The 1064637-nt window shown below is 44.5% G+C and overlaps 25 protein-coding genes, 1 non-coding gene and 3 pseudogenes across 74 annotated transcripts; 16 read left to right on the top strand and 13 right to left on the bottom strand.

The window, feature by feature from the left end:
* The first annotated feature begins 34609 nt into the window (after nucleotides 1–34609).
* On the top strand, nucleotides 34610–35560 carry LOC121463565 (olfactory receptor 52K1-like). The gene has a single exon (XM_041675806.1). The coding sequence runs from the start codon at nucleotides 34610–34612 to the stop codon at nucleotides 35558–35560; it is 951 nt and encodes a 316-aa protein (XP_041531740.1).
* Nucleotides 35561–42675: 7115 nt separating this feature from the next.
* Nucleotides 42676–43623, top strand: LOC121463562 (olfactory receptor 52K1-like). Its single transcript, XM_041675803.1, has one exon. The coding sequence runs from the start codon at nucleotides 42676–42678 to the stop codon at nucleotides 43621–43623; it is 948 nt and encodes a 315-aa protein (XP_041531737.1).
* Nucleotides 43624–52696: 9073 nt separating this feature from the next.
* On the top strand, nucleotides 52697–53707 carry LOC121463569 (olfactory receptor 52E8-like). The gene has a single exon (XM_041675812.1). It carries the CDS (start codon nucleotides 52697–52699, stop codon nucleotides 53705–53707), a length of 1011 nt encoding a protein of 336 aa, XP_041531746.1.
* Nucleotides 53708–58522: 4815 nt separating this feature from the next.
* Nucleotides 58523–86181, bottom strand: Rrm1 (ribonucleotide reductase catalytic subunit M1). The gene is made up of 19 exons (XM_041676545.1): nucleotides 85848–86181; nucleotides 84941–85029; nucleotides 81627–81804; nucleotides 80677–80777; nucleotides 78226–78285; nucleotides 77399–77438; nucleotides 76558–76720; nucleotides 73470–73611; nucleotides 72411–72494; nucleotides 70771–70932; nucleotides 70543–70622; nucleotides 68557–68758; nucleotides 67883–68032; nucleotides 67450–67671; nucleotides 66301–66377; nucleotides 64142–64277; nucleotides 62355–62450; nucleotides 61094–61282; nucleotides 58523–59121 (listed from the first exon to the last, which is right to left on the bottom strand). Exons 1-19 carry the CDS (start codon nucleotides 85864–85866, stop codon nucleotides 58933–58935), a joined length of 2379 nt encoding a protein of 792 aa, XP_041532479.1. The 5' UTR covers nucleotides 85867–86181; the 3' UTR covers nucleotides 58523–58932.
* Nucleotides 86182–98398: 12217 nt separating this feature from the next.
* On the bottom strand, nucleotides 98399–292074 carry Stim1 (stromal interaction molecule 1). Of its 4 annotated transcripts, XM_041675979.1 has the most exons (14): nucleotides 291345–292074; nucleotides 186571–186701; nucleotides 156530–156644; nucleotides 134086–134197; nucleotides 131360–131475; nucleotides 123916–124093; nucleotides 117542–117719; nucleotides 109927–110094; nucleotides 109335–109435; nucleotides 108842–109077; nucleotides 107282–107374; nucleotides 104878–104944; nucleotides 102570–102606; nucleotides 100090–100280 (listed from the first exon to the last, which is right to left on the bottom strand). In XM_041675979.1, exons 1-14 carry the CDS (start codon nucleotides 291481–291483, stop codon nucleotides 100236–100238), a joined length of 1716 nt encoding a protein of 571 aa, XP_041531913.1. In that variant the 5' UTR covers nucleotides 291484–292074; the 3' UTR covers nucleotides 100090–100235. The 4 variants fall into 4 exon arrangements, with proteins under 4 accessions (XP_041531911.1, XP_041531912.1, XP_041531913.1 ...); XM_041675977.1 differs by lacking the exon at nucleotides 102570–102606 and having other exon boundaries at nucleotides 98399–100280; nucleotides 291345–292073; XM_041675980.1 differs by lacking the exon at nucleotides 107282–107374 and having other exon boundaries at nucleotides 291345–292070.
* A 14682-nt stretch (nucleotides 292075–306756) lies between these two features.
* Rhog (ras homolog family member G) lies at nucleotides 306757–318663 on the top strand. Its single transcript, XM_041676142.1, has 2 exons — nucleotides 306757–307291; nucleotides 317480–318663. Exon 2 carries the CDS (start codon nucleotides 317548–317550, stop codon nucleotides 318121–318123), a length of 576 nt encoding a protein of 191 aa, XP_041532076.1. The 5' UTR covers nucleotides 306757–307291; nucleotides 317480–317547; the 3' UTR covers nucleotides 318124–318663.
* Nucleotides 318664–319163: 500 nt separating this feature from the next.
* Nucleotides 319164–352933, bottom strand: Pgap2 (post-GPI attachment to proteins 2). Of its 7 annotated transcripts, XM_041676136.1 has the most exons (10): nucleotides 352842–352933; nucleotides 335066–335085; nucleotides 334384–334496; nucleotides 333763–333887; nucleotides 331434–331608; nucleotides 326307–326522; nucleotides 321920–322172; nucleotides 321711–321817; nucleotides 320393–320501; nucleotides 319164–320194 (listed from the first exon to the last, which is right to left on the bottom strand). In XM_041676136.1, the coding sequence occupies exons 5-10, from the start codon at nucleotides 331596–331598 to the stop codon at nucleotides 320064–320066; spliced, it is 981 nt and encodes a 326-aa protein (XP_041532070.1). In that variant the 5' UTR covers nucleotides 331599–331608; nucleotides 333763–333887; nucleotides 334384–334496; nucleotides 335066–335085; nucleotides 352842–352933; the 3' UTR covers nucleotides 319164–320063. The 7 variants fall into 7 exon arrangements, with proteins under 7 accessions (XP_041532070.1, XP_041532069.1, XP_041532073.1 ...); XM_041676135.1 differs by lacking the exons at nucleotides 335066–335085; nucleotides 352842–352933 and adding an exon at nucleotides 334716–334842; XM_041676139.1 differs by lacking the exons at nucleotides 335066–335085; nucleotides 352842–352933 and adding an exon at nucleotides 334716–334842 and having other exon boundaries at nucleotides 321723–321817.
* Nucleotides 352934–353268: 335 nt separating this feature from the next.
* Nup98 (nucleoporin 98 and 96 precursor) lies at nucleotides 353269–448505 on the top strand. 7 transcript variants are annotated; one of them, XM_041675971.1, is made up of 33 exons: nucleotides 353269–353397; nucleotides 367657–367760; nucleotides 368550–368651; nucleotides 368754–368930; nucleotides 371173–371312; nucleotides 374328–374435; nucleotides 375360–375420; nucleotides 377783–377946; nucleotides 379346–379483; nucleotides 382250–382388; nucleotides 388158–388250; nucleotides 394960–395100; nucleotides 400969–401102; nucleotides 403372–403559; nucleotides 406648–406764; nucleotides 410488–410786; nucleotides 411906–412019; nucleotides 412718–412856; nucleotides 413669–413846; nucleotides 415380–415544; nucleotides 423319–423501; nucleotides 424094–424247; nucleotides 427749–428178; nucleotides 429734–429963; nucleotides 432317–432583; nucleotides 434645–434802; nucleotides 436138–436281; nucleotides 437491–437633; nucleotides 441197–441418; nucleotides 442327–442568; nucleotides 443209–443363; nucleotides 447076–447187; nucleotides 447287–448505. In XM_041675971.1, the coding sequence occupies exons 2-33, from the start codon at nucleotides 367685–367687 to the stop codon at nucleotides 447502–447504; spliced, it is 5331 nt and encodes a 1776-aa protein (XP_041531905.1). In that variant the 5' UTR covers nucleotides 353269–353397; nucleotides 367657–367684; the 3' UTR covers nucleotides 447505–448505. The 7 variants fall into 7 exon arrangements, with proteins under 7 accessions (XP_041531905.1, XP_041531904.1, XP_041531903.1 ...); XM_041675970.1 differs by having other exon boundaries at nucleotides 375360–375540; nucleotides 382250–382313; XM_041675969.1 differs by having other exon boundaries at nucleotides 375360–375540; nucleotides 382250–382337.
* On the bottom strand, nucleotides 421860–421964 carry LOC121464080. The gene has a single exon (XR_005976484.1). It is a non-coding gene; the product is annotated as a U6 spliceosomal RNA (small nuclear RNA).
* A 6386-nt stretch (nucleotides 448506–454891) lies between the features above and the next one.
* Nucleotides 454892–458269, top strand: Chrna10 (cholinergic receptor nicotinic alpha 10 subunit). Its single transcript, XM_041676612.1, has 5 exons — nucleotides 454892–454952; nucleotides 455448–455593; nucleotides 455933–456087; nucleotides 456729–457261; nucleotides 457787–458269. The coding sequence occupies exons 1-5, from the start codon at nucleotides 454892–454894 to the stop codon at nucleotides 458233–458235; spliced, it is 1344 nt and encodes a 447-aa protein (XP_041532546.1). The 3' UTR covers nucleotides 458236–458269.
* Nucleotides 458270–458656: 387 nt separating this feature from the next.
* Nucleotides 458657–471505, bottom strand: Art1 (ADP-ribosyltransferase 1). 2 transcript variants are annotated; one of them, XM_041676298.1, is made up of 5 exons: nucleotides 466844–466956; nucleotides 466528–466632; nucleotides 465470–466247; nucleotides 464080–464121; nucleotides 458657–460257 (listed from the first exon to the last, which is right to left on the bottom strand). In XM_041676298.1, the coding sequence occupies exons 2-5, from the start codon at nucleotides 466630–466632 to the stop codon at nucleotides 460184–460186; spliced, it is 999 nt and encodes a 332-aa protein (XP_041532232.1). In that variant the 5' UTR covers nucleotides 466844–466956; the 3' UTR covers nucleotides 458657–460183. The 2 variants fall into 2 exon arrangements, with proteins under 2 accessions (XP_041532232.1, XP_041532231.1); XM_041676297.1 differs by lacking the exon at nucleotides 466844–466956 and adding an exon at nucleotides 471450–471505 and having other exon boundaries at nucleotides 458658–460257.
* Nucleotides 471506–471667: 162 nt separating this feature from the next.
* On the top strand, nucleotides 471668–476119 carry Art5 (ADP-ribosyltransferase 5). Of its 2 annotated transcripts, none has more exons than XM_041676497.1 (6): nucleotides 471668–471740; nucleotides 472894–473141; nucleotides 473307–473507; nucleotides 474502–475231; nucleotides 475688–475720; nucleotides 475808–476119. In XM_041676497.1, the coding sequence occupies exons 3-6, from the start codon at nucleotides 473448–473450 to the stop codon at nucleotides 475909–475911; spliced, it is 927 nt and encodes a 308-aa protein (XP_041532431.1). In that variant the 5' UTR covers nucleotides 471668–471740; nucleotides 472894–473141; nucleotides 473307–473447; the 3' UTR covers nucleotides 475912–476119. The 2 variants fall into 2 exon arrangements, with proteins under 2 accessions (XP_041532431.1, XP_041532430.1); XM_041676496.1 differs by having other exon boundaries at nucleotides 475805–476119.
* A 24-nt stretch (nucleotides 476120–476143) lies between these two features.
* Nucleotides 476144–491956, bottom strand: LOC121463924 (short transient receptor potential channel 2). The gene is made up of 13 exons (XM_041676491.1): nucleotides 491859–491956; nucleotides 490560–491285; nucleotides 488126–488338; nucleotides 486316–486480; nucleotides 485827–486001; nucleotides 484993–485193; nucleotides 484270–484432; nucleotides 483785–483877; nucleotides 479404–479596; nucleotides 478545–478672; nucleotides 478387–478465; nucleotides 477667–477802; nucleotides 476144–477082 (listed from the first exon to the last, which is right to left on the bottom strand). Exons 1-13 carry the CDS (start codon nucleotides 491928–491930, stop codon nucleotides 476688–476690), a joined length of 2739 nt encoding a protein of 912 aa, XP_041532425.1. The 5' UTR covers nucleotides 491931–491956; the 3' UTR covers nucleotides 476144–476687.
* Nucleotides 491957–492398: 442 nt separating this feature from the next.
* LOC121463925 (short transient receptor potential channel 2) lies at nucleotides 492399–509716 on the bottom strand. 4 transcript variants are annotated; one of them, XM_041676493.1, is made up of 10 exons: nucleotides 509650–509716; nucleotides 506154–506318; nucleotides 502648–502789; nucleotides 500196–500351; nucleotides 497988–498166; nucleotides 496508–496593; nucleotides 496199–496371; nucleotides 494606–494678; nucleotides 493647–493774; nucleotides 492399–492993 (listed from the first exon to the last, which is right to left on the bottom strand). In XM_041676493.1, the coding sequence occupies exons 2-10, from the start codon at nucleotides 506196–506198 to the stop codon at nucleotides 492764–492766; spliced, it is 1212 nt and encodes a 403-aa protein (XP_041532427.1). In that variant the 5' UTR covers nucleotides 506199–506318; nucleotides 509650–509716; the 3' UTR covers nucleotides 492399–492763. The 4 variants fall into 4 exon arrangements, with proteins under 4 accessions (XP_041532427.1, XP_041532426.1, XP_041532428.1 ...); XM_041676492.1 differs by lacking the exon at nucleotides 509650–509716 and adding an exon at nucleotides 509476–509599; XM_041676494.1 differs by lacking the exon at nucleotides 509650–509716 and adding an exon at nucleotides 509476–509599 and having other exon boundaries at nucleotides 498063–498166.
* A 98-nt stretch (nucleotides 509717–509814) lies between these two features.
* Nucleotides 509815–568055, top strand: Rnf121 (ring finger protein 121). Of its 5 annotated transcripts, none has more exons than XM_041676472.1 (10): nucleotides 509815–509986; nucleotides 529585–529769; nucleotides 529887–529924; nucleotides 532151–532292; nucleotides 550536–550690; nucleotides 554479–554586; nucleotides 557253–557373; nucleotides 565531–565664; nucleotides 566264–566365; nucleotides 566859–568055. In XM_041676472.1, the coding sequence occupies exons 3-10, from the start codon at nucleotides 529893–529895 to the stop codon at nucleotides 566977–566979; spliced, it is 915 nt and encodes a 304-aa protein (XP_041532406.1). In that variant the 5' UTR covers nucleotides 509815–509986; nucleotides 529585–529769; nucleotides 529887–529892; the 3' UTR covers nucleotides 566980–568055. The 5 variants fall into 5 exon arrangements, with proteins under 5 accessions (XP_041532406.1, XP_041532408.1, XP_041532405.1 ...); XM_041676473.1 differs by lacking the exon at nucleotides 509815–509986 and adding an exon at nucleotides 510130–510186; XM_041676474.1 differs by lacking the exon at nucleotides 529585–529769.
* Nucleotides 568056–568169: 114 nt separating this feature from the next.
* On the top strand, nucleotides 568170–571373 carry LOC121463912 (interleukin 18 binding protein). Of its 3 annotated transcripts, none has more exons than XM_041676478.1 (6): nucleotides 568170–569474; nucleotides 569733–569802; nucleotides 570066–570233; nucleotides 570656–570779; nucleotides 570858–571005; nucleotides 571131–571373. In XM_041676478.1, exons 2-6 carry the CDS (start codon nucleotides 569781–569783, stop codon nucleotides 571242–571244), a joined length of 576 nt encoding a protein of 191 aa, XP_041532412.1. In that variant the 5' UTR covers nucleotides 568170–569474; nucleotides 569733–569780; the 3' UTR covers nucleotides 571245–571373. The 3 variants fall into 3 exon arrangements, with proteins under 3 accessions (XP_041532412.1, XP_041532411.1, XP_041532410.1); XM_041676477.1 differs by having other exon boundaries at nucleotides 569730–569802; XM_041676476.1 differs by lacking the exon at nucleotides 568170–569474 and having other exon boundaries at nucleotides 569678–569802.
* A 612-nt stretch (nucleotides 571374–571985) lies between these two features.
* Numa1 (nuclear mitotic apparatus protein 1) lies at nucleotides 571986–658288 on the bottom strand. 6 transcript variants are annotated; one of them, XM_041675899.1, is made up of 25 exons: nucleotides 658126–658288; nucleotides 616432–616505; nucleotides 605596–605681; nucleotides 602068–602147; nucleotides 592857–592939; nucleotides 591466–591546; nucleotides 590838–590925; nucleotides 589451–589568; nucleotides 588685–588842; nucleotides 588366–588483; nucleotides 588161–588278; nucleotides 587183–587323; nucleotides 585862–585984; nucleotides 582474–585776; nucleotides 581763–581804; nucleotides 578913–578981; nucleotides 576719–577057; nucleotides 576464–576618; nucleotides 575169–575415; nucleotides 574379–574607; nucleotides 573669–573805; nucleotides 573221–573397; nucleotides 572971–573078; nucleotides 572695–572874; nucleotides 571986–572425 (listed from the first exon to the last, which is right to left on the bottom strand). In XM_041675899.1, the coding sequence occupies exons 2-25, from the start codon at nucleotides 616471–616473 to the stop codon at nucleotides 572414–572416; spliced, it is 6234 nt and encodes a 2077-aa protein (XP_041531833.1). In that variant the 5' UTR covers nucleotides 616474–616505; nucleotides 658126–658288; the 3' UTR covers nucleotides 571986–572413. The 6 variants fall into 6 exon arrangements, with proteins under 6 accessions (XP_041531833.1, XP_041531837.1, XP_041531835.1 ...); XM_041675903.1 differs by having other exon boundaries at nucleotides 658013–658133; XM_041675901.1 differs by lacking the exon at nucleotides 658126–658288 and adding an exon at nucleotides 621612–621800.
* A 180-nt stretch (nucleotides 658289–658468) lies between these two features.
* Nucleotides 658469–676963, top strand: Lrrc51 (leucine rich repeat containing 51). Of its 5 annotated transcripts, none has more exons than XM_041676047.1 (6): nucleotides 658469–658545; nucleotides 668384–668446; nucleotides 669162–669299; nucleotides 674151–674356; nucleotides 676380–676528; nucleotides 676782–676963. In XM_041676047.1, the coding sequence occupies exons 3-6, from the start codon at nucleotides 669218–669220 to the stop codon at nucleotides 676873–676875; spliced, it is 531 nt and encodes a 176-aa protein (XP_041531981.1). In that variant the 5' UTR covers nucleotides 658469–658545; nucleotides 668384–668446; nucleotides 669162–669217; the 3' UTR covers nucleotides 676876–676963. The 5 variants fall into 5 exon arrangements, with proteins under 5 accessions (XP_041531981.1, XP_041531980.1, XP_041531976.1 ...); XM_041676046.1 differs by having other exon boundaries at nucleotides 676778–676963; XM_041676042.1 differs by having other exon boundaries at nucleotides 676647–676963.
* Nucleotides 676964–678100: 1137 nt separating this feature from the next.
* Lamtor1 (late endosomal/lysosomal adaptor, MAPK and MTOR activator 1) lies at nucleotides 678101–683989 on the bottom strand. 2 transcript variants are annotated; one of them, XM_041676048.1, is made up of 5 exons: nucleotides 683833–683989; nucleotides 679891–680036; nucleotides 679617–679694; nucleotides 679173–679299; nucleotides 678101–678704 (listed from the first exon to the last, which is right to left on the bottom strand). In XM_041676048.1, exons 1-5 carry the CDS (start codon nucleotides 683872–683874, stop codon nucleotides 678612–678614), a joined length of 486 nt encoding a protein of 161 aa, XP_041531982.1. In that variant the 5' UTR covers nucleotides 683875–683989; the 3' UTR covers nucleotides 678101–678611. The 2 variants fall into 2 exon arrangements, with proteins under 2 accessions (XP_041531982.1, XP_041531983.1); XM_041676049.1 differs by lacking the exon at nucleotides 678101–678704 and adding an exon at nucleotides 678844–678885.
* A 3791-nt stretch (nucleotides 683990–687780) lies between these two features.
* Tomt (transmembrane O-methyltransferase) lies at nucleotides 687781–689868 on the top strand. The gene is made up of 3 exons (XM_041676060.1): nucleotides 687781–688054; nucleotides 688904–689100; nucleotides 689548–689868. Exons 1-3 carry the CDS (start codon nucleotides 687796–687798, stop codon nucleotides 689866–689868), a joined length of 777 nt encoding a protein of 258 aa, XP_041531994.1. The 5' UTR covers nucleotides 687781–687795.
* Nucleotides 689869–690634: 766 nt separating this feature from the next.
* Anapc15 (anaphase promoting complex subunit 15) lies at nucleotides 690635–693869 on the bottom strand. 9 transcript variants are annotated; one of them, XM_041676050.1, is made up of 6 exons: nucleotides 693743–693869; nucleotides 692398–692482; nucleotides 692145–692274; nucleotides 691565–691624; nucleotides 691137–691274; nucleotides 690635–690981 (listed from the first exon to the last, which is right to left on the bottom strand). In XM_041676050.1, exons 2-6 carry the CDS (start codon nucleotides 692418–692420, stop codon nucleotides 690934–690936), a joined length of 399 nt encoding a protein of 132 aa, XP_041531984.1. In that variant the 5' UTR covers nucleotides 692421–692482; nucleotides 693743–693869; the 3' UTR covers nucleotides 690635–690933. The 9 variants fall into 9 exon arrangements, with proteins under 9 accessions (XP_041531984.1, XP_041531992.1, XP_041531988.1 ...); XM_041676058.1 differs by having other exon boundaries at nucleotides 692145–692269; XM_041676054.1 differs by having other exon boundaries at nucleotides 692428–692482.
* A 13635-nt stretch (nucleotides 693870–707504) lies between these two features.
* On the top strand, nucleotides 707505–708160 carry LOC121463597 (annotated as a pseudogene).
* Nucleotides 708161–750335: 42175 nt separating this feature from the next.
* Nucleotides 750336–750689, bottom strand: LOC121464007 (annotated as a pseudogene).
* Nucleotides 750690–752539: 1850 nt separating this feature from the next.
* LOC121463906 (folate receptor alpha) lies at nucleotides 752540–765805 on the top strand. The gene is made up of 5 exons (XM_041676465.1): nucleotides 752540–752599; nucleotides 759220–759374; nucleotides 764584–764772; nucleotides 764908–765043; nucleotides 765428–765805. Exons 2-5 carry the CDS (start codon nucleotides 759228–759230, stop codon nucleotides 765706–765708), a joined length of 753 nt encoding a protein of 250 aa, XP_041532399.1. The 5' UTR covers nucleotides 752540–752599; nucleotides 759220–759227; the 3' UTR covers nucleotides 765709–765805.
* Nucleotides 765806–779693: 13888 nt separating this feature from the next.
* On the top strand, nucleotides 779694–784878 carry LOC121463900 (folate receptor beta-like). The gene is made up of 5 exons (XM_041676457.1): nucleotides 779694–779798; nucleotides 781693–781849; nucleotides 783934–784122; nucleotides 784212–784347; nucleotides 784463–784878. Exons 2-5 carry the CDS (start codon nucleotides 781703–781705, stop codon nucleotides 784747–784749), a joined length of 759 nt encoding a protein of 252 aa, XP_041532391.1. The 5' UTR covers nucleotides 779694–779798; nucleotides 781693–781702; the 3' UTR covers nucleotides 784750–784878.
* A 2290-nt stretch (nucleotides 784879–787168) lies between these two features.
* On the top strand, nucleotides 787169–801348 carry Inppl1 (inositol polyphosphate phosphatase like 1). 4 transcript variants are annotated; one of them, XM_041676193.1, is made up of 29 exons: nucleotides 787169–787461; nucleotides 788422–788798; nucleotides 791370–791433; nucleotides 791520–791670; nucleotides 792187–792307; nucleotides 792536–792676; nucleotides 792763–792856; nucleotides 792961–793050; nucleotides 793152–793250; nucleotides 793353–793503; nucleotides 793581–793687; nucleotides 793996–794098; nucleotides 794189–794385; nucleotides 794644–794761; nucleotides 795035–795131; nucleotides 795405–795543; nucleotides 795649–795748; nucleotides 795848–795936; nucleotides 796210–796291; nucleotides 796419–796508; nucleotides 796872–796985; nucleotides 797087–797175; nucleotides 797568–797655; nucleotides 797748–797903; nucleotides 798151–798229; nucleotides 798320–798460; nucleotides 799375–800041; nucleotides 800289–800422; nucleotides 800533–801348. In XM_041676193.1, the coding sequence occupies exons 2-29, from the start codon at nucleotides 788617–788619 to the stop codon at nucleotides 800621–800623; spliced, it is 3774 nt and encodes a 1257-aa protein (XP_041532127.1). In that variant the 5' UTR covers nucleotides 787169–787461; nucleotides 788422–788616; the 3' UTR covers nucleotides 800624–801348. The 4 variants fall into 4 exon arrangements, with proteins under 4 accessions (XP_041532127.1, XP_041532126.1, XP_041532128.1 ...); XM_041676192.1 differs by lacking the exon at nucleotides 787169–787461 and adding an exon at nucleotides 787568–787658; XM_041676194.1 differs by lacking the exons at nucleotides 787169–787461; nucleotides 800289–800422 and adding an exon at nucleotides 787568–787658.
* A 575-nt stretch (nucleotides 801349–801923) lies between these two features.
* On the bottom strand, nucleotides 801924–805547 carry Phox2a (paired like homeobox 2A). The gene is made up of 3 exons (XM_041676196.1): nucleotides 805328–805547; nucleotides 803250–803437; nucleotides 801924–802409 (listed from the first exon to the last, which is right to left on the bottom strand). Exons 1-3 carry the CDS (start codon nucleotides 805542–805544, stop codon nucleotides 801972–801974), a joined length of 843 nt encoding a protein of 280 aa, XP_041532130.1. The 5' UTR covers nucleotides 805545–805547; the 3' UTR covers nucleotides 801924–801971.
* Nucleotides 805548–842362: 36815 nt separating this feature from the next.
* On the bottom strand, nucleotides 842363–965658 carry Clpb (caseinolytic mitochondrial matrix peptidase chaperone subunit B). 2 transcript variants are annotated; one of them, XM_041676408.1, is made up of 17 exons: nucleotides 965191–965658; nucleotides 962356–962407; nucleotides 940020–940106; nucleotides 917227–917330; nucleotides 901277–901405; nucleotides 897470–897550; nucleotides 875495–875592; nucleotides 864287–864401; nucleotides 855582–855659; nucleotides 854427–854482; nucleotides 850193–850237; nucleotides 849567–849728; nucleotides 844344–844500; nucleotides 843714–843787; nucleotides 843472–843591; nucleotides 843214–843318; nucleotides 842363–842673 (listed from the first exon to the last, which is right to left on the bottom strand). In XM_041676408.1, the coding sequence occupies exons 1-17, from the start codon at nucleotides 965588–965590 to the stop codon at nucleotides 842425–842427; spliced, it is 2112 nt and encodes a 703-aa protein (XP_041532342.1). In that variant the 5' UTR covers nucleotides 965591–965658; the 3' UTR covers nucleotides 842363–842424. The 2 variants fall into 2 exon arrangements, with proteins under 2 accessions (XP_041532342.1, XP_041532343.1); XM_041676409.1 differs by lacking the exon at nucleotides 897470–897550.
* Nucleotides 965659–1047808: 82150 nt separating this feature from the next.
* LOC121463653 lies at nucleotides 1047809–1050258 on the top strand (annotated as a pseudogene).
* Nucleotides 1050259–1064637: the final 14379 nt, after the last annotated feature.

Here is a 1064637-nt window from a genome sequence, read left to right as displayed (position 1 = left end):
CGTGAATATTGCCAATAGGCACTAGATTGATTTTTTTGCTATCTTTTTAAATTTTTTTAAACAAAATTTCAGTTAACAGTACAGAATGGGTTCATAATATTCTCACACAGCTAAACCATGGATCTGGCTCCTGTCAGCTTCTTCCCCACCTTCCTTCTCTCCCACCCGCAACTTGCTAATCTCCCCTCCAAATAATCCCTCTTATGCCTCAGTTCTCACTACCAGAAATTTAGTTGTGGAAAACACACAGTGCTACATTGTATATATTTAAAGCTAGATTGTGTTATAAGAGAAAACATGGCATTTTGTCTTCCCCCAAGAGGACAAATTCTCTTGCCCTCCTCTCTTAGGTCCCCTCACACTCCCTTCTCTATCTTAATGCCACTTATTAGTTTATCGATTTATTCAAATCTAGACTCTGCATATGAGACCAGTGTCTTTTTAGTTGCTTCTTTACCTTCTACACCTGGCCTGTGCTTATCATTTTGCATGCACATGAACTATTTATTGATTAAAATATGATTAATTAAATGGGTGGAGTTAAACATGAATGCTAGAATTACATGACATTGTCACTGGGTGTGACTTTGCAGGTGCTTGGATGGCCTAGCGTCTTAAGGGTTTCCCCCAGCCGGGAACGGGGTCGTGGGATATGTGGAGATGCTGACGAAGCAAAGGAATGGCATTTGGGAGCCCCTGACTGTTCAACTTCAGGGAGATTTTTCTCACAAGTTTTCCCTGGTTTGGCAACTGAGGCCCTAGCAATGGTGGTGTAAATCAATGATGTGGGAAGGTCTTCTGTATATGTGGAGCTTTATTGGCTAATGAATAAAGCTGTTTCAGCCAGTGATTTAGCAGAGTAAAACCAGGCAGGAAATATGAACAGGTGATATAGAGAGATAATAGGCAGGGTCAAGCAGATGCCAGCCAGTCACAAGGAAACAAGACATGTGGAAAATGAGGTAATGCCACAACCATGTAGCAATATGTAGACTGATAGAAACTGGCTAATTTAAGAAGTAAGAGCTAACTAGAAATACACCTGAGCTATTGGTCAAACGGTGTTGTGGTCAATATTAGTTTCTGGGTGATTATTCAAGTCTGGGCAGCCAGGAAATGAAAGCTCACATCTGATCATTTCCTGGCAGTGAGACTGTTGAAGGCATTGCTGCTGCGACTTCACCTTCCCAGAAACACTTCCCATGGACCCATCCTCAGATACAGCACCTCCTCACCCACCATCCTACTGACACGCTGTGCTGTGCTCTTCGCTATTCTCTGCCCTTACCCTCACTGGCCAGGACTCTGGGAGCATCTGCTTGATGGATAAGTGAACTTGGACTCAGTCCTTATGCACCATCTGAATCTTCCTCTTCATGGTGTGTTACAATTGCTCTCCACACTGCATAAATCTGGTTATTTGCAATTTAACATAAAATTAGTTACCTAGTTAATGATTTTGCATTTATGGAATATACAGTATGGTGTCTTAAAACACATACACTTTGGAATAGCCAGAACAAGATATTTTGATTTTTCTATTCTTTTATGCATGTGGTTGCTTTGCCTGCTTACATCTGTGTTCCTAATACAACCAGAGGGCCTGATAAGGGCGTCAGAGAGCCTCAGGAACTGGTGCTACAGAGATGTTGTGAGCGAGCTGCTGTGTGGTCTCTAAGAACCCAACACAAGCCCTCTGGAATAACAGCTAGGTACTCTTAGCCACCACGCTACCTCCTCCAGCTCCCAAGCCCAGCTAGTTAGTGAATGCATTTCTTTAACCAGTCGTTTTCTGGTTAACGAGAACTCTTAAAAAGAACTTTTCATTTTCAAATATGTAGCACATTGCTGCTAGCTGTAGTCCCAACACTCGAGTGCACATTCAAGTCTGTGAGTGTAGGGGACCGCTACTGTGCCACACTTACAGAGGCCAGAGAGCAGCCCTGGCTGCCACACTCCGTCTTCCGCATGTCACACCTCTTTTGTTGGTGTTTGCTGCTGCACACAACAGGACAGCTGGCCCAGGAGTCTCTGGGAATTCTCCTGACTTCTCACCACAGCAGCAGCAGGACGGTGGGTGTTTTGTTTTTTTTTTTCTCACACAAGTAGAAAGGAAATTTTATCTTCCCCTTAAGTTTTCATGCCACACAGATGTCTTAATGTTAACAAAAATAAACAAAAATCCTGGGAAATATGAAAGCTCAAGCCCTCAGAGACAACTCACGATGGGTTACAATGGCAGCAAAGAAGTACCTGGAGATAACCCTGATCACCTCCATTATTGAACCCTCCGGCAAAAGGCAGAAGCCAACAAGAACGACAAATCTGTGAAGGATCTGGTCATCTTGCTGTACGGTGGGTGTTTTTTATGTGGCTCTAGGGATTCAAACTCGGATCCTCACGCTTGTGTGGCAAGTGCTTTGTGCACTGAGCAATCTCCCCGCCCATGATGTGCTATAACAATGAAATGTCTTAGGAAATGCCATCACAGACAAACTAGAGGGCACTGCAAATTCTCTAGTCATCTCTTAAGGGTAGAAAATTGATGATCAGAATTAGCCATCATAGTGAAGTGAAGCATATTTAATTAGCTCATTTTAGCTATTCTAGGTATCTTAAATGATTGTCTTATACTGTAAGAATATACAATCATTTGTCAACTACAATTTTTAGTTTAAATTTAATTTTGTTTACATAGTTCATTATATATATAATATATACATACATATAATATATATATAATGCACTACGGTTATTCTCTTCCCTCACCATCTCTTAACTTCTTTTCAAGACTTTGGTTTTATTGTGTGCCTCATTTTGTTTAATAATAATGTCTTAGTTTGGGTTCCTCTTGCTGTGAAGTGACACCATGACCATGGCAACTTTTATAAAGGAAAACATTTAACTGGGGCTGTCTCACAGCTCAGAAGCTTAATCCCATGTTCTCACAGTGGGAAGCATGGCAGCACATGGCCACACATGGCGCTGGAGTGCTGTAGGATAATCATTTTGTACACTGTGAAGATTTGTCACTTGGATTGGTTTAATAAAAAGCTAAGTGGCCAATAGGTAGGCAGGATTTGGGGGGCAGAGAGGATGCTGGGAAGAAGAAGGCAGAGACACTGAGAGTCATCAACAAGAGATGGAGGAAGCACATGTTTTTCCTTACATAAATACTGGATGACATCTTATACATTTCTTATCTCTAAGACCTTCTATCACATTGATGAGTCTACAGCTCCACAAATACCAGTACCTTACCCCATCCGTATGATAATCAAAATGCCCTAAAATTTCTCTAGTAGACAAGAATATGATCCAGCAAGAATATCTAGCCTAATGCCTTGAGGAAGTTAAGCCAGTTAATGTCTCTAATTGGGCAAAGAGTCCACAGGATGACTCAGCAGACAGTTTGACAAATTGTGTTCTATCCCCAGAACCCACATTGTAGGAGAGAACCAAGTTCTACATGTTATCATCTGCACACACACACACACACACACACACTGTGACACAATTATTTCTACATACATACACAATGATAATGATAATAGTAAATGCAACAGATTCTCAGATGAATACAATGAACACCCTTCATCAAAGAAGCCTCTTTACAGCAAATGAAGACCATGACAAAAAAACCACAGCTGGACACGATGCAGAGATCCACAGATCAGACACGTCTACTCAGAGCTCCTGCACCTGGACTTAAGGAACGGACTCTTCAAAGAGGGGACGGGAAGATCGTAGAGCCAGAATACCAGGAAGTCTGCAATGAAGACAGTCTCTTAAAGAAATGGCTTCATAAAGGAGACCAAAACAATGACGACATCACTAAGCATGGCAGTGTAAACGGGTAAGTTTCATGGGGTCCCATGAAATTAGAGAACTAACAACTGCAGGGGGAAGAATTTGCTTCTCCCAGAGATGACCCCCTCCTTACTGGTGTCAGTCTTGAAACCATAAAGAGACAAATAACAAAAATGGACCCAGCAAGACTTACCCCCAGTACCACAGTCATTCTCAGACATAAGCTTTAGCAATGACACAGCCTCTCAGTCTCTGCACAGCTCCCTTGGAGCCAGCATTCGAGCCTGCAGATTAGTTAAGTAACCTGCATTTCTACCTGGGGCTCGTTCCAGTGTTCACCTCTGCCCAAAAAGAACTGACACATAGACATGATGGTGCTGGACCCTAGCGTCCAATCACCGAAGAGGAGGAGTCACCCCCAGAGACCATCTCTCACACCACAGCTGATGTAAAAGCATGAAGATTTTATTAATTCTGTCATGACAGGGTCTTCCAGCAGTCGGGAGGCTAGAAGACCTTGAATGTCTGGTACAGGCTATTTTTTAAAGGGAAAAAACACAGAAGGAAGGGGTGTCTGGGGGTTGTTCTTTAACTATTATGATTGGCTTATTCAAAAGGGCTATTACCAATAATTGGCTGGAGAGTGGTTGCCAGATCAGATGAGGTAAGGGAAAACATCTGAGGGTCACTTTGCCCCTTTCCCAGGGCCTAAGTCAAAACATCAGTCTCTGAGTCAATACCTAAGAGTTATCTTGCTCCTATTCAATAGCTGAGTTCTATTTGGAGAACATTCACAAGGACTCAGAAAGATGATGGAATGTTCCCAACTTGTGTGGGCAATTGTTAGGTCCTTGGTTCCCAGGGGAAGGGAGAGCATTACTGCAGAGACTGAGAGTTGTCAGAAATGGCTTCAGGATTGTCTTACAGTTCTACAATGGTACGTGCCTGCGTTCCCAGCATATAAATATTTAAAATAAGGAAATCTATTTCTATTCTTAGTACATATCATTAATTAAGAGAATGGAAAGTTGAGAGTGTAAATTATTGTAATAATGATTCTAAACACCAAAAACACCTGTGCCATTTTATAATGCTGCAGGAACAAATCTATAAAGCTGTATTTATGCTGTATGTCTCTTGACTAAGGAACTCCTTGCAGGACAAATATTCCCAAATCACTAACCACCCTAAAACTCCTCAAAGGGTTGTCCTTGGACGGATGGATGGACGGACTAGCAGCAGCACTTGATGAGAACTTGGGGGAAACACAAATCTGAGCCCCAAGCCTCTGAACTGAAACGGGAAACCGTGGAGCCCAGGAACTGTTGAGAAGCCTCTGGATGACTCTGGAGCACCTTTGCCTTCTCAGTCAGACCTCACTTCCCTACCGAGGAAAACAAGGAATAATCTCAGGGGCGCACAAAGGAACACAACTACCTTAGCCACACAGCAAAGGTAACTGGCAAAACATTTTGCATAAAGAGTGGACCACAGCTCAGCCTGGGCCAGCAAGCACATTTAGCCAAGATGGCTTCTTTGTTTGATCACTGAAATTCACATAACTGTTCCTTATTCCTTTTGTGGGAGCTGAACTTCACAATGGATCTTTGTCTGGATAACTACCCTTTATAGAAAAGAAAGTTTCTCCCACTGGTGAGACATAGACAAAGGTCGACCCACCCAGGAAGAGGAGGCTTGGACCTCCCACACTCTCCCTTCCCAGGTATCCCCAGGGCATATCCACATGCTGAGAAGACTGTCTCTAACAGGCCATTTGAGTTTCTGCTCTCCGCCCTTCGCATGTCCTGCCAGAGCTGGCATAGCACAAGACAGTCTGATGCAGCATTTGGGGAGAGCTTGCCAATGCGAATTCTGGGAGAGCAACCTATAATGTGGAGGGGAAATGGGAGCAAGAGCCCTTGGCATTGCAGGACTAGAAAGATCCATATGAGAAGCCATATTTCCAGCAGCCAGATGGACAGGAGGCAACATGGGAGCCTGTGTCCCAGAATCCTCTGGAGGCTCATATATGTGAAGAAGACTGTCTCCTGACACCCACTCAGCGTTAGATGGCAAGAGAATCTCCCCCACGCATCTGATGAGATAAACACGCTTTGGGAACACACGCTTTGTGAGCTACAGACTCCCACCTGGAAGCAGTTATGAGTACACACAGGAATGTATTAACAAAGTAGCACGCAGGCTTCTGGGAAAGTTCTGCCCCTGCTGATCCACCTAGGAAGGACTAGACAGGAATGGCAGGGATGGAACTGGCCTGCCTGCCCAGAACAGTCTGCTCCATCAGGGAAAGCTCAGTGCCAGAACAGGCCGCAGGGAAATTAGCTGTGGCAGGAACTGGCCAATGGAAGCAGGGACCTCAGCCTGCCAACCACCGGAGTATAGAGGCAGCCATGGCCCCAGCAGGGCCCACTCCCAGAAGTGGTGGAGAGCCTGGGCCAGGAAGAGAGAGGGATGAAAGCAAGAAAGGAGCAGTTTGCTGCTCTACTCATGGCCCACCTGTGAGCTCCCTTGGGAACCCCTGTGGGCTGGGTTTGGCGCTCACAACACTCTGCCGCAGGTGAGAAAGGTGGTATGCCTGCCAATTTTGTCACTTGAGAGCCCAAGTGCCTAGAATGGAATTCTTCCTGCTTCTGACCCCTCCCTCTGCCCCAGAATTATCACCAACATACAGCCACGTGCTATATAACTACTTTTTATTCAACACCAGACCACACATACGACAGTGGTCCCATGAGACTGTAGGAGCTAACACCCCAATGCCTAGCGCATCATGGACTAGCACAGCCCTCACACGATAGCACAGCCCTCACACGATAGCACAGCCCCTCACATGATAGCACAGCCCCTCACACGATAGCACAGCCCTCACACGATAGCACAGCCCTCATGCGATAGCACAGCCCTCACACGATAGCACAGCCCTCACACGATAGCACAGCCCTCATGCGATAGCACAGCCCTCATGTGATAGCACAGCCCTCATGTGATAGCACAGCCCTCACGCGATAGCACAGCCCTCACGTGATAGCACAGCCCTCACGTGATAGCACAGCCCTCACATGATAGCACAGCCCTCACATGATAGCACAGCCCTCATGCGATAGCACAGCCCTCATGCGAGAGCACAGCCCTCATGCGATAGCACAGCCCTCACGTGATAGCACAGCCCTCATGCGATAGCACAGCCCTCACATGATAGCACAGCCCTCATGTGATAGCACAGCCCTCATGCGATAGCACAGCCCTCACACGATAGCACAGCCCCTTACTCATATACGATCCTGGGCCTATGCAACAGCTGTGGACTGGATAAAGTATAACATATGCAGTCACATACATTCGTAATTGTAATAACCAGGTACGTGGCACCGGGAGGACCCTGGAGGACTGCCAGGAATAGTGACAGAGTCTCCTCACATGCAGCCTGCTCCGCCAGGAAAGGCTCAGTGCCAGAACAGGTCGCAGGGAAATTAGCTGTGGCAGGAATTGGCCAAGGAAAGCAGGGACCTCAGCCTCCAGCAGCCAGAGTATAGAGGCAGCCATGGCCCCAGCAGGGCTCAGCTCCCAGGAGGGGTGTGTTGTGTTACGAGCGGCAGGGCTGCGTCCCTGGCACGCGGCTGCCCGCATGGCTAGCTTTACCCGAAATAATTATACAGAAACTGTATTCTTTTAAACACTGCCGGACCCATTAGTTTCAGTTTCTTATTGGCTAGCTTTTACATATTGATCTAACCCATTTCTATTAATCTGTGTAGCCCACGAGCTGGCTTACCAGGAATGATCTTAACCTGCGTCTGTCTGGAGTGGGAGAATCATGGCGACTCCCTCACTCAGCTTCTTTCTCCCAGTATTCCATTCTGTTTACTCCGCCTACCTAAGGGTTGGCCTATCAAATGGGTCTAGGCAGTTTCTTTATTAATAAGAAATCACTCCCACATCATTTCCCCTTTTTCTGTTTAAACAAAAAAGAAAAGCTTTAACTTTAACATAGTAAAATTACATATAGCAAAACAGTTGTCAAGCAAGAATTACAGTTACAATATTTATAACTATTTTATCTTTTATCATAACTAAGGAAAACTATAACTATCTATTCATTCTTCAACTCCATCAAAGACTCCAGAAGGATATAATACTACCTAAGTAAACAAGAAATAAGAAAACTCTAGAAATGACAGAGACATCTTGCTGCCTGGACAGTCACCCAAAGTTCTTTTGTATGGTTGGGGCATCCATCTTCAGCCTTCAGGCCCATAGTATCCAGCAGACATTTCCATGAAGCAGGAAATTTCAAAGACAGTTCAGTCACTATCTGCTGTGTCCTGCAGAATGTCTCGCAGACTCTTTCATGAGTCATGAACCCCAAAAGACCGTCTACCTTTAGGCAAGTTCAGCAGTCCTCTCTCTGCGGGTTCTCTGTGTCCATTTTATGCAACAGTCCAGGCAAGAGCAGTTTCTTGCCCAAATGGCTATCCAACTCCATAAGGATCCTCTTTGATGCCCATCTTCCTCTCAAAGTAGATTGGTGCCGCCAGGAGCAGATATGTCTCATTGTCATGAAAAGTCCTAAGTTATTAAAACATTAAATGCCATATTCTGCAGTCTTTGAAAGATATGAAGAATGTCTATCTAACTGAAATGTATCTCTATATATCTAGAAAATCTAACTAACATGACTACAAGATTGACTATTATTGATGATTAACCATTAACCTATATTTCTTAATTATACATTACATTTTTAAATGAACTACACAATCACAATACCTTAATCAAGATCAGAAATACATATACATATAACAAAATTGACTGTAAAATCCACACCAATGCAAATTACTCATACCTATATCATTTCCCCCTTTAAATGTAAAAGAACATTTACAAACAAAATTTTGGGAACATGGGCGCAGTTTTTTCTCTCCAAACTGCTTTCTGCTGAATGGGGGCGCTGTTAATCAGATCATTTAGGGTGTAACCTGTGTGTCAGGTTCATCTCAGTTGGCAGTTGAGTGAAGTAATTTTGTGAAGATGTTCACAGCAACTTTTCGGGAGGTCGTGGTCTATCATACCAAATTGGGATAGAAGAAATCCACAGGGTCTGGTCCTCTGTGAAAACAAAAGAAGACCCTTTCCAAAGTATCATATCCTTAGACCCAAATTTTGAAATCGTAATACCTTTATATCCATTCTGGTTTAGCTTGGCAGCCCATGTAATGAAATGTCTGTCTGTACTTAGCTCCTTTACAGTCAAAAATTTTAAAGAAAACACAATGTACATAATCCAGACGCTCTGTGAATTTTTCATTTTTACGTGGCTTATTTTTCTTTATTTCTTTTAATCTCTTAACTCTCTGTACTCTGTCTCTTTAAAGACTTTACCCTTTTTTTAAGACATTTACTTTATTCTCTATATTTTTATTCTTCTCTCTCTCAAGCCTACGTACATTCATCCAACACTGTGATCCACTGAGGTCTGTTATGTCTGAATCTGTTTTATTGTGAATCTGTAATATTTTTACTATCCAGGAGCATTTCTTAAAATGTTAAGCATTTCTTAAAAACTTAAGTTGCACCATGTACAGGTAATACGGTACCACCTGTGTCCTGCCCAGTCTAAACCTTAACTGTGCTGTTATTATGGTAATTACGGTAGTTCCTGCCAACCAGCACAGTTCAGCAAGGAGCAGCCGCTCCTGCCTCAGATCCATTTGGTGCCCCTGAGCTGTGCACAGTTCCAGGCACACAGCAAGTCCTCATTGGAGCCACACTCAGCAGTTTAATTTTGAGACTGAGCATGCAGCACAGAAACTCTTTTTATCCAAGTTACAACCAAATCTGACATGCAGAGCACTGAGCAGTCTGAAAACACGTCTCTTCCACCATGCTCTTCCGCCTGCCTAAGCCTGATTCTGCCATCTGCCCAGGTGCAGGCGGGGAGCGCTGAGAGCACTCTCCTTCCGATCCCAAGCGGGAACACAAACATCCAGTCCCATAAAATCCATTGAAATGCTTTAAAGCCAGAGTTTGCACTGGCGGCACAGTCCCAAGAAGCCGCACTTTAAAATGACGCAGCTTTTTTTTCTGCTGCTGTTGTCGAATCAGGAAATCTCTCTACAGCACGCCACCAACAAAGAGCAAAAATCTGTGTTAAACTCTCTCTCCCTTATTTTTAAGCCTTCTCAGGTTTTTAAGTGGATTTAGCCCCACGTTGGGCGCCACTCTGTTGTGTTACGAGCGGCAGGGCTGCGTCCCTGGCACGCGGCTGCCCGCATGGCTAGCTTTACCCGAAATAATTATACAGAAACTGTATTCTTTTAAACACTGCCGGACCCATTAGTTTCAGTTTCTTATTGGCTAGCTTTTACATATTGATCTAACCCATTTCTATTAATCTGTGTAGCCCACGAGCTGGCTTACCAGGAATGATCTTAACCTGCGTCTGTCTGGAGTGGGAGAATCATGGCGACTCCCTCACTCAGCTTCTTTCTCCCAGTATTCCATTCTGTTTACTCCGCCTACCTAAGGGTTGGCCTATCAAATGGGTCTAGGCAGTTTCTTTATTAATAAGAAATCACTCCCACATCAGGGGTGCAAGGAGCTTGTACCAGGTAGAGAGGAGGAGGCTTCCAGATTAAATATAATACACTTTTTGTCATGTCTGTATTCACGTGTATGGGTATGGTGTGAGTGCCACAGCCTTGTATGGAGGTCAGAGGACAGCCTGAGGCATCAGTCTTTGTCTTCCAGTTTGTTGGAGACAAGATCTCTTGTTTGCTACATGCACTGGGTTAGCCAGCCCCAGAGCTTTCAGAAATTGTTTTGCCTTCACCTCGTATACAAGGCTTCTCCGGAGCACTGGAATTACAGACATGCCCTTCAGGGGACCTCTTATAAGAGAAATAAACAACTCAGTGCTGCCCCGCAGAAGCCCATGCGTTCCCATGTCTCTAGGCTGCATAGTTTTCTCCAATGTCTGACTTAATATGGTGTTTTGTTCAGCATGGCCTTGGAGCAGTAGCAGATAAAGCTGGGCATTGCAGGTTGTACCATCTAAGCTTTCACAAGTACACTACGATGTTCACACAACAGCAAAACCCCCAAAAGGAAATTTCTCAGTATAGAGCCCATTGCTAAGCAAGTCACGCCTGCACCACACAGATGATACATGCAATTCACAGTGGAGGCAGGAGTTGCCACGCCACCGTGAGATGGTCTGAGGATGACAGACGCCTTAGAGACAGAGTCCCATGGAGATGGCATCCCACACACTGATGCTGGCCTGCACATTTGAAAGAGAAGTGGAAACCCCTCAGAAAACAGCAACTTTCTGAAGAGCCAAGGATGATGGGAAGAGGGGCTCTTTCATTATCTTGCTCCCACAAATAGGAACATCATAGAGTAACGAAGGACAAATGAACTCTGGACTCTTAACCTTTTTTTTTAATTAAAGACTTGCTTTTTAATCACAAGATTAGGTCATAAGGCCAAATGCCAAGCCCTATGTCCAGACCAAGTTAAAACTAGTCAGATTCAAAAATGGCTACACAAACGAGAAAGGAAAGTGTGAGAAAGAAAAAACCTCATCCCTGCATGAATACCCTTTGCAAATCCTCCGAGTCAGTTCTAATGTCAGGCAGGCTGTCAGAGCAAAAAGGCTGTAATTAACCCTAATTCGGGATATCGCCCAGCTGAACTACGGGTAAGGCCTTGACACAGGCTTTATACCAGTGCTCTGGGTACCCTGACCTCCTCGACATGGCCTGCAGGCCTCTGATGGGTAACGAAATGAGAAGGCCGGGCAACTCTGTCTTCATGCTGTGTCTGTCTGCTTTGCTGTCTGAACGTCTGAGCCAGATCCTCCTCAACTCTGCCCTTAGAGAGATGTTGATCATTTAAAATGTTTTTTTTTTCCAGCTGGGAATGGTGACACACCCATTTAGTCCCAGCACTCAGGGTAGAGAGGCAAGCAGATCTCTTGAGTTCAAGGTCAGCCTGGTCTACAGATAGAACTCCAGGGCAGCCAGAGCTACACCGAGAGACCCTGTCTTGTAGGAGGAAAAGAAGATTTTTTTCCAAAACTGCAATTCAGAGCTAACTTGTTTGTTTCCCACTGCAGCCTGGCGAGCTTCGTCTACCCGGCCCTTGTACTTCTCAGCAACTGAAGGACCGACAGTCCCTCAGGTTGATCCACACAAACCAAGAAGCCAAGATATTTGTACAAGACAATAAAGAGCTCAGTAGCTCCCGGTTTCCATTGCTATTGGTAAGCTTACAAATCCCAAGACCAGAATGCTTGTGCACAAGAAGAAAGTTCCACTGTGCCCATGAACGACGGGAAATTAGCAAGCCTTAGCCTACCCCACCTCCAGATCAATAAAAGCTTGCTTCTCTTGACCAAGGAGCAGCCTGCTCCCTGCCTCCAGTGAGCTGAAGCCAGGCAACTGGAGCTGAAAGTTCAAGAAAGAAGCCTTTCTCCTTAAAACGTGCCTGAGCCTCATTCCCGCTATTCTCATGGCCCAATACCTTCCCCTTTTTCCGCACACTCTGAATAGGCCCTTCATCTGCCAGTCTTGAAATACCCAGCCTCCAAAACTGTCAGAAGTTAATGGCAAGCCACTCCAAGCAGAGCGGATGAGGTACCACCCTCAAGAGGACATCACCACTCCCCACCCAATCTATCAGAAGTACAGGCATCGCACTCAGAGGGTCCACAGTGCCGTGGACGTCAGGATTAGGATGAGCTACCCGCAGACAAGAAGCACCATTGCTTCCTAGACAGAAAGGACAAGGACACGGGATGGAGGGGGGCGCACGGGACAGCGGTAGAGCCTTCCCTGCGCTATGGAGAACAGAAGGAAGTATAGCAGCGACGAGTGCTAGCTGGTGTGGTTGTCCAGAGATTTTAGCCGGACTTCTCTCAGAGCCACGCCCATCCCAAGCAGGCCTGGTTTCTCCAACAGGGTTAACAACGCCAAACACAGGTTCTAACCCCTTGGGTTGGGGGGGGGGGGGATATTAGGGGTTAGGGTTTTGTTTATTTTGTGAGGGGGTGGGAGAGAGGAGGGTTGTTTGGTTGGTTTTGTTTTGTTTTTGTTTGTCTATTGATGCAGGATCTCCTAGTGTCAAACTTGCTGGGTCAAGGATGACCTTGATGGGTCTGCCTCCACCTCTGGGGCTTGTATTAACAAGCATGTGTTAATATGATCCTTTAACATCTTAATTTTAAGTTTCCCTTGGTAAGGAGAAGAGAAAGATTAGTCGGACTTAAACTAGAACACAAGCAGAGCGTTGAGAACCGCAGCATGTTGCCAGGTAGTAAAGTTATAAAAAATGGAGGCGCCCTAGCATGTCTGCCCAAGACCTTTCCCTGCAGCTCCATCAGCCCCAGGCTGGCTACAAGACTGTTGCGTTTATTTTTAAAACCTGAGTGAGAAGATTCGGGATCAATGTTTTATCGTGGAGACACTGAGATCCCCCACACCGCCTGCACTGGCAGCTGCTAAACAAGGAGCCTTCCCGGAGCCAGCGCGCCCAGTGTCTCGCAGCCTCGCTCGCCCTGCCGGCTCGTTCTGTGGACTCGGGCGCCCTCTCGCGGTCGCACACCGGCCTAGGGAGCCCGAGTCCCCTGGCGGATCCTCGGGCTCACCGCCCGCTGCCGCCCTCAAGCCCGCAGCCTCCCCCGGGCCTCGTCAGCGCGCGGGGAGCCCGTGTTTACTAGATCGCCGGGCTCCCACGGGCCGCAGCGTTGACGGCCAGCCCGCGATGCTAACGAGCCCCAGCGGAGCGCAGCCGAGGCCCGGCCTTGGCAACCGTGCAGCCGCCCGGCAGCTCCCGGAGCCACCAGAGCGGAGACGGCCGCGGCCCCCCCACTGAGGAGACAGAGAGACCTAAACTAGAGTTCATTGTGCCTTGGCCCCATCCCCAGATCCCCCCCTTCCTCCCGGCCCACCCAAAAGCCTTGGCTGCCGAACCCTAGCCCCTGGTCCAATGACATTCCCAGTGACCAGAGGTCAAGGGGAGAAGGGGAAGTGATCACTGGGTCTCAGTCTGGGATGTGTGGATGTTCCACTTATACTGCAAACTGAAAAGACTAACCTCGGGACAAGATCCACACATCTGGAGGGGAGATCAGTCATGGCTCCAGCCCAGAGGAGGTTTGCATGTATTAAAAAGCCAACACTTATTGTTGTGCGCCAGAAATTATGTAGAATTATATTGGTTTCCTCACTTAGTCCTGACAACATTGAGATGGGCCCTTTTGTGCACACACATGTTCCCATTTCGCAGAAGGAAACTAAGCCCACATGGCAACACTGAGACCCACAGTGACACACTGCAGCAAACAAAAGCCCTGTGAGCTTGGCTTCGTGGCACACACTGATGATTCCAGCACTCAGGAGGTAGAAGCAAGACGGTGTAAAATTCAAGGCCATCTTCCACTATACAGCCAGTTAGAGTAGCCTGGGCTATGGGAGACACTGTATCAGAAATTTAAAGAAATAAAAAAAGGGGCTGGAGAGATGGCTCAGCAGTTTAGAGCATTGCCTGCTCTTCCAAAGGTCCTGAGTTCAATTCCCAGCAACCACATGGTGGCTCACAACCATCCGTAATGAGGCCTGCAGGAAGAATACTGTATACATAATAAACAAATAAATAAATATTAAAAAAAGATTTAAAAAAAGAAATAAAAAAAGGAAAAGGCAAAGAAAGCCTTGTGTTTTCCCAATTGTCTTTTAGGAGACAAACACACCGGTGCTACAAACAAAACAGCACTATGGCCCCGGCCCTGAGTTTGAGAACCACTGTATGCTCTCTCCCTCATCTTTCAGGGCTGGAGGGCTGACAATTTCTGTTAATGAGTTGGAGTCTCTCGGAGGGGAAAGGTGTTTCTCTTGGTTCAATTCTTTGAAAAGATACTAGCGTCCTGTGACAGTTTTACGGAGTGCACCCTGGGACACACCTCAAATGCTTGCCATGCTCAAGAATACCATCCTTGGCCTTGTGGGACGTCCCCTCGTAGTGTGGGGTAGTGACAGCTTTCTCTGTCCACATCCTATGTCCCAAGCACCATCCTACATGCTAGCCTATTCCTCCAAGCACCCCAGATTACTTTGAGGGAAGGGAAACCGCTAAAAGCTGAGGGTAAAATGCAATAATACAAAGCTGCAGCGGGGGCAAAGAATCCGTGGTCTGCTTTTGCCATTCTCCCATTAGAATCACTCTCCGTGGTCTGCTTTTGTCCTTCTCCCTTTAGAATCACTCTCCGTGGTCTGCTTTTGTCCTTCTCCCATTTTGCAGAATGAAACCTCTGTGCACAGCAATGAAGTCACTTTTTTAGGTCAGAGTCACACTGTTAGCAAGTGGGTCAACGGTGTGAACTCAGGCCAGACCCGTGGTGATAAGTATGTCAGCGTCTCCACTGCCTCTCCACCACACTTGCAGGGGAAATCTCAAGGCTGAGTCCTCTCTGTACAGCTAGTTTTATGGTTCTCTTCTCCCTCTAGGGCCTCCCTCCTCTGTCTGTCCATCACAACCACCCCCATATGTGAAGAAATATCACCCCAAGGATGAAGAAATGGGGACAAGATTTGAGTTTAAACAATACTTGATTGGATCCTGGCACCACTGTTTGCCAGCAGGGTGGTTTGCGAGAACTAATGTAACCACCACCCCCAGTAGAAAAGCGACCTCATTGCCTATGAGAACGAGGTGGGCTGAGGTTGTGTTTACAGAACACTTGGACAGGGCCCAATCCTTTATAAGAACTCAACAAACCCTGTCTGACTTCAGTTCCTCTGGGAACCCTCCGCCCCACATCTAGATGAGGATGGAGGGCCTCTGCTAAGGGGTTTGGCCCACCTCAGCCACCCCACCCTTGACCTTGAAACTATGGCCTTATGTATCTGAATCCCCTTAAAATCTGTCTCCAAGGACAGCCGTGTTCACTGCTGAAAACCCCAGGGCCTACAGCACCAGCCTTGGCACACAATAGGAGCCGCTTGAGCTGGTGGGTCAACGGCTGGATCATAGTAACTGCAAAGATGGCTGGAATTAACTGTTGAGATCCCACCACGCAGAGGACCAGCTCCAGCATTCCCCATGAACTCACTTAACACAACTACCCTATGAGGTGCATGCTAATATTTTGTGATTTGGGGAAGCAGAGGCACAGAAATAATGGAGAAAGGCTATGTGCACAGTATGACTTTAGAGTCTGCAGATGGGTAGGCAGATGGCTGCTTGTTTCCCGTCACATGGCTGCTGAGGTGGCCAAACAGTACTAAAGTACATAGAGTATCCACGCAGCCCTTCTCCTCCCTAAGCCTGTATCTCCTCCCATCTGTGCAGTGAGGGGCAGGCCTGGTTAGGGACAGGCCCTTGACTGTCTGAAAGCCTAGGAAATTGGGGGAGAATAGGGAAGGACTGGTGCCCAGGGAGACCTAAAAACAGCACAGTCACTAGGTCAACCCAGCCTGGAGCAGAGAACTCAGGGGTCACCAGAGTAGTAAGCCCTCACCAGTGTTTATGAGCACCAGGATCAGAGCTGGCTGAGTCCCGCTAGGAATAAGAGGTCAGAGTCAAAGTCACAACCAGGCTAAAGGCAATGATACTCATTCCCAGTACTCGGCTCTTCAGTTTGTGTAACATCATCTTGTCCTCCTGCCAACTCTGTGACTGTTGGTCTGGACAACAAAGTACTGAGAAACCTGGGCCTGCACCAGACACACACATGGGTCAGTGTTGACTAACAGACCTGCCTGTTGATTGACAGAGCCATTCAAACTGCAGTACACTGGACACTAAAAATTGCTCTGTGTCTTTAAGTGGGAAGCAGGCAGGGTCCAGGTGTCACACCTGAGGAAGTGAGAGAAGCAGCCATGATACTCATTAAAAGTTTAGCCAGGCAAGAAAAGTGGGCACCTGGGGCAGATGGGGCTCCTGGGGTTCAGGCCTCAGCTGGACCAGGCATTAGGTCCAGGCTGCAGTAATTGGGCTCCAGGTGTCCTGTTGAGTCTGCATCCTCAGGGGCACCTAAAGGAGCCACCAAGGTCCAGCTCATTATGGCCTAATTAGTGGCAAATCGCTTGGCAGCCTGAGGGACTCACGATGAGCTCAAAGGGAGAAAAGTTTGAGTACCTGTAATCTTCTCCCATGGCGCCCACAACTTTCTCTGCTGAAGCCAAAACTTTCCCCAACCCTGAGGGACACCAGGTCCCTGTTGATCCCCAGGTTTCTCCACGTTGCTCAGGCCCAGGCGTGAGCCCCAGCCACTGTCTTGCCATCTGAGGCGCTGCTGGCTCCTCAGGGCCTCAGTTTGCCCTCAACTTGGTGAGAGATGCCCTGACTCTGTCCCCACCCTGTCCTGAGGCACGAGGTCAGAAACTACGACAATGAAATGGCCCCTCCATTCCCAGGGCCCGTCACAAATGTCCCATTTCCTTCTCACAGCAGCCACGGAGGGAGCGAGGGTGATGTAAAGATGATGCCAGGGTCAAGCGGCCATGTTTCAGAAGTAGACATCTTACATCATGCAATCCATGTGTCCCGGAAGATTTTCAGGGGGTGGATTTCTCACCCCGACTTAGAGAAAAATAAGCCAAGACCCAGAGACTTCCCAACTGTCCACCATGTCTAACTGCCCCTGTGGGGAGCAGTAGCTCTAGACTGAGCCTCCACTCTACTGCTGCTGTGCAAATACACACAATATGGATTTAGCTCCTCTGATCTCTATTTCTTTATACACTGGAGGGGATTTTAAGCAATCTACTGCATAACATTATTAGGTTGAAGGCAGTGTCTATGACACCTGTCACAGGTACAGCCCTAGGTAATTTTTCTTTTTACTGTGGTTTATACCACAGTATTTTAATGGGATACGGGGTCACAAAATTTGGTACTAATAATTCTGAAAGTAATTTTTCTCCCTTAGCCCGTGTCAGGTTGGGCAGCAGGTTCCAAGTTTTGAGTCTACTGCAGGCTTTCCATGCCCTCTTCAGGCAGGCGTAGAGTCTGATGAAGACTGGGAAGTGAGTCCAGCATGGCTCATGGAATGGAGAGACAGGCTAGGCATCCCTGTGGGATGTCACAATCTGCCGGTGCTCAGCCTCAGCATCCCTGCTCCTTGGCATTATTGTGAGAACAGAGTTGAGAGATGTGGGTGAGCATGTCCTGTGCGTTGTAGAACTGAAGAGAATTATCCTGTATTGTCTCCCACACAAAGCAGCTATGGTCCCGAAGGCTGGGACTCCTGTCTGGAGGTCACCAGGCCCAGAGTGAAGTCCAGGGCTTTCCGGCCCAGAGAGTGTAGGAGCAGGTTGGCAGGAAGGGACAGATTTTCCTTAGCACTTTCACATCACTTCACCCTGCTGACACCGCTGCACGGCACACGTCACCATGAGCACGCACGGCACACGTCACCATGACTATGCACAGCACACCTCACCATGACTATATACATAGCACACCTCACCTTGAGAATGCATGGCACACCTCACCTTGAGAATGCACGGCACACGTCACCATGAGCACGCACGGCACACGTCACCATGAGCACGCACGGCACACGTATCACACACGTATACACAGCTCACCTCACCATAAGCAACGGAGCCCATGCAGAGAAAGGCAGAACTGGGGACACACAGAGGCTGATGGATGCCTCTCCTACATTCATCCTGAACAAAAGTGAAGAGCTTGCTATGTGTGCCCCACAGCCCTTCCTTCTGGCAGCCTCATGTGCCTCACGCTGTCTCTGAAGGAGAAAACCCTCATGCATTCTCAGTCTTTGAAGCAAGGATGAGATCAATCACCCCAATCTACATGATAGGCATTCACGACGGGACCAGAACCGAGGACAGAGGACTTGGGCCTCTATTCCTGATGGACCTGTGTCCAGGAGATGGCAGATAAAAGCTGGGGCTAGAACCTTGTAAGCACCCCTGAGTTTTCAGTGGGCTCCTGCTTCCACTGACTTTTCTGGCATCCTTGTGAGTCCTCGCCAGAACCAAACCTGCAGGAGGAGTGGGGACTTAGGAGGAAGGAGGGAGGTTAGGGTCCTAATGGGCAAGTGCCCTGGTCACCCTGCTTGATGCTGTGACACAACCCCTAACAGTGGCCGCAAAGGCATGAAGACTATTTGTTGCAGAAGGCAGTGTTCAGTCCGGGGGAAAGGCTTAGCGGGGGAGCGCAGGCTGGTGGCAGGAGCTTGCAGTTACCACTTCTCACATCTTGGTGGAGTAGGAAGCAAACAGCACTAGAGTAGGCAGGACTTCCACAGATCTACCCCTAGTGGCCTGTGTCCACCAGGTAGGCCGCGGGTCCTTCCAAAACAGCTACCACCTGATGATCAAGCGATAAATACAAAATGACCAAAGTTGGCCCCAAATCCCCTGGAGAAGACTGGCTGGAACTCAGAAAAGCCATAGCACCCAACATAGGAAAGCATGGAAACCACCCTTGACGGGGCTTAGAGTCAAATGGTCCAGGTTCAAATCCCAGCTCGGCTGTTTCCTGGTCATGCGGCCGTGGGGACGGGGAGCCTTCACCTGCCTCCTCTTCTGTGAGTCAGGGTCAGGGTTGTTCTAAGACTAGTTACAGTCTCAGATATTGTTTATAGACTCCACGTTGTCTGTGTCTGCGCTAGGGGACCTCAATTGACCCTGCACACAGCTGTGTGCTACACCTCATCTAGGAGGCTCAGTAAATATGGCAGAAAGAACAAAGGAAGAAGAGGGGGACAGAAGAGGGATGAAGTTGGTCTTGATGCTGTGCTCATTCATCAGAAGAGCAATCTGAGTCTCAAAGTGGGAGGTAGGGAATGAGATTATCTTCCAAGACTGTTCAAAACCAGAACAGAATCCAGGTCCCCCGCTCCAGGCCTCGACACTAGAATGGAGAGAGTCCTTTAGAGGGTGTGTAAAGATGTACAAGGGAAGTCTAGCACTAAGGGGGCTCTAAACCAGCCCGGCCAGGCTCAAACATCCCAAACACAATCCCTGCAGCGTAGACCCCGGATTCTAATGTGTGGCGCTTGGGTTCCACCTTGTGGCGTTTCTGAGAAGTGCAGCCTGTGACTGAATTGGGGGGGGGAGTTATCTCTGGCTGCTGAGGAAGAAGCAAGCGGAGGCCAGAGGTCTACTGGTGCACGGATCCTGGGGTGTCCAGACTGGACTGGAAAGGACAGGCAGCAACAGAAGCTTCACCCAGAGATCAAAAGGCCCACAGCCAAATAATCTTGCAGCCTGGGAGGAGCCAGAATTCAATAGCTGGGGTTGCTGGGTTTCCATCAGGGCCCTGAGGCCCTGGCCAGGCTCAGGTGACCTCTCACCTGTCCCCACAAACTGCAACCATACCACACCATTTTTCAAATTCCCTCCTACTTAAGCCTGAGGTCTTCAGGCATGATGCCTAGTTGCGGGGGGGGGGGGGGGGTTGAGGGGGTTGGGTACCCAGCCCAAAGCACCCTGTGAGGGAAGAGTTTCCATCCTTTCTGTGTTCATGGGGGCAGGACTCTAGAGTGCACCCATCTAGTCCAGTAAAGTGACCTCCGTCCAGCCTGTGCTCAAGTGGGGTACTCTAGAAAGAGTGGCCACAGCAGAGCCAGGCCTGATGGAGTCCAGTGAGTCCTCACTAACACCCAGTTAGTCCAGCCAAGGGTGAGCTCTCCGGCCGGTCTGTCACAGCTGGGAGAGGTCTGAGGATCATTGCTTTACAAAGGCCTGTGAGACTCAAGTGGCCTGCAGCTTCTAGGGTTTAAGTGGCGAGGTCAGAACACTGGGGAGAGCAAATCAGGGGCTGGCAACTGAGTGGCTCATTCTTGACGAGGCACTGTTGGCCTTTCTCCTGGTAAATGTCACAGCTTTGTGGATAGATATATTTTTATACCTATCCTTTTGTTTAAGCCAGGGTCTCACATGCAGCTCTGACTCCTCTTTGTAGACTAGGCTGGCTTTGAACTCACTGAGATCCGCTCACCTCACCTACTGAGTGCTGCAACTGAGGCATGGCCAGAATATCCTCGGGGTAAAGAGGAGGAATGGTAGACCAAGATGTTTACAATCATGTCCTATGATTCCACAGCCTATATAGGACAAGATTTGAGGGAAGCCCTTCTCTTGGGCTGTTTGCCTACTGTCTGAAAGGTTTCCTTTATTCCTTCCCTGAAGACAGAGACAAGGCTGGAGGAAACAGCAGATCCAGCAAAGGGACCAGCATCCATTTTTAAGACTGTACCCAGCAACAGTGGAGGTGTAAGTTTGAGAGATCACGGTGAGCAAAAGGAGGACCTTGTGTAAGAGTTTCAGCTCTAATGGAAAGGTATCCTGACAGTTGGGAGCCAAGGAACAACACAAAGTCCGGCTAAGCATAGCAGCCTACAGCCCTGCTCCAGGGAAAGTTTCCCCAATGTAACTTCTCTGCTCTGGAGAGGAAAGGAGGGTTTCACCAGCGGAAGTTGCTACAGCCCTACTCCAGGGTAAGTTTCCCCAATGTAACTTCTCTGCTCTGGAAGGGGGGGGTTTCACCAGTGAAGTTGCTACAGCTCTGTTCCACTAGGGGAAGGTTCCCCAGAGAAAGTGCTGCAGTTCTGCTTCCCTCAAACTTGAGCAAAAGTCATTACAGCTGGGTTCCTCTCCGCCAAAAATGTCACATGACACAGCAATCCTCGCTCAGGAGATTGGTTTGGAAGGAAGAATCCAGGAAGGTGGCTGCTGTTAGGGTGAGAAGCAGCAGCAAACTGAGCAGGGTACAGAGCTTATATAGGGTTTCTCTGGGCAGGGGGAGCTTTCCAAGGTGATTTGGAATCGGATTTTTGCAGCCTGATTCTGGGGCAAACTCGGGTAATGGTGGGATTTCGCACACAAGGACCTCAGAGATTGGTGAGATTCTGTGCTCAGGGTTTGAAGGGATTCTACAGCCTGACTCTGGAGTAAACTCAGGGATTGGTAGGATCTCAAGCCCTGGTCCTGGGGTCAAGTCAAGGTCAAGTCAGGGTGTTTTTCCTTGGCCCTTTTCACCTTACACCTTGTACAAAGGAGAATCTGCCCAGCATCCAGGAGACAGAAAGTCTGTCCTGTGCCTCTGCAGCTAGGGTGGGCACCAGAGACTGGAGAGCCAGGGGACACACTCTGACCTCACTTTGTGGCTACCCAGACTGCCTGCTCAGAGCTTCAGTTCTCTTCTGCAGAGAGGGGCAATGCCACTCCTCTCCCCAATGAATTAGCTGAGGACCATGAATGAGCCTTCTTATCCAAGTGTGGCCAGGCTCACAGAAACTATGGCCTAATCAAATCCAGGAGGGCTACTGAGTAGATAAAGTAAAGGACAAGAGTGAGTTCAGATGCCCAGAGCCAATGTTTGATTTTGGTTTTGGTTTTAAAGCATGGTTGTACACATCTGTAACCTTCGGACTAGGGGGTGGAGACAGGTGAGCTCTAGACCATTGACAACTAGTGACAACAGCGAGCCCCAGCTTCCAGAGACCCTGGGTCAGAACAATATAGGAAGCCAGCAGACAGCAGCTTCTGGCCTCTGAATATTCACACATTGGAGTATAGTGTATGCATTTACACACACACACACACACACACACACACACACAAAGAAATCTCAGTTGTTTTGGTTTATTTTCCATGCAATCCAGGAAGGGAAATCCATGAAGCTACCCACTCTAACACCTTTTTTTTTTTAAGAAGAGAGAGAGAGCCAGGCTTAATAACACATGCCTTTAATCCCAGCAATTGGGAGGCAGAGGCATGCAGATCTCTGAGTTCAGGGCCAGCCTGTTCTACAAACAAGTTCCAGGACAGTCAGTGCTGTTACACAGAGAAACCCTGTCAAAAACACACACACACACACACATACACACAAAAGGGGGGGTGACTAGCCAAGGACTTCCAGCCAGAGTGTTGCACACTCAAGAGTCTAGATGCCCAGCTCCTTGTGGCTGCTGTCAGTGCCTCCTGGAGTCACAGGTTCTATTTCTCTGGGCTGGGGCTTGAGAGGTGCAGATGTAAGAGAGACACACGTTCAGAAGTCACTGGTGAGCTCTACACAGAGCACAGATGATTCTCTTGAGACAGATATTGTTGGAAACAGGATAAAGCTCTTGGTGCTAAGTACTGCCATTTTGACTTCAGACTCCATCTTACCTGTAGGGTGAAACAAAAATCACACTCCTGAGCCCTAGGAGAGCTGAGAACTTTCCAATAGCTGACCCACTTCCTCTTTAAACAAGAAAAATGACCTGTTTTTCATCTTTAGCTCTCTAAAAATATCACGGCTACTCCTAACAACAGAAGGAGCAAAGGATTAGCTAGACTGGAAAGCTACATTCTGTGATGTTGACAATGACGGACATGTAATTGGACGTTGCTTTTGGCCGCCAACCGGCTCCCAAATAAAGACACGAAAACTTATCACTAATTATAAATGCTCAGCCTTAGTTTGGCTTATCCCACTAACTCTTGTAACTTAACCTGTTTATTTTCATCTGTGTTTTGCCTTGGGACGTTTTATCTTTTTTTTTCATTCTGTATGTCTTACTTTCCTGTTTCCTCCTTGTCTGCCTGTGTGCCATTGTAATCTCCCTGGTGTCTCTTTTTCTTTCTTTCTCAAGCCCAAGTTTCTCCTACCACTTACTCTCACTGCCCAGAGGTCCTGCCTATACCTCCTCCATCACTATTTGCCATTCAGCTTTTTGTTAGACCAATCGGGTGTCTTAGGCAGGCAAGGTAAAACAGCAACACATCTTTGCATAGGTAAATAAATATTCCACAACATTTCCCCTTTTTGTCTTAATAAGAAGAAAGTTTTTAGCTTTAACATGGTTAAACTATACACAATAAGAACAATTACCAAGTAAGAATTATATTTACAATATCCAGTCCATTATATTTGGCAAACTTAGAGAAAATACTTCATTGTCTATTCTATCTTGGTGAATCCAAAGTTGTATACCTAATTTACCTTCAATCCTAACCTGTATCATCAACCCAAAACCATCTTTTTAGACCTCAAAATACTGAATCCAAGAACACATCAGAACCGTCATCCACCATGATCAAGTCAGCTTCATCCCACAGATGCAGGGATGGTTCAACATACGAAAATCTGTCAACATAACTCACCATATAAACAAATGAAAAATAAAAGTCATATGATCATCTCATTAGATGTCAAAAAAGCTTTCGACATAATACAACATCCCTTCATGATAAAGGTCTTGGAGAGAGCACAGATACAAGGAACATACCTAAACATAATAAAGGCAATATACAGCAAGCCAACAGCCAACATCCCACTGAAATCAGGAACAAGACAAGGTTGTCACTCTCTCCATATCTATTCAATATAGTTCTTGAGGTCCTAACTAGAGCAATGAGACACCAAAAGGAAATCGAGGGGATACAAATTGGAAAAGAAGAAGTCAAACTCTCACTATTTGCTGATGATATGATAGTTTACATAAGTGATCCCAAAAATTCTACCAAGGAACTTCTACAACTCACGAACGCTTTCAGCAATGTAGCAGGATACGAGATTAATGCAAAAAAAAAAATCAGTAGCCCTCTTGTGCACATATGATAAAAGGGCTGAGAAAGAAATCAGAGAAACATCACCCTTCACAATAGCCACAAAGAGCATAAAATATCTTGGAGTAACGCTAACCAAACAAGCAGAAGACTTGTATGACAAGAACTTTAAATCTTTGAAGAAAGAAATTGAAGAAGACACCAGAAAGTGGAAAGACCTCCCATGCTCTTGAGTAGGCAGAATTAATATAGTAAAAATGGCAATCTTACCAAAAGCAATCTACAGATTTAATGCAATGCCCATCAAAATCCTAGCAAAATTCTTCAAAGACCTCAAAAGAATGGTACTCAACTTCATTTGAAAAAGGGAAAAAAACCAGGATAGCCAAAACAATCCTGTACAATAAAATAACTTCTGGAGGCATCACAATCTCTGACTTCAAACTCTACTACAGAGCTATAGTACTGAAAACAGCCTGGTACTTGAATAAGAACAGACAGGAGGACCAATGTAACCAAATAGAAGACCCGGATATCAATCCACACATCTTCGAACACCTGATATTTGATAAAGAAGAAAAAAATGAAAAAAAAGAAAGCATATTTAACATGTGTTGCTGGCATAACTGGATATCAACATGTAGAAAAATGAAAATAGACCCATATCTATCACCATGCACAAAACTCAAGTCCAAATGGATCAAAGACCTCAACATAAAGCCAGCTACACTGAACCTTATAGAAGAGAAAGCAGGAAGTACACTTGAATGCATTGCCACAGGAGACCACTTCCTAAATAGAACCTCAGCAGCACAGACACTGAGAGAAACAATGAATAAATAGAACCTCCTGAAACTGAAAAGCTTCTGTAAAGCAAAGGACACGGTCAACAAGACAAAACAACAGCCTACAGAATGGGAAAAGATTTTTTACCAAGTCCACATCAGACAGAGGGCTGATCTCCAAAATATACAAAGAACTCAAGAAATTGGTCATCAAAAGAACACATAATCCAATAGAAAAATGGAGTACAGACCTAAACAGAGAACTCTCAACAGAGGAATCTAAATTGGCTGAAGACACTTAAGGAAATGTTTAACATCCTTAGTCATCAGAGAAATGCAAATCAAAACAACTCTGAGATTCCATCTTATACCTGAAAGAATGGCCAAGATCAAAAACACTGATGACCACTTATGCTGGAGAGGTTGTGGGGAAAAGGGAACACTTCTGCATTGCTGGTGGGAATGCTAGCTGGTACAGCCCCTTTGAATGTTAGTGTGGTGATTTCTCAGAAAAATAGGAAACAATCTTCCTCAAGACCCAGTAATAACACTTTTGAGTATATATCCAAAGGATGTTCAATCATGCCACAAAAACATGTGCTCAACTATGTTCATAGCAGCTTTGTTTGTCATGGCCAGAACCTGGAAACAACCTAAATGCCCCTCGATTAAAGAATGGATAAGAAAAATGTGGTACATTTACACAATGGAGTACTACACCACAGGAAAAAAAATGACATCTTAAATTTTGCAGGCAAATGGATGGAGCTAGAAAACATCATTTTGAGTGAGGTAACCCAGACACAGAAAGACAATTATCACATGTACTCACTCATAAGTGGGTTTTTTTAAAGATTTTTTTAATTATTTATTTATTTATTATGTATACAATATTCTTCCTGCGTGTATGCCTGAAGGTCAGAAGAGGGCACCAGACCTCATTACAGATGGTTGTGAGCCACCATGTGGTTGCTGGGAATTGAACTCAGGACCTTTGGAAGAGCAGGCAATGCTCTTAACCGCTGAGCCATCTCTCCAGCCCCTCATAAGTGGTTTTTAAACATAAAGCAAAGAGAACCAGCCTACAAATCACAATCCCAGAGAACCTAGACAACAATGAGGACCCTAAGAGAGACATACATAGATCTAATCTACAAGGGAAGTAGAAAAAGACAAGCTCTCCTGAGTAAATTGGGAGCATGGGGACCATGGGAGAGGGTTGAAGGTGAGGGGAGAGGCAGGGAGGGAAGCAGAGAAAAATGTAGAGATCAATAAAAATCAATTTAAAAAACATTTTCCTAGATAAACAACCTAATCTTTTATATTTCTCAACCCCATAAACTTTTCATCTCGTGTAAATTTCTTTTCTAAATTTGGCAACAAGTAAAACTATAGCTATAACTATCTCATCTCCAGCCCCATCAGAGACCTGAGACATCGGATGCAATCTTAACTGAGTAAACAGGAAAAGCAGAGTAAGTGTTTTCTAAAACCATAGACCTGACAGAAGCAGCTAGCTGCCTGGACAGTCACCTAAGGTTCCTCTGCACCATTAGGGCAGCCATATTTAGCCTACAGACCTAGAATATCTGGCAGACTTTTCTGTGAAGCAAGAATTTTGAAGAACTTTCCTACCTTGTCTTGGCAAAGTTTGGCAGTCTTTTTCCTTTGTGTCCTGCTTGTCCAGATTGTACAGTATACTGTCAACAATCAAGACAAGGGTAGTTTCTTGCCCAAATGGCTATCTTTGCCACAATGAAATAGAACTTCATATGGAGATTCTTTGATGCCCTTCATCCTTTTATGAAGTAAATCGGTGCTGCCAGGAGCAGACATGTCTCATGTCATGAAAAGCCTTAGATTATTAAGCATTGTAAGTGCCATACTCTGTAGGTCTCTAAAGACAGATCACCTATCTATCTAAAAGGTATCTGTTTACCCTTAAAAACATACCTAACATAACTACAAGTTTGATTGTTATAGGTGACTATTAACCTACATCTCTTAATTATCCTAAACAGATTGTAATAATAGCATTCAATGACTAGAATTTTATATTACATTTTTAAATGAGCTACATAGGTACAATATCTTAAATAAGAGTAGAAACATATATACAGTATAACAAAAATAACCTTAAATTTGTATCACTATACAAAAGTCCATATCAATTTAAAACATTGGAGATGAATACTTATCTTTTTATCCTCTATCTCCACTAAATGACAAACATCCAAATGGTCAAAAACCACCCACCCCATCTCTTGACACTGTGGGCACTGTGCTCCCTAGACTCTTCATCTGGTCATCTGTTTTGCCTTGGGACTGTTTACCTTTCATTCTGTATCTCTTATTTTCCTGTTTCCTCCATGTCTGCCTGGCTGGCCCCTAGCATCTCCCTGGTGTCTCTTTTTCTATCTCTCCCAAGCCTAAATTTCTCCTTCCACTTACTCTCCCTGGCTAGAAGTTTTGCCTATAACTCTTCCATTGCTATTTGCCGTTCAGCTTTTTATTAGATCAATTAGATGCCCTCAGCAGGCAAAATAAAACAGCAACATATCATTGCATAGTTAAACAAACGCAATACATCTTTACAGGCTTAAACAAATATTCCCCAACAGGAACACACAGGGAAAGTCCCTAATCTTTGAATCCTAATTGGTGAGAAAATGTAACTGTAACTTGGCACAGATGCTTGTAGATTCTGTGCTTAAATACCCGGTAAGATGAACCTTCTGGGACACAGTCAGCTCCCGAATGTGTGCTGTTGTCCCTGACTAGTCAGTTTCTGTTTGTGCTGCCCCATTATTGAGTCTTGCTTTTTGTAACCCCTTGTGTCTACACAGGTTGATTTGAAGCCTCAGACCACAACAATATCAAGGACTTCCATGAGACCTTGTCTCCCCAAAGCCTCCCATCTACTCTGCATGCCACAGCCATTCCTCCCATTCCCCTACACACTGATTCCACAAAACTCCTCCTTCTGAAAGACTCAGACACTGTGACAAAGGCAAGCAGGGCAGCTTCCAGAGCTGGTGATGCCCACTCTGGTGAGGCTTGGGAAGAAAGGGCCAGTCAGACAGAGGGGTAGGCACCGCATGAGTCAAGTGAGGAGGGTTGAGAGGTTCAGGGGGGCTGGGGAGAGGAGAGTCTTGAATGCAAGGTGAGAGTCTAGACTTGGCGAGTTGATGGTGAGAGCCTCAGTGGGCTTTGCTTAGGTGATGAGGGGCTGGAGGAAATGAAGAGGCTGGAAGGGCTGACCTGCAGGAGACTTGGAGATGACCTAGAAAGAAGGCTCTAATAGCTCGCCAGAGAGGACGCTGGAGATAAGACCAGCAGTACCTGGTACATGGAGAGGGCCAAAGGACTTAGCACAGCCATGTGACCTTCCAAGAAAGATGATGGAAAAGAAAAGCTGACGCTGACAGGCATGGGGGTGGGTGAAGGAGCAGGCCCTCAGGTGACCCTGTTGCCTTTGAGGTGCCTGGACCCACTTTCTGTGCCCCTTCTTGGTGAGCTGCCATGCAGACCTGGCCACTGACTTCAGGACCTGCCCTATGCCCTTTGCCCTCTGCCCTCTACACTCTCCACTCTGCAGCCTCAGAATCTCACCATCTCATTGGACATTGCCAACCCACAGGAGGATACCCCAGTATGAGAGAGGATGATCAGCTTGCCCGAGGAAGCTGTCTGAACCAAAGAAGAGGCATAACTGGGGGTTGAGGGTTCAAAGGGCCCTTGAGTGAACAACATCTTTCTGTCTGAATGTTCGCTCAGTAACTATAAGCAGCTGTTTCCTACAACAAGGCTTGAGGCTCACCTCCCCCAGAAAGCCAGCCTGGGCTGACCACAACCTTAGCAGAGGTAGGTCCCATTCTTCTCAGCTGCTTCCCTAGAGTCCATGTCTTTAGACCTCTACAAGATGGGACACAGCTTTGGACCCCACCATGACCATTAGACATACACCCGCATGTGACCCCAGAGCAAGGCTCCTCACTAACACACATGTACACCCGCATGTGACCCCAGAGCAAGGCTCCTCACTAACACACACACGTGCACCCGCATGTGACCCCAGAGCAAGGCTCCTCACTAGCACACACACACATACATGTACACCTGCATGTGACCCCGGGGCAAGGCTCCTCACTGACACACACACACGTACACCTGCATGTGACCCCAGAGCAAGGCTCCTCACTAACACACATGTACACCCGCATGTGACCCCAGAGCAAGGCTCCTCACCAACCCTCTCCTGATTCTTCCACGCTACACATATAAAGGCTTCAGTAAGCTGTGCAATGGCCTCACAAAATAAATGCCCAGGTCCTTAACCCCTGGAGCCTATGAATGTGATTGTATAGGAAAAGGGTATTTTGCAGATGAAGTTGAATGAAGGATCTTTGGGTGAGATCCTACTATTATTCAGATGGAGCCTGAATCCAATGACAAATGTCTGTATAAAACAGAAGGAAGAAAAAGGCTTGTGGATCTGGGCATAGGTTGAAGTCCTGGGCCGCAGGACACAGGGAAGGGTCGTGTGAGATGTACCTTTCCTGAAAGAGGGGATCCTTCCTCTTAGTAAGCCTCACCCCTGAGCCTGGGTGGTGGCCAGTGAGTAGTGTGTGGGGTCTCTGACAGGTCCTGCAAGGCCCTCCAGCCCTCTGACTACCCACTCACCACACCCCACTGCCTCCCCACCCCATCACTGCTGAAGCACACTCCAGCCCTGGGCTCCAAGCCACACAATCTGGTTTGGTTTCTGCCTTCCTATTCCTTCACCCTCATCCATGGCTTCTGGTTGGCTTCTCACGGCCACACACCCATGAACATCGGTATCCTTGTGTGAAGTCTCAACCCCACAACTCTCCTCCCAGCCTGTGTGCAGCTTCCCAACATCTCCAGCCTGGCTCGGGGGTCTGCTCCTCCGTGGGCTTTTCCTTCCCCGGACCCAAAGAGAAGCAAGGCAAAGGATGGTTGGAGGGAAGCAGGTTTGGGCCGAATGACCCTCGTAGCGCTACCAGAGGTCCGCAGAGTAAGTCACCTAAAAGCCCTAGATACCCCACCACTAATACGGGGTGATAAGATCCCACCTCAGCAGGACCCGCCACTCCCCATCCTCCTGCTCACAGGGTCGCCCTTTCCCATAAATCCCACAGGAGCCCCCAATCCTTCCACACCCTCCCACCACCACCATATACGCACAAATCACCACATCCAATAAAAGTCGCCTTTTCTTGGTTTCCTGGCTCCTCGTTCCTGACAGTTAGGTCCTGCCTGCTGGACTAATCAACACCCTGAAGCCCCCTCCTTGCCCCTCCCCTGGCAGAGTCACCCAGGCAATCAGCTAGGGCTGAGTTGGGGGCATAAGGTCTGAGTTCATCCTGACTCTCTTGGGTCTCTAGTTCCAGAACAAGGACATGGAACAGCACAGACCTCAGAAAGGGCCTGAATGCCAGGTGACCAGTTGGTTTCTCAGAGCTCCTAGGAGACCATGGGTCAGGCAGACAGCTCTTGCTCTGCCCAAAGACTGAGCTGACGCCTGAGCCCCCAGGGGAAGGAGGAGGCGTACATTTAAAGACACTCAGGGAAGCCAGCTGGCTCTCTCTGCCCCTGCCTGTCTGTGCTGGCATGAGGATCAGCTCCAGGGTAAGTGTAGAGAGGAGACAGGCTGGGAAGATGAGGAGGTGTGGGAGATGTGCGTGGCAGTGACTTAGACTCATCCCTGCTACCCCTCCCAGGGTCCCCATCACACCACTACCCCAGCCCACTCTGCTGCCTCCTTAGCCTCACCCCCAGGCCCAGGTCTTCTCAGAAGGAAATTGTTTTCTGTGTCCCTCTTTTTAGAAACTGGGTCTCATCCATCCCCCTTCCCATCATCCTTTTCCTTTCTACGCTGTAATTTCTTCTGTAGGAGGACATCCAGGTACCTCCTTTGATGACAGGGATGGGGACTATGGCTTTGGAGTTCCATCCATCTCTGGCCTAATTCCCAAGTTTCCGCTCTGTGGAAGCTCACCTAAACTCACCTTGACTCAGACTTTGGTTCTCTATTAGAAATCCAGACCCCTGAGCTCAGCCTCACAGCCCCATGCCCACCAGCTCAGCATCCCTGGTCTTTGGGTGGTGCCTCCCCCTCAGATTTTGTCCCTAGAGTTGAACTAGAGAGCATAATTCAGAGCAGAACACCTTGGGTCTTCCCAGCTAGACCCTAAGCAATTTGGGCATTGAAGTCACGTCTAAGGCATATGTGAAGCCTGAGTGAGTGACCAGCAGAGTGACTGGGATACAACAAATGTCAAAAAAAATAGAGTGTTAGTAATAAATGGATAAAGAATAGATAAAGGGCCATGTCCTTTGCTGTCAGACCTAAATCAACATGGTACATGCTAGAGAACACGCGCTACACCAAAAACGCTTGGTAAAATATAGGGTGCTTTTCCCCTCTTAGTTTTTAACATGATTCTGGGAATTCTAGTTTATTAAATATATATATGTAAATTTCAGCTGTTAAAATCAGGGTGGGGGTCAAGTAATTCTGCTCGAAATGCCCAAGAGAATCTCCTGAAAACACTTTAACAAGAGTGTACAGAACTGTGGTAGCCTCAGAGAAGCACACATGGACACACAGCTCAGGAGATGCTCACTATTTGGCTGCTATGTTCCGAGTGTGACCCAGCTGCCTGTATTTGCCCTCAGGAATACAAATGGAGACAGGATGTCTGTTCCCATGGCCCTGTACAAATCACACCTCACAACTGCTGAGATGGTCAACATGACTTGAAAGCACAGGACATTGTAGTTTAGGGTTGGTGAGATGAATCAGGCTAAAACCGCTTTTCTCACAAGCCTGATGCCTGAGTTCCATCCCTGGACCCCACAGTGGGAGGAGAGAACCAGCTCCAAAAAGATATCCTCTAACTCCTTCATGCATGCCAGGGCACACACACACACACACACCACACAACACAACACACACCATACACACACACAACACAACACACACCATACACACACACAACACACACATCATATACACACCATACACATAATACACACACATTATATAAATACTCATCATACACACACATGTGTGCACATACAATCACATACACACACCATACATACTAATTTTTTTAATTTTGGAAAAGAAAAAAACACCACACTTTGTCACCAGACAGAAAGACAGAGTGTGGCCAAGATTTTGATTCTCCAGAGACTACTCTACAGGTTTAATGAAATCCCAATTTTTCAAATTACAACAAGGTAATTTTTGAAAATTAGCAAAGTGAAACTTTTTATCACTTAAGTGGGAAAATTAAATAAGAATAATGAAAAACTTAAAAGCGCTTGTGAAAGTGTTGCATTAGGAACCTAACAATTCTATAGTGATCAAAATGGCTCTGGATCCTAACAACTCAGTGATATGAAGCAACCAGATTGAAAGGTTCAAAGGTATGATCCAAACATACATTTCAAGCCGGGCAGTGGTGGCGCACACCTTTAATGCCAGCACTCGGGAGGCAGAGGCAAGTGGATCACTGTGAGTTTGAAGCCAGCCTGGTCTACAAGAGCTACTTTCAGGACAGGCTCCAAAGCTACAGAGAAAGCCTGTCAAAAAAAATACATTTCCCTTGAAGAAATGAGATGAAAAGATGCTCAGAAAGCACAGACTAGACGTGGTGGTGCACATTTGCCATCCCAGCTAGCTGCAAAAGATAATTAGGAAATTTCCTGAGCAGGCAAACCCACTAACTTGGAAAGAACCTTAGCAATTGATCAGCACATGTTTACGGGTGGACGGGTTTCCACTGGCGCTAGTGAGATTGTAATCGTGGTGGTTGTTGCTCCACGTCCTGGGAACGCCCTAGGAACCACTAAGTTGTGCATTTGAAGTGAAGAAGTCCTGTAGCGAGTCATTTACAGTGAATATTTTGAAAATTGTATGGTGATGGTATGAGTACAAATGAGACATCACTACCTCAAAAATAACAATTAACAATAAAAAAAAACAACTAGAACACCTCAGGAAAAGGGACATAAGTCAGTGTTTACAAGAACCTGCTGCTCTTCCAGAGGACCCGAGTTTAGTTCCCAGCACACATGTTGGGTAGCTCCAGCTCCAGGAGATCCAGCACCCTTATCTAGCCTCCTCGAGGACCTGTACACTTGATGGGTAATTGGAACAACAACCATGTTGCTATCTGGGTAAAACCAAGTTAGATTATCGCAGGTTGTGAGCCAAATGTATTTCATGCTGGTCAGAACTCATAAACACCTGGATGGAAAGATTGCTCAATGAATGTCATGGCTTGAAAGAGCAATGTCTCCCATTTGAACACTTGGTCCCCTATTGGTGGCACCATTTGGGAAGATTATAAAACCTTTAAGAGGTAGAGCTTTGCTGGAAGATGCTATGTCACTGGGGAGTGGGCTTTGAGGGCCTATGTCCTCACTTTGCTTCCTGCTCCCTCTCTCTGTTTCCTGTGCTGCTGAAGAGGTGACTTCAGCTTCCTGCTCAAGCTGCCTGATGCCAAGCCTCCCACCACTGTGGCTCTGTCTGCAATTGAGAACTAGAATAAACTTTCTCTCAGAAGCCTCTCTCTGAGATTAAGTAGAACAGTATAAAGTGTTTGCTGAACAAACATGAGAACCAAGAAGGTTGGATCTCAGGTACACCAAGGTCAGAAAATATAGTCAAACAGTGAACAACCTGTCTCAGGAATTAGGTGAAAATTTGTACAGAAAGACACCTGGTGTTGACCTCCAGACACTCAGGCAAGCACACCAACACAAACATTCAGACACAAACATACAAAAAATAAAACTCATACCCAAAGAATAACAGAATATATTCACTATCTGTTTGGCCTTTGAACAAGACAGTATTTTCTATGCTAAAAACAAAGGAACTAATTTACAAAAAGATATATCAATTGAATTAATTTTATATGTATGGACTTTTAGTTTTAGTAATACCACAAACAAAGTGAAAATTCTGAAAAGATTAATAAACCATGTCTCAAAATACATAATGACGAACATTTAAACTACTAGGAAATACCAAGTTCCAGATAGACAACAAAATCAGCTAGACATGTCAGCTAAAATGTCACAGCCACCACCGAGTCAGTGATGAGCTCCATTCAACTTCTCTGGAAATCCACTTCACACATGAAAAAAGTGTGACTATCACTTGACCCACAAATTCTGCACTCAAAATCTGCTCCCATGATATATTGGAAATGCAAGCAATGACCTATAGAAAGATGTGTAGCTCATTAAATATAAGCCTAAAAGGCTTCTTCCTTCTTCTAGAAATATTGGAGACTAATGAAAATCCAAATACCCAGTCTAGCCTGGTAAGGCTGGGGCAGATTCTTGCAGAGCCTTTCTGGGACTGAAACCAGGCATCCTGCCCCTCCTTCTCCCTGGAGCTGCCCTGTGTCCTCAGGCATCATGTCAGGGTGGAGCAATGGCGCCTACAATGAGTCCTACACCAGCTTCCTTCTGGTGGGCTTCCCAGGGATACAAGAAGCCAGAGCCCTCCTGGTGCTGCCCTTCCTCAGCCTCTACCTGGTGATCCTCTTCACCAATGCCCTGGTCATCCACACAGTGGCATCCCAGCAGACCCTGCACCAGCCCATGTACCTGCTCATCGCCCTGCTACTGGCTGTCAATGTCTGCACTGCCACCACCGTGCTGCCCGCCATGCTGTTCAGCTTCTCCACACGTTTCAACCGCATCTCCCTCCCTCGGTGCCTGGGACAGATGTTCTGCATCTACTTTCTGGTTTCTATGGACTGCAACATCCTCCTGGTCATGGCCCTGGATCGCTATGTGGCTATCTGCTACCCTCTCCGCTACCCAGAGATAGTGACAGGACAGCTACTGGCTGGCCTGGTGGGGTTGGCAGCCACCAGGAGCACATGCATCGTTGCTCCGGTGGTGGTGCTGGCCTCCCGAGTGCGCTTCTGCCGCTCAGATGTGATCCATCACTTTGCCTGTGAGCACATGGCCCTGATGAAGCTCTCCTGTGGGGACATTTCACTGAATAAGACCGTGGGACTCATCATACGCACCATTAACAGAGTCCTGGATATGCTTCTGCTTGGAGCCTCCTATTCCCGCATCCTCCAAGCCGTCTTCAAGATCTCATCAGGTGGAGCACGGTCTAAGGCCCTGAACACCTGTGGCTCCCACCTGCTGGTCATCTTCACTGTCTACTCCTCCACCATGTCCTCATCCATTGTCTACCGCGTGGCCCGCGCTGCCTCCCAAGACACACACAACCTGCTCAGTGCTTTCTACCTGCTGCTCCCATGTCTGATCAACCCCATCATCTATGGGGCCAGAACCAAGGAAATCAGGCAGCACCTGGTGAGGTCATCCCTGAGTACAGGCCCATGAGTCTCTTCTGATAAATCCTTGTTCACTTTCAGTTAGCCCAGGTAAGACTGAGGAAGTGGATACACGGGACCGAATTGCCACCATAATGCTCCCTCTCCTTACCCTGTTATTTTGTTTCAGTTGAGTTAGTGTGCACAACAATAGGTAGCATCAAGGCATTCTTACAACGTGTCCTAGTGCTCTGTTCCCACTCGTCCCCTTCACCCACGGTCCTTCTTTGTGCCCCTTATGCCCCACCACCATCGCTGGATCACCCGCACCTTCAGATCACATGTGCCCCATTATCCCTCTCCAAACTTTCCTCACCTAGCACAGAGAGGGGAGAGAGGGGAGCTCACTCAGTTCTGCTCTCTCTCCCGGCATTCTAACACCAGGTGCTGTCTAGTCTCTCAAAAGAGCATCAGTATGTCCTCAGCTGCACAGCAAATCCTGCTAAAGCTACGGGGACTGTGACCTTCTAACCTCTCTTTAGCAATGCCTTCAGAATCACGTAAGATGTGTGTAGTAAGAGCAGCGGGCTGTGTCCCGCCACCCGGCTAGCTTTATCCGAAATAATTACACAGAAACTGTATTCTTTTAAACACTGCTTGGCCCATTATATCTAGCCTTTTCTCGACTAACTCTCGCACCTGGACTAGCCCATTTCTTATAATCTGTGTAGCCCACGAGCTGGCTTACCAGGAATGATCTTAACCTGCGTCTGCCTGGAGTGGAAGAATGATGGCGACTCACTGACTCAGCTTCTTTCTCCCAGCATTCTGTTCTGTCTACTCCGCCTACCTAATTTTTTGTTCTATCAGAGGCCAAGCAGTTTCTTTATTACTTAACCAATGAAACAACAGATAGAAAGATGACCCTCCTCCATCAGATGTGAAGAAGTCTGTAGCTCTTCTTCTTAATATATCTCACCACACAAGACCTTCACATTGTCCACATTTACAAATGGCATTTTAAACTGGGAGTCTCATGAAAACAATATTGACCTCCAAAAAAATAAAGAATGCATCTTGACATCTGGGTACCAGCTTTTCAGGAGAATCTATCACTGAGCAAATAAAATGAAGGAAAAATGTTTTCCATGTTCTAAGAAGAATCAAATGGAAGGATACTCACAGAACTACCCCAGGCCTTGGCTCACGCTGACTCCTATTCGTAGGACAAGGGCCTAAAACAGCATTTTTAATTACCCAAAGATTTCATTGGAAGCAACATAGAGAATTCTTGGCTTAGAAAATCCAGAGGGCAGGTCTATCATTAAATATTATTGTGATTGCAAGTGATAATACAAAAGTATCACCCCAGCACTTGGAAGGTAGAGGCAGGAGGATAACCATGAATTTGGTGGCAGCCTATCTAGCAGATTCTAGGCCAGTCAAATCTACACATTAAGGCCCTGTATCAAAACAGGCAATAATGATAAATAATTATTAAGAGTGGCTGGGTATATAGGTCAGCGGCAAATACTTGCCCAGCGTGTGCCTAGGGACCCTGGATTGATCCTTAGCACCGGGAAGAAGGATGCGTTTGTTAGTGAGGTGGGGGTGGAGATAGAAGAGACCTCTACTTGATACTTTATGGTCTATGAAGGTATCATGGCTCAAAAATACACAGCTTATTAAATAATACAAATAAATTATTAAGAATTTTAAGTAGAGGCTGGAGAGGTGACTCAGTAGTTAAGATCACTGCCACTCTCTCAGAGAGCTTGAGTTCTGTTCCCAGCAGCCACGTCAAGCTGCTCGCAGCTGCCTGTAACTCCAGCCGGCCTGCTAGGCCATCCACACACATGGCACACCCTTGCACATAAATAAACAAACATACACATAAATAAAAATAAAGTTTAAATAATAATAGGCAGGCAGATCTCTGAGTTTGAGGCTAGCCTGATCTACAGTTTGACCTCCCTCAGGACCAAGTCAGCCAGACTGGAAGTGGAGTCCCATCAGCGCAGAAGTACTGTTTAAGGCTCCCTGCTCTGCCCACTGTGCAGCCCAGGATGGGCTCACTGAGCCCCATAGAAAACCATTTCCTACAGAAAGACAGACAGCCTTGCAGGAAAGTCTAGATCAGGGCCTCCCAACCATGGCTACACATTAGTTTCCAGGTAGCTTCTCAGTGTGTGTGCCACTGCTGGGCCTCAAGGCTTACCAAGCTCCCTCTCCTCGCTATATGTGGCTGCTGAACCCAGACTGTGCGTGTGTCCCCTCCCATCCTGACCCAGATTACAATCTAAAATCAGCACCCCTGCTGCATCCTGAACCCAGACTATGAGTGTGCCCCCTCCCATCCTGAACCCAGACTGTGAGTGTGTCCCCTCCCATCCTGACCCAGATTACAATCTAAAATCAGCACCCCTGCTGCATCCTGAACTCAGACTATGAGTGTGCCCCCTCCCATCCTGAACCCAGACTGTGAGTGTGTCCCCTCCCATCCTGACCCAGATTACAATCTAAAATCAGCACCCTTGCTGCATCCTGAACCCAGACTATGAGTGTGCCCCCTCCCATCCTGAACCCAGACTGTGAGTGTGTCCCCTCCCATCCTGACTCAGATTACAATCTAAAATGAGCACCCCTGCTGCATCCTGAACCCAGACTGAGTGTGTCCCCTCCCATCCTGACCCAGATTACAATCTAAAATCAGCACACTGCTACAGGCATCCTGAACCCCCTGGACCAAGCGTTATTCAAACTCTACTTTCTCTCAGACCCCTGGGCCTGAGCAACTCTCCTGCTATGCCCAGAATGTCCTGGCTCTAGTGTGTCCAAATCACACTCTTGTGCAGAAGAATTGTCTGTATTCTGCCAATCATGTTTTAAATAAACGCTGATTGGCCAGGCAGGAAGTATAGGCGGGAAAACCAAACAGAAAGTAGAAATGATGCAAGGAGAACAGGAGAATTCTGGGAAGGAGGAAGCTGATTCCTCTCACTCCTGTCCAGACCACCGAAGCAGCAGGATGTGATCTGCCCCACTGAAAAAAAAGGTACTGAGCCACATGACTAACATAGATTAGAAAAATGGGTTAATCAAGATGTGAGAGTTAGCCAGTGAGAGGCTAGAGCTAATGGGCCAATCAGCTTATAATTTATGGAGACCTATGTGTGATTTTCTTTGTGGCTAAACAGTTGTGGGGTACCGGGTGGGACAAAAACCCCAACAACAAGCAGGCCCCATTCATGTTACAACACTCCATTAGAAGACATGCCTGGACCGTGCTTGACTTTCTTCTGACTTCCAGGCATCAGGTAGACACACGACCCTGAGATAGCCTCAGCCCCACACCAGGAGTCAGACACTACACATCCTTCTCCCTTCACCAGCTTCCCTTTTGGCCGCCAAGCCCTGGACTTTGTCCTCAAGAGCCTGGATAAAGAACTAGGCTGGGGGAGGGGACTGGAGTGAGGCTCAGTGGTTAAGGGTGCTGCTGCTTTGGCAAAGGACTCAGGTTGGTTCCCTGCACTCACAGGGCAGTTTACAACCCTCAGTAACTCCAGTTCCAGAGGATCCAATGCTCTCCTCTGACCTCCCTGGGCACCAAGCATGTATGTGGCACACATACATACATGCAGACAAAACACTTATACACATCTAAATAAATAAATATTTTTAAAAGATCTAGGGCAGACTTAGAGTTTGTCCAGTGCAAATGCCATGGTCTCTACATCTTCCTCTGCGCTCATCTCTCGCCTCTTCTCCCGGCCACAGGCGGCAGGTTCAGTCTTTAGAGTCCGACAAACAGTCCCGGATGTGAAGCAATGAAGTTCTGGGAATTTTCAGGTTCTTCATATGGACTTGACTGTCTGTTTCCTCAGATGCCACATGCAAAAAAACAAACAACAACAAAATGAAAATTCAAAAGTAAAAACAGAGCCTACTCTCTTAGGTTGTAAGAAATAAATAAGAATTCACAGGACAGGCATGGTGGGATATAGGCTTAGTTTCAGCTAAGGGCTGCTAAGGAAAGAAGGAATAAAGATGGGCGCATTTCACAGAAGGAACAAAAGCCAGGCAGGGTTAGGCTAGGAAGAGGAGGCAGCCCTCAAGGCCATTCCCAGTCCTGACTGCTTTCTCTACCCCACCCCAGAACACATGGGGTGGCAGCATTTCTAACAGAGGGGACACCAAAGGATGGGTGTTTGGAAATGAGGACATGACCCCAGTGTGCAGTATGCTGGGGCACAAGAGACAGACCTGGGTATGGGGATATGGAGTCACTGGGGTTGATGGGTGGCTGACCCCATAGGATGAGAACCCTGGGAAGGGAAGGAGTGGGTGAGACAGTCAAAGGAAAATCCTGGCTAAGACTCTCTGCAGGGACTGGGCTCCCTAGAGACAAGTGTTCCCCCCTTCCCCTAGCTTCTCTCAGCAGGAGCTCTTCTCATTCTCCCCGCCCCACATAGAGGATCCTGGTGGCCACTGGGGCCCTGGTAATTGGCTAAGTCAGAACCTGGTAGGGAACCTCAGGAGCTCTTGTTTGCCTCAGGGAAGAAGGGAGAGAATTTAACTCACTCTGGTGACTGGGCCTGACTTGACCAGTCCTTACTTCCCCACCTGTGTCCTGGTGGGGAATATGTGCTTAGCCAGGCAGAGGCTTGGGCGAGGCTCTCAGAGAAGATAGGGATGAGGCAGGGGCGAACTCCAGCTCCTCAGTTCCTCTTGCCAGTACGCCACCCTTTCCAATCCAGCGGAGAAGAAGAGCACGCATCCACAGTCCCAGCCTCTAATCTTGGTTGTCAGGGCTTCTGAGGTTGGTCATGTCTCCCAAGTCATCTTCTGAGAGGAAGACTGAATCTGACTTACTCCTTTCCTCGTGTGTGAAGGTAAATTCTCGACCTTCCTGACAGGTGTGCGTCTCAGAGCAGCCAGTGTCGCGCTGAATAGTATCCCCCAGCAAATCTGTGTACCTGAAGATCGGATGTCTGCCATCACAGCCAGTGCCACAAAGGACTCGGTTTTGTATAAGGGAGAGATCTGAGACTGAACCTTCCCTTTTCTGGACAGTTGGGAACTAAGGTTGCGTGACCTATCTGCCTACAAACTCAGGGTAGCGTAGGTACCTATGCCCACGGACCAAGTCAGCAGCCTTTCCTCTGTCCCCAGACTCTTTGTTCATGTCCAGGATTTACAGAGGGGCCCTGAGCTGACTTCTTTTATTTATCAAAAAGGGACATAGAGAAAGAAGCCCCAAACTTGATCTGGTGGCCCATACCTGCACTAGCACAGCCCTTGGGAAGTGTTAGCAAAAGATCAGGGGTTCAAGATCAACCTCTGCTACACAGTGAGTTTAAGACCAGCCTAAGGACATGAGACCCTGGGGGCAGGAGAGGTGGGGAGAAAGATAAGAAAAGAATCAGAGTCATCCATGCTATTCATCCTCTTTACAGAAATCCTGAGAGCCATTATAATAAGTCCCACTTCAGAGCTAAGGATCGAATAAATCCTTGACTTACCAGAGTCACACCAGTGAATGGCAGAACTGGGCTTCCTTGTGACTGTCTCCACCATGCTGTCCCATGAGCTCAGCACACTCCAGCTTTCGCCCTCATCTCCCCAGCCTGGCCTCCCTCCACCTCAAAGTTCTTTCTTCTGATCAATGACAGCCACGCACTTTGATGCATCCTATAGTCAGGAGATGAAACACAGCCAGCACCTGTCCTGTCAGGACCACATTTAGACCAACCCAAACTCCTGTCCAAAAGCCTCCTCTAAAAGACTGGATTTGCCTCGCATGGTGACACACACCTTTAATCTCAGCACTTGGGAGGCAGAGGTAAGTGGATCTCTGAGTTTGAGGCCAGCCTGGTCTACAGAGAAAATTCCAAGACAGCCAGAGCGACACAGAGAAATCTTGTCTCAAAAAATCAAACCAAACAAACAAACACACCACCGTTTTATAGATTGGATGGATTCTGTGTGACTCCTGGGAGCACACTCAGGAGAAAGGGAGGAATATTCAGAGGGATGCCAATAGCTCCATAGAAAATTCTTGCTAACTGTGGTACAGTGGGTTGTTTCGCCAAAAGATAGAACTTCAAAACAAAGTAAAACCATTATTCTCAAAAACCATTGTCCTCCCAACGTCAGATAGCTGTGCTCTGACCAAGGCACCAGACAGGGAATCGCATTCTTGCAGGAGAACCTGACTTCCCCCTATGAGTCCATCCTCAGCTGTTCACAGATTCCTGAGCTCCACAGGTCTCCGATTCTGTGATCCCAGGGAACACGAGAATGGTTATGCTGCCCTCTCCTGCCCCGTTCTCACTACCACTAAATAACTTGAAATATGAGCCGCCCCTCACCTCCTTATGGTAGTCCAGGCTCTTCTCTGACAACTTCACTCAGCCCTGAGCCATAGTCTCCTCCCTTGGCCCCAGTCCCAGAGTCCAAACCTTCCTCTGCTCAGACATTGGGGTCAGCCTAGGATGGCTCTCGAGATTAAAGGTCTGAACTTCTGAAGGGAGAGTTGAAAACTCAGAGTTGAGGAGAATGTAGCATTCGGATGATGATTTCAGAAAGAAGTAGGGGTAGGAGGGAGAAAGAGGCGGGGAAGAACCAAAGAAACAGTTGTACAAGTCTCCCCGATGGTGCAGTCATAAAAGCGAACAGAGAAACTGCTCTGCTGCCCTTCCCCACCTTGGGTTTGTCCCATCAGCTGAACCTAGAAGGGAAAGGGTTCCACTTTGACACCTGGGAGTTCACGGCGTCTTCTCTCTTCTCACTTGGATCACATTCAATACAATCTGAAGCCACTCAAGACAGAGACAATCTATTGCTCACCTGACGTTCCAAGTCCCAGGTATACAGACGAGCAAAAGTAGGTCTCCAGTCAGGACTCAGTGACGAATGGGAAACAGCCATGGAGGGACTGGGGAGTCGTCATTTCCTAGGCTCACAGCCATGGAGGGACTGGGGAGTCATCACTTCCTAGATAGCAGACTAAATGTTAACATGCAGCTCTTCATTTCCTCTACAGAAACTCTGGAACCAATGACTGGCAAAGCACCCAGTCCAGCCTGGTAAGGCTGGGGCAGGTTCTTGCAGAGCCTTTCAGGGACTGAAACCAGGCATCCTGCCCCTCCTTCTCCCTGGAGCTACCCTGTGTCCTCAGGCATCATGTCAGGGTGGAGCAATGGCGCCTACAATGAGTCCTACACCAGCTTCCTCCTGGTGGGCTTCCCAGGGATACAAGAAGCCAGAGCCCTCCTGGTGCTGCCCTTCCTCAGCCTCTACCTGGTGATCCTCTTCACCAATGCCCTGGTCATCCACACAGTGGCATCCCAGCAGACCCTGCACCAGCCCATGTACCTGCTCATCGCCCTGCTACTGGCTGTCAATGTCTGCACTGCCACCACTGTGCTGCCTGCCATGCTGTTCAGCTTCTCCACACGTTTCAACCGCATCTCCCTCCCTCGGTGCCTGGGACAGATGTTCTGCATCTACTTCTTCATTGTCTTTGACTGCAACATCCTCCTGGTCATGGCCCTGGATCGCTATGTGGCTATCTGCTACCCTCTCCGCTACCCAGAGATAGTGACAGGACAGCTACTGGCTGGCCTGGTGGGGTTGGCAGCCACCAGGAGCACATGCATCGTTGCTCCGGTGGTGGTGCTGGCCTCCCGAGTGCGCTTCTGCCGCTCAGATGTGATCCATCACTTTGCCTGTGAGCACATGGCCCTGATGAAGCTCTCCTGTGGGGACATTTCACTGAATAAGACCGTGGGACTCACTGTTCGCATCTTCAACAGAGTCCTGGATATGCTTCTACTAGGAGCCTCCTATTCCCGCATCCTCCATGCCGTCTTCAAGATCTCATCAGGTGGAGCACGGTCTAAGGCCCTGAACACCTGTGGCTCCCACCTGCTGGTCATCTTCACTGTCTACTCCTCCACCATGTCCTCATCCATTGTCTACCGCGTGGCCCGCGCAGCCTCCCAAGACACACACAACCTGCTCAGTGCTTTCTACCTGCTGCTCCCATGTCTGATCAACCCCATCATCTATGGGGCCAGAACCAAGGAAATCAGGCAGCACCTGGTGACTCTGCTCCAAAGGACTCAATAACAGGTCTCCACTGAGAAGCCCCAGTCCCTGCCCTCACATAGAGAGCTTCCTGACTGATTGTCCAGGATTTGTGGGCCTCAAAATCACTCTCACTATTTAGTGAAGGAGGGCGTTCGTGTGAGTGCGTCATCTCTGGTATATTTTATTCATGGCTACCTGATCTTTTCATGACAAAGTTCTGTTCCATAGCTTCAGCTGTCTAGAACTCCTTGAGTTGCCCAGGATGACCTGGAACTCAAAGCAATTCTCCTCTCTTAGCTTGCCAAATGTTAGCGTTAGAGGCTTGAGCCACAGTGCCCAGCTTATCTGCATTCATCTTTGAGAATCTTATATCTGCTTCCGGAAAACACCTACCCATTCTGAACTACTACCAACAGAGCAAGCGTCTGTCCCTGGCTTGACATTCTCTCCCCGTCCCTCTGCATATGTTCCAGTCATTCATTCATTTGTACACCCATCAAATGTTTATTATGCATTCATCATTGTAACTCAATGATATCAAAGAAAGAGAAAATTTTGTCCCTCTCCAGGAGATCCCCACGTTAGCGATCTATGGTGTGATAATATTCAGTGGTAGTTTCTGACATTCACTACAGGTAGGAATGCCTCCCAGAGAACCCGGTTTGAATGAGAGCTCTGGAAAGGCAAGGATAAGGAAAATGAAACCTATTCTAGGATAGAGTTGTAGACTCTGCTGTCTCCCTGATGTGATAGAGGGCTGTGGATGGGCAGGAGTGGCTACAATAGAAGACCTCATCTGTGATGGAAAGAAGTTTGAGCTTTTACTCCAAGCAATATTCACTGAAGAATCCAAAGCAAGGAGGTCCATCTCATACTGTGCACCATCACCGTGCTGCCGTGGGAGAGTGTCTGATGCAGTGGCCAAGCAAGCTCATAGGAGGCTGTTCCACTAGTGCGGAGCAGAGAGAGATGACTGGGATTGCAAGTGGAAGAGTTGTAGTGAGGCCAGGAATGAGAGAGACCAGGACGAGGAGAGCTACAGCCAGGCGTGAGAGAGACCAGGAAGAGAGCTACAGCCAGGCGTAAGAGAGACCAGGACTAGGAGAGCTACAGCCAGGCGTGAGAGAGACCAGGACGAGGAGAGCTACAGCCAGGCGTGGGAGAGATCAGGAAGAGAGCTACAGCCAGGCGTGAGAGAGACCAGGAAGAGAGCTACAGCCAGGCGTGGGAGAGATCAGGAAGAGAGCTACAGCCAGGCGTGGGAGAGATCAGGAAGAGAGCTACAGCCAGGCGTGGGAGAGATCAGGAGAGCTACAGCCAGGTGTGGGAGAGATCAGGAGAGCTACAGCCAGGTGTGGGAGAGACCAGGAGAGCTACAGCCAGGCGTGGGAGAGATCAGGAGAGCTACAGCCAGGCGTGGGAGAGATCAGGAAGAGAGCTACAGCCAGGCGTGGGAGAGATCAGGAAGAGAGCTACAGCCAGGCGTGGGAGAGATCAGGAAGAGAGCTACAGCCAGGCGTGGGAGAGACCAGGAAGAGAGCTACAGCCAGGCGTGGGAGAGATCAGGAGAGCTACAGCCAGGCGTGAGAGAGACCAGGAGGGAAGCTGGGTTTGTATATCAAGGTCAGGGGCAGAAACAAGGTGAATGGCTTTATCATGCAAGGGAAGAGGCTGTGATCAGATTGGAGCAGTCAATGACGCTAAAACCTCGGATGGATCAGGGAGGACTGATGGTTCTATCAACTCAGTGCTGTCCAAGTAGCTGATGAATGTTTCCACTTTGGTTGTTTCTTTCTCCAGGTCCTGGGAAGATGGCCCTGGCCTTCAATAGACTGGATATTTCGAGGAAAGGGATGAGGTGTGGCTCAGTGGTGGAGCACATATTCAGCATGCCCAGGGCAGGGGTCTAGCTCAGAACACATGTGCACACACACACACACACACACACACACACAGAGAGAGAGAGAGAGAGAGAGAGAGAGAGAGAGAGAGAGAGAGAAGCTACGTGAGATAGTCACTTTCAATGCAGTGAAACGGTGGGGATTGAAAAACCACCATGTTGAATTCCCATGGGAAACTTTACCCTCTCTGAGGAGTGGATGGGGTTGGTGTGAGGGAAATGTACAGGGAGGGCAAGGAAGGACAGGAGGGGGAACTGGGATTTATATGTAAAATGAATTAATACAATTATAAAAAAGAAAAAGAAAAACCACCATGAACCTAGCTGAGGATGGAGAGAAGCTTTCAGGAGGTAAATAGAAAACCATAAATGGCCTGGCGGTGGTGGTACACGCCTTTAATCCCAGCACTCAGGAGGCAGAGGCAGGTGGATCTCTATGAGTTCAAGGCCAGCCTGGTATACAAGAGCTAGTTTTGGGACAGGCTCCAAAGCTATAGAGAAACCTTCTCTCAAAAAACCAAAACGATAAAAATAAAAAAGAAAAAAAAAGGAAAGGAAAGAAAGAGAAGATGTGGCTAACGTTTGCAAAAAAAGAAAGAACATGGAGCCCAGGAAAGGAGAGAGTAGAATATGAGTCTTCGTTCAGACACTCACAGGGGGCAGGAGCAGAAAGCAGTCTTGGATTCCTCCAGCCCACCTGAGAACTCTGCCTCCTGTTCTGTTAGTTGAAGCAGAAGCCTTCAGTGATGTGCAACCTGCAGCCAAAAGAGCGGAGCAGGAAAGGCAAGTCTTAGCAAGAGGGACCTTTCCAGTTTTGAAAGAGGGGATGGGGCTGAAGCCCCGAAGCTGTGCTGGGTCTCCAGGGACCCCGCGTCCACACAGCTTCCTCCCAACTCCCAGCAGATAGCATGAGAGTCAGCAGCCCTGGGGTCGAGTCTGACCTCCCTGGACAAGAGGACAGATGAGACGGGAGTGTGCTGAGCGAGTGGGAAAGTTCCAGGTCATGGGGGTCAGCATGAAATATAAAAGTAGGCATGGGAGTGATGATCCAAGGAAGGAGCTTGTTTGTGGGCTGTATGGAGGTAAAGGACCACTAAACAAAGATGTTAAATAGATCACTGATGGGTCAACTGCTCCGGCATCCGTCCTGCCCATGCCGGATCACTTTCGGAACCCTGCCGTACCAAAACCTGCAGATATTCAAACTGCTTATGTAAGATGGTATAGTAATCACATGTAACCTCCACTTGTTCTCCCATATACTTAAATAATTTATAGATACTAGTGAGACTTAATACAGTGTAAAAAACTATATAAATAATTGCTATGATATGCATTTAAGAAATCATAAACAGAGCTGGGTAGTGGTGACGCATGCCTTTAATCCCAGCAATCAGGTGGTAGAGGTAGGTGGATCTCTGAGTTTGAGGCCAGCTTGGTCTACAAGAGCAAGTTCTGGGACAGGCTCCAGAACTACAAAGAAACCCTGTCTCAATTAGAAAGAAAGAAAGAAAGAAAGAAAGAAAGAAAGAAAGAAAGAAAGAAAGAAGAGAGAGAAAGAAAGAAAATAAAGAAATCATAAAAGTAAAGATCTATTAATGTTCAATACAGATGCAATTCTTAGAACTACTTTTAATCTATTGTTGGTTGAATCATGGGCGCAGCATCTGTAGGTGGGGTGGCTCACTCTACTGTATGTAGTTCAGAAGAATGCCCAAGCTGGAGTCTTTATTATTTATCAAAATAAAAAGACTTTGAAGCCACTGGATGGCAATGATGAAGAAAGAAGCCACCGTTTTGGAAACCATCTTTTTAGAAACAAAGGAAAAGCCACTGTGGGGTTGAAGAGATGGCTCAACAGTTAAGAGTGAGCACTGGACACTTGCAGAAGACCTAAGTTCAGTTCCCAACATTCATATGATGGCTCACAAACACCTATAACTGCAACTCCAGAGGACCTAATGCCCTCTTCTGGCCTCTGTAGGCACTGCATACACATGGTGCATAGACATACATGCAGGCAAACACTCAAACATGTAAAATAAAACTAATTCCTTTTCTTTGTTTTGTTTTGACTTTGGTTTTTCTTTTTTTTAATTGATTTTATTGAGCTCTACATTTTTCTCTTGATTTTGGCTTTTCACACACACAGGGTTTCTCTGTGTAGCTCTGATTGTCCTGGAACTCATTCTGTAGGCCAGGCTGGCCTCAAACTCACAAAAATCTTGTGTGACACTGACTCCTGGGTGCTGTTAAAGGTGTGTGCCACATTAGCCAAGCTATAAAAATATTTTTTTAAAAAAGCCATTGATTGGAAGTACTATTCAGAGGCATCAAGACTGAGATTCTCAGAAAAATATCAAGAGATTTATTTGGAAGTAATCATCTTTTTATAAAAAATATTAGTTTATTTTTATTTTACATATGTATACTTACATATATATGTATACACACGAACATATACACACAGCACATGTGTGGGGAAGTGACTGAGGGTTTTGGGTCTCTGGAACTGGAGGTACAGATGGTGGTAAGTCATCTGATGAAGGTACTGATACTGAACCCTAGTTCTCTGCAAGAGCAACCAGGGCACTTAACTGCTGAACCATCTCTCCAGTCCCAAACAACTGTTTCTTATAATATATATTAAACTGAAGCTTTCCTTTCCTCAAAAGAACTTGAACACTTCAAGTACAAAATGAAGATGCTTCACAATACAGTACAAAGTAGTTGGTGTGGGGGTGTGTTTAAAATAATCCCATAAAAAAGCAACAACAACAAATCCTAAAGGAACCACTGAAATAATAGCAGACTGAAGAGGAACAAATTCATCTGGGTTTCTCCTTGTTCCCTCCCTCAAGTCCCTGCTCCCACGGGTCCCAAGTATAATTACCCAGGCCTCCGCAGACTCCCAGATCAGTGCCTTGAAACTGGGCACTGATCACACACCTTATGCCTGCAGACGTCAAATCAAGGCCCGGTAAGTGACACACTTGGAGACTGTTTGCAGGCTGCCGTGGTGAGGACAAAGAATTATGGGAAATTCCGAGGCAGGTAAACCTGAGTTTGGAACCAACTTTACCTTTTACCTTTGGCAAACTTAGGTTTGCATTTCAGTCCCAGAACTTAATGCCTACAGTACGTTAAGAATGCTAGTTCGAGGGGCTGGAGAGATGGCTCAGTGGATAAGAGCACTGCTTGCTCTTCCAAAGGTCCTGAGTTCAATTCCCAGCAACCACATGGTGCCTCACAACCATCTGTAATGGAGTCTGGTGCCCTCTTCTGGCCTGCAGGCATACACACAGACAGAACATTGTATACATAATAAAATAAATATTTAAAAAAAAAAAAGAATGCTAGTTCGATTCTCGAGTCTCCACCTCCGTATATTCACCTATGGGTTAATATAAACAAGTGTTAATCTCTTGACATTGTCATGGGGAAGGACACACTATATGATAAATACCTGACACAGTGTTGCCATGTAATAAACCCTCTTTTATTGCTGCTGAGAGACCAGCTCAGACGTTTCCGGTGCCTCTTCAGGAGGCCACAACGATGCCAAGGTAAGACCAAGAGTTGAAGCCTGGTTCTCTTGCCCGGTGAGACTAGAAAAGTCACTTGAAATCTTTGAACCCGAAAGGTTTGATTTTCATTCATACATTCAGCCTCAAAGAGCTCCTTCAAGTCCAATATGATCCCTTTGTACACTCGTCAGTTCCCAGAACACACTTTGTAAATGCCCTGTTCTGTAGACGGCTCTGTGCTGGGCACTCACAGAGATGAATAACCCATGATCTCCCCTCTAGAAATGCCTCTGGTCTAGTAAGGAGGTAGATAAACAGGAACTGCGCCAAGAGAAGGGCATGCCAAGGGCTCGGCTTGGAAAGGAAGAAGGGAGATTGGGATCTAGGGGAGGAAACGCTTCCTTTCTCTGATAACACAGTTAGTTGACTTTTCATAAGCTGGGGGAACAGAGGGAGACATGGAAGTTGCCCCGAGGTCAGAGAGAGAACAACCATATCTCTCCTAGAACATGGCCACACTGACCACAGGCTTTATGGAGATGGGATGAGCTTTTTTTGGCTGCAGAGGTTATATCACCTCTTAAGGAATCATGTGATGTCTGCAGTCTGTTCTGCCATGGCTGCTCTTCACATCAATCCTCAAAGGACAGTTAGAGTTGTTATCTTACCCTATTAGTCTGCAGGTTCACATACCACGAAGCCTCCTGCAGTTTCTGCCTACTCTCCCCTGGCTCTCCCTTTAAGTCTTTCACAGACACTGGCTGTCCTCTCTGCTGTGCCTTGGGATGCTGTCTCACGCCCCACACTTCCATCCCCAGTCTCAATCCTTCACCTGAAAAATTGACTAAAGATAGCAAAACTCTTTGCTTGTGAGTTGCTTAAAGCACCCAAATGCAATTCATTAACTCTACCTTCTAGAACCTCAATCCAATCCCTCCCTTCTCCAGGTTTGGCAACTCCGATATTATCGTTTTATCTTTAAAACCTTGACATTATTGATCATTCTCTTTCTCTGTAATTGGTTGCTATGTGACTGATTTGACTCTAGGAAGTTCTTCCTAGCCAGGTAAATGGCAGCCCTCCAGTCTCCCCAGCATGTCTTTTGTCCCTTCTTGGCAGGGTCATTATTCTGCATGCCTAAGATGTTCCTTATGAAATCTATCTGAGGACGCCTAAGACACAGGCAGGAAAACAAATTAAAGATTTATGAGCAGTCTGCCTCTTTTGTTCTCCTTTATACCTTTGGTATATCTGAGAAAGAGGACTATAGGATGTCCAATGTCTTCCTAGCTACTGCTCCTCCAGTTTCTTTCCCTCCTTTAGTGTCCACTTCTCGCCTTGTCCGTGTCTCGCTGCCACCATCCTCTACAGTCTTTGACAGACTCAACTATGCAGATTTTCATCACTTTGCCACAAAGGTTGTCTGGTCCTCACCCAACCCAAGCAATGATAGATCTTCCAAAATATGCGGCCCAAAGCCACGTTCTGGAATTTTCAGGAAAACATCCCAGGGTGGGGGAGTTCCAAACCCACCTTTTCCTGGATGCTCCTCCCCAGGAGGATTTGGTGACAAACCTGCCTCTTCTGGCATTCAGAGGGAGTCTTGTCATGACCACAGGAACACTGACAGAGAGGGAGGAGAGCATTTCTGATACTCCACAGCTCGCGAGGCTTCTCTGCTCTTCAGTGGAAGCCGTGGTTATGGCAGGGAAGTGACTAGCTGCTGGGTCCGCCTGGCCATTTTCTGGGGATTCCAGACTTCCAATTCTAAAACTCTAGACAAACCAAGACAAAGTGTGAATCTTGAACTTGTGAAAAAGAGTGCATTGTGGACCAGCTGCCTGGGCACAAATCCAAGTCTCATTTATTAGTGTGACTTGAACTAGATTTTACCTTTCTGTGTCTCAGTTTCCTTGTTGATAAGATGTTTTTGTTGCTGCTGCTCTGACAGGGTCTCATTATGTAGCCCTGGCTGGCATGGTGCTCACTGTCTACATCAGGTTAGTTTTGAACACAAAGAGACCTGCTTTCTGTGTTGTGGGTCTAAAGGCATGCGTCACCACACTTACCTGATGGAGGAGGGTCATCTGTCTATGTGTTACTCTCATTGGTTAATAAAGAAACTGCCTTGGCTTTTTGATAGGGCAAGATTTAGATAGGTGGAGTAGACAGAACAGAATGCTGGGAGAAAGAAAGCATAGTAGGTCAGACGCAATGAATCTCAGACCCAAGATGGACATAGGCTAGAATCTTCCCGGTAAGCCACCATCTTGTAGTGCTACACAGATTATTAGAAATGGGCTAGTTAAGATGTGAGAATTAGCCAATAAGAGGCTGAAACTAATGGGCCAGGCAGTGTTTAAAGGAATACAATTTGTATGTTGTTATTTCGGGTGTAAAGCTAGCCATGCAGGAGCTGGGTGGGATGAAAAGCAGGCCTGCCTGCAGCTCCTCACTACACTTTCCAAGCTAAAGACTTTTTACTGGAATTATTTATTTAATTGCATGTGCACAAGCACCTCGCTCACATCCATGTCTGTACATTGTGTGTGCCAGGGGTCTGCAGAGCTCAGAATAGGGCTTTTATTCCCTGGAACTGGGGCTATAGGCAGATGTGAGCCATCATGTGGGTGCTGGAAACTTAACCTTGTTCCTCCGGAAGAACAATAAATGCTGAACCATTTCTCCAGCTTCCCAAGTGAAGATTTTTTTTTAAAATATATTTCTGAAATTACTTGAAACATCTTTTCTGATGTATAATCACTATCAGAGAGGCACAACCTGGATGTACACCTCCTTCTAGTCCTCATCCATGTACCCAGCAAAGCTCTTGGAAGGTCTGTGCGGGTCTGCACTCAGCATCTGGTGGACCTTGCTTTCCCTGGACTCACCCTGGGGAAGGAAAGCAAGCTCCCAGGACAAGGTCAGGCAGGAGGTTCTGCCACCAGACTAGAAGGCTGAGGAAGGGACCAGACTCTGCAGCCTGGTGCCTTAGGCCCCAAGAATCCACTTTCCTCAGGAACTTTCCCCTGGCCTACCTAGTGTGCCTTGAGCACACAGGAAAGTCCACTGCTTCTGGATGACTCTGCTCCCCAGTTTGAAACCTCACTTGGGTCTTTTCCCAAATTCCTAGGAACAAAGATACTTTCTATACTTTCTTGTCCTCCTAGCTAAAGATTTTTTATTGTTTTACCTCCAAACATCATTTTCACCCTCTCATATACCACATCTAATCTTCCGTCTAACATTTTATCCTACAATAAAACAACTATAAAATCCCCCAAACATATATAAATGTATCCCATACATTTCTATTTTACACAGAGAAAATCAGGAGCTCCATGAGGACAAGGAATGTCTTATTCATCTGTGTTGCTCCCCAAACACCTGGCGGTGTACATGTCTGCTCCCAAGGAACACACACACTTACACACACACACACACTCACACACACACTCATACACATACACACACACTCACACACACACACACACATACACACACACACACACTCACACACACACTCACACACATACACACACACTCACACACACACTCACACACACATACACACACACACACCACAGGTAGCATTTCACCATGCCAGCCTCAGGCTCCTAAAATAACCATTTTGTTCTATCAGCCTCTGATTCTCAAGCGTGGTGCCAGCCCAGGAGCAGAGTCAATGGGCAAGGGTGGAAACGCCAGCATCTTCAACTTTTCCTACACCAGCTTCCTCCTGGTGGGCTTCCCTGGACTGCGCGAGTGGCGCCCCCTTCTAGTCCTGCCTCTTTCCTTCCTCTACGTGTCCATCATTTCTGCCAATGCCTTAGTCATCCATACAGTGGTGGCCCAGAGAAGTCTGCATCAGCCAATGTACGTGCTCATTGCCCTGCTCCTGGCTGTCAACGCCTGTGCCTCCACGACTGTGATGCCTAAAATGCTGGAAGGCTTTGTGCGCTACGCCAATCCCATCTCGCTACGTGGCTGCCTGGTACAAATGTTCTTTATCTACTTCACGCTCCTTCTGGACTACAATCTCCTGTTAGCCATGGCCCTCGATCGCTACGTGGCCATTTGTCACCCACTTCGCTACTCAGAACTGATGACCTCTCATTTACTGGGCCTGATTGCTACCTTCGCTCTGACACGGAGCCTAGGAGTAGCAGTGTCCCTAGTGGTAGTAACTGCCACAGCTCGATTCTGCAGGACGTCGGTGATACAGCACTTCACCTGCGAATACATTGCACTGCTGAGCATAGCCTGTGGAGACCTGACCTTCAACAGTCGGTTAGGATTGGCTATGCGGTTGGTCACCGTGACCTTTGACCTGACCTTATTGGGAACCTCCTACACCCGTATCATCTATGCTGCCTTCCGGATCTCTTCTGGGGGAGCCCGAGCCAAGGCCTTGCACACTTGTGGGTCCCACTTACTGGTCATCCTCACCATCTATCTTTCTGGTCTGGCTACTTCCATTGTCTTTCGAGTGGCCAAGACTGTGTCTCAAGATGTCCAGAACCTACTCAGTGCCATATACCTGCTGCTCCCAGGAGCCTTGAATCCTCTCATTTATGGGATGAGAACTAAGGAGATTCGGCAACACATAGAGAAAATGCTCTGTGGAAAGCGGTCACCCCAAGACATCAGAGAGAAGTCAGAGAACATGAGAGGGGAGAGGGAGTTACCGGGATAGACGGCATCATCAGCTAGAGGCTGGGGCCGTGGCCTCTGCACACAAGAATTAGGCAGTCTGTACTGACAGGCTGGGTGGGTTCAGAGCAGCTTAGGGCTCGAAGGAGCCTCTTGTTGCAGCTGTGACTTGATAAATTCTTAGAACATTCTGTTACTAATCCCCAAAATAGATCTGTTTGTATCTATCCTTCTAGATTCCTTTTATCTTCTTCACAGTTCTTGAAAAAGTTAAAATTCTTTATGAATGCCTACAGTTTCATTAGGAGACACAGAACAAGGCAAACAGACCACAGTCTGCTCTGAATCCCTGTCTGAAGCAAAGTCCCAGCCCTTCCTGTGTCTCCTAGATAAAGCCTAAGACGTGACATGAATTTCAACATGACCAGATAGAGTGTCAGCCTTGGTTAAGTTCTAGAGTCCTGTCAGTCCTGAGAACCCAATCTAACACAAGCACACAGAGCCAGACAACCCTGGGTGTCATTAGGACCACACAAATAGGTCAAGTCTTATCCAGGAGCCTCAGTCTGAAAGACAGTCAGGCCAGACCTTCTCCAGGTTCTGGTCTGACATTCTCTGTTTGGTTTCTATTACTGTGATAAACACCAGGATCAAAAGCAACCTGGCTGGGACAGATTACCATCCAGCAAAGAGAAGAGAGCAGGGCAGGAACAAAAGCAGAGTAAGGACCATGGAGGAACACTGCTTACTGGCTTGCTCACCATGCTTGTTCAGCTTGCAACACCACCCACAGTAGGCTGGATCATCCCCCATCAATCATTAGTCAAGAAAATGCCCAAGACATCTCTCCAGGCCAGTCTGATAGAGGTCTTTGCTCAGCTGAGCTTCCCTCTTTCCAAATGACCAAAAACTAATCAATACACCTCCTAAGACCAGAGTAGAGTCTACACTACAGGCTCCAAATGAGCCTAACTCCCAGCCCAGAACCTTGTGGTCTCCTTGGATACACAGACACGGTGCTGCTACAGAGCCCAAATCTGGGGACCTGGTCTGACCCAAACACACATCAGGTCGTTCTCTCAATGGCGGTATGATCTATGGAAATACACTTCCTAACCAAGTATAGAGGTAATGTCTCAGGGGCACCTGATCCCAGGAGTTGAAGGCTAGCCTGAGCAACATAGGAAGACTCTCTATAAAATAATAAAGGAACTCTGTTGCTGAAGACTTCTACAGTCTCCTGTCATCTGTGAATGTCTTTTAGGTATGTCCCAGAAATGGACTATCGTGAATGCTACACAAAACCTCCTGCCAACTAAGCGGGATTTTTTTTCTTATCTTTCTCTGTTAGCTGATTATAGGAAACTCCTTAGGAACTCATGGGTGCAGATTGGGAGGGAGAATCAGTGGAGCAGGTGCAGGGACCACGGTGTGAGTTATTTCATGGACCAAGTGCCTTCAGTACTTGGTCAAGTCCAATAGTATACATACTCCTTCATTTGATAACAAAATGCTGGGCGTGCTCAAAATTATGGAGAGGTGAGTCAGACAACAACCCAGTCATGATACACAATACATGATAAAAGGCCACTTGGTAATCCACAGTTAAATCTCCGGTCCCTGCTTAGGCTAGCCACCAAGCAAAAAGGTATTTCTCAAAAGAATATGCATCTAGAGGATGGCAGGACTTCACCCCCAAATCCTCCAGCATCCTCCCAAAGGCTGAAGGGAACACCTGTCCACACTGTGACCTCAGGATCAGTTTGGGTCTGCTGGATCCCACAGCCCCAGCAGCAGAGCAATTTGTACAGCATCCTTGATGTGTGACAGAGATTTCCCTTGCTTTGGACCACATTTAAAACAAACAGCTTTCCCAGGTACTAATACCAGATGAGGAATATTTTGCCTAAATCCCATGGGATTTAAGGTAGAAGTCCATCAGCTGTCTTACCCTTTCCCGGATCACAGAAGGTGAGGTGGTTTAGTTTATCCTCTACCTTACAGCACAGGAATCCTGGAAATCCCTCTGGTGTTTTGTTCGATGTATCTCCTGCCCATAGACATGCCAATAAGTCTAGACCAGTCTACATCTTCCCCATGTAACAAACACTGCTCCAATCTGCAATTATATCATCAATGTACCAGTTCTGTTTTGTAGAAGGCAAATCTGACTGAAATCATGTGGGAACTAAATTATGACACAGAGCTGATGAATTGATATACCTTCAGAATAAGATGAGGGACTGGAGAGATGGCTCAGTGGTTAGGAGCTCTTTTAGGGGACCCGAGTTTAGCTCTCAGAAGTCACATCAGGAGACTCACAAGCGTCTGTCATCCCAGTCCCAGATCTGATGACTTCCTTTGGCCTTTGTGGGCAGCTGAACTATGTGCACATACCCTAACTCAGACACACATATCTATACATAATTTAAAAAAAAAATCTTAAGGCCAGGCAGGGGTGGAGCATAACTTTAATCCCAGCTCTTAGGCGGAGGCAGGAAGATCTCTGAATTTGAAGACAGCCTGATCTACTGAACAAGTTCCAGGACAGACAGGACTACACAGAGATCCTGTATTTAATAAATAAAACCTCTTAAAAGACAGTGGAAGTATGTTGCTGCTCTTGTCAACTGAAAGCAAACCTGCTCCTGGTTGTCTTTACTATGGATAAGGAGGGAAAACAAAACAAACTAGGAACTGCAAACAGGCCAAGAGATAACATGTCCAGCAAAAACAGAAAACCCATCTGATTGGATCACCACCCAGTTAAGCTTAGACTAATCCATTGTCATTCACTTGGTTTTTCCATAGGCCAAAGAAGTGATCTGAAGGAAGATGGGGTAGAAATCTCAAATCCACAGTGACCCTAACCTGGTGAGTGGCTAACATTTCCCTTTTCCTGGTGCAACAGTCCCCAGGCGTAGTCACAGGACCAAGTGGAGACTCTGTAAGCTGCAGAGTGCATGCTACAATGAGGCCTTCTGAAGGAACGACCACAGGGTGGTTCTGGCATCCTCTTCAGACTGTGAGACAAGCTGAGCAAGATCTACCTATAGATCATGATGATTTGGGGTGTTATCTGAAATTAGTGCAGTTAAAAGCCAAAATCCAGTAATCTGAGAGGTTTAACTTCTCTTCCCAATGCACATCATCCCGTTCAAGACCAGCGGGAACAGGAAGAAACTCAAAGGAATGTGGTCTCCCCTTCATTAAAGGGCTCTGGACCTAGAAACCTGACCAAACCTGGACACTGGGTAAAGTACTATAATATAGAATTCAATTAGACTGTTTATTGGACCCAAGCTTGTCCGTGCATACAGGTCAAGTAAGAACAGCACTCCCATCGACCTGGGGTCTAGGAACTCCCTGATTAACTGCCCAACCACAATCTCTACACACAAATAACACTGTCGCCTGACACTGGTGTCCTTCTTGGCAACCAACCATACTCTGCCTATAGGGATGGCTAGGACAGCTCTAGAAATTCAAGGAAATATTTACACAAACATAGCCCGAATATACGCTAACAGACTTCAGTGACCACACACGGCTAAGGCCTTCCACAATAAGCAAAGCAGCAGTCTGGAGAATCTGATGTGCAGATTGGCCCCTTAAAAGTCAGAGTCTAGATTCTCAGTGTCAGAAGCCCACAAGGCAGGCCAGCTACAGAAAACAAGCTGGAACTTCCTGGAGGAACCAGGACAGTGGTCCTACTGGTCCAGACATTAATGCTGCCTCAGGCTAGAGGTGTGGCTGTGGAGGTTGAGGTACGGACCCCAGCACAGCCCACGGCAGGTGCAGCAGCACACACCTGCAATCCCATTCTCAGCAACTGTAGACAAGGTGGTAGATTCAAGGTTACCCTCAGCTACACAGCCAGTCTGAGGCCAGCTAGGCTTCAGGAGGCGCCAGTCTCAAACAAAGCAAAACAAAACAAACCAGCTGTCTTAAACAAGCTAAAGGCTGATGGAAAACATGCATGAACAAATTACTAACAAATCAGAGCACCAACCATCGTGAAGCAGGAGATTCTTTTGAGTTCCATGAGAGAAAAAAAAGAACGATTAACTAAAGAAAAAAATAACCTCCCTGGATTTAATGAACATATCGATCTACAATAACATGAGAAGGGCCTTACAAAAATATGAAATGTAAGTATATAAGGATACAAAGACAGAGGGAAACCCTTAAGCACTTTTTATGAAAATATAATGGGACTGTCAATATGGTAGTTCCTCAAAGTCAACAAAAAATTATATAGTCCAACAGTCTTTGCTGTATAGAACCAACCAAACCAACCTGAAAGCAGGAATTCACAGATACTTGTACACAAATGTTCGTGGTAGCCATCGTCCTTGAAAGCTAAAAAAGGAAACAGCCCAAGTTCATCTAATGGTGAGTGGAGGGACGTGTGTGACTGAGAGGGATCACGTAAGACACAAAGGGACACATGCTGCATTCTCTGCATGCGATCCCTGGAGCACACATTCAGAAAGAAGTGAGATAGTGGAGTGTTCACAGGGACTGAGGAGACTGAGGACAAGGTAGTACTGTTTATGAGTTTCTTTCAGTGATGACAAAAACATTCTGGGAATGACTAGTGATGATAATTATGCAACAGTGTGAATATACTAAATGCCACGGAATCAAATTTAAAATGGATGAAACTGTCATTTTATGTTATAGTTTATGTTATAGATATTTCATCACAGGGCAGGGAAGTGCATATATTAACATCAGACTTCTATATAGTCTAATCAATGCCTTTAAAATTTTGCCTCTGAACTCTAAACAGAAAATTGTTTTTCCCCAAAATGACCTTTGTATGATAATAGATGACAATTGTACCACCACAGAATTGGTTAGAAATGTTTTTATTTCAAAATGACCTATAGAACTTTATCTAGGCAAGGTCTGGAACAGATGAGTAATCGCTTAGTTTATTCCTAGGCAATCAGTCTCTGTCCAAATGAAATGGTCAGACAGGAATGCTGGAGGATGACGAGACTTCGTGTCTATCTCCAAGAAGCCTCTTCTGTGTACTTGAAACTTCACCTTTGAATCTAATATCAAAGCTGGGTTTGGTTATTTTTGTTTTGTTTTGTTAAAAATAATTTTACACTATGAAGAAACAGTACTGCGAATCAAGGACTCCTTTCCTGGCAGTAAGGTCCAGCAAAACCTTCCCATAACGAAGCAAACCCACTATGCCTATCTAAGCTCAGGAAGTCTGCTATGGCAGAGAGCTGGTCTCTCCTAGGCCTTTGCTCAGGACCCACACATCAGACACTCCTCTCTGTTCTCCAAAGAGCACACCATGGCTGCTGTGTTCCGCTCCTTCTCTTCTTCCTCCTTCAATGTCTTCTCCCTGTCCTTCAGCTTTTCCTTGTTCAGAGTGAACTGGATTGGATTAGCTGCAGGCCTTGTCCTTAAATAATACATGCCGGTCTTCAAACCCTACAAGGAAATACAGCTATTAGGAAGAATTCCGGGACAGTAGAGTCAAGAGCTTCGTTCAAAACAATTCTCATGTGATCAGTTACAAAATTTTTGAGACCTTTAAATATATTCCTATAAACCAAATTAACTTTTTTAAACTTGCAATTTTATCTATTCCATGTAACATTCTGAAAAATGCTTAAATAGCTAAACCTTGGAATTTTTGTCCCTAAAAGAGGATTACTTCTTGGAATGTCAAATATTTTTGTTCAGTTGTATTTACTTTGATATGTGTTACTTCCAGGTTTGTACAAAACAATGTTACTGCCTTGAACTATAACCATTTTGGGGGATGAGATGGTCTCAACAGAATATCAAAACTTCACCAAAGGTCATCCTGTCCAGTAATCCCAGAAGCAGACAACAGCACAGTAATAAATAAGAGTATTGGGAATACTATGCTAAGGTGTGTTACTGTTGTTTATGTTGCATTTGTTTAATTCTGTGAAGCTGTGACTCTCTTTTTTTAATTTATTACTTTATAAATAATACCAATCAAAATTTCCACTTCCTCCCCTCCCACTTCTCTCCTGCTCCCCCTCCAGTCATGAGAGAGGGCAAGGTAGTTGTGACTCTTTACCTGTGTAGATCACCTGATGATCTAATAAAGATCTTAACAGTCAACAGTGAGGCAGGAGAAAGGATAGGTGGGTTGGCAGGCATAGAAGCCAGAGAAGAAGAAATATAAGGGGGGAGGGGGGCAGTCATCCAGCTCTACACAGTACTCCACAGAGTAAGAGTAAGATTTACAGAAGTTAGAGAATGGGAAAGCCCCAAGGCAAAAGGCAGAAGAAATAATATAAATTAAGAAAAGCAGGCAAGAAACCAATCAAGCTAAGGCTAGACGTCTCCTTGTGTGATTCATTTGAGAGCTGGGTGGCAGCCCCCACAAAAGAGTCCAGCATCATCCTACTACAAGAGAGTCAATCTGTAATTCCATAGAAAGGTTCTCACATATCAGGGAATAAGAATATAGAGCAGAAGAGGATTCCAGCACTTTGCAGTTGGCAACAGTGTAACCTGGCTCACACACTCTGGATAAAGCACCCATTCTTATGAATTAGTGGATTAACAGTGCAAGGCTACTCTGGAAAAGGCACACAAGATGGTCTTTGTAACAGAAACAGAGGTCAGTAAAGAAGAGGGCAGTGGAAGAAAGAGAAAGGAAGGCTTAACAAAAGTAAGAGACAGAGGTCCAGACAACTGGAGCAAGTCATTGTCCTAACAAGGAGTTCATAGGTCCAGTACTAACTGAGGAGCTATGGACAGTGGACGGTTTCTTGGAAAGAGAGAGTCAACATCCCAGTGGATGGTCCCCCATCCAATACAAATGGGAGTTGGTGGGTTATTTACAAACAAGAGAAAGAGGGCCAGGTGTGGTGGCGCACACTTTCAACCCAGCACTTGGGAGGCAGAGACAGGCGGATCTCCTTGAGTTCGAGGCCAGTCTGGTCTACAGAGCAAGTTCCAGGACAGGCTCAGAAAAACCCTGTCTTGAAAAGACAAAAAACAGAAAGAAAAAAAGAAAAGGAAAAAAGAGAGAACATTAAGTTGTGGGAGTTGGGTGGATCTGGGAATAGTTAAAGGTGATTATGAATGATCAAACTACATTGTATGAAATTCTTAAAGACTAAGAATATAAAAGACAAAGCCAGGATGATGACTCAGTAGTTTAAGAATACTCCAGAGGACCTCAGTGCTCAGCTCCCAGCTCCCATTATCAGGAAGCTCACAACTGCTGAACAGAAACAAGAAAACCCAATGTGAAAGTCTGATCTGGCATAATGATGAGTGGTTACTCAGGTTTAACACATTTGGACTTCAAGCAAAAAAATACAAATAGCAATATGTAAAAGGTAACTAGAGCAGAAACTATTCCAATCCCCCAATATCCCAAGCTGGCAAAGCCCTCTCAGAGTGGCCAACCAACCTGCTTCCAGCCGTAGAAGTGCATACTCGTGAGTTTGCCATAGTTGGGCTCAGCAATGTGGATGTTTAAAGACTGGCTTTGATCGATGAAAGCGCCTCTCTCAGCGGCCATCTTGAGAACAGTCTTCTGAGAGATCTCCCACACCGTCTTATAGAGCTGCTTCAGGTCATCAGGAATTTCTGGTATGCTCTGGGAAAGGAAAACCATGTGTTGTTGTAATTCCAATTAAAGAAAGCAATATAACAAACAGGCTAACAATGCTTGCACTGATGTTTGGTTTGGTGTCCCTGCAGTTCTGACACCGCAATGCAGTTCCTATCTTAATGGTTTTAGCAAGTTTGCCCAAACTGCTTATCCCCTGCTTAGAAAGGCAATAAAATCTCATTTAATCAACCAAATATAAATTTGATGTAGTGATTTAAAAATGAGCTGGCTTATGGACAAAGCAGTTACTGTTTTAAATGTATTTAAGAAAGAAATGGGGACGGGTGGTGGTGGTGCATGCTGGGAAGCAGAGGTAGGTGGATCTCTGTGAGTTCGAGAACAGCCAGGGTTACACAGAGAAACCCTGTCTCAAGGAAAGAAAAGAAAGGAAGGGAGGGAGGGAGGGAGGGAGGGAGGGAGGGAAAGTAAGAGTTAAGCTAATATACAGCAGAAACACAAGTAATCAGGGCTTTCAAGACACACAAACCAAGGAAGCAGTAAGATAAACTACTTTAAACGCTACAGATTGCACTTAGAGACCAAGTGATTTTCTTAGGCCTACGACTGACTGAATTGAAATACACACCTAGCTGGTGCTACAGTTTCTGCCATGAAAATCTGAGAGTTGGAGGGGTATTGCCAAGCTGGTGTGCTTAGCCAAGGCGCCCATCTACACAAATGCAATCACTTTATTGTTAAGCACTAGCTGAGTACCTTTCTAGCCTGCTGGTCTCAGTCCCCCATATTTTTAAAGTTTAACTCCAATTTCAGGATTTTAAGAAATCTGTAGGACAAATTCCAACTACCTGACATTCTTATTTACTTGGCAATAAATACAACCCAAGCTTCAAGATTTTAAAAGCTCCCCGATTGTGCAGAAAAATCAGGAACTAATGTTTTATTGGAGAAACACTATGTAAAGATGTGTATAAAACTAGCATAACAATGCAGAAATGCAGACACATTAAAACAGTCTGTGTGGACTGTACTGCCTGGGAGAAGGGAGACGGCACCGCAACGTGCAGCTTAGAAAGCACACGTCATTTCAAGCCTGTACCTGGATGGAGCCATTGCATGCAATAATCTGGTTTTTCATCTCTTCGTTCCATAGGCCCCGTTCAGTAAGATCTTTCAGTAAGTGAGGATTCACAATCTGATGAAAAAAAACAAAAGACGTGAAGAAATGAAATAACACTGTCAGGGCCTAGAAAGGATCCCAGGCTTAGCTGGAGCTCAAAGTAAGACAGCTGAATTACTTATTAGGTCCCCTAATAAACTCCACTGTTTTTTGGTTTCTTGTTTTTTGTTTTTTTTTTTTAAACAAAACCGAGAGGATCATTGCACCACACAAAGCTACCTCCCTTCTAGGTCTTGACATCTATCATTAAAGAAACAATATATTGTAGTAATCATTCTACAATTTATACACACATGTACATCAGATACATCAGATCATCAAAGTATTTGTCTTGGATTTTTGTAAACTAAAATTTTTTGAAGGTTTTGATTGTATGTGTACATACACACATAAAGGCCAGATGAATGAAATCCCCTAAATCTGGAATAACAGGTGGTTGCAAGCCATCCAGTGTGGGTGCTGAGAACCAAGCTTGGGTCCTCTGCAAGAACAGCACATGTCCTTAGACCCTAACGGCACCTGCAGGTATGCATGCACATAATTGATTAACAAATCTTAAGTGGCTCAGGCTGTAAGGCATGTACCACCAAACCTGACAACCTGAGTTTCTCCCTGGAACTCATATGAAGGACAGACCCAGGAGCTGTCCTCTGTCCATGTGCAGTTTGTCCCGCTCCTCCCCCAAAAATGTTTTTAAAAGCTCAAGAAAAACATAGTATTTGCAAAGAAGAAAAGAAATAACATTGTCTAAGCCAAGAAAGTTTATATAAACTGATTCTTCTTTGGTTTTCTTACGTGATCACACAGTAAAAACTTCAGCAAAATAACTAGAAATGTAATGTCCCTATATAAACAAAACTTATTTCAAGACCTCTAGAAACCCATTTTTTTTTTAAATTAGTAGTTTTCAACCTTGCAGCACAAAGAATTACCTGGGAATTTACAAAACAACACTGATCTGACCAACAGAAATTCTCATTGGTAACCGTGTCTGAGAACCATGCATTCCGACCTCTTTGCTTAAGACTATGTCTCAGGCAGCTCAAACTACCCAGGAACTGGCTATTTGTCACCAAAGATGACCTTGAACTTCTGATTCTCCACCTCCAAGTGCTAGAATTAAAAGCATAACCACCATTCTTGACCCGAGAACTACTCTAAAATGGCAAGAGTAAAAAGTGGGATGGGATGGGATGGGGGGTGTTATGTAGCCTAGGCTAACCTAAAGCTAGAGTGCCCCCTACCTCAGTTTCCCAAGTGCTGGGATTATAAACACAAGCCACCATACCTGAGTAATGACATTTCTGTGGGCACCTTTAATATCCCAACTAAAGCATGAGAAGTAGCATATATGGAACATGCAGGGAGTGCTCATACCTATAATTCAAGTACTCAGGAGACAGAGGTAGGAGGCTCACTGCCAGCCTGATTTACATAGTGAGACTTTTCAAGAAACAGAAACAAAAAGTAGGCATTTGTCTACTCTGACTCAGCCAGGCATGGTGGTGTGCACCTGCAATCCCAGCAGCTGAGAAGTGGAGAAAGAAGGAGCTGCTTGAGGTCATCCTCAGCTGCGGGGTAGCTCGAGGCCAGCTAGGGCAGCTACACTCATACTGTAGCTGGTCAATGGCTGTTTAAGATGAGGAGTAAGTTTTTATTCTCAGCTTTCAGAAGAGCTCCTATAAACCTGGGTGTAAAGGTCTCACCTGAAATTCTCCTGACAAGACCCTGCGCGTGTAGATATTACTGGTGTAAGGCTCAATGGACTCATTATTCCCCAGAATCTGAGCAGTTGAAGCAGTAGGCATTGGGGCAATAAGTAAGCTGTTTCTTATACCATACCTTAAAAGAAAAAGATTATTAGAGGTTAGTGCTAAAGACAACGTCTGCCAAGGCAGCTACTCTCCAACACTGCAGCAGACAGAAGCTGAGCATACCACCAGAGGCATGCAACTCACAAACTGACTTCAAACTACAGGAGGAGTACCGGTCACAGCAGGAGGCACTGTTCCACAACAGACCTAGAACCAGTGTAACTGCTAGCAAGCCTTATGAAGTCCTCACTTACTCCACTTGTTCTGGGCACTCGGGTTACAAACAGTACTCAATGTACTATTTTGCCCAGGTAACCTGAACTCAGTCATGAGTCCATCTGGATCCTGATGGCACAGTCATTCAATCCCACTCATCTTTACCATGTGCCTTAATGATCAGGGCCCCTTCCCACCATGCCAGGAAAGTGGTCAGGACTAGTCATGTATCACAACTCTCCGCTATCCTGTGTGAAGGGAGAAATTATACTCAGAGGAAATCTAAATGTCCCCTACTACCAATTACTAGTTTCTAAAAAATTAATTTTTTCACTTTTTAGCACCGAGAATATTTAAAGAACACACTATTTAACATTCTTAGAAATCTTCATAGTTTAGCCTAGGATACCAACTCCCGGGCCTACAAAATGGCTCAGTGGATAAAGGCATCTGCCACCAACCCTGATTACCTGAGTTCAACATACAGAACGCACATAGTAAGAGAGAACCAACTCCTTCAGGCTGTTCTCTGACCTCTATGCATGAACCAACATACATGTATGCACACACACACACACACACACACACACATATATACACAATAAATAAACATTAAAAAATGTATAGACCAACCTCCATAGCATTTTGCTGCCCAGGTGGGAAACAAACATAAATGTCAAAACAAATACTTGTTCTTCAAGCATTAACAGTGACTCCCACCATTACACATACTGTCTGCACTGCCTGTATTACCTATGTTCCTCTAATACAGACAGCCTATCCTTCCTACATTCTACCTGTTGATCCATATGGTGCGCAGCACTGAGCAAGTCCTAAGGGGTCTGTACAATGACATTTGCAATCTCACTGTCACCTTCTAGACGTAAGGCATGAAGCAGAACACCTGTTTTCTCATGTCTCCACCTCCTCACCTGCAAATCCCAGTATCATGCTCATAGACAGGAGATTGCTATGGTCATACTTGCTAGATCCCAACTATAGAATCATCTGTAATTGCTGAAAACATTTAGAAGATCTTCTTTCACTAGAAGATCTCCAAACCAACTTCAGAATCTCTCAAGTACTAATTACATTTATATAATCAAACTGTATGTGTTTGTAAGAGGTCTAGAAAAACACATCAACAATAAATAAGGCTTATCTCTGGGGAAAGGAATAAACCAGATTTCTGTTTGTTTTGTGGCGCAAGCAGCTGACAGAGTATAATGAATAGTTTTATTACTGTATTTAGGATAGGGCGTGGTGGTCTTATGTTTGCAGTCAGTCTGAAATGTGGAGTGAATTTCTACTAAAAATACAAACAAAAACCAAACCAAAACAAAAAAATCTCCAAACTATTTATAAGCCCAGTGAATTAAAAATGTAAAAATAAAAAAAAAATTTTTTTAAAGTAGACCTATTTGGGCCAGGTAGTGGTGGCACACACCTTTAATCCCAACACTCTGGAGGCAGAGGCAGGTGGATCTCTGTGAGTTTAAGGTCAGCCTGGTCTACCGAGTGAGTTCTAGGACAGCCTGGGCTACACAGGGACACCATGTCTTGAAAAAACTAAAAGTTATAACAAAACAAGAAATTAGCTAGCATAGGTGCTGAGCTCCTCAAACAACATCAGCTCCTACTGAGAAGCCTATGGTGTGAAAGGCTTTCACTGTGCAGAGCAACTCAGAGGACTATTTTCTCGTATTTCCCCCTAAAGCCATTTCTGTGAGATAGGTCACAGCCCTGATTCAAAGTTATAACAGCATATATACTCCTGAAGAGCCAGAAAGCCCCAGCCTCCTGGCTTTCATGCTACTTTATACATCTTTACTTACTTTGCAATCTTCTCTTTGAGAAGCTTCCAGTCCCACAGGTCTGTAGGAGTAACATCCCACATATCATACTGAAGAATCTAAGAAACAGCCCATGTTTATGACGTTACTCTAAGGCAATTTAAAACAATGACCAACCTTTCTTTTTAAAAAGGGTAACTACCATATCCCCACATTAAGAAATATAAGCTCCTTGGCTGAGTGGTGGTGGCTGGTGACACACACCATTAATCCCAGCACTCAGGAGGCAGAGACAGGAAGAGTGAGTTCGAGGCCAGACTGGTCTACAAAATAAGTTCCAGGACAGTCAGGACTATAGAAAAACCCTGTCTCGAAAAAAATAAAAAGGACTATCAGCTCCAGTGAGTCTCCTGGACAAAGTTCCATGAAGCATTAATGATCAGAAGCAGCCTGGGACCTTGTCTCACCACATTCCTGCAGATCTGCAAACCAGGAAATCTTAACATTCATGAGATGGTTTGAGATACATTCCTAGCCAGGTGGTGGGGGCACGGACCTTTAATCCCAACATTCGGGAGGCAGAGACAGGCAAATCTCTGTAAATTCGAGGCCAGCCTGATCTACAGAGCAAGTTACAGGACAGGCATCAATAACTACAGAGAAACCCTATCTTGAAAAACCAAAGGGGGAAAAAAAAGATACATTTCTTTTATAAAACATTCTCTCTCTCTTTTTCCTTGATCTGCATACTTGGCTAAGAATATCAAATTTCAAATAACTATACACTAGACTTTCTGAGTATCAGAATAAATGTAAAAACTGAAAAGACATACTACTGATGACAAGGGCAGCATGGAAAACAGAATTCTAAGATGGCTCCCCAGATTCTAGTCCCCAGGGTCACAAGTCATGGATAATCGATGTCTTCTACTTGAGTGTGGACAGGACCTGGGAAACATCATAAATGTCCTACTGTCTCTTGCAGAACAGTGATTGCTGGATTTAGGGTCCACCTGAACACATCCAGGCCTCAATAATCCAAAACAACCCCATCTCGAGGTCCTAAACTAAATCTGTAAAAGCCATTCTGCAAACAAACGCACTCTCCCAGGCTCCATCCTCTGAGGAGGGGCCATTATTCCGCCCATTACTGTACTCACAGACAAAGGGAAATCTCAACTGTATACTTACTCCTTTGCTGACTGGAGAGCCCTCATACGTTTCATAGGGTCCACATTCCTTGGCTAGGTCACAGCTGGCTTCCAAAGCTCCATAATAAATAGTTTCAAAGATTTGCTTATTCAATAACTGGGCTTCTGGGCTTTCAAAGGGGTACCTCATTAGGATGAAAGCATCTGCTAGACCTTGTACCCCAATTCCAATGGGCCGATGGCGTTTATTTGATAACTGTGCCTTTGTGTGAAAAGATTTGGGGAAAAAAGAAAAGAAAACATCACTGAACACAAAAGGTAACATCCTACACCACTGATACACGTGACCTCCTCCTTTCCATTCTCTCACACCATTCCAAGGACATCCATCTAAATTAGAACTTGCAGACCAAGACAACTGTCCTCCATCTTGGATTCAGTAACTACCAATAAGCAGGGACATGTAACCATACCTCTGGGATAGGGTAGTAGTTTATATCAATTATCTTATTCAAATTTCGGACAATGACTTTAGTTACTTCAGCCAGTTTCTCAAAGTCATATGTGTGTTCTGGAGTGACATACATATTTAGAGCCAGAGAAGCCAAGTTACAAACAGCAACCTGCAATATAAAGATTCAGAATCACATACTTTTAGTTTCTTCTCTTTGTATCAGTGAGATCATTACAGCCTTCAGAACTATCAGATGTGAACACAGACAACCACCCCCGACACCAGTGCTGAGAGAACCAAACTCAAGGAATTTATCAGTCTTTGCTGGGTAACCTCTTTACAACTAAGCTAAACCCCCACCCCTAAAACTGGGGTCTCCTCATCACTTCTCAGTGTATTTCTGACCTACCACCATCAGCTACACAGGGAATTGACTGGTCAGAATGCTGGAATGTTCTTAACTCTTTGATGTATGCCGTTCCCCATTCTCCCAGGTGGCTAAATTCTTATTTTTAAAATACAGCTTAGTTTAGTTTCTGGGTTCTGTTTTGTTTTGTTTTTCTTTTTCTTTTTTTCAGTGCTTTTTTTCAGAACAAAATTTCCTTCAACCACTTCAAGTGAATCCAAGCGAGGGAGTCACAGTTAGTAACTACCTCTACGATTCCCTCAGGGTGCAGCAGCGTCTCCGCCTACCTCATCTTTGCTGGTATACTCTACTATTTCTGTACACAGGTTGCTGCATTTGATGGTGCCCAGGTTCTGCTGGTTGCTCTTCCGATTACAGGAATCTTTGTAGAGCATGTATGGGGTGCCCGTCTCTGTCTGAGACTCAATGATGGCGTACCAAAGCTGCTGAGCTTTCACAACTTTGCGGACACGACCCTGCTTCTCGTAACTGAAAGACAGATAGAATTATTCCAACATTCATACCCTGGGAAGAATACATGAAAATATAAAGTTATGTAGATTCTCAAAGCTTTACTGAAGAGGACAAAGGGAGTGATATTCACCTTTCTTAGAAGGCTGGTTCTATTTATTTCTTTATGTGTGCCTGTGCAGGTGTGTGTGAGGGAACATGCCTATGGGCACATGGAAGCCAGAGCTGGACAAACGGGTATTTTCAGGATGCCTGACTTGTTACCTGGGGGCTGAGATCCAAAGCAGGGACGGCCTTAAGACTGCATGAGCTGAGACCACCAGAAAACCAGCAGCTTTAGATTCCTTCAAATGACCCCACCAAATCAATAGCACTTATCAAAATAAAAGGGAACAAGAGCCATTATCAAAGCCATGGCACTGCTTACACTGCCTCTGCCATGCCAGCTGGTCAGTTTGACTGTTGTTCAGTCTGACTGCCAGCTGCTCAGTCTGACTGCCTGTTGTTCAGTCTGACTGCCTGTTGTTCAGTCTGACTGCCAGCTGTTCAGTCTGACTGCCTGATGTTCAGTCTGACTGCCTGATGTTCAGTCTGACGGCCTGTTGTTCAGTCTGACTACCTGATGTTCAGTCTGACTGCCTGTTGTTCAGTCTGACTGCCAGCTGTTCAGTTTGACTGCCTGCTGTTCAGTCTGACTGCCTGCTGTTCAGTCTGACTGCCTGTTGTTCAGTCTGACTGCCTGCTGTTCAGTCTGACTGCCAGCTGTTCAGTTTGACAGCCTGCTGTTCAGTCTGACTGCCTGCTGTTCAGTCTGACTGCCTGTTGTTCAGTCTGACTGCCAGCTGTTCAGTCTGACTGCCAGCTGTTCAGTCTGACTACCTGCTGTTTTTCTCAAACTGTAGCAAAGCTGTCATTCAGCTTCAAAGAAATAAAAAACCAAAATTCACTACTGTGCTAATTTTAATGAATTGTCAACATGTGTGTCCTAGTTACTTGTATTTTATATTATCAAAAGTACTATACTGGGCCAGGGAGATGGCTCAGTAAGGAAGGGTACTTGCTGACAAATCTGAGACCCTGAGTTTAACACTGGGGACCATCCAGTGGAAGGAGAGAAGCAACTCCTGCAAAATGTACTCTGACCTCCACATATGCACTGCGGCACACTTGGGGCCCCAATCCCAAAATAATTACATAAATGTAATTTTTTAAAAAGTACTATGCTATAAAATAACTCAGCTAGTCTTTAATCTCAGTTTTTATAATAATCAATTAAAAAAATTACCAAGCACCCAAATTTTAAGAAGATAATAATTTTGGTGAAAAAGTCAAGAAACATCAAACAAAAACCAAATTAATAATTACACTCTCTTCTAGACTCTTTCAAAGATTTCTAGAAATGAACTAATGATTAAATATTTTTCTCTTGGGCTGGAGAGATGGCTTAGTGGCTAAGAGCATTGCCTGCTCTTCCAAAGATCCTGAGTTCAATTCCCGGCAACCACATGGTGGCTCACAACCATCTGTAATGAGGTCTGGTGCCCTCTTCTGGCCTGCAGACATACACACAGACAGAATATTGTATACATAATAAATAAATAAATAAATAAATAAATATTAAAAAAAAAATTTTTTTCTCTTTATCCAAAGGCAGGGCTCAAACTTGGTGCCTCACAACAGAGTAGGCAAATGCTCTTAAGAGTCTCAGTGTTAGCCCACCATAAACACATTTTGATATCTGGATACCCTGAGAAAGAGAAACCATGGCTCAAACAATTATAACATTAATATTTTTCTCATACCTTTCATATAACTTCTCAAACTCCTCTCCCCAAACCTCATCCAGACCAGGACACTCATTTGGACACATCAATGACCAGTCCTACAGAGAAGTAATACCAGCTATGAGAAATGTCATACAACCAGCCCAGCCCATTACAAACGCTCCAAGAAGCGGGCTTTCATGGAAATTGGGTATAAAAGTAATAATTTGGGGGCCCAAAACTGTGCACAGGTGCCAGCCCTCTCACCTGGTTAGTCTCCACTCGCTTCATGAAGAGATCCGGAATCCAAAGTGCAAAGAAGAGATCCCGGGCTCGCTGCTCTTCCTTCCCTGTGTTCTTCTTCAAGTCAAGGAACTCAAAGATGTCTAAGTGCCAAGGCTCCAGATAAATAGCAAATGCCCCAGGACGCTAAAGGTAAGAAAGTTAGCATTCTTATCTGAATCAAAATAAAACAAAGAAGCTTCAGATTTTGCAAAGAACTTTTATGTCTCCTTTCATCTTTATTATGATCAGTGAAATAAGTAAAAGTACCCTCAAAAGTAAATATTAATATTTTTCTTAAAATTTTAGGAGTAGAACTGAACTGACATAGAGAAAGCTTAGGGGTTGGAAAGATGACTGGCTCAGTAGTTAAGATCATTTGTTGCTTTCAGAGGACCAGAGTTCAGTTCCCAGCACCCACATTAGGTAGCTCACAAGTGCCCATTCCACTTCCAGGAGATCTGACACCCTCTTCTGGCTGCCACAGGCATCTGCATGCAGGCGTGGACACACACAGCTAAAAGAGAACATCTGGAACAAGAGTGATTTGTTCCAGGTGGCTGTGAAGCACAGGCAGAGCAGAGCCCTTCACACCAGTGAAGCACAGGCTCTCCTCACTGCAGCGCAGAGCCCTTCACACCAGTGAAGCTCAGGCTCTCCTCACTGCAGCGCAGAGCCCTTCACACCAGTGAAGCTCAGGCTCTCCTCACTGCAGCGCAGAGCCCTTCACACCAGTGAAGCTCAGGCTCTCCTCACTGCAGCGCAGAGCCCTTCACACCATGACCAGTACACGAAGGCCACGACAAGTTGCTTTAACTTTAGCAATATAACAAGTGCTCTTAGCTAAGGAAAAAGACCAAGCAGCTGGGTGACACATACTTGTAACCTCAGCACTTGGGAGAGAAAGGAAAGAGAATCAGGAACTAAGGGCCAGCCAGGGCTACATGAGAACACCTCAAACAAACAAACAAAAAACAGTGATCTACCTTATGAAAGTTGTCAAAGTTCATTAGATAAAAAGATAAAACAGCCAGGGATCAAGTATGTATGGGTGAGACTATTAGCAATGACTGAATGCAAAAGTACATTAGCAAACATTCTGGAGTACTCAAAGTGCCCTGTATCTTAACTATGTATGGCAGTTATTCTAGATGTACTTTCATTAAAATCCATTCAACTACATATTAAGCAAGCAACTACGTCTCTTTAATTTTATTAAGTAAAAAAAAAAAAAAAGAATCACACAATATTCAAGACCAATCTAGACTGCACAGCAAGTCTGAGTGAGGTCAGCTTAAGGTTACAAAATAAGATTCTGCCTTTTAAAAAGAAGGCATGGTATTTAGAAAATTGGGGGGGGGGGGCGCACTGGAGAGATTCGAGCTCAGTTCCCCCCACACACACTGGTTGGTTCACAACCACCTAGAGCTCCAGCCCCAAGGATCCAATGCCCTCTTCTGGACTCCATGAGTACCCACTTGTACATGCTCACAGAGATATACACATGCTAATCACATAAAGAATAAATCTTTAAAAACAAAGTAAAACAATATATGACTGAACCAACTTTCACAGCTAAAGACTTTCAGTTCTGATCTCCAGCACTTGCCAGTAACAAAGTATACCTTGTTTCCGCCTTGGTCCACATATCGAGCTGTGTTATTATACACTCTCAGCATCGGTACAAGGCCATTCGAATTGCCGTTAGTCTGAAAGAAAGGTCAAGAATAAAGGCATCTGGATGAGACAAAGGGCTCTACAAGGAAAAAAACCCCAAACAGTTCAAAGTAAAAAGCAGTTCCGGATCTTCAGTTCAAGCAGCGACTGATTTCTAAGCAGCCACCTATGAGGTTTACCTGCTCTCCATCCACACCTGAGCAATGAAAACATAATGCCTAAGAGAAGAATCAATACAATATCACTAAGTTATATGTTCAGCTGCTTTAACACAACCCTAATATAGAATGAGATAGAGTAAGTCAAAAAATTCCAAAACCAAGGTAATGAAATTTAAGTGCTAAAATTTAAGTCATTAGATAAAAATATACTTTGAGTACCTTAAAAGAAAAAACATCAAGAAAACACATACAATGATAGCATTTTCCCCACTAAAGAATTCAAAACAACTTGGCACACACCTTTAATCCCAGCACTCCAAAGGCAGAGGCAGGTGGATCTCTATGAGTTCAAGGACAACCTGGTCTACAGAGTGAGCTCCAGGACAGGCTCCAAAACTACACAGAGAAACCCTGTCTCCAAAAACCAAAGCCACATAAATGAGGGATGCAATTACTGTTGCTTTAAAAAAAAAAAAAAAAAAAAAAAACAACCATAATTCTAAAATCTGAGCTAAAAAAAATACTCTAGAGAGCCAGGTGGTGGAGGTGCGCATCTTTAATCCCAGCACTTGAGAGGCAGAGGCAGGTGGATCTCTGTGAGTTCAAGGCCAGCCTGGTCTACAAGAGCTAGTTCCAGGACAGGCACCAAAGCTACAGAGAAACCCTATGGGGGGGGGGGAGAATCCTAGAGACTATCTCACATAACCTAACCCTCCAATGACAAACCGAGAAGTAAAATGACTCTGCCACTCACAACTAGGTGTTAATTAACAGAAACCCATGCCTACCCAACGCTAGCATTATCATGCCCATGACTGGCTTTAGGTCATACAACTAAAAACTTACCCCAGCAATGTAGCTGCCAGTAGCCCGAATACAACTCACAGCAACACCAATTCCCCCAGCAGACTTAGAAATCAAGGCACACTGCTTCAGAGTATCATAAATTCCTTCAATGCTGTCATCTTTCATACTCAAAAGGAAACAACTGTCAGGAGAAAAAGGGACAGCTCAAATAAGGCCATCAGTGAGTCACGAAAGTGGCTACACAATCTGGACAGTCAAACCAAATGAGGTGAAACCTATAAAGCTCCGAAATGTTTTCACAAGAATATAAAACACCAATATATTCTATTATTTTAAACTAATCTTGCTACCTAACTTAGACATTAAGCCCAGAAGAAAGTTTTATAGGTAAGCCTAAAATATCAGTCTGATTTTTACCAGACTACACTTATGTGCCAGAATTAATTTTCTCAAACAAATTCTTACACATAAACTAGACTTTTCTAATTGTTAGTAAACCACCAGGAAAAAAAAAATGAAGGTTTTTTGTTATTGTTGTTTTTGAGACACGGTCTCTCTACATAGTCCTGGCTGTCCTAAAACTTATTATGTAGATCAGGCTGGCCTCAAACTCAGAGCTCTGCCTGTCCCTGTCCCCAGAGTGCTAAGATTAAAGGTGTACACTACCATGCCTGGCCCTACAACTGAAGTATTGTTGAATACCTAATGATCAGTCAATTATTTAACATGTACATTAAAAACATAGTTCGCGTGCAGTCAGTCTTTCTTTAGAGATGGCTCCTCTACCTGAACTCTGGATCCATCTCATCACACTTCCTTCACCACCCTGAGTGTTAAAATACTCAAATAGATTCAAGTCACTGACTTTCTATAAAACACTCAGGTATTCAGAAAGATTATACACATGCATCTGCAAGGCACCTACCTCAAGAAATAAGATGCCACAGAGAACCCAATTTCAATTCCTGTAATTAGTTATCCTTCTGAAGTTATCCCTTAACTCAATGTTCTAGCAATTCATTCCTACAATACATGTAGGTTTATTTTCCTGTTTGTAAAGCAATCCGTTGTTTGAGTATCCCATACGTTCACTTGTTGCTCTTCTAAAAACTGTTCTATTCTTTCCTCCCTCCATTTATTTATTTACCTACTCTCTTAAAAGGGTACTGCTACACAGCCCAGGCTGACACTGAATTCAGAAAATTCTCGAACAATTGAGTGCTAGGACTCAAACTGAAGACCTTACACATGCTAGCAAGCACTCTACGACTGAGCCCCAACCCTTGATGTTTGGAGGCAGGGTCTCCCTGTACAGCTCAGGATGGTTGTCAATTTGCTATGTAGAGCAGACTGACCCCAAATGACAATTCTGTGTTTACCCTGAGATCACAAGCACACCCATCATGCCTGGCTCTTAACAGCAAATCTTAAATTTTCCAAATGCTACAGCTCAGAATAAAAACTAATTTGTTGGGCTGGAGAGATAGCTCAGAGGTTAAGAGCATTGCTTGCTCTTCCAAAGCTCCTGAGTTCAATTCCCAGCAATCACATGATGGCTCACAACCACCTGTAATGGGGTCTTGTGCCCTCTTCTGGCCTGCAGGCATACAGACAGACAGAATATTGTATACATAATAAATAAATAAATATTTTTCAAAAAAAACTAATTTGTTTACACTGAATTATATTAAAGTATTTTGCTGAAATCTCTAATTTTAATCATTTGTCCATAGGTACTTTTGAATTCTTCATGTAAAAATCATATCTGTATCTTATTCTTCCATTTTCAATTATTTCTTTTTCTTATCTTACAATGCTAGCTCAGGCCTCCACTACCACACTAAAAACAGTGATAGAGACAAGGGTATTGTTTTACTTTTAGATTTATTTTATTTCATGTGTATGAATGAATATTTTGCTTGTATGTGTATGTGTACCACACGCATGCCTGGTCCTGTGGAACTGAGTTATAGACAGTTACAAGCCACCATACGGGTACTGGAGATCAAAGGCAGGTCGACAACTAGAGCCGCAAGTGCTATTAACCTCTGAGCCATCTCTTCAAGCCCAGATCTAAATTCTTAATGGGCATCTTTTACCAAATTAAGGTTATTTTCGACAGCAATTTTGCTAATGAATTTTATTCTAAAACAACAATGAAGTACATAAATGTTAGTGCAATGAGGTGTGTATACAGACACTGGCATATTCTTCATCCCTAAGACACAGAGGGTTTTTTCTCTTACTTACTCCAGACACTTTAACTGTGATCCCTTCCACAGTCAAGGGCATCACCAGTAATCCTGCTATTCTGCCCATCAACTCAGGAACTGTCCTTAACCCAGATTCAGAACAGCACAAATCCCATCAATTTAATTCCCATGTATCTTAGGAATGTGCCTTTCCCAACCTCTACCTTCACCTCATTAATCCTTTCACAATTTTTAAAATAAATTAATTACTGCAGGAATTTCTTAACTAGCTCCAGATACTTACTAATCATTTTAACAGTGCTGAAAACTCTTAACCCAAAGGTCTTGTGCATGCTAAGCACATGATCTACCACTAAACTATGGCCTATTTTTTACTTAAAAACTACTTTCTTGAAATACAAATGACATACAATTCCCTATCAAAAACATTCTGTTGAATGGCACCTAAAACACTCAGGTGCAGAGCCACCACCCCAGTCTGTGACGTTCTCACTAACAGCACTTGTTCTCTTCCAACTTATTTACCTAAGTCAGAGATTGTTCCAAATGCAAATTATTTCATTCATCACAGTAGGCAATAATTGAAGTTTTTGTTTATTTTTAATGTAATGAACCACCTGGCTTTTTCTTATTTCCCTAGTCAAACCATTTATAAAAGCAGTTTAAGGGCCATAGAGATGGCTTGGTGGTTAAGAACACTGGCTGCTCGTTCAGATGACCCGGGTTCAATCCCTAGCACCCACATGACAGCTCAGAACTATCTAACTCCAGTCCCGGGGATCAATGCCCTTTCTGATCACAGGCAACAGGCACACACATGGTGCACATACATACAGACAGACAAAAACATTATCATAAAAAAAAAAAACTTTAAAAAACAACAGCAGTGAAACATAGTTTTAGATGATACGTGCCTGGACAGCTGTGGACGGTTGGTCCCAGCGTTGAAGAGAGTAGGAGAGGCATGAGTAAACCACTTCTCAGAAAGCAGGTTGTAGGTTTCAATTGCAGCGTCGATATCTTCTTTGTGAATCCCCACAGATACCCTCATCAACATATGCTGTGGTCTTTCAGCCACTGAAAGAAGGTAGGAGTTTTCAGATAACGGGACATGTCAGAATAACTAGGCTCAAACATACCCAAGCAAAAACTTAACAAACAAGCAACACAATTCATAATAAACCAAAGTTTAAATGTCATTTAGAGATATTTTGTTGCCCTTACCATGTGAGAATCCCCAGAACCATGAGCTAAAAAAGTTTCTATTCTTTACAATAAAACAACAAAAAGGTTATTTGGAAGGCTGTAAAGTGGCTCAGGAGGTAAAAGCACTGTTGCTAAGGCTAAGAACTGGGTCCCACACTGTGGAAGGGAAGAACCAATTCTTCTCAGTTGGCCTCCAACTTCCACATGTACATTATGGCACAAGTACATATCTCTCCCTTCCCATACCTATGCACACAAATAAATAAATGTAATAATTTTTAAATGTTTTGTTTGCATATGAATGACTATGTACCATGTGCACACCTGGTGCCCAGAGACCAGAAGAGGGCACTGAATCCCCTAGAGCTGCCATTACAGACAGTTGTGAGCACCCAGACTCTTAACTGCTGAGTCATTTCTACAGTCCCAAAAGCAATAAATGTTGTAAAATGTTATTTTGATTCTAAATAGAAATGTTAAGACTAATAGTGCAAAGCCCTACATTCAACGTAATGAACAGAAAAGCTACCACACATTTTCATTTCTTACCTTTTCCATTGATCTTCAGTAAATAGGATCGCTCCAGTGTCTAGAAGAGCAAAGTCAACAAATAATTCTCAAGTTTTAAAATACATAGCAGACATACAATTTATAGTAAGGTCATCTGATGAAATCTCTCAAACTTATCATTTTTTTTTATTGGTTTTTCGAGACAGGGTTTCTCTGTGGTCATCATTTTAAATAAAAAGAACAATATTTACCATTTCTACCTGCAGTCTAGAACATTATCACTTAGCTGTTCTGCTGCAGCAAAAACTATATACAAACTCCTGAGGAAGGCCTGCTTGCATACAACAATGCTATAGGCTCAGCAGCAGCAGCAGAGACATCCTAACATCTGTGCGGTGCTTTTAAGAGACTAGACACTGATCCAAGCAACATGATCAGCTCCAGAAGAGACATGTTGACTCTTACACTATCCTCATTCTAAGGGGCTGATCGCACAGCTTATGAACAAGAACCGGGAGAGCTGAGCCCAGCTGGTCTGAAATAAACAGCCCTGTCCTTAGTCACTACGTTAGTAAGCACAAACACTTCTCAGAGTAGGGAGTCAATAATAGGTATTGCAAAAAATAGTAGAACATAAAGTAATTGTGACAGATTATCCAAGTAATTTTTAAAAATAACCCAGAAGTAATATTTGGAAAGTCTGAAAGCTATTAATGAATAAGCTGTCTTTGCTTAAAGTTTCACCACTACCATAATCCTACCATAACCAGGTGCATCCATGTTGATTTCATCAAACATGAACAAAACCTTATACTTCCAGGTTCAAGGAGGAATCCTCACATATTTGAGACCCATTATTTACTTACCTTAAAGCCAAAGTAGTTATAAGAGAAATCTCGGTCATAGATAATGGCAGAATTCAGGCGCTGAAGGAAATCAAAAAGAATCCATAATTAAGATAATAAGACTTACTTTCATAACTTCTAATGTTTTTAGCTGACTCCAGAACTAAAACTAATATAGGATACCAAAGAGATAGCACTATGTCTACTCTCACAGACACAAATCTCACACACTGAGAGGCAGGGGGTGGGCAGCATACGAACTGAACCCCAGTAGACTTTTTAAGACAAGCAGGAGTGTGCTAGAGGCTGAGTGACAGGGCACTAGCATGCACAACCCTAGGCTCCATCCTTACCACAAAAAAATTAAAACTTTAAAACATAATTATTTAAAAACTAGAGAACTTACACTAAGTGATTAATTTCCAAATTTCCCTTATGTTTGTATCAATCTGAAAGAATATGAGCATGAAAGTGACTATATGATCACCCTTAAACAGGCTTTCTATACTAGTAAATAGTAAAATACTGGTACCACATATTAATTCATTTTTAACTTTATTGCATGTGAGTATACTTATTTATTTAAATTTGTTTGTTTGCTTTTTCTTTTTTTTTTCTGAGACGCGGTTTCTCTGTGGAACCCTGGCTGTACTGGAATTCACTAGGTGGACCAGGTTGACCTTGAACTCAGAGATCCACCAGCCTCTCCCTGGGATTAAAGGTGTGCTCCTGCCTTTATTTATTTTTGAAACAGGAACTTGCTACATACCTCTGACTAACCTAGACTCACTAAGTAGACCTATGGAACAGTCCTGACTCTTCCTCCTAGGGTCATAAGAAAGCACCATTTCCAGTTACAAATATTTGTTTTGACAATGAACCCACTTTAAACTGAACAAAATAATATGTATTACAAACAAATGCACAGTAGTTTATAGGCTTTGAAAATTCATGGTTCTTCAACAGGTCGAAAACAAATTACTATTGTGGCAGTAAGATTTTATAAAATTGGTCACTGTTAAAGAGGTTCGGTAGGTTATAAAGCCACTTAAAGACAATAATAAAAGTGGTCACATCAGCCATACTATCTGAAATCCTGTTCCTTCTTCTGTCAAACTTTGAAGGGCGATTTTGTAATCCAAACCAGGCATGGGCTAGACTGATCAGTGAAGAACTGGGGTACGAAACTATGAGTATTTGTTTATCTTCTAATATTTACTTTTAGGCTTAGGTTTTGCTACTGTTACCTGTTTTTAACTTATTTTCAAAACTATGCAATGGGCCAGGTTTGGGGGCTCAGTCCTGTAAAAGCACTCAGAAGGCAGAAGCATAGAGGACGGCTGCAGGTTCCAGGTCCACCATGGCTCCAAATTCAGACCGTGAAGAGAGGCTAGAGAGGACTCTGTGGTTAGGAGGAGCAGGGTCCACTTCCCTGCACCCACATGGTAGTGCAGAACTATGTGTAACTGGGGCTGGAGAGATGGCTCAGAGGTTAAGAGCATTGCCTGCTCTTCCAAAGGTCCTGAGTTCAATTCCCAGCAACCACATGGTGGCTCACAACCATCTGTAACGGTGTCTGGTGCCCTCTTCTGGCCTGCAGGCATACACATGGACAGAATATTGTATACATAATAAATAAATAAATATTTAAAAAAAAAAAAAAGAACTATGTGTAACTGTAGTTGTCACAGGGATCTGAGAGCCTCTCCTGACATCTGTGGGCACCAGGCATGCACATGGTGCACATAAACACACGCAAGTAAAACAGTTATACACATAAAAATAAAATCAAAAAATCTTAAGGAAAAAGGGGGCGGGGAAAAAGACTTATAAATAACATACAAATGGCTGCTTTAAGTCTCCTTAATAGCTAGCACATACTTAGAGAACTAGAAAACTGATTTCTACCAAAACACTTACATGGCTATCATACCAGGATATTTACGTATTGCAGTGAAGATGGAAAATAAACTTTCATCCACAGAGGGATTCTCATGGGCACAATCAAAATAATTTACAAAATGGAATGCTATGCAACTGATGACAGGATGAGGTAAATTCATAAACGCTGACAGTTATGAGCTATAGTTCTAAATAGCAACAGCGACAACAGTAAGCCCAATACAGCACACACACAGTGAAATGTTCTAAAATGCTTAAATGAAGTTGCTTTTACTAAAGAAAACCAGGATCTAGAGCAGGACTGGTTTTTATATACACCTTTTGTAGTGTTCAAATGTTCTTGATGAACGCATTTTGTTTTGCTTTGCTTCTGTTTAAGACAGGGTTTCTCTGTGTGGCCTTGGCCATCCTAGAACTTGCTCTAGAGAATAGGCTAGACTTTAACTCAGAGATTCACCTGCCTCGGCCTGAACACTGGGATTAAAGGTGAGCAAGACCACTGTCCGGCCTTAAATGCATTATTAAATTAATTAATTAATTCCCACCAGAAAAAAAAAATGTTGTACATACATCCTTATTGGCCATAACAATATCCAGGGTTGAACTGGCCACCATGGGAGAATGCTTGCCGTTGTGTGGATTTATGTAGTTGTAGAGATCCTCCATCACATCTGAGGAAAGATAAACAAGGAAAGCCAAACTGCTAAATGGCTATTTTAAAATAATGACTCTCGATTCTTGTTTTTTAATACCAACCTACTTCAGCGCCTAGCAGAGAAAATACTCAACAAACATACCTCTGTTGAGTACCTATAGCATAACACATTACATATAAAAGAAACAGTCTTTAAAACATAATGAATATAAGCCCTTATAGCTTAACAGCAACTCCTAAATGGCTCTCACACACAGCTAAAAACAGGGTGCAGAAGGAAATTACCGTCACTTTGTGACACTTTTTTTTTTTTAATTTTTTTCAGAAAAAAAACTTAGGTCAGCAAGATTGCTCAGCAGGTACAGGGATTTGCCAGCAAACCCGATGACCTGAGTTCTATCCCAGGGACCGACTCCCACAAGTTGTCCCTGGACCTTCACATGCATGCTGTGGTACACATTTGCCCACACATGTGCACAAACACACAAAATAAGCAAACATAATTAAAAATTAATTTTAATAAATTAAAAAGAACAGAAACTCTAGCCAAAATGATGACATATGCCTATAAACCCAGCACTTGGGGGATAGAGACAAGAGAATCAGGAGTTCAAGGCTGGCATGGATTACAAACTGAGTTTGCAGGCACCCTAGGCTAAGAGAGACCCTGTCTCAACATATACCACATACACACACAATTTCACATACACACACATTTCACACAGCAGGTCAGCCACATGGAGAAATAGGAAGTTCTAGTTCCTGCTTTTTAAAATAAGATGCAATCTTTGAAACTTATGTAATATTATCCCTATAATTTTATGACAATATTAAACTCTTTCTACCGCTGTTACTTCAGACATACCACTGAACACTTTCTTTGTTTCTTTGTGCAAGTTAGAGACAGCAATCCTTGCCGCTAAGATGGCATAGTCAGGGTGCTTTGTAGTCAAGGTCGCGGCCGTCTCAGCAGCCAGAGTATCTAGTTCCACTGTGGTGACTCCGCTATACAGGCCTTGGATTACTTTCATGGTGATCTGAGCCTACAAAAATAAAACCAACAGTTATTTGAGCTTTCCCCCAAAAAACAAGAGCCTCCTTAAAAGAGCACTTAAGACAACCAAAGTCTTAACATAATCTCCTCATCCTTATCCCAATGTAAGAATCCATAAACCAACAAAACTACCAAAAATGTATCCTATACATATACAAATGAATTAAGTGTCACTTTTCAAAAAAATGCCAGCGGATGGCAGAAGAGGTGTGGAACAGATACTCTGGGGCCGAAGTCACAATTGAGTTGTCACGTGGGTGCTGGGAATTGAACTCAGGTCCTCTGGAAGAGCAGCCATCGCTCCAACCCCCACCCCACACACTTCTGTTTTTGAGACAGGTACTCTCACTGATCCTGGAGTAGCACACCAGCCAGTAAACTTCAGGGAGACCCCGTATCTTCCTTCCCACAGGCATGCGCCATCACATCTGACTTCTCCATGCATGCTGGGGATCCAAACTCAGGTCCTTATGCTTACAAAGCAAGCACTACCAACGGAGCCATCTCCCCAGCGCCTATACCATACACTGTTGGCATACAGACATGTGCACATGCAGGTGCATGTGGAGGCTAGAGTCAACTTGAGATCCACCTGCCCCTGCCTCCCGAGTTGAAGTTTTTAGTTCAGTAAAGACCATTTAAATTTTAAAGATAAATAATACCAAAAGCATACTTTAGACTACATGAATAGCTTTGTATTTTGTTTTTTGTCCTTGTTTTCAGACATGTTCTTACTACCCTTGGCTAGCCTGAAACTAGAATAGTTTTTATAAGTATGTTTTAATTGAAGCTGATTATAATTTTCTCCCACGGTAGTAAGTATAAATTTACAAAAAGAAAAAAAAAACACAACAGAAACCTCACAAGCACACAGCACACATAGTCAGAGGAGCCAGCATAGAAAGTCTATGGATAGAGGCCTCACTGTAACAACTGCCTTCTACTTACAGATAGTGTCTCCGAGTCTGGAGCTTGTCATTTTATGTGCGCCCAGGATCTGACCCTTTCTGCATGTGCCAGAGCTCTGATTACACACACTGTTGTACCTGGCTTTTCCACATAGGTGTTGAGATCCAAATTCAGGGACTCATGCTTATAGAGCCCACCAAACATTTTAAAGAAAAATAAATTTAAGTTGTGTTTACTTATTTACTAACTGTTTTAGAAGCAGGTTAACTAGGAAAGCTGGCCAAAGCATGTCTCCTTCAGAAGTGATGTGAGAGAAGTAGGCGGTTACATTTATAACACAGCTAAGCCACCGGGCGATGGTGGCGCACATCTTTAATCCCAGCACTCGGGAGGCAGAGGCAGGTGGATCTCTGTGAGCTCGAGGCCAGCCTGGTCTACAAGAGCTAGTTCCAGGACAGCACCAAGGCTACAGAGAAACTCTGTCTTGAAAAACCAAAACCAAAAAACAAACAAAACAACAAAAACCACAGTTAAGCCAGTTTGCTCCTGATTGCTTTCTTGACTCAACAGATAAGCAGGAAAGCAAAGAAGTCCATATAGCTTCTGGAAGTAATCAGAACTCAGAATAGTATATCATCTATGTGCCGAATATAACAGCATCCAACAGACTTTTTCAACAGGATCCACCCTGGGAAGCTAGTCCATCTCTGCATGTGGACATATGTTTTTAGATGAGGCAATAGACTAAGATTCAAGAAACTCTACCTGGTTCTCATTACACTACCATTCAATCAGCCCCCTCTGCTCTCTTATCTACAAAACAAAGAAGATGAAATAGGACGAGGTCTCAGATTCATCCCAATATTAACATTTGACTATTTTAATTACTATCTAGAAGTTCAAAATGTGTAGATTTATAAAATTTTAAAGTGTAAAATTATTTTCTCACTTTGGCTACTAACTAAACATTTACCAAGTACTTAATCACATAAATGTCACACTGTGGCTCTCACAAGAATTCATGAGGGCTGGAGGATTGGCTCAGCAGTTAAGAGTGCGTACTGATGGCACACACCTTTAATCTCAGCACGTGGAGGCAGAGGCAGGTAAATCTCAAAAGTTCAAAGCCAGCGTGACCTACAAAGAGAGATCCAGGAAGGCCAGAGCTATGCAGAGAAATCTCATCTTGAAAAACCAGAAGAAAGAAGAAAAGAAAGGGGCTGGAGAGCACTGCCTGCTCTTCCAAAGGTCCTGAGTTCAATTCCCAGCAACCACATGGTGGCTCACAACCATCTGTAATGAGATCCGGTGCCCTCTTCTGGCCTGCAGGCAAACATACAGGCAGAATACTGTATACATAATAAATAAATAAATCTAGAAAGAAAGGAAGGAAGGAAGGAAGGAAGGAAGGAGGAAGGCTGCTCTTCCAGAGGAAGAAAGAAAGAAAGAAAGAAAGAAAGAACGCTGCTTTTCCAGAGGACCCGAAGTAGGTTCCCAACACCCACACGACAGCCTATATACTCTAGCTCCACAGGATCCGGTGACACTCAACTGCAAGACTTGGACCCATCAAGTATTGCACAAGTGGATGACCGACACTCAGGGCCCTTCCCTTCACTGTCCAGCTAACGGCTGCTGGAGGGGTCAAATTCCTCAGCGATGCAATCACTGGTAAGTCGCCCTTGCTCAACCAGGTAAATTAAGCCCAGGGTCCTGCTCATACAAGTAGCCCTAATTAATTTTAACGAGTGGGGACAGACAGGGACACAGACAGACACAAACACGCAGAGTACTAAAAGGACTTATGAAGAAGTTTAGTGGGAAGGAGATAAGAGGACACTGGGCAAAAGATAATAAAAACATATTTTATATATGTACGTATAAAATTGTTAAGAGCATCTTAAAAGTTAAGAATAAGATACATCCACTCTTACTACTAGATGATGGAGATACATGTGTGGCTAGAGAGGAGAGGAACACAGGCACCAGGACAGGACAGATGAGGTGCCTACACAGGGTAAGATTAACGGCTCCCTCTGTCCACATTCAGAATTCTCTGAAAAGTGAAAGCTCAAAGGACACATCTGAGTTTCGGGCAACAAATTCACATTTACCACTTAAGTATAGTGTTAGTGAAGGTCTACAGATTAAGAGACACAAAAAGTCACAAGAGGGGAAGAATCTACGATATAAATATACACACTATATTTACTTACAGGATCAACAAAGTCCATATTGAGTCCATAACAGAGTTTCTGGATTCGTGATGTAATTTTGTCAAACATAACTCGCTCTTGGCGGCCATCTGAAGAATCAAACCACAGTTTGCACTAGCAGTTACTAAGATGGGAATATGAAAGAATCGAGTGTAATCAGCTTTTGAAACTGACCAGAAAGAAATGTTAAGAGATCGTCTTTGGGGTCTGCAGAGACGGCTTGGTGGCTAACCTTGTCAATTTAATTGGATTAAAAGTCACCCACCTCAGCATTTAGGAGGCAGAAGCAAGCAAATCTTTGTGAATTCAGGGCCAGCCTGGTCCACATAGCCAAAAGTGTTCAGCCACCACTAACTATATAGTAAAACCCTATCTCAAGAAACAAACGACACACAAAAAAACCCTCCAAAAAAAAAAAAATTCAGGGGTGGAGAGATACCACACTCCCACCTCCCAAAAGACCAGAAAAATGACTGTGGTGTCCAACGTCTTTTCTTTTCTAATTTCCAGGTCATCAACTTCGTGCTGTTTGTTTTTGTTTTAGAAATTTAAAAAAAAAAAAGACTGACGAAAGTGTTATCAGCTATATAAGTTTCAACTCTAGCCTCATCAATTACTGGCGGGGTGGGGGAGTGCTTTTCGTCAGTCTCTGAAACGTCTTCTGCAAAATGGAGCCAAAAGCAGCTGCGGATGGCGACTAGGAACAGCAGTGCTCGGGGACAAGCCCACACGGGAGTAACTGTGGAGGGCGCACCACCACAAAGGCCAAGCGAACCCGGGTACTCAGCGGGCCGAGCGCGCTGACAGGGCGGGAAGCCGCGGCGGGAAGGGCGGGAAACGCGGGGCGCCGCGGAGCGGGCGTGAGTGACTGAGGTGCTGCAGCCGGGCGGCCGCTCTCCCTCCTCACCTCGCTTGATCACGTGCATCGCGCTGCCGGCTCGGGTGCCGAGGGTTTCGAGACCGATCTGCAGCTCCGCGGCGCTGATGGGCAGAGCGGCGGCCGAAAGTGAGCGCTGACTCCCAAGGAACGCTCGGCGAACGGACTGAGACTGCGCGACAGACAGCACTCTCCACACCGCCAGGGAGGAACGAAAATCCGAACTCCTTCCCGCTCCCGCCACCCGTGACGTACAACGCAACGCCGCGCGACGGAATTCGAATGACGTTCTTGACGCTTCCAACGCCCGGAGCCGAACGCAGAAAACGAGTAGCGGAAAGTCAGCGTGCCCTTCCCGTGGTCGCCATATTGAGTATGGGCAAAGCCCCGGAGTCTGCGCCTCTCTCCCGCTTTGGGTAAAGGCGGACCTGGCGGGAACACTGTTCTGCCGCCATATTGGGTGTGGGCAAAGGGAGTCTCCGCCCACAAGTATTTTTAAATTTCATAACAAAAAAGTAACTACCCAGAACACTTTTTTTTTTTTCCTGTTTTACATTCTGGCAACCCCAAGATTTCCATCCGGTAAAGCCTACGCCCTGCAGACCAGAGGCAACTAGGAGGCCTGCACTCCTGAATTGAAGAACCAGGCTAGACCAGGGGTATTTAGATTTTAGCCTTACAGAAATAGGTTCGGCAAAATTTTTAAGCAGGGAGATCCCATTCGCCTCTTTTTTTTCTTTTTCTTTTCTTTCTTTTTTTTAATTTTTTTAAAATTTTATTTCTTTTTTTTTTTTTTTTTTTTGAGACAGGGTTTCTCTATACTTTTGGTTCCTGTCCTGGAACTAGCTCTTGTAGACCAGGCTGGCCTTGAACTCACAGAGATCCGCCTGCCTCTGCCTCCCGAGTGGAGGGATTAAAGGCGTGCACCACCACTGCCCAGTATCGCCTTTGCAGCTTTGTAGATGGTGGTAGAGATGGGATCAGCAATAACGTAATTGTCACTTTGGGATGGGATGGTATTAATGAATGAACACAAAAAACATCAGTCCTATGGGATGTCACCATCGAATCCCTCAGAAGAGGAAGCAGAAACAATGTTGAGAGCCAGAGAGGATGGAGGACACCAAGGAAACAAGGTCCTCTAAATCAACTTGATCAAAGCTCGTGTGAACTCAGAAACTTTGGTAGCATGTGTGCAGGGCCTGCATGTGCCTGCACCAGGTCCTTTACATAACAGTATGGCTTCCAGTTTAGTGTTTGTATGGATTCCCGAGTGTGGGAACAAGCGGGTCTCTGATTCTTGTGCTTTTCTCTTGTGATCTTTGCCTTCTGTTGGTTTTGTTCAATACTGATGTCTTATTATACTTAATTCATTAATAAAAAATAAATTGCTGGGCGGTGGTGGTTGACGCCTTTAATCCCAGCACTAGGGAGGCAGAGGCAGGCGGATCTCTGTAAGTTTGAGGCCAGCCTGGTCGACAAGAGCTAGTTCCAGGACAGGCTCCAAAGCTAGAGAGAAACCCTGTCTCGAAAAACCAAGAATAAATAATTATTATTCCTTAGAAACTTGTTTGTTTTCTAATGGGAGATTGAAAGGGAGGGGATCCAGATGGAAAGGAACTGGAAGAAGTAGAGGGAGGGGAAGATATAATCAGGATATATTATATGAGAAAAAAAAACTATATTCAAAGGGGGAAAAGCGAAAGAATACGTGAAAAAATAAAATAATGAGGGTGCTATTCTATACCTATACAGGGAAGATATAAAAACTAATTTGAGCCACTCAAACTGTCCTTCATAAAATAATGTAAGTGGCATATTTTGCTAAAATCTTTCGCTTGTTCTTGTACCCTCCGGAAGCTGTTCATCCCCACCCACACAGCTCCCACTTAAAGGAATCCTACTTGAAGCTAGAAGACCAGGGTGGTCCAGGGGACATGTGATGTATGTACACAATTAAGTGTTATTCAAACATTAGAAACAAATTCATGTCATTTGCTAGAAAATGGATCTGGAGAGTGTCGTGATAAGCCAAGCTCATAAAGACAAATACTGTATGTTTTCTCTCATGTGGGATCTAGATACAAACCACAACAACAAAAAAACTCCACTAAACTTGAGCCAGCCACCAGAACTCCAGATTGGTACCTAGCCCATTCAGTGAAGCTTCCTCCAAGAGGTGATAGATGCTTAGAACCACAGCCAAATATTAGGCAGAGGGAGAAACCAAATTGAAGATCTCTATCAGGTCCCTCTCTTTAGAACTTGGGTAACCCCACAGAAGATGGAAAGAAAGAATTGTAGGAACCACAGGGTTCATGGACACCAGAACATGGTCCACAGAATCAACTAAGCAGGGCTCATAGGGCCCACAGAGACTGAAGTAACCTCATGGAGCCTGCATGGGTCTGCACTAGTTTCTCTAAACAAGATATCATTATTAACTTGTTTTTGTGAGACTCCTAACAGTAGAAGTAGGGGTGTCTCTGACTCTCTAGCCTGCTCTTAGGACCCTTTTCCTTCTACTGGGTTGCATAGAACAGCCTTGATATGAGGGGTGTGTGGCTAGTCTTAACTGTATCTTGCTATGCCATGTTTGGTTGATATGCCTGGGAGGCATATTTTTCTGAAGGGAAATGGAGAAAGTAGTTGGGGGCAAAGGGGAGAAGAGGGAAAGGGAGGAGTGGAGGAAAGGGAAACTGAGGTTGGGATGTATTGTACAAGAGAAGACTAAACAAATATAAATATTTTTTTAAAAACTTGAAGCAGGGGCTGGAGAGATGGCTCAGAGGTTAAGAGCACTGACTGCTCTTCCAGAGGTCCTAAGTTCAATTGCCAACAACCACATGGTTGCTCACAGTCATCTATAATGAGATCTGGTGCCCTCTTCTGGCATGCAAGCATACATGGAAGGAATGTTGTATACATAATAAATAAATAAATCTTTTTTTCTTTAAAAAAAAAAAAAGCTTGAAGCAGCAGCACTATTTGGAAAGAGGAAAAGTGTTAACAGGGTAAAGGTATCTCCATTTTCTCTCAGCTGAGCCATCTTTGGTTGCTACCCTGTGGTTTGAAAGAAAATGGTCCCCCAAAGGGAGTGGCACTATTAGGAGGTGTAACCTTGTTGGAGGAAGTGTGTCACTGTGAGGGTGGGCTTTGAGGTTTATTTTACTCAAATTTCCCTCAGTTGTTACTGTCAGTTGACTTCCTCTTGCCTGCAAGATGTAGGACTCTCAACTACTCTGGGACCATATCTGCAAGTATGCCTTCTTGCTCCCCGTCATGATAATAGACTGAACCTCTAAAACTGTAAGAGACATCACAATTAAATGTTTTCTTTATAAAAGTTGCCATGGTCATGGTGTCTCTTCACAGCAATAAAAGCTCTAACCCGTTGCCCTGAAAAGTTCCATGGGAAAACACCCAATCCTGTTCTAGAAACTCAGGGTCCTAAATGTCCCAGCTAACATGTTCTTGGCTCTTGTAAAACAGTTTGCTGGCTTCCCCTTGCAACTGCCAACCAGTATGGAGTTTTTCTGTGGTGTCTTTAAAACCTCCCTGTAATATGCATTTGAGTCTGCTCTGTGAGAAGTGTTTCTCTCCAGGCAGTCACAAGCCAGCTTAACAGACTCTCAATTGCAGTGGTCTGAGTGGTCTCTCGGTTTCTACCCCATAACAAAGAGGACACCAATGTAGCAGTGATTCCAAAGTTGAGAATGGACTGGAGCCCTGGCAAAAGAGAGATCCCTCTGTTCTAAGAGAACTGCTGAGAACTGAAACAATGCAGGCCTCCTCCTGAGAGAAGGCACGCTCAACTCTCGCAGCAAAGCTACATACCGTGCCTTTGTCTCACAGTTTTCTTTTTTTTCTTTTTATTGATATTTATTGAGCTCTGCATTTTTCTCTGCTTCCCTCCCTGCCTCTCCCCTCCCCTCTTCAATCCTCCAAGGTCCCCATGCTCCCAATTTACTCAGGAGATCTTGTCTTTTTCTACTTTCTACTTCCCATGTAGATTAGATCTATGTAAGTCTCTCTTAGTGTCTTCATTGTTGTCTAAGTTCTCTGGGATTGTGGTTTGTAGGCTGGTTTTCATTTCTTTATGTTTAAAAACCATGTATGAGGCCGGGCGGTGGTGGCGCACGCCTTTAATCCCAGCACTCGGGAGGCAGAGGCAGGTGGATCTCTGTGAGTTCGAGACCAGCCTGGTCTACAAGAGCTAGTTCCAGGACAGGCTTCAAAACCACAGAGAAACCCTGTCTCGAAAAACCAATAAAAACAAAAAACAAAAAAAACTACGTATGAATGAGTACATATGATAACTGTCTTTCTGTGTCTGGGTTACCTCACTCAAAATAATGTTTTCTAGTTTCATCCAATTTCCTGCAAAATTCAAGCTGTCGTTATTTTTTCTGCTGTGTATACTCCATTGTGTAAATGTACCACATTTTTCTTATCCATTCTTTAATCGAGGGGCATTTAGGTTGTTTCCAGGTTCTGGCCATGACAAACAAAGCTGCTATGAACATAGTTGAGCACATGTTTTTGTGGCACGATTGAGCATCCTTTGGATATATACCCAAAAGTGGTATTACTGGGTCTTGAGGAAGATGTTTCCTAATTTTCTGAGAAATCCCCACACTGACATCCAAAGGGGTTGTACCAGCTTGCATTCCCACCAGCAATGCAGAAGTGTTCCCTTTTCTCCACAACCTCTTCAGCATAAGTTGTCATCAGTGTTTTTGATCTTGGCCATTCTTTCAGGTATAAGATGGAATCTCAGAGTTGTTTTGAATTGCATTTCTCTGATGACTAAGGATATTAAACATTTCCTTAAGTGTCTTTCAGCCATTTTAGATTCCTCTATTCAGAGTTCTCTGTTTAGGTCTGTACTCCAATTTTTTATTGGATTAAGTGCTCTTTTGGTGTCCAATTTCTTGAGCTCTTTGTATATTTTGGAGATCAGACCTCTGTCTGATGTGGGGTTAATGAAGATCTTTTCCCATTCTGTAGGCGGTCATTTTGTCTTGTTGACTGTGTCCTTTGATTTACAGAAGCTTTTCAGTTTCAGGAGGTCCCATTTATTCATTGTTTCTCTCAGTGTCTGTGCTGCTGGGGTTCTATTTAGGAAGTGGTCTCCTGTGCCAAAGCGTTCAAGTGTACTTCCCACTTTCTCTTCTATAAGGTTCAGTGTGGCTGGCTTTATGTTGAGGTTTTTGATCCATTTGGACTTGAGTTTTGTGCATGGTGATAGATATGGGTCTATTTTCACTTTTCTACATGTTCATATCCAGTTATGCCAGCACCATTTGTTAAATATGCTTTCTTTTTTCCATTTGATGTTTTTTGTTTCTTTATCAAATATCAGGTGTTCAGTGATGTGTAGATTGATATCCGGGTCTTCGATTCGGTTCCATTGGTCCTCCTGTTTGTTCTTATGCCAGTACCAGGCTGTTTTCAGTGCTGTAGCTCTGTAGTAGAGTTTGAAGTCAGGGATTGTGATGCCTCCGGAAGTTCTTTTATTGTACAGAATTGTTTTGGCTATCCTGTTTTTTTTCCTTTTCCAAATGAAGTTGAGTACCGTTCTTTCGAGGTGTTTGAAGAATTTTGCTAGGATTTTGATGGGTATTGCGTTGAATCTGTAGATTGCTTTTGGTAAGATTGCCATTTTTACTATATTAATTCTACTATATAATATACATTTATATATATAAATGTATATATATATATATATATATACACATTTTTACTATATTAATTCTGCCTACCCAAGAGCATGGGAGGTCTTTCCACTTTCTGGTGTCTTCTTCAATTTCTTTCTTCAAAGATTTAAAGTTCTTGTCATACAAGTCTTCTACTTGTTTGGTTAGAGTTACTCAGAGATATTTTATGCTATTTGTGACTATTGTGAAGCATGTTGATTCTCTGATTTCTTCCCCAGCCCTTTTATCATCTGTGTACAAGAGGGCTACTGATTATTTTAAGTTAATCTTGTATCCTGATACATTGTTGAAAGTGTTCATGAGTTATAGAAGTTCCTTGGAATCACTTATGTAAACTATCATATCATCAGCAAACAGTGAGAGTTTGACTTCTTCTTTTCCAGTTTGTATCCCCTTGATCACTCTTTGGTATCTTATTGCTCTAGCTAGGACTTCAAGAACTATATTGAATAGATATGGAGAGAGTGGACAACCTTGATATGTTCCAGATTTCAGTGGAATCACTAGGAGTTTCTCTCTATTTAGTTTGATGTTAGCTGTTGACTTGCTGTATATTGCCTTATTTATGTTTAGGTATGGTCCTTGTATCCCTGCTCTCCCCAAGACCTTTATCACGAAGGGATGTTGTATTTTGTCAAATGCTTTTTCGGCATCTAATGAGATGATCATGTGATTTTTATTTTTCAGCTCATTTATATGGTGGATTACGTTGACAGATTTTCGTATGTTGAACCATCCCTGAATCTATGGGATGAAGCCGACTTGGTCATGGTGGATGATAATTCTGATGTGTTCTTGGATTCGATTTGCTAGTATTTTATTTAGTATTTTTGCATCAATGTTTCATGAGTGAAATTGGTCTGTAATTCTCTTTCTTAGTAATGTCTTTCTGTGGTTTGGGTATCGGGTAATTGTAGCCTCATAAAAAGTTTGGCAATGTTCCCTCTGTTTCTATTGTGTGGAATAATTTGAGGAGTATTGGTATTAGTTCCTCTTTGAAAGTCTTGTAGAATTCTGAGCTGAAATCATCTGGTCCTGGGCTTTTAATTTTTAGTTGGGAGACTTTTGATGATTATTTCTATTTCTTCAGCAGTTATAGGTCTGTTTAATTTGCTTATCTGGTCTTGATTTAATTTTGTTATGTCCCCCCTTTCATTTCTGATTTTGTTAATTTGGATATTCTCTCTCTGCCTTTTGGTTAGTTTGGATAAAGGTTTGTCTATTTTGTTGATTTTCTCGAAGAACCAACTCTTTGTCTCATTGATTCTTTGTATTGTTTTCTGTTTCTATTTTGTTGATTTCAGCTCTCAATTTGATCATTTCCTACCGTCTAGTTCTTTGTTGTAAAGGTTTTTGTTGTTGTTGTTGTTGTTTTTGTTTTTTTTTTTGGTTTTTTTTTTTTTTTTTTTGGTTTTTCGAGACAGGGTTTCTCTGTGGTTTTGGAGCCTGTCCTGGAACTAGCTCTTGTAGACCAGGCTGGTCTCGAACTCACAGAGATCCGCCTGCCTCTGCCTCCCAAGTGCTGGGATTAAAGGTGTGCGCCACTACCGCCCGGCTTGTTCTAAAGTTTTCAAATGTTCTGTTAATTCACTAGTGTGGGATTTTCCAGCTTCTTTATGTAGGCATTTAGTGCTATGAACTTTTCTCTTAACACTGCTTTCATTGTGTCCCATAAATTTGGGTATGTTGTGTGGTCATTTTCATTGAATTTTAGGAAGCCATTAATTTCCCCCTTTATTTCTTCCTTGACCCATTGATGATTCAGGTGAGCATTGTTTAATTTCCATGTGTTTGCGGGTTTTCTGGAATTTGTATTGCTGTTCACTTCTAGTTTTAAAGCATGGTGATCTGATAAGGTACATTGGGTTATTCCAACTCTTTTGTATTTGTTGAGGTTTGTTTTTTACGGAGTATGTGGTCAATTTATGAGAAGATGCCATGAGGTGCTAAGAAGAAGGTATATTCTTTTCTGTTTGGATGGAATATTCTATAGATGTCTGTTAAGTCCATTTGAGTCATAACATCTATTAGTTCTCTTATTTCTCTGTTCAGTTTTTGTCTGATTGACCTGTCCAATGGTGAGAGGGGAGTGTTGAAATCTCCCACTATTAGTGTGTGGGGTTTAATATATGATTTAAGCTTTAGAAGTGTTTCTTTGATATATGAGGGTGCCCTTGTATTTGGGGCATAGATGTTCAGTATTGAAATTTCCTCTTGATGTATTTTTCCTGTGACTAATATTAAATGTCCTTCTTTGTCTCTTTTGACTGATTTTAGCTTAAAGTCTATTTTGTTAGATATTAGGATAGCTACATCTGCTTGTTTCTTAGATCCATTTGATTGGTAGTTTTCCCAACCTTTACTCTGACACGATGTCTGTCGTTGAGGTTGAGATGTGTTTCTTGTTTGCAGAAGAGGAATGGATTCTGTTTTTGTATCCAATCTGTTAGCCTATGCCTTTTTATGGGTGAGTTGAGTACCATTTACATTAAGGGATGTTAATGATGAGTGGTTGAATCTCCTGTTAATTTAGTTTTCAGCATTGGTGATGTTAATTTGTGCATTTTTTTTCCTTCAGGATTTGCTGTAATGAGATCATCAATTGTCTGTATTTTTGTTGATGTAGCCATCTTCCTTGGGTTGGAGTTTTCCTTCTAATATTTTGTGTAGGGCTGGGTTTGTGGCTAGGTATTGGTAAAATCTAGATTTGTCATGGAATATCTTGTTTTGTCCTCCTATGATGATCGACACTTTTGCTGGGTATAGTAGTATGGGCTGGCATTCGTGGACTCTTAATGTCTGCATAATGCTTGACCATGACCTTCTGGCTTTCATTGTCTCCACTGAGAACTCAGGTGTAATTCTGATAGGTCTATCTTTATATGTTACTTGGTCTTTTTCCTTTGCAGCTCTTAATATTCTTTCTTTACTGTTTAGTGTTTTGATTATTATGTGGCAAGAGGACTTTTTTTTGGGGGGGGGGATCCAGTCTATTTGGTGTTCTGTGAGCTTCTTGTATCTTCATAGGCATATCTTTCTTTAGGTAGGAAAAGTTTTCTTCTATGATTTTGTAAAATAAATTTTCTGTGCCTTTGAGTTGAACTTCTTCTATATCTATTATTCTAAGATTTGGCCTTTTTTTTAATATTTATTTATTTGTTTATTATGTATACAATATTCTGTCTGTGTGCATACCTGCAGGCTGGAAGAGGGCACCAGACCCTATTACAGATGGTTGTGAGCCACCATGTGGTTGCTGGGAATTGAACTCAGGACCTTTGGAAGAGCAGGCAATGCTCTTAACCTCTGAGCCATCTCTCCAGCCCAAGATTTGGCCTTTTAAATGTTGTCCCATATTTCATGGATATTTTGGGTTGAAATCGTTAGATTTAATGTTTTCTTTAACTATTAAGTCTATTTCCTGTATTTTATCATCAGCACTTGAGATTCTCTCTTCCATTTCTTGTATTCTGTTTTCATGCTTGCATTTGTGGTTCCTGCTCTTTTTCTTCTGATTTCTGTTTCTATAATTCCTTCGGCTTACGTTTTCTTTATTTTTTCTATCTCTGTTTTCAAGTCCTGTATAGTTTCTTTTATATGTTTGAGTTCTTTTTCTTGGTTTTCTTTAAGTGATTTGCTGATATGTTCCAGTTTTTTCTTTGTTTTTTCCTCCACATCTTTAAGGTAATTTCTCATTTCATCTTTAAGAATTTCAAACATTCTCTTGAGGTTATTTTTTAGATCATTTTCTTCTGGTTCATCCATATTTGGTCGTTCAGGTCTTACTTTTGTAGGGTCTTTAGGTTTTACTGGTATTGTGTTGCTTTTTGTGGTGTAGCATGTGATCTTACCTTTTCTACTCATCTTTTCCTCAAATAGGTGTGGTTGGGGCTGTCTGAGATTCTGTTGAATAATCTAGGTGACAGTACATCCAAAGCTCAGATGGTTGTTCCTCATGGTACAGTCAGTGTCGCAGTTCTAGTGACCCAGTTGGTTACTCCTGTTCCTGGAGTTAACTCAGTGCTCCTGTGCTTTGGTCTGCTTCCTTGGAGTTTGCTGTCTCAGGCCTACTGTGGCCTAGGCTGCTGGCTTTGATCTGTTTCTGTAAATTTTTTGTTGTTGTTGTTTTTTGAGACAGGGTTTCTCTGTAGCTTTGGAGCCTGTCCTGGAACTAGCTCTTGTAGACCAAGCTGGTCTCGAACTCAAAGAGATCCGCCTGCCTCTGCCTCCCGAGTTCTGGGATTAAAGGCATGCACCACCACTGTCCAGCTGTTTCTGTAAATCTTGGTCTGGATCTCCTGTTGTAGAAGTCCCTGGCTTGGAGTTGGACCTGTTCTGATGGCAATCGCTGGCTCTGGATCTGGTCGCTGGGTCAATCCTGATCTGCCGTGTCCTGGGACTGGGTTTGCTCCTGGCTTCTGTTCCTGGTGGAGTTTGTTCTCTCTGTGTCTTAGGTAACTGGTTCAGTCCAACTCTGTTTCCAGTGGAGGTTGCAGACTCTGAGTCAGGTCTTTGGCTTACTCCTGGTCTGCCAGTGTCCCAGGACTGGGTTGGCTCCAGGTTTCTGCTCCCGGTGAAGCTTGTTTCCTCCAGCTTTCTCTGTCCTTGTCTCATAGTTTTCTATAAACTGTAAAAGACTACCAGCATGCTAGAGAAAAGGATGGAGATATTTTTTCTCCCCAGTAACAAAACTACAAATAAATCCATTTCCCATTCCAAATTTCTGTTTCCTAATTTCTTTTTTTTTAATATTTATTTGTTATGGATATAACCTTCTGTTTGCATATATGCCTGCAGGCTAGAAGAGGACACCAGACCTCATTACAGATGGTTGTGAGCCACCATGTGGTAACTGGGAATCGAACTCGGGTCCTTTGGAAGAGCATGCAATGCTCTTAACCGCTGAGCCATATTTCCAGCCCTCCTAATTTCTTTTGAAATGCAGAGAAACTAAGATGATAGGTTTATGGACCTAAGAATGAATGGGTTGAGGGGTGGAAGTGAAAAATATCCAAGTACTTGCTAGACATACATGAGGATGCCAATAAAAACTCAGCATTTTATTCAATGAATGTACACTTTTTTAAATTTATTTATTAAAGATTTCTGCCTCCTCCCCGCAACCGCCTCCCATTTCCCTCCCCCTCCCCCGATCAAGTCCCCCTCCCTCATCAGCTCGAAGAGCAATCAGGGTTCCCTGACCTGTGGGAAGTTCAAGGACCACCCACCTCCATCCAGGTCTAGTAAGGTGAGCATCCAAACTGCCTAGGCTCCCACAAAGCCAGTACGTGCAGTAGGATCAAAAACCCATTGCCATTGTTCTTGAGTTCTCAGTAGTCCTCATTGTCCGCTATGTTCAGCAAGTCCGGTTTTATCCCATACTTTTTCAGACCCAGGCCAGCTGGCTTTAGTGGGTTCCCGATAGAACATCCCCATTGTCTCAGTGTGTGGGTGCACCCCTCGCGGTCCTGAGTTCCTTGCTCATGCTCTCTCTCCTTCTGCTCCTGATTTGGACCTTGAGATTTCAGTCCGGTGCTCCAATGTGGGTCTCTGTCTCCCAAAAAGAGGAACATGGGATGTACTCACTCATATTTGGTTTCTAGCCATAAATAAAGGACATTGAGCCTATAATTCGCGATCTTAGAGAAGCTAAATAAGAAGGTGAATCCAAAGACAAATATATAGGCATCCTCCTGAATATTAACCTTCATCAGGCGATGAATGTACACTTTTTAAAAAAGATGGGTCCATCGAGGTGGTGATAAGACATTTACCACCAAGGCTGACAATTGGAATCCAACCTTCAGGGTCCACATGGTAAAAGAACCAATTACCACAAGCTGTTCTCTGATGTTCTCACAGGCATATGATAAATAAGTATATTTTCCCCCTTTAAGATGGCTCAAATAGAGAACTGTCAAAAGAGCAGAGTGGCATAAACCTGTAATCCTAGGATTTGAGCAGTGGCTGCAGGAGGATTACGGGTTCAAGGTCAGCCTGGAATACATAAGACCCCCTTTTTAAAGAAGTTTTCTTAAAAAGGAAATAAAAAAAATAGGACTGTTGGATTTAATCAATAAAACTGAATCCCAAGTATTGTGTAAAAGACAAGATTATACTAAAAAATCTTCAGCCGGGGCTAGAGAGAGGTTAAGAGCACTGGCTGCTCTTCCAGACATTCTGAGTTCTGTTCCCAGCAACCACATGGTGGCTCACAACCATCTATGATCGGATCTGATGCTGTCTTCTGGTGTGCAGGCACACATGCAGTCAGGACACTATATACATAATAAATAAATAAACCTTTAAAAAAGAATCTTCACTTGAAACTCAAATTTACTAAGTATCCTGTATTTTATTAGGCATCTCCCAGCCAGAGGGCTTCCGGGTATGTGCACTAGAGCTTCCTTCACCCTGGCAAATGAATACTGGCAAATGAATAATAGTCTCTTTATCCTTTTTATGTTTTTTTAAAAATGCTTATAATTTATTTAGGCTGGTGGTGGTAGAGAATGCCTTTATCCCAGGGAAGCAAATACAGACACATCTCTGAGTTTGAGGTCAGCCTGGTCTAAAGAGCAAGTCCCAGGACAGCCATGGCTACTCAGAAAAACCCTGTCTCAGGAAGGGGAAAAAATGCGAATGTATTTTTTGTGCCCCTGCCTGTGCATGCACACCATGGCTCATGTGTAGAAATTAGAGGACAGAACTTCCAGATTTGGTTCTGTCCTTCCACCATGTGGGTCTCTGGGATGAAATTCAGGCTTAATGTCAAGTGCCCTAACCCAATGGGCTATTTCACCAGCCCTTCATCCCTTTCGCTAAGCCAGAGAGAACACAATGAGAGAGTAACAGCCAGCAGAGGTTAAAATCTCCTACATGCTTTATTGGACTTCAAAGAATCTTATGAAATAACACAGAAAAGCCCATGTGAGAGTGTCCAGGGGGCTACAAGGCAGTCTATAGCCTAGCACCCGCCTAAGACCGGCCCCAGCTGCACCCAACCCAGGCCCAAATTAGGATCTCAGGGTAAAGGCATGACAGAATGGGGCAGAGGGAAAAATACCTTTACAGCCATAGCAAAAACAGGTAAAGAAGAGAGTTGTCTGGAAGATGGGAGGCATGAGCAAGAAGTGGTTACACAGCAGCCTTCACATACAGATACTGTCTTCCTTTACCACCCCCTCCCCAAAACAGTTGTATCCGTTTTGAGCCTCTGGTCCAGGCTATGCAGTAACATGAAAATGGAGTCTGACAAGGGAGGATGCTGTGCAGGCACTTGGGAAATTCAGGAGATTTATTTTACTTTATTTTATTTACTTTAAAACTGTTTGTCTTTTGGTTCAAATACAATATCCTTGCACAGGGCACAAGAGCCCTGTGTCACGACTGTGGCTCCCATAGCCAGGGGAGTAAGTTGTCCTGAGCCCCAGCAGTACTGATGCTTGAGGAGCTTCAGGGAAGCACCTCGTAAGAGATACACTCCTGCAATATAGGGGAACAGAGGTAAGAGGAAGGCAGAAGTGGGCAGGGCAAGAGAGAAATGGCAAGTGCCTTATAGCCCACAGCTTTGGCATCTACTTATCCTCCACCTAAGAGAAGTCTCTCCCCAATAACGCAAGCCTGGCCTCTCCTCAAAACTCGTGACTTGTTCCCTGGGAGTTGGTTCATTCCCTGAATGGAGCCCCGGAGATCCAAATGAGCTCCAGGATGAGGTTCCCTCCAACCTATCACACTTCCACAGAACAAACCCCAGAGATTGGGACCTTGGCCCAGTCTGGGATAAGCAGAACAATGATGAGTAGGATGAAGAGATCTGAGGTACAGGTGTCACAAGTTACTCCTCCTATCTTCCCCACAACTGTTAGGAAAGTTGGGGAGTAATGGGGGAGAGGAGCTTGAAAGTAGGAAACAGAAACAAAAACCAAACCTCAAAACTGGGACAGCAGAGATGGTGGAGCTGGGACACTACGGGGATGGCACTAAGACATGCACTGGAGTGGAGAGGGTGTGACAGCAGCCATGGTTGGAAGGAAGGGTTTCAGGGCAGGCCGGCCATGGTGGTCAATTAATAAATAATGATGAAGGATCAAGGATGAGTGGGGCATGTATGTACAGTGCCCAGAACCCAGGCCAGCCCCTCCGTGCCCCACTCCAGGGGCCAGATAGCTCAAAGAAAGGAAGGGGGGAAGGCAAGGCTGTCTCAACACTGCCATCCTATCCTGCCTACTTCTTAAGAGGCTTCTTAAAAATTTTGAGGGGAAACTTCTTCCTGCCTGGGCTAGAGTCTGTCTCCTCACCAATAGAACCATTATCCTCCTCAGCCACAGCCTTCTTGCCAGCCAAGTGGGGAATCCGTGTGTTTCGGCTACCTTGCAGGGCTCGGCTGTCCCCAACTGGTGATGGTGTGTCTGGGTCTGGGGAACTAGGGCTATAAGAATGGGAAGAATCCAAAAGTGGGGAGCTACCAGGTGGGCCTGAAGGGTTCAGCTCCATCAGGCTGTGGGCCTTGTCTAGGCCGTGGTTCAGCGCCAGTAATGCCTTCTTGGCCAGAGCAGGGCTGTCAGGCAGTTTCTCCACCAGAGCTCCTGGATGGACCCCCTCAATCAGCCGATGGCTGCCATTGGAAGGCATGGCACTGAGAGCATCATCTGCAGCACGGCCCATCTGAGGAGGCTTGGGAGCCACACGCTGGCGGTCACTCATGTGGAGGGAGGACTCCGAATCGGAATGGGTCAAATCCCTGTAAGATATTGGACAGAGAGGAAAAAAGAACATAGAATATAGGGAAATGGGAAGAGGAGGAGAAGAAAATGAGAGGAAAAGTAGGATTATGGAGGAAACAAAGTGGGTAGAAATAGGAGAAAGGGAACAATGATGAAAAGAGACAGAAAGAAATAAAAACATGTTATTATATACCATCACCGTGAGGGAAACAGCTTTACATTGGCTGAATATCAAGGTCCTACACTGATAGAAACCATAGGCTCAAATTCCACAGGCATCCTCTTCAATAATCCACCTTCCCATGTCTGGTAAAGTTTATTAGGACTAAATCCTAAACTACCATAGAAGCATCATATTGCTCCAAATCACCATTTCCCATGCCTTCCTCCCCCCACTTAATTCTATCACACCTGGGATACATGCAGTCTAGGCCAGGCTCCAAAGAACAGGACACATGCAGTCAGCAAGCCTGGCCAAGGCTGGGGAGAAGTTAGAACAGCCTAGCAAACAATCTCTCATTCATCCCAAAGGCCGAGATGTTGCCTCTTCCTACCCTCTCACAGGATCTAAAGGAGGCCATGGAGAAGTTCTGCAGAGTTCAAATCAAAGCAGGAAGTGTGGGATTTGTCAGAGCTCTGCTGACAGGGAGAATTTAGAGAGGCATAGGAAGATAGAACATTGGCCTTTAAGGTACAGGGCTTGAAAAGAACTCTAAACCCTTCTGTGATCTTAGTTAGATAAGTCATCAAACTTTGCTGAGCCTCAATCTTTGCCCAATGAAGATGGTATCAAACTAATTACCTTACAAGACTGGAGGAACAAAAATGTTAACAAAGCACTTAGAAACTGCAAAGTATTGTAGAAGAAAGGCAATAGAGCCAGCCAACCTGGAAGGTCAATATAGGACCAGTTATAAGAGGTCTTCTTTGCAGATCTGAATTATGGGATCATGCCATTACATACTGGACATATACTCTGAGTCTAGTTCAGGGACTAAAAACCCTTCAAGGGCTTGGTGAGCCAGGGAAGGCCATGAGCCAATCTCAGATCCCTCTGCTTCTGCTTTTACAACAAAGGGGTGAATATTAGGATTACCCTGTCAATCTTGAATTCTCCTTCACTTTCCTAGAGGCCTGAGATCCCACAACAGAGGCAAAGGAGAGGGCCAAAGGAAAGGTATAAACATCTGAGTTAGAAGAGTAGGAGAGGAAATACAAAATAGGAAATAGGTAAGAAGGAAGTCAGGGGTCAAAGGTTAGGAAGGGCACCAGTCTTCTGAAACAGGCAAAAAGTATGGGGTTGGCTCATAGCTATTTTAGGTCTCTCTCAGGAAACAACTGGGCAGCAATTCCAATTCAATTCCAATAGCAATTCCTTCCTATTTACAGGTGGAAGGGAAACAATGCAAGTACCAATTCAATTCCAATAGCAATTCCTTCCTATTTACAGGTGGAAGGGAAACAATGCAAGTACCCATTCCACTACTACAATACTGCTTCGGCCACATAGTCTACTGTCCATAATCAGTCAGTCTCCTATTTGGCTTTATATATCTGACACTTTTATCTAAATGTGTCTTCACCAAGTGCACATCTGTAATCCCAGTACTTGGAGGGCTAAGGCAGGAGAACTACCCCAAATCCAAGGCAAGCCTTCTGTACATATATAGTAAGCCCCAGGATGAATGGCTAGGGCTATATAGGAAAACCATGTTTCAAAAACAAAATAAATTAAACAAAAAGCTGGTGTGGTACCACACACCTATACTCTCAGCAACTGGGAAGTAGAGACTGAGGATCAGGAGTCAAGATTACCCTTAGCACATACCAAGTTTAAGGCCACCCAGGACTATATCTTAAACAATAATAAAAAAAAGTGTCCTTGTTTCTCTAAGCACACAACAATCCTCCCCCATAAACATAAACCACCTAGAAAGATGTTCTGAGAAGCACACTAAAAATGGTGGCTCTTTTAAACTAAGAAAGTAAGAATCCTATCAATTTCTACCTTTATAGCACTAAGAAAAAGATAAAAAAAAAGGTTTGGACCTCTCAGCCTCATTTTTCCTGACCTACAGTCTAGAACTTGTTCTCGATCCTCATCCTTCCATGCCTCCCTCATCAATTAAATGATAAGAATCCCATAGAAGGATAAGAACCTAGGAGAAAGCCTTCGTAGATATAAGAGGGGGAAAGTCCATTAAGGTAAGCTCACCTTCCCTCCCTGAACTTCTGAGACCTTTTAGGCCAGAGTTATCCCTCCCCAAAGGCTAGGCTGCCTTGGACTCCCATCCCAAGCTACTAACCTTACTAGAGAGCCTGTTTGCCTTTAGAGATGATCCTCTGGTGCATGGTGCAAAAGAAAATTAAGCAGTGAACAGGCCAGGTGAATGCAGGAACTACCCACCCTTCCTCCCAATCATCCTCGGCTTAGACCTTGGAGCATGAAATTACAGCAACCCCTAGATTCCCCAACCCATTCCAGTCTTCTCCATGGGTATGAGGAGGAACAGTCTCTCTTCCCACACTTTCAGATGAAAATGAAGATGAGAGTGAAAATGGGCAGCTCTGCTAAGCAATAATCCTTAAGGGCAGTTTCTTTGTGGAGGCAAAAGAACAGCCCTCAAGGATAACTATCCAAAGGTTCATGAAGCAGAGGTAGAGAGAGGGACAGCCACCATTAGGCCAGACCCAAGAAATCAACAGAGTAAGCAGGCTGCAGCTCTACAACCCGGACACAGGACTGGACACAGCCACAATTTCAGGGATGAGATGTACTTGCGGAGGCGAGTCCTTTCTTGGGGTCCCCTAAGCTTGTCCCATACAAGGTCAAGGCTACTACCTCCGATCTTAGCCTAATATTTTGACATATTAGCAGGGAAAGTTAATGAGCTGCCAGATCAGGCTGAGGAGAACTTTCAACTCTTTTCTGCGTTGCTTACTGAAACCTTGCAAAAGAACAAGTATCCTAAATGAAAAGTTAAGTTCTGTCTGTGCTCTACCTGATTATCTCTGCGACCTGGGCAAAGCTGCCCTTTCAGAGCCTTAACTCCCTACTCTAACAAAGTATTTCAATACCTGCCTAACTTTTCTTGCCCCAAATTTTCAAATCTGTATTTCTTCTCCTGTAGTGTAATTCCACGAAGGCTGTGCTCATTTACTCAGTCAAACTAGACACTTCTTTTTCCATCTCTAGTCAGTTATAAGTAAACTATCTTGCCATACTGAGACCCAGCTCTTCCCCAGCGGTATGCTGCAGTGCCTCAGAATTCCTTAGTCTTCTCTTTCCTACCTGCATACAGGCCACTACTCTGTTATTTCTAAAATGGAAAGATTTTAGTTTGTATTTTATTACACATATTTATTTTGTGTATGTGCACACAAGCACACACATATGACACAGATGTGGAGGTCAGAGGACCACTTCCAGGGGCTGGTTCCTTCATTCTATCATGCGGACTTCTGGGTTCAAAGTCAGGTCATCAGGCTTGGCAGCAAGCACTTGTGATTATCCCACGTCCTTTCAAACAGAAGTACAGCCAATTCACTTTCATCTAGAAACCCTTTATGCTCCACTTCTTAAGAGATAAAGACTAAATCCTTAGCCTTTCTGAACTTTTCATCATTCTGACCTAATCTACTACTGCTTCTCTCCAACACATATGCAATATTTTCATTACAAAATGTCATTACTATGTTCTTACACTTCAATTCCTCTACACATAACATCTCCTCAAGCTAGAACACTATTCCTTTCTCCATGAACAGGGCTTCACCACCAATGTCATCTCTTTTGTGACACATTCCACCTAGATACACACTGTTAGTCATTCCTCCTTCCTCAGTACCCCAGAGCACTTATAAAATTGGCTCATAATTGACGTGTGTGCCATTCCCAGATAAAACTATATGTCATGATTACTGGGATTTCATCTTATCATCCATGAAAGAACCTAACACAGTACATTTGTTTAAGGAGTAAAGGAAATGAGAGAACTGATCTAAAAGTGCATAATTTAAACAAGTGTTATAGGATCATGAGGGAAGAGGACCGGTACTCATTTTTAGAGTCAGAAAACCCAAACAGCAAAGGGAAGACAGGTGTAGGAAATTAAGCTGACCTTAATAAGGAAATGCAGAACCGAGAAAGGAAAGGACAAGGGGGGAGATTCCTCACCACACCTCCCAGAAGTCAACAAGCAGCAGGCAGCAGGCAGAAGCCAAGGTAAAAGCAGTAGAAAGGGAAGGAAGAAGGAGAAGAGAGATAGCTGATACCCCAAGCTCTCTGAATGCCCAGACATCACAGCGGTGTTGTCAGAAGGGGTTGGGTCAGGGTAGTGATCCATCTGGAGGAAATAGGAAGTGCTGTGATGATAATAAACAGGGTGAACATGGACGGTGTTGATGGTGGTGGTGGTGGTGGTGGTGGTAGTGGAGGTGGTAGTGGTGGTGGCGATGGTGGTATTGGAAGAGGAGCAGGAAGAAGAAGCAGAGGCAGATGGAGGGCTGGTCCCGTGGCCTTCAGAACTGAAAGACTGTCCAGATGAAAGGCTACGCATTCGCCGCAGAGATACCCGGCTTGTCAAGAAGTGGCCAGCCTCGCCCTCTACCAACCTCTGAGATCCCAGGCCATGTTGTGGCTCCGTCAGGCGCTGCCGAACACTGCTCTGCAGGCTGGGAGCTGCAAGGAGAGGAAAAAGAGTTTAAGGACTGGCCAATCAGGGTTGGATGCAGGCAAGCAGGTACCCATAAAGATATGCCTGCTAGATACCTCTCTGGACCTTTGATACCCAACCTAGGGAGAAGGACACCACCTCCCAGAAACCTCCCGCTGTGGGACCTGAAAGGATGGGAAACTGTAGAGGAGGGGTCAGTTTTAGTGGTAATTCCAGTGGGAGGAGACCTGAGGCCAATGTCACTATAAAGGGAAGTAGCAAGGCAGTTAGTGGGAGGACACAGGCAGGGCAGTACAGGATAGGGTCTTGGAGCAAGGTCCGGGAGAGCAGCAAGAATCAGCCTTTCCTTTTTAACCAGCCTCAGTAAGTAATTCACAACACAGACAAGGACTTATACACAAACATGTTTGTTGGATCATTATTAAGAGTTGCATAGCAGTATACATAAAGATGAAATGTCTAAAAAATGAGAGCAAATCTATTTGCTGGGAGACAGCAGAGACATCAAAAGTGATGCTTATAAAATTTTTTTAAAGATTTATTTATTTATTATGTATACAGTATTCTGCCTTTATGTATGCCTGCAGGCCAGAAGAGGGCACCAGATAGTTGTGAGCCACCATTTGGTTGCTGAGAATTGAACTCAGAACCTCTGGAAAAGCAGCCAGTGCTCTTAACCACTGAGCCATCCCTCCAGCCCCGCTTATGAAAATGTTTAAGAACTTATTAAAGTTCCTGGAGCTGGAGGTGGTAGGACATAACTAACCTCAGCACCGGACAGACCAAGGCAGCAGAGTTAGGAGGTTAGAAGCCAGCAGACTAGAAAGTGAACTAGAGATTAGCTGGGCTGTATAATGAGACTCAGTTTCAGAAAACAAACATCAAAAACTTTCAAGGGACAAAGAAGGATAAAAATTTTTATGAAATAGCCTTGAACTTTGGAATATAAAACACTAGAGTTTGAACCCAAGCCTTTCTACTTCTAAACTGCAACCCTAAACCACTTACACTCTCATTTTGACCCATATTTGTAGAATCCTGTGGGGGTTGTTCTGAGACTTTCATGCACCCCAAAAAACCTACACAGGTCATTGCACTCAATAAATATTTTAGCCACCTTTTAAAAATTCACAAGAGGAGAATGGAGAGATGTCCTATCTGCTAACTGTATGTTCTGCTCTTGCAGAGGGTTTGAGTTTGGTTCCCAGCACCTACTCTGAGCAATTCACAAGAACCTGTAACTCCAGCTCCAGGGATCCAATGTCCTCATCTGGCTCTGTGGATACTGCATTTATGGGTACAAACCCAAACTCAAGACACATACATATACACATAATTTCAAATAAAAATAAAATCTTCTCTTAAATTGACAAAAAAAAATCAAGAAAAAGTATTCAGCTATGGTGAGACAATAAACGCCTTTTTGTTTTTGAAGACAGGGTTTCTCTGTGTAGCCCTGGCTATCCCAGAACTCACTTTTTAGACTAGGCCGGCCTCAAACTCCGCCTCATAAGTGCTGCCTCTGCCTCCTGAGTGCTGGGATTAGAGGCATGCACCACCACACCTGGCATGAATGCCTTTTAAAAATGCTATTATTCATGTATTTTTTTTAACTTTCCAAATTTCCTCTAATACATACATAAATGACAATGACCTAGTTCCTGGATCAGTGCTGCAAACCAGGCTCTTATAGGACAATTATCACCCTGACCTGGGCACCAGTAACCTAGGGATGTGCCAGAGCATGTCTTTAGGTTCAATCCCAGCTACAACTTAAAAAACAAAAACAACAACAAAACAAAAACAACAACAACAAAAACTTACTCCTTAAGTTGGAGAAAGTCAGAGGTTATTAGGGTGGCAGAGTTTTACAGGGCCAACCCACGGAGAGAACACAATTCCACAGTATGGAAAGGTAGGCAGCAGGGCTTATACAGCTGGTAACTTTCAAAGCATGAGGAGAAAGAAACCCATAATAGGAAAGGTGGGGAACAGAAACTGGGAGATAAGGGAAGAACATGAAAAAGAAAAGAGAGGCATGTTCTTTCCTTTCCTTTCATCCCGGCCCAGCTGGAAGAAGGTCCACTAGGACATCTGTGGCTGGGCTGAGGGGAAAGGCCTAAGCCTTCCATCACTATAGATGTCTTCTCTCCAGTCCTCAACAGAGCAGGCTGATTCTCATCACCCCCGAACCCCTCCCTTCAGTTAGTAGGGATAGTGCAGAGGGAACATGGGAAGCAGGCAGGGGTGTGAGGCAGGCAAGAGAAGGGGCCCATTGGATAGGAGTGTCGGTTTAGTTCCAAAAGTCGGAAAAACAAAAGCCCCAAAGGGGCTCCTCAAACCCGGGTATTTCCAGAGGGACTGATCATCCGAGCCGGCGGATGTAGAGCAGAGAGAGCGGTCACTGAACCTACGCCCCATCAGCCAGGCAGCATCTAGGGTCAACAGCCAGGCCAAAAGGAGAAGAGAATTTGATTTATAAAGGGTTTTGGCCTGTCTATCAATGGGATACAGGAAGGGCGGGGGACAGGGAATGAGTGGAGAACAGAACCTTCGGAACTACCAAAGGTTCCTCCTAAACTAGAGAGCACAGGAGTCTTTAGATCAATAAGTTAGGATCCAGACTTGCCTACTAGTGACCCAAACCTTGTTAGGCCTTTGGCTAAAGAACTAACAAGATATCAGATCAAGCCAGGTGTGCTGGCACAAATCTTTAATTCTTGGGGGACAGGGGCAGGTATATCTCTTGAGTTTGAGGCCAACATGATTTTCAGAGTTCAGGCCAGCCAGAGCTACATAGTGAGATCCTGTCTCAAAACAACCAAAACCAAAACAAACAAAAAATATCAAATCAAGGATACAAAGAGGCTTGGCCTTAATGTACTACTGAAAAAATTCACAGTCCTACGTGTTTATAATCCCAACACTTGGTGGGGTGAAAATCAGGAGGATTATCAGAAATTCAAGGTTAGCCTGGACTAAACAGCAAGTTCCAGAATCAGCACATTAAAAAGAACATTTACAAATAAATGTTGTCTGATCAAAGGACCTGGACTTCAAGGGAGGCAGGGAATTATATGGCCTCCTGAAAATGAAAGCCTAAACCAGCCCAAATTCCTCTGCACTGGTAAGGTATGAACCCACGATAACACCTTTACCATAGATATGCCTAATTTATTTAGCTAAAATAATCTCCCATTCAAATAAAAATTCAGCTGTAGAGCAGAAGGGGAGTCACTACAGAATTCCCACAGAACACTGTCCCTTTAGGCTGAGCTCTACTAAGCTCTTATCACTTTGGGGAAAAGAAGAAATAAGAAAGAACCAGAATAGAGATGGGGATAGGAGGAGTCCACGCTTGGAAGGTAGCCAGACATACTTGTACAGGAGTTCCCTCCTGGGCAAGAATGCCTCTTGGTTTGAAGACTTTAGGGATAGATATCACTTTAAAAGATTGCTACTATTTGGGGTTCTCACGCAGAAAGGCAAAGAAAAAAAACATCATTCTATTCACTTGCTTTAGTAATTAAGAATAAGAAAGAAAGTGAAATAAACACAAACAGTCCAAATTAATATTATTTTATACTATGAATAAAAAGTCTCTAAAGAAGATTTTCATAAAGATAAATAGTGGGGGAAGAAAAGGGAGGACTAAACAAACAGAAAAACAGAAGAAAGAGACACAGACACAGGACAGAGAAGGCATACAGCAAGGGGAAAAATATTAAAAGGACAGTTATAAAGAAATATCATAATGTGAATTGTTTTATTAATCAATGATAGGAGCTGACTTCTTTTCTGGTTAGCTTCCCCAACTGTTGTACAAGCACAGCAGAGGCAACAGACTTCTCATCTTGTACACCAAATGCTACTTCTCTCATTCCTACAAAGAGGTCACCTACACTGCATGGACAAGGGTGATACAATCTCCTCATCCATGTCATCCACGTCGTCAGTCATGATGAAGTGGGCAGGGTTAGGGCGAGTACTACCCATCCAGCTGGGGTCTATGTTGAGGGCAGCCACCAAGGAGTGGATGCCAGGATTATTGACAATCTGGAAGCCACAGAGGATCTCAATCTGCTGCCACCGGTGCAGGCGCTCCCTCAGTGCTGCTGTCACCTCGCTTAGTGCTTGCCTAAAGACAGATGAGAGAAAACTGCAGGTGCGGGCCGTGTGGCAGCCCCGACAGGAACAAGGTCACTTTTCAGAGGAACACATGGGGTATAGACATATATGAATAAAAACCACAATATACTCATAAACTTAAGAACAAAGTAGGAGCTGCATCAGGGTTTGGGCAGGAGATCAGAGATGTTACCCCATCATGAGAAGATGGAATTGGGGTCAATCTCTAAGATGGTCACTGTGGAGCTGATAACTGGTGCTACTTACTTAGCAGTTAAGATCTTATGATCCACATCATCCAGAGAAGAGCTGTGGGCCACATGGAAGGTACCAAACAGTGTGTTTCTCTTCTTTTTTATTTTCTCAGCCTGCAAAGATGAAGAACCCAGCTTAAACAGAGTTGGATTCATGATTGAAAAACATAAGGCCTTCCTGTAGCTGGGTTCCCATCCCAGGAACACAACTTAAGCTTCACAAGGAAAAGAGAAAAGTGAAGTAAGACAAGGGGAGGAAGCAAGTGGACCGGTTGAGAGGTAAAGGGTCCAGTGCCAGTGCCCCAAGCCCAGAAGAGCTTCTATTCCTGTAGCAGCTGGGAAAACTGAAAAAGCTTGCCCTCTGCCCACCCCTACTTGATTTATCATGCCCAGAAGACAAGAGGGAGTACCCAATACTCAGTACCTCCTCCAAAAATTAGAAAATTATACACTAGAAAAGGAAACAGAACCCACTGCCAATGTATCTCTTCACTCAAAGGGAGGGACAGGTAGAGTAGGAAAGAACAGAGGGAGGGAGCATAAAAAGAAGAGGGCAGGAAGGAGGGAAGAGGGCAAAAGGAGGCCAACAGGAAAGCAGGCCTCACCCCCTCCTTGGCCACCAGCAGCTGCTTCTCGGCATTTTGCTTCTTGATGTTATAGTACTGCACCTCCACTTCATGTGTCAGCTGCAGCCACTTCTGCAGGGCCTCAGGAGCATACCATGAGCTGTGCGATTCGAGCTCCTTCTCTGCTTTCCTCAAGGCCTCGCGAACCTATGAGGACATAGAAAGTGGGTCTGACTGTTGACATTAAGACCCTCTCCAGCACTCTGTACAATTCTTCAAAACTCTGAGTCCATACCTGCTTTACAATTCTTGCAGTAGGAAGACATGACAATAATTGTTCTCTGAATTTCATATACAAAGAAGTAAGCACAAAGAAGAAAAACTGCCTACTTAAGATCATGCTGTTGGCAGGCAGCGGTGGCTGCACGCCTTTAATCCCAGCACTCAGGAGGGAGGGGCAGGAGGGATCTCTGTGAGTTCAAGGCCAGTCTGGTCCACAGAGCAAGTTCCAGGACAGGCTCCAAAGCTACACAAAGAAACCCTGTCTCGAAAAAACAAAACAAAAAGATCATACAATCAACAGTGTCAAGCAGAATTCAAATGGAGGCTTTTTTTTTTTTTTGGTCCCAGCACAATCTTCTCTCCTACCACATCAACTTAGTCGTCAGGTCACACAGCGGGTCTCTGTCAGCCCTCCTGGTCTCTTCAGGAATACATCTGTCACTGAATCATCTTACTGTGAGTTGGAGTCTGTGTATGGGCTTCAATACACCATAACGGCCGGGCGGTGGTGGCGCACGCCTTTAATCCCAGCACTTGGGAGGCAGAGGCAGGCGGATCTCTGTGAGTTCGAGACCAGCCTGGTCTACAAGAGCTAGTTCCAGGACAGGCTCCAAAAACCACAGAGAAACCCTGTCTCGAAAAACCAAAAAAAAAAAAAAATACACCATAACATGGGCTGGAGAGATGCAAGGTTAAGAGCACTGACTGCTCTTCCAGAGAACCTAGGTCCAATTCCCAGCACCCACACGACAGCTCACAACCATCTGTAACTCCAGTTCCAGGGAATCTAACACACTCTTCTAGTTTCCTTGAGCATCAGGCACACATACGGTATACAGACATAGATGCAGGCAAAATACTCATACACATTAAAAAAATAGTAAATTTAAAAAATACCATAAAGTGGTAGACAAAGCACTTGGTTGGAATTTTAATTCTGGTGGATGGATAGATGAATCAGCAGTTAAGCGTGCACAGTGCTCTTGTAGAGGACATGTTCAACTGCCAGCACCACAAGACACAGCTCACAACTGCCTATAACTCCAGCACACAGGGCATACACCACAGCCTTCTGAAAGAGTAGCCAGTGCTCTTAACCATTAACCCATCTCTACAGTCTTAGTTTTAGTTTTTTAAGGAAAGGTCTCGTGAAGCTCAGGATGGCCTTGAATTTACTATGCAGTAGAAACTGGTCTTGAACTTCTGGTCCTTTTGCCTCTACCTCCTGAGTCAGGCATGAGTCACTATGTCTGGCATTAATTCCCATTTTTACTCTCTTTTCCTACAAGAGACCCAATATAGACACTAATAAGGGAATCTAGGATGCCTGTGGTGGTGCACGCTTATAACTCCAGTTTTTGGGAGACAGAGGCAGGATGAGCGCAATAGTTCAAGGCTATCCTAGTCATAGGGAAAGAGCTTGTATCAAAAACAACGAAAAGAGAACACAGCCTATTCCCTGCAAGATACAGGACTCTCAGCTACTGTCTGTGCAACACCATGCTCCCACCATGATGGTAACAGACTAAACCTCTGGAACTGTAAGCAAGCCACCCCAAATTAAGAGTTTCCTTTATAAGCGTTGCTGTGGTCATGGTGTCTCTTCACATCAATAGAAACCCTAAGACACAGCCCAATAAGCCAGACATTTAAAAGATATGTAAAATTGTAAGGAGTCACTATTTTTATTACATTGTTCTTAGTTGCCAGGCAGAGATGGTACATGCCTTTAATCCTAGCCCTTGGAAGGCAAAGGCAGGCAGATCTCTGAGCTTGAAATCAGCCTCTTCTACAGAGTGAGTTCCAGGACAGCCAGGGCTCTACAAAGGGAAACCCCGTCTTTAAAAAAAATGGTTTTAGTTTGGAAAATTTAGGGTTTTTTTTTATAAAATGTTATTTATTTTGATTGGTAATAGTACAGCTTTTTTTTATTTACTAAATATTTAAATGTTTTTCTACAGGAATGAGTTACAGTGCCTGACTTCATATGTTTTATGTATAAGATCAATCTTATTTTTATTTATTTATTGGTTTTTTTGAGACAGGGTTTCTCTGTGTAACAGTTATGGCTGTCCTTGAACTCGCTTTGTAGACCAGGCTGGCCTCGAACTCACTGAGATCCGCCTGCCTCTGCCATCCAAGTGCTGGGATTAAAGGTATGCACCACCACCTTTAATTTCTTAATTTCTAATAGGGTAAATATCATCAGTAAAACTCCCACAGAAGATCCTAAGTAATTTCTGGAGGTTTTATAATTTCTTTTATATAGCACAGTGCATACAAAGAGCTGGAATGGCCGTCCATTTTCACTGGACGAATGGTTGTGAACAGTCCACTCCAGTAAGATCATTTTCCTAACTTAATGAAGCATATGTCCCTCCAGAGCTGATAGAAACCCTGCCACTTCATGCTCAGACTCTTTCTAAATCAGATGGCAGCCGTTTGTGAAGACTCATCAAGAGTGAGAACCATCACCCAACTGTCATGGGTAGCTCCAGCAGAGGTGACAATGTGGACCTCTCTTGTCTTCTGGGATCCAAGAAGAAAAAAGGAGGGAAGCAGGGCAAACGTGTGCTCTTCAATTTTCTTTTCTAAATATTCTTTAAGATTTAAAAGGGTTGTGAAGTCAGACATGATGCTGCACACATAATTTAGCCACTTAGGGGGCTAAGGCAGGAAGATCACAAGTTCAAGGGCAGCCTGGGCAATATAGCAAGACTCTCTCAAAAAGAAAAGATAGGGGGCAGAAGCCTAGTGGCAGGCCTTAATCTGAGACACTGTGGAGAACTGGAGGTTAGGGAAAAATTCAAGACAGTTTGGAATACAAAATGAATTCAAGCCTAGATTGATTGAATGATTGATTGATTGTGTGTGTGTGTGTGTGTGTGTGTGTGTGTGTGTGAGAGAGAGAGAGAGAGAGAGAGAGAGAGAGAGAGAGAGAGAGAGAGCGCCTGCATCAAATTTTAAAAAACTGTGCTAGAAATATGGCTTAGCAATAGAGTAATTGCCTAGCAAGGTCGTAGATTCAAGTCATTTTCTTCATGGTGGCATTTGATGATTCTAGGTGAGGGCTCATTTACATTGCTGAGTAATACTCAACTAAGTATTCTATAATTAATTTTTTCATTTTCCTGTAGATAACAACTTGGCCTTTTTAGATTTTATGACTAGCACTACAATAGATGTAGTGTTACTGAATATATATCTTTTAGTGAGCATAAACAGTCATTTCTGTTGGGTATAAAGCAACAGAGCATTTATGCATTAGCTTTAGTAGAAACTGTCAAACAGAGTCTGGAATGTAGTTCAGTGGTAGAGTGCTTGATAACATGTAAAGCCCAAGTTTGATTCCCAGCACTGGAGGCAGAGAAGGGGGTAGGAAAATGCCAAGAACTTTTTTACAATGGTTGTACCTACGAATATTGCTACCACTGATGCAGGACTTTTGTCTTTAGGCATTCTGGTAGATGTAATGGTATTTCATTGTTATTTTAACTTTCACTTCCTTAATATTGGTTTTTTATAACTGGTCATTTGTCATGTGAATCTCTTCTCACTTAGAAACTTGGGTTGAAGAGATGCAGAGTGGCAAAGTCTGAAAGTAAAGGGGTACAGCTCAGTGGGTCCAGGGTGGAGGTGGATTTAAGTCTAGTGCTTTAGAACAAGCTTCAAACACCTGAGCTGAGCTATAGTTAAAATTGGCAAATCTTGGCATTTCCTGAACTCCAGCATACTGAATTCTTTTTTTTAATTTATTTATTTATTAAAGATTTCTGTCTCTTCCCAGCCACCAGCATACTGAATTCTTGTGATGATGTGAAAGAAAATGACCCCAAAGGGAGTGGCATTATTAGGAAGTGCAGCTTTCTTGGAGTGGGTGTGGCCTTGTTGGAAGAAGTGTGTCACTGTGGAGGTGAACTTTGAGGTCTCTTATATTGTTCAAGCCACACCCAGTATGCCAGTTCACTTACTGTTGCCTGCATATCAAGATGTAAAACTCTCAGCTCCAGCACCATGTCTGCCTGCAAGCTGCCATGTGCCACCATGTTGATAATGGACTAAATCTCTAAAACTGTAAGTCACCCAATTAAATGTTTTTTTTTATAAGAGTTTCCATGGTCTGGGAAGTAGAAAAAGACAAGCTCTCCTGAGTAAATTGGGAGCATGGGAATCATGGGAGAGGGCTGAAGGGAAGGGGAGAGGCAGGGAAGGAGCAGAGAAAAATGTATAGCTCAATAAAAAATAAAATAAAAGAGTTTCCATGGTCATGGTGTTTCTTCACAGCAATAGAAACCTTAAACAGCTCCATGAGCAAGAGAATAACTGGGAGTAGTTCTGGGAGCTAAGGAAATATTTTAAGATGGAGCCATACCCTGACCTTACATTTACAAGGTCCTGGCTACAAGACTCAACCATAAGGAAAAGCACGCTGAGACAAGGTTGATCACATGGGTGCATGCCAGAGCAGGAGTTGTGACTCCCATTTGCCCATCTGAACCACCCCACACAACTCAGCTCCATGTCCAGGGCCCACTGCTAACAGTCACAAAGCTGGAGGTGCAAGCTCATTCCCACCAACATGCAGAGTCTACAGCTGCTTTGTCTCCCTGCCTTCCCTAAGCTAAGCCAAGCTTCCTGCAACACTGGAGGCCTTCAGAGACCTCTCTTGATCTCTGTGTCCACACCTGAGTACAAAGATACAGATGGCACTACACAGAGATGGCGTGGCAAAAAGACAAACCAAGCTCTGAGGGCTTCTGAATCTATATTAAGGGTATTCTGTAAACCCCACAGAGCTAAATCCTAGGGGCCCTTGCTCAGTGATTTCTGCCTCTGATATACTGGCTCCTTAGTCAACAGGAGTTAGAGGTTTCCAATCTTTTTTTTTTCCCTAGTTCACCTTAGCACTGGCCAGCCATCAACACAACAGGTAGCAGACATGACTTGAATTTTCTTGATCCTCCTGCCTCTAATCCTAAGGGTTGATTACAAGCCTATACCACAACTCCAGTTTTTGTTTTGTTTTGTTTCCTAATTTTGCTGTTGTTTCTGATACAGGGTCTCACTAGTTATATCCCAGGCTGACCTGGAACTTGCAGTGGCCTTCCTGTCTCAACTGTATGTTAAACTCACTGGACCTACACCTCTACTTTTGTGAGTTTTCTTTACTATTCATTTGTTACTCTAGCTTCCCCTCCCCCTGTATACTGATTTTCAAATTGCTTAACAGGGACCAACTTGGTATTTTAGATCTGTGTGTGGTAGATTGATTATAAAATAAAATTATTGCTAGACACTAAAAATAAACTAAAACTTGAGTTGTCTTTCTTGTTTGTAAGAGTTCTTTATATACCCTGGATGTAAGCATTTGTGTGTGTGTATGTGTGCAGGCGTGTGCGCATTACCCATATATATATATAAAATATTTCCTCTCTGATTGTGGTTTGCCTTTTTACTTTCTTTTTAAAACTATTTATTTATTTTACATGTATGAATGTATTTATGTGTATCATATATGTGTCTGATGCTCTCAGAGGTCAGAAGAGGGGCTTGGACCCGCCTGGAACTGAAGTTATGGATGATTGTGAGTCACCATTTGGGTGCTGGGACTCAAACCTGGATCTTCTGCAAGACCAAGTGCTCTTAATCCCCAATTATCTATTCAGTATTGTTTGGGGGGGGGGATGTTGTTTTGTTTTCTGAGATGGGGTCTCACTATATAGCTCTGGCTGGCCTGGAACTTGCTATGTACACCAAGATGGTCTAGAACTCACAGAGACCCTTGAGAGCTGGGATTAAAGGTATGTACCACCACACCCAAGTGGTTTTTGTTTATTTTTACTTTCTTAAGACTGTCTTGTAATGGAAATCAATCATCAATCACTACATGTAACCTGACTCTCACAATGTTCTCAAAGAAACCAAGCACAAAAAGCATGTATACATAATGCCATTCTTTTGTTGTTTTATTTTATTTTTGTTGTGTTGGAGATTGAGTCCAGAATTATATGTATGGCAGGAAAAGATTCTAGTACTAATCACACTCCTAGCACTATATTATGTGTGTATATTGTGGGTGGGATGGAAGATATACATATGAGTACAGTGCTCATGGAGGCCAGAAGAGGGTGTTGGGTCCCTTGGAGCTGGAGTCACAGGCACTTGTGAGCCAACTAACATGGGTCCTCTTTAAGAGAATATCCTCTTAACTGTTAACTCCAGCCCCACTGATATTTTTATAAAATTCAAAATCATCCAAAACTAATCTAGTTTAGAGGTTATGACAACAGTTATTCTTGGAATAAAATTGGACAAGATCAAAAGTGAGCTTTCTGAGTGGTGCTTACACGGGCATCTCCATACGTAACAACTTAGCGGCTCGATACTTAGGATTTGTTCACCTGATGAAAATACCTCAGTGAGAAAGGGGAGGTATAAAAGAATCACTTTATCTCCCATTATCTGCCATTCTTTGAAAATAATGGTAAACATTTTTTATTTTATTGATATTTATTGAGCTCGACATTTTTCTCTGCTCCCCTCCCTACCTCTCCCCTCCCCCCTCCAAGGTCCCCATGCTCCCAATTTACTCAGGAGATCTTGTCTTTTTATACTTCCTACTTCCCATGTAGATTAGATCTATGTAAGTTTCTCTTAGTGTCCGTATTGTTGTCTAGGTTCTCTGGGATTGTGGTTTGTAGACTGGCTTTCTTTGCTTTATGTTTAAAAACCACCTATGAGTGAGTACATGTGATAATTGTCTTTCTGGGTCTGGGTTACCTCACTCAAAATAATGTTTTCTAGCTCCATCCATTTTCCTGCAAAATTCAAGCCGTTGTTATTTTTTTCTGCTGTGTTGTACTCCATTGTGTAAATGTACCACATTTTTCTTATCCATTCTTTGATCGAGGGGCATTTAGCTTGTTTCCTGGTTCTGGCCATGACAAAGCTGCTATGAACATAGCTGAGCACATGTCCTTGTGACACGATTGAGCATCTTTTGGATATATACCCAAAAGTGGCATTACTGGGTCTTGAGGAATGCTGTTTCCTAATTTTCTGAGAAATCGCCACACTGACATCCAAAGGGGCTGTACCAGCTTGCATTCCCACCAGCAATGCAGAAGTGTTCCCTTTTCCCCACAACCTCTCCAGCATAAGTTGTCATCAGTGTTTTTGATTTTGGCCATTCTTACAGGTGTAAGATGGAATCTCAGTAAACATTTTTTTTATAGCTTTCCCACTACCCTTATTGGTAAGTCTAGAGGAAAGATTTGAACCATATTTAGAAAGGTTCACACATGAAGCTTCCCAGTCAGACTCTGGCCCCTGCCCTAATACACCCCTTGAGGCATCTGGTGCACTCTCTTACCTGCTCCAGCTCTTCCTCAGCGTATTTCTGGCGGCTCCTCTCATTCTCAGTGCCCTCCCTCAGCTCCTTCAGTCGCTGAGCTTCCTGCTTAGCAAGGTTGATCTCATCGCGCAGCTTCTTCTCCAGATGGACCTTCTCTACCTCCACTGTGCGGTGCTCCTCCTGGGCCTTGTGCAGTCTAGGAGTTGAAGGGGGGCAACATAGAGAGCTAGAGGAGACCAGGCAAGGAGGAAAGAGGTGCCAGCTAGCATGCCATGAATTATGATGATAAGGAAGAAAACAAGAGCCACAGGCTCTCAGCATAAAGTTTCTCTGCTGGCTATGTAGATCTGAGCTAGTCATGGCCAACAGAAACCACAGTCATTAGCCTTAATTCTTACGTTGGACATTTTCTGTTGCTAGTAAACAAGAGCACAAAGCCAGGCTCACAAACACGGGATGCCTCCCCTAACGTAACCCACACTGAAATGATAACAACCACTAGTTTGCAAGGCAGGACACATTTGAGTCCCACATCAGTCTGGGACAGACTGAGTATGAAGAAGGGAAATAAATGGCTAGAATTCAAACCTTTGTGATCAAAGTCTACAATTATTCTCCCATTTCAAGATGTATGGAAGGTTCAATAAATGTAGAAAGCACCTAACGATAGATAAAGTGAGGCAATACCTGATGCTTCAGATTCAGGTGAGGTGGTGGAAGGAGAGAAGAATTAGCTGGACCTCTCTTAGACTCTCAAATGTCTGTTCCAAGCAGCATGCACTGTGCTTGTACACAGCCACACAGAGAATTGTAGTAATATGGGGCGGCGGGGCTGCGTCCCTGGCACCCCAGCCACCTGCTCGGCTAGCTTATGCCCCGAAATAACAACACACAAACTGTATTCATTTAAACACTGCTTGGCCCTTTAGCTCTAGCCCTTACAGGCTAATTCTCACATCCCGATCAACCCATCTCTAATAATCTGTGAGCACCGGTCTTACCAGGAAAGATTCAGCATGTCTAACCTGGCGTCTGCCCGGGAGAGCGGAGCATGGCATCTCTCTTAGGCGTCTGCTCCCGAGAGGAGAGCTGTGGAGTCTGAGCTCACTTCCTCTTCCTCCCCTTCCTCCCAGCGTTCTTTTCTGTTTACTCCTCCCACCTATCTTCTAACCAATGAGGGCCAAGCAGTTTCTTTTTATTTAACCAATGACCTTCCTCCATCAGAGAATGATGTGGGATTCCCCTCTGTATGCGATAAATATGTTTTATTACCCTTGGTTACTAAAGAAGTTGTTTAGGCCAATGGCTTAGTAAAGCCCGGTAGGAAATCTGAACCGAGATATAGAGCTGCCAAAGGAGAAAAATGCTAGCTGTTGGCCAGGTTCTTTAATAACCAATGGTAATAAAACATATTCATAGCACACAGAGAGGAATCCCACATCATTAGACACACACACTGAGATGCATGTCCAAGCAGGGGACTGGACTGAACAGGTCTTAAAAGACTATCCGCTGCTTTTGGTCCTATGGTTTTTCCATAGTTGTAAGATTTTAAGGAAATCTGTAACAATAAAACTCTATCTAGCCAAGTGGTGGCAGCACATACTTTTAATCCTAGTACTCGGGAGACAGATTGATCTCTGTGAGTTTGTGTGTAAATCAACCTGGTTTACAGAGCAAATTCCAGGACAGCCAGGACTACACGGAGAAACCCTGTCTGGGTGGGGGGTGAAGTGGGGGAAACATTGCCTATTCCAAAGTTTACCAGCAGTAGACTAATGATTGTCTACAGTGTGATTCTACAATAAAGGGATGAATGAGTGGTGTTGAGTGAGGCAAAAGAATGAGTGATTGACTGTGACTGAAAGGAGTCAAGGAAGGAAATGTCTGGAGTAGATTTGTGCTGGCTAGTTTTTCCCAACTTGACATAGCTAGAGTTATCTGAAAGGAGGGAAACTCAATTGAGAAAATGCTTCCAAAATATCCAGCTGTAAGGCATTTTCTTTATTAGTGATTGATGGTGAAGAGCCCAGTGCACTGTAGGTGCTGGGCTGGTTGTCCTGGATTCTACTAAGAAAGCAGGCTGGGCAAGCCATGATGAGCAAGCTAGTAAGCAGCACCCCTCTACTGGGGCGGGGTGGGGGTTCCTGCCCTGCCTTAGTTCCTGTCCTTTGATGATGAACAGTGACGTAGAAGTATAAGCTAAATGAACCCCCCCACCAAGTTGCTTTTGCTCATCGTGTTTCATCACAGCAATAGTAACCCCAACTAAGACAAGACCCAAGAGAAAGAGTTTACTAATTGCTCTCAAAATTAAAAGAACTGTGCTACTGTCTGGTCTTTTTAACTTAGCAGGAAGCACCAAGTTATCTGGGAACTAGGATTAAGGATAGTAAAGAAGAGAAGAGAGACTTAGCAATTGAGGTCCTTGGTTTAGTCCAAAGGGGGGTGGGGTAGTAAGAAAGGAGAGGGCAGGAAAGGTGAGAGAATGGAAGGGGGAAGTAAAAGGGAAAGGAAAGGAAGAAGGAAGAGGTCAGCGAGGGAGCTCAGTAAGTAAAGGTGTTGGCTGCCGAACCCAACAACTGAGTTTTATCCCAAGGACCCACATGGTAGAATAAGAGAACAGACTCTGGTGAGTTATTCTCTGACTTCCAGACCCACACCATGATATACTTCCCCACACACACACAAATAAATAAGTAAACGTAAGAAAAATATTTTAAAAGAAAAGGGCTGAGCATGGTGGTTCACACCTTTAATTCCAGCATTCTGGAGGTAGAGGTGAGTGGATCTCTGTGAGTTCCAGACCAGCCAGGGCTATATAATGAGACACCATTAAGAAAGAAAAGAAAGAAAGAAAGAAAGAAAGAAAGAAAGAAAGATTGATTGATTTAGAATTGAGGTACAGGAAAGTAAAAGAAAAGGTCAGATGTTGTGGTACATGCTTGGAGTCACATAAGAGGTAGAGGCAGGAGGATCAATGCATGTTCAAGACCAACCTGGTCTTTATAGCAAGTTCCAGACTACCCAGGGTTACACAATGAGATTACCATCACTACCACCACTAAAAGAAGTAACAGGAAAGAAAATACAGACTATAGAATAAAAAGTCCCCCCCACAGGGGGACATTGTCTACTTAGTTAAAATGAAAATATCCATGCATGTTGAAGAACATCTATAAACCCAACACTTACAAGGTGGAGGCAGAAAAATAAGGAGTTCAAGGTCAGCCTCGGCTATAAGAGACCATGTCAAAGAAAATAGAAGATTAAAAGACAGATATAGAATTCAATCTTTTAAAAACAGCAGGTCCATACTTGTCTGCGGCTGCAGCCCTGAAAAGAACAAACAGTAACCTACAAGCAGCTCTGCAACAAGAGCACTTTGCTGCCTACTTTGTCTCCGGGAAGGAGCTGACCCTCCCTGGGATGGACACCAGATGGCGATACAGTATAGCTTAAAAAGAAAAGAAAATCAGCGGTGCCATTTCCTTTCCTGGCTGATATCTACCGTCCCGTGACCCCAACTGCAAAAAACTGTACCACTAGGGATTCAACCCTTCACCAAAAGGCTCTAAAACAGCCTCTTCTGAAAAGCCAATATTACCACATCTTTCCTCTTTAATACAGAGTGCCATTAAAGTAAAACGACCCACTTATATCTCCATTGTGATCAATAAATATCATTGGGTGCAGAAATGAGAAAATAAACGTCTATCAAACAGTGTCCTACTCCAAGGCAACTATCAATTGGCAATATAAGGAAGAAAAGTAGACACCTGTGTGACATTTCACCTGTTTCTTCATACCAAAAGGAAATAAAATTCCTGCCTGCCTCCGAGAACTGTTTGGAAAGCAGTAAACTCCTAATTAGAATGTATATGTAGTGTTATACGTATTCGCACCAAAGCTTCGTGATGGCAGTATTTCTATAGACAGGAGGGACAAGGTGGCATGTGGGCTCTGTATTCTGTCAGAGAAGGGCATGTGTGAATATGCACAAGTCTAGAGGAGGATGGGTGTCTCCTGCTTGGTGCTACAGTGGTCACTGAGCTCAGGAGGCTTTAGAGAGCAGGGAGGGCTCACAGCTTAAGTTTTATCCCCAGACTTGGAATGTCTCTTGCTTAGATTCTTTTGTCTTTGGAATGAAAACAGTACATATTTTTCAAACAAGTGAAGTATGGGAATTGTTCAGACAGCAATAGTTAGCCTCTAGTTGGCAAGGATCCAAGGACAAGGGGCCCAGCAGATCAGTTCCAAGTACCCACAGAGTGGCTCACAATTGGCTGTAACTCCAGTTCCGGGGATCTGATGCCTTCTTCTGGTGTCTCAGTTACCAGGCACACACGATGCACACACAGACATGCAGGCAAAAGATTCATACATATAAAATAAAAACAAACCTTAAAAAAAAAGACCTTGGCCAGGCAGTTGTGACGCACGCCTTTAATCCCAGCACTCGGGAGGCAGAGGCAGGTGGATCTTTGTGAGTTCGAGACCAGCCTGGTTTACAAGAGGTAGTTCCAGGATAAACTCTAAAGCTACACAGAGAAACCCAGTCTTGAAAAACCAAAATAAAATAAAATAAATATGTGGCTCAGGGCCAGGTGTGGTATATGCCTTTAGACTTAGCACTTGGGAGGCCGAGGCAAGCAGATGTCTGAGTTCCAGGTCATAAAGGCCTATATAGTGAGAGCCAAACCAGACAATGATATATTTTAAAAATAATAATAAATTAATTAACTAATTAATTAAAGACCCACCCCAAAACAAAAAAGAAACCTTGCTCATAAGAAAGCCTTTCCTCATCTATTCAAAGAAGACAGTGTCTGCTACTTAAAAGTAGCTCTTTAAATGTCTCAGGCCGAGGCAGGACCACCATGGATCCCAGGCCAGGCTTGGCTACACAGTGAGATCCTGTCATTAAAAAAAAAAAAACAAAAAAACAAAAAAAAAACCTAAAGAAGCCAGGTTGGTGGCGCACACTCATAATCCCAACTCTTGGAAACCTGAGGCAGGAGGACTGCTATGAGTTCAAGGGCAGCCTAGACCTCGACCTCGACTACTTAGTAATAGTATGTCTCAAAACACACTTACATATCATGTGCATGCACGTGTACACACAATCACACACACGCATATGTACACACACACAAATGGGGAGGGGGACACACTCCAGGCTTCTTTCTTTTGGGGGACACAAGGACATTCAACTCCCGATTTGCTGACCTCAGGCACATGTTCAGCCCCATCCTTTGGATTAAGGACAAAGAGTTCTGGAAAGGAATACACACTGTCCCAGAAGTCAGTACTTAAGGTATGTAGAATATATGAAAAAGAATTATGGGAACACGATGAAGACTACTTTATTTCTTATTTCTTCTTTTTTTTTTATTTTCAAGACAGGGTTTCTCTGTAGTTTTTGGTGCCAGCTCTTGTAGACCAGGCTGGCCTTGAACTCACAGAGATCTGCCTATCTCTGCCCCCGAGTGCTGGGATTAAAGGCTGCGCCACCACCGCCCAGCTATTTCTTTTTTCTTTGCTAGACACAGTTGACCTCAAACTTGCTATATAGCGAAAGATGACCTTGAACTTCCAATCCTCCTGCCTCCAAGCCCAGTTAAAAATGTTCTTACATGTGTCTATGCATACACCCAACATGAGAGCATGTGGAGATTTAGAGAATGACCCTGACTTCTGGGAATTAATTCTCTCCTTCCACCCTGTGGCTTCTAGTGTTGAACACACATGCCAAGATTGGCAGCAAGCACCTTAACCTGCTCCACTCCCTTGCCAGGCCCTATGTCCAGTTTTATGTGGTGTCTGGCCCATGCTAAGCATATGCTCTATCAACTGAGCTATATTCTCAGCCATTTCTGTTTTCTTTTTGAAACAGCCCTGTCTCAGACTTGCTAGAAGTCTATGATAACCTTGTGTTCTTGATCCTTCTACCCCCACCTCCAAAATGTTAGGATTATAGACATGACCAGCTTGTTTTATGAGGTTTCTTTGGAAGCCATGAGAAACTGTTAATGTATCTATTTGCATGAGGAAAGTAGCAAGATGTAGGACAAGAAACAGAATGATCCATAACAAGCCCCCTATCAGGGAATTCTCAACCTCTGGCAGCAATGCAATTCTCCCTTTCAAGCTCAGACAAAAAAAAGTTTGTTTTGTTTTTAAATAAAATAGAATACAAGCTCCTCTCAAGAGGAGCAATGAAATCCAGGCAACTGAACTGGCTGACAGGAAGGCAGCATCTCAAAACCACTCTAGAGGATGGGGCAGTCTTTACATTCATGTCAACAAGGTGCCAGGAGCTAAATGGTTCACAAAACAGGAGACTTCAAGAGCTGGCAGCACCAGGGCTAGGTAAAGAAGCAAGGCCTTACCGCTCCTGAAGGTCATGCAGACTCTGCTCGGCTCTGTGTAACCCTTCCAAATCCTTCATCATCTTCTTCATGTGCTCCTTAGAGTAACGGTTCTGAATATAGGCAAACCAGCAGCCACCCACGCCGATAACGATAGACACCACCAGCATGAAGTCTTTGAGGTGATTATGTCGAGTCACTGCCAGATAAGGGAGGCTGTGGTGAGTCTGGGCACCCATAACACTACTTACCTGCATCCCTCCTCAGTGATTCCTCTTGTGAAAGGCAGGCAGACCTTTCAACTCAGAAAGAATTGATTCTCTTAGGCACATACTCCACATACTATCAAAATAAGGACTACTTATCTCTCCACCAGTGAAGGCCTAGTTTAGATAGGATAACAAGCCTGAGGATAATTTTGAAGGCTTACTAACTCATCCTTCCTTAGGATGTAGTGAGGAGAACAGTACCTCCTCAGTACATCTCAACCATCTTTGGGATGGGATAGGCCTAAGCAACCATGGGGACTCTATGGAATTAAAGACAAATTAACATAGCCTATTTCCATGCAAGAAAGGGGAATTACGAGATCCATGAGAGCAGCCATAGATGTTTAATACAGGCTCTCTGAGAGAAAACTGAAAAGCCTTTACTGCAGTGGTCCCTTTGAGTCACATATTGGATATCCTGCCTATCAGATATTACTATTTATAACAGTAGCAAAATCAGTTATGAAGTAGCAATAAAATAATTCTATGTTGGGGTCCCCACAGCATTAGGAGGCTGAAAGCCACTCCTCTAATGGTTACTCTCCAGCCTCTATTAATCCTGTACTTCCAGCCATACTCAAATTTTCATTATTTTGTCCTCAGATACACTATTCAGCACAGGAGTTACTTTTCTTTCTGGAATATACTTGCTTCCTCCACAGTCTTTACTATGCGCCGTGGATATTCTTTGTCTCCCCTGAATGTTAAGAACTTCTGTTCTCGGTTTGTTGGGATTCCTCAATGCCAATATTACCATATACACACTTCGGTACTAAGGGCTTAAACCTAGGGCCTCAGGAATACTAGGCAAGTACTAGTTATCCCATCAGCACTTTTTACTTTTTTGAGGCAGAATCTCATTAACTTGTTCAGTCTGAAGTAAACTTGTGGTCCTCCTTGTTCAGTTGGAACCTCCACGATCCTGAAAGCCCTATTCCTGCCCCTCTCTCTCCCTCCCTCTCTCTCTTTCTAAACCCCATCCTCTTAGAGAATAGTCAACTAAAAAAAAGTGCTAAAATGCCCAGTTACAAATTCCTGGCAACTACTGAAACTCCCAAATCCCCATCTAAGTGGTCCAGCTTTTGACCATACTTGGGCTATATAATCTCCCTGCTTTAGTTTGGGTGAGTGGCTTCTCCAGCCTCAACCTCTGGGACTGGAGAAGTCACCCAGAAGTGGCTTTGCTCAAATAAACCTGTTGTTATACTTTTTCAATTCGGCTTATCTGGCTTACTGCAACGGCAGAGAAACCTATTATCCTGATACAGAAAACCTATTACTCCCAAATAGCTGGGATTACAGATCTGCACCAACAAGCCAAACTCCTTGTGCATTCTACTCTTTTAAGTACATGTATGTATTTGTTATATTGATTTAAAGTGGGTAAGGTGGAGAGTGCACATCATGACACACGTGAGGTCTGAGAGCTCAGTCTCGCCTTCTACCATGGAACTTGAATTAGCGGGCTTGGTAGCAAGCACATTTATCTCCTGAGACATGTCCATCAGTCTTACTCTTACATTTTTTAAAGTATGTAGTATGTATGTATGTATGTATGTATGTGTATATGCAGGTGCCCACAGAGGTGAGAGGTACTGAATCCCCTGGAGCCAGAGTTACAGGCAGTTGTGAGGTACCTGACATGCACACTGGGAATCAAACTCAGGTCCTCTTCAAGAGCAGTAAGCATTCTTAACCACTAAACCATCTCTCCAGCTCCCATTCCTCCTTTATGGTTCTTGTTTTATTTTATTTTGTTTTGTTTTTGGCTTTTCAAGACAGGGTTTCTTTGTGTAGCCCTAGCTGTTCTGGAACTTGCTCTGTAGACGAAACTGGCCTCACAGAGATCCCTCCCAAGTGCTGGGATTAAAGGTATGTGCCATCATTGGCTAGCCCCTTAGCAAATATCTAAAAATGTCTTGCTCACATGAGACTATTAGATAAGCATTTTTCCATTTAGTGATTCTAACCCATACAGACTGTGTCTATCTATTTCACTCAATCTTTACCTTGTCCAGATTGATTTGGAATCATAATGTATTCTTTTGATCAATTTCATGTTCTGGAACTCATCAATGCAGCCCAGACTAGTCTCAAACTTACAGCAATCCTTTTGCCTCAACCTTAAGAGTGCTGGGAATTACAGGTATGACCAGAGGTTCTCTAGGGTATATGTGACCTCTGCTTACCAAGTGCTGAGATTAAAGATATATGTCACCATGCACGGCTATTCTTTATTCTTTTGATATTTTGAAAAAGTACAATATGTCTTTTCTTCCTTTTGCTGCTTAGGTTTTAAGAAAGAAGGAGGCTGGAGAGATGGCTCAGAATTTAAAAGCACTGGTTGCTTTTACAGAGGACTAGGGTTCAGTTCCCAGTACTCACATTGGAGAACTCACAACCACCAATAACTAACTCCAGTTCCAGGGGAAACACTGCCTTTCTTCCGGCCTCTGTGCAAACCTACGATCATGTGGTGTACATACATGCATTCAGGCCTGCAGCGAGCCCACACATATTTTACAGTAAATATACAGCTGACAGCTCTATTGGACTATCCACGGGAAGTGTATATGCACACCCCACATGGAATAACCCATTTTTACAGAGTTACAGGGACACCTGTCCTTTGAATAACTCACTCTCAGTTCTGTAAAAACCTTGTGAAATCATGGCATTTCTCCCTTCTGTAGTATCCCAGCAATGTATAAGTCAGACTTTTCCTGTAAGGGAAACCGGATACCTCCCCCCATACCATGAAGCCATGGTGTGAAAAGGATTCACTCAGTCAAACCTTTGTTCCCATAGCCAAAATTCACATAAAACTAATCTCCCACAACTATCTTTAATGACCAGATTCATCAACAAGGAAGGAGCCCATATGTCTACTCTAACAACAGACTCAGGAAGGTGTAATCTACTGGTCTGCTCTGACTTAACAAGATACTAATATTCCATATTTACCCTTTACCTTGGTTTCAATTAACATAAGATCATAGCCCAGGAAATTAACTGTTTTTATCTTTAACCTTAGAGATACAGAAAAAAGACTTGAGTTGCTAAATCAGCCTCAGGGAAAATAACTTCCACTTAGTTACTGGCAGGGACCCTGCTGGAATCAAAAGCAAAACCTCCATAGAGACCTCCCTTTTTACTCAGTCAGCAAGACATTAATGCAAATCAAGCTTTCAGATTACCATGGCTACCAATGCATTAAGCGAAAATGCCCAGAGACTGCAACAGTGCTGCTGCATTCTTCTGCAAGTAATCATAAACTTCTAGTTATACTCAAGAAATATAGTTAGTGCACAAAAACTTCCTCTTAGAATTCTGTAATGATTTAAAAGGTCCCATTCTTAGTTGATCCTCCCAATATCTGCCTGGGACCTTCTCACCCACACCCCCTCTGAGATGTAAGCATCTCCTGACTCTGTGAAATGCATGTTTGATACTATTGTTACCACTTATGGGATTGCTACCTTGTCTGTATGCCCATATAAACGGAAAGCCTTGAAGAGAACATCCCTCCTTCTTTAGTCTTCCCCCAAGGAATAAAGAAACTTGCAGGAAAAGAGTGCCTGAGTCAGTCAGTTTGTTCTTCCCCTCGGATCCCATTCCCAAGCCAGTCTTCACTTACTGTAGAAGTCCTATTCTGAACCCTGGGGGAGTGTTGAGGCTGAGAGCTCCCGATACAGACAGACAGACAGACAGACAGACAGACAGACATATAAAATAATTTTTCTCTAAGTAGCATCTTGAGGTAAAATTCATATTATACAAATGAACTATTTTAAAATGAACAATTCAGGGGCAAGCAGTACATTCTCAATGCATGTTAACACCAATTCTACCTAGTTCCAAAGCAAATCTAATCCTCCAAAGTAAAACTTACTGCTCATAAATAAATAAGAGAGGGCAGGGTGTGGTGTAATACATCTTTAATCCCAGTACTCAAGAGGAAGAAGCAGATGGATCTCTATGAGTTCAAGGCAAGCCTGATAAACAGCAATATCTGGGATCGTCATGGCTACAAGGAGGAAATGGAGGAGAGACAAGGTGGTGGCAGCAGCAGGAGCAGGGAGAGGAAGTGGAGGAAGACGAGATCTGGGAATGTATGTAGCTTAATGCAAGAACACTTGCCTAGCATATGAAAAAAATCTGGGTTTCATTCCCAGTGCCAAAATCACCATTGTTTCTCAATGATCATTATTACTGTTTCTCAGCTGGACGGCCTAGACAACAGAATGATTTCAAGACCAGCCTAGGAAATAGACTGAGACTCTATTTCAAAACAAAATTATGAAATGTGGTGTGGATATAGCTTAGTAAGGTGCCTATCTACGTGCACAAGGCCCTAGTTTGAACCCCAGTGCTGAGAAGGAAAGAAAAAAGCTGCAATCCTCTTAGGAGGCTGAGGTAGGAGACAGCTGTCAAGATTCCAAGACCAGCCTGAGTCAAAGATTTCTTGTGTGGGAGTGGGTGGAGGGGTTGGTGTCCTTGGTTTACATCTGTAATCCCAGCACTGGGAAGACTGAGGAGGGAGGATTATCATGAGTTCTAGGCCAGCCTAGACTTCAGAGTAAGACCCTATGTCAAAAAAAAAAAAAAATCCCCTTTTTTTTTTCTTCTCATTCCTTCCTCTTTCCAGTTCCTGCCTACCACCAATATGAATTTGATTCTAGGATGTGTCTATGAATTTACTTATTCTGGGTGTTTTATATAATGAAAACAAAAATGTAACGTTCTGTAACTAATTTCTTTTATTTAGCATAATGGTTTTATTTTGTTTTGTTTTGGTATGGTTTCATTTTGGTTTGGTTTGATTTTTCTAGACAGGGTTTCTCTGTGTAATAGTCCTGGCTGTCCTGGAACTCGCTTTGTAGACAAGGCTGGCCTGACACTCACAGAGAGCCACCTGCCTCTGCCTTCCAAGTGCTGGGATTAGAGGTGTGCACCACCACTACCAGGCCATTTTTTTTAAAGGTATTTACATTGTAGTGTGTATCAGCACTTCTTTCTCATGGTTGCAAACAATCACACTGAATGTATAGAAAACAACATGTTTATTCACATTATTTCCTCATTTGGCCTTAGACTTATGCTGTTATGAACATGTGTATACATGTACTTGTTTGAGTACCTGTTTTAATTTTTCTGTTATATACTTATGTATGTAATTGCTGGGTTGTGGTAACTCTTATGTCTAATTTTTAAGGAACCACCAGACTGTTTTTTTTATAGTAACTGCATCACTTTACATTATCATCAACAAAGTTGAAGAGTTGGAACTTTTCCTATCTTATTTTCCATTTTTTTAGAAACTATTATTAGGGGCTGGAAAGACGGCTCAGCAGTTAAAAGCACTTGCTATGCAATCAAGAGGGTCAGAGTTTGGATCATAGCACCACATAACAAGCTAGGTATTCCACAAATGCCAGTAACTACAGCTCTGAAAGATCCAAGACTCTCTTCTGGCATCTGCATGTGCACATCAGTTAACACATGTAAACACATACACACAAGATAACTAAATACATAAGCCAGTAAAAAAAATTTAAAGTCTGAAAAGAAACCAAAAAGTCCAAACTTTCTTTTCTTTTACATACAGGTTCTCAATGTGGAGCATGGCTGGCCTGGAACCTGCTAAGTAGACCACACTGGCTTGAAACTCACAGAGATCCGCCTGCCTCTGTCTCCCGAGTGCTGGGATTAAAGCTGTGTGCTACCACACCCAGCTGAAACTAATATTATTGCTATTACAGCTATGCTATTCTAGATGGTATAAAATAATCTTAGCTATGATACTTCTGCTTATCTCAGGAGCAGTTTTCTGACCTCTGACCCCCTTTACCTTTTCAAAGAAGTGTTATGGCAAATAAGACATGCCCTCATGGGAGATCTGCCTTCAGTTTCTTTCCCACACACCTCAACCCTCACATACACAGGATTTCACTGAACCCGAGTGGACAACTACCCCAAATTCTCCTGGCTCAGCCTCCTGTACAAGACTGGAGATGGACACCACCAAGCCATGATAGAAATTTTGGTCTTTCTTGACTATATTAAAATAAGAAAAGGATGGCAAGGCTAACTACTCTCACCAGTTAGAACTCCAGAGCTGCACTATTTAGTAAGTATGTATTGCTACATCAAAAGCTCTTTTAGTCTTTCCCAACTACCCATGGACACAAAGTTTTCAGCAATCAAGTCCCTTCCCTCTGTATAAACCCAGTGATGGCAGCTAACAGCTAACTGACATTCACTCTCTATGTGTTCCTTAATAGTTTTAGCCTTCCTTCTTTAGGTTGTTTCCTTCATCTACAATGTCTTCTCTTGGAAAATCCATGGAATAAAGCTAGGCTCCCTCTGAAAGACAGAGATCATGTGTCACTTTTTCCCTGGACCTAGTCTGAAGTCCACAGTCACAGCACTAGTAGAGAACAGTGGTTTCAGTGTGGCTCTGTGGAAGTGGAACCTAGGACCTCATGAGTGCTAGGCAAGCATTCTATCACCTGAGCTACATCCTCAGCCTGGAATGATGATGCTATTGTTATTATTTTGCTGACCTTCCCTGTCACCTGGGTACCCTGTCCTTTTAAGAAACAAGCTCCGCACACTTCCAACCTCCCCACTCTCTTCCACTGAGGCAAACAGATCCCCTGTCTCCTCTCCAGCCTGCTCTCTCTTTTCCTGTCCCTCTTCTGAAGAGGTAACTACTGTCCCTCTCATCTCTTACCCCTTTCCTCCTTCCTTCCCTTCTCTTTCCCCTCCATAACCCACTAAATAAACTCTATACCCCAACTCTCTCTCTCTGCACGGCTTATCTGTCTGTCTCTCACTAACCCTGGTCTCCCACCCACCAAAGGGACCTGCTGCTGCCCCTCATGGGACTGGTCCACCACCATGTGTTTATAAACAGTAACAGCTATTCCACTAGGAAATACTATGGTTGGTTCATCTAGGTCTTCCTATATAATCCAAGCAAAAAGTAAATCTTTCCTTAAAATATGTAATGAATGAGTAGATTAAATGTGTAAATATGGGAGACTTAAACAAGAATGTTTCATATTTCCACACCAGTGGGATAATGAAGGTGCTTTCCTGTAGGGGCGCCTATGAGACCCAGAATTTCAGCCCAGTCACTCCCAGTGGCTTTAGGCTCTATGCACAGCAGTAGACTTCTACACACGACTCACAGAGAGGAGGTCCAAAGAGCACAGTGTCCAGGGCCTTCAGCTGCAGCTTCTGCCTGTGGCTCCGATCTGTCATCTTCAGTACAGTCCCTGTCATGGTGGTGTTGGTTACAGCTAACCTGTTAAGGGAAAAGAATAGGGATCAGGTTTGAGACATCAAAAAATATTCATGAACACATTCAGCTTTTGGTGATTGCTTTCCTCTGCACTCTAGAACACAGAGTCTGAACAAGTAAGATGTTTTGTTTGTTTGTGGTCTTTTTTAATGTGAATATTTTATCTACATGCATGTCTGGTACCAGATGCAGGCAGTACCCACAGAGGCCAGAAGAGAGCTCTAGATACCCTGGAACTGGCGTTACAGAGACTGGGCCACCAAGTGGGTGCTGGCAATTGAACCTAGGTTCTCTGGAAAAGCAGCAAGTTTTTTTTTAACTGCAGAGCCATCTTTCCAGAATGAGTAAGTTGTCTCTAATACGGAGCATAACTAAGAATTTGATCCTTTTCTGTCCACAGTCTCCTGAGGACTCTGCCCTAGAAGGACTAACAATCTGTGGCAAATCATAGTTAATTACATATTTTTTTTTTTTTTTGGTTTTTCGAGACAGGGTTTCTCTGTGGCTTTGGAGCCTGTCCTGGAACTAGCTCTGTAGACCAGGCTGGTCTCGAACTCACAGAGATCCGCCTGCCTCTGCCTCCCGAGTGCTGGGATTAAAGACATGCGCCACCAACGCCCAGCTTTAATTACATATTTTTATGCTTCTTTTTATTTCTTATTTCTCCTTTTTTTTCTTGTTGTTGTTTTATGTATGTATGATATGTATGAGTATGGGCATGCATGTGCTACAATGTGCATGTGATGTCTAAGAATAAATTACAGGAGTTGATTCTCTCCTTCCAACATTGTTGTAGGGGAATTTCTCATTTCTCCCATGAGAAATAATCCAGGCTACATAGTCCATGAATTTCCAAAAAATCGTCCTGTCTCCACCTCCCATTTCACTGTGACGTGCTGGGATTACAGATATGCACCACCACACCTTGCTTTTTCCTTCCTTCCTTTCTTTTCTTTCTTTTTCTTTTTCTTTTTTTTTTTTTTTTTGGTTGTGGTACTCAAATGCATCCCAGGCTTACACAGCAGGCGTCTTACCAGCTGAGCATCTCACCAGTGATTTCTCTTGTGTTTCTGCTTTCAGAGATTATCTGGATTATTATATATTAGTCCCTATATTTCATCGCACAAAAATATGCTCTCCTGTCCAGTCCAGATCAAAACAACATGTTCAATGACCCACTGGTTCTTGGGCGTTCTAACCCACTGCTATTATATATAAACCTGCTTATGAACAAAACCGAGTTGGCCCTATTATCAAGCATTTGAGTAATTGCAATACTGTTTACTCCTGTTAAGATTAGTATAGTGTTTTGACCTTTAACCACACTGACAATAAGACTTTGTCTTATTAAGATAATAAAAAGACTGAAGAAAAACTGGACTTCATCTTTTTTCTGCTGAAACACAGCAGGTATAGAAGGAAAATAGTTTAAGATTAAAAAAAAAAAGGTGGAAACTATGTGCCTGGGCTCCCTGAGGGCACATTTAACACTATACTACTCTGTACCACTGATCATCTTTTCCTCAGCTAGAAGAAAAGCCTCTGACATCATAGTGTGTGGTTTCTACTTCTGTCTGAGCATGAAGGAGTGGCAGCTACTTCCCTCTCTGAACTTAGAAGGCAATCAAGGGCACCTACAAGAAAGGTAATGGGGCACTATAAACAGTTGGTCAGGAGATCTGGCTTCTGGTCCTAAGCAATCTCTCTTGTCTGATTACAAGGGGCTCGGTTCCTCCCCTCAGACCTCAATTTCCTTTTGCGTACATTTTTATTTTACTTATTTTACAAGGTCTCTATGCATCTTTGGCTGCCCTGGAACTCATCATGTTGACCAGAATGGCCTCCAATTCACAAAGATCCATCCGTTTCTGACTCTCGGAGTATTAGGGCTCCACCTGGTCTTCTGTGTAACTTATATAAAACGGGTGTTTTCTGAAAACCTGGGGGTCATTAAACTCCTCTTAAGGTTACTTCTGCAAAATGGATTTCATATTATCACCATACTTCCTACAAGCTAATTCTCAGTGGCACCAATGAGCTATAATGCTATCTCCTTTTAAGTAATGAGAAGGAAAAAGGCATCCGTATTTACTAACACTGCCTAATAGTGTTCTGATGTTTTACATGTAACACTCATTGAACTTTGAGTCCTCACTACAGACTTAGTAACTAAATCAATTCTCTTCCTAAAAAGTTTGTTTGTTTGTGGATGGCGGGGGTGGGGAGGGGGTATGTTATATGGTGCATATGTGGAGATCAGAGAACAGCCTGTAGAGTCAGTTTTCCCTTTCCATGACGTGGGTCTCAGGGATTGATCCCAAGTCATAAGATTTAGAGGGAAGTACTTTACCCATTGAGCATGCCTGGTATGTACTAAGCACCCAATAAACAGAAGCCATTAGTATGAGTCTCAGGAGTGATAAGAATTATCACACAAGAGAACAAATACAAAGTGGCCTTTCTGCTTTATATAGCAAACACACAACTGGCATGAGACTAGCAGCTTTCACAGACTGTTGAGGATGAAGCCTTACTGAATTGTCCACAGCAACGTTAAGGCAGACCCCTTCCCAGCCTGTACCCTCAGGAGAAAAATCCAGACCAGTTCCTAACCTTGGCATGGCATGGCCAGTAAGCTGCAACTTCCGGAAGGTCTCCTCATACTGAGGCAGCTCCACATACGTAATCAGCCACTGTATCACCTCATCCACGGTCCAGTTGTATACTGTGGTAAGACAAGAAAAAACAATTACTCCAGAAATTTCCTTGCTTTAGTTGTCCTTTTTCCTCCTGGTAGCTGTTTGCTTTTGAGTATGAAAGCTGACAGCATTGAAGGAATTTATGATACTCTGAAGCAGTGTGCCTTGACTTATACTTGCTATTGTGGTCACACTGACTTAATACTTACCATGTTTGTGTACTTAACATTCCCTTGTCCATAACACCTACCCATAAGTCTGAAAGGATTAGGCACTATATGATCTACTAATATGAAACTCTAATACAATAAAACTATCATTGTTTGGTTTCAGCCAGAACTGACCAAGATAGAATAAAAAGCAATGTTTCAAGGGGAAAAAAAACATTCTGTATTTTGAATGTGGTGATTATATAAATGCTAACATCTACCAAAATTCATGAAACTTTATATCTAAAATAAATATGTTACGGAGCATAGTGCCTCATGCCTATAATCCCAGTATACAGGAAGCTGAGGCAAGATGATGGTTATGAATTTCAAGCCAGTCTGGGCGAGATAGTAAGTATGAGGTTTGCCTAGACTACACAGATAAACCCTGTCTCCAAAATAATAATAATAATAATACCTGTATCTCTTTTATGTCTCGATAAACTTAATTTAAAAGTATTTTTAAACTTGAGCATGCGGGAACACACTTATAATCCTAGCATTGGGGTAATCTGGGATAATGTTAGCACCAAGGATACTGAGAAAGAAAGATCATGAATTCCAGACCAACCTTAGCTACATAATGAATTTGAGGCTACCTCTATTTCAAAACAAAATTTTATATATATATATAGATCGATAGATAGATAGAGAGAGAGAGAGAGAGAGAGAGAACTCATATATCCCAGGTTGGCCTTGCACTCAATGTATAGCTGAGGATGACCATGAACTTCTGATCTACTTCATCTCTCGAACGTTACAATTTCAGGTAAGTACAACCATACCTAGTTTATTTGGTGTTGGGCATCAAACATAGTATCTTGTGTATCCTAAGTAAGTACTCTACCAACTGAGCTACATCCTAGGCCAAAATAATGACTTTTTAAATTATAAATGTTATCAGGACTGAGAACAACCATCCATCCAATTTGACCAAATATTCACAACGACCCACATAATGCCAAGCTTTCTAGAAGTTGTTTTCCAGTCCACAAACTTAATAGCATCAGTGAAGCATGGATTAAAGAAATGGACAAAGGACTGGAGAGATGGTTTAGCAATTAAGAGCACTTGTTCTTGCAGAAGACCCAGATTCAATTCCCAGCACCCACATGGCAGTTCAAACTGTCCATAGTTCCACTTCTAGGATGTATAAGATACACAGATATACATGTGAAGAAAAGTCACTGAAATAAATCTAAAGAAAAAATTTTAAAAAGAAATGGTTGAAGAATTATAATGAAACATAAGATAAAGGGAATAATTGCCAAGGTGTTGAGGGTCAGATTTTGGTGAGGAGGCTAGGGTATGACTCAGTAGTAAAATATCTCCTTAGCAGATAAAAGTCCCAGGACTCAATCCCTCGATATAAGAAAATAAAACTAAAGATAGTAGGAGTTTATCTAAAATAATCCACAGGTATAGGAGTGGAAGGCACTTAATATATAATGAAGTCAGATTCCAAGAAAACTCAAAATTTGATTTGTCTAGAATACAAAACTGTGAAGACAGCTATGATGGCTTATAATCCCAATACACTGGGAGGCTGAGGTATGAGAATTACTTCAATAAGGCCAGTCAGGGCTACCTGTCATGGCAGATTCCTGTAATCCCAGTAGTAAGGAGGAGGGAGCAAGGAGGATGAGGAATTTAAGGCCATCCCTGGCTAGACAGTAAGTTCAAAGCCAACAGGGGCTACTTGAGACTCTACCTCAAAACATCAAAATAAACAAAATTTTAAAACTAGAGTACATAATTTTTGGGACGTTGTGACAGAAAAAAGTTGAAGCCTTGTCACAAACAGTCCTGGCTGCCATGCTGGGCCATCCACTAGTATTACCTTAGGATGAGCCCATGGCTGGTCAATTAAGTGAGGTCCAGCCTCTTACAAGATAGGGAATAGTAATATTTCCACTTCTTATATCTATTTTGTACTTGACATAGAGCAAGTTGGATACTTTACAGCTGTTCCCTTACTTAAATCTTCTCTGCAGAATTGCACTGTCCAAGAGGCAGCCAGCAGTCACCAATGGCTATTTAAATTAAAATTTCTTAAAATTAGGTTAATAATTCAGTTCTTCAGTGGTGCTAGTCATCCCAGAAATGTCCAATAGTTATAAGTGATTGGTGGATACAATATTAGACATCACAAATTGTACATTTTCTATATTATAGAAAATTCTACTGCACAACACTGGTCAAGATATCTTTCTATAAATAAGTTTAAATTCTATATACATTTTATTTTAAATATGTAAAAGTAAAAACAGGGGTAGGATATGGCTCAGCAGGCAGGTAAAACATTTGCCACACAAACATGAGGACTTGAGTTTGAGTCCCCCAGAACCCACATAAATGGCAGGTGGGCATGGTGACCCACCTGTAATCCTAGCACCTGGAAGACAGAGACAAGGGAAGCTGGCTAATGAATCAGTGAGCTCTGTGCTTGTTTCTGAAATAAGATATATAGAAACAAAATTCTAAGATTTTCTCTTATTGACTCATAGGGGACAGACTTGCATGTTGAGTCTACTGGTATCCTGAAGTACAATATTAGTAATAATTACATTAATAGAAACCATCACTTATATGGTACTTTTTTTTTTTTTTTTTTTTTTTTGGTTTTTCGAGACAGGGTTTCTCTGTAGCTTTTGGAGCCTGTCCTGGAACTCCCTTTGTAGACCAGGCTGGTCTCGAACTCACAGAGATCCGCCTGTCTCTGCCTCCCGAGTGCTGGGATTAAAGGCGTGCGCCACCACCGCCCGGCTTATATAGTACTTTTTGATGATAGTGTTTAAGCATTTTTTTATTTTTAGAGACAAGCTTTCTCTGTGTTGCCCTGGCTGTCCTAGAACTTGTTCTGTAGACCAGTCTGGCCTTGAACTCAGAGATCCATCTGCCTCTGCCTCTGCCTCCTAAGTGCTGGGATTAAAAGTGTGCTCCAACACCACCTGGCTGCCACCTGTACTTTATAAAGAGACCCGATCTTTAAAACAAGCAAACAAAAAAACCTCAGATATTCCTTTGGTAGTAGGCATAACCATACCTATCAATCTCACATAAACTACAGAGGCTGGCAATTTGGAATATGTCCCTTCATTCTCCTGCTTCCACTAAAATATGACTACCAGAAAGACATCTTGAATGAAACAAAGTTGAAGGCAAAACTGATTCTATCCCAATGCTGTCAGAACATGTTGGATCTCAGGATAAAAGTGCCGATGCTGAGTGGTTTTGAGAGTAGCTTAGGCAATCAGCAGAGACACAGGAGGTGAGAGGGAAAGATGCTGGGAAAAGAAATGAGGCAGGTATACTGAATGTGCTCCAAGACTGCTCCTAAAAGACAAGATGACGGACTTACACAAAGGGTGTCTAATCACGGCTGGTTAAATGCCTGGTTCCTAGTCGAGAATACATTAGAAGAAAAGAAAAATTAATTTCCAATACATGCATTCACACCTCAAAGTTTGAAAAGGATAATGGAGTTGATGTTAAGAAAATACTGAGAAAAGTATAATGAATTAGCCATTACCACTAAAATGAAAATATATCCTAACACATTACCAACATATTAATTCACTATAGTCTGGAACGTCTGGAAATGAAGGATAGGAAAGCGATACACATGAGGCAGACAGACAAGTGCCAGCCTGTACACTACAGAAAACAGCACAGTGCCGTGATTGTGCCAAGGAATCTTGGCCTCATCCAACACAAAGAAGCCTTTCTGCTTGGCATTAGAGTGGAAGGAAGGCACACCATTTTTATTGGTAGAAAAGCCTGAGGCCAGCGGTGCTTCACAGGCCTTTTGTCTACTAAGAAGACGCCTTAACACAAGCCTGGGCATGGATTCTTGGCATGTTCTAATCAGCACTCTCCACAGACATGGAGACTAGCAAGAGTTACTCTAGACCAGTGGTTCTCAGCCTCTGAATCAGTGACATTTGGATGGGTTTATCTTTGTTGTAGGGACTGTGTTCTGCATTATTGCAGGACATTTGACAATATCTCTGGCATGAACCCACTACATGCCATCAGCACACTGCTGGCTGTTACAACAAAAATGTCTTTCTTCAGGTACTGTGAAATTTGTCCCTGGAAAGACAAACTTGCCCCCTGCTCCCAAAGCTGAGAATTACTGTTCTAAATACTGTATTGAGGCAAAGGTTCTCTAACAGGATCACTATACCCCAAGAATAGCTTCTGACCAATCACTCCCTATACAGCTAAGCTACAGGGAAAAGAGATAATGGTTTCAGAATCATGCCAAATCTCAAAGCAAAGTTTTGCTTGTTTGTTTTTAGCTCTATGTATTATTCAGTTATCTAGGCAGCAGCCCCATCTAGGCAGGACTTGCCAGCATGGTGTCATCCACCTAAAGTACTGCAATCTGAACAACATAAGCCATAATGAGCTGTATCCTATATGTTATCCGTATCTCAGATAGCAACTCTGAGTTCCAACAGGATCTCACTCAACAGTCTAATTGAGATACTAGGGTATCTCATCCCTAAGACTCAAGTTCCTAAAATTTAAGTCTTGTTCTACTTTTTCATTCGTTGTTGCTGTTGTTGTTGTTGTTGTTAGTGTCTTTGTCTTGTTTGAGGTGGGATCTCATTTAGGCAATGTAGGTCCTTATACTCGCTATGAAGTAAAGGATGACTCTGAATTCCACTTCTTCATTGAGAGTGATGATAGGATTACAAGCACACACTACCAGGTTCAGACCGTATTCTCAATCCAAAAGAGAAGAAAATAGAAACTCTGGGCCAAGCTAGGAAGAGGGCCACAGCAAGAATAGAGTGCTCACTGTCAATAAGAGACTACAGAATTCAGCAAGAAAAGCTTATAAGACATCAGATACAGATGACTGGCATATCCAAATTCCAGGAGGACATCTGAGCAAGAGAATATCATAAAACCACACACTTCATCAAACCTGTCCATGTGGTCCCTAGAATACCAAAGACACCATCTATAGGAAAAATGATGAACAATACTACACAGAACAAGAAAAAGCCATACTCTAGTGTCTTATAACAGCTATCAAAAGAGATATACTTGCAGAATTATAGGGAGAATCATTCTTTACTGAATATATATAGCTACCAGTAGGTTCTTGTGTTCCAGTAGATGGCTCTAACCCATGTACACATAAAGGCAGCAAAAAAATGGACTTAGTGGGTTATTAAAACAAACAAACATGATGTTGAAAAATTGAGTGTTGGGAAGAACAGGCGAGCTTGGGAGGAGGACTAGATGAGATCATATTTCATTGTATGCATGTATAAAATTCTCAAAAATATAGAAAAGTTTTAAAAGAGAGAGAGCATCTACAAGGCGCTGTCGTCTCCAATCTTTTTCTTTGTTTTGAGGTATGCTCAATTGCTTTGTTGATTTTGTTTTTTGAGACAAGAGAAACATGGAGTTCGTACTAGCTTCAAATTTGCTATGTAACCAAGGTTGGCCTTGAACTCCTGGTCCTCCAGTCTCCATCTCCAGAATACTGGGATTACAGGCTTAGCCCTGAAAGACTTGTATTATAAAATATATAATACAAATTTGAAGCTAAAGACCTTAATTTCCATCTTATTTGCCATGGACTAACTGGGATAAATCAATTAATTGCTATGAGCCTCAATTTCCCTTTCTGTAAAACATTCACTGTCACTCACTAAACATTTATTTTGTACTTTTCCAAGTTAGGCACTGAAAACAGAGCAGTGAGAAGAAGGAGATCCCTATTCCCAGGTACTGTTTGTAGCTTATAATCTAGCACTATCTATCTATAGTAATTGCTTGTACATACATTCATTTAAAAAAAAACCCCATTAATCCCAGCACTCGGGAGGCAGAGGCAGGCGGATCTCTGTGAGTTCGAGGCCAGCCTGGTCTACAAGAGCTAGTTCCAGGACAGGAACCAAAAGCTACAGAGAAACCCTGCCTCGAAAAATCCAAAAAAAAAAAAAAAAAAAAAAAAAAAAGGAGTTCACTGGCTGGAGAGCTGATTCCATAGCTAAGGAAACTTATTTTTTTTATTTATTTATTCATCATGTATACAACATTCTGCCTCCATGTATGCCCACATGCCAAAAGAGGGCACCAGATCTTATTACAGATGGTTGTGAGGTTGCTGGGAATTGAACTCACAACCTTTGGAAGAGCAGCCAGTGCTCTTAACCACTGAGCCATCACTCCAGCCCCCGAAAACTTATTAATATTACAGAAGACCCTGGTTCAGTTTGCACATGCATATCAGGGGTTCACAACTGCAACTCCAGTTCCACACATGTAGCGTACATAGACTCATGCAGGCACACATATACATACTAAGTAAGTAAATAAATAAATAAATAAATATTCATTTTAAAAAACAGAGTGATCAGAATTTGGGTAGACAGAGATTCATGCACCAAAGAAAGAAATAAGAAGAGCAAGACCCAGAACTACAAGCTGCGGTTCATGCTTGGAGAACAGACTTCAGTTTGTCTGGAGTTCAAGGTCATGCATAAAGACAAGGAAATAAGAAGCTACTGAAGCCACAGGATAGATATTTGAAAACAGGTTGTCTCCAATTCAAGGGTAAGTCATGGGGATAATTATTAAACACCCCTACTGGTAGATCACACTCTAGAATCTAGAAACACAGCAAAATACTAAAGTCACATTTCCCCTGGTGTTTATGATTCTGAGGGTAAACACAAAACAGGCAGTCTAACTGAGCCTATGAGGTGGCTCAGTAGGTAAAGACACCCAAAAAACACCTACTACCAAGCCTGACAACCTGAGTTTTAATCCCTGGGGCTTGCAAAGTGAAAGAAAAAAAAGCAGCTCCTGGGGCCGGGCGGTGGTGGCGCACGCCTGTAATCCCAGCACTCGGGAGGCAGAGGCAGGCGGATCTCTGTGAGTTCGAGACCAGCCTGGTCTACAGAGCTAGTTCCAGGACAGGCTCCAAAACCACAGAGAAACCTTGTCTCGAAAAGACCAAAAAAAAAAAAAAAAAAAAAAAAGCAGCTCCTGCAAATGGTCCTCTGACCTCCATACACTCACACACTAAAATCAGCCATTATTACAGCCCAAGCCTTTAATTCTAGCAGAGGTAGGTGATCTCTGTGAGTTCAAGGTTAGCCTAGTCTATGTAGAAATTCCAAGCTAGCCAGGGCTACAGAGTAAGACCATGCCTTAAAAATAAGTAAGTAATGTAGCAAATGAAAAAGAAAAAAAAAACACAATAAACACATGAAGTGGTAAAAAGCCCATTATTAAAAATTAAGCAGTAAGAGGATAAAAGTAAAAATAAAAACATTTGTTATTGTTTATTTTTTTGTTTTTTAAAAGAAGAAACAGCTTCTCTAGTGAGGTGACATTTCAGTGCAATGAAGCTGTGAGTCATGTGGGTACTTGGGGTAAGGGCACATCAGCAGAAGGGACAATAAGTCTCACTCCTAGCACTTCAACTACAGCTATTCTCCAGAGATGCGCCAAGGCTGATAGTGGACCTCAGCCAATCTTTTCTCTTGCCAGGAAAAGAAAAAGCAATACGAAACAAGCTCCTGAGTCAGTATCTCTCATATAATGGACTTGGGGCACCTCTAGACGAAGCCCTCATCTACTTCTGTGGTTTCAAACCCATGTCCCAAGAGAATCATGTCTACTAGGAAAGTTGCCAAAAACCTTTGGGTCTCCTTCACACAGCTATTAGTGAATTAGCTGGTCACCTGGTCAGCCTCAGTCAGTCATTTGGGCTGTCAGTCAAACAGCAGTTACAAAGGTGGACTCTACAATCTTGTGCCTTGAACCAAACATCACTTATTAAGTGTAAGACCATGAACAAGCTGCTAAAAGTTTCTTATCTCATTTTTGCTACTTATAAAATGGTGATAAGCAGAGCTCTCACAAGGGTATAGTGAAGATACAAGGACCTTCCTTTCCTATAGTAAGTTCTAAAAAAATAGCAGCTAGTCAACCACCCATGGCGGCACACACCTGGAGATCCAGCACTAGGGAGGGAAGGCAGGACGGTCGGGTATGTAAGCCCAGCCTCGGCTATGTTTTCTATCACCACCATTCATTGATTCACTCAGTCACAAGTTTATTAGTGTATTTACTGTAGAAGGCGGTGGGAATGTTACCAGCACAGAGACAACTCTTCATGAGCTCCAGCCTTAAAAGTTCTCTCAGAAAGAGGAAGAAAAAATTCACTGAAGCGGCAGGTGAGTAAGTGATTAAAGACACTAGCTGCTTTTCTAAAGAAATTAGGTTCATTCTCAGTACCCAATGACAGCTCACAACCATCTCTAACTCCAGTTCCACTTCTAGAGATTTCTTCTGTCCTCTGTGGGTACCAGGGATACACATGGTGCATAGCTATATATGCAAGCAAAGCACCCATATAAAATAAAAATAGTAATTTTAAAATTAATTGACCAATAGCTGAGGTTTTTGGGGGGTTTTTTTGGGTTTTTTTTTTTTTGCTTATTCTAAATATGAGCAAACTATAGCAGTTACAAAATCCTCCCAAAGTGGCTCTATTTAAATGGAGTGTAGCCTGGAACTGGGTTGCCTGAGACGCTCCCTCCCCGCTACTAGGAATCTTAATTTCCTAGTATGATGTCAATATCAAATTCTGAAACATTACTGTAAAATAATCTAGGCCTTGGGTGTAGGCGTCATGAGAGGCCCACTCCACTAGGTTGCTGAGTGAAACTCTGATCTATTAAACCCCAAGAGGACACACTCTTAAAGGCCATGTGCAGTGCTACAACAAAGCCCAGAGAAAGCAGGCAAGAGAAACACTGGCAGTGGGGCCACACAAGGTCAGAATAACTCGGCTGTGAAATGTGAAATTGTAAAAGGGAACAAACTTTGGACTTCTTTCCTAGTTTGGGCTGAGTACAGTACTAAGTGTTAGAAATGGGATCATAGAAGATGCTGACCTCAAGCAAACTGACAGGGAGACAGGCAGAGGAACAGACTGTAATTAGTATGTTAAGTGTTACGTGAGATAAACAGAAGAGGCTGTGGGAACACAGCACCCATTATCTAGACTGTGATTTTCAGGAAAGATTCCAAAAGGAGATATTTAAATTGAATGTTTAATTGCTTTTGTTTGTTTGTTTGAGGCAGGGTCTGAGGTAGTCAAAAGTGGCCTCCAACTCTATGTAGCCAAGGATGATCCTGAACTCCTGACTCTTCTGCCCCCATCCCCCAGCTGCTGAGATTTACAGGAGCATGTCATTCATTCTACCTGGTTCACACAGTCCATGCTGAGAATAGAGCCCGGGGTTTCATGTATGCTAGGGCTCATATACTACTCTTCGAGACCACTCCCTTTCTTTAAGACAGGGTCTCTCTTCATAGTCTTGGCTGTCCTGGAGCTCACTGTGTAGACCAGGCTGGCCTTGAACTCAGAGAGATCCTCCTGCATTTGTCTCCTGAGTGCTGGGCCTTTTTTTTTTTTTTGACTTTGGTTTTTCACGTCAGGGTTTTTCTGTGTAGCCCTGACTGTCCTAAAACTTGCTCTGTAGACCAAGCTGGCCTCAAATGTAGAGATCTTTCTGCCTCTGCCACCCAAGTGCTGGGATTAAAAGCGTGCATCATCACATCCAGCAGCACCTCCCCTCGTTTTTAAAGAAAGAATCTCACTATGAAGTCCAGGGTGGCTTCAAATTCAAGGCAATTTTCCTTCTTCAGTCTTCTAAGTGCTGGCATCATAGGTGTAAAACATAACTGCCTAGTATGTATTTTTAAATTTAAAAACATAAACCAAAGTCTAGGATATAGCTTAATGTGAAAGTACCTGACTAGCACATCCACGGCTGGGCCTAACCCTTAGTACTACAAAAATAAATAAAATAAAATGAAAACAGACAGGAGAAGATACACTAACAAGAAAAACAAAAAATAAAAACAAAAACAAAAACCCTATACCTAAAAGTAGTAAACCTGTAGGTGTGGCCTAGCAGAACAAAGTTTGGTCATTTGTGACATACGGGTATTAGAAGCCCAGATCACTAACCACACACTCTCTCTTTGCTTCCTGAGCACCATGAAATAAACAGCTTCCCTGTCGTGCATACTCTGCCTGTTTGTTCTGCCTTACCACCTGCAAAAGGCAACAAGACTTCTAAAATTGAGAGCCAAATAAAAAATTCCCCCCTTTTGAGGAAAAGAAGATACATTAGCACCAAACAAACTTTAGAGAAAAGAATATTATACGAGATGGCTCTGTGGTTAAGAGCACTGGCTGCTCTTCCAGAGTTCCTGAGTTCAATTCCCAGCAACCACAACCATCTGTAATGAGATCTGGCGTCCTCCTCTGGAGTGCAGGCAAAATGGAGGCAGAATGTTGTGTACAAAATAAATAAATAAATAAATAAATAAGATTAAAAAAAAAGAATATTAAATGAATTAAAGAATGCTGTTTCATAATGATAAAGGGTCAATTAATCAAGAAGACATGATAACTGTAAATCTTTATGGACCCAATTACAGAGCTTCAAAATACATAAAGCAGACTACAAAAAGAAACAAGCAAAGCCATAATTACAACTAGAAACATATGTGTTCCTTTCTCAGTAAATGATAGAGCAAGCAGCCAGAAAAGTCAACCAAGTTAAGTAGACTTAATATCATCAACCAATGACGTGGTTGGCACTTAAACACTACCCCACAGAACACTGGGCCAATGAGCATGTGCACGTGGAACAGAGTATATGCTAGGACAGAAGAAGAAAAAATATTTATAAAACTGTGAAGGTTTCAACTGGACATGATGGTCTGCAACTGTAATATTAGCGCAGGAAAATGGAGGCAGGAGAGTCATGAGCCTGAGGACCCTGTTATACAGAAAGTTCACAGCCAGATAACACCTGTAACCACAGCACTCAAAGGCAGAGACCGAAGGACTGCTACAAGTTTCTGTGGACAGTCTGTAACACACAGTGAATTCTGAGCCAGCATTGAGACACTGCCTCATTAAATAGGGTGGAAAATGACTGAGGAACGCTCACAACGTCAGTCTCAGGCCTCTACACACTTGTGTACATACATGCATTCATACATCTTTAAAAAAGAAGAAGAAAGTGCTCAAATCAGTGATTTCAGTCTTCATATTTAAAAGCTGGGGGGGTCTATTTCACAGTCACAGGGCATAGTGATTTATTCCTGCAAGCCCAGCACTTACTCAGGAGGGAAAGGCAGATGGATCAGGAATTCAAGGCCCACCATAGCTATATGGCAGTTTAAGGCAAGCCTGAACTATATGAGGTGCTATTTTTCTTTTTTTGAGACAGGGTTTCTTTGTAGTTTTGGAGCCTAGCTCTTGTAGACCAGGCTGGCCTCAAACTCACAGAGATCCACCTGCCTCTGCCTCCTAAGTGCTGGGAGTAAAGGTGTGCGCCACCACCGCCAAGCATGAGATGCTATTTAAAAAAAAATAGGCCTAAGATTTAAAAGATACTCCACCAAAAACAGATGGCAACTTATATGTATGAAAAGATGCCCAGTATCATTAATTATTAAGCGAAAAACAAACTAACACCAAAATAAGACACCACTACACTATGCTAAAATTGAACAGACTGATTACAACAAATATTTACAATGAGATGGGGGAGCTCAGAGTCCCATACACTGCTAATGGGAATATGGAACAGCACAGCGACCTTGAAAAACACTAATCATTTCTTGATACCTCCCATATGATCTAGTTATTCCAGCCTAGGTATTTTCCTAGACAGAGAAAATGCATGTGACTCATACTTAAATGGTCACTGCAGCTTTATTTGTAATAAACAGAAACTAGATGTAGCTCAAGCGTCTTAACAAGACATAAATGGATAAAAACAATTGAAGTACATCTCTTCTATGTGTTAATACTCAGGAATAAAAAAGATGAGCTATTTATACATGTAAAATATGAATCCCCAAATAATTATGTCAAATGCAAGAGACTATATTTTAAAGGGCATATATTACATAATTCTACTTAAATCAAACTCTAGAAAATGTGAACTAAACTTGGCAGAAGGCTCTTCAGTAGTTATCTAGGAAGGAGCTCTCAGAGTGGAAGGAAGTGATGGCCACAGGCAGCCTTTGCTGTGCGGTGGCTCCACACTGTATGCACATGCCAAAACAGAATACAATGAACTTCAAATGTTTACAGCTTATGCCAATGACACCTCAGTAACTCATATGAAAAAGCTGCTAAAATCCAGCTATGGTAGTAGCACAGGAGATGTACATAAGATATCAGAGAGAAAGAATTTTAGGCTTGGTGGCAGACTGGAATGTACCGTTTCCCTATTACACAGGGATGGAAGTAAGACCGTTTATCTTCTAGTATATATTTAAAATAAAACACAAAAATACTGTGCTCAAATTAGATCACAACATAACTGGCAATTCTGGTGCAATTGCCAGAAAGAGAAATTATCTAGGGTTTCAGAAAAGAGCTTAGGGGCAAGTAGCGAGCCCGGGCCTGGACTTGAGCTCCAGCTCCTGAAAGCAGCGGAGTCACAAGCACCAGGTGCCACACGCTCATGATCCCAGGATTTGGGAGACAGAAAAGCAGGAGGATTAAAAGTTCAAAGTTAACCTTGGTCACTTGAGGTGCAGCCTCAAGAAAGGAGAGGAAGGAAGGAATAAATGAATTTTCTTTTTCTCTCAAAATGTGGTAACAACAAATCGAAAGGGGAGAGGAAGAAGAAGCTGCAAATGGCCTGGGGATGCCCGGCTTTATGATGATGTCAGTCAGAAGTGAGAGGAGGCTGGTTAGGAACCATGATCTGAATTCGTGAAATCTGAAATAACTTCCAAGTAGTTAGTGAAAGAATTATGTTACATTATCGCACTTAATCTCTTTGCCTCATTTTCCATATCTAAAAATAGAGATAACACATAACCATAGTAACTATACATCATAAGGTTACTGTGAGAAATGAATGAATATGAGAAAAATACTCAGATTGGTGCTTAGCATGTATGAAGTACTAAAAAAGTACCAGAGTAGTTTCTAAGTTTCTGTTGTTTTTATTATTTTTTGTTTATTTATTTATTTATTAAAGATTTCTGCCTCCTCCCCGCCACCGCCTCCCATTTCCCTCCCCCTCCCCCGATCAAGTCCCCCTCCCTCGTCAGCCCAAAGAGCTATCACGGTTCCCTGCCCTGTGGGAAGTCCATGGACCACCCACTCCATCCAGATCTAGTAAGGTGAGCATCCAAACTGCCTAGGCTCCCCCAAAGCAAGTACGTGCAGTAGGATCAAAAACCTATTGCCATTGTTCTTGAGATCTCAGTAGTCCTCATTGTCCGCTATGTTCAGTGAGTCTGGTTTTATCCCATACTTTTTCAGACCCAGGCCAACTGGCCTTGGTGAGTTCCTGATGGAACATCCCCATTGACTCAGTGTGTGGGTGCACCCCTCGCAGTCCTGAGTTCCTTGCTCGTGCTCTCTCTCCTTCTGCTCCTGATTTGGACCTTGAGATTTCTGTCCGGTGCTCCAATGTGGGTCTCTGTCTCTGTCTCCTTTCATTGCCTGATGAAGGTTAATATTCAGGAGGATGCCTATATGTTTTTCTCTGGGTTCACCTTCTTATTTAGCTTCTCTAGGATCGCGAATTATAGGCTCAATGTCCTTTATTTATGGCTAGAAACCAAATATGAGTGAGTGCATCCCATGTTCCTCTTTTTGGGTCTGGGTTACCTCACTCAGGATAGTGTTTTCTATTTCCATCCATTTGCATGCAAAATTCAAGAAGTCATTGTTTTTTACTGCTCATTAGTACTCTAATATGTATATATTCCATACGTTCTTCATCCATTCTTCCATTGAAGGGCTATTACAAACAATGCTGCTATGAAAATAGTTGAGCATATACTTTTGTTGTATGACAGGGCATCTCTTGGGTATATTCCCAAGAGTGGTATTGCTGGGTCCAGGGGTAGGTTGATCCTGAATTTCCTGAGAAACCGCCACACTGCTTTCCAAAGTGGTTGCACAAGTTTGCATTCCCACTAGCAATGGATGAGTGTACCCATTTCTCCACAACCTCTCCAGCAAAGGCTATCATTGGTGTTATTTATTTTAGCCATTCTGACCGGTGTAAAATGGTATCTTAAAGTTGTCTTGATTTGCATTTCCCTGATCGCTAAGGAAGTTGAGCATGACCTTAAGTGTCTTTTGGCCATTTGAACTTCTTCTGTTGAGAATTCTCTGTTCAGCTCAGTGCCCCATTTTATAATTGGGTTGATGAGCCTTTTACGGTCTAGTTTCTTGAGTTCTTTATATATTTTGGAGATCAGACCTTTGTCAGTTGCAGGGTTGGTGAAGATCTTCTCCCAGTCAGTAGGTTGCCTTTTTGTCTTAGTGACCATGTTCCTTTGCTTTACAGAAGCTTCTCAGTCTCAGTAGGTCCCACTTATTCAATGAGGCCCTTAATGTCTGTGCTGCTGGGGTTATACGTAGGAAGTGGTCTCCTGTGCCAATGTGTTGTAGAGTACTTCCCACTTTCTCTTCTATCAGGTTCAGTGTGTTCGGACTGATATTGAGGTCTTTAATCCATTTGGACTTGAGTTTTGTGCATGGTGATACATATGGATCTATTTTCATTCTTCTACAGATTGACATCCAGTTTTGCCAGCACAATTTGTTGAAGATGCTCTCTTTTTTTCCATTGTATACTTTTAGCTCCTTTATCAAAAATCAGGTGTTCATAGGTTTGTGGGTTAAAGTCAGCGTCTTCTATTCGATTCCATTGGTCAACTTCTCTGTTTTTATGACAATACCAAGCTGTTTTCAATACTGTAGCTCTGTAATAGAGTTTGAAGTCAGGGATGGTAATGCCTCCAGACAATCCTTTATTGTATAAGACTGTTTTGGCTATCCTGGGTTTTTTGTTTTTCCATATAAAGTTGATTATTGTCTTCTCCAGATCTGTGAAGAATTTTGATGGGATTTTGATGGGGATTGCATTGAATCTATAGATTGCTTTTGGTAGAATTGCCATTTTTACTATGTTGATCCTCCCAATCCAAGAGAAAGGGAGATCCTTCCATTTTCTGGTGTGATCTTCAATTTCTTTCTTCAAAGACTTAAAGTTCTTGTCAAATACATCTTTCACTTCCTTGGTCAGAGTTACCCCAAGATATTTTATGCTATTTGTGGCTATCGTGAAAGGTGATGCTTCTCGGATTTCCCTCTCTGCTTCCTTATCCTTAGTGTATAGGAAGGCAACTGATTTTTTGGAGTTGATCTTGTATCCTGCCACATTACTAAAGTTGTTTACCAGCTGTAGGAGTTCCTTGGTAGAGTTTTGGGGGTCGCTTGTGTATACTATCATATCATCTGCAAATAATGAAAGCTTAACTTCTTCCTTTCCAATACAAATCCCCTTGATCCCTTTATGTTGTCTTATTGCTATTGCTAGAACTTCAAGCACTATATTGAAGAGGTATGGAGAGAGTGGACATCCTTGTCGTGTTCCTGATTTTAGTGGGATAGCTTTGAGTTTTTCTCTGTTTAATTTAATGTTAGCTGTCGGCTTGCTGTAAATAGCTTTTATTATATTTAAGTATGACCCTTGTATCCCGAATCTCTCCAAGACTTTTATCATAAAGGGGTGTTGAATTTTGTCGGATGCTTTTTCAGCATCTAAAGAAATGATCATATGGTTTTTTTTCTTTCAGTTTATTTATATGGTGGATTACATTGATAGATTTGCGTATGTTGAACCAGCCCTGCATCTCTGGGATGAAGCCTACTTGATCATAATGGATAATTTTTCTAATGTGTTCTTGGATTCGGTTTGCCAGTATTTTATTGAGAATTTTTGTGTCGATATTCATGAGTGAGATAGGCCTGTAATTCTCTTTCTTGGTTGGGTCTTTCTGTGGTTTTGGTATCAGGGTAACTGTAGCTTCATAAAAGGAGTTTGGCAATGACTCTTCTGTTTCTATATTGTGAAATACATTAAGTAGTATAGGTATTAGGTCTTCTTGGAAGTTCTGGTAGAATTCTGCATTGAAACCATCTGGTCTTGGGCTTTTTTATGAAGGGAGATTTTTGATAACCATTTCTAATTCTTCGCTACTAATAGGTCTATTTAGATCATTCACCTGGTCTTGGTTTAGCTTTGGTATATGGTACTTATTTAAAAAAATGTCCATTTCTTTTGTATTTTCCAGTTTTGTGGCATACAGGCTTTTGTAGTGAGATCTAATGATTCTCTGAATTTCCTCTGTGTCTGTGGTTATGTCCCCCTTTTCATTTCGGATCTTATTTATTTGCGTGTTCTCTCCCTGTCGTTTAATTAGTTTGGATAGGGGTTTGTCGATCTTTTTGATTTTCTCCAAGAACTAACTTTTTGTTTCATTGATTCTTTGGACTGTTTTCTGTGTTTCTATTTTGTTGATTTCAGCTCTCAGTTTGATTATTTCCAGTCTTCTACTCCTCCTGGGTGCGTCTGCTTTTTTTTTTTTTCTAGAGCTTTCAGATGTGCTGTTAAGTCCCCAGTGTATGCTTTCTCCGTTTTCTTTAAGTGGGCACTTAGTGCTATGAACTTTCCTTTCAGGACTGCTTTCATAGTGTCCCATAGGTATGTTGTCTCTTTATTTTCATTAAATTCAAGGAAGACTTTAATTTCTTTCTTAATTTCTTCCTTGACCCAGGTGTGGTTCAGTAGTTGACTGTTCAGTTTCCATGAGTTTGTCGGCTTTCTGGGGGTAGCATTGTTGTTGCCTTCTAACTTTAGTCTGTGGTGATCTGATAAGACACAGGTGGACACTGATATTTTTTTGTATCTGTGGAGGTTTCCTTTGTTTCCGAGTATGTGGTCAATTTTCGAGAAAGTTCCATGAGCTGCAGAGAAGAAAGCATGTTCTTTCCTATTTGGGTGGAGTGTTCTACAGATGTCTGTTAAGTCCATTTGCTTCATTACCTCCAACAATTCTCTCAATTCTCTATTAGGTTTCTGTCTGATTGACCTGTCCATTGGAGAGAGAGGGGTGTTGAAGTCTCCTGCTACTAGTGTGTGTGGTTTGATGTCTGCCTTGAGTTCTAGGAATATTTCTTTTACATAAGTGGGTGCTTTTATATTAGGGGCGTAGATATTCAGGATTGAGACTTCATCCTGATGAATTGTTCCTGTTATGAGTATAAAGTGTCCATCACGATCTCTTCTGATTGATTTTAGTTTGAAGTCAGTTTTGTTAGAAATTAGTATGGCCACACCTGCTTTTTTCTTAGGACCATTTGCTTGAAACACCTTTCCCAACCTTTTACTCTTTGAGTAGATGCCTGTCTTTGTGGTTTAGATGTGTTTCTTGCAAACAGCAGAATGTTGGATCCTGTTTTCGTATCCAATCTCTTAGCCTGTGCCTTTTTATAGGTGAATTGAGACCATTAATATTAAGTGATATTAATGACCAGTGGTTGTTTACTCCGGTTATTCTTATTGTTTTTGGTAGTAGAGTTTGTGTGTCTCCCTTCTTTGAGTTGTGCTGGTGAAGGGTGGCTAGATGCCTGAGTTATTGTAGGCAGTGTTGGCAATGTTGGATTCCTTGGGTTGTGATTTTCCTTCTATTACTTTCTGTAGGGCTGGATTTGTGGCTACGTAGTGTTTAAATTTGTTCTTATCCTGGAATGTCTTGTATTCTCCATTGATAGTGAACAATAGCTTGGCTGGGTATAGTAGTCTGGGCTTGCATCCATGGTCTCTTAGTTTCTGGAGTACCTCTGTCCAGGACCTTCTGGCTTTCATGATTTCCATAGAGAAGTCAGGTGTAAGTCTGATCGGTCTACCTTTATAAGTTACTTGGCCTTTTTCCTTTGCAGCTCTTAATATTCTTTCTTTAACCTGTATATTTTGTGTTCTGATTATTATATGGCGAGGGGATGTTTTTCTTTGATCCAGTCTGTTTGTTGTTCTGTATGCTTCTTGAATATTCAAAGGAATATCTTTCTTTATTTTGGGAAAGTTTTCTTCCATGATTTTGTTAAAAATATTTTCTGGGCCTTTGAGCTGTGACTCTTCTCATTCTTCTATTCCTATTATTCTTAGGTTTGGTCTTTTTATTATGTCCCATATTTCCTGAATGTTTTGTGATAAGAATTTGTTGGCTTTGCTGTTTTCTTTGATCAGTGTGTTTTTTTCTCTATGGTGTCCGCAGAATCTGAGATTCTTTCTTCTATCTCTTGTATTCTATTGATTATGCTTGTTTCTGTAGTCTCTGCTCGTTGACCTAGATTTTCCATATCCAGCTGGTCCTCAGTTTGTGTTTCCTTCCTTGCTTCCCTTTCAGTTTTCAATTCTTGAACTGTTTAATTCATTACCTGTTTAATTACCTGTTTAATCGTTTTTTTCTTGGTTTCCCAGGGTATCATGTTCGTATTTACTCATTTCTTCAAACTTTTTGTTGTACTTCTCATCCATTTTTATATGGGCATTTTTTACATGTTGTTTAAGGGACTCTATTGTTTTCATAAAGTCAATTTTTTCCACTTCTTCTGTGTTAGGGTGTTCAAGTCCTTCTGTTGTAAGATCATTGGGTTCTGGTGTTTTCATGTTGTTTTTCAGATTGTTGGGTGAATTCTTGCCTTGGCCCCTGCCCATCTCCTCCTATCGATGCTATCTAATGGGTCTTTTAAAACCAGATCAGGTTTCCCTGCTGGCCAGTGGCTCCGCTTACAAAATGCCCTCGCTCCGTTTCCTGGCTCCTGCCGTGGGCCAAGATCCCTCTCACCACTCAGAAGGGTCTTCAGGTACAGGACCAGGCTCCCTGTTCGCCAGGGACCTTGCCAACAAAAGGCCTACCTCTTTGATTTAATTGTAGTGTTGTTTTTATTATTAAAACCAGAGCTGGTTAATGTATGATTAGCAAACTTTTCTGCTAAGATCTAAATAATACAGGAAAAATGAAAAACAAATACTGGTTTCCACCATGAATCAGAGAATGTTAACAACAATAATCATAAAAAGGAGTGGCCTAAGCCTGCTGATTCTCTGAGCACCAGTGATTGACGCTGATGCTGCCACCAGTAGCGGCACGCAGGGCAGCCACAGCACCACAAGCTTTTGGTAGCTCTGGAAACTGTCCCTCTAGAGAGAATAGATGCCTTTTTCGGAATAATGAGGCAAAGTATTAGACACAAGGAGAGTCTTACTTATCTATCAAACCACATGGTAAACCAGTCTTTAAAAGGTGTATCTATATGACTTCTCGGCAGTGAAGTACTCTGCTGTACGTTAGAACGTTTTACTACTAAGGGTAAATGAGTCCCAGTACCTTCTAAAAAACTTGCTTCATTGTCTTCCATGTTCCTGTAATTCAAAATACACTGGAAGTGTTCCAAATTGTTACTAAGTCCAGAAATAAAGTTATTACCAGAAAATTGTGGGGCTGTTTTCTAGTATTATGATTCAAACCTCTATTTCTGCCTTCCCTTTGGTCACTTTCCTTTCTTAGTTACTTTTCTTTGAGCTTGTTAAAAAGGCCAAGATTATGTTTCTTGTCTCTTGCATTCTAAGTTTGTACTTATAAAACCTACTCTTAAAAACAAAGCTCCTTATCATCATGTTATTAGAGAAGAAAATCAAAATTAAACAGAACTAATGGAAGATTTTTCCTGGCAATGCTAATATACCTCCAAAGCTCATGTCCTAGATTCAGATCTCATCAGTAGACAGCCCGAATCGCTGAGGAGCTGTAAAGACACAGGAGCAGGGTGTGGAGCTTAGGGGTGGGGTCTTTGCTTCGGAAGACTTCTGGAGGCTTTCTCCTCCCTGCTTCTTTACACACTTTCTCTAAACTGATAAAACAGTTAAGTAGCAGCAACTCCCTTTTCACCCCACTGCAGAACAAGGATTAGACTCCATTTCCTGCTGCAAATCTAATGAATCTAATACTCTCTGCCTATATACACAGGTTCCTTCTTGGGTATAAAATTCTACAGTCCTAGATAAGAATTTGAATACATCAGCCTGGTCTACAAGAGCTAGTTCCAGGACAGGCTCCAAAACCACAGAGAAACCCTGTCTCAAAAAAACAAAACAAAAAAAAAAACAAGAATTTGAATACAAATAAAAACAGCCTCGTTCTATTAAAAGTAGTGTTTTCTGCCATCAGATGACAAGGAAATGCATTGGTCTACAAGGGTCAGAGGATTTACATCTACTTCTGGCTCTCCTAAATGCATGATAGTAAACATATGATTTTATAAGCCCAGTCCTAAGTTTCCTCATCTGAAAACCAGAAAAATTACAAACAGTGTCAGGTTCCTATAGCTGCAACAGCTTAAGAGGCTAAGAAAGGAAGATCCAAGAGTCTGCAGCCAGTATGAGCAACACAGGGAGACAGTCCCAAAATTCTGAACCCATGGGTCAATCAAGTTTCTTTTTTTTTAAGATTTATGAATTTTATGTGTATGAGTGCTCCATCTGCATGTATGTCTTCACACCAGAAAAGAGCACCAGATTGCATTACAAATGGTTATGAGCCACCATGTGGTTGCTGGGACTTGAACTCGGGACCTTTGGAAGAGCAGACAGTGCTCTTAACCTCTGAGCCATCTCTCCAGCCCCAAGTTTAACCTTTCTTAACACCTTGTATTAGTCAGGTGGTTTTTGTTTATGTTTTTATTTTTTTACTTTGCTTTTTTTTCTTGTTGTTGTTTTGTTTTTGGTCAACTTGGCACAAGCTAAGGAAACCTCAAATGAGAAAATGTCTCCATTAGATCGACCTGTAGGTAAGTTCGTGAGGCATTTTTTAATTAATGGTTGATGTGGGAGAGCACAGGCTGCTCATGGGGTGCCACCCCAGCCCAGGGCACCAGGTGGTCCTGAATGAAATAAGAAAGCGGGCTAAACAAGCCATGAAAAGCAAGTCAGTAAGCAGCTTCCTTTATGGTCTCTGCCTCAAGGTTCCTGACTTGAGTTTCTGCCTTGGCTTCTCCCGATAATGGACTATAAGCTATAAACCAAATGAACCCTTTCCTCCCTAAGTTTGACCACAGCAAAGGAACTGGGACACATATGTACAAGACGTTGGGAAAAGACTGTGGCCAATCTTTTTTATCTGTCTGTCTGTCTATCTAAAAATCTATGTAATTTAGCGACTATGTTTCATAGACCCAAGGCTGCCAATGAACTTAGTGAGGATACTCATGAATTTCTGATCCTGATGCTTCTCCTTCCCAAGAGCTGATATTATATATGTGAACCACCACAGCTGATTTATCCAGTGGTGGGGAGCAAATTCGGGGCCTTGTGCGTGTGAAGGAAGCTCCCCACCAACTGAACTATATGCCAAGTCACTGTTTCCATCGTTGTTGAGATCCAAGGACACTCCACAGAGATAAATAAAGCTCAAAACCTGCTATCTTGTTCCCTGTTGAGTTTCATAAAACTAAACATACTCTTTCCCTCAAATTTCAGAATAAAATGTTCTAGAGGAGGAAAAAAACAGGTAGTCATGGTTTAGGAGCTTAATTAGTAGAAAGATCTACAATTTTCACTGAGAAATTCAACGTGAGTCAGTAATGTGCCCACTGAAGGCACCACATTTAATAGGGCAGTGCCACCGCCCAGGGTTCAAGGCTCAGAAGCTGGCAATGCAATTCAGCTCTGTATGAATCAAACCACACTTGGGAGTGAGTCTGTGACCAATTCAGGGACTTAAGAAAGATATTATAAAAGTGTTTACAAAAAGGAAATCTAGATCGAAAAGAGGCTGAAAATGTTTTATTCAAGGATGAAGAACTATTCAGGTTTTTTCTGCGGGGGGAGCTAGAATTAGGAATGGACCCGTCTTTACTGTTGCTCGACCTCTGAACCACCTGGACCCAGAAGAGGTGGGGCTCAGCAGGGAGCAGAGGACAGCAAGAGTCTTTTCTCGGGAGATTATGTGGGACAGTATGAGGACAGAAGACGAGTTAGGCTGGAGTTCAGGACATCCTGATGAAGGAAGACTTCAACTCTCTTCCCCAGCATAATGACCACAGCTCAGTCTTACCACATGACTGTACACAGAATGATTTCAGCGAGTCACACCTTGTTCAGCATTTTTTGTCCATGTCTTTTAGAGTCAGGCACCTACTCATCTCCTCTCTTCTAACCTCTGACAACTAGAGCTGACAGCCAGGCTGCCTGTTACCTTCAGATGCCTTCCATGCTTTCCACAGGTCCTCCACGCTGATAAGCTTATCCTCACCATGGAAGGTGCTGTGCTTCACTGTTGGATCATGGTAATTGAGGTCTTCCCTTAGAAACTGCAAGGGAAAAGCATACAAGTCACAGGAAATACTTGTGAACCAGCCCACCAAGATCTCCACATAAATCATCTGTCTCCAGCTATACACCTTCCCAACACATTGCTTATGAACTTCAGTCATGTAACATTCTTTTTTTGTAACTTTGTTTTTATTTATTCTTTGTGCCTTTCACATCACGCCTCCTGATCCCACCCATCTCCCTTTCCCCAAAAAATAAAACAAAATAAAAGTCACAAGAAAAAGGAGAAAGAAAAAAAAGGAAGAAAGGGAAAATCTTGTCATGGGAGCTTCAGTGTGACATCTTGAGTGTCACACAGTGAAGCACGCAGTAAACTCCTAATCCATACATTTTGACATATAGGTATTATATGAAAGTCTCCATTGCCAAAGAGAACATTTTTTGTTTTGTTATATGTTTTCACATGAAAAAAATAGGTATACTAGAATTTTCCCTTATACTTTTTTAATTATACAAACAGTGACAGTGAATTAAACTAAAAGAGAGAACAAAGAAGAGTTGACATTTTAAAAAATGTTTATATGTTTCTGCATCCACATGCACACATGTACATATGGGTGCATATGTTTGCAGAAGTCAGAGGTCAACATTCACCTTACCTTTAGAGACTGAACCTGGTAATCATCCATTTGGCTAGGCTGACTGGCTAAGTGAGCCCCATCTGCCCACCCACACCAGCCTGGAGGTACAGATACATGCTGAAGGGCTCAGCTTTTATATGGATGCTGGGGATCAAAACTCAGGTGCTCACACTTGCATGGCAGGCACTTTACCAAATGAGCTCCCATTAGCTACAAATTCCTTAGTTTATTTGTTTTAGGACAAAGTCTCAAGTAGCCCAGACTAACCTGGAACTTGCTATATAGCTGAGGATGACTTTGAATTCTTTTTTTTTTATTTTTTTACCTTTATTTTAAATTATGTGAGGAGAGGAGTAAGGGAGGAGAGGAAAAACTAGAAGAAATAAAGAGCAAAGGAAAACCATGTCTCAAAGGAAAAGAAAAAAAACTAGGCTAGGCATGGTAGCACACGCCTTTAATTCCAGCACTCAGGAGGCAGAGGCAGGTGGATCTCAGATCTCTAAGTTTGAAGCCAGTCTAGTCTACAGAGTGAGTTTCAGGACTGTCAGGGCTACAAAGAGAAACCCTGTCTCAAAAAATAAAAATAAAAAAGGAAATAATATTAAAAGAAAAAATGTTAAAAGAAAAGGAGCATCAAGTACAGTTTTCTGTGGGCTGGAGGATAACCTAGTCTATATAGACAGTTCCAGGCCAGCCAGGTCTACAGTGATACCTGGTCTGTGTGTGGTGGGGGGAGGAACCTATTTACTTAACTAGAAAGGAGAATGGGGCCTGACATGGTGAGACACACTTGGGAGGCAGAGGCAGGTGGATCTCTGAGTTCAAGGCCAGTCTAGTCTACAGAGCAAGTTCCAGGACAGCCACGGTTATTCAGAGAAGCCTTGTATTGGGGAAAAAGAAAGAAAGGAAGGAGGAAGGGAGGGGAGGGAAGGAGGGCAGGAGGGAGGGAGGGAGGGAAGGGAGGGAGGGAGGGAGGAAGGAAGGAAGGAAGGAAGCAAAAAGAAGAATGGGAACTGATGAAGTTTTATGTAAACTGTTGTATTTCAAATGCAATTTTTAGATTTATGTCTCTGTGTGTATTTGTGCACATAGTAAACCAGAAGCATCAGATTCCCCTGGAACTGGACAATTCAAGTCCTCTGGAAGAGCAATATATGCTATATAATTAATATATATAATATAATATAACAATGTAATATAATGTAATATATACTACCATTTCTCTAGCCTGAAATGTAGATGGTAATGAAGATGACTTTCTTCATGCTTTACTTAAAACTGAGGAAAATATCAATTGCTCATATCTAAGTAGAAAGGGAACCTAGAGGCTGGGAGAGTTGGTATTTAAGGAGCTAATGAAAGGTTCAAGCCTCGCCCTCCTGGCTCCACTCCTGGGTTCACATGCATGTGCTACAAGATAGCAGAGCCCTTTCTGAAGAGCATGTGCTCCGTCACTCACATTCTATGTGGCATTGCTCAGGCATGGGACTCTCAACCCCACAGACGCACAGAGTTAAATGTTCCTAGTGTACACAAAAGCACTTCTAAGCTTTTTTTTTTTTTTTTTTGGTTTTTCGAGACAGGGTTTCTCTGTGGTTTTGGAGCCTGTCCTGGAACTAGCTCTTGTAGACCAGGCTGGTCTCGAACTCACAGAGATCCGCCTGCCTCTGTCTCCCGAGTGCTGGGATTAAAGGCGTGCGCCACCACCGCCCGGCCACTTCTAAGCTTTAAAGCATAACTCAGAAGTAGGTAAATACAGAAAACAGAAACACCTTGACCAAAGATGACCTTTTATGCTGCCACAGCTCCAATGTATATTCCTATCAGAGTTGTAACTCCCTTCAAAACCATATGTCCCCTGGCAGAAGCTCCCAGTTATCCAATTATAAACAGAAACATAAATTTTTTTCTTTAGCCAGGCGTAGTAATGTATACCTGTAATCTCAGTACTCGGGATATAAGAGGAGGATCAGATATTCAAGGTTATCCTTGGCTACATATATAAGTCTGAGACCAACCTGGACTATACATGAGTCCACCTTTTTAAAAAAATAGTTTTTTCTTTTTCTTTCTTCTCAATATGTAGACAAGACTGGTCTCAAACTTGCAGCAATTCTCCTGCCTTTGCCTCTTGCATGTTAGGATTATAAGCATATACTACAATACTGAGATAATAATATTATATTAAACTAGAACTCCAATTCCCACTATGTTTTAGATAAGCATTAATCATATTTCACTCTAAATATTGTTGCATATCCAGCAAATAGTTGGTTTCTTAATTAGAACAATATTTAGAAGGTATAAAAAGCAACAACAAAAATCAGGCTACTTTTTTGGCTCTCAAAACAAGGATTTACTGTTTCAAGCTCAGAACAAGGAGCTCCTCGCTTAAGAAGGTCCAAGGAAGTTTTGTCTTACCATGGGGAATGTAGCATTGGCTAGAATGACAGCCCAGTAGCTTGCCTAAGTGCCAAAGCACCAGCTGTCACTAGGTATATTTAGCTCTATGAGCTCAGAAAGTGCTCTTCCATGAGGTAGCACAGAGCTGATCCCAAGCAATAGTGGGTCCTGTGGGTGGTAGCAGAGGAGAAGGAAGATGCAGCTCTGGATCCCCTCAGCACAGACCCTGCTAGCTAGCGTACTGAAGTGGCAGGGCTCACTTAGAGCCAGAAGAGCAGCACATCTTCAGGTACAGGGATCTGAGCAGCTCTCCAAGGCTCCCCCTTAGTATCACTGTCTCCTTCCTCTGCATTCAGCCTTGGCCCTCACTACATGTCTGCTATGTTTCGCAAACTAAACAGCATCTCTAAAGCGTCTTCCTCAAAACATTAAAAACCCATGTTTCACAAAATAATCTTATAAAACTGTGATTTTCCACTTGGTTGTGTAAGGCTGTTTATTAGATTTGTCATTGCATCACTTTGATAGTAACAACTATCAAAGTGATGCAATGACAAATCTAATAGTAACAACTATCAAAGTGATGCAATGACAAATCTAATAACATATGTAAGCTGTAATAAATGCTTTAAACATAAAAACACCAGGCAAATATTAGCAAAATAGCAGGTACAATAATTGATTTCAAGTATTAAACTGACCTTGTATACTGAAAATTAATTTAATCATAAAAACATGTTTCTTAGCTCTGCTTTGTACCCTAAACATCTATCAGTAATTCACTTTTCTGTTTTGTTATTTGTATTTGAGACTACCCTTGAACTCCTGCTTCTTGCCTCCACCTCCAAGTGTTGAGATTACAGGCATGTACCACCATGCCTAGTTTGTTGTTGTTCATCTGTTTTTCAGTGCAGGCCAGCCACAAACATGAGACCTACTGTTCCCTTTGTTCCAGCACCCTCAGTACTGGAATCACGAAAGTGCCGCCACACTGAGCTTATGAACTTTCATTTTAGCTCTCATAGCTCCAGGTGCCGTTTAAACCAAGTTCTAGGACAGGAATGTTTCAGAGGTGAAATAACTGTCCTCAGTGACATTCACCCAGCTACTGCTAAAAGGTTAGGAGAGGACTGTCTTTTTTTCTCTTTGTGATTTTTGGTTTGTGAGACAGGATTTCTCTGTGTAATAGCCCTGACTGTCCTGGAACTTGCTCTGTAAACAAGGCTGTCCATGAACTCATAAGAGATCTGCCTGCCTCTACCTCCTTAGTGCTGGAATTCAAAGCATGTACGGCCCAGGAGAAACAGTCATTTCTTACTCATCTTTACACATCTAGGTCTGCCATTTTAAATCCCAGAATGAAGAGAGGTACAGTGGTGCACAAACATAATCCAAATATTTGTTGGGAGACTCCACTGATCAAAGGTTGCAGTCTAACATTGCTTGGCAGATCTTCCTGGGCTTGGCACAACATGGAGGACCTCCCCCCCCCCCCCCAAGGGGGCCTTCCTGCTATCTACCTAGCTTTATCTGGAGATGTCTCTAGGCACCCGGATTCTATCTCAAAGATGAACCTTGACACAGTTCCGTGTAAATGCTCTTTCCCTGATGTCCACATGGTAATTAAGTAACACGTTCTAGCTATTTTCAAGGCATGCTGCCACCAATCCAGCTACATGATAGGAGAGTGCCACCTGATGCAAATTAGAGTTTGCCCCAGCTACCACCCCAATCCTATATATCCCTCACTCTGGAATAAAGTTGAGCTGTCTCACTAAAGTTATCTCGTGGAAGGCTATTTTTGCTCTGTTAGCAGGCTGTCCAAAGCTCTGTTGTCACTTATATCCCCTTCATTCTCATGGACTGGTGGCAAAAAGACCACGAGAAAAAAGGAACCCCACAGTGGTGCACAAATATAATCTCAATACTTCGGATGTCAGGATCAGCATTTCAAGTTAGAAGTCATCCTAGGCTAAAGAAAGAAGATCCTGTCTTAAAACAAAGTAAAACCCACTAGAAAGAATGACCTTTATGAAATACAAGTCTAACTAGACCAATACCTTTACCTAAAATCCCATGGCTCCTAATTATCTAAGATAAATCCCTGGTTTCATTGACATTCCTTCATACTCTGCACCCCTACCAGGCTAGAGGTCATGAAACTATAACTATAATAAGTCAAATCCAGTGTATAATCTTTTAATTTACCCATCATTTTTTTTCTTTTGGGGTTTGCCTGTTTGTTTTAGTATGTATCCTAGGCTGGCCTCAAATATACCAAGGATGATCTTAAATTTCTGATCTTCCTGATTCTACCTCCAGAGTACTGGGATTACAAGCATTTACCACCACCATGCCCAGTACATGTGATGCTAGAGATCAAATCAAGAGCTTTGTGCATGCTAGGCAAGCACGCCGCTAACAGCTGAGCCACATCCCCAGCCCCACTATGTAAAACAGAACCAGAATACTGTCCAGCAAATTCATTAACATAGTATCTATAACTAATTTCATACTACAAAAGTAGAACTGAAACCAGGTGTGATGGCGTGTGCCTTTAATTTCAGAACTCAGGAGCAGAGGCAGGCAGATCTCTATGAGTTCAAAGTCAGCCTGGTCTACATAGCAAGTTTTGGAATAGTCAGGACTACCAAGTGAAACACTACCTCAAAAAAAAAAAACTAAGTAGTTGCTACAGAACTACTTTATGGTTAGTAAACCCTAAAATATTTACTTCCCAGATATTTCCAGAAAAAGCAACTAATCCCCCTTTAGAAATATCAAGCCATTTCAGGCCCTTGAGCATGTCATGAACTTTTATAGCTCCAAGCCTTTCCACAGCATGCTCCATATGAAAGGTGTTATGCCTATTAAAGTCACTGCCTCTGTGTAGTTTTCCACACTTCTAGATAGATTAACTGAGCGTCCCTTAGCTATCTGTTCCCTTAGTTCTCAAGTACATATTTATGACAATACTCCCACAACACTATAATTACTATTTAATTAGCACCTTCCTACTTGCCCTAAGTAAATCAAAACTTGAAACTATATTTATTATTTATCTTTTTATTCACTTACCTTATAAATTCCCTAGAATACTTAAATGAATAATGAATTTAGCTCCTGAAACCTACCTACAAGTATGGGCCCTGGCACAGAGCAAGATATTCAGGTACTAAATAACTGAAAGACTGTCTCTTGAGTTTATCCTACAGCACACAGAATGCTGGACAGATGTCTTAGCAATTAATTATACTAGCTGGAATTCAAGTCAGACCTTGCTTCTAAAGCTGGCTGCCTCGGTTTGAATTGTGGGTCTACCACTTACTTTCAATGCATCATAGACATCATCTGTAAAATGCAGGTAAGAATAATATCCCTATATATAAATCACTTACTTATGAGTTAATTTGTTATAACAGCTTAGAATAGTACCTGAAACAAAGTGAGTGTGTGGAGGGCGGGGGTTAGAGGATAATATAACTAAGTATGTACAATCCTGGGAACCACTATTATAATAATGAGAGTCCCATAGAGAATGTAGAAGACAGATATTTCCTTAGTGCCTGCTAACACAAGTCAATGTGCTAGAACTGCAATGGAGAAAATTAAGAAAAGACAGAACTGTCTACTAACTTCAAAGGTTCTTTCTGTTCTACACTGGAATTCATTGCAATCCCTAACTCCACCATAAACTGAAACTAGATAGTCTTTTGCACAATCTTCTATGTCTGAGTTCTACCTGATGCTACCAGAGCATCAACTGCATCTTTCTCCTCTTCCTGATGGTAGTAAATTGCTAGTCTCTGAAAGTGCCAGCCCTTTCATCAGCCCAATGATTTGTACATGCTACTCCGTCACTCCCCTTCTTCTCCAGACCACACTGAGCCATCTGTTCAGATCCAGGTTGTTTTTTTTTTTTTTTTTTTTTTTTTTTTTTTTTTTTTTTTGGATTTTTCGAGACAGGGTTTCATCAGTGGTCATCCTGAACATGGATAAAGCTAACTTAGGTCTTCCTCTGCTGTGACTCCTACTGTTCACTTAAGATAGCAACTTCAACTGTTTCCCAGATCTCTGCCACTAGGAAGCTTCTTCCAAAGCAGCAACAACACCCTCTCTTTTTCCCTTTATTTCCAGCACCAGCACATATAAAAGTACAGAGAATATACATCTGAGGTTGAAAATAAAGGCAGCCATTATCATGGAATCATCCTTGGTGCTGTAACATAACATTAAGTACATGATACAGGTCAACTCCTAAGGTCAACATCTAAGGTTACAGCTTTCCAGGCACTGGGACAGAACAGCAAAGACCGGATTACTCTAACATCTCCAGTCTTGCAAACTATTAGGACCAAAGTATCCAAAACAGTCAAGGACTACAGGTTGGTGACCTTTGTTTTATGACAGAAGGACAGAAATACATGACTAATTAGAATAATTTTCCTCAGCCGGGCGATGGTGGCGCACGCCTTTAATCCCAGCACTCGGGAGGCAGAGGCAGGCGGATCTCTGTGAGTTCGAGACCAGCCTGGTCTACAGAGCTAGTTCCAGGACAGGCTCCAAAGCCACAGAGAAACCCTGTCTCGAAAAACCAAAAAAAAAAATAATAATAATTTTCCTCAGAAAGAAAAGAACATTTAATAATTGGTATCAAAAGGATGAATATACAGCACAGGACCAAATGCATCAGAAAGGATATTTGCAGTCTATGCCCATACCACCATGAACACACCCAATCTCCTTTGATCTTAGAAGCTAAACTGCATCAGTTTGGCAAATGCCTGAATGGAAAAAAAAGGATATTTACAAAAACTGCTGGGATTGTAGGTACTTGTAGCTTGATGCCATGAAAAGCTAAATGGACGAGGTCTCCAGTAAAACTGAGGAAGACATTCTCTGGGAACCCACAGGCTACACAGACCATGGGAGCAGATAGGCTAATGTAGATTTTCACCTCACACAGAAGCACAAGTTCATAAGCACTAAGTGCCTACATTAAAAAATTGGGGAGATCTCCTCCTGAGAAAATTGGGAGCATGGGTAGAGGGCAGAAAGGAGAAGGAGAACATGAGGGAATGGGATGGTTGAGATGGGGAAATGATAGAGAAGGGGAGCAAGGAAATACATATCTTGATTGTGGGAACCACTGTGGGGCTAGCATGAAACCTGACACTAGGGAAATTCCCAGGAATCCACAAGGATGACCCCAGCTAAGACCTTAATAGAGGAGAGCGTGCCTGAACTGGCCTTCCCCTGTAGTCTGATTGACCTTAATTGTCATCATAGGACTTCATCTACCAACTGATGGAAGCAGATGCAGTGATCCACAACTAAACACTGGGCTGAGCTTCCGGAAACCAGTCGGAAAGAGACAGAGGAGCAATAATATGAGCCAAGTAGTCAAGACCATGATGGGTATTCCATAGAAACTCCCGACCTGAGCTAGTGAGAGCGCACTGACTCTGGGCTGATAGTGGTGAAACCAGCACAGAACCAAACTAGGCCACTGAATGTGGGGGTCAGTTGTGAGGCTTGGACAGTCTGTGGGGCCACTGGCAAAGGGACCAGGATTTATCTCTAATGCTTAGACTGGTTTTTTGAAACCCATTCTCTTTGGAGAGATACCTTGCTCGGCCTAGATATAGTGGGGAGGGCCTGGTCCTGCCTCAACGTGATGTGCCAGACTCTGTTGACTCCCCCTGGGAAGCCTTACCCTCTCTGAGGAGTAGATGGAGGATGAGGTGGGGAGAGCAGGCGAAGTAGAGGGAGTAGGAAGTGGGATTGGTATGTAAAATGACAAAAGATCATTTTTTAAAAATTAATTTTTAAAAATTGGGGAGATATCATGCTTGTAACTTAAAAGTACAACTGAAAGCTCTAGAAAAAAGGAAGAAATATCCAAAAAGTACACAGCAAGATATAATCAAACTTAGGGCTGAAGTCAGTAAAATAGAAACAAAAAAATACAAAGAATCAGTGAAATAAAGATTTGGTTCTTTGAGAAAAATCAGAAAGGTTGACAGTTTCTTATGCAAATTAACTAAAAGGCATAAAAAATATTAAAATTAACAAAATTAGAATTGAAAAGGGGATTTAACAACAAACACTGAGGAAACCCAGATAACAAGGATATATTTTTAAAACCTATACTTAACCGAATTGGAAAATCTAAAGAAAATAGATAAGTTTCTATCTAATTTAAAATTTCTATCTAATCTAAAGGAAATAGATAATTGATATATACCTCTTCCAAAGTTAAAGCAGGACCAGATAAGCAATAAAACAGACCTATAAACCCTAGTGAAATAGAAGCAGTCATTAAGTCTCCCAACAACAACAACAACAACAACAACAAAGGCCCAGGTGCAGGCCAGGGGCAGATGGTTTTAGTGCAGAACTACACCACTCTTAAAGAAGAGTTAATGCCAATACTCCTCAAGTGTTTACAAAATAGAAACAGAAGGAACACTGCCCAATTCATTTTATGAGGCCACAGTTACTCTGATAACCAAACCACATAACAACCCAACAAACAAAGAGAATTACAGGCCAATTTCCCTTATGAATTTAGATGCAAAAATTCTCAATAAAATACTCGCAAACGGAATCCAAGAACATAAAGATGATCCACCATGATCAAACAGACCATCCCAGGGATGCAGGGATAGTTCAACATACATGAATTAATAAATATAATTCACCACATAAACAAACTGAAAGAGAAAAAAACACATGATCATCTCATTAGATGCAGAAAAGGCCTTTGACAAAATCCAACACCTCAGCCGGGCGGTGGTGGCGCACGCCTTTAATCCCAGCACTCGGGAGGCAGAGGCAGGCGGATCTCCGTGAGTTCGAGGCCAGCCTGGTCTACAAGAGCTAGTTCCAGGACAGGAACCAAAAGCTACGGAGAAACCCTGTCTCAAAAAATCCAAAAAAAAAAAAAATCCAACACCTCTTCATGATGAAAGTCCTGGAGAGGTTAGGGATACAAGGGACATACTTCAACATAATAAAGGCGGTTGACATCAAGCCCAAAGCCAACATCAACTTAAATGGAGAGAAACTCAAAGCAAAAGCAATTCCACTAAAATCAGGAACAAGACAAGGTTGTCCACTCAATACCTATTCACTATAGTACTTGAAATCTTAGAGCAATAAGACAACTGAAAAAGAGCAAGGAAATACAAACTGGAAAGGAAGAAGTCAAAGTATCTTTATTTGCAGATGATGATAATATACATAAGTGATCCTAAAAATTCTACCAGAAAAGGCTTACAGCTGATAAACACATTTAGCAAAGTAGCTGGATACAAAAAATTAACTAACATAAAGCAGTAGCCCTCTTATATATATATGACAGACTGAGAAATAAATCATGGAAACACCTTTCACAATAGCCTAAAATAATATAAAATATCTTGGGGTAACTCTAACCGAACAAGTGAAAGACTTGCATAATAAAAACTTTAAGGCATAGAAGAAAGAAACTGAAGAAAATATCAGAAGATAGAAAGAGCCGGGTGGTGGTGGCGCACGCCTTTAATCCCAGCACTCGGGAGGCAGAGGCAGGCGGATCTCTGTGAGTTCGAGGCCAGCCTGGTCTACAAGAACTAGTTCCAGGACAGGATCCAAAAGCTACGGAGAAACCCTGTCTCGAAAAATCAAAAAAAAAAAAAGAAAGAAAAAAAAGAAGATAGAAAGATCTCCCATGTTTATGGATTGAAAGAATTAATATAGTAAAAATAGCCATCTACCAAAAGGAATCTACAGATTCAATGCAATATCCATCAATACTCCAGAAAAATTCTTCACAGAATTTGAAAGGACAATCTTCAGCTTTATATGGAAACAGAAAAGACTTAGGACAGCTAAAACAATTCTGAATAATAGAAGAACTGCTGGAAGTCTCACCATCCCCAATTTCAAGTTGTACTACAGAGCTATAGTAATACAAACCTCATGGTCTTGGCAGAAAAACAGACATGTCAATCAATGGAAGAGAACTGAAGACCCAAACATAAATCCACACACCTATGGACACCTGAGTTTTTATAAAGTCAGAGATACATACTGGAAAATAAAGATGACATCCTCAACAAATCTGTTGGTCAAACTGGATAGTTATATGTAGAAGAATGCAAATGGATCCACACTTGTTACCCTGCACAAAACCCAACTCCATATTAAAGACCTCAACATACAACTAGATACACTGCACCTGATATAAAAAAAAGTGGGGGATAGTCTTAAACTCATTGGCACAGATCATCATTAGCACAGGAACTAAGATCCAAATTAATAAATGGGACCTTATGAAACTGAGAAGCTTCTGCACAGCAAAAGATGCCATCATTTGGACAAAATAACAGCCTACAGAATAAGAAAAGACTTTTTACCAACTATACATCATATACACAAATATATGAGGAACTAAAAAAAAAACTAGGTATCAAGGAAACAAACAACCCAATTAAAAATGGGGTACAGATCTAGAGAATTCTCAAAAAGGGAAAGTCAAATGGCAGAGAAACATTTAAAGAAATGTTCAACATCCTTAGTCATCAGGGAAATGCCAATCAAAATTACTTTGAGTTTCATCTTATATCCATCAGAATGGCTAAGATCAATAGCACAAATGACAGCTCATGCTGGCAAGAATGTGGAGTATGGAGAACATTCATCCATTGCTAGTGAAGGGCAAACTTGTACAGCTACTATTGAAATCAGTGTAATGGTTCCTCAGGAAAATGGGAATCAATCTATCTCAAGAATCAGTTCTATCACTTTTGGGCATATACCCAAAGGATGCTTCATCCTACCACAAAGATATCTGTTTAACCATGTCCACTGTTGCTCTATTTATAATAGCCAGAAATTAAAAACAACATAGATGTTCCTCCACAGAAGAAAAGATAGAAAAAAATAAATGTGGTATATTTACACAATTACAACTATTACTCAGACTTTAGAATGAATCATGAAATTTGAAAGTGAATAGTTGAAACTAGAAAAAAAATCATTCTAAGTGAGGTCTTCCAGACCCAGAAAGACAAATACATTATGTATTCCCTTATATGTGATATTAGCTAAGTCAATGATAACCAAGCTACAATCCATAGAACCACAGAGACTAAATGCAGAGGCAGGGACTAGGGCATAACAGATAGATCTTATTAGAAAAGAGAACAGAATAGTTATGGATGGATGGGGAGAATAAGAGGATCAAGTGGGAAGGGGGAGGGGAGGACAAAGGAGGGCATATGGAGAGAGACAGATAAAAATGAGGGCTATTTGAGGGATGGTACACAAACCTAATCCAATAGAAGCTTCCTAAAATTTATACATATATGAAGACAATCAAAATGAAATCACTAAATAATGGGGAGAAAGAGTCCCAACTAGACATCTCTTGTCACCAAATGAAGTTTCCAATATCAGGACTGAGTTGCATCCAATTGAGTTCTTGGCCAAAGAGGTCTCATGGGAATCCCCAACAATCCAGTCTTCGTAAAGACTGTCTCTTCACAAACTGATAGTAAGTCTCCAATGCTAAAGGCAACATCTGTACAACTCACTGAACATGGAGAAGTTGAGCTGGTGCCTACACAGAGCCTTTACTCCTACTTTCTAGTGTCTTTGGTACAGGAAGATACTCTGCATGCTACCAAATGGGAAATGTAAACACAAACCCTCTGATCTATTATGTCCTGTCTGCAAGATATGCTAGAGCAATCAATGGTGGCACAAAGCTTGTGGGAGTAATCCATCAATATCTGATCTGACTTAAAGCCCACTCCAGGAGACGGAATGTATACCTGACACGGCTTGGGTGACCAAGAGCCCGAGACTAGATAGCCCAGAGACCTAGGATAAAAACAAATACTACCGGGTTTTTTTTTTCAGTACTAATAAAATTACTCGTAAAGACATTCTGCTATACTCATAGATTCCTGCTCATAATCAGAGAAGTTTCCTTCTACAGCAGATGGGAACAAATACAGAGACCCACAGCCAGACATTTAGAGAGTTAGAGACCTTGGAACACTCCGCCCTAAATGGGATGTCTATATCAAATGTCTCCAACCTCCTCAAGGATCAGGGAACCCCATAGATGAGAAGGCAGAAGAAATGTGAGAGACAGAGGGGATGGAGGACACCAAGAAAACAAGACCCTCTAAACCAACTTTATCCACACACATATGAATTCACAGAGACTGAGACAGGATGTACAGGGCCTATGTGGGTCTGCACCAGTTCAGGTCCTAGAGTTGAAAGCAGTGGACACATGTGCCCACCTCACTCAAAAGCAATCTCCAATAGATAACCACTTGCAAATGAAAATTTAGTTTCCTCCAAGGGGGTCTCACTGGAGGAAAAAACAAAAACAAACAGAAAACTACTCTTACAGGTAAGGCTGCATGCTCGGCAGTAGATGACCAACAGAAAACCAACTCAATGGCATCACGGAGGGTCCTTGTCTCATAATGTCACATCAGGGCTCTTCCTTTTTTTTAATATTTATTTATTCATTTATTTATTATGTATACAGCAGACCTCATTACAGATGGTTGTGAACCACCATGTGGTTGCTGGGAATTGAACTCAGGACCTTTGGAAGAGCAGGCAATGCTCTTAACCACTGAGCCATCTCTCCAGCCCCTCTTCCTTTCTTTTTATACTATTACTTTCTTAAAAATTTTTTTAAAGATTGATTTATTTATTATGTATACAGTGTTCTGCCTGCATGTCTGCCTGCAGGCCAGAAGAGGGCACCAGATCTCATTACAGATAGTTGTGAGCCACCATGTGGTTGCTGGGAATTGAACTCAGGACTTCTGGAGAGCAGCCAGTGCTCTTAACCTCTGAGCCATCTTGACGGCCCTTAAAATTTTATTTATATATTTTTCCTTCTTTCTTTTTAACCTATAGGTCCTTTATGTATATAATATGGCTCCCAGTTTAGTGTTTTTATGGGATTCCTGAATATGCAAATGAGTGGGTCTCTGTTTCTTATGCTTTCTCTTAGACTCTTTTCTCTTTGTTTTGCTCAGTTCTGATGTGCTAGGTCTTTATGTCATTCTATTTTATTATTACTCCATAAATGCCTGTTTGCTTCCAATGAGAAACAGAAAGCAAGTAGATCCTGATGAAAGGGAGGTGGGGAAGAACTGAGGAGTAGAAGGGGGGAAATCATAATCAGGATACATTATATGTAAGAAAAAATCTATTTTTAATAAAAGGAAAAACTGAAGAATAGTTTTCAAAAGCTCTAAGGGAATAAAGCAAATAAAGAAATAAATACGTTCAAGAAAACCTTCCAAAATTCAATAAGAAGGCAAAAGTGAAGCAGTCTTTGACCCTGCTACTCACTGATTTTGCCCACATGCATTTACTGAGACAGAAATTCTGTTCCAGAATAGTGTAGGTAAGTACACAGGCTTACTTTTGCACTAGATGTACAGCTGGATCCTGGAAGAGACAGGACACCAACAATTCTCATCTTGCTACCTGTGGCTGGTGTCAAGAACTGAGTATGGCCAGTCATATGGACATGGTGCAGGGCCAATGAGAATGCTATCATGGACTTCAACTATCATTTCCATAACTAATAAAATGACAATTATGCTTTGGGCAGACACCTCTGCTAAGTGCGTAACCTCAAAAGAGAGAATATTATCTAAAGAAAAGCATGACTTACCTATAGCTCTAGAATCTCAGCTCAAAGGCATTGCCTGGAAGTAAATCAGGCTTTAAATCCCTGTAAGTTCAAGACTAAAGAAACCATGTAGTGAGTATAAACTGGTTTTGTAACAGTGTTGAACTCAAATAGTTGAAACAAGAGAAAATAAAACTTACTTGAGTGGGACAAATTATAGACCAAATAATTACATGGAGAAAATTGGAGAAAAAACAACTGGAGGGGCTGGAGAAATGTGGGAGAACTGTCTGTAATCTGTCAATCATGTTTTAAATAAACGCTGATTGGCCAGGCAGAAAGTATAGGCGGGAAAACCATACAGGAAGTAGAAATGATGTAATGAGAACAGGAGAATTCTGAAAAGGAGGAAGTTGATCCTCCCACTCCTGCCCAGATCATCGAAGCAGCAGGATGTGATCTGCCCCACTGGAAAAAGGTACTGAGCCACATGGCTAACATAGATCAGAAAAATGGGTTAATCAAGATGTGAGAGTTAGCCAGTGAGAGGCTAGAGCTAATGGGTCAATCAGCTTTATAACTTATAGAAATCTATGCATGATTTTCTTTGGGACTAAACAGTTGTGGGGTACTGGGCGGGACAAAAACCCCAACAAACAAACAAGCCAGTCCCCTCATGTTACAGAGAAATAGCTCAGAGGCTAAGAGCACTGGCTGTTCTTCCAGAGGTCCTAAGTTCAATTCCCAGCAACCACATGGTGGCTCACAACCATCTGTAATGAGATCTGGTACCCTCTTCTGGCCTGGAGTCAAACATGCAGACAGAACACTGTATACAAAATAAATAAATAAATCTTTTTTTGTTAAAAAAAAAAAGCAGCTCTAAAGAACTTTTCCAGTGGTAAATACAAATCTCAAACAATGACCTCAGAAACTATTCCTTTAAAGGACCTCTGATAGTATCATCCTGTTAAGTAATTTATGCCCCAAGGCACTGTTGAAAATAAAGAGTATTGTAGAATATTAGTTAAAGATGTGTTACATTCTTTTATGCTGTGGATACTTAATGATCCAAAGACGTGTTGCATTCTTTTATGTTGCATTTATTTAACTCTGTAAAGCTGTGTTACTTTATCTGTCTAAAACACTTGATCGGTCTAATAAAGAGCTGAATGGCCAATAACTAGGCATGAGAGAGAAATAGGTTGGGCTAGCAGGCAGAGAGGATAAATAAGAGGAACAATGAGAAGAGGAGGAGCAAAATAAGGAGAAGAGAGGACACCAGGAGCCAGCCACCCAATCATACAACTAGCCACGGAATAAGAAGGAAAGAAATATATAAACTATAGAAAAGTAAAAGCCCAGAGGCCAGAGATAGATGGGAAAATTTAAGTTAAGAAAAGCAGCTAGGAACAAGACAAGTTAAGGCTACGAATGAGCCTTGGTATATTTATTTGGGAGGTAGATGGCAGGCTCCCCAAAGAATTAAAAAAAAAAACACCACTGTATTAGAGAGTCATAAGATTACAATTGATGGAACTTAAAAAATTGGATGTGGGGGGCTGGAGAGATGGCTCAGCAGTTAAGAGCAATGCCTGCTCTTCCAAAGGTCCTGAGTTCAATTCCCAGCAACCACATAGTGGCTCACAACCATCTGTAATGAGGTCTGGTGCCCTCTTCTGGCCTGCAGGCATACACACAGACAGAATATTGTATACATAATAAATAAATATTTTTAAAAAATTGGATGCGGCAGGGAAAGAGATGTCAAAGACAGCTCTGCCACAACCATTATCAACCTAACATGTTTGTGTACATGTGTAAGGCTGTACTTTCTAAGGAGTGAAATCAGGGAGCATGTAGAAAAGACTACTAAAATAACCTAGCCAGTCATTAAACAAGCAATAATAAGCCCCAGAGAGGTTGGTATAGTAGTCAAAGTTGCTATCATGTGGCCTTCCAAAAAGACCCTATGACATATGACTATAAAAGTATGACCACACACAGAAAAAATGAAGTAACAGAACTCCCTTTAAGAGTGACCAGATGTGAAATGTAATAGAAATACCATAACCATTATAAACACATTCAAACACTAGAGGAAATCATCTATGTTAATCACCCTCTCATTACTGTTACAATTACCTGAAAACCAGTCTAAGGTAGGAAAGATTTATTTTGGCTCCTGGTTTCAGGAGTTTAATCTATGGTCAACTGGATCCACTGTTTTTAGGCCCCTGGCAAGGGAGAAGCATCACAGCAGAAAGAGGAGGAAAATCTACTTGTCACATGGTGGTCAGGAAACAGAGAAGAGAGGGCAGGTCTTAGGGACAACCTTCAAAGGCAGGTCCTTAGTGACTTCCTTCCTCCAAGTCAGCCTCCCCTTTCCATCCAGCTATTAACTCAACAGGTTAAGCCCAACGATAAAGTAGGCTCCTCTCATCAACCAACCCTCCTCAGCAGCACCACTACTAAAACTGAGCCTCCTGTACGTTTTGGAAGAACACTTCACATGCAAACCATAATCCATGGTTAAAGTAAAGAAACATATGAGACAATGCTGGACCAGCTAAAGGCACACACCTGTAACGCCAGCACTTGGGAGGTAGAAGTGGTAGAATCAGAATAGCAAATTTGAGGTGCATGGCTATGTGGCCCTACAATGTAGAAGGCCTATGGCTACTGGGCACGGAAAGGAAACAAACAGAAACTGGGTAACACTACAACTGCACTGTGTGCATGGCTCCAATTCACAAAGAATCCTTAATATCCCATGTATCATTTTTGAGCTTCATACCACTCACTGAAGATATCTACTATTGATGTCCCTAACTGAGGGGCAAAGAAACTTCTCTAGATACCTTCCTGTTCTTGTCTCCCAAACTGGCCATGTTTTTGGCTTCCTACCTTCATTTAAGACTCATCAAATTTCCCTTCTCAAAACATGTTTTCATCTGCTTATGTAAATAAACTTTTTTTAAAAGATTTATTTGTTTTTAATAAGTATATAGTGGTCTGCCTGCATATGTCCCTGCAGGCCAGAAGAAGGCACCATATCTCATTACAGATGGTTGTGAGCCACCATGTGGTTGCTGGGAATTGAACTCAGAACTTTTGGAAGTATAGCCAGTACTCTTAACCTCTGAGCCATCTCTCCAGCCCCCTGTAAATGAACTTTTATTATACTTTATTTACTTATTTATTTTGTGTGTGTGAATGTGTGTGTGTGTGCGCATGTACACACATCCTTGTACCACAACTTGTGAAGGTTAGTTCATTCTTTCCACCATCTGATCCCAGGGATCAAACTAAGGCTTGGCAACAAATGCCTTTACCTGCTGATTCATCTCACAGGCCTCAATCTCTCATCAAATCCTGGTCTGGAGTTCACTATGTAGCTGAAAGAAGTCTCGAACTCCTGACACTGCAATTTCAACTTCCAAATGATAAAATTGCAGGCTTGTGCCCCCATGCCCATCAATAATTAATAAAATCTTCACAGGAAGGAAATCTGTCTGCTTTCCTGCTCTTTGTACATCCAGAATCCAGCAGAGAGCAGATACTAAACATGTGGAGGGGAAGACAGGAGAATGAGGAAATGAGGAGAGAGCTAAACAAAAACAGAGAGGGTCACTAACCCTCTTTCTTTTACTTGTGGCTCAAGCCAATTCTTTCTAATACTTGTGGCTCACGCTGCACATGATATAGACACAAACGTGTAGAGAGACCTGCATAAAACACAAACAGACAAAAACCAGTTAGATCTAAAGGGAAGCAGGGCTTGTGAGCTAGCTAGCAGTTCTCTGACAGGAAGAATCAAAAGCAGGGTTAATATGTAAAACAGGGGCTTTTTCCTTTGTGTTGGCTCACCACTCCTGGCTGCCAGGTGATCCTAGCAATCTGCCTACAACTTGGTAGAGCCCAAATTTTGCTTACATTACCAGCAACTACGGGGCTTCAATTTTCCCTCCAGGCTGCACATACTGCCCCTAACCTTTCAGATCTGTGACCTGGTTTCTCTATCTCAGTGTTTGCTCTTCCACTTTTTGTTACAGACACTGACACATCTAAATGCAGAAAGACACATAGCACACAAGTACAACCTGATATATGTACACATAAGAAGAAACACAAGGACACTAATACACACATAAGACAGAAAGCCCGTTAATCATCAGGACTGTCATCCAGAAGAGATAAAGCAAACTCTACAACAGAAAAGGGAGGAAGGGAAACAACAGCCTGCTTAGTGAGAAAGAATTTCCCTGTCTGTCAAAGCAAGCCACCTTCTGGTTTTCCTGGAAGCATGCAGGATGCCATCTGGGGGAGCTGCTGCTTCATCCTGTATCTGGCAAGTCACTGAGACAGATTGCAAAGTATGCCTACTCTCTGAAATGTGTAGCTCCATGTGTCTGTCAACTGGGACCCTTGCTTGAGTGCCAACTGACAATGTATCCTCTCCTCTACAGCATATACTAGTTCATGACATCTGATTCTTCTTAAAACTCTCAGAGTTCTTTGTGAATACCAGCACTCTGGCCCTTAAAATTACTTCTGTCAACTGGTATAATCCAGTACTCAACTCAGGAGGCAGGGTTGAGGGAATCAATGCAGGCTCAAGACCAACTTGGTCTCTCTAGTGAGTTCCAGGGCAGCTAGGGCTACATCCAGTCTCAAAACAAATAAACTAGTATTTCTGTTATAGACCACTTCCTAAACAATAAAATCACACATAATGGTGCACGCCTGTAATTCCAGCACTTGGTAGGCTGAGGCAGAAAGACTGCTGTGAGTTTGAGGCCATATGGGCTACATAGTGGTTTCAGGACAGCCTGCACTACAAAATGTGTGTGTGTGGGGGGGGGAACCCACAAAATTAAAAGCTCTAATAGAAAGCCAATGTCCTTAAAGTTTAAGAAACTCACAGAAACGAACACTGAATGTTTTAGCAGATCTATATTTCTGCTTCCAAAAATGTCAAAGAGACTATGAGAGACCAAGTGGTAATTTCTTTTGCCCCACAGAGACCTAAATCCATTTCTCCACCCTTACATTATGGAAGGCCATGTGAAGCCTTGGCAAAGACAGCTGGCCAAGAACTAATACATAGTTTACAAAAACCTATAAAGCTAACTATGAACCAAGTGTGATGGCTCATGCATATAATCCATGCACGTGTGAGGCTGCAGGCATAAGGACTGCTGTGAGTTCAGGCCAGCCTGGTCTACATAATAAGTTTCAGGCCAGCCAGAACTGCATTATCAAGAACTTATTTCATAGCAGGGTTGGTACGGAACACTAGTAAAAGGAAAATAAGGGGTCTGTAGAGAGGCTCAGTGGTTAAGAGCACTGACTGCTCTTCCAGAGGAGCTAGGTTCAGTTCCCAGCACCCACACAGCAGCTCATAACTGTCTGTAACTCCAATTCCAGGGAATCTGACGCCTTCAAATCAATGCACATAAAATTAAGTTAAATTTTTTTTAAAAAAAAGGAAAATAAGAATAAAGTATTTATGTATACATATATATGAGCATGTTGCAATGAAACCCATTATTTTGAATGCTAACTAAAAAAATTGAAAGGGGGTCATTTAACTCATGTTTGTAACCCTAACACCTGGGAGGCTAGAAGTTGTCTAGAGTTCAAGACTAGCCTGGGCTACAGAGTGAGACCCTAAACTGTCCCAGGTGAGGAAAAGATGAACCTAAGAATCAGTTTCACCTGAAGATTATTATTATGATGATCATCTTTTGTTGTGTTCCAAAGGTCTAAGCAGAATTCAATCTGCACTTTGCCTGGATAAAGAGCAAAACACCGAATGTTCCATGACATAGGAAATAAAAGGGTGATTGCAATAGGATGTGCGTAGGAGTTAGAATCAGGAAAGCAAAAATGCAGAAAGATGTTAGCTCTAGCATTTGGGAATAGAAGGCCAGGAGTTCAAGGCCACTGTGGCTTATCTCAACAATACAAGAACAAGACTAAAACAAAAGCAACAAAATAAGAAAAGTATCTCCAAACTTCCCTTGCCAACCAACATTATGTACAGAAACTTCTGCTGATATGCTCAGCCTCAGTCAGAGGAGCTTCTAACCGCAGCACTTGATGTTTAATTGTCAAGACAGGCTTTGTGTAACTTTGGCTGTCACTCACTCTGTAGACCACTGGCCTCTGCCTCCTGAGTGCTGAGGTTAAAGGTGTGCACCTCCAGGTCCGGCAATGCAGAGACTCTTCACTGAGAAGTGACAGCGGAGTGCTCAGCCCTCAACAGGACATCCGTATCAGTCCCACTGAGGTCATTGTAGAAGAAGAGGAAAGAAAGAAGAGCTGGAAGATGGAGATATGCAGAGACATCTTCTGGACATGACAGAGTTGTTCTGCTTATAAATTCACAGCAACTGAGTTACCTGTACAAGACCTGTGCCGTACTGGATCTGTCTCTATTTCATCACGGATGAGTCCACAAGACCCAATCCCCTGATGACCACTGTTAACGGTTACTTAGGGGTAGTGTGTCATTTCTGTCAGTGGTGTAGTCACTGATAAGTTTCCCATGTTCCAGTAAATAACCATCCACCCAGCCTGAAAAGGGGGACATGGACCTAAACTGAGTGGGTAACACAAACACACACAAACACAAATACAGCATGGAAGCAGGAGTCAGGAAGAAGGGCCTCGGTGGAAGAGGGAGGATAATGCACATAAAAATGACTAAAATCATTATATACATGTAAAAAAATTGTTCATGATGATGATGATTATTACTGTTATTATTATTACTATTTTGGTTTTCTGAGACAGAGTTTCTCTGTGTTACAGTGCTAGCTGTCCTGGAACTTTCTCTGTAGACCATGTGTGCCTCAAACTCACAGAGATCCACCTGGCTCTGCCTCCCGAGTACTGGGATTAAAAGAGTGCACTGCCACCAACAAGTTAAAATTATTTTAAAGCTGTATGTGTCTGAGTGTTTTTGCTTGTATGTGTGTATATGCACAACACATGCGTCCAGTGCCTGGGGAGGCCAGAAAGGACCTCTGAAACTTTGAGCTTTCATTTACTCATTGTAAAGGAAGACAATAATTTCTGTTTCAAAAGGTGTTCCAAAGAAGAAATTAAATCATATATAAAGTTCACAGCTGCAGTATGATTACTTCTTTGATTACCACTATTATAATATATTTACTTAGTAGTTTATTCATAAGTCTACTGCCCAAACCTGAACAACTCCAGAGAAACAAATTACCACTGACTCAATTTCTACCCTGAGGAAGATCTCACAAGTCCAAACCACTCATCTCCCACAAATTGACCATCCAATTCGGTCCTCTTGTTCTACCCTATAGAAATAATTAAAGAACAATAATGAGGAGAAAGGATCTTTCAAATTAAAAAAAAAATCTTTTTTTTAGGCTTTCCTTTTTTTTAATTTTACATACCAACCGCAGTTTCCCATCCACCCCTACACACACACACACACACACACACACACACACACACACACACAGCCCCACCCAATCCTCCATCTCCCACAGGAGTTAACAAAGCCTGTTAAGGCAGGACCAAGCTCCTCCCATTGCTTCAAGGCTGGGCAAGGCATCCCACTATAGAGAATAGGTTCCAAAGAGCCAGTTAAATTCCAAAAATTTTTTTAACATTTTTTTATTGATTTTTATTGAACTCTAAATTTTCCTCTGCTCCCCTCCCTTTTTACCTCCCCTTCAACCCTCTCTCAAAGTCCCCATGCTCCCAATTTACTCAGGAGAGCTTGTCTTTTTCTAGATTAGATCCATGTATGTCTCTCTTAGGGTTCTCATTGTTATCTAGGTTCTCTGGGACTGTGATTTGTAGACTGGTTTTTTTTGCTTTATGTTTAAAAACCACTTATGAGTGAATACATGTGATAATTATCTTTCTGGGTCTGGGTTACCTCACTCAAAACAGTGTTTTCTAGCTCCATTCATCTGCCCACAAAATTCAAGATGTTGTTATTTTTTCTGCTGTGTAGTATTCCATTATGTATTTTCCTTATCCATGTTTCGGTCAAGGGGCATTTAGGTTGTTTCCAGGTTCTGGCTATGACAAATAAGGCTGCTATGAACATGGTTGAGCACATGTCCTTGTGGCATAATTAAGCATCCTTTGGATATATACCCAAAAGTGGCATTACTGGGTCTTGAGGAATGCTGTTTCCTAATTTTCTGAGAAATTGCCACACTGACATCTAAAGGGGTTGTACCAGCTTGCATTCCTACCAGCAATGCAGAAGTTTTCCCTTTATCCCACAACCTTTCCAGCATAAGTTGTCATCAGTGCTTTTGATCTTGGCCATTCTTACAGGTGCAAGATGGAATCTCAGAGTTGTTTTGATTTGTATTTCTCTGATGACTAAGGGCGTCATATAAATAAACTCACTGTAATTTTTTTCTTTTCTTTTTTTTGAGACAAGATCTCACTATATACCCCTGGTTGCTACGAAGTCACTATGTAGATGAGATTGGTCTCAAACTTGTAGCAATCCTTTTGTTTCTACTCCCAAGAAGTTTTAGGATAATAGATAGGCACCACCATGCCAAAGTTCTCACATATAATTTTTAGACTGATTTTTTTCCACTCGGCATAATGTCTTTAAGACTTATTTATTATGTACAACAGACTTCATTTTTTACGGTGACAGACATATGTAATCCCAGCATTCAGGAGGTTGAGGCAGAAGGATCATAAGTTTGAGGCCAGCTTGGGTTAGTGAGTTCCATGTCAGTGAGTTTGAGTTATATCACAAACCCTTTCCAAGCCCCTCGAAGCATGAGGGAAAGAAAAGTCCAAGATCAGGCCACAAAATCCCACCAATCCCTGAGTTTGTCCCAAGATTAGATCACAGAATCCCATTAATCCCAGGCCACCCTAGAAAGCTCCACCCCGCCCCCACGTCAAGAAAGCCTACATGAAGCCAGATAGCTCATCTCTTTGCTGCTTTTCTTCTGAGCAGAGGCGGCCATCCTCTTGTGTCTTTCCCAATAAGTCTCTTGTGTGAGGTTTGTTGTAACATATGACTTTGGTATTCCTTGGCTCTCAACTGCCAGAATAGCTTTCCCTTCAGAGATGCAAAGCTTACAAAGAAAATCAAATATAATTCAAAGAAAATCATATATAATTTTTAGTAGGGATGTAAATTTTAATTTACCTAATAGAGTAAAAACCTAGAAGGAGAATTACTGGGACAGATAGCAAGTTATGTTTAACTTCATAATAAACTGTAAAATTACCAGAACAGCTTTATCATCTTACATTCCTGTTAGCGTGAATTATGATGGCTCTTATTCCTTACTTGGTACAGTACACTTAATTTTTTTTAAATATTTATTTATTATGTATACAATATTCTGTCTGTATGTCTGAACTAGACCTCATTACAGATGGTTGTGAGCCACCATGTGGTTGCTGGGAAATGAACTCAGGACCTTTGGAAGAGCAGGCAATGCTCTTAACCACTGAGCCATCTCTCCAGCCCCCAGTACACTTAATTTTTTAAAAATTATTTTAGCCATCTTGATAGGTTCATAGTAGAATCTCATTGTGATTTTAATTTTCATTTTCTCTAATATAAGTGTGTTTATATATGCATCTAGTGCATATGTGCAAATGTAGACATAGAGAGTAGGCAGGGTGTCATATAGCCCAAGGTAGCCTCAAACTTCCTATGTAACTGAGAATGACTTTGAACTCCTGATTCTCCTGTCTCTGTCTCCCAAGTGCTGGAATTATATGCATTTACCACACCTGGTCATTGCATGAACTTTTTCTTTCTTTTTTAGCCTGGAACTCACTCTATATGCCAATTGGCTTCAAATTTACAAGGCAAGGTGATCTTCCTTGCCTCTGCCTCAGGAGAGCTGGGACAACAGACATACCATACCATACCCAGCTATCCAAAGAAGTCTTAACAGTCAGTATGTTTTTTTTAATTTAATCTTGACAACTATTCTGGAATAAGAATCAGTAATCATTATTTTATCCTGAGAAAACAAAAGGGAGAATCATTAAACTACTATAATTTAATCATCTTTCTAATGTCACTTAATCACCTGTGATATATAAATCACTAGAATGCAGGCTCCAGAAACTAGGAATCTGTTTTGTTCACAATAGAATCCTGAGCCCTCAGTCAATAACTGGAACAGAACAGACAGCCGACTATCATGTAGAGTTTGGTTTATTGTATCTGTCCTCAATGTCAGTACTGGAAGGGTGACTGGCAAGCAGCACCGTGTGAAGGTCAGCGCACAACTTTCAAGCATTGGTTCTCTCCTCCACTGTAGGTCCTGGATATGGAATCTGGGTCATCAGCCTGCGTGGCGAGCACTTTCACAAGCTTTTCCTTCTCAACACCTCACTGCCCCTGTCTTTATAATGTTCTAATTTATTCCTTTTCATGGAGGCAGGGTTTGATGTAACCTAGGTGGTCTCCGGCCTCCCAATTCCTGTGCAGTCAAGGATGACCTTGACCCTGATCCTCTCGCCTCTACCTCCCAACTTCTGGGATTACAGGAATTGTCAGCACACTAGGTTTGTGTGGTTCTGGGAATGAAACCCAGGGATTTGTGCATGGTGGCACTTAAGCACTCTACTAAGTAAGTTATATTCTTAGCTACCAAATAAATACCTTAATTTTACATGAGAAGAAAACAATAACACTCTCAATTCTCAAATCTATGATCTAAAACTGAGTTTGAGGCTAGAGGACAGCTTGGGATACATAAAACCCTATCTGGGGGGAAAACACAACCCAACAACAACAAAGGCCCAATGAGATTGTTCATAGGTTGATGGTCTGAGGTGTTCAACACCTTAGAGTCATAGGATGGAAGGAGAGAACCAACTCCTACAAACTGTCCTCTGATTTCCACATACAGATGGTAGTAAGTACGTACACACACACACACACACACACACACACACACGGAAAACAACATAAAAAAAAGAGTCTAGTCTAACCTAAGTAAGACAGTATTTTTAAGTCCTATCTGTCCATCTCAGACTATCAGGATAACCTAACACTTCAGCAAATCCCCATAGACAACTTTACTACCAGCTCTGGAGTTCCTATACTGCTAGCTTAATAAATTCCCTGCTTTACCAAGAGACCATCATTGCCAGGCATGGTGGTTCACTCCTGTAATTCTAAGACTGTGGAGGAAGAGGCATGAGGATCATTGTGAGTTTAAGGTTAATCTAGGCTACATAAAAAGCACCAGGCTTGCCCAAGTTTCAGAGTGAAATCATATCTCAACAAAACACAGTAAAGTAAGTTGGGGAATGTGGTTCAGTGGTAGAGATTTTATCCAGCATTCACAAGGCCTGCACAGCTAAAATCTGAGAAGATTTAGCAATGAGGTAGATCTTTCGGTTCACTTTAGTTCTCTAAAACACTCACCAATATGAGGCAGAATAAACTGGGTTTTAGGGTAGGGTGTACTAGGAATTAGATCTTGGGCTTCACTCATGCTGAGTGAACTACCACTGAGATACGTATCCCAAGCTCTTATTATTTCTCACTCACTCGGCTACCTAGACTGGCCCTAAACTCTGTTAAGCCTATGCCAGACCTGGAACTTGCAATCTTCCTGCCTCAGTTTCTCAAGTACCTGGGATCACAGGCCTATGACACCACAACAGGCCTGAATGAAGTTTTAATATTCCTTCAGACTTCTACTGAGGTTATTGGGTAATTAGCAATATCTTTAGATGGGTCCCAAAAATCCGAGATCTTTGACAACCAATGCAACCAGAATTTTTCCACAGCACTATACCATCCATTACCTAAGCCCTGCTCTATCTACCTAACTTTCTAGTTAGGATCTGACTCCAACTGTGTCTCACACATGTTTAAACCAAGGGAAGAACACGCATTTTACTGGCTTCTTGCTCTAGGACTCAGGAGACAAGTGACTATGAAAAGGCACAATAATAGGTCTCCCTAACCATAGAGGCCTGAGACTCCAGTGAGGGCAGGGAAGCCCAGACAAGGTAGAAGCTGCTGGAAAAGAACATCTCACACCACTGGCGCAGGGAAAGCCGGCTGACAGCTTTTGTTACTTTAGAACAGTTTGTGCTGATGAGACTTTTGTTGTGGTAACATTTCTCTAAAGAGAACATTTTCTTCCTTCCCTCTTTGACAAAGCAATTCAACAGAACACGAAGAAAGGAGGAGCGCTGACAAACATACTCAGAAATGTGAGATTTCATATCTGCACAAAGATTATGTCATCTTTGTTTCTTTTTTGAGACAGGGTTTCACTCTTTAGACCAGCTTGGCCTCCTGCTTCTGCCTCCCAAGTACTGGTATATCACTTTAAAAAATTATCTACTTTATGTGTATGAGTATTTCGCCTACATTTGCCGGTAGCAGTCAGGAAGGTGTTGGAGCCCCTGAAACTGGAGTTACAGGCAGTCAAAGGCCCCCATGTGGGCACTTGGAACCAAACTCTGGTCCTCTGTAAGAACAACAAGTGTTTTTAACCTCTCTGGGCCATCTCTCCAGCCCCGAATAGATCACTTTCTCAGTTGTTGAGCTGCCCATTCTCCAGTCTTGAGGCAATGCTAGGAAAATGATCAGGATATCTCTAGACCTCATTTCTACCTAGGAATATAATTCTTTCTTTTTCTTTTCTTCTGTTTTTACTCTGAAGGCCAGTAATACTTCTAGATAAGGCTAAAATCTAGATACTTTGACCATAGTTTTTCTTGGTTTTTTTGGTTGTTTTCTTTGGCGAGGGGAATATTTTGGTTTGGTTTAGTTTGGTTTTGGTTTCTCAAGATATGGTTTCTCAGTGCAGCTTTAGAGCCTTCCCAGAACTTGCTCTGTAGACCAGGCTGGCCTTGAACTCGGAGATCCATCTGCCTTTGCCTCCTGCTTACTGGAATTAAAGGCGTGAGCCACCACTGCCCAGCTACCTTGACCATAGTTACTGGCCCTGTTTAGCTTATAATTGAGACTGAATAAATACAATATTTCAGTTTGTTTAATCTGGGCCCCCTTTTCCTTACCAATTTTTAGTTCAGTGTTTTTTTTTTTACCACAGTTCCTTTGTCTAACCAAATCAATCCACTGTGCTTTTTACTACACCTAATAACTGTCTCACTCCGATTCTCTACAACTCAGAGAACCCTACCACTTTCATTCTATTCAAATTCTACCTTTCTTCCTTCTTGAATCCCTTAGACATTACTGCACTTTCCAGAAGAGTCAATCTCCTCTATCAATCAATTAGTAGAATGGTACTTTCTACTTGTCCTGTCTCCACTGACATATATTTTTAACACACTGTAAACCATTTAAAAATTTTCTTTGTCTTTGAATCTCTCTTTACTGTATATCTCTCTTTTTCTGACCACATGAGTCTTTAATTTACCAAGCAATATCAGTAGGATTAAAGGCGTGGCTTTGCCGGCTAGATGTAGCCCATTCCTTAGCTTTCCAGCCTCATGGCTGAGGTACCGGCTGTAGCCATGTTTACTGCCACAACTCTATGGCATTTCAAGGTCCCTGCCAGCAAGCGAGCTTCAGCAGCCTGTGCTTGCAAACCGCACGAACCGCATGCGTAAAAGAGTCAGAGTTTGCCCTGGCAGGACAGCCCAGAAAGCCAGCATTTTTAAACGGCGCAGCTTTTTTCCTGCTACGGTTGAAAACCGAAAAGCATGTGTTCAGCTTTTCGTCAACACCGTTTAAGTGTTTCGTGGCAGGACCTCTTAATGAGCTGCAGGGTATTGCAGCTAAAGCTGAGTCAGGAAGCTTCTCTTAGATGAGAGCGCTTGCTTGCCTCTACCAAGCAGAGTGCCACAAATGCTTTAAAGCCAGAGTTCACGCTGGCAGCACCGCCCCAAGAAGCTGCGCTTTAAAATGACACAGTGTTTTTTCTGCTGCTGTTGCCGAATCAGGAAATCTCTCTATAGCACGCCACCAACAAACAGCAAAAATCTGTGTTAAACTCTCTCTCTCCCTTATTTTTAAGCCTTCTCAGGTTTTTTAAGTGGGTTTAGTCCATCACGTCTTCCTCCCAGCGTTCTGTTCTGTTTACTCCTCTTCTAACCAATGAGGATCAAGCAGTTTCTTTTTATTTAACCAATGACCTTCCTCCATCATTCTAGGACCCTTCTGTTCTCTCTGCTTTCTAGTTGCCATGATGTGAGCTCTGCTCTACCGCATGCTCCTTGAAATGATTAGTCTGCTTAACTACAAGCTCTGAAACAATAAAACTGACCATGAACTAAAAGTTCTGAAACAGTAAGCTGTAATAAGGTTTTCTCGGATATTTAGTCACAACAGTCGGGAACCAAGCTTCTTCACTAGCTTATAAATTATGTAAGAAAAGAAAGTATCTCTTAATCTGTCTGTCTTGTTTACTGTCCTGTCTTCATACCTAGCACATTTAATATTAGTGACCTGTGTTGACGATCTTAGTTGAGGTTTACTGTCTTCATCTCTCATATCACTCCTTTCTGTATAGTGTCTTGCTGTACTAAAGTCTTCTGATGGTGTGACATCCAAGATTGAACACAAACTCAACGGTAGACTATTTACAAGGAGAAGAGACTAGGCCTCTTTTTCACACTGTACACTATGCCCTACTGTATGTTTAGCACAGCCGGGTAGCTCCAGCACCTGCTTGTTTGTGTTAAGCTTGAAATTAAGAGACTGTTCAGTCTCTCCCACATGATGACCCTGCACTCTGGACTCTGTTGATCCAGAGCTACAGTAATGTCAAAACATACAACAGCAAGACAGCTCTTTCTTCTCTATTTTTTTAAAGGGATTTCTTTTTCTAATTCTTATTAACTGGCTCCCATAAACTACATCTTTAAAGTTAGACTGACCATGCTAAAATTTGCTTCTTCCTCACAAGTAAGAGTATAAAACCCCAGAAGGTGGCATATGACTATTTTTGCTTTCTTTCTTCCCATGCCAAAAGAAGGCAGAATATAGATTAATATTCTCTTTCCACAGCAAGATCACATAAAAGATCCAGGGAAGCTTTAGAGACCATCTGAGGAATCCCTTCCCTCCCAAATAGTTACGTCAATGTTAAGCTATTCACCAATCAGCAAACAGAGAGAGTGGCTCTGCTGGGTGTCATCTTGCTTAATGGGAATAAGTTTCTATGAGGCAACAAGGAGAGACCATCTCTCCACATGGATTAGTCTAGGCAGCTGTCAGGGATCATTGCATACAAGAGAAGAGCCATAAAAGGTAAGAAACATTACCTCGTCACTTTCTTCCACATCCACATCACCATTGGCATCATCATCCATCAGCTTATGGATGTTGCGGACAGCCTCAAAGCTGAGCTTCTCATCTTCACTGTGACACAGAGGCTTGTCAATCCGGCAAAACTCTGCATGGAAAAAGCAAGGGACAACATTACCCAGAGCTGCCACTCAGCCTCCACCACTGTCTTGTGCTAGCAGTCTTAGTTTCCAGCCCCTGATCCCTCGTACACGCCTCTTACCCAACTATATACACAATGGTGGAAGTGTATCATCTCTTGGAAAATGTGCTGAGCTTCCCCATACAGAAACAATGTTTTGTCACTCTCACAGCTCTCCAGCAGATAAATCTGCATAGGACTAGGCCTATGCTAGGACCCAGACAAGAACATAAATGTTCACAAATGAGAGGGAAAACCAAAGGGACAACATATACAGGAGAAAAGCTTCGACTCACTAAGAATCAAGGAAATGCATTATTTTAAACATAATTTAATCAGTCAAATAAAAAAAATAATTTATTTTCTAGCACGAGAACAACAGTTCCAACATCTGAATAAACAGATTAGTTTTCCTTTTTACTTTGTCACTAGAAATACCATATAATACCAACCACAGGCTAACCAGGGAAATCTCTCATATCAGGTAGGTGACCTTTATTGTCCTTCCTGTTCTCCAGACTAGTCTTCAGAGTTACTCTTAGTCCTGCTGCAGCCTACCCACAGCAGCCTCTCCTCCCAGTCCTCCTCCAGTCCATTCTAGGGACACACTCAGCCTCTCACTTTGTCACTAGAGGTACATATAATTTAGCTTACCTAAGTATTATACATCTCTAGTAGGCTTTTTAGAAATAACATAAGAAATAATTTTAGAATAATGGTCGCTCTAGCAACCAAAGGTTTCCAGGCTAGGCATCACTGGTGTCCTGAGCTCAGCCAGCATCTTTCCCAAAGGCCTACGGCAAAGGCAAGATGTTTGTATGTGACCTGATCAAACAAACAGGTGATCTCTGCTGCTGGCACCATCATGCATACAGGATTAAAGGGATGAGGCTCAGAGAGAACAAAAGTTTGATGCCCCACATAGTGTTAGAATTGTACATAACTCCTTTACACAAGCATCTCCTCAGCTGCCTCTTTGTCCTTCCTGAGACCTTCTCTACATTTTCCACACAAAGTTTCCCACAGCCATCTGGAATACCTTAAGAGATCCACTCATTTAGGAATATCTTTTTTACTGCAATGACCTGATATGTGTGGGCCTTCTATCTATCTGTTGTTTCATTGGTTAATTAATAAAGAAACTGCTTGGCCTTTGATAGGCCAGCCCTTACGTGGGTGGAGTAGACAGAACAGAATTCTGGGAGAAAGGTGCCGAGTCAGGCAGACGCTGTAGCTCTCCTCACCAAGATGGACGCAGGTTAGGATCCTTCCTGGTGGGCCACCACCTCGTGGTGCTACACAGATTGTTGGAGGTGGGTTTAATCAAGATGTGAGAGTTAGCCAGCAAGATGCTAGAGATAATGGGCCAAGCAGTGTTTAAAAGAATACAGTTTCCGTGTAATTATTTCGGGTGTAAAGCTAGCCGGGAGCCAGGGCCGCAGCCCGCCGCTCCCACTACTACAATGACCTTTTTAGAGTCAAAAACACATACACCAAAATCCTATCTTTAATCAACTAAAATTCTGTGGCATTGGACAAGTGGTAGAATGCCTTCAAGCCTCCATTTCTCCATTTCTCAGGCTAGGCACAGTGGTGCCCAGGCAGAATATGAGAACTTGAGAGGTAGAACCACGAGGACCAGGAATCTTGACTACACAGGGAAACCAAAGCCTGGTTGGATGACACAAGATCCTGTCTTTACATTAAAATTTTTGGTTTTAAAAATAAGTAATAAACCTGATTCTCAGTTCCTAGTATTCTTTCCTCCTTCCAGATCAACAAGTGAATAATTTCCATTTTCACATAACTGATTTTTCCTGACAGAATAAGAAGACTCAAACAAGATTGAGTTTGAGCCAGGCGGTGGTAGGGCACGCCTTTAATCCCAGCACTCAGGAGGCAGAGACAGGCTGATCTCTGTGAGTTGGAGGCCAGTCTGGTCTACAGATAGGGTTCCAAGACAGGGATCCTTTTGTTTCTGCCTCCCACAAGCTAGAATCACAGACAAGAAGTAGAACGCCTGGCCTTGTATATCAAGTGTGCATCGCCAAGCTCATTTGTGTGGTACTGAGGACAGAACCCAGGATTTTATGCATGCTAGCCCAGCTCTCCACCAATGGAGCCCCAGCCCAGTCTCTATTCTTTTTTTCTTGCTTGCTTTATTGTTATCTTATGTTATGAGTACAGACATTTTGCATGAATGTCTGTGCGCAATGTGTGTGCTTGGTGCACACGGAGGACAGATGAGGGTGTTGATTCATCTGGAACTAAAGTTATAGATAATCATGAGCCACCATGTAGATGGTGGGAACTGAACCCAGGTTACATATACCTAGGGTTACATAAAATACTTCAAGCAAAAAAGGTCACAAGTGGAAAAGATTTAAGAAGCCCTGATCTAAGCAAATAGACAACTCTAACAATGGCCTAAACTCTTACCACATTTATTTGCAACTACTAGTAACTTTAAGTAACATGGAGCTCCAACTGTCTGTTGGACATGTTATGACACTGGACTATGACCTCCACAAATTGCAATTAGCATGTCCCCAGCAGCAATAAAAAATCCAGATTCTTGTTAAGATGCTCAGAAAAAAATTAAAAGAATACTTTTATATTAACTCTAGGAGGGAACAAAAGAAGATAACTAGAAACAAAAAGAAGAACAAGGCCCAAATATTTGAATTTTTGCTCTCAGGATCTCTGTACGCAGTTAAACTCTATAATCTCAAAGAACTATTTGATATTTGCCACATTAGAAATTGTAAAAGAAGGCCAGCAAGAGAGTTCAGGAAGTAAACTGGCTGCTATGTAAGCCCAATGACCTGAGTTCAATTCCCAGATCCACACTGGACAGAGCAAACTAACTTTGGACAGTTTCATCCTCTAAGCTCTACATAAGCTATGGGATGTACAAGCCTGAACATATGCTTGCGTGGGCATGCACAAGCATGTATACACACACACACCATATACACAGAGATAATGTTTATTTATTTTCTTTCTCTTTTTAGAAAAGTCAGGTGTGGTGGCAATTCTCACACTTGGGAGATGGAGGCAGGAGGATTGGGAGTTTAAAAGCAATCTCAGCTATATAATGAGTTCAAAGTCAGCTTGAGCTACATGAAACTATGTCTCAAATCCAAAAGAAGAAAAATAGCTGGGCAGTGGTGGCGCACGCCTTTAATCCCAGCACTGGGGAGGCAGAGGCAGGCGGATCTCTGTGAGTTCGAGGCCAGCCTGGTCTACAAAGGGAGTTCCAGGACAGGCTCCAAAACTACAGAGAAACCCTGTCTCGAAAAACCAAAAAAAAAAAAAACCCAAAAGAAGAAAAATAAATAAACAAGTAAATGCAAAAAAAGATAATTTAAAACAAATCTTTATATTTAATTATTAATTAGAGAATAATAAGTCTCTAACAAATTAAGGAAAATAGCATGCTTTATGAAAACTAATTATGTTTCCTGAGCTAGAGAATGCAGTTCAGTTGGTAGAGTGCCTGTAATCTCAGTACTTGGGAGGTAGAAAGAAGTAAGATCACAAATTCAAGGTCATCTTTAGCTACATATTGAATTTGAGGCCAGCCTAGATACATGAACTATTTTTAAAAATGTTTTCTGAAACAAATTCATGAGAAGGGAAGAATCATTTCATATTTTTGAGAATTTTTTAAACATTTAGCTTATAGAACACAGTTGTAATGTTTATGTACTTTCACATCTCTGCTGCTGTAATGTAGTTTTCACTGAGGATCAAAACACAGGCCTGTACCTGGAAAGGGAGGAGTTATTTTAATAGTTTTTCCAGACAAAAACGATGGCTATTCTCTGATTTACACCCAAACCTGACACATGGTCAAGTTTAAAGACTAGCTGCAGTATGAAATCTGAAACTACATGGATGAATATATTGTACTCTGTAACATTCATATTCTTTGGTCTATCTTGTACTTTGAATGAATCTTTCACACATGCATGGTTTTGTAATATGATGCATATCTCATTTGGAAACTGGTTCTAACTAAGTTATGCAAAATATCCAAATATTGATTTAGACATTCTATTTAGACAAAATCAAAATAGTCATAATCATTAATGTCACCACTTCATCAGAAAAGCTTTCCGTCCATGGAAGCTGTCAAACTCATAGTAACTGATACAAACTTTCAGAAACTTAATTTTCACTTAAATACTGGGATTTTACCACTGGCAGCAAATATTATCTGTTTTCTTTCAAGTAAAACATTCACTTCATTGACTTTCAAGAAAATGGCAAGTTGGTACTAATGGTTCAAGGCTAAAATCACAGACCACCAGCAGGAGGCTCACCTCCAGTTTCAGGTCATCTGAAATATAGGCTAAGACCTTGTCTTAAAAGGATGCGAGGGAGATAAAGGTTCAGCAATTAAGAGCACTGCCTATTCTTTCAGAAGGACTGGGTTGATTCCCAACAGCCACATGCAGGCTAACAACCATTTGTAACTCCAGTTCCAGGGGATCTGATGCCCTATTCTGCTGCTTTTCCCTGAAATAACTACCAACATCCCTCAAGAAGCAGAGCTTAGTTTGTGCATTTGTTATTTCATGGCACAGAATACTAAGCAGCATGTACTCAAGGGACATAATTTAAAAAAAAGAATAATTTTCACTTATCAGACTGGAATATACACACACGTCTTCATTCCTATTTTCAGACATACATCTCCTAAAATCCTCGTAATCTTCGAATTATAAGGGTACCTGTATATGCTAATGGCATATACTAACAACTTCTAAGCAGCTTCAGGATGGGAGCTGGTCATAAGAAAAGGCCAAGGCAAGGTTAAAAGGCTCAGTCTCACTCTTCAACCTTCAGGGAGGAGTTCAGAGTTTGATACCTTGTAGGAACTGATTCCTACAAGTCAAACAGTCTCTTACTACTATTATTATGGCAGAGGAAATTCCAAAGTTCTTTCCCAAATGTCCAAATCTCTTTCTCTCCCCCAGGCAGAGTTAGTCATTTAGTGCTCACTGCTCCATGCTTCAGAGCACTTTGTACATAGTTCTTGTATATGAATTTTCCTGTTCTGCATTGTTCACATGCCACATCCAGAAAAGGGCAAGAACCAAGTTTAACTCACTTTATTCCCGAGAGTCCAGTCTGTCATCACTGTAACATTCTCCATGTCAAGCATGAAATCAGACAATTCTAGCTGAATGAATGGATAAACCCTTGCTCTTAGAAAGAGACCACAAGTCTAAGACTGACAGATCTAGCCCTGGGAAGACTCTCAGATTTGGCCAAGTACCAGAGTTTCAGAGATAAAGTTACAGGGAAACTCAAGTGGAGATGGGGTAGAGAAGAGTAGATGAATGGACTTACTAGAAACGTGGAGACTAAGGATGAGAACAGATTTAATGTTGGGATGATGGGAAACACTACGTAAACCCCAATGAAACACATAGCAAGTCTAGCCACTTGCTATGGCTGAGGAGAAAGATCAGGTCACGGATGAGTATAACCCAGCTAAAGTGAGAGATGTACTTACACTTCTTAGAACACTATGTCCTCATAACCAAGAAGAGACCCAGTTCTTCTCAGCAGGAGGCAGGAATACAGAAGAGCGTTAGAGCTTTTCTTCCAAACAAAACTGGCACTGACTTCAGTTTTCCAAGCAGCACTGACAGTAATGACCAGCATCCAGAATGCAGAAGTAAAGGGAGTATCACAAGTTCTAGGTCTAGCCTAGTCCACATAGCAAGTTCCAGGCTAGCCAAGATTTCAAAATGATACTCTTTTGTGAGCCATCTGACATGGGTGCTAAAAACCAAGTATAGATCCTCTGCAAGAACAGCATGTACTCATAACATCTGAACCATTTCCCCAGCCCTACTTCTCATTATTCTTAAGATAAACTTAAAAATTCTTATTATTTGGTAGGGAGGTTATTGTTTTTTTTTTTCCCCTGCTGCTGGAGAATTAAGTCAGGGGTTAATTACAACTGTGTATACTATGCAAGAGCTCTATTATAGAGCTACGTCCCCAGTCCTATGTCTGGATTCTTTCACTTAGCGTGCTTAAAATTAAATCATATTCCCACACCAATAAGTAGCTTGTTCTAATTTTCAAGTGGCATTCTACTAAACAGATATACCACACTCCAACAATCCACTTACAAGTTGGTGTTTGTTTGTTTGTTTGTTTTTCCTGATACAAAGATACTATGACTACTTACATCTATGTATTCAAATGAAAACATACTTTTAATTCCCTTGAGAAAGTACCTGAGTAGAAGTGCTGGGTTATATGAAAGGAGTATGTTTGGCCTTTTAAGAAGCTGTCAATAGTTTTCTAAAGTATCTGCATCAAGGGGAGGGTATGATGATGAACACCTTTAATCTCAGCACTTGGAAAAGAAGCAGGTGGATCTCTATTAGTTCAAGGCCAGCCTGGTCTATGTAGTGAAATCAGATACATCAGTGTAGACACAAGTCACTTCCTAACACTCACAGGTCAAGATATAGAACTCTTAGCTCCTTCTCCAGCATCATGTCTGCCTGCACACACTATGTTTCCTGCCATGATGATAAAGGACTAAACCTCTGAAACTGTAAGCCACCCCAATTAAATGCTTTCCTTGAGCTGCTGTGGTCCTGGTGTCTCCTCACAGCAATAGAAACCCTAACAAAGACAAAGACATTCATACGACCCCCTCTAAGGTTCAGGGAACATTGTGAAAGAAGGTACAGAAAGTTTTTAAAAGCCAAAAGACAGTGTGAAAGGCTACAATGCTATTCTCTAGATTTGGTACAACTCTTGTAATCATTAACTCCTAACAATTGTAGTAACCTGCACTGGGCTCACACAAAACCCAGTAAGTCAAGGAAGGGAGGGGGCTCATAAGATGCCCCTTTACCTCTGAACTATATAGGTTATTGATAGATTCTGAGAAAAGGGAGCCACTGCCTTCAGTTGTATACCTATTGCTGAGAGTACCAGCTCCAACAAATAGCTCCAGGCTTATAGCTACAAAGATGGCCTTGGTTAATCTTGATGAGTCACCAAACTAAACAAATAGACAAGTGAAGATTTGTGAGAAAGAACTGGGGAGGATGGAGCAAGGTTGAAGAGAGTGGGGGTGAGGGTGGTCAGCATGCAGTATGTCCACCAAAACAGAGACCTCCGTCATTATGCTGCCTAATCAAACTCCTCCTAGACCATAAAAGGAAGCTCCCACAATGACTAAGGCGCTTGAATGTTTTCTCACTCAGGGCTTTCTTGTTTGCAGGGTATTCTGATCTGTATAACTGTTTTGCCTTTGGAAACAATTTCCTCTACTTACTTTGTAATATGTGTATGACTGTATTACAATCTTAAAAAAAAAAAGCCATCAAGTACCTGGAAAGACCTAATCTAAACACTGACTACAAATTTATTCTCTGATAAAAACTGGCCAAAAGTTCCTTTCTCACTAGTCCCTGGCGCATACTGTGTAAGAAAGAGGAAAGAGGAACAATAAAAAAAAAAAAAATTAAAAAAAAAAACACTTCTATGCAAGGACAGGAACCCTAATCCTCTGCTGGAGGAGAAACCGTTCCCGTCTCTCCTCAAAGAGGACATTCACTCAGCTACTATGCAAGGACAGGAACCCTAATCCTCTGCTGGAGGAGAAACCATTCCCGTCTCTCCTCAGAGGACATTCACTCAGCTACTATGCAAGGACAGGAACCCTAATCCTCTGCTGGAGGAGAAACCGTTCCTGCCTCTCCTCAGAGGACATTCATTCAGCTACCCCTTAGCCTCTACATTTCTTCTTCTCCTTGGTATTTTCTTCAGACTTTGCTCTCACAAAAACCTTCTTCAGCCCGGCGGTGCTGGTGCATGCCTTTAATCCCAACAGAGGCAAATAGATCTGAGTTTGACACCAGCCTGGTTAATAGAGCAAATTCCAGAACAGCCAGGGCTACACAATGAAGCCCTGTCTCAGGGGAAAAACAAAAAACAAACAAACAAACAAAACCTGAAGCCTTCTTCATAAAGAAAATAGTTAATTCTTATAGGTGGTCCCTAACCGAGCAGTCCCTGGTGCACTCTAACTGCCTTTGCCTGTTTCTCAGTCTCTCCCAGGGCTGTAACTATTGCACATTTTCCTGGCTTTCTGTCCTGTATCCTTCCTGACTGGATTAAAAGCATCTGCTCCCAGTTCAGTGCTCATGCATATCCTTCTCTGAATTTTACTTAACACGTTTAATTTGCTAAAAACAAAATTAGTCAAACTAGTCAATGCACCACCAGGAAGTCTGAATAATAAAACCCTTTCCAGGTCTCTAGGATCCCCTCTGTTCTTACCCTATGAATTCCTGTAATACATTCTGAATTACAGAAAGGGAAATGTGCATCTTTGAATTTTAGCTTTCAAATACATTGATTGCTACTCCTAAGTATTAATATTTCTCTCTTCTTCCCCCACCCTCTTATTTGTTTTGTTTATTTGTCTGTTTGTTTAAGGCAGGGTCTTAGGTAGCCCAGGCTAGCCTGGAACTCACTATGCATCCCATGTAATATGTATCTCATGGTAATCCTCTCTCAGCCTCCTAAGTATTGGAATTACAGACAGCTACTATTAGACAGAATTAATTTTGTATGAAAACCCAGCAAAGTCCTTTGAAAAGCAGTAAACCTGCACCACTGTTGTTCATTTGTCAGTTCTGTGTTCTGTTTTATTAGAACAGCCTTTGATTTTTCTAGTGTTCCCCTATATCTAGCCAAGTACTAGGCAACACAATTCCTGATGTAGGGACAACCTAAAACTGTATACATTCTTTGAAGACTTGCTTTTCCCAGCTTTGGGGTACCACATGCCATGAGTCTTTATATGCTAAAGCTGTCTGTGCCAAGAAACAAGCCAGCCCCAGAGGAATTAAATCAACACACTTGTGCAAAAACCACCCCAAGTTCTCTGACTTGGAGGCTGACCCAACATTCTTGTGCCCTAGCCAGCACTCATCAGAGTCTGGGATAGCCAAAAACATAATTAAAGACAACTCAAGACAGATTTCTACTGGGAAAAGTTTTATGAAAGTGTTAAGGACTTAAGAACTAGCCCAGATAGGGACTTTGCACAGTGCCCACAAAATATGTTTAATCCATCAGTGGACCAGCTAAGATTATACCCCTCCCAGGTTCAGAAATGAGGCTAGTTCCAACAACTATCAAGTCCTAATCACAACAGCACCAAAAGCATAATGACATTAATACTAAGGAATCAAGCATACCACAGCATGGGGTTAAAAACAATGTGGATTCCAGTTTCCACAGCAACAAGATCTCCAAGATATGCTGCTCACTAGCTCACCAGAGAAGACATTACCAGACTCCACAAGAGACTACAACTGGGGAGAGAGACACATTATTTTCTATCCCATACAAACTTCTATTCAAACAATAAAAGGTAAATGGACATTCATCATCTCCTAGAAGATATCTGTTGAAAAGCTTTGCATTCAAGAAGATAATTCTAAGAAGCAATTGCAGCTTAAGAATAACTTTCCCATGGACTTCCTGAATCTGCCGCAGAAAGACTCCCGAGTGAGGACCATCCAGAAGGAAGTGTGCCTGAGCCTCCTTACAAACTGCTTCCTCATCCCCAGTCGGAACTGATTTCTGAAGGTCATGCCTCTACAGGATAGCACATCCCAAAAAGAGAGCTTAGTCAAAGCCTCAATGCCCTAGATAACCACAGAAGTTTCCTCAATAATCCCTCTGTCTGTTTCAGTTTCTTTCAGACTCATCAAAGGGATAATTCTCTCTCTGTGTCTCTGTCTCTGTCTCTCTCTCTCTTTCTTTCTCTGTGTAGCTTTGGAGCCTGTCCTGGAACTCACTCTGTAGACCAAGTTGGCCTCGAACTCACAGAGATCCATCTGCCTCTGCCTCTTCAGTGCTGGGATTAAAGGCATGTACCACTACTACCCCAGGAAGAAGATCAAAATTTTTCTGAAATTTAAATCTACTAGATCCTGTTCTGCTAAATAAAATCCTTTGCAGATTCTCTCTCTTCTCCCTCTCATCTGTCCTCTCTCTCTCTTCCTTCCTACTCCCACCCCAAGAACCCAAACAAGATCAGTAGAGTATATAAATGTCAATACGCTGTTAGTAATATTATATTATAGATTTTCCAAAATGACACTGTGGAAAAAATTGCAATGTTTCCAATGATAAGTCCATGCTACTTAAACCTCCATGTAAATCTGTAACCACTTCAGTGAAATTTTTATTTTTTCTGAAGGTTTAATTTTATGTGTTTATGTGAGTGAATACCATGTGTATGCAGGGGCCCATAGAGGCCAGAAGTGAGAGGCAGAATCCCTTACTGGAGTTACAAGAGGTTGTAAGATGCCTGACATCGGTGCTGGGAACAAACTTGGGTCCTCTGGAAGAACAAGTGCTCTTAACCAATGAGCCATCTCCCCAGCCTATAAAATCTAAAACACATCTTCATTAATGGAATTCTCAAGTCCTACAACTGTTACTTCAAAGAGTTTCATATAATAATAATTAATGTATATCAAGTATGGTGGTGAATACCTATAATCCAAAACCTTCAAAAACTGAGCCAGGAGGCCGTCACAACTTTGACATCAGGTTAGGATACAAGTCTAGCTTCTGTCTCAAGACAAAAACAGTTCATTTAGCATCCACCGATCGTCTCATGGGAATCCTTATTCTATGTTTATACTCTTAAAGGCCTTATGCTTCTTTGTTACAATCTAGAACATTTATTTGATTTCTGTTTCTATCTATAAAATAAGAAGACAGTATCTACTTTATAGAGTTGTGAGAATTAAACAAATTAACGTGTATAAAGTACTTCAACTAATTAATGCATATAAAGTTCTTTAATTAGAGTACAACATATAGCAAACATTCCATTGTTATCATGTTCTTTTGTTGCAGCTGTCCATCTAACCACTAAAAGGTCTGTGGTAGTTGAATGAGAATGGTCACATAGGCCCAAATGTTTGAATGTTTGCTATCTAGTTGATGGAACTGTTTGAAAAGAATTAGGAAGTGTAGCTTTGTTGGAGGTGGGCTCTGATATTTCAAAAGCTCCTGCCAGGCCCAGTATATATGTGTGTCTCTCTGTCTCTGTGTGTGTGACAGACAGAGACAGAGACAGAGAGACAGAGAGAGAGAGACTCCTGCTTGATGGATCAGATGTAAGTTCTCAACTATTGCTACAGGGCCCTGCCTGCCTGCCTGCCTGCCAAATCACCATGCTCCCCACTATGGAGAATATGGACTCACTGGTGCTCCGAAACTGTAAGCAAGACCCTATTTTAATACATTCTTTAAAAAGTTGCCTTTGGTCATTGTGTCTCTTCACAGCAATAGAAATAAAACTAAGACAAAGTCAAAGCAAGAACCAGATTTGCATCCATCTATACTTGAGCACATTGAAGATGGTAAATGTTTTGGGAAAGAATTAAGGGAGATAATGATGGAGGAGGGTCTATGTATTACTTTCATTGGTTAATAAAGAAACTGCCTTGGCCCTGATAGGACAGAAAATTAGGTAAGCGGAGTAGACAGAACAGAATGCTGGGAGAAAGAAGCAGATTCAAGCAGTCACCATAATTCTCCGACCCCAGATGGATGTAGGCTAGAATCCTTCCTGGTAAGATACCACCTCATGGTGCTACACAGATTATTAGAAATGGGTTAAGCAAGATGTGAGAATTAGCCAATAAGAGGCTATAGGTAATGGGCCAGGCAGTATTTAAAAGAATACAGTTTGCGTCTTGTTATTTTGGGTGTAAAGCTAGTCATGCGGGAGGCCGGGCGCCGGGAACGCAGCCCACCAATCCTACTACAAGATAAGACTGAATAGGTAGATAGAATCTGAATCAAAGATAGAACTGAAGATTTAGAGTACAGAGAACTGTTACTAAGAACAGGAATTAGACAGCCCTATTCCAGATTGAGTATTTGGATGCATAAGAAAAATTAAGAACTGTTAATTTATAAGTACAATCTAACCTGACTCAGCCAAACCAGGCATGAATGCTCACACCTATACTCCCAGTATTTGGGAAGACAAGGGAAGAGAACTGCTGTGAGTTTGAGGCCAGCCTGGGGTAAACTAGCTCAAGCCATACTTAATCATTATGTAAGACTCTGTCATACTAGCCCAAACAGTTGCTTAACTTATTGGAGGAACTATTTTCTGTAACTGTAAAATATAGCATAATGTAATTTTCTATTAGCAGGGTGGTGGAGGTGCACACCTTTAATCCCAGCACTCGGGAGACAGAGACCAGCCTGGTCTACAAAAGCTAGTTCCAGGACAGAGGACAGGTTCCAAAGCTACAGAGAAACCCTGTCTTGAAAAACCAAAAGGAAAAAAAAAAAGAGCTAGTTCCAGGACAGGCTCCAAACTATAAATAAGTAAATAAATAAATAAATAGATAGATAGATTGCAAGCATAGACAAAAGTAAAACTTGCTTATCTTGGGTTTGTTTTTGTTTTATTTTGTTTTTTGTTTGTTTGTTTCCAAACAGGTCTCGCTATGTAGTTCTAACTGGCCTGGAATTCCTTATGTAGATCAGGCTGGCCTCAGAGATCTGCCTGCCAATTAGCTGGTTCAGTTTTTTTCTTTTTACTCCAATAATTGTTTGTTTTAATTTTATGAGATTTTGCCTGAATGTATGTATGTGTACCATGTGTGTGCCTGGTGTTTGTGGTAGTCATAGAGTGTCAAAACACTGGACCTGGAGTTACACATGGTTGTTGGTGCCATATGGGTGCTGAGAAACATATCTGCGTCCTCTGGAGGAACAGAAAGTACTGCTAGCCACTGAGGTTAGCAATCCCTTAGGTTATCCTCTTAAGACTCATTTTCTCTTAAAAATTAAAAAGAGGGCTGGAGAGATGGCTCAGCGGTTAAGGGCATTGTCTGCTCTTCCAAAGGTCCTGAGTTCAATTCCCAGCAACCACATGGTGGCTCACAACCATCTGTAATGAGGTCTGGTGCCCTCTTCTGACCTGAAGGCATACATGCAGACAGAATATTGTATATATAATAAATAAATTTTTAAAAAAATTAAAAAGAGCTGAGGCTATAGTTAAGTGATAGAAATATACAAGATCCTGGGTTGGCTCCCCAGAAATGCAAATAAACAAATATTCTTAAAGATAGGAGGATGAAATAGAGAATGGGGCAGTTTTTTAAAAGATTTCTTTATTTTATGTGTATGAAGATTTGTCTACCTGTATATATATGTGCCGCATCCATACCTTGTGCCCATGGAGACTAGAAAAGGAAGTCTAACCCCCTAAAACAGGAGGTACAGATGGTTGTAAGTCACATGGGTGCTGGGATTGAACCTGGGTCCTCTGTAAGAGCAGCCAGTGCTCTTAAACTGTTGAAACATCTCTCCAGCCCCAATCATTTTTTTCTGTTTTTTTTTTATGAGAAAAGGAAAAAAAAAACAAGTTTCCGCCTCCTCCCAGCCTCCCATTTCCCTCCCCCTCCTCCCACCCTTCTCCCCGTCCTCCCACCCTTCTCCCCCTCCCCCCACTCCTCTCCCCCTCCTTCTCCAGTCCAAAGAGCAGTCAGGGTTCCCTGCCCTGTGGTAAGTCCTAGGTCCTCCCCACTCCGTCCATATCTAGGAAGGTGAACATCCAAACTGGCTATGCTCCCACAAAGCCAGCACATTAAGTAGGATCAAAACCCCGTGCCATTGTCCTTGGCTTCTCATCAGTCCTCATTGTTCGCCATGTTCAGAGAGTCCGGTTTTATCCCAAGCTTTTTCAGTCACAGTCCAGCTGGCCTTGGTGAGCTCCCAATAGATCAGCTCCACTGTCTCAGTGGGTGGGTGCACCCCTCGCGGTCCCGACTTCTCTGCTCATGTTCTCCCTCCTTCTGCTCCTCATTGGGACCTTGGGAGCTCAGTCCAGTGCTCCAGTGTGGGTCAATCATTTTTTCTTGATGCACCCAGTCTGCTTTCCCTTAAAATTATTCACTATTGAACTATTGATGAACTTTCAGATGAGCTAAAGGCTAATTCATTTCTCTAAAACAAAACAGTAACAAAATTTCCTAGAATCAATTAGGAAAAGTCTAGGCATGGTGGCACAAACCTACAATGCCAACTTTTGGAAAGCTGAGGTAGGATTGTCAGGAGTCAGGGTAGTCTAGTCTACAGACAGAATTCCAGGTCAATCAGGGTTATATAGTGAGACTTGTTTTAAAAAAACAAGTAGGGTGGGAGGAGGGGGAGGGAAATGGGAGGCTGGGAGGAGGTGGAAACTTGTTTTTTTTTTCTCCTTTTCTCAATAAAAAAAGAAAAAAAAAAACAACCCTACAATCTACAATTGTGATCTGACTGCATGATAGACTGATGCAATGGTGGTACAAATGTTGCGGGAGTAACCAACCGCTATATCCAAATGGACTTAAGGCCAATCAGATGAGATGAAACCCATGCCTGAAATTGTTCAAATGGCCAAGAACCTGAGACTAAACAGGTAATGATCCTAGGGTGAATACTATTGTTCTGCTAAAGGAACACAGCCATGAAATGACTCCCAGTGGCATTCTTGCTATGCCCAAATATCAGTGTCTCACTCAGTCAATATCAGAGAAGCTTCCTCCTGCAGTAGATGGGAGCCAATACAGAGAACCACAAATGGATGATGTGTAAGAGTGAAGAGACCTTCTGGTAGTTGACTAACATCTTTTGAAGGATGTTAAGTCAGACACAGTTGAACAAGGTAGCGTGGAAAGACTAGAGCAGAAGTTTCTCCGCAGTATCTACTGGTACAATCTATTGGTAGAAACCAATGCATTTGAAGTGTCTTGATATGATTTCCTTTGTTATGTTCTCATAAAACTTGAAGATGGTTACTTCCTTGGTACAGGGAAGATAGAGTAACCTAAATCTGTGTTCTACATTGTTTGAGAATAGAAAAAACTAGCCCTTATTTAAAAAAAAAAAAAAGACTGAGACACCTTGGGACACTCAGTCCTAAATATAATGTCTACATCAGAGCCCTCCCATGAGGGCTCAGGGAACTATACAGAAGAGGAGGCTGAAAGATTGTAAGAATCAGAGGGGTGGATGACTCCCGGATGCAACAAGCCCAGTGCACATATGAACTCACAGTGACTTTGGGTGACTGTGGGTGACTGTGGGAGCATGCACAGGCCTGCACAGATCCATAACAAATGAGGTCCCAATGTGGAAAGGAAGAAGTGGACATGAGCTGCCATCCCTAGTAAAGAAGCTATCTCCAACTGATATCCACTTGCAAAGGATAATTTAAGTTTTCTCCAATGAAGGCTCACTGGATATATGAACCACACTTAAGGGTAGGCTCCATGCCCAGCAGTAGAAGGCTAACACAAAATGAACTCAATGGTATTTTTAGAGATTTTTTTGTTTCATATTACTTTGGGCATATTTTACCTTACAGGTCCTTTTTGTATATATTATGGTTTCCAGTTTAGTATTTTTATGAATTTTGCGAGTGTGTGTGTGTTTCTGGTGCGTGTGTGTGTGTGTGTGTGTGCGTGTGTGTAGTGCTTTTTATTTTTCTCTCTTTTTAAAATTCCAGTTTGTTTTATTTGCCTGTTTGTTTTCTTTTTTTTTAATATTTATTTATTATGTATACAGTATTCTTTCTGCGTGTATGCCTGAAGGCCAGAAGAGGGCACCAGACCTCATTACAGATGGTTGTGAGCCACCATGTGGTTGCTGGGAATTGAACTCAGGACCTTTGGAAGAGCAGGCAATGCTCTTAACCGCTGAGCCATCTCTCCAGCCCCCACCTGTTTGTTTTCTAAAAAGAAGTCATGGAGTTGGATGAGTATGGAAGTGGAAAAGATTTGAAAGGAGTTGGGGAAGGGAAAACCATGATCAGAATATATTGTATGAAAAAAATTACTTCTACTTAAAAATAGAATGAAAAATACCAAGGAACAAATAAAACACAATACTCCATGCATTCTTCTTCTCCATACAACTCATACACTCATACCCTAAGACTTAGAAAAAAACAGACTGCCATTATATACAAGGTTTACAGCAAGCAAATTCAATGGATGGTTTTATCTATAATGAAGTACAAAATGCAAGATACACTTTTTGGAGGCAGAATTTAATAAAACTGTGTAGCTCTAGAACTTACTATAACATAAATGGTATACTGAAGAGATAGATATCAACAATGAGGAATGGAGAGATGAAATCACAAATGGGTTAATAGTGGACTTTTTTTCAGTTGTTTATTTTTTTTTTTGTTAGGATCTTAAGATCCCAATGGAGTTGATTCAAAGGTAGACCTCAGTATAGGACCAAATTCTATCTTCTGTACCAACCTCTTCTCACAGGTGTAACACTGGCCTTTCCTTAGCATTCCTCTTTTTAGCAGATTTAAAGATTTGTATGGTCTAGATGAACTGACAGAGGACATAGCTTCCAATAGCCACCAGGGCTTTGTACCTGATTAATTCGCTGAATAATTGGCTTCTGAGGAGACCAAGGAAAGGAACATGGTGTACCTAAGAAGCAAGGATTCCATATGTATGTGTGTTAGCGGAGGAAGGGTCGTAGGATGAAGTAAAAGTAAAATGAGAAGACCATGGCCAGAAAAATACAGAGTTCAACTCTTCCTCAGCATCACCTTTTTACCATTTTGGTGGCCTAGTAGAAAGGGTAGAAGTCAAAGTCTTTCCTACATTGTTACCACCTATAATAATATATAACTGCTGCTTTGTGGGTCTCATCTTCTTCATAAGTCAAATGGGATCAGGACTGCCTCATCTGACTTCTTGGGCTGTAGTGAGGACTGCTGAGGTTAGATGAGAAGGCTCTGCAGATTAGAGGTGATCAGTGCTAGAGCAGGACTCTAGTTACTGTCCTTTTTTTTTTTTTTTTTTTTTGGTTTTTCGAGACAGGGTTTCTCTGTGGTTTTGGTGCCTGTCCTGGAACTAGCTCTTGTAGACCAGGCTGGCCTCAAACTCACAAAGATCCACCTGTCTCTGCCTCCTGAGTGCTGTCATCAGGATCCTGTACCTAGAGAAATAAGCTACAGTAGCCTGCTCCTGGATGATGTGTCTCCTCTGACCTTTCTGGGTTTTTAGCTGCTATGCAGTCTTTATATAATATGGGTGATCAAGAAATATCAATAGTCCGTGTAAAACCTTTCACAGCTTTGATTTCACTATCAGTACTCATTAATTGTGTTTGGAGGTAAACATAGAGCAGTGGTTCTCCATTAGGTCACAGCCCCTTTGGAGATCAAATGACCCTTTTACAGGGGTCACCTAAGGTCATTAGGTCACAGATATTTACAGTACTTTACACTTCATAATAGTAGCGAAACTACTATGAAGTAGCAATGAAAATAATTTTAAGATTGGGGATATCACAACATGAAGAACTGTATTAAAGAGTTGTAGCATTAGAAAGGTTAAGAACCATTGTTATATAGTACAGACTCTAGGCAGGTATAGTGGCACCTGCCTGTAATATCAGCACTAAGAAGGCAGAAAAGGGAGGAGCATGAGTTCAAGGCCAGCTTGGAACTAGTGAAGTTCAGCCAGGCAGGAAATCACTACAAAACACAAGGCACTCTCAAACAAACAAAAGCAACAAACATTTAAAACAGGAAGAAAATTTATTCAAAAATGTAATAGAGAACTGAAAATACGGCTCAACTGGTAGAGTGAGCCTAGCAAGCTTGAGTCCCTGGTTGGTGTCATTGGCCTATAATCCTAGCAGTAGGAGGCAGAGGCAAGAAGATCAGAAGTTAAAGATCATCTTCAGCTACATAGTGAATATAAGATTTGCTGGCCTACATGAGATCTTATCTGAGAAAAAGTGTTACATATTGTCACAACAGAAAATTATTAAAATACACGGTGATGTGTACCTGGAATCTGGAAAGTTGAGGCAAGAAGTTCAGGAGTTTCAAGGCCAGTCTGGGCTACAGAAGATACTATCTTAAAAAGCAGAAACAAGTAATAAATAACAGCTGTTCGTTAATTGTAGTTTTATAATTAGACCCCTTTAGCTCAGGGATCACATCTATTCATTACACCATTGACAAACTTTTGGTAAAAAATTCTTGGATAAGAGTATATGCATTTGAATACTAGATTTGCCACATATAGTAGTAGTAAGTTTAGGACCATGGGCAAAAGACTTGTCTAAGTCTTAGCTTGTCTGTTAAATGAAGTCATAATCTTTGCCTTAAAGGACTGTGTGAGAAATAAATGTATATGATATGCCAGACAGTGTGTGATGTCATTTCTCTGCACACCAGCCAGATGTGTGATGAATGAGACCAAGTAGTCTACTAGTCACTATATTACCCACAAAAGTGGGCTGCTGAACTCAGATGTTTATGAGATGATATGTTCTGAATATGTAGCCTATGACAGAGGATGGAAACAGTAAACCAGAATTATCTTTAAGATTTCTGTCCTGAGCCGGGCCGTGGTGGCGCACGCCTTTAATCCCAGCACTCGGGAGGCAGAGGCAGGTGGATCTCTGTGAGTTCGAGACCAGCCTGGTCTACAAGAGCTAGTTCCAGGACAGGCTCCAAAACCACAGAGAAACCCTGTCTCGAAAAAACCAAAAAAAAAAAAGATTTCTGTCCTGCCGTTCTCTTTTCTACTCCCTCCTCTTTTCCCACCTCTTCTCCCCTCTTCTGCCGTTTCTCTCTTCTTTCTACTTTCAACAGAGTTTCATATAGACCAGGCTGGTTCCAAACTTGCTATGGATCTCAGTATGATCTTGGCCTCCTCCCTCCACTCCCAAATACTGGGATTACAAGCCTGCACTACAAATGCCTGGCAACGTGTTAGCCTTTTCTATCTGCCTGCCGCTTGTTCTTGCTTGGATTCTGAGTTCCTAAAATAGCCACAATTTTTATTTCTTTGATTATTTATTTATTGCTTCTTAATTTTCCAAGTGTCTTAAGCAAGAACACTTTCATTTGACTCCTTTAGATTGGTTCTGTTTGGTTTTCTTCATTAGCTGTTAACATATCCTGCTTGGACCTCAGTTTCCTGGCCTGATATACTTTTTCCAGGACTAAAACAGCACTTTTTTTTTTCTATTATTCCAAGTTATTTTTTTCTCTGAGCAATGGGACGCACCTTGCTGTGAAGTGAAGACTTGTGTTCCAGTGTTGGCTCTGCCACTGTCTAAAATGTACCCTTGGGTAAGATGCTTGCCCTCTGAATCTTAGGTTTCTCATCTTTAAAATGAAGGATTTTAACCAAATCAGAGGTTTCCAGGTGTCTTTGAAATCTTAGTTACACAAAATACTTCTTTTGGGGGGACTCTTGGCTTTCTCATCAGTAAAACAATTAGGTTGGTCTCTGCTGCAGATGGCAAATCCAGCCTGACTACACTCTCACTCTTAGGTTTGTTTTTTTTTTAACCCCCTTTCTGGAGATTTCTGACAGTTAGGAGCATGGACAGGAAACCCTTGAACACTTCAAACTTGGCAAAGTTTGTTGTTCCCTCTGAACCTCATCCCAGCTCATTTCCTGTGTTTACAGCCTTTGGGTTTTATACTTAGTGACAGGGCTGGCAGGTCATACTTCACTGCCGTCTCCACAACTTAGTACAAGGTAGAACTAAACGAGTACCAATTTAGGACTCCGGAGGAAGGGTTTCAGTTTCAACTGTGATCTCCTCTGACACACTTCAACTTCCTCATCTGCAAAGGCAAAGTTTAACTAGAGTAATTTTTTTGGCCCTGATATTGGAAGGCAAGAGTACTTGTCATTCTATCCTCTTGGAACAACCCTCTGTTTAGCCTGCTTCTTCCCTTCTCCATCTTGGAAAGGATTGTGGAGGCTCCATTTGTATTCTGTGTATTGGACAATGTAAAAGGAAGAAAATAAACCAAACCATCCCCAGCACTCAGGAAGCAGAGGCAGCCTGATCTACATAAGGAGTTTCAGGCTGAGCAGCACTACATACTACATACACAGACTCTATTCAAATAAAAAGAAGAAAAAAACATTGGCAGCTGCTGCCACTACCAAACAGCTTTCTAAGACCTAGATGGAGCAGAGAAGAATTAACACGGAAAGCTGTGGTCACAAAACCCTGGAACCAGTTAGACACAGTACACAATCATTCTTGTCGAGACTCTGAAGACATAGAACTTTCAATGCCAGCACTTGAAGGACAGAGATGGACAGATCTCAGTGAGTTCAAGACCAGCCTGGTCGGGGGCTGGAGAGATGGCTCAGTGGTTAAGAACATTGCCTCCTCTTCCAAAGGTCATGAGTTCAATTCCCGGCAACCACATGGTGGCTCACAACCATCTGTAATGAGGTCTGCTCTGCTGCCCTCTTCTGGTCTGCAAACACACACAGACAGAATATTGCATACCAAATAAATAAATAAATATTTTTAAAAAAGACCAGCGAGGCTCTGTATCCCAGTTCCATCCCTGCTCCCAACATTTGTGTTGTCAATAATTTAGTGGGTTGGGTCTCAAGGAGAATATAATGTAGAAATGTTCAACATCATTCCTGAGTCTTTCTTCCTTTTCTTATTTTTGCAATAAACATCCATGCCTGCGCACATCCATCCATCCATCCATGTCTGTGTAGGTTAGGGTTACATACATGAAATATGCAGTGGAAATGAAGCTAAAGAGATAGAAGTCTGGACTGTATTTAAAAGAAGTTTTTTGGGGCAACTATTTCTTTTGTTTCCTTTCTTTCTTTCTTTCTTCCTTCCTTTCTTCCTTTCTTTTCTCTTCCAAGGATTTCTCTGTGTAACCCTGGCTGTCCAGGAACTTGCTCTGTTGACCAGGCTGGCCTCAAACTCAAGAGATCTGCCTGCTTCTGCCACCCGAGTTCTGGGGTTAAAGGTATACATCACTACTGCCTGGCTTGGGCAAGAATTCCTTTTCTTTCTTTCTTTCTTTCTTTCTTTCTTTCTACTAAAAGGTGAATTCTCGAGGCTGATGATGTAGCTCAGTGTTAGAATATTTGCCTCGCATGCCTGACGGCTTGAGTTCAGATTCCCAATACTGTAAAAAACAAAAGACAAAAACTGGTTATGATGGCAGATACCTTTGATCCTAGCACATAAGAAGTTGAGGTAGAAAGGCCAAGAGTTATAAGAAAGCCTAGACTACACTAAATCCTGTCTCAAAAAAACTATGACCCCAGAAATTAGGAGGAAGTTCAGGGCTAGCCTGGGGTTCATCATAAATTTAAGATCAGTTTGAACTACATGGAAAATCCCGTTTCTAAAACCTAAGGATTACTGTAGAATAATATTTCCCTAGCATTCACAAGGTCCAGGGTTTTACTCCTAGTATATGTGTACAGTAGGTCTCACTATTTGTCCAGGCTAGTCTTAAACCTATGGACTCAAGTAGTTCTATGGCCTAGTCTCCAGTATAGCTAAGACTACAAGTATATCCTTCTGTGCTCAGCTATGACAACTGTTTTAAACTCATGCATACACAGTTAAATGTATATAAAACCTCCTCTGGTAGTTTTTAGTGTAGTGCAGTGTAGTTCAGTATGAAATGAACTCTAGAATAAGACTGTTTGTCTCTGACTGTTCCTTAACATTTAAGACGTTCTGGTTCTGCAAAGTCCAGGGTAAACCAGATTACTACTGGGAAAACCTTGAATGACTTCAGGCCCCGTGAGTCTCCTCTCATGAGGTTGGAACTCTGAGCCTAGGCTGGCATAGGTATTAATTTATAAGGGTTTTTCTAGCCATAATCAAATTCTATCCCTAGAAGACTTGTTCATGCCCCAGGACAGCCAGACTTGAGCATCATTTTACTTACTTAGAACAGAATTAATTATACTGTTAATGTATGTAAGAGAGAAAGGAAAGGGCTAAGGAAAGGACTAGGTGGGTGAGAACACTTGCTAAACAAGAGGATCTTGTTTGAATACCTAGCATCCATGTAAAAGGTGGGCATGGATGAATGTGCCAGAACCCCTCTGCACTGAAGTGAAGAAGTATGTCCCGAGAGCTCCCGACTAGACAGCCTAAGCAGAAACAGCAAGTGTTAGGTTGAGGGAAAGACGCTGTTTTCAAAAATAAGGTAGAGAACAAAAGAGGAAGATATCAGAGATCCTCCTTTGGTTTCTTCATGAATGTACAGGGTTGCATGTGCGTGCTTGTGTGTATGCAGGTTGACCCCATGTAAGACCTGACTTTGACTCATAGCTTGCTGTTTTCTTTCTTCTCTCCCTAAAACATTAGTACACCTTTTAGATGCAGGTCTTCCTTGAAAAAGGATTGAGATAAACAGATCTTCCAATAGTTTTCTGCCAACCACACGTCAGTCACTATATCTGTACCTTTTGCACATAATCTCATTTAATCTTCACAGCCTTATGATATCACTATTATTGTTCCTATTTTTACAACAAAGAAAAAATAGTAGGTGGACAGTAAGACAGATCCTTGAGTAAAAGTGCTTGTTATGAAAGCCTAATAACCTGAGTTCAATCCTCAGAACCCACATTACACCCATAGATGAACGCATCACTCAGCCCTCATCTGAGAGGCTTCCATTTGCAGTAGATGGTGACGAACACAGAGGCCTAAATAAGAGACTTCAGAATGGTCAGCCCTCAATAGAATGTGTGTTCTGTACCCCGTCTTACAAAGGTTTGGGGATCGCTGCAGAAGAGGAGTAAAAAGAGCGTAAGAGTCAGAGACATAGGTGACTACAAAGAAGCAGTGTCTTCTGGACACAGCAGAACAGCTGCTCTTATGAACTCACAACAGTTGTGACAGGATACACAAAACCTGTGAAAGCCAAGCCATACTAAATCCCAGCACGGAGATGGAAGTTAGACAATCTTCCTCCTATTCATAGAACAACTGGGAAATGGAGAAACCATTTTGTCTACTAGTGTAGCCCTTGGTAAGTCAACCATGGTCAATTGGAAGACCACACATCCAAGAATATTTAATCTTGATCTTGAAGGGGTTTTTTAAATGGACACAAAGTTGGGTAGTTAGAAAACAGCAGTGGATCTGGGAAGAGTTGGGAGAGAGGAGGTAAATATGAAGAAATCATGTTATACAAAACCTCAGAGAGCTAAGAAAAAATAATAAAGCCGGATGGTGCGAAACATCTGCAATTCCAGCACTGTTATGGGGAAAAAGGCAGCAGAGACAAGAGAATTTCCTAGAAGCTAGCAGGCCAGTCAGCCTGGAATACACACCACAGCACAGTAGAAACAACAGAAGAAAACCTGCCTCTATAAGGAGAGGTGGAAGGAGAGAACTGATTGTCAAAAGCTGTTCTCTGATTTTCACAGACATGCTTGCACATACATGTATATTCATGTACAATATAATAAATAAAAGTTTTCAAAAGAAAAAAATTAAGTTATAGTATTAGTTTGCCAATGGCACACAATACTAAAGAACATGTTTGTCCCATTGCACCTTCTAAGTCCCTAATTACCTATTCTATACATGTAAATACTCATATTGCACAATTTAAGTTTTCATTTTACGGATTGAGATAAAGGAAGTTTGGACAGGGGAGCACGGAAGCACAATTCTTAGTTAAGGGAGCCACCTTAGGGTTGGCAAGAGACTTGACCCTAGAGTGGCTCCCAGGAGCCCATGGTGATGTCCCCAGTTAGTCCCTTGGGCAGCTGAGGATAGGGAACCTGAAGTGACCCTATCCTATAGCAATACTGACGAATATCTTGCATATCACCATAGAACCTTCATCTGGTGATAGATGGAGATAGAGACGGAGACCCACATTGGAGCACTGGACTGAGCTCCCAAGGTCCCAATGAGGAGCGGAAGGAGGGAGAAGATGAGCAAGGAAGTCAGGACCACGAGGGGTGCACCCACCCACTGAGATGATGGGGCTGATCTAATGGGAGCTCACCAAGGCCAGCAGGACTGGGACTGAAAAAGCATGGGATAAAACCGGACTCTCTGAACATGGCGAACAATGAGGACTGATGAGAAGCCAAGGACAATGGCACGGGGTTTTGACCCTACTTCATGTTCTGGCTTTGTGGGAGCCTAGCCAGTTTGGATGTTCACCTTCCTAGACATGGACAGAGGGGGGCGGACCTTGGACTTTCCACAGGGCAGGGAACCCTGACTGCTCTTTGGACTGGAGAGGGAGGGGGAGAGGAGTTTGGGGGAGGGGGAGAAGGGTGGGAGGAGGGGGAGGGAAATGGGAGGCTGGGAGGAGGCGGATACTTTTTTTTTTCTTTTCTCAATAAAGAAAAGAAAAAAAAGTTTTCATTTTACTTTAAAATTGCCTCAAATTCCATATGTGTGTGTGTGTGTGTGTGTGTGTTTCTTATCTCTCCCACCTGAACTCTGGTCACCTCTACTCTTACATGAATGGCTTCTCTAAAGCACAGAACAGTGACTAAAGAGATTCACCAACCCCAAATTGATGGGGCTGAACTCACCAAGAAGAAATAATTGTTTTTGTTTTTTTTTTTTCTGGGTAAAGCTGTTAGCAGCTGTGTCTTAACCATATATAACAACTAATTTATTTTAGGGCTAAGGAAAAGGCTCTCTTAATGAGAAAAAAAATCACATAATGAAATCTATGAGTCACCCTTGTCAACAATGATATAAAGATTCCAGAAAACAAATAACCAAAAAGAACTTCAGTATGTGGTGTGGTTTTTTCCCTGCCCACTCAGGAAAATGATGGTCTTCTTCACCATCAGCTACAGGATTAAGGAATCCCAAAGAAAAGTTCAACAAAGACCAGCTAATCACAATGGTACTCAAAGAAAAACTATAGGGGTCTTTGCATAATCTGAACAAGGAAACAGAATCTAGACTCTGATTTTGTGTCATTCATTTATTTAGTAACTATTGGTAGCACTAATGATATCAACCAACCTAATGTGTAATTTGAACAGTTAAATTCATTAACATTGGTGTGGGAGGTCCTTCTGTCTATGTGTTGCTTTTATTGGTTAATGAATAAAGAACTGGCTTAGCCTACAGCATAGGAGGAGGAAGGCGGAAGCAGAGAGACGCCTTGGAGCCACTATTGGAGATAGACGTGCTGAAACTTTGCTGGTAGGCCACGACCTCGTGGTGATACACAGATATTAAGATGTAAGAGCTAGCCAATAAAAAACTAGAGCTAATGGGCCAAGCTGTGGTTTAAATAATACAGTTCCTGTGTGATTATGTTTGGGTCTAAGCTAGCCAGGCGGCCGGGAACCAACAAGCAGCCTCCTCCAACATAACATTATCTCTAAGATGGCCTGATTAAGCCCTTTCTAGCCCAACCATACCACACAGAGAAATTATAACCAAAAAAGAAAAGAAACTAGTTTCAGAGACAACAAAGTCAAGTGCTCAGAACAGTTTGCAGAAAGCTAGAAGACCAGTGTCTCTCCTCAGCTTCACAAATCAAATGACCTTGAGCTAGTTTCCTGCCCACTGTGAACCTGTATCCCCATCTACAGAATGAAGACAATCTCATAGTTTATTACATGAAATAATAAATACTAGAGATACTAGAAAAACAAGTGTTAAGTGGTGTTTTGACACATGTCTCTAATCCCAGCACTCTGGGAAGGAAAGGCAGGAGGACTCCAAGTTCCAAGTTAGCCTTGGCCAGAGTGAGACCTTGTTTCAAAAACAAACAATGCCAAAGGTGTCAGACTCTCTGATCAGACCGTCAGTCCTCTGAGAAATCCCTGAGCACCAGGTGGAAGAGTGTCTCATCGTGGCAGCTGCAAACATGATGGCAGCAATGCTCTGAAGGAGTTCCCATCTAGCTATTACAGGGAATTTGTTCCTTTCCATTTTCTCACCTTGCACAGTCCCCAAGGGCCAAACCTGTGAACCAAAAGATCCAGTTGCCAAGACAGGCTCATCCCTGGCATTTCCTCCCAACACATTCCCTGGGTCAGGCCCAAGAGCTTAGAACAGCACAGGGTGAAGGACAAGGTAAAGCAAAGCTGGACATCAGAAACTACAGTGTGTGGGAGAGTTGTGAGGCCTTGGTGATAAATACTACAATGAACTACAGAAAGGAAATCCGTCAGCTTATGGAAGTACAGAAAATAATTACATCTAACAGTCTACTTCTAGTTTGGACATCATTACACTGATGTGTAGTGAATTTAATTATCCAATAACAGCCTCCCTCAAACCCTCAGCTTGTACAAAACAGAGAAATTTCAACTTCTTGATCTTAAGAAGTTCAAAATGGATGGGCAGGGTGCACAGGTGTAATCCCAGATGTAACGGCTATCCTTGGCTGTCAACTTGACTACATCTGGAATGAACTAAAACCTAAGCAGATGGGCACACTAGTGAGAAATTTTTCTTGACTGGATCATTTGGGGTCAGAAGATCATTCTATATCTGGGCCACACCTCTGTGGCAGCCTGTATAAAAGATGTAGAAGATTTTGCCTGCTTGCCTTCATTCTCATTGGCATACAGCTGAGGCATTCCTTCACTCGTATTAGAAGCTACTTCTTCAGGATTTCAATGTATATTGAAGACCAGCTGAGACATCCAGCCTTGTGGATTAAACAACTATCAGATTCTTGAACTTTCTGTAAGGAGACAGCCATTGTTGAACTAACTGGATCACAGTCCATAAGCTACTATAATAAATCCATATTTACACAACACACGCACACACACACATTCTATCAGTTCTGTTCCTCTAGAGAACCCTGACTAATCATACACCAGAATTTAAGAGGCTGAGAGAACCCCCAAGAATGAGGCCATCCTGAGTTACTGCCAATTAAAAATTAAAAAAAAAAATAAAAGATGTACAAGATGTGGGGAGAAAGACACGCAGCTACATAAATAATCACAGTATAACTAAGGGCCATATAAAGTGATATGAAGGCACAAAAATAAATGTAACTGCCTCTATTTTAAAAGGAGACCCAAGGTAGTAACACTAAAAGGTAACATGCAACTTAGTCTTGAAAGAAGATTATGAACACATAGGACAGGAAAAAAAAAAAGAGAAAGATATTATTGTCAGAGGGAATAGAAAGTACAAAGATTCGAGATATAAGAAGTCCTATGAGTTAGAAAGTTGGACTGGGAATGAATGAGCATGGAAACAACCAAGCTTTGAAGGGGGTTGACAGCTGGGGCAGACTGTGGGGCCACTTATAGTGACACTGGGATTTGTCTCTACTGCATGTACCAGCTTCTTAGGATCCTATTCCCTTTGGATATAAACCTTGCTCAACCTAGATGTAGTAGGGAGGGCCTTGGACTTTCCACAGGGTGGGGTGCATTGCCCTCTCTTAGGATTGGAGAGGGTGGGGTGAGAGGGTTGTGGAGGGAGAGGGAGGGGAGTGAGAAGAGGGGAGGAAGAGGGAATTTGGATTGGTAATTTTTAAGTGGTAATATAATAAATTAATAAAAAAAAAAGAAAGTTGGCTCAGTGGTTAAGAGCACTTGTGTAACTTTGAGGACCTGAATTCAGTATCAGTACCCATGTAAAAAATCAGGAGTGTCTCACATAAATCTGTAAGCCCAGCACTAGGAGGGCAGAGACAGAAGGATTACTGGTACTTACTGGCTGCCAGCCTAGCTAAGAGTTCTATGTTTAGGGAGAGACTTTGGCTCAAAGAAATAAGGAGAGAGTGAGAAAGAAAGACACTACACCTTCCTCTGGCCTCGACATGTGCAAGCAAACTCATGCACAAACACCACACACACACTCTGCTCTGAGAACAGTAAGCAGTCTGGTAAAGTTAGAACAAAGAATGTTAAGTGTAGCAGCTCTGTGTTATTTAAAACCCTAAGTAACCTCACTCTCTATCTCCTTTTCTCACTCCTCCTTCTCTTTTTTCTCCTACTATTTATTCTCTCTGACTGGCAACCCTGCCTATTTCTCTCTCCTGCCTAGCTATTGACCATTCAGCTCTTTACTAAACCAAACAGGTGTTTTAGGCAGGCAAAGGAACACAGCTTCACACAGTAAATCTATCTCTGGATCTCTGTCAAGCTCAAATCTGTAGCTAGATGACAGTTCTTTGTCCATTCAGTCTATTAGAACAAAAATATCATAGGTAGAATGATTTAAATGTTACCATTCATTTCTCATAGTTCTAGTGGCTAGTTCAAGGCACCAGCAGAGTTGGCATCTTGTCTCACTTCCTAGTTCAGAGATTCTTCTCACTGTGTCCTCCCCTGGCAGAAGGGCTAAGCTCAATGAAGTTTTTGTTTTTAAGGACACTAATTCCATCTATAAGGACCCAGGGCTTATGATCTAAAAGTGATACACCTCTAACACTATCACATGGGGAGTTAAGATTTCAACATGTTTGGGTAGGACACAACATTCAGTCATATTCTGCCTCCATCCCCCCATTCGAATCATGTATTTGCTGGATGCAAAACAAATTCATAACATCCCAAAAGAAGCAAAGTTTTTTATATTCATTTCTTATATTAACGTGTTCCTCCAATTTGAAAGTCTTAAAACCAAATCTTGACCATCAGATTTAGATTAGACTCAAAGTGCAATTCATCCTGAGGCAATGTGTTTTTCAGCTGTGAACCTGGGAAACTAAACAAATCATGAGTTTCAAAATACACTGGGGGCAGGGCTGTAAAAATGTCAGTTAAAAGTGTATACTGGGGGGCTGGAGAGATGGCTCAGAGGTTAAGAGCATTGCCTGCTCTTCCAAAGGTCCTGAGTTCAATTCCCAGCAACCAACCATCTGTAATGGGGTTTGGTGCCCTCTTCTGGCCTGCAGCATACACACAGGCAGAATATTGAATACATAATAAATAAATAAATTTAAAAAAAAAGTGTATACTGGGGCAGGCATGATGTTGATCCTAGCACTGGGGAGGAAGAAATTGGCAGATTTCTGAGATCAAGATCAGCCTGAGCACGGAACCACAATTCTTAGTTAAGGGAACCACTTTAGGGTGAGCAAGAGATTTGACCCTAGAGGGGCTCCCAAGTGCCCAAGATGAGGTTTCCAGTTAGTTCCTTGGGTAGCTGAGGATTGGGAACCTGAAATGACCCTATCCGAGAGCAATACTGACGAATATCTTGCATATCATCATAGAACCTTCATCTGGTGATGGATGGAGACAGAGACAGAGACCCACACTGGAGCACTGGACTGAGCTCCCAAGGTCCCAATGAGGAGCAGAAGGAGGGAGAACATGAGCAAAGAAGTCGGGACCACGAGGCGTGCACCCACCCACTGAGACAGTGGAGCTGATCTACTGGGAGCTCACCAAGGCCAGCTGGACTGTGACCGAAAAAGCATGGGATAAAACCGGACTCTCTGAACATGGCGAACAATGAGGGCTAATGAGACGCCAAGGACAATGGCACAGGGTTTTGATCCTACTTAATGTGCTGGCTTTGTGGAAGCCTAGCCAGTTTGGATGTTCACCTTCCTAGATATGGACGGAGGGGGGAGGACCTAGGACTTACCACAGGGCAGGGAACCTGGACTGCTCTGTGGACTGGAGAGGGAGGGGGAGAGGAGTGGGGGGAGGGGTAGAAGGGTGGGAGGAGGGGGAGAAGGGTGGGAGGAGGGGGAGGGAAATGGGAGACTGGGAGGAGGTGGAAACTTGTTTTTTGTTTATGTTTTTTTTTCTTCTTTTCTTAATAAAAAAAAATTATTAAAAAAAAAAAAAAAAAGATCAGCCTGGTCTACAAAATGAGTTATAAGCAGCCAATGTGACACAGTGAGACCCTGTCTGAGAAACAAAAACAAAATCTGAAAAGAATGTGCTGCTCTTGCAGAGAACCTATATAGGGTGTCTCACAGCCACCTGTAACTCAAGTTCCAGAGGATGTAATGCCTCACAGGCACATACCCAACCCCCAGACACACATTCATACACATACACTTAATTAAAAATAATAAATCTTAAAGAAAAATAGAATGATGGGGATTAGAAGTCTGGCTTGGTAGTAGAAAACTTATGTAACATATTCAGGATCCTAAGCACAATATTTAGCATCATAAAACTAAACTTAAAAATAGGCAATAGCAGGCAGGAGAGATGGCTCAGAGGTTAAGAGCACTGGCCGCTCTTCTCAGTCCTGAGTTCAATTCCAAGCAATCACACGGTGGCTCACAACCATCAATAGTGAGATCTGGTGTCCTCTTCTGACCTACAGGCATACATGCAGGCAGAACACTGTGTACATAATAAATTTTTAAAAATCGTTAAAAGAAAGAGACAATAGTAAAATATCCTAACGAGATTGGGATACCCGGCAGCCCTGCTTAGGTGCAGTGGAGTTCCATCTGGACGGGTGAGTGTGTGCTATCCAGGGGTGGATTGTCCCGGAAGAGAGCACAGTCCCCACTCCCCCAGCTTCTTCTGCAGGGCTATCTTTCTTGCACACGACCCACGCCCCCCCCCCCCCCCAAGCCTGCGTTTTCTGCTGGGTCCTTTGCTTGGGAACAGTTTTCTGCTCCTACACTGGGGCTGCCCACCCAGAGCAGTGAGTGCCTGCCTATCGGGCGGGCCTCAGGGACCCCAAAAGGGAGCATGCGCACCTCCAGCTTTGGAGACAGGGTGTCCTGTGTTCTACTCGTCCCCGCCCTGCCCCCCAAGTTCTCCCTTTTGTCCCGCGGGTCATTGGACTACCAGGCGTCTATGTTTCGGTGCTGAGGAGTTCCATCTGGACGGGACGGTTCCTGCTTCTACATTGAAGAGATAAACCCAGAGAGTCAGTCACAGCAAAGACTGGACCAAGACACCAGGCCTCTCCTGGCTCCATTTGAAAGAAGAGATGGGAAGGCGCCAATGCAAGAATTCCTCCAACAACCTGAAAGGCAACATGACATCACCAGAATCCAAGGATCCCGAAACAAGAAGAATTGTACACCCTACTCTAGAAGAATTAGAAGAAATCGACTCAAAAGTGAATTACATGAAAATAATAGAAGACCTTAAACAGAAGGTGAAAAACTGCCATAAACAATTAGAGATCACAAACAAAAAAGTAGAGGAAATGAATAAATCGCTCAAAGATACCCAAGAAAAACAAGAAAAAGCAATCAAACAGGTAAGGGAAGCGGTTCAAGACTTGAAGAATGAAATGGAAGTAATGAAGAAAACACAAACCAAGGGAAGGATGGAGATGGAAAATCTGGGTAAACGAACAGGAACTACAGAGACAAGTACTACCAACAGATTACAAGAGATAGAAGAAAGAATTTCAGACACTGAAGATACCATAGAGAAAATAAACACACTGATCAAAGAAAACAGCAAAACCAACAAATTCTCATCACAAAACATTCAGGAAATCTGGGACACAATAAAAAGACCAAACCTAAGAATAATTGGGATAGAAGAAGGAGAAGAAGTAAAGCTCAATGGTCCAGAAAATATATTTAATAAAATTATAGAAGAGAACTTTCCCAACATAAAGAAAGATATTCCTTTAAAGGTTCAAGAAGCATACAGAACAACGAATAGACTGGACCAAAAAAAAAAAAAAAATCTCCTCGCCATATAATAATCAAAACACAAAACATACAGAATAAGGAAAGAATATTAAGAGCTGCAAAGGAAAAAGGCCAAGTTACTTATAAAGGTAAACCTATCAGACTTACACCTGATTTCTCTATGGAAACAATGAAAGCCAGAAGGTCCTGGATAGATGTACTGCAGAAACTAAGAGACCATGGATGCAAGCCCAGACTACTATACCCAGTCAAGCTTTCGTTCACTATAGATGGAGAAAACAAAATTTTCCAGGATAAAAACAAATTTAAACAATACGTAGCCACAAATCCAGCCTTACAGAAAGTAATAGAAGGAAAATCACAAACCAAGGAGTCCAACAATGACCACAATAACTCAAACATCTAGAGACCCTTCACCAGCGCAAATCAAAGAAGGGAAACACATAAACTCTACTACTAAAAAAGTGACCGGAGTTAACAACCACTGGTCACTAATATCACTTAATGTCAATGGACTCAACTCACCTATAAAAAGGCACAGGCTAAGAGATTGGATACGAAAACAGGATCCAACATTCTGCTGTTTACAAGAAACACACCTCAACCACAATGACAGGCACCTACTCAGAGTAAAGGGCTGGGAAAAAGCTTATCAAGCAAATGGACCTAAGAAACAAGCACGTGTGGCCATACTAATTTCTAACAAAGTTGACTTCAAACTTAAATCAATCAGAAGAGATGGAGAGGGACATTTTATACTCATAACAGGTACAATTCATCAGGATGAAGTCTCAATCCTGAATATCTATGCCCCTAATATAAAAGCACCCACGTACGTAAAAGAAACATTACTAAAACTCAAGGCAGTCATCAAACCGCACACACTAATAGTAGGAGACCTCAACACTCCTCTTTCACCAATGGACAGGCCAATCAGACAGAAACCTAACAGAGAAATTAGAGAATTAATGGAGGTAATGAATCAATTGGACTTAACAGACATCTATAGAATATTCCACCCAAATAGGAAAGAATATACCTTCTTCTCTGCAGCTCATGGAACCTTCTCAAAAATCGACCACATACTCGGTAACAAAGCAAAATTACACAGTTACAAAAAAATATTAGTAACCACCTGTGTCTTATCAGATCACCATGTATTAAAGTTAGAATTCAACAACAAGGCTACCCCCAGAAAGCCTACAAACTCATGGAAACTGAACAGTCAACTACTGAATCATACCTGAATTAAGGAAGAAATAAAGAAAGAAATTAAAGTCTTCCTTGAATTCAATGAAAATAAAGAAACAACATACTCAAATTTATGGGACACTATGAAAGCAGTCCTAAGAGGAAAGTTCATAGCACTAAGTGCCCACTTAAAGAAAACAGAGAAAGCACATATTGGAGACTTAACAGCCCACCTGAAAGCTCTAGAAAAAAAAGAAGCAGACTCACCTAGGAGGAGTAGAAGACTGGAAATAATCAAACTGAGGGCTGAAATCAACAAAATAGAAACACAGAATACAATCCAAAGAATCAATGAAACAAAAAGCTGGTTCCTGGAGAAAATCAACAAGATTGATAAACCCCTATCCAAACTAATCAAACGGAAGAGAGAATATGCAAATTAATAAGATCAGAAATGAAAAGGGGGACATAACCACAGACACAGAGGAAATTCAGAGAATCATTAGATCTCACTACAAAAGCCTGTATGCCACAAAACTGGACAATGTAAAAGAAATGGACACTTTTTAAGATAAATACCATATACCAAAGTTAAACCAGGACCAGGTGAACAATCTAAATAGACCTGTTAGTCGCGAAGAATTAGAAGTTCTTATCAAAAACCTCCCTACCAAAAAAAGCCCAGGACCAGATGGTTTCAATGCAGAATTCTACCAGAACTTCCAAGAAAACCTAATACCTATACTACTTAATGTATTTCACAATATAGAAACAGAAGAGTCATTACCAAATTCCTTTTATGAAGCTACAGTTACCCTGATACCAAAACCACAGAAAGACCCAACCAGGAAAGAGAATTACAGGCCAATCTCACTCATGAACATCGACGCAAAAATCCTCAACAAAATACTGGCAAACCGAATCCAAGAACACATTAGAAAAATTATCCATTATGATCAAGTAGGCTTCATCCCAGAGATGCAAGGCTGGTTCAACATACGAAAATCTATCAATGTAATCCATCATATAAATAAACTGAAAGAAAAAAACCATATGATCATTTCTTTAGATGCTGAAAAAGCATTTGACAAAATTCAACATCCCTTTATGATAAAAGTATTGGAGAGACTAGGGATACAAGGGTCATACCTAAATATAATAAAAGCTATTTACAGCAAGCCGACAGCTAACATTAAATTATACGAAGAGAAACTCAAAGCCATCCCACTGAACTCAGGAACACAAGGCTGTCCACTCTCGCCATACCTCTTCAATATAGTGCTTGAAGTTCTAGCAATAGCAATAAGACAACATAATGGGATCAAGGGGATTCGATTGGGAAAGGAAGAAGTTAAACTTTCGTTATTTGCAGATGATATGATAGTGTACATAAGCGACCCCCAAAACTCCACCAAAGAACTTTTACAGCTGATAAACACCTTTAGTAATGTGGCAGGATACAAGATCAACTCCAAAAAATCAGTCGCCCTCTTATACACAAAGGATATGGAAGCAGAGAGGGAAATCCGAGAAGCTTCACCTTTCACAATAGCCACAAACAGCATAAAATATCTGGGGGTAACCCTAACCAAGGAAGTGAAAGATCTATTTGACAAGAACTTTAAGGCATTAAAGAAAGAAATTGAAGAGGATACCAGAAAATGGAAGGACCTCCCTTGCTCTTGGATTGGGAGGATCAACATAGTAAAAATGGCAATTCTACCAAAGGCAATTTATAGATTCAATGCAATCCCCATCAAGGTCCCATTAAAATTCTTCACAGATCTTGAGAGGACAATAATCAACTTTATATGGAAAAATAAAATACCCAGGATAGCCAAAACAATCCTATACAATAAAGGATCGTCTGGAGGCATTACCATCCCTGACTTCAAACTCTATTACAGAGCTACAGTAATGAAAACAGTGCATAAAAACAGAGAAGTCGACCAATGGAATCATATAGAAGACCCGGATTTTAACCCACAAACCTATGATCACCTCATTTTCGATAAAGGAGCTAAAAGTATACAATGGAAGAAAGGAAGCATCTTCAACAAATGGTGCTGGCACAACTGGATGTCAACCTGTAGAAGAATGAAAATAGACCCATATCTATCACAAAACTCAAGTCCAAATGGATTAAAGACCTCAATATCAGTCCAAACACACTGAACCTGATAGATGAGAAAGTGGGAAGTACCCTACAACAGATGGGCACAGGAGATCGCTTCATATGTATAACCCCAGCAGCACAGACATTAAGGGCAACATTGAATAAATGGGACCTCCTGAAACTGAGAAGCTTCTATAAAGCAAAGGACACAGTCACTAAGACAAAAAGGCAACCTACTAACTGGGAGAAGATCTTCACCAACCCCGCAACAGACAAAGGTCTGATCTCCAAAATATATAGAGAACTCAAGAAACTAGACTTTAAAATGCTAATTAACCCAATTAAAAAATGGGGCACTGAACTGAACAGAATTCTCAAAAGAAGAAGTTCAAATGGCCAAAAGACACTTAAGGTCATGCTCAACCTCCTTAGCAATCAGGGAAATGCAAATCAAAACAACTTTGAGATATCACCTTACACCTGTCAGAATGGCTAAAATCAAAAACACCAATGATAGCCTTTGCTGGAGAGGCTGTGGAGGAATGGGTACCTTCATCCATTGCTGGTGGGAATGCAATCTTGTGCAACCACGGTGGAAATCAGTGTTTCGGTTTCTCAGGAAATTCGGGATCAACTTACCCCTGGACCCAGCAATAACACTCTTGGGAATATACCCAAGAGATGCCCTATCATATGACAAAAGCATATGCTCAACTATGTTCATAGCAGTATTATTTGTAATAGCCAGAACCTGGAAACAGCCTAGATGCCCTTCAATGGAAGAATGGATGAAGAAAGTGTGGAATATATACACATTAGAGTACTATGCTGCGGTAAAAAACAATGACTTCTCGAATTTTGCATGCAAATGGATGGAAATAGAAAACACTATCCTGAGTGAGGTAACCCAGACCCAAAAAGATGAACATGGGATGTACTCACTCATAATTGGTTTCTAGCCATAAATAAGGGTCACGGAGTCTACAATTGCTGAACCTAAAGAAGCTAAATAAGAAGGTGAACCCAAGGAAAAACATGTAGTTATCCTCTTGCCTATGGGAAGTAGACAAAATTGCCTGGGAGAAAAGTGGGATCTTGGGGGTGGGGTGGGATGGGGACTAGGGGAGATGAGGAGAGAAAAGTGAGAAGGGGAGGATGGGGGGAACTTAGGGAAAAAGGATGATTGGGATAAAGGAAGGTTGAATAGGAGAGCAGGGAAGCACAATTCTTAGTTAAGGGAGCCACCTTAGGGTTGGCAAGAGACTTGACCCTAGAGTGGCTCCCAGGAGCCCAAGGCGACGTCCCCAGTTAGTTCCTTGGGCAGCTGAGGATAGGGAACCTGAAATGACCTTATCCTATAGCAATACTGACGAATATCTTGCATATCACCATAGAACCTTCATCTGGTGATAGATGGAGATAGAGACAGGGACCCACACTGGAGCACTGGACTGAGCTCCCAAGATCCCAATGAGGAGTGGAAGGAGGGAGAAGATGAGCAAGGAAGTCAAGACCACGAGGGGTGCACCCACCCACTGAGACAATGGGGCTGATCTATTGGGAGCTCACCAAGGCCAGCAGGACTGGGACTGAAAAAGCATGGGATAAAACCGGACTCTCTGAGCATGGCGAACAATGAGGGCTGATGAGAAGCCAAGGACAATGGCTCGGGGTTTTGATCCTATTACATGTTCTGGCTTTGTGGGAGCCTAGCAGTTTGGATGTTCACCTTCCTAGACATGGACGGAGGGGGGAGGACCTTGGACTTTCCACAGGGCAGGGAACCCTGACTGCTCTTTGGACTGGAGAGGGAGGGGGAGAGGAGTGGGGGGAGGGGGAGAAGGTGAGAGGAGGGGAGGGAAATGGAAGGCTGGGGGGAGGCGGAAACTTTTTTCTTTATTTTTCCCTTTCTCAATAAAATATATATATATATATATATATATATATATATATATATCCTAACGAAGAATGACCTCAATTACAACAGTCTATGTGAAAGCACACCTAAGATTCGCCTCTTAGAATTAGATGACCCTGTCCCTATTGCTCTAGACAGATGTCTTATGGCTGCTGAAAGCAAAATAATTGTCCTCCCTTTGGAAAACAAGGAGCCAGCCCTAATGACCTATAAATCACCTTCAGAATTTTTCTTTTCTTGTCTTCAAGTTCAGTGCCTGGCTTCCGCTGAAATAGCTGAATAAGGTTGTGACTCACCCATAGTAACCTCCTTATCATCACTAGAATACACCCTTAGGATTCTCTTCCAAACATGCACTTTCTTTACCTACCTACCTACCTATCTCTAACTCTAGCTCTATATGGATATCCTGAGAGTTTTTCAAATCTTTAGGTTGTAAGTTTATTGCTTTTTCTTTGTCATTGTCTGTTTTTCTTTAAAAATTCCTTAAGTCATTTCTTTCCTCTACATTTTACTATAATCAAGAAGGAGGAATCAAGCTACACCTTCAATAACTTTGCTTAGTTAAAGCTAGTGAAATGGTTCAGTAGTGAAAGCTACTTGCTGTCAAATCTAATACCCTAAATTCAATCCCCAGGACTTATATATTGGAAGGAGAGAACCAACTCTCAGAAGTTATCCTCTCATCTCCATACTTACAGGATGTGGGTGCACACATGAACATACACACAGCAATCAACCAATACTGATAATTAAAAATTGTTAAGAAATTAGCTAAATGTTCCATTTCTTTACATGCAAGTTCTACTTTGCACAGATCAGTACAACATGAACACCACTGAACCAAGTTTTTACTACTTTAGAAGGATCACCTTTCCTCCAGTTTTCAACACTTTTCTGATTTTCTAAGACCTCATCAAAATCATCTTGACCAACCAGACTTCTACTAGCATCCTGTTGAGGGCTGTTTTGAAATCCTCTAAGACAGAGACTTTCTCTACAGCCTTTCCCCCCTTAAATTCTCATCAGGAAAACCTTAAATGTCTATTAATGTAAATAAAGAGTTTTCTGGCATATACCTCTAAATTATCCCAAGCTATCTTCACTGACCAGTTTACAAAGTCACTTTCACATTTTTAGATATTTATTACCTACTTCTTGGTTACAATTTGTCTTAGTCTTATTTACATTGCCATATAATCTATAATACTATAGACTCCGTGGTTTAAAAAATATATTGACTTCTCATAGTTATAGAAGCCAGAAGTCTAAACCCAAGGAACTGGCATGTCTCCAGTGGGGTCCACTTCCAGGTTAGGGGAAGGCTGTCTTCTTCACTGTACCCTCCCACAGCAAGGGCACAAGGGTGCTCTCTGAGGTCTCATTTATAAGTGCAACAATCACCAGGCGGTGGTGGCACTTTAATCCCAGCACTTGGGAGGCAGAGGCAGGCGGATCTCTGTGAGTTCGAGGCCAGCCTGGTCTACAAGAGCTAGTTCCAGGACAGGCTCCAAAGCTACAGAGAAATCATGTCTCGAAAAAAAAAAAGTGCAATAATCACTTTCATAAGTGATCAAGCCTCACAATGTAATCATCTGCCAAAGGCCCCACCACTTATACTAGGGTTGAGATTTCAAAATACTAATCTGGAGCAAGGGCAAGCTCCTAAGTATTTTCTAGCAGAGTCCTAGCAATCAAAAATCTGGTGGCAATGAATTCAAGGATAAAGATAAATGCTGCAAGTTTTCAGCAGAGACACATGTCCTCTGACTGACAGGTAGGGTAAACACTCAAGGGTAGGCAGTTTCTCTAAGGGTGTTAAGTCCAATCACATGGGACCCAGGAATCTGAGCCCAAGATCTAGGGTGACCTTAGCACCATGGCTACCAAGAAATGACATCATTACTCCTAACAGAGTTTCTCTTCCAGGACAGGTAGGGAACCACATCTGATTGTTTGGTTTTCTATGATCCCAGAATCTGATATAAAGCAGCTGTAAACAGATTTTTTGGTTTGTAAACATAGACACACACAAACAAAGACTGGCATGGGCATGTCTAGCCCTTAAGACCTACTCTTCAGGCCTTTGAATATACTCTTCCTATCATCTAGAATTATCTTTCTTAATTCCATTTACACAAATAAGCCTTGCCAAGTTTTAAGTGCCCCTCCTCAGGTGTGTCACCCTAACAACAAAGTAGGTTTCCTGCTCTCCCCGTTGAATCCTTTATTTCCATTCAATAACACTCATCTTACTTTTGTGAAAGTTTTCTTCTCTGGCTTTTCTACAACACTGTAAGCTCCAAGAGAGCAGGAACCACATCTGTTTATTGTATTTATCATACAGATTGCCAAGACCTAAGACAGGAGTGGACAAAGAGGTAGTATCCTGGATGATCAAGTGAATAAATGAGCTAGCTTCAATCCAAAATTATTCTGGAATAATCTGAAATTCAGGATTGTCAAATGAGTTCTAAGCTAGCAATAGCTTATTTGCCAACAATCCCAAGAATCTATACACGCACATGCATGAAAGATAACAGTATGGTTAGTGGATAGGGAAGAGAAATAAAATAGGTTTTACAAAACAAGCACTCACCTCTGAGTGCTATATATGCCATGGTAAAGAATATGATTGGTTTATTCATTTACATATCTGCCACCTATCCATTCATTTACCTATTCAGAAAGAAGGTCTCAGGAGGCCCAGATTGTGAACTCCATATATATACAGCTGAGGATGACCCTGAACTTCTGAACATCCTAGAGTGCTGAGATTACAAGTGCACAGCACTATGCCCAGTTTATGCAGTGGCAGAGATCAAACCCAGGGATTCCTACATTTTAGGTAAGCACTGTACCAACTGAATTCACCCCTAACCCAGAACATACTTTATAACCTACAAGATAGGACACTATTTAACTTGAATTCATTAAGGTCTTACATTATACTACTGTAGGTATCATCCTATTACATCCCTCCAGTGAGCAACCTTTGTAGCCCATAGATTTCATTTCTAGAGTGAAACAGATAATTCAATACAAGTCTCCCCAAGGATATTTGTCCAAATGATGCCAGGCCAATTTTACTACACAAAGTTATAAACATGAAAGCTTTCTTAAGTGAAGAAGAATACAATCAAAAGGTCTGGATAAAGTCTTGATGGCTATATGACTTTAGTTACCTAGTCAATCTTGTTCATTTCTGAAAACTTATACGACCTTTCCCAAAAGGTTGTAGGAAAGACTGTGGTAACGCATGCGAAGTACCTAACAAAGCACATTATATATAAGTGAGGACCAACACATCTACTTCAAAGAAAAAAAGAAAATCATTCTTACATACAAAGGTATTATTTCCTCCTAAATACTAAGTACTTTCACTTGACCTAAAGCAATGTAGAGACCCAAGAGGCCAAATATACTTGAGACTGAACTGCCTCCTAGGAGAGGATGGGCAGGCTGCCCTGTTTCCACTCTCCATCCAGCTGTCTGAGTACTTCAGAAATTACAAGCAAGGGCAAGAAGCCTGAGGCTCTCTCAGAACTTCAGATCTATTAATAGCCTGATTGGTTACCTGTCCTGAGAGACTTGGGACTACTACTATCTGTAAACTTGCTAACCTATACCTCAGGACAAGCAAGTAAGGCTGTGTTTCAGAACAAAAGTGAGAACAGTGTCCACCTGAATAATGAAATGTGTCAAAGTAACAAGAGATTTTTTTAAAAAGTATCTAGAGGTGTTGATTCTTCTCAACAGTTGAAGGAGAAAACAAAATAATAAATCCCGCACCCTTCCCCACCTTGCTAGCTTTAAGATACAGTAAGGCTAAGGTAGTCCTTACCATTTAAGATATTTTACTGTGCCCTCATAAATACCTTCAGGGGTTCAGTGAGTGAAGTACCCGCAGCACAAGCATGAGGACCTGAGTTCACATCCCTAGGCCCTACATAAAAACCCAGGTATATTGCTGAATGCCTGTAAACCAGAATGAAGAAGGAGTGATGGGGGGGGGGGGGTCCCTGGAGTTCACTGGCCAGCTAGTATTGCTGATGGGTGAGCTCCAGGTCTAGTGAGAGATTCAATCTAAAAGAAACAAACAAACAAATAGAGTGGATGTAGGCCTGAAACACAGCTCAGCAGTTAAGAGCAGGTACCACTCTTGCAGGTACCACCTGAATTCTGAATTCAGCTCACAACTGCTTATAACTCCAGCTCCAGGGGGATTCCACAACTCTACCCTTATCAGAAACTGGAGGGCATATCTGACACAAATGCAAACACATAATTAAAAATAATAAAAATAGCTGGGTAGTAGCAGAAAACATCTTTAATCCCAGCACTCAGGAGGCAGAAGTAGGCAGATCTCTGTGAGTTCAAGGCCAGTCTGGCCTACAAAGTGAGTTCCAGGGCAGCCAGAGTGGTTGTACAGAGAAACGCGTCACAAAAGAAAAAAGAGAAAAAAGAAAAATGGGTTAGAGAGATGGTTCAGCAGTTAAGACCACTGGCTGGTCTTCCAGAAGACACAGGTTCAGTTTCCAGCACCTACATGGCAGCTCAAAACTGTCTGAAACCTAGTTACAGGGAACCCAACACACATATACACGCAATAAAATGAAATTTTTTTTTAAAAAAATGAGGTGGGGATCAATAGTGGAAGACATCCAAGGTCAAGGTACATAGTCACATACAACATACACATAAACAAAGAAATAACTTCAGGTATCCATCCTACTCATGACTAAATATGGAGATATTAGATAATTCACTATTCTCTGGCTTGTTTTCACATCTGAAACTAAAAAAGCTAGGCCAAGTCATCTATGCATTTTATTTATTTATTTGTCTATTTATTTATTATGCATCCCAACTGGTTTACCCTCCCTCCTCTCCTCTATCCCCACCCCCATTCAATCAACTCCTCTTCTGTTTCCCTTCAGAAAGGGGCAGGCCTCCCATGGGTATCAACAAAGCATGGCATAACAAGTTGGAGTAGGACTAAGCTCCTTCCCTTGTAAGGCTAGGCAGGGCAAGCCAGTACAAGAAATAGGTTCTCAAGAGCCAGACAAAGTGTTAGGGCCAGCCCCTGCTCCTACTGTTAGGAGTCCCACAAGTAGACCAAGCTACACAACTGTCACATATATGTTGAGGGCTTAGATAAGTTCCATGCAGGCTCCCGGATTGCTGGCTGGTTCAGACTGTGAGCTCACATTAGTTGATTCTGTGGGTTTTCTTGTGATGTTCTTGACCCCTCTGGCTCCTACAATCCTTCCTCCCCCTCTTCTGCAGGATTACCTGAGCTCAGACTAATGTTTGGCTGTGGGTCTCTGCATCTGTTTCCATCAATTATTGGATGAAGGCTCTGTGATGACAATTGGGTCAGTCACCAATCTGATCACAGGGGGTGGCCAGTTCAGGTTATGTATCCATTCTTGCTAGGAATATTAGCTAGGATTATCCTTGTAGATTCATGGGAGTTTCCCTGTATCAATTTCTACCTGACCCCGCAATTGCCCCCCCTTCACTCATTTTTTTCAGTACTCCCCCCTTCCATCTGCTCCCCAACCTGATCTCTCAAGTTCCCATCCCCACTAACCCCCAGTCCACCCAGGAGATATCTTCTATTTCCCCTTCCCAGGGGGATTCATGCATCCCACTTTGGGTGATCTCTACATTTTGATCGAGTTGCTCATAGGCCTCTACCTTAAAATTTCAGTCCTAATTATGAGAGAAGTCAAGGTCTAAAGACACTGAGACAAGAATGTCAGGCATATTACCCTCTACTAGCAATCTAAATTCATTCCTGCAAGACACTGAGACAAGAATGTCAGGCATATTACCCTCTACTACCAATCTAAATTCATTCCTGCAAGAAGATGTGAAGAGCAGACTGCTGGTCTCTATAACTTTCAGGATTTAGGAGGCTGTGGTGGCAGGATCAAGAGCTTTAGGTGGGCCTAGGCCTCACAGTTAAGAACCTACCCCTAAAAAGATAGACAAGAGGGAGGGAAGCAGGTAATAAACTGAGAACAAGTCTTCTCACCCTCTCCAAATCCCAACCACTCCAGCCTCAAAATACTTTTATCTCTCAGCACCCAGCAAAGGCTTGGAAATACAAGCAAGTGATTTCATAAGATCAGAATGCTGGGTGCTAACTGCAAGCTCCCATATAGTTCCTTGAAGAAGTCTGACTGCCTTAAAATGAAAACAGGAGGAGGGGAAATGTACTGCTTCCTGTCATTCCCAGTCTTAAAACAGCTATAAGGAAAGACAAAGCAAGACAACCATAGGAAATGCTCCAAGAATTATAAAGTCGTGTGATAAGAAATTTGATTATAGTTCTGTGAGCATGTGTATGCACACACACACACATACACACACACAATTTTCTGTGAGTGTATAGTCTTTTCTACACTCTAGCAACAAGCTCCAAGGAAAAGCAAGAGTGACTACTTCCAAAATGTCAGGAATGATGCTAAAAACTGTCTTAATACAGAAACAAGAGATCCAGATTCTTGTTAGCCCTTTGAGACTCTGTTAAGTATGTGTGTATAATATCATATTATTTATATATATATATATACATACATTCATTCATTCATGCATCTCAGAGCTAAACTAAAATATCAATAGAGTATAGATAAACCAAGAGTGTTTTAAAGAAATAACTTCTGAGCCATTGAAACTTGACTGTTAAATGGAATATGTCCATATTAACATATCTAATGCTAAACAGTATCCATTGGGAGATTGGTTAATATAAAGCTGACAAAAAGCAGAAATAGGCATTTATTAATAGTACCCATGATTAATTGATTCTATGAATATTTACTGAATATTAATTATAGGTCAGGCATAACTGTAACCACTAGAAATAAAGAAATCTTGGAGATATGGAGACAGGTGTGGTGATGCATGCCTGTAATCCCAGTTCTTCGGAGGCTGAGGCAGGATGATGGTTCAAGATCATACTGAGTTTCAGGTAAACATGGGCTACTGAGACCCTGTTTTAAAGAATGAGAAAGAAATGAAAAAGATAAAAGGGGGAGGGGAGTAGGCAACAGTGTTCAAACATTCCAGTTGCATCCTCAAGACCATTCCTTCTCCGAGACAAATGCATCAGGATGCTCTATCAGCAAGGTTCTTACATGAGCAACTTGGCTTGCAAGTTCTGCATACAAGCTGATTCTGACTAGTTTAAGCAAAATAAATAAATAAATGCTCCTCAAAAAGAGTTTCTCAGACTCACTTGGAGAAGTGGAAAATGAAAGACAGATGCCAAAAACAACGCCTAAAACCTGGTAAAACTAGTCTGATCAGGGCACCTGGGTTTCCACTGCCAACCTCCACTACTCTTAGCCAGTTAAGAACATCGTTGTCTTTGCCTCTGATCCTCCAGTAAGACTCTACAAGACTTCCTAATAAAGGATAGGAAAAAAAATGTGGTTTTCTTTTGCTCTGGAGAAATAGATAGGTCTCACCATGTAAAGCAGGCTGGCCTGAAATTCATAATCCTTTTGTCCAGCCTCCCAAGCACCATGATTCCCACATGCATCAATATTAGGGGGGAAAATTAACTTTTTTGGGTTTTTCTTGTTGTTGTTGTTGTTGTTGTTTTGGTTTGGTTTGGATTTGTTTTGGTTTTTTTGAGACAGGGTTTCATTGTAGTTTTAGAGCATGTCCTGGAACTAGCTTTTGTAGATCAGGCTGACCTCGAACTCACAGAGATCCGCCTGCCTCTGCCTCCCGAGTGCTAGGATTAAAAGCATGCGCCACTACTGCCTGGCGAAAATTAACTCTTATTTTATGTCTTTTTTAAAATCTTAAAGTTAGAAAATGATGTTATGCCAACATTACATTATGTACAAGCTGACAATGGTATCCTCTCTATGGGTCTGTACGACATTTCCACACTGTACCAACAAGTCCGATTAGAATGAGAACTTCCGCACTCTGGAAGACAGAGGTAAATACCAATGTCTGCAGCTACTCATTGCTTTCTGGATACTAAAGCATACTGTGAGCAATACACACCTGACTGATGAATTATGAACTACTGTTTCTATCTTTACTCAACTAAACTTATCCTTATTATAAATGCTATTAGAGAATACTCACAAATAAGTAAAAGCAACAGTCCAACAAGAATTAAAGACAATACTAAAACTAAAAACAAAAATAAACAAGAAAATGACAGAGGTGATACTTTTATTCCTAATTTAAGCATTATTACAGGGTAAAAGCAATCTAATTGTTCCAAACAGTAAGTTGAACAAAAAGAAAAATCAAAATCATTAAAAGATTACTTAATTATGAACAAAATCTTTACTATGCTTAGACATATTGAATCAGGAGTCAGTAAATATTTTGTATGAAGGGTCAGAGAGTTAACATTTTAAGCTTGTGCTGCTCTGTAGTGCTGCACACCTTTAATCCCCCTTAGGAAGGAAAGACAGGTGGATATATGTAAGTTCGAGGCCAACCAGGTCTTTAGAGCTCGTTCTAGAATATCCAGGGCTACACAAAGAAATCCTGTCTCAGAAAACAAAAATAAAGCAAAAATAAAAAAAGGCTAGTAGTTTATAAAGTCTCTGCTGTACTTAATTACTCCTACACTGCAAAAGGAGCCACAGAGAATATGTAAACAAATGAGTGTCATTGTGTTCCAATACAAGCTTGTCTAAAAAAGGTGTAACTTGCTGATCCGTGTATTACATAATGGTGAAATGAATCCATCATGATTAAAAACACAACTAAAAGCCAGACTAGCAAGAATAGTATTGGTAGTCTGTAGTACAACTGTAGCCCAGGCTACTGGAGAGGCTGAGGAAGGAAATTCACGGCCAGATTAGACAAAACAATCAAACCCCATATTGGGAATAAAAATAAATTAGGGAAAAAAAAATAAAAATAAATTAGGGAACCCTGACAGCTCTTTGGACTGGAGAGGGAGGAGAAGAGGAGTGGGGGGAGGGGGAGAGGAGTGGAGGAAGGGGGAGGGAAATGGGAGGCAGGGAGGAGGAGGAAATTGTTTTTCAATAAAAAATAAATAAATAAGGGGCTGGAGAGATGGCTTAGCGGTTAAGAGCACTGTATGCTGCCAGAGGTCCTGAGTTCAATTCCCAGCAACCACATGGTGGCTCCAAACCATCTGTAAAGAGATCTGGCGCCCTCCTCTGGCGTGTGGGTATAAATGGATGAAGAAAGTTGTATACATAATAAATAAATCTTTTTGAAAAAAATAAATAATATTTTTTTCTGTGTGTGTGTGAGAGAGAGAGAGAGAAACAGAGAGAGAGAGAGAGAGAGAGAGAGAGAGAGAGAGAGAAACAGAGAGAGAGAGAGAGAGAGAGAGAGAGAGAGAAACAGAGAGAGAGAGAGTGCGCTGCCTGATTGCCTGATGTGGGTTCTGGGAACTGAACTCAGACCCTCTAGAAGGGAAGCAAGTGTTCTTAAACACTGACCTATCTATTCAGTGCCCTAAATAAAAATAAAGTTTTAAAACCTAAAATTCATGCAGGAAAATAAATCAAGAGTAGCAGCACACATCTGTAACCCATTTGGGAGGCTAAGGCAGGAAGACTATGAGTTCAAGGCCAGCCTGGAATACATAATGAGACCTTATCTCAAAAAAAAAAAAAAAAAATGCCCGGCAATCTTCTCTACTTCCAATATCCAGGAGAATGACTATATGTTTTTCTTTGGGTTCACCTTCTTATTTAGCTTCTCTAGGATCACAAATTATAGGCTCAATGTCCTTTATTTATGGCTAGAAACCAATTATGAGTGAGTACATCCCATGTTTATCTTTTTGGGTCTGGGTTACCTCACTTAGGACAGAATTTTCTATTTCCATCCATTTGCATGCAAAATTCAAGATGTTGTTGTTTTTAACCGCTGAGTAGTACTCTAATATGTATATATTCCACACTTTCTTCATCCATTCTTCCATTGAAGGGCATCTAGGTTGTTTCCAGGTTCTGGCTATTACAAATAATGCTGCTATGAACATAGTTGAACAAATGCTTTTGTAATATGATAGGGCATCTCTTGGGTATATTCCCAAGAGTGTTATTGCTGGGTCCTGGGGTAGGTTGATCCCAAATTTCCTGAGAAACCGCCACACTACTTTCCAAAGTGGTTGCACAAGTTTGCATTCCCACCAGCAATGGATGAGTGTACCCCTTACTCCACAACCTCTCCAGCAAAGGCTATCATCAGTATTTTTTATTTTAACCATTCTGACAGATGTAAGATGGTATCTCAAAGTTGTTTTGATTTGCATTTCCCTGATTGCTAAGGAGGTTGAGCATGACCTTAAGTGTCTTTTGGCCATTTGAACTTCTTCTGTTGAGAATTCTCTGTTCAGTTCAGTGCCCCATTTTTTAATTGGATTAATTAGCATTTTAAAGTCTAGTTTCTTGAGTTCTTTATATATTTTGGAGATCAGACCTTTGTCTGTTGCGGGGTTGGTGAAGATCTTCTCTCAGTCAGTAGGTTGCCTTTTTGTCCTAGTGACAGTGTCCTTTGCTTTACAGAAGCTTCTCAGTTTCAGGAGGTCCCATTTATTCAATGTTGTCCTTAATGTCTGTGCTGCTGGGGTTATACGTAGGAAGTGATCTCCTGTGCCCATATGTTGTAGAGTACTTCCCACTTTCTCTTCTATCAGGTTTAGTGTGTTCAGATTGATATTGAGGTCTTTGATCCATTTGGACTTTGAGTTTTGTGCATGGTGATAGATAGGGACCTGGATATTGGAAGTTGGAAGTAGACAAGATTGCTGGGCAAAAATTGGGAACTTGGGGGTGGGGTGGGATGGGGGTAAGAGGAAATGGGGAGAGAAAAGTGAGAAGGGGAGGATGGGGGGAGCTTGGGGATTGGGATAGCTGGGATAAAGGAAGGGTGGATATGGGAACAGGGAAGTATATATCCTAATTAATGGAGCCATCTTAGGGTTGGCAAGAGACTTGACTCTAGAGGAGCTCCCAGGTGTCCAGGGAGATGTTCCCAGTTAGTTCCTTGGGCAGCTGACGAGAGGGAGCCTGAAATGGCCCTATCCTATAGCCATACTGATGAATATCTTGCATATCACCATAGAACCTTCATCTGGCGATGGATGGAGATAGAGACAGATACCACATTGGAGCACCAGACTGAGCTCCCAAGGTCCAAATGAGGAGCAGAAGGAGGGAGAACATGAGCAAGGAAGTCAGGACCGCAAGGGGTGCGCCCACCCACGGAGACGGTGGGGCTATCTATTGGGAGCTCACCAAGGCTAGCTGGACTGGGACTGAAAAAGCATGGGATAAAACAGGACTCTCTGAACATGGCGGAAAATGAGGGCTGATGAGAAGCCAAGGACAATGGCACTGGGTTTTGATCCTACTGCATGAACTGGCTTTGTGGGAGCCTAGCCTGTTTGGATGCTCACCTTCCTAGACCTGGATGTAGTGGGGAGGACCTTGGACTTCCCACAGGGCAGGGAACCCTTACTGCTCTTTGGACTGGAGAGGGAGGGTGAGAGTAGTGGGGGGAGGGGGGGGAAATGGGACGTGGGGAGGAGGTGGAAATTTTTTCAATAAAAAAATGAACAAATAAAAATTATATGTGAACATAAAAATTTCTAATTTTTCTGTGATGTCTAAAGCCTAGAATTATTCCAAACAGCCTTAAAATGACATATTTCTTGCTTAACAGTAAAAAAACAAAGACAATTACCACTGGTGTGACAACTCTTTCTTGTCACAGTTTAAAAGGGGATTCGAACAGTACATGAAAAACAATTCTTACAAAAATTATAATCATCAACAACTATTGTTAAGATATAAATAATATCATTTGAAAATAGTATTAGAAATTATGAAGCATAAAAAATTTTCTACAGGGACTTCTTTTCTGCCAGGTGTGATAGCACAGGCTCATAACCCCAGCAGAGACAGGAAGGTCCTTGCTAGTCTGAGGCCAAACTTTTCTACATAATAAGTCCCAGGCCAGCCAAGGCTACACAGTGAGCGGACTGTGCTCCCAAGGTCCAAATGAGGAGCAGAAGGAGGGAGAACATGAGCAAGGAAGTCAGGACCGTGAGGGGTGCGCCCACCCACGGAGACGGTGGGGCTGATCTAATGGGAGCTCACCAAGGCCAGCTGGACTGGGACTGAAAAACATGTGATCAAACCGGACTCTCTGAACGTTCCGTGCAGGTCAATGAGGGCTGACTGAGAAGCCAAGGACAATGGCACTTGGTTTTGATTCTACTGCATGTACTGGCTTTGTAGGAGCCTAGTCTGTTTGGATGCTCACCTTCCTAGACCTGGATAGGAAGTGGGAGTGGGGGAGGACCTTGGACTTCCCACAGGGCAGAGAACCCTGACTGCTCTTTGGACTGGAGAGGGAGGGGGAGGGGAGAGGAAGGGGGAGGAAAATGGGAGGCGGGGAGAAGGCAGAAATTTTTAATAAAATAATATATAATAAAAAATGGTGTTATTTTTTAAGGTCATTCACTACATTGCACTAGTAAAATGAACTGACTTTTAAAGATTCCTAAGTGAAAAACTGGGAAGAAACACCCTACTCTACAGGCTCAGCATATAGCTGCCATCCAGTACTCAGGCAGAAATGCAAGAGGACTGCAGCTAAATCAAGGTCAGCCTATCTCAAAAGAGAGAAAGACAGAAAAAGAGGAAGAAAGGGAGGAAGGGAGGAATGGAGGAAGGGGGAGAAGAGGGAGAAGAAAGAGCAAAAAGAAATCCCCTTTCTCTATAATAACAAACAAAAAGAAAATAATAAAAAAAAAACTCTATGAAATAAGGTTTCTTTCATTAAAATGAGACTTTATTTTTAAATAATAAAAAGTAAGTTTTTATGGAGCAACTACTTTGTTGTAATCACTTTAGAGCAACCTACTAGAGCTACAACAAATAAAGAGTCCCAGACTGAAGAGATGGTTCAGCGGTTAAGAGCACTGGCTGCTCTTCCAGAAGACCCAGGTTCAATGAGCACCCACATGGCAGCTCACATCTGTCTGTAACTCTAGTTCCTAGGGATCCAACATCCTCACATAGACATACATGCAGGCAAAACACCAATGCACAAAAAAAAAACAAAAATAAATTATTTTTAAAAAGAGTCCTGAGTAATATTTTTAAAATATCCTTAAACACAAAATTCTTTCCTAAATCGTTCACATAAGCAAGCTGCTACAAAGAAATGCTAAGTGCTCCAAGACCTCACCAAAATTGGTGGGTCTGAGTTTTGTTTTATAACTAGAGGTGAACACTGGAGCCTCACATGTGCTAGGCAAGAAGCACTGGACAGAGATAATTCACTAAGAGGTCCAGGCTAGCCTGAAATTGATGATCTCTTTGAGTAGCTGGAATTATAGACCTGCATTGACAGGTTCAGCACCAACAAAAATGTTTTGTAGGAAGGGTCTCACTATATAGTCTTGCTGGAACTTGATGATATGCAATCAAGCTGGCCTTGAACTCGCAGAGATGCTTCTCCATCTGTCTCTGCCTCCTGAGTGCTAGGATTAAATATGTTCACTTCCCAAACTCCAGCTCTAATAAAACTTTTAAATAAAAAATTTGGAGAATATTTTTATGATCTTAGAGCATACAAAGTCTTGTTTTGTTTTTTAACAAGATGCAGGAAAGGGCCAAATATAAAGGAACAGTTAATAAAATGAGAAATATTCACAAAATACATGAACAACAAAGGACTTGTTGGACATTATCAGCAAATATCTGTATTCAGGAAGCAGAGGCAGGAGGATCACTAGTTAAAAGCCACCAGGGCTACTAGTGAGATTGTCTCCACAGAAACACAGTTGGGAATGTAGCTCAGGTGACAGAGTATTTGCCTAGCATGCATGAAGCCCTGGGTCCCATCCCCAGTGCCACATTACCCTCAGCTATACATCAATGACCACCTAGAAATCATGATTCAAAACAAACAAAAAACTTATATCCGAGTGCTAAAAGGATACACCTCAGAAGGAGAACACTTGCCTGGTATACGTGAAGCCCCAATACCTCAGCACCACACACACAAAAAAAAGTTCTTATATCCAAATACATAAAGAACAAAAACTCAATAAAAGATCAATAATCCCACAGAAAACACCAAAGAATTAAACAAGAACTAAAACAAACAAACAAAGGATATAAGTTAGTCAGCTGGCTTGCTTAACATGCACAAGGCCCTAAATACGATCTCACAATGCCACATCCATACAAAAAAAATTCAGACATTAATATATACACTTTATTCCTATAGGCATTTTTATGTACACATATGTGTCTGTATGTATGTATGTGCACACTGCTCTACTATTTCTCATTAAAGATATTCCAAAAAGCCAGATAGTGATGGTGCACACCTTTAATCCTAGCACTCAGGAGGAAGAGGCAGGTAGATCTCAAGGACAGGTGGAGTTTGAGGCCAGCCTGGTCTAAAAAGTGGGTTCCAAGACAGCCAGGACTGCTATATAGAGAAACCTTGTCTCAGGGGGGAAAAAAAGCACAATTTGACAGTACCATGTACTTAACGCATAGCTAAAAAGAAAAATAAAGGCTTTGGCATGTTGGCACATGTCTTAATCCCAGCAGAGGCAACAAGATTTTGTGAGTTCAAGGCCAGCCTGGTGTGTATAGTAAGCTCCATGACAGCCAGGATTACATAGAGCAACGGTTCTCAATCTTCCTAATGCTATGATCCTTTAACACAGTTCCTCATATTGTGGTGATCCCCTCAACCATATGTTTCTTCATAACTGTGATTTTGCTACTGCTATCAATCATAATGCAAACATGTGTTTTCTGATTGTCTTAGGCAACCCCTGTGAAAGCATTGTTTAACTCCCAAAGGGATCGTGACCCACAGCTTGAGAGTCATTGACATAGAGAGACCATGCCTCAAAAAAAAAAAAAAGGGGAGAGAGGGAGGGGGGAGGAAGAAAGAAACACATAGAGAGAGTAAAAGAAAGAGGTGCTGGGAGATATTCGATCACACTGTGAACCCCAAGTTTGCATTTGCATTAATTAATAAAATTAACCTTGGGGCCGGGCGGTGGTGGCGCACGCCTTTAATCCCAGCACTCGGGAGGCAGAGGCAGGCGGATCTCTGTGAGTTCGAGACCAGCCTGGTCTACAGAGCTAGTTCCAGGACAGGTTCCAATGCCACAAAGAAACCCTGTCTCGAAAATCAAAAAAAAAAAAAAAAAAAAATTAACCTTGGGTCAGGAGGCTGAGTTAGTAACTAGTTGACAGAAAGTAACCATAAAGCCTCAGAGAGCCTGGCGGTGGTGGCGCACGCCTTTAATCCCAGCACTCGGGAGGCAGAGGCAGGCGGATCTTTGTGAGTTTGAGGCCAGCCTGGTCTACAAGAGCTAATTCCAGGACAGGAACCAAAAAGCTACAGAGAAACCCTGTCTCGAAAATCAACAAAAAAAAAAAAAAAAAAAAAAAAAAGCCTCAGAGAACATCTGGGAGAGATAGTCACAGGAAGTAGTAGGGTGGAGTTTGGAGTGGCACAGCTTTTTCTGGTTTGGTAAAGTGGAAGCACAGGTCTTCCATGAACATCAACAAGGAGAAAAACTTAAGTAGTTGCTACTCAGCCTCTCTGAGCTTGCAAGTTTTCACCTCAGCCTTTGAATAGCAAGTCTTATTAAAAATTAGAATGATAAAGATTTAATCAAAGCTACCTTTAGTGGCAGTGAAAGGGCTGGTGCCTATAAGAACAGAATTCTCACCAAGCCACTGCTAAAAAACAGGTCAGTGACTGCAAAGTTACAACTGCTGACTGAGATAGCAGTAGATTAAGGTGCAGTCACAGTGCTGAAGTTAAAACATTTGGCGCCCTACATTGGGCACCAAATGTAGCAGGTTGTCTTGGCCTGACAGTGCCCAAATCATGACACAGAGACTTATTATTAATTATAAATGCTTAGTCTTAGCTTAGGTTTTTTCTAGCTAGCTTTGTTTTAACTTAAGCCATTTCTATTCATCTATGCGTTGTCCCACCCCAAGGCTCATTTACATCATCTGTCTACTGTCCATCCTGTTTTCCTGCTTTATCTTATTTCTGGTTAGCTGGTCCCCCCCCCCCCCCCGCTGGCTGGCCCCAGATAGCTTGCTGTCTCCCCTTTTCTCTCTGCCTGCCAGCCCCATCTATCCCTCCTATGCCTAGTTATTGGCTGTCCAGCTTCTTATTAGGCCAATCAGGTACCTTAGGCAGACAAAGTAAAACAGCAACACATCTTTACAAAGTTAAAAATTATTCTACAACACAAACAAATGCAACATATCTTTACATAGTTAAACAAATATTCTATTCCAGAACAAAGGTGTGGTGTTTTGAATGAGAAACATCCCCCATAGGCTCAGGAAATTGATCATTTGGCTACCAGTTTGTAACACTGTTGGGGGAAGTTTAGGAGATGCAGCCTTCCTGGAGGGAAGGGCTTTGTAAGCCTTGTTCTACCTCTAGTTTGCTCTCTCTGTCTAGAGCTTACAGTTGACATGTGAGCTGTCAGTTTCCTGCCACCATGTCTGTGGCTTGCCTCTATGCTTCTTGTTATGATGCACTCTAATCCCTCTGGGACCATAAAGCCAAAAAACCCTTCCTTCTATAAATTGCGTTGGTCATAAAGATATATCACGGCAATAGAAAGCAAACTAGGCCACAGTGAAAGATTAGATGTTGAAAATTATGTCACCTTACCCCTAGAATTTTGCTGTTTAAAAACACTAACCATGAGCTGGAGAGATGGCTCAGAGGTTAAGAGCACTGGCTGTTCTTCCAGAGGTCCTGAGTTCAATTCCCACAACCACATGATGACTCACAACCATCTATAATGAGATCTAGTGCCCTCTTCTGGCCTGCAGGCATACATGCAGGCAGAACACTGTATACATAATTAAAAAAGGAAGCAGAACTAAAAATATTAACCATTATTGCACATATATTTTTATTTATTTATTTATTTATTTTTGGATTTTTCGAGACAGGGTTTCTCCATGGCTTTTGGTTCCTGTCCTGGAACTAGATTTTCTAGACCAGACTGGCCTCGAACTCACAGAGATCCACCTGCCTCTGCCTCTCGAGTGCTGGGATTAAAGGCATGAGACACCACCGCCCAGCCTCGCACACTTATTTTGTGAATCAAAGTAGTTTAACCAAATGGTTGGGGTTCAAGTCTCTGGTAAGGTTTATTTATGTACTTGTTTGATTGTTTATTTTAGGGATAAAGTTATCTGTGGGTTAACTAGGGCTGAAAAGATTTTGCTATCACGCAGATCATTCAAACTTCAGTAGCTGGGCGTGGTGGCGCACGCCTTTAACCTTTAATCCCAGCACTCAGGAGGCAAAGGCAGGCGGATCTCTGCGAGGCCAGCCTGGTCTACAAGAGCTAGTTCCAGGACAGGAACCAAAAACCTACGGAGAAACCCTGTCTCGAAAAATAAAAAAAATAAAAAAAAAAAGAGGTCAGACCAGCCTGGTCTACAAAGTGAGTTACAGGACAGCCAGGGCTATTACACAGAGAAACCCTGTCTCAAAACACAAACAAACAAACAAAACAGTATGCACCACCAAGCCCAGCAAAATTTAATTTTCTTGATTTACCAGATATGTATATATTTTATTGTTTCCCCTTGACAACCCCACATGATCTTCAGAAACACAACAATTCTTTGGGGTCAGCATCTATTTTATTTTTGAGTCAATGTCTGACTGTATATCCCAAGCTGACCTCCTACTTCAGTCTCCTGAGTGCTGGGTTTGCATGTGTAAGCCACCATGTCCAGCTCAGCTGTGATGTTTTGTACATGCGGACATTCAGATCCAGTCTATAAACTCTACCCTTTCACACTTACACACTTTGCACAGTTCTCAACAAACCAAATGCAGAGCTGGGAACTGGCTGGGCTCAACACAGACTTGCTACCTTACCACCCTGTTCCCCTGAGCCCTTGCAGCTCTGCCTTGTTTCAATTAGGCCTCGTCCTGCTCCTTTTCTTCACAGGCTGGGATGCTGACAAGCCTATGACACAGCCTCCCACTACATGTACAGAAGATGTGTCATCATTCAACTGACTGGCAGCTCTCAATCGTGACCTTATTCTCACAGTAGCCCCAAACATATCAAATACACATCGGTTGGCAAGATCTAAGCAAGCAAAAATGTCTTCTGAGAAGCATATGATGGTAAAGAGCTGCACAGCAGCCAAAAGCAACCAAACCACCCTTTGATGTCTGCTGAGATCTTAAATCTCAGAATCATTAGCAACTGCAGAAACCCCAACAGCAAACTTTCAAGAGTTTAAATTTAAAGGTATACAAGGCTCAACACTATTTTCAAAATTTAATTCAAAGCCAGATAAATTGGTGCATGCCTTTAATTCCAGCACTAAGAGAAGGTGGAGGCAGACAGAGTTTGTGAGTTCCAGATGAGCCTGATCTACATACCTAGTTCTAGACCCACCAAAACTACATACTGAGACCCTATCTCAAAAAAAAAATATATTAATATTGGGTCAATACCTAAATATAAATGCTAAAACAATAAATATTTATGACATTGGCTCTGACATTCTTAGATAAGAAACCAAAAGCCATGAGCAGTAGAATAACTTAGAATCCATAAAATCTACGGTCTGGGATATGGCTTAGTGGTAGTGCCCTTGACTAATATGTGCAAGGCCTTCAGTTCAATCTCCAGCACTGAAACAAACAAACAAACAAACAAACAAGTAAACTGAAAGCACCGTGCACCAAAAGACATTATGAAGAATGCAAAACGCCAACCTTTTGGAAAGAGTATTATGATTGTAAACCACAATTATCTAGTATCCAATATAAAGAAATTTATAAACTCAACAAAAATACAAATAACCTAATTTTAAATAAATAACTTCAATACATTTCTTCAAAGGAGACATAAAAGTTGCCAATAAACATGTGGGAAGATCATCAGCTTCAATAGTAACGAGGGAAGGACAAATCAAGTCACACTGAGATACCACTTCATACACACAAGAATACCTACTAATTAAAAACAAAATAGAAATTAAAAGCAATTAAAAGCAAACAGAAAGAAAAATAAGTTTGGCAAAGAATCTGTAATGGTTTCAAAAAATCTGGAACCCTTATATACTGATTATGAGGAGGCAGGTGGTGCAACCACCATGGGGAAACCAGTTTGGGGCCTAGATATGTCACTTGGTTCATACAGCACTTGTCTAGCATGTACAAGGCTTTAAGTTCAATACCCATCATTGGAGGAAAAAATAAAAAAAAAAAGTTCCTCAAAAACTTTATAGAATTATCACATTACCTCCCAGTTCTACTCCCACTCAAAATTGAAAACAGATATTCCAACAAGGATATGTAAAGTAAGTCCACTGTAGCACTGCTTAGGATTAGTACTAGGATTACAAATGTGCTAAGTATTACCAATGAATTGTACACTCTTTTTATTTGTTTGTTTGATCTGGTTTGGTTTTGATACAGGTCTCCCAATTTAGGCTGGCCTTGAACTAAGTACATAGACAAGACTGGCCTCACATTTGTGGCAATCTTCTTGCTTCTGCCTCATGAGTACAAAGATTACAGGCATGAACTACCATGCAGTTTTGTTTTGAACTGCTAGTCCTACCTCTACCTCACCAAATACTGGGATTAAAGAGGTATGCCACCATACCTGGTTTGATTGTACAATTACAAATTATTAAGGTGGCAAACTTTATGTTTTACATATTTTACCAAAATTAGCAACATAACAACAAAATTTAAACACAACTTTGTTAAATGGATAATGTAAACATGGTAACACATATCTGTGATCCCAGACTTGAGAGATAAAGGAGAATTAAGAGTTCAAAGTGACCTTTTTTTGTTACATAAAATCTAAGGCCAGTCTGGTCTGTAAGAGCTAGTTCCAGGACAGGCTCCAGAGAAACCCTGGGGGGGAGGGGATCTGAGGCCAGTCTGGTCTACATGAGATCCTGTCTTTAAAACAATAGTAAAAATAGTAAAATTACTTGCTAATAAACCTGACAAATGAAAACTGATCCTCAGAACCTCTATAAAAGCTGGACAGACTGTGCAGTTCCAGCTCACTGGGTCCCCCAACATTCCTGGGTAAACGAGCCTGGAATACAAAGCACAGCAGCCTCAACAGGAAGAAGGCACAAACCAACTCCCAAAAGTTATCCTCTGGTCTCCACACGGTAGTGCAGGACATCCACGTCCACACTTACACCCACTTAAAAGTACTTGCTATGTAAACCTGACAGCCTGACTTTTACCCCAGCTCCCACAGTGGCAGGAAAGACACACCACCACAGGGTTGTCCTGTGGGCTCCACACACATACACATGCAACAATTTTTTTTTAGTTTTTTTAAAGGGTGTGTGTTAAAAGAAAGTTTGCCACTTGAATCAAATGCAATCAAATGGTAGTGCACGCCTTTAATCCCAGTACTGGCTCGTTCCCTGTTGTATGCTCAGCTAGTTTTTTAAGACAGACTAAGACCGCCCACAGTAGACTGGACCTTCCTATAGCAATTAGCAATGGAGAAAATGCCCCCACAGGCTAATCTGATGGAGGAAATTCTTCAACTGAGGTTCCCTATTCCTAGGTGACTCAGGCAATATCAAGTTGACAATAAAAACTAACCAAGACAATAAACTTCCAAATTATTCTACTAAACTAAAGAAGGTAGCCACAATGAGTTATAGACCGTAAAATCCCACTAGTTTGAAACACTCCCAATAGATACTGATAGTTATCACAGGGAGGGGAAATTGGAAAAACTGCTTAAAAAATAAAAAGGTATTTCTTTGGAGTAATGGAAGTACTTTAGTTTTATTGGGTTTTGTTATTATTTGATTTTGTTTTTTGCTTTCCTTTTCAGTGCTGGATCGAAGCCACGGCCTTGCACGTGCTAAGCAAGCACTCCAGCACTGAACTACACCCTCAGCCCAAAGGAAATATTTTAGAACTACATAGTGTGGTAGGTGTATATTTAAGACGCACTGTCCCTCACCTACTTCCTGGTTACACTCTCTGCTTCCTGTGTGGTCAACATGTGATCTCTCAGCTTCCTGTTCTTGTCACCATCCTTTCCCCACCGTTACAGACACCTAGCCCTCTGGAACTGTAAACCAAAATAAACTTTTCTCTAAGCTGCTATAGGTCATGGTGTTTTAGCACAGCCAACAACTTGGTGACTAACAGAGAAGAACTGCAAAAGGACTTCCCTAAGGTGAGTTAGCTATCATGTAGATTAAATAAAACTGTCTTCCGATTCTTAGTGCTTTGTCCTTTCTACTTACCTAATTGACCAATTCACATAAAAATACTTATCAGTGCACTTACCATACACCCTGTGCCAAGAGAACATCATTCTACAGTTTAGTAACTCTTCACAAGTAGTTTGTCAAAAGATTAAGCCCCACTACAGAAACTCTCCAACATCATGCAACAATAAGATACTAGAGTGAACCACTCCCACTAAGGAGTGATTTATCTTGTTTTTTCTCTGTAAACAATGTATAAAATGGAACTTTCAGTACCTCTAACGCCCTGGTAAAAGGAAAGCAGCTAGAGAGATGGCTCAGTGGTTAGGAACTTGTACTGCTCTTGTAGAGGATCTACATTCAGTTTCCCAGAACCTATGTCAGGCAGCTCATACTCCAGCTCCAAGGAATCCAATATATTCTTCTCGTCTTTTCAGACAACTGCACTCATTTGAATATACCCATATATAGACGCACATGCATATTAAAGCCTACAGCCACCAGGACTATCAGCTAAATTTAAAAAAAGAAAAAAAAAGCAGATGAATACCTTCCTCCTTAACACCACAAATGAGGTCATATCCCCTCTAGGCAAGCACCAGTTCCAAATTCTATCTTTGTCCCTCTGGACCATCCATCTCTTCCCCCTGCAAGGGTACTCTAGAGTCAAAACACTAAGCCTCTAGTGGAAAAAACAACAGTGTGAAGCAGGAGCCCATCTTGAAGATCCAAAGACCCAGCTGAAAGTTTGGCTCCACCATTAACTAGTATGTTTTTTAAACCTATTTCTCTATCTCACAAACAGTAAAAAATACTTACTCTGGGAAGCTGTGGAGAACTTTAGAACCTACAAAAAATATCTGTCATGCAGAAGTTACACAATAAATGGTGTTATACATACTTATTGTTAAAGACAAGTTCTGCCTGTCTACTCCACTCCTAGTGGCTGCAGGTTTCCAGGCAGGAAAGTCCAGAGCTTCCACAACAAATGGCTCATTCTGAGAGCTGCAGCGCCTTCACTGGCTACAATTACTATTTCTCTACTCTTCAACCTTTCGTCAGCTCAGCTCTCTACACTCCCTCCAACGTTAAAGAAATAAATCATTAAATCCTGCACCCTCTTAAAAACAGTACGCTATTCCTCCCCTCCCCATACCACTGCATTTCTCAAATGAGAAGTCTTTTGTTGCCTCTGTGTCCTCAGTCACAGCAGTCTAGCTTCCGTCCCCACCCCTCCACGGAAGCTGTTATCACTGAGGTCACCGATGACTCAGTAGCTTCATTTCAGGGCTCACCCTACTTGTTCTCTGCCACAACTGACACTTTCCCCTGTGTTAGAAACTCTACATTCCTGGCTTCCCGGATTTTATCTCTATGACTGCTCCTCCTCAGGCAGCCTAACTTCTGTCTGTATGCATCAGAGTTCCTAGGGCTCTGTCCTCAACTCTGCCCCTATTTTATGAACTTTACTCAGTAGATCTCATTCTCCTTTTATAGTTTCCACTATAACTTATATGCCATCATTGTCATCCATGTTTCTCTCTCTCTCTCTCTCTCTCTCTTCAAAACTCATCTCCCTAAAGCAACAGTTGTTCCCCCATAAACACCCCACACATCCAGCTTCATCTACTATTACTTCCCTCTAGCACCCCAACTCTCTAGCTCAAAGAACAACCCATTGTTCCTGAAGATTCCCTGCATTTCTAGGCTGACTCTGTTCAGAATGGCCTTTCTGGTACCTCTCTGCTAACATACTTCTTGTCTTTGAAGATCCAGCTTCAACAGCTTTCATTCCCTTTCTGAATCTCTCTTGCTATGAGCATTTAGACCCCTTTTCCTTTCTTTCTCTCCCGCTACATTTTCTATGTTCCTCAATTACAGCACTGAGTGACCACATAAGCTTACCTGCTTACTTCTTGAGCAATCTGTGCTTAATCACAGAGAGGGAGTAGGTCATTCTCAGTTCTGTACCCTGGCCTCTCACTGAGAATCTGAAGAAGAGCAGGCCAACTAACAATCCTAAAAATACCCTCCACCCCTATAACAGGACCCCAAACTCTAGGCAACAGGAAGTCTTAATAAGTTCAACTTCCCCTCTTGCAAATGCTTCCAGATGCTGCTTAGACTCCGACCCTAAAGGAGCTATTCCTAACTTGACTCCAGCTTTCCCTCTCCCTCGAACAACCTATGCAGTAGAGAGAAGAGAATCAAAATTATTGTTGGGCTTGTAACTTACCACTTAGAGGCTTGGGTAGAAAGCCAGCCTAAGCTACAGTAAAATCCCGCTTTCAAAAAAAAAAATGAAGGAATGAAGGAAAAAGAGAAGAAAAAGAAGAGAAGGGAAGGGAAGAGTAGTGAAGGGAAGAAAATAGAAAAAAAGAGGGGCCAGAGAAATGGCTCGGAAGAATAGGGCACTTGCTACCACTCCTGACCGACATAGAAGAAAGATAAAACCAACTCCAGCAAGCTGTCCTTTGACCTCCACACGGCCAAAGGAGGGCACATGTACATAGAAATACATAAATATAATAAAAATTTTTCAAGAATGTTCTTTGGAGGCCGGGCAGTGGTGGTGCACGCCTTTAATCCCAGCACTCGGGAGGCAGAGGCAGGCGGATCTCTGTGAGTTCGAGGCCAGCTTGGTCTACATGAGCTAGTTCCAGGACAGGCTCCAAAACCACAGAGAAACCCTGTCTCGAAAAACCAAAAAAGAAAAAAAGAATGTTCTTTGGAAAATGATTTCCAAAAAGGGCTAAGACCAGAGGGAAGAATGGCAGCTGCCAAGCCCATCTCAGGAAAGAATTTATGAAGTAACTAATGACCTTTATACACCTTCAGAAGCAACTAGGTTGGTTACTACAACAGCCTGTGGCTAATATTCTTGCCTTGGGAAACTTGCCTGAACCATACTATTTACAGAAAGTTGACATACTAAATAGAACTCTATGATGGCTTCTCACTGCCTAAAACTATACAGCACAGTGGCTAAGGGCAAAGATTCTGAAAGCATATCACCTGAGCTTAAATCCCAACCCCACCACTTATGAGCCATATGAGTTGTATTTAAATTTATAGGACCTTGTCTATAAAACAAGAAAATAAAAATACCTACCTCAAAGGTTGGCATAAGGATTAATAAAATATTTAATAATTAAATAATAAATATTAAATAGACTTGGTGGCAAGTGACATTACCCACTGAACCATCTTGCTTGCCCTCTTAGCATCTTTAACCCTAAGCCTGCTTTATTTCAGACTACATTCTAAGAGGTCTTAATTAAGCCACAAATGCAGCAACAGGTACAAGGACACAGTATAAGATTTAGTAATTTATACCTTAAGAATTGTGTCCCCGGTCAACAAGACAAAATGACAGCCTACAGAGTCAAAAAAGATCTTCACCAACCCCACATCAGACAGAGGTCTGATCTCCAAAATATACAAAGAACTCAAGAAGTTGGACACCAAAAGAACAAATAATTCAATTTAAAAAAATGAAGTACAGACCTAAACAGAGAACTCTCAACAGAGGAATCTAAAATGGCTGAAAGACACTTAAGGAAATGCTCAACATCCTTAGTCATCAGAGAAATGCAAATCAAAACAACTCTGAGATCCCATCTTACACCTGTAAGAATGGCCAAGATCAAAAACACTGATGATAACTTATGTTGGAAAGGTTATGGGGTAAAGGGAACATTCCTAAATTGCTGCTGGTGGGAGTGCAAGGTGGTACATCCCCTTTGGATGTCAGTGTGGTAATTTCTCAGAAAATTAGGAAACAACCTTCCTCAAGAACCAACAATACCATTTTTGGGTATATATCCAAAGGATATTCAACCGTGCCACAAGGGCATGTGCTCAACTATACTCATAGCAGCATTGTTTGTCATAGCCAGAACCTGGAAACAACCTAAATGCCCCTTGACCGAAACATGGATAAGGAAAATGTGGTACATTTTATACAATGGAGTACAACACAGCAGAAAAAAAATGACATCTTGAAATTTTCAAGAAAATAGATGGAGCTAGAAAACATCATTTTGAGTGAGGTAACCCAGACCAGAAAAACAATTATCACATATACTCACTCATAAGTGGTTTTTTGACATAAAGTAAAGAAAACCAGTCCACAAATCAAAATCCCAGAGAACCTAAACAACAATGAAGACTCTAAGAGAGACATACATAGATCTAATCTAAATGGGAAGTAGAAAAAGACAAGATCTCCTGAGTAAATTGGGAGCATGGGGACCTTGGGAGAGGGTTGAAGGAAAGAGGAGAAGCAGGGAGGGGAGCAGAGAAAAATGTAGAGCTCAATAAAAATCAATAAAAAAAAAAATCTAAAAGACTGTGTCTCACTATGTAGTCTTTGCTGGCCAGGAACTTGCTATGTAGCCCACGTAGATCTTGAGTTCATCAAGACCTTTAGAATAAACAACTATTAAGGAATATAGTCTAATCAGATGTGGTAGTTTTTACCTTTACTCTTAGCACTCAGTTGACAGCAGGTAAGCTGGTGAGTTGAAGGCAAGCCTGGTCTACATAGAGCTCCAGGCCACCTAGGGCTACATAGTGAGATCTTGTCTTTAAAAAGAAAAAGAAGAAGAGGAGGAGGAAGAAAAGGAGGACGAGGAGGAGGAGGAGGAGGAGGAAGAAGAAGGAGAAAGAAGAAGAAGAAGAAGAAGAAGAAGAAGAAGAAGAAGAAGAAGAAGAAGTCGTCTTTAAAATCAAATGGACTTAGATCTAAACAAATACACCATAGCTCTGCTCAAAACAGGCATTTAACCACTGAAGGCTAAGTTTCCATATCATGAAAAGAGAATGTAATCTTCTGTATCTTATGTGTTCATTGTGTATGCCTATGTGGCTATGCGTGTCTCTGTGTATCTGTGGTACATGTGCAGAAGTCAAGAATTCTCTCCTTCTACATGTGGGTTCTGAGGATGAAGTTCGGGTTTTCAGGCTTAGCAGTAAGAGGTTTAGCAATGGGCCATCATCTCTGTACCCAAGATGAAATTCTTTTTTTTTTAATATTTATTTATTTATTATGTATACAATATTCTGTCTGTGTGTATGCCTGTAGGCCAGAAGAGGGTCCCATTACAAATAGTTGTGAGCCACCATGTGGTTGCTGGGAATTGAACTCAGGACCTTTGGAAGAGCAGGCAATGCTCTTAACCTCTGAGCCATCTCTCCAGCCCCCAAGATGAAATTCTTGATCATATATATTCATTTAAGATTTATTTTAAGCCGGGCGATAGTGGCGCACGCCTTTAATCCCAGCACTCGGGAGGCAGAGGCAGGGGGATCTCTGTGAGTTCGAGACCAGCCTGGTCTACAGAGCTAGTTCCAGGACAGGCTCCAAAGCCACAGAGAAACCCTGTCTCGAAAAACCAAAAAAAAAAAAAAAAGATTTATTTTATTAGGAGCTGGAGAGATGACTCTACAATTAAGCATACTTGTTGCTCTTGCATAGGACCAGGGTTCAGTTTACAGCACTAACATGGCAATTCCGGCCGCAGGAGAAACAAGTGTCCTCTTCTGGCCTCTCTGGGAGATGCATGCATGCAGTACACATACATATATGCAGGTAAAACACTCACAAACATAAAATAAAAATAATAAACTTTCCTTAAAATATTTATTTTATTTTCAATTATGTATATGCATGTGAAAATTCAATTGCCCTCAAAGTCCAGAGAAATGCTTTGGATCCTCTGAACTGAAGTTACAGGTAATTGTGAGCTGCTTTACATGGGTGCTAGGAACTAAATTCAAGTCCTCTGCAAAAGCAGCAAGTGCTCTTAACTGATGAGCCATCTCTCCAGTCCATATAATGTTTTTTAATCAAACTAAGATAAACACTTAATACAGTACTTGGTGCATAAAAATTATTCAACTTTATGGAACTATTCAGCTTCACCCTCCTATATGGACAGAAAGCATTAGTCTGGAAAGCCGGTCTAATTAGCTATAACTAATTAGCTAAGTACTTCTTTGGGGTTTTGACCTCTTCTTCATCTACAACTCAGAATGCTTGGTTCAGAGAAATGAAATAAAGCATGCTTGAGTGTCTAAATAAACTGATGTCATATTACCTCTCGAGCTTATAAAATCACCCCTGGACTACACTGCACAAAAGTGTCTTGCTGATCAAGAACACTACCCTCTCAGGGCCTAAAAGCTATAAAGGGAGGGAGGATTTGCACTGTCACTAGGAGACAGTGTCTGTCCCACTGCCAAGTGTCTTTCCTCCAGAAGTCTCTAGCTAATTAAGGTCCTGCCCCTTTGCCCTGTCTGCCTGTGACCTCTGAAAAGGCTGGAGAACACCAAGTTCTCCACAGCAGCTCTTTCCTTGCTTGGCAAGAGTGACATAAGTAAGGTATTGCTGAGCGAGATCAGCCAAAGCTACTGCTAAGAGGTTCCTGCACTTGGTTTTCCTTAGAACACAGTGAAAACTAGGAGCTCTCTCTCCTTTTCCTGAGATTATTAGATCAGGATTCCTGGGCATCCACCCTAAACACAGATGCCAAGAATCTGGGTCTGGAACATATCAAATATGACACAACTAAGACCAGACCATCCAGGCCATTTAGACAAGAGGGAGCCATGTGAGGATGTGAAATATGGGGCAAAGAAAAGGGACTGGTCCATACTCACTATGCACCCCAACCCAGCTAACAGTATTTAATCTTAGATGCTCCTGGGGCCATATTTTAGTTTCTTCTTCAGGCTCCAGAGGCCCCAAGGACTTAACCACTTCCTTTGCTCTTTAAAGTAGAACTGCCACCCCTTAGGGCTCCCTTTCTTATGACTCACTCTAGGGAAAAAACAGTTCATCCACCTACCCTTTCAAAAGTTAAAATATACGGCCCTTTCTGTTGCAAGGATTTAACTGTTCGGTTAGAAACGAGTGCAGGCCAAAAACAACAAACATGAGGAAGTTTTTAAAATATGTTTAAGAAGTCTGACAAGTTAGTTACATTCACTGTCCCCATTATAGCCCCTGGTTCCTGTCACACAGCTACAATTCAATAGTTTTCAAAACTTACTTTTTAAACAATAGAATCTTTTTTCAAATACAGCTCAGTTAAATCAACAAGGTGCCTCAGTGTCTAACTTAGTCTCTAATGAAATAACAGGTACAGGTAATAAATATTACCTATTATTAGGAAAAAGACTTGTAAAAAGCCAGGTACAAGCTGGATGTAGTAACTCACACCTTAAATCCCAAAACTGGGAAGCAGAAGTGGGCAGATCTCTGTGAGTTCAGGCCAGCCTGATTTATACACTGAGTTACAGGACAGCCATAGCTATATAGTGAGACTCTGTCTAAAAGCAAAACGAAACAAAATAGAAAGAAGCCATGTACAGAAGTACATGCTTCTAATCCCAGCATACACGAGGCCAAGGCAAGGGAAGGCCTATATGGACCTACACTACATTTCTCTAAAAATCCTCCCTCGGCAGTTTGAGCATACCAGGCAAGGATGATGACCTACGTCTGATACTCAGAACCCAAAAAGGAAAGAGAACACTGACTCCCAAAAGTTGTCCTCTGACTTACACACACACACACACACACACACACACACACACCTTGAACACACAATAATAATAAATATTTTTAAATTCTCAAGAAGTAGGAGGGTAAAAATGAAGAAAGCTTGAAAAACTTAATCCTAAATGCACACCTGTAGAGATGAGTCCCCGGCATGTGGAACCCATCATACACACTGTATAATATATTATACCTCCCTAGTTTCAAATGTTAAAATTTTTCCAGAGATTTCTTGGAAGTTGTTTTTTGAGACAAAGTAGCCCAACTGGCTTCAGACTTAGCATCTTTCTGTCTCAGCCTCCTGAGTGCTAGAATTACATTGGCGTAAATCACACCTGGGCAGTTTTTGTTGTTGTAGTTAGTTGCTGCCTGTTTCTTTTGAGACAGTCTTACAGAGCTCAGGCTGGCTTTCTAACTCCTGGTGCTTCTGCCACTCTTTCCCAAGTGCTGGATTACAAACATTTGCCAGTATGCCAGGCTGACAAGTGTGGAGGACCACCATGACAACGTGGGAGATTGTTGGGGAGAGATGGTTCAACAGTTAAGAGTGATTACTGGTAGCCGGGCAGTGGTGGTGCACGCCTTTAATCCCAGCACTCGGGAGGCAGAGGCAGGTGGATCTTTGTGAGTTCGAGACCAGCCTGGTCTACAGAGCTAGTTCCAGGACAGGCTTCAAAGCCACAGAGAAACCCTGTCTCGAAAAACCAAAAAAAAAAAAGTGATTACTGGTCTTACTGAAGACCCAAATTCAGTTCTAGCACGCATGGGAGGTAACTCAAAGCTGCCTCTAACTCCAGATCCGGGGTATGATGCATTTTCTGGCCTCCGTGGGCACTGGCACACATGTAGTATGCACACACAGATAAAAGTACTTGTGATAAAAGTCAACCATTGGGAGGAAATACTTTGCATTAGTGATAGTTTAACTGCTTATTACTAACTACAGAGTACTGAAATTTACTTTTGAGCAACACTTAACATTATCTTCCTTCACAGCTCCTCATGATTTGAGGTATTTTTGTCTGTATACAAAGAACACTTATTGAAAAAGAATTCAACTTTTCCAGTTGTGTTATCACTACTTTCTCTTGCCAAAAATATTAATCTAAATTTTAACAAACTACATATAATTATCAAACTTCATACTGGGTGTGGTGGTGAACACCTTTAAACCTAGTACTTAGAAGGCAGAGGCAGACAGATGTCTATAAATTCCAGGCCAGCCTATTCGACATAATGAGTTCCAGGCCAGCCAGGGCTGCATAGAGAGACACTGTCTCAAAACAAAACAAAACAAAACAAAAAAACAAAACAAAGCTTCATAACAATACTGTTTTGAACTAATATTTCTAATGAGCAAGAAAATAAGGTAAATGCATGAGCATTCAAGTACTAGCCCTGCTGACAATTGCCTCTTTAGGCTCTTTTTTTTTTAAAGGAAAACAAACTATTCTTTTTTCATTTTACATACCAATCTCAGTTCCCACTCCCTCCCTACCTCCTATTCCCTCTACCTTCCATACACACACAGCAGTCTGCCCCAGCCATACAACTGTAAACCACATTCAGAGGGACTAGTTTGGTCCTATGATGGTTCCTTCCCTATCTGGCTGGAGTTGGTGAGCTCCCATTAGGTCAGGTAAACTGTTTCAGTGGGTGTCCCCATCAAGGTCTTGACCTCTTTGCTCATATTCTCACTCCTCCCACTCTTCAACTGGACTTTAGGAACTCAGCCCAGTGCTCCACTATGGGTCTCTGCCTCTGTTTCCATCAGTTGCTGGATGAAGGTTCTATGGTTATATTTAAGATATTCATCAGTCTGAACAATGAGGACAGTAAGAGAGACTTACATAGATCTAATCTACATGTGAAGTAGAAAGTAGAAAAAGACAAGATCTCTTGAGTAAATTGGGAGCATAGGGACCTTGGGGAGGATTGATGGGAGGAAGGGAGAGGAGCAGAGAAAAATGTAAAACTCAATAAAAATCAAAAATAAAAGATGACTACAGAGCAAGGCCAATTTGGGCACCCTCTCCTCTCTTGTTTAGTTGCTTAGGGTCTTAGCTGGGGTCATCCTTGTGGATTCCTGGGAATGTCTCTAGTGCCAGGTTTCTTGCTAGCCCTATAATGGCTTTCTCAATCAAAATATCTTCACAGACCTTGAAAAAACAATAATCAACTTCATATGGAGAAAAAAAACAGAAAGCCAAAACAATCCTGTACAATAAAGGAACTGGAGGCATTACTGTTATGGTTTAAGTAAAAATGCTGCAGGTCCCCGAGTGATGCCATCATAAGAACACAACCACAGGTCCCCAAGCAGCAGCCAGCAAGCAATGGGTCCTGAAACCACAGCAGGTCATGAAGACAGCCAGGTCCCAGGTAGGGAACCGCGTGGTCGGTGAAAGACTAGGATGAATAGACACGCCACAAGACCATGCCACAGGTCTCTGAAGGCAGCTGGTCTCGGGCAGGGAGCCACATGGTGACCAGCTGTGGGCCAGAGACAAGAGACATGGATAGGCACGCTATGCAGAGTGGGGTTGTGATGTGGGAGTGATTTCTTTCTAATCTGTTGCTTTCATTGGTTAATTAATAAAGAAACTGCCTAGGCCCATTTGATAGGCCAACCCTTAGGTGGGTGGAGTAAACAGAACAGAATACTCGGAGAAAGAAGCCGAGTCAGGGAGTTGCCATGATTCTCCCACTCCAGACAGATGCAGGTTAAGATCTTCCCTGGTAAGCCACCTCGTGGGCTACACAGATTATTAGAAATGGGTTATATCAATATGTAAGAGCTAGCCAATAAGAGGCTGGAACTAATGGGCCAGGCAGTGTTTAAAAGAATACAGTTTCCGTGTAATTACTTCAGGTGTAAAGCTAGCCGTGAGGGAGGCTGGGCGCCAGGAACGTAGCCCGCAGCTCATATTACAACAGGGTTGGATATTTATTTAGTGAGTTATGGAGGTGAAGGGAAAAGGGGAGAAGAGCAGAGAGAGAAGCAGAGAGAGAGAGGCAGAGAGAGAGACAGACAGACAGACACAGACACACACATACACACACACAAGAGAAAAAGGAAGGGGAGGCATGGCTTGTCTCTTAAAGGGACAGAACAGACCATTACAATTACCATCCCTGACAGCAAGCTCTATTATAAAGTAATGAAGAGCCAGGCGGTGGTGGTGCACGCCTTTAATCCCAGCACTCAGGAGGCAGAGGCAGGCGGATCTCTATGAGTTTGAGGCCAGCCTGATCTACAAGAGCTAGTTCCAGGACAGGCTCCAAAGCTACAGAGAAACCCTGTCTCGAAAAAAACAAAAAAATAAATAAATAAATAAATAAATAAATAAATATAAAAAATAATAAAGTAATGAAAACAGCTTGGTATTGGCATAAAAACAGACAGGTTGACCAATGGAATCAAATCAAAGACCCAGATATTAATCCATAAACCTATGAACACCTGATTTTTGACAAAGAAGCTAAAATTATACAATGGAAAAAAGAAAGCATCTTCAACAAATGGTGCTGGCATAACTGGATGTCAACATGTAGAAGAATGAAAATAGATCCATATCTGTCCCCATGCACAAAACTTAAGTGCAAATGGATTAAAGACCTCAATATAAATCTGACCACACTGAACCTGATAGAAGACAAAGTGGGAAGAAGCCTTCAGTGCATGGGCACAAGAGACTACTTCCTATAACACCAGTAGCACAGACATTGAGAGTAACAATAAATAAATGGGGCCTCCTGAAACTGAGAAGCTTCTCCAAAGCAAAGGACATAGTCAATGAGACAAAAAAGCAGCCTACACCCACCCACTGAGACAGTGGAGCTGATCTATTGGGAGCTCACCAAGGCCAGCTGGACTGTGACTGAAAAAGCATGGGATAAAACTGGACTCTCTGAACATGGTGAACAATGAGGGCTGATGAGACGCAAAGGACAATGGCACGGGGTTTTGATCCTGCTTAATGTGCTGGCTTTGTGGGAGCATAGCCAGTTTGGATGTTCACCTTCCTAGATATGGACGGAGGGGGGAGGACCTAGGGCTTACCACAGGGCAGAAAACCCTGACGGCTCTTTGGACTGGAGACGGAGGGGGAAAGGAGTGGGGGGAGGGGGAGAAGGGTGGGAGGACGAGGAGAAGGGTGGGAGGAGGGGGAGGGAAATGGGAGGCTGGGAGGAGGTGGAAACTTGTTTTTTTTTTTATCCTTTTCTCAATAAAAAAAAAAGCAGCCTACAGAATGGGAAAAAATCTTCACCAACCACACATCAGACAGAGGACTGATTTCCAAAATATATAAAGAACTCAAGAAATTAGGCCCTATTCTTATGACCATGGTAATCTCTTCCTGGACAGGTTAATGTCCTACGATGCTATCAATTACCAAGGAACCTATCAGCATAAGCAAACTATTGTACTCTCAGAATTGGCATAATTTAAGTCAAAAAACAAAGACTACTTATATATAAATATACAATTTCTACTATACTTATTAAGATATTAAAAGCAATTTAAATTCATTTATTCATTCAAGAACAAATATTTACTAAGCATTCCTATCCATCCATACTAGCTAGGCACTAGTGGCAAAATGAGCAAGACACAGTCCATGGCTATAGTGACTCATCACTACACATGGCCTCATGTTTTCCAAACAAACACATCACTTTTACTGTTTTCATGGATTTCTAAGGTTCCAGAGACCATAGGCCACCAAAATTACAAGAATATTAAAAGGTGTAATTTTTTTTTTATTTTGGTTGTTTGAGACAGGGATTCTCTATGTGTAGCCTTGGATATCCTGGAACGCACTCTGTAGAAGATAAGACATTCTTATTCCTTTATGAACACAGTAATTTTGTTGAAAGGCATCCAGCTCTAGAATGCAATCCACAAAGCACAAAGCTACCCTAGGATACAAGCTACATCTGTTGAACTTTTTTTAAAATTTCTTCCCTGGTGAGGTAGTATGTGCTATAATCCCAGCATTTGGGAGGCAGAAGCAGGCAGATCTCTAAGTTCAAGAACAGTCTGGTCTACAAAATGAGTTCCAGGACAGCCAGAGCTACATAGAGATACATAGAGAAACTCTGGGGGGGGGGGGAGGTCTGTATCAAAGTCTTTGTGCACAATTCAGCATTTACTAAATTTCTATTTTCTCTTTGCATATTGACTTGACAGAGAATAAGCAAACTGCAGCCCTCAGCCAAATCCTGCCCAACACCTATTTTGTAAGGACATTGTCTTAGAACATAGCCATGTGCACTCATCTGCTTACCGTCTGCAGCTGCTTCCCTCCAACAACTTGCTGTGTGGCTCCGTAAAGTCTGAGCTACTTACTATCTGGCCCTTCACAGGAAATGGTCGCTGACCCCTCTGCTAGACTCTACAGTTACAGAAATGTATCCATGTCTTGGCTTTGTTTGTTTGCTTGCTTGTTTAGGTATTTGGTGGGGTTTTTTGTTTTGTTTTGTTTTTTTGTTTTTTAGCCAGGTATCATCATGATTTTTTTATTCAGCAGGTGCTCAGAAGAGGTTGTGATATGATTTTAGTCAGTGGCTAAGATTATACATATCCTATCATTATCTGGAGAGTTTTAAAAACAGTAGTGTGAAGATTCTAGAATTAGAAATGCCCATCAATTAGAATGCCATTCATCCAATAAAAATAATATTTTAAAAGATTTTCTAGCTTTGTTCTAAATTAGAACCATTGGACATTATTAATATCAAATTACTCAACATAAAGAGATTACCAACTTGAAACAGACCTTAATTTCTCACTAATTGCATCTACCACTGTAATATTTATTCATGTGTTTATGTATTTATGTATGTATATATGTATTTATGTATTTGTATGTATGCATATTTGCATTACTGTGAGTGTACCTGTAAAAAATAAGAAACTGAGGAGAAGTGGATAGGGGAGTGGAGAAGGTAAAGGGGCAGATGGACTAGGAAAAGAGGAGAGGACACTATGTTTAGGATGTAAATTAATTAAATAAATAAATAGGAAAAAAAGGAAAGGACTTGCAGGGATCACTGCAATGAAAAATTACAGTGTGACTGGACAATGATTCAGCGTAGAAAGTGTGAAGACATAAATTCAGAATCTAGCGATCAGCTAATACAGGAAATAGAGGAGCATCTCTGTAATCCCAGCTCTCCTGTGCTGAAACATGAAAGGGAGTCAGGACATTCACCGGAGTATCACAAGGCAGGTAGTCGGGAATGCTGGAAGTGAAGGCCCAATGACCAAGTTGTATACTTACCTTCCCATTGACCTCCACATGAGTACTGTCAGATATTTGTTTGGGTATTTGTTGGATTTTGGGGGGCAGGAAGTCTAACCCAGGGCCTTGTATACATTATGTAAGCAATTACCACTAAGTGACACTCCAAGTCCTGTATCTGTACTTAAGCTAGACAGGTGGATAGGAGCACCCACTTGTTAAAATTCACCAACACTTTTGCCAGGCATGGTAATGCCTACCTGTAATTCCCAGCACTTGGGAGGTGGAAGGAAGGAGGATACAGAGTTCAATGTCATCCTTAGCAATATAGAGAAGTCATGGTTATCTTGGACTTTGTGTGTAGCCTTTACTCAAAAATAAAAGCAAAAGCGAACAAAAACAATTCTTCAGTCAAATTCCCCTTACTATCAGTCTGGGAAGATTGATTTAGTCCACAATCCTCTCCTTCAAGAGAAACTCAAAGGGCTGAGGAGATAGTATCATGCTTGCCTTTCAAGTACAGGACTAGCTGGATACCCAAAATCCATATTAAATAATAATAATTAATAATAATAAGGGATGTACTTATTATTCCAGTTCTGGGAAGGCTGCTAAAGGCGCACCACTGTGCTCCCTGACTAGCCATCCTAGCCTACTTGGCAAGTTTCAGGCCTTGTCTGGAAAAAAAACAAATAGATAGTGCCTGAGAAATAACATCTGAGATTGTCCTCTGTCCTCTACCAGGGATGCTGAGCATATAATCCAACAGAGTGATAGGGAAACTTCTAAACAACGGGGTCCATAAGATACTCTCAGTGATCTCCACGACAAACATAAAGCTTCTGGATGTCCTTCCTTATACTAGGAGCAGAAGGGGATGATCACAGAAATCAAAGATTTTGGAAAAACTGCAAGTCCTCTAGAGATCACGTCCTAGACTGACTGCTTCCAAAATATAAATACCTACCTATTATTAGCTTCATTTTATAAATTATACAGCTAATATCCAAAAATGACAATAGAGCCCAGGTATCTATTAGAGTGCAGAAAAAAACGTGTGTGTGTGTGTGTGTGTGTGTGTGTGTGTGTGTGTATACACACATATGATGGAGAGATGGCTCAATGGTTAAAAGCGCTGGTTGCTCTTCCAGAGGACCTTGGTTTGATTCTCAGCACACATGCAACAGCTCAAAATTGTATGTAACTCCAGGGAATCTATCACCTTCTTCTGGCTTCAATGGACACTGTATACACATATATGGTGTACAGACAGACAAGCGGCCAAAACACATAAAATAAAAAAATAAATGAATCTTAAAAACAACAGCAAACAGCCTGGTAAGGAGCTACAGGTAAAGAAGGGAAGAACAAGAGCTATACATAACATTCCCTAGGCAACACAGCTTTCACAAATTAAAAGGGCCCCCCCCTTGCATTCATACCTCCTTTAGCCCTTACTACCCAGTAATGCCTAGTTATGTATCTCTCCACACAGCAGTAGCTCTTCAAAGTTATGTATCTTTTTTTTGTTGTTTTTTTTTCTATTTCTATTTTTTTTATTTTATTTATTTATTTATTAAGGATTTCTGCCTCCTCCCTGCAACCGCTTCCCATTTCCCTCCCCCTCCCCCGATCAAGTCCCCCTCCCTCATCTGCTCGAAGAGCAATCAGGGTTCCCTGACCTGTGGGAAGCCCAAGGACCGCCCACCTCTATCCAGGTCTCGTAAGGTGAGCATCCAAACTGCCTAGGCTCCCCCAAAGCCAGTACGTGCAGTAGGATCAAAAACCCACTGCGATTGTTCTTGAGTTCTCAGTATTCCTCATTGTCCGCTATGTTCAGCTAGTCCAGATTTATCCCATGCTTTTTCAGGCCTAGGCCAGCTGGCCTTGATGAGTTCCCGATAGAACATCCCCATTATGTATCTTACATTATCCTTCTCTATATTATCAAAACTCAGCTGAGAAATGCCTGCTGACTTTGAAATGACTTAGACTAGCCTATTAACAACCACAATACTAAAAGTAAGGCATGTGTCTGTCAAGACATAGGGCAGATCCTCAAGAGAAAGACTCAGTGAAGTTACTTTTTCGTCAATTAATTTAGTATCTTATTTTTCCCATCTATAATCTTCTCAGAACACTGAATTAAAATTAAATGTTAACTGGGTATGGTGGTGCACACCTGTAATCTGAGCACTCAAAAGGATGAGGCTGAAGGAAACATGCAAGCTTGAGGCCAATACACGATTACTTGTGGTCAGCCTGGACTACAAGTGAGTTTTGAGGCCCTACATAGTGAGACCCTGTCTCAAAGAAAGAAAATAAACATACACACAAAAAGGAAGTATCTGTGAAAAGCCAGATGTAGTGGTACATGTCTCTAATCCCAGCACTGAGAAGGTAGGGGCAGGAGGATCAGGACTTTAAGGGCCAGTCTCAGGTAGATAACAAATCTGAGGGCAGCCTGGACTATATTGACATGATGCCCTTCCTGTCTTAAAAAGGGAAAAAACGACATGTGAAATCAGTAAACACATTACTTGGCACATAGTAGGTATGTTACAATGCAGGTTCCCTTCTCACAATCCTTTTATTGATTCCTGTTTAAAAGAAGGGGAACAGGTTTTTATGCCAGCAAGATGCTCAGTAACTAACAGTGCCTGCCATATAAGCCTGAACCTAAGCTTGATACCTGGAAGCCACAGGAAGGAAAGAACTGACTCCCAAAAGCAGTTCTCTGATCTCAACGTTTGTACCTTGACTCAAACATTCCTCCACTCACACACAATAATAAAACATTTAAAAATAGCTTTTCCTACTACCAATACTTGCTTTTTAAATTTTATTTATTTTTATGTGTTTTGCCCGCATTTATATCTGTGCACCGTGTGCATGCAGTTCCCACAGAGGCCAGAAGAGGCCATTAGATCCCCAGGGGCTAGAGTTACAGTTGTGAGCCACCATATAGGTGCTAGGAAACAAACCCAGGTACTCTGGAAGAGCAGCCTGTGCTCTTAATTGCTGGACCATCTCTCCAGCCCCTTGGTAATTACTAAGCAACAAAAAAAAAAAAAAGTATTACTGTGTGGAGTTTCACAGATATGACAATAATCTTAAATGTTTCTGCTAAGATTCAGCACTTAGTATGATACCCTCTATAGCCCATAGCTGCCTACTTGCTAAACAGAGAAGTCCAGGACAAATCCTGAACATAGACCACTGATGGGTTCCTTCCTTGTATTGCATGAATGCTCCATCTGCTTTGTGAGCCCTAGAAATAAGCATGTATAGCAAGCAACCAAGTCCCTAGCCAGCAACAAGTCTATACATTTACAGAGCTTCTCATCTCTCACAGTAAAGCCTGGCCATTGAGATGACAAGAATGATCCAGGTAATTCCTCAAGGCTGCATTAAGGACAATATGGGCCAGGTATGGTGGCACACAACTTTAATCCCAGGATTCGGGAAGCAGAAGTAGGCGGATTTTGAAGTTAGAGGCCAGAATGGTCTACAGTGTGAGTTCCAGGACAGCCAGGACTGTTACACAGAAAAAAACCTGTCTCAAAAAACAAAACAAAACAAACAAACAAACAAAAAAGAACCATATGGAAAAGTTTCTAACTATACAACATCTCTATTTAAGACATAAGTGGCAGTCTTAAACTGAACAGCCACACTTACATTTCCTACACTACACACTAGGAAGGGAAGTGTTCCTTCCTTTTAGTACTGTTTGTTTGAAAAAGCTGATCTCCTGGGAAATGGCTAGGAACATATCCTGACAAAGGGATCTAGCAAAAGCTTGAATCCCACAAAAGCATCTCTCCCATTATACCTTTCAGGGTTTCAAGACAGATAACAGAACCAAACAAGCTATACTATGTGCAGCTTCACAGCAAAGGCAAGCCTTGCCAAAGAGGATAAACACCTAGCTCAGCAACTTTAAGCAGAGTTAAGTCTCAGTCCCATAGCAACTAGTATAGCTCTGGCACCATGTAGGATTTGTCTTTCCAAAACAGCAATGGGATACCTTCTCCAGTCACTCTAGCACTGCTTGGAGAGGTAACAGAAAGGAAAATATTCCTGGACACATGCCATTAAATCTGAAGGTGGAATGAAAGGCTAAAGCACAGTCTATACCCCAAGAGTACCTCTGTTGCATCTCATGCTGACTTTAACAGGTTCCTCATTTAGATCCTTTCCTAATACATATTCTATAGTAGGTTTACCTAATCTCAAGGTGGAGTCAGTCTGCAATCTCACATACCAAGTACATCTCTTGTTTGTGACATGTCCTAAGCCATGTATGACAGTCAACTCTTTCTAGACCTCCTGGATTATAGTAACCACCTAGAGAAATAGGTTCTACATTTCATAATGCATGTTTACAGTTCTACAGGGGCAGGGCTGGACTCAGAAAAGATGATCAAGGATTGATCTGTTACAAAGTAAAACTTAGAAGATACAAGAAGACAGGAGCAAAAGTTCAAGAGTGTTTCCTGCCTTCTCCCCAGGAGGCCTTCACCCAGTTTAGCCTTGGACTGAGGATGGATTTCCCAGGATTCTTTTCTTATTACCAGTCTCATAGACATCTCTCCCTTCTATGACTGGATAATCAGAAACCTGTCATCCTAAGTGTTTGCTTCATCCTGTAGGTGTGTTTGGAGATTTCTTGATTATATAGCTATCTCTCTGTATATGATAGAAAACACAACCATAATGAAGTACATTATGAAGTACAAAACAGTATCTTTTTACAGGCTAGGGGAAAAGACGCAATTTCCCCAAACATCATAATTTCTTACTGTGAGATGAAAACTTCCTGTCAGCCAGGTGTAATGAAGTATAACACCAGTAGTCCTAGTTACTACTCATGGGCTGAAGCACTAAAACCGCTGGAGTTCACTGAAACATAAAAAGACCCTGTCTAAAAACAGAAAAGCCTGTCACTTGTATCCATTACATAATGCATGTTTACAGTTCTACAGGGACAGGGACAGGCTCAAAAAACATGCTCAAGGATTGATCTGTTACAGAGTAAAACTTAGAAGATACAGTAACAAGATGGGAGCAAAAGTTGCTCCTACAGGCTTCAGTTTCTCCAAGGCTCCAGCTGGTTCCCAGGGAACACTCCTGTCCTAGTCATTCTTCTACTGCTGTGAAGAGACACCATGACCAGGGCAACTCTTATAAAGGAATACATCTAACTGGGGGCTTGCTTACAGTTTTAGATGTTTAGTCCATTGTCATCACGGCGGAGAGCACACATGGCGCTGGAACAACAGCTAAGAGCTACATCCTAATCAGCAGACTGAGATAGAGACACTGGACTTTTCATGCTCAAAGCCCACTCACAGTGACACACATCCTCCAACAAGGCCACACTTCCAATCCTTCTAATCTTTCAAATAGTGCCACTCCCTGGTAACCAAACATTCAAATATATGAGCCATTCTTTTTTTTTAATTAATTAATTTATTTATTTAAAATTTCCACCTCCACCCATCCTCCCATTTCCCACTCACCCTCCCCCTGGCTCTCTAGTCCTAAGAAAAGTCAGGGTGCCCTGCCCTGTGGAAAGTCCAAGGCCCCCCTCCCTCCAGGTCTAGGAAGGTGTGCATTCAAACAGACTAGGCTCCCAAAAAGCTAGTACATGCAGTAGAATCAAAATCCAGTGTCATTATCATTGGCTTCTCAGTCCGCCCTCATTGTCAGCCACATTCAGAGAGTCCGATTTGATCACATGATCGTTCAGTCTCATTCCAGCTGGCTTTGGTGAGCTCCCATTAGATCAGTCCCACTGTCTCCATGGGTGGGCGCACCCCTCGGGGTCCTGACTTCCTTGTATATGAGCCATTCTTATTCAAACTACCACATACCACTCCCTGGCCCTCAGAGGCTTACAGGGAGAAAAAGGTTAGACAATTAGATTACCAGTAGTCAGGAGAAATAAATTTTATTACATTTTATTACATAGTAGGGTAACTATCAACAACAATAATGTGCTGTATATTTCAAAAGACTAGAAGAAAGGATTCTTTTAATGTTTCATTATGAGGAAGCAATAAATACTTGAGAGATAGGTTACTCTGACTTGAACATTATATAATACATACCTGTAAAAATACATTATGTTGATTAAAAACTAAATTACTGCCACTGAGGATGTAGTTTGTGGTAAAGTACTTACCTAGCATTCAGGAAGCCATAGGTTCAATTCTGTTCACCTTAAAAAGAAAGGAACTAAGGAGACAGCTCAGTGGGTAAGATCACTTGCTGTACAAACATGAGGACCTGAGTTTGAATCTCTAGCACCCATGTAAAAAGGCAGGTATGGCTGCACACACATCTGTAACCCCAATGATGGAAGTTGGGGATACAGTGAAGACAAGAAGATCACCAGGACTTGCTAGATGCTAGCTTTGCCCCAGATTCAGTGAAAGACCCTGTCTCAAGGAAATAAGGCAGAAAATGAGAGACCAGGATATCCAATGTCCTCCTCTAGCCTCCATATGTACCTACATAGGTGGACACCTACACAGCGCATACAAACACACACACAGGGGAGTATGGGTATGGCATACTGATAGAGGCTATAATTCAGATCAACCTTCAAAACTGTATGCTAAGTGAAAGAAGTCAAGCACAAATGGTCACACAGTATAAAATTCCATTTATGTGAAACATCTATAGCTGGGGCTGAAGCTCAATTGTAAGTGCTTACCCAGCATGCATACAGCCCTGGGTTCAGTCATTAGAGAGAAACGGGGAGAAAGAATGAAGATATCTAGAACAGATAACTCCATAGACTGTATATTGGTGCACTGGTAGCTCAAGAAAGGAAAAGGACAAAATGAAAAGCAACTGTTGAGTAGCTGTGGGTTTCCTCTGAGACGGTGAAAACTGTTTGGGAACTAGTTAGAGATGGTAGTTGCCCAACATACTGGATGTACTACATGTCACTGGATTGTTTACGTATTTAAGGAGGTTAATTATATAGTATTTGATGGGTTTTGGAGACAGGGTCTCTCTATATAGTTCTGGTTAGCCTGGAACTCACTTTGCAGACCAACTCAGCTTTGACCTTGCAGCAATACTGTCTCCGCCCCCCAAGTGCTAGATTACAGGCATAAACTGGTTGTCATGTAACTATCAATTCAATTAAAAAGAAAAAAAAACACCTAATGGTACCATGCTCTAATAAAATGAAAAACTCAAGTTACAAACGTTTCCCCATCTAACTATGCCTTTATGTCTCTTCAGGACGCCAACCTTCTCGGCATCCTTCAATCATCCAAACCTGGCATCTTAGCAATGAGCAATGTTACCTTGGTCATATTTTCTAGTCATTTTCTGTATGTTAGGCATTTTAAAAAGCTCCAAAGAAAAAGGAAGCTCCCTTTTAAATAAAATCCAAGTTGTCCATGTGTCTCGCCCTGTTTCCCCACAGCACATAGCAGGTCACGCCTGGGGAGTAGGAGACACACCCTGGGTGACTTCTCCTAAAACAGCTGTCTAGAGTAAAAGACACCACCATTGCACAATGAGCTAGACCTAATTTTCCTTCAGGGAGAAAGGTGAGAATTCAGAAAGAATATAGAAGTGCTTAACAAATAGCTTGGGAACCATATCTAGTTTCAGAAATAACTAAAATTTCTCAGTAACAATAAAGTTCTTGACTTTACAGAAACAACAATTCTAATGCCAAACTCCTTCACGAAAACAAAAATTTTGCTGCCAATAATTGACACTGAAACTATGCCCCACTGTCTGTAAGTTGTTTTCCTTGCCCTCAAGAGGCTAGGAGAACGAGGAGATGTGAGTATCTGAGTAATGTTAGTCAACAGGCTTCAAGGTTACATGTTGCTACTAACGCTGACTCCAGGAATAACCCCTGAAAGTAAGAAACACAACTGGTTCCTTTTGCCCTTCAGGAAAACTATACTTCAAATAATACTGAAAACAAAAAACATCAACAAATTATTTTGGATTTGTTTTGTTTTTATGTGTTTGAGTATTTTGTCTACAAGATTGTCTATATGCCATGTGCATGCCTGGCATCCACAGAAGCCAGAAAAGAGACTGGATCCCCTGGAACTGGAACTACAGACAGTTGTGAAATACCATGAGGGTGCTGGGAATCAAACCCAGATCCTCTAGGAGAGAAACGAGATTTCAACCACTGAGCCACCTTTTCAGGACCAATCTGTGGCCCTTGAATAAATTCTCACAATAGTCCTGGTGAGATTAATGAGTAACCCAGGGTCAGAAAAGCCAGATCTCAAACTCTGATCTGATTGCTTCCATTGTTGTATAACTCCCAGAATCACACAACATGTTCTATTTCCTGGATCTTCGTGAAAGACTACTCTAAGAGTAATCCAGTGCTTCTTAATCCTAGTGGCCACAGCCACATGGTCAGACTCTCAGCTAGCAGCAGCACAGAACACAGATGGATGCCATCAAGAGATATCTGGAATTGCTCGCGAGGTTACACCGACATACCCAGCAACCAAGTCTGCTGAAAACTACAAGACTGATGTTCTACCTTGGATGGCAACAGGTGAAAAGAAAAACAAGAAAAAGCACAGCTGTGGAGGGGACTGCAGACAAACACTAAACCAGAAAATCAGTAGATCTAAATTTTAGCTCAGTTTTGCCCTAATTAAATATGTTTGTTTTCTCTGTATAATACAGAGATAGTAATCCTTTGTTGTCATGCCTCAGTTTCTCATGTCTGGAGTAGAAGACTGCAGAGTACAAATCAGTCTGAAGGGACATTATGATGACATAGCCACCAGTGGCTGGCCGAGAGAAGATTAATGTCCCTGTAACCAACAGAAAATGAAATGGCTCACACCTTAATTCCAGTACTTGGGAGGCAGAGGCAGGCAGATTTCTGAATTTGAGGCCAGCCTGGTTTACAAATCAAGTTCCAGGTCAGAAGAAACCCTGTAACAGAAAAACTAAGAAAATAAGAGAAAGGAGGAGGAGAAAGAAAAAGAAAGAAAGAAAGAAAGAAAGAAAGAAAGAAAAAAGGGAGGGAGGGAGGGAGGGAGGGAGGACTGACGGACAGAAGGGAACCAGATGTAGGGGGCTGGAGAGACGCCTCAGCCTTAAAAGTACTGACTGTTCTTCTAGAGAAACTGAATTCATTTCCCAGCACCCACATGTGGGTTGACAACTGCTGTAACTCATTCTAGGAATCTGACACCCTCTTCTGCCCAGGCACCAAGCATGCATATGTTGCATAGACATACATGCAGGCAAAACACCAATATATATAAAATAATCAATATATATAAAATAATCAAAATAAATTTAAAAATAAAATATTATATAAGAAAGTACAAATCATAGTGTGCAAAGAGAAGTATCTGGGATTGATCAGGAAAACTACAGAAAACAAAATAACTACTGCTGGAGGGTGATAGAGAACGACAGCAGAAGCAAAGGTAACCAGAGGTAAGAAGGATGAAGATGCAAGAGGACAATAGTGCTGCACAGATGCTATGTGTTGGGGATCAGGGAAGTCACAAAAGATGTTGTGGTCTGAATGAGAAAGGCCCCCAAAGGCTCATGTATATTTGAATGCTTGGTCCCCAGTTGGTGGAACTGTTTAAAAAGGAGTAAAAGGTGTGTCCTCGTTGAAGGAGACAGCTCACTACAAGTGGGCTTTGATGTTTCAGAGGCCCATGTCAGGCCCATTTCTCTCTCCCTCCTTCTCCCTTCCCACACCTGACTCCTGTTTGATGGATCAAATATAAACTATCAGCTATTGTTACAGCACTGCGCCTGCCTGCCACTATTCTCCTTACCATGATGCTCACAGACTGACTCTCTGAAACTGTAAGCAAGTCCCCCACCCAATTAAATGTTTTCTTTTATAAGTTGCTTTGGTCATAGTGTCTCTTCATGGCAACGGAAAAGTAGCTAAACTGATGAGTAGGGTAGAGCCAAGGAGAAAGGCAGATAGACAGCTGAGAAACTGACACAAGATGCCGACAGCAAGTGCTGGAGAGATGACTCAGGGGTAAGGAGCACAAGGTACACATGCTGCACATATATACAGGCAGGCACAACACTCATATCCATAAAAAAAAAAACCTATGATAGGATGTAAATGGAAACAGGGAGTCAAGGCAGATAACATGAGCTATGAGTGGACATCAGAGCCAGGTCTTATTGGAAATATTTATTGGCTACTAATAATATAGTAGACACTATCATACAGTATGGGGTAAAGGAAAAAATAAGACCTGTGCCTGACTCTCATGACTCTCAGCTCCTCCTCTTGAACAATGACATGGATACCAAAGATAAATTGGCCCCACAGCTCATACTATTAAAGACCTGGTCCTCAGCTGATGGTACTGTCTCAAGAGATTCTGGAACCTTCGAAAGGTAGAACTTAGCTAGAGGAAGCAGGTAATTATGAGGAAGGCTTCATATAACACAACTCCACTTCTATACCAATCTCTCTGCTCCTGGTTCACCAAGTTGTGAGCAAGCCGCCTGCCATTGCATCTTCCCACTACTACACCTTCTCAGCCATGATGGACTATTTCCTCTCAAACTGTGAACCAAAATAAGTCTTTCCTTCTTTAAAATGTTTCTTTGTCACAGCAATGAGAAAAGTAACTAATGCAGACATTGGGAGACCAAGCTTTGTAATCAGACAAGAACAAGTACATTTCGGGTGGTATGACTCTAGACAAGCTCTGTAATCAGATAGACCTTGTTTTAATCCCTACACCACCACTCTAAGATGAGTGACCTTCTACAAGCAGCCAAAGCTTTCTAATTCTAGTGTTACCATAATACTAATCCTTCATAAGATCAAAAGAGAAATTTGGTCACTAGGGAGATATCAGTGGTTAAGAATGCTCTCTGCTCTTGCAGACGACCTAGGTTCAGTTCCCAGCACCTCTATCTGGTGACACACAAGCACCAGAAAATCCAGTTTCAGAGGTTCTGACACCCTCTGGCTCCCTCAGGCACATGCATGCATGTGGTGCACATAAAACTCACATAGGCACACACACATATACATTAATTAAAATGACAAATTGTTTTTTAAAAAAGAAATCTGTACCATTCAAGCTCCCATAAATAACATTTACTACTATTATCACTCACTAAATTTGTGAGCTTGGGAAAGTTGTTTAGCTCTCTGTTCAGTGCCTTTAAAACGGGACTAATGACAGCTGCCTCCTCAACGCTGTCATCAAGCTTAGAGGAGAACTGAGGTAAAACACCCAGCAGAAGAAAAGGTCAGGACGTTTTCTTCCCTGATCTCCTATCTCCTCAACCCTACTTCCCCTTCTCCTTGACCCACATTGACATCGCCCCTGTGACAATGCTAAGTCCCAGAGTTTCTGAGAGTCCAGAACTCTCTCAGAAAGCCCACTTCACATTCAAACTAACTCTAACTTACCCAAAGCTTGATTATGCCATCCAGAAACACATTCTCTTCATTCTTCTTGCCAAGAGTCTTCAATTCGCCAGTAAGAAGCCCTTTCTGTAGCTAAGGAGATGGCTTTGTGGCTACGTGCAAACACTGCTCTTTCAGAGGACCTGAGTTCAGTTCCCAGAACCCACATCAGACAGCGCACAAACACCTTTAACACCAGCTCCCAAGGGATCTAACACCTCTGATCTCCATGGCCATTAACACACATAATTTTTAATTGTATGTATATGGATGCTTTGCCTACCTGTCTGTATGTACACCACACACATGCCTGGTGCTCACAGCAGCCAGAAAAAGATGTCGAATTCCCTAATGGAACTGGAGTTTCAGAGAGTTGTGAGTCATGTATGTAGCAGTCAGTAGTCTCTAACTAATTTAACTGCCATACACAAAATTTTTAAAATAATAATAAGATAAATATTTTTAAAGAAGCCCTGGGGCTGGAGTGGCACCCTCTGGCTTCCTAGAGCACCTGCATGCTCTTGCAGAGGACCCAGGTTTGGTTCCCAGAAACCACATGGAGGCTAAACAATCATCAGCAATGCCAGCGCCAGAGACTCCAGTGCCTTCTTCCTGCTTACATGTAGTGATGAGGCGAGCAGGCCTGCTTTTCGTCCTGCCCGGCTCCCACACGGCTAGCTTTACACCGGAAATAACAACACACAAATTGTATTCATTTAAATACTGCCTGGCCCATTAGTTCTAGCCTCTTATTGGCTAACTTTCACATCTTGATTAACCCATTTCTAATAATCTGTGTAGCACCACAAGGTGATGGCTTACTGGGAAAGATTTAGCATGTCTGACCTGGCAGCTGGCTCCATGGCGTCTGCCTGACTCTGCTTCTTTCTCCCAGCATTCTGTTCTGTCTACTCCACCCACCTATATTCTGACCTATCATGCCAAGCAGTTTCTTTATTAATTAACCAATGAAAGCAACACATAGAAAGAAGACCCACCTACATCACTTACATAAGCACCAGGCATATACACAGCGCACTTAAATGCATACAAAAGGCTCATATACACAAAACATAACTAAATAAATAAATAAATCTTTAAAAATAAATAAATAGACGCCCTTCTGCTTAATGGCCAAATAATTTCTCTCTGCTTATTTGTCTTCCCAAGAAACAAACCAGAAGAAAAAGTTCCAAAATCTAAAATGCTTACCAGAAAGAGGAGAATGACTATCCCAGTGCTTTAAAGCCACAGGCAGGACAAAAGAAAAAGGTTCTGGCTCCTCTCTGAGTAGCAGATAAATCTCACTGCCTTTGTGTATATTTGACAAGGGCAGGCAAACCTAGCACAACTTCCAGAAGTTTCAGGAAGACTAGGTTAAGCTTGCTAGAGTTACTCAAGCATGAGAGCAAAATGAGGTTTTCAACAGGAAAGGTCAACTCATAAATACATGATTAAACCAAGTGAACATGCTCTGCTCCAACCCCTCAGAGAATTTACAACTGATCTGGAACAGAAGTCAAGTTGAATACATGTTCTCAAAGTCAGTTAATTATTGGTGGGTCTAATGGGTGAATGGATGGAGAAGCTGACAGCTAGCTGCAAGAGCCTAAACCAAATCAACAAGGTCTAGTCTTCAGTGGAAGTTGCTTTTTCTCAAACAACTTTTTTACAAAACTACAGTGTAATGGAACCTTGGAAAGCACAAGATTCAAACCCTCTTACCAAGATCCTAGGAGATCCATAAAAGCAGAAGATATTAATTCTAAGACCCTGTTTAATCCCAGGCAGTTCCCTGTAAATAATCATAATGTATGAGTTCTGAGCTCATGCATTAAAAAGACAGTGTTAGATCAAACCTGTAAGGCTAATGGTTAACCTCACAAGTGGTTCTGCTTCTTCCTTGGTCCATCCTCTACACTTTATGAACCAGAAAGGGAAGATCAAAAGAACTATTAAGAACTACATGCTAGGCTTTATACAAATCTTTATACAAAGATTTCTTTTTTACGTTTTATACGTATGGGTGTTTTACCTGCATACATTTCTGTGCACTTGAGTACCTGGCACTCTTCAAGGCTAAAGATGGGGTAAGAGCCCTTACAACTGAACTTGCATCTCTCCGGACCCTAGAGAAAGGTTCTTAAATGCTTGGTTTCTTGGTTGAGCCTCCTAATGACTTTGTATGGCATCTAATCCTAATCTCATTTTTAAAAATAATTTCTTTAAATTTATGTACATTGGTGTGAAGGTGTCAAATCGCCTGGAACTGGAGTTACAGACAGATGTAAGCTGCCATGTGGGTTCTGGGAATTGAACCTGGGTCCTCTGGAAGAACAGTCAATGCTCTTAACTCTTCAGCCATCTCTCCAGCTCCATCCTAGTCTAGTTTTATAAATGAAAAATATGGGCCGGGCAGTGGTGGCACACACCTTGAATCCCAGCACTCGGAGGCAGAGGCAGGTGAATCCCTGTGAGTTCAAGGCCAGCCTGGTCTACAAGAGCTAGTTCCAGGACAGCTAGGACTGTTACACAGGGAAACCCTGTCTCGAAAAACCAAAAAGAAATGAAGGCAGGAAGGCAGGAAGGCAGGCAGGCAGGCAGGCAGGCAGGAAGGAAGGAAGGAAAAAAATCTGAGTGACCGTTCCAGAAGAATGAGCTAGTAGAGAGCAGAACCCAAACACTAACCCAGGCTTTCTGACTCCAAAATTTAACTCTTTCTTTAAGCAAATATTTACTGAGAGTTTATTACTTACTAGGCACCACTCCTGGGTGAATATACAGCAACATCTGAGTCAGACAAGAATCCCTCTTTATGGAGTTTTCATACTAAATCAAGCAACTTCTATATTTTACCAGTTTCTTTCTCTTTAACTTGGCAGAATAAAATAGATACAAACTACAGGCATGAATGCATGCCTTTCTCTCACCAGAGCTGCTGCCCAAACAATGTTCTTCAACTGTGTATCCATTAATTCTCTATCTTTCCTCCCACCTACTTCAAGCCATATCTTAAGTCAAAAGCTTCCTTGAAATGTTAGCAAATCTGTTCTAGCTACCTAGTAAGTATGAAAATAAAAGTACTTCAAGGTTTCAAAACACTTTCAAATAAATAATTTTATTTAGTCCCCTAAAATTAAACAAGATAGGTATTATTATCATTTAACAGGAAAACTGATACCTAGAACGCTAATTACTAGCCTACGGGTGCATTTAGGGGAGGAACTCGGCTACCACACGGCTCTCTAATCTCAGAATACATTCCTTTCCCCTCCTAAGAGTGCTTCATGTTCTTCAGGGCAGACAAACCAGAAGGGTGTTGTGTCACCAAGCTAGTTCAGATTTCCCTTTATATCAAAATAAATAAATAGTAACAAAAACCTTCTTGCTAAGGCCAGACCACAGTGGCATACGTCTATAATCCCAGCACCGGGGAGGTGGAGACTGAAGGGATTACAAGTCTAGCTTCAGCTACACAGAAAGCTTCAGGACAACTTAGAACTACATAAGAAACTGTCTCAATTTTCTGTTTTTGTTTTGTTTTGTTTTGCTTTGCTTTGTTCTGTTTTGTTTTGTTTTTTGATATTGTTGTTTTAAGCCCTGGCAGTCCTGGAACTCACTTTGTAGACCAGGCTGGCATTGTTTTGTTTTGTTTTTAATCTGCTATGTGGCTAGGCAATGGGGACTTATGCCTTTAAGGCAGAGGTAGGCAGATCTCTTTGAGTTTGAGTCCACCCTGGTCTACAGAGCCAGTTCTAGGTCAACCAAGGCTCATGGCAAAACCCTATCTTTACAAAAAATAAAAATAAAAAAATTTAAAAAATCTGCTATGTATCATCCAATTGAAGAATTTACTTTATTAATATTAAATCTTACCACTTTTCCTATAAAATATGTTTTACTATATTTAATTATGGTCCAATTTGCAATTTGTTCCCAAAAGAGCAAACTTTTTTCATGGTAAAAATAAAGCATCTAGGGCTGGAGAGATGGCTCAGTGGTTAAGAGCACTGCCTGCCCTTCGGAAGGTCCTCAGGTCAGTTCCCAGCAACCACATGGTGGCTTACAACCATCTGTAATAAGATCTGGTGCCTCTATTCTGGCCTGCAGGCATACATACAGACAGAATGCCAAGAATACTGTATACATAATAAATAAATAAATAAATTTAAAAGAAAAAATAAAGCATCTATTTGGGGGTTAGTCTCAGCACTTGAAAGGGCCGGGCAGATCTCTCTGAGTTTAAGGCAAGCTTGGACTATGTTGTGACTTCCAGTCCAGCCAGAGAATAGAGAGACCTTGCCTCAAAATTGGGGGTGGGAACAGGCTGGAGAAATAGCTCAGCAATTTAAAGCGCTTGTTGCTCTTCCAAAGGACCAGGGTTCAGTTCCCGGCACCCACTTCAGGCAGCTCACAACCATCTGCAACTCTAGCTCCAAAGGATTTGACACCACTGGCTCCAAGGACATATGCGCTCACATGTACATATCCACACACAGATACACACAACCTACACATAATTAAAAAAAAAAACTTTTTCTTTCCTGGAACTAGATCGAAAATCAGGCTGGCCTCAAACTCAGAGGTCTGCCTCCGCCTGCCTCTGCCTCCCAAGTGTTGGTACTAAAAGCATACTCCACCACCGCCCAGCCAAAAAAAAATCCTTTTTTCATAGACAAGTGCCAAAAAATACTTTTTGTTTTGTTTTTGTTTTTCCAGACAGGTTTTCTCTGTGTAGCTCTGGCAGTCCTAGAACTTGCTTTGTAGACCAGGCTGGCCTCGAACTCACAGAGATCCACTTCCCTCTGCCTCCCGAGTGTTGAGATTAAAAGTGTGCACCACCACTGTCTGGTTTAAAAAAAATACTTTTATAATTATTTTCCAGTCACTGAGAAAGAAAATTCAACTTATTTTAAAAATGGCTTTACACATGCTTACCTCTTCCAGGAAAGCCATTTACTCTGTGAAGTGATGCATTTCAGAGTGTGAACGTTACAGAAGTATCGTCCCAAAAGCTGGGTTAATATAATAGTCTTTGCAAACGATGAATAAGTAAATAAAAACAGCAAATAACACAGTCAGTAGGCATAATCCAGCAACTAAACTTCATTATACTTCTCTACCCAGATACCACTGAGCCTAGCTCTACTATCTGCAAGGACAACTTTAAAGCCAAACAGCAAGAAAAATACCCCAAAGGAAGTGATACCTACCTCTGGAGAACCAGAATGCCCTTGGATGGAGATCCACTGCATCCGGAATAAAACAGCACACTAGCAAGCCACAGGCTGGGCTTTACTCAAAGAGCTAGCCAAGATTCTACCCAAGACTTTCATCAGTCTGTCATGACAGCTGAGATCCCAACCTTACAACTTCATTCAGTTCTCCTTGAAAGAATAGGAGCGGTCAGATAAGGCAATCAGAGGAATCAGTGTTTGACATTAGAAATCAGAGAGGACTTCCTGAAATTGAGAAATTAGCTGTTTAGAAGGATAAGGGGATTCGAGGACAAGCACAAGGGTAAGTATAGCATCCTAGCTGCTTGGGGAGGCTGACACAGACAGTCATTGAGCCTAGAAGTCCATGATCAGTCTGAAAATTGACTGGAAACCAACAAAGGCATGAGGTCATTTACACTACCTTGGGGAAAGTAACCAGAAGCTTAATAGATTTCTGAATTCTGATTTGATGGTAACAAGCTGTAATGACCATCAGGCATGTTCTTTTCCTTCTCTGAATCCATTTCCTCATCTATAACACGGGCATTGTGAAGCATACCTCAAAAAAAAAAAATAGTTGTGTAAACATGACTAGCCTGACCTGACACATGGTGGGGCTAAATAAATAATATCCTTTCCTTATCCATTTTTCTGGTTAGAGCAGGAACACACACCAAGGAAAGAGAAATTACTTGCCAGCTAACAGAATAAACCCATCGGCAGTTGGGGGAGACACAGCAAAATAAGAAATCAACCTCAGGGGCATCTTAGAATAGCAAAGCCAGGTCTCAAAACACATTTCATTCCACTGCAAGTTGTCCAGCAGCCTATACTGGACAGACGTTACATCATAGTATATTTAGTACATGGGGAAATAGAAACCACTCCTCTGTTCCTCAAGAAAGGCAATCTTTTAGCAACTGCTAGAACTCCAGGAGGCTGAAACAAAACCTAATGCAAGGAAAAAAGTATTGAGTCCAGCTGCCAACATGTTTTAATTAGTTCAACCTTAAAAGTCTATAACCATAGGAGATTAAAAAGGGCCCCCAGGGAAAGCCTCTGCCCTTCACACAGTTCAACCAATTAGATCTATTCAAATGTCCTAATTTTCATCACTGAATTCTTTAGGGAATCAGACTCACCAAGTTCCCAGTTCTCTGTGAGAGTATAGTATAGGCACATGTTCAGCTCAGAAGAACAGCCGAGCAGGAGCTACAAGACAGGCAGTGTCTAGCATGTCTTGAGATTCTGACATCCTTCATAGACAGATGAACTTAGCTAACAGAACTGCTCTCTCCCAACCCAGAGTCCTACTGTAGCTCTTTCTCATAGTAACTATTTCCCAACCTGATTCATACTAGAATTCTAGAGAGCAAAGGCAAGTTTGATCCCTCAGTTCAGGAGTAACCTCATCAAAATAACACATGTATTTTTATATTATTTTAAATATTTATATTAGCTCATGGATTTTACTATTTTAGAAATACTTATACTTGCTTTTTTTGCATTTGTTTGAGACAGGGTCTCTCTGTATAGCCCTGGCTATCCTAGAACTCACTATGTAGACCACTCATGGTCTTGAATTTACAGAGATCCACTTCTTCTGCCTCCCAGATGCTGGGATTCAAGGTGTGCACCACCATGCCTGACTGTACTTGCTTTTTAATTTTGTGTGTGTGTGTGTACGCGTGTGTGTATTTGGGGAGCTGGCTGTCTCCTTCCACTTTTACATGGGCTCCCAGGATGGCAACTAAGATCCTTAGGTTTGTACAGCAAGTGCTTTTCCTATTGAGTCATCTCATTGACCCCAATGCTTATACTTTAAAGGAGAGAGGGGAGGTCCTCAAAATTAGAAGTAATTTCAAAACTCAAAGGAGAGCTAGAGATATAGTAGTGGTAGAATGCCCGTCTAGCATACATAAGGTCCTGGGTTCAATCCCCAACACTAAAAGAAAAAAACAGACAAAACAAAACTAAGTGTGGTAATACATGCCTATAATCACAGTACTCAAGTAGAGGCAGGAAACTCCTCAGCTACACTGAAGTCAACCTGGGATATAAGCCCAGTATTTGTCAAGTTAATTAAAATATTATATGGGGCTGGAAAGATGGTGGTTAGACTGCATACTGCTCTCAAAGAGGCCTGTGTTCAGTTGCCAGTACAGTTGGGTGGCTACAACAGCCTTCAACTCCCGTTCCAGGGGACTTGACACCCAGCTACCACTAGCATTCAAACACGCTCGCCTGCAAAGGCACACACATGTACAAGGGGCATAACTGAAGTATAGTGGATCTAGTCACTATCCTAAGTCTTCTATGTAGAACAACCCAACCAGAGCGCTAGTTTTTGGAAGATACAAACTGAATAAAAAATACTCACAGCAGCTAAATACTTCACCAAGTAACACTCAAAATTCATAAATAAAACAGTCGATCTTTCTCTCTTTACAGCCCCCAAACTCCTAATTTTAGCTTCTTTCAGGACATTTCCACGTGGAGTACACTAACACTACTAACAGTGGTACTGTTTCTAGTCAAAATGCTTATCTTTACTTAAATCCCTCCACAGGAGGGAAACAAACTAGAATTTAAACAAAACTAGAATTCCTATTGGTCTTGATATCAGATAAAGCTCAATTCAAATCCCAATTTAGTCATCTTGAGAAAATTATACCTTAAGTTCTTAGAAACACAGTGAACACTATACAACAGTAAGGATTGTTGTATAGTTTTAAAACATCTACCCAGAAGCTCCAGAAATCCTACCTATCATCATCATCATACTTATCATTTGGTTTTCAAGACAGGGTTTCTCTGTGTAACTGGAACTCAGACCAGGCTGACCTCAAACTCAGAGAGGCCCACCTGCCTATCTCCCGAGTGCTGGGATTAGGGGTGTGCACCACCACTGCCCAGGTAAGTTATTAAGAGTTGTGTGAATTACATATTTATCTCTTTAGAGATATGAAGTATGAGTTCCAGTGATCTTTGCCCCTATCAGCAAGTTTCTCAAAACAAGATCACTGAAAATTTGACCTTCCAGGAACATACAACATAAAGCACAGATTTCTAACCTAGGGAGATATAAGCATGAAGGGCACCCATCTTCCCTGGCTGGTATATTTTAGAATCTGGCTCTGAGAACTTGGCAAACATGGGCACGTTTGCTTTAACACACACTGTAGTGATGAGAGTTCTGAGAGCTTCTTGAGAGGCCTAAGATAACCCAGAGAGGCCAAACAAGTACAGAACTACTGAATCACACTTTAAAAATTAGAGACACATGAGATTTGGAAGCCTGCCAGTCTGCCTGCCTGCCTGCCTGCAAGAAAGATTTCTGGTCATTACCTAGACCAGAACTCAACACAAGGCAACCAGGAACTCCGGAAATATAGGCAACAGAGAAAGGATCAGGTTTGCTTTAGTTGGGCCATGCTGACAGCACAATGGGCTGTCTTCTTTTGAAATCTTCTATCCAGTCCAGAGAGGCCCTCCTTAATGCTTCGAAGAAAAGGTCCAAGGAGTTCTCAACATCACTGGTAACATTTAAAAGCAATCAGCACAGGACTCTCCCATCTCCCTTCTACACAACCAGCTCAGCAGTGGGGACCATAAAAGAAGGTTCCCTCCTTCATCCCACAAGCCAGGCTAAGAAAAGCAGTTAAAAGTTCATTCTGTTTATCTGGCTGTCTCATGTCTGACCTGAAATAAACCCATGTAGACCATAGAACCAATGATAGAGCAGCAGAACCCAAGGAAGTCTTGTCCACAGGCATCATGTCCTTCTGGGGCCTAGCCTTCCTCCATTCCTACTGCAGCCACTTGATCAAGGTAGCCATGACTGTTTCAAACAAAAACTGCCAACCAAAGGCACTAGCAAAAAGTTCCCCACAGAGTGACCAAAATTGTCACTTCCTAGGCACTCAAGAAATAAAGATAAAACACTCAGCTAGGCAGAAAAACAATGCCCACATAACTTCAGAACAGCAACCAAGTAAATTTAACCTCAAATCCCAAGGCATTCTTACCTAAACTTTGTAGGAACCAGTGTTGGTTTACTTGGTGTTCTCACTACCCTCTTACAATTTCTAAGGACTAATTCATTATTGTGTATTCATTAGTTTATTGAATAAATATCTACTAAACATACGCTCTCTGACCAACATTGTGACAGACACATTTTATACACTATGGTCAACAAACTGAAGTAATAGTAATGTAGGTAACAAGCCAACATCCAAGTATTTGTTTTTGTTTTAACAAGTACTAGGTTAAACAAGTACTTCTACCTGCCAAACCTTTCATTCTTACAATACTGTGGCTGGTTTCATGCTCCTGACAACACATAATACTGTCTCTCAATGAAGAAGTATAAGCAAAGTGTGAAGTGCATACACAGTATTGGAGATAGTAAGTGCTACAAGACTGATCAAAAATGAGAGGTATGCCATAGCTAGCATTGAGGACTGAGATTAGGTAAGAATAAATGAGATGGAGAAAAACATTCTGGGAGTTAAGAAAATTGATATAATAAAAAATACAAGAGGAGGCTGGAAAGATGATTCGGTGTTTAAGAGCACTGGATGCTTTTTCAGGGGACCTGGGTTCAATTCCCACCCACTCACAATTATATCTAACTCCTGTTCCATGGGATCCAACACCCTCACATAGACATACATACATGCAAAACACCAATACACATAAAATAAAAACAAATTATTAAAAAAGGCGGGCAGTGGTGGCATACTCCTTTGATCCCAGCACTCAAGAGGCAGAGGCAAGCAGATCTCTGTGAGTTCAAGGTCAGCCTGGTCTACAGAATGAGTTCCAGGACAGCCAGAGCTACACAGTAAAACTCTGTCTTAAAAAACAAACAAAAAACAAACAAAAAAAAAAAAAAAAAAACAAAGAGGACCCTAAGAGAGACATGCATGGATCTAATCTACATGGGAAGTAGAAAAAGACAAGATCTCCTGAGTAAACTGGGAGCATGGGGACCATGGGAGAGGGTAAAAGGGGAGGAGAGATGAAGGAAGGAGAGTGGAGAAAAATATACAGCTCAATAAAAGCAATAAAAAAAAATGAGGGACTACGGAGATGGCTCAATAAGCATGAGAAAGCACGAGGATTTAAACCATCAACAAGTTAAGACTATTCTATTGTAATAACAACAAAAAATGAAACAGGAGAAAAACATATAAAAAAGAATGGAGACATCTGTTGTCATGGCACATGACCGAAACCATTAAAAAAAGAAAAGACAAAAATAAATACATAAATGAAAGAGAATCAATAAATAGCATATTTGGCCAGATGTGGTGGCACACACCTTTAATCCCAGCACCTGGCAGGCACAGGCAGGCATATCTCTGTTTCTGTGAGCTTGAGGTCAGCCCGGTCTACACAATGAGTTCCAGGGCAACAAGAGCTACATAGTGAGACCCTGTCTCAAAAAAACAAATAATAATGACAAAAATCATAAGAATAAGTCACATGTTTGCTAGACCAAAACAAAGAAATATAGAAATGCTCCAAAGAACGCAATGGAGAGAACAGAGAGAAAGCGTACAGAAGCTTTCTAGCTGGAACCCTGATTTGAGAAAGCAACAGAGACTCTGCAGGGCCTGCACCTTCTCTTTCTAAGCTCCCCAGCAGAAAACAAAGTTATACTGCTGTTGGCTCATTTCAGGTTTTTCCTTTCATATTCTTTCATATTCTCCACACAAAGCAAGCTACTCCACTCTGAAAACCAAGACAGAGTCTTCCCTAATGACGCCTCACCTACCCTAGCAAGCTGTTGTAACAGGAAAGAAATTGTTAGATTTCCAGTGTTTACAAAGCTTCTCCTTGGGACTTTTTAGGTGGCCACAAGTAACCCTACAAGGCTTAAGACGTTATACATCATTCCTGTCTATAGAAGTTTCAAATCCATAGTACAATCCACTGAATCAAACAATGGGAAGACATGGCATGAGGCCCACCTCCTTCACAAGTCTATTCTGTTAAGTCTATAGAGATATTGCCAACACGGTAATACAGAGCACAGACATTAGTCTGTGTTAGTCCAATGCATGGACTGTTTGTTTGTTTGTTTGTTTGCTTGCTTGCTTGCTTGCTTTTCAAGACAGGGTTTCTCTGTGTAACTGCTGGGCTTATTTTTCTGAACCTACCATAAATGCTTTCCAGCTGGGTAAGACCTAAGAAGCAAAAGTTGAACTTCTCTTCTGTTTGGGTCCTGGAGACTTCACTGTGCAAACTATCCATTATAGCAGAGAGGCTCCAGCAGAGTAGAAACAACATTGAGTGAGAATTGAGGAACATTAGCTGCTATCACTGGCGTGGGAATACACTGGGCAAATTTGTTTTTCTCAAGTGTAAAATAAGACATTTATAAGAGATGATACCTAAAACCCCTTCCAGTTATGACATACTAGGATGTTAAATCTCAGTACTTAATGCCAATGGTCAAAAAGACAGAGTAACTTTCTTTCTTTTCTTTTTGACTAGGGTGGCCTCAAACTCAGAGATCCACCTGCCTCTGCCTCCAAATACTGGGACTAAACGTGTGTGCTACCACTACCCAGCATGAAGCTTATTTCTTTAAGTAACCCATCCGAAGGAAAATATTTTTCAACTTTCAGACACCTAGTGTACTACTGTAGAATCCAAACTACTTAACATAATCTAATTCAAATTCACAAACTTTATAATATGTATGGTATGCCATATACCAAGCCTTGTGCTAAGAACTGTAATTGTCTCATTTATCCCAAACTAGCTTCAAACTCCTTACATAGCCAAGGGTGACCTTGAATTTCTGATCCTCCTGTCTCTACTTCCTGAGTTCTTGGATTACAGATATGTGCCACCATGCCCAGTTTATGCAGTGCTGGAAACTGAAACCCAGGGCCTCATGCATGCTAGGTAAGCGGTCTAACAACTGAGCCAATCCCCAGAACAGCTTGGAAATGGGTGGCTGTATGTACTATTCAAATATCTTGGTCAGGGGGGCTGGAGAGGTGGCTCAGAGGTTAAGAGCATTGCCTGCTCTTCCAGAGGTCCTGAGTTCAATTCCCAGCAACCACATGGTGGCTCACAACCATCTGTAATGAGGTCTGGTGCCCTCTTCTGGCCTGCAGGCATATACACAGACAGAATATTGTATACATAATAAATAAATAAATAAATAATAAATATTTTAAAAAAAAAAAAAAAAAAAAAATATCTTGGTCAGTATAACGAGAGCAAGGCTATAGCAGAGTTCTGAGGACCAGATCAGCAGGTATTTATTTGCTCCCTTTGGAGCTCACCAATGAGTAACGGTTTTGGTTAAAAATAGAATGGATCCAGATTCCCATTTATTGTTCTGAGACTGTCCTTTTTAGTTATAAAATCTAGAAGGCAAACTGCCAGCTAGATTTTATTCTTCTTGAAAATGGTAAAAATGAGGATAAATAAAAGATTAAAGAGAGCCAGGTGGTGGTGGTGGTGTAGTATGAAGACAGGCCGCTTGTTTGTTCCTGGCTGCCCAGAACCAAAATAATCACACAGAAACCATATTAATTAAATCAGTGGTTGGCCCATTAGCTCTAGCTTCTTACTGGCTAACTCTTACATATTAATTTAACCCATTTATATTAATCTGGGTATCACCACATGGCTGTGGTTTACCAGCTAAAGTTCCAGCGTCTGTCTCTGGCAGGGCTACATGGCTTCTCCCTAACTCCGCCTCCTTTCTCCCAGCATTCAGTTTAGTTTTCCCCACCTACCTAAGTTCTGCCCTATCAACAGGCCAACCCAGTTTCTTTATTCATCAATGGTAATCGCAGCATACAGAAGGGAATTCCACATCACCTCCCCTTTTCTGTTTAAATAAAAAGGAAGGTTTTAACTTTAACATGGTAAATTTACATATAACAAAACAGCTATCAAGCGAGAATTAGAGTTACAATATTTTTATCTACTTTATCTCTTATTATAACTAAGAAAAACTATCTTATTTCTGTCTATTCTTCATCTCCATCAAAGACTCCAGAAGGATAAAATACTACTTAAGTAAACAGGAAGTATATTATAAGCAACTTCCAAAACTCTAGAACTGACAGAAAGAGACATCTCGGTGCCTGGACAGTCACCCAAAGTTCTTCTGTACCATTGGGGCATCCATCTTCATCCTACAGGTCCATAGTATCCAACAGACTTTTCCATGAAGCAGGAAACTTCAAAGACAGTTTCACCTATATTGGCAGCTTGTCCGTCACATTTTTCTTGTCCTGCAGAATATTTGGCAGACTCTTTCAGGAAGCAGGAACCCTGAAGGATCATCTCACCTTTAGACAAGTTCAGCAGTCATCTCTCTGTGGATACTGCATGTCAGGTTAAGCAGTCCAGGCAAGAGCAGTTTCTTGCCCAAATGGCTTGCAAACTCCATAAGGAGCCTCTTTGATGCCCATCTTCCTCTTGAAGTAACTGGTGCTGCCAGGAGCAGATGGGTCTCATTGTCATGAAAAGTCCTAAGTTCTAAAAACATTTAAATGCCATATTCTGAAGGTGTCTGAAAGATTTGAAGAATACCTAACTGAAATATATCTCTATATATCTAGAAGACCTAACTAACATGACTACAAGCTTGACTATTATAAATGACTATCTATTAACCTATAATTCTTAATTATAAATTCATAATACCTTAATCAAGAGCAGAAATATACATACATATAACAAAATTGACCTTAAGTTTGTATCAATAAACCAAGATCCATACCAATGCAAATATCTATAACATGGTGGTGCAAGTCTTTAATTCCAGTACTCAGGAGGCAGAGGCAGGTGGATCTCTGTGAGTTCAAGGCCAGCCCTGATCTACAGAGCTAGTTCCAGAACAGCCAGAAATACACAGAGAAACCCTGTCTTGTAAGGGAAAAAAAAAAGATTAAAGAGGGATCTGAACTTGGATATTACCTTCAAAGGCTGAGGCCATGCTCAAACATGAGACATTTGCAAGGAGGAAAAATAATAATATCTCATTCAAACAGTCCCTGATTACCAGTCTTTCCAACAAACTTCAACAATGGGTAGCCTCGACACAATGAAAACAAATTACTACCAGGCGGTGGTGGCCACGCCTTTAATCCCAGCACTCAGGAGGCAGAGACAGGTGGATCTCTGTGAGTTCAAAGCCATCCTGGTCTACAAGAGATAGTTACAGGACAGGCTCCAAATCCACAGAGAAACCCTGTCTAGAAAAACAAAAACAAAAAAAATTACAACCACTCCTATCTTCCTTCACAAAGATCCCAGAGAAGAAAACAGACATACAAAGTACTACATTTATATCAGAAAGGCATACAAAGTATCCTTGATTTAATAAAGAAAACTCTGTAGTAGTTTATTTCTTATGTTCATTCGGACATTTTATATTTTGTTATCTTAGTATTTCACCATTTTTTATAAACAGTTAAAAAAAAAACCCATATAAGATATCTTTTTCCTCCTCAAGAGCCTGACAGAAAGAGCTGCTGGGTTTCCTGAGAATCATTTCCCACAGATAGTTACGCACCAGAATGTCCTCTGTGACTGCAATGTGACTCAAAGGCCCCATAAAGAACTTAGTCCAAGTTCTGTGAAGACCTAGAAAACCACTCCCTTCAACAAGGCCTCATTCCTGGGACAAACAGCAGAAATTTGTTATTTGTTTCAGGGTTCTGGAGATAGGGGTAGCAGTCTATAGCCTGGGCTGGCCTTAAACTCATAGCAATCCTCTTGTCTCAGCCTCCAAAGTTCTGGGATTATCAACATGATCCACCATGTCTGGGAACGAAATTTCTATTTTGCTTTGTTCTGTTTGGTTTTGTTTGGACACAGAGTCTCATGTAGCCCAAAGCTGACCTTCAATTCTCTATGTAACTTAGGATGGTCATTAAACTTTTGCTTCTCTTCCTGTTCTGTCTCCCAAGCTCTGAAAGCTGCCTCTGTCTCCTAAATGCCAGGGATTATAGGCTTGCATCTTCCTACCCAGCCTACATCATCATTTTCAATATTCTCTTACTGCAAGTTAGTATTTCTTTCAAATATATGTGTATGTGCAATATATATGCTGTCAACTACAATATTAACAGTACCTATAGTTTTTGTCACCAACCAAAATCATAGATATTCTCACATAATATTACATTATTATAGATATCTTTAAAAAGTATTTACATTTATCATTACGTTAAAGTTATGGTAATTATGACGATAGCAATGGTCACACATGATTGCATTCTTCCTATCTACAGTGCTCCCATGAGACAGCCAGCCAGCAGAGAAGCACCTGTCTAGTTTACCCAACCACCTGACAGTGAGATTCCATATGTTCACAATGGTCACCCAGATATCCACAATACCCTCTTTCCTTCAGTGCTCTCCGGTCACCTTAGCCTAGTACAGCCTATGCAGATCTTTCTCCCTTTGCCTACACAGTCTATACTATTAGAATTTGATGAAGTCTGTGCATTATGTTGTTCTTAATATTACCTAAATAAAACCAGGCATGGTGGTAAAAACACTTGGGAGAGATATAGTGGCTGGAAATCAGTTCAAAGTTATCCTCAGTTACACAGTAAACTCCAGGCCAGCCTGGGTTACATGAAACTCTTCCTCAAAAAAAAAAAAAAAATTAGGCTCAGGCTCATTGGGTAGCTCCATCTACAGTACAAGCAAGCAGTAAACTGTCATTATTCTGACTTACACACTGAATAGCTAAGTCTGGATCTTTGGCTCAAACGTCCTGGTCTAGGTTCTCAACCAATAGCCTACTATGAGACTTACAGCTAATGCCTCTCTGGGAATCATTTCCTCACACATAAAAACAAGTAGGTTGAGCTTGTTTCCATCTCTTAACTCTTAAATCAAGCAACCACTTTTTATCTCCCCAAGATCTGAGAAAAAAAAACTATGGGGAAAACTCTAAAGCCTCCCCCAGTTCTCCCAGGCAAGTTTAGTCACTTGGTCCCTGGACTTCCCACAGCTTTCTGTATGAATGTATATTCGTACACACACACACACAAACACACACCACCTCTACTGTGACTTTTGCAAGATAACTTACTAGCTAAGGTAGTGCTAAGGAAATGAGCCAGAATCCTGAATTTAAACCCTGGTTCTCTTCACTGTCAGTGTAACATTGGGAAAGTTATTTAACCTCTCTTATTTAATTTACTGCCCTATAAAACAAGGATAACATCTATCACAGAAGCTGGCTATAACAATTAAATGAAATAAATTAAATTCATAATGAGCCAGGAGTGGTGGCAAATGCATTTAATCCTAGCACTTGGGAAGTTGAGACAGGTGGATCTCTTAAAGTTCAAGAGTAGCCAGGTCTACACGACAAGTTCTAGGCTAGCCAGAGCTGCATGGAGATTGTAATAATTGCTAGACACCAGGTTCAAGCTTTAACTATGTCTCTAGTCCCTTCTCATTCCCTTGAGCACCGTATTTGCATTTTTCTCTGATCCATTTTTCACAAGACAGTATTTGTGTGCTTATGAACTGTCTCCCTAACAGAGTATAAACTTCCATGAAGAAAGAAGACAACTCTTTCCTTCATCCTTAAATCCCCACAGAAAGTATACACAGTAACTGACCCAGAGAGGTCACTCAATCACTTGTTGAATAAATACAGTATGAGCTGGCACTGTTCAATGTTTGCTGAATCAATTAACCTAGCTAAAGGTGATTGTCAAAGCTGAGGCCTGGAAGTCAATACGTCCAAGCTCCCCAGGATAGCTTGTCCCTCTTGCCAGCCCAGGGTATTAGCTTCAACCAAGCCCCACCCACCTGCTCTTGGCTCCAGCCCAGTTCCAGGAGCCACCCTCAGCTAAAATTAGCTTAGCTACCAAGATGGCCAGGCCATTTATAGCCTTGGAAGCAGCAGCAACTAATTGGGTGGGCTGACTGGGCTGACCTGCCACTCCAAAGAGGCTGATTGAGAAGACAGCCTGCACTCTGCATAGATGCCTATCCTCCAGGACCTTATTCCAGCTAAACCAGTTTCTGATTAGAGACCCTCAAAACCATCAATCATGGCAGCCACAACTCCAGACTCGACCTGAGGTCTCTCACACAAAAGACATTCTATAGAAAAACATCTGAGTTTCTGAAAGCAAGGACCCTAGAGTCTAGAGATTCCCAGTCTTCATTCTGAGTCAGCTTCAAAAATGTAGGCCCTAGAATAACACAGCATATAGATCTGTCTATACAGATCTTGGGAGAAAATTACCTAATACAGCTAGGTGTTCAGGTGTTTTTTTTAAATATTTATTTATTTATTATGTATACAATATTCTGTATGTATGCCTGCAGGCCAGAAGAAAGCACCAGACCCCATTACAGATGGTTGTGAGCCACCATGTGGTTGCTGGGAATTGAACTCAGGACCTCTGGAAGAACAGGCAATGCTCTTAACCTCTGAACCATCTCTCCAGCCCTGTTCAGGTGTTTTTAAAAAGTAAAAAGTGAAAGGAATGTTCTCTCCATTGTCCAATGAGAGCGCTGCAAGCTCAGCATTCAGAGATTTTGTTGGTCTGGTTGGTGGGTGGGTTGGTTTGGTTTTGGTGTTGAGAGAGGATCAAACCCAGGATATCATGTATACAAATAAGCACTCTATCAACTGGGCTACCCATAACCTCAGCCTCCATGGTGAGGTTTTTTTTAGATATGTTTATTTTTATTTTATGTGTTTAAGTGTTTTGCCTGCACATATTTATGTGCACCATCTGCATGCTGGGTGCCCTCAAAGGTCATAAGAAGTTAGCAGAGCCCCTAGAACAGGAGTTAAGGATGGTTGTGAGCGACCATGTGAGCACTGAAAACGAAACCCAGATTCTCTGCAGGAGCAACAAGTATTCTTAACAGCTGGTTCACCTTTCATCCCCAGTCAGGGTTGCTCTGGTTTGGCTTTTCGAGACAGGACTCCTGGGTGTAACAGCCCTGCCTGTCCTGGAACTCTATAGACCGGCTGGCCTTGAACTCATAGAGATGCTGGGATTTAAAGGCATGTGCCCCCACTGCCCAGCTGGGTTTTAACAGTTTTTGGTGTAGAAGCTATCATTGCGACCCCATCTCTACCTTCACCATCACACCATGTCGCAAGTCATTAAGTATTTCTTTTCTTTTTTTTTCTGAGGCAGTCTTCTCTATGTATTCCTATCACTGTGTAGACCAGGCTAGCCTAGAACTCACAGAAATTCAGCTTCCTCTACCTCTGCCTCCTGAGCATCATACCTGACCACTATAAAGATTTTAATAAAATCCTTAGAATCAAATTTTATGACTATCTAAAAGGAAATGGGTTACACATACATCCAAAATGGGGGGGAGGGTGTGGAATTCTTTCATCAACACACTCTCCAAAAGAGAAAAAAAAAGCATCCCTTTTCTCAGACTCAGATACAGAGTCACCAGGACCTGCCTAATTGCCAGGAGGAAAGCAACATTCTCTAGGCCCCACCTAGCACTCCTTTAACAGGATAGGACCTGAGAAAATGGAAGAAGTCCAGGACATAAGCATCAGAGTACCTGCTTCAAATACCGAGCAAAGAACCCAGCGCCCCCTTTCTGTCTCTTAATTTGGGGGTACATACGTGCATTTGTGGGCACACTTACCATGATGCACATTCAGAAGTCAGAGGACAACAGTTATCTCCTTGCACCTTCACCTGGGTTCCAGGGATGAAGTTTAGGTCACCAGAATGCACAGCCAGAGCCTTTACTCGCTGGGCCAATGAGGATTATTACCCTTCCCTGAATTTTAATACAGCTATTGTGAGGTTTTGCAGAATAAGTCACGTAACTGTTAAAATATAAGCTGTACAAAGCACAGAAATTTACCAGTTACACTGAATGTGGTGGAGAAAAGTGGTAGGAAGCCAGATACAGTGTCTGATGCCCTGTAGTCCAGCATTTAAATTGTGGAGGCAGATTAATTTTTTAGTAGACAAAGCTTAGAAAACTGGCTCATTATAATAAAATACAAAATAAACTTGCTCTCCCAAACAAGGTGCGTTTCAGATGGTTCAGACTTTCACAAAAATATGTCAACTTCTTAAATTTTTTTGTAAGAATGTTATTCCTTTGGATTTTTAACATTAAAATACTCTGTGAAATGGCATAGCTTCCAGGTTTCTTGGCCCTCATGTGAGGATTAATGAATCTGGACACATTGCTGTTATGTATTCAGTCTCGGGTAATAAAGGGAGATGCCTGTAACTTAGCAAAAAAAAAAAAATTGTGGAGGCAGGAAGGTCAAGAGTTCAAGACCAGCTTCAGTTACATCTAGGCTACTGAAGACCCTATCTCAAAAGGAGAAGCAGGGGTGGGGGGTAGTTTTAACAAGTAAAATTCCTGTGTTCTGTGGATACAGAGGGGTTGGAAAGGCCACAAGAGTCCCTGCTATATAGACAATTTCTCCCCAAACCCTTTCACAGAGCCCAGACTATGAGCCACTTCTTTGAAAAAAGTAAGTCCCTGCCTGAGACAAAGTTCCATAGTGAGCCAAGGAGACAAACTAACAAAGCAATACTGGTAGACACTTACATTCCCACAAAAACCTACATCCCAGTGAACTAAGAGGAAATAAAGATGAAGAGAGAGGCCTTTATGGCTTAATCGGAATAGCCAGTCCTCTAAAATAAGATGTATGAGGAATGTCTCCATAAACTCAAGCCCATGAGATATTCCTGGGGAATGCTAGACGCTTCTCGACCTCAGGCAAAACACACACTCCATCAAAAGTCAATTTTCTAAAGGCTAGCGATTGCCTGAAACTCAAAGCTGTATCCTTTTAGTTCAGATCCAAAGTACAGAACACCTTTCAAAAAGATTCATTTTAGGTCAAACATGCATAGTCTGAAGTGAAAACGAAGGATAAATTACCAATTAGAAACAAGGAGAGCAGAGATGCTGCTCAGGGCTACTTCACAGTTCAACCAACCCTTCCCGGCATAGTCTGGTGAAAAACAATAGTTAAGCGAAGCTTCAGAGGCCTGGGAGACTGCTCTAACCTAACAGCAACAGCCCAAATTCTATGCTCATGTAGACAGTCCTGGCATCATCTGAAAACCAGTCCTTGAAGCACCTAAAATCATACCCAAACCAGTGAAGAAAGTTGAGAGAGGGCAGTGTAAGAAAAAAACTACCACTAATGCAATCCATGGAACTCCTGGCCCACCGGGACTTCTACTTTTCCTACTTGTATCAGCAGTTACCCTGAGACACCCCTCCCCTGAGCTTCCCCATCTTCAAACACCCCAGCTATTCCTCTACCCTCAAGCCTTCAGGCCAGTGTTTAGGCAGATCATAGTGACAAGGGGTGAGAAACAGAAAACGGGAACAAACGTACTTCTAAGCTATGTGAGAAAATAAACGTATTTTTCAAAAGTTCCTTTCTACTGCAAGAATATATACCACTGCTACTGCTGCCGAACAAGGCTCCACAAGTATAGAAGGAACGTAAGGACAGATTAAAAATAATACCATGGAATCCTTACTCTCATCATTCAGAAGAAACAGATTAAGCCAACAAATGGTCCAGGATATTTTATTATGGAGAAGTCAAGAAAGGGCCATTTAACTCCTTTGTGGTAAGGAGGATTCCACCTTGGGACTTGCTTTGATATTCCACATAGGCAAACCCAAAAGACAGCGAGTATCTATGGGAAACAAGGGCTAGGATTCTCTCAACGGTTAGAACATATCTGAACACCTGGCTATAAGGAAACAGAGCCAGCCCAGCCCTGATCTTCCTGGCCCATCCCGTGTGGCCAGCCCACCACCACCGCCCGCCCCCTCTAGTGATAAAACTGGCTAAAAGCAATTTTAACACTTGGGAAGACTACTCTTCCGGACAAGACACCTTGCTGATCTGAAAAGTCTAGGTGTCCCAAAGGCTTCTCACTACCACCAAAACATCCCGAGGAGGGCTAAGGAAAGTCGTCGGGGAAATAGTAACATTAGGCATGACTTCTAGACAGAACTTCTTGGACGACCGAGAGTACACGGTGCTATGTGTGCATCCCCCACCAACCTCACGTGTGCGGAGATTCCAATTTGCCCACTTCGGGCCCCTCAGTGTTGAGTCAGTCAAGCTTCCAGCCCAGTCCAGCCCGCAGCAGCAAGGCCTTACCTGCTTCAGCGGACTCCTCTGAAGTCGTCCCGGTGCCGGCTCCTGTATTCTTCTCGCTGTGACTATGGCTGAGGCTCTGACCCTGATGCAGGAGGAGACCCCAAAGAAGCCACAGGGCAAGACGGGCGCACACATCCATGACTGTAGGTCTCAGTCAACATGCGCCTGATGTAGACACCTTTGGATCCCAGAAGCAAATCCCAGAGTCAGGGAATGCAGTCGACAATTCCCAGGCAAGATGCCTCGCGGCACCGCAGCTGCACAGCCACCTGCGGGCTTGCCTCCTCCGACAACCGAAGGTCAAGCGCTCCAAGTTTGGGCGCAGAAGGACCAGAGCCTCCGGTCCAACAGTGGGTCCTGCCGGGGTCCGGCGGCCTGAGCTCTAGCTGCTTCCGGAGAGTTTGGGCAGGGTGGCTGTGGGGCCGCTGTCAGCTCCGCAGCCTGCTGCACCCCTGCGGGAGGAGGCGGGCAGGATCTCCCGCCCGCACCGAGGTGGGGGAGGGAGAGAAGGGAGGAGAGAGAGAAGGGGGGCACCTGACCTCGCCCCGCGGGCCAGCGGTGAGCGGCAGCAGCTAGGGCTTCAGCGTACGACCTGCAGGCCCCAGCGGACACAGATGGCTCCGGGATCCGAGGTCAACAGCTCTGCCCGGTCCCGTACCTCTGCGGCTGCCGGTGCCCCGGTGCACCAGGCGGACGCGCACGGGCCAGGCCCGGGACAGCGGCTCTCGGGAGGGCGGGAGGGCGGGAGGGCGGCGCGGGGCGGGCCCGAGGTGGGCGGAGGCGTGCTCTACCGCCGGCCCGCCCCGCGCCGCCCGGCCCCCAGCGAAGCCCGGGCCCGCCCCAGAGCCGGCTTATCCCGGAATAACCTGTTGGAGACGGCAGGCCGGAGCCCACAGCAATCGGCGGGGTCTCGTGGGGACCGGGCCTGCGCTGCTGGTCGTCAGGACCGCGGCCCCGCGCCAAGGATGGGGCGTCGGCCTCTGCCGTGCGCACCCCAGCCTCCCGCTCTAACCGCGGGCGAGCCCCTGACACGCAGTTGCTCAGGTAACTCAGGCCTGCGACGGAGGTGACAGCGACTGCCCTGCCCGGATCCCTGGGCCGCGGCGCTGCTCCCCGGGCTCCACTGTACAGCCAGGTTGCACAGAAACCTGGCACCCCGATAACCGACCGGGAGCCGCCTGAGGGGACCACAGTCCCGCCGGGCTCGGTCCAGGGGCGCGCTCCCAGCCCCCAACTCCCGACTCCCGGGCTCCTCCCTTTCGACGCGCCTCGTAACCAATCGGCTTCCGCCTTTCTGCGGCTCTGGAACCCGCGCGTCCTGTCTCTCGTACGCAGCGGTCCCTGGTGGCCACATCTAAGTACTGCAGGCAGGACTAGTTCCTAGGTGGCCATGACCCTTACTAGAGGAGCCCCTAGCCAAGCGCATTGGAGCTACAAGTGTTTACAGAAGAAATTGTTCCGAAAAGCACAATGAAATGTCCATCCCACGTAGGTAATATTTCACCGGCATGTAGCCTAAAAAGTCTATCTACCTTCCTAACACACTGATCTATGTCAGATGCCCTTGCGTGGCTCTTGCCTGTTTTCCTACCCGTTCCTCAAGCCCCCACCCTCTTGAGATTTATCAGTTAAAGCCTGTGGCTAGTTCCTCACTCTCTCTCCCATCTCTGATTCTGTTAGAGGAGGTGGCAGCGACTTGAGAATGCGTGCCCCCAAAACAGAGAACCCCGCCCGGGCTTCCTTCAACAAAGCCTATACTTCCTGTTCTCTTCTCAAGCTTACCGTCAGCAGAACTTTACTGAAACCTCGTGCCTTACCTCCGTCCTTGGCACCAGAGGCAGGAGACTGGATTAGACTCAGTCCCTCTTCTGACAGTGATAAACCAGCTTCTGTTCTAAGCAAGCCCTTTGAAGACCAGAACACGGATTTGCCCAACAGCTGCCTGGCTTAAGGGTTAGGCTGTTGATATAAAAATACACGTCCGACGTCATCTGCTACCACTCTCCCCACTTTTCAAAGCTCCCACCACACTAGTCTTTTTCTTTCTGTGTGTGTGTGTGTGTGTGTGTGTGTGTGTGTGCTTTTGCAGTGTCGTGGGTTAAACGCAGAACCTCAGACAAGCTGAATAACTGCTCTACAACCCATGGGCCTTCAGAAAGTTTCCAAACACATCAAACAGGCTTCAGAGCCCTTGCATCTGTTGTTTCTTCTACCAGAAACCCTCCTCACCCTACTTCCCCCACACCCACCCCACCAATAAAGTTAACCTCTTCTTGGTCTAGCTACATGTTGAATGGCTACTTAGATAGGCCAACCTAGTCCAGTGGTGGTGGTTCACGCCTTTAATCCCAACACTTAGGGGAGCAGAGGCAGGAGGATCCAAGGCCTGGTCTAAAAATGAGTTCCAGGACTCTTGTCTAAAAAAACCCAAAAAAGAAAAAAAAAAGCCAACCTAAAGCCAACAAGAGGACCAAGGTGACCTGAATTCCAGTCATACAACCCACATCCTAGGAGAACTGATCCCCACAAGCTGTCCTTTAACCTCCACACACACCACAAGTAAATGTAAAAAAATCTTTTAAAAGAAACCGCTACCAGTCAGGCAGAGATGGCACACACCTTCAGTCCCAGCACCCAGGAGGCAGATGCAAGCAGATTTGTGGATTCAAGGCCAGCCAAGCCTACACAGAGAAACCTTGTCACAAAATAAAATAAAAGGAAAGAAAAAAAGAAACTGCTACCTGAATCACACTTCAGACCATAAACATATGTGCCCCTCCCACTACAGTTGTGACTGTGAGTCCCAGAGGTCATTGTCCCTGTGCACCCTGCACATCATAAATACTTAATAAAGCTTGCTGGTAAATGTTAGTTCATTTGATCACTCAAATATTTATTGAGTGACAGCAGTGTGCTGGAAAATTGGCCAGAACAAAAGGCAAACCCCTGACCTAGATTCTACTCTGTTCCGAGCCAGATCTCAAACTCAAGTTGCAAAAATGAACAAGCATGTAATATAACTGAGTGACTAGGTAGGAGTAATAGGGAGTGGTGGAGCTACAGATTCGAAAGCAGACAAAAAAAAAGGTTCCACTCACAGCACCACACACACACACACACACAGAATCGTTCTAGATGTGCTTAGAAAGGTTTAGCAACCCTTGTCTGGAATGCGTTAGTAATGGCGCTCCCTGGTGTCCAAATAGGAAGTAAAGTTGTTACTGAGAAATGACCATGTTCTGGCTGCTTAACTCTGTTTCTCCAAACAGAACTGTTTTTTAAAGATTTATTTTTATTTGGTTATATATCTGTAATATGCCACATGTGTGTTGATGCCTGCAGAGGCCAAAAGAGGGAATCAGATTGCCTGGAGCTGGATTACAGGAAGTTAGGAGCCACCCAGTGGTCCCCCGTAAGAGCAGTAAATGTTCTTAACCACTGAGCCATGTCTCCAGCCTCTAATACATTGTGAGCGTGTGTGTGTGTGTGTGCGTGTGTATACTCCCCCACGGTAGCCATGGTATACCTGTGAAGACAACTTTGGGGAGTCAGGTCTCACCTCCTATTGTGTTGATTCTGGAGACTGAACTCACTCTGCAGACCAGGCTGGTCTTAGACTCATGCAGATCTGCCTGCCTCGGCCTCCGAGCTCCACTTCTTTCATTCTCTTTTTCTTGGGTTTATTTATTTTATTTTATGTATATGAGTGTTCTGCTTGCCTGAATGTGTGTGCACTGAGTTGTGTGCACTGAGTTCATGCCTGGTCCTGCCCACAGCAGCCAGGGTCCTCTGGGAGAGCAGAGCAAGGGCTCTTAACCACTGAGCCGTCTCTCCAGCTGCTAAACCCCACTTCTTTCACAGAGATCCACCTGCCTCTGTCTCCCGAGTGCTGGGATTAAAGGCGTGTGCCACCACCACCCAGCTTTTTTTGTTTTTGTTTTTGTTTTATTTTTCAAGACAGGGTTTCTCTGTGTAGCCCTCGCTGTCCTGTAACTAGCTCTGTAGACCAGGCTGGCCTTGCAATCTTTTGTTTGTTTGTTTTCTAAGATTTATTTACTGTGTACAGTGTTCTGCCTGCATGTATGCTTGCACTCCAGAAGAGGACACCAGATCTCATTATAGATGGTTGTGAGCCACCATGTGGCTGGGAATTGAACTCAGGTCCTCTGGTACAGGAACCTGTGCTGTTAACCTCTGAGCCATCTCTCTAGCCCCCATTTCTTGAATCTTACTGTGAATCTTCATTCATTCACTCAACATCTACTGAGCATCTACTCATAATAACCACTTCCTACCGTGTATATGAAGAGCTAATTAGTAACTCAGTAATGTCTTGAGAGGGAGTTGTAAGAGGAGGTGAGGAAGTGTAGAAGAGTAACCGCCTAGATGCTGTGCAGTAATCACCCAGGAGGCTGTGCAGAGGCGCGGTCTGGGAAGGCAAGGAGCAAGTGGGCTGCTTCAGACTCCTACATCCATACCTTCACGCTGATGTGTGACTTCTACACAAGTCAGTCAGCCTCCCTGGGCTTGAAATCTTCCTCTGGCCTTAGCTTTTCCTAAAGCTCAGCTGAGTTAAAGCTGAGTGGTAGCTCAGACCTGAAATCTCAGTCCTTGAAAGGCTCCGTCAGCAGAAGACCAACCTGTGCTGTAGAGTGAACTCTAGGCCAGCCTGGTCACAGAGTAAGATTCTGTGTCAAAAAAAAGTAGGTGACTTAATGTATATAAAGCAATCAGAAGAGTGTCTAGCATAATATTCTCAATAAATACTGACTTTACAAAGAATATCAGAACCATTAAAGAATTACACCAATATCAACTATGTATGTTAGGTGTTATAATGTACTCAATGATCCCAGCACTCAGGAGGTAAAGGCAGGAGGATAAGGAGTTCAGAGTCATCCTTAGCTACAGAATGAATAGGAAGTGAGTCCTGGGCTACATGAAACCCAGTCTCAAAAACAAAACAACAAAATTCACTAAATCTAGAAATACCAAGTCATTCTGAAGATAAAATTGAGAATAGATTGAAGAAATAGAAGCTAGACAAGGGAGGTAGTCAGGCAGATGTACATGGAAAACCCAGCTTACCTTGTTAATTTAATTATTGTTTATGTTTGTGAGTGTTTTGTCTGCATGTGTGTCTATGCACTATCTGTGTGCCTGGTACCTGTGGAGGCCAGAAAAGGGTATTTGACCCCTTGAAGCTGGATTTACAGGTGGCTTTGAGCCACTTTGTGGGTTCTGGGAACCAAACCTGAGGCCTCTGCATGGACAGTAAGGACTCTTCACCCCTGAGCCATCTCTCTTCACCTTCTTGAACTGAGCAGTGATTGTGATTGGGCAGTAGTGGAATAACAGAAAGGATCTAGATTTGTGATGTATTTGGTGATTAATTGGGTGATCAGGTAAGGCATCAAGATTGATCATGATTAATTAATGACTGCGACATTGGAAAGCACTTTTTAAATTTCTTTAAAAGATTTATTTATTATGTATACAACATTCTGCCTGCACGCCAGAGGAGGGTGCCAGATCTCAGTACAGATGGTTGTGAGCCACCATGTGGTTGCTGGGAATTGAACTTAGGACCTCTGGAAGAGCAGCCAGTGCTCTTAACCTCTGAGCCATCTCTCCAGCCCCCACTTTTTAAATTTTTAAAATATTAAGTTGGGTAGTGGTGGCACACACCTTTAATCCCAGCACTTGGGAGGCAGAGACAGGCAAATGTCTGTGAGTTTGAGGCTAGGCTGGTCTACAAGAGCTAGTTCCAGGACAGGCTCCAAAGCTATAGAAAAAACCCTATCTTAGATAAACAACAACAACAAAAAAAATTAAATTGTGGCTGGGAAGTGGTGGCGCACACCTTTAATCCCAGCACTCAAGAGGTAGAGGCAGGCAAATGTCTGTGAGTTTGAGCCCAGGCTGGTGTACAAGAGCAAGCTCCATAGTTACTGAGAAACCCTGTATCAAAAAATAAATAAATAAATTTTGGTGTTGAGCCTAGACCAACCTTGATTTGCTACATAGACAAGAATGACCTTGACTTGATCTTCCTGGCTCCACCTCCTGAACACTGGTTGGGATTACTTGTACATGACACATCAGGCCTAACTCTTAGGAACTTTATAGGCTAGATATTATGTTAAATACACTGCGTCTAAGTATCCTTTCAACACATATTCATGAGCCAAACAATGAGAATACAGTGCTAGATAAAATAAACATAACTTATCGCCCCTCCCTGTTGAGCATGCCTTAAAAAATTAACATCCACAATAATCTGATGATGCTACATAATTCTGATTCATTTTATAAAGGTTTAAATTAAGACTCTGCTAAGTCCTATTTTCCTACATGAAGGCTGTGTTTTTAATCTATAAAATGAAGGGAGATATTGCCTGCCTTGGGGAGTTCTTATATAAGTTTTAAAACTGTAACACATACCTAACTTATGCTAAAATTATAATTTTTCGAAGGACACGTAGAAAGCACGTGACAAAGATGAGCAAAGATGAGACCCAGAGGGGAGGGGCCGTGGTGACACACACATTGGACCCAGCACTCAGACTGCAGAGGTGGATCTCAGAGTTGGAGGCCAGCCTGGTCTACATAGTAAAACCCTGTCTCAGAGAAGAAAAAAACAAAAACAATAACAACAACAAGAGAGAAAGAGAGGAGGAAGACAGGGAATACTAAATTATTTAGGTACCTATAGAGTTGAATTGTTCCTGAGGAAGAGGAATTTCTCAAAAAGGGATTGTGCCAGGTGACCTGGGTACCACCCATCTCAAAAATGCAAAGGTGTTCTATAGAGAAACAGGTTAACTATTGTTCTAGCTACCTGGGAGGAAGGACTCTCCTGGAAAACCAGGAATGATCATTGTACCCACTCCCTTCATCTACTGGGTTCCTCGAGGGACTTAAAAACAATGACTTGAGCTTTGTTTAATTTGTCACTTCCCTCGTTACTTCTTTCTGCTCTCTCGCATCTTTGCTATCAAAGCCCACAAAATAGGAAAAGGAATTTGTCTTTAGCAATATGAATAGCAAAAAGGAATGAAGAAACAGACTCTACTTCTCAGGCAGGCTGAGAAAGGCCAAGGGATCGAGAGGAGCCCAGAGAAAACTGAGTTCCCTGAAGCCACATCAGAGATGAAGGAGGATTAAGATTTAAGGTTAGCTAGTAGGGGTAAAATAGTTAGCCAATTGGCTAACACTCAGCAAACCCTCTGGCCACCGGTTCCTAGGGACCAGGGGCGGGAAGACTTGTTTGGAAACCAGCAGAGCCCAGGCGAGATCACCCAGGACATTTTCCTCCCTGGCTCTCGACCCTTCAATTTGAGGAGTACTAAGTCAACTCTAGCATTTTGACATAAGAAATGGGGGGTGGGGCTTGAAAACGTCACTGGGGTATAGAAATTAATGCTTATTTGTCGTACCAATGACCAATGGCCAATTTACCATTCCACAAGAGTACTTTACTTAATCTGCACAATCCATCAAGACATTTGTCATTCACATCTTTAATGAAACAAGCAGATTGGAGGTACAACATGCCTTTAATCCCAGTACTCCAGAAGCAAGCAGATCTAGGCCAGCCTGGTCAACAGAACAAGGCTACACAGAGAAACCCTATCTCAAATAACTAAATAATAAATAAACAATAAAATGAAGCAATGACTCAGAAAGTATCTCTGTGGTGCACTATTTTTTATTTTATTTTATTTTGATTTTTTGAGACAGGGTTTCTCTATATAGCTTTGGAACTTGAACCTGGAACCCACTCTGTAGACCAGGCTGGCCTCGGACTCACAGAGATCCACCTGCCTCTGCCTCCCGAGTGCTGAGATTAAAAGTATGAGCCACCACTGCCCAGCCTGCAGTGTACTCTTACAATATTCTGATTTGTACAATATTTGTTGAAGATCTCTCTGTCTCTGTCTGTCTGTCTGTCTGTCTCTCTCTCTCTCTCTCTCTCCCTGAAACAGGGTTTAACTATGTAGCCTTAGCTATCCTTTAACTTGCCTCCAACTCAGAGATCTTCCTGCTTAATGTCTTTTATAAACTTTTATTATCATTATTATTATTATTTTGTTTTTTGAGACAGTGTTTTTCTGTAGCTTTGGGGTCTGTCCTGGAACTAGCTCTGTAGACCAGGCTGGCCTTGAACTCACAGAGATCCTCCTGTCTCTGTCCCCTGCTGGGATTAAAGGTGTGTGTACCCACTACCTGGTTAATTTTAATTTTTAGACTTATTTTTTGCCCTTTTTTTTATTATTTTGTTTTTCAAGACGTAGCTTTGGAGCCTCCTGAGTGCTGGGATTAAAGTCATGTGCCACCACCGCCCGGCTTATTTTTTTACTTTATGTGTATGAATGTTTTGTCTACATGTAAGTATTATACCATATGTATATCTGGTACCTTATGTGTATGAATGTTTGTCTACATGTAAGTATTATACCATATGTATATCTGGTACCTACAAAATATGGCCTTTAAGATATTTTACTAATATAAGGCTTTTTATGACATGAGGCATGTCTACTCCTGACAGCACCAATTTACTTTGAGAAAGGATGATAGGCATCAAAGAACCTCCATATGGAGTTTGTTTTCAATGTGGTAAATCTGGCCATTTGGGCAGGAAAGTGCCCTTGCCTCGACTGCTAACATTAGGTTGTCCAAACTGGACAAGCAGGACACAAAAGAGAGTGACTGTTGAATTTTGCCAAGACAAGGTAGGACTTGATGTGAGAGTGTCATATATCAATCTGTTGATTTCATTGGTTAAGCAATAAAGAAACTGCTAGGCCCATTTGATAGGCCCACCCTTAGGTGGGTGGAGTAAACAGAACGGAAGGCTGGGAGAAAGAAGCTGAGTCAGAGAGTCGCCATGATTCTCCCACTCCAGACAGACGGAGGTTAAGATCATTCCTGGTAAGCCAGCTGGTGGGCTACAGCAGATTATTAGAAATGGGCTAGTCCAGGTGCAAGAGCTAGCCTAGAAGAGGCTAGATAGAAATGGGCCAAGCGGTGTTTAAAAGAATACAGTTTCCATGTAATTATTTCGGGTAAAGCTAGCCGTGCGGAGCTGGGTGGGAACGCAGCCCACCGCAGCTCCTTCAACAAGGACTGTCATTCAAAATTCCTGTTTCACAGAAAAGTTTGTCCGTATTCTCTACTTGTAGGCTGAAGATGGATGCTCCAACAACATTGCAGAGGCATTTGGGGTGATTGTCCACTTAGCCAGATGTCTGTGTCATTTCTTAGTTTTGGAAGTTCCTTGCTCTGCACTTCCAGTTTGATGGGGTTAAAGACTAGATAGTTATAGTTACAGTTTTTTTCCTTCTTACCAAAGTCAAAAAAGAAACTCACAAAAGAGTTATAAAGTATATAAGGTTGAGAGGCATAAAACTTAAATTGTTTATTTTAAAAATGTTTTGAACTCTAAAAAGATAGTTTTTGGTTGGTAATACAAGTTAGGATACAACATAAATCAGGTACAAAACTCTGAACTCACCAAGGATAGATAATGGAGTATTTTCTTTGAATTTGTCAATATTAATGGACTAGACATTGTGAATATAATTCTTACCTGATAATTGTTCTTATTGTGTATAGTTTTACTATGTTAGAGTTAAAACCTTTCCTTTCTACTTACACAGAAGGGGGGAATGTTGTGAGATATTTGTGCACTGTGTGAAGATATATTGCTGTGACTGATCTGATAAAGAGCTGAACGGCCAAGAGCTAGGCAGGAACTATAACAGGGCATTGGGGCAGAGAGAGAGGTGAGGAGGAATCTAGTCTCTATGCTCAGGAAAAGTGAGACACACAGAGGAAATAGGATGTGCAGCATGGAAACAAAGGCAAAACATAGATTAATATAAATTGCTTAACTTAAGTAATGAGAGCTAGTGGGACAAGCCTACATAAGCTAAGGCTGAGCTTTTATAATAATAAGTCTATGTGTTGCTATTGAGAGCTGGATGACGGGACAGAGAAAGACCTGTCGCACGCAGTTCAGCAGTTAAGAGTACTTGTTGCCCTTGCAGAGGAGCCTGGCTCTCACAACCATTCCAGATTCCAGGAGATATGCTGCAGTCTTTTGAACTCTGACGGTTTAACACTGAAAACATACCTAACATAACTACAAGTTTGACCATTATAGATGACTAACAACAAACCTATATTTCTTAATTATACATTACATTTTTAAATGAGCTTCATAGGAACAATACCTTAAGCAAGAATAGAAACATATATACAGTATAACAAAAATAACCTTAAATTTATAACAATATACAAAAATCCACACCAGTGTAAACTATTTGTGATTAATAGTTTTTTTTTTAGCTTAAAGTGATTTAATAATCTACCCCTTTATCCTATCCTTTCCATGCCCCCCCCTTTTTTGTTTTTTTTTGAGACAGATAGTTTTTTGAAGTTGTTCTGGATGCAGGATTTTGAGGAACCCGCAACAAAGGCCTTCTGGAGGCTGGATCACTTGGGTTACTTGTCTTCATTGGTATCTAGTTCCTTTATCCTGAAAACACACAAACACTTTTTTTTAAAGATTTCTTTATTTTTTTATGGACATTAGGGTCTTGCCTGCATATGTGTCTGTGTGATGATGCCAGAACTGGAGTTACATACAGACAGTTGTGAGCTGCCATATGGTTGCTGGGAATTGAACCCTGGTCTTTTGGAAGAACAGCCAGTGCTCTTAACCACTAAGGCCATCTCTCCAGTCCCCAACACATAAACTTTTAAAGATAACATGTATATCTTACGCAGCGATGGTGGTACACGCCTTTAATCCCAGCACTTGGGAGGCAGAGGCAGGCAGATCTCTGTGAGTTTGCAGCCAGCCTGGTCTACAGAGCTAGTTCCAGGACAGGCTCCAAAGCTACAGAGAAACACTGCCCCCCCCAAAAAAAACAAACAAACAAACATATATATCTGTATTAACACAAGCATGGACTGTGTGGTATGCACAAGTCAGCTAAAGATGATTTTCTACGTGTGAACAGGTAAAAAGCATCTGTTAACTCTATTAAGCCCATTTGGACTGTATGTCCAAACCATTATCCACGCCATATGAAATTATGGCATGTAATAATAAATTATGAAGACTCTGTAGCTAACAAGATCTATCATGTCTCATCCAGTCTCAGAGCTGTCCCCAAGTCAAGGAATCAGCATATACGTCACCTGTATTGTAGTTTTCCTAGGTTTATTTCTTTATGACTGTGACCAAGATTTTCAGTCAAATTTGGTCTCTATGAATGTTGAAGAAGTCTACAGCCTTTCATTTCCCATGGAAACAAAAGCATAACCTCTCCACCAGCAGAATACGTTCTCCGAATCCTATTTTAAAGTTAAGACATCCCTAAGGTATCTAGACTGGTTTAATTCTGCAGCTCCTTTTACAATCCCATGTCTTTCAGCAGCTGCTGTTCATTCAACAGTATTCAATACTTTTAAAAAAATATTTCAAGACAGGTTTTCTCTGTGTAGCTTTGGAGTCTGTCCCAGAGCTCACTCTGTAGACCAGGCTAGCCTCAAACTCACAAAGATCTGCCTTTCTCTATCTCCCAAGTGCTGGGATTAAAGGTGTGCACCACCACTGCCCGGCCCATTCAACAGTATTCAAAAAAATTCAAAGTCGTCAAAACACTATAGAGGATCCAGACTCTCTGTGTATTTCCCATCTTTACATGGCTTATTCCTTTCTCTCTCTTTCTCTCTTTCCCTCCCTTTCTCTCTCTCTCTCTCTCTCTCTCTCTCTCTCTCTCTGCGGAGGTTGAGACAGGGTTTTTCTGTATAGCTTTGGAACCTGTCCTGGTTTACTTGCTCTGTAGACCAGGCTGGCCTTGAATTCACAGAGATCCACCTGCCTCTGCCTCCCAAGTGCTGGGATTAATGGTCTATGCCATCATTGCCTGGTGGCTTATTCTTTTTATATTACTTTACTCTTTCTTTAAAGACCTTACTTAAGGAGCTGGAGAGGTAGCTCAGCTCTTAAGAGCACTGGCTACTCTTCCAGAGGACCCAGGTTCAGTTTCCAGCACCCACATGGCAGCTCACAACTGACTGTAACTCCAGTTACATACAGTGTCTCCAACACCCTCACACAGATACATACAAATAAAACACCAATGAACAAAAAAATAAATATTTTTAAAAAGACTTTAGCCGGGCGGTGGTGGCGCACGCCTTTAATCCCAGCACTCGGAAGGCAGAGGCAGGCGGATCTCTGTGAATTCGAGACCAGCCTGGTCTACAAGAGCTTGTTCCAGGACAGGCTCCAAAACCACATAGAAACCCTGCCTTGAAAAACCAAAAAAATAAAAAAATATAAAAATAAAAAATAAAAAAAATTAAAAAAAATAAAAATTATTTTTAAACTATTTCTTTTTTTCTATAATTATCTATATCCATTTTCATTTCCTCCTCCTCCTCTTCCTCCTCTTCTTCTTCTTCTTCTTCTTCTTCTTCTGTTTTTTGGGGGTTTCTCTCTATAACCCTAGCTGTCTTGGAACTCACCCTGTAAACTAGGCTGGCCTCAAACTCAGAGAGATCTGCCTGCCTCTGACTCCTAAATGCTGGGATTAAGGGCCTGCACCACCTTTACCTAGCTTTCTTATACACCTACGCACACTGTAACCCCTTTAAAATTATTTTCAGTCTGGATCTGTTTTACTAAGAACCTGTAGTGTTCTCTAACTACATGAATCAAATCATCATTATTATTATTACTATTATTATTATTACTTGGTTTTTCGAGACAGGGTTTCTCTGTAGCTTTGGGTCCTGTCTTGGAACTAACTCTTGTAGACCAGGCTGGCCTCAAACTCAGAGAGATCCACCTGCTTCTGCCTCCCAATGCGATTAAAGGCGTGCATCACCCCTCCCCGGGTCTGTTGTAATTGCCCCGCTCCAGGCAGTGCCGCACAGCGCAGGTTTTTATTACTGAGCTAGCTGCTAATTAGACTGCTGTCTCTCAAGCGTTCATGGGCACCTTTTTTTTTTTTTTTTAGATTTTTCGAGTCAGGGTTTCTCCGTAGTTTTTGGTTCCTGTCCTGGAACTAGCTCTTATAGACCAGGCTGGCCTCGAACTCTTAAAGCAGTCATAGCCAGGCTGGGCCGAGGTGGAGCGCACCTTTAATCCTAAAACTCAGGAGGCAGAGGCAGGCGGATCTCTGTGAGTTTGAGGCCAGCCTGGTCTATATAGTGAGTTCCAGGACTGCCAGGGCTACACAGAGAAACCCTGTCTCAAAACCAAAGCAAAAGAACAACAAAAGAACCTTTCCAGATGGCTCCACCCTTCTGGCCTATTGACCCTCTCACATCTGTGACACCAGAGCAGCTCCAAACCACTGGATGCCAACGACTCCATACATATTAGTGATTTATTGAAGCCACTTCATTCCACAGATGTTTACTGCACACAAGTGTGTGCTCAGACCTGCCTGTGACAGGCCCAGTGGGTGGACACAGAGATGAATCAGACACAACCTCAAAGGACTTAACAGTTGGTAGAGGAGACAGACATTAGACACAAATACAATTTACCAGAACTCAAAACAGGATGACCTAAGTGATATTAAGGAACTATGAGCAATATGCTATATGCATAGGCCTCAATTACTTAATTATGATCTCCAGAGTGCATCACAGGTCAGAGCCGAAGGGTGTCATCTTCAGCCCCTTGTTTTCCAGCAGGGGAACCTGAGATTCAGAAATGGCTAAGGACATGGTGTAAATCTTTCTAGTCTGACTGGCTGAGTCTTCCAGGCCATCTGAAACCCAGTCCTGGGGTTTTCCCTCCTCTTCTGGTAGCTTCAAATCCAGTAATTCCATATCAAACAGGTATCGGGAAAGTGCTCCCTCCTGGTCTACAGTGAGGCAAACCCCAGACACTGAGCCAGCCCAGTCTCTAGTATTTACCACCCTGCTCCTACCACTGTGTCCCACAGCTGACTCTAAAATGCACCCGCCATTGTTTGTGGTGTTGGGGTACAGGCCTAAGCACATGATAAGCAAGCAATCTCCCTACCACTGAGTAATAGTCAAATTTTCAAGTATTTTTCAGGATTTTTTATTCTTTTGAAACAGGGTTTCGTGTGGAGACTTGGCTGTCCTGGAACTAGGCTGACCTCAAACTCACAGAGTTTGCCATCTGCCTGCCTCTACCTCCCAAATGTTGGGATTTAAGGCATGTGCCACCATGTCTGGCTAGAACTTTTTTTTTTTTTTTTTTTTGGTTTTTCGAGACAGGGTTTCTCTGTGGTTTTGGAGCCTGTCCTGGAACTAGCTCTTGTAGACCAGGGTGGTCTCGAACTCACAGAGATCCGCCTGCCTCTGCCTCCCAAGTGCTGGGATTAAAGGCGTGCGCCACCACCGCCCGGCTGGCTAGAACTTTTTAAGTTAAGGTTTCATATAGGCCAGGCTGGACTCGAACTTCTGAACCTTCTGTCTACACCTCCTGAATGCTAAGATTATAAGCGTGTGCTATCACACCTGGCTTGGAACATATTATTATTATTATTAATGGTTTCATTGAAGCAACCAGAATGTGAGGTACACTTCAGGACCCTGTTATTTCTAGGACTCACAAACCTCTTTCCATGCACCGATTCTGTCCGCCTCCCCCAAATTTCTCCTAACACATTCTATTCTCCTCCCACAGGAGAGGACCAAGGACCAAAGAAGAGGAACAAGGTCCAGAAATGAGAACAAGTTTCTGAAGGATCTCAGAACACGCTTTTTCTTTCACTCAGTCATAGAGCGGCCTGAGTCTGATTGTCTTAGCTTCATTTTCTATACAGTGTACGGTAGCATGGACACGTACTCTGTTATTTTCACATCCTCGGGGTGGAGAATTTTTTTTTGTTGTTGTTGATTTTACAAAAAAAAATTGATACTTGGAAAGGTTAAACTATTTGTCAGAACTGATCCTCTTTATTTGTAAGTCCTCTGTAAGAAGGGCTGTCCATCTCGTGCTGTTTCCACTGCACCTAGCGGAGCTCTGCACGTGGTAGAGCACCCAGAAAGTTGTTAAAAGAACGTGGCTTCTCCAGCCAAAGCCCGGCGCCAAGGCCTGGGTTACAAGCACCAGGGGGCGCCCACGAGTCTGCCCATCGCCTGTCTCCAGGGCCCAAGCCGGACCTTAGGCCTGGGTGCGGTCCTACCGCTCCGACAGTTGCGCGCCAGGCCGAACTCGGGGAACAAGAGGAGCCCCACGTCTTCCCACGCCCCGCCCCCTCCCCAGAGCCCCGCGGAGCCGCGAGGTGCGGAACCACGACACGACATCCTGTTTTTGGGGCCCGCGCAGCTCCGCCTGCGTCTCTGCTGATCGTGTCTTTTCCCGGGGTGCTGACGGCAGCTGCCCTTCCCCCAGTCTCCCCACCCTCCCTAGGGGTCTGGGACCTTCCCACTGCTGAATCACCACCACCCGGCACTCTCCCAAGGCTCAGGGCAGGGGTGGGGACTGCCCCAGCCTGACCCGTTCCAGCTAACCCCTAGCCAGCCTCGGCTACCTCCAGATCCCCGCGCTGAGCGGAAGGCGGTTCTCAGCCTGCCCGCGGAGGTGGAGCGGCGGGAGTGAGATAGCAGGAAGAGGACAAACGCCCGGCGCCTAGCTGAGGGCCTCGGCTCGGGTGGGATGCCGAGTGAAAGCGGGGAGACCCGACCCGGAGAGGCCAGGCCTGAGGGGTCTCAGGGGCCATAGGGCGAGGGGTGGAGGGCAAAGCTTGCAGAAGGGTGGGGGCGAGAGGCCGCCGACTTCCTGGTCCGCCCCGGCCCGGCCGGCCCGCCCCCGCGCCCCGCCCCGGCCCGGCCCCCACTCCCCCCACTTCCTCCGGCCTCCAGCTCTCACTTCCTTCTTGAGTCCAGAGCCGCCGCCGCCGCCCCCAGCTCCCCCGTCGCGGGGAGGGCACCAGGTGAGGCCCGGGCCGGACCGAGGGGCAGGGGTCCTGGGTAGAGGAGCGCTGCCGGCTGGGACCGGCGGGGCGCCCGGGAGCCGGGAAGTTTGCAGGAGGGAGGCCGCGGGCGGGAGGTTCTCGCTCACTGCAAGTTGGGCGGGCGCGGAAGGCCGGGCGGGGACAGCGGCCACCTCGAGTCGAGCGCTGATGGCTGGGGTGGAGGGTGGGATCCAAGGGACAGCGCAGGATCCTGAAAGCCGCGAGGAACCCTTGAGATCCCAGCCGTGAGAGGCTCGGAAGTGGGAAAACGCTGAGCTGTGAGGATGGGACTCTGCGGTGGGGTGCCCTCAAAAGTTGTGGGGGTGTTCAGTAGTATGTGAAAGGAGAGGGCCTCTGGCTAGAGAAGGCGCGCTCTCAGCTCTGCAGTTGTGACATTTGTGGGGCTGCGAGGGGGGCGGTGTCTGGGGCCTCTGAAGCCTGAGAATGCAGAGGAAGGTTTCACCAGGGAAGGTCGGAGCCAGTAGCTACACTGTTGCTGCAGCCCTCAGGAGGACGGGTGGGGAATCCCCGCTCCTTCTCTGTATTTTTCTGAGCCGACCTCTTTATCTCTGTGCAACGCAACAGGTATTTAGTGAGCATGTCTGTTGTGTCTGACTGACTCAGTCTGGCCTTGCTTTTTTGAGGATAACCTGAGGAAGGAAAAGGTCTCGATACCGACAGTCACTGACAACGCATAGGACTGTGAGAGACAGCTGGGAGTACTGGCTTTCAGGGATGATCGAGAGCTGTCTCTTAGTCTGCTCTCCCACCCGAATTCCACACACTGTCTTCCTCCACCCGCTAAGTGTGTACCACATTCATCTTCGGTCTCTTTCCCCCCAACCACCTAGATGTACCCAGGCCCTAATCTCACACTTCCCTGCCCTGCCCCCCCTTTCCGTCTCTTCTCAGCCTCTGGCTAACGCACACATATCCCCCTTTTGTTTCCATTTTCCCGACTGCCCTAACAGTATCTTTTCTTATGTCCGTATCTTTAGCTTTGGTGTTAGGAGCTGTTCTAGACTTGAGTTTGCGAGCGCTTTCCCGCCTCCTTAGCTTAGAGGTGCAGGTTGCAGCCTCCCGCTGAAGAAGGTGATTAAAGGGTTGAAAACGTGCACACGCGGATAAATATGCAAGTTCTGGTGTGTCAACATCTTTATCTCTTAGAGACAAAATAACTGCCCTCGGCCTTGAGAAAGCCCGGAGCAGAAGCCGGCAGAACGACGGAAACCTGCAGCGGGTGGCATTATGGTTAAGCAGGGGAAGCATTGTAGCAGTCCGAGTAGGGTGGCCCAAGAGCGAGACTAGCGAGAAAGGCCAGGGAGTCTTAGGTGCTCCCCAAAGAGTTCAGCCTCAGCTTGGCGACTGACCTAAAGGCTCCTGTCTCCTAGCACTTACTGGTTCCAACCAGTGGGGAGAATGAGGCAGGCTCTTTGCTGTGCTAAGCAAAGGCCAGGTTCTGGAGGGAAAACTGCGGCTGATCTGGTTTTAAATTTTTGATCAGGAAAGGGGTGTGAGACAAACAGGTTTGTTCCTCTTCCCTGTTGCTTTCTGGGGACTGCAGGGGTTGGGTCCCATTTTCTGGTGTGCGGCAGAACCTTGCCAGGAAGTTATGCTGAACCTTCTGTCTTTAGCATCCTTGATAATTGCTTCTTACCTAAGATCCTATTCCCTCTCTCTAAGGAATTTCTCCAAAGTAACAGTCTGTCTTGGCACTGTAAGTTTTTGTCTCCATTCTGGAATCCCTTTCCTCAGCCTTTGGATTGCGTGCCCAGGGAGTTTGTCTGTCTCCAGCCCCTGCACTCTTCTGTACTAACTTCTCCCCACAAGAGTAAAAGAGAAGTGGAGGGGAGCAAATGCCACGATTGGGGTCTTCAAGCAAAGCTAAATTTAAGAGCTGGGCTCCTTCCTTTCCCTATCCTCTTACCTCACAGTTGTCCCTCCCCCGTCACCTGTTTCTTCTAGTCCGGCCCTTCTCCACCTGTCTTCCCTGCTCTCATTCTGGGGGGTACAGAGGTTTGGCCCCACGGAGGAAATCCAAGGGATCTGTATTAAATCCCAACTCAGGAAAGGATGTGCACACAGCACATTTTCTCAGCATCACAGCTCAATAAAAATCCCCAGGAGCCCTGATTCCCAGCTTGACAAACCAGTGCTTAATTTAGTATTCGCTATAATGCAGCAATCCACAGGGCTCTGAGGGCACAGATAGAATAGAAGTAGCAGGATTTTTCTCTTAGGCAAGGTCTGCTCCATTGGAAGTTTAAGCTAATTGCAAGAAAAATATGACCAGGATAGGAGGGATCTAAATGGAAACATAGCATGGTGGGAGGCTTTGACTACAGAAGTATGGGTAAGAAGAGGCAGAGGGTGACATTGTTGCACGTCCTGTTTAGCAATCTGGGCTTTGGAGAATTGCTGCAGGGGAGATGTTAAGGCAGATGAGATGTCTGAAAGTGTATAGGGGATTAGGAGCTGGAAGATAGGAGTGGCTGTGGGCACCCAGGCATTCAGGACGATGCTGCTATAGTAGCTGGAGAAGTGGGAAGAAGGAGGGTGCCTATGTCCCTTCCTGGACCATCGATCCTAAAGGTTGTAGGGGTCTGTGAGAAGATCTTCTAAGGGAAACCAAAGACAAAGCCTGGGCCACCTCCCCAGATCAGACTGGTTTTCCTGTCCAGGGTCCAGCTTCCTCTTTTGTCCTCATCTCACATGGGGCGGGGGGGGGGGGGGGGCATGTCCCCAGGAGCCGAAAGCCAGAGGAGGAGCTTCTCAGAGCTCCTCAGCTTGGGCAGGAGCAGGGTGGCCGGCTGTGCAGTGCACCCTGTTAGTGCTGCCCCCATGAGTGCTCAGGTGGGCCGGGCTGGGGAGGCTTGGGAGCTTAAAAACTAAAGGGTGTAGACAGATGTCAACCTGACTCGTTTGGCCCACTTATTTATTTATTTTAGATTTGTTTATGTATATAGGTGTTTTGCCTACATATGTGTACATGTACCACGTCTATGCCTGGTGCCTGTGGAGGGTGTTGGATCCCCTGGAACTGGAACTCTATGGACCTGTGAGCCACCATGTGGTTGCTGAGAATCAAATCTGGGTCCTCTGTAAGAACAAGTGCTTTTAAACCTACTCAGCCATCTCTCCAGCCTTCTGACCTATTACTAAGGAGCAAACCACGCTAGGGACATCTTGAATGAAGTCAAAGATCAGACTAACCATCAGTCTTCACCTTCTCAGTTTTGTGAGAGTAAGAGTAACATCAGGCCAGAGGTTAGGAGAGCCAGGTCCTTATTCTCTCTTGACTCTATTTCAAAAATAGGTCCCAGTGCTTGGGAGGTAGAAGCCAGGCCAGCCAGGGTGATTTAGTGAGACCGTCTTTAAAAAGAAAAGAAAAGAAAACCTAAAAACAAGGAAAAAACAATTTGCATTTTTTTCTACCTGCAAAGGGCACAGTGAACACTGATAAGTTTGACTGGCCCTCCTCTAAAGAGACATAGCAGTGCCTCAGACTCAGCCTTCCTTTCTCATCAGCCTTGATCTGCCCAGGGCAGAATTGTTGCTCTTCATGCAAAGTACAAAGATTGCTGTAGGTTGAGAGATAAGAAGGCAGTGATGCTGGGATCTTGTTGCGGGACTCCAGGATGGGGGTGTATACCCTGTCCACTGCCCTAGTGCTGTGCCTACTGACAGTGGAAAATAGATGTGGCATTTCCTCCCTGATGTTTTTTCCCTGGTGGAAACCCCCTCAGACCTTGCGTGGCACACTAAAAGGACTGGGAAGCCCTGGGTTTCTCTATGTTTTTAAGTGGGGGAGACAGGATTGCGAGGTTGGCATTCACAGCCTCGTGTGAAGTGAGCAAAGGCAAAGGAAGTGCCACTTCACAGGCCTTTCATGGGGCCCAGAGGTTGCTGAGCTGCTGCCAGGCAGAGAGAAGCTAGTGTGTGAGCCTTCCTCTGTGCTGCTGGGTGGGGGAGGGGCATCTTGGCTCCCCAAGCTAGAGCTGTCCTGTCTCTGGGGCTCACCCTTTGTGGAACACCCTGGGTGTCAGGATGAGCATGGGACAGACTTAGTAACATTCTCAACCCTCTATGCCCTGCTCAGCCACAATTGTCTTTTCTTCCCCCGCTGCAATCCCTAGTTAAACAGCATCAACTCTCTCCTCTTACCCTACCTACCTACTGTAGTACAAAACCCTTTCTGCAGAAACCCAGAGATGGAGAGTCCCTCAGTGTGGGATTTTTGTTTTTGTTATTTCTTTCTCTGTGTAGTCCTGGCTGTCCTGCAACTTGCTTTGTAGACAGGCTGACCTCCAACTCAGAGATATGCCTGCCTCTGCTGGGAATAAAGAAATAAAGATGCTTTTTTTTTTAAGGCCAAGAATGAGGTCTCTTCCCTGCTGATGCTGAGAAGGGGAAGAAAGAGTCTGAGTCTGAGCCCTTGGCCTGGTCCCAGTCCCACACTGACCTCACGTCTCCCCTAGCTTCCTCCTCCCAGCCCAGCTGCAGGCAGCTGCAGCCCCAGCAGGAGCCTCCTGTGTCACCTCTCCTCTATCTACCCTTCCAGACAGACAGAAAAGCTTGCAGTACCACCCTGCCCCTGGCTTGGTTGTCTTTGGCCAACCAACTCTAATCTTTAGCCGATCTTGTACTTTTTCTTCACATTTTCTTCAGCCCCTCCGAGTTACCGTTGCTTGACCTCTCTGTCTTTTAGTCAAACCAGAGCAATCTAGCTTGTGTGTTCCTTAGCGTAACTTTCTGTTTCTCTGGATGAGGAAGAAGTTGGCTACCTTTGTCTAGTGTCTCTTGGACATAGAGACCTTTCTTGTTCCCAGTCTCAGTGTCAGGACTGATGGGGGTGGGGTGGGGAGCGTGGCAGTCCCTGTGCAGCTTCACTCAGTCTTGTGCTGAGCTTCCCTCCCACAAAGCATCCAGAACGTCGGTAAAAGAGGAGGGGCTGAAATAGCCTGGAGAAGGTGGGAAACAGAGCTGAGCCCAGGAGACAGGAAGACTCTGAAGGGTGCACAGCATTTGGAAGATGAGCCCTTGTGCAAGTGTGCAGAGAGAGGGACAGATTGAGCTCGCTGTTTGCTCTTTACTGACAGAGCCATGCGCAACACTCGGGGAGTAAGAAATCAGGCAGGACTTTGCCCTCTAGGCTTTTCCAGTCTAAGGGACTAGAGATAAGATTCTGATCAGCCTCTGTTTGAAATAGACAGGGACTAGTTGTTGGGTCAGTGAAGTCACTTGTGACTTGGGTTATATAGATAGTTTATTTTTATTTTTACTTTTGTTGTTTTGTTTTTGTTTTGTTGTTTGAGTTTTTCAAGACAGGGGTTTTCCTGTCACCCTGGCTGTCCTAGAACTTGCTCTGTAGACCAGGCTGACCTCAAACTCAGAGAGCTGCCTGCCTCTGCTTCCCAAGTGCTGGTTTTAAGGGGAGCGCCACCACCGCCACAGCCACCACCATGTAGCTTGTAAAGAAACATTCTTGGAGGAGGTGGAAGTAGTGCCTGACCCTGCTTTAGTACTGCTTGTGTTTTGGGGGTAGAGACTGTGGAGGCCACTATGAAAGGACAGGGTAGTGTAGTCAGAGGTAAGGTTTGAAATGTGTGTTATCAGTAGGGAGAGTTTCAAAATACTGAGAGCTTTGTGTTAGAGAGGTGGCTTAGAAGGCTGTAGGATTACACAGTACAGATCTTTTAGAGCCCATGCTTCCCCTCCCCCACTCCCAGTTGGGACACTTCCCCTGCTCTAACTGCCACAGAGATCAGGCAATCAGGCAAACATCAGTACTTCCTTTTCCTCTCCGTTCTGGGCCTGCCTGGAACACACCCCAAGGCCCTGGCCCACTGGATGCAATCATACTCACCCTAATAGGCTCCATCCTCCTGCCCCATGAACTGTATTCCTATACTAACCCTTCTAGAGCCATTTCAAACGGATTAGCCTTTTGGGGGGACTGTCATTATTCTCCACTACAACTCAGCATTGTAGTATTGTTGGCTGGGGCAGGTTGAGAGGAGAGGGGTCCATCCTATTATCTTCATGATAAGGGCTGGCTCAGCACATCAAAAGGCAGTGGCTGTATTTTTCTGTGTATCTAGCCCTATTCTCAAAGCTTTTCTGTGGTTGAGTTGACAGAAACCCAGCCTGCTATTTAAGGGATAGTTATTTATGTATAGAGAAGATTTGTATGGAGCCAAAGCAGAGTTAAAAGGAGTAACCATACTATGGAAATGCAAATAATTTAGTAGCTTTATGACCTCATGAGATTTAGGCTAGGCCTTGAAGATTCAGGAAGATTTGAGGGGGAAAGGGAATAGCAGCAGAAAGAAAAGTAAGCATAAAATATGACATAGGCCAGGCAGTGGTGGCGCACGCCTTTAATCCCAGCAGAGGCAGGCGGATCTTTGTGAGTCTGGGGCCAGCCTGGTCTACAAGAGCTAGTTCCAGGACAGGCTCCAAAGCTACAGAAACCCTGTCTGTCTCGAAAAACAAAAACAAACAAAAATGTGAGAGAGAAGAAAGGACTCCCTGGTGTCACGGAACACACCTTTAATCTCAGCACTCCGGAGGCAGAGGATATTTGTGAGTTCAAGGCCAACCTGTTCTTTGCCTTGAGTTCCAGGCGAGCCGCACAATGAAACCCTGTCTCAAAAAAGGGGAGCAGTGGAAAAGAATGACTGAGATTGACTTTTTCTTTTTAAGATTTATTTATTATGTACAGTGTTCTGCCTGCATGTATCCCTGCAGGCCAGAAGAGGGCACCAAATCTCACTACAGATGGTTGTGAGCACACGTGGTTGCTGGGAATTGAACTCAGGACCTTTGGAAGAGCAGGCAAAGCTCTTAACCACTTCTCCAGCCCCCGAGATTGGCTTTATAGACAACATTGTAGACCCTTTTGGAGGAGGAGCCAGGAACTCACTATATCATGTAGATATTGTATATTAACACATTTAAACTATATAGCAACCCTGTGAGAACTGCTGTTGTGGCTGAATTAGAGATAAGGAAACTGAAGATTACAGAGGCAGTTCATCCTAAATCCAGGTCTGTACGACTCTAAAACCCCTCTTATATTGTGATCAACTTTGATGACGGAGTCCAGACATAATCTGAATAAGTTGGGTATAAAAACCTAGAACAAGTTGTTGTCATTTGCTTATATATAGATCTTCAAACATCAATTTATTTACTAAACCAAGTTTGTTTTTTTTAATTATATTTATTACTAAGAAGTAGAATTCTGGAGATTGAAGCTGGACCTTTACATATGTGAGGCAAGTGCAATGTCACTGAGCCACATTTCCAGCAAAGATTTTTTTTAAAGTCATAATCAAAATCTAATTGTACATATTGGCCTCCCACAGCCAATCTTTCCTTCAATTTGACATAAGTGAGATAAGCCTATGGCGTGTAGTCTCGTAGGTAAGGAAACTCATGTGACCCGCTCCAGTCATAGAATCTCAGGGGAAGACCTGCCGGAGGGCTGGAGCTAGGACGTCACGGTAGGGTGCCAGTCCAGAGCCAAAGCTCAGTGGCGCTAACAGCAACAGTAAAGATAGTACAGCTAAAAGCAAGGGAAAGAGAGGAGAGTTCTGTTGGGAGAGGATGAAGGCTTGAACTGCGAGAGTAAGTTATTCTCACAGGGAGAACTGGCCAACACTTGGCTTTTGTCACTGCCATGTGCATGGCACACAAAAGTATATTTGCGGTCATGCTGTGTCCCCCATGAGGCCAGGAAGGCAACTGTCATGACTCTTGCTATCCAGACGAAGAAACTGAGGCTATGGTTAAGGAAATGACTAATTTGTTCAAGGCCCCACAGTTATCTGCGAGCCATGAGATACAATGAAGAAAACTTAGGACTTTGGATCACAGAACTGAGTTTGTGTCCTGGCTCCCAAACTCAACATAGCTGGATGACTTTAACAGCTCTGGGCTTGGTTTCTGACTTCGTAAAATAAGGTCCTCCCAGTCAGGAGGAGAATCGAATAACACCTGCCATGCTCCCTGTAAAGACTTGTACCATATGGAGGTGTTTCATTGAGGGTTGAGGTCAGCAGGTGAGCCCAGCAGGTCAGAGGTGTGCCACACCTTGTTGTGGACACTCATTCATAGCCCTTTTCCCATGGCAGGCCCTCTTCCTTGGCCAGCCCCACTCCTTTGAGGACTGATTTACTGATTTGCTGGTTGAAAAGCACCTCCCTAGAGGGCCTGTTGTACTTTCAGTCTCATGGGCCTCGGGACTGCTAGCCAGAACACCCTCCTTGCCCTCCTGCCTGTGTAGGTTCACTGCTGGGCTTGGGGCAGGAGGTGTGTTAGTCTTTGTGTTTTGTTTTTTTTTAAGACAGGATTTCTCTGTGTGATTTTGTCCTGGGACTCAAGGCGTGGCTCCACCACCTCCTGTGAGGGGTCTTACTCTTACTGCTGCTTAGTCCCTTTCTGTGTTGATCTTAAGATTTCGGGCCCAGTTCTACTGTGAAATGCCAGGAGTCAAATAATGCGGTGGACACAACTAATAACCCCTGCCCCTGAGGCTTTTAGTTTTTTTTTTTTAAGTTACTATAATAAGAAAATAGATTTCATTATGAAGTTTCCTATGTAGTATCCTATATATCATATTATCATTTTCCTATGTATGTATCATATTTATCATTATACTCTCCTCATAATCACCCTCTTCTCTCCACACTGATGTCCTTCCTCTTCCCAAATAGTTCCCCTTCTGCTTTCATGTCACACACACGCACACATATTTAAATCTGATCTATATTTAGATTTTACATGTGAGAGAAAACATGCAATGTTTTCCTCCTTAAGCCTGAGTCTTTGTCTTTGTTTTGAGACAGGGCTTTACTATATATCTTTGGCTGGACCAGAACTCACTAGGTAGACTAGGTTGGCCTCAAACTTACCATAATCCTCCTGCCTGAGTGCTTGAATATAGGTAAACACACCACACATGGCTGTGTGTACGTATGCGGGTATGTGTGTTTTTGTATGAGTGCTGGTTCCCTCAGAGGCCAAAGGGACCCTAGATCTGGAGCTAGAGGCAATTGTGGAGTGTTTAAAGCAGGGCTGGGAACTGAACTCAGGTCTTCAAAGCAGTAGTTGCTCCTACTGTTGAGCCATCTCTCCAGCCGCCATTTTACCTTCATTTCCTAAAAAGAAAACCTGAGACCCAGAGGGGATAAGTGTCAGCTGCAGTGAGTCAGAGAACTGAGGTAGAACTTATTCTCTGGTTCTCTTTATTCACGCTGCTATCCACTCTGAGGGTCTGTCTGAATATCTGAAGGTTGAACATGCACTCATACAGAGCAGATGGGAATCCTTTTAACAGCAACGAGAGAAGTAGCCTCATCAGGAAATATCACTTCCTCACAGCTGGGATAGAAGAAGCTGCAGCCTGGGAGAGAACCAGCCAGTGCTTGAGTCCACTGCAGCCCACAGCACCAAGTTCCCTTTCTACTTCCCAACAAGGCATCCCCCACTACCATCATGCATATTGGCTTTAATTTTTGAGGCTCTGGAGCAAATATTGGGAGATCAGACTAGTGAGGAGTCCATATGTAGTAGATGATCTAGCTGATCCTTGTATCAAGGAAGAATAAAAATAGCTAGTAGTAGTTAACCAGGCACTGTCCTCAGTGCTTTAAATGTAATAATTAATCCATACAGTAAGTCAATATTATCTCCATTTTGCAGATAAGAAAACTGAGGTTTGTTTAGAGGAGAGGTTTGTCCATTGTCATTGCTAGAAATAGCAGTTGGACTAGGCTGGTACTAGAGCTCATAGAAGGGCTACGGCTTTGCAGCATCTTGCTCAGTCCCTCTCTTTGTTTCTAATGTTTGTCTTGATGAGATTTGGGGATGATGTCAAGATAACTGAACAAGAAGTGTTTTTTCGCCGGGCGGTGGTGGCGCACGCCTTTAATCCCAGCACTTGGGAGGCAGAGGCAGGCGGATCTCTGTGAGTTCGAGAACAGCCTGGTCTACAAGAGCTAGTTCCAGGACAGGAACCAAAACCACAGAGAAACCCTGTCTCGAAAAACCAAAAAAAAAAAAAGAAGAAGAAGAAGTGTTTTTTCTCTGTATATCTTCATCTTTTCTTTTCAGTAGGTATAGGTCTCCTAAATCAAGAATGTCCCTCTCATCTCTCCATAGGTCACTACTTCCAGTGGGGTCCAGAAGAGGGAGGAGGCAGTGCCTCCACTCCCACAGCTTTATACACAATGCAGAGCATCAAGTGTGTGGTGGTGGGTGATGGGGCCGTGGGCAAGACATGCCTTCTCATCTGCTACACGACTAATGCCTTCCCCAAGGAATACATCCCCACTGTGTTCGACAATTACAGCGCCCAGAGTGCAGTTGATGGGCGCACAGTGAACCTGAACCTGTGGGACACTGCGGGCCAGGAGGAATATGACCGCCTGCGCACCCTTTCCTACCCTCAGACCAACGTCTTTGTCATCTGTTTCTCCATTGCCAGTCCACCCTCCTATGAAAATGTGAGGCACAAGTGGCATCCAGAGGTGTGTCACCACTGCCCCGATGTCCCTATCCTCCTGGTGGGCACCAAGAAGGACCTGAGAGCCCAGCCTGATACCCTACGGCGCCTCAAGGAGCAGGGTCAAGCACCCATCACACCGCAGCAGGGCCAGGCACTGGCCAAGCAGATCCATGCTGTGCGCTACCTTGAGTGCTCGGCGCTGCAGCAGGACGGCGTCAAGGAGGTGTTTGCAGAGGCTGTCCGGGCAGTGCTCAACCCAACACCGATAAAGCGTGGGCGGTCCTGCATCCTCTTGTGACCCTGGCATTCAGCTTGGAGGCTACCCCTTGTCCCCCCACCAGTTGTGCCTTGGCGCCTTGTCTGCCCCCCAGCTGTGCCTTAAGGACTAATTCTGGCACCCCTTGCCAGGGGACTCCCTGATTGCCTTTTATTCCTTAAGGAGGTACACGGGGAAAGGGGCTTTGGGCCCTGCCCCACTCTGCTTGGGAATATCAAGTATTCCATGAGTTCACCTAAGCCGGGTTGACCCTTCCAAGAGGCCAGCCCAGTGCTTCCCTCCATTTCCTGCTACTGACCAGTTCATCCAGCTTTCCACAGAGTTGCTGCCTGTTGTGGTGTCTCTTCTCAGGTTAGGGGCTCTAACCTCTGCCTTTGCTCTTGGAGTAGGCACTCCAAGACATCCCCCCAACAAAGGAGGAGCCACAGAACCCTGAGAAGAAAAATGCCCTAACCTGCCCCATGTGCCCAGGCCTCATGCGTCTGCTGACTGACTCAGGCCCCATGCTCCTGGGGGCCTTTCCTACCCCATCAGCATCAATAAAACCTCCTGTCTCCATTGGCCCCGGCTCCTCCCTATGTGCTGGGCATTAACGGGTGGGCATGAGCCAGGGCTCTGCAGAGACTGGGGACCTTTTGTTTCCTCTTAGAGGGGACAGAGACAGTAGGCTTCATTGTGGTTCTCCACCACCACCCTCAATTTCCCTAACAAAGCGCTGAGGCCCAGCCAGGGATGCCATAGTGGACTAGGATGCAAAGCTTGAGGAAGCGACTTCCTGGTCAAGGCTCCAGAGCCATCAGTCATACATCAGAGTTGTCCCCTCATGCCTATAGGGGACAGGCCTTTACTGGCAGGATTACAGCCAGAACCAGGCTGAGTCATTTCAGAGATAGCTCAGCCACTTGTGTTCACCAACATGGAGGCTGGGGCTGCCGTAGGAAACACTGTGCAGAAGGGCTAAGGGAGACACCACATGAGAATGAGCTGCTGCAGACTCGTTCTCGCATTCACCTCGGCTTCCATGCACAGATGAGCCCCAGTAGTAACATACCTACCCCAGATTGTTGGCAAAAGAAAAAAATTTATTGTCCTGTGAAATAAAATATACAAATAAAGGCTGGGGAGCAGTAGAGGAAATAAAGGAAAAACAAGGAACCCACTCTGGAGTAGGGAATTCTACCTCTGACCCTGCCCCTTACCAGAGGAAAAGGTCTTATAAGCCTGTGATTTTAGGGGCTATTTTGTTTTCTGAGACAGGGTCTTTGAGTGACCTGAAACTCACTGTATAGACCAGGCTGGCCTTGAGCTCATAGCTGTCAGTCTGCCCCCTCTGTGCTGGGACTAACGGTGTGTGTCATCACGCCTGACATTTCATTTTTGAGATGAGGTCTCACTGTAGCCCAGGTTGGCATGGATCTTGAAGCAGTCCACCAGTCTTAGCCTCCACTGTGTTACGCTTATAGGCATATTTTAGCGCACCCCAAAAGCCGGTGGTTTAGCTGGGGAGGAAAATATGATTGATGCTTCTAGGACGAGTCATTTGTCAAGTGCAGGGCTCTACTGCCATCAGATGGCCTCAGAGACACCAACACAGCCTTCCCCCCAGTCATACATAGGGACACAGTGAGGCTGATGGGAAGGACCCCTAGAGAGATGGCTGTGACTGACTGCTCAGTGGTTCCTAACCTCAGTCAGGTCTGTGTAAAGGTCAAAAACTGAATAATGGTCATGATCCTCAGGACTTTTTTTTTTTTTTTAAGCACCAGGTGGTGGAGCTTTCAGTTTACAGTGATGTCACTTGACAACCCCTGTGGGGCTGGGTCAGCCTCGTCAATCCCGCTCTTGCTCTTCTCCGCTAGTCCTCAGCTCGAGAAGGGTCCAGAGAGGACATGGGCATAGGGAGGCCAGAGTGGCTTCGTGTTTCTGGGCAGTGGGTTCTCTTCCCAGCATCAGAGAAGGGTTTAGAATCTCTTTTCCTCAGGCTGAGAGGTTATTAGCAGCTCTTTGTTCCCGAAGTCCCACCAGGCTGTCATGTGGAACGCCATGTTGGTTAGGACAACGGTGTACTCCAGGATGGCAAAGATGGTATACACTGTTACGAGGGCACAAGGAACAGGGCACAATGAGCCTCTTGGTTTACCCTCTTAGTGACTTCTTAATCATCACATTACCAGCCCACCACAGAGACAGCCAGTACCCAAGACCACCGCCTACTACAAAAACCCCAGAAACCCAGCGCCGCTGCTCTGAGGTCACTTGTGAGCACTTCCAGATCCCAGCCTGGCCTCACCTCCAGCCTCACAGTACATGTTGTGCCTGAAGTAGACGGCCAGCGCCGAGAAGAAGGAGATGAAGTTGATGATGAAGAGCCGCTGCTTCCAGCTGTAGGACTTGCGATCCTAGGGGACGGACTACTTGATCACCCTGTAGCTTGTTGGGTATATGTGGGTGGCTTTCCCTCTTAGACTCAGTTCCTAACGGCTGGGGCTTCCCTCTTGCATCCCAAAGTGGTCATGGAAGGGAGTGTAGGCAGGGGCAGCGAAAATGATGAGCATGTCTACATCCTTGCATTTAGGGGATAATGAAGATGATGAGCATGTCTACATCCCTGCATTTAGGGGGTAATGAAAATGATGAGCATGTCTACATCCCTGCATTTAGGGGATAATGAAAATGATGAGCATGTCTACATCCCTGCATTTAGGGGGTAATGAAAATGATGAGCATGTCTACATCCTTGCATTTAGGGGATAATGAAAATGATGAGCATGTCTACATCCCTGCATTTAGGGGGTAATGAAAATGATGAGCATGTCTACATCCCTGCATTTAGGGGATAATGAAAATGATGAGCATGTCTACATCCCTGCATTTGGGGGATAATGAAAATGATGAGCATGTCTACATCCTTGCATTTGGGGGATAATGAAAATGATGAGCATGTCTACATCCTTGCATTTAGGGGATAATGAAAATGATGAGCATGTCTACATCCCTGCATTTAGGGGGTAATGAAAATGATGAGCATGTCTACATCCCTGCATTTGGGGGATAATGAAAATGATGAGCATGTCTACATCCTTGCATTTGGGGGATAATGAAAATGATGAGCATGTCTACATCCTTGCATTTAGGGGATAATGAAAATGATGAGCATGTCTACATCCTTGCATTTGGGGGATAATGAAAATGATGAGCATGTCTACATCCTTGCATTTGGGGGATAATGAAGCTATCTCTTGCCCTTCTCACTTCAGTGGGACAGAGTAGGAAGGATGCAAGGAGTTCACCCACCAAGCCAACACTTTCAGGTACAGTGGGACAAAGAAAGGCCATACATATGGCTGGGGATTCTTACAAAGCAGTCCACTGACAGTGATTTGGGCCCCATATCCAGCCTCTATGCATTCTCCAGTACTACTCAAATGGTTGGCCAGGACAAGTTAACCATTCTCCACTTTTCTCCAAGTCTCAGCCCAAAGCCCCCATGCCCTTTTGCTGAGTTCCAAATGGAAAGTCATTTGTCACCCATCGTTACCCACATCCTAAGGACAAATGTTCTTGATTTTCTTCTGGGCTTCCTAGTGCCCAGTAGGGGCAGACCGTACCTCCTGACTTACTGTGTGCTTCTTGGTCAGCCGCCAGAGAATGCAGGTGAGGAGCATGTAACTGAGAGATGCCGCGATAAACACAATGAAAGCATTTTCATGGATGGCTGGAAGGAGAAAGGAGGATGGACCCCACCCTCACCCTTAGGCAGGAAAGGGGGCTGCGTCCCCTTCCCGTGCCCTTCACCCCTCCCTTGTCTGGCACCCACTGAAGTCCTCGGAGGAAGAGACGTAGGTGAGCACGAGCAGCGCGAGGTTCTCTACCACGTTGAGACTGAAGTTGAGGCGGCAGAGAAGGCGGTAACCCGGACACGGAGATGCACAGCTGAGGTAGTGGTTCCAATAGGCGAAGGCCACCAAGAAGCGGGGTGCCGAGTGCAGGCCAATGCAGAAGCGCCACACATAGCGCTGGGGAACCTCCCCACCAATGGCGGAGCTCACTGATGGCAGGTAATTGGGCACCTAAGAGAGGATATCCGGGAGTCTAGGCATCTCCTTTGCCGGTCCCACCCACCAGGAAGGCCTTCTTCCCATCTATTAAAGCCACTTCCTTTTCGTCCAACTTCTCCTGGCGCCCTCTCAAGCCTTCCACTTCTAGGTCCTGCGACTGACATGTTCATTTCCTAGTCTGTCTGGGATTAGGACAGGGTACGATTATCTCCATCTTTCTTGAGATTGGAACCTGCACGTTTGAGCAGGTGTGCATATGAGTTCAGGTTCTCCCTATGCTAATAGCTCAGGGTTGTGCCTGAATATGGCTCCGTGGGCATCCCAGGATCCCAGGTTTGAGGCCAGAAGACCAAGATGAGTCACAGACCTTCGGACTTTATTTGGAACAGCGCCACCCTGCTGAGCTTGCTGAGCTGTTCCTCTCAACTGCTCCCCGCTCTGCTCATCCCCCTAGGCCGGTGCACTATGTGGAGAGAATGCCAGGCAGAAGAGGTGGCGCACACCTTTGATCCCAGCACACAAGAAGCAGAGGCAAGAGGAGCTCTGAGTTTGAGGCCAGCTGAATTTTCAGAACAAGTTCCAGGATAGCCAGAGCTACACAGAGAAATCCTGTCTCCAAAACAAAAAGAAAGAAAAAGAAAATGGGATCTTCTAAGCTAATATAATCTAAGAAAATGGCCTTGCTGGGCATGGTGGTGCACACCTTTAATATCAGCAGAGACAAAAACAGGTGGATCTAGCCGGGCGGTGGTGGCGCACGCCTGTAATCCCAGCACTCGGGAGGCAGAGGCAGGCGGATCTCTGTGAGTTCGAGACCAGCCTGGTCTACAAGAGCTAGTTCCAGGACAGGCTCCAAAACCACAGAGAAACCTTGTCTCGAAAAAACCAAAAAAAAAAAAAAAAAAAAAAAAAAAAAAAAAAAAAAAAAAAAAACAGGTGGATCTGAGTTCTGGGCCAGCCAGGGCTACAGAAAAAGTCTGCCTCAAAAGAAAGAGGAAAAGCGAACGAGCCTATCCCTCGTTCTTCGCGGAGCAGCAGTCTCACTCCTTGAGCATGGTGAGAGAGGGAGCTGAAGGAGTGGAGTTCTCTGTACAGACAGGCCTGGGGCCGGGGCCGGGGCAGGGGCAGGGGTGGGAAGAGGCCTCTTGCAAAGCAGTGATTTGTGAGCGTTGACACACATGGACTCACGGGGGAATTGTATGACATGCAGGCCTGGAAAGCGAGAGTTGCTTTTGTAAAGGATTCCAATACCAGAAGCGTCAGTCCATAGCCCACACTTTTAGACTCAACAACAGCCAGGGTAGTGTAGAGCCCAGCAACCCAGAGACCCTGCTATGACTAATTCTGGAAGCTCCATTCCTTCCTTCCAAAGATGCTGAATGAACCTCTGGACCACTGGTCCAGTGGGCAATGCTGGAGGGACTTCCCAGGGCATGGGTCAGGCAATCCAAGAACCTCACAGCCACCTCAGTACTGCCAGAGGAAGCTGAGTGCAGAGTTCTCAGAGAAGCTGTTCTAAGAGCTGGGTCCCAATCACAACTCTGTCTTTATTATCTAGGTGACTTTGAGCAGGCCCTACACCTCTCTGAGCTCCGGCGTCTACACTGGTAATATAATATCACCTATTTTATAGGGTGATTTGTTTAATTTTGTTTAATTAAGAGAGTCTCACTATGAAGACTCAGCTGGTCTCGTACTTGCTATGTAGACCAAGTTGGCCTTGGATTACAGAGCCCCACCTGAGAGTGCTGGCATTAAAAGCATTTACTAATATACCTGGTTGACAGAGCTTCTACAGTGTCAAGCCCACAGTGGGTATAAAAGTGATGACTTTTATAAATCAGGCTTTCATAAAAAGCCTGAGAAAAAGGCTGTGAGTATAAGAAAACTGCTAAGGGGAAAGGCAGCGCACCAGACAGTGAAAGAAACCTGGCCATCACAGCCTCTCTCACGCCCTAAGTCGGGTGACTGAGTGCAGCCTTCCTGGAACAGTCATTCTCAAGACTACTTCCAATCTCAGCTACTTTGTGGGGACCAGGACCAGTATCTAAAGCCTACTTGGAGAACATTCAAGGTGGTAGTAGTACCTGACTGAGAAGAAGAGAAGGTTGGTGACTATCAGGCTGACTTCACAAACTTCTTTCAGATTAAAGGTGAGGCAGGACTTTAAGAGTCTGTGCCACCCACCACATACAAACACACACATAAACCAGGTAAATATTTCCACTTCCTTCTCCAGCACATTGTTTCCCTACTTCACTAACTGTGCCTACAACAACTATCAGACACCAGATACATACAGTTCATTCCAAACGTCCCCATAAGCCCAGAGCAGAAAGCACTGATGGTCAGAGAACCCCTTTCTAATAGAGAAGTTGATCAGAAACTCATAGTGGGGAAGTTGTAGGAAATCCCCTAACCAGGGACTGGAAATATAGCTCAGGAAATTTGCTGTGTGAGTTTGAGCCCTGGAGATCAGGTAGAAGAACAGGCACAATGGCAGGCACAATGATTCCAGTGCTGGGGAGGCAAAGAGAGGGCGATGAAGCTCGCTGGCCGGCCAGCCTAGCCAAGTGGATATGACAACCCAAGATTGTCCTCTGGCACACACACACACATACTCTCTTTCTCTCTCTCTCTCTCTCTCTCTCTCTCTCTCTCTTCTCTCTCTCTCTCTCTCCTTATCAGATTATACCATTAAAAAATAACTCTTTTGGTCTCAGGCAAAAGTCCCCACCCCCATATATACTACTGGTTATAAAAGGCTTATCTACCTTCTTATTCTCCAACCCCTTACCAACTCGACAAAAACTCCAGCTCTTGATAATTCCTTCTCTGGTCACCAGTAGTACAAGCCACTGGACTAGCATTCCCACTGGTCTCCCTATTCTTTTTTGGGAGGTGGGGTTTCAAGATAGAATTTCTCTGTGTATATCCATCACGTTCCTAAACCTCAGTCTGTAGACCAGGCTGGCCTCCTGCCTCTGGCATGCTGGGATTAAAGGTATGTGCCACCACTGCCTGGCTTGGCCTCCCTATTCTTGATCCCTAGTCTTTCTACATTCGGAAGCTGGAAGGAAATTTTAAAGCACAGACCTGATCATGTCTCTTCTTGCTTAAAATCTTCCTAAAGCTTCCATTACCCTCAGGATCAAAAATGCACAGTTGTTAGCCTAGTATTCACAATGATCCTTTCTCACCTCTACACATCCCTCCTTTAGGAAAGAAACCATCTCCAGTGTCCAAGCTGGGTAAAATGTCTCCTCTGAGCCCTGGAGCCCCTGGGTCCCCCCCCCTTTTTTTTTTATCACAGTAAGAATCCCAATTCAATAGCAAGCGATGGCTCAGTGGTTAAGAGAGCTTGCTGCCCTCTCAAAAGACCCCAGTTCAGTTCCCAGCACCCACCCCAAGCAGCTCACAGTCCCCTGAAACTCCAGCTCCAGGGAATCTGATGCCATCTTCTGGCATTTTACCTACATATCCATATACAGACACACAAAAACAAATAAAAATCAAATCTTAAAAAGAAAAAGAAAGGAAGGAAAAGAACTCCAACTCACTACATTATAACTATGTCTAAGAACTGTCTCCTGTGGGAACTGATGCTAAGAGCAAGTGCATCTTCATCTCCATGCCTCTGACACTCAACTTGTATTCCTGGTCCCTCAGAAAAGACCTGGGAGACTGATCTGGGAAGCAGGAAGTCCATGCTGTTTTTTAGCTAGCCTGAGTGGTCATGGGTTGTGGGGCCTAGAGCTGCCAGTAGAGAAACCAAGCTAGAAGATCACAGAACAGGGATGGTTCTCTTAATCTGATCTAAAACTACCTGTTACTTATCCTGGCTCCAATTTTTCTTTCTATCTTCCTCCTTTTCCTTCCCAATTCCTTCCCTCCCTCAGGTGCCCTCAACATCCTCTGCCCCAACTCCGTACTTTCTGTACTCCTCTCCCAGCTCTTAGAGGTGCTGGTGACTCTGCTCTGAGAGTTCCTGTCTCTAATTTCTCCATGAATTCTGACTTGTCCCACTCCCAACCCCTTTGTCACTTTCCTCTCTCTGACCTTCCACTTTTCTCCTCCTCCCGATCTTCCCTAACCAATGCCTCATAACCTGCCCCTGCCCGAGGTGCGGGGAAGCCTGGAACTCACCCCACAGTCAGTGGCCACCGTGTACTCAAAGTGGAACACCAGAGACCAGATGATGCAGAAGAAGAAGCCGAACAGGGGAAAAGTGATGACCCACCAGACAAAGGCTGTGAAGCAGAGCCGGAACACGGTCCCATCGGGGTCCAAGGGTGCAGAGAACATCCTGTAAGGAGTGGTCCAAGCAAAGCAAGGGACACAACTCGGGGCCTGGTAGGATACCTGGGTATTGGAAAGTGGAGCCTTTTCCACAACTGGTTCAAGGAAAAGCCAGAACTTAAGTGGAAAGCAGGGGAAAAAACAAAAGGATGGGGTAGGAGTGGCAGAGACAGGCATGGGCATCCTTAGGAACTGTGGCACACCGATGCTCTAGTCCCGCCTCCTAAAGAGTCTAGACAACAAGAGGGCCCCAGGGGCCTGAACACTGGAGCTGGGATGGTCTCACTCTGTCCTCACAGCAGCTGGGCAGGAACTCAAGTGGAAAAGTTATTATTCCATCACACGGCAGATGAGACAATGGCCCAGAACCATGCCAGGATCAAGTGCCTGGACTAAAGTCTTTGGTTACCAAGCAGCTCTAAACTAAGGACCCTTGGCTCGGACTAGCTAAACCTCTCGCTGACCCTGTCCGATTGCATTCCTCCTTCTCACCCATGTTCAACTAGGAACAATGAGTGTGTCCTAGGCCCGTTCCAGTAGAACTACAGGTTACTAGCCATTCCACCCCCAGGCTCTTAATGAGCCAAGCCACAGGTCCTCTGATCCTGCAGAGGACCAAACATCTGTTCCTTTCCCTTCTGAGAGGACTACCTTATCCCATTCCTTTTTCCCTTCTGGAAGAGAAGTCCCTCCCCACATGCCTATGGCCCTGACCACCATGACTCCTCCAGCTGGGCTCCCTTTTGGGGCAAGCTGGGACAAACAGAGATGGCTCTGGATTGAAAGACCTAGTACCGAATTTCCCTTGGATCCCATCCTTCCTCCTACTAAGGAGTCTACCAGACTAGCTCTTCATCGGGAATGGGGTGGAATGGGAAGCTGATCAAGAAACACTTACACGGGTGCTGGAGAGTCCTGGGCTGGGAGTGAGGACTTCAGTCAGACTGGAACTGCTTCAAACCAGAGGTCCACCCCCCAGTCCTCAGGGCCTGCCCTCCACCCACAAAGCCAGGTTCTCCACGCCTGCCCAGGCACACAGCCTTCTCCGAATCAACAAGGCCACCTCATAAATCCCAGAACACTGTGCAACTGTAAGAAGTGATAGTGACTAAGATCGGCCCACTGGCTTTTTTGCCAGGCACGGAGGCGGAGATCTTTCTAAAATATTGTGTCCAAGGGAGACAAGGGCATTTCTAGAAATGCAAAAAGAGAAAGAAGAATAAGATTTGGCTCTTTTGTTTGTTTGTTTTTGGAGACAGGTTTTCCCAGTAGCTATGCAGCCAGTCCTGGAACTCACTCTGTAGACCAGGTTGGCCTAAAACTCATAGAGATCCACCTGTCTCTGCCTCCTGAGTGCTGGGATTAAAGGTGTGCACCACCGTATGGTGGATCTGGCTCTTTTTGATTGAAACATGACTGGGAATATTTTTTTAGCTCTACCAACAGAGCTACCTACTCCTGCATTAAGAGAACCAAGTGAGCTGGGCGGTGGTGGCGCACGCCTTTAATCCCAGCACTGGAGAGGCAGAGGTAGGCGGATCTCTGTGAGCTTGAGGCCATCCTGGTCTACAAGAGCTAGTTCCAGGACAGCTAGGGCTATTACACAGAGAAACAGAGAGAGAGGACCAAGTGTCTGAAGAGATGGCTGAAGGCTAAAGCGCTTGTGTTAAAGCCTGATGACCTGATATCCCCCAGATCGCATGCAAAGGTGGAGGAAGAGAATTGACTCTCAAAGTTGTCCTCTGCCACACGTGTGCCATGGGACATGCGTGCATGATTACATGTGCACACATACACAAACAGTAAATAAAAACAGAATCAGATCCGAAAGAGTTCTAAGCAGGCCTTAATATGAGCTATCAGTGTCCAGCCTGTACCTATACAGAAACAGCTAATGGTAGCTTGGGCTGCATCATTAAAAGTCTGACAGAGGGCTGGAGAGATGGCTCAGTGATTAAGAGCATTGCCTGCTCTTCCAAAGGTCCTGAGTTCAATTCCCGGCAACCACATGGTGGCTCACAACCATCTGTAATGAGGTCTGGCGCCCTCTTCAGGCATGCAGGCACACAGACAGAACATTGTATAAATAAATAAATAAATAAATAAATAAATAAATAAAATAAAATAAAAAAAAAAAAAAAGTCTGACAGAAATAGGAAGGAATAGTATTGCTTGTGCATTTATTTCCCAGGTTAGCTGAAGGCTTATTATCCAGACCTGGGCCCAATAAAGACAACACAGTTACCAACTGGATCAAGTCCAAGGACATATTTAGGGTTGTAAGGAGTCTACAGACCCTATCCTGGGAAGGTTTCCTGAGAAACTTAGAGCTATGCTTCTAGGACAGATTTGGGGTCTCCATTACTGTCTTTTTATCTCTGCAGGACTGATGGAAAGCCAGGAGGAAAGAGTAGTTCCATGGTTATCACAGCAGAGCCAAGGCCAGGGCAGACTTTTGGGGTGAAAAAATCTGTTAGCCAGGCATGGTAGTGCATGCCTTTAATTCCAGCACTTGGGAGGCTGAGGCAGGTGAATCTCTGTGAGTTCAGGGCCACCCTGTTCTATAGCAAGTTCTAAGCTAACCAGAGCTGTACAGTGAGACCCTGTCTCAAAAAAATCACCCACTCCCAATCTATGCTTTATTATAAAAAAAAAAGTGTGCTCATTCTCAGTTATTAAACCTCTGTAGCTACAGAGAAGGGAGCTCCCTGTTACTTGGGATAAGCAGAGGCAATATCATTAATGATGGTGTGTTACACTAGGTTACTTACTTTATTCCTAGGGTTGGCCCTTCCTGAGATATTCTGGATAGGAAATTCAAAGTATAAATGAAAAGCTTCAATTGTATCTGACAGAAGAGCCCCAGGGAATGGGGGTGAAATATTCCCTGGGTCACTAGGCAAGCAGCTACCCGTGCTTTCGTTCCCTAACTGGTATGCCGAGAGTGGGTAGTGGGTATCAGGTAGGCTGAGGTCACTGGACCCGTTAGCCCTCAGGGCCAGCCAGAAGGGCAGAGCAAACAGGCTACTCTGTGTAACTTATAAGCAGTAAAACCTTTAATTTTGTTTGGACTATCTGCCTTTCCCAACCTTTCCCAGCTGGGAAGTCCTGCCTATTTATCCAGCGAATACTTCGTGACTCAGTGCAGGGCTTGTTCTCATGGAGATCCCAGGGTGGTGAGGACGACAGACACAGATACAGTATGAGAGAAATGGAGAACTAACAGCAAGAAGAGCAGGTGCCTCGAAGAGGCTAGGCAAGGGGTTCTAGAGCAGGAAACACCCTGGAAAGATTTTTCAGGATGGACAGGAGTTAGGTAATGGGAACATATCTTAGCAACTACTAAGGCAGGAAATGATCCTAGACCACCTAGCTCAGTGGTGCTCACCTTTCATAATGCTGTGACCCTTTAATACAGTTCCTCATGCGGTGGTGAACACCCCCCAGCCACAAAATTATTTCATTGCTACTCCAGAACTATAATTTTGCTACTGTTATGAATTGTAATATAAATATCTGACATGCAGGATATCTAATATGCAACCCCTGTGGGGGTCACGAGCCAGGTTGAGAACCACTAACCTAGCTACTCACTTTTCTCCTAGTCCTGTTCCTTCTATTCACTTTTTACTTATTAGTTGGAGGGTGGAGTAAGACAGGGTTTCACTCTTTAGCCCAGGTTGACCTTGACTCCTAGTGAATCCTCCTGCTCCAGTCTCCCTACTGCTGGGATTATAGGCAGAAGCCACTGCCTTTGGCTTCCCTATCCCCTCTGATATCTCTCATCAGTCTGTGTGCCCTCAATCAAGGCTCATGTCTACATATCAAAAAAAAAAATTCAAGTCCTACTGAACATACTCACCCCACACTCCCAAACAGGATCCTCTGGTAGACCTCATCTCCCCATGGAGCAGATGGTTTTCAGAAGTCTGAGGATCATAAAGGAAGCTGGCAGGGGCCTTCAATGCTCTCTCGAAGGTTAGTTAAGCTCCACGTCCAGGCTCTGCCTCACCTGGGGCCACCTCCTAACCTTATGGTCTCTTGTCCCTTCTCATTCTCTTCCTCCTCCTGTTGTCCTCCCTTGGCACTCCCAGCCCGCCTTCCCATGCTGCTCTACATTAGCCTCGGAAAGGAGCAGGGCATCATCCACCTCTCTCTACATTAGCCTTGGAAAGGAGCAGGGCATCATCCACCTCTCTCCCTATACACATAGAAACTGAGGCTCACGTTCTGGGGCTCAGGGAGAACTGTCGGTTAGCGAATAGGAGTAGAGCAGATGTCAACACAGTCTTACCCTATTTATTCTGACATTTTATGAAGAAAGAAACTCTCAAATCTCTCTTCATAGCTCAAATGTCCTCAGAGGTATGGGGCCTACCTAGAACACATAGCCATGCACATAACTAGGTCCCCACACAGACAGACCGAGTTTCTTTCACACACATAACCTTTCTCGAAGCCATTAAATACAGGCACGCCCCTCACAATCACTGACACATACATGTACAAAGACGCATTCTCACAAACATAAGCCCACAACAACATACTGAAACCTACAATGTCCTCTATTCCTGTCTTATCCTCCCAGGAAACCCTGGAGCAGGTATTGGATTCTGGGATTTTATAACTTTGTTTTTAAGGCAGGATTTCTATATTCCTGACTGCCCTGGAATGCACCATGTAGATCAGGCTGGCCTCAGAAATTCACCTGCCTCTGCCTCCCAAGTGTTTAGATTAAAAGCGTGCACCTCTAGACCTGGTCCAGGTTCTGGGTTGGGGACTGCCCAACTTTAATGACCCCAGCTCCTAGAACCTTCATGGAAAGTAGAAGGAGCCTAATTCTTGAGACCTCAGTTTACAAGCGACCCACCACCACCCAGTAGCCCAGCATATTTGGTGGAGCCTACAGGAGAACTGGCTCATTCCGTTAATATCAAATCAGGATCTCAGAAAAGGTCCAGAAGGGAGCCCTACCCCACAGTGTGTAGACGTCGTCTCCTTGAAGTGGAAGAACAGGGACCAAAGGATGCAGAAGAGAAAGGCGACGAGCGGACAGCAGACCGTGATTAGGGCCACCATGGTGAAACGGAGTCGGACTAGGGTCCCATCCCGGTCCAGCGTCAGTGGGACCTGATACATCTTGTCAAACCTGAGGATGGAGGGCACTGTCAGGGTCCCAGACAGCAGGGCTGGGGGCCAGTGGTAACACTACACTCCTGCACAATCCAAAACTTAGCTATGCTATATAGCAGGGAGTATGAGGAGACACCAAAATTTTTACAGTTCCTGTCCTGTGTAGGGAAGACTGACTCAGAATCCCAAGGTAACATTCAACTTCAGTTTCTGAGGGAAGACAATGAACTTGATCTATATTCAGATAAAACTTGAGAGAGACTGCACAGTCTTCTCCTCGACCTTCTGCCTGGCTAGACAAGCCTAGACTGCAGTAGTTGATTTAGCTAGTTTCCCACTGATTCAAGAACCAAACTTTAAAGCAACTGGTTAATAGACTGGCCCATGTCCGCCTACCCAGCCCCCAAGCCTCTGCCCCAGTCTCTCGGTTCTCACTGCTCCTCTAAGGTGCAGGGCCCTGGTTCACTTTCAGGTCCTTCCCTTCCCAGACTCTGGGATGCTATATGCAGGCACAGTGATCCAGTGTAGCAGGGACTCCATGGAAGCTGACAGAACCTCCATCCCATGATTGTTCCTGCCTGTGCCTCACGTGCTGTGACGGGTGAAAGGCTTTGCAGAATCAGGCTTGCTGTGGATAGGCCAGAGCGGCCTGGTCAGCTTCTGGTGGCTTCTCAGTACCCAGTGCCTCCTGAGATGGGGTAAAGGTTCTTCCCTCAGACAAGAGTTTCTGCTAGGCTGTGGTGGAGCACGCCTTTAGTCCCAGCATTTGGGAGCCAGAGGCAGATGGATCTCTGTGAGCTCGAGACCAGCCTGGTCTACTGAGAGAGTTCTAGGACAACCAAGGCTGTGTTACACAAAGAAGCCCTGTCTCGAGAAACAAACAAGAAAGTTTCTTTTTCTTTTTCCTTTTTTTTTTTTGTGGTTTTTTTTCGAGACAGGGTTTCTCTGTAGCTTTGGAGCCTGACCTGGAACTCACTCTTGTACACCAGGCTACTTCGAACTCACAGAGATCCGCCTGCCTCTGCTGGGATTAAAGGTGTGCGCCTGCCGGGCGATGGTGGGGCACGCCTTTAATCCCAGCACTCGGGAGGCAGAGGCAGAGGCAGGCGGATCTCTGTGAGTTCAAGACCAGCCTGGTCTACAGAGCTAGTTCCAGGACAGGATCCAAAGCCACAGAGAAACCCTGTCTCGAAAAACCAAAAAAAAAAAAAAAAAAAAAAAAAGGTGTGCGCCACCACCACCCAGCTGAAAGAGTTTCTAAGGTAAGGCACTAAAATAGCTAAGTACACTAACAACCCTAGAGTAGAAGGGAAGCAGAAGCAGGATCCAACTCAGGATCCGACTCAGGATCAGCGGAGGAAGGGAGGGCTCACAAAGGGCTGTGTTTTTCAACTCTGACTTTCTTCATCCCTCTCTCTCTCTGGACCAAAACTCCAGGCAGGAAGGTCAGATTAGGACCAGAGTGAGCCAAGGACAAAAGAAAACAAATACGCCGGGCGTGGAGGCCAGCCTGGTCTATAGAGTGAGTTCCAGGACAGCCTGGTCTACAGAGTGAGCTCCAGGATAGCCAGGGCTAAACAGAGAAACCCTGTCTCAAAAAACCAAAAAAAAAAAAAAAGAAAAGAAAAAAAAGAAATACCATGTACTATATAGATGAGCCAATCTGCCTGTTCCCATTGTAAAGATGGAGAAACCAAGAGGCAGAGAATCTCTTCCTCAAGGCTGAGCCTGGGGAATAATCATTCCCAGAATTTGGGGTGTTTTTTTGTTTTGGTGCCAAGCAATAGCTGGCTCCAGACACATTAAAAAAACCGGCTCTTCTGGTCTGGAGCCATGACTCTTTCTTGCCCCACCCTCAAACAGAACTCTGTTCTCCTGGCCTCCTAGCATTCTAGAAACAGGTGGACACACCTCTGCATTTTCATCTACCTTCCCAACTACCTCTCTGCCAGGCCAGAAAGGCTGCCCAACCCAAATTCTTAAGACCTTCCTTCCCTTTGGGGCAATAAATATTTGGTCAAGCATCTCCCCTGCAAGTTGAAGTGGCACTGATGACCCTCCCATACCCAACATTCCCTGCATAGGGCCCTAGGTGAGAGCGTTTTCCCTGCCAGCCCACCCCTCGACTGCATCTGACCTCCTCCTCATCCAACAGAAGACCAGACCTTACCCCAGGAAGGGATGATGAGCTGGTACAGAAAGGATAGTTGGTTCCACTTCTTGGCTTTGTGCCTGGCTTCCCTTTTAGGTGTGTGACTTGGACAAGTCACCTAACCATCCTGGGCCTGTTTCAAACTGTACAACAGAAAGAAATCACAAGGTTTAGATTACTTCTAAGGCCCCTCCAACTTGGTCCCTGCTTGGTATCTCAGGGTTAGGAGCGCACTACCTGCAGTTCTGCTCCTAGATAGCTTTCGCTTCTTCACTGGTACTACTTAGTTGCTTTTACTCTATTTTAGAGTGTTAGTGTGTGTGGAAAAGGGCCTTACTATGTAGCCCAGGCTTGCTGGAAACTCACAATCCTCCTTCCTGTCTCTGTCTTCCTGTTGCTGAGATTACAGGCACCACACAGGGGTCTGAAAACTGCTTTTTTTTTTTTTAAAGGAGTATCCCCACTTTATATCCAAAAGAATCCCCACTGTATATCCTGCCAGAATCTACATTTTGAGCTCAGCACTTAATATACAATCTCTTTTAATCCTATTTATTCTAAGAGTATGTGCTGGCTGTCTTCTGGGTTCCCATTTCACAGAAGAGGAAACTGAGCCTCGAGGTGGTTAAAAACACTTACTCAAAGCCACAGGCTAGTAACTGGCAGAGCTGGGACTCAAACTAGACTATGAGGTTGCAAGGCTCCCCCACGCCTCCATCCGCAGCGCTTGGAGGGATCTTGAGCAGGAAGCCCTGCGGAGTAAAGGCAGCATTTAATCCCAACACACCTAGCCCCACTACAGAGCGGGCAATAGACGGCTCAGTGTCTGGCCGCCTACAGTTCCCCGGGTTCCGAGTGTGTGCACAAGGCGGGCAGGCACCCACACTCCAGGCCTGTGGAGGCCGGACCTCGTGGCGGGGCTCCCCGAGTGAGGTTACCTTGTGGCCCAAACCGGCTATTCCCTTACTCACCCAAGCAGCGGTGGCTAGGGTGCCGGACGGGTAGCTAGGGGCGCAGGAACCCGGAGCCCCCGCCCGGCCCGGGGGCGAGTGAAGGGGGCGGGTCGCAGCAGCAGCACCGGCGCGAGGCGGGGCGGTGCGTCTGGGGCGGATCTTAGGGAGGAAACAGGGCCCGTAACTACACTGGCTCCTCCCCTCTTTTGGGGGCCGCGGCCTCTGGCTCTCCTGATCACCTCGCGTCTCCAGAAGCCAAGCTTCTCCAGGTCTACTCTGTCCCCACTATTTTTGGCTGGGTGAGAACAGCCAGAAGGGCCCTGGACATCTGGTTTTGACATGTTGGATAAGTCACTTTGTCTTCTTACCTCTGGCTGCATGCCATCACCTGTTGAAAGAACATAAAATTAATTCAGTGGGGTCCAAATGTCTTTCTTTCCCTAACGGGGCTCTCCAGTCTTCCACCCTCATTCTAGTCGAATTATCCATCTTTGCACTTCCGAAACATTATGCCAGTTTTGCTCCAGCCTTTTCTCCCTACGACCGGTTACAGAATGCTGGGAAAACAAACCCCACCAACACAACCTAGCAGGTAGTGAGAGACTTAAGTCCATCCCAGAAACTTTGGGCCAAAGCTGTTCCCACCTTCTATCAGAAGAGGGCGCCCTATCCTGTCAGATGTCTCTGGAGAGGGTTAAGGGTGGAAGTTCTGCAAGACCCAGCTTAAAGGCTTTTCACAATGAAGAGAAACCAGCGCCCAGTGTTTTTTGTTTTGTTTTGTTTTAGGGTTTATTTATTTATCTATTATGTATAAATGTATCCCTGCAGGCCAGAAGAGGGCACCAGACCTCCTTTACAGGTGGTTGTGAGCTACCATGTGGTTGCTGGGAATTGAACTCTGATCCCTCTGGAAGAGCAGCCAGTGCACTTAACCTCTAAGCCATCTCTCTCCAGCCCAGTTCCCAGTGTTCTTTTCTCACTTTTTGTTTTGTTTTGTTTTCAAGACAGGGTTTCACTGTGAAACACTGCTGACTTGTCCTGAAACTCGCTCTGTAGATCAGACTGGCCTCCGTGAGGAGATCCTCCTGTCTCTGCCTCCCGAGTGCCGGGATTAAAGGCGTGCGCCACTCACTTTGGTCTGGCCTGGACTAACCCATAAAGGATCATTCTGCAGTGTGGCAATTATAGCTACTGTATGGGATTGACTCTACATATTGGCATGATTCAGGCAGGGAACAGGTAATGTTCCTTCTCCGTTTTCCATTTGGTAAAGTGGGGATTTTAATCATTTCTGCCTTAGGTGAGGGTCGTCACTTAGTTGGTAGAGTGCTTGCCCAGCATGTGCCTGATCATGGGTTGGCGGCACTAAGATGTGGAGGCACAAAGAAGTCCTACACTTTTTTGTGAGGAGGGTACGTGAGTGCTGGTGGGGGTTAGAGGCCAGCTTGTGGGAGTCAGTTTCTCCTTCCACGCTTTGAGTTCCAAGGACTGAACTCGGGTTGTCAGGCTTGGTGGCCAGTGCTGTAGCCACTGAGTTATCTCATCTACCCAGAGGTCTCACTGAACACCACTGAGTAATCTCATCTACCCAGAGGTCTCACTGAACACCACTGAGTAATCTCATCTACCCAGAGGTCTCACCGAACACCACTGAGTTATCTCATCTACCCAGAGGTCTCACCCAACAAGCCATCTCACCCCACCCATAGGAGACTCTGCCTTAAAAAAAAAAAGTCTGGTGTTGGTGGCATACACCTTTAACCGCAGCACTCAGGAGGCAGAAGCATGCAGATCTCTAGTTTACAAAGTGAGTTCCAGGACTGCCAGGAATACACACATTTAAAAAAAAAAAAGTCTTGAAAACCTAAAAAAACCAGAAACAAAAAAATTATTCACCTCATTTTATTTTTATGAAGATGAAATGAGTCAATACATATAAAGTAGAAATGTGCATAGGATATAGAGGATACCAAAACATGTCATTACTGTGGAAATTTAAGTAGGGTTTAAGTGGTGATAACTGGTTCAGAAGTTCTGCATCTGCTGCAAGTGGTCCTGGCAATCCCTAAAATGCCTACAGGAGAAATATTTGGTCCCTCATCGATCCTTCCTTTTGGGGTAGGATAATCTTCTCAGAGAGATGAGAAACAGAGGCTCAATTTGCTGATTAACTTACAAGAGCTGAATTTCATATATTAGTCTTATTGATTGATAAGACCAAGACTAAACCCTGTCTGTGACAGGTATTGGGCTGAGGAATGATGGAGGTATCCAGAGAAATTAATCTCACATCCACTCTTTAGGGCTCTAAGTCTAAAGAAAATAGTTTTTTCTTTGTTGGTTAGTTAGCTTTCCGAGACAGGGTTTCTCTGCAGGGCCCTGGCTATCCTGGAACTTGCTCTGTAAATTGGCCTCAAACTCAGAGATCGACCTGCCTCTGCCTCTGAGTGCTAGGATTAAATATGTATTAAATTAAAGCTGTATTAATTAGCTAGGTGGTGGTGGCACACACCTTTAATCCCAGCACTCGGGAGGCAGAGGCAGGTGGATCCCTGTGAGTTCGAGGCCAGCCTGGTCTACAAGAGCTAGTTCCAGGACAGGCTTGATAGCTACAGCGAAACCCTGTCTCCAAAACCAAAACTAAAACCAACCAAACAAAATAAAACAAAAAAGGATGTATTAACTAAGAAAGGTCTCTTAGCTAGAAAACTTTTTCTTGTTTTCAATTTATAATTTTTAAATATGATATTGAGGGCAGGGCCCATGTGTGGAGCTCAAAGAACATCCTTGGAGAGTCAGTTCTCCTCGTTCAACATATGGGTCCTTGGGCTCGGACTCCGGCTGTTAAGCTTGCTAGCATATCTTTAATCCACTGAGCCAGCCCTCTTTCTTTCTCTTTTTTTTTTTTTGAATGGTTTCAGGCAGTCTTTCAACTCACTATGTAGCCAAGAATAGCCTTAATCACGAGGCCAGTGTTTGTAGATTACAGGTGTGCACCACCAAGTTCACTAACGCTACACTTTATTTTTATTCTTTGTATGTATTTGATATACATGGTGTGTTTTGTGTGGTGTGTGTTCATGACCTGCATATGCCATATGCCTGTATGTGGAAGTCAAAGCAAAGCAAACTTTCAGGAGTTGGTTCTTGTTTTGTTTTTTTTTGGGGGGGGGGGTTCAAGACAGGGTTTCTCTGTAGCTTTGGTCCCTGTCCTGGAACTAGCTCTTGTAGACCAGGCTCGAACTCAGAGATGCACCTCTTTGCCTCCGGAGTGCTGGGATTAAAGGTGTGTGCCACCTGGCTTCAGGAGTGGGTTCTTTTCTTAGTATCATGGTTTCCTTCCTTCCAGGAATAAAATTCAGGTCATCAAGCTTTCATGGTGTTTTTACCAAGTGAGCTGTCACAGCCCCAAAGCAACTTTTCTTGACTGAATACTCTGCCATGCTCCTAAAGTTGCCAGAACAAATAGACTCGTAAGATTTTACTAAAGTGGCCACTGCTTTTTTGCTGCTTTGTTTGTTTGATATAGGATTTCTCTATGTAGTTTTGGCTGTCCTAGAACTCACTCTGTAGACCAGGCTGTCCTTGAACTCATAGAGATCTGCCTGCCTCTGCCTCCTGAGTACTGGGATTAAAGGTGAGCACCACCACCACCACTGGTATCAGGCCTAAAATGACCACTTGTATCCAGTCTCAGCAACCAGATCTGTTTCCTTTCATGGGGCTTCTGTCTGGCTTCACCTCTGTGATGCCTACTCCTTTCTCTTGTTCCCTTTTAGACCCCTTGACTGTTCCTGTGACCGTAAATACCGGCCCCTGAGCTTGGGTCCTTCAGTTTCTAAACTACTACCAATGTCTGGCTTGAGGATCTCTGATCTTACACTTCATTCTCTTGGGACCTGTACAGTGTGACCATTCGCCTCACAGTTCTGAGTCTGTTTCTTCATCTGTAAGACGGCTTAAGGGATATCTATATCACAGGCTGCTGTGAGAACAGCAGTGGCAGGTGAGTGGAAGGTATCCAATATGTGAAGGTTGTTACAACCAGATACACACGCTACAGTCGGAACTCACCCTACGCCTTCTCTGACCTCAGTGGTCTAGGACTCCCTCTAAGCATATTTCTGTTCATTTGGTTCATGTAAGGACAAGCAGACGAGAGTTTCTTACAATGTGCCAGAGGCTATAAATAGTCTTCCATTTGCTCCTCTTGGTGAGATCCATCATACAGATAAAGAAGTCGGGGACTGGAGAGTTGGCTCAGTGGTTAAGAGCACTGGTTGCTGTTCTAAAGCACCTGGGTTCGATTCCCAGCACTCACATGGCAGCTCATAACTTCCTGTAACTCCAAAATCTGACACCCTCACACAGACATGCATGCAGGCAAAACACCAAAACGCATAAAATAAATATCAAAAAAGAAACATATACACAGGCAAAACACCAAAATGCATAAAATAAATAAATATGAAAAAAGAAACATACACACAGGCAAAACACCAAAACACATAAAATAAATATAAAAAAAGAAACATACACACAGGCAAAACACCAATGCACATTAAATAATAAACAAATAAATCTTAAAAAAAAAGTCTAGCAAATGGATGTGGTGGTACAGGCCTGTAAATTTACCAGGAGGGAGGTAGAGGCAGGAGGACCACGCATTCAAAGATATCCTTGGTTACATGGCAAATTTAAAGCCAGCCCTGATTCTGCCTCAAAAAATAAAGAAGGGGGCTGGAGAGATGGCTCAGAGGTTAAGAGCACTGGCTGCTCTTCCAGAGGTTCTGAGTTCAATTCCCAGCAACCACATGGTGGCTCACAACCATCTATACTGAGATCTGGCACCCTCTTCTGGCGTGCAGGCATACATCGAGGCAGAATGTTGTATACATAATAAATAAATAAATCTTTAAAAAAAAAAATAAAGAAGGATGAATGTAAGTGTCAAGATGGCAAGGTGCCTGCTGTCCAGTATGACAGCATCGGCCTGCATGGGGAAGGAGATAACCAACTCCCACAAATTGTCTTCTGACCTCCACACGAGGTAGGCACTTGCATGTGTGCAAACACGGAGACAGAAACACACACACACACACACACGAATAAATAAATGTTAATTTTTTAAAAAAGCATTAAAAATTGAATGGGTAATTCGGCCTCCAATCCCAACCAGTAGGCACCCAGTGCTTCATAACTTGGCAATTGTCCATTGTGCAAGTAGCTGCTGCTGTTGATATTTTCTGCTATCTCTTGTTCTTCTGTGAATTTGCTTATATCTGGAACTTCCCTAGACAGGCTGTGACTTAAATAGCATCATTGGTGTCCACTGTGAGCCACGGTTACCATTCACTCTCCCTGTGCACATCCACATAGCACGCCCTTTCAAACAGACTTCATAAAAACACTGCAGCCTTCCATAGCAAGGTACAGATGGAGGATAGATAAGAAGAAGAGGATAAAGAATGAGTCAAGAACAGCTCTTTGGGGCTGAAGAGATGGCTCAGCAGTAAAGAGCACTGTGTGCTCTTCCAAAAGACCTGGGTTCAATTCCTGGCACCCGCATGGTGACTCATAACCACCTGTAGCTCTGATTCCAGGGAATCTGAAACCCTCTTCTGGTCTCCTAGGGGACAAAGCATGCATATGGGTACACGTGCATACATGCAGGCAAAACATCCATCCACAAAATAAATAATAAATAAAAAGAGGTTTCTGTAAGATTACTTCATTGGCTTCCTGTCCCCCCCCCCCCTTTTTTTTTTTTTTTAGTTTTTCAAGACAGGCTTCAGTTTTAGAGTTTGTCCTGGAACTAGCTCTTGTAGACCAGGCTGGCCTTGAACTCACAGAGGCATGCGCCACCACCGCCCCTCTCTTTTCTTTCTTTTAAAACAGGGATTCACTGTGTATACCAGGTGGCATGACTGGAGATGTATTCCCAGGTTGACATCAAACTCAAGCAATCCTCTGGCTTCAGCCTCTTAACACTGGGACAACAGACATGTGTCATCACTCCAGACATCACATTAGTTTATTTTTTTAATATATAAGATTTTGTTTATTGCCTGGTATGGTGGTACACACCTTTAATCCCAGCACTCAGGAGGCAGAGACAGGAGGAACTCTGTGAGTTCAAGGCCAGCCAGAGCTGTTACACAGAGAAACTCCTTGCATAAAAATTAATTTTTATGTGTATGTGTGTGTGTGTGTGTGTCTGAGTGTATGTGTGTGCACCTTGTTTGTGCAGAAGCCCAAGGTGGTCAAAATATGGCATTAGATCCCCTGGAACTAGAGCTGTGGGCCAACATATAGATGATGGGAACACAGCCCAGGTCCTTTGCAAGAACAGTAATCGTAATGGAGTGATTGCTCTTAACCACTGAGCCACCTCTTCAGCCCACATTGGTTCTCCCCACCTTTTATTTAGTTTTTGGAAGGCTCTCCCTTTTAGCACTGGCTGGCCTGGAACTCACTATGTAGACCAGGCTGGCAGGAACTCATCGAGATGTACATACTTTTGCCTCCCCAGAACTGGGATTAAAGCACCATGACTCCTCTTAAAACACAGATCTGAAGCCAGGCGGTGGTGGCGCATGCCTTTAATACCAGCACTCAGGAGGCAGAGGCAGGTGGATCTCTGTGAGTTCGAGGCCAGCCTGGTCTACAAGAGCTAGTTCCAGGACAGGAACCAAAAGCTACGGAGAAACCCTGTCTCAAAAAATCAAAATAAAAAATAAATAAATAAATAAATAAATAAAAAGAAACAAAACCACAGAGAAACCCTGTCTCAAAAAAAACAAAACAAAACAAAAAAAAAAACACACAGATCTGACCATGTCCCTTCTTTGCTGCTAATCAATTATTTAGTAACTCTCCATAGTTTTGATGAGCAGGGGCAAATTCCTTAGTGCAGTGCTCAACAGCTTTCATAACCTGGTCATCCTGTACTCCAGCAATTAGATTTTAGACCCTAGCTTTATCTCCCTCTTCCATGGAACTTCGGTCATCTTTTCCTTATCTCTACTCCCTCTGACCATCTGCTTATCTTCCTACAGCTGTAATAATGAATACCTTCACCAAGCTTTCATTAGGACTCTGACCACAGAGTAGCAAATGAATTCCTTGTCTGTCTCCCAGTCTAATTTCCCCCACTTTTCTGGGAACTCTCTTAATTATTTTTTGAGATAGTTTCGATCTGTGGTCCAGATTGTCCTAGAAGTTACTATATAGTCTAGGCTGACCTCAAACTCACAGCACCCTCCTACCTCAGTCTCTCAAGTGTTCAAGGAGCTAGTATAAGGAGGCACCCCCCCCCCACCTAAGATTGCTTGATCCTGGTGCAGGGGCAGGAATAGAGTAGGAGCGCAGGAAATATTTGATGGATTTAACTGAACTGGGGTCTAAAGAATGGATGTACTAACACAAGTCTAGAAGCACTTTAAGAATTTCAAGATAGGCCTTTTGAGAGCAATTGCTAGAGGGTGGAATGAAGGGAGGGAGTATGGTTAAGGAAGGTTAAGAGGCAGAAGAAGCAGAGACATGGGCAATGCTAGAAATCCAGGCCTAATCCTGGCCCTGCCTCACGGAAAGCTGTAGGAAAGCAAGTTCATCGTAAACTGATGATCTGTCTTTCCCAGCTATCCTTGTCATGTTCAAGATATCCTCCCTGGATGGTTTTAAAGTCCACACTCTGGGGCCGAGAAAAATGACTACGTAATTAAGAGCACTGGCTGCTCTTCCAGATGACCCAGAATCAATTCCCAACACCCACATGGCAGCTCACAATCATCTGTAATTCCAGTCCTAAGGGATCTTTTAATCTCAGAATTTGGGAGGCAGCAGCAGGCGGATCTCTGTGAGTTCGAGACCAGCCTAGGCTACAGAGCAAGTTCCAGGACAGACTCCAAAGCTACAAAGAGAAATCCTGCCTCAAAATAAAACCCAAAATAAGGCCGGGCAGTGGTGGCGCACGCCTTTAACCCAGCACTCGGGAGGCAGAGGCAGGCGGATCTCTGGGAGTTTGAGGCCAGCCTGGTCTACAAGAGCTAGTTCCAGAACAAGCACCAAAGCTACAGAGAAACCCTGTCTCGAAAAACCAAAAAAAAAAAAAAACCAAAATAAATAAATAGATAAAAATATCAAAAATTAAAAATAAACTTGCCAGGCATAGTAGAACATGCCGTTAATCTCAGTCCCCCTTCCCTTACAAAAAAAAAAAGAGGGGCTGGAGCGATGGCTCAGAGGTTAAGAGCATTGCCTGCTCTTCCAAATGTCCTGAGTTCAATTCCCAGCAACCACATGGTGGCTCACAACCATCTGTAATGAGATCTGGTGCCCTCTTCTGGCCTGCAGGCATACACACAGACAGAACATTGTATACATAATTAATAAATAAATATTTAAGAAAGAAAGAAAGAAAGAAAGAAAGAAAGAAAGAAAGAGTCAGCCAAGCATGGTAGAGCACACCTTTAATCCCAGTACCTGGGCAGAGGAAGGTGGATCTCTAAGTTCAAGACTACCTTGGTCTACAGAATGAGTTGCAGGACAGGTAAGGGTTACACAAACCCTGTCTTAGGAAAAATAAACAAATGCCAACCCTAGGGTTACCCATCTAATTCCATTACCCAGACAAACAGTAATAGAATCTTCATTGTTCTAAAGAGCTTTGGCTTTTCTGTTGCTTCTAGAATGAAGTCTTAGATTTCAATCCTGGATATGTTGAGTGCTTTGTTGACCCTACCTGTGCTTCCCCTTTCAAAGTCAGGAATGTTCTACCTTACACTTCCATCCTAGTGAATTCCATTCTTCCTATAAAGGTATCTTAATAATATGACATTCTGCTAAATTAAGAATTTATGTGGCGATGTCTATGGCAATCACTAAAATAATAGGTGTAGGGTATAGGAAGAGAGGCCAGCATGGTCTGTACTGTGAATTCTAGCCTAGCTATGGCTACACTGCAAGGAACCATGGAGTTGCCCTGGCCTAGCTTCCTTGAGGGGCACTGTCATGGGTTTTTCAGAGTTCATGGTTCCTGGCGCACAGTGTGCCTTCCAGTTCCTGAAAGACCAATGCACTGCCTCGGGCAGTGAAGCAGGCAGCTTTGTGTTTCTCTGTGTGTTTCTTTAGTAGTCAAGGCAGCAGGAAGGCTTCCAGTACAAACTGGTCTTAGTTGATCCAGGAAATTGCCACTCCATTCTGTTTCTGACTAAGGTGTAAAAAGTCTGATTGTTCTCAATAAAATTGTTACAGCCGCAGTTGTGCTGTGGTCTCTCAAACTAGCCATACAGGTGACCTTGGCCCCATAGTAAGCATGAGCACTTACAGCTGGCGCCAGGAACAGGAACCTAAAATATGGGGATTAAAAAAATAAATGGGGGGGGGACTTAAAGGCAAGGAATTCCTGGGAATAGTGTGCATACAAGTATAAAAAGGCAGGAGCAAGCCGGGCGGTGGTGGCGCACGCCTTTAATCCCAGCACTCGGGAGGCAGAGGTAGGCGGATCTCTGTGAGTTCGAGACCAGCCTGGTCTACAGAGCGAGTTCCAGGACAGGCTCCAAAGCCACAGAGAAACCCTGTCTCGAAAAACCAAAAAAAAAAAAAAAAAAAAAAAAAGGCAGGAGCAGCCGGGCGATGGTGGGGCATGCCTTTAATCCCAGCACTAGGGAGGCAGAGGCAGAGGCAGAGGCAGGCGGATCTCTGTGAGTTCGAGACCAGCCTGGTCTATACAGAGCTAGTACCAGGACAGGCTCCAAAGCCACAGAGAAACCCTGTCTCGAAAAACCAAAAAAAAAAAAAAAAAAAAAAAAAGGCAGGAGCAGCCACAGGAGGTAAAAAGATAAAAAGGACAGGTAGGGTTGAAGGAGCTCGCTGAAGGAATGAAGTTACTGGATTAGTGAACTTCATCCTTCTTTTCCTGAACGGTGGGATCTCTGGATCCCAGAACTTGGTCCCAGTTAGGAAGAGCAATTCAGGGAGCATTAGATGCATGGGGACCAGGAAAAAAAAATCAGCTTTGGAAATGAAAACAGTAGTAGATAAAAATGACACAGTTAAATTTAAAAATGAAAGTGATCAGAAAAAGCAGAACTAACACTGGGAACAGAAGAAAACTTAGAGCCTGTGTCTCTGTGGCCAGGTAGCGGGTATTCCTCCCCCTCTGTGCTGCTTTTGCTCCCTGCTTCCAGTTCCAAGTCATCCACTCCTAAAACCTACCCAGCAAATACAGTTCTTGATATCATCAAAACTTTTTTTTTCTTGCTCCTTTGCTTCATTTCTTTCTGAAGTTGTTAGAGGTTTCTCACCCTCCATACGAGAATTAACTCCGTTTAGGTCACGGTACAGGTCTCCCAGTCAAGAGACTTTGTATGGAGCCCAAGAGATGAGAGAAGATAGGAGCAGATTTTCTTTAACTGGTGAGTGAAATACCTGATCATAACAACTCAGGGCAAAGTGCTAAAAATTATACTACATTTAAAACTTTCAAGGATCTTTTGTTTTATTTTATTTTTGATTTTTTTCAAGACAGGGTTTCTCTGTAGCTTTGGAGTCTGTCCGGGAACTCATTCTGAAGACCAGGCTAGCCTTGAACTCACAGAGATCCACCTGCCTCTGCCTCCCGAGTGCTGGGATTTAAAGGCATGTTTCACCACCACCCAGCAAGGATCTTTTTAAAAGACTTATTTATTTTTATGTACATTTGGTGTTTTGCCCTCATTTGAGGGTGCCAGGTCCCCTAGAACTGGAGTTGAAGACAGTTGTAAGCTGCCGTGTGGGTGCTGGCTTTTGACTCTGGGTCCTATGGAAGAGTAGACAGTACACTTAACCACTAAGTTATTTTCCAGTCCTGGCTCTTTAAGGATCTTAAGCAGGTCTGTGCTCAGTATGGACCAACTTCTCTTTTTATATCGTCTCTCCTTGATTCTATTCTGGGGGAAGCTTTCTTCCCTTTGACTGGAGGATCTCAGCAAAGGCTTATCTTACTAGGGGGTGAATATTTACTGAGAAAGACTGATTATTCAAAAAGATGTCAGGACCAAGCTATTAGGTATCAACAAAATATGCCAGGAGGTGGTGGAGCATGCCTTTGATCCCAGCACTCAGGAGGCAGAGGCAGGAGGATCTCTGTGAGTTTGAGGCTAGCCTGATCTACAGAGTGAGTTCCAGAAGGGGCTCCAAAGCTACACAGAGAAACCTTGTCTTAAAAACAAAACAAGCCGGGTGGTGGTGGCACACGCCTTTAATCCCAGCACTCGGGAGGCAGAGACAGGCGATCTCTGTGAGTTCGAGGCCAGCCTGGTCTACAAGAGCTAGTGCCAGGACAGGCTTCAAAGCTACAGAGAAACCCTGTTTCAAAAAGCTAAAAAAAACCAAAAAAACCAAAAAAAACAACAAAACAAAACAAAAAAGGGACAAAAAATAGACAAAATAGCCAAGAGGTGATGTCACACAACTTTAATCCCAGCACTTGTAAGGCAAATGCAGGTGGATCTCTGTGAGTTGAGGCCAACCTGGTCTACAGATATAGTTCCAGGATAGCCAGGATGGTTACACAGAGAAACCCTGTCTCAAAACAAAAAAAAAAGTGCCCCTAACTTTGAAAAGTTAGCAGGCATGTGATGTGCATTAGTGCTCATCAACAGATTACATTTCCTCCTGAGGCTATGGACAAACCAATGCATTGGCTTTATAGGCATGGCATAAGTTACCAGATTCTGGAAAAAAGACAGAGGGACTTTCTAAAATTAGACAGGGGCCTCATAAGCCATATCAAGGTTTTGTTTCTCATCTTTGGTGGGTGGTTGTGGTCAATTGCCTAATGGTTGATGGGAAGGTGAAAATGATTACTGTTAAACAACTGGCATATGAAAATGCTAATGCTACATGCCAGACTGCCATCTGTCTCTTTAGAAAGAAAGAGGGGTTAGCTTTGGCTGTGGCCCTCCAAGAGCAAGCAATGCCCCAACTGTTGGCAGTTATTCAACAAGAAAAAAAATGCATAATGACAAATAGTCCAACCTTATGCCAAAAGTTTGTTGCTACTGCTTTAAGAAAAAAATAGTTTCCTCTTGTTTCTATTATACATTATAAGCATGGTATTTTGCTTTCCTTTCTTAACTTTTTCTTTTTAAAAATTAATTATTTTGAGAACATAATATAATCATATAATTACCCACCTCCCTTTCTTCCTGCCAAACTTTTCATATACCCCTCCTCACTCTCATTCAAATTCATGACCTTTTTTATAATAATTTAAAAAATAATTGTTGTTATATACATATATGTATATACATACATATTCCTAAATACATAAATACATACTGCTCAGTTTATATAATGCTATTTGTATGCCTATTTCCAGACTGACCATTTGGTATTATATAGCCGACTGGTGTGTACTTCTCTAGAAATGACTATTTCTCCTGCTCAGCATTCCTTAAATGACTGTAGCTTTTTATTGTTTTGATTGAGTTATATATTTTTCTGCTCTTCCCTCCCTTACTTCCCCTTCCCTTCTACCCTCTCCCATGATCCCCACGTTCCCAATTTACTCAGGAGATTTTGGGTATTTTCCTTTCGACTAAAAATAATAAAATGTTAAACATTTGTTTACAAAAATAAAAATTGGGTAAACTATTAACTCATTATAAAATTAAAAATTTTCATTAACTACCTCTGATGACTTAGTAGTGTGGGAGGTCCTTCTTTCTATGTGTTGCTTTTATTGGTTAATGAATAAACTGCCTTGGCATGATAGGGTAGAACTTAGGTAGGCGGAGAAGACTAAGCCGAATGCTGGGAGAAAGAAGGCGGAGTCAGAGAGATGCCAAGGAGCCACGGCCAGAGTCAGGCATGTTGAAACTCTGCTGGTAAGCCACTGCCATGTGGCAATACATGAATTAATAGAAATGGGTTAAGTTAATATGTAAGAGTTAGCAAAAAAGAAGCTAGAGCTAATGGGCCAAGCAGTGATTTAATTAATACAGCTTCTGTGTGATTATTTTGGGTGTAAGCTAGCCAGAAAGAATAAGCAGCCCCTCCTCCAACAACTTAGCACTGACTTTTACTATTTTATGCTTCTGCAGAATATTAAAAAGTAGCAGTGTCATTACATACATTGCCAAGCCTTTTCAGAAATTTTACCAACAGTTTGATATACTCCACATCACAGGAATTCCTTATAATCCTCAGGGTCAATCTTTTTTTGGAAAGAGCTAATGGAAAACTTAAATGTTATTTAAAAATAAAGGAGGGGAGAAGAAAAATATGGCTATTCCTCACAATACTTTATGTTCTATTATATATACTTTCAATTTTTTAATTTGGGCAAGGATGGCCTCACTGCTGCAGAATGTTTTTGAGCCCCTCTGAAAAAATCCAAGGTCACAGTTCTTTGGAGAACTATTATGTTAGCTCAATGCAATACCCTGATCCAGTAATTCACTGGAGTCAAGCTGTTTATGTTTTTCCTCAGGGTGCTGAAAAGTCAGTGTGGGTACCTGAGGAAGAAGGAGGAGAACAGGGCAAAGGTGCTGTCGAACCAAGAAGAGAACCTACCTTCCAATGACAGCAAGTCTTAGGGTACAAGTGTGACTGCAGAATTACTGTTTTTGCTGTGCTGTCTCTGTTGAACACATCTGAATGCTGAGCCGCTCTGGGCTTATGGACCTGATGATCCCCTTGTGTTTTACTTTGTTAATTGGGAAGAGAATAACATTCTTGTCTATGTCAATGACTCTGAGATCTTGGGTGCCCCCAAGGCTAGTCATATTGTTCCCTAAGCAGAGATGGTCACATGATAATTTAAGTATTGATGTTCAGGCCCTGCATGATAAAATTAATAACCATTCAACATTCAAAGTAAGATGAATTGCTCTCCTCCATTGCTGTACAAAACCTGGCCAAGATTTTTGGTCATTATTTTTCTCTCTCTAAATGGACTTCTAAACTATGGTCCATAGAAATGTCCCCGGGGAAGCTTTTGCTGGCTAACTGGGAAACATTAGTCTCTTTTTTTTTAATAAATAAATGATGTTTATTTATCATGTATATGGTATTCCGCCTCCATATATCCCTGCAGGCCAGAAGAGGGCACTGGACCTCATTAGAGATAGTTGTGAACCACCATATGGTTGCTGGTAATTGAACTCGGGCCCTTCTGGAAGAGCAAACAGTGCTCTTAACTTCTGAGTCATCTCTCCAGCCCAAAACATTATAGTCTTAAGATTGAGCTGCTACTCCATGTATGCTTTAAATACTAAGTTGCACGCCCTAAAGTTAAAGGTTATAAAAGGGGGAATTGCAGGGAACCGTGGCACTAGCCTGGCTTAGCTTCCTTGAGAGGCGTGCATCTAGGGTTTTTAGGTTAGAGTCCATGGCTCCTGGGGCATAGTGTGCCTTCCAGTTCTGAGAGGCAGTGGAGCTTTCAGGCTGCTGGGTTTCTCAGGTGACTTTGGCCTGGTAAATAAGTGTGGCACTTATATTACACAGTGAGAAAAACAAAAACGAATTTTTTTTTGTTTGTTTTTGTTTGTCGAGACAGGGTTTCTCTGTGGTTTTGGAGGCTGTCCTGGAACTAGCTCTTGTAGACCAGGCTGGTCTCAAACTCACAGAGATCCGCCTGCCTCTGCCTCCCGAGTGCTGGGATTAAAGGCGTGCGCCACCACCGCCCGGCAAAAAACGAATTTTTAAAAAAGATTTATTTACTGGTATTTTGCTGATTTCTACATGTATCATGTGCATGTCCACAGAGGTCAGAAGAGGGTATCAGATTCCTTGGAACTGGAGTCAGCAGACAATTGTGGTCTGTCATCACCAGGAACTGAACCTGGACCTCTGCAAGAGCAACAAGCACTCTTAACCACTGAACCATCTTTCTGTCCCCAAAATGTAAAAAAAAAAAAATTAGGACTGGCAAATGGTTCAGCAGGTAAAAACATTTGCTGTGCAAACCTGATACCCTGAGTGCAGAGCCCCAGAACCCATACAAAGGACAGGGGAGACTGCTGCAGGTTGGTCTCTGTGTACCATGGCATGGATATGTCTACACCCCCCCCCAAAAAAAAAACAATAGTATTAAAAAATGAGACAATTGGACTGGAGAAATCGCTCAGTGGTTAAGAGCACATTACTGTTCTTACAGACTAAGTTCAGTTTCCAGTAACTATGTAGGGAGGCTCACAAGCACCTGCAACACTCACAGAAGGGTTTCTCTGTGTAGCCCTAGCTGTCCTAGAACTCTCTCTGTAGGCCAGGCTGGTCTCAAACTCAGAGATCTTTTTTTTTTTTTTTTTTTTTTGGTTTTTCGAGACAGGGTTTCTCTGTGGCTTTGGAGCCTGTCCTGGAACTGGCTCTTGTAGACCAGGCTGGTCTCGAACTCACAGAGATCCGCCTGCCTCTGCCTCCCGAGTGCTGGGACTAAAGGCGTGCGCCACCATGGCCTGGCTTCAAACTCAGAGATCTTGCTTCTTGAGTGTAAACAAATATTTTTTTAAAATATTTATTTATTTATTTATTATGTATACAATGTTCTGTCTGTATGCCTGCAGGCCAGAAGAGGGCACCAGACCCCATTACAGATGGTTGTGAGCCACCATGTGGTTACTGGGAATTGAACTCAGGACCTTTGGAAGAGCAGGCAATGCTCTTAACCTCTGAGCCATCTCTCCAGCCCCTAAACAAATATTTTTTAAAAAACAAAACAGTGATTAAAAATCAACACATAAAAGTATAAATAAAACTCAAATGAGCCAATAAATATAAAGCACTTGGTGAGGAGTAAATACAGAGTTGCCATGTTCTGTACCTAGGTATACACACAGGAGATTTGAAACATGTCTACAGAAAGCTTGAGTACAAATGTTCACAGCAGCATTAGCCAGAATGGTTAAAATGTAAATCCCAAGTGTCCACAAACTAAGTCATAGACCGAAGATGGAACACCTGTACAAAGGGATTTAAAAAAAAAAAGATTTCTTTGTCATGTATACAGTGTTCTGTCTGCAGGCCAGAAGAGGGCACCAGATCTCATTATAGATGGTTGTGAGCCACCATGTAGTTGCTGGGAATTGAACTCAGGATCTCTGGAAGAGCAGCCAGTGCTCTTAACCTCTGAGCCATATCTCCAGTTCCACCATTAAACATTTTTATCTTTATGTGCATTAATATTTTGCCATGTGTGTCAGGTCCCCTGAAACTGAAGTTGCAGAGAGGTATGAGCTCTCATGTGGGTGCTGGGAATTAAACCTGTATCCTTTGGAAGAACAGTTGGTGCTCTTAATTGCTAAGCCATCTCTCCAGTTCTGAATGGGGTACTACATATTGTTGTAATAAGAGCGGCGCAGCTGTATCCCCAGCACCCCGGCCGCCTGCTAGCTTATGCCTCGAAATAATTACACGGACACTGTATTCTTTTAAACACTGCTTGGCCCATTAGCTCTAGCCCTTACTGGCTAATTCTGATATCACGATCAACCCATTTCTAATAAACTGTGTAGCACCGGTCTTACAGGGAAAGATTCAGCATGTCTGACCTGGCGGCTTGCTTCATCACGTGCGGCTGCCCGGGAGAGGGGAGCATGGCGTTTCTGAGCTCACTTCCTCTTCCTCCCAGCATTCTGTTCTGTTTACTCCACCCACCTATGTTCTAACCTATCAGGGCAAGCAGTTTCTTTATTTAATTAACCAATGACCTTCCTCCATCAACATATAGTGATATTCATTTGTATTTTTAATACATAAAACTTGCCTGAAGTTCAGAGACTAAAACAGCCTTAGTGACCAGGCAGTGGTGACACACACCTTTAATCCCAATAGCCACACTGGTTCGTTACAGAAATCGGGCAGTAATGGTGCACCCCTTTAATTCTATCACTAGAGAGGAATATAAGACGGGAGGAGACAGCTCTCACAGTCTCATCCTGAGATTCCTGGAGGCAGGATAGAGGTAAGAGCCAAGCTGGCCGTTTTGTTTTTCTGACTTTCAGGCTGAACCCCAATTTCTGTCTTTGTGTTTTTATTAATCGTGCTACAGATACATGTTATCCATGCAGGTGAACCTTGAAAACAGTATCCTAAGAGAAAGCACCAGACACAAAAGTCCTAGATTTTGATTCCATTTACATTTAACTATAATAAGCCAATCTATGTTTATGTGGTGCTGGGGAAGGAATAGAAGGCTTTGCACGTGGCAGGCAAGCACTCTATCAACTGAGCTACAGCCCCAACACCATTTCCTTTTTTTTGTTTTTTTTTTGTTTTTTTTTTTTTTTTTTGATTTTTCGAGACAGGGTTTCTCCGTAGCTTTTGGTTCCTGTCCTGGAACTAGCTCTTGTAGACCAGGCTGGCCTCGAACTCACAGAGATCCGCCTGCCTCTGCCTCCCGAGTGCTGGGATTAAAGGCGTGCGCCACCACCGCCCGGCCACCATTTCGTTTTTAACATGTTTCTAATTCCCGTACTACCAAGGACATTGAAGATTCATTTAAAATTCCTAGCCCATCTCCTTTCGGTTGTATACTGATGTCCTAGGAGGTGGTGGAGCGGTAGTGTGCACTCTCTTTTTCTGAGGACAGACCCTGCTATTCTGTGAGACTTCAATCACTAGATGGGTCTGGTTTCTAGAACATGCCCACTCCTCTGCTTTTAGCTAGGTCCTAGGATGAAATAGACACCAAAAGTATGAAAATGTAGCTTTGACCAAGACCAGGGGAGAGAGGAGGCAAAGAACAGAAAAATAACATACAAAGTAACAAGATCCTGACCAGGGGACCGCCCAAACATCACAACTTGCTGAGGTTAGCAAATGTGTCCTGGAGAAGCGGGACATTTGCACCAAGTCACCCAGAACAGGTACAGGTTTTGAAAGAGGCAAAAGGTCCAAGAATCCCTCCTTGGGATCAAGCCCTAAAACAGACCATTGCTCAGATCTACCTTAGAGATTCAGAGGAGGGAAGGATATGTGAGGACTGGCTTGCCCTGTTAAGAAAAGTGGGACTGAGGGTCTCGGAGCGGCCACAGACAAGCCATGTGGACCGAGAGGTATCCTGAAAGGGTTCTCCAGCTCCGAAGGGCCAGCTGGGTGGCCAGAGAGCCGTCCCTTCATTGGCCGCAGACTGGGGATAAAGAAGGGTAGAACAGTTACCATGTCATCTTTGGGCCTTCCCTCTGATTGGCCGGAACTTCCGTAGCCCGAGTCTCGGCGCTCCAAGGAATGGGGCGGGGCCTAGACGCAACGTCACTGCTGTTTGGTCCTCACCCTCCTAGCCACTCCCCAGCCTTCTTCGAGGGGCTGTGTGACGTCAGGACCCTCTCAGCCAACCGTCGCGGCAGAGAGGGCGGGACTCCACGTCCCTCCCATCGTCCCTCCTTTTCTTCCTTTCCCCCTCCATCCCAGTCCTCACGCCCCTCCTCTTCCCCTCCGCTTCCTCAGAGACCGCCTTCAGTTCGGATTCAAAAGGCTCGTCGCCCAATGAGTAATGGGGCGGGCCGCGAGTGGCGGCCCGGCCTGCCAATGCGCGGCCGGCTAGGGCGGAGCGCCCGGGGCTGGTCTCTGAGGGCGGGCGGCGTGTGACGCAGTCGGGCCTCTGCGCGCTGCGCCCAGAGCGGCGGTCGGTGGCGGCGGTTTCCTGGCGGCCGCGCGCTGCTCTGTGAGCGGCGGGTGGCAGACGGACCTGGGTCCTCACCCCAGACGCACCGCGGTAAGTAGGGGACGCCGCTGGGACCGGGCGGGCGGGTCTCCCCCTCTGGACCGGCATCTGCGCGGGACGCCCCGGGCCCTTTCCGTCGGCAGTCTCGTGCCGGGCGCGCTCCTTCGGGCCTGCGTGAGGGGGCGGGGCCCGCGGCCCTGCGGCTTGGCTCGGGAGGCCCTGGGAGGGAATGCACACGCGTGGGGCGTAGGCCAAGGGGTCTCGGGTGGCAGCCCATGCCGAGTGAACCTCGTTGTCTTCGGTGCTACTCATTCATTCGCCCGGCAGAGGTGAGGCAGGCCTTGCGGGGATGGTGCCTTGGGGACTCGGTGAGGTTCCCCCATCATTTCCTTGACCACTCTAGAGGACGCGTTTTGTTTAGGGTTAACCAGAGGATTGAGTGAGTCGGAAGTGCCTTAGCTTTTTACGACCATGCCTGGCCATTAGAGGTTTGGTCAGCCGAATGAAAGGTTCTTTTCTGTTCCGTCGCATGTTCCGTATAAACCGAGGTCAGAAGGATTGGATTTCTGAATTACTGCAGCTAAAAGATGTCAGCAATTGTTTGTCAATTCTCAACTCTGTATCACGTTCAGAGTTTTGTAGGTGGGAGGTAGAATAAGAGGACTCAGGAATGTCTGATGTCTTGACCCAAGTCTAGTTATTTTTATACTATTCCACCCTCCCTGTATGTTCAGTCTCCCATTATTGGCTAGTCCATTTGGTAGAGGAAAAGACATGGACATTTGGATATTTGACATAGTTTTCAAAACATTTCCAGTTTTATTGTTGCCATGTTTGCTTTTAAATAATAAGATAATAGAACTTGGGCTGGAGAGATGGCTCAGAGGTTAAGAGCATTGCCTGTTCTTCCAAAGGTCCTGAGTTCAATTCCCAGCAACCACATGGTGGCTCACAACCATCTGTATTGGGGTCTGGTGCTCTCTTCTGGCCTTCAGGCATACACAGACAGAACATTGTATACATAATAAATAAATAAATAAATAAATAAATAAATTAAAAAAAAAGATAATAGAACTTTATTAGTATACCCTGGTGTAGACTTTTACTTTTTTTTTGGATACAAGATCTCACTCGTGGTTGTTCAGGAATTTACTATGTAGACCAGGCTTGCCACGAAATGAAAGATATCATCTGCCTCTACCTCCCCAGTTGCTGGGATTAAAAGCGTTTGCTGTAACACCTAGCCCTAGCATAGACTTCTGAGAACTAAACTTAAAAATTAGTTAGGACAGACAGGCTCAAGGATGCACGCCTTTCATTCCAGTGCTTGAGAGGCAAAGGCAGCTGGCTCTCAGAGTTGAAGTCTAGCCTGGTCTACATACTTAGTTCCAGGACAACCAGGACTGCATATTGAGACCCTGCCTCAAAACAAACAAACAAACAAACAAAACCCAAGTGTTGAGAGTGAGTAAAATCAATATAGATATGGTGGTGCAAGCCTGAATTGTCACCAGTCATGGAAGTTGAGGGTGGAGAACAAGAGCCCAGGAGTTTGAGGCTAGGCTGGACAACATAAAAGATCCATCTCAATTAAAAACTGGTGAGGGCTGGAGAGTGGGCTCAGTAGTGAAGAGCACTGTTCTTGGAGGACTGGTGTTCTATTCCCAGCATCTACATGACTGCTACAACTTGGTAAACTCCAGTCTTGGGAACAAGCTCTTCTGGCCTTGGAGCACCAGGCATCCGTGTGGTGCACACACATACGCACATGCAAAATACTTGTACACATAAAGTAATAAAAGAATTGAAATGAAAAATAAAATAAATCAGGCTGGGCATATTGGAGGTACTGGGAACTACTTTGATAAATTACTTTTGATATTTAAAGATATGATGGGATTAGTTGTCATTTTGATCTGAACACATCTACAGCTTGTAGCTTTGATGTTTAAAAACAAGTAATGCATAAGAGCAGAAGAGAACTGTGGTCTAAAGTTAAAGTTGTGACCTGGTGTCTTTTGTACCATTTTATCAGTTTGGATATCACGACCTGGGAAGCTCTTCCTGGCATGCTCTCTCATGTGTTGTAGGCTATGTAACAGCCTTCCTCCTTTCCCTATTAGATACTAACACCACCTTCCAAAGCTGTAGCTATCAAGAAGGTCAAGAGATTATCAAAATTGTCCCAGCATTTCAGGAAAACTATACCCTTACTTTGCTTGTCAATTCATAAATTGTCTACTGACTGCCTACCCCCCGCTTTTTTCTCGAGATAAGATTCTTGGTGTGTACCCTTCTATCTAATCCTCTGTAGCTTTGGAGCCAGTCCTGGAACTAGCTCTTTGTAGGCCAGGCTGGCCTCGAACTCACAGAGATCCACTTGTTTCTGCATTCCGATTGCTGAGATTAAAGGTGTGCGCCATCAGCACCTGGCCGTATGATGTCTTAATCCTTTAAGCCCAGCACCTTAGAGGCAGAGGCAAGCATATTAAGGCCAGCAAGAGCTAAATATTAAGACCCTATCTGAAAAATTAAGTACAAATTAAACATAGTAATAGCTAAAGAATTCAGTGGGAAAGCTGACTTAATAAAAGAGTATTGGATATATTAGTCATCTTTTAGGTTCCAACAGTTGACAAGGTATTTAAAGTTTGTGAGAAATAAAGTAGCTAAGAAAGAAGGGAGGGTTTTGTTTTTGTTTTGTTTTTGTTTGTTTGTTTTTGCGGAGTTGGTTGTGGGTTTGAGACAGGATTTCCCTGTTTAGACTTGGCTGTCCTGGAACTCACTCTGTAGACTAGACCGATATTTGTATTCTCTATTTACACTGTACTCAAATCTCGTTAAAGGTTGGTTATGCTATAGATTTGGAAACCATATCATTAAATTTATATGCTGTTATACTGTTCATCTTGTATGCCATATCTCATGCATGATTTTATAGCATCACTATTGGTGATTTGGAAATTGTTGGTTCACTAAGTTATGAATGTTGACAGATTAAACAATACAGTTGTTAATATATTAATACAACTCTGTATTCTCTCTTTTAGAAGGGTGTGATGGCACAGGCCTTCAGTTACAGCCCTGGGGAGTTTGAGGTCACCATCTGGAGTTCTAGGACAGCCAGGGTGAGACCCTCTGTCAAAACAATAACAAAATTTTGAAGCTGAGGGCTGGCAATGTAGATTAGTTAGTGGAGTGTTTGCCTAGTGCAAACAAAGCCCTGGATTCCATCCCCAGTACTTTATGAACCAGACCTGGTGACATAGGCCTATAATCCCAGCATTTGGGAGGTGAAGGCAGGAAGATCAAAGTTGTTTTGGTTTACTTTTCTGTTGCTGTAATGAATACCATGACTAAAGGTGGCTTGGGGGAGGCAAAAGTTACTTCATTTCATACTTCCAAGTCACAAACCCATCAATGAGAGAATTGAAGGCAGGAACTGAAACAAACCATGCAGAAGTGATGTTACTGGGTGACTGACTGGCTCCTGCTCAGCTTGCTTTCATATAGCCCAGACCCGCTCCTTTCTAGAGATGCTGCTAAGTAGGGTGACCTCTTCTATCAGTTATCAGTGAAGACATTTTCTCACAGACCTGGCCAGAGGCCAGTCTAGTCTGGGCAGTTCCTCAGTTGAGGTTCTCTTTCCAGGTGATTTTAGGTTGTGTCAAGTTGACAGTAGAAACTTTAACACAGAAATAGAAGGTCTTCCTTGGCAACATATCCACTTTGAGACCCAGTCTAGGATATGGGAAACCCTGTCTATTTTAAAATAAATAAATAAATAATAGGGGGCCTGGAGAGATGGCTCAGTGGTTAAAAGCACTGGCTGCTCTTCCAGAAGATGTGGGTTCAATTCCCAGCACTCACTCATGACTCTACAACCATCTGTGACTCCAGTTTCAGGGAATGCAGTGCCCTCTGGCCTCCACCTGCACCAGGAACAGAAGTGGTGCATGGACATAACATACATGCAGGCAAACAAGTACTTTGTTAAAAAAAAGGGGGGGAGCAGGAGACATGGGTCTGTCATTAAGATCACTTGGACTGCTCTTGCAGAGGACTAGAGTTTGAATCCCAGCACCCACACGTAGAGGTTAATGACCACCTGTAACTACAATTCTTGGGAATTTGATACCTTCTGTGGGCACTGGGCACATGCAGGCAGAACACCCATACACATAAAAATAAATGCAAATTTTTTGTTTGTTTGTTTTTTTCGAGACAGGGTTTCTCTGTGGTTTTGGAGCCTGTCCTGGAATTAGCTCTTGTAGACCAGGCTGGTCTCGAACTCACAGAGATCCGCCTGCCTCTGCCTCCCTAGTGCTGGGATTAAAGGCGTACGCTGCCACCACCCAGCTAATAAATGCAAAATTTAAAAGGAATGTGGCAGCTGACAAACTTTTTTTTTAATTTTTAAGTGATTTATTTATTTTTATTTTATGTATATTGGCATTGTACCTGCATGTATGTCTGTGTGAGGGTGTCAAATCTTGAAGTTACAGACAGTTGTGAGCTGCCATGTGGGCGCTGGGAATTGAACCCAGGTCCTCTGGAAGAACAGCCAGTGCTTATCCGCTGAACCACCTCTCCAGTTCCCAGCTGACAAACTCTTAGATAAGTTTTAAAAATTCTAGATTTTGCTTCAATTTTTTTTTTTCTAGACTGGGTTTCTCTCTGTAACCTTGGCTGTCTTGAAACTCACTTTGTAAACCAGACTGTTCTCGAACTCAGAGATCCACCTGCCTCAAAGGCGTGGTCCACCATGCCCAGTTTTGCTTCAAGGCTTAACCATGGTTTATCATTTTTGTTGTTCTTTTTGTTTTTGTTTTTTTTTTTTGTTTGTTGAAATTTAAAAAAAGAGCTCTCCAAAGTAATAACAGAAGTGCTTTTCCTTGAGTCAGTCTTCAGAATACATAAGTGCTTTGGAATACTTCTCACTGAATTTCAAAGAATAATCACAGAGTATTAAAAAATGTTGAAAATTAACATTCTAAATACTTTTACTGCTTCATTTGGGCAGTCTTAAGTGACTTTTTTTTGGTACTGGGTGGCAGGGAAGAATTCAGTATCTGTTTATTCATTTTGGGGCCATTACCTTAATTGATGCTCAGGTTCCAGTTTTTTGTTTTGTTGTACTGGGGATTGAACCTAGGGCCGAGGTAACCACCTGCTTTTTATTTCACAGACCAGCTTCTGCTTGTCTTTTTTTTTTTAATTAGTTTTAAATCAGCTAAAGATGTTTAAAATTGGTGAAGAGGAGAATTGAGTCTGAATTGGGGCTGCCTGTTTGTGAAGGAATCAGTGTATTCTCCAGTAATATTTCTATCACCATCATTATTTAACACTTAGTCTTCCTTTGATATAATGGTTGCTAGAATCTGCACATTCGACCCACCCTCTTGTCAGGGCTCAGCAGATCCCTTTGTGCAGGTGTATCTGTGCATGTTCGCCTGGAGGCCAGAAGTTTGTTTTTGCTTTTTGTTTTTTTCAAGACAAGGTTTCTCTGTGCAGCTTTGGAGCCTGTCCTGGAACTCACTTTATAGACCAGGCTGGCCTCCAACTCGCAGAGATCCGCCTGGCCCATAAGTTTTTCTTAATAACATAACACCCTTCCCTTTCTATTTTTTTTTTAAAGTACTGAAGTATTTTTTTTTAAATTTATTTATTATGTATACAATATTCTGTGTCTATGCCTGCAGGCCACAAGAGGGCATTACAGATGGTTGTGAGCCACCATGTGGTTGCTGGGAATTAAACACAGGACCTTTGGTAGAACAGGCGAAGCTCTTAACCTCTGGGCCATCTCTCCAGCCCCTCTTCCCTTTCTATCTATCTATCTATCTATCTATCTATCTATCTACTTATCCATCCATCCATCCATCCATCCATCTATCTATCTATCTAGTTTTTGATTTTGAAACAGGATTCTCCGTGTAGTCCTGGCTACCCTGGAGCTCACTCCATAGACCAGGATGGCCTTGGATTTATAGAGATCTGCCTGCCTCTGCCTGGAATTAAAGGTGTGTACTACCACACCCAACATTTTTTTCTTTCTTTGAGACAGTCTCACTAGTTGTTTTTGCTGACCTGAAAGTTCCTCTGTAGAGCAGGCTGGATTTACCTACTTGTCTGTGCCTCTTAAGTAGGAGAATTATAGGGTGTGCCACCATGCCTGCAGGGCTTTACATCCTTTTTTTTTCCCCATACCTTTTTTTTCCGAGACAGGTTTTCTCACTGAATCTGGAGTTTACAGTTCAGTTAGACTTTATGCTCTTTCAGAGTACCTGAGTTCTGTTGCCAGCGCCCCAGTCAGGTAGCTTACAACTGTTTGTACCTCCACCTGCAAACTGGCCCTACACACTCTTCTCACACAGATCTACACAGATGTTGTATAGACACACATACATAAATAAGCAAAAGAAATCTTTGCTGGTCGCAGTATAGCCTCTTAATTTCAGAATTTGAGGCCTACCATCATATGAGTCTCTGAGTTCCAAGCTACTTGGTCTACATAGTGAGACCCTGTCTTTAAAAGAAGCAGGAGCAGCTGACTCTGGAGCTTGGTTTAATGTGTATACCTGTAGTCTTAGTACTTTTGATACAGAGGTAAAATTAATGAATTCTAGGCTAGCCCCCAAAATGGAGTACAGTATTAGGTGATTAAGATTAGGTACTTAGTTCTTTCTGGAAATACCTAGCCTCCTTTCCTGTCTCTTGTCTCATACAAGACAAAAAGTAGATAGTGTTTCCAGGTATGTAATCCCAGTACTTAGGAAGAGTGCTGTGAGTCCCAGGCCAGCCTGGGTTACAGAGTGACTGAGTGAGAGCTTACTGAGACCTTGTTTCAAACAAACAGAACCATACTCATTTTATTCAGTTTAACTGTGGATAGTGATTTTTTTTTGTCCTCGAACTCCCTCTATAGCAAAGGGAGTTGTGTTAAACTCACAGATCTGTCTATCTCTACAAGTGCTTGGATTAAAGGCATGTGCCACTACCTCCCAGCTTTATCTTTATTTTTATGTATTGATTATTTTTCTTTTATTTTTATATATTATTTTTCTTTTTACTAGTAAAAGAGAATTGAACTTAGGACTCTTTCTGACTAGGCAAGCACTCTGCCCTAAGCTATATATATTTTTTTTTGGGCTTTTCGAGACAGGGTTTCTCTGTAGCTTTGGTGCCTGTCCCGGAACTAGCTCTTGTAGACCAGGCTGGCCTCGAACTCCCAGAGACCCGCCTGCCTCTGCCTCCCGAGTGCTGGTATTAAAGGCGTGCGCCACCACCGCCCGGCCTCCTAAGCTATATATTTTTTTAAAATATTTATTTATTTATTTATTATGTGTACAGCATTCCTTCCATGTGTGCCCCGCATGCCAGAAGGGGGCGCCAGGTCTTATTATAGATGGCTATGAGCCACCATGTGGTTGCTGGGAATCAAACTCAGGACCTCTGGAAGATCAGTTAGTGCTCTTAACCACTGAGCCATCTCTCCAGCCCCTAAGCTATATTTTTAAGTATTGTGGTATCCTGGTGAAGGTGTCAACCAATCCTATGAAAATTAAAAAGCTAAAATTATCTGCCCTGTATTTAGCTGGGACCAAGAATCTTAGCATTGGCCTTGGATTTAGGCTGTCACAGGAAGAGAGTATGACCACAGATGAGGTAAGTCTTCAGTGGAGGCAGTTCTGAAAAAGACTGACAGCTGAAGGCTATCTTAGAGTATAGCAAGCAGCTGGTACAGCAAATCTTATACAGTCCTAAATGAAAGTCTGCATAATTTGGTCTTTCACAGTGTCCAGGCTGGGAAGTAAGGGTCAAGGTAGATATGTGTCAAGAGTTTCTTTTGTGCTGTGGATGTCTAGAAGAATATCATTGCTTGATGGAATTAACATAGGCTTATAAAAGGTAGCAGGCTGAAGTTTATAGAGTGAATTAGGAAAACGGATGAAGAGCAGAGTTGTCTATATTCATTAGTTTTTGTTTTGTGATTGGGCCTCGGCCTAGGCTGGCCGCAAGCTCACTTGAGTAGCTGAGGTTGAAGCTGAACTGATTCTCTTTCCTTCACTTCTCTAGTGCTGGGATTATAGGTGAGCACCAGTTTACCCAGTTTGTCGTTCTTCAGTTTCTTTGGTTATGACAGATTGTGAGGTTTTCTCTGATCTTAATTTGCTTCAGTGTAATTTTGTTTCTATTTTGGCTCGTTTTGACATAAGACCTGTGTTACGGAGGATGCCTTGAATTTTTGATCCTTCTAAATCTATATGCTGGGATCACAGACATGTGCTACTGTTCTTCATTTATGCTGGGGATCAAACCCAGGGTTTTGTGCTTTTTAGGCAAGTACCCTTGCCAACTGAGCTAAATTCCTAGCCTCTGTTGTGATAATTTTAGAGAAAAGATTTTATTCAGCGCGGTAAATGAGAATCAACCAAGTTCAGTCTTGTCAGAACTGAAGAAGTTGAGTGGGTATTCTGATTTACACCTTTAATTCCAGCATTTAGGAGGCAGATGTAGGCAGATCTCTAGGTCAGTCAGGAATACAGAGTGAAACCCTATCTCCAAATCTCCAAAATGAAAAGCTGGGTTGCATTTGAATGAGATGCTTTCTTCATGGGTTAAAAGTATTTGTTGCCTTCATTCTTCTGTTCTTAGGTCTGAAGCAGTTGAATTTCTTTAATATGCTATAGTATGGTTTTGCTTGTTGTCTGTTACTTTCCTGTGATTGAACGTGTCTTTGGAAAGTTAGATAGGTTAAACTTGAGCTCTACTTATTTGACCTTGTAAAATTTAGTAAAACCTGATTCTTTTTTTTTCTAATCTGCAAAATAGAGGTGATAAAAAGCAGTGATAGCTAAGACCAACATTCTTTCATTGTTGTTGAGATAAAAAATGTAAATGAATTTGTAGATGTTGGTATTTTCCAGGGTATTATTACTTAAAATCCCTTTCTGAAATGAGTGTATAGTGTATTAGGGTAAGATTATTAATAGTAAAATGGTGATGATTGGGAGCTGTAGAACTTAAGGTGTATAGAGTCAAATTACAATTAAAATGCGCACACTACAATTAATGTGATCTGTAAGGGTACATTTCACAGAGGAAAATTTATTAAGTTTAAAGAGTGACATGTCCCTTGAATAGATGTCAGATTTACATGAACACGTCTGTTGAAATGAATAAGAAAAGAAAGTACCTGGCTGCTGGATGAGGTTGTGCACCCTCTTAATCCTGACACTCAAGAGTCAGAGGCATACCCCGCAACTGACAAAGGTCTGATCTCCAAAATATATAAAGAACTCAAGAAACTAGACCGTAAAAGGCTAATCAACCCAATTATAAAATGGGGCACTGAGCTGAACAGAGAATTCTCAACAGAAGAAGTTCAAATGGCCAAAAGACACTTAAGGTCATGCTCAACTTCCTTAGCGATCAGGGAAATGCAAATCAAGACAACTTTAAGATACCATCTTACACCTGTCAGAATGGCTAAAATCAAAAACACCAATGATAGCCTTTGCTGGGGAGGTTGTGGAGAAAGGGGTACACTCATCCATTGCTGGTGGGAATGCAAACTTGTGCAACCACTTTGGAAAACAGTGTGGCGGTTTCTCAGGAAATTCGGGATCAACCTACCCCTGGACCCAGCAATACCACTCTTGGGAATATACCCAAGAGAGGCCCTATCATACAATAAAAGTATATGCTCAACTTTGTTTATAGCAGCATTGTTTGTAATAGCCAGAATCTGGAAACAACCTAGATACCCTTCAATGGAAGAATGGATGAAGAAAGTATGGAATATATACATATTAGAGTATTACTCAGCAGTAAAAAACAATGACTTCTTGAATTTTGCATACAAATGGATGGAAATAGAAAACACTATCCTGAGTGAGGTATCCCAGACCCAAAAAGAGGAACATGGGATGCACTCACTCATATTTGGTTTCTAGCCATAAATAAAGGACATTGAGCCTATAATTCGTGATCCTAGAGAAGCTAAATAAGAAGGTGAACCCAGAGAAAAACATATAGGCATCCTCCTGAATATTAACCTTCATCAGGCGATGAAAGGAGACAGAGACAGAGACCCACATTGGAGCACCAGACAGAAATCTCAAGGTCCAAATCAGGAGCAGAAGGAGAGAGAGCACGAGCAAGGAACTCAGGACCATGAGGTGTGCACCCACACACTGAGACAATGGGGATGTTCTATTGGAAACTCACCAAGGCCAGCTGGACTGGGTCTGAAAAAGCCTGGGATAAAACCGGACTCTCTGAACATAGCGGACAATGAGGACTACTGAGATCTCAAGAACAATGACAATGGGTTTTGGATTTTACTGCACGTACTTGCTTTGTGGGAGCCTAGGCAGTTTGGATGCTCACCTTACTAATCCTGGATGGAGGTGGGTGGTCCTTGGACTTCCCACAGGGCAGGGAACCCTGATTGCTCTTTGGGCTGACAAGGGAGGGGGACTTGATTGGGGGAGGGGGAGGGAAGTGGGAGGCGGTGGCGGGGAGGAGGCAGAAATCCTTAATAAATAAATAAATTTAAAAAATATGAAAATAATTTAAAAATATATTCATAGTTCTAATTGGGGAACTTACAAGAATTACTAGATCCATCTATTGTTAAAGTCTACTTTTTCCACTGCCACATTCTATGCCTGATGATAACCTTATAGTCGGTTTGAAAACATTGTGCTGTGTTCAGAAAACAAATTACAAAGGAATACTCAGAAATTCTGATTATGGAAGAAAACAAGGACTTCTGGGAAATAAAAAAAAAAAGAGCTGGGCGGTGGTGGCGCACGCCTTTAATCCCAGCATTTTGTTAACTTGGCTAAATATCAAGCCAGACAGATCCTGTTCTTACAGCTAAAATGTGATAAATACAGGCACATTTTCTCAAAAACAACAGTATTGTTAAAACCCTAAAGCCTATTTTATGGAAATAGGGGTGATTTGTCATAAGCTACTTCCATACAGTTAGCTTGTATTTCTTGGCCGGGCGATGGTGGCGCACGCCTTTAATCCCAGCACTCGGGAGGCAGAGGCAGGCGGATCTCTGTGAGTTCGAGACCAGCCTGGTCTACAGAGCTAGTTCCAGGACAGGCTCCAAAGCCACAGAGAAACCCTGTCTCAAAAAACCAAAAAAAAAAAAAAACTAGTTAGCTTGTATTTCTTCCAACTGTTCCCTTGTCACTGAAGCCTCCTTATAAAGAGTAAACTTTAATAAGGCACTCATTTCCATCTTAATTTTCCCCAGAATTAGGACACATAGTTAATGTCCCCTGTGTTGCTTATATGTTCCCATTAACTTATTGCCTCTGATCCTGTCCGTACTGAAACAGAAAAGTTCCCAGGGTCTGGGGTGAGTGCTGATTTTTCCAGATAAGAAACCTAAGTTCCCAAAGAATCTTAGGAGGAAAATATTTGAGAAAAAAATGAGGTTTCTAGGAATGATCACATGTGTCAGAGTAAATGTGACAAAGTAAAACCAAAAACTGCGAAGAAGGATCATCAGTATTTATGAGAAAGGAGATTGTGCAGCTTGCTCGGTCCCAGGAGTATTCTGTGCTGTCCTGAGGTTCACTGGTCTTTGTCTAGTGAGAAATGGTCTCAGAGGACGTTAGATGAGTAGTCATATGCTGATTTAAAACTAGTCCTTACACAAGGTCCAAATCAGGAGCAGAAGGAGAGAGAGCACGAGCAAGGAACTCAGGACTGTGAGGGGTGCACCCACACACTGAGACAATGGGGATGTTCTACTGGGAATTCACCAAGACCAGCTGGCCTGGGTCTGGAAAAGCCTGGGATAAAACCGGACTCTCTGAACATAGCGGACAATGAGGACTACTGAGAACTCAAGAACAATGGCAATGGGTTTCTGATCCTACTGCACGTACTGGCTTTGTGGGAGCCTAGGCAGTTTGGATGCTCAACTTATTAGACCTGGATGGAGGTGGGGGGTTCCTTGGACTTCCCACAGGACAGGGAACCCTAATTGCTTTTCGGGCTGGGGGGGGCGACTTAATTGGGGGAGGGGGGAGGGAAATGGGAGGCGGTGGCTGGGAAGAGACAGAAATCTTTAATAAATAAATAAATTTAAAAAAAAAACCAACCAATTAGGTGGGAATAATTATCTAAGATTTTCCAGTAGGTATACAATCAATTGCATCCAGATGAAATAGAAAGATAGTCTCTCTTGAGTGTAAACCTGTGGCTATGACCATTTCAATATTTTTAGCTTTTTCATTATAAGTTTTCCTACCTTTTAAAAAATACAAATCTAGAGATGATATGGATGATAAATAAATGAAATGATAGTGGAAAACAAAAAAAAAACTAGTCCATACAGCTTACAGTAATAGGGATATGGGAGGGGTAAATATGATTAAAGTATGTTACACAGTTATAATTAGCACATAATGACAAATAACAAACATCTCCCAACACTTGTTTTATAAATCTAAAGTTCCTATATATAACCTCAAGCATTGTGACTAAACCTGTATCCAGAATCAAAAACACACAAAAATGGAGGTGCCTGGCAAAATCGATAGGATAACTGGATAGCACTTGTTTTGGGTGACACATGGTTCATGTGTCCATGCTGTCCTTGAACTGTTTGTGTTATACAACAGAATTTTGAAAAAGTGTAGTAGAACATATATAAATAAAATTTACCATTCATCTCTTTTTTCATTTAATTATTTATTATGTATACAATATCCTGTCTGCGTGTATGTGTGCAGGCCAGAAGAGGGCACCAGATCTCATTACAGATGGTTGTGAGCCACCATGTGGTCACTGGGAATTGAACTCGGGACCTTTGGAAGAGCAGGCAGTGCTCTTAACCGCAGAGCCATCTCTCCAGCCCCCTTCATCTATTTGTTTGCTCACCTGTTCACATCTTTTTTTTCCTTAATGTAGCTATTCAAATCTTTTGGCTTTTGGGGGGGGCGTGGTTAGGGCTTTCTGTATAGCCCCAGCAATCTTGCCTGTTACACTGTTAGAAACATTGTACCACCACATTTGGCTAAAGGTAGGAAACTTAAAGAAGATCTCATTACTGAAAAGTAAATGGTGATTACGTGAGCCTTTAGCTTTTTATTTTCTTTTGTTTTTGTTTTTATATATAGGGTTTCTCTGTAGCTTTGGAACTTGCCCTGTAGACCAGGCTGGCCTCAAACACTCAGATACCAACCTTCTTTTGCCTTCGAGTGCTGGATTAAAGGTGTGTGCTAGTGCTGCCTGTGTGAATCTCTAACTTTAAGACTAGTAAGTAGGTACACTTTTTGGTTTTCCAAGAAGTGGTTTCTCTGTAGCTTTGGAGCCTGTCCTGGACTCTCTCAGTAGACCAGACTGGCCTCAAACTCACAGAGATCCACCTGCTTCTGGCTCCCGAGCGCTGGGATTAAAGACGTGTGCCACCACTGCCCGGGTTTTGGTTTGTTTTTTTGACTGCTGCGCTTTCTCTCCAGCCCTTGCCAGAGAAACATTTCAGATAGTTGGGATAACAGAATATGCTCGTAATTTTTGATTCACATACTGTAAATCTCCTAAGTGGATTATTATCAAAACCTCATAGACTTGAGGTCTTGTTTTTGTTGTTGTTTTGAGACAAGGTCTCATGTAACCTAGACTGATTTTGATAGCTAAAGATTACCTTGAATTTCTGATCCCCTTACTTCCCACCTCCAGCCTGCTAAGATTATGGGTGTGTGCCACCACGTCCAGTGCTGGGGAGCAAACCCGCAGCTTCATGTGTACTGTCTATGTCTATACTGATCTGTATTATGATATTAAAACGTAAGTTAAGTAAAAATTAAAAAAAAAAACTGCTCCAGTGAGATGTCTGAGCTTCTGCCAAGCCTGCTGAATTGAGACCTACTTCTGTCCCATCCTCTCGCCTCCATTCATGCCATGTGCTGTGGCATTTGCAGGAATACATGCACTAAAAGTAAGAAAAGTTTAAATTGCCCAGCAATTCAACACACATACATTGAAAAACATTTTAAGGGGATGGTCATTGGTAGGATCAGAAATTCAATCTCACATTATAGTACTAGTTTATTTTCGGAAGTGTGTAGATTAATGAGCATTTCATAGGTTATAACGTATTATATTTAATTTAAGTAATATTTTAATTTAATTTATTCATTCAAGGTTTTAGAATATTGAATAAGAGTAGTATGCAGTCATTTTTATGGACCTAACTAATATTTGTAAAATGGTAGATTTCTTGAAACAAATTACTTTCTGTGGTTTCTCAAAAGTGTAACTTTTCTTTTACAGCTTTCTGAAGCAAACACTTGTTTTGAAGATGTTTAACAAATCATTTGGAACCCCTTTTGGGGGTGGGACAGGGGGCTTTGGCACAACTTCAACGTTTGGACAAAGTAAGTTTTGAAAAATAGTGAAAGAGGAGAAAATGTCTTAATTTGACTTTTGCTGGTTCGGTTGCTTTGTTTTGAGACTGGTATCACTGTAGCCTGAGCCTACTCACAACTCTTTATGTAGCTCAGTCTTCCAGCTCTCAATCTTCCTGTTTCTGTTTCTCAGGTGCTGGGATTACAGGTATGAGCCACTATGGTAGTTTTGTGTCAATTTGACATAATCTAGAAGTGGATCTGAGAATATCTTTGAAGGATTATTGTGGTTATCTTAATTGATGGGGAGGATCCACCCACTGTAGAGAGCACTGTTCCTGTGCTTCAGGTCGCTCCCCTCCACTGCTTGTGCTTAGCAGATACTCTGCCATTGGACTGCATGCAGCTTGTGATGGTGGAAAGCCACACCTTTGACTTAAAATTCATGTTCTTATGAAAATCATAAGATACCTTGGCTTAATTTCTATCCTGTAATTTTATGAAAATTTGAGAAAGACTTCAAACTGTCTTAGTGGTTCTACTTAATGCAGTGCTCTGAAATGTAGCTGGGCAGTGGTGGCGCACGCCTTTAATCCCAGCACTAGGGAATCAGAGGAAGAGAATCTCTGAGGTCAAGGCCAGCCTGGTCTACAGAGTGAGTTCCAGGACAGCCAAGATTACATAGAGAAACCTTGTCTCCAAAAAACATAAGTAAATAAATAGATAAGCAAATAAATCAAAATAAAGAAATAATGATGATAAAATAAAAAGAAATAATAAAACTATTTTACTCATAGACCCTGGATTTTGCTGTTTCAGATACTGGCTTTGGTACTACTAGTGGAGGAGCATTTGGAACATCCGCATTTGGTTCTAGCAACAATACTGGAGGCTTATTCGGAAATTCACAGACCAAACCAGGTAAGGAATTATGTTTGGAATACATTTGGTTCATATGTACATGATATAAAACTTCACTTGGTGACTACATAAACTTGTTTTCTCCCACTTCCATCTCTTCAGGAGGTTTATTTGGTACCAATTCATTCAGCCAGCCAGCAACTTCCACAAGCACTGGTTTTGGGTTTGGAACATCAACAGGAACATCAAATAGTTTGTTTGGAACTGCAAGTACAGGGACCAGTCTTTTCTCATCCCAGAACAATGCATTTGCACAAAATAAGCCAACTGGCTTTGGGAGTAAGTAGGACACCATTCTTAATACTTCTGATATTAAATATTTGATTTATTGAATGTGTTCTCTCTTCTTTGCTCTATGTTCACTTATGTCCTGTCTTACCAAGTGGTCAAAACTAGAAAATGGGAGAACCTGAAAATGTATTGAGTTTTGTAGGCAAGAAAAGATGGGAGTAAATATCTCACTCCTTTTTTTTTTTTTTTTTTTCTAGACAGGGTTTATCTGTATAACAGTCCTGGGTTTCCTGGAACTTGATTTATAGACCAGGCTGGCCTTGAATTCACTGAGATCTGCCTGCCTCTGCTTCCCAAGTGCTGGCTGGGATTAAAGGCTGCACCACCACTGCCCAGTGTAAATATATCTCTTAAAGGACAGGGGACTTAAAGCACCAGTATTTATAATGGATGCAGAGAGAAAGAGAAGCCTGACATAGAATATCAAGAGTTCAAGGCCAGCCTGGTCTACAAAGTGAGTTCCAGGAGAGCCAGGAATACGTACAGAAACTGTGTCTCAAAAAACAACAGAGGGTGTGGGGGGGGGGGTCTGATATTGAACACCCAGACATAAGGAAAAGCCAGTTCTAGGTAGTATCATTGAAGTTATGATGACAGGATGTCAAGAATGTGTTATGGTCAATAGTGTTGTACTATAAAGACAACTCTGTCCTTCCTTACCTGTGCCTCAAATTTATAATAAAGAGACTGGAGCACTAGGAATGAGAAACACTATATGCTTTGATTACCTCTCCATTCTTGCTCATGGCAGATGTTTTTTTGGTTTTTGGTTTTTTCGAGACAGGGTTTCCCTGTGGTTTTTGGAGCCTGTCCTGGAACTAGCTCTTGTAGACCAGGCTGGTCTCGAACTCACAGAGATCCGCCTGCCTCTGCCTCTGCTGGGATTAAAGGCATGCGCCACCACCTCCCGGCCTTGGCAGATGTTTTTTAACTCTTTAAGTCCATGTGACCAGGAAGTATGTTTTTATTGAGTACTTTAAGGCAACCACTAATGTGCCCTATGAGATGATGCTGTTTATGGTACAAGAGCCTGAGTGGCTAACTAACCACTAACTTTAAACTATATATTTAGAGTCAGAGTTAGTTAGAAATGATAGTTTTTTTTTTGCCAATGAGAAGTCAAATTGATCATAATGGTTATTAGCTATCACTTAATGTTAAATACTGGCAGATAAATTTTTCTTGTTTACTGACATTTCTGGCACTGTATGACTTCATATTTTAAGAAACAGTCTTGGGGCTGGAGAAAGAGCATTGACTACTCTTACAGAGAACCCAGGTTCAGTTGCCAGCATCAACATGGCAGCTCACAACTGTGTAACTCCAGTTCTAGTGGAGCCAACAACAGTCTTACCCAGACATACATGCAGGCAAAACACCAATGGACATAAAATAGAGAAAGAAATCATTAGAAAAAAAAAGAAAGGTACTTTAATTTCTTTTCTTTTAATTTCTTTAAAACAGGTTCTCACATTGTAGCTCTAGCTGACATGAAACTCACTATGTAGACCAGGCTGGCCTCAAACAGAAATCCACGTGCCTCTGTCTCCCTTCTGAGATTAAAGGCATGGGCCAGTATGCCCTGCTAGGTAGTCTGCTATTTCTATTTAGTTTCTTTTTGCATTTTGAAACAAGTGTCTTCTCACTCTGTAGCCTGGGCTAGTCTGGAACTCAGTGTGTAACTAGCCCAAGCTGGTGTTGAACTGGAAGCATTTCTGATGTAGCCTCCCAAGTTCTTCTGCTTCTGAATTAGTTTCTGTAAAAGAACCAATAATGCCCTCTGATTTAACATTTCTTTAGGGGAGTCATATTTTATGTTAACCTGTCTATGATTGCTTCTATAGGACATATGTTCAAAATATTCTCATAATATATGGGTGTATGAATTATAGCTAAACAAACATACTGTGCTGTAATGTCTGTTATGAGATGTTTTTAGAAATACAGTTTTATTCAGCAATCATTCTTAGTAAGAAAAGGAGAAACGAGATAAAATAATTTCTTTTTTTGTCTTGTCTTTATACGAACTTCCTGCATATGTATCTAAATCCTGGGTTTGGATTAGTTTATCTTGAAAAGTTGTAGCCTGGAAGCAAGTGTTGGTATGAGACATTGCTTAAATGAATTTGTTCAGGAGAAATAAAGAATATTTGACAGTATGAAAGTGCAGCTGCCATTACTCTGCCTTACTTCCAAGGTGTGTTAAAGATTGTTTCTTTCTAATTTATAGATTTTGGAGCAAGTACTAGCAGTGGAGGACTCTTTGGAACTACAAACACCACCTCTAACCCTTTTGGTAGCACATCTGGCTCCCTCTTTGGGCCAAGTAGTTTTACAGCAGCACCTACAGGAACTACCATTAAATTTAATGTACGTATTTTCTTCTAGAATGTTTTTTTTCCTATTTGTGTATTTCTTTGTAGACTGTATTGTCAGATTGCTCCTATCTCCAGTAATATATATCATAGTTTGGCTTTTTTAAAAAATAAGATTTATTTATTTTTATTTTGTGTATATGAATATTTGTTAAATATGTGAATGTACGCCATGTGCATGCCAGTACCCAGGAGATCATGATCTCTTGGAATTGCAATAACAGATGGTTGCAAACCTCCATCTGGTGCTGGTGTAATAGGCACCAAGACCTTGACATAATTAATAGCACTTTCGAGGCACTATTCTGACCCAGAACCCAACACATAGATCCCACATTGGTCAGAAATGGAAACAAAGACCTAATCCATCAAAGATTAGGATCCAGGAAAATTCTTAAATATACTAACCTTCATTTTTTTTTTTATTTTTTTTATTTTTGCTTGCTTCTGTAGTTTTTATTTCTTGATAATTGTTCTTGCTAGCTGGAGTGTGTTAACCAGGTTGTTGTTTTGTGCATAAAAGACAAAGATCAGTGAGGTTCATGCTGCATGATTTGGGCAAGCTCCTTGTGCAGCCATCAGTGGGTTTTCTGTTCAACTTTAGAGACAGGTAGATCTCTAAATTCGAGGCCAGCCTGGTCTACAAAGTGAGTTCTAGGATAGTCAGAGCTGTTATACAGAGAAACCATGCCTCAAAACACCAGAATAAATACATGAAGTCTGTGTTTTCTGGTGGAATTACCTAATAAAGAGGAATTTGGTTGCTTGACAAGAGTAGCAAGTACTCTTGTTTGGTTTTCCAGAGCCATCTCTCCGTTCCCCTGGCCATAGTGGCAAATGCCTTTAAAATAACAGAACTTAGGAGAAAAAGGCAGGCATAGCTCTGTGAATTTGAGGCCAGCCTGGTCTACATAGCAAATTCTAGACTTGCTAGGGTTGTATGGTAAGACCCTGTCTCGATACTAGGTTTGTTTTGTCTATTTGGTTTTTTGAGATAGGATTTCTCTATATAATAAATAGTAAAAATATTATTCATGATGATTTCATAGTATACAAGAAATGGTATACATGATGATTTTATAGTATACAAGAATACATGAATTTAATTTTCCAGCCAGTCACGGTGGCACACACCTTTATTCCCAACACTTGGGAGGCAGATGCAGGTGTATCTCTGTGAGTTCGAGTCTAGGTTATTCTACAAAGTGAGTTCCAGGACAACCGGGAAACAGAGAAACCCAGTTTTAAAAAAATAACAAACAAAATCTAATTTTCCCTTTTTGTTGTCATGGTGAGCATTAAGCCAAAGTCTCATGCGTGGTAAATAAGCAGTATACCAGTGAGCTGAAATTCATCTTCAGTGTGAACCATCATCTGTGTCATGATGTATATTAGAATTATGCTCACTTTAGTCAACTTTGTGTTCAGTGTTGATTATGGTAGCACATACAAAGCAGAATTTCTGAGGCAAGGTCTTGTTGTGTAATCCAGGCTGACTTTGTCCTAACTAGCTCAGACTTGCCTTGAACTCTGCGATCTTGCTTTGACTTTTTAGTGCTAGGTTAACAAGTGTCTGCCAATATTTTCTGTTCTAAAGCAGAATTAGAGTAGTCATCTGTTTATAAGAAATAAAGGATAATGGACAGACCACAGAAAAACTACTGAAAGTAAGACTTCTTTGTAGAGATATATAGAACAGCCTGTCAATAGTCTTTATCTATGAAACAATAAATCCTTGGATGGAATGGAAAAATGGGACAGTACAGTGGATGGGAGAGGCAGTGAGCTATGGGCCTTGGAATTGAACCATGGATTTAAAAGGCATGTGTGGACAATGTAGAACATTGTGGCAGAAAATAAAGCTGGGTGTAGTGACTCACACCATTAATCCTAGCACTCAGGAGGTAGAGTTGTCTCGAGTTCAAGTCCAGTCTGGTTAACATAGAGTTCCAGGACAGCCAGAGTTACATAGAGACCCTGTCTCTAAATGAATTAATAAATGAATGAAAAATAAAAAGGAGAAATTGAAGGACAGATGATACTGCTTAAAGATTTAAGTATATATACTTTTTGGGGGGTAAATTGGGCAAAACCATCTATAAAAATATATTACCTGTATTTTGCCATGTAATTGGATATTGAGTTGAGAGACTAATACTTAAGTTTGTGGTAAATTTGTTACCAAGATTGATTTATTCAGGACTGGAGAGATGGCTTAGTAGTTAAGAGTACTTGATATTCTTCCAGAGGACTGGAATTGGGGAGTTTCCAGTACCTGTATCGATTGGCTTAGCACCGTCTGTTACTCTTAACAATGTCTCTGGCCTCTATGCACTCACATGTACATATCTACATGTAGACACACAGCGAAACATAATTAAAATACATAATTAAACATAATTAAAATATTAAAATTAATATTTAAAAATGAAGATTAATTTATTCAGATAACTGTGATGTAGGGGTAAGATCAGAAATGTTGCCCTATATTTTAATCAAGCATCCTTGAAAACAATTTGGTTTTGCTATGAGGGTCTTACTGTCATGCCCAGGCTGGTCTTGAATTCCTGGTCTCAAATGATCCTGCTTCAACTTTCAAAATATTTCAGACTATAGGTTTGTGCCACTGTGCCTAGCTCCATCTTTTAGTTTGCTTAAGACAAGATCTCACTGTCTAGCCCACCCAGGTTGGTTTAGTATTCACGGCTTCCTCTGGAGTTCTGGGGTAGTAGGTATGGACCATCATGCCCTCCTAAATAGTGTTTTTTAAGTGGATGGGCAGACATGTTTCATGGGGATTTAATTAAACCCAAGCCTTTGTGAATGTTAGGCAGGCATTCACCACTGAGAGTATCCAGCCCTTGGCCCTGTCTTGTTACATAAAAAGAAATAGGGTACTGTTTTAAAGTTCAATGGGTGTAAAAAAATGTGTCTGTGAGAGTTGGGTTTAGAAACTTGGACTTAGAGAAAAAAGCTTGAACTTAGAAATGTTCTTTGTCTTCCTTTGCAGCCTCCCACTGGTACAGATACTATGGTCAAAGCTGGAGTTAGCACTAACATCAGTACCAAGCACCAGTGTATTACTGCTATGAAAGAATATGAAAGCAAGTCACTAGAGGTCAGTAAAATGAAGTACAAAAAAATGAGCTTAATACTTTGATAATATATATAAAAAAACTTCAAATATATGTGATTGTTTTTAAGATTTATGTGGTTCAAATTGATTGTGAGTAAAAGCTTTTCATTAATCAAGGTATTTTTCAAGATTATGTATTATTATGAATATTTTTATTTTAGGCTCAGATATTCTCTGCCTATATACAGGTCTTCTGTCTTGTATTCGATTCTGGTTAAATTTTTGTTGTTGTTGTTGTTGTTCCTTTTGGTTTTTCGAGACAGGCTTTGGACTCTCTCTGTTGACCGGGCTGGCCTTGAACTCTCAGATCTGCCTGTCTCTGCTTCCTGAGTACTGGGATTAAAGGCAGTGCCACCACCGCCTGGCCTGGTTAGATATTTACATTGCAGTGAGAATACATGTGTGTACATACCTGAGTTTTTAGTTAATTTATTCAAAATCCTAATTATCTGGCTTAATAAGATTTTTATTAAGTGGAAGGATCAAGTGACAGCATAGAAATAAAAACAATGAATAGCAAAAGAAGCAGTAGCTAACATCTCAGTACCCTTGTTTCTCCCCCTCATCATAATACTCTTTTGGTTTTTCAAGACAGGGTTTCTCTGTAGCTTTGGAGCCTGTCCTGGAACTAGCTCTTGTAGACTAAGCTGGTCTTGAACTCACAGAGATCCGCTTGCCTCTGCCCCCAAGTGCTGGGATTAAAGGTGTGTACCACTGCTGCCTGGCCCTTAATTGCTATCTTGATTGCCCAATTTTTGCTGATCTTTGAGTTTTATATAAATGGATACATACTTTGTACTTAAATATTACCCTTTATCAGTGATGTTACTCTGTAACAGAATGTTGTACAGTCTCTTCTAAGTTAATTTTTTTGCCATATGTTAAGTTTGGTGTTTTATCCTTCAGGAACTTCGTTTGGAGGATTATCAGGCTAACCGGAAAGGCCCACAGAACCAAGTGGGAGCAGGTACCACAACTGGCTTATTTGGGTCTTCTCCAGCAACTTCCAGTGCAACAGGACTCTTCAGCTCCTCCACCACTAATTCAGGCTTTTCATATGGTCAGAATAAAACTGCCTTTGGAACTAGTAAGCACTTTATTGTATCATAAAAAAGAATGGTCAAATAGAAGTAAATCATGACTCACTTCATTAGTCATGGAAAAAAATAGAGATAATTATGAGTAGGGAGAGACAGTTAAAAGTGAAGATGGCACTGGGCAGTGGTTTATACCTTTAATCCCAGCACTCAAGAGGCAGAGGCATTCTGGTCTACAGAGTGAGTTCCAGGACAGACTCCAAAGCTACACAGAAAAACAAGCAAACAAAGAAAATGAAAGTGGCTAAGGAATCCTTATTTCAGTAGGTGATATTTGACTAATAACCTACCTAAAAAAGGTAAAAGAACTGGTTGTATGTATTTTTAGGAAAAAATCTAACTTGAAGCTATGAGCCTCAAAACTCAGGTTTTAGAGGCTTCTTTTGCAGCAGGGTCTCACTCTAACTTAAGTTGACCTCGAAGCCCTTCTGCTTCAGCCCTTCAGATGACTGGGATTACAGGTATGAGCTACCAAGCCCAGCAAAACTCAAAGTTTTTACCAAAGAGGTGAGAGGGTTGTAGAATTCTAGGTACACAGTAGGGCTATGTGAGTGGATCAGAGCTTGGCTTTTTTGAGACAGTCTTGCTATGTAAACTTGGCTGGCCTGGAACTTGCTCCATAGGCCAAAGTAGCCTTGGATTTAAGGCATTCCTACCTCTGCCTCCCAAGTGCTGGACTTGTAGGCTTGTGTGCCTCATCCTATAAGACATGATTTTTTATTTGCTTGGGAAACATTAAAGGTTTATTTTGATTTAAAGGTTTATTTTGATTGTGCATGGGGGATCATTCTGAGGACTGCTGCTATGTTGAGAAGTAGTACATCAAGTGCTGGGCACGTGGTACCCACCTGTGGTCCCCACACTTAGAGACTGAGGCAGAGAGCCCTGAGTTCTAGGTCAAGCTGGTTTATAGAGCAAGTTCTGGGACAGCTGGGCCCACACAGGAATCCTGTCTCGAAAAACAAAAAAGCAAAAAGCTGTAGTACTTTGAACATGAAAGGGCTGGCACCGGTAGTGTATCTCAAACATATATAGACCCTGTTTTCAGTCCCCAGCAGTCCATGAGTCAGTTTCTAAACCCTGATTAGGGAACTGGATTGATTCAGTAGATGTGAAAGAATTTAGGGTAATGACTAAGTTACTTGATAAAAATAACTACTTTTGCAAAAGTTACAATACAAAGCTTATATTGTAGCTGTTTGGGTAGTTCATGCTTGTTAATTACATAATTTAGGAGGTAAAGATCAAGAATTCAAGATTATCCTTAGCTACATAGCCAAGGATGAGGCCACCCTGTTAAGAACTAAAACAAACCACAGATCTCTTCTTGCTTGGATTTCTCCCTTAGCCACAAGTTTATCTCTGTAAAAACAAATAAAAGTTAGGTTTCCATAGCTTTCTACAGATAAGTATACACAAATATTGTATTTGTCTAATTTACATCTAACATTCTTTCCAACCTTAGTATTTCTGACTTAGCAGATTTATCTATTTATCTATATCTATCTACCTATCTATCTATTTATTTTTTGGTTTTTCGAGACAGGGTTTCTCTGTGGCTTTGGAGCCTGTCCTGGAACTAGCTCTGTAGACCAGGCTGGCCTCGAACTCACAGAGATCCATCTGCCTCTGCCTCCTGAGTGCTGGGATTAAAGGTGTGTGCCACCACCGCCTGGCCAGATTTATTCATTTTGTTTTGTTTTCAGTTTTTTTGGAGACAGGTTTCTCTTTGTATACTTGGCTATCCTGGAACTCACTGTGTAGACCACACTGGCCTTGAAATCACAGAGACATTGCCTCTGCCTGTGTCTCTGTCTCCTGAGAGCTGGGATTAAAAGGGTTTGCCACTACGCTCAATGAACACAGTGCTGTATATAAACAACTAGGCTGAATATATTGATATGAAGAAAAAGCCTCATTCTGTCAAGATTAATTTAAACATAGATTATTTTTCCTTATCAAAAAGAAGAAAATTTGGGTTTACAAAGTTGGGTTTAGACTTACTAGAATTCTTGATTGAGGTATTATAGAAAGGAAGTTTTAATATAATATGATGTAGAGCCAACTGAAGATAGAAAATGAAGGCTATTTGGTAAGGAATGAATATAGACTAATTTAGATAGCAATAATTAAAGCTCAGATGATTTTGCTGAATTACTTGTTTGAGAGTTCCATTTTTTTTATTCTATTTTTGTTTGTTTGTTTTTTTTTTTTCTTTTTTTTCCCTGAAAGGCACAACTGGATTTGGAACAAATCCAGGTGGTCTCTTTGGCCAACAGAATCAACAGACTACCAGTCTCTTCAGCAAACCATTTGGCCAGGCTACAACCACCCCGAATACTGGCTTTTCCTTTGGTAATACTAGTACCCTTGGACAGCCGAGCACCAATACTATGGTAAGGCCTTTGTTAACGCCAGATCTTACTGTTAATCTAAGTAATAGGCTAGTAATCATGTTCAGCTTGTAAGTGTTATCTCCACAGCAGTTCTTTAGAGCTGGGGAGGACAAGAAATCTGTCAGTAATGAAGACCTAGATTTTGTCTTGATCTTTACTCTGCTTATTGAAGGTTTGTTGACTGAGTCATTTATTCTTTCTGACCATAGTTTTCTTATCACTAAGAGCTTAGTGGGCTGCAGGTTGCTATCTTGAGGCTTGTGACATTAATGATTGTTCCAGAAGGAGTTAGAGGGAGATAATGAGAAAGGGGAGTGTATGTATCATCGAAATATATTGTCTATGTGGATGAGATTGTTAAAACTATAGTAAGTACAGACTGCTTATTGACATTATAAAGACAAAAGTATAGAACTGGGCATCCTGTAATCTCAGTGCTTGGGAAGAAAATCCAGAGTTCAAGGATAGCATTGATTATGCATCCAGTTCAAGGCCAATTAGAGTGTATAAGATTAATCTCAAAAATTAAATTAGGTGTATGAATATAATTGAAATAATCAAAGCAATTCTCACATTTAAAAACAGCTGATTTATTTTTCAACAAGAGTACTACAACTGATTATCCATTTGCAAAAGAATGAGGTTAAATCCTTTATATTATTAATAGGGCTGGAGAAATGGCTCAGAGGTTAAGAGCACTGGCTGTCCGCTCTTCCAGAGGTCCTGAATTTAATTCCCAGCAACCACATAGTGGCTTACCATCTATAGTGAGATCTGGTGCCCTCTTCTGGTGTGCAAGCATACATGCAGACAGAACACTGTATACATAATAAACAAACAAACAAATCTTTAAAAAAGTCCCTTATCATTAATAGCCAGAGTTTACTAAGTAGATAAAATACTTAGAATTACAAATCTTGTGGTTGTGTTTTGTTTATGACCCAGGGTCTCACTGTGCTCAGGCTCACCTGAAACTCATGGTCCTCTTCCTTTGGCCTCATACATGATGGGATTATAGGTATGAATTATGTCCAGTTTATAAAGCATTAGAAGAAAATTGGATTTTTTGTTGCTTGTTTTGATAGCATAGTCTTGATATATAGCTTAGATTATCCTGGACTCTCTTAGAGCAAAAGAATCCATAGAAAGTCTTAGTACATGCCCAGCATCTGAAGTTCATTATTCTGGAAACAGGAATTTAGGTTATGAAGATGAATTTACAGTAATACCTCTTTATGCTGTTTTGGGAAGGTTAGCTTATTCTCTTGCTTCTCAGAGTTGTCGCAAAGAAATAGTCCAAGAATTTTGTGTTTATCACACATGCTTTTATAAACCACTTATCTGAGACTTTAAAGAAAGCTATTACAAACTTCATTTTAATCTAGATTACCCTTTCCAGGGCCTATTTGGAGTAACCCAAGCCTCACAGCCAGGAGGTCTTTTTGGAACGGCTACAAACACCAGCACTGGGACAGCATTTGGAACAGGAACAGGTCTCTTTGGGCAGCCCAGTACTGGATTTGGTGCAGTTGGTTCGGTAGGTCTGGACAGTTGACTGTAATTTGAAATTTTTAAATGAATGTATAAAACAGATTATTGTCTTCCAAGAATTTAATATCTAATTTTTTTCATTTTCCCTCTATAATTTTAAATTTATTTTTTTATGTACGTATGCCTCAGCCACATTGCACACATGGCTCTTGCTGCGGTGGTGGCAGCAAACAAACACCTTTGATCCTAGCACTTGGGAGGCAAAGGCAGGCGGATCTCTGAGTTTGAGGCTATCCTGGTCTGCAGAGTGAGTTCCAGGACAACCAGAGCTGTTATATAGAGAAACCCTGTCTTGAAAAACCAAAAGGGCTTGGGAAAGGAGAGGGGAGAGAGAGTGAAAAACTACTTGTTGGGAGTCCAATCTCTCTTGCTGTATGGGTTCCAAGGATCAAACTTAGATCAGGTCAGGCTTGATGACAAGGACCTTTACTTACTAGCTGTTTTGCCAACTCATGTCTTAGTCTTTCTTTTAGGGTCTCAAGTAGCTCAGAGTGGCTGTAACTTCTGTGTAGCCAAGGATAACCTTGAACAGCTCCTGCTGCTACTTTTTTAGTGCTAGGATTCAGGCATGTACTACTCATGAGTAGTTTGCCTAAACTACTAGTTTTCATGTTTTCAGTTCCCAGGTGCTAGGATCGCAAATGTTTGCCATCATACCTGGTTTCATGAAGTTTTGGGGTCAAAACCGTAGGCTTCATGCATTCCAGAAAAGCATTGTAGCAACTAAGGACTGCCTCCTCAGTTCCTGTCTTGTCTCAGTGGTGTGTGCTTTACTTCTCTTTGAAAGTACTGTTACTTGCTGGAGAGATAGATGGCTCAGCGGTTAAGAGCACTGGCTGCTCTAACTGAGGACCTGGATATGACTTCTAGTACCCACGTGGCATCTTGCTTCTGGCTTCTGTAGTCAGTAGGGATACACATGGTACACAGACATATATGTAGGCAAAACATCCATACACATTAAAAGGAAAGAGAAAGAAATAGTTATAGTTTGCTAGTTTAATTTTAATTTTTAAATAAGGAGTAAAGCTGCTCTTTTTATGTTTTTGTTTTCCCGAGACAGGGTTTCTTCATGTAACTCTTACTGTCCTGAAATTCACTCTGGAGACCAGGCTGGCCTTGAACTCATAAAGATTAACCTGCCTCTGTCTTTTGAATGCTGGGAGTAAAGGCTTGTGCCACCAACACACCCTGCTTGTTTTTATTGTGTACAACATAAAGTCTTTTTGTGTGTTTGTTTTATACTTAATATCTTTTTCATTTAGATGATTTAAATCAGATTTTCTTGTTTTTTTGTTTGCTTTTTCATGACGGAGTTTCTCTGGAGCTTTGGAACCTGTCCTGGAACTCCTATCTGTAGACCAGACTGGCCTTGAACTCACTGAAATCCACCTGTCTTTGCATCTTGTGTTAAAAGCTATGCATGACCACCTCCCGGCTTCAGATACATTTATTTATTTATTTATTCATTTGTTTGTTTATTTTTAGAGACGGAATTTACTAAGTAGTGCTGGCAAGTATGAACCTTCCTATAAAGATCAGGGTGAGCCGGGCGATGGTGGCGCACGCCTTTAATCCCAGCACTCGGGAGGCAGAGGCAGGCGGATCTCTGTGAGTTTGAGACCAGCCTGGTCTACAGAGCTAATTCCAGGACAGGCTACAAAGCCACAGAGAAACCCTGTCTTGAAAAACCAAAAAAAAAAAAAAATATCAGGGTGACCTCAAACTTAGAGCAATCTGCTTCCTCCTACTTGAAAAGTGTTGAGATTGAAGGCTTATACCACATGTCCAGCCCAAATCAGATAATTCTAGTTTTCTTTTTTGTGTTTTGAGGGATAAACTAGTGTGGTATTTGGAAATTAAATGCTTTTGGAGTTGATCAAGTTGCTAGACTTACAGAGATTCTAATGCTGTGGGAGGTGTAACTCAGTTATTTACCTTATTGAATAAGTTGTCAGACATAGCTGAGACAAGCTTGAAAGTTTGAGTCCAGCCTTGGCTACAGAGAGTTCAAGGCCAGCCTCAAGCAAATTAGGGGATGAGGATGTATCTCAGTATTAGAATGCTGCGTTCATACTCAAGGTTTTGGGTTCAGTTTCCAGTACTACAAAGTATTTCCTCTCTTTACATTTTTTCTCTCTCCCTCTTTACTTTTCCCTCTCTCTTGTGTCCTAAAGGAGCCTGGTCTTCCTTCTGGCTCAGTTTTCCAAATGCTGGTTTCACAGGCCTGTACTTCCCTACCCGGCCAATGAAAAAATTTGATTGCCATGTTATTTTTTTCTTTGACTCACTGAAATACTGTTTGCTAAGGTGTTAATTTTTTGTGTTAGCAGCCTTGTGCTTATAATCCTGCTCAGATTATTATCTTCTGATTTTATCTGTCTTAACTTTTCATAAGTTAAAACTTTTTCTTCCTTTATACACATAATTAGAGTAACTCATTTGCATTCTTTCTCTCATTACTGTAAATTATGTGTATTGTGTGTTGGCATGTGGGTATGACATCTGAATGAGTTACCTGTGGAGGTCAGAAGTATAGGATCTCGTGAAACTAGATTACAGGCAGTTTTGAGCCACCTGATAGAGTGACAGGTAGTTTTAGCCATCTGATGTGGGTGCTGGGAATCAAGCTCAGGTTCTCTGGTAAGAACAGTACCTGCTCTTAATTGTTTAGCTATCTCTTTAGCCTGCTTAGATTTGCTTTGTTATATCTTTGTATTATTTTAATTTTTCTGCATTATTTTCTTTTTAGACCCTGTTTGGCAATAACAAGCTTACAACTTTTGGAACCAGCACAACCAGTGCTCCTTCCTTTGGTACAACGAGTGGCGGGCTCTTCGGTAACAAACCAACCCTGACTTTAGGAACCAATACAAACACTTCCAATTTTGGTACATATAAAATGCAGGTTTGGCTCTCTTAAAGTTACACTGACTATACCACACATCATTCTCCTGACTCATATGATTGGAAATGTTTAAAAATTCTCAGGTAAGCAGAAGGAAAGATGGTCTCACATCATGGTACATGATAGGAGATATTTAGTATAGACAAAGTGGTTTTCATTTTGTCTGGATTACTTCACTAGTAGCTGAAAAAGTGTATGTGAGCCTCATTTGTCCGAAGGAACTGTTTTGTTCAGGTAGGTTTCAAAGGTGGGAGAGTAGTGTGCAAACAGAGATTGGTGATTTCTTTGTGAAAGTCAAAGCTTTGCTGAGTTGGAGGATGACTCTGGCAGTTTGGAGTGTAACACCATGCCTGTAACACCAGAACTACATGGAGCAGAAAGAATGGCTAGACCATCCTAAGGCACAGAATGAGACTTGTTTCAAAAAGAGCAACAACAAAATTATTCTTAGGTTTTGAGTGCCTCTTTCTTGCTTAAAAATGAAAATAGAAATAAGATTTAGCAAATTGTTTTAAAAAGAAACTTTAATCTTTTTGGGTATGTTAGAAATATTTAAACCAGTTTAAATGAAGCATCATGTTTTAGCTTTATCCATACATGATTATATTTTCAGGCATTCAGCATAGTTTAAGGTGTACAAAGTTAATTTTAATGACAAGTTCAGATATTTGTTGAACATTTTGCTTGCCATAGTCCTCATAAAGTACTGCTTGATTTTTCTGGGAAGTTGTGTGCAAAATGCTGCAATTGGCAGTGGTCTGGTAGTTAGAATTTTCTTCAGAGAGCTCTTGTGTCTTTTTGTTTTTCTTTGTTTTTCATTTGGGTAGATAGAATACAGGGCCTTGTAGTCTAGACAAGCTCTCTACCAAATTCTCAGCATATTCAGTGAGTTTTATATGTTCTTGTAATCTACTAAGAAAAGACTATTTTAAGCACATATCTAAAGGTTAGTGTATTCACAAAAGTGTAAACTGAAGAATTCATGTAAGATGTGCGTGCCTGTTTTTAGACTCAGATACTTGATGTTTGTAACTCTTTTTACTCAGGTTGTTCACTCGTTGCTAGTATTAACTGTAATTCCACACAATTCCTTTTGAAAGAAAAGCTTTGAGGTAGTGGACCTGTTTAGAGTGTGGCTTCTGTATTTGTTTTCTGTCCTTAAAACCAATGGGGTAAAAAAACGTCAGTGTTTCTCTGTGACCTTCCCTCCCATATATATATATATATATATATATATATATTGTTTTTGTTTTTCGAGACAGGGTTTCTCTATGGCTTTGGAGCCTGTCCTGGAACTAGCTTTGTAGACCAGGCTGGTCTTGAACTCACAGAGATCCACCTGCTTCTGCCTCCCAAGTGCTGGGATTAAAGGCGTGCGCCACCATCGCCAGGCTCCCTCCCTTTTTTAAAAAGATCATTATCGCTGCCCCCTTTTCCAAGAAGCTATGAAGGCCTTATGTCTCTTTCTCTTTTTTCTTTTTTCCAAGACCTGGTTTCTCTGTAGCTTTGGATCCTGTCCTGAAACTAGGTCTTGTAGACCAGTCTGGCCCCGAAGTCACTGAGATCCGGCTGCCTCTGCCTCCCTAGTGCTGGGATTAAAGGTGTGCGCCACCACCTCCCGGCTTCTTTTTGCATTTTAGAGACAAGTTCTTTGTGTAATCATGGCTATATAGACTAGGTTGGCTTCAATTAGAAGTTCACCTTTCTCTGCCTCCTGAGTATTGGGATTAGAGGCGTGTGCCACCACAGCCAGTTGTGGACCAAATTTTATTTTCAACAATGTGTTCCTTAATGCCCTGTTGAGGTGAGTTCTTGCCATGTTGCCCACTGAGTCCTCTTGCCTCAGCCTCCCAGGTAGTTAAGACTACAGGTGCACACCACCAAGCTCAACTTACCAGCTGAGATACATTTAGTACGTGTTGGAGTCTGTGTATGTTTTTTTTTTTTGATTTTTATTGAGCTCTACATTTTTCTCTGCTCCTCTAACTACCTCTCCCCTCCTGTTCAACCCTTCCCAAAGGTCCCCATGCTCCCAATTTACTCAGAAGATCTTGTCTTTTTCTACTTTTTTTTTCTAATCTACTTCTATATAGATTAGATCTATGTATGTCTCTCTTAGGGTCCTCATTGTTGTCTAGGTTCTCTGGGATTCTGATTTGTGGACTAGTTTTCTTTGCTTTATGTTTAAAAAACACTTATGTGTGAGTATATGTGATAATTGTCTTTCTGGGTCTGGGTTACCTCACTCAAAACAGTGTTTTCTAGCTCCATTTATCTGGCTGCAAAATTCAAGCTGTCGTTATTTTTTTCTGCTGTGTAGTACTCCATTGTGCAAATGTTCCACATTTTTTCAATCCATTCTTTGGTCAAGGGGCATTTAGGTTGTTTCTAGGTTCTTTCTGGCTATGACAGACAATGCTGTTATGAACACAGTTGAGCACATGTCCTTGTGGCACGATTGAGTATTCTTAGGATATATAACCAAAAGTGGTATTGCTGGGTCTTGAGGGTCCTAATTTTCTGAGAAGTTGCCATACTGATATCCAAAGGGGCTATTTCAGTAGGCACTCCTACCAGCAATGTAGGAGTGTTCCCTTTTTCCCACAACCTCTCCAGCATATGTTGTCATCAGTGTTTTTGATCTTGGGCCATTCTTACAGGTGTAAGATGGAATCTCAGAGTTGTTTCGATTTGCATTTCTCTGCTAAGGATGTTCAGCATTTTCTTAAGAGGTCCGGGCTCAGGCCTACTCCCTCAGAGGTCCCAGATTCATGCCCGGACCCGCAGCGGTCTCTGGCTCTGGCCCACTCGCTCAGCTGTTGCTCTTCTGTACCTGCTCCTGTGGAGTTCCGTGTCTCAGGTCTGCTCTGGCCTCTTGGCTGCCTCAGTCCTGCTCTGCTCCCGCTTCTGTGGAGCTTGTTTTCTCAGCCCTGCTCTGGACTCAGTCCTGTGTATCTCTTTTTAAATGTCCCTTTGGAAGACCATCCACAGTTAAGATTCTTCTCCTAAGGGCCAGTTTTCACTTCCTTTGATAATACATTTATTTAATAAAAAGCTTTATTTGTGATATAGGTCATGTTCAGAACTAAATGTTTTCTTTTGTGGTCTCTCTTTTTTTTTTGGTTATTGTACAGATTGCTGATATTTTGCAGTATTTTTGTTTCAAGACACTCTTTTTGTTTTGTTTTTGTTGTTTGTTTGTTTGTTTTAAAGACAGGGTTTCTCTGTGTAGTCCTGTCTGTCCTAGAACTAGCTCTGTAGACCAGGCTGGCCTGGAACTCAAAGAGATACCCCTACCCTGGCCTTCTAAATTTGGAATTAAAGGTGGGCACCCCCACTGCCTGGCAAAGACAGAATTATTATGCCGACCTGCTTGGCCAACGGTTTGTTGTATAGACTATACGCTAAACCAGGCTGGCCTCAAAAAAAAAATCCTAGGACTTTTTTCCTTCCAAAGTCCTAGGATTAAAGATGTGTGCCACCACACCTGAATCCTTGGTAGGTTTTTTTAGTCGTAAGATTGTATTTATACTCATGCTCACTGATTTCATTGTGAACATTCTCATCTTTACCTGGCTTGCCTCACTAGCTAGCTATATGTTGAATTTGGATTATCTTTATTTTGTAGAATTGTTTTGAAGTAACAGAGTCAGCAAGAATGGAGGAAATGTGTGGTATAAACAGTGTAAAGTTGGCACTTAGATCTCTCCTGTGGGTTTGAGGTTGGCCCTAAATAGCTTGTTTTCTGGTACAAGACTGTGATCCTTTTTCTTAAATTTGAGTTAAAGAAAAGGAGCATCTTTAAGTACTTTCTTTTCATTTTTTTGAAAGGAAAGTTGGTTGTGTTTGAGTTGACAAAACTGTGTATGTGTATATATAAGTGTATTATATAAAGCAATTAAAAAAACTTTTTTGTTTTCCTTCGAGACATGGTTTCTCTGTAGTTTTAGAGCCTGTCCTGGAACTAGCTTTTGTAGACCAGGCTGGTCTCGAACTCACAGAGATCCACCTGCCTCTGCCTTCCAGGTACTGAGATTAAAGGCGTGCGCCACCACCACCCGGCTAAGAGAAAACTTTTAAACCCGTGACTCACTTGATATGATTGAGTCAGATTACATGCTTAGATTTTAAAATGACCCAAATAGGCTTGGTTTCAGTCTTTATCTCCTTTGGCTTTATGGCCTTTTTTTTATTGGTAATAACTGGCTTGATCCTGACATATTTACAGTCCCCTTAGTGACACTGCTAACTAACTTTACCTTTTTTTCCTTCCTTCCTTCTTCAGTCTTGCTGTCTAATGAATGGCTTCAGCTTTCCAAGACCTTCAATTGCAAACTGATAACACAAGCCCTCACATTGAACTTTCAAGATAGTTTTTAAGTGCATTTGTCTTAAGACCAAGATTGTACCCCATGGTGATGTCATAGATCTTTAATCCCTTTAATCCAGGAACTGGGTAGGACAGAAGCTAGAGAATCTCTATGAGTTCAAAGCCAGCCCATGAATTCTAGGACAACCAGGGCTTCATGGAGAAACCCTGTCTCAGAAAAACAAAAAACAAAAATAAACCCCAAGAATTTTCCTTCCTATGATTATTTCTTAGCATTAGAGATTAATGATGTATTCATGATTTGTTTTCAAAAGGAATTCTAGAATTTTGTTACCTTAACAATGAAAAGGAAATAGTAATAGAATATTGATAACTTTATACTTGTAGATTTTCAAAGGGGAGTTAACAAGATTTTCTCAAATTGCAAGTTAGAGTGAAGGAGAGTAACAAAGGAAGAAATGGTTGCACTCTTGATAGGCTGTTCATAGGTTATAGGTTTGTTTTTTTTTAATTTATTTACTTTTATGTACATAGGTGTTTTGCCTGAAAGTATGTCTGTGAGAATATCAGATCTTGGAGTTACAGTTGTGAGCCACCATGTGGGTACTGGGAATTGAACCCAGGTCCTCTGGAAGAGTGAGCAGTCATTGGCTTTAACCACTGAGCCATCTCTTGCCTTGGTCACTTTTTTCTTTATAGTGTAGAGACAGTAATGGTGGAGCATACCTGTGACCCCAACACTTGATAGTAGAGAGATAATAAAAGCCCTTATTAGTGCCTAGCTATTTGGCAGCTGGCTCGAGTTCTATGAAACCTTCATTAAAAAGCTCTCCTATCCCCAAAAGTAGCTAGTTGAGCCGTTTTTGTTTGTATGAATTAACTGATTGTGACATTGTAAAAGAACCTCACATAACCTGCCACACATTACTGTCTGTGTCAGATCCGTTATTAGTTTAAAACAAAAGTTGCTATCGAGATTTGGGACGCATAAGGGGAAGGTTCTAGACAGGGTTTTTTTGTGTTGCTATAGAGATTTTTAGGGTTTTCTATTCCTTTAGATTCAGTAAACTTTGTTGACAGTTTCATTTTTTTAGTGAAAGTTTGAGGGAATAAAGTTTTGTGTTTGTAAGCCTGAACCATGTGTTGACTCAGCCTGACAAAGTTCAAACGTGAAGATGTGTACTTTGCTTTGCTATTGGATATTACCCTATTCCAAGCAGTTAAGTAAATATAAAGACTTGTTTGCAACTGTAAATTTTTTAACAAGTTATAGTAACTGGTAATTTGCAATTCATAAGTATTAGTATTAATAATTTAAGGATATAAAACCTAAGATCAGTTGTCTTTTTGTTAATATTCCCTTTTAGAGAAAATTGAGAATTGTTTTAAAACTATAATCTACTCATTCTTTTTCCTCCTTAGGTTTTGGCACAAATAACAGTGGGAATAGTATTTTTGGAAGTAAGCCTGCACCTGGGACTCTGGGAACTGGACTTGGTACAGGATTTGGAACAGGTAAGAAAGTGTTTGTATGAATTTTAAGAAGTAATACAATTTTATCTTATGAATCTTTTCGACTATATGCTTGTAAAGAAGAAACTTAGATTTTCATTTTTACAAATAAAATTATTAAAGCATTTTCAGCAGTTAAGTTTTACCAGGTCCTAAAATGTTGGTGCATTTATATTAAGTTCACAAAATGTAGATTTTGAGTTACAGGAAAATTAACTTTTCCACATAAAAGTTTTTTCCCCCTGTTTTAGCTGTAAGTTTTAGTTTAAAATGTGAGAATTCTTAGTGTAGTGGTAACTATTAAATCCCTATCTCCTAACTTTATATGAATGCTTTGGATGTGGAATTATTCACTAGTTAAGCCTCATGGTGAGACAGAGCATAGAGAATACATGCTGTGCTTATTAACAGAAATTTTCTGTTGTACAAGGTTTGTGCATACCTTTCAGTTTTTTATCTTTCAGCCCTCTTCCTCCTATTAATAGCTATTTTTTAGTACATTTAAAATACTGTCTTCCTATTATCAGTAACTTGGGCAGGGGTTCTAAAGGTGGTTATTTCTAAATGTACAGTAAAATGTGGTTTAAGCATACATATTTTCTTCCTTTGCCTAGTTCTCTTATTTAGTTGCAACTACTTAACCTTCATAATCGCTGCTTCCACTGCCTGGTTTTTGTTTTCTTTTGTGGTATGGTTTTTCCTTTGCCATCTCCTTAATAGAGACTTCTTTTATACTTGTTTGAACTATTAACCTTTTTTATTCTTTCTTGTTTTTGAGCCTTTCTTTCTTGTTTTTGAGGCAGAGTCTTACTATGTAAATCTGGATGACCTAGAACTTGCTCTGTTGAGTAGGCTGGCCTTGAACTCACAGAGATTTACCTGCCTCTGCCTCCCAAGTGCTTAGATTAAAGGTGTGCACCACCATACTCAACTGTGCTTACACACATTCATTTGTACAGGCATCTGGGATATTAGTGGCATATTTAGTTGTGCCTAACTTGGGCTGTTTATACTACTGAGGGTTAAAGCCAGGCTCGCATACATGGTAGCAAAATGCTTTGCCACAGACCCACCTTATTCCCCTAGTCTATTATCCATGAGTGACTTTTGTTTTGGATTTTGTTTTTGTAGCAGAGCAAATGTAGATTTATTAAGGAAAAGTGAGAGTTGAGTAGGAGGATCTCAAAGGGAAGACCACCCATGGGTTAGCTTAGACCAAGGCTGAAATGTCATTGTTATACATTGTTGTCTTGGGCTGCCACCAGGATTTGAGAGGATGATCTGAAAATTACTTTACATAGTAAGATAATAACCATTTCCTGAAGTTTTGAAATATGGGTTTTTTTTTTTTATTTTAACAACTTATTTTGTTTTGGTCCATGTGTATAGATTTAATTTCAAAATAATGGCTTTAAATAATATTTCAATGTATGTGTGTAGAGACACAAAGGTGTGATTTGCATATATATGTGTGTATGTTTATATGTATATCTATATATATGTATATATATCTCACTTTCCACTACCATCATTAGTTGGCATTTTTTGGTATTAATAGCAAATTGCCCTCAATCAAAATTTCTGTTACATAACTTTGTGTTTATGTTACCATGTAATTAATAACTAAAATTAAAATTGCTATCGGAGGGCTGGAGAGATGGCTCAGCGATTAAGAGCACTGACTGTCCTTCCAGGGGACCAGGGTTCATTTCCCATTACCCACATGCAGCTCACAACCATCTGTAACTCCAGTTCCAGAGGAATCCAACACCCTCACACAGGCATACATGCAGACAAAACAAACACACATAAAAATTGCTATCTAGAAGATGCACATTATTATTAGTTGGTCTTTTCATTTGTCTTGCTGAAACTGCCATTTTCTATTAGTTTTTTACCTTGTTTGTTGTGTTCATTTTTCCATACCTTTTCTGTATTGTTCAGCTTTTTCTTTTTGAAAAGGAATCTCAATTTTCCTTTTAGGTGTATTTTGTCCATGATTCTTTCTATGTTTCTTGAAACATGGTTGCAAAGTCCTAGGCTTGAGAACTTTCTAGTCATGTAGCTAAAACTACTATAGCATATGTTATCACATGAGCTCATTGGGCCTCTATTTTTTTAAAATATTTATTATTATATGGATGGATGTCTTGCTTGCCTGTATATCTGCATGCATGTGCTCCCAGAGGCCAGAAGAGGACACTTGGAAGTAGTGTTACAGGTGATCGTGAGCTGCCATATGGGTGCTGGGAACTGAACCTTGGACCCTCTGGAAGTACAGCCAGTATTCATAACATTCATAAGATCCCTTATTGGACTTCATTTTGCCCATGTGGTAGTGGAAATTTGTGTATTCCAATGATCAGTGATGTAAACCTGTTGGTTGTTTGAATCTTTCTATTCTATGTATTTGATCATGCTTTTTTTTTTTTTTTTTTTGGTTTTTCGAGACAGGGTTTTCTGTAGCTTTGGAGCCTGTCCTGGAACTAGCTCTTGTAGACCAGGCTGGCCGCTGGCGTTGAACTGCCAGAGATCCCCTGCCTCTGCTTCCTGGGTGCTTGGATTAAAGGCTTGCACCACCACCTGGCAATCATGACTTATTTTTAATAAATTATGCAAGTTGAAAAAAACAAAATCTCTTGAGTAAATTGGGAGCGTGAGGATCATGGAACAGGGCAGAAGGAGAGTGGAGAGGAAGAAAGGGGAGTGAAGAAAAATGTATAACTCAATACAAACAAAAAGCATAAATTATGTTTATTATGTATATATTATTGTTTTTCATGGCTATATGGTAGAATTTTATCTCTACCCTCCCTCCCCTTTTTGTGTTACTATTTTTTTCCCATTCTGGTCTTGAACTTCTGGTCTCAAGCAATAATATCTTAGATTCCTGGGTAGTGTGCATTCTGGGGGGGTTAGAGGTTGAACCCAGGTCTTTGACTTGCTGGGCAAGCACTCTTTTCAACTGACCTTTTACCCCAGGCAAGCCTTTAGCTTTTAATTTTAATTAATTAATTATTTTGAGACAGAGTCTTAATATGTAGTCCTTAGCTGTCTTGTAACTCCCTAAATAGACTGCCCTCAAACTCAGAGAGGTTTACCTGTTTGCACCTCCTGGTTGCTAGCATTTAAGCCATGCTCCGCCATGCTGGGCCTTAAAAGGGCTTTTAAAAGTCTATGCTCCTGCCTCTGCTTTGTGACAATTTGGCTATTTTTGGTTATTTGATTCAAAGTCTACTCTTTAACTCTGTGTTGATGAGTTACCTGAGTTACTAAAGATGTGTTCTACCACAACAAACCACTTTGAATTTCCTCTTTTTCCTTTCCTTTTTCTCCCCCCCTTCTGTCTGTCTTTCTTTCCCTCCCTCCCTCCCTCCCTCCCTCCCTTCCTTCCTTCCTTCCTTCCTTCCTTCCTTTCTTTGAGACAGGGTTTCTCTGTGTAGCCCTGGCTGGCTGTTTTGGAACTTGCTCTGTAGACCAGGCTGGCCTCAAACTCATACAGATCCTCCTGCCTCTGCCTCCCAAGTGCTATGATTAAAGCCCTATACCACCACCACCACCACTGCCTGGCTTCTTTTTGTTTGTTTGTTTTAAGACAAAGTCTCTTGTGTCTTGCTGGCAGGGTGGCCTTGAACTCAAGAGATCCTTCTTTTTCTCTGGAACACTGGTATTAAAGGTGTGTATCACCATGGCCCCACCCCCTCAAAGGAGTAGTCTGATCTGACTTTTCTCCTCCAAGTGTTAGAATGGCAAGCCTGTGCTGCCACGCTGTTTATGTGGTGCTGTGGGATTCAACCAAAGGTTTAATGCACATTAGAGAAGAGGTCTACCAGCTGAGCTACATTCCCACCCACTCTTTGTTGTTATTTTTAAACAATATCTCTTATAGCACACCTGGGCTTCAATTGCTGTCCTGCTTCTGCCTTTGGGTACTAGATTACAGATGAGTGCTACTACCAAAGGGGCTTTTATCTCCAAAGGGTCTGTGAGAATAAACATAAGACTTGGGTGAGAATTTAGTTTAGCCATGCAGTTTTCCAGTGACTTATAATTTGGTCACATCTTGATAATCGTATCATCAGTTGAAAATAATGTGTTTAAGCCGGGCGTTGATGGCGTTCGCCTTTAATCCCAGCACTTGGGAGGCAGAGGCAGGCATATCTCTGTGAGTTCGAGACCAGCCCAGTCTACAAGAGCTAGTTCCAGGACAGGAACCAAAACCACAGAGAAACCCTGTCTCGAAAAAAAAAAATGTGTTTAATGCAGTTAACCTGTCATAACTTTTCCTCGATTACATTAAGCATGTTCAGAGCATACAGCTTTGCCTGTAGGTGAGCTTGATATCAATAACTGAGAAAGCCTTCAAAGTCAAAAATCAAAGCCTTATTTCTGCCAAAAATGACCATTATAAAGTCACAAAATTATCTGTATTTCCATTCAGATTTATTTTGTCAGTCATTTAATTTTACTTATATGCAAGTTTTCCTCATGTTTGAGTTTGATTCTTGTATGATTACATTTCTGTTTGAAATGTAATCCGTATCTTATAAATTTATTTATTTATTATGTATACAATATTCTGTCTGTGTGTATGTCTGCAGGCCAGAAGAGGGCACCAGACCCCATTACATGGTTGTGAGCCACCATGTGGTTGCTGGGAATTGAACTCAGGACCTTTGGAAGAGCAGGCAATGCTCTTAACCACTGAGCCATCTCTCCAGCCCTCTGTAATCCGTATCTTGAGGATTATGATTACCAGTGTCCTTTGCCTTTAGTTCAGGCTTTTAAAATGTTCTGTAGTGGGACTGGAGAGATAGTTCAGTGGTTAAGAGCACTTTCCAGCACTCACATGGCGGCTCAAAACTACCTGTAATTCCAGTTCCAGGGGATGTTTCACCCATGGCAAAACACCACTGGACATCAAACAAAAAAATAGAATCCCTGCATTCAAAAAATATTAATAATAAAATATCCTGTGCCATTTTTTTCTAATATTATCTCTTAATTCCACAATTTAATAGTTTAACTTTCGATATTTTGTCTTTTTCTTCATAGTTTACAGATCACATTTTTTTGCTATATATTCCTTATTCATGCCTTTTCCATATAAATAAACTAAAAGACAAAATCAGTAAAGAATTTTACACTTTTAATTTTAGTAGGAATAAATTATATATGGGAATTTGGGTGGTATAAGTTGTCAAGCAAATATAGATTCTATGACTATTATATTTACTAAAACAGACTTTGAGTTTTAAGAATATGTTCTTAAATTTGAATTCTGCATTTCACGTATTATATGTAAACTAACACTATAGAGCTCAGTACTGTTTGTGGGGAGAACATGAGCTAAATGGGTGTCATTTGCAGTTTCCTTTTGAGTGATGGAGATTCAAACTCATTCCTCAGTAGAAGTATATTTCTAGTAATGGGTCTTTGGGTTTTGTCTTTTTTTAGTTTTTTTTTTAATGTTTAAGTTAAATTGAAAAGCCTTTCTTTAAGTAGAATTTGATTCCCCAGACACAGAGACACTAAATAATTACAAATAGAAAATAATTTCTCTTCTACATTAAAATATTTCAAGATCTATTTATAACTTTACGTGTATGAGTTTTGCCTGCATGTACGTATGTGCATGACTGTGCCAGTGAAGGTCAGAAGGGCCTGAGTGGAGTTACAGACTGTTGAATCACCATGTGCGTATTGTCATCAACAAGTGCTCACTGAGATAATGCTGGTGCATATCTGTGATTCCAGGATTTAGGTAGAGGAATGAACTTTATTCCAACCAGTCTAGTTCCTGTTAAAACTTGAATATATTTAATTCTTACATTGGGCATTTCGAAGAAAAAAGTTTGTTTAGTTAAAGTCGTTTTCAGGAGATTTATAATATAATTAAAAGTGTTACTCTTTCTTAACCATTCAAAGGAGATAATTTGATTTCCTGTAGTTTAATTTCTATGCCAGTTTAAAATATTTACATTGAGGCTGGAGAGATGGCTCAGTGGTTAAGAGAGAGCATTGCTGCTTTTTCAGAGGTCCTGGGTTTGATTCCCAGTAGCTCCACTGTCTGCAACTCCAGTTGCAGGATTTTTGATGACCTCTTCTGACTTCCATGAGCACCAGACTTGCATAGATATACATGGCAGGGGAAAACACACATACACATAAATAATTTTTGTAAACTGGCATTGTGATTGGGTCAACTAAGTATTTTGATTTGTAAATACTAAAATACATATGGAACTGTTTTTTTTTTTAACTAATTGTAAATCTGTTTCAGTAGAGTTGTAGTTAATGTTGATGTCTTGGTCACTCTGTCTGACTCTTTTTCCTATCACAACTTTTGTAACTTTGATCTCAAATGGAACAAGCACTCCTGCTTTAGATATATCAGTTAATAGTCTGTGTGTTTGATAGGTACCATGTTTCTTGGAAATGTAATGAGAAATGTATTTGTTTTAACTATTAGAAGAATAAGTTATCTGTCACGTGTTGTAGTTGAGGGAACTAACACAGTGAATGATGGTTTTGCCTCTGCTGTACCCAGTCCAGTGCCTGGTGTGAGTCAGTGTCTACCACAGTAGTTCTTTCCTCGAAATGACTGCTCGTGATGAAGCTTCCAAATGTATTGTATCTTTAAGTAACTGACCACTGGCACAGTAGTCAAAGGATCTTCTGTGGCACTTGTTCTTTCCTCTTGTCTCCATAGCTCTTGGTGCTGGACAGGCATCTTTGTTTGGAAACAGCCAACCTAAGATTGGAGGGCCTCTTGGTACAGGAGCCTTTGGGGCCCCTGGATTTAATACTACGACAGCCATTTTGGGCTTTGGCGCCCCCCAGGCCCCAGTAGGTAAGTGCCAGTCACTTTAGAAGGCTTTACAGTTTATTTCTTGCTAATACTTAGCTTGCTGACTTGATTTTTTTTACTGTCCCGTCTCTACTAAAGCAGTGTGCATATGCACATCATTAAACACCGTGTAATATAGATGTGCTCAGACTCTGGTCTTCTTTATCGCCTTATTCCTAGGCTTGGTCTTCTTAGAAATCATTTTGTTATTATTTTAAATTTATTTAGCATATAATGAAGTTTATTTTACTATGTAATGTGTTTGTATGCTGTGTTTTGTTTTAATATACGTAAATTTAACTTGTTAAAAATAGAGGTGTTAGCTCACTTACCTATCTCTGTTGTTTTGTTTCCTAAGTTTTACTTTTATCGGTTGAGATATTTTATGTACTGCATTCATGTGAATATACTTCCTTAGTTTTCACAGTATCTTCCGCCTTATTTCTAACTAAAAGTTATCTTAGTGTGAAAATATCTATATAAACTGTGTGTCACTAGAAAACCTAGTATCACCTGGAGTAATAGTGTGAGTTAGAAAGAAATGAGTTGGATTTTTTTTAAAGACTTTATAATTTTATTTTATATGAAGGTCAGAAAATATCATCAAATTCCCTTGAATTGAAAATAGTTGTGAGCTATCCTATAGGTGCTGAGAACCAAACCTAAGTCCTGTAGGAAGAACCAGTGCTCTTAAATGCTGAACTGTCTCTCTGGCCCCCAAAAAGGAGGTTTGATTTTGTTTTTATTCTTCGGTTGTTTGTTTTAGCAGTGTTTCTCTGTGTAGCTCTGGCTGTCCTAATACTCACTCTGTAGAACAGGCCTTCTTTCGCCTCCCAGATATAGGCACGTGCCGTCCTGCTCAGCCAGGAATGACTAAACTCATGAGCTGTCTTCTCCCAACACTTGTACTACATTTTGAGATCATTATACATTTAAGCTGTGTGTACTGATTCTGTCTACTAAATGATAGTTTCCTTGATTCCCTTTATCAAGTGAGTTATCAGTGCCTTTCCCTAGTCTTCTCTTTCCCCCTTTCTTCTTTTTATGTATGGAAATATATTTGAAATTTTTAGACACTACTTTATGTGTATTAATATTTTGCTTGCATGTATGTAAGTATACCAATTATGCGCTGGGTTCACAAGGAGATCGGAAAAGGGCATTGGATCCCTGGCACTGGAGTTACAGTTTTGAGTTATCATATAGGTACAAGGAATTGAATCTGGGTCCTCTGTAAGAGCAACAAGTGTTCTTAACTGCTATGCCAACTCTCCGGCCCCCCGTCTTCTTATTGATAGTTGATATGACATGTCACTTAGTACTGTCTTCTGTTCTTGTGTTAAAAATAATTTGAAAGCCAGGCAGTGTGGCTCCCTCTTAAAAGTGTCACTTAAGGAGACACAAGGATCAAGAATTTAAGGTATTTCTAGCTGCCTAACAAGTTGAGAGCCAACCTCAGTTACATAGGTCCCTATATCAAAGGAACCCCAAGGATTTCTTGAATGCTTCTCTTTTCAGGCATCTGATTTTAGACTTTGATTTTTCTTGAAACTCTGGATTTGCTAGTTGATACTAAAATTTTCAGGTATCTTTTGATCCTTAATTTATTAGGATTTCTTAAATTTTGATCCTGCTTTGTGATCTTTTCCATTTCACATTTAAAAATAAAATACTTAAAACCCCACTGGCAACTTTGTGCTTGTATTTGCCAGCATCTTTCATTATTCAATTTGTAGTCTGAAAACAGATACTTAAAAGTTCCCTAAATGATAGAATGTTAATTCTCAGTTGATGGATAATACCATTTCTCTGTTCTTTCCATGAGCTTATTTCGTGCTCTGTGACTGTATAGTCTATCCAGCCTCCAATCTCCAGTACTTGAATTACAGGAGTATGCCACTTTACCGTTTTGATGCTGTTGTGTAGGGATCAATCAGACCAAGAATTTTTTTTTTACATTTATTTATTTATTTATTTATTATGTATACAATATTCTGTCTGTGTGTATGCCTGAAGGCCACAAGAGGGCACCAGACCTAATTACAGATGGTTGTGAGCCACCATGTGGTTGCTGGGAATTGAACTCAGAACCTTTGGAAGAGCAGGCAATGCTCTTAACCACTGAGCCATCTCTCCAGCCCCCAGACCAAGAATTTTATACAAAGTAGACAAACTGCCAGCTGAGTTATATTCCTCTATGGACTATGCTATGGACTATACATTTATTCTTCTGTTGTGTTTTAGTCCTACTTGAACAAATCTGGTGTTTTGTTTCCCCAATCCCCTTATTTTAACTCATATTGTGTAACAAAGGCTGGCCTTGACCTCCTGATCTTGTTTACCTCTGCGTGCTAAGTGCTGGGAATGTTAGACATGCAGTTGTACAGTATTGCCCATTTAAAAATTATTCTATTAGCTTACAGAATGTCCACCTTCATATCAAAATAAAATCTTAGTTAGAAGGTGCTAGACTTGTTATACTCAGTCATTATTTGGAGAGGTCTCATCCTCAGTTTTGTCGTGCTGGTATCCCTGTAGGTTCTAGTGCAGTGTCCTCATTTGGTTCATTTTAACCGAAACTTTTTTTTTTTTTTTGGTTTAGTTTAATATTTGGTTTTGGTTTCCGAAACTTGTCTCTTTAGAAATTTTTACCCAAATGTTGTATTTTATTTCCTAACTCTAAGCAGAATTGATGTGCTAGAACTATTTTTCCCAGTACTCAGAAGGCAGAGGCTAGTCTGGTCTAAGAACAAGTTCCAAGTCAGCCAGAGCTACAGAGAAATCCTGTCACAACAACAACAACAACAAAAAACCAAAACAGAAAAAGAATTAGTCTCTTCTCTGTCATTAAAAAGACTTGATTTTGTTTTCATAACCCCTTTAATGATTTGGTCATAATTTAACTCTTTGATATGTTTTCAAATTCTTATGGTCAAAATATAGTACCAGTTTCACTAGTATTTATTCACTAAATTTTGCTCACATGGCAGCTTTCTTATCTGTATCTTCAAAAAGAATGTTTAGATTATTTTATGTGTATGAGTGTTTTGCTGCATGGATGTATGTGTGCCATATGGGAACCTGCTGCATACAGTCTAGAAGAGGGTGTTGGTTTCCTTGGAACTGTACATATAGATGGTTTAAGTCACCAAGTGGATGCTGGGAACTGAGCTCAGGTCCTCCGTAAGTGTATCAAGTGAGCCATATCCTCCATAAACACCTTTTATTTTAAGACGTTTTATTTTTAATTGTCTGTCTGCTAGTGTCAGTGTATGACAAGTGTGTATAGATGCTCATGTAGGCCAGAAGAGGCATATCTGCTGGAATGGAAGTTTGTGTACTGCCTAATATGGGTGCTAGGAACTGAACTCTGGCTCCTCTCTGGAAGACCAATATCTGCTCTTAACTGCCGAATCTTTTCTCCAGACCCTATATCTTTTTTGAGAGGGGGAGTTGATACAGAGTTTTCATATTTACAATGTAAAACAAATTTTCCTAAATATGCTTGGGTTTGTTGATGATTTTTAAGCAATTATGCATATAGGTGTTTTGCTTACATGCATTTCTGTATACCTCCTGCCCATAGTAGCCTTAAAAAGGTGTCAGATGCCTTATCATAGTTACATATGGTTATGGCTCTGAGTCACTGTGTGGGTGCTGGAAACTTAACCCGGGTTCTCTGGGGAAAAAAATGCCAGTTCTCTTAACTGCTGCTCTATCTCTCCAGCCCCTTGTTTTTTTTATTCTTATGAGCTGGTCCTCTTAGTGTGACTCAAACATAGGTCAGTTTTTTTTTTTTTTTTTTTTTTTTTTTTTTTTTTTTTGGCTTTTCGACACAGGGTTTCTCTGTAGCTTTGGTGCCTGTCCTGGAACTAGCTCTTGTAGACCAGGCTGGCCTCGAACTCATAGAGATCCGCCTGCCTCTGCCTCCCAAGTGCTGGGATTAAAGGTGTGCGCCACCACCGTCCGGCTCATAGGTCAGTTTTTAAGAGATCAGATTTTTTTTTCAGGGATACGTGATTGCCAAGTAACAATGATGAATTTTTTGGGTAAGGATAGCACCCTGGTAGTGTTTGCCTAGCATGTGTGAGACCCTGTCTTCAATCCCCAGGACCAAAGGGGTTGTTGTTTATGAAACTTAGTCTCCTTGCCTAACTTCACACAATAGTACTGTTTTGTTTATTGGTAATGCCGTGTTACAGAAGTAATTTGTATATTTTTTTTTGCTTATATATAGTCTTTCTTTTAATTATAATTTGTGCCAGGATCTTTTTTTTCTTTTCCCTTTTCTTTTTTTTTTCTTTTCTTTTTTTTTTGGTTTTTGTAGACAGGGTTTCTCTGTAGCTTGTAGACCAAGCTCACAGAGATCTTTCTGCCTCTGCTCTTGAGTGCAGGGATTAAAGGCATGCACCACAACCGCCTGCTTGAACTCACCCCTCCATTTTCTTTAGCCTTCCAAGTAGCAGGAATTACAGTCATGTGTCACCATGGCTGACTCTTGTCTGTAGTCTTAAATTGTTTAAGTGACTTTTCTGAATTCAGATGGTTTACTATATGGTCTTTCATTATTATCTCCTCTGGGTCTCAAATTCTTGAGCATATTGTACTATTCCTTTAATAGCAACAGTGTTTTAACTAACTTTTTTTTTTTAACATTGCATAGCTTTATGTGTATTTCAGACAGGGTCTCTTTCTCTGTATCCCAAGTGGCCTCGAACTCATAGCAATGCCTTAAGCCTTCTTCTACCTGATAAGTTTACAGGTTTGAGCATCAAGCCTGGCTGGATTCATCCAGTTTTAACAATTTGTTTGACTAAGGCAGATCTACTATGGTATGGTTTTTTTTTTTTTTTAAAGTCTAACTCCCCATTCTGGTGTTGCTGCTGCATTCATTTTCCCCATTATGAGAATGTAGAGTTTTGATACGAGAAGTTGATATCCTTACTATGTTTTGGCTTTTGCCTATTTCGAAATCTTTGTAAGAGGAAAAGTTATTTTCACTCAGATGTTTGGTGATTTAATCTTTGACAAGTATGTTTGGAATGATTCTCTTGAAAATCAGATTCTTTATCATTAGAAGTATACTACACTGTTTTACTATTTTTTACACACGACATTTTTGTACATTATTAATATAATCTTTATTGTTGCTTTTGTCTGTTCTCTGAATTTTCTGTGGCTGATGGGAAATGTTCTATTTTGGTTTTTGTTTTATTTGTTTGTTTGTTGTGGTTTTTTTGGAGACAGGGTTTCTCTGTGTAGCCTTGGCTGTCCTAGAACTAACTCTGTAGGCCAGGCTGGTCTTGAACTCACAGAAATCTGCTCCCCTTTACCACCCCCCCCGCCCCCACCCCGGTGCTGAAATGAAAGGCATGTTCCACCACTGCCTGGTAGGAAATATTATTCATTCTTAAACTTTGGGAGAAAATTAACTTAGCTGGCCAGCCTAGAATTTTGTCATCTAGACTAGACTTGAACTCCGGATTCTTGTGTCCTAGCCTCTAGAATGCTGGGCTTTATAAGGATATGCCATAAAACTGCCTTTTGTTCTAGAGATCAAAACTATAACTGTTTTGTAATGTGTGCTGTTGGCAGATAAGTACAAAGCAGTTTTTATAGGCTATTTTAATTTACATGTATTTGATTACTAGTTAGTGAATTTTTTAAGTAATATTTCTTATGAAATAAATGGCTTTCCATATTTTTGCTTACTTTTATTTAATTCATGGTTTTATGCTTTTAGTTTGCTCTCAATACCATTGAGTGGGTCTGAACATTTAAAAATTGCAGTTCTTTAAAGAGTTCTCTGATATTCATATGTTGGATCCTTGAACTTAACTCCCCACCCCCATCCTTTTCTCTTTTGAATAGCTTTGACAGATCCAAATGCTTCTGCTGCCCAGCAGGCTGTTCTCCAGCAGCACCTCAATAGTCTAACATACTCACCCTTTGGAGACTCCCCTCTATTCCGGAATCCCATGTCGGATCCTAAGAAGAAAGAAGAGGTAATTTTTTTTATTATTATTATTCTTAAGAGAGACTAAAAATGAGTTTTATCTATCAAAGGGACCACAGTTAACAGATATTTCCAAGTATATTGGCATTGCATTTTGACATTTCACATTTGGGAGAAGTAGAGGTGAAGGTTTGGTGAATAAACAGTTGGTTCTGATGTAGGAGTTCTTTTGTTTCCAATTTTCCAGAGCTGGGATAATGAAGGCTTTTCTTTTCTTTTCTTTTCTTTTTAAAGATTTATTTATTTATTGTGTATACAGTGCTCTGTCTGTCTCCTTGCTGGTCATATGAGGGCACCAGTCTCATTACAGATGGTTGTGAGCCACCATGTGGTCGCTGGGAATTGAACTCAGGACCTCTGAAAGAGCAGTCAGTGCTCTTAACCTCTGAGCCATCTCTCCAGCCCAATGAAGGCTTTTCTAATGTGACTTTAGAGATCAAACTCAGGTCTTTATTCTTGCAAGGCAAGTACTTTACTGATTGAACCATCTCCCTAGTACTTTGGTACTGTGTAAATCTAAGTTGTGATTAGATGAATACTTTGTTATCAACACAGCCTGATGCCTAAGTATGGTAAGGTAGGCATCATGTTTAATGCTAAGGATGCAAAGCAAGAGAAGGAACTTTTTTTTTTTTTTTTTTCGAGACAGGGTTTCCCTGTGGCTTTGGAGCCTGTCCTGGAACTAGCTCTGTAGACCAGGCTGGTCTCGAACTCACAGAGATCCGCCTGCCTCTGCCTCCCGAGTGCTGTAGCTCAATATTGTACATGGAATAATAGAGGAACCAATTTTTTTGATAAGTGAGTAAATAAAACGTTACATAATAAATATTGCTATCCATTGAAAGGAGCAGAGTAAATGGGTAAACCTTGAAAGTATGCCATGAAAGAAGCCAGAACGTTGCTTTATGATTTGTTTGTATTGATAGATTCACAATTCATTGAGAAAGTGGGCTTTTGGTTGACAAGGGATGAAGAAGAATTTGGATGTACAGAGTATCTTTGTAGTGATAGAAATATGCTAGAATTAGATAATGGTAACACAGATTATAATCGTTAGTTTTGTCAGTTTGCAAAAATCTCGTGTCATTCGAGTCTCAGTGAGAAATCAGTTTAACCTGTAGACTTATCAGCAATGCGATTGTCTTGATTGCCTTAATTGATATGGAAAGACACAGCCTAAAAGTGGACAGCTTCATTCCTCGATTTAGAGCATTGGACTGTCTAAGAATACTGGACATAGATGAATTTATTTCTCCTTGTTCTTGATTATGAATATGTGGTGGTCAGCTGATTCAAGTTTCCTCCTTGACTTCCCAGCTAGTTGTACTAGAATCTGGGATTGTGAGCTAAAAAAAAACCTGTCTACCTTAAGTTGCTTTTGGCAGAGCATTTTAGCAACAGAAATGAACATGGACACATTAAATGGCAAATTTTTATGTTATGAGAGCACTGATACAAGTTTTTAAATATATGCCTTGTGTGGTGGGTCGCAGCACACAGGAGGCTAGAAAGTAAGCTTCAGGCTAGCCAGGGCTACATAGTGAGACCCTCTCTCAAAAACAAGCAGAACTTTTTAGATATGATAAGAAGAATGGTAAATAGGTAGGTGTGTAAATTTGATGAGACTTTTCAAGAGGAGGTGATATTTTTCCCTTGAAGTATAATAGAGAAATTAAGATATTCTAAACAAAGGCACTAAATTACAAAAGGACATGAAAACATCTTTGTGTGCCTTTGGCATGTATGTTCACATTTGTGGGCATATGTATTTGTGTATTTGCAATTGTGCCTGTGTATCCAAGGATAACTTTTAGGAGTTTGTTCTTTTTTTCCACTGTGTGGGTTCCTGGATCCAAACTCTAATTAATCAGATTTAGGTTCTTTTTTTTTTTTTTTTTCCCCCGAGACGACAGGGTTTCTCTGTGGCTTTGGAGCCTGTCTGGAACTAGCTCTTGTAGACCAGACTGGCCTCGAACTCATAGAGATTCGACTGTCTCTGCCTCCTGTGTGCTGGGATTAAAGGTGTGCGCCACCACTGCCCGGCTAGTTTTCATATTTTTAAATCAGTGCCATACATTTGAAGTAAACTGTAATATTCCTTGATGCTTCTTTTTGAGACAGTGAAACAATGCCTTGCTATATAGACCTGGCAGGTCTGGGCTTCTCTGCAATCAGACTGGCCTTAGTCTCGCAACTGCTGGGTCACAGATGGAAACTACCATATCAAGCTTCCTTGATGCTTTTCTTTTCCTTTTCAGAGGCTGAAACCAACCAATCCAGCAGCTCAGAAGGCTCTTACCACACCTACTCATTATAAACTTACACCTCGCCCTGCCACCAGAGTCAGACCAAAGGCTTTGCAAACAACTGGTACAGCCAAATCACATCTCTTTGATGGACTGGATGATGATGAACCATCCTTAGCCAATGGGGCATTCATGCCCAAGTAAGTTATTTTTGTTAAGAAATACAGGTATTTAAGCAATAAAGCCTATTTTAATTATTCTAAGGTAAAATAATTCAGATAATTATTTTGATGAATGTGATTCTAATTTTACATGTTCTTATTTTTTATTTTCTATTTTTTTGCAAAATTATTACCTTTGTATTTACTATTCAAATAGTCAAGACCTAGAGATTAAGCTCAATGGTTGAGCACTTGCCTAGCATGTATAAGGCCCTCTTTGGATCCCTAACAGAAGTATAATAAAGATTTTATTTAAAAAATATTAAAGATCAGGTTAAGAAGAATCTGTATTTTTCTTCTGATTTGCCACATAGGTATTGTTTGTAAATACAGAATAGTGCATAATTAGAAAGTAATAAGATAGGAAAGGAATATCAAAGTGCTATTCCTAAGCATAGGAAAAATCCACATCAGTAATGCCTTAGATTAGAGTATTGAGATGAGAAAGGGCCTGAAGAAAATTACATAGCAGATAATTGGCATCAGGAGACAGGGCATTTCATTTTTGAGTCTTTTATTCTAGATAGACACAGGCTCGCGCGCACACACATTTTTGAAAAAGGTAGTAGCTTTTTAAATCAGAATAGGGTGGGTTTTGTTTTTAATTCGTTACTTACAATTCTTTGTTTATGAATGATAACTAAGTTTGATTTTTGAGACAGGATTTCTCTGTGTACCTTAGCTGTCCTGAAATTTACTCAGTATATCAGGCTGGCCTGGAACTCACCAAGAAGGACCTGCCTCTGCAGGATTAAAGGCACACACCACAGCAAATGTTAAGTTTATTACAGCTCCTTTTCTTAAATGTGAGTTAGTAGCCAGACAATAGTGGTAAACGTCTTTAATCCCAGCATTTGTGAGACAGGGGCAGGCTGTAGTTCCAGGGCAGCCTGGTCTACAGAGCGAATTCTAGGACAGGCTCCAAAGCTACACAGAGAAACCCTGTTTCAAAAACCAAACAAGCCGGGCAGTGTTGGCGCATGCCTTTAATCTCATCACACAGGAGGCAAAGGCAGGAGGATCTTTGTGAGTTCGAGGCCAGCCTGGTCTACAAGAGCTAGTTCCAGGACAAGCTCCAAAGCTACAGAGAAACCCTGTCTCAAAAAACAAAAACAAACAAACAAAAAGTGTGTTAGGAAAAGCTAAGTATGGGGGCGTACACCTTTATTCCCAGCACCCAGAAGGCAGAGACAGGTAGATACCTGTGTTCCAAGGCCAGCCTGGTCTACAGAATAAGTTCCCAAGACAGCCAGGGCAACACAGAAAAACTATGTCTTGGGCGGGGTGGGGGGGGTGGAAATAGGCCAGGCAGTGGTGGTGCGTACTTTACTCCCAGTATTCCACAGACAGAAGCATGCGGATCTCTGAGTTTGCAGGGCTGCACAGAGAAACTTGAGTCCCTTCCCACAGCCATCTTCCCCCCTCCCCTGCGTTTGTAGGGGACCTGAATTCAATTCTTATCATCCTCATAGTGTCTCACAAACGTCTTTTGCTTTAGTTCCAGAGGGCCCAAAATGTTCTTCTGGCCTTCTTTGAGCACCAGGCACCAAAACATCATACACATAAAATAAATAAAGCTAAATTGTTGTTGTTGTTGGCTTTTGTTTGTTTTTTTGTTTTTGAGACAAGGTTTCTTAAGTGTAGCTTTTGCTGTCCTGGAACTTGCTCTGTAGAGACCAGGTTGTTTTCAGATTCACAGAGATCTACTTGCTTCTGCCTCCTGAGTTCTGGGATTAAAGGCACCACCGCCGCCTGGCCAAAATCTTTACATATGGGTCGAGAACTGGATAGATGGTTCTCTGGGAAGACCATCTGCTGTACAAGAATGAGGATCTGAACTCAAAGCCCCAGCACCCACATAAGAAGCCATTCATAGAAGATCACATACTTGTCTAAAATCTGTACATTGTAGTGGTAGAGACTGGTGGATTGCTGTTATTTTCTTATCTGTCTGCTTATCTCCACAAAATAAGGTGGAAAGTGGTAAGACCTAACTCTGCCTTTTTCGTGCACACATCCCAATTAGGGAAATTGTTTTTGCCCAAAATATAAAATGTGTTTTATTTGTTGTATTGTGAGTGATTTTGAAGGCAAGGATAATGTACTTGTGTGTGGTTAAAAGAGCCTTGATACTGTTCTACTTTCCATCCTGTTGCTGTGGTAAGATGCTGACCAAAAGCACCTTAGGCAAGGAAGGGATTTATACTTGGTTTACGCGGCTAGTTTATACTCTCATAATTGAGGGAAGTCAGGGCAGAAATCCAAGGTAGGCACTTGACTTAGAACCCTTGGGGGAATACTGTTTGCTGGCTTACTTTTGGGCTTACACTTAGTCTTTTAAAAATAGTTGGATTTTTATATTTAAAAGTGTGTGTATGTGTTATATGTACTTGAGTGCAAGTAATCTCAGAGTCCAGAAAAGATAGGGAGACCTTATAATTCCAGGCAATTATATATGGTTGTAACCTTCCTGCTGTGATGGGAGCTAGAGTCAACCTCAGGGACCTCTACAAGAGCAGTGTATAGACACTCTCCACCCCACCCTGCATGGGTGGGTGCAATAAGTTGACTAGGTCTTTCTGTGTAGGCCAGGCTATCATAGAACTCAATATGTAGACCAAGCTTACCTCTAACTCACAGAGATTGCCTGCCTCTTGAGTGCTGGGATTAAAAATGTGTGCCATATTCGCAACTTTAAGAATATTTTCCATTTTAATCTGAATCTTCTCAGCTTTATTGTTCAATATAAGTATAATATATCTGAGACTGTATGATGTGATTACACAACTAAATTATATATGCAGCCCAGTGGTGGTGGCACACGCCTTTAATCCTAGCACTTGGGAGGCAGAGGCAGTCAGATTTCTGTGAGTTCAAGACTAGCTTAATCTACAGATCAAGTTCCCGGAGAGCCAATACTGTTACACAGAGAAACCTTGTCTTAAAAAAATTATATATGCAACTTATTAGGAGAGTTTTGGGTATACAAGAGTGTTCCAGGTTTTAAAACAATGGTCACGTGTGTACATGTTAAATTATTTTTATTTCTTTTGGTCTCTACTTTTAGAAAGAGCATCAAGAAGTTGGTTTTGAAAAATCTTAACAATAGCAATCTCTTTTCTCCTGTTAATCATGATTCAGAAGACCTAGCTTCACCATCTGAGTATCCAGAAAATGGAGAGAGGTAAGTTGAATTCTGTTTGTAAATATTCCTCCTAATAGTTATGTTCCGTTTTCAAAGATTCTACTTTATAAAGATTGATGAATGGTAAAACAGAAGTAATATATAGTTCAGGGGCACCTAGATGTTATATTATTACTACTTCTTTTTTTTAAGATTTATTTATTTATTTAGTATGTATACAACATTCTGCCTCCATGTATGCCTGCACGCCAGAAGAGGGCAACAGATCTCATTACAGATGGTTGTGAGCACACGTGGTTGCTGGGAGTTGAACTCAGGACCTCTGGAAGAGCAGCCATCACTCTTAACCACTGAGCCATCTCTCCAGCCCATGTTATTACTTCTTGAGTACTTTTTGTTGTTGTTTTCGAGACAAAGTTTCTCTGTGTGACAGTCCTGTCTATCCTAGAACTTGATTTGTACACCAGGCTGGCATCGATCTCACTGAGATCCGCCTGTTTCTGCCTCTTGAGTGCTGGGATTAAAAGTGTGCGCCGCTACCACCTGGCTACTTCTTGAGTACTTTAAATCTTAAAATTTTTGGAGCTCTGCAAGGCACACACACAGGAAGTAATATGTCTAATTGCAGACTCAGGAAGGTGATCTATTTATCTTCTGGTCTGACTTAACAGGCTACTAATGTTCTGTATTTACCCTTCTTCTTGGTTTCAACTAAAATGTCATAGCTCAGGAAATTAACTGTTTATACAGGAAAAAGGCCTGAGTTGCTAAAATTACCTTCAGAGAGAAAAATTCTTGCTTGGGCACCTTGCTGGAGTCAAAAGCAGGATCTCCGGAAGAGGTTCCTTTTAACTCAGCCAGCTAGTTGCTAGGGTTAGGTTAGGTCAAGGTTGTGTTCCCAGTCACATGTGAACTTCACAGCCACACCCACCCTGAGACATGAGTTGCCTCATTGCCAGATTCACTGGTTTCTTGTGACTCTGAAATGATACCATTGTTACCACCTATGGGATTGCTAGCTTGTCTGTCTGCTCATATAAACTGAGAGCTCTGTGGAGATCACCCCTTTTTTCTTACCCTTACCCTTATGCTTGATGCTTTGTCCTTATGCCTTATGTGCCCTTATACTCGGTCATCTTCCCCTAAGGTATAAAGAAACTTGCAGAAAAATCGTGCCTAAGTCAGTCAGTTGGTTCTTCCCCTCAGATCCCATTCCCAAGCCTGTCTTCGCTTGTCATAGAAGTCCTATTCTGAATCCCGAGAGAGTGCTGACGCAGGTACTCAGTAGCTCCCAATACATGCAAACAAAGTACTCAAACATTGTATCAGTGAATCTTTTTTAATATTAATTTATTTATTAATTTATTATGTATACAATATTCTGTCTGTGTGTATGTCTGCAGGCCAGAAGAGGGCACCAGATCTCATAGATGATTGTGAGCCACCAAGTGGTTGCTGGGAATTGAACTCAGGAGCTTTGGAAGAGCAGGCAATGCTCTTAACCACTGAGCCATCTCTCTAGCCCATATCAGTGAATCTTTAAATTAAAAAAAAAAATGGCTGAGCATAGTGGTGTACACCTTTAATCCTAGCACTTGGAGGCAGAGGCAAGTGGATCTCTGAGTTTGAGGACATCCTGGTCAACATAGGGAGTTTCAGCATTGCCACAGCTATGTAGAGAGACCCTGTCTTAACTATACAAACAAAATAAATGAATGAAATAACCAGTGATGGTGGTATGCATTTACAATTCCAGGAGTAGAGTTAGTTTTTGTTTTGCATTCAATACACCTTAAGCAACTGCTGTCCCAACCTACAATTACAACTGGGAAGCTACCAGGTGGGAAATGTGTTCCTTCAGGCACTGGCTCTACCAAGGCCACTAAAGGAAACTTTATCTTAATCTCTGTCCTACAGAACTCTGGGTACAAAGGTAGACTTGAAATCCTGCTAGCTCAGAGTGGCTGAGTAATAAGTAGCTAACCTCTACTTGCTTGTGCATCTCCCGGAAGAGGGGCCATATTTATGCTCAGCCCCCAGTTAAGAACCCTCGCTAGGCTTAGTTCCATCCTACCACTTCCTGTCAACTAGTTGCTGACTCAGCCTCATGACCCCAGGTTAATTTTATTTAGTCAAACTAATGTAACAAGTCTTTGCATTGTTAACAAAAGCAGCAGAAACAAAGGTAGTATACCATTATACAGTTATATTCCACAACAGTTGATTCTCTCTTTCCACCATGTGGGTCCTAGAGATTAAACTTGGGTCTTTTAGTCTGTTTCACCCTCTGTGCCATCTTGCCAGTCCTACCTCCGAAACCCCCCCACCCCCTCATCCCCCGCAAGGCAGGGTTTCTCCGTGGTTGTCCTGAAACTACCTCTGTAAATGAAGGCAGACCTTGAACTCACAGAGATCTGCCTCCATAAGTATTGGGATTTTAATGTGCTCCACCATGCCCAGCATACATCCTAATTCTTAATGGTTTGGTCATTGTGGTGAATAGAAGATAATTTAATTATTTCTCCATTAGTGAACATATAGAGGTTATTTGGTATTCTTTTATTCAAAATAGTGGGCTTTTTTAAATTATAATTTCATATCATTAAAATATTGCCAAACCTTCTGGTTGTACTATTAAAGTTTAAATTCAAATTTTGAGATTTTTAAATTTTTGTGTAGGAATCTTTTGCCTACAAATATATACGTTCATTGTATACATGTAGTGTTTGGAAAGGCCATAGAGGGTGTCATTTGGGATCCATTGGAACTGAGTTAGAGCTGTTGATAGCTTCCTTGTGAGTGCTGGGAACCAACCCTGGGCCTCTCTGGAACAGCAGCAGCAGCAAGTGCTTCTAAAAGCTGAGTCATCATTCCAACCATTTCTCATTCTTTTATCTTGACATTAACCACTAATCATTTAATTCTACATAGTAGCAAATACTTTGTTTTAGTCAAAGATTTGACAGGCTGATGGGATGGCTGGCTCAAGGTGTATAAAAGCTTTTATCATCAAGCCCAATGACCTAACTTCACCCCAAGAACACACCCGCACAGCAGGAGGGCAGTGTTCAGATTCATTCTTTTGAAAATGAGCAGTTAAATCTAGAGATAAATTTTCTTACGTTTTTTGTGTTTTGTTTTTTTTTTTACCCAAAACATGGTTTCTCTATGTAGCCCTAGCTATCCTGGAACTAGCTCTTGTAGACTAGGCTGGACTCGAACTCACAGTCACAGATCAGCCTGCCTCTGCCTCCCGAGTGCTGGGATTAAAGACGTGTGCTACTACCGCCTGACCCTGTTTTTTATTTTATGTGCATGGGTGTTTTGACTGCTTGTATGTCTGTGTACCACTTGTGTGCCTGGTAGCTAAGTGGATCAGGAGAGGGTACCATATCCCCTAGAATGGTAGTTACAAACAGTTGTGATCCACCTTGTGTGTGCTGGGAATTGAACCTAGGTCCTCTACAAAAGCGGTACATGCTCTTAACTACTCAGTCATCTCTCCAGCCCTACATTTTCTTTTCACCTCTAGTTAGTACAACTTTGTGATATTATGCAAGGTTATTACTATTATTGTTACTTGCCTCAATTTTCTTTTTTATAAGTTAGAGACAATAGTTAGATGTATTTTACACAGTTACTATTAGGATTAATTTTATTGAATCATCCATAATAGTGTCATATACTTAATAAAGATTAATCTGTCATTGTCGTTACTGTCACTGGGGGCTAAAGTATTAATATTTTTTTCTCTCTTTTCAGATTTAGCTTCCTGAGTAAACCTGTTGATGAGAACCATCAGCAGGATGGAGATGATGATTCTCTTGTATCACGTTTTTACACTAATCCTATTGCCAAACCCATTCCTCAAACCCCAGAGAGTTCTGGAAACAAAAATAACAGCAGCAGCAGTGTGGACGATACCATTGTTGCTTTGAACATGCGTGCTGCTTTACGCAATGGACTCGAAGGAAGCAGTGAGGAAACGTCTTTCCATGATGAGTCATTGCAAGATGACCGAGAAGAAATAGAAAATAATGCTTACCATATACATCCAGCAGGTCAGTTTTACCAAATGTTTTAAACCTTTGAAATAGTTTAAACTTGTGTCTTTATAATTAATGATGTGATCAAAAGAGCCCACTTTTTACAGCCAAAGTGACTGTCCTGTCTACAAAACTTGTAAATTCAAGTGGGTTGTTTATTAGTAAGACTTCACTGTGGTATAGTCTGTTGACTACCTACCACATTATAGAATTTTCCCATTAAACAGAGGGCTCTATAGTAAATATAAAATCTATAAATTTTAGCTTACTGAACTGAAAAGAAGCTTAACAGTTAAGAGCACTGACTGTTCTTCCAGAGGCCCCAAGTTCGATTCCCAACACCCACATGGCAGCTCACAACTATCTATAACTCCATGATCTGACATCCTCATTCAGACATACATGCAGGAAAAACACCAATGTACATAAAATAAGAGTGAATAAATTAATATAGCAGAAGAAGAAAAGAAAAGACTTGGTGGGGAGCCAGGTGGTGGTGATGAAAGCCTTTAATCCCTGCAAAGGGGAGGCAGAGGCAGGCAGATCTCTATGGTTTGAAACAAGCCTGGTCTAGAGTGAGTTATAGGACAGCCAGGAATGTTTCATAGAGAAACCGTCTCCACAAAACAAAAAAATTAGATTAACAAAGGTTAGGTAGACCTTTGTTAATTAAGTTTAAATGTTTTAAATTTTTCTTTCATGGGACATTGGAATTGGAGGTTTGCTCTCTCTTTCTCAAAACTCTCCTCGATTTTTCTGCATCTGCATCCTAAGTTCCGCACTCAATATGTGGAGACAGGAGACCCAGAGACTCACAATCTCAGCTTCATAGTCTCATAGTCAGTTCAAGGCCAGACTATGATGCCTTAGACCTTGTCTCAAGAAAAATTATTTAAAAAAAAAAAAAAAAAAACTTCCGTAGATTTTGTTCGTTTTGGTTTTGGTTTATTTGGGGTTTGTTTGTTTGTTTGGCACAAACAAAGGTTCCTCTTTGCCTCCTGAGTGTTGGTTTTAAGATATGCACTACCATTGCCCAGCTTTTCTATAGAAAAGTTTTATATGAAAGTAAAATGAATATTATTAAGAACTGTTCTCCCCAGGATAATCACAGTACTTTCTGACTTTTGGTTTCAGGCATTGTTCTCACAAAAGTTGGTTACTATACTATTCCATCTATGGATGACCTTGCTAAAATTACGAATGAAAAGGGAGAATGCATTGTTTCAGATTTCACCATTGGTCGTAAAGGTATGTGTGAGTTTAGGTGTGAGAATATAATTCAGATTGCATCTTGATTTTATAAGTAAGGGCAGCACTTGATTTTAGGGTCTGTTTTTCCTTTATTTGGCTCCTCCTTGAAATCGAAACACTGACAAGTAACAAAGCAAGGAGGACTAGAACCATGTAGCATTTGGGGATTTAGACATACCTGTTTGGGTCTTGTAATTACTTGTCTTGTTATAATGCTTTACAATTAAAGAAACTTCCAGGTATACCAAGTTTAATACTTTGGTTCTGTTTCATATTATAAAGTTATTGCAGTAATTTTCCTTGAATAAATTTACTTTGTGATGTTGTATGACCGAATCTGCCTCTGGAGTGCTGGATTCCACCCAGCCATGATACTGTATTTTAAAAGGGCTCAAGTATTTTCATTTGGCAGATTAGGAACCAAATTGTTCATAAAGCAGCACTACAGATACTTGGGAAGATTTGAGAATGCAAAAATGTAAACTGGAGGTGTTGCATCTGATAATAATGTAACACCATTCCTCTTTTCCCATCCTTGCCATGTTTAGGAGGCAGGTAGCCAGTTGATGAATTTTTAGAAGGCTTAAAACACTGATACTACAGTTTGCATATTCTCCCTTGCTAATCATTACAGATTAAAAGAGGTTTTTGCTCCTTTATATAGGATTTTTTTAACTATTTGCTCTGAATTTTAGGATATGGCTCCATCTATTTTGAAGGAGATGTAAATTTGACAAATCTAAATTTGGATGATATTGTGCATATCCGAAGGAAAGAAGTTATTGTCTATGTAGATGATAACCAAAAGCCCCCTGTGGGTGAAGGGCTAAATAGGTATGAGTTTATTTACATATAAAAATAACTAAATTGGATTTTTCCTATACTTTTATTTGAATGTATAAGTGGTAATGATATTGTGACTTTAGGATTCATTTCTTTTCCTTAATAGTAACATGTCCAGGTGCTACTTTCAGTCACTTTGAACACTGGCAATTTTGTTTTGCTTTTGTTTAATTTTACTGACCAAGTGAGCACCAACCACATAAAATGAGTGTGTGTGTTTCTGTGTTAACTCTTGTTCTGCTGCTGGTACACTTACCTATTTCAGTGTGATATTTTTAAACTTTGTTGTTGTTTTTTAAGTGCATTTTCTTGCCATATATTGCATGAAGCGTGGTGGAGGTTAGACAGTCTTACGCTACAACCCTGTATGGGCTTGAACTCAAAAGTCCCTTTCCTCTGCTTCTGTCGTCGTCTTTCTACTTTCATGTTCTACACACTGCACACATGAATTAAGTCTGTATTCTACACATGAGAGAGAGCATTCAGTATTAGAGTTTGGCTTACTTTGCTTAGTGTAATGATCTCTATTTTCCTACAAATACCATGATTTCTTTCTTCTTTGAGGGGAAAAAAAATCCACTTTGTGTATATACCACTTCCTTCTCCATACATCAGTTCCCTAGGTTGGTACCTCATTTCGGGCATTGTATGCCTAAGGTTCTTCAGGTATATAGCCAGGAGTGGTATAGTGGTCATATTGTAGTTGTATTATTAAAATTTTAGAGAGACTCAGGCTTCCATAGTGGTTACACCTCCTTTTGTAAGTATAAATCATTTCTGTTTTGCCTGTTTTTACTTCACAGGAAGGCTGAAGTTACATTGGATGGAGTTTGGCCAACAGATAAAACATCCCGGTGTTTAATAAAGAGCCCAGATCGACTTGCTGATATCAATTATGAGGGGAGATTGGAAGCAGTCTCAAGGAAGCAAGGAGCCCAATTCAAGGAGTACCGGCCTGAAACTGGTTCTTGGGTGTTTAAGGTATAGTTCCTTCATCCAGTTTCTACTTTTGGCATCACAAAATGAATTCATCAGAAATCTTTGTCTCTTGGTAAAGTAGGTCTTCCAAAAACGTTGGTGGGTGTATATATCATCAATGTCGGCCTCTTCCTCTCACTGTGTAGCCCTAACTGACCTGAAACTTGGTTTGTAGAAGCTGTCCTTGAACTCTCTGTGCTGCTATCTTAATGCTGGGATTAAAGGCTGAAGGCGTTCACTCTGGGCAGTGGTTGGTGCACCCAAACCCAGCACTTGGGAAGTAGTGGATCTCTGTGAATTCGAAACCACCCTGGTAGGACAGACTCCAAAGCTACACAGAGAAACCCTATCTCAAACCATCTGAATGAATGAATGAATGAATGAATGAAGGCATATACCACAACAACCAACTAATCTTACTGTTTGAAAGAGAGTCTCTTACTGAACCTGAAGCTCTCTGGTCCAGGAAGACTGACTGGCCAGCTAAACTCAAGGACCCAAGTGCCTGTGCCTCTGCAGTGCTGAGATTGTGGTTATGGTGGCCTTGCCAGTTTCTTTTTGTTGGGATAGGGAGGATCTGCTAAACTCAGGTACCCATCACTACATGGTGAACACTTTACACATCTCCCTAGCTCTAATAGACGCAGCCTTCCCCCTTTTTAGTTCTTGTTTATATATGTGTGCAAATGTGTGGGAACAGAAAATGTCAGAATGTACAGCACATGTCAGAAGACAACCTATGGGAGTGGGTTCTCTGTACCGGGGTCTTGGGAATCAAAATCAGATATTTCAGCAGGTATCTTTACCTCCAGTCTTGTAATTTTTACTTCTAAACACTTTTGAAAGTACAGAGTTTGGCTGCTACTTGTTCTGTATAGTCTTACCCAATAGTTTCTTCTTCTAGGCTGGTTGGGGGATTTAGTTGGTTGTAGGCTGTTGTGTAGGTAGAGAACAGTTAGTTAGTATATATCAGGATTCATGGATGATTGCATTTTAACTCTTGTTTATTGGTTGGCTTTGGTTTTTCAAATTGGGGTTTCACTGTTTCGCCCTGGCTGTCCTAGAACTTGCTTTGTAGACCTAGCTGGCTTTGGATGTCAAGTAGATTCATCTGCCTCTGCCTCCCTAGTGCTGGGACTAAAGATGTGTGCCAGCATGCCTGATTCATTGTATATTCATAGCATATATTAATTTTGAGCAACTGTTATGTGCACTGAAAGCTGTCAAAATCATAGGAAACATGCTGCCATTAACATTTTATTTTACTTTAATTATTTAAAATTTGTTTATTCATTTATTTATATTTATTTCTGTGCTCTGTACCTTTGGAAGCCAGAACCGGGTATTGGGTCTCCTGGAGGTAGAGTTTTACAGTCCTCTGGAAGACAAGCCACTACTTTTGAATTGCTGAGCTATCTGTCCAGTTCCTGCTTTAACTATTTTAATATCTCTCCCCTTTGTCTTTTTTTCAAAGGTAGATATTATAGAAAAGAATATTATTAAAAGTTGACTTTGCTGTGTTTCTTTTCTTTCTAGGTCTCCCATTTTTCTAAATATGGTCTTCAGGATTCTGATGAAGAGGAGGAAGAACACCCACCCAAAACTACTTCAAAGAAGTTGAAAACCGCCCCTTTGCCCCCTGCAAGCCAGGCAGCTCCTTTCCAGATGACTCTTAATGGCAAACCTGCTCCTACACCTCAGGTAGAGAAAGGACAGTGAATGTAAATGGAACGGTGATAAAGACGTCAAAGCAGTCCCCGCAGCTTTTCAGCTACACAGTCCTGGGACCTGATACGTCCAAGGGAGGCTGAGGTGGTACAGGATGCTAGTATTTACTCAACAGTTAAAGAATTCCCTTGCTGTTTGGATCATTCTTCTACAGATTGTAATTCTCAATTTTTCTCATCTGGACTTGTAATTTTTGATCACTGGTCAACTTGAGATAGAATTTTGCTTGTGTAGGGTTGATGCAAAGTAAATCCTACTTTTATTGATTTTGTGATATGCAGTCTGATCTTGATCTTTACTTTTTAAATCTTGATCCATTGCTTTTTAAAAGATTAGCTTTCTATAAGAGTTTTTAATTCCATTTTCTCAAGTTTGCTTATATTTCAAACTCATGACACTGTATTTTAATAATCTTTCTGAAAATAGATAATTTTAAAAGCCATTAAATTATTTAGTGTGTAGAAAATAAGGACTGCATTGTTTATTACAAATATTTGTATCATACACTTTTTCACTGTTGTTAAACCAATATCAACCTTTTGTCCTTTAAAGGGAAAGGTTTGTAAATTAATTGAATACCTACTGGTAAAGCGATTTACTTTAATTTGGATGTCGTTTATATGCAATCAAGTTATAGAAATATTTTTAACTTACTGACACACTCCCTCTAAGAAGAGTTATTTATGAGACTTTGTAAAACACCCTCTACCTCTCAGCTGCTAAAAGCAGGACCTTTGGAATTTTCCATGTTACAATTCTTTTGGCTGCTCAAATGTGTGATTTTTATGATTTATTAAATAATTTCTGGGGAGGCACTTTCTGGAGAGTCTTGTGTGTGACACGTTTATGTGTAGAGACTGAAAGGGGAGGCTATGATAAATGTGAAAGTTGAAACTGTTGACTTTTAAGGTTTTTGTTTTTGGTTTTTTGAGACAGGGTTTCTCTGTGTAGCCCTGCATATCCTGGAACTAGGTCTGTAGAGCAGGCTGGCCTTGATTTCCCAAGTGCTGGAATTAAAAGGTGTGGTTTGCCACAGCATGGTTGACTTTTAAGTTTTATCTATTTGTTTGTTGTTTTTGGGTTTTTTTTTGTTTGTTTGTTTGTTTTTTTTCGAGACAGGGTTTCTCCGTAGCTTTTGGTTCCTGTCCTGGAACTAGCTCTTGTAGACCAGGCTGGCCTCGAACTCACAGAGATCCGCCTGCCTCTGCCTCCCGAGTGCTGGGATTAAAGGCGTGCGCCACCACCGCCCAGCTCGTTTTTGGTTTTTTTTTTTTTGGCAGGGTATCTATAGGCTTTGGAACCTATAGAGAATCTATAGCTACTGGAACTCCCTCTGTAGACCAGGCTGACCTCAAACTCACAGAGATCTGCCTGCCTCTGCCTCCCAAGTGCTAGGATTAAAGGCGTATGCCATCACCACCCAGCAGATTTTTAAGTTTTATAATATTGGTAGTATTTAAAATATTGCCATTACAAACCTCTGCTAATAAATCTGTTAATGACTTAGGAGGCATTGGAAGTCAGATTTCTGAGTTTGAAGCCAGCATGATCGACCTAGTAAGACATTCCCAGTAAATAGAGACAGGATTTCTCTGTGTAGTCCTGGCTTTCCTAGAACTCACTTTAAGAACTCAGAGATCTGCCTGCCTCTGCATGAGCAAACATGGTTTTTTTATCTATTTTTTTGTGTCCGTGCGACTCCTATCCCATATTTTTTTAATCTTTTCTAAAAACAGCCTTTTTTTTCTGCTAATAAACATTATGTAAGGTCTTAGAGATATGACTGAAAAGGAAAAGCTTCATCTGTAGGTAAGCAGAACAAATTTATGTTAGTAATATGTTAGTAATCAGCTTTAGTCACCAGAATTAAACACTGGGAAAAGAATCTAAATTCCTAAAATGACAGTATAGTAGGCAAGGCTAATTGCAAAGCTCAGAGCAAAAGCTATCTCAGAACAAGTTCTAGCCAAGAGAGAACTGGTAAGGATTCAAACTGGGCAAATAGAACACAGTGAACATGAGTACCACCGGGATTGAAGAAGTTGGTTTGCAGAAATGAAAGGGATGTTATGTGTACATGCATTATGTGCTCTGCTCTGGAGCACCCTTCCTATTCCCTGGTGACATTTGAGGGATTGGCCAATTATTATTAGTTTCTTTACTCGGCACAGGAAACTACCTGAACTATCAGAATGAACAGAACGGGAGTCAGAGTTGCTATTGTCACACCTCACACTGTTGCGTCCTTCCCAGAGAGACCGATTGCTACAAGGCCTTCCCGAAGTCTGATGAAAGACTCCCTCAGTCCCCAGTTTACCACAGATGGAAGGGTTGTCTCTTGGGCTATTCTGGAAAGTTCGCCTTTTATTTTAAGGATCACATTTATACAGCACAGCTTTTTATCCATTAGTTTCAGTTCTGTGTTTCCAGGTGGTCTATAAACCTTGCGTTTGCACCTTTAAAAGCTGGTATAACAAAGCAACAAGAAAACACATTTTTGTATGATCTGTAACTTTCAGATGAGAGAATGTTCACTCGGTTAATTAAATTGCTGTGGGACTGTTGTCGTCTGTAGTTTCTGCTCCTGATGTGATCTTCTGGTTTCTAGATGACTGCATAGTAGTCTAGAGCACTTGACTTTGGTTACTTAGATCATCCATCACTTCACTTCCAGGGGATTCAGACATACTTAATTTTTAATAATTCTCCCCAGCTGATGGAGGTGTTTGGACAGGTTTTGAAACTGAAAGACCTGAAACGTCTTGACACTCAGGTAGATATAGCTTTTTCCCCACCCTTAGTTCAGTAAGTCAAGATAGTTAGCTTTCTCAGAAACATGTTCGGTCAGTAAGTTTATTTAAAGAAATATAAAAGCAAATTAAAGTTTTTTTCATATGTATGAATATTTTGTCTGCATGTATATGTGTGACGTATTGTGCTCCTGGTGCCTGTGCAAAATGTGGAAGCAGTAGGTCCCTAGAGCTAGTGTCATGAGTGATTGTGGGCACTGTGTGGACACTGGAGACCAAACCTGGGCCCCGAAAGAGCAGCAAATGTTCTTACTGCTGAGCCAGCTCTCCATCCCCAATTTTAAAACTTTTTTTCCCCAGGAAAAAAGGTATCACAATTTAGGATAAGATTTATGTATGTTGTGACTTGAAATAAAAGGACTTCTAAACAGTGTGTGTGTGTGTGTGTGTGTGTGTGTGTGTGTGTGGCCACAATTTACTTTCAGATATTATTAGACATGTTGGTTTTCTTATTAATTTAAAAATCAAATATAAGCTAATATAATATAGGATTTATCCCTCATGCAGAATTTTTAGAATGTAAATTACAAGACACAAGGCTTTGAAAGCCTAACGCATAATTTCTTTTGAAGAGAACACAGTATTATTGACAACTAGTTTTCAAACAAAACTATGTGAAAATACTCTTTATAGTTAGAATACAAGTTCTCTTTAGGTAGGCAATAGTAGTAGTTGTATTGGACCAACTTAATTGGCTAAAAGAGTAATATCAACTATAAAAATTTGATCTTGGACTGGTCACTTATTCTTTCTTAGTTTTTTTCTTCCTTCCTTCCTTTCTTTATTAATTTAAGAACATCTTGAGTTATCTCACTTTTCCCTGGGAATAAAGAGGGGTGAATTTTAAGTATTGACCATGTTGGTTAGATGTAGAAGATTACATTTTGAGTGTAAAAATAAACTTTTCTTGCTGATAGCTAGCAGTGGTGGTGCATGCCTTTAATCACAGCACTTGAGAAGCAGAAGCAGGTGGATTTCTGGGATTGAGGCCTGGTCTATAGAGCGATTTCCAGGATAGGCTCCGAGCTACACAGAGATGCTGTCATGAAACAACAAAAAAATTTAGTAAATCATGGAAGGTTTTCAGTTGTGAACCCTACCTTCAAATTTTCAGATTATCAATTTATAGATAATTCTTTTAAGTAATATTTCTAATTCATCAAATACCTTGTAGGAAAGGGAGTCAAGTTGATGCCGAGTCAACTTTCCCTGTACATACCTTTCCTTCCCATAGACCTCAGGAGTTGTTCTCCCCACTCCTTTTCAGTTTACAGCATTTTTTATTCTCTGACTTTGAAGAAGTATCTAGTCTGCGCTGATTTCTTTCTTTCTCTCTTTTTGTTTTTTGGAGACAGGATTTCTCTGTGTAGCCTTGGCTGTCCTAGACCTTGCTCTGTAAATCAGACTGGCCTAGAACTCACAGAGATTGACCTGCCTCGGCCTCCCGAGTGCTGGAATTAAAGGTGTGCACCACGGCCTGGCCAAGATTTCTTAAGATTTTAGGGTAATTTATTGAAATTTCTTAGGTGCACTCTACTAAGTCCATGTGCAGGGATTCCCAGACCTTTGCCGGTTCCTCAGTTTTATGGTATTTCCTTTCCTGCTTGTCCATATATTAGGTGATGTCATCTACCTTTAACAGCTGTGTGTGAACATGAACATAGAAAACGTTGATCTTCAGCATTCTTCATCACTGTATATCCTGGGTCCCTTTTGTCTATAATCTAGTAATTTTATGGAACCCTCCCACTTTGCCTACAAGTGCTGTGGGTAAGGATTTCCTGGTGGATTGTTTTCCCTGTGTTAAGTAGTACAGGAAGTTGATACCATGCCTCCTTCCATCTCCACCCACAGTCCTCAGTCTTCATCCTTTTTTGGTCAGTTGTTTTGTTTTTGTTTTTTGTTTTGTTTTTGTTTTTTGCTGTGTGCCAGATGCTTTATTAGGTGGAAAGCACAAAGCATGTGTTCGTTGAATGTGGAACTTAAGTAATTGATGTTCTTGTTACTAAATACAGAATATCGTCAACCATAATCCCTGTTTTCATAGCTTCACTACCTGTCAGACACACACACACACACACACACACAAATAATAAATATATATATATATAAAATAAATTTTGATACGTGATGTTAAATAGGAAGAACCAGGTAATGTGGAAACCAAAACCAGTATGGTGTCCTGCTCATCTGATGGGGAATATTATAGTGTTTGTTGAAAGGGAACTCTGGCTGAGAGTGTAGCTCAGCTTAGCCTGTGCTCACAAGCACGTACATGGCCCTTGGTTCCATTCCCAGTACTGTCACTCCCAAAATGAGTTGTTAGGCCAGGTGTGATGTGTCAAACCTTTAATCCTATCACTTGGGACACAGGAGAGTGAATATCTTGAGTTTAAGGTCAGTTTGTTCTACATAGTGAGTTTCAGGGCAGTCAGGGCTACACAGACCCTGTCTAAAGAACATATTAGGAGCCAGGCGTTGGTGGTGCACGCCTTTAATCCTAGCACTCGGGAGGCAGAGACAGGCAGATCTCTGTGAGTTCGAAGCCAGCCTGATCTGCAAGAGCTAGTTCCAGGACAGGCTACAAAGCTACAGAGAAACCCTGTCTTGAAAAACAAAACAAAAATATCTTTGGGAATGTATGGGATTCCAGGATTATTCTTACTAGACACCTACTTTAGCACTGAGCTCCATCCCTACAATTTTACAGCATAAGAGTGATGTGAAATGCTAGTAGATGCGCTGTCAGTCATCGTTTCATCTGGCAGTGCTTATTGTCAAAGCCATCTGTGTCCTTGAGCAAGTCAAGAATATGCTGTGCTCCTCGGCTTGGGACCTTAGTCCAGTGGGAACATTCTCTAGCTTTAGTAAAGCAGTCTTTGGGTAGTGTCTACATTTTAAGTGCTTATATGCCTTGTACATTTTTTAAGTGACATTGAAACCTTATCTTCAAAAAAAGAGGAAAACTTGCCATATCACAGCATTCATTTAAAATGTAACATAAGCCGGATGGTGGTGGTGGCACACGTCGCCTTTAATCCCAGCACTCAAGAGCTAGTTCCAGGACAGGCTCCAAAGCTACAGAGAAACCCTGTCTATAAATAAACAAACAAACAAACAAATAAATAGAGTAGCATAAAATAGGCACTCCTGAAAAATCCAAACATTGTGCAGGGATCATATATGTAAGTTATAGCTTGATAAGAGAAATAATTTATAGTACCTTTTGTATTGAAAATGTTTATAAATTGTAGTCATTTGTTAGCACGCTGTATTAAATTCTATATGTTTAAATTTATGAAACAATCGTGTATTGGATTAGTTAATTTATAGTGCACTGCCATTTTATAAGCCTTAACCTTTTACCATAAGCTATCTTGTGTGTGGTTTGTGTGTGCTACACGTGTTACAGGTATGTATAGAGAGCATAGTAATAGGTGTCTTCCTCTCTCACTGTCCATGTTACATCTTTGAGACTCTTAATACGGAACGCTTCACGAGTTTGTGTGTCATCCTTTCGCAGGGGCCATGCTTATCTTCTGTATCGTTCCAATGTTAGTATATGTGCTGCCGAAGTGAGCACGAGACAAGGTTTCTAACTGAACCTGGCACTTACTGTTTAGCTAGACTAGCTGGCTAGCAAGCTCCAGAGAGCCTCCTGCTTGTGCCCTACAGTGATTGACTTCTTGCATTTATGCTGGGGAATCTAAACCTAGGACCTCAAGCGGTACTGACTGGACCAAATTATTTTGTCATTATTATGTCTTTAAAATTGCTTTATAATGTAAATGTAACTTTTTGAAAATAGTTTATTTTATGAGCATTGATTGTTTTTTGTTTTGTTTTGTTTTTTGCCTGTATATATGTATGTCTGTGTAAGGGTGTCAGATCCTCTGAAACTGGAGTTATAGACAGTTGTGAGCTTTCATGTAGATGCTGGGAATTCAACCCAGATCCTCTGAAAGAACAGCCAGTGTTCTTAATTGCTGAGTGCTGAGCCATCTCTCCAGCCTCTGTAAATGTAACTTTTGATTCTTTAAAACAAAAAGAATTGGAGTTGTCTGTAATACTGTCGCTTGTTTATCTTTTCAGGGAAAGTAAGTGTGGACCTTACTCATACTCCACATCAGACTGCACACACATTGCACTTGTTACTCTAGTCACTCAGAAGAGTACGTTCCAGAACCAAAATTATTAACCACAAGTTTATAGCTGAGCGGTAGTGGCGCACGCCTTTAATACCAGCATTTGGAAGGCAGGCGGGCGGGTCTTAGTTCGAGGCCAGCCTGGTCTACAAAGCAAATTCCAGGGCAGCCATGGTATAGAGAAACCCTTGAAAAACCAACAAAACAAAAAATGCAAAGATTGGGGCTTGAGAGACGCAGATTCAGATCCCAGCACTCACATGGTGGCTTATAGCCATCTGTAACTCCAGTCCCAGGTTTTTTAAGGCTGTCCTCTAGCCTTTTCTACCACCAGGCACACAAAGGTACATGTACATACATGCAAACAAAACAAACACATTAAATACAAGGGAATAAATGTAATTATTTGTGCAATAAATGTAATTTGAGAGAGTGCCTGTGCTTAATAATTATTTCTCTTTTTTCAGTTACTTCCGAGTCATTGGGAGGACAGGGTAACTCTATGTAGATCAGGAATTATAGTTACTAACAAAAGGAGATATGATATAACCTTTGTCTCTAAATACCACTGCATGGTTGTTGGCTTAGATCTAGATCCTGCTTCATGCTAATTCCAGAAGGATGGTCCGTGAAACATTTGTGTCCCAGATTCCTAGAGAGGCAATTAGTATTGAAGCTTTTAGCAAATCCCTCATCTCTTAGAATATGCAGAATATTTCTAGATCATATTCTGAGTAAAGTTTATCTGATGTACCACTAATCTGTTTGCTTCTCTGTTTTTGCTGTCTGCAGAGCCAGAGCCCAGAAGTCGAACAGTTAGGGAGGGTTGTGGAACTGGACAGTGACATGGTAGATATCACCCAGGAGCCAGTTTTGGATTCTGTGTTAGAAGAGAGCATGCCTGAGGATCAGGAGCCTGTGTCTGCTTCAACACACATTGCATCTTCACTGGGAATTAATCCACATGTCTTACAGGTGACGTTCTGGCCCTCCTTACTACGGCAGAAAGCCAAACTAATATTTAATATCTGTGTGACATCATACCTCTTCTTTGATTATAAATTTTAGACTATTGAGAATTCAGTATAATGGAAGGAAATAGGCCAGTGTCACAGGTGGTTTCTGTTTTTCCTGCTTAAAATCAGAAGATCTGTTAACAATTGCCAGCACTAAGTTCTATTAAATATATATCACAGTCTGCTTTACAGAGTAGTCTTGGGGTTTCAAACTTAGAAATCTTAGAAACGTGGTAAATATAGGCTGAATTTCTCTCTCTTTATAGCTGCAACCTTTTTGTGTGAGTTTAGCCTTTGGCTTATGTTTGACTTTAAAATTATTTATTCAGCAAATAATAGTAATCACTGTGTGCCAGGACTGGTGGAACACAGTGAATACAAGACGAGAATTGCATGAGTTCAGTTTTTGAGGCACATGCAGTGAAGTATTGTGTTGGTCGCAAAACTGTACACTTGTTCTGGGCTATTTTTTGGCTCATATAAACTGTATTTTTCTTTTATGGTCTTTCATTTATGGGAAGTAGTCATTCTATAGATAGTGCCTTTTTTAGATCATGAAGGCATCCTTGCTTGTTGATGAAGAAGATGTAGATGCGGTGGATCAACGCTTCAGTCACTTCCCCTCCAAAGGAGATACTGTTCAAGAAATCTGTTCTCCTAGGCTCCCCATTTCAGCCTCCCACTCATCAAAATCCCGCTCAATAGGTACAGTATAAAATGTGCTGTTTCTCAAGAAACTGTTGAGTTAGATCCTTCTAAGCTGAATGGATTTCTCTAGCAGAACCCCTAAATATGAATAACAATAGGCATTTTTAAATATCCATTATAATCTTACTATCCAAGACAGGGAGATTGCTATGAGTTTGAGGTTTACCAGAGTAACACAGCCAGACCAAGGGAGCTGGAGAGATGGCTTAACAGTTAGAGGACTTGTTCTTGGAGAGGATCCCAAATGAGCGAGTTCTCAGAACCCACATAGTGGCTTATAACCCTCTGTTGTCCGATTCCAAAGGATCTGACACCCTCTTCTGGCCTCCCTAGCCACCAGGCACACACGTGATATGTATACATTCATTTAGGCACTCGCACACATTAAATAATTTCTTTTAAAAAATGTAAATGGGTCAGTAAAGTAAGTGGCTTAGTATACAAAAGTACTTGTCTGATACCTGAGGTTGGTCTCTAGAATCCATATGGTGGAAGGAAAGAAATGACTGACTCCCTGACATTGTCCTCTGAACTCCATATGTATACCGTGGTGTGGTGATGTTTTGTTTGTGCTGTAACAAACACAGCTTGCCTGAAGATCAGAGTGTGGTGCTAGCCACAGAGGCCAGGCAGTGGTGGCTTACACCTTTAATCCTAGTTTTTGGGAGACAGAGGCAGACAGATTCTAAGTTCAAGGCCCTCCTGGACTACACAAATTGAGTCAGTTTAAAAGAAACAGAGCCAGGCAGTGGCGGCTCACACCTTTAATCCCAGTACTAGGGAAGTAGAGACAGAAAGTGACATGGCTGGGCAGAGAAAGGAATATGCAGCAGGAGGAAATAGGAGCTCGGGCATTTAGTCTGAGGGTTGTATTATTAAGACCAATTAGATTCATGATACACCATGGCACATGTATGCAACCTACATGCACACACAAATGAATAATATTTTAAAACAAAAAGGTCAGGTTACAGACAGTGGCAAGTTTTTAAGCATCATAAGTGTTTTTTGAGGAGCGTGTTTTAATCACTTATGAATGTGAATTACGGATTAAGGACTAATGTCTTAAATTCTAACACAATACTAAGAAGATTTCACAAATTGCCATGTTCTTTTTATGTTGTAAGTCCTTTCATTCTCTTTACTGCTTTCTAGGATCTTTTTCCTAGAAAAATTTCACTGACAGTAAAAGTTACTCCTTTTCCCTAAACCTTTGAATAGTCTTGCGGGGTAAATCACATAGTAGAGTTTAAACTTTTCCTAGTAGGATTACTACTAGGTTATAGTTTCTGGAGTACTGAGCTGGAGGAATGGTTCAGCAGTTACAAGCATTGACTGCTTTCCCAGAGGACCTGGCTTCAATTTTCAGTTTCCTCATGGTAGCTCAATACCATTTGTAATTCCACTTTAGGGTACACAGTGCCCTCTTTTGGCCCCTCAGATACTGAAGTATATGGCATACACTCATGCAAGCAAAAACACGAACTTGTTAAATTTTTATCTCCTTAAAAAAAAGGTTATGGAGTATTAATATCAGTAAGACTTTAAGCAGTTGTAATTTCAAAATACTTCGAAAGGTAAAGAACTACCAGTAGAAATTTTGTTGATGTTTCCTTAAAAGCTAAATAGGGGCCAAGTGGTGGCAGCGGCACGTACCTTTAATTCCAGCACTTGAGGCAGAGGCCTCTGTGAGGTTGAGGACAGCCAGAGCTGTTACTCAGAGAAACCCTATCTTGAAGGAAAAAAAAAAAAGAGCTCAGCCGGTAAAGGTGCTTGTCACCAAGCCTGATGACCAACCTAAATTTGATCCCTAGGACCCACATGGTAGAAGGAGCAAACCAACTCCTAAAAGTGTGTGCCATGGTGCAGACACACTCATATGCGCATGCACAAGACTTAAAAACTAGAATTAAATGATTGAGGGGCTTACACCAATATTTTCTGTGCAGGCAGTGGTGGTGGATGCCTTTAATTTCAACACTCAGGAGGCAGAGGCAGGCAGATCTGAGTTCAAGGCCAGCCAGGTTTGCAGAGGAAGTTCCCGGACAGCCAAGGCTGTTAGACATAGAAACCCCGTCTTGAAAAATGTCTATTTTATGTGTATTAAGTGTTCTGTCTATATATATGCAATGTTACATGTGTGTGCAGTGCTTACAGAGGTAAGAAGAAAGTGTCAGAACTGAAGTTAGGGATGGTTGTGAGCAGCCATGTTGGTGCTGGGTACCAAACTCAGGGTACCAAACTCGGGTCCTCTGCCAAAAGTAAGGAATGCTTTTAACTGAGCCTCCCTCTCTCAAGTCCCTATAGTGTCCTGTAGTATATATAGTCTCCATTTCCTCATAGCTAGTAACTTGCCTTTTCCCCTTTCTTTGTCCCCTGCTTTCGCTAGTCAGCTTTGATAGCCAGACATTTTTTTCTTTCATGTCATCAGAACATAAATAGTGTAGAGTATCTATAACATCTAAGACCCTAAATAAGAGAAAACATGCAACATTTCAGTTGCATCCGTCATTTTTTAAATAATATTATTGCATGTGGGATTTTCAGTAAGGACATGACCATTGAGTTTTACCCAGGTTTATCACTCAGTCTTGCTACTTGATAACTTTGGATTTAGAAAGTTACTTTTCGAGCCCAGCGGTGGTGGCACATGCCTAACACTTGGGAGACAGAGGCAGGCATATCTCTGTGAGTTGAAGGCCAGCCTGATCTACAAGAGCTAGTTTCAGCTCAGGCTCCAAAGCTAGAGAGTAACCCTGGGGGCGGGGTGGGGGGGGGAGTTACTTTTCTGAGTCCAGCTTCCTCACTTTTTTTTTTTTCTCTCTCTCTCTCTTTTATTTTTGTATTTTCAAGGCAGGGTTTCTCTATTTAACAGCTCTAGCTGTCCTGGAACTAACTTTGTAGACCAGACTGGCATTGGACTCAAATGCAAGGATTAAAGGCATATACCACTATACCTCGCAGTTTTTTCATTATAAAATCGTTACATTTCTTGCTATAATTTCATGGCTGAAAAGATAATTATTGTGAGCTGGAGTAGTGGCTCAATGTTAAGAGAACTTGTACTGTGCTTACAGAGGACCCTTGATTCCCAGCACCCGCATTAGGCAACTCACAGCCACCTGTAACTGGCTCCAGAGGGATTGGGCACATGGCATCCACAGGTAGCTACAGTCATATTGACATACCTACACACATACACATAATATAAAATAAAACCTTTTCTTAAAAGTAATTATTATGAGCCACACAGTGGTGGCACACTACTCTTAACAGGTGACAGGTGGATCAAGGATAAATTGGTCTACATAGTGAGTTCTAAAACAGCCAGGGATACATTGTAGCCAAGTGTGGCGAAGCAGCCTCCACTACCTAGTGAGTTCTAGAGCATAAGCTACATAGTGACTATGTATCAAGAGAACAAAAACAGAGCAAAAGTAACATGTTTAGTGTTCTTAATTGTTACTTTGGTTTAGAGTCTTTTCCTCCTTGTTTCAGTTGGTGGGTTGCTGCAATCAAAATTTGCAAGTGGAGCTTTTCTTTCACCAAATGCCTCCGTCCAAGAATGTCGCACTCCCAGAACTTCATCTCTAATGAATGTCCCATCCACATCCCCCTGGTCTGTCCCTCTGCCGCTGGCCACTGTGTTTACAGTGCCCAGCCCAGCTCCTGAGATTCAGCTGAAAACAGTGGGGATACGCAGGCAACCAGGCCTAGTCCCTCTTGAAAAATCTGTTACATATGGCAAGGGGAAACTCTTGATGGACATGGCCCTATTCATGGGACGTTCGTTTAGGGTTGGTTGGGGCCCCAACTGGATTCTTGCTAACAGTGGAGAACAACTACATGGCTCTCATGAACCGGAAAATCATCAGGTTGCCGATTCTATGGATTATGGATTCCTGCCCAATCCAGTAGCTGTTAAATCGTGAGTTATGTTTCTTGATGCTTTTTGGGAGTGACAACATTGTAATTGGGGGTTGTTCTGTTATCACAAAAACAAGGTCAGCACCCTGCTTTTTTATCTTTCTATATAGATTTCTTAACCCATGTATTCTATATACTCAGTATCATATATGTTCCTATGTAGTTCCTACAGTTAAGTCTCTGATATTTATCATACAGAATGTATTATACAAAATATGTACAATTTTCCTATGTATTTTTATAATACTTAAATTTATACATTTACTGTGGATTAAATAAATATGATTACTTATTTTTGAAGTTGATTTTTGGAAAAATAAAAATCATCAGACCTTAACCTCACAGAAAAATGAATTCTAAATTTAATTGCTTCTAGCTTATAGTATTATACTATTTTAGAGATTATTAATATCTTAAAACTTATCAAGGTCAGACTGACTTCATGCTCATCTGAATTTAGACCATACCTGTAATCCCAGCCCTCAAAGATGTGCAGAAAAGATCACAAGTTGAAGGTTATTCTGAGCTATATAGCAAGAATCTAAGAATCTGTTTTAGAAACTCAAGTGCTAAGAAATAGCCCAGTGGAACAGCACTTCCATAGCTTGCCCTGGCTTCATTCAGTCTCTGCGACTTCAGTTTAAAACAGACTATGGCCATGTGTGGTGTGGATACACCCATATCTCGTCATTTGGTTTATGAAGCCTGCAGAGTCAGAAATTCATAGTCTTTCTTGACTATATAACAAGTTCAAGAGCTACATGAGATGTGTCTCATAACTTTGGAATCCAAGTATTTGCAGACTAGGTATTGTACATATAGCTTTTGGCTTTGAGATTTGTAGGTCATCATGAATGAGTGAAGCCAGTAACTACTGACTCCCATCCATACGTGGGCCCTGAGATGTGCTCTGTTGCGTTACAGTTGATTGGTTTATCCTACATTATATCATTTATGCATGATTTTATAAACATCAGTATTGGTCATTAGAAATTATTGGTCACTGAGTTTCTATGTTTTATATGTGTAAATATTTGTGTATATACAATATAAACCGTTTTTAATATTTCAGTCCATCTCATTAGTCTTTTCAATATTTAAGGAGCTGAGGCTGGAAAGATGACTTACTTAACTGGCCAGGAGTATTTTCTACTCTTCAGAGGACCCAAGTTTGGTTCTTGGTGCCCTCAGACCTCAGCATACACACATACTTACATACTAATCAATCTTGAAAAATCATTGCTAAAAATAGAACTAAGCTCTGAGAGCTGTGAATGTAGCTCTGTTGGTAGAGTGTTTGTACAGAATGCACAGCATAAATCCACTGTAGTTGCCCGTGTCTACGTGCCTGTAAGCCCGTCACTTGGGGAAGTTCAGTGTGATCCTTGCTTACATGCTCCAAGACCAGCCTGGCCTACATGAAACCCTCTCTTAAAAAACAAACATTACAGTGAAATGCTTTTTACTCTGTTGGAAATCAGCAAAGAAACAAAGGTTGGTCGTAGGGAAATTTCAGCTATTTCTTTATTTTCTGACTCTCCTGTTGTTTCTTCTAGTCTGTCTGAATCCCCCTTCAAAGTTCATTTGGAAAAACTCGGTTTGAGAAAAAGGAAGCTGGATGAAGATCTGCAGTTATACCAGACGCCTCTGGAGCTCAAATTAAAGCATAGCACTGTCCATGTAGATGAGCTGTGTCCCTTCGTTGTCCCCAACCCTGGGGTTTCAGTCATTCATGATTATGCAGATTGGGTTAAAGAGGCACCCAGAGATTTACCAGAAGTACAAAGTGAGTACATATTATGCTGCTGGCCTTTGTCCCAGGAGCCAGGTTAACAGTAGTGTGTATTCCAGGAGGATGTATTTCTTCACATGTATAAGGTGACTTCCTGTGCTTACGTATTCCTGCAGCTCGCCAAGGACAAGAAGAAGGAAATTATGAGTTACAGGCACTCTTATGCCCTTTTTACGTATAAATACTTCCTTTGAAAAGTATAGCTAGTCAAATCTCTTGGATTTCTGTGATTATATTCCTTCTATTTCAAACCAGGATATTTAACTGTGTCTTGCAAATCATCTTTATAGGGACAGTTTCCTCTCTAAAGTTTTACTGACTTAAAATTTAAAAAATAATAGTAGTGGTAGTGGCCTGAAAGTGACAGGAAGCCCTTTAACTGACAAATGACAGAGACAGTTAGTAACAGTGCTTGAAGTTTATGTAGGAAGTTTAGATTTACAATTACTGTTGTAATTGTAATCAGAAGATGTGCAGTTATTTGCCCTTTATTATTGTTATTGGCATGTGCTAGCTGTGTGTGTGTGTGTGTGTGTCTGAACATACTTTGATTTTATTTGTGCTCTCGTATCCCTGTTACTTAACTTTATCCTTTCTGTATCCCTCCTAGCCTTTTATTATCATGTCTGTCTGTCGCTCTGTGTGGCCCTGTCTATCCTGACCAAGCTATCCTCTAACGCAGAGATCTCCTCCTTCTGCCCCTGCCTCCCAAGTGCTAAGTGTTAAAGGCATATACCACTAAGCATCGCTTTTCCTTTCTCTTTTTAACTTCCTTTTTTCTTAAATTCCACTTACAGAAGAGAACATGGGATACCAATTTTATTTTGTTTTGTTTGGAATCTGACTTATTTTGCTTAGCATCCATTTACCTGCAGATGCCCTAGTACTTCTTTATTGCTCAGTAAACCTCCACCATGTATTCAGACCACACTTTCTCTGTCCATTACGTCGGTTGGTAGAGATCAAGACTGATTCCCTAACTTGACTGTTGGAAATCATGGTGCAGTCACAGTGGGTATTCAGGTATCTCTTAGGAGTTGGCTTTTGTTCTTTGGCTAAATCACCCTGTAGTTACATTTTAGTTTTTTCAGTCCTCATACTGCCTGCCATAGTGACTAGGCTAATTTACATTTTTAACAATATATAAAACTTCCTTTTCTCTACATGCTGTATCAATCAGTATTTGTATATTTTAATGATTTGGTTTTCATTTTTCTTTAATGTTAATATTAATCATTCCAACTGGGTGAAGTGGAATCTCAAGGGAGTTTGGATTTTCATTTCCCTAGTGGCTAAAGGTTTGTACTTCATTAGAAAAGTGTTGGCTCATTTGTTTAACCATTTATTGATTGTTTGGCGTTTCTTTTTAAAACTTTTTTTAGTATCTTTATTCCGTACGAATCCCATTAGACAAACAACTAGCAAATACCTCCTCCCATTTCATAACTTGTCTTTTGACAGCTGACTCTTACGCCATGCGGAAGCTCTTTGCTGAGTACATTTTGCCAGCACTGATTGCTTATTAGGTATTCAGGAAGTCACTGCATAGTCGTGTACAGTATAAATGTCTCAAGTCTTAGATCAAAGTGGGGAGTAGGAATCTATCCTGGGTCTCCTGCACTTGAATGTTCAGTTTTATTAACACCTCTTATTAAGCGGCTGTCTTCTCTCTGGTATTTGGCACCTTTATTAAGACTCGTGGCAGGCTCAACATTACAGAGAGAGAGAGTGTGTGTGCTTGTATATATGTGTACTACTCAAATGTGTGGGGGTCGGCTTGCAGGACAGTAGCCCTATCAGTGGTTCTGTTTCCACCAAAAGTCTCTGGGTCTTAGAATGCAGAAAGAAAACTAGCTCAGACAGTCTGCTGCTGCTGTTGTGGGGAAGTGAGGTGCAAATGGTGAATGATCCCCGCACCTACATGGAGTCTCACGACCATCTTTATCTCCAGTTCCAAGGCTACTGATGCCCTCTTTGGCTTCTGTGGCCACCAGATGCACATGGGGCATAGACACACATACATACAAAACATTCATACACAAAAATTTTTTAGAGCATTTTGTAGTAGAATTTCATTTAAAGAATGATTTCTTGCCTGTCACAGTTAATAACCGTAACTAGGCTAGAGGAATTTGTTTAAGGGTCATCAGATTATGTCGTTAGGTAAGTATCACAGGTCCATAGAGTGAGCAAGTATACCCTCCACCTATGCAACTTATAAGTTGAGGTGAATGGGTTGGGAGTTGAGTGTGTGTGGTGGAAATTGATGTGTTTTGACCACAGTTAGTGATAGACTTTCAGCAGTAATCAACAAACTTTCATAGCATTACTTTTTGTGCTTTCTTAGCTCTGAAGCACTGGAGCCTGACGTGGACATTATGTGAAGCCCTATGGGGCCACCTAAAGGAGCTTGACAGCCAGCTGGACGAACCCACCGAATACATTCAGGTTCTGGAGCGAAGAAGAGCTTTTTCCCGCTGGCTGTCGCGTACTGCTGCACCTGTGATTGAAGAGGAAGTTTCCTTAACCCGAAGAGACAGTCCCATAGAAGCTGTCTTCAGCTACCTCACAGGCAGTAGGATTAGTGAGGCCTGTTCTCTGGCACAGCAGTCAGGTAGGAATGAGATCCTCTGCATCACTACATTCTTCCTGTGCACTGTCCCTGCCCCTTAATTGTAATTTGCCTTTTATCTGTATTCCAGGAAGATGGTTGCTTCCTCTACAGACCATGTCTTGTTCTTCCCAACTTAAATATTGTTTATTAAAATTTTGTTGATTTTGTTATGTGCATATATAGTAAAAACCAGAAACTGTAGATAAGTAGAAAACAATAAGCAAAATCACCCAAATTCTTTTTTTTTTTTTTTTTTTCGAGACAGGGTTTCTCTTGTGGCTTTGGAGCCTGTCCTGGAACTAGCTCTGTAGACCAGGCTGGTCTCGAACTCACAGAGATCCACCTGCCTCTGCCTCCCGAGTGCTGGGATTAAAGGCATGCGCCACCATCGCCCGGCTAAAATCACTCAAATTCTAAGACACATTTTTAGTGTGTGAGCTTATTCTAAGACACATTTTTAGTGTGTGAGCTTTACTTTAGATGGTTATTCTTAGAATCATAAAGCATACATAAATGCATGCCCACAGAACAACATATACATGTAAACGGTTCACACTTGGTGTCCTAGTTATCCTCATTAATATAGTGGTGAGTGTCCTTGCCTGTCAAAGATAATTTCCTGATGTATATTCTGTTCTTTTCATATAAAATATTATAGATAGCAATAGTCAAGTGCTTCTTAGCAATCTTTTAATATAGCACTGACATATTCCTCCAGTCTTTCAAGACAGGATATCACTGTTGCTTTGGAGCCTGTCCTGGAACTCTCTCTATAGACCAGGCTGGCCTCAAATTCACAGAGATCCACATGACTCTGCCTCCCGAGTGCTATTAAAGGCGTGCGCTACCACCACCTGGCTTGACATGTATTTGTTTATGTGTATATGTGTACAAATGAACACAGAAGAGGCTGATGGGTGTCTTCTACTCCTTTGAGCAGGGTCTTTGTGTTTTTGAGGAGCCCACCACCTAGCTCTCAAGTAAATCACACACAGATGTTTGTTCTTAGTTATGAATGCCCAGCTTTATCTGGGCTTGTTGCTAGCCAGCTTTTCTTAAATTTTCAGACCACTTTTGCTCTGGGCTTTTTCCTTTTCTTGCTTCTGTATATCTTTTTTTGTTTGTTTTGGTTTTTTGTTTCTTTTTCTTTCTTTCTTTTTTTTGCGGGGAGGGGTCAAGACAGGGTTTCTCTTGTGGCTTTGGAGCCCGTCTTGGAACTAGCTCTTGTAGACCAGACTGGCCTTGAACTCACAAAGATCGCCTGCCTCTGCCTCTTCTTCATTTCTTCTTCTGTTTATACTCTACTTGCTAGTTTCGCTTCCCCTTTCTCCTGCCTCACTATTGTCGGTTCAGCTCTTTATTAGACCATCAGGTGTTTTAGACAGGCAAAGAATTAGAGCTTCACAGAGTTAAACAAAGGCAGCATAAACAAAAGCAACACTTCTTAAAATAGTTTTCCCCAACAGAGTTTAGTGTTTTCTCATTAGGCTGGAATCCAGCAAACCTCAGCAATCTTGTCTCCAACCTCACTTGGACTTGGGCTTACAAGTGTGCATGGGACACCCCGCTTGTTACATAGGTGTTAGAAGCCAAATGATTGCACAGCAACCCCCCCCCTTTTTTTTTTTTTTTTTGTTTGATTTTGATTTTTCAAGATGGGTTCTCTGTAACTTTGGAACCTGTTGTGGAACTTGCTCTGTAGACCAGGCTGGCCTCAAACTCAAAGAGATTCACCTCTCTCTGCCTCCTGAGTGCTGGGATTGATGGAGTGTGCCATCTCCGCCCAGCTGTTTTTTGCTTTTCAAGGCAGAGTTTCTCTATATACAGCCCTGGCTGTCCTGAAATTCAGCTTGTAGACCAGGCTGACCTTGAACTCAAAGGAGTCACAGAAGGAGTAGAAAATTTGTTATTATAGCTACATATTTGTATACTTTAAGATTGTGTACTCAGGTGGAAAGTGTCTGTACTTTAGCGCTGATGAGGTGCGATGGTGATAGCCTGCATTTGTCATCAGGTAGTTTAACCCTTGTCCTCACCTGGAAACTCGTGTTTCTGTTACAGGTGATCATCGCCTTGCTCTTCTTTTGTCTCAGTTGGTGGGGAGCCAGTCAGTCCGAGAGTTGCTCACCATGCAGTTAGCCGACTGGCATCAACTCCAGGCTGACTGCTTCATCCAGGATGAGAGATTGCGCATATTTGCCCTGTTAGCTGGAAAACCGGTAATGTCATAATAATTTTTTATTTATTTGTTTGTTTGTTTGTTGTAAATTGTATACGGTTGATATAGCTGCCAGTTTGGTCTCATTTCTAGGTAGAAATATTTTTAAATTAAAATGTCAGGTAGCCAGGTACTGTGGCTCACACCTTTAGTCCTAGCGCTTGGGAGGCAGAAGAAGGTGATCCCCTTTGAAATCTAGTCCAGGTTCAAATCAAACCCGGTCTAGAGAAGTCCAGTATAGCTGAGACTACATAAAAGAGACCCTGTCTCAAAACACATACCTTTAATCCCAGCACTTGGGGAAGCAGAAGGAGGTGAATTGCTGTGAGTTCAAGGCCATTCTGGTCTACAGAGCAAATTTCAGGATAGCCAGGGCTGCGCAGAGAAACCTCGTCTTAAAAAACAAACAAACCAGAAAAGTATGTCGGACAATTAACCAAACATAGTTTCTGTGTTCTCACATTCAGTCTCAAGCATGGTACGTGCATGAAGAACAAAGGATGATTTGCCAGAGTTGATTCGCTCATTCTACCAAGTGGTTTCTGAGAGTCAAACTCAGGTTCTCACACTTTACACACTCAGCCATCTTCTCACTGGCCTGAAAGAATTCTTTTAATTATATAAATGGTAAAATTGGGGCTGGCAAGATGATACAGCAGGTAAAGAGAGGTGGAACCCACTTGGTGGAAGGAGAGACTCTTACAGACTCTGTCCTCACACACACACCATGCCATGCGTATTGCCCACATATGATAATAAATGAATACAAAAATATAAAGTTGAAGTCTGTATCGTATATCATAGTAGTGTGTGCATAGTAAGCTGTATAATCCTCTGTCTTCTCAAACATTAACATTTTTACATCTGTATTGATGTATAGATTCATTTTTGTATATGTGTTTATACAGGTAAGGTCAGTTTTGGAGAATAATCTTGAAAGTTTTTCTTCAATTTTCCGTGTATGGTCATTTTCCATTGTATAGTATCGTTATTTTTAATAGTCACCACTCTTCATTATACCAAAAGTGGAGTGATATTTTAAGCCAATTTTTGTTGCTTATTCTTTGTCTGATTCTGTGTCTTTATAGGTGTCTTATCGATTATGGCAAGAAAATAGGAGGCAAGATTACATTAAGACTGGTGGTGGTGGTGCAGTCCTTTAATCCTAGCACCTGGGAGAGGCAAAGGCAGGAAGCTCTCTTAGTTCAATGCTAGTCTAGTCTACATAGTGAGGCCCTCCCTGTCTCAGAAACAAACAAACCATAAGAGCAGATGGTAGACAGGCAGTAATAACCAGGATACATAAAGTTGTCTTGTGATCCTTTGTCTCCTGCAGGTGTGGCAGCTCTCTGAACAGAAGCAAATCAATGTATGCTCCCAGCTGGATTGGAAGCGTGCGCTTGCTGTTCATCTTTGGTACTTGCTTCCACCAACAGCCTCCATTTCCAAGGCTCTTAGCATGTATGAAGAAGCATTTCAGGTATGTGTGTTCAGAAGAGCCAGGTGAGAACTCTGATGACGATTTAGTCTTTCCAGAGAAGTCCTGAATGCCAGGCATGGTAGGTACAACCTTTAATCCCAGCTCTTGGGAGGCAGAAGCAGGTGACAATCTAAGGCTATGTTGTGAGACCCTGTCTCAAAAAAGAAAAGAAAATTTAAAATGTGTACAGAGAAAAAGCCATCAAATCACTCTTTTTGTTTGTTTGTTTCTTTCTCGACACAGGGTTTCTCTGTGTAACAGCCGTAGCTATCCTGGAACTAGCTCTTTCAAGCCAGACTGGCCTCAAACTCATAGAGATCCACCTGCCTCTGCCTCCTGAGTGCTGCGATTAAAGGTGTGCACCACCGCCACCTAGCTTCAAATCACATTTTATAATACAATACTTACTATTGACTGCCCTCTTTGAAAACACTGTTAAGTTGAAAGACCCAACAAATTCAAAATTTCATCCTTTACCTTACCTCTTCAACTTACCCGTCTGCTTTTATTCTATTTAAAACAGGTAATTAATTTTCTTACTGTTTTTTCTGCCTTTAATGAAAGGGTTTTCATTTCTAAGACCATCTTACCCCTTGGGAATTGCTTAAGCTTGACCTCAGGTTTAGTTTGCCTCTTATTAACATGTCAGCTCTAATTTCTCAATATCATTTTTTATATCTTATCATTGTTGAGTTAAAAAGCTGTCTATTAAGCCAGGTGGTGGTGATCTATTATGCCAGCTTGGTCTACAGAACAAGTTCCAGGAAAGCCAGGGTTACACAGAAGAGAAGCCCTGGCTCAAAAGCACCACAATTCCTTGCTGAGTTATTTGTTCTGTTGTTTTAAGTTTTATTTTTTCATGAGTTGTTTTAAGACAAGGTTTCATATAGCTCAAGCTTAGTCTGACTTTCAATTTATGATCGCTCTGGAGTACCATGATACCCTTGAATCCTTTCTTACTTATTCATATTTTATATTTGCTTTTCATAGCATTTATCTAGGCAAAGATTGCACTTAAATAGCAATCCAGGAAGCTGTTTGAAGTCCTTACCAGACTAAAAATAGGTAGATCAAAAAGCTGTAACATCTTGATTCTTTGAAGTGTCACAGCATCCTTAATACAGGTATCTGAATAATTGAGACATGATAATACTAATTGATAAAACTCACAACTTTTGTTGTATTGCTTTAACAATTTTTCCTTTTCAGAATACTTCTGAGGGTGATAAATATGCCTGCTCCCCTCTTCCTTCATACCTGGAGGGGTTTGGTTGTATAGTAGAGGAAGAAAAAGACACACGGAGACCACTTCAGGATGTTTGCTTCCACCTTCTGAAACTCTACAGTGACAGGTAAGCCAGGGCCAGGCATGGCCATTGCTTCAGTCAGTTAGTTGAGATAGAGTTTCCACAGAATAACTACCAACACAACTGAAACATTCCCATCACCTACAGAAACCCCCTCATCTGGTTTAGGAATAATCCTCAGTCCTGAACAGTGATGGGGGTGGGGCTTGATGTTTGAGGAATTTACATATTTGAACTCAGTCTGTACTCTTTTTGTGCCTGGCTTATCCATGTTAATATGAATAGCAGGAGTTTTAGGGAATAGTTACTTTGTTTTTCTCTTGTTTTTTTTTAATTAATTTATTATGTATACACGTATATGCCCGCAGGCCAGAAGAGGACACCAGATCTCATTACAGATGGTTGTGAGCCACCATGTGGTTGCTGGGAATTGAACTCAGGACCTTTGGAAGAGCAGTCAGTGCTCTTAACCACTGAGCCATCTCTCCAGCCCGGGAATAGTTACTTTGAATTTGTAGAATTTTGCATAATTTCATGTAGATTAGCTGGTGACTTAGATATTGTTGGTTTGGCTGTGAGGAAAAAAGCGGCACATATTTATTTACAGAAGTAGCTGTACACACAGACAGAATATTGTATGCATAATAAATAAATAAATATTTAAAAAAAAAAGAAGTAGCTGTAGCAGGTCTTTGGCACTTAAGCTGCTAAGGAGACTGAGGTATGAGAGGTTCACTGGAATCCATGTTTCAGTCTACCAAGCAACATAGCAAGACCCATCTAAATGAAAGAGGTTGTTATTTTACATTCTCACTAGTAATGTTATGTGTCTTCTTCAGAGCTTAGTATACTATGCAGTGGTATTCTCTGTGTGGTATACATATTTTGATTTATTTATGTCTTTTTTTTTGGTAGTTTGAGCCTGGGTCTCTAAACAGGCTGGCCGAGAACTCACTCTATATAGTGAACATTCAAATTTCTTCTTCCTTAGTCTTCTATGAGTTAGGATAACAGTAATGTACCTTTCATGAAATGTTTTCTTCATATATAATAATAATTTTATTCATTTTTGTCCATGACATTCAAGCTCCACATATGAACTACAAATAAAATCTATCAAGAAAACAAATTTCAGGTCTGGAGAGATGGCTCAGAGGTTAAGAGCATTGCCTGCTCTTCCAAAGGTCCTGAGTTCAATTCCCAGCAACCACATGGTGGCTCACAACCATCTATAGTGAGGTCTGGTACCCTCTTCTGGCCTGCAGACATACACACAGACAGAATATTGTATACATGATAGATAGATAGATAGATAGATAGATAGATAGATACATACATACATACATACATAGATACATAGATAGATACATAGATAGATACATAGATAGATAGACAGACAGACAGACAGACATAAAAAAAAAAAAGAAAACAAATTTCAGGCCGGAGAAATGGCTCAGAGGTTAAGAGCACTGACTGCTCTTCTAAAGATCCTGAGTTCAATTCCCAGACACCACATGGTGGCTCACAACCATTTGCAATGAGATCTGGTGCCCTGTTCTGGCATGCAGGCAGAACACTATATATACAAAATAAATAAGTTTTTAAAATTCATAATAATCAATTTCCATGAAATGTTTTTACTAAGAAATGGAGAATGGCCTATCTATCATTAATAAATTAGCACATACAATTATTATATCTAAATAAAAATATTTTGATACTTTTTATTTTATGTGAGAAATAACTCGGATTTCTGGGTTTTTTTTGTTTGTTTTTTTTGGTTTGTTCGTTTTTGTTCACAAAAAGGTCACAGCTTATTTCTACTTTTCAGGATGCTTTCTTTAAACACAGAGTATTTATGAAATAGGAACTATAGTACATATAGAAATAAAATTTACCATTCATTTATTTTTTGCTCTCATCTATTCAGATCTTCTGACTTCTGGTTTTTTTGATGGTTGATTGGTTCATTTGTTTTTGAGAGAGTCTCTCTATGTAGACCAGGCTGGCCTTGAAAACCTGCCAAGATCTTCCCGCCTCTGCCTCAGCCTCATGAGTGCATGGGACTACAAGGTACTCCACCATGCCTGGCTAAATTTAATTATTGTATTTGATGTGTCTGACTGCTTTTGGCTGTGTATATAAGTGTCTAGTGCCCTTAAAGGTCAGAAGAAGGTGTCAGATTACCCGGAACTAGAGTTTTGGGTCGTTTTTACTATTCATATGCAGTCTGTGTCTATGTGAGTTAGAAAACACCTCAAGGCGCAGTCCATTCTGTCTGTCCACTGTGTGGGCCCTGGGGTTGAGCTCAGGTAGTCAGTCTTGGAAGCAAGAGAAACATTTTTGTTTGGGCTTTTTTTTTTTCTCTCCTTTCCCAAAACAGGTTTTCTCTGTGTAACTTTGGAGCCTGTGCTGGAACTCGCTCCATTGAACAGACTGGCCTCAAACTCAAAGGGATCCACCTGCCTCTGCCTTCAAATGCTGGGATTAAAGGCGTGTGCTGCTACTACCCAGCTCAATTTGCTGAAGTTTTAATGCTATATAACTTTTTTATTATTATAGAACTTTTGATATTTTCTATTTATCCACAAGTCAGGCTGTGATCATTTATGTTCTAGAGTAAAAAAAAAAAAACTCTAGAGAGGGGTTTTTTTACTGAAGTTTTTTTTTCGAGACAGGGTTTCTCTGTACTTTTGGAGCCTGTCCTGGAACTAGCTCTTGTATATCAGGCTGGTCTCGAACTCACAGAGATCTGCCTGCATCTGCCTCCCAAGTACTGGGATTAAAGGCTGCACCAACACTGCCCGGCTTGAAGTACAATATTACATCAAGTTCGAGCATTGGGATGCACCTTAGTCCCGGCACTCAGGAGGCATCGGCAGGTGGATCTCTGCATCTAGCCTGGTGTAAACTGTAAGTTCCAGGATTGACAGGACTCTCTCAAAAAATAGAAGAAAAAGTTATTCAAAGCTTTTTCTTACCCTTTTAAAATATTTGTAGAATCTATAATAATCACATTCTTGTTACTGGTAATTTTTGTATTCGCTTTCTTACTCTATGTAGTTATGATTTAACTGGTCTTCTAAAGAACCAGTGTTGGTTTCACTGTTATTCCTGTTATTGATCCTTCTCAGAATGAAAGAGAAAAGTTTTAATGGATAAGTACAAAGAGTAAAACCATCACTTAATACTTTTGTATTAAGATGACTGAAATTGCCAGACTATGGTGGCACACACCTTTAATCCCAGCACTTGGGGGGCAGAAGCAGGTGGATCTCTGAGTTTGAGGCCAGCCTGGTTTGTAGAATGTGACCTTGTTTCTCTCACACACAACAGTGAACATTACAACCCACAGGAAGAAATGACCTCCATGAAGACCAGTTATTCACTCAGTGAATAAAACAGTCTGAATGGTCCTCAGGTTTTAGCATGGCTAAGAAAAGTAGCAGCTGCTATAATAAAGGATAGGGAGAACAGAAATTGTAAACGTCCATATTTTAGAATGCCACTACCAACGATGGCACACCCTTGTGAGACACAGAGCAGTGTACCTGTGTGTACAGATGATCTGCTAGCTGAGTATCTAACTGAATACTTTTTCTCCTCAGACATTACGATCTCAATCAGCTGTTGGAACCTCGAAGCATAACTGCAGATCCTTTGGACTACCGCCTCAGCTGGCACCTTTGGGAAGTGCTGCGGGCTCTCAACTATACCCATCTCTCTGAACAGTGTGAGGGTGTGCTACAGGCCAGTTATGCTGGCCAGCTGGAAAGTGAAGGGCTCTGGGAATGGGCCATCTTTGTCTTCCTACACATTGAGAACTCAGGGTGAGCAAAAAGCCTTTGGACCCTGTTGGGAAATACTATTTTGAAGTGTATTGCATCTTTTCATACTGCTTTTGTTAACAATTCAAAGATTGGTTTGAATATCTAAAATTAACCTACCAGCAAGAGGCTGAGTGAACAAGTACCTGACAGGAAGTAGGAGGAACCGCATGTAGCAGGTGTTGTTAAGTGGAGAGGGCACTGGGTTGTCTGGAAGACACTGGCAAAGGGAACAGAATCCCCTCGGACTATAGATAAAAAACATAACAACAGAACCCAGTGAGTATATCTAGCACCTAAACATAATACCTAATGAGTCAATCTTTTTAGGCTCTGCTCAGCAAGTTATTGCGTAGAGCATCTGTTGAGATGTAAGACCCAAGATGACTTGGCAGTTAAGAACATTTACTTCGGGGCTGGAGAGATGGCTCAGCGGTTAAGAGCACTGACTGCTCTTCCAAAGGTCCTAAGTTCAATTTCCAGCAACCACATGGTGGCTCACAACCATCTGTAATGAGATCTGGCGCCCTCTTCTGGCCTGCAGGCACACATGGAAGCAGAATATTGTATACATAATAAATAAATATTAAAAAAAAAAAAAGAACATTTACTTCTTTTCCTTGGGGGTCTGAGTTCAGTGCTCTCACTGCCTGTAGTAACCCTAGCTCTGGAGGACCCAACACCTCTGACATACAAAGGCACTTACATTCATATGCACCAACACACACATGTACACATCTAAAAACAATAAAAATAAGTATTTTAAGAAAAGTCAGAATTTAAAATACCGACTTTGTGATTTGGTTTGGTTTTTAAGTTTGAAGTGGTTTCCTAGAGCTGGAGATTGCCCATGTGAATGATTAGCATTCTCTGTGACCAAGATGATACTCCAGCTTCTTTCTTCCCCATAGCATGCGTGAAAAGGCTGTCCGCGAGCTGCTGACTCGGCACTGCCAGCTGGCGGAGACCCCCGAGTCCTGGGCTAAAGAGACTTTCCTTACACAGAAGCTCTGTGTGCCTGCTGAGTGGATTCATGAAGCCAAAGCAGTTCGAGCACACATGGAATCCGATAAGCACTTGGAGGCCCTCTATTTATTTAAGGCCGGCCACTGGAACCGCTGCCACCAACTTGTTATTCGCCATCTTGCTTCTGGTGAGTGCAAAGGCCTACATCTCCCGGAGTTACCCTGCGCTTCTCTAACCTGTGAGCCCTTGGGATGGCTGAGGCAGAGGTGCTTTAGGACAGGGCAGGCGGGGGCTGGAGAGATGGCTCAGTGGTTAAGAGCATTGCCTGCTCTTCCAAAGGTCCTGAGTTCAATTCCCAGCAACCACATGGTAGCTCACAACCATCTGTAATGAGGTCTGGTGCCCTCTTCTGGCCTGCAGACATACATGTAGACAGGCTATTGTATACATAATAAATAAATAAAATATTAAAAAAAAAAAAAAGGACAGGGCAGGCTTAGATCCATGTTCCACCAAAGGCTCCAGAGGCGGCTCTCTCTGCGTGCGAGGCTATGGCACTGTTGTAGTTAGCATCTGCCACAGACGTCCCTGCTGTGAATTACACTCTTGCTCATGAGTGGGGATGTTAACCAGCAACACCAGACACAGCTGCTTTGAGAACTGAAGCCAGAAGGTCCACAGGGGTGCCCTTATCACCCTCCATCTGCTTAGGAATTCTCAACAGCAGCATTTATTCTCCTTCCTGTCTGCCTTAGATTTATGCCTGGTCCTCTGTACTGTTGTGAACCACATTCTTATACACTGAAGCCATTGTTTTCTTTCTTCAGATGCTATTATTAATGAGAACTATGGCTACCTGAAAGGGTTCTTAGAAGATCTGGCACCTCCAGAGCTCAGCAGCCTAATTCAGGACTGGGAAACATCTGGACTTGTTTACCTGGATTATATTCGAGTAATTGAAATGCTCCACCGTATTCAGCAGGTACTAAATTCCTTAAACTACTGTCTAGTTTTTCTTTTCATAGGCACTTAAAAAAAAAACAGATTTCAAAAAGCCATACTAGCCAGGACATCCAGGGCTGCTTAGAGAGGCCCTACCTTGAAAAAAGAAGAGAAAAAAGAAAAAAAGGGAGCTAGCTGGGCAGTGGTGGTGCACGCCTTTAATCCCAGCACTCAGGAGGCAGAGGCAGGCGGATCTCTTTGAGTTTGAGGCAAGCCTGGTCTACAAAGTGAGTTCCAGGAAAGGTTCCAAAACTACAGAGAAACCCTGTCTCAAGAAAAAAAAAAAAGCCATACTATAGCAGGTTGTGGGGGTGCATGACTTTCCCTAGCACTTTGGAGGCAAAGGCAGGTGGATTGCTTAGTTTTCCAGGACAGCCAGGAAACTTCTCAAAAAAAAAAAGAAAGAAAGAAAAAACTGTATGTATGGTGACACACACATACAGTCCCAGCATTGGGAAATGAGGCAACAGGATCAAAAGTATGAAGCCAGTCTAGGCTGTGTGAAACTTTATATTAAAAAATGAAATTCATTGGTAAATGTAACTAATACTGTTGAAGATGAGACTTTGGGTGTTTGTTTGTTTTAGCTGGTCTTAACCTATAACCTAAACTAGCCAGGATCTCACTGTGTAGCCCAAGATAGCCCTTTTGGGGTATATTTTTAGTGTACTTAGAGAGGAGAGTGAGTGTGATGCATGCCCTAGCACAGGCCTGGACATCCAAGGACAGGTTGTGGAAGTGGGAAAAGCAAGCTCAGGTCATCAGACTGGGCGGCAGACACCTTAGCTGCTGCACCATCTCTTTCCTCTGGAAAGTGCGAGCTGTCCTCTCCTTTGCTGCCAAAACTTGTGGGACATTTTCTTGTACCTGCTAGATCATTCTGTATTTTTTCATATCTTTACATTCTTAAAGTTTTGGGGGAGATCTTTCATGTTGTGAACTTACATACCATTGAGTATAGAGGTTCAGAGCTCAAGCTCCAGAGGTCAAAGTATTAGGTTCAATTTAGGTTTCCTACATTGACTAAGTTACTTAAACTTTCCACCCTGTGAGGGTTACAAGGAGTACAAGTTAGAGTGGGCAGTGGATAGACTGTATCCAACAGAGTCTTCATGAAGGTCACACAAAATAGACACAGGACTTTGATGCAGTAAATTACACACAACACACAAAAACCTTGCTCCAGCTCCTATCATCCACTTGTAACTCTAGCAGTGAGTGAGGCATATGATGGGCATAATTCAGGAATCACTAAAGAAACTCTGTAGTTGAAATCAGTTTATTTATTCAACTTGGTCATTAAAGAATCCCCAATATGCCGGGTAGTGGTGGTGCATACCTTTAATCCCAGCACTCGGGAGACAGAGGAAAGTGGATCTCTGAGTCCGAAGCCAGCTTGGTCTATAAGATAGTTCCAGGGCAGGCAACAAATCAACACAGAGAAACCCTCTCTCGAAAAACAGAAAAGAAAAAAAAAAATGAACCCCCAATGTGGTGAGTTCTGTGATGGATTTGGGAGCTGTAGAGGTAAACAGTATGTTTTTCCCTTACTAAAAGTACTGATTCATTGGGGGAAGATGTATGTAAGTAAGCCAGAAATCACCATAGAATAAAGGAAAAGATTGACCGGATTATTTTGTTCTGACAATATGCCAGGACAAAAAAGGAGAACATGATCTAATCAGAGGGAATCAGAGTGACAGTGTAGCTGTGTCCACTTTCATAACTTTATGAAACACATGCCTCAGTCTCTGATTTGGGGCTCAGTTAAGAGCACTTGCTGTACTTGGCAGAGGTTCAGGTCCTAGTACCCACGTGATAGCACACAATCATTATTAACTCTAGTTAATCCAGGAGATCCAGTGTTCTCTTCTACCTGCATACATGCAGACAGAACACTCATGCACAAAATAAATCCTTAAACCTTCCCAGCTTTGTCTTGCTGTATTGCTCTTTACTCCATGTATTACTTGTAAACATGCTCCAGCTTACAGGGTTTGGCTGTTTGCTTCACCTGCAGAGCTTGGCCTTCTCTTGTTAGGCAGGTCTTAGCTTACACATGAACTCTCCAAGAACACTTTTGATACTCTCTCCTGAAATAGACATTCAAATTTTGGGGGGAGGGGAGTGGTTTTGAGACAGGGTTTCTCTGTGTAGGTTTTTGTTTTTTTTTTGTTTTTTTTTTTAAGATTTATTTGTGTATACAATGTTCTGTCTGCATATATGCCTGCAGACCAGAAGAGAACACCAGATCTCATACAGATGGTTGTGAGCCACTATATGGTTGCTGGGAATCGAACTCAGGACCTCTGGAAAAGAAGAGCCCATGCTCTTTTTTTTTTTTTTTTTTTTTTTTTTGGTTTTTCGAGACAGGGTTTCTCTGTAGCTTTGGAGCCTGTCCTGGCACTAGCTCTTGTAGACCAGGCTGGCCTCGAACTCCCAGAGATCCGCCTGCCTCTGCCTCCCGAGTGCTGGGATTAAAGATGTGGGTCACCACTGCCCAGCAATGACATCCATTTCCTTATACTCATAGTTTATCACAGCTGTGATTCTATAAGGTAAATTACTACTTGATATTTTCTTGTCTGTAAAGTTCATGAACACAAAGGCCTCATTTTGTTTACTGCTGTTAAAAGTTAGTAGTAAGCTCTGGCAGAGGGTAAGAGTATGTATATAGACATAAATCAGTGAGTTCTGCAAGCCTTCTTCAAAGTGAGTTCCAGAGCTGGTAAGATGGCTCAGCAGATAAAAGAACTTGTAGCCAAGCTTGACGACCTGAGTTCAGACCCCAAAGTGGCCATGGTGAAAGGAGAGAGTGGGCTCCCACAAGTTGACTTTTAACCACCATATGCTTGCATGGCTAGCATTCACAAACACCAAATTAGTAAATTCCATGACAAATGCATCTTGGAAAACATCTCAAGTAAACCTGAGTAGGGAGGTGTTTGGAGGCTCTGGATGGTTCACAGTGAGGAAGATAGGGTAACTAACTGAGAGAGAGGCAAGGTTAAGGCAAATGAGATGTTGCTACAAAATATTCAAGACTTGAATGGATAAAAGTAAATCAGCTTTGTTTTTTGGAAATGTATCTGAACTAGCTGCATTGGCAAGACTGAAATGGGGATAGTGGAAAGTTTGAGACTAACCTGAGATGTGCAGTGAGTTCCAGGCCAGCTGGGACTGCATATCAAGATCCTGTCTCAAAGACCAATAACTATAAAGCGATTACAGATTGGAAGTAGAGGATGACACTGATGGCTGTGGTGAGAAGGGTGCTACAGCAAAAGCCATGGCACAGAAACAGAAGATTGGTATATTGGGCTAGCACTGAGTGTAATTGGAGCCATAGGGATGGATCGGGAGAGTGTATAGACTGAGGAGGTCCTGCACTGCTTTAGGAATGTCTGAGTTTAGAATAAGGAGATGTAAAGTCCTGGTTTGAATAGCACCTCTTACTACCTCTCTGAACCAGATTTACCCTACCTAAAGTTTTTGGTGCTGTGTTAAACTATGTGGTCTGTGAGTCATCATCTAAAGACCTGTCCAGCCCAAGTGTACTTTCTCTCCTTCAGCACTGCATGCAGGGGCACTGCCATCAGCTTTTCTCCTCCTATCACTTGTTGCTGGGACTTTGTGTAATCTATGGTTGAGGTAGAAGTTTCTTTTGTCCTTACTGGTCTGCTCCTCTGCAGGTGGATTGCTCAGGCTATGAACTAGAGCACTTACACACCAAAGTCACTTCACTGTGCAGCCGAATAGAGCAGATTCCGTGTTACAGTGCCAAGGACCGCCTGGCTCAGTCAGGTAAGCTGTGGGCCCTGCTTTCATGTGACTTCCTTCCTGTCCTTATGACAGCCTCACCAGTGCTGTGTGGTCAGCACTCATTGTGAGTTTTCTCTCTAGATATGGCCAAGCGTGTCGCCAACTTGCTGCGGGTAGTACTGAGCCTGCAGCATGCTCCTGATGCCACCTCCAACTCAACACCAGACCCTCAGCGAGTTCCTTTGCGTCTGTTGGCTCCCCACATTGGCAGACTCCCCATGCCTGAGGACTATGCCTTGGAGGAACTTCGTGGTCTCACACAGTCCTACCTGCGAGAACTGACTGTTGGGAGCCAGTGAGCCCAGCTCTTCGTCACACTCATGCGCACTCCCTCCCTCCCCAGCGGTTCCCAGTACTGTTCTATCTGACATTGTTTGCCAATCTCTGGGTCGGTGTGGACTCCTCCCTCCCTCCCTCTCTGCTGCCCTAAGCAGTAGCATCCACTAGTTGTTCAGGGGTTCTCTTAACTAATACTGAGCATAGCATACAAGGGCTTTTGGAACCAAAAAAAAAAAAAAAGACAGGTCAGGTCTCTTTACCAACTTCAAGACCATTCTTCAATTTCTTTTTCTTTTGAAAAATGGTCAATAAAGCCTCTTTGGCAGAACCTCCCAAAAAACTGGGTTACCCAGAGTTCTGAGTCTTGTGACACACACACCCCATGCCAACATCTGTCCTACATTGCTGCACCTCTTCTGTTTGAAGGCACTGAGACAGATTACAGATGTCTGGTAGATGACTCATTTGTCCCTGAAGATTTCTTAACACTGGGATTGGGACCTTGTTGAAGACAGAAGGGCTGTCTGGCATGGAAGCAGAGCTCTGCAGGGCTCCTTTTTTTATCCCTCGTCTGTCCTGTGGACACCACACCTGCCCTACTGTCCTGTGCAGTGTGTTTCTGCGAAGCCCCTGATTGCGCTGGCCCTTGATTTATCAGTCATCTTCCTGGGTGTGCCAGGAGTTTGGATGAAGAATGTGAAAGGTGTTCCTCCCAGCCCTCCCATCTAGCCAAGAGCATTTCCCACCCTTCATCCACCTTCCCCAGGAGGCACAGCTGTCACTAAGGCAGGCCTGGCTGGGCCCTAGGCACCGACACTGCATTGCTGCTGGTTGTGGAGGCTCTGACCTGAGACAGGTGAAACTTGGGGCTGTCACACACAATATGACCACCCCTGGGTCTTTGTGCATGAAGATTATGTAAAGGTTTTTATTAAAAAAATTATATATATATATATAAATGATCTAGATTATTTTCCTCTTTCTGAAGCTACTTTCTTAAAAAATAAAATGTTTATAGTATTCTTGATGGTACTGACTTTTTCTTTGTGTTTTGGGGGACTCATTTAAATAAAAACCTACGGCTAAGGAGTTAGTTTAGCAGGTCAAAGCACTAGCCATGGGCTGGAGAGATGGCTCAGCAGTTAAGAGATGCTCTTCTAAAGGATCCAGGCTCAAGCCTCAGCACCCACATAGCAGCTCACAGCTGTCTGTAACTCCAGTTCCAGGGGACCCGATACCTTCACACAAACATACATAAAGGCAAATCACCAATGCACATAAATAAAATAAATAAATATAAAACACTAGCCACACAAGCCTGGCAACACAAGTTCAGAATCCACAAAATGCAGATGCATCTGCACACATGTGTAACCCAAGCACTGTTGGTGCCTGCTTGTGTGCGCGCTCTGTGCCTCACAACACTTTAAAAACAGCTTTCACAGTCCCCCGTGGACTGATCACCAGCCTGGAGAGGGCAGCACAGCCACAGGCACTAAGACCTGCCTCACAGGAAGGCAGCAGCCAACTCAGGCACACCGTTAGTTAGCGCTAAATTGAGACTCAGGAGCCCAGACACTTTCCTTGCAGTGGTGGGTGTCGCGGAGTGACTCTTGGAGATGGAAGACCGAGGGAGAACAGGGGTGAAGGCTTAGGAGAACCCAGGATTCAGCGAATGACAGACAGACACAACTCTAATGAGATTTGAATGTGCTGCAACTTTACTAAAATTCAAGCATCACTTTTAAGAGATTACAGAAGGAAGTTGGCAGACATAAAAGTTTCCATAGAAAAATGATTACAGACAATTGATTATTCTCAGCAAGTCTTGTGGTCAGGGCCAGATGGGCAGAGCTGTTCTTTGAAATTCGTCTCACACCACTAACTAACTGTGCTTTCTCATGGCCCTAAATCATATCTGCCCTCAAGGTAACCCAAACACCATTCTTCAGGATTCCACCCCCAGGGTTTGTTTCAATATTGAATGTTATCAAGAATATCTTGCATTTCTTTCCTATCTAAGATGTACCAGGGGTTTCTCATTCTGGCTAGCCTCTCCATAAATGGTAATTCATGCCATCCCATACATTTTCCTTCATAATTTGCCCATCTGCTACCAAATCTCCTATCATGAGCTCTTTCTGTTCTAGGGTATCTGTAAATTCCCCCAGAGAGAGAGCCAGAGTCTTAATCATAACATTAATGGCCTGAATCAAGGGAGGGAACTGACGCATCAGTTCCTCCATATTCAAGGAGCCGTTGGAAATGTTTTCTGGTTCCTTGAACAGATTAAGTTTTTGTCAAGAGAAAAATAGAACAGAAGAAAGGATAGAGTCAATGCAAGAAACCATCGCCAGGAACAAAGTGAACGAGGTCGTTGAGGCTAATCAGGCACCTCAACTCGAGCAGAGTGCCAGGGAACCGCCGGGGGCCAAGTTCCAAGAAGCACGAGCCCCTCATTTTGAGACGGCCACCACCTGAGAGGCATTTTGTCACACAGGTGAGACAGCCGTGGATGTGGCAGGTGGGAATTGAACCCAGGGTCTTTGCATGTTGAGCTGCATCTCAACCCAAAGACAGACTTAGGGACAAGGAAGTTACTGATTAGTAAATACAAGTTTATGTACATAGGTTCTGAGTTTAAACTGCATCACTGAATATACTTTGTATTCAAAGCTTTCTGCTCTGTTCTGGAGATTGTTTTTAAGCAGTAATGATTCCTGAACTGGTTGCTTTACAGTGGCCTGTTTTGAGTATCAAATGAGAATTAAAGTCTATCCATGTCTTGTTGAACTGAGGCCTGAGCAAATTCCAGGTAGATTTAACCAAAGACTTGTGCAACATCACAGAATTGGAGGATAAAAGAATAGAGTGTTTGCTTTGTCTGAATCAGTTTGGACTCCTGAGGCCAGGGATCAATCAGCTGGCAAACCCCTCCATCCACAACTGTCTCAGAATCTAACAATTCTTGCTTTCCTTGTACCAGAGATGATTTACATAAAGCATGTGCTACAGAAAGGACTAATGGTTTTTTTTTTTTGTTCGTTTTTTTTTTGGTTTTTCGAGACAGGGTTTCTCTGTGGCTTTGGAGCCTGTCCTGGAACTAGCTCTCTAGACCAGGCTGGTCTCGAACTCACAGAGATCCGCCCACTTCTGCCTCCCGAGTGCTGGGATTAAAGGCGTGCGCCACCATCGCCCGGCGGACTAATGGTTTTTTATTCATATGGGAAGTACTTGCTCTTAGGACAAGTACTATTCTTTTTGGTTTGATTTGGTTTGGTTTTTTGGTTTTTCGAGACAGGGTTTCTCTGTAGCTTTGTTGCCTATCATGGAACTAGCTCTTGTAGACCATGCTGGCCTCGAACTCAGAGTCCCCGAGTGCTGGGATTAAAGGCGGGCGCCACCACCACCCAGCTAGGACAAGTACTATTTCTATTAGTTAAAAAGGAAGGCTGGGTTATAGTTCAGTCCTTGCCTAACATGCATGAAGTTCAAGGTTCAGTTCCCAGCCCTGCAGAAACAGCCTGATAATATAAGTCTGTATCCCACCACTTGTGAGGTGGAAACAGGAGAGTCCAGAGTTCAAGGTCGTCCTCGCCTACTTTAAGACTTGGGGCCAGCACAAACTGAAATTTTGAATTTGAACTTTATGCGTGTACTTGAAATTCAAATATTTGGGAGGTTGAAGCAGAAAAGTTCAACATTGTCTTCTGATACACAGGATTCTGAAGTGGATGAGCATATGCCCTTTTTTTAGTGAGTTTTTAGTTGTTTTTTGTCGGGTCCACTGGAATTTGAGTAACAGTTGTGAGCTGTCACATGGATGCTGAGAATTGAACCCAGGTCCTCTGGAAGAGTAGCCAGTACTCTTACCCACTGAGCCATCGCTCCAGTCCCCAGTGTGTGCCTTTTTGACGGTATAATCGTTACTCTGTCACATTGCGACTCGAGTGTAGAAGCAAAAGCATATTAACAGGAAGTGTGTTCTTCACCGTTCAGTCCAGAGAGGTTTTTTTGTTGTGATCTCATTTAAAACTTAATGAACAAAAGTTACACAATATAGCTCAATTACAGCAGTCAGCCAGCTGTTGCCAGTATAAACTGACCACTCGGCAAAGGAAGTCAAGAAGTTTTGCAACAGGAAATGGCAGAAAGGGCATAGTAATTAGGTTCTAATGTTCTTCTTCCTTCTTCCGTACTGTTTCCGGTTATCTGAAGACAACCAGGAAGTACAGATGTGCAACACTAGATCTAGGCCAGGGCTACATTGTGAGCCTCATCTGAACAAAACGAAATAAAGCTTTTATGTTGTAGTGAGAGCCAAGTTTTCTAACTACTAAAGACAAAGTCATAATGACTTGTTCTGCTTCTGTTCCTTGATAGTCATGCCTCTCTGCCATGGATCTCTGTAATTGATGTCCTAAGGACAGAATTATGATGTGAAATGCATTCTTGCCTAATCATCTCTCATGGCTTACTAGACAGGAACATGGTGGGATTCTGGGCAAGGTGCCATGAACCAGTAATTTAGGCACTCAAGAGGTGGTGATGAGAGGTAGGGGGTTCAAGGAAAAATGGTGGCAGTGTGTATGTGTGTGTGTGTGTGTGCTGCTAAAATATGTAGTTGCCTCTCCTGTCTGTTCTCCTCTTTACAGAAGACTGTGGCTCCCATCCTCCTTTGCACCTAGTTTTACCAGAAGTGTCCTTCAGAATGCGTGCTTTTTCCTGCTGGTTAAGGTTAAAAGTGATGGATCAGTTTGAGTCATTTTTTTCTCTTTTTGAAATGAAGTCTTACTGTGTAGCACCCAAATTCACAGTAATCCCAGTGCCTCAGCTATTAGAGTGTTGCAATGACAGGCATGAACTACCACCACCTTTGGCTGCCAAGTCACTATTTTTGACCATGAGTTCACACACAAGAAAGAGCAAGGCAATGCCATAGGAATGGCCCAGCTCCCACTGGCCTTGGGGCTGCTGTGTCTTCTCTGGACGGATGGACTGTAGACTTTTTAAATTATTTTTTAATTGATATTTATTGAGCTCTACATTTTTCTCTGCTCCCCTCCCTGCCTCTCCCCTCCCCCCTTCGACCCTCTCCCAAGGTCCCCATGCTCCCAATTTACTCAGGAGATCTTGTCTTTTTCTACTTTACACTTCCCATGTAGATTAGATCTATATAAGTCTCTCTTAGTGTCCTCACTGTTGTCTAAGTACTCTGGGATTGTGGTTTGTAGGCTGGCTTTCTTTGCTTTATTTTTAAAAACCACTTATGAGTGAGTACATGTGATAATTGTCTTTCTGTGTCTGGGTTACCTCACCCAAAACAGTGTTTTCTAGTTCCATCCATTTTAGATGTTATTTCTTTCTGCTGTGTAGTACTCCATTGTGTAAATGTACCACATTTTTCTTATCCATTCTTCGATAGAGGGGCATCTAGGTTGTTTCCAGGTTCTGGCTATGACAAACAAAGCTGCTATGAACATAGTTGAGCACATGTCCTTGTGGCACGATTAAGCATCCTTTGGATATATACCCAAAAGTGGTATTGCTGGGTCTTGAGGAAGGTTGTTTCCTAATTTTCTGAGAAATCACCACACTGACATCCAAAGGGGCTGTACCAGCTTGCATTCCCACCAGCAATGCAGAAGTGTTCGTTTTCCCCACAACCTGTCCAGCATAAGTTGTCATCAGTGTTTTTGATCTTGGCCATTCTTTCAGGTGTAAGATGGAATTTCAGAGTTGTTTTGATTTGCATTTCTCTGATGACTAAGGATGTTGAACATTTCCTTAAGTGTCTTTCAGCCTCTGTTGAGAGTTCTCTGTTTAGTACTGTACTCCATTTTTTTTATTGGATTATGTGTTCTTTTGTTGTCCAATTACTTGAGTTCTTTGTATATTTTGGAGATCAGACCTCTGTCTGATGTGGGGTTAGTGAAGATCTTTTCCCATTCTGTGGGCTGTCTTTTATCTTGTTGACCGTGTCCTTTGCTTTACAGAAGCTTTTCAGTTTCAGGAGGTCCCATTTATAAATTGTTTCTCTCAGTGTCCTTGCTGTTGGGTTATATTTAGGAAGTGGTTCCCTGTGCCAATGCATTGAAGTGTACTTCCCACTTTTTCTTCTATAAGGTTCAGTGTGACTGGCTTTATGTTGAGGTCTTTGATCCATTTGGAGTTGAATTTTGTGTATGGTGATAGATATGGGTCTATTTTCATTTTTCTACATGCTGATATCCAGTTATGCCAGCACCATTTGTTAAATATTCTTTCTTCCATTTGATATTTTTTGCTTCTTTATCAAATATTAGGTGTTCGAAAATGTGTGGATTGATATCCAGGTCTTCTTTTCGGTTCCATTGGCCCTCCTGTCTGTTCTTATGCCAATACCAGGCTGTTTTCAGCTCTGTAGCTCTGTAGTAGAGTTTGGAGTCTGGGATTGTGATGCCCGTAATTGTTACTCTTACCTCAGCCTTAATCCCTAACCCTAACTGTAACCACCCCTCCTACCTGCCCACAGTGTTAGGCATGGGAAGACTGTATCCGCCTGGCATGACTGCAGGGTCTGTGAAAATGGAGTGCACTGCATTTCTCCTGCACAGGGCCATCTGGAGTGGTGTAAGACTCAGCACCACTCCCATGGGGAGGGAGAGTTTACCCAGCACAGAACAGCAGAGTTGCTCACCAGTAGGAAAGCTGCTGGGGTACAGGGAGCCTCCAGACATCAATGACTGTAGCTGCACTGCAATGCGCGAATCTCACCCACAGGCCCCAGCACACATACCTCTAAGGCCTAAAGCTGTGCACCTTCAGATCCTAATATCTCCAAACTTCCCAGCCCCCAGGATGAGCCCTCATGCTGACGCACAGAATTTGAATAATTTAGGGCCCAGCACCCTCGGGTGTCAGTTTCAGTTGCTCTGTTCCTATGGGCACTGCTGTGCCAGCCCCGCAATTAAGCTAATAAAACTGTCCATGGAAGAAGGGCTACTCCCCTATGCCTCAGACCCTTAGTGCTGATAGAGTGCTTGGCCCTGTTCTAAAAGCAGCAGGCTTGCTCTCTCAGAGGCCAGGTATGGGGAATGTAAGCAGGAAGGGGGGGGGGCTGTAAATGGAGAAGAAAAGAGAGTGGAAAGAAAGTCCAAAGGCAGAGGCCAAGATCATTACAGAGGAAGAAGCAAATTGAGACGGAGGTAATAGAAGTCACTGGGCACACAGACGGGCAGAAGCTGAGGCCAGAGAGGCTGGGAACAGCAGAGAACCGGCAGGTGCCAGGGCCCAGGTCTAGACTTAAGGGCAAGTACAAATAGGAGGCTGGAAGCAAGATCTCCATCTCTGGTTTCCAGGTACTGTACACATCGTCCCTGCCAGCTGGACCCGCTGTCCTACATCTGTCCTGACTGTGGTAAGGCCATGGGGACCAAGGGCCACCATCTTGGCCTGGGATTCCTGCTCCTGCTCTTTTTCCCTGCAGGTATGAACCAGCTCTCTTCTGACACTGATGCCCTTCCTGTCCACCCCAAACCTCCCTGTCTCCACCTTCCTCTTCGGTGTCTGCTAAGAACAAGCTATCTGGGGAATGCGAGGAGGGGGTGCTGAAAAGAAAGGAGACTTGCCTGAAGAGATGGGGTGATGGTAGTGGGCAGCAGCCATGTAAAAAGCCGGGTATGGCACAAACACTTGTAACCCCAGTGCTGGAGAGACCTGAGTCAGGAGAACTGCTGAAAAACGGCAAGTAGCAAGTTCAGTGAGAGAGCTGCCATCTTGAGAGAATAGGGTAGAAGTGGCAACCAGACATCTAGTCCCCTCCTTTGAATTCTATGCCCATGTGAGCAACACACACACACACACACACCACCGAAAGCATGTGAGAGCATGGGATCAGGCGCTAAGACTCCAGCTAGGGGGTGGAGAATGGAAACAGAGGCCCCTGAACTACAAAGGTGGGCAATCCTCATTCATCTTCCAGAGTGTCTGGGAGCTGAGGGGAGACTGGCTCACAAGCTGTTCCGTGACCTGTTTGCCAACTATACCAGTGCCCTGAGACCTGTGGCCGACACGGACCAGACTCTAAACGTGACCCTGGAGGTGACACTGTCTCAGATCATCGATATGGTATAATGTGGTGGGGTAAAGCTGTGGGATGCCTGCAGATCAAGGGAAGGGCCGTCTCCTGCTTATCCTTTCCCTATGTGCTAATAATGATAATAGCCATTAATTCCTGTGTACCATTGGTGGCCCAAGACTTTACACACTGGAATTTACTCAACTCCCCCTCCCCAAGCAGGAATTATCTGAGGGATTAACTGATGAAATGGAGACTTAAGAGCCCACCATAAGCACACAAGTTCAAGCCTGGAAGGGAATCGGGCTGTTGGAGCAAGCTGGGTTTGTGGGTACTGACAGATCTGTGAGTGTGCATGAAGTAGGCACATTCATTGCCTGCCCTGCTAGGATGAGCGGAACCAAGTGCTGACCTTGTACCTGTGGATCCGGCAGGAGTGGACAGATGCCTATCTGCACTGGGACCCCAAAGCCTATGGTGACTTGGATGCAATCCGCATTCCCAGCAGCCTAGTGTGGCGACCAGACATCGTTCTCTATAACAAGTATTGCCTCCTGTCTGCCCTGCCCCTCAAGCACTGACCCTCGTCCCCCAACACCTAATAGAGTTTCTAAGATGCCTTGGAAACTTGCCCCTAAGGGACCCTCTAAGGAGCTCTTTGCCACTCCATGGCACTTTCAGTCGTCTCTGCCAACTCAAGCTGGGTGTCTGTAAGGAGTCTACTATGTGATCCAAGCCAGTTGTAGTTCTCGAAGAGAACTGTCTTGGGTCCAAGTGCTTCTCTGTGGCAACTCCACCCTTCCAGGTTCAGGGACCACGGGAGACCTCACTGGCGTACGGCCTCATCCTAGGGTTACTCCTTTATTCCATCTTTAGATCTTTTGCATTTCCCAGTCAATACATAGCATTGTGCATTTTTCTGGGTCCCTCTTATGAGTTTTACAGATGACTCCCTAGGCCAGAGTGAGGCTCAGGTCCACCTCTGGGTTTTGCAGAGACTTTTTATACTCTGCTTCCGGCCTTTCCAAGCCCTTGGTTGCTGCCTCCTCTAGACCTTCAAAGATTGAAGTGAATGAATCTAATGAGCCTGATGAGGCTTACTCCACCGTGCTGCCCTGACCACTAAAGCCCAACTAGTGACAATAGTTCTTGGGCCCCGGTGACTCCTGTCCTGCCTCTCCACAGGGCAGACACGCACCCACCAGCTTCGGCCAGCACCAATGTGGTTGTGCGGCATAACGGCGCGGTGCGCTGGGACGCACCGGCCATCACACGCAGCTCGTGCCGTGTGGATGTGTCTGCCTTCCCGTTCGATGCTCAGCGCTGCGGCCTGACCTTCGGCTCATGGACTCACGGCGGGCACCAGCTGGACGTGCGACCCCGGGGCGCGTCTGCCAGCCTGGCCGACTTCGTGGAGAACGTTGAGTGGCACGTGCTGGGTATGCCGGCGCGCAGGCGCGTGCTCACCTATGGCTGCTGCTCCGAGCCCTACCCGGATGTGACCTTCACTCTGCTGCTACGCCGCCGAGCTGCCGCCTACGTGTGCAACCTGCTGCTGCCCTGTGTGTTCATCTCCCTGCTGGCGCCGCTGGCCTTCCACCTGCCCGCTGACTCCGGGGAAAAGGTGTCTCTGGGCGTCACCGTGCTCCTGGCGCTCACCGTCTTCCAGCTGATCCTGGCCGAGAGCATGCCTCCCGCGGAGAGCGTTCCACTCATCGGTGAGCCTGAGAGCGTGGGGGAATGGACACTGGGTCAGCAGAGTGACAGCTTACAGGGACAGAGAGGGAGCAAGAGTAGACCTGTCTGAGAGAACACCCCTCGCCGCTAGGGGCGCGAGGGAGCCTTGACGGCGGAAGAACTGGTCCCAGTGTCATAGCAAACTGTGGCGAGTGATGGCTGTGTGCCTGGCATGCTCCTGTGCACGTGACATTTTTCACTCGCAGGGGCATCACTATGAACCCATGAGTAACCAATAGGTTATTCCAGGTGTTCGGAAAGGATCAGTATCTGTTCAGTTTACAACCATAATCTGACCCTGCAACAGGGGAAATAATTAGGTAGCAGATAGCTTCAGAGCCCTAGTAGATATGAGACGTGGGGAGAACTTAACTCTTATCTACATCTTTCCCCTCTTTGGGTTTGAAGGCATGATGCTGGCCTTCTTTCTTTTTATGATGAGGCAGCTGGAAAGCTCAACAGAGTTCACCTCCTCTTCGTGGCTCACAACGTTCTCTGCCCCACAGGGAAGTACTACATGGCCACCATGACCATGGTCACATTCTCCACAGCCCTCACCATCCTCATCATGAATCTGCATTACTGTGGCCCTAGTGCAAACCCAGTGCCTGCCTGGGCTCGGGTTCTCCTGCTGGGACACCTGGCCAGAGGCCTGTGTGTGCGGGAACGAGGGGAGCCTTGCGGGCAGTCCAAGTCACTGCAGTCAGCCCCCAGCCTCCAGCCTCCAGAAGGTCTCCCAGCAGGCCCTTGTCATGAGCCATGGTGTCTGTGCCATCAGGAAGCCCTTCTGCATCATGTGGCTTCCATTGCCAGCACCTTCTGCAGCCATCGGGCTGCCCAGCGCTGCCACGAAGACTGGAAGCGCCTGGCTCGGGTGATGGACCGCTTTTTCCTAGGCATCTTCTTCTGCATGGCTCTGGTCATGAGCCTCCTGGTTCTGGTCCAAGCCCTGTGAGGGCCAGGAACTGGATCTTAGGGAGCTTGGTCACCTCAACACCACCAGATAGGAATCACAAAACCCGGGTGGTTGTTGGTACTCAGAGTGCTGCTCAAAGTCAGGAACACCTCTCAGGACCAGCACTTCTGACCTGTGTGCCCTCACTGAGGGGATCCAAAGTCTCTTTCTCCCTTCCCTCCAATATGATTCAGGTCAACGTGCAGACTTGGAAATAGGATTCAATGACAGCTGAGCAAGATGGTGTACCCCTGTAATCCCAGCACATAGAGGCTGAGACAGGAGGATTTCCATAAATTCAAGGGCAACCTGAGCTTCAGAAAACTTTGTCTAAGAAATAAATAACCACCCATGTCTACACTTGGAATTATAGCTGTTAGCAGGGCAAATTCGGGTTTTTATTTTGTTGAGACAGAGTACTACTAGGTACCTCCTGCTGGCCTGAAGCTTGCTATGTAGCCCAGGCTGGCCTTGGATTCACATAGACCCACTGCCTCTGCCTCTCCAAAGGCACTTGCTGGCAGGTGCTACCACTCCCAGCTAGAGTGTAGACTACTTGCTAAGGGACAAAGGCACACATGTGCATGTCATCCTTAGCAGCTGCAGATGCTCATCCTGCTCATCTCTGCGAAGGCTCTAGGGGATAGAAATTCATGGTCTAGTGTCCGGAACAGAAGGCAATATAAACTTTTATTCCAGAGCTTCAATAGATAATAAATGAGAGTGTGCCCAGCACCTCCTCCATGTCTCGTCTTCTCCTTGGGGCCACATCCAGAAGTTGGGGATCCAGGTTTGTCTTCATAGGTAGGAATCTTAGGACACACAGATCAATGCAAAAAATATATCTTTTTTAAAAATCATATTTGTGTGTGTGTGTGTGTGTGTGTGTGTGCGTGCTCTTGCACCAGGGTACATTTGTAGAGGTGAGAGAACAATGTGGGTAGTTGGTTCTCTCCCTTTGCCATATGGGACCCAGGGTTCAGACTCAAGTTGTCAGCTTTAGTAACAAGCACCCTTACTTGCTGAACCATCTTGCTAGCCAAGAAATTACTTTTCTGGGAACAACAGTAGCAAAAAAAAAGTGATTAGGATTTCACAGGACCCTGAGAAAGAGCCTAAACCTTTCTGTCATTTCCCCTTCTGTCCCTCCTTATAGTTAGCCACAGCCACCTGTTCTCACACAGTGACGTTTAGAGAGCTCATCGGTAGCCCAGGTAGGTGGAGTACAGGTGTCCCCACTCACAGGATTGGTTGCTTTCTTACTGTCACACAGCTTCTGGCACTTTCTTTGTGTCTTCTTCCCAGACCATACCCATAAGAAACTCACAGCCTGAGGCCAGGTGGTGGCACACACTTTTAATCCCAGCACTCGGGGGGGCAGAGGCAGGCAGATATCTGTGAGTTCAAGGCCAGCCTGGTCTACAAGAGCTAGTTCCAGGACAGGCTCCAAAGCCACAGAGAAACCCTGTCTCAAAAAAAAAAAAAGAAAAAGAAAAAAAGAAAAGGTAGCTCATAGCCTGACCTGGGAATACTCAGGGGCCAGCAAAAATAGAATAGAAAGGCAGGTACTCTAACCTAGCCAGGTGGCAGGAGGGTGAACAAGAACTTTCCAGGTAGACATGAGGGACATTTAAGTGACCCCTGCATGGCCCATGGCCAGGGATTCTCCCCCATCATCACCAACAAGGAGTTGATGTCTTCAGGTTCCAAATGAGTCTCTGCCTATTCTACCCTAGAGTCTTCTGACCTCAGTTAGTCCTGCTCCTACAGCCTGAGCAAGGTTCAGTCTCCAAATCCTCTCTGTGTCTCCACCGCCAATGCATCTGGAAGGTCATTGCCATAGAAGGCCCAGGCTTCCCTGCAGAGACTGATTCACCATGATCCTGAGACAGGTAAAGTGCACAGGCAGGGCCGGTCAACATCTGGTAGGTCACAGGAGACCTGGGTCCTATGGATGGTCCCTCAGCACAAGGAACAAGAGCAGCAGCAGGAGGGAACAGGAGGCAGAGACGGAGCCTGGAGCTAAGGGAGGAGAAGAGAGGTTAGGAGCAGTGTGAGGGCTGATGAGAGGCAGAGAGTCTGGCAGAGCGAGCTGGAAAGCAGCCAGAGGCAGGGGTGAGAGACCAGGGGCTCTCGCCCCTGCCACCTGCTGTCACTGCAGATGAGCCTCGAGACAGAGATCTGAGAGAGATCTAGTGATGTTGCATCAAGGTTCATGTTGGAACTCCTCAGGGTTCAGAAGGATTGCTGTAGCTGGTGGAAACTAGCTAAAGCTATCTGAGGGTAAATAAATGAGCTCCCCCAAGTCTTGTTATCTTCATTCTTCCGCGCTCTCTTCAGCGCTCTCCTGATGCTTCCCACCGTTGCTCGCTGTTCTGCCCATCCCACATGCTTTCCAGTTTATATACAGACAGTTAACAAGCACGTATTTCACCGCATCACAACAACCAGGTGGACCTGGCAAGTAGATGCCTTGGGTCTCAGGGGGCGTGGCTGCAAAGCTCTCCAGCTGATGCTGGGAGGATTGATCAAGAATCAATACAAGGGGCTGGAGAGATGGCTCAGAGGTTAAGAGCACTAGCTGCTCTTCCAGAGGTCCTGAGTTCAACTCCCAGCAACCACATGGTGGCTCACAACCATCTATAATGAGATCTGGTGCCTCTTCTGGTGTATATATGTTAACAGAACATTGTATGCATAATAAATAAATCTTTTTTTAATTTTTTTATTTATTTTATCTTTTATTTATTTATTTTTTTATTGTATAATCTTTTTTATATATAAAAAATTTATAAAATTTATAAAAATTTTATTTATTATATATTTTTTTATAAATTGTATAATTTATTTTTTTTATTGTATAATCTTTTATTTATTTATTTTTTTTATTGTATAATCAATACAAAAGCCGGGCGGTGGTGGCACACGCCTTTAATCCCAGCACTCGGGAGGCTGAGGCAGGCGGATCTCTGTGAGTTCGAGCCCAGCCTGGTCTACAAAGGGAGTTCCAGGACAGGCTCCAAAGCTACAGAGAAACCCTGTCTCGAAAAACCAAAAAAAAAAAAAAAAATCAATACAAAGCCGGATGGTAGTGGCACAAACCTTTAATCCCAGCACTTGGGAGGCAGAGGCAGGTGGATCCCTGTGAGTTCTAGGCCAGCCTGGTCTACAAAAGCTAGTTACAGGACAGGCTCCAAAGCTACAGAGAAACCTTGTCTTGAAAAACCAAAAAGAAAAATCAATAGAAAATTCTAAAAAGAAGTTTTCATGCACTGACTATATTTCTTTTGTTTGTTTTTGTTTTTTGAGACAGGGTTTCTCTGTAGCTTTAGAGCCTGGAGCTCGCTCTGTAGACAAGGTTGGCCTCAGACTCACAGAGATCTGCCTGCCTCTGACTCCTGAGTGCTGGGATTAAAGGCGTGCGCCACCACCGCCCGGCCCCAACTATATTTCTTAAATGTAAATAGTTAAGCTAGAAGTTTGTGAGCAATAATTGTAGAAAATGTAACAGTGCTGTTGCACCTTTGGAACACTTTTGCTTCCTTCCCTGGTGTCTGGGAACACAGGTCTGGTAACCATAGTAACCTGTGAGCCTGGGACAAAAGCAAAAAGTGCTTGATTTGCTTCAGGTCTAGCTAGCTGAGTTAAAGAGAATTTCTTTGGAAATTCGGCTTCCAGCTCCAACAGAGTGCTTGTCTTCACCCAGATGAGAATTAATTTCTTTCTCTGAGGCTGATGCAGCAACTCAAGCCTTTTTCCTGTATCTCTAGGGTTAGAATAATAAACAATTAATTTCCTGGGCTATGATCTTATGTTAATTGAAACCAAGGTGAAGGCTAGATACAGAATATTAATAACTTGTTAGGTTAGAGCAAAAGGCCAGTAGATTACACCTTCCTGAGTCTGCTGCTAGAGAATTCAGGGCCACCCAGACCTGTTTATGAGTAAGGGCAGACCTGCTGTCTCTCTGCTCAGTGCCTCCTGCTCAGGGCTCCTTTCTTGTCAATGAGTTCTGTAAATAAGGACAATTGTGGGGTCTAGTTTTATGTAGACTTTACTATTTGAACAAAGGTTTGAGAGAGTGAAGGCTCTCACCCCAGGGCCCCATAGTGTGGGAAAAGGCATACAGTTCCCAGTACACAAAAAGTCAGGTTTAAAGAGTGATTTATGGGATGGATCAGTGATTAAGAGCACTGCTTGCTCTTCCAGAGGTCCTGAGTTCAATCCCCAGCAACCACATGGTGGCTCACAACCATCTGTAATGAGAGCTGGTGCCCTCTTCTGGCCTGCAGACATACATGCAGACAGAACACTGTATACATAATAAATAAATTTAAAACAAAAACAAAAAAGAGTAATTTATACACTGCTGAGATATTCTGGAGTGAATCCCATAATAGAAGGGAGAAACATCACAATTTCAGAAGATTTCTGCAGAATCGACAGTGTTCTCAAAGCTTTGTGGGTCGGGTTCTCCGTATGGAGCGTATACTCCCGTGGATTAGTCCAGCAGATCTGTCAGCTGTATATTTACTGTATAACACTTGTGGGCTCTCATCAGTGTTGAATCTGGCTCCCCCATCCACGCCCTCGTCAGAGTAGCAATGGGTAGAAATATGGAGACAAAATATCTAAACTTCCCCAGTGCCTCGGATGATGACCATCTGAGTGCAGAGACCCACGAGAGACACAGTGGTCTGCTTGGCCAGAATTCTAGCACTCAGGAGGCTAAGGCAAGAGCTAAGGACTTAGGAGGCTGAGCCCATTTGAGGCCAGCCTGAACCACACATGAGTTCTAGGACAACCTGGGCTACAAAGCAAATTCCCCTGTCTCAAAAACTAAACAAGGTCTGGTTTGAAATTGGAGACCCAGCTTCTGGTCAAGTGTCTCTGGCCTCACTTTATGACATGAGGGTAGACGGCTATGTGGCAGAGGCTAGGGACCGTCATGGGGAGCAGTTCACAGCTCTGCAGCCAGGCTACAGACATGATTCCTCACTAGCTGTGTGGCAAAGGACTGATTGCTACCTTTTGCCCTCTGTAGAAGTGACAAGGTGGCACACGCCTTTAGTCCCAGTACCAAGGAGGCAGAGGCAGGTGGATCTCTGAGAGTTCCAGGCGAGCCTGGTCTACAAAGTCAGTTCCAGACAAGCCAGGGCAGCACAGAGAAACCCACTCTGAAAAATAACTAATAGTAAAGTGTACCAATGCCACTGAACTGTGCTGAGGACGCGTGGCAGCAAGAGCCTGGCACTCCTGGTACTGTGACGTCAGGACAAGTGGAAGGAAGAGGCTGAGGAACTTCCCTGCCATGGGTTACAGACCCTAAAGGGAGGGATTGGGGGTGGAGTAGGAAGGATGGAGGGAGATGGGGGGAAGATGGGGGGCAGTTAGTACTTCTTTGGAAGTGGCCTATTCCCATCTAAAAATGCAGTGGTCCAAGTATACCCTTGCACAACAAGAGAAGACTCACAGCTGAAAGAGATACAGGTATCTTTTGATCCTTCTTGCTTATTACAAACTAGGAAACTGAGGCAGAGGGAAAGAACAGCTAAGTCAGAGCCCAAACTAGAGTACAGCACACAGCTTTCAATAGTTGGCTTTGACCTTGGAAAGCCGGTCTGAAGGAGCCCTGAGGACGGTAACAGGGAGAACGCAGCAGGGAACCGCCTCTCCTGAACTGGGGCCTGACCGCGGCCCTCCCCTGAGAGCACAGAGGCACGTGTGCACACCCTCTGTGAGGGCGAGTGACTCCTCTCTTAGGTAACAAGGCGGGTTTGTCAGAGGAAAGTCTAGTGAAGGTCCAGCCCTGGGACAGCCTGCTCAGACAACTGCATCTCTTACCTGAGCTATCCAACCGGCAGGGCCCAGCTCTGCACTTCTTTTCTGAAAGAAAGGATGGAGAATCAATGCTTCAGCAGCTCTCTGATCGGAAAGAACCCCAGAGTTCTGATGACCAACCTTGATTCTCTGTAACCGCTCCCTTAGGGAGGCCTCTCTAGATAGCACTCTCTGAGGACAGAAGGGAAGCAGCCATGTAAGTCAGGGTGTCATTCTGACCCACTCCTGCTCCCTGGCCTCTAACTGCCTCCTCACCACACACTTTCCTTCACCCTGTCCCAGACAGAGAGGTACTGCCTTCCTCATGGCTCACGATGCTGTTTAAAGTAGAAACTGAGCCACAATGGGTCTCCTCCCGTTTCCGCCATGGTTACCGTGCAGGCCAACTGTCTGCCTCTGAACTAGGAAAGCGAGGTCTCACTTAGCTAGGGGCAGTAGTCCAGAAAGCAGCAGGGGTTAAGGACAGGTCTCCTTGTTCCTCCTCTGATGTGACAATGGCCCGGGAAGGAGGAGGAACAGCTGATGTGCTCCTGACCACAGGGCGGCGCCATATCCTCTGGCTGTTGGTTCCCCACCCTGCCCGGCACAGGCTACTGCATATAATTCCCATTCGATCTGGTAAAACTGCGCCTCTTAAAAACTGAGGCTGTGATTTTTACTCATTTTTTTCCCCTTAAATTTTTTTTTTTTTTTTAATTTTTCGAGACAGGGTTTCTCCGTAGCTTTTGGTTCCTGTCCTGGCACTAGCTCTTTCTAGACCAGGCTGGCCTCGAACTCACAGTGATCCGACTGCCTCTGCCTCCCGAGTGCTGGGATTAAAGGCATGCGCCACCACCGCCCGGCTTCCCCTTAAATTTTATTTATATTGGTGTGTGAGAGATGGAGGAGGGGTGCTTCCCAGGTATGTGAAAGTCGGAGACGGCCCTTGGCGCCAGTTCTCCCCTTCAATCTTCAGATGGGTTCTGAGGAATGAACTGAAGAAGTCAGGCTTTCAGGATAAAACTTCTGTAGCGGCTGAGCCATCTCCATGTTCCCCTTTTACTTAGCTCTGCCTACAAATGCCTTGGTGCCAATACTGTGACTAGATTATTAATTCCTTTCCAGCTTCCAGCTGGGACAACAACCTGTCTGTCTCTTCAAAGGCCCAGGCCTCCTCTCCTCCATACCTGTACTGTACGTGCCTGTGTTCCCCTTGTCTGTGTTCCCGTTGGCTGCCTAGGAGTCAGCCTGCTGAGCATTGGGATCACTGGTGTGAGCCACCACGTGCTTGAGCCTTTTATCATTTACGTATGAACTCCTTGACTGGGGTGGGAGTTGGGGCTTGGATTTGCCAAAGCTCCTGGCAGATGTGGGAAGCCTGTCGTTTTTAGGACTGGCCTTGCGGTCTCCTCACCTTTTATGTATTCGCAGTTGTAGGTGCTGCGTTTGCCCAGAGCACGAAGATAGATGCGCGCGGGACCTTGGGCAGGTCGGCTGGAATTGATCACCTGGAAAGTCTCAAAAGGGGGGATCAGCACCTCCTCCTCGCCGGGGAAAAAGGAGTAACCCCCAATCGGGGCCCCGAGGCAGGTCCAGATACCAAAGAAGGTGTCCTCGCCAAATTGCTGGGCGGCAACGTTCTTGAGGGACGCAGAAGCAAAGCCCCCCAGCCTGACGGTGGCGCCGGGCCCGGCTGGCCGGAAGTGCAGGCCATGCACCCCCCTGTACACCTGCCGGCACCCGCGAGATCGCTGGCTCCCGAGCAGCTGCAGGGCCTCGGTGAGCAGGAAGTGGAGGGTCTTGAAGGAGAAGTGGTGGAGGTAGTGGGCCCGGGAGCGGCCGGCCTCGCGCACAGCCGCGTTAAACTCCTTGTGCAGGGGGCTGTTGGCAGTGTAGGCCAGGAGCGCCACCCCGTGCTCATCCCTGAAGCCCGAGGGTGGTGGAGGAAAAATGGTTGGGCTGAGGTCCCAAGCTGACTCCCAGGCCCTGCGCTCCTGCCACTGGGTGTTGGCCAGAGCCCAACCATTCGCGTACACTTTGTTGGTCTGGAACTCTGAGTGGTTGAGGTCAGCCAGAGCCGCTATCATATCTGCTGCACAGCCAACATACTGGTCATCAAAGGACGCTGGGGCCATGTCCAGGGGTGTTTCTTGAGAAAAGATGTCTAGTTGTGTCATGGAGTGACTTTGAACCTGAGGGTAGGAGAGCACCAAGGACTGAGAGGGTGGTCCCTAGGAAAATGGGAACTCTGTCATCCTGCTTTGCCCTGCTCTGAGGGCCTGTCTACTGAGAAAACCAGAAAGAACCCCTAGAGAGGAAGGAGACTGGGGACCACCAGCTGCAAGCTCTCCAAGACTAGGTTTTCAGGAGTCTCCTAGGAGGACAGCTGGCTTCCCCAGGAGCACTGGGCATTCTCCCCTCTGTTCTTCCCAGGGTTAGATAGGCCAGCAGGTCCGTGGAGGGTGCACATACCTGAAGTTCATCCCAGAGGCCCACAGACACCAGGAAGAGAGACATCATGGCTGGAATCTTCATGTTGGAGGTGACCTGGGCAAGCTGCTGTCTCTTTTTCCTCATCTGGAAAAGTGGCTTGTTAATTGAGCATTACCAGACCCAGGATGTCTTTTGGACAAATGGGTGGAGGAGTGACACAGCTCTGGCGCCCCCAGAGGTGGTCACACCAACCCACAGTGGCTCTCAGAAGGAACAACAAACGCTGCAGCTGCATGGTCTGTTGTCCCTTTTCCGTCTGTCTATGTTTGTTTGCGTTAAACAGGGTTTCATATACCTGTGCTGACCTGGAACTGGTCACTGTGCCGGATGCCCTTCAATCTTTGACCCTCCTGCTTCCACTTCTTCAATGCAGGCATAGTGGACATGGACTCCCTCTTATCTTATTGCAGAGTAAGACAGATGTGTTTGCTTACAGAGTAACGCTGGCGTAGGAAGGGCAGTGTATGGATCCTCCCTCTCTCTGCTCACCCAGTCCTGCTCACACATCCCTGCTCACACATTCCTGCTCACCCAGTCCAGCTCACACATCCCTGCTCACACATCCCTGCTCACACATCCCTGCTTACCCAGTCCAGCTCACACATCCTTGCTCACACAGCCCTGCTCACCCAGTCCAGCACACACATCCCTGCTCACACATCCCTGCTCACACATCCCTGCTCACCCAGTCCAGCTCACACATCCCTGCTCACACATCCCTGCTCACCCAGTCCAGCTCACACATCCCTGCTCACACAGCCCTGCTCACACATCCCTGCTCACCCAGTCCAGCTCACACAGCCTTGCTCACACAGCCCTGCTCACACAGCCCTGCTCACACATCCCTGCTCACACAGCCCTGCTCACACATCCCTGCTCACCCAGCCCTGCTCACCCAGTCCAGCTCACACATCCCTGCTCACACATCCCTGCTCACACAGCCCTGCTCACACAGCCCTGCTCACACAGCCCTGCTCTCGGGAAGGAGAGGCCGGCAACCATGTGTCTCTCAGTGCCTTTCTCAGGAAATATATTTTTTGTTTTTGTTTTTTTGAGACAGGGTTTCTCTGTAGCTTTGGTGTCTGTCCCGGAACTAGCTTGTAGACCAGGCTGGCCTCAAACTCCCAGGGATCCGCCTGCCTCTGCCTCCTGAGTGCTGGGATTAAAGGTGTGCGCCACCACCGCCCGGCCTCAGGAAATATTTGAACAGTATAATTAGCTGTTTCTTTGCGATACTAGAGGTCAAGTCCAGAGCCTGGTGTGAGTTGACAAGCACTCTCCCACTGAGCCTGAGTAACATGTTAATACACATGTTAAATATACATATGGGGGCTGGAGAGATGGCTCAGTGGTTAAGAGCACAGATTGCTCTTCCAGAGGACCCGGGTTCAATTCCCAGCACCCACATGGCAGCTCACAACTGTCTGAAGATCAGTTTCAGGGGATCTGACACTTCACACCAATGCACATAAAATAAAGTTAAATAAACCATAAAAATGTTAAAATAAATAAATAAATAAATAAATACACATATAGGACACACACAACGTTTTAGGTGAATGTCTTGGATTTCTTGTCTTTTTTTTTTCAAAGAAAAAAATGCTTACATATAACACATCCTATAAATATATCGCTCTGAGGAACTGTACCTCAGAGGCTTCCTGCCAAGTGAGCGTCCTGCTAGCTACCTTGCTCATTACAATGGCCATATGGAGTGTTTGATGGGATAGTTAAACCACTGAAAGAGCACATGGACTTTTTCCCTAATGTTTGGTTTGCTTTGAGGCGTGTTCTAGCTGGCTGCTGTGAGCTTGTTGTTACACTGTGTAAGTCCAGTTCCAAGTGATCTGCCAGCTTCTACTTCCTGAGTGCTGGGATTACAGGTGTGCACCACCACACAGAGGTGGAATATATTTTATATTAATAGGCCTTGCCAAACTATGATTCAGAAAGGAACCAGTTTGCCCTCCCACCACTTAAGGGATGCGTCTTCGTCAGTGCTATCAATGATTGCTTTGCTAGACTGCTTTGTTCTGGATTGCATCTGTTGGTTGTTGGTTTTGCTTTTTGAGACAGGGTCTCCTATAACCTAGACTGGCCTCAAACTTGCTGAGTAACTGAGAAGGCCTCCACCTTCTGAGAGTTTAGATTACAGGCATACCCCATGCCTGGCCTACCGGCTTTTTAACTTTCATTTGAGTGGTCTGGAAATGTGTGTCTGCTGTGTGGCCACCAGAGAGCTTTCTTTTGTACTTTATTGTCATCTGTCCTACAGTGCCTGGCACAGTTGGGAGACAGAAACAGGTGTGCCTCTACCTCCCGAGTGCTGGGATTAAAGACCTGCGCCACCACCGCCCGGCTATTTTTTTAATTTTTGAGACAGGGTTTCTCTCTAGTTTTTGGTGCCTGTTCTGGAACTAGCTCTTGTAGACCAGGCTGGCCTCGAACTCACGGAGATCCTCCTGCCTCTGCCTCCTGAGTGCTGGTATTAACGGCATGCACCACCACCGCCTGGCTCAAAAACAAAAATAAAACAAACCCCCAGGAGAGTAATTTGTATCATTGATGTTGAAGTCGGGGAGAAATGAGCTCTCAGGGAGGATGGGTTGGAGAAACTAAGAGAAGCTGGGAAGTGAACCTTGGTTTAGAAAGAGCCAGGCTCTGAGGTTTCATGAGGTTCTTTGCTTCCAGCCCTCGGGCTCAGTGTGAACCCTGGAACCCTTTGATATCATCCTTTAGGCTTAATCCAGCTTTGGGTAGCTCCTGTGCGCATGCCAGCAGAAGACACTCATGCAGTAACCTATCACCATTAGCACCCAGCCGCTCTGGCTGGTCACGTGGGTATCCATCCAGTGTGCATGCCAGCAGAAGACACTCATGCGGTACCCTATCACCATTAGCACCCAGCCTCTCCGGATGGTCACGTGGGTATCCATACATGGCTGCAGTTGCCTCCCATCTTTGTCGGGGCCCACATCCCTGCTCCGCTTGCTTTTGGCTGTCCCCCATCACTTTACCAGTGCACTCAGCACGGAGCAGGGACAGCAAAGCCCAGGCCTGCCTACCACCTCTGCCTGCTGGAAGCCCTGTATGGGAGTGGGGAGAGGGCTGAGCACGTAAAAGGACAGACTGTTCTTGCAGAGGGCATCAGTTCAGTTTCCAGCACCCACACCAGGGTGGCTCATGAACTCTGGCTGTAGGAGGATCTGATGCTTCCGGACTTGGTGAGTATCAGCTCTCAGGAGCACATACCTACATACAGACACACAAATATATGCATAATTAAAAAATAAAATACTAAAAAAACTTCGGTGCCAAAACTGACTGGAAGAAATATCTCAAGGTAGCGAGAAAAAGGATTATGAGAGAAAAGCTCATAACATATCCTTTTCTTTGTGGTTGTTTTGTGCTGTCCTAGAACTCACTCTTTTAGACCAGGCTGGCCCCAGATTCACAGATTCACCTCTTTCTGCCACCACTGCCCAGTCATTCTTTTAAACCAAAGGGGGGAAAAAAAAAGCCGAGCGGACTCAGCATCATACGGTTCCCAATGCCTCCTAGAAGCCAAGCACAATAGCCCATGCCTGAAATCCAGGTTCTCAGGAGGGAGGGTCAGGAGCTGAAGGCTGCACAGTGAGTTCCAGCCCACATTGGAATACCCAAGACCCTGCCTAAAACAAAGCAGCAAAATGAAGGAAAACATCCCTCTATGCCTTCAGGACAGTCCAACCTTATTCTGGTTTTTGATCTGCTCAGTGACCTTGCCCCTGAGAGCTTTCTAGTCCCTTCTCGGCTTCTATAGTCCAGGAACCTAGGAGGAACAAAGTTCCAGGGAGACACAACTGTCTCCCCTGCCCTCAGCTATGCTCTGACCACCCACTCTTCCAGGGTTAGCTCAGGGCTCCCCTCTTTCAGAAAGCTCCCAGAATGCCCTGGGTAGTCCTCTCCTGAGCCTATCTCTCCCCCACAACCCCTGCCCTGTGCAGGCACCAGCAATAGCCCCTTCCATATCCTGAAGGCTCATCCCAGAACCAGGCAGCGGATGCCAGCCGGGCGGCTGGGCTGACTGGGAAAGACTGGTGTCAGTCTTCCCCTTCGGGGCAGGTTCTGTCGCAGTGAAGGCACATGTGTCTGCCCTCCACGCTCAGAGGTTACACAGCAGCTTCACCGCAGCCTCGGGTCCCACAGCTTCAGCTACTGTGCCCTCCATGACCCCAGTCAGCCATCCTGAACGATCAGTGGAAGCCTGCCTCTTCCCTTGTAAGGACACCAGCGCCCTGTCTGTCAGTTCTGGCTCCGCTGCAGTCGCCAGCACTTGCCTGTGTCCACCACACCCTCATGTCTACAGTTGGCTCTATCTTTTTTCTATACTGTCTGTGATGGAAGACCTCCAAGTCTCTGGTAGACAAGCCCAAGGGTCTTTCTGAGCACTGCTAACAAGACAGAGCACCTCAGAGGAAGTAGATTGCTGCCCTTGGTGACCAGTGTGGGGGATCAAGGGAGCACAGCAGGGACTACAGAGATTGTTCTGGTACACTGGGAATTCCCTCTCCCCGTTTTTTATATTTTTTTTTGAAACAAGATCTTGTTTGGTAGCCCAGGTTGCCCTCTAACTTAGTCTCTGGTATGAGAGAGCTGAATTTGGCTTAGAAATCCCTTTTCACAGTTGAGGAAGCTGCACTTCCCTTCACCCTGTGTCCCACAGTCCTCAGTTTCCCTCTTCCTCACTCAGCAGTTCCTTTTGGGACTATGGCCCCAAGTCAATTCTTAAAATCCCAAACCTTCCTAGGTGTTCTCAACCATTCCATCCAAAGGTCCCTAAAACTTCACCAATCCCTCCTAACTTTTCTATCAAATAGTTCCTTCCCTGCTCCCTCTGCGGGAAGTGAGGTGTCCCTTACCTAGCCTTCTCCATGGTGGGCAAAGCGGGCCTGGTCTCCTGCGACAGAGAGGCAGGGAGGTGGCTTTCTCTTTATACTGTCGGTTCCCTGCCCCTCCTGCTCAGAAATGCGACACCCCCTGTCTATTTCAAGCTGTCTCCTCAAAGCTCAGGAACACTAGCCTCTGCCCAGTGTGACCTGGGCCAACATTCTTCCCATGACAATGAGAGCTACTGGGGGTGCTGAGGGGACAGGACAGCAGCCACCTCGCCAGACTGTACTCTGGTCAGTTAAAAGGCACCCTGACTCCAGGTATCTCCTTTTATTTTTTCTATTATTATTATTGCTTTCTTTTTTACAATGTCCAGGATTGCCTCGAACTTGAAGCCATCCTTTTACCTCTGCCTCCCACCTGAATGCTGGGATTATAGGCACGTACAACCGTCTCAAGATTTGTTCTGTTCCAAGAGCCTAGGTTCCACTGGACCGCTGACCCACCATGTGACCTGGGAGGCCTTTCTGCCTTTCTCAGGATCCCTGGCCCTTTATCAGATTTGACTCCACTTCTTGGGGCCTTGTAGGGGCTGCAGATGTTGGGGTGTAAAAAATTGTCACTGCACAGCCTTTGCTGTCCCTCCAGAACAGGGAGGATGGGGTAGGAAGGCAAGGATCAGCTCTTCCACGGCATGGACACAGTCATCAGGAAGGAATGGAGGGGGCAGGCTTTGAAGGAAAGGAAACTTTATTTGGCAGAGAAGGGGTGGTGATGGGTAAACCCGTGAGCTGGATCAGAGGCCCTTGGCAAGCTGCACAGGTCATGCTTACCCTGGTCCCAGCAGGTGGCATCTCTAAGTCCTCCATTTTCCCATAAACTGGCCCCGTCTCCCATTACCTCCAACTGGGCGGCTGAAACTCAGAACTAGGTTATTTATAGTAAGCTCAGCAGAGGTGTGGAGGTGCTAGAGACAGCTGTGTTTACAAACATGGCGTCACCTGAACCGGAGAGGTCCAGAAAGCAGCTAGGGTTTCCTTCCCTTCCCTTCAGACCAGGGTTGGGAGATAGAGGGTTAAGAGTAGGGAAGAGGGGGCTGGAGAGATGACTCAGTGGTTAAGAGCATTGCCTGCTCTCCCAAAGGTCCTGAGTTCAATTCCCGGCAACCACATGGTGGCTCACAACCATCTGTAATGAGATCTGGTGCCCTCTTCTGGCCCGCAGACTAAATAAATAAATAAATAAATAAATAAATAAATAAATAAATAAAGTAGGGAAGAAAGTGGGGATGGGGGCTTTGATGCTGGTGCACGTGACCCAATGTGTGTCATACGCAAATTGTATGCAAATAAGATTTGGTGACTTAACTATCATGATGTTTAAGTAGCGACCCTCGTGGTCCCAGGGCCACCGGAGAAAAGGCCAGGACTCACAAGTCCCTCCTCCAACCTTGACCTAGCTCACATCTTACAGAAACAACCTGTCATCCAAGGGAAGGAAAGTTTTGCCCCTCAACCACTCAAGGGCTCTGCCAGACCAGCTCCCACGCCCCTGTCTGTTGTTGGTGAAGATAAGTGTCGGGTTACCAGTCCAGGGGCTATAGTTAGCTTCAGGGACGTTGTTCAGCAGACCGGGATCTGCGCAGCGCCTGCAGGAACTTCAGCCCTAGCCTGCCGCAAAAGACCAAAACCCGGGCCTTTCTAGGCCTTCGCCGCCTCCAGGTGGGTTCTCGTCCCCGCTCCGCCCCTCTCCAGGCGGAGCCACATAACTGCCCCACCTATACCACTGCAAGAAGTCCTGGATAGCCTGAGTGTGGGGCCATCTGGTAGTTATAGATTAGGGCTTGAAATGGGGACAGTAAAATCCAAATCCCTGCCCACCCTTAGATTTGTCTTTGGCCCCGCCCCACATCACTCCTGAGGACCCTCGGGTGCGGGAGGAAGGTCCTGGAGCCCAACCAAGCCGGCACTCCATCGCTGCTGGCTTCATCATCATCCGGATCCTGCCATCCCGGGACTCCTCCAAGGATGATTCTGGAGGATCTGTTAATGGTCCTTAGTTGCCTCTGCCTGCACTCCCTCTGGAAGGTAACTCTTGGGACTATCCTTTGCCAGCAAGGGTCAGTCGTGGGTCAGATGCTGAGAGGTGGTGGTGGAGGACTGACTGGTCAAGGAGACCTCCTAGGAGACTTTGTGCTGCTTCCAGTCCTCCTCTGGGGAACTTCTGTTCCCTTCGGGAGCCCAAGTGCCTGATCTCTCTCCCAGAACTCCACCTCCACCCTGTTGCCTTCAGCTTTCTCTTTCCCACTTCCTCTCACCTCACACCACAGGCTTAGAACGGGCAAACCGCTGCACAGACCAATGTGCTGCTTCAAGCCCTGGCAGACCCTGACAACCAGGCCACCACCCCAACCCACCTTGAGCTTAGAATAACGTCTTCTAAAGCTGGAGAGCATCCAGATCTCAGAGCTGGCAGCAAGGTTTCCCCAAGGGGAGGAAACAGCTGAGGAGGATGAGGACCAGGACAGGGATCAGATACTGGCTGCAGTTTATTGCCTGCAAACGATCAGAGCGGGGAAAACACAGGGACTCCCCTCTGAAAAGATGAGATGGTGCTGTTTAGGTTGTGCCACGGTGGTCTCTAAGCTCTTCTCACAATAATGCTGGAGGCTGGAAGTACCCGTAATTCATAGGAGAATGTGAAGTCTAGGAAAGCCCTGTCCTGAGAATCGCTCGAGATCCCAAAGCTAGCCAAGCAGGTAATGTTTAAATTCATGTCTGGCTGGGCAGTGGAGACACACGCCTTCAATCCCAGCACTCAGAGAGGCAGAGGCAGGCGGATCTCTGTGAGTTCCTGGACAGCCAGAGATACACAGAAAAACCCTGTCTCGGGGGCGGGGACTAAATTCATGTCTGTCTGGCTCCACTGCCTGTGTTATTTCTGCCACTTGGGATCTTGCCGATTATGCATCAGATGTTTAGACATAGAAATGATAACCTGTGATTCTGAACTGATCTAGGACCCCGGCCAGCGTTCTAGTTACCCTCTTCCTATGTGGAGTCTCCTTCCGTGTGTCCACAGGTCCAAGCTGTTCCTATCCTGCCCCTGAGCCTGGTTCCAGACACGTTCGATGATGCTTATGTGGGCTGCTCTGGGGAGATGGAGGAGAGAGCAGGCCTGCTGCTGGAGGAGGAGATGGCACACCATGCCCTGCTCCGGGAATCCTGGGAAGCAGCCCGAGAGGCCTGGGCACACCGGCGCCACATGCTCACCCTACTGCCTGGCTTCAAAGCCCAGCATGGAATAGCTGTTATGGTGTACACCAACTCATCCAACACCTTGTACTGGGAGCTGAACCAGGCTGTGCGGACAGGGGGTGGCTCCAGGGACCTCTACATGAGGCGCTTCCCCTTCAAGGCCCTGCATTTCTACCTCACCCAGGCCCTGCAGCTGCTGCGGGGCTCTGGAGGCTGCAGTAGGGGAGATGGGGAGGTGGTATTCCGAGGCGTGGGCAGCCTTCACTTTGAGCCCAAGAGGCTGGGGGACTTGGTCCGATTAGGACAGTTTGCCTCCAGCTCTCTGGATGAAGCCGTGGCTCGTGGGTTTGGGAATGCCACTTTCTTCAATCTAAGGACTTGTTTTGGGGCTCTTATCCAGGCTTTGTCTGTCTTCCCCGAGGAGCGTGAGGTGCTGATACCCCCACATGAAGTCTTCTTGGTCACTGGGTTCTTCCAGGATGGAGCCCAGAGCGTGGTGACTCTCTGGAGTTATAATCAGACCTGCAGCCACTTTAACTGCGCCTATTTGGGTGGTGAGCGATGCATGGGAGACAGAGAACGGCAAAGGGTGAAAGAAGCCAGCATGTGCTGACCTAGTACCGAGAGCCTTGTTAGACTCAGGTTCTGCCAGGTCCTGGGAGAGTTTCAAGATGTGTGGACATTCTCAGTCTTCTCAATAGGGTGGATCTGTGGTACCCGGTAGATTAGGAAGTGAGTGAAGGAGGCCAGTAGTGAGACTGGCCAGGGCCAGTCTGAGGAGGCCCTGGTTTGATGGGGTGAGCAGGACAGGACTGTGCCAAGTCCAGCTGGGAGGCAGGAATGGAGTGGAGAGTGATGGGAGGGTGGGCGGAGCAAGGATGGATTGGCAGTCTGGGAAGGGAGCGAGTAGCTGCTTTGAGGTGAAGGAAAAGACAGGCTGAAGGGGGTGGCCACAGGCAAGCCACCTGGGGTGTGGGTGGCCCAGGGCCTCACTCAGCTGTCTGTTGCAGGGGAAAAGAGGCATGCCTGTGTGTCCTCTGCAGGTAAGTAAGTCATCCTCAAGGCTGCTGTGAGCTGCTCCTGCTTCCCAGCCATGCTGCCAACCTCACCTCCCTTTCTTTCTCTAGCAGAAGGGCAGCCAGAGTTATCCTCCACAGAGGCTTTGGCTCTGCAATCGGGGAAGATGCTGTTCTTGGCCCCTGGGGAGTTGCAGCTCTTAAGCGCTGGTCCCTGAAAGTCTCTTGGGAATCCTGGGAACTGATGACCTTTCTATGAAGAAGAGGCTTTGAGTGGCCTCAACATGCCAGAGTGTGGATCTGGTTCTGGTCCTAGGGGCCACTTCTCCAATCAGGGTTGGAGACCTGAGGCCATGGCAAGGCTGAGGAAACCCCACTTCCTAGGACGTGCGAGGTCAAGACTGGATTGCTACTCAATTAAACGGAGCTGTGATATACTCGTGGGCTTTTATGACTGGTTTATTTCATGAGACCATTTGTCCTTGGCAGACTTGAAAGTCAGGGATAGAAAACTAACTTTCTGATCCTCCTAGTCACAGACTTTAACCTCTGCACCTGGAGCTTTTTAACACAGGGGGGCTCACAGCTGCCTTTTAGGCAGAATTCATGGACTCCCAGACTTCCCCACTCCCAGCCCCCCCCCCCCGCTCTCAGGCCCCCCAACACTCAGGTCTCCTGTTTCCCTGGTCTCTCATCTCCCAGGCCTCCAGCCTCCTAGGCCAGAACTCTTTTCACTAAATACCTAAGGAATTCCAAAGCAGGATTCTAAACCCCAGCTCCCAAAGCAAGCTGTTTCTCTCTGCCCTTCTCACATAGGGTCCATTTTAGGGGAAAGGAAAAGAAGGATCTCAGGACATCAAGAGATGGCGACTGTTACCTGATTTGCACAGCAGAAAGTTTACCAAGGCAAAGAAACACCATGGTCTTGTTACAAGACCCATGCCTACTCAGCAAGGCTGCTACATTCGGTGACAGAAGAGACCCTGCTGTTGTATTAGGACTCGCCCTTGGTCTCCAGGCCTTCCTCCAGGGGCAGGTCCCCTGCCCCCTCTGCTTCTTGTTCCCTGTGCACCAACACATGAGCAGGGGAGGCATGGCTGGACTCTCCAGATGCTGGAGTCTCTGCCTCTCCTATAGCATCAAGGCCAGCTCCTAAAGAGACCTCAGTTTCCACAATCCCTGGCATGGTCAGTTCTGCTGGGGTCTCAGGGGTGGGGGGACCCAGATTCTGGAAGCTGTTGCGCACACGGGTGATGTAGCGACTGAGGATGCTGGCGCCATCCGGAGGCCGTGGTGCCCCACCTGCTGCCAGAGTCTTCTGCACACTGACCACCTCGCTTTGCAGTCGAGACACAGTCTTGGTGAGCTCTGTCAGTCTGGTGCCCAGGTCTGAGATGGGTGGGGGCAGGGAGGTCTTTCAGAAGGTGAGCCTATCAGCACCTCTTCTGTCTACCCCTACTCCACCCTACTGAACCTGGGACACCCTGTCTGGATCCTAAGGGAGGACTGTAAGACCTGAAGGGTCAGGAGGGTAGAAAAGCTGTGGGAACAATAGAAGGACAGCGACAAAGGAGGAAAGCCTTAGCTGGGCTGACATTCGCCTGTAAGCCCATCTAGTTGGGAGATGGAGGAAAGATGGAGAGTTCAGAGCCAGCCTAGGCTTCCAAGTGAGCTCAATACCAGTCTGGGAAACCAGGAAGGGAAGGGAGGAGGAAAGGAGGAGAAGGGAAGGGAGGCAGAGAGGAGGGGGAAGGGGGAGATGGAATATCTGAGCACACGTGGGTTGAATGAGGGAATGAGTCTATAACGACATGTAAACAAAGGCAGAGTAACTGAGACAAGGAGCTAGTGGGCAGACAGGACAGGAGCGACCCCTAAGGTAACTGAGTGAGGGGGGTGCGTCTGGGTGTGAGGCACTCTTCCCAGGAAAGGCAGAAACAGCCATGGGGAAGGGTTAGAGGTGGGCAAGTGACCTTTTCTGCGGGTCTCCTCGAACTCCCGCCGGGCAGTCTCTATGTAGCGCTGCACCAGAGCCTTGATGACACGAAGGCGGTAAGACCCGCGCTCACGCTCCCCTTCTCCGGGCCCTTCCCTTGCCCCAGGGTTGGTCTGCAATGGAAGATGAGTGAATTCTCCACCTTCCTTCAACCTCTCTCTTGACCAAGAATAAAGGAGAAAGGCAAAGTCCCTGGTCTGTCTCCTACAGAGCAGTCCTGGAGGACAGATGGAAGCCATATAGGGAAAATAGACTGAGTGGACAGGGTGTCAGGAGTGTGTGGTGAAGGCTGAGAGTTGGGAGCGGCGTGGGAAGAAAAGATCCCTGCAGAACTGGCAGTAATAGTCCAAAACAGAAAAGTTCTCATGCTCAGACAGGCAGGCTCTGTGAATCTCTCATTCCTTAGGAGGCTTTTCCCGTATGCCATTTAAATCACCCAAGCATGTCTTAAAATCTGGTTGTCTGGGACTTGGGATGGGGGTGGCATGGACTGCAGGCTGTGGGACTGGAAATGTTGGACTCAGTCAGAACTAGGAAGATGAACATGGAGGCCAGAGAATGGGAATTGGGAGCAGGCTCTCTGGGGACATATGGTGGCTTAGGTAACACAGGCCAGGAAACAACAGGCTGAGAAGGAACTCACAGAGGCGGGGATGGTGGGGATGGCAGGGTAACAACAGGCTGAGAAGGTACTCACAAAGGTAGGGATGGCGGGGTAGTCCGACTTCTTGGCTTTGCAGCAGGAGGAGCAACAGCAAACGAACCAGAAAATTCTCCTGAGAAATTACCATGGTGAAAAGAAGTGAGACGGGGCAAAGCCTGGGAAAGCGGGGCAGGAGCTTGGTGGGGCCTCACCTGAGGAGGTAGAAGGCAGCCTTCGGGGAGGGCAGAATGTTGAAGGGCACAGGCAGCGTCAAGCCCTCTCGGAAGTAGGACAGGTAGAGCTTGGAGCGAGCGAACTTCCACTCCACGTCAGCGTCATCCTGGGGACCACGAGGCGGGAGGCTATGCAGGGACCACGCTGGCACTGGCCCCTCGCTCGCTCGCTGTGCCTCTCTTCCCATCTTAGTCTCCAGCGTGCCAACCATTTTCTTCTCATTCTTATTTCTACCCCCTTCGATCACCCCATTTCCTGGAACTTCTTCCCCTTTCCCGTTCTCTTCCTCTAATTTCCAGTTGCTGCTCAGTCTATTCTCCAGCCTGAAAACCCAGTCTGCCCACTTACTTCTTGTGTTCCCACTTTCTCTTCTACAAGGCCTCCAAACCACCACCTCTACCAACACCACCACCACCTCCACCACCTCTACCAACACCACCACCTCCTCCACCACCTCCACCTCCTCTACCACCACCTCCATCACCTCCACCTCCACCACCTCCTCCACCTCCACCACCACCTCTACCACCTCCACCTCCACCACCTCCACCTCCACCACCTCCACCTCCACCACCTCCACCACCTCCACCTCCACCACCTCCACCACCTCCACCACCTCCACCACCTCCACCTCTACCACCACCTCCATCACCACCTCCACCACCACCTCCACCACCTCCACCTCTACCAACAACAACAACAAGAAAAAGAAGAAAGAGCACTGGGCTTGGTGCCTGGAGACAGCAGCAGCAGTACCGAGACCCTTGTCACACAGAGGAACCAACAGTGCTCCGTATCCTTGTGTCTCCTCCTGGCCAGGTTGGCTCGGATCCCTACCTCAATTTTCTGGAAGGAGTTGGTGATCATGGCAATGAGCATGTTGAGCAGCACGATGACCATGACGATGGTAAAGATGCCATACAGGGCCCGGCCCACAAACTCAGGCACCAGGAATTGAGGCATGTCCACCACATTGTGTTCCTCCATGCCAAACATGGTCCAGAATAGAAACTGGAACGTTTCATTGAAACTGGCAGGGTGGGGCCAAGCAAAGGAGAGAAACACGGTGGTAGGGTTGGGAGAGAAGCCAGGCACACTCCCGCCCCTGAAGACTTAGCCAAAGGTGTCTGTGTCCACGAAGCCTTTTGAGCCGTCCTGGTGGATACAGACATTTATCTTCTCTTTTCTCTTTCTTTCCTTTTATTTTGTTTTGTGATAGGGTTTCCCTGTGCAGCCCTGGCTGTTCTTGAACTCGCTCTGTAGACCAGGCTGGCCTTGAACTCACAGAGGTTCACCTGTCTCTGCCTCCCAAGTGCTGGAATTAAAGGTGTGCGCCACCACTGCCTGGCTTGATATTTGCCATTTCTTAGCAGTAATCCTTATTTAAAAATTTGTTTTATTTTTGGTATGTATATTTTATATATGTATATCTGTGTGTATGTACACACAGATATGCATATATGTGCATGTGTTGAGATATGTACTGTGTGTATGCAAGAGCCCACAGAGGTCAGGAGCAGTGAAATCCTGGAGCTGGAGTTAGACAGTCCTCTTAGCGTTGCGGCCCCTCTCCAGCCCCTGGCCAGCCAGTATTACTGAACAAACAGTAGTGATGGGTACTAAGGACACAGTGGTGTATAGAAGCAGAACCCTGTCTTCACGGCCCTTGTGTTCTGGGGAGGCTGAGTGTGAGATGTGGAGAAGAGAGAACGGCTTGTGAGGGGCTGTTAGGGACCACACAGATACAGGGCCTTAAAGAATAGAGCTAAAGACTCAGCCATGGCCTTCCAACAGCAGAAACCCATGAAGAGCTCCGGACAGAGGGGCAGCTGAATTACATTTGGGAAGATCTTGTTGGCTGCTGCAACTGCAAGGCAGGCAGATAAAAGAGGAAGACATGAAGAAAATGTCTTGGTCCGGGTGGGAGAGGATTGTGGTGTGGAACACAGGCAGCACTCCATGCCCAGCACCTGTCTGTTGTTACGCTGCCCTCCACGTAGCACCAAGGGAGATCTCCCTGAATATGACTTAATCTGACGACCTTACTAAGCTTCCATACCCGTGGCTACCCTCAGGATATGCCTACCGTTCACCTGAGATCTTCAGCCAAAATGGTTTGTTTCTTCTTTATTGGTGCTGTCTGTTTGAGAGTGTCAGAGCCCTGGATCTGACAGCTGTGAGCTGCCATATGGGCACTGGGAATTGAACTTGGGTTCTCTGAAAGAGCAGCCAGTGTTCTTTTTTTGGAGCCCGTCCTGGAACTAGTAGATCAGGCTGACCTTGAACTCACAGAGACCTGCCTGCCTGGGATTAAAAGTACTGGGATTAAAGGCCTGAGCCACCATGGCCTAGCACAGCCAGTGTTCTTAACCACTGAGCTAGCTCTCCAGCCCCACAGCCAATATACTTTTTTATATGTAAGTTTAGTATTATGTACACAGTGTACAGAAGTAGGCATGTATGTCTGCATGCCAGAAGAGGGCACCAGATTTCATTATAGTTATGAACCACCATGTGGTTGCTGGGAATTGAACTCAGGACCTCTTGAAGTGCTCTTAACCTCTGAGCCACCTCTCTAGTCTCCAGTCAAAATAATTTTAAAAATTGATGGTGGTGACACATGTCTTAATACCAGCACTCGGGAGGCAGAGGCAGATGGATCTCTGTGAGTTCAAAGCCAGCCTGGTCTACAAGGCAAGTTCCAGGACAACTAGGGCAACATTGTCTTGAAAAACCAAAATAAATAAATAAGAAACTGTTTACATTTACTTTTTTTTTTTTTTTACTTATTCCTGTGTGTGGGTGTTTGTGCACCTATGTGTGTGCATTCTGAAACCGCCACAGCACAGGTGTGGAACTCAGACTACCTTCTGGAGTCAGCTCTTTCCTTTCACCGTGTGGTTGCTGGGTATCCAGCTGCGGTCATCCGGCTTGGCAGCAAGCCCTTTTACCTACTGAACCAACTCATCAGCTCTCTTTCTTTCTTTTTGGAACAAAGTCTTATGTCGCCTAAACTAGCCCCACTCTTGTTAAACAGCAGAGGATGACCTTGAACTTCTCACCCTCCTCCCCTATTCCAGCACTGAGATTACAGGCATGTGTCACCATGTACAGCTAGGAGCAAGTACCACTTTAGAAGGATGCAAGATAATCAATGTCAGTTCACAGAAGTGGAAAGTCACTGTCTCAAAATGATCACTGTAGACATTGATTCAGGTACAGATCAATCCGTGCCTGGGTAGGGTGGTACATGCTAGAATTCTAGCACTTGGGGTGAAGGCAGGGGATCAGGAATTCAAGATCATCCTCAGTTACACATCAGCTCCAAGGCTAGCCTGGGCTACTTGGGAATCTATCTCAAACCCCACTGACCCTCAACATCGTCCATGGATGTTAAACCCAGTGGGTACATACCGCAAGCAGTCTATGTCAGAACACCTCGCTGCTAGGAAAGAGCTTCTCTGTCACCTTTCCAGTGGAGAGCCGTTCTTGGCCAAGGGCCGAGGCCACACCAGGCTCCTCTGATGTGATGCAATGGAAAATGCTTCTTAGCCAGGTGTTTGCGTGTGAGACTGGGTGAGTTTATATGCACCACGTGTGTGCAGGGCCCGTAAAGGCTAGAAGTGGGTGTTCTAGTCCAGGATCCCCTGGAACTGACTTTACAAGTAGCTGTGAGCCAATACAGGAACCGAACCCAAGTCCCCAGCAAGATCAGTAAGCAGTCTTTCTGTTTTGTTTTTTAAATGGGTCTCCTGTATCCAAGTCTGGCTCAAGGTCATTTTATAGCCAAAGATGACATTGAACTTCTGATGCTCTTGCTTCAGGTTCCCAGTTGCTGGGATCACAGTGTGTGCCACCATGCCCAATTATATAGTGCTAGATCAAACCCAGGGCTTCACACACGCCAGGCATGTGTGCTACCAACTGAGCCGCAGCCTCAGCTCCTACATGCGGGGGTTTCTAATAGGGTCATAGGAAGTTTGGAACAAGGGCTGCAGAGTAATTTTATAAAACTGATACTAAAGTTTTCAAAGTGATAGTGGTTTGTGATCATGTTCCTAGGAGACATCTCAGATTATTCGGGACTAACATGTCAGAATTTACTTTTAAGTGTTGCAAGAGATAGTAGGGGAAACACACCTTTAATCCAGCACTGCTGAGGCAGAGGTTATGTGGATCGCTGTAAATTCGAGGCCAGCCTGGTCTACTCAGCAACCTCTAGGACAGTCCAACTACATAGTGAGACCCTACTTCAAAAACCAAACAAGCAAAAGGTGTTGCAAGAGAAAAAAAGAAACAGATCAAGCAAGTGGCAGCAAAACAACAATGAGTGAAGGGCGTGGGTGCCAGTGAAGGGCGTGGGTGCCAGTGAAGGGCGTGGGTGCCAGTGAAGGACGTGGGTGCCAGTGAAGGGCGTGGGTGCCAGTGAAGGGCGTGGGTGCCAGTGAAGGGCGTGGGTGCCAGTGAAGGGCGTGGGTGCCAGTGAAGGACGTGGGTGCCAGTGAAGGACGTGGGTGCCAGTGAAGGGCGTGGGTGCCAGTGAAGGGCGTGGGTGCCAGTGAAGGACGTGGGTGCCAGTGAAGGGCGTGGGTGCCAGTGAAGGGCGTGGGTGCCAGTGAAGGACGTGGGTGCCAGTGAAGGGCGTGGGTGCCAGTGAAGGGCGTGGGTGCCAGTGAAGGGCGTGGGTGCCAGTGAAGGGCGTGGGTGCCAGTGAAGGGCGTGGGTGCCAGTGAAGGGCGTGGGTGCCAGTGAGGGCGTGGGTGCCAGTGAAGGGTGTGGGTGCCAGTGAAGGGCGTGGGTGCCCAGTGAAGGGCGTGGGTGCCAGTGAAGGGCGTGGGTGCCAGTGAAGGAGGTGGGTGCCAGTGAAGGGCGTGGGTGCCAGTGAAGGGCGTGGGTGCAGTGAAGGGGTGGGTGCCAGTGAAGGGCATGGGTGCCCAGTGAAGGGGGTGGGTGCCCAGTGAAGGACGTGGGTGCCCAGTGAAGGGCGTGGGTGCCAGTGAAGGGTATGGGTGCCCAGTGAAGAACGGCACACATGACTGGGGAATCTCTTCATTACTATTCCCATATGATTGACATTTGTCAGAGAGAAGGGCTGGAAACAAGTGGCAATCAAATAAATTAGTGACTGTCCGAGTAAATCACTGCAGGCTGGTAAGAGAGCTACTGAGTGAGCCACCAGGGAAGGGCCACCCCAGCCCCAGCCCAGGGCCCGGCGTACTTGCCCAGTTGCTCCGTCTCCTGGTACGGCACATAAATGTTGTTGAGGCCACAGAGAAAGGCAGTCAGGATGATCATGAGGATGAACATGAACCTGAGAGGGAGTAGGGTGTGAAGGGGTCAGAGCAGGTCTCCACCCTAGAAGTCGGGGTCTGGGAAAAGGAGTCAGGGAAAGTAGAGGTTGGCCTTCCTAGCTCTTTGTTTTTATTTGATTTTTTGCCTTCTGACTTTAATTTCCAAGAAGAGGAAAGCAGTAAGACATAGAGTTGTTCTAGAAGTGGGGTTCAGAAGCAGCCACCAAGGGCTCTTTCTGCTATTGGTGGCTTGTAATGGTGACAAGGGCGGGAGCCATAAACCTCCCTGCTGAGAAAAACACATTCACATTCTGCCTCTAGATTCCAGGGTTCAGAGACCGCTGGAGATCTGTCTTGTGAGAGGAACAGGGGTTTGGAAGACGGAATCTGTGGGGGCGAGGAGAGTACACACCGTATCATGTCGTCAATCATCCTGCCAATGGAGATCTGCAGAGTGCCCAGTGACTCGTGAGCTGGCAGGATATATGCCAGCCGGGTGAAGCTCAGCATGCTGGTGACGGCGAAGAGCACCTCGGCCAGGAACTGAGGGTCCTCTGTGCGCCACTCACTCCGCTCTGTGCGGGGCAGAGGGGGCAGTGGCTGAGCGGCAGTACTATGGGCCGTGTGACCAGCTACCTCTGCACCTGCCATGTCTTCCTCACCAGGATGTACTGTCTCATCGAACTAGTAACCAAAATAAATTCTAAACTCCTGTCTTAAGTTGCTCAGTATTTTTGTTGTTGTTTTTGTTGTCTGATTTTCAAGACAGGGTTTTTCTTTTTTTTTTTAAATATTTATTTATTTACTTATTATACATACAATATTCTGTGTGTATGCCTGAAGGCCAGAGGAAGGCACCAGACCTCATTACAGATGGTTGTGAGCCACCATGTGGTTGCTGGGAATTGAACTCAGGACCTTTGGAAGAGCAGGCAATGCTCTTAACCGCTGAGCCATCTCTCCAGTCCCCAAGACAGGGTTTTTCTATGTAGCCTTGGCTGTCCTGGAACTAACTCACTCTGGAGACCAGGCCAGCCTCGTATTTTCCCGAGAGCTGGAGTTAAAGGGAGTGTCACCAGTGCCTGGCTATTTGCTGGGTATTTGATCACAGCAAAGAGGAAGGTCACACCCTCACCAGCAGCGGTGAAGTAGTGGCAGGTAGCGCTGTCGGAGGCTTCTTGGCAGTGCATGTAGGCCAGCCCAGCCAGCAGGAGGCGCAGGGCAAAGGATGCCAAGTACAGCGACAGGATGACCACATCCAGGAAATTCCACCAGTCCAGAAGGTAACTGCGCAAGCCCTCGATCCACACCTCCTTACACTCAAACCACAGGAAGCCTGGAAGGGGAGAGGGGTCAGGAGAGAAGGGAGGAGCCTCCTCCTCCTTCAAGGACACAGATAGGTTGCAGTGGCAGGGCATTGATGGGGGGCGGGGTGTGAAACATTTAACCCATCCATGTGCAAAGTGACCTTCTGGAAAGATAAGGATCCCCTCATTGGTGCAGACTGCTCTCACGATGGATGTAACCCACACAGGAAGCTAGACAGGTGTCACGCAAAGAGCAAGCCCCACGGGGACCCCACCAAACCATATTAGGCAAATATGTAAAGACTCCATTTTATTATTTTTTAAATTTAAACGTTTGATATTTGTGTGTATATATATATGTGTGTGTGTGTGTGTGTGTGTGTGTGTGTGCGCGCACGCACATGTGGCGGTCAGAGGACAACTTGTGGGAGCTGGCTCTCTTCCCGCACCAGGCGCCATTGTTCACTGAACATCACGTAGCCCTGGTTGGCTTGGAATTTGTTACCTCAGCTTCCTGAGTGTTGGGGTTACAGCCGTGTGCCACAGCAACCTAGCTCTAGTATACGATCACGATCTTGAATTATCAGCCTGCTCTGTGTGGCCAAGTCTCGGTGCCAGAGCTGCCCTTGGAGACGGATCTTGGTGGGCTCTCGCATACGTACCCGTGACCCAAATCATGTGTAGTGAAGTCTCCCAGACACTCTGGCTGCGGCCTTTGAAGGTGCTCAGCTGAGTCTCCATGACCAGGGACTCTCCCAGCAGGAATATGAGAAACCACAGATAGGAGGCAGAATGCAGCAGGAACTTCAGCACTGGGACCTTCAGCAGACGGCCAAGCTTTGGGGGGACAGGAAAGCGTGCCTGTCAGAGGCCCATTGTCCTTGGAGCCCCAACTTTTTTGGGGGGTGGGGAGAATCCAACAGGAGAAGTTCAAACTGAACCAAACTGAAAGGTAAGAACATCACCACCCCCTTCTAAGCCTGCTCCTCTTACCTCAGAAAGCACTGGGCTGCCCAGCAGGGGCCTGTGTGGCCCCTCTCCACTCTTTCTCTTACAGCAGTCTGGCAGTTTTGTAACGCCTGTCCCTGCCCTCAGCCCCCTGTATACTTCCAGAACACAAAGCAAGGAATCACTCATCTTATTCTTTGTACCCGGGACTTGGGCGCCAGCCAGTAGCCAATGCAGAGGAAGGGCATGGTGAGGAAGATGAGAAAGGCAATGAAGAGCTTCCAGATGGTGGTGCTTCCACGCCAGCCAGCCAGGTTCCCACACCAGATGGAAGACAGAACTTGCTGGCAGATGGGGTGTGCTACAAACTAAGCAGAGACAGACGGGCCATGAGAGGAGGTGGCCACCAGGAGGAAGGCCAGAGACGGGCCATGAGAGGAGGTGGCCACCAGGAGGAAGGCCAGAGACGGGCCATGAGAGGAGGTGGCCACCAGGTGGGAAAGCCAGAGGAGCTGGTTGGAATCAGAGCCCTTACTTCCTGCCACAGAGGTTGAACCGTCATTTTGTCTACATACTAGCCTGCCCAGAAGAAGGCTCCATCTGCCACATGATGGGCATCTGCCACATGATGGGCGAGTGCCTTCCGATGCTGAGACGCCTCACGCCTCCCTCACAGCCTTTTTTTTTTTTTTTTTTTTTTTTGAGATGGGGTTTCTCTGTGGCTTTGGAGCCTGTCCTGGAACTCGATCTGTAGACCAGGATGGCCTCGAATTTACCGAGATCCACCTGCCTCTGCATTATGGGTACTGGGATTAAAGGCGTGCACCACTACCAACCGGCTCACACTCCACATTCTTGAATCAAAATCAGGCAGGAGTGGGTAGAACTTGGGGTCTAAGTCTCAGAATTCCCAGTGTTCCCGTCCTCAGCAGGTATGTGTAACACAAGTCTAGGTGAATGAACTTGAGTAGGGAAGGGGCATGGAACATGGGTCTCCTTTCACGAGGACCAGGTCAATGAAGACTGCACAAGGGAAGGCTTTGGTAATGTGCCTAGTAGGTAGCATCATCTAAATCCATCTTTCCAGCTTGCATGGGTTGGATTTGGTTCACCATTAGAATTACACAAAACATGTATGGGTCACAGAAACACCTGGGTCCTGCAGAGTCCCTGGAGCCAAACTGACTCAGACTGGAGGAGTGAAAACAAGCAGTTTGTTATCTCCCATAAACAATGGCCGCCAGCATTTCAGGAACTGTCTGTCCTTGGGCTAAAAATACACATAACCTTTAACCCAATTGTTTCTATTATAGGAATTTATTCTATCTGTAGAGACGTGAGCTGCGTGAGGAGTCAGGGGCTGGGGGGGGCTGGACAGGGATCCTGTCTGTCGCTTAGCTGTTTGGTAGGACAAAAACAACACCAGCCATTTAAGGCCTTGTTATGCAGATGAGGCACTGCAGTCTGGGCTAAAGCTACTCAATAAGACAGAGGCAAAGCTAAGACTATGTGAGACCTGAACATGGGATCCTAGTGGTGACTAGTTTTCCAGGGGGAGTGTGTGGTTAACGCTCAATGGGATCCTAGTGGTGACTAGTTTTCCAGGGGGAGTGTGTGGTTAACGCTCAATGGGATCCTAGTGGTGACTAGTTTTCCAAGGGGGAGTGTGTGGTTAACGCTCAATGGGATCCTAGTGGTGAGTAGTTTTCCAAGGGGGAGTGTGTGGTTAATGCTCAATGGGATCCTAGTGGTGACTAGTTTTCCAAGGGGGAGTGTGTGGTTAATGCTCAATGGGATCCTAGTGGTGACTAGTTTTCCAGGGGGGAGTGTGTGGTTAACGCTCAGACTGGAGGTAACCAGGAAGGGATGAGAAACTTCCCCTCTTGCTGGTAAGGAATCATATAGAAGGGGACTCAGAATCAAGGTCTCAGGTCCCGAGGAGAGAAAGTCATGGTATGAGGCTGAAGAGGGACCAGGGGAGGGAGGGCAGGACAGGCAGGAGGCCCAGCTGACCTGTTTCTGGTTGTAGTTGACAGCCAACCGCAATCTTGCCAGGTTGGGGATGCCCTCCTCAAAGGCCTGGCCCAGGCCCTCAGCCTCAGGCTCAGTCTCACTGTCCTCACCCAGGTCATTGAGCACCGCAGTGACCTCACTCTGATTCCGGCACATGCCCAGCAGTTCAAAGCCATAGTCCTGGCAGAGCGACTCCAGGCCAATGTACTGAGGCTGTAAGAGAAGAGTGTCTGTGTGTGCCAACACACCTGATGCCACTGGCTCATCTATTTCTTCTCTGCTACCTCATCAAGCCTTCTGTGTCTCTTTGCTTATCTGATGCTCTCCCCACCTCATCACTAAGCCACTTCAACCCAAACATGTCACCTCTCATGTCCCTGGACTTTTCTAATTCCTGCTTCCTGCCCCGCTTTAACTCTTGACTGACCATGCTTTCTTTACATACAGCTATCGCTGTGATGTGTGTGCAGGTCATAGCACACGTGTGGAGCTCAGGACATGCATACAGCTATTGCTGTGACGTGTGTGCAGGTGCACAGAGCATACATAGCACACGTGCGAAGCTCAGACATACATACAGCTATCGCTGGGATGTGTGTGCAGGTCATAGCACACACGTGGAGCTCAGGACAACTTTGCAAAATTGTTTCCACTTTTCTATGGGTCCTGCGGGTTGAACTCGGGTCTTAGGCTTGCACAGAGGCGACAGTGTTGTCTGCTGCACCATCTCACTGCTCCACCGTTACCCTTGTGCTCATCCTGTTCATCTTTCTGAGCATCCTTATATGGAACCAGTGCAGGCAGTTTAAGGAGATGTGAAGAGTGAGCGGCTCTTGGCTGCACATTCCCCTCCCTATCCTGTTTTATTTGGGGCCTTTTTCTAGGACAGGATCTAAGCCAGGCTTCAAAGGTCTAGGGTACCTTTAGTACTGTCCCTCAGACAGGAAGCTTTTCTGTTTTGTTTTACAGACCTTAGTCTCTCCCGCTGTAAAGTATGGATGGGAATTCCTGCTCTGCTCACTCCTCAGGCTGCTAAGAGAGGGAAAGTCCTCTGAAAACACCGCTCCTTCCTGTTCGTTCTTCTGCCTTTCTGACCTCATCTTGTCCTAGGCCTTCCTAATATCCTCATAGGCTTCCCCACCTAATGGCAGTCTTGAGGATGGGGACCTAGTCTGGCTTGGCATACAGGGAATGCCAATGACTCAGTGCCAGGTCCGGGACCAGACACTCTGCTTCATGTATCTTTGGTCCATCCCAGGTCCTCACACTCTTTTGGAGAGGGTGGGGTCACTGAGGTAGGATCTCATGCATTCCAGGATGGCCTCAAACTTGCCGAAGATGATCTTGAACTCTGGTCATTCTGTGTCCACCTCCCAGGTGGTGGGATTACAGGTGTCTACCAACTGAGTGAGCCACACCTCCACATTATAGCCCTCTGCCAGGTCTGCAGCCTGCTCCAGCTAGTTCCCTGCTCATCTTCCCCAACCAGCCCCTTCTGGTCAAACAAACGGTCAAACAAATGCCTCTTCCCTTAAGAACCTTCCTGGGACACGAATGCCGAGGGTCACTCTTTTTCCTGCTTTCTGTGCTTTGGAAGTCCTGTGAAGACCATCCACAGAGGCACTGAATGAAGTCCTGGGAGCATCTTGTCCCCTTTTCCCATTCGTGACCACAAACTCGGGAATCCCAACACAGCACTCCACATGAAAATACAGTGGGTACGGGCGGCGGTGGCGCACGCCTTTAATCCCAGCACTCGGGAGGCAGAGGCAGGCGGATCTCTGTGAGTTCGAGGCCAGCCTGGTCTACAAGAGCTAGTTCCAGGACAGGAACCAAAAGCTACGGAGAAACCCTGTCTCGAAAAATCAAAAAAAAAAAAAAAAAAAAAAGATTTATTTTGGGCTGGAGAGATGGCTCAGTGGTTAAGAGCACTGCCTGCTCTTTCAAAGGTCCCGAGTTTGATTCCCAGCAACCACATGGTGGCTCACAGCCATCTGTGATGAGGTCTGGTGCCCTCTTCTGGCCGCAGGCATACATGCAGACAGAATACTGAGAATACTGTACACATAATAAATAAATAAATCTTAAAAAAAAAAAAAAAAAAAAAAAAAAAAAAGAAAATACAGTGGGTACCTCAAGGGGACACGCTCTACTGAAGGTCATGGTGAAGACTGTCCAGCTGTTTCTATTTTTCTCTTAGCTTAGATGGATCTAGAGTGCCCTGGGGTAGGAGCTGTAGTCCCTGCATAAGCCAAGTGAATGTTGTCACTAGAATGAAAGCCTACCTCAGAATGAACTGTAGCTCTTACAGTAAGAGCCTTCATCCTCTTTTGCCCATTCTCACTTCTCAAACTCCCTAGAACACCTACCATAAAGCCCCAGAGAGACCCTGGGCATGGAGGGCAGAACTGAGTGAAGAGTGGGGGCAACAAACCTTAAACTCAGGCTCCTTCCGTGCAAGGCGCTTGAGCTCCCGGCTGAGCTGAAAGGCAGCCAGCATGGCATCCTCACTGGCCAGTGAGAGGTGAGCCCGGCTTGCAATGCCACGGTAGGTGTTGATTCGGGACAATGAGAACTTTAACAGGTCGTATCGGCGTGCATTGCTGCACTCAAGACAGGCGCAGGAAACCGGGTGGGGCCGCGCGATAGTGTGGCCCTGGTCCATGAGCAGCTGGGCAATCTCATACAGGTCCTTCTGGCAGGCCAATGTGAGTGGGGTTACACCAGGCGCAAAGCGGGAGCCGTCGATCGACGAGTCAAAGAAAGCTAGTGAGAAAGACTTGGTGTCTACCTTTCGGCCCTTTTCCCGGTCCAGCCGAGCTAGTAGGCGACGCACCACCGCTGGCTGGTTTGTGTCCACTGCCACTAGCAGGGCTTCGTGGACCTGCCGGAAGTCAAACTTGATGTTGGCGAGCAGCACATCGGTGATGGCCTCATGGCCCAGGCGGATGGCCAGGTTGAGGGCTTCCCTCCAGGAGCGGTCCTCTGACTCTTCCACATTCCGCAGAGGCCCACCTGGCCCAGCACCCGAGGCGTCGGCGCCGGCGCCGGCCTCCAGCAGCTGCTGCACGAGACCCAGCTGCCCCTCCTGGATGGCACCCAGCAGTGTGGGTGGGAACCTGAGTTTTTTGTTCACAATCTCAGTCCAGGTGGGCTGTGGCTGGGTGGCAGAGGGGAGAGGAGAGTGCTCTTGAGTTCCCAAACCCCTTAGTTTGGAGGCCCTCCTCACCTACCTTCTGGCCTCTACCCCTCTGGAGTCAGCTGTTACGTCTCCCTTGTTACCCACACAGTTTATTTTGTAGAAAAGGAAAGGGCTGGCCTTACTAGCTCACTTCCACCCTCATAAAAATCCTACATACTAGGGCCCAGTGTAAGTTAGTTCCCTGGAGAGGTGACTTAAAGCAGGTGGTCAGGGCCACCCTAGAAGCCTAACTCACACACAAGCACAGAGAACCCGGCAAGAATCTAGTCTCCAAACTGTTGATTCATCTCTGAAGCCCACACGGAGGGTCTCTAAGCCGGGCTCCTCACAGGCCCCTAATGTGCTCCCCTCCATCAACCGCTCTCTTTGCCTCATTGCTCTTTTCTTTGGGCCCAGGGTCAGGGCCATGGGGGTCTCCCATCCACATGGTGGTATCTACTACTTGTCCAGCAGCTAGGCTGTCCCTGAATCCCCATGGGCAGTGAGTAGTGGGACCAGGATGGGGAGGGGAGGGCAGCAAGCGTCTCTTACCGAAAGGGGATCCATGGCTGCAGCTGCCCCGAAGGCTTGAACTGTCTGCCTCTCCCTTGACTCTCCCAGCATCCTCTCTCAGCCCCACTCAGAGCCCCACCCTGAGCCCTCCCTTTTTCAGGACCAGCTGCTTTCTCTCTGCCCTGCACCCCAGGGACAGGAGAGCTGGTGTTAGTGACAGAGGATGACGTCTCCCGGGAAAAGGGAAGAGTGGATAACTTTTCAAAGCAGAATTTGGACTATCACAGGTCCAGGACCTCGGAGACACTGCGGCCCGATTATCTCACTGAACAGCTGAGAATGGGATTTGTGCAAGCCTCACAGCCAAGCCTAGATCCATCTGTTCCTTAGAAGCAACCTCTGGTCCCTTCGACAGTCCTCTGGGCAGCAGGAGCGCTCTCCCTGGTACTGAATGCCCACTTCAGACCCACAGTAAGTACAGTGCAGTTACAGAACAGTCATGTGACTGCACCTAGGAAAGACACCCATGAAGGACACAGAAGGTCAAGGTCTTCATGCTCAAAACTCACTCATCTACCCAGAACATCATGGGACTTTATTATTTCCAGGCCACATTTTCCTTCTAAGCCTCAGTTTTGCTTTCAGGAAAATGGGTGTGAAGATAAGTACCATTCACCGAGGGAAACACACTCCAGCTGGTGTCCTAAGGCCTTGGAGAGATCACCAATTCCACCAAAGAAGTTCCAAGGGGACACTGTCCTTATGAGAACTGGGTACCATAGTGACAAAGCCTTGACAACTGGGAATGGGGAGCAAGCTGGGTCCAGCTGTGTCCTCAGGCAGGCAGAGTTCTAGGTAATAGGTGAAGGGAGGGGAACCGACTCTTAGCCACAAGAGACCTATTCCCTAGGTTCCAGCATAACAGGTCAACAGAACTCCACGGCTCAGGCTGGAAAAACCTCCCCACATAAGCTGGCATGTTCTTCTATTTCTCCTGCTAAGAACTGTAAACCGCAAATAGGGCACTGGCCCCAGGAAGACTGTGGGGAGCTCTCTGGGGAGGACACGCACAGCACCGATGTTGAGGAGGACGAGGAGGGAGAGGCTGGCTGGGGTGGGGAGCTCTCTCCACAAGTGGCGGCATGTAAGGGAAGCGTCTCGATGCTGAAGGAGCCTACGGAGGGGAGAAAGAGATAAACCCTGAGAAGCGGAGGGAGTGTCTGCTGCCACTGGGTACTGCTCATGTGGGGAACCTCCCAGGGCTGAGTACTTCAAACCTGAGAGACATGATCTGGCAGACTATGTCAGTACCTAGGTGCCGGGGATATGGAGGCCCTTACAAAATGTGGAGTCTACTGGAAAAGGCCAGTCAGGAGCACAAAGAACACTGCCACTAGGCCTGGACAAAACAAAACTGTGTTTGGTGTGTGCACCATGTGTACAGATGGAAGCCAAAGGGTGGCATTGCATATCTTCTTGCTTCTCCATCTTATTTTTTGAGACAGGGTCTCCTGTTGTACCCAGAATGCACTAGTTATCTAGAGGGACTGACCAGTGAGTCCCGGGCCTCTGTCTGTCTCTGAACCTCCAGCCTGTGCTTATGGACATGAGCTGCACACCCAGCTTTTAAGTGGGTGCCAGGAACACAAACTCAGGTCCTCACCTGCCTCCAGACTCTACTAAACATTCTGCCAGCACCCACACTCTTCCTATCTTCACAGCTGTCCTCCAGATTCTACTAAACGCTTCTGCCAGCAGCCACACTCTTCCTATCTTCCTAAATGAACTCCTGGTCTCCACACCTCCACAGTAATCGACGTGGCTCACCTGTACAAATGGGACACTGTCCGGTGGCCTGGACACCATTGTGGTTTCCGGTCTGAGGTCGGTGCTGTCTTTGCCTTGCTCTTACTGCCCCCTTCCGATTTGGCTGAGAACTTGAGTTGGACAATGATCTGTGGGAAAGAACAGTTAAGGCCAGTTATCTGGGAGACAACACAAAGGCTCCAGACCAGAAGCTGAAGAAGAGTGGGAACGGTAACTCCGTTGGAGTCCTTGTTTTTCCACTTGATATGACAGACAAGAGGAAGGCAATTAACTTTTGAGCATGTGATGACAGGGTTCTATCACTGCCCTCAGTTTTAAAAATTAATTAATTTTCAGAAAGGGTCTTACTATGTAGGCCTGCATGGCCTAGAACTTGCTATGTAGAGCAGGCTTTCCCAGAACTCACAAAGATCCGCCTATTTCTGCCTTCCAATTCCTGGGATTAAAGGCACATGCTATCATCATGCCTGACCATTTTTTAATTTTAAAGTTGAGATATTATACATATACCATAAAATTATCCTTTGGAGGTATGGGTTAGGCTGCTTCTGAGCTGAGTAAGCACAGCTACTCCCAGAGCATTTTCAGCAGGCACTCCCCATCCTGCTGTCTCCCCCCCCCCCCCCCCGCCCCCCGCCACCAGCAAGCACTAACTTCAGGCTGGACTGAAACATGCTGTATATCCCAGTAGTCCTAGTAGTCAAACATGCAGTCTTCCTGCCCTGGTCTCGTGGGCGCTAGGATACAGGCCTCAGACAGATTTACATTTTGATCAATGAAGTGTACATGGCTCCTCATGCTGGTTCACTGCAGGGCCAGTTTCTGCCTCCTCCAAGTCTGATGGCACGTGGACAAGGACCTCTCTCCTTATCAAACCCGGGCTGCCCAGGCCTACTGAAGCGAGCGTGAGGAAGGCTCCGAAGAGCACGGAGCTCTGGAGGTGACAGCTGCCTGCCTACCTTCGGTCCTGCAATTTCTGCCTCTTCCTTTTGCCCACACCGTTCGTCCTGCTTTGCTCTTCCGCTCTGGGCTCTGCATTAGAAATGCTCATTAGTTATTTCTCTCCACACCAGACATGGTGGAACAGGCCCATAATCCCAGCACTTAGGAAGTTGAAGCTGGGGGACAGCAAGTTCAAGGCCAATTTGGGATGAATAATGAGATCTTTTTGTTTATTTGGTTTTTTTAGACAGGGTTTCTCTGTATAGCCCTGGCTATCCTGGAACTCACTCTGTAGACCAGGCTGGCCTTGAACTCACAGAGATCCGCCTGCCTCTCGAGTGCTGCGATGAAATGCGTGCACTACCACAGCCCGGTGAGACATTTTTTTTTTTGAAAAACAAAAATCAAAACAAATATTCTAGCTATTTACAAAAGGCTTCCACAGTTTAAGTTTTCTTTTGAGATATTCTTTCTAGCTTCTTTGCCTGGTTAAGTTTTTCTCATTCAAATCTGAGAGGAAATGTTCCTTCCTATAAGGATTCTCTGATTGAATCTTGTCACCCTACCATCTGTTCTTTCAATGTATTTATTACAGTTTAGCTTTAGACTTCCTTGTGTGACACAGACAGACATCTCTTCATTAAGATACGAGCATTGCTATCTTGACCGTACATGGCTAGCACATACAGACACCCAATAAATCCGTATCAAATGAGCAGTAACAAGAGCCAACAGTCACCTCTTATTCAGAATCTCAGAAACTCCTGCTACAGCACTGAATGTCTGTCAAGTGCTCACGTCATCTCAGTGCCTTATCAATAGCAGACATCCCCAAATGCTTGCTTCTTTCCTGCCTCCTCATCCTTATGGACTGTGAAATGACCCTGTCACCTACCACTGCCTGTTTGTATTGGGGCCTCTGAGTGTGGGTGGTGTCTAGAGCAAATCACAGTGTCTGTGAATAGGTTGCAAAAAGCCATGACTTCACTAGGATGTGGTGGCACATGCCTTGAATCCCAGCACTTGGGAGGCAGAGGCAGGAGGATTTCTGTGAGTTCCAGGCCAGCTAAGAGTTATGAGAAGAGACCTTGTCTCAAGTAAAAGAAAAACCCAAACCCTCTGACTTGTAGCTGACATGCTCTCCTTCCCTTTTGTCTGCCAGTGCTGAAGCAAGCTGCCACTCTGGGAGACACTGCCCAACCAGCCTCTCAATGAGCTGGAACAGCATCCTTTCCAGGGGAGCCCCGAGACGACTGCAGCTGTTCCTTTTCTCTTCTGAGGCAGGGTCTCACGTTACTCAGGCTGGCCGGGCGTGCTCCATGGAACTGAGAACGACCTTCACCAATGATTCTCTGCCTCCTCTTGCTCTCGTGATGGGACTGCGGCACTCACAGCAGAACACTGGTACTCTAAGGCATTACTGGGTTTAACTCTTTTCCTATAAACACGAGGAGCAGATTCCTGATTCCTAGACCACGCTCTTCCAATTGTTATCTAAGGCTGAACTTCTCTTCCCCTTCACCTGAAGCCCGAGCGCCACCCCAGCACAGCATGGCAGCCAGCAAGGAAACACTGTGTCGGCACAGTAAGGAGAAGGTCCCGGGCCTCACCTGCACTCTCTGGATGGCTGGGATCTTGTTCCCCACGGCTGTGCTTTGGGCTTACCACACTGGCTGCAGGTGCCTTCTGGGCAGCAGAAAGCAGCATGCGGGCTGCCCGGCCCGGAGGCCCTGGCTGCAACTGTCTCAGCAGACCCTTGAGCTCTGGGGTGTCCTCAGGGCTCCTGCAGAGAAACAGCACTGTGTTCCACTCAGAACCACTGAAGACGGTGGTTCATCAGGGACCATGGGCTGGGGCTCTGTCCCCATGAGCTGTGTGGTCTCTCCCTTACAGGAGAAATATCAACAGCAGGTACATACGGGTGGAGCTCTGGGAAGAACGTCCTTTGGATAGAAGGATTAGTCAGCCAGGGCCTAGGGTCAGACTCCAGCGCATCAGAAGAGCTCTGAGGAGAAAATGGAGAAGTAAATACCTAGATCCACCAGCAGAGGACACTGCCGCCTAGGAACACAACATGATTGTAGCTGCAGTAACTTTTACAAGACATGTCTGCTGGGGTAGCAATCTCTGATGCTGCACTTTGTCTGCTAAGGGTTTTGTCACAATAAGAAGAACTCTGGGAAGAGAAGAATCTACACAATTGGGTAAAACAGACCTACAGAGCCGGTAGGGTGGTGCCCGCCTTTAATCCCAGCACTTGGGAGGCAAAGGCAGGCGGATCTCTGTGAGTTTGAGGCCAGCCTGGTCTACAGAGTTAGTTCCAGAACTGGCTTCAAAGCTAGTGAGAAACCCTGTCTCGAAAAACCAAAAACAAACCAAACCAAACAAAAACAAAACAAAAAAGAAAAACAAAACAAAACAAACAAAAAATAGACCTATGGGGACTAATGGAACGTGCAAACCTTTGAGTTTGTTTCTTATAAACTTTTAAAATATGTATCTATATCATACTTTAAATTTTTTTTTTTTTTTTTTTTTTTTTTTTGCTTTTGGTTTTTCAAGACAGGGTTTCTCTGTGTATCAGCCTTAGCTATCCTGGAACCAGGTCTTGTAGAATAGGCTTGCCTTGAACTCACAGAGATCCACCCTCCTCTACTTCTTATAACAGAGCTCGGTATTATAACATAAAGACAGAAGGCTTTGCAAGGCAGGGGCTACAAGGGAGCCTGGGGCTTTCAAGGGCTGAAAGTGATAGCTCTCCCCAAAGCTGGACGTGACACATGAGGTTAGGGTGAGATTCAAACAGAATTTCAACACAGCCAAGAGCCGGTTCAACAGCTCCATGCAGACTATGTTCGGGGCTTACTTACATCTCTGCCAGGGAGAAAAAGAAAAGGGAGGAGCTTATCCCAAAGTCCAAAGGAGACTCTAATTCCCCAAACTCCAAAGGCAGTTCAGATATTCAGACATGGCTCAACCTGGACTACAGGAGGATTTCTGCAGTTAGATAAAAGCCAGCACTCCTCAGGAACTTAGGAAGCCAGCTCCCCTCAACCAAGAAGTGAATTCCCTCATGACTGGCAGAAGGGACAAATGGTGCTTCCTTGGGAACATCTCACAGCCCATGCTAGCCGCGGCCTTTCTCACCTTCGCTCTACCCTAAACCCGCTCTAGCTTAACCCCCCCATTCTCCTTTTAACCCTACTATCTTTGTTATGTGAACGCCTCCGGCTGCTCTCTCTTGTACCCACAGTAAAAACCTCCTGTTAACCATGGAGAGTAGTGTCATTAGTTTAGACACGGAATCTTGGATCCTCCATGTTTACTTTTCTTCAATCAAGCATCAAGTTCTAAGTAGGAATTGAAAATACTAAATCCTCGCTCCACCATTGAACATACCCGGTTCAGCCCAGAGCCTCCGGGGGCTAAGGGATCAATCACAGGTTCAGCGGACAGGTCCACAGGGGAACGCACCCGGAGGAAGGCCAGGCCAAAGGACTGACGGCGTGTGAAAGGCTGGGAGCAGGTCAGTCGAAGCCGATCCCATGATTCTCCTGAGGCTGGAGCCAGGAAATCATCTCAAGGAGAAAAAGGAGACAAAGGAGGGGTTGCAGAGATGGCTCAGGAGTTAAGAGCTCTTGTTATGCCTGAGAGAACCTGAGTTCCATTTCCAGCAGCCAAGTCAGGGGGTTTACAACTGCCTGTAACTCCAGCTCCAGGGCAATCTCACACCCTCTGGTGGCTCCCTCATGTACCAGAACTCATGCATCCATACACATACCCTCCCACATATACATGAATAAAAAATAAAAATAAATATTTAAAAAGAAGAGAGAGCTGGCATGGGAAGTGCATGGTGGTGATCTCAGCACTTGTGGGGTAGAGGCAAGCAAAGGAGTTCAAGGCTAACCTTGGTTGCAAAGCAAGTTTTAGGTCTAGAGATAGGAAGACAGAGAGGGATGTGTGTGCGTGTGTGCTCTCTTGAGCATGCTTGTTGACACTTGCACAGGACTGGGCAACAGAGAAGAAAATGTGTTGCATTAACCGTTATCAGTCAGGAGGCAGGAAGGGAGAAAAGTCCAAAACTGAAGAAAAGGAAGATAGACAAGGCTAAGGCTACACAGGCGGTAAATGTGGAGGTCACCAGTCCTGTGCCCTCAGGCTCTGATAGCAGAGAAAGGCCTGCCAGGCAGCCAAGGTGGGGCCCTTTCAGCAGCTACTTCCTTACCTTCTAACCACCCCTCCATCTCCCCGTTCCTGACCACGAGGCTGCACCCTCCCTCTCACTGCCCCCTCCCACCTACGCAGCCATTCCCAGTACTGAAGCCACGCCCACCAACTTTACACCTCTGATCCTGTCACCATCCAGTCAGTGTATCATCCTCCATACTGCACACAGCGCTTCCAAAATCTCACCCTTTCGTTACAATGAGAGAAACACCTCCAATTTAAACACAGAAAAACAGATCGCAATTCCCTAGCATCCAGGAATCATGACTTAATCACCTGTTATAGTGCTCACTGGGTAGGACCCTCACCCCTTATTCTCAAAGGGGCGAGAAGAAACTTCCTAGCAGAATGTTTTCCCAGGAAGATAGTGGCCTTCCCCTCTCCCACCTGGGAGATTCTGAGCACAAGCCCAGCCAGCCACCTGATACAGGCTGATAAAGATGGCCTAACTCAAAAACAGTGGCCTTTCTCTAAAAAGAACAAGGAAAAAGCTGACTTAGCAGAATGGGAGGGAGCAAAAGTCCTTGCACCCGTGCCAAAGCATCTTCAAAGATTCTCTTTGAGGTTATGCCTTTAAAAGCTTACCCCACAGAGGAGATACAACTCCTCTCTCTACCTCACTACAACGGGGATGGAGATGAGTTCCAAACATGTTTGTATTATGCTGATTACACCTTGCTTATTACAGTCTGGACCTCTCTGGTGGTCTCTCTCTGGGGGTCGTAATCTGGGCACAACAACTGAACATAGATTCACATAAGCAGAATTCATGAAACATTTTATATATATATATTTATATATATATTTATATATATATATATATATATATATATATATTTTTTTTTTTTTTTCGAGACAGGGTTTCCCTGTGGCTTTGGAGCCTGTCCTGGAACTAGCTCTGTAGACCAGGCTGGTCTCGAACTCACAGAGATCCGCCTGCCTCTGCCTCCCGAGTGCTGGGATTAAAGGCGTGCACCACCATCGCCCGGCCCGAAACATTATATATTATATAATTATAGCCAACATATAGCTTTTTACCATAAACAAAAATTTATTCTATACTTTTTTCTTTTTGTGGTGTTAGGGATTAAATAAAATAAGGATCAAAAAACAAAAACAAAAACATAGCAGTCCCTGGTGTGGTAGCATATATACCCGCAGTTCCAGCACCGGAGTGCTAAGGCAGTAAGTCTTTAAGGCTAGCCTGGGCTGCCCCGAATTCCCAGCAGGCAAAACTCACACGCAAGCACTAGCTTACTGTGTTCTAGCACATGGAGTTAGGCAAAGGCTTCCTTCCACGGTCCACACCCAGAAGCCCTTAGAGCCACCTCTGTACTGCATCTGTCCTCGGAAAGCCCGCACAGCTGCCCTCTTTACCCGCTCTGAACATCCGGACTCCAGAGCGGTTCTTCTCCTCCTTTGACTCAGCGGGGGACATCAGCATGGTTGCAGGGAGAAGGGTGACGAAAGGTCTGTCTGGAGGCCAGGAAGAACGGCCCACGTCAATCTGTAGGAAAGCACAGCCACAGTTACCTGGGGACAGAGCGGAAAGAAGGATAACGATGAGAGAATGGCCATACATGACAACACAGGGTGGAATCAGAAGACAGAAAGTTCTGGCAACACTGGGTCACTCAGGGAGCTGCCAACTGGAATGCAATGAGACCCCAGTCCATTAAAAGATGGTAAAGGTTCACCATGGCCACCACAGCCTGAAACCTGTCCTGGAAATCACCGTTAATGAACCCAACGTCTTTCTGTCCTGAGAAAGCAGACAGTAGTCCCTACTCTAACTGTTCCTTTTTTTTTTTTAAATTTTTTTTCCTTTCTTTCTTTTTTTCTTTTGGTTTTTCAAGATAGGGTTTCTGTGTAGCTTTGAAGCCTGTCTTGGAACTAGCTCTTGTAGACCAGGCTGGCCTCGAACTCGTAGAGATCCACCTGCTTCTGCCTCCCAAACACTGGGACTAAAGTGTGTGCTATCACACCTGGTTAGTCTAGAAAATTCTAAGGCCATTTCTTTGTTTGTCTTTGAGACAGAGTCTTACTGTAGCCTTAGATGGCCTAGAGTTTCAATTATGTAGACCAGGTTGGTCTCCAACTCAAGAAATCTGCCTGCTTCAGTCTCCTGAATGCTGGGGTTAAAGGGCTGTGGCATTATGCCCGGCATCTAAAATCTCCTGTGCACAGTGGGCTCAACAGCATCCTCCTGACACTGACCTTTAGAGGCGATAAGGATTCTATTTGTTAGTATCGATTGGTTACTATGCCGGTGCCCTAAGGTTTTTTTTTTTTTTAAATATTTATTTATTTATTAATTATGTGTACAATATTCTTTCTGTGTGTATGCCTGAAGGCCAGAAGAGGGCACCAGACCTCATTACAGATGGTTGTGAGCCACCATGTGGTTGCTGGGAATTGAACTCAGGACCTTTGGAAAAGCAGGCGATGCTCTTAACCGCCTCTCCAGCCCTGCCCTAAGGTTTTACCCAGAGCAGAGCGCCCAGCATAGTTCTAGAAGCAGCACCCACACTGCATTTTCTTTAGGTTATGGGCACACGAATGCAAGCTCCCCGTGTATAGAGTAAGAGAAAAACTTCAGCTGCTGTTCCTCAGGGGCTGGCCACCTTGTCTTTTATTGTATTTCATGAGCATGGGTGTTTTGCAGGCACCTATGTCTGTGTATCACTTGTGTGCCTGACACCCTCAGAGGCCAGAAGAGGAGTCAGATCCCCTGGCACTGAAGTTAGAGATGTTTGTTAGTCACCATGTGGGTGCTGGGAATTGAACCTGTTTCCTCTGGAAGAGCAGTTGGTGCTCTTAACCATTGAGCCATCTCTCCAGCAGCCCCAGGGCTTCTCTGTGTAGCCCTGGCTGTCCTGGAACATGCTCTGCAGACAAGGCTGGCTTTAAGCTCAAGAGATCTACCTGCCCCCACCTCCCAAGTACTATAATTAAAGGTATGCACCACCACCACGCTACAGCAAATCTTACAGAGGCCTTTCTTTGTTTCTTGAGACAGGGTTTCTATGTAACAGTCCTGGCTGTCCTGGAATTTGCTTTGTATACCAGGTTGACCTCAAACTCATAGAGATTCTCCTGCCTCTTGAGTGCTGAGATTAAGGGTGTGCGCCACCACCGATAGGCTGAAGGCATTTTTAAAGTTGGGGTTCCCTCCTCTCAGATGTCTCCAGCTCGGGTCATATGCAGACATCAGTGATCTCTTTACCTCCCACGCTGGCATTACAGGGACTGAGCTACCATAACTGGCTTTTGTGTGTGTGAGTAGACGCCAGAGGACAGCTTCAAGCAGGAGCCCTCACCTTCTACCTTGTTTGAGGCAGGTTGCCTGTTGCTCCCTGCTGTGTTAGACACATTCGTTTACCCATGAACTTTTCTGCTTCCCACCTCACCACAGGAGCACTGAAGCACAAATGTGGACTATCCCACCTGGTTCTCATGTGGATTCTGAGAATTCAAACTCAGATCCTTACACTCGAATGGCAGCTGCCTTCCCACTGGGACCTCTCCCTAGTCTATGCCTGGCTTTAAATGTGGGTTCCGGGGATCAAACTCAAGTCCTCATGTACCAGGCAAGGTCTTTACCAACTGAGCTAGAACCTCTGCTCTACGTTATATTCTGTATGGATGAAGACCCGAGAGTTCTCCAACACCAAACCTTCTCCAAGGGCAAACACCACATTTCCCCTTCACACCTAGGCAGGGCTTACTCCAGAAGGCTTCTCAGTCCAAATGAACTGAGCCAGTTGAGGGGAATGGTTAGTCACGTCATGCCTGTGCTTTCCCTCAAAAGCCCTGAAAATTGACTCACCGACATCGATGTAACTTATGGGCACCACCCTCTCCAGCTGAAGCTCTGCCCTCAGTTGTCCACTCTTGTCCTGAGGACAGCTGAGCCAAGGTCCCTTGTGACTGTCTGGGTTCAGCAAGTTCTCCACAGGATACTTGGGATCCTACATGAGAGAGGATGAGAAGAATTAGGAGTGTTTCTGAGCTCCCAAGGGAAGAAAGGCCACCTTGGAACACGGACATCTACAGTCCCCTCTGCTGAGGCTCCTCAACATGAGAGAAAGGCACCCCGGGCATCATGCGACTCAGCCTGCCTCTCACGCAGTAGACACCACTTCTACTAACTTAGCATTAGGAGTGCCTCCTAAGGATTCTTCTACCTAACTTAGCATTAGGAGTACCTCCTAAGGATTCTTCTACCTAACTTAGCATTAGGAGTGCCTCCTAAGGATTCTTCTACCTAACTTAGCATTAGGAGTGCCTCCTAAGGATTCTTGACTTGTTACTATTTCTTCTGCTTAGTTAATAGATAAATAAAGTTTGTGGGTCTCAAAACTCACTTAAAAAACTAAACAAAGCAGAATTCCAAATTTCTAAAACTGGAGCTTTTATACACTACACAACATTAAATAGTTCTTTATTCATAAGACCTTTACACAAACCTTTGCTTTTTTTCTCTTTTTATTCTTCTCTCATATATTACATCACGACCACTGTTTCCCTTCCCTCCCCTCTCCCCTCGATCCAGTCCTCCAATGATGGAGGAGGGTCATCTTTCTATCTGTTGTTTCATTGGTTAATTAATAAAAAAACTGCTTGGCCTTTGATAGGACAAAAAAATTAAATAGGTAAAAAAAAAAACAAAAAACTGGAAAAAAAAAAGCCGAATCAGGCAGTCGCCATGATTCTCCCACTCCAGACAGACACAGGTTAAGATCTTTCCTGGTAAGCCAGCTCATGGTGCTACAACTGTTTCCCTTTGAAAAAGGACAGGCCTCCCAGGGATATCAACCAACCATGCATATCAAATCACAATAAGACGAGGCACATCCTGTCATATTAAGTCTGGACCAGGCAATCCAGGAGAAAAAGGGTCCCAAAGGCAGTCAGAAGAGCCTGTGACAGCCCCCACTCCCACTCTTAGGAGTCCCACAAGAACACAACCACCCACCCACATCATACATGCAGAAGGCTAGGTCAGACCCATACTGGTTCCCTGACTGCTGCTTCAGTCTCCACACATTTATCTATCCTTTTAAAGGGTTATTTATTTCAATGTTCTGTCTGCATGTTTGACTGCACACCAGAAGAGGGCATCAGATGCCATCATAGGTGGTTACGAGCCACAGGTGGTTGCTGGGAACTGAACTCAGTACCTCTGGAAGTGCAATGTTCTAACCTCTGAGCCATCTCTCCAGCCCCCACACACATGTATTTACCCCCAATATAATCCTATGAAATAAGTCTTTGTTTATTTAGTCCAGGCTAGACCCAAACACAAATCCTCCTGAGGGCTGGAGCTGTAGATGAGAGTGTCACTGCAGCCAACAAGAGCTTGTAGTCCTAATTTACAACCGATGCTTACACAGAAGTGATTACTCAAAGTCATCGACAGTGACATTGAGATTTAACAAATTCCAGGTTCCCAGGCAGAGGCAGGTGGATCTTTGTGAGTTCAAGACCAGCCCGGTCTACAAGAGCTAGTTCCAGGACAGGCTCCAAAGCTACAGAGAAACCCTGTCTCGAAAAACAAAACAAAACAACAAAAAAAGAAATTCCAAGTTCACTAATGCAAATCCTTTTTGGTTGAGCAGCTTTGAGCAAAGAAATAACTTTCTTCCTCTAGTTCTAAGCTTCTTTATAAGCAAAAGAGAAAACCATGGTTTTTGTTTTTCAGAAATAGGATCTCAAGGATGACCTTCTGACTCTGCCTCCCAAGTGCTGGGAGTATAAGCAGGCACCTATGCACCTACATACCCCCACTTTTTAAAATGTATATGGGTGTTTTTGCCTGCATGTGCCCACAGAGGCCCTGGAGCTCGAGTTACAGTTTTGTCATGTGGGTGCTGGGAACTGAAGCAGGGTCCTTTGGGAAACCAGCCACCATTCAGAACCATTGAGCCACCTCTCTAATCCCAATTGCACCCAGCTTTGACTCATGGTGTTTCATGTGTTGTCTTGTTTTGTTTCAGTAATAAAATCCTTCTTTAAACTGCAATTTCGCATGTGTGTGAATATTTTTCTCATAAAATAAAAGTAATGCTCTAATTAAAATATGGGTTGGGGAGGGAGGCTAAAGACTTTCTTTCCTTTTTTTTTTTTTTTTCTGGTTTTTCGAGACAGGGTTTCTCTGTGATTTTGGAGCCTGTCCTGGAACTAGCTCTTGTAGACCAGGCTGGTCTCGAACTCACAGTGATCCGCCTGCCTCTGCAAGGGCTGGGATTAAAGGCGTGCGCCACCACCGCCCGGCTTCTTTCTTTCCTTTTTGAGACAGGGTTTCTCTGTGTAGCTTTGGTGCGTACCCTGAAACTAGCTCTAGTAAACCAGTCTGGCCTTGAACTCATAGAGAGCCCTCTGCCTTTGCCTCCCAAGTGCTGGGATTAAAGGCATGAGTCACCACCGCCTGGCTCTAAAGACATACTTTCATCCTTCTTCTCAGCTTCTAGAGCAGTCTTATAGAGACCATGATGTTAGAAGACTGCTGTGTTTTCTGAGATTCTCTGACAAAACATGGATGGTGGATATATGAGGCACTCAGGCGGATGAGCAGGTGACTTCAGTTTGAAGCCAATTTGGGACACAGGTCAGCCAGAGCTACCGAGCAAGACCTCCCTTCAAACAAAACAAAACAAAACAAAACAAAACCAACCCACCACAACAACATACCCACAAAGGCAAACAGTACTCGAACAAAGGCAGGTAAATCTCTGTGAGCTTGAGGCCAGCCTGAGTTCTAGGCCAGTCAGGGATAGTGAGACTTGGGAAAGAAAGAAAGAAAGAAAGAAAGAAAGAAAGAGGGAGGGGGGAGAGAGGGAGGGAGGATGGAAGGAAGGAAGGAAGGAAGGAAAGAAAAAAGGAGGAGGAAGAGGACAACTGTGACAGTTCAAGCTTATGTCCAGGTGAGGAAGGCTAAGAGAATTTTTACTTTATTTCAAGGGTTAATATAGTAGTTCCTAAGCACCATCTAAGGGGGCTCTCTGAAATGTGTGCAGATTAAAAAAATAATTTGTTTACTTTTATTTTATGAGTATGAATGTTTTTCCAGAATGCATATATGTGCACCAGTACATATCTGTTGGATTCCCTGGACTGGGGTTAAGGATGGTTGTGAGTCACCACATGGGTGTGGAGAGGCTTCTCACTATCACAGTCTCTGCCAAGTACTACTACATGTTCCCATTAGGGCCTGGGAACTCTACCCGACCAATGACGCTGCTGTAAAACAGACCTAGCCACCCAAATGTCACCCCTCAAAAAGATCAGTGTAGTGAGAGGAAAGAGGGGTCAATGGATGGTGACTGAACGTGCCTGAGAAGAAAATGAGACGACGTGGCTGATTTCCACAGGAGCCATCTGAGGTCACCAGTTTCCTCAAGTACAAGCCAAATACGCTTCCTCCCAGGATATCTTTTGTCCTCACAGTACCACTGCCTAGGTTTTGCTTTTGGGAGAACAAGAATCCTCACTTTATTCCTGGAGAAAAAAAAAAAAAAAAAAGAACAAAAGTAGCATAAGTTACCCATTCTTATTTCTTTGAAAGCAAGAATTATTTACAGAAGTAGGCTTGTTTCTTAGGGCCACCACAGGCCTGTAGGAAGCAAATCTGAATCATCTAGATACCCCTCCCCTACAACCCCACAATTGCAAGACAGCCTCAAGGAAACAAAGCAGCAAATTAAAAAAATTAAAAAGTTATTATAGTAACGCTGGACTTAAAACAGGTAAGCTCCCAAGAACATGAACGGTGCCTTAAATCGTTTACCTGTATGTCCCTAGGAGACTAGGACACAATGAGGACGGGCAACAAACGTACAGCTAAATACATTATATAGTTCTGCAGTCTGTTCAGTCAATCTTCCTAAATTAGCTTTCATTCCTCCAAGCTAGGTGTGGAGTCCCCTGCGTATGAACCTAGCACTTGGAAGGCTAAGGCAAGAGGACACAAGTTTAAAGCCAGTCTGTGCCACATAGCAGGTTCAAGGCTAGCTTGGGGGTGCATAGCCAGACCCTGATTCAAAAGAGTATCCTTGGGTCAGTGAGATGGATCAACCATTGTTTTTATTTTTCTTTTTTCTGAGATAGGGTTTCTTTGTGTAGCCCTGGCTGTCTGGGAACTAACTCTGTAGACCAGGCTGGCCTCGAACTCACAGAGATCCTCCTGGGTGCTGGGATTAAAGGTGTGCGCCACCTTGCCCGGCAGCTCATAAACTTTTTATGAGTACACACAGATGTATATACTCCTGAGGCCAGCGGTCAGCACCAGGTGTCCGTTACCGTTCTCCACTTTATTGTTTGAAACACTTAATCTAGCTCAAAGCCTGGCTAGGTGGGCTTGCCAATAAGTCCCCAGGGTCCTCCTGTCTCTATTTCCCAGCGTTGAAATCACAAGCACCAGTTTCTGGCTTGCCTGGAACTTGCTATGTAGACCAGGCTGGCGTCTGCCTCCTGATTTCGTGGGTTTGGGGAATCTGAACTCAGGTCAGAATGCACAACAAATTACTCAATGAGCCGTTTCTCTAGACTGAAAATGTAGTTTTTATTTATTTAGTTTTTTGAGACACAGTTTCTCTGTGTAGCAGCCTTGGTTGTCCTGGAACTTGCTTTGTAAACCAGGCTTGCCCAAAACTCACAGAGCGATGCCTGCCTCTGTCTACCTAGTGCTGGAATTAAAGGCGTGTGTCACCAATTCTGGCCAAGGCTGGAAATCTGAATATATGCAAAAATAGACAGAGAACTAACTCTTATGTGTCCATCATTCATAGTCAACAATCCTCCAGTAACAAATGTTTTGAAGATATCTGAATGTCTATAGGTAGAGGGATCTCTTTCAAGATTCTCTCTCTCTCTGGACACAGTCCTGCCTGACCTTGTATCTGCTATGCAGCCCAAGCTGGCCAAAATGTTTTTCACTAAATTTCTTTTTTACATGTATTTGTTTTGTGTGCACGTGAAGGGTATATACATGCTGGGGTCAGAAGGCAGTTTGCAGGGGTCAAATCTTCTCCTTCCACCATGTGGGTCCTGGGGACAGAATGTAGGTCACTAGGCTTGGTGCAGCTGCCTTCTACCACCGAGCCATCTTCTTTTTCTCCTAAAAACGATTTATATTTAACGTACTCGAGTATTTTGCCCACATATATCTATATACACTAATGTGTGTCTGGTGCTGGAGGAAGCCAGAAGAGGGTGTCAGATCTGGAACCAGAGTTACAGATGATCGTGAACTGCCATGTAGGTGCTGGGAATTGAATCTGTGTCTCCTGCAAAACAGCAAGTACTCTTGATCTCTGAGCCATGCCCCCACACTGAGCCACCTTGCTGGCTTCTAAGAAATTATTTTTGAGATGAAGGTCTTACTGTGTTGTTTAGTCCAACCCCTGAACCCCAGACCCCAAATCCTTCTGCCTCAGCCTCCCAAATGTTGGCACCTCAGGTATGAGTCATGTTCATGCCAGGATGGACTTGAACTCTTGGCATCAGGTGACTTTGCCTCAGCCAAGAGTAGCATCAGACCTGAATTTTTTTTTTCTTTCAAGACAGGGTTTTTCTGTAGCTTTGGAGCCTGTCCCGGAACTAGCTCTTGTAGACCAGGCTGGCCTCAAACTGGGATTAAAGGTGTGCGCCTGCCTCTGCCTGGGATTAAAGGTGTGCGCCACCACCACCCGGCCAGACCTGAATTTTTCTTCAAATATTCACCCTGAAAATATGAGTCCATGAATCCTGATACATTCCTGGCCATAATGGCTTTCCAATCTATCCATACCAAAGATTTCTATTTCTCACGCTATTGCTCCTGCTAGGAATACTTGCTCTCTTTACAACTTGTTTAACTTAATTTTGATGTTCAAATTACACACACACACACTTTACAACTTGTTTAACTTAATTTTGATGTTCAAATTAAACACACACACACACACACACACTTTACAACTTGTTTAATCTAATTTATTTTGATGTTCAAATCAAACACACAGTTATGATATGGCGCCGTGGGTCCCATGGCGGGTGAGGGACAGACAAAAAAAAGCATACAGACAGTTTGCGTGTGGAGTTTAATTGAGATAAAGGAAAGAGAAAATGAGAGAGAAACAGACAGTCAGAGACGGGTGGTGGTGATGGTGGTGGTGGTGGTGAGGGAAGAGGAGAGGGAGTGGAAAAGACCAGTTTGCCTCAGTGGCAAGTGAGAGAGTGAGAGAGATCCGGAGTGGGCGGACTTGTCTCTTAAAGGTATCTTTACACTTCGTACAGTCAGGGAACTGCTAGCCCTAAGCAGAGGGGAGATTGTGCCAGGTTCCCAAGGGGCGCCAGGATACTAACACGCACACACGCGCGTGCTCGCGCACACACAAACACCTCATGTAACAACTATATGGTTATGTCTTATATCTCTCGACTGTGAGCACCTGGAGAATAGGATTTTTTGTTTGACTCATTCTTAAATATCTAATATAAGAGGAAGAAAACACATAGATGATTAGCAATCACTGACGTTCCCCTAGGTTCTGTAGCTCTCAGTCTCTTTGAAGTTTTAAGATCCCGGAATGGGTTGCTCTGTTCATTTTCTTGTTGGCCACCCTCCTCCCTTTCAGCTACTCCTCTCCAATCGACAAATCCCAACACCTCTCACCCGCGTCCATGAACCTTAAGAAGTCGGGGCAGCATCAACTCCCGGGCTCCAATCTTATTCTCCCGCCAATTCCGTCCACCGAACCTACGCCTTCTGTCCCGAGCGCCACTCTGACTACCGAAGCCGCTATTTCTGAAAGATGGCTCCCATCGAGGCAAAACAGTAGCTACTCACCTCAAACCAACAAAAACCCCGCGTGCTTGTGTTTTTAATGTATATTTTTATTCACTATACTCTTCCCGTAGAGAGCGGGATTTAAACTTCCGGGTCGGACGCGATGCTGCATGGGAAATGTAGTTCTTAGTGCACACGCGTCTCTGCCCATAGCCCTAGAGAGGGAGCGTCGCGAGATTAGCACATTCACGGACTCACATTTTTTGCTCACTACGGTGACAATTGCTGAACTGTTTCGGCTAAAATAACAAGAATAAGTTTTCTTTTCTCGAGAACGCCTTCCTGTTGAAGCTTGGTAGTGCACGAGAGTCGCCCCCTCTTAATTCCGAAGGAGCAGGTAGATGGTCTCTTGGTTCCTCCCAGGCCTCAGCCTGTCTTGGTGCTCCGCCCAGGCCGCGCCTCCGATTGGCCCCAAGCACCCGAGCGGCGGAAGCAGCTGGCTCGCGGGGACCCGGGTGGGGGCTGGCCGTGAAGATGGCGGCAGTGGTGGAGGTGGAGGTTGGAGGAGGTGCTGTTGCGGAAAGGGAGCTAGATGAGGTAAGAGGAGTTGAGGGACAAGAAAGGCGAGACGGCTTCAAAGTGGAAGGAGAGGAAGTGAGGAATAGGAGCCGGAGACTCCAGGAGAAACGGGAACGTTCCTTAGGAAGCTGACAGGGAGGCGGATTTTCCGTGAGGGAAATCTGAGGGCTTCTGACCCAGGGACCCCGAGGCGGTCCTGGTGCAGTAGATTGGCAGTTGCTTAAAAGGTGGTGATGGAGGGCAGACCAGAGGCCAGAGGGACGGGAACTTTAAAGATTTTGAGATTATTAGATGGAGGTCCAAGGTAGAACTAAGGGGCAAAGAGTTGCATTAATTGGAGGGGCGTGGACTTCTGTAAGGCAAGGCGGAGGCTTTCCCTGTGGGAAAGGACTCCAAGCTTGATCTGGAGGTTGGGGACACAGATCGGGAAGCAATACTAATTACTAGTATTACAGCTTTGAATTATTTTTAGGTAGGGACCAACTTATTTATTCTTACATTTTAGGATTTGTACATACCGCATGCCCAGTAAAGTTTTGGTCAAGGAATGAATGAATAATTGTGAATGAATGAATAATTTTGTAACAGAAACGGTCCATCTTTTCATTGATCAAACATTGTTACTTCTGTGACAAGTTCTGGGCTAAGTGCTTGGGACGCAGAGACTTTGCTCTTGTGAAGTCTATAGTTTGGGATAAGAAGAGGCTTTGGAGGACAAGAATAGCGGTGGTTTGAGGGAGGTCTAGGGGACGGTTTCCAGGTGCTGACTGGGTTTCTAGTTCATATTCTTCTTTCACCCTCCATTCCCCTCTCTCCCGGGTTTCTTCAAGGTGAGCTTGGAAAGGTATGAATCCTTTATCTCATAGATTTAGCAATCTGGGTATTGAGTGGCTTGTGGGCTTGGAGGTCCTTGAGCTTGAAAGAAATGAAAAGTGCAGGGCTCGTAGAAAGAAGTGAAGGTAAGAAACATAAGGGGCAATCTGATGCCAAATGGTTAGTGATGGTTAGAGTTGCTTTGGGTCTTTGTGTCTTCTCTGTGCTATGGATTGTGATAGTACCAGAGGGGTGGGGGAGTGGTGGCATCTGTGGACGGTGAGCATTTCTGAGGGCCCCTGTTCTGTGTTCAGTATGGGATAGACTGGTGAAGAGTCTCAGGAAGGGAGTAGGTGTAGCAATAATGGCAATTGCATGGTGTGAGGCTAATTTGTTTTCGTTTCCCCCTTCTGGTTGGAATGAATAGAGTGAGAGCCCAAGACTAACAGGTAACAGGTGGCCTAGTTTCTTACCTGCTAGTCGCTAAAGACTAAATGTATTTGAGTCCTCCTTTGTTGGGAAGGTGCAGCGGTTGAAGGTGAACCTCCAAGGCCCCTTCTAGTTGTAAGTTTCTGTTTTTACAGTTGGCTACTATCAATTGGGATATTTTAAAGGCACCTTAAAATAGTAAATAGTGTACTGAAATTAAGATTTATGGTTTGTTAGTCATGGGTCTTCATTTAGTTTTGTATGTCTTAGTGTTTGGAGCCAGGGTCTTGATATGTGCTCCATGAGTGCTGGAGTTACATGTGTGTGCTGCTGCCTGGCTAATTTTTGGCTTCTTGTTTCTTAATTTTTAAGGACTTAGGTACGAGTAGTAGCATGAGACATATTTCAGTGTTGGGGCTACAGGTCGACTTTATATGAAGCCACTAGCATCCATCTCATAACCCTCCTTGCTTGTGCTATCTTCCGAGAAAGAATATTTCACTGCTGTCTGGAAGCTCTGTGCGAACTGGTTCTCTCCCTTTATGAGTTTAAGAAAGTAACATGAGAAACAGGAAGTTACGTGAAGCTCCAGAAAGAGCCAGGTCTGGCCTGACAGACCTCAGTTTGTACGCATCTGCTCACGTTGCTTCTGATTTGTGTGCTCAGGCCTTACCCAGCGGGCGATAAGGTGAATTTCATCGATCATTCGTAACTATGGGGGCTCACTGTGTGCCATGCCTTGGGAATTCACAGGCGAGTCAGTCCCGTGAGGAAGTGTGCAATAGCCGTCACAACGCTACCTCGAAACTGTTAGATTGAGAGTCTGTGAGGCACAAGGAACACACCTGCAGTGCTCTTAACCTCTGAGCCATCTCTCCAGCCCTTCTTCAGAGTATTCTTCCTAATAGTTTTAGAAATCGGTTGTCCCTGGGACACACAGGAACAGCAGTGTATTCATAGCCCCTCTCTCCTTGACGCTTTCTCTGGAAGCCGAGGGGCAGTGTAGGCGTGGGTGATAGCTTCTGGAGAGGAGGATGGAAGGATGGCAGGGAAGGACCGCCAGTAGAAACGGGCACTGTCTCTGCTGTGTAAAGCTCTGTACCTTTATTGTCTCATTTACCTACAGTAGCCGTATGAGTTTAGATGCTATACCAAGGCCATTTTGTCTTTTCTTTAAAAAGAATTCATTTTAATTTATGTGTCTATGCGAAGACGCACGGGTGTGCCAGCATTTGTAGGGTCCTGAAGAGGGTGCCACATCTCTTGGTGCTGCAGTTACATACAGATGGTTGTAAACTACCCAGTGTAGGTGCTGGGAACTGAACTTGAGTCTTCTGCAAGAGCAACATGTGTTCTCTTTCTTCTTCTTTTTTTTCTTTTTTCTTTTTTTTTTTTTTTTTTTTTTTTGATTTTCGAGACAGGGTTTCTCTGTAGCTTTTGGTTCCTGTCCTGGAACTAGCTCTTGTAGACCAGGCTGGCCTTGAACTCACAGAGATCCACCTGCCTCTGCATCCTGAGTGTTGGGATTAAAGGTGTGCACCACCACTGCCTGGCTTTTTTCTTATTTTTTTAAAATTATTTATTTGGCCGGGCGGTGGTGGCGCACGCTTTTAATCCCAGCACACGGGAGGCAGAGGCAGGCGGATCTCTGTGAGTTCGAGACCAGCCTGGTCTACAAGAGCTAGTTCCAGGACAGGCTCCAAAACCACAGATAAACCCTGTCTCGAAAAACCAAAAAAAAAAAAATTATTTATTTGTATTTTATGTGCATTGGTGTTTTGCCTGCATGTACGTCTGTTTGAGGGGGTTCCAGATTTGGAGTTAGACAGTGTGAGCTGCCATTCGGGTGCTGGGAATTGAACCCAGGTTCTCTGGAAGAACAGCCACTGCTCTTAACCACTGCTCTCTCCAGCCTGCAGTATAACATGTGCTTTTAACCACTGGCCCTGTGTTTCTAATCTCAGCCCTAATTTGAAATTTTCTTTTGAGGCAATGTCTTGATAAGTTTCCTAGGCTGGGGGCTGGAGAGATGGCTCAGTGGTTAAGAGCGCTGACTGCTCTTCCAGAGGACCTGGGTTCAATTCCCAGCAACCACATGGTAGCTCACAACTCTCTGAAGATCCAGTTGCAGGGGATCTGACACCCTCACACCAATGCACATAAAAAGAAGTTAAATAAGCCATAAAAAATATTTTTAAAAAAGTTTCCTAGGCTGGTCTTGAACTCAGGATCCTCTTGTCTCAGTTTCTCAAGCAGCTGTGATTACAGGCATGTACATCATGCCTAGCAAAATACCCTTTTTAGACACTTGAAGCAAAACCTTGAATCAGCATTTCTTTGCTGAGAGGACCAAAATGAATGTTAACCAAAAGGGCTATTGTTTTTATATAAACTTTAGTTTACTGATAGCTTTTCCATGTCATACTGTTGGTCATAAAGAATGATTTTTTTTTTTTTTTTTGGTTTTTCGAGACAGGGTTTCTCTGTGGTTTTTGGAGCCTGTCCTGGAACTAGCTCTTGTAGACCAGGCTGGTCTCGAACTCACAGAGATCCGCCTGCCTCTGCCTCCCGAGTGCTGGGATTAAAGGCGTGCGCCACCACCGCCCGGCCTAAAGAATGATTTTTGCCGCAAGTGAAAAATTCATATGTTCTGCGCGAGTTGTCTGTCTTTCTGTCTTTATCTCTCTCTTTAAACAGTCTCAGGTAGACCAAACTGGCCCCAAACTTAGTATGTACCCGAGGGTTATCTTCTTCTCCTTCTCTTCCTTCTCCTTCTCCTCCTCCTCCTTCTCCTCCTCCTCTTCTTCTTCTTCCTCCTCTTCCTCATCTTCATCCTCTTCCTCCTCCTTTTTTTTTTTTTTTTTTTTTGAGACAGTGTTTCTCTTTCTCTATATAAGTACCCTGGTTGTCCTGGAACTCACTTTGCAGCCTGCCTCAAACTCACAGAGATTCTCATGCCTCTGTCTCCTGAGTGCTGGCATTAAAGGTGTGCTGCTGGCACCAGGCTTGAGGATGATCTTGACCTACTATATATTGAAAGCCTTTCCTTTCTAAGTTTTACCTGTGTTTTCGGGTTCTAGCCAAGGCTTTCTTGGCTTCTAGGACTTTTCTGATTTATACAATAGACTTTGCCCCCTGCCTTTTGCTTATTTTTGTCTTATTGAGACAAAGCCCCTCTGTTAATTCCGTTCTGGCCTTGAATTTGCAGTTCTCTCTCAGTTTGAGTGCTGAGATTACAGGCGTGTGCTATCACATGTAGCTCCCCTGCTGAGATTACAGGCGTGTGCTATCACGTGTAGCTCCCCTGCTGAGATTACAGGCGTGTGCTATCACATGTAGCTCCCCTGCTGAGATTACAGGCGTGTGCTATCACATGTAGCTCCCCTGCTAAGATTACAGGCATGTGCTATCACATGTAGCTCCCCTGCCTTTAGTCATTATCCCAGGCTTATTCTTTAGTTCACCAATTTATTCATCAAATCTTTTTTGATTTTTGAGATAGGATTTTGGTCTGAAGCCCTGGCTGCTTTGAACTCGACATGTAGATAGATCAAACTGATCTTGAACTTTGACCAGTCCTCTGCCTCTGAATGCTGGGATTACAGATGTGTCTCCATGCCCAGTTTACTCACCAGGTGTCTGTGTGGTGGTCACAGACAGTGGAGTTCATAGGCTAGGACGGCTCAAAGGCTGATCATTGGAGAACATGTCTCACTGGAGTAGGTGCAGTTAATGACGAAGTGGCTGCATCATAGCTGCTCTTTCCAGCTGCTTTGGTAAAACCCCAGAACCCAGGCTGAGATAATTCTATTCTCTTGCTTTTTCAAAGCAGTAGTTGACGCTTTGTTTTATGTTTTCCTCCTGTGACTCTCTCCCTGTAGACATTTGTTTCCACGGATTTGGTTCTCTGGGGATTCTTGGTCTAAGCTAGATCTTACAGAGGTATTGAGGTATATGTGACTGAAGTTTAACCTTAGGTGTCTGTCTTTGGAATTTCTTTCTCTTTCCTTTTTTTTTTTTTAATTTCTCTTTATTAAAGTCCTGGCTGTTCTGGAACTCACTTTGTAGACCACGCTGGCCTCAAACTCACAGAGATCCATCTGCCTCTGGGATTAAATGCCCGTGCCACCACCGTCTGGCTTGTCTTTGGAATTTCCTATGCATGTAAAATGAATGGTAGCACACTAAAATAGGAGAAGAGACCCACTAAAAGAGTAAGCATACGACCCAGATTTTAGGGTTAGAAGACAAGACTGGGTTTATTTGTAAATAGCCAGCTGCTAACAGATGTGTAGAAAGCTGTGTTGAGAAGGATTCTGAAGCTAGGGCACATCAGAAAAGAGTCCCAAGAGAAAATACTGAAGGCAAAAGAATATAGAGTACTTGTTCTGGGGCAAGTATTTTAAACACGTTTTCTAATATCTCAGTTTTTAAAAGTTAATTATTTTATTACATACCAATCCCATAATACCTCAGTTTTTTATTTTATGATTTATTTATTTTTACTTTATGTGCATTGGTATTTTGTCTGCATGTATGCTGTGCAAGGGAGTCAGATCCCCTGGAGGTAGAGTTACAGGCAATTGTAAGCTGTCTTGTGGGTGCTGGGAATTGAACCCAGGTCCTCTGGAAGAACAGCCAGTGTTCTTAACTGCTGAGCCATCTCTCCAGCCCAGTACCTCAGTTTTAAAGGACAGGTGTACTGTCATTGTCACCGTTCTGTGGACTTGGAAACTGAGGCAGAGATAGTGAGAGAGACCGACCTAGCACCAATCACACAGGTAAAATGCTAGAGCTGGGCATCAACCCCAAGACCATTGCAGCATCTGTGGTCTGAACTCCTATGGGAAATATGAATGCTGTCTACTTCTGTCCTGTTCTTCACTGATATTCCCACTGTGTAAGTGTGGACCTTGTTATCCACAGGTGACTCGATGGTGGTTGTGGCTTTCGTCTTTTCCAGCTGTTTTCTCCGTGAAGGCCCTATTTATTTTATCTCTGGTATCTGGCAAGAGTATGACTCATAAAAAACTATATGAGCTTAGATTTCAACCTTCCTGTACCTCGGTCTTTATCTGTGAAATGATTGTTTGGGACTGTGACCTTTGAGATCTCTTGCAGCTTTGAAATTGAAAGTCCTGAATTCCAGTGTTTTACTTTGTGTTCCCTACATGTTCTGTTGGGTACTTAATACATAGTGAATGTCTGAGCGAGGGAAAGTAATTACTCTCAATAATGTACACCAGCAGTGTTGGGATGGGAAGGAGAGAATCACGCTGGTGAAGAAGTAAACAAAAGTCTTGGGGACACCTTCCTATTCTGTGACCTTTGACTTTTAGGAGTCCGTCTACTCTGATAGATATCCTGGTATATTTCTAAGGGTTTAAAGGAACAGCCAGCTCACCCTTGCTTTTATTGTTGGATTTTTATGTTGTTTTTTGACAGAGGCTCTTGCTGTATAGCCTTTGCTGGCCTTGAGTTCCTATTTTAGTCTGTTGGGATTGTAGGTGTGAGCCACCATGCTCTGTATAGGAGGTCACCGTGGTTTACTCTTGCTCTGTAAAGAAGTCACCATGGCTTACTCTTGCTTTTTGTTTGTAAGTCACTTTTTGATTGTTATGACTAAATAGCTCATACATTTCTAGAAGGTGCCATCTGCTTAATAAAGAGGTTAGGAGAAAGAATAGTACAGATAAACGAATATTTTGATCCCTTGAGCTGAGGAAATGTCTCATCCTTTTTACCTTTCTTAGTGTCTTGCTCATTTTTTGGCACGTTTGAATAAATGGGAATGCAGGTGTGGATTCTGTTGAGGAGTAAGGGAGAGAGGGCTGTGTCACAAAAGTTAACTGATGTGCTTACCACCTTCCCTATCGTGTCCCTTCCCCTCATCTTTCCTCTCTTTCCTTTTTAAAGACAGGGTTTCACTATGGAATCTTGGCTGGCCTGCAGAGATCCGCCTGCCTCTGCCTCCCCAGTGCTGGGATTAAAGGCGTGTATCACCATACTTGCCACTTTTTCTTTTCTTGAGACAGGGTTTACCTGTGTAACCAGGCCTGGCCTTGAACTCATTGTGTGGATCAGGCTGGTCTCCCAGGTACTGAGATTATAGGCGTGTGTAGCAATGCCAGGGTTTTGCCAGCATTTAATATAAACTGGTTATGAAGCATTTCTCCTTTACTGTAATGTCACATTGCTCTGTACCAGTAAGTTCTAGGTGCAGACTCAGGACTGACTGGCTGTTGCCACCTCTGTGCCCAGTGCAGATTTCTCTCGGCCTTGTTGTTTTGTGTCGCTCCCCAGCAGGTAGTGAGCCGTATCATTTCTCATCTCTTGTATTCCCAGCACCTGTTCTTTCATTCAGATCTTTATTGAACTTACATCCTTAATCATATCCGTCAGCCCATGTTGAAATCCCTAGGAAGTGATGTTTTCATGGTCAGCCTATTCCGTTTTGTTTTTTGTTTTTTTAAATTAATTTTTATGGGTGATTTGTCTGCATCTGCGTCCGTATATGCGGTGCCTGCAGAACTAGAAGAGGACATCTGATTTCTCTGGAATAGATTTACAGGCCACTTGTAGGTGCAAGGAACTGAACCTGGGTCCTCTAGAAGAACATCCAGGGCTATTAACTGCTGGGCTATCCCTCCAGCCCCAGCCTAGTCTCTCTTTGAATACTTCTGTTGTAGTTGTTTAGATCGGTTAGAATTTGATTTGTTTATTTTTGAGGCAGGGTTTCTCTGTGTAGCCCTGGCTGTCCTGGAACTCTCTTTGTAGACCAGGCTGGCCTTGAACTCAAGATCTGACTGGTTCTGCCTCCAAGTGCTGGGATTAAAGGCTTGCACCACCATGCCCAGCAGGTTAGAATTTTAAATTCTGTATAGCTTTAACTTTTCCTGAGTTTTCCCAGATTCTGCTTGTTTGCACCTCTCTCAGAGGATGCCCTGGAGGACTAGTCTCAGTACATGGAGGCTGGAGGCTGTTTAGCCTAAAAGCTTTCCTGGGAAGCTAACTAAAGATCTTTCTAGTGTCTTTTCTCATCTCTATCTTTACTTCTTGAAGTCATCTGTTACGTGTGTTCCTCAGAGGAAAATCTGTAGGTAAACACAAACTCATTAGTTCCTCTAGAGTATCACTTTCCCAAGAGGATGCTGGGTCATAGCCATGGAGGCTTTAGCTCTGGGCAGCTGGGAGAAACTGGGAAATGGGCAAGCCACCTGAGCTTTTTCCTTTCATTTTTGGTGTTACGAATAATTGAATATACTCACTCTAGCCAGGCATGGAGGTGCATGCCTCTAATCTGGGCACACAGGAAACAGAGGCAGGCAGATCTCTGTGAGTTCAAGGTCAACCTGGTGTACAGAGAGAGTTCCAGGACAACTAGGGCTATACAGAGAAACCCTGTGTCAAACAGCAACTCTGAAGCCTTGCGTGACATTTTACTTTTTATTTCCCTTAGGATTGAGTCTGTCTTCTGAGGTTACCATTTAGTGTTCTGCAAAAACACCTATTTTTCCTCTTATGCTGATGATGTCAATAATAGTTAACTGTTTTAGAGTTTAAGGTGGACCAGACACTATGTTAAGCACTAGGTCTTTTAATTCTAGTTAATAAAATATTCTTGTCATCAAAATGGGCACAGAGATGATTTGAACCTAGTAATGTGACTCATCTCTTTCTGGTGTACACTAACAATATAAATTCACTCTTCTCAAATTTTATCCTATAATCATTGTGTATTTAATTAGATCATATACTACTTGGGAGAGTACTTTAGAGATTAGATAAAGTGACTATCTGAATTTGTTGTTGTTGTTGTTGTTTGCTTGTTTGTTTTTGAGACAGAGTTTCTCTGTGTAGCCCTGACTGTCCTGGAATTCTTTTTTTTTTTTTTTTTTTTTTTTTGGTTTTTCGAGACAGGGTTTCTCTGTGGTTTTGGAGCCTGTCCTGGAACTAGCTCTTGTAGACCAGGCTGGTCTCGAACTCACAGAGATCCACCTGCCTCTGCCTCCCGAGTGCTGGGATTAAAGGCGTGCGCCACCACCGCCTGGCTGTCCTGGAATTCTTATAGACCAGGCTGGCCTCAAACTCACAGAGATCCACCTGCCTCTGCCTCCCGAGTGCTGGGATTAAAAGTGTATACCACTACTGCCCAGCCTATCTCTGAAATCTTTCTTTTTTTTAAAAAAAAGTAATTTATTTAGCTTTATTTTGTGTGCATTGGTGTGAAGATGTCAGATCCCTTGGAACTGGAGTTATAGACAGCTGTGAGCTGCCATGTAGGTGTTGGGAATTGAACCTGGGTTCTTTGGAAGAGCAGCCAGTGCTCTTAACTGCTGAGCCAGCTCTCCAGGCCCCTCTCTGAGAGCTTAAAAAGTTATGGTCAAGTAAGGAGAGGAACATATCACATGATAATGTAGGTTGGAGCTAAATAAGAGGTTGACTTTGAATGCCAGGCTGAGAAAGGTGAGTGTGTGTGTGTGTGTGCGTGTGTGTGTGTGTGTGTGTGTATGTGCCGCGCGCGCACCAGAGGATTGCTAAGCATGCCCATGCCAGTGCAAGCCAGAAGTTGATGTTGGTATTGCTTCTCCACATTGTCATCATTATCTTTAGTCATTATCTTTCTTTGGCGACAAGGTCTCATTGAATGTAGAACTTGCCATTTTAGCTGGACCGACCAGCTGGCCAGTGAGCCTCTAGGACCTGCCTGTCTCTGTCCCTGCCATATGCCACACCGTAGTGCTTCGAGGTACATTAGAGATCTGAACTCAGGTCCTCGCGCTTGCAAAGCAAGCACCTTACTACTGACTCTCCAGCTCCTGGTCTTCAGTTCTGAAATGGCCTCACTGTGGAGCTCAGACTGACTCCATCAGCTTCTGGAGTGTTAAGATGATTGGCATGTGTCTAAGTGTGTAATTCAAATTGTTTAGTAATTCTTTTTTTTTTACAGTATTCTGTCTGCTTGTATGCCTGCAGGCCAGAAGAGGGCACCAGACCTCATTACAGATGGTTGTGAGCCACCATGTGGTTGCTGGGAATTGAACTCAGGACCTTTGGAAGAGCAGGCAGTGCTCTTAACCGCTGAGCCATCTCTCCAGCCCCTGTTTAGTAATTCTTTACTTCTTCACATACAGGTTCTTTTTCACTTATGATTAGGTTTGTCCTGGTAAGCCCGTGATAAGTTGAAAATAGAAACTAAAAATGCATTTAATGTGCTTGCTCTCTAATCACCACCATAGCCTCCTGTAGAGTAACAGTTGTTTGTCCTTGTGCTCTTGTGACTGACTGAAGTTGGGCTTGCTGCCATAGCTGCATCACAAAATGGCCAGCAAGGTGACTCAGTGGGCTGAGGTGCTTAGTCAAGCCTGCTGACCTTAGTTCAATTCCGAGGACCCATGATGGAAGGAGTGAACCAACTCACAAGTTAACCTCTGCCTCCCCACGTACCATGACCTGCGCACGCACACACATACATATTTAATAATTATTTTTTGAGACGGGGTTTCTTTAACCACCTTGTTTGTCCTGGAACTCTATAGACCAGGCTGGCCTCAAACTCAACTGAGATCTGCCTGCCTCTGCTACCGCTGCTGGGCCAAATTTAATGAGAAAATTTAAAAGAAGGTATTATGTTACGTATTGCTAGCCTAAGAAATGATTGAAGTTTGAAGAATGGTTTCTATTGAATGCATGTGCTGTGACATCATCATAAAGTAAAAATGTCAGTCAGGGACTACCCTAGTTACTTTCTGTTGCTGTGGTAAGACATGGCCAAGGTGACTTATAGAAGAAAGGATCAGCAGGAGGACTGGAGAGATGATTCAGAAGTTCCAGAGGTCCTGTGTTCAATTCCCAGCAACCACATGATGGCTTACAACCATCTGTAATGAGATCTGGTGCCCTCTTTTGGCCTGCAAGCATACATGAAGGCAGAACACTGTATTCATAATAAATAAAATAAAAAAAGCAAAAAGATTCTATTTTGGCTTATGCAGTCTATAATGGCAAGACAGAGAGGCAGCAGACAGGCATGGTGGCTAGATAAGGATGCTGTGAGCTCACATCTTGAACAATGAGCGTAAACTGGAGGTCGGGTAAGGCGTTCAGCTCTCAAAGCCCACCCCTAGTGAGACAATTTCTCCAGCAAGGCCACACCTCCCCAAACTGCTCTATCGACTGGGAATCAAGTGGTCTAATGTCCCAGATTATGGGGAGCGTTTCTTACTCAAACTACCACATAGACATCTCTGCTTACATCTTTAATGTAGCGGGCATTTTTTTTTTAGGTTCTGGTACTTAGCAGTGAACAAGACAGATAGCCATTGTTTTTGAGGAGTTTGTTTCCTAATAGGGAAACTAGATAATAAACAAGTAACAAGATAATTCCGAATAACTCAACTTTTTTTTTTTTTTTTTTTTTTTTGGTTTTTTGAGACAGGGTTTCTATGTAGCTTTTGTGCCTGTCCTGGAACTAGCGCTTGTGGACCAGGTTGGTCTCAAACTCACAGAGCTCTGTCTGCCTCTGCCTCTCTAGTGCTGGGATTAAGTGCGCCACCACCCAGCAGTCAGGAGGCAGAGGCAGGTGGATCTTTGTGAGTTCGAGGCCAGCCTGGTCTACAGAGTGAGTTCCAGGACAGGCTCCAAAGCCTCAGAGAAACCCTATTTCAGAAAAAAAAAAATCAAAAACAAAATCTATCACAGTGTTCCAGATGAAAGATGTTAGAATTTGCCAGTTGAGGAGTGGCTTGGTGTGTTCAAACTGCTGCTCCAAAATACGTTAGGCTAAGGAGTCTTCAGTGATTTGTTTCTCACCGTCCACAATCAAGGCGTTTAAAGCGGTGCCTTGGTGCTACGAGTGCTGTGTTAGTTACTTCCTGCCGCTGTGTCAAAGCTCTGCGACACCAGGTCACTCCTGGAGCCCCAGCACTCGGCGGGCAGAGGCAGGCGGGACTCTGTGAGTCTGAGGCCAGTTCCAGGACAGCCAGGACTGTTGCACAGAGAAGCCCTGTTTTGGGGGAAAAAAGTGTTTTTTGGGGGTTTATAGTTTCAAAGGGTTAGAGTCCATGATGGAACAGAGGTCTGAGAGCTCACACTTGGATCTGTAAGATTACCTACTGACAATGATGGAATCTTGAAACCTCAAAGGCTGCCCCCAGTGACACACCTCCTCCTAATCCTTCCCAAACCGTTCTACCAACTCAGGACCAAGTATTCAAACAAATGAGCCTGTATTTAAGCCATGCTGCTATGGTAGAAAGGGCAACCAGGATCCTATCCTGTTCACAAGAAGCATTAATTATTGTTACACTTCCAGTCTGGAGCTAAAATGTAATATAAGTTTTTAGTGGCTGTATATGAATGATTAAAATTTCAGAATATCTCACAAAGATAGTAATAAGTGACTTACATCTTACAAGATAGAAAGGAGTGGGCCACACAGTAGGGGGAGCATTTGAGGGAAAGGCGCAGCAGTAGCCAAAGCACTGGTGGAGAGAAGGGCATGCTAGAACAGTGCCTGATTCTGTGGCATGTGTGTGTATATGGGCACGTGATAGGAGGGTGTGATCTTGGCCGTGCACACTCCTGATATCTACAGATCCCGGGGTAAATTGTTGCTGAGTTAATTTGGTGGTATTCAGCTTTGGCATACTTCACCAAACTAAAAGGCATTTTGCTTTTTACTTTTATGGTAACTAAGGAAACTGGCAGTTTTGGCAAGCAAAGTATTGTAGCTGATTCCAAAAATTTTGAGTGAGATGAATTTGATGTGAATTACATTATTTTAGCTTAAAATAACTTGGGCACCATCTTAGCCAGTCCTCTTATGTTCTAGATGGATAAACTGAGGCCTGTGGAGATGTGCCCTGTTTGTTGACACAGCGATGAGGAGCTGTGCCAGACTGGAGTCTGCAGCTGTTTCTTCATTGAGAAGAGAGTAGATGTTGTCCTAAGGCCTCTTCTTGGAGTGAAAAATGTACATTTTAGACACACCACATGGTCTGTCTCTGTCCATTTTCCCCAGGTCTGCACATACTGAAAAGCTTTTAGGGAAAGCTGACTGTCTGTATGGAACAACAATGTTGTCTCCTTCGTTCTTTCTTCTCCTTGCCTGTGTTATCTATGCTCAGAATACTTAAATAAGAAATAATTTCAGGCTAGAAGAGATGGCTCAAAGGTTAAGAGCACTGACTGGCTGCTCTTCCAGATGTCCTGAGTTCAATTCCCAGCAACCACATGGTGTCTCACAACCATCTGTAATGAGATCTGGTGTGCAGGCATACATGCAGACAGAACACTGTATACATAATAAATTAAAAAAATCTTTAAAACAAAGAAATATTTCTACAGACATAAATGGCTCAGGGATTAGGAGTTTTGGTTGCCAGCAGGGCGGTGGTGGCGCACGCCTTTAATCCCAGCACCCAGGAGGAAGAGGCAGGCAGATCTCTGTGAGTTTGAGACCAGCCTGGTCTACAGAGCAAGTTTCAGAACTGGCTCCAAAGCTACAGAGAAACCTTGTTTTGGAAAATCAGTTTTCCAGAGGACCTGATTTTAATTCTCCAGCACACAAAGCCACATGGCCGCTCACCACCATCCGTAACTCCAGTCCCCCTCCTGATCCCAAGGGCACCAGGCACACATATGATGCACAGATTTACATGGCAGGCAAGGCATCCATACACATAAAATATGTGTATGTTTTTGTATATAAATAAGTAAAATATTTCATATTTGTCTTCTGCATTAAAGGTAAATTTTATAAGGGCAAATGCTTTATGCTTGTTTTGTAATTTAGTGAAAGAGAAATATTTATTAATTGCTGTCACGATTTCCGGCATCTGTCTTTGCCTTTGACATTTGTATGTCATTGACATGTCAAGGACCCCTCCCCCACCTTTCTTTTTGAACAGCTCTCACTGTGTGTCCCAAGGCTGACATTGCCTTGGGTTTATAATTCTTTCTGCCCCAGCCTCTCAGTTGCTGAAATTGGAAGCTTCTAGGAACCAGGCAGTGGTGGCACACACCTTTATAATCCCAGCACTAGGGAGGCAGAGGCTGGCGGATCTCTGTGAGTTCAAGGTCAGCCTGATCTACAAGAGCTAGTTCTGGGAGAGGCTCTAAAGCTACAGAGAAACACTGTCTTGAAAAACTAGGTTTTTTTTTTAAAAAAAAAAAGAAAAAGAAAGAAAGAAAGAAAGAAAAATACAGAATACTCTATATTGTCCAGTATTGTCAAATTCTACATTATTGATAGGAGGATAGGTGTCACTTTTAGGCCATGTGAGATTTAGTATGAGCCTAAAACTTAGTCTGAGTGATCAGGTAGGCTCAGTAGAGAAGAGAATCTTGGCTGTAACAGCAGAGTGACCTTGGCCGCTGAGGGAGAACACTTAATCTATAGCTGTGGGAGAGACAGCCAGACCTGGGCTCACTCACTCCTCCTGATAGAAAGCATATTTCTTTTGGAACTGAAAACAAGTGTTGTCTGTAAATGGTTTGGATTATATATCTTTATACCAATTGATATGTGCATGTATGTGCACATGCAAGTGTGTGTGAGCATTGTGTGTGCCAGAGGTCAATATCAGGTGTCCTCCTTAGTCACTTTCTACTTCCTTTCTGACACAGGGTCTCTCACTGAGCCCGGGGCTCTCTAACGTGTCTAGAAACATTGGCTAGCCTGACTGGGCAGCACGCTCCAGGAGTCCCTCTGCTGTGTTGTGTCCTGTCGTGTGTGTCAACTGGCGTATAAGCTGGAGTCGTTTTGAATGCATTGAGAAAATGCTGCACACGAGTGCCCTGTGGGTAAACCTGAGATGCAGTTTCTGGATGATTAATATGAGGGCTGCTCAGTGTGCGTGGTGCTACCTCTGGGCTGCTGGTCCTGAGTGAGCAGGCCACGGGACCTCCGCCTCAGTTCCCGCCTCTCTGCTTCTGCCCTGACTTCCCTGGGTGAGGGACTAGAAACTAAGTCATATACCTCCTCAGGCTGGTTGTGGTGTTTCGTCACAGCAATAAAACCATAACTCAGACACCATCCTTGCCTTGTGCTGGGCTACAGATGCAGGCTGCCCTCGCCAGCATTTCTGCAGGTGCTAGAGACCTGAACTTAGGTCTTAAGACTTGCACAACAATCGCTTTTCTGAGCCATCCCCCAGCCATATTTTTAAATTAAATTTTTTTTGCGGAATGAAGTTGGACTCCTGCTGCACAGCATACTCAGAAATTAACCCAAGTATCAGCAGATGGCTAGGTGGGGCAAGGCACTCACTGCCGAGGCTGATGACCCATGTGTCGGAAACAGAGAACCGACCCTCAGGAATTGTTTTCGGGCCTCCATACACAGGCCGTGCACTTTGTCTGCGTGTGGGAGGTGTGGATGGAAGTGAGAGCACAGCACGCGGTGAGGAGTGACCAGAACTTAAACAAAAGATCACAACTGTTGGGAAGCACTTTTAAAATGGGCTATTTTCTTACTGTTTGAGTTAGATCTTAATAAAATTGTCAGTTTTTTAAAAAAAAAAAAAAAAAACGAATCATTTCATTAAAAAGTGTAGCCGGCGTTGGTGGCACACACCTTTAATCCCTTTCTGTGGGTCTCTGTGAATTCAAGGTCAGCCTGGTCTACAAAGTAAGTCCCAGGCCAGCCTGTTACACAGAGAAACCTGTCACAAAAAAAGCAAATACAAAACAAAGAACCAAGTGTAGAGATGCATATGCTCATAGATGCAGATTGTGAATATGTGTGCTAAATATATAATAGCAATACTTCTCAAACTTTAGTGTGTATATAAATTATTTCATGTGCTAGATTGCACATTCTGATATAGGAGGTTTTGTGTGGATTCTGAAATTTTCTGTTTCATAACAAGCTTTTAGGATACCAGTATTATTGTATTTAGATACACGTAATAAAGGTGTGGAGGATGTGCTAAAGAGCCTTCCAGAACCCAGCAGAATTTGGTCCGTGCTTTGCAGAGAGATTTTGATTTGGTGGAAGAGAGGGGCTTAAGGGATGAAGCTATGAAGACAGAGATGACAGAGTGTGCTCTCTGTGGAGGACACAGTCTGCTGTGCGCACACAGGGTGAGCACTGACAGATCACAGAGTGTGCTCTCTGTGGAGGACACAGTCTGCTGTGGGCACACAGGGTGAGCACTGACAGATCACAGAGTGTGCTCTCTGTGGAGGACACAGTCTGCTGTGGGCACACAGGGTGAGCACTGACAGATCACAGAGTGTGCTCTCTATGGAGGACACAGTCTGCTGTGGGCACACAGGGTGGGCACTGAAATCTTCTGCACCTGAGAAAACATAGCCTCAACTTTGGTCATTTTCTGTGTTTTTAAAATTTCTCTTGCCCCCTGTCTAGCATTTTGTGTAACTTCTTTTAGATCTGGACTGAGGTAGGTTGGCATGACTAGGAACCTGGTGAGATCCTAGAGCAGAGAGGTTGGCTAGCAATAAAACATTGTATGCATTTTGTATTGTGTTTTAGGTTTTGGTTATGGGACCATCAGTTATTACCCTTGCCCTGGAGCTGCCTAATTACCCACCTGAGCTTCAGACAAAATACCTTCAGACTGGGCTAGTGCTGGGCTCCAGATGAGCAAACTCCTCTTAATGAGGTACCAGTACAGATGTCTTTCCAGATGGTACAGGTTAATTATGACTGTAGTGTACGGCTTCTCTTGTTTTTCCACTTGAACCAGAACACTGATAGGAATGTTATATAAGTAACCTTTTGGTTCCGGACACAAATTTAAAGCCAGGTCATATGTTATTCTTAACATTTATACTACTTTGTGAAATGCTAGTGATCCTTTAAGCCACAAGTCTAGTCTTGGCCTTAGGGCTTTTTCTTCTGATCTCTTCTCTTTGGGGCTCTGAAGCATTGCTATCCCATGCTTCACCAACTTTGAGTTCCCCGGCCTCTTCACTCTTCTAGAGGAAAGGCAGCTCATTGTCAGAGTCCTTTCCTCATAGCTGTATGATGGAGTCAAAGGTCTTGTTCTGTTTTCAGATGGTGGAATTAAGACATAGATAATAATACACATGGTTCACTCTCAGAGACACTTCCGCGCCTGGTCCAGTACTCTGTGCATTCATAGTTTGCCCTTCAGTGGATTTTCTTTCTTTTCTCACATAAAGTTTTCTAACATGATTTTTCTAGATGCTGTCTGGTATCAAATAAATATTCTTTCCCCAGACACTTGTTAGGCATTTTCACTTGTTTGTGTATTCTCTTTTTCAGCATGTCCAGGTATTGTGCTGATTTGTTAGCATACTTAGATCAGAGGAGAGAGTTTTATTCAATTACTTAAATATCCATTGACTACCCAGTCTTTGCTGTTCTCCTTAGAAGACACAAAAGCAGTGTAAAGTATATATTGGTTCTGAGGCATCTTCCCGATATATGGGAGAGGTTCAGGGTACATTAGGTCAGGCCAGAACTGGGATAAGGCATTCAAAATGCTAGGTCACAAGGTTATACAAGAATAGGATGAATGCCTTCTTCAATTTTGAACCCTGAATTCCTTGCTTGCACTGGCCTGGTCTTGGCTGTAGGCAGTTAGAGTATTTGGAAATCATGTCTGAGATAGCATGATACTGTAAATGAATGTTCTAGAAGAGCGTTTCTCAAATTTCACATTTATAACAATCACCCGGAGATCTTGCTAAGCATCAGATTCTGAAGCTGGGAGCTGGCAGTGCACGCCTTTAATTCCAGCACTTGAGAGACAGAGGCAGGCAGATCTCTGGGACTTCGAGACCATCCTGGTCTACAGAGTGAGTTTCAGGACAGCTACACAGAGAAACCCTGTCTCAATAAACCGAAAGAAAAAAAATGTCCGCCCCTCCCTCCTTCTCTCCTTCCCTTCTGCCCTCCCTCTCATCACATCTTTGTGGACATGCTTGCATGTGTGTGCACATACATGTGGAGGCTAGAGGTTGACTTTGGTGTCTTCTTCATTGCTCTCCACCTCGTATATATTGGGACAGGATCTCTCGCCTGAACCTAGAGCCTGGCCATTCTGCTAGTCCAGCTAGCTGACTTGCTGGAGAGGTTCCCTGCCACTGTCTTCCTGCAAGCAATTCAGATGGTGACTTCTGTGGGTGCTGAGGATTGGAACTATAGTCTTCATGCTATATACAAAGTGCTTTGTCTGCTGAGCCATTTATTTTCCTCAGCCCCTTAAAGTGCTTTTCTGAAGTTATTAGGTTGGTGAGCAGCTTAAGTACTAACGGAATATTTTTAGTAATGTTTAATGAATTCTTTGAGAATTTCATTTAAGGTATTTTGAGCCTGTTTATCACCTTCCTTCACTTCTCTACCCATCCAGCTTCAAGTTAGTTCTTTTTCTCTTTTTGAAAAGTTCACTGAGTTCAGTTTGTGTTCATCTGTATGAGGCCCATCCCTGACTAGTCAGTGTACCAGTACCAGACCATTGAAAAACTGACTCCTCTCCCCGCAGCACTCAGCTAGACATAGGGCTTGGTTTCTACCTCCCGTCCTTCATTTTTGGAGTAAAGGAATGTATTTTGATTTATTCATTCGAGTGCTCTAAGCCCTTATCTCCTTTGCTGCCAGGGAACATTTCCAACCCAATTTGGCATAAAACTGAATTTTGGTGTGATTCTGTACGACTCTACAGAAGTAGAAGGTGCGCCCTGAGTGCCAAGGGTGTAGTCATATTCTGGAGTAGAGGTTTCTGACAGGGGCAACTTTTGTCATCCAGAATAAATGTGACAATGTATAGATGTTCTTTCTGGAAGCTGCTGATTATATACGGGATACACCCCTTCCCCACATATCAGTAGTGCCAAGTTTGAGGGACCCTGGATAGAACCAGAGCCTGGAGTTTAGAAGGTCAGTAGTAGGACAGGAGTCAAATGTCACTTTGCCCTGGTGTAATGTTGTACTTGCTCCTGTGTGACCATTTGTATAATATTTCATCTGGCTTCCTATCTTACTAATCCTGACTCATATCTATCCTAGTCATACTTAGTTCTTTGTATACTGTAAACTTTCCCCCTTCCTGTTCATGTAATTTCCTTTGCCTAGAAATTTCCTCTCATTTCTGGATAATATTTCAAAATTATTCTAAGAAACCTTCCCTGGTTTATAACAACCCAGACTGAGTCAAATCCCACTTGTTTATTCTTCCATAGCTTATTCTTGCCATATAACAATATGTCCATCATCCTACGAGCATATTGGATGTCAGGACTCCTGGGATTCCATAGCTCAGCCACGCAGCATTCATTCAATCCTAGAACCCGAGCCACACTAGTAGCTGAGGAAGGGAGAAGTCGCTGCGAAGCGGTGGCAAGAAAGGCTTCGTAGAAATCATAAGGTGTGAGCCTCCTCCTTTAATTCCTTGAAAATATTGATGAGTATATGAGAGCCCCTTATTTTGGGTGGTGACAGTGCTAAGTCAATGACATGTTTTTCTGGTGGTGTCTTTCTCTAGGTTGATATGTCAGACCTCTCTCCAGAGGAGCAGTGGAGGTAAGTGTGCCAGTTCGGGTCCCACAGGCCAACCCAGCTAATTGTGGAACTACTCTTTTCCCCCTCTGTCTGTGGATGCGGTGTCTAGGACAGGTCTTTTGCAAACCTTTCCAAGTTTCCGGGTCACTTCTGACAGCTCACTCGGTCCTAGAGTAAGTAGGTACTTGCATTAAGCATCCTGTGGTGAAGCCAGTTTTAGCAGCTATATGATATGGGATAAATTTTTTTAACTTCTCACTGCCTCTTTATCACTACCAGAACCCCCTACCCTGCTTTTTTTTTTTTTTAAATCCCATACTGAGGATTGAATCTAGGCCTCATACATGTTAAACAAGTAATCTACCCCGATCTGTAACCCCAGCCCTCTTTTTACTTTTTATTTTGAAATAGTCTGATCAAGTTGCCCAAGCTAACCTTGAACTTACTGTGTAGCCTAGACAGGCCTCCAGTTCACCACCCTTCTGCCCCAGCCTCTGAAGTAGCTGGGTGTAGGCCAGTAACACCAGACCTGACAGTTCGCTCTGTTTGTCTGTTTGGTTTTGTTTTTTGAGACAGAGTTTCTCTGTGTAATTTTGGAGCCAGTCCTGGAGCTCACTCTGTAGACCAGGTTGGCCTTGAACTCACAGAGATCCATTTGCCTCTGCCTCCCGAGTGCTGGGATTAAAGTCGCATGCACCACTGGCAGTTCCGAAGATTTCTTTTTAAGTGGATCATATGTAGAGAAAGAAACCAGGATGATTAAAAGAGTATGACCAGGCTGGTATGGTTTCACGCACCTTTAATTCTTGGACTCTGGAGGCAGAGGCAGTTAGGCTTCTGTGAGTTCATAGTAAATACTTGTCTCAAAAAAAAGAAAATGGGGCTGGAGAGATGGCTCAGAGGTTAAAAGCATTGCCTGCTCTTCCAAAGGTCCTGAGTTCAATTCCCAGCAACCACATGGTGGCTCACAACCATCTGTAATGGGGCCTGGTGCCCTCTTCTGGCCTGCAGGCATACACACAGACAGAATATTGTATACATAATAAATAAATAAATATTAAAAAAAAAAGAAAATGGAAGGACGAAAGAAAGGAAAAAGGGGAGAGAAAGGTTAGGACTGTTAACCTGATTGAAACAGGAAAGTGCTTTTTTGTTTGTTTGCTTTAATGCAATCATAAATATTTGAAGGTTTAGCATTGGGAATGAGGTGTGGCTATGTCCTTTGTCCTTTGTTTACACAGAATTTAGGATTAGGTACAATGGATCAAAGCTATAGGTAGGTATGTTTTTGTTTTGTTGTAAGATATATATGTATGTTATTAGACAAGTTCTCACAAATATGTTTTAGACAGACTAGCTTCAAACTCATAGAAATGCCTCTGCCTCCAGAGTGTTGGAATTAAAGATATGTGCTCAAGTATCTTTCTTACACAACCCAGACCAAAAAATGTCAGTTTAAGATTGATGTTTCAGATACATTGTCTCGTTGTCTGATTATTCAACTCCTTGAGCCCTTGCAGAGGCTGTTTCCTTGATGCTGATGATAAAGACGTGGTTGCACTGGTGCAGACATGAAGAGCTCAGACTTTTAGCTAAACTCTCTAGGCCTTGGCCAAGAGGCCAAGACTCCCAGTGTTACACCCGTTAGTGCTGTGATAAATACTAAGAGGCTTTATGACTGTGAACTCTACTTTCTTTGTCTAGTGGCAGGCGAAATAGGATTGGAATGGGCAGTGACTCACGCTTCTCCTGGCATTCCCTTCCTGATTCAAGGAAGGTTTCCTACATTTCAGCCTCAAGGGGCAAATAGCACATCATTTATGTCTAATCCCAGTAACTGTGATTTGTAACCAGAATCCTGAGGGCCTCTGCTGTAGTCATGTCCTTTCTCTCGACATGGTTCTTAGCTCCGAGTTCTCATGGTACGTTTCAGTTGAAAAACCCAGGGCTGCTGGGCGTGGTGATGCACACCTGTAATCCCAGCACTCAGGAAGCAGAGGCAGGCAGATATTTGAGTTTGAGGCCAGCTTGTCTACATCGTGAGTTCTAGGACAGCCAGGACTTTGTAGAGATACCTGCCTGATGCATAAATAAATAAATAAATAAACAAACAAGCAAATAAGTAAATGAATGGAGAAACCCAGAGCCATGTTGTGAGCTGTGAACTAGAAGGATACCCTGGGAAAGACTGCTCCTTTACCACCACACCATCCCTTCCTCAACTCACCCTGCCTGTTTGCCTTTCAGGGTCGAGCATGCACGTATGCATGCCAAACATCGTGGCCATGAAGCCATGCATGCCGAAATGGTCCTCATCCTCATTGCTACGTTGGTGGTAGCCCAGCTGCTCCTGGTACAGTGGAAACAGAGGCACCCCCGTTCTTACAACGTAAGCCACTTCTCACTCTTTGAAAATGTTCTTTGAGACAGGAGCTCCTGTAACCCAGGAAGGCCTTGAACTCATTAAGTAGATGAGAATGATTTTGAGCTCCTTGATCTTTCTGTCTTTACCTCTCAAATACTAGGATTGCAGGTGTTTACCACCACACCTGGCACCTCTTACTTTTAGTCATCAAGAGACCCTTTGTAAGTGTCCTAGGATCCAGGCTGATCCAGGGCATGTGCAGGCAGATAAAAACAGTAGCAATGGATTTTCCATATGGAATGAAGAGTCGTTTGTGGGACATACGTGTGTGTGTGTGTGTGTGTGTGTGTGTGTGTGTGTGTGTGTGATGGGCAAGTGATTTGGTGTATGAAGACAAGAATAAAACATGAGACGACGTTTCTGTTTCTCCATTTGTTTTGAGACAGGGTCTCACTGTTTGCTCTGACTGTCTTGGAACTTGCTGTGTAGACCAGGCTGGCCTTGAATTTACAGAAATCTTTGCTTCCTAAGTGCTGGGATTAAAGACTAGCACCACTACTCCCAGCCCGACATGAGACTACCTTATCATCAGAAAAAGGAGATACTTCTTTTTAAACATCGTGAGACAATTCCTGAAGTAAATATCAGAGATCATTCATTTGGAAGGGAGATCATTGACTGGGCAAGCCAACACTAGTCTTATGAGAAGGGGCTAGATTTCATTAATGTGTATTCCAAAAGCCAAGATCAAGCAAACAAACAAAAAGGCAATGGAGGAAGTGAAGAAAGATTATGTAATGCATATAGAAAGCAAACAGCTAAGTGGCACAAGGAAGTTCTTATTAGTAATGACACTGAACTGTTCATAGGTTCAATTCTTCCAGTAAGATTGGAGTAATAAAGGAAAGGCCCCATAATTCATCAGCATGCTAGGTGTATAAGTCTCACATTAGATAGCAGGACACATACAAGCTTACACACAATGAAAGTAAAAGGACGGGAAGAAATATTCCATGAAAATGATAGCCAAAAGAAGGTAGAGGACATAAATTCAGGACCAGACTATTCTAAATGCTTCAAGAGCAACCAGGACTACAGAATGAGTCCAAACAAAGAAAGAGGGTCCTCTCACAGAGCACCATCCACATTGGGTGACCTACAACCACCTTTGACTCTAGCTCCACGGGATCTGATCTTTTTCCTTTTGACTTCTGCAGGTGCCCAAACGTGTGCATAGTCCTTCCTCCAATCCCATATATACATGTAATTAGAAATAAATTTGTTTTGTTTTATTTTTCAAGACAGGGTTCCTCTGTGTTAATCTTGGCCATCTTGGAACTCATTTTGTAGACCATGTTGCCAGAGATCTACCTGCCTCTGCCTCCTGAGTACTAGGATTAAAGGTGTGTGCCACAACCACCTGGCTAAAAACAAAATATTTTTAAAATGAAAGAAAGGAAGGTGGTGGCCTGGAGAGGTTAAGAACGCAGAGGTTAAGAGCATTGGTTGCTCTTCCAGAGGTCCTGGGTTCAATTCCCAGCAACCACATGGTGGCTCACAACCATCTGTAATGAGATCCAGTGCTGTCTTCTGGAATGCAGGCATACATGCAGACAGAACACTATGTACATAATAAATAAATAAATCTTTAAAAAGAAAGGAAGGTGGGATGGCTATACTAATTTCAAATGACATAGGCTTAGGTAAAGATTATAAGTGATAACATATTTATGTGATTATTTGTAGTTGGAAGCTGTTCATTCATTTCCTGGCTACCCTGACCAGAAACAATCACTCAGAAACTATATTAATTAAATCACTGCTTGGCCAATCACTTAAATGTATTGCTAGCTAGCTCTTATATCTTAAATTAACCCATCCCTATTATTTTGTATTTTACCACAAAGCTCGTAGTCTACCAGCAAGGTTCTACCTGTTGACTTGCTTCTTTCTCCTCTGGCAGCTACATGGCTTCTCACTGACTCCGCCTTCTTTTCTACCAGCACTCAGTTTAGTTTTCCTGCCTAGCTCTATTCTGCTAAGCCAACTGGCTGAAACAGGTTTATTCCTTAACCAATAAAAGCATCACATATATAGAAGGACTTCCCACACAAATTATTGTATATATTAAAGTACAATATAGCAAGAAGATGCAATTATAAACACACACACATATATATATACATATACATAAAACAAAGGTGCCCAAAATATGGGAACCACAAACTGACAGGACCGGAAGGAGTAATAGGCATTTCTATAGCAGTGGAGAAATCAGTGCCCTTTCAATGATGTACAGAAAAGTGGCATAGAAGATCACACATCACGTAGAGAATCGGTCCAGGTTGCCTATGAACTTGAGACATTCCTGCCTCAGTCTCCCCAGTGCAAGCAGGCACCACCATACCTGAGGACATTCGCTGAATTCTTAATGCTTTAAGTACTTTACATGTGTAAACTCAATTAAACCTCAGTATAATTTGGTGAGCAGTGCTTTCTTCAGTTAGAGATGAGTAAGTGAAGTAGTTAATCTGAATAATTTGCTCAAGTGATAAAACCATTAGATAATTTTACTTTATAACTTTCAGTCAAAATCTCTAAGTGCTTTTTTTCTGCAGTATATGTTTAGACTTGTAATATTAACGAACATGGTGAGGGGTCTGTAGCCAACTACAGTGCTATCTCATTAATTAATTAATTTTGTTTTTTTTGAAACAGAATTTCTCTATGTAACCCTTGCTTGCTGGAACTCACTTTGTGGGCCAGGCTGCCGCCTGCTTCTGCCTCCTGGGTGCTGGGATTAAAGGCGTGTGCCCCCACCACTCAGCTGTGCTATCATTTAATCTGTGTAACAATGATGCATGGAAAGTTGAGGCCTGCTAGAAAGCTTGGCAGCCCGTGTTACTTGTTTCCCGTTTCACATTTTCAGCTCTCCTCTGTGTGGCCTCTGGAAATGATTTTCTGTCGAGGGAACTAAGGTATAATCTGGAGCTAGAAGTAAAGAAACTGATCTTTGTCCTTGAGCTTGGTGTTGTTGCGAGTGACTACTAGAGATGTGTACTTTCAGGTCACAGTGCATGAGACGCTCACATGGTACCAACAGTTTAGCTGTCTGGGTGGGGCTTCATGTGTGGACCCAGCTCATGCTTCACGAGATGAGACACTTGTAGTTATTGTGTGTACAAAATATAAGTTTTCCTTGGTCCCAGAAAAATAAGAAAACCATTAGAACAAGTGTAGAGTGGCAGCCCTTTGGGTATTTCTGTTTTTATTTGTTTTTCATTTTATTTTATGCTTATGGGTGTTTTACCTACATGTGTGTCTTTGTACCACATGCATGCAGTAGCAGTGAAGGCCCGGAGAGGGTGTTGGATCCCCAGGACTGGAATTACAGATGGTTGTGAGCTGCCACATAGGTGCTGTGATTTGAACTTGGTCCTCTTTTTTTTTTTTAAAAAAAAAAAAGATTTATTTATTTATTTATTTATTATATACAGTATTCTGCCTGCATTGTGGGCCAGAAGAGGGCACCAATTCTCATTACAGATGGTTGTGAGCCACCATGTGGTTGCTGGGAATTGAACTCAGGACCTCTGGAAGAGCAGCCAGTGCTCTTATCCTCTGAGTCATCTCTCCAGCACCAGAATTTGGGTCCTTTTAAAGAGCAGCCGGAAGTGCTCAAAACTACAAAGACATTAAGTTTAATTCTCAGCACCTTCCTCTGGCCTCCCAGGGCACTGTATACACACACACATGTCTACAGATATGCACATAATGAGTAATTAAAAAGAAATCTTAAGAGAAATATCCAGGGCTGGAGAGATGGCTCGGGTCCTGAGTTCAATTCCCAGCAACCACATGGAGGCTCACACCCATTATAGTGAGATGTGAGATCTGTGCCCAGAACACCATATACAATCCAGCAGCAGTGACACACACTTTTAATCCCAGCACCTGGGAGACAGAGGCGGGTGGATTTCTGTGAGTTCAGGGCTAGCCTGATCTTCATAGTGAGTTCAAAAGCAGCCAGGGCTATATGGAGAATCTTGTTTTAAAAATCAAAAACAACAACAAAATAATAAAAATTACACTTTCAAAAGAAGAAAAGGAGAGGAATCTAAAGTGGCTCTTTATATAATTGTTTGTTTGTTTTAGGTTAAGGTTTCTCTGTGTAGCACTGACTGTCCTTGACTCACTCTGTAGACCAGGCTAGCCTCCAAGTCAGAAACATGCCTGCTCTGCTTCCCAGTGCACCATCATGCCTGGCCTTGATGCTATATTTTAAAACTTTGTTTGTTTATTGAAACAGGGTCTTAATGTATCCCTGGCTGACCTGGAACTCACTCTGTAGACCTGACTGGCCCTGAACTCACAGAAATCCACCTGTCTCTGCCACCCAAATGCTGAGATTAAAGGGCTGCACTCCATGCCTGGCCCCAGTCTTTTAATGGATTCAACAGATATTTAGCTTGGAACTGAAGTGCCAGCTTTATAAAGCTGAGTGATTCCGGAGCCCGCTGTTGAGGGGAGAACCGACTTCTGACTGATAGCTGTCCTTTAATTTATAAAGCTGAGTGATTCCGGAGCCCACTGTTGAGGGGAGAATCGCCTTGTGACTGATAGCTGTCCTTTAATTTCTACACACAGCTAATAATAAGTTAGGTTGTTTTTTTTTTTTTTTTTTTGCACAACAACTTTATTTAGTTTACAGAAGGAGTCTCTTAATATAGGTTGTAACAAGGAAAGATTTAGTGTAATTTACATTCATTTTAAGACTACTCTGTGGTGGTGGTGCACGTCTTTAATCCCAGCACTTGAGAGGCAGAAGCAGGCAGATCTCTGTGAATCTGAGGCCAGCCTGGTCTACGGACTGAGTTCCGGGACAGCCAGGGATACACAGAAAAGCCCTGTGTATTCAATAAAACCGAAAGCAGAAGTAAAAATTTGCTCTGTACAAATTTAATTCTGATCCGTATGAACAATACTTTCATAGATCTACTGCACAATATAACTTTTCATCAAAGCATCAAAACAATGAATCAAGTAGCCTGAATGTATTTAGGCAAAACTGTCCATCAAAACCGTTTACACTTAGTGCTGATGGGAGCCAAGAACCTTCAATAAATACAGACATACTCAGCCTGCAACTTCATCTTTGAAAAAGCTTTATGTAATTATTGATAGGATACTGGTCTACATACTACTTCCAATCTATATTTGTAGTCTACAGTTAGATCATCTATCTTTTTTATTAAATATACAATCTATAGATATTTATAATTTCATCCAGGAAGGATTCCTTCACAGAGGGAAGGAAAAAAAAAACTTTCACTTTTTTTTTTTTTTTAACAGGTTTAGATAAAATTAGGTCATACTTTGGTGCTGTGAAAGTATTTATAGCCTGTCAGTCTTTAAATTCTTTTTCAGAGAGTGGTGTTACTCATGTCTGCCTTAAAAATCAGCTTGTGGTTTCAATACAATTAATGGCAAACATTAATTCTAAATGCAAAGTATATAAAGTAACAAAATTAGTATCTGGAGATTTTTTTTTTTTAAACAGTGGATGGTGCTTAGAATGACATCAGAGTGTCCACATATACACACATGTACTCAAATACACATCAAAAAGCAAGAATGATAAGACTCAAGATTTAGGGTACTGGTGACCTTGTATGAGAAGGAGATGGGAGAATAAGACAGAAAAGAACACATAGTTATATCTAAGTAGTTTTAGTTGTTTCCTTGTGTGCAGACTAGTAGGTTCATTGGTTGAGTACTGACTGAAAAGGGTAACAAAAAGATACCTGGTAAGTACAAGCGAAAGTGTATATATTAAATACATTGTCGTGTTTTGGGGATAAAGAATGGGCATGGAAGAGAATTGGAATGATGCCTGGAGAATGCTGTGTTGAGGAAACACTGGGATTATCGTCGGCTAGCAGAAGCATGGAGGGTTTGAGGAAGCTTTAAAAAAGAAGTGTTTATGGCATGCCAGAGAATGATGGGTTGGCAGATAAGGTTGTGTTTCTCTCCAGCTGAATACAGTTTTGTTCTTTACTAGCGTAAGTTAGGTTGGCAGCCTCGCCCATGTGACCACCAAGTGGAAAAACACCAGTCCTGTTCTCGTAAATGAGTTTTCATCAGGGACTATTGGCATTTTAGGCCAGCTTATTCTTTGTGAGGTGAGGAGGGCTGTGCTGAGCATCACGGAATATCAGGTGAAATAGGCTCTCATGCCAGTAAGGGTGAGAGCAAGGTGAAGAGCCGTTTCCTCCTTCCATGTCCTTTACAGAGGCTCCCAGCAGATGTTGCCCATATTTAGAGATGGGTCTTCCCATCTCCAAAGACATGGATTAAAGGTGGCTCTTCCCACATCAAAAACCCAGATTAGGGCTGCAGAGATGTCTCAGCAGTTAAGACCACTGGGTGCTCTTCCGTAGGTCCTGAGTTCAATTCCCAACAACCACATGGTGACTCACAACCATCTATAGTAGGATCTGATGAACTTGTCTGTCATAAAGGTGTACATGCAGATAGAGCACTCATACATACAACATAAATAAATCTTTAAAAAAACAGATTGGAAGTGGATTATCCCACTTCAAGTGATTTAATTAGGCAAAAATCCCTCATGGGTATTCCCAGGCATTTGGGGTTTTAATTAATTCCAGATATGTGTCAAGCCGTCACATCAGGTATCCTGAGCCTCTACAGTAGCACCTTTTAGTAGGTTTATTTGTCTCTAGACTTTGCAGGGTGCCCCCTGGGAAGCACAGGGGTCCCTGATGAGAAATTCTACTCTCCACTCTGGAGTGGCTGGAATGCTGCCCGCCAACTTGTCTAGCCTAGGTGCTCCGGGAAATCACTTGCTCAAGTCTAGCTTTTCACATTTGAAGAAGAGTTAGCTCAAATTAACTTACTTGGAACAAACTGTTTTCTTGTCTCTAAATTCCGATAATGTTCTTTTTGTTTCTACCATCAATAAAAATAACTTAAATTACTTACAGTTTACACTTGATAATTATTACCCAAAAAGGGATTTTTCTTGGCTAGACATGCACTATAGTACTTCCCTGGTGACAAGCAGGGCCCAGCACTACAAAGCAAAAGCAAAGCTGCTGTAAGAACAGGGTAGTGGAAGAGTGCTTGCCTAGCGTGTTCACAGCTATGGGTTTATACCTGTTACTGGTAAACACCAACAACAAAATGAGCTGCCGAGGTGGCTCTGTGAGCAGAGACCCTGGAAAAGAAACCCGATGACTCAAGTTTATCCTCGGGAGAGCCCACTCCAGTTGCCCTCAGCCCTTAGCAGATGCTTTCTCTCCCTCCCCCTCCCTCCCCTTCTCCTTCCCCTTCTCTCTTCCTTCCCCTCTCCTCCTCCTTCTTTCTCCCACCTGTTATACACACTAAGTAAAAATAATAAAGCATTCTTAAAAAAACAAAACAACAACAACAAAGCCAGGTGTGGCTCACGCCCTTAGTCCCAGCACTCGGGAGTCTGAGGCAGGCGGATCTCTGTGTATTCAAAGTCAGCCTGGTCTACAGAGTGAGTTGACAATCACAGATGCACAGAGAAATCCTGTCTCGAGCCCCTACCCCAAAAATAAAACAAACAAGGAAAGAAAAGAACCCAACCAAACTACTATACAAGATAGGGCAGGGATTTCTACCCATTTTTCAGCAAGCAGAATCTGAAGTGATTTGCTAAGAGAATATGAATGTTAAGTTGCAAAATTAGAGCCCAAACTAAAATCTAGCTGTTGCTGTTATGATTGCTGTTGTTTGTCTGTGTGTTTGTTTTTATTTAGGAGCTCATCTAGTCCACTGCCCTTTAGCTCACTATGTAGCTGCAGCTGATCTTGAATGCCTGATTCTCCTGCTTTTTGCTCTCCCAGGTGCTGGGATTACTGGTATGTGCCACCATGTCTTGCCTCTTTAGTTGTCTTATGTGCATGGGTGTTTGCCTGCATATGTGTCTGTACCACTTGTTGCAGAGGCCAGAAGAGGACCTCAGAGGGCCTGGCACTGGAGTTCCAGACAGTGGTGAGCCCAGGTCCTCTTCTAGAGCATTCTTAACAGCTGAAACATCTCTCCAACCCTTCTTTATGTGTATGTGTATGGAAAAAAAATACTCTTTGTTAATTATTAAATATTAAGTTTATTAGTGTTTTGCTAACATGTGCATCCCATGCCCATGGAGGCCAGAAGAAGACAGCAGTCCCCTGGAACTGCAGTTACAGGCAGTTCTGAGCCTCCATGTGGGTGCTGGGAACCAAACCGAGGTCTTCTGTAAGAGTAACAAGTGCTCTTAGCCTCAGAGTCAACTTTCCAGGTCCCCAAACCTGACTCCTGTTTTTTTCTCTCAAAGGCCGTAGGAAACTATTATGTCTTACCTGCAGCGGTCATTTTTGCTTTTAGCTCTCCTTTCCTTGGACCTCAGGCACCTTATATTTTTATTTTTAAAATTTATTTATTTATTTATTTGAGGCAGGGTTTCTCTGTAGATTTGGAGCTGCCCTGGAACTAACTCTTGTAGACCAGCCTGGCCTCGAACTCACAGAGATTCTCCTGTCTCTGCCTCCCAAGTGCTGGGATCAGAGGCGTGCGCCTCACTGCCCAGGCGAATCTCAGGTATTTTACAAGCCCCATTTTGTTAGTCACGTCACCATTTTTCCTCCCCCTTTCAGGGACAAGATCTGGATTGGAAGCCTACTCCAGGTCAGACTTGACTTTTGGCTTCTCTGTAGCTCATTGTTCACCATCTATCCAGATTCTAATATTACTCACGCCTTAGTCCCTCAGGGATGTTAGGGAAGGGAGACGTTTATGCCTGGAGAAGCATCAGTCCTATTTTTATAGATCTCCAAGGGGCAACTTTCATCGTTTCTGTCTGCTGCCAAATAGAGCTTGTTTTCAAGTCCCCCTGAACAGCTGTTACTTCCTGGGATGGATGAGCAGCAGACCTTCCTGGGTTCTGAGCTTAGGAGGCCATTAGACAAAATAATGCCTTTTTGGGAAGCTTTTCTTGGTTTTCCCACTGCGGATAAAGTGCCTCACTTCTGTACTTCGTTGACCACCAAGACTTATACCATTCTAGAGTTTACTTTGAATTGGTTAAGTTTTTGTTTTTCTTCAATAGACTTAAGTTGTTGAAGAGGCCTTATTATTCATGTAGGATACCCCAGTCCTTAGCACATTGTTAGTAAGTGTTTGTGACATTGCTTAACTGGTTCTTATTTGAAGAGGGGACAGCTTGGGAAAGAAGCCATAGTTTTAAGATCCCAGTCTTAGGACACTGGTAGTTAATTTAGTGTTTCTCTGAAAGACAAGAGTTGAACCCACAGGCAGGAGGGACACAGAGACACTTTTTCTTAAAAGGTTAGTAACATATTAGTGATGTGATGGTTACCTGTGAGAGTTAGCATGACCGTTTGCTAGGGGGTCCAGTAGGAGGAAACTGCCAACCACATCTCTGCCCCACAGGCTGGTTTAGCCATGTCTTGTCAAATCATAGAAGCAACTGGGTATGTCTGCTTATTGGGCCTATAGATAACTATCTAATGGCTGGCCTATTTTCCTGGCATAGTAGCTAGTGTTTTTAGATGCTTTTATAGGATTCTGTTCCAGATGTTTTGTAACCTTGGCTACCCTTATGGAAATACTTCCTTAAGCCAGTGTTCTTTGTATAGTTGGTGTGATGTTTAGACCTGAAGCCAAAGGCCCAGTGACAGAGCAGAAGACTCTGGAGCACTGTCTTCTCATTCTGGGTAGACTTTCAGTTAGGTAGCATGAGGTTGCCATGGCTCTGTGGTCTTGTAGACCTATATTCGGAGGCAGTTCGTGGAAAACTGAAATCCCTCAACATGTTTTTGATGTGCTGTTCTGTTTGTTTGTTTGTTTGTTTGTTTTTCAAGCAGAGACCTTTTCCACATAAGGTTTTAATTCTTTTTACTTGGTTTTATGTGGTAAAAAGACCCGTTCTAAGACAGTATCTTTACTCTGCATTAAAATTACTATATGGGAAATTTCGGAAGGCAATATGACTAGAATATAATTAAGATTTTGATCCACCTGATCCATATATGTGCCTTCTGTAATTTCAAACAAAGTTGAATTCTTTCTCAGCTTCAGCTGTTAATTCTCTGGCATTGTTTAAGTCTTTGTCACCATCTAAGGTTTTGTTTAAATGAATTATTAGATCAGGTGTTATCCCAACAGCTAGTCGTAGACTGAAATGTCTCCTAACAATCTTTGAAAGTCATTAAGAGTCCGTAATCGGTCTCTCCGAATTTGAGCTTTTTGTGTTCTAATTTTCTGTAAACCTATTTTATAACCTAGGTAATTGACAGAATTTCCTCTTCGTATTTTTTTAGGAGCAATTTGTAATCCCCATTTAGGCAAAAGTTTCTTTACTTCTTAAAATGTTTTTTTTTTTAACATATCTGCATTGGAATCAGATAGCAAAATGTTATCTATGTTATAGGAAATTGTTTACTTGTTGTTTCCAATGGCTGACTGACAAAGTCTTGGCACAGGGTGGGTCTATTGAGCACTCCCTGTGGGAGGAAGGTCCATTGATATCTCCTAGTAGACTGAGGATTATTATAAGTAGGTACTGTGAAAGCAAATTTTTCTCTGTTCTTTTCTTGTAAAGATATAGTGAAGAAACAGTCCTTTAAATCAATAAGTATAAGAGGCCATCCTTTAGGTAATAGGGAAGGAAAAGGAATTCCATATTGTAGAAGGCCCATTGGTTGAATTACCTTGTTGACAGCTCTTAGATCTGTCACCATTCTCCATTTCCCATATTTCTTTTTAACAACAAATACAGGAGAATTCCAAAGGCTGGTTGATTCTTAAATGTGGCGAGCATCTAGTTGTCCTATACCAGCTGTTCTAAAGCCTGCAGTTTCTCTTCTCTTAAAGGTCACTGTTTAACCCATTTTGGCATCTCAGGTAACCATTTTAAAGGTAGCGTCGTTGGTACCTCCAAAGGTTTGTTAGTTGTTTTGTGTGCCTGAGTGGCTGGTGACCTTTTGTTGTAGTACCTTATAATATCCTTCCCAGAAACATGAGTATCTGGGACTGCAGGGATGGTAATCTGGGTATTCCATTGCTACAGCAGGTCATGACCCCATGAATTCATTGTGATAATAGCCACCTATGGCCTCGGCCTTCCTCTCTGTCCTTCTGACCCTATGCATTTAACCCGTCTTGTGCTTTGTTTCACTTGAAATAGGGTCCCAATTCCTAGGAATTGTATGAACATCTGCCTCTTGAAGAGGCCAATTTGGATGGCAAGATTCTGGAGTAGTGATAGTCACGTCTGCATCCGTGTCCAGTAATCCCTCAATTACAATGTTTTTGTTTTTTGGGGGTTTTTTTTGTTTTTTTTTTTGTTTTTTTTTTTTTTTTTGCTTTTTCGAGACAGGGTTTCTCTGTGGCTTTGGAGCCTACCCTGGAACTAGCTCTGTAGACCAGGCTGGTTTCGAACTCACAGAGATCCGCCTGCCTCTGCCTCCCGAGTGCTGGGATTAAAGGCGTGCGCCACCACCGCCCGGCTACAATGTTATTTATATGCACTCTTAGCTTTGATCTTTGATCATTTATAGAAGTCTGCCAAAAGCCGGGCATTGGTGGCGCACGCCTTTAATACCAGCACTCGGGAGGCAGAGGCAGGCGGATCTCTGTGAGTTCGAGGCCAGCCTGGTCTACAAGAGCTAATTCCAGGACAGGAACCCAAAAAGCTACGGAGAAACCCCGTCTCGAAAAATAAATAAAAAAATAAAAAAAAAAGAAGTCTGCCAAAATATACGTTTCCTATTTCCCATTGGAATTTTTGATTCATTTTCCATGTTTATTCCATCATCCAGAACAGTGTGGTCTTTTTACAGTTGGCAATAGGTTTTTTAATTTTCCTGGTGAGACATGTCCTCCACAGTGACCGTGAATAACAAAACCTCGTTTGACCTGGGGGCCTGCAAGAGGCCCCCAAGGGGTTTCCCAATGGTATTGCGTTGCTTTGTCTGTCTTGTTGATCTATATTCATTGGTCTAATGTCGGTCTTTGCTACATCTCCTACAGAAGGTCGAAACCTTCTATTTTTGTCATTCCCAGAGGAGACAGTATTTCTAGAAATGCCTTGTCTACAATCCCTTCTCAGATGTCCTATTTTACTACAATTAAAACATTTGGCATTTTGATGTCTCCTCATACCTTTGGAAATTGCTTCTCTTACCCAAGTCTCAGTATTATAGTCAAATGTCTTAACATTCATTGTATCTCAACCATTCATCAATTGGTACTGATCTAACCTTTAAAGGTCCAAGTATCTTTTTGCATTCTAAGTTGGCATTTTCAAAAGCCAGAGATTCAATAAATACTCATATAGTTTGTGGGTCTGTTACTCCTATTTTTATAGCCTGTGTTAATCTTTGTAAAAAATCACTAAAGGTTTCTCTTTGGCTTTGTTTAACTCATAATATATGATTCAATCTGTTTTCCTGGTTTTGGAATCCTGTTCCAAGAATTTAAGGCTGTTGTGTGGCATAGGGACAAGATGTGTTCATTGTAAAGAGTTTGATCTTGTGGGTCAGCATAAGTGCCCTTGCCAAGAATTTGATCTTGGGAAGCCTCAAGTCCTTTTGCTTTTCTCTGTTGTAAAATTTTTGTCTCTTGTTGCCAATAGCATTTTCACATTAGTTGCAGTCCATCTTCCAGGATCACTGACACTAATTGAAACCAATTGTGTAGAATAGCCTTATTGCTGGGAGCCCATGTCTTTACCATCTCCCTAACAAATGGTGAATGCAAGCCAGAAGATACTACTGCTTGCTTAATTTCTTTTAGATCGCTCAAACCTATGGGTTTTCATCTACAGTCTTTGGATCCTTTTGGGCATTTAAAACTTTTTTTTTTTTCAAGACAGGGTTTCTCTGTAGCTTTGAATCCTATGTTGGAACCAGCTTTTTAGACCAGGCTGGCCTCGAACTCATAGAGAGCTGCCTACCTCTGCCTTCTGAGTGCTGGGATTAAAGGCTTGTGCCACCACCACCCGGCGGGCGTTTAAAACTTGATGGTTTGTCAGAGGTAGGAAGCTAAAACCTTTGGTAAGTTATCTCTGACTCTAGTAGGTACTGGTGAGTTAAATCCTTTGCTTCTACCTTCTCTCCCTGTTCATCAGCTCTGATAATTTTCTCAATCGTTTCAAATTTTTTACCATTGTCTTTTGTAAAGCCTGACTCTCTTGACCTGTGAGTATTTCTAATGATTTCACTGACACACATAACGTCTGGTCCTCATTCTGCACGTAGGATTCCAAGGTATGAAATTTTTCCATTAAGGATAACTTCTTATCTTTGGATATCATTTGGATGGCGTGCAGATTGCCTTCCTTCAGAGATATTCTATCTGCTAACTTACAACTTTTCAACAGATTTTGATTGCCAAATTCAACAGTATGAATCCTTTCAGATAATTTCTCAGCACCCTTTGACATGGATTGAATTTTGTTTGTCAAATTGTTACCATTTTTAATGGTATTAATTTTTCATCTAACTTTTGATTTTTGATTTTGATTTTATTAATCTGGTCAGCTAGTTCATTATTAGTCTATAAAGACTGTATTGTTTCTAAAAGTGCTTGATTCTTGGCTCTGTTATCAAACCATTTTCTTAAGGATATAATATGAAAAACAAAGCTAAGTTCCAGTATCCAATAAATTGATGCATCAGAAAAACCATATAAACCTTGCAGAATACCATCCATAGTATAAGCAAAAGGGTTATTAATTCCTAGATAGTAATATTGTCTGCAATTATGTAACTTTCAAATTTATTTATTTATTTATTAACCAAATAAAGTTACCTCCATTATGAGATTTCAGTCAATTGTTGTAGATGTAATAATCTTTATTAGCCAGCAGGTGTTGTAGTCGCAGGTGCATGGCGGAGAGACGCAACCAGTGGGGACATGAATAGTCCCGCTCAGTTCCACATTGGCACCAAGAGCAATTAAATCAATTCTGTACATGAAGAGAGGTTTTTGGTGGCCAGAATATCAGAACGTTAAGGAACTCGGAGCTAGAGAACAATGAGCCATGCAGCAGGGAAAGAGGGGGTGAGGGACATGAATGGACACAATGGTACATGTGCCAGGGAAATTGCCATGTCATCACATGGTAGCTCCACTGTGGTGGGGTTTGACCAAACAAACAAACTGCTTAGTAGGTGGAATCAAGCCATACAGGTAGGGGTGGGAGACCTTTAGGGCTGGTCCTGGAATTCACATGGGTACCAGATGTAGATGGATGCTATAAAGTAGAATCACACTAGCTCAGAATTGAGTAAAATAAAGGCTTTTCATTTAGGGACAGATCACAGTCCTCTGCACAAGTGGGGAACAGGAATCAAATCCAACAACAGCAGCAGCAGCAGCAGGAGAGAGAGAGAGAGAAGAGAGAGAGAGAGAGAGAGAGAGAGAGAGGAAGAAGAAGAGGAGGAGGAGAAGAGAAGAGAAGAGAAGAGAAGAGAGAAGTCATATGCTGGGAGGGGAGAACATATTCCTGCAAGTTGTCCTCTGACCTACACACACACATATGATACATTTTTTTTCTAAATAAAAAAATGTCAGACATGGTGGCACACTGCTTTTAATCCCAGCACTGAGCAGAGAGAGCCAGGTGGATCTCTGTGATTTCAAGCCAGCCTGATCTGTTCCAGAACAGTGGGCCACACAGCAAAACTGTTTCAAAAAGAAAAAGTTAAAATTTTCTTTTCATAATTTACAGTATCTTGGCATAAGTATTATTTATAATTCATTCCTTAATTCCCCTTCATTAGCTTTGCCCACAGCCTGTTCAGTTCCTTTGTTTGGCAGAATTCTACAGAATATGTTTTTCCCCTACTGAGATTTTTATGCCTGTACTGATTTGTTTCTGGTGCAGCTTGTCCTATACTGTGTATGAAAAAAAACCATGTATTTTATGATACATTGTTGTGTAGTGTGTACTCTCTGAAATTCAGAGGAAAACCAGATTCAGTGATTTAACAGTGCCACCCCCCATTTAATTAACTAGCTGTTGTCCAGACAACAGTAATGCTGTTTCTCCTCTGGCCTTTCAGACTTGTGTTGGCCCCAAAGTCAGTGTTCTTGAGAACTCATTCATTATTTATGTAGTTTTTCTTGACAGGGTTTGTCTTAGTTAGGGTTTCACTAGGAAGAGACGCCTTGACCACAGCAACTCTTAGAAAGGAAAATGTTTCATTGGGTGATTTACAATTTCAGATGTTTAGTCCATTTTCATCAGGGTGGGATATGGTGGTATGCAGGCAGACGTGGTGCTGAAGAAGGAACTAAATCTTGGTCCTGCAGGCAACAGGAAGTGAACTGAGACACTGGACATGACTTGAAATATATATATATATATATATATATGACCTCAAATCCCACCTCCACCAAAGTCACCCCTACTAGTGCCATTCTCTATGAGCTTAAGGGAGCCAGTTACTTTCATTTACATTCAAACTACCACAGATTTTTTTTTGTATTGGTTTTTTTTTAATTTGTCTCTTTCTGCTTTAAACTTTTCTAGGTGACTCCGCCTGTAGTTCTAGCACATGGGAGGCAGAGGCAGGCGTATCTCTGAGTTTGAGGCCAGCCTGGTCTACAGAGCGAGTTCCAGGACAGCCAGGATGGCTGCTTCTGTACCATACACCATATCCCAGATGTTCAAAGCCTGAAAGAACAGGAATTCCTCTTCTTTCTTTACAGAAGGGAGCATGGCCAGACCTTTTGGTGTGATTCTGTGCTAGTGTCTATGTCTGCTGTTTGTCCACAGTCCCAGTGAGCCTGTCAAAGCAGACAGTGAAGAGCAAGACCCCTTCTCACTCTCAGTTTGAGTCTTTGCTTGTTTGGTACCATGTCTTTTCTTGGCCTTTCCCAGTGTTTCTTTTGTTGTTGTTGGTTTGTTTTTCAAGACAGGGTTTCTCTCTTTAGCCCTGACTGTCCTGGAACTTGGTCCGTAGACCAGACTGGCCTTGAACTCAGAGGTCCACTTGCCTCTGCCTACCAAGGGTGTGTGCCTACCGCCAGGCTCCTCTCTGTTCTAATCTGTAAAATAATACTTAAACACTAAGGCAGGGACTTTGGAAGGTGGCTCAGTAGGTCAAGTATTTGCTGAGGAAGCATGAGGATCTCAGCTTGGATCCCTAGCACCCAAATAGAAGCCAGGAACGCCATCATGCTTCTGTGATCCCCAAGCTGGACCCTGGGCCTCACTGACGTTCTAGCCAGTCCACCTAAAAAGTGGGCTCCAGGTTCATTGAAACAGGGTTTCAATAAATAAGGCAGAGGAGAAGATAAGGGAAGATACTAGATGCCAACCTCTGGCTTCCACACGTGTGTTGAGACACAGGCGAGCATACCTGCACACATTAGACATGGACCACATACATATACACGAATTAAGGGCATAGGAACTAAGTTTATATGTATGAAAATGGCTTAAGAGGGAGGCAGAAACAGTTGCTAGCATGTACAACACCTGGAGTTCCATTTCCAGCATTCCCTAGACCAGGTATAGTGGTGTATCACGTGCAGTCCCAGCACTTGGGAGGTGGAGACAAGAGCATTAGAAGTTCAGGGTCAGTGTAGGATAAATGAGACCCTTGCTCAAAAAAAAAAAAAAAATATATATATATATATATATATGAAACTCATTACTTTGTATACTAACTAAAAACAAATAAATAAATGAAAACAGAAAAGAATTTCCGAGAAACAGATAAAAACCAACTAGGTATTTTCTGAGCATAGAAGACTAAGAGAGAAGTAAACTGTAAAATGTGCTGCGCCATTCACGGTAGCAGCTACCAGTCTTGTGACTTAGGAGCGCTTGAAATGTGCTGTTAATGCTGATCTGGTTTCAAAGTCCAAAATAAGTAAAATAATTAATGATTTTAGCATTTTGTGGTTGGGAACATTTCTCACAGGTAGTCATGAACAAGGTCCTGAGATCACTACCCAGCACAAATAGTGACATTAATGTTTTGTGTATGCTGAAATATTTTTTACATGTGAGAATATTTAAGGTATATTGAGCTAAGTAAAACATGTTATTAAAATTAATATCACTTGTATTTTTTAAATGTTGAAAAAATTTAAATTGTATATGTGACTTACATTATATTTAAAGTCTAGAAATTCCCAAAGGAAATTTATTTATCTATTTATTGAGACCAGGCTGGCCTCAAACTCAACTCACCGATCCACCTGCCTCTCCCTCCCGAGTGCTGGGGTTGAAGGTGTGCTGTTCTGAGAGCTGTTTCATGCATTTGTACCTTCCCCTAACAAGTGTGATAGGCAGTGCTGGGGTTGGAGTGCTGAGGGCCTGGGTCAAACCTGCGGCGCTCAGCCACACTTGACTGCTGAGCTAGGTTTATGTCCTCAGACCATTTGCACTGCTCTGAGACAGGTTCTCACCAAGTTGCCTAGACTGGCCTTGAACTAGCAGTGCTCCTGCCCCAGCCTCCTGAGCAGTGGGGACTGCAGACCTGTGCCTGTAGGCTGCACAGATAGGCACTACTGAAGAGGAAATGTGCCTCTCTGCTAGGGAATTTTACTTTTAACTTATTTGTCCAAATTTATTGATGCCTCTTGTGTTCCAGTTCCCTGGCATCACTTTGTACTGTATGTAGTAAATAGGTGAATACGGCCTCGTCGTTAACCAAGAGTGAGGTCAAGACTTGTTTCGTGTAGCCCAGCACCGCAGACAATCCTGGGTGGGAGTTAGACCAAAGGCTCTGGATGCGTGAAAGGCGGGAAGGCTAAGTACCCGAGGGGAAGCATGGGTCTCTTCCAGTTTTCCTCGTAGGTGCAGAGGACCTAACAAAAAAAGTTGGAGCAGCTTGGTAAGAGGTAGCAAGATCTAAATGGAAAGGAAAGTGTATGTCTGGCATAGTTTAGTGAGGATGAAATGGGAGAGTCAGGTGTCGTGCCTGCTTTCTAATTTTGATCACACTTACGGAGGTGCATTACACAAAACCGAGATGTAACTGGGTTTGGTGGCATATGTCTTTAATCTCAGCCCTCGGGAGGCTAAGGAAGACAAGTCACGTGTGTTCCAAGCCTGCTTAGGGATACACAGTGAGACCTGTTTCAAAACAACAACAAAATTGGAAATGTAAGAGAAGATAGGCTACACATAGAGCTTTCTGGATGGGCCTGCAGGGGGCAGTCTGGAGCTGAAGTGCTTGTGTTTTGTTTCAGATGGTGACCCTCTTTCAGATGTGGGTTGTTCCCCTCTATTTCACAGTGAAGCTGCACTGGTGGAGGTTCTTGGTGATCTGGGTCTTCTTCTCTGCTGTCACGGCCTTTGTCACCTTCCGAGCCACACGGAAACCTCTCGTACAAACAACACCAAGGTAAGAATTTGGGTAAAGCCTGGTTTTCTCTCTCTGTGTGTCTTTCTTCTTCTTCTTCTTCTTCTTCTTCTTCTTCTTCTTCTTCTTCTTCTTTTTCTTCCTCCTCCTCTTCTTCTTTTTCTTCTTCTTCTTCTTTTTTTTTTTTGTGGTTTTTTTGAGACAGGGTTTCTCTGTGGCTTTGGAGCCTGTCCTGGAACTAGCTCTTGTAGACCTGCCTGCCTCTGCCTCCCGAGTGCTGGGATTAAAGGTGTGCACCACCATCGCCTGGGTTTCTTCTTTTTAAGATTAAAAAAATATATATATCCGTTTGAGTGTTTTATCTGTGTGTATCTTAAGTGGACCGTGTGCTTGCATGTACTACCTGTGAAGCCCAGAAGAGGGCATCAGATCCCCTGGAATTGGAGTTACAGACTCTGAACTGACTTACAGGAACTGAACTTGATCTTCTGCAAGGGCAGCAAATGCTCTTAATCTCTGAGTCATCTCTCCAGCCCCCAAGCCTGGGATTCTTGAAGTGAATCTGTTGGAAAGCATGGAAGGGGAGGAAGATGGGTTTAGAATGGAAATCAAAAAGCCTTTTTAAAAAAATACATATTTTTTGGTCTGTCTGCCAAAATGCATTGGTGCAGGGCCTCTCTAAAACAAGCTGATTGGGAGACCCACTCCCCAGCCCCATTTTCAGAATCGCCAATATTTTCCTGTCCTTCACTTGATGCTTTACATCCTGATTTGTTGGTGTTAAAAGTCCACACCGCATACAAGGCTCTGTGATTGTCGTGGTCTCACGTTAGCAACCTTTCCTGCGGCCCCTTCTCTCACCTCGGAATTAGGTCTCCCATTATGCTGTTTATTAAGACCCTGCAGTTGCCATTATTGAACTCATCACAGTTTCCAACAAGCTGTTATTTTGAGTCTCTGTCTCCCCCACAGGGTCTGGCATTGAATTTTTGTTGAATGAATGAATGACTATCAGCAAATTTGCAGTGACAAAGCCATTGTTTCTATAACCCTTTGTTTTATCCAAGTGTGTCTCTTGTTTAATCCTCCCAACCAGCTTGTGGGGTCATTTAAGATCCATACCAGACAGGAAAAGATATTTTTCTCACTCATTCATTCAACAAGCACCCACTGTGTGCCAGGCCCTTTGGTGAGCGCTGGGGTACAGAGCTGGATAAGACATGGTCCCTGCCCTCAAGGAGTGCTTGGTTTAATGGAGGAGAAAGCACCTGTTGGAGTGCATCTGGTAAGTGCCATGAGAGGCGTGCATGGTCTGACACCTACCAGGAGCTGCCTAGCCTGACCCACAGTCTCCCTGTTTGCGGACTACTCCTTGTGTGCCTTGTGTGTTCTGTTTACTACACACCTTTCTCTGACCTGACTGTCACTGTGAGAATGCAGGTGGATACGGGGTGGGAATACCCAGCATTGTAACTTGTGAAGAGCAGGTGGATACGGGGTAGGAATACCCAGCATTGTAACTTGTGAAGAGCAGGTGGATACGGGGTGGGAATACCCAGCATTGTAACTTGTGAAGAGCAGGTGGATACGGGGTGGGAATACCCAGCATTGTAACTTGTGAAGAGCAGAGCCTTGCCTTTCTGAGCCTTGAATTGTTCATCCCTAAAAATGTGATAAATGCTCAATTTCATATAAAGCTATTTTCCAGAATTAAAGCACACTATCATATATGGGTGACCAAGTGCTGGGCACGGTGATATAGGCCTGAGCCCCAAGGAGACATGATTGTGAGTTTGAGGTTACCGGGCTCCAGAGAACCAGTTCAAGGGCAGCTTGCATTACATAAAGTGAGATGATGCAGCTGATAAAGACACTGCTTGCTTAAGCCTGGTGACCAGTTTGATCAGAACCCAGTAAAGGTAGGAGAGTACCTTCTCTGCAGAGTTGCTCTCTGACCTCCACACTTGTGCCACACAAATACATAAAGTTACCAGTGGCAAACAGGATGATTGAAGTACTGTTAGCAATATGGAAAGTTGTTTTATAATAGTACATGACACTGATGGTGCTTCCCATTTTCATAAATGACATTCTTTATTCATCTAACTTTAACATGTATGTTACAGGAAATAGGCTCCATACACCACAGTGAGATAGGTAATTTGCTTTTACCATTTGTGCAAAGAAGTGAACTTATTCCAGAAATATGATGTGATCCATCTCAGCAAGTAAAAGCTTACGAATGAATGTAAGATGAGTAGAAGTCTAAAATTCTGTGTCTTTTCTGCTTTCTCTTTCCCTTATGGCCAGTGTAAATCTGATGGCTGTGTGTGGTTTTTAGTTCAGTACTGCAGAGTGGTTGGGATCTTTCCGTAGCCTGAGAAGCCTGCTTAGAGAGCAGGGAAGGATAGCAGGCACCTAAGTGTTCACCCTGGGTCCAGCCGAGACACAGGAAGTCAGCTTTCGGGAAGAAGGAAAGCTTGGGCTGGTTGTTCACGCGGATTCCTGGACTGCTCATTGGCTGTCATCTTAGATAGGATGGTTAGTGACTGTCTTAGACAGGGTTTACATTGCTGTGATAAAACCACCATGACCAAAGCAACTTCGCTGGGGAGGAAAGGGTTGATTTGACTTACACTTCCACAGCACTGTTCATCACTGAAGGAAGTCAGGACAGGAACTCAGCCAGGCAGGAACGTGGAGGCGGGAGCTGATGCAGAGACCATGGAAGGGTGCTGATTACTGGCTTGCTCTCCATGGCTTGCTCAGCTCTTTCTTTTAAAACCAGGACCACCAGCCCAGGGATGACCCCACCCACAGAAGGTAGGTCGCTCCCACATCAATTACTAGTTAAGAAAAATGGCCTACAGCCCTGATCTTATGGAAGCATTTCCTCCCTCCCTCCCTCCCTTCCTTCCCTCCTTCCTTCCTTTGTATAAGTGTTCTTTATGCACACATGCCTTTATGCCAGAAGACAGCATCAGGTCCCACTATAGATGGTTGTGAGCCACCTTGTGGGCATTGGGAACTGAACTCAGGACCTCTGGAAGAACAACCAGTGCTCTTAACTGCTGAGCCATCTCTCCAGCCCTGGATCACTTTAGCTTGTATCAAGGTGACATCGTACCATCCAGCACAGTGACTGCTGCAGCATTTACAGAAGTCTGGTTCATACAGAGCCTGTCTCCTTCCCGAATCCAGCTGGAGTTCAACACTCCGATTCCACACTGCTTGTCACTGAATCCTGGGGTGCACACTCATGAAAACCCTACTCTTTCCCAGCCATACACAATACATTAAGTCAGGGGTCTGTTTGAGTACCTTTCTCATTTCTTCTCCAACAAAATATGTCATTTTAAAAATATCATTCCTAGTATGATTGGCCTTATAGATGGAAGCAAAGCTGCAGACAGCCTGACCAGACCCACATACACACTGTAACCAGTTCTATCTCTGAGTCCTCTTCCCTGGATTGTCTAATGACAAGAATAGCAAGCCTTTGCATGTTGTGTTCTGAAGGTTCTTAGTTTGTTTTTTTTTACTTCCTCGCCCAACTAACCTAAATTTGAGAGGTGGTGGCTTGGGTCAGCTGATACTTATTTTTAGGGATCCCTTTTCTTGGTCCAGGAAGATGCAAAATGTTCTTGAGGTTTGATAACTTAGGAGTATTTCTACAGTTGAAGATGTGAACGCAGTAACCAGAGGTGCCCAACAAATCCTGAGCATTGAACCTGATCCCCCATTGATGTGAGAAGGGGTTCTGGGTAACCCAGTGGCCCTGAGGCCACCATTCTGTGCCCACTGTGCTGACTTTTTTCTCTTTCCTTTAGGTTGGTTTATAAGTGGTTCCTACTAATCTATAAGATCAGCTACGCCACTGGCATTGTCGGCTACATGGCTGTCATGTTTACCCTCTTTGGTCTTAACTTATTATTCAAGTGAGTACCCTTTGCTTTTACATTTTTCTGGTATTTAGAGAAGAATGGCTGGAGGTTCTGGATATTAAAAAGGAGAACCTGGTATGGGTAGCACCCCTCTGTGCTGTTTTGCTGACAGAGAACATTGAATATCTAAATACAGACAAAGGCTAGAGTCCCAAATCATTGCTTTTATATTTTCCAAAAATTAGTATTCAGTGGAAAAACATAACAAAAGTAAACATAATTACCCATAATTCTATCCTTTAAGAATGTTTTCATCTTTGTATACTTCTGCCTGACTAGACTAGGACTAGCAGAAATTCACCTGAGGGCTTACTGCTTTATATTGTCGTAGCCTTCTAGACGATGTACACCAGGTCCTCCTGCCCACAGATGACACAGAAGTCAAGCACTCCTGGACATAGAGACTAGAAAACAGAGTTAGCGGTAGTCCAGAAGAGGATGAAGGGTGGTTATCTAGGGAAGAAATACTGACCGTGCACTATAGATGAAGGGGAGGCCCCAGCCAGGCCTGGTGATTCCAGTTACTCAGTAGGCCAAGGCAGCATTGAAAGTACAGTGTCTGCGTGGGCAGTGTGGGTGGCTCAAGCCAGATCTTGTCTCAAAATTAAAAATAAAAAATGGACTGTGGCCGGGCGATGGTGGCGCGCGCCTTTAATCCCAGCACTTGGGAGGCAGAGGCAGGCAGATCTCTGTGAGTTCGAGACCAGCCTGGTCTACAGAGCTAGTTCCAGGACAGGCTCCAAAGCCACAGTGAAACCCTGTCTCGAAAAACCAAAAAAAAAAATGGACTGTGGTTTTAACTTAGTGGTGGAACTTTAGGTCTAGATGGGCAAAGTTGAATCCTCAGTACTGAAGAAGGGAAAGCAGGGATGGGGGAAGAGTCTCGTGTCTTAATTTATGGCTGGACAGATGTTGTCTTAGTCACTGTTCTAGTGCTGTGAAGAGACACTGTGACAGGGCAGCTCTTATAAAGGAAAGTAACTAAGTGCAGGCTTACTCTGAGTTCTAGAGTTTGTCCATTATCATCATGACGGAGCAGACAGGCACAGTGTTGGAGCAGTAGCTGAGGGCCTTACTTCCTGACCTGCAGGCAGCAGGCAGAGAGATCCTAGGCCTGGCAAGGGCTTTGGAAACCTCAACAAAGCTACACCTCCTAATCCTTTCCAGTTTCACCAACTGGGGCCAAGCATCAAGCATAGGAGCCTATGGAGGCTTTCTCATTCAGACCACCACAGCTACTAACTTCTCAGTACACGTTAGGCTGGAGAATGGTTAAAAGTTTCCTGTAAGACAAATAAGCAAAGTACTATGTTATAGAGTGAATGGGTGCTCCTAGATCTCTTCCTTGCAGGAGGAAAATAGGCTGAGAGAGCTGGGCGGTGATGGCGCACGCCTTTAATCCCAGCACTCGGGAGGCAGAGGCAGGTGGATCTCTGTGAGTTCGAGACCAGCCTGGTCTACAAGAGCTAGTTCCAGGACAGGCTCCAAAGCTACAGAGAAACCCTGTCTCGAAAAAACAAACAAACAAACAAAAAAGAAAATAGGCTGAGAGAATAAACAGACTCCAGTTCATTTAGACTCTTAACACGTGTCTTAACCAGAGCTGTGCTAGGATTGAAGGTGACATCACCAAGCCTAGCGAACGTTAGGTTAAAGATGTTTCTTTTTTGTTTCTTTACTTACTTAATTTATATGAGATCCTGACTATTTTAATTTTGTATTTATGAGTGTTTTGCATGCATTTGTACATGCTGGAACCTACAGAGGCCAGAAAAGGGTGTGAATCCCTTGGAACTAACATCACAAACAGTTGTGAGGCCATATGGGTGTAAAGAACTGAACCTTGGTGTTGCGCAGGATTAGCCAGAACTTGACGATTTTTATGCCACTGATTAGGTTGAGTGGTGTAAGATGAGCACTGACCACTAAGCTTACCCACTTTCTTTGGGAATTATAACTTACAACCATGAGTGAATACATAGAGTTCTTTGTAAAAGTATGTTAGCCAAGGTAGTTTTCTACAACATTCATAGACTCTAGACTACAAATTATTGGTGCTTAGAGTTTTTAAACTAATGTTATAGGAAAGATCCATATTTTCTTAGTAAATAGGCTTGAACCAAAATTTAACTTTGACATTATACAGAATATGTTCATGTACAACTATTCTCTAGTGACAAATATGTAAGTATTTACTAATTTTAACACCCCTCCAAACCTATGTTTGATAAACCCTTTCTGTAAAAGTGATGTAAATAGTTTAGGTTGTATAGAAAAATCGAGGAAAACCTAGCTATTATCTGCAGTACTTTTTTTTTTTTTTTTTTTTTTGGTTTTTCGAGACAGGGTTTCTCTGTAGCTTTGGTACTGGTCCCGGAACTAGCTCTTGTAGACCAGGCTGGTCTCAAACTCACAGAGATCCGCCTGCCTCTGCCTCCCGAGTGCTGGGATTAAAGGCGTGCGCCACCACCGCCCGGCTATGTGCAGTACTTATAAGTGAAGAGAGAAAGCTCCTATCCTGCTGTGTCCTGCTTCCTTGGATGCCCAAGAGACTATTTCACATATGGGAGCTTCACGTATTATGCAATTGCTGTCAGTTCTGACATTCCCAGGCAGTGTGTCTGAGGGCAGGCCTTACTGCCTTGCTGCTTCCCTTGCAGGATTAAACCAGAAGATGCGATGGACTTTGGCATTTCTCTTCTCTTCTATGGCCTCTACTATGGAGTTCTTGAGCGGGACTTTGCAGAAATGTGTGCAGACTATATGGCTTCTACCATAGGGGTAAGTTCAGCCGCGCTTTGTGTGTGTGGAAACAAAGTCTTGCTGTATGTGTAACCCAGACTGGCACCGTGGACCCAGAATTCTCCGGAGGCCTCAGAGTCTTGAGCCCTAGGATTCCAGGTTTCTGCCACTAGACACTGCTATCTGTGCCCTTACGAGTGCCTCCTACTGCTCCGTATTGCTCAGGCTAGCATTACTTACTAATGAGATAAGCCATATAAAAAATCTTTAGGGCCTGGTGGTGTCGGCCAACACATTTAATCCCATCACTCAGGAGGCAGAGGCAGGCAGATCTCTGTGAGTTCAAGGCCAGCCTGGTCTCTCTAGGGTGTGTTCCAGGACAGCTAGGGCTACACACAGAGAAACCCTGTCTCAAAAAAAGCAAACAAAAATAAAACAAAAACTTTTAGGATGTGGGTGGTATGCATTAGAGATTTCGTCCTTGAAATTTAAATAGTACCTAAGAATTTTAACTTTAGGATCAACATAGGAAAGAAATACCTTACCTAGCAGGAAGTTAACATTCATTTAAGAAACATTTTTTAATACTTCACTTGTGTCTGGGCCCTGTGCTATGTGTTGGACTTACAAACGTGTCCCTCTCTGAGGAACTATCAGCAGTATGTTTTGCTAGTAAAGAGGTAGTTGTTTTTAGTCGTGTGTGTAGCCATCGATAGTCCAAGTGTCAGTGAATAGCCATGAAGCATATTTGTGCAAGCAACACTAATTAAACCTAGTGGGTCATACCCACAAAATCTGAAAATAAAAGTTAAAAAATGGCCCTTGCCCCAAACGCCTTCACTCACTATTGAGAGAGGTAAATACTAAAGCAACACATGAGTGTGAAGCTGTGTGTGTATTACATATTGTGAAGGAAAGACTCGTGATGCCGTGGACACACATAACACTGACACACTTAACCTCAAAGATGGCTACGGACACATTTGACCTCATCGACCTCAAAGATGGCTTCCTCAAAGAATGACTTTTGCATGAGTAGGCGTGAGTGACAAAGAGGAATGGCATCCACAAGAGTCCTGTCAGCAAGACTGAGTGTGGGTCGGGTTTTTCCTTCCTTCTTTTTTACACGTATGTACGTGCATTTCCGGGAGCCAGAGGCCAACCTCGAATGCCGCTCCTCAGCAGCCACCCACCTTGTGTTTTGAAACAGGGTCTCTAGATGGCCTGAGCTTGCAGATTTTGCTAGACTGGCTGGCCAGCCCGAATTTGTCTCTACCTCCCCAGTGTGAAGATGATGAGTGTGCACATCTGTCCTAGTGTGTAGTGTATGTGTGTGCACAGGTGCAGAGGCCAGAGGTCAAATTGAGGTGTCTTTCCCCATCATTTCCATTTTATTTGCTCTTTTTGTTATTGTTCCTTGTTGTTGCTTTTTGAGACAAGCTTTCTCTGTTACGTACCTCTGGCTCTCCCAGAACTCAGTACTGTACACTAAGCTGACCTTGAACTCACAGAGAGCTGCCTGTTTCTGTCTCCCAAGTGTGTTTTATTTATTCTTAATTATTATTGACTGTATGCATGTGCCGTGACACTCGTGCAGATTGGAGAACATGATTGTGAAGTTGGTTCCAGGGCTCGAATTCAGATCGTTGGCCTTGCGTAGCAAGTGCTTTACGATGTGAGCCATCTCTCCAGCCCTCCACCTTAATTTTTACAGCAAGATCTGTCACCAAACCATGAGCTCATCAATTCATCTAGGCTTGCTGGCCAGTGAGATGCAAGCATTCGTCTTTCTCTGCGCCCCACCCCCACCTCCTGCATTGAGTTTGCAGACACATACTGCTGCATGAAACTTTGTAAAATGGGGGTTCTCAAGATCAAACAGATCTGTGTGCTCCTGCAGCAAGCACTCTACTGACTGAACTGTCTCTGTCATGAAAGGGGAGATGTTTCTGAGGAACTAAGGCTAGTATCTAGAGAGAGTCTGTAGGTGAGAGTAAAACCTTACAGGCCAAACATTTTAATCTTATTTATTGTTGTATTTGCGTATGACGATGGGGCAGTGCACAGCTATGACGCTTATATACAAGTTAGAGAAGAACTTTGTAGACTCATTTCTCTCCCTGTACTTTATGTGCGCTCCAGGGATTGAACTCAGGGCATCAGGTTTGCGTGTCAGTGAACTTTGCCTTCTGAGCTATGTATACAGCCCAAGATTTCAATTTTGTTACTAAAAGCACTGAAGGTCTAGAGTTAGTTTAGCAGTTAAAACAATTGGTTTTGCCAGGCGGTGGTGGTACACACCTTTAATTCCAGCATTTGAGAGGCAGAGACAGGTGGATCTTTGTGAGTTTGAGACGAGCCTGTTCTACCAAGTGAGTTCTGGGACAATCTCCAAAGAAAGCTACAGAGAAACTCATTTCAAAAACAAAACAAAATAAAACAAAAAATAAATAAATTAAAAAAACACTGCTTGCTCTTCCAGAGGACCCAGGTTTGATTCCCAGCACCTACATGGCAGCTCACAACTGTCTGTAACTCCAGTTCCAGGGAATCCTATGTCTCTTCTGGCCTCTCAGGCACACATATGTTACACACAAATAAATGCAGATGAAATGTTCATACACATTAAATAATAAAATGATTCAGGAAAAAAAAACCGACTGAGAGACAAATAGAGAAAGACTATCAAATCTGCATTAATCAAAGATGATTCTGACTACGGGGTAGAAAGCAGCTTTAGAGAGGGTCCAGATTAGACTAGACCCCTTAAAGAGACACCTCTGGGAATCTGGGTGAGGCAAAGTCACTTTAGAAGAGGCTAGAGCGAGTAGAAAAGGAAGACATGAACTATTTTTTTTATTTTTATTTTTTTTCCATGATATTTATTGAGCTCTACATTTTTCTCTGCTCCGCTCCCTGCCTCTCCCCTGTCCCCTTAAACCCTCCCCCAAGGTCCCCATTCTCCAATTTACTCAGGAGATCTTATCTTTTTCTACTTTTTACTTCCCATGTAGATTGTATTTATGTAAGTCTCTCTTGGTGTCCTCATTGTTGTCTAAGTTCTCTGGGATTGTGGTTTGTAGGCTGGCTTTCTTTGCTTTATGTTTAAAAACCGCCTAGGAGTGAGTACATGTGATAATTTTCTTTCTGTGTCTGGGTTACCTCACTCATACCTCACTCAAAATAATGTTTTCTAGTTCTATCCATTTTCCTGCAAAATTCAAGCTGTCGTTATTTTTTCTGCTGTTTAGTACTCCATTATATAAATGTACCACATTTTTTTTTATCCATTCTTTGATCAAGGGGCATTTAGGTTGTTTCCAGGTTCTGGCCATGACAAACAAAGCTGCTATGAACATAGTTGAGCACATGTCCTTGTGGCACGATTGAGCATCCTTTGGATATAAACCCAAAAGTGGTATTACTGGGTCTTGAGGAAGGTTGTTTCCTTATTTTCTGAGAAATCGCCACACTGACATTCAAAGGGGTTGTACCAGCTTGCATTCCCACCAGCAATGCAGAAGTGTTCCCTTTCCCCCCAACTTCTGCAGCATAAGTTGTCATCAGTGTTTTTGATACAGTTTTAGGTCAGGTTTTTCTCAGTGAAGTGATATTAATGTTATTTTTCCTATACTTGAACAAATTGGAAAAAAAATCTGTTACCTCCCTTTATGCTTCTGTGGGTAACAGCTGCTCTGAGCGTCCCAAGGCTCACCTCTGCTGTAGAGCTCTTGAGGGTGTGGTCTAGTGGGACTAGTACCCAGTAGGCTGTACCCTTGAGAGAGACTGAGGTCATTCTCATGGCCCCTGAGGTAGTTACTACCAAATCCCATTATTATAAGAGTGAGTGCAGCCTTGAACAGTCCCCTGCTTCAGACTGGATGTGATCTTTTTCATCTGTATGTTCCCGTGTGTGGTGCCATCGCCGTGGGGTGACTGAAGGGAGCCCTGCCAGGTCAAGTGCTGTCTGTTTGGGCTTTTGCCCTCCAAACTATAAACGAAGCCTTCTTTTCCTTTGAGTGCCCAGCCTTAGGGATTTTCTGACAGCAATGGAAACATTCTAGAATTGCCTGTTGGATTCTTTCATAATCTCATTTCACTGTCTCTTATCTGCATGTGTAGCCTTCATTCAGATCTTTAGCCTCCTTGTTCTCCAGAAGAGAGCTGCCAGGTCATAATTTTACAGTCACAGTGCACGTATCCTGAGACTACTCCGTCCCGTAGCTGGCTCTTCATAGCAGCCGCTGTCAGGATTCTACTCGCCCCTTTGCGCTCCCTTCCTTCTGCTTTGCCTCAGCCGCTACCAGCTTTTGTCTGGAGCTTAGGAGCAGCTGCTACGTTAAACACAGCCCTAACTCCTCAGAGGGGTTCGCGGTAACCAGCCATAGAATTCCTCCTGTGTCTGAACAGATACTGAGTTCAGAACTGACACAGTGAGTTAGTCTTTCCCCCAGGAGATGTTTATTACATTGGACTTCCTCAGATAACTTGGGGTCTCCTGTGCTCTCAGGAGGAATTATCAAGTTTGTCAGTGACTAACGGTGATAACATGACAGTCCCCAGGAAGTGATTATTTCAGCTTCCACTTCTTGTTAGGGTGGAGAGAACCTCAGACCCCGTCTTTTATTCTTTTATTCTTTATCCTCTTCCTCCTCCTAGCGTGGGAGCAGAAGGATTGACGGAAGTTCACACCACAGTGTCTGTCACCTGCCTGCCACCCGCGGTCTGAATCTTGACAGCCACTCTCCTGCGAATGTCCAGACCCAGATGGAGATGTTCCCCACCCTCTGGGTCCTAGAATCTTTTGTAAAGATTACTTCTTCTGTAGGCAATTACATTGGAATTGGTTGTCTGTCTCGTTAGAGGAGTCGCTCAGTGACCTGACCCTGGCTGTAGGCTGGCATACCTGTACTTGATGAGTGGGGCTCCCCTAGGACAGTGACTTAGTCACCAGGAGTTAACTCTTACTGTTTACTGCAGCAGGCATGGCTGAACCTCTCCAGGTTACAGGCATTATGCTGGAGCTTGGCTGCCAGCAGGTTCTGAGACACAGGCACCTTCCCAACGCTGAGGACCCCAGCGTCTTTGGTTAATTGGGTGGGTCCCTGATTGACAGTTAATTGAATTTCAGGGATTCTACTGTCGTGGTAGCAAGAATCTGATCAATGCTTTGAGATAAGCTAGAAATTTCTGCCTTGCATTCATTGGCAAGCTCATTTGCATATTTGTGCCAGTAGCAGTTATCTTGTAAACGCTTACAGAATGAGCAGATACCGCTTTACAGTCACACTGTTACCTGGGACCGAACGAAATGTCTGCCCTGGCAATGCTGAAGCTGATAAGGACGACTGACCTTTCAGACAACATTTCAGATGGTTGGGAGTCACCATGTGGCTGCTGGGAATTGAACTCAGGACCTCTGGATGAGCAGGCTCTTAACTGCTGAGCCATCGGCTGGAGAGACAGAATTACCTACTTGTAGTAAAATCTTAGTCTTTTTTTGGTGAGGAAAGAGCTTTGGTAAAAGATTCAAGATTTCTCCCCAGCCCTTCCCTGGTAACACCCTTTTTTTCCCCCCTTCCGAGACAGGGTTTCTCTGTCTAACAGGCCTGAATATCCTGGAATTCACTCTGTAGATCAGGCTCACCCTGAACTCACCAGAGATCCGGAGTAATCACCATTCTTGATTCTGTCTCTGTCTGTTTTTTTTGTTTGTTTGTTTTTTGTCTTTTGAGACAGGGTTTCTCTGTAACTTTGGAGCCTATCCTGGAACTTGCTCTGTAGACCAGGCTGGCCTCGAACTCACAGAGATCCACCTGCCTCTGCCTCCCGAGTGCTGGGATTAAAGGCGTGCGCCACCACTGCCTGGCTCTTATTCTGTCTCTAAATTCAACTTCTCAGCACCCAGCACCTCATGAGAGGATTCCTGGGTGGTTTTGTCATTTTGTGACCAGCTTATTGGGATAAGATCTCCAAGGTTGATTCACATGCTAAAATTACCTTCCTTTTTTAAGAAAAAATTACTATTTTTTTTTTTACTGTTTTCACTCATGTGGATGTTTTGTCTGTATATATGTTTGTATTCCACATGTATGCCTAGTGACCGAAGAAGCTTGATCCCCAAGAACTATAGTTTCAGGAGGTTGTGAGTCACCACATGGGCGCTGGGAATCAAACCTCGGTCTCTGAAAGAGCAGCCAGTGCTATAAACTGCGGAACTATCGCTCCAGCTCCAGTTCCCTTCCGTTTTAAAGCTGAGTAACCTTCTCTCGTCTTCCACATGACATGCTCAGCCTCAGTCCGCTTTTCAGTCTCTTGTACATTCTGAGTCACAGCTTCTGTACCAGAGAGTTATGCTTGGTTTAGAGTCAGAAACCAGAATTAATTCATCTTCCGTGGCTAATGCTTTGATCGGAGGAGATCGTTGTGGTTAGTTGATTTCAGGGTTCCTAGAAATAAAGCTATGAGGTTTTATAATCATAGTAGGAAGCCTTCTCAGGCTCTCCCCACTGGTCTGCACGACCTCCTTAGCATAGTGTTTTCTCACTTCTGTGAAGATGTCTCAAGTAGCTCTCATTGTGTCAGGGGACCTTGGATGGAAATTACCTTCTCTTGAGAGCTAGTCACGGTGGTTTCTGGCCATGGCAGAAGTCATGCTGGGGTGGAAGGATTGTGAAATGTCTTTTGCTACTTTCTTCCTTAAATTCTTCATGTGATGCCTTGGGGCAGGCATCCTGCCTCATGCTCTGAGAAAACTGGTGCAGCCTCACTCGTGGCCCTCAGAGCTCCTAGACAGCCCAGAGTCAGAGTGTGCTGTCTTCACCAGGGCAGACTCTTTGCAGGCCTTCACCTTCCTTTGGCTTTCAAATTTTTTTTTTTAAGATTTATTTATTATGTATACAGTGTTCTGTCTGTATCCTTGCTGGCCAGATGGCCAGAAAAGGGCACCAGATCTCATTACAGATGGCTGTGAGCCACCATGTGGTTGCTGGGAATTGAACTCAGGACCTCTGGAAGAGCAGTCAGTGCTCTTAACCTCTGAGCCATCTCTCCAGCCCATTGGCTTTCAATTTTTAAAACTCTGTTTAAATAATTTTGTGTTGTGTTTTGCCTGCATGTATGTCTTTGTACCGTGTACATGCACAAGTGGTATTGAACTCACAGAAATCCACTTACGTCTGCCTCCCAAGTGCTACCATACCTAGCCTGATCTGTTACTTTGCCTGTCTCTGCAGACACTTTCTGTGCTTTTTGAAACATTATTCATTTATTTGTTTGGAAGTTTTTTTCACAGGTTCTGACTATGGAACCTTGCCTGGCCTGGAACTCCATATGTAAAACTTGAACTTCCTCGGATCCTCTTGCCTCTGCCTCCCAAGTGCTAGGATTAGGTGTATACCACTACAGTCAGAATATGTTTTTATTAAAAAGAAAGGTCCCTCTTCTGATTCCTGGCCTGTAAGGTTCCTCATGGCTGGGGCATCTGTCATGTGGATTAAACTCTTTCCTGTGTTCTAACCTGGCCTGTTTGTGTCCTCCTGAAAATTTGAACTCTTATTTCTAAGACACCACTGCTGTTATTGATGTCTCTTAGCAGGCATCCTCACAAGAACTCTTTCCTTGGCCAGGCAGTGGTGGTGCACACCTTTAATCCCAGCACTTGGGAGGCAAAGACAGGTAATCTCTGTGAGTTTGAGGCCAGCCTGGGCTACAGAGTGAGCTCCAAGATAGGCTCTAAAGCCACAGAGAAACCACATCTCAGAAACTCAAAACAAAACAAAACAAAAAAAAACCCAAAAAGAACTCCTTCCTTAGAAACTTCCTCAGACTCAAAATTTTAAACCATGAGCCTGTCTTCTGTGTGGAGCCTGGGATAGAGAGGAGGCAGACGCGGATCCAGAAAGACCAGCTAGGAGACTATTGTTGCAAATATTGTTAACTTGACGAGTGCTAGAATTACCTACAAATAAACTTGTAGGACTGTCTGTGAGGAAACTTCTAGATCAGTTTAACTGCAGTGGGAAGACCCTTCTTAACTGTGGGCGACACCGTTCCCTGGGGTAGGATCTAGACTAAGAAGGAGAACGTGCTCTGAGCACCTGCGTTCACCTCCCTGCTTCCTGACCGCAGGCACAGCGTGAGCCCGTCCTTGTCCCTCTCACAGCCTTCCTGGCCTTCCCTCCCGCTCTCCCCTAGTTCTACAGCGAGTCGGGCATGCCCACCAAACACCTCTCCGACAGCGTGTGTGCCGTGTGTGGGCAGCAGATCTTCGTGGATGTCAATGAAGAGGGCATCATCGAGAACACGTACAGGCTCTCCTGCAATCACGTGTATCCTGCCTTGTGCTGATCTCTCCTGAACCCGTGCTCCAGCCATGGTAGGAAGAGGGTGGCATGACCCTGCTATGTGGTCCAGAGTTGGGGTATAGGCGAGCCGTGACAGAAACTTCAGCCTTTCTGTCGCCCTTTCTTCCAGAGTGGCACTGCCCTTAGTGAAAGGTGGTCACGGACTGCCAGGTCCTAGAGAGCCTGCAGCTGCAGCTAGCGAGGCCACTCAAGCTGACGTGTGTCACAGAGAAGGAGACCCTCTGCTGAAATGCTTCAGTTTAGAGTCTAATCGCTTTCTGAGGATTTGATCTCATCTTGATCTTGTGTTTACTAAGTGCTCATCCTGTGCCATGTTGGGAACTGTGTATTGTCTCCATCCTGGCTCATAGCTACCATGTAAATAAGGATCATTGCTCTCACTCCCCTGTGAGGGAACATTCAGAGAGAAGGAACTCCCCAAATTACACAGCTGTATGTAAGGAAGGAGTGAAGCTTTTATGTGAACCTCTCTCTGGAGCTGCCACTCTGGCATGCTGAGATCCAGGATGGGGCTAAAGTGTCAGTTTGGCTCTCTGCCACTTCCCTTGACCAATGGTGCTCAGATTCCATGAGTTCTGTATCCGAGGCTGGTGCATCGTGGGAAAGAAACAGACGTGTCCCTACTGCAAGGAGAAGGTGGACCTGAAGAGGATGTTCAGCAATCCGTATCCTTTAAGTCCTTCTGGGAGTGGCTGGTGGGAGGAAGGCGCTCTCAGTGTCTGCATCCCGCGGGGCCACCCGCCGCCTCCACCTCGAGTTTGTTTACTCCTCAGTTTGAGGCAGCCAGGAAGCTCAACTGCCCATCATAAATTACTAACAAAAGCAGCCACTGCACCTTGTCATGTGTCTGCTTCCTCTCTAGAAAGTTCTTCACCTGAATCATCACTCTTGATTCCCTGGCAGCCCTAAGAGGGAGTGCCGCCTTCCCCACGGTGTGTGCACCCAGACCTCCAGTCCTTCTTCTCTCCCTCCCGATTCTCTGGGTTTAGTGTTTCACCCCAACATGGAGAGCTGAGAGAAGCTGGGTAGCTTTATTTTCTCTGGGCTATGGAGCAGCATAAAACTGTAGGCAAATCCAAGGACGGCCTCACCACCCTGCTGAATGAACCTAACAGCTCTTGCATATAACCTCGCCTCTGGTCCTTAACACCCTCCCAGCTGGGAGAGGCCTCACGTCATGTACGGACAACTGCTGGACTGGCTTCGCTACTTGGTGGCCTGGCAGCCTGTCATCATTGGCCTGGTTCAAGGCATCAGCTACATTCTGGGCCTAGAATAAACAGCAGCCACAGCGTTGGAGAACCCACCCCACCTGCCATGGGCCTCAGGGCACTTCCCTTGCTGCCCGTGAAGACTTGGGTGGGAAAGACTCAAAGGCACTTTGGGCCACTCAGGACCTCCTCAACTGGGTCTGGTTTGGGGGTGGGAATGTTGGAGAACCAGCCAGTGGGGCTGTTAGCAGCGGGGGCTTTTTAAAAGAAAATTATTTTGATGAATATATTTAAATTTTTTTATTGTGGAGCATAGGAATTGTCCCCCACCCCTAGGCCTTACCCTGCCTGAACATGGTAGGGCAGAGCTGTTGGTCGGGAGGAGTCTTCTCACCTCTGGCTGAGAGCAGTGGCTTTTCTGCTGGCTGAGTGCTTCAGCCTACCCCTCCCCTCCCTTCCCTCTGTAAGGCGCAAACCTGGTTTGCACTCAGCGTACAAGAGCTCAGACTGGTGCCGAAGACCCAGTTCTGAGCAGCGAGTGCCCTCTTCAGCTGTCTGGGATACGAGGTGGCTGTTGTACATGACTGTTCCCTTTTTGTCTGGAAACTCAAGACTGAGCATGGCAAAACTGATGACTTTTCCAACTAGGGAAGCCCTGTGACCCCATGTTTTGGGACAACTGGAAGAGTGAGTAGCATGGATTGTCTGCCACTGAGCAGGGCTGTTGCCCTGCAGGGTATGGAAGCCATCCGTAGGCTGTGGAAGCTACTTTGGTAGCAGTGAGTGTTGCAGCTTCTTGAGCCTGGAAGTGGAAACGTGCCAAAGGCTACTCTGCAAAGTGTGTGTGTGCTGTGTGTGCGCAGAGCAGACAGACTGATGGGTACCAATGTCTGCCAGTCATCACTGTGCCCTTGAAGCTAAGCAGAGATTCCCAGACTAGGGAACAGCCCTATGGAGGCGTGGTCATTTGTGGGGTCTTCCTGGGCCTGATGGTAGGAGTGGTGGGTGGATAGGAAGAATAAGACCCTAGTGAGCACAGGTTTGAAAAGGGGGGCGTTTGGAGACAGTGGGAGGGCACCGTGGGTCCACAGCACGGTCTGTCTAGGGCCTTGTTTTCACCTTTGAATAAAGCTCCATGAGCTGGGCTGGAAAGCTTTTCTTTTTGCCACTCTTTCCTGGGACCTCTGGGGTGTCTTGCCTCTCGCACCTGAGAGCTGGGGCCTACAGTTGTGAACACTGCGTTTCCACCCCTGCCCCCTATGTGTGTAGTTCCTGTTCTTGGGCATTAGGGGCCCTGAGGCTTCACTGAGCCCCCCTTTCAGACTGAGGTGACTGAGACTAGTACCCCCAACTCCTCAGCCTGTTCCTGTATCCTCAAGCCTTGGGAATGGGAGCTGAGCAAAGGGCCCAGAGATCGATCACTCTTCCTTTGTCCCCTTCTTCCCTAAGGTCAAGGCTGCTTTCCTGCTGCATCAGTCCTGAGTCTCACAACCTTCTCTGGGCCACCTCTGGTCTCAGGTTCCTCTTCCTGCACCTCCACCCATCCCCCAGTCTCTAAGAATCCCTGTCGCCCCCCACCCCACCCCCAGGGGAGTGCAGCCTCTGGTCTCTGGATCGACTCTCCCTGCAGTCTGCAGCCTAGGTGGGAGAAGGTGGGTGGAGCTGCTCAGAGCAGTGAAAGTAGCACACAGACACAGCTCTCAGCCTCCTGCATCCGAATCAGTTATGAATCTTTGTTCCAAACCGGGTCCATCTCCCTACCTGTTGTCAGCAGCTTCCCCGTTGATCGCATACTTACCCCAGGTGCATGAGCCAGAAGCTCTGGCCTAAAGATTAGCACAGCTTCAGATGACCAGATTCCACGTTTATACCTGCCAAGTCCCAGCCCCCAAGCTACTGGTGCCTTCCTGGCTCTTTAGGGTCAGCTGTGTTAGTGGCTGGGCGCGTTGTACACCAACCAGACAGGAAAGCTGCTGTTTCTTGTGGTGAGAGTTTTGGGGCCAGGCAGTCACACTGAGTTTCGGAGCTCCCAGAAGCTCTTCAAGGCGTTAGAGCCAGGGGGAAAGATCTAGATTTAACCAGTGAGCCTACCCGTTCCGTGGCTCCTGTGCCTGTCAGGGTGAGCCTGAGACAGCTGACCTTGGGGCTGGCTCAGTGACCTTGGGCCAGTATAGCATTGAGGGTAAAAAGGTCAGTGATTCAATTTGGGGTCCCCAGTACCAATTAACATCGACTTCTTGGGCACTGTTATGGAGAAAGTAAAGGCTTGACTCTACAGGAAGTTAGCTGAAGGGTGAGGGGGTACCACCATCCTGACCCTTGGCAAGGCAGCACTCATCTGTCTCACCTCTCAGGGGGCTTGGTGTGAGGTGAGAATCTGGAGAGGGACCTGGGAAATCTGTCTAGTGTGAGCTGTGGTTCAAGGGGCGGAGCAGCCTGTTTGTTTGGGATTGGGATTCCTACAGAGGAAGTGAAAGTGAAATCGTTGGGAGCTTTCTCAGAAGCGGACTGCATCCTGCCCTTCCCAGAAGGAGGGCTCTCAACGGAGACGGCTGCTTCCCAGGTAAGTCCCTGGCTTTGTGCCTTTCTCCTCCCTAACCTCTCTGGGTAAGATTGGATTGGGGAACTGTTATATAAATGCTGTTTGGAGCTGGTATGAGAGGAAATTGTTACTAGGTAACAGCAGTGTCTTAAGTGCGAAGGCCCGGCTTGTGGCTCTAGGCCTGCCCTCTGAAGTACCAGAGGCTCAAATGGACTGTCGGGAGGGAAGGAACCTGAGAAGATGTGGGGCTGGCTGAACTTGACTCTCCCTTTCCAGAAGAAGTTACAGACACCAGGCTTGCTTGCTTCTGACACAGTCATCACGACCATGAGACACTGTCGGACAACAGGTGGGACATGGGGCTTTGTGGGGTCATCCTAATAGAATGGAGCAATGTGGCTAACTTGGCCATCACCCGCAAGATGTGCTATTGCTCTAAGCCTCTTGTAGCTGCTTTGGTCTGGCTCCACTTCAAGGCTTCTTTGCCGGGCTAAAGGGTTTCCACCCATTCTGATGCCTTGTGACAGCCCAGGAGTATCTGGGTGGAGGTTTGTGTCTGACCAAAGCAGGTGCTAGGATGTTGAGCTTTCCATCTGCAATTCTGTTCCTCAGACCCTAGTTCTTGGTGGGTCCTGCTTCTCTATGTCCATGTCGTCATTCTGGCCAGAGGCACGTGTGCACCTCAGACAAAGGACCCGTGCTCTTCCTGGTCTCCAGCAGGCCCACCTCAGCGGTACCCAGCACTGCACGTGATCTGGCCAGAGGAAGAAGTGCCACTGAGTAAGGAGCGGTTACGGGAGCCCAAGAGGTTAGAGTTGTCAGAGGTCAGGGGTTAGGCTGACTGAGGAATGTGCCATCCACCTGCCGAGAAGCACCAGCTTGGCTCTGGTCACCTTTCTACTGCCCAGCTCCGAGGATGGTTCCTGTAGGACTGTAGCCCTCCCAGGGCCTTCCCCTGCCTGCCTGCCTTCTGGCCATCTGAGAGCAACATCAGCCTGCTAGCATGACCCAAGGAAGGAGGCACAGAAGTGGAAGACTTTGATGAACTCAGGACATTTTCTACATAGGCTTAGGGAAATTGATGCCTGTAATATTAAATATTCCCTTTTAATATTTTCCTGCTTAAGTGGGGCACAGGTATTATAGGAGCTGGCGGGGTAGGGGGCCTCTGATAGAATAACTAATACCATATGTGCTCCTAGATGGAACGCTGACCTTGTCCTGTGCTGCCTGCAGCCGCTTCCCCTACTTGAGCATCCTCTACTGGCTGGGCAATGGTTCCTTCATTGAGCACCTCCCAGGCCGGCTGAGGGAGGGTCACACAAGGTGAGGGTCACAGCAGTCAGGCTAGTAGGAGGGAGACATCCCCTACAACCCTCTCATGATTCTCTTCTGCCTCTGCAGTCGGGAACACAGGAACACCAGCACTTGGTTACGGAGAGCCTTGGTGCTAGAGGAACTGAGCCCCACCCTACGAAGCACCAACTTCTCCTGTCTGTTTGTGGACCCTGGACAGGTGACCCAGTATCACATCGTTCTGGCCCAGCTCTGGGTAAGGACCCAGAAGAAAGGCATCCGGGAAACTCTGCTGTCTGGGGAAGAAAGGACAGGCTTTGCCAGGACAGTAAGTGAGGAACTCCTCCTCAGCTCTGACCTTGTGTGCCTTTACTTCCTCAGGATGGGGTGAAAACAGTCCCTACCCCTTCTCAAGAAATCCTCTCCAGCCACAGCCCAGGACCCACGTCAGCAGGGCCAGGGGTCAGCATGCAGCCAGCCACAGCATGGCCTTGACTGGAGCCTGGCTCTCATCCACCTGGAGGGTGAAGGCTCCACCATAGGCTTTGCTCGCCCCCATGCAGCTGAACCTCAAACTCAAGCTCCATTTCTACCTAGAATATCATAGTAATTAAATTAGATTTCCCCCTACTTGTCCCTCTGTCCATGCGCGCTAACTTCTAACGTCGTCTTCACCCCACTGGTGACCTTGGAGACCTGCTGGTGCCTTAGCCAAGCAATAGGAGCTCTGCCTACAACTCCACATTGACTTTCCAGAGGCTTCTCAGGGCTCACATTCTGCATCGATTCAGCGGTGAACCTGGTCGAGGTGTCATTCTGACAAGATCTACCTCGGCTCTGGCCAGTCTGCACTGACTTCATTATTTATAGGTGGTTTTGTTTCCTCATTTGCCCTAATGTCCTAAGGAAGGGATGGGACAATGGCTGCTTCAGGTCACAACTGTAGCTAATCTCAGCAGGGCCCACAATGAGTTCTCAGTCTGATGTATTTTAGGCCCTAGTGCTGTCCACAGGAATGCTGCCTGTCTCAGGGAGGGGCAGGGGACGCTGACTCTCATGCCAAGTAGAAATTCAAGATAGATAACACAAACCCTTGACATAGAAAACAACCCATAGTGTTAGTTAGGAACAGGGACCAGAAATGGAATGTGGAAAGGTCCCAGGAAGCCAGATAAGAAAGCTCCAGAGAGCGGTCAGTTCCCTCCTTCCCCCATACCCATACAGAGAGCACAGTACTCAAGGGAGAAAAATAGACTTTATTTACAATTAATAACATTTTAAAAAAGACCCATCCCTGGCCCTTAAAAGCCTTCCCATAGTTCCATATCTCCCACCCCAGTGCAAGTCTGGGGAAGGTGAAGTATGAGCTACCATGGAAGGCCGCCCCCATCCCACCCCTGAGACCCAGGACCCACCTGTCCTGGAAAAGAGCATCCAGGTAGGTGTGTCCTTGTGTAGATGGGAGTAGGAAGAGCAGAGGCTCCTACCAGGTCAAGCCCAATCCTAGGGTTCAAGAGCAAAGAACCAGGTACCAGGCAAGGGTGCAGGCAAGCATCACTGTGTCTGGGGGGCTGGCCGCCATCGGCCCGGGAGCTGAGAGAAGGCACTGAGAGGGACAGTAGAAGGAAAAGGACCAGGTAGGGCCACGCACTGGTGTTGACTCTTTAATGCTTTGCCTGAAAAAGAGAGATAGTCACTTGGCCAGATTGTCTCGTGTTGCCAGCCTCTATTAGCTCAGAAAACCCCTCCCTTTGTGCCCCATAAACACCCATCTTTATTAGTTGCCAACTATGCCTAAGTGGTGCCCTCAATTATGAATGGCTACCCAGGACGAAGTACCTCTTCTTGTGCCCCTCACCCCCTCCACTGGTCTAGCTTGGCCCTGCTTTGGATGCTGCCCTGAAGAGTACTCAGTCTAGGGGGTGGTCTCCTTTTACTGTGTTACCTTGCCCTTGGCACGAGGGGTAGCAGTGCTGGCAATGCGGGGAGAGCGGCGGGTTCCACTGCGAGTATTGGGAGAGACCTTCACTGGGGTCTTCTTGGAAGCTCCTCGCCGTAGAAGACTATTTCCCAGCCTCTTGGGTGTGTTAAGGATGCTGAAGGCCATTGACTGGCGCCGGTCCACCTGTGGGGAACGGTTTGTCAACCGGCTACTTTGGGGCTCTGCCAGCAAGGCTTCATTTGGCCTTCCTTCCTTCCTCCCCTTCAGTCCCAGCCTAACCTGGACTGGAGCTGCTTTCTTCTGGGCTTCAACAGTGCTCTGCTTACGTCCTTCATGCCGGTCCCTGGGAGTCAGGGGCCGTGGGAAGCAGCTGGTCGCTTTCTTGGACTGTGAGGCAGAAGACAATGAGACAGTCACCTTCCTCATCTCCTGACAGAGGCCGTTCCAGCAGTCCCATTGCAAGATTTCCCTCGCATTTACTACCTAAGACATGGTGAGAACAGATCACAGATGCTCGTGCATCACTTACCTCAGGAGTGCCGGGGCCCTGGTGGGTCTCTAAGGAGATCCGTTTGCGCTGCTGCCGGGTGGTAATTCCAAGACCCTCAGCGATCTGGGTTGTCTGCATGCTGGCTCGGCGTAAGGTTTCCTGGGGGTCTCCGGTTTTCATCTCCTCATCAGTGATGGTGGCCAGGTTCGTGGAAGGCTGCATGGAACATGAGGAAGCAACCATGTGCCCCAGCTGTCTGAAGCAGGGCACACAACACTGCCACACAACACTGAAGAGCTGGATCTACCTATGAGGAATAGCTAGAAGTCTCAAGCAGTCTCAATCTGACTTCACTCCTGGGTGACTGCTGCCATCTGTTCCATGTAGAAACATGAGAGACATTTCCAATAGGCCAAAGACCCAGCATACATATTCGGGCTAGCCACTTCAGTCAGTGTGGGAGGCTTGAGGTGACCCTGCATCTCACCCTAGACTCCAGAGGGTAGCAGGTCTTCAGGTGCGGGGGGCACACTCGGTTGCGCTGCTGCAGCTCTGCGATGCGGTTCCAGTCGTCCAACTGCTCAGGCTCATCCTGACAAGTCCCCATGTAGAAGCTGTTCCTTCCTATGATGGACAGGATATTAGGGCACGCAGCTGCAGCTGCACACTGTCTACTAACCTGGCCAGACCTTTTGGACCCCGTTCCCTCCCACCTTGAGGAGCTTCAAGCTGGATACACAGTCCTGTTCTGTGTCACTGACAGATGAAAAGGGGCACCGCCATCAGACCATTTGTCTCAGAGAGTGCATGAACAGAGGCTGCAGCACCTTATTTACCTGTCAAGGCTAACTGAGGGTCATGAATTGATAGCCAAGGACCTAAAGGGCAACTTTCAAGAAATTTTGACAGCCTGACCTTCCCAAAGCTTGCGGTCTCACAGAAAGTAGCCTAAAGAACCCCTAGAGTGCCGGTTATCTCTCACACTGGGAACCGGAAGCGATCAGTGAACATCCCTGGTCCCAACAGCTCCTTTGCAGTCCTAGGACAGGGAAGGCCTGAGGTGGCAGGGGCAAGTGAGGGCCAGAAGTTCTGGTACAGGAAGGCCTGCCTTGAGCTTTTGAAATCGCGCTCTTCCCTATGCCAAGATCCGCTCCCGGTCTTGTTTGGGGTTGTGGTAAATTCCCGCAGTCTCCTCACCTTGGGGGGCCCCACTGGACATCCTGGCCTGGGAGCGACGGGCAGAGCTTCGAGTGGTAGGCCGGTAACCAGGCAGGCTGAGCAGAGCCGAGTTGCCATCGTCAGGAGACCCCAAACGGGCCAGAGACTGGGTGGAGGAGGTGGCTCGCAAGCTGGCCTGGGGGGCAGGGGCAGACTGCGTGCTGTAGAAGGATGAGTTGGCGCTGTCTGGCTCTTCCACATCCAGTTTCTGGAAGGACGAATCATTGCAGTAATACTATAGCACCACCTCTGTCCCAAAGCTCTCAGATGCCACAATACAGCTGTTGTTTCCACACTGCTTTAAAGGGCTCTTTGGACAGCAAGCGTGGAAGCAGGCCACACGGCCAGAAGCTGAGGTTGTCAAGACCCTTCTACCCATAACACTTTGAAGGAGGCATTATCATTTATCAGCCTATGTCAGAGGTAAGAAGTAAGGTGGCAGGTAGCAGTAGCTAGGCTAAGAGGCAGCCCCCTATCTCCTGAGGTAGCGAGCTGGTCTCAGCCCACAGCCTCTGCTGTCACTGCATCCAAGGTTCCCGGGGTCTGAACATCATCAACACTCCCCAATTCTCAGTAGAAGGCATCTATTCTCCAGTCACTGTGATACAACAAACCCAGGTCTAGAAGTAGCAGTCCATGCCAAGCTCCATCCTGACTGCATGGGGGCGCCAGAAGCTCAGGGTTGCCTGCTAGTTTCTCTATTATGCTCCTCTCCTCAGTAAGTCATCCCTGTGTGTTCCTGACTGAGCCCCACGCCCAGGAGCCTAACCTTGGTCATGGTAATGTTGATGATTTGTGTGGTGCGCCGGCGAGCAGAGCGGGTCTTACAGCCAGAGTCGGGGAACGCATCCCCCAGGGAGTCCAGGCTACTCTCTAAGGGGGCCTGGCCCCGAGCTGGAATGGGGGTGAAGTAGAGACTCTCCAGGGATTCCACCTTGGGGGGCAGTCGCTGGGAGATGGGTGAAGCTGGCTCTCCAGGGACACTGGTGCCATCTGGCTGGGTACGAGGCAGCTTGCTGTAGAGAAAGCAATCTCCTGAGATGCAGCTCCTGGGCGGGAAGGCAGTCTGTCTGTCCACTAGCCCCAAAGTGACTGTTTCTTACACTGACGTGTAAATGTGGTAAGCATACTCTCACTGATATTTCCAAGATACTAAAAAGGAACCTTGACTGAGCCTTCTTAGTCCACTCTTGGCTGCTTCTAACCCTTTCATACTGGCAGCTCTCAGATCTCCACTCTAGCCCAAGCCCTGCTCTCCAGGCCAGACAGCCATGAGCCTAGACCTCCGCCAGATGCCACAACTGTTCCACAACTGTCACTCTGAACCCTCTCTCCATGTTCTTTCTCATTTTTCTCCCAGTTTAGTGAGTAGGGATAGCTTCACAGGTCCCCAGCCATGAATGTGGGTATAATTTGACCTCTTCTGCTACCCTCAATCAAAGTCGGCATTCTAAGAAGCTCTCCCAGCTGCACACCTCTCCACAGATCTCACCTACACTTAGACTGGGAGATGCTGCAGAGTGGTGACAAGCTGCCAGGTTCAGTCCTGAGCTCCATCAGTGTGGAAGCTTAGGCCAGTGACTGCCCCTCTACACCCCAGTCTGGCTAAGGAGACATGATGGGTGAATACAGCCTACCTAAGATGCTTGCTGGAGTGGGGGGAATAAAGTAGTCAGCACCCCAGCATGCAGTAAGTTCAGTGCTAACATTTGACAGAGCAGCAGCTGTACTTCCACCCTGGTCTTCTATGCGATCAGGAAACTAGATACAAAGCCAACCTTGCAGTCCTCAATTTCAGCACTTCTGAGGTCCACTGGTCTTTAGGATCAAATCCAGCCAGGCTCTGGGCTTTCAGGCCGACTTGACCTCACAATACAGGCTGCTCCTCCACCCCTCCACATCTGTGCAATCTATCTAAGCTCATGAAAGAGCCTTTTCCAAGGCTTTCCTAGCTGCCCCACTTCCTTTTCACTTCTCTTGTCCCCTAAGCAGGCACCTGTCATCACATCAGGCCAGCACACACTTAAGTGAGCAGGCACAGGCTAGAGAGGCTTGTCTCCTGACCTAGCAACACTGCACGGGGTCCCCTCCTCCATGCTCAGATCCAGGCTGTCGATACTTAAGTCCAGCTGGGGTTTCTGAGGCTCACGGCTCTTTAAGGCATCAGTTGCCACCTGGAATTTGCCCAAGTCTCGAAGCTGCTGGTCTGCATGGGCAACCTGAGAAATAAAGAGAAACCTAGGGTAGGGTTGGCCTTGGAGAGGAGGGCGTGGATTCCAGCAGTTCAGGGTGAGGTGTCTCTGTTAAAATAGTGATTACCTGCGCCTCCAGGCTGCGCACCTGGGCACTAAGGTGGCGGCAGGCCTGTTCAGCCTCTTCGGTTTTCAGCCCTGCCTGCTGCAGTTCGCGGCCCAGACGTTCCGCTTCAGTCCGAAGCTCCTTGTTCTCCTTCTGCAGCTTCTCCAGGTCTCGAACCTGCTCCTGCAGCTCTTGGTTCTGCTGCTTCTTGGCATCATAATGGGTCTTGGCTTTCTCCATCTGTAGCTTGTAATGCTCAGCCGCCTGCTCCTTCTGACTCAACTGGGCCTGTAGCTCGTTTAGCTGGGTCTGGAGGCGCTGGACCTCCTGCTGGCTCTCACCTCCCTGAGCCTGGAAAGCCTGAGAAGTCAATCAAGAAAGGTGGCTCTGGTTACTCCATCCACATGCACGCAGTCTCCACAGGCATCTCAGGTCCTTCATGAATATATTGTCTCAGGACACCTAGGATCCCTCAGCCCAGCAAACACATTCCTACAAAACAATTACATTCTCCCTCCCAGGCCCTCCTGTGGACACTTTGCTGACAACCAGCTGGCTTTAATAATTCTCCCAGGTCTGCCTGCCATCTATGAGGCCAGGAACCAAGTATCTCACTCCCTGACCATGTACACTTTCTCCCAATGGAACAGAAAATGGTCTCCAAAAAACATCTGACGAGGGAGTCCCCTCTGTATGCTGTGAATACCATTGGTTAATAAAGAAACTGTCTTATGCCTGTGATAGGGTAGAGTAAAGCTAAGTGGGGAAAACTAAACTGAATGCTGGGAGAAAGGAGGCGGAGTCAAGGAGAAGCCATGGTTCCGCCAACAGAGACAGATATGCTGAAACCTTGCTGGTAGGCCACGAGCCTCATGGTAAACTATAATAATTGAGATGGGGTAATTCTAGATGTAAGAGCTAGTTAGCAATACACTTAAGTAATGGGCCAAGCAGTGATTTAATTAATACAGTTTCTGTGTGGTTATTTTGGGAGCCTGGGCAGCCGGGAAACAAACAAGCGGTTTCCTCTAGAAGCACCCTGGTGTAGAGCACACTGAGAGACAACTGCATGTGCACATCAATGACAGGAACTTGCTTCTCCAAACCACTCTGAAGAATAACTTTTTTCCTTGTCTTAGAGATGAAGAGTTCAGAGATTTAGGCAAACTGATCAAGGTCACACTGAACTCCCTAGTCCAAATCCTGTGAGGGCTCATTATGATTACCAGCACTGCCTCCTGTGAGCACAGCTGACTCTGTTACCTGCAACAGCAGCTTGATTTGCTATAGGTACTAGGGGGAGCATATTCCCACCCATGCCTCTGTACCTGTTAGCTCCTAACAACCCCGACAAAGCAACACGGCATGCCTGCTTATTGTTCATGACAAATTGTGGGCACAGAAGCTAAACAGGAAAAATGAAACTCAGAACACCTCAGCCTGGGACCCACCATGTACCATACAAGTCCCAAAGGCACTGGTGCTCAGTCCTTTGTCTGCTTAGAGCTACGAAAAGCAAACACTAGAACAAATAAGGTAACACAATTAAAAGCACTAATAGTATAATTGCTGTGGCCATTATGGCACAAACCTAGTAATCCCACTGCTATGGACTGCATAAGACCCTGTCTCTCCCCCAACTCCAAAAAATTTAAAATGAAGGAGAACAGAAATGCATTATAAGAATGAGTACTGTTCACTCAGGAGGATCTCTGTGAGTTCAAGGCTAGCCTGGTCTACAGAGTGAGTTCCAGGACAGTGAAACCCTGTCTTCAAAAACCAACAACAAAAAAAAAAAAAGGCAGGGCGGGGGTACAAAAAAATGAGAGAATGAGTATTGTTGACATACTCAGTCCTTGAAGCCAAACTACTAAGGACTTTCTGAGACAGTGGAATTTCTTCCATTCTCGCTGTCTGGTAGTCGTTAGCCACATACCTACTAACTGGGAAAAAGCGGCTAGGGTAACCAAAGTACCAAATCACAAAAGCAAGGCTCACTATATAACCCAAGCATGATTTCTTGTTAATCTAATAGAAAAGCATATGGGGCTCTAATGGAGAGAAGGCTTTTCTGTGAGAGTCCCCAGAAGGCAAAGGCAAGGTTTCTGAGATCCAGGATGGCTTCCTGGGCAATCCCCAGGGTGCTTCTGCTCTGGCTCCACCCCACCATAGCCCAAGAGCTTAGGGAAGATGCTCTTCTACCACCCTGTCCCACCTGGAGCTTCTGTTGCTGCGCCTTGTGGGTTTGATCATACTCTGCCAACTTCTTACTCAGTTCTTCCACCTGAGAGGAGAAAAGAGAACAGACAGGACTGAACTCCCTGACTGTAATTGCTATCTTGGTACTCAGCCACATCTGCATCAACTAAAACGCAAGCAGCTGGGCACAACATATATGAGAGATTTGATCATCAAAGGTGGGAAAACCCACCCTAAATCTGGGCCACGCCTTATGGTAGCAGCCCCCATAAAAAGACACAGAAGGAAGCTTTTGCTCTTGCCTTCTCGCCCTCACTCCGGTTATAGATGTGCATGACCAGTCTAAGGGTTTAGTTGGCAAGGCCAGCAGCACCTTTACAGCTTTACCTCAAGGGCAGAATCTTTCTCCAGCCCCGGGTCATAACTCAGAAGGGATCTTGATCATCTGTCTCTTCCATAAAACATCACACTGGTCCACTCTAGTGACATGCTGATTGGACTAAGTGAGGAGGGGTTAGCAACTATTTTGGACTTATTGGTAACTCATATGGGCATCAGAGGATGGGGAATAAATCCAACCAAAATTTAAGGGCCTTATACTGCAGTGAAATTCTTAAAAGTCCAGTGGTGGGCCATGCAGGGATAGTCCTTTTATGGTAAAGAATAAGTTATTGCACCTGGCCCCTCCCACCATCAAGACAGCAACAAAAACATTTGGTGAGCCCAGCACATTGCTCCCTTGGGTGCATCACTCCTGCCCAAACACCAGTGACTTGGAAAGCTGCTAGCTTTGAGTGGGGCCTGGAACAGGAGAAGTCTCTTCAACAGGCCCAGGACCATATGATCCAGTAGAGCCAGCAGCACTCAAGGTGTCAGTGGCAGACAGGGATGCTGCCTGAACATATGGGAATCACTGAGGATTCACTGACCTCTGAGATATTGGAGCAAGGTTCTAACATCTGCAGACAAGTACTCTCCCTTTGAGATAGCTCTTGGTCTGCTATTGGACCTTAGTGGGAACTGAACATGACTTGAGTTGCCCATCATGGGTTGGGTTATTATCTCACCCACCAAGTAATAAAGTAAGCAGCAACTCATTATCAATCCTGCAGGCAAGTTCATCTGTCCTGCTGCCAAGACACTCCTTTGTTGTAACAACCTACTTCTTAGGGACTCCAGTACAGGTCAAAGACCAGCTGAAACATCCAGCCTGATGAACTGAATAACTACCAAATTCTTTGCCCTTCCACGAGGGAACAGCCACTGCTGAACTGGCTAGGCCACAGTCTGTAACTACTCTTTAATCTCCTTTTGATACATACAAACTCATTCTGTCAGTCCTTTCCCTCTAGAAACCCCTGACTAAAACACCAGATGTCAAGACTAACCCATGGATCTCCCCAGATCATTATCCTCAGGCCCTCTTTGCGACTTCTACAAGTTAACCGCCTGCTGCCCAAAGGCTGTCAGAGACTGAGGTGCCCCAAACAGGTGTTGCCAGGGCCACCTGCCTAAACCCATTCCATCTCTTCAGAGTCCCTATCTTTCCACATCCCCGAGCCTGACCTAGAAAGATTGGTGGCAAGAACACAGCACTTAGGGGTGAGAGAAATGATGACTAAGGAGCTATGAGCAGTTTCAGTTCATGCAGCAGACCCAGGTTTGGTTTCCAATTGCCACATGCCAGTTCCAGGAGATGACACCTTCTTCTGGTTCCTGTAGGCACCAAGCATGCACATAACACACACACACACACACTCATACACATAGGATAAAAATAAACAGAAAAACCAGGACACCTACTGTGGTGCTCTGACAAACACTGTCAAAGTCCACCCATTCCTCCTTCCTCACAAAAATTTGCCAAAGCAAGTTCCCAGACCTCTTTCCAATCTCCAAGGGCTGTTAGATGCTAGCAGCATGGTCGCTGTGGTTAGTAGTGGGAGAATAAAATGCTGGAAGACAAGAACAAGGGCAGCACACACACCCCAGCCCCCAACTATCACAAAGAGGAAGAGCAATGGGGGTAAGGAGATAAAGAGGGATCATAACAGCCACAAGCACCCCTGCTTCCTCCAGGCATTCGGAGAGCTTAGGCATGAACAGGCAGCAGAGGAAGAAGCAAAAGGCTCCATTGCAAACTGCTTGCTTTCCAGTTTGATTGTCCCATTTCCTTAGAATGTCTGTAGTGACTAGGATGGGGAGTGGAGGAAGTGTTCTCACTAAATACAGCTCTCCAGCCTACTAACAAGGGAAGAAGGCAGACAGAGCACATGGCCCACCTAGGGAAGACCCCTCCTCCTTTCAATTTTAGTTTCCTGTTCCAGAAAGCTCTATGTGAGTGAGGCTCTGGGACGAGACACCAGAGAACACTGGATGAGTATTCTAAGCTCATCACGTTCCCTTGCTTCCAAGGGCCGCTTCATACATCACCTTCACACCCTGGGTAAATTCACACTCTGTGGGGAAGAAGGACAATAATCTAAAGAAGGCATAGAAACCTCTTCTTCCTCTTGGCTCAGAATCCTTAACTCAAAACAGGACTTTGGAGTTTTTGGAATCACAAGAATTGACTCTGTCACCAGTGCAGGCCTGGAAAAGATGAAGCTCTGCTACCCCTTGTCTCTGGCAGGTGAAAGAAAGTGCTGAAGGGAAGAGGCCGACCTGGCTGGGTAGGATGAGGCCCAAGAGAGGACCTGTAACACTGTCCTCCTGGGCAGCCTGGGCCTGGACTCCATGGCTTGGCCCTGCCCCTTTCACAAACAGTTCACAACAGGAGCTGGCGGAGCAAGCTGCAGCTGGGGCCATGCACCAAGACTGGTCACCGCTTAAGCAGCCAGCATCTATCGAGAACCCCAGGCATTACCTGCTTAGTCTGCTCTCTCTGAAATATCTCTAGCTGCTCCACCTGTGCATGGGGAGAAGCAATGGAGACAGTGAGATGGAGCCACTGCCAGACTGACCTCAATGGGCTCTGATACTTTTCTCAGAGACTATACAGAGAGAGGAAGAGAGAGAGAAAGGGGAGGGGGGAGGGAGGGAAGAAGGGAGGGGAGAGGGAGAGGGACGGAGGGAAGAAAGGAGGGAGGGAAGGAGGGAGAGAGGGAGGGAGGGAGGGAGGGAAGCCAGTTGGAGCTAGGTTTTCACAACACTAGGGAGGAGAAGGCAGGAAGATCAAGCGCTCAAGGCCATCTCTAACTATGTTGTGAATTTGAGACTAGCAGGGTTACATCAGACCCTGTTTTAAAACACCAAATAGTCAGTTTGCCTGCTTCAACTTGACTCTTCAGAATCAGCTTTCAAGGAAAAGGAGGCCATAGATATTTTCCTTATGGGGGGGTGGGGGGGTGGGGAGCTGTGGGAGTTCAAACAGGGTCTGACTATGTAACCCAAAGTGGCCTCAAATTCAGTCCTCCAGCTGACAGGTGCACACCAGCACAGGCCAGCACGAACATTCTCTGTAGGACAGACTTTGCAGTCTGTCTGTCACTGCTCTTCCCTGCTACTGCAGTCCAGAGGTGTGTGTGTGTGGGGGGGGGGCTACAGCACACAGAGGACACACTGCATGACACCTTACCTGGGCAGTGAGTTTCTGCCTCTCTTCTTGGAATCTCTGCCTTTCTTCTAGGACCTTCACCTTGGCACCTTCGTACTTGGCAGTCATGGCCTCCAGTTCCCGGGTAGTACTCTGTGCTTCTTGCCGCACTTCAGCCAGATGGGTCTCAGCATCAGTACGCACAGCTGCCAGCTCCTGGACGTACCTCTCCCGGGCTTGATCTAGCTCCACTTCCAGAAACTGCCGGCCAAGGTTGGCCCGCTCTCCCAGCCCCCGGTTCTCCTCTGCCAACAGGCCATGAGCCTTCTTCAGCACGCTCAGCTGTTCTGCATAGCTGGCCTTCTCTGCCCGCAGCTGCTGGGCTGTTCGCTCCTGCTCAACCACCTTCTGCCGCAAAGGCCCTAGCTCTCCGAGCTCCCTTTGTGCCCGTATTAGCTCTGCCCGAAGCCCACCAGCTGCCTGTTTGCTCTGCTCTATCTCCTCCCGATGGCGCTTCTCGGCAGCTGCCTGCTCCGCTTGCAGCTGCTGACAAAGGTGCTTGGCAGGAAGCAGCTCGCTTACAAGGGCCTGTGTGTTAGTGTGCTCCAGCTGCAGGGCAGAGAGCGCTTGCTCCTTTTGGAAGAACTTCTCCTGCCAGGCCTTCAACTCCTGGCCCAGCTCCTCTGCTCGCTCTGCCTGTAAGGCTAGCTCTTGCCGCAAGTTCTCTGAAATGACGCGCTGTTTCTCTCCCTCCTCCCGGAGGCTCTGGACCTCCTCTCGTAGAGCTGAGCTGCGTTCCGCTGCTCTGGCACTAGTGCTGGCTGTTTCCACCTGAAGCAGGCGCAGCCTCTCTTCCAGCTTCTGGCTCTTTTCTGATTCTGCGACAACCAGGCGCTTCAGCTCCTTGCTCTCCCCCTCTTTCTCTAGGACTTGGCGGTTCAGGATGGACACCTCCTCTTCTAAGCTGCTGATAAGACTGCTTTTTCTCTCTGCCTCCTGCTGGCCACGGGCCACTTGGGCCTTCCACTCTTCCTCGGCTTTGCTGTGGTCCTGGGCTTTGGCCCGGAGGGCTGTCAACTCTCTCTGAGCTGAAGCTGAGGCGGCTTGACTGTGCTCTAGATCCCGAGCCGTCTCCTGTAACTGGCCCTGCAATGTCTCCAGGGCTTTGTCCTGCTCAGCCCGGGAAGCACGCTCAGACTCCAGGCTGTGTGTCAGGCCTTCGACCTGCTGCTGCTGCTGCTGGCACTGCTGCTCCAGCTTGCTGACCTCTGCCCGAAGTGCCTCTAACGTGGGGCCTGGTACCTCTGTCTTCCCGGCTGTCTCCAACTGGGTTCCTGGGCCAGAAGCGTCTTCTCCCCCAGTACTCCCTTTCATTTGTTCCAAAGTCTGCTGAAGCTCCTTCAGCTCTGTTCTTTGAGCTGCCTCTTGCCCACGAAGCTTGGCAAGCTCCTGGTCTTTGTCTTCCTTTTCCTTCAGGGCATGGGCCAGGGCTTCTTGCAGGGCAGCGAACTCCACACGCTGCTCATTGAGGGTATTCTGCAGCCGCATCTCAAGCTCTGCCTTGGCTGCCTTCTCCTGAGCCAGGTCTGCCTGGGCCTGGTCCCACTCCTGGGTCAGCCGTGCTACCTCCCTCTCCTGCTGCCCACGCTCCTCTTGCTGCTGCCCCTGACTCTTCATCAGTGCTGCCCTCAGCCTCTCCACTTCACTGCCCATCTGCTCAGCCTCACGCTCCAGAGCCTTTAGTGTGGCTTGTGTACTGGAGAATGGCCGCCACGGCTGTTCTTCTAGCCAGTCAGGCTCTCTGCTTCCAGCCCCCGGGGGCTCTTTGAGTAACTCAAGTGAGGCCATTTCCTGCTGCTCACCTGCCTTGACCAACAAGGTCTTCAGGCAGGCCACCTCCTTGTTCGTGGCAGCCATCTTCTCCTGCAGAGTTGAGAGATCATCTGCCATCTTCTGGGCCCTGACTTCTTTCTCCTGAACCTGCTGGAGAGCTCTGGCCAGGTTGGCATGAAGCTGGGCTAGATGACTCTGCTGCTGGCCCTCGCTGTGGCTCTCCACGGCCTCCTCCTGTGCCTCCTGGCCAGCCTTCTCACCATTCCCCTTCAAAGCCCTCAGTTGTTCCTGGAACAGGGCACTGTATTTTGCTTCCTCTTGCTGTCTGGCTTCAAACCGCTTCTGCCAGCCGTCAATCTCCCTGATGAGCTGTTGGCTCTCACTCTCAGCTCTGTGCTGGGAGGCTGTGGCCTCTGCCAGTTCATGCCGCAAGGCTTCTATCTCTGCCCGATGAGTCTCCTCCAGCTGCTGGAGCCTGGCCTCCAGCCCCTTTCGCTTGGCCTTCTCCTGTTCTGTCTCCTTCTGTTCCTGCTCACGCTGCTCTCTCAGGCTTCGGGACTCGGCCTCCATCTCAGCAATGCAGCGCTGCTGCTTCTCCAGGGCTTCTGCAGCCCTGCACTTTTGCTCTTCCAGGCTGCCCCTGGTGATCTTCAAAGTCTCCTCGAGGGCCTGGAACTGCTCCTGGAGCTGGGCCTTCTCCTGGATCACCTTTTCTCGCTCAGTCGCTCTTTGCTGCTCAGCCTTCAGCTGGGCCTCCAGCTCTGTCACGTGAGCGTGGGCCTGACGCTGTTCCTGGTGGGCAGCTTCTATGCAGGCCTGGAGTTCTCCTAGCTTTTGACTCAGCTCTGCCTTTTCTTGCTGGACCTGTGTGGCTGAGGTCTGCGCACTGTCCCTAGCTTCATTGGCAGCTTCAAGTTGCTGCTGCAGGCTCTCTAGCTTGGCAGTTTTCTCCTTCTCCAATGTTTCCAGCTGCTGGCGAGCAGCATCCCGTTCCCTTAGAGAGGCCTCTTGAGCCTCGGCCACAGTGGCCAGTTGTTGGGCGTGATCCCGCCTGGCTGCCTCCTGCTCCTTGGCTGCTTCCTGCAATTGCTGCTCCTTCAGCTTCAGGCTGCTGCTCAGCTGCTCCACCTGCTGGCGGAGGCTCTGGGCGACCTGTTCCTGCTCTCGCAAGGTCTGTACCATCTGAGACTGTTCCTTTTTCGCCTGTTCTTTCAGGCTGGTCAGTTCTTGTTCCTGCTGTTGCTGCAGGGAGGCCACCTGGGCAGTTAGCTGAGCCCCTTGAGCCTGGGAGGCCTGCTCCAGCTCCTCCTTGGCTTGGCTGAGGTTGGAGATGGAGCTCTGCAGGTCTGCAATCAAGCTGGCCAGTTGCTGCTTTTCTTCTTCAAAGTGGCCCCGCTCAGCAAGCAGCTGGGCTTCCTGTTGGCCTCGTTCACACTCCAGTGTCTCTATGCGGGCTTGGAGCTGGGTGTTGTCTGCAGCAAGTTTGGCTGTCTCTTGCTTCAGAGTTTCCAGCTGTTAGAATAGAGACAAATGGGGATCAAGAGAACACCAAGAACCAAACCCATCAAATTGCCTGGCCGATTCTGTCTATTCCTACCTGTAAGGCGTCACCCAGCACCTCACCCTTCTCCTGGGCTGGGCTCTCCCACAGCTGAGCTGCTCGTTCTTCCAGCTGGGAAAGCTTTCCCTGAAGTATCTCATTCTTCTCTTCAAGGTATTTCTGGGAGTAAACAAGAGACCCATGTGAACAGAGGGCAGAGTAGTCATCTGACCACCACACAAGCCCTCACCTCACCTAGATCTCCCTTTGCCTTGGCTCAGGAGAACATCTCTCAGAAACCATGAGTCTGAGCTGGGAACGATGGCTCCCCAAAACTCAAAAGACTGAGACATGAGGAACAAGAGTTGAAAGACCAACCTGGGCTCCAAGACCCTGTCTCAAAAATATCATCAACAAAAAAGAAACCATGGGTCTGGACTTTATGGGATCCTGACTTTTTACTCCTAATTCCATGGATGAATTAAGACAAAAATATGCAAAGCTTGCGTTCAGTCTCCTCGTTACATAGCCTCCCTCAGGCAAGCCTTGACTCATATATACCCAGATGCCTAAAGAATGGCCTGGGCACCATCTGACCCAGCCCACATCGACCTCCCCTCAATTGTGGGCACAAGGCAACGTGATGGATATGCCACTCAACTGCTAATCCACCCACCAGTCTGGGAGGGAGCTGTTAACTGTCTCGTCATAAAAGAAGCTCCTGCTTCCCAGATTCTAAGTGCTATGCCCGAGAGCTACACCATCAGCAAGTGGCAGAACTGGGCTCTTAGAGGCAACAGCAGCGTGGATTGGGCATCCCTAGCCTGACAGCTCAAATCCAAAATTTTCTGAGCTCCAATAAGATACTGAAAAAGTTCTGGATTTTGTAAGTGCGCTGTGGGAGAAGCCTGTAACTCTGGCACACAGGAGCCAGACTGGAAGACTGAGTCCAAAGACAGTTTGGGCTACAGAGCTAGGCTGCTGTAAAATTAAATCAAATCACTCTCATTTTAGAGTGATTTAGGTTCTGGATTAAGGGACACGTAACTTATAATGTCTAGGCAAACATTCCAAAATGAGAAAACCTATCTCTGATACACTCATGATACCAAGCATTTCAGCAAAGAATACCGGACCAGAATTCATAACGAGTCACCCTTTCATCTCACAAATAGTTAGCAGGGTATCATTCCCCTTACAGATTGTTTAACTTTTCCAAAACCCATACTTTGCACCTCACAGAGTTCACAGGTAATACTACACTCAACCTATCACAACACACTGCTAAACTTTGACGAGTCAACTCATCACTCCAGGACTCAGCAAAGTGATGAATTTTATGTATAAAGTTGTGGCCAGCTCCCCGGCCAGGGGTTACCTTATCCTGGAGGGCTGTGCTGAGCTCATTTTCCAGATGAGCCTGCTTCTCTGCCCACTCCTGAGAAGCCTTGCTGTGCTCCTCCATCAGGTCGTCGTATGCACCCTGCAGCTGACGCAAGTGGCTGGCAGACTCTCGCAACTGAGACATGAACAGTGAAAGCTGGCACCCCTCTCCAACTGTGACTCGAAGCCCAGGCCCTGAGGCCCCTAAAGATCCTTCCCCCACCCCCAACCCAATCACAGCCAATTAGATCTCTCATTCAGGACCACACATCAATATTTAGGGCTCCTGAGCACCCTTGCAGGAGCCAATAACAAGCAAAGTGACTAAGCACGCAGGTAGATTTCGGGAAGGACTAATGAAGATTCAGGACAGTCTTCTCAACCTGATGTGTGAGGTCCTTCTGTCTGTGTGTTGCTTTTATTGGTTACTGAATAAAGAACTGCTTTGAGCACATGGCAGGGAAGAACAGAACTTAGGTAGGCTGGGAAAGCTAGGGTGTAGGCTGGGGAGAAGGGCGGAGTCAGAGAGAAGTCATGGAGCCGCCAGAGACAGACGCCAATAAGCCAGAGCCACGTGGCGAAACACAGATTACTAGAAATGGGTTAAATTAAGAAAAGTGTTCGCACGCCTTTAATCCCAGCACTCGGGAGGCAGAGGCAGGCGGATCTCTGTGAGTTCGAGACCAGCCTGGTCTACAGAGCTAGTTCCAGGACAGGCTCCAAAGCCACAGAGAAACCCTGTCTCGAAAAACAAAAAAAAACAAAAAAAAACAAAACAAAAAAAAAAAGTGTTAGCCAATAAGAAGCTAGAGCTAATGAGCCAAGCAATGTTTTAAATAACATAGTTTGTGTGATTATTTCAGGGCTGAGCAGCTGGGAAAGACCAAGTGGCCTCTCTCCTTGCAACATCAACCTTCTTGGGGAAGCTTCTGACCACCTCAGCCCTGAGGGGCCTCTAAGTAGCCCTACTCACTTTAAAGGAAAGGTCCCCATTTTCCTCAGAAAGCTGGCTAATCTTTCGATCCATCTGGTTCTTCTCTGTCTTCAGGTTCTGATACCGCTTCAAAGTCTCATGCAGTCGCACAGTAAGGCTGCCAGAAGAAGAACAATCAGAACATTGGGGCCCTAACTGGGCCAGCAGGGACTGGAAGCTGGAAGGAAGGCAGGGAGAGTCGTACCTCTCATTCTTGCCACGGAGCTCCTCAAGCTCTCCAGACTCCTGCGAGCTGGCTGCCTGCTTCTCATTCAGCAGAGCCAGGTGGTCAATACGGTGCTGCATCATGGCTATCTGTGCATCTGCCCAGGGCAGGAACGAAGGCAAGAGTCAGCAGGAACCAGGGGACAGGAAAAGAGCATAGAAGGCACACAGTGTCCATTCCTCAGAAAAGGGACATGGTGCAGGAACAGAACAGGCGTCAGCAGAAGGGACAGGATGGTGGGCTTCCCTGGGCGCAAACCCCAGTGCTCTCCATCACCAGCACTTGGTCAGGTACCTACCCTTCTCAGTGAGCAGCTTCAGGCTCTCAGACAGCTCCAGCTCCAGCTCATCCCTGTTCTTCCTCTCATCTGCCAGCTGTTTCTTCAGCCGTCTCATCTGGAACTGTGGGGTCTGCAGGATGTCGCCCATAGGGGAGGATGGAGAACCTGAGAGGAAGCTAAGGAAAGAGATGGCAAAGATAACAGGGTAAGAGCCTAACAGATGAAGTAAGCAGCAGCAGCTAGGGACGGACAGCACCGGTGACCATAGTCAACACTGGTTTGGAAGGCCAATGTGCCTGGGTTCTATCTGCCAAGCTATCTTATGTGAGCAGGAGGCAGCCAGCTTGCAGAACATGACTGGAAAAACTTTTCTTCTCCCTTCTCCAAGTCTTCATTTCTTGGCTGAAGAACTGGAGACATGTATTTTGAAAGGAAGAAGTTTCCACAAACAGGAAACTGCCTTTTTTTCTTTCTTTCATTTGTTCTTTCATTCATTTATTGTTTTCTTGTTTTTCGATACAGGGTTTCTCTGTGTAGCTATGGCTGACCTGGAACTCACTCTGTAGACCAGGCTAGCCTCAAACTCAGAGAGATCTGCCTGTGTCACTGCCCAGCAGGAAACTGCTTTTGAGGGAGGACTAGCTCCCAACAGATCCCAAATAAACAGCACCCTCGAAGTCTTTCCTAATGGTATGAAGGACTGGCTAACAGCTTAGCCTCCAGGATCCACGGACTGACTGCATGGCTGTGGAGACACCATGCCAGGAAGAGGCCCAGGACATACTTGTTCTCACTGGAAGATGAGGCGATCCTCTGAAGTTCTAAGAAACGAATCTTCTTCTTGGCCTGGTGGCTGGGTGGAGAAAGCTCTTCAGAGACAGTACTGGAATATTTGTAAGGAACTAGGGGTAAGAAACAGACAAACAAACCAAGGAGAGTTAGTAAGGGGGTGAACAGATTTTCACTTTCACATAACAGGGGACCACTACCTTAGTAGGTGTGAATCTGTAGGCACATAAACTCAAGAGGCAATTACTATGCAAAACCAGACCCACAAGGTCAAGGTCTTTAACTAAAAATAAGTTCAGGGCTTCCACTTTCTCAGAGAAGAGTATTCAAAAGAGCATGGTGGAGTGAGGACATTCCTCTCACACTCAGGAACTGGAACAAGTCCTCGTGTCAGCTCTGCAGAGGCATCATGACAGCCCATCTGCCCACAGACCTAACAGCCTGCATCGATGCAGCCAGCCTCTGGGGACATTTCCACACCTGCTTTGTATCACCAAGGTACAAAATACTCTCTTCTCTTGGTTCCCATGACCGCTTTCTTCAGCTTTCACCACCTCTAGTCCTTCCTCTTCTTCCTCCCAGACATGGGAGAGGGCGTCTCTGCTCTGTCCACCTGCAGCTTCCATGGCCGACAAGCTGACCTGAAGACTTGCATCTGAGAGAGCTCTTACATTCTAGACTCCCATTCTCAACAGCTCCACCCCATGGACATGAATGTGAAGAATCCCACCCAAGTTCAACAGCCAGAAGAGAATTTGCCCAGAACTAGAAGGCTCAGAGTCCTAGTAGCAGGAGCTAACTAACATCTTCATGAGACATGAAGAACTCTCATTTGGGGAGATAACTGCCATATTTACACTTGGTCCCCTTCTCAGGCTTAACTGGTTTTTATATACCTGCCTCCCACCTAGAGCATGAGGGAAAACCTTTTATCTCCCACTTCTAAGCCAAGGAGATGGAGAGCTGGCTTAGCAGTTCAAGAAGACTCAAATTCAAGACCCATCATCCATATGATAGCTTACAAGTCTGAGTTGTTAGCTCAGTTCCAGAGGACCCAACACCCTCCTCTGGCCTCTGCAGGCACCAGGCATACACATGGTATACAGACTTATATGCAAGCAAACACACATACATATAAAGATAAAGTAAGTAAAAAGCAAAACAAAATGATGTGAGAAGTGGGAGTCCAGATCACCCTAATGCAGATGAGATCACTGCAGTACAAGCGCCCTGCTGAACCGTCAGGCAGCAGGGAGCCACTTTAAATGATCTGTCACACATGCCACGCCTGAGTACCAACTCTGTGTCATATGTGGGGTCAGATGATCCTACCAGTTCTGTTCAGAGAGAGGGAGTGGATCCTCACAAGTGGCCCTACTCACCTTTCTCCAAGAAATTCTCTAGGTCCTCAGTGAAGTTTAGTGAATCCTCATGATCCAGCATAAACTTCAGGATGACAGCTAACTCAGCCTGGGCCCAGGGAGAGAAAACAAACATCACTGTGGTGTTGAGGACACCTCAGAAGGAGCGTTCAGAACTTATTACAGCAGCGCTAAACCCCCAGGGCTTTCTGGATTTCCCCACCCCCACCCCCCACCCCCCTACCCCCTACCAAAGCTGAAACTCCAAGGCCTGTCCTACAACACGCTGGCTCTACTGGCTCTTCCCTCCCAGAGTAAGACGGCAAGTACACCCATGGGGACACGTAAGAAAAGGGAATCACGTCTACATACTCTTCAAATACAGAGGACAATTAAAACCAGGCACAAAAAAGGCCTCAGAAGTCAATCCTTTAAAAAATTAACAGCTGTATATAGGGATGAGACTACGGACTGTCATTTCCTTCTTCGTACTTCAACAGTTTCTACTTCTTGTTGTTTTAAACAATGATGGCTGTCTTTACTACAAACAGTAACTTTTCAGACAATAATAACTTTTATTTAAAGAGAAATGATCGGGCAAGGGAACTTCAGCTGGGCTGGCAAGTGGGAGGAAGGCACAGGAGCCTACCTGAATCCTATATTCAAATTGTTCCCAGTCCCGGGGACTTCTGGAGCTCATGGTGGAATTATACAGAAACAGCATTACCATCTAGAAGCCAGACAAAGAGGAGGCAGTCATTGAGTGGGCTGTATCTCTTCCTGGTGCTCCCACTCAAGAACCATTTTGAGGGCTCTGAGCTATTCTTTCAGAATTTCTATAATTAGCAGCCCCAAATCACCATCCTTAGTAGTCCCAGGAGGGGAGATGGCTCAGCAGTTAAGAGCACTGGCTCTTTTAGAGGACCCAGGTTCAATTCTTAGCAGCCACATGGCAGCTCACAGCTGTCTGTAACTCCAGTTCCAAGGGATCTGATGCCCTCACACAGACATACATGCAGGCAAAACACCAATGTACATAAAATAAATACTTAAAAAAAAAAGCTGGGTGATGGTGGCGAACACCTATAATCCCAGCACTCGGGAGGCAGAGCCAGGTTGATCTCTGTGAGTTTGAGACCAGCCTGGTCTACAAGAGCTAAGGACAGGTTCCAAAGCTACAGAGAAACCCTGTCTCGAAAAACCAAAAAGTCCCAGGGAACACCTTTTTTCAAATATAAATCCAAGGACTTGTCAGGCAGTGGTGGCTCATGCTTTTAATCCCAGAACTCCAGAGGCAGAGGCAGGCGGATCTCTGAGTTTGATGGCAGTATGGTCTACAGAGTGAGTTACAGGGCAGCCAGGGCTACACAAAGGAAACTCTGTCTCAAAATACCAAAAATACTACTACTAATAATAATAATAAAATAAATAAATCCAAGGGCTTGATGCTTATGCTGCAAAAAGACAGGTGTCAGGATTTCTACACAGCTGAATTCCTGGACTTGTGGAGTCATGAACATAAAATTTTAGACACCACCTTCTATAGACCAACACCCAGCAGAGGAAATCAAGTTAACTGAGCCTGAAAGAAAACTATGATGATCAGTGAGTAAGAACTGGTTCCTGCACATCTCCATTGTGGGCCTCATTGTTGGTCAAGTAAACTTCTTTATCAAAAGATCAATGGGCTCCCAGAATCCTTGGACAAAAATGGCCTCTAGCTCAGTCAAATGACTGGCCTTGCCTCCAGATTTAAAGAACCCCATAAAGAAAACACTCAGCACCCTTCATTCAGGTTCAGTAAAAGCCTGGTAGGGCCGGGCGATGGTGGCGCACGCTTTTAATCCCAGCACTCGGGAGGCAGAGGCAGGCGGATCTCTGGGAGTTCGAGACCAGCCTGGTCTACAGAGCTAGTTCCAGAACAGGCTCCAAAGCCACAGAGAAACCCTGTCTCGAAAAACCAAAAAAAAAGAAAAGAAAAGAAAAAGCCTGGTAGGTTTCTCAGGTCCCTGCCACCCAACTCTGATCTCCCACAAGTACCTTGGCCAATTCCATCTCAGACCCCTCCATCACTTTCTGCACAGACACCAGGCATTGTGTAGATGAGGGATGCTTCCAATTTTCTGCAATGACAACCATATAGCAAACACTGAACTCTCAAAACTCAACTTCAAAAGCAGAATTACAGCCTCCAAGGAGACGCCAAGTCAAAGGGCCCTTATTAGAGATGTTCTCTCTCCAACCTACCTTGTATTTCCACCACAAGTCAGTGGTGCTGTAGGGCAGCCCCAGAGCTCCAAGGATAGTAGTAGAAGAAAGTGCCAGGGCATTAGCAATAAGTTGGGGTCAACATGCCGCTCACCTGCCAGCTCATCACCTCCCCTACTTAGCACCATAGAAGGAGCCAGAGACATGAGATCATACTAGAGTCCTGTTCCAACTAAGGCTGCAGAAGAGTCTGCAGCTGAGTCCAATCAGAGCAATAGAGGACACCAGGCCACCTGCCCTGTAATTCTCTTGAGGTGGAGATAGCAGGCAGCTCCCCATGTTAAAGATGTCAGACTCTGTGGTACAAGGATGACCAGGGAAGGTGAGCTGACACGCTCTGTGCCCCAAGTTTCACAAACACTCTTTTTCTGCCCCTGGCTCTGTAGATCTCAAATTCAGAGATCCGCCTGCCTCTGCCTCGCAAATATTGGGATTAAAGGCGTGGGCCACTATTGTGGGAGGTCCTCCTGCTCCTCCAGCCTATAGCTGCTAAGATACCAGCCCATTGGGGCGTGGTCTCTCTCCCTTTAAAAAAGCGGCCACTTCCCTCTCCTCTCTCTCTTCACTTCCTGCTCCGCTGGCGACTAGACTCCCTTCCTGGTTGCGCAGAGGGCTGTTGTTCTGGGACGGTGATCTGTAAGTTTTTTCCCCTTTAAATAAATACCACCCTATTAATCATAATTCCAAACTGGTGTGGCATTGTTTATGACTTACGCCTCCAGTTGGCACCCAACGTTGGTGTTAGGACCTCTCCTTCCCCCGCTCGGCTGCCGGCCGCGAGTTCGGCTTGGCGCGAGCCTCCCTTCCTCGGTTGCCGTGGCTGCCGTGGCCGGTAGGCGGCCTTGTGGCCTGTGTCTTGTGCATGGAGCCAGCAGCTTAATATAAATCATCACGCACTGGCTTTTATTGCTGTAGTTCTTTATATTTTCTCTTTAGACACCTCACACTGACTTCCAGTCCCCACATACCCTATCATCTGCCTCCCCATGTGGATTTTAACTCCACAGGCCTGTGTAGTCTCTGCCTGCGTGATTTGCTCTTTTCTGAGTCATTTTTAAATCTCCCTTGCAAGCACAGCTCTTAGGTGGCGCGAACCAGAGCACGTGGTTGCTGAAAGCTGCAACCCCTCAGGGTGACTCTGTCACGTGGAGGCATAAGCGGCTTCCGGGTTGCTCTTCTCTACCCCTGGATTCGGGATTTCTGGTTCCAACTCTGGAATTGATTTAATTACACTTACTTTCTTTTTTTTTGGGGGGGGTTTTTTAAGACAGGGTTTCTCTGTGGTTTTGGAGCCTGTCCTGGAACTAGCTCTTGTAGACCAGGCTGGTCTCGAACTCACAGAGATCCGCCTGCCTCTGCCTCCCAAGTGCTGGGATTAAAGGCGTGCGCCACCACCGCCCGGCTTTACATTTACTTTCTTGAGCAACTTACATTTTCCAGTTTTTAACAAATACTAGGCAGATTCTGAAACAGGACCCTGTTTTCGTCGCGACTTGGCAACAGCGCTACCTGCTGGATAATAGGTAATATGGCAGTTTTCGTTTCCAACGCGAATTTTACTGTTCTGGTTACCAATACAATGGGTTATATCATACAAGGTTTATATGACTATGGGGATAACTTAATTTACTGGTTACTAGGTTTCAGTATTCTTTTGCATATTCTATCATTTAGGAAGAATATGGCACTCCTAAGAACCATACAATCTTTACTTGAAACTCATGCAGGTCAGGAGATTCAAGATTCAAAAGAGACAATAATAAAGACAATAATAAAAAGACTTGAAATGATTGAAGAAATGATTGGAGCTGGTGAACAGAGTAATAAGGCACAAGGACAGGATACAATGCCAACACCAGCTATTAGAACTGGCTTACCCAAGGTTTTAGCAGCATACCCTATACTTAATTCTGACAAAGCGTCAACTTCTAAAGGCTCAAAGGGAGTCAGAGAAGCTAGATGGACACTAATAGCAATGAATGATCTAAAAGAAATTAAGCAAGCTATTGTTAATTTTGGCTTGCACTCTGTATATGTAAAGGAAATGATAAGGACTTGGGCTTCTAATGCTAGAGAGCTACCCCCCATGATTTCCATCAGTTAGTGTCTGCAGTTTTAGATAATGGACCTTCCTTGATGTTTGGAATTTATTTCAGAGAAGCATCCAAACATATGGAACAGCAAGGAAGAGCAAAAGGTGTCGAGGTTTCCCAAGATCAAATTCTTGGTACAGGAGAATATGCTGAACCACAGGTCCAAGCTCTTTATGACAATGAAGTACTGTGTCTATGTCACCAAGCAGCTTTAAATGCTTGGAATAGGATACAAGATCCAGCAAAAAGGGTTGAATCATATACCAGAATTAGGCAGGGACAGAGAGAACCCTTTATTGACTTTTTGCAAAGATTAATTAAGGCTCTGGACATAGGGGTAACAGACCCAGAAGCTAGACGAATACTTCTTGAATCTCTAGCTTTTGAGAATGCAAACATAGAATGCAAAAAGATAATTGGGCCTTTAAAGTCTAGATCAGCACCTATGGATGAATGGATTCAGCATACGATGAATGTTGAGACGTTTAGCTATAATGATGAATCTTGGGTAGGAGAAGCGATTTCCACAGCAATGAGGAGACATCAAACTGCCAGGTGTTTTAATTGTGGTAAATTAGGACATCTGAAAAGGGATTGCAGGCACAGAATTTCTAGGAATAATATCTCCTCTGGGAATGTCAAAAATAGGAGACCTAGGCCTTCAGGTATATGTAGGAGATGCGGTAAAGGCCGACATTGGTCCAACGAATGCAGGTCAACAACAGACAAACAAGGCAACACGATACCATCGGGAACTCGTTGAGGGGCCTCTCGCAGACCCCCAAGCCAACAGTGGCCCAGTCATTCCCAGTCACAGTGGAGAACATGCCTCACCAAGAAAATTAAAAGCTCCAATTTCTGCTGTAAAAAGTAATACTGGTCTAAATGATGAATTACGTGTGGAGGATGAGTCAAAAAACCCAGTAGGACAGAGTAAACGTATATGTTGGCAGACTTCTATTAACGATCAAAGACCAAAGCTAAGAGTCTGTATAAATGGCACTTTTATTGAAGGCTTATTAGACACAGGTGCGGATGTAAGTATCATTACCCCAGAATCTTGGCATCCAAATTGGCCTCTTCAAGAGATAGATGTTCAGTTCCTGGGAATTGGAACCCTAGCTCGTGTAAAACAAAGCACAAGATGGGTTGAATGCATAGGCCCCGAAGGGTAAATAGGAAGACTAAGGCCATATATAGCCAATATTGCCATAAATTTATAGAGCCGTGACCTGCTACAGCAATGGAATACCCAGATTAACATTCCTGTAGTTCCAGGAACTCATAATTCTGGGAAGGATATGATGAGGTATTATGGAAAAAGGTCACCAGCCATTCAGGCTGTACAAGAACATACAGCAAATACCAAACCTTTGGAGGTACCAACAGCCCTACCTTTAAAATGGCTAACTGAGAAGCCAATATGGATCAAACAGTGGCCTCTAGCGGAAGATAAACTACAGGCATTCGAACAGCTGGTGCAAGAGCAACTAGATGCTCACCATATTGAAAAATCAACCAGCCCTTGGAATTCTCCTGTGTTTGTTGTAAAAAAGAAATCTGGTAAATGGAGAATGGTGACAGATTTAAGAGCTGTCAACAAAGTAATTCAACCTATGGACCTACTACAATCTGGAATTCCTTTGCCTTCTCTGTTACCAAAAGGATGGCCTCTTATAGTTATTGATTTGAAAGATTGTTTTTTCACTATACCATTACAAGAAAAGGATAGAGAAAAATTTGCCTTCACAGGGTATGCTCAATAGTCCTACATTGTGCCAATATTTTGTAAGTAAGCCATTGGAAATCATTCGTAAACAATTCCCCAAGTCCACAATTTATCATTACATGGATGACATCTTGTTATCTGATTCAAATAAAGATACTTTAGAAAGGATGTTTGAAGAAGTAAAGAAAGTCTTGCCTAGGTGGGGATTACAAATTGCCCCTGAAAAGATTCAAAGAGGAAATTCTATTAATTACCTAGGTTACAGAATAGGGTTAGAGAAAATTAAAACGCAAAAGGCACAAATTAGGAGAGACCGGTTAAAGACTCTTAATGACTTCCAAAGATTGTTAGGAGACATTTCCAGTCTACGACCAGCTGTTGGGATAACACCTGATCTAATAGTTCATTTAAACAAAACCTTAGATGGTGATAAAGATTTGAATAGTCCAAGAAAACTGACAGCTGAAGCAGAAAAGGAACTGACAATGATTGAGGAAAAATTACAACAGGCACACGTGGATAGGGTGAACCCAAATCTTAGCTGCATCCTAGTCATATTGCCTTCCAGAATTTCTCCTACAGGGATTCTAATGCAGAGGGAAGATATTATTTTAGAGTGGATATTTATACCTAATAAGCTAAGTAAAAAATTAAAAACTTATGTGGAAAAAGTCTCTGAATTAGTTATAAAAGGTAAGCTGAGACTTCGTCAACCAGCAGGTATAGACCCAGCAGAAATTATAGTGCCTTTTACTACTGAAGAAATAAAAAAGTTATGGGAAGACAATGAACCGTGGCAAAGAACTTATGCTAATTATTTGGGAGAAATTAATAGCAACTATCCCAAAAGTGGTAGACTTAACCTCATAAAAAGAACTTGGATTCTTCCTAGAATTGTACGTGATGCTCCCATAACTGGAGCCCGTACGTTCTATACTGATGCAAATAAATCAGGGAAAGCAGGTTACAAGTCAGATGAATTGAGTAAGGTGGAACAAAGCCCTTATTATTCTGTCCAGAAGGCAGAATTATATGCCATTCTTATGGGGCTAAGGGATTTTAAAGAACCTCTTAATATAGTTACAGATTCACAATATGCAGAAAGAGTTATCTTGCATATTGAAACCGCTGAATTTATACCAGATGACACAGAGTTGACTTCATTGTTTATCCAGGTACAAGACATAATCAGGAACAGGCTTTGTCCGATGTACATAGCACACATCCGGTCCCATACAGGTCTGCCTGGTCCTCTAGCCCAAGGCAACGTTGAGATTGATCAATTATTGATTGGAAGTGTGTTGCAGGCCTCAGAATTTCATAAGAAGCATCATGTCAATAGTAAAGGCCTAAAGTAAGAATTTTCCATTACTTGGCAACAAGCTAAGGACATTATAAAGAGATGTCCTATTTGTTCTTTCTATAATCAAACACCGTTGCCTGCAGGGAGTAACCCAAAGGGCACTAAGAGAAATGAAATCTGGCAGATGGATGTGTTCCACTTTATGGAATTTGGTAAATTAAAATATGTACACCACACCATAGACACGTATTCAGGTTTTCAATGAGCCCTGAGCTCAGAAAAGGCTGATTCAGTAATCACACATTTATTGGAAGTTATGGCCATCATGGGTATACCTGCACAAATAAAGACAGATAATGGTCCAGCATATGTATCTAAGAAAATGAAACACTTTTTTGATTATTATAATATAAATCACATTACAGGTATACCAAATAATCCTACAGGTCAGGCAGTTATAGAAAGATCAAATCGTACTATAAAGGATATGCTGAACAAACAGAAAGGGACCAAAAATACCCCCAGAAATAGATTACATAATGCTTTATTAACCTTGAATTTTCTTAACGCTAATGAGAAAGGAACGACAGCAGCAGAAAGACATTGGATAATGGAAAAGTCTGCTGAACTATATCAACCGATTTATTTCAAAGATGTGCTGACCTCTCAGTGGAAGCCAGGAGATGTGCTACGTTGGGGAAGGGGTTTTGCTCTTGTTTCCACAGGAGAAGAAAAATTGTGGATACCATCAAAATTAATAAAGTTTCGATTTGAAGAGGAGAAACCTCTTGGAAAGGAGAAATGACAGCTCATCCACAATGATGATGTTCATACAGGTGGTAAGAAAAACATATAGAATGGGGGCAGGGTGCTGTTCTTATCTCCACAGGAAAACATTCATCTTTGAAAAATTCAAGGGACCCTGGATGTTTGGATACTGACAGATGGAAAACTACCTGCCCAATAGGAAATATCAAGAAAACTGAATGGATTGTGTAAGTAATATTAAACCATATTTCTAAATTTATAAAGCTGGTTTTGAAGTTGGACTCTGGCTCAGTCCCTCTCCAATTCCAAGCCTGTTAGTAAGAGAAAAACCCATAGTTTCTGGAGTTTCTGTCTCGTGTCAAGAGCCATGATATGGGACAGAAAGAAATATGAGTTTAGAAAACATCTTTGCTTTTCTTCATATCTATCATACTTTTCATTGAATATATCTGTCATGCCTTTCAGTGAATATATATATATATATATGTTTATATGATTAATGTTTAAGTTTTTTACAATGAACAATGAGTTTTTCCTGAAGTGATATTTGAAGTTTCCAGGAAGAAGATGGGGCCCCATAACAACAACTCCACCTGGTTGATATGACGTCATGATACTGATAGCGCTACTACAAGACCTGCTTTGGGTACCAGCTGCACAAGACAATTCCAACTTGGTTAGCTGAAATGGTGCACATCTTATACAACATTTTGGCCAGACCTGCACAAAATACTCAGAGACTATTTGCAATTGTAAAAGGCATTGATCTTGAAATTTAACCATCATTTTACTTTCACAGGATCCCCCAGAAAGAACGTCGCCCCCATGACAGCTGGAAGTAATTCTAGAGGACGACGTCCCCTCTCCCAGTAAAGTTTGCCCTTGGGTTTAGGGACATCATTTAGGGGTTGATTATAATTAGTATATGATTGAGGGTTGGGGGAGGAATTTTATAAGCTCAGGGATCATTTTGGAAAAAAAAAAAGAGGGATGATGGGATAATAGATTTGTAATTGTGAGTTACTGTTTTTAGACAAATATATTGGTATAGATTCTTGTATATTGATACAAAGTTAAATTATATTGACTATTGTATGCATGCATGTTTCTACCTCTGTTTAAAACATTTTTTATGTATTGACATATATTGTATTGATATATATAGTATATATTTACCATATTGCAGTGTACATTTCTACCTCTGATTAAGATACTTACATAATATTTGTGTATTGATATATATTTACCTACTGCAATGTATATTTGTACATTGTTTATATTTGGAGGTCATTGTCCTCATTTGTTTCACAGTCGTTTATTTTCTTAGTCTTAAAGTTAGATAGATATTGAGAATTATATAGATTAATAGTCATCTAAGTTTGTCATTTATAATTAGACTAATCAGGTTCTTTAGATATATAGAGATTATACTCAGTATAGATAGATAATCTTCAACTTCTTCAAAGAGCTGTAGAAAATGGCCTTTAATCTAACTTTTGTTAGATTAAGTTTTGTGGTAGTGAGACACAATTGCTCCTGGCAACACCGCTCTATTCCCGAGAGAATGTTGAGCACCAAAGACACTCCACCTGGAGCCTTTCTATTTGGCAGAACTGGCCTTTGGGCAAAGAAATGCCCATACCTCAACCACTGACAGAGATACAGAGCATGCATCAATGGATAAAACAGGACTGTCATATCCTGCCAAGACAGGGTAAGATAGTTTTGAAAAGTTGCTTGCCTTTGAAAATGGTATGTCAGTTATGTTAGGCCTTAGCCAAAGTTGGTAGCTTCAATGCTGCTAACGTGACTTTGGGTGATTGCCCAGGTAGCTAGTTGTCTCTGTGATTTGTTGCATGTTTTGGAAGTTGTTTTACTGAACTTCCTAATTACCCAGGTAACATTATTTCCCTTCTCAGATCTTCGATGGGGTTGAAGACTATATAAATGTAGTTACTTGCTCTCATGACTTGGCCAAGTTATTTATTATACAAGACCTAAGCTACTTAGAATAGGATATTTGTACTTATTGTATATAATTTCATAGTAGGTTTAGAACTCTCTTATTTAAACAAAAGGGGGAGGTGTTGCAGGAGGTCCTCCCACTCCTCCAGCCTATAGCTGCTGAGATACCAGCCCATTGGGGCGTGGTCTCTCTCCCTTTAAAAAAGCAGCCACTTCCCTCTCCTCGCTCTCTTCACTTCCTGCTCCGCTGGCGACTAGACTCCCTTCCTGGTTGCGCAGAGGGCTGACGGTGATCTGTAAGTTTTTTCCCCTTTAAATAAATACCACCCTATTAATCATAATTCCAAACTGGTGTGGCATTGTTTATGACTTACGCCTTCAGGCCACCACGGCCTGGCTTCACAAACATTCTTATGTAATCTTTCCACTAACCTAATGAGCAATTACCATTATCTCCATACCACAAACCAAGAACCTGTGTCTAAGAAACTGCACTGTGTCTGTTTACCTACCACCTAAACAATTACCTAAGAAAACTATTTTTTTTTTGTAAGAGAAAGTTATCTTTACAAGGGTAACATGAACCTTTTTCTCTCTCTTGTATCTTCAAAATAGAAAGACTACATGACCAGCAAGTGATGTCGCCCTCTGTTCTACCTGGACCTGACATGGACACTGAGACTTAAGGGACATTCTCTTAACACAAGCTGGGAGTGACGGCGTCTAAGATCCAAAGAGGCTGGATGTGAGGGCGATCTGGCTGCGACATCTGTCACCCCATTGATCGCCAGGGTTGATTCGGCTGATCTGGCTGGCTAGGCGGGTGTCCCCTTCCTGCCTCACCGCTCCATGTGCGTCCCTCCCGAAGCTGCGCGCTCGGTCGAAGAGGACGACCTTCCCCGAATAGAGGAGGACCGGTCTTCGGTCAAGGGTATACGAGTAGCTGCGCTCCCCTGCTAGAACCTCCAAACAAGCTCTCAAAGAGGCTGACGCGGCTGGGTTTGTCTTTTTGCTTGAGTAGGGAAATCTGAACCTTTTTTTTTTCCAGTCAGACACTCATAACTAAGTCCTCTGGACCAAGTCCTAGGAGCTGAAGCTGCCCAACTAGTTAAGAAAGACACTTACTCTGTAGGAAATTGCAAACAAAGTCTAGTCTTTCTGGCACGGGCTGCTGAAGAATTTGTTTCCCCTCTTCAGTGTTGTGTCTAAAACAAAACAGACAAAAAGGAGTAAGCATTTGGACAGGAGTAATTAGCCATCTTTGCTTATTGCTTTGCCCCTTCAGCCCCAGTCTGTCCTGAAGAGGCTAGAGCTGGCAGGAGACAGCACAGATGAATGGGAAGCCATGTTACACAGCCTGGAGTGGCTCAACAATCACATGTCAGGAAGCATGGCTAACGTAGAGCAGAAGAGGTTCATGGGAAAAGAAAACAGTGCCAAGATATGAAACCTGAGTGCAGACATGGCTCTGAGGTTTTCAGGGCAAAGTCCCCACACTCCACACTGAGCAGAGGAATAAAGAGCTGAAATTTTTTAGAAGAGGTGAGAAGGGGTGCTCATTCTCCCCCAACTCTCCAACAGCCAACACACAGAAGAAAGGAACAAGTAAGAGAGGACGGCAGCGAGCAGGGAATCTTCAGACAGCCAGAACTGTCTCCCCAAATTTCTATTTCTCCCTACTTATTTTTGACTCCTTAATACCTTTCTTTAGATAAATATATCGATCTTAAAATTTAAACTTTCCATTTTTATATTAATAATGTTTAAGTTTTCCACAATGAACAATAAATTCTCCTAACAGCAAACTCTGAAGTCTCCAAAAGGAAGTCCCCAAAACAATGATTCTACCTGGTTCATAATGATGCCACCAAGCGGATAAACACCACTCAAAGATTGACTTTGAACTACAAACTGCTCAATAAAGTCCAAATTGGCTGGATGAGATGGTCCACCTTCTTCTTACAACACTGTGGCCAGAACTTCAGATAAACCCAACAGCCTGCTCAGACTGGCTACGATGTTAGAGCTAGTCCTCTTGAGACTAACCACTGTTTTAGTTTTTTACAGGGTCACATAGATACTGTTGCCCACTACACAGCAGGAAACAATTCTAAGAAAATAGTGGACCCTTCCCAACAGATTTTGTTCCCTCAGGGTTATGGATAATTGTCATCTGTTGGGGGTTGGCTATAATGGGGTTATAATGGGGCTGGGAATGGAAAAATGTTTAGACTCAGGAATCACTTTGGAAAAGAAAAAAGAAAAATAGACTAGGATGATAAGGTAGATTAGTGTATCTACTTGTCCAATTACTTGAGTTCTTTGTATATTTTGGAGATCAGATCTCTGTCTGATGTGAGGTTAGTGAAGATCTTTTCCCATTCTGTAGGCTGTCGTTTTGTCTTGTTGACCGTGTCCTTTGCTTTACAGAAGCTTTTCAGTTTCAGGAGGTCCCATTTATTAATTATTTCTCTCAGTGTCTGTGCTGCTGGGGTTCTATTTAGGAAGTGGTTCCCTGTGCCAATGCGTTCAAGTGTGCTTCCCACTTTCTCTTCTATAAGGTTCAGTGTGGCTGGCTTTATGTTTGTAGTTCTATTTTTGTATACGTTATTACCCTTTTTGGTGGGGCGGTTGCCTGAGTCACCTATGCTCCTGGAAGTAACTAATGAACGCATGAATTCACCAAGGTAAACTGGGGTACAATGTTTTTCTGGACTGTTGCTTTGTACCAAGTCAAGGAAATTTGTCTTTTCTCTTAAAAAGAAAGTATTTCTGTACGGGTATTTTGTCTGCATGTCTACCTATGCACCTTGAGCTACTGGTGCCCATGACTGCTAGAAAGACATCAAATCCCCTGGATTCCACAACATGTGAGTCGCCATCTGGGTGGGAGTAATCAAACTCAGTTCCTCTGGAAGATCAACCAACCAGTGCTCTAAGTGCTGAGATGTCTCCAGCCTTGAACTTTAGTCTTTCAAATTTGAAAAACTCCTCATCTGGGCTGGAGAGATGGCTCCGAAGTTCAGAGCACTGATTGCTCTTCCTGAGGTCCTGAGTTCAATTCCCAGCAACCACATGGTGGCTCACAACCATCTGTAATGAGATCTGGTGCCCTCTTCTGGCCTGCAGGCATACATGGAGGCTGAACACTATGTACATAATAATATTAAATAAATAAACCTTTAAAAAAAAAAGAAAAAGAAAAACTCCTCATCTATTCTGATTTCAAAAAAAGCACACATATACCTGCATACATACACACACACTAATATATATTACAACACAGAGGGTATTGTATCTAGTCGCTTGCCTTTTAGTAATAGTAAAGTTAAATGGTGGGCTAGGTATTGCCAGCCTAATGGATTCACCCACCATTGATGACAGATGCCTCAATCTACCACTTTATTATGGTTTGAAAATAGTAAAAATTATCTAGGCCTTCCTAGCACCAGGGAGACAAATTCAAGACCATCCTTCAACTACATTGTCAGTTGAGGCTAGCTACATGAGACCCTGCCTCAATATAAAAAGCAAACAAATAAGCGTTTAGGATTCCAATCTGCCAGCCACAGAGAGTTACGGAAGCACTACAAGCAAAGGAGATGTAATATTCTTGAAATCACACTTATGGGAATAAATTGGAACAAGGAAATAATGAGGCCATGAAGGCCTGGTATCCTGGACGAGGCAGAGAGAGAGAGAGAGAGACAGAGTGAGAGGGAGGAAGGGAGGGAGGGAGGGAAGGAGGAAGGGGCTGAGAAAAAAGAAAAGCTGGCAGTGGTGGACTCACACCTTTAATCCCAACACTTGGGAGATAGATCTCTAAATTCGAGGCCAGCCTATATTACAAGCTAGTTCCAGGACAGCCATAGCTACAGAGAAACCCTGTCTAAAAACAGCTGGTGGTGGTGGAGGCAGAGGCAGTGGGTCTCTGTGAGTTCGAGGCCAATCCAGTCTGCAAGAGCTAGTTCCAGGATGGACAGGCTCCAAACTTAAAGAGAAACCCTGTCTCAAAAAGCCACAACTACAACAAAAAAGAAGAGCCAGTGGCATTAAGTCAATGGTCTGAAACTCCTGTAAGACACCCCACCCCCCAAAAGAGAAAATTTCAAAGGATAACAAAACCATTCTAGCAGGCTTCTCTGTGCTGGGCCACTCAGCAGCGCTAGTGTTCCCATCATAGTTCTCCAGCTCAGCCTTATCCGCCTAGATACACTTGGCTGGGCCTCCCAAGCCTGATGACCTGAGCTTAATCCCTGTAACCCATAGTGGAAGGAGAGAAGAGCTCCTGAAGCTACCCTCTGACCTCCTCCTGGACACTGTGGCATACAAGCATCCACGTTCATGCACGTGCATCTCACACGCACAACAATGAGAGCAGGGCAGGGTGCACCATGAAAAGAGGGTTACAGAAGACTACTTTTGAGACAGGAAGATGGGAAGTTCTTGGGGGTAGTCTTTTAGAATTGTGCATAGGGCTTTGACGAGTCTTCTGTGCCAGAGTGAGGAGGTCTTTGGATATGACAAGGCTGAAACCCCTCCCACTGAGAGGTCCAGTAACTAGAAAGGCAAGGTTACGGTGTCTTGGCCCACTAATCGAGCACATGCAGCCCCACCCAAGGACTAGCTAGGATTTGGACGGCTCATACTCACATGGTGTTAATAATCTTGATGAAGATGCTGCAGTCCTGGAGCTGCAGCACCGTCTCCACCGGGTCAGCCACACGCAGACTGTTCACCTGCAAGCCAAAGGGAAGAGTCTGCTAAGAATACTTCTAATACCAGAAGCCATTCTTTGCCACGTCCGCGTTGTGCATGCCTTTAGTCCCAGCACTTAGAAGGCAGATGTAGACGGTCTCTGTGAGTTTGAGGCCAGCCTGGCCTACAAAGAGAGTTCTAGGACAGCCAGGGATACAGACAAACCCTATCTCGAAAACAACAATGGAACAAAAACAAAACCATGCCAGAAGCATGTAGCTCTGCTCACTCTGAGTGCCTACATTTGTAGGCTATAGGAATAAAGGGACTGGTGAGTCCAGGATTTGTTTTTTTATTTACTTAAGATAAAGTCTCATTATCTACCCTAGGCTGTCAGAAAATGTTTAATCCTTCAACTTCTACTTCCTAAATGAGGGGTGGAGTTGCAACTCTGTGCTACACCAAGCCAAGATTTTTAATTTATACACACTCACTCGGTGACTATGCACATGTACAGCCACCTAAAAATCAAAGGAAAGGCTTTACCTCTAAGAGTCCTCCTAGGAGTCCTAGGGCCATAGCACACCAAATACCATGTTACAGCCTAGGCCTAGGAAGATGATGCAGCACGCGACTGTACCTACTGCCAAGCCTAGTGACTTGTTTGATCCTCAGAACCCACGAGGTAAAGGAGACAGACTTCAGCTTCCTTCCGACTTCCATTTGTACATATGCAGACACACACTAAACAAATAAATATCATAAAAATAATAACAGTTTACAAATACACACTTTAGTCTGAGGGGAGGAAGAAGAAATAATGAAAGAACAAAGGAAGTTTTTTTTTTTTTTTAAAGGGAAAAGAGCAGAAGGAGATAAAGTTCTCGATTCTGACCCAACTGCCTGTTTTTTCTCTTTGGCTTCAAATGACATCTAGTACTTTACACTACACAATCCCCAGGGCCATGCACAAATACGTCAAGTACACAGGCTATCAGCAGCAGGACCTCTGTAGAGAAGTCCACAGACGAATTCCACAGGCACTTGCGCTCTACTACCATGGGGCTCGCTAATTAACTAACTACATTTGTAGCATGACGTGGGGAGTAATACAAAGCCCACTTAGAAACGAGGCTGTTCTGACATCTCACAAGGTGGTTATATGAAATTAACTAGAATCCATTCTTATAAATATGCTCTTTACAGAGCAATGGGCTAAGATCCAGTGGGTGGATGTGCTTCTTGTCAAGCCTGATAACCAGAGTTCAGTCTCTGGATACAACACAGTGGAAAAAGTCTGACCCTGCACACAGGAACTCTTACATATGAAAATATTTCTGCAGTAAGGAACAAAGTCAGCACAGTGCTGCATGCCTATAATCTCAGCTCCTGGGAAGCTGAGGAAGGAGCATCACTGACAGTTCCAGGATAGCATGAACTACACAGCAAGAGCCTGCTTTCATACATATATTATCTTAAATTAAAACAAGTAGAGTGGTGAAGGGGATGGCTGAGCACTGAAGAGGACTGGAATCAACTCCAGCATCCACATAGCGGTTTACAAACATCTGGAAACTTCAGTTTCAAGGCATCCAACATCCCACTCTGGCCTCCTCAGACATCAAGCATATAAAATTAATTTTTTTAAAAAAAATTAAAATAGGGGGCTGAAAAGATGGCTCAGTGAAAAAGAACTGATATGGGATTCTCCTCTGTATGCTGTGAATATCATTGGTTAATAAAGGAACTGCTTTGGGCCTGTAGCAGAGCTATAGGGGAACAGAGCTAGGTGGGGTAAACTAAAGAGAATGCTGGGAGAAAGGAGTTGGAGTCAGAGAGAAGCCATTTAGCCTTGCAGGAGCCGGACAGAACTTTAGCCAGTAAGCCACAGCCATGAGGCGATACACAACTAATAGAAATAAGTTAAGTTAAGATGTAAGAGTTAGCCAATAAGAAGCTAGAGCTAATGGGCCAAGCAGTGTTTTAAATAATATGGTTTTGGTGTGATTATTTAAGTTCTGGGTAGCTGGGACCCGGGACCAACAAGTGGGCCACCTTCCAAAGAACAAGCTTCTGGAGGTACCAAGTCAATTCCTAGCCCCCATATCAGGCAGCTCACTGTCAGGTCCAAAGCCCCAGGCCCCAGCCCCCACAGCCCCTTTCCCCACAAATGGCAGTGCTAGTTGTCCTAAACAGAAAGACTGTTACTGTGCAAATGAGCCTACAGGTTCCTATTCACCAGAAAAGCAGGCCTCTTAAGGTGTTTCTGTGTATCATAAACCACCATCAGTTCCCCCAGGAACATCCTTAACCATCCCCCTAAGGTCAACTCCTTCTGGCAAGGGCACTAGTTCTGGAGAGCCTGCATCAGTTCAGATCCCTACCCTGCTGACTGTCATATCAAATCTGCTTCCTTTTCTGCATTTGTTCTGCTCTCTGCCCCCAGCCCTACAGATGACCTTGGCAGTATGATCCCCAATAAATCCTTCTTTCTGCCCAAGGAGAGGTCTATCTCTATAGTTTCTCTGCAACATCACTATATTTGGTGTCTGAAACCTGGGAGGGACACTTAACCCCCAAAAGGTCCTGTCCCTCCTAGTTGAACCAAACCATCAATTTTGACACTCCCAGGTTCAGATCATCTGCTTCTGCTGGCTCCTGCAACCTACCATTTTCAACTCCCAAATTTTAGAGTTCATCTCTTCAGCTGCTGCTCCTCACCTCTCAGTGTCTCACTTGCAGTGACCTGCTGTCTCTCAGCTTGTAGAGTCTAACACAAAATTGTGCTGGAGTCAGGCAGTTCTATACACCCTTTTGGGTGTCCCATTATGTGGAGGAAGGATGCCCCTCAATCCTGGGCATCTCTCTAACAAGCTTTTAGATACACTTGGGGATACCCTGAATTGAAATTCTTGTCAACACAACACTTATTCCCTAAAAGTCTCTCCCATTTCCTTGCTCTGATCCTGGCTACACTCTAGCCAAGGCTTACATCTTTGTAACTAGGCTCAACTACAGGCTTGCAAATTTGTTTTGTTCTGTTTCTGTCCCCCATCCCCCATGACTGGGTATCTCTGTATTTCTGGCTGTCCTGGCACTCACTCAGTAGACCAGACTGGTATCAAATTTGGGATCTGTCTGCCTCTGGCCCGAGTGCTGGGATTAAAGTGTCTGCCCAGTTCTAAAAAATTTTTTAGATAAGGAACATGTTTAGTGAATAAGGTTTATGAGTTCCTAGGGTCCCTTTAGGCTAGCAAAAACTGACTAGATGTATGCCTAGGCTCTCTGTCTTTACTAACTTTGCTAAGTTTAAGCTATTTGGATAAGCTGAGTCATACAAGAAACTGATTTTTCTGTAAGGTACACTATGAAAGAATCAGGAAAGTAAGGTTCCCAGTCTCTCTACTGACTATATTTATGGTTTAATGTTTTATTTTGAGGGTAAGGGATCTTCAATTCAAATTTTTAAGGCTCAAATTCAACAGGGACAAAACTGTAAAATCCTAACCTTATAAATGGTATCAACTTGTTATAAATTGTTAAAGATAACTAAGACATGCAAGTCAATGGTCAGCCACCTTATACATGACGAAAGTTTTTATGTGCTCAGAACTATGCTAAGTACAAATGTCATTCTTCTACAAGGACAAGCTTTAGCTTTCTGTACATCTTGTCAAAGTTTAAGTCTAAAAACAATTAACTGAAAATAAGAAAATTTGTCTAGTCAGGCATACTTATATTATGGTACTTATATTGTGGTCCTCAAACCTCTCAGAAAAATGCTGAATATGGCATTTAAAGTGTTTAAGGAAGGGCTGGAGAGATGACTCAGAGGTTAAGAGCACTGGCTGCTCTTCCAGAGGTCCTGAGTTTAATTCCCAGGAGCCACATGGGATCTGATGCCTTCTTCTAGCATGCAGGCTTTTTTTTTTTTTTTTTTTTGGTTTTTCAAGACAGGGTTTCTCTGTGGTTTTGGAGCCTGTCCTGGAACTAGCTCTTGTAGACCAGGCTGGTCTCGAACTCACAGAGATCCGCCTGCCTCTGCCTCCCGAGTGCTGGGATTAAAGGCGTGCGCCACCACCGCCCGGCTTAGCATGCAGGCTTACACGCAGACAGAATGTTCATACCAGGAAAAAAAAAAAAAGTTAAGGAAAAAAAAGGTTCCCATGATAAACAGAAATGTCAACGCCTGGTGGCGGCCCTGAGCCTCCACAGAAGATGGGCAGCAGATTTCACCTGGGACTTGCTTCACTATGGCTGTAATAGTCAATGCACAAAGAACTGAAAAATACACTGCCTCTCCTTACTTTGTCAAGGTGGGTCAGTTTCCCAAATCCCTCTACAAGAAAATCTCTCAGATGGGACCTCTGCCACCAAAGTCATGAAGATCACCATGGGCCTAGGCTGGCTGTCCGAGTAGCCAGTAAGTCTCTGTCATTCTAAACTGATACAGAGGACATTTGGTCTATACTTCTTACTCATCTTTATTCTGCTCAGATTTCTGTGGGTAGCACTGATGGTGGGCCCTGGACTTCCCAGTGAAGCCAACCTCAGCCAGCCCCTCCCTATAGGCTGCAGCTGCCAAAATTCATCTTAAAAACATTTTGCTTTACAGTAACTTTGGGTGCAAAAATTGTCCATGTTGTCTGCTAATGATACAAATCTGAGAACTTTAAAAGGAAGTTTAAGGCTTGGAGAGATGGCTCAGAGGTTAAGAGCACTGGTTATTCTTCAGAGGTCCTGTGTTCAATTCCCAGCAACCACGTGGTGGCTCACAACCATCTGTTAATAAGATCTGGTGCCTCTTCTGGCCTGCAGGCAGACATGTAGGCAGAACACTGTATATGAAATAAATAAATAAATTCTAAAAGGAAAAAAAAGGAAGTTTAAATTATAAGTCTCTCAAATGAAAAGGCGCTAAAACCAAGGCCAATTACTGAACTGGTTCACATGTAAAACTCAGGCCTTGCCCCCTTCTCCCCCCAAAAAGCTAAGTGGCACATGAATTTAACCCCAACACTCAGATGCAGGCAGGTCTCTGTGAGTTCAAGGCCAGCCTGGTATCAAAGTGAGTACCAGGATAGCCAGAGCTAAACAGTGAAACCCTGTCTCAAAAAAAAAAAAAAAAAAAAAAAAAAAGATAAAGACCCCCCCAGTCTCCTGCCCCCCCCCCAAAAAATCAGGCCTTTATTTTACTAGGTCTACTAAGTATCCTGTTGAGTAAGGCAAACTCAGAGATGGGTTTACCTTGATGAAAAAGCTTCAAGTAGAGAAAGGTAAACTCACAAAACAGGTTTCAATGTAACAGTTTTGCTTTTTTTTGCTATTCCTTTATTTAGGAGACCTTGCTTTTCAATGACTGCTCTCAGTAATCAACCACCTTTGTTTCACAATAAATGATTGGATGTTTCCAAATAAAGGGAGGGAAAAGTTAGTTTTAAGTCATGAAGGTCTAAAGCCTTGATTTAAGGAATATAGAAAAAGGGAGAGACCTAAGGATGATACATAAGATGATGATACATAAAGATGTTAAGACCTCAAAAGTTCAGAGTTTTAACATACTAATGAATGGAGTTCTGGTATTAGTCTAACCTTGGTAAAGCACTGGCTATTAGCATAGTCACATGCTCAAAATTTTAATTTCCTTTGGTTGTTTTCTAAATATAGACTTAACAGGCTGACTCACTGTGCAGAAAAAAGCATTTCTATCCAATTAAGTTTTCTGGACAGAGGAAAGAGTGTTCATGCTTTTATCCTAGGACCTTTTTGAGTCCCCAAACTTTTGTTTGTTTGTTTTTTGTTTTTCGAGACAGGGTTCCTCTGTGTAACAGTCCTAACTGTCCTGGAACCAGCTCTTGTAGACCAGGCTGGCCTCGAACTCAGAGATCCGCCTGCCTCTGCCTCCCGAGTGCTGGGATTAAAGATGTGCGCCACCACCACCCAGCCACCACCAGAGTTTTATCTCTTTGTATAATCTTTTAAAAATTCATATAAACTTCAAGGAATTGCAACTTGGATCCATCTGTCACAAGTCAAAGGGCTCAGGAATCCCTTGCCTGATAAGTAAACACTCCTGTCAGTCAACAGCTTACGCTTTCCTCCTACCGCCTACCCTTGAGGGAGAGCTCTTTGCTTGCTCTAGACTTGGGACTCCTTTCCACATCCCACCCACCAGGACCATGAGACAGGCCTGGAAATCTCAAGTGTACACCCAAGATAAAGATATTCCTAAACACTTCAACTTTACCTTCTACCCCTCATCTATATCTGGACAGACACCATCCAGGAATCAACTGTGGCCCTGCAACTGCTCCCCAAAATAGCTTACCTCACTAAGTCCAGGAGAGACCTGAACTTGCTGAAAGCCAATGTCAAGAGAACTGGCTTTCAAACGACCACCTTCTGCAGTGGACTTCCTGCCTATCCTTTGGTCTCCCCTTGGGCTCCTGCTCCTACCCCTCCTCAGTCCACCAGTCTCTATCAGTCACATAAAATGTAATTACGCCGTCTCTTCAGATTCTTTCAGGTGAAATTTCCTCATCTGTTGGGCTAGCAAACCAGATACCTACCATCCCCTGCTGGCTTGAGAGTTTGCTTTGGACCAGCATTCCAGACCCTCCTAACCTCAAGTTTCCAATCAACAGAAAGCAGGTACAGAAGAGATTGGCTACATTACTCCTTATCATCAACAAAACACCAGAACATCAGATCCAAAGCCCCCTTACTCATCTCTAACTGCAGCTCCAGGGGAGTACAACACCTCTGGTCTCTGCAGGCATCAGCACATACCCCCTATACACACAAATAACTAAAAATAATAAAAATAAAATTTAAAAATTCAAATAATGAAGCAGATATAAACTTTGCAGAGGCTAATTTAACAGCATTATAAAATTAAGAGGATTTAAAAGATCAATTCATCTCTAGAAAGGGCAATATTTATTTCAATTAAGTTCTTTTACATTGAGAACTATTTTTAGAGCTGCGTGTGGTAGTGTACACCTAATCCCAGCACTGGAGAAGTTTAGGAAGGAGAATCGGGATTTCAAGGCCAGCCTCAGGTAGTAGTGAGTCCAGAGCCAAACTGGACTTTAAGGGAACCTGTTTTAAAAATCAACAAAACATGGGAGCTGGAGAGATGGCTCAGTGGTTAAGAGCACTGCCTGCTCTTCCAAAGGTCCTGAGTTCAATTCCCAGCAACCATATGGTGGCTCACAACCATCTGTAATGAGATCTGGTGCCCTCTTCTGGCCTGCAGGCATACACACAGAATATTGTATACATAATAAATAAATAAAATATTTTAAAAAAATCAACAAAACAATAAAACAACAAGTCTTTTAGACTGGATCCAAATTAATGTAGGCTAAAAGATTCTTTCCTGTTTTTTATCCTTTTAGACTAGGGATCAAGACTGTGCTTCCACATGCCGGCAAGCACTCCACTTACTGAACTATATAACCCTAGTCCTACCACGGGAGGATTAAAGGCAACATATCTATATTGCCTTTTGGTGGGGAGGGGCAGCTTCAATCTAGTTAGTCAGAACAGATCAGTTTGTTTATTTGTTTATTTATTTATTAAATATTTGTTTATTTATTATGTATTCAATATTCTGTCTGTGCGTATATCTGCAGGCCAGAGAAGACTCCTCATTACAGATGGTTGTGAGCCACCATGTGGTTGCTGGGAACTGAACTCAAGACCTTTGGAAAAGCAGGCAATGCTCTTAACCACTGAGCCATCTCTCCAGCCCTTATTTATTTTTTTTTAAGATTCTGAAAGACTTCAGGCTAAGATCCTTTTTAAGCTGCTGAATCAAGAGGGACTGCTCAGAATTAAGAATCCAAAATTATCTCCCTTTAAATGCCTGCAATTTACCGGGAGGTGGTGGCGCAAGCCTTTAATCCCAGCAAGGGTGGGGGGAAGGCAGAGGCAGGCACGGTTTGGATCTCTGTGAGTTCAAGGCCAACCTGGTCTACAAGAGCTAGATCAGGACTGGCTCCAAAGCCACAGAGAAACCCTGTCTTGAAACCGCCCCACTCCCCCAAAAAATGCCTGCAACCTAGGTAAAGTATTCAGAGGGAATGAACGCTTGTTCACTAACAAGACTGAAAATCATGCCAATTAGCTGACTTAAAGTCATTTAAGGAATTTAGACTCATCACTTCTAACAATAAGGTAATAATCCAGAAATGGTTTCATTCATAAAAATGAGAGCATTTTTCTTGTTATTTGCTCTAGGTTGGGAAACCATTCAAAGGTGAAGAAGCTGAGGTTCTTGCATGTCTAGCCAGAGTGTAATCGTCAGGGTGGAGACACAGCTCACTGGCTAACCCACGCACTGCCTGGAAGGTCTGCAACAACTTACAGTTTCAAACTACATTTTAACTAAAGCAAAATAGAAACCACTGAAATTTGGGGAGGAAAAAAAACTTTCACAAATAGCATTTTAATACATTCATCATAAAGATTCTTTTCGGGAGGAGTTTATTTCTTTTTTGGTTTTTTAAGACAGCGTTTCCCTGTGTAGGGTTGAAACTCTCATTGTAGACCTGGCCTCAAACTCACTGAGATCCATCTGCCTCTGCCTCAAGTGTTGGGATTAAAGGCGTGCCACCACCACCACCCGTCTGATTCTTTTTTTTCCTCAAAACAGTGCTGGAGATGGAAACCAGGACAAAGTGAATATAGACAAGTGCCCTCCACCAAGCTACACTCTACAGCTCTTGACAAAATTAGTTTTTTTGGAGGAGAGCTCCTGGGGTCCCAAATGAGAGTTTAGCACTTGCTAGTATGTGTTCAATACTCAACTACATACAGTCTCAGCACTGACAAAAGTGTTTTTCTTGTAGTCCTTCTCCTAGGAAATTATTTTACCTTTAAGATTTATTTTTGTCATATGTATTCATGAATATGCACCTGCATGAATTTATGTTCAGCAGGCGCCCTCTGAGAGCAGAGGGTTATGGGCAAACGTAAGCTGTCTGATGTGAGTACTGAACATCAGTGCTCTTAGGCTGCTGCCTTCTCTCCATCTCCTTCTCTCTAGGTAAAATTTTCAAAGACAGTTTTAATTAGCAAATATACGTATATATTTTGTTCTGTGTGACTGCATGTATGATGTGTTGTATGTGTGTATACATGAGCACACAACATATGTGAACTTGGGCACTCATGTTTCTGTTTTATTATTGAGCCATCTCTTTAGCACTAGTAATTTTATACCATTCTTTTCACATAATAAAAGCCATGTATTCTTTTCACATAATAAAAGCCATGTTTTAAAATGCTATTTTATAAAATTAATTCATGAGTGTTTTGCCTCCTTGTATGCAGGTGCATCAAATGCATGCAGTATCTGAGGAGGCCAGAAGATGGAAACCCTGGAACTGGAGTTATAGATGGTTGTGAGCCACCATATGACTGGTGAGGACCAAACCTGGGTCCTCTGCAAGAGCAATAGCAAATGCTCTTAACTGCTGAACATTTCTCCACTCCTAATGAATAAATTTATTATTTTTTTTTCTTTTATCCCAGGCTGGCCTCGAACTCGTGATCCTCCTGCCTCTGCCTCCTTCAGCAAATCCTACCGGCGTGCGCCACCACAACCGGCCTAATGAATAAATTTAAAAAAAAAAAAAGCTAGTCTTCTATCTATTCAAACAAGACTAGCTTTTGGGTGGTGTGAAGGCTGCCAGTGAACTCTTCTCTATTGGGAAAAGTCAATGAAGCATTTGCAGAAAACCCAGGGCTCATCAATCCTGTTATGGAAATGGTTGGCTGATCAAGAATACTGAGCAAATGTTCAGAATTGGATGAACTAATGAGTAAAGGTGCACACTGAGAAATATGTGAATTGCACAGGGACTGAACAAGACATCCCTGATAAACTACCGCATTTGCTACCAGAAAAAAAAAAATCACCCTTAACTTCCTCATGGTTATAGATATATACAATGTACATCACTTTTATAATACCATAGACTGGATATTTAGACTAAACTCTGCTATTCAAGATTTTTGAGAGTATCTATAATAAAAAGTGGATCTACGAATCCTGTACTTTAGAATAGCAATGCAATCCTAAGCCTCACATAATATTGCAACTCATTTGCATCTATCTCTGGATTTAGGTAAAGACTTAATGATCTTCCTACTGTGAGTGCAGGAAAGCTTGTGCCAAGTGAATATTACATATGGCTGCTGCTATTTTTATTTAGTGAAACAACAGCTTTGCAGCCCACTAAGAACAATATTAAAAAGGAGGACAAGGAAGAAATAGGACAATGGAAGCAGACAGAAGCATAATTGAGAAAGTGAGGAAGACATTCGAAGACTAGGTCTTTGAAGACCAAAGTTCCTGCCAATGTGGGCCAACAAGGTTCACAGTCAGAACAGTATACAGCCTGGGGTGGTAGGTACAACATCTGATCCCAGCACTCAGGAGCAGAGGCCAGGCAAGGCTAGCTACATAGTGTGACCCTGTCACACCAAAAAACCAAAAAACTGCAGAACAGATGAACGGGTTTGCACGGCGTCCCAATGTTCTGTTCCATGACCAAAAGGAATACCTCAGAGAAGCCTGCATTGAGCTACAAGTTATCACTGTCAGCAGCAGCAATATCTTTGGCAATATGAAAACTGCCCGGTCTGTAAACAAGAGGACTTTGCAGAGCACCGACTGATACAATGTTCTTCTGATACATCTTTGAAGAGCACCGACTGATATAATGTTCTTCTGACACATCTTTCCTGAAGACGTGCTGCAAAAAAAAGAAAGTTACTTACCCAAGAGAGTAACGTGGCTGCTCGGGTAGCATGGAGTGTCATCTTGGCGGTCCCAGTCAGTCACTCCAATGCACCTGGAACCCAAGAGAAAAAGCACGCTCAGTAAATCAGATTATCTCCCATAACTGAACAGAAGAAAAGTAGTTCCATTTACCAGCTCTGAATACATCAACAAGTCAATAGCACTCAACCCACTAAAGGTAGCACAGAAATTCTGAGACTTCAGAGAAAACCCACAGATTACTCTAGAGCTTGTCAAGGACTGACTGCAAAGACTCTTGTACTCAAGCGAATGCTCTTATCACCCAGTAGACGGAAAACACAGCATTCAACGTTGGTCTGCAGCCCTGTTCTTTGGAACATGGTGCCCTTCAACAAGGAACAAGCCTGGTTTTCTAAAGTGACCAGGGTCTGAACACTAATTTCATGGGACCATGGTCATATGACATTAGACAAATAACATAATCTCTTTTCGTCTGCTTCTTCATCTGCAAAATGAACATAAGCCTCCTTGCCCTCCTGTGCAAACAGCACAGTGCGTCTGACAGGTAATCAATCATAAATGATTTCTGTTTTAAAATAAAAGCCGATTTCTCATTCGGTTTTACAACCAAATCCTTAGACTTGGAGATCTGCTTGTCTCTGCCTTCCCAGCACTGGGACTAGAGAGAAAACCACAGCACTTAGCTTTCAGGTGGGTACTGGAGATATGAACTCAGGTTCATGATTGGGCAGCAGAACTTTACCCGCTGAGCTATCTCCCCAGCATGGTCCAAGATTAGGCATTTATGCCAGTATTCTTACCCCAATGCCCTTTTTTCCCTGGGAATCTGCCATTTGTCTGCTAACAGACCCATGGGATCACGGACGTGAGTAAATATTTCCCAGTACTTTGTATCAGCCCCCAAGACCCCCACAGTCTCTGAGAGCACAACTGTCCTCTTCCACCTCCTGCACAACTGCCTACTATGTCACTACTCTAGGAGGATCAACAAGAAAAGAAAGACCTTTCACCTATACAGTTCTATGAATATTAGCATCTCTATGATACAAGGTCACTTAAGACTCAAAAGCTGCTAAGTGCTTTCTGAATGCAAAGTACTAGGTATAAAGATTGATTCAATTTTTGTCAATAAGTCAAATAATGAAGAAGAGATTCACTATCTGGTCCACTTCCCATCACTCCTTGGAACCGCCTATCCAAATGTTCTGTACTCATCAACCAACCAAAACAGGTGTTTTCTTAGTCCCTACTTGTTTCTCCTGTCCTGGAAGCTACAGGGGAAACAGAAGACAATGACATCATCACTGCCTTTGAGGGGTTTTAAGAGGGTGAGGAGTAAAATTAAACATACCTGAATCACAAACAGAAGAAAATAATTAAGTGTTAACTATAAGTGAATGCTAATTATAACTACTTCCGAGCCTGCAAAACCCAGCATTTAATATCTAATCTATCACCTGTCATATCAATGTCAGACTGAGAAATGAGTTAAATTACCTGGTCTTCGGTGGGCGCGAGTACATTTTCTCAGAAGGGCAAACATGCTAAGGGGCCCATGTATTCCTCAGTCCTAAATGATTTCTCTCAAGTATAGCCTGTCTGTGAGCACTGACTGTCCAGCCCTTGGGACCAGGGAGGATAATCTCAACCAGTGTAATGAAATTGGGCTTTCTGGAGGTAGCTGCCACCACAGCTTGAGAGGCCAGGCTCAGCCTACAGGATGAAGGGAGCAGTATCAACTGCTCGCCAGGGTGCTGGTCAGGGTTACAGCTTAGTGTGAAGTGCTTACCTAACCTGTGCAAGGTCCTAGGTCTAGTTACCAGCACTGGGGAGAGTCTGTGATCTTGAGTAAAAAGGTAAATGTAGCTGAGGCCTCTCCACAAATCCTCACCGCTAAGAAACTTTATGTGCAGTTCCTGAAACCTGAGGCAAACCCCACCCAGAAGACTGGGTGATGGGGATGGAAAAACAGATCCCTACAACTGTAGCCTCCTGTGAACCATTTCACAGAAAGACCTGAGACCCACCCCAACACAATCTGATTGTGCATGTACACACGCACTCAAGAATAAAAACAACAACAAAATCCCAGATGGTAGACCAGGACCCTGAGTTTCAGAGTTCCCAAATACCTGATTCTTTGAAAATGAAATGTACCCATAATCCAAAACTGGGGCTTCCCAAAGCTGATAAAGCACCCTCTCTTTTCCTCATTCCAAGAAAGACAGAGAAAGCAGTGACCTGCTAACATCCTTTGTCCTCTTTACACTTCCAGAGTTTCCATAACATAGTTACCTATATCAGGACCACAATTACAAGAAATCCCATTTCCAAAAAGGATGCATCAGGACAAGGAGAGAGACAATAAAGGGATTTGCTGCCGCCTGGCCTGTGCTCTCTGGATCTGAAAGCGGTAAAGACTAGCAGACGGCTTTCCTACAAGGGCTGAGGCTAATGTAAACCACCTGCTAGATGCAAGGACCAGAACAGAGGGTCAGGTTGCTGAGTTCTGGGGATCTCTTGGGGCGGGGGGAGGGGGGGACTCGGAGAAACCAAGTAATATCCAGAGGATATGAGAGGCAGAACTCCTCCCATGCTCACGTTCCACCCCCAGTCTAAGCTCCAGCTCCCCCTTAGTAGCTGTCTGCCTGAATACCACCACCTTAGCTCAAGATAACTCCACAGGGAACTTTGATCCAGACAGCTGCTAACCTGTTCCAACTCTCAATTTATAGGCCCCTGCCAATAATGAATCCTCACTCTTTACTGCTCCTAATCCCAGAATTTCAGAGCCACAGAGGCTTCCACCTCAAGGAATCATCCCTCAAACCTTACCCCAGCCCCAACTCAAAGGTTCCCAAGGCACAGAGAAAATGGCTGTTCCATCTGTATGCCCAAGCTCGGGAGCAAAACTTACCACCACTTACTCTGGGAGCCACCCTGTCCGTAACTGAAACCCTCTCTAAAAGACATACCTCTCCTCCAGCTAAGCAACGTCTGCACTCGCCCAACACTGATGTTGGGAGCTCCTCTGGGAGGAATCCATCAAGAGACTCAGGCAAACAACCATTTGGACCTTACCTGGTACATTACACTAGAGAGCCCTGGTAAAGGCCAAGCTACCTTGATAAAATGTTAATTCAAAAAACAAGGGAGGCTGAGACAGAAGGACTGCTTGAACCCCGTCTAAAATAAATAAGCCAGGTGCGGTGGTCCATGCCTTCAATCCTAGCTCTTAGGAAGCAAAGGCCAGCACATCTTTGTGAGTTCAAGATCAGCCTGGTCCACATACCAAGTTCTAGGTCAGTCAGTCAGGGTGACATAGTGAAATACTGCCAAAAAAAAAAAAAAAAAGGCTGGAGAAATCGCTCAGTAGTTAACAGTGTTAGCTGTTCTTCCAGAGGACCCAGGTTCAAGGCAGCTCACAACTGTCTATAACTCCAGTTCCAGGGGACCAAACATCATGCAGGCAAAACACCAACACACATTTTAAAAAAAGAGCCAACAATTAACTCTATGAGGTGTGAATCTTTTCTACCCTGGGGAGAGCCCCGGGTAGGCTGAGTGGACCAAATCTAAACAGTCTCTCTGCATTTCTGAAATTAGAAGCAAATGAGTTTGCCTGATGAATTCTCTACTCGTTCTAAGGGACTCACTTTGAGCTCAGGCCTCTTCCTCTTCACAGACCACCCTCTTTGTAATCTATATTTTGGCTAAGAGTCCTGAAGCTCTGGAAGGAATGAAGAGATGAGACTTCTAGGGAAATGACATTCCTTGTTTCTTCAAAGGTTGCTTATGAGTTGTTCTTGATGACTCACACCTCCAGAGCACTCAGAGAGGCTGAGGCAGGAGGATGGCTGAGTTCTAGGGCAGGCAAGGACACATAGTAGTAAATCCCTGTCTCAAAAGGAGGAGAGGGGCAACGCCTGAAGAGTTAACGACCTAAAAGCATCAGTTCAACACCAATCACCTTGAGTATTTACGACTTTGAGACTGAGGGAGTAAAGATATGCAGATGGAATTTCCCACCCAAAAAAGTTCCCTTGTCTGCCCTAGAAAGCCCAAGTCCCCCGCATCTCGAGAGAGACCGCTGCCCTTCGTTGTTCTAATTAAAGGACAATCTGCTTCTGCCGAGGTAGATCTCTTTATTTACACATCACCTGGGTCCGTCGGGAGCTAACAATACTGATACCTATTCCTTTTCCCGTATTCTGCAAGATCTAGATCTGAAAGATGTTGGCAGAAAGGCTGCCATCATGAACTATAACTGCGGCCTACAGTCAGGGTGTGAGGTGCCGGCGCAAGCGCGCACACACAGCCCGCTGGGGTAGTTCATCAGCACCTACCTCCAACCACTACATTTCCACACTCTGATCCCTGGCAGCTGACAAAATGTCCAAGTTTTCATTGTCCAACACTGCAAACGCACCTACGACCACACAAGGAAATTGGGAAGCCCTCTACTGGGCCGCCTCTAGGGCAGGCGCACACACTACTCTTTCCAAACAAAAACACGCTGACATCTGTGAGGGGAAAGAAAGGCGCCAACTCCCGGATGTTGGCACGCTCCGCTGCCAGCGCCTGTTTCTCAGTGTGTTTACTTGCTCTCCCTTTCCTCTTCCTCCCCTCTAAGGATGGCGCAGGAAAGGGAGCTGAGGGGGATGAACACCCCACCCCCTCGTCCATTTTTGAACAACAAAAAGAGAGAGAAAGAGGGAGGAAAAGGTCTTAGTGCTGGGGACCTTACCGGACTCCTAAAGCCAAACGTATCTACAGGTTTTAATCCGCCATTAGCATTTAAATCTTGAAAGGACAGGAGTAAATGGGGGGGGGGCAATGGAAAGTAACCCCACACACAAAAGAAAAGTTGTTGGGTTTCTTCTCAGTCGGCCAGGCAGAAGCAATCTTCCTGGCTGACAGCCAGAAGTGCGTCACAGTCAGGAGTCTGCTTTCTTTAAAGGAACAGAGTGCTTCCGTGCGGTCTGGGAGCGACAGCGAAGCCAAGAGCTCTGGGGGAGGGGGCACGCCTGCCAGTCCCCTAAAAACAGAGCAGAACGCGTGGGGGCAGGGCGCGCTCCAGCAGGGACCTTTGCTGAAGGGACAGCGCGCGCAGCAAGGGCCGGCCGGCTGTGGCGTAAACACACAAAGCGCACCCGCCGCGGCCGGCCTCACCAACCTGAGATGGCCGGGACACTCCCCCTTCGCTGCTTTCCAGCAGGGATTAAGGTAGCAGTGGTGGCCTGTCCACCTCTGAGACCGGCCCTGTCGGGCAGGCCCAGAGCCGCCGAACCTAAGACCAGCCCCTGGCGGGAAACGGGCCCTGCGCAGAAGCCTGAGAGCCGAGCGCCGGGAGCCGCACAGAGCAGGCCTTTAACAGGGGCAGCTTCCTGCGGCGCCTGCGGCAGGGGGCGTGTCTGCAGCGCACAGCCGCCAGCCCGCCCGCCCGCCCGCTCTGCAGCACACAAAGCGCAGGCCTCCTTCCTCCGCCTAGCCTGCCGGGGACTTGGCCACCCTAGCCCATTCCCTGCGAGAAATCTCGTCAGCCCGTACCTTCTACGTAGCAAGGCCAGGATGTCATACTGTGCCCGCTCCTCCCACTCAGCCACCCAAACAAACAACAAGACAGATTCTGGCTGCTGCGAAACGCAGGCCTGCGCTGTCCCGTCCTGGCGGCTGCGCTATTGTTGACTGGAATGGCCGCCAGAATCCCAGTAGAGCTTCCAGAACCTAATCCCCTGTTCCTCTGGGCATTTATGGGGAGGGGCTGAGGGACCAAGGTACAGTTCTGAGTATGACAGGCACTGGCTGGAGCCCTCAACAGACACAGGCAGAGGGGTTCATCCCCCAGTCTGCTGCAACTACATGATTAAAAGAAACAATGTCTGACTCGGACAAAACCACGAAGGCGCTTTCACCCACTGGACAGCCAAAACTGTCGAGGAAGCCTACCAGATAGTTAAACGGAATCCCCTCATTTTACAACTAGAAACATTTATTGAACTATGTGCAAAGGAATTGCTTTTAAGGATTGTTGAGAATACCCATGCAAGAATGATACCCAACATCTGAGGTAGGGTTATAATTCCGTAGGCCAGAAATGACTAAAACTTTTGCTCAAAGACGGTACATGCTAACTCACATAAAAGATGCGAAAAAAACTAACCAGTTTAGAGTAAGATTAGAAACTGAAGTGATATTTTAATCTCAAGGCACCAAAGCAAATTTTTCCTCTGGGGAAAGGGAGAAGGCAGAAAGGAACAGATACCAAGGGTGAGGTGGGGTCAGAATGGAAAATCCTCCACTTCACAGAATCACACAAAGGACTTCGAGTGATTTTAACAGAGAGCTGTGGTGTGAGCCAGATTACCCGGAAACGGTTCTCTAGCAGCACTGGGAGTTAGAAAGCTACCCCAGTTAGTAAGAAGGAAGGAGACCCAGACCACCATGGTGGTGCATGTTTATAATCCCAGCAATACAGAGGGTGAGGCAGAAGGCAAGGGCAAGGCCAGTTTGGTCCACTACTAGAGCTCCGGGCCAGCCAGGGCAACATAGTAAAATGCAAACAAAACAAAACTAGCAGGAGGAACTGTAGTGGGAGAAGAAACAGACGGGGCGCTATGTGAATCAGATGCAAGGATGCCATGAGGCAGACAGCAGCCGTGTTTACTGAGTGCATACTAACGAACCCAAGCTGTTCTACTGACCTAATGAACACCATCTCATCAGGCTTCACCACCTCTCTATGAAGCAGGTGGATTACAGCTCATGCAGAGAGACTGTCTCCACACATCATCATCACCGCTACATAACCCTGACAAGCCGTCTCTGAGCTTCAGATTTCTGTGAAGAACAAGTTGGAGCCTCCTTTGCATTAAGGTCCGATTACTGACTCAGTAATATCAGTAAGGTTGTTCACACACTGACTTTGAGATGCTTCACATAGGCTGGTTCCTGTCACCACAGTGTCCTGGCAGATGTCACCAGTGTGGAAGAAGTTGGAGAAGATGGTGCCTTTTCCCCACCAGCCCACCTCTTGACTTTTATCTTATAAGGGACACCTCAAGTCTCAATCCGCCCAAGAGTCAACAGTTAACAGTACTAGACTATTGGGAACAATATCACTTGGGAACTTCCTATACTATGTTTTTATGTTTGGATTTTGTTGTTGTTTTTTTTTTTTTTTCTAATTTTTCAAGACAGAGTTTGTCTGTGTAGCCCTGGCTGTCCTGGGATTTGCTCTATAGACCAGGCTGGCCTCTAACTCAAAAGATCTGCCTGCCTCTGCCTCAAGTGCTAGGATTAAAGGTGTGCACCACCAAAGCCCGGCTGGATTTATTTTTAAGAGCCAAGTACGTACAAGAAGGCAAGATGGCTCAGAAGGTATGCCTGACCTGAGGTGAAGTCCTGGAACCTATGTGGTAGAAGAAAACTGACTCCCAAGGGCTGTTCTCTGACACACACAAACACACATTTTTAAAATACTTAAACACTGTAATAACCATGTACACAGATCAAAAAAAATCTTAGATGTATTTGTACATAAGTCCTATGTTCCATCTAGAAGGCCAGCTTCCTCCTAATGATCAGCCATAGTCTCTAGCTTACACAGCTCATTAAATCTGTTCCACTGAACTACATGTGTATGGCAACCTTCCAACACAACCTCTAGCCACCAAGAGAATGTCTGTGCTAGGTAGAGGAGATGAGGTGGGTCAGATATATACCTACCACTGCAGAGACATTGCTTTCCCCAGGCCTTCCTCACCATCCCTTTGTGCTCTGTACTTAGCAACTGCTATTAGTAGAAAGAAAGGCTCATACTCAAAGGACTATCACAAATACAAATTCTTACATTTCAGAGACAAGAAAGTAACAAAAAATAACTTAAAAGACTGGCATATATTGTATACATAATAAATAAATATTTGGGGCTGGAGAGATGGCTCAGAGGTTAAGAGCACAGGCTGGTCTTTCAGAGGGCCTGAGTTCAATTCCCAGCAACCACATGATGGCTCACAACCATCTGTAATGAGATCTGGTGCCCTCCATGCCAGAACACTGTATAATAAATAAATCTTTTAAGCCAGGCGATGGTGGCGCACGCCTTTAATCCCAGCACTCGGGAGGCAGAGGCAGGCGGATCTCTGTGAGTTCGAGACCAGCCTGGTCTACAGAGCTAGTTCCAGGCTCCAAAGCCACAGAGAAACCCTGTCTCGAAAAACAAAAACAAAAAAAAAATAAAAAATAATAAATAAATAAATAAATCTTTTTTTTTTTTAAAAAAAAAATTGGCATAATCAACACTCCAGAAATTGTAAGGGGTAAAAATAAAAGGCCTGCTAAAACTCCCCTCCCTATCTCTGCAGTCCTATTTGGAACTGTCAGTCCTGAAACCTCACACCTAAGACAGAACTGATACTGTATCTCCCATCTTGCTCCCACTCTAAACACAAGGTGACTGGTTCTAGGTGGCCAGCCTTAGAAGGTTTGAAGTCTCCTCTGGAGTTTCTATACCAAGTCCTTAAACTTTTTTTTGTTTTTATTCATTATTTCTTTTATTTCTCTTTATTATTATTAATATTATTATTATTTGCTTTTGCTGTGGTCACTATCATTGGCAAAATCCTTTCTTCACCTTTCCTGGACTTGGGGCTCCTGGCTTTAAGTTTCCACTCAGGCTGAAGGTGCCAGAGCTGCTTGAGATGTGAGATATGGCCTTGAACTCTGTCTGGGAACACGGTGAGAAGGAGGCAGAAGAAATCATTCTTGGTTTTAAAAAATTAAAAAAAAAAAACTCCACAATCTATAGGTCATTCTTTACTCCATCAGTGATCAAACTGCCCAGAAGAAAAATTGGAGGGAAGACAAACAGGCCAGTGGGCACTGGGCCATCTCCTAGGGTAAGTGAGGAGAGTCGGCATCCCAAGGCTTCTTCCAGCCATGGTAGCTATCTAGGGGAAGGAAGGAGTGGGCTTTAAAAAAAAATAAAAGAAAAATAAATAAAAAGAAAAGATAGAGAGCTCAGTGCCTTGAGAAAGACACTGTTCCAACTCCAGGGCCACCTGCAGACCCTACCCAGGCCAGCTCCCACCAGCACCTCCTCATCCAGTAGGTGAATAATTAAAAAAAAAAAAAATCAAAACAAGGCCCTAAATAAAACAAAACCAGAAGGAAAAGACCTGGAGGAATAGAGGAAGAAGGAGAGAGAAGGAGGGCAGAAAGAAGGCAGGTCTCTGAATGTATAACTCCCTGGAGGAATGGAGGAAGGAGGAGAGAGAAGGAGGGCAGAAAGAAGGCAGGTCTCTGAATGTATAACTCCCTGGAGGAATGGAGGAAGGAGGAGAGAGGAGGGCAGAAAGAAGGCGTCCACTGCCTCTTGGCGCCAGCTTGTCACATAGTGTCTGGTGGATGGCTGCCCATACACCCTGAGGAGATCCTGGTGGCCAGGTTGCTGGGAAGCGTTGAGACAGAATCAGGTGTTCTAAACGGTCTGGTAATATTCCACCTTCCAGTGCAGATAGGAGGCTACAGCATTTCGGTATTCATTTTCTTATTCTTGTTTAGAATGTCAGTGTTAAGTTTTACAGTTTAAACAAGTGACAGGAAGAGGCTGTTATAACTCAGTGGTTGAACACTGTCTAGCATATATGAAGCTTTTGGTTTGAACCTCAGCAATGAAAAAAAAATTAAAGACACAAAGAAAGTAATTCCCCTAAGAAAGTCTAAAACTGGGGTGATTCTAACACCAGGCATTCAATATAGTGGCATCCCAACTGTATTTTATAAATAAAGACTGCCTGAAGATCTGAGAGTGAAACAGTACCGCTATTCAGCCTTACAGACCAGGTCATGGTAACACCGCCTTTAATCCCACTGGCCACACTAGTTGCCATAGAAACTGGGTGGTGCATACTTCTAACCCCAGCCTGGAAAGGACTATAAAATGGGAGGAAACAGCTCTCAATCATGCAGTCTGATTCTGAGATTCCTGGAGGAAGGATCACCATTTTTGGACTGAGGTTGAGGTAAGAGCTTCAGGTTGAACCCCAATATCTGAACCTGAGCTTTTACTAATCGTGCTTCAATTCAAGGCCTCTATTACCTGGCTCCAGTTTTACCTCCTAGTCGTTTAGGCCTTCACAGGTTACAGACTTTTCTCTGCCACTTGATATCTGGGCATAGTAAATACCAGACCGTCATTGTTGTTTCTGCTGTTACTGTAATTCTAGTACCAGGCACTGTATGAAATCCTCACATTAACTCAACGAGGTAGATACCTCTATTTTAGAGAAAATGAATTTGAGAATTAGAAGGATTAAATAACTTGCATAAGGTCACCTACAGACTTTTCTGAAAATGGGAAGGGCTGTCTTAGAAGAGTGGCTCTAGGGACAGACACAACTGCTCTCTAGATCCAAAGTGTTGGCTCCAACACTTACTAGCTAGGTGACCTTATGCAAGTTATTTAATCCTTCTAATTCTCAAATTCATTTTCTCTAAAATAGAGGTATCTACCTCGTTGAGTTAATGTGAGGATTTCATACAGTGCCTGGTACTAGAATTACAGTAACAGCAGAAACAACAATGACGGTCTGGTATTTACTATGCCCAGATATCAAGTGGCAGAGTAAAGACCAGAAGATACTGCATATGGTTGTCTGAAGTTCAGGACTTGGGTGACTTGTTTACATGAGCTAGTCTTTCAAGTAGGGCACTGGCTACCATGCCCCCATTGCTCTAGAGAAGACAGTCATGAATAAATAAAAGTTAGTACATTCTTGCCAGGTGGTGGTGGTGCACACCTCTAATCCCAGCACTCAGGAGGCAGGGGCAAATGGATCTCTGTGAGTTCGAAGCCAGCCTGGTCTACAAAGCTAGTTCCAGGACAGTCAGAACTGAGGCATAAAGAGACCCTATCTGGGGAATGGGGGAGAAGAGCTAGTACATTCTCATAGCTCATAGGAACCTTGTACAATCTTCTCATAATCATCTCTTTAAATCAAAACTATCAAAGAGCTTTAAAAGTAGTAACTGAAGGGCTGGAGAGATGGCTTGGTGGTTAACACCACTGACTGCTCTTCTAGAGGACCTAGGTTCAGTTCCCAGCAACCACATAGCAGCAGCTCACACTATAGAACTCCAGTTCTGGGGAAATTGATGCCCTCTTCTGGCATCTACAGGTGCCAGGCAGACACAATACACAAACATATATGCAGGCAAAATTACCTAGACACATAAAATAAATGTTGGGTTTTTTTTTTTTTTTTTTTTTTTAGTAATCACAGTCAGGTATAGTGGCACACACTCCTTTAATCCCAGCACTCAGTATGCAGAGACAGGCATCTTTCTTTTTGACTTCAAGGCCATCTTGGTCTATATGGAGAGTTCCTTCCAGGCCATGCAGAGATATATAATGAGACTCTGTCTCAAAAACAAAACAAACAAAAACACAAGCATTTTGTGTTTCTGACTGAGAATGCTAGAACTTTATAGACATTAAAATAGCAAAATTCAGCCGAGAATAGTGGCACACACCTTTAATCCCTGCACTCAGGAGGGAGAGGTGATGAATCTCTGTGAGTTTGAAGCTAGCCTGATCTACATAGTGAGTTCTAGGACAACCAGAGCTACACAGTGAAACCCTGTCTTGAAAACAAACAAAAAAATAGCAAAACATATCAGAAGCAATAAGCACTGAAGAAAAGCCTTCCACTAGAGAGCTGCTGGCGGTGCCTCAGGATGGGAAGGGGAAGCTGAGAGGAAAGGCAGCCAAGCAGAGGCTCGACTCCGGCTCATCTACCAGCACCCTGCTCTCCCTCTCCAGAGGGCCGTGGCTGGTTAATAAGTCACTGCAGGGAAGACTGAAGCCTCCTGGGAGAAGCACAGGACAAAGTGACACCCAGAGAGGACTAATCAGCAGGTCCAAGAGGTCAGACTCAGTTCTCCCCCAAGGCCTTTCTACAAAACTCCAGGAACCTGTTTGCCCTGTTTCAGCACCCGCCACAGAGTAGTAAAATGCTGTGTTTCCCTACAGGCAATATAGCTGGTACAGTATAATATATTTGCTTATAAACACAGAATTACGAAAAGGGCAAAAGAAGACAATCAGCAGGAATTTGACTGAACTCCCAGACACAGCCTCCAGTCCACAGCGGCAGAAAGCATGCTGTCTTTGTTGTTGCAAGTCCCTGGAGGTAAGTGCTGGACTTCCTATGTTGTATCCCTCACTTAGGTCTCTATAACAAAGGGATTAGACTATAACCTATCTAAAATACTCTTCCAGGGCTGGAGAGATGGCTCAGCAGTTAAGAGCACTGCCTGCTCTCCAAAATGTCCTGAGTTCAATTCCCAGCAACCACATGGTGGCTCACAACCACCTTGAGAATATTGTACACATAACAAATAAATCTAAAAAAAAGAAACATTTTTTAAAAAATAAAATAAAATACTCTTCCATTCCCCAAAATTCCCATGATTCAATTAGAAGGATAACATACCATCAACCACCAATCTTGCCACAGAACTAGTTTTCTAAGAATCAAAGTATCATTGGTTAGAGATTTTTTTTTTTTACAAATAACTCTCCCAGAAACAGGCACTGCTGTTTGTCACCATGCGGGATCCCATGCCTACAAGAGTTGCTATGTACAAGCAGGTTCCATCAGTCCTGATACAAAGTGGTCCCTGGAAACAAGGAGCACCAATTTAGCTGCCTGAACTATAGGTGAGGCTTAACTTCAAAAACTTAAGCAAGACTATTCTCACATCTCAATTAATCCCTTGCAAAAGAACCCTACCATTCCAATCTTATACACTAGGAACTTGATATTCAGTAAGGAAACCCTTGTCCTTCAAGAATAACAGTCAAGGTTACGGAGCCAGGACTTACCCTCGAGTTGTCTAATCTCTGCTTTCCACATCTCAAGTCTAGCCTGAGTCTTTCAGATCAGTACAGGCTTCTATGTATTCTAGAGCATCTTGGCATTCCCCGTTTATGTTTATACCACATGAAACACGCTCATAAAGATGGCAGTGAAGATGTCATTTTCCCCATCCTTAAAGGTGCTAAATAAACTGGATGTGTAAGCTCAGCATTTAGGAGGCAGAGGCTGGTGGATCTCTGTGAGTTCGTGGCCAGCCTGGTCTGCATAGTCAGTTTCTGGCCAGCCAGAATTACACAATAAGACCTTGTCTCAAAAAAATAAATAAAAAATAAAAGGTGGGGAGCTGAACAGATAGCTCAGTGGTTAAGAGCTCTTCCAGAGGACCCAGGTTCAATTCCCAGAACCAACAATGGCAGCTCACACCTGTCTGTAACTCCTGTTCCAGAGGATCTGACATACATGAAAGCAAAATATCAATGTACACTAAATAAATGAATGTCAAATAATTAGCCTGTAAGAGAAGAAAATCATAAAACTTTATACAAGCAGTTTCCACAATAACTAAAATTTCCCCTTTTAGTTAGAGCTAAGCCTTTTTGTTTAGACAGAATTCCTTCAAAATATATGTTGCTTAGACTGAAGAGATAGCTCAGTCATTAAAAGCTAGCCTCACAACCAAAATGACAAAGTTATATGTTGCTTTTTTTTTTTTTAGGAAAATACAAGAAATGTAACCAGGGATATTAAACTATAAACATGAAAGAAACAATTCTATTTACTGTGGTAGAGATTTTAAAAATACCATGAAATAAAAAAGGCATCTGAGTTGGATATGGTGGTACACACCTTTAATCCCAGCACTTGAGAGGCAGAGGCAGGTGGAGCCTGGTCTACAAGGTAAGTTCCAGGACAGAGGAAGGAAGGAAGAGAGGGAGGGAGGGAGGGAGTAACCAAGCACACCTGTAGACATATTTGGGTTCAAAGGACACAGGCTTCAAGGAGGCTGTAAGGAGTGGGAAAGCAATGGCCAGGTTACAGGTTAGAAGGCTAAGAGGAGGGAGGTGTAAAAGCCTCTTGGAAGAACGCATACTAAGGGGGCTTTTAATTATTTTATTTTTATATTTTTTACTTTAAGGGAACATGGGGCATGGAAATCAGAGCGCAACTTTCACTAAGTCAGTTCTCTCCTTCTACTCTACGTAGGGTCTTGATGGCGAGCACTGGCGGTGGTTTAAATAACACTGCCCCTGTAGGTCATCAGGGAGTGGCACTATTTGAGAAAGATTATAAGGTGGGGCTTTGCTGGAGAAAGTGTATCACTGGCTGGAGGTGGGCTGGAGATTTCAAAGCACATAAGCAATCCAGTATGCTCATTCATTCTCTCTCACTCTCTCTCTCTCTCCCCTTCTCCCGCCCCCCCCCCATCTGCAGATCAGGATGTAACTTTCAGCTACTGCTCCAGCATGCGCACCACCAAGCTCCCATCATGATAATACAATAACCTCAGAAACAGTAAGCAAACCCCAAAATAAATGCCTCCTTTTCTTTTTTTTTTTTTCTTTTTTTTTTTTTTTTTTTTTGGTTTTTCGAGACAGGGTTTCTCTGTGGTTTTGGAGCCTGTCCTGGAACTAGCTCTTGTAGACCAGGCTGGTCTCGAACTCACAGAGATCCGCCTGCCTCTGCCTCCCAAGTGCTGGGATTAAAGGCGTGCGCCACCACCGCCCGGCAAATGCCTCCTTTTCTAAGAGTTGCCTTAGTCATGGTGTGTCTTCACAGCACTAGAACAGTGACTATGACACCCTTTACCCACACAGCTATCTGGCCAGTTCCTACACAGGCTTTTGAAAAGGGACTGACACAACGGTGAGCCAGAGTCAGGAACAGGCAGAAGCTGAACAAGTAGAGACTAGACTGTGCAACAGGATACAGAGCTTTCTGTGTAGCCAAGGCTGACCTTGAATTCCTAATCCCCAGCCTCAGCCTCTTCCGTGCTAGAATTTCAGATGTATGCCACCATGACTGAGGTATTTCTCCAGTGCTCTTTGCATGTAGAGTTGTGCAAGGGTGGGAACTAAAAGTCCTCTAAGATTCTTGTACCGATTAAGATTTCAGAACGGGAGAACAGAAGATGCTGGTTTGGGGTAAGCATGGGAGACTAAGTAAGTCAGGATGGGCTGAACTGTAAGGGAAAGTTTCAACTAGAACTAGCTTCAAAGCTGTATAAGTAAAAGTATTAACAGGATGAGTACAGTTTTGCCAAAATAGCTAAAGAAACAGCTGTGCACACTACATTTCGTAGTGATGTTTTCTAAGACAAGGTAAGTCCAACCAGATCACTTAAGGAATTGAGAGACAATCATCCCTGCAGGTGATGAGAGATAATCAAGGTTTTTAGAACCATGCGGGGCTCTATGATATTTTAGGGTCCTAACTATATGAAGTGGAAAAGAAACAGAGGGCATAATTCTGGGTCTGGTGGTGCATGCTTATAATCTTAGTACTAAGGAGACTAAGAAAAGTGGATTGCTTACAGTTTGAGGCTAGCCTGGGTTACACAGTGAGTTTTAGGCCAGCTTGGACTACAGAGTGAGATCCTGTCTCAAACAAAAGAAAGAAAAGAAAAAAAAAAGGCATCAATAGCTCTGAACATAAGCTCTAGAGTTAAAGTAGCCTAAATCAAGCTTACTATAACTTACTAGTTATGCAAATATAACTTACTAGTTATGCAACTATGAACAAATGATTTAGCCTGCTGTGCTCTCATTTTCCCCATCTATAAATGCAAATAATAGTTCTTTCTTGTGCTTTAAGGGGTTAACAAGATAATAATGTGAAATGCCTAACACAACTCTCAGTGCAGAGATAAATGCTATCTGCTATTAAGAGGCTGGAGGTTCATTAGCAGAAAATGAATGTGTCTATACTCTATCAGGTATTTAGAAAAATTAGCCTCTTCATTTGTCATGAAAATTATTTCAATACTATAATATTGCAATTCTTTATTTGAAAGAAATGCCATAAAACATTTGAATGATGAGCCACAGACCTTCAGTTGAATTTACTTTCACTTTTTAGCATGTTAAATACACATTTAATTTTAAATTCATCAGTTAATGACTGTTTATAAAGTCAAGCACTATCACATGATAGGCTTTAAGTGTGTTGTGACCTGCAGTCTAAGTATAGCACACTGCTGAATTCTCTTAAGGTGCATAGCAAATGTATAGATAGTCACAGGAGGTTTTGTAATGTATACATTTAAAAAAATAATAATTTATTTTGATTTTATGTATGTCAGTGTTTTGCCTGCATGTATGTCTGTATAAGGGTATTCAATCCCCTGGAACTGGAGCTACAGACAGTTGTGAGCTGCCATGTGGGTGATGGGATTTGAACCTGGGTCCTCTGGAAGAGCCAGTGCTCTTGACCGCTGAGCCATCTTTCCAAACCCGTAATGTATACATTTCTAATTTATTATTCCTAACCTGTTATGTTTGCAGAGGGACAAGAATTTTTTTCCTTTTCTTTCTTTCTTTCTTTCTTTCTTTTTTTTTTTTTTTGATTTTCGAAACAGGGTTTCTCCGTAGCTTTTTGGTTCCTGTCCTGGAACTAGCTATTGTAGACCAGGCTGGCCTCGAATTCACAGAGATCTGCCTGCCTCTGCCTCCTGAGTGCTGGGATTAAAGGTGTGCGCCATCACCGCCCAGCTGAAAAGAATTTTTCTAATGCTCTGTAAAATTATGTTAACTTCAACAAGTAGGTATTCTAAATAAACTTTCTTTTTTTTTTTTTTTTTTTTTTTTTTGGTTTTTCGAGACAGGGTTTCCCTGTGGCTTTGGAGCCTGTCCTGGAACTAGCTCTGTAGACCAGGCTGGTCTCAAACTCACAGAGATCCGCCTGCCTCTGCCTCCCGAGTGCTGGGATTAAAGGCGTGCGCCACCATCGCCCGGCCTAAATAAACTTTCTAAAAGCAAAAAAAATAAAGATTTCCTTAATAACAAAAGGTTTCAAACTATTTTTTGAGCACGTCCATTTACATCTTGCCATTATTCCCTAAATAACATAGTATTATAAATATTTACATAGCATTCACATTATGCTGAGCATTGCAGGCCATCTAGAGATGATTTAAAGTGTCTAGAACAATATGCACAATTATATACAAATATACTTGACCAGTCACATTACAATGTTTTGTTGTTGTTCTTTCATTTGTTTTTAGTTTTCAAAATAGTTTTTCTGTGTAGCTTTGGCTGTCCTGGAACTCCTTCTATAGACCAGGCTGGCCTCAAACTCACAGAGATCCACCTGCCTCTGCCTCTGGAGTACTGGGATTAAAGGCGTGCGCCACCACTGACCAGCTTTCTTTTTCTTTTTTTTTAAATTAAATGAAATAATTTTTCTTTGTTTGTTTTTAAAGATTTATTTATTTATTACGAAGTGTTCTGCCTGCATGTATCCCTGCAGGCCAGAAGAGGGTACCAAATCTCATAATAGATGGTTGTGAGCACACGTGGTTGCTGGGAATTGAACTCAGGACGTTTGGAAAAGCAGGCAAAGCTCTTAACCACTGAGCCATCTCTCCAGCCCCAAATGAAGTAATTTTTAAGTAACTTGCAGAGGAAACATTTTTTTCCCTAGGAAGATATAGGTATTTTTTTAAAATTCCATATATCAAGCTATATTTTAAAAGTGAACCCACTATGCCAGGCATGGTGGCACACTGTAATCCCAGCACTTGGGAGGTTGAAACGAGCGAGATCGAGATCTTATTTGAGGCCAACCTTGGCCACTAGAAAATTAGAGTTCAAGAATATTCAGAGTTATATTAGACTCTATTTCAAAAATAAACAAGTAAACAGAAAATGAACAAACAAAAAGTAAATTCCTTTTAAATGAAATCTTTATATAGAACCCCAGGATATAGATACAGATAAAATTAGAAGTTTTGTTTTGTTTTTTGAGATAGGGTTACTTTGTGTAGCTTTGACTATCCCAGAATTAGCTCTCTGTAGAGCAGGCTGACCTCAAACTCACAGAGATACGCCTTCCTCCTGAATGCTGGGATTATAGGTGTGCACCCCTTGGGGCTGGAGAGATGGCTAAGTGGTTAAGAGCACTAGCTGCTTGTCCAGAAGACCTGGGTTCAGCTCTTAGCACCAATATGGTAGGTCACAACTGTCTGCTATTTAGCCGGGCAGTGGTGGAGCACACCTTTAATCCAGTACCTGAGAGGCAGAGGCAGGTGGCTCTCTCTGAGTTCAAGGTCAGCCTGGTCTGCTAGTTCCAGGACTGGCTTCAAAGCTACAGAGAAACCCTATCTCGGGGAGAGAAAAAAAAAAAAAAAAAAAAAAAAAAACAAACTCTGTAACTCCAGTTCCAGTTCCACTTTAATACCAATGCACATAAATTTAAATAAATCATTTAAAAAAATGGTGTGAAAAAAATGGTATGGGGGACTGGGAAGAGAGGAAGTATGGGGGGACTGAAAGGAGAGAGAAAAAAATGTGGCCAAGATATAAAAATAAATAAATTTATTTTTTTTAAATATTCATTTATTTATTTATTATGTATACAACACTCTGTCTGCGTGCATGCCTGCAGGCCAGCAGAGGGCACCAGACCCCATCATAGATGGCTGTGAGCCACCATGTGGTTGCTGGGAACCGAACTCAGGACCTCTGGAAGAGCAGGCAATGCTCTCAACCCCTGAGCCATCTCTCCAGCCCTAAATTTATTTTTTTTAAAAAAATGGTGTGCACAACCACCCCAGCTGTAGAAAGTTTAAATAAAGATATTTGGAACTTTGAGCCTTTGCTTCAACCTGGCTCTTACAGCTTTTGTAAACTGTCAGTCCCACACAGGAAGTGATATATGTCTGAAAAAACTGACAATAAAAAAGAAACAGTGTTGAGAATGACTTATGAGAAGTCTACACACTCAATTATTGAATGAGAAAAGCAGAATTCTAGAAATACTTTAAATGTCTAGGCTAGTAAATGGATACCAAAGAAACAAGAATGCAAGAGTAATAAACCCTTTCACTGCGGAGAGTATTAGCTCTACCACACAAATACTAATACTGAGATCCTTTCGGAGAGGCTTTAAAATGTTGAGCAAGAATCCAATTATCTTGAGATTTATATGTAGAATTAATATTCCATAATTTAATCCAGGCAGACTGGGAGTTAAGTCTTAGACTTAGGTTGTCTCTTAGTTAAAAGTAATCAAGAACTAGTGAGAACTATGTTTGGGTCTAACATCATAGGTCTGGGTTCCATTTGAAACAGTGGAAATAATTAAAAGGTCTAAGACAGGATGATCATGAGACTAGTATACTAGTTTACAATTGAAATTTATTCATCTTCCAAGTCTCTCTCACACAGCTGGTCACATGTCTCCCATTTATACAGTATTTCAAGTGTTGTTCACAGGAGCCTGTAAGGAGGTATTACTATTTTCAGTTAGTCAAAAAAAAAAAGTCAGGAGCCGGGCGGTGGTGGCGCACGCCTTTAATCCCAGCACTTGGGAGGCAGAGGCAGGCGGATCTCTGTGAGTTCGAGACCAGCCTGGTCTACAAGAGCTAGTTCCAGGACAGGCTCCAAAGCCACAGAGAAACCCTGTCTCGAAAAACAAAAATAATAATAATAATAGAAGTTGTCAATATTGTCAGAGAGTGGTGGCGCACACCTTTAATCCCAGCACATGGGAGGCGGAGGCAGGTGGATCTCTGAGTTCAAGGCCAGCTCCAGGACAGTCAGGGCTGTTACACAGAGAAACCCTGTCTTGAAAACACCACCACCCACAAAACACACACACACCTACCCCCCCCACACACACAAAGGTGAGAAGCAATAGAGACACCTTCAACGCGTGCACATACAAAATTTTTTTTGTGCTGAATGCAGTGGCACACTTTGTAATCTGAGCTACTTGAGAGGCTGAGGCAGAAGGATTACAAATACAACTTAGTGAAAACCTATAGAAAAATAGAAATAATAATTACAAAAAGAAGGGGGAAGCTGCTGAGGAAGCAGCTCAGCCCTATCAGAGTGCATGTCTATCATGGTCTAGACCTTAATCCCCAAAACCGCTCTCCCAAAATGTCTGATCTATCTCCATATTGGTATATAAGCAAATCCTAATATTGTTAACGTTTTGAGAAAAGTATTCTACTTAGTGTTAGTATTCAGGCATCTGTCCTGGCCTGCCCTTGGGGTTCTGACAGGCTGTGTCCTCAGCTGTAGCCACTAAGAGTGCCTTCTGTGCACATTCACCCTTTTAAAAGGGCCCTGCCCACCTCCCATCTCTTTCTCTGTCTCTCCTCTTTTCTGCTGCTCCTGTCCCAGAGGCCGGTCTCCCCCTCCACTTCCCCCTTCTATGTTCCCTTCCTTCTAATAAAAATCCCCTCCACTGAACTGTTGCGTGGCATCTTTCTCTCTCTCATGCTGGTTTAAATTGCAAGGTTGGTTCCCTGACCAGGAAAGGCTCTCCTGGAGCTTCTTCCTGCCTGCAGGCAGTTTGAGGCATGCTAGGATCCTGCAATCTGGTCCACATACAACAGCCTCTCTTCAGATTTTTGGGTCCTTCCCTTTCCCCCACCTCTGGCTATTTCCTGAGTGAGGACTCATCTCTCCAGTGTGTTTTTTTGCCTTTTGGCTTCCTTAAGTCTTGGTACCAGGCAACCATGGCTCTCTCTGGGACTTAGAGCTCTCAGTCCCCACTCTCTGCATGATGACTCACTGGGAGACCTATGCCTTTCTTGGACCCTTGGGTCCTTCAGGCTTTGCCCTACAGCTCCCGCTCCTTGAGTGACGACTCTCCATGGCAGTTTGTACCTTTCATTCGATCCTCACTTGATAAAAAACTATTGGATCTCATTCTGCCTCACACATGGAGAATAAGCCTACCAAAAATCTGCTTCCCAGCACTCTATATCCTGACATTTCACGGGACCTTTGTAACATTCTGCCAGGGATCCTGAGAGATGAAAGGAAGCATCACCTTTTCACTCTTCCACTCCCCCGCCACAATAAACCTTTCTCTCTAACTCTGTTGTGTGCAGCAATTTTTGCTTAAAGGCAGAGCCCACTGAAAAGTAATCACTTCACACTGGTACCCTACCCACCTCCTGCTCCACCCTCAACAGATCCACTCTCTTCCACCTGCAACAAATCTGCTTTCTCGCTCACTGGCAGCTTCGCCTTCTATTCAATACTGGCAATTGGGTCTCTGGCGGGGCCAACACCAACTTTTGACCATTCCCCTGGATGTGAGACTTCCTTTCTCAAGCACAGTCCTCCCCTCGCATTCTGGCTTTTCTCGAAGTCCTGGTATCAGGCGACTGTGTCTCTCTCCGGTCAGAGTCCTTGGGCCCCGCACTTTGTGTGTCTGCTCACTGGAGAGCCTGTGCCTGTCTTGAAACTGACCCATTCCGATTTCCGAGGACACTAGGAATTGCAGACTCTTGGGTCTCATTCATGGGAGCTGTGTCATCGTTTATACCTCCTCGCTCCCATTGGGATGTTTTTGGAGACCACTGACCATTCCTAATCAGTTAGTGTTACAGGCCTACCATCTGTAGCCACAGAGCTGGAGGTGTAAGACTACCAAACACGTGTGGCTGATGCTGTGATGACAGAAAAACAATCAGTGCTTTAAGCCCTAGGGAGTCGACTGGATCCACCACAAAAAGCATTTTGCCAGGTCCAGGCAGCGCCTGAGAGTTTGCACAGAGCCTGGACAGTGAAGTGAAACAGCCAGCTACTCCAGGACGTGGCTAGCACCCCAGCTTCCCCAGGTCCCCCAAAGATGAACGACCTACAGGTTGTAATTAAAAAAAAAAAAAGGCGGCACGAGAGGCAGACACCATGCAACAGAGTTCATGTGGAAGGATTTCTTTATTAGGGGTAAGGGAACATGGAAGGGGGAAGGGGAGCAGGGAGACCGGCCTCTGGGGCAGGAGCAGCAGAAAAGAGGAGAGAGGCAGACAGAGAAAGAGATGGGAGGTGGGCAGAGCCCTTTTAAAAGGGTGAATGAGCACAGGAGGCTCTCTTAGTGGCTACAGCTGAGGACACAGCCTGTCAGAACCCCAAGGGCAGGCCAGGACAGATGCCTGAATACTAACACAGAATGTTCTACAATTTTCTTCTCCCATTTTGCTATGCCTGACATTCATTTTGGTCAATGCAAAGCACTGATAATCCTGGTACGAGATACTTCTCTCTACATGCACACTACTATTTCTCTGAGACTAAACAGCCATACCAGTCATTTCTGTGCTGCCTATGACTCTAATTTATTCTCTAGTGGCAGTTAACAGTTGCCACCATATGACCTGGAAAGTCTACAATATTTCCTTCTTGGGTACAAATAACAATAATCCACATTTAATATCTAAAGGCTAAATTGCCTACAGTCCAGCTATGTTTTAATATGGCTAATTTTCACATGAACTTATATAGTATAGATCTGGCATATAACATTGAAAGAAAGACCTCAAAACACACAAAGTCAAAAGACTACCTCTTAGCACTGGGCTAAGACACAAACATTTTTTATGATGCCAGGCATCGTGGCACCTGCCTTTAATCCCAGCACTGGTTCACACCTTCTCTATCTAACCTTAAACCTTACAGTTAAAAATAGACCAAGACCAGCCAGGCAGTGGTAGCTCACGCCTTTATTCCCAGCACTCGGGAGGCAAAAGCAGGCAAATCTCTTGAGTTCAAAGCCAGCCTGGTCTACAGAGGGAGTTCCAGAACAACTAGAGTTAACCTGGTTAACAGAGAAACCCTGTCTTGAAAAACAAAAACAGACCAAGACCTATGTGAATTGAGTCACACACACACACACACACACACACACACACACAAAATTCAATATCTAATTATGTACAGAATAAAATCAAAATTCCTTAGCATATTTGGGGCTGAAGAGATGGCTCAGTGACTTGGAACACTTGGTCTTTCAGAAGGCCTGAGTTTGGTTCCCAGTACCCATATAGTGTTCGAAATCATCTGTAACTCCAGTTCCCGGGATCCAACACCTTCTTCTGACCTCTGTTGGCATATACATACATGTAGGACAAATATGCAGCATAAAAAAATAAATCTAGGAAAAAATTTTTTACATTCCAAGTTCTCTAAGATACAGCTTTCAGTTTCCTTTCCAAGTATATTCAAGCATATTAACTTCAAAATGCCAGATATTATCCAGGGTCTATATCAGTGCCCATGGTGTCTCTTGAATTCCTATTCATCCTCTACGATTTTACTAAAATGCCTTCTCTCTTCAGCTCTCCTAGCCCCCACAGTGAGAAACAGGTATTCTTTTCTTCCACATGGCCCTTACTGCTTGTTCCTCTACATACTTTATTTCACTCTCCCTACAGGAATGCTGACTATATATCTGTTTCATCCAAATTAAGATCCAAAAGACAGCTGGGCAGTGGCGGCACATGCCTTTAATCCCAGCACTAGGGAGGCAGAAGCAGGCGGGTCACTGTGAGTTCGAGGCCATCCTGGCCTACAGAGCGAATACCAGGACAGGTTCCAAAGCTACACCAGGAAACCCTGTCTCCAAAAACAAAAACAAAAAAGACACCCCCCCCCCAAAAAAAAAAAACTAGTTTCACTTCCCACACCACCTGTACACAGTGGCTATTAAATAATGTTTCCTGACAGATAATTGGCCCTAGGTTAGTAAATTGCTTCATTAGGCAGCCAGTGGAGCCAGTCAAAAAGGACAGTTCCCCTAATTGCAAGTCATACATCTAGCATGAATGGAGAGCAAGAACAAAACAATTTTAATGCCAAGGGCCTTACAACTTCAGGGAGGTTGGCAAGCTGACTGTGTTTACCAATCACTGAGGGAAGGATGAGAACTAGGAAGACTTGCAGCACAATCTTCCAGCCAAGTGACTGTTTAGTGAGCTAAGCAATCTTGTTTCTTGCAGGTCAAAAAAGACATAAAAGCAACTGACTGGGCCACATTGTTTCTTCAGCAACTAGCCCTGCTCTTGGGCTTAGTGACTCCTACTGCACCAGTCAGAGAACTCCTTTCAAGAAGGGCTCAAAATTAACAACAGAGAAGACAGTCCCCTAATCCTCCAGGCCACAGTTCCCGGACACTGTCTGTCTAATGACAGCTGCCCACCTTCCTTAAACAGTCCTCCTAAGGACGACTCCTCAGCCCTGCATGTCTTGTGATTGTGTTTCAGGGGAGAAGTCCAAGGAGCTGCTTCTCATTAAACAGCTACTTTGAATTTGATCATCCAGCTGTGGCTGCAAGTAGAAAGGTCACTATAATTTAGGCGTAGCTGGATGGTGATGGAGCACGCCTTTAATCCCAGCACTCGGGAGGCAGAGGCAGGCAGATCTCTGTGAGTTCGAGGCCAGTCTGGTCTACAAGAGCTAGTTCCAGGAGAGCTAGGGCTGTTACACAGAGAAACCCTGTCTCAAAAAAAAAAAAAAGAGGAGGAGGAGGTGGAGGAGGAGGAGGGAAACCTTCTTGGGTTTTTTAGTTTTGTCTCTCTCTTTTTCTTTCTTTCTTTCTTTCTTTTTCTTTTTCAACAGGGTCTTACTTTCCCTGGCTGGTCTGCTCCTCATTGTGCAGTGCAGGCTGGACTTAACTCTGACAAACCTCTGGCATTGATACTGGAATTCCCGATACTGGAATTCCCAGGACACTCCATCACATCCGACTTAGCACCTCAAATCTTCTTAGGCTTACCTGATTTTAGAATTTTTAGCATCTTGATACTCAACATAAAGATAAGGAAGACAACAACAACAAAAAAAAACAAAACAAGAAAAAGAAGACAGGGGGCTGGAGAGATGGCTCAGAGGTTAAGAGCATTGCCTGCTCTTCCAAAGGTCCTGAGTTCAATTCCCAGCAACCACATGGTGGCTCACAACCATCTGTAATGGGACCCTCTTCTGGCCTGCAGGCATACACACAGACAGAATATTGTATACATAATAAATAAATAAAAATAAATATAAAAAAAAAAGAAAAGAAAAAGAAGACAGAGTAAGAAAGAGAAACGCGAATGCTTATTTAATACAGACCTGGCAACAGAATCAATCACTTGGCTAGGCTACCAAACACTTTATTTTACAAACCAATTTCAAGTACTGTCAGGAACAGATGCTACAACAGATGAAGGCATTGCATTACAGCCCTCTGCTTTGCCCCACTAACCTTCCGTCCCACTTCCAAACCTATACTACTGAAGGAAAAGAGAAGAAAAATAAATCACTGTGATTATCCCACAATACTCTGGCATTCCCAACCCTCTGAACCACCCAAGGATCAGCTATCAGGCTGAAAATGCTGCAGGCTTCTTGGTGGTTCTACTAGGGATGAACACACCTTAGCCTGGTAGTCACAGCTCCCATGTTCCAACTCTCTTTCGACCCTTAAAATATTTGTGATTTCAGAAGCCTATTAGGAAAAGACCTAATTTTCTTCACTATCTAGTTACTTTAACAAAAATACATACAGCGAGTACACAGGAAAGCAACTCTGGCCAAATATTCCCATCTCACTAAACCACAAGAACTATGACCAAAATACTTTTCCTTTAAATAATGCTAATGTGATTACATTTTTTTTGTTGTTTTTGTTCATTTTGTTTTTGGGGGCCGGGATTCTCTGTAGCTTTGGAGCCTGTCCTGGAACTAGCACTTGTAGAGCAGGCTGGCCTCGAACTCACAGAGATCCATCTGCCTCTGACTCCCGAGAGCTGGGATTAAAAGCGTGCGCGACCACCACCCAGCCGTGATTACATTTTTAATCACGACGTAAACATTTACAAAACAGTTTTTTTGAGGGATTGTCTTCATACACTGATCCATATAAGCAGAAAGAAAAATTATGTGTTTTATAGTCTGTCACACCTCTTTTTTTTTTACAAAAATAAATAAAAGATATTGTTTTTCTTGATTCTTATACACAAACATTTTCTGAAGGTTTCCAAAAACTGAATTTACCCATTGAAAGTAAAATAAACTCTGAAATGACTCAGGAGATTGGCTAAGGGCTAGAAGGTGCAGTCCAGTGGTCAATCAGTTCCATAGCATGCTTGGATTAATTTTGAGCATTGCTGTTAAAAAAAGAAAGGAAGATAGTTCTTTTTTGAACAAATGCATACTAGAATAAATGTAAAGACTGAGAATACCATTACTTTGAGGTAGATAAACTTACAAATGGAGGGGACCAAAATATGTGTATCTGTCACCAGATATAAAAAAAAAAAAACTTAGCTTTTGCTAAGATGGTGCCAAAAGCAAAAAAACAAGGTTTTCGCCCTCCCAAAATTCATGTCAAAGGAAAGGCCTTAAAAAGTCAAAAAGGCCACTGGGCGGTAGTGGTGTATGCCATTAATGCAAAGGCAGAGGCAGGTGGAGAAATCCTGTTGGGGGGGAGGGGGAGCAAGAAGACAGTACTGAAAGGTATCCACATTCTCAAGTCATCCACCTGCTGGTGGCCCAAGCCCCTGAAGCTCCAGAGGCAGCCCAATCCCCTCCCAAGAGCAGCCCAAGAGAAACAAGTCTGACCACTATGACATCATCAAGTTCCCCCAACCCCTGAGTCAGGCATGAAGATGACAGAAGACAACAACACACGTGTGTTGTTATGGATGTCGAGGCTAGTAAGCACTAATCAAACAGGCTGTGAAAAGGCTATGACACTGGTGTGGCTAAAGTCAATATCCTGATAAGGCCTGGCACAGAAAAGAAGGCGCATGCTCAACTGCCTCCTGATTGCCATGCTCTGGATGTTGCCAATACACATTTTTTTTCACATAAAAAAAGAAAACACACATTAATTTTGACTCTGGAAAAACTCTCCAAAACTATATATACAACCTAAGCTGTCCATCTTTAAATATGAGGAAACTCTAGTCCACTAAAGTTAAGCAGCTGGTCCCTGCTAACTAACTAGCAAGAGTTGGAAACTCACATATATTGACTCCCTGAATAAAACACAAGCACGTGTTTATCTACACAACTTCCCCTTTTCAGCCAAAGGAATGGGAGCTAACACAGGACAGTAACACACACATAGAATGGCTCTAAAACCCAGAAGCTGAGAAGCAAACCTCCTACAATGACCTGTTTGTTTCATGACTGACATCTTATAGAGCCTAGATGAAGAGAAAAGTAGCAGAGAACATTCCCCAAAAAGTCCATCTATATAAAAGCAGAGAAAGGGCAGGAATCATTAACTTACCTCCTAGAAGACGGCCCCTGTAAGTTTGGACAGTAATCTGCAGCAGTCTGAACTTGAACTTGCTTTACTCAGGGACAGGCGGCAAAGGATGAGAGAATGCTGTTCATTCCCATATCCCACCCACTGTCAGGCAGCTAGGGCTCCCACCATCCCAGGCAGCCCTGGAGCTCTGTGGATCACAGAGCAATCCAAAGAGAAGCTATGAGGACCAGACCTTTGGGATGAGTCAATGACAGAGCAGGAAGAGTCACTGGGCAGAAATATAGGCCTCCTATAGAAAGAATGCCAAACCACACCCCTACTGGGTCAGCATTTAGGATGCCCTTACCCTATGAGGATTATAGTGTCTAAACCAGGAAAAGTTCCTCACGAGACTCTACACCAATCTCCTTTTTAAACATTTCTCTCTGGCTCAAAATCCTTGCAATATTTTTCTCAAGCATCAGATCTAAACTCTTTGGGTGACGTTTCCAAGTCAACTGTATGGCCTCTAGCCACTTCCTAGCCCTTCCCCACTATTCTGGGACTGGAACTCAGCCAGCCACTCTTCTCGCTGTTCTGTCCATAATAACCCTGTCTCATTCTCCTGCCTTCAGATGGCCAAGAGGCACAAACCTTCAGACATAAGGCAAGTCACAGGAATGAATGTTCCAGTCAGTCATATGGCAAAATGAAGGAGCACTGCCCCTCCAAAAAACATTTAACTATTCATACAATATTTTACTGTGAACATTACAATAAACTTTTAAATAATTTTTAGTTGTCTTTTCTGTCTTGCAAGTGAGGAAACTTTCCCAAGATCAAACAGCTGGCACAATGCTAGCAACAGTGTTTAGACCTATATGAAGCCTAAGCAAAAGTTCTATATACTACTAGGTTCTGTGGTAGAAAAGTACAAACACCACAGAACCATCATTTATATTTCATGATATAAAACCTAAATAGTGTGGTGGGGAGCCCAAATCACAGTTTATTTAAGTAACCATAATCCATGTGCCTCCAATTCTGACTCTCTTTCAAACCCCATCTTCCTGTCAAAGTTTTTCCTAGTTACAAGGGCTACTGAAAGGACTCTCAAAATCCCTACAGGGTTTACAGACTGGACAACAGAATCAAGTCTACATTATACACTGCCTTGCAAAATTAGACTTTGTTTCTCTATGCTTTAGATTCACCTTCCTTAACAAACGCCAGATATAATTCCTCTAAGTTTAATTTTTTGTTGTTGTTTTTTGTTTGTTTGTTTTTGAGACAGGGTTTCTCTGTAGCTTTGGAGTAATTGTTTTTTAAGATAGGGTCTTGTCTTGCTATGTAGTTAAACCAGGCTGGCCTCAAACTCAGAGATGAACCTGCCTCTGCCTCCTAAATGCTGGGATTAAAAGGCATGCGCCATCACACCAAGCTCTAAATTGAATCCTTTGTTTTGTTTTGCTTTTTAGTATCTCACCATGCAGCCAGCAGTCTAGTCTGTATAATCCAGGCTGGCCACAAACTCAGGATCCTCCTGCTTTAGCCTCCCAAGTGCTAGGATTAGAGGCATAGGCGCACACACCTTGTCACAAGGTACCAAAACAACCTAAAAAATATCTCTGGCAAGACATAGGAAGATCCAAGTAGTCAGGTAAGTGTGCTAGAATATATGCAGTCTTACTCCTTACCAGACAAACCAGTCCGCAGCTGCAATAAGCAGAAGGAATCTGCAAGGCTGAGTCACTGCCATTTCCTTCACTGACTTCAAAGAAACTGGCCCTTAAATAGGGCAGGAAGAAAAGGCAACATAACATAGCTGCCAACAGGAGCCTCAGTCCAGGAGCACGCTTACACTAATGCACTCTCTTCCTTCTAAAACCATTAGATCGTTCTCCTTCTGCCAAGTGGTCCCTTATTATAGTGACTGATTACTTAATAGCCAATCCATAATCTTGGTTCTTTCCTCCCAATCAACAGCACCCAAGCCCTTTCCAAGTAGCAACTACCCCAGTTTATCAGACAGAAAGGTAAAGATAAATTCCCTGAAAACCTCCATTAATCAGGTCAAGAACTATATATAGCACTTTGTACAAGAGAGCTTGCGTCTCAAACCCACCATGCTTAGCATTTTACCAAAGAATCAGAATGAAGAGACCGTAAAGAGATGGTTCAGAGGTTAAGACATTAGCTGATCTTCCAGAGGTCCTGAGTTCAATTCCCAGCAACCACAAGATGTCTAATGAGATCTGGTGCCCTCTTCTGGCCTGCAGAAATATATAAGCAGGCAGAACACTGTATACATAATAAATAAATAAATCTTTAAAAAAAAAAAAAACTCAAGATGAGGGGATGGAGAGATGACTCAGCAGTTTAGAGTACTGGCTGCTCTTCCCAAAGAACCCAGCAGTTTTCAGTACCCACATGGCAGCTCACAAATATCTGTAACTTCAATTCTGCAGAAATTTTCATGTCCTTTACTGGCCAAGGATACTACACACAGGTGATACATAATGAAGACTCAGAATGAAGACACATGCTTGTCTAACTACAGTGAAAGAGGGGAATGGTGTCACACACCTTTGATCCCAGCACTCTTAGGCAGAGGCAGAAGGACCTCTGTAAGTTGAGGTCAACCTATCTATGTAGCAAGTTCCAGGCCAGTGCCAGTCAAAGCTTTACAGTAAAGACAAACAAACAACAACAACCTAACAATTAAAAAGAATAGCTGAGAGATGGTTCAGCAGTTAAGAGCACTAGTGGTTCTTCCAGAGGATCCTGGTTCAATTCCCAGAACCCACACTGCAGCTAACAACTGCCTGTAACTACGGTTCCAGGGGATCCAATGTCCAATTAGGGCCTCCATATGCACTGTGTATACATGGTACACAAACATATGTGCAAAGAAGTAAAAAATTAAAAAGCATGCAACGTTAAACACAAAGACTAGCTGGGTGGTGGTGGGGAACGCCTTCAATCTCAGCACTCAGGAGACAAAAGCAGGAGGATCTCTGAGTTCTAGGCCAACCTGTTATACAAAGCAAGTTCCAGGCCAGCCAGAACTGTCACACAGAGAAACCCAGTCCCCCCCAAAAAAAGGAGGAGGAGGAGGAGGAGAAGAAGGAGGAGGGGGGGGAGGAGGAGGAAGAGGAGGAAGAGGAGACCTGTAATCTCAACTATTTAACAGGCTAATGCAGGAGAATTCTGAGTTCAAGGCCAGAATAGACAATTCAGGGGCTGGAGAGGTGGCTCAGTGGTTAAGAGCATTGCCTGCTCTTCCAAAGGTCCTGAGTTCAATTCCCAGCAACCACATGGTGGCTCACAACCATCTGCAATAAGGTCTGATGCCCTCTTCTGGCCTGCAGAAATACATGTAGACAAAAATATTGTATACCTAATAAATAAATAAATAAATATTAAAAAAAAGCAGAATAGACAATTCAGGGAAACTCTGTCTCAAATAAAGAAAAGCTGGATGTGGGTTTGTAAGTCAGGAAACTAGAAAAGGGATCATGACATTGGATGAAAAACTCTTTTGTTGGGTTTTATTTTTATTTTGGTTTTTGGGGGGGTGTGGTTTTGGAGGGCGGTTTTGGTTTTTAAATTTTTTGTTTTGTTTTGTTTTAGGTATTTGTTGTTTTAGGGAAGGGCAGGTTCCACTGTATAGCTCTGGCTGTCCTGGAACTCACTCAATAGACCAGGCTGGCCTGAACTCACAGAGATCCACCTGTCTCTACCTCCCAAGTTCTGGGATCAAAGATGTGTGCCACCATGCCCAGCTGAAAATAATCATTTTTTAAAGGGTTGGGGTCGTAGCTCAATGGAGGAGCATGTAACACCCTAGGTTCAAGGAAGGATACAAAAGTCAGGTGGCACATATCTATAACCCCAAAAGGGGGAAGTTGAGGCAATTAAGAGGACTGTGAGTTTAAAGCCAACTTATGCTATAATGCAAGACATGACTCAAAAAAAAAAAAAGGAGGAAGAAGGTAGAAAGGCTCAATGGTTAGGAGCACTTGCTCCTCCTGCAGAAGACCTTTCAGTTCCTAGGACCACACCACTGTCACACAGCTCACAACTGCTAGAAAGTCTACGTCCAGGCCGGGCGGTGGTGGTGCACACGTTCAATCCCAGCACTCAGCAGGCAGAGGCAGGCAGATCTCTGCGAGTTCGAGGCCAGCCTGGTCTACAAGAGCTAGTTCCAGGACAGGCTCCAAAGCTACAGAGAAACCCTGTCTCAAAAAACCAAAAAAAAAAAGAAAAAAAGAAAAAGAAAAAAAAAAGAAAAGAAATAAAAGAAAAAAGAAAAGAAGAGAAATAAAAGAAAAGAAAGTGTACATCCAGAGGGTCCAGCAACCTTTTCTGGCCCCATGGTGCACATACACACACTCAGATATACACACATTTAAAAAATTCTTTGAAAGTGGAAACAAACTCAGAATGGTGGGATTGGACACCAGCTCCATTATTTACACAGTGTATGTCTTTGAACAGATGGTCTAATTTATCTGTGCCTCAGTTTCGTTCCTGATAAAAGGAAATAGTATTAATAATAGAATTTACCTCATCTATCTTTGGGAAGTAGTTCATATAAAGTACTTAGAATAGTGCCTCTTTCACATGATATGCTGGGGGGAAAATGTTAGCTATTGCTACTACAGTTGATATAATGAGTCAAACAACCTGAAAACCCACTATTAAATTATGACTGAAATGTTCGGAAATACAGTAAACACGCTTCTAGACTGTGTCATTCATTACCATCTCTCGGTTCCATGACTCTCTGTTGGGCTCTGCTTTCTGTTTTTCTTTTTTGTTTTCCAATTTTCAAGACAGGGTTTCTAAGTGTGCCTCTGTCCTGAAACTTGCTCTGTAGAGCAGGCTGGTCCTGAACTCACAGAGATCCACCCGCCTCTGCCTCCCAAGTGCTGGGATTAAAGGTGGGCACCCCCACCCAGCTCGGGCTCAGCTTTCCAGCGCTGGGGTGGACACTGGCCTACTTTCACCAGCTAGCTCTGACTCTATCAAGTGGGGGCTAAACGAAAAATGGGAAGCAAGAAGAGTATACAAGGAACTTCTTCCTTACTGTAGCTTAGTGTTTCTTTTTTTAAAAAAAATATTTAGGCCGGGCGATGGCGGTGCACGCCTTTAGTCCCAGCACTCGGGAGGCAGAGGCAGGCGGATCTCTGTGAGTTCGAGACCAGCCTGGTCTACAGAGCTAGTTCCAGGACAGGCTCCAAAGCCACAGAGAAACCCTGTCTCGAAAAAAAAATAAAAAAATATTTATTTATTATGTATACAGTGTTTTGCCTGCATGTATCTCCCCACGGCAGAAGAGGGCACCAGATCTTACAGATGGTTGTGAGCCACCATGTGGTTGCTGGGAATTGAACTCAGGACCTCTGGAAGAGCCGTCAATGCTCTTAACCTCTGAGCCATCTCTCCAACTCGGTTTAGTGTTTCTTGATGACAGCAATTTATTCCATTAGTTACTCCATTTCTAACTCCAGAATCACCTTGCAGTGCACCTCAGTGGCCTCTGTGTCAGCTGGGTAGGCTTCCACTAAGTCTGATATCTCCAGGGACACTCTAGGAATGCCCAAGAAACCACTGGCAACCAGACAACATACACCCCCCAGAGAATCTGGGTACAACTGTTCCATATCCCTCCAGACTTCTTGAGTCTGATAACTTTCCTCTGTTCTCAATTCTATATGAGGAAGCCACTTCATACAATTAATAAGCCAAAACAACTATCCCTAAGATTCTTTTGGCTTGTTAAGCCCTTCAACAAAGACTCAAAACTATTTCCTTTATTGAGTTCACTCTTAAAATAACTGGCATGTGGTTTCTGCTTTGTTGATTGAAACCAAACTGACACTTAGATTCACTAAGCTCAAAAGAAAGAAAAGGAACCAGGTGTTAGAGCACACACCTTCAGTCCCAGCACTAGGAATACAGAAGCAGACAGATCTCTATGAGTTCAAGGCTAGCCCTGTCTACGTAGAGAGCTTCAAGGTAGCCAGAGCTAGAAGAACCTTGTCTCAAAGAGTATGGGGGGGGGTGGCCCTGCAGGGCAGGCAGGAGAGGGGGACTTCAGTTCTTCAGTTCAGTGCAGAGCACTTGCCAAGCATGTAAGAGACCCAATTGCTTTCTCTGCATCTCTACTCCTCCTCTATGCTGTCCTACATTAGTCTCACCCCTCTCGCTGCCAATTCCCTACTGCCACTACTGACTATCCCCCTGACAATCTAAGTCCCCCTTTGAAAACCAACGCCAAGTTCTCTAACCTTTCCACACCATCCCAAAAAACCTGCTACAAACCGTCCCTCTCAGTTTGCCAAGAGTCTAGCAATCATCCATGTTCCTAAAATATCTCAATTTCAAAACCCCACCTGAACACCCCAGGAAAGACTATTCTAACAAAACAAAAAGCCTCACAAATTATATCCTCCCCACCATAACCAGACCCTACTTTCAGGTAAGTTATTCCCCAATTAACCTTCTATACCCAATCTAAGTTTTCCTGGCTCCTCTCAAGAATCTCAAATTGACTCCAGACAAGTACTCCTGTCAACCAACAGCCTAAGTTTTCCCGCGAACTGCCTAATCCTAAGGGGGAGATCTCTCCCCTTTTCCATGGTTCTTTCCCCCTTTTCCTGGTTTTAGGAATCCTCTTCCCTATTACGAGGACCATGAACCTAAAAGTCTTAAATGTATAATGTGAAAGGTATTGCAAGAGTTACAAACTGCCTTTATTATGAGGATACAAAGGAAATGGGATTCAAAGGGAAACAGACTCATAGAATATCGGACCAGGTGGAAGTCACCCTGTCGTGCTGCTTTTCCCCAGGGGATGTGAACAATAGCACAAGCCTGTTTCTGCTCCGACCTCCTGAGACAGTGAGCACACTTCTTCTCTCTGCTTGTCAGTCCACTCATAGCGCTTCAGACCACGCCCGAAGGGCTGATACCCCAAAAGCTATTGGATGAAGGAATTCCCACAACAAATGTACATCCAAGATAAAAGAAAAAAAATTTTTTCTAGCCCAGGCAATGGTGGCACATAATTTAATCCCAGCACTTGGGAAGCAAAGATTGGCAGATCTCTGTGAGTTCTAAGCCAGCCTGGTATACAAAGTGAGTTCCAGGACCGCAAGAAGTGCTACACAGAAAGAAACCCTGTCTCAAAAAACAAAAACCAAATTTCTAAACTCCTTAACTTTACCTTTGTCCGTAGTGTATTTGTCTCAAAAGATTTCAAATCAGCTAGAGACAACTCCAGCACTAGCCCGGCTGTTTGCCTGTTATCTCCATCCTGGGTCAGTCTCACAGACTACACTTCTCTATGGAACCACTCAGACAGCCTGTTCTTCCCAGCCTTGACCAAAAACTCAGCTTCCTTGGGTTCCCTATTCATAACACCCCAGCGTCAGCAGGAAGCAGCCACAGAGACTAATGCCCACTTACCCCACAACCCAAAAACAAAACAAGAGGTGAGAGTGACGGGGCTCCAGCAGAGTGAGCGTGATAAACACGCCTCCTCCATTCCCACTGCCTAGCTTTAAAAAAAAAAAAAGTTAAGCTGGACAGTAGTGGCGCACGCCTTTAATCCCAGCACCAGCACTCGGGAGCCAGAGGCCAGCAGACCTCTGAGAGCTCAAGGTGAGCCTGGGCTGCAGGGTTTTCAGAGAAAACCTGGGAAGGAGAAGTCTGAGGAGACACCAAGAGGTGCAGAGCAAGCAGCATGAAAAGTACAGACGAGGTAAATGAGCCTTGGGGCAGCACAAAGATTAATACAAATGTGTTAAGTTTTAAAAGCCAGCTAAAAACAAGCTCAAGCTATCAGCTGAACATTTATAAACTAAGTCTTTCTGTGGTTATTTAGGAGCAGCTTTGGGACACAGAGAAACTCTACCTACAGTTGTCCCCTAACTTCCATATATCACGGCACACACACATAGTAAACATGATCATAATACATTTAAGAAGGCTGGGTTATAATTCAGTGATAGAGTACCTGCCTCACATGCCTGGGTTCAGCTCCTAGCACCATGAAAATAAATAAGCAAACAAACAAGCTCCAGGAAGAACTAACCCAAATCAGGCCACATATAAACGGCTATAAACTATATACTTTGTAATCCCAGTACTTGGGAAACTGAAGCGGTAAGATTTCCAGTTCAAAGAAAGCTTGGGCCAAAGAGTCAAACTGCTTCTTTCATTTAAAAAGGGGGGAGGGGTAGGCAATGGGTCAGGAATTGGGAAGCCACTGCTCTTCCATTAGACAGCACTCCTTTTCCAGCACCCACATGTGGCGGCTCCAACGGATACAACCTTCTTCTGGCCTCTGCAGGCACCACACACACACGCCATACATTTTCACAGACACACATCTACACATAAATAGTAAAAACAAATCTTTCTCCAAGGTATCAATAGGTGATGGTCCTTTAAATATGACAACCAAAAAATTATAGAAGACTTGAGTAAACCATCATGAGTCAGTTATGAAGTATCAGGATAATATCCTTAAAAAGATCCAATAACTAAATGATAAAGACAATATATTAACTTTGGGGGTACAAAGTTTATTTAATGGGGGGAGAAACAGAAGACAGAAGGGGGAAGAAGAAAAGCCAAGGGGGAAGGGAGACTTAAAAATTATTACAGACAGGGCTGGAGAGATGGCTTAGCAGTTAAGAGCACTGGGGTTGATCTTCCAAAGGACCTGGGTTCAATTCCAAGCACCCACATGGCAGTTCACAACTGTTTGTAACTCCAGTTCCAGGGGATACAGACATACATGTAAGCTAAACACCTTTGAACATTAAGTAAATAAATTTTTAAAAAACTATTACAGATAGAGGCTAGTGAGATGGCTCAGCTCTTAAGAGTACTGTCTGCCCTTCCAAAGGACACAAATTCCCAGCACCCATATGGCAGTTCACACATTAGTCCCTAAATGGCCACTGCACTCCTCTGGTGCACAGATTTAAAAGCAAGTGTTAATAAATATCAAATAAATGATTTTTAAAAAATTAAAGACAGTCAGGCATGATGGCCCACGCCTTTAGTTTCAACACTCTGAAGGCAGAAGCAGGTGGAACTCTGAGTTTAAGGCCAACTGGTCTATAGGGCAAGTTCCAGGACAGCCAGGGCTACACAGAAAACTAAAATAATAGTAATAAAAATAAAAATAAATTACAGGCATAAAATGAATTAAAAACATGAGAAAAAACAATATACAATTGGCAGATTTAAAAAACAAACAAGACAAAACAAAACAAAATGCTTCTAAAAAATAAAAAAGCACTGGCAGGACCCAAATTCCCTTCCCATCACCCACATGGCAGTTCACAACTGTCTGTTATTCCAGTTCCAAGGAATCTGACACCCTCACACAGACATGAATGCAGTCAAAACACCAATAAATAAAAAAGTGAATTACTTAAAAATAAGAATTAAAGCCAGAGTCTGTGAGTACTGTCTCAAAAAAAAGAAAAAGAAAAAAAAAGAAAGGAAGGATGAATTTAAGATAAGAACTCAAAAACCAAATCAGACTCAACTGGAGAATAAATTAATTTACTAGGAAATAGACGTAAGGAAACTACCCAAAGGTAAAACAAAAAGAAACTGTGAAAGAATGAATAAGCTAAAGAGGGCAGGAAGACGGTCCAAAATAAATATACGCTTTGGAGAGGAACCAGGCAGGCAACACTCAACAAGCAAGAGGATCAGGAGTGATGTGGGAGTGTCATATATCAATCTGTTGATTTCATTGGTTAATTAATAAAGAAACTGCTTGGCCTGATAGGTTAGAACATAGGTGGGTGGGGTAAACAGAACAGAATGCTGGGAAGAAGGGAAGTTAGGGCAGACGCCATGCAGCTCCTCTCCAGGGCAGACGCGATGAAGCCAGCCGCCAGGTCAGACATGCTGAATCTTTCACGGTAAGACACACATTAAGAGAAATGGGTTAACCTAGATGTGAGAATTAGCCAGTAAGAGGCTAGAGCTAATGGGCCAAGCAGTGCTTAAATGAATACAATTTGTGTGTTGTTATTTCGGGTAAAGCAAGCCAGTGGCTGGGGGCTGGGCGGCAGGAACGCAGCCTGTAGCTCCTGCAACAAAATGGTACCCAACGTGGAAAATACAAAGAGAATGGCGCCCAGACGTGGATAACTGAATCCACAGAAAGTCTGAGAAAGTTTGGGAAAGAATAGAGTAAAGCATGTTTTCTTGATAGCAGCAATTTCTTGGGTCTGCTCTGCTTGCTAGAGGCAAGCAAGTGCTCTCGGCTAAGAGAGGCTTCCTGACTCAGCTTTAGCTGCAAAAACCTGCAGCTCTTTTAAGAGGTCCTGCCACGAAACACTTAAACGGTTGTTGATAAAAGCTGACTGCATGCTTGTTTGTTTTCAGCCATAGCAGGAAAAAAGTTGTGCTGTTTTAAAATGCTGGCATTCTGGTCCGTCCTGCCAGGGCAAACTCTGACTCTTTCAGGCAGGCGATCTGACTACAGAGTGTTTGAGTGTGGTTTCTGAGTGCAGTGCTGCAGCTTGCTTGCTGGCAGGGACCTTGAAATGCCACAGAGTTGTGGCAATAAAAATGGCTCCAGTGGTGCCTCTGCCACCTGCATGAGCTTGAGGACAGCTTACACAACATGAGACCCCATACTATAAAATAAACAAAGAGTCAGGCAGTGGTGCCACACACTTTTAATTTTAATTCCAGCACTTGGGAGGCAGAGGCAGGCGGATCTCTGAATTTGAGGCCAGCCTGCTCTACAGAGCAAGTCCTAGGACAGCCAGAGCTATACAGAGAAACTCTATCTCAAAAAATAAATAAATAGTATTTGTGAACCAAGAGAGGCACTAAAGTGTTGTGGAGTAATCTTTTTGTACACTGTGAAGATATGTCACTCTTTGACTGGTTTAATAAAAAGCTGAACAACAGCCAATCACTCTAGGCAGGCTTTCCTGGCACAAAAGACACTGGAAGAAGAAAAGTGGAGATGCCAGAGACCCAGAGCAAGCAGCATGGGCACTAGGGAGATGAGGTAATAAAGCCATGAGTCAGAAAGTACATTAACAGAAATAGGTTAATTTAAGTAATAAGAATTAGTTAGAAACAAGCCTAAGCTATTGGCTGAACTTTCATAATTAATAACAGTCTCCGTGTCATAATTTGGGAGCTGGTTGGCAGGACAGAGAAAGACTCACTACAACATGAAGGCACATTTTTCCACATAAAACCTGAAAAGGCTTTTTAAAAGATTCCAAACACAAAAACAGAGACAAACAGAGCTTTCTAGTCCCACAGTTTCTTATGTGGGTCACAGTAAAGAGAGGCCTCTCCCGGCCACTGCCTGCAGGCTTGAGCCGACAGTGCACCAGGAGCTAAGCTGCCTGGCAGTTGAAGGTTTTGCTCATGCAGACAGAAAAGGTTACAGATACACAGTAAAGCAGATTCAGATGGTAGAAACTTCTACAGGTTACAGTGTGTTTAAAAAAAAAAATGTGTGTAGGCTTAAAAAAAATGGGATAGTCAATCATAGAAAAAAATAGTTTGGCTGGGCGGGGTGGCATATGCCTTTAATCCCAGCACTTGGGAGGCAGAGGCAGTTGGATCTCTGTGAGTTTGAGGGAGGCCAGCCTTGGCTACAAGACTTAGTTCCAGGACAGTCTCGGCTACAGAGAAACCCTGTCTCAAAAAACAAACAAACAAAAACAAAAAAGAAAAAAAAATAGTTTATAAATGCTGTGGGGTAATGCACTGTAAAGATATGTCACTCATATTGGTTTAATAAATCACTGATTGGCCAGTAGTCAGTAAAGATGTATATATAGGTGGGGTGACCAGACTAGGAGAATTCTGGGAAGAGAACTGGCAGAGATGCAGTCACCAGCCGGACACAGAGGAAGCAAGATGAGAATGCCTTACTGAGAAAAGGTAAACACAGACAAGAATTATGGGTTAAGTGGTAAGAGCTAGTTAATAATAAGCCTGAGCTATAGGCCAAATAGTTTATAATTAATAAAAGCCTCTTTGTGTTTATTTGGGACTGAATGGCTATAGGTGAGACAAAAACTTCCATCTACATATAAATAATAAGGTAAAGTCTTTAAGGAGAAAATAAAATAATATAAAAAGGATAGGTCACATAAAGATGGGAAATACTCAGGGACTCTGGATCCTGTATGGTGCTGTATTGACATTAAATATTTTGATTGCTGATGAGCAAACAGCAGCTGCTGAGAGAGATTGGATTATGGACACTGCTAAATTAAACCAACCTATATATTTTTAAATGTCATAACTTCAAAATGGAAGTCAAAAAATATGTTGCCTTCGGAAAGAGGTTTTATTTCCACAGAAATGAAAGGCTATGGATTCATTCAAGGTTGCTAAGAGATCAGATTTGATCAGGGGAGACCTCCTGAAAATTCTGACATAAAGAAATAAATCTCAAATATAAAACAAAAAACCATCTTTGGTTGGCTTGTGTACAACACACAGTCCTTACTTGTGTTAATGCAGATATATATATTATCTTTGAAAGTTTATGTGTTTTTAGAGCAAGGGGACCACACACCAATGAAAATTGGTGGCCAAGAGAATTCTGGGAAGAAGGAAGTCCTGGTGGGAGTCCTTTACCCAGCCACAGTGGAAGCAAGATATGACTGCCTGGCTGAAAAGGGTACCAAGCCATGTGCCTAACATATACTAGAATAATGAGCTAGTATAAGTTATAAGAGTTAATAAGAAGCCTGAGCTAATGGGCCAATCAGTGTATAACTAAAAAAAAAAAAAAGAAAGAAAGAAAGAAAGAAAGAAAAGAAAAGAAAAGAAAATTGGTGGACGAAGTGATCCAGCTGCTCAGAGTGCTTCTGTTGCAGTTTCCTCAGACCTCTGCATCCAGAACATCTTCAAGGCTGCTGGCTGAGATGGTCCAACTTCACAAACTATTCTATCAGGCTTCAACCATTATCCTAATTTGAGTCTCCCCAAAGATTCCAACACCCCCAGACAACAAGAAGCAGTCTACAGAATACAACACCCATATTCCCAAGAGATGGGATGGATAGTTTTTGGTCATTCGGTGAGTTATGGATGTCTGACATTGTTTAGGGGGATTGGCTACAAATTGTTAGTGATCATGGTAAAAAAAAAAAAAACTGAATAAAGATTAAATTCAGGGATTTCTTTCTGAAGATAAAAAGTGGGAATATGATATAAACATGATGGGATAAAAACCAAAAAAAAAAAAATCAAAAAACAAAAACAAAAAAGGTAATGTAAAATTTTAGTCCTTAAAAGCTATTTAGGATAATAAAGAAATATAGATTAGTAGTCATCTTTAACAATCATATAGTCAAGATAGATACGTTTTCAAGGCCACACAGAGATATATTTTAGATAAATGATCTTCAAACATTCCAAAGACTTACAGATATGGCATTTAAAATGTTTTTTTTTTTTTTGATTTTTCGAGACAGGGTTTCTCTGTAGCTTTGGAGCCTGTCCCGGAACCAGCTCCTGCAGACCAGGCTGGCCTCGAACTCACAGAGATTCGCCTGCCTCTGCCTCCCGAGTGCTGGGATTAAAGGCGTGCACCACCACCGCGCGGCCATTTAAAATGTTTTAATAACATAAAGCTTTTCATGATGGTGATGCACATCAGCTACTGGCAACCCCGATTTACTTCAAAAAAAAAAAATGCTGATGGGCATTGAGAAACCTCCATAAAGAGTTTGCTTTCTTTGTTGAGGGGCTGCCCTTGCCTCCACTGCTGACAGTACGCTGTCCAAACTGGACCAACAGAACACAAAAGAAGAGACTGCCAAACTTTGCCAAGACAGGGTACATCAGTCCTTCAAAGATCACCTCCTTTACAGAAAAGTCTGTTGGATAGTCTAGGCCTGCAGGATGAAAATGGATGCCCCAACATTCCAGGGCAGTCAGGGCTAAACAGAGAAACCCTGTCTCAAAAAACAAAACAATAAAAAGATCTTAAATGTGTTTTCTCGAAGGTGCTTGCAGAAACAACATATCTGATTGCCCTCACATCAAACCAACAAGTAGGTAAGACAGGTAAATTCATTGTTTCCATACAAGGGCATCCCAACACTATCCCTTCACATTATTCATGTTCAACCCTTAAAAATCCCAAGTATAGCAAAACTCGCACCAGCTGAGCAACCCTTGCCAAGGTAAACATAAATCTCAGAGTTCTCACCTCTAAAACATGAACAAGGTTGTTAGGAAAATGAAAAATCAGATGCTATACCGTGCAACACAACGGCAGAAACATAGCGGAAGGGGTGCCACTGCTGCTATCATTAATAAGCGAGCAGCTGGCGTCACGGGACCTTCGGTACAACACTTTGAGTATTCCACGATCCCCGTTACCGCGTCCTCAGTCATAATCGCACTGACAAGACCCCAAACAGATCCACCACCTTGAACATTCCCGGTTCCCACAAACCTGGTTCCCCTTTCACCCTCGGTTATGAAGGCCTTCCTCCTGCACCGGAGTGGTCAGCAACCCCTCTAGGCCTGGCCATCCCCTGACGTCAGCCAAGGACCCGCGCCGGTTACCTGGCCGCGCGCTGCTCCGCCACTCGCACACCGGACTCCACTTCGCCTCGCGATATATCTCGCACGGTGAAGACACAATTAGTTTAAACTATGGCCCCGCCCCCTCTCGTCGCCCTCTCATTGGCCCGGGTCGGCTGCTGTTAGCCGGGCACCCTGAAGGACCCGGGAAAAGGAAGAGCGAGGCCCACAGTAAAGGAAGAAACAGTAACACTACTTCCGGATCCCGGTCTTGCCTTGACGGGAACAAGAACTACAAGTCCCAGCAATCCCCGCGGCTTCGGCGTCCTGCCCCGACTGAACTACAAGTCCCAGAAGGCACTACGAACACGTTCACTGCGCTATCTGGGGCGTGGTGACGAAGATAGTTACCATGGAGTTGCGCTGAGTAACCAGCAGGCAGTGGGACGCTGAGACCGGAGGGTAAGAAACTGCGGGTGAGTTGGGCGGGAAAACAGGAAACCCTTTCTAGGACACTAGAGATCTCTGAAAGGGAAAGAATTCCACAAAAGGAGTAAGAACATTTGCAATCGGGGACCTGAGATTCTCCCCAAACACTCATCTCTGTTCTCGGTGAACACAACCCTTGAGATAAACTGGGGGACCATGAATATCATACCCATACGTATTTTGGCTCCTCAATACCAGCATGGCGCTTCCCTAGTATTAATGCCTCAAATCCCAGACACAGGGAAATCAGAAACTCCCTCGGGCATGGTGTTGGTTTTCCTCTAGAGAACCAGGATTTGTTTAACATCTGAGTAATTCACGGCCCTTAATTCTGGAAATGTAGAAAATATCACGGGAATAAGCAGGTTTCTCCCATCCACGTGCATATGAGTGTTGTCTGTAAATTAGCCTTTTCCTCCTACATTCCTGCCTGGTGGGCCTCTCAAAGATACAGTTTACATCTTCATTTCTTCTACATTCCTCATGTCAGATTTAGTAACTTCTCACGTTCTTTTACACTCTCTTTTTTCATTAAAACAACTCTATGAGTCAAGGATATTTATCGCCATTCCACAGATTGAAAAACTGAAACCCAGAGATAAGTGACTTGCCCAAGACCACACAACACCAATTTCAAACCTAGAAGTAGGTTTCCACTTCTGTAAGGCCAAACTATCTCTCTGTAGCCTGGCTACATCTACAGCAGCTTTTATTGTCCCAAGGATTATGTTAAACTGCCTGAGGGAAAAAGAACCTGTATGACCATCTTGAGTTATTTACACTTCAACATGAGTGAGTTTCAGATCCAGCCTTGAAATTATTAAGAAAGGAAACTAGAGACTGAAGGCAATGGGAGTTAAATGCGTTTAAATTAAGCAGGAAACAGCTGCCAGGACACCTGAGGTCTGAAGCTGTCACATCTCTGGGTTTGCTCTTCTGTTTCCCCACCTCACCACACCCACACCTTTATTGCCATCTACATCCCCAGCCACATCCGGGAAAGCACTTGTGGCCCCAGCAACTCTTTCAGGATAGATATGAGGCATGTCAAATTCACTGTTTCTCGATGCACTCCAGCCCTCTCTTCCAAACCTGGGATTCATCCAGTAATCCCACAATATTCACAACCCCCCACGTGTTATCCTTACTAACACTTCCATTTATAATATGGTCCACTTAATACCTAAGTGCCTTTTTCTTATTGAGAATTTTATACATGCATACAATGTGTTTTGATAAAATCTACTTTCCTTCATTCCCTCACCTCCAAATCATCCCTTAGGCCCCTAAATGGTTTTTGTTGTTGTTGTTTTATTTATTTTTTTTTGAGACAAACTCATATAATTCCCCCTGCAACTCCCTCCCTAAATACTGGGATTAAAGGTGTACACCACAACATCTAGCTAAATGTCTTTTTTTAATGGGTGTGTTTTGTTTTTTGTTTTTTTGGTTTTTTTTGAATAAGAGTTTCTCTGTGTAGCCTTGGCTATACTGGACCTTCCTTTGTAGACCAGGCTGGCCTCAAACTCACAGAGCTAACAAACGCCTGCCTGTGCCTCCTGAGTGCTGGGATTACAGACAGCACCACCACCGCCCAGCTTAAAAGACTTACTATTTTATGTGTGCTACATAAGTAGTAACTTAGTTATTATTTATGTGACACAACACGTGTACAAGAGCCCTCTGAGCTGGACAGTGGTGGCACACACCTTTGATCTCAGCACCTGGGAGGCAGAGGCAGAGCCCTCTGAGCTGGGCAGTGGTAGCACACACCTTTGATCTCAGCACCTGGGAGGCAGAGGCAGAGCCCTCTGAGCTGGACAGTGGTGGCACACACCTTTGATCTCAGCACCTGGGAGGCAGAGGCAGGTGGATCTCTGTGAGTTTGAGGTCAGTCTGGTCTACAAAACGAGTTCCAGGACAGCCAGGACTGTTGCACAGAGAAGTCAGAGGAGAGCATCCGGTCCCCTGATCTGCAGCTTCCAGTGTGGTGCTGGGAAGCAAACCCAGGCCCTCTCCAGGAACAGCACATGGTCTTCAGAGCTATCTCTCCAGGCCCACTGTTGGTTTTTCTTCTAAAGACTTGGTCTTCCTTTGCCATCCAGGTTGTCCTCAAATGTGTGATCATTGTTCACTCTCCTTAGCCCCAAGTCTATATACATCCTGTGGCTTCCTGCTGTTGTTAGAATAAAGGAGCATCTCAGGTGGCTTCTGCCCACCTCTCTAGCCTGTACGCTGTAACCATAATACTCCTCTTTTCCATTCTAGTTTATATCACTTTAAGGTCTTCCAAATTTCTGAGCACACACTAGAACATGTCACCATGGAAACTTGGCCTTTGCCCACAGCTGTAATGCATGTCTTTTTTTTTTTCTTGTAGAAAGTAGGTTGTGAAAGTCAACCCAGCACCTAATACATACTAAGTACTTTTTGTCTCTCAGCTATATCCTAAGCCCCTGGAATGCTCGTCTTTTCCTCCTGTTCCTCTGTGCTTTTTGCCTGTACTTATCCTTCAGAGGTCTCCCAATCACTTGAGAAATAACCAGGTTAGGTCCCTCAGTTATAATGCCTCCTGTCCTTCTGTGTCATTTATCTGGTTGTAGCAGTCAGGTAGTGAGTAGACGAGGACATCCAACCATGAGAAGAACACGTTGCCTGCCTGCTGGAGTCTGGTCAGACAGACAGAGAGCAGATAATGAGAGCAAGCGCTCTGGGTGCTGCCATGGCAGTAAGTATAGGGGATGGCGAGAGCCAAGCAGGGAGACTCCTCATCCAGATTTGGAGATAAGGAAATTTTCCTCAGAAAAGTTCAAGCTGGAGTTGGCTCCTGAAGCAAGAGTAACAAAGGGAATGTTGAAAGAAATACATTCCAAGCAGATTCTGGAAAGGGAAACTTTCCATCAGAGAGGCTCGTGGGCATGCAGGGACCTTACTGTGAGCTACTGGATTTGGCCGGATTGCAGAATATGGTGAGGATGAGATGGAGTCAGCAGACAGGAGTCAAATATCCCTGGGCTTTCCTTTGGCACTTGGGAATGTATAATCTTACAGAACATATTGGCTGCACAGCCAATTTTTATGGCATCCTTTGATTTCTTCCCTCCACCTGCAGCCCAGACACAGAAACCTGCTTTAAGCTAGGCTGTCAGTCTCCCATCCGCTCTCCTGACCTGATAATGCTCCAAGCCTCCTACAACTTACGTCACAACATGCTGGAGAAAGGGCAAGAACTGGCTAGCAATAAAACAGATTAAAATTCTTAGTAATTCTCCAAACTGGAATTTTTTGTCAACCTGGAATTGGTTAAGTAAAGTTAAAAATACCATGTATAGCCGGGCGGTGGTGGCGCACGCCTTTAATCCCAGCACTCGGGAGGCAGAGGCAGGCGGATCTCTGTGAGTTCGAGGCCAGCCTGGTCTACAAGAGCTAGTTCCAGGACAGGAACCAAAAGCTACGGAGAAACCCTGTCTCGAAAAATCAAAAAAAAAAAAAAAAATACCATGTATAGCCATGCAGTGGTGGTGTACACCTTTAATCCCAGCACTCAGGAGGCAGAGGCAGGCGGATCTCTGTGACCAGGCCAACCTGGTCTACAAGAGCTAGTTCCAGGACAGGCTCCAAAGCTACAGAGAAACCCTGTCTTGAAAACAACAAAAACAAAAATAAAAAAAAATAAATAAAAAGAAAGAGAAAAAAGAAAACAAAAACAGAGCAGCTGACTCCAGAGAGCAGCAAGCACCATCTGGGCTAGAAGGCAGGCCTTCTTTGTGACACAGTTAAGTCATCATTTATTCCTTAATTACTCCATTTATCCATCAAACCAGTACCTAGTCTTTGTCAAGTTCAGTGTAGAGTATTTATCAAAACAGAAGTCTAACTTCTTGTCCCTGTCCTCAAGTTTACAGGGAGAAAATGGAAATTAAATAAATAATAAAGAAATTAGTATGGAGGACTAAAGGTCTAATTCAGTTCCTAGAGTATTTGCCTCGGCTTGTAACACACGGTACAGTACTGACAGTACAGCTTCTTCTCACTATTGAGCATCTGCTGTTAGACCGTACCATAGCTCTGCAGGTAGGGTTTTTCTTCATTTCACAAGTAGGAAAAGATGATGATAAAGTTTTGTCCAAAGTGCAGCTGGGGAATGGGTCAGCTAGTCAAACCATCCAAAATCACAGTGGCTTAAAACAAGCATTTATTCTTTCTTTGATGACTCTGAGTTACCTGGATGGTTCTTATCTTGCCTGAGTTCATACATCTGCCTGCAGTCGTCTGTGGGTTAGGTGACCCTTCCAGTCTTGATATTGGCTGACTGTAGACTTGTCTGTCTGGCCTCAGCTGAGGTCACTGGCTTCTGTCTCACCTCCTCTAGCGCTCCAGCCAGTTCTCATCCATTGGCAGACAGCAGGACAGCAAGTCTTCCTATAAAGTTTCTATAGGCTAGGCTGGAAATGTAGCTCAGTGCTAGACCACTTCTTGCCTAGCATATAAAAGACTCTTGAGTTTGTGCCCAAAACAAAACATTAAATCTTGGGAGGGGGTTGTTGTTGTTGTTTGTTTGTTTGTTTGTTGTTGTTTTTCGAGACAGGATTTCTCTGTAGCTTTGGAGCCTGTTCTGAAACTAAGTCTGTAGACCAGGCTGGCTTCAAACTCACAGAGATACACTGCCTCTGCCTCCTGAGTGCTGGGATTAAAGGTGTGCGCCACCACCACCTGGCTGTTTTCATTTTATCAATATCTCACTGGCTGGTTCAAAAGCTGAGCTCAGCATCAGAGGGGTGGAACTATTAAGTTATCGTGCAAATGAGATAGATATAGGACAGACCATGAGTAGGAATCGATTCTTGCCAGCTTTAATACCTAAATTGATAAAAAATAAACTTAAATGATCTGTTTTCTCTGGAAACAAAAGATTTTTACAAAGCCAGGTATGGTGGCACATGCCTGTACTTGGCACTTAGGAAGCAGAGACAGAGGGGATCAGGAATTCAAGTCATCCTTAGCTATATAGTGGGTTCCAGACCAGCCAGGGCTATATGAGAACCTGCGTGTGTGTGTGTGCACACATAAAAATTATATAATATTAAATATTCATACATGTATATTCATATATTTAAGACAGGGTTTCTCTGTGTAACACCTCTGGGTGTCCTAGAGTTCGCTTTGTAGACCAGGCTGACCTCAAACTCAGGGATTAAAGGCATGTGCCATCACTGCCTGGCGTATATAATTTTTTAAAAACTGTATATAAGAAGGTTGGAGGGATAGGGCTGGAGAGATGGCTCAGCAGTTAAAGCACTGAGCACTGTCTGCTCTTGCACAGGACCCAGGTTCAGTTTTCAGCACCCATGAAGCTCACATCCATCTTAAACTCCAGTTGTAGAGCATCTGGCAATCTCCTGACCTCCACAGGCACCAGACACCAGGTGCATTTATAGTGTGCTTACATACATACAGACAAAACACTCATACACAGAAAATAAATCTAAAACTATATTTTAAATTTTAAAAGGTACTTTAGGGACTGGGGAGATGGTTTGGTTGGTGAAGTGCTTGCCCTGCAAGCCTGAGGACCGAGCTCATCAGACAGTGTGCACACGCAGACCCTCAGCACTGGGGACCAAGCTCATCAGACAGTGTGCACACGCAGACCCTCAGCACTGGGGAGTCAGAGGCAGGCAGACTCCTGGGGCACTCTGGCTACTCAGCTCTGCCTGCCTGGCAAGCTCTAGGCCATTAAGAGATCCTATCTCAAAAGATTGTCCTGGGCCTTCGCTCACATGTGCATGTCTGTATAGGCATGCACACCCATGCTTATAAACATACAAGAAAGAACACTTATAGCCACAGCACCAGCACCGACAAAGAGAGTCGTCATCTTAGAGCTTCACTTCCAGTCTTAACTTCTAGAAAATTCACTGGAAGCTGGTGCTACACAAGATTATCTCTGCTCTAAAGTTATAGCCACCAAAGAACAGTAAAAAAAAAATTCTTTGATATTTTAAAATACATGTTCATGTCGGGTGGTAGTGGCAGCGCACACTTTTAATCCCAGCACAGGAGGCAGAGGCAGGAGGATCTCTGTGAGCTCAATTCCCAGCAGCCACATGATGTCTCACAACCATCTGTTTTGTTTTTTCTGTTTTTTTGTTTGTTTGTTTGTTTTTGAGACAGAGTTTCTCCATAGCTTTTTTGGTTCCTGTCCTGGAACTAGCTCTTGTAGACCAGGCTGGTCTCGAACTCACAGAGATCCGCCTGCCTCTGCCTCACGAGTGCTGGGATTAAAGGCGTGCGCCACCATCGCCCGGCTCACAACCATCTGTTAATGACATCTGGTGCCCTCTTCTGGCCTGCAGGTATACATGCAGGCAGAACACTGTACACATAATAAATAATAAAGAAAATATTAAAAAAAAAAAAGAAAGAAAACCAAAAAAGAAAAAAGAGAGATTGGAAAGATGTCTCAGCAGTCGAAAGCACTGGCTGCTCTTCCAAAGGACCTAGGTTCAATTCTCAGTACCTACACCATGGCTGACAACAGTCTATAACTCCAGTCCCAGGGGATCTGACCTCTGGCCTCCATAAGCACCAGACACATAACTGGTGCACAAACATACATGCAGGCAAAACAGCCATACATGTAATTTTTAATTAAATATATAATTTAAAATGTAGGTACTATACCGTAGGTTGGGCTTCTGCCTAAGCTAAATTCCTGTAGTTTTAGAAGAGATGACTGAGGGCTGCAGACATGGCTCAGTAAGAGCTTGTCAGATATGTGCAATAAATGTACATTCTATTCCTAACACCACAGGAAAAAGGAAAGAATAGTGAGTTGTTGAATGCCTATAGATTTTCCTAAGCCAAAAGAAAACTGCCTAAACTAATCTGGCATGGCTAAGAAAACACCTACCAGTCAGGGCAGTGAGGACCTCCACCATGTTGTCCATGTGTTCCTACAAGCTTGACTTTGCTGCTGCCCAGGGGGGGTCTTCATCTCTGTCATTGTTAGCTCCTGGTCTCCTTTCTCTTCCTCCTCCTCCTCCTCTTCCTCCTCCTCCTTCTCCTCTTCTTCTTTTCTTCTTTTTTTTGAGATACAATTTTGTGTGGGCCAATGATAGCTTCAGACTTGGTCTGTAGCTGAGACTGACTGAACCCCTGATCTTTATGCTTCTGTCTCCCAAGTACTGGGATGACAAGTGTCAGCCACCACATACACTTTGATTTCTGAGAAAGGATTTCACTATGTAGCCCAGGCAGGTCTTGAACTTTAAATCATCCCAAGTGGGAAGGAGACCACTAGTGCCCAACTCAGATCTTCCTTCTTGGTCACTGACTTTTGTCATTTTCTCTCCTCCTTGGTTTTCTCTTCCCAGGATGGTCTGTCTCCAATAATGAAAATAGCAACTCTCAAATCAAGCTCAACATCATCTTCTTTTAGTTATTTTGCTTTTTGAGGCAGGGTCTTTCTATGTAGTCCTGGAGATCGATATGTAGACTAGGCTGGCCTCAAACTCATACAGATCCTCCTACCTTCTGGGATTAAGAGTGGTGGTAAACTGGGCGATGGTGGCACACGCCTTTAATTCCAGCACTCAGGAGGCAGAGGCAGACGGATCTCTGTGAGTTCGAGACCAGCCTGGTCTACAGAGCTAGTTCCAGGACAGGCTCCAAAGCCACAGAGAAACCCTGTCTCGAAAAACCAAAAAAAAAAAAAAAAAGAGTGGTGGTATTTTTTAAAAAGTGCTGGGATTCAAAGACCATGCCACTATGCTGGCCTAGAACCTTTCCTACTGAACATCTGGTAACCCACTCCAGGTCTTCCACACCATTAGCAGGCTTTCATGGCTGTTTGGAGGCCACTAGTCTCAGCCTTCAACTTCAGTTCTGTGTCTCCATCAAGTTACTGCATCCTTCCTGTAGACTTAGTATCTACGATTCAGGTCTTCCTAATGAACAACCTATGTTCATGGGGACAAACATTTGACAGAATTCAGATGCTGTGTATCTCAAAAGGTCAGTTAAGACTCCTACTTTTGTTGTTGAAGAGTCTCATGGAGCCCAGTCTGTCCTCAAATTTACCACATTGCTGGGGATGACATCGACTCCTGATGACCTTGCCTCCACTTCCTAAATGCTGACTTACAGGTGTGTGCCACTTTGCCCAAGAGACTGCTAATTTTTAAAGCAAGATACTCCTTTTTATTTCCTTTTTTTTTTTTTTTTTTTTTTTTTTTTTGGTTTTTCAAGACAGGGGTTTTCTTTGTAACAGCCCTGGCTGTCTTGGAACTGTCTTGTAGACCAGGCTGGCCTCTAACATAGATCTCCTGCCTCTGCCTCCTAAGTACTGAGACTAGAGGTATGCATCACCACACTTGGTTTAGAATTTCATTCCTCCAAAACCGATAAAGTCTGTCCTTGCACATAGTAAATTACACAAAAGGAATTTACTTGCACTGCATTTAAGTCTAAACTGCAATCAGGTCCTTCACGGGGTTTCTTGCTGTTGAGATAGGATTTCATAACATAGGCAGATCCTGACTTCATGATCCTTCTGCCTCAGCCTCCAGTGTTCACCAGCCACCTAGCATTCCCAGCTCTGTCTTTGCATTCTCAACAGTGTCCTTTATTTTGTTGTTGTTGTTTTATTTGTTGTTTGTTTTTGAGACTGTGTTGCTCAAGCTGGCCTCAAAACCACAACCTTTCTGACTTAGAGTCCCAAATGCTATGACTACAGATAGGCCTTCTGGGTTTGGCTTCTAACAAAACTGATTTATTCAGTACTTGTTAATTCCATTGTCTCTGCACAGAATAATTTTTCCTTTGGTTCCTGTGATGAGTACTACATATCCCAAAGTTTTCCTTTGTCTGCCAGGAATGTAATAACTAAATCCTGGGGTCACTGATACATTTTGTCTTTTAACCTAGTTTTTGGTTGTTTTTGTTTTGTTTTTAGAAACAGTATTTCTCTGTGTAGTCCTAGCAGGCCTGAAACTTGCTCTGTAGACCAGGCTGGCTTCGAGCTTTGGGGATCAGTATGCTTCCACCTTTCAAATGCTGTAACTAAAAGCATGTGTCACCACACCTGGCTTTTGTGTTCCATTTTTAATTTTCTGTATCAGCATTGTCAGTTTGGAGACCACTAGTCATAGTGACAACTAAGCACCTGACCCAACAGGTACCTAGTTCATCTTGAGATGGGCTCTGAAACAGCTCAGTAATTCCTAATACTGATTACATGTTAAATATTTTGGATAGTTTACTGAAATTATAGCTCCTAAAATTATCTATTTATTTATATATGTGAACAAGTATATGGAATTCAAAAGACAAATTTTATAGTGTTGATTCTGTGTTCCAGGGATCAAATTCAGGTTGCCAGGCTTGTGTAGCAACCTTCTGAACCTCCTCATAGTCCCAAATAGCTCCTAAAATCTTGAAATTATGTACCTCAAAAGTTAGGCTTGCTCTCTGCTGGCCAGCACTGCTCTGTGAGCATGTGATTGCTCTCATCCTTTTGGAAAGCCAGGAAGTAAGGCAGGGGAGATGACCACAGTGGGTGGAGTGAGAAGTAGGACAGCCTAGAGACTTGTCTTTTGTCTGCTTTTGTTCCTACAAGTCGCACACACAACACAAACAGCCGTGGGAGAGTGTTCTCAGCTTTCTTCACCCTGGGTGAGTAGTAGCCCACAGCTCTTCCTGTTCTCAGGCGGCTCCCTACACATGGGAAAGGATTGGATAAGACACGTCACTCACTACAAATGACTGATAACTGTGTTCACCTCTCTCTGGGCTGTTTCCATTTTAACAGGGAACAATCCCTGAAGCCAGTGGAATGAATCCCTAATGGTGGAGTTTCAGGCTTCAGTGACAGGTGAGTGAAGGTAGCCTCTGGATTTCTGTTTATACGTGTTGTCACATCCAAGATGTGACTGGAAAGAGGGTCCTCAGATGGGAAGGGCTAACAGACAAGCTGCGCAGAGAAGGAAGGCAGCAAGTCTCTAGTTGTGTTAGAAAGTGAAGGACTCAAACACAAACCAGGTTCAGTGCAGGCCTTCAAGGGTTTGTTAAGTAATAGTGCAGCTGATGTCAACAGAGAGTAGGCAGCCAGACAGTCTCCATGGTAACAACTGTGCAGTAGCAAAAGGGATCTCAGGGTAGGATTCTGGAAACTATGACTGCTGTCCACAACTGACTCGGCTTAATTCTGGGCAAGTCCTTCACCCTTTGGGTCTCAGTTTCTTCATCTGGAAAATAGAAATGGGCGCTACAGTCATGTGATAGTGCATACCCATAATCCTAGCACTCAGGAGGCTGGGGCTGGTGGATAGCTTGAGGCTAGCCTGGGCTACATTAGACCCTCTGTCAATAAAACAAAAACCCCATAAGGAACAGGTGCTGTAACTATCAGATGAGTTCTAAGTGTCATGAGGCTGCTCTGAGAACTAAGAAATAAACGATATGTGAAAGGACCAGTGTCTTAAAATGGAAACGCAGCTGGGCAAGCCTAAAGCTTAGAGAGTAAGACACAGTGTGGAGGGCTGTGGGCAGTCCATATCTGGAACAGTCATTCTTCTCTGTCCTTCCAGGCTGAACCCAGACTCCCAGGGCCCATGCTTCCACCTGATGAATGATGGCCTGAACTATGAGCAAACGGGACTGTTTGAACACTTCGGTGCAGGAGCCTCCTCTTGACTACTCCTTCAAAAGCATCCACGTGATCCAAGGTCAGCCCACAGAGCACAGCCGTCAGCACATTACTGTATCCAGATCATGCTAGGAAGAATCCTTAGTCTTCTATTAAAACGCCTAAACAGATTTCCCCCAACTTCTTGATGTCTCTGAAGGGAGAGGGTGAAGTTTTTTTCTTTTTTAAATAGAGATGAGGAGTGAAGGCAAAGACTCTGCCATGTAGGGCAAATGCTCTGTATCTGAGCTTTATCCTCAGCCTTGGGATTAAAAAAAAATATATTTTAATTTTATATGTATGGGTGTTTTGCTTGCACATATATCTGCACCCCTTGTATGCTTGGTGCAGACAGAGGCCATTCAGGGCATCGGACCCCCTGAATCTGGAGTTACAGATGGCTGTGAGCCTCCATGAAGGTGCTAGAAATTCAACGAGGTTCTTTGGAAGAGCATTTCTTTCAGCTCCCTTGAGATTTTTATTTTATGTCTATGAATGGTTTTCCTGATTGTTTATGCACTACATGCACATGCATGCCTGGTGCCCACGGAAGTCAGAAGAGGGTTTCAGATTCCCTAGAACTGGAGTTAGGGATTATTGTGAGCCATCATGTGGATACTGCCAATCAAACGCTGGTCTTCTGCAAGAGCAACACATGCTCTTGTGTGTGTGTGTGTGTGTGTGTGTGTGATTTTCTCGAGACAGGGTTTCTCTAAAGCTTTGGAGCCAGTCCTGGAACTTGCTCTGTAGACCAGGCTGGCATTGAACTCATAGAGATCCACCTGCCTCTGCCTCCTGAGTTTTGGGATTAAAGGTGCACGCCACTGCTGCCCAGCAGGAAACTGCTTTTGAGGGAGGACTAGCCCCTGACAGATCCCAGCCACACACATGCTCTTAACCACTCACCACCCCTAGTTTTTAAAAGTAGCAAATCTGCCGGGCGGTGGTAGCGCACGCCTTTAATCCCAGCACTCGGGAGGCAGAGGCAGGAGGATCTCTGTGAGTTCGAGGCCACCCTGGTCTACAAGAGCTAGTTCCAGGACAGGAACCAAAAGCCACGGAGAAACCCTGTCTCGAAAAGTCAAAAAAAATAAATAAATAAATAAAAGTAGCAAATCTGAAAGGAACCAGTGCTCTCTTGCGGTAGTTGACCTATCTTGAAGAGAAGTCAGGCTACAGTGGGAAACCATGAAGAATACTGAGAAACCACCCAATCAGTCAGGAGCCTTGGTCTTCTGTTTTTATCTTGAAAAGAGGAAACTAGTAGGAAAAATTAGGCCGCTGCCAGGTTCCACCAGGATGGCAGAACCCAGTCTCTTGTCTAGGAACATAGGCCTGTTCTGTCTGTTGATAAAACATGACAGGTCTTTTTAGCAACAAGTTGGCATATTCTCAGTTAAAATTTTTGACAGATTTCTTCCAATCATTCCATACATACCAAGTTTACTCCATCATCACTGACATGCACTGCAGTTCAAGCTCTGCCCACATCCAATCTCATGTTACTCTCAGTGTCTTCCTAAATAAGCAGCTGACCCCTTTCAGAGCACCCTGTGTTCTGCCCCCTCTGCCTTTGGTTACTGACCTCACAGTACACATGTATTATCTGCCTCTGGTTTTCTGTCAGTCAGTCACCCATTATTATTAGCTCTGGAGAATGACTAGACTGGGTTTTAGTTCGGGGCCTACTTCAGTTAGTGTCCAACACACCGGTAACTCATGTCTGTCTCTCCCCAGAACACACTCATCTACATGACCTTTATTGTGCTTTCTATTTCTTCTGACGTAATACATATGTAAAAAGGGGTTTAGTTTTTTTTTTTTTTTTTTGAGACAGGGTTTCTCTGAAGTTTTTGGTGCCTGTCCTGGAACTAGTTCTTGTAGACCAGGCTGGTCTCGAACTCACAGAAATCCGCCTGCCTCTGCCTCCCGAGTGCTGGGATTAAAGGCGTGCGCCCCCACCGCCCGGCCCGGGATTTAGTTTTTGTGAATGAAAGCAGAAATGTATCGTATCAAACTAACTCTTGACTTGTGGGCATGTGGGAAATGTTGCATGGCAACACATTGGAATTTAGGATCAAGGATTCCCTGTAGTTGGTGCCTCCCAATTTTAATTCTGTTAAGGGCTATATTTGTGGTCCAGTATCCAGGCCTACTCTGAACTAGGAGCCTTTGAACACATGCTCAAATAAAGTGCTACCTTAGTATAGCCTGAAGGGACAGGTACCTAAAGCAATTTTAGATGCCCCTGGCCATTTCATGTTAAGGCAACTGGATCTAGGGTCTCCCTCACAGCGTGGGACCAGCCTTTTATGTGACATTTCCCTAAGCTGCATTATCAGAACAGGTGCTAGTTCATGTGGCATTATTACTCATCTAAGTCAAATCCTTTGAAAGTTTTTGGAAGGTAGGAGAGGGAGACATGATTTGGAGTCTCCTCATGGACAGAAGTATTCTGCTCCATTATTCTTCCGGCCTCTACTCCCCCTGCCGCAGGGCTCAGCCTTGGGTCCTGTTAATTCCAAGACTGCTGCAGAGAGCCACCTGGTGGATGCCGTTTGACCTGCAGCTGAGAGGAAGTGGTCAGCTAGGGTGTGGAGAGTGCCGAGTGCATTCTCCCTACAGACTTGCTAAACGGAACTTTACCTAGTAAACTGTAGTCTGGCTCTGGGTCTCCCACTGATGCCAGCTTGGGCAAAGCCCACCCACCCTCATATGAATCTCATTTGAAAAAGACATGGGGGTAGGGGTTCTGTGGGTTTTCTCTGCACCCTCACTTTCCAATGTGGGTATTCAGCTATCTGCTTGCACTTCCTATTTAACTGCACTCCAATTTGGCTTCTATCCTCAAGTAACATGGTTACGAGCTACTTCTGAGAATTATGAATCCCTGGAACTTACTCCTCCATATCCTGTGGTCTCCCCAAACAACTTTAAACCATCCCTCAGGGGCTCGAGAGGTGGCTTAGCAGTTAAGAGTACACACTGGGTTTGTTTTCCAGCACCCACATGGCTCACAGCCATCTGGCATTTTAGTTCTCAGGGATCTGATGGCTTCTTCATGCTGAAACACACACATGCACACATGAAATTTTAACTAAAAACAAAACCCTGTTCTTCAGATTATTCACTAACTTTTATGTCCTTCTCTTCCTCTCTGAGGTACACTGTACTAAGTTTGTGCGGCTGTTCCTCGGCTCTAGCCCTTCATTTTAATGACTACTTGCCCAACTGGCTTCTCTTGCCTTTTCATACAACAGGAACTTCTTAACACATCAAACCTAAACTCATCACCTTTCCAATCCAGTTTTCTCGAGAAATTCTTCATCAGCTAATAGAGCCTGAACAAAAAGTGGGGCACCATCTTCAGATAGCCTTCTACCTTTACTTCAGTCAGCCAGTTCATAATTGCTATGTCTACCTTATCTCATGCTAAAGTAGACAAACTGATCATTGAATTCTATCTACCTTCTAAATCCATCTTCTACATAGAAGCTTCAAAGTCACCTTTCAAGTGAAAAGCTGAATTATCTCTGGTGGGTGTTTTTTCTTTTTATGTACACAGCATTTTCCCTGCACTTGTCTGTAAGGGTGTTGGATCCCTGGAACTAGCGTTATAGATAGTTGTGGGTGCTAAGAATTGAACCCAGGTTCTCTGGAAGAGTACCCAGTGCTCTTAACCTTTGAGCCATTTCTCCAGCCTTCTAATTTTTTGGTTTTTTTTTTTTTTTTTCCAGACAGGGTTTCTGTGTGTAGTCCTGGAACTCACTTTGTAGACCAGGCTGACCTTGATCTACCTCCCAAATGCTGGGATTAAAGGTGTGCAACACCACCGCCTAGCTGAATTATCTGTTTTAAATACTCCTATGACTTCTTATTCCCTACAGGACAAAGCCTGGCATTTAGGACTAAGGACTGGCTCCTCCCCGCTCTTGTGTCTTTGCTCAGTTGTTCTCATCTTCCCCTGTACATGGTGACATGTGGCTCCACCCCGCTCTTGTGTCTTTGCACATGTGGTTCTCATCCTTTCTCCCCTTTTCTGCCTGGTCAACGTCTCCTAATCTACAAAGTTCAGCTCCGATTTCACCTTCCCTGTTTGTGCTCAGTACACCAAGACCCTTTCCTTGCTGCAGTGACTGTGGGCTATCACATAAAACTCACTGCCAGTTTGTTTCCGTCCTGCCCACAGAAATTCCTGAGGCACATAAGCTTCATCCCTGCCCTATGGCTCATCCAAAGCCTGGCAATTATCTCATTGTTCACTACTGTGTATCTACTATCTGATAAAGCTTGTAATTAATGGAGGAACGGACACTGGATAGCTCCACTGAAGTAAATTCTGTAAGCTACACTAGAAAAGGATTCTGAATTTTGTGATCTCATCTTGGCTTACCCCAACAACTCTGGTTCTTCCTTTCCTTCTCTGTAATATGGGAAAAAGCCTGTGTTCCACTAATAGGGGTGGTACACACAGAATCCAATAATGCAATAGACATGAGAAGGCCATCTGACTTAAAATTCTTTAGCCCTTACTTACTCTAAGCTTACTCTGATCTTTGGAGCTTGAAACGGGTGGGGCGGAACCTCAAAGTAGCATTTGTATGTTCATCTTTCCAGTTCTTCCTTCTCTCTCCCTAAAGGCAGAAAGGCAATGATAATGAACCCAAGCCTTGAGCTAGAGTGATGGCGTGGAGGTTAAGAGCACCTATTGTTCCTACAGAGGCACCAAGTTCAATTCTTAATACCCACACAGTGGTTCACAACCACCCCAATTCCAGTTGTAAGGGATCTTGCTTGCTCTTCTGACTTCTGCAGCCACCAGGCATGTGTACATACATACAGGCAAAACACTCATACAAGTAAATAAACTCGTCTCATTTTGTCATTATAGATCTGGTAAGCGAGGAGCCAAGGACAGGTCTACGACCAGTGAAGCACTCAAAGTCAGGAAAATCACTGACCCAGTCCCTGTGGCTCAACAACAATGTCCTCAATGATCTAAAAGACTTCAGCCAGGTGGTTTCACAGCTTCTGCAGCATCCAGAGAACCTGGCCTGGATTGACCTCTCCTTCAATGACCTGACTTCCATTGACCCTGTGAGTTCCTAGCCTCGGGCATCTAGTCAAAGGGTAGCTTGAAGCCACTGCTCCAGCCACAGCCTTTTTACTCCCTTGTCAAGGAAGTAGAGGCAGGGTGGTGCAGTTCAAACAATGGAGTTGTAGAGATACATCACGCAGGCACAAATCTTTAGTTTCCCCCTTTACGTGATTGTAAATAACTTGTTTCTTGAGATGGCCTCAAAAGTATCCCTAGTTGGCCTGGAATTCACTATGTAGACCAGGTTGGTCTTTACTTAGAGATCCACCTGCGTTTGCTTCCCCGGAGGCTCACAAGCTACATAGTTTTATGGGGGGGGGGGGTTGCAGGGGGGTGAGACAAGGTTTCTCTGTGTTGCCCTGGCTGTCCTGGAATTCGCTCTGTAGACCAGGCTGGCCTCCAACTCACTGAGATCCACCTGCTTCTGCCTCCCAATGGCTGGGATTAAAGGTGTGCGCCACCATCGCCCAGCAAGCTACATAGTTTATTAAAACTTCAGCCTTCCTATAAATGGGGATTCAATGCCATAATCATAATGGTTTTGTAAGGATCAAATGAAAATGTTTGAGAACCAACTTGCCTGTCAGTGACTGGAGTAAAACTATAGCACTTCCTGTGTTTTGTGCTGAGCTCCATAGAGGAAGAGGTAGTAGAAAAGTACATCAGTTGCTTTCTGTGAAGTTGAAGTTTTAAAAACATAGTTTGGTCAAGAATGTTGGTGCTTGCTTGTAATTCTAGCACTTGGAAGTTAGAGGTAGGAAGATGAGTTCAATGTCATCCTCAGCTATAATGTAATTCTAGCACTGGGAAGTTAGAGGTAGGAAGGTGAGTTCAATGTCATCCTCAGCTATAATGTAATTCTAGCACTGGGAAGTTAGAGGTAGGAAGGTGAGTTCAATGTCATCCTCAGCTATAATGTAATTCTAGCACTGGGAAGTTAGAGGTAGGAAGGTGAGTTCAATGTCACCCTCAGCTATAATGAGCTTTATAGGCCATGAGAAAGGAGAAGGAAGACAAAAAAAAAAAAAGGAAGCAAACTAGGGAGAAAAAAATTTAGAAAAAGGAAAGATTTGGGCCCCTTCTTGCCCAAGACTCCTATTGGAGGGGAAAGTTTAGAGCATGACTTGGAGACTGTTCCCTGAAATATACAACGATATGAACTCGACTAAGAGCTGATACCCCTGCAGGCAGACTCATGGATCATCAGAGTTGGAAAGGCCTTAGCAATAAGTTAAGTCTTAAGGAGAACTGCCACCTGACCACTCAAATGGATAACCAGATGCACGCCAGCTATATTTTAGGTTTTGTCCCTAAAAGGGACTTAAAAGGTTAATTTACTCATGTTAAGAGCATTTGTTGTTCTTGCAAGAGGACCCAGGTTCGATTCCTAGCACATAAATGGTGTTTCACAACCATCCATATAACAGGTTCCTGGGGACCTGATGTCCTCTTCTGACCTTTACTAGGCTCTTATGTGGGGTACAAACGTACACACAAGCCAAACTCATACAAATAAAGTAAGGGCTAGAAAGACAGCTCAGCAGTTAAGAGTCCTTGCTGCCCTTCCAAGGACCTAGGTTCAATACCCATCACCCACATGGTGGCTCACAACTGTCTGTAAATCCAGTTCCAGGAAACCCAATGGCACTAGGCAGGCAGGCATGTGGTGTACATACATACACATAGGCAAAATACCCATACACATAAAAGAATTTTTTTTTTTTTTTGGTTTTTCGAGACAGGGTTTCTCGGTGGCTTTGGAGCCTGTCCTGGAACTAGCTCTGTAGACCAGGCTGGTCTCGAACTCACAGAGATCCGCCTGTCTCTGCCTCCCGAGTGCTGGGATTAAAGGCGTGCGCCACCATCGCCCAGCCAAGAATAATTTTTTTAAAGTAACAAAAGCATAGTAGAGTCATCTAGAATGGCTGTGCAAGGTGCTGAGGGGCCAAGTTGTTCTCCACCAGACAGTCTGAGCAGAGATGGAGTCTTTGTCCAGCTGACGTTTGATTTCTGTCTTAACAGGTCCTAACAACATTCTTCAACCTAAGTGTCCTCTACCTTCACGGCAACAGCATCATTCGCCTAGGGGAGGTGAATAAGCTATCTGTCCTCCCTCGTCTCCGAAGCCTGACTCTCCATGGGAACCCCATAGAGGAAGAAAAGGGGTACAGGTAAGTATCTGAAGCTGGGGTCCAGATGAGACCCCCTAAGCAACAAGGGGAGGGAAGACAAGAAATTGAAGACCACTCTTCTCCACATGTAGACTTTGACATTCTCCCCTTGCTCTAGAATGAACCTAGTCTTCCCAACTCACAGCCAAGCTCCCCTCCATTCCTTGCTGTCAGAAGAGATAGCAGCAACTGGTAGAGGGGGGGAGTCCTACTGTGGGGGCCTGCCCCCAGCCCAAGTCTTCCCCACAGGCAGTATGTGCTGTGCAACCTGCCCCGCATCACCACATTCGACTTCAGTGGAGTCACTAAGGCAGACCGCACCACAGCTGAGGTCTGGAAACGCATGAACATCAAGCCCAAGAAGATCCGGATCAAGCAGGATGTACTCTGAGATTTGAAGGACCCCAGCACGCCTAATGCCCTGAGGATGATCAGCTTGGTTTGACAATAAATAATTTGAGCTGTTCAGCAGATTAAAGTCCCCTGTACCTTGTAAGGATGCCTGCCTTCCATGCCCAGCAACTACCAGTAAAACTTAATAGTGGATGCAAAGGCTACTGGCCTGGCCTGAGCCCAAGAGCCTGCTTGTCACCGTGCAGGAAACTCTCTTGTCCTCACTGGGTCCCCTTTGGACTCTTTAGCCTTCAGGGATCACGGGAATGGAATAGTTTAGCAATTTCCAAAAATCCTTGAATTTGTAGAAATCTTCTTGCCTCTGCTTCTTGAGTGCTGGTATTATAGGAATAAGCAAACAAGCCTCACCCAAAATCTTCAAAAAGGGCCAAGGTATGCGGAGCTGCCTTAAATCTCCAGAGTAGAGCCAGAAAATTGCTGTGATCTGTTTCTTTCTCTTTTTGTTTTTTGTGGGTTGTTTGATTTTTCGAGACAGGGTTTCCCTGTGTAACAGTCCTAACTCTCCTGTAACTAGCTCTTGTAGACCAGGCTGGCCTCAAACTCACAGAGATTCACCTGCCTCTGCCTCCTGAGTGCTGGAATTAAAGGCGTGCACCACCATCGCCCAGCCTGTGATCTATTTCTATTAGAGCAGAGTAGTTTTATACTTTCAGGTTGTGATTCTGGTTAAGATTTCATTTCCTAGATGGCCAGTGGTAACACCCACCTTTATTCCCAGCACTGGAGGCAAAGGCGGTCAGATCTCTGTGAGTTCAAGGCCAGCCTGATCAACATAGTGAGTTCTAAGATAGCCTACACTACATAGTCAACAACAACAACAAAATTTCATTTCCTGAAAAGAATAACCAGTGGAATATGACCTCCTCTCACCCCTAGGGGCTATGTGTAAGCCTGCTGAGCTGGTGAGGACTCCAACAATCACAGCTGCCTCTGGTTCAAGTGTGTACAGCTCTGACAATGTTAGCATCAATAGATAAGGGAAAATAGGGAAAACCTACCCGAGGTTACCCCACACTCCATCAGCTAAGACTTGGCAACCCTGAACTTTTGCCTTCTGGATTCCTCTTTAATGCTCTGCATCTCACTGCTCACAAACTCTGAATAGCCAAAAATACACAGTGGAGTAGTGGGCAGGACAGAGCAGGCTGAGCCAGCAACACAAATGAATGGACTTCCTTTATCGAGGGGTGACAAACAAACACGTAAAAACCCAGGATGCTAGATATACAAACTCAATTCGGATTCAAGCTCATCTAGACCCTGGTCATAATCCCTAGTGAAGTGCCTATGAGCACCAAGTCAGGGAATGGGACAGGAGTGAATTGGAGGCCAAGAGAAAGGGTGGAAAGGGGATTCCCCTAGGTCTCCCGTTGTTCACCCTTACAGTGGTATCTCCATCTTCCCAATGACCGTGAAGATCTGCCAGGCCCTGTCCTCTTGACTCTAACCTTACCCCAGCCAGGACTTGAAGGCCAGTGGCCACCGGTTCTCCCTCCCTTGCTCAGTCCTCACTTGCTCAGGCTTCTAGCCTTATTCTCTTCCTCCACATTCTTCTCCGTGATTAGTAGCAGGTTAAGTACTGTAGAATGCCACAGTGAGGCTGGGGCCAGAAGAGGTGGGGTGGAGACGGGATGAAGAGGAGGAAAGAGCTGTCCCAGGACCCCTTTCTTCACGGGATCCCAAACTGTACAACCAGCTCTTCTTTCGCGTCCACACGGATCTGAGAAAGTGCACTGTAGGCATAAGCAGCTATCCTGGAGACCTGAGGCAGAGGAGCCAGGGAGGAAAAGAACAGACATGAGAGGGAGAACTGGGAAAGTGGAAGATGAAATAGCAATAAAAGGATTGATGAAGGACTGAAAGCCAGGAAGAGCTGGGTGTGATGGTGCTTGCCTGTAATCCCATAACTCAGGGGACTAAATCGGGAGCTGTAACAGTGAGTCCTTCTCTCAAAAAAAAAAAACAAGGGTTAGGTTGTAGTTTACTGGTAGAACACTTGCCTAGCATGCACAAAGTCCTGGGTTTTATCTTTGGTAGGAGTAAGAGAGAGGAGGGAGGGCGGGAGAGAGGAAGCAGATGCTGGAAGACTAAAGGGTGTGGGGAAGAACTAAGAAGGCTATAACAACTAAGAGAACAAGGTGGGAATAAGCTGGGCTCACCATAGGCCAGGCTCCCTCCCTTCTGTGAAGCAGTGTGGGAAGGGGATAGGGGACGGGCCAGGAGTGCTCACCTGCTGCAAGTCAGAGAAAGGGATGGGCTCGCTGGCCAGCACTTGGTGAGGCTGGCTGGTGAGAGACGGCAGCGGTGGCAGCTTCTTCCAATGGGTCAGACTGCTGCTAAGCACAGCCAAGCGGGTACTGGCCAAGAGGGGAGGGGTCATGGAAGGACAATTAGGCCAAAGCTTGCTCTGCCCTACCCTGCCCAGCAAGCCTCACTCACCATGGCCAGGGGACCATGGTGACAGGGTACAGCTCATCACAAACTCACTTGGCTGTACTCCTTTGGCCTGATCACCCTTGATCAAATATATTGGGCAAACAGGGCTGACTTGAACGCCTGAGGCGCCTAAGTGATCTGTAGTCAGTCTTCTGGGCTGCACCCAAATGAAGAGCCTGGACGGGGACCAGACTCCAAAGCTAGAAAGGAATGACTAGGAGGCTGGCACTGTGCTCACCTGTATTGCCTTGCCCGGTCCATGTATTCATGCTGCTCCATGCCCTGAGAGTCTGCAGCAGACACATCAATGATGTTGCTTTGAAGAGAAGAGACAGAGAAGACATGACAGCTGCTTCAGAGAGGCACAGACAAGTATCAGTGCTAGTTCAAGTCCAATGATATCTGACACTAATACTCCCAGCTGCCCACTGTACCAGGGCAGAACCCAGAGGCATTTCTCCCTAGTGACCTTGTCCTATTCCCCTGCCCCTGCCTGGTCCTGTGAAACTCACCTGGCTGTCTTGGCAAGGATAGAAGAAAGCAGGGCCTGTTCATCTGTGCGAGCTGAAGGTAGGCTGTTGTAGTTGGGCTCAGCTCCATTGAGGGCTTTGGTGGGGGTGCTACTGGGGTCCAGCAACAGCTTCCGCTCCTCCCGATCCTAGAAGGGGCCAGTAGAAAAAAGTCAGCCCCAGGACCTTACTGACCTTTAAATACTATTTTTATAAAGGTAACTCAAAGTGTCCAGATGTATCCAAAGTCAGAAAATATTCAGTCTCTGACTGGCCCAAAGCTGGTGGCGGTCTAGGATGAACCTAGAGAACCTGAAACATTCAGGAAGGAACAAAGCAGGCATTTGCCGGCAGTCCTGCAGCCTGAGTGTGAACTGCTCAACACCTACTGGAGGCTACTGGAAACTAGAAGCCTGAGCAAGTGGGAAAGTACCAAAATAGGGGTGTAAAGGAGAAATGGATACAAGTCAGAACCCAAGAACAGCCTTCCTGGTTCACTGGAAGAAGTACTTCCCAGGAAGGATGCTGTCCCCCAACACGGTGAGGCCCTGTTGAGGCCAGACAAGGCCCTGGACCCCAAGACAAAGCAGGCCCACTGTAACTTGCCTTATATTACCTTAAGGCAGAAACTCCTAGCCCACAACTGAGACACAACCATTATCCTCTCTTCGTTCTCTCCAGGATCTTTGTAAGGCCATCACAAGAAACAACACACACATGCACACAACACAGTCTTTCCATGTTCCCTAGGCTGCCCTGGTACTATATAACCAAGTTGGCCTGGAACTTGCCAGTGTCCAGATTCTACCTTCCCCAGTGCTGAGATTACAGGTATGTTTTGAGTGTTCACCCTCCTGTAGCCTGGTACCTGGCATGTGCTGACCTCAGAGGAACAGTGGATCTGCTCCTCCCTGCCAAACTGCACTCTTTCCCCAACATCCTCCTCAGTCTTTCGCAGCCCTGCTACTATTAGCCTATATAGACAACCATAACCACCAGAATGGATCTAGAATTAAACCAGGTCTATATTCTACAACTATTTCCTTGTCCTGGTTCAGATCCCTGTTCTAATCTACTGCTTTCTAGGCTCAACACTGCCTTGAGTCCATCAGCCCCAGATCCCGCTGGTGTTGTGTCAGGTGCAGTCTGGATAAGCAGACCTGCTTATGTCTATGTAGGTCACTTCTGGAGGAATAGAGTGTAAAGGAGGGAATGCCAGCCAATGCTGACCCATTAATTTTTGTAGCCAACTGCCAGTCTCAGCACTCTCCTCCCAGCCTGTCTCAGTTCCTCCCAGCTTCCCTGCTGCAGGAGCTGATCCCTTGCCCACAACTCACCCTACAGAGAGCTACTTCCTCCTGTCTTGCCTGCCCCACCCCACACAGGCTCAGCCTTTCCACCTTGCTCTTCCCCCTCAGGTCATCTGACCCAGTTCACCCTGGCAAAAGGAAGCATCTATGGCCTTCTGCCCCATTTACCTCTAGGTTCCCAGACAACCTTTCTCTTCAGTATTAACAGGCTAGAAAGATAAAATGCCAAAGATGAAAGGATCTCTAAGGAAAGCTAGCTGCTAGCTCCTAACGAGACCCACAATGCTTCCTGTGTCCGTTTTCCATCCCCAGTCCTGACATCTTCGTCCCATTCCCCCATCAGGGGTTCAAGAACAAGGTTATCTTTCTAACTTCCTGAAGAGGCCCAGCAACCCCAAAGAGCAGACAAACTGGGCCAAGAGTAGTGGTGGACACCTTTAATCCCAGCACTCATGGAAGGCAAAAAAGATCTGTGAGTTAAAACCAAACTGGTCTATATAGCAAGTTCCAAGCCAGTTAAGGCTAGAGTCACCCCCACTCCCGCCCCCCAAAAAGTTGACATCACCTGACGCCCAAAGAATGAGTGGTACATGGAGTAAGTTTGCCTCCCAAGCCAGTACAGCCTGAGTTGAGATTTCACCATCTACTTTAGCCCACAGTGTCTGCCTGCAACTTCTTCAGTGCAGAGAGCCCACGTCTTGTGCTTGAACACACCTTGACTACATTACTTCATTTTTATTTCATTTTATTTGTTTTGTTTTGTTTTTTTGAGACACAGTTTCTCTGTAGCTTTGGAGACTAGCTCTTGTAGACTAGGCTGGCCTCAAACTCACTGAGATCTGCCTGCCTCTACCTCCTGAGTGCTGGGATCAAAGGTGTGCGCCACCACCGCCCGGTTTTGGCTAGAGTACCTCTAATGTTAACTAAACCTTAGACCCTCTGAGCTTTTTCCTCAGCTTTAAACAGATATTAACTCATATGACAGGTAATGTAAAAGCCCTCTGAAGACCTTAATATTTGTACATTTCTCTTTTGCTTTGAGACAGGCTCGCTATGTACCTCAAAACTGGCCCCAAACTATGTAGCCAGACAGGCCCCAAACATGAAGCAGTTCTCCACTTCAGTCACCAAAGTGTTGGATTTTAAGCGTAAGCCAAGAGGGATGGCTTTCTTATAATAAAGGGGCAGGCAGTTGGGGACAGGAGGGCTGGGGAAATGACCCTATTGGTACATGTCTAGCAAGCATAAAGCACTGGGTTTGATCTCCACTACTGAATAAACTGGACATCCATGGCACAGGCCTATGATCCCAGGACTCAGGCACAAGCGGGAGAATCACAAGTTCAAGGCCATCATCAACAACACAGCAGGTTTGCCAGTCTGGACTACATGAGACCTTGTCTCAGCCAGAAATGAGACTCAATCAGGGGAAGGTGGAATTTTAGGAAGTTGGTGTCCTTTTCCCACCAGGCCACAGCTGTCATCAGGCAGGAATACTGCCCTCTCCTTTCTCGATGTTTTGGGATGGGTTCCTGTTTATGCTCTTCTTTCCTTTAGTAGGCCTGGATGAAGTAAAAGATTCTTGCTACACAGCTTGTCAAATTCAGGTCAAATAACATGTTCGAGGATCCGGAACCAATCACCCTGCCAAACAAATCACGTTTTCTTGAACTGCAGTTTCAAGAACTACAGTTCGCTGGTGAAAAAACAACCTCTCAAGTACAGTGATGTCACTTATTCTGACTGTACCCTCCACGAGCCCGGGGAAACTGTTCTCTGTGGCTCGGTGCCTACTCTGTGTAGGAAGCTGAACCCAGGCTTTAGGCAACTCTAAAAGGTGTGGCCAGTGGCCTAACCCGGTGGGGCAGGGATTGCGGTGTGCAGAGGAATGAGGTGCACCACGGGGAGACGGAAAACTTCAAATACAAAACCCTGTCAGTCTCTCCAGGCTAATGTTCCCTCCAGGGAGTCACTCTGCAGTCATTTCTGAGTGGCAGTCTCTAGAGGAACCTTCAGGCACAGACTGGGAACAGGAAGCCAAACACAAAAACAAAATTAACTCCCTATCCCCTCTTTCCTCCATATCGGTCAAAGCTAAACTCTACTGCTTCCCTGACATCCCGACGTCTCCACTCTACTAAATTCTTCACTGGCCAACTCAAATGCCACCAACTTCCAGAGGCCTTCCGACACCAGGCCAGCGATGACATTACATCTCTAACATCCACCAATTTCTTATTTATCTCAGGAGACTAAGTGCCTCAAATTACCTATCTCTAAGAACGGGTTCGTAAAGTCCACTTATACAAGCAGCAGTGAAGGGATAGGAATCCGGGAAAGCGAATGCGTCCCAGGCACCCAGCCTGAGGCTTCAAGCTGTTAAAGTTCTGAGGGTATCAGAAAGTGGAAGGGGAGGAGCCGAGTCAGGCGGCGGCCAGTGCCACCCTAGGCTGGAGTAAGACCAGGATCCCTAAGAGGGTAGGAGCCCTGCTCGGCGTCCTCTCTGTAATCTGTCCCCTCCAGGCCTCCGTACTCCGTGAGCCTACAATCCGGCTCCCTGCCGCTGCGGGCTTCTTTCTGGGCCCCAATCCCGCGGTCGTAGCCCACAGTCCCAAACCCGCCAGCCGCGCCGCACCTGGTCCGAGTCCTCGTTTTCGCTGCTATAGCAGCACCCCATGGCGGGGTAGGGCCGGGCGCTCAGGCGGCGCCGAGGAGGGACGGCGTCCGTCAGGAGCCTTTCCGGTCACATGACCCGCAGCTGCCGCCAGCTCCCCTCCCCCCGCCCAGCCTGTCCCCAAACCTCTAGGACACCACTGCCAAATCGCGACTTCCGGTCCCGCCCCTCCGCGTGACCATAGCCGACCATTGGAAAAGCGCGTCGTACGTGCAGGACTCGCGGCACGTGACCTGAGGGGCGGGTCACATGATTTTGTTTTCCCAGTCTCTGGCTCTGAAGCCTTCGGTCGCCTGGCCAGAGCGTGAGTTGGAGATCACGTGGTGTCAAGGCCACCTTCGTGGGTACGAACTCTATTAGATAAACTGTTGAGCGCCACGGGAGGGATGCGCTTCTCTCGGGAGCCAATTGCCAGTTTCTTTGTATCTGTGTGACCAAGGTTTCTCCTTGTAACCTGGCTAGCCTGAAACTCGCTATGTAGACTAGACTGGTCTCGAATTTAGAGAACCACTTGCTTCTGCCTTCCGAGTGCTAGGACTACATGTACGTCTGTATGCCCGGCAAAACTGAGTACGTATATGACTGTGAACACGTGTCATGCTGCACGTGTGAAGATCACGGAATGACTTGTGGAAGTTAGCTGTGTCTCTCCACCATGTGTTTTCTAGGGATTGAAGTCAGGTGGTCAGGCTTTCTGGCAGGCGGCTTCTAGCCACTGAACATCTCTAGTTCCGTTTGGCAGTTTCTTGATTAAGGTGAATTATGCCTGCACAGGCAGATGGCAGACAGTCCTCCCTCCACGTTAGGGATTACAGCCCAAATGCAAACCTTTTCTGATCCTATTCTGAGCACTTTTCCTCCCTTTACTTAACCCAGGGGTATTTACTTATTAAATTAGCAAATGCTGGGGCTAGAAACGATTCAGCGATGAGAAGCACTGACTGCTGCCTCCAGAGGATCGGAGTTCAATTTCCCGAAACCCACATGGTGCCTCACAATCATCCAACTCCAGTCCCAGGATAAACGGTGCCCTCTTCTGGCCTCATTACAACATGTACACCGTGTATAGACACACATGCAGATCAACCAGGAATACGCATGATTTTTTTTCTTTTATTGTTTTTGTTTTCTGTTTCAAGACGGTTTCCCTGTGTAGCTTTTGGAGCCTGTCCTGAAACTGGCCTCAAACTCACAGAGATTCGCCTGCCTCTGCCTCCCCAGTGCTAGGATTAAAGGTGTGCGCCACCACCGCCCGGCTGAATACACAAAAAATTAAAAACAGACACCCTCCCCCCCCCCCACACACACACCAAGGACTGGAGAGATGGCTCAAAGGTTACCAGCACTGGCTGCTCTTCCAGAGGTCCTGAGTTCAATTCCCATCAACCACAAGGTGGCTCACAACCTCTTCTGGCATGCTGGTAGAACACTGTATACAAAATAAATAAATCTTCAAAACAAAACCACAAATATTTACTGGTTATAGTGTGCCACTCCTTCACAATTGTAGAATTCCCTAGTCTAGTGATCACATTGAATTTTATTGAGTTTCTGACTTCATCACTTCTACCAAATGTGAGCCACTGAAAGACAGCCTAACTTCTCTGTGACCTATGCCCTAACACTTACAGAAAACTTGGATTTTGAGCTGAGTAAATACGTCTCAATTATTTTGGCTTGTATCATGCCCCATGTCCTGATCCCAAGGGCTTGGGAGATGTCACCAGGCCTATCAGCATTTATTAATTCTTTAAGACCCTAGAGTTCTGCTAAGTTTCTCTAGGGTACCTGAAAAAAGGAGGCAGCTGAAGTTTGTCACTGGGCCTGGTAACCTGAGCTACAGGTCTCAGGTAACAACAGCCTCAGCATCAATAATTGAAATCAGGTCCAGTCTCCTTCTTCAGGGTTATTCCTCTCAAGGACTTCCTATTCCGGTACTCTGGTCTTTTCTAGGAGCCTTCAGCCCAGGTAAGCAGGGCCTTGTGGGTTCCCAATCACATCAATTCCTGCCCATATCACAAGCCTTTTTACATTCATTTATATACTCTAAATTTTAGCATACACTCCCCTTCCAACTAAAGGTCTTGCAACAACAGTCTGCCAAGGTCAGATCTGGGTAGGGGGGCAGTGGGAGGAAAAAGGACAGCAATCCCCTAAAGGGTCCTGAAGAGGAAAGCTGGATAGTGTAAAAGTGGGGTGTGTGTGTGCATGTTTCACTTACGAGGCGAATTCTTAGTGGGGGAAATAGAAAAGCTGAGACAAGCCGGGCGGTGGTGGCGCACGCCTTTAATCCCAGCACTTGGGAGGCAGAGGCAGGAGGATCTCTGTGAGTTCGAGACCAGCCTGGTCTACATAGCTAGTTCCAGGACAGGCTCCAAAACCACAGAGAAACCCTGTCTCGAAAAACCAAAAAAAAAAAAAAAAAGAAAAGAAAAGAAAAGCTGAGACAAGACTGGAGAAAATACATAGAACCAAGGAGGACAAACACCTCAAGAGAAGAGCAGACAGAAAGAGACCTTGGATAGAATTAACTTGGTATAGAGGTTGAATTTATTTTTGAGACAGGGTCTCAGATGTAGCTCACATTAACTTTAAACTTGAGATCCTTCTACCTTGACCTTCCTCATGATTGGGATTACAAGTGCACACCAAAATACCATGGATAGTACTTATTTTGTTCTTTTAAAAGATTTTATTTCTATTTCATATGTATGGATGACTTCTGTGCACCATGTGCATGCAGTGTCTGTGGAGACCAGAAGAGGGCATCAGATCCCCTGGAACTGGAGTTACCGACAGTTGTGATTGACCAGATGTTGGTGTTGAGACTCAAACCCAGGGCCTTTGAAGAGCAATCAGTGCTCTTCACCATAGAGCCAGCTCTCCAATGTTTAGGATTTTTGTTGTTCGGTGTGTGTGTGTGTGTGTGTGTGTGTGTATTTTTGTTTTGTTTTTTGCTAAGGTTTTGTTTTTTTTTTTTGTTTTGCTTATACTCGTGTTCACCACTGGGTGAGCCCTTGAGGGGGTTGGATCTCCTGGAACTGGTGTTATAGATGTCTTTGAACCACCATGTGAGTTCTGGGACTGAACTGAGATCCTCTTCAAGAGCAGCAAGTGCTTTTAACCACTGAGCCATCTCTCCAGAGCTAGGCATAGTGTTTGATCCTTTTAATAAAGTAAAGCATGGTGAGAGCATGACGGATTTGAAGACAAAGCTTTTATCTTTTTTTTGGTTTATTTTGGTTTTTCTTTCTTGAGACAGGGTTTCTCTATGTAGCCCTGGCTGCTCTGGAAAGCACTCTGTAGACCAAGGTAGCCTTGAACTCAAAGAGATCCTCCTGCCTCTGCCTCCTGAGTGCTGGAATTAGAGGCATGTGCCACCAATGCCTGGCAAGCTTTTTTCTTTGGCTACACTATAATGGATCAGAGATTACAGGAGGAAGATACGCCAAGAAACTGATGAAAAGGTCCTGAAGAGGAATGATGTTAGGGAGATAAGAAAATGGGCAGGTGTAGGAACAGTACAGAAATGGATCCTGTCAGGACTAGAAAGGGAGACAGCTGTGGCTGGGTACTAAACACAGGCAGCATGGCATGAAGAGTGCAGAGCACATAGGCTGGATTCAAATCAGTCTCTCAGCCAGGTGGCAGCAGTGAATGCCTTTAATCCCAGCACTTGGGAGGCAGAGGCAAGCGGATCTTTGTGAGTTCGAGGCCAGCCTGGTCTACAAAAGCTAGTTCCAGGACAGGCCCCAAAGCTACAGAGAAATCCTGTCTGAATAAACCAAAACAAAAGTCAGTCTTTGTGAACCATGGTTTGGACGAGTGTGGTAACAGAAACTGATAAAGGCTGCACAAACAGGCAAACAGTACACGTAGGTTTCCCTCCCAGCCTCCCTCTGTCCTAGGACTCAGGTAGGAACAATGTCCCCTGCCATTGCACTGGCATTCCTGCCACTCGTGGTGACACTGCTGGTGAGATACCGACACCATTTCCGACTGCTGGTGCGTACAGTCCTGCTGAGAAGCTTCAGGGACTGCCTGTCAGGACTTCGAACTGAGGAACGGGCCTTCAGCTACGTGCTCACCCATGCTCTGCCTGGAGACCCTGGTCACATCCTCACCACTCTAGACCACTGGAGCAGCTGCTGCGAGTACCTGAGTCACATGGGCCCTGTGAAAGGTCAGCGTTCCCTTCTCCAGCCTTCTGTTCCAGAAATAATCCCAAGATAGTGATCCCAGCACTCAGGAGGCAGGGGCAGGCAGATCCCTGTGATTTCGAGTCCAGCCTGGTCTACAAGAGCTAGTTCCAGGACAGGCTTGATAGCTACAGTGAAACCCTGTCTCGAAAAACCAAAAAAGAAAAAAAAAAAAAGAAAGAAAGAAAAGATAGTGAGGAGAGGAAAGATCTGGTATCTGGTATTCACTGCTTTGCTAGGTACGTAGGAAGCTTCACGCCTGTGCTTATGACTTTTGTTTTTCATTTGGAAATGAGGAGCCTGGACCAAGTTATTCAGTTATCCAGCAGATATTTATTGCCACTCTTTGTACCAGGTGCTGAGGGAGGAGGTGAACCAGCCACAAATGCTGGCCCCAGAGAGCATAACACAGGGGGGAATCGTAACTCAGAACTTTGTAGTTATCTGTACTAGAGTTTCTTTCCTACCAGAGGCTTCCACATCCAACTGAGGATAGCTGTCTGTCTAGACAGCACAGTACTTCTAAGTATTCTGAGACTTAGCCAATTCCAAAATCAAAACCACAATGAACAATAAGGGAGTGCAGGGGTTTGAGGATGAAACTGAAAGTGTCCCAGGAGCCTTGAAGATAAGGGGGTTGTTTTGCCTGAACCCCCCTGGAGGAAAGAACATTTAAACCGAGTCTAGAACGCTTGGATGGAGGTAGGAGTGGGCAAGGGCAGTCAGCCTGTTAGCCTCATGTATAAATACAGCATGAAACAAGCACAGTGGCATGTTTGATACCGGGCACACCTGGTTTAGATCTCTTCTACAACAGCCATCTTACCCCATAGGTCAGATTCTGATGCGGCTGGTGGAAGAGAAGGCCCCTGCTTGTGTGCTAGAGCTGGGCACCTACTGTGGATACTCTACACTGTTTATTGCGCGGGCTTTGCCCCCTGGGAGTCGCCTTCTCACTGTGGAGCGGGACCCTCGTACAGCAGCAGTGGCTGAAAAACTCATCCGGCTGGCTGGCTTCGATGAGCAAATGGTCAGCTTCCATCTCCCCAGCTTGGGGCCAGGTTTCTTTTGGGAAAGTCTCCCATTCAAGGAAGCAGCTCCACTCAGGCAGCTGGCATCCTGGAGGGCATGTTCCTCCTACTCCCTCAATCCCGAGTCATCTGCTCTTATTTTCACGGACTATAACGGCAGCAGCTAAGAGGAAGCTCTCCACAGCCAAGCAAATCTCAGTCCAAATCTTATTGTTCAGTTAGTTGTGTGACCTCAGGTACAGCACATCCTGTGATTCCCAGCTTCTTCACGGCACATACTAGGAATTACAATACTGATGCTGACTACTCAGTTTCTGAGGCCGGAGGAAATGGGAGACACTTGTGCAGGCCTAGACCAGTGCCGGCATGAGATCAGTCTGTCATGGGGGTCAGGAGAGGGGAAGCAGTCCTTCCTATTTTCACCTGCACTATGGCTTTCCCCACAGGTGGAGCTCATTGCGGGCAGCTCAGAGGAAGTGATCCCACGCCTGAGAGCTCAGTACCAGCTGAATCGGGCAGATCTGGTGCTGCTGGCACATCAGCCTCGATATTATCTACGGGATCTGCAGCTCCTGGAAGCCCATGCTCTACTCCCAAGTGGTGCCACTGTATTGGCTGACCATGTGCTTTTCCCTGGTGCACCCCGCTTCCTACAATACACAAAGAGCTGCGGCCGCTATCGCTGTCGCCTCCACCACACCAGCCTCCCAGACTTCCCTGCCATCAAGGATGGCATAGCCCAACTCACCTATGCTGGACCTGGCTGAGATCCAGGACCTGGGATATTTACTGATACAACCCCAACCCCACTCAAGCAAGGACCTCAAAATATCCCCTTTCCCTTTCTGTTTAGTGTCCAGCATATGCTCGGTTCAGGCTGGGGAAGTTTTCTTCTCAACTCGACCTGCCCCCAACCTCCACATCAATCCAAAGTGTCAAATTCTATCAGTCTTCTTGGTCCCACAAGATCCTCTCCTAGAAAACTGGAGACTGCAAGCAGGAGTCCTGAGCCCTTGTTCTGTTATTGATTGCTCCCTCCAGGTGAGTCCTTCCTTCTTCTGAGATTGCTTATTCTCTTAATATTAAGGGCTGGAAAGATGGCTCAACAGTTAAGAGCACTGGCTGTTGCTCCCTATCTGGAGGACTCAGGTTCAATTTCCAGCACTCACATGGCACAGGCACACATGTGATATACATACACACATACATACAAAAAAAAAATCTCTAAGCATAAATAAATTCCAACAAAAAGAAGACAGCTGGCTGGCAGAGCCCCCAGAGCCTCCCAGCTGTGGGACTCAGACAGCTTCTGGATGGAATCAGAGGCAGCTGCAGACAATGAGGCCCCGTAGCACATCCAGGTGCCAACTAGGCCACAAGAATTATCAATCACAGAAGCCTGGCCTCCGATCCTAGCCCACCTGATCCATTAGGTTTGCCTGAGATCCCTTAAATGACCCCTTCCCACTGTCCAAGAAAAGATAACTGGACTCCTCTGGGTCCCACCAACAAACAGGGAATAGACATTGGGGAAAAGAATCAGTCCTGTGTCTTTATTAAAGAGGGTTAGAAAGAGACCACACCTGGCAACCAAGGAATGAGGTACCAGCCAGGAAGGTGGGATGGGCTCAGGCTCTCGGGATTCAAGGGAAGACTGATGGCCTGGGAGGGCCCAAGGAGACCTTGTCCTGGAAGCAGCAGAGACAGTGCCTAAGGGTAAGCTTTAGACACTACAATCACAGCTGGTTCTGCAGGCTGAGGGGCTGAGGCTGTGGATGTAAGATAGGTTGGGGTGGCCTGGAATCACCCTGAGGCCACCTTGGCTTGTCTACCTAGATCATCCACTGGTCCTGATCCTGTTCGTTGCCTTCCATGTCCACCTGAAGAGGAGGCTGGGTGTGGGTGGGGAGGGGCCTCAGCCAGTCTCAGCCCAGATCCTGCCCCTGGGTAGAGCCAGGGTTTCTGCATCCCTCGGCCATCAGTTAGATCGGGGGCAGGAGCCTAGGAACAAAGGCACTCCCTACACCCCGCCTACCTCGTTGACCTCTCCATCATCAGGGGACTCATTATAGTCATTCATCTCATCCATGTCCTGCATGTCCTCATCATCTTCTGAATCCTCTTCACTGTCCTCGTCATCTTCATCATCCTCTTCCTCTTCATCATCATAGTGCTGGTGGGGCCAGAGAGAGTCTGGAGGTCTCAGGGCTACCTGGGCCAGGTCAAGAGCTAGCCTACAGGGAGCCTCCTCCTTTCCAACCCTGCCCACCTTGAGTATGGGAGGCGGCTGCATGACATGAAGGACCTTAATGCTAGGCCTAATGCCTACCCCCTCAAGTTCCCACTTTTGCTGTCTACTCTTATTAAAAACAAGTGTTCTGAGTCAGAAGCAAGGCCATTAAATTAAAATGAAGCCCTGGTCTACTGGGCTCCATATCGTCCCCACCCGCTGGGGCCACTCACCTCTGAGGCTGGCTTGCCAATAGGTACCAGGTTGTTGTCTTTCTCTGCGATGCTTTGAAGCTGTGGGCAAAGGAGTTTGGGGAAAAGTAGGGCCAAGGTCCAAGCAGAGCAGGTCAAGGGCATAGGACTGGCTTACTCTATCCCTTCCAAGATCCCCAAATGTTGAAACAAAGCTTCTCTCCCCCCACACCCAGTTCTCAGGAAGATTCGACCCCCTTTCTCCTGTCATCTGCTCTTTATAAAATTGTGTGTGAAGTCTTTTGGCCTCAGGTTTCTCATATAATTCTGGAGAGAGTAAAGTGAGACACTCAGCCTGGAATATGGCATCTTGTAAGTAATTAAGTTAAAATCATTAAGTCCTGTGATTAAATATAGATAGAATTTAGGCTGTCTGGAGCTTGACAAGTAATCTAGCCCTGAAGTCCTATGTTCCCTCAAGCAGTTAGGGATCCACAAAATAATAACTTCAGCCTCCAAGTACCCAGCGTGACTGATCCCAACTCAGAGAGAAATGCTTTTCCTAAGCAGGTCTCCAGGATAAGGTAAGGTCGTCTCCATGCTGAGCTAGGTCCTCACTCACCCAGGCCTGATGCTGCTGCTCCTGCTGCTGCAGCTCTGTCTCCTCCACACAGGGTCGATCCAGATTAAACCACAGTGTCTCAGTCACACGAGGGAACAGTGACGGGAACAGGGTGGACATGGCCCCTAAGCTGAGGGAGAGGGTCAAGTGAGTATGTTTTGTTTTGTTCTGATGCAGTTGTAATTTGATTTAGGGGTGGGGTGGAGTGGAAGGCAGGAAAAAAGCTTCCCTTCCCTCTCGAAATCAGACAGACCTGAGTTTGAGTCCTGGCTCCATCACTTACTAGCTGTTTGACTTTGGCCAATACACTTAACCTCTCTGGGCCTCAGTTTCCTCATCTGTAAAAATGGGGATAATAACAATTATATCATCCTTAAAGTTATTCTGACAACAAAACAAAATAATGGATAAAGTTCTTTGCCGCTTAAGGAGAGAAGAGACTGGGAGCCAGAGATGGAATGTGGCATTGTGATTATATACAAAATTGGCACTAGCAGGAATCCAGTAAAAGTCTCCTTTAACACACACACAAACACAGACATCATAAAACTCATTCTTTGCTCTTTTGATTAATATCACATCCAACCAGTGCAAAAATGTTTTGGACATGAACCACCTCTCACCGACCAGTCAAACTACACTACTCACAACTAGGAAGCATGGACAAATAGACAGACAATAAGCAGAAGAATGAATGATGAATTGACATGTAAGAGAACAAATAAAATCAACTTTGTGGATTAAAGCTGAAGCGCAGGAAGGCCATCAAGAAGCTGATTTAAAATCTATCAGCTCGTAAGACCCAGTGACAGGTAGGCTTGACTTTATGTTGCACGCTGGGTGGGGTTTATTTAGAACATACACAAGGGATCCTAGTCCAGCGATGTAGCAAGAGCACAGAAAAAACAGAATTGGTGTCCCCCCCCCTTTTTTTTTCCAATGAGATGGGGTCTCATTAAGTAGCCCTGGCTAGTATGGAACTCACTATAAAGACCAGGCTAGTCCCAAACTCACAGAGATCCGCATGCCTCAGCCCTCGAATGCTGGGATTAAAGGCGTACACCAGCCATCACACTCGGCTCTACTCTATCTTTTGTTCTAATCTGATCCACGCAGAACTAGCCGCTGCCATTCCCTACACCAAAGCGTCCCAGGCCCGTGTGACAGGAAAACAGAGCCAACCCTCATCCCAAAAGTACTGACAAAATCTGTATCCTAAAACCCTACCCACCACCGCCCATTCTTTGCTCATTATAATAATAACTGTGAGCTTGACCAACAGGAAGGAGGCAGGGGCGGGTCTCTGACAGGTTTTTGCCCTAATAGGGATGCTAGTCGCAAAAAATGCGCGCGGCCTGGCTGAAGCCAATTAACTGAAAGAAATGCTGGGTGACAGGAAGTGAAACCAGTGAATGACGGAACTTGTGTGATGGGTGGGGCTTAGATTTAAGGAAGCAGCCAATGAGCAGGATGTCGTTAAGCGTCAAGGAGCGGAATAGATGAGTTGCTGGGGAGGCGAGTCAAAGGAACGGGGTTTCTTTGGAAGCAGGAAGAAAGAACGAGCAAGGAGACGGCAATAGCTTCGTTTCCGCACTTACCGCGCCAAGAGCCGACTGCCGGCAGAGACCCGGAAGCACTTCCCCAGGCCTGAACGGAAGAATCCACCAGATTCCGGGACTCACTCGACGCATGCGTCCTCCCTCTCCTTTTGTTTCCCGCTCTTACCTACCAGACCGGAAGTGATGTGACGTAACTTAGCACGCTCTAGTTGGGGGAGGACACTTACGTGCCAGGCCTACCTGTTGGTCCCGCCTGGAATCTCAGTCTCCGGGTTTCTGCAGATCGGCCCCTCCCCCGGCCTGGCGTTGGGTCTTGCGTGCGTGCGTGTCTCTTGTGAATAATGGCTCCCAGAGACGTGCGCGTGTTTGAACGTGTGTGTGTGTGTATGTGTCGCTGCGTTCCGGGACGTCCATTTCCACTCTTCTCAGTCTCCCGTTTGAACACATTTTTTTTTTTTTTTGGTGAGGATACCTTGAACATGCTAGACAAACCTGTTACGGAGCTACATCATATTCATAATACTTTCTTTTTATTTTGAGACAGGGTCTCACTGTGTTTTCCTGGCTGGCCTGAAACTCACTTTGTAGGCCAGGCTAACCTCGAATTCTTCCTGCCTTGCCCTGTACCGGTGTTAAAGGTGTGCACCACCATGCTGGCCTCCTTTGAGTATTTAAAACTATCTTAGGTGTATGAGTATTTGGCCTGCATGTATGTATTTGGTGCCTGGTGCTTGTAGAGGCCAGCAGAGATTGTTAGATCTCCAGAATCCAGCTGGAGTTAAAGAGGTTTGTGAGCGACCATGGTTAGGGTGCTCTGGACGTGGGTCCTCTGGAAGGGCAGATAGTGCTTATATGTTGTTTTCGATTTTAGAGGCAGGGTTTCTCTGCCCAGGAACTCGCTTTGTAGACTGAAAGACCCTCTGGACACCCCCCCCACACACACACCAGGACCTGCAGCTAGCCGGCTCTCATGAGAACATCCCGTTTGCTTAGGGAAACAGGATGCCTATAGTCAGTGAAAGACCCCTACCTAGCAGCATTAAGTTAGCTGCAGCAATAACGCTATTTTACAAGGTTTGAATTTTTGAGCAATATAACTGAAAGCTAGGACAGGGGAGTTCAATTTAGAGATAAGGGCATAGGTCAACTTAGGGGCAGGGGCGTTGAGTCAGACAAGATATCTATGGTCGACCATCTGGACTGCCAGCAGGGGACTTGGGGTCCAGAAGAAGAGTTTGTACCCTAGATGGGCCGAGTCAGCATGCATATCTGATTTCTTGGAAACCACAGAACTGTACTCAGTTTGAACCCGAGCCTTATTTGAATTGCCCAATCAGAACCCTGCCCAATCAGAACCCTGTAACTATGCGTCTCGCTTCTGTACCCTATAAAAATCCACTGCCCCAACCTGAAGGTGCGCAAGCCCTCAGAAAGACTTGCTGCCCACAGGTACCTGTGTTTACTCAATAAACCTCTTGCTAATTGCATCCTGTGGCCTGGTCTCGGAGTGTCCTGGTTCTGGGGTCTTCATCAGAGAGGAAAGGTCCTCTCTGAGGGTCTTTCAAGACCAGTCTGACTTTGAATTCTCAGAGATCTGCCTATCTCTGCCTCCCAAGTGCTGAAGAAAAGGCATGCACCACCGCACACAGTGCACCCTGGGCACCCGGGGCTCTGAACCACTGTGCCATCTCCTCCACTCCTGGTTTTTCAATTTCGTTGTTTTGTTGTTGTTGTTGTTTTATTTTGTTTTGTTTTTTGGTTTGTCGTCGTTGTTCTCTATTTCTGTGTGTGTGTGTGTGTGTGTGTGTGTGTGTGTGTGTTTTATATGTTGTTTTTCAAGACAGGGTTTCTCTTATGTAGTGGTCTGGAACTCAGAGGTTCACCTGTCTCCCAAGGGCTGGGATTAAAGAATTAAAGATTACGTTGTACCACCACACCTGGACTTTCTCATTTTTTTTTAAAGCTGCTTTTTTAAAAAAAATTTATTATGTATACAATGTTCTGTCTGTGTGCATGTCTGAAGAGGGCACCAGACCTCATTACAGAGGATTGTGAGCCACCATGTGGTTGCTGGGAATTGAACTCAGGACCTCTGGAAAAGCAGGTAATGCTCTTATCCACTGAGCCATCTCTCCAGCTCCCCTTTCTCATTCTTTTATGCCTTGGATAAAAAGTATTTGTGTCTGAAGTCTGTCCCAGATTCTGATACAAACTGGGAAGAAATCCATAAACATGGCTGTTGCCCTCAAAATCCTTATAACAAGCTTATGGAACTAGTCAGCTGTCGACACTACATTCTATTTCTGGGGAACTCGGCTGCTCTTCTGAGGTGCAGCCCAAACGCCCTGGGAAGGTCTTGGTTACCTGTTCCATTGCTGATGCCTCTTTTTGCCTCTGCTTTAGCGTTCCCAGCCTCTTTCAGGGGCAGCAGTCATCCAAAGTCTCACTGTTGTCCCAACTAGACCTGTAAACTTTGGAAAATTCACTAGTTTTTTGTTCATTTGTTTGTTTTTCTTTTCATGAGCACGTGGTGTGTGTGTGTACATATTTGAATGTATGTAACTGTACATGTGTGTATATGTGAACAACCCAAGAGTGACCCTGGGAATCTTCTTCAGTGCTCTGTCTAAGACTAAAAAATTGTGATAGCACAGACCCATAATCCTAGCACTCAGAAACACGAGGCAAGAGGATGTGAGATTCAAGGTTGGAGTAGGCTGTATAGCATGTTCAAGGCCAGCCTGAAGTATATAATTAGACCCTGTCTCTGAGAAAACCAAGTATAAAACTTAAAAATAAAAATCGGAGCCAGTAAGATGATTCAGTGATTAGAGACACCACTTGCATGGAAACCTAATGAATAATCTGAGCTCAATCCCTGGGACGCACATGTAGGAGAGAGCTGACTCTTTTAAATTCTCTTCTGGCCTTCACACGCACACTGTGGCAGTTGTGTGCTGCCTTCTACACTGACTAAATGGGAATCAGAAAAAATGGTTAGCCTCGCATGATAACACGTGCCTTTAATCCCAGCACCCACGAAGTAGAAGTAAGCAGATCTCTGTGAGTTCAAGGCCAGCATAGTTTACAAAGTGAGTTCCAGGACGGTCAAAGCTGTCTCAAAAAAAAAAAAGCATAAATAAATAAATAAATATCCCTGTACTTGGAGGTGGAGTCTTGGGAATCTAGCATTCAAGGCCACCCTGGATTATGTAGCAAGTTTGAGACCAGACTGTGCTGCGTAAGACTGTCTCAACAAGAGGCAGAGGTAAGTGGCTCTCTGAGTTCGAGGCCAGCCTGGTCTACAAGAGTGAGTTCCAGGACAGCCAGGGCTACACCCTAAAACCCTGTCTTGAAAAACAAAAAGGACCAGGCATCCAGTGCAGAAGCCCTAGCAAAGCCCCAGCTCAGTGTCCTGTGTGGTAAATGCGTGGAGGAGGACAGGGAGGCAGTAAGAAGCCCTATGCAACACTACCTCGCAGGGAGGGATACAGACTCTGACTTTTATGTTGTGTGAGGAGAAAATGAGGGGTAGGAACAGAGAATCTACACAGTCTTTATATTTTAACATTAGTTTGTCTCTTTAAGAAAAGAAATGGCCTGGCAGGGTATCATGCGAGAGGCAGAGGCAGGCAGATCTCTGAGTCTGAGGCCAGCCAGATCTACAGTGAGAGTTCCAGGACAGCCAGGGCTGTTACACAGAGAAACCCTGTTTCAAAACACCAATAAATAAATAAATAAATAAATAATAAAAAAGAAGAAAAGTATTGGGTATATTTCTTAAAACAAGCCTCTCCGCCGACACAAATAATTCCAATCAGACCAAATTAGACCAAAATAAAAGATGGCCGGGGAGAGAGAGAGAGAGAGAGAGAGAGAGAGAAAGGGGGGCCATGCAAAACCTGAAGACCACATGTTTCTTTTTGGGGCAACAGCCTAAATAGCCTGTGGGAGTGGTCCTAACCCTCCCTGGGGAGGGGTCAGTGCTTGGTGGGATTTTCCAGAGGTGGAGTCCAAACCAAGTCAACTCCCAGGGGAAAGGCTTCCAAATATGGATGCCAGGGCTAGGATGATGCTTTCAATCAATCATCCAAGACTCCTTGGATATAGAAGTATTAGAAGGCTGGGGTCTCACTTCCAATGAAACATCCCAGAGTCCTTGGATATAGGGGCATTGGATATAGAGTCTGGCTACTTCCTGTGGGCATGGGGCAATGTGGGGGAGGGGAGAGCTGGGAAGTGGGATCATGCTCAGCAGGAGGAGTGGCTGGAGCAGAATCCAGTTTGATGTCAACCTGGAGACCTCAAGCAGCTGCTTTTTGAGGGAGAAGAGAAGGAAGGCGGCTAGGAGGAAAAAAAAACAATGTTAATATTGGTTTTATGAATGGGGCTAGCCATGGAAGTCATTAAGCAAGAAAGAATGGGACAGAGGGATGCCCTGGTTGTACAGGTGAGGCTCAGGTGTATAATTGGGACACAATAGCAGATAAAACCAGATTTAGGTGTTCTTGAGGCAGGAGAGTCGGTACCAATGTGAAGTCCCAGGAGCTGGGGCAGGTGTTGGCATTGTCTGGAGAGCCCTTTGTAAGTTGTCCTCCCAGACAGCAGGAGTGACCCGTAAGATATGCTTGAAACTGGCTGGGGTTAAAATAGGCTCTGGAGACTGTTAGTTTTTTTGCCAGACCTTATTCTTGATAAAGGGAACTGGGGACTCTGGATTTTTAAGATACACCTGAAACCTGTTAGTCCTGGACTATGAAGCCTGTTAAAGAGGCACATCTTGCCGGGCGGTGGTGGCGCACGCCTTTAATCCCAGCACTTGGGAGGCAGAGGCAGGAGGATCTCTGTGAGTTCGAGACCAGCCTGGTCTACAAGAGCTAGTTCCAGGACAGGCTCCAAAACCACAGAGAAACACTGTCTCGAAAAACCAAAAAAAAAAAAAAAAAAAAAAAAGGCACACCTGTCTGCATGTTAGCAGGAAACTTAGCAAATAAAGTAATGAGCTACAAGTCTCTTCTCAGTCCTTGGAGAACATCAGCCTAGAAGCAGTGCTTGCTGTTAGCTGCTGAGTACAAGAGGCCCAAAGATTTTCCTGTGAGGGGAAGATTTAGTCCACCTGTCTTGGCAGGATGAGAAGATCGATTCCCCAGAAGGCATCCAGGAAGCTGACGAGGTGAAAGGCCACTTTTTTCTGTGTGGATGGACGGCTTTGCCAAACCCAAAGGCAAGCCTGGAGGGGAAATGCTCTTTGCAACCATGTATATCCTTTTTTTTTAAATTTTGCCTTTATTTTTTTTCTGTACATGTGTACTTTTTTTTTTAATATATTTATTGAGCTCTACATTTTTCTCTGCTCCCCTCCCTGCCTTTCCTCTCCCCACTTCAATCCTCCCCCAAGGTCCCCATGCTCCCAATTTGCTCAGGAGATCTTGTCTTTTTCTACTTTCTCCTTCCCATGTAGATTAGATCTATGTAAGTCTCTCTTGGTGTCCACATTGTTGTCTAGGTTCTCTGGGATTGTGGTTTGTAGGTGGCTTTCTTGCTTTATGTTTAAAAACCACCTATGAGTGAGTACATGTGATAATTGTCTTTCTGTCTCTGGGTTACCACACTCAAAATAATGTTTTCTAGTTCTCTTCTTTTCCTGCAAAATTCAAGCTGTCGTTATTTTTTTCTGCTGTGTAGTACTCCGTTGTGTAAATGTACCACATTTTTTTTAATCCATTCTTCGATCAAGGGGCATTCAGGTTGTTTCCAGGTTCTAGCTATGACAAACAAAGCTGCTATGAACATAGTTGAGCACATGTCCTTGTGGCACAATTGAGCATTCTTTGGATATATACCCAAAAGTGGTATTGCTGGGTCTTGAGGAAGGTTGTTTCCTAATTTTCTGAGAAATTGCCATACTGATATTCAAAGGGGCCATACCAACTTGCATTCCCACCAGCAATGCAGAAGTGTTCCCTTTTCTCCACAACCTCTCTAGCATAAGTTGTCATCAGTGGTTTTGATCTTGGCCCTTCTTTCAGGTGTAAGATGGAATCTCAGAGTTGTTTTAATTTGCATTTCTCTGATGACAAAGGATGTTGAACATTTCCTTAAGTGTCTTTCAGCCATTTTATTTTATTTTATTATTATTTTTAAATATTTATTTATTCAATATGGATACAATATTCTGTGTGTATGTCTGCAGGTCAGAAGACGGCACCAGACCTCATTACAGATGGTTGTGAGCCACCATGTGGTTGCTGGGAATTGAACTCAGGACCTTTGGAAGAGCAGACAATGCTCTTAACCACTGAGCCATCTCTCCAGCCCTCTTTTAGCCATTTTAGATTCCTCTGTTGAGAGTTCTCAGTTTAGGTCTTTACTCCATTTTATTTTTAATTGGATTATGTGATCTTTTGGTGTCCAATTTCTTGAGTTCTTTATATATTTTGGAAATCAGACCTGTCTGATATGGGGTTAGTGAAGATCTTTTCCCATTCTGTAGGCTGTCGTTTTGTCTTGTTGACCATGTCCTTTGCTTTACAGAAGCTTTTCAGTTTCATGAGGTCCCATTTACTAATTGTTTCCCTCAGTGTCTGTGCTTCTGGGGTTATATTTAGTAAGTGGTCTCCTGTGCTAATGCATTCAAGTGTACTTCTCACTTTCTCTTCTATAAGGTTCAGTGTGGCTGGCTTATATTGAGGTCTTTGACCCATTTGGACTTGAGTTTTGTGCATGGTGATAGATATGGGTCTATTTTCATTCTTCTATGTGTTACTATCCAGTTATGCCAGCACCACTTGTTAAATATGCTTTCTTTTTTCCATTTGGTATTTTGCTTCTTTATAAAAATTAGGTGTTTGAAGACATAACCACGTATATTCGTGCAGGAGCTAAAGGGTGCTGCAGAAGCTGGCGTGTCTTTGTGTTAGAGGCTCTTTTGTTAAATGCCATACTCTGAGATCTGTAAAGGCACTTGAGAATTGGGCACCATTACCTGTTATTTTTAACTGGACATATGGTAAATGTAGATGTGTATTTTATCCAATTAGTTACAGTTTACCAATGCTAGTAAATGTAATAAGATTAAAGGAATATTTTAATAAGTCAAAGAATATTAGCACACATGGGTACTTTTACCCAAGATGGTGATCGAGGTCGAAATGGCGGTTACCCATGTGTTTGTATTTTTCCAGAGCTGTTTTAGTCTGGAGTTATCTTAAAACGAGAACACATGCACAAAGAAACATGAATCCATATACGTGCACAGACATACTGCAGCCACAGCATTCTAACAGACAGACAAATAAAACACTTTTAGAAACCAGTGTCAGCTGACCAACATAAAATTACAGTGCAGTTAGGTGGCAGAAACCAGGAGAGTGGAAGGACAGGGGGAAACAGTTTTTTTTTTTAAATCCCAGAGTGAGAGAAACAGCAAACAACTAGGGGGTAGGGGGAAGGGGCCCAGAATGAGACAAACAGCAAACAGCTTAGAGAAGCAGGGAGTGGGGAGCAGGGGAGCAGGCAGGGGCACACATCTAGAAACTGTGGGCTTTGGAGCCTTGCTTGCTTTACATTAGATGTTAGCCCCAATTTAAAAGGATTTTTATAAAAGGCCGCCCAGGGCTTTTGAGTGATTGGCTTGAATCACAGGAACCTATCCGGAAGCCCATGCCTTACTAGGAGTCGGGCCTGTTGCAATCGGATAGAACTCAAGTGAAAACGGGGAGTAGGGGGATGCATGAGAAATGAGTGGTGGACATCTCCAAACACATCCAGATCTCATCTCAGCTAAGCCCTTGGCTTAGCCACCTGGCTCAGGCTTCTGGTGCAGTGGCAACTTAACAGAAAACCTGAAAACCCTACCCTACCTGCCATGTACTCCAAATGGGGAACTCACGGAGTCTAAACACATCTTGGCCTGGCAGAGTGTGCTCGAAGGGCGTTTTCTAGCAAGTGGCACTGAGCCTGTGGGAAAAACAGATCCCCTCGGTGGGAAACCTCCATAATGTTAGAAATAATCCTTAAGACGAGCCTCTTTGCTGATGCAAATAATTCCAATCAGATGAAATTAGACCAAATCAGTACCTATGTTTACTGCAGCGCTCCCAGGTGACAGAGAAAGCATGGAGGGGGAAGGGGGGCATGCAAAACCCAAAGACCACATGTTTCTTTTTTGGCCAGCAGCCTAAATAGCCTGTGGGAGTGGTCCCGACCCTCCCTGGAAGGGGTCAGTGATTGGCAGACTTTTCTGGAGGTAGAGTTCGGACCAAGGCAACTCCCAGGGGAGGGGTTTCCAAAGATGGACGCTGGGGCTAGAATGATGCTTTCAATCAATCAAAAAGAAAAAAATTGGGGGTATGAACAGATGGGTCGATAGTTAAAAGCGCTGGCTGCTCTTCCAGAGGCCCTGGGTTCAATTCCCAGCATCCATATGGCAACTCACAACTGTCTGTAGCTCCAGTTCCAGGGGATCCAACACCCATACTTGCAGACAAAACACCATTGCACATGAAGTACAAATAAATAAATCATTAATAACTTTTTAAAAAGAAGAAAAGACTGGGGAGCTCAACAGCATGGGCAGGGAGAACCTTTGGAAGCCTAAGCTAATCTAGATGAATGGGATAGGAGATATCTCTCAGCAATTGAATATTTGTATATATTGTGAAGATGTGACTTTGCCAAGGCACTTCCTGATTGGTTTAATAAAGACCTGAATAGCCAACAGCTAGGCAGGAGCAGACAGGTGGGATTTCTGGGGGAGGAATCTAGGCATGAGGATTATCCATTCCAGTGAGATGCCAGAGAAACACTGAAGAGGTCAGACATACAGTGCAGAGCAGAGATAACTGAGTCACATGGCGGAATACAGATTAATTAAACAGGTTCATTTAAGTTCATTAAGAGCTAATGGGACAAGCCTAAGATAATGACAAAACTTTCATTATTAATTAATAAGAAGTTTCTGTGTCGATATTTGGGAGCTGGCGATCCAAAGATAGTCCAACAAGAAAGCTTGCTACAGGAATGTAGTTTGATTTCAAAACACTGGTATTGGTTTTAATATTGGTTAACCTTATTCCCCTTGAACTGTCCTTGAACTGGCAATGTAGCTGAGTGTAGCCTTGAACTCCTGATTTTCCTAAGGACAGGATAGGAATTATGTATGTGTACTAGCACAGTGTCTCTCAATGAACTAACTTGTGATTGGAAAAGTGGTAGTGTACAAATTCATTGCCATAATTACATAGAATCTTTTATCTTGGGCATTTCTTTCATCAGAACTTTCCTATTATGTAAACAGATTTTACTTTGGGCCACCAGCTCACACAAAAATAACACAGAGACTTATTAATTATGAAAGCTTGGTCTTATTTTAGGCTTGTCCTAGTAGCTTTGATAACTTAATTAACCCATATTTTTAAGTTTATTTTCTTTTCCATGGCTCAGATACCTTTGTACTATCCATCCTGCTTCCTCAATGTCTGGCTGGCAACTCTGTGTTTCTTCTTCCCAGAACTCTCTCTGTCCAGAAACCCTGCATAAACCTCCTGTCTATCTATTAACCATTCAACTCTTTATTAAACCGATCACAGTGACACATTTTCACAAGTGTAAAGGAATATTCGTCAAAGCCAGCCATGCCTTATGTGAATAACATCTGCACTACATTAGATGAGGATTGCCCTGCTGAATGTACTGCTTTCACAGAGGACTAAAGTTCAGTTCCAACATCCATATGAGGAAGCTGGCAACAGCTTAGAACTCCAGCTCAAGGGGACTCAGTGTCCTCTTCTGGCCCTGATGGGCACTATACTCACATACTCAGACCCACACACAGACAAACACAATACTGATAATTAAAAATAAAGCCGAGTGTGGTGGCACACGCCTTTAAACCAGCATTCAGAAAGCAGAGACAGGTAGATCTATAGGAGTTCAAGGCTAACCTATTCTATATATCAAAATCCAGGCCATCCATGGATATGCAGTGAGACCCTGTCTCAAATAAAATAACGGGACAAAAAGAATGGCTCTACGGTTAAGAGTGCTTGCTGGCTGGGCTGTGGTGGCGCATGCCTTTAATCACAGCACTCGGAAGGCAGAGGGAGGTGGATCTCGGTGAGTTCAAGGCCAGCCTGGTCTACAAGAGCTAATGCCAGGACAGGTTCCAAAGCTACAGAGAAACCCTGTCTTGAAAAGCCAAAAAAAAAAATGTACTTTCTGCTCTTGAAGAAGACCTACTTTAATTTCCCAGCATCCATATGGCTGCTCACAGCTATTACTCTAGTTCCAGGGGATCCAACTCCCTTATCTGACTTCCTCAAACATCAAGTATTTGGGCAAAACACTCATGCACATGAGATAAAATAATTTTTTGTATAGATTCTTTTTCAAAATTTAATTTTTAAAATTTTTTTTAACTTTTTTTTTTTACTGATTTTATTGAGCTATACACTTTGCTCTGCTCTCCTCCCTTCTTTTTCCCTCCCCTTCAACCCTCTCCCATGCTCCCCATGCTCCCAAAGAGATAAAATTTAAAAGAAATCCAGAAGTAGCAGATAAGAAGTGAATTTTGAATGTGGTAGAAGTAAATAAATCAGCTGGGCATGGTGGAACACATGTTTAATCCCAGCACTTGGGAGGCAGAGGCAAGTGGATCTCCATGAGTTTGAGGCCAGCTGGGTCTACATAGCAAGTCCCAGGACAGCTAGGATTACATAGAGAGACCTTCTCTAAAACAAAACAAAAGAAATGAAGGTTTGCTGACAGGCTATAGATTCTGGAGCATCCACAGAAGAAAGAAACCAGAGAATTTTGACCCAAACAACGGGAAGATGGGTGTTGCCATTTTTTGAGGATGAAAAGACCTTGTTTTGGTGGAACACTCTGTTGAGTTTGAGATATTGAGGGAGTACAGGGTCATGTGGTCTGCAGCTCTGTAGGGATAAGTCCCGCCCCTTAAGGGGCGTGTTCGCCTCGGGCTAATGTCTGCCTATAAATTTGGCGAGCAAGCTCCGAGCTCTCGCTTCTGCTTTCCTGGTCTCCACGGGAACGGTGGTTCTGTAAGTCTATTTCTACATTAAAGCTATATATATATTTTTACTCTCTGTCTGCATTCGTTTACGCCGCTACATTTTGGCGCCCAACATGGGGCTCGAACCCACGACCCTGAGATTAAGAGTCTCATGCTCTACCGACTGAGCTAGCCAGGCTAGCTCTTCACTTCCTGCTCCGCCTGCGACTAGACTCCTTTCCTGGTTGCGTAGAGGGCTGTTGCCTGGGACAGTGATCTTTTTTAACATCTACTAAGGCACTGAAACAGGACCATGTTGTCACCGCGACTCTGCAACAGCGCCACCTGCTGGATAATAGGAGAAGAAAAATTGTGGATACCATCAAAATTAATAAAGTTTCGATTTGAAGAGGAGAAACCTCTTGGAAAGGAGAAATGACAACTCATCCACAATGATGATATTCATACAGGTGGTAAGAAAAACATATAGAATGGGGGCAGGGTTCTGTTCTTATCTCCACAGGAAAACACTCATCTTTGAGAAATTCAAGGGACCCTGGATGTTTGGATACTGACAGATGGAAAAATACCTGCCCAATAGGAAATATCAAGACAACTGAATGGGTTGTGTAAGTAATATTAAACCATATTTCTAAATTTATAAAGCTAGTTTTGAAGTTGGACTCTGGCTCAGTCCCTCTCCAATTCCAAGCCTGTTAGTAAGAGAAAAACCCAGAGTTTCTGGAGTTTCTGTCTCATGTCAAGAGCCATGATATGGGACAGAAAGAAATATGAGTTTAGAAAACATCTTTGCTTTTCTTCATATCTATCATACTTTTCATTGAATATATCTATCACGTCTTTCATTGAATATATATATATGTCTATATATGTTTATATGATTAATGTTTAAGTTTTTCATAATGAACAATGAGTTTTTCCTGAAGTGACATTTGAAGTTTCCAGGAAGAAGATGGGGCCCCATAACAACAACTCCACCTGGTTGATATGACGTCATGATACTGATAGCGCTACTACAAGACCTGCTTTGGGTACCAGCTGCACAAGACAGTTCCAACTTGGTTAGCTGAAATGGTGCACATCTTATACAACATTTTGGCCAGACCTGCACGAAAATACTCAGAGACTATTTGCAATTTTAAAAGACATTATCTTGAAATTTAACCATCATTTTACTTTCACAGGATCCCCCAGAAAGAACGTCGCCCCTATGACAGCTGGAAGTAATTCTAGAGAACGACGTCCCCTCTCCCAGTAAAGTTTGCCCTTGGGTTTAGGGACATCATTTAGGGGTTGATTATAATTAGCATATGATTGAGGGTTGGGGGAAGAATTTTAAAAGCTCAGGGATCATTTTGAAAAAAAAAAAGAGGGATGATGGGATAATAGACAAATATATTGGTATAGATTCTTGTATATTGATACAAAGTTAAATTATATTGACTATTGTACGCATGCATGTTTCTACCTCTGTTTAAAACATTTTATGTATTGACATATATTGTATTGATATATATATATTGTATATATTTACCATATTGCAGTGTACATTTCTACCTCTGATTAAGATACTTATATAATATTTGTGTATTGATATATATTTACCTACTACAATGTATATTTGTACATTGTTTATATTTGGAGGTCATTGTCCTCATTTGTTTCACAGTCGTTTATTGTCTTATTCTTTAAGTTAGATAGATATTGAGAATTATATAGACTAATTGTCATCTAAGTTTGTCATTTATAATTAGACTAATCAGGTTCTTTAGATATATAGAGATTATACTCAGTATAGATAGATAATCTTCAACCTCTTCAAAGAGCTGTAGAAAATGGCCTTTAATCTAACTCAGAGTTTCGTGATAGTGAGACACAATTGCTCCTGGCAACACCGCTCTATTCCCGAGAAAATGTTGAGCACCAAAACACTCCACCTGGAGCCTTTCTATTTGTCAGAACTGGCCTTTGGGCAAAGAAATGCCCATACCTCAACCACTGACACAGATACAGAGTGTGCATCAATGGATAAAACAGGACTGTCATATCCTGCCAAGACAGGGTAAGATAGTTTTGAAAAGTTCCTTGCCTTTAATAATGGTATGTCAGTTATGTTAGGCCTTAGCCAAAATTGGTTGACTCAACGTTGCAAACGAGACTTTGGGTGATTGCCCAGGTAGTCAGTTGTCTCTGTCAATTGTTGCACATTTTGGATATATCTCGTTTGTTGAGTAGTGTTTATTCCCTTCTCAGATCTTTGACTGAGTTGAAGATTATATAATTGTAGTTACTCTTTACATTATTTGGACTTCTTGAGATAGAATGTTTAGCAAAGCTTTTGTTCTCAATATTGTTTGTTGTATTTATTATTTGTTGTTATTGTATGTAGTTGTATTTGGTTTAGTTCTGTCTTATTTAGACAAAAAGGGGAGATGTAGGGATAAGTCCCGCCCCTTAAGGGGCGTGTTCGCCTCGGGCTAATGTCTGCCTATAAATTTGGCGAGCAAGCTCCGAGCTCTTGCTTCTGCTTTCCTGGTCTCCGCGGGAACGGTGGTTCTGTAAGTCTATTTCTACATTAAAGCTATATATATATTTTTACTCTCTGTCTGCATTCGTTTACGCCGCTACACAGCTCAGTGTGGAGAGCTTGGGACTTATGGTGCCTGAGCTACATGGTGGGGTGAGGTCATCGAGAGTGAATGGAGACCCATGAGGCCACTGGGTCAGAAGTCCTGCTCTCTCTTCCGGTCCTCCACCACGTGGTCGCAAGATCAAGGTGAAAAGGAGAACCCGATGTGGGAACTTTGCATCCGCAAGCTCTGCCTCTGTATCTGTGTTGGGGAGAGCGGGAACAGGCTGACCCGGGCAGCCAAGATGTTGGAACAGCTCAGGAGAAATGAAAAGATTGCTGACTGTTCACTGCACTCACTGAAGAAAATCTGGAGGAAGGCCTGGAGGTGCGGGAGTGTGAGTTACGGAAAAATAACTTCTCAGATACTGGAAACCTTGGCTTTGAGATTCAAGAACACATTGACCTGGGCATCAAATATGACCCAAGCATTGGGATCTACGGCCTGGACTTCTATGTGGTGCTGGGCAGGCCAAGTTTCAGCATCACCGACAAGAAGCTCAGGACAGGGGCTGGCGAGATGGCTCAGTGGTTAAGAGCATTGCATGCTCTTCCAAAGGTCCTGAGTTCAATTCCCAGCAACCACATGGTGGCTCACAACCATCTGTAATGAGATCTGATGCCCTCTTCTGGCCTGCAGGCATATATGCAGACAGAATATTGTATACTTAATAAATATTTAAAAAAAAATTAAAGCTCAGGACAGGCTGCATTGGTGCCCATCAGAATCAGCAAAGAGGAAGCCATGCGCTGGTTCCAGCAGAATTATGATGGGATCATCCTTCCTGGCAAATAAATTTTATCCAAAAGGCCAATAAGATTTTTCTCAGAGGGGCTGGAGAGATGGCTCAGAGGTTAAGAGCACTGACTGCTCTTCTAGAGTTCCTGAGTTCAATTCCCAGCAACCACATGGTGGCTCATAGCCATCCATAATGAGATCTGGTGCCCTCTTCTGGCCTGCAAGCCAGACAGAACACTGTATACATTAAAAAGAAAGAAAGAAAGAAAGAAAGAAAGAAAGAAAGAAAAAAGAAAGATTTTTCTCAGAAATGCAAAAAGTAAAAAGTGAATGGAGGTGGAAACTGGTTCCCGCCGGTATTAATAAGCAGTAAACTTCCAGGTGTGGTGGTGTACGCCTTTAATTCCAGCACTCAGGAGGCAAAGATAGGCAGATCTTTGTGCATTCAGGCCAACTTGGTCTACAAAGCAAGTTCCAGGACAGCCGGGGCTACACAGAGAAACCCTGCCTTAACAAACAAACAAACAAAAAAGTAGTAAAGAGATGAAGGAGAATTGAGCAAAACAAGCGCAAAAATGTCTGCTGTGGCCCAGTTCATTCCAAATCCTATTCTGTTTGTCATCCCAGTAGACTGTGCGCTTCCAGAGGGCAGACTGGGTGGCCTCTTTGTCTTCTGGATATTTCACTTGCTCACCTATGATCTTTGTCCCCAGATCCCCCCTCCTCTCTTGTTTTCCTTGCAGGATCTCTATCTCAGACAATCTTCACCCCTCTTCTTGACAGCTCTGGACACATGGCTCTTCCCCAGAAGCTTAGAGTTTCTCCTAAAGTTCCCGGTCAGGTTCAACAAGTCACGACGACTAATGAGCTGGTCATTTGTTGAATGCCAGTGAGTGCCAGACATATTGTTAAGCTTTGGAAAGAGAAAGATGAAAGGGGGGATCCTGACCCTAGGGGAAATGCTGCCCAGTGGGGACTGAGACAATATAGAAGAAAATGGTTGATGTTAAAAATCAAATATGCAGAGAACGTTCAGAGAGCACAGAGAGTAGAGAGATGAATGGACTCTGGACAAAATGAATTTACACATTCTTTTCTAAAGGAGGAAATACTGGAGTAGGCCTTGAGGAACTGATCCTCTTGGTGAACAAGCAGACATAAAGAGCTCACAAAGAAGTGTGCCCAAGGGCTAAGAGCTGGAAAGCGGTTATACGTGAGGATAGGGCAGAACTGGATAGATGAGCAGAGAAACGGTGTTAGGGAATCTGCGTGGGGAAGGAGGGCTTTGGTGGGACTCACATGAACAGGATAGATGGGCATGGGGCTTACTTTGGTCCTATTATTAACTCTGAGGCCCACAAAGAGATGATTTCTCATCCCCAAGCTCCTATGTAATTTACTGTCCTGATCACGTTCAGTTGTTCTGTGAGTCTGTTGAAGAGGTTTTGGGGCCTAGACATTTCTACAATGAAATTTTATCTGTTCCTTTGTGTTTATATAAACCAAGGACTGTCTTCTCAGCATGGCACATGGATCATAGAGAATCAGAGAGCAAGAGGACAGAGATAGCCATCCTGTGAAGGCGTTAAGTCACAAACAATGCCACACCAGTTTGAAATTATGATTAATAGGGTGGTATTTATTTAAAAGGGAAAAAACTTACAGATCACCGTCCCAGACAACAGCCCTCTGCGCAACCAGGAAGGGAGTCTAGTCGCCAGCGGAGCAGGAAGTGAAGAGAGAGAGGAAAGGGAAGTGGCCGCTTTTTTAAAGGGAGAGAGACCACGCCCCAATGGGCTGGTATCTCAGCGGCTATAGGCTGGAGCGGAAGGACCTCCCGCAACACCTCGCACTTTTGTTTAAGTAAGAGAGTTCTAAACCTACTACGAAATTATATACAATAAGTACAAATATCCTATTCTAACTAGCTTAGGTCTTGTATAATAAATAACTTGGCCAAGTCATGAGAGTAAAGTAACTACATTTATATAGTCTTCAATCCCATCGAAGATCTGAGAAGGGAAATAATGTTACCTGAGTAATTAGGAAGTTCAGTAAAACAACTTCCAAAACTGCAACAAATCACAGAGACAACTAGCTACCTGGGCAATCACCCAAAGTCACGTTAGCAGCATTGAAGCTACCAACTTTGGCTAAGGCCTAACATAACTGACATACCATTTTCAAAGGCAAGCAACTTTTCAAAACTATCTTACCCTGTCTTGGCAGGATATGACAGTCCTGTTTTATCCATTGATGCATGCTCTGTATCTCTGTCAGTGGTTGAGGTATGGGCATTTCTTTGCCCAAAGGCCAGTTCTGCCAAAAAGAAAGGCTCCAGGTGGAGTGTCTTTGGTGCTCAACATTCTCTCAGGAATAGAGCAGTGTTGCCAGGAGCAATTGTGTCTCACTACCACAAAACTCTGAGTTAGATTAAAGGCCATTTTCTACAGCCCTTTGAAGAAGTTGAAGACCATCTATCTATACTGAGTATAATCTCTATATATCTAAAGAACCTGATTAGTCTAATTATAAATGATAATTAATATTATAAATTATAAATGACTATTAATCTATATAATTCTCAATATCTACCTAACTTAAAGACTAAGAAAATAAACGACTGTGAAACAAATGAGGACAATGACCTCCAAATATAAACAATGTACAAATATACATTGCAGTATGGTAAATATATATCAATACACAAACAATATATAAGTATCTTAATCAGAGGTAGAAATGTACACTGCAATATGGTAAATATATACAATATACATCAATACAATATATGTCAATACATAAAAAATATTTTAAACAGTGGTAGAAACATGCATGCATACAATAGTCAATATAATTTAACTTTGTGTCAATATACAAGAATCTATACCAATATTTTTGTCTAAAAACAGTAACTCACAATTACAAATCTATTATCCCATCATCCCTCTTTTTTTTTTCCAAAATGATCCCTGAGCTTATAAAATTCCTCCCCCAACCCTCAATCATATACTAATTATAATCAACCCCTAAATGATGTCCCTAAACCCAAGGGCAAACTTTACTGGGAGAGGGGACGTCGTCCTCTAGAATTACTTCCAGCTGTCATGGGGGTGACGTTCTTTCTGGGGGATCCTGTGAAAATAAAATGATGGTTAAATTTCAAGATCAATGTCTTTTACAATTGCAAATAGTCTCTGAGTATTTTGTGCAGGTCTAGCCAAAATGTTGTATAAGATATGCACCATTTCAGCTAACCAAGTTGGAACTGTCTTGTGCAGCTGGTACCCAAAGCAGGTCTTGTAGTAGCGCTATCAGTATCATGACGTCATATCAACCAGGTGGAGTTGTTGTTATGGGGCCCCATCTTCTTCCTGGAAACTTCAAATGTCACTTCAGGAAAAACTCATTGTTCATTGTGAAAAGCTTAAACATTAATCATATAGACATATATATATATATATTTTTTTTTCACTGAAAGGCATGATAGATATATTCAATGAAAAGTATGATAGATATGAAGAAAAGCAAAGATATTTTAAACTCATATTTCTTTCTGTCCCATATCATGGCTCTTGACATGAGACAGAAACTCCAGAAACTCTGGGTTTTTCTCTTACTAACAGGCTTGGAATTGGAGAGCCAGAATCCAGCTTCAAAAATTTAGAAATATGGTTTGATATATTTTACTTACACAACCCATTCAGTTTTCTTGATATTTCCTATTGGGCAGGTATTTTTCCATCTGTTAGTATCTAAACATCCAGGGTCCCTTGAATTTTTCAAAGATGAGTGTTTTCCTGTGGAGATAAGAACAGAACCCTGCCCCCATTCTATATGTTTTTCTTACCACCTGTATGAACATCATCATTGTGGATGAGTTGTCATTTCTCCTTTCCAAGAGGTTTCTCCTTTTCAAATCGAAACTTTATTAATTTTGATGGTATCCACAATTTTTCTTCTCCTGTGGAAACAAGAGCAAAACCCCTTCCCCAACGTAGCACATCTTCTGGCTTCCATTGAGAGGTCAGCACATCTTTGAAATAAATCGGTTGATATAGTTCAGCAGACTTTTCCATTATCCAATGTCTTTCTGCTGCTATCGTTCCTTTCTCATTAGCGTTAAGAAAATTCAAGGTTAATAAAGCATTATGTAATCTATTTCTGGGGGCATTTTCGGTCCCTTTCTGTTTGTTCAGCATATCCTTTATAGTACAATTTGATCTTTCTATAACTGCCTGACCTGTAGGATTATTTTGTATACCTGTAATGTGATTTATATTATAATAATCAAAAAAGTGTTTCATTTTCTTAGATACATATGCTGGACCATTATCTGTCTTTATTTGTGCAGGTATACCCATGATGGCCATAACTTCCAATAAATGTGTGATTACTGAATCAGCCTTTTCTGAGCTCAGGGCAGTAGCCCATTGAAAACCTGAATACGTGTCTATGGTGTGGTGTACATATTTTAATTTACCAAATTCCATAAAGTGGAACACATCCATCTGCCAGATTTCATTTCTCTTAGTACCCTTTGGGTTACTCCCTGCAGGCAATGGTGTTTGATTATAGAAAGAACAAGTAGGACATCCCTTTATAATGTCTTTAGCTTGTTGCCAAGTAATGGAAAATTCTTTCTTTAGGCCTTTTCTATTGACATGATGCTTCTTATGAAATTCTGAGGCCTGCAACACACTTCCAATCAATAATTGATCAATCTCAGCATTGCCTTGGGCTAGAGAACCATGCAGACCTGTATGGGACCGGATGTGTGCTATGTATATCGGACAAAGCCTGTTCCTGATTATGTCTTGTACCTGGATAAACAATGAAGTCAACTCTGTGTCATCTGGTATAAATTCAGCGGTTTCAATATGCAAGATAACTCTTTCTGCATATTGTGAATCTGTAACTATATTAAGAGGTTCTTTAAAATCCCTTAGCACCATAAGAATGGCATATAATTCTGCCTTCTGGACAGAATAATAAGGGCTTTGTTCCACCTTACTCAATTCATCTGACTTGTAACCTGCTTTCCCTGATTTATTTGCATCAGTATAGAACATACGGGCTCCAGTTATTGGAGCATCACATACAATTCTAGGAAGAATCCAAGAAGTTCTTTTTATGAGGTTAAGTCTACCACTTTTGGGATAGTTGCTATTAATTTCTCCCAAAAAATTAGCACAAGCTCTTTGCCACGGTTCACTGTCTTCCCATAACTTTTTTATTTCTTCAGTAGTAAAAGGCACTATAATTTCTGCTGGGTCTATACCTGCTGGTTGACGAAGTCTCAGCTTACCTTTTAAAACTAATTCAGAGACTTTTTCCACATAAGTTTTTATTTTTTTACTTGGTTTATTAGATATAAATATCCACTCTAAAATAATATCTTCCCTCTGCATTAGAATCCCTATAGGAGAAATTCTGGAAGGCAATACATATGACTAGGATGCAGCTAAGATTTGGGTTCACCCTATCCACATGTGCCTCCTATAATTTTTCCTCAATCATTGTCAGTTCCTTTTCTGCTTCAGCTGTCAGTTTTCTTGGACTATTCAAATCTTTATCACCACCTAAGGTTTTGTTTAAATGAACTATTAGATCAGGTGTTATCCCAGCAGCTGGTCGTAGACTGGAAATGTCTCCTAACATTCTTTGGAAGTCATTAAGAGTCTTTAACTGGTCTCTCCTAATTTGTGCCTTTTGCGTTTTAATTTTCTCTAACCCTATTCTGTAACCTAGGTAATTAATAGAATTTCCTCTTTGAATCTTTTCAGGGGCAATTTGTAATTCCCACCTAGGCAAGACTTTCTTTACTTCTTCAAACATCCTTTCTAAAGTATCTTTATTTGAATCAGATAACAAGATGTCATCCATGTAATGATAAATTATGGACTTGGGGAATTGTTTACGAATTATTTCCAATGGCTTACTTACAAAATATTGGCACAATGTAGGACTATTGAGCATACCCGGTGGGAGGACAGTCCATTGATATCTCCTATTAGGCTGAAAATTATTATAAGTAGGCACTGTGAAGGCAAATTTTTCTCTATCCTTTTCTTGTAATGGTATAGTGAAAAAACAATCTTTCAAATCAATAACTATAAGAGGCCATCCTTTTGGTAACAGAGAAGGCAAAGGAATTCCAGATTGTAGTGGGCCCATAGGTTGAATTACCTTGTTGACAGCTCTTAAATCTGTCACCATTCTCCATTTACCAGATTCCTTTTTTACAACAAACACAGGAGAATTCCAAGGGCTGGTTGATTCTTCAATATGGTGAGCATCTAGTTGCTCTTGCACCAGCTGTTCCAATGCCTGTAATTTATCTTCAGCTAGAGGCCACTGTTTGATCCATATTGGCTTCTCAGTTAGCCATTTTAAAGGTAGGGCTGTTGGTACCTCTAAAGGTTTGGTATTTGCTGTATGTTCTTGTACAGCCTGAATGGCTGGTGACCTTTTTCCATAATACCTCATCATATCCTTCCCAGAATTATGAGTTCCTGGAACTACAGGAATGTTAATCTGGGTATTCCATTGCTGTAGCAGGTCACGGCCCCATAAATTTACGGCAATATTGGCTATATATGGCCTTAGTCTTCCTATTTACCCTTCGGGCCCTATGCATTCAACCCATCTTGTGATTTGTTTTACACGGGATAGGGTTCCAATTCCCAGGAACTGAACATCTACCTCTTGAAGAGGCCAATTTGGATGCCAAGATTCTGGGGTAATGATACTTACATCCGCACCTGTGTCTAATAAGCCTTCAATAAAAGTGCCATTTATACAGACTCTTAGCTTTGGTCTTTGATCATTAATAGAAGTCTGCCAAAATATACGTTTACTCTGTCCTACTGGGATTTTTGACTCATCCTCCACACGTAATTCATCATTTAGACCAGTATTACTTTTTAAAGCAGAAATTGGAGCTTTTAATTTTCTTGGTAAGGCACGTTCTCCACTGTGACTGGGAATGACTGGGCCACTGTTGGCTTGGGGGCCTGTGAGAGGCCTCTCAAGGAGTTTCTGATGATATCAGATTGCCCTGTCTATCTGTTGTTGACCTGCATTCGTTGGACCAATGCCGTCCTTTACCGCATCTCCTACATATACCTGAAGGCCAAGGTCTCCTATTTTTGTCATCCCAGAAGAGATATTATTCCTAGAAATTCTTTGCCTACAATCCCTTTGCAAATGTCTCAATTTACCACAATTAAAACACCTGGCAGTTTGATGTCTCCTCATTGCTTTGGAAATAGCTTCTCCTACCCAAGATTCATCATTATAGCTAAACGTTTCAACATTCATTGTATGCTGAATCCATTCATCCATAGGTGCTGATCTAGACTTTAAAGGCCCAATTATCTTTTTGCGTTCTATGTTTGCATTCTCAAAAGCTAGAGATTCAAGAAGTATTCGTCTAGCTTCTGGGTCTGTTACCCCTGTGTCCAGAGCCTTAATTAATCTTTTCAAAAAGTCAATAAAGGGTTCTCTCTGTCCCTGCCTAATTCTGGTATATGATTCAACCCTTTTTGCTGGATCTTGTATCCTATTCCAAGCATTTAAAGCTTTTGGGCGACATAGACATGTACTTCATCGTCATAAAGAGCTTGGACCTGTGGATCACCATATTCTCCTGCACCAAGAATTTGATCTTGGGAAACCTCAACACCTTTTGCTCTTCCTTGCTGTTCCATATGTTTGGATTCTTCTCTGAAATAAATTCCAAACATCAAGGAAGGTCCATTATCTAAAACTGCAGACACTAACTGATGGAAATCATGGGGGGTAGCTCTAGCATTAGAAGCCCAAGTCCTTATCATTTCCTTTACATATGCAGAGTGCAAGCCAAAATTAACAACAGCTTGCTTAATTTCTTTCAGATCATTCATTTCTATTGGCGTCCATCTAGCTTCTTTGACTCACTTTGAGCCTTTAAAAGTTGACACTTGGTCAGAATTAAGTATAGGGTATGTTACTAGAACCCTGGGTAAGCCAGTTCTAATAGCTGGTGGAGGCATTGTATCCTGTCCTTGTGCCTCCTTACTCTGTTCACCAGCTGCAATAATTTCTCCAATCTTTTCAAATCTTTTTATCATTGTTTCTCTTAAATCCTGAATCTCCTGACCTGTATATATTTCCAGTGATTTCACTGAGGTATCAATTTTTTGGTCCCCATTCTGCACTTGTGATTCCAAAGCTTTTATTTTTTCCTTCAAAGATAACATGTCCTCCTTAAACTTTTCTTGTATATCATGTAGATTCCCATCTTGGAGGTACATTCTGTCTGTTACCTTATCAAAACTTTGTGATAAAGTCTGAACGTCAAATTCAACAGCCTGAACCCTTTCAGGTAACTTTCTAATACCCTTAGATATGGAGTCAATTTTGTCTGTCATAGTATCCACTTGTTCAGATAACCTCTGATTTTCAATAATTTTAATCCTGTCAATTAGTTGTTCATTATTAGTTCATAAAGATTCTATTGTTCTTAGGAGTGCCATATTCTTCCTTAATGATAGAATATGGAAAAGAAAACTGAAACCTAGTAACAAGCAAATTAAGGTATCCCCATAATCATATAAACCTTGTATGACGTAATCCATTGTATTAGTAAATATAAATTTACTAATCCATTGTATTAGTGAAAACAAAGCAGTAAAATTTGCGTTAGAAACGAAAACTGCCATATTACCTATTATCCAGCAGTTGGCGCTGTTGCCAAGTCGCGATGAAAACGGGGTCCTGTTTCAGTGCCTTAGTAGATGTTAAAAACTGGAAAATGCGAGTTTCTCAACAAACTAAAGGTAATTAAATCAATTCCAGAGACGTAACCAGAAACCCAGAATCCAGGGGTAGAGAAGAGCAACCTGGAAGCCGCTTATGCCTCCACGTGACAGAGTCACCCTGAGGGGTTGCAGCTTTCAGCAACCGGCAACTGCGTGCTCTGGTTGGCGCCACTTAAGAGCTGTGCTTGCAAGGGAGATTTAGAAATGACTCAGAAAAGAGCAAACCACGTGGGCAGAGACTACACGGGCCTGTGGAGTTTAAATCCACGTGGGGAGGCAGACGATAGTGTGCGTGGAGACTTGAAGTCAATCTGAGGTGTCTAAAGGGAAAATATAAAGAACTGCAGCAAGAAAAGCCAGTGCGTGATGATTTATATTAAGCTGCTGGCTCCACGCACAAGACACAGGCCACAAGGCTGCCTGCCGGCCGTGGCAGCTGAAGAAGGGGGGCTCCCGCCAACCCAAACTCGCGGCCAGCAGCCGAGTGGGGGAAGGAGAGGTCCTAAAAACCAAATGTTGGGCACCAATTGAAGGCGTAAGTCACAAACAATGCCACACCAGTTTGAAATTATGATTAATAGGGTGGTATTTATTTAAAGGGGAAAAAAACTTACAGATCACCGTCCCAGACAACAGCCCTCTGCGCAACCAGGAAGGGAGTCTAGTCGCCAGCGGAGCAGGAAGTGAAGAGAGAGAGGCGAGGGAAGTGGCCACTTTTTTAAAGGGAGAGAGACCACGCCCCAATGGGCTGGTATCTCAGCGGCTATAGGCTGGAGCGGAAGGATCTCCCGCAACCAGTTGCTCAAATGTTCATGTCATTAATTTATGTGATGAATGCTATAATGGAGATCAATTCAGAAAAAAGAAAAACGGGGATGTTGAGCTGCGAAAGGGTCCTCAAACGAAATGAAACCTACAAGATAAAGGAGTCAGGAGAAGACATTTTGGCAAAGACAAACAAGGCTGTAAAGAATGTGGTATGCCCAAGGAATGGCATTGACTGAGATTCTACTGTTTAGTCACCATGGCAATGGGTACTATGTGAGAAACAGGCCCAAGAGATGGTTCCCTGTCTTCTCAGCATGGCACATGGATCATAGAGACCCAGAGAGCAAGAGGACAGAGATAGCCATCCTGGAGTCAAGGGATTCCCTGGGCAGGATGAAGTTTCAGGGAGTAAGGAGAAGGCACAGGCAGGACAGCAGGTGTGACGAGGGGTGATGTGGAGAGCTGGGAGGCCCTGCAGGGGAGGTTGGTCCAAGAAAGATTCCTTCTATGTCAGAGTCATTGTGCACTTCACCGAGGACCCTCAGGACTTGACCTGTGTGTTAGCTACTTTTCTGTTGCTGTAATAAATACTATGGCCAAGGCAACTTATAGGAGAAAGTTAATTTGGGGCTTACAGTTCCAGAGAGATAAAAGCCCATGACGGTGGAGTAGCATGGCAGAAGGCAGTCAGCACAGAGAGCTGAGATCCCAGCTTCCCTGCATGAAGAAGAGAAAGCAAAGTGGCGCCAGGTGGTGGTGGCACAAGCCTTTAATCCCAGCACTCGGGAGGCAGAGGCAGGCAGATCTATGTGAGTTCAAGGCCAGCCTGGTCTACAAGAGCCAGTGCCTGTCTCGAAAAAAAAAAAAAAAAGAAAGAAAGCAAAGTGGCTGGGAACCAAAAGTTCAGAGTCTTGCCTGTAGGGGACAATCCTCATTCAAACCATCACAGTTAGATTTCACGGTGGATGCATGAGTTGGAAGGGATCTGTTTAGATTCATTTCCAACTCCCTAAAACGCCAGGCTCAGGAAGGGAGCTCTCTCTGGCCCCCTATTTACATGGTGGGTTTGCATATATTTGCCTACCGCAGTTAAAGTTTCTTCTGACCAAAAGGGACAAAAAGTAAGAAGAGAGCCCTTCTGCGTTGGAAGCAAAGGCTAAGGAAACTTATCCGAATTTAACCTTCATCACACCTGGATAGCAGGTAAAACAAAGGCTACTCCCAAAGATGTCTGCTCCTAATTCTAGACCCTGCGAGTGTGCTATCTTATATGACAAAAGGGAGTTTTTGGAGACATTAAGGTGAAGGACCGTGTCAAGTATGGTGACATACTCTTGTAATCCTAGCACTCAGAAGGGGCGAGAAGGAGAGTAAGTTCAGGGCTAACCTGTGCTACATAGGGAAGTGTAGGTTAACTTGGGCTTTGCAGCAAGATCCTGTCTTGAAAAAAACAAAATCAAACCAAACAAAATAAAACAATGAAGGGAACTGAGAAGATGGCTCAGCAATTAAGAACACTTATTATTCTTGCAGAGGACCCGGGTTCCATTTCCAACATCTACATTGTGGCTTATAACTCCCTGTAACTCAAGTTCCAAGGAATCCAATACTGTCTTCTGACTTCCGTGGGCATGTATATGATGAACATACCACACAAGCAGGAAAAAAAAACCTTATATGCATAAAATAAAATAAATCAGTTTAAAAAAATAGGTAAAAGGGCCTTTAATCCCAGTACTCAGGAGGTAGAGGCAGGCAGATCTCTGTGAGCTTGGGGCCAGCCTGATCTACAGAGCGAGTTCCAGGAGGAGATTGTTTTGGATTACGTCAGCAGATGAGCCATCTTGCAAGCCAGGGGACCTTTCCAATCTGTTGCCAGGAGAGAGAACAACAGGGAGATTCCACATTGCTGGCTTTGAAGATGGAAGGAGGCACAATCAGCTCACAGAAGTGGCCCCTAGAAGTTGAAAAGGATCTAGGAAGCAAAATTTTCCTGAGACCCTCCAGAAAGTACCAGGGATCTACACACACTGGCTTTAGCCTATTGAGAGACCCATGCTCTACTTGTAGCTGACAGAGATGTAAATTACCTTTGTGTTGTTTCCAGCTATCAAGGTTGTGTTAATTTGTTATAGTGCTGAGGAAAACTGAACACACATACAGTAATGCATGCAGTGTATCCTGTATGACACTGTCATACATTCTTAGACAGGCACATGCTGGAAGATCCAGAGAGCCCAAGTTCTTACTGTGAAAGACCCTCAGAGAGGACCTTCCCTCAGGAGGAGACCCCTGAACCCAAGGAACAGTCCGAGACCACTGGCTGCAACACAAGAGGTTTTTTTAAATTGAGAAGTGCACAGGTACCTGCGGGCATCAGAGTCTATTTCGAAGACTTGTGCGCCCTCAGGCTGGGCAGGGGGTCTTTTATATGGAAACAGGCGGCAGAAGCAGGCATACAGAAGCAGAAGCATGGTTACAGGAATCCCATTGGTCAGTTCGAATGAGGCGATGGGTTCACTTGGGAACAAGTTCCTCGGGGACATGAAGATCTGATAATAGCTGACTTGGCTCTATCTAGGGCACATGTAGTTTTTCACAGAACTTTTCGTTCCCCTCCTAGGCCTGATGTCTGACCACAGATATCCTGTTTGGCAGCCTAGAAGTACCGACTTTACCTTGAACTTATACTTGTTTGTGTGAAAGCCTTGCAAAATGGCGTTACAGCAGCTAAGCTGGGGTCTTTCAACTGGAGGCTGGATGAAAACAAGGCTGCAGGTGGGTTGGGTGTGTGCTGTAGTGCTGAGACTCTCCTGGTCAGGCGCAGGGAAAAGTAGAGAGATGGAGCAGCTAGAGGGCTCAGAAGGTAAGGACACTTGCTGACCAGTCTGAAGACATGACTCAGAGTCACTGGTCACAAAAGGACCACAATGATTCTCAGCTGTTCCACTCAGAGACAGTAGAACAGAAGCAGCCAGGAGCCTGGGGAGGGTTCAGTGACAAGTTTCAACTTGTGACATGAAATATTCCAGGAGATAACTGGGTCAACAGTTCACAGCCCTAGGAATGTACTTAATGCTCTAATTTGTGCTTTCAATAATGTAGAAATAAGGCTGGGTGTGCTGGCTTGCGAGCTTGAGACTGTGGGGTCTCCTGGAGTGAGTAGCCAGTATGGGCTGCACGGTTTGAGTTTTAAGTCAACCTCATCTATGTAGCAAGATCCTGTCTCAAACAAAACAAAACAGGGGCTGAAGAGATTGTTCTGTGGCTGGGAGCACCGACTGCCCTTCTAGAGGACCTGGATTCCATCCTTAGCACCTATACTGTGGCTCACAGACATGGAACTCGGTTTCTAAGGGTTGAGGTTCCATCCTTTGACCTCTGCTGGTACCAAGCACTCACGTGGGACACAAATATACATACAGGCAAAATACTCATATATTTAAAATAAAACAAAACGGCTAAAATGTTAAATTTTATATTATTTATGTTTTACCACAATAAAACTCCCAGATGACCATAGAGCAGGCCCTGTTTGAAGAACAGGCTTAGGGGAGCCTGCAGCCAATCCGCTGCTGTGGCATTCCTGGGCACTCGGGCATCTTTGTTTGACTCCCATGATGTCACATCGCTCACTGTTCCCAGGCTAAGAGCCCTGGGAGCCCAAATCCTCACCACGCTCCAGCTAGCCCTGATTTTCTATCCACCCTTGCGTGGCTCTAACCTCTCCATGGTGTACCCCAACAAGCCTTGGTTCTAACACCTTTTGGCCCTGGGGCGCTTGCTTAATGCTCCCTAGAACCTTCTCCCTGTTTTACTGGGCCAGCTCCCTTACTTTCCCTTTTTTTTTTTTTTTTTTTGAATTTTCGAGACAGGGTTTCTCCGTAGCTTTTTTTGTTTGGTTCCTGTCCTGGAACTAGCTCTTGTAGAGCAGGCTGGCCTCGAACTCACAGAGATCCGCCTGCCTCTGCCTCCCGAGTGCTGGGATTAAAGGTGTGCACAACCACCGCCCGGCCCTCACTTTCCCTTTTCTGTCTGTCACTCCAAGCTCTTGTTTTGTTTTTCTCTCTGTGCAACCCTAGCTGACCTGGAACTCACTAGGGAGCCAAGGATGACCTCAAATTCGCGACAGTCTTTCTCCTCAGGCTCCCAAGTGCAACCACACCCAGCAGCCAGCTTCTTGTTTCTCTCTTGTATCTTCGCCTCTGGCTGATTTTCTGAACTGGCTTTTGTTGTTATTTAATTTTATTGTTTTATGCATGAGTGTTTTGCCTGTAACTATGTCTAGGTTCCGCGTGTGGGCAGTGTCCTTGGAAGCTAGAAGACATCATTGGAGCCCCTGAAACCAAAATTAGAAGGTTCTAGATTACAGATACAAATACCTTGTGGGTGCTGGGAATAGAACCCCCAGATCCCTGAAAGAACAGCTAGTGCTCTTAACCACTGAGCCATCTCACCAGACCCCCCTTATTAATCTTCTAAGGACTCTTGCCCCCATCCAGCATGTCAGAGAATCTAGGTAACATCTGTCTCAAGATACATATCTTCGTTGCACCTGCATTTCTTTTTCCTTATGAAGTATGTTCACAGCTTCTGGATGTTAGCTCCATTAAACACAGGGACCATCCCTCTGCCATAAAGTCTCATAACAGCACATGTCCTGCCCTGTATCCTGGCATCCCCGAGTTGTGGCACTGTCCCAAAAGCAGGAATGTTGGATAGAGACCAGAGCTTTGGGTCCTGCCTGCCTGACCACCCAGGAAACAGACTACAGCAATCTTGTCACAGGGAGTTATAACCTCAGGAGCTGGCTGTTTACCAGCAGGAGTTCCAGGGCTGTGCTTCCAGGCAAACCTGCCTTGTTTCTTCCGAAGGAACTTTAGCCTTCCTCAAAGTCAACCCTTTGCTATCCAACAGTAGACACTGTTCACAGCACTCTTCAGAAACAGTCTTTACCCCCTGCACTACAAGAATCCTAATTATTCTTCTTCCTACATGGTACCCAATCCTAGCTTCAAGTTTTTCAGTTTCTAAAAACCATTTGTGAGGCAGAAATAGCACATGCCTTTAATTCCAGTACTGGGGAGGCAGAAGCAAGTGAATCTCTGAGTTTGAGACCAAACTGGGCTACAGAGTAAGTTCCAGGATGGTCAGGGCTACACAGAAAAACCCTGTCTCAAAACCAAAAACCAAAGAACCCCATAAAACCAATAAATAAAATAAATCCAACTGGTTAGGCCTCGTGTGGTTGCACATGGCCATAATCCCAGCACTTTCTATATAGAAGCAGGAAGACTCAGTAGTTTAAGGTCATCCTTGGCTATATTATGACTTTCAGGTTAGCTATATGAGACTCTGTTTCAAAAATAAAATAAAATAAAAAATCAGCCGGGCAGTGATGGCGCACCCCTTTAATCCCAGCACTTGGGAGGCAGAGGCAGGCAAATCTCTGTGAGTTCAAGGCCAGCCTGGTCTACAAGAGCTAGTTCCAGGACAGGCACCAAAGCGACAGAGAAAACCTGTCTCAAAAAAAAAAATCAATCAATAAATCGTGCTGGTGGGATGGCTTAGTGGGTAAAGCACCTACTGCCCAGCCTGACGTGTGCTGGAAGAGAGAACTATCTCCACAGAGTCCTTACCACCACCCTGCCAGCTGAGCCATCTTGCTGGCCCATTTTAAATATGCCTTTCTGTTTAGTATGTGACTGTGTGCCAGTATCCTAGGAGGTCAACAGGCATCAGAGTCTCAGGAGCTGGAGTTACAGGCGGCTGTGAGCCACTCGATATGGGTGCTAGTAACCAAACTAGGGTCTTCTGTAAAGGCAATATGTACTTAAAAAAAATAAAGTAGTTGTTTTGGATGTTTGTTCTTGAGATAAGATCTTTTTGTTTTGGTTTTGCTTTGCTCTTTGAGACAGGTTTTCTCTGTATAGCCTCGGCTGTCCTGAAACTCGCAGTAGATTAGGCTGGCCTCAAAATTATCTGCCTAATTCTGCTTCCCCGAGAGCCACCACTGTGCACTGTGTAAACCAGGCTGTTCTCCTATATCTGTGGCTGTGAGCCTAGCCTTTAATGGCTGAGCCATCCCTCCAGGCTGACCAGGCTGTTCTCAAACTGGTAGAAAATCATCTGTCTGTCTTTGCCTAGGATACAGCCATGTGACAGCACACCAAATTTCCTTCCTAAAGGAACATACTATTTTATTTTATTTTTCAATTTTTTAATTTTTTCGAACCTGTCCTGGAACTAGCTCTTGTAGACCAGGCTGGCCCCAAAATCACAGAGATCCACCTGCCTCTGCCTCTCAAGTGCTGGGATTAAAGGTGTGCACCACCACCGCCCAGCTGCATGCTATATTTTATAATAATAAAAAGGGGACAGGAGAGATGGCTTAGCACTTGACCAAGGTTCTAGTCACAGCACCCTCATGGCAGCTCACAACTGTCTATGACTCCAGTCCCAGGGGATCTGATGCCCTCTGCTGACCTTCTTCTTGTGCACACATGTACACAGACATGCATACAGGGGATCTGATGCTCTCTGCTGACCTTCTTGTACACACATGTACACAGACATGCATACAGGGGATCTGATGCCCTCTGCTGACCTTCCTGTGCACACAGACATGCATACAGGGGATCTGATGCCCTCTGCTGACCTTCTTCTTTTGCACACATGCAGACATGCATACAGGGGATCTGATGCCCTCTGATGACCTTCTTCCCTTCTTCTTGTGCACACATGCAGACATGCATACAGGCAAAACAATCATATACATTACAAAACACAACCATTCTAATAATTGAAAAATACACTTCTTTTTGGGGGGAAATTTTGTTTGTTTGTTTGTTTGTTGAGGATAGTTCTGGCTATCCTGGAACTATCATGACATAGACCAGGTTAGCCTCAGACTCACTTGTCTTTGCTTCCAAAGTGCTGGGATTAAAGGTGTATGTGACCATGCCTGGCTCAGGTAAGATGATGATGATGATGATGATGATGATGATGATGATGATGATGATAATGATGATGATTTCCAGTTTCCTTAGGTAGGATAATTTTTTGAGATAAAGTCTCAAGTAGCCTGGGTATATCTCCTGACCCCAATCTCCTCAGTGATAAGATCACAGACATGCACCAGCACATCCAACAAACTATCTAACAAGGATACTTACATACTTACATGTTGAGGAATAATGGCAGGAAAATACTCGCTCTTTATTTCTGTAATTAAACTGGTACATTCCTATATGAACATCAGTAACTTTCCTGTTGTTGTGATAAAACACCTTGACAAAGGCAAGATAGGGAAGAGAGAGTGTATTTTGGCTTACAGTTCTGGGGAAACACAGTCCTTCATTGCCACACCAACTCCAGTGTCGTCTGTGTGACATGACATATGTCACTATACCGGACGGGAGCTACGCGTCCTATGGAACTAGGCTTCCTGGAGGTCAATGGCAGACAGCCTGGTATTAGCCACAGCTGAGGCATAGACGGGTTTCTCGATTAGCTGGCTATGCGGGATATGAGCTTTGCACAATCTCTTTTATTATAATGATATTCTATATATATACAAGACAAGGATCATTCTCTTCAGAAACAGCTCTGGGATAGGAAAGCACAGTATGGGAATGTATAAGACTACAGCAGAACCTTTGTCATACATGGGGTGTATGATGAGCAAGGGAATAGATGGGTTAATGTTGATGGACAAAGACTGTTATATTATACTTTGAACTTTATGGATAGGCTTGCTAGATCCCAACCCCCATGATGTCTGCTGCATAAGAAGATACTAAAAAGTATAGTTCAACAGGTGCAGAGAACTGACTAGGTATATTTGGTCACTAGATGAAATAAAGGGTTAGGAAGAGGAAGAGCCATTATAGCGTTAATGAGACAGAAACTTTCTATTCATAAGATGAAACCACTTGTCTGAGGTTTATAGTCCCAAGGACAAGATTTCCTCTTCTAAGGATGCTTTATGTCTAACACCTGTTCCTGATAATGTACTTTTCTTAAATATTGCAGATGTGACTAAAAGAAGCTTTCATACTGTGCCAACCAATGACACATGATCTTCTGATTTGTTCTTTGTTTGAATATTATATAATGAAAACCTGAATTCAGTAAAATCGCAGCAGATTCCAACCACTCTCTTGTGTGTTGTGTCTATCTGTCATTCGCCAAACTTGTGCCTTCCTGTTACCAGGACCCTGCTTCTCCCACGGTCTGAGTGGCTCCCCTGAGCCGGTCTGTGGCACTTCCTGGTGGAGAAGGCATGGCAGCAGCATGGGAGACTGGCTGGCAGTTAGGAAGCTGGCTCATCACTTTCTTTCTTTCTTTCTTTCTTTCTTCCTTCCTTCCTTCCTTTCTTTCTTTCTTTCTTGCTTTCTTGCTTTTTTGTTGTTGTTGCTGTTGTGTATTGGTTTGTTTTGTTTGTTTTTTTGAGACAGGGCTTGTCTCTGAAACAGTCCTGGCTGTCCTGGAATTCACTCTGTAGCCAGACTGGCCTCGAACTCACAGAGACCCACCTGCCTCTGACTTCTGAGTGCTGGGATTAAAGACATGCACCACCACTGCACGGCTGGGGATCACATTTATTTGCATGCAGGAAGTAGATAGAGACCAGGAAGTAAGGTCAAGCCAAAAAAAAAAAAAAATCAAAGACTCCTCTGAGTGATGTACTTCCTCCAGCACAGCCCCACGCCCTAAAGGTTCCATAGCCTTCCAAAATACCAGTTGTGGACTAAGTGCTTGAACAAGTGAGCCCATGGGGGACTATAAATGAGGCGGTGCTTTTCTTTTGTCCTGATTGCCCAGGACAAATAATTGCACAAAAGCTTATATTAATTACATAACGTTTGGCCTATAATTAAGGATTATTATTATCTAGCTCTTATAACTTATATTATCCCATTTCTATTAATCTGCATTTTTCACGTGGCTTCACAGCTTTACTTGTTCTCTAGCATCTTGCTTCCCAGACTCTGCCCGTCTTTCGCTCTGTATCTCTGTTTGGCTTTCCCTCCTACCTCTATTCTGCCTGTCCATAGGCCAGCTCAGCTTTTATTATCAGCCAATGAGAGCAATGTATTCACTGTGTATGGAAGAATTGTCCCACAGCAAGCGACTGTGGCAGTTTGAAAGGAAGTGGCCCCCAGAGGTCTGACACTATTAGGAGGTGCGGCTTTGTTGGAGCAGGTGTGGCCTTGTCAGAGGCAATGTGCCACTGTGGGGGTGGGCTTTGAGGTCTCATACATGTTCAAGGTATGCCCCATGTGGCACACAGTTGCTTCTGCTGCCTGCAGACCAAGATGTAGAACTTTCAGCTCCTTGTCCAGCACATCTGCTTGCATGCTGCCATGACAGTAACGGGCTAAACCTCGGAAACTGAAAGTCACCCCAATTCAATTCTTTTCTTTTTTCTCTTTTGGTTTTTTGAGACAGGGTTTCTCTGTGGTTTTGGAGCCTGTCCTGGAACTAGCTCTTTAGACCAGGCTGACCTCGAACTCACAGAGACCCACCTGTCTCTGCCTCCCAAGTGCTGGGATTAAAGTCGTGTGCCACCACTGCCCAGTTTAATTTATTTTCATTTTAAGAGTTGCATGGTCATGGTGTCTCTTCACACCAATAGAAACCCTAAGACAGGGACATTTCACATTCAGACCAGGACAAACAGAAAGCTTTGTAGGCACAGTAAGGATGCTACAACTCACTGCATACAAGTCTTGATCTGAGGCCAAGTGTCTCAGGGAGTGTTCCTGTACACATGTCATGTGTTCAGAACTAAGAGGGCCATAAATTCGGGGCATGCAGTCTAGCCAATCTCCACCAGAAATACCTCGTGTTTGTTACCTGGTTTATTAATTTTTTGTTATGTAACATTCAGAAACTTCACTGTTGTCAAGATGTTTGGGACCCTTACTTTCAGTTATGTGATTCCATACAGAAGCTTGTGGCTCTAGGGGGGGGCCAAGGCTCCTTCCAGGATCACAGAACAGGCAGCGTCAAAGCCTGGACTTGAAGTGCTGTTGGGAGTGGGCTACAGATGGAGGATGCACCTTTAGGTCCGTGAGAGCACTCTGGCCTGTGAGTGGCCCTCATTCTGCACAGCTGCCCTGTGGGGTACACAGGCTATGAAAAGCCAAAGATGTGGGTTTCTGTGTACATTGTCTCTGCCCTATAATTTGTGTATTTATGACTGTCTCCCAGGGCAGAATGGGTGGATTTGGCCTACAGATGACTTAGCGATTGCTTCTGCTTTTAGTGACAGCTACATGGGGTGCCCAACTGTGGAAGGCTTAGAGCAGGATGAGTGTGCTGAATACCAAGCACTGTAAGTCCAAACGAGGGCCTGGTGGGGGCGCACACCTTCAATCCCAGCACTCAGAAGGCAGAGGCAGGCAGATCTCTGAATTTGAGGTCAGCCTGGTCTACAGAGCTAGTTTAGGACAGCTAGAGCTACACAGAGAAACCCTGTCTCAAAAAAACAAAAACAAAAAAGGCCAAATGAAGTTGGAGTGGGTCTCAGGAGAGGAAGGCTCTGATCTTGACAGGGAACAAGTTTCGGGGTTAGAAAGGTCACAGTCAGCTCTGGTGGGGCACATGGAACAGGATATGATCCCAAAAAACATCTCCCAGGATGGCACCCAATCCTAAAGTACAGAGTTCATATATCTAGCCCCGCTGTGAGTCAAGTCTTTATACCATGGTTTATACCCTCTCAGTGACTATGACCTAAGAGCCTACTTGGCAGGAGATAGCCTTCACTTAAACAGTGAGAGAGTAGGCCTAGCAGGGGAACAAGGTCATGTAGGAATTGAGGAGAAGGAACGAGCACATTTCCTAGCCTTACTTATATGTCAGAACTCAATGGCAAGGCCTAAGAGGAGACAGGTCCCTTAAGGTCACCATACAGCACACATGCAGAGGAGTTGGGCTGTTAGACACTGCTGTTAGACACTGAGGGCAACATTCGGGTATGCTGGGAAGACATCCCATAAAGGGCCCAGTAACTTTGCCTTAGGGGATTATTAATGTTTTCCAGGAAGACAGAGAAGGAAAGGGAAGCTGGTCAAAAGTCGGTGTACACCAAGTCAGAGGTGACAGCGTGAGCAGCAACCAGTTTGGTGTGACCAGAGCCACAGAGGAGGGGGAGGAAGCCAGGGCCTCACCTGCTACTTGAGATTCCTGAAGCTTTTCTGAGCAAAGGAGCTTCCATTTGAACTCAAGGTTCAGAAGAGTTGCAGAGCGTTGTTCCTCTGCCTCCCATGGGTTTCACATCAGTGAAAGGCCAGTGTCGAGGGAGACAGAGAGACTGTGGTGTGGACGGGCTCCAGGCCATGGAGGCTTAAACTTACTGCAGGGAAGTTCAAATCCCTGCATTGTCTCTGTCACGTCTAACATTCCATTCCTGTTCCCTTCTTCTCCTATTTTTTTTTTTTCTGGTTGCGACAGAATCTTGCAGTTTATCCTCACTGCCCTGAAACTTGCTGTGTAGGCCAGGGTCCCCTCAAATGTATGAGGGTTCTCCTGCTTCAGCCTCTTCAGTATGGGAATAGAGGCGTGTGCTTTCATGCCCCACAAGCCTTCTGAAAATATTATTAATATGATGAAAACTATATACAAAATGTAACATTTTCGGGCTGGTCAGAAGACTCAACAGGCACTGGTCTTCCAGTCTGAGAGACAATTCTGGCACCCACATGGCAGAAGGAGAAAATGGACCCCTGCAATCTGTTCTCTGCCCGCTTGTGGAAATGTTACAGGTCTGAGTTGGGAAAGGCTTCCCCTATGACAGTGTTCAGGCTCTGGAGGGGAAATGTTCTCCAATGGAGCTGTTGCAGCTCAGAGATGAAAGGCTTCCCTGATGGAGGTGTTGCTGCTTTGAGGAAAGGCAGAATACCAAAGTCATACGGCACAACAAACCTCACACAAGAGACTTATTGGGAAAGACACAAGAGGATGGCTGCCTCTGCTCATCCAGAAGCAGCAAAGAGCTGAGCAGAAGGCAGGCTTCATACAGGCTTTCTTGGTGGCGGAGAGCTATTCAGAGTGGCCTGGGTTTGGTGGGATTCTGTGGCCTGATCTTGGGTCAAGCTCAGGAAGTGGTGGGCTTTGTAAGACCTTTTACCCTATATCCCAGTGAATGAAGTTGCATGCCTGAGTCTATACATATATGTACACATGTGTATATGTGCACACATGCACAAACAAACTTCTTAAAGCCATTTAGGGTCTGGAGGGTCAACTCAGTGGTTAAGAGCACCGGGTACTTTTCTAGAGGAAGCAAGTTCAATTCCCAGCACCTATCTTGTGTTTTACAACCATGTACAATTCTAGTTCCAGGGAATTTGGTGTCCTCTCCCAGCCTCTGTGGGTACCAGGTACTCAAATATACAGACCTGCAAAACACCTATACACATAAAAAAAATTTAAAACCATTCAGAGGCATGAATTACACACATGTTGTGTAACTGTCACTGTCACCTACTTCGAGAACTCTTTCATCCTCCCAAACTGAAACCAAAGTCATATACACGCCCCCTTTGTTCTCATAGGCCTCTGGAATCCTTCCTTCCTCTGTCTGCAGACTCGGGTCTTAGAGAGGGACAGGGGCAGATCCCACAACCTCAGTTGGCAAGCATGTTGTCCATATGGTTTTACAGGGTCATGAGATTTGGGGCAGCCAGGGAGGAACATGTGAAGAAGTGGAGAGCCTGGAAGGATGCCATGCATCAGCCAGCATGGGGTGAGGACCAGCCTGTCTGAAGAGAGGGAGGTTTGGTCTCCTCTCCATGGATGTCCTGACAGTTTCTCCTGTGTGCCTGGACCAATTGCATTGCCTCTCTTACTTGGCCCGAGGTCCAAGAGTGTTTTTTTCTTCTGGAGAGTCAGAGGAACCTGTAGGCCTTCCACCTGTCATTGTTAATATTCATTGTCAGTTTAACCAGATGGAGGAACACCTGGGAGAGAGTCCTCTGAACACGTCTGAGAGAGACTTTCTACTTTACCATAACGAAGGGTGATGTGGGAGTGTCATATATCAATCTGTTGATTTCATTGGTTAAGCAATAAAGAAACTGCTTGGCCCTGATAGGTTAAAACATAGGTGGGAGGAGTAAACAGAACAGAATGCTGGGAGGAAGAGGAAGTGAGCTCAGAGAGGCCATGCTCCCCTCTCCCGGGCAGACGCACACGCTGAAGCAAGCCGCCAGGTCAGACATGCTGAATCTTTCCCGGTAAGACCGGAGCTACACAGTTTACTAGAGATGGGTTGATTGGGATATCAGAATTAGCCAGTAAGGGCTAGAGCTAATGGGCCAAGCAGTGTTTAAAAGAATACAGTGTCGGTGTAATTATTTCGGGGTATAAGCTAGCCAGGCGGCCGGGGTGCTGGGGACGCAGCCCTGCTGCTCTTATTACAACAGAAGGGAGAAAGGCCCACCGTAAATGTGGTTAGCACTAGTTCACGGGCTGGAGTCCTAGAGTGAATAAAGAGAAGAAAGGGGGTGTCGGAGAGGGAGGGCTACAGGATCAGGAACAGCAAAAATAGTAACTAAGACAAAGAAATGAAATGAAATTTATGCCCTGGCAATGCCGAAGCAGGCATGGGCAGCTGGTACATGGCAGTTGTGATGAACTTGTTCATACTGGGCTTCATGGTCTGAGCTGATGAGGACGACTGAACAGGTCTCTTCGTCAAGGGGGCACCAGATCTCATTACAGATGATTGTGAGCCACCATGTGGTTGCTGGGAATTGAACTCAGGACCTTTTGAAGAGCAGGCAATGCTCTTAACTGCTGAGTCATCTCTTCAACCCCAACTAAGACAAAGACCCTGCCTGAATTAATAAAGCAGAAAATCAATTGAAGATGATTCCTGACATCAAACTTGGGTCTCAACACACACTTGCATACAGATGTACTGACCCCAGGCAAACAATCAGAAACACACACATATAAAAAGAAAAACAAAAGAAAAAGCAAACGGCAACAACAAAATAGCAACAAAACCCAACTATTTGTGAAGATACTATCTTGTTATATAGTTTAGGTCTCTAACTTATTCTACAGCTTAGGCTGGTCTTGAAATTGCAATCCTTCTATTTCAGCCTCTTTGATGCTGGGATTAAAAGACTGTGTCAGTCTAGGGAGGTGGTGGTCCATGGCTTTAATCCCATCACTAAGAAGACAGAGGAAGGTGGATCTCTGAGGTCACAGCTGGTTTGGCATACAGACAGCTGCTGGACAGCCAGGGCTATACAAAGAAATCCTCTCTTGAAAAACAAAACAAACAACAACAAAAAAGAATATGCCACCAGACCCATCTCTACACACACACACACACCATGTTCTATACAGATTTTTTCTTTTTTTAAAAAAGATTCATTTGTTTATTAAGTATGCAGTGTTCTGTCTGCATATACGTCTTCAGGCCAGAAGAGGCGCCAGATCTCATTACAGATGGTTGTGAGCCACTATGTGAACTCAGGACCTCTGAAAGAGCAGCCAGTGCTCTCAATCACTGAGCCATCTCTCCAGGCCCCTCTCCACATTTATCTTGTGCCTTATAAATAAGTTTGGGTGAGTGGGTTGAGAAAACACACTGCTTCACCATTGGAACTGAGGCCCAAACGATGCTGAGTAGTTCAACACTGAAAGTCACTGACAAAACCAGGTCCCTGAGCATCCCAGCACCCACATCAGTTGGCTTACTTTGGCCTGTAATTCCAGTTCCAAGGAATCTGATGTCTTCTGCTGGCTTCCATAGGCATTGAATGAATGTGGTACACATATATACTCAGGCGTACACATGCATACACATATAGGAAATAAATATATATATTTAAATGTTCATTAGGAATCAGCAAAGTGACTCAGTAGGTGATCACAAATTCTGCCACTAAGTCTGATGACCTGAGCTGGATCTCTAGGACCCACATGGTAGAAGGAGGGAACTGATTCCCATGAACTGACCTTTGATCTCCAGTAGCTGTGGCATGTTGCATGTGCTCATTCACACATATACACCATCACACTTCACACACACACTCATACCCACACTGTTGTGAGTCTGTCTCTGCCCCTCCAGCCAGCTCCCAAATCATGGCACAGAGACTTATTATTAATTATGAAAGTTTGGCCAATAGCTTAGGCTTGTTGCTAACTAGCTCTTATAACTTAAATTAACCCATAACTTTTAATCTAAGTTCTTTTACAGGACTTGGCTATCTTTACTTTATAATGCCCATACAGCTTACTATGAACCCTGGTGTTTTCCTGGAATTGCTGCCTTCTTCCCAGCATCTTCTCTACCCCAAAAATCTTGCTAACCATTGGCCATTTAGCTTTCTTTTAAACCAAATACAGTGGCATATCTTCACACAGTGTAAGGGACATTCCAAAACATCCTCCCCTTTTCGCTAAATAAAACTATATATATAACATAATAAAACTATAAATAATGATATAGGCAGACTTTCCTGCCCCACCAGCCCATCCCCAAATAACCACACAGAGACATATTATTAATTATAAATACTTTACTGATAACGGAGGCTTGTTACTAACTCGCTCTCTTTTGTTTTCCACCCTCTAGTTAAAGGCCTGTGCCACTATGCCTGACTCTGCTCACAGTTCTTTTAGGCGTACAGCCAGAAGTGGAATTGTCAAATCTCTATTTATTTATTTTTATTGATATTTATTGAGCTCTACATTTTTCTCTATTCCCCTCCCTGCCCCTCCCCTCTCCTTCAATCCTCCCCCAAGGTCCCCATGCTCCCAATTTACTCAGAAGATCTTCTCCTTTTTTACTTTCTACTTCCCATGTAGATTAAATCTATGTAAGTCTCTCTTAGGATCCTCATTGTTGTCTAAGTTCCCTCAAATTGTGGTTTGTAGGCTGGCTTTCTTTGCTTTATGTTTAAAAACCACCTAGGAGGGGCTGGAGAGATGGCTCAGTGGTTAAGAGCACTGACTGCTCTTCTAGAGGACCCTAGTTCAATTCCCAGCACCCACATGGCAGCTCACAACTGTCTGAAGATCAGTTCCAGGGGATCTGACACTTCACACCAATGCACATAAAATAAAGTTAAATAAACCATAAAAATATTTTAAAAAAACCACCTAGGAGTGAGTACATGTGATAATTGTCTTTCTGTGTCTGGTTATCTCTCTCAAAATAATGTTTTCTAGTTCCATCCATTTTCCTGCAAAATTCAAGCTGTCGTTATTTTTTTCTGCTGTGTAGTATTCCATTGTGTAAATGTGCCACATTTTTCTAATCCATTCTTTGATTGAGGGGTATTTAGGTTGTTTCCAGGTTCTGGCTATGACAAACAATGCTGCTATGAACATAGTTGAGCACATGTCCTTGTGGCACAATTGAGCATCCTTTGGATATATACCCAAAAGTGGTATTACTGAGTCTTGAGGAAGCTTTGTTTCCTAATTTTCTGAGAAATCACCACACTGACATCCAAAGGGGTTGTACTAACTTGAATTCTCACCAACAATGCAGAAGTGTTCCTTTTTCCCCACAATCTCTCCAGCATAAGTTGTCATCAGTGTTTTTGATCTTGGGCCATTCTTACAGGTGTAAGATGGAATCTCAGAGTTGTTTTGATTTGCATTTCTCTAATGACTAAAGATGTTGAACATTTCCTTAAGTGTCTTTCAGCCATTTTAGATTCCTCTGTTGAAAGTTCTCTGTTTAGGTCTCTACTCCATTTTTTTGTTGGATTATGTGTTCTTTTGGTGTCCAAATTCTCAAGTTCTTTTTATATTTTGGAGATCAGACCTCTGTCTGATGTGGGGTTAGTGAAGATCTTTTCCCATTCTGTAGGCTGTCATTTTTGTCTTATTGACCATGTCCCTTGCTTTTCAGAAGCTTTTCAGTTTCAGAAGGTCCCATTTATTAATTGTTTCTCTCAGCAGACACCCTCTTTTTAACCTCACTTGTGAAGTGGGTGATGGGTCTATAGCTTCATGGAGGGTGCCCAAAGATCATGGGTATTTTTGGATCTGCCAAGAACGGGGTTACTCCCTGCCTGTCTAACCCAATGATCACTCAGTATAACGATATTTGCCTGCTTGCATTAATTTTCTCTCACGTGCTTTACCACACACAAGAAGAATTCCTGGCCCAAAGGCATAAGACAGAGCCTCTAATGGCCCTAGCCATCACCACATTGATGGGGCTAGGGGTGGCTGGGACTGCCCTGGGCACTGAATCCCTGGTGATTTTACACCAAGAAATGGGAATAATTTCCTCACAATTGACAGTGACCTTAGAAAAGGCAGAGACTGCATTACGTTATTTACAAAAGTCTTTGGATTCCTTAACAAGGGTAACCTTACAAAATAGGAGAGGCTTAGACTTGTTTATGGAACAGGGAGAAATTTTCAGGGCACTTGGGGAAGAAGGTTGCTTCTATGAAGACCATTCCAGCATAGTTACAAGAGCCCTAGATGAGTTAAGAAAAGATATTGATTCATTTAAGTCAAGGACCCCCTATAAGACCTGGTTTAATTAGTCCCCATGGCTTACCACACTCATCTTTTCCCTAACTGGACCAATGGTTATTTGTTTATTGATCTGTCTTTTTGGCCCATGCATTCTCCAAAGGTTGAAACAAGCATTCCAAAAACAGATACTACAGATACAACTCATGGCCCTTCGAGTATTTTATGATAGGCTTGAAACATCTCGTCCCAGAGATGGACTCTCAATTTGAGGGTATCCAGATCAAAACTCCAGATAGGGGAGGCCCTGACCTGTACCCTCTCCCCGGTAGGTTATTCTGGCCTGGTGACCAGGATAGGGGATGGAATATAAAACAAAAAGGGGAAGGTGCTGGGCCAAAATTATCTCAGGGCCCATACCTTGAGGCCTGTAGGACAGAGAAAAGTCTGGCTCTAGTTTGAAGGATAGTCTCAAAGCTACCAACTGAGGATGAGACAGCAAAATCTAGGTAGTTGCTCCTACAGTCAGAGGGAGGGCTTGGCTGTCTCTCATTGGCTGGCGGTACCCCCATATCACACGATGTCACTTAACCTATATAAACTGACACTCACAGTAATAAACTGAGTTCCTACTTTGACTTGACTCCCTATCGTGTCTGATTGTTCATGGGGCTGTGGAACGGGCAGATAATGCACTCACCTTTCCCTGGGGAATAAAGCTACGGAGGCCCGGCATTAACAATGAGAGCAGTGCATTGTCACAGTGTACAGGAGGATTATTCCACAACACAGTAAGAACAGTTGTTAGGTCCAATTACATTTACTGTATCTAGTCCATTTGTATTTGGCATATTTGGAGAAAATACTCTATTATCTATTCTATCTTGGTGAGTCCAAAGCTCTGTACCTAATTTACCTTCCAATCATAACTAAGGAAAATGGCAACTATAACTACCTAGTCTTCAACACCATCAAAGACCCCAGATGGATATAATATTACTTGAATACACAGGAAGTGCAATGCAAGCCACTTTCTTTTTAAAAGATTTATTTATTTATTATATAAACAGTGTTCTGCCTGCATGTATAGCTGCATCCCAGAAGAGGGCACCAGACCTCATAATAGATGGTTGTGAGCCACCATGTGGTTGCTGGGAATTGAACTCAGGACTTCTAGAAGAACAGTCAGTGCTCTTAACCCCTGAGCCATCTCCCCAGCCCCCACAAGCCACTTTCAAACTTATAGAAATGACAGATACCTGGCCGCCTAGACAGTCACACAAGGTTCCTCTGCAACATGGGACATCCAATATTTGGCCTACAGGCCTATAATATGTGGCAGACTCGTCTATAAAGCATAGAATTTTGAAGGACTGTCCTACCTAGTCTTAGCAAAGTCCAGCCACGGCTTTTCCATGTGTCCTGTAGAATGTCTGGTAGACTTTTCTATGAAGCAGGAATTTTCAAGGACTGTCCCACAAGTCTGACAAGGTTCAACAGGTTTTTTCCTTTGTGTCATATTTGTCCAGTTTGTATAGCATACTGTCAACAATCAAGGTAAGAGCAGTTTCTTTCTTTTTTTGGTTTTTTGAGACAAGGCAGATTTCTGTGAAATTGAGACCAACCTGGTCTACAAGAGCTAGTTTCAGGGGCCCTCCTCTGGCGTGTGGGCATACATCGAGGCAGAATGTTGTATACATAATAAATAAGTAAATCTTTTAAAAAAAGAGTAGAAACAGTAAAATAATTTTAAATTTGTATTAATATACCAAAATCCACACCAATTTAAAATATTTGAGACTATTTTGTTCAAAAATAGACTCAAGCCAGGCAGTGGTGGCGCACGCCTTTAATCCCAGCACTTGGGAGGCAGAGGCAGGCGGATCTCTGTGAGTTCAAGGCCAGCCTGGTCTACAAAGTGAGTTTCAGGGCAGGCTCCAAAGCTACAGAGAAACCCTGTCTCAACTCCCCCCTGAAAGAAAACAAAAACAAAAGCATGTATATTTGCACTAACACAAGGATGAAATGTGCAGTGTGCACAAGTCAGTTAAAGATGACTTTTTGTTTTATGTTTGAGCAGATAAAATATACGTCATCTGTCTGTCTTGTAGGGTTTCTTGTTTTGTTTGTTTTGGTTTGGTTTATTTCTTTATTTCTGTAGCCAGGATTTTCAGGGAGTTTCCCCAGATCAAATCTGAGATCTGTCAGCTTTAAATGAATCCACAGCCTTTTATTTTCTGTGGAAACAAAAGCAAAACCTCTTCCCCAACATGACATATTTTTTGACTTCCATTTTGAAGTTATGACATTTAAAAATATATAGATTGGTTTAATTTAGCAGTTTCCATAATCCAATCTCTCTCAGCAGCTGCTGTTTGCCCATCAAAACATGTAATGTCAATACAGCACCATACAGGATCCAGAGTCCCTGGGTATTTCTCATCTTTATGTGGCTTATCCTTTTTGATCATTTATAAATGATTTACTTTTTTCTATGCCTATCTGTACTCATTTTCTTTTCTTTCTTAAGCATATGCACATTTTAAAACACACTGCAGCCAGTTTAGAGGTTTTCTCCCATCTGAACCTGCTTTACTGCACATCTATAGCATTTTCTGTCTGCATTAGCAAAACTTAAACTGCTGAGAGCCGGGCGGTGGTGGTGCATGCCTTTAATCCCAGCACTCGGGAGGCAGAGGCAGGCGGATCTCTGGGAGTTCGAGACCAGCCTGGTCTACAAGAGCTAGTTCCAGGACAGGCTCCAAAACCACAGAGAAACCCTGTCTCGAAAAACCAAAAAAAAAAAAAAAAAAAAAAAACCAAAAAAAATAAATAAATAAACTGCTGAGCAGCTTAGCTCATGGCATGCTGCCTCCAGGCAGTGCCCACATGAGAGACTGTGGGACTAGGAAGCCACATTTGGCTATATTTTTGTCTATTTGTAACCTTTTTTAAGCCTTCTCAGGTCTTATGTGAAAATACATGGCCCCCATGTTGGATGCCATTTGTAGTGAGTCTCTGTCCTGCCAGTTGCTGTGGAACAATCTTTTTATTTTTTTATTTATTTTTTATTTTTTAATATTTATTTATTATTTATACAATATTCTGTCTGCTTGTATGCCTGCAGGCCAGAAGAGGGCACCAGACCTCATTACAGATGGTTGTGAGCCACCATGTGGTTGCTGGGAATTGAACTCAGGACCTTTGGAAGAACAGACAGTGCTCTTAACCGCTGAGCCATCTCTCCAGCCCGGAACAATCTTTTTATACACTACAAAAATGTAGTACTCTCATTGGCTAATAAAGAGTTGATGACCTATAGCTAGGCAGAATTTTCAGGGAAAAAGAATGCTGGCAGGAGGAAGCGGGGAGTCAGGAAAGTCTCAGGAGTCATGAGGACATGCAGAGAAAGCAAGAAATGAACATGCCTTACTGAGATAAGCTACATTGTAAAACATAGACAAATATATGGGTTAACTGAAGTTGTAAGAGCTAGTTAGTAACAAGCCTAAGCTATCAACTGAGCATTTATAATTAATAATAAGTGTCTGTGTGGTTATTTGGTAGCTGACTGACAGGACAGAGCTAATGATGATTCCGATGAAAAACTCTGCTTATAGCTAGCCAGCTCCCAGATCACAACAGTGAGAATGATTATTAATTATGAAAGTTTGGTCAATAGCTTAGGCTTGTTTCTAACTAGTTCTTATAACTTACATTAACCTATAGTTTTTAATCTAAATTCTTTCACATGGCTCGGTTACCTTTTCTTTGCAATGTTACTTGTTCTGCATCCTGGAATCTCCCTGGCATCTCTGCCTTCTTCTTCCCAGTGTCCTCTCTACCCTGAGAATCCTGCCTAGCTGTTGGCTATTTAGATCTTTATCAAATCAATCCCAGGAGTATTCCACAACATCACGCTAAACAAATAAATGCTTTTGTTTGTTTGGTTTTGATATTTCAAGACAGTGTTGTGGAATATACCTTTACACTGTGTGAAGATGTGTCACTGTGATTGGCTTAATAAAGAGCTGAATGACCAATAGCTAGACAGGAAGGGTTTAGGCAGGTCTTCTCAGGACAGACAGAGTTCCAAGAAGAGGAAAGAGAATTGTTGCCAGCCAGATGTAGAGGAAGCAGGGCATGCAGGAGGAAAAGTAAAAGCCAAGAACCATTTGGTAGCATGTAGATTAGTAGAAATGGGTTAATTTACGTTATAAGAGCTAGTTAGAAACAAGTCCAAGCTGAAGTTGAGCTTTTATAATTAGTTAAAAAAAATTCTCCTTGTTATTTGAAAGTGGGTAGGAGGACAGAGAAAGCTCATTACAAGACAGGGTTTCTCTATGTAGCTTTGGTAGTCCTGGGACTCACTCTGTAGAGCAGGCTGACCTTAAACTCATAGATCTGCCTGCCTCTGCACCCAAGGGCTGGGATTAAAGGCGTGCGCCACCACCACCTGACTAAATAAATGTATTTAAGAATTGTTTTAAATGTCTATCTGGCCAGGCACGGTGGCACATGCCTATTGTCCCAGTACTCAGGAGACAGAGGCAGCAGTTGGCTCTCTGTGAGACCAAGCCTGGTCTACATAGTGGTTTCCAGTTACATGGTGAGACCACCTCAAACAACAGTAGCAGAACACAACAAAAAGTGTCTATCAGCAAACCATCAGGTAGTAAATCTGTGTGTGAGAGATGCTGATGGTGTATGGGTAGTCTTCACCTACCACACAACTATTACAGAGTTGAGAGCACTTGAGAGACCTGGCAAATGGGGCCCCAAGGGAAGATCAAGGTTAACTTCACCAAGCAAAAGAAAATCCAGACCTATGTGCTCCCTATCAGAATACAACAGATACACAATTTTACCTAGGGGTATCCCTGCCGACTTCCTCTATTGTAGAAGGAGCTGCAGGCCGCTTCCCGCCACCCGGCTCCTGGCCACCTGGCTAGCTTATGCCCCAAAATAACAACACACAAATTGTATTCTTTTAAACACTGCCTGGCCCATTAGTTCTAGTCTCTTATTGGCTAACTCTCACATCTTGATTAACCCATTTCTAATCATATGTGTAGCACCACGAAGTAGTGGCTTACCAGGAAGAATCTTAACCTGCGTCCATCTTGGAGAGGAGAGCTCTAGCGTCTGCCTCACTGCCTTCTTTCTCCCAGCATTCTGTTTGGTCTACTCCACCTATCTAAGCTGCTGTTCTATCAAAGGCCAAGGCAGTTTCTTTATTAACCAATGAAAGTAACACATAGACAGATGACCCTCCTACATCACTCTATCTATCATCTATCTATCTATCTATCTATCTATCTATCTATCTATCTATGTATCCATCTATCTATCTGAGACAGGGTCTCAAGTAGCCCAATGTCTTAATAATGTTATCATTGCTGTGATGAAACACCATGACCAAAGCAACCAGGGGAGGAAAGGCTTATTTGCTTTATTCTTCCACGTCGCTGTTCATCACTGAAATCAGGACAGGAACTCAAACAGGGTAGGACCCTGGAGGCAGGAGTCAATGCAGAGGCCAAGGAGGAGTTCTGCTTATTGGCTTGTTCCACATGGCTTGCTCAGCCTGATTTCATATAGAGCCCAGGACCACCATCCCAGGATGGTAACATCCACAAGTACCTGGGACCTCCCTCATGCATCACTAATTAAGAAAATGCTGAACAGGTTTCCCTACAGCTCAGTCTTTTGTTTCATTTGGGTTTTTTTTTGTTTTGTTTTTGAGAAAGGGTTTCTCTGTGTATAGCCCTGACTATCCTAGAACTTGCTTTGTAGGCCAGACTAGCCTTGAACTTACAGAGACCAGCCTGCCTCTAACTGTGTACAGCTAGGTCTTATTGGGGCATTTTCTTTCTTTTCTAATTTATTTATTTATTATATGTACTTTTTCTATTTGTATGCATGCCTGCAAGCCAGAAGACATCATATCTTATTACAGATGGTTGTGAGATACCATGTGGTTTCTGGGAATTGAACTCAGGACCTCTAGAAGACCAGCCGATGCTCTTAACCTCTGAGTCATCTCTGCAGCCTTTGAGGCATTTTAAAACTGGGGTTACGTTCTCTCAGATGAATATAGCTTGTGCCAAGTTGATATAAAACTAGCCACCAATGCTGGGCAGTGGTGGCACACACGTTTAATCCCAGGAGAAGGACCTGCCTTGTCCCATGGGATCCCTTTTTCAGGAGATGTCCTGACTGAGGGAATTTCTCATACCCTCTGTTTTTTTGACCCAAAGACTTAGGGTCTATCCATTGCATCAGGCTATGGGTCCCCATGTGGACTTGCAAAAACGGTACCTACAATTCGAGTCCTGATCCCCAAACACCCTTGAACTGCATTTTACAAAACCTTTTTAAAATTGGGGCTATCTGACACCATATGTCCTTGACGCCTAAAATTTTTTGCCAACGTGGGAACAAGTAAACAAGCCCCCCATATACCCACGGTTTCTGAATACTGTGCTCCTGCTCCCCCCACCCCCTCTCGCTTCTTTCATTGTTTGCTGTTTGTCTGCATTCCTGGCATGTGTGATCTGGTCACACTGGAAGTCTCTCTGCAATGGATCCGTTCTCTCCCACCCGGAGCTGCGTAAGTGTTCTGTCCTCAAGCACCTATGTGCTTGCCTGGTTTCTACAGCCTACTCCAAAATTTTTAGGTTGGTCAGCTGACACAGTTTCCTGAAAAAAGTTTTGTTCATCTGTCTGCTTATATATGTGTGTAAATAATGTGGCCATGGTATGCTTATCTTATGTCTCTGTGTATGTGCGCCTGTTTTAAAATCTGTAAAACTTGTAACTCCAGATTACAACAGCTCTGGAAAAATGCAAACATGTGGGTAGCCACCATTTTTGGTTGAGGTCAAAATAAAAACCTCAGCACCATTTTTGGTAAGAGTACCCATGTGTAAGCTGGATGGTGGCGCATGCCTTTAATCCCAGAAGTCAGAAGGCAGAGGCAGACAGATCCCTGTGAGTTCAAGACCAGTCAGGTGTACAAGAGCTAGTTCCATCCAAGATAGGTTCCAAAGCTACAGAGAAACCCTGTCTCAAAAAAACACAAAACAAAAAATAAACAAAACAAAAAACAAAAAAACCATAACTATCAAAATTGTATGTATATACCTAATCAAAAATTCTCTTCTGGATTTCATTTCCAACACTGAAATCTTTCTGTAGCCTAGGCAACACTTGAAACTGGAATTACAGACATAGAGCTTCTAAGCCTGATTGTAATGGATTAAATAAAAATGCTGCAGATCCCCAAGCAGCGGCAATGGGCAGCGGGTCCCCAGAACAGCCAGTCCCGGGCAGGGACAGTGCAGTTCCCCAAGTGATTGCAGTGGGCCACAAGGGGCAGCAAGTCCCACAAGGAGAGACAAATGAATGGGCATGCCACGAGACCTCGCCACAGGTTTCTGAAGGTGGCTGGTCTCAGGCAGGGAGCCATGTGGCAGGTGAGAGACAGAGACATTGATAGGTACGCCATGCAGAGTGAGGTTGGATATTTATTTAATGGGTTATAGAAGGAAAGGGGAGAGGGAGTAAGGAGAGAAGGGAGAAGAGCAGGAGAGACAGAGAGACACACAGACAGAGAGATGGGGGAAGGGGAGAAGTGGGGAGAATGGAGCAAGGTAGAAGCTGACTCTTTCTGGGAGAGACAGAAAAGAGAAGGGACTCAGGCTGGAAGCTGAAGATCAGCTTGTCTCGGTGGACAGGGGAGGGAGTGGGCATGGCTTGTCTCTTAAAGGGACAAAGCAGACCATTACATTTCCAGGAATGTTAAATTGGGAGTGTTCACCCAGTCCCTGGAATCCATCCCAGCCCCCCATGGCCTGGGAGTTGTGTTGGTCTGGACTCCAAATCCCAGCATGCCAGGACCTGACCCTCCCAGGGTCAGGACCACTCCCACAGGGTATTTAAGTGAGGTCCCGGGTTAGCATGTGTTCCCAGGTTTCCTGCTATGCTCTCAGCACCCAAGAGTGCTGCTCTTAATAAAACATGGGCATTTTAATTTGGTTTAATCTGACCTAATCAGATTTCTTTGAGCTGGCCGAGTGGCTTGTTTTAGGATTTTTTTCCTAACACTGACTTCTTATTGACTTTTTTTCCTCCCCAGACAGGGTCTGGCTGTATAGCACTGACTGGTCTTGAACCCAGGAGAATCCCATTGCCTTTGTGATGTGGGAGTCTTCTGTTTTGAGTTGATTTCATTGGTTAATAAAGAAACTGCCTTGGCCCTTGATAGGACAGAAAATTAGGTAGGCGGAGTAAACAGAACAGAATGCTGCAGGGAAGTGAGGCAATCGCCATGCCTCTCTGGGCCAGACGCAATGAAGCTCCAGCCCAAGATGGACGTACACTAGAATCTTCCTGGTAAGACACTACCTCATGGTGCTACACAGATTATTAGATATGGGTTAAAGCAAGGCATGAGAGTTAGCTAGAAGAGGCTAGATATAATGGGCCAGGCAGTGTTTAAATGAATACAGTTTCTGTGTTATTATTTCGGGGCATAAGCTAGCCAGGCTGTCGGGAGCTGGGTGGCAGGAATGCGGCCCGCAGCTCCTTCACCTTTTCGTCACAAATGCTTGGATTTTCAGGTGCTAATCTCAAACCCTTGGAGAAATGCCTGAGATGCCTATCTAACGTAGCAAAGCATACCTGGCTGCCAGGTTCTCCCATCATCCCTACCTGTTACAGTAGTGGCTGGCATCCTCAGACCCCTACACTCTCCAGAGGCTCTGTCTTATATAATCCAACCGTTTTGGTTACCTGGCCTTTTTCATCTATCTTTTATCCTCCTGCCTCTTGGTCTGGCTCTCCCCTCTCCCTTCCTATCCCCTCCCATGGCTGAGGTCATATCCACTCTGGACTCTCCCAGATGTCCCTGTCTCCGACTATCTCTCCCTTTTATCTACAATAAAGCTTCTCCTCCACCACACGTGGGAACCATCATGTCTTTCCTTTTCATTTCTTTTTGTTTTTTGGGTTTTTTTTTTTCATTCAACAGGCATGCACCACTATGCCCAGCTTTTCTTGTTGACTCTCAATACACTCCTGTGGTACTTTGTGTTTGGTTGGAAGCATCACCCCAACCCCTGACATTCATTATGGAATGTTGGGTGGAAAGTTCCGTTTCAAGCCCCCTCCCCTGGGCGTTGCCTCCATCCAAACTCCACCTCCAAGAAAGCTCACCAAACGTCGACCCCTCCCCACTCCCATAGGCTATTTAAATTGCCCCTCCCAGAGAAGGAACATGTAGTCTCCCCATTCTCCTTCCCCTTCTCCATGTTTTCCTGGGGGGCATCCCAGGAGTGCTGGCATTCATTAAACCTGGGTCTTTTCTAATTTGGTTTGATTTGGTCTGATCTGGATTATTGCATTGGCGGAGAGGCTTATCAGGCCAGAAAATCTTTACATCTGGAGGTCCCACTAAAACCGGGCTGTTTTTCCACTGGCCCAGGGCTATGTGTTGGAAAACGCTCTTCTCACCCATGCTCTCTGCCAGGCTAAGATCGGCTTAGTCCGGTGAGTTCCCCTCTTTCAAGTACATGCCCGTAAGGCCCAGGGCCTAATATGTTTGTCAGGCATCTGTTGAAGCTGTGGCCTGCGACAGACCCTGACATGCCTGAAAGCAGTAAGGCAGTCCTCGCCGTTATGGGGCTCTGCCGGAGGGAGACATCCTTCCACGGAATTCTCACACCCCTCTTTTTTTTTTTTTTTTTTGACTCAAGAGTCTTATCACAGTGGATGTATTGTGGTAGACTTTGATTCCTGAGACTCCGCATAGACTTGTAAAAATGGACACTTGCAATTCGAGGCCTGATCTCCAAATGCCCTTGAGCTGTCTTTTATAAAAATCCTTTTAAATTGGGGCTATTTAACATCTAACATAAAACAAACAAGTCTCCAAATGCCGTGGTTTCTGGACGCCATGCTCTCATTCCCGCTCCCCCTCCCCACTTCTCTAGCTGTTTGCTGTTTGTCTCACACTGGGACTCTCTACAACGGATTCTGCTCCCCCGCCCGGCCTTCCACTCTAAAACTGTCTAGGTGTTCGTCCTTATGTTTCTGTTCCCTCTTACAGCGACTGCTAATCTTGTCCTTAATGGGGTCACATGTGTGCTTCCCTGTTTTCTGCCCACCTACCTACACCAGGATTTTAAGTTGGCAGCCAACACAGGTTCCTAAAAAAAAGTTTTATTTGTCTGTCTGTTAAAACAATGTGACCACACTGTGCTTCTATGTCTACGTGTGTACGTATGTTTGTTTTCATAGTATGCTTGTCTTATTTCTCTATTTGTATGTGTACAAGTTTTAAGATCTGTAAAACTTGTAACTACAGGTTACAACAGCTCTGGAAAAATACAAACATGTGGGAAGCCGCGAATTTGAAGAGTACCCACATGTGCTGGACCTACCAAGGAGACATTCTGCCTCCAAAAATTCTTTAACTTACTAATATATTCCTTTTAATCTTCTTACATTTACTAGGATTGGCAATCTGTAACGAATTTGGTAAAACATATGTCTAAATTTAACTTAGATGTCTAATTTAAATATAACTAACAGGTAATGGTACCCAATTCTCAAGTGCCTTTGCAGACCTGAGAGTACGGCATTTAACAAAAGAGCTTCCAACAGAGAGACTCGCCAGCTCCCACAGCACCCTACAGCTCCTCCAAGAAGATACATGGTTGCAAAAGATCGTCTGCTTAGAGGCTTGCTTTTGGATATGGAAAAGCCACCCACACAGTAAAAAGCAGCCTTCCACCTCATCAGCTTCCTGGACGCTACACTGGAGGATTGATGGTCTCATCCTGCCAAGAGAGGTAGACTAAATCTTCCCCCTACAGGAAAATCTTTGGGCCTCCTGGACTCAGCAGCTAATGGCAAGTACTGTTTCTAAGACTGGAGTTTGCCAAAGACTATTACTGAGAGACTTGGGATTGCCTGCGTAGCTAAAAAAGCTGTCTCATTTCTGTTCATTTATCCCTCTTAGATCTGTCTAATAGCATTTGATGACTTAAGGTACTGTTAACTTATTACTTCATTTGTTAAGTTTCCTGCTAAAATACAGACAGGTGTGCTTCTTTCATAAGCTTCTTAGTCCAAGATTAACAGGTTTCAAACGTATCTTCAAAGATCCAGAGTTCCCAATTCCTTTTAATTGTCTTCTAAAATGTTCCTGTTCCAGTTGTCTTACAGACACCTGCAGGTTTCTGAAAAAGTTCTACTTTTGTATCAAAAATCAGGCCTGGTAAAAAACTAACAGTTTCCAGAGCCTATTTTAACTCTATCTATTTTCAAGCATATTTTACAGGTCACTCCTCTGTCTGGGCCAAGACCAACTTACAAAGGGCCCTTCAGTTAATGCCAACACCTTACACCAGCTCCTGGGACTTCATCATTGGTACCAACTCTCCTGGCTCAAAAGGACACCAACCAACTAAAATCTGGTTTTAAAATCTGTTCTCTTGTCTCACTCATTCACCTGAGCCTCGCTGGTACAACCAGGGCAGTTAATGACTCTTTCCATGGCTAGCCCCATTCATTGGGCCAATATATATATATATATATATATATATATATATATATATATATATATATATATATTCTTTTTTTTTTCTCCTAGCCTCCTGCCTTCTCATCTCCCTCAAGGAACAGATGTTTGAGGTCTCCAGGATGTCAGTAAACCTGATGCCTCTCCAGCCACACCTCTCACTAAGTGAACCCACCAACTCCCAGCTCTCCCTTCTCCCAGGTCTTTCCATGCACGCAAGAAATAGCCAGACTTGAGCTAGCACCCCTTTATCCAAGGAGTCTGGGTTGTTTGGTTGGAAGTGTCACCCCAGCCCCTGATATTCCTTTTGGAATGTTTGACTGGAAAGTTCCATTCAAGCCCCCTCCCCTGGGAGTTGCCTCAGTCCAAAGTCCACCTCTGAGAAAGACCACCAAATGGTGACCCCTCCCCAGGGAGGGTCAAGACCACTCCCACAGGCTATTTAAATGACCCCTAGAGAATAAACATGCGGTCTCTCCAGTTTTTCTTCCCTCTCTCTGCATTTTCCCAGAGGCTCTCCCAGGAGCTCTGGAATCCATTGAACCTAGGCCTTTCTAATTTGGTTTGATTTTGTCTAAGATTTGGATTATTGCATCAGCAGAGAGGCCTATCAGGCCGAAAAAACTTTGCACTTTGTAAAACACAAACTTTTTCAGTGGTGTGGAAAGACCCTGGCTTCTTTTCGGCCCCATGTCAAATAATTCTCTTTTCTACACCCATAAATAAGCCACACTCACACATCCCACTCTGGGAAATAATTCCCTCTCTGTGTGTCTAGAATAGAGTGTTCTTCATTCATCTCTGCAAGCTGGACCCTTCTGGCCTCTTAGACGTCGTGATGGTTTGCATGAGAGAGCTCGCATAGTCTGAGCATTTTGAATGCCTGGTCCCCATTTGGTGACTGGGGAGGTTTAGGAGGAAATATGCCACTGGTGGATACTTAAATTACTTAACACTATTTGGAGTTCTGTCTTGGGGCCTGGAGAGCTGGCTCACGGGTTAAAAGCACTGACTGCTCTTCTGAGAACCTGAGTCAGAGTCCCAGCACCCACATGGCAGCTCACACCTGTCTGTAACTCCAGTTTCAGGGAATGTGACACTGTAGCAAAAACATAAATGCACATAAAAATAAAATAAAATATAGAATTCTCTCCCCCCTCCCTTCCTGTTTGCAGTTTGAGCTCTCAGACCTCACCTGTAGCTTTAGTGCCCATGCCTGCTGCCACATTCCCCACTGTGATGGTAAGAAATTCTTATCTCTCTGGAACATGTTCTTCTACAAGTTGCCTTGTTTGTTGTGTCTTATCACAGCAACAAGAAAGTAACTAAGACAGACCTCAACCTACAGTTGCCCACTAAAGCAACTTCAGATGTCAGTCTAAGGAAACCTCCCACTCTAGTCCCCGAGAAGAGATGTCATTCTGTACCCATGCTTTCCCCTTCACAAAATGAGCACATGTGAAGCAGGGCGGGAGACAGGGACATTTTGTCATGGATGCTCAGGGCTTGGGTTCTGAATGGGAGGAGCTGGGAAGTTAGGAATGTAGGCATTCATCCTGTCAGCACAGACTAGTCTTTTGGCAGGAAGGTACGGGAGGGAGTGCCATGCAACAGTCTAGTAGGGCAGGTATACCCAAGAGTCAACAAGGCTTCCAACAGCAAGGTGGGCGTGGAGAGCTGGCTCAGAGGTTAAGAGCAGGGACTGCTCTTCCAGAAGTCCTGAGTTCAATTCCCAGCAACCCACAACTCTCTGTAATGAGATCTGGCTCCCTCTTCTGGCCCACAGGGTTACATGCAGACAGAATGAGGTATAGATACAAAATAAATCCATCTTTTTTTAAGTTGCTAGTTTCTATTTTATATTGTAAAATTAAAGTGGAAAAGATTCCTTTTTATTGACATTGTGTAAAAGAATTGATTTTATTATGATAGCTGGTAGAGGAGGAAGTTCTAAGAAATGCAGGCAGGAGAGGGGTCAAAGAAACAGCAAGGAGTCTGTATCCCAGGATGCTGTTCCAGGATTCCTGGCTGAAGGACATCAGCCTTGCAGACAGAATCCAGCGTGTCCACAGCTGAGGATGGGTGGTGTGAAAAGCATGTGTATGGGCTGACACTCAGAAAAGCTCAAGATCCTCTCCCCCTGCCATCTGGAGGCCTCTCTTACTCCATGGTCCTTAGTAAGGGGGTGGGAAACGGCAATAACCTTCCGTTATTACTGCCTGGTCACAAGGCTGGGCAGGAAGAAAGGTTGGTGGTCAGTTTTGTGGCTAGTAAGCTGCTAGGTCAGGGAGATACTCCCTGGACTGGTTTCTCCCTAGTGGTCAAATAATCCTAGAGCTTACGCTCCAGGTGGATACAACACCTCAAGATCCAGGGCAGTATTTGTTAAGAAAAATCCTCTCCGCCAGCGCACAGAAATCCAATCATGCCAAATCCAACTGAGTTAAAATGAGCCCCTACCTGTTTATAGGCTCCCCAGACCCCTACCTGAAACTTCTGCCCAGGAGCTGGGCTGCCCTTCCCTTGGCCACTCTTCACTATGTAATCCAGTAACTTTGACTACCCGGGTTCTTTGCTCCTTTGGTCTCCTCATTCCCTCTTTTTTTAATATATATTATATATATATATATATTATATTTATTTATTTATTTTACAATGTTCTGTCTGTATGCCTACAGGCCAGAAGAGGGCGCCACCATGTGGTTGCTGGGAATTGAACTCAGGACCTTTGGAAGGGCAGGCAATGCTCTTAACCACTGAGCCATCTCTACAGCCCGGTCTCCAGCCCGGTTCTTCCCCTCTTCCCTCTCTCTTCTCCACTCCACACTGGTCCAGCTCAAGGTCACGTTCGTTCTGGGTCCCTCTGGCTACCCTCTCCCTCAAGCGTACCATGACCCTTCTCTACCACACCTAGGAGCAACCACGCCCTTTTTATTTCTTTTGTTTTGAGACAAAGTGATTCTGTGTAGCCCTAGCTATCCTGAAACTCACCACGTTGACCAGGCAGGCCTTGAACTCAGAGATCTGCTTGCCTCTGCCTCCCAAGTAATGGAATTAAAGGCGCACATGCCCCCCAAATATTTCTTTTTTGTTCAGGGAGGACTCTGAGGCTTATGGAAGGTAGGTGTAATGATTCAGCCACACAGCATGGCTGACACTTCCGGGTTCTAGGACCAGGCACGGGGCAAGCCCTCAGCCAGAAGTGCCTAGTGGCCCCGGGGGATCTTTTTTTCTTTTTTCTTTTTTTTGGCTTTTCGAGACAGGGTTCCTTTGTAAAGGACCCTGCGTGCCCCGTGTGGCATGGTTGCATCACCCACATCTGATGCAACTGCGTGAGCCTTTGCGCTCCTGTGTGAGCTCTGTCATCTGCGGATGATATAGTCCCGTCATCTCCCTGTTGCCTGCGCTAGGCAGCCCTTAAAAGCTGGACGCACCATCTTCAAGCTCTCTCTGCACACTGATCCCCAGGCCTGTACAACCTCTCCCCACCAATAAACTCCTAAGCGGGTTTGTTCCGTGTTCTGCGTTTCCTTTTCACTTGCGCCAGGTAATTTTATTATTTATTTATTTACTTACTTATTTTATTAAAAAAGCCACACGTTTATTTCGCTTTCTGACTCTGTGCTTGTGCCTTCAACACTTTCACAACAATTTTCTGCTCCTCAATAAGGAAAGCCCGCTTGATCCTGTCACGGACATACTTGGCACACATGGAGCCACCATAGGCCCGGCTGACATGTTTCTTCATCTTAGACAATCTCATGAGGACTTTCGGTCTCACAGCACGAACCCCTCGGAGTCGGCCCGGGCACACACCGCATGCTGATTTAGGTGCTTTTCCAACCTTCTTGGTGTAAAGGTAAACAATCCTGTTGCCAGGGGTTCAAGCCAGCCTAGTTTTGTTGGAGGCTGTGTTGTAGGAGAGTCTACTACGGTATGTCAAACGCTGGACCATCCTGAGTGCCTCTAAGGACCGTCCCCGGAAGAGAAAAAAAAAGGCGCCAGGTAATTTTAGTAGGGGTTCACACTGTTATGGTTTTCTGTCTCTTTAAGAGACAAGCCACGCCCACTCCCTCCCCCATCCGCTGAGGCAGGCTGATCTTCAGCTTCTGCCCTGAGCACGCTCTCTTTTCCATCTTCCTTTCGGAGAGGCAATTTCGCTTCTGCCTCTCTCCCCACTTCTCTGCTTCCCCCTTCTCTGTCACTTTCTCTTTTCTCTCTCTCCCTCTCTCTCTGTCCCCCCTATACCCTTCCTCCTCCATAACCCCCTGAGTAAATAGTCAACGTCACCCTGCAAGTTGTGTCTATCCATGTCTCCTGCCCGCCTGCCATGTGTCTCCCTGCCTGGGACCAGCCACTGCTCGGGGACCGGCAGCCATCTCTGCCTGGGACTGGCTGCCTGTCACCACATGGCCCACCACCACCGCTATGGGACCAACAGACGTCTCTGCCTACGACTGGCTGCTCGCAGGGCCCGCTGTCTGCCGCCACGTGGCCCGCTACCACTATTTGGGACCTACAGCATTTCTGCTGCCGCGGGGATCTTGCAGCATTTTTAAAAAAAAGAATATTACACACAGGCCCTGAGCTCAGTCTTCAACTCAAATCCTCCCTAGAGCGGTTACTTATTCAGAAGCTCAGGACAGCCCCAGAGGACAAACTTCATAAAGGGCAGTTAATAATCAGCCCCCAGGTTAGAGGCATCTGCTCAGGTCCTTCAGCTTCAGGTATTGATAGGTACCTGGCTCTCCCGAAGGCTCTAGAGGTCCTCAACCTATTGTGATCTTCAAGGGACATTCCTGGGGTGTCACAGGATTCAGGTACACTTCTGAGGCCATGAAGAAGGCTGCCAGACAAGAGGCCTCCAGGAAGCTGGTCTCTTAAGCTGATTTTTCACCAGAGGCCAAATTTCCTCCTTTCCTTCCTCCTCGTCCTCTTTCTCCTCCTTCCCTTTTTCTTTCTCCCGGTATTCACCAAGGTACTGGCCTCTATTTTCTTACCTAAAGTTCTGTTGAGAGCTACAGGCTGGCATCTCCCAGCCTTCTCTGGGGCCACACACACGGGTACCTGATCAACAGTCTGTTTTCTCCTGCTCAGATCTCCTCACTCCCTTTTCCAAAGGCAGCACCACCCTGGGCTCCTGAGTGGGGGACCAACGTGGAGGATTCTGTTTGGGCTGCAGAGGGAGGGGTTAAAAGAGCTCAAATCCTGAAAGGACAACAAAGACCATAATAGGAGTGGGAGGTGAGTGAGGATAGAAGGGAAGGGGCCTGGGCTTTCAAACCACTGAGGCTCCACGAGACGGTTTTGTGAGTGGAAGTGGAGGATGATTGGTTTGATGAGGTTCGGGGAACTAGTAGCTCGTGGAAGTTGGAAGCCTGTGTCTTGTGATGATCCTGCCCTTGGCTCTGATGTGGTTCTCTGGGTCTCATTCAGTTCATCTGTAGAACAGAACACAGATGGTGGAAGTGGATGTGGCCATCTTTAAGGGTTCAAGCCACAAAGGTTTAGTTTTTGGTTTTAGGACTGAGTGACTTCACAGGCTTTTTGTTTGCAGCGCTTGGGGGTTGAACTCAGGGCCTCACGCAGGCGAGACAAGCCCTTGCCATACGCCCTCAGAACCAAACCAGGGCTATCCATGCCAACTCTCCAGAGGCCTGACTGGTGCTGCTCACGTGCAATAATTAACAACTGAATGGCCTTCGCCCAGCCTCAGCCTCCATTCCTGGGCTTCATTCCCACTGCCTGCTCCACAGCCCCGTCTCCTAGGCCACTAAACCTCAGCAGTCTCCAGGAACGAAAGCACGGAAAGCCTAGAGCAGAGCGGAAGCCTGAACCAGTCCTGAGAGCTGCTTCCGTTCCCAGGTATTCCGATTGTCTTCTCTTTAGGGACCACATACCCTAAGGTACCCCCGGCCTATGTTAAAGAGTTTGCTGAACTGGAAAGGCGTCCTGTATGCCTGAAGTCCAGAGAATCCAGAGGTGGACACTGAGGCCCAGATCAGAGCATGACCAGTGTTTGTCTTTTAACTGGAACTTAAGGCTCCTGCCCTTCAGCCAAGTGCTGAGTTCTTAGCTCCCAGTCCGGGGCCCCTAAGTGTTGCATGGGGCGGTTACGGCAGGGGCGAGGTCACAGGTGGACTAATCAGAAGTGTGACTTGAAAAAGATGAGCTTGCGGAAAGCAAGGCCCAGCGGGGGAAAGAAAAAAGGGACCATTGGCTGGAAAAGATCCAAGGAGGTGGGGCTGGGGGGGGACTCAGCAGGAACTTGGGACATTTTAGCAATTTGGAGCTTTTAGCAGGGGGAGGGGTTTGGGGAAGGGTCAGACTTGGGTGGGTAATCCTTGCTGTTGGACTTGCCCCTCAGCCAGGTTCAGTTGGTCGCACATATATGAAACTGGCCATTGTGATTTTTTTCTTCTACGTTTCCTATTGTGATCCTTTGCGTCTGCTTTCCGCATGGTCAAGCAGGAGGTGGAGAGAGGTCTGGGCTGGGCCCAGCTCTCCGAGCTTTAGTCTGTGCTCCCAGCAGGCAGGGCTGTTTGACCCCGCAGGAGCTGAAGACAACACGCCTGGTGCTCCAGCAGGACTGATTTCCCTGGCCTGGGCTTGGAGATCAGAGTAAGTCGATCAACAGAGGCATAGCTGGGGCCTGGAGAGAGTGACTTCAGAGAGAGAATGATTGTGATAAACCATTGGGATAAACTGGGCTGAGGCAAGGAGATTAAAAGTTCTAGGGCTGGGCGGTAGAACGAGCTCACGATCAGCCTGGAGATTTACTAAGAGCGAGTCACGTTTCAGTGGCCGCACCTTTAAACCCAGCAGAGGCAGGTGGGTCCCTGTTTGAGGGCAGCTTGGCCTAGAGTGAGGTTCAGATAGCCAGGGTTGTTATAGAGAGAAACCTTGTCATGAAAAACCAGAAAGAAAAAAAATTCAAAACACAAAGTTAGTTTAACAGTAGCTTAGGAGGCAGCGATCTGGTGCAGAGTAACGTTTTGTGAAGAAGAAAGAGAAGAATGCTGGAGGGGCCTCCAAGTGCAGGCTTACCCCAGCCTTGCTAAGCCATCTGACGAGACTCCCGTCAGGACACCCAAGTTTTGGGGACTTTTTGTTTGTTTGTTTGATTTTTTTGTTGGGATCTCACCATCCCAGGCTGGCCTCAAATTTGGTATGTAATTCAAAATGACTTTGAATTTTTGATCCTCTTGCCCCTAAATTCTGAGGATCTACTACCAACTGAGCTGTTTCCAGTCCGAGGACACCAAGGTCATTTCTGTTTTTCCCGAGACAAGGAGTATTTCTCTGTATACCCTGGCTGTCCTGGATCTAGTTCTGTAAACACGCTGAGATTTACTTGCCTCTACCGAGATTAATGGTTGTGCCCAGCACACCCGGTGGGCACCATGTTCTAAGGGAAATAGGATAATATGGAGACAAGATACAGCTGGAGATGGAAAAGCCATAAGCTGAGGACATGACCGCTCCAAGGCGCTGGTGAGGGGAAGGCTGGAGACATGATTTCTCTGTGTAACAGTCCTGGCTGTCCTGGAACTCACTGTAGACCAGGCTGGCTTCGAAATCACTTGAGATCCGCCTGCCTCTGCTTCCCGAGTGCTAGAATTAAAGGCTGAGCCACCACTGCCGGCTGAGGGGAAGGTTCATTGTAGCTATGAGGGAGAGTACAGCCAGAGGAGTCCAGAGAAAGGAAGCAGTAGATTGAGTATGGCTGACTGGACTGGGCGAGAGGAGAGAGCAGGAGAGCAAGGCAGGGACAAGAGGGAAGGGGATCGAGAGAGGAAGACAGAAAACAGCTGAAACACCAGAAATGACCATAAGGGAATGAGAAGGGGGAGGGATGCTCAAGAGCTAGAGAGTTAGGGTGGGGGCTGGGTAAGCAGAGCTACCACCCGCTGGTAGCGCTCCCGCTGCTCCTGCCCAGCCTGGAGGTCAGCGGGTTTTGGTATGTTAATAGGCACTGCGGACAGCCTTTTGGCCTGAATTTCTTTTGTACTTGACAGGAAATACATTTACTTTTATCATCTCTTGAATGAGACAGACTTGGAGGGAGGTGGAGAGGGTTTGTGGGAAATAAATTTGGAATATTTTAGCAATGTGCAGCATTTTGAGGGGGGCGTGGACAAGTACAGACAGTCCCTTCCGAAAATCCAGTGCCTAAAGTCAGAAGATAGTAAGGTGGAAGCCATGACCCCAGCTCTGTGGGAGGGGCCAGCCCCAGCTCTGTGGGAGGAGGCTCCGAAGCCTCCAGGATCTAGGCTGTCCAGCTGACTGGGAACTCCCCCAGATCACGGAGTCTCTGGGAAGGGCCTGTTGAGATAATCTGAAAAGAAGAAAGGTGAGAAAGATCCTAGGCGGGGCTGCACTTGCTTATAGTTCCACCTCTGTAGGAGGTTATTCCTTGGGATTTCTTTTCTGTGGTCCTGGCTGTCCTGAACTCACTTTATATAGACCAGGCTGTTCTACAGGCCTGCCTCTGCCTCCTGAGCGCTGCATTAAGGGCAAGAACTACCACTGTTTGGTTTGAGTTTGGGATTTCAAGGCTAGTCTGGGCCTCTAAACAAACAACAAACAAAATTCCACAAATCTTCAGTTTATCTGCAGCTTCTTAAGGTTTTTATCTTAATTGATTAATTTATTCTTCTGACCTCAGTTTTTGGTGGTGGGTCAGTCCAAACCACGGTGGGTTCCCCTCTGTCTTCTCTGCTCAGTCCTTTTCCCCCTGTTTTGTTTTTTGAGAGAGGGTCTCACTGTGTTATCCTTGGCTGTTCAGGAGCTCACAGAGATCTTCCTCCCTAGTGCTGGGATCGGTCTGTACCACCAAACTAAATTACTTTATTTTAAAGCTTTTATACAAAGTCATTTGGCATCAAAATCCTACTTGCCAGTCTTGTTGGTTTAAGGCACACATCTTGTGAGTTCAAGGCCAGCCTGGTCTACTTAGCAAGTTCCAGACCAACCAGGGATTCCTAGTGAGACCGTGACTAAAACCCAAAACAAAACAGAGTTCTCTGAGTTACTTTACTGGGGCTAGAGTGCTTGCTTTATCTGAAAGGCTCCCGCTCCCAAGCCTGACAACCTGAGCTCAATCCCTCAGTTCCTTACGGTAGAAGGAAGGCATTGTGGACTGACCCTGGGTGATAAAAGACACCTTGCAGACTGAGCTTGAGAGAGGAGTTTGAGATTAATTAAGGGAGGGAGAGACTGGGGGTGGGGTCAGAAGAGGAGAGGCCTACGCCGGGAGGCAGAGCTTGTCTCCTAAAGGACCTTTGCATTGCACACAGTGGGACTGCTTGCCACAGCCACACCTTCACACACTTGATGAAGTAAGAACGTAAGAACGTGTGTATACCCAAAACAAACTAGATAAATAATTGTAAAAAAAAAAAATTAAAGCTGGGTGGTGGTGGCGCACGCCTTTAATCCCAGCACTTGGGAGGCAGAGGTGGGCCATCTCTGTGAGTTGGAGACCAGCCTGGTCTACAAGAGCTAGTTCCAGGACAGGCTCCAAAAACCACAGAGAAACCCTGTCTCAAAAAAAAAAAAAAAAAATTTAAAGAGGACAGGAGAGATGGCTCAAAGGTTGAGAGCATCTGCTGCCCTTCCAGAGGACCTGAGTTGAATTCCCAACAACCACATGGTGGCTCACAACCATCTGTAATGAGATCTGGTGCCCTCTTCTGGCCTGCAGGCATACATGCAGACAGAACATTGTATACATAATAAATAAATAAATAAATCTTTAAAAAAAATAAATTAGAGAAGAAAAAAATTGACCTAAAAAAAAGGGGGTGGGGGTAGCCGAGTGGTAGCACACACCTTCAATCCCAGCATTCAGGCAGATCTTTGTGAGTTCGAGGCCTTCTTGGTCTACAAGAGCTATATCCAGGACAGCCAGGGCTATTACACAGAGAAACCTTGGCTTTTATTTATTTCTTCTTATAACACAGATTGGTGGATGTAACATGAACATCATATCACTTTTATTAATTCTAAAACCATGTGTTTATGTATAGCAATGCAATTTATATATTTAATAAGACTATGATTGACCAGGCAGTGGTGGCGCATGCCTTTAATCCCAGCACTTGGGAGGCAGAGGCAGGCAGATCTCTGTGAGTTTGAGACCAGCCTGGTCTACAAGAGCTAGTTCCAGGACAGGCTCCAAAGCTACAGAGAAACCCTGTCTCAAAAAACCAAGAAAAAAAGAAGGCTATGATTGATATAATTAATGTAAAAAAAGAGAGATAATTAATGTAGTTTAAAACAGAATTTGTTAATCCCCACTGGGTGAGAATAAGACCACTGCCACAATTTTTGAACCAAATTTGGAGCAAACTTTATTAAATTATGATCAGCCCGATGGACACTGTCCAGATTCATACCCAGAGTATGGCCCTGAATCACATTAGATAGGGTCTTTATTTATTTTTTATTTATTTATTTATTTATTTTTTGGTTTTTCGAGACAGGGTTTCTCTGTGGTTTTGGAGCCTGTCCTGGAACTAGCTATTGTAGACCAGGCTGGTCTCGAACTCACAAGAGATCCTCCTGCCTCTGCCTCCCTAGTGCTGGGATTAAATGCGTGCGCCACCACCGCCTGGCTTAGATAGGGTCTTAAAAAGGCAAGACCCCCCAAGGCTATGTACTGCTGCCTTTGACCAGTTAGGGGCCAGCATACGTCCTGAAGTAACTTCCAGTCTAAGTGCATCGCTCCCTGTGTGGTGACTGGGCAGCCAGACTTGTCCTACTTAAACTACACAGCTACTCCTCAACTCCAAAAGTTATCTGTCCTTGGGTAAGTGGGGCTTACAGGGTAGAGGTAGTTTGTTTTATAGATCCCTTAAACACGATAATTTAAGTTTAAAATTGAGGGAAGGAGAGACAGTTCATACATTAAGATAGTGTTATGACCGAGTTAATTACTCCCCCCCACAAAGAAACTTCTTGGAACTGGATTCCAATGCAAAGCACAAGAGGGTTTTTAATATACAGACTTGAGCGAGTATGGACCATACCACCACACCAATGCCCGTGAGGGAAGAGCAGCTCTGAGCCAGGCATGGGGAGTTCATGTCCTGTGTTTAGGATTGGGTAAGGAGGGCATAGGGTAAGGTAGTTTCTGAAGCCATGGGTCAGTTTTGGGTGTGAAACACTACCAAAGAGCCGTTCTTAACAGACAAGGTATCTGCAAGGACAGCGTGCCTCCTAGGAACATCTATCTGGACCTCATTAAACTTTATGGCCCTGTTTCCTAGCTCCTAATTGGCTATTTCTAAGGTATCCATTTAAATTCTGCTATCACAGCAATTTCTGGAGCTGAGATTGGCCCCCACTCGTTATGTAGCTTAAGATGAAGCCCTTCTTTAAAATGGAGTTTGCAAAGTCAGGGCCTCACAATAGCACTGGCTGATCTTTCCAGAGGACCCACGTGAGATTCACATGGTGGCTCATAACCATCTCTAACCCCATCCCAGGGGATCTTATGTCCTTTTCTGCCCACTGCACCTCTGCATGCATGCTGTGATGAACATACATGCAGCCAAAGCACTCATACACATAAAAATAAATTATTTCTATTTATTGTGTTTTTTAAAGACGGGGTTTCTTAGTAGCTTTGGAGCCTGTCCTGGAACTAGCTCTTGTAGACCAGGCTGGACTCACAGAGTGCTGGGATTAAAGGCATGTGTCACCACTGCCCGGCAAAATAAAAAAAAAAAAATTAAAAATATTTTTTAGAGTGGGTCAATGTGACAAATGCTTTTGGTGACTTTGTTGTATCTAGATACTCTGCATGTGGGCAGTGGAATTAAAGAAAGGCCAGCGCTCGCAGTCACTGCTTCAGTGAAATAACACATTCTGGATTCTTCGATAATGCAAAAGTGGTTCTCGCTCCTTCGGTGTACAGTTGAGTTCACAGATATCTGGGAGTGAGGGAGAGTATAATGAAGCTGAAGATAGGGAAAAAATTAGCTTTCTATCCTCCTTCAGGACTTACCTTCTTCTGGCTACCTCTTGTCTCACCATCTAGGTTTTGTTTTATTTTGGTTTTTGTGGATTTTCAAAACAGAGTTTCTCTGTGTAGCCCTGGCTGTCCTGGAGCTAGCTCTGTAGACCAGGCTAGCCCCCATCTCCCAAGCACTGGGTTTAAAGGTGTACAACACCACCTCCCTGCAGCCTGCATCACTTTTTATCAAATCTTAGAAAATTTCAGCTCCGAAACATTTGCCTCCAAGGACTTCAAGTATGGGAGTGGGAGGACTCTAATGGTTTTTGCAAATAGCCATCTCTTGTTTCTGCATTGCCTTGTTTGAGTCTCACTGAAATCGAAAAGGCCCAGGCAAGTGACTGTCTCCAGGGCGTCGGGGAAGACTGAGAGGAGGAGGTGACACACTGTCCATGAGAGCAGGTACCGCCCACTGGAGCTGAGCACACTCGTGGAGGTGCTCTGACCATAGCTCTCCCCGCAGGGTCTGCCATGGCTCACCTGATGACAACACAGTTGCTGCTCCTGCTGATCTGGGTGCCCGAGTGTGCCCGGGCCAGAACTGAGCTGCTCAATGTTTGCATGGATGCCAAGCACCACAAAGAGAAACCAGGCCCCGAGGACAATTTACACAACCAGGTAGGACCAGGGGTGAGGCCTGGCGTGACATGGGGCTGGTCAGGAGAGGGAGGTGTTTAGCCCCGGTCTATGGTAGAGGAGAGCTCTGCTCTCTGGAACGTGGATGACTTTAACTGTACATATTGGCTGTCAATCGGCACTGTAATACTAGTCGCTCATCTTGGGAGCTTGCATAAACAAGGAAGTCAGCTCAGGGAGAAGTTTGGGAAATGAACAGGCAGATCATTGTGGTAGTTTTAAGTGTAGGTTGAGGAAGATTCCTCTGGGGTCTCAGGGAAGAGGCTGTGCGCTGCTAATAGTTGCTCTTTTCGGTCATAGCTATGAGACTGGTTGATAAGCAACTGGAGTCGGGCATCTAGAAAACATCTGGACTAGCCCTCGCCCATGCTGGGCTGTGCTGTAACAGATGTTTGCCATAATCCATTTATTATCCAAAACCACCTGAACATTTAGTACAGTAAGTACAATGCAGCTGTAAAGTAAAACAACAGAAGGTCAGCTCTAGGGGTGTCTGAGACAGGAGGACAGTCCGACCCTGACACTTTGCAATCAGGACCGTGTCTCAAAAAAAGCCAAAACTAAGGACCAGAGAGCTGACTTTTACAGAATACCTATCATCCCCATAGTGGTTAACAACCATCCATAACTCTAGTTCCAGGGGTGAAGGGCCCTCTTCTGAATCTGCAGGCTCCAGGCATGCAGAGGTCACATGTAAAGCACCTAAAGTAAATAACATTGATAAATGAATAAACAAATACATAGGCTGGGATGTAGCTTAGTTGATAAAATACCTGCATAGCATTCTAAATAGAATCCCTAGCACTACATAAAACCAGCTGTAAACTGAGCGGTGGTGAAGCATGCCTTTAATCCCAGCACTCAGAGGCATAGGTCGGCAGATCTGTGTATTCTAGGCCAGCCTGGTCTACAGACTGAGTTCCAAGACAGCCAGGGCTACACAGAGAAACCCCGTCTAAAAAAGAGAAGGAAATAAACCAAAAAACTGCTTGTATTGGTAACTATAATCTGGAGGGGTAGAGGCAGGGCAATCAGAAGTTGAAGGTTATCCTCAGCTACATAGCGAGTTCATTGTCAACCTGGAATACATGAAACCCCATCAAGAAAGAAAGGGAAAAAGACAGAGAAAGAAAAACAATTTTGGGCGGGGTGGGGTGTAGCAATGACAGGGTTTTACCATGTAATTATGGCTGGCCTGAAACTCAGTTCTGCCTACCTCCTGAGTCCTGGGAGTGAAGGTGAGAGCTACCACACCAGAGAGACATTGTAAAAAGCAACAGGAAAGCAATGTGCACTGCTTCCTTCAACATATAAATGGACGTCTTGACTCTGTGATGAGAGCGTCACAGTTCTATTCCTTCAACATATAAATGGACATCTTGACTCTGTGATGACAGTGTCACACTTCTATTCTTTTTATGGGTATTTTGTGTGTATGTCTGTGCACCAAGTGCAGTTCCTGCAAAGGCCAGAAGGTAGCATTGGATTCTCCATAACTGGAGTTACAGATGGTTGTATCGGCTTCCATGTGGGTGCTGGGAGCCAACCCAGGTCCTCTGCAAGAACAGCAATGCTCTTAACTGCTGAGCCCTATTTCATGCTTTTTGTTTTTTAATAACATTTTAAAATTTATTCTTTGAGAATTTCATACATGCATTTTGATCCTATCTGACAACCTCCCTTTTGTTCTCCCACTATTTTGTTGTTGTTGTTGTTGGGTTTTTGGTTTTTGAGACAGGCTTTCTCTGTTTATCCCTGGCTGTCCTGGAACTCACTCTGTAGACACCACCATTGCCTGGCTCCTTTTCTTTTCTTTCTTTCTTTTTTTCTTTCTTTTTCTTTTTTTTTTTAAGATTTATTCATTTATTAAGTTTACAGTATTCTGTCTGCATGTATGCCCACAGGCCAGAAGAGGGCACCAGATCTTACTACAGATGGTTGTGAGCCATGTGGTTGCTGGGAATTGAACTCACAACCTCTGGAAGAGCAGTCAATGCTCTTAAGGGCTGAGCCATCTCTCCAGCCCCCTCCTTTTCTTTATAATAATGTTGCTGCCCATATACATAGAGCGTGAGGTCATTCACTGGCTCATGGTCAACCTACCATGGACCACGCTCTTAAAACCGAATGTTCCCTGGGAGCCACCACTGTCAGTAGCTCCTCAGCAAGGGATGAGAAGGCTCCTCTGGCCTTCCCTATCCATGCTGGTGCTGGTATCTTGTGTGTTGTGTTGTGTTTTGTCTGTGAGACAGAATCTCACACGTAGCCTCCACTGGCCTGGTACTCAACATGTAGACCAGGCTGGATTCTGAGCGCTGAAATTAAAGGTGGTCCCCTCTACACCTGGTGCCGCTATTTTGAATCACTGTTGCTAGTTTAGACTGCCGCAGAGGCTACCTTGAGCAGTAACTTACTAACTTATTCAACCTTTACTTTTTTCTTTTTCTTAATTTATTTTTGTCACTTGGAAGGCAGAAGCAGATGGATCTCTGAGTTTGAGGTCAGTCTGGTCTACATGGCAAGTTCTATACAGTGAGACCCTCTCTCAGAATAAGAAAGCCTTGTTTTTATTCACACCTAGGTGTCCGTGGGAACAAACACTACAGGTCATGAGTGCTGCTGGAGACCAGAGCAAGGCCTGAGAGTCTCTGCAGCTGGGGTCGCAGACGGGTTTTCTTAGGATGTGGTGTTGGGCAGAAGACTCTTGACTGCTGAGTCATCTCTAACTTTTAATTTTTTTTTTTTAAACTAGGCCTTTAATTCTAGTACTGTGAGGGGTAGAGGAGGGCAGAGCTCTGAGAGTTCAAATCAGCATGATCTACATAGCAAGCTCCAGGGCTTCATAGAGAGAGGCCTTTCTCAAAAATAAACGAAATGAACAAAACAACAACAAAATTGTTTTGAATGTGTTTTTTAAAACTTTGCATTGGGCGATGGTGGTACTCACCTTAAATCCTAGCACTTGGGAGGCAGAGGCAGATAGATCTCTGTGAGTTCCAGGACAGCCATGGCTATTACACCGGGAAGAAAAAAAAATCTGTGGGTTTTTTTTTTTTGTTTGTTTGTTTGTTTTTCAGAGTGGCAAAATTTGCCAGGCAGTGGTGGCACACGCCTTTAATTTCAGCACTCAGGAGGCAGGCAGATCTCTGTGACTTCGAGGCCAGCCGGGTCTCCACAGTGAGATCCAGCTAGCCTTGTTACACAGAGAAACCCTGACTCAAAAAACATACCCAAACAAAACAAAACAAAAAGATTGGCAAAATTTATGTTAAACAAAAGCAAAAGATCTGAATAATGAGTGTTGGTCCTGAACGGGGAACATGGCTGGAGTGAGTGAAGTCGTTTCCTGTGTAGTGATGCAAATAAAAATAGTGTAGACCTTAGACTAGAGACGCCCTGTCTTGAAAAGCAAACAAACAAATCTTTAAAAAAAAAAAAAAAAGCAAAATAAAAAACAAAAACCTTTGGGTACTAAGTTTTCAAGGCCGAAGTGTCTTTTTCCCTTGCCGACCAGTTTACGTCAGGTAAATCCTCCAGGTTTCTGTCATTTCCTTCAGCGAGGTCTAACCTGACCATCTGGCGGCACAGCAAGTCCAAATGCCTTTATATTGCCTTTATTTATTTTCCTGAAGCAGTTGGCATGTTGTTGCTTTTTTTTTTTTTTTATCATTTTATCCCTTATCTCCTCCTGGCTTAGCTTGGATAGGGGGATAGGGGCTTATAACGAAGTCAAGTGAACTAAAACCTGGGTGTGATGCCTGCCAGCCTTGGAATGTTAGACCCCTCTGTGAGTACTGGGTTAGCCTGGTCAGTCTGGGAGTGTTAGACCCGACTGTGAGTGCTGGGTTAGTCCGGTCAGTCTGGGAGTGTTAGCCTGGTCAGTCTGGGAGTGTTAGAGTGTTAGACCCGTCTGTGGGTGCTGGGTTAGCCCGGTCAGTCTGGGAGTGTTAGCCTGGTCAGTCTGGGAGTGTTAGACCCGTCTGGGAGTGCTAGGTTAGCCTGGTGTTTATGGTGAATTCAACTCACCAGGGTTACATGGCGAGAACCTGGCTTAAAAAATAAAGGCTGGATGTAGAGAAAGCTGGGTGTAGCAGCTGTAATCACCACTTGAGAGGTAGCTGTGAGAAATAAAAGCGTTCAAAGTCGTTCTTGGACTCTGAGGCTTTGTCTCAGAAGAACAGGCCTAGGGAGAGGGTACTTGGCTTTCAAACAGGAGGACCTGAGCTTAATCCCTAGAATTAAGTAAAAATGCCAAGCAGGAGGCAGAAGCAATGTGGTTATAGCTCCCGCACGAGAAGATGCAGACAAGTGAGTCCTCGTGCTTAACAGCAATTAATAGAGCTTAACTTGTGATTTCCAGGCCTCCAAGGAGGTAGATAGACTGCCTGAGGTTGTCTTCTGACCTCTGCACATGCACACAGAAGCACGTGTGCATAGGAAAAGAAAACTGAAAGAAACAATAAATGTTAATTAATGATTTTTTTATTTTTTGAGACAGGGTTTCTCTGTTATAGCTCTGCTGTCCTGGAATTGACACTGTAGAACAGGCAGGCCTTGAACCTGCCTCTATCTGATCTAACTGCCTCTGGCTCCTGAAAGTTGGACTAAGGGTATGCCCTACCACACCCAGTGTGAATTGGTGAATTTTTAAAATTTTTATTTTATGTGTGTTTGCTTGCACGTATGCATGTATATGCATCATCTTTGTGTCTGGTGCCCAGGAAGGCCAGAAGAGGGCATCAGATCCCTTAAAATAAACAACCATGTACCCACAGGGAAACTAAACCCTAGTGTTCTACAAGGGCAGAAAGTGTTCTCCAGGTCTCGGGAGTTAATGACTTTTGTAAAGATTGTACCTCTTGGGCTTCTTTGGTCAGTCAGGGCTCAACAGCAAGTTTCCCTGAATGATTGACTAGGCAACCAAGGAGTTACCAAGGGCTGGGCTGGGTGGTGGTACTGTCTTTAATCCCAACATTTGGAAGGCAGGGGCAGGCAGATCTCTGTGAGTTGTGAGTTCGACTCCAGCCTGGTCTACACAGTGAGTTCCAGGACAGCCAGGGCTGTTACACAAGAGAAACCCTGTCTCGAAAAACCAAAAACAAACAAACAAACAAAAAACCGTGCAAGGCTGCATGTGGAATATTCTGCCTGTGCTGGTCATGGACTTAGCCCTGTATCTCCCGCCATACAGTGCAGTCCCTGGAAGAAGAATTCCTGCTGCACTGCAAACACAAGCCGGGAAGCTCACAGGGACATTTCCTACCTGTACCGATTCAACTGGGACCACTGTGGAAAGATGCCATCGAAATGCAAACGACACTTTATCCAAGACACCTGCCTCTATGAGTGTTCTCCTAACTTGGGACCGTGGACCCAGCAGGTATGAGTGTCTCCCCAAGCCAACAGGGCAGCTGCGCTCTCTAAATATCTCTACAGGGTCTGCCTCCCACACCAGGTCTACTCAGGCTGCAGTTCTGAGGCTCCTGAGCTCAAAACCTTCCTCATCGTCTCGCAGGTGGACCAGAGCTGGCGCAAAGAACGAATCCTTGATGTCCCCCTGTGCAGAGACGACTGTCAGCAATGGTGGGAGGACTGCCGTGCCTCTCTCACCTGCAAGAGCAACTGGCACAAGGGGTGGAACTGGACCTCCGGTAAGGAGTAGTGGGCGGGAGGGTGGGGGCTGGACCTCGGGTAAGGAGTTTGTGGGTGTGGGCAGGAGGGTGGGGGCTGGACCTCGGGTAAGGAGTATGTGGGCGGGAGGGTGAGGGGCTGCACCTCCGGTAAGGAGTAGTGGACGGGAGGGGAGGGGCTGGACCTCTGGCAAGGAGTACGTGGGCGTGGGCGGGAGGTGGGGGCTGTGCCTCGGGTAAGGAGTACTTGGGCAGGAGAGGTGGGGGCTGGACCATGGTTAAGGAGTATGTGGGCAGGAGGGATGGGGCTGGGCAACTCCTGTGTGAAGATCTGGGGTTCTGACGCTGGCACAACCAGAGATAATTCTAGGCACGGTGGCTAAAAGTCTTCCATGATTTCTCTAGGGTCTAACCAGTGCCCTGTGGGGGCGTCTTGCCAACCCTTCACCTTCTATTTCCCTACACCTGCTGCTCTGTGTGAGGAAATCTGGAGCCACTCCTACAAACTCAGCAACTACAGCCGAGGGAGCGGCCGCTGCATCCAGATGTGGTTCGACCCAGCCCAAGGCAACCCTAACGAGGAGGTGGCAAGGTTCTATGCTGAGGCTATGGGTGGAGCTGAGCTTCACAGGGCCTGGCCACTAGTGTGCAGCCTGTCCTTAATACTGCTCTGGGTGTTCAGCTGAGTCCATTCCTCTTCTGATGCCTGGGGAGCTCCCTGCCTGGCTTAGCCTCTCACCTCCTAGCCTTCTTTGTGGTGGGACCTCAGACAGCCTGCTTAAATAAACCAGACATTCAAAATCTGTCTTAAATTATTTGGGTATGAATTTGAATATAATTATTTTGCCTCCTCCTTCCCACTGATTGAAGTTGTTTAAATTTGGTTAGTTCCCTGTTCTGACATTTTCTGTGGGCTACTCAGACAGACTTCATTTTCCTAAGCCGTGCCATGTTCCTAGTTCTTGACTTCATTTTCCATATGAACCCTAATTTATATCCAAGCCCAGGATTTTGCCTCATTTATTTATTTATTGTTTTTTGAGACAGGGTTTCTCTGTATAGCTGTCTGTCTTGGAACTTGCTTCGTAGACCAGACTGACCCACAACTCACAGAGATCCACCTGATTCCCAAGTGCTGGGAGTAAAGGTGTGTGCCAATACATTGGCTAAGGATTTTGCCATTTTAAATCGAACCCCAGCAGGACTAACCACTCAGTGATGTCCTCATCTCTCTAATCAAAGAGCAGGAAATGAGAGGGTCTGGCAGGTTCTACACTTGATCTTAGCCGAAGGTCCAGAGGTGATCCCAGCTTGTCTTATGAATCTGTGGGGAGAAGGAAAGAAGAGAGCCGTACCCTTCTTACTGTCTTAGATTTTATTTTGAGACAGGGTCTCACGTAGCCCAAGTTAGCCTTGAATTCATCTTGAGCTACAGATCCTCCTGTCTCTATAAGTATTGGGATTACAAGTACCACACCTGAGCACCTAAGCTAGGCAATGCCAGCACACGCCTTTAATTCCAGCACTTGGGGCTGAAGAGATGGCTCAGTGGTTAAGAGTACTGACTGCTCTTCCAGAGGACCTGGGTTCAATTCCCAGCACCCACATGGCAGTTCGCAACTGTCTGAAGATCCAGTTCCAGGGGATCTGACACCTTCACACCAGTGCACATAAAAAAAGTTAAATAAACCATAAAAATATTTAAAAATAAATAAATAAATCCCAGCACTTGGGAGGCAGAGGCAGGTGAAATTGCTTGATATACAGGGTGAGTTCCAGGACAGTTAGGGCTGTTACAGAGAAAACCTGTCTCCAAGAACAAAACAGATATATACCACACTGGACTTCGAAATTTTAAAGTTTGTTTCTCATTTATTATTAGTGTGTACTATGTGTGTATATGGTGTGTGTGTGTCCCCATCCTTGCTAGGGTGCTCATGTGAGAAGAGTTACAAGAACCTCTGGATGCTGAGAAATGAACACAGGTCCTCTGGAAGAGCAACCGGAGCTCTAAACTGCTGAGTCACCTTCCAGCCTTGTCTGTGGAGGTTTGAAGGAGAATGGCCCTCTTAGGTTCACATAGATGAATCCTCAGCACCCAGGAGTGGAACTCTTTGATAGGACTGGGAGGTGTGGCCTTGCTGGAGGAAGTATGTGCTCCTGGGGGTGGGCTTTGAGGTTTCAAAAGCCCATGTTAGGCCCAGTTCTCTTTTTCTTGGTCTGTGGATCAGGATGTGGCTCTCAGCTCCAGCACCATGTCTGCCTGCCCCCATGTTCCCTGCCATGATGATAATGGACTGACCCTCTGAAACTGTAAGCAAGTTTCCCTTATAAGAGTTGCCTTAGAGCCGGACAGTGGTGGCGCACGCCTTTAATCCCAGCACTTGGGAGGCAGAGGCAGGCGGATCTCTGTGAGTTCGAAACCAGCCTGGTCTACAAGAGCTAGTTCCAGGACAGGCTCCAAAACCACAGAGAAACCCTGTCTTGAAAAACCAAAAAAAAAAAAAAAAGAGTTGCCTTAGTCAGGGTGTCTCTTCACAGCAATAGAACAGTGACTAAGACATTAGCATCTCCATGAATCTGGAGTTCATCAGCAGTGAACTCCCAGGCTCCACCTGTCCCCACTCCCCAGGAGAGACTACAGGCGCCAACTCAGCAGTCTAGCAGGAATGTGTGCATGCAAGCCCTTTGAGACCAGAAGAGCACACTAGCTCTCCTGGTCCGGAGTTAGAGCAGCAAGTGCTCTTAATGACTAATGCAGATTCTCCATCTCTTACGCTAACATTCCTAATATTCTAATAATCCAGAAGTTTAATACAACATTTATTTCTTGATTAAGCTATTGTGTTGACTGTGGATTTTTAGGGAGCTCGTGCTAGTTAACTGGGATCCCAGGGTGACAGATAAAGGTGTCCTATGGTAGGGGAGTTGGTCCTATCTTATCACACAGTGCACGAGATGAGACAAGAGCTTGAATTCTGGAGAAGCCCTTCATACCTCCGCCACCTACCAGTTCTTTTATTGCCAAATGAGGTCATGACCAAGCCCAAAATCCAGGAATTCTAGAAAATATCATAATCCTACTAAGTTCCAGAAGGAACAGACCTTACCTCACTTCTGGAATGGTCTCCCTGACAAAATCCCCGAGGAGACAACTTAAGGGAAGACTGTGTGTCACTCTCTGTTTCAGGGAGTTCCATTGTTTCTGGGTTTCTGTTAAGGCAGAGAATAAGGGTGGTGGGACCACGTGGTAGAGGAAGCTGATCACTAATCTTGGTGGCCACAAACAGCAAGTGACTTCAGGGCACACTGGTGGCCCACTCCCAGCTAAGTCCCCTCCTCCTTTCCACTGCCTCCCAAGAAAGACATTGGGTTATTTGTTTTGTAGCTTGTTTATTTCGAGATAGAGTCTCACTCTGTAGTTTTGGCTGCCCTAAAATTCACATGTAACCCAGGTTGGCCTTGAACTCATGACAACCTTCCGTCCAACTTGCCATATGATGAATCTATCAATGGATGAATTCATTTTTAGGTCAGAGCCGTCGTGGTCTAATCCTTTCTCAGTATAACTTCTAACAGAGGTCCAAGATTTCGACATGATATTTTTTAAACCAATTTTTATCTACTTGAGAAAAGATCTTACTAAATAGTCCTAGCTGATCTCCTTTGTTGGCCAGGCTAGTCTCAAATTTACCGAGATCTGCCTGCCTGACTCCTAGGTGCTGGGATTAGAAGTGTGCATCACCACCACCCGGCTGTTAGTCTGGTTTTTTATGTGTGTATATATGAATGCATAAATTTATATGAGCGCAGGGGGCCAGAAGAAAGGTCAGGTGCCTGGAACTGGAGTAAGAGCCCCATTGTGACCTGGCATGTTGGGTGTGGTACTAGGAACCAAACCCCGGTCCTCTGGCTGTGTTCAGCCAATGAACTGTCTGCTGAGCTCCAACTTCTCATTGCGATCCCACTGCAAAGGGGTAGCTCTGAGACCTGCACAAATGACTCTATCAACACGAAAAGCTCTTATAAGAAGACTAATATGGGGAGGCAGAGGGAGCCTAATCTTTGAGTTCGAAGCCAGCTGGTCCATGCAATAAGTTCCAGGGCTGTTATAGTAAGATCTTGTCCCCAAAAATGAGAAAGAGGCCCCCTGGGGGAGGCTTGGGGTGGGGGAGGGTGGCAGTTGAGACCACTACGGTGCGGTGGAAACAGTCCAGGAAGAACTCTGTTCCCAGAGCAGGCTCTAGACAAATCCAGTTGGGACATTTATGGGAGTTGCCTACTGACCAAGGACTTTAAAAGAGAATGTTTATTCCAGCTGACACAAGTATAGCCTGCTAAATTGAGGGTTACAGACCAGAGCCGGGGGCAGGGTGGAGAAGACTATATTGTATGACTGACCAAAAAATATATATGTGTGTGTGTGTGTGTGTGTGTGTGTGTGTGCGTGTGTGTGAAGTACATTACCCAAAATAACAGGATCTTAACCACAATCACATCTCCCTCAGTTGTTGGGTCCCTAGAGGACAGGCCTTCGCATCCCCACTTGATCTGTTTTGCACTCTTGATGTTAGTTAAAAACAGGAACAATCTGTTGTTTTCAGCAATGTTTCTTTTTTTTTTAAATATTTATTTATTTATTTATTATGTATACAGTATTCTTTCTGCATGTATGCCTGAAGGCCAGAAGAGGGCACCAGATCTCATTTCAGATGGTTGTGAGCCACCATGTGGTTGCTGGGAATTGAACTCAGGACCTTTGGAAGAGCAGGCAATGCTCTTAACCACTGAGCCATCTCTCCAGCCCCCTCAGCAATGTTTCTAAGGATGTTTATCCCTAAGCCATTGAGTTATGGTGAGGAGCTTCCTGCTATCTCTGATTTGGCCTCCCCTCCCTGCTGTGAGAAAGTGGAATAAAAGGCTTGTCTGCAGAACCTGAAGTTGTGTTGCATGTTAATCCCAACTTCCCTCACTCAGAAGGATGACAGTTGCCGTGCTGGTGCGGCAAAGTGGAGGTTTCCACCAAGATCTGAGAAAGAAGGGATAGCGGACCGGGTCGTCCTAGGCCGGTAAGGACGGATTGGGGTAAAATGGGATCCACAAGCAGTAAGAGAGACCTGATATGTCAGATAGCTAAATTGTTAGAGAAACAAGGATCCGCGGTCAAAGAGAGAACTATAGAAGATTTTTTAAAAGAATATAGCCGCAGCAAGCCCATGGTTTTTGACAGGTGGAGGTTTGAACATTTCCGATTGGAAACAGGTAAAAACAGATTTGCAGAAATGGCTGCAAAAGGAGGATGCAGATAGCGTCCCTGTATCATCTACCTTTTCGCTCTGGCGCCTGGTTCGCGATGTCCTACTTACTGATAAAGTGAAAGTGAGACCGGAGGTCGCGGCTGAAGAGATACTTGTAGAAATACAGGAGGAAGAGACTCGCCGGTCCATAGGATCAGCAGAGTCACATAGGGAGCAAAAGGAAATGTCAGAGGTGCCAGGGGGAACTTTGGAATCTGGTGCGGGACTAAGGCTAGCACCAAAGTCTGCCCACTTTCGGACGCAAAACCAGATAGCAATAACCTCCGAGTCAGAAAAATGGGGAAGGCAGCCTCATCTCTAGTGCAGAGAATAGTTTATCTGATGAGGAAGCACAGCTAATGCAGGAAATTAAGGTACTTCGGAAAAGGCTGAAGCGCTGTAAGGCAAAGGATTCCTTATGTGTGCCGTCCGCCCCATTTGCTTTTAATGAGGATTGGGGAAGGAGGGAGTCCCCTTGGGGACTGACAGATGACAGGGAGGCTGAAGAGGGCTCAGGAAGAAGAGGAGGTGTCTGTTTTCGGCCCCGGCACACAGTTGCTCCCGTTATAGAGGTACCTGATCCTAATAATCCAGGACAGGTACTGAGACAACATGTGGCCTTGAGCTTTAAGGAGATGAAGCAATTGAAAGAGGCCGAGGCGGTATAGGGCTCTCAGGCCCCATTTACTCTTGCCATGGTAGAGTCTTTTGCGGCATTGAATCTTACACCTAGTGATTGGCAGCAGCTATGACGTGCAGTATTACAGGGAGGAGATTACTTATTGTGGAGGGGAGAATATCAAGAAAATTGCTTACAAACGGCTAGGTTAAATGCTCAAGTGGGACAGGCACAGCACAATCTAGACATGCTAACTGGAGCAGGAGCTTATGCTGACTTGGCCAATCAAATTGTGTTCAATCCTGCCGTAAATCTCCAAATAAGGCCGCGGGGGATCAGCTGTCAAAAGTTTTACAAGGGCCTTCAGAACCATTTCAGGACTATGTGGATAGGATATTGCAGTTGGCAGGGAGATTATTTGGTGATGTGACCACAGCTATGCCCATAGTTAAGCAGCTGGCATTTGAAAATTCTAATAAATATTGTAAGGAAGCTTTGAGGCCACATAAGGCAAGAAGCTTAAACAAATACATTCGAATCTGCCGAGATATTGATGGGCACTTTATTCAGGGCCAGGTGATTGCCGCTGCCATCAGGCCTGGGCTAGGATCCCGAACTGGGGATAAAACCTGCTTTAACTGTGGTGCCCTTGGACATTTTAAAAAGGAATATCCACAACTCACTCGGGGAACTACTGCCAGACCAGGAAAGTGCCCACGATGTAAAAGGGGGGCCCATTGGACAAATGATTGCAGATCTAAGACAGATATAGATGGAAGGCTTCTGCCCATCCAAGGCCAACAGCAGGGAAACTTTTGTTTGTTTTTCTTTTTTTCTTTTTGGTTTTTCGAGACAGGGTTCCTTTGTGGCTTTGGAGCCTGTCCTGGAACTAGCTCTTGTAGACCAGGTTGGCCTCGAACTCACAGAGATCTGCCTGCCTCTGCCTCCCAAGTGCTGGGATTAAAGGCCATTACTGCCTGGCTAATATTTGTTTGTTTTTCAAGACAGGGTTTCTCTGTGTAGCTCTGTCTTAGAACTTGCTGTGTAGACCGGCCTGGCCTTGAACTCACAGACGCCTGCCTGCTCTGTCTCCCAAGTGCTGGGATTTAAGGTGTGCTGTGTTTCAAAACAACTGGCTGTTTTCTGTTGAGTGGTAGCGTGCTTGCTTAACAAACACAAGTCCCTTAGTTCAATCCCTTGCAGCACAAACAAGAAAAAATAAAATAAAAGTGACATCTCTAGAGCTGGGGTCCCTCCCACTGAACTATGTTAGAGCATGATCTGAGAATTTGACATGAGTCAGCACAAAGGCAAGAAAGCAAGCAAGAAAAAAAACTTAAAATAACAGACTTTTTGAGAAGTGAAAGTTCACTTTTAGGTTGAGTAAGGACGTAAAAGCTGTAGTCAGGGGAAAGCACAGGAAACAAAAAACACTTTTATTTCCCCATGTTAAGAATAGACTACACTCGGGCTGGAGAGATGGCTCAGTGGTTAAGAGCATTGCCTGCTCTTCCAAAGGTCCTGAGTTCAATTCCCAGCAACCACATGGTGGCTCACAACCATCTGTAAAGAGGTCTGGCGCCCTCTTCTGGCCTTCAGAATATTGTATACATAATAAATAAATATTAAAAAAAAACAATTTAAAAAAAAAAAAAAAAAAAAAAAGAATAGACTACACTCTAGGTGACCAATATCGTTTAAAGCTTTATACTTCTTAAAATAGAAGTGATCTGAGCCAGCACTACTAGAAGGGCAGAGGAAGGACACCTGAGAATCTGTCCTTCCCCTTCCCCAAAGCAGCAAGAACCGTGGCAAGTGTCAATGTCAGATTCTCCAAAACTCTCAAAATCAACCAAAGCTTTCAAAAATAGAAGGAACAGCCTGGCGGTGGTGGCTCACACCTTTAATCCTAGCACTCAGGAGGCAGAGGCAGGCGGATCTTCGTGAGTCGAGGCCAGCCTGGTTTACAGAGTGAGTTCCAGGACATTAGGATATTACACAGAAAACCCATCTCAAAAAAAAAAAAAAAAAAAGCCAGGCGATGGTGGCGCACGCCTTTAATCCCAGCATTTGGGAGGCAGAAACAGGTGGATCTCTGTGAGTTCGAGACCAGCCTGGTCTACAGAGCTAATTCCAGGACAGGCTCCAAAGCCACAGAGAAACTCTGTCTCAAAAAACCAAAAAAAAAAAAAAAAAAACCAAAGAAACAAAAAAAGTTTTACTTTGTTTTATATTATGATATTAATATGAGATCATGAGCCTAGGAAACAAAGGGGAAGGTTATGATTTAATAATGGGTGTGTTTGTCAGTTGTGCTGGTTTGTTTCTTGTCACTTTAACATGAATCAGAGCCATCGGGAAAGGGGACTTTATAAAATGGCTTCTTCTCGACTGGCCTGCAAACACGTCTGTGGGGCTTGATCAAGGACCGGAGTGTGAGGGCGCAGCCCACGGGAGCAGTGCTGGGCTGCTGGTCCTGGACTGTAGCGCGCCACGGCGCCGCCATGTTCTCAGGGTGGCCGTTTTTTCAATTGTCCCTAGTTGGTAAACAACTTCTGCGCACGCTCGCCGCTGGCCCAGGAGTAATTTGATTCCCACCTATCACTTGCTCACAGGTCTTGCTCACACTATCGCCTCAGTGTGGTCTGAGCCAATCGAGCAGTGATACGTCAAATCTGGCAATGACACATCAGAGGCGGACCAGGGGCTGTATATATTCCCCAGCGCGGACGGGCTGCGGTCTTTTCGCCTCTATCTACGCTTCAGTCTTCGGTGCTCCATTAAAGTACGTTCCAAGAAGAATCCTGTTGTGGCGTCTTCTCTGCTGGCGGAGTCGCGCGCCGCACTGGACTGTGCATGGAAGCAGTTGAGCAAGCCAGAAGTAGCATTCCTCCATGGTATCTCTCAGCTTGAGACTTCCCTTCATGATGGAAGGTGGACACTGTAAGATGAAATTATTTATTTTATGTGCACTGGTGTTTTGCCTTCACGTATGAAGCCCTGGAATTGGAGTTACAGACAGCTGTGAGCTGCCATGTGGGTGCTGGAATTGAGCCTGGGACCTCTGGAAGAGCAGCCACTGAGCCATCTCTCCTGCCCCACCAAGTCATTTTTGGTCATGTGCTTTATCATAGCTATAGAAAGCAACTGAGACAGAAATTGGTACTAAGTATTTGTGCTACATGCATACATACATACATACATACTCAGGCACACACACACAACTATATAAAAAATTTTCAAACCTTAAGCAAAAGCAGGCAAGCAGGCTGAATCTCAGCAGGCACAGTGTGCCTTGTGTGGCATTTTTACTTGTGTTTTGGAAACTACACATTAGAAGCTTTCAAAATCAACAGTCTCACTACGGCAGTTGTGAAAACCAAGATCCTGGCAGCCACTAGAGGGGGCAGAATGGGTTTGGAGCCTCCCCAAAGCCCCGTCTGGAGATCATACTCTTCAATCCATTGGGCTGCCCCCTTAAAAGTCTCCTTCGTTCCAGGTGCCGTGGCCTGTGCGTGAAGTCCTATCTACTGATTTGTTGAACTTGGGAATTAGGGGCCAGCCTGGCAAATATAATGAAATTCTGTCTCAAAATAAGTAGAATAAAATAAGTAAACTTAGCTACCGTTCACAGGGCTAGTCTTTATTTGACCCTGCTTGTAGCTCACATGGTGAAAAATTTACACAAACCTTCAGCAACAAATTGTTTCACCTTCCAACTGTCAAAGGCAGGAAGAAGGATAAGGGAAACATGAGGCTAACCAAAATAGTTAAAGGGAACGAGATGTGTACAGGGCCCTTTGGAAAGCTCTGGAGCATCCCTGGATGTCTAGGAAGGCCTGAGAAGACATTCAGCTTCAGGGATCACGAGGCTGGACGGCATTGTCAGAAAGAGAAGGCAAAGGCAGAGCCGACTGCCAGAGCACTGAACGACTGGTCCAACCAACATGCAGAGCCCAGAGGAAGGGGAGGAAGCTTATGGTTTGAGGCATACAAGGAATTGCCAGTTTAATAGTTGACTTTTTTGTTTGTTTTTCGAGACAGATTTTCTCTGTGTAACAGCCCTGGCTGTCCTGGAATTCACTCTATAGATCAGGCTGGCCTCGGACTCACAGAAGTTGGCCTGCCTCTCCCTTCCAAATGCAGAGATTAAAGGTGTGTGCCACATTGCCCGGCATATTAGTTGACTTCTAAGTTAGCCAGGCAGAAACTTCAGTGAGCACACAGGACAAAGAAAATAGATTTTATAGAATTATTCTATGAAAATCACTAAATAAGCAGCCACAACTAGCCAGCAAGGTAGAACATGCCTGAAATCCCAGGAGGCCAAGGCAAGACCTCTGAGGCTAGACTGGGCTACTTAATGAGACACTGTCTTAAAATAAAACAAAAGAAGAAACAAACACAAGTAAAAAAGTATGAAGACCTAAACCCCACCTCTAGATATGAAGAAAAAATTGGGTATGGTGGTGAAGGCTTAGAACCCTATCACTAGGGAGGCAGAGACAGTTCCACTCACTTGGTGAGCTCCTGGACTTCATTTTGAAACAGTTTCATTAAGTTTCCCATGCTGGCCTTGAATTCATTTTGCAACCTATACTGGCTTTGAACTTGTGATTCTCCTGCCTCAGCCTCTTGAGTAGCTGTGGTAACCAGCCTGTGCCTCTAGGTCTAATTCTAGAGTATCAATTCTGCAGGATGCAAAGGCTATGGAGATTGGACTCCAAAGTGACTCGGAAGGCCACTAGTGACCAAGGTATGTATGTATTTATTTATTTATTATGTATACAATATTCTGTTTTGCCTGTATGCCTGCAGGGCACCAGACCTCATTACAGATGGTTGTGAGCCACCATGTGGTTGCTGGGAATTGAACTCAGGACCTTTGGAAGAGCAGGCAATGCTCTTAACCGCTGAGCCATCTCTCCAGCCCGACCAAGGTAGTTTTAAAGGGTTAAGACGGGGAGAAAGATGGCTTATGTTAAGAGCACTTGCTACTCTTGCAGAAGTCTTGGTTGGATCACCAGCATCCACGCATCAATTCACAACCACTTCTCACTCTAGTTCTGGGGATCCTATACCCTCTTCCGGTCTCCGAGGGCAATAAAATAAGAATAAACAGTCAGGTGGTGATGGCATGTAATAATAATAATAATAATAAATCTAAGCCAGGAGTGGTGGCACATGCCTTTAATCTCAGCACTCAGGAGGCAGAGGAAGGCAGACCTCTGTGAGTTCGAGGCCAGCTCGGTCTATAGAGTGAGTTCCAGGATAGCCAAAGATACATAGAGAAACCCTGTCTCAAACAACAACAACAACAACAACAAATCTATAAAAATGGTTAAGAAAGACAATTTAAGCTTTTCTGTATAGCGGGTAAAATCTGTCAGCTGTGTCCACTCTCAACTTAAGCTGACAGAAATCATTTATGCCTATGCAGGATGTGCCGGGCTTTTACATGTATAATTCTCAAAATGTTTTGTGGAGCCAATTACGGCTTGGTAAGGTCTAGGGACTCCTGGGAACTTTGAAAGGGGCGGATTTCTCACTGGGCTTTATTGGCATGATCTTACAGCCTGGTTTCTTCTCAGCCAGGGTTTAGTGTTGTAAAAGGAACGGCGGGCTGCGTCCCCGACACCCGGCCGCCCCCACGGCTAGCTTTACCCGAAATAATTACATGGAAACTGTATTCTTTTAAACACCACTTGGCCCATTTCTATCTAGCCTCTTCTAGGCTAGCTCTCGCACCTGGACTAGCCCATTTCTAATAATCTGCTGTAGCCCACGAGCTGGCTTACCAGGAATGATCTTAACCTGCGTCTGCCTGGAGTGGGAGAATCATGGCGACTCCTTGACTCAGTTTCTTTCTCCCAGCATTCTGTTCTGTTTACTCTGCCTACCTATGTTTTAACCTATGAGGGCCAGCCAAGCAGTTTCTTTATTACTTAACCAATGAAATCAACAGATTGATATATGACACTCCCCCATAACTTCCCCTTTTTCTGTTTAAACAAAAAAAGGAAGGCTTTAACTTTAACATAGCAAAATTACATATAGCAAAACAGTTATCAAGCAAGAATTACAGTTACAATATTTATATCTATTTTATCTTTTATCATAACTAAGGAAAACTATAACTATCTATTCATTCTTCAACTTCATCAAAGACTCCAGAAAGATACAATATTACCTAAGCAAACATGAAAAAAGCAACTTTCAAACTCTAGAAATGACAGAGACATCTCGCTGCCTGGACAGTCATCCAAAGTTTCTCTGTACTGTTGGGGCATCCATCTTCAGCCTACAGGCCCATGGTATCCAGAGACATTTCCATGAAACAGAACATTTCAAAGTCAGTTCAGTCACTATCTGTTGTGTCCTGCAGAATGTCTCGCATACTCTTTCATGAATCAGGAACCCCGAAAGATCATCTCACCTTTAGGCAAGTTCAGTAGTCCTCTCTCTGCGGGTTCTCTGTGTCCAGTTTATGCAATAGTCCAGGCAAGAACAGTTTCTTGCCCAAATGGCTATCAAACTCCATAAGGATCCTCTTCGATGCCCATCTTCTTCTTGAAGTAGATTGGTGCCGCCAGGAGCACAATGTCTCATTGTCATGAAAAGTCCTAAGTTATTAAAACATTAAATGCCATATTCTGCAGTCTTTGAAAGATATGAAGAATGTCTGTCTAACTGAAATGTATCTCTATATATCTAGAAAATCTAACTAACATGACTACAAGCTTGACTATTACTGATGATTATCCATTAACCTATATTTCTTAATTATACATTACAATTTTTTTTTTTTGGTTTTTCGAGACAGGGTTTCTCTGTGGCTTTGGAGCCTGTCCTGGAACTAGCTCTTGTAGACCAGGCTGGTCTCGAACTCACAGAGATCCGCCTGCTACATTACATTTTTTAATGAACTACACAATCACAATATCTTAATCAATAGTAGAAATATGCATATACATATAACAAAATTGACCTTAAATCTCTATCAATAAAGCAAAATCTATACTAATACAAATTATTCATATCTATATCATATCCCCCTTTAAATGTTAAAGAACGTTTATAAACCATATTTGGGAACATGGGTGCAGTTTTTTCTCTCCAAACTGCTTCCTGCTGAATGGGGGCGCTGTTAATCAGATCATTTAGGGTGTAACCTGTGTGCCAGGTTTATCTCAGTTGGCAGTTGAGTGAAGTAAGTTTTGAGGATGTTCACAGGAACTTTTCGGGAGGTCGTGGTCTATCGTACCATATCGGGATAGATGCAATCCACAGGGTCTGGTCCTCTGTGAAAACAAAAGAAGACCCTTTCCAAAGCATCATATCCTTAGACTCAAATTTTGAAATCGTAATACCCTTATATCCATTTGGGTTTAGCTTGGCAGCCCATGTAATGAAATGTCTCTCTGTACTTAGCTCCTTCACAGTCAAAAATTTTAAAGAAAACACAATGTACATAATCCAGACTCTCTGTGAATTTTCCATTTTTACGTGGCTTATTTTTACTTTATTTCTCTTAATCTCTTAACTATCTGTACTCTGTCTCTTTAAAGACTTTACTTCTTTTTTTTAAAACCATTACTTTTATTCTCTATATTCTTTTTCTTTTCTCTCCCAAGCCTACATACATTTATCCAACAGTGTGGTCTTTTATTTATGAATCTGTTTTATTGTGAATCTGCAATTTTTTACTATCCAGGAGCACTTTTGATTTGTGCCTTTAAATCACTAGGCGCTTAAGAATCTAAGCTGTGACATTCCTAGGTCAAAAACAGGTACTGCCTGCTGGCCCTGCCCAGTCCAACATGGCGGAGCCACTAGTGCCTCTGATCCTTGCACATTGCACCACTAGCATGGCGGAGCTGCTTGTGCCTCTGAGCTGCGGCTGAGCCATTGGCACGGTCTCAGAGCACTCTCCTTTTGATCCCAAGCGGGAACACAAACATCGAGTCCCATAAAAGCAATTGAAATGCTTTAAAGCCAGAGTTTGCACTTGTGGCACAGTCCCAAGAAACCGCAATTTAAAATGACGCAGCTTTTTTTCTGCTGCTGTTGCTGAATCAGGAAATCTCTCTACAGCACGCCACCAACAAATAGCAAAAATCTGTGTTAAACTCTCTCTCCCTTATTTTTAAGCCTTCTCAGATTTTTAAGTGGATTTAGTCCATCACATCTGGGCGCCATCTGATGACACTCCCCCATCAGTTTAGCACCAAAGCCAGCCTTGTCCTAAGAACCATCTACAGTATCTACAAACTTCAGATTCTCTCAGGGATGGGCAGCGGTCCAGATATTGGTGGATGCTGAGTGTGTGAACTACAGAAAGGGGGCTGGGGAGAGGCTTCCACAGTTATGCGCACCTCCGTTTAGGGTGGCCCAGCTCCAGTGGGTCTCGTGCTGTCTTCTGTCCTTTGTGGGTACCCACAGACACGGGGCACATATATAAATAAAAAAAGAAAGGCTGGGTAGTGGTGATGCACGCCTTTAATCACAGCACTTGGGAAGCAGAGGCAGGAGGATCTCTGTGAGTTCTAGGCCAGCCTGGTCTGGTCTACAGAGAGAATTCCAGGATAGCCAGGGCGGTTACACAGAGAAACCCTGTCTCGGGAGAACAAAAGTAGAGATGAATGAAAACAGCAAAGACTAGATGATGTCACGGAGCCCCGAAGAGGGTGGGGTTTGCAAGAGAAGGAAGAACGGAAGTGATGAGCGGGCATATTTCATTTTGTGCTTACCAAAGCCCTCATCCTCTGTGCTCGGCAGTGGACAAAGACTGTGGGGACTGCCCAGGCTCTGAGCTGTTGCTAGCCTAGGGTCAGGCCAACTTGGACACTGGTCCCAGAAGGTAAGGTCTTCCAAGTGGGAAGGATGACAAGGACATAGGGGGACTGGGCGGTTTGTTCAGAGAAGGGACCTCTCTCTGAAAGGGCACTCTCACCCCTGAGGACACCTGCACCCTCATGCGCATATCCACACGCAGATACACTTGCCTACTATAATTAAAATAAAAACAAATCTAAAATCTCTGGCCTGGAAATGTAGCTCAGCAGAAGAGCTCTGGTCTAGTGTTTTTAAGGCTCTAGGGTCCATGACTAGTTCTAGAGGAAGGAAAATAAAATAAGAAAAGAAGTGGAAGGATGAGCTCTGTGAGCTCCAGGCCAGCTTGGTCTGCATAACAAGTTCCAGGCCAGCTATGGCCACACAGAGACCCTGTCTTAAAAAAAAAAAAAAAAAAAAAAAAAAAAAAAGAACAAGAAGAGGCTAGAGAGACAGCTCAGTGGCTAAGAGCACTGGCAGATCTTGCAGAGGACCCAGGTTTAATTCCCAGCACCCACATGACAGCTCACACCTGTCTGTAACTCCTATTCCAGGGGATCTGACACCCTTACACAGACATACATGCAGGCAAGACACCAATGCACATAAAAAAATTATTAAGAAAAAAAAAACAAAAGAAACGGGAAAGGGAGGACTGAGAGAAAGAAAGGAAAAAGAAAACAGATCATTCTGGCTTTTGTGAGGAAGGTGAATGACTCAAAGAAGAAACTGGAGGGAAAACTTGTCCCTTGAATGTAGTGCCTTGGGAGGTTAGCTGCAGAAGGGGTCAATGTGTGCTGAGATGGTGAGGGGTAGGGGCTTAGGTGCTCCACAGAGGGAGCCCTGAAGGAGAAGATCTGCCAGGGTGAGGTGAAGGTGGGAGGGAGCAGAGGAGGGATCATCGTGTTCCCCAGGTTCTTCCCCCAGTGTTAGTTTAGTTGCGCTAACAAGGGGATATTTATGTAAGTATGCACATGTGTATGCATATATGTGTTTTTAAAATCCAAATCTTTAAAATGCCTCACATTTATTGATGGATCGAATGTGTTTGAGGACGTATACATGTGAGGAGTCAGTTGTTTCCTGCTATCACAGGGATTGAACTCAAGTCATTCATACATACTATTTCATCTTGTCAGCCCCAAGAGAGACTTTTATATTATCCCTCAGCTCTTTGGAGTGGGGGAATTATCACTATGTAGCCCAGACTGACCTAAACCCCACAATTCCTCTGCCTCATCCCCCTCTTCAATATATGAAAATTATAGGTATGTCCCACCAATTGCAGCTGAATTTGTTCTGTGTGTTTTCTTTGAGAGCTTAGCAAGGGTCTGGTGCATTTGCCGCAGAAACTGGGTCAGGCTAGGGTGCAGGGCTTTTGGAGAACAGGGAAGGAAAGTAGGAAGCGACCCTCTGACCAAACACCATCCTGCAGGGTCTGTCACTTGATCCTATGGCCACTCTGCAGAACTCAGCAGGGCTGGGTCACATCCCCCCCAGGGCTAACAGGATTTCTAGTCTGACATGATGACCCAGCTGATACAGGATGAGTGCAGAGAACTTGCTTGTGGCAGGATGAAGAATCTGTGTGTCCTGGCCCTTCTCAAGGTAGCAAGCAGTCAGGGACCTGAACATCGAACTACATGTCAAAGAGTCTGGAAAGAAGATGAAGACATCACATTTCTTCCAGCCTGGGAAGCCCAACTCCTTTTATAAACCTCCTGTGCCACGGGGTCAGAGAGCATTCGTGCTGATCTTTGTTCCAGGCTTAGGGAGTCTCAGGGTCTAAGTGCTGAAGGAGCAGGGTCTGACCTTATCTTTTACTGTTGGGACAGAGAGTCTGAGGCAGGGAAGGAATGAGACACACCCACAGGGAACAAGGGGGTGTCTAGCTCTCCCTAACCATAGCTCTCTCTGCACAGACAGAAAGACATGGCCTACAAACAGACACCAGTGCTGCTTTTGGTCTGCATAGCCACCACATGCAGTGCCCGGGACAGAGCAGACCTGCTCAACACCTGCATGGATGCCAAGCACCACAAGACAAGGCCGGGCCCGGAAGACAAGCTGCATGACCAGGTTCTGATGAGTGTAGTGTCTTCAGGGAGGAGGAAGTCGCGGGGAGGGGGTGAGCAGCCAGACCACCCCCCACAACACACACTCTGAGCTGCTGCTGGACTGCTGGGGATGGTTGGAGATGATATGGTGGAGCCGGGAAAGCGGTGAGGTGGTGGCCATGGTACACCGCTCTTTAGAGCCTCTACCTAGAGGCCATGCGATGATAATCAAGAGTCTATGGAAGCACATGGACCCACAGCAGTTAGACACAGCCCTATGGCAGGGTTCGGGGAGGACTAGGGAGAGCTGCTCTAGAAATCTGGAGGGTCAGAAACTACGGGAGAGATGGTTTCTACCCTCAGTAGCCAGCGGGACCAAACACAGAAGTGGGAAGGCCCTCTGTGAGAGCCACAGGTATGGACTGCTATCCACACCGTTTATAAACATTTATGCCAACAGATGGAAACTCAGTGTGGCCTTTTTGTAACAAAAATGTTTAAATACCCTTTTATATTCTGGAAAGAAATTTAAAGTTAAAAACAAATACAAAAACATGGTCAGGTGAGGTGGCACACAGTTTTAAACCCAACACTCAGGAGGCAGAGACTAGAAGATCTCCACGTGTTCAAGGCTAGCCTGATCTACAGAGCTCCAAGGCAGCCAAAAATAGAGTGAAACCTTGCCTCAAAAACAAGCAAGCAAAAAAAAAACCCAAAACCTTATTTATATTTATTTATTGTGACAGTTCATTTTATTATTGATTGCTATGTCTATGCCAGGATTATATGTTAATATTTATATATAGTAATTGTTTTATTATTAGTATATACTAATACAGATTAGAATGTGTATAATAGTATTGATGTGTATCTATATATCTATATCTATTCTATATAGTATTGAACACAGGACTGGAGAGATGACTCAGCAGTTAAGAGTACTTACTGCTGCTGAGGAGGACTGGACTAAAGAATGTAATTTCCAGCATGCACAAGGCAGCTCACAACTACCTATAACTCCAGTTCCGGAAGATTTGATGCCCGCTTCTGATTTGCTCATTCATACATATAGGCACAGACATGAAATTTAAAAAAATTGTAAAAAACTCATAAGAGCACAGAATGTGATTTTCAACCTTTATTACATGTATTTACTATGTGTGTGTGTCATACACACATGCTTGCTCATGGAAGCACACATACATGCATAGCACATGTGAGGACGTCAAAGGACAACTTGCAGGAGTCAGTTCTCTCGGTCATGTAGGTCCTGGGACTGCACTCTGGTCCTTAGACTTGAAGGCAAGTGCCTTCTTTACTCACCAAACCATCTCATTGGCCTGTTTTGTTTTTGTTTTTTTTTTCTTTTTATTTATTTATTTATTTTGGATTTTCGAGACAGGGTTTCTCTGTAGCTTTTGGTTCCTGTCCTGGAACTAGCTCTTGTAGAGCAGGCTGGCCTCGAACTCACAGATATCCGCCTGCCTCTGCCTCCAGAGTGCTGGGGTTAAAGGCATGTGCCACCACCACCTAGATTTTTTGTTTGTTTTTGAGATAGTCTCATCCATGTTGTCTAGGTTGGTCTTGAATTCATGATCCTCCATCCTCAGCCTCCTGAATGCTGTGATTACAGGCATGTTGCCAACATGCCCAGATGAAAAGAGTTTTTGTTTGTTTGTTTGTTTTTTCGAGACAGGGTTTCTCTGTGACTTTGGAGCCTGTCCTGGAACTAGTTCTTCTAGACCAGGCTGGCCTCGAACTCACAGAGATCCGCCTGCCTCTGCCTCCCGAGTGCTGGGATTAAAGGTGTGAGCCACCACCACCCAGCTTTGTTTTTTTGAAAAGAGTTTTTATAAAGTGTGCGGCGCTATATAAATGAGAACTATTATCTCAAAGACAAAGCTCCTCTAGCTTCATCATAGTATTGTGGCAACCGAATCTCCCTAGAGAAGGGGACTCCTGAAGGTAAGAGAGAGGGGCCTCTGGTCAGTGTTCACAGAACAGCCTATCTAGGGCAAGGAAGTGAGGACCAAGGGAAACACGGCTGGACACTGACGTGGAATACAGAGCAGGTACAGAGACTCAGCCCTGCGTTTTCCCAAGTAGTGTAGTCCATGGAAGGAAAACGCCTGCTGCTCAGTCAACACCAGCCAGGAGATACACAAAGACAACTCCCGTCTGTACAGCTTCAACTGGGATCACTGTGGCAAGATGACCCCTGCCTGCAAGCGGCACTTCATCCAAGATACCTGTCTGTATGAGTGCTCCCCCAACCTGGGGCCTTGGATTCAGCAGGTAATGGGTACTTCCCTCATAAACGTCAGGAGGGCGCCCTTGGGCTTAGTTTCTTTACTGCTATAGCTGTCAACATCCCCTCTACCCAGGTGGACCAGAGCTGGCGTAAAGAGCGTTTCCTGGATGTTCCCTTGTGCAAAGAGGACTGTCAGGAGTGGTGGGAAGCCTGTCGCACCTCATTTACCTGCAAGACAGACTGGCATAAAGGCTGGGACTGGACCTCAGGTAAGGGCCACGGGGTCAGATGGAGTTAGGGTTTGGAAAAGGGAGATTAAAGATTCCTGGGGTGAGTTTTGACCCTAGGGCTGAAGGCCTGTGTCCACCATGGTTCCGCCTGCAGGCGTTAACAAGTGCCCAGCCTCTGCAGCCTGCCGCACCTTTCAGCACTACTTCCCCACACCAGCCAGCCTGTGCGAGGGTCTCTGGAGCCACTCCTACAAGGTCAGCAACTACAGCCGAGGGAGTGGCCGCTGCATCCAGATGTGGTTCGACCCAGCCCAGGGCAATCCCAATGAGGAAGTGGCGGCTTTCTATGCTTCCCTTGTGTCAGCTGGGGCTGTTCCCCAATCAGTGGTGCCTCTTGTGCCCAGCCTGGCCCCAGTGCTGTCATTCTGGCTCCTTGGCTGAGGTCAGTCTTCTCTATCAAGAAAGAGGAAGTCCTAAGCCTGCTTCCATCTCACTCCTCTGCCTCCAGTTCCTGCTCCACAATGGGGCTCGGGCTTCCTACAACAGTCATTTCTAATAAATCTGCGCACATCTAGGTCTAATGAACTGTAGTCATTGTGAGTTCGTGGGTGGGCGGGGACAGATCCTTTGGGGTCAGAGCAAATAGAGTGTTTGAATGCCCCTTGTCACCATATAAAAGCTCGTAGTTAGTGCCCTCCTCCCAGAAGGTGGATGAACTAAGTGTCTAAGCATTAGTACTCTGTAGGAATCTAGTTGTTTCGGGGGGCCCCAAGTGAGAGGCAGATCCAGGATTTCTTATTTATATAGTTCCCAGACATTATCCCCTCATGGGCTGAGGCTGTAACTCAGTTGGAAGACTGTTTGTCTCGCATTCAGAAGCCCTAGGTTCTATCCTAAAGGGTGTTGGCATAGGCCTGCAATCCCAGCACTTGGGAGAAAAAGGTAGGAGGATAAGAAGCTCAGTGTCATTGTTGACTACATGGAGAATTTGAGGACAATATGGGATATAAGAAACACTGTCTCTGGGGCTGGAGAGATGGCTCAGTGGTTAAGAGCACTGCCTGCTCTTCCAAAGGTCCTGAGTTCAATTCCCAGCAATCACATGGTGGCTCACAACCATCTGTAATGAGGTCTGATGCCCTCTTCTGGCCTGCAGATATACATGCAGGCAGAACCCTGTGTACATAATAAATAAATTTAAAGAGAGAGACACTGTCTCCAACAAAAATAAAATCACATTCCCCATATCTTATCTCCGTACTCAGCTTACAATGGGAAAACTGGGAATAGGAAGGGGGAAAACGTCACACTGCCTACCATGATGTAGATAGACTGGGCTTGGGCCCCTCGGAAGAGGAAGAGTCCTTTAGGAACCTGACTGAGGATACTGAGGAAATGCAAGTTTGCATTTGCCCAGTGCTGTGTCCTGAAGATGATGCTGAAGGTAGAAACCCTTTCCAGGCTTCCCTGAGGCAGGAGCAGCTCTGTCCTGTGTTAAAATTACATTTGTGCCGGGCGGTGGTGGCGCACGCCTTTAATCCCAGCACTTGGGAGGCAGAGGCAGGTGGATCTCTGGGAGTTCGAGACCAGCCTGGTCTACAAGAGCTAGTTCCAGGACAGGCTCCAAAGCCACAGAGAAACCCTGTCTCGAAAAACCAAAACACAAACAAAAAAAAATTACATTTGTATTTATTCGGGGGGTGTGCACGTGTGCGGCTGCATGGGTGTCTTGACACAGCTGTAAAGTCGGGACAACATGCAGGAGCTCTCTCCTTCCAACACCTGGGTCCCTGGGATTCAATTTAACTTCTTAGCACCTTTACCTGCTAAGCCGTCTCATCCCAAAGACCCAATCTTTAGCAGCCTGTTCTCGTGGGGGCTGTAGATAGTGATTTTGGAGAGTTGTTACAGCTTTTTTCTCTTCCTCCTTGTTCTTTGCTTCGAGGCCGGATCTCCTATGTATGTAGCCTTGGGTGGCTGAAACTCTAGACCAAGAAAGCTGCTTATAAAGTAAGAGATAGAGTAGGGAGAGATAGGTAGGGATGGTGCTTCTGCCTCCTGAGACAGTAAGACCCCTGTTTGCTGAGTCATTGCACACCTCCAGGATCTGAGCTTGAGTTGATTTCTGGGCCTGCTGTGCCCTCTCTTCCTCCATTGGGAACTTCTCTAACTCCACATCCCTACGACAGTTACTCTCTGTGAGGTACAGGTATGAGACCAATACACCAGTTGTTGGGGCTAGAGCCTAAATTGCAGATCCATAGTCTAGGTCTCTGGCCGTAACACCAGGGTGCCCCTGACAGGAGGCACACCTAAAGTTCCTCACGGGAAAAGGGGCAGGAGGAGTTGGATACAGATTGGAGGATGAGTGTTTTTATTTAAGCCCTGGCAGGACCAGAGAAACAGGTAGGTGGGTAGAGGATCTCTGCTATTGTAGTTATCTGGTCAGGAAGGCCCCCACAGACCTTCTCTTCACGTCGTCCACGCTTTGTTCCAGGCTGGGTTCAGCCAACACACCTTCGAAACAGAGGAAACTCCACAGGGCTGACCCCGGGCTGGGTCAACAGGTTCAATTTACCAAAGCGAAAGTACTCTCCTAGATTAAAGGGATGCTCAGGCAGTCTCCCGGGAGTTGGAGGCTGAAGACGAACGGCTGGAGGCCTGCGCCTTTAAGGAACTAGGGGGCAGAGGGGCGGGGCAGGAAGAGAAATCCCGGGAGACTCCATCACCGTCCAGGTCTTTTTTTAGGGGGAAAATGGGGCGGGCTAGAGCCCCGTTTGGGTTCCGCCCCATCTTCTCCCGCCGCTCCCCCTTTCCGCCCCAGGGGTGGGAGGATGGGAGGTCGCGGCGACCGGGGTCTCCGGAGCTCCCCGCTCGCACCTGGCCCGCCAAGTCGCAAGTTTGTTGACTCGGAGGGAGTAGCCGAGGCGGGGGCGGTGCTAATAATACCGTTCAGTCCCCAGTCGCGCTTTACAGTTTACACAGCTGTCACCTTCTTTACTCCTTAATTAATAATAAAAATAGCCGCCGTCCGGGAGCGCCCGCAGCGGGCCAGGCCGGAGCTTTTAAGGCAGAGCCTCCACGAGTCCGCCCTCGGAACGCTACCCCAGTTGTCGGGAGCCGGGACGCGGGGAGACCCGAGAGCGGCCCGAGGTCACTCTGCGGGCGCGGCGCGGGGACCGGGACGCGGGCGGGCGAGGCGGGGCGCGGGGCAGTCCGGGCTCCGGGGGCGGGGCTCGGGCGGGGCGGAAGGCGCGGGGTGCGCGGTGGCGGCGGATGGCCATCTTAAGTGGCCTCGGGGAGTCCGGGACGTCTTTCCCCGGCTAGGAGTCACCCGAGTCGCCCCAGAGGTGCGGCCTGTGCGAGGCGGCCGAGGCACTGGGACTTAAGGGAGCTTTTTTTCTAGATGGTCTGGAGGGGTACCCCCGGTCTAGGACTGCGGGTGTGGGGCGTGGTGCCAGGGAACTTGGCGGGGATGGGGGAAGGGCTCTGCCAGGCTTGGAGGGCCTGCGGGGACCCGTGCGTGTGGAACTTGAGGATATTGGACCGCGTGCGTGTGCGTGTGTAATCGGATCTCCTTGGATGGGGTCTTGTGTTATGTGTCAGGGACCGGAGTTTAGGGGTTCAGGTCGAAGGGGCTCTGATCGTGATCCCCCACAAGAGTTGGGGGAACTTGTACGCATAGATGATAGGGATATTTGTTGGAGAGATTCATCCCGGTGCCTTCCTTTGAGAACCCTGATTCCGCAAAGCTGTGGGGGTGCCGAGTAGAAAGGACGTGTAGTAGAATCAGACTGTTATAGGGATTAAGGGTCATCTCATTGCGAATAGTTGGAAGGGTTTAATTCACCGGGATCTGGGACTCTCAAATTGTCCCGGACTGGGTCCGGGGAACTGGATCTTCTTGAGGTGGGGGGACAAGATAATTGCGGGGTTTGGGGAGGTGCGAGCCCTGTAGGACTTGTGGGGGCATCGTCCTTGCTGAGAGGTTGGGGGCAGGGGCGGCCTGGGCCCTCGGCCGAGTAGAGGGGGGAGGGGACCGGCAGGCTCGTAGTGTCGCTCCTGCCCCTCCCCCGCCGCCTCTGAACAAACTTTTCTTTCTTTCTCTTCAAGTTGGGGCCGGCGCTGCTGGCGGCGGCTGCTGCGCTGAGTTCGAGGCGGCCGGTGCGGCCAGGCGTAGAGCCTCGATCTCGGGCTGGTGGATCCTCAGGCCCGGGACCCGGGCACGGCCCCAGCCTCGACTCCAAGCTTCCCCGGGCGGATGGCGCGGGGCGGCAGGCATCGGCGGCGCTGAGCCCTAGGCGGGCCATGGCCTCGGTGTGTGGGGCGCCGGGCCCCGGGGGCGCGCTGGGAAGCCCGGCCCCTGCCTGGTATCACCGCGACTTGAGCCGCGCTGCTGCGGAGGAGCTGCTGGCTCGGGCGGGCCGCGATGGCAGCTTCCTGGTGCGAGACAGCGAGAGCGTGGCGGGGGCCTTCGCACTCTGCGTCCTGTGAGTAGGGCGGGTTATGCCGGAGTGTTCCTTGGTGGTGGTGGTAATCGTGGTAGTGGGGAGACTGGAGCTGTGGGGCTGCAGCCCCGCCTCCACCCGAGAGGAGACCTTGACTTTCTTGCTGGGTGGAGGAAGGAGACAGGGAAGCACTTCCTGCTGTCTGAGAGCAGTTTCTGGAGCCTGAGGCCAGAGTTCTTAAGCCCAGGGTGGGTGTGATAGGAAGAAATGCTGGCAGTCTGTGGCTTAGACTGCCCGTGCGTCAGATGCACGGGGGAAAGAATGCTTGTTTCCCGTGCGTGCAGTTCTTTTAAAAACACTTAGTGGTAGGCAGTAGGGGGCAGAGGGATCAGTGTTTGGATGCCCAGCAATTCCTTAGGAGTTTGCGGCTGTATATGGTTCTGGGGTAGGGTGGAATAGTGGGTGTTGAGAGGACTTGGGGAGGCAGCAGGGTGAAGCTGTGTGGAAAGCACTTTCATTTCAGGAATCAATGAGTGAGTCTTGGCTTTGGATTGAGCTCTAGTTAATTGGCCATGAATGAGTGCTGAGTGTAAGCTAGACTTGGCAGGCTTTTTAGTGGGCCTGGTACTGTGGCTGTACCTGGTAGCTGTGTGTGTTTTTCAGTTTTGCAGTGTTTTTTTTTTTGTTTTTTTTTTTTTTGAGACAAGGTTTCTTCTGTGTAGCCTTGGCTGTCCTCACTTTGTAGACCAGCTGACCTTGAACTCAGATACCCACCTGCCTCTGCCTCCCAAGTGCTAAACTGTACTCCCTGCTCCACAGTTCAACACTGAGTGGCCTCTGTAGGAAGCGTCAGGCACTGCTGTGTTGAGGTCTTGTGAGAACACTTCCTCTGTCCTCCCCACATCGTCTACCCCCCACATCTTTGGGAATACACTGGCCCAGCCTACAGGGACCATTTTTGATTTTCACACTTGGGATGGGGCTGTGGGTATTTGGTGGATAGAAGCAGAGATGCTGCTACATATCTGGCAGTAACTAAGACAACAAAGGATTATGGGGTTCCAACCGCTAGTAGTGCAGACACTGAGGACTCTGGCCAAGACAGTTGACCTGCTGAGTGAGGGGTCCTATAAATCTCAGCTTTTGCAAAGTCAGAGGCCCACTCAGTGTGGAGAGACGAAAGCCAGATATCTTATGCCCAAGAAAATCTCAAGAGTCCTGCCTCCTAGCCACCTCTAAACAGATCCCTTAATTAGGGAGGGGACAGGGGCAGGTGCTGGATCAGCTGTCCGAGTGGGAGGGGACAGCTGCAGCCCTAGTCTGGTTGAGGAACTATTGTCCCAATGAAGAGAGATCCTGGTTCCATTGTCAGGAGAAGGCATTTGGGGATGTAGGGGTTTTGTGTGTGGAGGAGGGATAGCATTCAGGAGCCTGGCAGAAGGGATCAGAAGTGGGCGGATTTCTTAGGCTTCTCAAATCCATGCTTACCTATATACACAACACGTGTACACAAATAACATCCAAGGCACACCCCTGCCCTGCAGACAAACTGGCTTCTGCCCTGCCCTGGTTTTAGGTACTAGCCAGTAGTATTGCCTTTTGTTTGTTCTAGGACCTTGAGTAAATAATTTTTCCTTTTGAACCCCAGTTTTCTCATCTTGAAAATGGAAATATTAGTATCTACAGTGTGAATTCGAAATGTGGGGTGCATAACACAGTCAGGGTTTGGCTATTAGGGTGTATTATTGTTATAAGCACAGCTCCAGACACCACCAAGTGACTCCCCTAACTCAGGTAGGCTAGCTTTAGAGAGAAAATGACCTTGTGGTGTTTGGTCCTCTCTGGAGCTTGCACCTGCTTCTGCCCAGCATGGACAGAGACCCCAGTACCTCTTTGAGGTGTGGAGGCCAAAGAAGCCTTCCATCCCCCACTTAGTATGTGTCTGGATCAGCTGTTACCTGCTCAGCTGCCGCCGCCATCTGTCAGCACCCCTCTTGGCTTGGGGTTTCTAGAAGCTGAGAATTCCGTAGGGATCCATCCCCCTTGGGTCATTCCAGTTTTCTGATGCTTGAGAAAAACAGAAACCAAAGCCCTAGGTTGATGCCCCCACAATCCCCTGTAAAACTGCCCCTGGCAATCCAGCTCCAGTGGAGCCAGACACCAGCATAAACAGACAAAGCCTTACATGTGTGTTAGCACATTGCCCATGCATGCAGATAGGCGCTAACCAGGCTTCTGAGGACTTTTACTCTGGCGGGGGGCCCAGACTGCTACCACAGCTCAGAGGAGCTGTTTAGACAGCTGTAGAGGCCACAAAAGAGCTAGCTGCCTGTTGCTTCTCAGGCCCTGCAGTGGGTGGGTGTGGAGGCTGTGTAGGTCTGAGAGTGGGGAGGGGGCCTGGTTAGTCCTGCTCCTGTGGACAATACTAAGAGGGTGGAAGTTGGGTGCACCGTCATTAACCCTGTGCAGCCTGGACAAGTGGTTTTAGAGAACCCAAGCTGAGGGCCAGAGGCTGAGCCTAGTGACAGGAGTAAGTAGGAAGAAGGAGAAGAAATCGTTGCTATTCAGACTCCAGCCTGGGGCTGACAGGTTCTGGTCCCTGCTTTGCACTAGGTATCAAAAGCATGTGCACACATACCGCATTCTGCCAGATGGAGAGGACTTCCTGGCTGTGCAGGTAGGAGCTCAGACCGTGACCTCTAATTTTGGTTTAGCCTCGGGCTTGGGGACCTGCTGGCTGACGCTGCCATCCTTGTTCTTCAGACCTCACAGGGTGTCCCTGTGCGCCGATTCCAGACCCTGGGTGAGCTGATAGGGCTGTACGCTCAACCCAACCAGGGTCTTGTTTGTGCCCTGCTGCTGCCCGTGGAGGGGGAGAGAGAGCCAGACCCACCTGACGATCGAGACGCCTCAGGTATTGTTTCTCCTACAGCTGGAGAAATCCCTTGGACTGGGGAGGTGGCTCAGTGGGTGTCAGGATGAGAGTGGGGTTCAGATCCCCAGAACCCACATAAAAGGTGGGAAGGTGTGGTAGCCTTGGGCAGGGAATCCTTCAGTTTATAAATAAGGTGAAGTGTGATGGAGGAAGCCACTCAATATCAATCTTAAGCGTAGATGTGCGCACGCACGTACGCACACACACTCTCTCTCTCTCTCTCTCTCTCTCTCTCACACACACACACACACACACACACACACACACACACACACACACACGGGCGCGCTAACATGTATTCACATGCTTGCAAAGGAGAAAAGAAAATCCTCTCCTTGCCAGGCCTGACTCTCCCTGTTTCTTCCCATCCCTACCTCCTTGAAGGCCTACTCTCCCTGACCATGTCTTCTTGTCCGTGGACGTTTCTGACAGCCCTGGCAGATCCCTGTCATATAACATGGTCTCAACTGCTGTCCCACTGTTCCCTGTCCACAGATGTGGAGGATGAGAAGCCCCCACTGCCACCACGCTCTGGCTCTACGAGCATTTCTGCCCCTGTTGGGCCCAGCAGCCCCCTGCAACCCCCTGAGACTCCTACAACTCCAGCAGCTGAGAGGTAAGACCCTCCCAGTCCCCTCTGCTGAGCAGGAAGTCCCTTCTCTAAGAATTGTTTCCCCATTTGACTGTCCAAGCCCCCCTCCTGGGACCCCATCCCATCTCAGTTCCAGAGACAGAAACTCTGGCATATTCCCCTCTAGCTGCCTCCAGTACTTGATGTGCTGGATGGAGCAGGGGTGCTTTGGCAGTCAGGAGGACCGCCTCTGACTCTGGTCTCTCTTGGAAGCACCCCCAATGGGCTCAGCACTGTGTCACATGAGTATCTGAAGGGCAGCTACGGGCTGGACCTGGAGGCTGTACGAGGCGGAGCCAGCAGTTTGCCCCACCTGACCCGTACCCTTGTCACTTCATGCCGAAGGCTGCACAGGTATTGAATGTGGAAATGCTACGCTCAATGCCATGTTCCCTGAGTGACGGTTAGGGTACATAGTCTGACTTCTGTGTCTCCCCTAGTGAAGTAGACAAGGTCCTGTCAGGTCTGGAGATCCTGTCAAAGGTGTTTGACCAGCAGAGCTCACCCATGGTGACTCGCCTTCTGCAGCAGCAGGTGGGACTGGAGGGAGGCCTCCAGGAGGTGGGGCATACCTTGGAGCTGTACATGGGCCTTCTGCTTAGGAACTTTGTCTACCACCCTTATTTTTCTCCCCTCAGAGCTTACCACAGACTGGAGAGCAAGAGTTGGAGAGCCTTGTGCTAAAGTTGTCTGTGCTGAAGGACTTCCTGTCAGGCATCCAGAAGAAGGTGGACTGTCCTGCCCTTACTTGCCCTTGCAGACACTTACCCAGCATCCTGGGCCCTGCACTGTACATTGTCTCCTTACCTCACTTTCCCTACCCCTCCAGGCCCTAAAGGCACTGCAGGACATGAGCTCCACAGCACCCCCTGCTCCACTGCAGCCTCCCACACGAAAGGCCAAGACCATCCCTGTGCAGGCCTTTGAGGTACATGGCAGGCGGGGCCACACAGCGCAGAAGGCGCTGGAGGCGAAGGGGGCACCATCCGTCTAAGGTTTTGTCGGCAGCCTTTCCATTACTGTCTTACAGGTGAAGCTAGATGTGACACTGGGTGATCTGACCAAGATTGGGAAGTCCCAGAAGTTCACACTGAGCGTGGATGTGGAGGGTGGGAGGCTGGTGCTGCTGAGGAGACAGCGGGACTCCCAGGAGGACTGGACGACCTTCACACATGACCGAAGTGAGCTAGAGGCAGAGTTGGGAGAGGTGGGCAGCTTGATGGCACAGGTTTGTGTGACTCCTCTTTCGTTCCCCCAGTCCGCCAGCTCATTAAATCCCAGCGCGTGCAGAACAAGTTGGGTGTTGTGTTTGAAAAGGAGAAAGATCGGACCCAGCGCAAGGACTTCATCTTTGTCAGTGCCCGGGTGAGTTGCTGCCTGTGCCAGGGTATTGGGGGCTACTGGAGTGTCCAGAGGATATCTCCTACTGGAATATGAGGTACGGGCCTGTTGCTTTTGGTAGGGCGTATATTGACAATAGGTAGCCCGAGGTTGGATTCAAGTACTCGTTTTTGATCAGTATTCAGGAAGCAATTGCTAGTGTTTTCATAGTGTGTGTGCGGTGGGAAGAACTCAGGATACCTGCCACAAATTGGGGCGTCCCCGTGGAAGGGACTGGTGAGTGCGTACTGCCCGTGACTGGCTGCTATGTTCCCCCCTGCCCCTGCCCCCAGAAGCGGGAAGCCTTCTGCCAGCTTCTGCAGCTCATGAAGAACAAGCATTCCAAGCAGGATGAGCCAGACATGATCTCTGTCTTCATAGGCACCTGGAACATGGGTCAGGCCCGGGGTTATAGTTGGGGAGGAGGCTGGCCTGGGACTGGGGCATGACCCACACTCCTCTAATTCTTGCTGCCCCCCTCTCTAGGAAGTGTACCACCTCCAAAAAATGTGACATCTTGGTTCACATCAAAGGGACTGGGGAAGGCCCTGGATGAGGTCACAGTGACTATACCCCATGATATCTATGTCTTTGGGACCCAGGAGAACTCAGTGGGTGACAGAGAGTGGCTGGATCTGTTGCGTGGGGGCCTCAAGGAGCTCACAGATCTGGACTACCGCCCGGTGAGAGGGCTATCTTTCCTGATCTCGTGTTCCCACAGACCTGTGTTTTCTGTTTGATTTCTTGGCTGGCTCTGGGGAGTGCTGTTCACATGAATTTTCCTCAAAGTCCTGATGTTTCTTTTGGGAGACTAAAGTTGAATTTTATGAGTTATTCATGCCATGGGAAGGGATGCTGTTCTTGTTTACAGTGTAGATGATAGGCCGCGGAATGCAGCCAGAGACCTTGACTTGGGCCAGCATCACCCGTTCTTCCCGTAGATTGCCATGCAGTCACTGTGGAATATCAAGGTGGCAGTGCTGGTCAAGCCAGAGCACGAGAACCGCATCAGCCACGTCAGCACTTCCAGTGTGAAGACTGGCATCGCCAACACCCTGGGTGAGCAGGAGTAGGCGCGAGGGTCCTTTTCAAGGTCCCCCCTTCTGCCTGGTTTCAGTTTTCTCTCATATGAGACACTTTGAACTTCGTATGTTCTCATTCTAAATCTCTCCCAGCCCCAACGGAGACTCCTAGTGAAGGTGTGTGTGCTCGTGCGTGTCTGTCTGTCTGTTCTGGGAAGGAAGGATGCTGACTGCTGTTTGGAGGGATAGGGACAGTTGGGATTCCTCTTTATGTGGTCCCTCTTCAGCCTTCTTTTTCTTGTCCTGACAGGGAACAAGGGAGCTGTGGGTGTTTCCTTCATGTTCAATGGCACTTCATTTGGCTTCGTGAATTGCCATCTCACTTCAGGAAATGAGAAGACTACCCGGTGAGAGACTTTTCTCATATCTCTTTTCTTATCCTCCTGTTTCCTGAAACCCTTTTCCCATTGCCCAGCCTTTGACTTCTCTCGTTCCTGTTCCTAGAGACCTCCCATCTTCTTAGGACCCCTCTTGTCTATGCCTGACCGTGGCCTTGTCCCTCTCTACTTTCTTCATCCGTAGGGACCCTCAACCCTGCCCATCCCTGACCCCAACGACTATCACTTTTATGTTCTGCCTCCTTTCTGACTCTGGATATCTGCCTTGCCCCTCTACTGTAGGCGTAACCAGAACTACCTAGACATTCTGCGTCTGCTCTCGTTGGGTGATCGGCAGCTCAGTGCCTTTGACATCTCTCTGCGATTTACTCATCTCTTCTGGTTTGGGGACCTTAACTACCGCCTAGACATGGATATCCAGGTGCCAGCAGGGCCCAGAGGGTGGCTGTAAAGGAGGGCATTGGGAGGGAGGCTTGCGTGGTTCTCCTTGAGAGGCAAGCCTCTGGCGTTTGTATCTGCACCCCAGGAGATCCTGAACTACATTAGTAGGAGAGAGTTTGAGCCCCTGCTCAGGGTGGACCAGCTCAACCTGGAGCGGGAGAAGCACAAGGTCTTCCTTCGATTCAGTGAGTGAGGGCCTGGTGATGGTCAGTGATGACCCCGGGGCTTGAAATACACCCGGGTCCTTGGAGCCATGGACTTCATGTGTCCTCTGCTCTCTTTAGGCGAGGAGGAGATATCTTTCCCACCCACCTACCGTTATGAGCGGGGCTCCAGGGACACATATGCTTGGCACAAGCAGAAGCCAACGGGGGTGAGTGAAAAATATAGATTGGGGGACCCCTCCCTCTGCTTTCCAGGAGTTAGGAAATGGGACGTCAAAGAGCTGGGTCTTGCAATTACTACTTCAGCTTATACGGCTTCCCTGAGGCCTTTGGGGGTGATGTTGGCTATTTTGGGAATCCAAGGAAGAAGGCAGGTGCTGGGTTCAGTAATAGAAGAGGAGTAGGGTTTTGTCAGCTCTGGGTGGAACCCATATTGCAATTCCCAGCTGACGGGGCTAACCACATTGCCACTCCTGTTACAGGTCCGGACCAATGTGCCTTCGTGGTGTGACCGGATTCTATGGAAATCCTATCCTGAAACCCACATCATGTGCAATTCCTATGGTCAGAGCCTTGGGCAAGGATGATGGGAGGCACTGGTGGTCACTGTCCTGCCTCAGCCCTCTTTTGGGAAGTGGTACAGAGACCAGGAATAGTTCTCTTGAGCTCCTATTCCTGTCCCCTTGAATAGGTTGCACTGATGACATCGTCACCAGCGACCATTCTCCTGTGTTTGGAACATTTGAGGTTGGAGTTACTTCCCAGTTCATCTCCAAGAAAGGTGCCTGTCCTGATGTGGAGACGTGTGGGAGGGCCTAGGGATGTGATGGGCTCGATCATCATGTATTTCGGTGTGTTTGTGTGAGTGCAGGGTTGTTTCTGAACCTATGATGTGTGAGGCTGTGTCTGTATCTGTCACACATATGCTCTGAGTATGCCTGCAGGTGTGGTATACCCTCTGACATGAACTTTCCATGCTTGGCATCCCTTTTTGCCCTGGGTTTGGGTTTGTAGATCTCTCTGTTGGCTTAGGACTGGGAGACTGCTTTTTGCCTTATTGTTTGATCTGCCGGGGCCCCTCATTTTCTGTCCTAAGCTCAGTATCCTGACCCTTTTGCTTACAGTTCTTTCTTCGCTCCCTCAGGGCTCTCTAAGACCTCAGACCAGGCCTACATTGAGTTTGAGAGCATTGAGGCCATTGTGAAGACAGCCAGCCGCACCAAGTTCTTCATTGAGTTCTATTCTACCTGCTTGGAAGGTCAGAGGGGGCCATTACTAGCTGTGGGCCAAGAGAGTGGGATGCCGAAGGCTGCTCAGAGTGGTCAGCCCTTCAGCTGGGTCCTCCCACCTTCACCCCAGAGTACAAGAAGAGCTTCGAGAATGACGCTCAGAGCAGTGACAACATCAATTTCCTCAAAGTGCAGTGGTCCTCCCGCCAGCTGCCCACGGTGAGGCTGTAGGAAGGGTCCAGACTTGTAGATAGAGAGGTACAGAGAGTAAGATGTAGAGCAAAGCCTAGCGGGTGTGTGTGCGCTTTTGGACACAAGTAAGGATAGACAGTTGCATCTTTGGGAGCTGTGGGACCAAGTTGTAGATTGTTTATTCATTTGTTTAACAAATACTTTCTGAACCTTTGATAAATGTCTAGTACTGTCCATTGATGGCACAGAAAATTAATTAAAGTTATGTTAAATGATATTAAAGGCCATGCAGGGCTGTGTCTTTAAGAGTGAGCATGAACAAGCCTTAGGGCAAGGGGTGAGTGGGGCCCCGATTGCTGTGGGAAGGGCATGGTGGGTGTTTAGGGCACAGCTCCTCATTGGGCCTCTTTGTTCCTCAGCTTAAGCCAATTCTGGCTGACATCGAGTACCTGCAGGACCAGCATCTCCTGCTCACAGTCAAGTCCATGGATGGCTATGAATCCTATGGTGAGGGACAAGAGGTACCCAGGGGTACAGGGAACCAGGTAGCACCTTAGAAACGCCTGGCAATTTGTTGGTGTGTTGTATCTCCTCCTCAGGAGAGTGTGTGGTCGCGCTCAAATCCATGATCGGCAGCACGGCCCAGCAGTTCCTGACCTTCCTGTCCCACCGCGGAGAGGAGACAGGCAACATCCGTGGCTCCATGAAGGTGCGGGTGCCCACAGAGCGCTTGGGCACCCGTGAGCGGCTCTATGGTGGGGGCTCCATTGGGCAGGGTGTGGGGCATGCGAGGTGGTGGTGTGAGCCAGGTGTAGGAGGGGTAGACCCAGGGTGGGCAGCAAGCTGGAGTCTTGTGGTACTCGAAGGTTCTGCAGCTATGACTGAGTGGGTCTGCCCTGAGGGTCAGCTGGGAAGGGACTAGATACTCCGAGTGCCCGTTACTATTCCTAGGACCCAGGTCCCCAAGTCCTTGCTACGTTTCCCTTCTCTGTGTTTTCCCAGAATGGATCAGCATTGATAAAGATGAAACAGGAGCCAAAAGCAAGGTTCCTTCAGTGTCCCGAGGCAGCCAGGAACACAGGTGAGCTAGGGTTATGCCGAGTATCACACGAAGGACACTTGGGAGCTCCTGGCAGCTCCATATCATCTTCCTTCTCTGTCCTCCCGGCAGATCTGGGAGCCGCAAGCCAGCTTCCACAGAGGCCCCCTGTCCACTCTCCAAGTTATTTGAAGAGCCTGAAAAGCCACCACCAACTGGCAGGCCCCCAGCCCCTCCCCGAGCGGCCCCTAGAGAGGAGCCCTTGAACCCCAGGTGAGAGGAGAAGCTTGCTATCCCCTGACGCTGCTGTAGTCCATTGCTGTGCCTGTAATCTCAGTGTTTGGAGATGGGGCAGGAGGATTAGGTGTTCACAGTCATTTTCAGCTACAAATGAATGCAACAACCAAAAGAAACAAACAAAAACAAACAAAGCCTGAAGTTGTTTGGAGAAGGCCCCAGCTCACCCTGAGATTTCTCAGAGTCCACGCTACGAGGCTGTACCTAACGAAAGATCCCACTGGAAATGGTTCATTGCCAAAAGTCTGACAAATGCTTCTTTCCGGGCTATTTTTAGTTTCCGATAGTTTGTGCCGTGTCCATAAGTATTAGCAAAGGTTCTGAGGATGTGGATAGGAAAGTTTAATAAGTCATCCAAACCTAATGGGCCTGGAGACTTCCTCCCACATAGCAATGTCCTGGACCTGGGTATCTTGGCATACACCACTCTCGGAACCCAGAAAGACTAAGGCAGGAGGATTGAGAATTGGAGGTTAACCTGGGCTAAATCGTGAGGGTTTGTCTAATGGGGAACTAGCAGGTAAAACGCCAACCTGAACCTGGGTAGGATTCTGCAGGAGGGTACTCACCTGTTCCTGGAGGCTTTCTGATCTCTTTGGTCACCCTTACCAGATGCTTTTATCACCCATTCCACCCATTTCCACTCAAGTTTCAGTCATAAAAGCATAAAAGATCTGAGAATGAGCAAGTGAGGAGGGTTAGGGCTTTGCCTTCCACACTCACCCTCCCATCTTAGAGATCAGGAAATCAAGAGCTCAGAGTGAGCCAGTGACTTCTCAAGGTCATGTGCTCCTCTGGGACCAGGACCCTGGTCGCTTTTCCCCAGCTCCCTCCCCTGTACCCCATTGTCTTCACTTTGGGTCCTGAAAGTTTTCCTGCTCCCAAACTAGGTTGAAGCCAGAGGGGACAGCTGAGCTGGAAGGCGTGGCAGCTCCTCCACCCAAGAACAGCTTCAATAACCCTGCCTACTATGTCCTGGAAGGGGTCCCCCATCAGCTGCTGCCCCTGGAGCCACCTTCACTTGCCAGGGCCCCTGTCCTACCTGCCACCAAGAACAAAGTGGCCATCACAGTGCCTGCTCCACAGCTTGGGCGCCACCGGACCACTCGTGGGGGAGAGGGAAGCTCATCGGATGAGGATTCTGGGGGCACACTGCCTCCTCCAGATTTTCCACCTCCACCACTGCCAGACTCAGCCATCTTCCTGCCTCCTAGCCTGGATCCTTTGTCGGTGCCAGTGGTCAGGGGCCGAAGCGGTGGTGAGGCCCGTGGTCCACCACCTCCCAAGGCCCATCCGAGGCCACCACTACCCCCAGGCACCTCACCTGCCAGTACTTTTTTGGGGGAAGTTGCAAGCGGGGATGACCAGTCTTGCTCAGTACTGCAGATGGCCAAAACACTCAGTGAGGTAGATTATGCTCCTGGGCCTGGACGCTCAGCACTGCTCCCCAGCCCCTTGGAATTGCAGCCTCCTCGAGGGCCCTCCGACTATGGCCGTCCCCTCAGCTTCCCTCCACCCTGCATCCGAGAGAGCATCCAGGAAGACTTGGCAGAGGAGGTGTGTAGACCAGAGCTAGCTGGCTGTGTGTACCTGGTGGGCAGTGTTCCTTCATCCTGTCACTCAACTCACTGGTGTCCACAGCTCCCTTTGCTTGTAGCTGGATAATGGGCCTTTTGGGGGGGGCACATGGACCAGCTTCATTCCTTGCCTTTCTCCTTAGAGCACGGGTAGAATGTGACTGTTTGCATGTGTTTCTGTGAGGAGCCACCCTTAGTTCTCCCCCTAACATGCTGTATTCCCTCAGGCTCCGTGCCCGCAGGGCGGGCGGGCCAGCGGGCTGGGAGAGGCGGGCATGGGTGCCTGGCTGCGGGCCATCGGTTTGGAACGCTATGAGGAGGGCCTGGTGCACAATGGCTGGGACGACCTGGAGTTTCTCAGGTGGGGGCGGGGCTGGAGGTGGATAGGGTGGGGTGTCTGGCCTCAAGGGTGGGATTGCGGGGGCGCTAGGACCTCCTATCCCATCTCCCAACTTCTCTTAACTCCTGCAGTGATATCACTGAGGAAGACCTGGAGGAAGCTGGGGTGCAGGATCCTGCTCACAAGCGCCTTCTTCTGGACACCCTGCAGCTCAGCAAGTGATAGAGATGCTGCCAAGCTGCAAAAGCAGAGAGGTCTTTCCCGTTTGGGAAGGGCATATGCAACCAGGGGTTAAAAAGTTTGCAGGGGTGTGACAGTGCACCTGTGTCTATTTATTGGGGACCAGTGTTCCCTACTGCCCAATTGTTTGGGATGCTCTAATTAGGACAAAGTGCTCCCCGTCAAGCATTTAGGGCCGGGGTCGGGCAGTTTAGTAGCCTGTGGGGATAATGAAGCACGCTGGCTACTCCGGTGTGGACACCTCCAGCCTCAGGGTGGTACATGGGGTGCAGTTGGGCACATCCTGTTCCCACTTCCATCGATGTTTCCACTTCCCTCGCTCGGACCTGAACCACAGGGCAAGTTCTTCCCTGCAACTCCTACTCTGGGGACTTCGTCCGGAAATGAAGGAAGAGCCCAGAACTGGGCTGGGTTTATTTAAGTTTTTCTGTGTGGGTTTTGGGGAGGGTGGGCACATTAATTTTATTCGGGTGGGGCAGGACCTCGGCCTTAAATGCGAATTTGCGTACTTCTGGCTGCACCTCTGGTCTGTCTTGCCCCGGCCCAGGGAACACGTGGCAGTCTGTGGTAGAGAGGGAGGGAGCCTCCATGGTTGTCACTGCATTGGGGTGGGGGCAGGGTTTTTGCCAACAGTTTATCCCATCTTGGGAACTTGGAAAAGTTGCCAGTTTGGTGTCTTCAATAAATTAAGTTTTATTTGGACTGAGCAAAACCACCTTAATAAATAAGTTTTTTCAAAGAAAGAAAAACTAAGGGAAAAGGAAAACCACTTTGTTCCATTCCTGGATAGCCCTTCTCCTTTGTGTCTATCCTCTGCACCAGACTGGCTAGGGATGGGAGGTGACTCCTTAGGAAATTGGCAGTGGGACCCTTCAGGTTGCTGATTTTAAGGAGTGGCTGGCCCAGGTAGCTGGAAAGTAGGAACTGCCAATTAGTCTTTTTAAGATCCGTTAAGATTGGGCACTGTATGAGGAACGGGAGTAATTTGATCCCGGTTCCGAAGAAAGCCAAGCTAGAAAGGGCTTCTGGGCGCCTTGGGAAAGGTGTAATTTGATCCCGGTTCCGAAGAAAGCCAAGCAAGAAAGGGCTTCTGGGCGCCCTGGAAGGGGGATCCCTGTGTGGGTACTCCTCCGCTGGGTGTTGGTGGGTAAGGACGAGTGACCCTGGCTTGTTTTACAACGAAGGGGAGGCCACATCTAGGCAACAGCCACTGGAAAGTGGGGACGACTGGGAGTTTTCCAGGCAGGCGGCCGGGATAGGGAGGGACTGTCGGGTCCAGTAGGGTAGGGGTGTCTCTTGGGGCAGGCTGGGTGCCTCCAAACGCCCGCGGCTAGAAGAGGTTTGTCTTCAGGGTGGGGCCGGGCTTTCGGTGAAAAGAAGACAGAACTCCAGAAAAGGGCCCGGGGCCGGGCTCCGCTGGCTGCCAAGCCTTAAGCAGCTCTGCTGCTCCCGCGCCGGGCCCGCCACCCCCGCCGCCCCCTACCCCCGCCCACAACGCCCCCTTGAGTGGCTGGGGCCCGGGCCCGGAGCCCAGCGCGGCGGGTAGAGGGCTGGGGCTCAGACGCGGGCTGGCCAGACTGGGTGCGGGCGGCGGCGGCAACGACGCGGTGCTGTCGGGCGTGGGACTGCACGTGGACTCCTTGGAGTCGTCGTCCTCAGAAGAGCAGCGCGCTTCGCCCTTTTTGGCTCCTGTCGCTCCCGCCGCGCCTTTGGCGCTAGCCGCACGCTCCTGTTTGCGGAACTTGGCCCGGCGGTTCTGGAACCAGACCTGTGGGCACAGGGGCCAATCAAACCCAGAGGATGGTCACAGGGAGCACTTCAGCCCCCGGGCCGCTAGGCGCCTACAAGACCGCGGTCCAGAAAGGATCGGTCTCGGATCACAACCAGTCGGAGGTCCACAGCCTTCTGCCCCACCCTCCACCACTCCCTCGGCGCCCGGTCCTTTCTTCCGGCTTCTGGAGTCCCTTCCTCCAGGCCCTTAGGTTTTTGTCTTACGATCTGCTCACCAGAAGACCCCTCTACCTCCTTGTATTTTGGTCTCCTGGAGGGGACTCTGCTGTCAGTCTTATGACCCTAGGCATACTTTTTAGGAAGCTGGGCATTCACCTGGAGCATTCTATGATAGTGAAGAGTGGGTCGGGGCCCTAGGGAGCCTTTTGTATAAGGTGCCGATGTCAAAAAGGGCCAGTTGGAATTTGCATACCCAGGCCTCTCTTGTCCTCCCTGCAGCCGCCCCAAACTTAAACTTTACTGACTCAGGAGTCCAAATTGAGATGCTGGGTCTGTCATCTAGAAGTACTGATTGGCCTGATCCTACCGTCTACCGTCAGTACCCTGTCAACCCGGTCGCCTTGCTTCCTGGCTTCAGAGTAAAAATTCTCAACCTCCGATTTAGTGGGGTGGTGGTGGTGGTACGAGACGGGTTGGGATGGGACGGGACACGCGAAAATGTAGGAAGCAAATTGAAGCTACCAGTTCCTGTCTTTGAGAGCCCAAGTCCCGACCCGCTGCTTCTCCTGGTTGTTCAGCCACAACTGAACTGTCTTGGCTTGCAAGCTGTACCCTCCTCTAGCAAACGCGTGCACAGCACGTGTGTGCATCCACGCACCTGCACGCGAGCCTCAGTGAGGTCGATCTTGAGCGCCAGTTCCTCGCGTGTGTAAATGTCGGGGTAGTGGGTCTCGGCGAAGACGCGCTCCAACTCCTTGAGCTGCGCACTCGTGAACGTTGTGCGGATACGCCGCTGCTTGCGTTTCTCATGCAGGCCCGACGGCTCAGGGAAGAACTTGTAGGGCACTGCGGGGGTGCGTGCAAGGAAGGTAGGGGCAATAAAAGGGAGTGCGTGAGAAGCTGATCTCAGTCCCCTAGATCCTGTATCCTGCCCTAGTGGAAATCGCATACAACCCCTCTCTCTTGACTATTTGGTGCTCAACAGTCTCCAGCCAAAGTGTCCAAAAGGCGAATCATTTGGGAGACCTGGGGCTTGAGCGTTCCCTGCCAGAAACCCCAATCAAGGGTTCAATGTCCATATCCCCTCCACCTTCTGCCAAGCCCTCCCACCTCCACGGTGGTGTTTCTCCTCTGGCACCCTCCCTACGGGACTTCAGGCCCTGTTCTCTGATCACATGAGCCGGCTATGTCTGCTAGATCTCATCAGCACCAAAGTCTCGCTGCTATCCAGTCCTGGGCCTTGAGACGCTTCTGCTGGGTCTACGCCGCCGCTGGCTCTGCTGTGTACTGTTTCCGTCTCTCTCCTTCCTAATCTTTATTTCCTCAGTTCTGCCTCTCATCCCTGGATCGTCATTCTTCTCCTCTTTTTCATCGTCATCTTCCTCCATCTGAATCTCTCTTCAACTTTCCTCTTCTGGGTCACTGTTTTCTTATTCCCTCCTATCCAAATTGTTCTATTTTCCTTGCCCCCTTTATCCCACCCAGTCGCCTTCTCTGTGTCCCATCTCCTCTAAATCCTATCCTAGCCCCTGTATCCCATGCAGATACCATCTCCAAATTTCTGGTTTAAGTCTCCATATTTTTCTTGGGGTTCCTCAATTACCTTCTTTGTCTCATCTTCCAAACCCTTGTCTCCAACACTCCATTTTTATCTCCCTCCGGCTTATCTCTTTTTCCAACTCTTTTGCTCCCTCTCCTCCATAATTCGTGTTCCCACCATCTGGTTCTTATCCGTCTCCCAACTCTGTGCGCCCATTTCTCTCCTATCCGTTTCTCTCCACCTTCTCCCACCCACAGTCTCACAAATCCCTTTCTCGGGAGTCTATCTCCCTATTTCCTGTTCCCATTTCTGCAATCCCCATCCTTGTCCAGTCCAGGAATCTTCCCACCCCCATTTTGGCTCCTATTTCCCTAAATTCAAGTACTTATTTTCCCATCAAGCCACAGTCCTCCTTTTGGGTTCCATGATCTTCCCAGGAGGCCAAGAGATAAGGGATGAGGAACCGGGTGGGGCAGGCTGAAACTCTTAACAGAAGGGCTAGGGATGCCTGAAAGGCTAAGTGATGTTGAGGGTTGGGACAGGGACTTGCTTGGATCAAAGGACTTGAATGAAGGTGGAGGATCTGCCCCTGGGTTTTGTTGGGCTGTAGCTAGTCCAGGTTCGGGGGAACGTAGAAAGGAAAGTGGCTCAATGATAGAGGCTCCTTTCTTTTCTGTGCCTTTGGGAACCGGTTTTTGGTGGTGCCGTAGATTTGGGCCCAAGCAGGACAGGTCTAAGGGCTCTAGAAAGGGCCCCATCTATACAGCTCAGCTGCAGCAGGGATCTTTGCTGAGGGTGGCATCATCTAGGACACAGGTGGCAAGGATGAGAGTTGACCGGACTGAGCTTCAAGTCCATTCCGAGGATACGAGGATATGGGGGATGGAGAGGTTCGGTGGTCGCCTTTGTAGATGGGAAGGGGAGGGCCTAACGAAAGACCCAGGACTGGACCTGTTTCTTTGATTCGAAAAGCACAGGGTAGGGATTTGGCATGGAGAAAAGGGGACAAGAGGGTGCAGCTCATCCCTGCCAAGAAGAAACTCCTATTACTGGGGTTCTCAAAGTACATTGGAGGGTCCAGCCAGGGGCATGGTAGGGGGCGGCTTGTGGGTACAGTCACATTCACTTGCAGAGTAGGGCAGGGAGTGGGAGTTCCGTGGGATTTGGAGGTAGGGTTGGGACGGGACTGCGCTCACCTGCCGAGTAGGGCGCTGGCTGGTGGTCGCGTAGGGCGCCAAGCGCACAGTTGGAGGAGCCGAGCGCGGGGCAAGGTGGCCCCGCGGCGGGGAAGGCAGGCCGCAGGGGACTGTATTGGAAGCCGCCAGGCTGGCTGCAGGCGCCGAAGTCGCCGTAGGCGGACGCCTCCATGGCCGCCACGCACGAGTCGTACGAATTGAGGTAGGAGTAGTCCATTGGCCCGAGGGGGCGGGGGCGGGGGCCGGGCCGGCCGGGTCGGGGTCGGGGTCCCGGGTTTGGTGGAGTTCGGAATGGGGGATTCGAGCTCCAGGCGCAGAGGACCTGAGACCCGCTCTGAGCACCAGAGAGTCCGCCCGCCCCGTCGCAGCCCGCACTCTGCCCGGGTGCAACGCAAGTGCAGTATGGCCAGCCCGCGCGCCTTTTAACGCGCAGGACCCCGAGGAGGGGGCGGGGCGGGGCGAACTCCGCGGGGCGGGGCCTCAGCGGCCCAGACCCCGCCCCTGGCCGCCCCGGCCCCCCCACCCTAAAGGGCTCCTGTCTCCCTCTTAGGGCTCCCGAGGAGCAGGCGGGGCTGCGCGGGACCCCATCCCGAGAGTCCCTTATCCTACCCCAATCTGGCCCAGACACATCATGCTCAGCAGGAGGGTCCCGACCTCGTCCCTGGGCCTCCCACCTGCGGCCCCGTGGAAGCTAGGGAGGCAGACTCCGCGGTGCTGGTGTGAAGAAGTTAATTCAATTCTCTCCGATAACCAAATTATTCCTATCTGGCCCCTCAGCCCCGCCCCCAGCTAGGTCCTATCCCTGCGAGGACTGCAGAGGCTGCCCTGGAGTGGGGGTGGGGGGTATGGAGGCAAGGACGAGAAAGAGACAAGTGATAGAACCTGGGATAGGGACAGGAAGGGGACGTGGGTATAGAGAGGAGACCGAAAGAAAAGGGGACAGACCCTGTGGTGGGGACAGAGAAAGAGGGATATATAGATTGAGACAAGGATGAAACGCAGAGGAGAGAAAGGTAGTGGTGGAGAGGGAGACAAGCGGAGAGGCCAGCAGGATGGAGAAAGACAGGCATGGAGACAGAGGGACACGGAAGAACATGGATGTGAACTGCAACCAGGATTGTGCTGGAGCGCCGGAGAAGGCTGAGGGACAATCATAGTGAGGCCACACACAGGATGGTCTTAGAGTTACAAGGCCAGAAACAGACAGGCGGAACAGAGGCTAATGAGTGGAGAGCTGGGGTTTGTGAACCAGAGCAGAAGGCGGCCAAGACTTTGTGGTGGAGGCTGTTGAGGGGGCGGCATAAGGGGAGGAAGGGGCAGGGTCGAGGTCTCCCTGATTGTCCTGAGGGCTGCCCCACTCCTCCCTTCCCTGTTTCCTCAGCTTCGTTGTCTTCCCCAATAACTTGTGTGACCTCTGCGCGCGTGCGTGTGTTTATGTGTGTATGTGTATGTGTGTGTGTGTTTTGGATGCTAAACCTTAAGAATATGGTAATGAACCCTTTCTGTCCTTCGCTGTCTCTCCCCTTCAGAGGCCCTTTTCTTTTGGAAAGCCAGGTAGAATGATCCTCCCGGGATTTTTACCCCCACCCCAGGCTGTGGGGTAAGGGAACACATTCAGCATTTTTACCTGGAGGATGCGTAGAAACCCCCTTCTGCCTTTCTGGCTCTCCTGAAGAACGAATTGAACCTCTCCTCCGTAGTCCCCAGCCCCCGGTGGCCAGGTTTCTATACTAGGTCTTGCTGATGGAAAGTCTGAGACCCAAGGAGAAGCCAGAAGAGTATCATGTCCTTGTCATCAAAGTCCTCTTGGAAACCCTCTTCCCTTATGTTACCAGTGCAGTGGGGACCACAACCCCCAGGTCATTCCCCTCCCCAGTCTACCTTCTTTGCTTGACACACCTCTCGGTTCCTGTAAGTACTCTGTCAGGAGTTTTGGGGGTGTTTTCACAAGCCATTTCCCCCCATTTTTGGTTGGTTGCATGCATAAACACCAATTTTACTGTCATAACTCTGTAATTGTATAGTTCCGTGTTGTTATTCACTATGTTGGACGACACAGTGTCAGTGCCATGTTTATTTCCATAACTTTGTAAAATACAAACTCCACATATGAAGCAATAATACTCTAACATATCCCCATCTTCTGGTAATACCGTCTGATGTCTGTCTCTCTGTGTAATTTTTTGAGATGGGGTCTCCTGTATCCCAGGTGACCTTGAACTCCCTGTGTAGCTAAGGATGACCTTGAATGTCTGATTCTCCTGACCCTTGTTCTATACCAGGTATTACATGCATGCACTACCGTACTCAGCTTTATGGGAGGGTCTGGAGATGGAGGCCACGGTGCTGTCAACACTGGACAAGCACCTGAGGGCTGGACTTCATGTGCAGCTGCAGCTCTGTAATATAAACACTCAATCTTATAAAATGGAATCGCACACTATTTACCTCATGTGTCAGGCTTATTTCACTGAGCATGTTCTCAAGGTTCATCTGTGTGCGTATGTTGGATTGGTTTCCTTACCTATCCACTCATGGGTACGTGGAGTCTGCTTTAGTTGCCATAATGCTGATATGAATGTGGGCACGTAGATATATAACTTTGGAATGCTCGATTTCCATTTAAAAAAGATTTATTTATTTTATTTTATTTTATTTATTTTGGGACTGGAGAGATGACTCAGCCATTAAGCAACATTTGGCTGCTCTTCCAAAGGACCCAAGCTCAATTCTCAGCACGTACACGATAGCCCACGACTGTCTGTAACTCCAGTTTCGGAAGATCTGCCACCCCCAGAGAGACATTTATGCAGGTAAAGCACTAGTGTACATAAAATAAAAATAAATCACTGAAAAGTATACACACACACACACATACACACACGCACACACATGATTTATTTATTTATCTGAGACAGGGTTTCTTTGTGTAACCTTGACTGTCCTGGAAATAGCTCAAGCTAGCCTTGAACTCACAGAGATCCACTTGCCTCTGCCTCCTGAGTGCTGGGATTAAAGATGTGCACCACCACTGCCCAGCAGATTTATTAGCTTTATTTCGTGTGTGACTGTTTTGTCTACATGTATTTATGTGCATCGCATCGGTGCCGTCTCTCCAACTCACTTTTTTTTCCATTTAAATCAGTGTCTCACTATGTTGTGCAGGCTGGCCTTGAGCTCACAGAGATCTGCCTGCCTCTGCCTCCCAAGTACTGGGGTTAAAGGCCCTGCTTTCGATTTTCTATTTTATCTTAAATATTTATTATTATTATTGGTTTTTCAAGACATAGTTTCTCTGTAGCTTTGGTTCCTGTCCTGGAACTAGCTCTTGTAGACCAGGCTGATCTCAAATTCACAGAGATCCGCCTGCCTCTGCCTTCCGAGTGCTGGGATTAAAGCGTGCACCACCACCGCCTGGCTTATTTATTTTTATGTGTGTATGCGTGTGCCTTCATGAGTTTTATGCAGTGCATGCAGGTCTGTGTGTGAGTGTGGGTGCCTGTGGGGTCAGAAGAGGGCATCGGATCTCCTGGAACTGGGCTTACAGATGATTGTGGCTGACTGTGTGGGTCTGGGAACCAAATTTGGGTCCTCTGCGAGAGCAGCCAGAGCTCATGAGCACTGAGCCCTCTCTCTGCTCGCCGCAGGGTTTTCACTTTTTAAGGAACTGCTGTGCCATTTACATCCACATCAAGAGTTCCAAGGGCTCCAGTTCCTCTCCATCCTCACTAACCCTTATTCTTTTTTTTTAAAATATTTATTTATTTATTATGTATACAATATTCTGTCTGTGTGTATGTCTGCAGGCCAGGAGAGGGCACCAGACCTCATTCCAGATGGTTGTGAGCCACCATGTGGTTGCTGGGAATTGAACTCAGAAACTTTGAAGAGCAGGCAATGCTCTTAACCACTGAGCCATCTCTCCAGCCCTTAACCCTTATTCTTCTCTGTGCTTCTCGTTACATTTTAGATTGTAGAGACTGAGATCCGACAGTTTGACTGCTTCCACAAGTTCTCCTCACTGGTGTGTGTGCTGTACCTTCACTTGGACCTATCTATATATCCAGGGGCTCAAGGAGTTACAATGGGACAGGGCCCTTATCTTCTGTCCTTCCACGGCTTCTCATGATCAAACTCAAGTTCTCACCCTGGCCCACCATGTCCTGGGTACCAGGGCTCCACCTCCTTTTATTTTGCTTTTCTTTATAGCACCATACACACACTAACTGTTTTGTTCAGAGATGCTTTTCCCCTGCTTGTCTCAGTACTCAAGCCTCATATTATTTACCCACGGGCTCACCTTGGACCTTGCTGGCTTTTCCAAGTCATCTTTGGGTGTCTCTGCTGTATCCTATAAGACCTCTCTTCCATTGATTGCTCAGCTCACCTTATTGAAGTGTTCACAGCAAAGTATGGGTTGTTTTTGTTTTTCTAAGACAGGGTTTCTCTGTGTAGTCCTGGCTGACCTGGAACTCTCTCTGTAAACCTTGAACTCTGAGCACTGGGATTAAAGGGGTGCGCCACCACTGCCCAGCACAGACTGCGGCTTTAGTGCAGAACTGTGTCCCCTACAGCTTGCAGGACAAAGATGTGAGGGTCTGAGAGGCCCAGTGCTGTTGAAGGTCCTGACTCCAGGTGTCTCAGAGGCCACCGTGCAGTACATCACTTCTACAGTGTGGTCCTGGGGCTGATGATAACCCCACCTCTGTTCTGCAATACTTTTTTTTTTTTACAAGTTTGGCTAATTTTCTAAGTTTTTTAAAAATATTTATTTATTTATTATGTATACAATATTCTGTCTGTATGTATGCCTGCAGGCCAGAAGAGGGCACTAGACCTCATTACAGATGGTTGTGAGCCACCATGTGGTTTCTGGGAATTGAACTCAGGACCTTTGGAAGAGCAGGCATTGCTCTTAACCTCTGAGCACTCTCTCCAGCCCTTCTAAGTTTTTTTGTTGTGTGTGTATGGGTGCTTTGTTGGCATGTATGTCTGTGTACCATATGTGTCTTGGAGGACAGAAGGGACATCAAATTTCCCAAAACTGGAGCTACAGGTAGCTGGGAGTTACCCTATGGGTACCAGAAATCAAACCCAGGTCCTCTGGAAAAGCAGCGACCCCCTAACCATCTCGCCCACTTGCAATGCTAGTTTTAGTTGGAATTCTAGCACAATCAAGAGTAATGACATAGTAGGGATATCATTGTGGAATGTACACTATGGAGTCCTCAGATGAGGACCTGGCCTCCTTGTGCCTCAACGCTGGACAGCTGTGTTCTCTTTTTCCTGGCAGCCACTGGCTGCTTGCTGGCTTAGGAGCTGAGAAATAACCTGAGAAAGTGCTCTGAACCTTGTCCACTGTTGTTGTGAGACAGTGGACATAGAGGGGCTTTGAAAGCCAGACTGTGGGAGAGTAAGGGCCAGAGTGTTTGTGTGTGTGTGTGAGAGAGAGAGAGAGAGAAAGAGAGAGAGAGAGAGAGAGAGAGAGAGAGAGAGAGAGAGAGAGAATAAGATTCCTGGAAGGGGAGAGCTATGAGAGTGGCTGGTGATTAGGAGTCTGGGGTGGGGGGCTCGTTCTAACTGAGGTTATCCCACCCCACATGTGCCCTTGTGGGAGAACTAAAGCTGCTCTGGCCTCAAGTGCTGTCGTGCACGCTGTGAGGACTCTCCTTGTGAACGTGATGTCTGCAGTTTAATGACTGGTGGCCAATACTAGCTTCCAATGGCTAGGTACAGCTCTGCCCTGCTGCTGTTTGCTGAGTGACAGGGTGAGGTACTCAACCTCTCTGTACCTTGGCTTTCTAACCTGTGAGCTGCTTTATTTTGATTAGATGAAATATTAAAATATATAGTGTTGGAATATATATTTATTCTGTATTTATTTGGGGGGGGGGTATTAGAGCTACTCACAGGCTGTGGTCCAGCTAGTCTAACAATGGCAATCTACCAATGGACAGCCCAAGAATTTAGCAGTTGTTCTGTCCCCAAGTCTGGATGTCTCAGCTGGTCTTTGGTGTTCACTGGAATCCTAAAGAAGCAGGCTGTAATGCCAGTTAAGGAACAAACTTGTCACTGAGAGTGAGGGCAAGCAGGCAAAACAACGAAAGCTTCCTTTTTCCATGTCCTTTTTGTAGCCCACTACCAGAACGTATATGGCTCAGATTAGAGGGGGATCTTCCCACCTCCAAAAGATCTGGATTGGAGGTGGGTTTTCCCACCCCAAACACTTTAGTTGAGAAAAATCCCTCACGGAAGTAATCAGCTCCTTGGTTTTCATTCACTTCAGATGTAATCAAGTTGACAACCAACGATTGCCGTCACGAATAGTGTCTGGTATGTAGCACATGTTGATGAAATTAGCTTCTTCCACACCACCACCACGGTCCTGAGAGTCAGCCAGTCTTCTCCGGCAGAGACGGAGGTTAGGGGAGGAGTCGCCTGGTACAGTGTGCACTGTGGCCCCACCCTGCTCTGTGCTAATGTATCCACTGACGCTGGGCAGCAGGAGAGCTACCAGAGTGGCTGAGAAAAACCACTGTCCTGGAGATCTCTGCCCGCCGTTGGCCACACCGAGCAGGGCAGCCTGCAAGCAATCACTAATCTCCTGGGTCTGAGTATCACCTGCATGGTGATCCTTCCTGCTACTACAACAGATCTTCTCTCCTTGGAGGTAATGACCTCAGGAGCTTCATTATCCACTTACAATTAGAAGCTAAGTGGAGTCAAATATCTCTGTCTAGTCTCAGACCATATCACCCTGAGCAGGCGTGATCTCTGAAGCTAAGAATACTCAAGCCCAGTTAGACCTTGTGTGAGTGACGTCTCAGTTGTACTGGTTTGAATGAGAATGGCTTCCATTGGGTAGTAATTCAGGGAGTGGCACTAGTTGAAACCATTAGGAGGTGTGACCTTGTTGGAGAAAGTGTGTCACTAGGGGTGGGCTTTGAGGTTTCAAAAAGCCCATTCCAAGCTGAGTTTCTCTTTTCCTGCTGCCTGCTTTTTTTTTTATTTTTTATTTTTTTATTTTTTTGGCTGTCCTCGAACTTGCTCTTTTGACTAGGTTGGTCTCAAGCCTCAAACCCAGGGATCTGCCTGCGCTCTGAGTCCTGGGACCAAAGGAGTGCACCACCATGCCCAGCTAAATGCTTTCTTGCTTTGTTTTATTTATTTTTTTTTAATTTTTTTTTTTAATTTTTTGGGTTTTTCGAGACAGGGTTTCTTTGTGGCTTTGGAGCCTGTGCTGGAACTAGCTCTGTAGACCAGGCTGGTCTCGAACTCACAGAGATCTGCCTGTCTCTGCCTCCCGAGTGCTGGGATTAAAGGCGTGCGCCACCATCGCCCGGCTCTTGCTTTGTTTTTTTGAGACAGGGTTTCTCTGTAGCTTTGGAGCCTGTCCTGGAACTTGTTCTTTAGACCAGGCTGACCTCAAATTCACAGAGATCCACCTGCCTCTGCCTCCTGAGTGCTGGGATTAGAGGCGTGCAACACCACCACCTGGCCAATGCTTTCTTTTCTAAGAGTTGCTGTGGTCATGGCGTCTCTTCACAGCAGTAGAACACTAAGACACCAGTCTGAATAAAACAGATAAACTCTGTAGTTGCTTAGAAAGGGGCTATAAGGATGGGTGGTGGTGGGGCATGCTTTTAACTCAGCCCTTGGGAGGCAGAAGCAGGTGGATCTCTGTGAGTCTGAGGACAGCCTGGGCTACAGAGCAAGTTCCAGGACAGGTTCCAAAACGACAAAGCCCTGTCTTGAAAAAAAAAACCAAAGGGGGGAAAACACCAAAAACCCCCCAAAGAAGCAAAAAACAAAAAGGGGGCTATAGAAAAAAAGCGAAGAGTTTTATTCTATTCTATTAGTTATTTTTATTATTGCCTGTGACCAGACAGAAAACTTCAGGACAAAATAATTTATTTTCATTTATGGCCTCAGAGATTTCAGTCCATAGACCTCGACTCTCTGAGCTTGGTCTCGTGTTGAGGCAGACTATCATGGCAATCGTGGGTGTGTGGAAGAGATGTTTGGAGACAGAAAGTGAGGACAGGACCAGGGACCGGGTGAAACCTTCAGAGCCATGCTCTGGTGACCCATTTCCTCCAACTAGACCAGGACCCACTTTCCAGGACCCACTGGGGACAGTTCACGTTCAGCCCTTAGCTCCTACCAAGCATCCCACAGGGCTGCTGTAGTAGACAGGAATTGGTCATCCTGGCAACCCTTCCCCTTGGGAACTGAGAACCATATGGTTACCAGGACACACGTGTTTCTATAATCCTGCCTCAGTCAGAACTGGTCCAAGTGTGGGCCTCGACCAAAGGTGGGTCAACAAAGCTCTTCCCCACCAGTTATTGTTAAATGACTTTAGAAAATAAAATAATATTACTTATATATTGATTTTGAGAGGTCTCATGTAGCTCTGGCAGGCTTAGAACTCACTATATAGTCCAGGCTGGCCTCAATCAGCAGAGATCAACTGCCTGTTTCTGCCTCCTGACTTTTGGTATTAAAGACATATGACACCTTGTGTGTGTGTTTCACAAGACACCTTTGGGAGTCCATTTTCTTCTTCTACAATGAAGATCCCTGTGGATCAAATTCAGGTCAGGAGACTTGGTGACTGCAACACCTTTACGTGCTAAGCCCCTGGCCCTTCCCGAGACATCTTTACTCTTTCTTCAGATTGGTTGTCTAGCCAGTTATTGGATTTTATTACCTTACACATTCTTATCTACGTTTAATCTAGTTCAAGTTGGATTTCTGTCACTTCCAAACCAAGGAATCCAAATAGAGTTGGTATACTTAGTGTGGTGTGCCGGGATGCAAATGGCAAGACCTAAAACATGGACCCGGCTCTGCTGTTGTTGTGGATGGGATGCAGTGAGGCCCCTCCACGGTCAGAAGATAGAGAAGCAGCTAGGACACAGCCGCATTCTGTCATCTGGACCGGACCTCAGTCTTCCTCTCTTCTTGATGGCAACTTCAGGAATAAAGTGGGAAATGGTAAAATACTGGAGTGCTCTTTGTGGAACCCCCAGAAGAGTCCTTGAAGCAAACTGGCCTCGGGAAGGAGGTGGAAGGAGCTGGAGGTGGGGTGGGGTTGCATACTGTCGGGGTTTGAATGAGAAAGGCCCCATAGGCTCAAATGTTTGAATACTTAGTCTCTGGGGAGTGAAACTGTTTGAAAGGATTACAAGGATTAGTGGATTAGTAGGTATGGCCTTGTTGAAGGAAATATGTGTGGGGGTGGGGTTTGAGGTTTCAAATGCCCCTGCAAGGCCCACAGTCTCTCTCTCTCTCCACTTAAGGATCAGAACGTAGAACTCCAAGCTGTTCTCCAGCGCCATGTTTGCATGTGTGCTATCATGTTCCCTGTTATGATGCTAAAGGGTTAACCACTGGAGTTCAGTTAAATGCATTCTTTTCTAAGAGCTGCTGTGGTCATGGTGTCTCTTCACAGCAACAGACACGAAGACACACATTTAAGGCAGCTTGGGGTGTACAGCAAGACAGAGTGTGGTGGGGGAGCCAAGAAGAGGGAGAGGTGGGGAGCAGCAGGCCCATGTGTGGGTTGCTACAGGAGGAGGAACAAGAGTCACAGGGGCCACTGAGTCACATGTTTTACAGACTAGAGTTTTTTTTGTTTTGTTTTGTTTTGTTTTGTTTTGTTTTGTTTTTTCGAGACAGGGTTTCTCTGTAGCTTTGGCACCTGTCCTGGAACTAGCTCTTGTAGACCAGGCTGGTCTCGAACTCACAGAGATCCCCCTGCCTCTGCCTCCTGAGTGCTGGGATTAAAGGCGTGCGCCACCACCGCCCGGCACAGACTAGAGTTTTACATCCTGGAGTGAAGCATAGGTTCGGAACTGAGGAATGCCTGCCAGGTGACTCGGGATGTCTGGGGAAACAAGGAAGTGTGACTTTCCAGCAGCTTGGGACTTTGGCTTTATGGGATGCCTTTTCTTTTTTCTCTTTCTCTCTCTCTCTCTTTCTTTTCTTTCTTTCTTTCTTTCTTTCTTCCTTTTTTAAATTTATATTTCATGTGTATGAGTGCTCTGTATGTGCGCCTGCAGGCCAGAAGAAGGCGCCAGTCTCATTACAGATGGTTGTGAGCCTCCATGTGGTTGCTGGGAATTGAACTCAGGACCTCTGGAAGAGCAGCCAGTGCTCTTCAGCATCTCTCCAGCCCTCTTTTCCTTTCTTTTGAGACAGGGTCTCACTATGTAACTCTGGCTGTCCTAGAACTCACTCTGTACACCAAGTTGGCCTCAAAGTCCCAGAGATCCACCTGCCTCTGCTTCCTGGGCGCTGGGATTAATAGCATGAGCCACCACAGTCCAGCTTGACCTTGGCCCAATGGAATGGAAGAGTTTATATTTGTCATTCCTTTTTGAAAAAAAAAAGATTTATTTATTTATTTATTTGTGTGTGTACTTGCCTGCATGAGTTTATGTTAACCTTGTGCATGCAAGAGCCAAAAGAGGCCAGAAGATGGCGTTTGTCTCCTGGAAGTCCAGCAGCAGGCAGTTCTAAGTTGCTGTGTGGGTGCTGTGAACTGAAACCTGGTTCTCTGCAAGAGCAGAAAGTGCCCTTAACCCCTGAGCCAACTCTTCAGCCTGTGGCACACACTTTTAATACTAGCAGAGGCAGGCAGATCTCTGTGAGTTCAAGACCAGTCAGGTCTACTTAACAAGTTCAGGCTAGCTAGGGCTACATAGTGAGATCCTATCTCAAACAAAGTTAGACTGACTGTATGGATATAGATACATTAATTGTTTGAGTTCCAAGTCATTGCCTTAAAGGCCCAGGGCCTCATATGATTTGGGCTGTCCTGCGAAAGACACAGCCATGCCAGGCTCCTGACTGCCTTGTCCCTGTGGGGATCCTTTATCAGGAGACATCCTTTTAAGGAATTTCCCATACCCCTCTGGTTTTTTTGACCCAAAGTCTACCACAGTGGACGCCTTGTGCTAGGCTTTGACTTTTTTTTAAAGTCCCAGCATGGACTTTAAGAAGAAATGCTTACAATTCGAGACCTAATCCTCAAACACCCTTGGTCTGCCTTTTGCAAATCTTTTCAAAGTGGGGCTATCTGACACCTTACATCCCTTAACACCTAAAAAGTTTTTGCCGTCATAAAACAAACAAGCCCCCCATATGCCCATGGTTTCTGGATGCTGTGCTCCCACTCCCCCTCTGCAACCTCCCTGCCCTCTTCTCTAGCTGTCTGTTGTTTGTCTGCATTCCTGGTATGTAATCTGGTCATGCCGGGATTCTCCCTACAGTGGATCCATTCCCTGGTCCTTCCACTCTGAACTGCATACGCGTTCCATCCCTCAATGGGATCACCTGTGTGCTCACCTGGCTTCTGTAGCCTACTCCAAAATTTTTAAGTTGGTTCCTTAAAAAAGTTTTGTTCGTCTGTCTGCTAATAAATATGTGTAAATAATGTGGCCATGGTATGCTTGTTTTATGTCTGTGTGTGTATGCGTGCTTGTTTTAAAATCTGTAAAACTTGTAACTCCAGATTACAACAGCTCTGGAAAAATACAAACACATGGATAGCCACCGTTTTTGGTCGAGGTCAAAATAAAAACCTCAGTGCCATCTTTGATAAGAGCACCCACATGTGCTGGTCCTACCAAGGAGAAATTCTACCTCCAATACACTTTGGCTTACTAAAATATTCCTTCTAATCTTCTTGCCTCTAATAGCATTGGTAAGCTGTAACTGACTGGGTAAATATATGTTTATATGTCTAAATTTAACTTATATGTCTAATTTAAATATATCTGACAGGTAATGGTACCCTGATTCTCAAGTGCCTTTACAGATCTGAGAATATGGCATTTAACAAAAGAGCTTCTTATGACAGACATGCCAGCTCCTGCAACATCCTATAGCTCCTCCAAGAAGATGCATGGTTACAGAAGACCTTCTGCCCTGGAGGCTTGCTTTTGGGTATGGCAAAGCCACCCACACAGCAAAAGCGACTTTCCACATCATCAGCTTCCTGGACTACACCAGGGGATTGAATGTCTCATCTTGCTAAGACAAGTAGACTGAACCCTATCCCCACAGGAAAATCTGTCAGACCTCCTGGGCTCATCAGCTAAAGGCAAGCACTGCTTCTAAGACTGGTGCTTGCCAAAGACCACAGAGAGACTTGGGATTGCCTGCATAGGTAAAAAAGCTACCTCGTTTCTGCTCATTTATCCCTCTTAGATCTGTCTACTGGCATTTGATGACTTAAGGTAGTTAGCTCATTACTTCATTTGTTAAGTTTCCTGCTAAAAATACCGACAGGTATGCCTCTTTCATAGGCTTCATAGTCCAGAATGAACAGGCTTCAGGTGTATCTTCAGAGGTTCAGAGTTTCCAATTTCCTTTATCTGGTTGGTAAGAACTAACAGTCTCCAGAGGCCATTTTGACCCATCAAGCGTATTTTACAGGTCATTCCTGCTGTCTGAGCCAAGACCAACTTATAGAGAGCTCTCCAGATAGCACCAGCACCTACACCAGCTCCTGGGACTCAGCCACTGGTATCACCTCTCCTGGCTCAAATGGGCACCTACCCAGCAGCTAAAATCTGGTTTTAAAGGGCATGTGTGCTCTCCTCTCACTCATTCATCCTTGCCTCTCCTGTGCAATGGGGCTCTTCTCTGTCCCATTCTTTCTGGGCGTTAATGACCCTTCCCGTGGCTAGCCCCATTCACAGGGCCAATAAAAACAATCTATTTTTTCTCTTCCCACCTGTCTTCTCATCTTCCTCAAGGAACAGATGCCTGAGGTCTCCAGGATGTCAGTCAACTGAATGCCTCTCCAGTTACACCTCCCCTGAGCGTGATCCCACCAATGCCCAACTCTCCCCTCCCCCATGTCACCCCATGTCCACAGGAAGTAGCTAGACATGAACCAGCGCCCCTATACCCAAAGAGTCTGGAATGTTTGGGTTCAGGTGGAAGTTCCATCCCAAGCCCCCTCTCCTGGGAGTTGCCTCAGTCCAGACTCCACCTCTGACAAAGTGCGCCAAATGGTGACCCCTCCACAAGGATGCTCAAGACCACTCCACTGGGTATTTAAACAGCACCCCAGGGAGCAAACATGTGGTTTTCTGGTCTTCCTTCCCTGTCTACTCTCTCTGGGACTGGAAGGCCACCTGCGAGCATTGGTAACCATTAAACCTGGGCTTTTTCTAATTCGGTTTGATTTCGTCTGACTTGGATTATTGCATTGGCAAAGAGGCTTATTGGGAAGCAGAAACTTTTTACTGCCTATTGAGACATCCCCCTACTCCTTCATTTTTATTTTTATATTTAAATTGCTTCATTAAAAATATTGTAGCCTCCTCCTTCCGAGGTTCAGGGACCATATTGGAAGAGAGAAGAAAGAGGGGGAGACTGAGGAGGACGGGGAGTCTTCTGGCGGGACAGGCTCTGGTTGCCTGCTCGAGACCTGCACAAGGGCAAGCCAGTCAGCATTCTATAAGCCCGATTCCCCACCCTCAACTTGGGAGGACTTGAGGCTTCTGAGGGAGGGAGAATGAATTTTCTCTAAGCATGTGGTTCCTGGCAGGTCAGCCTCATCCTGTGGACGACCCTACACGTCGGCAGTACAAACTGGAGTCCGTGGGTTATTAACCAAAAGAAAAAAAAGGTTAAAATGGGAGGATGGGTCTGGAAGGAGTTAAGGGAAGGGGTGAATATGATCAAAAAACATTGTGTAAAACTTTCAGAGTTAATAAAATATTTTAAAAACTATTGCAGCTTGATACACTGATACAGTCTGCTAAGTCATGAACTCATTTTATCAATCCAGGATCTTCAACAGACCAAATGCCAGCATCGCTGTGTCCTCCCTTTCTCTCCCCTCTCCTTACCTCCTATATTTCTTTCCTCTCGGACTCAAGTACACAGAGGTGAGCTTTACCAATCTACTAGGTCCTTCTTATCAAACTGACCTGCTGTTGTTAGTTAAGACAGGGTCTCCACATATTCCGGACTGGCCTTGAACTCACTTTGGAGTCAAGGCTATCACCGAACTTTTCCTTTCCTTTATTTCTCTCTCTCTCTCTCTTTCTTTCTTTCGAGACTTATTTATGTGTATATTTTAAGCATATGGGTGGTGTTTTGTCTGCATGTATGCAGACCAGAAGAGGGCACTGGATCCCATGGGACTACAGTTATAAACAGATGGCCATGGGTGCTGCGAATTGAACTCAGGAAGAGCAGTCAGTGTTCTTACCACTACCCATCTCTCCAGCCCCCAGACCTCTAACTTCTGATCCATGCTTCTACCTCCCAAGTGCTGGAATTACAAGCTTGGGACACCATACCTGTTTTCTCATTGTGATTTTAATTTGCATTTCCCTGAAGGCTAAAACTTGAACATATTTCAGTGCTTATTGGCCATTTAATTATCTTTTTTTTTTTTTTTTTTTTTTGGTTTTTCGAGTCAGGGTTTCTCTGTGGTTTTGGAGCCTGTCCTGGAACTAGCTCTTGTAGACCAGGCTGGTCTCGAACTTAATTATCTTTTTTGGGTGAAAGTGTTGTTCATACCCTTTGCTCATTTTAAAGATCTGGTTCCTTTTATTGTTAAGTTTAGTTCCTTATATACCCTGAATACCAGATCCTTATTGAGTTACTGCAGATTGTTTTCACTTTTTTTTTTTTTTTGAGATAGAGTCTCACTATGAAGGTCTAGCTATCCTGGATCTCACCACATAGACCAGGCTGGTTGGAATCCCAGAGAACCTCCCGTTGCCGCCTCCTGAGCGCTGGGATTAAAGGTGTGTGCACCACTATACCTGACGGCTCACATCCTTTTTTCTTTTTTTAAACTTTAGAAAAATTTTATTTATCTCTTCATTTTACTTTTTTTAATCTTTCATCTTTCTTTTTTTTTTATTTTTTTTATTGAGAAAAAAAATTTCCGCCTCCTCCCAGCCTCCCACTCCTCCCCCCCTCCCCCCACTCCTCTCCCCGTCCCCCCACTCCTCTCCCCGTCCCTCCACTCCTCTCCCCCTCCCCCCACTCCTCTCCCCCTCCCTCTCAAGTCTGAAGAGCAGTCAGGGTTCCCTGCCCTGTGGAAAGTCCAAAGTCCTCCCCTCTCCGTCCTGGTCTAGGAAGGTGAACATCCAAACTGGCTAGGCTCCCACAAAGCCAGAACATGTAGTAGGATCAAAACCCAGTGCCATTGTCCTTGGCTTCTCAGCAGCCCTCATTGTCCGCCATATTCAGAGAGTCCGGTTTTATCCCCTGCTTTTTCAGTCACAGTCCAGCTGGCCTTGGTGAGCTCCCAATAGATCAGCCACACTGTCTCAGTGGGTGGGTGCACCCCTCTTGGTCCTGACTTCCTTGCTCATCTTCTCCCTCCTTCTGTTCCTCATTGGGACTTTGGGAGCTCAATCCAGTGCTCCAGTGTGGGTGTCTGTCTCTATCTCCATCCATCGCCAGATGAAGGTTCTATGGTGATATGCAAAATATTCATCCGTATGGCTATAGGATAGGATCATTTCAGGTTCCCTATCTTCAGCTGCCCCAGGAACTAACCGGGGACCTCGCCTTGGGCACCTGGAAGCCCCTCTAGGTCCAAGTCTCTTCCCAACCCTAAGATGGCTCCCTTAATTAAGATATGTGCTTCCCTGCTCCCCTATCCAACCTTCCTTTATCCCAATCATTCTTCATTTTACTTTTATGTGTGCTGATGTTTTGCCTGCATGTGTATCTGTTCAAGGGTGTTGGGTCCTCTGGAATTGGAGTCACAGACAGTTGTCGTTGGCAGAGACCGCTCGTTCATTCTTGGGCACCCATACCCGAAATAATCACACAGAAACTGTATTAATTGCAATACTGTTTGGCCAAGTATTTCTAGCTAGCTCTTACATCTTAAATGAATCAATTTCTATTATTTTATATTTTATCACAAGGGTTGTGAACTGCTGTGTGGGTCCTGGGAATTGAACTTGTGTTCTCTGGAACAGCCAGTGCTCTTAACCACTGAGCCACCTCTCCAGTCCCACACCCCCATCACTTTCTTCATAATACTATCTCTTTCCTTCTTTCTTTCTTTCTTTCTTTCTTTCTTTCTATCTTTCTTTCTTTCTTATTTTTATTTATTTATTTTGTTTTTTTCAGACAGGGTTTATTTATATAACAGCTCTGTCCTGGAACTAGCTCGATAGACCAGGCTGGCCTTGAACTCAAAGGCTGGCCTGCCTCTGCCTCACAAATGCTGGGATTAAAGGTGTGTGCCACCACCACCTGGCTAATAATACTGTCTTTTGTTTATATATTTTTTTTTTGAGATGGGGTTTTACATTGTACAGGCAAGCCAGGCACTCTGCCAAATAAGCCACACCTCTGTCTTTGAGAGTGTTCCTTACAAATAAAGGTTTTTTAATCTTTTGATTTTCAAAAGGTTATTGTATGTGTGCATGTGTGTGTGTGTCTGTGTGTAGATTTATGCCATGTCTTCAGGTACTTGAAGAGGCCAGAGGAGGGCATCAGATGCTTGGGAGCTGGAGGTGTTTAGGAGTCACCTGAAGTTGGTGCTGGAAATTGAATTAAGAGCAGCTACCATTCTTCTAATAGGTGAGTATTCTCTCCGTCCCAAGTTCTTAAATTTTGATAAAGTTCAATTTCTTTCTTAAAAAAAAAAAGTGTATGTGTGTGTGTATAACTGGGATGATGTGTGTGTGTTTGTGTGTGGTGTTTTCTTGTAGCCCAGGTTGGTTACCACACTATGCTATAGGGCAGCAGAGTGTGTGTGTGTGTGTGTGTGTGTGTGTGTGAGTGTGTGTGCGTGTGTGTGTGTGCGTGTGTGTGCGCGTGTGTTTGTGTGTGTGGTGTTTTCTTGTAGCCCAGGTTGGTTTCCTCACTATGTTGTAGGACAGCAGCGTGTGTGTGTGTGTGTGTGTGTGTCTGCATGTGTGTGTGTGTGCATGTGTGTGTGTGCGCGTGTGTGTGTGTGTGTGTGGTGTTTTCTTGTAGCCCAGGTTGGTTACCTCACTATGCTGTAGGACAGAAGTTCTCAACCTGTGGGTTGTCACTTCTTTGGGGGTCAATGACCCTTTCACAGGGCTTTCAGCTATCCTGCATATCAGATATTTATATTATGATTCATAACAGCAGCAAAATTATAGGCATGAAGTAGCAACAAAATAATTTTGTCGTCACCACAACATGAGGCACTTGTATTAAAGGTCTCAGCTTTAGGAAGGCTGAGAATTACTATTGTAGAGAATGACCTGGAACTTCTGGTCCTCCCGCCTCCACCTGCTTAGTGCTGTGAGCACAGGTGAGTGGCCTATTTATATTAAATCCCCACGTGGCGCTTGCTGGGTAATCACTTTACCCAATGAGCGACACCCACAGCTCCTTGGTTTCTTTTTTCTTTTCTTTCTTTTTTTTTCAAAGTTTGAGACAATTTTATTAGAGTTTTAAGGATAAACCTCATGGAAGGCAAACTGTAAATCCTGCAGCTGCCGTAGGAGAAGCCTGGGGAAGAGCAGCGATAAGAAGCACAGGTTTCTGAGTTAAGCTGCACGGAGTCAGGCTGCAGGTGAGGCAGCCTGTGCTGGGGAGGGGATTTAGGCAAGGATGGGAAGCCACATGCTTAGGGAGGCTCTGGCCAGGATGGAGAGAAAGAGGCAGAAGAGGAGGCTCTCAGGACTGGAACGCTGGTGGGCCGACCCGTCTTAGAGCTTTAGTTATTGATGTCCACATCTAAGACACCACTGGTTAGTCTAAGTTCTAACAACCACGTCTTTCAAAAATTACAGTATATATACGCATACATATAAACCAAAAGCTCAACAGTTAGGCCACTCTCAAATGTAATTTTTGGTTATCAGTGGTGGCACACACCTTAGATCCTAGCACCTGGGTGGCAGAGGTAGGCACCTCTCTATGAGTTAAAAGGCCACTTGGGGCTACATTATTTAGTGGCATTTCATGCATTTACAATGTTGCAGGACAGCATTTCTAGAGTTCCAGAAAGTCCATTGCTTCTTCCCATTCTTTCCTTTGCTGGCACCTGGCAAGCACTGGCTCACTGTCCATCTCTGTTCTGAGAGAAAGGCAATTACGCAATGTGTCTCTTTGGCGGCTTTCGCTCAGCATGAGGCTCTCAAGGTTTAGCCCATGCTGTAGCATGTGTCCATATTTTATCACCCCCCCTCCCAGAGAGAGTTTCTCTGTGTAATCCTGGCTGTCCTGGAACTCACAGACATCCACCTGCTTCTGCCTCCAGAGTTCTGGGATGATTAAAGACATGCATCACCACTGCCCACCTCTTATTAACTCTTATTCTTTAAATTTTACTTAAAAAATTTGAGTTTTCTTAATGAGTATAAATAAGATCTCATTGTGGTTTTGATTTGCATCTATCTCAAGCATAATGATGCTCTAGTACACTGTATACATATCTTTGTGTATCTTTTTGTTTGCATCTCTGTATATGAATGTGTATTGGTTACTTTTCTATTGTCCTGAAGAGACACCATGACCAAGACAACTTATAAACTGGGGGCTTGCTTACAGTTCCAGAGGGTGAATCCATAACCATTATGGTGGAGGTACAGCAGCCGGCTAGCCTGCCACTGGAGCAGTAGCTGAGAGCTTACATCCTGACCAGTAAGTTCAAGGGAGGGAGGGAGAGAGGGAGGAAAGGGGAGAGAGAAGGCAAGAGCACGCAGGGTGTGCTGGAAATGCATGGGCTTTTGAAACCTCTGAGTTCAGGTTCAGTGACACACCTCCTCCAACAAGGCCACACCTCCTAATCCCTCACAAACAGTTCCACCAACTGTGGACCACACATTCAAACACATGAGCCTATCAGAGCCATTCAAGCCACCACAGTGTGTGTGTGTGTGTGTGTGTGTGTGTGTGTGTGTGTTTGTGTGTGTAGGTGTGAAGGCCAGAAGTTGGTTTCAGGTGTCTTTCTTGATTGCCCTCTACCTTGTTTTTGAGACAGGGTCCCTCTCTGAAACCTGTGCTGGACTGATCGGCCAACAAGCCCTAGGTGAATACTGTACTGCTAATGCTTTTTTTTTTTTTGGAGAGAGGTTTTCTCTGTGTAACTGCCCAGCTACCCTGGAACTTGCTCTTAGACCAGGCTGGCCTCAGATGCACAGAGATCCGCCTGCCTCTGCCTCCCGAGTGCTGGGATCAAAGGTGTGCTACAGTCACCACCAATGAATACAGCTTCATTCTTATGATTATGCCTTCCACCCATTATGAGTTAATTTTTGTGTATACTGTGAGAAACAGATTGAGTTTATTTCTTTGCACGTGGATATTCAGTTGTTCCAATATTCTTCTTGTCCTTTGAGTTGTAATGCCCAAGTTTTAATTTAACATTGGACAATATGTGTGGGCAGCAGATGCTAAAGTGGAATTTATGTCTAGATATGGGTATGTCCCTCTGCTGGACTAACAGCCTGGGAAAATTAGGTAACTTAGTGAAGAGTTGATCTGGATATAGGTTCTATTGTTGCTATGGTTACTGGCATAGAGGAAAAGAGCCAACAGAATTGATACATAATTATAAAGGGGGCTTATTAGATTGGCTTACACAATCAGAGGCTGGGTAGTCCCACAACAGCCATCTGCAATCTAGAGACCCAGAGAAAGGAGTAGCTGCTCGGTCCAGGAATGTGGCAGCCTCAGAGCAAGTAGGGCCAGTGATCCTGCCCACTGTGGGGCTGAGGTATGGGGTGGGGTGAGGGGGTGGGGTGGAGCCTGGGGCCTGTGGATGGCGACAAGGCAAGAGGAAAATGCATTTCGTTTGTTTGTTTTTTCGAGACAGGGTTTCTCTTTGTATCTCTGGCTGTCCTGGAACTCACTCTGTAGACAGGGCTGGCCTCTAACTCACAGAGATCTACCTGCCTCTGCCTCCTGAGTGCTGGGATTGAAGCTGTGCGCCACTATCACTCTGCAGAAAGTGCATTCTTAAGAAGAATTGGACTTACCCTGGCAGGCAACTTCCTATTTATTGATTAATTGATTTGTTTGTTGATTGATTTATTAGTGGTAGGGATTCAGGGTTCTATGGTATCCGATACACTCCAAGCTAGTATGCTAACATTAAATTATATCTCCAACCCTTAAAATGTCCTTTTTCCTTTTTTTCCCTTCCTTCTTTAAAAATAATTTTGAGTTGGGAGTGGTGGCACACATCTTTAATCCCAGCACTTAGGAGGCAAAGCCAGGCAGATCTCTGTGAGTTCGAGGCCAGCCTGGTCTACAGAGAGAGTTCCAGGTCAGGCTCCAAAGCCACACAGAGTTGATAAGAGCTGGGCAGTGGTGGTGCACGCCTTTAACCATCCCAGAACTCTAGAGGCAGAGACAGGTGTATCTCTGTGGGTTCCAGGACAGCCAGGACTACACAGAGAAACCCTGTCTCAAAAACCAAACAACAACAACAACAAATTGTAAGAATTAAGGCACTGGAACACTCACTCAAAACAGCAGATTAGAACCCCCCCCCAGTCCTGTCAACTCACTGATGCACAAACAAAACGTAGCATGTCTGGATCATGAGTACTACCCAGCCAGAAAAAGTGACGAAATATCGCCGGGTGGTGGTGGCACATGTCTTTAATCCTAGCACTTAGGAGGCAGAGGCAGGGGAATTTCTGTGAGCTTGAAGTCAGCTTGTTTTACAGAGGGAGTTCCAGGACAGCTCCAAAGCTACACAGAAAAACCCTGTCTTGAAAAACCAAAAATAATAAATAAATAAAAAATAAATAAGTAGGTAGATAATTTTGAAGTGCTAGATTCCTGGAGCTGGGATTACACCTAGGTGGTTGTGAGCCACCCCACCCAGGTGCTGAGGAACTGAACCTGGATCTCCACACCCTTTAATCCTCTATTGTACAAACACTTCCTCCCATTTTGTGGGTTACTTTAAAACTTCTTTAGTAATTTTTAAAGACTTCTTTACATTTTATGTGTATGCATGTTGTTGCCTACATGTTTGTGTGTGCAACGCCTTCATACCTGGTGCCTATTAAGGCCAGAGAAGCGCATCAGATCCCTAGGGGGAGTGAGGAAACAGAGGCACCGGGTAGGAGCTGGGAACCAGCCCTGGTCCTCTGCTAGAGCAGCGAGTAGTCTTACCCACTGAGCATCTCTCCAGCCTCGACTTCCTTCCTCTCCCCGCTTTTCTTCTGTGTAGCCCTGACTGTCCTGGAACTTGCTTTGTAGACTAGGCTGGCCTTGAACTCACAGAGATCCGCCTGTCTCTGCTTCCCACGTGCTGGGATTCTAATTTTTTTAAGTCAAGAGAAGGCATTAGATTTTGTCAGTTTGTTCTCTACATGAAGCGAGATGCTCATGTGCATTTCCTCCCTTTGTTAGAGGGGTGTGGTGAATTGACAGACGATTCTTCCCACATGAATTAGCCCTGCATTCAGGGAGAATGCCTACTTAGTGACAACATGGATCCTTTTAACATGCTACTAAATCCGGGTCGCTTGTGTTTTGCTAGACTTCAGGCATGTGTTCACAACAGATGCCATTTTCTTCTTGTGTCTTGTCTTGCCTTTGGTATTGAGATAGCCTGGTCTGAGTTAGAAGTGCATCTTCCTCTCAGTTTTTAGAGCTTTAGGATTCTTGTTTGTTTTTTAACTACTGAAGCCTCCAGTCTAGAGATTTTGTCAGGACAATTTTTTTTTTAAGATTTATTTATTTATTTTAAGAATGTGAGTACTCTATCTGCATGTACAACTTCTATGGCAAAAGAGGGCATCAAATCCTACTAGAGATGGTTGCGAGTCACCATGTAGTTGTTGGGAATTGAATTCAGGACCTCTGGAATAATAGGCAAGTGCTCTTAACTATTGAGCCATCTCTCCAGCCCCTTGTCAGGACATTTTTGCTTACTGATTAATCTCCTTTCTAGTCGCTATGGTTTTAAAATGGATATTGACCCTGTATTTTACCCACCAAGGTCGTGGTATTGGAAGGTGCTGTTGACTTGATGGGAGGTCCTTAGAACACAGTCTCTTCCTCCTAGATGTCAGTACTCACTCTCCCATGTGCCCTCACTACCTACCCCTTTCACCAGAACAGCTTGCGCCATGCCTTTGAACTTCCAGTACTATAGTGGATAAGCTTTTTCTATAAGTGCATCAGGGGTTTTGATATGGTAATGAGAAATAGATTTATAGATTCATGATGAGTTTGTTTATATTTTCTCCATCCCCATTTCTTCTTGACAGATTTTAACTGTTTTTATTTTTTTATGTGTATGAGTGTTTTGCCTAAATGTATGTCTTTGTCCCACAGGGCATACAGAATGTATGTCTGGTGCTCCAAGAAGCCAGAAGATGGCATCAGATCCCCTGGAACTGGAGTTAAAGCCACCATAAGGGTGCTGGGAATTGAATTCAGGTCCTCTGGAGGAGTACTAAGTGCTTTTAACTGCCAAGCCATCTTTCCAGCCTGCCTTGACAGATTTTAAATCTCTTGGGATTTGTCCATTTTCTCTAGACCAACCATTTGTCGGCACACAGTTATTCATACTAGAAATGCCCCACTTGTACTATGTAAAGACTTGTCACTTGTATTAATTTAATAAAATCCCGACTGACCAGTAGCCAGGCAAGAAGTACAGGTGGGTGACCAGAATAGGAGAATTCTGGGAAGAGGAAAGGTCAGTCTGCAGTTATCACAGAGTCAGCAAGATGAGAACGCCTCACTGATAAAAGGTACCAAACCATATGGCTGACACAGATAAGAATTATGGGCTGATGTAAGTTATAAGAATTAATAAGCCTGAGCTAATAGGCCAACCAGTTTATAATTAATGTAGACCTCTGTGTATTTCATTGGGATTGAACGGCTGTGGGACTTGGTGGGACAGAAACCTCTGTCAACACCCACTGTCATTTCTGACTTTAATAATTTGTTGTTATTTATTTAATTTTGGGATTTTTTTGGTTTTTTGAGACAGGGTTTTGCTGTAGTTTTAGAGCTTGTCCTGCAACTAGCTCTTGTAGACCAGGCTGGCTTTGAACTCACAGAGATCCACCTGCCTCTGCCTCCTGAGTGCTGGGATTAAAGCCATTCCCTATCACAGCCTGGCTGACTTTAGTAATTTGAGTCTTCAAACCTTTCTAGGAACCATCTTTTTCTTTTTTAATTTTCTCATTTTCATATTACTAATTTGTTTTCATCTTTACTATTTTCTTCCTTCTGGTAGCCTTGGGTTTATTTTCCTTTGCTTGCTTCTTAAATTGCAAGTAGGGTTGATCGTTTAGACAAGTTCTCACTATGTAGCCTTAGCTGTCGTCACACTCAACTATTCTTTTGTTTTTCAAGACAGGGTTTCTCTGTGTAGCTCTGACTTCCCTGGGTCAGGTTTTGTAGACCAGACTGGCCTTGAACTCAGAGATTCACCTGTCTCTGACTCCCGAGTGCTGGGGTTAAAGGTGTGTAAAACCACTCCCTGGTTTCAACTCCTTCTTTTTAAACATCAACAACAACAAAAAAATCTCTATTTGTAGGTCTGAGAACCAATTGTTGGAGTTGGTTCTCCCCTTCTATAGTGTGGATTCAGGGATTGAACTCAAATCAGCAGACTTGGCAGCAGGCACCTTTACCGACATTTAAAACATGTTGGGTTTATCAGTCCACTGCCTCCTGCTTATATTTCAGGAAAAAAAAGGGGGGGCTTCCCCTAGTGTTACTTTGGATCCTTATACATGAGTTGTTTCCCTCTCGCTGCCTTCAAGATTCCTGCATGGGTCTGAGTGTGACGTGTAGCCCTACTTTGTCTCTGTTGGTGTCCTAAGCGCCCAGGACCAAAAGCAAACAGGGAGGAAAGAAAGGGTTTGCTTCCCACCCCAGGTCATAGTCCACATGGAGTGGACACCTCGGGGATTGCTGCTTACTGGCCCACTCCATGTGGCTTTCCTTACATAATCAGGCCCCATCTGCCCAGGACTAGCGTGGCCTGAAATGGGCGGGAACTCCCTCATCAATCTTCAAACAAGAAAATGCCCACTTCGCCAGGGTTTCCTCTTCAGGAGACTTGTGTCAGATTGACATATTTGGTTTACAATGAGTTCACAGAACCTTCCAGACATTTATGTGTATGTCTTTCATTAGCCCTTATTTCTTCTCTGTCTCCTCTCATTTTTCTTTCCTGATAGGATTAAAATGTAGCTCAGGGTGACCTCAAGCTCACTACAGTTGAGAGTGCAGTTGAACCCCTATCCTGCCTCCTGCTGATAATTGAGGTCGCAGGCGGTCACTACCTAGTCTGGCCTTGACCATGCATGGCCTTGACCATGCCTTCCTGCCTCAACCTCTTGACTACTGGAATTACAAATATGTATTACCTCAGTTCCTGTGTGTGTGTGTGTGTGTGTGTGTGTGTGTGTGTGAGAGAGAGAGAGAGAGAGAGAGAGAGAGAGAGAGAGAGAGAGAGAGGTCAAATCCAGGGCCTTATTCACGCTAGGCAGGCACTTTAGCCCTGAGTTACAAGCCTACCTTGACATTTACACCTTGTCCACAGAGTATCCAACTCTATCCATGTCTGTCTTTGGTTATTTGAGCATCTTTAAGTCAATTATGCGAAGACTTTACTTCATTGGACATGGTGGTGCATGAGTGAATCCAGGAATTAAGGCGGAAGGGATGGCTCAGTGGTTAAGTGGTATTGCTCTGGTAACGGACCTGGGTTCACTTCCCATCACCCACAAGGTCACATACAACCTCCTGTAACCCCAGTTTCAGTGGCTGGCACCCTCCTCTGCTTCTGTGAACACAAAGCCTGCATGTGGCGCACGGAGATATGCAGGCAGACATTCATCTACATATAATAAATTAAGGAGATCCCGGAATAGGGAAGGCTGAGCTAGCAGCACTACTGTTTTGACAACATCTTGGGTTCCAAAGTAAGTTGAAGGCCAGCCAGGGCTATCTCATCTCTAGAAACTAGAACAAAAACAGAGGTGTTAGGTAAACCTGCTATTATACTTTTTTCAGAGATGGCTTCTATGGACTTATTTTCTTGAATGGGACACAATGTCTCCCCACTTCACCTCTGGAGTCTCTTTTTGAGGTTTGCAAATTTTGATTGCTGCAGGTGACTTCCGTGGCAAGGATCAGCCCGAGTTTCTCAATCTGGTCTGACTAGAGAGCCGGTGTAGCCCAGAGCTTGGTCCTGTAGCTGATGCTGAGCCCAGGACTCCACACGCTAGGCGATTACACCACTAACCGAGCTACAGCTCCAGTACTTAGACTTTGTCTTTGGTTAAATTTCACAAGACTTTATAATATTGCAGAGGTAGCACACTAATATGGTTTAAAACTTGTCTAAAGGTGAATATTTCGACATTTCCTTTCCACTACTGTCCCTAAGATATCCAGCTGTTGCTCCTTTGTGTGGACATCAACGCCTGAGTGACTGTACCACCCGCCTGACGCCGCCGAGATCTGAATGCTTCCTTACTGATTGTGATAGTCTGAATGAAACGTTCCCTATATTCTGATAATCGGAACACTTGGTCCCCAGCCTGGGACACTCAGGTGTGGCCTTGTTGGGGGTAAGCATCACTGGGCGTTGTTGTAATAGGAGCGGCGGGGCTGCGTCCCCAGCACCCAGGCCACCTGCTAGCTTATGCCCTGAAATAATTACACAGACACTGTATTCTTTTAAACACTGCTTGGCCCATTATATCTAGCCTCTTCTCAGCTAACTCTCGCACCTGGACTAGCCCATTTCTAATAAAGTGTGTAGCACCGAGGTGTGCTTACCGGGAAGATTCTAGCCTACGTCCATCCTGGGCCAGAGCTTGATCGCCTCTGCCTCAGAGAGCAGAGCTATCGCGTCTGCTCGGGAGAGAGGAGCATGGCATCTCTGTCTGAGGCGTCTTACCTCACTTCCTCTTCTTCCCAGCATTCTGTTCTGTTTACTCCTCCCACCTATGTTTTAACCTATGAGGCCAAGCAGTTTCTTTATTACTTAACCAATGACCTTCCTCCATCAGGGCATGAAGTTTGAGGTTTCATTCTCCGCTTCCTGTGTACGGTGGAGGATGTGATCCCTCACGTGGAGGCGCGGTGCTGCCTCCTTCCGCCATTCCTGGCAGCGATGGTGAAGGGCTCATCCCTCTGGGACTGTCAGCCCCAAATCGACCTTTTCTCCTCTAAACTGCTGGTCGTGGTGTTTATCACAGCCACAGAAAAGCGGCTAATACGCCGGCAGAATAAAGAGATTTTTTTGTGCACTCAGCTTTTATTCACCAAATATCTACAATGCTGGTAGGTTTTCACAACTGCCCTTTGGATGTTCTGAATACAGAGCTGTACATCAGAACAAGAGAATTCACTCCCCAACATCTGTGCCAACTGGTATTCTCCGCAGTGGAACCTTCCAGGCAGTCTCCTACTTCAGCCTCTCAAGACAGGCTTAGTGCTTAAAAGCAAAACAGTTATTAGTTTTTTGGTGTTCTATCATATACAAATATTTTCAACTCAGGTTTAAGAAATCCCACTCGAAACTGGTCATCAGGCTATCAAACCCCACAAAAAACTACACACACTGGTGCTCATCTTTCATTTAAAAACCTTAATTTTGAAGTAGTTCTAAATTTGCAGAAAAGTTTGCAAAAATAATACAAAGAATTTCTGCATACCTTTCTGGAGACTCCAAATGCTGAGTGCTGTTTCTCCTTGGTGCACAGCATGCATGATAAACTCAGGTTCCCGAAGCGGTGCCTTTACATTTTCTAAATATAAGGACTCTCTTCCATAGTCACAATTACCCTGGGCAGCAGCTGCAGGCCCTCACGAAACCAGGGTCTACAGTTCAACTCGTCTGGCTTTCCGCATGCAGTCGGAGGGAGACTGCAACTTTCAGTCACCTTTGCCAGGTCTGAGGACCTGTGGGTCTGTTATTTATTGTTCCAAGGGGTCTCATATAGCTCAGGCCTCGTAAGTCACTACCCAGGGATGATCCTCGTGCTTCCACCTCCCAAGTGCTGGGATTACAAGAATGAGCCACTATGGTCCCACCACTACCCTTTGCCCACACAAGGCTGGGTCCTCCTACTTAAATTTGCAATTAAAAAAATGCCTCCCAGACTTGCGCACTGGCTAGCCAAATGGAGGCAGCTCCTCTTTTCCCAGGTGACTTCAGTTTGTGTCAAGTTGACACTAACCAACACAAATATAAATATAACCACAGCACTGCCGAGGAAGGCAGGCAGGTCCCTGGCAGCCAGCTCAGTCTCCACTCCAGTGAGCCTGTCCCAGAAATTCTGGGTCATGGGATAGTTCAGGAGGTAAGGCTGCCTGTCCCCAAACCTTCAAGAGAACAGAGTTTCACATGCACGCCCACAGCATGCATGCTTCCTCCTTTCCACATGTGAAATAAGTAACAATACTGATAAAACGTAATGTACTAGCAAAAAACCCAGGGCAAATGGCTACTGAGTAACAAACTGAGGCTGACCCTGACATCTACACATACCCCTCCCCCAAACCCGAAAACAAACCCACACAAAAGTTTAACTGAAATGCTTCTTTTTTAAATTTATTTATTTATTAAAGATTTCTGTCTCTTCCCCACCACCGCCTCCCATTTCCCTCCCCCTCCCCCAATCAAGTCCTCCTCCCTCGTCAGCCCAAAGAGCAATCAGGGTTCCCTGCCCTGTGGGAAGTTCAAGGACCACCCACCTCCATCCAGGTCTAGTAAGGTGAGCATCCAAACTGCCTAGGCTCCCCCAAAGCCAGTACGTGCAGTAGGATCAAAAACCCATTGCCATTGTTCTTGAGTTCTCAGTAGTCCTCTTTGTCCGCTATGTTCAGCGAGTCCGGTTTTATCCCAGGCCTTTTCAGACCCAGGCCAGCTGGCCTTGGTGAGTTCCCGATAGAACATCCCCATTGTCTCAGTGTGTGGGTGCACCCCTCGCAGTCCTGAGTTCCTTGCTCGTGCTCTCTCTCCTTCTGCTCCTGATTTGGACCTTAGGGTTTCAGTCCAGTGCTCCAATGTGGGTTTCTGTCTCTGTCTCCTTTCATCGCCTGATGAAGGTTAATATTCAGGAGGATGCCTATATGTTTTTCTTTGGGTTCTCCTTATTTAGCTTCTCTAGGATCACGAATTATAGGCTCAATGTCCTTTGTTTATGGCTAGAAACCAATTATGAGTGAGTACATCCATGTTCCTCTTTTTGGGTCTGGCTTACCTCACTCAGGATGGTGTTTTCTATTTCCATCCATTTGCATGCAAAATTCAAGAAGTCATTGTTTTTTACTGCTGAGTAGTACTCTAATATGTATATATTCCATACTTTCTTCATCCATTCTTCCATTGAAGGGCATCTAGGTTGTTTCCAGGTTCTGGCTATTACAAACAATGCTGCTATGAACAGAGTAGAGCATATACTTTTGTTGTATGATAAAGCCTCTCTTGGGTATATTCCCAAGAGTGGTATTGCTGGGTCCAGGGAAAGGTTGATCCCGAATTTCCTGAGAAACCGCCACACTGCTTTCCAAAGTGGTTGCACAAGTTTGCATTCCCACCAGCAATGGATGAGTGTACCCCTTTCTCCACAACCTCTCCAGCAAAGGCTATCATTGGTGTTTTTGATTTTAGCCATTCTGACAGGTGTAAGATGGTATCTTAAAGTTGTCTTGATTTGCATTTCCCTGATCGCTAAGGAAGTTGAGCATGACCTTAAGTGTCTTTTGGCCATTTGAACTTCTTCTGTTGAGAATTCTCTGTTCAGCTCAGTGCCCCATTTTATAATTGGGTCGATTAGCCTTTTACTGATGTGGGAGTGTCATATATCAATCTGTTGATTTCATTGGTTAAGCAATAAAGAAACTGCTTGGCCCTCATAGGTTAAAACATAGGTGGGTGGAGTAAACAGAACAGAATGCTGGGAGAAAGAAGCTGAATCAGGAGTTGCCATGATTCTCCCACTCCAGGCAGATGCAGGTTAAGAGCATTCCTGGTAAGCCAGCTCGTGGGCTACATAGATTATAAAAAATGGGCTCGTCCAGGTGCGAGAGTTAGTCGAGAAGAGGCTAGATAGAAATGGGCCAAGCAGTGTTTAAAAGAATACAGTTTCCGTTTAATTATTTCGGGGCATAAGCTAGAGCTAGCTACAGCCCCGCCGCTCCTATTTCAACATTTTATGGTCTAGTTTCTTGAGTTCTTTATATATTTTAGAGATCAGACCTTTGTCAGTTGCGGGGTTGGTGAAGATCTTCTCCCAGTCAGTGGGTTGCCTTTCTGTCTTAGTGACAGTGTCCTTTGCTTTACAGAAGCTTCTCAGCCTCAGGAGGTCCCATTTATTCAATGAGGCCCTTAATGTCTGTGCTGCTGGGGTTAAACGTAGGAAGTGGTCTCCTGTGCCCATATGTTGTAGAGTACTTCCCACTTTCTCTTCTATCAGGTTCAGTGTTTCGGACTGATATTGTGGTCTTTAATCCATTTGGACTTGAGTTTTGTGCATGGTGATAGATATGGATCTATTTTCATTTTCTACAGGTTGACATCCAGTTTTGCCAGCACAATTTGTTGAAGATGCTCTCTTTTTTCCATTGCATACTTTTAGCTCCTTTATCGAAAATCAGGTGTTCATAGGTTTGTGGGTTAATGTCAGGGTCTTCTATTCGATTCCATTGGTTGACTTCTCTGTTTTTATGCCAATACCAAGCTGTTTTCAATACTGTAGCTCTGTAATAGAGTTTGAAGTTAGGGATGGTAATGCCTCCAGACGATCCTTTATTGTATAAGATTGTTTTGGCTATCCTGGATTTTTTTGTTTTTCCATATAAAGTTGATTATTGTCTTCTCCAGATCTGTGAAGAATTTTGATGGGATTTTGATGGGGATTGCATTGAAGCTATAGATAGCTTTTGGTAGAATTGCCGTTTTTACTATGTTGATCCTCCCAATCTAAGAGCAGGGGAGATCCTTCCATTTTCTGGTGTCCTCTTCAATTTCTTTCTTCAAAGACTTATAGTTGTGGTCAAATAGATCTTTCACTTCCTTGGTCAGAGTTACCCCAAGATATTTTATGCTATTTGTGGCCATCGTGAAAGGTGATGCTTCTCTGATTTCCCTCTCTGTTTCCTTATCCTTAGTGTATAGGAAGGCCATTGATTTTTTGGAGTTGATCTTGTATCCTGCCACATTACTAAAGGTGTTTATCAGCTGTAGGAGTTCTTTGGTAGAGTTTTTGGGGTCGCTTATGTATACTATCATATCATCTGCAAATAATGAAAGCTTAACTTCTTCCTTTCCAATACGAATCCCCTTTATCCCCTTATGTTGTCTTATTGCTATTGCTAGAACTTCAAGCACTATATTGAAGAGGTATGGAGAGAGTGGACATCCTTGTCATGTTCCTGATTTTAGTGGGATGGCTTTGAGTTTTTCTCCGTTTAATTTAATGTTAGCTGTTGGCTTGCTGTAAATAGCTTTTATTATATTTAGGAATGACTCTTGTATCCCTAATCTCTCTAAGACCTTTATCATAAAGGGGTGTTGAATTTTGTCGAATGCTTTTTCAGCATCTAATGAAATGATCATATGGTTTTTTCTTTGTTTATTTATATGGTGGATTACATTGATAGATTTGCGTATGTTGAACCAGCCCTGCATCTCTGGGATGAAGCCTACTTGATCATAATGGATAATTTTTCTAATGCGTTCTTGGATTCGGTTTGCCAGTATTTTATTGAGAATTTTTGCGTCGATATTCATGAGTGAGATAGGCCTGTAATTCTCTTTCTTGGTTGGGTCTTTGTGTGGTTTTGGTATCGGGGTAACTGTAGCTTCATTAAAGGAATTTGGCAATGACTCTTCTGTTTCTATATTGTGAAATACATTAAAGAGTATAGGTATTAGCTCTTCTTGGAAGTTCTGGTAGAATTCTGCATTGAAACCATCTGGTCCTGGGCTTTTTTTGGAAGGAAGATTTTTGATAACAGTTTCTTTCTTTCTTTCTTTTTTTTTTTTTTTTTTGATTTTTCGAGACAGGGTTTCTCCGTAGCTTTTGGTTCCTGTCCTGGAACTAGCTCTTGTAGACCAGGCTGGCCTCGAACTCACAGAGATCCACCTGCCTCTGCCTCCCGAGTGCTGGGATTAAAGGTGTGTGCCACCACTGCCCGGCTTTGATAACAGTTTCTAGTTCTTCGCGACTAACAGGTCTATTTAGATCGTTCACCTGGTCTTGGTTTAGCTTTGGTATATGGTACTTATCTAAAACAATGTCCATTTCTTTTGCATTTTCCAGTTTTGTGGCATACAGGCTTTTGTAGTAAGATCTAATGATTCTCTGAATTTCCTTTGTGTCTGTGGTTATGTCCCCCTTTTCATTTCTGATCTTATTTATTTGCGTGTTCTCTCTCTGTTGTTTAATTAGTTTGGATAGGGGTTTGTCAATCTTGTTGATTTTCTCCAAGAACCAACTTTTTGTTTCATTGATTCTTTGGACTGTTTTCTGTGTTTCTATTTTGTTGATTTCAGCCCTCAGTTTGATTATTTCCAGTCTTCTACTCCTCCTGGGCGCATCTGCTTCTTTTTTTTCTAAAGCTTTCAGGTGTGCTGTTAAGTCCCCGATGTATGCTTTCTCTGTTTTCTTTAAGTGGGCACTTAGTGCTATGAATTTTCCTCTTAGCACCTGAAATGCTTTTTGTGGCGAGGTGTGGTGGTGCACACCATTAATCCCAGCAGTGGGGAGGCAGAGGCAGGCGGATCTCTCAAGTTCAAAGCCAGCCAGGTCTACACAGTAAGATCCTATTTTTAAAAGTACAAAAAAAAAAAAATACACAAAAACCCAAGCCACAAAACAAAAACCCAAAACCCAACCAACCAAACAAAAGCAAACCAACGCTGGAAGTTTTCTGTGGTGCTAGTGACTAGACACAGCCTCACACGGCTCAGTGATCGCTGTCACACGCCAGCCCAACAGAGCCATCTAGAGCCAGTGTTCCTAGACAACCTGATACTGCGAAATTATAAAAAAATATTTCCCCATACTCTGATTATATCTAATTCATACTCCTAATCTTAGATTTTCATTTTTGGCCTTTTTTGTTGTTGTTTTGTTTTTAAGTTGCTTATTGTTTTGCTTTTTTTGTTTTATTCTTTTCTCATACATCCTGACCGCAGCAATACACTAAAATTGAACAATATGGAGAAGATTAACATGTGGTTGACATGCATTTTTGGCCTTTTTCTGGGTTCTCTTTTCCTTTAGCTGGCTCAGGAAATTTTCCCTATTTAACTTACTCTTTCAGCTAATTCATGAAGATCCATCTGCATCAGCCTCCTCAGTGCTGGGATTATAGGTGAGACCCCACAGTTGGCTAGTTAATTGTTAGTATTATGATTATTTTCTTTTGCAGTTTTTTTTTTTTGAACTCACTGATCTGCCTGCCTCTTCCTCACAAGGGCTGGAATTAAGGGCGTGTGCCACCACTGCCTAGCGAGTTAATTTTTTTTTACCTTATTTTTTCCTCCTAAACTTCAGCTTTGGTTGTCCACTTTCTGCCCATTTCTTAAGATTTTTTTTTAAATTATTTTTTATTTTATGTGCATTGGTGTTTTGCCTCTGTGTGTGTCTGTATAAGGGTGTTGGGTTGCCTGAAACTGGAGTTACAGACAGTTGTGAGCTGCCACGTGGGTGCTGGGAATTGAATCTCTTAACCACTGACTCATCTCCCCAGTCCCTATTTAAGATTTACTTCAAGAAAACGTTCAGGTTTAGATGTCTTCAGCGTTTTTATTTTAATGGGTATGTTCATGAGTTCGTGTGTGCACCAAATCACAGGAGCCCGTGGGAGCCAGAAGAGGTTAGGATTCCCTGGAACTGGAGTTTCAGACATGTGGGTGCTGAGAACAGATCCAGGTCCTCTGCAAGGGCTTAAGTACTGCTAATGGCTGACCCATCAATTTAGCCCCTAAATGTTTATTTTGCCTCCTCACCGAATCTAAAACAATCAGTACACTCCTCCTGCCAGAGTGCCCGCCCTCTCCCCCAGGGATTACAGGTTTGACCCAAGCTCTGCTCAGCCTTTTCTCTTTGCACCAGTCATGAACGACAGGACCCTCCATGGGATGCCTGCTGTCACCTTGCTCTGCTTGCTCAGATCACCCCTGGTGTGTCCCACTTCCTGGCTAACAATGAATAAACAATATCATCTAATATTCCTGGGGCGCCTGGGTGCATGCCGGCACTGTGACGTGGCAGGTTCTGTGCCGATTAAGCCAGACAGCATCTGCCCTCTTGGAGCTTGCGTTCTAGTGACAAAGACTGACCACAGAACAAGAGGGGCAGGCAGGCTGAGCAAAGCCAGGATGTGCTCCAGTCCTGGATGAGAGCACAGTATAACCAAGCAAGGGTCTATTCTGTTCCCCATGCTACAAACAGGAAGATAGTCAAGGGGTTTCCAGGCACAACAATTATCTAGTTTTGAGTTTAATTCCAGTTGTTTCTGTCCACAATTGATTATCCAATAGAATAAGGCATAGGGATGTGCACTGCCCAAGTGACTTAGAGCATCTAAGGGAGTGGTCTCCAACCTTCCTGATGCTGTGATCCTTTAACAGTTAGAGCATCTAAGGGAGCGGTGCTCAACCTTCCTGAATCTGTGATCCTTTAATACAGCTCCTCATGTTGTGGTGACACCAAACATAATGTTTTTAGTTTTTTTGTTTTCCAAGATAGGGTTTCTCTATGTAGCTTTGGAGGCTGTCCTGGAACTTGCTCCATAGACCAGGCTAGCCTTGAACTCAAGAGATCCACCTGCCTCTGCCTCCCAAGTGCTGGGATTAAAGGCATGCACTACCACCACCTGGCCCATAAAATTATTTTTGTTGTTACTTCATAACTGTAATTTTGATATTGTTATTAATCATAATGCAAATATCTGCTATACAGGATGGTCTTAGGCAACCCCTGTGAAAGGGTCATTTGACCCCCCAGAGAGGTCCCAATCTACTGCTCTAAGGGCAGTCTGACACTACAGAGGAAGAAAAGGAAAGGATCCAAAAAGGAATAGTAAGGTTTTAAGAAGGCCACTGCATGTGCTGGAGCAATGGCCCAGTGGTTAAGAGGTCTAGCTGCTTTCTCAGAAGACCAGGTTCAAATCTCAGCACTCACATGGTGGCTCAATAGTGTCTGTAACTCTAGTTCCAGGGTATAAAACACTTTCTTCTGGCCTCTAGATACATACATGCATGCAAAACACTAATACACATAAATCTAAAAAAAAAAAAAGGCTGCCACACATTACAGTATTAGATTGGACTATAGGCACCACTTGGAACTCATGATTTTTTTCATAACATAGATGAAGGGATAAAACCAGACATATGTATATGCATATATCTTTAGTTCCTGGTGCATCTGCTGGGAGGGTCTGGACACCACGAACATCCCTGGTGTCCAGATCTTACTCTTGAAGTATCAAGAAACCATTGGTCCATACAATAAAAGGAGACAGGAGTCTTGGAGAAATGGCAGCTGTGCTTTGGAGACGGTGAGTGAGCCCAGAAGTCTATGGTGCTGGAACATGAGGCTGTGAGGCTGGACACAAGGGCAGAGCTGAAGGAGCCAAGCAGGGCTGCACCATCAGCACTCTTCCTACTACAGTACAGCCAACGTATGTCATAACTGGATATATGAGGTAACAGTCTTTAGAACAGAATACTCATTAATAGATACAGATGAATAAGGACGGCAAAGTCGTCATAAGGAATACAGTAAGCACAGCAGTAAAACAGCTAAGCGAGATGAACACAACACTAAGAAAAATTCTACATATGTAACATCAAACAGCTTCAAGTATCTTCCCAGAACATTTTATCCCTTTTTAAATTTATTATTACTAAATAATGTGTGTATGGGGGCATTCATGCCACTGTATGTGTGTGGAGGTCAGGGGACAAATTTTTTAAAGATTTTATTTATTATGTATACAGTGTTCTGATGCACACCAGAAGAGGGCACCAGATTTCATTACAGATGGTTGTGAGCCACCATGTGGCTGCTGGGAATTGGACTCAGAACCTCTGGAAGAGCAGCCAGTGCTCTTAACCTCTGAGACATCTCTTCAGTACACAGAGGACAAGTTTTTTCAAGTTGGTTCTCTCCTTCCATCTTTATATGGGTTCCAGGGATTGAACTCAAATCATGAGGTTGTGCAGCAAGCTCCTTAACCTGCTGAGCCATATTACAGCCCCCTCCCCCCTTGTTTTGACAGGGTCTCACTATGTAGCTCTGGCTGGCCTGGAGCTCACTCTGCAGACCAGGCCAGTCTAGAATTCATAGAGCTCTACCAGCTTGCCTCTTTCTATTTGGAGACAGGGTTTTACTATGTAGCTTAGATTGGTCTAGAACTCACTATGCAGCAGATGGTAGCCTCAAACTTGTGACAATCCTACCTCAACTTCCCAATTGCTGGGAGTCTGGGCATAAGCCAATATATTTGGCTTGATTTCATTTCCAGAGGAAAGCTATTTATTTATATATACACTTATTTTTTAATATTTATTTATTTATTATGTATACAATATTCTGTCTGTGTGTGTCTGCAGGCCAGAAGAGGGCACCAGACTCCATTACAGATGGTTGTGAGCCACCATATGGTTGCTGGGAATTGAACTCAGAACCTTTGGAAGAGCAGGCAATGCTCTTAACCACTCTCCAGCTCCCTATATATACACTTATTTATTTCTGTGGTGTTGGGAATCAAATCCAAGCCCTAGGGTCTATTACTGAGCTACACCCCAGCCTGAAAGTTTACAATTTTACAGCAGAAAATCCTTCCACAGACAATCCTAGTCTCAAGATTACAGTTACCAGTGCAGGTGCTGGGAGCACAGGGCAGGCGGCTTCTGTGGTCACCCTGCTAAGGATGCAGACCTCAGTCTCATCGGTGACAGCAGACAAACCCAAGCTGAAGGACTGTTTAAAAACGAGCAAGGACACAGAAACTGCCTCAGGCAGACAGGAAGAAGAAATGGAAAGAAAAGGCAATGTGGGGTTTCTAGAGCTGGCGGCAGCAGTGTGCGTCTCCCGGCCCTGGTCCAGTCATTACCCACGCTGAATGACAGAGAGGCTGACTGAAAGGTGTCAGAGGGGAGGGGAGAGTTTTCTATAAGTCTAAACGATTTCAAAATAAAAAGGAGAATAAATTACTGAGGTAGAGATGAGCAGCTGCCTGAGGAGCTGGGGGAACCACCCAGAGCTAGTCACTCATGCTCTGGCCTGACCATCTTGTCCTGACATTCTTCTATGACCCTTGACACTGACTTCAGCCCCATCTCTGCACCCTGGGGGACAGAGGGCTCCACCCAAATCCTGTAGGAACCTACAGGTGGCTTCTGCCAGGTCTGTTGTATCCTGCCTGGCTGGGCTGAAACACACACGATGCCATGCTGTCCGCAGTGGACATGGCACACTGAGTTACCAGCAGGCTCATTCCTGACTCACCCGGCTGGGACAGCAGTTGAGAGACAGCACTGAGGCACACTCCACGTCCACCTACATGGAGCCTGACCCTAACCTTGCTCCCATACAGCTTTCCAGTACCTGTACTGCCAGCCTGCTGAGTTTGGTCATCAGGGACCATAGTCCCATCCCAGAGGATGGCAGGAACCACTCAGACCTATGGGTGCCCTACCCTGGCTTAGTCATAAGGCTGGACTCCAGGGCGGGCACAATAGAGAGCTACGGGCACGGGAAAGAGACAGCTGTAGACTACAGAGCCTCATGCTTGGAGCTCTTGCCTTCCTCCACCCCCATGGGTACATGATGGGAACGCGCTGCGTCAGCACAAGCAGAGGTGCACAACACCGCCTGGCCCTGTCTTCTTCCAGCCACACTTGGTTTCTGTTGCCATGCTTCTGATCTTCTGGCAACATGTTCCTGTTCTACTGACGACATGGAATGGAGTCCGCACTGAAGCGCAGACCAGGCCTTCCTGTTCCTCACTCGGAGATCACAACAGACCATGAACCTCACAACCAAGAAGGCAGGGGAGGCATGAGGGGACGGCATGTCATTTGCCATGTCACAGCAAGGGGTCTTTATTAGATGTTCAGGGTACACACAGGCAGGCAGATGCTAGATGGTGTAGCACACCTTTTCAGGGTGGAGTGGTGCCCGGATGTCCAGTTTGCGGGTCTTGCTGTCCTTATCAATGATCTCCAGACGCAGTGTGGGCGGACGCTTCTCAGCCTTGGGTGAAGGCAGGTCAGGGCTCTTGAGGAGCTGCTTGTCTGAGTCCTCCACGGTGATGCGCAGGGTGCAGCCCCCTGGCAGTAGGTCCTGCTCATAGGCTGCTGCCAGCTGGTTTACCACACGGCGCTCTACCTGCAGGTGAAGGAAGGTGATAGGGCCATCACTGCCTTAGCCTGCACCCAACCTGCAGCTTCAGCCAGGAGCTAGCCTCTATGGCTTACTGTCTGGGCAAGTCACAAACCTTAGAGCGTAGTTCTCACTTGCAAATTGAGCTTTAATGGCAACTAGCTTACCAGGAACTGCTAAAGGCTCCATGGCGTTAGTTTTCGGAGTCTCTCAGTCCAGGTCCTTCTAATGAGGATTCATACTTATTCACCCTGCTTAGAGACTAGTGTTTTGTTTTGTTTCTGAGACAGGGTTTCTCTCTGTAGCCCTGGATATCCTGGAACTTGCTCTGTAGACCAGGTTGGCCTTGAGCTCAGAGATCTGCCTGCCTCTGCCTCCCACCTGACTAGAGACTAGTCTGAATTGATCATTTTTTATTTTTAGTTCTGAAGGGCTTCTGTTCACTGTTGGTATGGATAATTCAGGGAGACCGGCTGAGCATGGAAGCCAGGGCACCAGGGGGGAAGGTGTAGAGGTTCCGTGTTTGTCTCAGGCCTCTGTGCTCACCTCATGCTTGATGGAGCGGGCGCCATAGTGGACATTGTAGCCATCAACCAACACATCTGCCACCTCGCGGTCCCACAGCAGTGTGATGTTGTGTCTCTGCTTGGCCTGAGGTGGGTCAGAGAGAGGACTGTCTGCATGTTGCCCAGTACCTTCTAGCTCTAGGCACATTGGTCCGCAGGGGCCTTGAGAGACCGTGCCCCCAGGACCACTGGCTCCAGATATCTTATCCCCACCCACAGGCAGTCAGTCCTCTCTTACTCTCTTGGCCCAGAAGTTCAGTTCCTTGTTGACCAACTGGATAAGCTCTGAGTGGCAGAAAGGGAGGAAGTAGACAATCTCATTGATCCGTCCCAGAAATTCATCTCTCCGGAAGTGAGCCTGCAGAGACAGGTAAAGGGTGGAGGCGCTCAGTGACAGTCGGGAGGTTTCTGGACCAATGGGGGGAGACAGGGACTTCCGTACTTCTAGAGTCCCAGCAGGAAGCCAAAAGAAAAACTCACTTTCAGAATGGGACGGATCACATTCTCCTTGAAGTTCTTTGAGATGGTGATCTTGTCACTCATCTGGACGTCCCCTGTGAAGACAGATCATAAAGTACTTAGCTATCACACTCAGGACCTCTGGGGCTGTGCTGGCCCCAGGGAAAAGCCTGGGCTTCTGTTGAGTGCATGTAGCCACAGTTTGAGGTCCCAGCCTTGTCCTGAGCACCTAGCTGACTTCTGAGGCCCTTTGGCTTGCAGATGCCACAAAGCACTGACTCAGGTTTGGTTGGGTTGGGGCAGAGACAGCTCTGACCTAGCAAAGAGGCCCAGGCTCTTCCAGGAGCAAGGCAGAAGCGGCCTCTCTCTGATGACATCTCCATGACCCTTGTACGTGAGGCCTCGCCCACTTCCCCAATTTCTGACCCGTTGAATATGTGTCTCCCTGGTCCCTAGGGGGGTGGGGTGGGTCTGAAGCCGTCCTGTAAACTGGTGGACCCGGGCTTTCCTGAGGGTGGGGCACTATCTCTTGTCCCCACTGCTCTCTGGGATGATGCCTACTTTCTACTCTAAGGATTTCAGTTCCATTTCTGCCCCAGATATGCCTGTGCTCAGATCACCTCCCTGGATCGCCCAGGCCACACATCATACCAAGGTTTTCGGCAATTCGATTTCGGCTCATCTCCAAAGCTTCCTGCCTCAGCTGTAGTGCATGCTGGGCAATCTCATCACTGGCTACATTGGAAGTCATGATGAAGATGGCATCCTTGCAGTCAATGGTCTTCCCCTTGCCATCTGTCAGGCGGCCCTGGGAAGGATGAAGCTGGTAGCTGGGTAGGCTCCATCAGACAGCTGTTCCCCAAGTCCCTCTGCTGCTGCCTCCCACTCTAAGCTCTCTGGGCATATGACTCACATCCTGACGGGCTTTACCAACCGAGGCCTCCAGGTGAGGTGCCCCTACTTTTGGCACCTAGCATTCCTGGCTTCCAGTGGCCAGTCTCACTCCCAGTCAAACACACTTCCTTTGGAGGCCTACTGTGTTGGAACTTTCTGAGCCTTCTCATGATCCTGGCCTAGAGGGTCAGTGAGATCAGGAAACAATCATGATGATGATGATGAAGGAAAGCCTTGGTCACTGCAGAAGTGCAGGGGAGGGCATCTTAGAGGATGATTATCAGGACCACACATGGTCATTGGTGAAGGGCAAATGGTTAGACAGCTGTTATTCCTGTCGCTAATGACATCTGCTAAAGTCAGGCAGCTCTTATTTTTACAGTGTACACTATGCACGTGTGGGTGCCAACAGAGGTCAAAAGAGGGCACTAGATCCTTTGGAGTGGGAGATACAGGTAGCTGTGAACCAGATGAAATGGCTGCTAGGAACTGAAAGGCAAGCACTCTTAGTCATTGCCTGATTGCCTGCGTATGTATGTATGTATGTATGTATCCATCCATCTAGCTATCATGTATGTATGTATGTATGTATGTATTATGTATGTATGTATCCATCCACCCACCCATCTAGCTATCATTCATGTATGTATGTATGTATGTATCCATCCACCCACCCATCTAGCTATCATTCATGTATGTATGTATGTATGCATCCATCCATCCACCCACCCATCTAGCTATCATTCATGCATGTATGTATGTATCCATCCACCCACCCATCTAGCTATCATTCATGTATGTATCATGTATGTATGTATGTATCCATCCACCCACCCATCTAGCTATCATTCATGTATGTATGTATGTATGTATGTATCCATCCATCCACCCACCCATCTAGCTATCATTCATGTATGTATGTATGTATGTATCCATCCATCCACCCACCCATCTAGCTATCATTCATGTATGTATGTATGTATGTATGTATGTATCCATCCACCCACCCATCTAGCTATCATTCATGTATGTATGTATGTATCCATCCACCCACCCATCTAGCTATCATTCATGTATGTATGTATGTATGTATGTATCCATCCACCCACCCATCTAGCTATCATTCATGTATGTATGTATGTATGTATGTATGCATCCATCCATCCACCCACCCATCTAGCTATCATTCATGTATGTATGTATGTATGTATGTATCCATCCATCCATCCACTCATCTAGCTATCATTCATGTATGTATGTATGTATCCATCCATCCACCCACCCATCTAGCTATCATTCATGTATGTATCATGTATGTATGTATGTATCCATCCATCCACCCACCCATCTATCATGTATGTATGTATGTATGCATGCATGCATGTATCTATCTATCTATCTATCTATCTATCTATCTATCTATCTATCTATCTATCTATCTATCATTTAATGACAGGGTCCCATACAGGCATGCCTAGCTTCATACTTATTATATAGTTGATGATGAACTTCAACTCCTGATGCTCCTGCCTCCATTTCCCTAGTGCTGGGGTTACAGGTGCAGACCACCATATTCAGCTATCTTTGGAGTTGTTCTCCATGCTGGCAAGGAGGAATAGATGGCGAGGTTCCTCTAAGCACTTTGGGGATTTTTTTTTTTTTTTGAATTTTCAGTTCTTTCCAGAAGTGACATTGAGGAAGCCATCTCTCTTAGAGGCAGGCACACAAAAGAACAGGAAAAGGAGCAAAGGGAAGAAATAGGAATAAAAGTACAGGGTTCTGAAAGTAGCCAGGTGAAGGGAGCAGAGGCCTGGTCATCTGTACACTAACGATGGAGAGTTGTGACAGCAGTGGCAGGGCGCACACAGGCAAGGGCACTGTCACTGCAGTGTTCTACTCATCCAGGACCCATGGGGAGAGGCCAGGCTGCTCATCACTGTCCAGGGTCAGTACCTGGCCCAGGTGTCAAGCCCATCTCTGAGGACTGGGTTCATGCACTGCTGTCCCGGACCTAGCAATAACCCAGCAGCAATTTCAATGTGAGAGACCAAAGCTCCAGGTGGGCAGGGGAGCAGGTACAGTGCACACTTAACCCAAAGGTGACTTTCAGCACTCACACCTCAGTTTTCTTGGTAATTCAGATGTGTTCCAAAGATGAAACTGTCCTTGTCCTTGTCCTGGCTGGGGTGCAAATCTCGCCCCAGGCTTATGGGCTGCCCGTCTTCCCAGCCAATAATTAGGGTTAGGATCATTATGAATCCTCAATGTCCAGGATTTTCTGGGACTTCTATGCTGGGCTATAGTGCTGTGTCCATGGGAGATAAGCCAAGTATTCAGGTGCTTTGGTAACTGCCATAGAATTCTTGATTTTCTCAGGGCAGGCTTGGGAGGACAGACCTGGTATGGTTCCAGGGACTTCCATCACCCCAAAGTCTGAACCCCGTGCCCCTAACTGCTGCGCTTGTTACTGTCCCTGGGCACAGCTCCCACCTCAGCATCCTGTCCACTCAGCTCATCATTAGCACCGCAGGCTGTGCCCTGCTGCCCTGCACAACACCTCATGAATAAAGACAAGAGCTACACTCTGGGGACTGCCTATCACTGGGGTGAGTCCTGATTCCCTCCCTGAACCTTCTCTGACTCGTACTAAGCTCACAATTTAATCCCTCACTGTTCCTGTGCCACAGAACCCTGCTGAGATGGACATGGCCTCCATTGAGGCCTCTGTTAGCCTCTGTGCTGAAGGAATCATGAATTGTAGCTTTTGGCCAGAGTGTCCCTAAATTCTGGAGTAGCTATGGGTGGTTCATATGCATCACATTCTTAACCACAGCGACTCCCCAGGTGTCCCCTTCCTACACGTGAGAGTCTCCATCTGTTGCTTGGTCCCCAGGCGTCCCCTTCCTGCACGTCAGGGTCTCTATCTGTTGCTTGGTCTGCAGATTTTCTTGCTTCAGGTCATGGCCTGGTGCTGGCCAGAAATCGGCTCATGTGGGCACCACTCTCTCCCCACAGGCAAATGTCTAGAGCTTTCTACATCCCATGGAAGCTTCTTTAGGCCAGGTGCTGTAGGTACAGATGGATTCTTTAGCACTTGTGCACACATGCCAAGGATGGAACCAGGATCTGCAGAATGTCGGGCAAGTCTGAGGCTCCTTCTAGCTGTGTGTCCTTGGCTACCTCATCTGTGCTCTCCACCTGACGGCACTGTGGCACTGTGGCGAGCTGCAGACCCCTGAGGCTTTGGGGTGTCAGCTTTCTCCTTTCAGCCCTTCTCCTCATAAGCACATGGTCGTATACATATTTAATCCTAGTACTTGGGGGGGCAAAGACAGGTGGGCCTGGGTTTGAAGCCAAGTTCCAGGACAGCCAAGACTACACTGCGGAAACCCTGTCTCAAAAACCAAACTACAGTTAGCCCACAGCGTTTGCTGCCCTGGGGGCTGGTGAAGGGCTGAAGGGCACCAGCTGAAGCCCCGCCCTCAACAAGCATAGCAGCTCCAACTGAGGGCATCACAAACTAGACTGGGCTCTGTGCTAGAGCTTCCTAATAGGCCTTTAGTGGAGCCCTGTGGCAGGACAGGGGCAGACTGGCCTTCCCATCTGGCCAGAGTGTTTGCCTTTCCCCCAGGTGTGCTGTCGTCTTCCCAGCCAGCTGTCCTGCAGAGGACGAAGGGCCAGTCACCCGAATGTACTCGGGCCTGTTGGTGGAAGGCAGTTGCAGCTGGTAGGGAGGGACATTTGGATCCTGTGACTTGGTGCCTAAATTGTTAATTGCTCTTGGAGAGTCTCTCCCTTTGCCTCATGGGGCACGGGAAGCAAAGCTGGAGGGGACCAAAGACCAAAGTGACCCCATCTGCACACGATGCCAGCTAGTACAGCTCTTAGCATCTCCTGGTAGGGCAGGGACCCTGAAATGGGTAGAGCCTGCCCTCTCAAGGAGACAGGCACAGGGTCACATGTATCCACAGAGCACCCCGTTTTCACAGAAGCTCTGTCGCTGTGCACTCACCATCTATACCTTCTCTGAACTTTGGTATTTTTGCCTGTAAAAAAATCAGCTAATTTCTTCCTAGCTGTCACAGTAACCAGCAAAGCTGTCTGTAAATCTTTACTAGAGGTACACATCAAATGCACCAAGAAAAGCAAGTTCTTGTTGGGCAGTGGTGGCGCACACCTTTAATCCCAGGAGGCAGAGGCAAAGGCAGGCTAATCTCTGTGAGTTCAAGGTCAGTCTGGTCCTTGGGAGCAAGTTCCAGGACAGGCTCCAAAGCTACAGAGAAACCCTGTTTCAAAAAAAAAAAAAAAAAAAAAAAAAAAAGGAGCAAGTTCTTATTTCTAGCTCACCCTAACTAGTGGAAGGACTGCCCAGTCTGTAAGGAGATGGGCCCTATGAACACCAGTCACACAATTTCATTACAAATAACGTGGCTGTCATTTTAAAAAAACTAGTGCAGACCCAGAAAACTGGCTCAGCAGTTAAGAGCACTGGCTACTTGTCCAAAGGACCCACGTTTGATTCCCAGAACCCACATAGTAGTACTATTTGTAACTTCTGATGCCCTCTTCTGGCCTCTGTGGGCAACACACACACGCATGCACGCACACACGCACGCACGCAATACTGCAACCTCCAACCTCCTTGTTTGTCACTGAAATCTAGAGATGAGCAGTGTCAGTTATAAAGTCAGTCAGGAGCAGGGCTAGACCTAAACTTCTTGTCTCCCTCACCCCTACCCCATGGCACCTCTGGAAGGCAGCTTGGGAGCCATGAAATCTGGTTGGTGTCCTTTCAAGTGCCTCACTTGGGCCTGCCCCGAGAGGGGATGGAGTCACACTGCCAAGTAACTAAGTATACATGGGAGGAGAGAGCAGTAAAGAGAAGATCAACCAGTCAGGCTCTGGGCCTAGGCTCCTGCTGCCTGCAACCCCCATTAATGCTGTGTCCCTACTCTTCACCTTGGCCTAGTCTGCTCTTACCTCATCAAACAGCTGCAGCATAATGGTGAGCACATCTGGATGGGCCTTGTCCACTTCATCGAAGAGGACAACTGCATTGGGGCACTGTTTCAGCTTCTTGGTCAGTTGGCCACCCTCTTCATGTCCGATGTAGCCTGGTGGAGAGCCAATAAACTTGGCTACCTGGTATAGGGCAAAAACATATTAGGAAGGTCTCTCTCTGTCTCTTTCTCTCTTTGATAGGGCTTTTCTCTATAGCCTTGGATGTCCCAGAACTTGCTCTACAGACCAGACTCTGAAGACCTAACTCGAAATCAGAGATCGGCCTGCCTCTGCCTCCTGAGTGCTGGGATTAAAGGTGTGCGCCACCACCGTCTGGCTTCTTTTTGTGTTCTTAGCCTACAATGTGTTCCCAATGTGAGAAGATGGCTGCATGCAGTATTAACAGGGCCAGTTTCCTTCAGAACAAATGTGGTGTAGAAGACATCACTGACTCCATTGCGCATGTAACCCCCATGCCCCAGGACAGATCCTAGGGCTGCTGATTTTACTGGAAGCCAAAGGCTCGACTGACAAGTCAAACAAAACACAAAAGTAGCCATGACAACAGGCCCTCTTAGCCACACTTCCCTGAGACTTTGTCTCACCTCATGTCGCTCCTGGAACTCAGACATGTCGAGTCGGATGAAGCCCTGCATGGAAAAAAGCAGGAGGTCTGTCAATGTGAGACAGGCGGCAGGGGAAGGACCCAGGCCAGAGCCCTCAACTATCCTAGGCCTTTAGGCCACAGTAGCTTGAGATGTCTGCCATCCCAAGTGCACTTTCTGTTTTTACTCACTCTCCCTCCTGACACCTTCATTTTCTACCTTAGCAAGGCAGCTCACATCTCTGCCTTCTGAAATATGGTTCACCGTGTCCTTCCCTCAGGCAGCTTCTACTGGTCTCCCCTCCCACATTCTCAGAGGGTGTTCCACACGCACTCAGAACTGATGCTCTCATCTCTGAGGAGCAGCTGAGCGGAGCCAGCAGCACCAGCGAAGATGAAGGACAGGGCTCCATAGCTCCTGGACTTTGCAAGGCTGTGGGACAGCTATTGTTTCCATTCTTCCCCCTTAGGTATCTATTATGACCCTGCAGGTCTCTTCTCTCCACCATGGGCAGGTGGCTCAGAAAGTAGCCCTTTAGGGAGAAGGCCACAGTTAGTGCCAGGAAAGAGATGCTAGGGCATGTGACCTGGCAGAGGTAGAGAAGCCCTTCCTTGTTACGGGCACCTGGCTACTGAAAACTTCTGCTCTGCTCTCCTTCCCGAACTCTTATAGAATGTACAGTACTGCTGCTCCCAGGAGCTGAGGGCACATGGCAGCAGGACACTCAGGAGACGGCATGCACAGCTGTATTCTGGCCAGGCACTCAGCAAAGTGGTCTGAGTTATCTGTCCTGTCACTGTACAGAGGTACAGGCTGGAGGGAGGTGCTTAGACCCAGCGCTGTCACTGACTGTGGTTTTAGCCCTCCAGCCAGTCTCTCCTGGGCAACACTAGGCTCTTGACTCCTCTCCTCGAGTCAGCTGGGGCCTACGAAGGAAAGGTCTTAGAAAGACTATTATTAAGGCTATGTGGGGTGGGGACTGCTCTCAGTTCATAGGGCATGAGCAACATTTCCAAGAGCATCTCATCAGCTCATTCACAGAAGCTTCTGGAAAGGTTCAGAGTGCTGACCGCGAGAGCGAAAATCTGGAAGAGAGTCATAGACACGCTTCTGATGACAACAGCTCACATCTGTTAGGCTTGCTACCTGCCCAGCAATGTCCTGAGGAAGCTACTACTTGCCTTAGAACTATAAGCCTGTGGTAAGCAGGAAACGAAGGTCAGGCAGGCTTTGCTGTTAAATTTTTAATTATGACAAGTACTGTGCTTCATTTCCTCCTCTTCCAACCAGCTGGGTTCTCAAAAGTCTTCACTTGGAAGGCTCAGAGGTTTGTGCTCAGAAGGGCTGTCCCAGGGCCCAGAAGGTCCAGAGCAGTGGTTCTCAGAAGTCTTCACTTGGAAGGCTCAGAGGTTTGTGCTCACAAGGGCTGTCCCAGGGTCCAGAAGGTCCAGAGCAGTGGTTCCTATGCCAAGGGCTCTCACCCCAGCTACTCCGGAGTCTATTTCAGAGTCTTGCTAAGCAGCTTGCACAAGTTTTTGGGCTTAATATTCTTGGCTAGAATCTTTCTGGTTACATGTGACACCCCCTGCCCCCGGGTTTCTCTGTGTAGCAGCTCTGGCTGTCCTGGAACTAGCTTTAAACTGGCCTTGAACTCACGGAAAAATGCCTGCCTCTGCCTCCTGAGTGCCGGAGACTAAAGGTGTGCGCCACCACTGCCTGTTTGGTGACATGTGACTTTAACCTGGTGCTGTGTACAGTGAGATAACAGCAACCAAGAGCTCATCCTACAGGTCCTGACTGCACCATTTGCCATCACTGTCTCAGTGATCTAATGGGCTATGGAGCATTACAGAACCTACCACATAGACACTGGTGAAACAGAGTCTCAGCCAATTCCACAGGGGAGGAGACCAAATACTAGTTCTTACCCTGTAACCATACAGACACTAACACTCAAAAGTCTTTTGGGCTCTAGTACCTGACCTTATGACGACATCACAGAACAAAGGTTCTTTCTCAAGGATTATTAACTCTGATGAGAGCTAACAAGGCTGTCCAGCCGGAGTGAATTAGTGCAGAAGCCGAGGGAAGGAAAGCCAACAAGCGCACAGTGGACCTGCTACCAATGTACAGCTACAGACAATGTCTTGTGAGGCGGTGAGGCACTAGCGTCTCTTCACAAACCAGTAAAACGAGGAGCAGAGAGGCAGGCCAGCGCTCAGTTCAGTTCATGAGCCACCTTGGGTGGCACAGGAACACAGCTCCTGCCTGTGATGACCCATGGGACACAGGGCTCAAACCTAATACTTTTTGCTTTATGGAGTGTCCAAGAGGTGCCAGGAACACTGGTTAGTCAGCTTACAGTCCAGGGTTCTCTTGGATTTTGAAGGCATGCTTCAAACATGAATGTTCCATGAGCAGACAATGTTTATGTAAACACATTCTGTAATGAGTTGGCCCAGGGGACTGCACAGATCAGGGGTTTTATAGAAGAATCATCTAGGATTTAGTAAGTGTTTGGGGGGGCTGTTAGGCACCTCATTTTCCTTTGTGAAACATTTCAACAGTTTAAATCCTCACCCCAGAGCAGCAGAGAATATGGTACTAAGAAAAGAGTGGAAGGCTGAACTCTGGGTTCACGCCTCTACTGCAGGGCTTCAGTTCTCTCAACTAAACAGCAGACCTAAGTCAGCACTGCGCTAAGCTCCTCACAGGGTCAGGGGAGCACACACAGCAGGAGGACACTGCTGGGGACAGCAGAAAGGTGACGCTCAACACAACCTTAGACACAGAGCTGGAGAGTTCTGCCTGAGAAAACAGCTGGAACTCCAGTCGAGGGTCCCTGGCTCTGGAGCTGGGTGCACCACAGCTCACTGTCAAACAGCAGGTGTAGGCAGGACACATAGGCATGTGCTGATGGAAGACACCATCCCACCTGGGGGACACCCTGAACGGGAGTAAACTCTGTCTCCTATTTAGATGTTCCGCCTAGTATCACCCGTATCACCGGTCTTCTACTAGGGCCCCTCCTTTCTACAGCAGCAAATCAGCAGATACTCTCCTATTTCCAGTGTGTATGAAGATATATTAAGACAGCATGGATAAAGAGATTATAATTTGTAATTAAATATTAACCTTTCTGATAGTATTAAAATTAAGCCACTCAGAATTCTTCATCCCTAATCAGGTGGTTCCTGCCCGTAACTGTATCTTTCCTAATCGTCTTGTAGTTTATGGCCCTTTCCAGAGTGCTAATTGTTTCAATCGCTGCCAACCTGATGAACTGTCTAAAGCTGCTGTTTCGGTTGGAGAACATCAGCATGCCACACACTTCTAGCCTGCCTGTCCAGCTAGTGGGTCTGCCAGAGGCGAAGGTTTACATTTTTCTGCTAGCTGATCCACAGGAGACGCCCACAGAGCCTGGCTCCAAGGATCCTCAGAGAGGTGGCAAGGGAGCAGGGGCCACAAGGGATAGAAGTTCAGGACTTGACTGCTGGGCTACATGGCTGGAAAGGGCCTAAGCAACCCTTCTTTGCATGTGGAGGGTGGGGAAGTGGGGAGATGTTCATGAAACCAGGCAAGCGCACTGAAGTCTTGGGCAACCTCTTGGAAAAGGGAAACTTAGACTCAATGTTGGGAAGATATTTAGCTTTCATTGAGTATTTTGTACTGTCAGCAAGGACTGATTTTTCAAAAGCACCCCTGTCACCCAAGGCCTTTAAAAGCCAGGTGTGGATAAATGGGGCTGGGAACGGCTCTTTGCTGGGGAGAGCCCATGGCTCTGGGCTACAAGAAGGAGCAGAGCGGCAGTCCCAGTTGAGGGCACAGGCTAGAGAGAGACGCGGCAGACACCACACGATCCCTACTTGTTTTCTCCAGTGCCTCCCGAGGTTCCTGTAGCACAGCCCTACCTGACTAACACTGAGCTAGCCTGAGCTCCTGCAGACAGGGCCTCAATATAATACACACTGTTAGCTTGGTATGGGCCGGGTGCTCAGCTATGTGTGGATGAAATCTCATCTATTTTTCCCAAGAGTCCTAACTCAGGCCGGCTAAGGATGGCTATTTTCATTCCACAGCTGCAGAAACTGCGGCATGAAGAGATGATTCCTGGAGCCAGTCCCGGCTACAACCGAGGCCTGTTTCTGGGGCCAGGGCCATCTCTTCAGGACAACAGTCATGAACAGCAAGGTTTCCCTGGCTTGTTGACTAGACCTTGGTCTTAATTCCTTACCTTTTTGGCATCTTTGTGCATATACTTGGCAGTCTGCTTGGCCAGTTCGGTTTTCCCTAGGAATAAGGGGATGAGGTGGATCAGGCCCAGGCAACGGTCTTCGGCATCAAAGAACACTAGGGCCAGGAGTGGTGGCTCATATCTTTGATCCCAGCACTCAGGAGGCAGAGGCAGAGGATCTACATAGTGAGCTCCAGGACAGTAAGGACTATGTAGAGAGACCCTGTCTTAAAAAGTTAAAAAGAACACTAGAAATACATGGACCCTGACAAGTACTCCTACGGATAGGGAGCTGAGATTCAGAAGCTCTCCCAAAATTGGTTACCCAGAAAATCAATGGCGAAGTTGGGACCACAACGAAAGTCTGGACTGTCTCCCAAGGGCTTTTCTCTGTAGCAGCACTCTCAGAGTGGGGACAGGCAGGAAGACTCATAAGCCACTCATCCTCTGGAGCTCAGCACAAACCGCATCTCTTCTTGGGTGCCCTGCTTATGGCCTCTTGCTCTGCATCTCTTGCACACACTCAGGATCCAGCCACTCAGCTAGATCCTGAAACCTCGAGCCAAGAAATGGCTGAGGAGGATAGAGTACTTCCCATGAGCTCCACAGATGATCTTGTGGCAAAGTGGTATCTTGGAAGGGCCATCTAGAATGATTGTAAAGCCACTCTGTGGGTACATCGGGCTTCACGATCAGGGTTATCAACTTTTTGGGATCCGAGGAGAGTCAGATCCATGAAGTTGCTGGGAGGGGAAGAGGTTGTGGTTAGACCACAAGACAGGTGGAGGAAAGGCAGAGAATTATCTCGGAGGGTATAGTCCAGTTGACTACTAGAACAGTTTTCTTGAGCCCCCCAAAGGTAAGCTGCCCCAAGTACAGATCATTTGCTAGGCAATTAAGGTGGTTCAGTTGTCCCCAAAGGGAGCCCTGGGGATGCACAGTACGTGGGCCAGGGATAACAGGACCCAGGTGCACCAAGTAAATTCACCCTTGAACCACGACAGGGGAAAGAGTAGAAATTCCAGCTCTTGGTAAATGGAACATGATTAAGAAGCCTAGGTCTTCTTTTCTTGGTAGCTCTGTAGTCTGGGCAGCTGTTTCTGGAGCTTCTCCAGCTCTTCTGCCCCAGTGGCTAGCCGATCTGCCTGCGATTACCTATTCCAGATGATCCCAAGAAGAGGAAGACCAGAGGGTGCTCCTCATCGTACCAGCCATTCTCCTTCCTCCGGATCGCTACGGCCAAACACACAACATGGGATGGGGAGGGAGACAGATAAATCAATGACACAAAAGGCAGGATAATTATCACTAAGTATACAATATGTTTTACTGCTCTGTGCCCACTCAAAGTCCTCACTACCATTAGTGCTGCCTAATCTGATTAGCTGGCAAGGTCCCTAGAGACACCTAATCAGGTTAGCATGGATTTGGAAAGCTGCCCAGAGCAGATTTCGGATAAAGTTTTCCAGGATGAGCACTCAGCGTTGCTAGGGAAACGGAGAGGCGGGTGGATGGTGAATGGAGGTGAAGGGGGTGGGGGACTGATGAAGGAGAATCTGAGAGGAATGTTAACTCTCGCTGGTCACCCCTCTATCACTTGGGGAAGTAGAGGGAAGATTTTATGGTGATGCCTCTAGGGGCCCAGGGAGGTGCAAGATTTGGGCTGTTTCCCATTTGGGGAAACCAATGTCTGCTCTGCTGTGATTTAAGAAATGGAAACAGCTAAAAGCATTTCTGGGGCCAATCAAGGGTAGTGTAGAGCTTGGGGTCCATCTCCGCTAACTCTGGAAGGCTGGGGGTGAGGAGTGGGGCAGATCTGCACTAAGTTCTTGAGGCTCTGCTTCAAGGGCTATGCATGAAAGTAAAGAAGCTGAGTCTCAGTACGGAGTGGGAGAAACAGGCTTCAGGTGGGACAAGGCAGGACCGTAATAAGAGTATTCTATTGAACACTAGGTACAACTGGAAACTTGTATTTATTCAAAACCCACAAAACACTGAAGGAAAAGTATTTTTAACTCCATTATCTGGAACAGGAAACAGAAAGATGGCTAAAGAGACTTGTTTAAGTCACACAAGAGTTTCTTCTTTCCCAAAACTTGTCTTTATTAAAAAAAAAAAATCCCAATACAGCTGCTGTAAGAAGCGAGATCGAATTTGGGTTGCACTAACAGAGACACTGATGTTAGGAGCAGGAAGAGGACACAAGAGGACAGAGCACTGTGCACCATCAGGGTCTGTCTGCAGATGGAACCGTGTGTCTGCTCTGGTCCCCAGAGTGTCGGGAAAATAAGAAAAGGACATATGTCAGAGCACAAGGCCTGGAAACTTACTCAGTGGAGAAGTCAACAGGCCTAGGGATGTGCCTGCCCATCTCGAGGAGTCAAGCTCCCCGAGTGTTATGCAGTTGAGTCTCAAAGCAGCTGCAGAAATGATGACAGATCTCGGGGGCTGACGGGATCTGCAGAGGTGGCTGGCACAAAGTGAGGAGGGCAGAGGATGATGACATGAACACAAGGGATGGGTAGGAGCCGACCGAGTCTGGACAACCTGTCTAAGGCTTTCAGGCCTGTGCTTGTCATCTTCCTCACCTTCCAGCAACAGATGGAAGCCGTGCAAACCCATGGAATCCAGACTAGCCACCTGTGCTGCCAGGAGTTGCTCCTGGAGAAGGGGCTGGGGAAACGGCCTGATTGCTCCCCTGGGCTGGCATCTGGATCTGCTCTAACTGGCTGCTTGGGACTGTCTGAAAGGCTGGTCAGAAATACTCAGAGACCTCATAGGCCTGAACTGAGGGCTATATATATATATATATGTAAAGGCAGGGCTGAGAAAAGGTCAGCATTCTCCCAAAAGCTGGCAGAGATAAGAATCTGTATTGAGAACAGAGGAAGCCCGGAGCAGGGTTAGGCTTTGTATGTCTGGGGAGGCAGAAGGACCCAGCATCACTCAGACAGGTGGTATGACCCCCTCAGGCAGGGTATCACATTTGTGAGGTTCTGCTCTTGGCTGTTCTTTTGGGGTAGCGTCCTAGCCCATTGCTGGGCTGTGCAGCACAAGAAAAAAAAAAAACTCACCATGGAGAATGTGGAATTGAATTACGCCCAGGGCCATCTTTCCCCTCCTCCCTAATAATGCACCTGGGGGAGAGCTCTTTATAATGCCAGGCAGACTCCACTGCACAGCTGTCCCTGGTCAATTCTGCCAGACCCAGGGCATGAGTTTGGGGTGGGCCTGCTCTGGGGTCCCTGTGAAACAGGCGAAATGCCAACCATTAAACAATTATAACTCTGGATATTTCTAATAATATCTGAAGAGAAAAACGGCGAAGCAGATGGAGTCCGACAGAATGAAAAATGAAGGCGGCCAGGAAAAACTGGAAAAGGCGAGAGCCCCAGGGTGTGTGTGGCTGGTTGGGTGGCTAAGGTCTAACTAAGGCTGGGGAGCCTGGAAGAGTCCTGCAACGAGGCCAGATGGAAACATCCATGTGGCCATGGTGCTGATGCTCTTTCTGTGGCTCAGCAAATGTGCAACTTACTTGGCTAGAGCTTTATAACTTATAAAAAAACCCCTGTATCAGTAATGTCACATTTCCTCACTGTGATTATATGGGGCGAGATGGGCAGGGAAGGTGATTCCTGTTTTATAGATAAGAATATATAAACACACACACACACACACACACACACACACACACACACACACACCCCTTAGGAAACCTGCTCAGGTTCATAGGAACATAATCAGAAGAGCATACACTGTGTTAGGAGCACAGCAAAGGAAGTCAGTTCTCCTAGCCCTGACTCACTCTCAAAGTGTTCTCTCTGTAGTCCTCCAATCTGCACACTCAGCCATTCAGGACACTGTCCCCCGGTCCTGTCTTTCCCACTGTTGGCTCTCTCCATAGTGCCAGGGGTGGGGGCAACTCATAAGCTCCTCCCTAATGCCCCCTTAAAAGCCCCAACTCTGCAAGTTCCAACCATGTGCTTCCGCTCTTACAGGCCATGCCAGTGCACATCTGCTTGTGTCTGTCCCTTCTAGATGTCTTTTCCTGGCTAGGGCTTTTATTGTGAGGCCACTGAAGGATGCATCTGTACCAAGTCTTCAGGTATGTATTCATTTACAGGGTGGCGTGGTAGAGATGATGAGTTAGGAGGAGCTAGCCTGGAGTCTTGTGCCTGACTCAGTAAAACACCCATTCCTTTACAGTTCCCATTTCTTCACTTCTACAGTGAAAACAGACTCATATACTGTCAGCTCTGCATGAAGAAGTGACCCAGTGGTCAGGAGAGCGGAAGAAAGGCTGCAGAGACCAGGGTGAAAGTAACAGGGCTGCAGTGGGAGCAATGGTGGCAGTCAGGGTCGGCATTTTAAATTTTTCTATTTTTTATTTCCTTTCTTATTTTTTATTTATTTATGTTTTTTGAGACAAGAGTTTCTCTGTATAGCCCTGGCTGTCTTGGAACTTGCTCTGTAGACCAGGCTTCAAACTCAAAGAGATCCACCTGCCTCTGCCTCCCAAGTGCTAGAATTAAAAGTGGGAGCCACCACGAACTGCCGTGGTGTCAGCATCTTCTTTGAGACAGGATTTCTCCGTGTAGCCCTAGCTGTCCTACAATTCGCTTTGTAGACCAGGCGAGCTTTGAACTCCTGAGTGCTGGGATTAAAGGCATGTGCCACTATGCCCAGCTAGTGTCAGCATTTTTAAATATCCTTCAACAGTATAAGAATCTCAAGACGTATGTACTGTCTCTGCCTCATACAGGAGGAAATTAAAACCAGACATGGGAAAACAATGTAAGGTGTTTTCTTCTGCTAACTGCCCTCGTATCTGGAGGAGAAAATGCCCCCACCTCAATTTGTTCTGGGGAGGTCAGTGCTAGACACTTTGATTCCTTGGGATTATTGCAACTAAGCCCTCATCGGTTTGATGGCTTAATGTTTGTTGACTAAATTAATTCTTGGTATTTCTGGGACTGTAAAAAGGAAGGCCGAGTCTCCAATTCCCATTTTATAGAGAACAGTGTGGCTGGGAGAGACTCAGTTCTGCTGGTGGTTTCTGCCACCCTGGAGAAAGGTTTCTGGTCTCTTTTTGAGCTCTTGAGGAGTCCTATGCATCCTTTCTGCAAACAAGCTTTACCATTCACTTGGCACACACTGCTGAAGGAAGCACTGTCATGAAGACTGAGGGTTCTGGATGGGACGGTGTGCCGGGAGTATGGTGGAGCACCTGTGACCGGATGGGACGGTGTGCCGGGAGTATGGCGGAGCATCCATGACTGGATGGCATTCATACTTGAGCATGAGGTAGAATAGGACATTCTAAGAAGGCTCTGATGTGTGAAAAAGCAAAGAGAAGAAAGAGCTGCCTCCTCTCAGCCCAGGATTCTGCTTCCATTCAACTGAAGGTTCTGGGGCAACCTGGCTAGCTGACTCATATTTCCTGATAATTCTTTTTATTTTTAAATTTATTTATTTTTTTGAGACAGGGTTTCTCTGTGTATCTCTGGCTGTCCTGGAACTCACTCTGTAGACCAGGCTGGCCTTTAACTCATAGAGATCAGCCTGCCCCTGCCCCCTTGAGTGCTGGGATTAAAGGCATGCGGTACTATCGCTTGGCTTAAATTTATTTTTATTTATGTGTGTATGCCATGTAGGCAAGTAGCTGAAGGCCAGAAGAGGGTGTCAGACCCCTGAAGTTGGAATTACAGGCAGTTGTGAGCCACCCAATGTGGATACTGAGAACTGAACTCAGGTCCTCTGTAAGAGCAGCCAGTGATCTTAACTGGCGAGTCATTTCTCCAGCCCCTCTGGATAAGTTCTTAGGTCTCATGTGAGAGGATTTCCAAAGTAACCGAGAACACAGCTGTTCCTTGCTGTGGCATCTCCTGTGGAACCAGCTCTTCAGAGATGCTCGTGGCTCAGAGTCACCCTCGTGTCTACAAGCGGTATCAACACGGGCTCTGTCTTCATTCACCTTTGTACAGCTGTGACCCAACCCCGGGAAACAGCTGACACAGGTGGTAGGTCCTGATCTCTGAGAAGGAGACAGCAAACCATCAAAGTGACGACAGCTGTTCTCAGGAAGCCCAGGGAAAGCTGAAAGGCATTGCCAGGGAAGGGTATGTGGTCAGGCCCGAGGTGCATGTGCAGATGTGCACTGCAGATGTGCTGTGGGTGCACGGAGTTGCACGTGGGAGTGCGGGGAACGCCGAGGCTCTGCTGGGACCTGGGGGAATGTCCCTATACAGACACAGTTCTGAAGCTGCCAGGTATCTGCAGGCTGACCTGCTGCCCACTCTGGAGGTCAAAGGCCAAAGAGGATCACTGTAACTAACAACCTTATGAGTGTTCCCTCCAGTATGCCTGTGAGCTGCTAGAGGGCAGGGCTGTTGCTTCTCTTCTCTCCTCAGAGTAGTTGACAGGGGCACAAAGGGCCACAGCACATAAGTGAATTTCATACACCGCTTTAGCACCTCCTTTGAGTGGGAATGGATAACACAACACGTCCTGGTCTCCTCTTACAGAGCCTGAAGTATACTGCTACCCAACGGTTAGTCACTGTGTAGGGCTGGCCCGGACCCCAGGTGGCAGAAGGTCAGAGGAGGAACTTCAGGCAGAGAGGGCAGCATGACAGACTCAGAAAGGAAAGCAAAGGCAGGGTGCTGTGGCCGGTGGGGGCTGCGGGCAGAGGCAGCGATGGAGGGGGCAGCAGCACCAGTGGTGGGTCCCCTGTGCCACATTAGGACAGTAAGGACACTCACAGGCTGCAGCACGGGAGTGCTGTTCAGATACGTGTTCTCTAAAGGTCACTCTGGTCCAGCAGGAACACCAGGGGAAGGAGAGGAGGCCACTGCATGGCCAGATCAGAGCATCACGATGTGATGGTTCACACTGTCAACTTGACAGGTTCTAGATTCACCTAGGTGACAAGCCTCTGGGCATGCCTCGGGATTTTTCTAGATTAGGTTAACTGTGGTGGTGGTGGAAGCATTTCACAGGCAGGGTCTCAGACTTAGTAACAAGGAAAGTGAACTAAGCACCAGCAATAGCTGCTTGCTCTGTTACCAACCGCCTGAAGCTCCTGTCACCATGGTTTGCCTGATATTATGGACTGTATTCTTGAACTGGCCTCGAACTCACAGAGATCCGCCTGTCTCTGTCTCCCAAGTGCTGCTATAAAAGGCATGTGCCACCACCGACCCTCTATGTTTGCTTCTTGTTAGGTATTTTATCACAGCAGTGAAATCAGTAAAAATTGTACAGGATAAGAAAGAGAGGTTAGGTCTGAGAACCATGGAGAGAAGGGAGGTGGAGCCAAGGAAATATTCTAAGAGGCTAGTGACTGGAGGCCTAGTTCTGGTATGCTCAGCAGACAGCCTTTCTGAGGAGAGCGGGGCTGGTGCTGAGCTCCCAGGAAGTCTGCCATCTTCTATCACTTGACTGGGTTCTGGAAGGAGAAGCTCACTTTCCATGCCCATGTTGTAGTCTGTGTGACCTCATGGAACTGGTGACCCTAACAGACAAGAGCAGCCTTGGGGGCCTGGTTTGCAGGACTGGTACTTTAGCTCCTCCATTTGTAAGGCAGTAACTGTGCGCCAGCCTTGCTAGAAGCCCCGCAGCTGGGGATCACACTGATAAATTCACTGTATTACTTTGCACAAATCAATATCCCAGCACTTACCAGGGGTTGATGTGACCGAAATTGGTTTCAGCCAATTCGTGAGGGTAATAAATGGCCATTTATCAAATCAATTCATTCTGTAGGACTTCTCTGGCTGCCCATTCTCATGGTACCCATGGGGTGCCAGGCTCTGTGTCCATCCAGATGGTCCTAAACACACACACGACACTAGCTTGGAGAATCCAGAAATGCCTAAATGTCCTCTACATCTGCCCACGCTCCTATGCCTGCTGGGGTTCTGAGGTGCCAGAGTCCTGGGTAAAAAGTGTCTCATGCTTGACCAGGCTTGCAGCTACAGCCGTTAGGCTGCTCACTCCTTCTTCCAGGAATCCAGAAGCTTCTAGGATCTGGTCACAGGAATGAACATGGGGTAGGACATCCTCAGAGTGGCTCTTCAGGTAGGCAGGTTCACAGTAAGTGAAATAAAGAAAGAGCACAGCCCTGTACAACATGGGCCCCAAGGGTCACCAGAGCCATAGCAGGGACAATCTATACACAGTGGGGCAAGGGGTGGGCCTTCCTGGCAGCCAGTTTACTGTTGACCTCGTGCAGAGTTCAGGACAGAGAGAGGCTTTGAGGGAATGGAGCTCTCAAGAGTACAGGACCCAACCCAAGAAAACATCTTGATGACAGGGACTGGATTGTGGGCTGGGTGGCATACAGAAAAACATGGGCTTCAAAGTCATGGGGTGTTGGTCATGGTACTTCACTAGAAAGGCAAGAAACGTGATGCCAAAGAAGCCGAAGTACACAGAGGAAAGCAGCATCCCAGGGCCCCTGTAAATGGTGCTTCTGGAAGTGTTTTAGCTTCTGAGCTTGAGGGGCTGCTGAGAAGTGAAGGTCAGAGGTCAGGAGAAAGTCGGCTGAATCACTGAGGGCAATGGTGTATTCTGTTAGGCCTTCAGGTGGGGCTCCTACCCCGTATGTGGCAGTTGGACATAGATGTGGTCACTTCTGACTTTTATAGGGGACGCCAGCGTTGGTCCCTAGCGAAAGGCTCATAAGCTTCCATGATACATGAGGATGATGGAGGTAAAAAGTTGGGCTCAATGTGTCTTGGGGTAACTGCCACCATTTTCTAATTACTCCCTAATGTGTCCCCAGAATGTCCCAAAGAGGGCAGCCTGGATTCCTACCTGATGGCTCCTTTCTTAGTGGGCAGAACGCAGTGAGTCCTGGACAGACCCTGGGATGGAATGGGAGGATATGCCTAGAGGGGCCAGTTAGCAGGACTGGCATAGACAGTTTAGGATAGAGGGTGTTACACTCTGGTTCAGTGGCAGATCATAAAAACCAGATTCTGATTTCATAGGTGTAAACCAAGGCCTGAAACTGTGGTAGCTGGTGCAGATTCTCCTTGGAGAATCACTTGTATTCAGGGGGGACCTCACCGCCTCCAATTAGTCTGGTACAAGCAACTGCTTCCCTCTTCTCCTGCCTCAAGTCACCCTGAAACAGGCACGGGTACACCTAGTGTACCTCAGCAGCACCTAGTGTACACATCTGCTGAGAGAGAGCTGTGCTTGGCAGGGGCCCTTAGGATGGGAATGAGCCCGTTAGCAGTGGGGAAGAAGGCATTTCTTGAGATCTGGCCATGCGGCTGCTGGCAAACCATTCTCAAAGTCTGGGACTGAGTTCTGGGCTGGCTGGTGTATAGAAACTGAAGTCTGGGACTGAGTTCTGGGCTGGCTGGCGTATAGAAACTGAAGTCTGGGACTGAGTTCTGGGCTGGCTGGCGTATAGAAACTGAAGTCTGGGACTGAGTTCTGGGCTGGCTGGCGTATAGAAACTGAAGTCTGGTCCTAGCCCAGCTACCACCCCTCTGAGTCTCGGATGTTCCACCTTAAAAGTAGAAGGTACGCTAATGGATCAGATGATGACAAGAGTTTGATTCCAAGCCCAGGAAAGCATCCTCGAGCAAATTTCTTAGATGCCGCACCATGTTCCTCTGTAAAATGGTATTTGCTGGTGTCCCTCTCATAGCATCGCTCTAAGGACTAAATGACCTAAAATATGCCAAGAGCTTAAGACAATACCTGGCATGCAGATGGCACTTCACAAATGATAACCCTGAATATAAACCACATCTCTCCGGCTTTGGGGCAGCCAGGCACCTCTGTGGTGGAGCACAAGCTGCCCCGACTCCCCCCCCAGACCCCCCCCAGTGCCGAGGACTCACCAGCACCCACGGTGGCAATGGCACTCTCCTGGCCGATGATGTGCTCCTTCAGCCGCTGTTCTAGTGGGAAGCGGCGCCGCTCTTCTGCCTCACGCTTCCTCTGCTTCTCCATGTACTGGGGAGAAAAAGCAAATGGTTCAGGGAGGCTGGCTTCAGCGCACAGGGGAAAACTAAAGAGGTTGGGGCTCCAGGGGTCCTGCTCTGGCTCATGGCCACTGAAGGCTGGTCAGATGATCCCTAGCCCACGGTTCAGGAGTGGCAGGGTCTACCCACAAATACTCCCTGGGAAGAGCCACTCTCCTCATGGTTTGACGGGGATAACAGCTTTCATCCATGCCTGTACTTTTCACTGAAAGTGCTACTGAAGTTTCTGAATGTCTGCAAGCCTATCCTGACTCCACAGAGTGCTTCCTAACACAGGTTCCAGCTGTTTCTGAATGTCTGTAAGCCGGTTCTGACTCCACAGAGTGCTTCCTAACACAGGTTCCAGCTGTTTCTGAATGTCTGCAAGCCTATCCTGACTCCACAGAGTGCTTCCTAACACAGGTTCCAGCTGTTTCTGAATGTCTGCAAGCCTATCCTGACTCCACAGAGTGCTTCCTAACACAGGTTCCAGCTGTTTCTGAATGTCTGCAAGCCTATCCTGACTCCACAGAGTGCTTCCTAACAAACACAGGTTCCAGCTGTTTCTGAATGTCTGCAAGCCTATCCTGAGTCCACAGAGTGCTTCCTAACACAGGTTCCAGCTGTTTCTGAATGTCTGTAAGCCGGTTCTGACTCCACAGAGTGCTTCCTAACACAGGTTCCAGCTGTTTCTGAATGTCTGTAAGCCTATCCTGACTCCACAGAGTGCTTCCTAACACAGGTTCCAGCTGTTTCTGAATGTCTGCAAGCCTATCCTGACTCCACAGAGTGCTTCCTAACACAGGTTCCAGCTGTTTCTGAATGTCTGTAAGCCTGTCCTGACTCCAGAGTGCTTCCTAACAAACACAGTTTCCAGCTGTTTCTGAATGTCTGTAAGCCTATCCTGACTCCACAGAGTGCTTCCTAACACAGGTTCCAGCTGTTTCTGACACGGACTCTGACCTAGCAGCAGCAAGTGGCGAGCATAAACATTAATGTAAGGGTAGATACAACAGGAGAATTAACAGCTAGATGGGACGGTGCAGACGTTCAGGAAAGGGGAAGATACGTAAATATGGACTGCTTGGGTGGGGGCTTTCAGGGACACAGTGCACTAGAAAAGGCTGGAGGACCGGTAACCAGGCAGAGGGTGCTGAGGGTGTGGGGCAGATCCTAAACTGAGAAGGAAATGCCAGGTCTTAAGCGGCCCTGATAATGTGGGCATCTTTCCTGGGAGAGAGCTGCCTAGGTAAGGCCCCGTCACAGAAGTTGTGGCTGCAAATGTTCTTGCGGGCAGAGTGGATGAAAAATACCTGCTGCTTGGGTAGTGTTTTCCTGTTATAGTAGTGACCTTGACAGAAGTTAAAAAAAATAAATAGCAAACAATCCAATTTTGGCTGTTGCTATCAGTCTGTAACTGAAAGCTCCCATCAGTCCTCGGTTTCATATGGAGCAATAATTCGGCGCCTATCCCAGTGGAGTGACGCTTGCCGGCTGGAATCCAGAGTGTCACTGTGCAGCTCCCTCAGGCGCCACATACATCACCTGGCTCTGCCAACTCCAGCCATATATCTGCCTCTTCCTCCTCCCTGCCCACAAGCCCATTCAGCACTCAGGCCCACTGGGCTGGGTGGTGCTGGTGACAAGACAGATACACTACACTCACTGGAATCGTGTCAACGCTGGACAGACCCTGAAGGAGCCTCAAGATGAACTTGGTTTGCCAGGATGACCCGGGCACACGTACACACTGCCATGTGCCAGGCACTGCACTCAGCACGTCATCCAGTGACTGTTTAGAGTCACCTTCCGTGTGAAGGTGGGCTCCTCTTCTGGCGTACAGAATGACCAAGCTTCTCTGTAGACAGACATGAACTCCAGTGAACTCAGCCATTAAAGAGCTAGTGACCTTGCTTGAGCTACCAGAGCTGGAGAGGGTGCTCACACCCACCCTGCAGGCAGCTTAAAGAGGAAATGAGATAAACACTCAGCAGAGCCAAGCATGCAGGAAATATGGCAGTCAGAGGGACTCAGATGTCTTCGAAGTACCTACCCTATGAAACATTTGAGCATATTTTTCTCTCTCCCTTCCTTTTCCTTCCAGGAGAGGGGATTGGGTCTTGATCATGCTAAGCAAGCACCTTAACCCTGAGCTATACGCCAGTCCTGGTCTTGCATAAATACTACTTTCCTTTACTCCATCTGGTAACTAACTGCCTAATCTGTTGTCTGTTTTTTGTTTTTGGCAAGGTGTGGGGTGGGAGTGGGGATCAAGTTCAGGATTCCTTTTAATTAATTCAGTCACAGGTAGAGGACCACAGCCGGAAGGAAGAGCTGCTCTGAACTAAGTGGAAGCTGGAACCAAGTCCATTTGGGTGTCCACTATCCGGGGAGCTCAGTCTGCAGGTGCTGGCTCCACATCGTCCACTTCTGAAGATTCTTTGACAACAAGAAGCCGCTTAACTGGCCACCAGTTTTCCTTACATGGCATGGAATTCGGTCTTTGTATATTTTCCATCTATGCAGCCTCATAGAACACAAATTCCCTTTGTGCCAGGCAATGCCTAATGAGACTTTTTATTCCAGTTTGGTGAGTGAGGTATGGCCATCGTGGTTCCCCAAGTATTCTTCCTACATGATAGGGTCATGATTTTATGTTGCTTTAGAAGTTCCTTTACCCCTTTGGATGTCAGTGTGGTGATTTCTCAGAAAATTAACTTTCCTCAAGACCCAGTAATACCACTTTTGGGTATATATCCAAAGGATGCTCAATCGTGCCACAAGGACATGTGCTCAACTATGTTCATAGCAGCTTTGTTTGTCATAGCCAGAACCTGGAAACAGCCTAAATGCCCCTTGACCAAAGAATGGATAAGGAAAATGTAGTACATTTATACAAGGGAGTATTACACAACAGAAAAAAATAACGACATCTTGAATTTTGCAGGAAAATGGATGGAGCTAGAAAACACCATTTTGAGTGAGGTAACCCAGACCCAGAAAGACAATTATCACATGCACTCACTTATAAGTGGTTTTTAAACATAAAGAAAACCAGCCTACAAATCACAATCCCAGAGACCCTAGATAACAATGAGGATCCTAAGAGAGATTTACATAGATCTAATCTACATGGGAAGTAGAAAGTAGAAAAAGACAAGATCTCCTGAGTAAATTGGGAGCATGGGGACCTTGGGAGAGGGTTGAAGGGGAGGGGAGTGGCAGGGAGGGGAGCAGAGAAAAAAAAATCAATAAAAAAAGTTCCTTTAATTTCTTGGACAAAGGGCAAGAACCTCTAATTACTATGGAAGTGAACATGGGGAACGGGTATGAATGACTGGTTGGTTTCTTGGGAGCTTCCTAGATAGTCTTGGAAAAGGTGCCAATGGAATTAACTCCTGGAACACACTAGAACCTCCCAAGTGTCAAGCCTCAAACAGCTATTTATTTAGAAAAATCTCTGAAAGTCTATCAGATTTATTTGATAAAAATGTACAGGAGGGCTGGCAAGATGGCTCACTAGCTTAAAGTGTTTGCTTTGCAGATCTGACCCCTGACTTCAACCCCCAGATCCTATGTGGGGGGACAGCACAACTTCTCAAAGTTGCTCTTTGACTTCCACACACGTGCATCATGGCATACACGGATCTGCATTTATATACATGTCTCATGTACATAACACACATAATAAAAATGTGCAGTATGCTGGGGGTTATATGAGGTCACATGTTACCGCTTTGTGTTGTTTCGCCAAGGTGTAGAAGCATTTGTACTACAGTGTACTAAATCACATTTTAATCTGTGCTGCTTTACACTGCTGGGGACAGAACACTGGGCCTTGTCCATTCTAGTAGGCATGGTCACTTTTTGAAGGCATCTGTTCTGAGACCAGCCTTGTGGAAAGTTAGCCAGCTGAAAAAAAAAAAAAAAAAAGAAACAAAAACTGAAGAAGGAAAGCACTTGATTTGCACTTGTTCCGACTGGGGGAAGGAAGCAGGAGAGGGGCTCCGAGAGCTCCATGGATGCAGGCTGTTGTGTCTGGCTCTTCTGAGGGCCCGTGGAACAAGGCTACAGGGCTGAGTTCGAGGGGCTCCACTTACCTAGAAGACGAGGCAAGAAAGGGGCCAAGGGAAGCAGAGGGTGCTGAGCTGAGGAGCTGCGAAGGGGCTGCCAGGAGAGCAGCTGTGGGGAGTGACCATTCTCTTAATAAAAGCCTGCTACAATTAACTTCAGACACTCTCACCTGGAGCTGGCATCCACCAGCTTCCCATGCTGCACCTTGGCTGGATAATCACAGCCCCTGGTTTCCATCAGTCTTGATTTAATATGGCACTCCTCCTGGCTATGAGTGCATTTACAGGAAAGGGCTGGAACCTAGCTAAGCTTGCTCTGCTCAGAGGTGAGCGGCACTGCAAGGGAGGGTTTTGGGGAGAAGGCGAATGACAAGCGTCTTGACTACTGGGCATGCCTTAGGGGACAGACTTGACAATGAAGCTGGAAAGAAAAGGGCAGCTGTGGTGCTGGTGAGAGGTGGGCAGAAACAGTCCCTGGACAAGAGTGAGCTTGTGAGGTGTACTGGAAGGAACAGAAGAGAGGCCAAGTTTGCAAGCTCCCTTGGAGAGATAGGGCAGCCAGAAAAGCTGGCTACTCCAATCCCCTCTGGAGCCTACACTTTCTACTTGGGGATGAGAGAAGCCCCTATCTCTACTGAGTTTAAGGTCTAGTTATGGAGACAAGACTTAAAAGGCAAATTTGCTCTCTTTGCTTCTACTACTGGATTACATAGTGAGTTTACTGAAAATAAATACCAGAGGGTGTTCTGTTCAGAAATATCTAACGAGTTGAATCAGCAGAACAGTAGAAAAACTCCAAATGAAGGACATTCTACAAAATAACCAAGCTGTACTGTGACAATGGCAAGCTCATCAACAAGAAGAGATTGAGAAAGCAGCCCCGTCAGAGCAGCATGATGACCACATACAATGTAAGGACCAGACCTTCTCCTTACAGAGAATTCTGCAGCGCTGGGAATCGGAGTACCACGAGAAGGTTATTTTTATCGATATCAATTCTTTTTGATATTTTGATTTTGATGACTGTGCTGACAGGACGTAAGAAAGTGTGGGCTGAGTGTGTTGCTCAGTGCTCCTGAGGCCCTCTCTAAGTGTAGAAAAAAAGTTCCCCAAATATAAACAAACCCTTGTTTTAAAACAAACAACACCCCCCCACAGAAGAGTAAAGAATCACCATGAGTACAACCTTAAAGTGATTCAGAAAAATTTACCTATATCTTCATATATAATTATCTATCTATCATCTATCTATCTATCTATCTATCTATCTATCTATCATCTACCTACCTACCTACCTACCTACCTCCACACACACAACCACTGTGATAAAATGTTAGCAGCTGGGGTCTGATAGAAAGCTTTTTGGAACTTGTTATATGATTTCTAAAACTGGGCCATAATAAAGGGGGAAGTTAGGAAATGTACAGGCCTCTGGATCATTTCTTCATCAGGAGTGCTTGCTACGAATACATACAAACCATGGCTCTGATATGCACACCTTCCTTATATAGATATATTTCAACAGAAAGTTCTTGAAGAGGGGGAGGCCGGAACTCACGGAAGCTCGTTCCCATGAAGCTTGCCTCTGCGGCCGACAAGCAGGTGCCTGTGCTGATGTGCAGCCCAGCACACGGGACAGAGCAGGTGCTGAGAGGAAGAGGTGCCCCCCACCCCCGCCCTCCACCCTCCTGGGTGCTCCGCCCACCACTTTTTGCACAGCTTCCCTCAGGTCTGCTGGGAGCAGCCAGGCTCCTCAGCCTGGGACAGGGACCCAGGGGAACCCCAGCTACCCTGAAGCGAATGAGAAACTAGAGACAGGAACTGTGATTGTGATGCTGTCACTGGGATATGCAAATAAAATATAGAGGATGGGCCTATCTGCCTAATATTCCTGCCAATTCATTCTCTGGGTGTGATTAAAATGAGCAATAAATTCCTCGTGAGTCTCAGTGGAGTGAGGATCGGGAGAGGAGCTGCGGCTGGCATGCGTGCGTCCCCCTCAGCTGAATATTCATCATGGGATAGCGCCCCATATTTTTGTTTTATCTGCCATCATGTGCACAGAGATATATTTCTACCTCTCTTTCATCTCTTAGTTAGGACATGAAAATGGTCTAGGCGCTAAGTATTAAACTCTCATTGTACTGAAATCATTCAAAGTGAGATCTAGGCTAACCCGTTCTATGAAGCCTGCCCTGCCCATTCTGCCAGGAGCCTGGCAAGCCCCACTTTCCTAGAGACACCCCACCTCCACGACTCTGCATCCTTCCTGAGGCAAGGCACCTGTCAGTTCTCTCGACAGTGGAGCCTGTTTCTCCCACAGTAGGACAACAAGCTAGAGACAGCGGCTGGGCCTCTCCCACTGTGGGTCTCTCCAGGGATCAAAGCTTAGGCCTAGGGGCTGCTGAAAGACTCTCATTACGAGAAGATCATTCGATCCAGTTAAGGTGACAGAGAGTCTGAAAGCCATGATTAGGATTATGGATAATTTTAAATATGCAGAAATCACGAATAGTAAGGGAGAAGGGTAACACAAATGGCTGGCGGGTGAAGACACGATACAGCAGGGACATGGCAGCGGCATCTACCCCACCCCTCCCTCTCACTGTCCCATCTGCCATTTCTTCATTAGAGGAAGAAAATGCAACACTACAAGTCCTGTGTCTTTAAAGTCACACTTTTGGGGGAATTCTGGGTTGACATATAAGACATTGTTGCCAGTAGGTTTAGGCAAATCTATGTAAAGAGAGCTGGCTGTGGTCTGTACAGTACCATCGAGGTACATCTGTTTAAAATACTGACAACTTGATTTTCTGTGTGTCACTTCCTTCTTTTTTTATTTATTAGATTAAAAAAAAAATCCAAGTTCCCACTCTCTCCCCTCCTCTCATCCCCCCCCCCCCCCCCCGCCTATCTAATCCTTAGCTAGAGTAAGGCACATTGCCTTGTGGAAGGTCCAAGGCCCTCCATACTATATCTAGGCTGAGCAAGGTATCCATCCAAACAGAATAGGCTCCCAAAAAGCCAGTACATGCAATAGGGACAAATCCTGGTTCCACTGCCAGTGGCCCCTCAGTCTTCTCCAGCCATACAACTGTCACCCACATTCACAGGAACTAGTTTGGACCTATGCTTGTTCCTTCACAGTTTGGCAGGAGTTGTTGAGCTCCCATTAGCTCAGGTAAACTGTTTCAGTGGGTGAACCCATCATGGTTCTGACCTCTTTGCTCATACTCTCATTCCTCCCACTCTTCAACTGAACTTTGGGAGCTCAGTCCAGTGCTCCACTGCGGGTCTCTACCTCTGCCTCCATCAGCTGCTGGACGAAGGTTCTATGGTGATATTTAAGATAATCATCAGTCTGACTACAGGGCAAGGCCAGTTCGGGCACCCTCTCCTCTACTGCTTAGGGTCTTGGCTGGGGTCATCCTTGTGGATTCCTGGGAATTTCTCTAGAGCCAGGTTTCTGCTAACCCTATAATAGCTCCCCACTTCCTTCTTTCTGGCCTATTCAGTTTTCCCATCTGCGAGATAAGAGTATTATGAGCAACCGTACACGTTTGCTACAGGAATAGAGAAATTATGTTACCATGCAGCACAGTGGGAATAACAATACAAGCAGCACTTATCCAGAGGCAGGATACTTTTACTTGAGATTGGGCTTAGTTGACCTCTCTTCCAGAAGCCTTTCTTGAGTAGTCAAGGCACTGATTCATTTGCCTGTCAGACTGTGAGCTCTTGGGTTCAGTGCAGGAGGAACAGAAGGGGAGCAAGACAAAGTCAGAGAAGTAGTAACTTGCGTTGTGCTGGACAGTTTGTGTACACTGGACACAGGCTGGGGTCATCTGAGAGGAGGGAACCTCAATTAGGAAACTGCTTCCAAAAGATTGGGCTATATGCCAGGCCATGATGCTGCACACCTTTAACCTCAGCACTCGGGAGGCAGAGGCAGGCAGATCTCTGAGTTCTCTAGGCTAGCCTGGTCTACAGAGAGAGTTCCAGGGCAGCCAGGGCTGCACAGAGAAACCCAGTCTTGAAAAAACAAAAAACAAGCAAACAAAAAGATGGGGCTGTAGGTTAGCCTGTAAGGCATTTTCTTAATTAGTGGTCAATGGATGAAGGTCCTACCCTGGTGGGGCCTGAACTCTGATGGGCAGCTACTGCTTACTACTGGCAGAGAAAGATGAAGCTCAGGTCAAAAATAGAACTTTCCCATAAAATTCTGCCTTAAAGAGCTATTTTTTTTAAAAGATTTATTTATTTATTGTGTATACAGTATTCTGCCTACATGCATGCCTGCAGGACAGAAAAGGGCACCAGATCTCATTACAAATGGTTGTAAGCCACTATGTGGTTGCTGGGAATTGAACTCAGGGCCTTTAGAAGAGCAGGCGGTGCTCTTAACCATTGAACCATCTCTTCAGCCCCTCAAGAGCTAGGTTTTGCAGTTTGGTAAAAAAATAAACAGAGGAGAAGGGAGAGCAAGGAGAGATGGAACAACCAAGCCGAGGACAACATAGACAGCACAATGAGTGGAGACGCTGAGGGCACCTGGTACTAGATTAATAATACTGTCGTCACCTCCCTCAGGTGACCTTCAGTAGCTCTAACGACCTGTGCTGACACTAAGATGCTTGTCCCCTTTGAGAGAGAAACCTTGGCACGACCAGCACCAGGACTACGTCCCACTACAGGTGTTTTTGGCCTACAGAGAAGATGATGGGTACAGTTCCTGGGGCTCTCTGGAGCCAGCAGGGATTTCATCAAGGCATGTGGGGAAGCTGGCCTGAAAGGCAGTGCAGCTGTTTCTAGGGGCGAAGAATCTGAGCCCAGGGAGGGAAGCAACAGCCTCTTGAATTAGTAACTCTTTTTGGTCCCAAGAGCCCACTGGGATGGGCTGTGAAAAGCTGGCTGTCATTTCTTAACTCACCTCTTCTCTCAAGAAATTATCCTAGGACAACCAAGTGCATCACACCCTTTCCGTGGCCGAGGCTGATCACTGAGTTGTTCCAGCTCTCCTATGAATAAGGCAGGATTACTTTTTTGCCCTTGTTTGATTTGGTAGGAGCCTGTGGCTAGTTCTGGCCAGTGAGTTGTAGGAAGTAAAGGGTTCTGCTTCCAGATGGAGTAGTCAACTCTGAGTGTGGCCATGAGTGAGAGGTCAGAGGGCAACTTGTGGAATTGGTTCTCTCCTTCTTCGTTTTATGGGTTTTAGGGATCCAACTCAGGTTGCGAGGTTCTCACAACTGAAAATTTAACACCCTTCAGAGTATACTTTATCCTTTGGCAAGCAACCAGTGACTGGGCGTGGAGCAGGGTGGAGGAAGAGAGTGCTGTAAAGGTGGCATCTGAGTGCCTTTGATGAGCAGAGCCCACCTTCCTTCTCCAGCAACAGAGAACAGTAGCACAAGGCAAAAATACATGTTGTTCAAACCACTGAAATTTTGGACAATTACAGCAACAGAGTCCAGCTTATTCTGCTGGATAAGCAAACATACATCTAGCTGACCCTTAGGGACTATTTAGTTCAGTATTTCTCTTCCCTGGAGCTTCACTGAGGCTTCAGTGAGGAAAGTGCTAGTTCCAAGGTTACACAGGCAGAATGATGGAGCTAGGCTGAGAACCAAGTCTCTGCTGTCTCAGACAGGCAGAGTATCTGCCACTAGGTGGGACCTGTCACTCTGAATTATCTCTGTGGACAAGACCATGTTAGGAAGAGCAAAGAAAGAGGAGGGCTCAGAAGCCTGGTGTTCCGGGCTAGATCCCGCCACGGAGCTCATCAGTCAGCTGTACCGCACCTCGGCAGCTGCCTGGCTTCTGAGGGAAGAGTGGGTTGCACGGGTAACACTTGGACCATCTTCCCTTCAACCAGAACAATTCCATTCCTCTCTGATTCATTTGCTTTGCTTTCCTACGATTTCCCATCACAAGATCCGATGGCTGTCCGTGTTTCTGCCAGGTCTGATTCTTGGATTCTACCCAATTGCTCCCAAATTGTAAGTTCTGTAGCTGGGGAAAGCAGGACCTTAGTCTTATTTGTCGGGAAGTTCCAAAGTGTGGCTGAGAAACTAACATGAGGATGAAGCTGTTCTTCCTGAGAGTGTGTAGCGCCAGGGCGAAGGAGTGAGGACGGGAAAGGATGCTGTCTGTGAGAGGCTGCAGGACAGGTGAGGTCTGAGGAACACCAGGCTGGCCTCCAACTCACAGAGATCCACCTGCCTATGCCTCTCAAGTGCTTGGAAGTAAAGGTGTGCGTCGCCACCACCACCCAGCTAGTTCACTCAAGACTTCATTTGGCTTCTGCTGAAAAGAAGCAGGGAGGCTATCACCTTAAAAATAAAGGAGACTGTTTAATTCTCAGAAGCCACATATGGCTTGGGCCTCTCCCTCTCCATGTTCATGACAGGAAAGCTCTCTATTCTTGGTAAGACCAGAGCTGGATGTGAACTGAAATAGACAGTAACCATCAAGGGTTGGCCTAGCGACCCATGCCTGCAATCCCAGCACTGGGGATTATTTTAAGGCTCTTCAGCCAGGCTGCAGACAACAGATCCCATATGCTAGAAAGAGAGCAGGACAAGGGTCAGAAAGCCAGGTATTCTGTGCTCATTCCTACATGGAATCTACTGTACATAGTCTTGTGGTCAAATGCATTTGCTTCGGGCTTGATAATTTACTCTAAAAGTGGCAGTCTTGTATAAAGTAAGATCACCTAAGAAGTGCTCTTGGTGTGGAACCTGAAGCAACTGACAAAAATGGAAGGTTATGGGCTGGAGAGATGGTTCAGCAGGTAAGAGCCTGGCTGTTCTTCCAGAGGACCTGAGTTCTAGTCCCAGCACCCATGTGGCAGCTAACAACTGTTTGAACTCTGGTTCCAGGGGATCTAATGTCCTATTTTCCCCTCTTCTGGGCACTGCACACACATGATACATATACACAAACACAGGAACCCCCAAAATAGTAGAAGATTAAATGACATATGGGGTACCCAAAGCCTCCTCTCTCTACTTACCTTGGTCTCGGATGCTTTCAGAAGCTTCATAACCTCTCCTTCCCGGGCATAATCCAAGGGTGTGTGTCCCATCTCATTCCTCTGAAGGGGGTTGGCTCCTGGCAAGAAAAAAGGACAAATGGTCAGGGGCTATACGAAAGATTCCTCAGCATTCACCTATAGGTGGCTCGGGAGTCTCAATTTCAGTATGAATCTCCATGAAAATTTATGAGATTACAGAATGACAGGATAAGCATATTAAGTTACTTTGGAAGGAGAGATATGATGGAGGTCAGGAGACTAGGGGCTTCATGCAGCTAAACATGCTAACAAAACTCAGCAAATACGTTCATAGGTTTATACACCCAGCACAAATGCCAACACATGCATTCACATATATACATATATGCATTCATTAAAATGTTCACATTTTCCAATATAACTACACACCAAGGAACAATGATTCACAAAGCCATATAATGGGTTCCTTTCTAAAACAGAAGAGCCCAAATAGGAATTTAAAGGACCTGCTTTGCTTCTTTTCTCCTTAATATCTTTTATTTTTCTCTTCTGCGAGGTCTCCCTATGTATCCCTGGCACTTGATTGTAGAGTAGGCTTCCCTCGAGCTCAAGGCCTCCCATCTCAGCCTCCTAAAGGGGGGTTAGAGTGTGACTCACAAAACCCAGCTCTTCTCCTTCCTCCAGCCAGACTCAGCCAAGTCCTGGGGAGGATGTGGACATCTGAGGACTGTGCCCTGCCCTGCTAGCTGATGATGAGGGTTGCGTTCTGATGACTGGAGGACTACCCTCTAAGTGCACAGAGCAGCAGTATATGGCGTGTACTTAGGTAACAAGGAAAGACTCCTCTCACCCTCAGTGCTGCCAGAAGCTTCTTCCCACAACCCAGTTCTGGGAAACGCTCTTCCCAACCCTAACTCTCTCTTTCTAACCCTAACCCTTTGTTCCCAACCCTAACTCTACACTCTCTTCCCCAACACTAATCCTCTCTTCCCAACCCTAACCCTACTCTCTCTTCCCAATCCTGGCCCTAACCAATGCGAGCTATCCTGCTTCTGTTTTTGTTTCTCAAGCCAAGGTTTCTTTGTGTAATAGAAAGGCTGCCCCAGAGTTAGCTCAGTAGACCAGGATAGCCTCTGCCTCCCAAATGCCGGGATCAAAGGTGTGTGTGCGCACGGCAGAGTTTTTACTGTTATTTCTGTGTCAGCTACCTTGCAAACTCCGAAGGAATGGAGCTTGAGGACAGAAGTGGCCTTGCCTCATAGGCTTGCCTTCCAATATCACCAGAAAGAAGTGCACATCACCTGCAGCATGCGGCAGTAACTACTCAGTAATCCCTGTGCTCCTTTCTTACTAGAGAAATGTACAGGAGTTAGGAGGAGTTTAGCCTAGTCGCTGCTGTAAGGACGTAACGAGGACCCACACAGCACAGGACCTTGCTCACAGTGGATATCTGATCACTGGGGATAGGAGCAAAAGCCAGTTTTCCTAAATCTGCCTGTGGGAACTTATACTTTGAAACCCTCCCCCATTGAAGTTCTGCTTCTTTAGAATCCACAACTTAGCAACGGTGGTAAAATCACTAAGCTCTTGTATGTGGCTGTCTGAGTGGGAGGAGGAAGGGCACAGGGAAGTTTCAAGTAAGAAAACAGTCAGACATGTACCTTTAATGCCAGCACTCAGAAGACAGGGACAGGAGGTCCAGGGCAGTCAAGGCTACACAGTGAGACACTATCTCAACAAAACAATCACACCTCCTCCATAAAAATGAAAAATAAGATCATTTCAATTAGGAATAAATACTAATATATATTTTATAATACACAGAATATGGAATTCAGATACTAGCTGTGGACACCACGTTGCCAAACTCGGTTGTACGCTTCCGGTCTTTTAGTAGATGTCCTGGAGTGACAGGAACAGTCTACTGATCATTATTCATGCTTGACTCTGTACTTCTTGCATGGGTTTTTGTCTTTTAATGTTCAAAACCCTAAGGAATTAAAATTGCCAAGATACAGACAGGGAAACTGGCCTGAGATCAACCATCACCACAGGCCTATTGTTTTGAGCCTGGAGTCCACTCTAGCCTAGTTAGTTTTCCTAACTCCGATTCTCCACACCCTCAGGTGTCTCAGGAGGGACCATCCTACTTCACCGCAGGTGTTTACTGAGCCCAGAAAGGCTCTCCCACAGCCCAACTGAACGATCACGTGGTTACCAGCACTACTGTTTCTAGTCTTTTAGGACAGAGCCTTTCTTGGAAATGAGTTGGCGCTCACTGGGCACTCCAGCAGTTCCATCCGTGTGCAGGATGGGGACTGGCAGGGCCAATGAGCAGTTCCTTCTTTAGCTACTTCTGCTAAATTGAAAGCAGCACTCTTAACCCGTGAGCTCTTTCCAACCCTTCCCCTCATACTTTTGTTTTTTGTTTTAAGAGGGACCTGGCCTTTAAGTTCACTACATAACCCACCCTTATCCTTGAACTTGATGGAGCTCCTCCTGCCTTGTTATCCTGAGTGCTGGGAATGTTTTTTTTTTGTTTTTTGTTTTTGTTTTTGTTTAAATCCCTCCTTACTGTTCTGTAGTAACTGGTAATCTGGCCATTGACTCCTTTGAGCTTTTTAAGAACTCTTTTCAAATCCTCCCCTCAATCCTGTGACCAGTCTTCCTGTCTCCTTTGCAGATGTCTTTTCCTATTTTTAGGAATAAGTCTCCTTTGAGTCTAGCACAAACTCAGCTCTCCAAGAGCTTATGGGGACATGATGAGCTCATGACAGTAACACAGACTGAGACTGGCCACTGTGCCACTGAAGGACAGGCAGATAAGAACCACAGAGTTCAAGGAGGACAGGGTTAATTCTCTTGGCATGGCACTGAATGGGGTCCTGCAAGGTCCAAGGGGCCAGTGCCAGACAGCATCCTCCTCATCCCATAGCACAGCCGGGGCAGGAGTCTCCTGGAGCAGTGGAGAGGGCTCTCCTTTCTCTGGCTGCCAGGAAGGAGTTCTGCTATTAGCTGTGCTGTGTGCAGTGGGATTAAATCTCTAGGAGGGAGAGGAAAGAGGGAAGGGAGGAGGCATGGGCAGAGGGGAGGAGGGAGGGAGAGGTGAGAGAAGGCAGTGGAAGAAAGAAGAGAGGGTGAGATTAGCTGCTTCAAACAAGTGCTGTCAGTGATCTATATTTGCTTACAGAATGAAAAATGTGTGCCATAAACATTGGCCACTGAGTAATTTCTAGCAGGAGCCGTGTCACTTCTCATAAAGCATGGGGTGGGGACAGGTAGGACATCTCTGCACCTGGGCCAGCCAGCACAGGGGCTTCCTTTTATAGCTGTGCTGGGCTTTGGATCCAGTCCAGAAGACTCTCAGGTCAGGCTACTCACTGGGGAAACCAGTCGGGTTCTCCAAGGTTCTGGAGCCTAAGGGCAGCACATCTGCCCCACTTTAGGAAGGCTGAGGCAGGGCACCTGGATAATGTCCATCCAATATTACTCCCCCAGACTCATACCCTCCCTCTGACTTGACTAATTGCTCTAATAATTGATAGAACCTGACTTCTACCACTGATCGATTTCACCTTCACGACCAATGGCCACAAACCATTACACTCCAATAAATAACCATGCTGGGCCTCACCCGGCTGCCCTCTCCGGGGGCATCAGGATAGCCTGTGCCCTGGCCTGACCTCCCCTTGCCTCCCACCCAGGGCCCCTCCAGGCCAAGCAGCTGGTCTTGAGGGCCAGGCCTCTGGGAGCAAGTGATAGAGCTGGGAGGAGGTGGGAGCACTAATCGCAGGCCATCCGTCACCTCCCACTGGCTGTCTGGGGCTGGGGCAAACACCTGGAGCACCCTAGGCAGTGTGGTGCAGGACCCCTCCTTCCTCTCCTGCTCCAGATTAGTTGTCCCAGCTTATAATATTTGATAAATAGCAGTCTGGCTTCCTGGCAGCGCGGCTGCGGCTGCGCCTGCCCGCTACAGCTGTGGAAGGTCACTCATTGGGGAAATATGTTTCTGTCAGTGGTATTGAAAAAAGTTTAGTGGAGTGACAGGCCTCAATTTTTCAAATTTTATTAACTCCATCCTCTTAACCATTTGTCTTGAATTCCTTCAGATTCTGGGGGATCTGTCAATAAGGATCGGGCCCAGAAAGTAGGGTAGGGGTGGTTGGGTGGGCAAGAAGGAACGGGTGCTGGTTGGTGCTGCTGTGGCTGGCTGAGATCTCCTTACCCAGGAAGGTTAAGGGAGTGGAAGGGGTGTTGGTGATAGAGGCCTGGCTCACTGGTGCCTAGGGAGCCTGCTGCTCTTCTCAGGTCAGCATCTGCTTTTGATTTGACATAATCACTATGCTCCAGGTGGGAAAGCACCCTCATAAGAGCTCACTTCTCTCTACTGCGTCGGGAATAGGTGCTCCCTCGGCTCCACTGACTCCATCTTTGAAGACTGAACCTGTCTTCAGGAAGGCCTCCTTACTCCCTCCCACAGACTGTTTGGAACTGGAGAAGAACTCAGCAAAGGTTGGGTACCATCGTCTATACCCCCATAGCGTTCTGCCTGTCTTCCTGCGAGAACTGCACACTATGCATGGTCACTGTTGCTGGACACCAGCACAGGGCCAGCACACGCTTCTTCCTGTTTGTGCGAGAAGACTGTCTTCTCCTCAGGAGCTATCTTTTGAGGCTGAGAGAACACGACAGTTGTTCTGTGTGCTGGGAAAGCCTTCCTGACAGCAACTGTGTGTGACCACGCCCTTGTTCCTGTAAGGGAGAGCCATCTGAGAGGAGAGGAGAAGCTCTTCCCCTCCTAGCAGGGGCAGGTGGGTGAGGAGTACCAGCTGCTGGCTGAGCACTTCTCTACTGTTCTGGTGGTGACTGCTGGCCCATCCACCTCTATGGGTTTTCTGAAGACTGAATGAGGCTGAGATAAGATTATAGCGACCTCTGTAAAGGCTTTGTCATCCACTCCTTTTCACATCTACCTTCGCTTCTCTGACCCCTTCATCCTGACTTTCGTGATTCTGGCAGTCTCTTTCCTATCCCCAGCGAGAGGTTTTGGTGGGTATTAGAGATGTCCTCCACGATAAGAGGTTCCAGGCAGACTGGTATTTTGGAAATAAGATCCCTATCAAGGAAGCACTCGGAAAGATGGCTGGACAAGCGTCTGTGACAAGCCTTCCCTGTCACCACACTCTCTGTCATGCTATCTGTGTAGTTCCTTCAGTCCTCCCCTCTGGGTCCTTATTCTTCTTATTCCCTTTTCGGGTCATGGCCTGCCACAAGCCAGTTACCACAGTCAGTCCCCGTACCTCGGAGGCCAGACCCTGACCAGCTCTCTCTGTCCTCAGAGGCAGACATCTAAGAGGCTGGCGAGAGTGACAAGGGAAGCACAGTGGAGGAGCGAGAGAGCTCCGCCTCCTGAGGACCAGGGCTCTACACTACACAATCAGACGCACTCAGCTAACAACAGGTAGAAGGCTGCAGCCCAGGCTGCATCTTCTGCTGACTACACCCATGAATTTAATCCTTGCCATTGGTGAAGGAAGCAGGGGAGTCCTCCCCACCCCACTTTACAGATTGCCTGGGTCTGGTAGAAGAGTAAGAACAGGGACACACGCTAACACTTGCTGGGTAAACAGTCTTTACATACTGTGCCTGAATAATTCATACACGAAGAGAAAACAGGCTCAGAGTTGAAATAATTTGCCCCGTGGTCATACAGTAGGCGAACAGTGAAGCTAAGATTTAAAACAGGGTTCATTTCTCTTTCATAAATGTTTGAAACGTTACATTTTTAAAAAAAGAAGATAGCTCTACTACCCCCACCCCACCTCAGAGTGCCACCAAAGGCCTGATGACTCCCTTCCAAAGTGCTGAGATGCTCTGGGGCCAAGCAAGACAGAGGAGTTCCTTCTCTTCATGGGCTGAGGACAGACATCTCTGTAGAAAGGATACGGCAAAGCATTTCTTCTTTTCCTATTCAGGGTTCCCAGTCTGGGGCAAAGGAAACTGTGAGCTATAGTAACTCAACTTCCTGGACAGCACCCAGAAACCTTTCCCATGATCCACAGCCTTCAGGAATCTGGGGGACAGAAAGCTATCTACCTCCTCATGGCCTCACTCAGACACAGTCCCACAGCACAAAAAGGCAAGAACTGCCACACAGTGGAAGCAGCAGGTCCAGACTGTAGGGAGGTAGACGCTGTGGATGGAGGAGTGAGGAGCTGGATTGCCCCCCTCCCCTCATGCACCATGGGTCTGGGGAGCTGGGACCAAAGAGAGGAACAGAAGACAAACAACGTGTGGGCTCAGCAGGTAAAGATATTGGCCACCAAGTCTGATTATCTGAGTTCGAGCCCAGGGACTTATATAAGGGAGAGAACCCACTCCACAGGCTGTCCTGTCCTTCACATGCGTGCTGTGCACACGCGCACGGCAGACAAATAACCTCAGTGAAACGGACAGCCTTCCGGCCATTTCCTCCGTCCTCTCACCATGAACTTTCCATACACTGCCTCATCTCCGGAACCAAACGTATGCGTCAAGGGGGCTTTGTGAACCTCTAGAAGAAGTGGGGTGACTGCTGGCAACTGATGGTCTCTATTAATCATACGAGACTAGCCTCTTCTCCTGTGTCAGGATTACCTGTGAGCTCGGCCAGGTAGTAAGGGCAAAGGGGGACTTCATCAGACATTTGATGGGATGTCTCAGGAAAACCCTGTGGTCACAAGAGGACACTGGATGCCAGCAACACATGGAATGTCAGTCAGTGGCTGATGGACAACCAGACCCCAGAGGGAAAAGGGTAAAAGACAGACCAGAGAGGTTTCCAGCGGCAGTAAGTGGTTTGGCTGTATCCAGCATGTTTATTTCTCATCTGGATATCAAGGGGTGGGCTACTCATTAAATCCGTAGATGTGATGAGGGTGGAAGGGTACCTAATACACCTGACAGAAGACTGACAGTAAGAGGTGAAGTGTCAATGAGGAGTCATAGCTTTTGGAACAGAGACAAAGCAGAGAGATTGTTCTGGGAACCACAACGGGTGTGGAAAAGGGTTTAGAGCCATGTGAGAAAAATAGCTCAGGGAACCAACTAGTTGGTGGTTTGGACTGGAGAGAAAAAAAAAAGTTCAGGAGACCAGGCCTGCTACCATGCAGAACTGGGAGATTAATAATAAGACCCCTGGATACATCCCATGGCTGGCTTGCTAAGCATCAGAAAGTCCAAGGTAGACTACGGCAAAGTTAAGTTCCCCAGCAGCAGAAGTGCTCACGCATTGAATGGATAGCTACTTGTTAAGTGTACTATTGAAATGTCACTTAGTTTGTTTTTAAGATTTATTCTTATTTTATATGAATGAGTATTTTGTTTGCATGTAGGTCTATGCACTGCTTGTGTGCCTGGTGCCTATGAAAGTGAGAAGAGGATACCAGGTCCTCCGAAAATGGAGCTGCAGATGGTGGTGAACACCATGTGGCCCTCTGCAAGAGCAGCAAGTGATCCTAACTACTGAGCCATCTTTCCGTATTAACTGCTAATTATCTATTCACGTGTCCATTCAAAGATACCGAGAGTCCTTTATGCGTCTATCAGCATGCTAGGTATGAGGAAGACAGAGGTGAGGAAGAAGATGCTGTCTCTTCTAGGGAAATCCTGATCCTGGCTGCAAGACTAATACAAGGAAGTCTAGCTTCAGTTCAGATGAAGTCAGAGTCCTGGTGGAAATCCTCACACATTTGGCTGCCAAATCCCCCAAGCAGACCAATCAGGAGCAGCTCACTCGCTGAAACTCAGCGCACTGTCTGTGGGACAGAAGCACACAGTGAAGCAGAGCTTGTGAATCTTTGTGCTTGATGTTTTGCTCTTACAGCTTCAGTTGTGGTCTTTGGTTTATGTACCCACAGCTTGTCTTACAAGTGGCTGTGGTGTCAGGGTGAAGTGATTTAGCCAGCAGGGCTACCAACTCTCCATTTCTTACCCACCCTGTGGGGACTGCTTCAGCACAGACATAAACATGCTCCTGCCGTTACCTTATTGCACTCCTCACATGGGGAGGCTAGAAGGCTTGATTCAGGGATATGATTGGATTTTAAATCCCAGTCTCACAGGATTTTAATTACTGGTCTGGGGCAGCAGGGATAGGCGCTGGCTGCCTTTGGATGGAGGAGGTCGATACACCAGTCCACAACATATTGAGCCACAATGCCTGCAGACTCTATTGCTCTATTTAATCATCTTTTGCAAAATTTACAGTGGAACAGGAGGGATCAATACGGAATTTATCACATTCTCTTGTAAATATGAGCCAGGAAAGAGTTCCAGGCAGTTTGTTACTGAGTGGGAGGGAACATGTCTGTGTACAGCTGGGCATCAGGAGATGAGACAAAATCCATACTTCTTGGCATAAGCTACTCAGCCAAGTTCAATGGGAGGAACACTGATCCATTCAAACAACCAATCATCCAAGCAACATTCCAGAACCCACTTTACCCTGTAGTGCTGACTGTGGAACATGGCATGTAGGAACATAATAAAAATATAACACAATGATCCTGCCACTTACGAGGTGAACCTATGCAAGTTCCCAAAGTCTGGGACCCTACTTACACACATGGGAAATGTAAGAGTCTATTCTGTGGTTAGCTAGTTATCAGAAGAGATAAAAGCCTTGGCAGGTGGTGACAGCTACTGCCATGTTTCCTCTAACTGCCTTCCTACATCAGGTACCATCCGTGAATAGGTGTGGATCTGGGTGGTGAGCAGGGAGCTGCCTACCTTACTTTCACAGCAGAGAGAAGGGGTTCTGGGTGCTCTTCCTTCACTAATAACCTGACCAGGGCTACTAGTGGCAGGATCTGTGGCGCCCAGAGAAGGGTGCAAGGAGAAGATGTACAGGGATCTGTTTTCCAGATCTTTAAAACCTGTACCTTTTAAGCTTTCTCAAACTGCTGTGGGGGAAGAGGGTGAGAACTGAGTCTCCTTGTGTAAGCACACCAGGGAACATCGGAAAGACGATGTAAGGAGCAGCCTCCAGAAGCTGGGCACACATGGACAGCTGCAGAAGTAGGGAAGGGTTTCCCACAGGGATGACTGCCAGGGCATGAGCGGTCCAGCAGGCCTTGGACAGCTCCTGCCTATTTCCCAGACATCCTGCTGTGGGCCTAGCAGGTATTGGCCCCAGGGTTGCAGGGTTGGACTCTGGATTGACCTTGGAGGTATTGGAAACTGCTGAAGGTTTTAGAGCAGGAAGAGCAAACAGTTCTGCAGGGCGGAGGCTGGGGATCCTGAGAAGGGAGGGCGACAATGAGGCTGCTCTAGAGCTGTAGGCTCTCTAGAGCCCCAGCTGAGGGAAAGTAATGGGGCTTGTTAAACATGGAGGCAGAAGGCACCAGACTGACTAACCATGCCTTCTTGTTGAAGGTGGCAGATGGTGACATGCCGCTCACCAAGCATGGCGAGCAGAAGACAGTGGGAAGAGGGCAGGTTTGGAGACACCGCATGAGTTGCTTACAGAATATTAACATCAACAGAGCTACTGGCACCATGAAAATGCCTTGCTTGTTCTGAGGAAAATATGCAGACTAGTGTGGTCAGGAGAGAAGGTAAATAACCAAAGGAATACATCTGACACACGCGGAGCTAGCAAAGCCAAAGGCAAGTCTTCTGCCTCAGACTCCAGCTCACTCAAACCTGTGGGACCCTGACATGCTGACGACACTTGCCTAGCATGTGATGGCACTGGGCGCAGAAGCTCAGTTCATTTTTTAAAATTTGGACAAGCCGGGCGGTGGTGGCGCACGCCTTTAATCCCAGCACTCGGAGGCAGAGGCAGGTGGATCTCTATGAGTTCGAGACCAGCCTGGTCTACAGAGCTAGTTCCAGGACAGGCTCCAATGCCAGAGAAACCCTGTCTTGAAAAACCAAACAAAAAAAAAAATTTGGACAAGTTTTCTGAAGTTATAGGTTTCAGACTAGCTGTATTCCTCCTCCTCCCAGTCCAGCACACCACCTCCAAGGTGTCAGTGTGCCCTGGATGAAGCAGAACTCAGAGGGGACTATATAAAAACCTGGGTCCCTAGGCTTTGTCAGCCTTGACTCCACTCCCCTCCCCCTCTTGCAAATAACAGCTGAGACTGAGGAAGCCAAGCTCAGGTCTAGGCTTGTAATTATACTGCTGATATCTGCAGCAGAGCCACAGGCTGGAGGAGGCAGCATCTTTTGTTTATGCACTAAAACCACATCATCTTCAAACATGCTAATCGCATGTCTGCTTTCATCTAACAACATTGGAGGAGGCTGAGGAAAGGGCACACAATGCCCACATCTGGCTAATTCAGTTAGAAGGCCAATCAATCTTGATGGGTTGTCTATAAAACACTGCTCACCCCAAAGGGCTGAGCTGACCAGATGTTTAAACGTCTGCTGACCAATCCCAGCTGATGTCCATAGCCATGGAGAGAAGGCTTCCACTTACAAGTCTGTTTCCCACAGCTCAGTCCAGACTTCTGCTTTGAAAAGTATTAGCAGTTAAAGCAATGGCTGAAGCTGGTTGTGGTGGCTCATGCTACTGGAAAGACTGAGGCAGGGGGACTGCTATAAGTCTGAACCAGCCTAGGCTAGACATCAACACACCGTCTCAAAACAAAACATAAAAGCAACGAGTGAGCCTCTAGATCCTGGAATAAGGCACATTCATAGACTTCCGCTCTGCACTTCAGGAAGACTTCCGCAGAGTTGACTTTGCAAATAAGCAATGGAACATCCCAGTGGGATCTTCTTACTACTTACCAGTGTGAAGAGAGTCGCAAGTGTGGGAGAGGTGTCTTTTATATGGTGTCAAATGTCATAGGCTATGGGTCTGAGCATTTATCAAGGCTGCAAGAAACACTCATCTTCCCCGTAAGACTGCATTTCCCGACAGAGGCTGCTGCCAGCAACCTTTCAGTTTATGCTCTACACCTAGCCGTTATCAGGTGGCTGTCTCAAAAATAAACACAGGAGAGTGGTGGGAGAGGAGGGGCGAGGAGAGGGGACGACAGGCCCAGACACCAAGAGGACCACTTTGATGGACCTCCCTGTCTGGGCTGGATTATTATTCAAGAGCGTTTTGCCCTAATGAGTGCTGAGGACCTGTCTGTCCCAGAGCTGATCCAGGATGATTCAGATTTTGTGGCACAGGTAAAGGGCAGATTAGAAATGACACCTACTTCTAGCTTCCCCGGGCAGCTGCTCTCACACAGCACACGTTCATCTAACAAATAAAAACAAATCTTAAAACAAACAAACAAAAACATAAGGGAGTATTATGTGTATCTATGACCCCAGCTCTCATAAGGCTGAATGAAGCAGGAAGATTGCTGTGAGTCTGAAACTGATCTGGGCTACAAAGTGACAGCACCAGGTCAACTGGGGCAGCACCACAAAACAAAACAAAGACCAAGCTTTAATCCCAGCACTCAGGAGGCAGAGACAGGTGGATCTCTGTGAGTTCGAGGCTAGCCTGATCTGCAGCGCGAGTTCCAGGACAGGTTCCAAAGCTACATGGAGAAACGCTGTCTCGAAAAACAAAACAAAAAGCAAAAAACAAAAAAACAAAGAAAATCCAATTGGTTACTTTTTTTTTTTGAGACAGAATTTCTCTGTGTATCTCTGGCTGTCCTGGAACTTGCTCTACAGACCAGGCTGGCCTCAAACTCAGAGAGATCCACCTGTCTCTGCCTCCAGAGTGCTGCAATTAAAGGTGTGCACCACCTGGCTGAAATGGTTTTTAAATACATGAAATGATGTTCAAATACATTTGTAGTAAGAGAACCAAGTAACTAGGTAAAATATTTCCCTTCTATTGTGACTGACAAAATTCCCTTGACAATACAGTGAGCTCCAGAATCAATGAGATCCTATTTCAAACAGTAAGGCGGCACACACCTGATGCACACCCTCCCTAACTCCCCACAGAAACCCGAACATGTTGGCGGTTAACAAAGTGCAAGAAGTGTGCCCAGGCCGCCTTCCTCTGCCATCTCCTATGTGGAGTCATGGCTGTCCTCTGGTGAAGTCTAAGAACATTAAAAAAAAAAAAAAAAGGACAAAGAAATTCATCTGGTACTAGTAAGATGAGTCACTGGGGATGAGTCTTGAAGTTTCAAACAGCACAAGTCCTTCCCAGTGAGCTCAGCGTCCTGTGTTCCAGTACCACGCCTGTGTTTCTGCTGCCATGCTCCCCACCATGAAGGCCATGGATTCCATGAGCCCCTTTTGTAAGAGGCCATGCCACGGTGCTTTGTCAAGGTGACAGAGAGGGTTAAGCTAAGACCCTGGTCCACTGTGTCAAGGAGCTAGAAGTGCTGCTGCCGGGCAACCAGTCTTACTGTGCTGAGATCGTTACGTTTCCTCTAAAACTGCAAAGCCATGAGACAAAGAGCTTACAGCTGTCATTAGAGTTACCAATCCCAGTGCCACCAGCTGAGCAGTGAAGGAAGGGGCAGTTCACATGCACGGTTTATTTTTGTTCAAGTAAAACCAAAAAAACTACAAAAACGAGGAAGAAAAGAAGCTCAATACTAGATTTCAGTTTCTAAGACAATTGCTCACAAAAAAATCCCAGGCAAGGCAGAAATAGGTGGGCAAAGATGAGCTTGAACTGTCTTGCTAATGCTAAAAGAATAAAAAGAAACATGTTGGTGCACACCTTTAATCTCAGCACTTGGTAGGCAGAGGTAGGAGGATGTTAATTCAAGGGCAGCCTGGTCTATATAGCAAGTTCCAGGACAGTCAGGGCTCTGTAGAGACCCTGTCCCCCACCCACCAAAAGAAAACAAAATAAAACAATAACAAAAAAGAAAGGAAGGGAGAAAGGGAGGAAGGGAGGGAGGGAGGGAGGAAAGAAAGAAAAAGATAGAGGAATGCTACCCTGGTAAAATCAGAGACAATTTTAGCACAAATATAGTTAAGGACAGTAATGAATTACAGGCATTAAAACAGTATGTATCAGTGAGTACACTATGACCAATATAGATATATTGGGGGGAAGGAGTTTTGCATACCACAGAAGAAGGCCACATGCCAAATGGTCACTGTTGGGTGAGTGTTGGCATTAGAAAGTATGGAAAACATCTATCTCAAAAGGGCTGTATTAAAGACTGGTTTTGGTCGGGCAGTGGTGGCACACGGCTTTAATCCCAGCACTTGGGAGGCAGGCGGATCTCTGTGAGTTCGAGGCCACCCTGGTCTACAAGAGCTAGTTGCAGGACAGGCTCCAAAGCCACAGAGGAACCCTGTCTCGAAAAATAAAAAAAACAAAACAAACAAAACCAAAAATTCCTGCTCTAGTTAACCGCAAGGAGGAAAAAGAAGAAATACAACAGAGAGAACGGACAATACTTTGGTTGAAGCTGGTGTGGGAATTAAGACTTTTATTACTAAAAACTCTTGAAGTCTGTGTTATGTGCAACCATTAATTGTTCAAAAACAAGAATAAAAACAAAGTATGAATAAAATATCTCTGAGAGTGTTCTAGGCAGAGTATGCCCACAATGAAGTTCCCAAGTCCTGTGAGCCTGTGAATATATCATGGGGACATGAACAGGCTTGAACGCTACAGGCACAATTAAGTTTGGTTATCAGTTGGCTCCGAGATACCTTATGCTATCCAGTTTAGTCCAACACAACTACAGGGTCTTTCTAAAGGGAGGAAGAGGGGGAAAGAATGCCAAGGTGATGAAATATGAAAGAAACTCAATTGGCCATTGCTATTTGGAGGTGGCTGGTCTCCAAAGCAGGGAATGAAGGCCCAATATGGAGTGGACAAAGTGGGAGGACAGGCTCTTTACTAGAGCCTCCTAAAAGGAAGATATCTCTGAAGACACCTTGATTTCACCCTAGTGAAACCCACTTCACAACCGCACGATGACACTCATGTGGTTGTCTCCCATGGTGCTAACTGCTAACAACAGGCATAGGGCAAACCGTAGGAAAGTTACAAGGCCTACCCTGAGGAGGACCAGAGATGTGGCAGGGACACCTCTTTCCCACCATGTATCCTCCTTTGATAAACTTCTTTCCTAAAATGCTCCATGAAACTTTATAGTGTATCTTTGTAAAAGTAAAAATCATCATGGTCAAAGATACACACATGACAATCACTTCAAAACTGTTTTGACTACAAATTTATCCTGGTTCTTCCATCCCAGAGGCCTTCAGCACTCAAGTCTCCGTAACAGTCCGGCGGGGGCCATTTTCCTAGCATCTCTACACAGCATACAGGCTCAGGGCTTGTTTTGGTTCCACTTCCTAGAGTAGCTTTGTCCTTTCCTTTGCCTCCCTTCAATCTGGGCCTGCAGTTCTACCTAACACAATGCCTGTTTCAACGCCAGAATGGGTCTTCCGCCTCCTTGTCCTCAGTTATCATGAAGGAAGACAAGAGAAGAGTCTATTTTATTGCCTGTGCTTATTTATAAATTAACTTACTCAGCAATTACTTATTGTCATGTGCTAAAGCAGGTGAGATTCTGGGAACCTAAGCAACCACGTCCATATTCTGCATCTGAGAATGTGCTTCAGTGGGAAGGAGATATTTCAGTTCTGAGTAAGCGTGGTGAAAAAAATCAGCCAGGATGCTTGAAGATCACCAGAGAAGCCTAAAACAAAGATGATGGTGATCAGCTGCAGAAAGAGAGATAATAGTTGCTGAATAAATAGGAAAATTTAGATTTACAGGCACTTGAGCAAATCATAAGGTAAATGTTCATTCAAAGTTACAAAATATCATAGTGGAAAGTCTGGGTACCACAAGCTAACTTATTTTAGGACAGCAAACTGACGCTATTAAAAAGGAGGTTGGACAGGGTGTCAGAATGACGTACGTGCCAGACCCCAACACCCAGGCAGCACTTCCTACCACACAGGGATCCATTACTTCCAAGGGGGTAAGTTCCCTTCTGTTATAATGAAAAGAATTCATTTTCAACATGCAGTTCAGAAAGGAGCATGTGGCTCAAGCTCACAGAGAATATCCTTGCTGGGTTCCTCTAGGACACGGTCAGGCTTCTGTGCAGAGGAAAGAGCACAGGAATGCTAGAATCAAGACTCCTTTCTGGGAGGCAATCTTGGTTCCCACTCACATCTAGTCTACCCTTTCGCTGCTATTTGGTAGGCACTGACCTTCAATTTGATACCTTCCCTTCCTAAAGCAAGGTCTCTCTTCTTCCTCTCTAAGACACGCCCTAGAGGGGTATAAATAAGCCAGCAAGCACAGCTGGCCTTGGGAACTGTTTCCAGGTACTATGCAGGTGAAGGAATGGAACCCGGAACGACCTGCCTAGCCAATGCTGACCTTTCCTTCACCCAGGGGAGGCCTGGCTTCCAGCTGCTACTGATGGCTGTGATGAGCTCATGCCGGATGCCAGCCAGGCTCATCTGATGACTGCTTGGAGCCCATTAGAGCCTTGATGAAATGCGGGTGCCTGGATGGCAGATGGTTCTGGAAAGCCATGGTGACCAGACTCTTGTCTCCAGCTCAGCCACTCACTGATTCCACAGGCCCTAGGGTACAGAAGGACCTCACCTTGGGGATGAGCAAAGGAAGTTTCATTCTGACCTGGTTGAGTGCTGAGGGCAGGACTCAGGATTATGGTGGTCCTACACGGCACCTGATCCAAGATGTGGACTGCAATGATAATACCACAGAACAGTGGTTCTCAACCTGTGGGTTGGTCACATAGCAGATGTCCTGAATATCAGATATTTATATTATGATTCATTTTAGTAACAAAATCAGTTATGGAGTAGCAATGAAATAATTTTATGGTTGGGGGTCACTATAACATGAGGAACTGTATTAAGGGGTCACAGATTGAGCAAGGTCGAGAACCACTGCTGTCAAACTTTCCTACTTGTTAGTGTCCTTGGATCCATGATTGCTGGTCCCTGAGGGTGACGAGTGGCCCTCTCCCTCCACAGGGTTGTCTCAAGCTAAATGACATTCAAGTATCTACATTTCAGATCTCAGCACACGTGGGTTTGTTCAGAAGACTTCCCTCAGCCCCCTGGACTAGATTAGGTTTTCATTATCCTCTTGTAGTACCTTCTACTCTTCTGCAATAATAGGACTTATATTATTAGCTAATAATTTAGTAATTATTTGTCTAATGTTTCTACTCTGACAAATTTTAAGCTTTTCAAGGGATGGGGTATGCAACAGATATTTGTTAAGATAATATGATGAAATTAATCAAAATGTCATTAAGAGTAAGAGAATGTTTACAGTTAAATTTTTTTTTTTTTGATTTTTTGAGACAGGGTTTCTCCGTAGCTTTTGGTTCCTGTCCTGGAACTAGCTCTTGTAGACCAGGCTGGCCTCGAACTCACAGAGATCCGCCTGCCTCTGCCTCCCGAGTGCTGGGATTAAAGGCGTGCGCCACCACCGCCCGGCTACAGTTAAATTTTTAACAGCATTCTTTAAAATATTTTTATTTATGTGGGTGTGTGTGTCACATATGCATAGGCGACTGTGGAAGCCAGAAAAGGATGTAGGGTGCCTTGGAGCTGGAGTTACAGGTAGTTATGAGAAGCTCACACTGGGTGCGGGAACGAGCTCAGGTCTTCTATAAGGGCAGCAAGTGCTCTTAGGCAGTGAGCCATTTCTCCAGTCTCTCAATAGCGCTCTTGAAAAAGAACTGATATCACTGATGGGTCATCTCATCTGCCATGCTAGACGAGGAGCTGATTCTAGTTCTCTTGGCTTTCTGACTTGTTTCCAAGTAGCCAGCCGCCCATCCAAGCCAGAATTGTTCAGTTTGGAATGGTATGGAAGAGTTTTTCTTTTTCAACAGCTTTACTGAAATATAATTTTCATGCCTTGAAGTTTGCCCATCATTTAATGCTTTTTAGCATAAAGACAGTACCATACAACCATCACCATAATCTACTTTAGAATATTTTCATGCAAACCTGTGCCTATTACCTGCCCCCTACTTCCCCTAGACAACTGCTAGCACAAAGGTTTTCTATCTATGCCAAGCAAAAGGAGGCGTTTTTTGTCAGCACTATGATCTCTTCATTTTATAGCTAAAAAAGTGATGCCGGAGAGGGGCTGTGATCACAAAGATGAGATAAGGCAGAGCTGGGGTGGATCACAGTTCCCGGTGCCTGCAGCCTCTGACCCCTCTGCATGCAGCATGATTATGTCCTGAAAGACGATCTTGAGGGCAGAGGCTATCTTATCTTCCGCTCATCGGTCTCCCCTCTGCCCAGAGGACCAGCACAGCAGTGACGCTTAATGTGGGGGCCATGAACTAGTGCCATTCGGTGAACCTCACCATCTGTCCTCTAGAAGACACTTTGATAGTGACTTTCAGAGTCATTTTATGTCTATGGACACTAATAACAAAGATGGGCATGTAGTTGGCATTTCTCTTGAAAACATCCCTTTTTCTAATAATTCATTTTGATTGTACTTAAGTATTATTGTTTCTCAGCATAATTTTGGCTAAAATCAAGTGTAGAAGACAGTGGTTTGTGATGAACAGATGAAAACAGAGACCAATCTTTTGCAGATGATGTGAGATGCACTGCCTTAGCGCAGCACCTCCTCCCATTTCCTGGGCCCTTGCTTCGTACCTTTTGTTGGGCTTGCATCAGTGGGGACCTTCAGCTATACTGCCCATGGACAATGTGCAGCCTTAGCCATCCCCAAGAAAATGACCTCCAGTCTTCCTGTTCAAACCTACCCAGCCCAACTGCCTGCCCCGCTAGCCATCTTGACTGGGAAGCACCAAGTTCCTTGTCAGTAACTGTGAGTTGCCTTCCCTATGCTCACTGTGGACTGTCTGTCTACAATCGTGAGAGATAAGGTCTCTGTGGCCACAGGACTCCATGTGCTGACAGATAACAATGACACAAACAGATCTGCAAGGTGTGGGAGAATTGTCTGTATTCTGTCAATCTTGTTTTAAGAAAACGCTGATTGGCCAGGCAGGAAGTAGAGGCGGGGCGATGAGAACAGGAGAATGCTAGGAAGGAGGAAGCCCATTCCTCCCATTCCAGCCCAGACCACCAAGAGGCAAGACCTGCCTGGCTGAGAAAGGTACTGAGTCATGTGGCTAGCATAAATAAGAACAATGGGTTAATATAAGCTTCAAGAGCTAATAAGTAGCCTGAGCTAATGGGCCAATCAGCATTATAACTTATGGAGATCTGTGATTTTCTTTGGGGCTTGCTGGCTGTGGGGTATAGGGCAGGAAACAAACCCCAAGCAGCCTGGCCCTCATGTTACATCTGCAGGTGCCAAGTTAAGTGCCACGAGGAAGGCGAAGTAGGGTAACAGGATAAAGTGGCACTGGAGCAACTTTTACTAGGGTAGCTTGGGAAGTCCCTAAGACAGGACATTTGAGTAAGGCCTGAAGATGGGGTGGCCATCCTTTGGAGACAACGAGGGCTTAGTTTTTCTGAAGAAGACTGACATCCAGGGAGAGCAGTGACATGAAGCTGCAGAGCTCTAGATGATAAAGGGCTTTTAAGGCTCTGGTAAGGAGTCTGGCATTTGTTGTTACTTCAATGGTGGGGTCAAAGTTGTTTTGTTTTGTTGTTTTTTTAGTAGGAAACTGTTTTTTAAAGTTGTTTGCTTTTTTTTTTTTTTTTCCAGACAGGGTTTCTCTGTATAGCCCTGGCTGTCCTGGAACTTACTCTGTGAATTAGGCCAGCCTCGAATCTGCCTCCTGACTGCTAGGATTAAAGGCATGTGCCACCACTGTCTGGCTGGGACATGACATATTAAGGGCAATAATCCCTTTGGCTGTGACTTGGTGGAGGCTTGAGGGGACAGGAATAAACTGTGAAAATAGTCTTCTCAGGGCAGTACATGAGAAATGATGGGGCCAGGGACAACCAACAGGACTTATTAAAGTACTGTCCATGGAATGGAAGAGAAAAGAGTTCAGGATGACTTAAGCTTTGGATCTGAAAATCAAGACAATGACGGTACTACCATTTAAGTAATTTTAACACTGACGTTAACAGTTGAAGTTCGGGAAACAAGAGAAGCTGAGAAAGCAGGATGATGGGGGGGCAATTATTCCTTTGAAATTTTTAGTCACTATAGCATGCAAGAAATCGGATGAGCTCTAGAGATAGCTAGGAGGCTTGTTTTTCTTTTAATGAATGAGATGAAGGCACATTTTCACACTGGTGCACATGAGCATCTAGGGAAGGAGAAAGAAGTAAGGCAGGAGAGGAAGGCATGAATTGGGGAGCAGAGTTCTTGAGAAAGAAGAACCAGAGCCCCTGAAGGGCTGGTCTCAGGAAGTGCTTCAGTACTGGAGGAGGGAAGGCATCGCTCTGCAGCCAGGCAGGTGGGAAGATGGCAGCAGTGAGGAAGTTCCCTTCTGACTACAGGACCTTCTTTGTGAAATAGGAGAAGAAAACAACTTGGGAGTTCATAAGGGAGGGCCTAGAGATCAGAGGAGAGAAAAAAAGGACTGAGGAGCTGTCTTGGTGCCCCATCCCGCACCATGCGAGATTTATGGTCATATATGTGGAGTGAGTTCAGGATGTGCAGGACTCACAGAGAGAAAAGCAAAAGCATGGAAGGGTACAGTTACCCTGGAAGTTCCTGCCTGTTCTCGTCCAGTCACCCCGACGGTCTCTAGGTCACCCTCCGCTACAGAGAAAGTCCAGGCTAGCCTGAACACATTAGGTTGCATCTCAAAACCATCTAAGCAACCAAACCCATACTTCCCAAAACCTCTCATGTTTCTCCTGAAAATGTCATTGTTTGCCCTAGAGGGAACTTCCTTAGCACAACCCTTCAGCAGCCAGTTCTTGCTTTCCATTCTCGACCAGACACCAGGGCCCCCACCCTTCTGAACTACCTGCGTGCTGTGGAGAGTGGACTACGCCTCATCTTCCATGCTTTGAACACAGGCCCCCTCTAGTTACTGCCCTTGCCAGCCTGGGGACCGCACATCTACCCTTGCAGAGAAAATACCATCTCCTAGACCAGGCTTTCCTTGCCTTATTGGAGACTCAGAAAGCTCTGTTTGTGGCATGGTTTTGTTGTACAGCCAGAGAATCTTTGAACTCGATATGTAGCCCGGCTGCTCACACTTACGATTCTATTGCCTCCAGGTGCTGTGATTACAGGTGTGTCTTACTACAACCCCTCATCTTTTTTAGGCAGGGTCTCATATATCATATAGCCCAGGCTGGCCTCAAACTCTGGACCCTCCTGTCTCTATCTCCTGAGTGCTGGGATGACAACAGGTATCTACAACACGAGCTTAAGATCCCTGTGACCACAGCACATTCTCTAGATCTCCACTATCACATCAGAGTCACAGCTTTTATTTTTATTTATTTTTTTGATTTTTCGAGACAGGGTTTCTCTGTAGCTTTGGAGCCTATCCTGGAACTAGCTCTTGTAGACCAGGCTGGTCTCGAACTCACTGAGATCCACTTGCCTATGCCTCCCGAGTGCTGGGATTAAAGGTGTGTGCTACCATCACCAGCTCAGAGTCATTGTTAAATGTCTGTTTTTTTTTTGTTTGTTTGTTTTTTTTTAAAATATTTATTTATTTATTTATTATATATACAATATTCTGTCTTGTGTATGTCTGCAGGCCAGAAGAGGGCACCAGACCTCATTACAGATAGTTGTGAGCCATCATGTGGTTGCCGGGAATTGAACTCAGGACCTTTGGAAGAGCAGGCAATGCTCTTAACCACTGAGCCATCTCTCCAGCCCCTGTTTGTTTGTTTTTTTGTTTGCTTTTCGAGACAGGGTTTCTCTGTGGCTTTTGGAGCCTGTCCTGGAACTAGCTCTTGTAGACCAGGCTGGTCTCGAACTCGCAGAGATCCGCCTGCCTCTGCCTCCCAAGTGCTGGGATTAAAGGCGTGCGCCACCATCGCCCGGCAATGTCTGGTTTTCTTATAAACTGAGTTCCTTAATGCCAACACCCAGGTCTGGATCAGAGTTATTGGCCTGATGCCTAGGTCGAGACTTGTGACAGGAGAGGTGCTCAGCAAATGTCTCCCTCCCATTCCGGTCCTTTCTACATGCTCTGTCGTATCTTCCCACCACGATGGTCTAAAGCCTCGGAAACTGTGAGCAAAGTGAATTCTCTCTCTTTAATACTTATACTGGTATTTTGCCACAGCAATAAAAATTTAACTACTATAGCAAATGCTTGATAGATGTTAGAAGAGACTTAGCAGAGGCTGCACAGAACACCAGGGCTGGAGGAGGGTCCTGAGAGCAGCTGTGGTAGCTGCTCTGTTTTATGGACAGTGAGAAAGGGTTTGCACAAAGGAGAATTGTGGGTGGCAGAACCAGAACTTGTGATCATTGTCTGCACTGCTGGGTGTGAAGTTTCAACAGAGGGAAGACAGCCCCAGGCAAAGGAAGCTGCCAGCGCAACATCTGCTCGTGTAGACAGATGGACAGACAGTGAAGTGGAACAAGAAACAGAACGCCGAGTTTTGGTCCTGACGATGGGTTAACCACAGGCTGCTGCAGGAGGATGTCAGCACTGGAAAGGCTCTTTGCCTCAGGATGCTGGCAGGTTAACACCAACGATCCAGCCAGGCACTCAGAGAAGGGGTCAAAGAGGAACATTGAAAGTGGGAAGGAAAGGCTGAGGGAGGCCTGGGGAGGATGGATTAGATTTCTGAAGGGCCAGGCATTCTGAGGTAAGGAGCACTGTGGTGAAACAGGGAGGAGCAGTGGGAAGAAGAGACAGAGAGGCAGCAGGACACTAAGAACGGGTGGGTCAGGAAGCCATGCAGGGCTTTCAGAGATTTGTTAGTGCATCCAAAAATATACACACGGTAGTGTGCCAGTGTGTAGGTAAAGAGGTGGAGGTGAAAAGCTAGGTAGACTCTTGGTGTGCACTCTACCTTAGTTTAGTAAGTGATGCTGTGCTCTAGTCCCAGGGACAGGGAGGATGGAAGCAGAACTGGGGATTGGCTGGTAGAAAGAAACGCACCCACCTGAGAAGGCCCCAATGGGACACAGGGCAGAAGGAGCTGCACAAGTAGAGGGAGGCGGGAACGTGGGGTGGGTGCTAGAGGCTGCAGGAAGAACAGCTAAGTGTCAGGCTGATACAAACGGTATTATCACCTCTCCCAAGAGTGTCACTGGTATACAGTGAACCTCAGGGCTTTAGGGCTTATTTCTCTGAAGGAACTAAGTCAAAGCCCCACGATTAGAGGTGTGCTTCAGGCAGACAGGTGCCCATGGGAGCGCATTCCTGTGAGCTCACCAGCTTTGGGTGTGCTGGGATGCGTCTATGGGACTTCGCTGCTGGTCACAGTGCCCACCTGCCCTCCTCCATCTTTCTGTGTACTTGAAAGTGTGGCAGCACAACCTTCCTGTTCTAAGTAAACAACACCCCGAGGCAGCAGCACCAAGGATGAGAACATACTGTCAGTATACTTCTTGTAGGATAGAAAAACTGCCACCAGTTAATTTAAATCCTACAAGAGAACTGTCTCCCCATTGCTCTTGCTGGAAAGGGGATCACCCACTCCTCCAGGAGTCTTTCTGTAACGTGTTCCACCTCCCTGCTCGGTGACAAGAAGGCATTTCCTCTTTCATGTACACAGTGCCCCTTATTCAACATCCCTCTGCCATGGTCACACATCTGTCAGCATCAGAGTCTTAGGGTCAGAGATGGTGTGCCTGACCCTTAAGATGTCCCGAGGTCCATGATCTCAGAGATAGCAAATAGTTCAACATGGGATGTAACAGAGACACGCTTTAAAGTCAAGTCCGTCTCCAAAGCATGTACCTTTTCACGGTGATGGGGTCACTGGAAAATGATCCTGAGCGTCTGTGGTGAGCTCTCGGATAACACGGCACAGTTCATAGGAGGAAGGAGGTACCCAAACAGGTGGACAAGCAGAAAAGGCTTCCCAAGAGATGGGGTGAGAAGTGAGGAAAGGCAACAGCACTCTAGGCCGCGGGGACGGTGCAGGCAGAGAAGCAGGAAGAGAAATGGAGTTACAGCTGCCCACCCAGAGTGTAACTATCTCAGTCGTCACGGTAACTGCTATGGATAATAGAAACATGTCTGTCAGCTTGGATCTGAGAATTCACTCAGCTACATAAAAACACTTTCATGTAGAGGCCATGAAAGCAGAGTGAAACGGAGGGAATGAAACAACCAGCGCGACAGCAGGAGGGAGAGAGAAATGATCAGGAGCACGATACACGAACCCCGTTATTACATACACTCGATACACCCCAATAAAAATGAAAAAAAGAGTAACTACTTGTCACAGAGCATCTACCATGTGTCTGCCAGGGACTTTACACCTGTTACTAATCTCCACACAGTCCTATGAAGGAGGTGTCATCTGATGAACCAACCAAGGATAACCTGTAGGTTACCGGAAGCTGGATCCCTACCCAGATTAGCTGATTCTGAAGCCCGGGGTGTGTTTTCTACTGCTCCATGCTGCCTCCTACAGGCTGGAAGTGTCTGCATCCTCAGCTTGATCCTCTTCACAGCTCAGAGAACAAGCAGCAAGAGTGGTTACTCCCTGTAGACCTTGTGAGCAGACAGTCTTTGTGCCTAGGCCTGCCTTGGGTCTTGCAGAAAGAACCTTCCTCTTTGCTACAGCAAAGCTGGTGGCCAGAGCACTCCGGTAAAGCTGATGGGCAGGAAGGCAGACCCTTCGGAAAAGGTCAGCAGAGGTCAAAGACTTTGGAAATGTTACAGACAAGAGCCCCTAGGACAAGAGAGCAGGATCCTGCCTCTTGGTTGGCTGGTCACACACACTGGTAGAGTAAGGGAGGTCAAGAAGGGGAGAGGGGTCAGAAATTGGCAGGCCTGCAGGCCCTGAGTGACAGCAACTTGTTCAGGTCTAGAAGGGAGGAACAAGCAGGCTAATGGCTTTGACCCGAGGCTGGGAAACTAGGGCAGGGTATAAATGATGACTCCTAAAGAGGCAGGTGGGAGAAATGCAGAGGTGGGGGCTCAGGGTATCCGTTCCAAGTCACCGGGCAGGAAAGCGTGTCCCTGGAACAGCTCAAAGGGCTAGCCTTGGCCTGGGGGGCAGGTGGACGGAGCCTCATAAAAGGCCCTCGCTTCTTCATTTCAAAGGTGTTCGATCTGCAAGCGGGTGCGAAGGCCCCTTGTAGAATGAACGCTGTCATCTGTCTGGGGGCTGGGGGAGCAGGGACAGGAACCAGGAGACAATGACTGGGCGCACGGATTAGAAGGCACAGGAGAGAGAAGCCCCACACGCACGTTCTGATGCTTAGCTGCAATGTCTCACCAGAGAGCTTTCCAAAGGACAGAGTCACCCTACTCTACCTGGCAGAGCAGGTTTCCAGGTACACTTACAGACCAAGGCACGCTTTAGGGCTGGCCCCTTGAAGGGTGAGGGCACGGGCAAGGCCTGGTTATGAAACCAGTGTGCTTATGGCTTGACAGGAGGTGGCAAGGCTGGGTTCCTGGGAAGTGTCCCAAATCAAGGACATGACATGGGCTGGAAGATCATTGGGATCCTGGACCTGGAAGGCACAGGCTAGGGAACAGGATGAACTTCCTGTGAAGGCTGACTGGAAAAAATGGTAGGAAATACAAAGTGACCACAGCTCACTAAAAAGGTGTTCCCATGGAGCTGACTACCTGAGGAAGGAGTGGGATCCCTCAGACTACCAATCTTGAAGAGATTTCTTCTGTGAGGGACTCAAAGGATGGTCTAGTTCTTTTGGTCCCCATGGAGAAGGAAGGAGGACCTGAGGTTCTAGCCCAAGAATGGGTCTGGCCTTCAGAAAGTAGTAGGGAGTGAATGAATAGCATTCTCATGCCGGGATCGGGGTCCTCCACACGCTGGCTCTAATCTCATGCCATTACCTCACCCGGGATCCAGGTCCTCCACATGCTGGCTCTAATCTTTCAGAAGCTGGATAGGGATAAGGGGAACTAAGAAGGAAATGGCCATATGAAGGTGTCTGGCAGTGAACTCTGTACCAGATTTGGAAAGAACCAGCCCAGCCAGAGTCTGGAGCATTCTATTTCTGTAATGAAACTGATGTTCTTGAAAGGGAAGCCATTCATTGTTCAGCAGATAGTTACAGAACGCTCACTACATGGCATAAACTATGTTGGTCCTAAGGATACTTAGTAAGTCAATACAGTCTATACTCGAAGGGGCAAGTCAAATGAGAAGCCTTCTGCTTTGGTATTGTTGCTAGCTTTGGAGACAGGCTTAGTTATAGACCTCAGATTAGCCTGGAATTCACTATGAAGCCCAGGCTGCCTCAAACTTAAGATCCCTGTCCCAGCCCCTGACTACAAGTGTGAGTGTGAACAGGACACCATGGCTCAGAGTAACAGACCTACGTGAGACTGCAGTGAGGCTGAGATCACAGCAACTCTGTGACACAGGTTAGTAGGGTTTTGTTCTCCTGGTCCTGCTCTGGAAGTCACAAGAGAACAAGTTGACACTTTTGGGAAGAGCCATCAATGAAGAAAACTCTCACAGTGGGGCTGAAGAAACAGCTTAGCAATGAGGACCCAAGTTCAGTTCCTAGTGCCCATGCTGCTTTTGTAATTCCAGCTCCAGGAAGATCCAATGCCACTCAGCTCTGAGGACACCTGGACACAGGTGCACACACCTACTCCCCCACATAATTTAAAAAAACAGTCACAACTTATCACAGACAGGGTGGAGGACAACCCCTTCCCTGCCCCCAATACACACATGGTCACTGTTATTCTTCGGATTAGCTCAAGGAGAGTAACAGGATCACTTTCCCCTGCCAGCCACAGCCACAGCTCTCACCTCCATCTAGTAGCTCCTTGACAATGCGGTAGTCGTCGGCCAGGACAGCATAGTGCAGAGCTGTGCAGCCCTTGAAGCTAGCACGGTTGTTTAGCCGGTTGTTGAAGTCATCCTCTCGAGTGACTAGGACTGAGGGACCAAAAACAAAACAAGATAAAACAAAAAAACCAACAAGCAAAAAGACCAACCAAACAACAACAAAAAACCCCACAAACCTCCATTAGCAACAAATTAATCTGTACATGCTCATGATTTTTGTCTACTTTCCCTACCCACTTCTCCCTTTAGGTGGGTGGGTAGGTAGGTAGGTAGGTAGGTAGGTGGGTAGGTAGGTGTGTGTGTGTGCGCACACCTGCTTGCTTACAGGGTCTCACTATGAAGAGTAGACTGGCCCAGACTCTCAGTGTGGGAATAGAGTATGTACCATCCTTTGGCTCTCTGGCCATTTTGTTTTTCCCTGAGACAGGGTCTCATTATGTGTCCCAGAATGGTCCTCAACTCGCAGTGCTACTCCTGCCTCTATCTCCCACGTGCTGGGATTCCAGGTGTGAGTCATGTGTCCAGCTTCATTTGCTTTTTGATTTCCTCATGTTTTTGAGGTAACATTTCTTTGTGTACCTCAGGCTGGTCCTCTTGTTTCAGCTGCTTGAGTGCCTGGCTCTTCAATATTTTATCTATGAACTTGTAAACATTAAGTAGCATCTACACTGTGTGCCTGGCCATCTGGGCTGGGCAAGAGGAGGTAAAACAGCCTGGTTTGTTTCATAAATATGGTCCCTGACCTCAGCTGACTGAAGAGGCAGATGATAAACAGACTGTAGAGTGCTGCAGATAAATCCTATGCTGGGGTAAAATGAGAGGACACAGAAAGCCAGGGCAAATGGAGGGAGGGGGGGGGGAGGGAGGGAGGAAGAGAGAGAGAGAGAGAGAGAGAGAATAAAGAAGGTGGAGGGTGGGATGGCGAGAACAGGGAAGGGGTGGCGGGAACAGGGAAAGGCAAGAGGATGTTTGAGGCAGAAGAGTCACACACCTCTACTGCTTACAATTCAGTAAGTAACTTAAAGCTTAAAATTTGATTTACCAAATCAAGTAAAAATTGAAACTACAGAAGGAAACAAAGAAGAAAAAGGGCCTCATATCTCAGTGACCTGAGAAGGAGCAAGCACATCTGGTCTAGCTCGTCATGGATTGCACACGGTGCCTGAGTGTGTGTTCCCTACCAAGTCGGAATTTACCGTACCTCTCATTTGCTTTTTGGTCTGTTTTGGTAGTGCTGAGTGTTGAACCTGGAGTTGACCACATCCTTGCGCACGACAGACAGAGTTCTACCAATAAGCTCCATCCTAGTTCTGCAATCTGATTTCCTACCCTTCAAAACTCTCTATAAACATCCTCTGGACACTAAGGACAGACCTGTCATGGGAGCTGAGCGTGCAAACCCTCAGGCACTATTCATGTGCCCTCTTTTCTCTCTCCTGTCTTATTAAAATAAAACCTGAAACTGTTCTCACTTTCTAAGACCTCTGGGTGGGTGGATATACACATATCTACTTATGAGACTGGTTCTGGCTTACGTTGTTACCCAGACACCTTTAGATCAGCTAATAAACTAGAAGTTCAACCCCCGGGAAGCAAGGCTGCACAGAGCAGCTTGTTTCCCTCATCTGGAAACTACCCCAGAACCCAATTTTCCTTAATGCTATCTCCTAGCTCATTTTGTTGGGAGTAGAATCGAGGATCCAGGATCTGCCTGCCTGTGCCAGTTCTCTCCTGTCCCCTGACACTAATCCTGTAAAGGGCAGGCTCCTGCTGCCTGGAGGGATAAAAGGTCACGTACAAGGCAAAAAGTGACATTGCCTAGATAGCAGCACCAAGCAATTATTCCTACGTCACTCTTTCTGAGTGTTTTCAGAATCAACTGAAAGTGTGTTCCCTCTTGGAATACTGAAGACACTATCTAAATACAGATCTAAAAGCAAAAATGTCCAGTCTCAGTTTTTAGACAAGAACGTGGGAGCTCACTCACTTGGCTAGTCAATGGTGTGTGAGGAGCGCAGAGGTGAGGTGGAAGGTGTGTGAGGAGCGCAAAGGTGAGGTGGAAGGGCTGCCTGAGTCTAGCAGTCAGAATCACCAGCGGTCAGAACCAGAACCAGGGTGAGTCGCATTCTCCCCTCACAGCGCCAATGAAAGAATCCAGCACAGAGAAAGCCGAGCCTGGAGGCTATACCAGCCTTAGACTCTTGCATTCTCTCCTTTTCTTGTTCTGGCAACACAGTAAGACATTCGGTGGAAGCTGGCATTACCATGTGATAGCCTGAGGTGTGTAGCCGCACCCTAACAAGCCAGCATGAGTGGAAACACTTCAAACCTTTGGCCAAAATGAAGATGGTGGAGCTCAGAGCTGGAGACCAGACCACACTACTGACCCCAGCAGTATAATGTGACTTTCTCCTGGGCATCAGAAACAGGCAGCAAGAAAGTGTCTGAGCAGCTAGGGTTAGATCAGCCTCTGGGCACACAAGGGGCCTCTGAATTAGCCTAGCCTCTGGGCACACGTGAGGGGTTATCTAGATTAGCCTGGTCTCTGGGCACACCTGAGGGGTTACCTATATTAGCAAGGCCTCTGTGTGTGTGTGTGTGTGTGTGTGTGTGTGTGTGTGTGTGTGTATGTGATGTATCTATGCTTTTCCTGTGTGAGCCCTTTAGGAGATCAATGAGAGGAACCAGCCCTTAGTCAAAAATCCCACTAGTTACTTTTAGTTACCCCATCATAGTGGGGATCTTGTTTCTAGCCCGCTGCAGGTTAGGAGAAGGAAATAAGGCTGGGTGGACACTTCCGAGGCAAGCAGATTGATCACAATCAAATGCTGGCCAGGCAGGGAGGGAAAAGAACAGGACAATGAAAAGCTGAAAAAGCATTCCAAGCCCAGCACCTCAAAAGGCCCTAAGGGCATCTCTGAACTGCCACACAGGACATTAACTGCTGGATATAATGATAAACCTGAAGAAAAGTGATAGTTGGCTCAAGAAAGCAAGAAGGGTATAATCCATTTTACAAAGAAACCCCATCACTCATTGGGCAAACAAGTGTAATGAGTGCCCGTGCACAGCGGTAGCTTCTGCAGATGCAATCACGAATGAATAGGGCGATTTCTGACTTTACGAATTAACTGTCTGATTTGAGAATCAAATCAATAATGTGTCTTCACAAGTGTGACAAAGCTATGCATGCAGGGTGCTCATCACAAAGGGCAGGTGACTTCAGCAGAGAACCAGCATCACAGCCCGTGAGAGCCCTGTTCCTCAAGTGTCCTGCTCCTCTGTGGTCTCCCTCTCACCCCTGCCTTCCTAATGCTCGTTCTTATCTTGGAACTTCTGACCCAGCTGGACGACCCATCCTGAACAGTCAGTTGGCCAGGTGATCCTGCCTGAATTGAGGCAGGTATTGTCCCAGAGACATTTCACAGTAACCACCTGCTGTGTGGCTGGGCTTGCCTACCAGCTGGAGACGAGAGTCCCTACTTTCTTCACCAGTACACTCTGGGCTAAAGACAGCACAGCAGAGCTGAGCTGTAAACGCCTGACAAATGCTTGTTGAAGCAGCAAGTAGAAATAAACTGAGTGCTTCTTTTATGAAAATCAAAGATGTAAAATACCCCAAAATCCAAAAAAAATTTTTTTTTATTCCAAATCCTTTTTCAGTGCTGACAACTTTCTGGGAAACAGAGGCAGAGGGTTACAAACTTGAAGCTATCCTAAACTACATACGACGACCTTGTATCAAAAAAATTCCTGATTTTAGGGCATGGAGTTTGTATTTTTGGATCAGGGGTGTTCAACTAATAAACTTTATACACAAACATTCCAAGTTTCAAACAAACTCCTAAATCTGATTTTCTTCTGGTGTCAAGCATTTTGGATTAAATATATTCAACATCTCACACAAATAAGGTCCAGATATTTCTGTTTGTGGAAAACAATAACAGTATCTATAAACAAATGTCTAGTGACCGCAGCACAGAATGGCTGGTAACTGAGCAGGCTCTGGAGCCAGACCACTGTTTGAATCCTGAATTTGCTGTGCACGTTCACATGGTTTGCTTGACCTCTCTGTGCCAAACTCCTGTCTGTAAATGGAAAGAAAGAACAGGAGGCTCTTGCTGGGCTGCTCTAGGTATGGTAACACAGCATCTGGTTTCAGTGCCAGCCGAGACCCAGCCGTGACCCTTTTTATCTAGTCTCCCAGTAAGGCACAGGAGCAGGACATCTGCATAGTGTCACCTGGCAGTGTCTACTTAGTGTTGCGTCATGCTGGTGTTCTCCAGAAAGATCACTCCAGAGCCGGGCGCTGGTGGCGCACACCTTTAACCCCAGCACTCGGGAGGGAGGCAGAAGCAGGAGGATCTCTGTGAGTTCAAGGCCAGCCTGGTCTACAAGAGCTAGTTCCAGAACAGGCTCCAAAGCTACAGAGAAAACCTGTCTCGAAAAACCAAAAAAAAAAAAAAAAAAAAAAAGAAAAAAACAAACCCCAAAAACCAAAAAAACAAATAAAATCCAAAATAACAAAAACAACACACACACACCCAAAGGTCATTTCAGAACTGCTGCCCCAGGAGCTGTAAGTTTATGCTCCCATTTTGTACGAAAGCCCTGGTGTTGAGAAGAATGACATTTGGTGGCAAGCAGGAATCTCCCATGCCAATTCTGCGTTTGGCATGAAGCTTTTTCTGCACTGTCCAGTGTTGGCAGCCTGAGGTCCTTAGCCCATGCCTGGCCAGGTCTTTTTATCTCTGCTTCCAACTTGTAGGTAAAACGTAAGCTCTCAGCTACTGCTCTGGTGCCATGCCTACTGGTCTGCTGCACGCTTCTTACCAAGGAATCGCCCTCCCCCCAAACCCCCCACACACTGAAACTGTAAGCAAGTCCCCAATTAAATGGTGCTTTGTTTGTTTTTGCCTTGGTCATGGTGTTTCTTCATAGTAATAGAAAAGTAACTAAGACACAGCCCCACTACTAACTGCTAATAAGGCCCAATCCTGAGATCTCACTCTTCTTAAGCCACAAAAGATGATGAAGGTAGAAAGGGGGTGGAGAGAAGGAACAACACCCCACCCCCATCCCCTTGGCCTGAGAGTAAGCAAAGTCATCCAAAGGAGCATCCAAGCCTGTCTTACCAGCTGGCCACCAAGGTGGTCTTCTCAACAAAGATATCTTCCCACCTGCAGGGGGTGGTAGGCTCCTCTCCCAGAGGCCTCCCTGTCTCTGTGGGAGGTTCCACACCCCCTCTGGCCACAGGAAAAGTGACAGCCACTACTCTGCTCACTTCTGCCCCTACCCCTGCCGGTGAATGTTACAAAGTCTATGCCTCAGGGGTCCACAGCCAGAGTCCCCATGCCCTCCAAGTAGCTCTGGCTGCTTCTCAGCACCACTCACACACACACACAGCCCTGCTTATCTTAGCTCTGTCATGTGCTAAGTACTATGTAAATGGTATGACAAACAATAATTTGAGGGGTACTGAATAAATAGTTAGTGCTCATGGTACTAAAATACCAATACTTACAATTAATTATAAGTCTAAAATTTTCTTATAATACAAAATAATTATATCCTTTTAAAGATATAATTCTTTAAATAAAATCTGACATAGATTGGAGGGGTGTCAATATGTGCCCCAGGTGGTACAAAGTACTCAGGAGCAGAGCCAGGTCCATGTCTGAGGTCAAGGCCAGTCTAGTCTGCATAGTGAGTTCCAGGTCAGCCAGAGCTCCAACAGGAGAACCTATCTCAAATAATTAAATAAATAAATTTAAAATTACATAAATATTTATGGCCATGTATTTATAAAAGCCCAAAGGTAAACAATATAATATCTATCATATGGTGAAGAGATAAATGATATATAGTAGAATACTATTCAACCATAAAAAGGAATGAAGTAATGACAGTTGCCACACTATGTATGAAACAATGCTAGGGAAAAGAAGTCAGTCACAAATGACCATGTGGTATATGGTTCCACGTACACAGAATGTCCATTTTAGGCAATCTATAGAGACAAGGTAGCTGCCAGGGACTTGTGGGCAAATGGAGAATAACTGATAAGCATATGAGGTTTTCCTATGATGTGATAAAAATGTTCTAAAATAGACTGGGGTGATGCTTGTTTAACTCTTGTGAAAGAATACACACTAAGTTATAGATTTTACATGGTTAACTTCATATTTGTCAATTCAATTCAATAAAGGTGCTATATTTAAAAGTATAAACCAAAGCAAACAAACAAACAGTGACTGCCAGGTGTAGTGGCACATGCCAGCAGTCTCAGCACTTTGAAGGGGCAAGAGGCTTGGGAGCTCAAGGCTAGCCTAGGCTACATAATGCATTCAAGGTCAGTCTGAGTTCCTATCTCAAAGATAAAATGTCTGTAGGAAGCTGGGCATATTACTTGGCATTCAGGCAAGAGTCAACAAGTGCTCAGTTTATGTCATGCTCTTTCTCCTTCTGACGCCATCCTGCCATGCTGGAACCCTCCCCAACACTAACAATGGAGAACGGGCACAGGGACGTCACCCCAGTACTGTGCTAAGAAAAGAATGGCTTCTATTTATTGAATTCTATGTGTGAGAGATCAGGCCAGGGACTTGATCAACTATTTTCCTCACAAAAATGCACTAGGCTGCCATTTAATAAGCAAAGAAATTAGTCTCGGCTCATGCAGGTGGTTAAAGTGGCACCGTCAGGCAATGACTGTCCAGCTCAGACGCCTGTCTCTTCTGTGGGACTATGCCTCATTCTGGCCTCGTATTTCCTGACAGCAGCCTGAGGTCATGATCCCCTTCCTCTATGCACTGTAGTAATATCTAGTTCACACTGAATTAGGTGCCATCTTCTCCTGCACGGGCCTGTGTATTCTTACATAGTTTCATGCATTACATTCCTGTATTTAATAAATACTTCCTCGGTGAGATGTTAAGCTTGTCTTCTTAAGCAGAAACTAGGTTCTTAAAGTATGGATATTGTTATCAGCTTTATCCTTTGTGGAATGTATGAGCCCACGGTGACCGAGGCTGGTTTCAGGTCCAGCCTCCACTTAAAAATGGTTTTCACAGGTACCATGCTCTCTGTTCATGGACTCCTGAGGAACAGGGTCCTTCCTGTCCCCACCACCACTCCTCCCAAGTGTAATGACTGGTTCAGAAAAGGTGTGATGGGTTAAAGGGAAAACTGGCCAGCAGCCTTCTGACAGGAAGCGCAGCTCATCTCTTCTAATCCCATGGAAAGGAAGGCAGAACAGAAAGGCTGGCAAGGAACTAAAGATGGCTTACAGACTGCATGGCATACTGTTTGGCCCAGGACTCCTTTACCAGAGAACCTGGTGAGGCTTTCCACGTCACACCTTTCCATCCTCAAAGGTACAAAGGGGGCCAACTCCTGAGTCTGCTGAGGATATGTATCAGGACTCAAACATTGCTTTAATTTCTTTCACTTCTCACCTTTCCTGACTCTTAGAGAGCATGGTGCTCAATAGTTTCTGGCTCCAAGGATCCTGAGGGACAAGCTGGCAGCAAGCGCAAGAAGCCTGCTTCTGAGCAGCTATGCAACCTGGCTGGTCCAACTTGGTCCCTCAGTGATCTCCGTCTCTGCACCTGCTTGCCTCTCCTCTGCCTTTTCTTCAAGATGTTAAAAACTTGCAATAAAAAACAAATACAAAACGTTGTAATTAATAGCCAATTCCAAGCCAACCAAGCATCTCTACTAATAAACCTCAACACTTGCAAAAAGAACAATAAATTCTGCCCCTCTCTGGTTCTGAGGTGGTCTCTTTATATACTCTGTGTTGTGTGTATGCATGTGGGTAAGCGTGTCTACATATATATTTATTTTCCTTTATTTCCCATCCAGGGAGGGGCAGAATAATGAACTGCGTGCGTCAGAGAAGATGAATCTGAGATACTAGGGAGCAGTGCAGTAAAAAGATTAAAGTGTTATTATTGTTGGTTTTTTTTCCCCCATGGTCCATTGTGACAGCTCGACCGTCATCTGTAAAAAATGTCTCAGCGAGAGATAATCATCGGAAACTCAATAAAGCGTCAGGGGGAGCCTCAGCCCCCATCAATCACTAGGTGCCTGGAAAATTTCAGCCCTCTGTCTCCCTTCCTGCTATCCATATAAATGTCTCTAATATATTTTGTGTGGTGTGTGGGACCCAACCCTGATTTGGAACTTTTGATGAAAAAATATTTATACACAAAATATGTAAATCAGCTAAAAATCACAAGACTAGCTCTTTGCTACCCCATCATACTTTTCTTATTTTTATAAATGCATCGAATTTATTCTTTTTAATAAAACATGTCAACTACTCTCTCTCCCTCTCCTAAGAGAGAAAGACATATATATCTATGTAAGTTTGGAGAGCTATAAGAATAGAAACAATTAACCTAACTGGGTAATACATTTCATCTTGAAGTTGGCCAAAATGCCTGACGGAGTGACAGCCCTCTGTCCACCCTGCTGGTTCTGTGGCAGAGCTGAGAGATGGCATATAGAACTACTGGCCCTGAAGGGGTAATGAGACTCTTGAGTGGACCTGGACAAGGATGAAGAAGAGTCAGGGCATTAATAAAAACAACTTGCCTAAGAGCTTTTAGCCTGTTGGTTTTCTAAGCCTCTGGAGAAGCCAGAGGTCTTGGCATACTCAGAGGCACATGCAACCTGGTATGGTCTCTGAGCTCTACACAAGGGAAGGAAACAGTTTTGTTGGCAATGGACATCACTGCCTCAAAAAAAAAAAAAAAAGATTTATTCTTATTCTTTGTGCATGAATGTGCGTATGCTGGCACACATACTTAGCCTCAGAGGCCAGAAGAGGGTGTCAAGTCCCCTAGAGCTAGAGTTACAGACAGTTATCATCCACGTGATGTGAGTGCTAGGAAACCAATTCTAGTTCTCTGAAGGACAGCAAGTGATTCTAAGTGCTGGGCATCTCTCCAGTCCTCGGACATCACTGTTTTTGCCTTAGTTTCCTTTACTGAGCACATAATGTTGAACACAAGATCAATATATATAAATGTGACCTGCTGCTGCCTTAGCTACTGACATGGTACAGCTTCATTATCATACCCTCCTTTGCTACCCTTTGAAGCAGTCAATCCTGCAGCCCCTCACCTCTAGGACTTTGGAGCCTCTGCATTTGATAATAAAACCCCGGTGTCTTGATCTCTCCCTGTCTACCAATGCTATGTGTTGCTATGTGGTTTACTGCTCACTGAAAGGAGACCTTCTGCTCCATGAATGGTGTGTCCTAACACATTCATTCTTCAGTCTGAAGCAGAGCTTCTCTATTTCACACCCCTGAGAGTTCTGGACACAGCACATCCCTGCTCCCCTCATACCTACCCAGACCCACCTCTCTGTCCTCTGGCGGCTGCCTCAAATCTTCCTAGACTTTGAGAATCAAGGTTAATTTTATTTCCTTGATTACTTCAGCCCAACATTCTTCGTTCTGAGCTCCGCTGTGATCTGTACCGTGACTGGACCCTGGTCTAATGTGGTCTCGACTGTATCCAATCTTTATTATCATTAGCTGCCATTCTTAGTATATCATATTTGCTTTCATATCATACAAACACTTTCATAAGTACATCAACTAATGTTTTTTCCCCTGGTGTTGGGAGAATGGGTCTTTTCACAGGGCCTCACAATGTATCTCAGGCTGGCCTTAAACTTTCATTCTTTCTGCCTCAGCCTCCTGAGTGCTGGGATTATAGACATGCAACACCATACCAGCTATCAAATGATAGTTATAACAAATATGTGGTGTGAGAAATATTCTCTATAGATGAGAAAACTAGCACAGAAACAGGATAAACTGCCCAAGGTCATATCATTAAGTAGCACACATTTCTTAGACTCAAATTAATATTTGGCTCTTTAAGGATAAAGGGTCAAAGACCCTGTAGTTTCCTATGGACATGATTAGACTAACGAAACAGAGGTTTCCTTTCATAGGATTCCTCCTATGTTCCAGGCTTTACATTACTTTACATTACTCCCAGCTCTCTTAATAACTTTTATTTTACAAATTGGGAAGGAGAGCTTCTGAGAAGTCTAGGGAACTGCTCCAGGCATCATAGATACTAAGTGGTCTACAAACCCACTTGGCTTAAGGACATCTATGAATGAAGCCAAGAGTGGCAATCTAAGGTCTCTTCTCTAGGACACCAAGGCCAAGATGTGTTAAGGCATCTGGGCATTAGACTACAAGTAACACCCGCAGTCTGGATTGTGCTATTCATGGGCGGGGGAAGTGGGGCTGACATGCATGTAGGTCTCTGGGGATAAGACCCAAGCTCTCCCCTGGGAGTCTCTGGATTCCTATTAGTCTGGATTTTCTGGGGTCGTTCATTTTCTACTGTGCCAGGGAAGGTTTGGGTACATGGTACTTAACTTCTACACTGGTGGTTAGCTTATATAAAGATGAATGTTGGAGAGTCCACCTAGCATGGCCTGGGGATGAGAAGAACTATTATAGTATAGAGAGCAGTTCCATTACCGCCAACGGGGACTCCTAGCCACCTCCTGAACTCCAGGGCACTTGTCCACTGGTTTGTGATGCGCCAGCTTGCACAGTCTTGTCCCCCATCTGAAGGCAAGAGATGGGGAGGTCAGCTGGAGCAGGCCAGGACCTGTTGCCCCTGTGGGAAGGGGTTCTTGGCTCTGGGAGGTCCAATCTGAGAAGCTTTCACCCTGGAAGAGCCCTGTGCCAACCCAGTTCTTCAGGACTCATCTTTATTCAGCTGCCACTCGAAGCTGAGAAGAGAACCTGACTTATAGCCTGTTCTGGCCACGTTTCTACCATGTTTTATTGTTTTAATTGTACATATGAGAGGCACTCGGAGTACGTGCTTGCATTTCTGACAGCACCAGACACTGGATGTTTATAACCATTACTTATAAGCAGCCCGCGGCATCCACGGCTGGGCGACTTGTTTACTGTTACCACTAATTTAATGTTTCCTCCACCTGAGGATAGGAGCCCACTGCCCAGCCACAAGGGGAAGTCTCCTGGAGTGAGCAGATAGGCTGAGGCTCTGAAGGGACTGTGATCGAGACAGGAATGAGCCAGCAGAGGAACAGCTATAATCCCACCTGTCTGTCATATCTGTCCCATCTGTGTCCCTGTCTTAGATGTATTTCCTTCTCTCTTCCTCTTAACTCTGAAGCAGCTCAAATCCTCTTTCCTCTGAGCTTATCACCTGCTCTACATGTAGCTGAGCATTCAGAACCAAAGAAATCATAGTTACCAAGACCTTTGGCCCATGTAACCCAGGGAGCCATGGCAAGAATCTCCTAAGAAAGTCTTGATGGGCAGACTCCAGCCTGTTTGTGCTCCTTGGTACATTGCTCAATACTTCCTAATCAGGTGTCCTGACTTACACTGAGCTCAAACCTACCTTCATAGAGGAACTCCATTGCCAATGGCTTTTACATACATATAGTTATTGTCAATCATCCTAACAGTCCAATAACATGGGTACTGTTATCCCTGTATTACAGAGAAGTCTGAAAGTCAAGGACTTTATGTCACTTGCCAAAATTATATAATTAGTCAGCAACAGGGCTTAGATGAACTATGGTTGCCTGGCAGTATTTTCTAAGCTTTTTTAAAAAATTTTTAAAAAAATTTTTATTTTTTTTTAAGTCCACCATTATGACTCTGAAGACACCACTCTGAGGGCTGCAGAGAACAGCAACAACAGCCAGGCCAAGAAGATTTCCATGCCAGGCACTCCTGGGTCAGCTGTGCTAGCAAGCCCACCATCACCTGAAAACACCAACCTTGATAAGAGGGAATGAGTCTGCAATGTACTTAGCTAAGCAGGCTTCCTCAAGAAGCTGTGCTGGCATGAAAGGCAGGGGAAAGGCTTTCCTAGGGCCTCAGTGAGGACAGCGAAGACCATCCTGTCCTCCTCAGGCTGTGTGTATTCTAGGCAAGCAATCTCCAACTCATCCTTAAGAACCAATCCAAAGTCACTCACCCAATGACATGTCCAAGACATAGCCTGATCTTAGAAAAAAAGACCATCAGTACCTCACTCTGGGCTGCTTACATTCTTCATACAGCTAGCTACCTTTGCCCTTACCACTCGGTAGTGTAACTCCTTGCAGAGGTCCATCTTACTTGGCTAGGAGCACTGCTGAGGGGCCAGACCATATATATTAATTTAGATATTCCCAGCATCTGGCAGAGTGCCCGACATGCAGTAAAAGCAAGCTGAATTATAAATAAATGGAACTAATAAGCAATTATAACTGTAGAGAAGTTTGCAATTCACGCGTCACATTATTTTATATCTTGATCAACACAGCAATACTGACAGGCAGGCAAAGGCTATATATACTATTGGGGTTAAGGAAATTGGGACAGAGTCACAAACTACAATCCACCATCTTCCCTCAGTACCAAGGATAGGCTAATATCCACAGAAATAATTATAAAATACAGTGAACTTTGGTACTGATTCTGACAGCAAGGACTGTCTAGCTGCCCTAAGCCTGTGACAATACTGGCTCTTCTAAATTCTTCCTCACACATCTCCCAGTCCCTCCACCCCCAGTCACGTCAGTCAAACGAGAAATGAAGCTCAGGGATGGATCTTACACTCGTATGTCAGCACTGAGATGGCGCAGAGCTGGCAGTGCCTGGCTCACGGCAGGCAATGACAGCTAACAGAGGATGAAAAGACAAGATGTCTTCAAATGGAGAAAGGTCTGAAAACCATGGTGAAGAAGATGATAAAGGATGCTGGGACTTCCAACCTTTTCATACTGGAACCTGACATGGGCCCTAAAATACACTGGCTATCCCCGGCGCCTAGAGAAGAGCCCTGAGATGAAATATGTCAAGTGTCATCATCCTAGTCCCATCCAGAAAGCAGAGAACAAAGTACATCCAAACAGATATACCTTGGAAAATAATCTGTGGCAGACAAAGGTAGTCAGTGAAGGGGAGGAGATCTTATAAGCTACCAGTATACTGAGTTTATTAATGATTCCTGACAAGATACTAGAATTCAAAACAAAACAACAAAACAGCGCTAGGGGTGGAGCTCAAGGCCTCGTGCAAGTGCCCCACCACTGAGCAGCATCTCCAGCCCTCTGAGGCAGTGTGTGTTTGTTTTGAGACAGAGTTTCTCTGTATAGCTCTGGGCTGTCCTGGAACTCACTCAGAAATCAAAGCTCTTCTGCCTCCCATGTGCTGGGACTAAAGGTGTGTGCCCTCATGCCCGGCCCTACGATGCATTTTTAAAAAGCTTCTTAAGCACTCTGATGATTACTGAGCGCCTGTAGGTTCCCTGAAAACAAGTTATTAATGTGCAGGAGTAAGCAAGGGTCATCAGAATAAGGAAGAAAAATAAGTGCAGATAAGTGCAGGACACATTTTTTTATTTTAACAACAAATGGTAAAAAAAAAAAACAACTCAATTTGTAGACAAAGAAATAGAGGAAGGGACTTAATGTCAGCTGCAGTTAACGACAATACATCAAAATTGCCTTGCCACATGCTGGAGAACTCTAAATCATCAAGGCCTTATGATCATTTGCTCTAAAAAGTGCATGGTGGTAGGGAGTGTTGATGGAGGAAGGTCATTGGTTAAATAAAAAGAAACTGCTTGGCCCTCATTGGTTAGAAGATAGGTGGGAGGAGTAAACAGAACAGAACGCTGGGAGGAAGAGGAAGTGAGCTCAGACTCCACAGCTCTCCTCTCGGGAGCAGACGCCTCAGAGAGACGCCATGCTCCTGGCTCCTGGGCAGACACACGCGATGAAGCTCCGACCCAGGACGGACATAGGCTAGAATCTTCCCGGTAAGCGCACCTAGGGGCGCTACACAGATGATTAGAAATGGGCTAAATTAATATGTGAGAATTAGCCTAGAAGAGGCTAGATAGAAATGGGCCAAGCAGTGATTAAATGAATACAGTTTGTGTGTTGTTATTTCGGGCATAAGCTAGCCAGGCAGCCGGGGTGCTGGGGACGCAGCCCTGCCGCCCCTATTACTACAGAGTGTCTGCCTAGTAGACTGCTAGCACACAGAAATGTCATCAGTAAGGAGCTCTAAATAAACACTGAGTCTACAGAAAGCCCACTGGTAACTGCAGGCTATACAAAACAAAAAAGAAATAGTTAATATCTTTCTTTCATGGTGGCCTTTCCTAATATTTTTATTTGTTTACCTGCAGTGAAGGTTGGTTGGCATTGGAGTTAGAAGGAACTCAGGGAGGCTGTTCAAATGAATAAATGAACAAAGTCTGTTTGTGAACCATCATGGTTGCTTCAATACCGAAGAGTCAGGCTGAGTAGTCATATCAAAGACCAAATGGTCCATAAAGTTGAAATTTACACAATTTGGCTATTCCCAGAAAAAAAAACCTGTTGATTGCTATTGTATTGCTCTAGAATGAATTTGAGCATCAACCTACAAAGAAACATAGAATGCAAAGCTGAGAGCAAAAGCTTGATTAGAATCTGCAAAATCTGCTAAAATTCTCAGAGCAGAAGAGGAAGGCACTGCAAGAATCCCCACTCCTTCCTGGCCCCAGCATCTGACAGCTTCTCTGCTTTCTGGTGAGAGCACCCAAACAGCAAGCGCACAGACGCAAGGGAAAGCTGTGTTTGAGACAGCCCATCAGCAGAGTCCATTTTAAGCGGCAAAGAAAGGGCAAGTTTGGTACTCCTGAACTTCTCTTCTGTTGGAAGTACAAAGTGAACACTTTCTAGCTCAGAGGGATTTACAGAGGCACAGGTCATGGCCTACACAAGGAACTCTCAGTTGGGAAGGAGAGGGAAGATATGGGCGGTGAGAGTTCAAATAACCATAGAAGAGGCCAAGATTTAAGGAGCATCCAGAAGAGCAGCTGACAGGAGGGTAACTACACACTTCACGTGGGCATAGTGCCCTGATGCTCTTGGACACTCCCCTCATGTCACTGATCTGAGAAACTTTGTCCCTGGCGCAGCACCACAGAGCCGCCAGCCTTACTTCCCTCTCTCAGAGGGCTAAGTGCACCGAGGCTCTCCTCTGCTGAATCTCCTCCAGGATTCAAGTGCACTCCAGGATAAGGCAGTCAGCAGGGCTACTGTGCTGCTATTACTAGTTCCAGTTCTAAAGCAGCCACTGCTAAGCTGTCCTGTCACCAAACTTCAGTGGAATAGCAGTCTGTCTGGGTGATGGCGGACAGTGGGTAAGAGGCAGGCACAGGTTACACAGGCAAGAGCTCACATATAGAACACACATTTGTCTGCAGCCAATGCAACCTACATTCTTCTCAATTTCATTTTTGAAGAACTCCTCACCAAAGACCACAGACTGATCTGAGCAGGTTCTCTCCAATAGACAGGTGCCACAACACCTTTTTCTGCGGCCCAATAACCACCCGCACATCCGTGAGGTATTAGCAATAAGCCCATTTTACAGCTCTCAGAAGATCAAGGCATAAAGGTCTGTTCAGCAAAGCAAAGCACCAGTCTCAGATATCAGACCACACACTGAAAAAGCAATATTCACAGCTGTACTTAGAGACCTCTATGGCTAGGAACCACAGCATATATTCTAGTACTGGGGCAGGGAAGTCTGTAGGGAGTGAAAGGAGCAAACTCATATTCCATGCAGTATCCTCAACGATTTCATTGAAATCTGTTCCACTGCCTGCTCCTCGGAGGCTCCCAGTCTCAGGAGACCAGGTGAAATGTGCCCTACCTCAATGAAGTCATGAACTCAGGCTCCGTTCTCTTCCCCAGACACTTTGGAACTGGTGAAAGGAACTATGAAAGGCATCTCTCCTAAGCCCCTCGGGATGCCCTCAAGTAGCTGCGGACACTGAGCAAAGCTTGTGGAAGCCACAGGTGGAGACACCCAGAGCAGTGGGGTAGCCCAACCTTACCTTCCAAAGAATGTATTCCCTGTTCCTTGGCAGTCTTGTAGACACTGCTGAAATCATCCCCAAGGTTTGGATCAGCTCCAGCAGCAAGCAGAACCTGTACCACGCTGGAAGCAATTAGAAAAGCAGATCAAATGGTCTGTTTTTCACAGTTCTAAGACAATTCATCCTACAACTTCTTATCAAATGCTCACTACATTCTAGTCACCGGTCTGTGGGCTAGGTTCCCTGTGATATGGCACTTACAGACTTCTGGGAACAAGTGTACAGTTACAGCAAAGAAAAATAATATGAACAGACATGAATATTGAGATTGGGGATGGGGTGAGAACAGGGATAAAGGGAGAAGAGAGGGGATGTAGGCTGAGAGGATCAATGCATCATTACATATTTATATAAAACTGTCTAAGAGCAAATTGAGTTAATAAAAACACCTAGGAATAAAGCTCTGAAGGGGTAGATGAGGATGGGAGGCACACGTGCAATAGCAGGGCACAGGAGCAGCCAGCCTGAGGAACGCCTTCCAGCAAAACAGCACAATGCGAGAGATGGAGGTGTGAATGGGAGCAAGGACAGACAGCAGGACATGATCACATATGCTTTCTTCTACAGATCCACACACGCACACACCCATGCACGTATAAATTCTGACATTACTAAAATATCAAAACCGGAAGTATCTCCTAGAGCCACCTCCTTAATCCAAACTCTAAGAGCAATTATTATAAAGAGTTTGGCATATTTTATCTCAAACCTTTGTGTTAGAGAAATCATTCCAGGAGCTGTGTAAAAATGGACTGGAGAGTTTAAATAGTTGGCAGAGCCCCCACAAGGGCACGGGGCACAGTGCTTGAACTAGTTAACATGCTCAGTGTACGGTAGCTTCCCTTCTTTCTTCTATAATGTAATGGTCCCACTAATACTCATCCCCCAAAAGGGTTTTTATAAAGAAGAAAGATGTCTTAAAACACAGGCTATTTATTTGACTGTTTTTTTCAGGAAGCACATTTATAATTTACAATAACTGGGTCATAGATAAATTCTAAATGTATGTACCCCCTTTTCATGCAGGCCCAAAACATCATTTGCCTCAGTTGTAGAGAATTCTGAGATGATGCTGTGTTTTTTTGTTTGTTTGTTTTAGATTTTTGAGGCAGAGTTTCTGTACACCCCCGGCTGTCCTGGAACTTGCTCTGCAGACCGCGCTGCTCTCACACTCCCAGGATACTCCTGCCTCTGCCTCTGCAGTGCAGTCATCTGTTCTGTCTTTTACTGTAAAAGAAAATGTCTTTAATATTTTGACGATAGGAGAGGGCATAAGGAGCTCTTTCTTCTCCCTACATACAAAGACTTGCTATGTATGTAGCCTTGGTTATCCTTAAACTTGTGACAATCCTCCTGCTTCAGCTTCCTGAGTGCTTGTATTAACTCTAGGATAAGCACTCAAAAGTATTGCTGAGCTGCCTCTTTCAGAGATGGGACTAATGTTTATTTTCACAAGCCGAGTATGAGGCACATGGGAACACCGTGCCTTCCCTCCTTCAGACATGTTTTCTTCTTTCTTTTTTAGAGCAAAACATGGAGCCAAACTACTACACTCATCTCTCCGATTCCTAGCCAAGTTCAATTCCCAAACCCAGGTGGAATAGTCCTCTGCTCCCTATCTCATGATTTCCCTGAGTGTCTTTGCCAGATTTGCTCTTTGTAAAAGGTAATTTTTACTTTTTCTGAACTGACCTTCAAAACCATTAACACTTTGAAAGGCATAAATGGCAGGTGTGTCAAAAAAAAAAAGAAGCTGCTGGCTTTTCCATGTATTACTTGGTTTGGCCGCTGTTATCTTCAACAGGCACAACACTTGGCTAAGTAAATTCTGGGACAATCTGGGCATGATTACATGAGTAATGACAATAATGGCTTATAACTTGTTATAATTACATAAATATTTTCTTTAGAGAGAGACTGTAGCGATGAGGCAAAGTTAAGAGCTGGAAGAGTTTTTCTTATAGTCAAGGTACACTCTCTGGGGAGTGCAGCTATTATCAGATTAGTTGTTCTTATAATATATTTATGACTATACAAGTTTTATAACAGCCCAGCAACTCAGATGCAATTCCAGGAGTCCACACTTAATCCCAACACTAGGATGATCTAGAGTCAAGGTCATCCTCAGCTACACAGTGTGTTCAAGGCTAGCCTGGGATGCAAACAAAGCCAGGAGTAATGGCTCATGCTAGTAAACTCATCTGCAGGGACACTGAAGCGGGTGATTTCAAAAAATTTAAGGCTAGCCTGTAAGTTTTTTTTTTAAAGTAATCTTTTATATTTGAGCCAAAGTCTTTTGATTTTAAATTTATTCTACATGTCTCTTACATCATGTAATTCGATCCTATTCATGTCCCCGTTCCTTCGCATCCACCCTCAGCTCTGTACCCACCCCCCAAATAAAACAAAATTTAAGAGAAAAAAGAAAAAAAAAATTTTTTAAATTTTTTTATGATTTATTTATCTTTATTTTATGTGCATTGGTGTGAGGGTAAAAGAAAAAAATTTAAACAGAGAAAACAATTAAAAATCTCATCATGGAGTGTGACACAGTGAGTCAGCAGTAACCCCTTTATCCATGTATCTTTACTTGCAAATGTTAATTGCAAAGAGTCATTGGTCTGGTGCGAGGCCTCTGGTTTCTACTACACCATCAATTCTGGGCCCTCACTAGGACTCTTCTAGGATATCCTGTTGTTACAGCCTTGTATTGTGGAAATCCTGCAGCTTTGGGTCTGCAGGCCAGGTTCCTTCACATGCTCCAGCAGGTCACAGATGGGGCAGATGCTGGGCGGACCAAGTCATAACCCTGGGTCTGGGTCTGGGTCTCGGTCTGGGCAGCTGTAGGGTTGGTCCACCAGATGAGAAACGGAAAGAGTTCTCCCATTTCTACAATTTCAAGGCTGGCTCACCCACACCTACACTAAAAGGGTTGGCTCTCCTGCTCTGATGACTTCCACCTGCTCCAGGAGTTGACAGGGAGGGCGGAGCAATCCTCCCCCCCATGCTGCCTCAAGACAGCTGTTCACAGCTTTGGAGCTGGCTTACTCACACCCTTGCTAACAGGGTTGAGCCAAGGTCTTCTGAAGCCCAGACTAGCCTATGATTGGCTGCATAGTCAAGACTGGTCTAAAATTGCCGAACCTAGTGCCTCCACCTTCTGAGTATTAAGACTATGGATATACTACCCTTGGCTGGGAAAACTCCCTCATAGGACGATAACTAATAGTTGTAGAAAGTTCCAAAATTAGAAAATTACCATTCAAAAATTTAAATTCCTTTATTTGTGTGTACAGCTGTAGATGGCACAGTATCACATGGAGGTCAGATGACAACTTTCTGTACCACGTTGGCCCCAAAGATAACCAGGGAAGTTTCGAGAAGTACAAGCTAAAAAACTTACCTGAGTAGGTAGCATGGCACTTTCTAACATGCAGAGACCTGGAGTACAAACGTGGTTCTATCATTTATAGACAGTATCTGGGACAAGGTACTCAACCTTTTCCTTACCATAATAACAGAGATAGCAAGGCTTCCTAGCAGACTACGAGGAAGTAAACTCCACAGTGCCTACAAGTACATGGGAAAGCTGCACAGACATGAGCCTCTTCTCATGGTTGACACAATCATAGCAATAACTTGAATCTGGGCCCCAATTGACCACTCCCAGAATGTATGCCAGCACAGCCTTACTCCAAGTAGGCAGCTCTTCTACAGTCTGCACAAGTTGACATGTTTTCAAGTCCAAATGAGAAGGGTTTGTCAATCTAAATTCAAAGGGACATAATTTGGTTAATCCTCAGCTGCTGCATCCAATCACTATTCAATCACACCCCCTCTCATGGCAAGCTGTCCCTCCAGGCAGCTAGTGTCACTAACTGTGCTACCTGGGCCTCTCCAGGTTCATGAGTATTGATTCCATCTGTCCAATTTGCAGGCTGCAGGACGTGTCCAAGCAACCGTGTATGCTGCCTTTGGCCCTGGAGGACAGACAGTGGTCTGGCAGGATGGCGAGAGGAGAGTGGCTGGGAATCAGCCTTGGGGCTGCTAACCCAATCAAAGAAATGGGCAATTCACTTTGAAAACTTGGAGACTAAAGCGGTTAAGCAATCCAAGACAGTGACTCATCTGCAACCTTGAGAAGATTCCCTTCATTTCTGACAGAACTCAAAAGGCAGCAGCCCTACTGAGGAAAGACAGGCCTTAAGGAAGCACTGCTCCGTGACAACCATGCCTCCAAACACCTTGTCAGAGTTTTCTCTCCAGCAACGGTCACAACTTACAGAGCACCGATCTTTGGTTAGCACCTCCTTGTGGAAGCCAGCTCAGCTTGGGTTAGAAGACAGTTCACCTCTTGCTTGGATGACCAAAGATCCCCACCAAAGGGAGAGTGGGACCGCTCCTCTATCCTGGTACTGGCATGCTGGCTGCCAGGTTGCAGGTCTAGGCTCAACCACCTCTGCCTTATATTTAAGTCTGACATACACTGGATTTTAATCATATGACTAAAGGAGGCAGAGGACATCATTCAATTCAACTGAGTTTTCTCTAACCTCTCATCTCTATTCAAAGGAACTATTCAACCCACCCTTTACTGGCCTTGAGTTATCAGGAATTCTCTCAGGCAGCTCAGGATCTGGCTTCTGGTGGTCTACAGAAAGATCTGCCTATCTCAAAGCTGGAGATTATCCCCTACTTCCCTTACTGATAGGAAGAAGGAGAGAATGTCTATTTCATGAGATGTGCTACAAAGCCCTCACTTCCCCATACTGACTCACAGCTATCAGCCTGTAGTAAATTTGGACAGACAAGCTAAGACTGGGGAAGAGACCCCCCCCAAAAAATAAATAAAAAATAAAAATGAAAAAATGACAAGGATATAAAGCCACTTTCTACAAGAGGACACCAGAGATCATATTAGGAAGCAAGTTCATCTATTATTAGAGAAACAAACTAAAACAACAAGGTACTTCTTTAAACTCAATATATTGACAAAAGTTAGAAAGCTGAAAAATATCAAGTATCAGTGAGAACATGGAATCTGGGGTTCTTCAGGCACTGTCAGGGTATAGACCAGTGCAGTCATTCTGTTCGGGAAGCTTCTCTTGTAACACTTCATCAAATTAAAGTGCCTCGTCCTGTGTTACACGTGCTCCTGAATATGTTTTCCTAGAGAAAAACCTCATACAGGCCCATAGAGGGAAACACGGGACTGTTCACCACAGCATTTTGCAGCAGCAGGAGTCGCCTGGAAGCAAGGGTATATCCCTGGGCGATGGAGCTGGACATGGTAGCTAGGACATGATGCAGGCTGATGCTGATGCACACACAGCAACACGGATATGTGACTTCTTTTTTTTTTTTTTTTTTTTTTTTTTTTGGTTTTTCGAGACAGGGTTTCTCTGTGGTTTTGGAGCCTGTCCTGGAACTAGCTCTTGTAGACCAGGCTGGTCTCGAACTCACAGAGATCCGCCTGCCTCTGCCTCCCGAGTGCTGGGATTAAAGGCGTGCGCCACCACCGCCCGGCCGGATATGTGACTTCTTAAGGGGAACTGAGGACCACTTCTGTTTATATATTGAGCCTGGTCATTTGTTGCATGGGTTATTCCTTCTAGGAAGTTTCCTCAGCTATAGAATTCTAAGTCCTGACTGATCTTTTGGACTGAAGAATTAGGGACCCAAGATAGTCAGCAGACTCACTGAACTGTATCAAAGGTCAAAGATACCATTTTACTGTTTCTTGCTTCAACTGACTATGATCTTTCACCTTTGGGGTACCAACTAGCACCATTATGAACTCAGTGATGCTCTCTGAGCCCCAACTTGAGGTTTCATTCTTCCTCTCTGCACAGCACCCAGGTGGCCTTCATGGTTCACAGTTGTCTGACTTTTATTTGCTTTCCTACCAGAGTACAGAACAAGAGCCATATCTCAAAACTTACTTCTCGGCCCTGTACTTAATGCAGGCAACTTAGATCTTATGTATCTTTACTTTGAAATATGTAACCATGTGTCACACTAACCAGTGTACTAGGCACTTCAGATTGTTTTCTGAATGAGTGCACAAATACATGAATGAGAAGGGATACAATCTTATTTGATGTGAATGGAAGAGAAACTTGGAAGGGCTCTGTTCTGCTGAACCTGTAGGTCTGAAGTGGGCTGCATGGGCTGCAGGCAGTTAGCTGTGAAAACCTGCATCTCACTTTCCTAGGCACCCGGCCCTTCCCAGTTTGCAGACAATTCCTAAACAAAACTGAGGACATGCCGGGGAGAGTGGCATGACTCCGGGAACTCCCTTTGGAGCACAGCTAATTAACTTGTTGATCTGGCAGGAATTAGCGCAGAGGTGGGAGTGCGCCTCGGAAGTCTGCTCGTTCTGACCCCGCGAGCTGTTGCTTTCAGGCTCATCAGTGTTAAGAGTTGCTTTCTGGTTTCAGTGGCTGCAGTTGTTTGGGGTTCTTACATTGTTTAGGGGAAAGAAGAGAAGCCTGTGGTGTGAGCTGGGGCTGGGCCAGGTGTGTGCAAGATGGCTGCTAATCAGCTGGAATTGATGAAGCAAGGGGCAATGACCCCAGGTCCAGGTCATTCCCACACACTGTCAAGCTTCACAAGACACTCCATATCCTCCTCCCCTTCCCCATCCCACATCTAAAACACACACAGGCCACTGTGATAAGTGTCACAGGCAGGAGAGGACAAAGTAACCTATTCTCAGCCCAGCCCACAGTTCCATGAGAAGGAAAGTCAAGCGTGGGGACCGTTCAGTAGCATACTGACTGACTTCCCAAGGCTGGGCAGCCTGACCACAGGCACTGATGTGTGCTAACTCTAGGGGCCCTGTGGCATGGCACATGAACTGGGAAGGCAAAGGGCAAGGAGAGAACAGTTTTCTTTGTAAAGCTAGCTTCTTTACAAACGAATTAAAGAAAGGTAGCAAGTAAGGTGCCTGTGGAAAATGTGTCCCAGTTTCTCATAGGGCAATAATAAGCTTCTGTCGATTACTATGAAACCAGAAAGCACCCAGTGTACTAGGCACCTTACAAAATCACTAGTTCAGATCGTTATGCATCTTGCAAAGGACAATATTATTTTGTAAAAGAGTAAACTGAGGCTCAGCAAGAGTCAAATGTATACACTAAATAAACCAAGATGCAAAAATACACGCCAGATTGGGTCTAAAGTCAGGCACGTTCCCAGTGACTCATTAGTTTGCAGTACTAACTCTTTAGACCAGGCCGGCCTTGAATTCAGAGAGCCGCCTGCCTCTGCCTCCCAATGCTGGGATTAAAGGTGTGCGCCACCACCACCTGCCTAGCTGTTGTACTATCTCAGTCACTGACCTGCTATGTAACTGAGGACTGTGATATTTTCAGATGGTAGTTAAAGTGAAGCAGGTCACAGCAGCTAGCTGGGACAAAGAGAAGGTGCCCCAGATAGACAACAGTCAAAATCAGTGGTGGTCCAAAACAGGTGACACATTTAGACATGAGGCTCGAAAACAGCATGGCATAGTAAGGTGAGAGCCAAGAAATGAAGATCACCTAGCACAGCCTTCCTAGGACAATCCCTGACTAGTTCTAAGATGACATACGGTCACCAACCTTATCAGGACTTCTTACTGCACTATGGGTCTAAATTAGACTCTTTGGCAAGTGACCTATCAGAATGACAGGGCTGGGTAAAAATAATGACTAATGAGAAAATGCTACACTCCTGACTCACACTGGGACTCCTGCACAGTCACTTGGGACACAGAGATTTCAGTCAGTATTGACCTAAGTATTACCTTGGATTTCACAGCAGTTTTGGTTTTAACTACTGACCTGTACATTCGCCCCTCTTATTTTTCTTTCTTCCTTTCTTTTTCTCTTTTTAAATTCATTTAACTTTATTTTATGTGCATTGGTGTGAAGATGTCCGATCCCCTGGAACTGGAGTTACAGACAGTGTGAGCTGCCATGTGGCTGCTGGGAATTGAACCTGGGTCCTCTTGAAGAGCAGCCAGTGCTCTTAACTGCTGAGCCATCTTCCCAGCCCCAGCCATCTCTCCAGCGACCCTTTTTTTAAAGACTCATTTGTATGTGTACCAGTGTCTCTGTGTGTATTTGTGTGTGCACACATGAGCGTGGATGCCCTGGAGGCCAGAGAGGCCATCAGCTACTCTGTAGCTGGAGCATTAGGTGGCTGTGAACTGTTGGCTACGGATGCTGGAAGCTAAACTCAGGTCCTCTGCAATGCTGCAGGCAATGACTCCTAAGTCATTTCTCCAGTTCCTCTATTAATGTTTTAATTAAAAACAATTCTTTTTTTAAAAAAATATTTATTTATTATGTATACAATATTCCATCTGTGTATATGCCTGCAGGCCAGAAGAGGGCACCAGACCCCATTACAGAAGGTTGTGAGCCACCATGTGGTTGCTGGGAATCGAACTCAGGACCTTTGGAAGAGCAGACAATGCTCTTAACCACTGAGCCATCTCTCCAGCCCTTAAAAACAATTCTTAGGGGGCAGGGAGATAACTCAGTGGTTAAAAGTACTAGCTCCTCTACCAGAGGGTTCAGTTCTCAGCACCCACATGGTAGCTCACAACCCCGTTTACTATTTTTCTATTGCGGTGATAAAGCACCACGACCAAGGGAAATTATCAAAGTGTTTAATGGGCTGGTGGTTTCAGAGGGCCAGGGTTCATGAGAGCTGAGAACACGGCAGCAGGAACAGCAGAGCTCAACCCTGCAGGGGCAGGGAGGACAATGGACTCAAAGCCTGCCCCCAGGAATATGCTCCTCCCAAGCCCACACCTCCTAATTTTTCTCAAATAGTTCCATCAATGGAGAACCAACTATTCAAACACAAGCTTATGACGGTTACTTGCTTTCAAACAAGAGATCTGACACTCTCTTGCCTCTGTGAGCACTAGGTATACATGCAGACAAAAAAATACCACACATAAAAATAAATCTTAAAAAAAGTTCTTGGGCTAGGGAGATGGCCCAGTCAGTCAGCAAAGTGCCCGCTGTGCAAACCTAAGGCTCGAATTCAAGCCTTAGCACTCACATAAAGCAGTCCAGTGTGGCGCATGTGCCTGGACTGCTAGCACTAGAGGAGGGGCAGGAAAAGGCAGTCGCTGGTGCTTAATGGCCAGCCCATACAGCCACATGGTGAGCTCAGGTTCAGTGAAAGACTGTGTCTCAAAAAACAAGGTTTACCAGGTGGTGGTGGCACACGCCTTTAATCCCAGCACCCAGGAGACAGAGGCAGTGTATCTCTGTGATTTTGAGGTCACCCTGGTCTACAGGACAGCTAGAACTGTATGTAACACAGAGAAATCCTGTCTTGAACCCACCTCCCCAGCAAAGAAAAACCAACAAGGTTTATAGTCACAGAGAAAAACACCCAATGTTGACCTCTGCTCTCCACATACACACTCATGCACGCACGCACACACACACGTTCACACACACACACACACACACACACACATACACACATACACACCTATATAAATTCTTTCTGCAGTGTTGAGGACTAAATCCAAGGCTTTATACATGACATACAAACATTATAACCCTGACCTATACCCTTGTCCCCATTAATTTTTACCAGTACGAATTTAATCATTGCTACAAGCCATTGAGATAATGTTCTTTCATCTAGCCTATCAATACACCTTTGTATATCATTTAATCTGCCTGTTTGATTGGCCTCAACGAAAGCAGTGATGTAGTGATGAACAGATCACAGCCCCATGGCTCATCACTTGACTCTGGCTCTATAGTCTTACGTCCATTCATAGATAAACAACTAACCAGGTCGTTCACTATTTATTAGAGTAAACATATTGTTTCCTACACCATATTTTACTCATGTAGCTGTCACATTGCTGAAACTCGGACACACTGGCCTTATCTAACTCTATCCTGCCCCTCCAGCCTACGAGTCCTATTCAGATAAGTAGCTTAAGGCACAGATGCACTGGAAGATGTATCAAAGAAGAGGAATGGGTCTGGACCATGTCACAGTCCCCAAAATGAACAGCCTTTCCTCAGCAGCTGAACCAGATGGCACTGGAAGCCGCCCTGCCCCAACTGACACTCTCCAGAAGAAAGAGCACTGAACATACAACTCCAGAATAGAATACAGAATTGAAGTGGGGTGGGGAGGGGCGGATACTGTCATGTTAGGCAAATGAGTTGGCACAGTTTTCCATTGAGCAATGTCTTGGGTTGTCTGAGGTCGAGGCATGCATCTGCCAAACTAGAAACGGGAGTATGCTGCAACGGAATATCATTACTACGAAACAGGATTATCGTGAACAGCGACTCCAAATGGGATTAGAAATGATTCTTTGTTACTCAGAGATAATCGGCCACAGCAGCAGTAGTGGGGAACCATCAAGCCCTGAATACTTTTCTGGGGGCATGGCACTGGCATTCCAGGCACTTGGCTAGTACCCTTGCCCACCCTTCCTTGCTGGGAAATACTGGGCACTGCCCTAATTGGGCAGAGGGCCACCTGAGACGAGAGCCAACTCTGTATAAAGAACTTTACTCAAGGGTCCCCTGTATAAAGAGGGAAGGGCTGAAAAGGGAAACCAGAGCTCTACTGGTTCTTGGTCACCTAAGAGTTATAGATGAGGCAGGTACCATTGCCACTACATCTAAGGTAGGTTTACCTGAAGGCCCTTCTGGGGAAGCCAGAAATAATAATAACGGAGGCACTTAAACCCAGCACAGCTTACTTTACAGCAGGACACTGTTCTAAACACTTTATGTCTATTTCTACATTTAACCTCACAGGCTGAGGTAGACCTGCTTATTATCCTATTTTACAGCCAGAAAAATAATCACAGAGAAGTCAAATAATTTGCCAAGTGAGTAAGAGGCAGAGTATGAGTTCAAACCCAGGTACCTGACTCCAGAGCCCACAACTGTTTACATACTAGCCAGAGATGTCCAACCCTGTGACACTGAGATCTGCGTTGTCATCTTCACAGATATCCTGAGAGGAAGACTGGATACACTTGTGCTGAGGAGGTCACAGCCAGAGACAAAGGTGGCCAATGCTTCCAAGTAAGGTCTCTGCTGAATAGTTTATGTTAACTTGACACACAGTTTTTAGTGAACTTGACTAACTTTATCTGACAGAAGAGACCCTCAAAATGCCTCTATAAGATATGGTTGTAGGCACAGATGGTGGTGGCGCTCGCCTTTAATCCCAGCACTCAGGAGGCAGAGGCAGGAGGATCTCTCTGAGTTCGAGGCCAGACTGGTCTACAAGAACTAGTTCCAGGACAGGCTCTAAAACTACAGAGAAACAAAACAAACAAAAACCCACAAGATATGGTTTTAGGTCATTTTCTTAATTAGTGATTGATGGGGAGGGCCCAGTACATTGTGGGTGGTGCCATCCCTGGACTGATGGTCCTGGGTTCTATAAGACAGCAGGCAGAGCAAGCCAGAGGAATCAAGCCAGTAAGCAGCTCCCCCATGGCCTCTGTAACAGTTCTGACTTCAGGTTCCTGCCCTGTTTTGAGATCCTGCCCTCACTTCCTTCAACGGTGGAGTAAGATGTGAAAGTATAAGCTGCTTTAGGCATGGAGCTCCATCTCAGCACCTGAAACCTAATTGAGTCTTCCTTGAGCACTCTTCGGTCTTAGATCCTGCCAAAGTAGAGGGGCCAGGGACGCCTTGCCTGCTCGCCCTCGGATCTAAGCAGCAGCAGAGGAGGCTACCAGGGAGACTGCCAGAGTCCAGCAAGGGCAGCACCAGCTTGCTGGCACCAAGACCCCCTGTGGAGCCCCTGAGTGCACAAGGGAGAGCCCTAAAGAGCCTCCCCTATGGAACAGCACCCTGGTGGGACTGCTGGTTTCTTAGAGGCAGGACTTAATGGTCCCCTTCCCTGAGTGAGGCAGAGGAAAAATAAGCAAATGCTAAAAATAAATGACTGCTCTGAAAGAGAATTAAATGGTCGCCAGCCAAGGATGGCAGCATCTGAAAATTAACAAAGCCCAGGTACCACATCCAGGAAGGCCTTGGCAAATGCGTGTTATCTACTCATTAGCTCAGTTCCTCAGGGACGCCAGCCAAGCAAGGCAGGCAGTGCCGGGAACCAGTCCTTCCGATGCTGATGAAGTGCACTTGGGGGTGTGGGTGGGGGTGGGCAAAGGCAGTAAGAGGAGGGAGACTCTCACTCGGAATTTCAAACAGTTTTGCTGGGTCTCCGCTCTCCCTAGGATTCTCACCTTCTCTGAGGCAGGAGCTTGCAGACACAGGCAGGCCCCAAAAAGACTCACATCTGGATGTTTACACCAGAGGTCTCCTTCAGAATCCTAGTAATCCTCATTATTTAGGGGCCTGAATGAAGCCTAGGGGTAAGGAGCCCAAGAATGGAGGGGGAAAGGCTACACCCCCACCCCATTGTTCAGACTTTCTCCTCATTGGAATGAAGAGTCATGCAGGGAGCCAGACAGAATCGCCATTACTAGATGGCGCCGACTTCCTGTCTTGTTGGAAATAAACAACTCCATATATGGCTATGCCTTTGGGAGCTGCGCGTCCCCTGCTTCCTGCATGCGCGGTGGATAAGGGCCCTTGGGCCTATCCCGATGCAGTCTGGTGTCAGCTGACAGTGGCAACCAATCACAGGGCGACCCATGTGCCTACTCCCTATATAAGCAGCTGCTTTAGTGCTCTCGGGGCCTCTCGCTTCCTGCTCCCCATCAACCAAGAGGCACTCCAATAAAGCGTGATCTGAGAACGATCCTCATGTGGTGGTCATTCTTCCTCGCTGATCGAGAAGTTCGCTGCAGCCTGAATGAAGCCTAGGGGTAAGGAGCCCAAGAATGGAGGGGGTAAGGCTACACCCCCATCCCATTGTTCAGACTTTCTCCTCATTGGATGAAGAGTCATATACCTGTGAGCATACATAAACCCAATGCATGCTGGGACAAAGGTGACTCTCATGATTCATCAGCAGCAAAACTTCACGATGTCACTGATCTCCATTCTCTACTAACCATCAGAACGTAGTATTCTATTGCTGGATACCAGCAACAGAAAGAATCAAAACACTCCAGGTAACCAACTACATTACCACAAACATGAATTCTCAGTACACCAATGGTCACAGCTAATAATGAATATTAGAGAAGGTGACAGTTTTTATTTATCTATCTCACTATTTAACTAGTTGTTTTGTTTTTTTTGAGACAGGACCTCAATATATAGTCCCAGATGGCCTAGCACTTACTGCATGATCTTGCCTCTGCCTCCTGAGTGCTAGGATTATAGGTGTGCCTATGCTATATTTTGCTTTTTAGAGGCTGGGTTTCACTCTAGCTCTGGCTGGTCTGAAATTCATTCATTATATAGCCCAGACTGGATTCCAACTTGTGGGAATCCTCCTGCCTCAGCCTTTCAAATGCTGGGAATGCAGATGTGAACCACCACATCTAGCTCTGTCTGGGATGAGAGCTTTTAAATATGCTTTTCTAAGTCAAGTTTACTGAAGTATCATTTATTTTATGCTTTTGAAGTATCATTCTAAATATACCTTTTAAAAGATTATATATATATATATTTTTTTTTTTTTGAGACAGGGTCAACATAGATATAATTAGATTGGTCTTAATCTCACTTTGTAGCCTAGGACAACTATTCAAAATGTATGATTTAATGCATTTTAATAATGATGTATGTAACCACATATAATCACCACAATCATTAAGATACAGAATATAAACCAGGTGGTGATGGTGCTTGCCTTTAATCTCAGCATTTGGGAAACAGAGGCGGAGGCAGAGGCAGAGGCAGGCGAATCTCTAAGTTTGAAGCCAGTCTGGTCTACAGAGTAAATTCCAGGACAGCAAAGGGCTACACACAGAAACCTTGTCTCGAAAAACCAACCAACCAACCAACCAACCAACCAACCAACAAAAAGATATAGCAATATTGAATATTTCTACCATCTAAAAGTTCTTTAGCTGGGCAGTGGTGGTGCAGGCCTTTAATCCCAGCACTCGGGAAGTAGAGGCAGGTGGATCTCTGAGTTAGATGCCAGTCTGATCTACAGAGTTCATTTGCATAAGCAAAGGCTCTTACTGACAGAACTGTCTCCCTAACCACCTAGTTGTTTTCAAAAATAAAAAAGGACTTAGGTTTATTGCCAGGGGCATGGTGGTACACACCTTTAAATGAAGTAGGAAAAACATCTTGTTTGAAGCCAACTGGGGCTATATAACGAGACCCTAAACAAACAAACAAACAAAAAGATTTGAGTCAAGTGATGTGAGAGGTGGGTGCGTGCAGTTGCATGTGGAGTCCAGAAGAGGGTTGGAGCTGGTGTTACAGTATCTGTGAGCTGTGAGATGGGGATGATGGGGACTGAATGAACCCAGGTCCTCTGTATGAGCAAGATGAGCTCTCAAACACTAAACCATCTCTCCAGCTTTCCTGACCTGGCACCTAAACTATGGAGTATTATCCGATTAAATGAACATACCGCAGTTTGTCGATTTGCTACTTGATGGACACTTCCAGTCTTTGGTTGTTTTACAAATTAAGCAGCTACAGATATCTGCATCCGAATCATATTTCTCTAGAACAAATAACTTATTTCTCTAGGAGCTGTTATTTCTGTGCTACGTGGCACGTTTGCTTTCCTTTGGTAAGAAAGCTGCTCAAGTGTTTTCTGATGTGGCTGTATCATTTTATGTCCTGGAAGCAATGCATGGTAATTCTTTTTGCACCCCTGCCAGGACTTAGGACTGTTAGCATATCATTATAATTTTAATTTCCATTTCCCTAATGACCAACGCTGTGTCTTTTCATGTGCACATTTTCCATCTATCCCTTATTTAAGTACAACATCTCAAGTCTTTTGTCCACTTTTAAAAAATTTAGTTGCTTGTCTTAATTGATCTGTAAAAGTTCTTTATATATTCTAATACTGCTCCCTATCATCTGATGCTTTCACAGCTTGCTTGTTTTTTTAGAATAAGAAACTAAAATGATCTAATCCATGCCATTTTTTAAACATACTGCTTCTCTCTGCACATGTACTCTGATGAAGGGAACAAAAAGGACTTAAACTTTCAGTTTGCAAATATCATTGGCCTGTTGGATCTTAGGACCAAGCTGTGCTTGGTGTCTGCAATAGAAGACTATTTTTATCTCCACTGGATGCTCCCAACCGCCCTAGACCTTTAAGGAAAGCTACATCTGGAGAAGCGACTGTCTTAAAAAGAGCCCTCCCACCCCCGCTCCCCTCTCCTGGCTCTGTACTTTCCAAAGCCCTGTTCTGGTTCGCCAGGCTTCTGGAATGGTCAACAGTCGTCACACTCCGTCAGTGGCCATTGTCCACTGGGAAAGGTGGGAGGCTCCCGATCCATCCTCCAGTGAAAGAGCAAACAGTGGAGCCTGTGCCTGCTTGGACATCAAAGTTGAGCAAACCGGCCTGGCAGACCCTGCTTCCCCGCCTACACAGCCTGCAACTGCCATCTGAAGGAGCTTCTCCACGCAGGTCATGACTCTCAGCTTGTCATCCCACACATCAAAGTTCCCACCACACACGAACTGGGTGCACAGGTTCAAATCAAGTTGCTCAACAGTGGATACTCGGACATTGTGCCTAGCTTTAATCCTGTGTTTTCCCAAGTAATTAAGCCTTCTTGCTTATGAACTTGTGACTAAGTAAAGCATCACTGAGAGGTTGTAACATCAAAGTGCTGTCCACCGTCTGTCTGTGTTTGGTAAAATTGGATTTCTTTTCCTTCTTAAAGAAAGACTAATTGAATTTCACTGAAAGCTCCATATATTTGCACTAGCTGGTGGAGGCTATTCTAAGTCGAAGTGATCAGCCCAGGACCGTGTGGCTTGGCCTTTAGTTTTGCTGGGTCAGAGGGCAATACAGAATGGGGCCCCTGGACTCAGGCTAAACAAGTGCCTTGTGGCAGAAGGCTCATCAGGGGCTCAGAAACTGGTGACCGGACTGTTAACACTCTGCCCACACTGTTGCTAGTGCTGACCATGGGACGGTCCTAGGAGAATGTCAGGAAGTCTTTGGTCATTGAGGACTACGGCCATTATGTTACTCAAGTCCTCGGTCATTAGCAGTCAAACTGTGTGTGCGTGCGTGTACGTGCTATGTGGGCACATGTGTGTGGAAGCTACAGGCTGAGGGACCTGCTCAGTTTACCTTACCAAGGCTGGGATTCCAGGCAGCTGGGTCCACTGTCCTGCCCAGTCTACCTTACCAAGGCTGGGATTCCAGGCAGCTGGGTCCACTGTCCTGCCCAGCTTTTCATGGAGGTCTTCTTACTTATGCAGCCAGACCATTTTCCCACTCTCAAGTCATGTTCTGTAGGACAGTTTGTGATTGCTTACGCTCTGTACCTTCATGTAGCTCAGCACAGCAGCACCTGACACATCATGGTTTGAAGCTGGCCAGATGGATGAAATGATAGGAAAAAAGTTCAAAGTTCTTTAAACTCCAAAGTGTCTCTCTCCAGAACCAAAACTCGGGATTGCTATCTGGCTTCATTAGTTACCCGATTTACAGTCACACAGCAAACTCCACTGACGTTAAGTACGACTCAAGAACTAATCTCTAGATAGAAGGAGTTCAAGAGATGCCACGTTTTCCTCAATATTATTTTTACACAAACAATCTATTTTTAGAAAAGAAAACCTCTGGTTCAATATCCTGAAACAATTATCTTTCCTTCTAAAAATATTATTTTGATCTTGATCCAGTTTTTAAGTCTTTGATATATATTTGTATTTAATTAAGTCACTTCAAAACCTTTTTATAAATAAAGGAGTAAATCTTAAATTAAGCTTCTGTGATGACATTGCATTTATTATTCAAAACTAAATAAAATAAATGCATTCAGAAATCCCAATTGGTGAGCAGTTAAGCGCCTTAAAGATTTGAGGAGATTGTTTTCTAGAGCCCTGAGGGTGAACTGGCTCTCTTTGGGTCCACAGGCTGCAAATATCTAAAGAAAGCGGAAGTCCTCTGCTGTCAGCCTTGAATGAAGGGGCGGTGCCTCTCTGCTTTCCCTTCATACTTCCGTAAGAAGAATTGTATATGACAGAGATCTGTTTTTCACTGATGTTATTTCAAGTACCTAGCAAAAGTAGGGACCCCAAACTTTTGTGATATTAATAAATAACCTAACCAGACCAATGCTATTTTCAATAAAAAGTTGTCCCACTTGGATAATGGAAGGAAGAGGAGGGCACGGAATGGATGTTTAAGAACCCACCCAGTGATCGTCCTGAATGGCTCAGGGGGTAAACAGAGCTTCCTGTGCGGGCATGAGGCCAGAGTGGGGATCTGGGTACCCCTGTAAAAGCTGGGTATGGGACCATGTCTATAACTCCAGTGCTGGAGGAAGCTGAGGCGGGTGAGTCCAGGGGCTTGTTAGCCAGTCAGGCAGTCAAATCAGCAAGTTCAATAAGAGACTGAAAGAAGTTTATGCCCTGGCAATGCTGAAGCAGGCGTGGACAGCCCATTCCTGGTGGTTCTGCTGAACTTGTCCATATTGGGTTTCATGGTCTAAATTGATGAGGACAACTGACCAGGTCTCTTTCTCAAGAGGGCATCAGTGAGAGGCTACATCTCAAAAAATGCAATGGAGAGTGATACAGAAAGATACCCAACACCAACATTTTTGTTTTCTGAGACACGGTTTCTCTGTGAATCTCTGGCTGTCCTGGAACTCACTATGTAGACCAGGATGGCCTCAAACTCAGAAATCCACCTGTCTTCTGCCTCCCAAATGCTGGGATTAAAAGCATGTGTCATCACCGCCCGGCTCAACACTGACTTCTAGTGTCTGCAAGTGTATATATTAATGAGTGCACCTGCACGCATATGCACATGCTTGTATAGAACTGTCTCACCCACCCATATTTAAAAAACAAAGTGGCACATGACTAAATCCCAACACTCAGGAGGTTGAGGTGGGAGGATCAGGAGTTCAGTCAGTGTGGGCTACATGAGACCGTATCTCAACCCATACCTCCATCCCAAAAGAAGACTATAGGTTCAATTTCAAGCATTAGTTAAAAAACAAAACAGAAAGGGATAGGTCAGGGCTAAGCCCAATGTGGAACAAATACACACACACACCCACATACATACACACACACAAAGATAAAACAAACAAACAAAAAACCCAAGCCAACTAGTAATAATCTTAGAAGCCAAGTAGGTAAAAGTCAACACTCATTTTGCTCAGCAGGCATCACTGAATTGTTACTGCCCTGGAGAAGGATAGAGTCATCAGTTAAACCAACCCCATTAAACTCAGAGAGCAGTGTCCCCAAAAGCACATTCTCCAGCAATCTGGTCACTAATTGAGAGTGTTCTTAAGAAGAGTGCTCAACTCTGAAAATACCACACACAGAAGAAACACCGTCTGCTTCCCCACCACTGGGTCTTCCCCACATATGGAAAAACCTGCAAACTCGGCAAGACAATGGGTAGGTGGGTATAGGTAGAATCAGTGGTGGAAAGTAATGTGTGTGATAATGTGTGCTTGTGCATACAGAGATGACATGTGTCCTTGGTCACCAAAGAGTAACAACTCCCATTCATAACCTGAGGCAGACACGTTTTTTTTTTTTTTTTACTTATAAGAAACAGTGGCATAAGAACAGACAGGAGGACGAATGGAACCGAAAAGAAGACCCGGATGTCAATCCACATTATCTTCGAACACCTGATTTTTGACAAAGAAGCAAAAAATATCAAATGGAAAAAAGAAAGCATATTTAACAAGTGGTGCTAGCATAACTGGATATCAACATATAAAGAATGAAAATAGACCCATATCTATCACCATGCACAAAACTCAAGTCCAAATGGATCAAAGATCTCAACATAAACCACACTGAACCTCATAGAAGACAAGGTGGGAAGTACACTTGTACGCATTGGTACAGGGAACCATTTCCTAAATAAAACCCCAGCAGCACAGACACTGAGACAATTAATAAATGGGACCTCCTGAAACTGAAAAGCTTCTGTAAAGCAAAGGACACGGTCAACAAGACAAAATGACAGCCTACAGAATGGGAAAAGATCTTTCCCAACCCCACATCAGACAGAGGTCTGATCTCCAAAATATACAAAGAATTCAAGAAATTGGTCATCAAAAGAACAAATAATCCAAAAAAAAAAAATGGAGTACAGACCTAAACAAAGAACTCTCAACAGAGGAATCTAAAATGGCTGAAATACACTTAAGGAAATGTTCAACATCCTTAGTCATCAGAGAAGTGCAAATCAAAACAACTCTGAGATTCCATCTTACACCTGAAAGAATGGCCAAGATCAAAATCACTGACAACAACTTATGATGGAGAAAAGGGGACACTTCTGCATTACTGGTGGGAATGCAAGCTGGTATAACCCCTTTGGATGTCAGTGTGGCGATTTCTCAGAAAATTAGAAAACAACCTTCCTCAAGACCCAGTAATATCACTTTTGGGTATATAACCAAAGGATGCTCAATTATGACACAAGAACATGTTCATAGCAGCTTTGTTTGTCATAGCCAGAACCTGGAAACAATCTAAATGCCCCTCGACCAAAGAATGGGTAAGGAAAATGTGGTACATTTACATAATGGAGAAAAAAATTTACACAGCAGAAAAAAATAATGACATCTTAAAATTTGCAGGAAAATGGATGGAGCTAGAAAACACCATTTTGAGTGAGGTAACCTAGACACAGAAAGACAATTATCACATGTACTCATTCATAGGTGGTTTTTAAACATAAAGCAAAGAAAGCCAGCCTACAAACCACAATCCCAGAGAACTTAGACAACAATGAGGATCCTAAGAGAGACTTACATAGATCTACATGGGAAGTAGAAAGTAGAAAAAGACAAGATCTCCTGAGTAAATTGGGAGCATGGGGACCCTGGGGGAGGATTGAAGTGGGGAGGGGAGAGGCAGGGAAGGGAGCAGAGAAAAATGTAGAGCTCAATAAATATAAAAAAATTAAATTAAAACAAAACAAACAAACATACAAAGAAACAGTGAGTCATGGACTCTGCTTCCACCCATCCACCTCACACCTTGTAGCTCCCGCACCCCAATCCCCAGCTGTCCTCCTATTCTCTGTACTTGTACTCTTCTACATTAGATTATAAGCTCCCCACTTGTCTTATTTTTATTTTTATTTATATAAGATTATTTTTATTTTATGTACACTCGTATTTTGTCTACATATTTCCATGAGGGTGCCAAATACCCTGGAACTGGAGTTACCGACAGTTGTGAGTTGCTGTGTGGCTGCTGGGAACTGAATCTGGGTCCTCTGGCAGAGCAGCCAGTTCTTAACCGCTCAGCTATCTCTCCAGTCCCACTCCCCACGGTTTGGTAATTCAAAAACTAGAACATGTTTCTCATGGGGAGAAACACTTAAACACAGAATCACAACTGAATTGTCTCAAAAACAAAGTATATATAGTATCTTTTTAGTTTTGTTCTGTGATGCTAGAAATGGAATCCAGGACCAGGCAAGCACTCCACCACTGAGCCACACCACCAGCACATGACCATATCTTTATTTTTTTTTAAATATTTATTTATTTATTATGTATACAATACTCTGCATCAGACCTCATTACAGATGGTTGTGAGCCACCATGTGGTTGCCGGGAATTGAACTCAGGACCTTTGGAAGAGCAGGCAATGCTCTTAACCACTGAGCCATCTCTCCAGCCATGACCACATCTTTAAAGAAAGATCTCCAGGTGATCTGAGGCAGATCAATGCCTAAAATTCAAAAATCCCAGTTATGTAGTTTTTCTCCATGTTTCAGATTCTTCCAAAGTGGTCAGAACTAGCAATTATAGCATTAAAGACCTGCTTGACAGGAGAATTAAAAGTGGTGCCTCCAACAATTAATTTAGTAGCTGCTCTCTGAAAGCATTCCTTCAAAAGCTGGCATGTCTCAATGGGAAGGCATGGTGCGGGAGAATTGTCTGTATTCTGTCAATCATGTTTTGAATAAATGCTGACTGGCCAGGCAGGAAATATAGGTGGGGAAACCAGACAGGGAATAAAAATGATGCAATGAGAACAGAAGAATTCTGAGAAGGAGGAAGTTGATTCCTCCCACTCCTGCCCAGATCACTGAAGCAGCAGGATGTGATCTGCCTCACTGAAAAAGGTACTGAGCCACATGGCTAACATAGATCAGAAAAAGGGGTTAATCAAGATGTGAGAGTTAGCCAGTGAGAGGCTAGAACTAATGGGCCAATCAGCTTATAATTTATAGAGACCTATGTGTGATTTTCTTTGGGGCTAAACAGTTGTGGGGTACCGGGCGAGGCAGAAACCCAAACAAGCAGGCCTGGTCCCCCATGTTACAAAGGTGCCTGCCGCACATGCCTGCCACCCTAGGTTCAATCCCCAGCACTGGGTGAAAAAAATCTAAAAACATGCTGTTGTTTTTGTTGCACAATTTCTTTCATACAATGAGAGCTAGATGAGTATACACTTCATCCCACTAGACTTCTGGAGACCCAGGGGCAGAAACCAGAAAGCTGGGGTTGGAGGACTGACACAGAATAAGATGCACACTGTGCATGCCGGGTTAGCCTGCCTACATGACTTTAGAGAAAACACCTTTCCTCTCTGGGCTTCAGTTTTCTCAACTGTAAAATGAATATAACAGTATATATTTTGTGCAGTGGCCATGAAAAATACAAATAAGGCCAGGCATGGTGGAGCACGCCTTTAATTCCAGCACTCGGAAGGCAGAGGCAGGCAGATCTCTCTGAATTTGAGGTCTACAGAGTGAGTTACAGAACAGTCAGGGCTATACAGAGAAATCCTGTCTTGAAAAACAAACAAGCAAACAAAAAATCAAACAAGCAAACAAAAAAGAAGCTACAAGTGGTTGCCTATGCCACGTCTGCTGTGTCTTGCGTGTGCATGCGCATGTGCCTGTGCACATGTCCATGTGTGTGTAGACTAGAGGCAGCTGTTAGGTCCACTCATTTATTTGTTTATTCAAGTTCTGAGACAGGGTCTCATGTAGCCCTGGCTGGCCTGGAACGAGTTATGTAGATCAGGCTAGCCTCAAATTCAGAGATCCACCAGTTACTGCCTCCATGCCTAGCCTCGTCTAATCCACTTGACTTTTTGAGGCAGGGTCCTCATCTCATCAAACCTGGAACTCTGACTCAGAGTGGCTGACCAAAGAGTCCCTGAGATCCACTTGTCTGTCCTTGCAGTCTCCCTAGTGCTCAGCCACTGGTGCACTAGGCTCACACGTGGTCCTCACGCACTTCAGTGACCGAGCTAGCTCTCCAGTCCTTACTGTTTTCTTTACATGATGGCTATAACCTTGATGAAGGGGAAAGTAGGTAGGAAAACATCACAGCCACCAACAGAAGGAACAGATGGAAGTTTCCAGACCCTCCAAAGAAAAATTCACTAGGAGAGCCCTCAATAAGGGCAGTAACGGACAGCTTCTCAATATAGTGAAAACTCACAGGCGTGGAACCATTTAAAATCTGCTCTTAAAAACGTGGCTGCTATGATAACATCAGTGACTGGCCTAAGGTCACAAAGCCAGTGACTGGTACTGCTGTGATCTGAAACCACATGTGGTTCTCCACATCCACCATGCAGCACCTGGGACTGCAGAAGATGGCAGGGGCAGCAAGGGTGGCCGAGTAGCCAGGGAGGCAGCCCTGGATAGAAGGAGATTCTTACCTGTCATTTCGGCTGATGGCTGCCACCATCAGTGCTGTCCAGCCAAGTTTGTGCCTTGTGTTGACATCTGCACCTTCTGACAACAGCCTGACAAAACACAGAAGAATATTGTCAGCTTATCATGGACAGGAGTGGAAACAAGCAGAAAAAACCTAGGACATACAGTTAGTGCAAAGCAGCCTGGACAACACAGTGAGAACACTAACTCTAGAGAGCAGATAACAAACACAAATATGCAGAAGCATGAATCTGGACACAAGTCCTTTGAGTTCTAACCCCAATTCCAGCTCAGATCACTCCTCTCACCAGAGTCATCCCTTGCTCAGTTCCATACTGTCATTCTCTCAAGCCTTTTGAAAAAGATTCTGCCTTCTCTATCTTAATAGTGATACTATGACACCCCTACTTCCTTGGCCCAAGAGCCTCTCAGCCCCTTTGCTACGTTGAAATCTTGCCTCTAGGTCAGGTGATATAAACCTGGTGCCCACACCCTCTCCCTTAAGTTCCCAGTGTTTAGCACTGAAGACCTAACATTCCTCAACTCTGTTAATTTTATCATGGCTATTTGGAAAATACAAACCCTTCAACCCAAAGAAAGATGGAAAGAATTTCAGAAATGCTAAGTTCCTATTATAGCCCATGCAGACCTATTGGGATCTACAAGCCAGATGCTTAGCATATAGGAGTCCCTTGATTGTCAAGTAAACCAACAAATCCAAGTTCTAAAGTACATCATTATAAATCTGAGCTCTGGGTCCTGTTCCCTATAACAGAGGCAGAGACAAATGAGCAAAGCCATGCCTTACTTAGCCTGTCCTCTTGGAACTTCTTATTCCTGAGTTTATTTACTCTTCACAAGCTGAAGGAGCAGAGAGAAACTCTTGTAATGGAGGAGGAGACAGGAGGGAAAATGACTTGTGAAAGGCTGGTATAGACTCTCTCCATTACCCACAGATGGTCTCTCCTCATCTCGTCTCATTAGCCCACATCCACACAGCACCCCTCTTCACAGAACACAAAAGGCAAAGACAAACTATTTCAGCCAACCAATGGCAGGGTCCTACAGTACACTCTAGATGTGGGTAAGAAGATGTGGGGTCTGCTCTAGGACAACTCAGGAAATCAAAGACCACAGTGCCACTAAAGGAAGATAAAATCAAGAATTCAATTCAGCCAGGCAGGTGGTAATCCTCAAGCCTAGGCAGGAGGTTCTCCACGAGTTCAAGCCCCCCTCCTCCCCCCACGGTCCATCCACTAGGCAGATGTCCATACAAGCAAAGGGCACAAAATTTTCTCCATCCTATCCCGATCTTCCATCCTATCTGGACTGAAGCTTCCTTCACAATCACAGTGAGGGCGAGAACTTCATCTACACTTTAAGCTTCAGAGCCGAATGTTTCAATGACACCACATGGTTTGTGCAAAACAAGATTTTTCCCCCACACAAATAATGTATACCTAGGGTTCTTAGGTTCTTTAACATCCATGGCCATGAAAGGAAACAGGGGACCAGAATAATTCATCATATTCTTCTCTACCCTCTCCCAGGGACACCCAGACTCAGGTAGCCACCAAAAACAATGCTCAAAGAACATCCTCTCCCATGTTTCCTGGAACCTATGTGACCATTGCCTTGGGAATAGGACCTCTGGGGCATGAGGCATGCATGTGTGTGATGTGAATAAATTGCCAGCATCCTCCAGGATAACGGCTGCTCTACAGACCTTCATACCAGCAGGACGGGGTGCTCTGTGCACGTCTCTTCTTGCAACACTTGGCAATACTAGGCTTTGTAGCATGATTAATAACCCAGAGACAACATATTGTGGTCAATCTGAAGATCAGAATAGCAAAAGAGCCAGCCATTGGCTCTTACCTCTACCTCAGTTCAAGATGATGATCCTGCCTCCAGAATCTCAGAATGAGACTGTGTGTGAGAACTGTCTTGTCCCATCTTAGATTCTTCTCTACTGCTGGGATTAAAGGCGTGCACCACTACCGCTTGGTTTCTATGGCAAACTAGTGTGGCTACTGGGATTAAAGGTGTGTGTCACCACTGTCTGGTCTCTAAGGCTGATCAGTGTGGCTGTTTTACTCTCTGAACTTCAGGCAAGCTTTATTTATTAAAATACAAATGAAATATCACTATAAGGCGTCTTTGTTCTTGTTTGTTCTTTTGGAAACAAGGTTTACTATGCTGCCTATGCCAGCCTTGAACTTGCTAAGCAGCCCAGGCTGGCCTTGACTCATGAACCTCCTATCTCAGTTTCTTGCATGCTGGGATTATAGGTCTAAGGGGTGCAAAGGATATATTGCTGCTTTTAATGTGTGCTGATGAACAATTTTAAAATACTTATTTTTTTTTTTTTTTTTATTTTTCGAGACAGGGATTCTCCGTAGCTTTTGGTTCCTGTCCTGGAACTAGCTCTTGTAGACCAGGCTGGCCTCGAACTCACAGAAATCCGCCTATTCCTGCTACCCAAGTGCTGGAATTAAAGGCGTGTGCCACCACCGCCCAGCTTTAAAATACTTATAAATATGGGACTGTCTTTTCTGTGAAGGTTTTGGTTAGTTTTTAGAAGAAACTCTTGGCAGAGGGGGTGTCCTTTTGACTTACTAACATTTTAGTGAAATAATATAAGGCCAGTCCAGCATGGTAGTACATACCTCTCATTGGGAGACCAGAGCAGCAGAATTGCTGCAAGTTCAAGACCAGCCTGAGATATACTTTGTCTCAACAATAACACAGCAATACAGTGCTGTCAGAAGCCCTTCATCTAGTCTAGCTCTAAGCTCTGTTACCTACTATCTTAACACCCTAAGCAGTCACAGCCTCTCACTGAGCTTCAGCGAGGACGGTGAGGACGTATAGTAGAGAGGACGATGAGGACGTATAGTAGAGCAGGGCTTTGCAAACCCCCTCAGTCCTAGGAGAGTAACCCGTGGTGTTCTTAGTGAGCCCAGCTCTTGACTGACCATCAGTCTTTGTACTCTTGGGGCCAGGGTGTGATGGGAGAGAGCAAGGGTCCTGGTTCTAGAGTCAGGCTCTGCATTCACCTGCTGTGAAGGAGACAATGCTAACCTCTCAGGCAAGGTGACTGTCACGATTGAGAGACACACTGTAAAGAGTGATGCACCCGGGAAACTGAGACAGCTAACCTCACTAGCACCACAACAAACCTAACCACAGACTTTTTCTCTTGTAGCACTGAAGCAGGGGTGGGGAGTGCACCGAGTCGTCCCGTGCCCCCCCCCCCCCCCCCCCCCCCCCCCCCGTGTAGAGCAGTCCCCAAAGTTAGGACCTCACTAACCAGATCTCCCTATTTCATTTTGTGGTTTCACAAGTGAATGCCCAGCAGGCACTCATTTCAAAGTCCTGAGCCAGCTGGGGGTGGGGTGGGGCAATGACTGCCTGCTGCGAGTGGCTAAAAGGGCCTCTGAGATCAGAGAAAGCCACCCTTGCTCTCCCCCCCTGTGATTTTCACCAATGGACAAAATGCGGCAAGTGAATTAATCTCTTTTAAAAAGAGCAATGCTTGTGACAGAGCGCAGTGTCTCTGTAAAGGTTAGGATTCCATCATCCCAGAGATGATGAGCAGAATGCTTAATGCAGGCTGCCAGTCAGGGCAGAGCAGCCCACGTAGTCATGCTGGGGAGGGAGTGGGCACGGCAGGCTTTCCTGGGCTCACTCTAGACTTATGGCCAGTCCTACCTAATGAACTAACTCTCCTGCTTGGCAGGACAGTGGTGGGAACGGCTCCGGGTAGTGGACAGGAAACCACAGCAGCAGTCGGAGTGGATCCCTGCTCTTGCACAGCTCCCAGGGCATACAAAGTAGAAAAGATCCCAGTTCAGATACAGCCACGGCCACGGCCACGGCCACTGCAGGATAAATGTGAGACGTGACCTCTCTGTTCCTCCGTCTTTATCCGTGGGAGAATGAACTGAACCTGGGCCTGTACTTAGAAAGCTGGGGCAGGAGTGCCACCATCTCAAGGGTCAGGGCTATAACAAGAAAAAGTCTTCCACCAGCTTCCCTGCACGTCACACACAGGGGTGTCATCAGGAGATAGTAAGTCATGATGGCTAAAACACTTGGCGTACAACTTGCTTATATTATTAGCATCATTGCCCATTTTACATTAGTGATGGGGGGGGGGTGAATGGCTCAGTGGACAAGGGTCCCCGCTACCACACCTGATGTCCTAAATAAATTAAGATGTCATAGGAAAATATAGCAAGTATTGGTGGGCAGAAAATAAACTGCCACAGAGCAGTGGTGGCACACGCCTTTAATCCCAGCATTTGGGAGACAGAGGTAGGCCAGTCTCTGAGTTCAAGGCCAGCCTAATCTACAGGGTGAGTTCCAGGACAGCAGGGTTACACAGAGAAATTCTGTCTCGAAACAGTCTAAAATTCCCAGGTAAAGGCAGTCAATAGCAGAGCCTAAGTGCCATGAAGAAAAACACAGTCTCCTCTAGCAACCAAGAATATGGGAGAGGCCAGCAGGCCAAAGACCAGGAGGTGACATGGCCACTTCTGCCAGGCACAGGAGAGGAGCAGGTCACTTTCCTTAGCGTTTTCACAGCAGCCATCACAGCAGTTCCCATTGTTTTCTTAACCAAATTAGGTTTCATCCTTTCAGGTTTCCCTAAAATGGCCCTATTGCCTCCAAGTCCCCTGTGCTAATCTGTATCCAACAGTCACAGTTGGCTGTCTTGTCTTCATCTGTCCCCTGTTCCTGCCCTGGCAGTCAGCACATGGGCATTCTCTATAGAACCCGCAAATAGCAATCCGCCACCAATAAATATTTCTGTCATGTGGTGGAAGACGTGTGGCCTAACGGTATTTTTCAAAGTACTTAAGCTCGTGCGTATAAATACGCCAGGGCATCTCAGATTCAGGAGTGGCTGGGGACATTTGGGGACAAGGCCTGGAGGGCTGATGGGCTCTAGTCATGGCTCTGTCAGGTACTTGATATGTTGTTCAGGATTCGTCTACCCTTGTGAGCCTTAATTTTCTCTACAGGAAAACAGAACTGAATGAACTCTCTAAAGTCCCAATCACTGCTATAGTAGCATCTGGGGCAGCAGAGATGGCTCAGCTTTATGGGCACATGCTGTTCTTGCAGAGTGTTTGGGAGAAGTGTACTGGGGTGCAGAAACTGTTCATCCGGAGGTCCCACTGAGATGGCCCGGGGCCACGTGGAGGGAACACCCCTTCTCCCCACACCTGCTCTGCATCAGGCTAAGACTGGCTTCGTCTAAGTCATTGCCTTTAGAGGCCCAGGGTCTCATTCAATTTTCAGGCTGTCTTGTGAAAGACGCCATGCCAGGCTCCCGACCTTACCAGGAGAAGTACCTGCCTTGTCCCGTGGGATATTTTAAAATATCCCTTTTTCAGGAGATGTCCTGTTTGAGAGATTTTTTTTTTTTTTTTTTTTTTTTCCGAGACAGGGTTTCTCTGTGGTTTTGAAGCCTGTCCTGGAACTAGCTCTTGTAGACCAGGCTGGTCTCGAACTCACAGAGATCCACCTGCCTCTGCCTCCCGAGTGCTGGGATTAAAGGCGTGCACCACCACCGCCCAGCTGAGAGAATTTTTCATACCCCTCTGTTTTTCTGACTCGTCTATCCATTGCATCAGGCTATGGGTCCCCGCATAGACTTGCAAGAAGGGGACCTACAATTTGAGTCCTGATCCCCAAACACCCTTTTACAAAACCTTTTTAAATTGGGGCTATCTGACACCATATGTCCTTGACGCCTAAAATTTTTTTGCCAACGTGGGAACAAGTAAACAAGCCCCCCATATACCCACAGTTTCTGAATACTGTGCTCCTGCTCCCCCCACCCCCTCTCGCTTCTTTCATTGTTTGCTGTTTGTCTGCATTCCTGGCATGTGTGATCTGGTCACACTGGAATTCTCTCTGCAATGGATCCATTCTCTCCCACCCGGAGCTGCGTAAGTGTTCTGTCCTCAAGCACCTATGTGCTTGCCTGGTTTCTACAGCCTACTCCAAAATTTTTAAGCTGACACAGTTTCCTGGAAAAAGTTTTGTTCATCTGTCTGCTTATATATGTGTGTAAATAATGTGGCCATGGTATGCTTGTCTTATGTCTCTGTGTGTGTGTGCGCCTATTTTAAAATCTGTAAAACTTGTAACTCCAGATTACAACAGCTCTGGAAAAATACAAACATGTGGATAGTCGCCATTTTTGGTTGAAGTCAAAACAAAAAACTCAGTGCCATCTTTGGTAAGAATCCCCATGTGTAAGCAGGATGGTGGTGTAAACCTTTAATCCCAGCAGTAGGAAGGTGGATCTCTGTGAGTTCAGGGCCAGCCTGGTCTACAAGAGCTAGTTCCAGGACAGGCTCCAAAGCTACAGAAAAACCAGGTCTTGAACACCCATGTGTGCTGGACCCACCAAGGAGGCAGTCCACCTCCAATATTCTTTGACTTACTAAAATATTCCTTCTAATCGTCTTGCCTCTACTAGCATTGATAAGCTGTAACTGATGTCTATAAACTATGTTTACAGACTATAAACTATATGTCTAAATTTAACTTACATGTCTAATTTGGATATACCTGACAGTAAATGGTACTGATTCTCAAGTGCCTCTACAGATCTGAGAGTAGTATGGCATTTAACAAAGGAGCTTCTTATGACAGAGACATGACAGTTCCTACAACATCCTATAGGTCCTCCAAGAAGATGCATGGTTACAGAAGACCTTCTGCCCTGGAGGCTTGCCTTTGGGTATGGCAAAGCCACTCACACACCATAATGTCTTCCACCTCACCAATATATTGGGCACTACACCAGGGGATTGAACGTCTCATCTTGCCAAGATAGGTAGACTGAACCCTACCACCACAGGAAAATCTGTCAGGCCTCCTGGGCTCATCAGCTAAAGGCTACTGCTGCTTCTAAGACTGGTGTTTGTCGAAGACCATGGAGAGACCTGGGAGTGCCTGCATAGCTAGAAGAGCCGTCTCACTTCTGCTCATCTACTTATCCCTCTCAGATCTGTCTGACGGCATTTAATGGCTTAGGGTACTGATAGCTCATTACTTCATTTGTTAAGTTTCCTACTAAAAATACAGACAGGTGTGCCTCTTACACAGGCTTCGTAGTCCACAGGCTTCAGATGTATCTTTAGAGGTTCAGAGTTTCCAATTTCCTTTAATTGTCTTATAAAATATTCACGTCTTTTAACCTAAAGCCATAGCCTTTTGCTATGACACCAGGATGTAAATCTGTTCCAGCTGTTTTATAGATATCTGCAAGTTCCTAGGAAAAGTTTTGCTGTTGTATCAAGAAATCTGGTCTTGTGAAAACTGTCTCCAGAGCCTATTCTGACCCCACCATTTTCAAGCATATTTTACAGTCACTCCTTGGGCATCCAGAGGACTCAGCCACTGGTACCATCTCTCCTGGCTCAAATGGGCACCTACCCAGCAGCTCAAATCTGGTTTTAAAGGGCATGTGTGCTCTCCTCTCATTCATTCACCCTTGCCTCTCCTGTGCAATTGGGGCTCTTCTCTGTCCCATTCTTTCTGGGCGTTAATGACCCTTCCCATGGCTAGCCCCATTCACAGGGCCAATAAAAACAATCTATTTTTTCTCTTCCCACCTGTCTTCTCATCTTCCTCAAGGAACAGATGCCTGAGGTCTCCAGGATGGCAGTCAACTGGATGCCTCTCCAGCTACACCTCCCCTGAGTGTGAACCAACTCCCAACTCTCCCCTCCCTTACATCACCCCATACCCACAGGAAGTAACCAGACTTGAGCGGGTGCCCCTGTAACCAGAGTCTGGGATGTCTGGTTGGAAGTGTCACCCCAGACCCTGGCATCCATATATCCAAAGAGCCTAGAATGTTTGGGTGGAAATTCCATCCCAAGTCCCCTCCCCTGGGAGTTGCCTCAGTCCAGACTCCATCCCTGAGAAAGCCCGCCAATCCATGATCCCTACCCAGAGATGCTCAAGATCACTCCCACAGGGTATTTAAACTGCACCCCAGGGAACAAACACATGATTTTTGGGTCTTCCTTCCTGGCTCCTCTCTGGGGGCCTGGGAAAGCCATCTGGGAGCATTGGTATCCATTAAACCTGGGCTTTTTCTAATTTGGTTTGATCTGATCTGATTCGGATTACTGCTTCGGCAGAGAAGTTTATTGGGGTGCAGAAACTTCTCACAGAGGACCTGGTTTGATTCCCAGAACCCACGTAGAGGCTCCAAACCTCCTGTAACTCCATTTCCAGGAGATTCTCCATCCTCTTCTGACTTCCATGAGCATCGGTCACACACAGTGCACACACATGTACACAGGCAAAACATCACGCACATAAAGATAAACACATCTAAACTATAAAATGAAAGCTGAGGAGTGGATTCCTAGTAGATTTGACACAGTGTGAGACGTCCAAAGACAAGCCGGTTCCTTAGGTTTGCTGACTGTGGAAGGGAAGACGTCCTACGCAGGCAGTGGCAGGTTTAAGTCATTCTGATTAACTAGCTCTTCACAGGGAAAGGAGAGACCACTTCACTTTTCTTCCTTTTTCTTTATGACCAATCAATACAAAGCGGCTAGTGAACTTCAATCATGCATTGTTCCAACTGATTTCCGGATCCTTTGCAGGAACTGGCCCTCAGCTGCAGCTGGGAGGGGCTGAAGAATGGGAAGCCCTGTCCCACCTGCGTGGAAGCACTGAGCCATGCAGACCCAATCACGATCACTATCTGGGCAACAGGACCCTGGTTGTAGATGCCCAGAAGGCCCTGTTTACAGTAATAACAGCACCAGGCCCTCTGTCTGAGCAGAGGCAAGGCGCCTGGGGCTAGAATCCCCAGGCAGCTTCCATCTGTGCCTTATCTCCCAGCCAGCCAGAGATGGGGAGGTGGGGGAGGGCAGCAAAGGATGTTCTTGGAACCCAGCCTGGGCCTACAGATTTCAAGGCAAGGGCCTGACGCTCTGACTGCACAGGCACAGGGCCTCTTACACTGGCCATTGGAGCACCAGCCTCTAAAGCTCAGCTCAGGTCCCCTCCTCTAGGAAGCCCTCTAGGTGTCCTTGCTTCCAAGTGCCCAGCACTCTTATACCAGGCCAGTCTCAGGAGAGCAAACGAACAGCAAGAGCGAACAGACTGGCGTGTGTACCGCACCTCTAACTTTGATGAAGTGAATCTGTATACTTCACCCCTGGTTCTTTCCTACTACAGTTAGTTTCTGGAACCTAATGAATGCCCTGCAGAATCAACAGTCCAAACTTTAAGCACAAAGATGAGCAGGTTCACAAGGCCTCTCTTGGAAAAGACTGACCCAGAAAGGAGCCTGTCTCTGTCAGGCTGTGCCCATGGCAGGTCCAGCTAACCTGCCAGAACCTAACAAGAGTGCCCATATGTGAATGTGCATGGCATTTCAAAGGCAAATGCTGAAGGAGTTGATCCACATCCTAAATGATACTCACTGGTTTAACAAAATAAAGCCCAATGCCAGGTAGCCATCCTATTCTTTACATATAATTATTATATACTGATGTGCACAGATTGCTATTGTTAAATTGTTAAACTTAGAAACCAGTTACAAAAATAGCATCAAAAACTCCTTCACATTTATCCACTTTACGCTTTGATTCACTTGGTTCCTATTGCTAATACATTTTACTTCCCTACATGAGAATTAATTTCAGACATTATGCCCCTTAACTCCAAATACTTCAGCATGTATATCGGTCTTGGAACAACAACAGACTTCTACAGAATCACCAGCCATAAAGGACAAAGTCTCAATGAGAATCAACCAAGTGCAGACCAAAAATACTCAAAAATTCAGAAACTAAAAACAACCCCTGCATCTATATTGAACATATACAGACATTTTTGTTGTCATTATTTCTTAAACAGTATAGAGTATGACAATCATATGCACAACATTTACACCAAGTCATATATAAGCAATCTGGATATGGTTTAATTATATAAGAATATATAATATATGTGTAGGTTTTATGTTAATACTATGACTTAATACATAAAGGGCTTGAGTATCTGCAGATCGGGGACCCATGAAGGATCCCAGAATCAACTGATAGAACAGAAGGAGCATTTGACCTCCTATTCTGCCTGTGTTCAACCATCTACAGTTATCCTAACAGTTTCCACAGCATCCTAGCCCTGTGATCCGAACGGAAGACAGAATCAATAGAAAAATCAAACACTGTGTCTATTGTTTCATCTAGCATAGTCCTTCAACTTTCAGTCATCTTCACAATACTGGCAGTTTGTATTTCCCATCAGCTTTGAGGTACACTCCCTCATTCAGCACTGCGCACTCTCCCTGAGGACTGATGACTGCAGGACTCTGAGCGCATGCTGATCCAGGTTTCTAGGCAGCTGGACAGACACATGCTTGGCAAACAGCTAAAACAAGCCATGTGAGTGGAGGTCGAGGCAACAGTGCAACAGGAATGATTTTCGGGATGCAGACAGCTTCTGTCACAGGGGATAGGCAGAAGCTAGGATTCCTCTAATGATCTCCTGGGATCCCCTAAGGCATCACCTCTGCACTCCCAGGGAGATGTGCCTGGCTGAAATGGAGTGAAATATGAAAATACAGTAAGTAAGGGAGAGGAGTGACCCAGGACACCCTCATGTGACCTCGGTTCAGGGCTACAGAGCTGCCTTAGTCCAGACAGCTGAGGAGTGGGGAAGGGTTATGAGTGCCACCTACTGGCCCCAAAGCAGGACTCTGGATTGCAAGTGTTTGCTAGGAAGCTTGCCGCAGTTCAGCAGTGAGAACAGCAGTGGATCTACCACTTCAAAGTGGACTGGCAACCGAACCACTACTGTCAAGTTCTATGTAGGTCCACATGTGATTTTCAGTGAGGAGAAAAGCTAACCATAAAACCTGCCCCTACCCGCAGGGGACAGCAAAGGGTCAGCCTTCCTCACTCAACAACAGAACTCACAAACAGCTGGGATTGAGGGCCTGCAATGGACAGACATAGACCTTGCTCGTGTGAGAGAGCTCAGTTTGAGTTTGGAAAAGGGGTAATGGACAGGTCCCCCAAACCTGAATAATGCATTAATTATCGTGAGTCCTCTAAGACGTCTGTACAGGACAGCAGCAATAACATTTTGGCAAACTCTTGAATAGCGTTTTTGCTTTTCAGTACTGGAGATTGAACTCAGGCCTCCTGCACGCCCGGTACACACTCAATCACTGAGCTATACTCGTAGCATTGCTTACACATTTATTTATTTATCTATTTATTTATTGGTAAATGTGTGTGTCTGAGTCCACATGGCCAGAAGACAGCATCGGATCCCCGAGAACTGAAGTTACAGGTGGTTGTGAGCTGCCTGATGTGGGTGCTGAGAACTAAACCCAGGGCCTTTAAGAAGAGTAGTAGCATTCAATTATTCAGGCACGTTCCCCAGCCCTTTTCACTTTCCAACTGATGTCCAAACTGCCTAGGAACTAACTTATGCTGCAGTCCAGGCAGGCCTGCATCTGTGATTCTCCTGCCTCCGTGTCCTGGTAGCCAGGACTCAAACAGTGGAGTTCCATGGCTCCTCTTTCCTGTCTGACCGGTGCCTGACACTCGACACCTACCATCTCATTTGATTCTGAACTAGAAAAGAGAGCCCCGTCTCACCAGTGACCAGATCCCGAGGCCGTAAGTGGCAGCTTGGAACTGTAGCCCTTACTCTGCTCCCCACAGCACAGCGCCTGCTCTTTCTGCATGCAGCCACGGGACAGCACACTCCCGCTGTAAGATAGGACTGTAGGCGGCAGACAGATAAAGCAGAGACCTCCAGTGAGGTGATCTACAGGTTGGAGATACTGAGACTAGTTCCATTTCTTAGGCTTCCCCCCTGAAAAAACAAAATGAAACAAAACTCTTCTGGTCTCGATATGAGAACGCCCCTAGCCCATCTGTCTCCTCACTACCACCAACCTCATATACACATACAGTGTCTGCAGTGGCTGGGCCTCTGCCCCAAACCAAGCTAAGCAAACAGATGTAATCGAATGTTTACAGAGTGCCAGCTGTCCTGACCAAAGCTTAAGAGATCACAGGAATCCAGTGACACAGGGGCAAGAAAGCCAACGTAGGCTCTAGAGAGGGGAACAGAAGCATACCCTCTCACAGCGACAACAGTGCCACACTCGAGTCCAGGGAGAACCAAAGGTTCACAACCTTGTCATTAGAAAGAGCCAGGATATAGAAACTTGAAACCATGGCTTAGGAGTCAGACTTGGGTAGTATGACACGGTCCCCGAGGATCTGCCTCCTAGTAGTACTTTCTCATCACAAGGAAAGGGAGTCTCGTGAATAGTCCTGGAGGACGGAGCTGCAGCCACACGAAGGGCTACACGTAGTGGCAAGCTCGCTGTGTCAAGTGTTATGGGAAGGCTACCCATTTCATCACGGAAATAGCTACTGTTGGAAAAAATTGTTTAAAGAATAAAGAGATTAATGTAGTTAGAAAAAAAATTAAAAGGACAACATGGGCCTTGTTCATAATAACATAACTGTTAATCATTTTCACGCTGTGAAAATGTGTCTGTCGACTGACAGACGGATCAATCAAAAGGCACGGAATAGCGACACCGTGCTACGACACACGAGAACACTGGGAAGTGCAGTTGAGCTGAAGAAGTCAAAAATAAAATCCAGACTGTGGGGTCTCATCCTGAGCGACAGGAAACAGACTAGAGGGTGCCAGGGCCTGCGGGGCAGGAAGGGTGGGATAATGAGATGTTCTAGAGTTAGACCAGTTAACTGTCCTATCTTATAAATGTATTAAAAGCTACTGAATTTTACATGCTAAAGGGGGGAATTTTCTGATACATGGTTATATTTAAAGAGAGAGGGAAAGAGAAAGACGAAGTGGATGAGCAGATGCTTGTTTAATCAAAATCTACTTCTTCTTCAGGAACACAGAGCACCTAAAGCTTAGGGACAGGATAAATGAGCCTAAAATCCTGGCTGACCCAGGCACTCACCAGCCTAAGAGATGTTGTCCTCCTGCTGTATTCCGACTCCTGGAATTCCAGGTGCCTCCTCTAATTGCACTTTACCACCCGTCCCCGCTCACTGTTCAGCTGCAAAGCCTGGTCAAACACACAGCTCTCTGGGGAGGCCGGGATGCTAACCCCAGACAAAAGGCCATTGAGATGGAAGTTTGAGACCAGCCTCAGAAAGGATTCTTATGCAGGCTGGCAGGGCCTCCCATCCACATGAATGGAGACTCCTGGTCCAGCTGCTGCCCAAGGCTGTGCTCTCCTACTGGGTAGTCTTTGGAGAAAAAACAGTACTTTAATCAACCAATCAATCAACAGGCCAGACTCTATACTCTGTTCCTTTGGAGCGCTCAGACAGCCAATGCGACCTGCTAAGGTAGAGGCAGAAGCTACCATCGAGCATACTCAGATAGGGTCCCAGCCAGGTGAAGAAAAACACATGCAACTGGAGAAAAAAAGGGCAAGGAAGTGAATCACTTAGCCTTTAAGGTCTATATAATTTGATAAGAATTATTTATTCAATATAATAATAATTATATTCAATATGAGCTACAAAATGAGCTACTGGGGAAAAATACAGGCTGTGGATGTGTGTGGGCCTTAGTGTAGATCACAAGTGTACACTGGCTGGGAGGCAACCAGAAGGAACGGAGTCTGTGTAAGCACTGAGTTTCATCTGGAAAATGCATGTAACCGTTTATTCTGTGACACACTGGGGTTCACAGCCAAACCAGGGTGCGTTTTCTGGAGGAAGAGCTTGAGGTGGCAATGAGGCATGGCCAGGTCTAGACAGGCAGGAGAGCCTGAGAATGCTGCAGTCCTGGGGCAGTTTATCCTTAGGAACCTGTGGATTCCAAGTTAGCCTCACAGACACCCTAGTCTGGTAGATAAGAAGGGCTACTTCCCAAGAAGGGAGTTTCGAGAGATTTACTTAAGAACCCTTAACTTTCGGGTTATTATCTGTGAAGGCGCTGTGTTACTGGCAAGGTTGTGACATGTTAATGTCACCAGCTGGTTAGTAAGCATAACAAAAGCAGACCCCAGGCCCTCTTATTCTACAACTCTTGAATTCTTTCTGTAACGTCTTGGTGCCTTTCAAAGTCCTAGCATTCAGGACACCCGTGAGGGTTACATGAAAAACCTGGAGTCCTCAAGAAGCACAAACTATCAAATTACAGAGAGTGATGCTGTTCAGGCCTTGACCTCTGCTGGTCTGGGATCAAGATTTTGTTTCAATGCACTGCAAGCCACAAAGACATTTACATATTTACTGATTAAGAGAGCAGGATGTTTTGGTTGCTCTGATGCCATCATTAATATCTTCCCATCCAGCCAAAATGATCCAGCAATCGATAAACAGACAGCCTCTCCAAGGTCCAGAGACAGCCAAATGTATTTACCAGGCAGGGCTTCTGTTAATTAGATAAAACCCCCAGATCAATTCTTAGAACATTCACCTATGCTGTAGCTAAACACATTCGGGACACCTTGATCCTGGCACTCAGACAGCAAGTGCCTGGAGCTGGGGCATCAGGGGACAAGAGCCAAACCAAACCATCAGTGTAAAGCTAGAATAAATGTGTTTACCTTCAACAAAGCCAGACCTGTATTCTCTCCTGAATTGTACAATTATTTTTTCCAAAGCCATCTAATAAACCAGTTTAATCCTCTATTTTCTAAAAGCATCAAATCAGAAACCAAAACAGTATGTCAAAAGAATTTCCAGATAACTGATAAATTTAGTATGCTTATTAATTAACTAGAGACAAAGTCTGGAATGCTTCATAAATTGGGCTGGCTTTGAACTCAGAGATATGCCTGCCTCTTCCAAGTGTAGGGAATTACAGGCATGTGTCACCATATCTGGCTAAATTTAGCATGTTTTGGACCTGGAGAGATGACTTGTGCCCAGAACCCACATCAGGTGGTTCACAATTGTCTGTAATTTCAGTTCCAGGGGATGTAAACACCTCTGGCTACCATAACCGTACATCTACACATAATTAAAACTCATAAAAATAAACCTCAAAACAAACAAACAAACAACAAAAAAGGGCTGGCGTAGAGGCAGAGGCAGGTGGATCTCTGTGCCAGCCTGGTCTACAAGTTCCAGGACAGACAATGTAATGATTTGTCTTGTCCCTTTAAGAGACAAACCTGCCCACTCCTTCCCCCTTCCACTGAGGCAAACAGATTTTCCTTCCAGCCTGAGTTCTTTCCTTTCCTCTCTCCTGAACCTCGAGGTAGCTTCTGCCGTGCCCTGCCTTCTCCTCTGTTCTTCCTCCTTCTCCCCTTACCCCATTTCCCTTTCCCCTCCATAACCCACTAAATAAACACCCACTTTTTCTGTCTCTCTCACCTGCCTGGCAGCTCCCTGCCTGGGACCCATTGGCCCTCAAGGCCTCTGGGCCGCTAGGGGAACTGCAGCAGCGGTTAACCACAGGGAACAGCGCCATTTTATTTTTACCATAACAGACTACGTAGTAAAAGACAGTCTTGAAAAACAAAATAAAGCCAGGCTGTGGTGGTGCACGCCTTTAATCCCAGCACTTGGGAGGCAAACACAGGCTGGGTCTCTGGGAGTTCAATGTCAGCCTGGTCTAAAGAGGTAATTGCAGGACAGGTCCCAAAGATACAGAGAAACCCTGTCTCAAAAAAAAAAAAAAAAAAAACCAAAAAAAAAAACAAAAACAAAACAAATAAACAAGCCACCACAGAAAACAAACAAACAGACTTCAGTCTTTTTTTTTTTTTTTTCCAACTTAACTCCTCCAAATCCTCTTTTCAGAGTATGGCAACAACAGCATCTATGCAGGAGCTCCAGCCAGAAAAATGGGAACTCACTGGCATTTTCTGTCTGAATTAGAGCTCTAGTCATTCATTCGGCACCCGTCTGCTGAACACTCACTGTGCAGCACCCTGAGTCAGGCACGAGCACTGGTCCAAGCCTTACAGGAGAGCCTGGCTAACTCTCCCCACCTGAGCCCAACCACACACACTGGCGTCTGGACTCTTCTAGTTGCTTTTCTCTTCTTTTTTTGGTGCCAGGATTGAACCCAGCTTACGGAAGCAGGCAAGTGCTCTACCTGTGACCTACAACCAGCTTACAGCCCTGTTTCAGCCAGTCTTTCCACACTAGCTGCTGACCAACATGGTTTCCACTAAGCTCTAAAACCTTTGAAAATTATAATCCACAAGCATATCCGTTTGCATCTCTGCCTTTTAGAAAGCACAATGTGCTTTCCTCAGCTCCCCATATCTCACACCACCCACCTTTGCTCTCTAGGGCCCGGCCGTATCTATTGCTTCTCCCTCTCAACACAGGAAGTCCTACAGGTTGGCCTCAAATTCACCGACCTCTTGCCTTTACAGTTCTGGGATTACAAGTGGGTAACAGCCATACCCAGCTCCACATCTTTTCCATCAAAAGGAGTCATGCCTGTTCAGGTGTCCCCTGTGCCAAAGGACCCAGCAAATGACCAGCACTCAGTAAATGTCTGTCGAATGAACACATGGACTGTGAAAAGAAAGGGCAGTCCGCCACTGGGGACCAAAGCTTTTGCTACCAGCTTCCTTCAGCTGAGCCTGTTTGCGCTGATGAAAGACGACCTGGGGCCACATTAATACAGGGCCAGCTTTCGGTCCGCGAAGGGAAGAGCAGACAGGGTGCTGCCTCTCAGCGGTGTGATCTGAAGGAAATTTGATCTCCAGCAGAGAACAGGTTTCCCAATCCTGTCCCCAGCCCGACAGGTCCCACATGGCTCTGCCTGAACGCAGACAGCTGTGCTGAAGTCTGTCCCGGTGCCCTTGGTCTTGGGTGAGTGACTCAGTGTAGAAGCCAGGCTGAGGGTGGGGCTGGGCCGAGGAGGTCACCTGCTTTCACAGCGGCCCAGAGGGGCAGGGGCCAGCCTCCCTGCTTGAGGAGCTGGGTAACCTAACCAAGTTTAAGTGCTTCAAGGAGAAAGGAGAAAATGGCTGCTGCTCGGGAAAGGGGAAGGAGAAGCAGAAGGAAGGAGAAGAGTCCAGGCTTCCCACGGGCCAGTGAGGACTGGAACAGGCTCAAGTCAGTCACTCAATGCTCAGAAACAGGGAGAGGGACAGCAGACCGTCCTTGACTCCAGGTGAATGGTCGAGTTGTTGTTCTGGTGTTGTTTGGCTTTGTTTTGCTTTGTTTTGTTTTGAGACAGTCTTGCAGGCCTCTAACTCACTGAATAGTGTTTGGTCGACAGTATCACCCCAGCTCCCTAACACCCCTTTTACAAAAAGTCCGGATTGCTTGGCTGGGAGCTTCACCCCAGCTCCTGGAATAAGCCCCCTCCCCAGGGAGGGTCAAGAAAGCCCAGCAAACAGTAACCCCTCCGCAGGGAAGGTCAAGACCACTCCCACAGGCTATTTAAACAGCCCCCCCAGAGAATGAACACGTGGTCTCCAGGTTTTGCGTGGTCTCCCCTTTTCTCTCTTCCCCCGGAAACATTTCATTAAACATCTTTTAATTTGGCTTAATTTGGTTTGGTTGGAATTATTTGCATCTGCAGAGAGGCCCATCAATCTAAATTGAAATACCTAACAGATAGGTATTTCTCTCTGGAACTGGAGAGCTTCCTGCCTCAGCCTGAGTGCTAGGATTACAGACTTGAACCAGTATGACCAGCTCAGGCCTTTTAATACAAAGTGCCTGCCATCAAGTCTGAGGTCCTGAGTTCAATCCCCAGAACCCTATGGTGAGGGAAAGAACTGACTCCACTGGTGACCTCTAACCTCCACATATATGCTGCAGCACCAAAATTAATAAATAAAATGTAAGAAAGACTAATATGTGGCAAATGGTAGGTGCTGACTTGTCCTTTTGATTAAGCAGCCCCTACACACTATTAGCCAGATTCTCATAAAGCAGTAAACAGTTCCCATCGCTAGGCCCACACCCAAGCTGGTGTGACTGGGCTGACACAGGGGTCACGAGCTTTCCTGAACCTGCTGACTGCATTTCTGACATTTAACTCTATTTCTCCAACCTGATCTCTTCCAGATAAGCCTTAGACTCTCCCACACCACAGGAAAGATACAGTAGAAGGGGACAGAAGCGATTGAACCAGCTACGACGAACCAAAGAGAGGGGCGTTAGAAGGCAGAACTTCCACTGAGGCTCAAAGACTGGCCTGGAGCAACAGCAGTAATGGGGGTGGGGGGGGCAGCAGGGAGTCTCCATCTGTTCCAGGGATTACAGATTCGGGGGTGAAGCTCCTCTCTTTAAGCAGAAGAGTCCCTCCCCATCCTGAGCTCTCCTGAGGTTCTGGGCTGAAGACAGAGCTAAGGGAAGGTCCAGGCACAGGAATGACAGAGCCCAAGATGGCAAGATTATTCTCCAGGTTTGAGCTTTACTCCAAATGTTGATGTCACTAACCATACCGATCATAAACATGGCAAAACAACTGTGCAAACTGGTTGGGGGGACTGAGACTAGAATTGTCTTGTCCAGGCAGGCCTGCTGGACACAAACAGAGGCTAGCAACAAACAGGATCTAGGGCAGTGGAAGGCATCAGGGGAGTCAAGGGCACACACAGAAAAACTCAAGAAAACTCAAGACCATTTCCAGTGAGGATGTCAGGCCCTCCACCCCTGCTCCAGGCTAGCCTACCAGAAGGATGACCTGCAACTGGGGCATTACATGTCTGTTTCCTTGAGGCCAGGCTGCTCTTTACTCCTTCCCATCTACAGCTATCTACAGCACCCACGTGAGGCCATTCCTTTCCTTTTGTTGTTTTTTCTGTCGTGTTTTTCAAGACAAGGTTTCACTATGTGTAGCCTTGGTTGGCCTGGAACTTTGTATTTCTGGCTAGCTAGAACTCAGAGATCTGCATCTGCTAGGATTAAAACTGCACCGCCATGCCCAGCCACTCATTCCTTCTTAACAAGTGCTCTGAGTGAGGGAGTGAGGAGAGAAAAAGATGAAAGTCTCCCTCAGCTTGGCCTCCTCCTCAGACAGCCTCTCAAAAGATCTGCCTTCAGCCTTTTCCCATTTCTTCCGAAGCAGCCCTAACTGGTTCAGTTCCCTGCTCAAAAGCCTCCTAAACCTACCTACTGCTCATAGGAAGAGCATTCAAAACCCCGACCGTGGCCAGGGCAGCCAGGCATATTCCCACCACATCACCACTCACCTCCGCTCTTTTCTCATACCCTGCTTAAGTCCTGGGCCTGGCAGTCAGTCCACATTGCCAGGCCCTTGCCCAGCTTGTCCCAGCTCTGGGGACGACATTAGATGGGGGCTGAGGAGAGCCTGTGCCTCATTCAACTGATTACCATTGAAAAGTATTTAGTTGTCATTATAGAAATACATATTTAGGGACTGGAGAGATGACTGGGTGGTAAAAAGCACATACTGTTCTTCAGGTAGTTCACTGTCTGGGGGTCTGACACCCTCTTCTGGATTCTGTGAGCACCCACACACACAGGGGCACACCCTTCTTCCCCTTCACATACACAATCTAAAAAATATAAGTGTATTCAACAGGGTGTGTGCACATATAATCCCAGTACTAGGAAAGCAGGGGTGGAAGGAAGGGAGGAGAGGGAGAAAGGGTATTCACCTGCCTGCAATCACAGCACTGGGAGGCCAAGGCAGGAAGATCATGAGTTTTGGATCCCTTTCTGGACTAAATAGCAAGAATCTCCTCAAAAAAAAAAAAAAAAAAAAAAAAACACCCCCAAAACAAGACAGTAAGAAATCCCAAAGGCTGAGGCTCAGCTGGTAGGTGCCTTCCCAGCATGCACTAAGTCCTGGCTTGATCCTCAGCACCACACAAGATGGATCATGATGGTGCATACTTGGGATCACATCGTTCAAAGGTAGAGGCAGAAGGATCAGAAGTTAAAGGTCATCCTTGGGATCACAGCGTTCAAAGGTAGAGACAGAAGGATCAGAAGTTAAAGGTCATCCTTGGGGTCGCATCATTCAAAGGTAGAGGCAGAAGGATCAGAAGTTAGAGGTCATCCTTGGGATCACATCATTCAAAGGCAGAGGCAGAAGGATCAGAAGTTAAAGGTCATCCTTGGGATCGCATCATTCCAAGGTAGAGGCAGAAGGATCAGAAGTTAAAGGTCATCCTTGGGATCACATCATTCAAAGGTAGAGGCAGAAGGGTCAGAAGTTAAAGGCAATCCTTGGGACCACATCATTCAAAGGCAGAGGCAGAAGGGTCAGAAGTTAAAGGTCATCCTTGGGATCACATCATTCAAAGGCAGAGGCAGAAGGGTCAGAAGTTAAAGGTCATCCTTGGCTATGTATTGAGTTTGAGGCCAACCTGAGTACATGAAACCGTGCCTCAAAAAACCTAAAACTAACAAAACAAAACAGAAAAAAACCCTCGTAAATTTTTGAGCTAAAATGACCCTTGGAGTGTCAGCCTCCCCAGCTTGGCCTACACTGGGCTTGGAGGAGGGAAGCTGCAGGCCGGCAGCCTTTGGCAGTTACCAACAGGTGATTCCGGGATCACTAAATAAGTTCCGACTCCTCGCTTCCCTGTAATGAGGCTCTGGAAGGAAAGGCACGTGTCTGGGGCATGAAGATGCCGCACGCAGCTGCAGTTATGAATGGCTCTTATAACAAGATGACATCTGCGCTTGGCTTTTAAGATGCATCAGCACATGTTTATTAAACTATTGCTCCATCATATTTATTTGGCTACAAAACAACTCCCAGCCCATACTTCCAAAAGTGGTTTATTAAAAACTAAGCCTTGAACATTAATACTCAAAAGCACCCTTGAGAATCAATAATAATGCTGCAGATAAAATGAAAGGGAATCAAAGCAGTAAGTCTTGGTGGAGCCGTGGCTGCCTTTCCACATTTTCTTCTATGCTCAAGCATCTGGAGGGGAGAAGTACACCCAGGGTCCAGGGACTCCAAACACTGACCTGACTTCCTCTCTAAGTACACCCAGGGTCCAGGGCATGCAGGGACTCCAAACACCGACCTGACTTCCTCTCTAAAATGGGAACACAGCATCATGCAAGGTTGTCCACACCTATAATTCCAGCACTCAGAAGGCTAAGGCAAGAGGAATCAAAGTTCAAAGCCAACCCAGATTACTTAACAAAATCTATCCTCAAAAAACAAGAGTTATGGGCCTGGAGGGATGGCTACAAAGTTAAGAGCACTGGCTGCTCTTACAGGGGATTTGGTTTCGATTTCCAGCACCCACACGGCAGCTCACAACCATCTGTGACTCCGGTTAGAGACGAGCCAACGCCCTCTTCTTGCCCAGAGCACTGCATGCACACGATACACAGAGATACATGTGGGCAGAATGGCCATAATATAAAATGGAAATAAAATTAGCTGGTCATGGTGGCACACGCCTTTAATCCTGGTACTTGGGAGGCAGGGACAGGCGGATTTCTGTGAGCTTGAGATAAGCCTGGTCTACATAGTGAGTTCCAGAGCAGCCAGTACTACGTAGAGAGATGTCTCAAAATAAATAAGTTAAAAAAAAAAAAAAGAAAAAAAACTTAAACTAAATGAACAAACAAAAGCCAAGGTCTAGAGAAACAACTCACTGGTAGAGTAATTGCCAAGAATGTTTAAGATCTGCTCAGATTCAGCACGGCAAAAACAAAAACAAACCACAACACCGAAAACAAATATCTGAGGTAAAAGAGGGGTCCCATGAGCACTTAGATTTGTTTGAAGGGCAATAAGGCCAAGGTAAGGCCCAAGAGGGATGAATACTGTTTCTCAACAACAGACCATAACTGCTGCTTGGCGCAGGTCCACTCTCGGCATCATCCTTCCTGCACACCGCCAGGCTTCCAGCTCAAGATGAGCCTTCCCCTGCTCAAGGAGCAGCCTCTGTGCAAAACACCCCACTCCATTGGAGAAGCAGCCCAGGAGAACTGGGTGAGCCACTGAAGCTGAAGAATTACAGCCTGCCTCTGCTGGAGGCCAGCATGCCTCAGCCCTCTGAGCAGGCCTTCCTAGTCTCAAGTTTCTCTAAGGATGCCCATCTACCCCAGGTCCAGGCAGCAAACAGTAATACATGGTCACTTCCACACAAGAACAAGAACAAACTAAGATTCACAGGGTCCATGAACTCCAAGCCATTGCCACCAAACACTGAGATGTTTGGGTGCCCTCATCCATATTTAAAATATATAAAGTCTGATCTGGGCCAGGGGAGCCTCTGACTATGGCTGCAGCGAGCCCTTGGGAAACAAGCCCAGGATGGGAAAGGCTTTTCTCTAAGGCAAATTAACACACTCTGCTCAGCCCTTCTGGGTAAGACAGTAGGGCTCAGATACTCACCTTTTGACTTCCTGCACATTGTTGGCACGGGCAGCTTCCATCAGCGCTGCATCTGAAAAGAGATGGGGTACTGGTTACACCCCTGGCTAGGACCTGCCCCTCAGAGCTGAGAGAAGGTCCAGCAAGTCAGCGGAAGTTGCTTAGAAAGTGAAAGGCTGGCGTGAGAAGACTGAGCCCTTCTTCCCCTGGAAAGATCCACCCCTCCTCTGTCTGGGGATGAGGCAGATGCTGTACCAGTTCCCCCAGTGTTCCCAAGCACTGAGGCTCGGGTGTGTGGTCTTCCTAAGAATGGAAAGAACCCCAATCTGAAGTCATGGACACTGGAGTCCAACCCACTCGGCCATTACTCTCTGCAGCATTTCTTTTTCAAGCAACTTCCCATGGTATTCAACAGACAGTAACTTTTGTCAGCCTTACAAGGATGCTGAGGAGATAAAACAATAACTGAAAAATCTCCAAAATCCTTAGTACAAACCCAGAGAAAGGAGACCCAAACTGTTCAGTGAGATCCCTGAGGACCCAGGCCTAGCTAAAGCCTGGCCTGGCTGTTGGCGCCACCTTGTGGCCACTGGGAAAAACTCACAAGTCAACAGCAGAGGCACAGTTGACAGCTCTGTGCCCAGCCTGACTCTGGGTTATACTGCTGGCCACTAGCTGACTTCTGCCCAGGCCTCAGCATTTAAGACCCACTAGGTAAGAGAAGTCACTAGAGTCGGAGACAAGCTGAGCCCAGCGCCAGTCCCAGCACTAATGATTACTTTGTGTGTGATTTGTCCGACTCATGTGCATAAACCAGGTTTTTTGTTTCTTCGTTTTTGTTTTTTATTGTTTGTGGTAGGGTTTCTCTGTGTAACCCTAACTGTCCTGGAAATAGCTCTTGTAGACCCAGCTGGCTTTGAACTCACACAGCTCCGCCTGCCTCTGCCTCCAGAGTGCTGGGATTAAAGGTGTGTGCTGTCATGCCTGGCTCTTAGGGATTGTTCTCATCCACACACCTAACAACCTCCAGCTGGGAGAGGAAAACCATTCCTTCTTACGTCTACTCTCCCTCCTTCTCTAAGGTCACAGAGCGGGGAGAAAAGAGCTGTAACCTGGGGCATTCTGGGCTCACAGACTTGCCTTGGCTTTCCACTACCTACAGCAGAATTCATCTTGGCTCCTGAAGGGACCTGTTTCTCAGAACATTGAACTGAAGGACTCTGCTCAAAATCCCCTATCAGGTAAGTGAGAAGGGCCAGAACGGGCCACAGTTTGAGTCATTTCATTACGTGGACACCACTGACATTCATGTGCCAGAGTCCAGCCTAGGGCCCTGAGTTCATACACATTTCCCCTGTTCTTCAGTCTGTGCTCATGAACCTTCATGCTCTATATTGCCTGCAGAATCCTACACACTCCTGGCCTGGCATGCAGGGCCCATTTCTCTTCTCTCACTTCATGCCCTGTCTTCCAACCTCCTCAAAGAGCTCGCTCCCCCACACCAAGCTGACTGAAGTCTATGGACTTCAGTGTATGGAATCCAATCCAATCCAAGGCACATTTGTTAAGTATCCCCTTCCACAAGCCACACACTGTGGACAGATTTTAGTATTAGGGAAATACTAATAAAAGTAAGATGCAGACCTGGCCATCATGGGGTGCACACACACGCACACACGCACTTATATTTCCTGTGTTCCTTCAGAACTCAAGTTCAAATTCCCCGTCTTCCAAGAATTGCCCGTCCTCCAGGAAGGCTATCCTGACCCTAATAGCTCTCTGGCCAACTGCCTTAACTGGCTTGGTTTAAAGTTGGGGCTTTTTGAACACCTAGCCCCAAACTAAGTGGAGAGAACGCTACCTCCACACACACACACGAGCTGCGAGTCAATCATATAATCACTACATGTTTAAGCTAGAAGGGCCCTTCTTCAATACCCTCAGTAATAGAGAGAAAACAGGACGAGCGAAGAACAAGAGTTCAGCTTTCCAAAGTGCGTGAGACAGTACAAAACAAGACCCTGGTGTCCTCATTCCTCATCCAAAGCCCTTTCTTCTCAGGTGGCCACATCTTACTGAACACAAGGCTGTGCTCAATCTTGCTCAACAATCTGAGTTCAGGGTGCATGGAACCCACCAGCACCATGCTTTAACAAGTTCCTTCCTCACCAGCTCTCCGTATTTAGGTAAGAAGCCAGTCCGGGTTAGCTACCTCCACTTCTTAGCCTATCCCTGCTGCTCCCAGTCTCCAGAGAGCTACCTTCCTTCTGCCAACTACCTGTTCCCCCAGGCTCCACCCCCACACCCAATACAATGTTCACCTTAAGCACAACACTAAGCATAGCAAAACACTAAGGAATTGCTGAACAGACTCTGAACTCCAAGAGAGGTCAAAACGTCAGTCTTAGCAGAGTACTGAGAAACTGCCTTCACTAGACAGTGGGGAAACTAAGGCCAAAGAGGAGCATGGGAGTCAAGCCAGCATCAGAGCCAAGGGTCCTCCTTCCTCGGGCCTTTCTACAGGCAAACATGTAGAGATGTCGCTAAGCTGCTGGGGCTTCCTGGAGACCTCTTGTAAGACTAATGGACTAGGCTATAATTAGACAGTCACTCCAATGTCCCCATTATACAGATACACAAACTGATGTAGGGGACTAGACCTACAATGGCAAATTATGTAACTGCAAGCAGTGAATTTTCCAGGGCAACTTGTTGCCTCTGGCAGCAGATAGGTACCTGGGTCTCTCCAAGGATAAGGTAATGCGGGTCTGAATTTACAAACACCATCAACTCTCCAAAGGAGTCAGGACCCACCCCCACACCTCTCCCTGGAACCCAGACAGGCCCCATAATCACCCTTGTTGGAAGGACTCTTGCTGTAGCAATGAACCACCAGCGCCGTGGCCAGGGCCCACATGCCCAGTCCTGCCTTGTTGGGGACCCCATTCCAGCTGTCCTGTCCGGGCAGTGTTTCTTCCGGGCTAGGACCGTGTCCCCACGAGGCGGCGGCTAGGCAGGAGATCTCGGTGCGTTCTCCACGGCGCCCCCCGGTGGCTGCCCCCCGTCCGGGGAACGAGACAGAAGATGCTCCAGGGCGCACCCAGGCGGCAGCTTTCAGCCGCTGCGGCTCTCCCCGGTCTGCGGTGGTTACGCTCCTGCCGTAAGCACTTCCGCGGCTTTGGAACGATGGAGACTTGAGTAACCGTAGGAAGAGCCGCGGCGCCGGCGCGGTTCGCCTCAACACCGCGGACAACATCCTTACACCTGCTTCTACAACCCCTTGGAGCCGGCCCCTGTGCAAGCCACGACCAACATGGCTGCCGCGGCGCGTTCGAAGACGCCGCTTATGGGGTGGGACTGCGCACTACCTCACGGGAGTGGTAGTCCACAGCCCCTGATCTTTCCCTAGCTAGAGAATGAACAAACTACATTTCCCTGAGGGCTGTGGGATGACGTCACAATGACCGCTAACTTAGAGGTCTTAGGAGAATGTTGGGAAATGAAGTTCGGGTAGAGGGGCGTGGCAAAAAGAAAACTCTCTGGTGGGAGCGTGGCAATTAGAATCCAAGATTCCAGAGCCGGTGTGTGTGTTGTTGACACAGAGTTTTAATCCGTTTTTGCAAGGTGGGAATTTGGGAGATTGGAGTTCAAGGTCATTTTGGTTTAGGTCAATCCAAGAACCAGTTCCCTAGTTGAAACACGTGACGAAATTCCTCACTAGTGTTTAAATAAAATTGTATCTTCGGCTGGACGATGGTGGCGCATGGCTTTAATCCCAACACTCGGGAGGCAGAGGCAGGAGGATTTCTATGAGTTCGAGGCCAGCCTGGTCTACCAAGCGAGTTCCAGGACAGCTAGGATTGTTAAACAGAAAAACCCTGTCTTGAAAAAATAAAGTAAATGGAGACTTGTTAAGTAAACTGCACCCTTCCCCACCTTTGTTTCAGGTTGGTAAGATGCCTGGCATGCTCGCTTCAGCAGCACACACACTAAAACGATTCCTAGGGTTGGGCATAGATGCTCAAGCAGACCTCTCTGAATTTGAGGTCAGTCTGCTCTATATAGTGAGTTCCAGGACAGCCAAGGCTAGGCAGAGAGACCTTCTGTCAAAAGAATATATATATTAAAGAAAGGGAGATTCTTAGACTTTCAGCATCTTGTTTAAGTGTTGTGTAATGGTGAATCTGTGGATTATGCTACAATATATTTATTTCTTTTGTAGTTGGTAGACAACCATTTACATACCTGTGTCTGGCTTGTTACAGAATAGGTTTGGGATCTTCTGAGGAAAGCCATTCTTCCTACTGAGTTGTTCCTGATCTAGAGGCTACAGAGAAAGCCTTGTAGGTAGGATGCTCCCTGGTTTTACACTAGAGCCTCAACCCTTTGGTTTCCTTCTGTATTAGTGCTACACTACTAGGTATGCACTCCTGTGTGTGTGTATGTGTGTAAGATTTCACTTCTTTTATGTGTATGAGTGTTTACCTACATGTGTCTATGTGTGTGCCATGTGTATGTAGGAGCCCAAGGAGTCCAGAACAAACTGTAGGACCCCAGTAATGGGAGTTACGGGTGGTTGTGAGCTGCCAGATGGGAACCAAATCCTGCCTGGTCCTCTACAAGCACAACAAATACTTAAACACTGAGTCATTGTTCCAGCCCCTTTTAATGTTATATGGTAGTTTGTTTTTAATCTTTGTGGTGCGGGAATTAGACCAGGGCTTTGTGCATATACTGGGGGGTAGCCCTCTACCGCTGAGGGCTTTGTGCGGACCAGAGGAGCCCTCTACCACTGAGCCACATACTCATCCCACTTCAGAGTTTTCAACGTACTGGTGAGAACCCCACACCCCTGCCATTGCTAATGGTTTCCAGGGCTCTCCTGACTCCTCCTATTTATGTTTTCATGTTTTTCATATGGATTTAGAGTAAATTTACCCGTGGCCCAAAGGAGAAGAGAGATCTCGGCTCTGGAGCCTTCGGTTGCTATTCACTGCTGTCTGACTCTTGTCTCTCTAAGAAATACTGATTTCTCCAACTTAGTTTTATGTTTTGTTCTCCCAGGAATGAATTCTTGTGGTGTTTTCTTGGTCCCTTGCCTGGACTTACCAGAGCTATGGTCTGCAGTGGAGACAGCCTTCTTCTTTCCTTCTGGTTAATGGGGGAATGGGTTTCCACAGGATGTTAAAGGGATGCGTGGTCTTCTAGTCTCAATCCTAACTGCGGTGGTGATGCCAAACTGTGCACCACTAAGACACTGGCTCTTTCTTTTTGTCCCTACAGGTGAGGGAACAGGGCTCCTCCTCCAAAGGGGGGTGGTAAGTTGGTTGTGGAATTTTCCTCTTTGGAAACTTTTGAAGTGTCCCATGTAGAGCTTGGGGTTCAGGGAACAGTTACACTTTTCCTATTGAATGGCTCTGCAGAGTTTTCTTGTATTTACTAATTTTTCTAGGTCACATATACCTGTCTTTTCATTTAGAGGTTCGAATGCTCAGGCCTGGACAGCAGCTGCTCCCAGGTTCTCTCTGTGTCTGGGAAGAGAATAGCCATCATCTCTGTCCCTAGAGCTGGACCTGCAGGGCTCCACTGGGCTCAGCATCTCAGCAAGGCTGCCCTGTCTGTCACCACATCATCTGCTTGGCCGAGGTTCTGCTGCATGAAGAGCAGACACAGTGTGCTAGTCTTGCCTCGCTTTGGTCTGTGCTGTGCAATAGAAGGTCACACCAACTCCATAATTCAAGAGATACACACAATATACAATGAGCCCATTTCTTTCTTTCTTTTTTTTTTTTTTTGGTTTTTCGAGACAAGGTTTCTCTGTGGTTTTGGAGCCTGTCCTGGGACTAGCTCTTGTAGACCAGGCTGGTCTTGAACTCACAGAGATCCACCTGCTTCTGCTTCCCAAGTGCTGGGATTAAAGGCGTGCGCCACCACCGCCCGGCTCAATGAGCCCATTTCTGAAGTGCCTTTAGATATGTTTAGACAAACCCAGAGCCTTTGTGACACCCACCAAAATCAGTATTTGCATGACCCTGAAAGAAACCTGCCCCCTTCCCAAGTGTCCTCCCACATGCCAGCTCGCAGAGCCCAGCCTGCTCAGAGAGCTGAGTCTTAGAAGAGGCACATGGTGCACATTCTTTAGCCTGGATTCTGCCACCTAACAGAGCAGGGTCCCCAGGTCCAGCCACCTCACAGAGCAGGGTCCCCAGGTCCAGCCACCTCACAGAGCAGGGTCCCCAGGTCCAGCCACCTCACAGAGCAGGGTCCCCAGGTCCAGCCACCTCACAGAGCAGGGTCCCCAGGTCCAGCCACCTCACAGAGCAGGGTCCCCAGGTCCAGCCACCTCACAGAGCAGGGTCCCCAGGTCCAGCCACCTAACAGAGCAGGGTCCCCAGGTCCAGCCACCTAACAGAGCAAGGTCCCCGGGTCCAGCCAATGTCACAAGCGGTCCTGCTCCTCTCATTCCAAACTGATGTTGTCCCTACAGGCGAGGGAACAGAGCGGTTGTCCCTTGTGTTCTGTTTTGTCTGATGTAATCTTCTGAGTATGTCTTGGTTTGGACCAATGTTTCCATTCTCTTGGAAAAGTACTATAGAGTTATTGGGTATCCATCAGAGAAGACTACTTGGACATGGGTATAAGCCAACAGAAAGTCCGTGTTAGCCGGCTGGCGACTACACTAGGTGTTCAGGACCCAAGTACAGGCCGAAACCTTTCTCAGGGTGAACTTTTAAGCACAAAAACCATGTTCTGGGTTGACATGCTTCAGCTAACAAAAACAGTCAGCTAGAAGCAGAGCTACAGAAACCAAAGACCAAGTGTAAAGGTAAAATTTAAAATGCTGTGAATTCCAAGTGAGACCACACCGCAGGTCCCCGAGCAGGGGGTAGGCAGCGGGCCCCAGAACAGTCAGTCCCAGTCAGGGACGGCGCACGAGACCACACCACAGGTCTCCAAAGGCAGCTGGTCCTCGGAGGTGGGCGAGAGACACGCCATGCTTATGGGTTATGGAAGTATGGAAGGGAAGGGAGAGAAGGAGAAGAGGAGAGAGAGAAAGAGGGAGAGGGAGAGGGAGAAGAGAGAAGAGAGAAGGGAGAGACAGAAGCTGCCTCTTCAAGAGGGAGACGGAAAAGGAAGAGACTCAGGCTGGAAGCTGAAAATCAGCTTTCCTCAGCAGATGGGGAGGGAGTGGGCATGGCTTGTCTCTTAGAGAGACAGGACAGACCATTACACTAAGGTCAGTACCTTTAGAGACTTTCCCAGAACTACAGACTTTGGTGGATTAGGTCTTTGTTTTCATTTTGTCTGGTTTTTATGAATGATACTTCCATCATGGAGTCAGTTGTGCCTCTTAAGGTCTGGAAGCCTGTTACAAGAGTTGCATATAATTGTGTGTGAAAATATTTTCTATGTGTAAAATAACTGACAAGCTTGTGAAGACACTCCCAGGTGAGAGTGCCAAAGACAGGAGCTCAGTGGTGGGCTACATCACCAAAGCAGAGCATCGGAACTTAAGTTATAATTATACTAGTATACCCATAAAATAAGGAAATTGTTGATTTAGTTTGGTTTCTCGAGACAGGGCTTCTCTGTGTAGCCCTGGCTATCCTGAAACTCTCTCTGTAGACCAGACTGGCCTCTGCCTCCAGAGTGCTGGAATTAAAGGTGTGTGCCACTACTGACAGGTTTAATTTTTTTTTTGAGTAGCATTTCTGTGTAGCTCAAACTGACCTTGTACTTTCTATATAGTTGAGGAGGAGCTTGAACTCTTGATGTTACATCACACAAGTTAGGAGTACCCTATGCCTGATGTAAATTGTTGTTCTTGTAATAGGCACAGTGCGGCATCAGGATGGCAAGCAGAAAGGAGAGTTTAATTGCTCCAGTGAACTTGAAGCATTTACTCTGAGTATGTAGTATTCATCCTCTCTGTTGTTTCTGGGAGATGGTTCATTGATTGGCAAACCATTTCTTTCCTTGCGTAGAAACACTGCCATCTTGTGGACTTCTATGTGAATGCAACTCTAAAATGAGAACTTTTGTACGCTCCTCTCTGTTCCATTCCTCTCAATAAATATGCTCTGAGCGTCCATCTTGGGCTTTTGCCTACCCTTCAAAACTTACAACCTGTTGCAGGGTGTGGTGGTGCAACCTTTAATCCCAACACTCTGGAGGCAGAGGCAGAGGGATCTCTGTGAGTTTGAGGCCAACCTGGTCTACAGAGGGAATAAAACATCCATAATTCAGCTATGCAGAAAGACCTTGCCTCAAAACAAACAAACAAAACTTCCAGGCTCATTTACTGGGCCCAAGAGAGTATGCGAATGCATGAACAAGACATGGAGTGGTTAGCTGGCAGCCCTGTGATCAACAGGTAATGTCAACACAGAGTGCTGGGTTACCATGGAGACAGATCAGATTTCCCTGGAGACCATAGAGGCTGGGTGGTCAGGGAAGGAAGTATCCTTTATCAGTTCTGTTCCTCTAGAGATCCCCGAGTGTTCCTAGAGCCTCAAGTGTGAAGTAGAGGGACCGAAGAAGCCCAGCTCTGCAGGTGAGCACACTTACTCGGTTCTCTCAGCAAGTTTCCTGAGATGGACTTGAGGCATTGAACCCAGAGCTTCCTTTCTGTCTCACCATGAAAATCGTGTTCTGTTCTCTGGACCCTGTGCTTGCTGCTCAACACATTGAAAACAAGCAAGGGGCTCAGCGGGTAAACGCATTTGCTTGTTTAGTCTTGGAAGCCTTGGCAGAAAGAAAAAAAGAAAGAAAGAAAGAAAGAAAGAAAGAGCTGATTCTCGACAGTTGACCTCTGACCTCCACGTATGGTGTTGTGCCACAGATCTCTCTCTTTGTTTCCCTGCCTGTCACTGTATCTGTCTCATCTCTTTCTTCTCTCTCTCTCTCTCTCTTTCTCATACACACAACAATACATTTAAAAAAAGAGACAAGGGAGAGAGGGTTTGTTTGGACTGATGGTTTTAGAGGATTCAGTCCTTGGGTACTTGAACCATATACTTGGGAAGAAACATCAAAGTGGCAGGAGTGTGTACCAAAGGAAAGCTGTTTGCCTGAGGGCAGAGCAAAGGTAGAGAGAGAGAAGACTACAGAATCAGCCTAGGGCCTGCTCACAGACCCTGAACCTCCTCTGACTAGGCTCTACCTCCTGCCTTCCACCAACAACCATGGTGTTGGGACTCCATCAAGGGGCTAATCTCATCATTGGATCTAATCGTCTCTGAAAATGTCACCACGAATGGCACCCTAAGGTGGGATTTACTCATCTAGGCACTGTTGTTCTTAATTTCTGTTTGTCCTATGGAGGTAAAGACAATTATGCGGGGAAAAGACACAGACACGTGGTGGTCCCACGTGGTACACTTTAATGGGGGAAGGGATAACAAACAGGTAGGGGAAAACGTGCAGACACACTAGGGGAGGCGGAAGGAAGGGGCGAACTCGTGACTTGTCCTTGCTTTTAACGGGGGATGCAAAGGCTTCTGGGAAATGTGTCCCCAGGGGAACGCTGGGAATTGTAGTGTTGCAAGAGAACAACAGGCACTTAGTCTCATTTACAAATATCTGGACAGATAAGAGGAAGAGGCAGGACTGGGCATGAATGGTGAAGGAGACCTGGTCACGCCTTAGCCCACCATTGCTGTGAGCAGAGTCCAGGCCAGACGGAGATGATGCAGCTTTGGATGCTCTGCCCGCTCTCCCATCTCTCCCACCTGGCTCAGCCACCAGTAAAGGGCACACACTCGCTGACTGTGGACAGCAAGCTCTTGATCAGGAGGATCTGAGCAGTGTATCACCATGACTACCCAAACCCTGCTCACTGTCCTTCACTGACCAATTGTCCAATGAACTCTGTGCTTGCTTCTGTGTTGTTTGCTGGGAGACAGGAACAGATAGATACAGGAGGATGAAGCAGAAGGAGATCTGGCCCTCCAGGTGAGTCTAGAGGGGAGTCACATGATTAGAGGGAAGGGTGGGGAGTTCACGGACAGTGAGAGGACCTAGACAGGCTTACCCTTCTAGTGTGGGCAGCCTTGACTAGGTACGTCAGTGTAGCTGAGCTTTTAAAGAGAAAACTTTCACATCTGGTCTCTCATTCTTGCTTTCTTATCCCTCACTCTATATCCCTTCCATTTGACTGAATATTTTCCTCATGTGAGTGGCACCCTGTCACTCTTCATCTGCAGTGACACTCTGGGTATATCCTGGTCTCTAAATGCCTGTCGTTCTGTTGAATTTTGTTATCTCCCTCAGTCAATGTGCTTGTATTCTTTTTTTTTAATACTATACACACAGAGCCTGTTGTGAGGTATCTGCCAGAGAAGCCGCCTTGGACATGGGTGTAAGCTAATAGAAAGTGTCTGTCCTCCAGCTGGAGACCGAACGGGTTTGTGTGACTGGAGTGCAGTTCCAAGCCTTTCTCAGGGGAACTATTTTTTGGGAAAAAAGGGGGGATTTATTTATTTATGTATGTATGTATTATGTATACAATGTTCTGTCTGCATGTATGCCTGAAGCCAGCAGAGGGCGTCAGAGCTCATTACAGATGGTTGTGAGCCACCATGTGGTTGCTGGGAATTGAACTCGGGACCTCTGGAGGAGTAGCCAGTGATCTCAATCATTGAGCTATTTCTCCAGCCCCAGGGTGAACTTTAAAGCATAAAAAAGCACACCCAGGTTGACACACCTCAGTGAGCAAGGACACTTAGCCAGAATCAGCCAGAATCAGAACTACAAAAGCCAAAAGCAAGACCATCCCATTTGAGGACTTTCCAAGAACTATGGACTTTGATGGATTAGGTAATTGTTCTCATTTTGGCAGATGCTGCTGCCTAGGTGCTGAGTTTTACAGCCTGAATGGTACTTCAATCATGGCATCCGCTGTTAAGGTCTGAGGGCTTGTTACAAGCCCACAAATCTAAGAGGTTGGACACAGGGGTCTTTAAAGTAGGGAAGGGAGTTATCCAGATGAGAGAACTGTTTAATCTCTGTAGAGCAAACAGTAATTTAGAAATGACTTTAGTTTCTTGCTCTGCAGCCTTGGCTAGCCTGGTAGCCACTGTGTAGCCCAGAAGTGCTGCCAGTCCTCCTCGATTCACATGTCCATTACCTCCTTTGCGGGGAGGAGGCTGTTAGGACAAAACACTTTTGTATGACTGCATTAGCTATTCTTCTTAAGGATTTATTTATTTTCATTTTATGTGTATAGGTGAGTGTGCCTGCATGTCTCTTTTCACAAGTAAATGTAGTACTTGTGGAGACCAGAAGAGGGCATCAGATCCCTTGGAATGAGCTACAAAGGTTGTGAGCCACCAGTGTTGGGACTCAAACACGAGTCTTGTGGAAAACAGCAAGAGCTCTTAACTCCAGAAGCTTCTCTCTGTGCAGCCCTGGCTGTCCTGGAGCTCATTACGTAGAACAGAATTGACCTTGAACTCACAGAGATCTGTCTGCCTCTATCTTCCCAGTGCTGAGCCAAACTGGGCAGCTGCTACACTAATATTTCATTTAAGGAGACCTAAAGGAATTAGGGGCAGCTGGACTGTTGCTTTAGTGTTGGACCTTGGCCCAGCGACTCCAGACAGAGTGGGTACTCTACCACAGAGCTGCATCTCCAGTCCTCCGTCACTCCTAATAGAGGGGAAATAATTGCTTGAAATAAGAGCACAGTTCACTTCCTAGCAGTTATGAATGATTCAGCCAGTTGACCTAAATTTGGAAAGACTAAGAAACTGGTGACAGTGGCATAGCAAAGAACAACGTGGAAGTGGGTCTTAGGGATCTGGGCTCCTACCGTCACGGGCCACCATCACCCGGGTGCTCAGAGCGACTCCGAGAAAATGTCTGTCTATGTCAGCTGTCATTGTCACAATAGGTCCGGAACCAGAACCGCTGCAGTGGCGGGGGATGCTGTGCAAGAACCCAGTGTTGTAGGGCTCGGATCATCATATGACATTTTAAGATTAACAACTTAAACATTGTTTCCTACAATAATTTTGAAAGAGCCGTTCAACACTCTGCCTGGTCACCTTGACCTCGTTTACCCTCCAGCTGCTCATTTCCTTCTTTTTTTCTTTTTTTAAAAATTGAGCTCTGTATTTTCCTCTGCTCTTCTCCCTACTTCTCCCCTTCCATTCCCTCCCCTCCCCATGGTCCCCATGCTCCCAATTTACTGAGGAGATCTTGTCTACTTCTATTTTCCATGTAGATTAGATCCATGTATGTCTCTCTTCGAGTCCTCATTGTTGTCTAGGTTCTCTAGGGTTGTGAATTGTAGGCTGGTTTTCTTTGCTTTATGTTTAAAAACCACTTATGAGTGAGTACATATGATATTTGTCTTTCTGGATCTGGGTTACCTCACTCAGTATGTTTTCTAGATCTATTCATTTGCCTGCAAATTTCAAGATGTCAATTTTTTTCCTGCTGTGTAGTACTCCATTGTGTAAATGTACCACATTTTCCTTATCTATTCTTCGGTCAAGGGACATTTAGGTTGTTTCCAGGTTCTGGCTATGACAAACAATGCTGCTATGAACATGGTCGAACACATGTCTTTGTAGTATGATTGAACATCCTTTGGCTATATACCCAAAAATGGTATTGCTGGGTCTTGAGGTAGTCTGTTTCTTAATTTTCTGAGAAATCACCATACTGATTTCCAAAGCAGCTGTACCAGTTTGCACTCCCACCAGCAATGCAGGAGTGTTCCCTTCACCCCAAGATGTGGTATTTCTATTCACGAATGCTTGTCAGCAAGTGACGGATACCGAGTCCTGTATGTGGGATCATTGCTTTGGGCCAGCTGTCCATGTCTGGTGGTGTGGTGGATAATCTTGGTTGTCAGCTTGACTACATCTGGAATCAACTAAAACAAAACAGACGGACATACCCATGAGGGAGTTTATTGATTGAATTACTTTAGGTGGAAAGACCCATCCTAGACCTGGGCCACACCTTTTGGTGGTGCTCTGTGTAATAGCAAGGAAGAAGGAAGCACTCGCTTTTTGGCTGCTTGCCCTCACTCTAGCTGACAAGCTTCTCTGTCCTGCTGCTAAGACACTCCTTCACTGGTTTTAGAGCCTTCTTCTTCTTCTTCTTCTTCTTCTTCTTCTTCTTCTTCTTCTCCTCCTCCTCCTCCTCCTCCTTCTCCTCTTCCTCCTCCTCCTCCTCCTCCTCCTCCTCCTCCTCCTCCTCTTCTTCTTCTTCTTCTTCTTCTTCTTCTTCTTCTTCTGGTTTCCAATGTAGAACAAAGACCAGTAATTCTCTAGGAATCCCCTGGGTCTCCAGCTCCATACTGGGACTGCCGAGACAACTATCAGATTCTTGACCTTTCTGTCAGGAAACAGCCGCTGTTGGACAACCCAGACCACAGCCTGTAAGCCACCCTAACAACCCTCCTTTATATATGTGTATGTATGTATGTATGTATATATATATATATATATATATATAAATTCTATATGTAAAGGAATCAGCTCTGTTCCTCTAGCGAACCCTGACTCATACAGGTGGCGAGGTTTCTACAATGGCTTGGTGGAAAGGGAAGAGCTCCCTCTCTACTGACTGACGCCGGCTTTGAAATGGTTGGTTGCTGCTTCTGCCCCAAGTGCTTTCCCCAAACTGCTCCCCACTAGAGCAGCTTGGATTTAGATGTCTGAACCGACATGGGATCTCAAACAATCTTGCCTTTGATGAAAATCTGTCTTATGGCAAAGGAGGTGCATGACAATGACCACAAGGTCCAACATCCTGCCATGTTTTACATATCTTAAGGCTGCCCACGGGACTGCTGGTGAACCGCTCAGCTAAGCTGCCAAGCTTCGGACAGTATTCTTCCCAGACGGAGTGTATCCATTGCCTGCTAGCTAGTGTATAACGCTGGAATAAGATGGCCCCCCTCTGGCTGTGGAAGAGCGTTTGCTGGGCACAGGAAGCTCTGTGTTTGAACTGCAGAGCTCCAGAGAGGGAGGAGGAAGGGAGAGCAGGGTGGGGAACTTGGCCCCTCTCCTCATCACTTCTAATAACACCCCTAAACATTTGTTCCTGCCCTCGGTGTAGTCCTGGGGGTGGAGGACTTTCAGCTGGGGTGCTATAAAGCCACTAGGCATTTTGAGTCTACGGCAGACATCTGGTCACTGTGCCTGTGGTCGCGCAGGCAATGAAAGCAGTACTGATTCAGGTTACTGACCTTGATAATCATGACAAGCAGATGGAGCCCCTGAGGAGGATGTTTGCAATGCAGAATTCAATGGCATGTTTTGGCACCTCTACACCTAGAAATAACTGAAGGAGCAATGGCAGCAGCCGCCACTTGGCAGGGTCAAGGTACAAAGAGCTTTATTCCTGAGAAATGATGGCCACTGGCACCTGACCAGGCTGAAAACTAAATGAGACAATGCTAGAATAGGTGCAGGAGAGGAAAGAGAGTACCATTCGTTACTAACAACTGGGAGGATTGCTGTTTTCTATTTTATTATTTTATTTTATTTTATGTGTATGAGGATTTTGCCTGCTTGTGCGTCTGAACATCATATGTGTGCCTTGTGTACAAGGAGGCCAGAAGAAGGTTTTGGATCCCTTGGAACCGGAGTAATGGATGGTTGTGGACTACACGTGGGTCCTGGAAATCAAACCCAGATCCTCTAGAAGGTCAGTGTTCTACTGAGCCATTTCGACATCCCTACGGCTTGCTTTTATAATCGCTATGTATTAAAGCTACTAATAGAAATTGTAGACAGCTATCATCTTTAACTAGCTGGATTTAATAGAGTGGATATAAGATTAAAAAAAAAAAAGAGCCTAGCCAGACACGGTGGTACTGCCTGGGAGCACTTGGAGAGTGCTCAGTGCTTGGGAGACAGAGTCAGGCGTGTCTCTTTGGGCTCATGGCAACCCTGTTCTACATAGTAAGTTCTAGATCAGCCAGGACTACATAGTGAGACCCTATTGAGTAGATAGACAGACAGACGGACAGACAGACGGAGAGACAGAGAGATAGAGGGATAGATAGATAGATAGATAGATAGATAGAGATAGAGCACCGAATGGTGGAAAAGCTGACTGACTATACCAGAGTCTGAGGTGCCCTGTGTCAAAACTACTTAGCTTCTCTTGGATTTTAGCCATTACAGTAGTAACTGATCATTTTTTATGACTGTGATCCCAAATGTATAGAAAGCATCCCTTTGCAGGGGCCATCACCTAAGGCTTCATATTTTCATATTTAAACTCTATCAGATCCATGGGCTGGAGAGATGGCTCAGCAGTTAAGAACACTTGCTGCTCTTGCAGAGGACCCAGGTTCAATTCCCAGTACCTATGTGGGGTGGCTCAAAACCACCTGCAACTCCAGCTCCAGAGGATCCAACACCCTCTTCTGGCCTCCTTAGGTTCCTACATGCATACAGACATTTAATCAAGACCCAGGGCAGCTTCCTAAGGTCAGCTTGCGATTCTTCAGTGAGGACTTGGCAGCCTCCCTGCCCACCCCTGCATTTTTCTGTCTGTTGCAAGACACTTCTCACACCAAACAGCAGGGTACCTTGAGCAACTTAGACCTGCTATAGAGGCTTCTCTTGCTCTGGTCTTCATTCAAAACTTTAAACTTTACACTTGCAAGCCTCTGTGTTGATACAATATGTTCAAATGATGTGTACACTCATAACTGTGTGTGTGTTTCTCCCAAATCCTACAGGTCTACCAAGATGTGGGCTTCTTTGCTTGTGGCGGACAATGCACAGTAAAGCAACCTGCCTTTCATTTTCAAAGTTGAATTTCAGTTTGTCCCAGGCCTTGGACTCCTCCAGTCATTGAAGGAAACTTATATGCCAAATTTTTGAATTGTTAGTATTTATCTTTCATATCCTAGAATGCATGTTTTCTACCAAAGTACCTGGGAAACCTGGTACTTCCTGCATATCAGGTCAAGTAAGCATAATAGCATCAATGAAAGGAACCTGTCTTATGTTCTGCAAGCCATCAGGACAACCAAGGCTCCTATGTGATGCTGGAAATTGAAGGTTGATGTAGCCCTGAGGTGAATTAGTGAAGGAATACAGCTGTCATGCCACACGAACGCAGTTTGCTTTTCGGTTGAAAAGGAGACATTACCCAGATGCCGGGGGCTGTATTGATTCGCTCCAATAAAGACACTACACCAAGGTCTCAGCTATAATTGGATTCCCCTCCCAATTATGTCGATAGTGATCTGTTTTCATTCTTCAAGATTCATCAAGATTTTGCATCTGCCAAAAGGACAAATTAAATAAGAGTGTGGCAAAATAATAACCACGCATCTTTCAAAGCCTGGCAATGGGACAACCTTTGCAGTTTCTTCCAGGGTGCATTACCGTTGTGGCACTGAGCGAGACGGCGTTGTCTCCCTAAATACCGACAATAAATAGATCTTGGCAACTCGAAGTTGGTGGAGATACTGTTCATGACCGCCATGTTTCTCAACGACCCCCTTGTAGAATTCATGTTTCCAGTACTTTCTCCCTGATAGATTCCTCTGTGTGTGTGTGTGTGCGTGTGCGTGTGTGTGTGTGTCTGTGTGGTGTGAACTGGGAGCTGTGGTCATCTTTGTCCACTCTGGACTCCTCATGCCAGCCAATCAGCAGACAATAAAAGATCTTTCTGTGCTGGAAGGGGTAGCTGACACTCATTCTCGTGAATGACAATGGTGGTCCTTTCATGACGCAGAGAGTGTATCTGAAACTCAGAGGGCTGGGGGGGTGGAGATCCCTTTCCAGTGAGAAGTCAGAGCTGCACTGGCCATGGCCTGAAAAGACCAATGCAAGAGGGCTTCAGGTCTGGATCGTTCCACCAGTCAAGAACCCAGGCCAATGGAAGTTTTCACCAAGCCTAGAACGGCTGATAGATGAAGAAGATAATAAATACCAACCACGGGCCTGGAATTCAAAGACCATCGGCTCTGAACGGACAAAGTATCCCATTAGCCCAGAAGTTCATAAAGCCTGGCACAATGGTGTATGCCTATAACCCCAGAACCTAGGAGATAGAGCCGGGAGTATCAGAAGTTCAAGATTATCCTCAGCTATATAGCAAGTTTGGGGTTAGCCTGGGCTACAGGAGACCCTGTCTCAAAAAAAAAGTGCTATCAACCATTACCAACTCTAGTAATATAATAACTTGATGCTATAGTCCTCCTTCTTAGGATACTAAGTGCAACTGGGCATGTGCTTGCAGAATTGAATTTAAACTTCACTTCTTAGAGAAAAAATGAAATCTTTCTTTCCTCTTGCTTAAGATCCAGTATGAAAGGATAAAGATAGACCCATATGGTATGGATGAAGGACACGCATGGTACAGGTAAGGATGCAGTGTACACAACTTGACTGGCTTAACCGCTTCTTCTGGCTGTGACCCTTTGTTTTATAGGTGAATTGGTTCCTAAGATGGCTCATTTTCTTCCGTCTTTCTGTCTGCCTCGGACAGGCTGTCCAGCTTATCCGCAACAGCATCAGGAACTGTAGCAGCTCCAGCACTAGGGCTGAGATGACTGGATTTGTGAAGCTCTGGCCCCCAGGGGCCTCCCAGACTGGTCAAATCGTGAGCCCTGCAGGAATGATTCTGAGCAATGGGAGGAAACACATGAGAAGACAGGGACAGGAGATAGATGGCCGCCTTCTGCTTCCCGTCAGACAGTGGTTCCGTCTGGACTCTCAACCCAGCTGGGTGTCCTGCAGATGCTGTGGACTGGGTAAAGGACACCGTGCAGCCATCTGGGCTCCCTGCCTGACTGTCCCTTTCCCTCACTCTTGCTTCTGTCCACAAAGCATTTGCAAACTTGTTCTCCTCGGGCTTTGAGTTCGAGGAAACTTGGGTTAGGAAAGAGATGGGAACAGAGAATGAGACACTTGAAACTGAGCATGTGTAGGAGAGGCTTGGGTAGAATGAATGAAGTTCCGTGGAGAAGAGAATCTATCCATCCAGGTCTCTGGGACACTCATCTTGCTGGACATGGACATCCTCACAGTGACACTGGAGTGTTGGAGAATGGTCCAGTAACCAGATTACTTCTCCCCTCATTTTTCTCTTCCTTTCCTACCTCCACTTCTTTCTCCTCTTCTTCCCCCTCCTCCTTTTCCTCCCCCTCTTCCTTTTTTTTTTTTAAAGACAGGTCTCATGTAGCCCAGAATGGCCTCAAACTCACTTTGTATCTGAGAAAGAACTTGAACTTCTTATCCTCTTGCCTCTACCTCCTGAGAGCTGGGATTACAAGCATGAAGTACTGTGCCCCAGCTTATGCAGTTTTGGGTCTCGAACCCAGTGTTTGGTTGTTTGGTGCATGCTTGGTAAGTGCACTGCCGACTGAGCTTCATCGCGGCCCGGAGGCAGGTGAGGACAGGTGGTTATACATAGCATAGTCTCATCATACGGAGGAGGGTACATTTGGGACTAGCATTGAGAACCTTGGGACTAGCAATGAGAACCAAGGAACATGATCAAGGACATCATTACTCCCCTGGGCCAGGTGAAACAAAGACTGAGGGATGGCAAACAGCCACCTTGAGAGGACTGCAAAGAAAGAAGCCTCACAGAGCAAGAAGATGACGTGAATTGGGAAAGAGGTAAGGATACCAACTATTCCCAAGACCTTGACTCCAGGGTGCATAGTGGAGAAGCTTCTTGAGAAGTTCTATGAGAAACGGAATCAGAGAGGCACTATATAAGCTTGATGTCAACTGGAGCTGGGCCAGGAGAGGGAGGAAGAGCTAAAGCCGCAAGGCTAAAGCTGCGATTCACCCTGAAGCACCAAGGCATAGAATGATGGAGCAGTTGCCAGTCTGTTTTGTTTTAGAGATTTATTTATTTTTTATGTGCATTGGTGTTTGGCATGCATGCATGTCGGTGTGAGGATGGCAGATCCCCTGGAATTGGAGTTACAGACAGCTGTGAACTGCCATGTGAACTGAACCCAGGTCCTTTGGAAAAGTGGTCAGGGCCCTTAACCACTGAGCCTGCACTCCAGCCCCTCAGTTGCCAGTCTTTAAGGAAGAGAAGTGTGAACAGTCACACACACACACACACACACACACACACACACACACCCCTGTTAGTGAGGGGCCTGAGTTCTGCTCTTGAAGCACAAGGTCGTACTTCTTTATTCCTGTCCACAGGAGGCCTCCAGGATAGTGAATGTCTCCCCTTGTCCCCTTGGGCAGATGCCCCTGCCTGTCACTACCGTACCAGCGCTGTCTGTTTCTCTGTGCGGTCTCTAGTTACTGGTGTGGAACTGGGCTGTCCTTGGAGTCCACCTCCCCACACCTTTAACTGAACAAAGCCAACAAAACTCTACTTTTAAAGGCTTTTATTATTTATCGCATACTAAAAGCAACTCCACAGGTCTGTTTCAGTCTTATTTTTAACTGAAACAGTGCGATTTTTTTTTTTTTTTTGCCTACTTCTTTCTTTTCAGGGAGTTCTCCCAAGTCCAGATAAAAACTGCCTTACCGTATGACAGAACCTAGTCGGAAGCACCACTCTGGAAAGATGCTAGACCCCTCAAACTCCTCAGCACCAGACCCTGCCGTGCACGAAGGAGACCAGTTCCTGAGTTTGTTCCTTTTTAGATCACTGACATGACCTCGGGAGTCCTCACTCACTTAACTTTTCACGGGAGCTTCCTCTAACATGGCAATCAAAACCCAGAGCAAGACAGTACCAGCCCATGAAGGAGGGAGGCATAGTCCTCTGGGCGCCAGCCTGCCTCACTGTCAACACGACCCACTGTGGTCTTCCTTCCCATCCTTTGGTTCTCAGGCAGGGGATTAGGTTTTGGTTGTTTTTTTTTTTTTTTTTTTTTTTTTTGGCTTGGTTCATGTCTACTTCTTTCTATTTATTTATTTTTCTTAATTGTGTATGTTGGGGCTGGAGAGATGGGTCAGCAGTTAAGAGCACCGTTCATGTAGAGAACTCAAATTCAATTCCCAGCACCCACATGGCAGCTCACAACTGTTTATAACTCCTGCTTCAGGGGATCTGATGTCCTTCTGTGATCTTCTTGGGCACCAGGCATGTGTGAAGTGCACAGACATACATTCAGGCAAAACACCCATCCAATAAAATGTTTCGTTAACCTCTGTGCCTCTAACCACCCCGCCTCCTCTCCAGCCCCGGTCTAACCACCCCGCCTCCTCTCCAGCCCCGGTCTAACCACCCCGCCTCCTCTCCAGCCCCGGTCTAACCACCCCGCCTCCTCTCCAGCCCCGGTCTAACCACCCCGCCTCCTCTCCAGCCCCGGTCTAACCACCCCGCCTCCTCTCCAGCCCTGGTCTAACCACCCCGCCTCCTCTCCAGCCCTGGTCTAACCACCCCGCCTCGTCTCCAGCCCCGGTCTAACCACTGCGCCTCCTCTCCAGCCCCTGCCTACTTATTTTTGAGACATTTTAAGACACCATTGAACCTAGATAAACTTTCATGTCTTTTTGGTTTTTGTTCCCTCACCCATTTTATATAATTCTCACTCTTTATCTTCTCATCAAGAATCTATTTTTACTTTCTGACATCTCCTTCATAACCATTGTTCTCTCTGATACATTGTCGGCTTCCTTTACCTCGGCTGACATCGCCCTGTTTGTGCTTCCTCGGCCCGACACAGCTGCACGGAGATGTTGCCCTTCGTGGGGAGGGGAGAGGAAGGGAGGAGGGCTTAAAGAACTGTACAAGAAACAAAGAACATACTGATTTGTGCATTTAATTTTTATTTTGTGTTTATGAGGGTTTTGCCTACATGTATGCTCATGTACCACGTGTGTACCTGATGTTCCGAAAGGCCAGAAAAGGCCATCAGCCTTCTTGGAACTGGAGTTAGAGACAGCTATGAGCCACTATGCAGGTGCTGGGAACTGAACCCAGGTCCTCTGTAAGAGCAGCAGGTGTTCTTAATCCACAGAGCCATCTTCCCAGGCCACTAGCTTTATCCTTTCATTTCTGTTAGTTAAGCTTAGCTTTTTCCTTCATTTTAACACAGAAAATTACTTTTCCACTCAGTTTGGCCTGTCTAATATACCTCCCTTTTAATTTATATTTTTCATCTTCTGATACATTCTTAACTGCAAAACTACCCAAATGTCCAGCCACCTGCAAGTGCTTTCTTACTTTTATAAATATTTTTCATTGTTCATTTATTCATTCATCTGAGACTTGGATTCACTATGTATCCCTTGGCCTTCGCCTTGAAGTTGTCACTAGGTAGCTCAGATTGATCTGAACTTGCAGCAATCCTCCTGCCTTAACCTTCCAACTTTCTGGCATTGCAGGTCTGAACTATTATGCCCAGTTGATACATATCTGTCAAAGATGTCTTTTTCTTCTCCAAGACAATTCTGGTGTGTGTGTGTGTGTGTGTGTGTGTGTGTGTGTGTGTGTGTGTGTATAATAAGGCCTGCATAGCTGAGAATGACTTTGAACCCCTGATCCTCTTGCCTCCACTACAGTGTGTTGGCACCACCATACCCACCACACCCACCATGCCCACCACCAGCTTTTGTGGTGTTAGGAACCAAAGTCAGGTTTTGTGCACACTGGTAAGGGTCTGACCAATTGAGTCACATCCCAAACCCCTCAAAGCCCATTGAAGTTTACATTCCTGCATTTAACTGACATAATTTGGGCTGATCAATGAGAGTTTAAGTCCATTATGCTGCAAGTGCTTGCTTCATATTCACTTTTTGGTGTCCTTTCTGAAGTCTTCCCAAATGTTTAGGATCCTTGTTTTAGTGGGCTTGGCCAGTCCTGATGTCCTGGGTCATGTTTCCCTTTCTGGAGTGCCTGTGGTCACTCTCTGGCCATCAGCGCTTTATTTTTAGGCTCACTTTTCTTTTCTTGTCAGTTTGCTCCTGGTATCTCTGAACATGTTCTCAATTGCTTGGATGGCAGGATGCTCCAGGCTCGGGATGAAGCATTTTATAGTTTCTTCCTCAGAGGCTTTGTTCTTCTGCCTAGAGAAAAATATCAGGGCCAAAGTCTGGGCCTGAGTTGTGCACATGTTGGAAAAGGAAACCTCTCTTAAATGAGAGTGCTTGCCCTAGCAAGCAGAGCCCACCTGAGAAAATGCTACTATTAAGAAGCCATGCTTAACTCTATTCTTTTTTATCTAGAATAACTTCCCAAGCTCTCTCAGGCTTTTAAGTAGATTTGGTCAGCCCCACGTTGGCATGCCAGAACAGGCCCAATCCAGCAACCTCCTCTGGAGCAGGCCTGAGCCTGTGACCTCTGCCAGAGCAGGACCAAGGCAGAAACCTCAGCAGAAACAGCTACAAGCAAACAATCTCCATGGGAACATGCCCAAACAACCCCTGGTATTGCAGAGCAAACCCCAGGAGTGCTGAGTGACCTCCAGGAAAATGGAGTGACCAATGGAGTGATTGGAACTGTGGCCCTGACTGCACCATGAGGAGCAACCATCTGAACCTTGGATCCACTGGCACCTGGAAGATTGATCGCCTAGAGTCACAGACAGCCCCAACTACACCAATCAGAGGAAAAGATGAGTAAACAAGGTAAGAACACATTCAACACTACAGAGGAACACAACACCAGTAAAAACTAGTGACCCGACTTGAATAACTTGAATAACCAAATATAGATGAAGCAGAAGAAAATGATCTAAAAAATAATTTTAGGAGAATGTTTGAGGTCCTTAAGCAGGAAATGAAAAATTTGTTTAAAGAAATGGAGGAAAAGACAAACAAAAAATTGGAAGATATCAACAAATCTCTTAAAGAAAACCAAGAAGAAACAACCAAGCATCTGGAAGAAACTATTCAAGACTTGAAAACTGAAATAGAGACAATAAAGAAAACACAAGCTGAGGGAATTATAGAAATAGAAATCATGAGAAAATGACCAGGAACCACAAATGCAAGCTTAAACAGCAGAATACAAGAGATAGAAGAGAGAATCTCAAGTGCTGAGGATACAATAAAGGAAACAGACTCATTGATCAAAGAAAACATTAAATCTAACAAAAGCTCAACACAAAATATCCAGGAAATATTGGACACTATGACAAGACCAAACCTAAGAATAAGGAAAGACTATTAAGAACTGCGAAGAAAAAGGCTAAGTAACATATAAAGGCAGATATATCAGAATTATATCCGACTTATCAATTGAAACAATGAAAGCCAGAAGATCCTGGCCAAGTGTTATGCAGACATTAATAGAACATGGATGCCAGTCCAGACTACTATACCCAGCAAAACTTTCAATCACCACAGAAGGACAAAACAAGATATTCCATGACAGAACCAGATTTAACCAATACCTAGCCACAAACCCAGGCCTACAAAGAAGAAATAATACCAATACACCTCAAATTGTTTCACACAATAGAAACAGATGGAACATTGCCAAACTCTTTTAATAAGGCTACAATTACCTTGATACCAAAACCGCATCAAGACATTACTAAGAAAGAGAATTACAGACCAATCTCACTCCTGAACATTGAAGCAAAAATATTCAATAAAATACTGGCAAACCGAATCCAGGAGCACATCAGAAAAATCATCAAGTCGGCTTCATTCCAGAGATGGTTCAACATTCGAAAATCTGTCAATGTAAGGCACCATCTAAACAAACTGAAAAGAAAAACCATATGATCATCTCATTAGATGCTGAAAAAGCCTTTGACAAAATAAACATTCCCTCATGATAAAGGTCTTGGAGAGAGCAGGGATACAAGGAACATACCTAAACATAATTAAGGCAATATACAGCAAGTCAACAGCCAACATCAAACTAAATGGAGAGAAACTCCCAGTGATCTCACTGAAATCAGGAACAAGACAAGGTTGTCTACTCTAACCATATCTATTCAATATAGTTCTTGAGGTCCTAGCTAGAGTGATAAAACACCAAAGGGAGATCAAGGGAATACAAATTGGAAAAGAAGAAGTCAAACTTTCACTGTTTGTTGATGATATGATAGTTTACATAAGTGACCCCAAAAATTCTACCAAAGAACTTCTACAACTCATAAACACTTTCAGTAATGTAGCAGGATACAAGATTAACTAAAAAAAAAATCAGTAGCCCTCCTTACACAAATGATAAATAGACTGAAAGAAATCGGAGAATCAACACCCTTCACAATGGCCACAAATAACATAAAATTTCTCAAAATAACTCTAACCGAACAAGTGGAAGACCTGTATTAAAGAACTTTAAATCTTTGAAGAAAGAAATTGAAGAAGACAACAGAAAATGAAAACATCTCCCATGCTCTTGGGTAGATAGAATTAACATAGTAAAAATGGCAATCTTATCAAAAGCAACCTAAAGATTCAATGCAATGCCCATCAAAATCCCAGCAAAATTCTTCACAGACTTTGAAAGAACAGTACTCAATTTCATATGGAAAAGCAAAAAAACCCAGGATAGCCAAAACAATCCTGTACAATAAAGGAACTTCTGAGGGCATCAAAATCCCTGACTTCAAACTCTACTACAGAACTACAGTACTGAAAACAGCCTGGTATTGGCCTAAGAACAGAAAGGAGGACCAATGAAACGAAATCAAAGACCCAGATATTAATCCACACATCTTTGAACACCTAATTTTTGACAAAGAGGCAAAAAATATCAAATGGGAAAAAGAAAGCATACTTAACAAATGGTGCTGGCATAACTGGATATCAACATGCAGAAAAATGACATCTTGAAATTTTCAGACAAATGAATGGATCTAGAAAACATATTGAGTGAGGTAACCCAGACCCAGAGAGACAAATATCATATGTACTCACTCATAAATGGCTTTTAGACATAAAGCAAAGAAAAACCAGCCTACAATTCATAACCCCAGAGAACCTAGACAACAAAGAGGACCCTGAGACGTACATGGATCTAATCTACTTGGGAAGTAGAAAAAGACAAGCTATCCTGAATAAATTGAGAGCATGGGGACCATGAGTGAGGGTTGGAAAGGGACGGGAGAGGAAGGGATGGGAGCAGAGAAAAATGTATAGCTCAATAAAATCAATAAAAAAGATATTATCTCTTGCAGGTGGTGGCGCATACCTTTAATCTCAGTACTCGGAAGGCAGATGCAGTTGGATCTCTGAGTTCGAGGCCAGGCTGGTCTATAGAGTGAGTTTCAGGACAGCCAGAACTGTTACATAGAGAAACCCTGTCTTAAAAAACAAAAACAAAAAACATAACAAAACAAAAAAATATATAAGCCTTTTCTTCTTCCTCTTCTTTCTTCCCCTTTCCTCTCCTACCACTCTCTATGTAGCCCTAGCTAGGAAACTCCCCCTGCCTCCCTGAAGCTCTGTGTTTTTGTGAGACTGACTGGCTAGCAAGCTTCTGAGATCCATCTGTTCCTACCCAACAAAGCTGGCTTTGCAGGAACACATGGTCTTACCTGTTTTTTTTTTTTTAACTTTTTTTCTATGTAATTTTTGTTTGTTTTCTGTTTTTCAAGACAAATTTTTCTTTCCTTTCTTCTCTTTCTTTTCTTTCTTCTCCTTTCTTTTCTTTCTTTCTTTCTTTCTTTCTTTCTTTCTTTCTTTCTTTCTTTCTGTAGGCCCAGCTGTTCCGGAACTTGTTCTGCAGACCAGTCTGGTCTCAAACTCAGAAATCCTCCTGCCTCTGCCTCCTCAGTGCTGGGATTAAAGGCGTTCTCCACCATTGCCTGTTATAAAATGACTTTTTATTCTTGATACATCCTGAACTAAAAAATGCTTGTTGTGTAGATCCTGGATTTTGTCTCTGTACTGCAGAAGAGGAAACCATCTGGAGAAAAGTGCTCCACGCAGAGGATGAAACCAGCCTCACTTTTAAAATGCAAACCCTCAGGTGTAGGTGGTCACTAACAGAAATTCATGAACTACTTTGATAAAATGGCTGTCTGCTTAGAGAGTGCCGATTCTCTTTTGCTTTTGTTTTGAGACAGGGTTCTCGTGGTGTAGCCTGGGCTGGCCTTAAACTCCCAGCAGTCCCCTTGTCTCAGCCTCCCAAGTTTGGAGAATAGGGGTGTGAGTCCTCATAGCCGGCCCAGAGGGCTGTTTGGAGAAGCTGCACCTGTTACAGCATGGGTGCTTCTGATGAAGTCCACAGGCTCAGTGCGTGTCCCTCTGGACCTGTGTCAACCCTTGTCTCGGGTCAGTGTTCACTCTAGGAATGCGAATAGAGGTAGAGATGGAACAGGGCTCGCCATCAGAGGGCTGGGAAGTGCTGGGGGAGAAGCAGTACGCATCGGGCAAGCTGGGAAGCGCCGCTGGAAGGGCTTGGAAGACATACAAGTGATCACGGGAGTTCACCTCCATTTTGGGTTTCCTCAAGGCTGGCTCTGGTTCTGAACTCATTTAAAAGATCACTGTACAGGGTGTTCTTAGAACGCTATTTTTAACCATGGAAAAACAGAAGCAGCGTGAATGTCTAATGCTAGCAAAAACAGCTAGTTGAGGGAATAATAATGTAGTCTTTTTTAAAAATAGACTTGATTTGCTAAAACAGTTTTAGATTTGCAGAAAATCAGGAAAGAATGCAGAGAGTTCCCTGTACCCGGACCTGTCTTCTATTTTATCGACCTCTTATCTTACGTCTGTGTGACTTTTGTGGCAATTGTGGACGTTATGAACACCTTAAGATTAAAGTCTGTCCTTCAAATTTCCTCAGTTTTCACCTACTATCCTGTGTTTTTTGGGATCCCATCAAGGCTGCACATTGTATTTAACTGCCATGCCTGCATGAGATGAGAGTCTCATGGTAGTCTGAAGGAATGTGCTCTAACAACGTGTATTTGGGGATAAGCATGCTGAGATACATAAATAAATACAAATACTATGTTGGGTTAATAAAAATATGCTTCAATTTATTTTATTCACCTTTTTTTGAGACAGGGTTTCTCTGTGTAACAGCTCTGAATGTCTTGAAACTTGTTCTGTAGTCCAGGTTGGCCTAGAATTAGAGATCCACCTGCCTCTGCCTCCTGAGTGCCGGGATTAAAGGTATGAGCCACCACCACCTGGCTTATTTACTATATTTTATTAATATAAAATAATGCATTTCAGTATAGCATTTTCTTTTTGATTTTTCAAGACAGGGTTTCACTGTGTAGACCTGACTGTCCTAGAACTTGCTCTGTAGACCAGGCTAGCCTTGAACTCAGAGACCTGCCTGCCTCTGTCTCCTGACTGTTGAGATTAAAGGCGTGTGCCACCACCCCACAACGCAGTATGACATTTTCACACACACACATGTCATTAAACCTAATTTTTTGCTTTTGTTTTTAAATATCATATCTAATTTTTCACCACTCCGCACCACTGCTGTCTATGCCTTTCTTACTCCATCCTTGCTGTTTCTGTCCCCTTCTAGGTTCTCGTCCTATACACATGCTCATACGTGAGATATTTTGTCTTTTCTCCATTACCCTCTTTTTTCCTCTTATTCATCTCTTTATACTTCTCCCTCCCTCTCAAGACCCCACTTATATGTTCATATCATGTTCAAATATAGATTCCACATAAAGGAGAAAACATTTGTCTTTCTGAATCTGTCTTATTTTGCTTAATGTAAAAATGACACAGTCACATTCTTTGTAATAGAATAAAATTTTATTGTGTATATATGCCATTTATTATTCGTGTATACATGAGTGTGAATGTGTTGAATGCATGTGAGTATGTGGATGTATGTGTTTTCTGCCCTATATCTTGAGGCAGATTCTCTTAGTAAATAAACTGTTTGGGTTGGCTGTTGGGCCAGTGATCTTGCAGGGTCCTCTGCCTCTGCCCTCCAGCTGGGGCTACAGATCCTCTCAACCACGCCCTTTTTTTGGTTGTTGTTGTTGATTCCCTTAACATGGGTGCTGTGATGATTCACACTCAGGTCCTCAGACTTGCAGAGTTTGTAACTGGGTCATCTCCTGACTCCCCCCACCCCGCCACACACATTTTTTTTTTTATTTACCCGTCTTGTTGATGGACTTCTAGACTAGTCCTATACCTTGAGTCCTGTGAATTACTTTAGTCTCTTTTATTCTTTTGTTACCTGGTAAAGGTCTCACTCTGTAGTCTAGGTGTTCTGGATCTCACAATCCTGGAGACACAGCTCCTTCAGTGCGGATTATAAGGTAAACAGCTACGCCCAGTTTGCATGATTTTTCACTGACTCTTGGATAAACAGCACCCTCCACCAACTCCCAAACAGTGGGTAGAACCCACACAGCAGACCTTGGAAGCCCGTGTGTGTGTGTGTGTGTGTGTGTGTGTGTGTGTGTGCGCGCGTGCGCGCATGCATGCGTGTGTCTGTACATGAGTTTGGTTTGAGTGGAATGACTTCTCTTCTGCTCTCTTCATCTCCCCTCAGTTAGAGAGGTCATGAATATGCACCCGGGGCTGCAGGTTCCAACAGGGAAGATTTCGCTCCATTTCTGAGCCTAGATACTGACATACTGTAGATTCTTTGATGTACCTGGGGAATAAACCCATGTGACTCTTCCTTCCTTCATTCGTCTTTCTTTCTCTCTCTAAGCAGGAAGCTTCCCCTCTTTGCAACAGTGCACCCCGCCCTGGAGGGTAGGACAAGACCATGAACATGGGCAAAGTCAAGGGAGTCTTAGGCCTCCTGTGCCCAGGCTAAGTGTAGGATAGGCTGGGGTGCTCTGCTGTTCAGAGGGAGGAAATGGGGGACAGAGAACAGAGCTGACTTTCTGGAATCCAAAGAGGTTTGAAGCTACACCTATAGAATACTGGCATATTCTGGGGCTTTTCCTCATTTTTCCTTGAAGCACTGAGTTCGGTCCAGCAAAATTTGAGAAGTAATGTTTGCCATCTCAAGGTTTTCTCATGAAAAGGAAACAGGCAAAATAGATACAATTTTGTTCACTAAGCCTGTCCTTCTACTGCCCAGGGCACACACCTGTTCTCCACTGCCCAGAGTACATACCTGTTCTATACTGCCCAGGACACACATCTGTTCTATACTGCCCAGGGCACACACCTGTCCCATTGACCAGGGCACACATCTGTCCTCCACTGCCAGGGCACACATCTGTCCTCCACTGCCAGGGCACACACCTGTCCTATACTGCCCAGGACACACACCTGTCCTCCACTGCCCAGGGCACAAACCTGTCCTCCACTGTCCAGGACACACACCTGTTCTATACTGCCCAGGGCACACACCTGTCCCACTGCCCAGGGCACACACCTGTCCCATTGCCCAGGGCACACACCTGTCCTCCACTGCCCAGAGTACACACCTGTCCTCCACTGCCCAGGGCACACACCTGTCCTCCACTGCCCAGGGCACACACCTGTCCTCCACTGCCCAGGGCACAACCTGTCCTCCACTGTCCAGGACACACACCTGTTCTATACTGCCCAGGGCACACACCTGTCCCACTGCCCAGGGCACACACCTGTCCCATTGCCCAGGGCACACACCTGTCCTCCACTGCCCAGAGTACACACCTGTCCTCCACTGCCCAAGGCACACACCTGTCCTCCACTGCCCAGGGCACACACCTGTCCTCCACTGCCCAGGGCACACACCTGTCATCCACTGCCCAGGGCACACACCTGTTCTACACTGCCCAGGACACACAGCTGTCCTCCACTGCCCAGGGCACACACCTGTCCCACTGCCCAGGGCACACACCTGTCCCACTGTCCAAGGCACACACCTGTCCTCCACTGCCCAGGGCACACACCTGTCGTCCACTGCCCAGGGCACACACCTGTCCTCCACTGCCCAGGACACACACCTGTCCTCCACTGCCCAGGGCACACACCTGTCCCACTGCCCAGGGCACACACCTGTCCCACTGTCCAGGGCACACACCTGTCATCCACTGCCCAGGGCACACACCTGTCCTCCACTGCCCAGGACACACAGCTGTCCTCCACTGCCCAGGGCACACACCTGTCCCACTGTCCAGGGCACACACCTGTCCTCCACTGCCCAGGGCACACACCTGTCGTCCACTGCCCAGGGCACACACCTGTCCCACTGCCCAGGGCACACACCTGTTGTCCACTGCCCAGGGCACACACCTGTCCTCCACTGCCCAGGGCACACACCTGTCCTCCACTGCCCAGAGCACACACCTGTCCTCCACTGCCCAGGGCACACAATTCTCCTGTTGCTCAGGGCACACACCTGTCTTTTCTCTCCTCTCTTCTTAGTTACAATTTCAGGTGCCCCCATATACAAGTCACACATCACTTCATATTCACTTTGGGTGGCAATCTAGTCACCTGTGTCCTCTACATTCAGCTACAAGTTCAAGATTCCTAACTACAATCTGCTTCCTCTATAAGTAGTATTTCTCATGATCTGACCATTTATCCAGCAGCTACAAAACCAATTGCTTCCCTTTCTGGGTAACAGAAATTCAGGGGTTTGGCAAAGTGAGATAATTTTTTTTAAAAAAATCTTTTTTGAAATAGGGTTTTTTTTGTGTAACAGCCCTGAATGATCTGGAACTTATTATTATTATTATAGTTTTATTTTGTTTTTTCGAGACAGGGTTTCTCTGTGGCTTTGGAGCCTGTTCTGGAACTAGCTCTGTAGACCAGGCTGGTCTCAAACTCACAGAGATCGGCCTGCCTCTGCCTCCCGAGTGCTGGGATTAAAGGCGTGCGCCACCATCGCCCGGCACCCTGGAACTTATTTGTAGATCAGATGGGTCTCAAACTCACAAAGAGCTGCCTCCCTTTGACTCCTGAGTGCGGGGATTAAAGGTGTGTGCCCCCTTTAATCTTAAAGCCAAGAGGCGAGGTCTTGTCAGGGTGTGACACCTGCAACATTGACTGGAGAAATTCGTGGGAATTTGCCACGCAGGCCGAGAGGTAACTGGAGGTGGAGAGAACCTGCAGTTCTCAGAACTCAGGACTTCCAAACACCCACAGAGTCTGTGAGACACTGCTGTATGTTTGTAGTGTCTTTTCTACCCCCTTTCCATTCCCTCAGCCCACTGCCATTTTTTGTTTTTGTTTGCTTTTTGAGACAGGCTCTCATGAGTTTAGGTTGTCTTTGAACTTTTTATGTCTAAGAGAATGACCTTGAACTCCTGACCCTCCCTTCCTTTATTGGAGCCTGGGGGCAGCATATCACCAGGCTGACCTAGTCTGGAACTCACGACAGTCTTCCTTTGCCAGGATTAACAGGTATGTTAGCACATCTACTTTCTATACTCAAAAGAGTTATTTCATTAGGAAAAGAGATTCCCTTCTAGATTCTAGAAAGAAAAATCTAACCCCTTCACTAAAATTTTAGATAAAAAACTCCTACCTCAGGGCTGGAAAGATAGCTCAGTAGTTAAGAGCACTGACTGCTCTTTCAGAGAACCTGGGTTCAATCTCCAGCACCCACATGGCAGCTCACAACTGTCTGTAGCTCCAGTCTCGGGGGATGAGACATTCTTACGCAGACATACTTGCAGACAAAACACCATTGCACATGAAATAAGTAATCATTACAAAATTAAAAACAAAACACCTCTATTTATTCTTACCCTCCCATCCCAGCTTTAGAGGGCTGTAATTTTAGACTATTGGTTCGGGAGCAGATGTAGAAGATCTTGGCGGTGCAGCAGAGGGGCTGTGGTGAAAAGGGGAAAAGAGAGCGTGGGTGGCCCTGGAGGACGTGGAGCTTGAGCTGATGGATTTTTTTTTAATTTATTTATTTATTAAAGATTTCTGTCTCTTCCCCGCCACCGCCTCCCATTTCCCTCCCCCTCCGGAGCTGATGGATTCTTAAAGCGCAGTAGGTGTGAGATGCGAGGGAGCGGCGGGACCGATGACCATGGGCTCCATCTGCAGCACTGCCGTGTGCCAATCTGTGGCTCGGAATGAGAGAAGGATCACTCTGTCCTTCTAACCGGCAAAAATGGGAAAGCTAATTAATTCTAAGTGTTGTCAGAGCAGACTGGTGCGCCATTCCTGTTAGCAACCTGGCAGGACGCGTTACATGCTTGGCCACCTAATTACTTTCCTCCTGGGTGCACATCCGCGGGAAATTCACACATGTCCAAACGGGAGATGTACGAGGGTGCACATTGCAAGGTTTTGTTTTTAAAAGAAGTGAGTTGAAGCCATCTTCTCACCCGTCACCAGAAGACTCAGCTGGTAAAGCGGGGTGTGGACATTATATATCAGCTAGGAGCAGCAGATGGAGTTGTGGCAAGGTCTTAGGAACATTTCAGGAAAACCAAAGAACTAAGGAGGGGACGGGGATGTAGCTCAGTTTGGTAGCGTGTTTGCCTAGCATGTGGAGGGAAACAAGCCTGCTCGAGCATGTGGCTCTGGCGGGTCTTGCCCTTTCCCCTGAGGCTGACTACCAAAATCCAGCAATCAAAAGCTCCCTTTACTTCACCTAATTAACATGCCCAATTAAAATTAAACACCTCATCCTAACACGGGGTTTCCTCCCTTACCTTTATAAACCGTCATTTGCTTATGTGCCAAGTCTGTCTCTTCCTTCCTCCTTTCCCTTCCCCCTCATGCCCATCTCCTTTACCACTGCATCTTAGCCCATTCTAGCACAGACCTCCCCTTTTTCCTCTTCTTAGAAATTACACCTGCAAGGTCATTTGCTGCTGTTTGCTGCCCGAGTCAGAAAGCAGCGACTTAATCTTCTCTTCCCCACTTAATAAAGGCGTTATTAAATATCTGTGAAAACAGGTGTTTGGGTTTGGGCTATGCCTGATCCGGTATCTGGGAGGAAGCCCCCACTGTACAGGGATCTCTTTCAACATGCATGATGATTTGAGTTTAATTCCCAGGGTGACACAGAACAGTGACAGTGGCACACACCTGTAGTACTTTGGAGGACAAGAAGTTCAAGGTCATCCTCATTGACAGGAGTTCAAAGGCCAACCCGGAATACAAGACAAGCACTTCAAGGAGGATGACCTGGAGCAGAAACAAAACAACAAGAGAAGAAAAGAAACATTGAGCTATGGCTAAGGTCATCGTACAAACAAAAATTCCCTGCACCTGAGATAAGAGAGTTCATACGAAGCATAGTTAAGCTAGGTATCATTATTGTGGTGTTCACATGTACTTCCCACACTCAGGAGGCGGGAGCAGTGGGACTGCAGGAGTTCGAGACCAAGCTAGGCTGCATCTAGGCTATATGAGACCCTTTCTTAAAAACAAGCAAACTGCAAACCAACATACAATGAAAAGGATGATCAGCCAATATATTAGACTGGATGGTTATAGTTGGGAATAAATAAATAACTAAATAATTAAATAAATAAACAAACCCATGTCCTCTTCTGAAAATAAGAATTTAGGGGAAGCCGGGCGGTGGTGGCGCACGCCTTTAATCCCAGCACTCAGGAGGCAGAGGCAGACAGATCTCTGTGAATTCGAGACCAGCCTGGTCTACAAGAGCTAGTTCCAGGACAGGAACCAAAAGCTACGGAGAAACCCTGTCTTGAAAATTCAAAAAAAAAAAAAAAAAGAATTTAGGGGAAGAAGAAGGAAGGGTTAATATAATATCTGGAAGAGTACTATTTGCAAGGTCTGAAAGAGAATGGACCCCATAAGCTAATGTGTTTGCATTCTTGATCCCCAGTTGATGGAACTATTTGGGAAGGATTATGTTATGAGGTGTGACCTTGCAGCAAGATTATCACTGGGGAGTGGGCCTTGAGACTTCAGAAGACTCAAGCTAGTTCCAGTGCGTCTCTCTGATTCCTGCTTAAGATCAAGATGTGACTTCTCAGCTGTCCCCGCCACCACGCCTTGGCTCCACTGTCATGGACTCTAACTCTGAAACTGTAAGCACAATTAAATGCGTCCTCTTATAAGCTTCCCTGATTGTGATGTTTTAACTAAGACAAGCAGGAACATCCCATTTTCCTACCTCTCTCTAATCATCTATTCAGGTTCCCTCAGGTGAACCTCTAACATTTTCTTAGATTTTTTTTAATGAGAAATGAAAATGATGCAGGCAAGTCATCAAAGTAGATTACCTTTGTGAGAGGTCATTCACAAAACAAGGCAATGGTCTTGTATTTCCCATGCCCACTTAAACTTGGATGGAACATTCTAGTCTATTTTCTTAGGGGGCCTCCAAATTGCTAATTATCTGAAGATGACCCTGAACTCCTGATCCTCCTGCCTCAGTACCTCTAGGAGCATGCGCCCCTACACCTGTCTTGTTATTTTTGTAATGATTAGGTTTTCTAAGCCCAAAACGATGGGGACAGGAGTGAAGAACACTCAGGAACTCCAGGATGAGGTCAGGCGAGAAGACTCAGAGGGTAAAGATGCTGGACAAGCCTGGCCACGCGAGTTCAATCCTGAGAGCCCACATGGAGTTGGGAGCAAAGAGAGTGACAACCCCACAAAGTTGTTCTCCGACCACACGCTCATCCTGTGACCCCGCCCTATGCTTATGCTGTGCTCGGAACAGAACCTAGGACTGTGCACGCTAGGCAAGCACTCTACTAAGTAAGCCACATCCCTTGCCCTGATTTTTAGTTTTAAGAGAGTCTTGCCATATAGCCTTGGTTACTTAGGAACTTGTTATGTAATCCATGCTCCCCTTGAACTTGTAGCAATCTGGTCTCTGCTTCCAAAGTGCTAAGGTTACAATACAGGTGTCCATTACGATGCTCAGCTAACTTACTTATCTTTAAAAAAATCTTTTAAACATTTATTTATTTAGTGTGTATGTATGTGCATGCACACATGTGTGTATTCATATGTGCACAGGTGTGTTGGTCAGAGGATAATCTTTAGGAGTTGGTTTTCTGCTTCTATCACATGGGTCTTGGGGATTTTACTCTCTACTCTCCTCTATTCTCTGAGCTATCCCACTAACTCTCTTTTCTGTGTTTTGAGACAGCATCTAGCTATGAAGTCCTGATTAGCACTAGCCTGAATCTCACTACATAGACCAGGCTGGCCTCAGAATTGTGCCTGTTCTCCTACCTCGGCCTCTTGGATGATGGGTTTATGTTTTCATTTCTATTTATTATGTTTTCTGAGACAGAGTGTCATCCAGACCCCAGTCTGTGACTTTGCTACATAACTGCGGATGACCTTGACCTCTGATCCTCCCGCCTCCACTTTCTAAGATAACAAGTGTGTGCCACTACTCCAGTTCCAGTTTTAATTAATTTTTATATCAGTATAAATGTAATTAAAATTATTTATTTATTTTTGGTTTTTCAAGACAGGGTTTCTCTGTAGCTTTGTAACCTGTCCTGTAACTAGCTCTTGTAGACCAGGCTGGCCTTGAACTCATAGAGATCTGCCTGCCTCTGCCCCTAGAGTGTTGGAATTAAAGGCATGTGCCACCACAGCCCAGTTTAAAATGTTTTTTTACTTATTAAATTATTTTATTTTATGTCTATGGGTATTTTGCCTGCATTGTCTATGCACCGTGTGCATGCAGTACCAGTACAAGAGGGCCTCAGATCCCCTGTGACTGGAGCTACAGGAGACTGTGAGCCACCACATGGTGCTCAGAATCGAACCCAGGTCTTCTGGAAGAGCAACTTAGCCATCAATCTAGCCCCTAATTTTAAATGTTAAGTCTACAAGAGCTAGTTCCAGGACAGGAACCAAAAGCTAAGGAGAAACCCTGTCTCGAAAAATCAAAAAAAAAAAAAAAAAAAAAAAAAAAAAGAAGAAGAAGTAAACCATCGAATTTTCACCTAGCACATTGTCCAACAGCAATAGCAGCCAGAGCCGCAGACGACTGCTCCCTAGTCTAGGCTTACCAAGGCTCTGAACAGTAGGCTCACCTCTTCTCAATTTGTCACCTTTTCCTCTGTCATTTCGAACATGCCATAAAATGGGTGTTGGGCATGCGGTGTTAGTCTTGGAAGCTAGGAGGAGAGGACGGGACGGTACCTGGAGGAAAGCGCCGCCAGGCTTCAGGCAACACTCCGCTTTCCATCCGATTGGTTCTGAAACACCTGGTTTCTCCTTCTCCTGAGTCACACACCTCTTTGATCAATACGCCGGGTTGTTGCTGCCCAGGTCGCACAATATCTATTGCAATCATACTCTGATGTCAGGCTATACGATGTCTAAGTCCGGGGTGTCTTTAGAGGGGAGCGGGGACCTGAGTGAGCAGGAGTCTACCCATGTAAAGGCCAATGCCTGCTTCGCTCCTCAAGCTGCGCCCACAGGCAGGAGCTGCCTTAGGAGGACTTTGTTCTGGTTTTGTTTTGTGTTTTGAGACAGTCTCATTTCTGGTCTTAAACTTTCCATATAGTCCAGGCTAGCCTTGAACTTCTGATCCTCCCAACCTCATTTACTGACAAAGATGTGGTCTCCTTGACAGTCTGTGGTCTCAGAGGAGAGCACTTTTGCTTTGTGTGAGGCTGCGCAGGGAAGCTGCTTGTGAGAGGATTCGAGACAACGCGTAAGGATGAGAAGACAGTTTCTCTGAAGAGAAAAACTAGAGCTGCACAGACTTGGGGCAGGGGCAGATCTGGAAAACATTCTCAGTGCCCTGCCTAGGCCACCTCCCTCCCCCCACCCTATTGTCTCTCCCGGAGGCTGTTTCAGAGCACCAACTATGAACTCTGCGGGGAGGAGGTGCTGAGGAATTGACATTCCCCGAGCAGGCGTCAGCCAATGACAATGAGAGTGGGCAGAACATACTCAGCTTCCTGTCTTTCTCTGGTGTGACATTTTGTACAATCTCATGACTCCTGTAGGGTTAAACTCTAGCTGCTTTTTGTGGTAGTCCTTGATAACACATCTTCTTGGCTGACTTCTCGATGTCACTCCCCTTCTCTCCTGCAGGTGGCCCCCGTGTTTCCCAAATAAACTTTCTGTGGGCCAGGCATGATGCTGCAGGGCTGTAATACCAGCACAGAGGAGCTGAGGCCGGACGGAGAATTCAAGGCCAGTCTGGACTACGTAATGAGTTTGAGGTTAGTTTGGACAATATAGTGAGACCCCTTCTCAAACATGAAATTAACAGCCTGCACTTGAACCTCTACAAAGAGTCGTTTGCCAGAGCTGGGATTGAGTGCAAAATGAATATATAATGAGAGCAATTTCTGGAAGGGCTTAAAATTCTGCCCTCGAGTTTAGACTTGATTTAGGAGACAATTTACATGCTGGGTGAAATATGACTGACGCATTTTTTAAAAGAATATATTATTCTCACATTCAAGTTATTAATTCCTAGGTTTCTATAAACCTTGCGTTACCCATTGAGTTCTGGTTAATAAAATCTTGCCTGAAAATAAAGTTTCCTTATCTCTCAGTTGCTAAAGGAGGAAAAAAAAAGGAGAGAAATTCTAGGGAGATAAGTGTTATTAAGGTGTAAGACAGATAAAATGCAGAACTCTGAAGCCGGTCCTAGGGCCTGAGGGAAACGGACGAAGGAGAAGAGTCTGGAGAGTGTAGCTGGCATGGAGAATTTTTATGTGAAGTCATTCTGTTCAATATTTTATCTCCTTTAAAACAAGTGGCTGTGTAAGACTATCTGAAAGTCTCCTCGAAAATATTAGGTCTTCAAAAATTTAACATTATTCCCTATGGTAAGACATTTTGAATCTCAAAATATTGTATAGTAATTGGTTGTCAGGGGAAACCGTGGGACTCTGCCCGATGTCTGCAACCCGATAACATACATAAACAACCGAAGAGCTTTTGTTCTGCGGAAGACCCTGAGTATTCCACACAGGATGCTTCTCATTTATTCCCAAATCAAGATAACCAAGCCAGGGACCCTGGCAGACTGTGTCCTGGGACAAGATGCTTCAGAGCTTTAGATATGAAACATGGCAAATGTATCATGTTCATTTTCACCTACAGGCTGAGGCACTCAGAACAGTTCTGCAGAGAGCTTTTTTCTCTTTTGTGGGCACTCAGAAGTTTAGAATCATCCTTAATCTGTAGATTCCCATTAGCCAATCTCAGAGAATGATGCATTAAAAAAAATCCCAAAAACCAGACACGGCATGCACCTGTGATCCCAATATTGGGTAGTCTGAGGTCAACCTGGGCTACATAGTGAGACTCTTTCAAGAAGGAAAAGAGAGAACCCCAGTTGGTGCAGGCTGATCAGCTCGCACCAGGACTCTTTCTGCCAGAGGCATCTAGATCTTCCCTGATCAGTTTTGCCCTGTGGACAGTCTCCCCAAGAAGACAGATTATAATCAGAAGTCTGTTTAGTGCTTGTCTTAGTCGGGGTTACTATTCCTGTGACGAACCATCGTGACCAAAGCACCTTAGGAGGAAAGGGTTATTTCAGCTTACACTTCTAAATCACTGTTCATCATCAAAGGAAGTCAGTTCAAGAACTCAGGTAGGTCAGAAACAGGAGGCAGCTGATGGAGAGGCCGTGGAGGTGTCTGCTAACTGGCTTGCTCCTCGCGGCTACTTAGCCTACTGTCTTGTAGAACCCAGGACCACCAGCCCAGGGAGGGCACCACCCACAGTGGTTTGATTATGTCAAAGGCTGATGGACTTTATTAACAGTGGTTCTCAACCTTCCTATTGCTGCGACCTTTTAATACAGCTCCTCATGTTGTGGTAACCCCCCAACCGTAAAATTATTTTTGTTGCTACTTCACAACTGTAATTTTGCTACTGTTATGAATTGTAATGTAAATATCTGTGTGTTCTGATGGTCTTAGGTGACCCCTTTAAAGAACCCCAGTTCTCAAGGTTGTGCACTGCTCCTCATGAAGGTGAAATGCTCAACCTACCCGCTCCTGGGACCAGCCAGCGGCTGCGCTTCTCCAACGGTTGGTGGCTGCTTGGATATTGATGGTGCGGTTCTTCGGGAATAACCAACCACCCTCTTCTGATGGACATTCTTCAGATACTTTCACTACATTGGACCAGTCCCTTTCAGTGCTAACTAAAACATCAGTAACAAAATAAAAGCAGTTTTTCTGGAGGGGAGACAGCTTTTATCTGACTCACAATGGATGTGTTACCTAAACAGACCAAGGAACCATTGATGTAAATAAAGCCATGTCCTGCTTGCCTGGCTCCTGCCTCTGTGAATGACTTTTCTATGCTCCCGCTGATCTTCGGGATGTGCTAAAGCATTAGCTCCTCTGAGGCACTGTTTCCCTTGTCGGTGTAACCATGAAAGGTTTGAGAGCCGCAAGAGCCGAATGACATAAGCCAAAGAGACTTAGAGGCACATTCCAATTTTCACATTGAAGGGTTGGGGTGTTGAGATGATAAAAGTGCTTCCCACATAAATCTAGAGACCCATGTTTGAGCACTAGACCCATGTGGAGGTGGCGAGAGCTGACTCCAAAAGGTTGCCGTTTGCCTCATAGGTACATCACTCGATGATGGTAAATACAACTTAAACAAGAATTTCACATCGTTTCTTTGTTTGCTTGTCTGTTCTTGAGACAGGGTTTCTCTGGAACTCATTGTGTAGACCAGGCTGGCCTGGAACTCAGAAATCTGTCTGTCTTCTCGTGCTGGGATTAAAGGCGGGGCCACCATACCTGGCTGCATCCGTTATTTTTAAAGTGATAAACATCCTTTTAGACATTAGCCTGTGAACTGATGCATTAACAGGAGCAAGCTGGAAAGCATGTGTGGAATGCTTCAGACCGAACAGGAGAGCTTCTGAGTCTGCTTGGCAGAAAATGATTGACAGGAGTATATTTATGGGATCGACACTACAGCATTTACCCTGAGTGCCCGCCCACCAGTGCCTTTGGCAGTTCACTTCACGAGTCTTCTGAGGCTTGGAGACAGCAGTGGCATACAGCCAGTTAGAATGACAAACCGTCAAGGTTCTAAAGTCCGGTGGCAAAACTGATCTAAACCGGAAGTTTCCTCAGTTGCCTCCTCTTGCCACCCAGGGGCACAGCACAGTGAAGAGAACCCTGGAAAGCAATGTCTAAGACAGCACGGGGGTGGGGGTGGGGGGCGGCACACTTGAGTTGAGAACTGGGCTTTTTTTCTTCCCTTTCTTTCTTTCTTTCTTTCTTTCTTTTTCGAGACAGAGTTTCTCTGCAGTTTTGGAGCCTGTCCTGGAACTAGCTCTTGTAGACCAGGCTGGCCTCAAACTCACAGAGATCCACCTGCCTCTGCCTCCCGAGTGCCACCACTGCCCAGTGAGAACTGGGCTTTCTTGAAATAACAAATTTCAGGATAGGCAAAGGCCAGGTAGTGGCTCCTTAAAGGAATCAAGGAGGGTTGCCAGTTTTGGTGGCACACACCTGTAGGATTTACTGAAGGAGATAAGAGGCAGGAGGATCACGAGTTTGAGACCAGACTGGGTGACACATTTTAAACTGGGCAGTGGTGGCTCACGCTTTTAATCCCAGAACTTGGGAGGCAGAGGCGGGTGGATCTCTGTGAGTTTGAAGCCAGCCTGGTCTTCAAGAGCTAGTTCCAGGATGGGCTCCAAAGCTACACAGAAATCCTGCTTCGAAAACCAAAACCAAAACAAAACAAACACAAACAAAAAGTCAAGGTAGGTAAATTACATAGTATATTTCGGGGACAGAGGGCCTATTAGAGTGTTTGGCTTCTAGAGCTCTGGGGTAGCAGATCGTGGGGTTCGTAGGCAAGAGCAGATGGGCAAGCTACAAAGATAGCTTTGTCTATATGACTAAGTCAGAACAGAAGGAATTTACTGCCTTATACCCAGTTACCATAGGAAGCAGTTCCCAGCTACAGATTACTGACTGAAGGCAGGCTGCATCCATCTAAAGAAAGACCTGGGCGGCTGTCACAAGTGTATTCCAAAAAGGCTTGCAGCATCTTGCTCAAGCAATGATGCATCCAGAGGGAAAGTACCCAGACTTTCAGGGAACCATCAGAAAATGGTTCTATGCTGATCTCATTTGCTGGTGGCACAAAATGACCTGTTGGTCGGAATGTGGGTTAATGGAAGTCATGTGATGCATGGAGTTTTGCCCTCACTCTGCACAGTGGATCCAGTCATTTTCTTACGTCCCACACATATAACATAGTTATACTTACTAATTGGCTGAATTCCTTTACTGGCCACACAATTCATTATTTATTGTCTCCTTTGACTCACCATTATGGTATCTTTAGCTCATGACAGAAATGATCAGGAAAAGAGACATGAGGATGGGCCCTTTTAGAACAGGCCTAGTGTGTAAAGACAATCATGTCCCACCAAAATGCCCAATAGTCATCCATGATAAATAAATTCAAAAATCAGATAGACAGGATGGCCTGGCATGTACAAATCAGCTGGTTTCTTTCTCCACCTGTGCCAGCAGGTACTCACTGAAACAGATGCAAGGTGGCAGGGTTTAGGAAATGAACACTACACTCAATCTAACATGTATAACCCTTCACCCAAGATAGTGTGACTGTCAGCGTTGGGGAGTGTCCAGCTGCCCCAGAAGCTGACACTGTCCCCAATATGACACCATTCCCTAGTGGGATTGGCCAAAGGAATGTTGAGATAAATTGGAACAATCCTTTCACTGGAGACAGAAATACACTTGTGGGAATAGACATCCTTCCAGATTGTCTCTTTTGCTCCTGATACTCCTGTCAGAATCATTGTCCAGAGAGTCACAAAAGCAACCTTTCCTACAATGTTGCCCCACACATGACTCACGACCAACAAGCTCACTTGATTGGAAAGGAGATTTGTACTACAGAGTTGTTTGGTCCTAGGATGTATGTCATCACACAGACAGCACTGGCCTGGAAGTGCTGTGGAACGGTGTACTGAAGACATTCATGTGTCATGCCTCTCCCACACACATACAAAATTAAAAAACAAAACAGTCTTTGAGGGTCAGGCATGGTGGTACATATCTTTAATTCCAGCACTTGGGGCAGAGGCAGGCAGATCTCTGTGAGTTTGAGGCCAGCCTGGTCTACAGAGCAAGTTGCAGGGCAGCCAGTGCTACATAATGAGACCTTGTCTTAACAAAACAGAGCAATTATAATGAAAATATTTTAATAATAGATGTCATAGTAACTAAAAGCAATATCATTAACCATAGATCACATGGGTTTTAGACATGTCAATCACTTTTTGGTTCCAACTATGCAGCTAATGGTACACGGGTAGTTTCCTCATTTTTCTGAGGCTCTTCACATCTAAGAATGACCCCTGGGGTGGACAGATAGCTAGAGTCTGTGGGAGATTGTGGATTTCAAATAAGATGAGTTTTTGAAATGGTGAGGTTAAATAAAAGACACAGCACTTAATTCTCCCTATGACAACCACTGTGTAGTCGTTATGCACATTTTAGACATGAGCTCAGTAGCAATAGAATATGACTTCCAGGCTGAACCAGGGAGAAGTGCAGGCTGAAGCCCCTGGGCAGCCTCCAGCACACATGGGGTGAAGGAATTGACTCTTTATTCACAGGAGACCAGCCAGGCAGACTTCTGAACAGTCCATGGGCTGTACTGAAAACATGGAACCATGGGCTGTACTGGAAACATGGAAAAATGTACCCCAGCTATTTTTTAAAAAAGGCAATAGGGAGCAAATGAAAAAAATTCAAACTGAACTTGAAAGCTTGGAGGAAAAAAGAAACAGCACAAATAACCCAAGCAGAATGAATAATTCAGTCATTTCCTCGGATCAGCTCTGGCTGTGCGTGCCGCGTGTACTGAGACAGAATTAGCCGAGCTTCGAGAGAATTCTATCAAACCACCTGCTCTTGTTCAATGCCTCCCCTGTTACTCGACAGGAGCTTCCAGGCTCACCCTCCAGGAAAGCAAGCACAGCTATTGAGGCTTTTGTACCCAGCTGCATCACAGTGGTAGAGAAAACACACACTGGGCGTGATTGACCTCACATCCAGTCAGCAGACAGCTGCTCACCCACCAGAATTTGGTGGCCAGGCTCTGGTTTGCCATCAGTCTTCTGAGGAGTTCTACTGAAGAAGGTGAGGTGCTGGTTTCTGACCGTGAGTCGCTTCAGAATGTCAGGCAAACAAACAAGTGACCAGTCAAAGGGAAATACCATATTAATTTTGAAAAAGCAAAACAAACAAATAAACGAAAAACTGCCAGTAATTTCCACTGCATCTCCAGGTGCGTCTGCGTCTGTGTTGGAGATGGAACTGGTGGAGCCATCGTGAAGTAGAAGAGGGGTTGTTTCCTGCCAGAAGTCCCCAGGGCAGCGGTCGCTGGAGAGCAGGCGGGCTCTAAGAGGCAGGTCCCTGCCAGGGAATAGAGAGCGGGCTCTAAAAGGCAGGTCCCTGCCAGGGAATAGAGAGCGGGCTCTAAGAGGCAGGTCCCTGCCAGGGAATAGAGAGCGGGCTCTAAGAGGCAGGTCCCTGCCAGGGAATAGAGAGCGGGCTCTAAGAGGCAGGTCCCTGCCAGGGAATAGAGAGCGGGCTCTAAGAGGCAGGTCCCTGCCAGGGAATAGAGAGCGGGCTCTAAGAGGCAGGTCCCTGCCAGGGAATAGAGAGCGGGCTCTAAGAGGCAGGTCCCTGCCAGGGAATAGAGAGCGGGCTCTAAGAGGCAGGTCCCTGCCAGGGAATAGAGAGCGGGCTCTAAGAGGCAGGTCCCTGCCAGGGAATAGAGAGCGGGCTCTAAGAGGCAGGTCCCTGCCAGGGAATAGAGAGCGGGCTCTAAGAGGCAGGTCCCTGCCAGGGAATAGAGAGCGGGCTCTAAGAGGCAGGTCCCTGCCAGGGAATAGAGAGCGGGCTCTAAGAGGCAGGTCCCTGCCAGGGAATAGAGAGCGGGCTCTAAGAGGCAGGTCCCTGCCAGGGAATAGAGAGCGGGCTCTCCCAAATTTGGAAGACGTGAAGCAAGAGCATCAGGAGTTCAAGGTTACCCTTGGCGAAATACCAAGTTCAAAGCCAGACTGGGCTACATGATGACATTCTTCCAGAACAAAACAAGACACAGGCCATTGCTGGTCTGGCAGAGCTCTGGATTTCCACTGTACAGAAAGGACAGAAAATCTGTATACCAGCTGAATGAGCCACCGAAACAGTCGATATGTCTAGGACCATATCAAAGGGTCATGGGAGTCAGGAGATTTGGTTCCAAAAAAAGGGTGTGGCCGTTAGAGTTTTCTGGGCAAGGATCCAGGCATCTAAACTGAGCAGGAGGCCAGGGTGATGGGTAGAGGCCTGGGTACCAAGCACCTCTGTGAGATGCTCTAGGATAAAGCAGGTGCAAGCTGGATAGACTGAAGAGTATGGTCAGAGCACAGGGTGGGGTGGGAGTGAGAATGGGGAAATGGCTCAGGGGTAGAAGGCACTTGCCGTATAGGCCTGGTGACCTGACTTGGGATCCATTAAACCTATATGAAAGCCATCCTCAGTAGTGCAGGCATCAGCAAACCTCACGTGCTGTGGGGAATGGTAGGTAAACACAGGAGAATCTCCAGACTCTCAAGGACCAGGTTTTCTGGCTTATGTACTGGCAGGGAGACCCTGTCTCAAACAAGGTGGAAAGATGAGAACTGGCAGCTGAAGCTATCTTGGTTCTCTCCATGATCTTTTTCTGAATTTTCTGTGGAAAACAGAAGCAGCGCAGACACAGGAAGCAAAAATTTAAAGATGATTCCAGAGAGAGTTTTTCCAAGGAACTTCTGCAATCTTTGAAAATTCACATCATGCCTTGGAGGAAACAGAAAGATCAGGTAAACAGGCAAGGCAAGGAAAGCTGCCTCCCATCCCAGTCTGTGAATGAAATGATTCCCACCAGATACCATAAAGAAACAAGGTCTCACCAGGTGGCAGAACATCCATTAACATATGAATAGAACTCAAAATTATATCTGTCAGCACAAGTTTATTGATTTCCTGAGCTAGAAACTTTAGAATGAGGAGCTTGGAAAGACCACTCCCAGCCCCAGCCACAGGGATGGCATCTCTCACCTCGCACAGGCTGCTCCAGGGTATCCAGGTTGCACAAGAACGAGGGCTGGGAGGTTGGACACAGAATCAGCAAAGGGGATGTGTGCCCATCTGGCTGGACAGCTGAGGCTTTTATGACCCCAAAGATTTCCCTGGTAGATAGAGGAGAATCTAGCCAGGCATCTACAGGGTGTGGGGGGAGCCCTCTGCCTGGTTTATTGATCACAGTGCGGTGCTGGAAAGTCAGGTCTGCATTCTGAACCTTTTATCCTCTTCCCAGGCTTGAGAGAGCTGCATAGAGAGTTCTCCTACCTCACCTCCTGGACCTGATGCATGCGCCTCTCCGGCACAGTTGTTCATCATCAATGTAGAACAAACATAAAAGAAAAGGAGGAGCCCCGCTGCCTCCTTCATTACACAGATATCAGAGAACATGAGAAATAGAATCTTTCCTTGGTTCATAGTGTTTTGTTTGCTTTTCTTGCACAAAAGGCTGTAGTTTGCACATATATTTACTTAAAATTTTTCTTTTTAGATTTACTTATTTTTTGCATGTAAGTGTTTTGTCTGTCTGTATGTATATATGTATCACGTACCTGCCTGGTGTCCAGAGTGGTCAGAAGTGGGTGTCACCATGTTGGTGTTGGGAACTAAACCTAGGTCCTCTGCTCTTAACCACTGAGCTGTCTCTCCAGCCCTACATAATGTTACTTAGTGGTGTTGACACTGAGACTTGGCTCAGCAGTTAAGAGCCCTTGCTGTGCTTTTAGAGGACCTAGATTTGGTTCTCAGCACCTACATGGTGGCTCACAACCCTCCTCAACCTCAGTTCCAGGGGACCCAAGACTTTTTCTCACCATCTCAGGAACTGCACACACATGGTGCACATACATACACACAGGCAAAACACGCATACACATAAAATAAAAATAAATTTTAAAAATGAGATCTTAGACACTCATGATGAACAAACATCCTACCATTGGCTCCCTCCCCAGCCCCAGGCTCTCCTAACTGAGCTGTGTGAGTACATGGCTTATTTGGGGGGGGGGTCTTTCTTATTGGGGGGGGTCTTTCTGACTATCACATGTTCTGTGCCTCAGTCCTTCAGTGTGATTAGTGACTTTGTACACTTTCAGTGACAGCACTGAACACATGTGTTGTAGGCCATAAATATAAAAGTGCTCTACAAGGGGCTGGAGAGATGGCTCAGAGTACCGACTGCTCTTCCAAAGGTCCTGAGTTCAATTCCCAGCAACCACTTGGTGGATCACAACCATCTGTAATGAGATCTGATGCCCTCTTCTGGCCTGCAAGTGTACCTGCAGACAGAACCCTGTATATATAATAAATAATAAATAAAACATTTTTTTAAAAGGTGCTCTACAAGGATGCCCCTCCCATGTCTTTGGAGAGTTCTGTAAGCTATGCCAATTCCTGGCTAGCATCTTCCCCCCACTTACACGAGATGGACAGACACAATACTGATGGCTCACATGACAGCACTTCCATGCTTTACCTGATTCCCAGAATGCCCATGGAAGGCCCTAACAATCGCCCTAGGCTATGCATGGTCTGTATACTCTAGACACCATGCGTCATGCCTCTTCAAGTTACGACAGCCAAAGATGTCTTCAGATATTGCCAAATATCCTCATATGGGCAAGGCCACCCCTGGTTGGCAACCACCGTCTTAGACAACCCACACATTTTACCCACTGGAATGTGTAATCAATCACTAGTTTTTGTTGAGTTAATTATAAATTCCATTTCCTCTCTATTTCCAACGTCTCTGGTCTCCTAAGGGAATGTACAGGGAAGAGTATCCTTAAGGTATGAAAGTAGCCAGGAAGTCTTACCAGAAGCTGGCTGCAGTGGCAAGTGCCAGCCACTGGGTGGCGTCACCAACTCTGGTAGAGCCAGCTGGCCTCAGAAGTAGACAGATGAAACTCTGTCCAGAAAGCTAAGATCCAGCCACAACTACTGACAGAACGCCTCCTGTGCGCCAGGCACTGGAGAAGGCACCTCACCTACAGTAATGTGCAGATAACCTTCACTTAAATATTTATTCTGCCCAGATTCTGACTTCTTTGTAATGCGTGGTCATCACCTTGAATTCTAACAATCCTAAATCATCATTCATTATCATATTTTATAGAAAAATGAACAAAATCTACGAAGTACAGAAGAATTAAGAAATCTGAGGGCTGGAGTGTAGCTTAGTAGTGAAACACTTGCCTAGCATGCATAAGCTATGGACCCAATCCCCCAGCACAGCAATAAACAAACAAGCACACAAATAACAAATAAATAGACAAATATTAAAATTACCTAATTGTTGCAAAAATACTCAAGAAAGTCATGTAACTGTTGAATATCTACTATATGGCAGTCTTGTAGATGTGAGACACTGTTTAACCCAGACTTATAAAAAAGGATCTCAGAATGTGAACATTATAATCCAAGTTTGCAGAGCTTGCCAGGTCCATGTCTAAACTCGAGGGATAGGCATCAGCTTCCAGCACCTTCCGCTGCATCATACCAGAGCACCAAGAGAGGAACCTGAGTTCATGGCTCCTTCAGGCACTGTCTTCTACGTGTCCGTGTGGCGTCTGAAGGTGAACAGACATGGAGCCTGCATTGAAGGCTCTGGAAGGGAGACAGCTGCTGAATAGACCATCCAGATGTCACGGTGTGTTCGTGCTGTGCTGGATGGCAAGAGTCCTGGCACGGGTAGTGAGCCAGATGTAAGTAACAAACCCGTCATGGAGTCGAACAGCTGCTCTTCTTGTAAGGTTTATTACCAGAATGGACTCTGGATTGGATTGCCTGGGTTTCAATTCTCTATCCACTGTATATTGGTGTGTCATTGGGCAAATTTGTCTTCTGTAAATTGGGAACAGTTACCCCACTGTGGAGGCCCAAAGAGGCCAAAGGTCAGAGAGTTTGGGACTTGTTTTTAGTTTATTTGAGATTATTATGCCTCTTACTCAAACAAAGGTCCCACCTAGTTGTACAGCAGAGTTCTGCTCTCTCAAGGTTATGGTAAACAGATGTGGCTACTTGCCAGACTTCATGCCCCTGAAATAGGGAAGTAGTTGGTTCCTACATAAAATAAAAGTCTAAGTATCCAAATTAAGTTCTAGTTTCCTTTATGGAAATAACTTGGGATACCACCCAGGGAGTGGTTTGCCTACAGAGTGTTTGATCTAGGGCCTCAGTCAAGGGCATGAGCAATGAATGTACCCCATGACTTTCAATTTATATGTTAATGCCGTTCTTTTGTTCTACTCCTACCTTTTGAAATCAGGGGTATATCAAGCTGTTGGAAATTAAACATGGACAAATTTTCAGGACTCACTGAAATTCCTTTCCGATACTATCCTATGTTTCTACGTTTTATTATTTTCGTTCGCGTCTTCGTATTCCTTACTATGTTTCTAAATTCCCACACCTCCACTCTGGGAGAAAGGTAATTTTTGTCGAGGCTGGTCCCCGACACCCCCTCCTTTAAGACTATTGTGGAATCAAATGAGTTAGCCAATCTAAACACTCAGGGTCACTGTGATACCCAAGACTTGCAAAGTATAATTATACCATTTGACAATTTATATTTGACTTTCTCCACTTCACAAGTAAACTTCTCTCCACATCATTAAAAATTCCTTTTAAATACAGACCATGTGACCATTTATGTCTGCTAAAACATGGAGGGGAGATAAATATCTCCCCGGGAGCCTTGTGGTCATCCTGAAAAGAGAGGGTGGGAGGACTTTATCTGCATTTCCTCTGTATAGCTTTTTATTGCTGTTCTGGGAATATCACCACTAACACCAACAAAGAACAAATCAACCTAAAAACAGAATAAAGAGCCAGCAGAAGATCCACAGCCTCCACTCCACTTTGTTCGGCCGTTAAAAAAAATGGGTTGATGAGATAATTGTTGTGAAAAGAGCCTTGACCCTTTTGCATAGTCATCAAAAATTAATTTGGAGTGGGTTATAGACTTCAATTGGACCTAAATCAAGTTTCTTGAAGAATATATATGGAAAAGATTTACTAAGAAGGAGATGGGTATTTCATTAAGAACTTCTGTGTATGGGCGGTAGTGGCATATGCCCTTAACATTAGCACTCAGGAGGCAGAGGCAGGCTGATATCTGTGAGTTTGAGGCCAGCCTGGTTCACATAATCCAGGACAACCAGAGTTACACAAAGAAATCCTATCCTCCCCCCCCCGCCAAAAAAAAAAAGAAAGAAAGAAAAGAAAAGAGACAAGAACTTCTGTAGTTGGGTTTTCTTTGGGCTATCAACTGGCTCCAAAATAAAGATACAGAGACTTATTATTAATTATGAACACTTGGTTTTAGCTTAGACTTGTCCCACTAGGCTTTTTAACTTAATTTAATCTGTTTCTGTTCATCTATGTTTAACCTTGGGGCTTTTACCTTTCTTTCCTTCTGTGTGTCCTACTTTCCTGCTTCCTCTGTATCTGGTTTGCTGGCCCCTAGCATCTCCCTGACATCCCTTTTCTTTCTTTCCTGAGCCTAAATTCCTACTTCTACTTACTCTCCTGCCTGGAAGAGTATTGGCCATTCAGCTTTTAAATAGACCAATCAGATACCTTAGGCAGACAAAATAAAACAGCAACACATCTTTAATAACTAAATAAATACAACATATCTTTACATAGTTAAATAAATATTTCACAACACAAATGATGGCAGAAGTCACAAAATAATTCCATACTAGTTCAGAATTATGAATAATAAAGGGTTATTTATTTAGGGGAGACTTACAGATCACTGTCCTAGATAACAGTCCTCTGTACAAAAGGGAAACAGGAACAGAGTCTAGCAGCTGGAAGTGAGAGCCGGAAGCAAGAGAGAGAGTACACACTTTACAGCTGCATTTATAGTATAAGAGACCATGCACAAGTGGGCATGTATCCTAAAGACTATTGGCTGAAGGAGTGGAATGAGCTCCCACAGCACCTCCCCCTTTCATTTAAATAAGAAAGTTCCAAACCCAATACAAAACTATATACATGAGAAACAGATATCAAATATAAGATTAGAATTACAACCAGCATAAATAATATTAAGCAAGGAATGTATGCTAAATAAGTATTTAAAAAGAACAGTCTATCCCAAGGAGTCTAAGTCTTGTATTAGAAATGGCTTGGCTAGATCATAAGAGGATGGTAACTATGACTATCTAATCTTCAGCCCTATTGAAGGCCTGAGAAGGGAGATAATATTACTTGAGTAGGCAAGAAGTGCGGTCAAACAGCTTCCAAAGTAAGCAATTGGACAGAAACAATTAACTGCCTGAGCAATCACCCAGAGTCTCATTTACAAGGTTGAAGCAACCAACTTTGGCTAAGGCCTAGCATAACTGACAGACCATTTTCAGAGGCAGGAAATATTTCAGAACCAGTTTACCCTGTCTTGGCAAGATTTGACAGTCTTTTTCTTTATGTCCTGCTTATCCATTTCCAGATACCATGTACTTTGTCAGTGGTTGAGGTATGGGCAGTTCTTTGCCCAAATGCCAATTGTGCCAAGAAGAAAATAAACTCGGAATGGAGTGTCTTTGGTGCTCAACATTCTGTCAGGAGCAGATTGGTGCTGTCAGGAACAATCATATCTCATGTCAACAGAACCCTAAGTTATTTAAATGCCATATCCTACAGATCCTTGAAGTGGTTGAAGATTACCTATCTAGACAGAATACAATCTCTATGTATCTAAAGAACCTAATTGATCTGACTGTATGTACAACAAACATGAACAACTATTGACCTGTAATATTTAATACTTATATAACTTAAAGACTAAAACTTCATGTCAGAATAAATGTGCAACAAATGAGAACAATGACTTCAAAATGTAAACAATGTATAAATATCTTTATCAGAGGTAGGAGTAATAAATAATGCAATATGAAACTATATCCTAAAAGTTGTATCAATATACAAAATGTCCTAAACAGAGGTATAAACATGCATATATACAATCTGACAAAATAACTTTGCATAGGTATATAAATATTGTAAACAAAAATAACAAATATAATTTGAACTTGTGTCAATATACACAAAACTATATCAATGTAAATTATCCATAAATAATAGCTCACCAAGTATTTGCTCTATTATCCAATATTATTATCCCCTTAAAAAAAAGACAAACATAGTTTTTACCCCAACCCTTTATCTAATACACATAATAATCAACAATCCCTAAACGGTGTTCCAAACCCTGAGGACAAACGTTTTTGGAATGGGGGCATTGTCCTCTAAAATTGCTTCCAGCTGTCATGGGGGCTGTAAACTCTTAATGGGATCCTACAAAATTAAAATGATGTTTAAGTTTCAAAATTACTGTCTAGTATAACTGTAAATGATTTCCGAGCAGTCAATAGATTTTGTTTTTGGTTTTTTTCAAAGTTCTTATTTAAATTCTGGCCAGAACATCATGAGAAGGTGCACCATTTCATCAGCTGGTACCCCAAAATCCGGTCTTATAATAGTGCTATCAGAATCACGATGTCATCTCAACCAGGTGGAGTCATCTCTCTCGGGCCCCAGCTTCTTCCTGGAAACTTCAAAGATTACTTCAGGAAAAAAGATCTGTAGGAAAATCTATTGTTCATCGTGGAAAACTTAAATATTATTCATAGAGACATACATTTAATAAAGAATACAATATAGACAAAATAGACTGGAGAAAGTAAAATTTTTCCTTCTGTCCCATACCAGATGTCTCCCGATATGAGACATAAACTCTGAATGTTCCTTTTAAAAAATGCTTGGATTTAGAGAAGTACACAACCATTGTCCAATGCCAAAATCAGCTTTATATATTCATAAATGTATATGTATTGATTATCTGACTCGTCATTCATATTCCTTTTTCTAAATGATCCTTAGTGGATAGTTATTTTTCTTCTGTCAGCATTCAAACATCCAGGGTCTCTTGAATTTTTGAAGATGTATATTTTCCTGTAAAGACAAGAGCAGAACCCTGCCCCAACCCTATATGCTTTCCTTACCATCTGTATGGTTGTCACCACTGTAGATGAGCTGTAATTTCTTTTTTTCAAGTGGTTTCTCCTTTTCAAAGTGAATCTTTCTTAATTTTAATGCTATCCATAGTTTTTCTTCTCCTATGGAAACAAGAGTGAAATCCTTTCCCCAACGTAGCACATCTCCTGGTTTCTATTGTGAGGTCAACACATCCTTGAAGTACACTGGTTGATTCAATTCAAAAGTTTTTTCCCATTATCCAATGCCTCTCTACTGCTGTTGTTTCTTTCTCATTAGCATTAAGAAAATTCAAGGTTAATAAAGCATATGCAATCTATTTCTGGGGGTATTTTCCATCCCTTTCTGTTTGTTCAGCATATCCTTTATAGTACAATATGACCTTTCTATAGCTGCCTGACCTGTAGGATTATTTGGTATACCTGTAAGGTGCTTTATATTGTAATAGGCAAAAAATTCATTTTTTAGATATATAAACTGGACCATTGTCTGTCTTTATTTATGCAGGAGTGCCCATAATGGACATAACTTCTAATAAATGTGTGATTACTGAATCAGCCTTTTCTGAGCTCAAGGCAGTTGCCCATTGAAAACCTGAATATGTGCCTATGGTGTGGTGTACATATTTTAATTTACCAAATTCTGTAAAGTGGAACATATCCATCTGCCAGATCTTATTCCTTTGAGTACCTTTTGGGTTAGTCCCTGCAGGCAATGGTGTTTGGTTATAGAAAGAGCAAGTAGAACATCTCTTTATAATCTCCTTAGCTTGTTGCCATGTAATAGAAAACTCTTTCTTTAAACGTTTGTTATTGAAACCTTTGTTATGAAATTCTGAGGCCTGTAACACACTTCTGATTAACAATTGATTAATTTTTGCATTACCTTGTGCTAGAGGAGCTGGCAGACTCATATGGGATCAGAAGTGTGTTTTGTATATAGGACAAAGCCTATTCCTGATTATATCTTCCACCTGGATGAATAATGAATTCAATTCCATATTCTCTGGTATAAATTAAGCAGTTTCAATATGCAAGACAACTCTTTCTGCATATTGTGAATCAGTAACTATATTGAGAGGTACTTTAAAATCCCTTAGCACCATAAGGATAGCATATAATTCTGCCTTCTGGGGAGAATTATAAGGGCTTTGTTCCACCTTACTCAATTCTTCTGATTTGTAACCTGCCTTCCCTCATTTATTTGTGTCAGTATAAAATGTTTGGGCTCCAGTTATTTGTGCATCACATACAATTGAAGGAAGAATCTAAGAAGTTCTCTTTATAAGGTTAAGTATATAACTTTTGGGATAATTGCTATTAATTTCTCCCAAAAAAATTAGCACAAGCCCTTTGCCAGGGGTTCATTGTCTTCCCATGACTTTTTTATTTCATCAGCAGTAAAAAGCACTATAATCTCTGCTGTGTCTATACCTAATTGACGAAGTCTCAATTTATCTTTTATAATTAATTCGGAGTCATTTTCCACATAAGTTTTTAATTTTTACTTGGTTTATGTGGAAAAATATCCATTCTAAGATAATATCATCCCTCTGCATTAAAATTCCTGTAGGAGAAATTCTGGAAGGCAATATGACTAGAATACAATTAAGATTTGGATTCATCCTATCCACATGTGCTTCCTGTAATTTCTGTTCAACAATTGTCAGTTCCTTTTCCACTTCAGCTGTTAACTCTCTGGGACTATTCAAGTCTTTATCACCAATTAAAGTTTTATTCAAATAAACTGTTAGGTCAGGTGTTATCCCAACAGCCAGTTGTAGACGGTGCTGCAGGCTGCTTCCCGCCACCCAGCTCCTGGCCACTGGCTAGATTTACCCAAAATAACAACACACAAATTGTATTCTTTTAAACACTGCCTGACCCATTATATCTAGCCTCTTCTTGGCTAATTCTTACATCTTGATTAACCCATTTCTAATAATCTGTGTAGCACCACGAGGTGGTGGCTTACCAGGAAAGATTCAGCATGTCTGACCTGGTGGCTGGCTCCATCATGTCTGACCCAGAGAGGAGAGGCATGGTGATTGTCCCACTTCCCTTCTTCCCAGCATTCTGTTCTGTTTACTCCACCTACCTAATTTTCTGTCCTATCAAAGGGCCAAAGCAGTTTCTTTATTAACCAATAAAATCAACACAAAACAGAAGACCCTCCCACATCAGCCAGTCATAGACTGGAGACGTCTCCCAACAATCTTTGAAAGTCATTAAGAGTCCACAACCTGTCTCTCCTAATTTGTGCCTTTTGTGTTCTAATTTTTTGCAAACCTATTCTGTAACCTAGGTAATTATCAGAATCTCCTATTTGAATCTTTTCAGGAACAATTTGTAATCCCCATTTAGGCAAAAGTTTCTTTACTTCTTCAAACATCCTTTCTAAAGTATCTGTATTTGAATCAGATAACAAAACGTCATCCATGTAATGGTAGATTATAGACTTAGGAAATTGCTTATGTATTATTTCCAATGGCTGGCTGACTGGCTGACAAAGTATTGGCACAGGGTGGGGCTATTGAGCATTCCTTGTGGGAGAACGGTCCATTGATATCTCCTAGTAGGCTGAGAATTATAAGTAGACACTGTGAAGGCAAAACTTTTCTCTATACTTTTCTTGTAAAGGTATAGTGAAGATGCAACCCTTTAAATCAATAACTATGAGAGGCTATCACTTTGGTAACAGAGAAGGCAGAGGAATTCCAGATTGTAAAGGGCCCATGGGTTGAATAACTTATTTGTTGATAGCTCTAAGATCTGTAACTATTTTCCATTTTTCAGATTTCTTTTTAACAACAAATGCAGGAGGATTCCAAGGGCTGGTATATTCTTCAATACATTGAGCATCTAGTTGCTTTTGTACCAGCTATTTTAAAGCCTTCAACTTTTCCTCAGCTAGAAGCCACTGATTAACCCATATTGGTTTCTCAGTTAACCATTTTAAAGGCAGTGCCATTAGTACCTCTGAAGGTTTATCAATTGCTTTGTGTTCTTGTACAGCTCGAATGGCTGGTGACTGTTGTCTATAATATCTTCTAATATTTTCCACAGAAACATAAGTTTTTGGGGCTGCAGGAATGTTAATCTGGGTATTCCATTGCTGCAATAGGTCATGGCCCCACAAATTCACTGAAATATTAGCTACATATGGCCTCACTCTTCTTTTTTATCCTTTTGGCCCTAGGCATTCAACCCATCTCATGCTTTGTTTTACCTGAGATAGGGTTCCAATTCCTAGGAACTGAACATCTGCCTCTTGAAGAGGTCAATTTGGATGCCAAGATTCTGGAGTAATGATACTTACATCTGCACCCATGTCTAGTAAGCCTTCAATAAAAATGCCACTTATACACACTCTCAGCTTTGGTCTTTGATCATTTATAGAAGTCTGTCAGAATATACGTTCCCTATGTCCTACTGGAGTTTTTGACTCATGTTCCACATTTATGGCATTATTCAGACCAGTATTGCATTTTATAGTAGGCATTGGATTTTTAAATTTTCCTGGTGAGACACATTCTCCACAGTAACTGGGAATGACTAGATGTTAGTCATGGACCTACAAAAGGCCCCCTACAGCATTTCCCAATGGTGTCAGGTTGTCTTGTCTATCTTTCATTGACCTACATTCATTGGTCCAATGTTGGCCTTTGCTATATCTCTTACATATACCTGAAGACTGAATCTTCTTATCCCTAACATTCTCAGATGACACATTATTCCTAAGAATCCCTTGTCTACAATCCCTTCTCATATGTCCCATTCTACCACAAATAAAACTTTATATTTTGATGTCTTCTCTTATCATTGGAAATTGCTTCACCTACCCAAGCTTCAGTATCATAGTCAAGTGTCTTGACATTCATTGTATGCAAGACCCATTCATCCATGGGTGCTGATGTGATCTTTAAAGGCCCAAGGATCCTTTTGCATTCTAAGTTGATATTATCATAAGCCAAAGATTCAATTATTATACAACTAGCTCCTAGTTTAGTTACCCCTATTTGTACAGCCTTAGTTAGTTTTTGTAAAAAGTCACTGAAAGGTTCTCTCTGACCCTGTTTAACCCTAAGATATGATTCAATTCTCTTTCTTAGTTCCTGAATCCTGTCCCAAGCCTTTAAAACTGCTGTGCTACATAGGGACAAGGTTTGTTCATCATAAAGAGCCTAATCATGAGGATCACAGTAAAGTCCCTCACCTGGAATTTGATCTAGTGAAATCTCAAGTCCTTTTGCTTTTTCCTGTTGTTCTAAAATTTTAGCTTCTTCCTTAAAATAGCACCTCCAAAGCAACTGTGGTCCACTTTCTAGGACTGCTGAGATTGACTGAGTCCAGTCTTGTGGCATTGCTTTGTTACTGGAAGCCCATATTTTGATTATTTCCCTAACAAAGGATAAATATAGTCCATAAGCTACAATTGCTTGTTTAATTTCCTTTAGATAAGTCATATGTATGGGCTCCCATGGATATTCTTTGACAACCTTAAGTATTTGGGGCCAGATAGTCTTTCTGATGTTATCACCAGAAAGGCAGGCAGAACTCTGAGGAAGTTATCCTGGAGGGTTTTACATACTGATGAGGCTAAATTTTGTCTTTGTACCTTTTCCCCTGGTCATCAAATTCTATAAGTCCCTCAATCTTTTCAAATCTATTTACCACTGCCTTTTGTAAAGTCTGGATCTTCTGTCCAGTGTTCTGTTCTAATGCCTTCATTGAGGATTCCAAGGTATGAAGTTTGTCCAGTAGAGATAATGTCTCATCTTTGGACATAATCTTCATAGCATGCATATTACCTTCCTGAGAGACATTCTATCAGTCAATCTGTCATGTCCTTTTATACAGGTTAATACACTCAACAGCATGAATTCTCTCAAACAAATTTTCAGCACCCTCTGTCATTGACTGGGTTTTATGTATCAAATCAGCTGTATCCTTCTCCAGAGTACAGAATTTTCCTTTTAGTAAATTACTATCAATCTGTACCATTTCTAAAAGTACCCTCAGTTGACTGAGTTTTGTTAGTTAAATTGTTCATTTCCTTCTTCAGAGTTCCAACCTCTTATTTAGAAGATTGGTTTCAATCTGTAAAGACTGTACCATTTCTAAAAGTGCCTCATTCTTGGCCCTATTATCAAACCATATTTTTAAGAAAAAAAATATTGAGTACAAGACTAATCCCCGGAATTAAAAATAGTGATGTAGGAGGGAAATCATATAAGTCTTGCAAAACCCCATACATGGTGTAAGTAAAGAGGCTATTGAAACCTTGAAAGGCTAAATTGGCCAAAATCTTGCCCTTTTAAATTATATGAAATCTTACCCATGGTTTGTTAGCTGAAGTAGGTGCAATAACTGTTACCTGCCAGTAGGTGTCTCAGTGCACTTGGAGCCTCATGACTGGACTGAATCTGATTTTAGAGTTAAATGGTAAAAGATATGCTTAGATTAAAAACTGGTATTTAATATAAATCACAGACTCTGTGCTTTGTGGTGGGCCCTGAATAGTCAGCAGCCACACAAGCACAGGAATAACAAGATAACAGAGGGCCCCAGGAAAGCCCATGTCCTGTCTGAGTTTCCACAGTGCATGGTGGCAGAGCACAGGTGCCGGGGAGAGCACGCGGGGACTTGAAGCTTCTTTGAAGCATTTAATGAGAAAATTTAAAGAACTGCTGATGATCTGCAGCAAGAAAGGCTGCTGCATGAGAATTCTATATCCAAATGAACTGCTGGCTCCACACACAGGCCATGGCTGAGGCAGGCTGAGGGAAGACTCACTACATGCTCTGAGCCAGGCAGAGGACATGCAGGTACTAAGAGCCGGGATTCTAAAATCAAACAGTTGGGCACCAGATGGTGGCAGAAGTCACAAAATTATCCAATACTAATTCAGAATTATGAATAATAAAGGATTATTTATTTAGGGGAGACTTACAGATCACTGTCCTAGATAACAGTCCTCTGCATGAAAGGGAAACAGGAACAGAGTCTAGCAGCTGGAAGTGAGAACCAGAAGCAAGAGAGCAAGCACACACTTTACAGCTGTATTTATAGTATAAAAGACCATGCCCAAGTGGGCATGTATCCTAAAGACTATTGGCTGAAGGAGGAGAAGGAGCTCCCACAGCACATAAACAAATGCAACACATCTTTGCATAGTTAAACAAATATTCTCCAACATTTTCCCCTTTTTGTCTAAGTAAAAAGAAAGGTTTTAGATTTAACATAGTTAGACTATATACAATAAGAATAATTATCAAGTAAGAATTACATTTACAATTCTAGTTCATATGCATTTGGCAAATTCAGAGAAAATACTCATTATCTATCTTATCTTGGTGATTCCAAAGCTGTGTACCTAATTTACTTTCTATTTTAATGTGTATTACCAAATCAAAATTATCTTTTTATACCTGAAAGCGTTTTCTTAGATAAACAATTTAAGCTTTTATGTTTCTCAAACTTATAAACTTTACATCTCTTCTGTAAGTTTCTGTTCTGAATTTGGTGACAAGGAAAACTTTAACTATATTGTCTTTAACTCCATCAGAAACCCAAGGTTATACTGTTACCTCAATAAAAAGGAGTGCAAAGCAAGCAACTTCCAAACTATAGAAATGGCAAAGACATCTGGCTGCCTGGACAGTTATCCAAGGCTCCTCTGCAATTTTTGGGTATCTATCTTCACCCTACAGGCCTAGCATATCTGACAGAACTTTTCTGTGGAGGTAGATTTTTGAAGGGCTGTCCCACTTTGTCTTGGCAAAGTTAAGCAGTCCTTTCCCTTTGTATCCTGCTTGTCCAGTTTGTATAGTACACTGTCCACAATTGAGGAAAGGACAGTTTCTTGCCAAAATGGCTAGCTTTGCCACATTGAAAGCAAACTCTTCATTGAGGTTCTTCAATGTCCACCATCCTTTTAGGAAGTGGATTAGTGCTTCCAGGAGCAGATGTGTCTCACTGACATGGAAAGCCTTAGGTTATTAAACACATTAAATGTCATATTCTGTAGGATTTGAAGCATTTGAATATTACCTATCTATCTAAAATATATCTGTTTAACTCTGAAAACATACCTAACATGACTACAAGTTTGATTGTTATAGATGACTAACTACTAACCTGCATTTCTTAATTATCCTAAACAGTTTGTAATAATAACTTTCAAGGACTAGAGCTTTATATTACATTTTTAAATGAGCTGTATAGGTACAATACCTTAAATAAGAGTAGAAACATATACACAGTATAACAAAAATAACCTTAAATTTGTATTGATATACAAAAATCCATACATATGTAAAATATTTGGGATGAATAATTGTCTTATTATTTTATGTTTCTATATCCTCACTAAATGATGACACACATCTATAACTCTCCAGATAACCATAACCTCACCTCTTGGTGAGGGCATTGTTTTCTCTAGACTGTTTTATGTTGTTTGGGGGTGATAGCAACCCCAGGGGACCCTGAGATAAGTAAGATAATTATAAAGTCCAAAGAAAACTAGCTATAATATTTGTTGTGTAGTCTCTGTGTAATTGGAAAATGTAGGCTTTTCTGAAGTCTTGGCTAGAATAGTCTGTGAGGCTGGACCATCTTGGCTAGCAGCCTTGAAGTTGTTCTGAATTCAGAACTTTGAGGAAACTGTAACAGAGTCACCTGAAAGGCTGGATCAACTAGACTACTGTTTTCATTGGTGTCTGGTCCTCTTGCTCTAAAAACACACAAACTTTCAAAGGTAACACACATCGCTGCATAGACACAAATATGGACTGTGTATTGTATACAAATCAGACAGAAATTATTTTTCTTGTTTTATGTTTGAGGGAATAAAAGACATCTGTCAACTTTATAAGTTTGGACTATATCATCAAACTTCTGTCCGCGCTATATGAAATGATGGCATGTAATAATAAATCATGAGAACAATGTAACCAACAAGATCTATCATGTCTCATCCAGTCTCAAAACTGCTCCCACGTCAAAGGATCAACACATATGTCACCTGTCTTGTAGTTTTTCTAGGTTTATTTCTTTATGTCTGTAGCCAAGGTTTTCAGGGAGTCTCCCCCAATCAAATCTGGTCTCTATTAATTTTGAAGAAATCCACAGTCTTTCAATTTCCTGTGGAAACAAAAGTATAACCTCTTCCCCCAGTGTAGTACATTTTCTAAATTCCATTTTAAAGTTAAGATACCCCTAAGGTATCTAGACTGATTTAATTCAGCAGTTTCTTTTACAATCCCATGTCTCTTAGCAGCTCCCATTTGCTCAACAGTATTAAAAATTTCAAAGTCGAGTCCCAGGAGCCAACCCAGTCCTGAGACACTGGTGGATCAGAATTGAGCCAGCAATCTGACTCAGTCAGCGATCTCCACCAGAATCAGAGTGGGACTGAACCAGCTACCTAGGACAGAGAGGGATCAAGCTCCACTGGGAGCAGAAGCCAGGAGCAAATCCAATCCCAGAAGCAAGCCCAGTCCTGGGACACTGGTGGATCAGGATTGAGCCAGCGACCAGATCCAGAGTCAACAATCTCCACCAGAACCGGTACAGGGGAGTAACTACTGGGTCAATGAGCCAGAGCCAGAGACTCCTGAGGGTCCGGACTTGAATCTGGGACTTTCAAGGGAGTAGACCTAAGCCAGGACCCCGGTGGGTATGGGCATGAGTCTAGGACCTTCCAGGAACTAGGCCTGAGCCAGTCTGGGCATGAGTGAACCTGGGACCCCCGAGGGAATAGACAGGAACCAGAGATCTCGTTGGTGCCAGGCGTGAGTCTGGGACCTCAGAGAAAGTAGGCCTGAGCCAGGACTTCTGTGGGTCCGGGCATTGGTCTGGGACATCAAAGGGAATAGGCAGGAACCTGGAACCTCTGTGGGTCTAAGTGTGAGTCTGGGACCTCTGAGGGAGTAAGCAGGTCTCCTGCAGGTCCAGATGCACTCGAGCCTGGGACCTCTGAGGCAGTAGACTAGAGACAGAAACCTTTCCAGGTGCAACTCCAAGCCAGGGACTTCTGCAGGAATGAATCTAGGTCAGGATTTACAGAAACAGGACAAAGCTGGCAACCTAGGCCAAAGTAGTCCTGAGACAGCAAACTGCAAAGGAGCAGAGCAAAGCACAGGAGCACGGAGCTCTCTCTAGGAACATGGAGTAACCAACGAGATATCTAGAACTGCGACACTGACTGTACCACGAGGAGTAACCATCTGAGCTTTGAATTCATTGGCACCTAGAAGATTATTCAACAGGATCTCAGACAGCCACAACCACACATATTAGAGGAAAAGATGAATAGAAAGGGTAAGAACATATGTAACACCGCAAAGAGCAACACAACACCAGTAAAACCTAAACACCCTACAACAGCAAGACCTGAACAACCAAATATGGAAGAAGCAGATGAAAATGACCTAAAAAAAACTTCAAGAGAATGTTTGAAACTCTTAAAGAGGAAATGAGAAATTCCCTTAAAGAAATGGAGGAAAAGACAAACAAAAAAAATGGAAGTCATCAGCAAATCCCTTAAAGAAAACCAAGAAATGTCCCCAGCTAGGTCCTTGGGCAGTAGAGGAGAGGGTGCCTGACTGGCCTTGTCCCATAGTTACACTGATGACTATTTTGAATATCACCATAGAACCTTCGTCCAGTGACAGATGGAGATAGAGAAGACCCACATAGGAGCACTGGACTGAGATCCCAAGGTCCAGTTGAAGAGCAGAAGGAGGGAGAATATGATCAAGGAAGTCAGGACTATGAGAGGGTGCGCCCACCCATTGAGACAGTGTGCCTGATCTAATGTGAGCTCACCAAAGCCAGCAGGACTGGGACTGAATGAGCATGCAATCAAACTGGACTCTCTGAATGTGACTGACAATGGGTGTTGACTGAGAAAATGATAATGGCACTGGGATTTGTCTCTACTGGACGTACTGACTTTTTGGGATCCCAGCCTGTTTGGATGCTCCTTTCTAGGCCTGGGTGGAGTTGGGAGGGCCTTAGACTTCCCACAGGGCAGGGTACCCTGCTCTCTCTTAGGACTGGAGGGGGGCAGGGGAAGTGGGGGAGCAGAAGGGAAATGGGAGGAGGGGAGGAATTGGAAATTTTGAATGGTCTTATATATAAAGCAATACAAATTAAAAAAAGAAAAACAAGAAAAAGAAATCAAACATATGAAAGAAACTATTCAAGACTTGAAAACTGAAATAGAGACAATAAAGAAAACACAAGCTGAGGGAATTATAGAAACAGAAATTAAGAGAAGATGAACACAAACACAAACATGAATAGCAGAATAAAAGAGATGGAAGAAAGAATCTCAAGCGCTGAAGAATAGGGGAAGCAGACTCGTCAGTTAAAGAAAACATTAAATCTAACAAAAGCTTAACCCAAAATATCCAGAAAATATGGGACACCATGAAAAGGCCAAATCTAAGAATAATAGGTATAGAAGAAGGAGAAGAAGTTCAACTCAAAATTACAGAAAATTTATTTAATGAAATCATAGAAGAAAACTTTCCCAACCTAAAGAAAGATATGCCTATGAAGATTCAAGAAGCTTACAGAACACCAAATAGACAGGATCCAAATAAAAAGTCTGCTTGCCACATAGTAATCAAAACACTAAACATACAGAGTAAAGAAAAGATATTAAGAGCTGCAAAGGGAAAAGGCCAAGTAACATATAAAGGTAGACTTATCAAAATTATACATAACTTCTCATTGGAGACAATGAAAGCCAGAAGGTCATTGTCAAGTGTTATGCAGACATTAAGAGACCATGGATACCAGCCCAGACTACTATACCCAGTAAAACTTTCAATCACCATAGAAGGACAAAACAAGATATTCCATGACAAATCTAGATTTTACCAATATCTAGCCACAAATTCAGTCCTACACAAAATACTAGAAGGAAAACTCCAACCCAAGGAAGTTGGCTACACCAACAAAAACAGACAATTGATGGTCTCACAACAGAAAATCCTAAAGAAGGGAAAAACATGCAAATTAACATCACCAACAATGAAAACTAAATTAACAGGAGACTGCAATCACTGGTCATCAATATCCTTTAATATAAATGGTTTCAACTCACCTATAAAAAGGCACAGGCTAACAGATTAGATAAAAAACAGAATTCATCCTTCTTCTGCATACAAGAAACACATCTCAACTTCAAAGACAGACATTGTCTCAGAGTAAAGGGTTGGGGAAAAAATATACCAATCAAATGGACCTAAGAAACAAGTGGGTGTAGTTATCCTAATATCTAACAAAATAGACTTCAGTCAAAAGAGACAAAGAAGGGGGCTGGAGAGATGGCTCAGAGGTTAAGAGCACTGACTGCTTTTCCAGAAGTCCTGAGTTCAATTCCTGGCAACCACATGGTGGCTCACAACCATCTGTAATGAGATCTGATGCCCTCTTCTGGTGTGCAGGAAAACATGAAACATGCTGTATATAACCAATAAATAAATCTTTAGAGAGAGAGAGAGAGAGAGAGAGAGAGAGAGAGAGAGAGAAGGTCATTTCATATTAGTCACAGGAAAAATCCATCAAGAGGAAATTTCAATGCCCCACATACAAGGGCACCCTCATATGTAAAAGAAACACTTCTAAAGCCATTAAACCCCACACACTTACAGTAGGAGACTTCAACACTCCCTTCTCACCACTGGACAGGTCAGTCAGACAAAAAATGAACAGAGAAATAAGATAACTAACAGATGTTTTGACTCAAATGGATTAACAGACATCAATAGAATATTCCATCCAAACAGAAAAGAATATATCAGCATCTCATGGAACCTTCTCAAAAACTGACCACATACTCAGTAACAAAACAAACCTCAACAAATACAAAAAAAATTGGAATAACCCAATGTACCTTATCAGATCATCATGTTTTAAAACTAGAAGTCAACAGCAATACTAATTCCAGAAAGCCCACAAACACATGGAAATTAAACAATGAATCATCAATGGGTCAAGGAAGAAATAAAGGGAGAAATTAAAGACTTCCTAAAATTCAATGAAAATGACCACACAACATATCCAGATTTATGGGACACAATGAAAGCAGTGTTAAGAGGAAAGTTCATAGCACTAAATGTCTACATAAAGAAGCTGGGAAAATTACATGCTAGTAAATTAACAGAACATTTCAAAACTTTAGAACAAAAAGAAGCAAACTCACCAAAGAGAACTAAACGGCAGAAAATAATCAAATTGAGAGCTGAAATCAACAAAATAGAAACAAAGAAAACAATACAAAGAATCATTGAGACAAAGAGTTGGTTCTTTGAGAAAATCAACAAAATAGACAAACCTTTATTCAAACTAACCAAAAGGCAGAGAGAGAATATCCAAATAAACAAGATCAAAAATGAAAAGGGGGACATAACAACAGACAAAGAAGAAATACAGAGAATCATCAGGTCATATTTTGAAAACCTGTACTTTACAAAATTGGAAAACTTAAAGGAAATGGACAAGTTTCTGGATAAATATCACTTACCAAAATTAAATCAAGACCAGATAAGCAAAATTTAAAAACCTGTAATTGCTGAAGAAATAGAAACAGTCATCAAAAGTCTCCCAACCAAAAAAAAAAAAAATACCCAAACCACAGAAAGATATTTCTAAGAAAGAGAATTACAGACCAATCTCATTTATGAACAATGATGCAAAGATACTCAATAAAATACTGGCAAATCAAATCCAAGAACACATCAGAACCATCATCCACCATGATCAAGTCAGCTTCATCCCAGAGATGCAGATATGGTTCAACATATGAAAATCTGTCAACGTAATCCACTATATAAACCAGCTGAAAAATAAAAACCACATGATCATCTCATTAGATGCTGAAAAAACTTTTGACAAAATACAACTTCCTTTCATGATAAAGGTCTTGGAGAGAGCAGGGATACAAGGAATATACCTAAACATAATAAAGGAAATATACAACAAGCCAACAGCCAACATCAAACTAAATGGAGAGAAACTCCCAGCGATTCCACTGAAATCAGGAACAAAACAAGGTTGTCCACTCTTCCATATCTATTCAATATAGTTCTTGAGGACGTAGCTAGAGCAATAAGACACCAAAAGGAGATCAAGGGGATACAAATTGGAAAAGAAGAAGTCAAACTCTCACGTTTGCTGATTGTAGTAATAGGAGCGGCGGGGCATGCGTCCCTGGCACCCCAGCTGCCTGGCTAGCTTATGCCCCGAAATAACAACACACAAACTGTATTCACTTAAACACTGCTTGGCCCTTTAGCTCTAGCCCTTACTGGCTAATTCTGATATCCCGATCAACCCATCTCTAATAATCTGTGAGCACCGGTCTTACCGGGAAGATTCTAGCCTAGTCCATCCTGTGTCGGAGCTTCATGGCGTGAGTCTGCCCGGGAGCGGGGCATGGTGTCTCTCTCAGGCGTCTGCTCCCGAGAGGAGAGCTGTGGAGTCTGAGCTCACTTCCTGTTCCTCCCAGCGTTCTGTTCTGTTTACTCCTCCCACCTATCTTCTAACCAATAAAATGGGCCAAGGCAGTTCCTTTATTAGCCAATGACCTTCCTCCATCAGCTGATGATATGATAGTTTATATAAGCTATTCCAAAAATTCTACCAAGGAACTTCTACAACTCATAAACACTTTCAGTAATGTAGCAGGATACAAAATTAACTCAAAAAAATCAGTAGCCCTCCTGTACAAAGATGATAAAGGGGCTGGGAAAGAAATCAGAGAATCAACACCCTTCACAATAGCCATAAATAGCATAAAATATTTCGGAGTAACTCTAACCAAATACGTGGAAGACTTGTAAGACAAGAACTTTAAATCTTTGAAGAAAGAAATTGAAGAAGACACCAGAAAGTGGAAAGATCTCCCATGCTCTTGGGTAGGCAGAATTAACATAGTAAAAATGGCAATCTTACCAAAAGCAATCTACAGATTCAACGCAATGCCCATCAAAATCCCAGCAAAATTCTTCAAAGATGTTGAAAGAATGTTATTCAACTTCATGTGGAAAAGCAAAAAACCCAGGATAGCCGAAACAATCCTGTACAATAAAAGAACTTCTGGAGGCATCACAATCCCTGACTTCAGACTCTACTACAGAGCAACAGCACTGAAAACAGAGAGGAGGACCAATTGTATGGAATAGAAGACCCGAATATCAATCCACACATCTTTGAACACCTAATTTTTGACAAAGAAGCAAAACATATCAAATGGAAAAAAGAAAGCATATTTAACAAGTAGTGCTGGCATAACTGGATATCAATATGCAGAAGACTGAAAATAGACCCATATCTATCACCATGCACAAAACTCAAGTCTAAATGGATCAAAGACCTCAACATAAAGTTAGCCACACTGAACTTTATAGAAGAGAAAGTGGGAAATACACTTGAACACATTGGCACAGGACACCACTTTCTAAATATAATCCAAGCAGCACAGACACTGAGAGAAACAATGATAAATCACATATATTAAACTGTCCGTCAGCTTTCCATCACTTTAACAAATGTCTGAGGTAATTACCTTATAAAGTATAAAGTAAAAGGGGTTTGATGTACATATGGGCAGGAGTAGAGCTTGAGTTAGAGAGAGGGGGTTATTTTAGTTCGTGGTTTCAGAGATTCCAGTCCATGATTGATTACTTGGCTAGTGGTTTGGGGCCCATGACAGCATAACTTGGGGGGAGCAAGTAACAGAACAAAACTGCTCACCTCGTAGCCAGGAAACTAAAAAGGAAAAGGAGGACCTGGGTCCTGTCACTGCCTTTGAGGGCATGCTCCCAATGACTTAAAGACCTCTAGTTAAGTCCTGCTTCTTAGAGGTCTGCTATCTTCAATCATACTACCTAGAGATAAGGCCGATGGGTTATACTTAAAATGTCAAGTAGAGCAGAAATATTAATTATCAATGAGGAATAATGAAGAAATATCATATATGAAAAAGCAGATGACTCTCAAAGGCAATGCTAATGGAAGTTGCTGTACTCTAGCCAAGAACAAAGGGGGAAAATCTGTGGCTTCACCCCCCCATATGCCAGGAAACACTGAGTGGGATTGTAGATCCCACCGTCATCTGCAGTGAGGCACTGAGCTCCCTGCTGGGGGACAGCAGGAAAAGTGGAGTAGTGAGCTGCACTCTCATCCCCGCTGAGCCTTGATAAGACTTCCTCATCCTGCAGTCAGTGCAGAGATGTGCAGGGAGACAGGCCTTCTGCTTCCCAGAGGCTCTCACAGGAAGCCCTCCTCCTTTTGCGCAGTTGGGACCTGGAAGTTGGAGGCTGGGTGAGAATTGGTTCTCTTACCCACACTAAGCAATAATGAGGTGGAACCTGTAGCTTCTGTGCTGCTGGAACAGGTTTAGAATCTCAGCATGCAAATTCCCAAGATTTCAAGGTTTAAACTACCTGCTCATAGTACTGTGGTAAGCTTGCCTGCTCAGGTTTTCACTCACAAACACCCCCAGTCCTAGTGTCGTGAACACCAGGATTTATGTCTTGTGCTTTACTCTGGTTGTGCCATCTCCAGAGCAAAGCACAAGACAGGTTGGCTCCCTGTGACTCTCCCTTGGCTTGCAGATGCCCATTTCCTGCGAGATCCTCCAATTCAGCTAAGTCTGTGCTCCAATGAGGGGCAGAGAGAGAACGGATTCTTGATGCTCTGCCACCAGTGAGGCGTGGGTCCTGGAACCCTGACTTGGAAGGAATGCAGACACACCTACAGGAAAGCGGGGGTCCCGTGGGCATTCTGGGCACTGATGGAGCCGCACCTACTACTTTCAGTAACCTGGAACCACAACCCGATACCTTAGTGTGTTTATTTTGCATGGCACGGGAGGCAGGATTAGCTAGTCTCAGTAGGACATACGTACGGGCAGTCTCAGGCCGTACACATTCAGGAAGAAGAAGCGCAATGGCTGTTTTTGCACACACTGGTAAGGTCACTCTCACTGGGACCCCCAAGGAAAGGACTGACATCCTTCTTGAGCCCAGCCTGGTCCTGAGCACAGCAGGGCTTCACTCACTCAGGACTCCTTAGCTCCTTACAATACCCAACCCCCTCTGAGCAAGGGTCTCCCTGTGTAGCCCAGGCTGGTTTCAAAGTTGGGACTCTGCTGCTTCAGCCCCCTGAGTGAGAGATGGCAGAACGTGCCACCATCACTGTTTTTTCTTCTAAGGGTATTATTCTCAGCAGACTACAACCCGGCTCTCAGAACCTCATCCAGCCCTGACTGCCTCCCAAGGCTCTATTTCAGATGCTCTTACATTGGGCTTGAAGGGAGTTAAGAGATGGGTTTAAGGGGAATCAGACATCAGCCTACAGAATAAACCAAGAATCAGGAAAACCCCAAGCTGCACTTTAAAAAGACATCTATAGGGGCTGGGAAGAGGCTCAGTGGGTGGTGTTTGCTTCACAAGCATGGGGATTGGAGTTCAGCGTCCCAGCACCCACATAAGGAGCAGGTGCTGCAGCAGGGACCTGTGATCCAGGGCAGGCAGACTTTCAGGGACTTGCTGGCCAACCAGTCTAGCTGAATTAGTAAGACCTAGGTTCAGCTAGAGAATCTATTTCACAAAGTATGGTGGTGAGTGACAGTAAAACACCTGACTGTGACCTCTGGTCTCCTCCTCATGAGCAAGCATGACATGCATTCCCACATAACACAAGCACTCTCTCATACACACACATACACTTACACACACACTCTCTCATACACACATACACTTACACACTCTCTCATACACACACATACACTTACACACTCTCTCATACACACACATACACTTACACACACACTCTCTCATACACACATACACTTACACACTCTCTCATACACACACACTTACACACTCTCTCATACACACACATACACTTACACACTCTCTCATACACACACATACACTTACACACACACTCTCATACACACACATACACTTACACACTCTCTCATACACACATACACTTACACACTCTCTCATACACACACATACACTTACACACACACTCTCATACACACACATACACTTACACACTCTCTCATACACACACATACACTTACACACTCTCTCATACACACACACACTTACACACTCTCATACACACACATACACTTACACACACACTCTCATACACACACATACACTTACACACACACTCTCTCATACACACACACTTACACACTCTCATACACACACATACACTTACACACTCTCTCATACACACACACACTTACACACTCTCATACACACACACATTTACACACTCTCTTATACACACACACACACTTACACACACTCACATACATTTCACACACATGCTCATTACTCTCTCTCTCTTTCTCCCTCACACACACACATACACTCACACACAACAACTTATTGACACCAGCAGCAAGATTACATCAATTTTAGAATTATCTGGCAAGGAATAAAAAATGAAATTATGTCATTTGGAAGAAAATGGATAGAGAACAAATGAGGGAAAATACAAGCAAATAAAACAAACTTCCCTTCCTGTTTGTTTTGTTTTGTGGGTTGAGATGAGGTCTGTCTTTGTAGCCCAGGTTTCCTAGAGCTGACTATGTGGCCCATTCTGACCTTGAACCCTCTGCAATAGCCTTCCCTCAGCTTCTCTAGTGCTAGGATGATAGGGTTGAGCCACTATAGCTTTTCCTACTCTTGAGTTTTAAACTATATCTGGTAATTGCAGACAAATTTGTAACACTGTTGTTAGGAATATTTCCTAACAGGAGCTCTCTGCTGACAGAAAAATCCCTGGATATTTCTTAATTTGGCTTGTTGTGATTTGGCTTGTTTGGGATTTTTTTGGGGGGTGGGGGTTAGTGAGGTTTAACTCGACAGACAGCAAAGGTCAGCAGATCATAACAACATCCGTTCCCAGACTTCTGGGTGGAAAATCGGTATTCACTTCCTCTGTTGAGGAGGTGACCCTTCGTGATTAATGTTCCTGTTTTTCTAGGGCTTATCTGTGATCACTCGTTCCCTCTACACAGAAAGAGGAAATATTTGAGATAACAGTAAGGGGGAAATAAACAAGATTGTTTCTCCGTCCAAACTTCATACAGTGATGACACCAGTAGACTATGCTAGTATGGATAGACATATACAATGTCCAAAAAAACATCTAAAAGCTATACAAAGGTATGGATGGCCTCACAACACTGCCGCCGACAGGCCCGGGCGTGCAGCTCAGTTGGCAGAGCACTTACCTCACATGCATGAAACCCTGGCTTCAGTATTCAGAACCACACAGAATGATCAAGTGTGATGCCGAGAATCTGAACCCCACATCCACCAAGAGACCAGATCTGATGCAAAAGCAAAGAGTCTTTTTAATTAATTAAGAGTTAACTAGGGGTCTATGTCCAGCTGACACAGGGGTGAAGTAGGAGGGACCCAGAGCTGCAGTGGGTAGGGTATTTATTGAGGGTAGAGCAAGGGGGTGGGTCTGGGAGTCTTCAAGTTGCTTAACAACAGTCTCAGGATTGGTACACCTCCAGGCTGGAGGAACCTGTCGGCTCTACACCTGCAGGCTGTGGAAAGGATGCTGCATGGAACCATGGGAGGTTGTTACTTCCTTCTATCAGTAAAGTACATCTGGAGTCTGGCAGTTAACTTGTGATTGGAGGATACCTGGCAGTTTCTTTCCAGTAATTAGGGCGGGGGGGGGGGGGGGGGGGAGTAGGATAATCTTGCTGAGTCAGGGGCCTACATCTTGCTGGGTCTTTTCTGCAGCTGTCATGGCTGCCAAAGCAGGGGCAGGGGCGCTGGTAAGGATCTGGGCCCTTCCTCAAGAGTAATCCTTGGATGCGGGGAAACTGCCTGACTCCATTCTGAAGGCAGGAGCCATTATGCTGTATTGTTAAAACGGAGTTTCTGTTTACTGTGAGAGTCGAGTGCTGCTTCCCGGAACCTGACCTTTCCTAACCCATGACCTTGACTTGTTTTTTGAGGACACCCTGACCTTCTCTGACCCTTTCTGACCGTCCCTGCCCTCCCTGAATCCTCCCTAGTCACATGGTTTAATAGACTTTGGTGTTCTGTCTGCCACATCATTGTGTGATGCCCGGATCCAACAGATAGCAGTTAAGATAAATAAATACCCAGGTGGTGGTGGTACACACCTTTAATCCCAGCACTCGGGAGGCAGAGGCAGGTGGATCTTTGTGAGTTCGAGGCCAGCCTGGTCTATAAGAGTTAGGTCCAGGATAGGCTCCAAAGCCACAGAGAAATGTTGTTGGAGGCCACTTGTTCATCCCCAGCTGCCCAGACTCGAAATAACCACACAGACTGTATTAATTAAATCACTGCTTGGCCTATTAGCTCTAGCTTCTTTTTGGCTAACTCTTACATTTTAATTTAACCCATTTCTATTAATCTGTGTATTGCCATGTGGCTATGGTTTACTGGTAAAGTTCTGGCTTGTCTGTTCTTGGTGATGGCTACATGGCATCTCCTTGACTCTGCCTCCTTTCTCCCAGCATTCACTTTAGTTTTCCCCACCTAGCTCTGTTCTGTCCTGCTATATGTCCAAACCAATTTCTTTATTCATTATCCAATAAAAGCAACACATAGACAGAAGAACTTCCCACACCAGAGAAACCCTGTCTTGAAAAACCAATAAAACAAAATACATAAATATCCAGGGTAGGCTATAAAATATGACTCAACTGTATGCTCTCTACAAGATTCACTTCAAATATAATACTTTAGGCAAGTTAAAAATAAAGGGATATAATAATTATATATATATACATAATTGATATATGTATAAAAGAATATTTTTTAAAAGGTAAAGGGGCTGGAGAGATGGCTCAGTGATTAAGAGCACTTGTTCCTGCAGAGGATCTAGATTCAACTCCTAGCACCCACTTAGTGTCTTATAACTCTCCATAACAGAGAGCAACAGACTGGGTGCCCATCTCCAAACATTACATCTACAACCCAACACTTACACCTAAGGCTAAGGGAGCATCTCAGAAGGAGGTGGGGTTAGAAAAGACTGTAAGAGTCAGAGGACCAGGAAGTGTGCTGCAAGACTGTCTTCTAGATCTATAGGTAAGCTACCTGAATAATGACAACACCAGCTGATGTGCCAAAGTGGATGGGGAAATCTTACAAGGTTCCACCCCTAGATGAAGGGCAGCAAGCCACTTTGGAAAATAGTATGGCAGTTTCTCAGAAAACTGGGAATCAACCTGTCTCAAGACCCAGCAATACCACTCTTAGGTATATACCCAAAGGATGCCCAATCATACTATAAGGTCATTTGCTCAACTATGTTCATAGCAACATTGTTTTTAATAGCCAGAACATGAAAACAACCTAGATGTCAACTCAACTGAGAATGGATAAAGAAAATATGTTACATTTACACAATGGAATACTACTCAGTGCTAAAAAAAAAAATGACATCTTGAAATTTGCATGCAAATGAATGGAACTAGAAAAAATCATCCTGAGTGAGGTAACCCAGACCCAGAAAGATGAATAGGTATGTACTCGCTCATAAGTGAATACTAGCTATAAAGCAAAGGATAATGATAGAGATAAAGAGATAAAGGATAGAGAAGCTAAGTAGCAAGGTGAACCCTAAGAAAAACATACATGGATCCCCCAGGGAAGGGAAAATAGACAAGATCTCCTGTCAAAATTGGGAGCGTGGGGTTAGAGGAAGAAGGGGGGTGAAAGGGAAGGAGGAGGAAGGGAACATGGGGGAGGAGAATTGAGGGAACAGGATAGTCGAGATGGAGGAAGGACAGAGATGAGAGCAAGGAAAGAGATATTTTGATTGAGGGACCCATTATGGGGCTAGAAGGAAACCTGGCACTAGAAAAATTCCCAGGAATCCAGCTCAGACCCTAAGCAATAGCAGAGAGGGTGACCTGACCTTGTCTTGTAGTCAGATGATTATCTTAAATGTCACCATAGAACCTTCAACCAGCAACTGATGGAAACAGAGGCAGAGACCCACATTGGAGCACCAGGCTGAGCTCCCAAAGTCCAGTTGAAGAGAGGGAGGAGTGAGAATATGAGCAAAGAGGTCAAGACATGATGACAACACCCACTGAAACAGTTTACCTGAGCTAATGGGAGCTCACCAACTCCATCTGGACAGAGAAGGAGCCAGCATACAACCAAACTAGACCCTCTGAATGTGGGTGACAGCTGTATGCCTGGGGCAGACTGTGGAGCCACTGGCAGTGGCACCAGGATTTATCCCTACTGCTTGTAATGGCTTTTTGGAACCCGTTATCTTTGGATGGATACCATACTCAGCTTAGATATAGTAGGGAGGACCTTGGTCCTTCCACAAAGCAATGTGTCTTACCTTCACTGAGGAGTGGATGTGGTGGGGTGAGGGAGAAGGAGGGAATGGGAGGAGGTAAGGGAGTGGGAGCTGGGGTTGGTATGTAAAATGAAAAAAAGATTGTTTCCTTTTTTTAAAAAAAATAAAATAAAAAAGTGGGGTTGTAAACCAAAGGTTTCCTGAAAATCTATGGATGAATACTTAGAAAGAAAGCCCTCTCCCTAGCAACGCACAATAAGAAAATGTAACCCAATGAGCAAAGAATTAAAAATCTGAAAATTCCATAAAAGTGTCTGGCATTTGGGAAACTGGGAAAACCTGGGGAATCAGACTCCATGCCACAGGAAGTGTCCCTGGGGATAGAGTTAATTATTCCCAGACTGAAATCAGCCACGATTGCTGGTTATGCATTGACACCCAGCCTCCATGATACATAGAGTTAGGAACCGACCAGATTGTCAGCTCAAACTCCTTGTAATTGGTGGCAGCCTAAATTAACATTAGAGGAGGCTGAAAGTTGTCAATTTCCAAATCTTTTAACCCAAGCTCTTCCCCTTATTCTGATGTCCGCTGTTCTGCCTTGAGAGTCAACTCATCTGGACAACAGCAATATTCCCGAGACTACATGGTTGGCATGTACTAATGGCTTGATTAAATATGCCTCTTCTGATGCTTTATGTAATGAAAAAAAGAAACAATAAAATTTAATATGGACCCTGGACTACAGGGAAAAAATAGGCAATCTGCAGCTGTCCTTCTCCCACTCCTGGTCAGAGCAGGGATTGCTAGCTCCAGCACCATAAGCACATCAGCCTTTGTCACGGGAGATCAAACCTTAAGAAAGTAAGTAGACAGGAGGATCAGGACCTAGAGGCATTGTAAGCTTCCATGTCTGAAACAAAACAACAGTTAGACTCCCTTGCAGAAGTGCTCCTGCAGAATCAGAAAGGCTTAGACCTACTTCTCATGAGATAAATGGAACTGTGTGGCTTGGGGAGAAGCTTTTTATGCTGGTTAATCAGGAGTAATTACAAAAAATCAATCATGGTTGGGGAAGATGAGAGAGAGAGAGAGAGAGAGAGAGAGAGAGAGAGAGAGAGAGAGATTAGTTATTAGGGTGCCCATCTTTGTTCTCTTGGTCTTCCTGGCTAACTATTCTGCTACCAGTACTGACTGGTCCTTTAATTCTCGTTCTGATTGGATAAATGAGGGGCCCTTCATCTTAAATTATAGAGCTGTATGAGTCCATGATTTGACACATTCACTTAGACTAGTGGGGAATGTAACAGGCAGACCTTAGCATAACTAATTCCATGATGTAAGTACAATTAAAATCATAAAGCTCAGAATGTAGGAGTACCACCTGCCAAAATGAAAACAAAAGCTTAATGCTTCAAAGTCCATAGTTTGGAAAAGTCTCTAAATGTATTAGTCTTACTTTTTTGGCTTCGTTGTTATAGAATATTATTTTAAGGTGTGTTACATTTGTTTATGCTCTGGAACATTTGTTTAATGACATAAAGATGTATTGCTTTTGTTTGTGCTGCATTCGGTTAGCTCTGTGAGCCTGTGAATCTTTGCCTGTCTAAACATCTGACGGTCTACAAGAGATGAATGACCAATAGTGAGGCAGCAGAAAGGACAGGCGGGGCTGGCAGGCAGAGAGTAGAAATAAAAGGAGAAATCTGGAAGTGGGAAGACGAGCAAGCAATAGATGAAGGAGGAGAACACCAGGGGCTAGCCACCCAGCTAGCCACGGAGGAAGAAGGAAAGTGTAAGAAAAGGAAAATTCCAGGGGCAAAAGATAGATGGGATAATTGATGTTAAGAAAAACTGTCTAGAAACAAGCCTAGCTAAGACTGGACATAAATAAGTAAGAATAAGCCTCCATGTGTGATTTATTTCAGAGCTGTGTGGTGGGCCCCCAAAAGAACAAAGAGTAAAGAGCAAAAAATAAGCAACAACATTTTGGCATACTAATGTGGGACCTGAATATCCATCTAGAGCCTGAGAAAACTGAAAAACAATGGCTCCTTTAAAACCCCCTGCTGTGCAGTAGAGCAGCTAAACACATTTTTCATGCTAAACAAAAAGAATTAAGTAAAAATGCCTGCCACAGGCAAGTGTCAGTATTTGAGAGCTCTAGGAAGGTTGAATGTAGTTCTTGGTCACTTATCTCTTACTGGGCAGAGAGCTTTAGACTTTGTTCTCACGAAATGAGAGTCGGGTCCAGCCAGCGGCTAGAGCATGCAGAGGACCTGGGAGTAGTTTAACAGTCTGAAGTTTGCTCATGCAGACAAAAAAGGCTAAAAATACACAGTAAAGAGGCCCAGACGGAAAACCCTTTGAACAGGTTCCAGTGTGCCTTACGTTTGTAGTTTTAAGAAAGTGGGTATAGGCAGTTATAGAAAGAAATAATTTTTAAAGTCTTTAAAGAGACAGTAAAAATAATATAAAATAAAAAAGTCATGTAAAGATGGGAAATACACAGGGAGTCTGGATCCTGTATAGTGTTGTGTTGATTTTGAAATTTTTGATTGCATAAAAGCAAAAGACAGCTGCTAAGAGACCTGGAATTGGAAGAGGGGCTGTTGAAATAAGCCAGCTTATACACTTTAGGAATGTTTTAATTATTATAAAAAATATCAAAAATGTATTTTTCAAATGGAAATCAAAAACGCTTTGGAGAAGAAATTTTGTTTCCACGGGATACAAGAGGCTGTGGGTTCGTTCCAGGTTGAGCTGGATCTGGTTTGATCACAGGAGACAACCTAAAATGTGGCAGGTGATATATCCACAAAGGTCACCACCAATCTTCCCAGGACTTGCTCATTATCTCAAAGTTTTATCAGGGACCTTAAAGATGCTTTGCCCTTATTTAACAGGAAGGGTCGAGAGGACACAATGTCCACATCCCCAAGAGCCAGATTGTGGGAGGCTTTTGGTTATTTTAGTTGGTTATGGATGTTTGTTATTAGGATAATAATAAAAACTATTTATCTCAGATATTTTTCATTGGTATGGATTTTGGTATATTGATACAAATTTAAAGTTAATTTTGTTACACTGTATATATGGTTCTACTCTTGTTTGGGATATTGTGCTTATGCAGTTCATTTAAAATATAATGTATAGGGGCTGGAGAGATGGCTCGGTGGTTGAGATCATTGGTTGTTCTTCCAGAGGACCCGGGTTCAATTCCCAGCATCCACATGGCAGTTCACAGCTGTCTGTAACTCCAGTTTAGGGGATCTGACACATTCACACCAATGCACATGAAATAAATTCAAATAAATTATTTGAAAATATATAATGTATAAAGAAGAAATGAGCTTAGTAGTTAATTTAAAATAATTAAACTTGTAGTCACATTAGGTATATTTTCAAGATTAAATAGGAATATTTTAGATAGATAAATTATTTTCAAATATTTCAAAGACCTATGGAATGCGACATTTAAAACATTTTTTAACTTGAGGCTTCTCATGAAAATGAGATATCTGCTCCTAGCAGCACCAGTTTACTTCATAAAAAGATTATGGGCATTGAAGAAACTCCTTATGTAGTTTGCCTTCATTGTGGCAAGATTAGCCACTAGGCAAAGAAACTGCTCCTGCCAACAAGTGCTGACACTGTGCTGTGCAGACTGGATATGCAGACCACACAGGAAAATGACAGTAGAACTTTGCCAAAACAAGCCAAGCTAAGGTCAGACATAAATATGCTAGAATAAGCCCCCATGTGTGATTTATTTGAGAGCTGTGTGGTGGGCCCCCCAAAAGAACAACAAATAGCAAGAGTAAAAACTGGCTAAAACTTTCTGTAGTTCTGCTTTTGGATCACTCTTCTTGCTAAGTGAAGTGTGTCAACCAGTAGGGTTGTTGTGAAAGGCTTGCTGCCCCACTGTCTTCCCTAAGACTCAGTGTAGCCACTGGCCAGCTAATAAAGACTTTCTATTGGTTTATGTCCACATATGAGCAGCATTTTCTGACAGACACCCTAAAATACCACAGCCCTTTTTGTATTTTTGACTCTAAATCCAGACCCATATGACCAAAACTGCCCAGTTCTGCTGCTTGATGGGGCTGGAACTCGACCCTCATTAGAACACATGTCCATCAGTTTTCTGTGGTTTGCTTCACTGGTTAAGTTCTTCCTTAATTCTTTTTCACAAGTTGGAAGCTTAGCTGGGTGGGGTTTTGCCTGGGTCACCCCTACCTTTATTCCATTCAGATTCAGGCTTTTCTTTACGTTTTTATCTCATGAGCACTGGACTTAGCCCCACTGCAGTTCCTGGGGCTCTTTTTTTTCTCAAACTACGTTTTGGACTTTTCCACCCTGATCTTGCTCCTTTTCATTATAGACCTCTGTAAGAGTGACCACTGATAATCACAGGACATAGTCAATACTAGGTTGTCCTGAAATCTCCACTGCTAATGAAATTAAACTCCAAAACTCTTCCATCTAGCCTCGGGCAGATTGTTTTGGACTTGGGCAGAAAGCAGCCACATTGTTTGCCAAACTATCACAACAATGGCCTGAGGCCACTTAGTAGTGCTTTTCTGCTCTGAAAGCTCTTGAGCTGGGAGTTCCCACAGTTCAAATCATCCTCAGCACCAGTGTCTTCCAGGCTCCTCCTTGTATGGCCCTACTTGTAAGTCCCTGTTAAAGTGTTTAATTAAGCCAAACAACCAATGTTTGCATTCTGCTAACAAGAAGCATGGTAAAGTCTATCACCTGTTCCCTAGTACCAAGTTCTGTCTAATCAACTGTTCTGGACCACAACAACTCTTATAAAGCAAAGTATTTGTTTGGTACTTGCTTAAAGTTTCGGAGATTTAGTCCATCATCAGCATGGTAGGAAGCATGGTGAATGCAGACAGACATTGTCCTGGAGAACCCCCTGAAAGGCCTTCATCCAGATTCATGAACAGCAGGAGGAGAGAGTCACCTCCAGTGACTCCTAAGGGCTAGGATTACAGGGATATAGGTCACCACACCTGGGAACTCTAGCACAATGTTCAGGTTTGCATTTCTCTGCCAGTAGGATTTTGTGCCTTCAGTTCAAAATCAGTCATCAGGATCAGACAATGATAGGTTTTGTCCAATCTAACATTATGGGATTATCCAGTAGTGTGAGAATGAGTCAGAGCCCTGGAGTCTGAGAGATCTAGAATAAAGAGAGAGGTAGGGCAAGAGCAATTCTCTCTTTATTCTCAGCCACTGAGGAGGCTTGAGACCAAGACTTTGTGTCAGTCACAGTAACATAGCAAGACCCTGTCTCCAACAAGGAGGAGGAAGAAGGGTAGGAAGTAAGAAGTAGAAAGTGAAAGAGGAGGAGGAGGAGGAAGGGGTTAGGTCTCTAACTTGCAGAATCTGAGAAAGAGACTTACCTCCAAATATACCCCAGCATAAGCACACACTCTTCCACGCTCTATTTCTGGGAAAGTTCAGTTATGAAAGCAGGATGCAGAAAAGGTTCAGGACGTTATTTTGGAGAAGCCTCTTTTTTCCTCTTTCCTATATATGATGGGACAGGAGGGTACAGATTTTTGGTCACTTGTGAAGAGTCCAAGAATAAGAAAATAAGTATGTAGATTTTAAAAATAAAAATGTAGAAATAAAGACATATAAAGTTATAAGTCTAAGAGAATGAGAACAGACTCTCAGCAGCTTTCTCAGCAGATCAAGGATCAATTGCTCACAGTGAGCTATTTTCTCGGATGCTTGGGAAACCTCCATCATTTCATTTTACAACTGGTTGTTTTATTTACAAGGCCAGAGCTTCTCTCTACAAATTGAGAGTAGTGTCCTGGCAATATTTGATAATCGACAGATGTGAACTGAGTTAACCTTTAGAAGACAGAGATACTGACCTGTGGGTTAGGCACTGTCTCTGTTATGGAAAACTGGCACCATTAACAGTGAAGCATGGGGCTTCAGTATACACTAACTGGAGGTACCAGGAGACACACTGGGCAAGGTAGAAACACATGTTTGACTAATGAGCTCTGATTATGGACATTGTAAAGTAAGGCAGTCTATGTCTGAGTTTTACTTTGAGAAAGTGTGAAAAGCTTTCTGCTATCTTCTAAGTTCTCAGCCTAAGAACCAGTTATTCTGATTTATCAGCCTTCTAGTATTACAGCAGTCCCTTTTCTGACTAATTGCTTAAGACAACTGTTTTCTTGCAATTAGTGACTTTCGCTGTAATCTCCTCTGAAACATATTTCATGATAGCTGCGTAGTTACCCATTGACCTTAGAACCCACTTCCCTCCTATGGCCAGGGCAGGATTGTAAATATTCCTTTGTTCAGAACTAATGCTTGGTGCCCCTACTATAAAAAGTGGGTTCAGAAACCGGCCTTTGGCCACAGCCTAACAAACACCATCTCTGGCTGTGGTCTCAGCTAGCTGATAAGCTTCTGTGCCCCGCAGTTTGTTTGTTTTTTTATTTTTATTTTTAAGTTTGCTTCTGGTTTTCCTAGGATCTGGTTTCTGGAATAATGTTTGCTTCTGGTTTATTAGACTTGGTGGTGTTCTCATCTTTGCGGGACCCCCCTGGACCCAACGACTTGGTCTGTTATGGCATTTTCTACGTAATATGTCACCCAGTGGTAGTGTCTAGGAACACAGAAAGCTGTTGGTTTTGTTATAAGATCTAGGATTGAAAGAAGCAGGTAGCTGCCAGAAGAAACTCTAAGATCAACACATGGTTCATATGCTTTAGACGACGGAGCAACCAAGGATGAAAAACATGAGCCTTAAAATGGTCACCTCTCTTCACATTTACATAATTCCCTGGAGGTGCTCAAGTGATTTTCCGGTGGTTTTGTTTTGTTGACAGGGTCTCACCATGTAGACCTGGCTGGTATCAAATTCACAGAGATCCTTTGCCTCAGCCTGCCAAGCCTCAGCTGAGATTAAAGGTGTGAACCACTACAACAGGCTTTCGGGTTATGTGTGTTACATATTTTTCCTTAAACGGCCAACCTCTCCGCAGACGCAATAATTCCAATCAGACCAAATTAGACTGAATTAGAAGACACCCAGGTTTAATGGCTGCTAGCATTCCCAGGTGCCCCCACCTGGGAAATCACGGAGAGGGGAACAGAGAACCAAAATACTATGAAAAACCAGGAGACCATGTGCTCATTCTCTAGAGGACAGTTTCAATAGCCTCTGGGAGTAGTCTTGACCTTCCCTGGAAAGGGATCACTTTTTGGTAGGCTTTCTTGCAGGTGGAGTTTGGACTGAGGCAACTCCCAGGGGAGGGAGCTTGTGCCAGGAGCTGGGGTGAGGCCTAAGCTTATTTAAATAAGGATGTTAGGGCTGAGCTGATGTTTTTAACTAAACATTTTTTAGACTCCTTATATATATAAATGCCAGGGGGCTGGGGTAAAGCTCCCAGCCAAACAATTTCTAAAGTTGATGTATAGGACAAAGGTCAACAAACTTCTGCTTTCTGCAGTACCCACATATTGCACACACTGTCTCCCCCCATCAACCCAGTGGGGAGCAACCGAAAAGAAGGTCCTGACTGATTGTGGCACAGACAAGAGAAAAGATGCAAAATGGGAATGCAGTTTGGTTGGTAGAGCAACTGCTGAGAGCACCAGGTCCTGGGTTCTAGTGTTGCACAAATAAATCTAGTTTAGTGGGAAGAGAATCAGGATTTCAGGTTATCTTCAGCTACGTGGCCAGTAAGAGGCCAATCTGGGCTACTGGGACCTTGTCTTGAACAAAAGCAAAAAATGAAAAACTCAAAACAAAAAGTGATGGAGAATAGAAATGGTATATTTAAGTAGTTTATCTAATTTAGGCAGTTCATAAACCATCTGGCTTTCAAACTAACCTGAAACTGAAAGTGCATTGTCCAAAGAATAAAAAGGCCACAGCAGCCCTTCTGTAACACTTGCATTTAGAAGAGGCCAGAGACCCAGCCACCAAAGATCTGCTCAGGTACCTGATAAATCTGAACTCTGTCCTCTGAAGGGAAAGCCTCTAAAGTCCAGGGGACACAGAGGAAAATCTGAGGGCTACAGTGGGTGTAGAATTGTGGGGAGGGCGGCAGTGTTTATGACTCAAGGGTAAAAGCCAGAAGGTCAGTTCTGGGCAAGAAACAGCCAGTGTAGGGAGATGGGTTAGATCAAGAGAAAGGAAAGACAGACAAGAGGCTATCAATCTTTCTAGAGACTATAAAAATATATCTCCCGGGTCCTGCGGGAAACAACTGGTGTCTGTGTACATAGTCTCTGATGGAAATACACTTGTTTCTTTCTGCACTTCCTGGGTTTTCAGAAAAGAACAGGGATATGCTCAAATAATCTTATTTTTCTCCATATGAACATTCATTAGCTTCTATCATCTTCTTTGCTTTATTTACTTGTTTTTAATTTAAGAATTTTAAAAGGTACGCTGTTGCTGTATGGCCCAGTCTAACTCAGATCTCAGGATCCTCCTGCACCAGATCTCCTGTGTGTTGGAACTGTAGGTTTATTCTTTTATTTTAGTGTAGGATCTTGGAGATCAAGTGCAGACATAAAGCAGGTGGGAAGGAGAACGGGAGTGAGTGAGGAGAGAGGGGATGGGGTGAAGGGAAAGAGAGAGACGGGTGTTTTCACTGAGGTCCAAGGTGTTAGCCACATGATTTCCAGGGGGATTTTAATCAGCAGGAGTTCATTCTGGGGCTGAGGTGACTCAAGCTGCAGCTTCAGTCTGAGTGGGCCGAGGGGCAGAGGGGTCCCTCACTGTCTATGCTTAGCCGTCCATAGGGAAGTAGACATCAGTCTTGTGAAAGGCAAATCTCTGGATCAACCACATGAGGAACTAGGGAGGGGAGGAAAGAACTGGAAGCTTACTGCAGGCTGGCTGAGCCGTGCTTCCTGAACGAGAGGCCCCGATGCTGACTGACCAATGCTACAGCATCTCTTTCTACTGGCACCTCCATCTTGGTTTTCTCAGACATTCTGCCTTCAAAACAGAGTTTCGAAGCTTAAGTTTTAAGACAATAAAGTGGGGGGGGGGGGGAGGTAGTTCTAGCTGAGGCCAGAGGAAGAGCTCGAATGTGGAATTGTGTGCTGTGTAAAGAGGCTTCGCCGTCCAGATGCTTTTCTGGCGTATACAATATCCTGGGTTCACCCTCAGCACTGATCAACTGGGATCCATGCATGCCGTTACCTCCCCCAAAAGCAAACTCTGTACTGGAGAAATCTCTCAGTGGTAGAGCAAGTACTTCCTCTTGCAGAGGAGTCAGAGTTCAGTCCCATCACCCATGTCAGGCAGCTCAGGAGCCTGTAACTCCTGCTCCAGAGGGCCTGACACCTTTGGCCTCAGAAGGCACCTGCACTGAGGTGTACATACACCCCAACCCAGGACATGCATTCATACTTATTATTAAAGAAGAAAATTAAATATTTTCTCTTAAGCAAATTGTATCAGAATTAACTAACAAAGGAACCCATTATAAATGCTAAATGCATTGCTTGGAAACTGGGGTCCACAAGTCTCTGTTGGTGACAAGTTTCCAGAGAACTTCTCATACAGTCAAACTTTAGGAATCTTTTTGAATAAGTAGCCAAATTCTAAGTGGCTCCAGGACGTACTCGAGAACAAAGGAAAGTGCCTGCATTTCTATTTCTGGCCAGAGCTTAATTTTCCCTTTATTTGAGAGTCTCATTACATCCTAAACTGACCTGGGACTTGGGATGTCCCTGCCTCCACCTCCCAAGGACCTCCCAAGGGCTAGGATTATAGGTGTGTTCTGCCTTAACTGGATGTCTAAAAGAATTTTAAGAATTTAGAGAGGATATCTTAGGTAGCTCACTATGGTTATTTTACAATTAATAATGGTTTAAAGTTGAGGCCGTACGGAAGGTGGAACCCTCCACTGCAGGGTTGAACTCCTAGGTCAGTTGTTTCTGCAGTATCCCCTAGAGGAAGGGCAAGAGAAGCCAAGCTGTGGAGGAGGAACCTTCCCAAAAGCAACTAGTTAGCCACAACATGCAGTTCCTCTGCCATTCTCAAGGTGTGAGGAGAGCCTTTATGTCAAAATGTTGTGTTATTTAAAGTAACACAACAGGATTTGTTGTGTGTGGGGGGTGGGTGGGAGTTTTCACAGTTTTCCAAAAGCTGTAGGCAGGAATGAAGGGATGGGTTCACATCATTGAGCAGTGACCTTCCTCATCATTCCATGACTGTCTTTCAGTGTATATGTTAGAGCTCTACCCCACAAAAAGAATAGAAAACAATACATTTCATAAGACACAACAATTAATAAGGCTGATAGTGTTGGTCTGCTTTCTTCATTTCATTTTCTTTAATTTGTGTGTGTGAGTACATGCAGCTCTGTGGGCAGAATCACATAATCTCTACCGTAATGGTGGAGAAGCCATTGCCACGATAGAAGGGAATACGAGGCTAAAGGAAGTCGGAGAGATTCTGGGCACAGACTTGTTCTTCCCAGAACTGATCAGGATCCCACTTTCTTTTCTTTTAATTGATTTTTATTGAGCTCTACATTTTTCTTTGCTCCCCTCCCCATCTCTCCCCTCCCCTTCAACCCTCTCCCATGGTCCCCATGCTCCCAATTTACTCAGGAGATCTTGTCTTTTATTCTTCCCATGTAGATTAGATCTATGTAAGTCTCTCTTAGTGTCCTCATTGTTATCTAGATTTTCTGGGATTGTGATTTCTTTTCTTTGCCTTATATTTAAAAACCACTTATGAGTGAGTACATGTAATAATCATTTTTCTGTGTCTGGGTTACTTCACTCAAAATGATGTTTTCTAGCTCCATCCATTTCCCTGCAAATTTCAAGATGTCATTATTTTTTTTCTGCTGTGTAGTACTCCATTGTGTAAATGTACCACATTTTCCTTATCCATTCTTCGGTGGAGGGGCATTTAGATTGTTTCCAGGTTCTGGCTATGACAAACAATGCTGCTATGAACATAGTTGAGCACATGTCTTTGTGACACGATTGAGCATCCTTTGGATATATACCCAAAAGTGGTATTGCTGGGTCTTGAGGAAGGTTGTTTCCTAATTTTCTGAGAAATTACCACACTGACATCCAAAGGGGCTGTACCAGCTTGCATTCCCACCAGCAATGCAGTAATGTTCCCTTTTCCCCACAACCTCTCCAGCATAAGTTGTCTTCAGTGTTTTTGATCTTGGCCATTCTTACAGATGTAAAATGGAGTTGTTTTGATTTGCATTTCTCTGATGACATCAAGCATTTCCTTAAGTGTCTTTCAGCCATTTTAGATTCCTCTGTTGAGAATTCTCTGTTTAGGTCTGTACTCCATTTTTTTTTTTTTTTTGGATTATTTGTTCTTTTGATGACCAATTTCTTGAATTCTTTGTATATTTTGGAGATCAGACCTCTGTCTGATGTGGGGTTGGGGAAGATCTTTTCCCATTCTGTAGGCTGTCATTTTGTCTTGTTGACTGTGTCCTTTGCTTTACAGAAGCTTTTCAGTTTCAGGAGGTCCCATTTATTAATTGTTTCTCTCAGTGTCTGTGCTGCTGGGGTTATATTTAGGAAGAGATCTCCTGTGACAATGCATTCAAGTATACTTCCCACTTTCTCTTCTATAAGGTTCAGTGTGGCTGGCTTTATGTCGAGGTCTGTGATCCATCTGGACTTGAGTTCTGTGCATGGTGATAGATATGAGGACCTTACTTTCATTTTCTTGTATTTGTTTGCAGATGTTCTTGAAGTTGAAGATGAAATCTCTTTCTGGACTCAAAAATTCACATCAACTGTTCCTCCTGACTTCGTTGTTAGCCCAGCAGTGACCACATGCTGTTGATCTTGCTTTCCCCTGCCCCCATCTGAGTGATCTGTGGCTAGAGGATATCAGGGAGCATGAATGTTGAGAAAGTAATTTAAGGATAGTACCAGTAAGACTGTTGTGTATGGTGAATATGAGCAGTATATAATGCTAGACATATAATGAAAATGTCATTGCAAGGCCTGTTATTTTGTGTACTGACTAAAAAGTTAATTGAATAAAGAAAAAAATTATAGTATCCATAAACACAAAATGATCAGAGACCTTAAGTTTGCCTTTCTGTAGCCCTCATAACGTAATGAGATTGTGCCCAGGCATGTGCCGTATATGAGGTTGGCATATGTGACGTCTCATGATGTAGGCTTCAGACAGCACTTGACACATGCTTATAACTTAGCAAACTTATCTAATAACAAAGAACCCTACTTCATCCTTCAGGTGACAGTCATGACTGAGCCTCCCAACCTGGACATGGCCCCCGATGCATTTGATGACCAGTATGAGGGCTGTGTCGAAGAAATGGTGGAAAAAGCACCCGAGCTGTTACAGAAAGACTTCAACATGAGTAGACAGTTAAAACTGGAGTGGGAAATGGCAAGGCAAAAATGGGGAGACGATAAAAAACAGAATGAGCTATCCCAAAGGTTTCCTTAATTTCCATGGAACGGCTTTATTGACCTACACTGGGGACATCCACAAAGATTTTAATGATGCTGTTAGAGAATTCAAGAAAAACCCCAGTAACTTCCATTACAGGGCCTTCTATTACTACTTAACAAGCTTCTGAGTAACCAGAACTGCTACTTCGTTTATCGAGTACATTACAGTGGTTTCATTACAGTGGGAAAGGCTCTGTGCGATTTGGACAGTTCGTTTCCTCGACTTTGAATAAGGAAGTGGCTCTTAAAGTCTTTGGTGGTGCTACTGGGATGCTGTACACCATCAGAACCTGCTTGGGGGTGTATATAAAAGCATTTTCTTACTATTCTAGTGAAGAGGAGGTGTTGATTCCAGCTTATGAAGTATATCACAAAGTCAATGTAGCACAAAGTGGAAAGGAAATTTTCCTGGACTCCCCGCGAAGAGAGAAGAGCAACTTCAATTGCTTCTATAGCGGTCATTTAAACAGCTCAGGTGAGTCTGTGTCTGTGTTAGAGGTGGAGCTGGTGGGGGCCATCATGAAATGGAAGTCAGGGTATTCACTACCAGAAGACACTGGCAGACCATGCTCACAGTGAGTGCCTACAAGGATGAACTTGGTAAAGCCAAGGGTACATACCTCGGTGACGGTGTATCAAAATGTTAGCACAGTGAGGGACTGCAGGACAAAGGGGCGCAAACCTCGGTGACGGTGTATCAAATGTTAACACAGTGAGGGACTGCAGGACAAAGGGGCGCAGACCTCGGTGACGGTGTATTGAACACAGTGAGGGACTGCAGGACAAAGGGGCGCAGACCTCGGTGACGGTGTATTGAACACAGTGAGGGACTGCAGGACAAAGCTATTACCGTGAACAGCCCTGTGAGGAGTGAGCAGTGCTTCAGTGGGTATTCGTCCATCCTTTCAAGACAAAGCTTCCCCATGGTTGGGCATCTCTGTGGATGGATACCCATCCTTCCTTGTGGCCTGGGTTCTCTCTTCATCCCTTGAGCACATCTCAATCTCTGCAACCAAAGACACCATCAATTTTAGTTTGGTGATTACCTTTCAAGACACAGTTCAAGTATCACTATCCTAGTAATCCTTCCTTAATACTTCCAGAGAAAATTGCTGTACCCTGCTCTCTGTCATGGGTTTGGGATCAGACTCCATCATAATCTTCTTCAAACATCGTTAGCCTGTGACTCTTTGAAAGTTACCAGATATCTGTAACTCAGTTTCCCTATTTGAATGATAAAGACCTATTGACAAATATTCTAGGACTATTAATTTGAGAATTAAAGAAAAGCGTTCAGGATATATTAATTAGCATGTAGATACCATCCCAGAAATGCTTTTTATTTTCAAACATGAAGAACCATGAACACATTTCAGACATCTGAGCCAAACCCATCCTGGAGACCTTGTCTCCACTGCCCACCACTCAGCCGCTGCAGTGGCTGGCAGACACATATCCAGGTTCCATTAAATGCTGTCCTAGGAAGTTAAGTTTGGCTGAGAGGCCAGGGAGCAACCTGAAATGAGTTGCAGTTAGCCGGGCAATCACAGCTATAACTAGCAGGGACACTTGGAAGGCTGGAAACATGGAAGTCTTTGGAGCTGAAAGTGGAGACACAGGAAGTGATCACAGGGACATTGTGCATTTGCACAGAGAAATTCTGAATTTGGATCAGGGCCTAGGACAGCAAGAACCGCTACCCAGGTACACATATCAGCTAGAAAGATTCTGTCCATCTGGGAGAAATGGTTGCTGTCCAGTCCAGGCGCGCTGAGAGCCATAGGTGGGTTCTAGTTCACACCCGCTGGCATAAAAGGAATACACACTGCTGTAACACTAGCCTCTCAGTTCAGACTCAGAAACCTCTTCTTGGCTGAAGAAGGAAAAGCTCTCTGAATAGGAAAGATCTTTTTCTCCCCAGTCAGTGCCTTAGAGCACAGGATCCAGGAAGAGGTGGGATTCATCTGCCTGCTCGCTTCCCCAGGAAGCCAGAAGAGCCTAGCCTGGCATAATGCCCCCCTAGAGCCTACTCTCCTGGGTTTCGAGCTGGATGTAAAGTCCTGACTGTTTAGGGGAGATACCCGTGTCTTGAGATATCCCACATGGAAACCTTTCTTTGTCCTCCCATCCACAGGAGCCAGAGACTGCTGTGCCTTCCTGCTGCTTGTGGTGCTACCTGGACTCCTGGTCCTGCTGTTTCCTCTTGTTGAGCTGTAGCCATTTCCTGCCTGCAGTTTTTGGGTCCTGCAGTTGAAGGGAGGCTAAGAGACAAGAACTTGGCTGGTTCTCTAAGATCTATGGTAGAAGGAAGGGTGGGATCATTTTGGGGAGATCTACTTTCGCACTCAGTGGTTTCCATAGACACCCTGGAACCTCCTGGGTCTATCGGTGACACTTTACTCTCTAATCTCAGATTTACTGCCCTTCTATCATAACTGTGACAAAAAGCAATGTTTGTCTGTATGGTCAGCAGTAACAGTTTTAAGTATGCAATATATGGTGAATGTTACAACCCAGGGAAATAAACGGTTTATAACCACACCTGGCTTTCTGTGACGAGGTATTTGTCTCGGTTGTGTTATTTGTTTGGGAATCTCTCCTAAGGCATGAGGTCTGATACCCACACTGTGCAGCTGAGAAAGTCCATGTTGTGCGTTTCTCAGAGATGCTTCTGTGCGGGGGCCATGCTGTCACCCCATAAATGTGTTGCAAACGCAGCTCCTTAGATGGCAAGGCCCTTTGGAGAGTCCCATCCCCTTGGTAAGGATCTAGAAAATAATACTGCAAACCCCTGCACGGATCCTAGGGAGCTCATGAGCTTCAGGCCCCTCTAACTTTCGCTGTTTACTCTGACGGTGACTCTTAGTTTTGCTTTGTTAGTTGTGTTTCTGCCTGAGTTTACTGGGAACCAAAACCTCTGCAGAAAAATTAAATTTCTCTGATCTGTTACAGAAACCGGTTTCTCCAATTGCCCCTGGATGCCTTTGCAGCCACCCTGGGTGAGCAGAAGGAACTCGCCGAGGTTAATACGATCATTGCTTACTCAGTTCCAAAGAGAGAAACATCCTCCATGGAACCTAAGAACTTGGAAAATGGTTTTTTAAAATATGACATTTAAAACTTATAGGCACATATAAGGAAAAGACAAAGGACATGAAAGGGCAGACATCTCTCTGGCGCCAGGACATGAACACTTAGATATTTTTCCAATATCAAAATATCAGTAAAGGAATCTAAAACTCCCAGTTCCCTTAAAAGAAAAGAACATACAGAAATTTTTGGAAGAATAGAAATTTAGTCCCAGCTGTTAAAGTTAGGTATCAATCATTACTATTTTGAGAATTTATGAAGATTAAAATTATAACTGTAGTGCACATAAAAGTGATATACAGAATATTTAGACACTGGCATACACATGAAAATGATATCCTGGGCGTGACAATACATTAAGATGATTATAAAAATATAAAAGTATGGTGCTGGAGATATGGCTCAGCTAGATATCACTAGCTGCTCTTCCAGAGGTCCTGAGTTCAATTCCCAGTGACCACATGGTGGCTCACAACCATCTGTAATGAGATCTGGTGCTCTCTTCTGGCATGTGGGCATACATGGAAGCAGAATGTTGTATACATAATAAATAAATAAATCTTTAATGTGTGTGTGTGTGTGTGTGTGTGTGTGTGTGTGTGTGTGTGTGTGTGTGTGTAAGGATGGCTCAGCTGTTAGAGGCTAGGCTCACAACCAAAAATATAAGAGTTCAGTTGCCAGAACCCATGGCTGTCCCTCCAGGTACCAAAAAAAAAGTGTCACTAATCACGGGGCTTAAATCTCTTTTACTTTGTAACCACATTTTTCTGCTGGCTAGGGCAGAGCCTGAGTAAGATGTGCCTGGCGAGATACAAACACCCGCGTTGGCCTGTTGCCCCATGATGATATGAGGTAAAGGTTGGTGATGCCAAGGGAGTGGGAAAGAAAAAGAGAAACTAAAATGAATACATGTTGATAATTCCTGGAAAATGATCAAAGAGAAATGATTTGAAACTGCTCATGACTGAATGCATCATAGGGACGACCTGAGTTAGCTGGGGCCATCAGTTTGGAAGACAACCAGTGGTCAGATGCCTTCATTCTTTGCCGATTTCACAAATCCGTCCTGTGGCACAGAGCCCTGCTGGGGCTGGATTCCAGCACTCCTGCAGGACGAATTGAGTGGGTCATAGATGTAAAGCCACGCCCTACTCTACCCCTGTCAGCTAACTTCAATAACTCTGATCATCCCAAAGGACATGGATAATTATTTTTTGAAACTGAATTTCTCTGTGTAATATCCCTGGCTGTCCTTAAACTCACAGAGATACACCGGTCACTGCCTCCCGATGCCTGGGATTAAAGGCGTGCACCACCACAACCCAGCTAAGTAATTATGCTTTAAAAAGTTATTATTGCTGTATATTCACGCTGTGTGTGCTCTTGCCATGACCTTTCCACACACTCTGTGGCATCCATCTTCTCCTTCCACCTTTATGTAGGTTCCAAGGATCAAATTGAGGTTGTCAGTTTTGCACGTTAAGCATTTTAACTGTGCTGTGTATGTATCAGTAAGTCTGTGCCCTGCACTCAGCAAGAGTGGGGTTTGCCCCAGTGCACAACATTTTCCTTGCTCCCCCTTCCCCATTCTCCACACCTGAAGACAATCCTGTCTTCGTCTGCCAGTAAGCAAGAGCAAATGTTTTAATGGTGCAAAAGTAAACAAATCATCAATAGAGAACAGCAGTGGTGGTGCACACCTTTATTCCCAGCTCTCGGAAGGCAGAGACAGGTGGATCTTGTGAGTTTGTGGCCAGTCAGAGATACATAATGAAACCTGTCTCGAAAAAAAAAAAGAAAGTAAGGAAAGGGAAGGAGAAGAGAAGAGAAAAGAAAAGAAAAGAAAAGAAAAGAAAAGAAAAGAAAAGAAAAAATTGTGGAAGTAGCCCACCAGTGACTGGTTCAGCTTGAGACTCATACCAGGCGTGGTAGCTCCTGACACTGGAGAGCCAGGACCTGGAGGCTGGGCAGACCAGGGATCTAGAACAGAACCAAGCTAACTGGCAAAAGAAAGAAAGAAAGAAAGAAAGAAAGAAAGAAAGAAAGAAAGGACTCCTAATGGTGTTCTGCTCAGCAGATAGAAGACTCATTCTCTCGTGTGGGATGAGGTGGTGCCTGACTCGGGGCGGGGGGGCTACTAAAAGGCCAATTTGGTCTCTAAACTCCATTTGCTATCTCTTTGTTTTTCAAGATACCATACATAAGTGAGCCCTATGATGTCACAAGTTAGATACGAAGGACCCATATGGTGGAGGGAGAGAGCAGCCTCCTGCAGGTTGTCCTCCACACACATCCTACGCACATGTACCCACTCACGCACACTCACAAACAAAAAAAGTGAGTAAAAATATAATGGCAATTTTTTTTTAATAAAAGCCTCATAAGACAAGTTTTATTGAAGTAGGCTAAAGTGACAGGGGAACTGGAGGAGAGGGGGCACAGGAATAGAACCCATCACTGACAGGGGCACTGGAGGAGAGGGGGCACAGGAATAGACCCCATCACTGACAGGGGAACTGAGGTGGGGACACAGGTATAGACCCCATCACTCCTTTGGATCTGGCTTAGGTCTCACATTGACTGTGAGTCAAGAAGTTCGACACAACTGACCAATCTGTTTATAAAGAACTGTGCCCTTTTCGCCAAAAAAAAATCCCAAATTCTAAGTTATGAACCAAGTTTATAATCAGTATGTAGCCTACTATAGCAATAATTCCTTGGAGTATATTGGACATATGTTTATATCTTACTCCTTTCTTATTATAAATGTGCACCATGTACCTTATAAACTAACTTACACTCATGTTTGTGAAAGAAAATTTTAGATTAAAATTTGTAGTCACTGGGGTAGCTCAGCTGGCAACATGTTTGTCCCACAAGTATGAGGGCCTACGTTGGAATTCCAAGCATCTGTGTAAAAAGCCAGGCATAGCAGCTTGTGCCGATAATTCCAGAACTGAGCCACTAGAAAAAGAAGCCCCGATGCATGCTAGTATTGGCAAATAGATCAAATAGTTCAGTGAGAGACTCTGTCGCACAAGAATGTGGCAAGCGACTGATGCAGCACCAGCTCCAGGGGCAGCTTTGTGGGAACCAGTGATGAGAACCTCTCCAGCCCGCTAAGAATCCAGGACTCCTCAGGAAGAGAGAGACTGAAGATGCCACACACAGCAGCTCTTTCATACTGGGATGGACAGGCTTGCTGTGGCTGCATTCTTAGGAACTCTATGTTTGGGCCCACCATGGCATATTTGAATCCTGCTTGGCCTTGTAGCTCAGCCTATCAGGGGCCTTGAGTACCAGCCTCAGCACCCCATCAGGGCTCAGAATTGGATGTCTATGGCAGGGGAGGATCTGAGGGTAAAAACTTAACTCAAGTACATTACCTCTGCATCTTCTTTATTTTTTGTTCAAGGAGAAAAATGAAGTGAAAGGAGTGTGGAGGAGAGGAAGAATAAGAAGAGGAAGGGGCAGAATAAGGAGAAGAAAGAAGGGGAGTAAGAGGAAGGAATAGAAGTAGTGAGGAGGAGGAGGAGGAGGAGGAGGAGAGGAAGAAGAGGAAGAGGAGGAGGAAGAGGAAGAGGAGGAGGAGGAGAAGGAGAAGAAGAAGAGGAAGAGGAGGAGGAGGAGGAGAAGGAGAGGAAGAGGAAGAGGAAGAGGAAGAGGAGGAGGAGGAAGAGGAGAAGAAGAAGAGGAGGAGGAGGAGGAAGAGGAAGAGGAGGAGGAGGAAGAGAAGAAGAGGAAGAGGAGGAGGAGTAAGGTAAGATCTGATCTCCACAAGGTTTCTAGTTTTCACAGACATAGTTGGAAAATCCCATAGGCAAGGACAATGATAATATGCAGATCAAAGTCACAAAAAGGGCAGGTAGAACCCGACAAAGCTGTACTCCAGAACAGGTGACCTGACCCAGGAAAGAGCCAGCATCCAAGGGGAAGTACCTGACATATCTAACTTATCTAACCATTAGATAAGGTTACTAAATGCCCCTGAATCCTGGATTCCCCCATTCTAATCTCTTTGGTGATAACCAGCTTTGGGGACACCAGATTTGTTTGTTAGCAAAGGTGGGGCACGCTGCCTTCCTGCTCAGAGCCTATGTTCTATAGACATTTCTATGTGGTTTGTTAGCAGGTAGTTTTGGGGGACTGACTCTATATAAATTTGACAGCTAGAGCAATGAGTGAATGTCATCACTCCAAGGCCTCAGAGTGTGGGGAAATGGAGCCAAGTCTTTCCACTGCTCATGCAGAGGTTACACTGCTGCGGTGTTCTGGGAATGAATCTCATTTCGAAGGGAAGAATCGCGGCTTCACAAGGTTGTTACAGATATGACAGTGACTTTTCCAAAAGACAAGTGTTCCTGCAGCTCTGCAAAGCGGGTTATTCCATGCCGACGTGTACATATACACTTCTGTGGATCTGCCTATTGGTCTGCCAGCTGTGCATTCACTGTAGAATCCTGTGGGCTCCAACATCAGCCTACACATGTTATCCCACTGAGGGATATGGGGAACGCTGCACAGCCCAGAGAACGGGTATTCCTGCCAGCAAAGGACCCTTGTAAAAAAATACTATCACATTGACTACATATTCCATAGGTCCTGGAGGTTTTTGTATGCACCTGTCTTGGCTCACAGCCATGGCCAAAAAGAAAGGAAAATCAGCCACTGTTTCTTTCATGATGTTACTGTGTCCTGTTTAACAAAAATTTCTTTACTCCAATGTAATGGTTTATTTAATGTTATCCCTTTAGAAGACTCTATTGTGCCATTCTAGAATCCAGAGCTTGTGATGGCATCATCTCTACTCCAGCAGGCTTGGGGAGATCCAACCCTCCGGCACCAAAGCCCGTGGTGCACGTGGCCTCTCTTGGGCTGACTCCAATTGGGATCTATAGCTTTTCTCGGCAGTATCCCATGGTTTGGGCATCTCTGGTATCCTAGGAGCTCTACTGCAGCCTTCATCCATGACCGTTCAGGAGCTTCATGCATCACTCAAACCTTTCTATCTATTTCTTGGTCTCTGCAGCTTTCTGGAACCTTAGCAAAACCCTTCAGGACCCCGTAGCTGCTGCATTTTGTGGACGACTGTGATGGTTTGAATGAGAGTGGCCGCCATAGCTGTTTGAATACTTAGTCCACAATTGGCGGAACTGTTTGGGAAGAATTAGGGAGTGTAGCCTTGTTGAAGGAAGCGAGTCACAGCAGGTGGGCCGATGCCATTCCCAGTCCCTCAACCCCCTGTGTGTGTGCATCCACATGTGCAAGCTCACGCACACACGTGTGCACTCACATACCTCTTAACGTGAGCTCTCAGTCACTGACCCAGTGCCTCCATGCCTGCCTGCTTCCATGCTTCCCACCATAATTGTCATGGGCTAAATCCTCTGAAACGTAAGCCTTCAACAAACTCTTTCTGCGGTAAGTTGCCATGGTAATAAAGTTTCATCACAACAACAGAAAAGTAACTAAGACAACAACAGACAGGTGAAGACTGAATTTGCCACCAGTTCACCCGGGTCTTTCACTTACAGAGAGCAGGATGGAGGACTCGTGGCCCCTGTAAATGGGCGATCCAGTTCCCAGAATAGATCTCTTTCTGCTACCAGATCAATAGGTAGTCTGGTTCCTTTGGAGCACAGCATCCATGTCTTTGAAAACACTTTCCTAGGTGGATCTGCTCAGAAGCTGCAGTGGAGAACCTCTCTATCCCATCACTTTCTCTTTCAAATGAGCTTGCAGTGCCACACCCGGGAGCTCTCAATAGATCCAGTCACACCTTCCAGTCTCTTTTCCTATTGACCCCGTGCAAATTCTGTGGTTCTTCTTTAATGGCATTCATTCCTTTAATAATTGCAGATTCTCTGCCTGCGCTACCTAGGTAGCAACTCGAGATTCACCCAGACTGCTTTCGTGGCCCAAACGTACATTTTCATATCGTTCTGCTCTCTATCACGAAATCTAAGGAAGTGTTATTATCAGCAACTCTGTCACAGCCTGGGTGTCACACTGTCCTGAATTTCCTGCAGCAAATAACTTAGTCCATCAGTCTTGAATTCATCCTCAGAGGTCCTTAGGGAACACGCAGAACGCAGGCAGAGTCTTTGCTGGATGTCGATATGATGGCCTCTCTCTAATTCCCAACAGAGTCCCCTTTCCTCCCTGCAGTCCTGAGAGGTCAGTGTGGTTGCTGCTCTCCTGCCAGCACTCTGGTCTCCACATGCTCACTAGAATCACACCATTCCAGGGACTCTTTATTTTTATTTTTTTTTAAAGATTTATTTATTATGTATACAACATTCTGCCTCCATGTATGCCCGCACACCAGAAGAGGGCGCCATATCTCATTACAGATGGTTGTGAGCCACCATGTAGTTGCTGGGAATTGAACTCAGAACCTCTGGAAGAGCAGCCAGTGCTCTTAACCACTGAGCTATCTCTCCAGCCCCTCCAGGGACTCTTTAATCTGCATCTACAATTCTTCCACATCCCTCCCCCAAATCAGCTCCTAAGACCTATAAGCCATGAAGTCATGTTTAATCACAGCAACAACCACATTTTCCTATGCTATTACCTTTCTTGTGACCAACTATCTGATAAGCAACTTAAGAGAAGCAAGATTTATTTTGGCCCACACTTTGAGAGATCAATGCATCATGGTAGCAGCAGCATAGAAGAGGGAATGGTTGCCTCCGCGGCAGGGGAAATACGAGAACACTTGCTTTTATGTGGGCAGATAGAGAAGTAAACAGAGGGCAGGAATAAGGGTTGGACTGTACCCTGCAAGGCCTACTGCTCCTGCAACCAACTTCCTCCAGCTAGGCTCCACTCCTGAAGATTCCATGTCCCCCTCGCTCCTAAAGCACCACCAGGTAGAGTTCAAACACATGAGCCTACGGGTACATTTTATATCCGGGCCATAATAACATCGCTTAGAAACTGATCACGTAGGAAGAGTCCCGGTCTTTGTTTTTCAGTGTATGCCATTCATAAGAGCTATGGATGGTCAGCTCGCCACCCTAGTCTAGTTTCCGAGAAAACCCTAAGGGGCCCATCATTTTTAGAACTCCATTGTGAAGCTGCACTACCTTCTCTGGGTCTACATGATGAGAGGCACAAAGGCAACTAATAATAGATAAGGGTGATCCGAGCTGAAAAATAAACCTTCAGAAACCTTTCTGAACTCCGCAACAGACAGCGCTCAGGAGTCACACTGTGCAACCTTCCGATGTGCGTCTGCTTGCTCAAATGTGCTGGGCAGCCAGTGTTTCCCTTGACAAAAGCAACCACGGGAAGGAAGGCTTGGGTTTTCCTCTTTGTCTTGTTAGTTTTCCCTACATTGTAGCCTTGAAAATATTTTTCCAGTATTGTTAAGTTCTGATAGCTCTGGCACACTTGGCCGGTGTTAAACCCCTCCTGGAAGGCGTTTGTGTCTATGGGCACAGATCTGGGATTTATGTACACTGGGCAGATTATTTACTTTCTGCTGCTGTGATAGATTACCATAAAACATCAGAAGGGAGAAAGTTTATTTTTGGCTTACAGGTCCAGAGGGTCGAGTCTGTAGAGGGAGGGAGAGCGAGAGGTTGCCCAAGCGGAAGCTGAGAGGTAGCCTGTCAATTGCATTTAAGAAGTCGGAAGAACAAACTCAGAGTGGGGCTGGCTGTAAACTCTTGAAGCCCACCCCCGGTGACATACTTTCTCCAGCGAGCTTCCATGTCCTAAAAGTTCCATAACCTCCCCCAAACAACCACAGACTGGGGACTAAGTGTTCAAATACATGCGCCTATGGGATCATGTATGATCCCATATGATCATAGGAAACATTTCTCCATTCAAATCACTACGCAGGTATCTTGATGCTACCAACTAATTCTTTGGGGAGCACTAAAAGATGGCTTGGGGGAAAAGTCTGGCCTGCATGGAAGGTTCTAAGTATAAGGCCTACTCTTGAAGAGAAACTCAAGGCCTCGGATGGTTATCAATGGTACTGAAATGTGTGAGACCAGTAAGTGGCTGCAGCTCACTCGGTAATGAACCACAGCACCAGGAGTTTATGGTAGCTATGGAAGACAAGGGTAAAGAGAAATTCGTGGATTTCTTGGTTTCTTTAATCACTATAACCTGGGAGGATTAGAAGTGATAACTGGCCATGGGGATATGTTAGATACCACACAAACTCACGTGCCTGAGTTTGATCATTAATCAGCCAGGGAAGGGGCTGGAGAGGTGGCTCGGCAGTTAAGGACACTTGTTACTGCAGAGGACCTGTGTTAGGTTGCCAGTATCAACACGGTGGTTCACAACCGCCCAGTCCAGGGGATAAGATCCCCTCCTCTGATCTCCGCTGTACCTGGCACATTCGTGGTGCACATACACACAACAGGCAAAACACTACACAAGTAAAGTAAGCAAATCCGAAAGGGGAAAAATAAGAGCCAGAGATGACGGCATGTGTTTAGAATCCCAGTCTGGCGAGGTGTATACAGGGCATTCCTGGGTTTGTTAACTTAGTTTAATTAGAGAGCCCTAACCATGAAGACTGTCTCAAAGGCCAAGGTTGACTGATCCTGCAGAGTAACATCTAAGTTGACCCCGGGCGCACACACACACAGACACAGACCACCCCCACTGCCACCACCCCATCACCACCACCACCTCCATCACCACCACCTCTGTCACCACCACCACCTTCATCACCACCACCTCTGTCACCACCACCACCTTCATCACCACCACCTTCATCACCACCACCTCCATCACCACCACCACCTCCGTCATCACCACCACCTCCATCACCACCACCACCTCCGTCATCACCACCATCTCCATCACCACCATCTCCATCACCACCACCACCTCTGTCACCACCACCACCTTCATCACCACCACCTCCATCACCACCACCACCTTCATCACCACCACCTCTGTCACCACCACCACCTTCATCACCACCACCTCCATCACCACCACCACCTCTGTCACCACCACCACCTCCATCACCACCACCACCTCTGTCACCACCACCACCTCCATCACCACCACCTCCACCACCTCCACCACCACCTCCACCTCCATCACCTCCACCACCTCTACCACCTCCACCTCCACCACCTCCTCCACCTCCATCACCTCCACCTCCACCTCCACCACCTCCACCTCCATCACCTCCACCATCACCTCCACCTCCACCACCTCCACCTCCATCACCTCCACCATCACCTCCACCTCCACCACCTCCACCTCCATCACCTCCACCATCACCTCCACCTCCACCACCTCCACCATCACCTCCACCACCTCCACCACCTCCACCTCCACCATCACCTCCACCACCTCCACCACCACCTCCACCTCCACCTCCACCATCACCTCCACCTCCTCCACCACCTCCACCTCCTCCACCACCTCCACCACCACCTCCATCACCTCCACCTCCACCTCCATCACCTCCACCACCTCCACCTCCACCATCACCACCACCACCACCTCCATCACCACCATCACCACCATCACCTCAGTCACCACCACCACCTCCACCACCTCCATCACCACCACCACCACCTCCATCACCACCATCACCTCCATCACCACCACCACCTCCATTACCACCACCACCAGCAGCAGCACCACCTCCTCCATCACCACCATCACCACCACCACCACCCTAGGAGAGAGAGAAGGAAAACTGCTAAAAATGAAAAGAAACAACACAAATTTATTTCTCAGTTCGTAGGGCTGGAAAGTCCGATATGAACACACGGTCTCTGATGAGTCCTCTTTGATGGCCCATGGTCAGCCATCATTCTGCTGCGTCCTCTTATAGCGAGGGGACAAGTTAGTCCTCCAGAGTCCCTTGTACTCCCGTCTGTAAGAGCTCTACCATCGTGACTTGACGGTCTGCCCTGAGGGTCTCTCTCACACAGAGGCCCCGGACACCTGGAAAAGGTCACCTTGCATTCATATCTGTAACCCTGAAACATGAGAGGGTTCAAGCTACCCAGGACAACCCTTAACCAATGGAGGCAGAATCAAAAGATTAAAGCTGGTCACTTCTGCTCCCCAGCTCTGATATTCGTATGGGAAGGCCACAGCTTTGGCCCTGGGCAGTGTCCACACTAGGATGCTCTGTTGTCCCTTCTTGTCCCCTCCTGATCCCATCCTGCTGCTTAAAGTCACTTTTCTCATAAAATGCCTACACACGAGCCTCCGGCTGTACACACAGTCCCGTGTGATAATACACCAAATGACAACGGCTCTCAAGCATTTACAGCGGAGTTTAAGACACACAGATTAATGTTACCCTCTTAATCTGAAAGTTTCAGGGACCAAAGGTGTCATAATAGAACATTGAATGCATGGGTCAGAAGCCTGTCTGGGATTATGTAGGATTTTTTATTTGCTTGTTTTGTTAGTTTTTGACTTTTTTTTTTTTTGAGACCAAGTCTTACATGTAGCCTTAAATAGCCTAGAACTCACTCTGTAGACCTCACAGAGATGGGCCTACCTCTGCCTACCCAGTGCTGGGATTAAAGGCGTGCACCACCACACCTGGGGATTATGCAGTTTTTACATACTTACTTTTCTTTAGAATTTCATTTCTTTAAAAATCTCCAGGTAATTAGGAATAATGTATTGTCTTAAAACCTCATCATTTGTAAATTTTAGAAAAAAACTATTAAATCAGTCATTTTGATTACTAGAGTTTTTTCCCCTGTAGTACTGGAGACTGAACCTGAGGCATCAAGCATGCAGCTGTGATAATAAGAGATTCTCAAAGAAATATAGTGGCAAAACCATCTACTTTAAGTGGAATGATATGGATATGCATTATATGAACATAGAAGAGCCAGTCTGTAAAATATTGATTCTTCAGAATAATTCAGCTACCTGCACCCACAGTCTCCTGAATGTCAGTACAGGAAATAAAAAACAACCAGAGATTTTGGATATTTCACTTCATTTGGCTTTTTCAGACATTAAAATTTTAAACTCAGCATCCTTCGGGAGCTAAAATATCACATTCACATTTTTGTTTCTGTGTGGGAGGAAGACCCATAGTCATCTTTAACTAAATTCCGTGCATTTTCATCAGAGCTCCTGCTTCAGTGAAGACAACTGAATGCACATGCACTAGCGTTTAATTTCTTTGTTGTTTTTAATCCCCCCCCCCCCAGTCTGTTTGTTTGAGAGCTCTACCGGCTAAATCCCAATTGATGGAAATGCATTGTTGAGTGATGCTCAGGGGATCAGGAGACAATTAAACAGAACTCCATCTGATAAAGGGCATGCTTGAGCATGACTGGATGGCTTTTATTAATTTTCTTTTCCTTTTCTTCCTCAAGCTTCCAAACAGAGCAGCTGATTTTACGATGAATCCGCTCTCTATGTGGAATCTGCAGCCCACTCTCCCTGTGAGGGCTTCTGTTCTCCGCGTTTAAAATATCCCTCAGCTGGGACGGAGAGCAGGAGATGCATATTCATTCTGAAACACGCCCCTCCTCTTCAAGATTAGCATTTTGGGGTACCTGCACCCCAGGGTGGAGTTAGAGCTGTTGAACCCACGGTAATAATAAGACCACACCACGGAGTAGAGCGGAGAAAGTCCTTGCCCTGTGACACAGGGAAAACTGAGATAATTAAAATACCAGCTGCCCACTCAGCAGAAGCCAACCTTTCCCTGTTGGAATTGAAACAACTGAATTGATGCTGTTTTTTCCTTAGAAAAGGAAGAAGTGAAAACTATTTTGAGGAATAGACTGGCTGAAGTGGGTGCGTTCAGGAGAAGATGACACAGTTTCCACTCGCAGAGTCCTTTTGCATATGGCTTAGAAAATGCTCTTTTGAATCCGGAGAGTCAAGCACCTGGTGATGCCTAGGGCCTTAGAGACTAGCTCCTCTGGGATGTAGGGCAATGGAGCCAGTCTGCAGTGAGCACTTGCAACCACCAGGGGGCGCAGAGTATACACAACAAAGCCTTTCTGAGTGCGGACAAGGGGTATCAAAAACTTCCATGCAGACCAGAACCTTGCTGCCCAGGACTGGAGAGAGAGGTGGGCTACCAACATAAGGGGAAAGGAAAGTATTTTTGAGGGCAGGAAGCTAATAAGTTTAAGCACGACATCCGTACTATGTTCACAATCTGTCGTTTACCTACAAATTCTCCAGATAAACAGGGTCCTAATAATTTAAAATGGGAACTCAAGAGAGGAAATGAGACACCTTGGAACTCCCAAGAGGATTCAAATTGAACACTGCAGAATCGCTGCACATTCAATAATTTATGAATGGGGTCAGATGTCATGTGCCGAGGCAGCAAACGGAAGTCCTGTAATCCACAGACATGGAGGAAGCATCTAGCCGAGGCTGCACACAGGTCCCTCGACAGCACGGGCTGAGGGCTTCTTTATATTTGTTTTACAAAGTAGAGTCACCCCTCCGCAATTGTGGCTTCCAGATCTGTGGATCCAACTATAATAGCAGATTGAAAAACTTTAGTACACACTCAATACCCAGGACAAAATTCACATCTGTAGTAACCATGTACAGAATTTGGCTTTGTTGTTGTTATTATTATTCCTTAACCAATACGGGCTAGTGATCATTTTGATAGCATTTATGGTGAATGAGTCATTATAAATATTTTAGAGATGACCAAAGTTCACTGGTTACATGCAAATACTATTCGATTTCAAAGTACAAGGTGAATCCCAGAAGCTTGGGTACTGTGGGACAACTGACAGTGTGTGTGTGTGTGTGTGTGTGTGTGTGTGTGTATGCACAGGCATGGTTACTATAACACTCATGTGGAGGTCAAAGAAGGTGTCAGTCATCACCTTCTGCCTTATTTGAAACTCTCTTGATCGTCCCCGCTATGTGTCAGCCTAGTTGGCCTTTGAGTTTCTGGGGATTCTCCTACCTGTCTCTACCTCCCAACTCCATATGGGAGTGCTGGGACTAGACTCCTTTTCTTGTATCTGGTTTTACATGGGCTTGGGTCCTCACACTCATGCCAAAAGCATTCTATCCAAAGCAAACACTTGTATGTGGGATTCTCCTCTGTATGCTGTGAATATCATTGGTTAATAAAGAAACTGCTTTGTGCCTATAGCAGAGCTATAGGGGAACAGAGCTAGTTGGGGAAAACTAAACTGAATGCTGGGAGGAAGGAGGCAGAGTCAGAGAGAAGCCATGTAGCCTGCTGGAGACAGACGCCGGAACTTTAGCTGTAAGTTAAAGTCACCACGTGGCCATACACAGATTAATAGAAATGGGTTAAACTAATATGTAAGAGTTAGCCAATAAGAAGCTAGAGCTAATGAGCCAAGCAGTGATTTAAATAATACAGTTTCTGTGTGATTATTTCGGGGCTAAGTGGCCGGGAACGAAACAAGCGTCCTGCTTGCAATGAGCACTTTACCTACTTGAGTTTATTTCTGAGTCAGTAAGTGGTTATGTAGACCAGGCTGGCACTTAAGGAAATTTGTCTACTTCTGCCACTGGAAGCCTGGGATTAAAGGCTTGCAC

Source organism: Microtus oregoni, unplaced genomic scaffold, assembly GCF_018167655.1.
Source record: "Microtus oregoni isolate MIOR12 unplaced genomic scaffold, Mior012 000027F_ref0000203, whole genome shotgun sequence".
Lineage (NCBI taxonomy): Eukaryota > Metazoa > Chordata > Mammalia > Rodentia > Cricetidae > Microtus > Microtus oregoni.
Note: the sequence above shows the minus strand (reverse complement) of the source record. Positions and strands in the feature narration are given on the sequence as shown.

Coding starts and splice junctions, on each gene's coding strand:
- Art5 (XM_041676496.1), top strand. CDS start 473,448: ATGATTCTGGAGGATCTGTTAATGGTCCTTAGTTGCCTCTGCCTGCAC. Junction 475,232..475,687: donor TAACTGCGCCTATTTGGGTG/GTGAGCGATGCA, acceptor TGTCTGTTGCAG/GGGAAAAGAGGCATGCCTGT. Junction 475,721..475,804: donor TGCCTGTGTGTCCTCTGCAG/GTAAGTAAGTCA, acceptor TTCTTTCTCTAG/CAGAAGGGCAGCCAGAGTTA.
- Rhog (XM_041676142.1), top strand. CDS start 317,548: ATGCAGAGCATCAAGTGTGTGGTGGTGGGTGATGGGGCCGTGGGCAAG.
- LOC121463925 (XM_041676493.1), bottom strand. CDS start 506,198: ATGGCTCCTGTGGAAATCAGCCACGTCGTCTCATTTTCTTCTCAG. Junction 500,352..502,647: donor CATAAGTTACATCGATGTCG/GTGAGTCAATTT, acceptor CTCTGTCCCCAG/GTAACTGTGGCTGTGCTTTC. Junction 498,167..500,195: donor AGTCCGGATGTTCAGAGCGG/GTAAAGAGGGCA, acceptor TTTCTCCTTGAG/ATGATTTCCTGGCTCCAGCC.
- Numa1 (XM_041675899.1), bottom strand. CDS start 616,473: ATGACACTCCATGCTACCCGAGCAGCCACGTTACTCTCTTGG. Junction 589,569..590,837: donor AGAGAATTTCTTGGAGAAAG/GTGAGTAGGGCC, acceptor TCTTACCCCTAG/TTCCTTACAAATATTCCAGT. Junction 575,416..576,463: donor ACCCCGTGCAGTGTTGCTAG/GTCAGGAGACAA, acceptor CTTTCTCTACAG/CAAGCTGCCTCGTACCCAGC.
- LOC121463569 (XM_041675812.1), top strand. CDS start 52,697: ATGGGCAAGGGTGGAAACGCCAGCATCTTCAACTTTTCCTACACCAGC.
- Stim1 (XM_041675977.1), bottom strand. CDS start 291,483: ATGGATGTGTGCGCCCGTCTTGCCCTGTGGCTTCTTTGGGGTCTCCTC. Junction 134,198..156,529: donor AGCATGGAAGGCATCTGAAG/GTAACAGGCAGC, acceptor GTCTTACCACAG/TATACAACTGGACCGTGGAT. Junction 109,078..109,334: donor CATAAGATCTTAACTGCTAA/GTAAGTAGCACC, acceptor ATCTGTCTTTAG/GCAAGCACTAAGCGAGGTGA.
- Phox2a (XM_041676196.1), bottom strand. CDS start 805,544: ATGGACTACTCCTACCTCAATTCGTACGACTCGTGCGTGGCGGCCATG. Junction 803,438..805,327: donor GCCAGCGCCCTACTCGGCAG/GTGAGCGCAGTC, acceptor GCACCCCCGCAG/TGCCCTACAAGTTCTTCCCT. Junction 802,410..803,249: donor TCACTGAGGCTCGCGTGCAG/GTGCGTGGATGC, acceptor CTGTGCCCACAG/GTCTGGTTCCAGAACCGCCG.
- Lamtor1 (XM_041676048.1), bottom strand. CDS start 683,874: ATGGGGTGCTGCTATAGCAGCGAAAACGAGGACTCGGACCAG. Junction 679,300..679,616: donor GACCGGGCAAGGCAATACAG/GTGAGCACAGTG, acceptor CCTCTTGGCCAG/TACCCGCTTGGCTGTGCTTA. Junction 678,705..679,172: donor CTTTCTCTGACTTGCAGCAG/GTGAGCACTCCT, acceptor CCTCTGCCTCAG/GTCTCCAGGATAGCTGCTTA.
- LOC121463900 (XM_041676457.1), top strand. CDS start 781,703: ATGGCCTACAAACAGACACCAGTGCTGCTTTTGGTCTGCATAGCCACC. Junction 784,123..784,211: donor TGGGGCCTTGGATTCAGCAG/GTAATGGGTACT, acceptor CCCTCTACCCAG/GTGGACCAGAGCTGGCGTAA. Junction 784,348..784,462: donor AGGCTGGGACTGGACCTCAG/GTAAGGGCCACG, acceptor TTCCGCCTGCAG/GCGTTAACAAGTGCCCAGCC.
- Anapc15 (XM_041676050.1), bottom strand. CDS start 692,420: ATGGAGCCAGGACTCAAACTCAG. Junction 691,625..692,144: donor AGCAGCAGCATCAGGCCTGG/GTGAGTGAGGAC, acceptor CTTTGCCCACAG/CTTCAAAGCATCGCAGAGAA. Junction 691,275..691,564: donor TTGGCAAGCCAGCCTCAGAG/GTGAGTGGCCCC, acceptor TGGCCCCACCAG/CACTATGATGATGAAGAGGA.
- Chrna10 (XM_041676612.1), top strand. CDS start 454,892: ATGGGGACCAAGGGCCACCATCTTGGCCTGGGATTCCTGCTCCTGCTC. Junction 454,953..455,447: donor CCTGCTCTTTTTCCCTGCAG/GTATGAACCAGC, acceptor TTCATCTTCCAG/AGTGTCTGGGAGCTGAGGGG. Junction 456,088..456,728: donor GACATCGTTCTCTATAACAA/GTATTGCCTCCT, acceptor GCCTCTCCACAG/GGCAGACACGCACCCACCAG.
- LOC121463562 (XM_041675803.1), top strand. CDS start 42,676: ATGTCAGGGTGGAGCAATGGCGCCTACAATGAGTCCTACACCAGCTTC.
- Lrrc51 (XM_041676042.1), top strand. CDS start 669,218: ATGAGCAAACGGGACTGTTTGAACACTTCGGTGCAGGAGCCTCCTCTT. Junction 669,300..674,150: donor AAGCATCCACGTGATCCAAG/GTCAGCCCACAG, acceptor TTGTCATTATAG/ATCTGGTAAGCGAGGAGCCA. Junction 676,529..676,646: donor GAGGAAGAAAAGGGGTACAG/GTAAGTATCTGA, acceptor CCCTTGCTCTAG/AATGAACCTAGTCTTCCCAA.
- LOC121463906 (XM_041676465.1), top strand. CDS start 759,228: ATGGCTCACCTGATGACAACACAGTTGCTGCTCCTGCTGATCTGGGTG. Junction 764,773..764,907: donor TGGGACCGTGGACCCAGCAG/GTATGAGTGTCT, acceptor ATCGTCTCGCAG/GTGGACCAGAGCTGGCGCAA. Junction 765,044..765,427: donor GGGGTGGAACTGGACCTCCG/GTAAGGAGTAGT, acceptor TGATTTCTCTAG/GGTCTAACCAGTGCCCTGTG.
- Clpb (XM_041676408.1), bottom strand. CDS start 965,590: ATGTTGTCCGCGGTGTTGAGGCGAACCGCGCCGGCGCCGCGGCTCTTC. Junction 917,331..940,019: donor GCCATCAGCCGAAATGACAG/GTAAGAATCTCC, acceptor AATTGCTTCCAG/CGTGGTACAGGTTCTGCTTG. Junction 842,674..843,213: donor CCCGCTCCATCAAGCATGAG/GTGAGCACAGAG, acceptor CTTCACCTGCAG/GTAGAGCGCCGTGTGGTAAA.
- Art1 (XM_041676297.1), bottom strand. CDS start 466,632: ATGAGGAAAAAGAGACAGCAGCTTGCCCAGGTCACCTCCAACATGAAG. Junction 464,122..465,469: donor CAACTGCGAATACATAAAAG/GTGAGGAGACCG, acceptor CCTTTCTTTCAG/AAAAGAAGTGCAGAGCTGGG. Junction 460,258..464,079: donor CTGCCGGTTGGATAGCTCAG/GTAAGAGATGCA, acceptor CTCCTCCCTTAG/CTCCAGGCTCCGTCTCTGCC.
- LOC121463565 (XM_041675806.1), top strand. CDS start 34,610: ATGTCAGGGTGGAGCAATGGCGCCTACAATGAGTCCTACACCAGCTTC.
- LOC121463924 (XM_041676491.1), bottom strand. CDS start 491,930: ATGCTGGGAGAGTCAAGGGAGAGGCAGACAGTTCAAGCCTTCGGGGCA. Junction 491,286..491,858: donor CAGCCATGGATCCCCTTTCG/GTAAGAGACGCT, acceptor TCTGCCACCCAG/CCACAGCCCACCTGGACTGA. Junction 478,466..478,544: donor GCTGCCTTCTACCTCCTCAG/GTGAGGCCCCAC, acceptor GTAATTTCTCAG/GAGAATTTTCTGGTTCGTTT.
- Inppl1 (XM_041676193.1), top strand. CDS start 788,617: ATGGCCTCGGTGTGTGGGGCGCCGGGCCCCGGGGGCGCGCTGGGAAGC. Junction 795,132..795,404: donor GGAAATGAGAAGACTACCCG/GTGAGAGACTTT, acceptor CCTCTACTGTAG/GCGTAACCAGAACTACCTAG. Junction 796,986..797,086: donor CTATTCTACCTGCTTGGAAG/GTCAGAGGGGGC, acceptor CCTTCACCCCAG/AGTACAAGAAGAGCTTCGAG.
- Pgap2 (XM_041676136.1), bottom strand. CDS start 331,598: ATGTATCAGGTCCCACTGACGCTGGACCGGGATGGGACCCTAGTCCGA. Junction 321,818..321,919: donor CTCTTCCTCCGAGGACTTCA/GTGGGTGCCAGA, acceptor TTCTCCTTCCAG/CCATCCATGAAAATGCTTTC. Junction 320,502..321,710: donor AGCACACAGTAAGTCAGGAG/GTACGGTCTGCC, acceptor TCCGTCCCCTAG/GATCGCAAGTCCTACAGCTG.
- Nup98 (XM_041675967.1), top strand. CDS start 367,685: ATGTTTAACAAATCATTTGGAACCCCTTTTGGGGGTGGGACAGGGGGC. Junction 367,761..368,549: donor AACTTCAACGTTTGGACAAA/GTAAGTTTTGAA, acceptor TTGCTGTTTCAG/ATACTGGCTTTGGTACTACT. Junction 413,847..415,379: donor CTGGTTCTTGGGTGTTTAAG/GTATAGTTCCTT, acceptor TTTTCTTTCTAG/GTCTCCCATTTTTCTAAATA.
- LOC121463912 (XM_041676476.1), top strand. CDS start 569,694: ATGTGGGGCTGGCTGAACTTGACTCTCCCTTTCCAGAAGAAGTTACAG. Junction 570,234..570,655: donor AGAGGAAGAAGTGCCACTGA/GTAAGGAGCGGT, acceptor ATGTGCTCCTAG/ATGGAACGCTGACCTTGTCC. Junction 570,780..570,857: donor CTGAGGGAGGGTCACACAAG/GTGAGGGTCACA, acceptor CTGCCTCTGCAG/TCGGGAACACAGGAACACCA.
- Rnf121 (XM_041676471.1), top strand. CDS start 510,124: ATGGCGGCAGTGGTGGAGGTGGAGGTTGGAGGAGGTGCTGTTGCGGAA. Junction 557,374..565,530: donor ATATGGCTTCTACCATAGGG/GTAAGTTCAGCC, acceptor GCTCTCCCCTAG/TTCTACAGCGAGTCGGGCAT. Junction 565,665..566,263: donor AGGCTCTCCTGCAATCACGT/GTATCCTGCCTT, acceptor AATGGTGCTCAG/ATTCCATGAGTTCTGTATCC.
- Rrm1 (XM_041676545.1), bottom strand. Junction 78,286..80,676: donor TTGTTATGGCCAATAAGGAT/GTATGTACAACA, acceptor GATTTCCTTCAG/CGCCTGAATTCTGCCATTAT. Junction 62,451..64,141: donor TCTTGTCAGGAGAATTTCAG/GTGAGACCTTTA, acceptor TTTTTTCATCAG/ATTGTGAATCCTCACTTACT.
- Tomt (XM_041676060.1), top strand. CDS start 687,796: ATGTCCCCTGCCATTGCACTGGCATTCCTGCCACTCGTGGTGACACTG. Junction 688,055..688,903: donor TCACATGGGCCCTGTGAAAG/GTCAGCGTTCCC, acceptor CTTACCCCATAG/GTCAGATTCTGATGCGGCTG. Junction 689,101..689,547: donor CTGGCTTCGATGAGCAAATG/GTCAGCTTCCAT, acceptor CTTTCCCCACAG/GTGGAGCTCATTGCGGGCAG.